The sequence below is a fragment of the Felis catus genome, chromosome A1, assembly GCF_018350175.1.
Source record: "Felis catus isolate Fca126 chromosome A1, F.catus_Fca126_mat1.0, whole genome shotgun sequence".
NCBI lineage: Eukaryota > Metazoa > Chordata > Mammalia > Carnivora > Felidae > Felis > Felis catus.
The window spans coordinates 8214317-9367749 of NC_058368.1; the positions used below are offsets into that span (position 1 = coordinate 8214317).

Below are 1153433 nucleotides of genomic sequence, written 5' to 3' on the forward strand. Positions count from 1 at the left end.
ACTTTCTGATCCGGCTCCTTTCTCTACTACACATTTACATTTATTTACCATACTTATACCCCCCAGTAAAATAAAAGTATCTCAAGTATAGGGAAAGGGCTCTTCTCTTTGGCTCCAGAATCAAATGCTCAAGGAAAATGTAATGACTGAACTGTGAGCAATCAACAACATTAAAATAATTTCTTTTTAAGAGCTGCAGTTTTAAAATTTCTCCTTAGGTGGAACTGAGTGAAAGGAAAAAATGCAAATGAAACATTCAAACTCAAATCTCAAGGAAAACATGGAAGAGCCAGAAGAAGACACATAAAGGCAGCAGTGCAGAATATTCAAAACCTGGAACTTCAAGGTTGTAGGACCATGGCAAGTGGATATACATAACATATATGACTTTATCACCTCCCTTAGAGGTGACAGAAGTCCTCCAGTGGTTTAAAAAAATTTTTTTTTAATGTTTTTATTTTTGAGACAGAGAGAGACAGAGCATGAGCCGGGGAGGGGCAGAGAGAGGGAGACACAGAATTGGAAGCAGGCTCCAGGCTCTGAGCTGTCAGCACAGAGCCCCACGCGGGGCTTGAACTCACGGACTGCGAGATCCGTCGGACGCTTAACCGTCTGAGCCACCCAGGCGCCCAGAAATCCTCCAATGGTTTTTAAAGATAAAGCCTCACCCTTAATTGGCACAGAGGCCTCCAAAATAAACTTGCCTCCATCTATTTACAGCCTCATCTCCCACTACTCTCTCCATACTCTCTGAACTTTAGCCACACAGACCTCCTTTCCCAGTTCGGTTTTTGCGCAAGCAAATTTGCCAGTAATGTTCTTTCCCATACTCTCCTACCTTTCAGTATCAGCCCAAGGATTCTTTTAAGTTATCCCCATTATATGGTAACAGAGTAGGAGTCCATTTTATCGCGTTATATTTGGAAGGCAACACAGTATAATGCTTTGAAAACGGATGATTGGGTCCTTGGGCATATTTAAACTCTTTTGTCTTGCTTTCCTTGACTATAAAGTTGAGATAACAATAGAGCCTACTTCATAAGATTATTGAAGAGATTAAAGGGGATAATTCACGTAAAGGGCTTAGAATTCTATCGCGAGAAGAGCCCCAATATATGTTGGTAATTATCATCCGTACTTCGCTCCATGTCACCCGCCCCACCCCCAGCAGTTCCACTGCTCCTCTCCTCCTGCCTAGGAACCACATCAGCCCGATTCATTTCTATATTCTTAGCCTCCGCACAGGGTTCTGAACATAGCAGACCTTCGTTCTATGGTTTTAAAGAATAAACTGGCAAAGCCTCGTGTTCTACTTTTGCCTTTTTCTAGCTGAAACGCTGCAAATTATTCATTGCACCTGCGCCTCGTTTGCCCTCACGAAAAATGTAGTCTCCCCTTGGACGAGGTTTTGTATTCACTAAGGGGATGCATCTACCAAAGCGCATTGCACATCTTCAAATACTGTACCAACGGTGGATGTTTATCATTAAGCGGAGGTCCGCGTCTTCCCTCCCCTCCGGCACATCTCGTCCCGACCCCACCCTCCCCCCAGCCCACACCCTTACTGCGCCCTTGGCCCCGGGTCCCTCGGGACTTCAGGCGTGGGAGCCCCGGCCCCGCGCGGCTCCCTCCGGGCGCCCCGCGCCCTCCTTCCTTCCTCGCCCGGACGGACGCACTTCCGGCGGATGTGGGGGGGGGCAACCCCGGAAACGGAAGTGAGCAGTGGGGCCGGCTGACGGTAACGGGGCTGAGAAGCTGTTCACTGAGCAAGTTGAAGATGGTGAGTGAGCCCCCGGGCGAGCTGAGTTCCCGGCGGGCTCGGGACCCTGGCCCGGCAGGAACAGGCCGCCTCCCCCTGGCTCGTCCCGGGGGGCGGCGGCGGCGGGAGGATGAGGCCGGCCTCGGGCGCCATGATCTGTCGAGTCACGGGGTTGGGGGTTTCGTGGCTGTCGTCCGGGCTGGGCTCGGCGCGGGTCCCGCGAGTAGCGCTTCGGCTTCATCCCCTTCGCTTGGTTCTCTTCTCTGGGTCTGCGCCCCCTCGTCCCCAAGTCCCCAGTACCCCCCGGCTCCTTCCTCGTGGTTGGCGCCGACCTGGCACATCCGAGAGTGCAGCCTGTGATGCGGCGCTGCAGACTACCCTGCCCCAGAGGGGCGAACCTTGGGGGCCCAGAGCGCTCGAACTCCTCGCCCACCCCCGACCTCGGAACTGCTTTGCGAACAGACCCACAGCTGAAAGTCTCCTTTTCATCTCTTACCTTTACAGACATTTCTGGGAGCTTGTAGTATGCCAGACGTTGGAGGGGGTAAAAATCAAGGCAGTTGTTACGCCCCGTGTGTCTGTGTCTTCAGTGCATCCCCTCCCCCCTCCACTCCCTTTCTCTCCTTGTAACGTAAAAGTAGTGATGCTTGGGAAAGACTCCTGAACCGCCCTGGCCCCTGATTCTGATACTAGGCCATCTAAATGTAGAAAGCTTGTGTTGGTAATATTGCTGATTATTGGGAAGATGTTCTATAAACTCTCTGAGTTGTAACTAGTGATACTTTTCATAGATTTGGTTTTCCCTGCTGCTTTAGTAGAAACATCGGGCGCCTATCCTGATGTTGTACAGAAGGAAATTGGGGGGAATGATAATAGTAGAACCCAGAGATCAGAATTCTCCTTTTCTTTGTGCATAGAAGAAACTTTCCTTCTGTTACTTTACAATAAAGCAATCTGGGAGGAGGAGAGTGTTCCTTTCCTGGTGGGAAAGTACCAGGAGATACATTTGGTAAGGTAGAATCATACCACTCTGGTCCTGGCAAGAGTTCAGGTGCCTGGGAGGATAAGTAAATGGGGCCAGAGACATTGTATGCCTTGGTCATAGTCACGTAGTAGGTCAGAGACAGGCCACACTACATAGATTCCAGATTCTGTTTCCTGATCAACCTTGACTTCTGTGTTGGGGAGCCTGTTGTGTAGGTTCTTGAGTTCCAGGATAAGGATATTGGGTTTTGTTTTTCAGACTGGACATTGGTGAATCGGTGAAAGGTGGTTTTTTTTTTTTTTTTTTTTTTTTTTAACAGGTTGGTGGGGAAGATTATATGTTTTAGGAAAACCTTGAGATGCAGAATTGGAAAGTGGAAGAGTCTAGAGACAGCAGTACCCAGCAGAGTGCTGTTAAGGTTACCCAGGTGTGAGGTCTTGAAGTAGGGCGGTAGATTGAAGAAACCCTGGACAGGATAAAGTACCTGACCAAATAAAATACACGGGTAAATCCAACAGTCAACATAAAACACTGGTTTCTCAGAGTAGTTTATCCTAGAGTAGTGTAAGGCTGCTCACCAAACTACCTGTAGCTGTTGTACATTTTTCTTCAGAATTACAGGGTTATTGTATGTGAGCAACACGTGATTAAAAGTTAACTCTTGTGTGTTCCCTGTTGTAACATTTATTGCATTTTATTTGCTTGTTTAATTTATCTTCATTAGACTCAACCCTGGGGAAGGTGTACATTCAGCATCTACCAGAATACCTGACACATAATGGGTGTTTAATAAATCACCTGCTGATTATTAAATGGTTTTTATATTTAAATATAATTATTGAATTTTTTTGATTAAATGTTTTATAGCATAGATGTGGAGGGTGATAATACAGTAGTGCCCAATGTACTGTGAGTCTTTGGTTTTGTTTATGCTGATTAGATTTATTTTTCGTAGGGTGTACCCTCTTTCAGAAACCAAATACTTTCTGAACATCCCTTTTTTTCTTAGCTTCTGTGACTTCATTCTTCTAGCCATTCTATTCATTCTTAACCCCATTTCCTTGTGCTTTTTTTATTTTTTAAGGAATAGTGGTTTCCAGGATTCTGCCCTCGACTTTTTTTCATTCTGTGCTAATCATTCCAACCCAGGGGAAGAATCTTTCCGATGAAAGTAATTCTGATCATGCCAGAACCTTCAGAGGCTCTCTCAATTTCAGAATAAAACCTGAATTTCTTCGCATGTTCGAGCCTTTTTTTCATTTTGCCAGTCTGCCTTTACCTCTGCCTCACTGAGACATGGAGTTATCTCAAACTACTTGTAGCGTATTCATTTATGTCTCTTTCTTTTACCTGTGTTCTTTTTTCCTAGAATGCCTTTCAATATGACAGTATTCAGAGATCAACTCAGGGATCCTACCTACTCCCAAGTTTGATATTATTTAGTGTACCATGTATAATCACCCTACCATAATGCTGAGTCTCATCACAATTGTCTGGACTATGGGCTCTTTGAGGGCAGAGACTTTATTTTTTTGTCTAATGCTTGAACAGTTTTTTACATAGATGTTCAGTGTAAGTTTTAAAAAGTTTTTTGTATTTAATGGTGTTTTTGGTTGTGTTGTAGAATGCCAGAGGACTTGGATCTCAGCTGAAGGACAGCATTCCAGTTACTGAACTTTCAGCAAGTGGACCTTTTGAAAGTCATGATCTTCTTCGAAAAGGGTATATGGGTGGGGGGGAGGGGTGGAATTGTGACTTTGACTTTGTTGTAATAAAATGTTTCTGTGAATTCTTTTTCACAGTATTCTTTAAATATTTCGATAGGCCATAAATATATATTTAATTTGGGACATAGCAAGTAATATACCTTAGACTGGGTGAGTGTGGGCGTGGATGTTTTTTGTTTTTGTTTTGCTTTAATTTTTATTTAATTTACTTCTTTATTTATATCCAGGTTAGCTAGCATATGGTGCAACAGTGATTTCAGGAGTAGATTCCTTAATGCCCCTTCCCATTTAGCCCATCCCCCCTCCCACACCCCCTCCAGTAACCCTCTGTTTGTTCTCCGTATTTAAGAGTCTCTTGGGGCGCCTGGGTGGCTCAGTCGGCTAAGCGTCCGACTTCAGCTCAGGTCACGATCTCGCAGTTCATGAGTTTGAGCCCCGCGTCGGGCTCTGTGCTGACAGCTCAGACAGAGCCTGGGGCCTGTTTCAGGTTCTGTGTCTCCCTCTCTCTCTGACCCTGCCCCGTTCATGCTCTACCTCTCTCTGTCTCAAAAATACATAAACGTTAAAAAAAAAAAAATAAGAGTCTCTTATGTTTTGTCCCCCTCCCTGTTTTTATATTATTTTTGCTTCCCTTCCCTTGTGTTCATCTGTTTTGTATCTTAGAGTCCTCATATAAGTGAAGTCCTGTGATATTTATCTCTCTCTGACTGACTTTGCTTACTGTAATACCCTCTAGTTCCATCACGTAGTTGCAAATGGCCAGATTTCATTCTTTTTGATTGCCGAGTAATACTCCAGTGTGTGTGTGTGAGTGTGTGTGTTTGTGTACCACATCTTCTTTATCCATTCAGTGGATGTTTTGTGTAATGAAATGTTTTAACGGTAGTGGGTTCCCAGGTTAGGGCCTCCTTCTAGGAGCTGTCACCCAGGAGCATGATTTGCTAGGATTCTCCTTTTTGCTACTGCTGACTTGGAAAGCCATTGTGTCCTTATCTTATTTCCTACTGGAGTAATTCTCTGGGAGACACTAGAACACAGCAGATACAGCATTAACTCTGGACTAGGCCGCCTGGGTTTTGATCCGCTCTTTACTAGATGTATGACTTTGAGCAGGTTACTTAATTGCTCTATTTCTCAGAGTCTTTGTATGTGAAATAGGGCTGTTAATAGTATAAATCTTATTTTGAGGAATAAATGAGTTAGTACATGAAAAATAGAACAGTCCCTGACATTAGTAAGTTCTTAGTGTTAGCTGTTGTTATTTTTCTTCTCTACCCTCAGTGCACAGTTGTACCCTTGATTTCTTCCAGGTTTCTATATGTTTAGGTCTCGATTTCTAGTACTTCTTGGCAGGTTGCCTTTCTGCTTAATCCAATAAGAGTAGCATCTGAATTTTGAATTCTATATGTAACTTTAAGATATTTAGGTCCTGCTATAATAGAATGTTGTTCTAATACTGGTGTCTGGGGACAGATATGATGCCTTGTTATTATTGTCTTTCCATTTTATAGTGAAAGACGCAGTTTATAGTCTTTGGAATTAGAGAATATAATTTGATTTATGGCATCGTGTAATCAAATTCACGAGTTAGTAACCAAGTTCTGATGATTTGTTATTTATTTATTTTCACATAAAATGCTCCTTTTTCTTCCTGGTTAGACTATAAGATTGCTGTGAACAGAACCATTTTCAAATTCCACTTGTAGGATACTTCTGTACAAAGACAGTATTCAGTAAATGGTTGTTGCAGGATTTCTGTGGTTTCTTTCAGCTTTCAAATCCTGTTTTGGCAATAAGAATAGTTATCTTTATATATCTAGAGTGATAAAGACCAGTGGTCTGGTTCTAGCAGCGTGTGACCTTACATACTAGGTGTTCAGTAAATGTGAAACACATTGTTCAACATGTGTTTATTAAAGATACGTTAAATATTGAATATGTATTAGACCTAAACAGAAGGGGTGTAGATATTTTGTATAGTAAAGGAAGCATGTCATCAAATAATAGTAGTTTTAAACATACTTTATTAAATTTCTTCTAGATAATAGGGCATCGTTTAAACACTGTTTTTTGAAGGGCTCTCCCTAGTTAATTGACTACTAGTATCTATAATTGGTACATTTTAAAACGGTTATATAGTAGATTTGACTTTTTTTCTCTTAATGTTATATAACTCGTTATAATTCATTATGTTACAATTCGTAGTTATATGAATTTTAACACATGTATCAGTTTCTGTAACCACTGTCACAGTCAGGATGCAGTGTCATCGTCCCCCAAAAGTCCCTTGTGGCATTCTGTTATAGATAAACGTATTGATAGATGTGATTTTGAGCTTTAGGGATTGAGTGATTTATCATCTACCTTTCAAATGTTTATTTTCAGCCTTCCTTGTGTGAAAAATGAACTTTTGCCTAGTCATCCTCTTGAATTATCAGAAAAAAATGTAAGTATGTTACTTGTATTTTTACTTTTCTTCTCTAGTAGAAGAATAGTTTTAGTAATACTTATGTGGTTTCATTTATTAAGACATTTTTGATTTTGAGCATTTGACCATGAAGAATATGAGGACTTATTTTCAGTATCCTTGTAGAGTAGGCTTCAAATTATCATTATACTGCTTCACTAAAGCTCTACACATTCCTTCTTTTGTCTTTTTTATGGATGTTTCTTTTTTTTTCTTTTTTAAATTTTAACTAGGCTCCACGCCCAGCTTGGGGCTTGAACTCATGACCCTGAGATTAAGAGTCGCAGGCTCTACCAGCTGAGCCAGGTGCCCCTTTATGGACATTTCTGAAAGCCAATGCACCATTCCTCTCCTAATAGTTCCCCATTTGATGATCCTGTTTTCTTTCATATTTTTCCTCTGCCATTTTTGCTATTGATCTCCAAATCCTTGTCTCTAGCCTTGACCTCTTTCTCAAGCCCTGCACCTCCAGGGTACTGAGGGACATACCCTCTTATGTGGCATAGTAGGTACACAGAGGAATATGACATAATCCCCATCCTGGAGGGGCTGAGAATTTAACGGGAGGACAGGCAGTGGAGAGGGGCTATATAAAATGCTATAGAGGACGAAGACGGAGCAACCACTTGTGCATATGGCTAGTGGAAGGCTTTAGAGAGCAGACATTTGAATAGTTTTAGGTCAGTCACTCCCAAAGGGGGTGTAGCCTGGATGGATGTTGTAAGGCAGCTTACAGGGTTTCTAAATACACGTTCAGAGCAAGAATAAAGAGGGGTCTTATTACTTCAGGAAGATGGTGCAATGTTATTATTAATAAGATGGGGCTCACTCAAATCAAGGGAGGAGACAGTCTCACTTTCCCAAGTATTATTTGGAATATTGGTTCACTTCTGGGCAATACATGTTAAGAGAAACTTGGACAAATCTGAGTGAGACTGGCCCAGATGAAGAGTTAAAAAATCATATAGTTGTTTTGAGACTCAGCTTCTATCTGCCACCTCTGTGTAGTCTCCTTAATCATTTAACCGGGTAGTGGGAGTCTCTTGAAATTGTCTGGCACTTTCTGTTATAAATCCTTCAGCACAGGTTGTGTAATTGAACTATCTAGGTTTGAATTCTTGGTACCATACTTAGCAACTAAGTGAACTTGGCAAGTTTCTTAATTTCTCTTTAAGTCTTAGTTTCTTCATCTGCATAATGGAGTTAGTAATAGCCCATGACTTGGCACATGCTGACTTAAAGTAGCTCTCCATGATTGGGAGCTATAGTAACGATAGGGAAGATGGCCATCGTTATTCATACCAGTGGTTGTCAACTAGGAATGATTTTGCCTCCTCCAGGGGACATTTGAAAAGGTCTAATTGTCACAAGTGGTTGGGGAAGAAGGATCTTTGGTAGTGGCATCAGTTGGACGGAGGCCAGGGATGCTGCTAAACATCTTACAGTGTACAGGACTGTCCCCGTGCACCACGACAGATAATTATGTAGCCCAAGATGTCAGTAGCGCCAGGGGTTGAGAAGTCCTGATCTGTATGTAATGTTTTCCCAGTTCGATCATACAACCTTCTCCGTGGTAGACGGGTTGTCGTACATTGCCACAGAGCCTAATTCTAATTTTGCATGTGGTTGTTAGTGATTAAGTATATGTTGACTGATAATTGCAGTTTGACAGCATATTATAAGGTGGATACATTCATCAAAGTTTGTAAAATTGAATCTTTTACATAAAACTGTATTTACTTAATTCAGTATTTAAAGGAAACCCTTCAGTGAGAACTTCAGATTATATACCCATAATGAAATGTTGCATATTTTCTCTAAGGACCATCTGTTAAAATTTTGCGCTCCAGCTACAGTAGTTAAAAACCATGTTGCTTAATATCCTTCAGACTTCATGTATATGGCCCCAGGTTGTGTCTCAGTGGGCACTAATCTCTCAGTAGGTATTTGATTAAAATTTCTTACCCTGCCCCTGCCATGACTTAAAATCTTACCAAGAGAATGTAGTATAATAAAAAATGATCACACAGGTCACTTTACCTTACTATAGTTAACTTACACAGACCTTTGTAGCAGTCTGTCTGCAAATCATCTCCGCTACCCCTAAGAGCCATTTTAGGAAACTGTATGATTAGAATCCATGAATGCAGTTGATTCATTTTGCCTGAAGTACATTAAATTGTCAAAGTTTTTTACAAATAATATCAATGTTTAGTAAAAATATGATTCCAGAAAAAAAAATTCCTTATGAGCACCCAATGCAAACTGGACAGACTTTAGAGTTTCGGATCCCTACCCCCCAGGAATCTACTACTCCAAAGAGTGGAGTTTAAACATTATAGCCTAGTTAACAGGGTGGTATAATGGGTGTGATTATTTCTTTTGTGAAATCCTTTGAATTGTATATTTTCATACTGAGAAATTCACCATTTTTGTCACTTGTATGTAACTATTTCTGGATCTCAGGTTATTTATACCTTTCTGTGTTTTACCAGTTTTGCGGGAATTCTAATCAAAAGCACTGAAATGTTTTGTAAATGTATTTTTGCAATGTGAAAAACATTCTTTATCTAAAGTTTTGTAAATCCAAGTTTTAGGGGTAATTTTACGTTAGTGAAGTACCCTATACCTGCATGCTGGATAAAACAGACGTACGTACTCTAAACTTTATTAACAAAAGTGTTTTGTTTTTATTTCAGTTATGGATAGTAAAGTGCTTTGTCTAAGTGTTGTGTTACACATGTATCAATGAAGTTTTGAAAGCAGAGTGTTGAGTGTAACCTTTCAACTTCTGTTGTTGTCCTGTGTAGTTCCAGCTCAACCAAGATAAAATGAATTTTTCCACACTGAGAAACATCCAGGGTCTGTTTGCTCCACTCAAATTACAAATGGAATTCAAGGCAGTGCAGCAGGTGAGTTTGTGCATGTCAGCTATAATACATTCCACCTGTGTGCTGCTATGGCCTGGAAGGACTCTTCCCTAGTCATAGCCCTATAAACCTTACCTTCTCTTCTCTGCAGCCTATTCTACTTTGTCCCCTTTTAGGATAGGACCCCGAGTCCTATTTTATATAGAAAAAAAAGAAGACATTAAGCGGAAGACTTCAAATTAAGAGCTCAGTGCCAAAACTTACCTGCATCTGCTTTCATGTTTTTCTTTTTGGAGGGTTACATTGAATTTGAGATGCCTCTAGAAGTATCCACGTGTGGTGCGTGGCAGGCAGTTTGCATATAGCTGGGTACCCCTGTTGCTAAAGAATAAGATCTTCCAAAATGTCCTTCCAGGTGTAAGAACCGTTCTCGACCTGTGTTCTAGGTTCTGCCCTCTCACACCACGTCAGAGAATTCCCTTTTCGTGGATCCTTTCTGTAGCTGATGTCTTCATCCTCTCCGTCTACTTGCTCAGACTCCTCAGCAGTGTTTATGCGCATCCCGACCTTTTCTGTCTTTTAAAACAACCCAAATGTTGTATCAGTCCCTTTATAGCAACTTCTCACTCACTAAATGTACTTTTGCCAGGTTAGTGTCGTAGACTTGCCTCTGTTTGCTGCGTATGTGCCTTTGCCTCCTGTCCACCCAACCCAGTGTTTCCTGGCTTCCATCACCAGTGAAACTGCTCCTGAACAGTGTGGATGTCTGGTCTCCCTGTGGTGTGTAATACCAATGACTCCTTCCTTCTTCCCCTGGCTTTTAGGACACCACACTTTTCCTGATACTCCTTCCTGTCTGAACTCGCCTTCTCAGGTATTTCTGTGTAGGTTCCTTTTGCTTTTTTCTTCTGCATCTTGCAATACCACGTTTGTTAGTTCCCATCTCCAGTCCTCTTCTCATGCTATTATTTCCTACCTATTCCTGTGACTTTAGGTATCATGTGTATGTTGATGACTCCCAAGTTTTAATTCTCATGAGCTGTAAACCTGTAGGCTTCTCCAGTTGTAAGTCTCACGGGCACTTCACGTTTCACATGTGTGAGTACAGAAGAACTCCTTATGCCGCACATACTCTGTGTCACGTGTGACCAGGTTGCTACCTAAGGCAGAGATTGCAGCATTAGCCTTGGTTGCCTCAAGCGGCACCTGTCCCCACCCGCCACCCTGCCTCCCCCCGTCCAGTCAATTACACGTTGACACTATCGCTTCTGCATTGGTTTTGATCCCCTACTGTGCTTCGTCTGGATCAGTGAGACACCCACCCCTGCTGCCCTCCAGTCCATTGTACATGCTGTAGCCACGTAATTTTTGTAAAATACAGAGTTGATCGTGGCGCTCCCCTCACTTTGCCCTCAGAATAATTCTCTGACCCTGTAACGTGGCTGTGCTCCTGAACTGGCCTCTCCTTGTTCTCCAGTGTACTTCGTAGCCTCCTGAAACTACTTTCGGCGTCCTAGTTTTTTTTCTGGCCTTTTGGCTTTTGCACGTGTTCTTCCTACTACTGTGTCTTTTTCAACAAATTCTATTAATGCCAGCAACTGTGTTGGCTGAGTCGTCCTGGAAGCTGTTTTAGGACTTTTTTCCAAGGATCAAGCTCCGAAAGAGCATGTGTGGCTCTAACGGTAACCTGGATGTGAATCTTGGCTCCACTGCCTACCAGTCTTAAGAACTTAAACAAGTTAGAGACCTTTCTGAGCCCCAGATCTTGTGTTTGTTTTTAATGTGAAATGGAGTTAACAGGAACAACACTGTCGGGTTATTAGGGTAACTCTGAAGATTAGATACGACGTATGTTTGGCACAGAATTGTTCGTGTCTCTTTTATTTTCCTGCTACTCAGATTCCAGTTACATATTGCTCACATTTTGGGCCTAAACTTCTAATTCCATTTTTGGATTTAAACTTTAAAATCCATTTTTGGATTTTTAATCCAAAAATCCTCATCCAGAATTCTGTCCCCCGCCCCGCCTTTTCCCCTTATCCTTGTGCTGTTGTGGTTCTTGCTTATTGGGATGTGTAACAACTGCCTGCTCCTTCCTGCTTTTGGTGCTTTCCAGGACCGTGTCTGATCAAACTGTACCTACCAGGCCCCTCACTCTCTGATTTAACTCAAAGCTCCATTTTTGTCTCTTCCTCTGTCTTCCCTACTTTCCTTTAAAAAACAAAAACAAGGAGCGCCTGGGTGGCGCAGTCGGTTAAGCGTCCGACTTCAGCCAGGTCACGATCTCGCGGTCCGTGAGTTCGAGCCCTGCGTCAGGCTCTGGGCTGATGGCTCGGAGCCTGGAGCCTGTTTCCGATTCTGTGTCTCCCTCTCTCTCTGCCCCTCCCCCGTTCATGCTCTGTCTCTCTGTGTCCCAAAAATAAATAAACGTTGAAAAAAAAAATTAAAAAAAAACAAACAAAAATACATACATACATACATACATTTGTCAACCTAGAGATTTTTTCATCCTAAATTCTATAAGCCATTAGTAATTAAAAATAGTTTTAGTCTGGTTACATTTTCTTGGGGGAGATAATCTTAACGCCCTGAGATTTCAAAGTCATGGTTACTTTAAAATACTGGTATCCTATGGTCACGGACCATCACTCTTGGTATTCTTTTGTTAATATCCAAACTAACCTTGCGACTAACAGAGAACACAAAACTTGAAAATTTGGTTTGCTTATATAAAAGTTCATCGAATACCAAGTATGTGCCAACGACTATACTATATACATACTTTACACCACACCATTCTGCCGGTTTGAGAGGAAGGTGATAGTATCCTGTTTCCCAGATGAGGAAACCAAGAGTGAGACAGATCAGGTACTTCTAGGAAGCCAAAGTAATGGTGAGTCCTAAAACAGTCTGGATCCAGATACCAGTGGCTCTACAACCCGTGCTTTCTCTGCTACGCTTACAAACCAGGGTGCAGATCCTATGCTTGATACTTTACTTGAAGGGGCGCCTGGGTGGCTCGGTCAGTTAAGCATTCGACTCTTGATTTCAGCTCAGGTCACGATTTCACGGTTTGTGAGTTCAAGCCCTGTGTCAGGCTCTGTGCTGACAGCACGGAGCCTGCTTGGGATTCTCTGTCTCTCGCTCTCTCTCTGCCCTTCTCCTGCTCTCTCTCGGTCTCAAAATAAATAAACATTAAAAAAAAAAAAAGTTAGGGGCGCCTGGGTGGCTCAGTTGGCTAAGCGTCCGACTTTGGCTCAGGTCATGATCTCACGGACCGTGAGTTCGAGCCCCGCGTCGGGCTCTGTGCTGACGGCTCAGAGCCTGGAGCCTGTTTCAGATTCTGTGTCTCCCTCTCTCTCTGCCCCTCCCCTATTCACGCTCTGTCTCTCTCTGTCTCAAAAATAAATGTTAAAAAAAATTAAAAAGAAAAAGTTAAAAAAATACGGTACTTGAAAAAAGTAGATACTCCTAGTTCAGAATGGTATCGTGTTTTTTTTTTTTGTTTTGTTTTAAGGTTCATTCATTTATTTTGAGAGCGAGAGTGGGAGAGGGAGGGAGGGAGAATCCAAGCAGGCTCTGCACTGCCAGCACGGAGCCCAATGGGGGGCTCGAACTCATGAACCAGGAGATTATGATCTGAGCCAAAATCAAGAGCCGGGGGCTTAGCCGACTCAGCCACCCCAGTGCCCGATGTTACTGTGTTTTTCAAAGGCCTCACAAGTGACTTTGACCTTCCTTTCTGGTTACCAGTACTGTTTTAAAGGACCATAACTTACATTTTTACTATGAGCAATATGAAACAACATACAGAGTGAAGTCATCAGTTTGCTAAGTAGAGTAGTACTCTTACTAAGGTGGAATTTCTTCAGGAATTTGATCATCCCACCTTTATTTGGAACTAGATTATGGTGTTAGGCTCTGGGATTTTTGCACGTCGTCATGTGTATGACAGAAGCAAAGCCCCAAAATATGTGCAAACCTGATGGGATTATTAAGTGTTAATAAAAACTCTAATTTTCAGGGTCTTTACGTATTTTGAGTAAAGTTTTGAGGAAATTTTAAAAAATTTGGTTTGGGTCTAAAATATGAACTGCTATTTGTTTTTTTCCCCCCCACTGGTTAAACTGTTTATTTAGTTTTGTGAATTTTACAAATAAAGAATGAAGAGCAAGAAGTTAGATTATTTATTGTTTCCCCCCCCCCCCTTTGGTTTTCTCTAATCTTGCCCTTTCATATTTTTCCTGAAGGCTCAGCGTCTTCCATTTCTTCCAAGCTCAAACCTTTCACTGGATATTTTGAGGGGTAATGATGAGACTATTGGATTTGAAGATATTCTTAATGGTAAGTGTCATTCAGCACCTTTTTATGGAGCCCTAATAATGTACAAGGCAATGGTAGCAAACAAAACCCATAGCGTCCTGTCCTCATCCATATGGCCCTTACAGCTCATTGGATTCACTTGTGTTTATTCATTGCAATGAGACAAAATTTAATGGTAATAACTGTTCTTTAACTGGTTTTTAAAGGTGAAAGTTCTTTGTGTAGTTTCAAGGTTGTAGTTACTATGAATCAACTAATGATAGTCTTTCATTTCATGTCCTGCAGACATAGACTAATGTGTGAGTCCAACATAGTATTGTTAGGGTAGCTTGAACAATGATTGTTGTTTCAGTATTTAAAATATTTGTGGGACACGACTAGTTTTTCAAAGAACTAGAAAAAATAAGAAAAATTTTCCTTAAAAATTGCCTCCCACCCCCAAAGAATTTTTGTGCTACTATAGGTGGTGAATAGGAAAGAAGAATCTGTCATTTTTAACAAAATTCCTCGGATAATTTTATCATGTATGAGATAAATGACTTTTAAGTAAGAACCATACATGCAGCATCCCCTATTTTTTTGCTTCTGAGGAAGATAAACAAATATAATTCTGTCTAGTGTTTTTGCCCCGGCGGTTCAGGAGAAACAGAAAAAACCCAACAGGATTAAATTATACTAGTTTTGCTTGGCTGCTAGTGTCCGGTGAGGAAATACTGCGGACACAGCAGAAGTCTAGTGAGCCTGCCCTTCGAGAATCTTTCCTGAGGGAACTTTTTGAATGCAGGAAAACCTGGAATCCCTAAGCTTTTTACATTGAACTTACACCTCATTTTAAATTAGCAAGGCGATAGTTCATGTCTGTATGTTTCTGTCTTGCATTTTAAATTAGTTATAAGAACACATTTACTTAAAAATCACCTCCTGTAAGTTTGTGTAAAGAAAGTGAGAGATGCTTGTTGAGCATCTACTCAGTTATATTTACTATGTATCAGGCACTGAGCTAGGCTCTGGATATACAATGGTAAAAAAACAAACTGTGCTTTCTAAGGCAGGAGGTAAACGTTAAACAGTTAAACACAGACATATAATTGCAAATTGTGATAAATTCTAGGAATAAAAAGGGACAGGGGTATAGTTTGTTGCTGAGTAGGAGAGAGAGGCACTTTTGGGAATATGACACATAACCTGATTCCTAGAAGATGTGTGAATTAGTTGCTAAAGTAGAGGTAGAAGCAGTGTGTTCAGGGTCTGTAACCTGAGAGAACAGCTGAAGAACTCTGATGTTGTCCTATCTAGAAGCTAACAGGTTAGCCTGCCATGGTTTCATGAATCCGGGCAGAAGACAAGATTCCTAGAGACAACAGTTTATTACTAAGAGCAGTAGTAGTAGCTGGAGTGTCAGCTTTCTGGTTGGTTCCCTGAGCCCCGGCTCCCACGGAGCAGCAAGAAGAAGGTCAGGTGATGCTGCATATGTTATGTATTTTGTTACAGGTAGAGGAACCCCCAGGTAAGGGCATCTGAATCTTTTACAATAGGCAGTAAGGCTTCCTGTTCTGTGCACCAGAGAAGACACGATCTTTGTCTTCTTCTTAGTCTGTTCACTTTAGTAACAACTTTGGACAGAGAGCCTAGAACAAAGGCAGGAAGTGTATCCAAGGCTTACAGAAGCGTGAGAGACGCATGGAGAATTGTCTCAACACACATAAGAGTGTGTTAAGAAGACCTATGGGACTGGAGGGTTTTGAGTTCAGTGTTGGAGGTGATGAAGTTTTGCTTGCTCATCAGGGAGTACTTGGCCAAGAAAATTCTGCACATTTTACGAGGAAGGGAAGGAAATATGAGGAGGGCAATAGTAAAGTCAAAACAAGACTTTTAATGCTGAAAGGGGATTTCTGTTTACTCTAGTTCCCTCACTTGATGGTGGTTAAACAGCCTGATGGAGAGGCTCAGTCCTCCCTCATGGTCTCACAGCAGACGTTGGAGTCACAGGCCATCGCCCTGCTTATGTGGCGTGCTGTTTTCTGGTGGAAGTGACTTATTTAATAAGCATGTGCTTTATTAAACTCAAAGTTTAAAACGGTTTAAAAGAAAGTCGTCGTTATACAAATTAACGTATTCTGTAACAATTTAAAACATTACAGCTGAAACTCAAGTCCTCCACGATTACCCCCAAACCCATTTCTCTTTTATTCTTCATTTACTTGCTATTTATATTTAGTGTATTTCCTTCCAGACTTTTTCCTATGTGTCTTCATACAAATATATATAACCAGAAATATTTGGCATTGCTTGGTGTTTTGTTTTTGTTTTTTTAACACAACAGGTATACTGGGTCTAAATGGTATGCGTGATACCTCAGTGCATTTATTGATGGTTGCTTATCTTTTTTCAGTTATTCACATGAAACAGTGCTGTAGGCAAACATCTTTGCCTATCCTTTGTACTCATGTGCAGGCATTTTTTTTTATAAGTTTAGATTTTGAATGCCTGTTACATACATAGCAGTTTACTCTGTTATTAATAATTACAGCAGCATCAGTTGTTAAGGCTGCTTTATGGTGCGATGAGTGCAGAGAGTATATAGATGACTGAACTGATGTGACACAGTAATTAGTCTCTTAGGAGATCCAGCGAGGAAACATCCAGATCTGTAATCATTATTTTAATGTGGGTGGTTATTTATTTTTACAAACTGATTTTACAGTCTAGTTCATTGGGGTTTTTTTATCCTGTTTGTGGAGTAGGGGACAGAAATGGAAAAAGGCTTTGTTATTTTGCAACTTACTGTTAGTATTAATTTTAAAAGCTCTTCTAGGTGTATTGTATGGTTAAAATAAGTCTTTTGTCTGACTCATCTCTAAAAATGAGTGAAGATTTTAAAAATTTTCTTGGTCTAGGATTCTGATTTATGTTTGTGTATGGAAGAGAGTACAAAACAATAGAAATAAAACGTTTTTGCAAACTAGATTAAGAGACTACTCCATTTCTTGATTAGAGATTGTTTCTGAGAAGCCTCTGGAAAACTTGAGAGCTTTGAAAAAGAAGAACGTTTTCAATCTGTTGTTTTTGTTTGTTTGTTTTACAGTCAACTGTATTGAGGTATAATTGACATACTATAGAACGCTCTCATTTTAAGTGTATATTCTGTGAATTTTAGCAAATGTGTACTGCTGTGTAAGTGTCCCCTCAGTCAAGATATAAAATGTTTATCACCCCAGAAAGTTTGCTTGCTCCCTTTGCAGTCAGTCCCTCACCTTTGGCCCCAGGCAACTGCTGGTCTGTCTTCTTTCATGTTAGTTTTGCCTGTTCTAGATTTTCATGTGAGTGGAATCATGGAATTTATCTTTTTTTGAGAATCTTTAATATGTTTGTTTTTGTTTGTTTTCAGACCCGTCACAAAGTGAACTAATGGGAGAGCCACACTTGATGGTGGAATATAAACTGGGTTTACTGTAATCTCTTGTGCTGTTCACGAAAATAGAGGGGCTGCGTCTTGTTTATAGTCCTCTTTTTACTATAATTTGATGTACACAACATTAAAAGTACTGACATCTGAGAATTCTTGCCTAAATAGTATCTGTGATCATTTGAAATTATTTGGGTCTTTGGTTTATTGCCACGTGACAGTTGAAAGCACTAAAGGGAGATGATTTTAAAACTCCCCATTTATATGAAAACAGTAGCCTTCTATATCTTTAAAAAATTGTTGCTAATGAGTATTTTAAAACTGTCTACAGGTCTACAGTGCAACCTGTTGTTTGGGTATTCTATAAATTTAGTTCTGAAACCATTATCAGCATTGGAGTCTGCAACCTTCATAGTAATGTCTTTCAGAATAAACATCTGTAATTGATTTTAGTGGCAACACTTCAAATTAAGTACAAAGCAAGGTATTTATATTTTACCTTGTTTCAGTATAGCTCATTAATATTCAGAAGAATAATATTGGCTGTATTGATGCTATTTTAGAATTATAGCTATTCTTTGAGGTTGAAAAGTATAAGTTCAAAGGTTTTGATTTCGGTCTTGTCTTTAATGTGAAAAATTAAATAAAGCAACCAGGATATGCTGATTAAACTGTTGTACCACATAGATTTATATATCACAAGATGCTTAAATTGAAAAATAATCAGAATATTCATGTACACACATACTATGTATCCATGAACAAATCCCATAATAATTTATTTAAAAATAAACCTTCGCTATGGTTGTTCTTTCTTATGAGATATTCTTTATGAACCTGGTATACAAAAATTAAAGAATTTTAGATTTAATTAGTAAATGGGTCATCTTTCACTAATAAGAAATATATTTTGATAATAAAAGTACCAAATGAAGATGGTTTTAAAAACTCATAATTTATATTGAAACAGTAGCCTTCTATGTCACAAAAAAAGTCATTACTGAATATTGTAAAACTGCTTATATTCAGAGTTTGCTCCCTGCAATCCCAAATCATTTGGTTCAGTGTGTCAGTAGTGTCAGGGATGACAAACCTTGAAATAAAGCAGATGACACATTTTTAAAAATTGCTCTTGGGGTGCCTGGGTGGCTTAGTCAGTTGAGTGTCTGACTTCAGCTTAGGTCATAATCTCACGGTTCATGAGTTTGAGCCCCACATTGGGCTGGCTGCTGTCCACGCGGAACCCACTTTAGATCCTCTCTCCCCCTCTCACTCTGCCCCTCCCCTGCTTGCGTGCTCTTTCTCAAAAATAATAAATAAACATTAAAAAACAACAACAACAACAACAACAACAAACCTCTAAAATTACTCCTGACTATTGAGGTTAGGTTTAGAAACACCTTTGCTGCCACAATATTTGCCAAACCATTTTACACTTAAATTATGAGAAAATACAGAATTAATGAAGGTTCACTAATTGCTTCTAGATATATTCTTTCAACTAAGAAAATGGGAAATTTCTTCTTTACCATAGTTCTAAGAATACTACATACCCTTCCTGACCAGGAGAGGGTACTATGAAATTAATGAGCATAGTTTAAATGGAAAGCTGATGCTTTAAAGAAATGGGAATACTTTCTGAAGGTCTTTTCACTTCCCCTCTCTCTCCTTTTCCTCTTTTACCTTTGTAAAGAATACCAGTGATCCTGATTGCTGGATACACAAGAAATCACCTGGGGATCTTGTGAAGGACTTTTGGTACTGGGTCTGAATCTCAGAAATTCCAATAAGACCAGAATGGATCCTAGGAAGTGTACTTTTGAAAAGCTCTCCAGGCTTGAGAACCTTCGATTTGTATGCTTGCTTTCCTCTATGCTCACTTTTGCCTTTGTATTAGCAAGAGTCATTGGCATTAATTAGTTAATTCTTCTGGCCTACCTCACTGCTGAAAAGCTTGCTATTTCTTAATTCCTGCAGTCTTTACTATGTGCTTGGAGTTGAATTATTTGGGTTCCTGCATTAGAGTCCATTGCAGGGCTGTTTGAGTTACCTGTCTAGGTGTCCAACTCTAATTAGGCATTTTTTCTTTCAGAGGCTGTGACTTTATTGAAGAATTAGTTTAGTATTTTCCTGGTCTTTTTTTTTTTTTTTTTTTTTTTTTGCTTGTGAACTATCTTTGGGTTCAAGGGGAACTTCATAGGTTGGTGGCTAATTGAAATTCATTTTATTCACATTAAAATGATAAAATTCACAATAAAAGATGGAAGCATGCCTAACGAGGTGCAATCTAATTCTTTCTTAAGCCTTTATATATGAGGATAAAGGAATTTGTGGGTTTTATTGTCTAGAAGTGTTGGGGGCGGTTGGCAAAAAATTAAGCACTATTTGGCATACACGCCATGGGATGGCTCTTTCCTACCCTCTGTGCAAAATATAGCTGATAGGTGTACCATGTTTCCTTAATTGTGCCCTTTGCAGTGTTCTCCCTCTTTCAGGAGTACACATAACCAGTGTACAACCCAGTGCTCGCCTGTGTTTCGTTACTCCTTCAAACGCAGACCTGCAAGAATGTAAAAGGTGATCTGAACAAATAGATGATGAAGTTTTGAAAAACAGACTGTGTTGTGTATCATCTTCCGCTGAAATTTACCATCGATTAAATTTTTTTTATCAAGCACCTAAAATCTATATATTAACTAAATTTTGACTTGCTATTTGAATAAAGCAAAACTGAGAATGTTGTGACACGTTTTGGACCTGTTTAGCTCATGATTTCAAAACAAATTTAGATTCCTTCATGTACAATGAATGTTTAAGAATGTATATATTTAGTTTGTTTTATTATAGATCCTTACGTTAAAGAATAAGAATATACTGTTAGTTTTTGAGTCGAATTTCAGCAAGGTTTCCAGGTTTCCAGGATCCTGAGGAGACTAGCTTTTGTCAGGAAAAGGCAATTTATTACTGTTTAGTAAAAACTCAGTCATGACACCCTTCAGATGTGTATCAGTGGGCTATATGCTTGGAGGATGATTGTTTACATTTGCGGCGGGGGCGGGGTAGAGAAAAAGGAAGTTTCCAAAGGAATTTTTATGTGTTAAAGTAGACTTAACAGGATCCTGGAGGTTGGGATAACGTGAAGCTAAGATTGCCTTTTGTCCTTAGCAAAGTGTCATCAAGGAGGCAACTGAGCTCCCAGAGGAATGTCACTCTGGGTCTCAAGGACTTGTCAATGGGCTGTAAGTTGTAAGGAAACTTAATTTTTATCTTTTACCTTTGTTCCCCACATCGCTATCATTCCAGTAAATTCACTGTGCTTAAGATAAACAGTACATTTTGTTGTTTCCGGTCAGGATCTCTGAATGCTGTGGAAATTGGCATCAGATAGTTGGTGTTATAGGGAGCACATCTCCAGAGACTTGTGGGAAGCAGGGGTTAGTTATCTGACTGGGATAGGTTAGGCAGTGAATCTAGTAGGAAGTCTAGCTGTCTTTCCAGTGGTTCTCTGGTCACATGAAATCATATGCCCAATTCATAGCAAAGCTCTGGGCAACCAGAATGTGGAAAAGTCAGGATGGTGGAGTGGTGGCTTCTGGCTGTACTGGAAAGTTTAAGTAGGTAAATACCAAGTTCAAATCCACAAGCCAACCTATCGAAGCCTAAAGAATGTTGTCTTACAGGCATAGTGCTGTAGCAAAAACCGGTGTGAGGCTCCAGAATTGGCCCAGTTGTTGAAGTCACTGCCTTACCAGATCTAATTATGAAAATCGGAGCACTGATTAGAGCCCTGAGAATTAAGTAGGAATGTGATTTAGCAAGGAAGCAATTTCTTCACTTAGAGGGTGTTTCTTTCTTAAGACATTTTCAGCTGAGGGGGTCAGTTTACCAGAGAAAACCAATTACTTACTGTCTTGTCACTGTGCTCTATTCCCAAACCCGGAGCTAGTGTTAAGAGCCTAGCATGCCCCCTGGAGGCCAAATCCAAAGAAATCTAGCCTGGAGGAGGAATTTGGGGACTGCTAATTTTTATATGCCAAGAATTTCAGGAACGTGCGAAAGAATAGAGGTTGAATGTGCTTTTCGAATCATAGTATGATCCCCTTATACAAGATACTTCTAGACACGTTTAACTCAAGAAGATGGATGTGGTTTTAATTGTTTGCAAAATTGCATTTAACACAGGCCCGCACTAAATGAAGCTGAGAGGCCAGAGTTTGTTAGTATTATGTAAAGCAGTGGTTCTTAAACTTTTTCGTGCATGGGGCTCATGGGAGGGCTTTTAATTTTTTTTTTTCAACGTTTATTTATTTTTGGGACAGAGAGAGACAGAGCATGAATGGGGGAGGGGCAGAGAGAGAGGGAGACACAGAATCGGAAACAGGCTCCAGGCTCCGAGCCATCAGCCCAGAGCCCAACGCGGGGCTCGAACTCACGGACCGCGAGATCGTGACCTGGCTGAAGTCGGACGCTTAACCGACTGCGCCACCCAGGCGCCCCATGGGAGGGCTTTTAGAAACACAGACTGCAACGCCTCCCCCAACCCCCCCAGAGTTTGTGATTCTGGAGGTTTGAGTTGAAGCCTGAGAATTTGCATTTCCCACAAATTCTGAGGTGATGATGATAATCCAGGGATCACACTTCTGAGCACAGCAGGTATAGAAGGAGGAAGTCAAATACTTTTGAGAGACAGGAGCCTTGGGATTTTTGGTTTGCTTGTATAAATCTGTTCACTGTCCACCTAACTGGCTTTCCCAGGATAAGCTAGGTAACTATTATACCTTTATCAAGGGCTTCAAGCATATATTAGTGCTGGCTTCACAGCATCAATATAGGCTTTTTAACTGAAGGTTTTTGAGGCAAAATTTACATAAAGTTGATGGATAACCTTGCCCTATTCCCAATCTTATGGGACAAGTGTCCAGTCTTTTTACTGTTATGTATTGTGTTAGCTGTACAGTTTTGTGTGTGTGTGTGTGTGTGTGTGTGTTTCTTTGGTAGGTAGATGCCCTTTATCAGCTTGATTCTAGTTTTTTGAGAATTTTTATCATGAATGGAATTTTGAATTTAGTTACAATTTTCTTTTGTATCTATTGAGATAGTCATGTGTTCCCCGCCCCCCCCCCCCCCCCCCAGTCTGTTAGTATAGTGCATTAAGTAATTTTCAGATGCTGAGCCAGACTTGTGTTCTCTAGATAAATTCCACTTGGACAGACGTATTATCTTTTTCATATATTGCTTGATGTGTTAATATTTTATCGTGACTTTTTTATGTTCCTGAGAGATATTAGTCTGTAGTGTTGCAGTGTGTCTCTGTAAATGCCCCATTTGACCAGAAATGCAGCATATCCAGTCAACCCGTCCCCAAATGCCAAGCCATCTCTGAGCTTTCTACTTACTTCCGTGTTCCTTACTCTTTTTTCTGGTAAAAGCTTCCTGCCTTCTGGCCCAGTTTGGTATTCTCCAGATGGAGTCCTATTTTCATGAAGTGTTAAGTAAAGAGTGTCCCCTAGCTTGTCTTCTTTATTTAACAGTAGTTCACTTTTCGTGCACAGACAGTCCCCACCTTAGGATATTAGACTTCTGATTTTTTGACTTTATGATGGTGTGAAAGGGATACACGTTCCATAGAAACTGCACTTGGAATTTTGACCTTTCCCTAGGCTGTGATATGTAGTAGGATCCTCTCGCGATGCTGGGCATTGGCAGCCCCCAGGTAGCTGTGCGACCGTGAGAGTAAACAGCCGACACACTGACAACCATTCTGTTTTCCACTTTCAGTACAGTATTCAGTACATTACATGAGATATTCAACACTTTATTATAAAACAGGCTTTGTGTTAGATGACTTCGTTCAACTGTTGGTTAATATAAGAGCCCTGAGAACAGTTAAGTGGGCTGGGCTAAGTAAGCTGTGATGTTTGGTAGGTTAGGATTTTCGACTTAGGATACTTTCAACTTACGATGGCTTTCTTGGGGTATAACTCAAGGAAGATCTGTAATTTCTTGGTCTGGTTTTGCATCAGGATAATGCTGACTTCATAAAATGAGTTGGGAAGTGTTCCTTGCTTCTGTCTTCTGGAAACACTTGTATAGAGTTGATTTATTTGTTCCTTAAATATTTGGCAGTGAAACTATTTGGGCTAGGTCCCATCTTGATCATATTCTAGCTGTATATCATCCCCAAGAAAGCGGTCCCTAAGTAACCATCTGAAGGTATGTAGGTCCAGAAACTTATTCCTGTGAGCACAACCAGATCATTCTGGCTCCCGGGACTATCTTGAGCTAATCAAATGAGACTGCTTTTTCAAGCCCCCACTGAGTCAGGAACTGTACCAAGAGTTATATATTTACATTATTTTATGCATTCTGTGATTTAAAATGCCAATATTTACAGTGAAGGACGTAGCTCTCCAGTAACCACAATGTGTGTGTTCTCTGTCTAGAGCAGGGCTTCAGCAAAGTCCTGCCAAATTCAGCTGGCTGCTTGTTTTGTTTTTTGGAGGACCGCTGTGCACATTCGTTAGTATATGGTCTATGGTTGCTTTGTGCTTCAATGGCAGGTAAGTAATTGTGACAGACTGTATAACCCACAAAGCCTAAAATACTTTTTTCTGGCCATTGATAAAAAGAGTTTGCTGACCCTTCATCGAAAGCAGTGATTCTCAACCTTGGCCACATACTAGACATACTGGAATCACCTGGATAACATTAGGTGATTTGAAAAAATACTAATGTCCGCCCTCCCCTCCTAGAAATTTTCCGATTTAGTTGGCCTGGACATTGGCAATGTTGAAAGCCCCCTAGGTGATTCTCCATGGCAGCTAAGACTGAAAACCACTGGCCCATGAAAAGGCTTACTTGTATTTATTTTACTGCCCATCCCACACTGATTATTCTAATGTGCATTTAGAAGAGGGCTGAGAAGAATTCACTTGGCCAGTAGTTTCCAGATCTGGATGTGTATCAGTCACGTGGAAAGTTTTAAAAACAGATTCTGAGGGGCGCCTGGGTGGCTCAGCCGGTTAAGCGTCTGACTTCGGCTCAGGTCATGATCTCACGGTTCGTGAGTTCGAGCCCCACATCGGGCTCTGTGCTGACTGACAGCTCAGAGCCTGGAGCCTGCTTCAGATTCTGTGTCTCCCTCCCCCTCTGTCTGCCTCTCCCCCACTCACACTCTGTCTCTCTCTCTGAAAAATAAACATTAAAAAAAGAATTAAAAAAAAAAAAGAATTGGTCACCTTCAGAGGATGATAGGGAACCAATTATAAAAAAAAAAACAAAAAAACAAAAAACAAAAAAACAAAAAAAAACCCAGGTTCTGAGACCTCATTCCAGACTGACTGGATCAGAATCTCCAGGGATTAAAAAAAAAAAAAATTCCTTGGGTGGTTCTGATATGCAGGCATTTCATTAAAAGAGAACTGAACCTAGGACACCTTATTCTTTTTAATGTTTATTTTATTTTTGAGACAGAGACAGAGCATGAATGGGGGAGGGTCAGAGAGAGAGGGAGACACAGAATCGGAAGCAGGCTCCAGGCTCTGAGCTGTCAGCACAGAGCCCGACACGGGGCTTGAACTCACTGACCGCGAGATCGTGACCTGGCTGAAGTCGGACGCTTAACCGACTGAGCCCCCCAGGCGCCCCCACCTTATTCTTATCAGCAGGATTTTTGGACATTGAGGGATTATTTGGTGAGTGTAGGAGTGGAGAAAAGGGGTTTCTTGAGGCTGTGCGATGCAGGATGTAAATGATCTTATTGAAGAGTCCAGCCTCATAGAAATACCCGCTGTGTAGCGATAAGAGTATCCATTTCTTCTGGATCTGGGTATAGCTAGCCCCTCTTGTACTGTGCTGGATAAAAAGGAACATGTCTTTCCTCTTTGTTCCTTTTATATGGACTCCACAGAGACAAATCATTCCACCAATATTCTTTCTTCAGATAATCACATAATTAGGTCACATTATGGGAGATTAAGCGGTAACATTTTTTCCCTCCCTTCTGTCTCGACTGTGTAACCCCATCAGCTTGTGCATTTTTCTAGTCTCTTCCGTATCACATTTACTAATTGTATCTTAGGATAGATACTTTAAAGATGGCTAAACTCCTTCATGCTGTTTTTACCCTGAGCCATCTCAATCCAGTGCCCTGATGTACTTACTGGATCTCCAATAGTTTTTGCTCAAAGATGAAACCCATCTTTTCATCTCTTAACTGTATGAAACAATACCATTTGTGCTCTCTTCACTTTGGATGAAAATCGTAAAAGCATGGAAAGCTGAGCTGAAAGGGTCTTTAGAGGCCATTATGTCTACCATTAAAAAGGGCAATACTGTAGGCAGTCTAGGCGGGTACAGTTGGGAGGTACTTCATACTCTACCTTGTACGAGTGTTGATACTGGGTTTACAGTCTGTAACATGGGCACCTTAGCCATGAAGAATCTGAACCACGCCAAGTCCATCTGTGTGTGACGCTGATGCCTGGAGGGAGCCGAATAACCATGGTCAGGTCTCTCCGAGACTTACCCTCCTTGAGTGTACTGAGGAAAATGAGTATCTATCTTGCAGGGTTATTAAGGGAGTATACAGTAAGTTGATATAGAAGACCCCTTTGTAAACCATGAAGTCCTTTTTGGTTTGGGAAAATTATTGAACAGGAAGAAAAACAAAACTAAGTAACTATGGAAATCTCCCAGTTCTTCCGTGGGCTTCTGGCCCAGAAGGCATTCGGTAGACTTAAAACGAATGGTCTTGGAAATAAAAATTTCTAATATTTTACACCGAGTGCTATTCGCTAGTCCAGCGGTCGTTGATTACCCTACAGGGAGAAGCTGTAAGCAGTGCTGTCAAATGGAAAACTGTCTGTGTTCAAGAGATGACAGAGAAGTCAATCACCTAGTTGTACTTGAAGGCATTTGCGATATTACGTATTGTAACTTAGAAAATCAGAGATACTGGGGCATCTGGGTGTCTGAGTTGGTTAGGCATCCGACTTCTGCTCGGGTCATGATCTCACGGTTCGTGGGTTTGATCCTTGTGTCGGGCTCTGTGCTGACAGCTCGGAGCCTGGAGCCTGCTTCGGATTCTGCCCCTCCCCTGCTTAGCTCTGTCTCTCTCTCTCTCTCTCAATAATAAATAAACATTTAAAACAATGAAAAAAAAAACAGAGATATTGAAGGACCAGTGAAAATACCATAAACCAATTTAAAAAGTGCTGGCATATTTTTTCAATTGACTTGCAAGGTTGGCTTAATGGCTGTGGCATGCTATCAGTGGCTACTTAAATATGCAACTTTAAATTACTTTTACAAGGAAAAGCAAAATTTTGTATTTAGTTCAACAAACATTTATTGAGGATATAATGAGGAATCAAAGACTGTCCCTGTCCTCAAGGTGCTCATTGTCAAGTAAGGAAAACAAACATTAGGAGACGGTGGAAAATGCGAGGATGGAAGTATGCACCCAGTGCTGTGGGTGCCCTGCAGGGGCGGGGGGAGCATAGGAGTAGGGAAGAAATGTCAAGAAGGCTACACAGAGGAAGCAGGATTTGGCTGACAGTTGAAAGTTCCAATGTCTCAAAGGAGGAAAGGCAAATGGAACAGTGTATAGAAAGATAGGAGGCATGAGAGAATGTGTTCTCAGGGACCAGGGTGGGTCTCAGGATAAGTTTAAGGCAGTAAGATATGGATATCCCTGGATAAAAATAAGGAATGAATATTGGCTCTATAACATTACTTCATGATTGGCTGCTTGCTCAGTGTTTACGTTTCTTTATAAGAAATTTTATTTACAGTATTTTTCCAGTCACCCCTGTGTCACCTATATAAACACTATCATACCTGTCACTGATGACACGTATTAGGAAAAGTGAAAATATGTCTCCTCTAAAGTGCTTCCATTTTAAGGTTTTTGCATCTCTTAGAAACTTTCACGGTCCCTAGCACCTTGATGGGCTCTGTAAAACAAAGCATTATCCAAGCAGAGGTGTGACTGTACTAGAATTGTTTGAAACTTCTACGGTTATTTTCCTATCAGAGAATGATTCATCATAATTTTGAACAGTGATGCCTTCAAAATCTTTGAGAGGTCAGAAACCCATTTTGCAGATGAAGAAACTGAGGTATAGAGTTCTCCTTGGTCCCAGGGTGAGAGGCTGGAGTATGTCAGGGAGATTATTGCTTTTGATTGTGTTAAGTTTCTTAATCCCTTTAGACTGTGAAGTTTCCGTTTCTTTCCCAAATCCAGAAATGGGAAGTGTTTTGAGATTTGTTCTATCTATGGGAATCCATCGCAGAATATTCATAAAGTGCTCAAAGTGCATGGTACTGTAAGAAGCTAGAGCCAGACGCCGTTTCTCTCACTGTTCAGTTGAGAAGAAAGGGCATGTAGCATTGATTATTTATGAACTATTGATTATGGAACTAGTTTACAGTTCTCGGAAGTCTGAGTATATAATGTGTGTGTCCAATTATTTTTTTTAAATCACGATCAGCTGTCTGAAGTGTCTTCACTGGGTTCCTCTTGTGTAAGAAGTACATAGCTTCCCTCGTTCCAGCTGGTGCACTTGACGATGCTGCAAAAGCAAACAAGACATTCTGCAATTGTGACCAAAGCAATACATAAATAACCTATATTCCAACTTCCCCCTGGTCATATGGCTTGCAATAAATTGTGCAAATTATACACAGAAGGAACATACTGGCACTTTGAGTCCAGCTGACTTGCTAGGCATAGCATTCTGAAAATAATAAACAATCTACAGTTCTTTTCTCTTCCAGATCCCTGAAATGTCCATCCATCCCATTGTTTAGTTTCTATAGTCCACAAAAAAGTAGTTATAACTGTAGGTGTGGCTGAAGTTCATGTCCAATACCTATAACTGAAGCTGGGACAAGAAGACACCTGGAACTTAAAAAACATGTAATTTGGGGGTGCTTGGGGTAGCTCAGTCCGACTCTTGGTTTCGGCTCAGGTGCTGGCAGTGCAGAGCCTGCTTGGGATTCTCTCCCCCTCTCTCTGCCTCTCCCCCACTTGCACTGTCTCTGCCTCTCTCAAATAAATAAACTTTTAAAAAATAAGCATTTAACTTTTTAAAAATATTGAACGGTATAGGGTTAAAAAATCTCAGGAGACCATCTACATTTACATTAGAAGCATTATTGAAAGCATAACTATCTTTTATCTAGCTGTGTATATGTTCATTAACAGATATGTATGAATATATGAAGAATACAAATTACCCATTTTCTACTCCCTAATTCTTTTTATTTTTCGTGATATGGTATGGATGCACGATCATTTATTTAATCATTCTCTTTTGGTCATTTAAAAAATGTGTGGTTTTTTTTTTTTTCAACGTTTATTTATTTTTGGGACAGAGAGAGACAGAGCATGAACGGGGGAGGGGCAGAGAGAGAGGGAGACACAGAATCGGAAACAGGCTCCAGGCTCTGAGCCATCAGCCCAGAGCCCGACGCGGGGCTCGAACTCACGGACCGCGAGATCGTGACCTGGCTGAAGTCGGACGCTTAACCGACTGAGCCACCCAGGCGCCCCTAAAAAATGTTTTTGTCTTAATAAACTTTATATCAGTTGACCTTTGAACGTCCCATGTAGTTGGAAATGCGCATATAACTTTTGACTCCCTAAAAACTTAACTACTAATAGTCTACCATTGACCAGAAGCTTTACCAGTAACATAAAACAGTCTATCAACACATATTTGGCATGTCATAAGGATTATATGCTGTATTTTTATAATAAAGCCAGAGAAAAGAAAATGGCATTAAAATCATAAGAGAAAGTATATTATAGTACTGCATATATAGAAAAAAAAATGTGCATGTAAGTGAATCCATGCAGTTCAGACCTGTGCTGTTCAGAGTTAACTGTACATAAATTTTTGATATTGCTGATCATTTCCTTAGGATGTGCTTCTAAAAGGAATCACTGGGTCAAATACTATAAACTTCTTAAAAAAGCTTTTGATACATGTTTATGAATTGCTTTCCAAAGATGATACTGCCAAATAACACTCCTACAGGCAATGCGTAAGACTGTCTCATCATTTACTGTATAGCACAGCATGTATTTTTAATTTTGCTGGTTCAACAGGTGGAGCCTCTTTTTAAAAAGATATCTAGTAAAAATCACTTTTCATCAGAATCACAGAGGAACTGTAAATAGTACGGTAGTCTGTCTTACACAGATCTAGGTATGAAAATTACATAGACATTATGTAATGAGGTCCTACTATGATTAAGACGTAGGGCAGCCCTTCAAGGAGGTCACAGTCTTGGTCGAATGGGTAAGGCCTGTGCACGTAGGTACTTTGCTTATTCACCCCGCACCCCCCCCCCCCACCGCCCCCCAGTGCTCAGGAGAAAGCAGAGATGTGTTGTGCTCTACCTCCTACTGACCCGTCACTGCACTGTCACTGCACTGTCACTGCACTGTGCTCTCAGCCGGGTAGACTGGGCAAAGCCCAGCAAGGAAAGGGCAAAGAGCTCTCGGCCCAGTGCGCTGGCCCCATAGAACGTGTTCACTCTCTTTGCTTGGCCATTTCGGCAAACACTTGTCTAGTTAGATTACACTTTTTGTTAACTGAAAGGCAAAGGAAGAAAAATACTTGTTATGTGTATGACTCTGGTCTTTTTATTCTATGTACTATTCATAAATAGAATTTGGTACTTTGTATTTATTTGGATATTTACATTTAAAAAGGGAGTCATGGGGCGCCTGGGTGGCGCAGTCGGTTAAGTGTCCGACTTCAGCCAGGTCACGATCTCGCGGTCCGTGAGTTCGAGCCCCGCGTCGGGCTCTGGGCTGATGGCTCAGAGCCTGGAGCCTGTTTCCGATTCTGTGTCTCCCTCTCTCTCTGCCCCTCCCCCGTTCATGCTCTGTCTCTCTCTGTCTCAAAAATAAATAAACGTTGAAAAAAATAAATAAATAAAAATAAAAAGGGAGTCATTAGGGATGCCTGGGTGGCTCAGCTGGTTGGGCAACTGACTTCGGCTCAGGTCATGATCTCACAGTCCGTGGGTTCGAGCCCTGTGTCGGGCTCTGTGCTGACAGCATGGAGTCTGGAGCCTGCTTCGGATTCTGTGTCTCCCCCCTCCCAGCCCCTCCCCTGCTCACGCTCTGTGTCTCTCTGTCTCTCAATAATAAATAAACATTGAAAAAACCACTTTTTTTTAAAAGGGAGTCACTAAATAAGCCAACATTCTTCAAAGAAAATTCTTGATATTCAGTGCACACTATTTGCTCTTGACTCCATATTAAAGTCTGTCTTCTTATAGGAATCTTTGACCCCCCAGGGGATATTATACTCTAGGAAATCATAGTTGAATATGAATATATATACATACACACACATACGCATACACATGCATATTCTTGGATGCTGATTTAATCGGTTCATATCTAAAGAGACAGGGGGTGGCTATTCAGAGTCTGACCCAATCTTTCTTTCTCTTAGTAATGGTGAGCCTTGTCATTGTCTCTTTCTTCTTAAGTCTTCAACATTATCAATAGATGTCCTCATGTCTAAAAGTTACTGAGAAAAGTACATTCTGGGGCAAAACTTCGTTCAAAAGAAAACCACAGGCCCCACGTGGTTTCCAATAGGCCACCTCATCAATCCTGGACTTCACATGTAACTTACCTGCACTCCCAGCCTCTCCCAGAGGCTCGTCTTCACCAGTCAAGCCAGGAGTTCTCTGATCAGCACAGGTGAGCCTGCTACTTGGGCCCTTTCTATCCCCCAGAGAAAGATGAGGTCCTCCACCCTAATAAGACCCCTGCCCTTCTCCCTAAGGGAAGGAGACTCTGCCTGAAATAATTATTTCTTCTCCTCTGCTAATAACGTCACGACCCACCCTCTTTCCTATGAAAACCTTCCAGTTAGCACAGCTCCTCAGAGCCCCGCTCTACTTGTTAGATGGGATGCCGCCTGGTTCGTGAATCAACCAGTGGAGCCAATTAGATCTTTAAAAGTTACCCAGTTGAATTTTTTTTTTTTAAACAACTTTAACAGATCTATGTAATTTTACTAGTGAGGTTAGGGAATTCATTTGATCCAGCTATCCTCTGACAAAATGGTTGAAAATAATTACCTACCATAGACTGATGGCTGGAATTAGTAATAGAACGGCAGACAGCAGAAAGGTGAAGCCTGGGTACCAGGCGACAGTGGCTGAATAAATTCCATTAAAAGTAGAAACTGCAGTGACACCACCAAGCGTTTCTAAGAAGGCAATGCAAGCAAACAGGGTACCTGTTTGGGGTCAGGGTGTGGAAGGAGAAAAAGAAATGGCTTCGTGACAAAACAACGAACAGAACAAAGGGAGAAAACTTACTCACTGGAAAAAACAAACACGGGGCACTGCTTGGTGAATGAAAGCTATTTCCTCCAAATCCTTGAGAAGTCAGTAACCCATTTTTGCAGGTGGAGACACTGAGATCATGAGGTCCGCTTGGACTTGATGTGACGGAAGGTGAAAACACAATAGTTCCCATGTCGGTAGGGCAAAGGTAAAAGGCAACGACATCTGACACATTTGAAACCCACAGTCTCCTGTCCCTGAACAGCCGCAGGCATAGCCACAACTACATAGCCCTGACGTTCAAGCTTATTTCCCACTCTCAGTCCCCAAGCTGGGGACATCTGTGACACACCTCCTATGTGCAGGTGGCTCCTACCAGCAAAGGTCCCACCCGAGGAGCCTTTTGAGTTAAAGCAATCCTTTTCATCTGCTTCTCAGATCTGGCAAAAGTGACAGCTGCAGACAAAGACAGATGATGGCACACGCTTTCTGCAGCGTGGACTGGATCCCTCCCTCCAAAGTGCCGGCAAGTTGAGCAGCCACAAGGTTCCTTTGTGTGACTCCTCAAGTAACTGTCTGTGCTCTAGTTATGCCACGGTTTGATGCGAAGTGAGTCTTTTCTGCCTTCCCTGCCTGAAACGGCTTCCACGCTAAGGTGGCTCACGAGACTGAGTGAGCGGGGATCCCACCGCTGCCCGGCACCCCTGCCCGCCTACCACGGTTGGTCGAGGGCAGGCCCCGGAGCATCGTTCGAGGAGCGTAGGGTGGCTGCATGGTCAGTCCAAGTTCATAATCCGAGAAAAGGGGGCACAAATTCTACCAATGTTTCGTTCTGTCTGCAACCCAAGACCACGCTGACTGAGCAGTTAAACCTCTAAAGGACAGGCGGGTCATCTCGATGTACTTGTCTTCCTCTTTGCCCTATTTTGCATCACCAGATGAAAAGCTTTGTCCTGGTTTTCCGCTCTTCTTGATGTCCCCGGTAGAAGTCCCTACGTGGCTTTGGCAGACTCTATCATTGAGCCGTTGTGCTTGTTCCCTGCTTTGCCAAGTTTACTTTTCCACGAGAAGTTGTGATGTATTTTTTCTACAAACAATGCAAATCATGTAAATAACTGTATTTGATTGGACTGGTGAGAAGGAAAAGGCAAGCACGAGGGTCACCCTTCATAACCAGATAATGGCTTACACTGTCCGTGTTTTAATTTTCCCCGTGGTCTTGGTCTTGTAGACCGTGTGGCGTATGGGTTTTTATCTACTGAGACTTTTTACCCTGGTATACATCTTCTCGTACGTGGCTTCTAATTCTTCACCGAATGACAGGTCACATGTTCATAAAACATAAACATATCTCTGAAGAATACTGTGCTTTCACGTACATGTCTTCTTTTGACTAAAACGAAAGCTCTGTTCATGCCAAGTGCACATCTACTCTGTTTACTGCTGTGTCCCAGGGCCTGTCTGTCCTGGCACATGGAAGACGTTTAACCCGTATTTGTCGAATGAATGAAAAAAAGCTTCATTCAAGAGCCCAGTTACCAATCAGCAAGTAGTACACAGACCTGTTGCCTCCATGATTTATGATAAAACACGAAGTCAGTTCAGTTGGGAGGAAGTTCTCCTACCTGTCTATGCGATTATCTTCTTCTATTTCTGATCCCTTGCTACAGCCAGGCACAGTGCCATGGAGGACAGACTGGACAGATGTAGTCCTATTTTGCAATGACCTAACTCGATTCTTGACAGAAAGCTGGCCAGGTGGTACGTGTGTCTGGCATAAACAGCCATCCTGTGACACAGTAGGGTTCACCTGTCGCTCAACTTTCTCGAGCAGTTCAACTTGTGTCACAGTCACCAGGGATAAACTGGATTAAGTAATCAGCCCATTGTTTCGTATCTATACTTTTTCTTAATCCGGTAGGTTTCAAAAGTCGAGTGTGTTTTTCCGGTGTTCCAAGTAATCACAAAGAGTGCGCAGGGAGCAGCAAGGCAAGAGGTAGTCTGGGGTGGCTTTAGCTGGGAGTTTCACAGCTGTATGGAGCACAGAGATTCCGAAACAATCCAGTTTCCTCTCCTTTCTCATTCAAGATGCTGGGGATACTGAGAGACTCATGAAAACCTCCGTGGCACTTCCTTTCTCCTCTGATTACCTTAAAGCACCTAACATTTTCACGAAAATATCCCGTTTTTAAAAAAGTAATGCAGGACCAGAATATACTCAGTAGGGAAGCTCTGACATCAGCAAAAGGCTTTCTTAGTGAAAATCCAAAAAACAAAACATTTTAAAGTGTCACTTTAAATAGCCTTTGTACGTAGACTACACCAAATAAAAACCAAAACAAACCAGGCACTCTGAGAAGTCTCTTTTAGCTCCAAGTTGTGAAGCAGGTAGATGTTTCTTTTTCTCCTGAACAGCTCTACCGAGGTATAATTCACACACCCTAGAACCCGCCCCTTTAAACTGCACAGTTAACGGAGCTGTGCAGCCTCACCCCAGAAGAAACTGTACCCATTAGCAATCTCTCCCTTTCTCTCCAGCCCTGGACAGGACTTACCTGATTTCTGTCTCCATGGGTTTGCCTTTTCTGAATGTTTCACATAAATGGAGTATTTATACGACAATGTGTGACCTTTTTGTGTCGGGCTTCTTCATTTCCATAATGATTTCAAGGTTCATCCATGGGGTAGCGGGTATCATCAGTACTTTATTTTTATTGCCAAATAATATTTCATTGGGCCGATATACCACATGGCATCTATCCATGCATCAGTTCATGGACGTTTACATTTGTCTTTACTTTTTGGCTACTATAAATAATGCTGCTGTGAACACTTGTGTGCAGGATTTTTTGTGGGCATATGTTTTCATTTCCTTTGGGATTTCAATTCCATTCTATTTCTAGGAATGGAATTGCTGAGTCCTAAGGGAATTTTATTTAACTTTCTCAGGAGCTACCAAACTGTTTTGGCAAAATGGGTGCATCATTTTATGTTCCCACCAGCAGTGTAGGAGGGTTCCAGGTTCCCCACATCCTGACCATCTCTTGTTACGGTCTTTCCATTTCAGCCATCCTGGTGGGTCTCACTGTGGTTTTGGTTTGCATTTCCCTGAAGGCTAATGATGTTGAGCATTTATTCATATAATTCTTGGCCATTTGTACAGCTTTTTGGAGAGATGTCTATTCAAATCTGTTGCCTATATAGTTGGGATGTCTTTTGATTGTTTTTTTTTTTTAATTCCAGTGTAGTTAACACACAGTGTTATATTAGTCCCAGGTGTACAATATAGTGATCCAGTGGATCACTATACTACTCAGTATAGTATCACATATACTACTCAGTGCCCATCCAGATAAGTGTATTCTTAATCCTCCTTACCTATTTCATCCATTCCCCTCCCCCACCTCCCAAGTTCCTTATTAGACATGTGATTTACTCATATATTCTCACACTCTGTAGCTTGTCTTTTCACTCTCTGGATGGTGTCCTTTAAAGTGCAAAAGCTCTTAATTTGGATAAAGTCTAATTTATCTATTGTTCTTTTGTTGTTGTGCTTTTGGTGTCATACCTAAGAAACCATTGTAACCCAAAGAAGCAGGTATATTTTTACATATTACAGTTACAAATTTTTATATTCCTAAGTGGTTTTCCAGTCAGTCCTCATTACATAATCTATAAACAGCTGTGTGCATATACAGTGACATGGGTGGAAGAGAATCAAGAAATATATTTTTAAAGGCACTGAATTAGCAGTCTTCCCCAGTGTTGACTAAACTGCCATAAATACAGTAGCCTAGATATGAATGGTCCATCAACAATATGAATATCTGCACCAGGCTGAGGCATGAAACAAAAGAAATCTCCGAAATCTAACAATATTCACATGGTACAGATATGCCTAATATCTAACTAGTAACTAGTTCTAACTAGAAATTTAATTTTTTTGTCCTTTTGTATTGGTTATTCTCTGCCCTCCCACTTTAGCTGTTTGATCTCCTGTGTCCTGCTCTGTGCTTGGGAGGCTGATAGATTTACTCCTATCGAATGACGTGGATTTCCTTGCTAATCTGACTTTCTGTCGCACTTGGGTCAACGAGATGAAGGTGGAGAGAAAGCTTGTAGTGTCTTGTCTCTGCTCCCTATTTGGGCCACCTTCTCTGGGTGCCTTCTCCACTGCCCACTCCGCCATACTGCTTGGACTTCATGAAAGTCGCTATGGAACCAGCTGAGTGGGATCCTGTTTTTGCTAGGATTCGAATTCAGGCCCAGCCCTAACATTTGTGGGGTCCAGTGTAAGAATACACTTAGAAGCCTATATATTATATTGTAAGTATTTGTGAGTTACAGTTCTAACGAACAGACTGTTCAGTAAGCTATGTTTCAACTACCCGCTCTGAGAAATATGCCTTCTATACCTTCACGATGATTTGGAAGGTCAGACACAGACTCCGAATTCTCAGACTCTTTGGAGTTCTGTGGAGGAACATGGCAGCACTGGCCGAGCTAGCTGGCCCTTGGCCCTCAGTCCCCAGCTGCAGGGTGCAGTCCGCCCACGCTGTGTTCTATCTCTTGCTCCATCCTGCTCAGAAAGGATCATTTACACATGGCTGTACACACCCCACTCTGCAATGCCAAGGTTGGGCTAGTTCTATGAAGAGTGATGGCTTGGCTACCCCTTTGGTCTAGAGGGGAACACACGGTCTACCCTCAGGAGAAAGGGTCTGAGGAAGAGGACCACCCAGGCACTGAAAGACATGAACCCAAAACTGTTTGGCTGGGAATTATGGGTCCCGGATACCCAGAGTATAGTCTAGAAGGGGGAGGTGTTGTGAGCTCCCGGGTGGGCATCTGCCTGGCCCTGAGCACTCCTCTACTCTTGAGGCAAGGCCTGGCTAGATGCAAGCCTTCTAAAGCGGGAGACGCTGGGCAGGGCACCCCTGCCTGAACATAAGCCTCTACCGAACACAGAATTTACTTACCACTTAATTCAAAAGGCGTTCTGAACAAAAAAAGTGTTGTAGAATATTCGGAAGAATCAAACATCGGTTGTCCATAGATTTCAGTTGATACAGATTGTAAACTCATTATATTCATTGAGCAAATTAAACTCACCTTGTTCAGTAGAACGAACCACTTTTGATATCATGGACCGTAGAACAGAGAGCGGCACGATCGTGAAAAGGAATGGCAACCTGACTGTAAGAGAAATGGTGGGAAATCACTGGCCAAGTCAGAAGACGAATGGCCAGTTTTAAATGTGAAATACTTTCTTTCTGTGTCCTTTTCTATAAGCATCCTACCTCATTGCATCTAAGGACTGAATTAATTAATTGTAGACTTCGGTCTCATGACTTAAGAGAACACTATAGATGGGTCAGCTAAAGGTTACTTTACTTTGTTATTCTGGGAGTAAGAATAAGAGTTCATGGAGGTTTTAGGTCCTTGGGATTAGAACTGCGATTGGGACTGATGTGCTGTTTCCCTGATTATTACAGTGACCTCTCGTTCAGCAAGTTGTGACTTAGCTTTCTTCATGTATTTTCTGGTTTTGCTTCCTTAGACTTGACGTTCTTAGTGTTAGCATGCTTTTAGTATATTGACACACTTATCGAGAAATTGGTTATCTTTCTGCTTGTTCATCTTTGTGCTGAATCATTTTATGAGCCCAGATCACCTCTCCTCTTCAATTATGACCCCTGATAGTAGCATTTCTAGTTCTTTGACAAAACAGTAATAGATTATTTTTGCAGATGATGTTAAAGTTTTCACGCACATATCAACTTACTTGATTGACCTTGGCAATTCCAAGGGAGACAGGGAGAACCGACATTTACTGAATACCAGGCCTTGTGCTAAGTGCTTTGCAGGGATCTCGTCTAATATTCTTGTAACCCTCTGAATTAGGTACTACTGTGCCCATTTTACATTTGAATAAATGAAGGCCCTGAGTACTTGAGTAATTTGCTTAAGATCACCTGGTGCCATATAGATGGACATTAAACCTGATTCTCTTTGGTCACCCTGCTTCCCTGCAAGGTAGCAAGAGGTTGGCAGTGGCTTTGTAGAAAAAGATGAAATCGGACGTTTCCTAAGGTCCCACTTGACAGATCCCTTAGCTCTTTCAAAGGCGGCATCTCACTCAAGCCCTACAGAAACCACCTGTGGGGTAGGTAGTCGAGGAAGTGGTCCAGTTTGCCAAAAAATGATTTATCAAAAGCCAATTGACGGAATGACCAATTTGCAAAACCTTGTCTTAAAGAATTTTCTTCTTGAATATATTCAACAAATGTGAATTTTATAAATCTTTTGAGTTTATTTTATGTGATGATCTTTAATTCTTATGGGGCGCCTGGTGGCTCAGCCAGTGGAGCGTATGACTCTTGATCTTGGGGTTGTGAGTGAGCTCCACGTTGGATGTGGAGATTACTTAAAAATAAAATCTTAAAAAATAATTTTTAAAAAGTTTTATGGAAAGTAGTCTTCTTAGCAGCACTTTAAGAAATATTCAAGTTGGCAGAAAGCTCTATTGAAGAATTGACTCACAAGAAGAATGCTTCTCAAAACAATTTTTTGGCAAGTATGCAAATTTAGAAAATTGTGGTTAATCATTAGTGTTTTTTAAACCAATTGGCTTTCACTTCCTGGCAAAGTGCCTTAACTGAACTAGAATGCGTTAAATAGAGAATGTTAAACTAAAAGTTTCTCACCCAGCAGACTAAATTCATTTTATATAAACATCAAATACATGGTTAGTTCTAAGGCTACATTTTGTATCTTACCTAAAAACATCATTAATGTCGTTCTGGCAAAAGCAGTCATAACCATTCCTGCCATGGTGGTAAAGATTCCAATGAAGGCCATGTGAATGTCTTCCATACAGTAAGAAAAAAGCCATATTCCTAGGAAACTGCTGAAAAAGGTAATGCTACCCAGAGCCGATCCATAACCTATAAAGACTTCATTCCAGCAGAGTGGGGAATCCAATTCATAAAGGATAAAAATGGGGGAAATGCCAATTGTCACGAAAAAATAAGTGATCATTGTAAAAAGTAACAAACAGAGAAAATACCGTCGCTTACCAGAAGCATTTTTAAAAAGCATGTAAGTTCGGTAAAATAGGTTTTTAAAGCCTTCGCTACATGATATGGCAACATTCGGAGATGAAGATTCTTTCAATGAATCGCCAAGAAAAAATAAAATATAAATCAAGTTAACAGCAAAAGCCATACTAATAATGAAAAAGGACCACACAAAACCTAGTTCTCTGATAAAATAGCCAGAAGACAGTCCCGTTAATCCAGTGACAAGTCCAAGTATGAAGTCAATTATAGCTATTCGAATTGTTCTTTGTTTCTGTTCTACACATTGATCAACTACGTAGGCAAAACAGGCCCCTAAAAATGTGGTAGAATTGCCACACAGTGCACCGATAAAGGTGGATGCAATCAGAAGCTGGACTGGAAAAGCAAAGTAGGAGAGCACACAGAGCCAAACACTGGTTGCAAGGGCACCAGCGGAAGACAAAATCAAAGGGAACTTCCGCCCTCGATGATCACTATGAGACAGAAGTATGAACGTAGACACTAGACCAGGAATTAGCCCACTTATGTCCATCTGCAGATTAAAGAGAGACACCTTCTTCTGAACTTCCTGCAAAGAAACAAAAAGAAGAGGATGTGTTTACAGAGATATAGACAACATGCATGAAAATATCACAGCGCGTGCTTTTCTTTTTTCCAGTACGTCGCCAATAAGGAATCTCTGCGGCATGGGTTTGATACAGCCTGAAAATTCATCCAGTTCACAAAGCAAATATCAAGAGGTGACACAGGAATCAAAGCTCAGTCATAATATTCAAGTACCGTGGCGGGGACTTTCACTCATAAAAAGAAAATTGGGTATTGCGGCGCGTCTGTCTTATATAGGGGCTCCACAGACCCCAAGACATCTGGGACTGGCCATATAAGGACATTTCTTCCTTCTGTGAACAGCTAGCACGGAGATCATGACCACTGTTGTAAAGCAAGAGCAACACCCTTTCCCGTGACAGATCCTTCTGTCTACTTAAAAGGGAATGAATATCACGTGTAAATGTCATACTCGATAGACCTTTATTTAGGAGGCACTCAGTTGCTTTTTTCATTTTCACATGTGTCTCCACAAATAAGTTTCTTCCAGTTTCTTTCTTTCCTTACTAAAAAATAAGATAAAACCCCAAGAGAAGCTTTGCACTGACGAAGACGGATGGTAGCACGCCATGAACTGAGGAGGAAGGTAAATCCAGCTTCTCCAAGCCAACACAACCGGGGGCACACACAGGCTGGAAGATGTTACAGTCGCTGCACTGGTTGTTTGATGGAGAGCATTTGGGGTGATTTCTGTTTGCCACCTCTCTCTGTATTTTCCAAGTTTTATGTAGAGTATGTGCCGTTTTTATAACAGGGATTACTAAACTCATTTTTAAAAACAGATGGATTCATGTAATATTTAGAAAGCACCCTAGAACAACTGATGAAAAATCAAGTACTGAAATTAATGATCTTTTAAAAGAGTGAGCCTGTGTTTATTTTTATACATCCATATAATGCAAGTAACTTCCCGTTACCAGGAAGTGTTGTCGTCACTAAGACTCAAAACTCCAGTCGTCTTTGTTTCTGGCCTTTCCCTTCACCCATGCCTGCCAACACCCGGTGCTTCTCATGACCTCTGCCTCTTTCCGGTCCCATCACTGCCACTGGGAGCACAAGGCTCCTAGTGCTCACCAGGACTCCCCGGGCACCTTGCTTTCCCTCTCTTCAATTTGGTCTATGACCCAGCCTCGTCACTTTGTGGATCACACACCCTAATGGTGGGAGCGGCTTGCCAAAACACACTAGTGGCATGTCTCTCACCTGCTTATTAGCCCTCTGCCTGCTAGAGAAAGCTCACGCTTTCCATGTCTGTTATGTTAGGCCACCCAGATGAGGTCCAACCCCACTCTTCAGCATGATCTCCACTCCTTTCCCCAATACGCCATGTTACAGGCACAGGCCTTAGTCAAGTCCAACTTGGATTTGCCTGAAATGCCCAAACAGATGTAATCTCTCCTGCTGAACCTTCTCATCTGGCCATTATCGTTCTTCAGTTGCACTTTTTTGTGTAGCGATTAAGAGCTCTGGAGTCAGATCGATCTAGATTCAGAAGGAGCCTGTTCTTTACATAGCAATTAGAGTGATTTTTATTTTTTTTTTAAAACGTTTATTTATTATTGAGAGACAGAGAGACACAGAGCATGAGCAGGAGAGGGGTAGAGATAGGGGGAGACACAGAATCCGAAACAAGCTCCAGGCTCTGAGCTGTCAGCACAGAGCCCGACGCGGGGCTCGAACTCACAAACTGCAAGATCATGACCCGAGCCGAAGTCGGTCACTTAACCAACTGAGCCACCCAGGCGCCCCTAGAGTGATTTTTAAAAACACACCAACCAGCTCACGTTACTCCTCTACCCAAAATCCCTCGGTGGCTTTCCTGACAGTGGAATAAATCCGAATTCCTTGCCACGGTGTGGGCGGCGATATCATGACTTCTCTGATTTCAGGTCTGCCTCTTGGCTCCCCTCAGCCACATGCATTCCTCAGACACTCCACGCTCATTCACTTGTTTTGTACTTGCTGTGCCTTTTGCGATGACCACACGGCTCACTTCCTCAATTCAAAAGTCACTTCCTCAGAAGCCTTCTGTGAGCCATCCAGAGCAACCCCATCAACCCCCACCCAGGGCTCCATGCCCTTATCTGGCTATAGTTTTCTTTAGAGACTTGCCCCACCCCCACAGGGTGGGTTACTTTAATGGAGCTGCTCACCGTGTGCCCTCTCCACTACCACTAAGCTCTGGGAGGGCGGGCACTCGGTCTTCTTTACCACATCATCACGGATTCCAACCAAGTGCTTCACAGGGTGCCCCACAGACACTGGTTGTACCAGTGAATAAGCAGATAAAATAGGCGATGCGCTAGCTGTGTGTGATGCCGACCAAATTATTTATCCCTATAGCTTCATCTGACAAGAGGGGGGTATGAAGAGTCCCTATCTTGCAGGCTGTTGTGAGTGTGAGATTTAAAGTCAGCATGTCGACATAAGGCACACCGCAGAGACCCTATTATACGTTCACGCTTAGTCAACTCTGGTAGTTTCATTTTTACTAGGGCAGGCTTCTCGCGCACATCGTTGTGGCTCTACGGTTATAAAAGCCATCAAGTAAATATTTACCGAATAAAGAAGTAAATCAATCATTTTTTAATCAGCTTCTCAACAAGATATTCCAGTTTGGGATTCCTCTTCCCATTCCCACCCCTCCCCCATATCTGATCTTTCTAACCCAACCTCTTACGCAGACTTCTCTCCTCATCTGCAATCTATTCCTTTTAAACTCTGGAGAATCATAATTAGGTAAGGGCAAATGGAAGAAATCAGAGTAAAAAGTGCTATGTCTTATACAAGACTGAACAGGGTGGCTCAAGCATCCGACTCTTGACTTCAGCTCAGGTTATGATCTCACGGTTCAGTTCATGAGTTCGAGCCCTGCGCCTGACTCTGCACCGACAGCGTGGAGCCTGCTTGGGGTCCTCTCTCTCTCCCACCCGTTCACTCGTGCACGCACACTCGCACACTCTCTCTCAGAATAAACTTTGAAATAAAACTAAAAAAAAAAAAAAAAAAAAAGACCGAACAGAAGGACAATGTACTGAGACAAGTGTAAATTACATTAAGGAAAGGAATATCAATTTTCAAAAAGTCACGATTCCATAGGCTGTAGTATATATAGTAATTACAATTGAGTAGAAAACATTATCTGCTGGTAGTAAGGGACTGTGTTAGTTCTTTAAAGGGTTATAAGTAAATTACTGAACAAGAACAATTTCACGATCTGGTTGACACCACCTTGCCCCCTCAACTAGCAGGGTCCCTGTCTTGATAGCACTTGAAGAGAAGAGACCAAATTGGCCAGTTTAGCACCTCAAAACCAGTCGTTTAACCTGGGAAGGAGAGGATGGCAAGGGGCTTCAAAATTCCTTCCTCCACACAAGTCAACAAACATGCTTAGAATTCCCTACCTCTTCTGCGTTAGCCAAGAGTGTCCTTCCCACAGCCTTGCCATTTTGTTAAGAGGCCCTTTAGAGATTAATCTTGCTCAAGAGAAGTATGTAGGTGCATCTTACAGTCACAAGACTCAGAAAACTCAAAGATTCGGAAAGTAGGTTAGATGAATATTTATATGTATATTTATATGTCTATATACATTTGACCCTACTAGGTTGAAAAATAAGACTTTTCATTCATATAGACTTTCAAACTGTTAAGTATAAGTGAAATAGCTTAGTTTATTCTTATATCTATACCCTGAAATTCATATTATTATCTTGCATTCCAATACATGTGTCTGTGTCTGTGTATTTGTTATATAGAAGGATAAATAAATATAGTATCACAGTAAGAAGTTCAATACACTATTGTATTATGCACTCTTCTTACAAATAATTGGTCTTTCGGGGGAGTGGCAAAGAAAAATTTGAACTGAAAAAAATCCTTTGTTTTATTCAGGACTGACTCTGTGTGTCCTATGACATTTTATTTTTAGGGTTACAAGAACAGTTCTCAAACCCCTAAATTTCTTTAAGTCAGCAAGTGCCCAGCACCCACCCCCAGCAGAGCTGGGAATTGAGAAGGAAGGTCCTAAAACAGGGAACATTTGTCCTTGGATTTAAAGGTAAGAGAGGGGCGCCTGGGTGGCTCAGTCAGTTAAGTGTCCGCCTTCAGCTCAGATCACGATCTCACCGTTTGTGAATCCGAGCCCCACGTCAGGCTCTGTGCCAACAGCTCGGAGCCTGGAGCCTGCTTCGGATTCTCTGTTTCCCTCTCTCTGCCCCTCCCTCACTTGCACTTTGTGTGTGTCTCTCTCTCAAAAACAAAGAAACATTAAAAAAATAAAAATAAAGGTAAGAGAATATTCTTATATTGAGCAGGAACAGTATCCAGAAAAGGGGCCAGAGGGAAATGCTGAAGGAGATGGGGGTGCCTCCTGGGAAGCAAAAATGCTCCTGTGACCTAAGGAGCAAAAAGTGAGTGGCCTGCCTGCCCTGTCCCAATTGTGGGTGGGGACAGTCATGCTTTCTAGTTCCCCAATCTGAGAAAAAGCATCTGTCGCTCTAGAGCACCAAGTTTAAGAGAAGGGATCTAGGGCACTATGTTTTCTTGAATATTAATCTAATTAAAAAACAATTAATGAAACAACAATTAAACACTGGGCAGAAATTTTCAAAATGAGACCACTGCTCTGGGCAGTGGGGGCCTCTCAGCAGCTGGGTAAGGCCAGAGGCGGCCAGTACTCATCACCTGCACAGTCACAGAGGCCAACAACATGACTGAACCACGGCCTGTCTCCCCTCACTCTGGGAGGGCAAGGGCAGCAGACTTTTCCACACGTTCAAGTCCTCTCCCCCTCTGTCCTTCCCACTGCTCCCAGGTGTCTGCTGTAGGAAAGCATGGAATCCAATATAGAAACCGATGAGCCTACTGAACCTTTTCACTCCCTGGGAGTTTATATATAATATATAAATATATATAATTATATATTCATATATTTATTAATATAAATATATTTATAATATTTATAAAATATTTATATATATTTATTTATATATTTATTATATATATTATGTATAAAATATATAATATATATATAGGAACATTCTTAAAGTCAGGAGACAAAACCACCAGGTGAGACCCTTGGCCCTTCTATTTTTATGACCCCACTCTAGGCCAGAACCCTGATGTCTGCATGGCTTCCCAGCAATTATCAGTTCCAAGAAAGTTTCTCCCATGGAAATGAGGAACGGCAGAAGCTGTGTCCAAAGGCCAGGCCTCAGCCCAGCAAGGTTATACCTGACACCTAGGGAGCCACCTCCAGAAGCGCTACAGCCTTCCTTCTGGGCCCTTGGCCATTTCTTCTAGGCCTCAGACTCCTCTCCCAGTCACACCTGAATCCCCTTCTCCTGAGGAGAAAATCTGAGAGCCGGCTAGGCAAGTGACTTGAATTCCTCCAAACTCTTCTTGTCCTTTGAGAGGTGAGGCGGTGCCACTCTTTGCCATCACAAAATACCCCCTAGGGGAAGAGTTCAAGGTGTAGAACTGCGGTCTGTTTTTGAGGCTTTCTGAGGGGAACAATTCCAGATCTAAATGCTATCTCCTTCGCATCTGGACGTTGGTAGACTTTGCTAAAAACTGTCTGAGGGAGCCGGAGGATGGTGATGTACCTCCTGTTTGAAACAAATAAAAAATTGGGGGAGGAGGCCAGAGAGGGAGAAGGTAAGGCTCTGTAATATCTGCCTCAACATTTTCAGTGTCCTCAGAACCAAAGTGAGTGCTCCCCTCCGCAGATAGCCTCCCACAGCTGCTCCTGGGCACTTGGGAGTCAAAGCTGATCTGCTAACACCAAATGATGAATGACAAATGCTGCCCCCTGCCCCCTACAAGTCCATGAAGGACACTGGCCCCAAGGTCCACAGTCTTCAGTGACGGGCTACTTACGGGGTCACTGAAAACTGGGTCATGTACAGGCAGAAGGAGAGGTGGTGGAAGGAAGCAAGCCAGGGAAAGGCAAAACACTGTTTCCCCCGGCCGCTGGGACCATCGAGTACTCATTCCAGTTGGCTGTGGTCCAACTTTCAGGCTTTGGGATGGGGGTGGGGGAGGAGGAGGAAAGAGCCCCTGGGGAGGTGAGACTAGGCTGAAATTTTCTAAGAAAGGAGAAGCACCAATGTCACAGAAGAAGAAGGGGCTTTTACTTAGAAGAGGCAGATTAGGGACACCTGGGTGGCTCAGTCGTTTGGGGTAACTGACTTCAGCTCAGGTCATGATCTCACAGATCATGGGTTCCAGCCCGGGGTCAAGCTCTGTGCTGACAGTTCAGAGCCTGGAGCCTGCTTGGGATTCTGTGTCTCCCTGTATCTCTGCCCTTCCCTGCTCATACTCTGTCTCTCTCTCTCAAAAATAAACATTAAAAAATTAAAAAAAAAAAAAAAAGAAGAGGCAGATGAAAGGTGTCAGGAAACTTCAAACAGGAGAACTGAATAAAGGCTCTTGACCTGGGATTTCGGAGCGTTTAAGGTGACCCTTGAGAGATCAACGTATGATGAGTGCAATGCCCTCTTTCATCAAAAAACGCCTTTACACATCCCCCTTTTATTACATTTTAGGGATATTTTAATATCTTACCTCCTGGAATGCAAAGATTGGGCTGCTTGTATTTTTTCCACACTCAGAAATATTGCTATCCGACACAAAACTGTAGTTGCTGGTTTCTTCCCATATTCTCCTATACACATACTGCGTTGTCAGTGGGGCAGTCAAAGTCATAGCAAATGCACTCAGGCAAATGGCAGGTTCTACAAAGAAAATCTTCATATTGCCTGGGTAGGTAGTTGAATTCTGTCAAAAGAACGGGGAAGTTAGAGGAGTCTTGTGGAGTAACTGGGGAACAGAAAGCAGTAAGCAGTTCGTAAGAGATTAATTTTCACTTGGAATAGGGTACGCAGTAAACCGGTGACTATCGTACTTAGCGATTTTTAAGAGTAAGTATGACCTTTCAGGGCTCAAACCGCCTTAAAATAATCTTAGTAAGCTGTCACCCATTTTCGTTTGGAATCATCTCACCGCAGTCCCCACAGTGTATACACTGCCACCGGTTTTCAAAAGGGAAACAATGAGGTTCCTCCGGGAACGCGATAATTGCGCAACTGTTTGTTATTGTTATTTTGCTGCTCGTTAACAAGGACAGGAAGGGGGCCTTTAAAAAGCAGCTCCCGATCGTAAAGGGATTTTTTTTCTCGTTTAAACTCACCCCACGGTTACAGTCTTCCTGCCAGGCTAGGCGCAGGTCTGATCATTTTCGGGGCCGGAATCCCCGGGGGCTGTCTTCTTTGGGGGGGGGGGGTGCCCTGCGCTCTCCGGGCGCCTGCCGAGCAGCAAGTGCTCCCGAGGCTGGGGCGGCCCGGGACGCGCCGGGGACACTGACCGCCGCCTGGGTCGGGGGCCGGGTCTGCGCCGGCCGCCGCGCTGGGACGGGGAGGGGAATTTCCGTTGAATTCGACCAAATGCACCTGTCGGGGAAACTTAAGCTCTCATTTTAAAGCAAACCAACCGAGCGCACTCCGGCGTCCAGAGTGACGACGGCGACAGGTCACTGCGCAGCCCCCGCTCGGCTCCTCGGTGGCCCTGCGGACTCGGCCCCAGGGAGCACGGGCGGCTGCTCCCTGCGCGGTCGGCAGCCTGTCCGCGGGTCGGTGGGTGGGTCTGCGGGCCCGTTGCCGGTCGGCTCCAGATAGAGGCTTAGCTCCCGCCCGCGGAGCCCCGCAGCCGGCCGAGAGGGCGGGGCCGCTGGCTGCCGGGGTCGCCGTCGGCGTGGCTGTCCCTGTCCTGCCTGGCTCTTCTGCGATTGGGCCCGGTGTCTGGCTCCCTCGCGGGGATTGGTCCGCTCGACGTCGCTCCCGTGAGCCCGCCCCCAGAGGCCCCAGGCTAAACCTGGCGCCGCGCAGCCGTCCGCCAGCCCGAGCTGTTTGTAGGGCAGCGCAGAGGTCTCGCTTTAGGGCTCTGCAGTGGAAGAACATTTCTGGGTCTGAACATCGTTTTTCGCAGAAGCACACGGAGATCTGTTGCAAAAGTAACGTGTGTGGGATGCAGTTCCCTGTAGCATCCGGGTCGGCAGGGCAAGTGCCCTAAGAAACGCAGAAAAGGGGGACGGGGTAGGGGGCGCCCGTGCAGGGAAAGAGAGTGCTCCTGGCAAAGGGTCTGAAATGTGGTCTCTGGCCCTTCCTGGCGGTGTGACCTTGGGCAAATTATTTAATCTCTATGAACCTCCTTTCTTTGTCAAGTGGGCATAACAGCCCTACAGGATTGTTCTAATGAACCCTCAACACGTATATACAGCATAGCCTTGGGACAAAGGAGGGACTGTACCAGTGCCTTCCAACAAGCCCGCCAGGACCACACCTGAAGTTAGGTTTATGACTTCTTGTAAGGAGGAGGAATACATAAATGGGGAGCAATGGGGTATTTCAGTAGTAGTGTTAGAATTTGTCATGGGATTTGGGCATAAGTGATGTGTGGGAAGGGTTCAAGAAAGCAAGCCCCCCCCCCATTGGATGCTGTCAGGAAGTGGGGGTAATTCTATGATTGGGTGTCTTAATTCTTAGAAGGAGTGAACATAAGTGGGGGTTAAAGCCATAACTGATAAAGAAGTAGCTTACGGTAGACATTTTTTGTCATTTTTGTGGTTTAGACCATGTTCATGTTCTGTGTTCCAACTAGACTGTGGAAGCGGTCTGGTTTTTGTCTCGACCATGGTCAAAGAATGGCCTTGTCTGATGTTATCCTGTGAAATTGTTTTTATTCCACAGAACATGGTCCAGACGAGCTCATAGCAACATCAAGGTCAGTACCCAGATGTCTGAGCTGCTTTCTCTTCCTCAGTGCTCAATAAATGATAGTGCAATCATGGAATGTTGAGTCAGAAGTCTTAGAATCCTACTTATAACTTTGCTACTGGAGTGCTACTTATAACTTTGGACTTGCCACTTACCTTCTCAACTTCTTCAAATGAGCGTTTTTAAAGCACTTGTTACGCGTCTGAAACAGTAGAGCTTGGCTGTCGGTTGGAAAGAAGGTATACAAAAATGAACAGGACACAGTTTCCTAGGAAGACGGATCTTATTTTAAAACGGCAGGACACTGTACCAAGTGCTGAATTAGGGGCACATTAGAAGTGGGATGGGCAGTGAGAGCAGTCGACTGACCAACGAGTGTTGGTCTGGAAGGGAGAGGTAGAGAGATCTGACCACTTCCCAAGACCACAAGGGAAAAGAAATGAAATAATTAATGAAGAATGCTTTTGAGACTTGTAAAGCATGGCATAATCTTATTCTCACTAAAATAACATCTGTTTTTTTAAGTGTATTTATTTTGAGACAGAGAATGTGTGCATGTGCATGGGGGAAGGGCAGATAGAGAGAGGAAGACAGAGAATCCCAAGCAGGCTCCTCACTGTCAGCGCCGAACCCGATGCAGGGCTCATTCCCACAAGTGGCGAGATCATGACCTGAGTCAAAATCAAGAGTTGGACGCTCAACTGACTGAGCCACCCAGGGGCCGCAATAACATTTATTTTTGTGCTAGGTACATCCACTTTCTAAATGTTTTAGCCGGCTTAGACCCTCTTGTTGAGATAGGAGTAAAATGATCACTTCAGGTGCTTGGCCCCTGTAAAATCAAGAAGGCCAAGGTCATGCCCCAAATCTCAGTATCTTAAAGCAGCAAAGGTTTATTTACCTCTTGATCTACCTGTCCATCGCGTCACTGGAGAGCTTTACTCTCTATCATTTTCACTCACAGACACAGACGAATGGAGCCATCATCTGAATACTATCACTGACATCAAAGCAGAGAAAACAGAATGTGGTGAATCTGACACCAGCTTTTAAAGGTTCCCCCATAGAAATGATACATACCACTTCTGCTCACATTTGACGGGCCAAAACAAGCCACAGGGCCACATGAAAAATTGAAAAAATTGAAAATGAAAAATTTCATGTGCTCAGAAAGAGGAAGAAATATCAGCAAATAGCTCTAATGACCTCCGTGTCGCCAAGGCCATGGTTTCTCACAAAGATCAAGAGAAAGGAAAAGGCATTTAAGAGATGCTCTTTCTTATGGGCAGGAACAGTTAGTATCCAATATACTTGCATGCTTTGGTGTTCCTACTCTTCCACTTGGAGAAAGCCAGGCCTTTTTAATTTACTCTCTGCTGTGTATCTCTATGTGATAATACTCATTATGCAACCTTCCCCTTGCCAAATAATATTAAATGCTTGAGTATGTATTAAAGAGGCCTTAACCAACTATCAATTGGAATCTGTCACTGTACTAGGGGCTGTCGATGCAACAAAGAAAGTTAACACGCCACAGTTAATTAGCAAAGAAACATCCATTTATTTTTTTTTAGGAAAAGATAAAAATATATGAAAGGAGTAAAAATGATTCCAAGCCGAAGTCTCTGGATGTCATCGCAGGCCAGAGATTGTCATTCACCCACTGCTATTGTTACTCCTCACAGGTTCTAATTCAAACCCTCTTCCCTTAAAGACAGAAATCAAAAATAAAGGGTAGGCATGAGAGAGGAGTGCCCATCCACTGGGCATAGTCTCCCTGGCAGTGTTTCTGAAACATGAGTCAACAGGTCCCCAGGAGGACTTTGAATTTTCATGGTTTCAGTTCAGGATCCAGAAATTCTCATGTAAGCATATCCTGAAATTGTACTGCCACTTGATACCACCTGTATTTGTATTTCTGTTTATGGTACATTGGTGCTGAGTAGAAATACTTTAATATATCAGACTAAAAAGAAACGAAGTGGACTAGATATATAAATGAGATGCCCAAGCTAAGTGAAGACAGTATCCTATCATGGTGTTCAAAATGTTTCCAGAGCATTCCAGGAAAAAGTGTAGGGGAATTGAATCATTACCTGACATGTGAATAGACATATCGAACTCAAAAGAACCCATGTTGTACAGGGGCAGTGCCATAGTCAAGTGGCAAAGACAAAACACCATATAGTAGTTACTAGATTTCATTGATGTCAAGAGGAAAGTGGCTTTTTTGCTTCTGATAAAATCAGCAGAGTAAGATGTGATGAAAAGACCTTACTTATACCAATTGCTACTTAGCACGTGATGGTCAACAGTGTGCTGATAAGAGTCTAATTATACAACTCCAAGCACAAATTGTTGAAAGGGAATGTTAATCTGATCATATGACCTTAATCAATAATATGCCAAAACAGACCTTTATCTGTGTGAGAAATTCATAACCTGACTTCAGTCCCTGGCTTTCTTGACCTCTGTTACCTTGAACGCTGTTGAACAAATTCCTTCTCCTTGAAATGTTTTCTCCCTTTGGGGTCCATGACACATCTCTATCTTTCTCCTACTTGAAGAGCTCCTTCACTTCCTCGGTGGGCTTGCTTCCCAAATGGTACTATTCCTCAGGTTCCTTCTCAGCTGTCTTCCTCTCTGGAGTCAATCATATCCTCACTGTGATTCAACTACCAATGCAGCCATCACTTCCAAATCTCAAGCTCACCTGCTACTCTTGAACTTGACACCCAGAACTTCCACCAGAGTATTTAAAAAAGCCACTGCATAGTTTTAAATGTCCCAAACAGATATTCTCTTCTTGTAAATCTTGCAAAGGGACCAAGGATTTCCCTAGCAAATCAGAAATCCTGGCTCTTTCCCTTTAGGGTTTCAAACCAAAGGGAAGGTTATAACCCTTCTGATGGGTTATAACCCTTCTGATCTGCTGGGATGGTCCTACCTAAGTTAAGTGGCCAGGAATATACAATAATGGCCCTCAAGAAGAAATCCACCATCATGACGGCAGTGGTGGTGATGGTGGTGGTGGAGTGAAAGGGCTGGGCTGGTAAGCCAGGTCAACACCAGGGCCCGTCTGGTCTTAAGGGGAAGGTCAGTTGCTCACAAAGTGATGATGTTACATCCTGTCCTGACCCACCATCTTGGACCTTGGGGTTCCTTAAGAGAAATAGTTGATTATCTGTACATGAAAATATTTGTCACTGGAGTTGTAATTGGGAACCCAGTCTCCTATAGTGTGGAGTAACCATCAGTAACCTCTCTCCCTCCAGTCTGTGTAGCACTATCTGCAGTGGGTTAAGCCTCCAACCTTTAGACATGGGAGCTGGACTTCCTGTTTTCTGAACCAGTCTCACAAAAGCAGAAGTGAGAACATTAGGCAGTCAGATCAGACTTCTCAATTTCTTTTCTGAATAACAGAAATAAACAAGATTGACTCATTGGATAAGGTGAGCACTGAAGGGGTCTTACTTTCCGAGGAAGGGAGGGCTCAGGGAATGGTGAATGGACTTCTCATAATCAGGATAGAAGCATAAATTTGCTCTATTTGTGTGGTAACTTAAGTATGGCTTTATTTTCAACCACAGCAAGTGAGATAGGAGGCATGTGAAAGCTCCCAGAACAGGGTCTGACACTTGGTGGGTATTCAGTGATGTTTGGATTTGAATCGAAATCTTGTTTAATGAGACATAAATACTACTGTGTTTGAGAAATTACAGAGAAGAACCTGGTCATGGCTTCAAGTTGGCATTTCCTTTTGTGACTCCAGAGAACAATAGTCATCTTCCTTTCTTAAGAGGATTCCGTCCCATTTACAGTGAGGTTGGTTAGCGGAAGGATTTGGAGTCAGCAGAGTCGGTTAAATGCATGCACATGTGATTCCACAATATAGACCATGTTTATAGGATTAGTCCCCCTCCTTCCGTGTGCAGTTCCTTACCCCAGGCCACCATAGTCTCTTGTCTGCAGTCCTGCCAGTTTCTTACTTGGGTGCTCTGCTTCTACTCTTTATTCTCCAACAACAGCAAAGCATGATCATCTTCGTATAGATGTAGGATCACATCATTCTCTTGCCTGAAACCCTTCCGTGGCTTCCCCATTGTATTCTGAATAAAGGTCAACCTCCTTGCTGTGGCCTGAAAGACCCTAAACAACCCGGCTACTATCCACCACTCACCCCTGAACTCCCTCCCACCATCAGGGTTGCCACACTTCTCCTTTAGGTGTCAACTTGAACGTCACCTTGGAGAAGTCTTTTCTGAGCATCTTGCCAAGCTAGCAAATGTGTTCTCTTCTGCTGTTCTCTAGCTCAACAGCTTCTTGTTTAAGACTTCACATTCTATATTATTTTATTTATTTGTATGTCCCCCCCCCTTTTTTTTTGGTCATCTTTTCCCTGCACTAGAATTGTAAGCACAAAACCATGGCTGACTCGAGCAAGACTGTCCATGTCTACAGTAGTGGTTGGAACTCAATAAATCTTTGTTAAATGGATGAAAGGAGATGATTTTGTCCAGTGCTCCCAAGTTATAGAATTGTATACAAAATCTGCCCTTGTGAACCACAGAGAATAACTATATATATATATATATAGTCCCTATAAGGGACTAAGTTTATGACTACGTGCATTCTCGCTGAATCCCTTAAAAGATGTACGTACCAGAGTATTTAGCAAACAATGGTTACCAACAGTATTCTAACATACTATGTGATAATGGCAGAAATGAAAAGGTTGTATTCATAACACCAGTCTAAAATGTGTAACTTCAAAACTAATTATAATTTTATCTGAAATGTTACTCTTTACCAGAAAAAGAGGGAAAAATGTTCAGTCTCACTAGTAATCAAATAAACATGCATTTGGATAATGATTTAGGTGTCATCTTCCACATTCAAAATAGGCAAAGGTTTTGTTTTTAAGATAAAATTTATTTGGAATGAACACGCTATAGTATACTGCCGGTGAAAAGTCAGTTGGCAAAAGTTTTTTCAGAAAAGTAATTTAACAATATGCACTAAAGTCATTAATGTTTTCGATCCACGTTGTCTTCCCAACAAGTCCTATTGGTAAAATAATAATAGAAAACTTTAGCTACTTGGATTTTTTACAAGGTTGTTTATAATTTGAAAAGTCCTCAGTGTACAACACGATGTAACTATAACTGTTGTATGAGTAAAATAATAGAGGAATAGTGCATATATAATTGCATATTGAGAAAGGCTATTGTACTGTGTTTTCACAGAATATTTAATTACATAAAAGGCTATTATACTGTGTTTTCACAGAATATTTAGTTACATGGAAAATTTTTCATACTGTGGCATTAAGTGAGACAAAGAGCGAATGAAAAGTATATTGCAATTTTCTTAAAAAAGTATGAGTATATGCATGAATGCAGAGAAAAAAGCACCCCCGCCCAATAACAAATGTTGATAGCAATTATCTTTGAGTGATGGGACTACTAACAATTTTTATTGAGTATTGAATACCATAGACAGTATAATTTTCTGTATTCTCCATATTTTTAGCAATGCACATATGTTAATTTATAATCAGAAAAAGTGCTTATCTAAAAAGAAATGGGAGAGGGAAATGATAAAAAAAATACATGCAAAATCATCTATATTTGTTACAAAGCTTGAGGAAAAAAAAAAAAGAAAGAAACCCTTGGAACTTCTCAAAGGTTGATTCTTTTCCAAGTGGCACTACAAGCTTCAAAGTTGAGTCAGCAACCACATGACAAACTGACATCCGTGGCCTGTCCCAGGTGGCCCAAGATAAGACAGGACGGAAGCCAACTCCTGACAAGCAGGCGTTCTTCCTCTAGACAGGTGCCTTGACAACGGAGAAATGACTGTTGTGAAATGAACGGAGGAGCCAGTATGAACTTTTGGATTGTGTGGCCCAGCCTCTTTAAAACCAGGGTCGTGGGGCGCCTGGGTGGCGCAGTCGGTTAAGCGTCCGACTTCAGCCAGGTCACGATCTCGCGGTCTGTGAGTTCGAGCCCCGCGTCGGGCTCTGGGCTGATGGCTCGGAGCCTGGAGCCTGCTTCCGGTTCTGTGTCTCCCTCTCTCTCTGCCCCTCCCCCGTTCATGCTCTGTCTCTCTCTGCCCCAAAAATAAATAAACGTTGAAAAAAAAAAAAAAAAGAAAAGAAAAAAAAAAAATAAAACCAGGGTCACACAACAGTGGAGACTCAACGAACATACAAACCCTCTAGTTTTGAAAGAAGCAGGAAGGAATCATTGTGTTATTCTTCACTTTCTGTGTTTGCTCTTTGATAGCGCTGTGCTCACAAAGATAGGGAAAGGATCCTCCTTGGAATGCCGGCTGCCAATTCTTCCATTATTATTATTATTATTATTATTATTATTATTATTATTACTATTTGTAACAGAAAATGAATGGAGTTTTTAAGGAGAAGTGTAAGAAGGCAGTTAAGAGGTTTAAGAAGGGGTTTTAAGCAGGAGAGTCTCTTACCCATCCCGGTGCCCCAGGAAGGTAAAGTGTACTCTCTTATCTTGCCACTCCTAGGTGGCTCCCATGTCACTCAGCCGCTGCTACTGTGACCTCCAGGTCCTTGCACTCCCTGAGGTTATGAAAACAGGGCACTCACACCACCGTGGCTGACACTGATGGGAGCCGCACCCCTGCGTATCTTTAAATGAAAGGAGACATAACTTGTGTCGCCACGTTCACACCAATTCTGAACCATTGGATTATGGTTTATTTTATTTCTATCCCCTCCCCCCCCCCCCCCCCCGCCCCTCCATAAAGAAAACCTTCAGGTCATCAGAGCAAAATTTGCAAGTATGCAAAACATAACTAAGCAGAACTCTCCATTAATGGTTTTTTTTCTTTTTAAAGAAATCTCTGCTATCCCACTGTGTTCCCTATCTTACTTCTCACCCCAGCCAGACCCTGGTGTCCTCCCTGACTCCTCTCTGATACCTTCTCTCCAGAAGTGTTCATTCAGACCTGCTTACTGTGCTTTATTCATTCAACAGCATGTACTGAGGCAGTTCTGATCTCGGTTCCACTGTGTAAAGAACTTGCGGGTCATTAATCCCGTCCTCAGAGCAAAAAAAGCTGAACAAGCTGAAAATCCATACATTCCCTTGAACCCATCAGTGACTGAGGTCCCAGGGCAGAGCTGCATCCCATGATCTGGAGAGAGAGGCCAGACCAGAGTCACAGCCAAGATCTCCTTACCTGTCCAGAAGGTGCTGCAGCCCCACGCTGGTGGGAACACTTAGATGACAGTTTTGATAAATCGCTGGAGGCTGAGTGTGGACCAGCCTGAGGGTAAGAAACTCCTGGAGTCTGCCTTCTTTTTTGGGGTCTTACCTCTGGGAACCTCACCAGGGTTTTCACGATGAAGAGCCCAGAGTGATCCCCATGTGGCTCTGGCTCAGGAAGGGGAATATTTACCATTCAAAAATATGCCTAGAGCATTCTTGTAACAAAGGCCTACTTGCTAAGGGAAAGGACTGTCCTACCTGGGGAAGGGCATTTCCCTGCCTCCAGCCCCCTCCAGCCTTCCTGTCTCACCTGAGGGAAGGGGGGGGAAAGAGCTAATAAATACTTGTGAAAGTCATAGCCCAGGAAGACAAGCCCACTTAAAGACATATTTAATTATAAGATCACATCCGAACGCTACCCGTTGCCCACACTTTAGCAGTACCTGCAAACCTTGGTGAAATAGCAGCGGGTTGTAACTGAAAGGCACAGGCTCTAGTCACTTGAGGCCTCTGGCACCTGCACCTTCAGAGATTAAAGACAGGTCAACACTCTGGTTACATTAGAATAGAAGCTGAGACTAAGGGGCCGCATACCTCAGGTCCTATTACCTGACATGTCATGTCTGGCTTCCAGCAAAAAATTGCAACGCAAGGTAACAGGCAAGCAAAACCACAGTCCGAGTAGCATCAGCACCAGGTGCCGGTATGGCAGAGATTTGGGAATTATGGGGCAAGCAACTAAAATAGCTATGATAAATATTTTAAGAGCTATTTTGGGAAAAGTGGACAGACAACTTGCAAGAACAGTTGAGTCAGGTAAGCAGCAAGATGGAAACTTTAAGAAAGCAGTAAAAGGAAATGCTAGAGGTAAAACACACTGTAACAGAAACAGAGTGCCTCTGATGGGCCCCGCAGTAGACTGGACGTGGCCAAGAAAAGAACCATTACGCCCGAAGACAGATAAAAATGTCCTCAGTGCCTCTGTGTGCCAGAAGTGTCCTTCTAGAAGTGCCTTCCTGCAAGCGGAGAATTCAGAATACATCCATCCATCTCCCATCTGTCCTATCCTTCCCATCTTTGCTATCTACTACCATCCCCATCCTGACCTTTGCCTCTTTGAAACCTCCCAGATGACTCTTAACACTTTCACATCTGGTCTTCGTACCTTCCAGTACCTGCCCCATTCCAATTAATTCTTGGCACTGTTGCTGGAAAAATCAATCTCACATATAAAACGGGCTGCTTTCTCCCTCCTTTGGTGGTTATAGGTTGCTGTCCAGATTAAGTCTGAATCCCTAAGCGAGACATGCAGCATTGACTTCGACCTCCTTTTATAGCTTCAACTTTTACCAACCCCAACCTAGAATTTTATGCACAGACACACCGAACTCTGGTTCAGTAACTTAATATTCTGACCTGCTAAATTTCTTCCACTAGTGGAATGTCTGTCCCCTTCCCTGTTCTACCTTGCCTAGGCATCTAATGTATCCTTCAGGACACAGTTTTGGAATCAGTGGCCACAGGAAGCCTTCCTTCCCTTCTCCCATAGCATATCAGTTAGGTACATTTTCTGTTTATTATAGCAGTTACCACTCTGTGTCATAACCATCTGTTTTCTTGACTGTTCTGCCCTGGACTAGGCTGTGGTTCTTTAAGGGTATGTGTCATTCTTAATAGGCAATGTTTTCCAGACACCTAGTACTTTGACAAAGGCAACCAGTACATGTTTGATGGATAAATGCATGTATAGATGAATGCAGAAGGTTTACAGTAGGAGAGAAATAGGTAAATACAAGAAACGAAACTACAACAGGCATCTGGCTTAAAAGCTAACTTCTAGGGTGTAATAGTTAGGGTTTGTGGTTACAAAGTTGACTCTGGGTTCACTTAAGCAGAGTTGGAATTTTCTAGAGGGGTATCAGGTAGCTCATGGAATCTAGAAAGGCTGGAGAGTCATGGAAAAGACATAACCAAGAACTTGGCATAGGAATGGCCTGCTGAGAACTGAGGCTGGTGTAGCTGTCTTGGCCCATTTGCTACAGGACTTCTCTACCTGCCAGAGCCACTGCCGAGAGTCACAATTTGGTCGCTTAGTCCCTCTTTCAAGATTCAAAATCTCCACAGGGAGACTCTGACTTGCCGTGCTTGGGTGAGGTGTCTGTGATGTAATTGCTGGGGGTGGGAAAAGGGAATAGCTTCTCTTCAGTTTCAAAGGAATGGTGTTCACATGCTAAGTAGCCAAAGGGGCAAAATGGTGACCGTGCAGATTTTCCCGAAGAGCTATGTGTCAATTTCCTAGGGCTGTCATAACAAAGGACTACAAACTGGATGACTTACAACAACAAAAATTTATTTCCTCACAATTCTAGAAGCTAGAAGTCTGAAATCAAGGTGTCAGCAGGGTTGATTCCTTCCAGAGAGTGCCTTTGTCTTAGCTTCTGGTGCTTACTGGAAATCCTTGGCATTGTGGCTTCCAGACGTATCACTGCAAGAACATCAAGCGGTGTTTTCCCTGTGTTTCTGTGCCTCTTCTTATAAGGACACCAGCCGTATTGGATTAGGGGGGCACCTACTCCAACATGACCTCCGCGGTGACCCTATTTCCAAATAAGGTTCCATTCTGAGGTACTGGGAGTTAGGACTTCAACATGCCTTTTTGGAAGACGCAGTTCAACCATAACGTCCTACACCTTCTACATCAATGTTTTCCTTCTATCCCATGGTTTCCCAAGAGCAGTGAAGGGGGAGTCTTCTGCCCCAAGTGTAGACAGGGGGTACAATGTGAAGGATGTAAAGATATAATAAAAATGACTAAAAGATGGTTGCTTTTTGTTCTCGACTTGGGCCAGGGGTTCTAAACAACATCAGTGATAAAATACTTTTCTCTCCCACATCTGTGTGTTGGTTCTAAATAATTTCAGTATGTGGTAAAACTATGTCCACAAATTCTTCAATATGCCTCCCTTTGACCTGTGGAGCCCACTTCTTCTTTCCTGAATGTGGGCTGGACTTAATATTTTTGTTTGGTTCATCCATAGTGTATTTACAGAGTTTGAAATCTATCTTTAAATGGAAATTTATTCTTTTTTTTTGATAGTTTTATTTTTTATTTTTTAATTTTTTTTATACATAATTTATTGTCAAGTTAGCTAACATACAGTGTATACAGTGTGCTCTTGGTTTTGAGGGTAGATTCCCATGATTGATCACTCACACACAACACCCAGTGTCATCCCAACAAATGCCCTCCTCAATGCCCAACACCCATCTTCTCTCTCCCTTGCCCCTCTTCCCCATCAACCCTCAGTTTGTTCTCAGTATTTAAGAGTCTCTTATGGTTTGCCTCCCTCTCTGTTTGAAACTATTTTTCCCCATGGTCTTCTGTTAAGTTTCTCAAGTTCCATATATGAGTGAAAACATATGATGTCTGTCTTTCTCTGACTGACTTATTTCACTTAGCATAATACCCTCCAGTTCCATCCATGTTGTTGCAAATGGCAAGATTTCCTTCTTTCTCATTGTCAAGTAGTATTCCATTGTATATATAAACCACATCTTGTTTATCCATTCATCAGTTGATGGACATTTAGGCTCTTTCCATAATTTGGCTATTGTTGAAAGCACTGCTATAAACATTGGGGTACATGTGCCCCTATGAATCAGCACTCCTGTATCCTTTGGGTAAATTCCTAGCAGTGCAATTTCTGGGTCATAGGGTAGTTCTATTTTTAATTTTTTGAGGAACCTCAACACTGTTTTCCAGAGTGGCTGCCCCAGTTTGCATTCCCCCCAACAGTGCAAGAGGGTTCCTGTTTCTCCACATCCATGTCAGCATCTGTTCTTTCCTGAGTTGTTAATTTTAGCCCCTCTTACCAGTGTGAGGTGGTATCTCAACGTGGTTTTGATTTGTATTTCCCTGATGATGAGGGACGTTGAGCATCTTTTCATGTGTCTGTTGGCCATCTGGATGTTTTCTTTGGAAAAGTGTCTATTCATGTTTTCTGGCCATTTCTTCACTGGATTATTTGTTTTTTGGGTGTTGGGTTTGGTAAGTTCTTTATAGATTTTGGATGCTAATCCTTTATCCGATATGTCATTTGCAAATATCTTCTCCCATTCCATCAGTTGCCTTTTAGTTTTGTTGATTTTTTTCCTTTGCAGTGCAGAAGCTTTTTATCTTGATGAGGTTCCCAATAGTTCATTTTTGCTTTTATTTCTCTTGCCTTCAGAGATGTGTTGAGCAAGAAATTGCTGTGGCTGAGGTCAAAGAGGTTGTTGCCTGTTTTCTCCCTAGGGTTTTGATGGTTTCCTGTCTCACATTTAAGTCTTTCATCCATTTTGAGTTTATTTTTGTGAATGGTGTAAGAAAGTGGTCCAGTTTCATTCTTCTGCATGTTGCCATCCAGTTCTCCCAGCACCGTTTACTAAAGAGACTGTCTTTTTTTCCATTGGATGCTCTTTCCTGCTTTGTCAAAGATTAGTTGGCTATACATTTGTGGGTCCAGTTCCGGGTTCTCTATTCTATTCCATTGGTCTATATGTCTGTTCTTGTGCAGGTACCATACTGTCTTAATGATTACAGCTTTGTAGTAGAGGCTGAAGTCCAGGATTGTGATGCTGCCTGCTTTGGTTTTCTTTTTCAACATAAATTTGGCTATTTGGGGTCTTTTGTGGTTCTATACAAATTTTAGGATTGTTTATTTTAGATTTGAGAAGAATGCTGGTGAAATTTTGATTGGGATTGCTTTGGGTAATATTGACATTTTAACAATGTTTCTTCTTCCAATCCATGAGCATGGAATGTTTTTCCATTTCTTTGTGTCTTCTTCAATTTCCTTCATAAGTTTTCCATAGTTTTCAGCGTACAGATCTTTTACATCTTTGGCTAAGCTTATTCCTAGGTATTTCATGGTTCTTGGTGCAATTATAAATGGGACTGATTTCTTGGTTTCTCTTCCTGCTGCTTCATTATTGGTATAGGGAAATGCACCTGATTTCTGTACGTTGATTTTGTATCCTGCAACTTTGCTGAATTCATGTATCAGTTCTAGCAGTTTTTTGGAGGAGTCTTTTGGGTTTTCCATGTAGAGTATCATGTCATCTGCAAAAAGTGAAAGTTTGATTTCTTCTTTGCCAGTTTGGATGCCTTTCATTTCATTTTGTTGTCTGATTGTTGAGGCTAGGACTTCCAACACTATGTTAAACAACAGTGGTAAGAGTGGAAATCCCTGTTGTGTTCCTGATCTCAGGGGAAGGTTCTCAGTTTTTCCCCATTGAGAATGAGGGAAAGCCCCATTAGCTGTGGGCTTTTCATAAATGGCTTTTATGATGTTTAAGTATGATCCTTCTATCCCGACTTTCTTGAGAGTTTTTATTAAGAAAGGATTCCGTATTTTGTTAAATGCTTTTTCTGCATCTATTGACAGGATGGTCAATAGATAAATATGGTATTTATCCTTTCTTATATTAATGTGATGTATCACATCGACTGGTTTGCGAATATTGAACCAGCTCTGCAGCCCAGGAATGAATCCCACTTGATCGTGGTGAATAATTCTTTTGATATACTGTTGAATTCGATTTACTAGTATCTCATTGAGAATTTTTGCATCCATGTTCATCAGGGAAATTGGTCTATAGTTCTCCTTTTTAGTGGGGTCTTTGTCCCACTAAGGAAATTTGCCTTCTTTCCACAGCACTCAAGGGAGAGAATTGCTCTCTCCGACTGCACCTGGAAGCTAACTGCCAAGCCAGGTGCTGGCTCCCCTCCTCCCCAGGTGCGTGAACGGTGTAGTGGCCCCAGTCCGGAGAAAGCCTCTCAGTTAGAGAGAGATTGGATCTTCTTCCATTTTTTTTCGATCCCTGGTCTGTGGTTTTTCTCTTCTCCAAATACAATCCTCACTTTCACAACCTCTCTTTCCCTCCCTTTTGTCTCTTCACAGAAGGGGATCCTCATCTCCATTCTTACACTGTCTGTTTTATCTCTCACAGTTTGCAATCCTGCACCTATGGCTTTGCCACATTGTCCCTGTGGGCCCCTGGAGACATTTCTGTCACTCTGTAGCCCGGATTCCTCGAATTCCAAGTCTTCTGGCCTCAGTACTGCTGTGTTTGAGGGATAAGGGAACTTTGGGCCCCCCTACTTCTCTGCCATGTTGACTCCTTTAAAAACCTTTAGCTAGTTGTTGTGAAACTAAAGGAATCAAGCAAAAAAAATATAATTAAGTATAAAAATAAAATTAGTTTTGGTAATTACTGAAAATAATTTTGTTTACAGTTAAGAAAATATGAAAAAATGACTTGTCATAGTTGTCAAATATGCTAGGTATTATGGTACTGCTTTTATGGCATTTGACCCTGAGACTCAGAATTGTCTGAGGCAGCATAAGTTCTCCATTGTGTAAAGAAGACTGCATTTTCTTCATTATGGCTTTTTTTTGATGTCAGGGAGTTGGATCCTATGAAGAGTGAAGTCATATCCCTACTTAAGCTGATGAAAAGTTTATCAAACAACTTTGACAAAGGTTTCCTGTGTACCCACTATGTGCTTGGAATACATCTGTGAACAAAATAGACCCTTGCCTTGCGACTGGAGGGAACAGCAAACATGAAATGTACATAGTAGGTTAGAAGTGGGGGGAAACAATAGGGCAGGAAGGAGAGCTGGGCCTACTGGGGTGGAGTGGAGCGGGGCAGATTGTAGGATTGTGCAGGTGGAGGGGGGCAGGCCTCACTGAGAAGAGACATAGGACCAGAGACTTGGAGGAAGGGAGGAAGTTTGGCATATGGGTAACTGGAGAACATTCCCACAAAGGGACCATGTAAGGCAAGGGTCTGCGTGGATGTGTACCTAGCCTATTGGAAGGCCATGGGAGTAGAAGGAGAAGGGAGCTGAGGCTGCCCCTGGGGTGGGATGTACCTTGAGTGAGGAAGCTGTCTTCTGAAGGAGAAAGCCTGAACTGCCAACGTGCCAGCAGCCGGGGAACAAGGGCTTCACACTTGAAGGAGGTCTGGGCAGGACTCCTAGCAGCCCCCACAGAGCAGGATTTACAGGGATTGAGTCATTTCATGTGGACAGGGTTTTAAGGGGGAATCCTATATTCTATGTGGGAAACCCAAGAGACTCCACTGAAACACTGCTTGAACTGATACATGAATTCAGCAAAGTTGCAGGATATAAGATCAATGTACAGAAATCAGTTGCATTTCTATACACCAATAATGAAGCAGCAGAAAGAGAACGCAAGGAATTGATCCCATTTGCAATCGTACCCAAAACCATAAGAAACCTCAGAATAAACCTAACCAAAGAAGCAAAAGGTCTGTACACTGAAAACTATAGGAAGCTTGTGAAAGAAATTGAAGAAGACACAAAGATATGGGAAAACATTTCATGTTCATGCATCGGAAGCACAAACATTGTTAAAATAAATATACTACCCCAAACAACCTACACATTTGATGCAATTCCTATCAAAATAACACCAGTATTCTTCACAAGCTAGAACAAATAATTCTAAAATTTGTGTGGAGCCACAAAAGACCCTGAATAGCCAAAGAAATCTTGAAAAAGAAAACCAAAGCTGGAGGCATCACAATCCCAGACTTTAAGCTGTATTACAAAGCTGTAGTCATCAAGACAGTATGGTACCAACACAAAAAAAGACACATAGATCAATGGAACAGAACCAAGAAATGGACCTAAAAACATATGGCCAACCAATCTTCAACAAAGCAGGAAAGAGTATGCAATGGAAAAAAGACCATCTCTTCAGCAAATGGTGCTGGGGGAACTGGACAGCAACATACACAAAATAGATTCAAAATGGAGGAAAGACTTAAATGTAAGACAGGAAGCCATCAAAATCCTAGAGGTGAAAACAGGCAGCAACTTCTTTGACCTTGGCTGCAGCAACTTCTTACTAGACATGTCTCCAGAGGCAATGGAAACAAAAGCAAAAATGAACTATTGGGACCTCATTAAGATAAAAACTTCTGCATGACGAAGGAAACAATCAACAAAACTAAAAGGCAACCAACGGAATGGGAAAAGATATTTGCAAATGACATATCAGATAAAAGGCTAGTATCCAAAATCTATACAAAACTTACCAAACTCAACACCCAAAAAACAAATAATACAGTGAAGAAATGGGCAGAAGACATGAATGGACCCACTTTTCCAAAGAAGACATCCATATGGCTAACAGACACATGAAAAGATGCTCAACATCACTCATCATCAGGGAAATAGAAATCAAAACCACAATGAGATACCACCTCACACCAGTCAGAATGGCTAAAATTAACAACTCAGGCAACAACAGATGTTGGCAAGAATGCAGAGAAAGGGGAACACTTTTGCACTCTTGGTGGGAAGGCAAACTGGTGTAGCCACTCTGGGAAACAGTATGCAGGGTCCTCAAAAAAAAAAAAAAAAAAAAATAGAACTACCCTATGACCCAGCAATTGCACTACTAGGTGTTTATCCAAAGGATTAAAAAACACGCTGATTTGAAGGGGCACATGTACCCCAATGTTTATAGCAGCAATATCAACAATAGCCAAATTATGGAAAGAGCCCAAATGCCCATCAACTGATGAATGGAGAAAGAAGATGTGATCTATATATGATGCTAAGCAAAATAAGTTAGAGAAAGACAAATGTCATAGGATTTCACTTATGATGTGGAATTTAAGAGACAAAACAGATGAACATAGGGAAGGGAAGGAAAAATAAGATTAAAAAAAAACAGAGGAAGACAAACCATAAGAGACTCTTAAATACAGAGAACAAATTGAGAGTTTCTGGAGGGGAGGTGGTAGTGGGGATGGGCTAAATGTATGATGGGCATTAAGGAGGGCGTTTGTTGTGATGAGCACTGGGTGTTATTTTTTTTTAATTTTAATTTTATTTTTTTAATTTACATCCAAATTAGTTAGCATATAGTGCAACAATGATTTCAGGAATAGATTCCTTAGTGCCCCTTACCCATTGAGCCCATCCCCCCTCCCACAACCCCTCCAGTGACCCTCTGTTTGTTCTCCATGTTTAAGAGTCTCTTATGTTTTGTGCCCCTTCCTGTTTTTACGTGATTTTTGCTTCCCTTCCCTGTGTTCCTCTGTTCTGTGTCTTAAAGTCCTCATATGAGTGAAGTCATATATTTGTCTTTCTCTGACTGACCAATTTCGCTTAGCATAATACCTTCTCGTTCCATCCACGTAGTTGCAAATGGCAAGATTTCATTCTTTTTGATTGCCGAGCGCTGGGTGTTATATGTAAGTGATGAATCACTAAATTCTACTCCTGAAACCAATACTACACTATATTTTAACTAACTTGGGTTGAAAACCACCAAAGTCAGGGGGAATCCGAGGTTAGCATACTGGGAGCTATCCATGTAATCCCAAGGCACTTAGTTGACTGACAGTGACAGCATGCAAAGACACAAAATTGACATACAGCAGTTTTGCATAGATCAGACCAAGATAGGGGCTAAAGAATACTTTAAAGAAGATGAAAGTCATCCACCAGGGAAATTACAAAACACTTGAAGTATTTGCTGTACTTTTTTTTTTTCTATGTCTGAGAACCGTGACTGGATAGTAAACTGTAAGTAAGAAAGAAATAGATCCCACCCTTCTTTTGTGTGTATATCAGTCTGCTCAGGCTGCTGTAATCCCACAGACTGGGAGGCTTGCACGGCAGACATCTGTTTTCTCGCAATTCTGAAGGCTGCAAGGTCAAGGTCAAAGAATCAGCAGGTTTGGTTTCTGCTGAGACCCCTGTGCGTGGCTTGTAGACACCCTGTTCTCACCCTGTCCTCACATGGTCTTTCCCCTGAGTGGCAACATTGCTCGTGTTTCTTCCTCTTTTTACAAGGACACCAGTCATATTGGATTAGGGTCTCATCCCTATGGCTTTAACTGTAATTACTCCCTTAAAGACCCTATCCGCAACTTGTGACATTGGGGGTTAGGGCTTCACGTACGAATTTGAGGGGAACACACTTCAGTCCGTAGCTGTATATGGTACCTTGTGGGGTAGTGCCCTGTGTTCTTTTAGGCACTTAGGGCCAGAACATTTTGGAGTTGAAAGGGTTACTAGAAGTGTTCAAATTTAACTTTCCCGCAAAGTCAGAATCCCTGGAAAATAGTTATTATTTCACTGGGGAGCTGAACTTTTCTGGTTGGCACGTCTGATATATAGGGTTAATAACATATAGCAGATAGAAGTAAAGGGAGAGAAGTGTGGGGGAGGTGTGCAGGTAGGCATTTTGAATTCCAAGGCAGATTTATCCGTAGTAATAAAAGGGGTCTGTCGGAGGAAGCAATGATAATGAAAGTAGAAATGATAACACTTTAAAAGCAGGGCCCAGAAAAGTAAGTGTAGTGCTGAGTTTGGGGCAAGGATCCCGGGGGCTGTCTAATCTCCATACCCTGGCTTCCCCACGGAGGTGCCCACCGCCCGCAGGAAGTTGTGAGGGGTAGGTCAGTAGTGGAGATGGGGATCAGGAATAATGTGCAAACAGAGTTATAGGATGTAGAAAATGTCATGATTCTGGGGAAGATGACCATATATTTTCTCTTCCAAACACGGGCATTGCTTAGAGTGACAGGGATGCCAGACGACAGGTGCACAGCAAGAACCCGGATGTGTGGTCACTCTAATATTTACAGGACTGTTGCCAGGGGAGGCTCAGTGGATCAGTGTGGATGTGGGCCCTGGGGACGTGTGATCCTCCCGGACCTCTGAGAAGTGACATTCTGCATGAAACTCCGTAACTGTTCCCTTTGGCTAAGCCGGGGCCCAAGAAGGTTAATGAGCTACATCTTTGAAACGTCAATCTCTGTACTACCCTGGCAACCCCAGAAAGGCCACGAAGTGCCCATTCCCTTTCTTTAACTTCCGCACGTTGATTTTTAACTCTTTCTCAGCTTTCAGATGTATATTTTAACCTTTCAATCGTCAAAACTCAATACCCGACAATACCTTCTTACTGTGGATTGATACAGAATTGAAACCTGTCACCAAATTCCGTGCCTTGGCAGTAGATTATGCAAAGTGTCATTTCCTCACAAAACATAACATAGAATCTGGAAAACAGAACTAGTAGAGTATCATCTTAAATGTTTCGCAACTTTTTTTAAAGTAATCTGTGCATCCGGTGTGAGTCTCGAACTCACGACCCTGAGATCAAGAGTCATGTGCTTCACTTACTGAGCCAGCCAAGCGCCCCTCGTATTAAATGTTAACGATCAGCCCAAGGGTGACAAAAGCCATGCACTCATCCTACATGTGCTAAAGTAGCTTCTTTGGCAGGGGAGAGCAGAGGTAATAATCTACAGCTGAGCAACTGTCAGATGATTAGAGGCCAAAAGTCCTAGAGTTGGAAAATGTTATCAGCAGACTGCACATGTGAAAACCTGGGAAGGGGAGGCTGCTGAAGATATGTTCCTACCTCTGTCCACACCCCTCCCCACCACATTTTTTAACCTTGCTGTTAAAGCTTGCGTTTTGTGTATGTATTTATCCTCCTCCACAGCAGCTCTAGGGTAGGCCCACCATCCCTCGTCCCAGCAACTGACTCATTATTGATCTAATTCAGTTAATTCTCCTTCCCTGTAATTCCCTTAGTCATGTGTGTGTGATGAAATCCTGGCCCATGAAGTGTTTGAAGCCAGCTGCGAAGATTCAGTCTTAAAAAGAGGTACGTGGAAACATACCCTCTCTTTTTTTGCCTCTGGAGGTTGTGTGGTTGTGAAACCGGGAGCAGCTGCAGCCATCTTGTGATCATGAGGAGAGCTGGTGGAGGACAAACAGGTTGCTCAGGTTGGAGGCCAAGGTAGAAAGACAGGAAGTATTAAGACGCCTGACATAATTGTTGAGGTGCTCAACTGTGGAGTTCAGCTGCAACAGTGGAACAGCCTTTCCTGTGGACTTGGCTTATGTCTTGAAACTCAGCAGTATAGTTGGTTTACAATTTGTATCTGATAGATTTCTAAAAGTTTGTGCAGGTCTGTGTCTGTTCTTCCTTGCTTCTGCTGGCCTTTTCTCCTGGAACCTTGTTTCCCGATTTGCCATTTATCTCTGCAGGGGCCGTGGGCCTTAGAAAAATGGTATCCAGGGCTTCTGGGAGGTTGGGATAGAGGTACTTCCTCCATAGAGGATTTATATTTGCTTCTGCCAGATACCTGGGGGCTCTACTGGTCAGTGACACCTTAAACCCAATTCCTGGCTTGAGATTCCAGAAGGGAACTAGGCCTGCAAATCTGCCCCAGGCAGCAAGGATGGGGCTGCAGTCAAGACCCCTCCAGGACAGTTTCTTTCTCTTTCTTCTTTTTCTTTCCTTTTCTGTAGTCAGTGCCCAGCAACCTTCTCCGAGATCCCCTAGGATCGTAGGGGATGGGAAGGTTTGTTTCTGGTTCACACTTTCCTTGACAGGGGACTTTTGGGGGTATCAGCCATAGGAAGCACCCCAGTAAGACCCCTGCCTGGGCGTTGATTTCTCCCTCTCCCTCGGGGAGGCCTCAGAACCCAAGTTCTTATGCCCTGGAGCAAAGTGGCTGAGCATTCCTTCTCTGGATTCAGGCTTTGCCTCAACGTTGGCCCAAGCATTTGCCCCCAACTTATCAGTTCTTTCATTTTTTCCCAGCATTGCTCTTCGTATCTCATCTAGCAACATACCCTTTTCATTGAGAGAGTTACTCCCCCCCGCCCCCCCGTCATTAGTTTTGTGTGAGAAGATTCATTCATTACTGTATCAGTCACTTGGGTCAGGAGTTTCTGTTGCTTTCAGGCAACTGAGTCCACTTGGACACCTTGACGGCATTCTGGAGAAAATTCTGTCAGGACGTCTAAAAGAAGCCCAAAGCCTTTAATAGTAGGATTTGGGATGCACTGCCTCAATAGGGATTTCTTAGTTGTTCTGGGAAAAGCTGTATAGGAGAAAAAAATTGACTTGTAAAGGAGATGTGGCACCAATCCGACAGCACAAAAGAAGAGTAACATTTATTGTGGAGGGCTGATAGCCATTCAACTCTTGAGCTTTATCATCTGGACTAAAACTCTGGTCCCTTAGATTAAACAATGAGATTCTAGTACTCAAGATGTGCAGATAACGTGACAGAATTGAGAGGGAGAACAAAGGGAAGGAGGAGGGGAGGAGGGGGGAGTGAGAGGAGGAGGGAGGGGAGGAAATAAAGGGAGAGAGATGTGTTCTATCCTGTTCCCACCTGGAAGCAAAAAAATGGTCCACCCCCATGTTTTCTGCTGTTCTGGGCCGGTCAGATCATACTGTGCCGTGAGTCCTGAGGTCTTGGGAGGCTTCCTCACAGGGACACAGTCATAGCCGTGACCCTGCCAAGTTTACACACAGTATGGTTTACGTTTGGCTTTGTTTTCAATCAAGCTGGAAGCTTTAAATTATATTTAGAGCCACGTAGGTGTAGTGACTATAAAACCAATTTTAGCTAGACAGGATATCTTAGAAAACATCAGGAAGCCGGGATCTTGGGTCCACCTTGGTTTCCACGTTGCCTCTAGATCTTGAGAGAATCTCGACTTCTCTGAGCCTCTTGGCCCCTATCGTTTAGATAAGGGGTTCGACACGATGATCTTGACGATTCAGATTCTGACACGCTGCTCTATGAATCCAGATTTACTTAAGATTTTAAAGCCTGTATTTGATGGCAAGTCACCAAGTTGATTTAATACTGTCCTCCGCCTTGCTCTATTTCCCTTATAGCCATCCCGGTCCTCGTGGGTCGTTGCACTGTCACGGGGCTTTGCTGTGGAGGATGCCGTGGGGTACAGCTCAGACCCTGCAGGACCCAGCCCTGGCCGCTGGGCTGCCTGCTCAGACCCTGCCTGGGAAATCAGTGCCTCAAGTGAAGGGAGCTGCCTCACCCAAGAGGATGTTCCTTCCTAGGGGACAACTCAAGTCCCAATACTGGCCTAGTGGGTCTAGGCGGCCCTAAAAGAATACCACAAACTGGGGGGCTTAAGCAACGGACATTTCTTTTCTTATCTGGAGGCTGGCAGTCCAAGATCAGGGTGCCAGTGGGGTCGTTGGTTTCTTCTGAGACCCATTTTTATGGCTTACGGATGGATGTCTTCTTCCTGTGTCCTCACATGGCCTTTTTTCTAATTGCCCATCCCTGGCGTCTCTTTCTCTATCTACCTTTTTATTTTCTTGTTTTCTCCCCAGTATTTATTGAGCTCCTACTATATAGTGGGCACAAACACTGTGCCAGGACTTAGGGACGCAGCAGTGTGGAGGATGGACAGACAAGGGCCCGGCTCTCCTAGAGCTTCTGTTCTAGTTGTTGTTGTCTTACAAACAGGGTGCAGGGGTGAAGAGCACCTGGCTCTGGTGGGGGGGCCCAAACAGACCAGGTTCAGCCACTCACCGCTGACAAAATCCAAAAGCAGAGAGATGAGTGGTGGTGAAACAAGAAAGGAATTTATTTCAGTGAGGCCAACACCAGGAAGACAGTGCATTGACGTCTCGAAGACTGTCTCCAAAGTGCTGAAAATCCTTCCAGGTTTATGTAAGGAGAATGTGGGACTGTGGGTACATGTAGGTGGGCAGTGAAGGGCAGGTTAGGCCTTGTCCTGGGGTCAGTCACCTGGGGGCAGTCATATTGCTCGAGGGGGCATTTTCAGTTCCCATCGTGGATGCTTTGCTCCCAGGGTCTATTGCCTGAGTTAAGAGAGAAGCTGGAAAGAACTTAATCAACCACAAAGTGCAGGGTTGCCTGGGTGGCTCAGTCAGTTAAACATCCAACTCTTGGTTTTGGCTCAGGTCACGATCTCACGATTTTGTGTATTTGAGCCGCACGTTGGGCTCTGGGCTGGCAGCATGGATCCTCCTTGGGAGTCTCTCTCTGCCCCTACCCCGCTCACTCTGTCTCTGTCTCTCTCAAAATAAATGAATAAACTTAAAAAAAAATAAAGAAGGTACAGATGGAGGTCAAAATGGAGAGAGTTGAAGTCCTCTTCCAGTTTTGTCAAGATTTTAAAAAAATTTTTTTTAAATGTTTATTTTTGAGACGGAGAAGAGATAGAGCATGAACGGGGGAGGGTCAGAGAGAGAGGGAGACACAGAATCCGAAGCAGGCTCCAGGCTCTGAGCTGTCAGCACAGAGACCGATGCAGGACTTGAACTCACCAGCCGTGAGATCATGACTTGAGTCAAAGTTGGACACTCAACCAACTGAGCCCCCAGGTACCCCTCATTCATCTATTTTTTAAAGTTTATTTATTTTGAGAAAGAAGGAGACAAAGAGAGAAAGAAGGAGAGAGAGAGATAGAAAGAAAGGAAGAAAGAAAGAAAAAAAGAAAGGAAGAAAGAAAGAAAGTGGGGGTGGGGCAGAGAGAGAAGGAGAAAGAATCCTAAGCAGTCTCCATGCTGTCAACACAGGGCCTGACGTGGGTCTCTATCCCATAAACTGTGAGATCATGACCTGAGCAGAAATCAAGAGTCAGATGCATAACTGACTGAGCCACCCAGGTGCCCCTATCCATTCATCTGTTGACAGACACTTAGGTTGCTTCCAAATCTTGGCCATAAATCTTAAGTGAACTCAGGTGTGTATAGATCTCTTCAAATTGATGTTTATGTTTTCTTTGGATAAATACCCAGGAGTGGAATTGCTGGTAGTCTATTTTTAATTTTTTGAGGAACCTCCATACTGTTTTCCACAGCGGCTGCTCCAATTTATTTTCCCACCAACTGTGCATAAGAGTTCCCTTTTCTCCTCATGCTCACCAATATTTGTTATTTTTTGTCTTTTTGATTCTAGCTAATCTGACAGGTGTGACACCTCATTGTGGTTTCCATGTGCATTTCCTTGACTATTAGTAACGTTGAGCATCTTTCCATGTGTCTGTTGGCCATCTGTATCTTCTTTGCAAAACATGTCTATTCATATCTGCTGCCCATCTAATAATCAGGTTGTTTGCTTTTTTGATATTAAGTTGTATCCTTTTTTTTTTTTTTGGTCAGAATTATTTCTGTTTATTTTATGGCAATTTTGAAAATCCCAAATATGTTTGCCTTACTTTTGTTATTTTAATATGGCAGAGTGGCTTGTTAATTATGAGACATCTTTCCCCGTAGGTGTTCATCATTCTGTTATTACTCGGTTACTTGGCTGAGGAGAAATGTCACAATAATTGGCCATGGATTTCTCATCTTAGTTTTTTTTTTTAATTAAGTTTTAAATTTTAATTCCAGTATAGTTAACATACAGTGTTATATTAGCTTCAGGTGTAGAATCTAGTGATTCAGCAATAATCTGTAGATTATTTAGTGCTCATTGTGATAAGAGTTGTGTAAGTTTTAAAATATATTCTAAACATGAGCCCCTTGTTGGATGTATAATTTGCAGATATCTTCTTCCATTTAGTAGTGTGCCTTTTCACTTTGTTGATGGTTTCCTCTGCTGTGCAAAACTTTGTGGTTTGATGTAATATTATTTGTTTATTTTAGCTTTTGTTGCCCTTGCCTGAGGAGACTGACCCCTCAAAATATTGCTAAGACTGATGTCAAAGAGCTTACTGCCTATGTTTCTTCTAGGAGTTTTATGGTTTCAGGTTTTACATCGAGTCTTTAATCCACATTGAATTTATTTTTGTATATTGTGTAAGATATTGGTCCAGGTTCGTTCTTTTGCATGTAGCTGTCCTATTTTCCCAACATCATTTATTGAAGGGGCCGTCTTTTCCCCATTGTATATTCTTGCAGCTTGTTATAGATTAACTGACATATATATGTGGGTTTATGTCAGGGCTCTCTATTCTGTTCCATTGATCTATATGTATATTTTCATGCCAGTACCATACTGTTTTGATGACTATAACTCTGAAGTATAGTTTTAAATCAGGGAGCATGATACCTCCAACTTTGTTCTTCTTTCTCAAGATTACTTTGGTTTTTTGGGATCTTTTGTGTTTCTACATAAACTTTAGGACTCTTTGTTCTAGCTCTATGAAAAATGCCAGTGGAATTTTGATTGGGATTGCATTGAATCTGTATATTTCTTTGGGTAGTATGGACATTCTAATAATATTAATTCTTCCAGTCTATGAGCATGGAATGTCTTTCCATTTATTTGTGTCATCTTCCATTTCTTTAATCAATGTCTCATGGTTTTTAGAGTACAGGTCTTTCATCTTGATTAACTTTATTCCTAGGTGTTTTATTCTTTTTGATGCAATTGTAAATGGGATTATAGCCTTGATTTTTCTTTCTGATAGCTCATTATAAGCATATAGAAAAATTACTCTTTCTGTGTATTAATTTTGTATCTTGTGATATTATTGAATTTATTTATTCTAACAATTTTGAAGTGAAGTCCTTATGGTTTTCTATATATAATATTATGCCATGACAATTTTACTTTTTCTTTTCCAATTTCCAATTTTTCTTTTCCAATGACTTGTATTTCCTTTTCTTGCCTAATTGCTGTGGCTAGGACTTTCAATACTATGTTAAATGAAAGTGGTGAGAGTGGACGTCCTTGTGTTGTTACTGATTTTAGAGGGAAAGACTTCAACTTTTCACTGTTGAGTATGATGTTAGCTGTGGGTTTGTCACATCTGGCCTTTCTTATGTTGAGGTATGTTGCTTCTATATTTACCTTGATGAGAGTTTTTATCGTAAATGGATGTTAAATTTTGTCAAATGCTTTTTCTGCATGTATTGAAGTGATCATATTATTTTTAGTCTTTATTTTGTTAATGTGGTATATCATGTTGATTGATTTGCAGATGTTGAACCAAGATTCTTGCTTCCCTGGAATAGATCCCACTAGATCATAGTGTATGATACTTTTACTATATTGTTGAATTTGTTTCACTAATATTTTGTTGAGGATTTTTGCATCTGTGTTCATTAAGGATATTGGCCTATAATTTTCTTCTGTGCGGTGTCTGTCTGGGTTCAGTATCAGGGTAATGCTGGCCTTATAAAATGAGTTTCAAAGTGTTCCTCCCTCTTCAATTTTTTGCAATAACTTGAGAAAGATAGGTGTTAGCTCTTCTTGAAAACTTGGTAGAACTTGCCTGTGATGCTCTCTGGTCCTGGACTTTTCTTTTTGGAGAGTTTAAAAATTAAAATAGGTTCAATTTTGTTACATATAATCAATCTATTCAGATTTTCTGTTTCTTTGTGATTCAGTGTTAGAAGGTATTTTTTAGGAAGTTATCCCTTTCTTCTATGTTTTCTAATTTTTTAGCATACATTATTCATAATATTCATAGTCTCTTAAGATTCTTTGTATTTCTGTGGGTAACTTCTTCCTTTCATTTCTGATCTTATTTATTTGGGTTCTCTCTCTCTCTCTCTCTCTCTCTCTCTCTCTCTCTCTCTTTATGAGTCTGGCAAGAGGTTTATCAATTTTGGTTATCTTTTTAAAAAGCCAGCTTTTAGATTCATTGATCTTTTCTATTGTTTTTTTTGTTTTGTTTTTGGTTTCTATTTCATTTACTTCCGCTCTTATCTTTATTATTTCCTTCCTTCTACTAACTTTAGGTTTTATTTGTTCTTTTTGTAGTTCCTTTAGGTGCAAGGTTAAATTGTTTATTTGGATTTTTCTTGTTTTTTTGAGGTAGGCCTGTGCCACTTTGAACTTTCTTCTTAGAACTGCCTTTGTCGTGTCCCATAGATTTTGGAAAGTTGTGTTTCCATTTTCATTTGTCTCGAATTATATTTTGATTTCCTCTTTGATTTCTTCATTTACTCGTTGATTGTTTAGTAGCATGTTGTTTGTCCCTGCATGTTTGTGTTTTTTTCAGTTTTCTTCTTATAATTAATTTCTAGTTTTAGCCATTGTGGTCAGAAAAGATGCTTGGTATGATTTTAATCTTGAATTGATTGAGACCTATTTTGTGGCCTAACATGTAGTCTTTAAGTAAAGCTTCCTCAAAATGCATAGATTTCTACAATTAACAGTGACTGCCACTGGAGGATATTCAGTGGAGGTAAATGGCATGACTAGGTGGTCTCTAAGGTTCCTTTTATAGGACTTGCCTGTACTAATTCATTGTCACCCGACAGCTCTTCCTTAAATAGTCAAAGGGTGCAGGGGCTCAAATAAAAGTGAAAGTTACACATCATGTGCCTGATTTTGCTGTTCTTAGGCCCAACTTAGCTCTTTGCCCCAGCTCCCACAGACCTGAAACAGTTTCACTTTCTCTCTGCCTACCCTTCTTGTACAAACCAAGAAAGGATTTCAGGTCATCAAAATCACAGAAATGAACAATTACAGTGGGGCGAATTTGAGAATTTACTCTTTATTGAGCATCTGTTCTCAGCAGAGCACTCTACCATGGGGAATAGGAAAGAAGTAAAGGGGAAGAAAATCTGGCTCTAAAGCCATGACAAGGCAGATGGAGAGATGAGTTATATTCAGACTAAAACTTGTCATTATCGTGGGAGATATATCCAGAAAGGAGACCATCAGTCACGTTAGGGAGGACCAGATGATGGAGGCCTTGCTTCTGGAAACCAAAGCAAAATGTAGGCCCAGCCACCAAGGGCAACCCCAGCTGTGGGAATCTCTTTATCTCTCTTTGTCTGGTCATTAAAGGCAACGTGGCCTCTGACAGGCACCAGTTAAAGATTTCCGCTTATTGGTCCTGGTTTTGCAAGACGGTGACTTTGGAGGAAGATGTAGAAAGGAGACTAAATCTCCAGCTGCCTTGGAGCAAGTTCCCCCAAAACAATCTTGGTACAGCCAGCGGGTTGAGAACCTCTTACAAATCATCTGAAAAGTCTTTTGAACGCCTTGGAAGCAGATACGGAGTAAACATAATGATCATGTTTGTAATATTAATCCAAAAAGGGTAACTTGTCTCAGTTGTGCTGTTCATACTGGCAGCTGTTATTGTTCACAGAACCTATAGCCTCAACAAGAAGTTAGTATATTTATGTCTGTACCGTTTCCTCTAGGAGTCCTGTATATGTGCCTAAGAAAAAAGTCACATTGAGCCAAATACGTAACCTACCTAACAGGCACAGGAAACTCTCAAAGATTTGGAAGAAAACCTTTCCAGAGTTAGGGAGAAAGCAGCAGAATTCCACTGGCAGATCCATCTCCTGGCTTCTGTCGCCTCACAGTGGAGAGCTGGCAGAGCAGTGTGCCTTTTCCCTACCCCCTCTGGGACTATTAGCTGCAATAAGATGTCATGAAGGAATTGAGCATCCTGCCGCGGTTGGTACTAAGTCCAATGAAAGACCACAGGGAGGCTTGACATGAATTCTGAGATAGCTCTGAAGCCAACACTCTGGAACTTTCACTAAGCAAGACCAGGCTGCCTGAACCGACTACCGTTTTCTCAGGCTTTGATCAAGGTTCAAGGCTTTGGGGCATCGGGAGGTTCTAGAAGCCCACTGGGGGGCATCTTATGGGAGCCAGCACAGATCTGGGCTGAATTAGGATTTATGGTATGAAATCAGTTTAAAAACCTAAAGGGATTCTACAGAGACTAAATTGCCCTCTCTCTAGGATCCCCTAAAGCAACTCCAATCCTGTTTTGGGATTCAAAGTCCGAACTAGATTTGTCCTGCAAACCCAAGACTGGCTGACTGGTCAGGGATTACCAGGTTCAGAACTGTCCTTGGGGATGTGGAACTTATCTAGAAACTTCTGATCCACGTGCACTCCTAGAACATTCCCTCGGTGGTCACTAGGCAGTGTTTGCATCTTTACTTGGTCTATACTTACCCCAGACCTTTGACCGTTTAATACTCAGTTGATGATAATGTCAAAATACATTCTTTTTCATGACTTATATTCATCTGTATGTCCTCTGTTACTAGGAATTATTTTCTTCTAATTTTTTTTGAAAATGAACCATTTAAAAATGAACCATTTAAATGAACCATTTAAAAATGAACTTTTTAAAAAACCTCTTTTTAACTTCTAGGAGAAAGTGGATCCTTTTCTGCATTTCTGCATATTCACCCAATGATGTGTAATAAAAATACATTGCGTTTACATATCGGATTTTCTTCCAAAGACTATTCCCAACCATCATCTGCTTGATTTTATAGATATAAATAGACATGTATGTAGATATACGTGAGACCAGATTAATATGCACATATAAATATATAGTTATTAAATATGTGTTTATATACATCTCAACAATGTAGTATTAATATTGTGTATGTGGATGTATATATGTACATCAGTGGGTATATATAAGGGTATTTGCGTGTGTGCATTCTGTGTGTGTGTGTGTGTGTGTGTGTGTGTGTGTGTGTGTGTTACAGGTAATTATAAAACTTAAGCAAAGTATAGTATGGGAACATAAGTGTCAATTTTGTCTAAGACCAAAAAAGGTGTTTGTGACAGCATATGAAAAATTTTTAAAAATATTTATTCATTTTTTAAGAGAGAGAGAGAGAGAGACAGAGCATGAGTGGGGGAGGGGCAGAGAGAGGAGGAGACACAGAATCCGAAGCAGGCTTCAGGCTCTGAGCTGTGGGCACGACCCCGATGCAGGGCTCGAACTCATGGACTGCGAGATCATGACCTGAGCTGAAGTCGGATGCTTAACTGACTGAGCCACCCAGGCGGCCCGCATATGGAAAATTTTCAGTGATGAATTTAAAACTGCTGGCTTGTTCCATTACTATTTTAAGCTACATCTGAGGAAATGGACTGCTGTCTGTGTGTGCTCCCTGGGACAAATGCTTCTCTGAGATCCACGTCTCCCCCTGGACCTTGGGGTTATTTTTAACCATCCCAGAGTATGGATCTCTGGGCTGTTTGAGAGAAGCAGCTATTTTTCACTTCCCAAAGCCTTCTGCACTCTGTCCTTCTGGTAAAAGGCGGCTGATGACATATCAGGGGCAGATGCCTGGGAGCCCCGGCAGCTAGAGGGCCTCCTTGCTGGGGGTCTCTGCAGACTGAATAGAGGAGCAGAGGGGAAAAGAGCAGAGCCTGACCGCGGCCCCCACCTTTCAGTGCAGCCAGGCATCCCCACCCCCCCCCCCCACCTCGGGGCCTGGGCATGGAGGCATGGGGAGGGTGGGAGGGTGGTGCTGCGGTCTAGCTTGGGTGGTGGTTTGGAGCATTTGACACCAACATTGGTGTTCTCTACCGGACAAAATTACTTCCTCTACTGGTCAGTCATAAGTAGCAATCGTTCTTCTCTCTATTAAAAATAATATATTTTAATTTCAAAGATACCCAACTGTAGTAAACTCTTTGGGTTCTGAACTAAAATGTGCATGTATCGGACAAAAATATTGCTTCTGCACTTTTTCACTCTTCCACGTTTTAAGCACAAAGAAAACTTCCGCGTGGTCGTATAAAATAATGAAATTGAAGGGACGCGAGTTCTGGCTTTTCGTCTTCACAGTCATTGTCCTGTCGTCGTTTATTTTGAGTCTGTTGTTGAAACACAGCCGCATGCCGTGTTGCAGGGCTGGAGACAAAAACTGGCCCAAAGCGAGCTTGAGCGAGGCCGTGCTGTTACCAGTTTATCGTCAGAATGGCTGCGTGTTGATGAGTCCGTGTAAGTCGGAATAACTGGGGATCCTCCAAATTAACTTCCATAGAGAATACAGTGATTGTGGAAGGATAAGTAATTCAAGTGTGCTCATGTGCAGCTCACCTGAGTTAGTAAAAGTCACCAACACCGGTGGCAGCTGTTTATAGCCTATCGTACAAAAAGATTTTTTGCAGAGGTGCATAATGCGGATTGTTGGTGTGTGTTGATGTGGAAAGCAGATTGACTTACAGTTTGTTTTCTTTAAAAAAATTTTTTTTAACGTTTATTTATTTTTGAGAGACAGAGAGAAACCGAGCATGAATGGGGGAGGGTCAGAGACAGAGGGAGACACAGAATCCGAGGCAGGCTCCAGGCTCTGAGCCGTCAGCACAGAGCCCGACGCGGGCGGGGCTCGAACTCACGGACCGCGAGATCATGACCCGAGGCAAAGTCGGATGCTTAACTGACTGAGCCACCCAGGAGCCCCCAGTTTGTTTTCCTTATCAACATTTTTGTTCCTGCCAGTGACACATCCCATTATTACCAGCACCTGGCTGTTGTGCCCCAGCCTCTTCATAATGCAAAGAAAAGGGCTTCTGAACTTAGAAGATTTGGCCTTGGGTGTTGGCCTATGACCTTGAGAAACTGGCCAATATTGTTGTGGTTCACTTTGCTTGTCTATACAATGAAAAGAACAGGTGCGCCTGGGCGGCTTGGTCGGTTGAGCGTCCGACTTCGGCTCAGGTCATGATCTCGCGGTCCGTGAGTTCGAGCCCCGCGTCAGGCTCTGTGCCGACAGCTCGGAGCCTGGAGCCTGCCTCGGATTCTGGGTCTCCCTCTCTCTCTGCCCCTCCCCCGCTCACACTCAGTCTCTCTCACTATCTCTCAAAAATAAACATTTCATAAATAAATAAATAAATAAATAAATAAATAAATAACATTAAAATAACAGCACTTCTCTATGTGACCTCGCATAGCCGTCGTGAAGATTCCATACACGTGGAGCCTGTGATATCTGTACACAAATGCCAGTTTGCACAACTAGCCCCTGGAGTTGTGGTTTGCCGTGGAAGAATCTGGCCGTGAGGCTCCCCCTACCTCTTTTCTCTCCCCATCACTGGACCCTGCTTCCTGGTCTGCTTCCTAAACACAGTGCTGTCATTTCTGCAGGTTCTGGCTCTGACCCTTGGCTTCTCTCTCCCCAGTGCTGCTTTTTCCCCCCCTCATCTCTGCTGAGCTCATACTTTCTGTTTCTACTGTTAATTAGCCCAACAACAGTTCCCAAACCCACCCTCTCCAGTGCCAGGCCAACATTTCCGACAAATCCTCTTCTCCGTAATATTCTCCTCCCAATTTCCCACTTTTGCAACCTCTGCCCTGTGTTTCAGTGATCCGAACATAGGCCTCAGGCATGGGCCCCAAAGATGACTCTCATCCTCCCCTACATCTAAACAGAAATGAGCCAGAGGGGGCGGAGGGGATGGGCGTGGGGGTTTCGGGGCCAGGGGACTCTGGATTCAGATCCTGGCTGTGCCGTGTACTAATTTCTTGATGCTCTCTAAATCCTGGAGTCCTTAAGTGCGTTTTGACCCACCCGAAATACAAACTCACAGAGCCAGTGATTTATTATTTGCATAATGTTCTTTCTCTCTCAGGGGCTTGGAATATTTTTAATTATAATAATTGTGGTAAAATACACACACCATTAAGCTTATCATCTTTAAGTGTGCAGTTGTGGTAATGAGTACACCCACATTGTGGTGCGATCATCACCACCATCCATTCTGCAGAACTGGAAACAGTGATTCCCGATTTCCCCCTCCCCTCTAGCTCCTGGCAACCACCGTTCTACTTCCTGTCTCTGATTGTGACTCCTCTAGGTACCTATATAAAAGTAGCATCTTATAATATTTATCCTTTTGTGTCTGGCTTATTTCATTTAGCACAATGCCCTACGTTGTCACACGAATCAGAATTCCCAAACTTTTTAAAGCTGAATAAAATTCCAGTGTGTCTGTGTGTGTGTGTGTGTGTGTGTGTGTGTGTGTGTGTGATCTTTTGTTTATCCGTTCATCCCATCAGTGGACAGTTGGGTTGATTCCACCTCTTGGCTATTGCAAATAACACTATGAACGTGAGCATACAAATATCTCTTTGAGACCCTGCTTTCGATTCTTTGGGTCTATACCCAGAAGTGGGGTTGCTGGATCATACGGTAATTTTGCGTTCAACTTTTTGAGGCACCACCCTCCCACTTTCCATAGCCATTGTCCTATTTTACATTTTCACCCACAGTGAACAAGGGTTCCAGTTTCTCCCCATTCTCATCACCACTTGTATTCTGGGGTTTGATACGCATTTTTTTTTAAGATGAAGAATTATCTAGGTTTTATCCAGTGTTTCTCTAAACTTATAGGAGGATCACCTCCCCAGAACCATCTGGAACACTTGTAAAAATGCACATTCCTCGTCCCCTCCACCGAGTAGGGCCTCTGAATGTGACTTCTGAGGCCAAGTGCTGTGTGCACCTGTCACCTTTATTCACAGGAACGCCTCTGGCAGGTGAGGTCTTGGCCAGCTGACAAGCTCTTGAGGAGAGATTTAGAGGGAGAGCACCCTCCAGCCCCCTGAAAACCACAGCATGCAGGAGAACTCCATCGGGATCGTCTCATCGCCGGGATTCCAGTGACAGCACAAGTGGAAGAATGATAACCATTCATATTGGGTTTTTTTTTTTCCAGTTTTCAGGCTTTTCAATGGTAATCCACTAAAAAAAAAATCACATTAAGGTCTGGAAACAGGACATTTTTAGCTAAGGAAATGCTCTTGATCAAAAAGCAGATTTTGACTGGTGATGCTCGACGAAGTACCTATTATCAGCTTCCTACAGATCTCCTCAGAGCCATTCTCAGGCATTAGGGAAGCAATCTTCACAAGGGCCACTTCCCTGGCTGTAATGCCTACTGTGATATGAGTCATGCCTTTTGTCTTGTGCCTGGAATTTGGGGATGTTTACGAAAAGTTGTTGTAAATACGAGTCATAATTCCTCTTTTCACAAGATTCTTTATTTCACAAAAATGAGTGGCTCATCACGTACAAACGTCATATCACTTCCAGCCCTATTGTCACCTGCAAGTAGTCTCTCAGTTTTACTAGGGATTATTTAAAGGCTTTCGAGAACAGTATGTCATGGAAATCCACCAGGCAACACAGTTTCTGGGTCGCCACCGAGAATGTTGAAATACACATGTGCATCGACCAGACCAACTTCGTCTCTTGAGGGCAGAAAATGGAGCCTTGCTTTGGGAAGCAAATGGCAAAGACAGACAAAACACCTTTTTAAATGCAGGCTTCTTGAGTTTGAGCACAGCATCTATTTTCTTGCTTCATTTAAAGTCCCAAAGCAGGTGGAGATGTAACGGACACGCTCCGCATGCCCACATTTTCCTTAGCACGCTAAAACCTTATTTTCAATTTAAACTGTGCTGGCACCGAGCATTAATGTTTTAAAGTGAAGCCTGGCAGTTCATAACTTTTTTAAAAATGGAGAATGGGCCACTTGAGCTTTCTTTCCCGGTGGTGTCTCTCAGCATTCAGACATGGATACGAGACCAGACCAGATGGGTATAACAGTGAAGCAGGACATAGTCCAGACTGCCCAGCTAGTCTGAGGCAAAACAAACAATGCAATTAAAAAAAAAAAAAAAAGACAACATTCCATTGAATCCCTGTAGATAGAAATACGTGTTATGTAAACTGTCACTTATGCTTGTTTGTACTTGGCAAATGCTGGTGGAGGGAGAGAATAAAGTTCCAAATAAGATGGCCAGATGTGTGCGCCTACTGGGAGAAGTAAGCACGCTGTTTATGGAGGCAAATATTTAAAGGGAAAAATTAGACTATTCGTTTCTACGGGGGCATACTGAGGTGAAGTTGTCTACAGTTAAGGGCAGTTCTGTTCATGCTGTTCTACTCACGCAAATACAACTATACTTTTAATTTGAGTACAGTTGATGCACAACGTTACATTGGTTTCAGCTGTACAACATAGCGATTGAACAACTGTATACATTATGCGGTGCTTGCATACGTAGCTAGCATCCGTCACCATGTAACGTTATTACAATATCAGTAACTATATTCCCTATGCTGTGCCTTGATCCTTGTGACTTATTCACTCCATAAGTGGAAGCCTGTACCCCCCGCCCCCTTCACCGGTTTTGCCCATCCCGGTCTCCCTCTGGCAACCATCCATTTGTTCTCTGTATTCATGGGTCTGATTCTGCTTTTTGTTTGCTTATTTATACACTTGTTTTGTTTTTAAGACTCCGCATATAAGTGAATTCCCATGGTATTTGCCTTTCACGGGTTTTTAAAGGCTCTGAGGCAGGAGAATCCTTAACTGAGTGTTCGGGGTTAATTTGACCATTTGACAACCAGATGGGAAAGAAGGCAGGCTGGGGAAAGTCGGCCCCTCCTCTTTCTTGTGTTCCACCGAGAACAGTAAGTAGCAAAGGCTTCTTTCAGGAATGGTTTAAAACTCTGGAGAACAAAGCTTCTCAAACTTCAAAGCGCCTACGTCTCATCTGGGGACTGTTAAAATGCAGATTGTGGTTTAGGGTGTCCGGGCGGAGCCTGAGGCTCTATTTCGAAGAAGGTCAGAGGTGATGCTGACAGTGCAGGTCTGAGGAGCACGGGAGTGGTGAGAGATTAGAGCGAGGAGAGAAGCAAACATTCGCTCCTGGCCGCAGAGCAGAGAGCCCTGAGCCACAGGAAGTCGGCCCGAGCTAATCACCTTACCCTTTCAGCCGTCAGCCTGTTTGGCATTGTCATCAGTCAGACTGAATCCTCGTTTTGAGGTCTAAAAGTGTGCTTTATCCTTTCTCTGGGGTTATAGAAGGCAAAAGAGATTGGCATAGATAGTGCGTAACTCAAGAGTCTCGTCGGAGACAACCGTGTTCCCAGTTGACAGAAATCCAGGCCCGACGGACGACCTCCTCCTTTCGGGGATGGACGGCGTCACGAGTTTGTCCCTCTCGTGACGAGCTCTCATTTTTCTCCCCATCTTCCTGGGCCTGCCGGGTGTTTAATTTCACAAAAAGTGCTAGTTAAACTTTATCAGGAGTGAAAGTTCGTTTTGCCCCAGCGTTCTGGCACAGAGAACACCAGGGCTGCGGGAAATTCAGTGAGTCAAAGATGGACGCCAAAGTCATTAAGCCCTCGTTAGCCAAATGCTAACTTCTGCCAGGGCTGAGTTTTTGCCTTTCACCTGATTATCTTCATTAAGGACCACGTTTTATTATTATTATTATTATTATTATTATTATTATTATTATTATTATCATTGCTATTATTATTAAGAATCATGTTTTATTAAGTGTCACAGGGTTGTTTGCAAAATAGATTCAAGTTTCTCCTCAGCCTGAAGTCCCCCTCGGCCACTCCCTCTGAGACCTCAGGGCCCACAAACTTCCGGCACCCCCAGGATTCAGTTGCAAGTTCTTCAACCTAGAGCTGCACAGTATGTTTCCGTTGTCCTTGTCTCTCTCTCTCTCTCTCTCTTCATTGGCGACTACCAGTCTGTTCTGTGTAGGCACCAACCCACTGAACCTATCACAGGCCTTTAGTCTGAGGTCTCAAAGTTCAAGGGGACCCTTTTTGGTAGTCACGAGGTGCTGATTCTGACCTGGACCTGGTGGTCATGTGGGCTGGACCTAAATAAACAGTCCAGTCCTCTCCCTTTCTGGGCCCGTGGTAAGTTGGTTATCTCTTTTAAAGTTAGGCACATCGCGTGACCTGTGCTGGCCAATGAAACGTGGGTGGCGGTTGTATGCCACTCCCAGGAGGCGACATTAAGAGTTTGTGCACAATTCTGTTCCCATTCTCCTAGTATCACGGAAGCATTTCCCTGGAGGGATCCTCCAGCAACCCAGCAGGCTGGGCCCCTGGATGGTTACACTAAGAAGAACACCCCCATCACCACATCCTATAATCCATACTGCACATGTAGTATGAGCTACAAATAGACCTTTGCTGTGCTAAGCCATTGAGGGGTGTGTGTGTGTGTGTGTGTGTGTGTGTGTCTGTTTGTCTGTCTGTGTGTATTTGGGAGGGGGGAACGTGACTGCTCCACTAGCCTAACCCATTCTATCCTGATTGATCCACTGGCGTTCGGCTGATAGTGTAATACATCACCCACAAGTGCACAACTGTAGCAAAGCAGCTTCTGGGGATGGTCTTCATTTTCTGTTGTAAGATAGGAGGTGGGAAGGAGGGTCCGGTTCCTTCAAGTTGAAGGAAACCGTTCTCACAACCGCCACCCAGAATCACCGGCTCCGATCGCTGGCACCAACAGCTGGCTCCCAGTTCAGCCAAGAGCCGAGATGACTTGTAAGGACTTCATGAATATTCGTTTCTCAAAAAAATTAGCTTTCACTGTCTGCAATGCACTCCTGTTCATTCTTCCAACACCTCTCTCAAGGTCACATCTGTAATGGATGCAGCTGTTGGGGGACAGACACATGTAGTAAATCATAGGGTCAGATACACTCTTCTCTCGAAGGAAGATGAAGTCAAGTGCCCTGGAGTAAATTTCTTTTTTTTTTTTTTCTTTTGTGGTGGGAGGAATTAGGTATTACCACCTGATTATTTTACTGTTTCTATTCCACTCAGTAATTAATTTGGGGGCCCTGGTCGGCACAGAAGCTCAGGTCCTGCTTTGCTTCTCTCTCACCAATGGCCTGGTGCTTCTTTGACTTCGTGACCGCCTCCCCCCACCCCCCCCCCCCCGCCCCGAATCTTTCACACGTCACTTGGGCTGGCATTACCAGTAGCTGATAATGCAAAACCTTGTCATCTTGTGGGCATTCCCTGCCACGTTGTTCTTCAGTCCTTCCTGAGTTTGAAATGAATGTGAACGAAGAAAGCATTCTTGCTGTGCTGTCAGTCGCTGGCTTATTTCTACGGGGTGCAATTCCGAAACGCAATTCTTTGAACGCAATTTCTTTTTCTACACGAGGGGTCGTGTTAGGAAGTGATTACGATTTGGGCTTCTGAGCTCAGATTGCCCGGGTCTCAATTCCACTGTGGCCCTCAACCAGCTGGGTGGCCTTGGGCAGCTTACTGGGCCTCTCTGTGCCCTAGTGCCCCATCTGTAATATGGGATTACAACCTTGCAGCTTTCATTGGCTAGTGTTGTGAGCATTAAATGAGTTAACACCTTAAGAGTGCTTCTTAGCAAGTGCTTACAAGCGCCAGCACCCCCAACGGCCCGGAAAGGAGGTAACGTGGCCCAGCTGAGTGCAGGCCGTGGTGGAGACCACCTCTGTGGTCTTAGACAAGGTAGTGACCTCTCTGTGCTTCAGTTTTCTCAACTGTCAAGTGCGGCTATCGTAGGACCGACCGTAGGGGCACCTGGGTGGCTCAGTTGGTTAAGTGTCTGACTCTTGACTTCAGCTCAGGCCATGCTCTCATGGTTCATGAGTTCGAGCCCTGCATCAGGACTCTGTGAGCACACAGAGCCTGCTGGGGGTTTTTTCTCCCTCTCTCTCTCTGCCCCTCTCCCGCTTGCTTGCTCTCTCTCTCTCTCTCTCTCTCTCTCAGAAGAAATAAAAATTACACATAAAAAAAAAGTAGTACCTACCATAGAGCACTTTTGTGAGACTAAAATGAAACAGTACAGGTAAAGGTCCTTGCCAATGGTTCTGGGACATCCAAAATGCTCCATAAATACTAGTTAGTTCACTACTATGATTGTTATTTTTAAAAATTCTTTCTAATTCTCAGCATTAAAAACAAATTTGCCACCTCCTTCCCAAACATTCTACGCTTCCCTCTTCTTTTGGCGGCATTTATTTAATAGCCTGAGAAGATTGAATTCCTGGTATTGCCTAGTTTTTCTTTGATGGGGTAGTTTCTTTGATCCAGGGGGTGCAGTGTTTATGCTGGCTGTCAACGGGGCAACGCCCAGGAATTATTTTTTAGAATGATCTAATGTAGTTTCCAGAAATTCTCCAAAAGACAAACATTTTTCGGGGCAAAATACATTTGAGGCGGCCATTGGTCCTTTCACACACCTTATAACCCATCTCGCAGATGCTAACATTTTCCTGCACGCCCTGACCCTCTGCCAGAAGTCGCAGGGCTCTGACATCTAAGACGAGAATTGTTTGGGTTAATTCAGTACATTTTTGGTTGTTGTTGTTCCGAGGTATATTTTACACTGGAAGTTTAAAAAAATTATCTTGTATCTTGTATTTAGACTACAGTGGCTTGTTTTTCTATCCTATGTATTTATAAAGGTCTGTTTCCTACTTTATTTTACAGTTATCAAAAGAACATTGCAAGGTTTCTTTTGTGAAACCTCCAAATGTTTCCGAATTTGGCAGGCATTATTAACCATTCCTTCACACCTCTGAGAAACTCCACCTTTGTCTCACTTCTTCTATGGAAAAGGTCTCTAAAAATATCTACAGGTATGGAAATAAAATTATTAGGAGGAAAATAGCATCTTTTTTTTTTAATCTCTTAACTATCACAAACATAAAATCACATTTCTTGGTTTAAGGGGAGTACTAATTTTACTTCTCTCAAAATACTAGCGCTAAGTCTATTCAGGAAGAATGCTGAATCTCAGGTATATTCAGAAACCAACACTCCTACGTGGGAAGGCGTTTACTCTGTTCTCACTTTCAGGGAAGAGCTGAGCCATTGCCTGGCTGCACCCATTTGCCTAGAGTTTAGAAGAGAGCCCCGTGCTGGCAAAAGATCAGCATGGACCCTCTGGCCACGGGCGACCTCGCTAGTGACTGGACAGGGCCCCTTTGCAATACCAGCAACGTATTCAAAGCTTCGGACAAATATAAAAATCACGAAGAAAGCCTGATGGTTTCCCGGCGAGACATTGCCTCTGTTGCAGGCCTGGCAGGATTCGTCAGAAGGGGGCCGGGGAAGAGAAGGTACCAGACAAGCTGGGTTTATTGGGATCGGAATAGGCGGGGCATGCTGGGGACTCAAGGGGAACGGATATCTATCTAAGGAGCATACGGGGAAAATATGGAGAAAGAGAGACATCCGAGTGATCTACATCCAGGGGAAGGGTGGAACCCCTTAAATGCCATGGGAAGTCCGCTTTAGCTGAACACGAGGGGAAGGAGGAGGTAATCTTAAAAAGGAAGCATAGTGTATATATAGTTGCAGCTAGCGTATTTTAACTGAGTAATTTGGTGTTTGGGAAGATGGAAACACTGTGCCTGGAAAGGAAGCCACATCTCTTTGCAACCGCGTTGGAGCTGTACCCCACCCCCCACCCCCCTTGCCCAGCCTGCTGCCCACAGGGGCCTGCCCAGAGGGTTGCTGTTCCAGCACGCTTCCACCAGGGGGCACTGTGGTCCACGCAAAACCACTCTACTCTGGCCACGGTCCTTCCGGTGCAGCTCTGAACTAGATGGAATCGTGTGAGAATGGCTTGACTTCAAGGGCTGGGGCCACAGTGCTCAGTGGCTTAACTGGAAGTCCTCTCCCGTGCCCCCAGGAGGCGTCTCCTGCAGTGTGTGCAGGGCCCAGCTGTGCTTTTTCCGCGGGAGAGCGGAGCCCAGTGGTGAAACACGCATGGGCATGAGTAAATACCCTTGGCCACCTGCCTCATTCCTGCCATCTGCTTCTTGGTCTCCAAATGGCTGGCCTGCACTCCCTCCTCTCCCCATGCCCTTTCTTCAAAGTCGCCCCTCCCCTTCCTTTGCGCTGATAACATCTAGTGGGTCAAATTCTATTTTAGCTTTTTACTGACTGGCTGACCCTCCTTGCTGCGACAGGGAGAAGTTATTTATTTTTTCTCCGGAAACCTCAACATCTAGGTGGGAAAGGACTGGTTTCCTGGAAGAGTGCTTCTAGAAAGACCACCCCCCTAGGAAATGTCACAAACTTTTTTATCTAGGTACTTCCTGCTTCCTCAGTTTAAAGTACTCCTTCCCCTGGCCATAGCCTTGTAAAAGAACTTCAAAGGCTCTGGCCTTCCAGGTTTAGGCTCATAGGCTTTTTTTCTTTGAACTCTTCGTGGTTTACTAGGAATCGGGCATTTAGTTACCCTACAGATTGGTCTGTGGTTATTAAGGGAACGTGATCGTTAAATTCTGTGCAACCAGCTCTTGTTAATGCGTTTGCATGTATCCGACCACACATACACCTTCTATTGTTCTTGGGGCTGGGGGCCTCCTGGGAGGACACACACCTCGTTCAGATGTCACCATGAGGTGAAAGCTATGCAGTGCATGATGCTGTCACTTTTAAGTGTAAATATTTAGGTTTATTTATTTAAACTTGCAAAAACGCTTCACCTTCGCGTGCAAACTTATCATTAGTTCTGTTTCTCCACGGCGCAGCTTAAGTGCTCTGTGCAGTTACTCTCCCAGAGAGGTGCAGAGGATAAGGGCGTGTAAGAGTGTTAAGATCAGGGAGTTATTTCTTAGACACAGATGTTGTTTTCTTTCTTTTTAAAAACAAAACAGAACAAAACTCTCTTTTCTAAAACGAATCCATGTTCTTGGAAGGAACATGTAAAGGAGTTATCCATCATTTAAACCTCCTTATAAATTAGTCTATTAGAGATAGGAAAGATCTTAAGGAGACGCAAGGCAGCTGAGCCACATGAACTTGGGCAAATGCACGTGACCTCGGGCCTCAGGGTATCGTTTTCCTTGTGGGAAGTGGGAAGGAGAAACTATTTCAGCCGGTAGTATGAAGATCAAAATCCAAAGGAGATGGGAAACAAATGAACTCTACTGGAATTAAAAAACTTAACATTTTTTTTTTAAATCCAAAGGAGATGGTTAATGAGACTGTGCTTTATAAAACTCACATGCATGGAACTGTTACGGTCTTGACGGAGGCAGAGGAAAAGAGGCTGCAGGAGAGGAGGATGAAGGTGGGCTGAGGGGTGGGGCAAATGTCTGGATGGGTGAGCACCCCCGCTGTCAAGAAAGGTGGGAAAAGAACTGAGGAGACCCCGAGGCAGACTAGCTTACTTCACAACTCTGCACCGTATATGGGTCTGAGGGGTCAAGTCAGGGGCGGTGAGAGGTGATGTTTCCCAGTGAAAACAAGCGTGGGACTTCGTGTCAGAAGAACGGACACTGCCAGATGATAACCTTGAAGGCTTGGGGGGAGGTTTCTCAAGCTCTGTATCCCTTAGTTTCTGATCTGTTAATGATGGGTGATGATGAGTGTTACTTATGGTCAGCATGACATGGGAATCATGGAAAAACCGACTTTATAAATTCTAAAGGACTATGGTTATGATATTGTGGAACACTGACCAATGGTTAAGCAGCTCACTCTCTGAAATGAGGCAGTAGCATCCAATCTTACTAATAGCCATTGTATTCTTCACAACCATATACTTCTGACACAAAAAATGCCCGTTTCACTTGAGGATGTCCCCAGCGGAGCAGCAAAAGTTAAATTTATTAAACATCAGCCCTTGACCACCTGTCTTTTTAATATTCCCTGTGATGAAACAGAAGTACATTTAAAGCCTTTCTACTGTGCGCTGAAGTGTGATGGTGAAGTGCTTCAATTGTTTGAGATATGAGCTCAACCAGCTACTTTTTTTCCTTGGGGGACACCAGTGTTATTTGAAGAACGCTTAACAGTCTAATTGAATACCAGAATAGTTCATATTCTTTTTTTTCTTTGAGAGAGACAGAGACAGAGGCAGAGACAGAGAGAAGGGGAGGGACAGAGGGAGAGAGGAAGAGAATCTTAAGTAGGCTCCGTGCTGAGCATGGGCTTGATTCCACAGCCCTGGGATCATGACATGATCCGAAATTAAGACTCAGATGCTCAACCAACTGAGCCACCCAGGCGCCCCAGAATATTTCATATGCTTGAAAAGGGATAGTGAGGCTTTCATCTCAAAGCAAACAACGGACAGTATTTGTAGTGTGAATAGTGCTGCAGTGAATATATTTTTTCAAAATCTTATTTTCAATTTTTTTGGAGGTATACCCAGAAATGGAATGCTGGATCACATGGTAATTCTGTTTTTAATTTCTTGAGGAGCCACTATACTATTTTACATCATGGTCGCACCATTTTGCATTCCTGCCAGCATGAACAAGTGTTCCAGTGTCTTCACATTCTTGGCCAACACTTATTTTCCATTTATTTTTTTGATAGTGACCATCCTAATGGATGTGAGGTGGTATCTCATTGTGGTTTTGATTTGCATTTTCCTGATGATGAGGTGATGTTGACTACTTTTTCATATGCTTGTCGGCCATTTGTATATTATCTTTGGAGAAATGTCTACTCAAGTCCTTTGCACATTTTAAAATTTGGTCTCTTGTTTTTATGTTGTTGAATTGTGGGAGTTCTTTTATGTGTTCTGGTTGGTAACCCCTTGTCAGATACATGGTTTGCAAATATTTTCTCCCATTCAACAAGTTGTCTTTTCACTCTGTTGATTGTTGATTGCTGCTCTTGACACACAGAAGCTTTAAGGTTTGATGTAGTTCCATTTACCTTTGTTTTTGTTTTTGGGTTTTTTTTTTTTTTTTTTTTTTGCTTTTATTGCTCATGCTTTTGGTTTCATATCCAAGTCCAATGTCATGAGGCTTTTTAAATTTGTTTTCTTTACCCTATGTTTTCTTCTGGGAGTTTTTTGGTTTCAGATTTTATATTTAGTTCCTTAATCAATCTTGAGTTAATTTTTGTGGATGATATAAGCTAAAGATCCAGCTTTATTTATTTTAATTTTTTGGCATGTGAGTGTCCAATTTTCTCAACCTCATTTGTTGAAGAAACTATCCTTTCTGCATTGTTGAAGATCAGATATATGGGCTTATTTCTGGGCTCTCTATTCTATTCTATTAGTCTATATGTCTGTCTTTATGTCAACTCCATACTATTTTGATTAATGTATCTTTGTAATATTTTGAAATCAGGAAGTATGAGTCCTCCTGCTTTTTTTTTTTTTTTTACCCTCAAGATTGTTTTTGTTATTTGGGATCCTTTGAGATTCCATATGAATTTTAGGAATTTTTTTCCTATTTCTGCAAAAAAAAAACATTTAGATTTTGATAAGGATTGCATTGAACTGTAGATTGCTTTGGGTAGTACAGACATTTTAACAATATTAAGTTATCTAATCCAGGAACATAGAATGTATTTCCATTAATTCATGTCTTTTTAAATTTCTTCCAGTATTGTTTTCACTTTTTAGTGTACGAGTCTTTTATGTTCTTGTTTAAATTTACTCATACATGTTTTATTCTTTTTGATGCTATTGTAAATGGGATTGTTTTCTTAATTTCTGTTTGAGTTGTTCATTAGTGTATACAAATGTATAGAAATGTTAGTGTATAGAAATCCAAGGAATTTTTGCATGTTGATTTTGTATCCTGCAACTTTGCTGAATCTGTTTATTAGTTTTTTTTAAATGTTTATTTATTTTTGAGAGACACAGAGAGAGTCAGAGCATGAGAGGGGGAGGGCCAGAGAGAGAGGGAGACACAGAATCCGAAGCAGGCTCCAGGCTTTGAGCTGTCAGCACAGAGACCGATGCAGGGCTCGAACTCACGAGCCATGAGATCATGAGCTGAGCCAAAGTCAGATGCTTAACTGACTGAGCCACACAGGTGCCCCTGTTTATTACTTTTAACAGGTGTGTTGTGGGTTTCCTATATTAAGGTCATATTATTTGCAAACACAGATGATTTTACTTTTTCCTTTCTAACTTGGATGATTTTTACTTCTTTTTCTTGTCTAATTGCTTTGGCAGGGACATCTAGTATTGTGTTGAATAGAAGCAGCAAGAATGAGCATCTTTGCCTCGTTCATGATCTTAGAGAGAAAGCTTTTAGTTTTTTTGCCAGTGAGTATGACATTACCTGTGGGATTTCCATATATGGAACGGAATTATGTGGGGGTTATTCATTATGTGGAGGTAATTTCCTCTCTTCAGAGTTTGTTGAGTGTTTTTATCATGATAGGCTGTTGGATTTTGTCATATGCTTTTTCTGTATTAGTTGAGATGTTTGTGTGGTTTTTATTCTTCATTCTGATAATGTGGTGTGTTACAGTGATTGATTTTACCATCTTTGCATTCCAGGAATAAATCCCACTTGGTCATGGTATATTATCTTTTAAATGTGTGTTGAATTTGTTTTGCTAGTATTTTGTTGAAGATTTTTGCATCAATATTCATCATAGATACTGATCTGTAGTTTCCTTATTGTAGTATCTTTGTTGGATCTTGTTATGGTAATGCTGGCCTCGTAAAATTAGTTTGGAAATATTCTCTCCTTTTTATTTATTTTTTTTTGAGAAGGACTGGTGTTAATTTTTCTTTAAATGTTTGATGGAATCCTCTAGTGAAGCCATCTGGCCCTGGGCCAATGTGATTTTAGAGATTTTTTTTTAAAGTTTATTTTATTTTGAGACAGAGAGAGAGAGAGCAGGGGAGGGGCAGAGAGAGGGGGAGATAGAGATTCCCAAGCACGCTCCACACTGTCAGCACAGAGAGGTCTCAATCCAAGACCCTGGGATCATGACCTGAGCCGAAATCAAGAGTCAATCACTCAACTAACTAAGCCACCAGGTGCCCCCCAGTGTGATTTTTTAAATTATTTAATAAATATGTCTACATTTGAAGGATCTCTATTACTAGTGAACCCAAAATTTCCAACTGACCAATGCATGATATTATAAAATCATGCCTGAGTAAAAGTGCCATTCAAAGTGTAAGACAGACTAATGGATTTTAATGTAACAGTATGAAAATTTCACTGAGTAGTTTCAAACTCTACAATGTAACTAATCCTTTGTCATGTTTTGCTGTAGTGTCAAAGAAAATGTCAATAACTGTCTGAAAAGATGATCAAAATACTCATCACTTTATTACTACATATTTGTATGAGTCTGGATTTTCTTCATATACCTCAACCAAAACTAAATATCACAACAGATTGTGACAACAAAAAATTGTGATGAAGAAGGCATCTTTGTGCTCTTTGAGGAGTTGGTCTAAATGACCTCTAAAAAGTCTTCCATTTCAGTCCCTAAATTCTAAGATCTCAACTTTTTTAAAGCGAGATATTTTAAAGTCTTGCCTAAAAAAAGTTGCCAAATAGAAACCAACAACTTGTTCTCATCCTTCTGTAAAACAACATGGCTGTCTGTGTGTGTGTGCGTACCCATTCGTTCTTTGTCCTGTTAATCTTATTACTAGGAATATGGTCTGCAGAAAAAGATTCTAAGGAATAATAAAATACAAAAAGGCAATTTATGCAAATATGTCTATCATAGCACAATTCATGGTGGTAAAAACTTGAAGCAGCCTAATTAACCGATGCATAGCAAGGAGGGCACCTGTTGGGATGAGCACTGGGTGTTTTGTGGAAACCAATTTGACAATAAATTTCATATTAAAAAAAATAACCAATGCATAGCAAATGTTAACCAAACAATGGTACATCGACATAATAAAACTCTCTGTGATGACTTATGTTGCAAGTATATAGATTACAGTCAGTAAAAAATGAGTCCCTGCCTAGTTTATAGTATAAACCATTGATTATAGCTCTATAAAAATTCAGGTTTCAATATCGACCAGAAATAGAAATATTTTAGTTGAGTATGTTGTTTTCCTATAAAATGGTTGTATGCACGTTGATATTTATAAATGATAGACAATCGCTGCAAGAATATTCAGGTCTGGATACCAGAAGGCCAGTTCTGGACACAGACAGGCCAGGATGAGCCATTTTAATGGTGGTGGAAACCTCTTTGGGTACTCCCATCCCCTCTCTGGCCTCCCATCTTCTCGTAGTCTAGTCAGGAGAAGAGGGAAGTGGGTAGGGCAGGGCAGTTGTGGGGGTACCCTAGGCAAAAGAATTTACTGGGGGTCTGTGAGGAGCACCAGCCGAAGTTGGAGTACCAGCTGGGGATGCCTGGTTGACTTGGCAATATGTCATACCTCATCTGGTCTCCTTGGTTATTCCTGGATTGGCAGGGCCTAGGACTTTGCAACCCAGCCCAGTTAGATTTGCCACACATTTATTGAGTGTCTACTGTGTGCCAGGTACTTCACTAGGCCCTCTGGGGCCAAAGGCTGTTCTTCTCAATCTGGAAGAACTTAACCACACTCCAGGTAATCTCCACCAGGCATGAAGTGAATGGGCAGTGATATTTTAGATACTTGACAATAAAACATACTGTTAACCTTACTAGTGAATAGGTTTCATGACTTCGGGGCAGTTGTTGACTAGAACTGCTCATTAGTGGCCTGACATTTACGTGTCAATGGTTCATTCTGTTCCAGAGTACCGTGGACTGTAGGGGTTGAGGAGCCTCGGGAGGAAGGAAAAGAGACCAAAGCAAAACAAAGCAACAACAACACAAACAGGGTAACTTAGTCGTAAATTATATGACTTTTTTTGAAAAAGACGTGAAAGAAAAGAATTCTCCTTCTGAAGATAAATGTGGTGCTTTGTCTCAAAATTGTTATTTCTTCCTGGTAACAAAATAAAGTTAGGGCCAGATGAAACTATCCTCAGGGTCATTTCCAGGAGCCCAAGAATAGATATAAAAGAGTGGAAGCATGTGGGACAAGGAGAGAGGTCTAAATTTGAGGCGTTTTTTTCACTTGTTTGGTTCCTTATTTGTCAAATACTATTTGCCTCACTGGATTACCATGAGGATACATAAAATGGTTCCGTGAACTGTAAAGTAGAACAAAAACGTAAGACGCCGTTTCCTTTATTGTTAGTACAGAATATTCCATAGACTTGGATTTTGCAATAAATGAGAATTATACCTGTCACGTATAATTTTCGATTTGAGTGGCGATTTTCTATAGAAGACTTTCTGGGTCTAGTAATAAGATGCAAAGGTTTAAATTATTGTGTTTTTTTTTCTTTTTAAAAAATATATCTTTTACAAAATTTATCTTTTAAAAAATTTTTAATGTTTACTTATTTTTGAGAGGGAGAGAGTTCAAGCAGGGGAGGGCCAGAGAGAGAGGGAGACAGAGAATCCAAAGCAGGCTCTGCACTGTCAGCACAAAGCCCCACGTGGGGCTCTAACCCATGAACCATGAGATCATGACCTGAGCCAAAGTTGGACGCTCAATAGACTCAGCCACCCAGGTGCCCCTATTATTTTTTTCTTAAATCAGTAACAGAACCACAAAGTTTTCCATGTGGTTTGGTCGTATCATCAGCAAAATTAATACTTGTCCAAAATGTAAATTAATTTTCAGAAGCAAAAAATTACCTCTCCTCTTAGCACACAGTTAATTTCATCTTTGGGGTCAGGGGGAGATCAAGCTAAGTTTATACCCCCATCTCACAACCACTGTTTTTAAATGGTATTTTCCTAAGGACTCTATGCCTATTATTACACAAAATAACTCAAAGCAAGAAAAAAAAATATCTTTCAGTTAGAATTTTGGATTCTCCCCAAAGTGCTGATTAATCCCAAATCATGATATTTGGAGGAAGCAGTTTCAAGTTTTCTGGATGAAAAATAGAACAAACTTGTGAGCAGGTGCCAAATATAATCCTCAGCCCAGTCTGGTTTGCTTTGCCAGACGGCACCGATGGTATTTCCGTTGTGTTTAGTTTGAAATACTAAAGACAGTTGTCAGTTGGAACTCCTCTGTCTCCAGAAAACACTGGACAGACCCCTGAAATACAGGTACAACAGGGAAGGTGAGGACAAAGGAGGTGAGTCTGGGTGGGATAAGTCACTAACACTCCTCTGATGTCCTAGGCATCCTGGGTTGTCCCCTCAGGGCAGCACCAGCTGCGTGGGACCTCCCGGGGGTGTGCTATTGTAAATCACTAGGAGGGGCTGTGATAAAAGCAGGTCAGTGGGGGGCCAGGCCTATCAGAGGCAAACTGACCAGTCAGAGAGTTTTTCCCAGTTCCTGGCATTCAGGGACTCTCCTTACTGGCTCAGACACCCAGGCCTTCTCTGGGGCAATGTCTCTGGTTCTAGAACCCCGAGAACTGCAGCCTGTCGCTCAAAGCTTCTGCTCATGGAGCTGGAGGGACTGATCTGTGTGTGTCAGGCGGGGCGCTCCCAGGCATAAGGAGTCCAGTGCGGAGACCAAGACCATGGCTGATAGTTTCGGGTGGACGCAGCATGTCCACTGTGCCCGGGCTGGGCAGCAGCCTGAAAACCTGGGAACAAGTCCCGGTAGGGGACGTAGAGCCAGATGCAGCTCCTGGACGGGCCCTGAGACAGAGGAGGGAGGGTGGCTTTCTCCTCAAGACTGTTCAGGCAAATTACGTGTCCAGGAGACTGACCCCATCATTCCAGGACGTGTCTCCTCAAGGTGTGTAAAGCAGTGTCCTCAAAGGATAGTTCCCAGAGGTCCTGTCGGATGATGTTCTTGGTAAAAATGTAGACTGAGAGATGTAGAGGTGGGCTGGCGCTCAGCCTTGTGCATTTTAAACCAGGACTCCGAAAGCTTTTTATCACATAAAGATCCCCTCCCCTTGCAGATGGACATCTTAGATGTCAGGACAGGTCGGTGGGGGGCAAATATTTTTGGACGAATCGCTTGTTCGTGTTCCTCAAATTACACGATACTAGTTGTTATTTACCCCATCACACCTTGAGAGGAAAACATATTTTGGGGGTGGTAGCGAGTTGCATTATATTTCTCTTTCCCCTTTCTCCTCTCAGGCTCAGCGTGATTCCTGAACATTCCTAGCATGGAGTCATATGGGTATCACCTGCTCCCCATCTCCTCTACCAGAAAATGGAAATCTCGTCCCATCAGGCACATATTAGTTTTCTATGCCGTGTAACAAATTACCACAGACTCAGCAGCTTAAAGTAACACTCATTTATGACCCCGCCTTCTCCATGGGTCAGGAGTCCAAGGATGGCTTAACAGAACCTTCTGCTCCCTAAGGTTGTAATCAAGGAACCAGCCAGGCTGTGTTCTGATCCAGAGTTCAGAGTTCTATTCCAGGCTTTCATGGTTATTGGTAGAATTCACTTGCTAGTGGTTACAGACCAGAGGGTCCTGGCTTCTTCTTTGCTTTTGGTCAGAGGCCATCTTCAGTTCCTCGAGGTACTTGCAGGTTCCCACCACATGGATTTCTCCAGAGGCAGTCCAGAAGGTTCTACTAAGCCATGCTTGGACTCCTGACCCATGGACAGGGCGGGATAATAACATGGCTGTTTGCATCTTAGAGACCAGGAGGCTGCCTTGATGTCTGGCCATCACTGCCTTGATGTCTCGTTGCTGCCATATTGGCTAGTCTATTAGTTTACTAGGGCTGCCCTAACAAAGTATCATGGACTGGGTGGTTTAAACAGCAAAGATTAATTTCCTCCCCGTTCTGGATTGTGAAGTCCAAGATCAAGGTGTCAGCAGGCTTGATTTCTTCTGAAGCCTCTTTTCTTGGCTCGTAGATGGCCATTTTCTTGGGGTGTGTCCACAACCTCTTTTCTCTTTCTGTGTCTGGGTCCAAATTTCTCCTTCTTCTAAGGACACCAGTCATATTGGATCAGGGCCCACCCACATGACTTCCTTTAACCCTAATTAACTCTTTAAAGGCCCTATCTGCAAATAGAGTCACATTCGGAGGTTCTAGGGCTTAGGATTTCAACATATAAATTTGGGTGGGTGGGAAGACACAATTCAGCCCAGAACATAGTGGGATGTGGGATACACCAAAAAAGAAAAAAAAAATGTGATAAATGCTAGAGCAGGGGAAACACAGATGCTGTGGGGAAATTCCTGGGACAGTGATCAGGCCGGGGCTCGACAGTCAGGGGAAGTCTTCCTGGAAATGCCGAAATCTAGGCTTAGACAGGAAGCATCCAAAGGACAAAGAGGGAAGGGGTATGAGTGTCCAAGCAGAAGGAGTCACATTGTGTTGGTTAGGAACGATTTTGGTTTCAAGGAAGAGGTACTGATTAAGGCTGGCTCGAAGCAGTAGGCGTTTATTTTCTGTCACATCACAAGGAGTGGGAGTAGGCAGCTGCTGACATTGGTTCTGCAGCTTGATGATCTGTAGGTGTCTCTGCTATTCTCTTGGCCTTTTCTTACGGTCACAAGATCGCTGTTGCCACATTAGCATCATTTCTGTGTCAAAGACACAACAGGTGAGGGAATGTTGTTAGCAACGTCTATCCTCTCAATCAGGAAAACAAAAGCTTTCCTAGAAGCTCCCAGAAGACTACGGCCCATCTTCCGTGAGTCAGACAAGGTCACAAATGACCGCCCCTGGCTGCAAAGAAGGCTGGGAATGGCAGTGTTTTCTACCCTGGCCTCTGTGTGGAAGTGGAAGAGAGGTGGAGGCTGAGAGGGGATGTGTCCGCCAGTCAGTGTGGCCATAAGCACACAAAGCCTGGGGGTGGGGGAACGTGGCTTGTTCAGAGAACTCACGGTGGTTGGTAGACTTGGAGGATGAAGTGCTGCGGGGATATGGCAAGAGGTGAAGCTGGAGAAGGTGGGGAGTCATGAAGGACAGATTAATAAGTTCGGATTTTACCTTGGAGACAGTGGAGGATGTCTCAGTTATCTATTGTTGTGTAACCAACCACCCTCAATTTAGTGACTTAAAATAATGACCGTTTTGTTATGGACACAGATTCTCTGAGTCAGGAGTTCTGGCAGGCACAGCGGCTGAAAGCTCCTTCTGCTCGTAACTGGTACCACTAACTGACACAGGCACACAGGAGCAGGGTAAATTTGGGGGAAGACAACAGGCTCACTCTTGGATGTTTGCACTTGGGGTTTCTGCGAAACATCCAAGATCCAAGCAGAGTTTTCTAGTAGTTGGTTGTATGGGTTCCGTTTTCAGGAAAAATTTCTGGGCTAAAGATGTTGATTTAAAAATCATCAAGGTGCAGTTGGTAATTGAGATCTTGGGGGAAATGTGAAATACCAGGGAGAATGTGTGGAGTGGAAAAGAAAAAAAAACACCGCTCAACTGAATTCTGGGGAGAATCAAAATTTCAGGTTCAGGCAAAGGAGCCTTCAAACAAGGCTAAGGAATGGCCACGGAGGTAGAAGGGCGCTGAGATTACTCTGGACTATCTACTTGAACCCCAAATGCCATTGCAAGGGTCCTTAGAAAGGAGGCAGGAGGAGATTGGAGAATGCAGAGAAAATGGTGTGAAGATGGGGGCACAGAGGTGAGTGATGTGGCCACAAGCCATGGAATTCCTGGAGCCACCAGAAGCTGTAAGAGGCCAGGAATAGATTCTCCTCTAGAGCCCAGAGGGAGCGTGGCCCTGTTGACAACTTGATGTCAGATTTCTGGCTTCCAGACTAAGAGAGAATCAATTTCTGTTGTTTTAAGTCACCTAGTTTGTGGTGATTTGGTACATCGGTTCTAGGAGACTACCTCAGAGAGAAATCAGGAAAGCAAGATATCATGGAAGCCAAGGGAGAAAGGATTTCAAGAGGATGAGTGGTCAACATTTAACAAATAGTTATTACGTACATCCTATGTAGGAAGTCCTATCCAAGATGCTGGAGATGCTGTCCTCAGGGAGCTTACATTCTAGCGTTTCCCGTTGGGATGAACACTGGGTGTTGTATGGAAACCAACTTGACGATAAATTATATTTAATATAAAAAAATAAAAATAAAATGTATTTATCAGCAAAAAAAAAAAAAGTTTCCTAACAGTGAACCAGCAGTTGTTCGTTGTGGCAAAGGTGTCAATTAGAAAAGCTGAAAAGAGTTGTGGTGGGCATTTGCTTTCTATTTTTTTCCACCCGTTATTCTTTCACCTTTCCTTTGATTATAACACCTGCATTTCCTTTTAGGAAACTTCCTTCCCCATCGTGTGCACTCTCAGTAGTCTCCTGGGACTTCAGATTTTAAGCATAGGTACAAGAATGGGAGACAGAACCAAAGTTCATTCGCTCCCAAAGCGGGGCCCTGACCAGGCTGTTGAATAGTTGTTACTACCCACCCCCTAGGGCTGCCCCGGTTTCTGCATTTCTTCTGACCCTGGTTATCTAGGTACCTGATGATTCCCTGCTCTATTTCTTCCTCAATGAATCCTTGTCTACCTAAGGCAATTAGCTTTCTCTTACCTGAAAAGAAAGACCTGTAGGGAGCCTGGGTGGCTCAGTGGGTTAAGCGTCCAACTCTTGATTTCGGCTCAGGCCGTGATCTCATGGTTCATGAGTTCAGTCCCCTCATCGGGCTCTGTGCTGACAGTGTGGAGCCTGTTTGGGATTCTCTCTCTCTCTCTCTCTCTCTCTCTCTCTCTCTCTCTCTGTCCCCTCCCCTGCTCATGCTCTCTCTGTCTCAAAATAAATAAATAAACTTAAGAAAGACTTGCAATTAACATAGGCATCTGGTGGCCTTCAGCCAGATTATGATTTATTGAAGAGTATAATATATAGGAAGAAAAGGAGTGCAGACAAAGAGAAAGATGGTATAATGGCTGGAGGAGGGTGTAGCTTAGGAGAGGTTTCCTTTCTCTTTATTTTCAGATATTGGGGGGATCTATGTGTTGGTGGAGGCAGAGGCTGAAGATATAGGACAGAGAGTGGGTAACTGATGGAAACATATCTGTGAAGAAAGAGATGGGATCTTAAACATCAGAAGATCTCTACTGTAACTGAGGGAAGGAGGTGGATATGATTGGAGCTAAGTCTGTGAGAGTGGTGCAGAAAGTTTACGAGATTCCTTTCTACTATCTTTTATTTTCTCTGAAAAGTGAGAGGCCAGGTCATCACCCAAGAGTGAAGAGGACAGCGATGGGGTTAGTGGTTTGAGGAAAGAGGAGGGGGCTTGAAGTAACCAGTGTGGAGGGCGGGAAGGAGAATCAATTAAAGCAACCTGGCAGAGTTGGCTAGAAAGATTGTGAGTCCCGTTTGGGTCAGACACCATGAGTTTATCTAATACAGTCTGTGAGGTGGTGTGGATTTCTTCCTCAGCACTTAAGAGCATCAAGAAGGCCAATAGTTGGAGTAATCCAGGGTTTAGGTTTTATCAGGCGGGTATGATGGAAAGACAATGAGGTGAGCTTGTTGAGAATGCCAAGAGAAGTTGGACAGGGTGAAACATTGGGTAGAAGCTAGGGAGGGAAGGGAGTGCTGACAGGATGGGTAGTGAGGGGTGAGGGAGAAGGGTGAAGAGACTAGAGGGCTGGACAAAGGGAAAGAACTGATGCAGAGGAAGTAAGTGGATGATCCGGCTGGGAGAAGGAGGGTGGTGTGGAGCTAGGATTCCAGGGGACAAGTAGATCCAGGTCATGGCTGAGGGAGGGAATGGAAGGGCCACTGTGGAGAAGGTTGCTGCTGAGAGGAGGCCAGTGATAGAAAACTTAGGTTTTTGAGGTCATTCTCAAAAATGTTTCATTTCCTTAGCCCAGAAATAGAAAGGAAGACTGAGCCAGATTGTGGAGCCTTCAGTAAATGATGAAGCAAGACAGGAAGTTTGGAAGATAACAGCAATGTGGAAAGGAAGTGTGCAGCAGATAGAAATTTGTTTCATGATGTTCAGGAACACGAAACATGGCTTTTATGTTGGATGACAAATCAAATCCGGCTCTAAGACCCTACTTCCTGGTTGGTGGCACAGTTGATGTTGGTGATTACTGGGACTCCTAGTGCCCTCCTGTACTGAATCCTTTAACAGAATCCCAGGGTTTACCTGGTCATAGGGTGGTGGCTGCCATTGTATCACACATTGTGCTTCCATTGTGCAATGTGGTTGTCCAGCCCAGCCGTGCTCCCCAGGTGGGCTGCAATGGTGCCCGTGGTGCCCAATGGGCGTCTCCATTGACGGCTGCTCAACCACAGCGTACCTTCCCTGGTGCGGCTGAGCCTTGTGGATTTAGACTCCAGCCTCTAGAGATATCCATTCACCCTGATGCGGGTCCAGCCATATCTAGGACGTGTGGAAACAGGTCTCAGGCTTCCAGCATGCCTGGAATTCATCACAGGTGGTTCACAAGTTATTGAGCACTCCAAAGAGCTTTTGTTTGGGGGGGGGGGTTATGGCTGTCAATATTTACCAGAAATTAAAACTGAGAAATGTTCAAAATCTTTATTAAGTCATCAAAAAGTATTATTAAGCCCAGTATACGTTGAACTAAGTAACGTTCTTTAGGTAGAATTAATTTTTCCAAACGAAAAAATGAATGAGAATTTTTTTTTTTACATTTTTTGTAAGTCACTTTCATATCTGGATTCTCACATCTGCTTCTGCATTCGATCTGCTGTGATATCACACACGGGGTGGCCTCTGGACAATTCCATGTACATTGGGGAGAGCAGGAAAGTAAAAAAGGCAAAGAATCTTGTATTATTGTGAAAGTAGTTTTGATCTCCTGGAACCACTAAAGGGGTCTTGGGGAACTTCAGGGGACGGCAATTTGAGACCCTCTCTTTAGAGGATCCAGCTCTTCCTGGGGCTGGAGGGGTCATACTCCCTCTTCCTCAAAACTTAGGTTCTTACAAAGACCTGTTCCTGCTTTTTAAGAATAAAGTCAAGTTTCCGAGACTCAAAGGCATGATTACTCTCTGAGAACAGGGTGAAAAAAAACACTGCTTGTTCTTTTTTAGTGAGACATCCGCAGAAACCATGGCAGTGAGTTTCTCAGCCAGATCAATCTGCTACAGAGGGACGGCAGGTGTTATTGGTGAGGGTGGAGGGGGAATGATTTGGAAGCAACTGGGAGAGAGGGAACCAGGTGGTGAATGGGGAGCAGCCCCTTGGGAGGGCTCAGGACACATCTGGGTCCCCACTGAAGCTGGGCACTTTGAATCCTGTTAGACCCCACTCTGGTTTTCTCCTTGCCTGATCTTTTCCAGAAATTTCTCCGTCATGCCCATAATGTGGGCTGGTACATGGACTCACCAGCCTCTCTCCTTAATCTCTTTCTCCGAACTAATATCTCTTGCTCTCCAGTTGAAATCTTGCTAGCTGTGTGGCCTTGGGCACCACTCCAAACCTCCTTTCCCCACTCGTAAAATGGGAGATGGTAGGGGCAGGAGATGGTGCAATCACGCAAGAAAATGCATGCCAATTACCCAGCACGGTCCGAGTCTGGTACACAACAGACTCACTTCACATTAGCCATTATCAGTGAGCATCTCTGGGAAAGGCCTCCGCGAGGGAGAAGAGCCAAATGACACTCGTTCTCTAATATAGGGCTTGTACCCTGTGTCGTCTCTATAGTTTTTTAAAGGCATCCACCGCACTACCCATTCACATTTTGTTTAGTATCACATCCGGGGGTGGGAAGTCCGCGAGCAGCTTCTCACTGTGCCTGTGTCTTCAGTATCCATCTGATTCTCGTCGTCTGCAAACACCGGCCACACCAATCCTATGAGCCCATCTCTTTCCTTTCTTACTGTTTCTCCTCATTCGTCTTAAACCAAGACCGGCTGTAGGGCCCACCGTGTAATTCAGCGTGGGTCACGAAGCAAGTTCAGACACGCGAAGCCATTTCTATATGGATCATTTCTGCTGAGCCACTTTCTCCCTGGCTGGTCCGGCTGGGAGCCCGGGGTGCTTCTGGCCACAACAGCTGCAGCCTGCCTCAGGGCTCAGCTCCCCCACAGCAGAGAGAGAGCTGAATCATCCACTCGCCGGGTCACAAGGTCCGCTCCACACTTTGCCCTGCTGCTCGATGCTGAGGCTAATTTGGCAGAAAACGGGACTTGCATTTAGTCAGTGAGGACCGGGCCTTAAATACTCTTTTTTCCATCCTTTCTTTTTTTAAATGTTTGTTTGTTTGTTTGTTTATTGAGAGAGAGAGCATGCACGCAAGCCAGGGAGGGGCAGAGAGAGAGAGAGAGAGAGAGAGAGAGAGAGAGGATCCCAAGCAGGCTCCACCTGTCAGCTCAGAGCCTGATGCGGAGCTCCCCTTTTTTTAAATAAAGAAATAGACTAAAAAAAAAGACACTGTTTTTTCAGTTTATCATCCCAAGATACTTGGTTTCGACAAACGGATTAGTTAGGGAATTGTGTACCAGTCAGGCATCCAGGATCTATTTGTTGAGAGCTTCTCATGTTACGGACAGAATTCTCGGTTCTGGAGATCCGGCAATGAACGGGACAGACCAAAAAAACCCTTCTCTGAGAGAAGACAATGAGGGCAGAAAACATATAAGGAAACAAAACAGCCAATAGCCCGGAGGCCAGGTAGAGATTTTGGTTAATCACAACAGAAACTCTGTTGTAACCAAAAGAAGGATTTTACCGGGAAGACATAGGGGTCCTCGTAGAATAGGAAAGGCAGAAGAACCAAGGTTGGGGACCTCCCAAACCAGAGGCACCTGGAGAATGTAGGAAACGAGAAGTGTCTTTTCAGCATCCCATTCTGTCACAATCAGCTCCTGCTGGTGTCTCCTTCTGGGTCAAAATGCCAGAGAGGTGGCCAGCCGGTCCAGCCTGAGTCACATGCCCGGCCTCTTGGCCAGTGGAGGGCTGGCTGTCTGGATTGACAGTCCGCAGGGTTCTCTCCAACGGAGAGAGTGGTTAGCTCCCCAAGGGAAAACCGGGGTGCTGTTGTAGAAGGAGGAGAGTTGAGCACTGAGCAGACGAAAAGAGCAGAGGTCTCTGATTGTAAAGGCGAGGCCTAGGGCCTTCAGTTACACAGGCATTCAAAAAATGGATGTATTTTTGGTTTGCACTAACTAAATCCACCTAGGTCTCAAGAGGGCGCCAAACCCACAGTCTTGGATGTATGTTTGGTTTGCATTAACTGGATCCACCTAGATCTCAAGGGGGCGCCAACCCCACAGTCCCTACGGTGGTGAAAATGGGACAGAGGATTTAGGATTTTGAGAAGGATACTGACAGTTACAAATTTATCAAGGACAGTCGGGATGGCAGAGGCTCTGGAAAGCCTGATCCGTCATGGATAACTAAAGAAGCTGCTGTAAATAGTCTGGAGCCCCTAAGAGATGCTGGTTGTCTCACTCTTGTGTTCCAAATGAGGTAAATAGCTAGTTTCACTTCCTTTTAAATGATACTTTCTTATAAAATCTTCGTCTTTTGGGAGTGCAAACTGGTGCAGCCACTCTGGAAAACAGTATGGAGGCTTCTTAGCAACTTAAAAATAGAACTACTCTATGACCCAACAATTGCACTGCTAGGTATTTACCCAAAGGATCCAAAAAGAACAGATTCGAAGGGATACATGGCACCCCAATGTTTATAGCATTATCAACAATAGTCAAACTATGGAAAGAGCCCAAATGTCCATCGACTGACGAATGGATAAAGAAGATGTGATATGTATATATTTTTTATACCATTTATTTTATACACACACACACACACACACACACACACACACACACACACACACCACACAAGGCAATATTACTCAGCCATAAAAAAGAATGAAATCTTGCCATTTGCAACGATGTGGATGGAGCTAGAAATATAATGTTAAGTAGGTCGGTCAGAGAAAGACAAATGCCATATGATCTCACGCACATGGGGAGTTTAAGAAACAAAACAGATTAATATAGGGGAAGGAAGAAAAAAGAGGAAAGGCAGGCAAGCTGTAAGAGAGACTCTTAACTCTAAAGAACAAACTGAGGGGATGGGTTAAGTGGGTGATGGATATAAAAGAGGGCACTTGTTCTGATGAACACTGGCTATTATATGTAAATGATGAATCACTGAATGCTACACCTGAAACTAACATTACACTATGCTAACTAATTAGCATATAAATAAAAACTTGAAACCTAAAAAAAAAAAGAAAAAAAAACAGAGCAAAAAATCTTAGTCTATCAAAGGAAAACTTTAAAATAGGTACAATCTTCCATTTCTGCATTTTTGCTTATCCTTCTTTAAAACGAATTTGAGGGGCGCCTGGGTGGCTCAGTCAGTTAGGCGGCCGACTTCGGCCCAGGTCATGATCTCGCGGTCCGTGAGTTTGAGCCCCAAGTCGGACTCTGTGCTGACAGCTCAGAGCCTGGAGCCTGTTTCAGATTCTGTGTCTCCCTCTCTCTGACCCTCCCCCGTTCATGCTTTGTCTCTCTCTGTCTCAAAAATAAATAAACGCTAAAAAAAAAAAAGAAATTAAAAAAATAAATAAAATAAATAAATAAATAAAACGAATTTGAGGGGCGCCTGGGTGGCTCAGTCAGTTTAGCATCCTACTTCAGCTCAGGTCATGATCTCACGGTTCGTGAGTTTGAGCCCCACATCGGGCTCTACCCTGGAGCCTGCTTCAAGTTCTGTGTCTCCCTCTCTCTCTGCCCCTCCTCTGCTTGCCCTGTCTCTCTCTCCCCCTCAAAAATGAATAAACATTAAAAAAAAATTAAAATACCTTTAAAAAAAATAAAATGAATTTGAACCAGATCACCTTTGAGGTCTCCTCCACTTTTAAAATTCTACATTCTACAAATCTCATCATCTTTACCAATATGTTATGAGACAGCTACATTGTAAATAATATTAATATGGTACTGTAACTTGTCCAAGTTTATTCTATACTATTTTTGTTTATTCCAAGAGTGTTAAATTAATCCTCATCATCTTCCTTTAAGTATAGAAAACTAGTTGAAATTTCTTCTATTTTAAAAAGATTAGGAAATGGGGTGCCTGTGTGGCTCAGTCGGTTCGGCATCCAACTCTTGATTTTGGCTCAGGTCATGATCTCATGGTTTGTGACATTGAGCCCCACGTCGGGTTCTGAAATGACAGTGTGGAGGCTGCTTAGAATTCTCTCTCTCTCTCTGCCCTTCCTATGCTCTCTTTCTCTCTCTCTCTCTCTCTCTCAAAATAAATGAATAGACCTTTAAAAAAATAAAAAATAAATAAATATTAGGAAACAAGAAACACAGTGGTTCATAGATAAGGGTACGGTACATTTCATTTTCTCTAGTTAGACTAAAGGGCACTATTCTCACCCTTTTTACAATAACCACACATCAAACACTATTAGATGTTTGTTTGTTTATTGAGAGAGAGAGCATGCACACAAGCCAGGGAGGGGCAGAGAGGGAGAGAGAGAGAGAGAGAGAGAGAGAGAGAGAGAGAGAGAATAAACAAACACAGCCATGTTGTGAGGGTTGCCATCAAAGAAGAAATTTTATATTTATGGAAAATATGTCTGTGGCATGAGGTCTATTTGGTTACTCAGTTGTGCCAAGGTTTTAAAAATAGTTTAGATAAAATGTGAACATAGGCGCTCAATAATGAAATCTAAGGTCTTCCTTTCAAGAGTAAGAGGCAATTACTGTTTGTGATTTAATTAGGAAAACACAATTAAAGGAATAAAGAGTGTCTATTCTCCTGCTGAATATTAAAGTGCGCCACGGAGGAAACCCCCATGTGAGATGTAGCTGAGGCTAATTAGCTAAAGTAGATGGGTCTAGAACCGGTCCTTTGCTCAGGGCTAAACAACGAACTCCTCAGGGGCTGGAAATCAGTGCTCCTTTAGGAAGCAAACATTCCGAATCACAAAACCTAGACTATGCCTGTCTGCTGCAATATTTCACAACACATCATGCACTCCCCTGTGTTTCCTCTGGACATTCGATTTGCAGTTGCTTACAAACATCATATACTTGGGCTTATTAATAAAGAATTGTTGACATATTGATCCTGAACTGAATCCAAGGCAAAGCTGACTTGTCTCTGCGAACAAGCTGAGTGTGGCTTGCAAACAAGTCATGAGGCGCTGTGGGCCACTAAGAAGGGTTCTTAGGGGCAGAGAGTCTAGCCTCCTGACCCTGGGATAGAATGAAAAACTCATGTCAGGGACCACATGCTCAGAACAGCATGGTCTTGGAAAAGAACCCGGGGATGAAAGTCAAGAATCTCGGGTTCTGGTCTTGTAGATCTGGCTCTGCCACTATGAGGTGTGTAACTTTAAGGAAGACTGTTTACGTCTCTGGGCCTTATTTATTTTACCTGTAAGCAGAATGAAGCAGTCCCTCTCCAAGAGTATTGGAAATATGTCACAGGTTTGGCAATGGGAAAATGTAAAGGTACGACGCAAAGTCTGCATCCTTCTTTCAGAGCAAATCTGTATACAGGTGAAGAGATCTCCTTTCCCATCCCCTCTGCTGATCTGACAGGTGCACCCTGTGGGCCCTGCCCACGTTGCTATTTGGTCTTGACTTTTGTCTCGTCAGTGGGCACTGCGGCCATCAGACAGTGGGTTGTCAAGAGATTTATTTTGCTTTCAATATTGGAGTGTTTATATGCATGAGGCACTGTTCTGAGAGCTGGGGATGCAGTCATGGACCGAGAATCCCACAAAAATCCCGCTCCTGTGGATATGCTAGTCAGATAATACATAATGCATCAGGTACAGGTGATAGTGCTGAGGAAAAATAAAGCTGGTTAAAGGGTCAGGCCCACCTCAGGTTGGGGGGTAAGTGGGATTACTCTTTTAGCTGGGGAAGGCCTTCCTGATAAGGTGACATCTGAACTGAGTTCTGAATGAAGGGGGAGAGCGTCCCCAGTCTGGGACAAGAGCAGTCCAGGGAAGCGGAAGTTAAGGAGAAAGGTCCTGAGGGGAGAGTAAGCGTGGGGGTGTTCAAGGAACATCAAAGAGACCAATGCGGCTGGAATGAGGAGGCAGAGAGATTGGACAGTGGTGGGGTTTCTGTTCTGTTGGGGGAAGGATAATGGGGTTGCTGTTGCCTCTGTGCTTCCAGAAGCTGGAAAGCGTGCAGGTAACGGCACAGTCTGGATTTAGGGGTCCCTGGGTTGTTAGCATTGGCTGGACTCAGAGCACAGAGAGTGCACCGGCTGGGTATGCGGCCAGTGCAGTCCCAAAGGGCTGACAATCTGAAGGGGCTCCCACCTGGCTTTAAGTCTCCGTGGTAGTCATCTTGAAATGCTTAACAGTGTTCTCTTTGTGTTTGTGGTGTTCGTGTGGAGTCTGACAGGCCAGTGGGGTCTGCGTCAGGGTGACAGGAAGGCCAAACCCTGTGCACACTGTCACAGGTCGGGGCACCGAGGCCTGCACCACCCTGCCGGTGTCCCTCGGCCAGAAGGAGCTGATATTAACTAACAAAACGCAGCATGACAGGTAGAGAGATTGAAGAATACGGCAAAAGCTTTCTTCTTGGCCTTGGGACAAGGGACCCCTATTTTCACTTTGCAACGGCCGCTGGCGCACTTCTTGGTGGGAATAAATAGGGTGTCCTCCCCCTGGGCCGGGGCCTTGTTTTAAAACACGGTAGACATCTGGGTGCTTTCCTGCGGGTCCTGTTGCCCTCTGCTGGACAGCCTAGGCATTAGCTCTGCCTCAAACTCCGAAGAAAATGCTCCCAAACCAAGAAATTCAAAACCCCTTTGAGAAAACAGTTTAAATGATCATCGATGTTCTTCTGGGCTTTTGAAGGCTGTTGCAGGTTCGAATAGCCAATTCCCAAGTGAATTGCTTTGTCGGCAGGTGAGTTTTGTTTTAAAACGGGCTATCATAAAACCTTAGGGTCTAGGAACGAGATGTAAACCACATTTTGAAGATTTTGTGATTCTGTTTTATTGTGCCATCATGTAACCTTACGTACTGTGTATGAAACATTCCTTACCATTGAAAAAATTATTGGAATGAGCCTACACATCAATAGCACCTGTGTTCAGAATTTAAAGAACCTCATCGCTCCAGTTTCCCAGCTCTGCATATCTGGCAATTTTTCATTTCATTGGACATAGGGAGGACCTAGGGAATATTTCTCTAACGTTTGTAATACATCAAGAAATTGATATTTAACCATTAAATCAGTGCTTCTAAGATAGACTCTCTTTTCGGCAATGGTGGTCCCAAAACCATAGGAAAGAACATCATTAAAATCAGTGGACCTCTGTTGTCTTTGGGGTGTGGGGGGTGGAGAGAGATGTGGAGCATAAGTGGAACGTAAAAGATGAGCATCCTCTGTGTCTTGTGTGTAAGGACGGGTGTCGTTAACACAATTGAAGGCCCATCTAGACTCTACCATGGGTGAACTGGCACAAACTTCATCTGACTTATCCCATTTAAATTTCACAGCAACTTTGCACGAGAGATGTCATACTTCCTACAGAAAACTGAGCATCACTGAGGTTAAATAACTTACCCAAGATTTGTTAATCTGGTAACTGACAGTCTGGAATCAATGCCAGAGCTGTGTGACTCCAAAGCCCCGAGTACTTCACTATGCAATGTGGCCGCCTAATGAACGACTCTAATCCTGATTAGTTTTTCAGAGAACTACTAGGAAGATTGTGTAATACAATGGCACATCATAAGTTGCAGATGGCAAAATTGTAGCCCTGAGGAATCAAGTGATCCTTCCGGAGCTGGGCACAAGGAGAACACCTGGCCTTGGGTCCTCAAGTCACCTTAGCCCTAGTTTAGTGCTCTTTCCAATATATCACATTGCTGGAATAACTTAGTTAAGGAATTGGGGATAATCTAATTTATTTCCACTTTTCTGTCTCTTATGCGGTGGTATTTGGGCCCTCCGGTAACTACCTGGAGTGAGAGATATAAAAGAATGAGCTCGTACAAGATTGTAAATGGATTAAATACTAGTCATGGTCTAACTGAGAAAGGAATGAGAAAAGAAGCTAATCAAATAGGCATCTCATTGTCACGCAAGTGTCACGCAGTGCAAACTTCCAGTCAGTTGATCAATCAACCAACATTTGGGGCACCTGGGTGGCTCAGTTGGTTAAGCGTCCAACTTCGGCTCAGGTCGTGATCTTGTAGTTGATGAGTTCGAGCCTTGCGTCGGGCTCTGTGCCGACAGCTCGGAGCCTGGAGCCTGCTTCGGATTCTGTGTCTCCCTCTCTCTCTGACCCTCCCCCGTTCATGCTCTGTCTCTCTCTGTCTCAAAAATAAATAAACATTAAAAAAAAATTTTTAAAAAATCAACATTTACCGAGCATCTTCTCTGAGCCAAGTACCAAGGGAGGGGCTAGAAAACTAGAAATGAGTAACGACCAATGGGGGGGTCTCACAGTCAAATGGGATGAACAAACATTTAAACAAAAGTACATTGCAATGCCGATCCCACAAACACGCTGCTATCGGACTGCAGGGAGAGCGGTGATTCCCATCTGGGAGAATCACGGTCACCAAGGGACAGACATCCACTCACCAGGATACCTTCACTATGGTACTGCTGTCCACACAGCATTTTCCCGGTCCTTCTAACAATGAAATGGGCACCCTTCCCTTCCAGCTTGGACAGACAAGAGGATCCTACAATAATCCAGGAACTGGAACTAGTAAAAATTTTTTGGAAGCAGTTAAATTATTTTGGTTAATAAGGAACAGAGATGTGGACTAACTAGGACACTGTGGTGCATTTAAATTGTCTAGAGGGATTGAACAGCAAATGAAAGCCTAATTTCAGCTTGGTTAAACACAGAATAATTGGGAGTTGTTAAATTGGTATGCTAATTTAATTAAAAATTTAAAGCAAAAACAAACATGTTAGCTAAAAGGGTGACTATTATATAATCTTAATGAGTTTCCAATTTAAATATTTTTCCAATTAAAAATAGGATGAATTTTGGGGGCTCCCAGACACATCACATTGAACTCAGGGAAAAAAAATAAAAGGATCCACGAATTATTAATATACCTCTCTCATCCCAGATAGATTTCAGAATTATATATCTCTTAAATTTTAGAAAAACAGAAAATGGAATTGATTATTTATTAAATCTCAGAATTGGGAAAGACTGTTTAGGTTCAAAAGCAGCATAAGCTAGCAGAGGAAAATGTACAAAATTGTACACGGTGTACGAAATTAACTAAACATGAGATTTTCCTGATGTAAAATAAAGAAACACGAGGGGTGTCTGGGTGGCTCAGTCTGTTAAGTGTTTGACTCTTGATTTCAGCTCAGGTCATGATCTCATGGTCTGTGTGATAGAGCCCTATGTTGGGTTCCCTGCTGACAGCAAGGAGCCTGCCTGGGATTCTCTCTCTCCCTCTCTCTCTCTGCTCCTCCCCTGCTTGCAAGCGCTCTCTCTCTCTCTCTCAAATTAAATAAATAAACTAAATAAATAAAAATGCCAGAAAAACTCTAGCACAGGAGGAATAGTTATAGCAATAAACTAATAATTATATGAAATTAATTATAATTATATATAAAGATTATATAAATTAATAAAATTGGTGAGAAAAATTGATAAGAAATTCATAAAATTTGATAATAAATTATCTAACATCCTGATAGATAAATAGATGTGTCAGTCCGCTATTCCTCTAATAATACTGCATAACAAATCCCCTTAAAACTCAGTGGCTAACGATAGCATTTATTATCACCTAAATCAACTCTGATTTGACTGGTTTAGGTTGGACTGGGCTAGGTGACTCTGCTTCAGGGTGCAAGTTCATGGGGCTTGTCTCCAGGATGCAGTTTGGGTACAGGTCTATTCCAAAGGTCTGTCATCACTCTCAGACAAATGATTTCCCTTGGCTCAAGTCATGATCTCAAGGTTTGTGAGTTCAAGCCCCACACTGGGTTCTGCTGCTGACAGTGTGGCACCTGCTTGGGATTCTTTGTCTCCTTCTCTTTCTGCCCTGCCCCCCTGCTCATGCTCTCCCTCTCTCCCTCTCTTTCTCAAAACTAAATAAATATACTTAAAAAAATCTTCTGTATTAACACCAAGCCCCTTTTTTAGTTTTACGTTTCTCCCCGTCTTTGTTTATTTTTATTTTTTCGAAAGTTTGTTTATTTTTAGTAATCTCTACACCCACATAGGGCTCTAACTTATGATCCTGAGATGAAGCATTGCATGCTCTCCTGACTGAGCCACAGAGCTTTTTGCTTATGTCATGTCTGTCAACAGTCCCTTGGGCAAAGCAACTCATATGGCCAAGCGCCAACATCATTGGGGTAGGGGATAGTATTGTATCCATAGTGGGAGGGGAAGTAAAATTAATCCAAATGATCATAGAGGGAAAAGGAAATAAACTGGAAGCCCACAAAATAGGAACCTCATAATTAATAAACTATGGAAAGATGACAAATCTCTTTAGTAGCATAAAAAATGGAAGTTAAAACGGCATTGAAATAGTACTTATTACCCATCAATAAGAAAAATATTAAAGAAATCCAATTACTCATAGTAAAAATTCTTCCCAACAAGAACAACAGGAGATCCAGATGAGTTCAACTAAATTTCCCAGAAACAGATAATTCCATCTGATGTAAACTCCTCCAGAGGATGGGAAGAGTGGAAATATTTTTAATGCATTTTATGGCATCAAGACAAGAAAAGAACATTAGAATAAAGGGAAATTATTGTTCATTTTCATTCTAAGGATAGATGTAAAAATCCTAAATAAAGTATCCTAATTTTTTTAAACATTTATTTATTTTTGAGAGAGAGCGCGAGTGAGTAAGGGAGGGGTAGAGACAGGGAGATGCAGAATCTGTAGCAGGCTCCAGCTCTGAGCTATCAGCAGCCCCGAAACAGGGCTCGAACCCATGAACTGCGAGATCATGACCTGAGCTAAAGTCGGGCGCTCAACTGACTGAGCCGCCCCGGCGCCCCCTAAATAAAATGTTCTAAACAGATATAACAGTGTATAAAACAATAGCACACCATAATAAATACCCCCCAAAAGCATGGCTTAAATAAGAGAGAAGTTTCTAGCTTGGCTCGTCCAGGCTGGTCAGATAGCTCTGCTTCAACAGGTCTCCAAGAGACCTAGGTTCCTTCCACCTTGTTGCCAGGTCATTCCCAAGAGCCCTGTACTCACCAGAATGGTCAAAGATGGGCCACTCCCACATCAATGTTGCGGTCAAGAGTGAAAAGCTGAATTCAGGGCAAGCAATGTTTCCTTAAGGAGGAGCTACCTAGAAGCTGCACCATTACTCCTGGGAGTGAATAGAATCGTTGAGTTGCTCTATGCCCAGGAAGAGGAGGATGAAATTTTTTGGAGGCCATTGGCAACCTGCAATATGAGGAATAACTCCAATAAAAGATGTGTAAGATCTACCTTCAGAATATCATAAGATCTTACTGGAGGATATTAACACCCAAGAAAATGGAATGATGTTCATGTTTTTGGAGAGGAGTACTCACTATCATGAAGTCGCTTGTTCTCTCCACAGTCCAAATAAAAGCTAAATGGGATTTTCACTGAAATTGAGAGGTTGGTACTAAAATTTACATGGAAGAGAAAAGGGTCAAAAATAGTTAAGCATAAAGTAGATGGACTTGCTCTGGCTGATAGAAAAATTTATTATAAATCTGTAGCATTGATGCATTGGCTGTTGGTATAGGGAAAGACAAATTGACCAGTAGAACAAAATAGGGACTTTAGAAAGAAGCCCACATACTCGTGGAACTTTGATATATAACAGAAGTGGCATTGCAGATGATTGGGGGAAGAAAGAACTATTTAATAAATAGTTGTTGAACAGCTTAGTATCCACATGGCTAAAATTGAAACTCGATTCTCATCCCATACAAAAATCAATTCCAGTACTTAAAATGTGAAAGGCAGAGAACTTTAATATTTTAGAACAAGATATAGAAGAAAATCTTTCTAACCTTGGAATTTTTAAAATAAGACACAGAAACTCATGAAAAGAGAGTTGATAAATTTGACTACTTTACAATTAAGACTTCTCCGACAAATACCATAAAGCAAATAAAAATCAAGTCATTAATTGGGAGAATATATTTGTAATACATATAATCGAGAAGGGGTTGGGACACCTGGGGGGCTCAGTTGGTTAAGCGGCTGACCTCGGCTCAGGTCATGATCTCACGGTTCATGACTTTGAGCCCCGCATCACAGCTCAGAGCCTGGAGCCTGCTTTGAATTCTGTGTCTCCCCCTCTCTCTGCCCTTCCCTTGCTCATGCTCTGACCCTATCTCCCTCAAAAATAAAAATTAACAAAAAATAATCTACAAAGGATTCATACCCAGAATATGCAATGAACTTCTACAAATATATTAGATAATTAAATACAATTGAAAAATGGGCAAAAGATGTGAACTGATATTTCACAGAAGAGAAAATATGTAAGGCACATAACCGTAAGAAGAAATAATCTGCCTGATTAGTAATCAGGGAAATACCATGTAGAAACACAGTTAGATACTAGTTTACAAACACTATCTTGCCAACAATGAAATTTGACCAAGTCAAGTGTTAGAGAGAATGAGGATAAATAGGGTATCTTATACAATGCTGGTGGAAAAGTATCCTGGGACAGCCAGTATCTCCACTGTTGCATTGGAAAAATATTTGGAATTATCTTGAATGGTTTTTTTTTTTAATTTTTTTTTCAACGTTTTATTTTTTTTATTTTTGGGACAGAGAGAGACAGAGCATGAACGGGGGAGGGGCAGAGAGAGAGGGAGACACAGAATCGGAAACAGGCTCCAGGCTCTGAGCCATCAGCCCAGAGCCCAACGCGGGGCTCGAACTCACGGACCGCGAGATCGTGACCTGGCTGAAGTCGGACGCTTAACCGACTGCGCCACCCAGGCGCCCCTTGAATGGTTTTTGATATAGGAAGTGATTTTTATGATATGCTCACATGAAATCATAATAACAAAGCTGAAAATGATCCAATCGAAAAGAATGGAATATTATTAACAGTGAAAATGAATGAACTCAATGATGTGCCATAACATAGGTGAATCTTAAGAACATAATGTTGAGTGAAGATAGAAAGTTGGAGAAACCCATTAAGTATGATACTATTTTTATAAAACTAAAAACCCAAACTCACTGATACAATATTCAGGAATATACACTGATTTGATAACAATTATTTTAAAAGAAAGACAAGAGAATAATAGATCTAAAATTCAGGATACAGTTTACCTGGGGGGTGCAGTGAGGCTGAGGGAAGGGGACAGTGGAGTTGCTTGTGTATGCACGCAAGTTATTGGCTGGGTTATGGGTTCATGTGTGCTATTTTGTTTTATAACGTATGCACATATTCCGTATATTATTTTGTATTTTCCAAAGTTGTATTTAAAAATATGATAAAGAAAATAAATAAATTAGATACTATTTATATTTATCAAAATTGTGAATATTCTAAAGGAGATTAAAGAAAGTGAAATAGCTTTTCTTGTACATTGAGAGTAGAAGTATAAATTGGCACAGACTCTTTTTAGTTGTATCTCTGTCTCTCTCTATAATTATGTATGTATCACAACATATATATGTATATGTACACACATGTATGTATACCCCATGTATGTTGTGCACACATATGTATATATGTATATATATGTTATATATACATATAACAGATTATATATATAACATATGTAATGTATGTTATATATACATATAACAGATTATATATATAACATATGTAATGTATGTTATATGTATATATAACATATATAATCTGTTATATAGATTATATATAACACATATAATGTATGTTATATATGTATGTATATATAACATACATATGTTATGTATATGTTCTGTATTATTTATATGTTGCCATAAACTTGTTAATATTCTCCAAAAATTCAGTTCTGGGAAATAAAGGCTAACCCCCCCCTAAAATTAAAGCTTAAAATGAACCCCTGAAATTAGAAAAAAATTATGAACACAAAGGTACAGTTACCTCTTTTACACCTGGGGACCTTTCGCTTTTCCTTTCTTCTGAGACCCGTAACTTGAGGCTCAGTGGGCAAGGGACCAGTGGAGGACACTCTCATATCCACAGTAGACACCCCACCCCCTCTGAGATTCTGTCATGCCGTACTATGTATTTCCTCCACAGTCCTGGCACAATCTTTAATTTCCTACAGTGTAAATTCCATGAGAGAAGAGACCATGTCGTGTGGTCCTCCATTGTGCTGTGGCAAAAATACGTGCTCAGTAACCATCTGTGGAGAAATTAATGCTTCATAAAAGAAGAAAAGGACTTTCAAGGACCAAACTGGTCGAGCTGAAGGAGTATAAGTGATTTGTGTACCAGCATTGTGCAGATTTTATAATCACGATTGACTTTTTTGGTTAATATTTTCTGGTCTCCAGAGAAATGCCTTTCTGAGATCCAATGTAAAATGCTGGATTCTTCTTCTCCTAAAAATGCCTCTTGCAAGGTCTTCTATGATCAGGGTTTTTGACCCTATGGCACAAAATAACAATCTCTGAGAAGGATTCTTTGTATGCTGTACATTGTGTTAAAATTTATGCATACATTTTTCAGTAGGCTTTACCATAATAATTGAAGTTTATTCCACCATAAGTACATAAAACAAGCAAAGGGAAGCAAAAAACACATCTTTCGATATATTTTAGTTATAACCCTAAATGAATGTCAAATTCTCAGGAGACTCATAATGCATTAGAAATTCAAATAGCATCAAGACAACCATGGCCATTTATATTTTATTGCTGTTTTAGTCATTTCAAATATAATTGCCCGGGGGAATTTATCTTGGGTCTAGGGACAGAAATTACGATTTTTGTACCATTTGTATCATTTGAACAGTCCGGATTCGAGGAAAAATGGACTTTCAGGGAGAACGCAAGAAGAGAGGGTGCATAGTTGGGGCAAAACCCAGTCACTGAGTTTTAGGATATCAACTGCAGTAAAGTCTAATCAAATTTTAGAAGAAAACACGAAGTCTTTAAACTCCTGGACCTTGTAGCCAAGTGTACATCATAGCGGGTTTCAAGAACAGCAGCCAACTCTGTGATCTACACTGAAGGGAGGTGTTGTTAGTAGTGTTTAAAAACCGCAGCCGGTGCTCAATGAGCCATGCTAAGGAAGAGGAAGATGGGCGAGTTAAGGCCAGTACGGGGACACTCTGTCAGAAGACTGGGAAATCTGCCTCTCGTCTTCTGGCTCTGCTGTCTCTGCCGTGGTGAAAGGTTTCCCCTTTCACCCCTTTCACCCCTGACTCCCCTTTCCCCAGAGTCAGGTTGGCATTGCCCAGCAATGGCAGAGAGACGAGGGGCAGCTGGGAGGTCCAGAGCCTCTGGCATGGGGACCAGGAGTTATGGGAAACATGCCCTTAGGCTTTGTGTGGTCACCGGCCTAGGAGCTGGGCAGTGTGTTCAGAAAGGGAGGTAGGGTCCCGGTCACTGAGGCGACGGTGTCTGCACACACCACCCAAGCCTTTCGCGGGACCAGGCCAAAGAACCAAGACTTAGGTCCCTTGGCCTGGGAAGGAGACACAGAGGATCTCACTGATCCTTGATGCAGTGGGTGCTCTTGCCATGAAGACCGTCCCTTTGCTTCTTGTACTATTTGGGTCATTGGCTACCTTAAAAAAAATTGTGGTAAAATATGCATGACATAAAACTTGCCATCTTCACCATTTTTAAGTGATAGTTTTATGGCAGTAAGTACACTCACTTGTTATGCAACCGTCACCACCATCCATCTCAGAACTCTCTTCATCTCGCGAAACCAAAACTCTGTCCCCATTAAATAACAATGCCTCAAAAAGTTAGAGAGGGAGGGAGCCAAACCATAAGAGGCTCTTAAAAACTGAGAACAAACTGAGGGTGGATGGGGGGTGGGAGGGCGGGGAGGGTGGGTGATGGGCACGGAGGAGGGCACCTGTTGGGATGAGCACTGGGTGTTGTATGGAAGCCAATTGGACAATAAATTTCATATTGAAACAAACAAACAAACATAAAAATAATAATGGAAAAACAAACAAAACAAAACAAAAAAACCAAAAACCAAACCAAAAAACAACACCTCATTTCCCCTCCCCCCAGCCTTTGGCAACCACCATTCCTACTTTCGGTCTTTATGAGTCTGACTACTCTGGGTGGAACCATATAGTATTTGGAACCATATACAGTGGAACCATATAAGTGGGACCATACAGTATTTGTCCTTTGGTGACTGAATTATTTCACTTATAATGTTTTCCAGGTTCTTCCATGTTATGGCATGTGTCAGAATTTCCTTCCTTTTTAAAAAATTTTTTGTAGGGGCGCCTGGGTGGCGCAGTCGGTTGAGCGTCCGACTTCAGCCAGGTCACGATCTCGCGGTCCGTGAGTTCGAGCCCCGCGTCAGGCTCTGGGCTGATGGCTCAGAGCCTGGAGCCTGTTTCCGATTCTGTGTCTCCCTCTCTCTCTGCCCCTCCCCCGTTCATGCTCTGTCTCTCTCTGTCCCCAAAAAAATAAACGTTGAAAAAATTTTTTGTAACATTTATTCATTTTTGAGAGACAGAGTATGAGGGGAGGGGCAGAGAGAGGGAGACACAGAATCCAAAGCAGGCTCCACGTTCTGAGCTGTCAGCACAGAGCCCGAAGCGGGGCTTGAACACACAGACCACGAGATCACAACCCGAGCTGACGTTGGTTACTTAACCGACTGAGCCACCCAGGCGCCCCTAGAATTTCCTTCCTTTTAAAGGCCTGAATAATGATCTTTTATAGGTATGCACTACATTTGGTGTATCTATTCATCTGTCAGCTCATACTTGGATTGTTTCTGCCTTTTTGTTATTTTGAATATTGTTGCTATGAACAGGGGTGTACAAAGACCTCGTCCAGTCCCTGCTTTCAGTTCTTTGGGTATATACTTGGAAATAGAATTGCTAAATCATATGGTAATTCTATTTGTTGTTGTTGTTGTTGAGGGGTTGCCATACTATTTTCTATAGCAGCTGCCCTATTTTCCATTCCCACCAACAGTGCACAGGGTTCCAATTTTTCCACATCCTTGCCCTTGGTTACATTTTATGTGACAAAGCATACCACCGCAACGTATCTGCTTCACTTTAAAGAATACCATCATAGCTGGTTTATTATTTTTTATTTCTTTCTCTCAAGCGTTGATCCCACGTCATCTTATTTTCTTATCAAAAGCTCAGGGCTCAGCATAGTTATGGTTTTGGGGGATGGGTGCAGAGACCAGCCAGGCCACCAAGAACAAGCGTTAATGTTCACACTCATCATAAATTATATTGCTGTGGCACTTTACAGCTTATAAAATGCTTTTATATTCATAATCTCTTTGATTCCTGCTCCAGAAGAGGGGTAATGCATTTGCTATTATTCCCCTTCATAGTTGGAGAAACGGGGCTCACAGGAGCTGCTGTGTAGGTTGTAGAGCCAACATTGGGCTGGAAACACCACCTGCTGATTTCTGACACATTCAGTGCTTTCCCCATCACATTTTGAGATTTCTCCAGTCCACTCTACGGGCACAGAGACCAGTGTGAGTGTTCCCATTCCAGATATATGAAGGACTGATTGTTCTAAGACAAAACCAGCTCCCGACTCAAACACTTAAAACTGCTTTGAAATACAGAGCTAATATCTGCTGGTGGGCATCCGTGGATCCTCTTGGTGTCACCGTTTGTTCCAGCTGTTGTGGCAGCTACCGATTTCATGAGGCTTAGACCAGCTTTACTTCGGTATAACCAGACACGACCTCACCTCGATTCTGCCCTGGGTGTCTCTTGTTTTCCTTCCTGAAGGAACATCGGATAGCGTGGCATGGAGTACCTATAGGAACTCTGGAAGAGTGGGTGAATTAAAACTCATGAGACCACCTTTGGCCAAAAGGAAATGGAAGCCAGTGCATAAAGAGGTTCTCCCTTTCTTCTTCCAGGAGGACATATCTGAGATGCATTCTGTAAAAGCCTCTTCAAAAAGACTTAGTAGGATCTAATACCATTCACCCTTAGCAGTAGCCACCTCAGTAATGCTTCCATCATTAGTTTTCTATCCTTTCGTATTCTACAACTCCCTTCCAAATAACTGATTCTTGGGATCACTTGTCCAATAAGCTCCCTGAACACAAGGTTTTTTTGTTTGTTTCTTCCTTTCCAGACTCTGCTTTCAGAGGATTCCATGCAGTTCTAGAAGTAAGCAGATCCTCGGGATGGGATTTTGACTGGGTCCCTATTTCATTAGACAGCAATAAGGACTCCTTTGCTAGTCTAAATTGAGAATGACAATCTTGGCATGCATTAGCATCACAATAACTAGGATTCTGATATGCAGAGGACAACCGTGAGAAATTGGGTAAATTTATGGCTTAGCAGTTTGGGGCAAAAATAATTACGAGGACTGAAGCATAGCCTCAGCGGGTCTCTCATATCAAAGTCGGGCCCTGATGTGAAACAAGTGGGGTCTGGAATCTGAGATAGAGATATTTGCATTGGCAAGATTGACTCTTTAGAACCTCCAGACTTCCTAGAACCATCGGGACTGGTAGAAGCAGCCCCGTCCCTCTTGCTAGAGGACAGAAGTTTCTGCTGGCTTGATTGCCTGTTAAAATTTCACTGACTATAAAATGCCTCACAAACTTATGCTGTTCTCCTCGAAGTCCACTCACACCATCCCTCCACTGCCCCCAGGCTGGTATCCAGAGTCAGCTCTCAGCTCAGCCTGAGCAGAAAAATAGCTTACACACACACACACACACACACACACACACACACACACACACACATTGATTTTGTAGTTTTTCATAGTGGTATGTGTGCTATTGGTTTAGATGGGTGGTACTGTGTAATCAATAGCCAAAGTATATTGGTCCAGGAACCATTTGGTAGAACTAGACCCTCTTACCAACACTCTCAGTGACCCACTCATGCTTCCTGTGAAACCTTGAACTTTGTGGGATTAGAGGCCCGGACTCACTGTAATAATTCCACTGAGCTTGAAGCTACAACTACCATCTGGTCACTCTGAGATTCCCATGGCCATAGGCCAACAGGCAAGGGGGAGGAGTTACTGTTCTGGCAGGAGATATTGATCCTGGTTATCACAAGGAGCTAGAATTGTTGCTATACAGTGGAGACAAAAAAGATAGTATGCCTGGGACTCACTGGGCACCTTTTGGGGCTTCCATGCCCAGCAACGTAGCAACGAGTGGGCCATTGTAGCGGTCATGGCTTAACCCAGGCAAAACGACTAAGAGTCAGGACCCTAGGGAGGAAGGTCAGGTTACCCCAGCAACCTAGCCTGGTCAGAGTCCCAGCAGAGGTAAAGAAAATCTAGAATGAGAATTAGAGGAAGAAGATGCTGATTCTCAGTGACCTTCTAGGGAACAGATGCCACAGAAGAGACCGTAGCTTGTTCCACTAACTGACTGTGTATTAACTCTTCATAGAAATGACTGCCGGCCACCGCCATAAAGGGAATCCTGTGATCGACTGGACTTAATGGAAAGTGTAAGAGATGTGAGTGGTGCACTGGGACGTATCTCAGATGCATTTTATCAGAACCCAGAAAGTTTGAGCATAAGTCATCTGGAACAGTGACTAACTCTATAATGAGTCTTTTAAAATTCAGTATTTGTATAGATTGTGAAATGATCACCACAATAAGTCTAGGTAACATCCATCACCACACATAGCTACAAACCTTATTTTTCTTGTGATGAGTTCTTTTAAGATCTACTCTCTTAGCACCTTTCAAATATGCACCACGGTATTATTGACTGTAGTCACCATGCTGTATATTACATGCCCAGGACGTATTTAGTTTATAAGTGGAAGTTGTACCTTTCAATCCCCTTTCCCCGTTTCCCCCACCCCTCCACCCCTTACCTCTGGCAACCACAATCTGTTCTGTCTATGAGCCCTTCTGTTGTTGTTTAACAACGGCTTTTAATGTTGAGACCTCTTAGTTAATTAAGACTCTAAGGGCTACCTAATTACAAAAAGACCCACCCATCAATAAAAGAAGTCCAGAAGGAAACCAAATACAATTTCTAAATAAAAAAATATCAAATATAGGAGGAAAGCACCCACAACCAGTGAGAGTGAGCAGGAAAAACAAATAATATTACTAGACCCCCCCAAGGACTTCAGGTATCGGAATGATCAAATGTAAAAAAGTTCGAAGTATCCCTAACAGGTTTGCTAAAATTAAGCAGAGCATCAAAAATATGAGAAAAGAATAAAAGATGATAAAATAAACACACATACATTTGAAAAGGAACCAACTAGAATGTGAAGAAATGAAAACAAAAACATTAAGAAATGAAGAAGAATCAAAGAGAACATTAAGAAAGGTTTAAGGAATGAAACTAATGTGAACAGACACTATTAACGAGAAATGTGTGAGGTGGAATGGAGGTGTGAAAGAATTGTAAAGGGTCCAGACAGAGAGGAGAGGGCAGAGAGAAAAAGAAATGGTTAGTAAGAAAACAGACCAAGAGATACTAGAATAAGAAAGTACATGTGCATTCAGTTGGAACTCCAGAAGGATAGAATGGGGAAAATCAGCATGAGGAGATAGTATTGCAGAACTCCCCAAAATTGGTAAAAGACAAGAATTCTTAGACACAGGAGGCACAGTAAATCACAAACAGGAAGAATAAAACAAAATCTGCACCTAGATGTGAAGAAGCGAATTGCAGAACAATGAAGACGATGGGAAGATCTTCAAAGCAGATGGAGAGGAGACAAGTCATGCCCAAAGGAATAGCACCTGGACTGGTAGCCAACTTCACCAAAGCAGCAATGGAAGCCGGGAGAGAAAGTAATTGTTAACCTAGAATCGTAGGCATGGATGACAACTGTGCAGACATGGAAATGAAATAAAGATATCTTCAGGGAATCAGACTGGGAGGTGTTTATTGCCGGTAAGCATTCACAAAGGAATTCTTGATGATGTACTCCAGAAAGAAGGAAATGGATCCCAGAAGGAAGATCTGAGCTTCGAGAAGGACTGGTAAGCAAACACTGACTATAAAATAATAATAACACTGTCTAATTTGCATTGTAAAAAATCCACTGACATATTGCATGAGATCATATGGCAGGGAGTAAATGGAGTTTAATCGCTCAAAAGTCCTTTATTGTTCATTAGAAGCACAGAGACATAAAAAATTAGAATTTCCAGTTACCTATCCATGTTAATTGTTTAAGGCTAACTACTGGAAGAAAGAAAATAGAGTGTATAACTTCTATAACAGGAAATATAAAACAATGAAGATTTTCTCTCAATCTAACGGAGACAGAAAAGAAAAAAAGAAGATGTGAAATAAGCAAAGACCAATAGAAAGCACAAATTATATGGTTCAATTACATAAAAATGATACAATTCCAAAGTAATTATATAAGTAATTACATAAGTAATTAAATGAGGTATATTCACAAATGAAAAGACAGATGTCGTTAGGCTGACTAGAAATAACCAGAGATTGCAAATTTATAGAGAACACACCCAATACAACACTGAGAGGGTAAAAGACAGAAAAAGATAGATATATGGCTATTATTAACCCAGAGGAAGCTTCTCTGGCAATACTTATATCAGAAGAAAATATAAGGTAAAAAGCATTAGCGAGAAAGAGAGCCACTGCATAGTGTAAAAATATATGGGCTGTCTAACATTTGGGTACTTGTTTGCCCCTAATAACATAGCTTCTGTGTACATAGAGCAGCAGCTGTAAAGAGAAATGGACAAATTCAGCATTATAGCTGGAGATTTCAACATTCCCCATCAGTAACTGAGAGCTGTTGGAGACAAAATATTAGAGAAGATACAGAATATTTGGACTGCAAATTTAAAAGCTCAACCCGGTGAACACACTTAGAAACCTGAACCTAAAAATTAGAAGATACACATTGTTCTGAAGAGCATGGCATATTTATGAAAAGGGTACAAAGCAAGTCTCCATCAACTTCAAAGAGTCTGTATCAAACAGACCATGTTTTCTGGCCACGGTGTAAATAAACTAGAAGCGAATCTCTAAAAGATATCTAAAAAAGCTTCTTATGTTTACTATCAATGAGTTTCTTTCTGTTTGTGATTAATTGATTTATATATTTGGGTCCTTTCACATTTGGAGCATAAATGTTTATAATTGTTAGGGCTTCTTGGTGGATAGACCCCATTATGATATTATGCCCTTCATCTCTTGATACAGTCTTTATTTTAAAGTCTAGATTGTCTGATATAAGTATGGCTACTCCGGCTTTCTTTTGTTGACCATTAGCATGATAGATGGTTCTCCATCCCCTTGCTTTCAATCTGAAGGTGTCTTTAGGTCTAAAGTGGGTCTCTTGTAAACAGCATATAGATGGATATTGTTTTCTTATCCATTCTGTTACCCTATGTCTTTTGATTGGAGCATTGAGTCCACTGATGTTTAGAGTGAGTACTGAAAGATATGAATTTATTGCCATTATGTTGCTTGTAGAGTTGGAGTTTCTGGTGGTGTTCTCTGGTCCTTTCTAATCTTTGTTTCTTTTGGTCTTTATTTATTTATGTATTTATTTTTTCATCTTTTCTCTCCTCAGAGAGTCCCCCTTAAAACTTCTTGCAGGGCTGGTTTAGTGGTCACAAACTCCTTTAATTTTTGTTTGTCTGGGAAACCTTTTATCTCTCCTTCTGTTTTGAATGACAGCCTTGCTGGATAAAGAATTCTTGGCTGCATATTTTTCTGATTCAGCACATTGAATATATCCTGCCACTCCTTTCTGGCCTGCCAAGTTTCTGTGGATAGGTCTGCTGCAAGCCTGATCTGTCTTCCCTTGTAGGTTAAGGACTTTTTTTCCCTTGCTGCTTTCATGATTCTCTCCTTGCCTGTGTATTTTGTGAATTTGACTATGATGTGCCTTGTTGATGGTCGGTTTTTGTTGAATCTTATGGGAGTCCTCTGTGCTTCCTGGATTTTGATGTCCGTGTCTTTCCCCAGGTTAGGACAGTTTTCCGCTATGATTTTCTCACATAACCCTTCTACCCCTATTTCTCTTTCTTCCTCTTCTATGACCCCTATGATTCTGATGTTGTTCCTTTTTAATGAGTCACTGATTTCTCTAATTCTTAAGTCGTGCTCTTTGCCTTAATCTCCCTCTTTTTTTCTGCTTCATTTTTCTCCATAAGTTTGTCCTCTATATCGCTGATTCTCTGTTCTGCCTCATCCATCCTTGCCTCTGTGGCATCCATTCGAGATTGCAGCTCAGTTATAGCATTTTTTATTTCATCCTGACTAGCTTTTACTTCTTTTATCTCTGCAGAAAGGGATTCTAATCTATTTTCAACTCCAGCTAGTATTCTTACTATCGTGATTCTAAATTCTGGTTCAGACATCTTGCTTGTATCTATGTTGGTTAAGTCCCTGGCTGTTGTTTCTTCCCACTCTTATTTTGGGGGTGAATTCCTTCATTTTGTCATTTTGAAGGGAGAAAAGGGATTTATGAGGTAGAAAAAATTAAAATAAAACAATAAAATTAAAAAAATATTAAAATTAAAAAATTAAAAACACACACACACAAAATCGAATAAATGATGCTAGATTCTAGTTGTGTTTTGGTCTGGGTATTGAAAGTGGTTTGATAGATTAGAGAAAAAAAGGGGAAGAATAGAAAAAAAAAAGGAAATCGTTTGAAAATGTGAAAAAATGAACACACTGAATGAAGTAGACGAAAATGAAATGATCGAAGTAAAATAGAATTTGAAAAAATTTACACAAAAGTAAGAAATATAGTAGAAAAAATTAAAAATTAAAGAAAAATATTTTTAATAAAAATTGAAAATAAAAATGAATTTTTTCTCTTTCTGTATTCAAGAAAAAGAAAAGAAACAACAAAGATTAAAAAAAAAAAGAAAATTGAAGAGTTGGACCAGCTAACAGACCGAAATATGACTGAAATTACTTCATTTTCCCCTAGAAGTCAAACTATGAAGTGCTTTATAGTCCATAAACTAAGCAGGCAGTGAGACCTGGGCGGGACTTAGCGTAATGGCTCCGTCCTCCACTAGATGGCGCTGCTAGCCTACTGGGGTGGATTGTTGCGGCGCTCATAGGTGTGTATGCGCATGCGCGGGAGCGGTGAAAATGGCGTCACCCAGGTACCCAGTCTCTAGTATCGGAACTCCATTCTCCCCGATCAGCAATCACGCACCCGTCTTTGGCTTCCGTCCACTCCCCGTTTCCACACCGTCCGTGACCAAGCCCCAGGCAGCACCTCCCTCCCGAGTTTTGTCTCAGATGCGGCTGCCATCCCCGGCCCCCCGCTTCTGAGGGACTCTGACTTTGACCCGCTCCGCCCCTCTGTGGAGGGTCTCACCGAGCAATGCCCGAATGAGCAATGGCCGAATGTCGGCTGCACCCAGGAACGCTTGCTGGACCCTGCTGCTGTCGGTGCCCCGAGACTGCGGCCAGGTGCCAGCCCGTCCCAGCAAAAGTTCGCGAGACAGTGTAGCAGCAGCATTTCAGGGATTATGGAAAATCACAACCCACATCTGGCACCAGGCTTCACCCTTAACGACCTTGTTCCAGCACCAGCGAATGTGGCTGCCTTCTGGGGTCTTCTGGGACCAGGTGGCTTCAACAGTCTCTACCACTCCTTCCAGCAGTGGAACCCCTTTTCCCCGTGTGGCCTGAGAACCTCCTGGACCCACTCTGCTCCTGGGGATTTGCCCTTCCCCCCAGAGCATCACCAGGCATCGAGCTGTGGAGTTGCAGACTCTGTGCTTCCCTTGTTTATAGTCTTAATGCAATTTAAACTCTCTCCTTTCTCCTGCCTCCTTTTTTAGTTTAGTCCCTGTGGCTGTTTGTAATTTTCCACTTTCTCTCCAGCTGCTTTTGGGAAGGGGTGCTTTTCCCATATTCTCCCCCGCCCCCTTCTCCGTCTTCTCTCTGCGTGCAAAAGCAGCTCCCTGCCCGCCACGGCTTCTCGCTCCCCAAGTTCACCTCTCCACACCGTGTACCTGCTGAATTCTGTGGTTCAGGTTGTGCAGATTGTTGTGTTAATCCTCCGATCGGTTTTCTAGGTGTGCAGGATGGTTTCGTGTTGGTCTGGCTGTATTTCATGGACACGAGACACAAAACACTTCCATGCTGTTCTGCCATCTTGGCTCCTCCCCCTCATATGTTTAGAAAGTAAAAAGACACTTCTGAATAACCCACGGGTCAAAAAAGTGATTGAAATGGCAGTTAAGAACTTATGATTTAATGATCTCAAAAACACACATAAAAAAATGTGTGGGGAGTTTATTTGAAAAAAGAAAGACTGAAAAAAATTAATGGGCTAAGCTTTCAACTGAGAAGTTAGAAAAAGAACCACAGAATAAACCCAAAGAACACAGAGGAGAGGAAATAATGGTAATCAGAGCAGAAATTAATAAAATTGTAAATAAAATACAGTAGAATCAATAAAGTCAAAAGACAAAAGGGAGGGGCACCTGGGTGGCTCAGTGGGTTAAACGTCTGATTCTTGGTTTCCACTCAGGTCATGATCTCGCAGTTTCGTGGGTTTGAGCCCCGCATTGGGCTCTGTGCTGGTGGCACAGAGCCTGCATGGGATTCTCTCTCTCCCTCTCCCTCTCTGCTGCTCCCCTGCTCATGCTGTCGCTGTCTCTCTCAAAATAAATAAATGAACTTAAAGAATTAAAAAAAAAAAAGACAAAGGGGAGACAGACCTTAGGCAGAATGAACCAAAAAAAAAAAAAAAAGGCACATCTACACAATACTGGAAAAAAAATGGATGCAACTTCAGAAATAGCAAATATTTAAAATTAATTAAGAAAATACTCTGACCTTATATCAGTTATGGGGGATACAGAGAAGTGTGGCCCGGGCTCCCCTTCCCTGAAGGGCCTGTTGCCTCAGCTGCTAGGAACCCAGTGAGCAGCTACCTCTGGCTGGCCCCTTCAGCGCCTGGAGAGAGCCTCCTGGCCCAAGAGCGCACCTTCCTCAGAGAGTCCCACAGCCGGCGACTGACATGGGCGGGGACGTGAAGATCCGGCCATTTAGCCTAGTCTGGGACAACTCTGCCCGTGTCACATACGCAGTAGTGTGCTCTTAAGTGTTGGGCTTCTCGGGGCTGGGTGGGAAACCCAACTTCTGTGGTGTAAATATCACCCTCCATGATTTCAAGCTTCCAGAGGAATAGCACTAAATGTGGAGTTGGAAAGGGATCCCTAACAGCACACTATCAGATAGTACTGCCACCATACGGATAGGCTGGCTATAATTAAACTCAAGAACACGTGCACATGGAGCAAAGTAATGGAATTCATGAGCGTTTATTAACTTCGTTTTTAATATTATATATTGTATACAGTGTATATATGTAGCTACAGATAGATAAAACACTGTAAGTTTATATAACTTAATCTTAAAATTTTTTTTAATGTTCATTTTACTTTTTGAGCGAGAGAGAGACAGAGCATGAGCAGGGGAGGGGCAGAGAGAGAGGGAGACACAGGATCCGAAGCAGGGTCCAGGCTCCGAGCTGTAGGCACAGAGCCCGATGCGGGGCTCGGACTCACAAACCGTGAGATTGTGACCTGAGCCGAAGTCGGACGCTCAACCGACGGAGCCACCCAGGCGCTCCTATCATTTAATCTTTAGTAATGGCTGTGTTTAACAACTGGCTCACAGAATTCCTAGGAATGGGACAATTTGTGCTTCCGGGCTGGAACCAGCAGGCTCTAGCACACCGCTCTGTATGTGCTTACAGCTCCCGGAGGGTTTGGCTGAGGCTTTGTTGGGCGCAACTCAATCTGATTTCTCTCTTTGTCCAATAATCCTGGTTCCCTGCCCTCCTCGCAGGCACCGAACCCTAATAACGTCCTGCTGTGCGGCAAATGGATTGCGGTGGTCTGAATGTTTACGTCCCCCCAAAGTCATGTGTTGGAACCTAACTTCCGATGTACTGGTATTTGGAGGTGGAGCCCCTGGGGGGTGATTAGGTCATGAGGGGGGGAGCTCTGGAGCACAGACAGAGTGGGGTGCTGGAGCCCGCCTGTACCAGCCTCAAGCGCAAACTGTTCCATTTCTAGGAATTCCGTGAGCCCTTCTGGAAGAGACTCCAGAGGGCTCCCTTACCCTTCCCATCCTGTGAGGTGACCGCAAAAGGGTGGCTCTCTAGGAAGCGGGCCCTTACCAGACGCCGAAGAAATAAACACATGTTGTATATAAACCACCCGGCGTATGGTATTGTTGCAGCAGCCTGAACTAGGACACCGGTCTCCTGCCGAGTGTCGTTCTGACTTGCAAACACCACTCTACCCTTCCTTCCTTTGTCTTTTTCCACTGGCATTTCAGCAATGTGGAATTGCACCAGGCAGATGTCCCTGGCTGACCCACGTGCCCCTCAGCGTGGCGAGGCAACGGGGAAGATACCCCTGACACCTGCAAGGGCAGGCACTTTTGATGCCCTTGCCCACATCTCCTCGGCTCCCCTGACCCACAGCTCTGACGGACGTGCCTTGCGAGCCCGGACTCCAGTTGTGTCCCACTCACTCTGTACATCTGCCATGAGTCTCTCTGTGTTTCGGCCTCAAGATCGCTGCTAAAGCCCTGGGTGCCCGGAAGTGTGTGGGAGTTAAAGCAAGCCCCAAAGACAATTCCAGTTCACGGACAACAGGAGCCAGGTGGTAAGTGTTTAGCCCACATCTTTGCGGTGACAAATCTGGGAGAACCGTGAAAACTTCTCAGACATCGCATTGGTATTGCCCCCAAGCAGGGACCTTGATGACACAGTGAGATGGCACACCTTTCTGTTGTCTCTTCATACTTCCCTGTCTTGGTTTTTCAATGTCAACACTCCTGCTCCTTGGCTTAGCTACCGAAATAATCTCTCTGCATCCAAGTCCTTCTATCAGGTTCTGCTTTGGGAGAGGGGTGGAGGAAATCTATGCTAAGACACCTGCTGATCATTTTTTTTTTTTCCTCAAGAGAATACTCTACTCTTCTGTTCATAGCTTCTAAATACAGGCATGACCGCATGTCAAAATGGGACTTGTCTTGGAATAAACTGCTGGGAACAATAGGTGGCTGTGCCAGTTTGGGACCTCTGAGAGGCAGATGCCAAGAAGGATTAGATGTGGGAAAGAAATGTTGAGAAAACACCTGCCCAGGGTGGTGCGGGCAGGAGGGGGAGGCTGGCATGTAAGCGAGGACAGCCTTCAGCCTGTTCAAGGCTGGCACCTGCGAAGGGAGAGCGGGAAGGGGGGAAGATTGGGTGCGAGGAGCTTCAGAGTGTAGCCATATCTTGAGAGAGCATTCGCAGGGTGGTGGGGAGTTCTGGAACCAAGGCCGAGCGTCAGATCAGTCCTCCATCAGGCAGCAATGGCCCAGTGCTAGCGATGCCCTCATGCTCAGCCACGCAGGGGGACGTATGACCTTGGCGTGAGTGCTGTGGTAGGCTGGAAGGGGTAAGAGCTGGACGCTGTGATTACTGAGTGAAGGTTCTGCCATTTTCAGCCCAAATTTAAGGAAAAGGGGACAGTGATCCAGGGAGAAGATTGGCAGTGAGAATCACGGGGTGCTTTGAGGGACAGGGGGAGACCCCAGCCACTTCATTCAAAGACAGACATGCTTCTGGAGAACGACTTGGAGAGCCTGGCATGTTTCACTGGGGGTTCGAGGACGTACACCAACCCAGAGATGGCCGCTTGAATCCCGCATTAGAAACTTCAAGGAGAGAGACTCACCGGAGCCCGTGACCAGAGAAAGAGGGCGGGGGTGCGGCGCAGTGCCGTGACCTGCACTTCTAGCTGGATTGGCAAACACACCACCTGTCCTCTGTGGGTCAGCGCGGCCGTGGTGGAAGCTAGCCAGGTCAGCCTGCCGGAGCTTGGGGACTCCGCAGAAGGTCTGTGCGAGGAGGACCACCGGAGAAGCTGACCTGGAAGGGAGGACCAGGGCAGGGTTCAGGGGACGTCCCCCACCTTGCCATCCTGGCAGAACCAGCCTTCACAGAGCCGGCTGGAGGGTGTAGGACAAAGAAGGAAAAGATGTTTCCATTCCCTAGACGCAGGCTTCTGAGCTGGGGTCATACCCAGCTGGTGGGTGTCGCGGGGGGAATGGGGAAGGCTTAGGTGGAATGAGACTACAGTTTTGATTTCGATTGGACTGGACTTTGGAATACTGGGGAATCAGCCTGTTTGTTAACACTTGAAAGCGACAGAAAAAGCTATGAAATCTGCCCCAGATTCTTCCAGAGGAGAAGGGAGATCTGATAGAATGATTTCAAAAGGCCGCGTGGAAAAAAGGTGCTGCTTCATGATTTCCCCTCACCAAGTAGTGCAGCTTGTTAAAAAGTTGACTTGCATAAAACACTGCTTAACAGGGAAAACGACACCATTTCATTTTTATGCTGGGAAACGTTTATTCCTCTGCGCTTGAACCACAGGGAGTAGCTCTCCGATCTCCGTTGCCTTTTTAAACCTTCTAGGTGCACTGCTTAGGGAGGCCAAGAGCATTTCAGGCAGGACTGGGACAATCTTTGAGGAGCCCGTGTATTTGTTTATAAGTCAGGATGTTATCCGTCAAGTTCTCCAGAACCCCTCGAACAGTGTTAGGCACAGACACAAACCTGAGTCTAGAAGGAAACGCCTGCCTTTTTTCTACAGCCATTTCCAGGGATCAACTTTGGGTTCCTCGTGCATCAGGAATCCCACCGCCCTCCCAAGCTTTTCCCCTCCGCTGACCCCGAATTCCTCCTGCTGCCTAGAATGGGAAGCTGCCCCCTCTTCGGTCCTAAGAGAAATCCAGCAGATCCCGCTCCTCCAAGCCGCCCCCCCCCCCAGTCTTACTCCTTCCTGCCCCGGGGGGCGGGGCCCGGGGGTCGCAGGGTCGCCCGCCGAGCGCGGCGGCGCCGAAGGGCCGCCTCCCCCCGGGCCCGCACGGAGCTGCAGCGGGACGGCGCGCGCACCGAGGCCCCGCGGCCGGCAGAGGGCGCTGCGGCTCCCCGGCGGCGCGGCTGCGGTCTGCGGGGCGCCGGGCCGGGAGGAGGCGCCCGGGCCCCGGCGTGCGCGTCTCGGGGCGGCCGGGAGGGGGTGCGCGCCTCTGCCGCCCCGCGCCGCCCTCCCGCGCGGGCCCGCTCGCCTCCCCGGGGGCTGTCACCGCCGACCGCACCTCGCGAGCGAGGCGCGCGGGTGGCGCGGCGCGCTCCGAGCCTCGGGCTTCGCCGCCGCCCGCCCCGCCGCCCGTCTTTGTCCGGGCGACGCGGCCGGAGGAGCGGCGGCCGAGGCGGGGCGCGCCCGGGCGCGCTGTCGACGGGCCCCGGTGGCCTCGGAGCGGCCGGAGCCGGGAGGGGGGCGGCGGCGGCGGCCTGGGCGGTGCCGGCGCGAGGTGAGTGCTGGGGCGCGGAGCCGGCGCTGCCGGCGGGCGTGGGCGGCCGCCGAGGCGACGGTGCCGGAGAGCGCGCCGCAGGTGCGGGGGCGTCCCTGGCCGCGCCGCCTCCGCCGGCCTCTCCCGGCAAGTTTGTCGGGGTCCGGTCCCCGCTTCGGGGATCTCCGTGGCCGGTCAGCGGAGTACACGCCCGTCGGTAAATAGAGAACTCGAGCTGGAGGAGGAGGAGGAGGAGGAGGAGGAGGAAGACGCGGAGGAAGCGCGTCCGCACCCGGTCCGGGATGCGAGTCTCGTTGAGGGCAGTGGTGGCTTCTGGGACATCTTCCTTGGCCCTTTCCCACCCAGGTGAGCGAATCCTCTTCCGCGCAGCCCGACGGGGTCGCGCGGGGCTCCGGGAGCCCGGCTTCTGGAACCCGCTCGCAGGCAGGTGCGCGGAGTTGGGGAGTGATTGCAGCCGGCCCCGGGCAGCGCAGTATTTATTTGGCTTTTCTGGTCATCACAGCGCTCGCTGCTTCTTTCCTGCTCGCGTCACCTGCTTGGGCCGCGGTCTTGCAGCTCGTGTGGCACCCTTGCCCGCACCCCCTGTTTCAGGAGGGAGGGTGGGTTAGGGGAGCCGAGTCCTCCCCCCCCCCACCCCCCGCTTCAGAGAAATTTGTTCTATGTCTTCGTCTTAATTTAGTATGAATGTGTTATTTCCTTTGAGCTTTATAATGGCAAAGCAGTGAAGTGGTGCTTTTTTTGTTTTTTGTTTTTTGTTTTTTTTCTCATTCTGAGCCTCTGCACAGAAGGAATTTCAGGCACACGAGTGATGTTACTACCAATCTATTTTAAATACAAACATGGAAAGAAGAGCTCCTGGCCGGGTACCAAAGGCGCCTGTACTCTCCGTTCTAGAAGTGCTTTAAAAAATATTTGCTCATTGGTGAAGTTATAGAAGTGATTGCCAGAGCATCTGAGGAGAAAGGTTGAAGATAAGTCAGAACTAGGTTTTCGGACCAAAACTTTACTTGAAGGGAAGCCTGGTCATAGCTTGAGGTGCCCTTTGAGATAATATAGGGCTCCTTCTTTCAATTGATTAGGTAGAATTGCAAAACATTAAAAAATAAGATGGGTTTTGTAAAGGCTGTTAAGACAGTTGGTGAAAATATTTTGACTCCTTATTGATAGAAATAAAAAGAAGATCCCACAGATCTCCTTTATGGCTTTCAAACTATGGGATGATTTTATTTGTATAGCTGATGGAAACTTAGTGATTATGAGCTACCTGTTCTTAAACATTCCCTCTTAAGAAAACCTCTGCTCATATATATGGTTATTTTTTTCAGGTAAGAAGAAGACAGAGGTAGAAAACGTCAGAAATTCTGATGTCTGGGGACCCCCTCTTGTGCCTCACCCCAAGTATTCCTTTCTGTTTTCAATTTATAGATCATGGTTTTGGGTGGTGCTGAGGCATTTGTAATGGTCCAAGCTCTCTCGGTGATTCTGACGTGCAGCCGGGGGGGGGGGGGGTGAGACCCATTGGGTAGCACGGTTTCTTTTAATTTGCCACTTCGTAGCTCAACGTGTGGCTACAGTGGCTTAAGGTAGGTCAAAAAAAAATTAGTGGTTAAAAATTCGGAGAGAAAAAAATGGCATTGGGAAGAAAAATTAGAGCACGTGCACTTTTGTCTTGTCTCCAGAGATCTTCCTCGGTTATTTTTCTAAACCTGCAGAAATCGTCGTTGTTTTTCGGAGACCTGTAATTCCATGTGACATGTGTCGAGGAGTCCAAAGTGGGACATTTCTTTGTGCAGAGGTAACAGTGAAGTTGAGTCGTAGTGTCAGATAAAAGATACGTGAAAAGATAATCAAGTCTTATGAAAGGTCATCTTCGTCTCATTAAAAACTTAATATAGAGAAGTAAATTAGGTGCGAGACGCTTTTTACTGTTTTTAAGGTTGGAAATAGGCCTGGCTGCTGAGTCAGTGTTTTTTGTCTGCCTTATGTAATTCCAGATATTCCAGATACTCGGATCTTATGGATGGTTTATGAAGGCTTATGTAAGAACCACGACTATGCTTTTTGTACTCTGTTAAACTCCCTGTTTGGGCTGTTACGTAATTGACACATTACTGGATTCTTAGAGCCCAAATAGGGGAAGGACGCGCAACCCCAGCCCGGCACATGTACTTTTTATAATGAATCGCTGGGGCCAAATTAGAGGGAACGGAAGGGATGGAGGTTTGTGAGAGAGAGATAAGAACGGCATCTAGAGGACTGAGGTAATAGAACGCTGTTATGCTTAGCGGTTTTCTAGAGATTTTAATGCCACAGTATAAACCGCTCTGGTCTTTTATTTCTCCCAGCAGAGGCGGATTTACCGGGAAGCTAATGAATCTTAAGCTTCGGGGCCCCTCATTCGGCTTCTTCCAAGCCCCTGGGAGGGCCACTGGCCGTGTGTTCGCCTGGTCCTGCCTAATTTTATATTTGCGTTTTGGATTCTTTTTAGACGAGGTGGACACTCCCGCCACCCCCCTTTTATGTAAATGTAACGCTCTACAAAGTCTCAGTCTGCTCTGGCTCTCAGTGGTGTTTGAATGTTAAGTTAACTTATAAAAATGCTTTTTCTTATTTTAACATCCACAGTCTTACGAAAAGACAAAACCCGAAATCGGGCCAGTGTTGTAGTTGACCTGCTGAAATAGTGCAAGGTGCTGTGACCTCGGGCCATGTGCAGCTACTGAGATCAGGCGGTTACCTGGAGAACCGACTCTTTGCCTGGTGGCACGAACCAGAACCGGGGCTTTTCTGGCCCCGGGGGTGTGAGTTGGAGGTGGAGAGAAGCTGAGCCGGGGGTGGGGAAGGGAAGAAAGTGGGTTAAAGCCCTTCCACATCTCAGAGGCGGGCTGCCAAGGGAGAAGGAAGAAAAAAAAAATTAACTACTAAGAGATGCTTCATTACTAGAAAGTTAATAGGAACAGATAGCATCAGCTCCATTAGGAGATCTTTTTGTAAACTCCTTAGGATCTGTCTCTAATATGAATTTTAAACAGGGAACAAACTCAGGCCTGGAAAATATTCTGAGGGAAACCAGTGCATGTCGGGAAGGACTCGCGTGGACTGTTGACTTGTCCCCATTAGCAGCCTGATTGGGCCCATGGCAGGAATGTTTGAAAGGGAGCTGCTGAGAAGAGAGGAGGATTTTCCCTTTTTTTCTGACACGATTTCTACTTCCTATCTGAGTTTGGGCGCCTTCAGAGCTTAACATCTCGACCCCTTTCCCTCCAACCCTTGTGCCCCATCCATCCAGCACCCTCCCCTCCCCCCCCCCCCCCAAGACCCTCTCTTTGACCAAACTGTAGCGAGGCTCCTCTGAGGACCCTTCTTGACCTCAGCCTTGGCCTGTAAGAACTGCAGCCTGGGACACACTTCCCCCTGTGCACCCACCCCACCCCCACCCCTCCCACGCACACAGTAAGACTCTTCTTGAAAAACTCTGACTTGGCTTCTAGCAGCCTAAGGCCTCCTCTCTGGGATGACCCAGCCCTACCCGCCTGGAGTTCCGGTTTGGAAAAGCCCAAGGCTGCCAAAAAGGATTTACCTTTTGTCCTGGCCGACACCTGATCGCGGGGGCCCCGACTTCCCTTTCGTTAAGTATTTATTAGAAAAACTTACAATTGTAATCCTTTCCCTGCCCCTTCGAGATGTAGACGTACATCCTACAACCCAGGAGTGTCTTTCTCAAAGAGCTGAAAGCCATTCCTTTGACATGTAATCACGAGGGAGGGTAGAGCCTCTGTCTCCCAGTCTGTGTGGGAGCCCAACTCTGACAGGTGCCACTTAGCAGACACAGATGGCCTAATCACCTTGACGGGCAACAGCCACCCTGCCCGCTTCCTTGACTCTGCTTGTTCCCCCTCCTTATTCCCCCGTTCTTCTTTTAAAACACCCAGTCACCCGGACTGCAGGTGAGCTCAGTTCTCTCCTGAAGTCTCTTTCCCCTTTTGCAGTATATACCGAATACAGGCCGCCTCTAGTGCCCTTAGTGTCCGGCTTTGTTTTGCTTTAACAGCATCCGCCCGAAGCTTGAGACACATGCTGTTCTCAGCATTAGGTATTCTTACAGAGCAGTGAGCAAAACAGACCAAAACCGTGCCCCTGAGGAACTTACAGTGAGCGTAATAGGTACATTTAAATAGATATGCGGTAGATCGGGTAGGGGTAGTGCTACAGAGAAAAGTAAATCATGGTAGGAATGTAGGGCAAGGAATTGTTGTGTCAAGTAGGGGGTTCAGGGAAGGCCTCTCTGAGGGGGAACATTGAGTGGAGCCCTAAAGGAGATGGAAGAAAGAGCCATCGGGGAGGAGCCATATTGCTCCCTGGGGAACGGCTAGTACAGGGCCCTCAGACCAGAGCTCCACTGGCACATGGCAGGACCATCAGGGAGGCCTGATGGCGATAGCCAGTGCCTCCCCACGACGGCTGTAGCGGTTTCTTGGGCCTCCCCTTGGACTCTCTTCTGCAGCAACCTGAGGCTGTGTCAGGCGAGTGGGTGGTGGTGTTTCTCTTGGGACCCTGGGTGCCATGGTGGCTTGGGACCAGTTGCAACCGAGGGCCTTCCGGGGACATGGAATCCAGTCTACACCATTACATGAACTGGGAGTTGGAGGGAGGTTGTGTGTCCTCATTGACGGTTCCCATTGGCTCGTTGCAGGAGGAAGTTGGCACTTGTGCCTAGGTTCCCTGCGGTCCCCTAGGAACAAATAGAACTGCGCTAAATCAGGATGTTGGCAGTGGAAGCCACACTGCTCTTTCTTAGGGAACGTGGAGGTGGAGAGCGAGCTTAGGGAGAGTGAGCTGGAGGGAACCCAGTCACCTGAAGGCACCTGGAGTTAGCTAGGGTTGGAGGAGGGGAAACTGCTCTTTGGCTGCTGATGTGTAGCCGTGTGTAGACACACAGTCATTAAAGGTAAGTCAGCGGTGTATGTGATTAGGGCGGAGCCAGTATCAGTGACAGGTTGATACTGACTTTGGGAACTTTGACTCACCCGCAGCAGTGAAAAGCCAACAGGGTGTATTAGCTTCTGTAAAGACTATAGTAAGGGAAATACATTTGTCCAGAAACAGGCTGATTTTGATGCCGTGATTTTAAATGCTTTCCAAAAGCACAGTGGAAAAAGCATCGAGTATAGAGCCGTGGATTACAAGAAATGATAATAAAACAGCAGAAGCAAATAATGAGGACTTAATAGGGAAGTTAAATTTCCACACTTCACCAGACTGTTGCTGCAAAGTACTAATCTAAAAAGCTAATGTGAACACTGTCTCTGCTCGATGCAGTATAGAAGTAATCTCAAATCATCCAGAATTATCTTTATACTAAGCTGTTTGAAATGACCCACTCAACATAGCTTCTCAAGACAGTCTTTCTCTCCATACAAATAACGGTCTTCTCAGGTTGGAAATGTTGCCACATACTAAGCCAAACACATTTTTTTTGCCCCTAATTCTTCGATTTCCATTAGTTCATTTTCTGGGAATGCCAACCCGAGAACTAAAATCATGTAAAAGAATGATTTTGGGGGCCACCTGGGTGGCTCAGTCGGTTGGTTGTCCAGCTCTTGATTTCAGCTCAGGTCACGATCTCACGGGTTTATGGGATTGAGCCCCACACTGGGCTCCCGGCTGGGTTGGGAGCCTCTGTCCCTCTGCTTCTTCTCCATTTGCATACGCTTACTCGCTCTTTGTCTCTCTCTCTCTCTCTCTCTCTCTCTCTCTCTCTCTCTCTCTCTCTCTCTCCTCAAAAAAATTTTGGTTGGAATTGATATTTGTAAGGCTGATGCATTTTCTGTTAATGTTGCCTAATATCTTAGGAAATTCGTATGGCAGATATGCGACACGTTATATTTAAATTCTACAGACTCTAACCAGTGTTTCCGTGCAACAGTCTGTATTGTTTTAGTTTAACTGGCGGCTCCTGATGAGCTTAGTACTGAGCGAGCTAATACACCTCTCCTAGAAGACTTGGAAGTTAGCGTATTAGAACGTCGTCGTCCTCTGCTCCTCGGCTTCCCAATTAAAAATTTTCTGCTAGATTTTTAGATTATCATTTTGACAACAACCCAAGATATTGTAACGGAATATAAAAGTGAAGTAGAGCTAATATCTCAGTTTGGAGAACTTTTTTTTTTTTTTTTTTAAAGCAGAGATGTGGTCTGAAAATTGCGTTTGTCTAAGGCTGGGACCAGAGAGAGGCTGTCAGACACTCGTCTCAGGTGCGGAATTTAAAGAGGTATCAAAAAGCAAGCAACAAAAATAAATGATCTCTCAATGTAATTTAAAAATGAAAATTAGGGGCACCGGGGTGGCTCAGTCGGTTGGGCGACTGACTTCGGCTCAGGTCATGATCTCACAGTTCATGAGTTCGGGCCCCGCTTCGGGCTCTGTGCTGACAGCTCGGAGCCTGGAGCCTGCTTCGGATTCTGTGTCTCCCTCTCTCTCTGCCCCTCCCCTGCTCATGCTCTGTGTCTCTCTGTCTCTCAATAATAAATAAACGTTAAAAAAAAAAAATAAAAGAAGATAAGTGCAAAAAATTCATGATGAGCAAAATACCAAATTAAAAAAAAAAATCAGTATTGATTTTTTCCTCCGGTGTCAGACTCCAGGATGAAGCGGCACAGCACTGTCACTGATTGTGTCTTAACTTAAAATTTTGATATTTTATTCATGATGCATTTTTATTAAAAAAAAAAACCCTTATCTTGGAACCACATCTGGAATGTTAGAGTAAGGACTTTCAGTAAATATTCCCCTGCAAAACAGCACAGAGAACAAAATTTCATGGAGGCAAATATTGGCATAATAAACTATTTTAGAACTCTGGGGTTAAGTCAGAGAGTTGCAACAATTCAAGGAGCATTTATTCAAGAGAAAAGACTGAATTTCAGAACAGTGAACTCCTAGTACAGTAGCCTTGAAAACTAAATGCTACTGGAGGGGTAAGAACAAGTTCTGAGCTCTTCAAAAATCCCCACTCTCAGAAAATTGTCACTATACGACCTGTCTGGCAAATGTTGAAAAGCTCTATCCTCAGAGCTTGTTTTTCTTTTTTTTTTTTTTTTAAGTTTATTTTGAGAGAGAAAGGGAGGGAGAGAGCACGTTAGCAGGGGAGGGGCAGAGAAAGAGAGAGAAAGAGAATCCCAAGCAGGCTCTGTGCTGTCAGCACAGAGCCTGATGCAGGGCTCGATCCCACAAACTGTGAGATCATGACCTGAGCCAAAATCAAGAGTCAGATACTTCACCGACTGAGCCCCCCAGGTACCTCAGAGCTTGTTTATATTTCACCTGATTCAGAACTCATTTCGTGTGAACAGCTTTAGGGCATTTTTTAAAGACACTCAGCAGCAGTTAACACTGCAGGTGCCTGAGGTGGCTACACCTGTTGAGGTTGACAAGAAAGAGGTTGACCAAAAAAATCTTAAAAAGAATAATTGGGATAGGAGGTATCTGTGGGATTTGAAACGCTTTGACATATGTTTTAGAATCTAGAAGGCCCCTGTGCATGTGAAAATTTATACATTGCCGAGGACTTGTGAAGGCCCTGATCTGTTACCCTGGGTGACACTGAGGCTCTCTATACAAGCAGGAAGAAAAGGCTAAGGGAGAGTTGTAAACCGCCTATCAGAGCATAGAAAGAATGTGACTACATACACACAATTCCTCAATGAAGGCTGAGAGACATATTAGTTCAACGCATTTAAAGAAATTTTTGGTTTAGAAACAATGCTTATTTATTTTGAGAGAGAGAGAGGGAGGGAGTGGGGGAGGGGCAGAGAGGGAGGAAGAGAGAGAGAATTCCAAGTAGACCCCACGCTGTCTGCACAGAGCCTGATGTGGGGCTCTAACTCACGAATGATGTGTGATCATGATCTGAGCTGAAATTAAGAGTCAGAGGTTTAACTGACTGAGCCACCCAGGTGCCCCAGGGAATTTCTGTTTTATCATTAGTTGGCCACTAAAGGCAACTAAACAAAGACTTAAGCAGCTCCATATGATAAAACAGACTTTATAGAATTAGTCCTGGAAATGGATACACAGCATTAGTATCAACAAAAACAACAGGCAGCAACAACAATAAACCTTTGATGGAGAGTGAAATCTGAGTTTATTGAAAATCCAGTTTTCAACACACACAAAGAAAGAAGGGACAGGGAAAATCCAAAAGTGTCCCTGAGAGTCCAGATATTGGACTTAGTAGACAAACATTTTATTTTTTTTATTTTTTATTTTTTCAATATATGAAGTTTATTGTCAAATTGGTTTCCATACAACACCCAGTGCTCATCCCAAAAGGTGCCCTCCTCAATACCCATCACCCACCCTCCCCTCCCTCCCCCCCCCCCCCCACCATCAACCCTCAGTTTGTTCTCAGTTTTTAAGAGTCTCTTATGCTTTGGCTCTCTCCCACTCTAACCTCCTTTTTTTTTTTTTTTTTTTTCCCTTCCCCTCCCCCATGGGTTTCTGTTAAGTTTCTCAGGATCCACATAAGAGTGAAAACATATGGTATCTGTCTTTCTTTGTATGGCTTGTTTCACTTAGTGTAACACTCCAGTTCCATCCATGTTGCTACAAAGGGCCATATTTCATTCTTTCTCATTGCCACGTAGTACTCCATTGTGTATATAAACCACAATTTCTTTATCCATTCATCAGTTGATGGGCATTTAGGCTCTTTCCATAATTTGGCTATTGTTGAGAGTGCTGCTATAAACATTGGGGTACAGGTGCCCCTATGCATCAGTACTCCTGTATCCCTTGGGTAAATTCCTAGCAGTGCTATTGCTGGGTCATAGGGTAGGTCTATTTTTAATTTTGTGAGGAACCTCCACACTGTTTTCCAGAGTGGCTGCACCAATTTGCATTCCCACCAACAGTGCAAGAGGGTTCCCGTTTCCTCTCCGGCATCTGTAGTCTCCTGATTTGTTCATTTTGGCCACTCTGACTGGCGTGAGGTGATATCTGAGTGTGGTTTTGATTTAGACAAACATTTTAAATCAGTGATTATAAATGGGTTCAAAGAGTGAAAGGAATTCACATTTAAAGAATTAAAGTATGAAAATTATGTCTTACCTAATAGAGAATATCAGTGAAGAGAGAGAGATAATAAAGAACAAAATAGAAATTCTGGAGTTGTAAAGCACAATGAAATGAAAAAAATGACTAGATGGGGTCAACAACAGATTTAAATTTGCAGAACTAAGAATTAGTGGACTTGGAAGTCAATTGAAATTACACAGGCTTCACCCCCCCCCCCCCGCCCCATAATGGAAGTCCCAGAAGCAGGAGAGAGAAAGAGACAGAATACTTGAAGAAACAATAGCCTAAAACTTGACAAATTTCATTTAAAATATCAACCTGAATACCCAGGAATGTTAGTACATTCCAAGTAGGATAAACACAGAGATGTACACTTACACAGTCAAGCTATCAAAAGCCAAAAAAAAAAAAAAAAAAAAAATACCAAGAGAGAAGTGAATCATGGTGTTAAAGGGATCCTCAATAAGATTAACAGCTAGCTTTTCATCTGAAATCGTGGATGCCAGAAGTAGTAAGATGACACATTTAAAGTGCTGAAAGAAAGAACAATCAAGAATTCTATATGCAGCAAAACTGTCCTTCAAAATAAAAAAAAATTAAGACATCTCAGAGAAACCAGTTTGTCACTAGAAGATGTATCCTACAAAAAAAGGGAATCTTTCTAGTTGTAACAAAAAGAAACTAGACAGTAATTCAAATCCATAAGAGAAAAAAGAGTATCAGTAAAGGCAACTCCATAGGTAAATGTAAAAGATGGTGTCATCCACTAAGAAAATAACTAAAAAATATATAATAAAAGAAACAAGGGAATTAAAATGGGATACTAAAATAACAAAAAATAAGGCAGTAATGGAGGAATAGAGGAACAAAAAGGCCTAAGATATATAGAAAACAATAAAATGGCAGATTTAAATTTTACCAATAATTATGTTAAATGTAAATGGACTAAACACTCCCATGAAAAAGCAGAGATGGGCAGAATGAATTAAAGAAGCATGACCTAACTATATTCTCTCTACAACAGACCCACGTTATATTTAAACACAAAAATTTCAAAAGTAAAAGAATATAATAAGATGTACTGTGTGGGGTGCCTGGGTGGCTTGGTCAGTTAAGCGTCCAACTTCCGCTCAGGTCATGATCTTGAGATTCATGACTTTGAGCCGCATGTCGGTCTCCATGCTGACAGTGTAGAGCCTGCTTGGGATTCCCTCTCTGCCCTTCTGCTACTTGCATGCACACACTCTCTCTCAAGAAACAAATAAACTGAAAAGATACACCATGCAAAAAGTAACCAAAAGAGAGCTGGAGTGGCTGTCCTAATACTGGAGAAATTGACTTTAAGAAAAATATTATTACAAGGGTAAAGAGAGTCATTATATATTGGTAGGTCAATTTATCAGGAAGACATTATAATTACAAACATGTGCAAATAACATCAGATCCCAAAATACATGAAGCAAAGACGAACAGAATTGAAGGGAGAAATATAAAGTTCAGCAATAACCACTGGAGATTTTAATATCCCACTTTGAATAATGGATTGAAACTGGGTAGAAGTTCAATAAGGAAGTAGATTTGAACATTTTAAAGAAACTAGAACAGACATCCAAAGAACACTACATTTAACTATAGCAGAATACACATTGTTCTTAATTGCATACAGAAATTCTTCAGAATAGACTGTGTTAGGCCATAGAACATATATTAGGCCACACAACAAGTTTTGATGAATTTAAAATTATTGAAATCATACAAAGTGCTTTCTGATCACAGTGGAATGGTGTAAGAAATCAATAGTAGAAGGAAATTCAGAAATTCACATAAATGTGGAAATTAACACACTCCTAAATAGCTACTGGGTCAAGGAAGAAATAATAAGGGAAATTAGAACATATTTTGAGGTGAATGAAAACAGAAACAACATACTAAAACCTAAGGGATGCCACTAAATCAGTGCTTAGAGGGAAATTTATAGCTGTTAATGCCTATACTTCTAAAAGAAGAGAGTCAACAAAATGAAAAGACAACATTTGGAACGGGAAAAAAATCTTTACAAACCGTATATCTGAGAAGGGATTAATATGTAAAATATATAAAGAACTCATGTAACTCAACATAAAAAGCAAATAATCCAATTTTGAAAATAGGTGAAGGACCTGAATAAACATTTTTCCAAAGAAGATATATGCACGGCCAACAGACACATGAAAAGATGCCTCGCATCACAATTAATTGGCAAATCGAAACCATGGTGAAATATCACTGAATCCTTTTGGAATGGCTGACATTAAAAAAAAAAAAAAAAGGATGAATGCAAGAATGTGGAGAAAAGGGAACACATGTGCAGTGTTGGTGGGAAGGTAAATTGGTGCAGCCACTATGGAAAACAGTATTGAGGTTTCCCCCCAAGTTAAAAATAGATAAACCATAGGATCTAGCGGTTCCAATTCTGGGAATATATACATAGGAAACAATTCCAAAGAAAATGAAAACACTATATTGGAGAGATACCTGCACTCCAATGTTGATAGCAGCATTGCATACAATATCTAAGACATGGAAACTACCTAAGTGCCTATTAGAATAAATAAAGAAATTGTGATACACAGGAATATTATTAAGCCATCAAATGACATTTTGCCATTTGCAACAACATGGTTGGACCTTGAGGGCATTATGTTGTGTGAAATAAGTCAGATGGAGAAAGACGAATACTGTATGATTTCGCTTATCTGTGGAACATAAAAACAATCCAAATTCATAGAAAAAGAGATTCGATTTGTGGTTATTGGAGATGGGGTGGTGGTGAGGGGTGGGGGAATTAGATGAAGGTGGTCAAAATATACAAAATGTACAGACTTCCGGTTATAAGTAAGTATTGTGGATATAATGTACAATATGATGAGTGTAGTTAATGATGCAGTATGGTATATATGAAAGTCGTTAAGAGAGTGAATCCTAAGAGGTTTTATCAGAAGGAAAGAAAACTTTTTTTTCATCTGTGTGAGATGATGGATGTTAACTCATTGTGATAATCAGTTCACAGTATAGGTAAGTCAAGTCATTATGTTGTGCATTTTAAACACACAGTACTATGTCAGTTGTATCACAATAAAATGGGCGGAAATGAAAGAGGAGAGATCACAAATCAGTAACATAACCTTTTGCCTTAAGGAGGTAGAAAAAGAGCAAATGAAACCCAAAACAAGTAGAAGGTAGGAAATAATAAAGACTAGAGCAGAAGTAAATAAAATAGAGAATAGAGAACAGTAGAGAAAATCAGTGAAACCAAAAATTAGTCCGCTGAAAAAAAAATCAACAAAATCGACAAACCATTAGCTGGCTGACCAACAGAAAAATAGAAAAAGCTCAATTCCTGCAATCAGGACTAAAAGAAGGAACATCACTACCCGCCCTGGAGAAATAAAAAGGATCATATTATGAATCATTTTATGTCAACGAGTTATGATAACCTAGGTGAAGTGGAAAATCCCTAGGAAGACACATGACTACCAAACTACCCAAAAAGAAACAGACTTTGACGTGACCTATTGTAAGTAGAGAGATTTAGTAATGAAAGAAATGCTCACAAGGCAAAGCCCAGGCGTGTGTGGCTCCCCTGCTAAAGTCTACTAAATATTTGAAGAAGACTTGATGGTATAGCACAATCTCCTCCAGAAAATGGGAAAGAAGGACCATTTCCCAACTCATTGTTTAAGGCCAGTATTACTTTGATACCAAAACCAGACAAAGAGATCACAAGAAAAGTACAGCTGACTCTGGAACAGTGCAGGGGTGAGGGGCATTAATCCCCCATGCAGTTGAAAATCCACATATTACTTGATATGGTAATTACTTGACAAATAGCCTACCATTGACTAGAAGCCTTACTGATAAGAACTACGGCATATTTTGTATATTTATTATTTATATGTGTTATGTACAATAAAATAAGCTAGAGAACAGAAAATTTTATGAAGAAAATTGTAAGGAAAATACATTTACAGTACTGTATTGAAAAAAATTGTACATGAGTGGACCCACACAGGGCAAACCCATGTTGTTCAAGGGTCAACTGTATAAGCTGATATTTCTTATGAATATAGATGCACAAATCTGTAACAAAATACTAGCAAACTGAAGCCAGCAACATATAGAAAGGTTTACATGCCGTGACCAAGTGGGATTTATCTGAGGAATCCAAGATTGGCTTAACGTATGAAAACCACTGCAATGTACCTTATTAATAGGATAAGTACAAAAACTTCATAATCATCTTGATAGGCATAGCAGAAGCACCTAACAAATGCCAAAAGCACTTCATGATGAAAGCATTCACAAAACTAGGAAGAGAAGGAAACTTCCTTGAGTTGATGAAAGGCATTTACCGAAACCCCATAACTAACATAGTACTTAATGGTGAGGGATTGAATGCATTCCCCTAAGATAAGGAACAAGATGAGGATTCCTTCTTTTTTCTTTTTAATTTTAGGGAGAGAGGAGAATGCTATCAGGGGAGGGGACCATGGAGTGAGAGAGAGAGAGAGAGAGAGAGAGAGAGAGAGAGAGAGAGAATCCTAAGCAGGCTCCATGCTCAGTGCAGAGCCCAACACAGGACTTGATCCCATCACCCTGGCATCACTATCTGAGCTGAAATCAAGAGTTGGAGGTTCAACCGATTGAGCCACCCAGGCACCTCCCATTTTTTTGCATTTATTGAATATTTTTTCAGAGGTTCTAGCCAAGGCAATTAGGCAAGGAAAAGAAATAAAAGGCATTCAGATTAGAAAGGAAGAGGTAAAACTATTTTGGTTTGCAGATGACATGATTTTTAAAAAATATTTTATGTTTATCTTTCATCTAAATTTAGTTATTTAACATGCAGTGCAATAATGGTTTCAAGAGTAGAATTCAGTGATTCATCACATTCAACACCAGGGCTCATCAGAATAAATGCCCTCCTTAATACCCATCACCCATCTAGCCCATCTTCCACCCACCTCCCTCCATAAACCCTGAGTTTGTTCTCTGTCATTGAGTAGATGACATGATCTTATACATAGAAAATCCTAAGGACTACACACACACACACACACTTAGAGCTAATAAGTTCAAGGTTGCAGCATATAAGATCAATAAACAAAAATCAGTTTTATATATTTGCAGTGAGCAATTTGAAAATGAAATAAAATTCCCTTTACGGTAGCATCAAAAAATAAAATACTTAGGGATAAATTTAACAAAAAGCATTCAAAACTTGTACACCCAAAACTACAAAACATCACTGAAAGAAGTAAAAGATAAATAAGTGGAAAGACATCCTGTCTTCATGGATTGGAAGACAATTTGTCAAGATGGTGGTGCTCCCCAAATTGATCCATAGTTTCAGTGCAACTCATGTCAAAATCCCAGTTGCCTTTTGAGCAGAAATTGACAAGCTGATCCTGAAATTTATATGGAAACATAAGAGACTCAGAAGAGCCAGAACAATCTTGAAAAAGCAAAACAAAGTTCAAGGACTTGCATTTCCTGTTTTTAAAAGTTACTACAAAGTTACAGTGATAAAGATAATGTGGTATTGACATTAATACCATCTTGTAGATCAGTGGTATAAAATTGAGAGTCCCGGAATAAGCCTTTACAGTGATCATTGATTTTCAACGAGGGTGTCAGGACAATTTGGTGGAAAAAGAGTAGTCATTTTAACAAATGGTTCTGGAATAACTATATATCCACATTCAAAAGAATGGAGTTGGATTCTATTTTACACTACATACAACAATTAACCCGAAATAGCTCATTGACCTAAATGCCAGAGCTAAAACAGACCAACAAAAACTCATGGAAGAAAAGAGGAGTAAATCTTCATGATCTTGGATTAGGCAATGAATGGTTTCTTGGATACAACATCAAAAGCACAAGTGACAAAAGAAATATATAAGTTGGGTTTCATAAAAATTAAAAACTTTTGTTCTTTAGAGAATATCATTAAGGAAGAAAACATACAGCCCATAGAATGGGACAAAAATTTTGCAAAACATATACCCAATAAGGAACTTGTATATGAAATATATGAAGAATGTTTACAACTTGATAACATAAAGACAAATAACTAAAAAGTTGAGCAAAGGACTTGAGTTGACATTTCTCCAGAGAAGTCATACTTATGGCTAATAAGCATATGAAAAGGTGGTCAACATTATGGGTTTAGGAAGATAGAAAAAGAAAGCACAATGAGATATCACTATGCACTCACTAACATGGCTAACAAAAAATACAAGTAACAACAAGTGCTGGTAAAGATATGAAAACTTTGGAATCCTGATACGCTTCTGGTAGGACAGTGAAATGGTGCAGCCACTTTGGAAAACAGTTGCTAGTTACTCAAATTAAAGACATAGAGCTACAATATCACCCAGCAATTCCATCCTAAGCATATACTCAAGAGAATTAAAATTTTATATCCACATAGAAATGTGTATATCAATGTGCACCTAATATCCCCAACTGGATACAATTCCAGTACCTGTTAACTGATGAATTGATAAACAAATAGGGCATATTCATATAATAGAATATTATTCATCCATAAAAAGGAATGAAATACTGATAGACGATACAACATGGGTGAATTTTGAAAATGTTTAACTGGCAGAAGACAGACACAAAAGGCCACATATTTTGTGATTCCATTTGTATCAAATATCCATAATGGGCCAATTTACACAGAAAATAGATGGTTGTGAGGGGTGGGAATAAGGAAGGTGGTATATCTGCTGATGGGGTCGAGGTTTCTTGGGGGGTAATGAAAATGTCCTAGAATTTGATAGTGGCAATAGTTAAACAACTTATGTATGTATTAAAACTACTGAATTGTGTCCTTTAAAATGGTGAATTTTGTGGTACGTGAATTACATGACAACAAAGCCGTTACTTAAACGATTATTCATCTTGATTACGGAGTTTTTCAGTTTCCCTTAAATTATGTGCCCGAGGCAAATGTTTTGCCTCTGCCTAGTCCTGGCCCCACTTTTCTCTACTGGCCTTTGCCTCAGAATACATAAGATAGCCATATTGGAAGATTAAAGACCTTAGGAGTTACATGTGGAGAACCAACAGTTGATGGTGGAGGCGAACTCCAATGAGTTGATAGAATTCTGAAAGCAACATTCTGTGAGTCTTTTAATGTAGGAGAAACCTCTTTATGTCCAGCAGGGCCAGGCTATGTGACACTGCAGTGTGGTCTTGGATGTCTGTGCTCTGTAATCACTAGGAAAAGTTAGCATCCTCTTAACAGATTTATTAGTAAGGAAGAGAAAGGCTGTACTTCCTAGAGTAGCACTATTCAATGGAAATGTAATGTGAGCTACATATGTATTTTACATTTTCTAGTAGCCACATTAAAAAGATAAAAAGAAACACATGAAATTAATTTTAACACATTTAGCCAGATATATTCAAAATATTATTTTAACATGTTAAATATCTTACATTCTTTTGTCATGCTGAATCTTCAAGATCACGTGTGTATTTTAAACTTATAGCACGTTCCAGTTCAGACTAGCCATATTTCAAGTGTCCAGTAGAAACACGTGGCTAAGTGGCTACTGTATTAATAGTTACGGAGTTTTTATAAAATCAGATTCAAGAGACACAGTGTGGTGTACTGCCTTTGAGTTGCATCCAGGTTCAAATTCTGGTTTTGGCTCTAACACTGTATTTATTCCTAAAACATTTATTGATATCTGTTCTTGAAAAGGTATATAGCCCATATCCATGAGCTACATGTAATAGTGGGGAGAAGTAAAGTCTTACTTTATTGTTATGACTGCTACATTGAAGGAAGTAGTCAGTTCTACTTGGGTAGGGGCCGGTGGTGGTCAGGAAGGGCTTCATAAAGAGGTGAAGGTCGAGCTTCATCTTGGAACATGAGGTAGATGAAGGGCAAAGGCAGAGTCGGGGAGGCTTAAAATAGCACTGCCCAGGAAATTGCTTACTTCTAAGCAATTGGTTCAGCTAGAGTGTGGATGTGAATGGGTGGCTGAAGGAGTGGTGTGGTTGAGGTAGAGTTAGGGACCATGTGTTTGGAGGGTACCTGAAAAGGAGTTTAGAATACATCCCATATTAGGCAGTGGGCACCACCAAAGAGCTTGAAAAAGGAAGTCACAGGTGACATCTGTTCTTTGTCACTTGACCTTTCAGACCTGCCCCTCCGTCACCTCTTTGCAAAACTGGGATCCTGAAATTTAGAGAGTTGCCATGAAGATTAAATGTAACATGTCTGATGGTCCAGCCCAGACTCTTGAATTGAGAGACTGCCTCTCTGGTAGTTTCCATCTGTTGCCCCAGCACATGAAGTGGCTGTGCTCCAGTGTACCCAGGGAAAGCTTTCCAAAAAAATAAACTCTTGAAATTCGAGAGTAAGTCTCCGGGTGCTGTCCAGGAATTTCTGTGTAAAAAATTCCCTCAGTGATTATTGTGTAACCACCTGTTCCTGTTTTGCACACTAGTGTGCAGAGTTTACTTTCCCAGCCAGTTTGTTGTGATTGTTTTTGTGCTTTGAATATGGTATATCTTAGTTAATGGTTATTTCATGTGTTCCTCCATAGTTTTGGATGTGGTTTTGATCAAACGTTCTCATTGCCATGTAGTATTCCATTGTGTGCTAAACTGCAATAAATACTTGGTTATATCAGTTATGAGTTGAACACAGTTGGTTTTTCCAAGAATATTGTTCTGACTCAAACCAAATTTATAAGCATCTGTCTGATAATAGATATGTACACCAGCTCCTCAACTTTATGTCCTATTGTTTAAAAATATTGTCTGTACCTCAAAAGTCAAGATCAAATCGATGCACTTTCTCAATTTGAAAACTATGCTTCGGGATTTTGTGTTCTTTGCTCACTCTAAAAACGAATCATTCTGTGTGGGGAGGGTATGGTTGTTTGCAACTTTTGTGTTCATTTTGTCCTTTTATATGAATTCAAAAAATATTTCTCTGTTATTTTTACCTACCATTCTAACTAAGTTTAGCATTCACTTTCTTTGTAAAAGTTTTTATTCAAGTATAATTAGCATACAGTGTTGTATTAGTTTCAGGTGTACAATATAATGATTCATCAATTCTATACATTTCTCAGTGCTCATCAAGATGAATGTACTCTTTTTAAAAATTTTTTTGGAGAGAGAGAGAGCATACAAGAGAGCATGAGCAGGGAGAGGGGGAGAGAGAATTTTAAGTCGGCTCCACACCAGGTGTGGAACGCAATATGGGGCTCGATCTCATGACCATGATGAGATCATGGCCTGAGTTGAAATCAAGAGTTGGGCACTTAACTGACTGAGCCACTCAGGTGCCCCAAAATGAATGTACTCTTAATCCCTTTCAGAGGTTTCACCCATCCCACCGTCCCCTCAATAACTTCCCCTCTGGCAACCACCAGTAAGTTCTCTGTATTTAAGAGTCTTTTTCTGTCTCTTTTTTCTTTTATTCATTTTTTTTTTGTTTCTTAAATTCCACATATGAGTGAAATCACGTGGTATTTCTTTCTCTGATTGACTTGTTTCACGTAGCATTATACCCTGGAGTTCCTTCCATGTTGTTGCAAATGACAAGATTTTATTCCTTTTTTATGGCTGAGTAATATTCCCGTGTGTGTGTGTGTGTATACATATATATATGTATATGTACATATATGTACATATATGTACATATATATATGTATATGTATACTTATCACATTTTCTTTACTCATTTATCTATCGATGGACCCTGGGTTGCTTCAATATCTTGGCTATTGTAAATACTGCTGCAGTAAACATAGAAATGGATATATCTTTTCAAATTAGTATTCCCATTTTCTTTGGGTAAATACCCAGTAGTAGAGTTACTAGATCATATGGTAATTCTTTTTTTAATTTTTTGGGGAACCTCGATGCTGTTTTCCACAGTGGCTGTACCAGTTTGCATTCCCACCAACAGTGCACGAGTTCCCTTTTCTCTGCTTCCTTGCCAACACTTGTTGTCTCTTGTGTTTTTTGTTTTAGCCATTCTGAGAGGTGTGGGGTGATATCTCATCATGGCTTTGATTTGCATTTCCCTGATGATTAGTGTGGTTAAGCATCTTTTTACGTGTCTGTTGGCCATCTGCGTGTGTCTTTAGAAAAACGTCTTCTATTCATGTCCTCTGCCCGTTTTTAAATTGGATTGTTTATTTTTTGGTGTTGAGCTGCATACAGAGTCCTTTTACATAGGACTCTAAGGCCTTAGGTAACACCTGCTCCCCTTGTCTTTTGTGTCAGCTTCCCAGTTTTGCTGCCTGGTGATGTTCTGCAGACCTTGCTCTGATCTCAGTGATCATTACCAGTGGCCTAGGCTCCTCTGTGTGAGGTTGACCAGTTGGTTCTTAGGCAGCCTCTGACTCTTCACAGAGTGACTTTGCTTAGTTACTACTGGGTAGCTTCCACACGTGTATGTATAGTCTCCACAGACCTTTGCTAGCTCTCCTTACCTACGTTCACACTCTTGCTCGATCGCTTTATTAACGTAATGTTCTTTTCTAACCGTCTTTCATAATGGGCAGTGCCGTTCCAACTGGTTTATTAATTCCAGCCTGTGATATTTGCAGTAGCTCTTTATCTGTAGCCATACCTATAATAATAGTAATGATTTCCTTTTTCTGTTATTGTTGGTGCCGTCATTTAGCTATTGCCATCATTAACACATTTGCCTTCAACATTATAGTGGTCCACAGTAGATTGCATATCTCTGTTTCAGAGGGAAAGTCAGTGCTAGAACAGTGAACAGTGCCTCTGAATGTAGGATAGACTCTCCATGCATTTTCTGTCCTGGTCTTACGTGTTTTGAAATTCTGATTGGATATGAACAAAACAATAGGCTCCACCTGGCATGTCATCTGGGACTCTGTAGTAAGAATGCTGATTTTTAAAAAATGTTTGTTTATTTATTTATTTTGAGAGAGAGAGATTGGCCGAGAGAGAAGGAAAGAGAGAATCCCAAGCAGGCTCCGTGCTGTCAGTGCAGAGCCCAACGTGGGGCTTGAGCTCATGACCCTGAGATCATGGTGTGAGCTGAAATCAAGTCAGACGCTTAATCAACTCAGCCCGAAATCAAGAGTCAGACGCTTAATCAGCTCAGCCACCCAGGTGCCCCAAGAATGCTGATCTTGACCTTACACCTTTTCTTCAGATAGTTAATTTTCAAAAGCAAGGGAATGTGAAATAGATAAACGGTACTAAGAAGAGGTTAAAAAGTTTATTTTGCAACCGGCTGCTTGTTCATGCAACAAAACAAAACAAAGCAGTTTATGGTAGGCTGCTCATTAACAGGTCTCCCCGTAGGAGGGAAAATCAGTTAAACCATTTCTGCTCCATCTCAGAAGAAAATACATCGTATGAACAGGAAACTTTTTGTATCGGGGGTATCCACGTGGCCTCTCTTCTGTTGGGTTTTAGTTCCAACGGTGTTGTGCGTGCCCTACATTACGTCCCTTGTGTCGGGGGTCGCTTGTGGTGATGGGGTGCTGGTGTTCGTAGCAGCGGTGGGACTGGTGGTTGTGGCAGCTCCTGAGATAGATGGGTTGCTGAATATATTAGACGAGTGAACGTCTCCTTCATTCCATCCCGACGTGGACCTGTTTAATTTTCTCAGTCTCGTGTGATGCTTGCTGCCATGTCAGGGCTGGATCAGTGAGTGGGCAGCCCTCTGCTTTCCTCCCCACCTTGTTCCTCACTTACTCTGACTTGCCCTTTGGCCTGCCCTGCTTAGAGATCTGCGTTCTTACTGTCTCCCTTTGCCTTCCAGCCCTCAGCTGTCCTCTCTGCCACACACTCTTGGAAAAGACTCTTGATGTTGCAAGGAGGAAGCTGAGAGGGAGTCGGCAGTAAGTAAATAGACTGGGTGGGAAGAAAGAATCGAGGAGGTTCGCTCAGGCCCTTCCAAATGCTGGAGGCAATTCACTTGTTACCTCTCTGGTGCGACGAAGGTGTTAGGTGGGAGTGGAAACAGTTAATACCCAAACCATGGACGCTGCTTAGGAAAATGATGTGTGCCGAGCAAAAGGTAGTTTTGAAGATTTAGTTGTTTTCCGGTCCTTTTTTTTTGACTTAGAAAAATGATGACGTTGTCATTTTTGAGGTAAACGGTGGTTGGACATCACCAACTTTCTATGGCTGAAGCTTATAATAGCAGGCATTCTGTGGCATCTACTGAAGTAGCATCTGGGAGGAAAATTTGTATTTTTTCTACCACCTAAAACTAATCTTGCTGGATAATTTAGAGAGGAAAGTAATTTTTGCTGTTTTTTTTTTAAATACAGTTTAATTAGATTTAATTAGTACTGTTAATATTGTGGGATTCATAGTTCTCTAGTTCTTTATTTTTTTTCTGAATAAGAACAAAGTAAGAATAACAAGGTATAGATTTGGTGCCATTTAAGAAAATCAGGAACTACCAAACAGACATAATTATTCATGTATCAGAGGTATTCTTCCCCTGACAAAAGCCAAGTCTTAAGTCTGTAAGATACTTCATTTATATGGTGTATTTAAGAATCAGTTTTTAGATCATTAACTACTTGAGGGGTTAAGATAGAAGGAAAATTGAAGTAATGTAATTCACTGAGGATTAATCTGAAAATAAGGTTAAGTATCTCTAAAATCCCAGACCCAGCCAATGGAAAAATGGTTAAGTTCATGAAACAGCTCCACTTATGAAGAGTTTTGTTAGTGGTACAATTACTGCATGGATTCAAGCCCTCCTGAACTAACTTTATTTTTCAGGGAGAAGAAGTATTATAACGAAGTAACTGGTTATGCTTTTCTATTTCTGTGTCCTTCCTTCTAAGTGTTCACCTCTCTTTTGCTTTTTTAAGGTTTCCACACCTGGACCGTCAACTAAGGCAGATTGTCACCAATGGCAGTAAAACTCGTTTTCTGGAGGTCAGGGTGAGTTTGTGTGGCCCTCTACTTGATTTAGTATTTCGTTCAGCTTGGGTTCCTGGCACTCAAAGTAAACAGTGATAAGTTTTTGGTGGATATTATTAATGACAAAAGTCAATTAAAATGAATTCTGCTATGAAAGCTTGATTTTGCTTTTTTTTAAAATGTTAGGAATCTTTTCAGACATTGATGAAACTCAAGTTCAAGCAACATGTTTTGTTAACGTTATTAAATTTGTGGCACGTGCTTACAACGGATATCTTTTTCCTAGCGGTAATTAATCTCGCACAAAAGGTTATCGTGTTATTGTTAACATGTGTTTAGTAATATCAGTTGACAGAAGTAGGACAAGGGGATGCAATTGGTACTTAGGGGCTTGCTTTGAGGGGAGGATGTGCTTGATCGCTGAGGTTATTGAGAGAGAAAGCCCAGATTGGGGGCGGGGGAGAAAGTTAATGCAGTGCAAACAGAGTTTATGAAACCAAGAGCAGATGCTTTAGTGAACAGCCAAGACCACAGAAAGTTTAAAATGTTTGAGAGGAGCTATTCCGAGGGCTGCTGCTGGCCCATATGGCATTTTGTGCAAATTAGACAATGGCACCTCTTCCACAGACATTTTACTTCCATGTGATGGAAAATTGTCGAACTATACTGATTTTTACAACAAGACACTTTCTTGCCATATGCTGGAAAATTGCAATATAAATAATCAAACTACCCATCTTTAAACCATCGGTGTTGCAACAAAGATGCACAGTTTTTGAAATCGTAGAGATGCTAATGATGTGATCGGTGGCCTCTTAAACGTGGTGAACTTGCACAGTACACAACTTGAACAGATGCCAGGCTGGCTTTGCTTTGTTGGGATTTAATTCAGGGTAGACTCTAAGGAGGGAAACTTTTTATTAATTCTGGTCATTGGGGCAGAGGATAGAAACAACAGTGTGGGGTATGGCTTTCACTGGACACTTGGGTAGCATGAAAGAAACTTGTTAGAAGGACAGTAGCTTCTATAGGTTTGGAGGCCAGAAGGGTAGCCTGAGCTTTCTAGGGGTAAAACTAGGAAAGGAAAACCTCAACTTTTATGTTTTAAATCAAATTTATGCGTGAGTTCCTGAGACTTAGTGATATAGAGTGTATATTTTCAGAGTGCCAACCTTACTCAAGCGGGCTTTATTCTGTAGATCACCACCTCTGTGATGGGCTTATTCTGAAAGACTATTTAAACTTGAGTGTTTTGTCCCAGTGAAAGGGAGCTACTTTCAAAATGTTGAGGGTGTTCATGGAGCACCTGGGTGGCTCAGTCAGTTGGGCAGCCAATTCTTGATTTTGACTCAGGTCATGATCTCATGGTTTCTTGGGTTTGAGCCCCACATCAGGCTCTGTACTGACAGTGTGGAGCCTGCTTGGGATTCTCTCTTGCCTTCTCTCTGCCCTCCTCCCCCACCCTCCAAATAAGTAAATAAACTTTAAAAAGATGTTGAGGGTGTTCAAAATGGATGGATGGCTCTTCCCTGCTTAACAATTTTTTTATTATTATTTTTTCTGCTTAACCAATTTTTAAATTAATCTTCCGATGAGACAAAAAGCTGTGAAGTTGTTGTTAATGGGTAGATAGCGATTGATAAATACAGGGTAAGGAGGATGCAGCAGTATTTTAGGACAGCAGGTGGAGAATGTGGCTGATGACTGATGTGTTAAAGAACAGATCCGGGAAAAAAACTTAATGCAGTGCTGATAGGTGGCAGTGGTTGCAGGAGTGGTCAGGGTGGTGGTGACAGCCGCCATAATGTTGATGACTCCTGTGAGGGAGGACATGGAAGGAAAGGATGCCAGGCCATGGAAACAAAACATATGGCCTAAGAAGAAGCTTCGGCATCCTTAATGCTGATGACAGAATTGATTAGAGGGAAATTCAAGGAGCTCCTCTTTGTGGAATGCCAAGTTAGTTTTCTTATTGTATCACTTATCCGTCCCCTCCTCCCCCAAAGGACACCACCTTACATTAAGAATGACAATAAAGAGACCTTAGAGAGTAGTTCTAATTCCAGTGAATGTTGATGTTTATCTCCCATACCCCAGCTCATGGCCCTCATTGCTTTCATATGTGTGTGTGTGTGTGTGTGTGTGTGTGTGTGTGTGTGTGTGTGTGTGTATGTGGTGGGGTTGATACTCTGGGTACTGAAGCAGAGGAACACATGGTCAATTCAGAGAACCATTTAGGTGATTTAGGGGAGAGGCCCTGGTGTTGTTTACATGTGAAACCTCTCTCCCCCACCCCTGCCACATATACATGATCTATGTTTTAAAATATTTTTTAAATGTTTATTTATGTTTGAGAGAGACAGAGACAGAATGCGAGTGGGTTAGGGGCAGAGAGAGAGGGAGACACAGAATCAGAAGCAGGCTCCAGGCTCCGAGCTGTCAGCACAGAGGCTGACGCGGGGCTCGAACTCACGAGGCATGAGATCGTGACCTGAGCCAAAGTTGGACGCTCAACCGACTGAGCCACCCAGGTGCCCGTACATGATCTATGTTTTAAAGAAAGGTATTTTGAGGATGTATTTGTTTTTAATGAGTGGAGGGTGCAGAAGGAAGTGGGAAAGCGGATAAGGGAGGCTTATATAAATCAATTCCCTCCCACCCTCGGATAATTGCTTAGATGTTGTTTTGCTTTGTGGATATTAAGTCTGATTTTTTTCTCTGCTGTCGGAATGCCAAGGAAAGAGCAACAATAGGAAGATGTTCTGGGGTCTGATATTTGGCACCTGTGATACTGAGCTAATAAGTTCGTGTTCCATTTTCCTTACCTTTCAGTAGGGAGAAGGATATTTGCAGTTAGAAAATGCTGAGGAAATCTTTGTGAAAACACTAGCTTAACAAATGTTAAAATGGCACAGAATAAGGTACATAACAACAGTATAGCATTCTCGTTGTCATTAATCTTCGTACTTTCGGATTAAAACATTTTATCGCTATGTGGTCCAAATAATCGTCTTGATTATTTTTAATAAGAGACCCTTTATGTTGATTATATAAAGATGTACATACACACTCTGACGTAAGAGAGATGTAGAAAGAGTAGCTTTTAAAAAGGAGTCTTAGCGGGGTATCATACGCTAGAGGTTGTTCGATTAGGCATATAGCACCCTGTATTAATGCATGCTCAATGGAATGGAATCACTTTACAGTGTTTAAATGCCAATAATATCTGACTCAGAGCAAGTGCTCACTTACTCCAGTGCTGTGCTGAGCTGACCACACTCCTTTGTCTCCTTTGTTCCTTAAACACCCTGCGAGGTAGATGGTGCCATGGCCCTTGGTTTGCAGCTGGGGCTTGTAGCCAGCCTTGCCCTTACTCACTAGGTCTGCTGCCCCTTTGGACACTGGATGAAATCTTGTAGACTCCTGAAAGTGTTTTTCATTTCTCAAACTCTATGCATTTCAGACCAGCCTGGCTCAGTCCTCATAATATGAAGCCTGATAGCTTCACACATGGAATTGCTTTAAAATTGAGCAAATAATTCTATCATTAGATGGCACCTGCTGAATAAGGCCAGAGGAATCCTAAAAATAAATTTGCACCACATAACGAGATGTGAGGGAATTGTTGGTTACAATTTGTTTCCCAGAGACCTTAGAGATTTTTGAAGAATATGTTGGTTTTTTTTTTTCACCATTAAAGAAGGTCCTGTGATTTGAAAATATCTAAATGTCAAATAGGACCGAAATAGTCTCAGATTTTTGAGGATTGGAAGAAACTCAGCAGTGTGTGTGTGTGTCTTGTTTTCTGCTTTAGCATTATCTTGAGGAATAGATTAGAAACTCTAGGGTCTCACAGTCCCATTATTTCAGGGAAGGTGAGGTTAATATTCTTCCATATCTGCCTTTTCCTTAGAAAACCCAGGAGGAGAGCCCAAGCACATTTTAATATTTAAATCCATAGATGCAGAGCCCAGGGTTTTAAGAAATTGGTTGTTGGGGGAGGGGAGGCAGAGCGAATAAGTGTCACATGGCTGATCCCGTTAAGATGATGGACACCACGTAGGTTTCTTTGTTGTCTGTTTCTCCATGTGTCCAAGACTGTACAATTTTCCATGCACTGCTGTCTCGTACTGTTAGATACATGCTATTATCTGGCCTCCGTAGTTAAGAAAGAAACCCGTGTTCTGTCTGAGGCGAGGTCAGATTTTATTCAACTAGGTCGTCGGGGCACACACACGGGGGCCTGGATCGCACTGGCACCGTGTCGTCTTTGGTAATTAAATGGGTAAGCATGCCAGCAGCACACGCGATGGCTTCACTCCCGCTATTCGAGGCAGATAGCCGGCAGCCGTGTGATACTTGTACACGCGTCCAGTTAATGATGAATTACGACGGGAATCCTGGAAGGGCTCCTGCGAGTCTCATGTTAAGTCAGATGAGTTCACTGTAGTTCAAGTTAGCACAGAAATCACAGAAGAATTAAAAATGGATGGGTTATTCAGATGTTTTATGAGTCACTTTGAGGACATCTTAGAATACTGTAGACTCCGCCCGCCCCTTTCCTCTTGGAAGCACTGAGAACCCGAGCTGACATAGCCATTTGGTGGGGACTTCCTGGGGCAGCAGCCTGGGACCTTCGTGAGGAGAGATCAGTTGCAGATCCATTTCATGTTCTTCTTTTGAAGGTTGAGTTTGGTTCCAACTATAGGAGAATGAGTTAAATGGCTTTTAAAATACGACTTTTTAAGATTTGCTTTTGCGTGAAAAGGATTTTGTATTTAGCTTTTCATCATATTTTTATAGTCATTATTCATTTTACTTGCCATCCTGACCTTTGAAAATGCTGTGTGCACACGTGTGTGCGTGCGTCTGTGTGTTTGATGTGCTCTTAGGGTGAGGATGCTCCGCTTCGATGCCAGGATGGGCAGGATGACCTTCCCAGAAGTGGTTGTTGACCTGTGCAGGTTGCGGAGCAACCAGAAGTGGTTCCCAGAAGTGGTTGTTGGCCTGTGGCTGGGGGGGGACACGGGGGTCCACAGCATCTTCTCATCTTGTTCCTGTAGGGCCAGCTCATCATTGGAAAGTAAGCTCCATGGGGGCTGGCATTTGTTCATTCACTGCTGTTTCCTGACACTGTGGCCTCCGAACGCCTGACACTTGCTGGGTGCCCCGTGGACGTTTGTAGGATGAGGGAGGCCGACTGGAAGCTGGTGGCTCTGGGGAGTAGGATGCCTTTTTTTCCCATCTCAATTGGAGGAAACCAAGAAGATGCGTGTAGGCCTTCTGTTATTCTTTCTGCATCAGAGGCGTAGTGAGAGATCACGGCAAGACTTAACGCTTCATTTAAGAAACTGGGGAGAAGCAATCTTTTATTCATGGCATAGAACGTACTCAGTTCAAGTCCTGGCTTTGCAGGTGAGTCCCTGATATGTTGGCTTTCTCTTTATGCTTTTTTATGTATAGACAGCTTGTTACGTTTGTCAGTCTGAACCAGAAAGGTCATGAGAAAGGCATGACGAAGGATGGCGTGGCATTTGGTGGTGACACTCTGGGTCATATCTTGGCATTTGGGAGTATGTGACCTGAATTGCATTACAGTTCCCTTCCCTTAAAATGGGATAGCACTTGTCCTGTAGTTCCAGAAGGATCCAATGACATGATAAGGTAGGGCACCCAATAATGTTACAGTGCTGGGCACAAAGGAAATATTGCTTTCCCTTCCAAGTAAGGCCGTGTTTAAAATTGAGGGGCACCTGGAGGGCTCAGTGGGTTAAGCGTCTGACTTTGGCTCAGGTTGCGATCTCATGGTTCGTGGGTTCGAGCCCCACGTCGGGCTCTGTGCTGACAGCTCAGAGCCTGGAGCCTGCTTCGGATTCTGTGTCTCCTTCTCTCTCTGCACCTCCCCCACTCATGCTCTGTCTCTCTCTAAAAAAATAAATAAAAAAGTTTAAAAAGTCTCCTTTGAGAAGCTGACATTTCTAGACTTGCTAAACTTCTTAAAAAAGCGTATATAGTCCCCCCGCCCCTTCTTTCTCAAAATAGGGTATATTAAAGGGTCCTATACAGGAAGTAGGGCTGCTCAAAAGTTGTGGTTTGGCCGAGGAGTCTGTTTAGGCATTCACATAACTGCGCCAATCTGAGCTCATTTGCTAATGAACCAACATTCTTCCATGTGGAAGCCACATGAGAGCAGACCGTGGGGAAATCTAAACTAAGTTTTGAGGTCTGTCAATCCAGGGTATCCTTCTCCTCAGAGTTTAATTTAGAGGAATAGTGATTCTCTGTAATAACCGCAATGCATGAAAGAATTAGATCGGAAACGCTTGGCCAATTGTAAGTTCTAAGATGTATTTCAGGTCACTGGAGAGGTTTAACATCAACCAAAACGCACGGATACACTTCTGACTCCATCAAGTCAAAAGCTGTATGTGTCTTTTCAATATTTTAGTTCTGTTCTCTTTTTTTTTTCCCCTCTCGTTAAAAGAAATTAAATTATCTGGGCAGATTCATCTCCACAGACTATTATAAATGTGCAAATAATATGCCACTTATGGTGGATTTTTAATAGACTCCTTGTCAGAAGAACTCATGTCTTCTTCTGCTGCACATAGAAGCGGTTCTTGTTATGCATTCAGAAAACAAAGCAGTCTTTCCTTTATTAAGAAAATGCATACTTAACAAAGCCAATGAATTTTAATAGGAAAAGGGTATTAGGACTCATCATCTTCCTAAAAGGCAGACGTAATAGAAATGATAGTCTGTGAAGCTCCTTGCTCCATAGCACCCCATCAATGCCTTGCCGGGGATTCGTCCTTCTACCTTGCGGTGGGGTTATTTACAAACACGTTATTTCCATATTGGACATTATGCTTCTTCGGTGGGGTGATCCATGTCTCATTTACTTCAGAATTATTTGACAAAATGCCTTGCACGTAATGGGGCTTAGTAAGTATTTGGTGAATGAAAATGTTGTCTGCCCAAAGCACGGAGGGCTGGATTCATTATGGTTCTCATTATTTAAGATGGGAATGGTGTGGAAGGGTTGATGTCTGTCTTAGATCCTGTTCAAGCCATCGCGCTGGGCTGTCTTTAGGATGGCAAGAGGAACCTGCCAGAAACTCACCTAGGGTAACTTTCTTTGTAAAGTGGGAATATATTGAAATAGGCATGAACGGTTTGGTGTTTCTGTAAATAGAGTGAGTATCATTTGAGGTTTTTTTTGGTGGCATTTTCATTCTCCTTGTTGGAGAAATGGGGATGGGGGTGGAATCTACAGGTTTGTTTTTTTTTTTTCTGCCAGAAGGAAGAGACGGGGGACACAGGAGCCCTGAGAGGGAAGAGTGATAGTGACTGGTCCCAAAGAAAAGGCAAAAGGACCCACTTCCGAGAAGGAGTCAGGAGAAGGACTCAGTGGGATGTCAGGCCTCGGTTAGATTCTAGAAGACATTAAAGATAACTTGAGACTTTTAAAACTTCTTTTGATTGTGTCACTGTCTTCCTCTTCCTTGTTTATTATTTGCACCGTGTCCTCAGTCTCATTACTGCTCTGGCAAATGCCAGGGAATTGATAAGCAGTTGGTAGGGTGGTCTCACAGGGCAGGCCTCGTTGCCCTCCATACGTGGCCTGATTCCTCCACCTGCACTGTCCGAGGAAACCAGGCAGCTGCCCTGAAGATCGATGCCACTTTGGAGTTATGCTTTCTAAGGCCAGCCGGGCCCTGTATAGCTCCTGCACCTGGGCGTCCGCTGTCAGCTCCGCTCAGCCTGGGGAGAGCGGGAGGGGAAGGTTCATCTAGGCCTTCTCCTCGGACAGACACTGGCATTTACTTACCTGGGCCTTCTGCCTTGGCTGGGCTCAGCCCTCGTATATTTGACAGCCCCCTATATAACCCCGCAGGACAACGCTCAGATTCCTCAGCAGAGTGTTCCTTTGCACACTCTGTCTTCGATCTGCATTTCCTGCTGCCTGCTCCTGTTTTAGTTCAGCTGTGGAAGTATGTATTAAATGTGTGCTTTGTGATATTTACCAAATAAAATTTGGTTTCATGTTTTCCAAGAAATTACCACCTGATGGGATAGACTAGTACGTAAACAGTGGTTTAAAGCGATGTTACATGGGAAGCATGGAGGTGAGGTTCCATCCTTCCTAAGCCACTCATAGTTAGTATGTCTGGGGATCAGTCAGTATTGATTTGATATTGGTGTTTTATATCTGTAGTACTGAATGACAACAATTGCTGTACCGGAAAATAATTTTAGCTACCGTAAGAGCTGTCAGAGTCAAAAGAAATAAATTATACTCAGTGGTGTGTAGTCTGGCAGGACAAGAGACTAATACATACCGTTGACCCTTGAACTTGTGGGGATTGGGGGCCTGTCATCCCCCTGTGCAGCTGAAAATTCATCTGTGACTTTTGATTTCCCCAAACTTAACTACTAATAGCCTGTAGTAGACCAGAAGCTTTACCGACAACATAAACAGTTAGGTTATATTTTGTGTGTTATGTGTGCCGTGCACTGTATTCTTACGATAAAACAAGCCAGAGAAAAGAAAACGTTACTGAGGAAATCATGAGGAAAACACGTTAATAGTACTGTGCTGGGAAAAACCCACGTATAGTGGGCCTAGTCAAACCCAGGCAAAGGCCAGTCTCCCACAAAGGATTTTCTGACCTAAAATATCAGTTGTGTCAGAGTTGGCAAAGCTCTGGTCTGGATGCCTGACCTATGTTGCTCGTATTCACTAGAGAATTTTATAAGAGCTCAAATCAAGTGTGCCCATAAAGATATTTAAAAAGATGATTTTGAACCAAAGGGGGTTGGAGGGCTAGATTACAGGCAGAGTGATTCGTAGCAATTTTTCACTGGTGATGGTGACCCTCTTTTATTTTGGCCTTTGCTACGGTCTTTTTTATTTTTTTAACAAGCTCTCTTAAAAATCAAGGCATCATTGACATACAATATTTTCTGAGTTTCAGGTGCACGACATTGTGGTTTGATATTTTTATCCATCGCAAAATGATCACCTTGATACATCTAGCTGTCACCCTACCTGTCACCCTACAAAGTTAACACGATTATTGACTGTATTCTTCATGCTGTACATGAATCTCTGTGACTTAATTATTTTATAACTGGAATTTTGTATTTCTTGATCCCCTTCACCCATTTTGTGTCCACCCCTCTCTCCCCTCCCCTCTGACAACCCCCGGTCTGTTCACTGTATCTATGAGTCTGATTTTGCTTTGTTTTGTTGCTTAGATTCCACATATGAGTGAAATCATATGGTTTTTGTCTTCCTCTGACTTATTTTGCTTAGTATAATACCTTCAGGATCCAACCATGTTGTTGCAAGTGGCAAGATTCCATTCTTTTTATGGCTTCTTTATTCATTCCTCTTCTTTATCCATTCATCTATCAATGGATACTTGGGTTGTCTGTAAATCTTGGCTTTAGTAAATAATGCTGCAGTGAACATAGGGGAGCATATATCTTTTTGAATTAGTATTCTCATTTTCCTTGGATAGACACCCAGTAGTGGAGTTGTTGGATCATGTGGTAGTTCTATTTTTAAGTTTTTGAGGAACCTCCATACTGTTATTCATAGTAGCTGTATCAATTTACATTTTTTTGGTAAATATTTAACATGTAAGCGTTAAACAACACACTACTGCACAAGCAACAGGCCGCATAAGAAATCAAACAGCAAATCAAAGTATGTCTCAAAACAAAAGAAAAAGAAAATACAACATTACAAAACCTATGCGATGCAGCAAAAGCAGATGTTAGAGTGAAATTAATGCTATAAATGCTTCTATTAAGAGAAACACGTTCAAATAAACAACATTGCACCACAGCAACTGGAAAAAGAACAAACATAGCTGAAATGTAGTAGAGGAAGGCATAAAAAAGAAGAATCAGAAGTAAATAGGAGAGAGACCAGAATAAACAATAACATGATATGGAAAGAAATGACCAGCTTTTCAAAAAAAATTTTTGGCAGTGCTGTAACTACATTAAGAAAAAGAGAGAAGACTCAAAAACCAAAATGAGAAATGGAAGAGAGAATACAACAGATAACCACAGAAATACATAGTGTGATAATAGATTACTTTAAACAATCATATACTAACAAACAAATCAGATAACTTAGGGAAAAAATCAGCTAATTCTTAAAAGCTCACAAGTTACCATGATTGAATCATGAATCTGGACTCCAAGAAATAGGAAATATTCTTAGACCAGTGGAAGTTAAATTAGAAATAAAAAAATCTTCCAGCCCAGAAAAGCCTAAGACCACATGGTTTCATTGGCGAGTTCTACCAAACATTAAAAAAAAAAAAAAATTGATGACGGTCTTTATCAGAATCTTACAAATAACAGAATAGGTGGAACTCATTCAAAATCTTTCCATGAGGCCAGTGCTACCCTGACACCAAAGTAAGATAAAAACAATATGAGAAGAATAAAGTCTAGTTTGTCTGATATAAGTATCACTGTTCCAGCTCTCTTTTGACATCCGTTTGTGTGATGAATGTTTCTCCATCCTCTCACTTTCAATATGCAGGTGTCTTTAGGTCTAAAATGAGCCTCTTGGAAGCAGCACATAGATAGGTCTGGTTTTTTGTTAATCTACTCTGACACTGTATGTCTTTTGATTGGAATGTTTAGTCCACTTACTTTCAAAGTAATTATTGATAGATAGGTATTTATTGCCATTTTATTACTTGTTTTGTCATTGTTTCTGGAGATTTTCTCTGATCCTTTCTTGTCTTTGTCACTTTTGGTCTCTCCTTTGCACTCAAGGAGTCCCCTTTAATATTTCTGGCTTAGTGGTCATGACCTCCTTTAGTCTTTGTTTGGGAAACTCTTTATCTCTTCTATTCTGAATAGAGTACTCTTGGCTGCAGATTTTTTCCCATTCAGCACTTTGAACATAGCATGCCAGTCCTTTCTGGCTTGCCAAGTTTCTGTTGAGAAATCTCCAGCTAGCCTTATGGGTTTTCCCTTGTAAGTTAAGGACTTCTTCTGTCTCACAGCCTTTAAGATTTTTTTTCTTTGTGCCTCCTGGATCTCGATGTCTGTTTCCTCCCCCAAATTAGGGAAATTTTCTGCTATTATTTCTGGAAATAAAATTTTTTTGCCCCATTTTCTCTCTCTTCTTCTTCTGGGACTCCTATAATATGAATGTTATTATGTTTGATGGAGACACTGAGTTCTCCAAGTCTATTCTCGTGTTGCATAATTCTTTTGTTCGGCTTCTTTATTTTCCATTATTTTGTCTTCTGTATCACTTATTTGTTCTTCTGATTCTTCCAGCCTGCTGTTCATTGAAGCAAGCCTGTTTCTAGTCTTGTTTATTGTAGTCTTTCTTCATCTCTGATTCTTTTTTAACTCTTCTATCTTTATTGTAAGAGTCTCCCTGATGTCTTCTTTTCTCAAGCCCAGTGAGCATCCTTAGGGTTGTTTCTTTAAATTCTCCATCAGGTATGTTACTTATATCCATTTTGCTTAGATCTCTGGCTTTGGCCTTATTTTGTTCTTTCATTTGGGATAAATTCCTCCATCTTGGCATTTTTTATTAGTCTCTGCTTCCTTCTCTGTGTTACAAAAGCCAGTTATATCTTCTGCTCCTGAAAGCAATGGCTTAACGAAGAAGAGGGCATGTAGTGCCCAGGGCCTGGCACTTCAGGGAGTGTCTCTGGTGTGTGCTCTGCTGTTGTGTTTTGGTTGCTCTATCCTTCAGGCTAGTTGTCTGCAGAGGCTCTCCTTGCCTTCTATGGGAACTCTTTGGTCCCTGGCCTGAATGTGGTGAGTTTTAACTAGGTGTGTTCTGGTCTGCGTGTGAAATGAGACCCGACACCACGTCCACCAGAACTGAGGCCCTGCAGAACTCTCTGGCTGGGAATGTGGGCAGGGACCTTTGTTGGTCTTCTGGGGAGGGGGCATACCACACTGGGACTGAGGCACACTTGATTGAGAAGGGCAGTCCCACCATGGGACTGGTTTTGATTTGCATTTCCCTAATGATTAGTGGTGTTGATCATCTTTTCATATGCCTGTTGACTGTATGCCTTTTTTGGGAAGAATGTCCATTCAGATATTCTGTACATTTTTAAATTGGATTGTTTACTTTTTGTTACTGAGTTGTAGGAGTTCTTTGTATATTTTGAATGTTAACCCTTGTTTGATATATGACTTGCAAATGTCTTCTATTAAGTAGGCTGTCTCCTAATTTGTTGGTGGTTTCCTTCACCATGTGGATGCTTTTAATTAGATGCAATCTTATTTGCTTATTTCTGCATTTGTTTCCCTTGCCTTTGGAATCAAGTAAAAAAAAAAATTACTAAGATCAGTTACTTAGTAATCAAAAAACATTTAGTAATCAAAAATGACTAAGGTCAAGGAGTTAAGTGCCTATGTTTTCTTCAGAGTTTTATGGTTTCACATCTTACATTCAAATCTTTGAGTTAATTTGTACATATGGCATAAGATAACAGTCTAGTCTTTCTTTTGCATGTAGCTCTCTAGTTTTCCTCATACCATTCATTGAAGAGATTCTTTTCTCCATTGTGTATTCTTTTTTCCTTTGTTGAAAATTAAATGATCATATATACATGGGTTTATTTCTAGGCTGTCTCATCTTTTCCATTGATCTATGTGTCTGTTTTCATGCCAGTACCATACTGTTTTGATTAGTATAGCTTTATAGTATAATTTGAAATCGGGGAGCATGATACCTTTGGCTTTGTTTTTCTTAAGATTGTTTTGCCTATTTGTGGTCTTTTTGTGGTTCCACAGAAATTTTAGAATTATATGTTCATTTTTTATGAAAAATGACATTGGAATTTATCAAAATTCCCTATCAAGGGATTGCATTAAATGTATAGATTGCTTTGGGTAGTATGGACATTTGAACAATACTAATTGTTCTAGTCCATGAGCACAGAGTATCTTTCCATTTATTTGTGTCTTCTTCAGTTTCTTTCATTAATGTCTTATAGTTTTTATTGTACAGGTCTTTCATATCCTTGGTTAAGTTTATTCCTATTTTTTTCTGATGCAATTGTAAATGGGATTATTTGCTTTTCTGATAGTTCATTATTAGTATATCAAAATTCAGATTTTTGCAAATTAACTATGTATCTTGCAATTTCACTGAGTTCATTTATTAGTTTTAACGGTTTTTTTGGTGGAGTGTTCAGGATATCCTATATATAGTATTATATCTACAAATAGTGATAATCTTATTTCTTCCTTTCCAATTTGGATGCCTTTCCTTTCTTTTTCTTCCTACTTGCAGTGGCCAGGCCTTCTGGTAATATGTTGAATAAAAGTGAGGAGAGTGGGCATCCTTGTCTTGTTTCTGATTTTAGAGGAAAAGCTTTCAGCTTTTTACTGTTGAGTATATTAGCTGTGGACTTTTTCATACATGGCCTTTATAATGTTAAGGTACATTCTGTCTATACCTAGTTTGTTGAGGGTTTTTATCATAGATGAATGGATTTTGTCAAATGCTTTTTCTGCATCTGTTGAGATGATCATATTATTTTCTTTATCTTTTATTTTGTTAATGTGGTATATCACACTGATTGGTTTGCAGATGTTGAACCATCCCTCTATCCCTGGAATAAATCCCACGTGATCATGGTGTATGGTTCTCTAAATGTATTACTGAATTTGGTTTACGAATATTTTGTGGAAGGTTTCGCATCTGTGTTCATTGGGGATGTTGGTCTGTAATTTTCTTTTTTTGTGGTGTCCTTGTCTGTTTTTGATATCAGGGAAATGCTGGCTTTGTAAAATGAGTTTGGATGCTTTCTCTCTTCTTTTTTCTTCAAGAGTTTCCATCTTCTCTGAATGTTTGAGAAAATTCACCAGTGAAGTCATCTGGCCCTGGACTTTTGTTTGTTGGCAGGTTTTTGATTACTTACTCAGTCTCCTTACTAGTAACTGGTCTATTCAGATTGTCTATTTCTTCATGATTCAGTCTTGGAAGATGGTATGTTTCTAGGAATTTATCCATTTCTTTTAGGTTGTCCAGTTTGTTGATGTATAATTTTTCATAGCAGTCTCCTATGATTTTTTATATTTCTGTGGTATCAACTATAACTTCTCTTTCATTCTCACTTTACTTATTTGAGCCCTCTCTGTTTTCTGCTTGTTGAATCTAGCTAAAGGTTTGCTTATTTTGTGCGTTTTTTCAGTGAACCCATTCTTAGTTTCATTGATCTTTTCTATTATCTTTTTAGTCTCTATTTCATTTATTTCTGCTCTCATCTTTATTATTTTCTTCCTTCTACTAACTTTGGGCTTTGTTTTTCTTTTTTTTTTATAGTTCCTTTAGGTATACAGTTAAATTGTTTGAGATTTTTCTTGTTCCTTAAGGTAGGCCTCTATTACTATGAACTTCCTTCTTAGAACCACTCTTGCTGCTTCCCACAGAGTTTGGTATGTGTTATTTCTGTTTTCATTTGTCTCTAGGTGTTTTTTGATTTCTCCTTTGGCTTATTCTATGACCCGGTAGTTTGTTCTGTAACATGTTGTTTAATCTCCATGCATTTGTGGTTTTTCTGGGTTTCTTCTTATAATTGATTTCTAGTTTCATACCATTGTAGTTGGAAAAGATGCTTTATATGATGTAAATATTTTTCAATTTGTTAAGATTTGTTTTGTGACCTAACATGATCTATCCTGGAGAATATCCCATGTGCACTTGAGAAGAGTGTGTATTTTGCTGCTTTAGGATGAAATGTTATGTTTCCTATTATGGGACATTTAAGGCCTTAACAAGCTTGTTTTTATTAATTAATAAGATAAATTGATTATTGATTAGTGTATTTTGGAGAATGTTACACATGTATCCCTAGTCTCTAGCACAGACTCTATAACATAGTGCACAATTAATATGCATTTTGGGTGACTGCATAAATGCATATATTCCTGGAGATAATAGCATTTTATTTGTTTTCCAAATACTTCTTTTGACCTTTGATGGTTAACTAAATGGAAAATTTGCTGCCAAAGTTGATGAAAGTCATTTGAAAGATTCAAAGGGAGTGTTAAGTCAGTAAAATAAGACACCTGGCTCTCCCAAAGGGAGAAGCTGGGAAGTCATTGTCTCTAATATCAGCTTGTTTGGAAAGCTGAACAGGCATAAAGTACGGCAGAAGTTCACAAAAGCCCACTTGGTCCAGAGCCACAGAGGAATACGGCACAAGCAAACAGCTGTACCAAAAAGCCAGCTCAACACAGAGCCTCTAGTAGGAAAACAAGTGGGCATAATACAGAGTCCATAGAGGAAACAGAAACTCAGCTTAACGGTCGTGCTGCCGTCAGCCAGGGACGCAAACTGATAGAATGAGAGCAAGCTCAGAAAACCCTGCGCTGCCTCAGGGATGCTTCTGTGCCGGTTCCACCGGGATCGGTTCTTCCCAGTTTCTCTCTCACTCGTTTTCATGTATGAACCCTTTGCTCCAGCCAGATTTCCCTGCTTATTTTCTAACCATGCCTCCTGCTGCCTCGACCCGGTTTTGCTCCCCATGCTCTTCTCTCCGGAATGCCATTTTCATTCTCCTCTCTATCCTTGATTTGTTTCCAAGACCCAGTTCAAGTTCTGCACCCTCTGCGAAACCTTTTCTAAATGTTTCCGCATCAGAAAATTTTAAGTGAGGCCTGCATCCTTCCCATTCCACCAAATTCAGGAAACGACGTGCAGTCATGGTCTATGAGCAGGACTTAAAGAGGACAGCAGTCAGCACATTGCATGCGGAATGCGAATCCCAGAGCGAGGAGGTGGGTAGAGGTAAGGAGAGCACCAGGAGGACTCCATTCTATAGAAACCTCAGGCATTTACAGAAAATTAACTGGAGAGAAATTCATCTTCTTATGGTCATCGAAGCGGGCATTAAGAACAGGAGAGCATCCCCCTTCTGTCCAGCAGGGACCCATTGGATGAATGCCCACAGGCAGGGACGTTTGGCCAGAGTCTGTGCACAGCACCCTGCCTTCTGGCTTAAAATCTGCGTGAAGGTTTTGGCAGTCCCTACCTGGACAAAGAAGGGATGGGAAGTGCTTTTAACTTGTCTTCAAACTCCAGACAAAAACGTAAATGCTAACCTAACATTAGGCAGAGGTTCCCCCATGCACAGGACGCCATTCCGGTTTTTGGATACAGGTGGAAATTCCTTGGGGTCCAGGTACAACATGGGAGGAATGTGTGGCTCTTGCTGTGCCCTGGTCTTGGCTCTAAGCTCAGGGAGTGAGGCTATGTTCTGCTAATTGGCCAGAGCCAACCCCACGGGGCTAAGGACTCCTGTCAGGATCACCAGGGACCCTCTTCCCAGAAAGTGTATCTGGGAGTTTAGCAATATTGGATAGAATTCCCCAAAGCAGTGGGTTTGATCACCTCTGTTGAGAAGAGCAATATTAAAAACATAAATTGCCCAGAGGGTATGCTTAACATTAAAATGTGAAGCAGTGGTAGGGAGAAGAGACTTGTAAAAATGAAGTTTAATTTTGCTACAGAGAACTTTCATTCTTTGTGCGGCATTTCTTAAAGGATGTCTGAACCACCCCTGAGGTCGGTCTTTAGCTAGTTGATTCATTTTACAGCAAAATCTCAGACAGATACATTAAAATTAAACCTCCTGCTGGGTGTTAAAATTTCATTATCAAACCTGTCCTTATTACAAGTACTTGTTTTCTATTCATATGAGACCACTGGGTAGAGAAAACTTACCTTGATTTTTGTAATCAGAATATTCAGTTGCCTGTTTAATGTGGTTTCATTTAGTTTTGGATGTAAATCTCCCCGTTTTGTGTGCAGCCGGGTGTATCAGTTGCCAAAGAGGAGAGGAATATCGCTGTTAAATGCAATGATCATTTATTTGCAAGTTAAAACATATTCTGAAAAGGATGAGAGCTTATTCTTGCCTGAAGCTTGTTTGTTCTGCGAGAGCTGCGAGGTGCCTCTGAGGGTTGTTTCTGTGCTGTGTTTTTTCCTGTGTCTTAGCAGTAAGGTCTGTTCCTATTCCAGCAAACTCCTTTACTCATGTTGGTTCTGGGAGTAGAGGAAAGTGAGGAAATGAATCTGGAGTGGACCTGTGAGAAATAAGAAACCTGCAACACTTGTGTGTAATTTACATGCAGGGCTGGTGATTCTGAAAGATTCTGAATTGTATTTTTAAATACCGTCGTGCGAGCGCATGCATTTGGATACTGACATTGATAGAAGTCATCTTAGATGACCCAAATGTACCTGAAGCCCTGGGGTTGGTTCTGGTCTACAAGTAAGGAAATGAGACTACTTGTTTCTTTCTTTTTTTTTTATTTAAAAAAAATTTTTTTTCAACGTTTTACTTATTTTTTTGGGGACAGAGAGAGACAGAGCATGAACGGGGGAGGGGCAGAGAGAGAGGGAGACACAGAATCGGAAACAGGCTCCAGGCTCTGAGCCATCAGCCCAGAGCCCGACGCAGGGCTCGAACTCACGGACCGCGAGATCGTGACCTGGCTGAAGTCGGACGCTTAACCGACTGCGCCACCCAGGCGCCCCAAGACTACTTGTTTCAAAAACATTATCACCCTTCACCCACCCCCAACACACACACGTGTGTGTGTGTGTGTGTGTGTGTGTGTGTGTGTACGTGTGTGCATTAAATAATTTGGAAAATATATTTTGAGTAACCATTATGCATCAGGTGCTCTGCGTCTGTCATGGTTGCAGAGATAAACGTGATGTGTATAATACAGTGCTTGCCTTCCAGGTGCTTTGAGTCTACGAGGAGACACAGTGAGTAGCAGCTGTGGTACAGGTGAAAAGGGCTCTGAGCAGGGGCATGACGTGCCTTTAGTTCTGGGGGCCCTTCTTAGAACTGTACATTCTAGAAAGAGAATCTGGTGGAGAAGTGAATGTTTATTTGCAAGAGGCTTGTGCAGGCGACGAGCCCATGGGAAGTGTGCGGGGCGAGGGAGCTCCTGAGAAGAGCCTGCGATCCATCGTTGGGCCTTGGGCCCTATTTCCCCAACGAGCCAGACTGCCGGTGACATCGTGCTCTGCCCCTCCAAGCGTCTTCTCCACACAGCAGCCAGGCGGGGCCTTTGGGAGCTCATTCAGACAGCATTGCTGCCCTGCTCACAATTCTCCACCGGCTCCCATCACCCCAGTGCTTCGCCCCCTCGCTCCTCACGTGCCGACCGCTGGCCTCCTTGCTGTTCCTCAGGCGTATCTGCCATCATCCTGTCTCCGTTTGCCTGTGTCCCCTCTGCTTGCAGGACGCCCCCTGTGTGTGGTGTGCGGCTTGCTCCAGGGGGCCCTCGGAAGGGCGCTGTCTGCCCACGCATCTGTAGCACCCCTGCACGCTCTGCCCTCTTTATTCTGACCTCTATCCTTCTGGACATCATCACTCCGTTACGTGGTCATTTGTTCGTCCGTCTCGACTGCAGTGCAAACTCGGGGAGGAAGCCTTGTTCTCTGCTGTGTTCCGGCACCTAGAGTGGGGTCTGGCACATGGGAGACACTCAGTGAGTACCTGCTAGATGAAAAAGTGAATGAAGGCAGTGGAGAAACATAGTTCGGGGATGGTAATTGGGAGCGTTGTCCTCGCTGGCTTGTGAAAGAGAAATCAAAATGGTCTTCTGTAAAATATATTAGTTCCTGAGCAACATACGTTCAGAGGATTTCTAAACTGTAGGAAAACATTTCCCTGCCAGGTATCTATGGACAGGCAGTGGCAGATTATCGGAAATAGGTCTGATTTTGTGTTGTAATTAACACCTGTACTAAATGTTCTGTCGTTTCAAATATAGTACTTCATTTGGATTCAGTTGGAAGTTTGCACAGTGGGAGAGAGAGGGAGGAGTTCAGTGTGTGTCTGTGTGCAGTGTAGTTTTAAAGGGTTAAAAAATTCCCATATAAATTATTTTCTTCTACTGATGTTGCATTTGAACATGCATTTGGTCATGAAGGCAGCAGCACGTTGACTGTGAAAACGATCTCTTGTCTTCTATGTTCCTGGGGCGCCTGGCTGGCTCAGCTGGTTCAGCATCTGACTCTTAATTTCGGCTCAGGTCATAATCTCATGGTTCTTGAGTCTGAGCCCTGCTTCCAGCCCCACGTTGAGCCCCGCCTTGGGCTCCACGCTGGCAGCGTGGAGCCTGCTCGGGATTCTCTCTCCCTCTCTCTCTCTGCCCCTCCCCTACTCAGACATGTGCTCTCTCTCTTTCTCTAAACAAATAAACGTTAAAAAAAAAAGTTAAAAAATCCCATATATTTTCTTTTACTAATTATGCATTTGTTAAACTGTTTGAACATGCATTTGATCGTGAAGGCAGCAGCACTTTGTGAAAACGATCTCTTGTTTTTTATGTTCCTGCAGGATATGTGGGGCCTCTTTTCTCATGGGCTGTGTCCAGAGTGGGTACCCTGGGGAGGCCCATAAAATTCCTTTGAGGGTAGAGGATGGGACAGAAACAAAGCTTTTGTAATTTTGCTTAAAGGGTGGCCACACACAACTTCACTTGGTCTACTGTAGTGTTCTGGACTGAGATACTCAGGGGCAGCAGTGGGAGGTCACGTCTGGGCGTGGGGGAAGAGAGACCCCCCCACACCCTTGTCCCTTTTGCAGTCTGTGTGCAGCGTTAAGTAGATTTGCAGATTACATTATCTAGTTTTATTTATTTATTTTTTATTTAGTTTTACTTTTTTTTTAGTTGTTAAATTTTATTTAGCTTTATGGTTTTAAGAACTGCTTTAGGTTTACAGTAAAATTGAGAGACAGGTACAGATGTTTCCCAAATGTTCCCTTTCCTCACACACACATAGCGTCTCCTATTATCAGCATCCCCTACCAGAAGGGTACATTGTTACCAAGGATGAACCTACCCTGATACGTCATAATCGCCCAAAGCCCATTGTTAACCTTAAGGTTCACTCTTGGTGTAGATTCTGTGGGTTTGGACAAATGTGTAATGATGTATATCCATCAGTGTAATCTTAGAGTATTTTCACTGCCTGAAAAGTCCTCTGTGCTTTGCCTGTTTATCTCTCCTCCCACTTCTATGTGTGGCCACCACTGATCCTTTTACTGTACTGTACGCGGTATGTAGCCTTTTCAGATTGGCTTCTTTCACTCGGTGCATATGAGGGCCTCCACCTCTTTTTCACGGCTTGGTAGTCCATTCGTTTCAAAGCTGAATAGTAATGTATTGTGTGGATGTCCCACAGTTTATCCATTCGCCTACTGAAGGACATCTTGGTTGCTTCCAGGTTTTGGCAGTTATGAATAAAGCTGCTATAAATATCTATGAGCAAGTTTTTGGGTGAATATAAGTTTTCAGTTCCTTTGGGTAAATACTAAGGACCATGACTGATGGATCATATGGTTAAAGTATGTTTAGTTGTATAAAAACCATTGAACTGTCTTCCAAAGTGGCTGTATTATTTTGTATTCTTACCAGCAACGAATGAGAGAATTTCTATTTCCGTTGCTCCACATCCCTGATAGTATTTAGTATTGGCAGTGTTCTGGATTTGGGCCATTCCAGTAGTGTTGAGTGGTATCTCATTGTTATTTTAATTTGCATTTCCCTGATTACATATTTTCATGAGAGCATCTTTATGTGTGTGTGTGTGTGTGTGTGTGTGTGTGTGTGTGTGTGTATGTATATCCATATATATATTTTTTTCTGTCATTCTTTTTTTTAATATATGAAATTTATTGTCAAATTGGTTTCCATACAACACCCAGTGCTCATCCCAAAAGATGCTGTCTTCAATACCCACCCCCCCCACCCCCATCAACCCTCAGTTTGTTCTCAGTTTTTAAGAGTCTCATGCTTTGGCTCTCTCCCACTCTAACCTCTTTTTTTTTTTTTTCCCTTCCCCTCCCCCATGGGTTTCTGTTAAGTTTCTAGGGATCCACATAGGAGTGAAAACATGGTATCTGTCTTTCTCTGTATGGCTTATTTCACTTATCAACACACTCTCCAGTTCCATCCACGTTGCTACAAAGGGCCATATTTCATTCTTTCTCATTGCCACGTAGTACTCCATTGTGTATATAAACCACAATTTCTTTACCCATTCATCAGTTGGTGGACATTTAGGCTCTTTCTACAATTTGGCTATTGTTGAGAGTGCTGCTATAAACATTGGGGTACAAGTGCCCCTATGCATCAGTACTCCTGTATCCCTTGGGTAAATTCCTAGCAGTGCTACTGCTGGGTCATAGGGTAGGTCTATTTTTAATTTTTTGTGGAACCTCCACACTGTTTTCCAGAGCGGCTGCACCAGTTTGCATTCCCACCAACAGTGGGAATCCTCTCCGCATCCTCTCCAGTATCTGTAGTCTCCTGATTTGTTCATTTTGGCCACTGTGACTAGCATGAGGTGATATCTGAGTGTGGTTTTGATTTGTATTTCCCTGATGAGGACTGACGTTGAGCATCTTTTCATGTGCCTGTTGGCCATCTGGATGTCTTCTTTAGATAAGTGTCTATTCATGTTTTCTGCCCATTTCTTCATTGGATTATTTGTTTTTCGGGTGTGGGGTTTGGTGAGCTCTTTATAGATTTTGGATACTAGCCCTTTGTCTGATATGTCATTTGCAAATATCTTTTCCCATTCTGTTGGTTGCCTTTTAGTTTTGTTGATTGTTTCCTTTGCTGTGCAGAAGCTTTTTATCTTCATGAGGTCCCAATAGTTCATTTTTGCTTTTAATTCCCTTGCCTTTGGGGATGTGTCAAGTAAGAAATTGCTACGGCTAGGTCAGAGAGGTCTTTTCCTGCTTTCTCCTCTAGGGTTCTGATGGTTTCCTGTCTCACATTCAGGTCCTTTATCCATTTTGAGTTTATTTTTGTGAATGGTGTGAGAAAGTGGTCTAGTTTCATTCTTCTGCATGTTGCTGTCCAGTTCTCCCAGCACCACTTGTTAAAGAGACTGTCTTTTTTCCATTGGATATTATTTCCTGCTTTGTCAAAGATGAGTTGGCCATACTTTTGTGGGTCTAGTTCTGGGGTTTCTATTATGTTCCATTGGCCTATGTGTCTGTTTTTGTGCCAATACCATGCTGTCTTGATGATTACAGCTTCGTAGTAGAGGCTACAGTCTGGGATTGTGATGTCTCCTGCTTTGGTCTTCTTCTTCAAAATTACTTTGGCTATTTGGGGCCTTTTGTGGTTCCATATGAATTTTAGGATTGCTAGTTCTAGCTTTGAGAAGAATGCTGGTACAATTTTGATTGGGATTGCATTGAATGTGTAGATAGCTTTGGGTAGTATTGACATTTTAACAATATTCTTCCAACCCAAGAGCATGGAATGTTTTTCCATTTCTTTGTGTCTTCTTCAGTTTCCTTCATAAGCTTCCTATAGTTTTCAGCATACAGATCTTGTACATCTTTGGTTAGATTTATTCCTAGGTATTTTATGCTCTTTGGTGCAATTGTGAATGGGATCAGTTTCTTTATTTGTCTTTCTGTTGCTTCATTGTTAGTGTATAAGAATGCAACTGATTTCTGTACATTGATTTTGTATCCTGCAACTTTGCTGAATTCCTGTATCAGTTCTAGCAGACTTTTGGTGGAGTCTATCGGATTTTCCATGTATAGTATCATGTCATCTGCAAAAAGTGAAAGCTTGACTTCATCTTTGCCAATTTTGGTGCCTTTGATTTCCTTTTGTTGTCTGATTGCTGATGCTAGAACTTCCAGCACTATGTTAAACAACAGCGGTGAGAGCGGACACCCCTATCATGTTCCTGATCTCAGGGGGAAAGCTCTCAGTTTTTCCCCATTGAGGATGATATTAGCTGTGGGCTTTTTATAAATGGCTTTTATGATGTTTAAGTATGTTCCTTCTATCCCGACTTTCTCAAGGGTTTTTATTAAGAAAGGATGCTGAATTTTGTCAAATGCCTTTTCTGCATCAATTGACAGGATCATATGGTTCTTATCTTTTCTTTTATTAATGTGATGTATCACGTTGATTGATTTGTGAATGTTGAACCAGCCCTGCATCCCAGGAATGAATCCCACTTGATCATGGTGAATAATTCTTTTTATAAGCTGTTGAATTCGATTTGCTTGTATCTTATTGAGAATTTTTGCATCCATATTCATCAGGGATATTGGCCGGTAGTTCTCTTTTTTTACTGGGTCTCTGTCTGGTTTAGGAATCAAAGTAAAACTGGCTTGGCTTCATAGAATGAGTCTGGAAGTTTTCCTTCCCCTTCTATTTTTTGGAATAGCTTGAGAAGGATAGGTATTATCTCTGCTTTAAATGTCTGGTAGAATTCCCCAGGGAAGCCATCTGGTCCTGAACTCTTATTTGTTGGGAGATTTTTTGATAACCGATTCAATTTTTTCACTGGTTATGGATCTGTTCAAGCTTTCTATTTCCTCCTGTTTGAGTTTTGGAGGAGTGTGGGTGTTTAGGAATTTGTCCATTTCTTCTAGGTTGTCCAGTTTGTTGGCATTTAATTTTTCATAGTATTCCCTGATAATTGCTTGTATTTCGGAGGGATTGGTTGTAATAATTCCATTTTCATTCATGATTTTATCTATTTGGGTCATCTCCCTTTTCTTTTTGAGAAGCCTGGCTAGAGGTTTATCAATTTTGTTTATTTTTTCAAAAAACCAACTCTTGGTTTCATTGATCTGCTCTATAGTTTTTTTAGATTCTATATTGTTTATTTCTGCTCCAATCTTTATTATTTCTCTTCTTCTGCTGGGTTTGGGGTGTCTTTGCTGCTCTGCTTGTATTTCCTTTAGGTGTGCTGTTAGATTTTGTATTTGGGATTTTTCTTGTTTCTTGAGATAGGCCTGGTTTGCAATGTATTTTCCTCTCAGGACTGCCTTCGCTGCATCCCAAAGCATTTGGATTGTTGCATTTTCATCTTCGTTTGTTTCCATATGTTTTTTAAATTTTTTCTCTAATTGCCTGGTTGACCCATTCATTCTTTAGTAGGGTGTTCTTTAACCTCTGTGGTTTTGGAGGTTTTCCAGACTTTTTCCTGTGGTTGATTTCAAGCTTCATAGCATTGTGGTTGGAAAGTATGCATGGTATGATCTCAATTCCTGTATACTTATGAAGGGCTGTTTTGTGACCCAGTATGTCATCTGTCTTGGAGAATGTTCCATGTGCACTCGAGAAGAAAGTATATTCTGTTGCTTTGGGATGCAGAGTTCTAAATATATCTGTCACGTCCATCTGATCCAATGTATCATTCAGGGTCCTTGTTTCTTTATTGACCGTGTGTCTAGATGATCTATCCATTGTTGTAAGTGGGGTATTAAAGTCCCCTGCAATTACCACATTCTTGTCAATAAGGTTGCTTATGTTTGTGAGTAATTGTTTTATGTATTTGGGGGCTCCCGTATTCGGCGCATAGATATTTATAATTGTTAGGTCTTCTTGATGGATAGACCCTGTAATTATTATATAATTCCCTTCTTCATCTCTTGTTACAGCCTTTAATTTAAAGTCTAGTTTGTCTGATATAAGTATGGCTACTCCAGCTATCTTTTGACTTCCAGTAGCATGATAAATAGTTCTCCATCCCCTCACTTTCAATCTGAAAGTGTCCTCAGGTCTAAAATGAGCCTCTTGTAGACAGCAAATAGATGGATCTTGTTTTTTTATCCATTCTGATACCCTATGTCTTTTGGTTGGCGCATTTAGTCCATTTACATTCAGTGTTATTATAGAAAGATATGGGTTTAGAATCATTGTGATGTCTGTAGGTTTCATGCTTGTAGCAATGTCTCTGGTACTTTGTCTCATAGGAACCCCTAAGGATCTCTTGTAGGGCTGGTTTAGTGGTGATGAATTCCTTCAGTTTTTGTTTGTTTGGGAAGACCTTTATCTCTCCTTCTATTCTAAATGACAGATTTGGTGGATAAAGGATTCTCGGCTGCATATTTTTTCTGTTCATCACATTGAAGATTTCCTGCCATTCCTTTCTGGCCTGCCAAGTTTCAGTAGAGATCCGTCACGAGTCTTATTGGTCTCCCTTTATATGTTAGAGCATGTTTATCGCTAGCTGCTTTCAGAATTTTCTCTTTATCCTTGTATTTTGCCAGTTTCACTATGATATGTTGTGCAGAAGATCGATTCAAGTTACGTCTGAAGGGAGTTCTCTGTGCCTCTTGGATTTCAATGCCTTTTTCCTTCCCCAGATCAGGGAAGTTCTCAGCTATTATTTCTTCAAGTACACCTTCAGCACCTTTCCCTCTCTCTTCCTCCTCTGGGATACCAATTATGCATATATTATTTCTCTTTAGTGCATCACTTAGGTCTCTAATCCTCCCCTCATACTCATGGATTTTTTTTTATCTCTCTTTTTCTCAGCTTCCTCATTTTCCATAATTTTATCTTCTAATTCACCTATTCTCTCCTCTGCCTCTTCAATCCGTGCTATGGCTGCCTCCATTTTATTTTGCACCTCATTTATAGCATTTTTTAGCTCCTCATGACCATTTCTTAGTCCCTTGATCTCTGTAGCAATAGATTCTCTGGTGTCCTCTATGCTTTTTTCAAGTCCAGCAATTAATTTTACAACTATTATTCTAAATTCTTGTTATGTTATATTGCTTAAATAGTTTTTGAGCAATTCGCTAGCTGTCGCTACTTCCTGGAGTTTCTTTTGAGGAGAATTCTTCTGTTTTGTCATTTTGGATAGTCCCTGGGGTGGCGTGGAACTGCAGGGCACTTCCCCTGTGCTGTCTGGAGTAACTTGTGTTGGTGGGCGGGGCCACAGTCACACCTGATGTCTGCCCCTAGCCCACTACTGGGGCCACAGTCAGACTGGTGTGTGCCTTCTCTTCCCCTCTCCCAGGGGCAGGACTCACTGTGGAGTGGTGTGGCCCCTGCCTGGGCTGCTTGCACGCTGCCAGGCTTGTGGTGCCGCTTCGATGTGATCTCGCCAAGGGCATGTTAGCCAGGGTGGATCCTCAAGGTGCACAGGGGCGGGAGGGCCAGGCTCAGCTCGCTTTGCCGTGGGTGGTCCCCTGTGGGAGGGGCCCTGCAGCACCGGGAGGGGAGGAGGCAGGCCCGTGGGAGGGATGGATCCACAGAAGCATAGCATTGGGAGTTCGCGCAGTGCAAGCAAGTTCGATGTCGGGAACTGGTTCCCTTTGGGATTCCGGCTGGGGTATGGGCGAGGGAGATGGCGCTTCCCAGTGCCTTTGTTCCCCACCGAGCTGAGCTCTGTCATCCGGGGCTCAACAACTCTCCCTCCCGTGTCCTCTCACCCTCCCCACTCTCCGAGAGCAGAGCTGTTCACTTTTACCATTCCAGATGTTAAGTCCCGCTGGCTGTCAGAACACACTCCGTCCGGCCCCTCCGCTTTGGCAAGCCAGACTCGGGGGCTCTGCCTTGCCGGGTGGGCTGGCCGCCCCTCCACCGCCCCGGCTCCCTCCCGCCAGTCCGTGGAGCGCACACCGCCTCTCCGCCCTTCCTACCCTCTTCCGTGGGCCTCTGGTCTGCGCTTGGCTCCGGAGAGTCCGTTCTGCTAGTCTTCCGGCAGTTTTCTGGGTTATTTAGGCAGATGTGGGTGGAATCTAAGTGACCCGCGGGACGCAGTGAGCCCAGCGTCCTCCTATGCCACCATCTTCAAATGTTTTACATTATCTAGTTTTAACTAAATTAACCTTCACAAAATAGATAAGTGGGCTAAAAACCAGAAATCAACCATTATACTAAGAAATGAAAGTGTAAATGAACATTAAGAAAACAGTAGAATTGATACCGTTTCTACCACTCCCTGTATGCGAATTTTCTTAGCTGAGTAAAAAAGTAGTGATAACCTAATCCTGTTGGACAAGAGATTGGCCCAGAAATTCAAGATCACCAAGAAAATTATTCAAATGAGGATTTATAGCTGTTATTGCGACAGTGTAGTTTGGCCTAACTGGGTAGTGTGTCTAGTTACATTAGTTGCTGGTCGGAATACGTGTATACAGTTTATATACAGTGTATACGTGTATACAGTTATATACAGTGTAACTGTATATAATAGCATATGTATGTGTATATACAGTTTGTAAGTAAACAAGTATACACCTGTTGGGGGATGCCTGATCAAAGTGTCTTTCTCTTAGGGGTGTCCACCCAAGCACGTTTCCTGCCCACAGTTTAAGGGGCTTGCCGTTCAAAGTGTGGTCCCTAAACATGGGAACGTTTTTGAAACGCAGCATCTCAGACCTCCACGTCAGACTTTCAGAATGAGAATGTGCTTTTTAACAAGATTCTCAGGTGATTTGTATGTATGTTATAGTTTGGGAAATGCTGGTCAAGGGCATATTTTATAACATACTGCTTCTGTGCTTTTGAAATCAGGGAGTGATTGCCCTACACAAGAAATTGTAGAGTTAGGAAATTCTGAGTTTTTTTGAAAAAGATGGAATTGACATAGAGCATTATATTGGTTTCGGGTGCACAACATAACGATTCCATATTTGTATATTTTGTGAAACGATCACCACAGCAAGTCTATTTAACATCCATCGTCACACAGAGTTATTGTTTTCCTTTGTGATCGGACCTTTTAAGATCTGCTCTCCTAGAAATTTTCAAATATGCAGTACAGCATTGTTAACTGCAGTCACCACCCTGTACGTTCCATTCCCAAGACTGACTTACCTGGAAGTTTGTACCTTTTGACCATATTTACCCATTTTGCCTACCCCCTTGCCCCTGCTTCTGGCAACCACCAATATATTCTCTGTATTTGTGAGATTAAAAAAAATATGCCCCGTGGAAGTGGAATCATATGATAATTTGTCTTTCCCTGCCATACATCACTTAGCATAATGCCCTTAAGATTCATCCATGTTGTCGCAGATCGCAAGATTTCCTTCTTTTTAATGCTGAATGATATTTCAGGATACATATAGACCACATCTTCTTTATCCACTCCTCTATCAGTGGACACTTAGGATGCGTCCATGCTTTGGCTGTTGTAAATAATGCTGCAGTGAGCGTGGAGATACATTAATCTTGTTGGGGTCAGTATTTTTGTTTCCTTCGTTTAAACACCCGGAAGTGGAATTACCGGGTCATATGGTAGTTCTACTCTTAATTTCTCTCTTTTTAAAATGAAGTACAGTTGACTTCATTTTTAATTTTTTGAGGAACTTCCATCCTGTTTTCCATAGTGGCTGCACCAATTCACATCCCCGCCAGGGGTGCCTGAGGGTCCCCTTTCCTCCACGTCCTCAAAAACACGTGTTATTTTTTGTCTTTTTAGTGACAGCCATTCTAACGGGAGTGAAGGGCTGCCTTTTTGTGGTTTTGATGTCCATTTCCGTGATGATGAGTGATGCTAAACACCACACGTCTGGTTGTAAACTTTGTTCTATCACTTCAGACTTGACTTTAGGCAGCTTACTGAGCCCCTGAGCCCCTGTTCTAAGTCTGGAAAGTAGATGTGGCCTCGTAGGTGTTTGTAAGGATCGCGTGTCTATGAGGCACAGTGAGGATGAACCTAGTTATCCTTGGTTCAGCCCCTCCTCCTCTGCTCCTTGGTCTGTGAACCCTTTGAAGGAGGGAAAGCCTATCTTCATATTTCCCAGCACAGAGGTCTTTATGAGCTTTTTACTCACGTACCTCCTAAAGGAATTTGGAAAAATCACATATACCCTCACATTTTTAAAAGTGAACATACAAAATTTTTATCGTAAGTTTAAAAAGTTGCAAAGTAATTCCTAGGTTCTTGTAAATATTGATATTTTACAGGTGGTTCCATCACTCTTTTCAGTCTGGCTACTAGAATAAAATTACCAAGTGATTTGGTAGATTCCCAGTGGGGGCTGGTGAATGGGAAGAGCCTGGGTTTATTTCGTGTCTCTCTCTCTCTCTCTCTCTCTCTCTCTCTCTCTCTCTCTCTCTCTCCCTCCCTCCCTCCCTCCCTCCCTCCCCCTCTCTTTCCCTCCGTCTCTCTTCCTCTCTCCTCCTGCCTCTCTCCCTCACAGACTTTGGTGGCATCCCCTGGTGGTTCCAGCCCCCGCTGAATGGGCTCACAGCTCCGGCTCCGGCTCCCTCCTGGGGCTGCTGGCCCAGGGCTGTGGTCTGGCCAAGGCTTCTTTTGTTTCTTCAGTGCAGGCTGGTGGGCACCTTCCAGCAGTGGCTTCTCTGTGCTGCTCCACAGTTTCTCTTAGTAGCTCAGCTCGTCTTGTATTTGTGTGGCCAGTCCCCTGAACTGATTCCCTCTGCAGCAAATACTTCCAGTGGATTCTGTTTTCCTGGAGAGATTCTGACCGATATTCTAGTCTTTACTGATATGCCAGTATTTAGAAGTGTCCCGCTGTCACTGGAAGATTTTAGAGCCCCAATCAGTGCACTATAGAGAATTTCAGGATGTGTGAGGGATGTGCTTTTCTTTAAAAAATGGAACAAGGACGGGGCACTTGGGTGACTCAGTCGGTTAAGCGTCTAGCTCTTGATTTCGGCTCAGGTCATGGTCTCACAGTTTCACGAGTTCCAGCCCTGCGTCGGGCTCTGTGCTGACAGTGTGGAGCCTGCTTGGGATTCTCTCTCTCTGCCCCTCCCTGCTCATGCTCCCTCTGTCTGTCTCAAAATGAATAAATAAAAAATAATGATAATAAAAAAGCAGAACAAAGGACACTCGTGAGGAGGAAAGTTGTTCCCAGGCAGAACAACTTGGGGGGGGGTACAAATACAAGATAAGGATGTATAAACCGATTCCCCTCGATGAGAACCCCTGGAAAGTCGTCGTGTGCCCCTGTTTGGAGACTGCTGCCTTGCAAAGTCAGGCACGTCACACGCAGCGGGCACATGAAACGCCGGTCGAGTAAATGGGTGATGACTGAGTACGTACCACCATCCCAGATGGCCAGAAACCCCCACTGAGCGCAATGTGTATGGAATCTGCTGAGCCCTGGGGCAGCAGCACAGAGCCGGACTGGACGTCTCCCAGGGCCGGCAGTTGGCAGGGCAGGTAAAGCCACAGGCAGGGCTGGAGGCGTGGAGGAAGCGGGGGCAGTAACAGCCGGCAGCTGCAGGCGGCTGCACCCCCAGCTCCTCTGCGCCCCCCACCCTGCTGCGCCCCCGTACCCCATTGTGCCCCCCACTCCTCTGGGCCCCCCGTCCTGCTGCGCCCCCGTACCCCACTGTGTCCCCCACCCTGCTGCGCCCCCGTACCCCATTGTGCCCCCCACTCCTCTGGGCCCCCCGTCCTGCTGCGCCCCCGTACCCCACTGTGTCCCCCACCCTGCTGCGCCCCCGTACCCCATTGTGCCCCCCACTCCTCTGGGCCCCCCGTCCTGCTGCGCCCCCGTACCCCACTGTGTCCCCCACCCTGCTGCGCCCCCGTACCCCATTGTGCCCCCCACTCCTCTGGGCCCCCCGTCCTGCTGCGCCCCCGTACCCCACTGTGTCCCCCACCCTGCTGCGCCCCCGTACCCCATTGTGCCCCCACTCCTCTGGGCCCCCCCACCCTGCTGTGCCTACGTACCCCACTGTGTCCCCCATTCCTCTGTGCTCCCCCACCCTGCTGCAACCCTGTACCCCACTGTGCCCCCCACTTCTCTGTGCCCCCCACCCTGCTGTGCCTACGTACCCCACTGTGCCCCCCACCCTGCTGCGCCCCCGTACCCCACTGTGTCCCCCACTCCTCTGCGCCCCCTCACCCTGCTGCGCCCCCATATCCCACTGTGTCCCCCACTCCTCTGTGCCCTCCACCCTGCTGTGCCCCCATACCCCACTGTGCCCCCCACCCTGCTGCACCCCTGTACCCCACTGTGCCCCCCACTTCTCTGTGCCCCCCCACCCTGCTGTGCCTACGTACCCCACTGTGCCCCCCACCCTGCTGCGCCCCCGTACCCCACTGTGTCCCCCACTCCTCTGCGCCCCCTCACCCTGCTGCACCTCTGTATCCCACTGTGTCCCCCACTCCTCTGCACCCCCTCACCCTGCTGCGCCCCCATACCCCACTGTGTCCCCCACTCCTCTGTGCCCTCCACCCTGCTGTGCCCCCATACCCCACTGTGCCCCCCACCCTGCTGCGCCTCCGTACCCCACTGTGCCCCACTTCTCTGTGCCCCCCACCCTGCTGTGCCCCCCACCCTGCTGCGCCCCTGTACCCTACTGTGCCCCCCACTTCTCTGCGCCCCCACCCTGCTGTGCCCCCGTACCCCTCTGTGCCCCCCACTTCTCTGTGCCCCCCACCCTGCTGTGCCCCCCACCCTGCTGCGCCCCTGTACCCCACTGTGCCCCCCACTTCTCTGCGCCCCCACCCTGCTGTGCCCCCGTACCCCCCTGTGCCCCCCACTTCTCTGTGCCCCCACCCTGCTGCACCCCTGTACCCCACGGTGCCCCCCCACTTCTCTGCGCCCCCCCACCCTGCTGTGCCCCCATACCCCACCGTGTCCCCCACTTCTCTGTGTCCCCCCACCTTGCTGTGCCCCCATACCCCAATGTGCCCCCACCCTGCCCCCACCCTGCTGCACCCCTGTAGCCCCCTGTGCCCCCACTTCTCTGTGCCCCCACCCTGCTGTGCCCCCGTACCCCACTGTGTCCCCCACTTCTCTGTGCCCCCCACCCTGCTGCGCCCCGTACCCCACTGTGTTCCCCACCCCTCTGCGCCCCCCCACCCTGCTGCACTCCCCACTCTGCCGCTGCTGATGTCTGCAGTTGAGTACATCTGCCTCCCGCCCTTGGAACTCTGCCGCCCATCCAGGGAAATGTCTTTGACAAATTTGTTTACAGAATATCAAATTGTGCATTTATTGGCTAGCTGACGAATCTGAAAATAGCCTGAGGAGGATTTATAACAGGGCTACTTTCATTGCTCACAGAACAGAGTTTCTCCCTGTAAAGAGCACCCCATTTGGCATCGAGGATTGCCTTCTGCCGTGGCACACACGTCCTGAACTTTAACCCACATGGAAGTGGAATGAGGGAGTTCAGAAACCACACAGGTGAAGGCGATGGAAGCAAAAGCAGACCCCAAACCCCAACCCGCGCTCTGGCAGAAGGAGACTCCTGTCGTTTCTAGACGGCTAACGGGGCGGGGCTGGGCGCGGCGGCGCCCACTGCCCACGTGTCCAGCGCACTTAGTTCTCACCGTGAACGCATCGGCTGGATGTTGTCGTCAAGTCCGTTTCACTGACGGGGAAGCCGAGACCCACGTAAAGCTGCTGAGCCCCACAGCTCTCGGAGGCACAGCTGACCCTGACCAGCCATTCTGGCTCCAGACGCACCTCCTCGGCCACTAAATCAGAACCTCTAAGCGGCCGAGTACGTGGGCCACCGACTCTTGAAGGAGGTGTGGATGTCTCTGAGGGGGCTGGTGGCCTGTTTGCCTGGCTTATCTGGGAGGGCAGGGCCTTGGGTACTGAGACAGGGCTACCTTTAATGTATAGCGATTAATACCGTCGCAGAGAGCCACCCTGGGTGTGGAATTGGGGGCTTCTCACCTGGGGTATAGAACCAAGGAGAACATTTGGGAAGGTGAAAGCTCTGAATGACCAAGACAAGCCTTCTTAAACTCGGAAGGTTCACTTTCCAACTAATAACCTGTTTGAAAATCTGAAAGATTAAAGCCGTACACGGTCTGTGAGCTTTTTGGAGGCAATAAAGATCATGGAGATAAGTTTTCTGGAAGGCGTCATGTGGGAACAAAGTCGGCTCCTGAAAGAGAAGGCAGGGGCGCCTGGGTGGCTCAGTAGGTTGAGTGTCTCTTGATTTCGGCTCAGGTCGTGATCTCACAGTGGTTCGTGGGTTCGAACCCTGGGTGGGGCCCTGTGCTGACAGTGTGGAGCCTTCTTGGGATTCTCTCTCTCCCTCCCGTTCCTCCCCACCCCTGCTCATGCTGGCTCTCTCTCTATTTCAAAATAAGTAAGTAAACTTAAAAAAAAAAAGAGAAGGTAAAGATATCACAGTTTGTGGGTTCAAGCCCCACGTCGGGCTCTGTGCTGACAGCTCAGAGCCTGGAGTCTGCTTTGGATTCTGTGTCTTCCTCTCTCTTTTCCCCTCCCCTGCTCATGCTCTGTCTGTCTCTCTCAAAAATAAATAAACATTAAAAAAAATTATTTTTTAAAGAATCCTTCCTATAAAAGAATTCCAGCCTTAGGAATTGGAGTATCCCGCTTCCTGGAGTAGAGGTGGAGTAGAGGAAAGAGGAAGCTAGAGGGCTTTAACTTGATCCCAGGAGGCAGCAGGTACCAAGGCTGTCTTTTGGGGAACAGGGAGAGACTGATACTACTTTTGAAAGTCAAACTACAGAGCAGCCCTTTTGGAAGCTTTGTTTTGTTTTGTAAATAAAGAATGAAAATACGTTTTTTTAAAAGTTTATTTTTGAGAGACGGAGAGACAGAGCACGGGTGGGGCAGGGGCAGAGAGAGAGGGAGACACAGGATCCGAAGCAGGCCCCAGGCTCCAAGCTGTCAGCACAGCTGACAGGCTTGAACCCACGAACCGCGAGATCATGACCTGAGCCGAAGTCGGACGCTCAACCGACTGAGCGCCGGGAATGAAAATACTCTTGATATAGTACCGTGGGAGCAACAAGTGAGGGACTTGTTAACGGACTTTGATGATCAGTAGGTAAGAAAGTATAAAGGGAGTGAGAGAACATAGACAAATGAAGGTCAGGGACGATTCCTACTCAAGTTCGTTTGCTTCTGCACAGAGTCTAACCTTAGAGTTTCACTTTGGCGCTTCCTCATCCATCAGTCCATTTTTTCCGTAAGTACCTTTGAGGCCCTGCTGTGTGCCAGGGCCTGGGCTGGACACTAAGGACACAGAGGAGCACAAAGCCGCACATGGTCCCCGCTGTGCTATCTTATTAAAAGCGCCAGTGAACAATTACAGCAGCACCAAGTCCCAAGCAGGAGAGCCCTGTGGCGTCCTGGATGGCCGATAGAGGGATCAACGTAATCAAAGAAGGAGAAGAAAGAAGCCAGTGAGGGACGGTGTGCTGTTTCCCTGGGAGGCAGGGTCCTCACTTGCTTAGGAATGTAAGGATGTGTACATCGACCCTAAGGTTGGAATTCTTTTATAGGAAGGATTCTTTAAAAAAACATTTTTTTAATGTTTGTTTATTTTTGAGAGAGAGAGACAGAGCATGAGCAGGGGAGGGGAAAAGAGAGAGGAAGACACAGAATCCGAAGCAGGCTCCAGGCTCTGAGCTGTCAGCACAGAGCCCGACTCAGGGCTCGAACCCACAAAATGTGAGATCATGACCTGAGCCAAAGTCGGACAGTCAACCAACTGAGCCACCCAGGCACCCTAACGTAGGAAGGATTCTTGAATGAAGGTGTGCAGGGACCCAGAGCCTTTTCTGCCTCGCATCATCCCCCTGCCCCACGTTTACAGTGGGTCAATTATACCACAATTGTAGCTAAAGGCAGGAACATTGAATTTCAGATTTCTCTTTTGCACTGACCTGCTTTATGAAATGATATTGACACTAGCACACAGCAATTAATAGCTGGCTGAGTACTTTGTAGTTATTTTGACTGTATCTCTGTCCCCAGCCCCCTTTCCTTCCTCTCATTCACCTACCTCCCATGCAGGTAGGATAGGCAGGACAATATTATGCGTCCATTATCGTAATGCATTATTATCATTACGCATCATTATTATTACCACTGTGCCATTATTATCAAAATGCCTTTTGAAGATTTGCTGCATTGGACATTAGAAACAAAATTATAATGTGTGCCTACCACCTATAGAGAGGGAGACCGATAACTTTCAAATGTAGTGTGTTAGTTTCTCTTGAGGCATGCGCAGAGGACATCAGAAGATGAGGCAGGGAGCCCCTAACTCAGAATGTGTGGGGGAGCTTTCTGCAAAAGTTTGGAGAATGGGTGAGATTTGGCTGGAAAAGGACAGAGTGGGTGGGAAGCAAGCTCAGACGAAGTCGAAGTCGAGCCCTGCTGGATGAGGAGGTGAGAGAAGCTGGAGTTGAAACCCGATCTTCCGATCTGTCTCCAGTGCTCATTCCCTGAACTAAGCTGCCTTTGGGGGGTGGGGCGGGAAGCTGGTGGGAGAAGATAAAGATCCTGCAGGTGGAGTAGGAAACCAGGAAGCAAGAGAGCCTTCTTTAAACTGGTATCAAAGGCTTTGGGGGAATGGGGGAATGTAGGTAGTATGTGATTTTTAAAAGTGTTTATTTCTGAGAGAGAGTGCAACGGGGGCGGGGGGAGGCGCAGAAAGAGGGAGGGGAACAGAGGATCCAAAATGGGCTGTGTGCTGACAGCAGTAAGCCCCCTGTGGGGCTTGAACTCACGAACCACGAGATCATGACCTGAGCTGCAGTCAGACGCTCAACCGCCTGAGCCACCCAGGCGCCCCAGTATGTGGTGTTTTAAGTTGTCCTTTATGGAGCCTTTATCAAGCCCAGGTGCGGAGCCGAGCCCTGTGCCGTGGTCGCATTTGCCCTTCACCCCGGTGCCCCTGTGAAATCTCATCCTGTGCACACTCAGCCTTTGCAGGCACTGTTGTTACACACGGGGAGAGGTGGGACGGGGACACAGCCTGTGCGTCTCACTCTTGGCGTTGTGCCCCTTGTAGCTCTGAATTCGGTGTTAGTGCCTCCATGTCACAGAGGGAGGAGCTGAGCCAGGGGGTCGGAACGCGGGTTGAACTTCACCCTGCATTGCCCTGATTCGGTGGTCAGTGCCTCAGGGCTGGGTCTGGTGTGGGGGGGGAGGGGCTGTGCGCTGCCCTTGGCCTTGTCCTGGGCTGGACGCCTGCAGGCCGTCCCTACAGTCGTCAAGCATGGCTGGATTCTTCACAGACACGCTGAACATACAGACTCTGGGGACCGTTCCGGGACGTCATCCCTCCAGCATAGTCATTTCTATGGTAAAACGCATTTACAGACCCATTTGAAAGCCGGGCCCGTCGGGGTGGTGTTTTGCTTTCTAGGACTTGGTGTTCATTAGGCATATGCTGGCTTCCGGCAGGCCCGATGTGTATGGATGTCTGCCAACTTTCTGAACTATAGTAATTAAGGCTTTTATGCGTTAGCAAGACTCAAACGTAATGCGGAGTACAAGTAGCTACTGTTAGACTTAAGTCCTGAAGTCAAACTTCGTTTTCAGAAAACACACTCAATTTGGAAAGGCAGGGGGTAAATCATCCTGTAACCGATGTAAGGGAGACTGCGTTTCCCTAAGGAGTTGCACAGATCAGCAGCATACGTACAGAAAAGATCGGGTGTGGGCAACGTGCATGTTGCTTCAGGAGAAATGTTCCTGTGGGATGGTCAGGGCTCGTGGGAGCAGCCCGCTGATCAGGTGGGGAGAGAGGGCAGAATCCTTTCTTGTAACACGTTTCCCCTGAAGCTCCGTAAGAGGCAGACTTCTGGGTTATGTTTCAGAATTAATCTTGCTGATCAACGAACTCCATTCTGCCTACTTGTGTTGCAAAACCTTGAGCCTGGGGGGAAGGGGTGGGGGAAGGCAGAGGCTGGCGGCGGGATTTAACTGGCACTGAGCTGTGATCACTTGGACAAAGCGATGCAGATCTTTGACAGGATGGGTTTAGGGCTCCTGCCATCCGCAAGGAAAGCCTCCATCTGGAGACGCCATCAAAATAATACTTCTAGGTTTTATTGAGGGCCCTCCTCCCATAACCAAACACTGTTGTGTCTTCCGTCCAGATAACTATTTTCACTTGCCGTGAAAACAAGCGAACACCTCGTTTTTCTCTTGGAGGAGAAATGAGTCAGCATTCCTTGCAGCCGTCCCTTTGCCAGCTTTTCACAGGCGTCGGGGAGTTTGATTGCTTCCTCCTAAAAGGATAGCATCTGAAAAGAGGAGAGCGGGGAACGCCTGAGGATTTATGTGCCAGCCCTTGAGCTGAGAGGCGAGAAGGAGAGGTTTGGAATAGGGATGTAGGTCTGGACACTTGGAGACGCCCCTCGTGAAAGCAGCCGAGAAACCAGGGTAATTGTGAGAGCGTGGGACCCTTGACTCTGCGTGGGCTGCGCTGCCTTCAGTCCCAAGGAGAAAGCAAGCAGGAGAGAGAGCACCTTAGGGAAACATTGCCATGGGCTGCCCGTTTCGGCATAAAATGGGGCGTGTGCCTGGCTTGTCCCTGTGGCCCTAGGTTGCTGTTGGGGTCGACGGCCCCCTCCCCCCTGCTCCGTGTCTGTGTGTGTGTGTGTGTGTGTGTGTGTGTGTGTGTGTGTGCGCGCGCGCGCGCAGGAGGAATTAGGACAGACCGTTCTTGTGCTGCCTCAGGAGAAACCTTCTCGGCGCACCTGTGAAATCTCATCCCGTACAAGCTCAGTCTTGCCAGACATTGTTGTTACACACAGTGGGGGGGAGGTGTGTCAGTGACCCAGCCTGTGCGTGTCACGTTTGGTGTTGGCCGTGGCTCTGCTGGACAGCCGAAGCGTGGCCCGGTCATAGCAGTCGTCCTGTCTGCGGCAGGCATACCGTCCCTTGCTAGTTGCATCAGTTGCATCAGTAACGGGTACTGTTCTTATCAGGTAAACAGTCTATTGCAGAGTCTTATCAGTCTCCGAGAGCCTCCGGCAGAGAGAGTTGAAGCTCTGCTGCTCAGGGCCAGGGCCAGTCGAGGGTGGTGCTCTTAGCTGGAGAGTGTCTCTGTCCGCCCTCACGGGGGATGGGGTGGGGGACGTTTTCCCGGTGCCACAGCATAAACAGAGGAAGTAGTCCCTGAGGTTAGGATGCTACATAGAATGGAAAGTAATATGGGGGCGGGGGGAGGAGTGGGGGTGCATTTGTACTTTTAGAATGTGCATGTGAGAGTCTGTAGATTAATTGCCTATTTAAGAAATGATTGCCAGAATTGTGTTAGAGAGTTCATGCAGGTAGCCTGTCCACCCACAGAGAGCCCCACACAGTGACTGTTCTGCATGTGGGGGGGAGGCTGTGAGGCCAGACAGGCCTGGTATGGGTGTACTTCTGTCGCTTATTAGCTCTGTGTAAGCATTTGGCTCTTCTAAGCCTCGGTTTCTTTTACTCTAAAATGGTGACAACAGTCACCCCAAGGGTTGCTTTCAAGATTAAAGGAGATCACTGCATATATTAATACATTTTAAAATGCCTGGCACTTAGTAGGCAATCAGCAGGCAGTGTCTGCGATTGCATTAAGGCCAAAATACCATCTTTGGGAATACTCTTCACAAGTCAGGAGTCTTGGATCTTTTCTTCATGCATTGTTTTTTTTTTTTTCTTTTCTTTTTGTTGAACCTAGAGGAGTACCTGGCACATAGTAGACACTCAGCACTTACCAGTGTATGGAAGGATCAGGGGAAACTTAGAAGGCAAATATTCTCCCTGTTTAGTGACCCGAGGAGTGCGTGTGTGGAAGGGAACTGCTCTAGTGGCTTGAATGGAGGGGTGGCCACTCGGAACGCCGATGCCTGGTTTTCCCTGACCCGGTTCCCAGAGATTCCCAGAGAACTCCCCATAGGTTCTCTGGCTTAGAGTTTTGCTGCAACCCTCTTCCCCCCACACACCCAGCTTCCAAAGTATGTGGGAAAGAAAACTCTTTCTATTTTTATCCTTGACATAGGAGAGAGAGGCTAATATTTACAAGACAACTTCATCAGAAGTAGACGCCAACACACAAACACACACACACACACACACCCTCCTCAGCCCATACATGATTTTAATGTGTGTGTATGAAAGGGCATATCACAAATCAATCTGACAAATCAATCTGAACTGGATTATTCAACAGTGTTGTTGACATAGCTGGTTTGAAATTTGCAAAATATTTATTTAGGGTAGCACCCGATAGAATGTACCCAATTCCATACGATTAAATAATAAAGAACAACAATACAATCCAACACAATACAATCCAACAGTAGAAAAGCTGGAAGAAAATAGAATGTAGTATTTATGAACCCCCTGGACGACAGATGACTTTCAAGGACTAGGAGTGATCATGGGACTTGAGTACCTAAAATAATCTCATGTGAAAACAGAAAGTAGCCAGAGTGGAGAACATATCTGCAGCCAGTATGATCAAGTATTAATATGTCTTTTATGTAAACAGCATATTCAAGTTGATACATAGTAGATAAATGGCAAAAAAAAAAATATGAATAGACAATTTGGAAGAAGTCGAGCTGATAAATGTGTGGAAATAGGTCTATCTCAAGTAGAACTAAAAATGTGCAACCAGAGAGAAGCTTCTATTTTTAGGTACTGAACTTGAAAAAAAAATCAATGAAAACAGTACTTGGGCTGGCAAAGATAAACTCTTGCACGTTTTCGGTTGCACGGTTAGTTCGTGTAAAACTCTTGGAGAGCAATTTGACAGGCGATCCCCAGATCAATCAGCGTGTGCCTATCTGATGATTCGGTGTCCCACTTCTGGGACTTTGTCCTAAGGAGCCAGTGCAAAAAGGAAACCCATCTATGCACAGGATGTTTGTTGCGGGTTTATTTGTAACAGTGAAAATTGGAAACTTCTTAAAAGCCAAGAGAGTGGGATCCATCTCCTGGGTGAATTATAAAATCATTAAAAGTGATTCTGAAGATCAAGGTAACATGGAAAAATTTAATGTGATATGAACTGAAAAATGGGAATAAAACTCATATACAAAGTGACTTCAGCTAAACATGTATGACTTGAACAGATACATAATAATATTTCATACTAGGGGATGGTGCTAGCGTTTTGTTGTTTGATTTATAATTTCAAACCATCTATTTAAGTGATTACCATTTCTAAGGGTGATCAAAGAGAAGAAGAAATGGCAGAAAAGACCTATAAAAGGCCGTCTTTCACATGCGGTCTCCTCTCTGTTCCTGAACAGGACAGCACTGTGTGGGAGAGCGTGCTGGTAACAAAGCTTCATCTTTATCTGGGGGGGGGGGTTCCCAACCTCATCGAATTCAACTTTTTGCCCCTTTTCCTCCTCCTTCCAGCCTTTCTCTGTCTCCTGAGCAGTTGGCTTCCGTGACTCTCCAGAGCTGCTCTGCCGGCTGTTTGCCCCACAGACCGGCAGATAATGCCTTACTAAAATTCACTCCCTTCCCGGATCAGGTGCTGGTCGTCTGCAGCCCTCCCACTCACTCACAGTGTGTTGGTCTGAAGGACCACCCAGCCTGCTGGGCAACTGGCGAGGTGGCCCCCAGTCGTGATCCAGCCGAGGTTCCCTCCCTGAGCCGTCACCAGAGACCCACAGAGTCCTTCCTGCCAGCGTCCTGGTGCTGAGCCCTGCGAGCATTCCAGCAGAGCCTGAGGCTGAGGGACTTTGACCTTGGACAGAAAAGGTTGATATTAACAGGCAGCCGTTTCTGCTCCTCTGCAGTGGGACCAGCATAACCCTTGTGCACCTGTCTGTTCGCCTGGAGCGGGCTTGCCAGTGAGGGAAAGACAGCTCATTTTAGCAGAAGAATGTCTCACAGGTGCCACAAGCGCTATGGGTCTGCTGAAAACGGATGTGTTTTAAGGGGAAGTTGAAGTTCAGCTTCCAGGCCCCGTGTAGTTCCTTATCTGGAGTTCAGAAGTTGTGGGTGAGGAATTACGAATTATATCCCCGTGCCTCTGGTTTTTATCTTTTGCCACTTTGTCCACTTTTAAAAAAAATTTTTAAATGTTTATTTTTGAGAGCAAGAGAGAGAGAGAGAAAGAGAGGGAGAGGGAGGGAGACAGGGTGTGAGGGAAGGAGGGACAGAGAGAGAGGGAGACACAGAATCAGAAGCAGGCTCCAGGCTCTGAGCTGTCCGCACAGAGCCCAACGTGGGGCTCGAACGCATGAACTGTGAGATCATGACCTGAGCCAAAGTCAGACACTTGCCCGACTGAGCCACCCAGGTGCCCTGCGTCCACTTTTGATTTTGGTGAATGTCTAACCATCCACACCTCCCTGCACTGGGTATTCACAAATGCAAGAAGCTGTCTTATAAACATATACCAATTACGAGTTCACTATGTAACAACTGCTAGCTACCTAGTAACCATAGCAAGTATATTATAAGCCACAGTGAAGGGGAAAGGGAAGTGGGATAGTTTTCTACACTATTTTATGGGGAAGGCAAGATTAACCTGATTTCAGGTTATCAGATTAACCCACTTAGGTCAAAATTTGAGCTGTGATCACATCTGGACAGGAGAGTCCCATGCTTCCAAGAATATATCATGGGGTGGGGTGCCTGGGTGGCTGAGTTGGTTAAGCCTCCAACTCTTGGTTTCAGCTCAGTTCATGTTCTCACAGTTTGTGGGTTTGAGCCCCACCTTGGTCTCTGCACTGACAGTGAGGAGCCTGCTTGGGATTCTCTCTCTCTCTCTCTCTCTCTCTCTCTCTCTCTCTCTCTCTCTTTCTCTCTGCCCCTCCTGTGCACGCTCTCTTTCTCTCTCTAAATAAATACATACTTAAAAAAAAGAATGTATCATGGCAAGTGGATGGCACCTGTAGCTTTGGGACTTCCCAGGCTTCCTGGCTCACGGGGCTGTTCAGGTTGGTGAGGCCGGGAACAGCTGCTGTGACTTACCAGGTTTCTATCATTGTCATTGCTGACTAGGTCCTACTCAGCACCTGAGTGGTTTAGTGGCCCTGAAAGGCTGAGAGAGTAGATGTGGGCACAGGAGGCACCTGAAGGAGAGTCAGATCTCTGAGACACTGATTTCCTTCATTTATTCACTGTATATTTATTGCGTTCTCATTATTTGTCATCACCGACAAATTTCTTCATCAGTATCTTGAGCCTAGCTATAGGCAGGCCAACCCGATTAGTTAGAGAAGGGGATTGGTTAACGTGGAACTGTATTCAGGGCTCATATGGACCGTGTTAAAGCCACTGGGAGTCTCTTGCTCCCAGGCAGTATCTCTGACCCCAGATAGCTATCTTGTCAGTGAATACTGTTGGGCACCAAGTGATGCAAGTTAGACTGTGGGTGGCTTAGTGCAATTAATCCCCATCTCTGGAGAGTAGATGTGATGTTTCTGTTGTCGTTTTTAATTTTCTTTCTTTCTCTCTCTCTTTTTTTTTTTTTTTTTTTTTGCCAAGGAAGGGTGGCTACTTGATTTAGTATTCCATTTCAGAATAATACAATGGAATGAAGGCTTTATATTCTGTTGGGTTCATTTCTGTGAGAATTTATTATCTGAGTCGTCGAAAGTCAAACGGCTTTAGGGGGTGTTCCATGAAGACACCGAGAGGAGTAAGCAGTCCTTTGTCGCATCCTCAGAATTAAGCAAGTCGACGGTGCCAGTCGTCAACCCAGCAGAGGGCTTCAGTTCAAAAAGGACCCAGGGAAAGGTGTTCATCTCCTTTTAAAACTGCTTCTAAAAATAAAACCCTGTTTCCTGCAATGCTGGGTATAGGAGGGCAGGAATTAGAAGCAACAGGATATTCTAGGGGTTTGGTAATATATGTTGAGCCAAAATAAATGCGAGAGCTCTGGGCATTATTTGAGCTTATTGTCTATTTGAAGTGACAGTATTTATTCTGATCTTAGACTGTCTCAGTCCCCTTTTCTGGAATGAGGTAAAAATGAACGAATACCCAAGATGTCAATTCCAAGATGTCAGTGTGTCAAACTGTGTTCTGTAGATTCCTAGGAGGAGTTTGGGGGAAGGAAAGGAGGTGAGAAAGTTTTTTTTTTTTTGGGGGGGGGGGGCTCAACTGATGTTTTAGGATTTGCAGCATGGAATCCAGAATCCAGTTTCTTTGAATAAAGCCTAGACTGTTGTATAATTTATAGTCCAGTTTTTTTTTCTTGTTACCTGTAAGGAATTAGGGGATTTTTGTTCTTAGTCTCATGTGAAAAGCCTAATAATAATTGCTGTGGAGCAAAACCCACCAAACAAAAACTTTGAAAAGGCTTTTCTGGTGTATTATTTTTCACCGTTGAATATATTTCAAACAAGTCCTAATTGGCAAAACCTAAGTTAATACTCATTAAGCTAATAGCTAAAGACCATGCCTTTCAAAACCCAGTGATGGTAGTGGTGATGACTAAATTAAATGAAAAGGTGTGGGTCTGAAATTGTGCTTGATTCAAGAAGTTGCATGGTTTTAAACTCACTGAACAAAAATACTGTGCTCAGATTCCTCACACCTGAGAGGCTTGAGTTCCTTTTTTTTTTTTAAGTTTATTTATTTATTTTGAGAGAGAGAGAGCAGGGAAGGGGAAGAGAGAGAGAGAGGGAGAGAGAGAATCCCAAGCAGACCTCACACTGTCTGCACAGAGCCCCACTCAGGGCTCAAACTCACGAACTATGAAACCATGACCTGAGCCAAAACCAGGAGTCAGACGCTTAAGTGACTGAGCCACCCAGGTGCCCCTCACCAGTAACTTTAGTATCAGCTATTTTCATTGCAGTCCTCCCTTTGAGGAGGGGGGGCGGCGGGCAGAAATTGGCTGATTGCTCAGGGAGGGAGAAGTGTGAGTTAGTGATAGGCAAATATGAACCATGGTTGTAAATCTGATCAACAGTGTCTTTTCATTGTATTGTCCTTTTATTATTATTAAAAAAAATTTTCCCCCCATGCACATACAGCTGCCAGTAATTGAAGTTTTTGGTCAGTATAGACTTGGCAACTCTTGAAGAATACGAAACCAGGGGTTGGGTGGCTCAGTCAGTTAAGCTCAGGTCATGATCTCACGGTTTGTGGGTTCGAGCCCCACGTTGGGCTCTGTGCTGACAGCTCGGAGCCTGGAGCCTGCTTCGGGTTCTGTGTCTCCCTTCTCTCTCTCTCTCTGCCCCTCCCCTGCTTGTGTGCTTTCTCTCTCTCTCTCTCTCTCTCTCTCTCTCTCAAAAATAATAAATGTCTTTAAAGAAAAAGAATGTGAAACCATGAACATGTGCTTCGCTTAAAATTCTTTCCAGTGAATATAACCGCAAAGGGTGCATTGTGTGTGTATGTTCACCAGTTCAGACTCTCTGTGAAACAGTTGGTTGTTCATGCAGCAGATTTTAATGTGCATAAGAAATGTTAAGTACAGATTCCAGGGCCCGTCCCCCAAGGCTCTGGCTGGGGGTTCAGGAATCTGCATTTCTAATAACTACTGTTAAAGCCTGGGCTGCAGGTGACACAAAGGCCCGTGATTTGAAGAAACGTTGCTTGCTTTGGAGTCTTGAATACCGAGCTAAGGGAGTCCCTTTCGTTTGCATTCTGGTTCTAGCTCTTTCCCCAGTCCTCTGGGTCAGAACCTCACTCGTGTGTCAGAATCCAACGAAAGCGATGAAAGTCTCAGAAAATATGAAATCTTCATCTTAAGTTGGCAGACTGCCATGGCGTTCCCAGCCATTTGTGCTTCCAGCCGTGACTTTACGAGTCCTCTGTAAGTGCTCGATAACGAGGGGCCGAGCTTAGTCACGCGGATTGTTTGAGCACCAAGCGTCCACATTTTAAATGGGGAGAACACGGAACCTGGGCTGTGGAACCCTGAGGATTTGGGCCCGTGGTGGAATCCCCTGTACCATGAGATGGGTTATGGCGTTTCTAAGGTGAGCCGCTTAAAGTAAGCGTATTGATCGGTCTGGAGTGGAAAGAGTAGCGTCATCGGCGACAGACCTCGGGTTTTCCCCATGGTGACGTTCTGGGGAGGACGGGGGCACTGGAGTGGTGGCCTCTTGGAGGCTCAGCTGCTGTAGCTCTTTGTCGTTCTTTTTCTCCTGCGATTTCCTTGATGTGTGAGCCAAAGTGTTTTTTTCCTGCAAACAAAACTGGAAACAAACCATGTGAGGCCCTGGGAGAACTCTGCTTGGAGTTCGGATTCCTTACTCTTCTCCGTTTCAGATGCTAAGGAAATGCTGCTGCTGCCGTTGTTTGCGGTTGTTTCTGACAAGTACCCGTGCGGGAGGAGGGGCGTCCACCGACGGCGTGTTTAATTTTTCACGAGGAGTGCATTTTCGCGCTCCCCCCCCCTGGTGCGGTGCTTCTGACGCGCGTCAGCAAGAAGATGTTCACTATCTGCACGGGAGCAGGTGTGCGCGCTGCATCTTGTGCTCGCGTACGAGAGGGTGGCTGCTCGTGCCGGTGCCACTTCCCGCACACTTTCGTTGCTTTCATCTTGGTTGAGCTACTGTGGCTCCTCGGAAGCCGGGTGGCCGTTTGGGTTTTCTCCTCCTGCGGAAATTCAGAGGTGCGGAACCTCATTTTCCTGAACTTCCGACAGTCGGGAGGCACAAGTGAGGAGAGCAGTTGCAGGTAAGGGCGTGCTGGGAACGAAGAGCGGTGTGCTGCCTCCTGCTTCTTGGCACAGAGCTTTTGACGGCTTTTATTATTGATCCTCGTGGCATCTGTGCCTCTTGACTGCTGGACCCTATGGGGCGGAAACATTCTGTATTAGAATACTAAAATGACTGATAATGGTTTTCAGCTGAGGGTTTTTTTTTATTTTTAATGTTTGTTTATTCTTGAGAGAGAGAGAAAAAAAGAGTGCAAGCGGGGGAGGGGCAGAGAGAGAGAGAGAGAGAGAGAGAGAGAGAGAGAGAGACAGACAGACAGACAGACAGACACAGAATCCGAAAGCGGGCTCCAGGCTCCGAGCTGTCAGCGCAGAGCTCAACACGGGGCTCGAACCCACAAACCGTGAGATCATGACCTGAGCCAAAGTCGGACGCTTAACTGACCTGAGCCACCCGGGCAGCCCTCAGCTGAGTTTTGAAATTTATTTTTAAATGGTTTGAAGTAAATACTTAAATTTATTGTAAACTTCCTTCACCCGTTTCTCATTTTAAAGAGAGTTTTATGTAAAATTTGGAGAACGGCTGCAAAGAATGGCTTTTAGACAAACTGTAATTTTCATTTTAACGTGTAGCAGTTTTGATTTAGCCTTTATTTTTGGTTGAGTCCTAGGCATGTTTTTCTGCCTGGTATTATTTGATACAATGATTGATAGAAGGATTACTGGCTATCCTGTATATGACTCCGATGCCTACATTTGGAGGTTTCTAAATCCTCCTTTTAAAACATATCTGTAATTGAGGATTGATTGAGACTGTCAAATGAATTTTAAAATGCAGGTAAAATTTTTTAAGGACAGTAACAGGATCACGAATGAATCAAAATGCAGCGTTACACCTGCTACCTGAGCAAATGTTCAAGTCACATAAATTACCTCTGCACGCCTCCAAGCCCTTGGAAACATAGGTGAAAGTCTTAAATCTTGCCCGCTGTACTTTAGTGGTAGATGGTGTATGTGGAGGGCAGATGGATAGTGAGAGAATGTGTCGGTCTGATCTTACGCAAGGCAGTTACCAACAATGGCCAAATGTTTAGCTTCTAAAAGACCTCTGCTCTTTATATTAAGCAACTATGCTCCCCTTTATTACTATTAAATAAAAGTTGCTTGTGTCTCTAACCCTTTGTGGTGTGTAAGCAAAGCTCTTTTCCTTTTCTTTCTATTCTCCTCCTTGTATTTCATTTAATATAGATTTAAAAGTTGAAGAGAAAATTAGAAGAAAAACGTGGGGAGGCACTATATTGACCAACAATGCAAAGAGAAAGTTCTGGACTTGGCTAGATGTGATCAGGTGCTTCTGGAGAAAGAGAAATGCCATTCAGAATTTCAGTAAATCTCTTATGCAAAGTTTCACCACTCATTTTCTTGTCTTTTCTGCCAAATACCATTTCGTATTGCTTAGAAAATATTTAGTGGGAGGAAGGGTTAGTGTTTTTCATACTAGAATACTTGGGTTATGTTTAAAAAAACTTTTTAACGTTTTTATTTAGTTTTGAGGGACAGAGAGAGAGTGTGTGTGTGAGGAGAGGAGGGGCATAGAGAGAGAGGGAGACCCAGAGTCCGAAGCAGGCTCCCTGCTCCCAGCTGTCAGCGCAGAGCCCAACGTGGGGCCTGAACCTATGAACTGTGAGATCATGACCTGAGCCAAAGTCAGACGCTCAACCGACTGAGCCACCCAGGCGCCCCTCAGTTCTTTTGTAACTCTTAATGCATGTGTGTGGGCTTCCTTCAGTAACGAGGTGAAGAATATTGGGAGCCACTGTATTGGGCACGGCGTGAGGTTTTCTTGTAAGCCGGTCGCTGGGGTTCCGGAAGTGCGGTTCTGTGCAGCTGTCACCAACAGCACCTGTGTCCCGTGCTTACTGTTTCGCCGCGGTGATTGACTGTGGCAGCTTCTTTTCCTTTCTCCTGAAATGCTAGCACAAGGGCCCAGGGGAGCAGCTGCAAGTGCCAAGCTCTTTCGGCACAGCGGTCGTTGCCAAGACAGGTACTACTGTTCGCTCAGTCAGACTCTGGGGCCCTGGTGGTGCGGCATCCTGGGACAGTTAGGATCCTTCGGAGGGAATCCCAGAAAGACCCAACACGAAGAGTCGACCGCGTAATTTTTGTATCTGCTTCTAAGGAATTCAAAGCACTTTTCTGTTCTTGTGATTCATCTTTGTCTGTCTGTAACAGAGGTGGAGGAACCACAGGGCTACTTTAAAGGAAAACAGGAGGAGGAAATGGACGTCGGAAAAACAGCATTTTCTCCCAAATTCAGAACCTTGTCCGTTTTAGATGCTCATTTTAGCTCACTCGGGTGGAGATTCACGCTGCACTGCAATAATGGGTAATTTATTGGCTTATAGTCGTGTTATCCCGTATGACAGATTCATCCGTTTCTTGCCATGGAAGCTGTGTTTCTGTGGTGGTTGAACGTTCAGCCAGAGTCATCGAGAGGTACTGGGATCAGTGACGGCAGTGACGGTTTCCTGTCAGCTCGTGCGGGAATTTTAGTAAGCTCTTTTCTCATCTTTCGGTGTTGGAGCTTCGGGGGGAAGAAGGAGGTGACCCACCCACAGTGTTGTGCTGTTGGCCCTGGGTTCCATCTGCCCAGCGCGTTCTGATCAGTTTGCTACTGTGTATGTGGTGCCTGGTGTGAGACTTCCAGTCACTAGTAGGACTCAGACGTTATAAAGGGAAGAATTGGGATAGATCTTAAACCTTTTGGATTTTAGGGACTATATAGTCCAGGAGAAGATATTCCAATTTTTATTTTCGCCAACCAGGTAAGTTAAAAAGAAATACTCCGTCATCATCTCCCACCAATACGGTCATCGTCTCCTTGGTTTTGTTGCCTTCTAGAGAGTTCGTGAAAGAAAGGACATGTTAACGTCAGAAAAGTAGGAACATTGTAATCTCAGACTGTCAGTCCTCTAGAGATGAATCGAATTCAGCTTTATAAAGAGTTCACTATGTCTTTTTTGAAAAAAAAATTCACCAGGACACCTGGGTGGCTCAGTCGGTTGAGCATCCAACTTCTGCTCAGGTCATGATCTCATTGCTCGTGAGTTTAGGCCCCACATCAGTCTCGCTGCTGTCAGCACAGAGCCCCACTTGGGACCCTCTGTCCCCTTTCTGTGTCTCTCCTCCCTCAAAAAGAAACATTAAAAAAAAAATAGGGGCACCTGGGTGGCTCAGTCGGTTGAGCGGCCGACTTCAGCTCAGGTCATGATCTCACGGTCCGTGAGTTCGAGCCCCGCATCGGGCTCTGTGCTGACAGCTCAGAGCCTGGAGCCTGTTTCAGATTCTGTGTCTCCCTCTCTCTGACCCTCCCCTGTTCATGCTCTGTCTCTCTCTGTCTCAAAAATAAAATAAAACGTTAAAAAAAATTATAAATAAATAAATAAATAAATAAATAAATAAATAAATAAATAAGTAAGTAAGTAAATAAAATTCACCGTAGACTGATTGATAAAAACCTTATTTCAGGCCAGAGTTTGGGAAACACTGGGATGCCTGATCTTTAGGACTCCTCTCAGTGTCCCCATTCCATGGCTTACATGTGTGCAGGATGCTCTTGGGTACAGGCAGAAAAGAGAAGGTTGGTCAACATGAGTGCAGGACAGTTGCCAGAAATTTCTCTTTCAAAACCATGTAGCTGTAGTGTTTACACAGGGTTGATTTGATTATCTACAGATCAGCTGCAAATCCTTCTCAAAGGGCAGACACATTCAAAACTGTTGAAGAGCTCTTTAGAATCTTGACCTTGGCTCCAACTCCAACCCTGGTTGGCTCTCGCTCACTTAACTTGCTCTGGGTTTCTCAGACCTCAAAGGTAACTAATTAAAGCTGACTCTCCTAGCATCCAATGAGCCTAGCTGGATAGCCCATTCTTCAGATGATTTCACATTGGTGTTGATCTTAGGGCCCTCTCAAAGCTTTTAAATTCCAGTTCATTTTAATTGTTCCTTAAAGTACTTTTACAATCGCTGGACTTTCACTGGTCCATTTGTAAATCAATTATTATTGTAAAGAAAGATTCTTTTCTCTTTCAGTGCCATTCATAGAGTTTCGTTAAAAAGTAGTAGTAAAACAAAAAAGCGATGGGGCAGTTTCCTGTATTTTATGGGACTGTTTCCTGTGCAGTAGAGGCACTGTTTTGGTTATTATCAGATATTTGAATTACCATAAAATGTTCACTCTTGGGCTGACGTAGACTCTGATTTCTTTGTGCACACTAGTAAAAAGGTATGCGGAATATTACTAGATTGAAATTTTTACTTTCAAAAGAAACTTAGGTCTTAAAAGAAGAGGAATCCAAATCAAATACCTCTTATTGTTTGAATAATAATAATAATAATAATAAGACAGTCTTGATATTATTTCCATTGTCCAAATGGTTGGACAAATGGCCTCACTGGGAGAAGCAGGCAGACGACAGACTGTAGGAGGAGGAAGGAAGGTCCGCTGGATCAGAACTGCACATCACAGCCCCTCGTCTTTTCTTCAGTCAAGTTCTCTGCTGGGCTGTTCACCATCTCATGTTGGTTGCCCTCAGTTATCGGTATCCATGCCTGTGGTAGTGATTAAGCTTGTAGATTAGTTGGGGTTTATCAAGTTTGGTTTGATTTGCAATTGATCAAGGGTAGTGGCTAGAAAGACAACAGGAGTTTGTCGGAGCAGCACATGAGAGAGATTGTAGGGTGACAAGACATGGAGATTTTCAGGAAGGGAAGGAAGCAGGTGACCTGATTCATACTTTAAAAGATGACTGTGGTGATGTGTGGACAGTAGACTATAGAAAGTCCAGTGAGGAGGCTGTCGGACAAAGAGTCTGATGCAAGATGGGTGATGGTGGGCAGCTGAGGAAGACTGCGTAAGTTTAGAATATGTTTTGAGGGATATGTTGATGGATTCCAGGAAGGGTGTAGAGGAAAGAGAGGAATTAAGGGGCATTCTTAGGTTTTTGTCCTGAACAATTGTTGTGTAGATGTGATACTCCTTACTTAGTTGGGGAGGGCTTGGCGAATTGTAGGTTTTGAAGAGAAAACCAAAAGTTTTATTTTGGTTATGTTAAGTTTGAGATCCATATAGACCATCCAATGGGAGACCTGAGGGGCATAAGCAATACTTGAAGAGTGAATGGCTGTGAATTTTCCAAGTCTGATGAAAGACATCACAGATTCAAGACACTCCACAAACTCCAAATAGTCCTGTCTTTGACGGAGTAACGACGGTAAAACCGACTTGGTGGCTTTATGAGAGAATCAATGGAACCCGAAGATGATGCACTTACGTGCTTAAAAAACTAAAGGAGAGTAACTGCCAACCTAAAATTTTAGATACAGTGAAAACATCCTTCAAAGACAAAATAAAGAATTTTTGGGCAAATGTATTGCCCTCCCCCCCCCACCCCCACCCCGGCCCCGGCAAAAACACAAAAAAAATGCATTGCCAGCAGACCAAAATGGAAGTATGGAGATATAGGAAGGAACAATATATTTCAGTGACACATCTTTGAGATTCTTGAACATGCCATGAGGGAGCATTTACTCCCTTCAAATAGTCTTTAAACGTATCGTGTGTTCTCTGCTTGGTGTTTTTCTCATCTTGGTTAAGTTGACCCACTCTGCTCATTTAGATAGAGTCACAAAGGACATTTCTCTGAAAGCCTTCTTTGAGACCCTGTCTAGTTTAAAGCTAGATTAAGTCCCCCTATAAAGGGTATCATGAGTATCCAAATGTTAATTATTGGACTTCTCTACCATGTTCAATAGGGAAGTTATCGTCATAATATAAAAATATTTGTGAACTGATAACATTTAAATTAGTTCACACTTAAACCTGTTGCCTTAACACTGGCATTGATCCTCATTCATCCTGTCAGTGTCTTGTATTAACCTCTAGTTGATAGTTGGATGTTTACAACTATGCAGAGCCAGTCGGTTCTAAAGTAAAATCACTCATGTCACCATCTATGCAGAATTTTATGAACTTGATGACAGTGATGTTGAGTTATAGAACTATATGTAATGGTATTGACCAGTAACTGTCCAGTAGAGTTATATGAGCTCATAATTGAGGAAGATACAATGGACAATGAATGACCTTTAATAGATGCTAATTTGGACATCAAGGAGCTAAAAAAAAGACTCTAAGAAAATTCTTTTTATAAAATCACTTTCTTTATTGTCACCCTGTAAAAGTTCAGAATGAAGATAGGGTTTTGTACTATGTTGTTTATTATATGGTATTTGGGGGGAATTATCCATCTCTCTGATCAACACTTGACTCATATTTTTTGTTTTAAGAATTACTTTCTTAAATATTCTTAAATATTAGATGAAATAAACTTATTTTTCTTATCATTTTTAAGATAAGTCATTTAATTTATGTTGTGTAATAAATCATATAAACATAATGGCTTAAAACAGAGGAATCCTTTATTATGTCCTATGGTGTCTGTTAGGAATTCAGGAAGGGCTTGGCTAGGTAGGTCTTTTTTGCTGTCTCTTAGATTGTGGTGACCGTATCTTCTCTGAGGCTGCATGCTCTATAGCCATGACTAGGCTGGAGTGGCTCATTAGTGTGCCTAGCCATTTATCTGAGGCCTCAGTTGCCCCCCCATGGGGGTCTTTTTATGGGGGTGCTTGAATGTCTTCATGACATGGTACCCAGCCCTCTCAAGAGCAAATGTTCCAAGAAGCCAAGGTAGAAGCTGCAGTGCCTTTTTATGACATCAGAAGTCCCATACTGTGACCTCCACTGATGTTAGTCACACAAGGCCAATGCTGCGTCACTGTGGGATGAAACTATAGAAGGACAGGAATACCAGGAGTCATGGATCATTGTAGGCTTTTTGGGGGGTTGGAAACCACATGAATTACCCTTTTTTTTTTTTTTACAATATACTATGAAAAGTCTGTTTTAAATGGATTCACTCTGAGGGGTCTTGGTTTAGTATCAGTTATCCTAAGAAAAGTAAGGTCTCCCAAACTCTTTTTTTGTAGAAGTTCTTACCATAATTATAATTCAGATGTATTTATGAGGTTATATTATTGTGTCCCCCCTCAAGACAATGTTTTATGAAGGAAGGATTCAGTGTACCCCACCAACCAGCATAATAGTACAGTACCTAGCACATATAATAGGCGCTCAGTAAAAATGTATTAAATAAATGAATAAATGAATCCAGTTGAACTTGTTTGTTCTTTGTTGGAGAAATTCCAAAGTTAGATTAAATAGATTCAGTTCTTTTTTGTTTTTATTATCCAGGGTATGCCCTTAATTGCCGCTTTACTAATCCTATGTGTTGAGTGTTCTGTATTCATGTTACTGTTTAATTTTTAAAGGATTAACTTAATCTGCACTACTGTGGAAGGAAAATATACACCATATGTAGATTTATGCTATTGGGTTTATATGGATTTAGCATGTTCCCCGGGAGAAAATTGTTCAGCTGAATTATGTAATCGATCACTTGACGTCACTCAAGAATATTGATGATCATTTCAACAATTTGGGGTTAGTAAGAAAGATAAAGCTGTATGTTTAAATGAAAAAAAAAAAACAGGCTTGTAGTCATTGAGGTTAAGAATCTATCAGTAAAGATTTACAGCAATTTTTTAAGGGATTATTTTGTAGGCTTGCTTATTGTAATGTTCTAGAATGTTTTATTCATCACTTGTTTTGCCTGCTAAAACCTGTTTAAAATGTTTTTTAATTTAAAAATTGATGAGATTTGGATGGGTGGCAGAATGCCAGGAAGGCCCCAAGTCCTACAGTTGCCTGCATACTGTTATTCTGAGATGCTGTTATTGAACCGTTTTAGCTAACAGCTGAAACATGATTCTCTCCCAGGAGGATTTTAGCACTTCTAATCTTTTGCTCCATCTCTGCCTTCTTTCAGAATTAAGGAGCCTAATTCTGATCAGGGTCTATGTTTCCTCCTAGATTATACATTCTGAAGCAAAGAGGCTATGGCTGTCCTTCAAAGAGTTGCCCTCATATGCTTTCATAAGACCATCTAGTTAAGAGTGGTTAAATAATGAGATTTGGACCTGCCCACATCAATATGGAAGCCTAAAGGGAGGGCAGGATTGAGGGTAACGTCATCTGGAGGTTCAAGCTACGTTTCCATGTGGACATCTTGGCTCTACTGTCCTCCGGATCCTCTGGCCATCTGGATGGCTGTAGCAGTTCCCAGCCTGTCATCTCAACACACTGTCCAGATAAGAGGAGAGCTATTTCTTTGAGGTACCATAAGATTGAGGGAAGTCTTTTCCAGAAATCCCCTGGAAGGCGCTCTGTGTGTGTCTTTGGTCTAGGTTGAGTCATAGGCTCATTCCTGAACTCCTCTTTGGTGATAGGAATGAGATTACCTTTGGATCAGTCAGGCCCATGGGTGGAGCTAGGAGTGGGGCCAGGGATGCATTGGAGGAGAGGTGAAGACCTGAGAAAAATCAAAATTTTATTAGGAAGGAGGTAATACATGCTGGGTGGATGACCAAAACAGTACCCATATGCTTCCTGTTATGTCCCCGGTACCTGGAACAATGCCTGGCACATAATAGGTCATCAGTAAACATTTATCAAATGAATTTTCTCTTTTATCTTCTGGTTTCATTTATCAAACTCTATGTTTGCTTTTTAAAATTAATTAATCTCACATTAATTTTTTATTGAAATATAGTTGACACATATATATTTGCTTTTGTTTCCTGGTTGATAAACATTTATACGTTGCTTGTTATTGTCTTTTTAAAAAAATTGTCTCACTTTTAAATGCTATTTAGGGGTGCCTGGGTGGCTCAGTTGGTTAAGCGTCCGACTTTGGCTCAGGTCATGATCTCACGGTTCATGGGTCTGAGCCTCATGTCGGGCTCCGTGCTGACAGCTCAGAGCCTGGAGCTTGTTTTGGATTCTGTGCCTCTCTCTCTCTCTCTCTCTCTCTCTCTTTGTCCCTCCCCAACTTGTACTTTATCCTCTCTGTCTCTCTGAAAAATAAATAAACTTAAAAAATAAAAATAAGTAAATGCTATTAAAAACTAATTTATATAGCCTGTTGCTATTTCGTAATTAATAGAATTATTAAAAATAACTTATAATTAAAACAGTTTGATAGGTATGTGTTTACATAATTTCGTCAGCATATCCTCGTGTAGGGGCTCATTTTTAGTAAAGTTAAGGAAGCAGATCGGATCCATTATTTATAATTTGTAAGCCAGAGGAAGTATAACAGAGACCGTCCTATTCTAATGATGGCGTATGGTAGGAACCATAAAATCTCACCGTGCTTGTTGACACTTGCTCAGTTAAAAGAAGTGAATTTAGTGTGATTACAATAAATCCTGTAACTGATGTCGTGATGATGTTGCTTTGGTAAATGAATCCGTAAGAAGATACACAGGAGCTTCCCCACCGATTTGTAGTGTGTAGCATATGTATATTTTATCTCCTGATGTCATAAACTGTAAGTAGTCTTATATTGCTGATGCCGTTGTCGGTTTACTTAAAATAAATTTCGTCTCCAGGTAATAGATTCATTGGCTGATTCTCTACCCTGGTGCTCGTTGTTGGGTAGGCAGCGTGGGCCTCAGAGATGCTGGCTCCTTTGTTTCACCACATCTCAAAATGTGTTTCCTTTGCATTTGGAAATGAAGTTACTGACCTCCTGAGTATGGACATGGCCTCTGTGTTTTCTCTAGTTACGGCGCAAGATTTGCACTTGATCCTTTGAGGAATGACTGGCGGATTAGGGTACGTGCTGTGTGGCTCTGAAAGAGTTTGATTGATATATGCGAGGATCAGACTTACTATTTGGTGGGCTTTAGCACAGTGGCTCAGAATGCTTTCAAACACTGGAGTGGTGGCTTAAAAAATAATATATATTCTCCACGGGACTGGTGGCAGATAGGAGAACTCGGGTGGAATGGCCTTTCCCCAGGTCACTTCTGGCAACGGCAGGGAATAAAGTTTCATTACTATTTAAAACCTGCTTTTCTTCCCGCTCACTTTCATGCTCCTCTGTGTTATTAATCCCATTTAGAATTAATTTAGAATTAATCCCATTTAGAAGTTCAAATTTTAGAATCTGAATGTAGAGCCACACCTAGTGTTAAAGGCAGGGAAGGGTCTGTGGAATACCATTTTATCTCTTAGAATGTACATTTCATTGGTTTCCACCAGACTTCTCCTGGACCGTTATTTCATGTACGCGTGATAGGAAACATTGATGTCAAAAACTTGACCTGGGGGCTCCCCTTATTTGCATATATTCTTGAAACGTCATCGCTGCAAATTTGAGAGAGCGAGTGTCTCCTAGACAGGCTGTGTGGCCCTGTGTGCTTTAAGAGAGGGTTTTTAATGATCTTTGTTAAATAATAAAGTCCCTGGATGGTCTAGCAGAAGTTGAAACTTATAGAGAGAACTCTATAAATTGAAGTGAAAGAACTTCCTTTTAGTGTTGAGTGCCCCATGGACATTGACGGCAGGGATGTATCTAAACACCATTGACATTGCTTTGTGGTTTTCAGGGTCAGTGCTCAAAAACCCATGAGAGGACAGAGAAAGTAGAGGTGGATGAATCGATTCAGGTCAGGGAGGCAAGAGGGCAAGAAGGTGAAGGCATTTGTACTGATAAATAAAATAAAATAAAAACAAAATAAAAATAAAAATAAAAATAAAAATAAATACACGCTCTTCTATCTGAAGTGATAGATCTTGGGGTTGAGGTAAAGAAATGAAACCCAGGAAGGCTACAACTTATTGGAAGAAGACAGAAACTTCTTCAGCTACTGAAAGACTCCACCGTTTTCATCAAACACTTGGGCATCTTCTGCTGAAATTTTATTTCACCAGCATTTGGTCTTAACATTTTTGTTCAACACATTTTGGTTAATAATATGATTTAAGGAAGAAATCTGTATTCATTGTGTTTAATTCATACCAACTCTGAAAAATATGAAAAAAGCATTTACTGTTGGTGAAATGGAGTTCTCATTTCCCTCCTGTCTGATTATTATTGTTTCCTACTTGCATATTACTCCAGGATAATGTGAAAATGTAAAACACATTTTATCAAGATCAGGATAAATCTAGCAAGGTTGATCCTTGAATATTTATGAAACAGAGCAGTAAATGAATAAAGTAAAGCATTAATAAAGTTTGTTGTTCTGTCTTGGATTTTGTGAAATGGAAAAGCAAAGTCCAGGAATCATGGACTCTGACAATATTCATGCTAACAACTCAGATCGTAACACTGTATTTATCCACCAAAAAGCAAAGGTTAGAAGAAAAAGGAAAATCAAATATTGAAGGTCCATGTATTTTATAATAGGAAAAAATAAGCTTTAATGTAAAATGCATATTTTAGAAAATTTGGGTAAGTATATAAAAAGGGAAAGAAAAACTAGTTGCCATTGGTTATACTACTCAGCAATAATCACAGATTATGTTTTATTATTATATAATTATTATAAATACTATTATTATGTTTTGAATATTTTATTCCAGATTTTGGTTTTCTGTACCTATTTTTCCTTTTATTATGGGGGAAAATTTTAGTAAGTTTCATCCATTTATATTACTTGAAAAGATTAGGTAGACAGTTGAAGGCGAGAGAGATGATAATTTCACATGGTTAATAGTACAGTATGGTCTGTGTTGAGAGAAATCTTATGAAAAAGGTTGAGTTCTAGAATAGACTGTAGTTACACATTTGTTTTTAGAATTAAATGTTTTTGAAAGAACAAAGTCTATAAAAAATGGAGTGCTTTTGGAAATGGAAAGGATCTAGCATAGCCAAGGTGATTTTGAAAAAGAGTATAATTTGAGGACTTCTACCACTAAATTTGGTATTGGCTTAAGGATGGACATAAAGATCAATAGGACACAATAAAAAGTTCAGAGATAAACCTCTATATTTGTGATCAATTGATTTTTGACAAAGAGGCCAGAGTATTTCAATGAGGGAAGGGTAATCTTTTTAACAGACATTGCTGAAACGATTAGATATCCGTATGCAAAACGGTGAACTGAGACTGTTATTTCATACCAAACACAAAAATTATCTCAAAGTGAATCATGGACTTCAGTGTAAGAGTTAAAACTGTAGAACTCCTAGAAGGTTGCTTTTCATGTGTGACCTTGCACTAGAAAACGTTTCTTAGATATGACATTCAAAAGCATGACCCATCAAAGAAAATATTAATATATTAGACTTCACTAAAATTAAAAACTTCTGCTTTTTGTTTTTTTAAATGTATTTTTTAATGTTTGTTTTTGAGAGAGAGACAGAGTGCAAGTGGGGAACAGGCAGCGAGAGAGGGAGACACAGAATCTCAAGCAGGCTCCAGGCTCTCAGCAGTCAGCACAGAGCCTAATGCAGGGCTTGAACCCACAAACCGTGAGATCGTGACCCGAGCCAAAGTCTGATGCTTAACCGACTGAGCCACCCAGTGCCCCCAAAACTTCTGCTTTTTAAAAGATAGCATTAGAAAATGAAAAGACGAGCCACAATTAAACGTTTTTGCTTTGCAAAGGATTTTTTTTTTTAAGAGGCTGAAAAGACAAGCTCCAGTCTAGGAGAAAATATTTCTAGACCACGTATCAAAAAGTGGACAACATCTGGAGTACATAAAGAACTCTCAAAACCCAACAGTAATGAACACATAATCCAATTTGAAAATGGGCAAAGGACAGGGACGTGAACAGACTGTATAGACGATACTTATCCAGATGGCAAGTAAGCATGTGAAAAGATGGATCATTAGCCATACGGGAAGTGCACATTAAAGCTGCAGTGAGATACCTCTCCACACCTATCAGAATGGCTAACGTAAAAACAGTAACCATACTGGATGCTTCTGAGACTGCACAAAAGCTGGATCACCGATGTACCACCGGTGGGAATGTGAAATGGTGTAGCCACTCCAGAACCCAGTGCAGTTTCCTGTAAAATAGCGTGTGTTCACCACACAGCTCCACAGTTGCGCTCTTGGGTATTGACCCCAGAGAAATGAAATCTTCCGTTCACCCATAAACCTGTACACAAATGTTCATAGCCGTTTTTTTGAGAAGAGCAAAAAAGTAAAAACCACCCACACATCCTTCATGGGTGAATGGTGTAGTAATAGGGCCACACCATGGAACGGTATACAGCAATGGAAAGGAACAAACTATCAGTACCTGCAACGACTTAGATGGATCTCCAAAGGTTAAATATTCTATTAATACAACATTCTTGAAATAAGTTTCCCCAAGGGGGAAACTGGGTCAAGAATACTGTTGTCTGTAAAGACAACCCACCGATTTTCCTGATGTACAGGAAATACACAAAACCTGCTGTGATTATTGGAAGGAATGCCATTTTGTTAGATTCTTTCCCCATATATATATATATGAATTAAAATTCTAAGATCTAGTAGAATTTTCCATTTGCACCTTTTGCTTTTTTAGGTAAGGGTTTGCTTGGAATGACTACATTGATTTACCATCAGTGATTGAATTTTGACTTTAGTCATTATATATTCGGGAGAATTCTTTGCCTTTCCTGTGATAGATCCCCCCCTCCTTTTTTAAGTGACCTCTATGCCCAACGTGGGCCTCAAACTCATGATCCTGAGATTTGAGAGTCACGTGCTCTGCCTACTGAGCCAACCAGATGTCTCTAGTCATTATATGTTTTTAAATGAATGAATGAATGGATACATTTCTCTATAGTAGGATTTATTTTAACAGTTTTGGTTTGGGTGTTTTAATAAAAGCATCATTCATATTTTACTTTTTATCTTGTTTTGCAGTGATTCTAGATAGATACATAGATAGATAGATAGATAGATAGATATAGATAGATAGATATGTCATCTGGTAAACATTAGTCAGAAAATTTGGTGAGACATAGACTTTTGTGTTTAACCAGATTGAAAAATGTTCTTGGCAACTGAATGATGCCATGAGGCTGACAAGGAGAACGTTCATGGTATTTACCTCTGTGGACAAAGGCGAGAACAGTGAGCTAACACTGATTGTCGACATTTTTGAAGCCTGTGCTCCAATTACTGTGCCAGATAGTCTCATATCTGCCCTCTTTCTGGGGGTTAAGTGTCCTCCAGAAGAAGACATTGAGGCTCAGGAACATTTAGTGGTTTCCCAAGGTTCGACAGCTGATGTGTTCCTGAACTGGGATCCAGACTTGCTTCGGAGAGGCAACAAAGTGTGGACCATAAGCAGGCTTTGGGTCAAGTTTAGGAGTATGACAGTCTTAACCATCTGTACTCTTCTTTGGCTGTGGATGGCCCTGATTTATAAACAGGAAGTATGTACAGAACATACCTGCGTGGATCCCTTTTAAAGACGAATAGTAAATACTGTATTTCAGAGTAGATAAATATCTGTTTATTTGACATACATTCAATAAATAGTTTTTGAGTCCTTAATTGGTCCCAGGCTGTATTTTGGGCAGTGGGGATATAGCAGTGGATAAACCAGACCAAAATCAAGGAAAATAAGTAAACTATCTGTATAAGTAAACTATATGTAGATAGTGGTAGGGGTTATGAAAACACATCTAGAAGGGAAGGGTGATAGGATGTGTTGGGACAGGTTTATATTTCGAGTAAGGTCATTAGGGAGAGTCTCCCAGAGTCACCTGAACATGATGAAGAGTGAGGCTTGTAGATATGTTGAGGAAGGAAAAAGTATGTGAAGTTTATGAGAGACATAGACTGGTTTTTAGGACTTTAGATGAATAATCACCATGGGCCAGAACAGGTTAGGAGTAGGTGAGCTTGGGTGAGGAACTGACATTTCCCTTGGCTTTGAAGTCTGCAGGGTGTGGCAGGTTAGAGACCCAGGAAGCTAGTCTGGTGGGTCCAAGGTATAGAAGTCGGGACACGAGGGTTTGAGTTGGAGGTCAGTGAGTTGAGGAAGGCCTTGGGTTCCTGCTAGGGAGTTTGGCTTTCATTTTGAATTTTTTTTTCAATGTTTATTTATTTTTGGGACAGAGAGAGACAGAGCATGAACGGGCGAGGGGCAGAGAGAGAGGGAGACACAGAATCGGAAACAGGCTCCAGGCTCTGAGCCACCAGCCCAGAGCCCGACGCGGGGCTCGAACTCATGGACCGTGAGATCGTGACCTGGCTGAAGTCGGACGCTTAACCGACTGCGCCACCCAGGCGCCCCTACATTTTCTAGATAATAAACCATGACTGAAGGGATTTGATTTATGTAGTTGACCTGGTTGGATAGTTGCCTTGGGAAGTTTAATCATTCCCATTAGGTTTTCTAGAAGTAGGCCTTTTTGTTGTCTTAGCTGTGCTTATTCTCTGGGTCACCTCCTCATTATTGACTCTATATTCTTCCTGGTACACTTGCCCCTTTGGTACATTTGCCCCTTTTGGCCCCCTGGACACTACGAATTCCTGAGTTGCCTCCAGTCTCTCTGGCCACAGCTCTTTTCTCATTTACTCAGGAAATCTTTACTGAGAGCCTGCTCTGTGGCAGACCTCACGCTGGATATGGAGGACAAAGCCAGGCTTTGGGGAGCAGGCATGAAAGAAATAATCACACACACCCCTGCATTATATTTCAATTTTGTTATGTCCTGTGAGGGAAACTCACAGAGCACTGAGGAAGAGGGTTTGGGGCTGGGCTGCCTGAGACCAGAGTGATGTTGGGCAAAAGGAAGGGGGAAGCATTCTGGACCAAGGGGGCATGTGCTGAGGCCGAATGATGAGAACGAGCTTCATGTACTAGGAGAGGAAGCAATGTCTGGTGTGGCTGCAGAGATATGAGGGGGCATTCTCTGAGGTCTGTCCCTAACCTCTTCTCTCACACCACTCCCTCTCAGGGCTGTCTGTCATCTGGGCCCTTATTTCCACCTTCTTCCTTCCCTCATCACCTCCAGACTTCCTCACCAGGTAGCTCTACCCATGTGTGAAAGGCATGAGTAACTTACATGTGCCAAACTATGTGAAGTGTCTGCTCAGGGACCGCATATGTACTTGGGGATCTGCTTATCTTCATGTTTTTCTCCTTGTCCCTACACACCTTTCCACCCTCTCTTTCCTATCAAAACACAGCTTAGGTGCTCCTCTTCTGCAAAACCTTCCCTGCCCGTATATCCTTACCTGTCATCCGTGGCAGAACGGATTAATCCTGTGACCCTACAGAACACTGCCCATTCTTCTGTTAACATTGTTGGTCTGTACTATTGACCATTGCATGTTTGTGCTCTGAGTGGATCGAGTCTTTCTAAAGCTTAAATCCCTGTGCCTTGCGTGATATTTGGGCTTATAACTGTACTAAATAACTTTTATGAGCAATACAAAAATAGATATTGCAACACTGATGAAAAGGCTCTAAATAGGACAATGAAAGTGGGAAGGCAAGAGTAGCGTCTGATACAGAACGAGGGCATGTCAGATGAAGAAAAGCATCTATCTGATTTCCCCTTTGGCATCGTAATCAGAAATGCTGTCGACCGTTATTCTGGTTGGAGGCCCTGCACAGTTCTCATGAAAACTGAAAAGCAAGAGATATTGCGAGAGAGAATTGGTCCCTTGAGATACTACAATCAACCTTTGCGTCCCATCCTTTGCTTTTAAGATTGCATTGTCAATGTCTAGGGCAAAGGGTAAGGGATAAACCACATTATTTGAAAAGATTGATTAAAGAAAAAGAAATAAAATTGTATGCTAAATTGACCTCCTCCCCCCCCCCCCACCAAGAAAAAAAGTAATTGTGAAGTCCGATACCCAAGAATCCACTTGGAAGTAATTAGTGTTTACCAAGGGTGCTTCGTATAATCCATGTATTTTAATTTCTTTTTAATTCTTTGTGATGATGGAGGTGACAGGCTCATTGTTCACTTGTTCTCAGCTCTTCCCAGGAGGGTAGCTTCTCACATGCTCCCCATTCTGTGACAGGCTTCAGAAAAACCAGAAAGGATTTCGTGATGGTAGCGTTCCATTCAAGGGGGGGGAAACGTGGCATTTAGGGGTTCCCTTGACTTGCACAGATGATTGAATTAAGACATGCATTGCCTGCCCTGGAGAACTTAGACTCATTTGCACAGTGGCATTTTCTCCTAGCGTTGTGCTAGCATTGGGCTTGCAGGTACATGCTCATTATTTCTGACTTTCTAATTATAACTAAATCATCACAGATTTGGGGGAGCTGCCTAGTTATTAGGTAATTACTCTCACTGTGTTGTAGGGCGTCTGAAGTTGTAATAAAGCCGAAGTGTGCAATGAGTATGGGTGTGTGTTGTTGTCAAGACTTCCACGTTTTTCCTTTTCCCCCAGTTTATGTGTGTATTGCAACCATGTGTTAAACACAGAACAGTGCTTTGTGCTGCGTGTTGGGATTTGTATTTCAAGACAAAGGGTGTGGGTTTTTTTGTTTTTGTTTTTTTCTTGAAAAGAAGGGTAGCCATGCCTGGAGAGATGTGGGAAAAAACATCAGACTCAAAAACGCTCTGATTTAGGATTCTCAGCGTTTCCATAACCAGTAGCAAAATGGACCATAGCCTCAAGGAATAGCAAATGGAAAGTTGGCACGAACACATGAAAATACTCCCTTTAGTGTATGCGTGTGTTTTCTGCTCTTAAATGGAGTTTGAGCAGGAGAAGGCGTCTATAGTCTGCGTATTGTAGTGGGAGTGGATGAGGTTGGGGGCAGGGGATGCAGGAGGGTAGGGATGATACTCGACCAGGGTCTTGGCTAAATTTGTCCACACCTGCGTTCCGGTGTTTGGTTCAGAGGACTTAGCAAAAACAGTTTCTGTGCAATGTAGCAACTTTGTATTTATTAGACTATAAAGCATCCTAGCGTCCCTGGAACAGCGTCCGTTTTGGCCATGCAGCTTCGCTCCTAGTGATTTATACTCTGTAACCACCCAATGGCCTAAATTATAGGAGCTCTTAGTGGTTATATTGTAATTCTAGAAGATGGATTGGAGGAGACCTTACTGATACATCTAGACAAGTATATTTCAGACATCAGCGATGAGACTGTATTCATGATTTTTGCTCTCTCTGCTATATCTGAGAACGACTTGACTATTAGTTACTTACTAGCTTTTCTGCAGATTAAATCCTATGTTTGGCTTAGCTTCATCCTAAGCATAAATATCTCGATTTGATGATGTTGCTGCTTGGACTCTGGCAGCCAGATTGCCCGGGTTCTGATTCTGGTCATAGTGACCCGGAGCAGGATGCAAATCTCTCTGTTTTTCTGTTTCCCAAGGGCAAAATGGAGACAATAATATTATTGGTCTTAAACGGTTTTTAGGAAGAGTCCGTGGGAAAAAAAAAAGAGTGAAAAGCAGTTATAATAGTACCTTGCACGTAAGCGCACGCAGCGTATGTCTCTTTATGATGTGTTTTGGTAACAACCATGAAAATACTTATTTAAAAAATCGCTTTTATGCCAGTTAAGGTTAGATCACATTCTACTAACAGGGGTGGGGGGTGGGGGGTAGGTGTTTTGCTTTGAGAAGCACTGATCTTGTCATCTGGTCTCCTACATTTTTTGTGCTTGATTCTCTCCCTCGTGACCCTGGACTGAGGCCACAGGGGAAATCCACCCCATCTTCGCGAGCCACGATTGTTGGAACATCCCGCCTCCACGGGGCCCCCGAGCTTCCTCCCGTCTCTTCCAGTTTGCCCGTTGACATCACAGAAGCCACCTCTGACCTCTCTTCTCCATTATAGTCTCTTGCATAATCGAAGGAAGCCGCCCCATCTCTCGGAGTCTTCTCATTTTCATCCCTATAAAGTGTGAGCTTTTCCTCTGAACCAGCCCCGTGCTATCCCTTTACCTGGAAAGACGCTGTGGGAGAAGAGATTTGTCCTAGGACACATGGCACACATTTTGCTGTTACTAATTAGTGTTCGTAAATTCTGCAAGCACCTGGAGCCTGGAAGCCTCCAGTGTCTCATCAGATGCCAAAGTTGCAGGTGAGAAGGGGATAGAGCCAATATTTCCATTAAGAGGCAGACACGGGAGTTTAAAGAGATCTTGGAGAACTGTGCATGCGGTTGCCTCTGTGAAAGGGAACTGAGAGGCAGGTCAACTTTTTATTGTACACTCTCTTGTCTCTCAAGTTTTATAGAGTACAGCGTGTTACCTATTAAAAAACTCTGCCTGCACGTACAGAAGAGCAGAATCATAGGCTGTTGGCACTGGAAGGTATCTTTAAATGTGTATATATGAACTCATATAACATAATATGAGTTTTTGTAAATGCCAAGCTCCTGACTAAGGGAATGAAAAGGTAATCAGGGCAGGAAGTACAAGTAACAACAAAAGCTCATCTCTGGCAGGTACCCTCCCTCAGCCGTCTGCGTACCCCATTTGGTCTGGTGGATTCTTACTTTTTCTCTAAGATCCAGGTCAGGTGTTATTTTCCCTGGAAAACCTTTCTTAGCTGCTAACTCTCTCCACCAGGTTGGAGCCAGGGTCTCCCTTCCTCTTCCCTGAACGTCCTGTACACACTTCCAGACTCATGAGTCAGAGCCTGTCATAATCATCTCGTTACCCCTCAAACTCCGTACCCGAAACTCCTTGAGGGAGGGGCTGTCTCATCAGTGTTTAGAGCCCTCTAGGCGAAGGGAACAGCAAGTTCAAGGGCACTGAGGCCTGGCTGATGTCATCCTTCTAGAACAACTGCCAATCCTAAAGTAATAACATTTTAATCCAAAGCCTGTCTTTTATAGCAAATCATACCTAAGTTCTACCCCGGGTTCATTCTTTAGTTCGTCTCTTTGAAATTATATTTTGAATCATCTGATGTGGATGGATGAGAAATTCACGGGGTGGGGCATTTTTTCCTTCCCCACCCACCTCTTTCCCGCCTTCTCACCTTCCTCTTTTCCTTTTCTCCTTTGTTCTGTAAGAATCTATTATGTAAAAGACATTATCCAGACATTCGGGGGACCTAACCCAGGAGCTTAGGGTCTTGAGATGAACTTCATGTTCAGGACTGCAATACAGAGAGTGCGAAAAGCCACAGGAGAACGCTTGCTGGGTTCTAGGAGGATTCACAGGGTGGAGAACTTCCATCTAGAGAAAAGCAGGGACAGCTTCATGGTGGGGAACCCCTTTATTCCACAGGTGGAATTTAGCTGGGTGCTTACTTGTGCTCGTGGTTGTAAAGTAAGTAGGTGGGGTGGTGGGCATTCCCAGAACAGAAAACCGCACAAGCAAATGTCTGAAGGCAGGATAGCCTGGAATGTCCTGGGGGACCAACAGCATCCATATGGCCGCAGAGGAGAATGAGTGGCACCCTTGGAGGGTGAATCAGTGGGTGGCTGTGGAGGTTCTTGAATGCCAGGTGAGGAGTTGGACTTCCTTCTTCAGGCAGTGGGGAGCCACTGCAGATGTTTAGGCATCGATGTATCAGAACTATCGTCAGAGTCAAGTATCCAAACTAGACAAAAAAAAAATTAGTTTGGAAAGCTACTCAGTGAGTCAGCCGGGAAGAGGTGTTTTGTGTTGGGAAAAAGAACGGACAGAGGTAGGAAGGAGCTTCTTCCTGGCCACGTGATGCTTTGATGACATCTTTCAGGTTTCCTTCTGTGCCCAGTTCAGCGTAGAAAGTGGCATAGGGCAGGTATAGATGGGGGAGCACCAAGACAACAGTAAGAATGGTAATCTGTTCCCAAGACCTGAAGGCAAAGCCTTTGGTTAACTAACCTGATCTATGGTTAGAAGAGTCGTGTTGTTCCCAGGTGGGGGCTGAGTCATTATGTACATTTCTATTCGTTTCAGTATACCTGGTGATTTTGCTATGGTTTTCATAACAAGCGATTCTGAAACTTTCTGAAATGCAGCACTACAAGTGCCCCACGAAGCACAGGTCCTCCCAAGACACTGGGTGTTGCCGGTTCCCGGGAGGAGCTCAGAGTTCAGAAGCATCAGAGAGAGACTGCATGAGTATTGAGATACCCTCCAAATGGCTTTGAACACTACAGCTGGCTAAATGAGAAGACAGGTTAAACAGGCTTTCCGTATGAATAGAACATGATTGTAATTATTTATAGCCTCAAGTTGAGGCTTAGTTTCTGCCATGTGCAGATTTGCAAATTTTTATGACTCAGAGAAATATATTACAGAGCGAGGATCCAGAGAGATGTGATTTTGCCTTTGCTAAAGACTTAGGATTTTGCATGTGCAGCAAGTAAGTCACAGTTTGTTTTCCAGTGATGGGCCAAAGGCACATAGAGTGAGGTGTTGTTGGGAGCTTTTAGGGCTTTTCAATTGCTTTTTCAGGGCCATTCTTCACTGTGTAACTTCTGTCTTCATTACCGTCCTTTCCATGGGCTGAATTGTGTCCCCCATTCATATGTTGAAGCCCCAAGCCCCAGTGGGGTGGTATTTGGAGATGGGGGCTTTGGGAGGTACTTAGGTTTAGAGGAGGTGATGAAGATGGGGCCCTCAGGATGGGATTAGTGCCCTTATTCAAAGGGCACCAGAGACCTTGCTCTTTCTCTGTGTGCCACATGAGGACATAGTGAGAGGGAGGCTGTCTGCAAGTCAGGATGAGAGTTCTTGCTAGAAACCAAATTAGCTGGCACCTTGGGCTTGGACTTCCAGCCTCCAGAATTGTGAGAAAACGCATTTCTGGTGTTTAAGCCACCCTGTGTGTGGGTGTTTTGTCATGGCAGCCTGAGCTAATACGGTCCCAACATAAGCAGGATTTGTGAAAAGTACAATGGGGGGTTCTAGACCGTGTGGTTAATACATAGAAATCTACACCATTTCTTTTTGAGGCTGTGTTAATGATGCAATTTTGGCATATAAATGTCAGCTAGAGACAGGCTGAGGGTGAAAACTGGGGTCTGTTTGTGTGACAAATTCTAGTAAAAGGGAGGGCATACTTTGCTTGAGAATTAAAACAAGTCCTTGGAACCTGGGGCACTGTATGCTTTAGGTATGGATTCTCCCAGCCATTTGGGTATTTAGCCAGCTTAACTCACTTAACTAACGTAACTAGCTTAATGTTTAAATATACCGTAAGATTGACACATTGGTCGCTTTGTGATTATTACCAGGTTCAGAGGCCAGAGTCCTGTAGCAATAAAAGAAGTACCCAAGATAAAACCATTGAAAACAGAGAAGAGCTCAAGAGAAGTTTGAGAGTGTTTCAAAGAGGCACAAATCCAGCTGTCAGTTTTAGCTCTCCTAAAAATCCTCTATTCCCAATGTCTGAAGCCCAGCCTTGCATGTACCAAGTTCTGTTTAGCAAAATGGGTGGAGGGGCTGGTGGAGGGAGAAAGCAGCTCGTATCTGTATGCGGAGGTGGTCCCAGCTGCGTTCTCGTACCTCCCAGATCTGAAATACAGCGGGAGTCCCCAGCAGGTGGTTTCAAGGGTCTCTGACGCCACAGCCCTCTCGGAAGAGAACACATCATCAGCCTTTCACTGTCCTAGGCTGATTCAGTACCAGGCAGCATTTCATGGGTTTTATTGCACTTTTTTCCCCCCTAATTTGTACAATAATGAGCTGTGCTTCTGTGGCATTTTAGGATATAGAAATACATATTGAGGAATTCTGTAATCAAAAGAAAATTATCCGTAGGTATCTTCAATTTGAAGCCACAAAACTCCCCCACAGCAATTCAAGCCGTTAGAGAGTTACATTCATTTTTTTTTTTTTAAGATTAATATTAACAGATAGCATCTACCTACCGGGAATATTTTAAGCAGTAGGGGAATTTAGGACACAACCTACCCAAAACTTTTCTCCTTAAAAAATTTGCTGTGCTTTCCGTGAAGGCGAGTGTTAAGTTCTCGAGAAATCGTCAAAACAGCCGAGCTGCTCAGTCTGTAGGCATTTCCGCGGCGGGTCTTACCAAAGCGACGGAGGAGCATCAGACCTGTGCAGTCCAGGACGCTAGCCACTAGCTCACATGCAAACTTAAATTTCATTCGTTACAGTTAACTACAACACACAACCCAGTTGCTTAAGTTGCACCAGCCACATTTCAAGTGCTCATTAACTACAGTAGCCGGTGTCTGTGAGACAGCACGGCCGTGGAACATTTCTCATCACTGCAGTTAAGTCCCGACAGTGCTGTGCAAGACCATTTTCTCTGCCCTCGCCGAATTTTAATCTATTTGAGATCCAGAACAAAAAAAAAAAAGTGAAAAGGAGATGACAAAAGAAAATGTTATTAACATTTTATCAGCAGTGTCTCAGTGTGGTGTGTGATTGAGTACTAGAGTAATTTATAGGTGATAAATGACACACGATGTGAGACGGAGGTGATCAGAGAAGAGTGGAGATTTTTATTGGATGGTAAAGTAACTGGTTAGATTCTGGTAGGCAGGGATGAAATGGGAGGCATTCTACGAGAATGGATTGAAAGTTTTGTGGGGGAAGGGTTCAAGGGGTGACACTCTAAGATGTGTTTGAGGCAGGAACAGTTGGATCATTTCTGGGAATTGGGGCAAAATGAAAACGTGGGGTCTCTTGTTATAAAATTATTAAGAATTTCCAGGCCATGACAGCCGAGCATTAAGCCAAACGTGGGGCCCCGGAATTGGTTGTGGCCTGTGAAGCTGACCCTGGCTTGAGGGATGGTGCGTATGCTACTTTGGCTAGGTTCTAATGACATCTGAAGATGAGTATTTTTTAATACATTTTTTAAATGTTTATTTATTTTTGAGAGAGAAAGAGAGTGGGGGAGGGACAGAGAGAGAGGGAGACACGGAATCCAAAGCAAGGCTCCAGGCTCCGAGCTGTCAGCACAGAACCTGATGTGGGCCTTGAACTCACCAGCTGTGAGATCATGACCTGAGCCGAGTTGGATGCTTTACCGACTGAGCCACCCAGGCGCCCCAGAGATGAGTATTAAGAGATGTTAGCAGAAGCTCTAGCAAAAGTTAAAACTTTTATTTGTTCTTGGGGCGCCTGGGTGGCTCAGTCTTGATTTTGGCTCAGGTCATGATCTCACGGTTTCGTGGGTTCGAGCCTTGCATCAGGCTCTGCACTAGCAGCTTGGAACCTGCTTGGGATTCACTCTCTCTCTCTCTCTCTCTCTCTCTCTCTCTCTCTCTCTCTCTGCCCCTCCCTCTCACACTGTTTCTGTTTCTCTCAAAATAAATAAACTTAAAAAATTTTGTTCTCTGTACTAGCTTTGCCATCCTGTGGTGTGGAATATTCATCACGGGTCGATGTTGGGGGCCAGAGCCCTGCTCTTCACCCAGTGACTTGTCCTTCCATCCTAAGCACGACACTGAGGATAGTGTTATTTTTCTAGAATTGATGAAAAACATGGCTGTGTGAAGCAACCCCTTCATCCCTCCTGATTGCAAGTATTCTCTCTTCAACGAAAATGAATGATGGATTTATGTTTTTCACTAAATTTGGGATGTTTTCAGCCATTATTTCTTTCTTTCTTAAAATTTTTTAATGTTTATTTATTTTTGAGAGACAGAGAGAGACAGAGCACGAGTAGGGAAGGAGCAGAGAGAGAGACACACACACACACAGAATCCGAAGCAGGCTACAGATGCAGGGTTTGAACTCATGAACTGCGAGATCATTGACCTGAGCTGAAGTCGGTGCTTAACCGACTGAGCCACCCAGGTGCCCCCAGCCATTATTTCTTAAAACACTCTTTTAGCCCACTCTCTTTCTCCTTGCCTTCTGGGACTCCAATGGATATGACTGTTGGACCCTTTCTTCTTGTCCTCAGGCGCTGTTGATTTTCTTCAGTCTACTTTTTCTGTGTTGAGATTGTGTAGATTTTCTTGTTCTGTCCTCAAGTTCACTGTCTCTTTCCTCTGTCATCCCACTTTATTATTGATCCCATCCACTGAGTTTTTTATTTCTGTTACTAAATTTTTCAGTGCTGTTTTTTCATTTTTCTAAAGAAAACGTGTAGTTTCTTGCTGAGGCATTTTCATCATGGCTGCTTTATAATTCTTGACAGATAATTGCAACATATTATTTATCTCCGTGTCAGTGCCAGTTGGTTGTATTTTCTCAAATCAAGTTGTGATTTTCTTGGCTCTTGGAATGATGAGTGATTTTCAATTGTATTTTGGATGTTTTGGCTCTTTTGTTACGAGTCTCTGAATTCTATTTAAATATTTTATTTTGGAAGGCAGTCGCGCTTTTCAGGCTTCGTATACAGAACCTGACCTACTTTTGTGGGCCACGTTCTAACGGTAATTTAATTCTTAAGCGTGCTTGGTGTATCCAGTGCCATGGGGACTCGCACTGGTCCCTGCTGTGATGCTTGAGGGGGGCGGACGTTGCTTACACAGACCAGGACACTTTGTGCCTCTCCATAGGGGAAGAGTGTCTCTGGTTCGTGGGGACAATGATGCTTCCTCTGACTGGCTGTTGGTTGTGTTGAGATCCCTTTTACTAGTGCTTCCCAGGTATGCAGTGTCTCTGGATGAGGGAGGGAGTCTCCAGCCCATGGTAACAAAGCAGCTTTTCATGCCAGATGACTTGTGGTGGCAGGATTCCAGCCTGTGCGGATGGATGTTGATATTGTTGTGGGGGGATCCCTCTCGCCTCTGCTGCATGGCCCCCTATGCCACTAGGTGGAGAGGGGAATCTTAGGCCCTCAGGGGACAAAGATACTTCCTAAGTACTTTCTGCAGTGGAATTAACCTTGTTGGACCTACCTCCCTCTCCCCCGCTCCCTCCCCGCCCCACCATGTTTCTCAGTGGAAGCTAGTATTCTTGCCTAACGGGGAGGAGAATCCCTCCACTGGCCACTTACTGTCAGCAAGGGTCTCTCAGTCCCCCTTGCTTGGCCCACATGGTGTTGTCTACAGGACAGCTTTGTGATTCAGGGGAGGAATGGACCTATGTAGATGCCCCTCTGTGGCTCGGTTGAGAATCTGGAAATGCCAGGTCTGTGTTGCCTTCTGCTTCTGGGTGGGACATCCTAAGGCACCCTGCTGTTCTGTTGTTCCTTCAGTCCTAGGGTCCCTAACCATCCGTTGAACACCTTTCAGCATTCTGCTTTGGGTCACTCTTGCTTTATTTCCAGGGTTCATTACCAGTAACATGTTATAAAGCAAAACAGCTTGGAAAAGAACATGGAAGGGAAGGAAGATAAAGAAAAGAAATTAAGTTGATCAAATGGATTTTTTTTCTTTTTTCCTTTTTTTTTTTTTTTTTAAACTCTTGGAAATTATGAAGTCCTTGCAAGGGACTTTATTTAATGGGGAGGGGCAAGGAGAAACGAGTCTATGCCATCTTGTCCAGACTCGTATTTTTTGCATAGCTTGCATTTCTTTTCTGTTTTGTTTTCTCCTCCTCCTTTTTTTTTTTTTTTTTTTGCTTGAAAAGCTTTGAGCGCAACCCTGCAATCAAGCAGTGTCCTCTCATTCTTGGGTACAAATGTATGGAGCCTGGCTGTATCTGACCACGGTGACAACTCCAGTAGACTGACTTTATTTTGCCGGTGTAGAGTCGTTTCTTTCTAAAAACATAAAAACAAAAGTTTAAGTCCACAAGCTTGGGCAGTAAAGGAGAGGGAGGTGCTACTGCGTCTGTGCAGCGGGGCTGAGTTGGCACCACCTTTTCCTCTGTGGCACCATAATGTGGTCAGTGCTTGTCCTAGATGAAGGGGAGTGTTGTGGCCATCTGGTCTCCCAGTTCCAATCACTTGACTCAGTCAGTGAACTACCTGTAGCCCTCAGTCAGGCGACTATCTTTAGATTATCTGGAGGTAATTCTTATACTTGGGGGCACTGAAAAGGAATGGAAAAAGTGGGTAAATCACTTTAAGATTAATGGGAATTAGTACCGGAGCAGATGAGAGCCCTACCTGATGGCTGTCTTTCCTGTAGAATAGGGCACGTACGTTGCCTTCTGCTTGGAAAGATAAACCAGCATCAACTTTGTCTTGTTAGGCAAGATGTGTTCCATGAGTAAGATTTATTTCATTGGATACTTTATTGCAAAGGAAAGGATTTCATTTCTGCTCCTTATCTTAGATCCTCTTTCTAATGCTGAGGGGACAAGGAGACAAGAGACACGTTGGTTGCCTCTGGGTCATAGCACAAGTTGGTCAAGCAAGGCAGTTTGGGATCAGTTTTGCTTTTTACCCAGAATCAGAACGTTGTGCTTAATTACTCTGACACAAGAAGCTGTTGACCATCCCTAATGCAGAAGTCAGTGGGATTGAAGATTCCTTAAGAAAAGAATTGGAAATATATTGACCCTGGCTCTACTCATTGAATGATTAAACAGTTACTGAATTCCTGGTGAAGGTCCTGTATTTCCTGTTTTATGTAAGACTAATATTTTCATTGACTAAATGAAAACGAGTTTGATACTAAGGTGTGTAAACACATATAATCATTTAAAATATTTTAAGAACTGACGTTTGATTGTCCTTCATGAAGAAATACTAACGGTAGGCTACTTTCAAGCTACTTAAACATTCATGAAATATTTAGCACTGTTTTGTAAATCCTAACTGCCATCTGGGCAACTTCCTGGGACTCGGTTTTTCTGTGGTGGGTCTTGCTCTTCCCACACTGAGGGCCTCTCACACCGGTGAGGGAGGCTGTAACGTGCCGTTAAGGACCCTGGTCTGATTCCATGGCATGGCATTGAATCCTATGTCCACCCTTTACAAATTTCAGGCCTTGGGTAAGGTACCTCACTTCTGGTTCCTCAGTTTCCTCATATATAGTGTGTGGAAATAGGTATTTTGAGCCTTAAATGAAACTATGTATGCAAAGTACTTAGAACAATATCATGCTAATAGCAAACACATACTAGGCGTTTTTCTTGTGGTGCATGGTTATGGGTACTATGAAACCAAAAGAAAGTAGATATGGTTGTGGGAATTAAGATACCAAAGAGAAAGCCGCCTTGGCATTGTTATTCATCACCAGGATCTTGATGCTCTGGACGAGTACTAAAAATGCTGCGTACTAATATTTAGCTTGATGTCTTGTTGCCCTGCCTCCGTTGATAGCACCTCGCTTTGGTTGCTGTCTTCCCCACATCTGATACCCTACCTTCCCCCTTCCTTCCCCAGGGGTGGGAATTCTCCGATTCTCATTATTCTTCATAACAATGAAGTCGGAGACAAACTATGGAAGACACAAATCCCAATCTAATCTGTTTCTAAAAGGTATGGTTTCAAAATAGTGGGCATTTATGACAGCTAATTTTGTTGTACTTTGTTATTAAGGGAAGATGATGTTAATGCCAAAAGAGTAATAAAAAATCAATTAAATTCATTTAGGGAAATTAAAGTGCCGACAAGTTCGTAATGGCTTTTCTGGTTGTTAAATGAGATTGACATGGATTAACAATTGGCAGTGGACAGAAATCTGCTGAATTTACTGAAGTATATTTCCATTAAAATGACAGCTGTGTCTAAGAGCCATCACCAAGGCATTTCGTCACGGGGCCCGTGAGTGTGAAGGAGAGAGCTAATCAAATAAGACAAGTCGTACTTAATTTTAATTAGGTAAATTCCCCTTCACGTTTTAATCCCGTAAACTCAGTCATGGATGGTGTAGAAGCTAGAGGCCAGGCATCTCATTGTCTCATGCTGGTTTCTTTTTCTAAGCTATATAAAACAAATCCCATAGAATTAACTTTTGTATTTGATTATGCATTCTGAATTAACCTCTTTAATGAAAATAGTTTGTCATCTTTTCAGTGTTTGAAATTTTGTTTCAAACACAAATCATCTTTACAAACATGTACTGAAAATTTTATAGTAGAATTTGCAATGCAAAATGAAATCTGTTGTAAGGGATTTATATCGGTGAAATTGTTTAGATGCTGACCTAACAATAGAGTGTATTCTAGAATAGGATTTCTGTAGCCCATTAAAGCTTTTTTAGTTTTATATGTGCTGTTTGTTGTTCGTTTTTTGGTTGCTGCAGTGTGGGGATAAATGGGATTCTGATCTTTGTTAGTTCATTAGATTCTTGTTTTACTAGGATATTGGGGGCTGGGAGGTACCTGATAATCAAGATTTTGTTGAAATTTTCTTCCAGTTAAATATACAGCATATGTAGCATATGGCTATTTTTTGGTTGATGTCCATAAAAGCGTAACTTACGAATTCTGCAGCAGCCTGTGAGTTTTAATGAACATTTTGTATAGATTACTGTCTTTGAATTGCTCTGCTAAACACAAGCAAGATACAAAGATGCATTTTTATTTTTAAAGGCCTTGCTTTTAACTTGTCAATAGTGGAAGAGGCAGACAGAGAAACAATAGTACAAAGCACGAGGAGATTAGTTCCAGACAGAGATAAAATGATTTCGGTGGAAAGAACTGAGAACTGCTGAAACTTGACGTAGGAGCTTGACCTGAAAGAAGGATTTTGATGCACAGAAAGTAGGTGGCAGGGTCCTTCCAGGCTGAGAGCGCAGTGCGAGGAAAGGTGTGAGTGAGGGCCCCAGTTCGGGAGCGGTAGAACTTTGGTTTAGTACAGGGCATTCGAGCCGGAGCTTTAGTTAGTAGGAGCTGAGTCTGGAGACCCAGGCTCGGTCACTCAGACACTTCTCAGCACCTGCTGGGTGCCAGGTGCTGGCTGCATGGGCCGCGGCGACAGTCATGGTGGATGCACCCCTGCTCTCTGGGGCGCTGAGCTGGGGGAAGTGCAGGGTCTGGCCGGGAGGGAGACGCGAGAATTAGGGGGCTATCGTGTACTTTTGAGGATGAGAGTCATACGATCTGACGAGGGCCTCGTGAGGAAAGGTCTGGTGAGCTGAGTCGGGGAAGGTAGGACAGAGGAAGAGGCAGCAGACGCAGCGAGGAGGGAACGAGAAGCCTTAAGGTGAGGAGATTTAGGGAGCAGGCCAGGGGGTGGAGCAGGGAGGGAGCAGAATCGCCCACGGTGCGGAGATCTGGAAGGTCTAGGTCAGTCACGAGCCATCTCTTTTTAATACGAGAACCTTTTCGAGGAAAAAAAAATGTTGTGAGCTGTGGTCTCCAATTTTCTCATCTTCAGATTAACTTCTTTTCCGTCTGATGTAGTAAAAGTAGGTGCGTTTGCGACCAATTATCTGTGAAATAGAAGATGGTCTTTGAGCAAACCGGTATTGTGTTTTATCCGCTAAAACGTGGTCGTCTGGGCACAATAGGGCAACAGCAGCACTGAGACAGCCATCAGTTACCGTGTAGGTAGAGGGAAGGCCTTCCCTGTTACCTGGGTGGATCCATACGCTTATTGCCGGGCTGGCTTGGGAACATGGAGGGTGTTGTGTGGTGGGGTGCAGCCCTGCGTGCCTTGCTCTCTCCCTTTGGGGCTGGGAATGGAAGCCCGTCACGATCCTTCCATAGCGCTTCTGTTTCCTTACTGGGCGGGTTTGGGGTGTGGGGTCCTTCTGTTTGGTAACAACAAAAGGGAAGCAGAAGAATATGGAAGAAGTCAGTGTACGGGGACATGGTTGGCGACTTGCCCGAGAAGAACGTAATACGTATCTAAGGAGTTTTGTTTTTTATTTTTTTTATTTTTTATTATTGTTTTTAAATTTTTTTTAACGTTTTTATTTATTTTTGAGACAGAGGCAGAGCATGAACGGGGGAGGGGCAGAGAGAGAGGGAGACACAGAACCGGAAGCAGGCTCCAGGCTCTGAGCCATCAGCCTAGAGCCCGACGCGGGGCTCAAACTCCCGGACCGCGAGATCGTGACCTGAGCTGAAGTCGGACGCTTAACCGACTGAGCCACCCAGGCGCCCCGAGTTTTGTTTTTTTTAAACCTCTTCAGGCACTGATAGGTTTTAAGAAGACCAGTGATTTTTAGTTTAGTTCAGTCACTGGTTTTTGACTACCTGCCTTGTCCCCCTATAGAATTCCCCCTGGAACACGGACCGTAGTAGAGTAGAATGGGAACATTTTTAATTGGTTGGGTATAGTTAATGGTGTTTAGCAGCAATGTTAGCACACCTGTGGGATGATGGCACGCCTCGTAGTGACCGTAAGGGACCCTGTGGGATCGCGGGATTGACGGATGGAAGATGGCTGATGGGCCATGGCTGGTTGAAAAAAGTACACAGGTAGTTGCAGCGGCTCCTGTCGGTGGGGTCGAAAATCACTGCCTTGATAGAGCTGTGTGTCTCAGGAGAAGTATAACCATCAGGTAGGCAGACCTGGAGTCCGGCGGATCTGGGTCCTGCTTTCACGTGGCTGCTGTATGACTTTGGACAAAGTGCGGTAGATGGAGTAATTGAGCCCACCGTTGCACCTGCTGTTACCGCGTTATACTTTGGTGCCGTGGCCACATGTCGAGTTGGAGCACAGTCCTCTGGGCCTTGATCTTGGGCACGGCCGCATGACTTGGCCTTGGCTAGTGAAATATTAGCAAATGGCATACAGGCGGAGACTTGTGCGTTTGGGCTTGTGGTTGGGTGACGTGCGCTGAGAACACGGAGTGGGGTGAGACACACGATGGACCCAACCCGTCCAAACCTGGAGCCCTGTGGACCAGGGGAGCCACTGCAGCTACAGACACACATGTGAGAAAATAAATGGCGGTCCTAAGCCGCTGTGATTTGTGGGCTTGCGCTGTAGTATCACCGGGGCAGCTGAGAACTAACAGAGCTGTGCCCACATCTAAAAAACAGGAATAGTATTGCCTGCCTTTCGCGCCATCGTTCTGTGCCTAAAATAAAACAATCCTGTCCGTACAGTGCTCAACTCCTAGTAAGCAGGCGACAAATACATTGCAACTGTGTTTAATAACGAAAAGGTGAGATCTACATACAAAGTAAGGGCACATGGTCTGCGCCCTTTACTAGGCATCACCTAGTGAAGAGAAGAAAGGTAGGGCTGTGACATTGAATTGTCTCTGTACCGTAAGCTCGCTTTGGTCCCGTGTGCTTAATGTTTATTCATTCAGTGTCTGTATTGGTCAGGGTCCTCCAGAGAAAGAGAGCCGGCGAGAGATACAGGTATCTTCTCTCCTCTCCTCTCTGTTTTTCTCACGATTGATGGATTGGTTTCCTTGTTTTAAAAAACTGGCTCTGGACAATGGAGACTGGCAAGTCTGAAATCTGTAGGGCCGGGCTTCTATGGCATTCTGGAGGTGGAGTCCCTTCCTTGCTAGGAAACCTGTCTTTGCCCTTGAGGCTTTCAACTGGTTACATGAAGCCCACGCGGATGTGGGTAGGCTGCTGTCCTTAAAGTCACCCGATAGTGAATGTGAATTACATCTAAAAAACTCCTTCACAGCAACACCTAGACTGGTGTGGGACCAAGCAACGAGGTGCAGTAGCCTAGCGAGGTTGACACACAAAATTAACCGTCATGACAAGTATTTGTAGGCTTTCTGTTGTGTTACTGGACTGGACGCACAGAGATTAAGCCAAATAGACCTGGTGCCTGCTGGCAGGGAGGCCGAGTCCCGGGACTGTAACCTTGTTTCATTTGTACAGTAACCCTAAAGACGTGCATTGTTTATTTCCCACCATTTAGCAAACGAGAGAACCAGATTCAGGGTAGGAAGTCACTTAGCTAAGGCCACGCGTTTGTCTGATCCAGGGACCTTTTTACCGTCTCCGTTCCCTGTGCCGCCCCTCTGGAGAGATGTTCCCCCGATGAGCATCACCACCGTTCTGTGAGATGCCGCTTCTGTGGGATTCCCTGGCAGAAATGGACTCAGGATTCCTTGACTTCATGCCTGGATAGCTGTTAGTCAGTTAGATTAATGAAATGGGAATTTATCGATATCAGTTTTAAATGCAGCAAATGCTGAAGGCCTTTCTGTGTGCCCATTTTATATTATCAGATGACACTTCCCAGGAGTGGAGTTAACAGAGTTAGACCTCGCTCTTCTACCATATACCATAATTAAGTTAAGGTTCTTGCCAGAAACCAAAATAAATCTATTGCACGTGCCTGTGAACAGTAGATTAATTGTGCGCTGCAGTAGAAAAGTCAGCCTCGTGTGCAAAATGGAGATATTGATTGTTAAAGTTTATCCCCTCCCCCACCCCCGTTTGCATCCTGTTTTCACATGTTCCCTCCCTTTTGTGTACTCATTAGCTGGTTTCAGATGCCCATGTTCTTGTCTTTAGTTCATGTATCTAGAGGAAGGGCTCTTTCTGATTCACTTACCATTATACTGTAAGGATACAGGTATTGTTTAAATGTTGCTGGTAGCAGGCCGTCTTTGTGGTGAATACGTTGTGTGGTTTGCTTTTTTAAAAGTATACTTTGGTCTTGAGTCATAAAAAACACGGTAAAGCACAGAGCTTGAATGCATGGCACAGTGCATTTTTCCATATGCGTGATTCTGTAACTAGTATTCACATCAAGATCTAGAATATTCCCAGCACTTTCTTATGTGACTAGCTTCTTTTGTGGAACATTGTGTCAGCAGCATATGGCATTTGGTTTTGTTTGTTTGTTTTCCTTCATTACTATGAAGCAGCATAGTATGCACTTTACCCGTCCTACTGTTGAGGGACATTCGGATGGTTTCCAGTTTTTTGGTGATTTTGCGTAACGCTGTTACAAATGTTTTTGCCTGCATTTTTTTTTTTTTTTGATGAACATAAGTATCTATACCTCTTGGAATATGATCAGGGGTGAGATTGCTTGATCCTAGGGTGCACGTATGTTTAGTTTTAGGAGACACTGACAAACGGGTTTTGAAAGCGGTTATTCAAATTTGAACCCTTGCCAGCAGCATATAAGTTAGTTCTGCCAGTTCTTCATCCTCATCAACACTTGTTTTTCATCTGGTTTAAAAACTGTGTAGATAAGTTCTCTTGAAGACATGTATGGAGTTGTATCACTTACTCTCCTGACAGTAGTCATTATCACGTGCTGTCCCCTTAAGATTAGGTTCTTGAATTTTGTGCGGTTCCCGGCAAGCCCTTTCCTTAAGCTCCCACAGATTATTTTCTGGTGATCTTCTCTTCGAATGCCCCCAGATGTTTGCATGTTGAGGTGGAGTCAGTGTGCTTGTAATTGCATTTGCTGGCCGTCTGGGAAGTGCCCCAAGACCAGGCGTGAGTTTTTAGGCCAGATTTTGTGCTAGGGAAATAAAGAGAGCTCCTCTGACTTGACATTACGTCCCACCGTCCCACCGTGTTCCTTTACAGCCCGAGGGAGACTTTGCAGGCTGCGGCGAAGGTGATGCTGGCGGGGTTCTGCGAAGATAGCAGGGGAGTAGGCGGAGCCCACGGCATCGCCACACCTTTAGCAGCCCCAGCCCCTCTAACAAGTCTGAAAGTCAACTTGATTTGTAACCTTTTTTTCCTTTTAGGATTGTAATACAGGTCTCCCTTGGCTACGTATCTTACTTGGAGATAGAAATGATTTCTCTAACTTTTGTCCGGACCTCGTTTTTGCCTCCAATTGCGACTATCACCAGGAGCCTTTAGGGGTGTCTGGGGCTCGTGGCTAAGAAGGTGGTGCTCGGACTTCTTTCCACAGGCACCTGTCTGCGCCTTTCAGTGAGTTTGTTTGCTGGAGGCCTAGAGTGCCGAGCGTGGCCTGCGGGAAGAGTGTGGAGCACCGTCATCAGGGACCAGGGCATCTACTCCCTCCTGGGTTCCCCTCCAAGTCTGTCAGTGCAAGAGGGTCTAGATTGTCTGGCACGCAGCAGTGGTGGAAAGAGTGTGGCATGTGGTAAGCTAGTCTCTTCCTCGTCAGGCATCGTCTTGTGCACCCGAGGCTTTGCAAACCCAAAGGCTGAGAATGGACTGGACCGTCTCTGTTTTCTTCAGAGATCTTGATCCTGGGGAGATGATACAGGATGCCTGGCTGCTTGAGTGGGACCCTGTGCTGGAGCAGGGGTGGGTGGGAGAGCCCATCTGTTAATACTTTAAAATGTTATTTGACTTCACTTTCTTGGTACTGTTCGTATGTACTGTAAGAATATATTGTGACCTTCCATATATGATGCACTTTGTTTCCCCTTCAGGGAGCTGTTATGGTAGCGGAGGGAATAGCTTGAGTTGAAGGAGAATTGAAGGGGGCAATGTGGTTTTAGACCACAAAAACTAAGTGGGTACCTAGGAGGAGAAAGCCACGCGACGGACTCCCCAGCTCTCCACCGTGGACACCACCCTGGCACCAGGCCCAATTTTCCAGCTGTTCTGGGCCAGTGAAGGTGAACCACCATGTGCCCCGGGAGCGTGGCCGAGAGGGAGTGAGCTTGGGTGCAAGAACCGGTTGCTTTCCCCGTGGCATGCTCTCTGAGTGAGGGGCCACGGAGGCTGCTGTGACCAGACGTGCCAGTACGTGGGACTGCGAATCTCTAGGACCAAAGGCGGGGGCTTGTGATACGTTTTGGGGAGAAGACACTGAGTTGGGATAGACCAGGGGCCTCAGCCACCTGACTCCTTTCCAAACAAGGGCCACTCTTGTAGATGACCAACCACTGCCCCCCATCTCCCTGTTTATCCAACGGTTCTATATGTGCAGGAAGAGAGATGTTTCCCTAACCCAACCCCTTGGGCAGGCAGGCCACTAAAAATAGGAAAATTAAAGTTTAATTTGTTGTGAAACATGACTGAATTCATTAAAAATGCATTTGGGTTTTCCTAAAGGATTTAGCAAGAGAAGGATTTCTCTCTTCTTTTGATTATTATGATATGAGAACAATAACCGTGTTTTCTTGCTCTCTTTAAAATGAATAGTTGGTCTATCACAAAGAGGGTTAGAGTTTTTAAGGGGCATGGTCTGGAGGAAACACAAACATCAAAAATTTTATTTTAAAGATAGTTTTTCCTCATTTCCCTTTCTTACTAGTAGATGTGCTTACAAGACCATGAGATTCTCCCCAAACTCCTACGAGATCTTCAGTTTTAGAAATAGGGAGGAATTCATTATTGGAGACATTCAGGCAGAGAGAGCCACAAAACGACCAGGTGTTTTTGCTTAACCGCACCAGTCACCTGTATCACTAGAGACTAAGTTAGCCAGTGGGTTAAGTGCTTTGGGCCACTAAAACTTTCCATTTCGGACATTGAAAGGCACACAAGGTAGTTTTATTTACTTTAAAATGGGAATCCTAAGAGTGAACACATAGTTTACTGCTGTGCTTTTCAAGTTAACTCTTTACTTATTGCAATAATCCACATTATTATACAGTAATCGTGTGAAATCCGATTTCTACGCTTGTGATTTTTTTTCCTTCTATTTCATGTTTCTAGACTTCGTGAGGAGTTAACCAAAGTAATGTGGTACAGCCCTTGCCCATCTCTGTCTTCTTTGTTGAGCACATCTGTTTGTGTATTTGCATTTTTTCTCCCTCTCAAACTTTATAATGTCTCGCACTGTAGGTTTGGTTTTCACAGTCTTTAAGCCTGCGCCTCTCAACCTGGGCTGAGCCTCAGCTGGGCTGAGCGTCTGGGCGGCTTGTGTCCAACTGCTGTTCTGTGCATTATCGCATTGTTTCTTTTCTGTCAGATGTTAATTTTTACAAGTCAATATCTTGTAGCCAGTATAGTACTTTTTTAGTGTGGGAGCAACAGTTGAAAAGGACACATTTTTAACTCGAGAAATAAAGGGAGAAGTCCTCAAGAATATCTTTTTGTGTAAAAGGGAATTTTCATATTTTAATTCACGTAGCATATGTCTCTGGGGCTGAGTTGCTTATCATGCTGCTAATTGTTTCTGCATTTAGGCCTAAGGGAAGTTTAGATAGTCTTTAAAAGCATCAACAAAGCAGCTTCCAAATGTTTATCAAATTATTTAGAATTGAACATGTGTTTTATACTCCAAAGAATGTCTTTCTATTAATGACTAGTTGAAGATCGATTTCTTTTATATTGTAACTGTTCAAAATAAAATTTAATTTTATTCAAAATTTATTTAATAATAAAATATATATAATGCATATTTACATATAAGTATGTAAATATATTTATATATAATAGATACATAAAATATAATAAATATAATTAAATATAATAAATAATAAATATATATCATATAGTAATTTAAATATATACTTAATTATTCACGATTAATATTAATATCATATTAATCATTAATACATTTATTTATAATTAATCAATATATTTGTTGATAATTAAATATATGTAATTACTTAAGCATATATTTATATAATAAATAATTATGTATAACATATATGTAAATATATACATTTGTAATAAATAACATTTATTTGATAATTTAAATAAAACTTAAATTTGATTTATACTTCTGCCAGTGGCAGACTGATTTGCTGCAAACGAATTCACCTGATGAGCATTAGAAAAGCTAAAAAAAAAAAAAAAACAGGCCAAATCTAAACAAAAACTTGTGTTTGTACATGCATCTTCATAGTGCTGTTCACAGTAGCCAGAAGGTGAAACAATTCAAATGTCCATGGTTGCATGAATGGATAAACAAATTGTGGTATATATGCATACGCATGGAGGTACACACACGCGCGCGCACACACACGCACAACGGAATATTATTCAGCCAGGAAAGGAATAAAGCACTGTTGCACGTTACAGTGTGGGTAAACCTCATAGGCATCATGCCAAGTGAAAGAAGCCAGACACAAGGTGTCACATGTTGTGCGATTTCATTGGTATGAAATAGCCGGAGTGGGTGAATCCGTGGAGACAGCAGGTTGGCGGTTGTCAGGAGCTGAGGACAGGGGGCGCTCAGGAGGAACTGCTTAATGGGGCTGAGGTTCCCTTTCGCAGCGACAGGAGTATTTTAGAACGAGGTAAAAGTGGTGATTTTACAACATTATAAATGCCACTGAGTTGTTTAAAATGGTCCATTTCATTGAATTCTGCCTCTGAAATGACTTAAAGAAACAACGATTTTTGAAGTGCTTTCGAGGGCTGTGGACTCAAGATCCCAGAGGAGTGAGCCTGACTATTGGCCCTGCACATTCCTTTAACACTGAGTAAAGCTTCTAGAAGACTCATGGGTGGCAGAACATAAAAATGCAGTTCAGATCCCACCAAAAACGAGCGGTTCTGATAAACACACGCTGTTATTGGGGTTACCTAAAAGATTATGATCTGGAAATACGAGTGAGCAGGAAATAGGCCAACAGCGGCAAGAACAGAAGCCTGGCACAATCCCTTATTCAGTCGGCCAGGCTTCCCTACCTGAGCTGCCTGCCAGAAGCAAAAGTAAACTTCCCTCTGGAGAAAGATAACAGTTCCTCAGAGTCTCTGATTATCTTTACAAGTTTTCATGCCCAGTTTCTAGACTTCAGTAAAAAAAATAGGGGTGCCTGGGTGGCTCAGTTGGTTGGGAATCTGACTCTTGATTTCGGCTCAGATCATGATCTCTCTGAGATCAAACTCCACATCAGGTCCTGTGCTGACGGCTTGGAGCCTGCTTGGGATTCTGCCTCTCCCTCTCTCTCTGCCCCTGCCTTGCTCACACTTTCTCTCTCTCTGTCTCTGAAAAATAAACACTTAAAAAAAGTTAAGTATGGAAAATGTAAGAATTGGCTGAAAACTAAGAGAGAAAACAGACAAGAGAAACAGACCCCATTTTGGGGTTACACTGTTATTGGTGTTATCAGAACCAGGCTTTAACTATGACTACCGTATGCAAGCAAGTAAATAATATGGAAAATTGGATTAGAATTAGGACTATCAGAGAATAGAACCGAAACTGAAAGTATAAAAAATCTGGCTGTAAAAAATTAAGACCTCAGCAGTGGGCTTACAGACAGGTTCGATACAAGGGAAGAGAAATGGTACATTGGAAAAGAGAGTAAAATAATGTCCAGCTGAAGCACGGAGATGAAAACGAATTAGGATTAAAACAATGCCAAACAGAAAAGAGCAGAAGAGACATATGGAACACGGTAAAAATGTCTACTGTAAGTGTACCTATAGTCTCAGAAAATGAAGAGAGAGGCAGAGAGAGGGAAGGAGGTACAGTTGTGAATAATAATGGCTAAAATTGTTTACCATGAAAACATGAGCCAAAAGAAAGCTAGTGTAAGTTACTGTCATCTAAGTAGACCTGAGACAAGGATCATTACTAGAGATAAAGAGAGAAGGATAGTTATTCTAAATATACAGTTAATTCGGGGCGCCTGGGTGGCTCAGTCAGTTAAGCGGCCGACTTCGGCTCAGGTCACGATCTCGCGGTCCGTGAGTTCGAGCCCCGTGTCGGGCTCTGTGCAGACGGCTCAGAGCCTGGAGCCTGTTTCAGATTCTGTGTCTCCCTCTCTCTGACCCTCCCCCATTCATGCTCTGTCCTCTCTGTCTCAAAAATAAATAAATGTTAAAAAAAATTTTTTTAAATATACATTTAATTAATAAATAGCTATAAAAATCAGAACTAAAAGAAGAAATTGATAAATTCATCATCATAATTGAAAAATTTTAATACCCCTCTCAATAATTGATAGAATAGCTATACTGGCAGTCCCCCAGTATTTTGGTCTTGGGTCCCTTTTACACTCTTAAAAATATTTATGAACATATGTAAATGTATTTTAAACAGTAGGGGCTCCTGGGTGGCTCAGCTGGTTGAGTGTCCAACTCTTTATTTCGGCTCAGGTCATGATCCCAGGGTCATGGGGTCGAGCCCCTCATTGGGCTCTGTGCTCAGTGTGGAATCTGCTTAAGATTCTCTCTTTGTTCCTGTGCCCCCTACCCCACTCGTGCACACATTCTCTCTCTCTCTCTCAAATAAAAAAACAGTAAACACAATGCATGTTCATATAAATAACACATTTTTATGGAAACTAACTGTATTTTCCAAACAAAACTTTAATGTGAAGTGCCATTACTTTATATTTTTGAAAATTTTATTAATGTCCAGCTTCATAGAAGACATAGAAGAATAGAAGATATAGAAACAGAAGACAACATATCTGTTTTAAGGCACTGTTTTGGTTGAAGTATATAAAGAAAATCCAGCTTTACAAAAATGTATAGTTGGAAAAGGGAGGGCTGTTTTAATGGCTTTTCCCATTATTGTGAGTATTCTTTTATACCCTAACTTGACAAGTGCTAATTTCTTTTTTTTTTAATTTTTTTTCTTTTTCAAATTTGAGAGAGAGCATGAGTGGGGTATAAGGGCAGAGTGGGGAAGAGAGAATCTCAGTCAGGCTCTATGCTCAGCGTGGAGCCTGACATGGGGCTTGATCCCACCACAACCCTGCCATCATGACCAGAGCTGAAATCAAGACTTGGACACTCAGGCAGCACCTGGGTGGTGGCTCGGTCGGTTAAGTGTCCAACTTGGGCTCAGGTCATGATTTCACAGCTTGTGCGTTCGAGTCCCACATCAGACTCTGTACTGACAAGCTCAGAGCCTGGAGCCTGCTTTAGGTTCGGTGTCTTCCTCTCTCTCTATCTTACACTCTATCTCTGTCTCTCAAAAATAAATCTTAAAAAGTTAAGAAATTGAAAACAAAAAACATTGGATGCTCAGCCACCAGAGCCACCAAGGCTCCCCAGACAAGTTGTAATTTCTTAAAGCTTAGTTGCAAAGTGGAATCTGAAACCATTTCAATGAACTTTTCATAGTATACTATGAAATCCATTTGTCTGTCTTGTATTTTGAATGATCTTTTATTCACGCATGATTTTTTTTAACACTGCATTGGGTCGTTTGTAAAATATTTGTCCAGTGAGTCAGGCAGATTTTTCAAATATTGACACTTCTCATCACTGTCAGTCTTATCAGAAAATACTGGGCCACATTAAAATGACATTCTATTTATCAGGAAAAGATCATTGAGTTTGAAATGGCAAGCCACAAGAAGATATTTTTAATACATGCATCTGACATATAATATTCATGATATTAAAAAAAAACTCCTTGACAACAACAACCATAATACCAACATCTCACTAGAAATGTAGGCAAAAGACATGACGTGCACTTCACAAAATAGGATATCCAAATGGCCAAAGAAAGAAAAGATGCTTAGCCTCATTAGTCATCAGGAAAATGCAACAAAGCGCAATGAGATACTAGCTCACACATACCCCAGAATTAAAGGGATAAAAATATCATTATTGACAGCAGGGGAGAATATTAGGACTTATACTCTGCCGGTGGGAGTGTAAATTGGTACACCAATATGTAAAACTGTTAGATGCTGAATATTTGCATCCAGCGATTCCATTCTTGAGAGTATAACCAACATAAATATGGCAGGTGCAGCAGTCTCCCCGTATCCAGGGCAGATACAGTCCAGATCCTCAGTGGATGCTGAAACCACAGATACTACTGGACCCAATGTATGCTATGTTTTTCCTATACGTACGTACCTCTGATGAAGTTTAATTCATAAATTAGGCACTGTAAGAGATGAGCAACAGTAATAGAACAGTTACAATAATATACTGTAATAACAGTTATGTGAACGTGGTGTTTCAGAATATCTTATTGTGTTGTACTCACCCTTTTTGTGATGATGTGAGATGATGAGATGCCACTGGGATGCGATGAGTGGGGTGATGGCACAGGCACTGTGACGGGGCGTTGGGCTGCCCCTGGCCTTCTGACGAGATGTCAGAAGGAGGGTCATCTGCTTCCAGACTGACCAAGGGAAACTGAAATTGTGCAAAGTGAAACCGTGGGTAAGGAGCAGGGGACTGCTGTCTATGTGTCAAAAGACGTATGTAAGAATGTCCATGGCACCCTTATTCCCAACAGCTCCGAGCTGGAAACAACTCCGATGTCCTTCGGTAAGAGAACAGATCAGCAATCCATGGGGTATTCTTACAGTGGAATCTCACGTAGCAATCAGAACTATTGTTAGACGCAGTGATACGGATACATCTCACAACCAGTGTTGATTGAATAAAGCCAGGCACAGAAGAGTACGTAATGTATGATTTCACGGTTTATCAAAGTCAAAAAGAGGGGCGCCTTGGGTGGCTCAGTTGGCTAAGCATCCGACTTCAGCTCAGGTCATGATCTCATGGTTCATGCATTTGAGCCTGGCTGTCTGCCCAGAGCCCACCTCGGGTCTTCTGTCCCCCGCTATCTCTGCTCCTCCCCTGCTCATTCTCTCTCTCTCTGTCAAAATAAATAAATAAACTAAAAAAGGTCAAAAATATGAAAAACTAATCACCTATAGTGTAAGAAGTTATAATAGTGGTTATAACTATTATGTAATATATATAAAATTATATTACATTATATATATATATATATATATATATATATATATATATATATAATAGTGGTTATAGTGTAGGGAAGATGGTATAAGGGTGGGGGAAGAGTGTGGGAGGGCACATAAGGAGACTTCACTCGGGGATGCACTGGGATATTCACTTGGGGTTGATTTAATTATTTGTACACTTCTATATATGTTATACTTTAATTAAATAGTTTACCTAAAGCGACATTAACAGTTAAGAAAGAAGTGCAAATTAGAAAATTACCATATGCATATTGCAGGAAGCTCACAAAGATAGCTAAACATGATGCCCACAATCATTCTTTTGGCATATTGTTTAGAATCCTTTCCCAAACATTTACAAATAAGGCTTCTACAACATAATGGGTGGCCTAAACAACATTTATTGTCTCACAGTCCGGAGGCTGAGAAGCCCAAGATCAAGGTGCCAGTAGTTTCAGTTCCCTGGTGAGGGCTCTCTTCTTGGGTTGGAGAGGGCCACCTTCTTACTGTGTCTTTCTATGGTAGCCTCTGGTCTCTTCTTCTTATAAGGACATTAACCCCGTCATGGAGGCCCCACCCTCATGACTTCATCTAGACCTAGTTACCCCCCCTCCAAAGACCCCACCTCCAAATACCATCACATTGGGATTAGGGCGTCAACATATGAATTTTGGGGGGACGCATTTAGTGCATACGTTGCTTAGCTCTCTTAGTTCCTTCATTTTCTCATTGGTAAAACAAGAGTTATAATAGTGCCTATTTCATACTGTTGTCTTTAGGGTCAGGTAGATAATGTATTTAGTGTGCTCAGAGTGGTTCGTAATTAGCGGCTAAATTCATTTGACAAACACTTGCCAAGTTTCTAATAATGTGCCTGGCATGGGGCTAGTCATGGAGACACAGAAATAAATAAGACAGAGTGAACTCCTGGAGGCCTCCGTCTAGCTGTATGTGCTGTCCAACGTGGAAACTACTATCCAGATATGGCGATTCAGATTAAAATGAAATTACATTAGAAGTTCGATTTCTCAGTTGTACTAGCTACATTTCAAGCGCTTTTGTAGCCATACGTGGCTACTGGCTACCATATTAGCACAGATAGGAACATTTCCACCATTGCAGAAAGTTCTGCTGAATGGTGTGGACAGAGCAGGTCAGCGTATGGTGATAGAAGTGGCTACTGACAGGTGTTCTGGTAGAGGCGAGGTGAGCCGTTTTGAAAAATGATTTTCAGGTGGAAGAACCGGGAGAAGGCCACTCTGTACAGTGAAAGCACAAAGTCACGGGGCTTCGAGAGACCTTTGACTCGCCTGGAGATCCGAAGTAGTCCAGGGTGCCAGGAACACAGAGTGCAAAGGGTGGTGGCTTGGAGATGTGGCAGGAAAAGAAGGTACAGACTCAGTTCTGAAGGGTGGGGAGGACACCCAGTCAGGAGTTTTTCTACAGGACACTTAGGAGCGCTCTATCTGTTACTTCGCTTACGTCTTGAGAGTTACTGTTTCTTTTATCAATTTACCTAACAAAAATAAAACTGTCCTATTGAGAAAAAGTACTCTTCCTAGTCTTTCTTTTTTCTTTCTTTCTCTTTTTAAAAACATGGTGGCAGTAAATTTTTCTGTTGGCAAGTCTGTGCTGCTTTTTCTTTGTCGTTTCTAAGCAAACAAAGTGTCCCTTCTAGAGACTGAGATATTTTTAATTGTGTTTTATTTTTGTTTTCCTGTGGTTTTATTTTTTTTAGTTTTAAATATAAAATGGTGTCAAATAATTTTTGTGTATCTGGAATAGGGCGTCTATTACATACATACGTCTATGTTTTATATACATACATAGATATTATGTATCCAAATAAGCTTATATATATGATAAGGATATATAAATACATATATAAATACATATGCATACATACATATTATGTATATACATTTGTGTTACTTATGCATATAAATGCTAGCCTAGTACTCCCTACACCATTTATTAAATAATGTTTCCCTTCTCGGTGATGGATTCTTTGTCATGTATCACATTTTTGTGTATAATGAGGTTTATTTCTGAGTTATTCTGTTCTATTACTCTTTCTTGTGTCAGTGTAACATTATTTATGCCACAAAATTTATTAAATATCTGTGTGTATAAATGAAAAATCATGATCATTTAGTTTCTCTTTCTACGTTTGTTTGAAAATTGAAACTCATCTAAAATATATTAAAGACTTGAATTTAAGAACTGAAACCATAAAACTCTTTTTTTGAGAGACAGAGTACGCACGTGCATGTGCATGAGCAGGGGAGGGACGGACAGAGAGAGGGGAGGACAGAGGATCCGAAGTGGGCTCTGCGCTGGCAGCAGAGACCCCAGTGCGGGGCTCGAACCCACAAACTGCCAGATAATGACCTGAGCCAAAGTCAGACACTTAACCAGCTGAGCCACTCAGGTGCCCCTGAAACCATAAGACTCTTAGAAGAAAACATATGCAGTTAGCTTTTTGACATCGGCCTTAGCAAAGGAAGCCATCCATAAAGTGAAAAGGCAGCCTACTGAATGGGAGAAAATAATTTGCAAATCATTTATCTGATAAGGGGCGAATATGCAAAATACATACAGGGCTCATCCAACTCAACAGTGAAACTACAAACAATCCAGGTAAAAAATGGGCACAAGATCTGAAAAGACATTTTTTTCAAAGGAGACCTATAGATGGCCAACAGGTACATGAAAAGACAGTCAACATCACTAATCCTCAAAGTAATGCAAATCAAAACCACAATGAGATATATCACCTCACTCCTGTCAGGATGGTTATAATCAAAAAAGGCAAGAAATAACAAGTGTTGGTAAGGATGTGGAGAAGAAGGAACCTTTGTGCACTGTTGGTGGGAACACAAACTGATGGAGCCACTGTGGAAGATGTAATGGAGGTTCCTCAAAAAATTAAAAATAGAATTACCATATGATCCAGTAATATCACTTTTCAGGATATAGCTGAAGAAAACAGTCACGCTAACTTGTGAAGATATATGCATTCCCATATTTATTGCAACATGATTTACAATTATTTATAAGATACAGAGGTAACAAGAGTCCTTTGTAGGTGAATGGATTAAGAAGGTGTGTGGTTTATATACATGTATGCATATATATATGTATATATATATGTATACATATATGTGTGTGTATATATATGTATGTATACATATGTATGTATATGTGTATTATATAGTATACCACACACACAAACACACACAATGGGATATTATTCAGCCATAAAAAAGAATGAGATCTTGTCATTTGCAACAGTGTAGATGGATCTTGAGGCCATTTTGCTAAGTGAAATAAATCAAAGACAATACCAGATGATTTCACTTATGTGGAACCTAAAAAACAAAAGAAATAAAAACCAGACTCATAGACCCAGAGAACAGACTGATGATTATGAGAAGAGAGAAAGGCTGAGGGGGTGGGCGAAATGGGTACAGAGGGTCGGAAGCACCAACTTCCACTTACATAACTAAGTCATGGTGGTATAACGCACAGCATGGAGAATCAGACGATATATTACCTTTGCATGGTGACAGATGGTAACTGGACCTAAGGTGGTCATTTTGCAGTGGGTATAAATGTAATGGGTATAAATCCCTAGGTTGGATACCTGAAACTAATATTGTATGTCAATTACACTTCAATAAAAAAAAAATTGAAACTCATGATTACACAGCCCTAGTGACTGGTCTGAGCTGGCTACATCCTCAGCGTGTTCCTGCAGTCCACGCTGGCATGGTATTTACTATAAACTGCATTCACTTGTGGTATGTCGATCTTACAAAATGTGTCTGCTGGACCTTTGGTAAAAGCCAGCCGCACCTCATGGATGGTGATTCCTTGGGCGCATTTAGTGCACAGCTACAGAGAGTGGAGAGGATCTTCTGTAACTGTGTTATCCTTTGAGATTCACGTTTGTATAGTTTACTGTCACCATGTTAACCTGCAGTGTCAGCTATACAGAAAAAGTTTTATTATTGACATTTTATCGATTGGAAGACTCAGTTAAAAATACCTGGCAGGTGGAGGGTGCTTTACACGAACTAGCCTAGCTAGAATTGCCCTCAGTGCTTTCCCTTCCCCTGGCATTTCTGTGCATGCCCCTGTATGCGCACAGGCACATGCTGAGGAGTGGGGTTGAGGGGTGCAGAGGAATAGAGCTTGTGGAAGCTGTGGTAATCCACAAATGTAATTCTTCAGTGGGTCATAAGGGGACCACGCCATGGGTCTTGAGGCGGGCGGCTTGAGCAGCATTCGAAGCATCCCTTAAACGTGGCCAATAGCAGCACCTGTTGAGTATCATGTGTCTACGGTGTGCCTTTGGGCAGGTCATTTACATAACGAGAAGATGTGTCCATGTTTTGGAGGTTGCTCTTAAGATTATTTTCTCTGTTAGAAATTCAGATATTATCACTTAGTTTAAATGGAATAGCATTTACAAAAATTAGTCAACCGCTTTATTTTTTTTAAGTTTATTTATTTTGAGAGAGAAGTAGAACAGCACCTGTGAGCAGGGGATGGAGAGAGAGAGAGAAAGAGAGAGAGAGAGAGAGAGAGAGAGAGAGAGAGAGAGAGAGAGAGAGGAGATCCCAAACAAGCTCTGTGCTGAGCGCCCAACGCGGGGCTCGATGCCAAGAATGTGAGATCATGACCCGAGCCGAAATCAAGAGTCAGGTGCTTAACCAACTGAGCCACCCGGGTGCCCCTCAACTGTTCTAAATTGTTGCCCTTCATTCATTTGACGTGAACGATTCCCAGGGGGAAATCGCTCTCATTCGTAGAGAGCTTTAGTGTTCTTAGAGCACCTTTCTCACCTTATCCTAGTCGATGCTTACAGCACACCTGTGAGGTGGGTATTAAAATTAAGTACGTTTTACAAGGGAGGAAACCCAGGTTGACAGGGAGTAAGAGGCATCCCCAAGCAAGAGTAGTTTCCCTTTCTTGCCCACCATATGTCTCAGATTTGTCAGAGTTGCCCCAGAGCTATTCCTCAGGGTTTTCTCTAAAATGAAAGCAGACAGAATCACTGTAATTATAATGGTGACCCATCTGTTGCCATTATTCCTGTTTATAAAGATTGGTGATGTAACTGTATTTAAAATTGCCCCTTTGCGGACCGTATTTATTTTCATTAATGATTAGCGATTATGAATGCATTGCAAACACACAACTGTAGCGAACACTCCTTGGGACCCTTTATTCATATGGATGAGCTTTCCCTTAGATTCTGTCCTGGGGCCAGCCTCTTGAATTTGGTCATAAGTAGCCTTCCCATTGCTGTCTGCCCACGGGGAGGTGGCTTATTAGAGACGGCCGTGGAAAAGGGGCCCCGGGCCCATTTGAATCAGCTGCACGAAAGAGAACCCATGATTTTATAGATGAGGCTGCTCCATTTCCCGCCTTTAGAAAATTTCAGGCATTCACCACTTAATGTCACCACCTCTTACAGTGCAGAAGGGCTGCACTCACCATGTGGCTCTCACGAGGGCTCTTCTACGTGACTGAATATTCGTTTTGATGCTCTCATGTTGTGTAATGGTGGGATTTGCTTTTGGACTTTGCAAAGCGGGTCTCAAACGAAGATAGCTCAAAGTCCATGAATATGGACATGTTTCTTTCATATCTTTGGTAAATATTGACTGAAAGGGTTTAGATCGTGCTTACAGTTAACTAAATTTAAAATACGCGTGCACACCATAACCGTGAAGGGAGATGCGTGGCTAGGGAAAAGGGAATAGAAACACATGGTAAAATCTCTCTCAGAGGGAGATCCTTGGGGCTCCTGGGTGGCTCAGTCAGTTAAGCTTCCAACTCTTGGTTTTGCCTCACAGTTATGATCTCACAGTTTGTGAGTTTGAGCCCCGTGTTTGGCTGCCTCACTCACAGTGTGGAGCCTGGTTGAGATTCTCTCTCTCTCACTCCCTCTCTCTCTGCCCCACCCCTGCTCACGCACAGGCATGCACTCCCTCTTAAAATAAATGAGCTTTAAAAAAATTTTTTTAAAAAGAGGGAAATCCTTACTATTTTTCTTATTAGCATTTTCTGTTGGTCAAATGGTAAACAAAGCGACTCATAAATACACAGTAAGCGTCCCCCCTCGATGTGGCGGAACCACTGTGCCCCAATTAAATAGCTCTTTGGTGAAAATCTTGTTGATACTCAAGCCTGGCATTTTAGCCTTAGCCCAAGTAAACTTCCCCCGCCCCAAGCAGGACCTAGGAAATACTTTTGCCCTCCCAGATAATGGCTTCTCAACTAGCACCGGTTGGAATCGATAATTCTGTGATCTGATCTCTTTGTCTTTACTTTTTGCTTTCTGTGCTTTATTGACATTTCATTCCATCACTGCATTCTGAGATAACGAAAAGTCTCCCTGTGCTCATTTAGACCACTTACCTGATGGAGGTAGCTGGATTGCTCACCTACAAGGTCTGCGCCCAGATGGTTGGGTCGCGTTGGGATGATAGGTGAGCACTGGGTGAACTCAAAATTTTAGAAGGATTCGTGGAACAAGACAGTCTCTAAAAGAAACTGTATGAAGGAATTACCTATCTGAATTTTCACTTACAGGCTGTGGCAGGATCTTGCCAAGGTGCGTATTGTTTCTGAAGTAGGAAGAAACACCCGAGTGGGGTGTGGGCCTTGTGGATTCACATTCCCGGCAGGTCTCCAGCCGCTGCTCGTGTTGTTCTGCTGGTGTCGAAACCTTGAGAACTTGTGAACTGAACAACCCACTTAAGCGCTCAGTCCCCCCGTGTCAACTCTGCCCGGTAGGCTCAAAGTTTCCCACCTTGAGGAAGTTTTGTTAGAAGTTGGAGGTAAAGTGGCAGGCATGGGGACACAATGAGAGTAGCTGGTGCTACTGTTTCTGTGATAATTGCTAATGTTTTCCCTAAATACCAATCGTGTCAGGAAATATGTAAGTAACTACTGTGTGCCTCTGCTAGGGGCCTAATATGCTTAATGAAGGAGATGAATCGGATATCCCTGCCCTCAAGGCGCTTATAATTTGGTGAATAAATAAAGTATGCAAGTGAAGTGCAGGATGTGGTCATCAGGATAATGGAGAGACGAGACTGTAGAGGGATTATTTTTAGCTGGGGGATTGGGAGAGCTTCGTGGAGGAACTGTATTGATGCTGGGCGTTAAGGAATGGCTGGGATTTCGACATGGCGCTGGGGGAGCAGGGCACTTCCGATGGGGATGGGGGGCGAGGGGAGAGATCCATGGGCCTGCTCAGACTGTGGTTTGGGTACAGAGGTTTGCCCTCAATTGGAGCATAGGACACAGAGATAAGATTAGATAGATGGGCTGGACTCATTCTGGAATCTGTTGGATTCTTTCATTTGCTTTTTTAGCCCTGTGAACATTTGTAATTAAGTTTTGGAAAGCTCACAAGTATCATTACCTTTCCTCAGCAGACTCTCTATTTCCTGAGCCTTATTAGTAAGGGGGGGGGGGTTGAGACAGCCCCCTCGGCCAGGTTTCTGCAAGATTACAGAATGTGGTTTAAGTCTTAATGTTTTGTTGAGAGGCAAGGTTGCTTTACCTTTCTGATTTGCCTTGACCCTGTGGGATGCCCTAAGGACTCTGGTCAGTGGAAACTAGGGACAGTCATCCCATGGTCTAAAGCAAGGATCAGTGCATTAGGGCCCATAGGCCAGTCTGGCTTACTATTGGTCTTTGTGTGGCCTGTTAACTAAGAATGGTTTTACATTTTTAAATGGTTGGAAAAAAGATCAAAAGAATCATATGCTATGAGAAGTGAAAATTATATACAGTTCAAATTCCAGTGTCCATAAGTAAAGTTTTTAAAAAAAATTTTTAATGTTTATTTTTGAGAGAGAGAGAGAGAGAGAGAGAGAGAGAGAGAGAGAGAGACAGAGCATGAGTGGGGGAGGGGCAGAGAGAGAGGGAGACACAGAATCCGAAGCAGGCTCCAGGCTCTGAGCTGTCAGCACAGAACCCAACGCAGGGCTCGAGATCATGACCCTGAGATCATGACTTGAACCGAAGTGAGACGCTCAACCAACTGAGCCACCCAGGCTCCCCAAAGAAGTGAAGTTTTATTGGAGTACAGCCAAGGTCATTTGTTTATATGTTGTCTATGCCTGCTTTTAATTTATTTCTTATTTTAGAGATAGAGAGCAAGAGGAGACAGAGGGGAAAAGAGAATCCGAGGCAGGCTCTGTGCTCAGGGTGGAGCCTGACTCAGGGCTTGATCTCAAGATCCAGGAGATCATGACCTGAACTGAAATCAAGACTCAGCCACCTAACTGACTGAGCCACCCAGGCACCCATCTTGTTAAAACACCAGTTGCTAGGCTCCACCCCCCAGAGATTTTAATTCCAGAGGGTAGGGCTCAAGAATTTGCATTTCTAGCAATTCCTAGGTGATGCTGCTGCTGCTGGTCCTGGGACCACCTCTGAGACCTGCTGGTCTAAAGCAGAAGCCACTTAAACTTTGACATGCTTGGGAATCACTTGGCGATATTGTTAAGATGCAGGTTTTGATTCATCAAGTCTAAGAGTCTGCATTTCTTTTTTTTGTTTGTTTTATATTTTTATTTTATTTTTTTAATATGAAATTTGTGGTCAAATTGGTTTCCATACAACACCCAGCGCTCATCCCAACAGGTGCCCTCCTCATCTATACACAATGGAATACTACGTGGCAATGAGAAGGAATGAAATATGGCCCTTTGTAGCAACGTGGATGGAACTGGAGAGGGTTATGCTAAGTGAAATAAGTCACACAGAGAAAGACAGATACCATATGGTTTCACTCTTATGTGGATCCTGAGAAACTTAGAAGACCATGGGGGAGGGGAAGGGAAAAAAAAGAGAGGGAGGGAGCCAAACCATAAAAGACTCTTAAAAACTAAGAACAATCTGAGGATTTATGGGGGGTGGGAGGGAGGAGAGGGTAGGTGATGGGTCTGCATTTCCAATAGGCTCCAGGACTAGTCTTGTATCACGCGTCCACCTCTCATACCCTGGGCAGGTGTGGCTGACTTGGTCCTGTTTTGGCTGGGATGTTGGTGGAGCCAAAGGAACAGACTTCTTTCAAGAGGGAGCAGCATTTATGTGAGTAGTCTGTGAGCAACTATTTGGGGACATAGAATTAACTGGAGGCTACAGGATGGTAAGTGGAGAGATATGCTGGGGCTGTTTTTTCTGTTCATGGAGAATTTTAATTGCCTTTGATGCCACGTATATAATCTCTGAATAAGCAATAATTAAAATACTTAACTAAATATGTTTCTTTATTGTGCTCGAGTTCACTCTCATTACCGGGGCTTGCATACAGCTTAACATTACTTTATATGAGCATCCTGATGTGAGCCCTGAATTTGTTAATTAAAATTTCGCTGGAATTTAATGTTTCGGGTATTAAGCGATGTGGCTACAGAGGGACTGTCTGCTTCTTGAAAGGAGGGGGTGCTTTGAAGGCCTGGCACTCTGCCCCTAGGTGCCAAATACGTGCAACCAGGGAGGGAGTTAAAGATCGGGGCTGGACTCTTGCTTCGGAATGCACAGGTCAGTGTTGATTTTATGGACAGGTAGCGTTGAGAAAAAAAAAAAATTGTGGATGTAATTTTATAATTTCATTTTGATGAAGTACCAAAAAATTGCACATCCAACATGTTTGTGAGTGATGTATTCATTGAAAAGAGGAGTCTCCAAAGCATCCACCAAAGTTACATGGGATCTTTTGGGTTTTGCCAAAAAAAAAAAAAAAAAAAAAAGAAAGAAAAATGTTTGTAACTGTTAATGAAAACAAATGAACAAATGAGTGAGATGTTACTGTGGCCCCACAGCAGCCCTCTAGTAAAAAGCATTTTTTGAAGTACACTCTTAGTGTGTAAAGAATCTAGCCCATAGCACCCGTATCATCACCTCTCCCGTCCTGCCTGTGCTAGTTAATGGACATTTCAAGCGTTATATTTAAGGAACACGTGAGAAGTCCATTTTTTGTTTGATTTTGCTTTGCATATCCTTCATCAGAAAGGAGAATAGTAAATAATTGTATGCCACTCTTCCTTCAAGAAGGGTTTGGAGGGGATGTTTAGAACTCTAACCCATTAAATCTTTTTTAAAAAAATGGGATGGAGTTGGCTACACGGTTAAAGTTTTACACAGGATTTAAAGACACCTTCCTAATACTAATTTGTTGAGGACAACGGGAGAGAGAAACACATTATTGTTCTTGGCAGTTGTATGTTTCAGTGAGTTGGTTGAAATTATTGTTTATGCCTTAAGGGAACTTTTCTTTAGAAATTCAAACCGAATGTACAGGCCATCGTTTTCTTGTTTCAAGATAACGGTTCATTTTCACAGACTATGGATGCAAGGAAAATTATTGAGCATGATGTTAACTTGTTTTCATTAGCAGGAGAATTTTACTGTACTCTGACCTCTAAACTCCTTCAGAGTGGGAACTTTGTGCCCAGATACTCACTAAAAGACTGTCTACTGACTTTTGTGACTTTACACATACCTCCACACAAATAATGTTACCTCCTGGTGGATAGGAATGTTTTCAGATGGTTCTAAATAACTTACATAATTTTAAAGGATCTCTCTATTTTAAGAAGGTAAGGCTCAGGTCAAAAGGTAGAAGTTACAGGGAGGCAATTTTTGGTTCTAGAGAGGAGGGAACTTTATAACTCGTCGGGGCTGTTCAAAAATAAAAGGGGCTGTCTTGTTAGATAGTGACGTTCCCTTCAATTAGAAGTGCTCAAGCAGATGGCAGGCACCTACCTGCCAGAGATTCTGTGGGTGGGATTCACTATTAGGTAGGAAATTAGTCTTGTTGGCTTCTCAGACTTTTTTCCTCATTTCAATATTGTTTATTCCTATACATCTCATAAAATCGCTGCTTCCAATCTGTTTAAATGTCAGAGTAGGCTTTATAACTCCGTTGGCAACATATTTTAGAGCACTGTGGTGGACATGTAACACGTAACTTTCATCATGATAATGTCAGCCGTTGCTCGTTTCACAGGTGTTGGGGGAAGGAAAGGAACCAGCTTTTTCTGGGCCTGCGTACAGCTCTCTGTATTGTGACAGATGTCCACTCTCCACTGCCCTCGTTGGAGCTTTTGTATCATAAGCTCAGTGCGGAGTCCAAGTACAGATTGGGGCTCCTCCCCAACCACCCTGTTGTGCTATCAACTCTTAAATCTTAGGAGCTGCTCAACATGCCTGAGCTTCATTTTCTTTGTCACCTTGCAGTGTGTGTGTGTGTGTGTGTGTGTGTGTGTGTGTGTGTGTGTGTGTGTTTTATAGGATATAGAAGAACACAGATGTAAGTAGTTGGATATATATGTTCAAAACTGTTTTTAATGATGAGAGCAACTTGTATGTGTATATATCCATATGATCATATGCACGTTGGGTGTTCTTTGGGATTTTTTTTTCTGTTTGTCCTTACTCTCCCTCCACCACCTCCATGGGTAATTAACCCATGTTAATTACCTGGTATGTATCATCCGGGGCTTTCCACTATGCCCAGATAACCATATATGAACATACAAACATGCGAATATATGAGGATTTGGGACTAGTAGTTTCCTTTATTAACTTAATATAATATTTGACACAATTTTCTTATTTAACAGAACCTCATAGAAGTACCTCCAATTCAACTAGGATGGCTCTATTTTTTCTTTTATAGCTGTATAATATTCCATGGTATAGACCCCAAATTACTTATTTAATAAACATTCATTTTGTTTCCTTCTTTTGTGACAAACATCATTTATATATCTATTCTTTTGCACTGTTTTTATTTTTAGGAAAATGTTATAGTAGTTGGACTCTCATCAAAGTATATTTTTAGCAATAGATGCTGCTAGATTGCTTCTAGGATTTCTGTAACAATTTACACTGCCACCAGCAACTTAAAAGAGTGTCCTTTTCTTGACATTTCTGTTAGCAATAGGTGTTAATCTTCCCTGTAATTTTTGCTAGTCTGGTTCGAAAGAGTCTGAGTAGTTTTCCATGTATTTGGTCTTTTGGATCTTGGCTTCTCTGCAAATTGCCTATTCACATCTTTTTGCACATTTTTCTATTGGATTATTTTCCTTTTTGTATCAGTTTCTAAGAGGGTTTCAAATAAAATTGATGTTAGAATTTAAAATGTTTATTGCAAATATTTTTTCCCAAATTTATTGTGTGTATCTAGACCTTGCTTATGATAGCTTTTGCTGTGCATGAGTTTTAAATTTTCATGTAGTAAAATATATCTTTTGTTTTATGTTTCTTTATTTTCTTGAATAAGAAGATCTCTGTGCATCTTTAGGTTATACACACTGTATCCTAGATTTTATTTTAAGAGTTTATTGCTTTATTTTTGGCATCTAGCCTTTACTTTATCTGTAATTTATTTTTATATGTGGTGCGAGAAATTTATTTTGTTCCAAACAGATAGTTGAGGGGCGCCCGGGTGGCTCAGTGTGTTAAGCATCTGGCTCTTGATTCCAGTTCAGGTCATGATCTCAGGATTTGTGAGATCAAGCCCCGCGTTGGGCCCTGCGCTGACAGCACAGAGCCTGTTTGGGATTCTCTCTCTCCCTCTCTCTCTCTCTCTGCCCCTCCCCTGATCTCAGTCTCTTTCTCAAAATACATAAACATAATTTAGAAAACCCCAAATCGTTGAAAGTGCCAGTGCCGATTGTTAAAGTCCAAAAAGTATACTGAAGGGAAAGTTGAGACTTCTCTTACCAGACATTAAAACTATAAAGGCTATAAATAGCTTTTCTAATAAAAATCAGTGATAGGCAAATACACCGCTAGGACAGAATGGAGACTCCAGAGATATTCCAGTATGTGTAAAATTTTAATATATGACAAATTTAAATTCTGTTGGTAAGGTGTTTAAGTTTTATCATTTTCTTAAAATATCAGAGAAAAAAAGGTAGAGTTTTCAGAGGATGTTCATCGTTACTAATTACACAGGTAAATTTTTATGTCATTTGCCAGTAAGTTCCATAGAAAAACGTAGAGCCTTTAGTCAAGAAATTCTCAGCGGCTTAAATGTGCTCCAGTGAACATGTTAGTGAAAATCGGCTTGTTTTCAGGCTTCACACCGTGAGCGCTGACACGTCTGAGTTAAGATCCCAGTGCGTCACTTTTCTATCTCAAAGCATTGCAGATGATACAGACTGCTCAAGTTTTCTGTGCTAAAAACAAAACAAAATCGTTGGCTTCCGTTAGTTTCTCCACCCGGGATTCTGTATTCCTGGAGCCTTTGATAGCATATCCTAAGCGAACACAACTAGACTGAATTAGGAGAGAGGATTTATTCATTTTGTTATTGTTGTATTCACAGTGACCCCTATGGGGGGTGTGGTCAGTTCTGAGAGTCTTGGGGTTGTAGGGTATCATGGTGGCCATTTCCTTGAAGACTGAAGATCCCATTTGAGTGGTGCCACGAAGCATAGGTATCGGTCTGAACGTGTAGATATTTGGGGCTTGGGGGAAATCACCCTTCCAGGGACATGAATGATGGAAGCAGATGTGTATGTGGGATCCTGTGGTGGATCAGTTCTGTGAGGCTGGGGAGGGAGTGATCAGGTTAGAAGAAGTGATCAGAGTTGGGGACTCCCGCATGAGACTGAGTTGGTTTCTCAAAGTTCACCTCGAGGGTGTTTGAAGTGGCATAATCCAGGAGTCTCTTCACAACCCTGACTTCACTTGTCATGTGCTCTCTTGACTGGCCCTAAAACAGCCATCATTCACTGAACAATGACAGGTGCCAGAATCCATTAGGCACTTTCTATACAAAAGCCCTGGAAAGTCCGTCAGTAGGTCCCGGTTTTACATGTGAGAAAATGGAGGTTGGAAAGACTGAATTTCCCAATGTCATGTGTATTCGCAGAGGTATGATTCAGACTCCGGTCTGCTTGGGTCCAAAGACTATGCTCTCTATGCCCTGTCACACTATCTGCTTCGTGTGAGTCATATCCACATGCCAGCCACCTACCTGGCATCGAACCGTTTTTCTGAAGTTTCCCATAATGTAGCTTGCTTCATGGATAATGCCTCCCAGGAACAATTAAATTGAATTAAAAGTATAAATGCAAACTTAAGGCAGATTTATAAGTATCTAGAGCAGGCTTTTGTGTGGCATGGCATTTAAGGAAAGCCTTTATCTTGTTAGCATTACGCTGCACCGGCCAGAGCCAGCCAGATGGGAATGTGGTGGCCCACTTAGGCTATCTTTAATTGCTCGCTATAAATAGCTTAATGGCACTGCCATAAAAAGACTGATGTAACTGAGGAGCTCGGAGTGACCCATATATGTGATGTTTTCTAGGTGTCTGGGAAAACTGATGTGCATGTAGGAGATGGTTTTCTCTGCTGAAATGAAGGCTTAATTTCAAGGCCATTTCATTTCTTACCCGCACCTCTCTTCAGATCCCATTCTCTCCCTCATTCCTTTTTGCCCTCCTCTGTGGTGAGATCGTAGCTGGCACACTGTGTCTCTCACATCTCAGCCACAGACTCAGTACACTTGACCTGGGACTGGAAGAGAAGTGCCTGCCAGAGCCCAGCCTGATGCCCGTAAGAGGACTCCCACACGCTTTTATGGCATGTTCCCTGCGATGTCTGGCAGTCGTGGGAACCTGGATGTCTTGCTTTGTTCTCGACATCGGTGATTTATTTTTTAATTCAAGTGTAATTAACATACGGTGTTATATCCGTTTCAGGTGTACAATGTAATGATTCAACAATTCTATACGTTTCCCAGTGCTCATCAAGATAAGTGTGCTCTTACTCTTAAAAACTGAGAACAAACTGAGGGTTGATGGGGGGTGGGAGGGAGGAGAGGGTGGGTGATGGGTATTGAGGAGGGCACCTTTTGGGATGAGCACTGGGTGTTGTATGGAAACTAACTTGACAATAAATTTCATATTAAAAAAATATATATATAAGTGTGCTCTTAATCCCCTTTATTTCACCCATCCCTCCACCTGCCTCCTCTCTGATAATCACCAGTTCTCTGTATTTAAGAGTCTGGTTTTTTGTCTTTTTTTCCTTTGTTTTGTTTCTTAAATTCCACATATGAGCGAAATCATATGGTATTTGTCTTTCTCTAACTGACTTATTTCACTTAGCATTATACCCTCTAGCTCTCTCCATGTTGTTGCAAATCACAAGATCTCATTCATTTCTTATGGCTGAGTAATATTCAATTGCATAGCACACCTTCTTTACTCATTCATCTACCAATGGACAGCTGGGTTGCTTCCATATCTTGGCTGTTGTAAATAATGCTGCAATAAACTTGGGGTGCATTTATCTCTTCAAATTGGTGTTTTCATTTTCTTTGAGGAAATACCTAATAGTAGAATTACTGGATCATATGATAATTCTATTTTTAATTTTTTGAGGAACCTCCATACTATTTTCCACAGTGGCTGTACCAGTTTACATTCCTACCAGCAATGTACAAGAGTTCCTTTTTCTCCACATCCTTGCCACCACTTGTTATTTCTCGTGTTTTTGATTTTAACCATTCAGATAAATGTAAAGTGATATCTCATTGTGGTTTTAGTTTGCACTTCCCTGATGATAGTGATGTTTACCATCTTTTCATGTGTCTCTTGGCCATCTGCGTGTCTTCTTTGGAAAAATGCCTATTTAAGTCCTCTGCCCATTTTTTAATTGGATTATTTTTGTTGTGTGTGTTGAGTTGTAGAAGTTCTTTATATATTTTGGATACTAACCCTTTACTGGATATATGATTTGCAAATATCTCTTCCTATTCAGTAGGTGGCCTTAGGATTTTGTTGATGGTTTTCTTCAGTGTACAAAAGCTTTTTATTTTGGTTTTCTTCAGTGTACAAAAGCTTTTTATTTTGAGGTAGTCCTAATAGTTTAATTTTGCTTTTGTTTCCCTTTCCAGAGCACACATATCTGGAAAGATGTTTCTGCAGTGATGTCAAAGAAATTACTGGTTTCAGGAATTTTCTGGTTTTATGTCTCCTATTTAGGTCTCTATTCGGTTTTGAGTTTGTTTTTGTGTATGGTGTAAGAAAGTGGTCCAGTTTCACTCTTTGGCACATAGCTGTTCAGTTTTCCCAGCACTATTTGTTGAAGAGACTGCTTTTTTTCTCCCACTGTATGCTCTTGCCTGCTTTGTCATAGACTAATTGACCATAAAACCGTGGCTTTACTTCTGGACTCTCTATTCTGTTCTATTCATCTATGTGTCTATTTTGTGCTAGAACCACACTGTCTTGTTTACTGTAGCTTTGTAGTATATCTTGAAATCTGGGATTGTGATACCTGCAGCTTTGTTCTTCTTTTTCAATATTGCTGTGGCTATTTGGCGTCTTTTGTGGTCCCATACAATTTTTAGGATTTTTTGTTCTAGTTTTGTGAAAAGTGTTACTGGTATTTTGACGGGGATTGCATTAAATGTGTAGATTGCTTTGGGTAGTATGGGCATTTAAAAAATACTGGTTCTTTTAATCCACGAGCATGGAATATCTTTCCATTTGTTTGTGTCATCGTCAGTTTCTTCCATCAGTGGTTTATAGTTTTGGGGGCATTGGTCTTTCTCCTCCTTGGTTAAGTTTATTCCTAGGTATTTTATTCTTTTTGGTGCAATTGTATATGAGATTTCTTAATTTCTTTTTCTGCTACTTCATTATTAGTGCATAGAAGTGCAGCAGATTTCTGTACATTGATTTTGTATCTCTGACTTTACTGAGTTTATATATCAACTCTAGTAGTTTTTTTGGTGGAGTCTTTAGGGTATTCTATATACAGTAAAACCTTGGTTTGCAAGCATAATTCATTCCAGAAACATGCTTGTAATCCAAAGCACGTGTATATCAAAGCAAATTTCAAGAACCATTGGATCAGTTGTGATCATGTGATGTTTGGCATCACATACTACTCACGTTGTAAGACCTCACTCATTTATCAAGGTAAAACTTATTAGCAATATTTGCTCGTCTTGTGGAACGCTCGCAGAACAAGTTACTCACAATCCAAGGTTTTACCGTGCGTAGTATCGTGTCATCTGCAAATGGTGGAAGTTTTACTTCTTACCACATTGGATGCCTTTTATTTCTTTTTCTTGTCTCGTTGCTGCAACTAGGACTTCCGGTACTGTGTTGGATAAAAGTGGTGAGAATGGATGTCCTTGTCATGTTTCTGATCATTTTTTTCACCATTGAGTGTGGTATCAGCTGTGGGTTTTTCACATATGGCCTTTATTATGTTGAAGTATATTCCCTCCAAATTTACTTTGTTGAGAGTGTTTATCATGAATGGATGTTGTACTTTGTCAAATACTTTTCTGCATCTCTTGAGGTGATTGTCTTGATTCAATCACTAGATCACCTCTGATGTAGTTCTTACTAGCCTTCGCCAACCCATACCCCCAGCCCCCAAGCAGTAATTCCCCTTGACGTTCCTCTCCCTGCACAGGTTGTAAGTCCTAACACATGAGCTCAGAATGGTTGCAGCAACCCACTGCTCCTTCTGGTTTTCTCCGTGCCCCACCCCTGCTACATGTTGGTTTTCCACCTTGGTGTGGAGCATCCCACCAAGACTTGGTAGGTTTTCTTATCAGAGGCTCTCTTTTCAAAGAAAATGGAATCTAGTAGAATTGGAGATTGGAAAGGCCAGATGATTACACTGAAAGGAGAGGGACTGATGGGTAGAAAACATGTGGAATAAAGACCCAAACTCTAGGAAGAATGTACATGATTAGAAAACAACACTACTAAGAAACTGGACCCCGTAAGTTAGAAGATTAAAGGGAGAGAGAGGGAATGAGGGAGGGAGTGTAGGAGGCAGTCATGGGAAACTGGGTAGATGAGCTGGCGGGAAGAAGGCCACCTTAGAGAAGATGTGATGATTTCCATGATCTGGGGCTTTGCGCCTGCTTTTTTGTGCGTGCCAAAAGGTAGCACCACATGGGCACAAAGAACTCTGGGTTTGGAGACACTGGGTTGATTCTAACTAGATCAAAAATCAGTTCAGCACTTGGGTCCACAGATGCTGGTAACTGGGGCATAGCATCTGGTATCTTTCCCTTTATAGAGATAGTCTTTTCCTTATGCATAAAAATCATTATCAGTAGTGGTATTTGCCATTCACTGACCATCCATGTTTCTTTTGCAAGTGGTTCATCAAAACTCAGTAAAACTAGGTTATTTTCTTTATTTCAGGTAACTTGCCAAGGCAAGTGAATGTAGACCTCTACACAGGTGAACGTAGACCTCTGACTTTAACCTTCACACTCTTCGGGACCAAGTGGTCTCTCTCAGGAGCATAGGTGGGCATGGGGCCTGAAGTCTGAGGTCGAGAACTGATTCTATGTGTCATGGAATTCATGAACATAGGGGTCTGTCTGTATTTTGTGATATGCACGTGGGAGAAGCCATGAGACTAAGCCCTAGGGTCAACCTTTAAGCAGTTATTCACCTTGGTGAAAATGCACCTTCCTGAAAAAAACATGCCTCTGGGACATGTTTTTGAGCATAGCACATTTCCAGATACTAACAGGCCCTCTGACCCATTGGGCTGGAATTTTCAGCTTTGGTTATGCTCTAACAGTAATAACAGAAGAGAAAAAATGTCAGCGTGCTTATTAGATATCCACATACAACTTGTTCCTCCTGCTTAGTGAAGGTAGTAGTTTAGAATCCTCAGTTTCCAGCTTGTCCATGCTTTCAGGCTGCCCGCCCAGAGTGGTGGGTTTTAGAGGCGCCCGGGGAAACCTTCCTCAGCATGCTGTAGTTGGCAAGGGTCTCCTGTTTTCCCTAGGCTCACTGCTTGCTTGGTCTGATCTCGGTGAAGGTGACCTGGGTCTATACGTGGAGCAGCACGGTGTGATATTTGAAATATTGTCCAACTTCAGCTAACTGGGATATAATGTGGTGGCGGTGCGTAAGCCAAAAGGACATCAGAGTGGCCCAGATAGATGCTGGGAAATTTGTGTATGAGGTGGAGAGCCTGTTATTCTTAGTCTGTTTACTACTGTTTAAAAATATCTCTCCAAGATTTGACGGTCTGGTTTCTCAGCCCGCGCACTGTTAGAAGTAGCAGATTGAAAGGTGTGGGGATTCTCTGGAGGCAGTTACGCTGACAAAAGCAAGAAATAGAAAAAGGAACGGGCAGTCACAGGAACTTCCAAAATTGGGTCAACAGGTCCTATTTCATGTGACAGGATAGTGCTTATTGAATAGTAAGCTCGAAGTGAGTCTCGGCGAATAAATACATAGCCATGGATGTTTGTGTGGTTGAGCTTTGTGAAGAAGGTTAAATTCATTTTAGTGCCTGTGTTGCAGAGGGATAAGGGAATGCATAGTTCACTTGAAAGCTATTTCTAGGCTTAAGATATTATTTAAAAAATTTTGTTTTAAATTGGGGTTTGAAAAGACAGGCTGGGAAGTTTTGAAAAGACTTCTGCCCCTGGGAAGATGGCACAGGCATACTTCTCCATATTCTTCCCAAGCACAACTTAAAACTCTGTGCTTTATATAAAAAACAGACAGGAGAAGGGTCTCAAAGATGGAGGGAAGGCAGCATGTCAGTTACAGATATTGAGGAATGAGGCAGTGGGGAGTGTCCTGGGTTGTCTTCATTTGTTCCTATACCCCAGACTTGGAGCAGTAGAAGCCAACAACCCAGAACGATCAGTGGGCCCTGATTAAAAAGCCCCGGACAAAAGCTGGCTTTCTGTAGCCAAAGGGCCGGGAGGGGAGCAGGTCAGCAAGACGGAAAACCATTAGGCAGTGGTCACTCTGCTGTAGCCAGACATCACAGACGACCTTGTGGCCCCGCCCCCATCCCCGCCAGCAGAGACCCAGTGGGGAGCCTCGACCTTCCCTGGGGAGGCTGTACTGATGTGTCCCAACGCCTCTGCCAGGGTGGTGTCAGAGAAGATTCAGTAGGGAGCCTGGACTTCAGCTGACAGTAACAAGGCCCCGCTTTGCTTCCCGACTGTGGTGGTGTCAGTGAAGGCCTGGGGGCGAGTCAGGGCTTTCACCACCTCCCAGCAGTAATGGGGCCACGCGTCCCTTCCACGGTTCACAGGAAACCTGACTCGTAGCCCAGCCTATCAGTGAAGTCATGAGGAAGTGTCCCCCCCCCCTTCTGCCAGAGCAATGTCAGAAGGTTTAAATGAGAGGTTCTCATGACACAATACCCCAAATGTCCAGGTTTCAATGACAAGGTGTTGTCACGTCAAGAACTAGGAAGATCTCAAACTGAGAGGAAAAAGAATCCGAGATGCCACTGTTGAGATGACAGAGATGTTAGAATTATCTGAGAAGGACTTTAAAGCAGCCATCATAAAAATGCCTCATCAGCACATGGAAGGGTGTTCGATACTATTAGGGAAAGGTACATCAGAACTGCAGTGAGATACCCCTTCACACCCACGAAGATGCTGTAATCTAAGAGACAGACAGGAAAGACTGTTGGCAAGAATGCAAAGAAATTAGAACCCTCATGCCTTGCTGGTAGGAATGGAAAATGCAGTAAAAAAAATCTTCTTGAATGTTTATTTATTTTTGAGAGACAGAGAGACAGAACACAAGTGGGGGAAGGACAGAGAGAGAGGCAGACACAGAATCCGAAGCAGGCTCCAGGCTCTGAGCCATCAGCACAGAGCCCGACGCGGGGCTCGCACTCACGGACTGCGAGATCATGACCTGAGCTGCAGTCGGACGCTTAGCTGACTGAGCCACCCAGGTGCCCTGTAAATTTTTAATGTTTTTTTTTTTGTTGTTTTGTTTTTGTTTTTGTTTTTGTTTTTTTTTTTTTGTTTTTTTTTTTTTTGAGAGAGAGCACAAGCAGGGGAGGAGCAGAGAGAAGGAGACACAGACTCTGAAGCAGGCTCCAGGCTCCGAGCTGTCAGCACAGAGCCCGATGCAGGGCTCAAACCACGAACCGTGAGATCATGACCCGAGCCGAAGTCGGACGCCTAACCGACCGAGCCACCCAGGCGCCCCAAAATGTAACCACTTTGGAAAGCGGTTTGGCGGTTCTTTGAAAAGGGAAAAAGAATTACCGTATGACTCAGTAACCCCACCCATAGCTATGCACCCGAGAGAATTGAGAACATAGAGTCCACACATAAAATTGTACGTGGATGTTCGTAGCAGCTCTTATATTCACAGTAGCTAAAAATTGGAAACAGTATGAATGGATAAACAATGTCTTATGCCCGTATCATGGAGGATTATTCAGCCACAAAAAGGAATAGAGTGCTGACGCATGCTACAACATGGATGAACTTGGAAAACATGAAGCTCTAAGGGAAAGAAACCAGTCGCAGAAAGCCACATATTGCTTGACTCCATTTATATGGAATGCATAGAACAAGCAAATCTATAAAGACAGAAAGATTAACAGTGTCCGGAGAGAAGAGAGAAAGGGGAATGAGGAATGGTTGCTAATCAGCAGGAGGTTTCATTTTGGAGTGCTACAGATATTTTGGAGTCAGGTAACAGTTGATGGCTGCAGAACTTTGAACGTAGTAGAACTACCGATTTTCTAGTTTAAAAGGGTGAATTTCATGGTATGTGAATTACATCTCAACAAACATATGCAGTGTTTCAAAGAACAATTACACACAAAAGTGGGGGAAAAAGAAAAAAAACCCCAAAGAAACAGAAGATATGAAGAAGAACCAAATGGAGAGTTTAGAACTGAAAATATAACTGAAGTAAAAAACTCAGTGGATGGGCTCAACAGAAGAATGGAGGTGACAGAGGAAAAAAAAAAAGCGATTTTGGAAGCTGGAATAATAGGACTATAGGGGCAGCAGGGTGGCGTAGTCGGTTAAGCGTCAGACTTCGGCTCAGGTCATGATCTCACAGTCCGTGAGTTCGAGCCCCACGTCGGGCTCTGTGCTGACAGCTCAGAGCCTGGAGCCTGCTTTGGATTCGGTGTCTCCCGTTCTCTCTGCCCCTCCCCTGTTCATGCCCTGTCTCTCTGCCTCTCAAAAATGAATAAATGTTAAAAAAAAAAAAGAATAGGAATTATCTAAACAGAGAGAAAATAGATCAATGAGCAGAACCTCAGAGACCTGTGGGATTCTTAACAAAAGATCTGACATCGAGGTCAGAGTCCCAAAAGGAAAAGAAAAAAGAGTGGGCTGAAGAAGCACTTAACGAAATCATGGCTGAAAACTTCCTAAAGTTGTCACAAGACATAACGTACAGATTCAAGAAGCTGAGCGAACCCTAAATAAGATCAACCCAAAGGAACCCAGCGTCCAACCCCATATTGTTTACTGTAGGTGTCGTGTCCTACGGTGCATCTCTGGAGTTTCTTCATCTTGCATTAGTGAAACTTTTTCTCTTTGCTTTTCAGTTGTTGAACTTTCTGATTTACATGTTAAGCTCAGAGATTCTTCCCTCCGCCGTGTCCAGTCTACTAATGAGCCCATCAAAGGCACTCTTCATTTCTGTTACAGTGTTTTTGATCTCTAGCATTTCTTATTTTTCTCCCTTCGGATTGCCATCCCTCTGCTTACATCGTCCATCTGTTCTTGCCGGCTGCCGCTTTATCCGTTAGAGCCCTTCGCATATTAATCATAGTCGTTTCAAATGCCTGGTGTGAGCATTCCAGCATCCCGGCCGTGTCTGGTTCTGATGCTTGGTCTGTCTCTTCAAGTTGTGTTTCCTGCCTTTCGGTGTGCCTTGTGATTGTTTTCTGGATAGCCAGACGTGACGGCCCCGGTGAAAAGAACTGCAGGAAATCGGCCTCTGGTGCTGTGGTGGTGAGGTGTGGGGGAGGGGAAGCGTTCCGTCACCCTGGCATCAGGCCTCAGCCCTTTAGTGAGCCTGTGCCTCTCCCCTGTGAGCCTCACAAGTATTTGTTACTTTATTTTTACCCTCTTAGGTGGGACAGGTTGGCTAGAGAAGGCTGGACTTGGGTACTTCCCTTTCCCCAGGTTAATTCAACTCCCTTAACGCCCCAGTCCCTTGGGCTCTGGTTAGCTTAGTTTCCCGAGGACAAGCCTTGCCAAGAACAGAGTGCTCAGGCTTAATTCGGAATCCTTCTTTTTCTCCTCCCCCACCGGAAACCTGAGGGGATTTTTTTTTTTTCCTCCGATATTTTCTGTGGGAACCTGATCGATTGAGCTCCTAGAGGTAAAATCTCACAGTGTTGTGGGGCACCCCCCCAAGCTGGAGCCTCCTGTCGTCTTTAACTCTGGGAGTCGCACACCGAGCCTCCAGCGGCCATCAACTACAGTTCAGGGTTTCCTACCCAAGCACTGGCCCCTGAGGTGGTTTCTGCTCTTGAGACCCTGCTCAGGGAGGGCGTGTTTGCCTGGCCGCCTCTCCAGTCTCGGGGCTGACGTTTTCCCTGGGTCCAAGAAGAGCTGTGGCTGTTTCAGTCTGTTCAGCCTTTACTTGTTGTTAGGACAGAGTGGGGACTTCCAAGCTCCTTACAGGCGGAACCAGAAATTGAGGTCCCTAACTGAAACTGGATACCCATTGACTAGGAACTCCCCTTTTCTCCTCACCCCCTACCCCTGGCTACCACAGTTCTCCTTTCTGCTTCTATGCGTTTGTCTATTTTTGCTAGCTGAAATCCATGGAATCATGCAGTATTCGTCTTTCTGTGACTCGCTTATCTCACTTAGTAATATGTCCTTAAGGGTCGTCTGTGTTGTCCCATAAGCAGGATTTCCTTTCTTTTAAGACTGAATAACATCCCATTGTATGTATATATCATATTTTCTGCATCCACTCATCCATTGATGGATTTTTAGGTTGCTTCTACATCTTGGCTATTGTGATTAGTGCTGTAATTAACACAGGAATGCAGATATCTCTGTGAATCCTGCTTCCAGTTCTTCTGGATAAATACCAAGATAGTGGGCTTGTTGGATCACATGGGAGTTCTATTTTTAATCTTTTGAGGAGACTCCATACTGTTTTCCATAGAGGTCGCACTATTTAACAATCTTACCAATAGTGTACCAGGGTTCTAGTTTTGCCACATCCTTGACAATACTTCTCTTTTTTTTGTTTTTGATTATATCCATGTTAACAGGTGTGAGGCGACATCTCACTATGGTTTTGATTTGCATTTCCCTGATGATTAGTGATGTCTGAGCATCTTTTCATGTATCCGTTGGCCTTTTGTTTGGCTTCTTTGGGGAAATGTCCTCGAACCTGCCAGTCTTGTCTTGGTCACCGTTGAGGCCACCATACCTAAGCAGTTTTTGGCATCTAGGAGGTATTCAGATAGTTTTATAAATGAATTATAAAGTACAGTGACTGCAAGTATGTCTACAGAGTTACAATTGATGCTGAAGATGAACAATTCTGTTGCCACCTTCTGTGCGTTGCTTTAGGGGACCTCAAGTGAGTGGGGTTTGTATCCTCGTCTGTCTGAGCTTTAGTAATGTATAGGAAGGGGGGCGCCTGGGTGGCTCAGTCGGTTAAGTGTCCGACTTTGGACGCTTCGGTCATGATCTCGTGGTCCGTGAGTTCGAGCCCTGCGCCGGGCTCTGTGCTGACAGTTCAGAGCCTGGAGCCTGCTTCAAATTCTGTGTCTCCTTCTCTCTCTGACCCTCCCCCGTTCATGCTCTGTCTCTGTCTGTCTCAAAAATAAATAAACGTTAAAAAATAATTAAGGGGGCGCCTGGGTGGGGCAGTCGGTTAAGCGTCCGACTTCAGCCAGGTCACGATCTCGCGGTCCGTGAGTTCGAGCCCCGCATCAGGCTCTGGGCTGATGGCTCAGAGCCTGGAGCCTGTTTCCGATTCTGTGTCTCCCTCTCTCTCTGCCTCTCCCCCGCTCATGCTCTGTCTCTCTCTGTCCCAAAAATAAATAAACGTTAAAAAATAATTAAGGAATGTACAGGAAGGATTTCCGTGTTTTTAACACCTGTTGTGGGGTTGGGAGAACCCAAATGCCCAAAGTCCCATACCTCATAGCAATGGCTGGCCTTTCGTGATTGTACACTTCTGAACAGAATCACTACACCCCTGAGCTCAAATCCACTTCGTGTTGGCAGGGTCTCATGCTCTGCATGTATATCCGAGAGTCCCATATGTTCTCTCAGTTTCGATGTGGCTCCCATTTTAGAAACATGTGGTCTGTGTGTGATTGCTCCCTTTAGCTGATGAGCGGCACAGTAATTGCAGTCACCCTGTGGCATATGTGTGTCACTTTCCATTTTAGTAACAAAGTAGGAAGAGTCTCTTGTTATAACCACATCATCGTAATGAAGTTCAGGTGGGTGATTGTGATTTATCATCTGTACTCTTCTAGCCCTTCCTGTCAGTGTTCCACTTCCTTCTAGTTTACAAAGTTCGTTTAGTAAACGTCATCCTATTTAGAGCCTCCAGAAGGAGGTAAGCAGAAGTGGTAGCAGGTGCCCCATTCAGTGCACGGGGAAACTACGATGTGGCTGTGAAATCATCTGTTCAGGTTCTGTCATCCGTGATCAGTCATCAGAGTCTCCATGTTCGGATTTTAAAGTGAGTTTTTGCTCACTTTAGGGGTGCACTGATTCCCATCTATGGTATGAAATGGCTCATAGCATTGGTTATGAAAAAGGACACTTTGAAGCCTCTTTGCATCAAATGTCCACAGTTCAGAACTGCATGCCTCTGTAATTCTGGAGTTTTCTAGAAAAATAGAATCCAAAGGATGTGTGTGTAAATGTATATATAGGTATACGTGTGTATGTGTCTGGGTATATATATATATGGCAGGGGCAGAGCGCAGAGGGAAGGAGAAAGGGAGAGAAATTTATTTAGGGAATTAACTCATGGAACTATGGAAGTGAACAAGTCTGAAATCCATAGGCAGGCCAGCGGGCTGGAGATGCAAGGAAGAGATAATGTTGGAGCTTGAATCTGATGGCCGACTGGGCAGAATTCTTCTTAGGAAACCTCAGTTTTTTCCCTTAAGACCGTCATCCGATTGGGTGGGGCCCACGCATTATAGAGGATAATCTGTTTACTCAACTGCCTACTGATTTCAGTATTAATCTCATCTAAAAATGCCTTTGTAGCAACGTGTAGACTAGTATTTGACCAAATCTGGGTACCATGACCCAGCCTAGGTGACACACAAAATTAACCATTACACTGGCTTACCAGACGGTGCTCAAAGATGGTATCTTGACAAAGAGAATTCTAGTATGTTTGGTAAAAACAAAATGTTTATACTTGTCCTGGCGTTGTTAACCAAACAGTAATGGTGAAATAAAGTAATAGCTAAAAGCAAGAGCCTTTAATCCTATAGTTGTATTTATGACACCCTACAAATGGTACTTAGTCAATTAAAGCGATGACCTCACCCTTTTTGTATCAGCACCAAAATAGCAAAAAGCTACCAATTCCTAGAAAATTCTGTAGTTGCTTAGAGGAGTGGATTCTAATGGTCAAAACCGCTTATTTTAGAAGCTTGCTTGGAGGAGATGTTCAGTTTCCTTGCATATCTTTGATTTGAAAATTACTAGATTAAAAAAAAAAAAAAACAACTTTAGTTTGCCCCTGGTGTTGTAATTAATTCTTGACTCAAGAATTGATTACCCTCTTTTGAACATTTCTCAAGCTCAGAAGTTGGTCAGTGCTTGGCATCACAAACGTGGACGCATATACCCTAGGGAAATAATATCCATTCCGAAATATTTAGGAAGTTTACAAATTGCACAGCGTTTCTTGATGTGGGGGGATGACCTTCCTCAGAGGAAACCTATAGAAGCTGAATTTTTTGAGAACAGTAGCAAAATTCCCTTTGATGAGGTGTGGTAACTGTGCGTAAGTCCTGAACACTCATTACCGTGGGCTGGCAGGGCAATAGCGTTGCATGTGCTAGAAAACATTAACTGCATCATGAAATTCCATATGAGAGATACCAGGCACTGTGTTTACCATGCGTGACCTGCATAGTTCAAGTAAATTGCTACTGCATTAATCCTATCACTGGCAGGAATCAGTAGTGTCCTTGGTCATTAAGTTGATTGTTACACAAATGAATTTAATTTCTTTTGCTTTGGACGGAGCCTGATTGCTCTATTAATATCATATCTTCAGCAGGTGCCATTTATAACGGGGCAGGGGAGGCGTTTGCTGAAACTGTCTATTTGTTGCCAGGAACTTTCCAGGAAGGTTAAAGTAACAAAGTGTAATTATGGTTTATCGAATAAACCATATTCTACCCCACTTTTACCCTCCTAGGACTCTTACGAAACTCTTGATTTTACCCAGTAGAAGAAAGGGTGGAGGGGTTAAAGCACCACTGTTCGTGTCATCCATGTTACCATCACCCTCGTTGTCGTGAAAAAGTCTCTTTCGCATTTTGGGTGACGCTCCAGCTCGTCCTCACCAGAAGCACTGCCATGGCTGGTTGGCTGCATTGGAAATCGGTAAAAATGGATGTGGGATCTTGAAATAGAGCCCCGAAGCCATTTCATTTCCCTTTGCCCAAGCTACCCACATTTACCCCTGACACCTGAGGACCTGGTCTGTGCAAGTAGACCAGGAAAAAGTAGCTCAGCACACGTTCCAGGACTCAGGAGTCTGTGTATACGGAGAGAGCAATTTGTTTCAAAGGAAGCACAGTTGATCCTTGAACAACATGGGTTGGAACTGCTCAGGTCTGCTTAGATGAGGAATTTTTCCGATAAATGCAGCACGGTACTGTGAGCGCATTTTCTCTTCTTATGATTTTCTTAGTAATATTTTCTTTTCTCCAGCTTACTTTATTGTAAGAATACAGTTTATAATACACGTAACATACAAAATATATGTTAATCGACTTTTTATTGGTAAGGCTTCCAGTCAACAGTAGGCAATTAGTAGTAGTTAAGTTTTTGGGAAATCAGAAATCACGCTTGGATTTTTGACTGTGCGGGTGGCAGGGTGGTCGGTACCCCTTACCCTGTGTTGTTCAAAGGTCAACTGTATATGGTCATGATTCCTGTATGTTATAAACATCATATAAAAACATGTATGAACATGATAATGTTGAAGACCTAGGAAGAACTAAACTTTACTGTGTTATTTATTTTAATAACATTTATTGCTTTATTTTTTTGGTTATCTAAATAATGGCTTATTGTGTCCACAACCGGAATATTCAGTAAATAAAAATTAACCGTGATGCCTCCTTGCAAGACTATCCCTGCTAACGTTAAGGTGTGAGACCTTCAAGTCTCTTCAGGCATCTTCTTCTCGCATAGTTATATATAAAGTAATGATTCTTAACATTTTAAGCTACCATTTTGTATCTTGAATATCTTTCTCTATAAAAAATGGTATTCAAAAATCAGTTATTAATGTTTATATAATTTTCATTATCTGGATGAACCAAAGCATATTTTATACCATGAAACTGGGGCAAAGCAAGAATGGAAAATTCGTACTATGTAGTTAAGTATTTAAAAAATTCAGGTAACAACCTGTTAAATAAAATATATTTTATTCCCTTACTTTGAGAAATATGTTGTTGCAATGGCAACATAAAAATATGTAATGGTATGATTTTTTATATGAATGAATGTCAAAAAAATAGCAAATTTGACTGAATTTATTATTTTGTACTGTTACTATTTCATGCAGAATAATGGGCCAGTGATATAATTAAATCTTGATTCAGTAAAGAGCTAAAGTTCCTGGGATTTCATCTTACCAGTTCAAAATTCAGACTTTAAAATTCATGAAATAGGGCGCCTGGGTGGCTCCGTCGCTGAAGCGTCTGACTTCCGCTCAGGTCATGATGTCGCGGTCTGTGAGTTCGAGCCCCGCGTCGGGCTCTGTGCTGACAGAGCAGAGCCTGCTTGGGACTCTCTCTCCCTCTCTGTCTGCCTTTCCCCACTTGTGCTGTCTCCCTCTCAAAATAAATAAATAAACTTAAAAAAAGATCACAAGCAGCAAAGAGCAAAAAGAGACCGGTAGGACTATATCAAACTAGAAACTTCTACACAGTAAAAGAAACAAAATGAAAAAGCAACCTACAGAATGGGAGACAGTGTTTGCAAACCACGTATCTGAGAAGGGGTTAATATCCAAAATACGTAAGGGGCTCCTATTACTCAATAGCAAAATAATAGCAATGGCAGCCATGGTATAGTAAGTCAGTTAAAAATGGGCAATCTGGGGGCACCTAGGTGGCCCATTCAGTTGCGTCTGACTCTTGATTTCGGCTCAGGTCATGATCTCCCAGTTTGTGGGATTGGGCCCCGTATCGGGCTCTGCGCTGACAGCCTGGAGCCTGCTTGAGATTCTCTGCCTCCCTCTCTCTCTGCCCCTCCCCTGCTGACACGTGCGTGCACGCACGCGCGCTTTCTCTCTTAAATAAACTAAACTTAAAAAAAAAAATCCAAACTTACAGAAACAGAGTTCAGTGGTGGTTGCCAGGGGCTGGGGTTGGGCTGGGGAAAATGGGGAGATGTTGGTCAAAGGGTACAAACTTTCATTTCTAGGATGAGCAAGTTTTGGGGATCTAATGTCCAGCAGGGTGATTAGAGTTAACAACACCGTATTGTATACTTGAAAGTTGCTGAGGGAGTAGATCTTTTTTTTTTTTAATTTTTTTTTTTACATTTATTTATTTTTGAGACAGAGAGAGACAGAGCATGAACGAGGGAGGGGCAGAGAGAGAGGGAGACACAGAATCGGAAGCAGGCTCCAGGCTCCGAGTTGTCAGCCCAGAGCCCGACGCGGGGCTTGAACTCACGGACCGCGAGATCGTGACCTGAGCTGAAGTCGGACGCTCAACCGACTGAGCCACCCAGGCGCCCCGAGAGTAGATCTTAAATGTTCTTCACACACACACACACACACACACACACACACACACACACACAGTTCCACAGCACACAGATACATCAAATCATCATGTTGTACACCTTAAACCTACACAATGTTATATTCCAATTATATTTCAGTAAATTGGGGTGGGAGAAAAAAAGCACTGGAGAGCGCCAAACAGAGCGAAAAAAGGCAAAATACAGATTACGGTTCACGATACCAGATTTCTAAATAAAATTATTCTTCAGCAGAGCAGCAGAATAGTCATGACAGGGACTATGTCGCCGGCAAAGCCTACGGTACTGACTCTCAGTAAACATATTTACTGTATATACTAGAAGACATTCCTAGAATATACATACTTTGCAGGAGAAAATTGCCTGCCTCTGCTTCAGAACAATGAAGTAGAACGTGAAGAGAAGCAAGACAATGGAGGCTCGACCCTGCTGGGAAATCTTTTATTCATGGCATGATTATATTTGTGTTATCTCAGAGAAGGGATTTGAAAACTCCGTCTTTTCTCTATCTATCCCAGCGTCCCTGCCCGGGGAACGTCCCTGCCCTGTGACGCAGCACCCACCCCGCCCCCCCCCCCCCATGCTGGCAGCGTGTCCCCCACACCTGCACTGTATCCTGAGGCTTTTATTTGAGGCGAGAGCTGTGTGACAACCCGTTTCTCTGGGGCCCCACTGGCGTTACTGACCACAGGCGATGCTTACGGGTCCCAGTGTGCCCGTGCTGAGGGCAGGGCCCAGAGTGAGCGCGCCCATGTGGCTCTGTGATTTGCAAGGGTAGCTCATGCAAACGGGTGTAAGAGCAGTACCCCGCATTTACTTTGTTAAATCGCTGGTGTTTTAATCCGGACTTTGCTCGCAGATCCGTATCGTACGTTCCTTACCACTCCCCCCGCCCCCACTATCAGAGAGTAGAGATTAGCGTTGGGTTTGGAATTTAAAAAATGCTTTGGGAGAGCTCGATTTCAGTCATTTGAACATTTTAAAGAAATTTGGATTTAGAGTGTTTTGTTGTTGTTGTTGTTTTAAATCATAAAAATATTATAGTGACTCAGTATGGGTGAATTGAGGTCAGGCACAGGGTCCAGGGCCACTGAAAACACCAAAATGAGCTGTTTCTTGAGGAAAACACGCCTCTGATTTTGACATGGCCCTCCGTGCATAGTCTTTGATGAGCCAGGGACTTAGAAACATGGGCATTGGAGGGCGCTTGTTGGGATGGGCACTGGGCGTCCTATGTAAGATATGGATGAATCGCTGGGTTCTACTCCTGAAGCCGTGACAACACCGTATGTTAACTAACGTGAATTTAAATAACACAAAAAGCGAATGTGCAAAGGAATCCTTAGGGTTTTGTTCTAAAAAATAAACGGAGTGCACCATTCTCTCAAGCTGAAACAGAAATTTTAATGAATTCCAATTAACAGTTGAGAGAAATGTTAAACCCGTTAGGATATTCTCACCATAGGAGCTATAGAAAAATGGAATGAGCCACAAGGTACAAATATAGTAATAACAATCTCAAATGTATATTTGCATTATATAATGGGGTACAGACATTACACTTACTGCTACTACCATTAATCACAACACCGCCTTATGCTTTTTTAAATGCTTTTTAAATTTATTTTTGAGAGAGACAGAGTACAAGCAGGGGAGGGGCAGAGAGAGAGGGAGACACAGAATCCGAAGCAGGCTCCAGGCTCTGAGCCGTCAGCACAGAGCCCGACGCGGGGCTCAAACTCATGAGCCATGAGATCATGACCTGAGCCGCAGTCGGACGCTTAGCCGACTGAGCCACCCCGGGCGCCCCACCACCTTATGTTTTTATGATGCTTTCTATTTTACACAGAACTTCCCACATACTTGGGCTCATTTAGTTCTCATGAAGCATTCAAGAAAGTGCAGACAAAGAAACTGAGGTCCCCAGCAGTGAAGGGACTGCCCAAGATTGGAGAGCCTCCATGTGACCGAAATGGGACATGTATTTAGGCGTCGTCTTCTTGCTGTGACACTAAAGCTTCCTTTGTAAATAAAGTAATGGATGAAATTTGTGTGCTTTACGCTTAGACAATTCATGGTAACACCAATACCAAGCGTTAGTAGCCAAGGTGAAGTCCAACATATGAATTGTGGCTTTAGTGTTCATGAGAACGTCTGAATTTCACAAGATATAGACAGGATTGAATCCGGGCAGTGTCAGAACTCTACATACAGACGGCCTGTGGAGGAGAAGGGAATATTTGCTTAGATCCAACTGATTTTGAATACTTTTCAGCATCTTAGATCTGCACAAACAAAGCTGTCTGTGGATGGTGTTGTCTACAGATGGGGATGTGGAGGGGGATGCCAGCCCTTGGGATCAGGGCAATCACAGGTATGATCCAGAATGGCTTCTCCGATGAAGTGACCCTCCCATTCTTCCAGGACCCTGCACCACAGAAAGCAGCCAGCATTATTAATCTGCAGAGGAATTGGTCCCCACAAAGTCCTTCTACATTATTTTAGCAGGTGGCCTTGCGAGGAGTCAGCTAAAATCATGCGTATTCAGCACCAGGCAGCATTTCAACCACCAAAGCTTCAGAATAAGCAGCATGCATTTACTTCAATGTTCAAAAATCCCAAATGGTCTTAGGTTTTTAAAGGGTCTAATTGTAAATATTTCTAGAGAAAAATTTTTTTTAATGTTTACTTATTTTTGAGGGAGAGACAGAGTGCAAGGGGGGTGGGGGAGAGAGAGAGAGAGAGAGAGAGAGAGAGAGAGAGAGAGAGAGAGAGAAAGAGAAACACAGACACAAAATCTGAAGCAGACTCCAGGCTCTGTGCTGACAGCTCAGAACCCGACCTGGGGCTCGAACTCACGGACTGTGAGATCACGACCTGAGCCGAAGTTGGACGCTTAATGGACTGAGCCACCCAAGAGCCCCATAATTGTAGATAATTCTAAAAGCACAAGTACTTTGGTTAGTATTACTTTCTAGTTCATGGTGCACGAAGACCTGATTATCCTCAAGTCAGACCTTTTGTTGATGCCCCAAATTTTGAGAGCTTCAGTGTGTCAGGGAATGACTTTCTCATCCTTTGAGGTTTGTTTCCTGTCTTATGGGAGAAAATGTGCCCTAAAAAGGTAATTCTTTAAAAATTATTTTTAAATTTATTTTACAAAAATTTTTAAACACGTAAAAAGACAGAAAATCATTTCTCTTGTATGCACACCCACATTTAAGAGCTGCTGTAACTTTTTTTTACGATTTTTGCATCTGCTGAAGGCTTTAAAAGAAATGTTTCAGATATAGCTCTAGCCTCAAATTCTTATCTTTATCCCTTCCCTACACCCCTCTCCACACAAAAACTGCTATTCAGAAGTAGATATGAATCCTTTCCATGCATGGTTTTATCCTCTGACTAATATGTATGTATCTAAAGAAATATCAGTTCTATTTTTTGTGTTTAAAGTCAGCCTGCACTCTGTACATGTAATTTGCTTTTTTTTTTCAGAAGAAAACCTAATACTGGTTTTAAGTTTTATTAAAATAGATACCTGGATTTTACCGCATTCCTTTCCACTGCTCTGTGATACGAACATGATAGGAATATGGAATCTTATATTGTCCATCTACTTGGATGAACATCGAGATTAACTCTTCACTTTTAGCAAAAGTAATGTAACACGATTTCCAACACACACAACTTTTATGGGCACATACAGTAGGTACCCTCTAGGCTGGTCTGTTTTCAAACTGTCACATATTAAGAGGTTATGAGATCAATGTAATGGATTGTAACCAACATTAAGTAGTGAGAACAATCAAGGTGAGTTATGAATGATATATTATATAAAATAAAATTTCACCTCACATTATAAGGGCACATTTTTTTGTTCAGCTTTTCCTTTGGTGTGCACGTATGCAGGTGCACTGGGTGGTGATGTCAGCCGTTTTTCTCACCGAGGATAATCGTAAGAAAAAGTGAGGCACTGGGTGGCTCAGTCGGTTAAGCATCTGTCTCTTGATTTTGGCTCAAGTCATGGTCTCACGGTTCGTGCGATCGAGCCCTGGAGTCTGGCTCTGTGCTGACAGCACGTAGCCTGCTCGGGATTCTCTCTCTCCCTCCCTCTCTGCCCCTACCCCACTTGTGTGTGTGCACACACTCTCTCTCTCTCCCTCCCTCCCTCTCTCAAAATAAAGAAATAAAACAGTAAGAAAAGGTTGAAACTCACCCCTCCTAGGGCATGCGTGACAAGTCCCACTGCTGGGTCACAGAGTACGTACGTTTTCAACTTTACTGATTATCGCCGCATTCCTCTTGAACGTGACTTTCTCTTCAGTGTTCTTTCCCGTTCGACCACATTCTAGCCACGGGTTGTTGTGACAGGGGTTTCTAATTGTAATTTTAGCTTGCTTTTCCGGATCACTGGTGCGACTGAGAACAGAACAAGTGGTTTCTAAGTGTTACAGCTGAACAGGGAACAGGTTTGTATATTTTATTTTAGCACAGTATTAGAGAGTCATGAGAAAAAGAACCAAGGCGAGTGAAGAGCGGAGGTTGGGGTTCCTGCTAGTTTGACAGGGAAGAAGGCATCTTATCTGATGTTGAGGACCTCAGTCTTGGAACAGAAAGGGACTCGGATGCTGGTGTTCTCCGTTGTCTAGCACGTTATGGGAACGGTGTTACAAGCGCTGGTTACCCTTGGTGAAAACAGATGCCCTCAGTAGCCTGCGGTTTTGTATAACTGAGTAAAGCGTGTGGGGTGTATTTGCACATGTAACACGTAGGACGCTTCTTCACTGATGGAAAGTGAAGTGATCCGGTGTTCCTGAGTCACGTTGCCCTCTCGGTCTGTCTTTAGTTTCCACGTGTGACACCTGTGTGACTGCAGGGAACGCATGAGGGGGGCGAGTGGTGGCCGACGCTAGGTTTCCGGGCTGAGCAGTGATGGGTAGTGGAGGGTTCTGGAGAGGGCGGGACAGCTGTGCCCCCGCTGTAGGGGACTTTTGTGTGGGAACGTGAACCCAGGCTTGCTAGAGCCTCTCATGTGTTTTCCTAGAGAAAGTGGAAATATTTTTAACAGTTCATCTTGTGAAGTCTCCTGATTATGTTTTTAAGATACTGACCCACGTTTAAAAAAAAAAAAAAACAACAACACAGATTAGGCCCAGCAGACCGCATCTGAATTCAGTCTGTGGGCTACCAAGGTGCAGTTTCTGTGCTAAGCGAACAGAGTTGCGAAATGACTTAAATTTTACAAATCGTGAAAAGTAAGGTTGATGGCTTATGGCCCAGTTTGTCATTTTCCTTGTTCCTAGGTAGATAGATGGGTGTCGAAGGATCTGTGAAACACCGAGTACCGTTTGTCTTTGTTCTGTAGCAGCTAACGCGGTCTTGTTAGGTAGTAGGTTCGTAATAAATGCTTGTTGAACAGATGAATAAATGAATAATGAAAACATACGGCTCCTGTGTTCTTTTAGAACTGACACTCTTAAAGTTAAAAGAAGATGTAGTTACTGTTTGTCGGGTTTGTGTTATTTTCCGAGGTCTGACGGCATAAAGAAATTTCTGCTGCACGAGACTCTCCACACGTCGCACCCTGACAGTTTTACTGTTCACCAAAATGCCACATAGCTAATTCATGATTTATAAAGAGAGCTCAGCACATTAATAGATTAGATAGTCGGTAGAATGAATAATAAATGACAGAGCTACGTATACAAAGAAAATATGCAAAGCTCTTGGAAAATCGTGGAACGGGGGCTGGCCCATCTGGAGCCTTTGCTTCCCTAGGGGAAACGAGGGGACTAAGTGATAATCCTTCAGTCATAAAAGGAGAAAATGAAGTTCCATATGGGGCATTTGATCAAGCCCAGGAAATTGCAGTGCTGAGGAAATTCTAGAACAATTAACACTCTTCCGCACTTAACTCAGTAGGCAGCCCCACGGGTTTGGTGGCAGCGGGATGTCACTGGAACCCTTCCTGTTGAGTTGGGAATGTTAGCCACGGCCTCTCCAACCCTGGCAGTGAGCGCCACCCAATTATGACACGAAAGTGTCCTGATTCTAAAATGGCTTCAGAGCCGGTTTCCGTGCTTTCTTCTCCATTCCCCAGGCCTCCCCCCCCACCCCCCTCCCCCACCAAGACCTGACCCTCCTCCTGGGCAGCCTCCAGCCACTTCTGTTACCTTGATTCCTTGCTGGCCTGGGCCACAGACGCGTCCCCATGGTGTGGCAGCGGGACCCTTGCCGTCACAGTCCAGACGTCCTGGCGGTCTCCTTCTGGCTCCTTCCCCGATGCTCCTCCACCGTGGCTTCTTTGGGCCGTCCCTCAGCCGGAATTTCTTGTCCCATGTCCAGCACCACGGGCATCCCCTCCAGGCTTGCCTTTAGGCTGGGAAAATTCTTCAGAGCACCATGGTCACAGCTTGGCCAACCAACCCGAAGGTCTTTTTCCAGTCGTTCTTCTCCTTCTTGACATCATAACCACATCTATCGAGCGCTGTTTGTGGGCCATATCGTATGTATCATATGATGTCATATGAGTTGAAACATATCACCTCATTTAATCTTTATCACAGCCCTATGGGCAAAATGTCACTATCCCCAGTTGTTGCAGTGAGAAAACTGACGCCCGGTGACATTCTGATCACCTTTGCCATTTTGAAACTCAGCTCCTTTTTTTGTTTCCATACCGGTTCATTGCAGTGAACATTTCGGCACCGGTGGCCATTCGGTTATAAGGTGCAGGGTTCCTTCCTGCACCTGACAGTGGAAAGGCAGGTGGGCGGGGAGAGATTTCACCGTGACGTCACACAGCAGAAGACTGAGGAAGGTGCAGGCAGCTGTGGAAGCTCGTCGCCCATTCTGAGGTTTAGAGACGTCTTCCTGGCAGGGGTGGGGGGTGGTACGGCTGTCTTGGAGGCTCAGGACGTAAGATGGGAGCGTGCTCCGGGATGAGGGCACAGCGTAGGCAAAGGCAGAGAGGTACAGAGCATCCTTATGCTGTATGTGTCAATACGGTTTGGTATTACTGAGTTGATAGGGCTACGATGGGTGGGACATGGAAGAGGCCTTGTAGAATGTGCTGTTCGCTGGGCCTTGTGGAGGACGTAGTGGTGGCTGTGGAAGAATCTTAAGCTGGGGACAGAAATGGACAGCACTGTAGTTTGGTAGATTGTAGTTCGTTTTGGAGGATGAATGGTGGCTGGGGAAGGTAAGAATCGAGGGGCATCAGTTACATGGCTGTTGTGATTTTGGGGACAGGGGACTGGTGAGGCACGGGACAAAGTCAGTGGAAGTGTACATGGTAGGATGATACCGGAAAGAGTGGGTATGAGAAACATTTAGAAGTTAAAATCCGCAGGGCGTGTTAAGGGCAACAGATTGGAAATGAATGCCTGTTGAATTGAATCTGAATGACTCTTGGTGAAGGAGTGATTAGATTACGTTAGGTATCTACAACGGCTTACATCTGGCCGTTACAAAGAAAACAGCAGCTTCGTGTGGACTAGCAGGGACCAGTTTCCAAGATATTGGAAGAGGGTATGAGAAGAAAGGTGCAGAAACTATTTGCATACAGTGCTATCCTGATCATGTAAAAAGAGTAAGCACAGACTAACTCTGGAAGGAAGTACCTGCCTCTTTGAGGACAAGTGTGTGGTTGGGGGAAGGGAAGGAGGGGGCGACTTGGACTTCATCAATGCCCAATGGATCCTTCCATGTTTTGAATTTTGTGCCGTGGGTTTACGTTTCTTATTCTTACCAAATCTCTGCTTATGAAGAGTCAGAGGCATGAGGGAGAGGAAGAACTTGAATGTGATATATATATATATGAGATATATATATGTATATATATATGTATATGAGATATATATGTATATATATATACATATATATATCTCATATACATATCATATATATATATACATATATATATATATATATATACACACATATGTGTATATATATATATATATATACACACCACATCTTCTTTATCCATTCATCAATCGATGGGCATTTGGGCTCTTTCCATAATTTGTTGTTGATAGTGCTGTTATAAACACTGGGGTGCATGTGCCCCTTCAAATCAGCATGTTTGTATCCTTTGGATAAATACCCAGATTTCAGCTCAGGTCATGATCTTGGGGTTTGTGAGTTCAAGCCCTGCATCAGGCTCTGCGCTGTCAGCACAGAGCCTGCTTGGGATTCTCTCTCTCTCTCCCTCTGCCCCTCCCTTGCTTGTGCTCTCTCTTTCTCTCTCTCTCTCTCTCCCTCAAAATAAACAAATAAACTGTAAGAAAAAAATTAAAATTATCTAATGTATTATTTTCGGATATTTCAACCCAGCAAATTAACCTTGTTTCAGACCAGTTTTATGGGATTAGGAGCTTCAGCTTAGATTTCCTTTTTTTGGCGGGACAGGAGACAGCCAGGAGGGCTGCTCTTTTAGCTGCAGTAACAGAACCAACATCCGCCCCTCCCCTCTCCCACCCTGCCCTCTCCGTTAACTCCAGAATTAAACTCCCTGCTTGCCACCTTCCCTCTCCGCCCCCTTCTTCCAGAGGACCTGTGCTGCCATGTAGGCTCCTGTGAAACCCGTGACAGTTCTTATGTGGTCTGTGAGTTCACGAGTGGGGAGGAGCAGAAGCTGTGAGAAACGGTGCTTCCTTGGAAGTCCTTCCCCTGAAGCTGGGGGCATCCTCAGGCCCTGGCGGCCTGCTACTGTGGGGGTCCTGGGTTCCAAATGTCATACTGTGGATGGCTGAGATGTTTTTAGAATTTGTTTATTGCTTCCACTTCCTGGAATTCTATAAATTACATCATCCTTTGGGTTAATAGTCAACTTTTAAAAAATGCCGTTGTCTTGAATTGGATGGATTCTGAATTGATTAGGCATGCTTACACCGGTATGGATGACTTCCAGGGGAGTGAAGTTGGAGGAAAGAGGGGATCAGAGGTTATCCAGGTCCAAGGTGCTGTGGAACAGGTTCCTGAGGGTTGGGATCAAGAAATGGCACACACATCCGTTTGGCACATGGACCCGTTTGGGGAAGGTGGTCTGTGGTGGGTGGTCGGTGACAGCACCAGGAATGGAGAGCTGGGAGGCGTACTTAAGAGTGAGCCACAGAGGTGTCTGGGCGGCTCAGTCACTTGAGCGTCTGACTTCGGCTCAGGTCATTATCTCACAGCTCGTGGGTTCGAGCCCCGCGTTGGGCTCTCTGCTGTCAGCACAGAGCCAGCTTCTTTGGATCCTCTGACCCCTGCCCCGCTCCTCTCCTGCTCGCGCTCTTTCTCTCTCAAAAATAAAAAACAAACATTAAAAAAAAAATGAGCTCAGATGAAAGCAAAGAAACTTGATGCATTTCTAAAAATTTTGTCTAAGGCTAACAGTCTTTTTAGGAGAAGGGGAGGAAAATCTTCTTAATGACCAGAACTCAACCAGTTATTATAATCAATAAAGTATTAATGAGTTAAATTGACTCTGGGGAATTAACCCAGAAACATAAACACTATCTATTCTGTGTTTTGTTTTGAGAGAGTGCAAGTGGGGTATGGGCAGAGAGAGGGGGAGAACGAGAATCCCAAGCAGGCTCTGTGCTGTCGGCATGGAGCCCTACACGTGGCTTGAACCCACAAAATGGGAGATCATGACCTGAGCCGAAACCAAGAGTCAGACGCTTAATGGACTGAGCCACCCGGGTGCCCCTCCATTATGTTGTTTTTTTGTTTGTTTGTTTTTGTTTTTGTTTTTGTTTTTTTAATGGGAGAATATTTTCTTAGTTCCTAACATCTTATATCCAAATTTTTATTGGCAAAATGGCAGCTATCTTTACTTCTTCCTGTTAAGTGGTTACTCGACAGAACAGAATTTTGTGAGTGATAGACATTTATGGACTGTACATGGCTTCACATGAACATTACTCATCATGATGTTGTTGTGCTGTATTATCAGGTAGAGATGAAAACCTTTACTATAATCAAAGCTTACTCCCCTTCACTGGAAGGCAGGCAGGGACAACGATCATTAAAACAGTCCTTTCCTGGTTCAGTTTCTGAGCAGATGAAGGATTTATCTATTTTTTTATTCATGGTACATGCAAACATTACACATCCAGAAAGTTATCGTCTTTGCCCGCTTACTGTGTTTAGTTTAAAAATACTAATTTACAGGCGCGCCTGGGTGGCTCAGTTGGTTCAGCATCCAACTCTTGATCTCGGCTCGCGTCATGATCTCATGGTTGGTGAATGTGAGCCCCGCATTGGACTCTGCACTGACAGAACGGAACCTGCTTGGATTCTCTCTCTCCCTCTCTTTCTGCCCCTCCCCTGCTCATGTTCTCACTCTCTCTCAAAATAAATAAGTAAACACTAAATTAAAAAAAATAGCTTAACATTATTTGTAGGAAGAAATAGTGGGAAGGGGAGCATAATTTATACCTTTGTTTCCTCCTTAAAATATAGAAATAAGATACCTGGGCTTATGTGAATCCTTATGGCATTCTTGTCTGTTTTTAGCAGGCTGGGCTTTCTTACTTTGGAACTGGATGGAGAATTACCACTCTTGGGGCACCTGGGTGGTTCAGTCGGTTAAGCATCCGACTTTGGCTCGGGTCATGATCTCACGGCCCATGGGTTCGAGCCCCGTGTCAGGTTCTGTGCTGACAGCTCAGAGCCTGGAGCCTACTTTGGACTCTGCGTCTCCCTCTCTCTCTGCTCCTCCCCCACTTATGCTCTGTCTCTTTCTCTCTCAAAAATAAGTAAACATTAAAAAAAAGTTTTTTTAAAGAATTATCACTCTTATCTAATGGAAATTACTGTGATAGGAAGGTTGTGAATATAGTCTGTTTTAAAATGGAAATTCAGATGTATTGTATGAATGTGTGTCCCACAAAGTATAATTACTCATGGTCGTATCCTTTTGTTGTAAGATAGCAGCACATCCTCTGGCCCCAGTGACCTAATGGGCTGTGTTCCTGGCTCTACAGCCTTGTTTACCACTGCCCCCCCACCCCCCCCACCCCATGACTGGCCACATGGACTCTGCACCATCTGCCAAGGTCTTTGCCAGGGACATTAGCAAAGGCTGTTAGGCTCTGACAGCTGAGATCACTGGAGGCCGGCCAGCCAGGGTGGCATTATTCCTGGGATCTACCACCTGATTTCAGACAATATGACCTTTCCGATGTGACCTCTTTTCCTCTGGGCTGTGGAAGTCAACCTGCTCATCAGTCCATGAATCATTCAGAAAGGTGGCAAGTCCCTTCTCCCCCTGTCCCTCAGAGCTTCTGTAGATGCTGGATCAGACATTGCCAAGAGCACCAGTGGGTATGTGGGATGACTCCAGATCCCAGGAATTGAAGGTTTGAAGAAAACTTAATTGAGAGGGCCTTTTTTAGGGAGGTAGCATGACCAATCATAGTTGAAGACTTAAAACCTTTGTTAAGTACTCTAAATTGAGAGGTATGCCTTTCATGGCCAACTGGGTATTGGCTTATATTTATTTTTATAAATTCAACCAGAATATTCCCTAATCCTTTTCCAAAAATCACTATTATAAGCAAGAACTACAGTTGAAAATTAATAGTACTTTTTTGTCCTGAAAACATTACAGCTGGGTGGGAGACGAACACACTCAATTTCTTTAAGGTGTACAGGTTTTTCTAAGAAAACAATCTTTTTAAAAAATTTTTAAAGGAGATTTAGTTCTATTACCTTGAGGACAAGATTCAGAAATAAAACGTTGGAAGTTAAGAGTTTAATTTAGGTGAAACATGTAGTCACCATTAATTAATTTTTTTTTTTGTGGTGATCTTGGGGTCAATCCTGTTGGGTCCAAAGTGATTCCTGGATTCAGAATGCAGGGGCGCCTCAGGGGCTCAGTCGGTTGGGTCAGGTCATGATCTTATGGTTCATGCGTTCCAGCCCCAGGTCGGACTCCGTGCTGACAGCTCAGAGCCTGGAGCCTGCTTCGGATTCTGTGTATCCCTCTTGCTCTGCCCCTCCCCCCGTGCTCGCTCGCTCTCTCTCTCTCTCTCTCTCTCTGTCTCTCTCTCAAAAATAAATAAGCCTTAAAAAATAAAAAAAAAAAACAAAATGGAAAAGGAATCTGTACGAGTAGCAGGCATGCATAAGGCTTTGAGTTAGTGCCTTAGAAAATGCCCAATTTCCCAAGATCTATGGCATAACGGCCTGGGGATGCGTGTCTTCCAGCGGCCTCGTCAGCAGACGGCTTTTGAACTGGGGGCTTCGATTTTGGCTTCAGCTTTGCAATTCCTGCCTTGATTCTCTTGACCTTATTTTATTCTAGACAGCTGTGGTGACTTATCTCTTGGAATTCATTTTCTTTTTTTTAAATTTTTTTTAATGTTTATTTATTTTTGAGACAGAGAGAGACAAAGCATGAACGGGGGAGGGGCAAAGAGAGAGGGAGGCACAGAATCGGAAGCAGGCTCCAGGCTCCGAGCCATCAGCCCAGAGCCCGACGCGGGGCTCGAACTCGCGGACCGTGAGATCGTGACCTGAGCTGAAGTCGGACGCTTAACCGACTGAGCCACCCAGGCGCCCCATCTTGGGATTCATTTTCATCCCATAACTATTGTCTTGACTAGTTGACTTGGTCTAGCTCTGGTTTATGAGGTCTCCTCTCTTCCTTCTCTTCTTTGCACTCTCTCCGCTGGGCTGGCGTCACCTGTGGAGTTGTCAGATGGTTTTGACATACTGGACACATGAAAAAGTACCACCCATATGGAAGCATACACATGTATGTCTACAACCCATTTATGTCTGGTTGACATGTATATATAGCACACACATATTTAGAGTGTGTTAGTGGCACCCTATGTCCCACCTTGTATTATTCATTATATTTATAGGTTTTCATCACATCTGCATTTAAAAAAATTCATTGTGGGAAGTGGAATGGCCCCTCGAAGAGGTGCCTGTGAATTTGTTGTGAATTTGTTGCAGATGTGATTAACGTTCTGCACCTTAAGTTAGGGAGATTATCGAAGCGGGCCCAGGCCAATCACACAAGCCCTTACAAGCAGAGACCTCCCTCTGGATGGAGTCAGAGACACAGAAGGAGGAGAAATCAGAGATTTAACGCAAGCGAGGGACTCAGTGCCACACGGAAAGGATGAGAAGGAATATGGGCACTCGGTAGGAGTAGAGACCAGCCGCCTACTGACAGCTAGCGAGGAAATAGGACTTGAGTCCTGTAACTGCCAGGAATTTAATTTGTCCAATAATCAAGCAAATGAGCTTGGAAGCTGATTCTTCTCCAGGGTTTCTAATAAGGAAATCAACCCTTGACTTGGGCCCTGTGAGACTGTAAGCAGAGGACCCCAATGGGCCGGGCTGTGGTATCCCTGGACCTCTGTCACTACATTCCTACAGAACTGTGAGGTAACGAACATGTGAGTGTGTGTGTGTGTGTATGTGTGTGTGTGTGTGTGTGTGTGTGTGTGTGTGTGTGTGTTCTTAAGTTGCTAAGTTTGTGTGTGTGGGGGGGATTGTTGTTGTTAAAATAGCCATAGAAAATTAATACATTTGTGTATTAATACATACTTAAAAATGAGCTCAGGTGTTATCAGACATCAAAAACGTATTGTACTCATCTCTTCATAGAACCTTCATGATGTTAGGAATTGCTTTCATGGTAATATTTAATGAACAAACTGAAACAAATTAGGGAAGTGTTTTTTAGTTTGGAGCAAACTCGTTAGACGGCTTTAAACTGGTTCTACTTATCAAGAAGCATTGATACTTCAAAGGAATGGAACGTGGCATCCAGAAGTAAGTTAGGGAGGTGCCCTTTTTCTTTTGTGGGGATGTGTTTAAACTTCAAGCATATGAGCAGAAGGAACCTTCTTGTGCTTTAGTTCAACTACATGATGGATTTTGAAAAGGAAGTAATTTTTAGGTTATTTGAGGCCTTTGGGGGGTATATTCAGCGTTTGACCAGTGAATATACTGATTTTGTGAATATTGGAAATAAATTATAATAAACAGTTCAGGCCATCACACTTAGTAGTTCTCCCAAGGGACATTTTACCCTCTTTTGTTTTTGTTTTTTTCTTCTTTTTCCCTTTTATTTAATGATTTGAACCACCAATACCTTTACACTGTCGTAAGAGTTTAAAGAGATGTTAGAAGCCTTCCTGCCACCCCCGTCTTGTCATTCCCCTCCACGCTGTGGACAGATGGGTCAGTATCTGTGTATATTCCCAGTATCTTTGGGGGAGTTCCTTTATGTGTATGCAAACAAATACACATGTATATTTCCCATTCTCCTCTATACCCTAAGGTAGCACACCATACAGTCTTTACTTCCTCGTTTTCCTCACGCGAGGGTGCATCCTAGAGCTCTTCCCGTATCAGAACACAGAGAGTTTCCACCTTCTTTTTACAGCTGGGTGGGGGATAGACTCATCATAGTTCGTGTGACCAGCTTTCTATGGACTGCTCCTTGGATTGTTTCTGATGTTCCTTATTTACAATACCGCATGTGCATCTGTAGGGTCAAATCTCAGAAATGAGATTGTTGGGTTGAAGGTAAGCGTATTTGTAATTTTGACAGCCCTAATTTGATAGATCATGATGTTGTTATTCAATTTTTTTTTCTTTCAGTCTCTCACGAGGAATCTCCGAGGGGAATTATTTTCCTATGGCAAGGGTGGGCATTGTAGCTTATCGTCCAAACTTTTAAGAGTGAAAGCAGGTCTATTAATAATCACACTGGGGCAACAGGCATGAGCCAGACTTTGCTGGCAACCTGGGATGTGTCTTGATTTACTCACAGTGTCACCAACAGAATGTGCCGTGAAACTTTCACATTTTTCTCCAGGGACCTTGAATGCAATTAAAGTTCAAAAATAATCATTTAACGAGATTAGCCTTTAAAAGTGAAGTTGCCGATGACGGCTGGGCAACAAGGGGAATGTGCTTAATGCCACTGAACTGTGCACTTACATGTGGTTAAAATGGTAAATTTTATGTATGTTTTGCCACAATAAAATAATCCTAAGTAAAAAGAACAAACTACTGTTGCCTGAGATCACGTGGATCTACGTTGAGCACTTATGCATAACAAAAGGCAGCTTCAAAAGGCTACATGTTGTATGATTTGATCCATAAGACATTCTGGAAAAGGTGAAGCTATAGAAACAGAAAATGGATCAGTGGTTTCTGGGATCTGGGGGGCATAAGCAGGATGATGGAGCTATTCTCTATCTTAAAAAAATTTTTTTTAATGTTTAGTTTTGAGAGAGAGAGATATGGAGTGAGTAGGGGAAGGGCAGAGAGAGAGAGAGAGAGAGAGACAGAGAGAGAGAGAGAGAGAGAGAGAGAGAAAGAATCCGAAGCAGGCTCCAGGCTCTGAGCTGTCAGCACACAGCCCGATGCAGGGCTCGAACTCATGAACCACGAGATCATGATCTAGCTGAAGTTGGACGCTTAACCGAGCAAGCCACCCAGGCACCCCGCTATTCTCTATCTTGACCGTAGTAGTCATTACATGTATGCTGTATGTTTTTGTTAAAACTGCTGAACTTTATACTCAAAGGGGTACATTTTACTGTATGCAAAGTATACCTTAATAAAAAATGTAAAAAGAAATGGAATTTAAAAAGCAAGGCTGCTCTGTATTGTTTCCCCTGAGCTTTGGGAAAGACGTCCGGCCTGATTTGGCATTCCGTTCTGGGCAAGCATAGTGTGACCTGAGGGGCATCTGCCACTGGGCCTCCTGCCCAGGGACCACTTGTGTCACTCGGATTTTTCTAGTTGGCGGTGGTCCTGCTGCCTCAAGAAAGTCTGGCTTCGGGAGGATTTGTCCGGCCTGCTCGGGGGGAGTCTGGGGCTGGTCTGGCTACTGGTTCTTTGCAAGGCTCAAGTGGGTACGAACAGATCTCATTCTCTGTGCCACCTGGAAGGAATGAGGAAATCAGAGGACTGCTTCCCAGTGCCCAGCCTCCCCCTGCCCCCCGCCCATCCCGTGATCTGAGGATTCTATCTCATTTCTTTTGGGGTAGGGAAAGGATTCTTACACAGCAAATCCATCTAGGCTGTGACAGAGGGCGCCTGTTGATGGTCAGGGAGGCTACTGTGCCAGGGTGAATGTCTGGCCATTTAGATGGGGGAACAGGAGGTCCCACAGTTGAGTAGAGTCTACAGTAATGAAGACAGTGAAGGCAGATGGAAAAAGGCAGGTTCTGGGGCCCAGGCTAGGGAGCAGACGCCAAAGTCAGAAGAAATCGAATAAAATTCAGAAGAGTGCCTGACATCACTAATCATTAGGGAAATGTGAATCAAACCACAGAGAGATGCGACTTCACGCTCATTACTTAAGAAAAGGAAACAGAAAGGAACAGAAACTAAGGGTTGGCGAGGTTGTGGAGAAGTTGGAATCCTTGTGCACTGTTGGCGAGAATGGAAAATAGCACAACTGCTAGGGAAGACAGTATGGGGGTTGCTCACAAATTGAACAGACCGCCATATGATCCAGCAGTTCCACTTCTGGGTTTATACCCAAAAGAATTGGAAGCAGGGACTCAAAGCCAGAACAGTCTTGAGAAAGAAGAACAAAGCTGGGGGTATCACAATCCCACGTTCCTTAAGCAGTAGTAATCAAAACCCTATGGAACTGGCACGGAAATAGACACATTGATCAATGGAACAGAGTAGAGAACCCAGAAATAAGCCCACCCTTGTATGATCAATTAATCTATGACAAAGAAGACAAGAATATACAATGGGGAAAAGACACTCTATTCCGTAAACGGTGTTGGGAAAACTGGTCAGCTATATTCAAAAGAATGAAATTGGACCACTTTCTTTTACCATACACAAAAGTAAACTCAAAATGGATTAAAGACCTAAATGGGAGGCTTGAAACCAGAAAATTACTAGAAGAAAAGGTAGGCACTACTGTCTTTGACATCAGCCTTAGCAAAATTTTTCAAGATATATCCCCTCAGGCAAGGGAAACAAAGGCAAAAATAAACTATTGGGACTATATCAAAATAGAAAGCTTTTGCACAGCAAAGGAAACCATCAACAAAACAAAAAGACAGGGGCTCCCGGGTGGTTCTGTCCGTTAAGCATCTGCTCTCGATTTTGGCCCAGGTCCTGATGTCATGGTTCGTGAGATTGAGCCATGAGTCAGGCTCTGTGCTGACAGTGTAGAGCCTGCTTGGGATTCTCTCTCTCCTCTCTCTCTGCCTGTTCTCTCTCTTTCTCGCTCTCCCTCTCTCAAAAACAAATAACATTAAAAAACCCAGAAAGGCAACCTACTGAATGTGAGACGCTATATGCAAATGATATATTTGATAAGGGGTTAATATCCCAAATATATAAAGAACTTATACCAATTCAATGCCAAAAAACCCAATCCAATTAAAAATGGGCACATTATAGGGCACCTGGGTGTCTCAGTAAGTTGAGTGTCTGACTCTCGATTTCGGCTCAGGTCATGATCTCATGCTTTGTGGTATTGGGCCCCGTGTCAGGCTGTGCACTGACAATGTGGAGCCTTCTAGGGATTCTCTCTCTCCCTCTTTCCCTGCCCCTCCCCTGCTGTACCCTCTCTCTTAAAATAAATAAACTTAAAAAAGGGGCAGAGGAGCTGAGTAGAGGAAGACTTACACATGGCCAATAGACACATGATTTGTGATGTGGAGCATTTTTTTTTAATCAAGGAGATGAGAATGAAAACCATAAGATAATACTTTAAGCCCAAGAGCATGGCTTGAATCAAAAGCACAAGAAACAACAAGTGTTGGTAAGGACATGGAGAAAAAGGAACTCTTGTGCAGTGTTGGTGGGAATGCAAACTGGTGCAGCCACTGTGGAGAACAGTATGGAGGTTCCTCAAAAAATTAAAAATAGAACTACCATAGGATCCCATAATTCCACTTCTGGGTATTTACCCAAAGAAAACAAAAACACTCGTTCAAAAAGATACATGCACCCCTATGTTTATTGCAGCATTATTTACAATAGCTAAGATACGGAAGCAGCCTGGGTGTTCATCCACAGATGAACGGATAAAAATGATGTGACACACATCATTTATATAAATACGTGTGTAATGGAATACTACTTGGCCATAAAAAAGAATGAGATCTTGCCATTTGCAACATGGCTGGACCTAGAGGGTATAATGCTAAGTGAAACAAGTCAGAGAAAGACAAATAGCATATGGTTTTGCTTCTCTGTGAAATCTAAGCAATAAAACAAACAAAAGCGCAAACAGACTCTTAAATACAGAGCAACAGACTGATGGTTGCCAGAGGGGAGGGAGTTGGAAGGATGGGCAGGATTGGGTTAAGGTGAGTGGGAGACACAGGATTACAATTATATAATGACTAAGTCACAAGAAGGAAAGCATGGTATGCTGTGCATCTGTGTGACCATAGGGCGTTGGTCAATGGTACCGTAATTGTGTTGTCTGGTGGCATGTGTTGGCTGCACTTGTGAAGAGCACAGCATAAAAATGTCTCGACTTGTTGAATCACTGTGTTGTACGCCTGAAACTAATGTAACATTGTCAACTATACATCAGTATCAAAAAGCAGGGATTCAGACAGATACTTGCACACCCACGTTCAGAGCGGTGTTAGTCACAATAACCAGAAGGTGTTATTCACGCTAGCCGAAAGGTGGACGCTACCCAAGATCCAGATGAAGGGATACACAAAATGTGGCATATCCATACAGTGGAATAGTGTTCAGCTTTGGAAAGGAAGGAGAATCCTTCCCTGGATAAACTTGAGGACACTATGCTAAGCGAAATAAAAGCCAGTCGCCAAGATAAGCCAGTATGATTCCACTTATATGAGAGCCTGGAGTGGTCAAACTCACTGAGATCAAAAGGCCCGCGCTCATCCTGGGCTGTTCCTGCCGCTTGATGTACTTGAGGAGGTGATTGCTGAGGAGTCACGTGAATTTGCTAGATTCTGAGTGGTGTCTTCATCCTGCTTAGACAGAAAGGAGGGGAAGATGTTCGGAAGACTGTGTCGGGGAAAGGGTGGGAGTTTGCAGTGAGTTTTGAAATCTTACGTAGTCTCTTGGGGACAATCAGACTGCCCCTAAATGTCTCTCCCTCCCTTTATTTCTTTTTTTTTAGGTTTGTATTTATTTTGAAAGAGAAAGAGTGAGAAACAGCATGAGTAGGGGAGGGGCAGAGAGAGAGAGAGAGAGAGAGGAAGAGAGAGAATCTGACAGTGCAGAGCCTGACGCAAGGCTTGATCTCATGAACTGTGACATCATGACCTGAACTGAAATCAGAAGTCAGACGCTTAACCGACTGAGCCCCCCAGCCCCTCCCCCTCCCTTTATTTCTAATGGGGAAAATTTGATTTCTTCCTAATGACGAAAAGGGTCTTTATGAAAGTTCTGCATCTGGTTTTGATGAGACCCCACGTATTTGAGCAAATCTTTTGCCTCTTCAGGGCTGCTAATGCTCAGTCCACCAAACATACTCCGTGATGTCCAGTGTTGCACGTGGCTTTGCAGCTCACTTCCTGTATTGTATATAGAAATGCATCATACGTATGAGCTCACTTCCTGTATTGTGTGTAGAAATGCATCATACGTATGAGCTCACTTCCTGTATTGTGTGTAGAAATGCATCATACGTATGAGCTCACTTCCTGTATTGTGTGTAGAAATGCATCATACGTATGAGCTCACTTCCTGTATTGTGTGTAGAAATGCATCATACGTATGAGCTCACTTCCTGTATTGTGTGTAGAAATGCATCATACGTATGAGCTCACTTCCTGTATTGTGTGTAGAAATGCATCATACGTATGAGCTCACTTCCTGTATTGTGTGTAGAAATGCATCATACGTATGAGCTCACTTCCTGTATTGTGTGTAGAAATGCATCATACGTATGAGCTCACTTCCTGTATTGTGTGTAGAAATGCATCATACGTATGAGCTCACTTCCTGTATTGTGTGTAGAAATGCATCATACGTATGAGCTCACTTCCTGTATTGTGTGTAGAAATGCATCATACGTATGAGCTCACTTCCTGTATTGTGTGTAGAAATGCATCATACGTATGAGCTCACTTCCTGTATTGTGTGTAGAAATGCATCATACGTATGTAGGGTACAGTGATGAAAAGTTCCCATGCTGCCTTTGACATCTAATGAAGCTGTATTTGGGTTCTTTCCTGAACCTTGGTCACCTCATTTGTAAAATGGGGATAATATGGGTCCTTAATACTTTCTAGAAAACCCTTGAGGCCAAAAATGCGCAGGAATTTGCACTTTTTCAGGTTTCTGGATTGTGTTTCTACCATAGAGAACATGACATTCCAGTAGGGCTTCGGGTAGCATCCTGCAATCAAATGCATTAATATTTCCAAAATAAAGCATGTGGACATCCACGCTATATGGGATTTTAAAAACACCATGTATAGCTTCATATCAGCTTAGGTAATGTTTCGCTGTCAAACGATTTGTAAAAACAACCTTTCAGTTCTCAGATCTCTTGGCATTCAGGATTGCGGATAAGGGGTTGTGGACTTTGGTAGTGACTCTGTTGTCTGAAATAATGGAATACGTCGAGATTAGCAAATGCACAGCTTTGGTTTATTTTGGAATGGTGAGGCATGTCCTGGATTGAGGGGGGATTCCAAAGAGCTGAGGCATATGGCAACCTTTAATAGCTGATGCTGATGCCTGCAACCTTAGAATACTGTACTTGAGCGTGAAGAAGGAGAGGTGGACATTCCCAGATATCGGTGACTAATGTGGTTTCCATTTTTAGACAGGAAAAAAAGCAATCACTTGAATGCATCCTTGAATCTGCCTATACATACAAGCTATGCAAAGTTTTACTTATTTAAAAACGTAACCCAAAGTTATTGCAAAACCACACAACAATGTTCTAGGTTTGCTGCGATGGTTGGATGTAGAGCACAAAGCACAGTGTGTGGTCCTTAGTAACTCAGTAAACGTTAACTGTGTATTATTTTGTTATATAGTAGTAGACGTCAGTCAGTCACACGGCTTATTCCTTTGCCAAATAAAATTGTTTTTTTATCAAGATTTGCTTATGGTTTAAAATGCTTTTAGCAATGGAGGAAATGATATTTTTGTATTTCTTAAAGCTTATTTTAGACTTTCCCCTCGATTTTTAACTCAGTGACCTTGGTAATGAGGTAATGAGAGTTTAATTTTATGCATCAACTTGGCTGGGCCTTGGTACCCACATACTTGGTCAAACATTATTACGGGTATTTCAAGGAGGATGTTTTTGGATGAGATTAACATTTAAATTAGTTGACTTTGGGTGAAGCAGATTGCCTTCCCTAATGTGGGTGGGCCTCGTCCAATCAGTTGAAGGTCTGGATAGACGAAAAGGCGTCCCTCTCTCATTTCCCTCCCTCCCCACCCCTAAGCCCTGGCAAGAAGGAATTCCGTCAGCAGATGGTTTTTGGACTTATGTTGCAACACTGGCTCTTCCCTGGGTCTCTGGCCTGCTGGCCTGTCCTGTAGGTTTTGGACTTGCGAGCCTCCATAATTGCGTGAGCCAATTCATTGAAATCAGTCAACCAGTCTCCTTTGTTCTCCCTCCTCACCCACCCCCATGCATGAGCACGCACCCACACACCCTGTTGTCCTATTGGTTCTGTGTCTCTAGAGATCTCTGAAGAACACACCCTCTCTTAACCTCATTTGGTTTCTAAATTTACCCAATGAGATGATGGAAAACTATCTCCAAGGTTTTGTTTGACACCACGAGAAGATATTTGGATCTGAAGCAGCTGGATTTGGTGTTCGGAAGGTGTCCAAGATGGCTCAGGCCATCAGATGGGAGGCTGGGGCAGGAGAGGGGGTGGGCCTTGGCAGGGGGACAGAGACACTGAGCTCAGCTGACAGCTGGCGATGGCCCGAGGAGAAGCCACGGGGAGGTATCCAGAGGGCACTTGGATTATGGTTATCACCGGAGGACAGTGAGTCACAGAGGGACGTTAACTGACGCAGGCAGGGTCCCTGGTGTGGGAGGAGCTGGGTCGCCAGCCTCAGGCCCCATAGGGGAGCCCGGCAGCTGGGGCCTCCACCCAGTGGATCGTAGTGAGGATGCCATCCTGAGTGTCCTAGAGACCGCACGCCTGCCTCCTTACCAGATGGGAGTAACTGGGACACCACGTCTCCTGAATGTTCACTGTGTCCCCTGCTGAACGTTGGTCACTTTCCTGAGCATAGGCTCTTCGAACAGGACTGGCCTCAAGTGTCTGAGGTCTGTTCTCGCGCAGCCCGACGCTCAGGTGGGAGGTCTGAGCTGCAGAGGCTTATTGTCACCTTGCCCTTTGTCAGTAGTGGCAGTAATAGTCTGTGTTCACAGATGTTTGTTCAGTGTTTGTCCCTGCAGCGCTCCACTTGTCCCCAGAGAACCACTGGCCCAGGACGCTATCAAATTTAAAATGAACTCACGTTACGTAAAATTAAAAATGTAATTCTTTAGTCACAGTGTCCACGTGTCAGGCGTTCAGTAGACACACGCAGCAAGTGACTTCCAGACGACACAGATGGGGGACATTCCCATCGTCACAGAAAGTTCTATCGGACAGTGATGTTTTCTGCTCTGGGGCTTTGCACACATTCTCTCATGCGTTTTGGAGTGAGAATTATTATTCCCATTTTTTTTTTTTTTAAAGACGGGGCAAGTGGCCCAGAATGACAGCTCCAAAGTGACCGAGCTGGGAACTCAAACCTGGTCTCTCAGACTCCCCTGGAGCCCCTGAGTCTGCTGTGTCTGGACTTGTCAGCCTGTGGGTTGTGGTGAGCCCCACGTGTGCAAGGAGTCTTCCCTTGCCCTGGGTGAAGGATGGATGCCTGGATGGAAAGGTAGAGGAGAGGGGAGAGAGTGAGGGGGGAGGACACAGGAGTTCCAGAAGGACACAGGAGCTGAGACTGTCCAGTGCGGCACAGGGAATCACAGTGTCCCTGGGATTGGTGCCATGAGGTCGTTAATCTTCGCCAGGGTGGGCTCAGTGCAGGGGAGAGGAAACAAGCTGGATCTCAGGGCTCTGAGGAGCAAATGCGGGACAAGGGAGTGAGGAGAAAGAGACAGGGGAGCTAGGGAGAGACACGGGGTCAAAGGACACAGGACATTTTTAGGGCTGAGCAGGTCCGACGTGGTTGGTGGACTAAGCTAAGCCTGTCTGTAGGAACCAGGCTAGGAGTAACTTCGAGGGGAGCAGTGGGGATGCTGGTGACCCCGAGACACGTGCCCCGAAGGGGCAGCCATCGCACTGTCCCCGGTGACTCTTGCTGGGAGGCCATGGTGACTTTCTGTTGCCACATTCCGGACATCTGGATTTTTATGTGAAGCGTCCCTAATTATGAGCCCGTAAAAAAATGTCATAACAGGTTTTTTTTTTTTCCATAAAAAACATACACCCCACCCATACCACCTTGAAAATGGTCAAGGTGGTAAATTTGATGTGCTGTGTATTTGACGCCCCTCCTCCCCACCACGTCCCTGGGCCATTTGGGCACATAGGCTGGAGTTTGTAACTCATGGGCTAGCGGGATAGGTCGGTGAAGAGCAGGGGCTCTGTCTCTTGGCCGAACAGTAAAATCCTAAAGCCCAGGCCAGGCCCTGAGACAGTGAAGTCAGAGCGTCTGGGGTGGGACTCAGACCATCCATCAGCCATGAGCAGGTGGTTTCTGTGTACAACCAGCGTTAAGAGCCTCTGGCGTAGAGGAGGAAATAATTGGAGGATAAAGACCCCGAATAGACAGGAAGGGGTATCCTCAGAACCCGGGTATAGGGGACCCCCCAGCTTCTAGGACAGCAGGGACAAGAGCGAAGATATGTGCAGAGTACGCATCCGATTTGCAGCACGCGGCTCTTGCTGTAAGAGGACAGAGGCTTCTGTTGTGTCCAGATGGGAGTCGAATCCCTGCTTGGCTTCCCCAGTTGTGAGGTGAGATGACAGACACCCCGTCCAGCCCACCACGTTCATCTACACCTCGGATGCCAGTTTTGGACACACGTGTTGTAAAGCAGAAGTGTCACAGCTCTCAGTGACACCCTTTCAGGAGTCTCACTATGTCTTTCGGTGTCTATCCCCGCTCCTCTGCGAAAGCAGCTACGGATTCACTTTGGGGAAAACAGAGAATCAGAGAAAGGGATTTGTGAGCAGAGAGATGAGTCAGGAAAAAGATGAAAGTCTAAACATATAGGGCCACTGACAGAGCTTTTTAGCGAATGGACCGAGTCCAGGGTACTTACCGAATTTGGACAGTTATTTCAAAAAATATATAATTCTCCCTTGAGGTGCAAACACAGGAAACGTCCGTTAATTATCGAACATTCAGAGAGGTGCATTAGGTGTCGACAAAGACCTGAGGTGTTCCTCAGAGAAAGCGCTTTTTATTAAAGGGGAGTGTGTTTATGTGTACTAAAAATTAGGGAAGGTTTTGGATAATTCGGTGGGGGAGGGGACGGAGTTGCGTTTACCCCCTGGATGGAATGTAGTTTGATAGAAGCTCATGCCTAAAATATTGGTTTAATATGAGAAAGCCCCTTCGCAGCACGAAACTGTCGCTCGCCTGGTAATCAAAAGCAATTGTTTTGCAGAACAGCTTTGCAGTAGTTGGATTCAATTGGGCTTGGACCAGATTCCAATCAAAGGATGCAAATGCTTTCTTGTCAACGGTTGCATCGGCTTAGACGCGTCTGAGAGGGGGATTTATATTGATTCCCTGTAATTTAAGATACTCTGTCGGGCACGCATTATAAAATTCTTAAGGCCGGAGAGCGCGGGGAGCTGGGATTCTGCCGGCTGAGTCGGCTGCTGGTTGGAGAAGGGGATGAATTCTCATCTTGCCCAAGACCTAACCGGGGCAAGAAGCTTAAGGAAATGAGGCCGTGACAGTGACACCTTTTCAGAGAAGGGATCAATGTAGGAGGCAGTTTTAGGGAAATGTACGGAGTTCAGGTGTACAGCTAAGAAATTAAAAAAAAAGGGGCGCTTGGGTGGCTCCGTCGGTTAAGCGTCCGACTTCAGCCAGGTCACGATCTCGCGGTCCATGAGTTCGAGCCCCGCGTCGGGCTCTGGGCTGATGGCTCAGAGCCTGGAGCCTGCTTCCGATTCTGTGTCTCCCTCTCTCTCTGCCCCTCCCGCGTTCATGCTCTGTCTCTCTCTGTCTCAAAAATAAAATAAAAATGTTAAAAAAAAAATTGGCCTCATTAACAGAATCCATACTCAGGTTCCCGCGCCCAGGAAAATACCCTGCAGCAAACTCGAAGAGGTGAATGAGGCTTAGATTTGGCTGTTGGTGATGGGAATGAACGGAGGAAGTCAGGGAATGAGGGTTGGTTCACCTGCTCCAGAGGCCCCTGTTTGGGTGCCCACAGATGGGGGTCTGCCTATGGGAGGCCTGCTGGGAGGACCAGGATGGGCGGTTGCCGCCTTGTACCTTCTGTTGGGGGCCAGTGTGACGGGGAGGTGGGGTGGGCTGAGGACTGACACTACTCCTCAAGAGGGCTGCCGTGCAGAGTTGCTGGGCCCCCTTTGCCAGGTTGCCTCATTTCCAATGGAAGTCAGAAACCCGGATGACTTACGGAGAAGTCCCTAATTTATTAGGCTGGCTGATAATGAGGTCACATCATTACACTGTGAGAACCAAATAAAAATGCCTCTGTAGGGCAGAATTGGCCCCTGGCCTGCATCTCGGCCCCCGCCACTGCCTCTTTACCAGGGGTTTGTGTGGAAGGAGCACACCAGAACCTTCTTCCCTGTGAGGCACTATGAACTCACTGGGAGACGTCTGGTGGTTTGGGGCATCACTGAGTGATTCATTCGGGTGACATTGGTTGACAAACGTGCTCTGTGCCAGGCGCAAGGTGGGTTGGGGGTCGGGGGCACGGGGCTTCCAGGCAAGGAGATCTTGGAGTTCATTCTGGGGCTTTGGAAGGAGTTGATATGTTCATGGAGTGATGTGTTTCTATGTGATTAGAGAAAGCCCACGTGGGAGAATGGGGGTGGGGAGGAGGGGCATGATATTGGCAAGTTACATTTTAACTTGAGAGCCGAGGGCTTTATGGTTAGGGTTGTGCTGTGTGAACAAAAGGGAGCCCTTGATAGAGAGGTGACATCACATTCACATATTTAAAAAGAAGCCTCTGGCTGGTGCTGGGCAGAGGAGCACGGTGGGACGTGGGCTCATGCATCCTCAGCTTAAGGGCTAGATTGAAAGTTTAAAAATCCAAAACTTAAACTTAAAAACGAAACTAGAGGGGCACCTGGGTGGCTCAGTCGGTTAAGTGTCCGGCTTCAGCTCAGGTCATGATCTCACGGTCCGTGGGTTCGAGCTCTGCGTCGGGCTTTGTGCTGACGGCTCGGAGCCTGGAGCCTGCTTGGGATTCTGTGTCTCCCTCTCTCTCTGTCCTTCCCTTGCTCACACTCTGTCTCTGTCTCTGTCTCTGTCTCTGTCTCTGTCTCTCTCTCTCTCTCTGAGAAATAAACATTAAAAAAAAAACTACACTAGGTTTTGGTTCATTTAAGACCGCAGCTATGTTAACACATGCAGTGGGGTTCTGTGGGGCTGTGGGTGATGTAGGAGAGGATATACGTGAACTCTGCAGAACCACATGTACGAGGACACTTGACTGTGCTGTCCAGCACAAGCAGACAGATGTTTTACCTGACCTCTGAGTGTGTTTTCCCTGGTTTATGTCCTTCCAGGTGGTATATCAGTTATGAAACTCAGCTCTGCCTCTTCTGAGCTCAGATTTTACATTTTGTCTTCCCTCCTTCCTCTTAGTGCAAATGTCCTGGGGTTGGAGGCGGCACCCAGGCAGGAGGGACACCCCTCTGGTCATGGGTCCCGGGTCCAAGCAGTTCCCTCCGACATGCCTCAGAGTCCCTCTGGCCTAGCCACTCTCCTCTCTGTCTTCTGTCCTGGGAACCAGGCATCCTAAGGGCCCAGCCCAGGCCCCATTGAAGCCCTTCCTTCCCAGGCTCTGCTGGCTTTGAGGCAAGGCCAGCACAGAGCCCAGCCTCCTCCAGGAACCCAACTCTCTCTCCTTCTCAGGCCTCGGAATTGACTTTGGGGAATCCCATCCCCCCTTGTCTATACTATAGTTCTCACTGGGGATTGGGGCGGGGGGGGGGGGCTCCTCCTCTGCCTGAAACCTTTTCCCCTCTGTGGGTTTAGGATTTCGAAACAAAAGCTAGGCAGGGAAGCGTCTTACAGGCCGCATCTGCTCTCCTCCTTCTGAGTCACAGACCTCTGCTGAGACGGGCAGTGTAGAGCCAGCGAGCTGCCCTGGGGAAGCAGGCAGAGAAAGGGGAAACAGGAAAGAAATGATTATTTCGACCCATGTGTTTTCAGTGGCACATGAATGTAACCGTTGGCTTCAGACCCCAAAGGGAGCAGATATGAGGACTGTGGGAGAGGAGGGAGAGGAGGAGGGGGATTCAGGACCTGCCTGGCTAAGCAGCCCGTGCCAGCAGGTGGGAGGGGGAGGGAGCGGCAGAGGGGGAAGGGGATGGTTTCCACCTGCTGCACCCACACAAGAATGGCGACATTTGGCCTTGGGCACGGGTGCTCCTTAGGAGCATTGGTGTCCCGGGCTGCCGCCCCAGTTAGGAGATCTACCCCCTTCACCCACCCAGGGCTTGTGGGAGGGGGATGCCCAGCCCTGGAGGACGGAGTTTGTAGCTGTGTGCGCTGCCTCTTTCCTTGAGGGTGAGGAGCACGGGTCGTGAGCTCCCACGGGGGGCAGGAGAGGAGAGCAGGCCTTAGCTCAGCCTCCCCCATACACGGGGAGTGATGAAAACTGGACGTTAGCGGCATCGAAAGCTGTAAACAGATTTCACGCCTGTCACATTTCCAGGAAGGTGCTAATGGGTATTTCTTTCATACTTGTATTTTCAGTAGTTCATAGTCACCCGCATAGCTTGGCTCGTCCTGGAAGGTTCTCGGACTCTGTCTGGCTGTCACCACCCTTCCCCCTGCCCCATGCCCCTCTGGGCCTCTGGAAGACTCCAGTCCTGGCCGCTTTTATCACACCCCCGTTGCCCCAGCAGAGCACTTACCACACTGTGTGTGAAATGTCAGCATTACTTGGTTAGTGGCCTCTACTCCCCTTAATGGCTGGAAGCTCCTTGAGAGAGTGGAGTGGGGGGAGGTATCTTGTTTTCCATTTTATTCCCAGGGCCTTGCACAGAGGTGGGGGAGCTCTTTTGCAGTGTCAGTGAGTGGTTTTCTGACAAGGTGGCACTTGAGGAGAGGCCCGAAGGTGACTTTGTCTGCCTGTGTTCTGGGTGTCAGATTCTCTCCCCTCCTCAGAGACCTCACTCATTGACCATCTCCTGTTTTCTCCTTGACAGCCTCCCCCGATCAGAATTTCACCATGTGCAGCACTGACCCCTCAGAAGTAAGGAAGGAAGAAAGGAAGGAAAGAGAGGAAATGCAAGAAGTGAAAACCTCCTTGGACCCTCCCGGTCCATGCCCAGTGAAGAAGTTGTCCTCTCTTGCTTTCTTCCCTTCTCCTTCCATCCCTTGGAGTCTGGCTGGAACTCTGCAGAAACTGCTTTTGTTAGGGCCCCTAACAGTGTACTTGATGCCAGAGCCAGTGGAACATTTGGGGGACTTTTTAATTTAGCTTGTGGGCAGAATCTGAGACTGGCGAACGCTCCTCTTACAAACTCTGATTTCCCTTACATACAGTCTACACCACCGGATTCTACTGTTTCCCCCTCGCCCTCCAGCTGTTCTTCCTCAGTCTCTTTTGTAGACTTCTCTTCCCCTACAAGAGGTCAGCCCTGAGCCCTCTTCTCTGTTCCTTCTAAGGCTCATCCTAGGTGCTTTTATCTATTTCCGTATATAAATAACCTTCTCCAAACCGAAGACTTCCAAATACACATTTCCAGCCAGTATTTCTCATCACCAGATTCCATATGGCCAATCCCCTTCCAGCGTGTTGGCTTGAACACCTTCCGCACATAGTCTCCCCATGTCACGCCCAGTCCGTCCTGCTGCTGAGTGTCCCGTCAGGCTGATGAGTGCCGCCATATTGGATACCCGTCCAGTCACGTCAGGACCCAATTTCTGACATTTGGCCTCCTAAATGGCCACGAATCTGCCCTGTCCCCCTTTCCTCTATCCCCGCTGTCCTCTGCTGTGCTCCTCCAAACGCCTCCGTCCCTCCTGCCCCGCTCTATTCTGTCCCATCTCAGGCTGCAGGAGAACTGCCTTCCTGAAGTGTAGACGTGGCTGTGCCACAGCTCTGCTGAACACCCGTCACCAGCTCCCATGGCCGTTAGGGTAGGGTCAGGCCACTTAATGGGGGGGCCAGACCCTTGCCCGTGTGCACATAGTCATCTCCTCATTTCCTTTTATAGTCCTTGCCCAAGACACTGAATGGGCTTCAATTCCTGGAAAACTCCACTTTCTCACTTTTGAGCCTTTGCCCCAGCTTTCCTTTCTTCCTGGGATACTTGTCATAAGGCTTTTATTCTGAGTGGGATGGAGACCCATTGGAGAGGTTTGAAGAGAGGGATGATGTGACCTAATTTGTATTTTAATTGATTTTACTATTTTGAGAGACAGAGAGAGATGAATGGGAGAGGGGCAGAGGGGGAGAGAGAGAGAGAGAGAGAGTGAGAGAGTGTCTTAAGCAGTCTCCATGCTCAGCAGGAAGCCTGACGCAGGGCTCAATGTGAGGCTCAATCTCAGGACCCTGGCATCATGACTTGAGCTGAAATCAAGAGTCAGACGCTTAACTGACTGAGTCACCCAGGCATCCCATCTAATTTGTGCTCTAAAAGTCTCCCTCTGTTTGCAGGGTTGAGATTAGAATGTAGGGCGGGATGTTGGAGACCTTGTAGGAAGCTGTTCCAGGGATCTCATTGAGAGAAGTTGGTGGTTTGGGCTGATGGTGGCCTTGGAGGTGGGAAGAGGTGGGCAGATGCTGGGACTGTGTTTGAAAGGATACCTGACAGAACTTGATGTCACAGATGTCTGCAAGTTCTCTGTCCCAAGCCAACTGGATGGATGGGCATGCTGTCAGTCAAAATGCAGGCAGACTGTGGGTGAGGCAGATGTAGACAGAGGTGGTGGGATTGGATGGGAAACGCAGCAGCTTAGTTTTCTGTGTGCTGAATTCGAGATGCATTCAATGCCTCTGTAGGTGTGGCAGGCAGAGTAATGGCCCCAACGATATACTTATGTCCAAAGGTGCTTTGTAGATGTGATAAAGTCAAGAATGTTGAGGTGGGAGCCTATCCTGGGTTATGCAGGTGGACCCAGTGCCATCACAAGGGTCCATATAGGAGGGGGCAGGCACGCCAAAGTCAGGGAAGGAGCCATGATGACCAGAGCAGGGGTCGAGTGAAGTGATTTGATGATGAAGAAAGGTGCCATGAGCCAAGCCATGTGGGTGGCCTTTGTGCATTTTCCAGAATCCATTTTTCCAGCTTCTAGCTGGAGAAGGCAAGGAAGTAGATTCTCTCCTGGAGTCTCCAGAAGGAGCATACCTCTACTGACACTTTGAATTTTTTTTTAATTTTTATTTATTTCTGAGAGAGAGCGAGCGAGTGAGCATGAGCGGGGGAGGGGCAGACAGCAAGGGAGACGCAGAACCTGAAGCAGACTCCAGGCTCTGAGCTGTCAGCAGGGAGCCCAACATGGGGCTCGAACCCATGAACCACGAGACACGACCTGAGCTGAAGTTGGGTGCTCAACCGACTGAGTCACCCGGGTGCCCCAGCTCTACTGACACTTTGATTTTAGACCACAAGACTCTGACTTCTAGAACCACAAGATAATAAATTTGTTTCATTTTAGGCCATTAAGCTGTGGTGCTTTGCTTCAGAAGCAACACGAAAGTAATACGGTGGAGATGTGGAGTACGTGGCCTTCTGTACGCGTCTGGGGCTTGGGAATGCTAGCCTCCCCTGCATTCTGCTCTCACTCTTCACAAGTCAAACCAACATGCCCTTGTGGCATCTGCAGCTACCCTGAACAGTAAAAACCCAGGAAGAGTTTTTAGCAAGTGTGCTGAATAGATTCCACAAAATAACACAGTGTAAATTTCCTGCCTATTATTGGAGTCTCATGCCCACACCATAGTCCACAGACAATGTACCCGTATTTCTTCATACGTAACTTTAATGTCTATAGCAATGTGGTTTCAGATTATAGAAAAATAGGAAAAGTTATGTTCTGAAACAGAAATAGAGCTGTGAGACATAATATTTAAGTCATAACAAGAAAAATAGAAGTAAAAGGGAGGCCGTTGTATTTGAGCTCATAGTTTAGGGGCAAAAAGGATCTTTTTTTTTTAAATTTTTAAAAATTTTATTTATTTATTTTGAGAGAGGCAGCACGAGTGGAGGAGGAGCAGAGAGAGGGAGAGAGAGAGTCCCAAGCAGGCTCCATGCTGTCAGCACAGAGCCTGACATGGGGCTCGATCTCAGGAACCGTGAGATCATGACCTGGGCTGAAATCAGGAGTTGGATGCTTATCCAACTGAGACACCCAGGTGCCCCGAGGGGTAAAAGGATCTTTAAACCCTAGTGGTTAATCCTTAACACCATTACTGTAATACAGCATTAGCCCGATGACTGATGTTCATTTAAAATGATCAACCCAAGTCCACGTGGAAATACTAAATTATTTTTGATGTACTACTTTAAGAAAATAGGAAGCCATACAACATATCTTATAAACTGTTAATGTAATTCAGACTGGCTCTTAGATATGATTTCATTGCTAGAAAATTAACTTATGTAGAACCCCTAGTTCCCCAGTGATGCCAGGTAATAGGTATCATTGAACTTTGGCTCTGGATAAATTCACAAACCATTGGTTGACAATTAGGTTCTAATTGTGCATAGATCCTGTTGTGAAAGCCTTTCCCTACAGAATTTCAAATAACTAAAAGTAGGATAAGGGTAGCCCAAAAAAGAGCAATCTACTAGAAGTTCACTTCCCAAATTAGACCCAAAGCAACAGCTTTGCTATAACAATGGGTTGGAGAGAGGATTGTTTTTTTTTTTTAAGTTTATTTATTTATTTTGAGAATGAGACAGAGAAAATCCCAAGCAGAGGAGGGGCAGAGAGAGAGAGAATCCCAAGCAGGTTCCATGCTGTCAGCACAGTGCCCGATGCGGGATTTGATCTTGCCAATCATGAGATCATGACTTGAGCCTAAATCAAGAGTCAGATGCTTAAGAAAAAAAGGTTTTTTTCTTTAAATTTCTTCAACAATCATTCTCTGCTTACTGGGTACCCAGCATTTTTTAAAAGCCCTTTGCAGATAATTTCTAATTGAATTCTCATAGCAACTCTGAGTTAAGCACTATCATCGTTCCCATTTTACAGATGGCAGAACTGAGGCGCGGAAAGATCAAGTAACTCAGGTTCACCTAGCTGGTCAGTCTAGACCCAAATCTAGAGAGTCTGGCTCCAGAGTCCATGCTCTTAACTTTGCTGTGTGCTGGCCTTACGAGATCTTTTCAACGTTTGTTTTTTTTTTGTTTTGTTTTGTTTTTTTAATTTATTTTTGGGACAGAGAGAGACAGAGCATGAACAGGGGAGGGGCAGAGAGAGAGGGAGACACAGAATCGGAAACAGGCTCCAGGCTCTGAGCCATCAGCCCAGAGCCTGACGCGGGGCTCGAACTCCCGGACCGCGAGATCGTGACCTGGCTGAAGTCGGACGCTTAACCGACTGTGCCACCCAGGCGCCCCCGAGATCTTTTCAACTGTGCTTTTGGATTGCCTGTCTCATACACTTCTGCTCCACTGCCGTGAATTTCACGCAGAAGGTATTAATGGGATTTGTCTTCAATGCCGTTTGTGGGTTCAGGTCCCCAACCTTTGCCTGATCTAGGCCAACTGTCTATTCTGCCCCCCACATTTCTAGGCTCTAACCCAGTTTCTGTAGGACTGCCTCACTTGGTTTCTTTCTTCTGGTTTAAAATTATGCCAGAGTTTCCCATCTCCTACAGAATAAAGGGCTTAACTCCTTTGCATGATATTTGTATCATTCTAGATGCTTGGTTGCAAGCAAGGGACGCCCACTGTGGTAACTCTGAGCAGCACAGGAAGGGCGTGGGGGAAATCTGGGCGGGGCAGGCAGGGGCCGGTGAGCAGGGGCAGTGGGTGCCCGTGCCCCAAGTGCCATCTCTGATGCTCACAGGTCTGTCTCACATCTGGTCTTGCTGTCCCCTCTGTCTTTGTGTATTGTGCTGAGATTCAAAGTCACCGGTGAGAGTGTCCATTTGCCCAAGGCTGGCTCACTTTCCTGGGGGGAAGCGGGGATGAGCCTCCTGAATGAGATGGAGATTCCCTGCCTCCACCAAGACGGACGGCATTGAGAATTATGTAAAAATAGAAACCTGGTTTGACTCCCAGCAGCCAGAAACCATTACAAATATCCTGTCGATGGTGTTGCTCAAACATTTTTGTCTGCGATGTGCAAAGGATATATGCACGTGCACGCACACATACACTCTTAATTGAAAAAGTATCTAGGAAACAGTACTTTACTCATGGCTATGATAAATTCATCGTTTCCACTGTCATTTTTTTTTAATGTGGGTCATGACTTACTAAATTAATTCCACTTTGAAAACCTTGCCCTACAGTGTTTTCTGTGCAGTATATTCAAAATACTCCCAATGAGTCGCTTTTATGCACAAAATGCTTTATTTATATACCAGACAAACCTTTCTGCAATTCTGGCCTTTAAATGACTGTTTTGTAAAGTAGATCCTAGAAGAATAGCACGTAGTCCTTGGCATCCAAATAAGCAAAAAAGAAGAAAGTATGAATCTGTTGTGTAATGAACACAATATATCCAATTGTATCATCTGAACACAGAATATCCAATTGTATCATCAGACAGTACCCAATATAATAGTCCAGAATGTTTGTTTACATAGCTATCTAGTAAAGTTTAAGTCCACAACAGTTGTTAGAAAGTAACAGGGTTTTAATTTCTCATGCCCATCAAGCAAGAACGTTCATTTCAGCAAATATGCCTGGGGACTGGCCCTGGATGAGGTCGTTTTCTGGGTGTTTGAAGGGTACAGAGGTGAACTGGGCTGGGATCCTGGTCTCAAGGAGATGAAACTCTCTAGGAGAGAAGAAAAGATAAGGGTATAGAAAATAGTTGTACCAGATAGAAACCGATATGGATCGTGAGAAAGGAGTAAAGGAAATGCGTAGGGTTTCAGAGGAATGGGGGTGCCTGGTTCCTGATAGAGGTCCTGAAGAACAAAGGAGGAGGGGTTCAGAGGGCGGGTGGGGGGGATGGAATTTCCCTGTCACCTGGCCTGCACCCTGGTGCAGCCGATGAGGCCATGGGGATGGCACAGGCTTACAGACTGGAAGGGCCTTTCCGCAGTGAGGATTCCTGTCTTTGTACCTCTTTGTTCCCACTGTTGTCACCTCTGACACAAAGTAGGTGCTCACTGCATATGTAATGAATATAGACAGGGGCACCAGCTCTGGAGCATGATGGCAGAGGGTCCCCTCACAGCCTTGTGTGGACCGAGAGGGGTGCAGGAGCTCTGGGGGAGGGAAGAGTGCCAAGCCCAGCAGTCAGAGGGGAGGGGCTGCAGTTCACAAACATGGCTTGGGGGGCAGTGGTTGTCCTTCCCCCCCCCCCCCCCATCAGAAATCACAAGTTTTATCTGCGATTCAGCCAAGCTTGATCGAGGGCCTGAGTTACTCGACAGGTCTGGTGAAGGGATCCACAGATGCTGAAAGGCAAGGACCCTGCCCTACCCGGCATCCAGGTCTTGTGAACAAAGCAGGGCGGGGAGGGGCAGGAGGTGGGGCACACACAGCAATCAGGATGCACAACAAGGACAGAAAGGACTAAGTGCCCTGAGCAAGGCACAGCCAGAAAATGTGGGCCTGTGGCCTCTGGCCACAACCAAGCAGGGAACTTGGCTTTGGCAATGAGGCATCTTATGGTCCTCATGTTACAGTTGCCACCCTGCTTCTTTCCTAACCAAAATTAACCTAGTAACCTAGTATGCAGTACTCATCCGGGTGCTTCCATGTGCTGTTGAGACTCTGCTAAGCACAGAATCTGGTCTCTAGAAACGTGCACATGGAGATCATGTGGGAAAGGAACGGTATTATGTCATCTGTTCTTTCAAAATGAAACTATTTCTGTGTCCTGGCAGATGGCCCGTAGTACCAGTTCTTGGATTATCTGATAACAGCCAATTATTTTATTTTATTTTTTGGAAATGTTTCTATTTATTTATGAGAGAGAGAGGGAGGGAGGGGCGGAGAGAGAGACGGAGATGGGAGTCTGAAGCAGGCTTCAGGCTCTGAACCCATTAGCACAGAGCCCGATGTGATCACGCGAGATCCCGCGAGATCACGACCCGAGCCAAAGTCGGACACTCAGCCGACTGAGCCACCCACGCGCGTGCCCGACGTGATCACAGAGCCCGGTAGCACAGAGCCCGACGTGATCACGCGAGATCCCACGAGATCACGACCCGAGCCAAAGTCGGACACTCAGCGGACTGAGCCACCCACGCGCGTGCCCCCTATGGCCAATTATTTTCAAGAGCAGCTCCTGCATAGGGGACACTTTCACCAGGGCCTTTCTATACATGGAGTGAGTCTCTGGAACGGAGACTCAGTGTTCATTCTGTGTTACGGGCTGCGCAAGTTCTAGAGCGGGGAGCAGAGGGTAGGTGGAGGTGGAAGCGCAGCTCTAGATCTGGCTTCTAGAATGAGCAGAGAGAGGGGAGAGCAAGGGGAACGGGGAGGCCGTGCGGAGCTGCTGCAGAAGTTAGGTGGGAACCGGGCGCTCGGCCAGGTGCTGATAGGAACAAGAGGGAGCAAACAGCACCAAAACTTGTTCTCGTACCTTTTTTCTGTTGCCCCGTCAACCGTGTAGCCGTGAGGCTGGATGTACTTTTTTTTTTTTTTAATTTTTTTTTCAACGTTTATTTATTTTTGGGACAGAGAGAGAGCATGAACGGGGGAGGGGCAGAGAGAGAGAGGGAGACACAGAATCGGAAACAGGCTCCAGGCTCCGAGCCATCAGCCCAGAGCCCGACGCGGGGCTCGAACTCCCGGACCGCGAGATCGTGACCTGGCTGAAGTCGGACGCTTAACCGACTGCGCCACCCAGGCGCCCCTGGATGTACTTTTTTAATGCAGGGCAGCATTTCCATCATTTGTTTCATACCCACCACACATGCTACACGTCTTACTTCTAGCCGCGCAAGAACCTGCTACTACAAGCTGCTATTTTCGGCCGCCTTCAAATGCCGATGAGGAAACAGGCTGAGTGAGATTGGTGAGTGAGAACACAGCCAGGGGATGGCAGAAGCCACTCAAAGCGCAGGGTTCCTGTCTGCAGGGGACCTTATTCCTTATTCCGGAGGACCTGAGTTACTTGTGTGATGCTCGCATGGCATTCTGACGCTAGGCAAATATTTATTCCCTGTCTAAGGAATGACACAGGGGGACTGTGTCTTCTAGGTAGCATGATGTATTCTGATAGAACATGCTGGAAATTCAGAGACATTCTGAGTTGCCATTCCACAGGCAGCTGGAAAATCTTAAAATTTGATTCAGATATATCGAAATCTATGGCTCTCTTCCAAAACTGTAACTTCCTTATTCAAGCTGAGCGTTCCCTCCAAACCCTCCTGGTGAGCTCAGGGGCAGAAGGAATGCCGTCTCCATTCACCTGCTCAGGTCACTGGGGACTCTGGGGTCTGCTCTTCTCTGAACAAACCAGAACTAGGAGTGTTTTTTCGTCCTGCTGACTCAGCTTCAGTGTCAGCTGGCTTGTCGTTCCAGGAAGAACAGCCAATCTGTTGGTTTCTGGGCATCCAATAGAGCGATCGTCTTAGATCCCTTAATTTTAAATTTAGATTAAAACTGAAAAGTCACTCTGTGGATTTTTTTGGTGAGTGTATAACTTGAGTCCTTTATTAAGATGATCTAAATCTTCACACTCTGCTTCAGTTTTCTTTAAATATTCCATAAGGAAATTGTGGTTTTCATCTTTTTAACTTCTTTTATCATGATAAAAAGCTTATAACAAGAAACTGCGGTCCTCTGCCCACCTTCTCTGTTTCAAAACTTACTCCACAGAGGCAACAGATTTCAGATAATTTGGGGATTTCTTCTGATCACCAGCCCCACAGCTGTCCTAATATGCTGTACTTCTGTGTCTTTTTTGGGGTATCATCCATTGGTTTCTCCTCAAAGCAGAGCAGAGTTCAGCTCTCCTACTACAGACTCCCATGTTTTCCCTTTCCCCAGCCTTCCAAAATTTGGGTAAGTCACACTGTTTCCATGATTACATGTAATTCACTGATGATCCCATTGGTGTACTACGATGATTCGTTTATTTTCTCATGTAACTTTTTCCTGTCTAAGGTTAATACCTGTGACGTGGGGGCATTGCCTGTTGCCATCCAACAACGACTTCCTCTTCCTCCTTGCTGGCTGGAGCCTGATTTTGTTCTGATGTCCACCCCTTTGCACTTAACTCAGTCCTTTCAATGCCAAGCCAGTCACCATGGCCCAGTTCCCCCCGCCCTGCAAGGGGTAGCCTGTAGGGGTTGTTTCTGGGGAAGGTTTCTTTGTTCTTAGGCAAACAAAGAAGAAATGGCCTCTCCTATCAGTTGGAGAAAAGAGTTCCAAGAACCAGCAGAACGCTTACTAAACACAAATATCCAAATGCCACAGGGCCACCCATTGCATTTTTCTCAATCGCTCTGCCTCCCACACCTGAGCTGGTTTATCTCTGGGCCTGGCACCCTTGTCTTCCTAGGGCTTTCTTTTGGTCCTCTTGTCCTGGATCCCCTCTATTCTTCACTTATATATTCATTTTTCAAAAACATATCCTTTAGAGGTTTGGGAAATTATCTATTTGAATTATTGTGTGTTTGAAAATGAATTTATTCTGTACTCACACTTCAGTTGATAGTTTAGCAGGATATAGAATTCTAAGTAAAATCATTATTGCTTGGACTGTTAACATTGCTCCCCTGACTTTAAGTATTTATTATTACTGTTTAGAAATCTGTTTCCAGAATGACTGCTTTTATCTGTGATCTAGTTTATCTCTCTGAAACTTCTCTTTATTTGTGGGGCACTAAAATTGCATGATGCTATGCCTTGCAATATGCAGTTTTTATTTTCTAGGCTGTTGGTGGGTCTTTCTAAACTTGTGTTCTTCAGTGCTGAGAATTTTCTTGTTCTGTTTCTTTGGTAATTTGCTCCTTGTGTTTTTTGTATTCTTCACTTTTTCCATCTTTCTGCAATTCTGTTAGAATTTAGAGCTTCCACACTGTGCACTAATTATTCTATCTTGGTTAGTTTTTCCTTTCTGGGTTCTAGTTTCAGAGAGATTGCCTAGATTTTATCTTTATTTTTTTTTAATTTTTTTTAATTATTTTTTTTAATATATGAAATTTATTGTCAAATTGGTTTCCATACAACACCCAGTGCTCATCCCAAAAGATGCCCTCTTCAATACCCATCACCCACCCTCCCCTCCCTCCTACCCCCCATCAGCCCTCAGTTTGTTCTCAGTTTTTAAGAGTCTCTTATGCTTTGGCTCTCTCCCACTCTAGCCTCTCTCTCTCTCTTTTTTTTTCCTTCCCCTCCCCCATGGGTTCCTGTTAAGTTTCTCAGGATCCACATAAGTGTGAAAACATATGGTATCTGTCTTTCTCTGTATGGCTTATTTCACTTAGCATCACACTGTCCAGTTCCATCCACGTTGCTACAAAGGGCCATATTTCATTCTTTCTCATTGCCACGTAGTACTCCATTGTGTATAGAAACCACAATTTCTTTATCCATTTATCAGTTGATGGACATTTAGGCTCTTTCCAAATTTGGCTATTGTTGAGAGTGCTGCTATAAACATTGGGGTGCAGGTGCCCCTATGCATCAGTACTCCTGGATCCCTTGGGTAAATTCCTAGCAGTGCTACTGCTGGGTCATAGGGTAGGTCTATTTTTAATTTTTTGTGGAACCTCCACACTGTTTTCCAGAGCGGCTGCACCAATTTGCATTCCCACCAACAGTGCAAGAGGGTTCCCGTTTCTCCACATCCTCTCCAGCATTTATTGTCTCCTGATTTGTTCATTTTGGCCACTCTGACTGGCATGAGGTGATATCTGAGTGTGGTTTTGATTTGTATTTCCCTGATGAGGACTGACGTTGAGCATCTTTTCATGTGCCTGTTGGCCATCCGGATGTCTTCTTTAGAGAAGTGTCCATGTTTTCTGCCCATTTCTTCACTGGATATTTGTTTTTCAGGTGTGGAGTTTGGTGAACTCTTTTTAGATTTTGGATACTAGCCCTTTGTCCGATATGTCATTTGCAAATATCTTTTCCCATTCCGTTGGTTGCCTTTTAGTTTTGTTGATTGTTTCCTTTGCTGTGCAGAAGCTTTTTATCTTCATGAGGTCCCAATAGTTCATTTTTGCTTTTAATTCCCTTGCCTTTGGGGATGTGTCAAGTAAGAAATTGCTGCGGCTGAGGTCAGAGAGGTCTTTTCTTGTTTTCTCCTCTAGGGTTTTGATGGTTTCCTTAGATTTTATCTTTAAAGCCTTCTATCGATTTTTACATTTTAATGATCATATTTTTAATTTCTCTGAGCTCTTATGTATTTTCTGACTGTCCCTTTCTTGTTTTATGGACCCTCCTATGTCTGAGGGAATTAGTTAGAATTTTGAGATGTTTTCTTCAGTTTTCCACCCACTGAATGGATAAACAAATTGTGGTACAGCCATACAGTGGACTACCACTTGCGAATAAAAAGGAGCAAACTACTGATATATGTAATAATACGGATAGATCTAGAATGCAACATGCATTCTGTATGAATATTTGCAATATTAACATAATCACAACAAATCCCATTAATAAAATAATGTAGTAATGAGTAACTTATCTACACTCATCTGTATTAAAAGAAGCAAGACTTCAAAGGCTGCGTGCTTTATAACTACATTTGTGTAAGATTTTGGAAAAAAAAAACTGCAGGGATGGAGAATAGACCAGTGTTGGTGGGGGAGGGGCTGAATCCAAGGGAGTGACACGAGAGGCTTTTGAGGTGATGCACGTGTTGTGTATTTTGCTTGTGTTGGTGGTTACTCCGTGCACCTGTCAAAACTCATAAGTGCGTGCCAACAAGTGTATTTTATTTATGTAAATCAAAACAAATTTCTAAAAGGTGTTCTTCCATTTTCGGCATTTTTGTATTAAAATTTTTTAAACGTTTATTTATTTTTGAGGCAGAGAGAGGCAGAGCATGAACAGGGGAGGGGCAGAGAGAGAGGGAGACACAGAATCTGAAGCGGGCTCCAGGCTCCAAGCGTCAGCCCAGAGCCTGACGCGGGGCTCGAACTCATGGACTTGAGATCATGACCTGAGCCGAAGTCGGACGCTTAACCGACTGAGCCACCCAGGAGCCCCATTTTCGGCATTTTTTAATGCCTTGTCTTTTTTTATCATAAGCTTTCTTATATATTTGGTAGTTCTTAACTGCTCATTCACATTTGGGAATGAGATCGGAATCTGGAGCCATGCGTTATGCGTTGTGTTCCTTTGCTGCAGCTGGCGTGTTGAGAGCAGAAAATAGAGAATTTGTATTAATTTTCCACTATTACTTTATCCTTTTCTCATTAATCAGAGGACCTGTCATTCGGGGGTACCTCTGTCCCTCCCTCCTTCCTGACACGTTCTCAGGCTCTAGCCCTCGGCCTCCTTGGGCTAATGCTACTCTAACTTCCTTTCCTTGGGGTTGGGCACGCTCTCAGGAGCCCTGCGCCCAGCCTGTCTGTGTGGTCGGGAGGCTGCTGGGGAGAGGTTTTCTTGTGATTTGCTCGCTGCTGCACGACTCCTATTGAGGTCAGAGAGTGCTCCTGTGAAGAGCAATGTCAAACAGATTTCTGGTTTTCTCCTCCCCCTCAGAGCTGTCTTCACACTTTAATTGGGAAGGGCCCTTACGAGTAAAGCTGGAACAAATTTCCCTGGTCAGGAGGAGGGTAGTCCGTGCGTAAATGTGCGAGTCCCAGAAATCGGATGGAAGGCAGTCCGGCTTGCTCCTGCAGGCGAGCTGCCCGGGTCAGAGGAGAAGTACCCAGGGACACGGTATCGGGAGCCTTATTGGAAGCTGTCAAGGAGGGGAAATTAACACATTGTCAGGACCTTACGTCAGGGAGGGGAAATTAACACATTGCTCTCTTTCTTTCCCCCCCATGCTACACAGATCATACATGTGAGAGGATGTGATTGTGGATCAATAACCAACTTCTTGGCAGTTTTATTTGAAAAATGAGCATGAGACTCACAGCCTTTCTTTGAGAGTCTTTGATTAAAATAGATTCGGGGGTATCTCGTGTTACTTGACAGTGAAGTTTTAAACTGTGACTTTAGATCTTTAAAACATGCCCATTAAAAGCCCTGCTCACTCAAGTCTGTGCTTTCTGGGAATGTTTGATTTCTGTTGCTTACGAAATGTGTCTGTTTTGATAAGCAAGATGCACGCAGCCTGTGCCCTATCCCGGAAATGCTGGCAAGCCAGTTTTCCACCCTGGGATTATAGGCTGGGTGCTATTCAAATACATACCGACATGTTACTCTTTAAGGAAGGAAGCCATCTCGAATTTTGGGGGGAATATAAGATTTTTTTTTAACTATTCAAGCTCTGGTGAAGTGAGGCTTCCTACAAGTTAACTAAAGCGATATTATTCCTTTATCTCAATTGTATGGAAACACGACTCATTCTCCCTGGCATAGATCATCTGTTTCTCTTGCACGTTTCTAGGGCAAATTGGTTCCAAACCAAGTGCTGTGTTCTTTCCTTTTCTGTTTATCGTCATTTCTTTATCTGTTCCTTAAAGACAAAGACATTCCAAGCATGGTGTTCCAAAATGCCTAGTTCATTACATGGTATAATTAATGACAATACAGAGACTTCCAGCAAGAAGCCCTGGGACATGAGCTTTGTACTTTTTCGTTGGGTTGCTGGTTTCCGCAGTCACCATGCAGTAGATTTTACTACTTTCTGGTTGTTTGCAAACTTCCTCTGCTTGGGCTGCATCGTGGTGTTAAATGTTCATCTTCATCGTGCGAGCTGTCTCGTTCATTTGACAGAAGACAGGTTGTCTGCTTGTGATGAGAGAAAAAAAGAAATGCACCTTCCCGAAAGAGAATGAGCTGAAAGACCCCATTTTGAGTGACCCGGTACAGGCGTGTGAGCTGGAGGTGATTCTCGCTTTATCCCTGATGACGTTACGAAGAGTTCCTGCTTCCCTTCAGGTAGCAGGGAATCCCGAGGTTTACAGCCTGCAGTCCTGCAGATAAATGAAGGTCATGTGCCATCCCTGTTGTGAGTGCTGATGTCCATTCTCGGGGCCTAACACACAGCAGAGAGTCAGGGATGTATAGATCAAGCGTGCCTACCGCGTTGAAATGAACCCACTGGGAGAAGCTGGGTCGAGTGGGACCTAGCAGAGGAGTTTGAGGACGTGTCTGTACTGCCCTCTCTGCTTCCATGAAGTCACCCCCATACCCTCCCCAGGAATCGACCTCCTGGCCCACCTGCTCGGGTAGATTTAAGGATTCCCCTAGAACTGTTTGACCCATTATCCACATTATAGAAGTGGTTTGGGCCCTAAGACCAGTGGTAGGAAAGAAAGGAGGGAGTGGGTTTGTGGAGAATACTCACATAAGGCATTTGTGGTTAGAAACAAAGCAGGAAATACTTGATGAATATCAGTGTTATCTCAATACTTGGGCGGGTAGATAAGAAGAGTGCTCTGGGAGTGGGGCCTCAGTTGCCTTTAGGTGCCGGGCAGGTAGCATAGGGAGTGAAGCAACCAGGTGTGAGTTAAAAGGCCAAATAGCCACTGGAGAAGGAGAAAGTGCCTGCCTTGCAAACATACACTTGAACTCCACTCTTAAGACACCGCTGCCTTCTCCTCCAACAAGTCCATAACAGAAACCTTGTCTGACTCAGCCCCTGGGAAGCCATGTGAAATGCCTACATATATTTTCTTTTTCATAGATCGAAAAGTATTTGATTTCATCGAGATTTGAAGTCAATGTCTGTCTCTCTCTCTTTAGCCTCTTATTAATAAATACAAGCACAGAAAAATGTTGTTGGAAGACTTTGGATCTTATCTGGTATTTTGTAGATGGAATATTAGTCTTTGACGTATCAGCCTTTCTCAGTGGTCTCAAAGAATGGCAGAGAATTTATCACCAGCTCTTGACAAATTCAGTTGTTCTTGCTGCCTTTTGAAAATGCCAGGCTTTTTCTTCCTTCACCAGATCAGATAACTCCCAGTTTTTCTGGTAAGCAGATGTGAAATCCATAGATAGTCCCCATGCCTCATTTCAGCTATTATTTTGTCCCCTTTCATCACGAAATCCTTTTTTTGGAGCAAGCAGCGTTTGACAGATTTGAGTTTCACAGAGGCTTTTTTTCTTACCTCTTCGCCACTGGGGGAAATACAGGTAAAGAGACAGCGAGGAAGTGGGTCACTGGGGGAAGAAAGGGAGACGTGTGACCCCAGCCTCACCTACAAATCCAATACCCAGGCCTCGAATGCCACAATAAGTCTGGTGTATGTATGTCTGGTACACGGCGGTGGTCTTTGGAAAACTATCTACCAACACGGACACACAGACAGATGCACCCCTACCCACAAACACGGACACACAGACAAACGCACCCCTAACCACAAACACGGACACACAGACAGATGCACCCCTACCCACAAACACGGACACACAGACAAACGCACCCCTAACCACAAACACGGACACACAGACAGATGCACCCCTACCCACAACGCAGGGGCACAAATTCATGCGTTGCAAGAAGGGGCAAAGATCTAATTTGCCCCAGCCCCTCCGATGTAATTTCTGCTTCCTTCTTGTCATTACGTGTTACTTAGAATTTCTCCTTAACTGCATGTTTTATCACACCCTGCCTTGCTATTGTTACCACAGTTACTAGCTGTCTGCATGTTATATCCCCTTCCCCTCAGGAGATCGCAGTTTCCCTAAGGATTCAGGGAAAAAATTTTTTTAATGATTATTTTTGAGACAGGGAGAGACAGAGCATGAATGGGGGAGGGGCAGAGAGAGAGGGAGACACAGGATCTGAAACAGGCTCCGGGCTCTGAGCCGTCAGCACAGAGCCTGATGTGGGGCTCGAGCCCATGAACCATGAGATCATGACCTGAGCCGAAGTAGGATGCTCAACAGACTGGGCCACTCAGGCGCCCCTTAAATTTTTTAATGTTTTTATTTATTTTTGAGACAGAGATAGACCATGAGCAGGGGAGGGTCAGAGAGAGGGAGACACAGAATCTGAAACAGGCTCCGGGCTCTGAGCTGTCAGCACAGAGCCCGATGTGGGGCTCGAACCCACGAACCCCGAGATCATGACCTGAGCCAAAATTGGACGCTTAACCAACTGAGCCACCCAGGTGCCCCCAGACTTTTCTTTTACTCATCTTTTAATTGTTCCTGTACTGTGTTTTGCATCAGCTGATGCTCAGTCATTTGGGTCTGTCTCAGAGCCCTTTGAGTCCTGTCCCCACGTAACCTTTTTTTCTCTCATCTTCCTAACATGCGAGGCTGTCTGGGGGAGTCCACGGTCTGCGGAAGGGGCCAGGTGCTAGTCTTGGCATGGGCGCCCGGCCCCCGTGTGGCTGTGACAGGTCTCAGCTGGCGGACTCGGCCCGAGTCTCCCTGGGCTTCATCCTCCTCGTGTAAAGCGAGAGGCTTGACATAATTCACGTCTCTGTTCCTTTCCATCTCAAATACTCAGTGACATTCTGTGACGGATATATGCTCAGCAAGGCGTTACCCAGAGAGCCAAGTAAGTTAGGAGAGATTCCGTGTGCTACTGTATTAATTCAACAATATTTAGTGAGTGCCTGAAGTTGTTGGACACCGTTCCGCTCACTGGGGATCGATGGTGAGCAGGGCGGATGCAACCCTTGCTTATCCTCACAGAGCTCATGTCCTATTGGAAGAGGAAGACAATGAACAAATAAACGTGGAGAATAACGGAAGAAGGCTGGGAAGAAGCACAGACTGTGGCCGGGGAAAGACGATGCACCTCAAGGAAAGTCTGTCTGGGGAGGGCACGTTCAGGATGACCCCTGATATGTAGGATGGGTCCATCCGTGTGAAGAGCCAGGCATGGAGTGTGCAAACAGTGGAGAACAATGCGGAGTCAGTGGGCAGGCTGCTAGGGGAGGAGGGGGTGAGGGGAGATTTCGCAGGGCCACACAGGTCCCAGCAAGGAGGCCATGGGAGGGTTTGTGGCCGTGAAGTGACCGTTAACATGCCAAGATACCACTCTAGATGCCTTGTGAAGGGGAAATGGCTCATTAGAGAAGCAAGATTGGAAGCCAGGAGATCTGGGAGGAGACTTATAAGTGGCTTACGTGGGAGATGATGTGGAGGCAGAGAGGGAGAAAAGCGGGCGGGCTGGTGATGCCCTTGGGAAGCCCATCCGATAGCCCTCACCGGTGGGTGGGGTGTGAGTTAAAAGGGCCAAGGAAGCTCTTAGTTTCAGCTGTGGTGGTGAGGTAGATGACAGAACCAATAATCCAAAAAAGGGAGCCTTGGGAGAGCTGGGATGGGCGTTGCGAGGCGGGCCGTGGCCAAGAGGTCTCCTGTCTGGCCCTCGTTCTCTGGAACAGGTCCTTAAACACGATTATCTCATTCTCTCTCGATATCACCTGCATTCTGGAAATAGCTTGTCTCCCATGTCTACCGTTAAAAATATTTTCGCCTCGGAGACACACAGTGTGAGAGAAGAAATGCAGATGGCCAAACAGCGTATGAAATGTAACTTGACTAGAGGTAAAGTAACAAAATAATAAGGCTTTTTACACCCTATCAAGTTTAAAAGCTGACGATTCCACCGAAGCTTAGCATGGTGGCTTAAGAGCCCGCCTGGGGGTTCAGAGTCCAGCCCTTTGCACTTAGGCTCAGAAGTGATTTCGCTTCTCTCTGCCTCGCTGTGTAAAACACAGCGATAATATGTAGCCCTGGGATTGTTATGGATTAAGTGCAACAAAACACTGAAAACAGCACCTGGTAAGAGAAAGTGTCATTTAGGTACTGAAAACAAATTCCTAGGGTTGAGCGAACTGTATTCAGTTAAAAAATGCTTTTGAGTTCCTCCCACAGGCCAGCTACTGTTCTAGGCTCTAGAATAGAGTGGCGAACAGAGGAGGAGGTGCCTGCCCTCCCAGAGCTTATATGGGATGCAGAAAGGCAGATAATAAATGGGTACCAGGATCAGATAACCTTGGGTGGTGAGAAGTGTGTTCTAAGCAGAGTGACCATATGTACAGTTCATGCTTGGTGTCATGGCATTCTGTCTGGTTTAGCGTTTTGGAACTCCCCAGAGTGGCCCAGTTTCATGCAAACACTGGTGCGTGAATGTTCTAGTATCTTTCTTTACAGTTGCCCAAACCTGGAAGTACCTCAGTGTCCCTCAACTGGAAGACAGCTACATAAACTGTGGTTCGTAGCACAGAGCCTTATTTAGCCATAAAAGGGAACAGCTACGGATAGACCCAACACCGTGATGAATCTCGGATGCACGGTGCCGAAAGAAGCTGGATACAAAGGCTTCACACTGTGTAGTTACATTTAATTGACATTCTGGAAAAGGCAAAACCTAGGAACAGAGACCGGATTATTGGTTGGCAGGGACTAGGGATCAGGGAATGGTTGATCTACAAAACGGCTTGGGGCAATTTTTGGAGTTCGTGGAAGTGTTCGTTTTGTTTGACTGTGCTGGTGGTGGCCATAGGACAGCATACGTTTGCCAAATTTGCAGAACTGCACAGAGAAAAGAGTGAATTTTGCTGGATACTTAGACTCTGATTTAAAAAATTGGAAAAGATTCCTAAGCAAGACAAAAATGTCCCTATTTGGTTTTTTCTGATTAAATATAATTTATTGTCCAGTTTGGTTTCCATACAACACCCAGTGCTCATCCCAACAGGTGCCCTCCTCCATGCCCATCACCCACTTTCCCCTCTCCCCACCCCCCGTCAACCCTCAGTTTGTTTTCAGTACTCAAGAGTCTCTTACGGTTTGCCCCCCTCCCTCTCTGTAACTTTTTTTCCCCCTTCCCCTCCCCCATGGTCTTCTGTTAAGTGTTATGCTGAATGAAGTAAGTCAGGCAGAGAAAGACAGATACTCTATGTTTGCACTCATCTGTGGATCTGAGAAACTTAGCAGAAACTTAAAAGTGTCCCTATTTGAATGGTAAATGATCTGGTCGTTCTAGTTACAAAGTTTCAAGAGAGAGGAGATAGCGCTAGAAATAGGGAGATAGAATGAAGCCGGAGACTTTTTTCTTGAGAGCAATATGTATTCGTGTAACGAACGGGCATCCTTTATGTGCCAGGCCCCGGCATATAGTCTAAGCACAGGACGTGCACCTGTAAACAAAACCAAGCCTCTCACAGAGCCCAGAGTTGCGTATGAACGTGCAAACACGTCCACCTGTTTACACAGTGGTTCTGCCTTTAGGAATAGATACTAAGGAAATAAGAGGTTCAGTAAAGATAAGCATTCAGCAGTTTTCTGTGAAAAATTATTTGAAAAGGCAAAATCAGAACAACTTAAAATCTAAACAGTAGGAGAATAGATGGGTAAATTATGGTAAAAAATGACCATTTAAAAAAATGATAGGCTATTTATTACATGTATTTATGTGAGGAGGTGTCCGTGACATGTAAAGTGAAAAATTGGAGTTATGGAACTCATTCTCTAAGTGTAAAAAAAAAAAAATCTGGGATACTCAACTCTGTTCTTGGGGGGAGAGTAAGGGACTTTGGTATATTTACCTTTTTTTTTATATTCAAGATCATTTTTTAAATGATTGGCTATGTCAGTATTTCCATTTTGGAAAAAAAAATCATTCAAGACAAAAACAAAAGAAAGTGGGGTGCCTGGGTGGCTCAGGCGGTTAAATGTCCGACTTTGGCTGAGGTCATGATCTCACAGTTTGTGAGTTCGAGCCCCACGCCAGGCTCTGTGCTGACAGCTCAGAGCCTGGAGCCTGCTTCGGATTCTGTGTCTCCTTCTCTCTCTTTGCCCTTCCCCTGCTCATGCTCTGTCTTTCTCTCTCTCTTTCAAAAGTAAATAAACATTAAAGAAGTAACTATTTAGCATAATATGCATGAAATGAACACCCTATATTTTCTGGGTGAAATTCTGCCCTGGAAGGGAGGGATGCATTTTTTAAAGGGAAGTGCTTTTTTGTTGGCAGATGCAAATGAAGCTCACTGCAGACAAACATGCAGATTTTTACTGGAGACACTTTAGACATCAACTTAATGTTTTTCATAGGTGTAACCTGTGAAAAGTCAACTTGCCTCTTTTATTGGCTCTGTGAAGGGGCACATAGCAGCATTCCATTTATGTATATATTGTTCTTCACTCTTTTTACCAGAGCAAAATAAAGCTAAAATAGCCTCTGCTACCTAAAACATATATATGTGTATATTCCTTCTGAGCACTGTCCTGTTTCTATATTGGAATAAAATGTGATGTACAACTCATGTCATGCACATCGATAAGGAGAGTAAAGCAGGCTCCAGAGAGCTGTTATATTTCTACACGATTTTGCAGCTTTCACAGAATTCAGCACCACAGATAGCTACAGCATCCCCAATATTTACCGTTCCTCACCCAGCAATACCACTCGGAACCATACTATAGTGAAACGACTTGAAACATTCATTGGGTCTGCAGTGCCTCAAGTTTTAGGATACCTGTGCTTGTACCTGTTGCAAATAAACATAGCGTTAGAAAAGAGGACCAAGAACGTGGCTATTCTGTTGCAGAAAATACGGAGGAATGATTACCATGGAACTTCCTAAAGCGGATGGATACAGCGACTTTTACGTAAATATTTGCAAGTAACTTCATATAAAATTATCTTACTAAATGTCGTGGAACATGATAGACCCCAAATATATGGTCCGTAAAAATGTCAACTAAAATGTGAAATTTGATGTGTTGACTTTTTTGCATTACTCTTATATTTACAATATTTGCAATATTATTATAGATTATATTTTGGGCTCGTATCTTACACACTTGTCTGTATGCTAAAGTTGCAAAGGATAATTTATCGCATGGTAGGAGTTGCAGCTGGAACTTCTTCGGCAGATACATTTTATTAAGTTGGATGGAATTGCATTTATATTCAAAGGCACGGTGCTTGAGCATTTATATGAAAATTCACATACTGGCAAAGCATTCCACAGCAGACCTGGCCGCTAAGGAAGGCTGTGGAATATTGTTTTTCAGTCTTTTAAAACCCAGTGCTCTTTTTAATAACATAAAAATCCCCCCAAACTTCATTTATTTTTGAATTAAATATTATAGCAAGTATAAATCAAATCATGACAATCAGAATGTACTTTTTTTTTCTTACATCACCTCTGTTGAATATTCTGGTACAACCCTCCTGGAGTGAGGCTGCCTAATCAGCTGGGAAGGGTGGCTTTAGAATGTCCATGTTAAAAGACTGAAAAGAAAAAAGTAGAGCCTGTGCTGTACTGAAAGTGATGTAAACGTTGGCCATTTTGAGCTCAAGTTGAAAGGAGATTGCTTCATCACAAGTGCCTACTGCGTGTAAAGTCCTGTCCCAGACCCTGCGTGGGAAACAGAAGTGTCTGAGCTGTTAGACTCCAACCTAGTGAGCTTATAATTTAATAAAGAGGAGTTGTGGGAGCGGGGATGGGCTAAATGGGTAGGGGGCATTAAAGAGTCTACTCCTGAAATCATTGTTGCACTGTATGCTAACCAATTTGGATGTAACTTAAAAAAATTAAATAAATAAGTCAATATAGCCAGAAAAAAAAGAAAGAAGACACACATGCCAGTATAATAAAAATAAGACATAGATGACTGTAATCAAAAGGTACACTTAGCTATAATAAAGTAGGATATACGTAACTATAATGTAAAAAGCATGGGGCTCCTGGGTGGCTCAGTTGGCTAAGTGTCTGACTCTTGATTTCAGCTCAGGTCATGATCTCGTGGTTCGTGAGATCGAGCCCCGTGTCGGGCTCTACTCTGACAGTGCAGGGCCTGCTTGGGTTCTCTCTCTCCCTGTCTCCCTCTGCCCCTCACCTGCTAATGCTCACTCCCTCTCTCTCAAAATAAATAAATAAACTTAAAAAATAAAAAACAAAAGCCATAGTTTAATAGTGCTAAAAGGAAACATCTGGGGATTGAAGGCATAGAGAGACAATATCTAGCCCCTTCCCCACCTTTTTGGGAGGGAAGAGGGGAGAAAATCTAGCAAAGTCTTCACGGAGGAGGTGGCCTTTGAGTTCAGAAGGTGAAGCTGTTGGGTAGCAGGGGCAATTTTAAACAGAAGAGTGAGGGGGATTGAGAAGTCTGGAAGCACATGTGGGCTCAGCATTCATCAGACCGTGAATGTCAGGCTGAGACATTTGGCTTTCCCCTGTCATTCAGCCAGGTTAGTTCACGATTGTCATAGTAGTAGGTGGCACAGACATGGTCGGTCAACTGGGGGCTTCTCTTTATCTGAGAATGCCTTTCATGCCGTACTGGACAGAACAAACACGGTACTGGTGCAAGATGAATGAAGAGATTATATTCGAGCATGTAGATGTTATCAGTCCACTTAATGACTCAGAAATGTGTATGCATTCAATTGAAGGATTTCTAGATGAGAAGGTCCCATCATCAGAGACGGTGAGTTGGGGAGAGCTGAAGCGGTGCCTCATTGGTAAAGACGGGCAAAAACATTTTGTCTGTTGGCAAGGAGATGATGTGGTCCTCAAACTACATGCTCGTGAACCTGATGCTGAGCCCATGTTGAATTTTAAAAAGCGTTGGTGATGGATAAATTATGAATACTGAGAAAAATGAACAGTGGTCCTTGGGAGAATTTTGGGTAGTGTGTAGACCAGACCAAGGGAGACAGTTTCATTTTCTTTCTTTACTTTGATTTCCTCTCATCCTCTGTTGGAAGAGAGGCAGTATTATAATTATCTCAGCAACACATCCCGCAGAAGTTTCTCCTCTTACAATGTTCTCATGGACCACGTGGGGACACGTGCAGTAGCTGCAGGGCCCAGAGGGTGGAGGGGTGCCTACGTGAATGTGCCCATGGAGTGTTGATCAGCAGATGAGAACCTGCTGCTTTGCCTCCTACCCTGTTTTGCTGACAAAGCAGCGAAATGATAGTAAGGAGGGCACACTTACCTCTGCAAAGATGGTACGGAAACAGAATGGATTGCAAATATTTTGGATGAAAAATTAAGGATGGGCCCAAAAAGTTTTAAACAGCATAGAACAATGGACTTCAGTGGACAGTGGACAACTGAACAATGGACAACAGTGGACCAACAAGATGAAGCTCCACAGGTACACTTTTATGGTCCTACCCATGGATGCTACAAGCCAGTTACAGATTTCTAGGATTGAGTCCCTGTCGTTTAGGAGTGACTCATATAGGACTTTGGCATTTTATTTGATGATGTGGAATCAACAGGGTTATTCATGTATCCATGGAGAGAGAGGCCACTCTTTTAGATCGTGTGGTTAGAGGTATAACTGAGTGAATGCAAGTCTTGCTTTCACAGGACCCTGGATGATGCACCCAGAGCTAGAGTATTTTGTGCAGTTGTATGCTGTTCAGGAGGGACTATAGGCTGCCTGGGGTATGGGCTTAGATGGTGGGAGTTTCTTAAACCTGCGCCAACAATTGGGAGAATCTGAGTTCTTTCACAAAGAGAATAGGTTTGGATGAGAAAGGGGGGCATAATAGCTCTTCGGAGAGACCTGAAGTGTTGTTCCTGGTGGAAGAAGGATTGCCTTGTATTGCTCTAAAGAGGCAGATCTCCACTCCGGGCTAGTTTGACAGTGGCCTTGCCTGGAGGGCTGATAGGCTGCCAAGAAAGCTGGTGGATCTCCTGACACGGGCGTTTTCACCTTAGCACCAGGGGTGATCCCTTGGAAGACTATGAAGCATCAGAGAGACTAGGAACCTATAAAATCATTAAATTCCTTTTGGACCCAGGAGTTAATTAATGGATTTTTTTTTCCCCAGATAAAATCTCATTGACCTCTCAGGTCATCATTCATAACTTTCTATAGTAACATATGAAGTACATGAAAATTGCATGCCTCACTCTGGGAAAATGGACCTCACGTGGGGGTGGTTAGCACGGTTGGTCGACATATTTTTGTTTCTTGTTTAATCGTACAATCCTGTATGAGGAGTCTGAATTTGTATGATCGTGTTTCATATTGGGGAAAACATGTTTATCTTAGTTGGATGCCTTGGATTGAAGTCCAGATCCAGAAAAAGACAAAAACAAAAACTTTTGCTCATATTGACCCTGTGATTGACTTGTGGCCATGTGATGCAGCTCTAGGGGGGAGATGTAGAGTCTTGGCAAGAAGAGAAAGAGGAAACATCACCTCCTGTATGACATTTTGCCTTCTAGAACTGAAGGGTTTTTTTTTCTTCTTCTTTTGAAATGTTTGTTTGTTTGTTTTGAGAGGGAGGGAGCACGAGGAAGGGGCAGAGAGAGAGAGGGAGAGAGAAAATCCCAGGCTGGCTCCATCTCAAGAACCATGACATCATGACCTGAGCCCAAATCAAGAGGCAAACGCCTAACCGACTGAGCCACCCAGGCGCCCCTGCAGAAGGTTCTTAAATGCTCTCCTCTTGTTATGTGAGCTTTCTCTCCTTTTTTTGGTTTCTGGTTTTGCTTCTCTATTCTTGGTCTTATGATAGTATCGTTTCCTTTTATTCTTTCTTTGGGATCTCCGCCACTTCACCGAAAGGCAGCTTTTCCTTGTGAAGCTTCCACTTTCTGCACAGATTTGACTTCCTGTCTCTGTTTCTGCTCTGCCAGTTCTTGGCTGTGTGACCTTGGGAATGTTGCCCTCTCTGTGCTTTCGTCTCCTTACTCGGAGAGCAGAGAAGCAGCAAGGGGATGTTAAGATCTGTCTCCGGAGGCCATCACAAGTATTAAATAGCTTAACTTGAATTAAAGCTAAAGATTAAACAAAATGAGTTATAATTTAAAAGTTAAGTTAAATTTTATGACTATGAATTCGTGCTAAGAATGATACTTGGCCCGTAGAAAGTCCTAGCTTTCCATTCCCTTACCAGTGAGTGACCTTTATTGCTTACTGAGAAAGAAAAAGATATTTATTATGTAATTCTTTAAAAAGTAAAATACAGCTCTTTTCTAGCAAGACACTGATTTGACACCTACCTGTTTGTCACTCTCTAACGATCACATGTGGATTGCTGTGTATGACCCTCTGGATTTGTCCGTCATTGGTGAAAATAATTCCTTTCTTTCTTTCTCCCGGCCTCGACAGTTCAAACCAGAGGGCTCTTGGCTTCATGCTTATAATTCTGCCCACAGAGAATTAGAGGCACTCACTTTCTGTGGATGGCCCATATTTGTGGGATTTCTTGCTCTCCTTGGCTTTCTGGGACGCCTGCTTTCTGACCCAGAGAGCACGGTGTTCTTTTAAACTGCTGTCTTACTGATTTGTCTACATGCTTTTTGTATCTGTGCCCAGAGGATATGTGTGTCTTCCAGGAAAACGTGTTTTAACTCGCATAAAGAAATAAAGATGAATTCACTGAGAATCCCCTCGGTGTCAGGGATCAGAGTGTGAGCATCTTGGTGAGGCCTGAGGGCTCTCTTGGGGTGAAGCTGGACCCGGGGCATCAGTGGCTTACTGAAGACAGGCCTGGAAGGAGGCAAAGAGGGAGAAGAGGAACGTGGGAGATAGGGACGGAGGCAGGGGAGGTTGGGGTGGGGAGAGGAAGACCGTGAGCACCAATGGGAAGAACAGAAGGGCAGAATGCCAGGGAGCGAGAGTGCCCACACACGTACGGGTGTGTGTGTATTTGGGCAGGATTAGTTGGAAGGAATGGCAAGACCTAGACCGGGGTGTTAATGTGTCTTGGGGTGAGGGAGAAGGGACAAATAAAACACACAAAAACCCCAGCTTCCAGGAAATGATCTCATTTATGTAAAAAATACGTGCGACTGTAATAGATGCGAAAGAAACCAAAGAGAGTTTTATCACCTGAGGTTTTCGGGGTGCCAGTGGCAGGTAGCCAAGTGAAAAGTTAGGAGGGGATGGGGCGCCTGGGTGGCTCAGTCGGTTAAGCGGCCAACTTTGGCTCAGGTCATGATATCGTGGCTCGTGAGTTCAAGCCCTGCATCGGGCTCTGTGCTGACAGCTCGGAGCCTGGAGCCTGCTTCCGATTCTGTGCCTCCCTCTCTCTCTGCCCCTCCCCTGCTCATCCTCTCTCTCTCTCTCTCAAAAAATAAATAATTAAAAAACTTTTGTTTTAAAGTTGGGAGGGGAGGGGGCTGGGCTGGAGAGGAACGTGGAAGTAGCCGTGTGTTACTGGTGATGGTTCTCAGGTGTTCATCCTGTCATCGTGCTGTGTAGCATCCATCCAAATGTATGTATGTGTGTATATACACACGAATATATCTGTACGTGTGCATGTGCACATAATCTTTTGAACAGATGAAATTACAAAGAGTAACGAAGGGAGACGGGGGGTTGCCTTGTAACCTACTTCAGCAGAAACGTAACAACGGCTTCCCAGAAAAATGTGTACATGTGTACTTGTATGGACGAGGAGGAAGGTGTAGAAGGCTGTTAACTTGGAATCCCCACGGGGGGATTGGGGATGGAGCAGAACCTTGTTCCTTTGAAACGCTGCCACACACCCCCCCCCATGCCTAATAAAATGCACTCCCAGCAGTGGATAAACCAACGTTAACCTTGAAATGAGTGGTTTACTGATGATCTGTGACTCTCCCTAATAGAAATTGAAACACTGTATTAGATTTTAAGCTCTTTGAGGGCAGAAATAGCATCACGGAGAAGATCTTCATCATTCATTCATTTACTCATTCATGTTACAAATACATGTTAAGTGCCTAATGCATATGCTGGGTATTGAACAATATTTTCTTCAGCGTTTGGCACATTTGAAGAGGTTTTTTTTTAAGTAAAAGTACAGGATGTTGTGAAAGGTCATCATAGAAGGACCTAGTCTGTTTTAGTGGGTGAGGAAGGCTTCCCAGGGGAAGAGGTATGTATGCTACAAACTGAAGATTACAAAGGAGTTGGGTAATGCTGGGAGGAGAACCCATGTTCTGTGTAGATGGTAGGCTTTGTGCCGAGGCCCCGAAGCAGGGAAGGAGGTGCACGGTAATGTGGAGGATGAGGACAGTGTGCCTGCAGCCTGGAGACTAAGAGGGTGAGTGGGGGGGGGGGAGGCTGGAAAGGTGCGTAGGGACTGGATCACGCAGGCCCTGAAGGCTGGGGTAGAATTTCCTGCAACTTCTTATTTTGGAAATTTTCAAACCTATAGAACAGTTACAGGTGTTGTGGAGTGGATCACCTAGATTTTCAAATTACTATCATTTGGCACAGTTCTGTTTTCTCTCTCTTTTTCAGACTCTCTCTCTCTCTCTCTCTCTGTCTGTCTGTCTCTCTCTCTCTCTCTCTCACACACACACACACACACACACACACACACACACACACACACTTTGCTGAACCATTGGAGAGTAAGTTACCACGTGTCATGTCAAAAAGCATATCATGTTTAAAAGCTTGGATCTTCCAAGAAAAAAGACGGTCTCAGATATAGTCACCATACTGTTATACACCTAGGAAAGTTAACATTGACAAAATACCTTGACCCCATATACAACCCATTTTAAATGTCTAATTGCCCAAATAACGTCACTCGCTCACTATTTTTTTAGAATCCGAGATCTGGCCAAGGTTCATGCATTGTATGTAGATATCCGTTGGCATTTGGGGGGCAGGTTTAGGCCAGTTACTTTGTCAACTGTCCGCCAATTTAAATGTGCCTGATTATTTCCTCGTGGTTAACTTCAGGTTGAACATTTATAGCAAGAATACGATCTAAGTGACAAGGCACTGAGAACTGCCTAACAGTAGGAACACGTGGTATGAGTTTCCATTATTGGTGTTAAACGTGGTCACTTGGTTAAGGTGGTGTCCACCAGATATCTCCATTGTAAAGATAAAGATTTCCTTTTGTAAGAAATAGAGTCATCTGGAGACTGGTACCTTTAGATTCTGTGAATGAATATCCTGGTCCCCAATAATCTTTCACCTGATACCGTTGGCAACCGTTGGGGTCCCACACCCAAGATAATGAATTATAATTCCAAAACGGCGATTTTTCTAACTGTATGATTTTTCTTATATGTCTGGGTGTTACTCTGTGAAGACCAGCTTTCCCTTCTCTTCCAGCCTTTAAATCGTCATCCGTATGAACCTGTGGATTTTTAAAATTTGAATTTAAGATTTAACGTATTTCATAATCCCTGTCTAACATTAATCATTTTTATGTTTTAATTTCCCCCGATTTGGCCAGCAGGCACCAATCAGAAAGGCTTTTGAGAAATTTATGGGCTGAGTGAGTGAATGAATTAATAATATGAACGTGATGAATAAAGCTGTGTTTTCCATGCCTTTTTCTCCCGAGACTCTCTGTTTGTCGATGCCAATAACATGGTTTTATTTTTACTTCTCTCTAGGTCTCACGGACTAATTGGCCCTCGTTCAGCAGGAACCTAACAGATAAGTCATCCTGCTGTATGTCAAGACGATGCTTGGTTTTAAAACCGCTCTGAAAATGGTTCAGGTAGTATTGCAACGTGACATTGTCGGGAGGCGGCAAGCAGCTTGAGAGTCTCCCACGAAACAAGTAGCAGCTCGGAGGAAGCACCTTTCCGTTAAGTAGGACTGCATGGCCAGCCGCCCCCACTGAAGGGCTGAAAATGAGTGTCCCGGTGGCTCCGAAGAAATCGTGTCACGCTCCGTTGCGGGACAACAGAAATGGAGTGAAAAATAATAACGAGAGTATCCTAAGTCTGGGAGATGCAAATGCCAACCAGATCATGTTGGAGGTCCGTTCCTCTCATGATGGGTCTGGGACGGGTGACCCGACAGATGAAATTAGAAACGCAAATTCAAGGGAGCCAGAGAACAGCACCCGCTTCAGTAAGGATTTCCACCAACTTCAGGGCTTTGGGCAGGGACTGCAGGCTGGCCCCACCGGCCTGAAAGATTTTAAATTTTCTTCCACCGTTCACGGAGGACCGGACGAAGAGCACACGACGGAGAGAGGCACAGATACCCTCCAGACCCCTTGGAGTATTCAGGGAGCAAGTCTGTCAAGTTGGAGGCATGTCATGGCTGAGGCCGGTCCGGAGGTTTCGGCTAAAAGGGACGCTGACCCGCCCCGGCAGGCTCCTAAGGATAAGTTGGCAAAGACCCTTGACAACGAGGAATTGAGAAGGCATTCTCTGGAAAGGGCTGGAAGCGCTGCTGTTGTCGTGGATGTGCCCCCGAGGGAGCACGGTGGGAGCCTCAGCGGGCAGAGTCCGCAGCCCACACCGCTGGACTCCCCCGAGGCCCCGCGGCCTGAGCCCAGTGGTGGGGACGGGCCGCAGACGATGTCCCCGGCCCCCTCTCTAGGGGCGGCCTTTCTTCCGGCTGACTGTACCTCAGAGGGAAAGAGTGTGCGTCATCCTAAACCATCTACCTCAGCAGCCAAGGAGACCACCCCCTCGGAGACCCAGATGGGACGTGCACCGAGAGTGAGCGACGAGAGCACATCACGTTCTGCCCCCGCAGAGCCCGGTCCCCATTCGGCTTCAGCCCCGAAGGGAATCCCGAGTAAGCCAGAAGCACAATTAGGTCAGGGAAAGGGAGAGCCCCAGCCGGAGCCGAAGGTCGTCCACCCCAAGGCCGTGCAGGAATTGAAGTCAACCCCGGCGGAGTGTGTGGGATGCTCGAAGGAAGGGGCTGTGTTGTCCCTGGAACGGAAGGGGCCTGGTGGAAAAGCACAGCAGGAAACTGCCCCCGGTGGCGCACCTAGCCTGTCACCTAACGGGCTCCAGCACGTCGGGGCGGGAAGAGGCAGGAGCGAGCAGGACAAGAGAGCGGGCAGCCTACCTGAGGAGGGTGCTCTTCAGCCCACGCTCACCCAGGGCCTTGCTTCCTTGGCAGCCGCTGATAAGCAGCCCGCAGGTAAAGTTTCAGCAGGTGCAGCCAGGAAGCCCGGCGAAATGGCATCCAGTGCCGTTTCGCCGGGAGACGGCCAGGTACCTCTTATCCTTTATGATCCACCTGACAGGAGGCCCTCAGAGGTCAGTGAGGCGAGAGCGCTGGGCGGCGGGCACGTGGACAGTGCTGCGGCTTGTACTTCAGATCCTTCTGTTGGAGAGAGCAACGCCGGGGTCCCCGAGCCCCTTGACCCTCAAGGCAACAGCTCCGAAGGAGGGGCCAGCAAAGAGGTCACGGCAGCTGTTGCAGGAAATAGGAACCTTCTGGAAAGTGCAGCTGAGACTGAAAGCGCCCCCGGGGGAGCGGGCGCCCTTCGCAGCGCCCCGGCACCCCTCCATCCAGAGACGACCGCGAATGTGACCCACCAGCCTACACCAGCTAGTAGCAGCAGCTTTCAGGACTTGGGCGCGTCGGGTGCGGGTGCGAGGCCCCCCTCGGCCGCCGTCCCCCCCACCGATGGCGCGCGGTTGTCGAACCCCCCCCCAAAAGTGCCTGACAAGAGCACCTGCCCCAGCGGGGTCCCCGAGCCTGTCCTCCCACCTTCTGAAGACACCCGTCCCTCACAGGATGGAATGGAGAACCACCAGGTTGAAAAGGCAGAAGAAAGGACAGAACCCAAGCCCATCGTTCTGCCCAAGCCCAAGCACGTGAGGCCCAAGATCATCACCTACATCAGGAGGAGTCCTCAGGCCCTCGGCCAGGTGGACACTTCGCTGGTGCCAGTGGGGCTTCCTTACGCTCCGCCCACGTGTCCCATGCCTCTTCCCAAAGAGGAGAAGGCAGCAGGTGGTGACCTGTACGAGAAATTCAAGCCAGACTTGCAGAAGCCACGGGTCTTCAGTTCCGGGTTGATGGTGTCTGGGATCAAGCCCCCAGGACACCATTTTAGTCAGATGAGTGAGAAGTTTTTGCAGGAGGTAAGAGACTGTCGCCACGACCCGCTCTGTAAGTTGAACATCACAAAGTTTATGATGGATTTCCAGTGTGACTTGTAAGAATAGAATATCCTCTCTTAGCAAATCGCAGATTTTGATGGATGTATTTGTACAGAAACGGAGGTCTTTATCTAGAGGAGCGTGTAGACAAATGGGCATTTTTGACTAGAAGAATTTGATGATATGATGAGATGTAGCTAATCTAAGGAAGCTTATTTAAATTCCCACTCTGCATAATATATGTGAGGTTAGGTAAGTATGCATTTAAATTGGCTTCCCTGTTTAAGTAAGTGAGCATGAGTGTTTTATAAGCCAGATCAATGGGGCAAAAATCCAAAATAAATATATCGTTCAAATTGGCCTGGCTTCATCCTCTCAGGAGGGATATTTTCCTTATGAGAGAATCTCATGTTCACGCATATGAAAAACACAGCGACTAGCAAAGAACGCATTAGGCATGGGCTCTTTATTTTGAAGTAAAATAACAATCACAACTAACATTTAGTTGAGCACCTACTATGTCTTAAGCCCACACAACACAATATTTCATCTTTACCAATCTTCACTGATCCTCATAGTGATTTTCTGAAGGTTGGGATTACAGTTTTTATCACTGTGTAGATGAAGAAACAGATCCGGAGGGGTTTGAATAACTCAGTTCAAGGCACAGAACAAGGACAGTGCTAAGATGCTCGCCTACACCCTCCCGGGTTCTTCACTGTGCTCCCGTTTTCACTTCTGGGTGCTATGGTGAGTTGTCCTCCCAGAGCTCAGAAAGTAGATTTGTCTCCCGAAGTAATTTCAGGCCAGAGTGATCAGTTAAAAGGAGATCACTCCTCTCCCTAATACCCTTCAAGTCTTCCCAGTCCACTCAGAACACAGGATAATGCATGTAGGATGGCTCAGCTTTTAGGAAGTATTCAGTCTGGATCCATAACCTACCCGATCTCCTCTCCCTCCTCTGCTCACCCCCTCTCCCTCTGCTGTCTCAGGGCCTTTGCACCTCTCTCTTCTTGGCATGTTCTTCTCCCTGATATCCGAATGGCTCTCTCCTTTACTTTCTGTCTCTGTCCAAATGTCATTTCGTTGGAGAGATGCCTCGCTTTCCCTGAGACCGCTTTCTCTGATTTATTTTTTCTTAGTGCTTATTCCATTTGGTATACATACTCTTTTGTTTTTGCCTCACCAACTAGAATGTAAAATCCACAAGAGCAGGGACTTTTTCTATTTTTGTTCCCTGCTGGGTTCCCAGAGTTTGGAACAGTGCTGACATAGATATTGGATCAGAAAATGTTGAATGATAGCTGGATTATGAACTCTTATGTATTGGATCCAGACAAAAGTCAACCAAAGCTTCTTAGAGACAGAAAGGTGAAGTCCAGGGTTGGACCTTAGGTTGATGGAACATTTTGACATATTTCCAGGGTGTACTGATCACAGCAGACGTTGTCAGCTCTGGCACAGCAAAGCGGGTGAATCGATTCTAAGCAGCAAGGCTTGACCAAGGTTAGCCCTGACCAGGTGCCCCAGAAGGCTGACCATTTGTCCTGCCCCTGGGGCAGGCTGTTTGCTTCACATCACACAGCTTGCTCACTGTCTCTAACTCTGGGCCCGCCGGAATGGCTTCCCAATTCCCTTCTCTGCAGAGAGAATACTGACCTGAGAGGCCAGGGGTCCATTCTTTTTGGTAGGGGCTCATTTCACTGTGCAGGGCTTCATGCTGTCCTGTTTTAAGTGGGCCTCTCAAATGGAGGCCTGCAGGGAGAGAACATTCTGGCCAGAGGACGCTAAGAGCCTGGCCCTGGGCAGTGGCATTTCAGTAACAGTTAACAGGTTGCCGCTTCGGTCTTCTACGTCAGTCTCTGGGCTGGTTAATGAGTCTTGCTCAAAGTTCTAAAATCTTATCTACCTGGGCCTCCCAGGCTCAGGGTGAGGCTCTGATCTTAGGCTCTTTGCGGACACATGGATGCTCCTCGTGAGGACCTTGACAGGCAGCCCTCTGACCCTCCCTGGGGGCTGTGGGCACCAAAGCTGGTTAAATAACCAAAGACCCTTCTTCTCACCGAATCACTGCAGAAGCAACCAACCTGTGCAAGATGGCGCCCTTAAAGCTGGCATGGCAGAGTAGCTCTTTGACAAGCGCACCCTAGGAAACTGTGACGAGAGAGAGCTAACCCTTAGGTGGCTTCTCTGTGGCCCCTGGGATGACTTCCCTGGTCAGCCAGCATGTTGGGGTTACCTTTACCTTTTCTATAAGTTGTATCAACCCATCCACTTAAGTTCTTCATCTGAACCATTTCTTCAATTAAGTAAAATTTTTGGAGGGGGGAGCTCCAAAAAAAAAAAGATCCCCTAGATTTTTCTCTGAAAAACACGTTCATGAGAGAAATTTTATTTGTAGACGTAGGCAAACATCCTGTCACTGTCTGCAGTTCTTTCTCCGTGAGCCTTGTTAATTTTGGTCTTGTGTATTTCTTTTCTGTATCGCTTCTGCTCCTTCCATAAAATATAAATAATTTCTAAGTTACATGCATGTTTTTCCCCCAAATACTTTTTCTATTCTTAATCCTCTAGAAGCCACCCTGAGTCTCAAGGAAATGGGATAGTACGGGTGTTTGTGTGGTGTTAGTAATTTGAGGGGTTTGGAGAGACCTCACTGGTAGGGGGACAGCAATGCCCCCGTGCACCAGCCACTCTGTCTGGGGACTGTCTCCTGCTATAATCAGAGTGTCTTAGGCCCTTTCTTCAGGCTGTAAGACAGAGCAGAGGAGCCTCGGGTGTTGCACTGGGTTAATTTCTGCCGTAATCTTCTTTGCATCAATAGGCTGGCCTTTGGCCTTTGCTCCTAGAGCTGGGACCTGATGTCAGTGTCGCCAGTGGGTGCAACCCAGCAGGCCCCCCTCCTGTGTCCAGGCTTGGTGCAGGAAGGCCCCCAAGCCACCTCCCCGGCCCTGTGTCCCACCTTGCCACAGGATGGCCTCAGCCAGTCTCCAGGGAAAGAACACATTTCTGACCAATTACAATGGAACAATTTTTCAGTTGTAGAAGCCATATATCTTTTTTCCCCCCTCAAAATTTTATTTACATTTAAGTTAGTTAACATATAGTGTACTATTGATTTCAAGAGTAGAATTCAGTGATTCATCACTTACATACAATACCCAGTGCTCATCACAACAGGTGCCCTCCTTAGTGCCGTTACCCATTTAGCGCATCCCCGCACCCAACACCCCTCCAGCACCCTGTTTGTTCTCTATATGTAAGAGTCCCTTATGGTTTGCCTCCCTCTCTGCCTTTGTCTTATTTTTCCTTCCCTTCCCGTACGTTCATCTGCTTTGTGTCTTAAATTCCACATATGAGTGAAATCATATGGTATTTGTCTCTGACTTATTTCGCTTAGCATAATACATTCTAGTTCCATGCACGTTGTTGCAAATGGCAAAATTTCATTCTTTTTGGTGGCTGAGTTATATTCCATTGTATATATACACCACATCTTCTTTATCCATTCATCAGTCGATGGACATTTGGGCTCTTTCCATAACTAGCTATTGTCGATAGCACTGCTATAAACATTGGGGTGCATGTGCCCTTTCGAATCAGAATTTTTGTATCCTTGAATAAATACCCAGTAGCGCAATTGCTGGGTCATAGGGTAGTTCTGTTTTTAATTTTGTGACGAACCTCCACACCATTCTCCAGAGCGGCTGCACCAGTTTGCATTCCCACCAACAGTGCAAGAGGGTTCCTGTTTCTCTGCATCCTCACCAACACCTGTTGTTTCCTGACTTGTTAATTTTAGCCATTCTGACGGGTATAAGATGGCATCTCATTGTGGTGTTTATTTGTGCTTCCCTGATGATGAGTGATGGTGAGCATCTCTTCATGTATCTGTTGGCCATTTGTATGTCGTCTTTGGAAAATGTCTGTTCGTGTTGTCTGCCCTTTCTTAGTGGGATTATTTACCTTTTGGGTGTTGAGTTTGAGAAGTTCTTTATAAATGTTGGATACTAACCCTTTATCAGATATGTCATTTGCAACTATCTTTCCCATTCCATAGGCTGCCTGTTAGTTTTGTTGGTTGTGTCTTTTGTCGTGCAGAAGCTTTTTATCTTGATGAGGTTCCAATAGTTCATTTCTGCTTTTGCTTCCCTTGCCTCCGGAGACATGTCTGGTAAGAACTTGCTGTGGCCAAGGTCAAAGAGGTTGCTGCCTGTTTCCTCCTCTAGGATATTGATGGCTTCCCATCTCACATTTAGATCTTTCATCCATTTTGAGTTTATTTTTGTGTATGGTGTAAGAAAGTGGTCCAGTTTCATTTTTCTGCATGTCTCTGTCTAGTTTTCCCAACACTATCTGTTAAAGGGACTTTTTTCCGTTGGATATACTTTCCTGCTTTGTTGAAGATGAGTTGACCATATAGTTGTGGGTCCATTTCTGCATTTTCTGTTCTGTTCCATTGATCTGTGTGTCTTTGTGCGTGCGTGTGTGTGTGTGTGTGTGTGTGTGTGTGTGCCAGTACCATACTGTCCTGATGATTGCAGCTTTGTAATATGACTTGAAGTCCGGAATTACGATGCCTCCCACTTTGCTTTTCTTTTTCAACATTATTTTGGCTACTCAAGGTCTTTTCTGGTGCCATACAAATTTTAGAATCATGTATCTTTTTAATAAAATGAGAAAGTGTTTACAGTACAAACCCCAGTGACTTCAGATTCTTTCATCATTATTGACAGACTCCTCCTGGTTAGACAGCATTAGTAGACATGGAGAAGTCAAGAGTAAGGGCTCTTCTGAGAGCCCTTCTGAGAGCTCTTCTCAAGAAGTCAAGAGTAAGGGCTCTTCTGAGAGAGGGCAGCTCTTCTTGGTTGTCTGGAACAATACAGACTTTTAGAGCTTTCAGAAGCAGCTCTGAAGATCATCTTGGATCTGGTCACGACAGGATGATAAAATATGCTTACTTGTGTAGACTGTTTTCTGCTTTACCTATCCTAAGGACTCTGGGGAATTTCTTGCTACTGATGCCTTGGGGGAACTCTTTTAATTTTTGGTGTAAGGAGGTGGGAAGAAAGGAGCAACGGTGAGAAGACGGGGCGAGGTAGTGTATTTGCAGCATACAGATATATGATCAGGGCTGGTTCCCCTTCCTACTCCCATAATACAGGTATGTATGTATCATATAAGTATCATATAAGTATCATATGTATGTATCAGTCGATGGACATATAAGTATGTATCATATAAGTATCATATAAGTATGTATGTATCATATAAGTATCTACCCAGACTTGAAGGGATTTGTCTGTGCAACTGTGGAGACTGGGAAGTCCAAAGTATGCAGCATGGGCCCACAGGCTCGACACCTAGGGAGGAGATGATGCTGCGGTGAAATTCCAAAGGCCATCTTCTGGTAAAGTTCCCTGCCCTTTGAGGGAGGTCCATTAAGGCATTCAACTGATTAGGTGAGGCCCACCCACATGGTAAAGAATAATCTGCTTTATTCAGGGTTTACTGATTTTAATGTTGATCTCACCTTTAAAATACCTTCAGAGAAACATGTAGGATAATCTTTGACCAAGTATCTGGGTACCGTGGCCTAGCCAAGTTGTCAAGGTTAGCCATCACACGTCTCCCTGTATCTATCCCAGGGGCTTCTTGAAGCATTCACATGTGCCCTATGTCGGCCCAGACCAGCCCAACCTGCTGAAAACAGGACGGGGAAAATACGAAAAGGGGCATATTTCTAGCAAGAACTTAATTTGTTTGTGTACCTCGATTGATTTGGGGAGTTTGAAATCACAAGGATTTTTTAGTTTGCTTCAACATTATTTCTCTAAAAAATACTCAGTTAGAGAAGAAGGAATAAAACCAGGCTCTGTGTGTTCATGACTGTGCAGTGACACATATTCTGTTCTGTCAACAAAGATGAAACAAACAAGAGGGAAATCTTTTAGAGATTCCTTTGTTTTTATCAAAAATGCATAAAGTAGGCATACTTTTCACCTTCTTAACAAATTTGTTAAATCTTACCAGAGACAAACTACCCAGCAAAGTGACAGGCATTGAAGTTACTGAAATCATAAGGTCGTTTCTGAGTGGCAGCTTGAGGGGTTTTGACCCCTGAAAACTCTCCAGTTTCAGAGAACTGAGTAATTACCGAGATCAGCATATTGCAATCCTGACAGATGTGGGTTAGAAATCATTTCTTCGTGAGAGCACCTGCTAGAAGCAAAGAGTAGTGGCACCAAACTTCGAGAAATTACAATGAAAAATAGAGGAAATGTAAGTATAATAGAAAAGTCGTAGGGTGCCTGGGTGGCTCAGTCGGGTAAGCGGCCGACTTCGGCTCAGGTCATGATCTCACGGTTCGTGGGTTCGAGCCCCTTGTCAGGCTCTGTGCTGACAGCTCGGAGCCTGGAGCCTGCTTCAGATTCTGTGTCTCCTTCTCTCTCTGCCCCACCCCCACTCATGCACTGTCTCTGTCTGTCTTAAAAATAAACAGTAAAAAAAAAAAAAAAAGAAAGAAAGAAAAAAAGAAAAAGAAAAGCCAAAGGTTGATAGTAAGAGGGTAAGTAGGGAATGGTCAAAATGTTATTGGAGAGCAGGATGTCTTTTGCAAGAATATATGTCTTTTGCAAGAATAAAAGACATAGGTAGGATGTCTTTTGCAAGAATATAATTTGTTGGGGCCTGAATTCAGTCTGTCTTCTATAGCAGTATATGTTACAGTGTGGTTATGATAAAACTTTAAAGGTCTAATCTTTTGTTTCAATAATGTCAGTTTAAGGAAAACTTTGTATCTGTTTTCACCATACAGTGGGTTCAAGCCCCGCATCAGGCTCTGGGCTGACAGCTCAGAGCCTGGAGCCTGCTTCTGATTCTGTGTCTCTACCTCTCTCTGTCCCTCCCCTGTTCATGCTCCGTCTCTCTCTCTCTCTCTCTCTCTCTCTCTCTCTCTCTCTCTGTAATAAATAAACGTTAAAAAAAATTTTTTTTAGAAAGGAATAATGAAACTTTCATAATTCTATGCACATTTGCTAAACTCTTTCTCTGTTTCATTGAGATTATGTATAGATTGGCTATTTGCACAGATTCTAACGATTTTGAAGCAATCAAATTTAAAAGTCTTATACAGTGAGTTCTTTTTTTTCCCCCCAGTGAAATTTGGATTCATAGAGTGTTAGAACTGGAAGAGACCTGAGAGGTCATCCAGTTGTGCTGTTAACTTAGAGATGAAGAGTCTGGGGTCCAGAGAAGCTAAGTGGTCAGTGGTGGGGCAACTCAGTGGTGCCAGAGTGGCCTTTGCTGGAGCCTTGGTCTCCTGACCATGTTCCGTGCTCATCCAATGATGTGCGCTCCTTTTCATGAAGCTTCTGGTCATTCATTGTAGGTGACAGAACGCCCCGGAAAAGAAGAATTTTGCAGTCCGTCCTATACTCATTATGAAGTTCCTCCAACTTTCTACCGATCGGCCATGCTCCTTAAGCCCCAGTTGGGATTGGGTGCAATGTCCCGTTTACCGTCTGCAAAGAGCAGGATCCTGATCGCGAGTCAGAGGTCCTCAGCGAGTGCCATCCACCCACCAGGACCCATCGCGGCAGCTGCCGGCCTCTACAGCCCCGATTCGGCAGGTAAGCGATCCAACGGCGACTGCTTGTCCTGCAGCACGATTAAATAGTAATTACATGAAATGGCAGTAGCTGCCTAAAGTAGGAATGCCTCTCACCCCTTGAGAGGAGCCTTCTTCTGCCCATCTGACTGTCCATACAGATACTTGTCAAGACCCCTCTGTCTGCCACCATCACATTCCATGTTACCTTGAAAATGATGGCCTTTGGGGCGCCCGGGTGGTTGGTTGGGCGTCCGACTTCAGCTCAGGTCACGATCTCACGGTCCGTGAGTTCGAGCCCTGTGTTGGGCTCTGTGCTGACAGCTCGGAGCCTGGGTTCTGTGTCTCCCTCTCTCTCTGCCCCTCCCCTGCTCATGCTCTGTCTCTCTCTCTCTGTCTCTCAAAAATAAACATTAAATTTTTTTTTAAGAAAAAAAAAAGAAAACGATGGCCTTTGCAGCCACCTCCTTACTTCTTGTAATTTCTCCTTTCTCCAGTAGATCCTCTAGACCAGGGGCCGGGGGAGATTTTCTGTAAGGGGCCGTACAGTAAGTGTTTTAGGCTTTCCGGGCCGTAATGGTGTGGGTTGTAACTACTTGGCATGAGAGCAGCCACAGACAGTACCCCAGTGAATGAACGTAGCTGTGTTCCAATACAGCTTAATTCACAAAAACAGATAGTAGGCTGTAGTTTGTCAGGGAGACCTTCCTACGGTCCAGCGCCGACCACGTCCCTCTTCGTCTGTCCACGAGTCCGGACCGGCCCATAATCCTGCCCCTGCTCAGCAGGTGCAGGCAGGTGCCACCCCCTGAAGCTCTCTGCACGCACTTGTTTGCCCTCACCATGCTTCTGCTCGTGTGGTTTCCTCTAGGCTTTCTGTATTATCTTACTAGTTGTGTAACACTGTGAAACATTGTGAATATAGAAAAATATAGAAAAGGAATGCATAATACTTCTGTATTTTTAGCAGCCAGCCAGAGTTGCTATTACGGGGTTTTTTTGTTTTCGTTTTCTTCCAGTGTGATTTTTTTCTGTCCATTTTCCGATAGTTGAAATGATGCTGAATGTGACTTGTGTTTCTTTCTACTAATATCGTATTGTAGGCATTTCCTAGGCCATTGGTGTTTCAGAAATATTTTGGTGGCAGCGTAATATTCTGCTTTGTTCATTTATCCATTTATTCAACAAGTCTTGGGTGCTTATTTCGTGCCAGAAGTTGTAAATTTAGAATTGCACTGGTGAACAAATCAGAGAGTTCCTCCCTTTATGCGTCTTACAGTCTAATGGATGAAATAGACCAAAAAAAAAAAAAAAAAGCACAAAATAAATACATACCTGTAAGTATGAAAGCAAGGAATATACCGTTTTGAGAAATTACACCCAGAAGAATGATATGCATGGGACAGAGGTACTGCAGGGACAGCCTCTTTGAGGAAGTGGGAAGAATGGGGGAAGGTGGGGAATAATGTCAGAACGTCCAATTCCTGGCAGTTGAGTTCTGCTTACTTACAACTGTTTCCAGTAATGTTGTGATTTGTGTCTTTGTGTATACTTATGCGTCTTCTTCCCTATTGTTTTCTTAGGATAGGTGATTTGAAGTGTAATGATTGGATAAAAGCATATCCAAACATTTTTTTTAAGGCCAAGGAATTTTCTAGAAAACCTGTAACAACGATTTTTTTCACTAGTGTTTCTTGGAAGTGCTTCTTCTTGCCATCCCCTTGCCAGTATTGAGAATTACCACCACTACGCCTCCCCCTTGCATTATTATTGCATTTCTTTTATTATCAGTGGAAGGGAACATTTTTAAAGCTATTTTCCATTATATTACTTCATGAATCATCATTTACTCAGGTAATTATTGTTGCATTATAATTTTTAAGTAGCTTTTCTTAATAGTTTTTTTTTTTTTTTACAAACACCTCTATAAAGGTCAAATTATGTTTGATTGTTCTCATGATAGATGTACATTGTGATGGGACTATCTGTTATTATCAGACCTGCTGCAAGTTAATTATGTGATTCAGTCCCTCACTCAAGAACTATTATTGAGGGACTGTTGCATGCAGCACGGTCCTAGGTGTGGGGGATAGAACAGTGACAACAGACAAAAATCCTTGCCCCTGTGGAACTTGAGTTTTACAATGGGGGCAGCCATTTTTTTTTTTAATAATTGCAGATAATTTACATGGTCTGTTGGGAGAAATAGCTAGTACTGAAGGAAATGAAACTTTAGAGAAGGGGAATTACAATTTTCAATAGGGTAGTTGGAAAAGGCCTCTGAGAAGATCCTCAGACCCTTAAACCAGTCCCCAAAGGAGGTGAGGGAAGGAACCATGTGGCTGTCTGGGGTAGAGTATCCAGGCAGAGGGAGGAGCCTGTGTCCAGGCCTGAGGTGGCAAGAAGGCCAGGAGGCTAGAGCAGAGTGAGTAGGAGAGGAGGGAAGTGAGGGGGTTGGCCCTGTGTGTGTGTGTGGGGGGGGGGGTCTTGGGGGGTGGGAGGGATGTTGGGAGGGGGATGCTTAAGGCCTAAGAGCCATTATAAGGATTGGACTCTTATTTACCCTGAGTGAGAAAACCATTGGAGGCTTCGGAGTCAGGGCAGCGTGGTCTGGCTTTTGTGGACCCAGGATCTCTCTGAATCCCGTGTTGAAGGCACGCTCTACAAGGACAGAGGGTGACGCAGGGGGAACAGACAGGAGGTGGCACAGTGGTCCAGGCAGTGACGGGGCACAGTGAGAAGGTAGAGCACAACGGGGTTCCTGACTGACTGCACACAGGAGGTGAGAGAAAAAGCGCAGTGTAAGGTGACTCCTGGGGAGCGGAGTTGCCATTCGGAGAGTGGGATTGAAGCTGGTGAGGAAGGGGAGGGTGGGAGCTAATTCAGGGCGTGTTGTGGTTGACAAGCGTTTCGCCATCCTAGACCCTAAAGCATTGCATCTAGGAGGCCAGCGTTGAGAGGACAGGACCGGCTGGAGATGCCAAAGTGTTCGTTTGTCCGTGGATGGATGGTGGGCAAAGCCTGACGCTCCCTCTGCTGGGCCGCCACTCTCCGGTGCCATCTCACCTTCACCTTCCCAGGTGACTTAAACACTTGATGTGGGTTTGAATTATGCGCTTTGAAATAGCAGGATCTAGGGCCGCCTGGGTGGCTCAGTCGGGTAAGCGGCCGACTTCGGCTCAGGTCATGATCTTGCGGTCTCTGGGTTCGAGCCCCGCATCGGGCTCTGTGCTGACGGCTCAGAGCCTGGAGCCTGTTTCAGATTCTGTGTCTCCCTCTCTCTGACCCTCCCCTGTTCATGTTCTGTCTCTCTCTGTCTCAAAAATAAATAAAAACATTAAAGAAAAAACTAAAAAAAAAGAAATTGCATGATCTAACATATTAATGGTTTTACTTCACACATAAAATTTGGAAAAACTGAAAAGTGCTAAAAAATAAACTTAGTTGAGATTTATCTAACAACAGTCAAGTTTTGAGGCATGAAAGGTCTTTAAGAATGTACCAGTGGCACAAAAATACAACTACCGGGAAGAGAGACAGGCATTCTGAGTTCCCTCTGACGATGACTTATTTGTGTTCACACATTTGTGGTGAGGGTGACACTTCCTCAGAGGTCAGCTCGGCCTCCAGAAGTGCACATACCTACAAGGGACTCTTCCGTCCCAGCTCCTTCAAGACTCCAGTCCTTTCTCATGGGCATCTGGTCTTAATTTAGAGAGATTGTGTCCGCATGGGTCATCATTAGGGACCCAACAAAGCCTTGGGACAACGTTGAGTGTCACTCCTATGGGACACTGAAAATGTGAAATCCTTTCTTAGTGCTGTTGGGAGGACCGCCCAGCATAGGCTCAGGGACAGACAGTGAGGAGTTCTTGCTCCAGAGCTTTTGGGGGATGGCTGTGTTCCCATTGGCCCCGGAGCCCCGGAGCCAGGCCGGTGGCCCTTTGCTTGGCCTAGCTGGCTTATTCCAGGCAGCAGGCCCTCTCCCGTCTTGGGCAACTTGGCTAGAGTCCCCCCCCCCCCCCCCCCCGCCCCCAGGCTACCAGGACCTGCTCTGGCAATATGCCTGATTGCTTTTTCCCCCCAATGTTTAGTTTTGAGAGAGAGAGAGAGAGAGAGGAAGACACAAATAGCGAATGAGAGAGGGACAGAGAGAGAGAGAGGGAGACACAGAATCCGAAGGGGGCTCCAGGGTCTGAGCTGTCAGTGCAGAGCTGGACACGGGGTTCGAACTCACGAACCTCAAGATCATGACCTGAGCCGAAGTTGGTTGCTTAACTGACTGAGCCACCCACGTGCCCCACCCCCAATTATTTCTTTTCTTTCTGCAAAAATCCTTCCATCTTTCTTCATGTTTTCCTAGGAGATACTCCCCTTTACATCAAACACAATCTTTTTTTTTTCTTTAATTTCATGAGGGTCCATTAAATGCAGAACCAAAGTCATGATCCAGTAAAAAACTGTTAATAGTATCTCTTCATTTGAGGGCTAGGAGGGCTTACCCGTCAGACTCTCCCAGGAAATGAAGGGAAATATCTGCATACCATCCTTCTGGAGGAAAAAGGACAAAGAAAAGCCAGACAGCTAGGATACCACATTAAAGCGGTCTGAATGCTCACTCCTGCCATGACTTCCTGCTGACCACCTCGGTAGGGAGTCTCTCGGTTTGTTCCTTCACTGCAAAAAGTCTTCCAGCTGGGGAGAGTGTGGTTCACCCAACACTATAATTCACAGGGCTGTGGAGAAAAAGAAAACGTATTCATTTATTCAGTAATCCCTGGACGCACATTTACTATGTGTCATCCCAGATCACAAAAGTAAACACGGACAGATCTGTCTACGTTAAAAGTGTCTTCTGGGGCGCCTGGGTGACTCAGTCGGTGGAGCGACCGACTCTTGTTTTCGGCTCAGGTCATGATCTCACAGTCCGTGAGTTCGAGCCCCACATCGGCTTCTGTGCTGACAGTGCAGAGCCTCTTTGGGATTCTCTCTCTCTCTCTGCCACCCCTCCCCCCGGTCTCTCTCTAAAAATAAATATATAAACTTAAAAATAATTGCCTTCTCTTTGTTTTGAAGCAGTCAGCTAAATCAGGAAGGAAACCATCCAGATTCCAACAGATTGGCATACACAATTAGTTTACAAACAAGAAAATATAACTGATAAATAAAGAAGAGTCAAGAGTCCCCAGCTATGTAATTCTAAAATTCAAAAACCTATGAAAACAAAAGGTTTTCATTCATTTGGTGGCACTGCCTGGCTGTAATCATCGTGAATATTTGTGTGTTCGCTCCTAATGCTTCATGTGAATATCCAGCTTCCTGCTGCAGAGGTGTTAATGGGGTTAAGGAATGTGGCCAGAGAGTTCGAGTAACACGTGCTGCGCCCACCTTGACTTAGGTGCGATCCTTGTTTTTGTATTAAAAGTGAAATGAGTGAAACTTAGGCGAAATAACTTATCTCCCTGCAGTTTATAAACCACAGTGCAGAGAGCTGACCTCAAGCCTGTCTCCGTGTTCATGTTCTTAACCCCTTTGCTAGACTACGTACTTGAACTGCCTGTGTTAAATCATACTACTCTGCAGTATCTTTATTTTCGAACACAAGCTTAGGACCAATGTTTGTTGATTTTCTGGCAGACCATGGCCTACGGGCTGGACAGCTGTTTTTGTAAGTCAATGTTACTGGAACACAGCCACACCCATTTGCTCAACCTTTTGCTTATGGCTGCTTTCAGAGCTGAGACAAGATATTGCCCATGAGCCTGAAATATTTACTCTCTGGCCCTTTAAGAAAAAAGTTTGTTGCCATCTGCCTTAGTATAATGCCAGTGACCGTTTACAGTGGTCACTGTAGGTTCAGGCTGAAGAAGTATATGAAAGAGTATAGAAGGTTTTGAAACTCTTTGGACACTGAAAGCCTAGATCTGGGAGGCATGGGGAATTTAAATTTTATTAATGGATTTTACCAAAATTTAACTAATTTCCAAGGACATCCATTGTTTTTTTCTGGTTTTATTTATTTATTTATTTATTTTTTCCTCCCTGGAGAAGTTAGCTGACACTGCATAAGGCAACGGGGACGATCGTGGAGTACTGGTGTCAGGGATGCTCCAGGAAGGGACAGTGGGTGTTTGCAGGGACTGTAAACTTTGAGAATCTGAAGTTCATGCACGTCTGCAGAGCCACGGGATCAAAGCTGTGTAGATGTCAGTCTTTTTTTTTTTTTTTTAACATTTATTCATTTTGAGAGACAGAGTGCAAGCGGGGGAGGGGGAGGGACAGAATGAGAGGGAGACACAGAATCTGACGCAGGCTCCAGGCTCTGGGCTGTCAGCACGGAGCCCGACGCGGGGCTTGAACCCACGAACCGTGAGATCATGACCTGAGCCGAAGTCGGACGCTCAACCGACTGAGCCACCCAGGCCCCCCTGTGCTGTGCAGCTGTCAGTCTTACACAGTTTTTGGCTGAGATGCTTGGCAAAGAATCTACTCTTCTCTCTCTTTCAACAACCCTAGTTTTCTGGAGATGACTTTAAAATGGTGGACTTGAGAAGTCTGAGCTTAGCTCAATTAAAGTGTTTGATTTGCAATCAACTGATGTGAAATAGATTCTTGCAGTCCATTTTCTTTTCTCGCAAGTTTCCCCTCAAACAACAGGAGGACAGTGTAGTTACTGTCGGAAGCACATGTAGAAACATCTGTGTATCCAAACCACAATAAGTGAGGAGGGGCTGTGAAGTGCAGAAAACCTCTAAAGAGGATGCCTTTAGTGGCAGGCGGGAACAGGTCAGTGGAGCCCACAGAGCAGGGGCCTCACCTTGGGGCACCTGTGCTTGGAGCAGTGGTGTGGGGTACGTAGGCAGGAGTCAAGAATGTCCACGGCTCTGTTTTTTACCATAAAACAGCAGGGAGGCAGAGCTGAGAAAGGACACACGCATCTTTGCAATGATCAGTCTGTGAGGTTGGGTGTCATGAGAGTCTACAAGTAACCCTACACCTGCCAACCTTCTCTCTCGGGAGAGAAATAAGTTAAGACACAAGCCTGTGCTCACACACACAACCTCAGGTCCCGAAGCACCTTGTTGTGGACAAAGAGAATTCTTGCCAGTTTTGAACCCAGCTTTCCAGTCTTTCCCTACATGAACGTCATGCAGAGAGCTAGGCAGATAGAAAGAGCTCACCTTATGGGTTCACCTCTGCTTCTCACCAGCATACACTTCCTGGGCCCCGGCTGTCGAGCCTGGAACCCTAGGAAACAGAGAAAGTATTTTCTTTTGCCGCTTATCTCCCTCCTTCTTATTACCATTACTCCTCTTATTCTTCTCATTACCACAATTAGTTTCCCAGTTCTACCTGTTCTGGTTCAAGAGCACTGCAGAGTCTAGGTCTCTCCCTTAAGTAAGCTCTGGGCCCCAGATGGACCAGTCTTGGTACAGCCATTTAAAGACTAATCCCTGACCACTTGAACAATCTTGCTTCCCTTTTCTCTCCCAGTCTCTCTTACTCTACAACTTTTCTCGATTTCCTCTCTTTCTCCCCAACTCTCAAATATCCCTCAGGAGTGCTCCCGGTCTCCCTGATGTCCACCCCAGTCATTGGGAACAGAATTATTTTCAACTCCCCCTGCCCCATATGCAGCCTCCACACCGCAAGACCCAGAGTAACTGCCAGGCCCTCCTTTCTGGTTCTACCCATGTCCTGAGTCCCCTCAGGGGAAAGATGGGGAAGCTCTGGACTTTCTTGAGGATCTTTTGTTTCCTTCTGGACTCTCACTCATCCTCTCATGAGGTGATGTCTTCCTGTCTAGCTGCTTGCATGAGAAGTGTGTTCCAAGCGGAAGAAAAGCACAAATGAAGGCACTAGGGTAGGAATGAGCTTAGTTTGGTCAGAGAACAGGAGTAAACTCAGCATGAGCTGGAGTAAGTGGCAGGTGCCTAGGAGGAGAGAAGTAGGGAGGTAGGCGATGACCAGATCACACAGGACCTTGGAGGCCCTGGCAGGGAGTTTGGGTTCGCATCCAAGTGTGAGGAGTAGCCCCCAAAAGCTTTAAACATGATCTGACTTATGGCTTACAAAGATCATCTTGGGGTCTCTGTAGAACAGAAGAGGGAAGACTGGAGTGGGAGACCAGTCAAAAGCTGGTACACTTGTACAGATGTGAGACCCTGGTAGCTGGTGGCATAGAGGGAGAAAGGGATGGAATTGCTGAGATATATGTTGGAGATAGGACCATAGGATTGGACATTGAGGGTGGGTGATGGGGAAAGAGTGGAGCCAATGAGGACTTCTAGAATTTTGGCAGGAGCAACAGGGTGGATGGTGATGCCATTTGTTAAGAGACATTGACTAGCCAGGGGAGTGGGGGAAGGGCTGGGCCAGGGAGGCAGTACAAAGAGTTCTGTTCTGGAAATTCTGGTGGAGCAGTCACAGAGGCGATTAGATATATGAGTCAGAGCCCCAGGAGAAGTCAGGGCTAAAGGTTAAAATTTGGACTTCAGCAGATACTACTAAAGTCAAGGGAGTCAAGTGACAGATGTTAATGGGACTTCCTGTAGTGAGCATTTTGCAACCCATACAGATCTTGAGACATTACATTGTATACCTGAAACTCTTACAATGTTATGTCAATTATACCTCAATTAAAAAAAAAAGTAAAAGCCAAGGGAATATAGCTGGGGAACAGAAGATGTCCCAGCATGGGCCCTTACATCCCAACATTTAGCCTGGGAAGCAGCAGCCAGGGTACAAAGTGGAAGTCCAGGAGAATGTGGTATCCTGAAAGCCAAGAGAAGACAATACATCAAAGGAGCAAGGAATGGCCAATAATTTTGATTGCCACTGAGGAACCATGTAGTATGAATAGGGACAGAGAAGGGATCAGTGAATGTGACAGCATGGAGGTCATTGATTATCCAGTATAAGTGGAATCATGGGGACAAAAGACTGATTAGCCAGATAGACAAAAGGAAGTTGATCCTCAGGTGTAACCACCTCACGCTTACGGAATGTAAGAAGCAAATAGCAGAAATGCTAGATGAAACTTGGAGTTATTTCATAATTTGAGGAGATCAGAGTGATTTTGTTTTGTTCACCGAACAAAATCAGGGTTTCTGAAAAATACTTGTGATAATTTGGAATGACTGCACTGACGTGCAGAATTTCCCAGAAAACTGCCTCTCATATGACCCAAACCGAAACAACGCTGTCAGCTGACCTCAAATGTGTTATGAGTCACACACAAAAAAATCTATTAACTTTGCAGATCATTGATACTTCTGTCTTATTGCTGTTAATATGCAAAACGGTATCTGGAGTCATTTTGTTGAGGTCTATTTCCTCAGCTTTGAGAAACTCAAAACAGCTGGGAAAGGAAGGCCTAGATAAGAAAGTTAAATGAAAATGGCCCAGACAATTGAGTAAAGCATCTGAATGCCTTACTGCCACAGAACCTCAGAAGATAAATGAAAGTTCAGGAAGCCGTTGTCTGAACAGTGAAAGATGCCTATTGCAAAGCTGTGGGGAGAAAAGTTACTCTGTCATGCCTTAGTGAAAGTAATGGCTTGTTTTAAGGCTGAGCTCGCATACAGAGTTATTTTGACAACCTAAGGATAATGATGACAAAGATGATGATTACAACTGAGGAGTGATTATAATATAAAACAGTATTTACTGTGCAAACAAACTTATGAGGTAGGTTTTTTTTTTCATTATCTTTTTGTGTTTTTCAGATAAGGCTCAGCATTCACAAGGTCAAAAGCTAGTAATGCAGAGTAATGCTACCTGTATCCAAATCGAGATCTGCGTAGTAAACAGTTCCCATCACTGATCAGCAGGTGGACAGAGCCTTGCCAATGAGCTGTACCTGGTGGTCTCAAATCACTCTTTCCCCAGGGCAAATGCCGGGATCCAGTTTGGGGAGGTTTGCGTGTCGAAGTCAATATACCTTTACAAACCTGTTATAGACCTTTGTCACCACAGCGACGACCCAGAATCTTCCCGGTGTCCCCCAGACTTCTCTTCTGCCCCTTACCAGGCAATCTCCCCTCCTACTGCCCCACCCCAGGCAAACATCGATCTGCCTTCTGCCGTTGTAGATTATGTTTTCTAGACTTCCATATAAGCGGAATCACACAGTATGTACTCTTTTTGTATCTGGCGCCTGTCGCTCAGCGTGTTTTTGAGATCCACCCGTGATGGTGCCTTCATCCATAGTGGGTTACTTTTATTGCTGAGTAGTGAATGGATGGCTGTACCACAGTTTGAATCTCCATTCACCTGTTGCTGGACTTTGTCGGTTTTCGGCTGTAACAAATGAAAATACTAGGGATGTTCATACATAGATCTTTTTGTGGACATCTATAGTTTCATTTCTCTTGAGCAAATACCTAGAAGCGGAATTGCAGGTTTTCATAGTATGTTTAATTTAGATGCAAATGTCAAACTATTTTCCAAAGTGGCTTACCTATCCTACATTGCCATGCGGACTCTGTGTGAGTTCCAGTTGTTTCATATCCTCACCAACATTTGCTATTATTAGTCTTCTTAATATTCGTCATTCTGATGGGCATGCAGCTATATAAAATTATAATTAGTTTTAATTTCCATTTCGCTAATACCTAATGATGCTGGCCATCTTTTCATGTGTTTATTTGCATTCATAGATCTTTTTTTGAAGTATTTGTTCACATCTTTTGACCATTTAAAAAATTTGATTGTTACTTGATTGTTTTTTTATTTGATTATTTTTTTATTCAGTTGTAAAATGTTTTTATATATTCCGAATACAAGTTTTCTTTGACATGTGACTTTCAAAAATCTTTTCTTCTGCTATTTGCCTTGATGTTCAAAAAAAATTATTTATTTAAATTCAAGTTAGTTAACATACAGTGTAGCATTGGTTCCAGGAGTAGAACCCAGTAATTCATTGCTTACATATAATACCCAGTGCCCATCCTGACAAGTGCCCTCCTTAAAGCCCATCACCCATTTAGCCCGTCCCATCACCCAACACCCCTCCAGCAACACTCAGTTTGTTCTCTGTAGTTAAGAGTCTCTTATGGTTTGCCTCCCTCTCTGTTTTTATCTTGTTTTTCCTTCCCTTCCCCCATGTTCATCTGTTGTGTTTCTTAAATTCCACATATGAGTGAAGTCATACGAAATTCATCTTTCTCTGACTGGCATATTTTGCTTAGCACAATACACTCTAGTTCCATCCATGTTGTTGCAAATGGCAAGATTTCATTCTTTTTGATCACTGAGTAGTATTCCGTTTTGTGTATATATCACATCTTCTTTATCCATTCATCAGCTGATGGACATTTGAGCTTTTTCCATAATCTGGCTATTGTTGATAGTGCTGCTATAAACGTTGGGGGTGCATGTGCCCCTTCAAATCAGCATTTTTCTATCCTTTGGATAAATACCTAGTAGTGCAATTGCTAGGTCGTAGGGTAATTCTATTTTTAAGTTTTTGAGGACCCTCCACACTGTCCTCCAGAGTGGCTGTACCAGTTTGCATTCTCACCAACCGTGCAAGAGGGTTCTACTTTCTCCACATCCTTTCCAACACCTGTTGTTTCCTGACTTGTTAATTTTAGCCATTCTCACAGGTGTGAGGTGGTATCTCACTGTGGTTTTGATTTGTATTTCTCTGTTATGAGTGAGGTTGGGAATCTTTTCATGTGTCTATTAGCCATCTGGATATCTTATTCGGATATGTGTATATTCATGTCTCCTTTCCATTTCTTCACTGGTTTATTTGTTTTTTGGGTATTGAGTTTGATAAGTTCTTTATAGATTTTGGATACTGACCCTTTATTCGATATGTCATTTGCAAATACCTTCTCCCATTCCATCAGTTGCCTTTTAGTTTTGTTGATTGTTTCCTTTGCAGTGCAGAAGCTTTTTATCTGGATGAGATCCTCATAGCTCATTTTTGTTTTTATTTCCCTTGCCTCTGGAGACATGTCTAGTAAGAAGTTGTCTTGACTTTTAATTCTCTTCACAATGTCTTTTAAAACATAGGCTTTTAATTTTGATAAATTCCAGTTTATAAGATTTTTTTTAATGATTTTTGATTTTTGCTTCCTATCTAAGAAACTTTGCCTAACCGAAGGTCTCAAAGATTTTTTTTTCTATATTTTATACAAGTTCCATTGTTTTACTTCTTATTTTGAGGCCTATGATCCATTTTGAATTAACTTTATAGGTGGTGTGAAGTATGGACTAAGGCTCATTTTTTTGGGGGGGGTGCATATAGTGTCCAATTTTTCCAACACTGTTTCTTGAAAGTATTATCCTTTTTCCATTGAAAATCAATTGACCATATAAATTTCAGACTATTTCTGGATCCTACATTCTGTTCCATTGATCTACATGTCTCTCCTCATGCCAATACCACACTCTCCCAGATACTGTAGATTTGTAGTAGGTCTTGAAATTAGGTTGTGTACATTTCACAACTTGTTATTCTTTCTCATAATTGACTCTTCTAGATCATCTAAACTTCCATACATATTTTAGAGTCAGCTTGCCAACTTCTAATAAATATACTTGCCGTAGTTTTGATTGAGATTGTGTTGGATGTACAGATTGATTTGGGAAGAATTGAGATTTTTAACATTAAGATTTCCAACCCATAAGCACAGTATATCTCTTAATTATTTGGGCCTCCTTTAATTTCTCTCAGCATGACTTTTCAGTTTATTGTTTAAAAGAATCTCTATGTATTAACAGCAGCATTATTCACAATAGCCAAGAAGCAATCCAAGTGTCCATGTGTCCATGTATGAATGGATAAACAAGATGTAGTATATACATACAATAGAATATTTTTCAACCTCGAAAAGGAAAAAAAATTTGACACATGCTACAACACGCATGAGCCTTGAAGACATTATATTAAGTGAAGTAAAGCTATCATAAAAAGAAAATCACTATAGGATTCTACTTGGTGCACCTGGGTGGCTCAGTCAGTGAAGCATCCAACTTCCTGATTTTGGCTCAGGTCATGATCCCAGTTTGTGATTTGAGGCGCCACATCGGGCTCTGTGGTGGCAGTGCGGAGCCTGCTTGGGATTCTTCCTCTCTCCCCTGCTTGCTCTCTTTCTCTCAAAATAAATAAATAAACATTAAAAATGGTTAAGATGATAAACTTTATGTCATGTGTATCTTACTACAAGTAAAAATCCTCAGTGTATTTTATATTCTTTTATATTACTGCCAAGGTGTTTTGTGTTTTGTTTTTTTTTTTTTAAGTTTCAGTTTCTAGCTATGTCATATGGATTTAGAGTATTCATATTTGTTATTATGCAGTTAAAAAGATTGTTAAATTTCTCTTATGACTTTGTTGACCTATAGGTTATATTTGGTTGTATTGCTTATTCCCCCAAATTAAGAGATTTTTCAGATACCCTTCTGTTGGTTATCTGTTTAGTTCCATTGTGGTCAGGGGACATCCTTTGTTTGATTTGAGTCCTTATATACTCTTGAGGTTAATTTGATGACCAAAACTAGGCTTATATTTGGTATATTGTTCTATACATACTAAGAAGGTCTAGTTAGCAGATAATGTCATTTAAGACTTTTATATTTTTACTATATTTTATCCTAGCAATTACTTAGGAAGGTGAAATTAATAAATGTAAGTGTGCATTTTAAAAATTCTCCTTTCAGTGATACCAATTTTTGCTTCATATTTTAAAGCTTTGTTATTATTTGTATGAACTCATTGGGATTTTCATGTGTTTTTATTAAACTTCCCCTTTTCATTATGAAATACATGTCTTTATCCCTGATAATATTCCTTGTTCTGAAGTCTATTTTCTCTGATAGCATAGCACTCTAGCTTTCTTTTGATTAGTATTTACCTGGTAAATCTTTTTCCATTATTTTATTTTTAATATATTTATATTTTATATTTAAAGTAGGCTTTTAAAAATTCAGTGTGCTAACCTCTGCCTTTTAATTGAAGTCTTCTAAATCATTTACATTTAAGGAAATTATCAGTATGTTTGGGTTTAAATAGATCATCTTGTTATTGGTTTTTTTTATTTGACCCTTTTCTTTATCATTCATTTTTTCTTCTTTTACTGCCTTCATTTAGATTGATTATTCTTTAGATTCCATTTTGTCTCCATTTTTGGCTTATTAGACACAGTTCTGTCTTTTCTTTTCTTTTAGTGACTGCCTTAAGCCATCTGTTGACATACTGTTTGATAGGTTAAATCAAGCTTGTTACTTGTTTAGTGGTTACAGTGTTACCTGTTATTAGGCTTTATTTACTGGTAAATAAAGATTTATTGGAACATAGCCATGTTTTTTCATTTTCATATTATTCCTGGCTGCTTGTATACTACAATGACATTTTGGTGGTTGCAACATGGACGTTTGACTCCAAAAGCCTAAAATATTTACTATCTTGCTATTTATAGAAAAAGCTTATCAATCCATACTCTAGGAGTTTGAAATACATCTGTAACTTACCATAGTCTATCTTTAAATATTATGCCATTTCATGTATATAATTAAGAACCTCACTACAGTATACTTCCATTTCCCCTCCTGTTCTTTGTGTTACTATTTTTATACATTTTATTTCCATATATATTATAATCCCCAACATATGTATTGTTAATAAACTTTGCCTTAAACAGCTATTATCTTATTAAAAGATTTCAAAGTGTGAAAAATATTGCTTATTTTTACCTAATTTACTGCGTCTGTTCTTCATTTCTTTGGTCCCTGTTTCTATCTGGTACCATTTTTTGTTAAATTTGTTTTTTACATTTATTTATTTTTGAGAAACAGAGTGAGACAAAGCGTGAGCGGGGGAGGGGCAGAGAGAGGAGGAGACGCAGAATCTGAAGCAGACTCCAGGCTCTGAGCCATCAGCACAGACCCTGATGCGGGGCTCGAACCCACAAACTGTGAGATCATGACCTGAGCTGAAGTCAGACACTCAACTGACTGAGCCACCCAAGTGCCCCTATCTGGTACCATTTTTGATCTGCCTTAAGAGCTTCCTTTAACATTTCTTGTTGTGCAGACTTGTAGTGATTAGTTCTTTCATTACTTATAAGTCTACCAAACTCTTCCATGTTCTTTTTTTAAACATTTTCAATGGGTATTGAAATCTAGATTGAAAATTTTTTCTCAACACTTTGAAGATTTTATTACATTGTCTTTTGGTTTACATAGTGGCAGACAAGACATCTTCTGTATTTCTTTTTTTCTAGTTCTCTTTATCACTGGTTTTCAGCAGTTTGCTTATCATAGGCAATGGGTTAGTTTCCTTTGTTTATTCTCTTTGGTATATATCAGGTTTCTTTGATATGTATATTTATGGTTATCAAATGTTGAAAATATAAAATATATATATTGTGAACATATTAAATGTCTTACATATCTTATACTGTTATATTACATATTATTTATTATATTGTTATATATTTTAGATATAGATTTATAGATAATGTATAAGTTGGCTTGATAAGTTGCTACAGCTCTGACAATTTATTGTCATTCTTTTTTCTCTCCATGCTTCCTTTTTGATAGTTTTTGTTGCTATGTCTTCAGGTTTACTGATCTTTTCTTCTGCAATGTCTAATCTGCTTCTGATTTCTTCCAGTCTATTTTTTCATTTCAGGTTTGTTTTTTTTTTAAGAGAGAGAGAGAGCACAAGTTGGGGAGGTACAGAGGGAGAGAAAGAGAATCTTAAGTAGGCTCCATGCCTGGCATGGAGCCCAACACAGGGCTCGATCTCACAACCATGAGATCGTGATCTGAGCTAAAATCAAGAGTTGGACACTTAACCAACTGAGCCACCCAGGCTTCCCTCAAATATTTTTTATTTCTTCTCTAAGCATTCTATTCTAGGTATTTTAAATATAATTCCCTTCTTTCCCCATCAGGTTTGATTCTACCTCTTAATTATATGCAACCTATTTTTAATAACTTGGCATGTCGTTTTCTGATATCTCATCATCTGTGTCATTTTTTTAGTCTGACTTTTATTTGTTTATGGGTAACATTTCCTTCTTATTATTATTTCTAGTAATTTGATTCTGGACATTTGGATCTTACCTTGTTCGATGTTGCATTTTGTTCCATTTTCTTAAAGAGTATTGAAATTTTTTCTGGCAGGCAATTTGGTTACTTATTGATTAGTGTGATCCATTAAGGCTTGCTTTAGGTTCCTCTGAGTAGCTATAAAGTCATCTTTATTCTAGAGCTAATTTCTGGGGTCTCTTTTGAGTACTCATGTGTTCAATAGGGTCTCTCCACTCTGCCTGTAGGGCAGTGGAACAATTTCCAGCTTGTGTAAATTCTGGGAACTGTTTTTCTCATACGTCCCTAGTAATTGCTCTTTGCTCAAAAGCTGTTCTCACTCAGTCTCGCTTTACGCGTGCACAAGTTGGTATTTATCCAAACACTCAAGGGGAGGCTCTAATGCAGATTTTGGAACATTTTGTTTGCGTATCTCACTCCTCCTTGCCCCACATATTCTTACTGCCTCGCAGTTTCCGAACTTTGACCTCTGTGTCTTCAGGTCACTGTCGTGGACAGACTCTCTTTGAGTTTCTCCCCCTCTAGGCAGCGAGGTCAGCAATGATAAGGCTCACCTCACTTGTTTTCCTTTTCTAAGGGATCATAGTCCTGTGCTATCTCTTGTACAATTCCTGAAAACGTTCGTTTCATATATTTTGTTTTATTTTCTAGTTTTTTTATGGTGATTTCCATATCAATTAAAATTTCACGGGTGGATTTTTTTAATGTATTCACCAAAGATTGTTAGCATCAGATGGTATGTGTTGCATCTAATAAAAACTTTCTTTTCTTTTTGTGTTTACTTTTTTTTTAGTTCCAGGGTATTTATGTAGTGGTTCTTTTTGGGTTTTTAGGTTGGTATTTTAAGAGTAGTCTAAAAATGTGTCTATATGCAGTTGTATTTTGTGTTTACTTGCAGTCATATATTCAGCAGGTCAGGTTTCCCTGTCACTCTTACTTTGGTTCTTCTCGTGTCTTTATTTGACGTGGTCACTCAAGGCGCTGAGCACGATCACGCTGGCAAATGAGAATTGGAGATAGGAAGAGCCCTAATGCTGCACCCTGTAAATTTAGTATTTGTGCTTGTCCAACCTCAAGTGATTTCCTTTATTCTGAATGCTAAGACCTGGTTTGATACAGGAATTGCATTTATTAAATATACATTTATTCAGTTCTCAGGTAGGAAAACTCTTAGATCTTTAATGGACCAGTAAGCTGTTACTTAGACTTCGGGAAGAGTTCCTGATGTTTCCACTCCTGCATTGGCTCTGTGGGTACCATCAGGTGCCCCATGGCTTTAAAACGGCCTGACAATTGGACACACAATAAATACATACTACTCCATAGTACAGATTCTTTCAGGTTTTCAATATCATAAGTTAACGGTACTGCCTAAGACTCTTGAGTCTTACAGATCTTGATGTGACTCTGTCTGCTGAAGGATAAATGAACCTAAGCACTTCCTCATCATTTCTGTGTTTTCGGATAGGGTACTTTCTCACTTCACGGTCACGCATGAGACTATCAAGTTTTATTGTCATCGGGCCTGGGAATGAAACTCAGGGTACTGTTTAAGTGCTCAAAGTACAGCAGGACGGTTACCTCCCTTCAGGTGGGCATACATCTGTCTTAGGAAAACCTAAGATCATATATAAAAACAATTTGTTATTAGATCCCTCACTTCTAAGGAATAAAAAAGGCAGTACTTTTCTACACTGCCTTTTTGGTAGATCTCCATATATTTTATGTTCTTTCTTCAGAAAAAACATCTCTCGTGGCCGAAAACATTATGTAAAAAATGATAACCTGTACAGTATACAGCAGGTCAGGATATAATTTGTGCTCATGGAAATAAATATACCCAGTGTTGCTGGGGGCCTGACATTTTTGTGTCAGCCAAGGCGACCTGAAAGAACTATAATATTTTTTGATAGGAATAGTTAAAGTGTCAGAGTAGAAGTTTTTAAAAGACTAGATGAGACTACTTTATTCTATAAATAACCAGAAGAGGTCAGTCAGATAAGAGGAGTTGGGACAAGTTTTCTCAGCTTATATACAGTTTTGTTATGAATTCTCCTCATTAAAATAAATTTTATTTTGGAGTTCAACCTACCGTATAAGTTTTCCTCTTTAATTTTTTTAAAGGCAGGATGAATTCTACCAAATTCTAAAATGCAGATAATGAAGCTAATGTAACATATCTTAATGACTGAGTGAACTTGGTCAGAACAGTTTAAAACACAAGCACAGTTAATATTGTTGAAAAGTCTGAATGGTCATAGAATGCCAGGTACTTAGCCAAATTCAGTCATATTCTCAGTATTTTTAAGGTAAGAGTTCTAAGGTGATGGCATTATTTTCCTGTATGGTTTTTGCCTTTTTGTTGCCAAAGCATATTCTGAATCTTCTTGTGTTAGAAGGCAAGTTTAATTTAGTGTCTGTGAAGGATTATTAGCGTGACGTCCTTAGGACACCCTGGAGAGCAGCAGAGCCCTCCATGTCTCTTCTCATTCTAGCAGATGTCAGTAATGGAAAGAACTCAGCAAACGTGTTCCAGCACTGATAGAAGTAGAACATGGTTAGTCAATATTTTAAACTTTGTAAGCCATACCGTCTCTGTTAGAACCACTGAATTCTGCCAGTGTAGTGCAAAAGCAGCCACAGACAATATGTCATTTACATACATACATGCTCATTCATTTATGAGCATGGCTGTGTTTCAATGAAACTCTTTGCGAAAACAAATGACTAGCCTTTGGTGGTGGTGATGGTGGTGATGGTAGTTTGCTGAGCAATGGACAGCTGTTTTAGAGCATTGCCAGTCTTTGAGATGACCAGATTCATTCCTATATTCACTATATTATTCATTCAACTATTCACCTATTCAAAAATTTTCTGAGGACCTCTTATGGATTGGGCTGCTGGTCTGTGTGTATTTGGGATGTGCAGATTAGATGTATAGCCCAGGACTTCGTGAGGATACAGAGGGATGAATTTGTAATTCTAGTAGGAGGTGGGGAATGCTTGATGGGGACATGTATAGAATGCATATAAGGATGGGTACCCAACTCTTCATGCAGATAGGGGCTCTGAAAAGATTTTCTAAATGAGGTGAGTTGAGCTGAATTTTGAAGGATAAATCAGAGTTTGCCAGGCTGAGAAGGGGTAAAGGTAGAATGAATACCCATTCTAGGTCATCAGTTGGGGTGACTCAGATCCTTTATAGGGACCAGTTGCTTAGTATGGAGCACCAGGTGATGGCTTGTAGAATCAGGAGTGGTGGTGGGCAGTTAGGTGACACATGCAGTATTTCAGGTTCTTAGGGGGGCATTTAGGTTGAAAATTACAAAAGGCATAAATTGGGGCGGGAGAGAAGTCTGAGCCAAAGATAAATGTGGGAGTTGAAGCCATGAGAATGGATAAGCAGGTTCAGGGAAAGAGAGAGGGAGGGCGGAGTGAGGAAAAAGTCAAAAAGAGAACCTTCTACCCAATTTAAAGAGTAACTGACGAAAGAAGCCTACAAGAGACAGAACACTGTGGGAAATGTGGAGGGGAGCACCCGGAAAATGTAGTGTTTGAGTCTGAGGAAGAGGGAGTTTCCAAAAGAGAAAGTGATCAAAACTGTCTCATGGAAGACAGGATAAGTAAAAATGCAAAGAGGTTGTTGGGATTGGAAATTAGGAAGCAGTTGGTGACCTAGTTTTGAATGAGCAATTTTAGTAAAATCTGGGGGTGGAAGTCACCTATTTGTAGGCTGAGAAGTGAATGAAAACTGAGGAAATGGAAGCATTGAGAATAGACCCTGCTGTTTCTAAAAATGTGCAGGTGGAGAAAAGAGCCATAGGTGCTAGCTGGAGGGGGGGGAGCAGAGTTGGGTTTTGTTTGGTTTTTTAGAGTGTGGTGGAAGAGACTGTAACTAGTTTGAAATGTGAGGGAGTGGCCTGCAGAGAGAAGTTGGAGAGAGCTGATGGTAACTGTGAGAACAGGATCCCCCAAAAGTGGTTAAGAATGATAATCAAGGTCTCCTGCATATGGGTAAATCTTGGAATAGAAGTAGGACATTGATTTGTCCAAGACAAAGGAGGAGAGGACTAGGTGAATGAAGAACAGAGAGGGAGAAGTGTTGATTCCTCTGTTAAGAATGAGAACAGTTTATTGACATCACCTAAGTGCACTTTTTTTTTTTTTGGAAGGAGAAGGAGAGTGTGCACTCGAGTGAGTGGGGGAGGGGCAGAGGGAGAGGGAGGGAGAGAGTCTTAAGCAGGTTCCACCCCCAGCATGGAGCCCAACATGGGGTTGGATCTCGGGACTATGGGATCATGACCTGAGCCAAAATTGAGAATCAGATGCTTAACCGACTGAGCCAGGCAGGTGCCCCACCATTTCACTGTTGTTTTTTTTTTAATCACTGTTTTACTTAATTTCATGAGAACCATATCATCTACCAAGGAAGGTTTATGTCAGATGGGAAAACATCCCCACAGGACAAACCAGTAAGTTACTGAGATGGTACAAGAGAATGTGGTCTAAATATAGTTCTTTGGTGTCTTAGTGACACCGGCTGACCCTGGGACTTCTCTCGGAGACTGCAGAAGAGCCATGTGTCTTGAACCATTCGATTTGTTCTGGTATTTGTCTTCGTATATCTCTCAGCATTATCCATTTGTACTTACTACTGAAACGGACGCTGACAATGGCTGTGTTTTCATTGTGCATTCATTCAGCAAACAAAGCCGTCCTATCTTTGGCTTACTTTCATTGCAACTGAGCGTGCCTAATAATGCCCTGGAGACGTTTATTCAAACTTCAGGTTTCCTCCACCCAGACCCAAAAAGTCAACTTCAGTGACTCTGGGTTGGAACATAAGCATAACAATTATTTTTTTCTAGGTATTTGGACAAACGCCGCATGTATATTTAGTAAACATTTATTGAGCACTTACTCTGTGTCAAGTTGTTTTTGGCACTGAGGATACAGCCCTGCACAAGACAGAAGAGATCCCACAGGCAGTTATGATACAGTGTGAATGAATGTCGTGATGACAGTGTTCTGAGCTCACAATACAGGAAGGGAATCTAAGCCTAAATTGGGGTGTGGGAAAGAGTCTCAGATGTAGTATGGTAGGAAGGATGTGGGGTGAGGGATGTGGCAATCGTGGGTGTAGAAGAAAGGATTTTTTTTTTAATTTTTTTTTCAACGTTTGTTTATTTTTTTTGGGACAGAGAGAGACAGAGCATGAACGGGGGAGGGGCAGAGAGAGAGGGAGACACAGAATCGGAAACAGGCTCCAGGCTCTGAGCCATCAGCCCAGAGCCCGACGCGGGGCTCGAACTTACGGACCGCGAGATCGTGACCTGGCTGAAGGCGGACGCTTAACCGACTGCACCACCCAGGTGCCCCTGAAGAAAGGATATTTGAGGCAGAGAGAATGGTACATGTGCACATGGGTGTGACTGAAGGTGGAGTGTCGGGCAAGGATGAGAAAAAAGACGTTGGTGCAAACCTGGCAAGCTGTGTTAAGGAATTCTTCCTTTTATCCTAAGAGCAAATATGGTGCCATAAAGGGTATTAACCAATGGCTTGATAGGATTCTGTTTCATTTTTAAAAATATGCGTTGGACTGAAGTTTGGAAACTGGATTTAGGGACAGGAAGGGGTGCACTGGGGCAAGAGGGAGACTGTTTGAGGAGACTGTTGCACCAGAAACGGTAGCCCATCCCAGGTGGTGGCAGGTGGAGGGTGGAAAGAAGTAGATGGGTTTTAGGAGGTGGCTTTTGACCGACTCCCTGACTTGTGAGCCAAGTTCGCACCCGAATAGACTGGGAGGGGAAATAATTAAAGAATAAAAAGCAAGGGAGAGTAATGCCAGCCCTGGCTCACCTCTAGAGGCAAAAAAAAACTCCACTACGGATTCTAAAGGGACTCAGCTGAAGTATATGGCCCTTGTGATTACCTGGTTCATCTGTTTGCTTTTGAAACTGATGGTGAAAACGAGGATGCATAATCTAGATTTGACTGTTCCGCGATCTTCGACCTTTGCTCATGTGGAATCTCGAGACGTGTGTCTGATTTATCATTGTGTATGAGCTCCTAGCACAGAGCTTGTCTTCCTAGATTTTATATAGTATGGCAAGGGGCTATGCCCTTATCTTAACCCAAAACAATATGATAACATGACTTGAAAGCACAGGTTCAGAAATTGGAGAGTATTGAGTGGCATGGGTAGGTAGAATCTCAAACTGGAGTAAGAGAAGGAATCATACAATAAGTATTTTCTGGACACCCACCGTGTCCTAGTCTTTCTAAAAAAAATGTTTTAATGTTGTTTCTGAGAGAGAGAGGGAGAGCATGAGTGGGGGAGGGGCAGAGAGACAGAGGGAGACACAGAATCCGAGGCAGGCTCCAGGCTCTGAGCCGTCAGCACAGAGCCCTACGTGGGGCTCCAACCCACAAACCATGAGATCATGACCTGAGCCGAAGTCGGATGCTCAATTGACTGAGCCACCCAGGTGCCCTGAAGTCTATTTCAGCATGTCTTTGTCTGTTTCTCCTGGTCTCTTCCCTCTGGGACTTTGAATCCTGCAGCTCTGTTTGCCTTCTCAACTAGATGTTGTTCTTCTGGAACGCCCCTTTATTTTTTCCCCCCTGGTATGGATCTAGTGGCCCCATCCCTCTGGTTTCTTTGCTTGTTTTGCTGGAATATGCCCTCAGTCATTTCTTAAGAGAGTTAAAGAAAGGCAAAGCAGCAGTGTTTTTGCATTTTGAAGCCACCTTTACTTTGCATTCACTACATTAAAATTTATTTTCTCGGTTGAAAATGATTTTCTTTCAAAATATAAAGACTTCCAGTGTTCCTCAAAAGAAACCCAATGCCAGTCTGAGAAATACGTTCTTGTGGCAGACCTGATGTTTTCTCCCTTCTCTGAAAGCTTTAGAATCTTCTCTTGTCCTTGGTGTTTAAGAAATTTCCGGGTGTGTGTGTGTGGAGAGAAGGAGGGAGGGAGGAAGACAGAGACAGATGGAGAGACAGGCGCAGAGAAAGGGAGACAAAGAGGAATGGATTGATATGTCTTGCAAAGCACTTAAACTGCCAGTTTGAAGACGTGTGTCTCCCTTCAACTTTGGGCAATCGTCTTGTTTTTGTTCATTTCTGCTGCCCCGTTTTCTCTTTCTTCCCGGAATTTCTATTGTTTGGTTTGGGGACCTCCCAAAGTGATAACTTGAGTCGACTTTTTCTTACCTGTTTTCTCGTACCTCATGCTTTCGTTCTTCATTTTAGACAACCCTACTGGATTTATTTTCTAACCCCGCTATTGAACTGTTCTGGTATTTTTAATTTCCGAGGATGGTTTCATGGTTTCATGATTGCTGCCTTCACAGCATATTGTTCTTTGTTTTATTGTTGTAATATCTTCCCAAATTTCTCTGAGGATGCTAATTAGATCTTTCTTAAAAGATATATTTTGTTGCTTGAGTTCTCCCTGTATCCTTAGGGCCAGTTTTTTTTTTTTCCTTGGTTTGCTCATTTTTCTTGTTTTACGCTGGAAGCTTTCCTCAAATTCATTGTGATCATTCACTCGCCGAGTCAGATGAACTTGAAGTTCATTTGCTCAAACTCCTTGGAAGTCTTTTCGCCCTTCCTCTGGGGCTTGGCAGGGGTGGGGAGGTGGGGGGTAGATACCTGGGTTCTGGACACCGCGTGCCCCCGTGAGGCAGCTCATTCTCGGTCCGCTGTACTCCCGTGGTGCCGGGATCTGCATCTGTGTGCCCCTGGCAGCCCGGGCCAAGAGGCCAGCAGGCTGCTTCCTCCACTGCGGCACTGCCTTTCCGTCTGCTGCAGGCTGCAACCCTCCTCGTCTGCCCGTCAGCCAGGGACTTCCATCTTTCTGTGCCTGTGTTCCAGAATTGTTGACCTATCTGGCTCAGTAAGTACCTGTCTCTGTTCTCTCCGTCATTCTAGGCTGCAGTATGCGAAGTGCTTAGGAGAAGGAATTCAGTAAACGTCGGCTACTCTGATTGACTGTACCTCTTAACATTGAATTACTCCTATTTTAAGGCATCTCTGATTAACAGGGGGAAACATACCCCCGTGCTGCCTGCCATCTCGAGCTGGCGGTCTCCTTAAACCTAGTCAGTGCTGGGGACCTGCGCTTCTCAGGGTGCTGTCCAGCACTGCAGAAACAATCCGCTTCATCAGCCTTGTAAAAGCATTAGGACAACTGTATTTTTAAAGGCACTCCGTGGAAGACGTGTTACATCATCACAGTATAATTTTCTGAGTTTTTTCCTTAGCACATAGAGAAAGTGCTTTCCTTTTTCCTCTTCTGAAACGCTGAAGCCTTTCATCAGGACACAGATGATTCAACTGCACTTGCTCATAAAAACGTTGTGCCTTTTAATTAGCTTTGAGCCTCTGCCGACTTCCCTGAGAATCACTAATGGGAACAGGATCCAAGGACATTACCAATTGTCCACGTTTATAACCCAGCATTTGGGTAACTTCAGATGTGGAATCACTTAAAAACAATGAATTCTTCTAACTCTGTGAAGTGTGCTAGTACAAGGTCACCTGTATTTGACCTATCTTTTTAAGCAGCTTCTATTTATAAGCGGATCTGTCCAGAAACAAAAGTATGACATTGGAAGTATTCATATTACTTGTCCCTTGTGCTTATTTGCTTCCTGTTTCTAGCACTCTTTATGCCTGTTCCTGACCCTACCACCCCTTTCTAAGTCCCTTCTCTTACGTGGAGGCTCTGATTCATTTATCCGCTCGCCAAACGTGTGTACGTAGGTTAACTCTCCCTGGTGGTTTTTTCATTCCAGTACAGTAGAAAGTATATCGCTGGATAATTGTGTAAAGGCAGTCACTTTAGTCACAGAAGAAGATCCAGACAGAAATGCAAATGCAGATACTCAGATCCTGGGGATCCTAACAATCCAAAAATGCTCAATCTCAGTTTTTAGATTATCATAAGAAATTAAATCTTGAGATTTGGACCTCAGTTAAAGACACACTGCATAACTAGGAGAGACCGTTTGGTTTTGCAGATGATATATTGCTCATTTAGCACAGCGTTCTGTTTTTGCCTTCGACCAGTCTCTTCATAATTCCCAAAACATGAACAAAACCAGACCAAGCAACTTGGACTAGTTTCGCTTTCTGCTCTGGGTAAGAAACAATGCCAGTAAATCACCACTATCACTTCAATTTTTCATCTCACCGTTCCTAGATTATGGACACGTCTGTAATGAGGTTAGCAAAAGCTTGTGTGTGTGTGTGTGTGTGTGTGTGTGTGTGTGTGTGTGTGTGTGTGTGTGCTTTTACCCTTTACCTCTGGCCGGACAGAGTTTCTGTGTAATGTCTGGGATCTGAGCCTCTCCCCTGCCCCCGCCGCGTGCACACCCTTGCCTCTTCAGGCATCATGTACCTACCTGCTCTTCCTTACGTGCCTTTCTGGGCTTTGCTTTGCTGAGCACAGAGAGTCACCCCACAGGCTGCCCAACCACTCGGCAAGAAAGCCTTCCAGGGGACCCTCCTGGCCAAAGCTTGCTAATACTCTTTTTGAAGTGAGAAGGATTTTCCTAAAGTCCCCACACGTTGTTGTATTTTCAGGTGCACATGATCTCAGTGGGGCCTGGCTTCACTACAGTGGCTCCCTTTGAGATTTTGCAGGTATGCGTGCCTCTTTTTGTTCCCGTAGCAGAGGATTACTTTCTCCTTGTCCTCCCCACTGTCCCCCCCCCCCACTAATCAATCAGTAAGACCTGATTGGGTTTTAACTTGAATCCATCCACTCCGCTCCCTTCCCGCCCTCAGAACATCACAATCTGTCCCCTTAGTTACACCTCCCAGCTGAATTCCCTACCCCCAGTTTTGCCCTTCTCGACCCCACCCTCCACACAGCAAATCAAACCCATTCTTCTTCCTTTACAGTTCTTTCCTGGCTCTCCCTTGCTGTCAGGGGAAAGACCAAGCGCCTTGGTATCAGTCAGGTTCCTCCAACCTCCCTCTCCATGAGCAGAACTGGTTCTGCCCGCCTTGCTCAAGCAGCTTCCTCCCTGAGACACCCTCTTCCCTTCTCTTGCACCTGACTCAGCTCTCTCCTGTTTACCCTTTGTGAGCCGGCTCAAGCTTCCCTCGAACGGCAGCCCGTTCCCAGGGAGCCCAGGCTGGGCTCGTTCCCTTTGTGCCCGCCCCCCAGCTCTGGGCTGTTGCGTCTGTTGTACGACTGTGCATATTTCATTGGGATTTTCTGCACGTGAGTGTCAGGCCGGTGTTAGTGGGGTTAGCGGGGCCCAGGCCTCATGTATTTTTATTTTGCGAGAGCTAGCGTGACACCCGGTGTATGTTCTGTGGGTGTTTCCTGAGCTCAGCTGACCTGGGTGCCCTTGTGCTCTTTTCTTTGTCTTCCTTCTCCTGCTTCCCCCGTTTTACCCTCCTCGAGGCGGTTTTCCTTCCCTGGCCCTCCGTGCTGGTCTCAGGTGGCTCTGTGGCTCGCTGAGACAGGTGCCTCTGCTTTAGTCATCTCTCTTTCGGGTTGAGCAAGGTCTGATCGAGTCATCCGTCTTCTGCCTAATTTTCTGCATCTTCCGTCCTGCCTCTTTATTTTCCTTTCCAGAAGCTAGTTAACTAGCTGGCCAGCCCTTGTGCTCTCTGGCTCTCTTAATAACAGCTTAAGTAACAGCTTTATTGCAACAGCATTCACATACCATACAATGCGCTCATTTAAATTGTAAATCCGGTGGTTCTACGTCTGTTCACAGAGTTGTGCAACCATCACCACCATCAATTTTAGAACATTTTCGTGACTCTAAAAAGAAAGAAACCCTATACTCATTATCAGGCACTCCTCATTTTCCCTAAGCCCCAGCCCCTGGCAACCAGTCATCTACTCTCTGCCTCTATGGATCTGTTTGTTGTGGGCATTCCATATACTGGAGTCTTATAAGATGTGGCCCTTTGTGTCTGGCTTCTTTCATTTGCCCTAATGTTTGACCTCAGTCCTGTATTGGTCTGCTTGAGCTGTCATAATAGAAAATCACAGCCTGGGTGGTTTAAACAGCAGAAACGTGTTTTCTCAGAGTTTTGGAGGCTGGAAGCCCAAGACCAAGGTGCCAGCAGGATTAGCTGCTGGCCAGGGCTTTCCTCTTGGTTTGCAGATGGCCACCTTCTCACTGTGTCCTCACATGGTCTTTTCTCTGTGTGTATGTACAGAGAGAGATCGCTAGTGTCTCTTCCTCTTTGTTTAAGGACACCAGTCCTACTGGATTAGGGCCCCATCCCTCTGACCTCATTTAACCTTAATGACCTCCTTAAAGGTCTGTCTCCACATATACTCACGTGGAGGGTTAGGGCTTCAACGTACACAGGGTGGAGGAACACAGTTCCGTTCCTAACAATTCCTTTTTATTGCTGAAGAATACTTCATTGAATGGATGTATCACAACTGATTTGTAAATTCATCAGGGGCGCAGATATTTGGCTTCTTTTGGCCACTTTTGGTTGTTATTCATAATGCCACCGTAAGCATGTGCGTACAGGTTTTTGTGTTAATATTTGTCTTTACTTTTGGATGTGTCCCTACGAGTGGGATTGCTGAGATATTTGTAGGTAACTCCGTATTTAAATTTGGGGGAACGGCCAGACTGTTTTCCAAAGCCATCGTACCATTTTATAGTCCCGCCGTCAGGGCTTGATTCTGATTTCTCTGTAGCCTCCCCTACACTCGGTATTATCAGCTCTTTAAATTCTAACTCTCCTCTTGATGTGAAGTAGTGTCTCATTACAGTTTTGATTTACATTCTTCAATGACTGGAGATGTTGAGCATGTGATTATGTGTTTGTTGGAAAATTTACATGCATATAAGCTATTTGTGTATCTTCTTTGGAGAATTGTCTACTTGGATTCTTTGCCCATTTTGTTAAGTTTCTTTATTTATTTTGAGAGAGAGAGGGCACATGAGCAAGGGAGGGGCAGAGAGAGAGGAGGAGAGAGAGAATCCCAAGCAGGCTCCACCCCCACCGTTAGCGCAAGGCCCAGTGCTGAGCTTGATTTCACCAACTGTGAGATCATGACCTGAGCCCAAACCAAGAGTCAGACGCTCAACCGATTGAGCCACCCAGCTTCCCCCTTTGCCTGTTTTTAAATTGGATTGAGTTTCCAGAGTTCTTTGAACATCTTCAATACAAGTCCCTTATCATGTATATGCTTTGCAATATGTTTTTTTTCCCCCCATTCGGTGGTTTTGACTTTCTTGATTGACTTATTTGAAATAAAAAAGTGTTCAATCTTGATAACGTCCCGTTTCTCTGTTTTGCCTTTTGTTGTAAGTCTTTGTCTAACTCAAGTTCATGAAGACTCCTGTCTGTGTTTTCTTCTAAGAGTTTTATCGTTTTATCTCTTAAATGTAGATCGGTCATCCATTGCAAGTTCAGTTTTGCATGCGGCGGGAGGTGAGGGTCCAGCTACACCCCTTTGCGTGTGGCTAGCAAGTTTTCCCAGCACTGGAGCTTTTCTTTTCAGTGTTGATGATTTGGCTTCGCTAAGATGATGGAATCATCTCCGGATTAGAGAATTTACCCTACCTTCTGGCTGGCAGTTCATTCCATGTCACTCCTATTGGTCCGTCTCCCTCATTTTCATCCTTCTTCACACTCCGGAACTCCACTTATATCCAGATTCACAGCTGTTCTATAAATGTTGAAGTTGCTAGTTAAGCCTGGGTGCCATAAATCCCGCGTGATCAGCCATCCTGGTGTTCCTGGTGGTGCTCAGGGGTTTCCCAAGATGTGGGACTTCTACAGCTGAAACCGGGACAGTCCCCGTGTAAAGCCGAGGCATCATTGAGCTGGTGGAGAGAATGCCCCACTGAATTGAGCCTTGTCCTCAAATTCCAGAGGGTCGGATGTTAGCTAATCTGGAGTCATCTGAAAACTGGAGGCTAGAGGACCCATTTCCCAGGTGTCTGACTCACACACACCTGCAAAGTTGGTGCCAGCTACTGGCAGGAGGCCTCAGTTTCCTCTCTGTGGGTCTTCACACAAGGCTGCTTGAATGTTGTGACATGGTGCTCGGCTTCCCCCAAAGAGATCAAGAGACCAGGGAGGAAGCTGTAATGTCTTTTACAGTATAGCCCGAGGAGTTTCACACCCTCAGTGTTCTACTTGTCACACAAGGCAGTAGGAGGGGATTCACTGTGGAGGGTATGGATAGGAGGAGGTGAAGATCATTGCAGGGGAGGGCATCTTGGAAGCTCAAGGACTTGGAGTCTGGCCTGAGATTATACTCTTGATGGTAACTGTATCAAGCCCACGTCTTTGGTAACAACCCTGAAAGATGCCCCTTCCCTTGCTTTGTTTAATTGTGTCCTTCTTTTCTCCCGTGGGAGAGTTGTGGCCTTGTTATTAAAGAATTTTGTTTACGGTTTCCCGGTGTGAAGGACACTTGGTTAAAAGAGTTGCTGTTTGTGCGTAGTCCTGAGCAAGGTGAGAGAGGAGTGCTTCTCAGCGGTTTGAAAAAGCAAACCGCCTCTCTGCAGAATGTCTGCAAAAGAAGAACCTTTATCAGAGCAACTAGGAAGATCCAGGAAGATCTTCAAATAATACGTTGCCTTGTACATATAAATATGCCAGGAAGAAAGCCACCTCTCCAACATAAAATTTCAAGGAAAAAAATGGGCCTTGCATAAAAACCCTGAACCACTCTACTTGATTTTGCCTTCGTTTGAGGTCTTTTATTCCTCTAGCACGAGGTCCTGCCTCTGTTCCAGCCTTGCTCTCCCCCTTTCTACTTCAGTAGGCTGTAAGCCCTACTTGGGGATGCTTTTTCTTCGTTTGTGAATTTCCCACAGTACCTCGTGAAGTGCTTGCCAGTGGTGGGTGTCCGTGAATGGATATTGGATTGGACTAAGATCCATTTCCTTTCTTAAAGTCTGGTTTACTGCCTGGATGACAAGAATGTTGGACAGCGATGGATGGACCTTTACCAATATAGTACTGAACCTTAAAAGCACTACAGTTGGTCTTAGTTGATCGAGATAGTTTGAGCAGAAATATTTATTTAAATATATATTCAAAGGACAATCAATACAAAAAGGAAACAGGCAAGAACAAACCTTCTTCAAGTTTCATTGAAATGTGAAGATTTGCACTCTTCAAAAGATTTCTGTCTCAGAAGAAAAAATAGCATCACTTTGAAAGAGCGACACATCATTGAAATATCCAGTAGCAGCAAAACCTCTTTTGTTGTTCAAACAGAAATTTATTTTTATGGAGTTTTTTTGGACAAAATTTTGCAAGAATATAAAGCCTTAATAAAAATAAGCGAGTATACTTCAGCTTCTGTGCGTGGGATTTGAATATTTGATCCCAGAGGGGATTTTTTTCATAGATGTTTATTAATTTTGAAGTTATTTTCATTAATTTCTCCATTACCATTAAATCCATTTGGAAGGGTCTTTGATCTGCTGTACAAAGTGTGTCATTCACCTGTCTCTCAGAAGGGTTTTTTTTGTGGAGGACACACAATGATAGACCAAATTCCCTCTGATACAGGCCCTTTGACAATGGTGATGCTGACAGAGATTAGAATGATAGCGTTGCTCTACCTTAGTGTAAGCCTGTTACTCAACCAAAGACAAGAATTATATGTTCTTTTTGAAAACCTTCTATTTTGATGCAACAGCTTTATTGAGATGTATTCATATGCTACATAGAATTCACCCTTTAGAAGGATACACACACACAGAATTGTGCACCCACCCCCACAATCAATTTTAGAATATTTACATGACCCCAAAAAGAAAGAAACCCTGTACCCATTGTCAGGCACTGCTCATTTTCCCAAACCCCAGCCCCTGGCAACCAGTAAACTTCTTTCTGTGTCTACAGAACTTCCTGTTATGGACATTTCATATAGTAGAATCATACAATATGTGGTCTTTCATGTCTAACTTCTTTCACTTGAGTTAATGTTTTCAAGGTTCATCCATATTGTAGCATGTATCAGTACTTAATTCCTTTTAATGACTAAAAAATATTCCAGTGTATTGGCATTGGCATTCCATGCTTCGGTTATCTATTCATTAGTTGATATATATTTGCATTTTTCTGCCTTTGTCTCTTATGTGTCATGCCGCTATGAATATTCATGTGCAAGTTTTTGTGTGGATGGACATATGTTTTCATTTCTCTGGGGAATGTACCTAGAAGCGGAATTGTTCTGTCATATGGTACCTCTGTGTTTAACCTTTTGAGGAACTGCTGGATTGTTTTCCAAAGTGGCTGCACCATTTTACATTCCTACCATCAGCGGATGAGGTACCATTCTCTCCGTATCTTGCCAATACTTGGTAATGTCTGTCTTTTTCGTCATAGTTATTCTAGCGGGCGTGATGTGGTGTCTCATTAAGGTTTTGATTTGCATTTTGCTGATGCCTAAGGATATTATTCATCCTACCATACGCTTATTGGCACTCTGTATATTTTCTTTGGAGAAATGTCCACTCAAATCCTGGCTCATTTTAAAATTTGGTTATTTTTCTTTTCATTGTTGAGTTATATAGTTATCCATACGTTTTGTTTACTTGAAAGCCATCAGATATATATTTTGCAAATGTGTTCTCCCATTCTTAGGTTGTTTCCCCCACTACTATCTATCTATCTATCTATCTATCTATCTATTTATTTATTTTGAGAGAGAGATAGAAAACAAGTGGGAGAGGGACAGAGAGAGAGAGAGAGAGAGAGAGAGAGAGAGAGAGAATCCCAAGCAGGCTCTGCACTGTCAGTACAGAGCCCATAGTGGGACTCAAACTCACGGACCATGAGATCACGACCTGAGCTGAAGTCAAGAGTCAGACGCTTAACTACTGACCCACCCAGGGGCCCCTCCCCCCACTACTTTCTTGGTAGTGTCTTTTCAACCTAAAAGCTTTTCACATTTTTTCTTCGTTTTACTGAGAAATAATTGACATATATCACTGCATAAGTTAAAGGCTTATGGCATGATGGTTTGATTTACATATATTGTGAAATGGTTACAAGAGGTTCAGCTAACATCCATCTTCCATATGGGCACAATCAAAACAAAAGAAGAAAGAATACGGGAAAATATCATCTCCTTGTGATAAGAACTTCTCAGATCTACTCTTGACAACTTTCCTGGATATTGTGCAGCAGGTGTTAGCTTTAGTCATTGCATTGTACTTTACACCTCTAGTGCCTATTTATCTTATAACTAAAAGCTTGTACCTTTTGACCGTCTCTCTCCAGTTGCCCCTCTCCCAACCTCCTCCCTCTGGTAACCACAAGTCTGATCTCTTTGTTCTGTGAGTTTGTTTTGGGGCTTTTTGTTGTTCTTTGTTTTAAGATCCTCTGTTTAAGATCATACAGTATTTGCCTTTCAGTTTTTTTCTCATTTTTAATGGCTGAATGATATTCGTGTGTGTGTGTGTGTGTGTGTGTGTGTGTGTGTGTGTGTAAAATAACTTCTTTATCCATTCATCCATTGATAGACCCTTGTTTCCATGTCTTGGCCATTGTAAATAATGATGCTATAAATATGTTATCAAAACGAAATAGCTGTCAAATTTGGAAAGTACATTTAGAATGGTCTAACAACATACAGTCTACACAGGATATATAAGATTCTCTCTGAAAGTGAAACAGGATGGTAAAACCATTGACAGAAGACAGCATAGCCTCTCAAGGGCAACCAAGGTGATCATCTGAGCACAAGAAAAGACAGTCATCCTCCAGAATGATGCACATATCTTTTTTATGTCCTTTGCCTTTGGATATATTCCTAGAAGTGGAATTGCTGGGTTATTTTAATTTTTTGAAGGCTGTCAGTGCTGTTTCCCATTGTTGTACGAATATCCAAGCCCAGGGGCAGTGCACAAGGGTTCCTTTTTCTCCCCTTCCACACCAGCATTTATCTTTTACCTTTTTTGGTGGTGGCCATTGTAACAGGCATGAGGCATCTCATTGTGGTTTAATTTTGAAAGCTTTCACCTTGAATGAAATTCAGGTTTTTCATTTGTTGCTTATGATTTTTGTGTCACATATAAGAAATTATTGCCTGATCTGAGGTCATGGGGATTTATAGCTGTTTTTTTTTCCTATGAGTTTTATAGTTTTAGCATCATGAGGATTTATAGCTATGTTTTCTTCTAAGAGTTTTATAGTTTTAGCATCTCCATTGAAGTCTTTAGTCCATTTTTGAAATGTTTTTAATATGCCGAGAGGTAGTAGTCTAACATCCTTCTTACACACATATATATCCAGTTGTCCCAGCACCTTTTGTCGACAAACCATTTCTTTCCCCCCATTGAATGGTTTTGGCAGCTTTGTCGAAATTCAGCTGACCATACATGTTGAGTTTATTTCTGGGAACTCAGTTCTCTTTTAAGCTGTGTCTGTCCTTATGCTAGTACCACACAGTCTTGATTATTCTAGCTTTGTACTGAGTTTTGAAAATGGGAAGTGTGAATCCTCTAACTTTGTTTTTGTTTTTCAAGATCAGGGACTTTTTGTTTGTGTTCTCAAGAATTGGACTATTCTGTGTTTTTTGAATTTCCATATGAATTTTAGGATCAACTTGTCAGTTTCTGAAAAGAAGCCAGCTAGGATTTTGATAGGGATTGCACTACATCTGTAGATCAATGTGGGGAGTAGTGCCATCTTAACAACATTGAGTGTTCTAATCCATGAATGCTTTCTACTTTTTTGTGTATTCTCTAATTTCTTTTGATAATGTTTTGTAGTTTTCAGAAAATACATTTTACACTTTGCTTATTAAATTTATTCCTGATGTAGCCACCTTGAAAATATACCTGAACCCCCAGATTTATTTAGATTCTCATTTAGTATTAGGAAAGTAGGCAGGTAATTTGGATTTATAGTAAAGCAAACTGAAATATTACAGAGTGGCCTTTTCATGAAATAGCTTTATAGTCTAGAGGCAGTGTATTTCATACTTTTCAAGCACTCTGGTGTAAGTAAAATCAATACAAAGCAAAACCCAAAAACCCTCTACTTTGGTTCTGCCATATAGTTGACCTTTGAACAATGTGGGGGTTAAGAGCACCAATCCCCCTGTGCAGTCGAAAATCTGTGTGTGACTTTTGTCTCCCCAACTATTTCACTACTGATAGCTGTTAACCCGAAGTCTTACTATTGACCAGAAGCCTTATTGATAACATACAGTTGATTAACACATATTTTGTGTGTTATACATAGTATATACTGTATTCCTACAATAAGTTAAGCTAGAGACAAGAAAAATGTTATACAAAATCATAAGGAAGAGAAAATACTTTTACAGTACTGTACTGCGTTTATTAGAAAACATGTATAAGTGGCTCCACACAGTTCAAACCTCTATCGTTCAACTGTCATTGGAACTTTGCCAATGAAGGGATTGCATAGCTACCTTAGACAATGAAATGGAAGGCCCTCATTTGCTTCTCTTTCCTAGTGGGGATTGATGATGCCGCATACATACCTCAAGAGTGTGTAAAAAGCTTGGTTATCTACATATTTCATGTTTCTGGAGAGAGCAGAGCAGGCCTTCGAAGCAGGTCCATATGGATTGGGAGAGAGCAAGGAAAGGAGCTTCGCTTGAAGTTTTTGTGGTTAGGGAGTAGGCAGGGTGAGCGGTCTGTACTCAGGCAGGAGCTCGTGTGGTTTGACTTTGTCATAGGCACCGAGGGGAGAACACCAGGCTTGCTTCTGAGCTTTCTTAGATGGGGAGAGAGGGAGAGCCCTGATGTTTGATGATTAAAATGTACCATAATTAGTTGAATTTGAACTTGTTGAGTAAGCCAGTATAGTGCCGTCTGAGGCTTGCAGCCTGAGGCCGTTAAGGAAGGTGAAAGTTCCATCGAATGCCTTGTTCAAGAGCCCAGCTTTATGTATTCTGAGAAACAAAATGATTGCCTTGTTTACTATGAGTCATGTTTAGAACTCCAAAAGTGGATAAGGACTGTCATAGTGGGAGCTCGTATTGTGGCTATAGGAAGTGCAGAAACACGTGTCACCTTAATTTTATGTTTTGGGTCTCTGTAGTGCAGAAAGATTCTCAGAGGGTTTTTTAACCTTAAAAAGGGCAACCGTTGCTGCCACTGGCTAGACCAGACAGCCCAGGCCAATGGCAATGGCTCAAGAGTATACAAATGTTCACATGGGACTGACTTTGACCAGAGCATCCTGTGTTAGAAGACTATCTGAGGTTTGTCTAAGTGTGCTGACCATTGGGTCGTATCCTGTTCAGGAACATCTTGGTTAAAGGATTAAAAGCAGTAGCTCTTAACAAGCTCAGTCGTGTGTGTGTCAGTTATGTTTCCACCTGGAAAATACACAAACTTCGCATTGCTGTTCATCAGTTGATCCTAGCGGGCTCCCCAGGTAGCCAGTGGGTCTGGGGGAGTAGTGATCTCCTCTCACACTGTGACATCAGATAAGGGACTGAGGACAAGGAGGCCACCCCCTTCTGTAGGTGAGCTCTGCCATAGGACCCAGGTTTGGTTCCACCCTGTAGCAAGAAGGCCAAGCTACCTCTGCTGAGTTTGTGAGCTTCTACTTCTATAACCTAAGGCATATTGGGGACCTTGGTGTGGAGGGCCACATGTTCAGGGCAGATGAGAGCTTTACTTTTAAGGGGAGCCAGTATGTGCCTAGCAAGTGCCACTCTCATATGGTGTCTTGCAGGACCGACGAGGGCAGTTTCTTACACAGAATCCCATGAGCAACTTATAGCCATTATTGGTCATCTAGGGACTCTAGAAGGCATGAGAGGAGGTTGCTAAAGCGCCACAGTGAGAGCATCTCCAAGGGCACTAATGAAAGTGTGTGTCGATTGCTCTTTGAGCAGACTCTAGAGCCTTTTATTGGAGGGGATCCCCCTGAAGGTGAGCCAGTTTGCAAGTAACAGCATAAATGTGCTTAAGTAAAATTTGCAGACAAAGAATATTTTGCCTCCCGAACCCAAAAGAGTCTAAAAGATCCTGGGCTTCTTTTCATTTTTTGGATGCTGACAACACCACTAGCTGTTTCTTGACAGTCTCAGGGATGGAGTACCCCCCAGTTTACCAAATAATTTTTAGGAATTTAATTAAAATGGCAGGGCCTTGCGCTGTGTGTAAGACAGTGGCCTATCCCTTTTCAGTGAGCCTGTTTGCATTTATGTGTTCTGAATGAGTGTGTCAGATGAGTGTCCTCAAAGGGAGATGTTATCACTGTAATGTGTGTGCACCTACGCTCCCAGAGAAAGGTTGGATCCAGTTGAGATCTAGCCTGCAGAGATTGTGTGGTGGCTAGGCTGTTGAGGTAGCCCATGGGTAGCCGCTGCATGAAGATGTACTGTGTCTCTTCGGAAGTGAGGGAAAACAGTGACTGAGGGGCCAAGAATGGGCCAGATTGGCTTGTTAAATGAACGGCAGTGGTCCTGTAGGAAGGGTTTCAGCTCTTGCGGGCCTCGCTTTAATATACACCAAGTCATATCACTGCCTTAAGTGTAGGGATGGCCTGCAGGGTCCCATTTTGTCAAGCCAAGGTTTTATGGGTCAAAAACTTACCTCTCTTCAAACGTATCAGTCATAGAGTGTTCATGCCCGCTGTGGGATAGCGTAGGGCAATGGGTGCTCTGACGCTGGGGAATTTGGGCAAGATGGTAATTCTTATGGTTAGGGTGAAGCATATCTGGGTTTCCTTCATTTCTTGTTCAGTAATTCCCTTAAGATGATACAATGTTATAGGGGATACATTTTTTAAATTTAATGAGATCCCCAGGTAGAGCTGTAGTTTGAGCCCCAGTATTGATTAAAGGCACAAAGTTTTGCCAGTTGGTACATTTAAGGAGATGTTAAGATTAATTCAGAAGCTATGTTGTCAAGGTGAGAAAGTCAGTGCCCTTGTATCTTTTGGTGGATAAATTCTTTTAGTAGTAAATTTTGGATTTCCATTTGGGTCCAGTTGTAGCCCTCTGTTTCCGTTTTTTGTTTATTCTGCCAAATCTGGACTTCTCTTCTTCCTTCCCCCACCACCCTATTCTTTTCTTTCCCCTTTGTTTTTACTAAGGATTCTCTCTTCTCCGCCTGTATTTCTAGATTTCCTCCAGAGAGCTTCAAATCAGTATCATCAGGGTTGGAGGCTTCCCCCATGGCTGGGGTTACTTTGTAGGATTTAAGGACCCCAGGCTTAAAGAGGATTCGAATTAACCCCTTTCACTATACTGCAGAGATGCCATGGGTATTTTTCTCTATAACCCTGAGAAATCAGGATTTTTGTTGCAACAGAGGCATAAGCAGCAGCAGCAGCAGCAGCAGCAGCAGCAGCAGCAGCAGCAGCAACAGAGGTGTATATAAGGGTCCTGCTGAGCCATTTGCTGTTAGGAGTGCTGACCTCAGCACTTCACATAATGGCTTTTTCTCTTTTTTGTTTTTTACCTCTAATGACTGCTTTTGTCATGAGTGATCACCCAGTGGACCTGTATGCAGCACAAGGTGGTCTTTTCCACGAGTCTGGTGTCAGTTACGACTCCGCTGTAAGACGTGCAGAGAGGTCCAGGCTAAGATACATGACCCAAGGCCATGCCAAGGACCCCACCCCAGTCACACATTCCTGTCTCCAACAAACCAGTTAATTATTGCAACTTCCCCCTGAGGTCAGGTTAGTCCCTGACAGAGGCTCCGCAGGACTCTCTAACGCGGAACAGAGCAGCATACCTCAAAGCACGAGCTAGCCAGCCAGCAGCAACTCCAAGGGCATGTTTTCTGTTAGGCAGCAGAGCCAGCTTGCAAGCAAACCACGAAGAAAGGCCCCCCGTGATGGTGGTCACCGTCTCCGCATCCTGGTCATGCCACCTGTTGTTGTGGTCACCCTGAAGAGACAGGATGGACCCCACCCCAAATTTGGTTTAGGTGTCAAGACTGACGATGCCAGACGCAAAGCAGTTTACGAGGGAGTTTCTTAGTTACTAATTGAGGTGTCTGGGGAGAGCAGTGCTGGCCTCTCCTGCAGGTGTGAAATGACTTGAATGAGCGAGGGAAGGATCCTGGCTCAGCCTATCATATTGTCAGGGGTTGGGGCAGGGGGGGAGAGTGCCCTTGGAAGTGGACAGGGGCTTGTGTAGTTTCACTCTTCGGCCTCAGGGGGCAGCCCTGGGCTTTCCTATCAGCTTTCCCGGATGTGGGGCACAAGGGGGCGGGGAGTATAAGAGGGGTGTGGGTTTTGAAACCTGGTAACTCTTCGCAGTTAAACACAAAAAAGGGGAATCTGACAGTCCTAAATATTTTATCTTGTTGATGTTGTAAGTGAAACTTTATTAATTTCACTTTTGGATTATTTATTGCAAGTATATAAGAAATACAATTGACTTTTATATATTGAACTCGTTTATTCTAATCGTTTTTAGAAATTTCATAGGATTTTCTACATACAAGATTGTGTGATCTACAAAACGAGAAAGATTTGCTTCTTGTTCCCAACCTGCGTGGCTTTTAATTTTCTTGCCCAATTGCCCTGGCTAGAACCTTCCATAAAATATTGAGTAGAAGTGGTGAGAGCAGACATCTTGGCCTGGTTCTTGATCTATGGGAGAAGCATTTAGTCTTTTTCCATGAGTAAGGTGTTAGCTATGCGTTTTGTTTTCATCCACTCATCAGGTTGAGGACATCTTTCTATTGTTTCTGGTTTGTTAGGTGTTTTATCATGAGATGATCTTGTTATTGGTCAAGAGATTTTTCTGCATCTATTGAGAAGGCCATGTCGTTTTTCTTCCTGTGGTACAATACGTTGATTTCCATGTTAACCCAATCTTCCATTCCTGGGATAAATCGCACTTGGTTACAGTATGTAATACTTTTTATATGTAGCTGGTTTTAGTTTGCTATTGATTTGGTGAGAATTTTGCATATGGAAGAAATTATTTTCTTTTCTCATGATGTTTTTGTCTGGTTTTGTTATCAAGGTAACGCTGGCCTATAGAATGAGTGTAGAAATGTCCTCTCTCTCTCTCCCTCTCTCTTTCTGTTTCTCTGGAATGATTTGTGAAGAACTGGTTTCAATTCTTATTTAAATGCTTGATAGAATTCTCTCTCAAAGACATTTGTGCTGGGCTTTTCTTTGTGGGAAGTTTTTGGATTACTAATTCAATTTCTTTGTTGTAAGTATATTGAGATTTTCTATTTTTTTTTCCTTTGTGTTTTTCTGGAATTTGTTCCTTTCACTAGGTTGTCTGATTTGTTGAGATATAGTTGTTCATGATATTCCCTTATAATTCTTTTTATTTTTGCAAGATTAGCAGTGATGTCCCCTCTTTCATTCTTAATTTTACAAATTGAGTCTTCTCTCTTCTTTCCTTGGTCAGTGTAATTAAAGGTTTGTTGACTTTGTTGATCTTTCTAAAAACCAACTTTTGATTTTGTTGACTTTCTCTTTTATTTTTCCATTTTGTTATATTTATTACCATTCTAGTATTTATTATTTCCTTCCTTCTGCTCAGACTTTGTTTGCTTATCTTTTTTCAGTGTCTTTAGATGGACTTTTAGTCCATTTAGTCCATTTAGATTTACTTTGTTGCTGTGACATCTTTCTTCTTTTTTTTAAAGTTTATATATTTTGAGAGGGAGAGAGAGAGAGAGAGGGAGGGAGAGAGAGAATCCCAAGCAGGCTCTGCGCTGACAGTACAGAACCTCACAAACCATGAGATCATGACCTGAGCTGATACTAAGAGTCAGACACTCAACTGATTGAACCACCTAGAAGCCCCATCATTCTTTTTTAATGTGGGCATTGCAGAGTGCTTCAGTGATATTCATTCTTATGGCCAATCTCTACCATTGGGCAAATCTCTTAGTCATTCTCCGAGTCAAATCTCAGAGTCATCTCAGTCAGGCTCTGCTGGGGGGGTGTGGTAGGGACAGTGGTCTGTCCCTCTAGGAGTGGCAGTCCTGATTTACAAATGGGTGCTAGGCAGGGGGGGCAGTAGCTTCTGGTCTTCTCCCTTCATGTCTCCTGATATTGAACCTCTAGCCTACAAGTGAGCCAGGACAATAGTGATTTTTTGGCCTCTTGTGCCTGGGGTAGTGCCTCTGCCTTTTTACTTGGGACTGGGTGAAGGGTCCTCTGACCTCTTAGCGTCTTGCTTGCATGTAATTTAGCCTCTGCAACATGGACCTAGGGGAGGGATAAGGGTGGGAAATGGTGGTAGCCTGCCTCTCCCAGTGAGATATGGTACCTCTTGCCAGGGGGAGAGGAAACCTGTTGCCTTGGCCACAGCCACCCACATGAGAGCTGTCATCATGCTGAGATGGACAGGGTTGCAGAGGAGGAAAGGAGTGCATTAGGCTCAAGTGCCGTCCAATCTATTTTTACTGGATTTAGTAGATTTTCATATGTAAATGTTTCTTTATTCACTGTATGCCTTTGGAACAATTTCTAGAAACTGCAAGTGATTGTTGTTTTTTAAAAATAATTTTTACTGGGGCTAAGTAATTTAAAGTATTTAAAGTATTTAAATTTAAGGTATTTAAATTTAAAGTATTTAAATTTAAATTTCAAAGTATTTAAAAATAATTTTTACTGGGGCTAAAAATTACTGGGACTAATTTTTACTGAGTGGCTAAGTCGGTGAAGCATCCCACTTTGGCTCAGGTCATGATCTCATGATTCACGGGTTCGACCCCCGCATCAGGCGCTCTCTCTCTCTCTCTCTCTCTCTCTCTCTCTCTGCCCCTCCCCCACTCGCACCCTGTCTCTCAAAAAATAAACATTAACACTTTTTTAATACAAAATAAAATAATTTTTACTAATAATGGTTGTTTCACTGGAGAAAGTGTCCAGGGAGCTTGTGCCACCATTGTGGAAGAGGTCTCTCTTATGTGTGCTCAGTTTTATTGAACATTAATTGTTATCATTTGTTTACCGAGGGCTTATTATGCACCTTGATAGGTTATTTCTGTCAATATTCTTAAATAGCCCAAGGACACTGAGTAATTGAAAAAAACGTATTCCTCTGACATGCTGCACTTGGAAAATAGTAAGGAGTGCACATTTTTCTAATTAAATTCCTTTTATGAGAAACTAAGATTAACCTAAGGCACATTCACTCAGAGCAGCTGAATGTAATGCACAAGAGCACCTTTCACAGGGCAGGTGGGCATGTCATCTTCTGTTGACCTTTTCAAAGTGTGGTCCAGGCACTACTGAATGAGGATCGCTGAGGTGCTTGTTTAGAAGACTGAGTTTTGAGCCCCAGCCCAGCCTAATTCTCATGCAGAGAGACCAGCGCAGGTATTCAGCTCACACACAGGCTGCATTAATGTGTGCAAGTTTGACTACTGCAAACTTCAGCTAAACTTGATTGAATAATAACGTCAAAACCACCGTGCTAGACACGGGTGGTTTCTCAAGAACAATAAGACCTGCTTTTCCAAACCCCAGAGGTATGTAAACTATTTGTGAGATTTATCTGGTAGAAAGAGAGACTGTTGGATAGTAGCTTGATGTATAGATTATATAAAATTTAGCAAAATTATGTATACTGAGAGTTGGGGCAAGACATACTCCCACAAGTAGCCCCCCCCCCCACACACACACCCCATGTGCCTTTATTGGAAGGGAGAGCTGGACGAAGAGAAAGTGAAAGCCTGGAAGTCACTTAGAGCCTTACTTCGTGTGTACTTGGGTCCCTGCATTGTTGAGTCCTCTCTCTACATGTTCTGCCGCTACCTTTCCTCCGACGGCACGAACAGTCATTGAATATGGTCAAGGGTAGGGTAGAATAAATTCCTCCTTGAGCATTTTCCATGCCCTTATTGCCTTACATAATGATTTAATAAACTAAGTTTTCATTCTTAAATATTAAATGAATGTTTACTACGTGCCAAGGTTCTCTGTTAGAAATTTTGAACTTTCCTTCCTTCCCAAATATGGGTTTGTTTTCTTGGGAAAAAAATTAGTCCACGTTCTTCTCATGTGACTTGATGTAACCTTAGGTCAGTTATTGATTAACTGGGCTGGGAAAGAGGTTATATATAACCAAAACTAGTATCCAAATGTGGTGGGTTTAGTGTATACTTACTGTTGAAATTGCATCTGATTTTTTAGCAACTCTTTTACTGTTTTACAGGCACTGTTCAAAATTGAGTTGGTGCAAACTTACTGTGAAGGTGGTATCTGATATATGGGGATACTTTCATTGTTCTGGGGATATCACCTAAAAGTACACAAAAGGATAGGAGAACAGTTGGAGGCGTTGACATGGCATTTAATTGCTGATACAGAAGGGCCATTATTACTTATTAAGCAGTGATGATTTCTCATCATATTTGAACGTTTTTCCCCCAAGCATTAGGACAGAACTGAATTGGGAATACTGCAGCCCCAGCTCTCTGCACTCACCCAGTTTTTCCTCCTCCTCCTCCTCCTCCTCCTCCTCCTCCTCCTGACCCAGAAATCAAGAAACCAGAGTTGTGCGTATTCTGTTTTCACATGGATGTGCAACTGGCTACAGACTCCCTCTTAGGGAGAGCTCCCGGTAGAGGAAGAGGCACCAGTGGTCCAGCGTGGCATCTGTTGGTTCTCTAAAGATTTCCACACATAGATCTGTTTCTAATGTAGATTCTTCATTGATTTTCAGATGTCGTTAAAAACGAATAAATGGCTTCTTTTATTATTAGTTTGCAACCTGGTTAATCTTTTAGTAGATAATAAAGAGTGAGGAACGCTGCTGAACGGTCTGCATATAAGCACTCACAGTAAATATGGCTGCAGCTGAAAGTTCCTAAATGGCTTGACTAGAAATTTATATAGAATATTAGGACACTTGCCCCTTTTTCCTTTTTATTATTTATTTATTTATTTATTTATTTATTTATTTATTTATTTATTTATTTTTAATTTTTTTTTCTTTTAACGTTTATTTTTGAGACAGAGAGAGACAGAGCATGAACAGGGGAGGGTCAGAGAGAGAGAGGGAGATATAGAATCTGAAACAGGCTCCAGGCTCCGAGCTGTCAGCACAGGGCCCAACGCAGGGCTCGAACTCATGGACCGCGAGATCATGACCTGAGCCGAAGTTGGATGCTCAACCGACTGAGCCACCCAGGCGCCCCGCCCCTTTTTCCTTTTAAGGACTATTAAAGGGCATTTGTGTGTGATAACATTCTGGTTCTATCTGGTATTGAAAGGCTCTTTTGGTGTGGAGATGATCATTGCAGCGGCTATGAACGGAGCCTGATTCAGACATCATCATGCTGAGATAGTAGATTTATAACATGATGTTTTATTATTTCGAAATTAGCCGGCTTTGCACATCTTTGGGAACTAATTTTAAGCTTAGTTTAATTTTTGAATTTTAGTTTAACATAAAAACCCATCGTGGAAAAAGAATTAAAAAAGCCTAGTAGTTTTAACTAGAGCATCTATCAAGTTCTGTTACAAGCGGTAATATTTGGAATATATCTTTGAGGCCAGTTTTATCATCACCAGTCCTTCCATTGGTTCTGAAGTGTTAGGTCAAGTGCCCAAGGTTACACAGCCAGTAAATCATACAGACTGGATTTCAGTCTGGCCAGTTCCCCAGTTTATGCTCACCTCATTCCTACAATGAATGGAATGCTAGCAAACAACTCTTTTGTGCATGCTTCTATGATTTCTCACCAAGTGTTTGTAATTGCTGATGAATATTTACCACAAGGGCTCTTTACCCATTGCATGTCAGACTTTAAGGTGTATGTCACTTTCACAGTTCTAGGGTAGCTTGCAACAGTACAAGTTCATTCCATTCAGCGTCCTAAGCACTGTCTACCTTTATTTATGGCCATGTAATAGGGCTAGTTGTCTATTCTTTTCTCATCTGCCTGCTGCCTCTCCTCCTGTGTAAGTTCTCTGAAGCTCCCAGCCCACAGCGAGGAGCTTTTCTCATAAAGATGTATTTGTGACTATGCTGAACCGCACCGTACAACATCAATTGTGTTCAGTTTATGATAGAGTTAGATTACTATTCATAGTCTGTGTATTCCTCTGTCTCGTTGTCAACTGATTTTTTTCGTTTTGTTTGTTTGGTTTGGGTTCGTTATAGCAGATTTAAAGAAAGCCTCCGGTTCAAATGCTGCAAAATCCAATCTACCAAAATCTGGACTTCGTCCTCCTGGATACTCACGTCTCCCAGCAGCCAAGCTGGCGGCGTTTGGCTTCGTGCGGAGCTCCAGCGTGTCCTCGGTCTCCAGCACCCAGTCCGCGGACAGTGCGCAGCCGGAGCAGAGCAGACTGGCCAACCGTAAGTGGGCGGGGCGGGTGGGCGGGGCCGGCTGCGTTGTTCCCTGTGGGACACGCCCCTAGGACCACACAGGGGCAGGTGAATGGCCGTATCTTCATTACTTCAATATGGGCATTTCTTCAATATGGGCATATGGGTATAACGGCTTCATTTCTTTGTGTTTGAAAGAGTTGATTTGACTTCCTATTATATTATATTATATTATATTATATTATATTATATTATATTATATTATATTATTTACTTCCTTAATCTACCATTGTTAGGACTTTAGAAAATGATCTACTGAAGGAAAAAAGGCCTGTTTGGCACTATCGTTTTTTTCAATTATGAGGAATTAGAGTGCCAGAAAAAGACTTAAATCTAGAAAATGACTTAACCAGGTACTGATTCCAGGAGCCGTTTGCTCATGGATTCTATGTAAGAAGTCAAAGAAAGATCCAACACAGGTGTTCCCATGTTGTGCTATCATGAAGCATATTATGTATTAGATATTAGTGGTGAGAATCCTTTTAGTCACCTGGGATTACCTGTCATGGCTTCATTTTGGTGGAGCACTTGGCTGGATTTCTCAAAGTTACCTAAACAGTGTGAAAAATAGAAAAGTAGAGCTGAGCTTCTTCAATTCTGCCCAGAAAGGTCCCCATTGGCTGAGTGATGCTACTCTAGGCCTGGCTCCCGAGACTGATGTTGGAAGCTGTGTTTTAAAGTATGAATTAATAGTCTCAGAGCAAGTCACAAACAGCCACCGTTCTAAAGGAGATCTGGAGGCCGCCCCACTGACCTGAGCCTTTGATGACCAAAGCCCATCTCAGCCTGTCAACTTCAAAGTCATTGTTATTGGATCTGAAACCATGACATCTCGGACGTTGGTTAGCAAGAACTGGCCAGAGGACCAGGGAAGTCTTAGAGGTTTTCATGTGGAGTGCTGTTCGGGAGGGATTACAGTAGTTGAATCGTGCTGAAGTGAGTAGTGAGAGAAAGAAACAGAGGGCAAGACGGGGTATGTGGGAGGGGAGAGGTGGAGAACAAGATTGATTTATATTATTTTCTAAATTTCTTTTCTCTGAGCTTGCTCTTTCTCTATCCTTTCTTGGGTTCACAGAGATGACGCGTGGCACATTCATACCTGCAAAGTTCTAAATTTTGGTCTACCTGGTTCTTCCTAAACATAATGCATTACCTTTTCCTTGATCTTGATGTGTTTGTAAGCAGTTTCTGAGAGGTTTTTTGCTCACTTGGTTTCCTAAAGGTGCTGCATCTCAGAACTGCTTTCACACAGGAGTACACTTGTCATTAGGGATTTCATCAGATTCTCAAAATCTGAAAGAGCTCTTTGCAAGTGTGTAACTCATATTTTTCCATGTGTGTGCGTATTGACAACCTGAAGATTTTTAAGTATAGGAGCAACTATTTGTCATCTTTTTTAGTAGTAAAATCCCTGGTGGCATGTTTCTCTTTTAGAGGAAGCAGCATGAGTGATTAATAGAAAAAAAAAAAAAGTACTTTTTGGTATATATCTTTCCGAGGAAGAAGTTAAGGCCTTGGTTTCTTTAAAAAATAAGAACCATCTCGGGATGATTGAGCTTCGTTCCCATGGTAGCAGTTTTTGCTAAAGGAGAGCTGATAGGTGTGGACAGAATAATTCCAGGTGTGCTTATGGCATTTCTTCTCACATCTGCTTGAAAGGATGCTAGAGAGGGACACCCTGAGCACCCGGGGAGGCAAGAGCCATTATGTGCCAAGGAAAATAACTCCTACTTTAAAGACTTCATAGTAAAATAATAAATTAATTATTAATACATAATTATTAATATGTAATGCATTAGTTATTAATACATAATAGATATGCATTTAGAATTCTTTTCCAGTTTTTAAAAAAGCAGCATTAGAATTGATGTGCCACCTAACCATGTGTAAAATTTATACTTCACCAATAAACCTCAGAAAAATTTCTCACTTATTTGAATTGATATCTGAGTGCCATTAACCACCTGCTAATACTTGTTATTAGATGTAATGTCAAAAATTTTGTTTCTGTTCTTTAGTGGAGGGATGATGCTTTGATGACAAAGATTAAGTAAAATATGAGGCACTCAAAAGAGCCAAAAGTCCTTAGATCAAACCACAGGAGCCAAGCTTTGTTGGTTTAGCTCATGGAAACAGCTAGCATATCAGAGCTGGTTCCTTTTTCCTTCTTGGAACATTGGTCTTTCTTCAAACAGTACATTCACGTAGAATTGCGTTTAGGAATACCACAGTAATTAGGAATTATATTATGGCACAGTAGATGTCTCAAAATCTGAAACATGACTCTAATAAGGAACTGTTTGAAAGTGCGCAGCTCATATTTTTAGATACTCATGTGCCTATAAACAGTCCGAACAGTGTCCATGATGACCGAAGCATGCTATATTTAGGACACTTTTCAGTGATTCATTATGAACTTAGTGTTTCCTGGATGACTTTGGCTTAGCTACAGCTCGCTCTCCCTGCGGCTTTTCTAAAGGGTCCTGAGGGGCAGGTGACAATGAGAGTGGAGAGGAGAGACCCCTGGGCTCCCCTGGACCTGGGTCTCGGCTGTTGGGTGTGGAATCTACTCTCCACCCTGGACTCTGGTTCTCTACCATATCTTCAGGCCCACTGGGCACTAAGTCAAGGGCCCTTCCGTGTCTTTTTATCTTTTCCACAAAGTTTTGACAAATGGAGCAGACACAGAGAAATGAATTATGCCTGTATGTACTTAGATCATATTACTTCTATTATGAAGCCCTTTGAAGAGACCCTAAAATCAGGGTATCTTGGGACCCAGTCCACCCCCTCATTTTAAAGCTAGCAAACTGAGATCAAAGTGACTCATTCTGGCTCCTGGGCCAGTGTTCTTCTTCTGTGTAGTCCTTAAAGTTGCCACATAAGGTGAAGAACCACTCATGATTTAAAGTCTTTTCTTCCTGTTCGTGAAGCAAGTTAGAGTCAGAGTGGCCTGGAGGGACCCTGTAGACTGAACTCACCTTTCCCCCACTTCCTGGGTTGTCAGCCGGCCCCTGTGTAAACACTGAATGATAGAGAACATTCCATCTTGTGAAGAAGCTGCCTTTGAGACGGGATAGCTCTCGTCACGAGGCAGTGCTCTGTGTGGGTTCAGGCTGCCTCCCTGTAATTGCCAACTAGTCACTCAGTTCCTGTGGACTGGTACAGAACCTTGACATTCATTGTATTGCAGGCGACGGCCCTCCCAGCCCCCTTCACTCCTTTATAGGTTCATCACGTGAAGATTGTGAGGCTGGTACCTTTAGAACCTCAAATAAAATACCGAATTACCCTAGTTAGCAACTCACGGCTTTTTTAAAGATTTAAACTGAAGAGAGACAAAGTAATTCCCTAACTTAAGCTTAAACTTTAAATCATATATTTGAGCAGGTCTGACCCAGTGTGTAGCTCATAATTTTTTTTTTAACAGTTTTCAGAGACCAAACCAAAAAAAAAAAATCTCCAACTTAGAGAAGAAAAATTACTGTGGAATTTAGTGCTGGTAATGCATTAGAGCCTAAACTGTATCTAGATTGTCAGATTTATCAGCAGCTAGCTGTAGACTTGATTTTCCCAGTGGATAGGTACAATTTAAAGTTAAACTTTTGGAGGGTATGGAGGGGAGTAGGGAAACTTGAGGATTTCATGAATTAATCATTAATGAAAATAGTTCATATCACCGAAAGATAGAATAATTTCTATAAGAGGATCTTATCTCATTGTGTATTCCGAGTAGCACCTAACGTGTTGAGTGCTCAAGAAATAAGAAAATCTCTATCTAAAAAGAATATGATGTAGACGGTGGTATTTGCAGTGGTCCCTTATGGTTTCCCTCCCACTTCTTCTCCATTCGAATCTGCCATGTGTTCTCCATGGGGTGAGCGAAGACCAGAACTCACGAGACAAAGAACTTAAAGAGTAAAAAAAGAAAAATGAGGCGTTTCTTCTTGTTTCTTTCCCTGGTGCAGAGAGGTAGTAGCGTTTGGGGAAGTAGGAATACAGCTGGCGAGGTGGACGGAGAGGCTGACATTGTATAAATGATCACGACACAAGCGTATATGTGCCTACAGCCTTGAAAATGATACAAAGTTGGGTAATTGTTCCTGGCTTGGGGTGGAGGGTTAATTTCTGATTGGGGTGATCGGGGAGTTTCTCAGAGGGGTTGTATTTTGGGAGGCGGAGACGGGCTCTGGGAGATCTTTTGTAGGAGAGCTATTGGAGCATCCAGAAAACCCCCTGAATTTGAGGGGTTGCTATATGGCACATCCCCTCATGTGCCTGCCAGTTCCTCGTAGAGTCATCTGTGTTCCGTACCCCGAGGCCTTATGTGCTTGAGCTCCCCAAAGTTGTTCTCACGAGGCATCTCTTCCAATTCTTTTTTTTTTTTTTAAGTTTATTTATTTTTGAGAGAGCAAGAGAGAGCAGGGGAGGGGCAGAGAGAGAGGGAAGGAGAGAGAAAATCCCAAGCAGGCTTCGCACCGTCAGCGCAGAGCCCGATGCAGGGCTCAGACTCACAAACTGTGAGACCATGACCTGAGCTAGAATCAAGAATTGGACACTTGACTGACTGAGCCACCCAGGCACCCCTCTTTCAATTCTTTAGGCTTCCCCGTGTTCATCTTATCCATACTATCGGCTCTTAGCCCTTTGAACACTCTGCCGACTCTGATCTGCCGCCTCAACCTCTCTCTGGAACCACTGACCCACATTTCACACGACGCCGAACACCTCCAACAGGCCGAGCCAAATTGCCTCAAACTGAACATTTCCCCCAAATGAATCTTTTATTATCATTTCCAGACCGGTACCTTCTCTCACGGTCACTCTGTTAATGATATCTGTGATCTGGCTACTGAGGCTGGAAATTTCGGGATCAGCATTTCCTCTCACCTTCTTTTTGTCGTCCTTTCTATTCCGTGATCACATCTGGTCCATTCTCACTCTCTCATGTACTCCATCCTCTTTCATCTGCTCACCTTACTTTAAATCTGTAGCACCTCTCACCTAAGCCATTCCCACTGCGTCGTCACTCTGTAATCCTTAGCGCATGTGGTCCTAGATCATTTTCCCTTCCCCCCCTGTTATGATTGCTCCATGGTGCCCCTGCGCTTGCTACAGGTCCTTGCTGGATGTTCTAGGTCCTCCGTGATCTGCTCTGGCAGATCCCACACACCATCCCCTCGTGTGCACCCTCAACTGGCCAACCAGAATCGTTCACTTTTTTCTCTGAGGGCTTCGTGCTTTCCTTTGAGGTGTTGGTGTAAACCATTCATCCGCGTAATGCTCTCCCCCTACTCCCAACCAAATTTCTCTGTAAGTTTTTCAGGCGTAATTCAAATACCACTTCCTCTCAAAAATCTTCCCTCATCTGTGAACCAGAAACCATCTTTTCTCCTGAGAACTCCTATAGCCCCTTGCTTGGATTACTTCTGTGGATTATCACACGCCGGCTCGTGGTACTTACTTGTTTCTATGCCCTGTCTCCCCTACGGATTGTCAGCTCCCTGAGGACAGCAGCTAGGTCTCTTGATAATTTTAGTATCCTTCATGTTATACCTAACACGGCCTTGACAATAGTACAGTGTCAAGAGAAATTCTTTCCCAGTGGAAATTCTCTATCATTTTCTCTTATGTAAGAGTATGGAGCAAGAGAGATCCCTTAGAGGAACCTGAGCAGCTTTCAGAAGCATCTTGTACCGGGAACTTATTTTCACTTCATTAAGACTTTCATGGGTTTTCATAGTTGGCGAAGTTCTTCATCAGTGTGGGTTTCATAGTTTTCTGGAATCTCTAAAATGTTACTTCTATGGACTGTGGTGTACTTATGGATAATCTGTACAACTCAAAGAGTAGAAAAGATAATAGGTCATTTAAAGTATAATTATATTCAGAGATAAATCATCATGTAGACTGACTTAATAGTTTCATAGATCTCTAATAACCTATATATCTCCTTGCCTATAATTAGCCACTTTAAAAGAATTGGCATAAAACCCTACCATTGAGGCTTTTCATGGGAGAATTTAAGAGTCTTCAAAATTAAATATCTTAATTGGAGAGGTTAGATATTTTCATTACGTTTTAGAGTTTATTTTTTATTTAAGTACTTAAGTCAGTAGATGTTTTTTTAATTATCAAATAGGATTTGGGTTCTGGAGATAATATTCTAAACTGGAAAATCACTAGCCTTTTTGGAAGATTAATCAATGAAACTAAGGGTTAATAAGAAAGCTTTTTGTAATGTTAACTTCAGCATTTATGCTCATGAATACCATAAAATACATTTACATAAATAACACTTTTGATTTTCTGTATCTGACATGAATTCAAAATAAGTTCAGAGTTGCCAAGAAGTATTATTAATAACTCCTACTAAAACAGTCATTAATCTATTTCATGTTCCATTGGCAAGGAGGGAGTCATTTTTTATTCATGGAGAAAGGAGCTGAAAGGGACCTGTGAGGTCAGATTTCAGAGAAGCTCTTGCCTATTTGAGATGAAGCTTTATTGACATCTTTGTACTTCCTTTTCAAAACACTCAAATAATTATCAGGTCCACCTGGAGGTGGGATTAGAGCGTGAATGTATCCCATTTTGTTTTTTAAAAAGTTGACCATTTTTCGTTGTAAGAAACGTAAACTGAAATTTCGGGGATAATATTTGTATCATGTCTAGTTGAGCTGCCCCATTTTTCTTGGCTGGCTGGTTTTGTGACTGTCAGATTGTCCACTTGCCCTTCCCCAAACCAGCCCTCTTTCAGCGTCTGTTGTGGGATAAGTCCAGAGCTCAGCACTGCAGCTCTTGTGACTGAGACACCATGATCTTATTCTAGCAAAGTTAGAATCCAGCGGAGAGACAGGAGTGTGAAAATAAATCCACGTAGGGAACTGGGAGTGTGGCCATGGCTGAAGACTGCATAGCATTTGGTGGTTGGGTGGTGGGTGGGGAGGAGGCATATAAAAAGGGGAACACCTAACCCTCCTGAGTTGGGGGTAAGGGTAAGGAAAGCCCTCACGCCCTTTATCCCCTCCCCTGCCCCCCTGCCTGTCTCAGCACCACTGCATTGTATCTTCAGATCTCATTATTCCACATTTTAGGTTATGACAGTGCTCTGGCTTTGCTATGAAATAATCTGGCAAAAAAAAAAAAACCTCTGAAAAAAGATTAAAAAAGATAGGTAAATTGTTCATATTCCTTGAAGCTGGATGATGGAACTATGAAGACTTATTGCACTATTTACTTTACTTTTTTGCACTGTTTACTTTTTTTCCATAAAAGAAGGTTAAAATCTCATCTCCCCCCCGCATTGGCTTTCATTTCTGAAGACACCAGATAGCATAGGGGTGAAGGAAGTAGGCTGCTTGGGTTTGTGTCCCGTCTCCACCATTCACTAGCTCCGTGACTTGGGGCAAGTTACTTAATCTCCCAGGGCCTCTGTTTTCCCGTTGTAAAATAAGAATAAATAGAAATAAGTGTAAAAAACCACCAGAGGATTGGGAATATTAAATGGAATGGATGAAAGGCAAAGTGCTCAGAAAAGGGCCTTGCATATTAATAATGATAATGGCTCAATGACCATTTCCATTCATTGGCCGTGTGCATAAAGTTCTATGTTGAGAAGGATTTAAAAGCTCATTTGGAAAAATGGCCCTGATGGATTAGTGGTAATGATAACATATAAGTCAGAGAGATGATGTCTATTTCATTTCTAAATTTTTGTAATCCCCTCTGTCATGTACGGTGAATACCTCTCTGAACATTAAGATGAAACATTTATCATTTATGCAACATTAAAGGTGGCAGTTCTAGAAGTCGATCGGTAGATTTTCATGGGTATCTCTTTTGGGCTTTAAGCTTCACGCTGTTTGGAAATTCATAAAATACAGGCAAGGAAAGTCTTGTTTTGTTTTCTTTATCTAAAAGGGTTCTGCCATGCCCTTAGCATGTTATCATTTTAAGGAAACACATTCATTTGGGTTTCCTTTAAATGAAACATATTTATGCAAGGTGACTAATCCATAGCACATTAATCTAAGCCGATGGCATTTAAAACCTCTGCTCAAAATAGAAACTGGGAGTTGGATCTGATTTTATTTCTGTGCCTTTCTAATGTCTGTAGGAAAAAGTGGGAACATTCGATTTTGTAGCGTATAAAGAGCTTCACGCAGCCTCTCGTTCCGCTAGAGTCTAATTTCCATTGTACTAGGGTCTTACTTTGTCAAATATCTCAATCCGATTTAGGTGGGCGGGGAAAAGAGAAGAGTGAGAACAAAAACCAAAATAAGCTTCTGATTTTCTCTGGAAATGAGGAAGTCAAACACATGTCACTGATGGATTTAAATACCTATTTCCCTGGAATCTGTAATTATGTAATTTAAAGTATTCTTTATAAGGAAAAAATAGAATCGTTTTCACTGGCTCTTGCTGTTAATTTTCCAGATTCTTCCCACTCAGTTCTTTTTTCTTCTTTCTTTGCTTCCTTCACACTCATTTACAAAGGAGAACATGGTTCTTCTGAGTACTATGCAGCATTGCCTGTAAGTGAAAACATTTTCTTTATTGCTTAAGTAACATCTAATTTATCCACCTAGACTCAGCTGTGTGGACAGAACTGTTGGAAATCATATTGTCCCTCAAGAGGTTTCTAAGTGCCATAGTCTAAGCGTGTTCTAGCTTATTCAAGATATTTAATGAAGAAAGGATCCTTGGACTGTGGGAAGGGGTCAAGATAAGAAATACGCCATACTTGTGTGCAAGATATGCATCAAAATCAACATTTACGGTAATAGGACAATTCTGAGGAGGGTCAGTTAACTTCACTGGACTTCAATTTTTGTTATAAACTTGGAAGAGATCGAATTAAATAAATTGCCCACTTTTGGCTCTCAGGAGCTAGCATCCTGTGGCTTTCTTCTGTTAAAATTATGCAGCCATTTATGATTCTGAAGTGGTGAATAATCAGAAGTGTATTGGGGGGCGCCTGGGTGGCTCAGTTGGTTAAGCGTCCGACTTCGGCTCAGGTCATGATCTCACGGTCCATGAGTTTGAGCCCCGCGTCAGGCTCCGTGCTGACAGCTCCGAGCCTGGAGCCTGTTTCAGATTCTGTGTCTCCCTGTCTCTCTGACCCTCCCCCCGTTCATGCTCTGTTTCTCTCTGTCTCAAGAAAATAAATAAACGTTAAAAAAAAAAAGTGTATTTGAGAACCATCACTATGATAATTGTGAGCCAAGTCATTTGGACAGGGGAGACCGGGGATGAGCGACCTCAGCTCTGCCAAAATTAGAGTTGCTTTCCTTCTGGCCAGACCTTACTTTTATTATTTTTACCCTGCCATGGGAGATCGAAATTTCAGAACGCTAACAAACAGCAGCTCAGAGGTTTTGCTGCCCTGCTTTTTGTCTGTAAAATGTAGGGCTGTGAGGTTCTTGGAAGCCCCGCTCGCACCCCTGCACTCTGCCTGATGCCACACATCTCAGATTATTGGGCTACGAGAGATGGGAAGTGTGGGGGAGGGTATTTTCATACCTTTTATTACTTTCAGCTGTAGCAGAAATGACAGGTCAGGGGTGACCTTCCATCACGACACTAACACCACTGGGGACAATGACAGAGAAGAAGTAGTAAAAAGCAACTGAGCCTAACTTCTAGAATCATCTTGACTTCTTACAGGAACTTTGCCAACAGTACATGCTTTCTTGCATTGCCGTAACACGCACGGGGCCGTCTGCTGGGAAGGTTCATAAAGATCCTTGCAATATCTTCCTTAAGGCAGTGGACAGGGGCCACAGATTGATAATAGCTTCCACTTTCAGTGAGAAAGAATACATTTCATGAAGTCCATGGGTTCTTTGGCTCCCATCACAGGCAGGAGCTGGGAGGAGAGGCTGAGTGGGAGCCTGAAGTAAGGGGTCAGCAGTAGGGAGGGAAAGAAAGGGCCAAATCTGAACGAGTCAGAGCTGACAGGTCAAGAGCACCTGCGAGGGTGGAGTGCCTGGAAGGGGGGGATGAGGGTACCACTCTCAGAATTGTGGGCTCAGGACCGGAATCTGAGGGTCTCGAGTCATGTCAAAGTCCCAGAAAAGCATTCACAGAAACTCATCCGGCGGATTTATACACATACTGGGCTGACATTATGACATTAAGGGGAGGAGCCTTGACTGACCTCACTGGTGAGCGCAAGTAGGACAAGATGGGAGGAGGGATGTGACACGAGCAGGGCCTGTCTCTAGATCAGAAGCAGGGAGCACAACCAGAGAAGGCGTGGTTAGCGAGGAGGGAGGAACATCAGGAGAGGCCAGGGAGGACAGAATTCACCGAAATCGCCTGGTCAGTCAATGCAGTCTGTGCTGCAGAGGGGGACATCTCAATATGAGGAAGAATGGAAATGCAGGCTTAATGATTAGGAGCTCACCGGGAGCTTCGATGTTAGCTTGAACAAGATGTATGAAGGCAGGAATCAGGTTATCAGGGGGTAAGGCAGGTGAGAATGGAGGAATGAGGTGAATGTTAGGATGCTTAGTGGAGGAAAAAGAAGGGACTCGGGGTACCTGGATGGCTCCGTCAGTTAAGCGTCTGACTCTTAATTTCTGCTCGGGTCATGATCTCACGATTGGTGAGTTCGAGCCCCGTGTCTCAGGCTCTGCACTGACAGTGGGGAGCCTGCTTGGGATTCTGTCTCTCCCTCTCTGTCTGTCCCTCCCCCACTCACATTGTCTCTCTCTCTCTCCAAATAAATACATACACTTTTTTTTAAAAAAGAAAGGACTCAGTAGAGGAACAGAGAAAGTTGTTTTGTATTTGGTTTTATACCTCCCCCGCTTTTTTATTTTTATTTTTATTTTCATTTTTTTAATGTTTTTTTATTTATTTTTGAGACAGAGAGAGACAGAGCGTGAGCAGGGGAGGGGCAGAGAGAGAGGGAGACACAGAATCGGAAGCAGGCTCCAGGCTCTGAGCCATCAGCACAGAGCCCGATGTGGGTCTCGAACTCACAGACTGTGAGATCATGACCCGAGCCAAAGTCGGATGCTCAACTGACTGAGCCACCCAGGCGCCCCCTCCCCCGCTTTTTACAAAACACAGATAAGAATGTTTATGATCCAAGAGGGAGGATCCAGTGATGAAGAAGCCATTGAAGATATAAATAAGTGGGGATGATAGATGGAGCGCTTCCTGGAAGAAACGGGAAAGAATGACGTCAAACACAAGTGGAAAAGAGAGAAAGAAAGGGGTAAAGGATGAGTACAGAGAAATACTGGGCAGGAGGAAAGAACTCCAGGGAATTCACATTAGGTAGCTTGATTTGTCTGAGGTAATTACTGAGGGTTTTTACAAAGATTAAACATGATGGAATTGGGTTTCATAAAGCAGAAAGGCATATAATGGTTACCGAGAGCAATACAGTATGAGTCCGTAAGAAGTGAAGGGAGAATTGCAGGGCTGCATAAAGGCCAACTTGAGGCTGGAAAACATGACTTTATACTGGAAACGATCCACCAGATGTTAGGCCTATCCCCAGTGATATAGTGGATCATGCTTCTCTCCAGCGCCTCGTCCGTGTTTTACTGTAAGTTAGAGCAGCTCAAATTCCAGAGTGAGCATATACTGTTTCTCGGGAGCTTTCTTTGAGTCGTAAACTAATATTTAAATACAATTCCTTGAGGGCACCTGGGTGGCTCAGTCGGTTGAACGTCCACCTCTCGGTTTCAGCTCAGGTCGTGTGCTGATGGTTGTGGGATCAAGCCCTGCACTGGGCTCCGTGCTGGGTGCGGGGCCTGTTTGGGATTCTCTCTCTCCCTCCCTGCACCTCTCCCGTTCGTGTGTGTGGGCATGCAGGTGTCCTCACTCTCTGAAAATAAATAAACATTTAAAAACAAACAAACAAATACAATTCCTTGGAAACAGAGGTGCTGGTTGAAAAGGGTTGCAGGGAGCCTCAAACCATCTGTGCCTTCCCCTTCCCTGTCCAGTCTTGCTGTACCAACCCTAAGAGATTCCACGGATGACAATTGGAAATCACTCGTTTTATGGCATAGGTGTCCAGTTGGCTCAGGAACTGGAGACAAAATTCACTACTGTGATGAAAAAGGGTAACATTTTTTTTTCTAAAATTAAAAATCCTAATTGTTGCCAAGAAAAGCATTTTCTTATTTGTAGGTTTGTAATAGGATCCTCATGTGTCCCTAGAACATGGCCGTCCAGTAGAACTTTCTGTGATGATGGAATGTTCAATGTCTGTGCTCCTGAACCGTTGTAATATGGCTAGTGTAACTGAGGAGCTGACTTCTAAATTGTATTTAATTTTAATGACTTTAAATAACCACTTGTAGCTAGTGGCTCTCCTGTTAGTGAAATTCTAGATTATATTATCAGTTTGGATTTTCTAAAAGATATACAATTATTTTTTAAGTTATTTATTTATTTTGAGAGAGAGAGAGACAGAGAAAGACTCTCAAGCAGGCTTCGCACCGTCAGCAGGGAGCCCCATGTGAGACTCGAACTCATGAACTATGAGATCACGACCTAAGCTAAAATCAAGAGTCAGATGCTTAACCGACTGAGCTACCCCAGTGCCTCAATATAATAATATTTCTGATCATAGCATCCTTCAGATTCATAATGACTAATGAAGGTCTCCTACTTGATCCCTTTAGTCCTGTATAGAAGTTATAAGAAGCTAAAAAGAAGTTAGGACTTCTTTATGGTTTGAGAAAGACTTTTCTCAAACCATAGACGCTGCCTCTACCTCTGACTAGTTGTTTCATAAGTTCGTACAACTGACCATAAGACTAGGTCATAGAAAGTGGAATAAATCACCCATAGTGATGGGGATCAGAGTCATTATATTAATGTACAAATATAAGAGTACACATAATTTAACATTTTGCTTAAGATACTTTCCCAGAATGTAGACATATTAACTTAATCCCACTATATCCAGACAGGGTTGGATGGTATCCAAACTAGAAGGGAAAAAAATGGGAGAGAAATATATTAAGCCAAAGGAAAGCTGGAGGGGGAGGGTAAGGAAGGAAGGTGAGGGGAGCGGAGTACGGATGGTAATATATCTGTGGTGGGAAATAACCTTGGTTATTGGGTTCCAGAGCTATCAGTACTCCATCAGCCTCTTTCTGGTTTCCTCGAAGGCTTCCTGTTCCACCGCTCTCCTGTCCTGCCTCCCCGTGAGGTGGAGACCCAGAGAGAGCTAACCCAAAAGGCCAAGGTCCAGACAGTGTTTTGGAGGTCTCGAGATGCAGAAATGTGTATTTTCAAGCCGGGGAGATGCTGGACTAGTGAAATACTGTTCAGATGGTCAGAAGACGTTCTTAAGTGGGTGCTTATTAGATAAAAAGAAAACTTTATTTTTGTGAAACGCAGATCTCACCCTGTGGAATTTTCTGTGCAGATGATAGGACTGTTAAATCACATTAGGTACCTTACGTTGTACATTCTTGGACAAGAGCAGCCTGAATTGAAAAAAAAAAGAAAAAGACAAAATGTGAGAGAAACATACAGTATAAATGAATTGAAATATAGATTTTTATCTGCTAGCAAGTCACGAGCTGAAATGGAATATTGTAGACATTATTAAGAATGTCTAGATCCCATTAATGCTATTACCGCTGTTATTATGTGTCTATTCAGCCAACAGACATCAAACTTTCTATCTGGTGCGTGTGAGAACTTTTGGTGCTAACCTGACATATTCTGTTGAATGTTCTTTACACAGTTGAATGTATGCGGGTTTTATAGGAGACAGTTTTGCTTCCTTTGGTGGTTTCAGTAAAATAGATTCACTAGCTGGGGTTTGAATATCATTGCGCAGTGTATGCACTTGTGAGTTTGACATTGGCATTGAAAGTTCTTTTCTGACCGTGTTACGTAAGGATGATTTTGACCAGGCTGCGAGCCTACCAGGCACACCCTTCAGGGTAACCAATCACCGGAGTCGTAAGACTAAAGTATTGTTCTTTGTTTTCCTTTAAATTTAGTTGGTCTTGTCAAAAATCACACTCACAAAAGGAGAACTGATGGAAGCCTTGGAAAGATTGTTTGTATACGCTGAAGATAATGGATCTTTTGCATCTTGTTTATCTAATCTGTCTTTCGTAACTGGATAGGCAAATGTAGTTCATTGTGGTTTTCTCGTCCCCTTTAATTAGCAAAGCAGTGACGTGTAAAGAGGCCTGAACTGGTAGCCAGGGATATACAGATTCTAAAAAAAGTCTCATCATGTTAAGTGGAACAATGGGATGTGTGTGTTTTTTCTCCTCGGTGGTTGTACGGCCATAACAGAATGTGATCTCCACCGGATCCGGAGTTGCTACGGAGTCATTACTGTTTTAATGTGCAGGTGTCTATGGATGATGTGCTCTCTTGAACTTGGAGCACACCGAGGCATAAATCAAAAGTGAGCCACCCTCCCATAAGTCTGCTTCCACACGTGGCTGGATGACCCCAGCATCTCTCTGCTGCGTGAGGGCTGGGGGGGGTGGGTTCAGTTCAGATACCAGCTTTTCAAGCAACTCAGAACTTTGTGACGACAACAGAGATACATTGAGAATAATTAAACACGCAAGATAGTATTAGATGCGTTCCCTTTGTATTCTTTTTACCCCAAATACACATAATACATTTAGATGAGATGGAGAAGGTTTTGATATAAATGTCTAGCTCTTCCTCCCCAAGGAGCTGGTGAGAACCCACTCCCAGTAGAGCGAAGGCATTGCAATTTTGGTTTCTTACGTCAAGGCCCGTAGTCTGTGGTTTATTTATGTACCTATTCGAAGTGGACTCAAAGCAAAGCGCTCTGTTGCAGTATTGCTAAGGAGGGTTACTTCCCCAGTAAGTTCTGGAAAACTCCCTCTCTTCCTGTTCTCTTCCACATGGCAGCATTTCTTGACCGTGTCCATGACGTTTTCTCTAATTTGAGTGCTTTTTCCCTTTCTGTGTATTGCGCTTCCTGTGGGCGAAGAATGGAACATTTTCTAATCTTTTTCTCATGGAGCTTTTTAATATGGGTCTGCGGTAAGGATGGGTGGATTCCTCTGACAGAAACATGGATGACGCGGCCGCTGCACGTCGCATCTCCCTGCTGCCACTCAGGGGGCCTTCTGGTTGAGCACGCCCTGCCCGGCCTGAGCAGGTACAGGGCCTTGTCACTCTTACCCCCCGTGTGTGGCAATAGAGGGCCGCCAGCAGCTCCAGGAGCAGAGGGGAGGGTTGCCCTGCTCTCCTCCACATCTGTGCGTAACTGCCCCGGTGGTATGGTGGGGAGATGGGGCTGGGGGTGGTGGTGGGGGGGCGGGGGAAGGTAAGTATTGGCAGATACTGGTGTTTCTCCTTCCCCGCGCTGGGTTTTTAGGGTTGGCTCCAAAACATGTGACCGCACTAACGCCGGGATCCTCGCTTGTTTTCTTGAATGTGTGTGTGTGTGTGTGTGTGTGTGTGTGTGCGCGCGTGTGTGCATAGATGGACATACGAGTGTACACAGACACCCTCACTACAGGTTTTCCAGAAGCCCTAGTGAAGTCTCCCCCACCCCCACCTCCCGCCCTTGCCACATGGAAGAGGGACAGGAAAGCGGCCACCCCAGCATCTCCTACCACAGCCACTGTGACAGAAATCTGAGGCGCCCGTCTTTTTCCTAGCCCTCTTCATTAGAAACTGTGTGTGGCAGGGAGTTCACAGCACAGACAGCCTCAGCTGTCATCTGCCAGCACCTGTTTCCCTTGGCCCCTTTGATTAGAAAACAGAAAATGCCAGCGCATCTCGGGCATTGGCAGCCCCAAGGTGGGACTCGAATGTTGGCGCTGACGCAGGAGACTTCCTTTGCCACCGGGAAGGTATGTTATTAAAGGCAAATGAGCCTGGATGGGTCCTGTCGAAACGGCTTCACTGAACAGACAGGCTAATTCAGCCAGAGGTCAAGGAGTGGTGTTTCAAGCAGTTGCTGCTACGTTGGGTCTAACAGTGGCTCCGGAAGTACATGAGAAATGTGCCATGTTTTTCGGGTTTTTATTACAGTTGAGGAAGGATGTGCTCACTGGCTAGAGGGTGGTTACTTGTACAGGAAGTGCGGGTTCCCTTTGGTTAGTCCTTGGCGTATGACTTGTGCACCTTTGTACCTGGCACTGTCTTCCTTCTCCACGTGTCTTTAGTTGTCTGTTCCTTGTTTACCATCACAGAAGCCTAGAATGTCCACACTGGCCCCTTAAGTATCGTTGATGCGGTCATGATCACTCCTCAGAGGAGGATATGGATGTCGGGACAGGAGAGATGACTTTTAACACCATCCCAGCGTAAGTTAGTCATGGGCTGAGGGCTGGAACTTAGCTTTGATGTCCTCATCCCATGATGCACACCAGGGCAAAAGGCCCTGAATGCTGCCCCGGGACCTTCTGGAGAAAAGTGTATTTGTTCCAGGAATAGCTTGAGCCCAAGGATCAGGAGATTCCAGCATTGAGGTCCTACCACAGGAATCGACAGCGACTAGAATCTCCCATTTCCTGTGATGGTCCCTTTGCCAGGTATCAGCAGGGAGCTAGCTGAGTGCAGCTGTCCTCAGTGCATGGGACCCCACCGGCACCGTGTACCTACTGGTTGAGGTTCCCTGTGAGCAACTCTCAGAGGCCAGTGAGGGTGGGGGGGTGAGCGTTGTGTGCCGAGCACAGAAATTGCGGGGACTCTGTGCTCCTCAAAGACTTCTGGGGAGGCAGGGAGGTGGAATGAAAGGTAACGGGTTTAGGAGAACGCAGATCTAGGTATGGGCCTGGGCTGTTCCCCTCGGACAAACCACAGGATCCCTGTGGGTGCCCCGTGTCCTGCCTATAAAGTGAGAAGTAGGACTGTGGCTTCTGAAATGCCTTCTGGGTTCTGTGTCGCTGGTCCCAAGACCCAGAGACAGTTCTCAGGGTTCCCGTGCCCCTAGAATAGATTTGCTCCTTCTCACATTTTTGTTCAGAAACCATAATACATGTTCCTTTATCCCACTAGGAGGCCATGCAACTTGTGTTGTCTCTATATAAAAACTGTCAGTAAAAATAATTACACAGCTATACACTTAAAGCACTAATGTTGCATTTTCCTACATAAGAAAATCTAAGTTCTTTTGGTAATATTGCTAAGAGGATAAAGTCCCGAGTCTCAATAAATGAGTATACAACAGGCCAGTTTAACTGAGAGAAAAATTGCTCAACAACTAACTTTCGGGACGCCTCGGTGGCTCAGTCGGTTGAGCGTTGGACTCTTGGTTTCGGCTCAGGTCGTGATCTCAATGTTCGTGAGATCAAGTCCCACATTGGGCTCTGTGCTGACAATGTGGAGCCTGCTTGGGATTCTCTCTCCCTCTGCCCATCCCCCGTGCATGCATGCTCACGCTCGGTCTCTCTCTCTCTCAAAATAAATAAATAAAATTAAAAAAAAAACAACTTATAAATAAATATTGGCAGGGTTATATTGATAGCTTTCTCTCTTGCTGTAATTTGTATGTATTTCATAAAAAAAAGGTGTGGGGATCGTCTCATACATACTGGAAAGTCCTTAAAGATCTAATGTTACAAGTTTGAATTCCAGAAACACACGTGACAAAAAGTTTTCATATATTCTTTTATTGGCATTTTGAAAAATACCTATTTTGTGATATTTAGTAGCTTTAACACTTTGTTTCATTAAGTTTTATAAATTTACATGTTTGACACATAGAAATTATGCTCTTATTAAGGTAAAAACTTAAGTGAAATCTGCAGGAAAATCAGAAACAGCAAGAAGTTTCCTTATTTCTAATTCAGTGTTGTCTCCCCTAGAGCCCTCACTTGCCTCTGTGACTGGTGATAGACCAGCGTCTGATACCGTAAAGTACCCTCAGGCTTGTCACTGTTGTGTCTTGTCTAGTTGTTAAGCATATGGTTGTGTAAAATTTTATCCAAAAAATCTGTCTATGGTTATAGCCCCAGGAGATGAAACACGTTCATGAAAATATGCAATTAGCAAATGTCAGAAGAGGGCCAGATCCTTCCTATGAAGGTTAAACCGAGGCAAGGAAATCTCTTACTGATGTTGGTTTCTTTTGTTTTTACAATGTGGGCCATCGCCAATCAGTCAAGGAAGAGGCACATGCTGGAAATACTGCAAAGGAGGAGACAAATAATCATTTTGATGATAACAGTCCTGTTCATGGAAAAGCAAAGAACTGAAAAATTTTCAGAACCAATTAGCAAAGGGGCCAGTTACAATGTTCAGGGTGAAAAAAGTAACAGTGTTCTTCTGTCAGTGCCGAAAACATAAGGTGGAAAACAGAGCCATGGAGTTCAGCACCAAAGGAGGCAAAACTCCAAAGAGCACGACAGTAGGATATGTGAAGGAAAATGCACAACTGCGCTGAGGGATGGAGAAGAAGATTTGAATAAATGGAGGCACATATCTTGTTCCTGGACGGGAAAAGTTAATACTGGAAAGAGACTGTAGAAAGCTCCCCCTCCATTAAACTGAGGGATGTGTTGACTACAGTAGCAACCACAATTCCCAGTAGGACTTCACAAAACCATTCTTTTAAAAAAATTTGGGGGGGGGGGGCGCCTGGGTGGCTCAGTCAGTTAGGCGTCCGACTTCAGCTCAGGTCATGATCTTACAGCTTGTGAGTTCGAGCCCCGCGTCGGGCTCTGTGCCGACAGCTGGGAGCCTGGAGCCTGCTTTGGATTCTTTGTCTCCCTCTCTCTCTGCCCCTCCCCCACTCATGCTGTCTCTCTCTGTCTCTCAAAAATAAAATAAAATACATAAAATTAAAATAAAATAAAATAAAATAAAATAAAATAAAATAAAATAAAATAAAATAAAATAACATTTTTTAATGTTTTAAAAATGAGAGAGAGAGGGAGACACAGAATCGGACACAGGCTCCAGGTTCTGAACTGTCGGCACAGAGCCCGACGTGGGGCTTGAACTCATGAGCCATGAGATCATGACCTGAGCCAAAGTCGGACGTTTAACTGACTGAGCCACCCAGGCTCAATATAAGCTTCTTAACAAAAATGTTCTAATATTCATCTCTAAGAAAAAGTGTACCAGAATCACCAGAAAATATTTAAAAATAAAAAGTAATGAAAAGGCACTTGCCTTTCCAGCTTAAAATGTTTTGAAAGATGTGAAATATTAAAATATAAACAGTCATCTCAGTGGAATGAAATAGCAGATCCATAAATGAGCCGAGGCCACTCAATTCAGTTAATCAGTCAATCCCTTCAGTTACATGTAATAGATATGTTGTATCTATACACATTTTATATGTTATGTATTTGGTATAGAAAAAGCAGGATTTTAAAGAAATAGAATTGGGAAAAGAAATAATTTCAAGATGAATCCCAAGTATAAAAATAAAAACAAAAATAAAACATTGGAAGAGAATTTAGGTGAATGTTTGTATAATTCTAAATTTTTTAAAGTTTATTTATTTTGATAGAGAGCAAGTGGGGGAGGGCCAGAGAGAGAGAGAGAGAGAGAATGAGAGAGAGAGAGAGAGAGAGAGAGAGAGAGAGAGAGAGAGAGAGAGAGAGAAAGGCAAACCCAAGCAGGCTCTGCACTGTCAGCGAGAAGCCCAATGAGGGGCTTGAACTCCTGAACAGTGAGATCATGACCTGAGCTAAAACCAAGAATCTGACGCTTAACCAACTGAGCCACCCAGGTGCCCCTTGTGTAATTCTAAGGTGGACAAAGTTCTTTCTAATCATGACGGCAAAAGCAGGAGCCATAAAAGAAAAGATTGAAAGAACATTTCAGTCACCTTGACCTATATAAAAAGAGAGTTCTTTTCAATTGTTTTAGTGCAGATAAAATTAAGAACCTCTATAGATGATAAAAAAAAATTATAAGGCAAGCAATAAAGTGGGAAACACTTAACCACTGTGAACAATGATTATTATCCCTAATATTTAAAGAACTCTTGTAAATTAGTAAAAACAAAATAAATAAACCATGCTCAATAGCAAAATGGGCAGAGGACATTCATCAAAAAGTGAAGCCAGTAGCCAACAAGCCTACAGTGTTTTTTGAACCCTACTATTGATATAATAAAACAAGTTAAACACAGTATCATTTTCCCCGATTATTAGGCTGATGTCGATTGAAAAGAATGATAATATATAGAGTGATGATAAATGCATGGGAAACTGTGTCGTATACGCTGATGTTGAATTCAGAAGTTGGTATAATATATAAGGAGGGTACTTTTCATAAAATTTAAAATATTTAATATCATGAATACCTTTTTGCAAGCAATTCCACTTAAGGCATTATTTTAAGGAAGTAAACCCACAGATGTATCCAAAGCAATACCCATTCATTCTTGTTATAACAGCAAAATATTATAACAACTAGGAGGGTATTTGGTTGTACAAAGCATCCACATCATATGGTTGAATACCATGAAAACTTTAAAAATGGTATTGTAGATGCATATTTATTCATAAATGTCCAAGATTATTTCAATGGAAAAAATCAAATCAGTATGTAGGAATGAACCTGGGGTTGTTTGTTTTGTAAGTCTCTAGAAGAGTAAATCTTAAAAGTTCTCATCACAAGGAAAAAAGCTGTAATTATATGGGGTGATGGATGTGAACTCGGCTTGTTGTGGTGGTGATTTCATGACATATACGTTTGTGAAATCATGACATTGTACACCAAAAACGAATACGATGTTATATGTCCATTATATGGCAATAAGAAAATTAAATGCCTGGATTCACTTCTACTTTACTGTTAATAGTTAGGATTATTGGCAACGTTTAAAAATATTTGTTCTCTTCTGTTTTCTAAACATGCGGGAGTGAAGTGAGGAGAAGCAAAGAACAACGATAAAAGAGAAATATACCGCCTGTTTAAAAGAAGGTAGAAAAAGAAATCCCCCTACCAAAAAAAATGGCAAATTGACCCCTCATTAGCAGTGATCTGAGAAGGAGTTACATTTTAGTGTGCATTGAGGGGGTCTTAACCACGTAAGGATGGCCTGATGCCCCTGAGTCTGGTGTGCATTAGGATTCCCTCTCTGGTTGAATTCACTTACTTCTGGCGGTAGAGATCAAAGTAGGGCAGAAATAATCTGTATGACATTCTGACAAAAATTAAAAGATGAAAGAAACCTGTATAAAATAATTAATACAGCAAGAAAAGAGCAGCACCTGCTTGTGTCGAGAAAAGACTTTGATAAAAAGCTTCTTGTATAGGTTATGCCATCTTACATGGAACAAAATGGAAATTTTCGCATCTTTCTCTGTTTCTCGAGAGAACGTTACTTCAGTGATGATAAAATTCCCCATGATTCCTTAGGACTTCTCAAGAGGTGACGCTGTAGGTGTTTTATGAGACACCTACAAGAAATAACTCTCAATTATCCCTGAGAAAGCTATCTCAGTACAGGTTTGACAGATATCGTCAGGCATGGATCCCTGAAAATGTCTTTGATCGCCTTCATATTAAAAAAAAAAAAAAAAAAGAAACCACAGGGGCGCCTGGGTCGCTCACTTGGTTAAGCATCTGACTTCGGCTCGAGCCATGATCTCACGGTTGGTGAGTTCGAGCCCCGCGTCGGGCTCTGTGCTGACAGCTCAGAGCCTGGAGCCTGTTTTGCATTCTGTGTCTCCCTCTCTCTCTGCTCCTGCCCTGCTCACACTCTGTCTCTCTCTCAAAAATAAACAAAGAGTTTTTAAAATTTTTAAAAAGAAAAAAACAACTCTGGAAATATTAAGAGCCCAGTGCTTTTATTCTGTGCTGGGTGTTTGAGCAACGAGGCAGAAATATATGTAGAAGTTGAGGGTCTGGGTATTAAAGAGTTTATATTTCTGTTGCATTTCTTTAAAAAAAAGATTTCTCTCTATAGCATTAATTTTATGTAAGGAAGTATATGTATTGACTTTGTACAGGTGCATCGTTTAGATAAATATGGGAAAGCTTATAAAGAACTGCAGTAACAATCTTAAGTTCCGTACAAGGTGTAGTTCATGCTAATGCAGCAGTGTGGAGAGAACACGAAACTTCCATTGAGAAGATCCCACCCGCAAACCTGCTCCACTGCATTGTGGGAATGAGAGCATGAATCAGGGCTCTTTGGGGGCTAAACTGTATAAAATGTAGCCATTTGTAGCAATGTGGATGGAACTGGAGGGTATTCTGCTAAATGAAATAAGTCAGGCAGAGAAAGACAGATACTGTATGTTTTCACTCATATGTGAATCCTGAGAAACTTAACAGAAGACCACAAGGGAGGGGAAGGGGAAAAAAAAGAAGTTACAGAGAGGGAAGGAGGCAAACCATAAGAGACTCTTAAATACTGAAAACAAACTGAGGGTGGATGGGGGTGGGGAGAGGGGAAAGTGGGTGATGGGCATTGAGGAGGGCACCTGTTGGGATGAGCACTGGGTGTTGTACGGAAACCAATTTGACAATAAATTATATTTAATATAAAAAATAAAAATAAAATGTAGTACAAATACAACTAAATTATACAACTACGTTCTGGCCAGAAATTTTCACTCAATTGATGCAAAACCTGCCCCTGGATTGAGTCCCTGCCTCTGAGTGTGGGGCACCTATCCCAGGTAAGTAGGTGAAGCTTCTTGGAGTTAGAGGGTGCTGACCCACCCAGGGTCTTAGAGGACAATGGGCTCTGAGTCGATGGAATGGGTAGTTAATGAGGAGGGCTGTCTAGGTCAGCCCTCACGCTTTAGGGTTGGCTCTACCTGTGGCTACGTTTCCTCCTTGTTTGCTGATCACTACACTGAGAATGTGTTTTCCTACTAGTTAGTGCAAGAGACACTGTTTTCCCACCCATATTTGCAGCTCCTTTGGAAAGATCTAGGTTGCTTTTAAATCCCTCCTCAGTGGCATCTGTTACTTGAAACTAGAAGTCATGTTTTTATTATGTCCAGAATAGACTTCATGTATCTCCACTTGTGTTAATCTCTGGCTGGCTGAAGAAGGGAGATGGATAGATAGGTAAAGAATCAGGCCCAGAACACAGCTGCTGAATTACCTCTTAGAGGTGTTTATAGCAGTTGAAACATCTACCTGCCTAACTAACCATGAGAAACAGACAAGAAACTAGATGATGAGACTTCATCTAAACAAATCCACACTTCCCCCCCCTCCCTCCCCCCATATCTCTGTCCCTTTCCTTGAATCCCTTTAAACTCTGTTGGAGGGATTGGTCATATGTGGCTTTTGTGGCGAATGCTTGTCCTCTGGCTAGACTGTCAGTTTCTCTGTCACTGGTCAGCAGTGTCCCCAGTGCCTCGTTCCATGTCTGTTTTCTTGATCTTTGATCCTTAATATGGCTCAGTTTTTAAAGCCTCCTGTTTTATGATATTCTATCCATACCTGAAATATTCAAGTTTCCAATCAGCATTCATTGATTTTGTTTCTCTACTAAGTATCTCTTTAGTTTCCTTTTGCTGTACTTAATATTTAATGATCATTTCTTGTTTATATCATTTACTGATTTTGTGGTGTTATTTTTTCATGGATAGTTTAATTACTCTGCGATGCATCATGTTCTTAATTTGAATTTCCATTTTTTCTTCTCACTTTGAGGTTTTATCATCATTTATTAACTTACCACATTGTTATTCCTACTTTTAATATTCACAAACTAAAAATGGGAAGGAAAGACTTGTTTTGAATCATGAACTGAGACCCTCTGTCTTAAACTGGGAGTTTCCCTAGAGAATAAAACCATCGTTTCTCAGAACACAGCCTCAATCCTCCCCCGTATGGACCCTTCTGCTTCATTCCCTAAGCTGCCATCCGCATGAAGACACCCATTGCCCCCACCCTAGATGTGACTGCATAGACAGGTAATTAGGCTTCTTGACTCCAGGTGCTCTGGTCACCACACCTTCTCCAAACAGTTGGTTATAACAACCTCTTACGGAAATAACAGCTAGTTGCTTGTGCTTATTAATAGAGTAAACATCTTAGCCTGGAATTCAAGATCTTCCTCAATCTCCTGTGAATTTGTTACTCAAAACTATGTTCTATTGGTAATGAGGAATGGGGAAGATGTTCAGGAAATTTCTAATTCAGAGCCAGTCTTGTGGTTGGCTTTCTGTGTTGAATGAGGCATATTTAGGATAAAAAAGATTTGGTTCCTGTAATTGAAGAGGTCATAGATTAGTGAAAGAGGATAGAGTACAATGCCTGCAGAGGTAGAGGTATGAAAGATAAAGCATATAGAAAATCCAGTAGCCAACTTCCACCCAGTAGGATGACTACTTAAAAAAACAAAACAGGGGCGCCTGGGTGGCGCAGTCGGTTAAGCGTCCCACTTCAGCCAGGTCACGATCTCGCGGTCCCTGAGTTCGAGCCCCGCGTCGGGCTCTGGGCTGATGGCTCGGAGCCTGGAGCCTGTTTCCGATTCTGTGTCTCCCTCTCTCTCTGCCCCTCCCCCATTCATGCTCTGTCTCTCTCTGTCCCAAAAATAAATAAATGTTGAAAAAAAAATTTAAAACAAAACAAAACAAAAAAACAAAACATGGGGCGCCTGGGTGGCTCAGTCAGTGAAGCGTCCGACTTCAGCTCAGGTCATGATTTCACAGTTCGAGGGTTCGAGCCCCACGTCGGGCTCTGTGCTGACAGCTCAGAGCCTGGAGCCGGCTTCAGATTCTGTGTCTCCCTCTCTCTCTGCCCCTCCCCAACTAGCGCTCTATCTCTGTCTCTCAAAAAAATAAAAATAAATAAAAACGTTGAAAAAAGTAAATAATAAAAAAGAGAACTCTTTAAAAACAAAACAAAACAAACAACCCCCCCCCCCAAAAAAGAAAAAAAAACCAGAAAGTAAGCATTGGTGAGGACGTAGAAAAATTGGAACCCTCACGCACTGCTAGTGGGAATGTAAAATGGTGCAGCCATTGTGGAAAACAATATGGCTGTTCCCCTCAAAATTAATAATAGAATTACCCTATGATTCATTAATTCCAGTTCTGGGCATATATCCCAAAGAATTGAAAGCATGGTTTTGAAGAGAGATTTGGGTGTTTCTGTTCAGAGACCATTATTCACAGTAGCCAAAAAGTGGAAGCAACCCAAATGTCCACTGATGGTGGAACGGAGAAGCAAAATGTTGCATATACGTACACTGAAATATTTTTCAGCCTTAAAAAGGGAAGAAATTCTGCAATATGCTACAACATGGGTCAGTCTTGAGGATGTTATACCAAGTGAAATAAGCCAGACAAAACCACATACCATGTGATTCACCTAGAGTCGTCAAACTTCTAGAAGTTAGAATGGTGGCTGCCAGGAACCGAGAAGAGGGGGAAAGGGGAGTCCTTGTTGAATGGATACAAAGTTTCAGTTTTGCAACAGGAGAAGGGTTCTGTGGATGGATAATGGTGATGGTTGCAGGACAGTGTGAAGGTATTTAATACCACTCACTACACTTAAAAAGGGTTAAGATGGTAAATGTTATGTGTATTTTACTGCAATTAGAAAAGAAAAGGGGAGGGCCAATGCTATATGCCAATGCTATAGCAGCTACTGAGGAAATAGAAAACTAGACCAACTGGACCAGTATGTCATTTCAATAACTTTGGGACAGCTTGTAGGGCCAATGGGGCATCATTGTTACATCGAATAGCGGGAGTATCTTAACATATAAATATGCTATTTAATGTGAGATCTGGGTATGTGACAGGCATCACATTCAACTTCTTAAGCAGCTTCATTGGTTTAAAAATGAGTAGCTGCTCCAGTAGTTGGCGTTTCAACCCAAGAAGCACTTGGGGTTGCCAGGCAACAGATCACTGCTGTCAAGAGGGGCAAATCTGACATTAATTTTATATCTCTTAAAATGCTAGAAGAAATGTTGAATCTAAATGTTTTCATTTCTACCTACTCTCTTTAAAAATACAAACACGTGGATCGTCCAGAGCAGTGCCGTGCTGTTGCTACAAGACGCGAGTGTTTTGTGCAGCTGCTCCCGTGTTTTGTTTTCTTTGCCAAAGCACACTCAGTCTTTCAGGAGACCGGGGGCAACATGTGGACTCAACGCTGTGAGGACTAATATCATTATGGGAGAAGCTCTTAAGTCACCCAGCAAATTAAAGCCACTAAATGGCAAACGTTTTCTTTAAGAATGGATTTTTTAAATCCAGAAGACTTCTTTTTGGGTAAGCTTAGGGGGAAAAAAGGGACAATGGTTAGATTACTCATTGTACTTTTGTGCAGAGCACCAGAATAAATGAGAGAACTAATGCCTGTGATCCACACAAGTAGAGCCTGTGAGAAATGTACAAAGTTGACGTCACTCAACTGGATTGGCCAAGGGATACCTAAAGAAGAAGGGAGATTCTTTTTCCTTATACCGTAAGGCGTGTGTTTTCCTCTGACTACAGTCCTTACTGTATTTAACCGACTATATAGAGCAGAGTGGTGAGGGGTATCGTTAAGCACATGAATAATTTTGACCCTCACCTATTTTCTCTTAATGCCAAAAATCGGGTTGGTGGGAAGTCCTAGCACTGGGACTTCGTCTTCAACCTTAATTCTGCCCTTTCCCGGGAGCCCATGTGGTTGACCCATCCAGCACCCCGTCTTCTGGGTTCCTTGCCTCTGTGAATTGAACTCAACTTCAGTTCCACGCTAACAGCTCCCACCTATGGGCATGCCAAGGAGGGGGTGGGCCACTGAATTCTCTGCTCCCTATTCTGATCTGTGGCTGTCCTTCCCCTCCTTGCCTCTTGCACTCCCTTTCCCACAGTGGCTACTCCAAACCTCCACCGCTGTCTGGAATTTCTCTTGAGTTGCTTTCCACCCCTCTCTCTGCGCTCATCGTTAGCTCTTCCTTTCCTGTTTCTGTCCAAAGCCAAAGTACTTTCTCCACCTGTGCCCTTGACTCTAGCTCCTTCTGCAACCCACAGACCCTTTCTTGAGTTAGAAAGCCTGGTTTAGGATCCTGCTTAGATGCGGTGTGACCTTGGCAAGTCAATCGGCCTCTCTGTACAGCAGCTTCTTGCCAGAAAAAGGTGGTTAGTAGTGTACCCACGTCCTACATTATGAGGAGTCAAAGAGATAATGTGTGTAAAGCACATTGAGCAGTGCCTGGCATGTAGTTTTCAATCAGTGTTCGATGCTCTGATGCTCAGCGTTAGCATCTTAGCTCCTGCCTCCGGTGCTGGTTCTGGGCCCCTGGGATCCCTTTCATGTGCCCACTTGCTTCCTGCCCGCGACTTCAGCAGTTGTGGGCTTTCCCCACATTTGCTTTCCAGCCTTTCAGTCTTCGATAGCTCTTCCTACAGGGAAGCCTTACTTGATTTTTATGCCTCCCCCCAACACTAGCCCAAGTGTGAGAGGTTGCCCCCATCTTCCCATAGCTCCCTAGACTTCCTTTCTGTAATAGTTTTGTGTGTCCGCGTGGCTAGGCCGTAGCACCCAGTTACTCGGTCAAACACCACTCGAGGTGTTGCTCTGGAGGTATTGTGTAGACGCGGTTGACATCTGTAATCCGTTGACTTTAAGTAAAGGAGGTTATCCCCTCTAATCTGGATGGGCCTCACTGAATCATTTCAGTGGCCATAGGAGCAAAGCTGAGGGTTCCCTGAGGGAGAAGAAATTCTGCCCCAAGGCTACAACACAGACTTCTGCCTCCGAGTTTCTGCCCTGCAGGCCTGCGCTGTGGATTTTGAACTTTCCAGCCTGCCTGTGTCAGGCAGTGTCTTGAAATCTGTGTGTGTGTATCTCTGTGTGTACGTGTAGGGACAGATATATGTGTTTGTATGAATACATAGGTATGGATGTACACACACGTATACACGTGTTCGCTTTCTACTGCTTCTGTTTCCTAGAAGAAGCCTGACTGATTCCGCCTCTCCTCACTTGCACAGACTGCATTGCGCCCCGTTTCCTTTCTGAATCTCCTCTGCTCTGACAGCCAACATGTGGGCAGGAGCCACATTCGTCCACATGCCCGACCCACAACTCAATTTGTATTGAATGAATGAATGCTGGGGAAAGTTAGAATGTATACTGTCATTGAGCATAATAAAAATGAATATGTAATCTTCAGTGTGATGAACAGAAAAAATATGCAGCCGAGAATCCTTTATCCAGCAAGTCTGTCATTCAGACTAGGAGAGAGAAAGGTTTTCCCAAACAAACAAAAACGGAAGGAATTCATCACCAGTAAACCAGCCCTACAAGAGATCCTAAGCAGGACTCCATGACTGAAATGTTGCAAGGACCACAAAGTACCAGAAACATCACTACAAGCATGAAACCTACAGACATCACAATGACTCTAAACCCATTATCTTTCAATAATAACACTGAATGTAAATGGACTAAATGCTGCAACCAAAAGACATAGGGTATCGTGATGGATAAAGAAAACAAGACCCATCTATTTGCTGTCCACAAGAGACTCATTTTAGACCTGAGGACACCTTCAGATTGAAAGTGAGGGGATGGAGAACTATCTATCATGCCGCTGGAAGTCAGAAGAAAGCTGGAGTAGCCATACTTATATCAGACAAACTAGACTTTAAAGGCTGTAACAAGAGATGAAGAAGGGCATTATATAGTAATTACAGGGTCTATCCATCAGGAAGAGCTAACAATGATAAATGTCTATGCACCTAATATGGAAGCCCCCAAATATATAAAACAATTACTCACAAACATAAGAAACCTTATAGATAAGAATGTGGTAATTTCAGGGGACTTTAATACCCCACTTACAACAATGGATAGATCATCTGGACACAGGATCAATAAAGAAACAAGGGCCCTGAATGATACATTGGATCAGATGGACTTGACAGGTAAATTTAGAACTCTGCATCCCAAAGCAACAGGATATACTTTCTTCTCGAGTGCACATGGAACATTCTCCAAGATAGATCATATACTGGGTCACAAAATAGCTCTTCATAAGTATAAAAGAATTGAGATCATACCATGCCTACTTTCAGAAATCTGAAACTTGAAATCAACCACAGGAAAAAGTCGGGAAAACCTCCAAAAGCATGGAGGCTAAAGAACACCCTACTAAAGAGTAAATGGGTCAACCAGGCAATTAGAGAAGAAATTTAAAAATATATGGAAACAAATGAAGAGGAAAATACAACAATCCAAACACTTTGGGATGCAAAAGGCAGTCCTGGGAGGGAAAATACATTGCAATCCAGGCCTATCTCAAGAAACAAGAAAAATCCCAAATACAAAATCTAACAGCACACCTAAAGGAAATAGAAGCAGAACAGCAAAGACACCCCAAACCCAGCAGAAGAAGAGAACTAATAAAGATTGGAGCAGAAATAAATAATATAGAATCTAAAAAAAACTGTAGAGCAGATCAATGAAACCAAGAGTTGGTTTTTTCAAAAAAATAAACAAAATTGATAAACCTCTAGCCAGGCTTCTCAAAAAGAAAATGGAGATGACCCAAATAGATAAAATCGTGAATGAAAATGGAATTATTACAACCAATCCCTCTGAAATACAAGCAATTATCAGGGAATACTATAAAAAATTATGTGCCAACAAACTGGACAACCTGAAAGAAATGGACAAATTCCTAAGCACCCACCCACTTCCAAAACTCAAACAGGAAGAAACAGAAAACTTGAACAGACCCATACCCAGCAAAGAAATTGAATCAGTTATCAAAAATCTCCCAACAGATAAGAGTCCAGGACCAGATGGCTTCCCTGAGGAATTCAACCAGACATTTAAAGCAGAGTTAATACCTATCCTTTTCAAGCTGTTCCAAAAAATAGAAAGGGAAGGAAAACTTCCAGACTCATTCTATGAAGCCAGCATTACTTTGATTCCCAAACCAGACAGAGACCCAGCAAAAAAAGAGAACTATGGGCCAATATCCCTGATGAATATGGATGCAAAAATTCTCAATAAGATACTAGCAAATCGAATTCAACAGCATATAAAAAGAATTATTCACCATGATCAAGTGGGATTCATTCCTGGGTTGTAGGGTCGGTTCAATATTCACAAATTGATCAATGTGATACATCACATTAATAAAAGAAAAGATAAGAACCATATGATCCTGTCAATCGATGCAGAAAAAGCATTTGACAAAATTCAGCATCCTTTCTTAAGAAAAACTCTTGAGAGAGTCAGGATAGAAGGAACATGCTTAAACATCATAAAAGCCATTTATGGAAAGCCCACAGCTAATATCATCCTCAACGGGGAAAAACTGAGAGCTTTCCCCCTGAGATCAGGAACACGACAGGGATGTCCACTCTCACCGCTGTTGTTTAACATAGTGTTGGAAGTTCTAGCATCAGCAATCAGACAACAAAAGGAAGTCAAAGTCATCCAAATTGGCAAAGATGAAGTCAAGCTTTCACTTTTTGCAGATGACATATTATACATGGAAAACCTGATAGACTCCACCAAAAGTCTGCTAGAACTGATACATGAATTCAGCAAAGTCGCAGGATACAAAATCAATGTACAGAAATCAGTTGCATTCTTATAGACTAATAATGAAGCAACAGAAAGACAAATAAACTGATCCCATTCGCAATTGGACCAAGAATCATAAAATACCTAGGAATAAACCTAACCAAAGATGTAGAAGATCTGTGTGCTGAGAACTATAGGAAGCTTATGAAGGAAACTGAAGAAGACACAAAGAAGTGGAAAAACATTCCATGCTCATGGATTGGAAGAATAAATATTGTTAAAATGTCAATACTACCCAAAGCAATCTACACATTCAATGCAATCCCAATCAAAATTGCGGCAGCATTCTTCTCAAAGCTAGAACAAGCAATCCTAAAATTTGTATGGAACCACAAAAGACCCCAAATAGCCAAAGTAATATTGAAGAAGAAGACCAAAGCAGGAGGCATCACAATCCCAGACTTTAGCCTCTACTACAAAGCTGTAATCATCGAGACAGCATGGTATTGGCACAAAAACAGACACATAGACCAGTAGAATAGAATAGAGACTCCAGAATTGGACCCACAAAAGTATGGCCAACTAATCTTTGACAAAGCAGGAAAGAATATCCAATGGAAAAAAGACAGTCTCTTTAACAAATGGTGCTGGGAGAACTGGACAGCAAATGCAGAAGAATGAAACTAGACCACTTTCTTACACCATTCACAAAAACAAACTCAAAATGGATAAAGGACCTGAATGTGAGACAGGAAACCATCAAAACCCTAGAGGAGAAAGCAGGAAAAGACCTCTCTGACCTCAGTCGCAGCAATTTCTTACTGGACACATCTCCAAAGGCAAGGGAGTTAAAAGCAAAAATGAACTATTGGGACCTCACGAAGATAAAAAGCTTCTGCACAGCAAAGGAAACAATCAACAAAATTAAAAGGCAACTGACGGAATGGGAAAAGATATTTGCAAATGACATATCGGGCAAAGGGCTAGTACCCAAAATCTATAAAGAACTCACCAAACTCCACACCCAAAAAACAAATGATCCAGTGAAGAAATGGGCAGAAGACATGAATAGACACTTCTCTAAAGAAGACATCCAGATGGCCAACAGGCACATGAAAAGATGTTCAACGTCACTCCTCATTAGCGAACTACAATTGAAAACCACACAGATAACAACTCACGCCAGCCAGCTTGGCTAAAATGACCAAATCAGGAGACTATAAATGCTGGAGAGGATGTGGAGAAACAGGAACCCTCTCACACTATTGGTGGGAATGCAAACTTATGCAGCCACTCTGGAAAACAGTGTGGAGGTTCCTCAAAAAATTAAAAATCGATCTATCCTATGACCCAGCAATAGCACTTCTAGGAATTTACCCAAGGGATACAGGAGGGCTGATGCATAGGGGCACTTGTACCCCAATGTTTATAGCAGCACTTTAAACAATAGCCAAATTATGGAAAGAGCTTAAATGTCCATCAACTGATGAATGGATAAAGAAATTGTGGTTTATACACACAATGGAATACTACTTGGCAATGAGAAAGAATGAAATATGGCCTTTTGTAGAAATGTGGATGGAACTGGAGAGTGTTATGCTAAGTGAAGTAAGTCATCCAGAGAAAGACAGATACCAAATGTTTTCACGCTTATGTGGATCCTGAGAAACTTAACAGAAGACCATGGGGAAAAAAGTTAGAGAGGGAGGGAGCCAAACCGTAAGAGACTCTTAAAAACTGAGAATAAACCGAGGGTTGATGGGGGGTGGGAGGGAGGGGAAAGTGGGTGATGGGCATTGAGAAGGGCACCTGTTGGGATGAGCACTGGGTGTTGTACGGAAACCAGTTTGACAATAAATTTCATATTAAAAAAGAAAGAATATGTGAAGGGAGTAACTCTCCTAATTGGCAGATGATTTCTCATCACTCCTATAGATGGAGTCCACAGAGAATGATGTCTCTCTTACTTCTTGTCTTAGTCATTATGGGCTGAAGCTGGTACATTCACCTTCCGCTTTGCCTTTTGGCCTCAAAGATATTTGAGATCATGATTTATCCTTTTCCCTTCTGTATGACTCATGGCAGGATTTAGCTCTTTAATTTTCCTGCATATGCATCTTTTGGATAAGAACAGTTTATAAACAACTGTTAAGAGCTGGATGGCTTTTTTCCTACTTCATCCTTCATAAGAATCTTTCTCTTTCTATAATAGGATTATTTGAAAATTTTGGCAAGAGGTTTGTTTTGAAACCCAGGCTGAGGCCAGATAAGTTCATGAGGATGCTGGTGTAGATTTGCCGTGTGTATTTACTCAAAGGTTCAGATTTCTCTTTAATGTTACTGTATGACATTTTTATTTTCGGTTTGGAAGTTAACCTGATTATTGTTCCTGATATTTCTTAGTTGATTGATCTGTCTAGTACAATCCCAAACCCCGTTGTTGTTTGTGATATTTATTGCTGAGGGGGCCACCAATACTTAGAAATCATATGTAGACACTGCCAGCACTGATAAAGATCCTATTTCTGAGCGGGCATTGTGGGTCCATTGTGAGACAATTAGGACTGGTTGAATCTCTTTCTGCATGATGTAATGTATTTTTGTCAAAGTTGGAACACGTTGAAACTATGAACTTGGGCAGTTCCTTGAATTGTTTGGATTCAGAGACACTTGAAGAACTAAAAATAACTTCACAGGGCGAGAAATATATCAGGCATTTCTTCTTTTGGAAGGAGCTCTATTCATTCTGTCTCCTGATTTTTGGGAAACAGTGTGTCTGGTTCTAGTCCCAGGGGAGTCCGGTGTGAGGGCTCAGAACGTGGAGGCCAGTGTCCTCTCTTCCAAGGATCCTGTCCAGTCCTTGTGCTTCCCTGGCCCTAAGAGAGAAGGGCTCGGCACTAAAAAAGGGTGTAGGGAGCTGAACCAAAGGGGATCATTATAGCTTTAGTGGGATATCCTCAACATAGGACTGAGAAGGCAGGAGGTGGTTATAGCTACACAGATGAGGGCAAAGAGAGGCTTAGGACACGAAGGTGGCCTGGGTTTGACCGTCAGTCATCTAATGGGACATTAAGCAATTTTATCCCCACCTAGAATGTAAGCTTTGTGCACTAATCGCCCCACGCAGGTTGAACAGGGATGGATGTAATTCCCACACAAAGCCTAGAAGAGAGCCAGGATATCATGTTGAGTTTCCCCATCCTAACAACAGCTTAGGCTGGCTTTGGTCTCATAGAAAGATCTGAGCTTGGAGCTAGGCATTGTGGATGTTAATCCCAACTTTGTAAAATACGGCCTATGAAATCACCTTGCACTTTAGTCATTCCAAGTGGAAAATGGGAATAATAATGTAATTTTTCCTGTTATGCAGTATAGTTTAAATTTTTTTAAAATCTTTATTTATTTTTGAGAGAGAGATACAGAGTGCGAGCAGAGGAGGAGCAGAGAGAGAGGGAGACACAGAATCTGAAGCGGGCTCCAGGCTCTGAGCTGTCAGTACAGAGCCCGACACAGGGCTTGAACTCACGAACCACGAGATCATGACCTGAGCCAAAGTTGGATGCTTAACTGACTGAGCCACCAGGCACCCCTATGCAATGTAGTTTTAAAGATGGGCATTACAGGGGTGCCTGGGTGGCTCATACTGTTAACTGTCCAACTCTTGATTTTAGTTCAGGTCATGATCTCATGGTTCATGGGATTGAGCCCTGCAATGGGCTTTACACTGACAGCACAGAGCCTGCTTGGGATTTGCTCTCTCTCCCTCTCTCTCTGCCTCTCTCTCTCTTTCTCAAAACAAATAAAATTTAAAGATGGGCACTGTAAATTCAAGCTATTGGGATTACACCAAAATTAAAAATTTTTCACAGTGAAGGAAACCGTCAACAAAACAATCTACTGAATGGGAGAAGATATTTGCAAATGATATATTTGATAAGGGGTTAGTACCCAGAATATATGAAAAACTTCTACAACTCAACTCCAACAAATAATCCAATTAAAAAACGGGCAGAGGACCTGAAGAGGCATTTTTCAGAGGAAGTTATACAGATGGCCAACAGACACATGAAAAGATGCTCAACATCACTAACCATCAGGCAAATCCAGGTCATAACCACAATGAGATATCACCTCACACCTGTCCAAATGGCCAAAACCCAAAACACAAGAAGCAACAAGTGTTGGTCGGGATGTGGAGAAAAAGTACAGTGTGTGCACTGTTGGTGGGAATACGGCTCTTACAGCCACTGTGGAAAAGAGTATGGAGGTTCCTCAAAAACTAAACAGAATTATCATATTATCCAGTAATTTCAGTGCTAGGTATTCACCCAAAGAAAACAAAACCACTGGGGCACCTGGGTGGCTCAGTCTGTTGAGCAGCCAACTTCAGCTCAGTCATGATCTCACAGTTCATGGGTTCAAGCCCTGCATCGGGCTCTGTGCTGACACCTCAGAGCCTAGATCCTGCTTTGGATTCTGTCTCTGTCTCCCCCCACTCATATTCTTTCTCTCTCTGTCTCTCAAAAATAAAGAAAAACATTAAAAAATTTTTTAAAGAAACAAAAACACTAATTTGAAAAGATATATGCACCCCTCTGTTTATTGCAACATTATTTACAATAGCCAAGATGTGGAAGCAACCCAAAGGTCTATTGATAGATAAGTGGATACAGAAGGTGTGGAATATATACATACACATGTACATATACACAGTGGAATATTACTTGGTCATTAAAGAAGAATAAAATCTTGCCATTTGCAATGATATGGATGGACCTAGACGGTATAATGCTAACTGAAACAAGTCAGTCAACGAAGGACAAATGCCATATAATTTCAACTTATATGTGGAATTTAAGAATTAAAACAAATGAACAAAGAAACAAAGAGAGAAAAACAGATTTAAATATAGAGAACAAACTGGTGGTTACCAGAGAAGAGTTGGGTAAGGAGATAGGTGAAATAGTTGATGGGGATTAAGAATACACATCATGATGAGCATTATACACCTGAAACTAATATAACACTGTATGTTAATTATTGTTGAATTAAAAAGAAAAAAAATGGGCACTACAAGAAAAGAAAACTAGGAGCCAATACCCTGATGATGATAGATGCAAAAATCCTTAACGAAATACTAGCAAATGGAATTCAAGAGCATATAAAAAGATCATACAGCATAATCAACATACCCAACATATGGTTCAACATACCCAAATCAATAAATGAGATATACCACATTAACATAATGAAGAATAAAAATTACAAGATTATTTCAATAGATGCAGAAAAAGCATTTGAAAAATTCAACATTCTTGTGTGATTTAAAACTCTCAACAAATTATAAAAGGAATGTACCTCAACATAATAAAGGCCATGTTTGGCAAGCCCACAGCTGACATCATACTCAGTGGTGAAAAGTTAAAAGCCTTTCCTTTAAGATCACGAACAAGACAAGGATGCCCCCTGTTGCCATTTCTATTCAACTTAGTACTGAAAGTCCTAGCCATGGTAATTAGGCAAGAAAAAGAAATAAAAGGTATCCAAATTAGAAAGGAAGAAGTAAAATTATCTATTTGCAGGGCTCGTACAGAAAGCCCTGAAGACTTCACTAAAAAGCTGTTAGAACTAATGAATGAATTTAGTAAAATTACCATATACAAAATCAACATAGAAAAACCAGGTGCATTTTTACAAACTAAGAACAAACTATTCCTCAAAGAAAAACCAAGAAACCAAACCCATTTACAACACCACCAAAACCAGTAAAACACTTTTTAAATGAAATGTAACCAGTTTATTTAACCAAGGAGATGAAAGAACTGTACACTGAAAACTTACAAGACATTGATGAAAGAAATTGTAGAAGACACAAATAAATGGAAAGATATTCCATGTTCGTGAATTGGAAGAATTAATATTATGAAAATGTCCATGCTACCCAAAGCGATCCATAGATTTAATCTAATCTCTATCAAAATCCAATGACATTTTTGTTAGAAACAGAAAAAACTACCTAAAACTTGTATGGAACCACAAAAGACCCCAAATAGCCAATGCAGTGTTGAGAGAGAAGAACAAAGCTGGAGGCTTTACGCTTCCTGATTTCAAACTACATTACAAAGCTATAGCAGCAATAAACATAGTATGTTAATGGCATAAAACAGACACTCATGCATATATTATCAATTAATTTAGGGCATAGGAGCCAAGAATATACAATGGGGAAAGGATAGTTTCTTCAGTAAATGGTGTTGGAGAAATTGGACCCCTATCTTACACCATACACAAAACTCAACTCAAAGTGGATTAAAGACTTGAGTTTTATGACTGTCTTAAGTGTAAGACAACAAAAGAAAAAAATAAACAAGTGGTTATATATCAAAGTAAAAAAAAAAACTTCTGCATAGCAGAGGAAACTATCAACAAAATTAAAAGTCAGCCTATGGAACATATTTGGAACTGCATGTCTGATGAGGGGTTAATATCCAAAATATGTATGGAACTCCTACAACTCAATCACAAAAAAACAGAAACCCAATTGAAAAATGGACAAAGAATCTGAGCAGACATTTTTGTAAAGAAGACATAGAGATGACCAACAGGTACATGAAAAGGTGGTAAACATCATTAATCAGGTTAATACAACCAGAACCACAATGAGTTATCACCTCACACCTATCAGGATGACTATTATCAAATAAGACAAGAGGGGCACCTGGGTGGCTCAGTTGGTTAAGCTCAGGTCATGATCTCACAGTTTGTGGTATCGAGCCCTGTGTCTGGCTGTGTGCTGACAGCCCAGAGCCTGCTTGGGATTCTCCCTCCCTCCCTCTCTGTACTCCCCCCTCAAAATAAATAAACATTTCTAAAAAAGGGTAAGAGATGACTAATGCTGGTGAGCATGTGCAGAAAAAGGATCCCTTGTGGGCTATTGATGGGAATATAAACTGGTAACAGCCACTAAGGAAAAAGTACAGATGTTCCTCAAGAAATTAAAAATAGAACTATCATTTGATTTAACAATCCTACTTTGGGTATATAGCCAAAGGAAATGAAAACAGAATATCAAAGAGATATCTGCACTCCCATGTTCATTAGAGAACTATTTACAATAGCCAAGATATGGAAACAACCTAAGTGTCCATCAACAGATGAACGGATAAAGAAATGTGATATTCACACACACACACACACACACACACACACACACACACACACACCCCAAACAATGAAATGCTTCACCCACAAAAAGGAAGGAAATTCTGCCATTTTTGACAACATGGATAAGCATGGCCGACATTATGCTAAGTAAAATATGCCAGACAGAGAAAGACAAATACTGTATGATTTTACTTATATGTGGGATCTAAGAGAACGGAGAATGTCAATTTCATAAAAACAGAATAGAATGGTAGTTGCCAGGGACTTGGGAGAGGGGGGATATGGGGAGATGCAGGTCACAGGGTACAAACTCTCAGTTATAAGAAGAATAAGTTCTGAGAATCTAAAGAGTGACTATAGTTATTAATATGGTATTGTATGCTTCAAAGTTGCTGAGAGTAGATCTTAAGCATCCTCAACCACAGAAAGAAGGAAGGAAGGAAGGAAGGAAGGAAGGAAGGAAAGAAAGAAAAAAAGAAAGAAAGGAAAGGAAGAGAAAAAGAAAAAGAAAAAGAGAAAGAAAGAAAAGGAAAGAAAAGAAAAGAAAAAGAGTTAACTGTGTGAGGGGACAGATGTGCTAATAATCTTGGTCTTGGTAATCATTCCATGATGTATACATACATCCCATCATTGCATTATACCCTTTATATACAATTATATTTGTCATTTATTCCTCAATGAAACTGGGGGAAAAACATTAATATATTCAACAAATGCTTTTAGGAGCTATTTGCTCTATGCCATATGCTTTGCCCAGCTAGAGATAGCAACCTGAAGAGGCCTTATCCCCACTTTCTGAGAACTGCAGTCTGGTGGGGAGATCAACAATGAAGCAGACGTCTGTAAGATGCTATAATGGAAGTCTGTACTGAGAAAGCGAGCCTGTTGAAAAAGTACATAGTTTGCTTGGGATGTCAGAAAGGTAGTGGAGGAAGAGGAGACAAGCTTGGAAGAACAGCAAAATTTATCAGATGGGACAGAGAGAACAGCAGTGTGAATTCACAGAGGCCTGATGTGTGGGAAGCCAGAAGGACCAGATCCTGAAGGGCTCACTGCCATGCAAGGCATTCAGCACTAGAGGCAACGAAAGGAGGCAATGGTGACCGTGGAAGGTTCGGCATGGGGTGACTCAGAGTTGTGAGTTAAAGAAGAGCACAGGAGTGACAGTTTGGGGAGTGGGTTGGGGAAGGTGAAACCACAGGAGAGGAGACCAGAAGGGAGCCAGGGATGGGTGGCAGGTGCCATTACTGGGCAGTGGCCGGATGCAGGAGAAGGGCGAGGTCTAAGAGGACTGTGGTGTTAGCACACTTTCTCAGTTGTAGAGTACCCTAGAATGTCGGGATAAAACCAGGTATCATTGCATGTACATGAACTCTCGATACTGTTGATTTTTTAAAATATCCTTAATACCTTTTTTCTTCCATTCACAACTTGGCTGATGTTTGGTGCAAGAGACTTAGCTTTCAGCCTATCTTGGCTTTCAACCTGCCTTCCTCGCTAAGCTCAGTCGTTTCTAGCTTTTCATTTAAAGTAAGAAAGTGCACCTCTTTTTTTTTTTCACTTGAGCACTTAGAGGTCATTGTAGGGTTATTCATTGGCCTAATTTCAATATTGTGTCTCAGTGAACAGGGAGGCCTGAGGAGAGGGAGAGAAAAGGGGGAACAGCCAGTTGATGGAGCAGTCAGAACCCACACATCGTTTATTGCCTAATTTCACCTTCTTATATTGATGCTTTCGTGGTGCCCCCAAAGCAGTTAGAGAGGTAACATCAAAGATCACTAATCACAGATCACCATTACAAATCATAACGGAAGAGTCTGAAACATTGCAAGAAATACCAAAATGTGACACAGAGACACAGAGTGAGCAAATAAATGCCGTTTGATAACATGGCACCAATAGACTTGCTCTATGGAGGGTTGTCACAGACCTTCAATTGTAAAACAAAGAAACAAAAACAAAACAGACCAAAAAAATGCAATATCTGCAAAGCGCAATTAAAAAAAAAAAAATGAAACGCAATAAAACGAAGCATGCCTGTATGTAGTCCGTGTGTCCACGGTCTCTCGCCCTAGAATACCCGTGTTTGGCAGACAGATCACAGAACACTGTTGGGGAAGAAGCTGCACTTTTGTTTTCAGTAAAAAGGCAGACGTCAAGCTCTTGGACAAGGATCATAGCAGCCAGAGTGATCATTTTTAATACATTTGAGTCAGATCAAGTTCTCCTCCACTCTCAGATACCAAGAGTTTCTTCATTCAGAGTCAAGCCAGAGTCCCAGTTGAAATGGCCGCCATGTTATGGGGCCCTCCTCCTCCCTGAGTGTCTTTCTTGCTCACTCTGCTTTTTACCATTCAGCCTCCTTGCTGTTTGTTTTGCCCACATGTCAGGTTCATCCCTGCTTGAAGCCTCCCAAGCTCTTCCCCCCCAGACCTTCAGTTCCTATTTCCAGCCTTTGTCAAATTGTCAAATTACTGATGTATCCCAAGGGCCTGTGACAGCATGTGGCACGTACTAGGCCCTCAAATAGATGCTGAATGGAATTCACTAAGGACTCGATGTGTCTGCCTTTATGATATTCCTTGTATGTTTCATGGGGATGCCATGAACAGAAAAGCATGGTGTTATTTCAGAGCCCTCAAAGCCCCAGGTTATAATCTTACAGCTTAAGTAATAGTAACAATAACAGCACAGTTGATAGCAACATTGGCATTGAGCTCTAATCATTTTCCAGTCGTGGAAGTAGCTATTGTTATCCCTATTTTATACACAAGGGAAGCTGAGGCCTATAAAGTTTGGAAAATTAACAGAGTATGGTTTTGAACCCAAGTCGTATGGACTCGAAAGCCCAGTTTTGACCAGTATATGCCTCCTGCCCTGGGTTGATGTTACCCCTGAGTCAGCAGGCAGTGCTGCGGGTGGAGCTCAACTAGCAAGATAGGGGCACAGATGCTGGCTCAGGTCAGGACGACCTGATGTGGCCGGACCCACTGCCTCCATGGCCATGGCGGCAGGGCAGAGAGGGATCTTTCCAAGGGACCTAAGCCATCTTGCGGCATCTGTAGGACACATAGCCTCAAGGGTGGGGTCCAAACTCTCTGGCAGCTCCAGGGAGCGGGGTGGGGGTGGGAGGGAGTTGCTCTGAAAGTTGCCTGTCTTCACTCTTTAGCCAGAGAAGCCTGGCTCCCCACTCACCTCCCACTTGCTTGACCATCCCTCTCCATGACTGTAAACAAAGTTTGTTTTTCTTACTTCACCACAAAAGCAATACATGTTCACGTGGAGACTTTGGAAAATACCAGTGTGCGCCCAGTACAAAATAAAATCCTCCATAGTTCTCCGATCCAGAGATGTTGATGATGAACAGAATGATTACAGCTACTATTTGTGGAGCACTTACTGTGTTCTAAATGCTGCACCGAGCACCGGATGCAGATTTTCTCATTTTAAGAATCCTCCCCACAAGCCTGTGAGGTAGGAATCGTTTCCTCCACTTTACTGCTGAGAAAATGAGGCAGGGAGCAGTTATGTGACCTCCCAAGACTACACTCCTGGTCAGTCGTACAGTGAGGTTTCAGCCAAATCTTAAAGTGACTCCAGAACATGTATTTTGTATGTACGTGTGTGTGGATACTTTTAAAATACAAATCTGTAGGGGCGCCTGGGTGGCTCAGTCAGTTAAGTGTCCGACTTTGGCTCAGGTCACGATCTCGTGGTTCGTGAGTTCGAGCCCCGCGGTCGGGCTCTGTGCTGACAGCTCGGAGCCTGGAGCCTGCTTTGGATTCTGTGTCTCCCTCTCTCTCTGGCCCTTCCCGTCTCGAGCTCTGTCTCTCTCTCTCCCTCTCTCTCTCTCTCTTGAAAATAAATAAAACATTAAAAAAATTTTTTTAATTAAAAAAATACAAATCTATAAATGTAAACTTCATAATTTAAACACAAGATTAGCAGGACTAACAAAAATGAATTGGTGGGTGGCTGTGGCAGTGACTAATGAATGCAGGGTTTCTTTTCGGGACCATGAAATGTTCTAAAAGTAGGTTATGGTGATAGCCGTGAAACTCTGAAAATATACTAAAAACCATTGAAGTTTTCTATTTAAGTGGGTAAAGTTTATGGTATATAAACTGTATCTCAATAAAGGTGTTTAAAAAAAACTCAGCCAAGTCAACACAAATCCCTTAAAAACTAAATGCATAGCAGTGTTTCTGGAAATGAGCCAAAAGCCTATGAATAATATTTTGGAATAAGATTGAAAAATGATCAAAGTCATGTAAAAAGTGAAGATTAAGGTGGTAGTAAGATGATAATAATAAGTGTCAGAGCCATTTAATTTATAAAATAGAGAAAGGGCACCCCAACTATTTTGGAAACTGATTTTCTCCTTCCTTTCAACCCCATTGATATGTAGTAAAATATTTATCCATATGAATAATAGCTACCAAAGAACTTTAAAAAATATTTTTTTTAACATTTATTCATTTTTGAGAGATAGAGACAGAGTGTGAGTGGGGGAGGAGCAGAGAGAGAGGGAGACACAGAATCCAAAGCAGGCTCCAGGCTCTGAGCCGTCAGCACAGAGCCTGATGGGGGGCTCAAATTCATGAACCTGTGAGATCATGACCTGAGCTGAAGTTGGTCGCTTAACCGACTGAGTCACCCAGGCACCCCAACTACCAAAGAACTTTTAACAGATGCATAATATTTACCAAGTAGATGGAGCCATTCTAGTTGTAGATTTAGGCCATATCCAATTTCTTCCTGCTCTTTTTTTGCTGATATTTATTGAGCGATTCCTATGTGCCTGGTCTTATGCTGGTACTTCCTGTGTGTTGTCTCATATAAGCTGTATACACAGACAATCCTACTGAGAGAGGTTCTTTTATTATAACCCATCTTGCAAGTGAGAAAACCCAAGCACAAAGCCCATGACCATACATTAATATTTTTTCCTTCTTGGATTTCATGGTGGGGTAATGCTCAGAAAGCTCTTTTCTAAATCATTCACCTCTGTTTTCTCCTAGCATTTTGCATTCTTTACATTTAAAATTCCAAGCTCTCTAGAATGTCAGAGCACAATTAGGCAAGACTCTAACTTTAATTTATAATAAATGATTGGCCAGTGGTTCTAAAACAGCATGTAAAATAATCTGTTCCTCCTCTACTGATTCAAGTAGAATATAGTCACCATCATTATGAGATATATAGAATATAGTCATATGTCTATAGACATATAGAATATAGTCATCATCATTATGACTATATTCTTACATCAATTAACACATACTTATTGATTATGATGTTCTTGTTTTAGTAACATATTTTTTTATTTCTTAAGGGGCACCTGGGTGGCTCAGTTGGTTAAGCGTCCGACTTAGGCTCAGGTCACGATCTCACTGTTCATGAGTTTGAGCCCCGCATCGGGCTCTGTGCTGACAGCTCAGAGCCTGGAGCCTGCTTTGAATTCTGTGTCTCTCTCTCTGTCTGCCCCTCCCCTGCTTGCGCGCTCTCTCTCTTTCTTTCTCTCTCTCTCTCTCAAAAATAAATAAATATTTTTAAAAAAACAGAAAAAGTTTGGTGATTTTCATTAACCTAATATTATATTTCACGTTATGCCAGATTGTGTTTAAATTTTACTAGCAGATAAGGTGACAATGTTTTTTTTTCTCTTTTAGTTTTTATTTTAATTCCATTGGTTAACATAGTGTTATGCTAGTTTCAGGTATACAATATAGTGATTCAACCCTTCCACATATCACCTAGTGGTCATCACGTCAGGTGCTCTCCTTAATCCCCATCACCTATTCTACCCATCCCCCCATCTTCCTCCCCTTTGACTGTGGTGTTCTTACTGAGTTAGTCTTACTTGAATTGAGGCAAGGATATTTGTACACTTCTATTTTCTTGTTCTCTTCACTCCACGTCTTGGTCTTTGTGGTTTAAGATCTAGGTAATAATTACTTTTGTTTATTTTTAAATTTTTAATGTTTATTTTTGAGACAGAGAGAGGGAGAGACAGAGGGCAAATGGGGGAGAGGCAGAGAGAGAGGGAGACACAGAATCCCAAGCAGGCTCCAGGCTCTGAGCTGTCAGCACAGAACCCGATGCGGGGCTCAAACTCACAAACCTTGAGATCATGACCTGAGCTGAAGTCAGACACTTAACCACTTAACAGACTGAGCCACCCAAGTGCCCCTCGGTAATAATTACTTTTAAAGAAAAACTCTGCCTGTGTTGCAAGTATATGAGACAATCATTTAGACTCGTGTCTGTTTTCATTGGTTTCAACACTTACCACTCGTGATTTTTGCGTCATGATTTCCTCATTCTTGTCCTCCACAGTCTGTGACTAGTGTGGGTCCTGCGTCTCTGAGACAGTGAGTGGATGGGGCAGAGGAATAGCAATCCCCCCCTTACCTTGGGCCCTCTCTCCATCAGTCAGCATTCTCGAGGCTGGCTTTTCTCTATCAAGCATCACTTGCTCTGTAATTAGCAACTGCTTTCCCAAACATTTGGTTGAAATGTTAGGTTGTCCGCACTCGTGGTGTCAGTGTAGAGGGTTTGCTTCTTTCTCTTGAGTTTTCACAGATGAAACGCCACAGATCTAGGGCTGCTAACCAGATGCCATTTTAAATCCTCATTTAAACTTTTCCCCATCAAAATAGAGATTGAATTTATTTATGAGTATGCGCATCTTCCCTAAATGATGACAATAACCTCACTTAAGAATAAATGAGGGAACATGTTAAATTTAGAGTCTTCAGACTGTTAGGAATAAGCCAAGAAGAGATCGATGCCCACATGATGGGAAGGTAATCTTCTCCCAGGGGTGCCAGCTCCTGAAGACTCTCTGGGCTGTTTTGAGCACCACTGTATTTTCTGGCCCTGCTCACAGACTGTTGTGAGCCAAGGAAAACATGACTTTGCTGTGAGGTTGACCTCTCTGCAGTCCCATGTCCTGTCAGACAGCGTGCCAGAGATAGTGAAAGAGAACAGGAATTAGTCCTAAATGCCGTGGCTAATTTTGGAATGGCTTCCTTTGGTAGGAAACCAACTTGTTAGTGCTTGGTGGTGTTCTGAACAAATTGTTCTCTGTCCTAAGTGATGGGACGATCACCGGAGTGGAAGATGATCGCCCAAAAGTGTTTGATTGTTTGCCTCTGCCTGCCTGTGTGCCCTGTTAGAGGATTAGAGACCACCAATCAATCGAAAATGCTCTGCTGAACTTGATGATGCACCATCTGCACAATTTTAAGTAGAGCCCGTGCTTCGGACAATCAGGGAGGCTTTCGTCATGGGAACCAGCCATTCGCAAGCATTCCCATGGTGGCTGCAGGTCGTACTTGACAATACAACCAAACCTGGGTTCGTGCTTATCCCAAGCCTGACATTATGCTTCTGGACTACTGGTGTACCTGCTGGAACAGGTCAGTGTCCATGTGCACTAGTATCAGGAGGGGAACGGAAACAGCCTTGGGGTTCCCCAACCCCTTCAGGGACCAAAAAAAAAATTGAATCCCGTCCTAATTCTGGACTAAACTGGTTGCTGGAATAAAATATATTCATGTTTGGCTCTTGAGGACATTAAAGCATAGCAAACTTAATTACACCTCATAGCAAATCTTCACCAGTTGTTTTTCTCTCAGCCACTAAATGTCGAGCACCAACTGCATGACCAGCACTGGAATACGACTGTGAGGACCCTGGCTTCAAGGTGCTTCCGGTACAGTGTAGTGGAACAAATGGGAAGTTTTTTCATGATAAGGTATGGTTAGTGATGGGATAGGGGTAAATAGAAGGTATCCCGGAGGCAGAGGGAAGGATGCCTCAGTATGACGGAATGGGGTGTGGAGAAGCTTCCTGACACGGGCCTTGAAGAGTATGGGAGAATTAGCCAGGCAGACAAAGGACAGAGAGACACATTCCAGGTAGAAGGTATGCCTAGAGATGCTACTGGGGAAGGTGCCAAACAGTTCAGTGTGACTGGAGCCTTGGGAAGAAGGTGTAGTTACGCGAGCCCGTAGGATCCCCGTGACAAAGAGCTTTGTGTGCAGTACGAATTGTGCTCTTCCCAGCCCTGATCGGAGCTGCAAATACATACTTAATAGGAGTGATGTGCTTTATTTATTTTCTTTCCTTTGCACCCTTTTGGTCAAGGATGCTTACGTGTTAATGAATCAAGATCAAGAGTCAAGTGGTAGTTAGCCAAATACGTAATGCGTATTGAATTTGTGTACGAAACTGTGCTAGGTGCTAGGAGGATTAAAGAAAACAACCACATTGCTAGTTAAATTTTGGTATACGCTTCCTGCCATCCGACACAGCTCCCAATAAATGGGTGTCCAGTTTTCTTAAGTGGACATGCCATTTGGGAAACTGTATGTGTATGTGTATGTGTGCATATATGTATTTTGACCGATATTTTTACACAGACATGTATCAGTCAGTGGTTCTCAGCCTTTAAAGTGCCCCAGAATCACGTGGAAGGCTTCTTAAAACAATTTTCTGGGACCTACCCTTAGCGTCTGTGATTCAGAGTACTGGAGGTGGAGCCCAAGAATCTGTGTTTCCAGTAGTAAGTTCCTGGGTGATACTAAATGTTGCTGGTCCAGAGACCACGGATATAAATGCATGCAAATTGTAAACGTTCAGATGTCTGAGAGAAAAAGAGTTACGGCGCAGCCCGAACAGGATAGGGTGAGTCACCGGTGAATATTGTACCTGTTTTTAGAGGAGGAGAGAAAAGTCGGATTTTCAAGCATGAGCCAGGAGGCCGTGTTAGCTTGAAGGGACCACACTGCCAAGCGAGTAAAGAAGTTCTGCTTCAAGGGCCAGTAAGCTAGTTATCTTGGCTGATGCAGAGACTTCTTGGCTATGAAATAATGAAAACATTAACAGAGAACGTTAGGCCGGGAAGGAATGGTGAGTGAAGTGTCCACATGGGTCTCTCACAAAGCCAAAATATTTGTGTCTCGAATAATAGGCTTTTAGGAAGTCACTGCCGGGTCCTCAGAAGCATTCCAGTTGCGTTTAGCAGGACATTCTCTAGGTCCTGAGTTAGATGAACAAAAGTCGGGATAAATCAGAAGCACTAACACAAGCAGAAAGCTGTTGTATTTTTCTAGATGTAAGGTGGTGAAGACTCGGGTCTAACTTTTGTGTGCGGAAATATTAATAGAAACAAAATAAAATCGAGAAAAACTGGGGAGAGCTTATAATTTAATAAGACAGACAAGACAGATCAGTCAGCCTTCCTTACTTCCTTTCATTTTTTTTCTAAGTATGGTGTTCCACGTATCGTCATTGCTTAATAAATTGTTCACTGAACAGATAAATGACTTACAGGCTAACCGCAAGGACATTTTCTGCCTCTCTTATCCAAAATACGGAGATTACGTAGCAAGTCTATCTCTGGGCATAACACAAATAAACAAAATAATTGGTATAAATTACTTTCATCCTCCAAAAGTCTGAATACGATTATCACCGCTAATGACAGAACGAGAAATCAAGCTCTCGTGTGGATTTAAATTGGCTCAGAGAAAGGAAATTTGTGCAGATCCCCTGCACAGAGAGGATTTAATGGGGTGCCTCAGGAATTGGTGCCTAACATTGGAAATAATTAGTTGGAGAAAAGTAGCTAGCTCCTTGAAATAGCAGATGACACAAAGTTATGTAGGCTGCTGAGAACCACAGAGAATTCCACAAAACATTCCAGAAGGATCTAATCAAACGGTATGACCAGAAAATAGGACAGCAGCTCCATTTTAATGAAGATAAATGGCTTGCTTAGAAACAGAAATAGGTTCAGTGTTCTCTGCATGTTGATGAATCAAGAGGATCAAGAAGTAATGGAGGGAAAGGCAGCCTGTCATGGTGGCCAGCACATGCCCTGAAAGGCCAAAGCACGGTGTGCATTCGTTTGTTCATTCATCCGCCTATTCAGTGGATTATTCATTTAGCATACCCCCTCCTTTTTTTTTTAAAGATTTTTTTTAACGTTTATTTGTTTTTGAGCCAGAGAGAGAGCGTGAACGGGGGAGGGTCAGAGAGAGAGGGAGACACAGAATCCGAAACAGGCTCCAGGCTCTGAGCTGTCAGCGCAGAGCCCGACGCGGGACTCGAACTCACGGACCGTGAGATCATGACCTGAGCCGACATCAGATGCTTAACCGACTGAGCCACCCAGGCGCCCCCTTTTTTTTTTAATTTTTAAAAATGTTTATTTTTGAGAGAGAGCATGCACTAGTGGGAGAGGGGCAGAGAGAGAGAGGGAGACAGAAAATCGGAAGCAGGTTCCGGGCTCCGAGCTGTTAGCACTGCGCCCGAGGCGGGGCTCGAACCCAGAAACCGGGACATCACGACCTGAGCCGAAGTCGGACACTCAACCGACAGAGCCCCCACCCTGGGCACCCCACAGCTCCTATTTTTAAACTAGCTCACGGTCTAGTGAGAGGGATCGGAAGCTAAACAGATGTGGCTATAAAACCACCAAATATTAGTTGTATGCATTTTCTATTACTGTGTAACAAATCATACAAACTTAATGGCTTGAAACAACACACCTTTTCTCTCAATTCCTATGGGTCGGGGTGTTGGCATAGCCGAGCGGGCCCCCACCCCTGCTCAGGGTCTCAGAGGGCCGCACTGCAGGTGTCCGGCCGTTTCCCCATTTGACACCCGAGTGGAGAATTCATTCCCGTGCTGACTTAGGCTGCTGGCAGGATTTACTTTCCTGAGGCTGTACAACTGAGGGTCTTGGCTTTTTGTTTGCTGCTGTCTAGAGCCCACCTGCAATTTTAGAGCTCACCTGCGGTTCCTACAAGCGATCAGCAATTCTTCGCCATGTGGCCCTGCCCAACTTAACCACTCACTTCCTCAAATTAGCAAGGAGAATGTCTGCCCCCCCCCCCCAGTCTAAGGTGGATACTTCTGTAATCTCACCTCATCTTCAGACAGCTTCCCTCCCGTGCCTTCGCCGCATCGTATTTGTTATAAACAAGTCACAGGTCCGACCTGCACTCAAGAGAAAGCGACTACACAGGGCATAAACAATGGGAGGTGGAATTATGGGGTGTGGTCACGTTGGGGGTCTGTCTGCTCCCATAATATACTAGAGGCTTCTTAGCAAAGAGTACGTCTGAAGCAAATATATTCAGAAGGTTGTCAGATACATGATTCATCTACCTCCCTTGGCGCTTTTGGTTGCATCCTTATACTTAAAGTTACTGGATGGTTTTATTGTTGCACCTGGTGGGACTGTCTCCGTTAAGTTGTACTTCACTGCCGTGCTATTAACTTCCATCAAAGTTCACATAATAGCAATAGGAATAATTACTGTTGACTAGTGCGGCTTATTCCTGTGGCTTTCTTCTGTGAACTTTGATAAAAGTTAATAATAATCTTCAGTTTAGCTTTCTCTTCCACTGAACAAGCTCCTAAAAACAGGTTTGGAGTAAACCGACTGAAGAATACATCTCGAGTGTTAACACCAGGCACCGTCCCCCACCCCTGCCATCTCATTGCCTTCTCAGGGCCTTACAGAATTTTTAGGCACTTCGCCTCTCTAATTTTTGTCAGAGCAGTCAGTCTCTTCGTAGAAATCTCTCTCTTCGCGTGCTTGTAGGTCAGCCACAATGGCACATGTGATTGGCCTAAATAGTTTCAGAAGCAAAAATAACCAATTCATCGTAGCACAAAGAATACACCATCACACGGTTGATTCAGACACCAGGGCAAAAGGTCTGTCCCCAAGTGGCAACCTGGCCCCCCTGACTCAAGGGGGTCATGCTCTCAGCCCCTGTTCCTCCCGCCGTCCTCTGAAATATTACTTCTGCATTTGTTGCGAAACTTTGTTGTCGCTGTTGGTTGTTATAGCTCTCCGTTAATTACACGACGCTCTTCATAAAAATTTATGTTAAAGTGTCAAGTAAATCTTTACTCATAGGATACCAGTGCCTTTGTAATAAAGAGAGCACCATAACTTCTGAGAGTCTCTCCTTTGGCCTGGCTGAAGTGTGCGGCCACAACGTGAGATGCAGATATTCTGGACAAAGCACCACTTTAGACCCTGGGGTACCGGGCCTTTGATGTTTACTACTGATACCAATACGTGGTTTGCTTATGCAATTTGGAACAATATACTTTTTTTTTTGTTAACGTTTATTCATTCTTAAGAGACAGAGACAGAGTGCACTTGGGGGAGGGGCAAAGAGACAGAGAGGGAGACACAGAATCCGAAGCGGGCTCCAGGCTCCAAGCCACCAGCACAGAGCCCGACGCGGGGCTCGAACTCACAAACCGTGAGATCATGACCCAAACCGAAGTCGGACACTTAACCGACTGAGCCACCCAGGTGCTCCTGGAACGAGATACTTTTAAGAACAAATATGGGGGGCGCCTGGGTGGCTCAGTCAGTTAAGCGTCCGACTTCAGCTCAGGTCACTATCTCGCAGTCCGTGAGTTCAAGCCCTGAGTCGGGCTCTGGGCTGATGGCTCAGAGCCTGGAGCCTACTTCCGATTCTGTGTCTCCCTCTCTCTCTTCCCCTCCCCCACTCATGCTCTGTCTCTCTCTGTCAGAAATAAACATTAAAAATTAAAAAAAAAAAAGAACAAATATGGGAATGGAATCTTTGAGAAGCAGCTACGATAGTCACCACAGATTCACACTCCCATTTCTTGATCCAAAGATACCAGCTCCTTACACAGATGTTGTAAATCACCAAGGAATTCGTATTCTAGGTCGTCATGCAACCAACATTGGCAGCTGCCATCACTGTTGTGGATCGTATGGTGTTTGCCATTCTAAACTCCAAATCAGACCTCCTTATTGATGTTTGGCAAACATGCTAAGAGTCCAGTGTTTACTTGGCAACTGAGACAAGTCATTTATCCAACAAGAGAGGCTACTTACTACCTCTGCAGGTACGACTCAGTGCCGGTAGGAAGACCAATGATGTTTGGCTTATGGTCTTCACATTTCTTGGTGACGCACACGGGGTGCACTGTTCTATGCAGACCTGAGGTCACGGGTCTCCCATCTGTAACTTGGGAAGCACAATTTTATCCGTGTTGCGGGATTGTTTTGAGAATGAAAGATAATTTGTGCAGAGTGCCTAGGGCAGTATAGGATAGATTAAGTATGCAAATAGATGTTTGTTGAAAGAACGAATGAGTGAAGGAGCGAATGAACAAACACACTGGTGAATTACTGTTGGGTGGCAGTTTCCAGCCAGGATGGAAATACGGGTGACTAACCAAGGACTAACAGGTGACAACAGTGATTGCAGATACTCTGGTTCACTTTACCAAGATGGCTATAGTAATACCCATTGTAAAAGAAATCCAAATAAAGCCTGTATGTCGTGAGATCAAAACTGACTCTGCTACTCAGTCGATTCTCAGGCATTAAACCATCAGTGAAGTACATTTAGGAGGGAGTACTGTTCGTCTGACAAGCCTGTGATAGCATTTAGGTTATATTCATAGTCGGCACCTCCTAATGTCCACATTCCGACCTTCTCCTTAGAAAACTCCCTTAGCTGATGAAATGGGAACTAGCAGCGAGTGGATTGTGCCTCATGTCTGCAGTTACAAGTGTCTGTCAGAGCCAGTCTGAAACCAGGAGCTTCTTGTATCCCAGACCAGAGTATGTGAAAGGAGGATTTTATAGCACAATGCTAATATTCACTTTGATCCAATTAATTGTTTCCAATGAATCTCTTTTTAAAGACTCGTACTAAATAAGTGCCATAATAAATATCTTACGAGGCATTAGGATAGAGAGAGGTGTCCTAAAAACGATGCTCAAGATGCTCTCATTTTTCTCATGTAGGAGGCTTGGTGGGCTTAGGAGACTATGACCTCGGAAGAATCCCCCAGCTCTCTGAATTTCAAGTCTACCTACACAACGCTTGGGTTGTACCAGATGACTTCCATAATGCTTTCCACTTAAGTAGCCCAAAGTTCTTTGTAAGTCGGCTGATCTGGACAGATCCCCAGTTAAAGTGGCTCTTGACCCTTCAGGGAACTGTAGCGGTCCCAACTGAAGCCAGGTTGTCTGGTTAGACAGAACAGGGCGATTGTCGTGTCATTACTGTTAACCTGTTACCCGCCTACCTGTTACCCGCCTAAGACGCCTCCGTAGTTTAAAAACACATTTTCCAGTTCTGCATGGTGGAATTTAACTGATACATTTTAACAAACCACCCTCAAACACAATAATTTATCTCCTTTGGAAATAAATTAGCCGATTCCATTCGCCCCCAACACACACACACACACACACACACACACACACACACACACACACACACACCCTTGCAGCCACTCTGTCAAAGTCTCTCCACCATCCTGTGGGAGCCTCTCCTCACAGTGTGTTACAACTGCAAATGCTTAAACAGGGTATCAGGAGGTTCCTGGCCCTCAACACTCTCCCACTGTGTGCTTCCGTCTCCTGGGGGAGAAGAGTGCCTGGAACCTGATTCCCCTTCACAGCACTGCCTCCAGCTCTAGGACCACCCCACGTGGTTCCGGCTACCCACATGCCACGGACTTGACCCCGTTCTGCCCTTTGTCTGGTTCAGCTCTTGCTGAGTGAGCCTTGTATCCCCCTGCCTGTCCTCCCCAGTTCTCCTCCGCTTGGGTTTCATTTAACAGTGTTTCACTTGGGTTGAAAAGACTTAGGTGATTTTAACATTTTAGAGACTCTGGGTTTTATTTGGTTGGAAGGAAAATAGAGTCGTATTACTGATACGGACCAGTACTCTCTGTTACTCAGCCAAGAAGTTTTTTTAAGAGTCAAAAGTGTACCCAGGTGGCAGGAAGAAAAACTGGCCTCGGGGCATGTAAAAGATTCTAATCTTCCTCCTTCAAAAGGGCTTGAAGGGTGGGTGGCAAATCAAAGTAACATTTAGAATGTTGATGGTCCTTCATTATGACTGTCCTTCCGACTGTGGCTTTGCTGTCACATTACTCACTGGTTCTAACTACGAAAATTACACAAAAAAATCATGTTTTGTAGACCAATTTAGTAGAAAATAAATTCTTAGTTGAACACGTTTAAGATTTATGGGAAGACAAGTGTTAAACGATGGATTTTCGTCAGGAATTATATCATAGTTTAATAGCTGAATTCATTTGTTTGGTTACTCTTCCAATTTGTAGATGCTTTTCAAATATTTAAAAGCAACATGAGCTAATCTATATAATCATTTCACTTATCTTTCTTATAATATTGCAGAAGTTTATAGTCTTACTAGAAATATAAATGAATTAAAAGGCCATCATCTCATGCATTATTAAACATAGCAAATCCTACCACTGGCTAAATCAATTAACCATTAACCTTCTCACAACACAATGTGCCAGGAATCGATGTCATAAATAATATACTTTTGCAGTGATGGTGCAGAATGGGATTTCTGCATAGCTAATATTAGAATGCCAGATAAAAAACCAAGTGTCTGGACGTTACTAGATACACTTCTGCAGGGAAAGCAATGCATGAAACGAATTCAAATTACCTATCATCGTGCCATATGCTGCAGCTTTTGCTAATACATTTAATTGTCTGACAGATTTATCCCACTTCAAATTATTTAATATCGCTGAGCTGGATTGAATCTTATGTATTACCTATTAACAACTCATAACCTTGTAGCTTTCCCTTGTATCTCGAGTCTATAATTTTTAAGACACTGATCATTTCAAAAAGAGAAGAAAAAATCGTTGGCACAAAGATGTAAATCACATTACAAAGCCGCTATCAACACGGTAAGTGAAAAAGAATCTAAGTGTAACTGATGCCGGCTTCTCCTGTTGATGGAAGAAAATGCCAGGAGGATGGCATCCGGAACACGATGGGTCTGTAACAAGAAACCTGGACCTAGATTTTAAAGTTCCAGTTTCGTTTCCCTCAACTGTAAGGATGAATTCTCATGGTTAGGAAGGTTGATAAAGGTAAAATATAATACCACCACAAGGGTTTAGAAGATTTGAAAGCTTTACCTACGTTTGATGAAACTTTATTTTCTCCAATAGCACAAAGTATGCCTTTTCGGTCTTGAAGAGATGTGTGGGTTTCTATCACACCCCAATAGGGAAAGTAAGACTTGAGTGAACTGTGGGGTTTAAGAGGATCAGAATTTCATTAAAAGGGGCTGATAGCATTTGGTCTTTCCATATCTCTATATAATTTGTAGTGCCCTCAGCAAAATAGAAACACATAAACTAAGTCCAGTTCGTTCGATCTTATCGCTGGAAACAAAGTCAACCTATTGTCTGCCCGCTTCCGGCAAGTAATCACACGAACTGCGCCCTCGTGGGACAAGCACAATGGAGTGGGAAGTGAAGGGCAGGATCAGAAAGCAGCAGACTCAGGATAGATACCCTCCAAAAAAAGACTCCAGTGTTCCATCTTCAAATTACACAGTCAGTATTAAGATTGTGGAAAATTTGCAAGGTGGAGGGAAAACCACCAGCACTCCCAGCACCCCCACTCAGTTATGTGTGTATACGTATTTTGCTTTCAGAACGTTGGTCTTTTTTTTTTTTTTTTTTTTGATTGAGGTTTAGTTGACATGCAACGTTATATGTTTCAGGTGTACAATACAGTGATTAGACAATTCTGTACATTACTCAGTGCTCATCGCGGTAAGTGTAGTTGCCATCTGTCACCATGAAGTCCTATAATGGACTGTATACCCTCTGCGGTACTTTTCATCTCTGTGACTTACATATTTTATAACTGGAATTTTGTACCTCTTAATCCCCTTCACCTATTTCCCCCATCCCCCACCCTCGAAGTTTATTCTCTGTATGGATGAGTCTATTTCTTTTTTGTTTTAGATTCCGCACATATGTGAGATCATATGGTATTTGTCTTTCTCTGTTTGACTCAACGTAATACCCTCTAGGTCCATCTATGTTGTTGCAAATGGCAAGATCTCATTCTTTTATGGCTGGCTGAGTAATATTCCAGTGTGTGTGTGTGTGTGTGTGTGTGTGTGTGTGTGTGTGTGCGCGTGCACGCGTGTGCTTGTATTTTTGGGTAAGTACCCGGTAGTTGAATTACTGGATCATCTGGTATTTCTGTTTGTAATTTTTTTGAGGAACCTCCACACTGTTTTCCAGAGCAGCTGCACCAGTTTGCATTCCTACCAACAGTACAAGAGGGTCCTTTTCTCCACATCCTTGCCAACACCCGTTGTTTCTTGTGTTTTTAGTTTTAGCCATCCTGACAGGAGGGAGGTGATATCTCAGGTTGCTTTTGATCTGTATTTCCCTGATGATGAGTGATGCTGAGCATCTTTTCATGTATCGGGTAGCCTTTTGTGTGTCTTCTTGGGAGAATGGTCCATTCACACCTTCTGCCTATGTTTTTTTTAAGCAGGTAGCTTATTTTTTGTGTTTTGTGGGTGCTTTTTTGTTGGTGCTGAGTTGTATAGTTTTTTATCTTAGATGTTAACTCTTTATCAGACATGTTCCCTTGCAAATGTCTTCTTGCATTTGGTAGGTGTCCCTTTTCTTTTGCTGTGTGCAAAAGCTCTTTATTTTAGTGCCATCCCAATAGTTTGTTTTTACTTCTGTTTCCTCTGCCCGAGGAGACATATCTAGAAATACGTTGCAAGAGATTATTGCCTATGTGTTCTTTTACGAGTTTTATGGTTTCAGGGCTCACATTTAGGCTTTTAATCCTTATGAATTTATTTTGTGTCTGGTGTAAGAGAGCGGTCCAGTTTCATTCTCCGGCATGTATCCAGTTTTTCCGACACCTGACTCAGATATGCGTGTGTACATATATTTCTTACACGTATACGTATCTCTGTGATTGTCATCATGATACAATATCGTTGGGCTTCTGCTTTTCCCCACTTAGCATTACCTCATAAGAAGGGTGATATTAAAGATACTTAACAGCCGGTAGGGCACAGATACTGACTCGGGAGGCATGGGCAGTAGCGAATCAGAATGGACCCTAGCCACAAATAGTACGCAGACACCCTGGCTAAATGCTGTTCTTAAGTGCTACAGTTTCCATGACAATTACCTAACCATTGCCCTACTGTTAACAATTCAGGGTGGTGCCATTTTTTAGTATTATATAATCATGTAACAAACAAATTATGTTAAAGCATTTTTCAGAATTAGATTGTGAATGGTCATCAGCTGGGTTTGTAGTCCTAAAAACTGGAAGTTGACAGTGGTTAAAAAGAATCATAAGTGAATTGCGTGTTGATGGGTTGCAGTTACAGGTTCCAACACTGCTTTACTGTATAATCCCGAACATTGGTTTCTCTGCCTGCCAAATGAAAATTGTACCTACCGTTGACAGAAGGTTCTCAAGTGACACAATACAAGGCGCTGAAGCGCGCGTTACAAATAAAGAGGTCAAGAAGCTTGTTGGATGGAGGGGGAGAAGAGCTGCAGGTTTGGAACCTGGGTCTGAATCCTGGCTTTACCTTTTGCTGGGTGCGTGATCTGGAGCAAATCACTAGCTGCTGTGAGCTTCAAAGGGAGGCATTTCCCCCGCCTACTGTGGGGTTACTCTGAGGATACGGGCGGAGGGTCCCATAAAGTCCAGAGCACTTTGCAACGGGAAGACTTATGACTTAGTGCAAAATATCTGTGTGGATCACTTATAAAAATTATTCTGAAACATCGAAAACGAGAGAGTAGCAAGGCAAACATCCATCTACTCAGCAGTCAAAATGAGTAAATCTTAATTTTTGCCAAATTTGTTTCAGATCCCCTTTGAAACAAATACAGCAGCACAGACACAGCGGAAAGCCCTCGTGTTCTCCCGGTCCCACTCCCCTTGGCCTCTCCCCAGAGGCACCCTGGAGTCTCACACCGCTGCGTGTACTCCCTGTGCATGTGATGGAAATAACCTGTATCAGCACGTAACACGGAGCGTTGTATCTTTAAATACTAGATAAAGGTATCAAAGTGCTCTGTATTCTGTTCCTTTGCAAGATTCATGCCTGTACCTACACACAGTTGCAATCCACTCATTTTTACTACTGCGATGAAACCCGACAAACTCCATTGTGTATATTTCGCCTCATGCCCGCGGACGTTTAGGTCTATGCCCAGCGTGGGGCTGTTAGAAACCATGCTGTATTGTGCGTACCTGCACATATCTCCTTGTGCGTGCATGTGACTGTCTCTGTGGGTCTGGAGGTGGAATTGTGTGGTCATGTGCGAATCTCCCCATGAGATGCTAAATCTCTTCCTTGATTTAGCAGAATGCTCTCAAGTAGCTCTGACAATTTGCCCCACTCCCTCCGTCAGTGTATATGAGTTCCAGTGTCTCCACATACTCACCCCCCGTTGGTGTTTTTGACTTTTTAACATCTTGAAGTGAAAACTGGAACTCACAGATAGATACTCAAATTTTATGTGATTTAGACAACGGTAACGTTTTTGTTTCAACGTTAAGCCACGTTGGCCAAACTCGATACTTACCCTGAGGAAGTACAACAGTGAGTTCGGAGGCTGATTGAAGCCCCACCACTGTCTCTCCTGACCACGATCACTGTGGGCTTCAGCCGTCTCTCTCTGTCATAGAGAGGTTGCCTCACCAAAACCAGGAGGAATACATGACATGCTGTGTGCGGCCACCAGTCGGAATCACCAAAGCTAAAGCCTGGAATCTGCATCTGCAACACATTCCCAGGGTGAATCTCAACGCCTAGGTTAGCATATGTAAATAAATCATGGGCTCTTTAAATGAGGTAGAAAAGATCAGTGCTGGACATAATGTCAATCAGTGTTACTTCCACAAAGTTGTTAAAAGAGTTCTGAGAGACCAAATAAAAATAGTTACAAGTTCTAAGGAGACGTGGAAGCAGGGTTGAACGGCTGACTTTTTGAAACTAAACACTGATTTGTGGTGTGAGCACCTCCTCCTGGTGGATTTTAGCATCACAGTCTCACTGATGAGCAAATACCATCAGCGGGCGCAGTCAAAATGCTTCACTCCAGGGGGCTGGCCCTCCTGGTCTCCCCACAAGTGTCTCTGCTCCCAGGAGGTTGAACATGTTCATCCCTGGAAGGAATCAATCCCCCACAGGATGCACCAAAACACTGCCAATTCTAGGGGACCTGCTAAATGCTGGGCACTGGTGCTTTTCGCCTAGTTGCTTATCTAATCCTCAGGATGATTCCATGAAGTGAGTTATTACTTCATTTTTGCCAGTTAAGAAGTAGGAAATGGCAGAGCCAGGGCTCAGCCCAGGTTAGTCCAGCGAGCTTGAAATCACTGCTCTCTCACCAGATCCTGGTGGCACCAGGAACACTGAGAGAGAAAAGTCTAGCAATTCCGGCGAGCTGTTTTCTGTCAATCAGGGAAGGCATCGAAGGAAAAAAACCACTTCTTTGGCTTCAGTCACACTCAGGGAGTCTGAAGGAAATAAGGAGTAAACACGTTTGTCTCTTCCATCTCGGTCCATTCACCGACACACTGTGCCCACCTCTCAAGAAATGTGTGGGAGAAGAGGAAAAAAAAAACAACTCCTTCCAGCTAGCTGACTGGTTCCCAAATTTGCCCCGGTGTCCTTGCCCCCAGCCTTCCTCATGTTTTCCCCTGGTGTGTTACCAAAGGAGTTCTGAATTCTTTAAATTTCAAGATGTTCAGGGAAACGTCCAAAGGTGTCAGTAATGAGAAGAAAGGATAGGGACCGGGGTCTGTTGTTCCACGCACCCAGCCTGTGCAGCAAGCCATTGCCTCCAGAGAAGGCACACCACCAGAGGGCCCTGGCAGGAATCAGCAGAGCCCAGGAGATGTGGAGACTCAGCCTGGTAGAACAGCAGTTTGGAAATAACCTCAGTGACTGATCATGGAACAGTTGTATGGTGGGAGACTTCAAAAAATGTTGTCCCAGAGACTGTTCATGGTTGTTATTGAAAAACTCAGGCGCTATAATCCTAATATTGTGTTTTAAAAGTTTACATATACATGTTATGTGTGTGTGTGTGTGTGTGTGTGTGTGTGTGTGTGTGTGTGTGTGTGTGTAAACTTTTAAAAAGCACATCTAGGGACGCCTGGGTGGGTGGCTCGGTCGGTTGAGCACCTGACTCTTGATTTCAGCTCAGGTCATGATCTCACGGTTCTGAGTTCCAGCCCCACATCAGTGCAGAGCCTGCTTGGGATTCTCTCTCTCCTCTCTCTCTGCCCCTCCCCTGCTTGCACTCTCTTTCTCTCACTCTCAAAATAAGTAAAGTCTTAAAAAATATATCTATAAATGCAAACTTTATAACACAAATGCGGGTGTGGAAGGACATATACCAAAAAATAATGAGTAATTTTATAATAGGCTTTGGAGTCATTTTAATGATCTATGTATACATATGTATGTACGTGTGTATACATACACATACATGCATATACACATACATACCCTAGACTTAAAATATACAACTATTAAACTTTTAAGAAAAAAATGGGGAAAGAGCTTTAGGACCTACGACTAAGCAAATAACTCTTAGATTGGACACCAAAAGCATGATCCGTAAAAGGAAAAACTAGTGAATTGGAGTTCATCAAAAATGAAAAATTTCTGCTTTGCAAAACACCCTGTTAAGAGGGTAGAAAGACAAGCTGCAGACTGGTAGGAGATATTTGCGAACCACATGTCCAACAAGGGACTAGTATGCATAAAGAGCTCTTAAAACTCAATAGTAAAAGGACCCAAAAGTTAGAATACAGGCAAAAAACCATGAATAGCCATCTCGCCAAAGAAGATATACAGATGGTGTATAAGCATGTGAAAAAAACACATTCAAATTCATTAGCCATTACGGAAATGCAAATTAAAACAACAGTGTAACTAACATCACTGTCCACACCAACCAAGACAGCTAAAACAAAAGATAGTGACGACACCCAATGCTGGTGAATGCAGAAAATCTGGGTAACTTACAAACTGCTTGAGGGAATGCGAAGTTTACGACCACTCTGGGAAACAGTTCAGTGGTTTCCTATGAGACCAGGCATTCAGTTTCCATACAGCCCGGCAGGTGTACTCCTGGGCATTTATCCAATAGTGAAGGTTTATGTTCATGCAGAAAATAGAGCACACAAACATTCATGGCAGCTTTATTTGTAATAGCCCCCAACTGGAAACAACCCAGAAGGCCTTCGTAGGTAAATGATGAAGAAACAGGGTGCATCCGTACCATAGAATACTACTCAGCAGTCAAAAAGGGACATACTGTTGATATACACAGCATCCCGGGTAAATCTTCAGAGATTATGCTGAGTGACCAAGGCCAATCCCCAAAGGTTACATACTGTATGACTCCCTTTATATAATCTTCTTAAGTTGACAAAATAATAGAAATGGAGAATAGATTAGCAGTCGATTAGCAGGTCAAAGGGTATGAATAGGAGATGGGGTGGTGGGAAGAAAAGTGGGTATGGTTATAACCACACAAGGCCAACGTTAGAGGTCTTTGTGGTAATGGAGTCATTCTGTATCTTGATTGTGGTGGTCATACAATTGCATACAAGCACACACACATGAATGAGTATAGGTAAAACTAGGGAAATCTGAACAATACTGGTAGATTATATCAATGCTGATATTCTGGTTGTGATATTGTACTATAATTTTCTAAGACATTACCATGGAGGGAAACTGTGTATGATAAACAGGATCTCTCCATATTCTTTCTTATGACTGCATGTGAGTCTGTAATTGTCTTAAAATAAAAAGTTTAACTTAAAAAATTATGTAATTTTTATGTTTGTATAAACTATATAGCGTATATTTATATAATTATATAGCATCTATATAATCTCTATATAGCATATCTATCTATATATCTATATAATATATATATCTATATAATCTATATATAGTATATATATCTATCTATATAATCATATAGCATCTATTATTTATATATAACATTATTATAGTATACTCTCCATCAAAAAAAAAAAAGTAATTTAAAATGGTGCACCTGTGTGGCTCAGTTGGTTAAGCATCCAACTCTTGATTTCGGTTGAGGCTGTGATCTCACAGTCCTGAGATCGAGCCCCATGGCAGATTCTGCGCTGGGTGTGGAGCCTGCTTGGGATTCTTTCTCTCCCTTTCTCTCTGCCCCTCCCCTGCTCTCTCTCTCTCTCTCTCTCTCTCTCTCTCTCTCTCTCTCTCTCCACCCCCCCTCAAAAAAAAAGACAAACTAACATTATTATAGTATATGTATTTTGTTATAGCTTGGTATTTATAAGACATAGATTAACTACTAATATGATCACTGAAGGTCTCAACCAATTTGAAATTTTCCAGTAGTCTGTTACAAGATAAAATTAATAATTTGCTCCTCATTTCAGCAAAACTTTATGAAAGCATTGTCTGTACTCTTGGTACCAAATTCTTCCATTCTTTTTCGAACCCACTTTAGTTAGGGCTTCACCTACCGAATTTTACCAAAAGATACTGAGACGACCAGTGAGCTACATGATATTAACATGATGCCCCTACTTCTTTTGACCAAACGGCATCATTTATCTCCCCTGCGTGTCTCTCTGTCTACAAATTTCCCTCATCTTTTAAGGACATCAGTCTTAACCGAATTTAGGGTCCACATTAATCCAGTATGACGCTAGCTTAGCTTGATTGCACCTGCCAAGACCCTACACCCAAATGAGGTCACATTCACAGGTTCCCAATGGTCATAAATTTTGGGAGGACACAATGCAACCAGTACACATACCATATAACTCTATAATTGATTTATTTTGTTACTGTGTGGACCCCTGTTCCGGGATTTAATTTCCTTAGAGACAAGAATTTTTTCTGCTTGGTCCTAAACGTATCCTACATTCAGGGGATGTGTATGTTGTCCAGAAAAGGGTAGATTCACAGTATGTTAAACAGTATACTTACGTATCATGCAATGAATTTAAGGGACTTGCTGACACCCTTCAGTGGTGATCTACATGTGGACAGTCAACTCCTTTGACAATGTTAACTGAACAAATAGACAAATGCAAACTACTAAGTGATCAAGTTAAAACAGAGACCTCATTTGGCCATTTAAAATAAAGCTTACGTTTTCTAAATCATATTATTCCTTTTAAGTGAAAATTTCACGGTTACTCGTTAAAATTCTGGGTGACAAGGGACAGTGTGAGTCTAAACCAGAGTGTAGAGACGCTTGTCAACAAGGGGTTTCAAGTGGCAGCTTCCTTATAGTCTACTTTCCAGTGGACCATTGAGTTCCTGGAGCCCATCGAACCTCAGTGTGCCTGAGGCTGGCTGTTGGTCCTTAATGCAGCTGAAAGGTTTGATCTTTATCTGCCGGGGGCTAGGCAGGAGTATGGAGAGCCAAATGGATTTTGAAGGCCATGAATAAAGTACTTTATGTCTTGTCTCTCCCACTCCCTACAAGTTAGATCTTGTCCAGTCCAGCCTTTGTGTATGTGGGGTGCATGTGGATGTGTGTCTGGTGATGTGTGAGTACAGAGTGCACGTCACCAGGCCAGGATTAGGGCAGCACGAGTGAAGGCTTCACCTTGGGCACCAAGAGTAATCAAGTAACTAATATTTTAATGCAATATTTTTGAAAACCAAAAATAATCCAAAAAATGCACTGAAAAACAGTACCAAATTTTTAAACTCAAACAAGCTGTTTGGTCTGTGACCCTGTATTGTTTCACCTGGTCCATGTGGCCAGTCGTTCTGTCCCCTGTTAGGTACGTTCATGGGGGTTGACCGTTGTATAGGCACAGGTTGAACACAGCAGGTATTATGTGCAGTTATTTTTTTGTTGTAGAGTTTTTAACTTTTTCCACTTGGCTCAGAGTGTGGGAGGACATTTTGGTAAATGTCTAAAGGAGCACAGATATTTCCTTCCACCTCACACTGTCTGTGGGTCAGCACACCAGTGTCCATGTGTGTCCTTGCACGTGTGCTCGTGTGTGTGTTTATGTGTTCACGTCCCATGCTGGGTTTGGCTCTGACACATCTCCAAATGCGGTGGTTGGTCAGATTAAGTTAGGAGGACCCCCAAGGTTTGACCTCATCTCAGCGGCTCCGCAATAGCCGATTAATCCTGAATGACCCCAAGGTGGTCCAGGGTGTCCCAGAGCAGGCGCACACAGGGACGTGCAGCCCAGTCTCTCTAGCTTATTATAACCAATATTGCAATCCACCTGGGGGACTTCTTGGACGTCACAGTGAATGCAGTCATTCATATTAGGGCAATGGTTTGAGACTAATCTCCGTGATCTTTCCCTGCACCCCAGGGGTCATGAGTCCTGAATCCTTACATGGATGGGGACACCTTTGTCTTGACTTTGTTGCCAGGAGCTCAAGCACCCTTTCACTGAATGTTGCTGATTACTCCAGTTCTCCCTTTTTCTTAACTGATCTGAAAGTGACTCTGAGAAGCCAGAGCAAGTCTGCAGGGCCGGTCCTCCCATCCCCAAGAGAATAGGGAAAGAAAAAAGAGTTGTTATGCAGCATTTCTCCTTCTCAATGCCATAAAATCTACCCAAATGTCTTATCGGTGGTTCGGCAAGGTAACTGGAAGATGAAATGGAGAGCAGGATTTAACAGCACATAAGACAGACACACTGCCCTGCAAATCCCAACCAGAAAGGACCCTATGCCCATGGTAAAATGCAGGGTCCCTTCTTTCTTTGCCTTCCAGGCTCCATTCAGCACTTCGTGGCATTTTCCCTCTTTGCTCATATTGTTTGCATCACTATTTCTGTCTTAAATTTAGCACCACCGTGCACTGAGCCTGCATTTTTGACAGCAGTTTTGGCTAATGTGCACTGTGGTGGGAAGACAGGTGCTGTACATAAATCTCAATGTTATTTCCATGATTATAAACTACGGGGGCACTCGAGGATGATCGCTCTAAAGTTGGTTATCGACAGCATTTTTGGAGAAGAGCCTTTCTAGTGTCAGTCTATCATGTCCTACAGTTTGAGGAATTCCCATCCGTCGTCTAGAGATAACATGCATGTGAGTGTGATTCACAGTATTTTTGTAACATAATCACAAGGAGAAAATGAATAAAGACAAGATTCTTTCACAGAATATTTAAAAGAAAGAGTACTTCCATGAGAAAAATGTTTCTGAGGAAATCCTACCACCACAAATAATTATGTATTAGTCTTATGAAATAATTTCAAAGAGGAAATAATTTTTGTTCAACTTACATAAAAATAATTTAAAGTTAGGTACTCTACTATAAATAATAGATGAAAAGAGGGGTGCCTGGGTAGCTCAGTTGGTTAAGCGCCCAACTTCAGCTCAGGTCATGATCTCGCAGTTTGTGAGTTCAGGCCCCACGTCGGGCTCTGTACTGTTAGCTCAGAGCCTGGAGCCTGCTTCGGATTCTGTGCCTCTCTGTCTGCCCCTCCTCCACTTGTGCGCTCTCTCTCTCTCTCTCTCTCTCTCTCTCTCTCAAAAATAAACAAAAAAATGTAAAAACAAAAATTTTTTTAAACAGAAGAAAAGATTAAAATAATTATATAGATATTTTCTACATAAGCATTGAAATTATGGAAAAGAAATTTCACTTAAGGTAGAAATGTGTCATTACAGAGTACTGAAAAATTTCTTAAAGTTTTGCCTTTAAGGACAGGGATGACTATTTCTCTGTAATCAGGAAAATATTGAAAAGCTTGAACCTGGATGGCTTGCCATGGCTCCTAGAATAAAAACTACTCTGTGTGGCAGGAGCTCTGAGGTAGCATGAGCTCTCTTTCCTCTCTGCTCTCAAGTGCCATTTCCCCCCAGGCTGCTCTCCCTCTGTCCACCAACGTAGCCCTGACCACCCTTCAGGTGCTTGCGTGCCCCTGGCCCACCCAGGGCCTTTGTATACTCTGCTCCCACCCCAGGCTTATGTTTCTTTTCATCCTTCACACAGGCTAACAGATCTCAGCTAAAGCATCTCATCTTTAGGGAAGCCCGTTCTGACCTTCTTCACTAGATTAGTCCTCATGCCTCCAACCCCAGCCACACACACAATATCCCCTTTACATTCTTTCCTTTGTAGCTCTTATCAGAGCTCAAATGTTCTAAACATTTGAGATTGTTTAATAATCTCTCTCGACCTCTGTGTACTCCGAAGGTCACTTAAGAGCTGGAACTCGGCCTGGTTTTCTTATCATGACACTCTCTTTTGTCTATCCTGATGCCTTAATAAAAATTTTGGAATGAAAGTGAAGCCAATCAGTGTGCAACCAGTCCTTCTTCAGTGGCTAATTTATTAATATAAAGAAATTTCTTTTAAAACCCTTGCTGTATTTCAGATAAAGGTTTTGCATTTTGATGAGTAGACCCTGTTGCAGAGACAGTTTTTTTGAGATATAACTGACATATAACATTGTGTGTTTTTAAGGTACACAATGTGTTGATTCAATACAGCTAACACCTCTAGCACATCATAGAATTATCTTTTCTTTTTTGTGGTGAGAACATTTAAGATCTAGTCTCTTGCCAATTTAAGGTACATAATATAGTATTATTGACTATAATCATTGTGCTGTGCATTAGATCTCTTTCGTCTTCTAACTGCAGAATCTCTTCTTCTATATTTATTTGGCTGCCATTACATTTAAGCTATCCATGTAACAATAACACTGTGTTCTGGGTGAAAGATGCCATTCCTACTGCTCTGATGCATTTGTTTCTCTACTAAGGACAGCAGGGAATAGTTAAATACCATGATAAATTGAATTTCCACAAAATTGATGCAGTGAGAGAGCATGTCTTTTACCAAAATACTCATACAGCTACTGGACAAAACAGAATGCTACTCTGACTGTCAAAAGAATGGCCTGGCCACTCACCCTAATTAGAATGAGGACACAGAGTTTTAAGTTTCATGCAATATCTGTTTCTCTAGGACCAGGATTTTATGTGTAAATAACGATACTTCTGGATTGAAAACTTATGTTATAGGAACTTTGAAACATAATTTTATTGATGCATAGAATTGAAGAAGAAAAACGGGGTGATGTGGAAGAGTGACAGGAAGTCGGTATTAGAATTCCATGTAGTAATCTTATAGCCAATGAACCTTTCAACAAACCTTCCTGAGATGTCATTTCTTACTAAATATATACTGTGGGCTTCCTTGCTCTTGTAGTTCTAGACATGGAATGACACGTGTGTCTTCCTACTGCTGTTGATGAGTGTCAGCTCTATGCCCATTATCCACCTCCAACTTCCTGAAGTTTTCTTCATCCACTACAAATTCTCAGCAATAAGTATCCAAAAATTTGTTATTTTTTTTCCTGTGTTTAACGCATACTTACATAGATAGGCTTTCATTGGGGAAGTCAGAATAGTAGCCGTTACAGCAGTGGTTTTTAATAGGTATTTACATATAGACTTCCAAAACAGATAGCCTTTATGCAGATATCTTTTAAGATCTTACTTGTATAAAAAGTTGTTTGACAACTTGACATTTAAGTACTTACCAGATCAAGAGCCTACCATTATTAACCATAATATTTAATTTACTGTTAATAAACCGGCTCAATTAATGATGAAAAGTAAATGAATTTCACTTGCTGTTTAGTATGCCTCTATATATATTTAATTCAGTTTTGCTAACAATGTAATGTGTATGGCTTTATGGAAAAGCAAGAGCATCTATCAGGCCAAATATTTTACATTTAGTCCCACAGATGGGTTCTTGTGTTCTCCAGTATTCTCCAGTATTCTCCAGTATTCTCCAGTATTCTCCAGAACAAATGATTAGGCTTTTTAAAAATAAAGTATTTTTGGGGTGCCTGGGTGGCGCAGTTGGTTAAGCGTCCGACTTCAGCTCAGGTCACGATCTCGAGGTCCGTGAGTTTGAGCCCCGCGTCGGGCTCTGGGCTGATGGCTCAGAGCCTGGAGCCTGGTTCCGATTCTGTGTCTCCCTCTCTCTCTGCCCCTCCCCCGTTCATGCTCTGTCTCTCTCTGTCCCAAAAATAAATAAACGTTGAAAAAAAAATTAAAAAAAAATAAAGTATTTCTAATAATGTAGGCTCTTTTTTTTCTCAAAGAAACTATTTTCTAAATCAAACTAGCTAAGTGCTTTATATAAGTTGAACTGTACTGTAATGTCCCCCAGTAGTGATAACTAAGAACATCTGCATGGCTTCTAAATTTGACCACTAGAAAATAATTCAGCCTTTTAAAATTTCTTATTTAACCAGGAAAGTTAAAATTAGAATGTATTTTAGGTGGAAACCACAATAAAGGACCTAATTAAGTGATAATTACATTTGCTGTCTCAAATTCATGCATGTATAATACTGAAATAGAAGGGTTACATGAACAGAGAGACAAACCAATGCTTTTGTGTCCTTTTTACCAAAGTACAAAGGGGGCATGGTGATATATGGTCAATTAATCTATGACAAAAGAGACAATAATGTGTGATGGGGAAAAGACAGTCTCTCCTCAATAAACGGTGCTGGGAGAAGCGAACAGCTATATGCCAAAGAATGAAACTGGACCACTTTCTTACACCATACACATAAATAAACTCAAATGGATTAAAGACCTGAATGTGAGACCTAAAACCATAAACCTCCTAGAAGGAAACATGGGCAGTAATTTCTTTGACATTGACCATAGAAACATTTTTCTAAATATGTCTCCTCAGGCAAGGGAAACAAAAGCAAAATTAAACTATTGGGACTACATCAAAATAGAACGTTTTTGCACAGTGAAGGAAACCATCGAGAAAACAAAAAGGCCACTGCTGAATGGAAGAAAACATTTGCAAATGATATATCTGATGGGGGTTAATATCCAAAATATATAAAAAACTTACCCAATTCAACACACACACACACACACACACACTAATCCAATTAAAAATGGGCAGAGGATTTGAACAGGCAATTTTCAAAAGAAGACATTCCGATGGCTAACAGGCATGTGAAAAGGCGTTCAACATCACTAATTATCAAGGAAATGCAAATTAAAACCACGAGATCACTCTACCCCTGTCAGAATGGCTAAAATCAAAAATACAGGAAATAACAGGTATTAAGAAAAAGGAACCCTCATGCACTGTTGGTGAGAAGGCAAATTTGTGCAGCCATTATGGAAAACAGTATGGAGGTTCCTCAAAACATTAAAAATAAGGGCGCCTGGGTGGCTCAGTCGGTTGGGTGTCCGACTTTGGCTCAGGTCATGATCTCACCGTCCGTGAGTTTGAGCCCCGCATCGGGCTCTCTGCTGACAGCTCAGAGTCTGGAGCGTGCTTCGGATTCTGTGTCTCCTTTTCTCCCTGCCCCTCCCCCCACTAGCACTCTGTCTCTCTCTCTCTCTCTGTCTCAAAAATAAAATAAAAACATAACAAAAATGAAAAATAAAACCAAAAAACATTAAAAATAAAATTACCATATGATCCAGTAATTCCACTACTAGGTCTTTATCCAAAGAAAATGAAAGCACTAATTCAAAAAGATGCACGCACTCCTATGTTTATTGCAGCGTTATTTACAATAGCCAAGATATGGAAGCAACCCAGGTGTCGGTTGACAAATGAATGGGCGAAGAAGTGGTATACACACACAATGGAAAATTACTCAGCCATCAAAAAAAATGAAGTCTTGCCATTTGCAACGACATGGATGGTTCTAATGCTAAGTGAGATAAGTCAGAGAAAAACAAATACCATTTGATTTCACTCATGTGTAGAATTTAAGAAGCAAAGCCAATCAACAAAGAAAAAGAGACAAAAAAAAACCCCAACAGACTCTTAAATAGGGAGAACAAACTGGTAGTTACCAGAGGGGGGGGGGTAGGTCAGGGGGTGGGTGAATTAGATGACGGGGAGTAAGAGTCCACTTATCGTGATGAGCACTGAGAAATGTATAGAATTGTTGAATCATTACATTGTACAGCTGAAACTAATATAGCGCTGTGTATTAATTATACTTCAGTTAAAACAAAAGAGACAGGCTGGAAAGTATCATTTTGTTGAGCTAATATCATTTTCAATTATATCAACTGGCACTGAGTGTATCTATTATGACAAATTTATTTGATGTTTATATTAATTAGCAAATGTTGAAAGAAGCCAAAACACCTTCTAAATCCCAGAAAATGGACAGGAGGGTTTATTCTGAACATTATCTGAATATTTTTTGTTACACAAATCACTGTCCTTGACTTTAGGTCACTAAACAAGAAACTGCTGACTTTCCAAACCCCAGAGCCCTAGAATACGACTTGTGCATATTGTGGACGTTGATGACCTTTTAGACTTCAGCTAAGTGCTGCATGTATGGGCGCTTAGAAAAGGACCTTGTTCCATAGCCCCTCAATAAATAATGTTAGATGATGCTCTGTTCTTATAAAAAGCTTTGGCTTTGACAGTCCAACAGCCAGTGTGTTCTTTTGTGCATTCTGTCCCTCAGCACTCTTTCAAGGAACATAATTGCCCTTCGCTTTTCATCCTATAGTTGAAGAGGTTAAATAACCTATCAGTACATAGGCAGTGCCAGGGCAAGGGTAGGAATTCACAATTCAGAAATCTCTGCGTGTGCCTTTGCTTACTTCATTTTACCCACGTTTATCTGCTAATTTCCAGAACAAACAAGGAAGCCTCATTTTCAGGCAGGAAGATAGGCTAGGCATTCAGATGTAACAGAACTGACAGCCAAAATATTTTATTTCCAGGCTTGTGAACAAATTGCCCCTTCTTCATTCCTCCCTAAATCTTTATTACCGTTATTCCTGGATCACTACATTAAAGTTCAAAGCAGGAGGAGGAATTCAAGCTGGGAAATCCTGATTCTGCAATTGAAGCCTTGCCTCGGGGGGACAATGCTTATGTTTTACATACACCATCACACGCATTTGGCTCTTCTCATTTGATTAATCCATGTGTGTATGTGAAAAGAATATGTTGTATCGTCAGTATCATTTCTAGGTCACGCGCATGTCAATCCTGCCCTGATCCTAGCAGCTCGAACATACATATATGGAGTACTCACCAATGAGGTGACTTTCCTGTTAGGCTTGTGATGTGTCTGCCCAAAGCTTTTGACAGGACAGCTGCCTCGGTTCTGATTCTGTGCCCCAGGCTTGTTGGCGGGGGCTGGGGGGTGGGGGCAGGGAGGGAAACAGCAGATGAAATCCAAAGTGGACCTCGCTAATTCTCATGAAATTGCATGGATGTCAAAGAGAAGGAAGTATATTGCTTGGCATTTTCTAAAAGCGAGCTTTCATAGTAAAGTGGAATATTAACCCGAGGATGGGGTGTTTCATAGGTCCTCTAGTAAAACGTCCTTCTATTTCACAGGGAAAAAGTGAAGCACGTAGAAAGCGTATGTACCTCTACATTAACAGTTTCTTGGCATTTGAAAGTAAAATAAATAGTCTTGAGTGTGTGATTCATCCTTTCGTATTGGATATTGGAATATAAGAGGCAGTACTTGGCAGCCGTGAGCTTCTGCCTCCTAGAACCATAAGACAGGCTTTTGATTTATACGTATGTCAGAAGTGTTAGTAAAATAGCTGCGCATTGTTTACAGGAGACTATGCTGGGGCTGGGGCTGGGGCAGAATTATAGATCGATAACGTGTGCATGTTTTATGCATAAAAATACAATTGCATGTTCTGCAATTAGACACATTCCTCATTTTTTCTACTTCTTCACTGTATACGTATTTAATTTTCTGTTATCCTCCTGCACTTTGGCAAGGAGTTGAGGATCTTTCCATCCGTTTCTCATGCGCTGACCATCACAAGGACTGTCCAGCCAAATCTGCGGGAAGTAAAGGTGATGCTAAGCAGGTTGCGGACACGCCCAGAACAAAGATCAGACATACTGTATATGGCTTTCATATTGCCTCGCCTTTCATTTGTAGCTAAATCCTCCAAGCCTGTCAACTCTGAACATTTTCCTGCCAGGAGACCGCTGGACCTTTCATTGCGAGGGGCGTGTCGATATATTAGCAAAGGTAGAAAGGGGAGCCAACGCAGTGATTGGGGAAAGCATGGAGAAACATGGAAAGGCTTGATACAAACTGCCTTTAGAAATGAGAACCGTGAGGGAGAGACAGATAGCCTTGGGGAGGAAGATGGTGCGAGGGGATACTAGATGCTAGGGTGCATGAGGAGACCAACTAATTTAGAAAAGGCTGAGGAAAACCTACAAGAACGCAATGAACCTGAGAAGAGAACAACGTAGGGTAATGAGAGCTTCCAAAATACAAGGGAGTTTGCGTGATGACTTTACTACTCTTATCACTGTTAGTGTTTTATGAACTCTGCCTAAATGGGACTGACACCCTGACACAAAATTGAGCCCTGCTGAATTAGAGCTGAATCTCCACTCGAGGTTCATCAGTCCCATGCTGCTAGTGATCGTTCCAGAAAAAACTCTGGGGCTGAACTTTTTCAATCAAAGGACAGAATGTATGTAGAAATGCCTTGTCTATCAAGCTGAGGACAAATATTAGTAATTTTAAGTTCATTTCCAACAGAGTTCACCAATGTGGTTTCCTCGATGCCCCTGAACCCGGAGGTCTCCCAAATGGGGCTGGGCATTTGCTCTCAGGTCCTGGTGGGTCTTGTGGGGCTCTCAGCTCACGTTAGGGCTAACAGGCAGCTTGGAGAAATGCTGAAGACCCCAGTTTTCCCTCCAGCCCCCAGACGATGGGGGGATGTTCTCCTTCTCATTAAGTGTGTGTCTTTTGTTTTGTTGTTCAATTAGAGTAGTTCTTTGAAACGGCTTTCTCTATTTAGAGGCCATTGGTTTAAAAAAAAATCTTTCTTGGGGCGCCTGGGTGGCTCAGTCAGTTAAGTGTCTGACTTCGGCTCAGGTCATGATCTCGCGGTCCATGAGTTCGAGCCCCGCGTCAGGCTCTGTGCTGACGGCTCAGAGCCTGGAGCCTGTTTCAGATTCTGTGTCTCCCTCTCTCTCTGCCCCTCCCCTGTTCATGCTCTGTCTCTCTCTGTCTCAAAAATAAATAAACGTTAAAAAAAAAAATCTTTCTAAAGCGTGGCAGTTCTCCCAGGCTTGGACTGGAAGGGAGAAAGATTACTATTTTACTAGTCTTTATATCAAGAGATAAGATGTTCGGTGACTGGTGGTTTGACTCTTAGAAATGTGCTTTCCAATTTCCTCTTGTCCATATGTAAATGGTGGGTCATTGTGCATATTCTTACTAGGATAATTTGGTGACACAGGATTTTCATTTCACTGGAAGGCTTGTGGTGGGGGGGAGGGGCGGGTGGTTTCTAGGTATTTAGATTTTCTAGTTAACATAGAGCCAAAGGACTCTTTTTTTGTTCAGAGTCAAAAACCTTTCTGCAGTGTTTCATTGTACTCTTTAAATGTAGAACATTGAGTACAATTAAATCTTAACTTAGTGAATAAGAACCTTGCAGGACGTAAGGGTACTTATTCTCAATACCAGTAGACTTTGTGTGCTATTTACATAGAAAGCTCAGGTGATTAGGCTGAAAAAGGATTTGTATTAGACCTTCCTTTTTTGAGTGAGCAGTGATAGACTTATGTGATGGGAGGGGCAGAGAAGGTATATGGGTTATGTCAGGATTCGGTATGTCTGCATGTGACACAAAATCCATTATAATGAGGGCTCAAACTAGATAGAATTTTTAACTAATGTAAAAGGGATCTAGAGACATCTGGGAGGCCTGACTGGCTGGTGTTAGAAACCCAATCTCCTTCTACTATATTTCTTTGCCAACTTCAGTTCAGTGCTTCTACCTCATGGTCCAAGATGGCTGCCTGACCCCTAGTCATTATGGCAGCATTCCAGTTAGTAGGAAGGAAGATAAGTCAGACATGCTCTAGTCCCTTTCTTTTAATAGCAGTTTCCAAAAGATGCACACCACAGTTCCATTTACATTTCATGGATCAGAATTTAGCCACTTGGTCCTACTTAGCTGCAAGGGGGACTGAGAAATATCCTCTTTCTTCTAGATGGCGATGTGCCACACTAAAATTATGGAGATATATTACTAAGTGGAAGGAGAAAATGCACGTGGAGAAGGAGCCAGCAGTCTCTGCCATGCCATGAGGTTTGGAGACAAAGGATGATTTGGGGGGTCATGAGAACACCACCTAGTAGGTCTAGTAGGAATCTGTGTCTAGAATCTCATGACTGCTTTGCTATTGACTCCCTGCGTGACACTGGCAGGCCAATTCACTTTACTGAGCCTTAGTTCTGTCATTTTTGAAGTTTACGTGCAGAACCCAATGATCTCTGAGGTCACTTCCCCCTCAGACATGCCATATTCTATCTTCCAGAAAGTGGTCTGTCAAAACGAGACAAAAATGATTCGTGACTTCAGTTATTTAGGGTCCAATACATCGAGGATTTACGATTATCCATGTAAGTGCACTTTGGCCTGTGAAGAGAAAAGTCACCCAGTAAATTGAAGCATTTAATAAACTGAATAAAACGGTGTAATGAATTAAAGGATTAGTCAGACCTGATATTTCATGGAGAATTAAATGTTGGCGATGTCCACTTCACTGTCTTCTTCAATTTAGGATTCTTGGCTCTGACTGAAATTAGCATTATAATTTATTATAATAAGATTCAATTGCACACTGAAGCTTGAAAAAAGAGCCCTAGGCAATGGGATTGTTTATCTCAACAAAAATTTGAGCATCTACCAAATATCAGGCACTGTATTAGGGCCAAAGAGACATTTCCAGGCTAGTGTGGGGTCACAGACAAGCACAAAAATCACATTAAGGTGTGATCCAGGCAGCGATTAGAGAATGTACACAGGGAAGAAAAATGGAGCACAACTGAGTTCAGATCAGAACAGGCTGTTTGTGGGCCATCTAAATGAAAATACGCAGCAGGCAAGTGGATATGTAAGCGGAGAACGGGGTCACGTTCCGGGTAAATATGTAGACGTAGAAGCCATTGCTGTGTAAGTTGTGGGAATGTCCGAGCCCCAGGAAGACGGCCTAGATGGGGGAATTGGGATGCCAACATTTAGGGTAGAGAAGAAGCAGGGTAGAGAGTTGAGGAGGGCTGGCAGGGAGGTGGGAATTCAGGAGATGAACACTTTGTAGACTTCAGGGTGAAGTGCCTCCACCAGGAGCCGCCCGTGCATGTTTGTGTGTGTGTGCACTGTTGTTTTTGACCTCCATAAACACTGTAACGTGTCTAGTGTCTATCTGGGGCGTAGCGGCCCTTACTAAGTGTATGTTGAATGAATATATGGTGAGCAAATTAGTGCATATACATATGAGCAAGGAATAAACAGTATTCATTGGATTTAGAAATTGCAGGGTGCTGCAGTGGTGGAGGGTGGGGCAGCCATCTGGGGGTAAGTGACAAGTGGTCAGGGTTTGAGAGTAGGATTGGCATGATCACACTCTTCTGCTAGGAGAAAGGAAGGCAGGAGGTTTGAGGACCACATCCGAAAGAGCATGTTAAGACATGAAGCCTGTGTGTGTTTAGAGCCTGAGGGGGAGGAAGAGGAGAGAGCTGTGTCTGAACTCAGAACCGTGGTGGTCTAGAAGCAGGAGGCAGCTTAGATGATACGAGTTGGAGTAGGACCAGCCTGGTGGGGTTACACCCATGCAGCTACGCAGAGCCCTGTATTTAGAAGGTTGTCCTGCTTGGTTCAGTGTCCTGTTCTCACCATCTTGGAATTTTTAATAATGTTTAAACAAGGGGGCTTGCACAGGGCTTGCAAATTACATCACAGTCACAGAGCATATAGATTACCGGATGACATTCTTTCGTTCATTCTTCCATCCATGTGCCAGGCGCCCTTCTAGGCGGCTAATTCTTTTCTCTGGGACTTGCGTTGGTGGTCAAATAATTGCACCTGTTTATTTTTTTTATTATACTTTTTTCCAGTAACTTCTTTTTCTTTTCTTTGTTGAGATTTGGCATGACGCATTGAAGTCAGTATCTCTGTGTCCTCAATCTTTACTTCTCGGAGTGAGACATTCTCCTCTCAGCGTTTGTAGGTTTGCAAATAGAAAATGAGAAAGGATGCTGTTACTTAGCCATTTCCAGCCCCAGGATATGTAAGTAAGTAAGTAAGCCAGAAGGGTTTGTTGGCTTGAATTCTCCAATTACTTGCTTCAAGTTTAGAGTTTATTTTGTTTTCTCTGTAGGCCTTACAGGTTAGTGGTCTTAACGAAATAAATAAAATTTGGAAAGTAAGTAAAATTCGGAAACCTGTGTGACACTAAATATTTAGGTATTGTGTTTTACCTCTCATTTTAATTTCTATATTTGCTTATAAAGCTCCAGTTTTTGGTCTGTTTCCTGGCTATCTATACTTTTCATACATGAGTGGAAAGGCTTAGCAGTCTGAGATATCAGGGCCTTTGGTACTGTGCTAAACATCTTCCATTTCCTTGGGGGTGTGGGGGGAATATAGCTCAGGGTGAATGATTAGAATGGAAATAGCATATTGATTCTCTCCTAGGGAAGGTCAAGATGATGAATTATTCGAAACCTTCTGAGAAAATTATGAGTGCGTAGGTAGTACATCCAAAGGGATTATATTGCTCTTCTCACTTTTATTTTGTGCCTCAAATAAACTTCTGTTTTAAAAAGAGCCCCCCCTTTGTTTATTTTATTTCCTGAAATTAAAATTGCAAAACCACATCATTAGTGTGGATTCCCCTCTGGTAGCCTCTAACACCTAAACTCAGATTTTAACTGAGATGTTTTTAATCTTGCCTTCCTATGTGGATATTTAGATGATACTTCCTTGTTTTCTTAAGGGAATACAGACTTCTGTCCTCCTTTCCCTCTGAGACATGTTGTACTCGGTGACGTTGGGCCAGCAAAGGTGGCCTGGTTTCATTTGATTTCATGCTGACTTGAAACAACATGCCTACGAGTTATCACACCCTCATTCCCCCTTAAATCAGCTTTTCTTTACTTTATGGGCAAGTGCGCTTCGTTGATCCCAGATGTTTCCATGCTACCTAGACATGCAACCATATGCCTCCCCCATTTATTTTGCATAATGTGACATAGTGCATGTTTGGGTGCACTCTTAATGTGTGCTGTTTACCTCTGAGATGATCAAGAAACCAATTTCCTGATGACAAAAGAAAAGAGGGTCCCATGGTAGCTTGCACATTTCTATTTACTGTTTTACCCTTGAGAAATCCTTCACTGTTGAAGCCTCGACGTTTAAAAAAGCCAGTGAGCCATCAGAACCACAACAGCGGCTTGTATGCTCTATTCATTAGTGTTTGTCATGGTTGTCCATATTGAATTATGGAATTTGAAAGTATTTCTTTCCATGGAACAGGGTTGGATTTGCACTGTAGAAATGAGTGATACATGAATCACAGATTAGCCAAACTTCATTCTGTTTTGCATTCTAAAATTACCCTGAGTTTGCCTAATAAACGTATTGCCCTTCATTGATTAAGGACTTGTTCCCTAATTTGTTTTGCAGCAAATCACCGTTTTCTCATACCACCCAGTGGTCATGTGGACGAGAATTTCCCCTCTGCATGGTATCGCAGAACTTGGGTGGAATGATTCGAAGGAATTGTTCCTTTGTCTCAGTGAGGCAAATGGTGATTATTTATGGTCAGTGTTTCATGAAAATTAAGTTCCCTAAGATTTATGTTTTCTAAGTGTTAACTATTTGCAGAGTAAATGTAAAATGCTGAACTGTGACTGGCCAGTGTCTTTCTAGCACTTAAATTAGAGCAGCCCAGTACTCCTTTTGCTGACAATCATTCAACCTCCTCGTGCCTCAATTATATTTTCAGTCAATAACATGTTCATAAATCAAATGGATAGTTTCAATCTTAGTGGAATATGTAAGTCGTATATATATCCAGGACCTGAGAATCAGACTTTTCATATTCTTAACATATCCTTGTTTAATTCTGTTCTTAACAAATTTACCTTCTTATATTGTAAGCTGTAAACAATTTAAAACATAAATATTGACACGGAAGTCCAATGTTATTTGTATGTTACAAACATAAAGCTTAATTTTTTCTTTGAATAAAAAAGGCATATTATAAGAATATGCCTCTTATTTTTGGAATGGGAACACTAATGGGCAGTGAAACATAAATATTTATGGATAATTATAAAGGAAAGGTTTGATTCTGCCTTCCCCCAGGGAGGTGGATTTGCTGTCCCTTCCTTCATAATTATAGTCATTTCCATTTGAAACTTCCATAGGCAGTAACAGAAGAGAAAATGACAATATTTCATTGCAATAGCCATTAGACAGTGTATGTTCTCCACTTGATATGTATGCTGGGAAAAAAAAAATTGCTTTAGGATGGTAACAAAGAAAGCAGCCTGTGTAGATATCTGTCGTTGCTGCTTTGTGCAGACGTCGATGACTTTGGGAGGTGGGGTGGCATTAGAGGGTTACGATATTTCTAGTGTTTTATGAGATTGCTGGATATATTGAACTCGCTAATGATGGTCTTCGAACAAGACAATAGGGTGTTGCTAACAGAAATAGACCTTTGGCTTTATGTGCACGTGACCAACAAATGCTTTCTGCGAGTACAAAGCTCGATTACGCAGGGTCTCAATAATACGCTTTACGTATTTTTTTCCTTGAAACTTACAACAAAGACTTGGTTGCATCCTGTTGTGGCTGATGAGTATTTGTTTAATATCATACATATTTTTAGTTTATAACTTATGTAAACTTTAAAATTCAATTGTAACAGAGACAGATTGGCCTTTTTTACCCAAAGCCACATGTGTTTATATATTCCCTTTATATATTTAATGGGTTTGAAATTTACAGTCCCAACTTGGTCATAAAGAAAGTCATATTTTTCTTCATTTTTCTATAGCTGAACTCAGCTCGGTCATGAACCACCATTTATGCGGATAACACAGAATATGATTTTGTAACTTCAAGTAGCTCTTTTTTGCAGGTTGAAAATATTGTCTTTTGGATAATACTCAATTCATTCAGTTTTTTCTCTCCCTTTTTTTTTTTTTTTTTTTTTTTGCAGTGCAGATTTAAAAGTCTTTGACTATACTGCTTTTTCCTCTAAAAGTTTTTCTTCCAGGTGCCCCCTGCCCTATTGGCACCTGGCTAGAGGAGTGGGTTATGTGGCATCATGATGGAAGGCAAAAGTGTCTGGCTTACGTTCTGACCTCCAGGACTTACCGCAGTGAATAGTCTTGTCTTGCTTGGTGTTTCATATCAGCATTTATCGTCGGAACATCCCCCACTGTGGCATCCATTCTCCATTCTCTTGGTGCAAGTGGTACACAGTGCTGCTCCCAGGGCTTGACCAGCTCTCTAGGTTGGCCGGACCATCTCTGTATCGTGGCTTTCGTTGTCACCACTGCTGCCCTGAGACCCTCCATTCGCATACCTGTATCATGGCTGTTGGCAGGCATGGTGACTTCTTACTCTCACCTGTCTCCTGTTTACCTTAGAGAGATTGTAGAAAGATTTTTCAGATTTCTTCCATGCCCCAATACATTGGCATTTGGCTGTGGGTCATCTCCCCCAGTGATTGGCCCCAATATCATCCCTCTCTCCTTATGGCCACCATGTTGGGACAGGGAGCAAGTGTGAGGGGAAAATCAGAAGTCCACTTTTAAACATCTTACATTTGGGATGCCTAGTAGACATACTGGTGGAGTAGGCAATTGAATATACAAGTCTAGAATGTAGGAGAGAGGTCTGGGCTAGAGATCAGAATTCAGAAGTCATTAGCCTTTAAGTCATTCTTCCAGGTAAGAGACTGGATGAGATCACAAGGAGACTAAGTGTAGATAGAAAAGGGAAGAGATGGACTCATTAAAAGGAGGGGAAAAAACTGAGAAGCTACTGTAAATAATAATCATAATTTAAAGAAAATCATTATAGGCTGAATAGCTGGGTGGGATGTTAAATTCTCATTCTTGGAAATTATAGGAAATAGATCTAACAGGGCAGCCATTTGTCCTTACCCAGGCTTCACTGACTGATCTCAGGACTTTTTCCTACAGGGCCTGGAATCTTCTACTACTCTACACACCGCTTTCAATTAATTGAAATTGGCACTTACAATGAAAGTTATTTGCCGACTCTGAAATAGATTCTAGAGTGGGAAGAACAGCAATTGGTTTAAATTAAAAAGTAAACCTCTTTCCTTCCTGGAGATTTTTGGTCCTAAGACACTTTAAAACACCCAACCATAACCCACAGACTGGAATGGGTCCTTGTTAGTCTAAGATTTAATCAGTATGGTTCTGGTCACAAGACTGCCTATGGCATCATAGAGAATCCCCAATGTGTGCTCAGAAAAGGACCCTAAGATACATCAATGGAAGGATCTAGAGGCAAGGGGACCTTCAACCATGATCTCCCAGAATCTTTTAAATCCTCTTACACACTGCTTTCTTTCCATTCTTTCTGGAACTAAAAGAGATCCAGAGCCTTGAACGTGACAGTGAATCCTCTAGGATCCAGTCTTGGCAACACATAAAAGGTCTGAGTCTTAGAGCTGTATTCTTATCTGGAGAGTCCAGATGGTAGGCTGTGGTCCTTCATTTGAGAGCACATTCTAATCACTTGGTTTGCTTTATATTTATAGAACTGTACAATGAACTATGGGACATTTGGTTTATGGGTCAAACTACACTGAATGCTGAGCAACATAAATCCTATAGAATTTTAAATTAACTTGGCTAAAACATTTATATCTATGAAATTCAAACTTGTTAAATTTTGTTCCCTTGCCAACTTCTGTTTGGTGATGCCCACCCAAATGATCATATTGCTTAAATTCTTTTCCAAAGTAGGATAATTGTGATTAATTTTTAAAAAAATCATCTAGAGGTGCCTGGGTGGCTCAGTCGGTTAAGCGGCCGACTTCGGCTCAGGTCATGATCTCACGGTCTGTGAGTTCGAGCCCCGCGCCGGGCTCTGTGCTGACAGCTCAGAGCCTGGAGCCTGTTTCAGATTCTGTGTCTCCCTCTCTCTGACCCTCCCCCATTCATGTTCTGTCTCTCTCTGTCTCAAAAATAAATAAACATTAAAAATAAAATAAAATAAAATAAAATAAAATAAAATAAAATAAAATAAAATAAAATATCATCTAAAAATTCTTGAACGCTCAGATATTCTAAGAATTGCAAAACTAGAGTTAGAAAATTATTGTGTAAAAGCAAGGTTTTTAAAGCTTGGTGCTATTGACTATTGCTGTGGGGCATTGCCCTGTGTATTGTAGGATTGTTAACAATATCCCTAGCCTCCACCCTCCAAGGGCTAGTGTTACCTTTACCCCAGGTTTGACAGTGGAAAATATCTCCAGACATTGCCCTGCAAAGCAAAATCATTTCTAGTTGAGAACCACTGGTGTCATGGGGAAAAAAATCACTTCTTATCTCTGTAGGAGATATATTTAAGACATTCTAATTTATATGTATAGATTTTAAGGCTCTCAAATGCTTTATCTTTTCCCTGCTATGTGAGAAGCACCATGGACTGGGGACTTTGGTTGACCAAATCACCGTTGACATAATGGTAAGAAAATCTGGTAGCCTCTTAGGACTATGTGGCAGGGGTTGTACTTGTGGAATAAGGTTTAATGAGGTTGGGTCAATTAGGCAAGAGCAACAGACTTGAAACAAATTGGGTATCAGTCACAGAAGTGGATTCTGGCTTCCTACATCACCGTTTATTTACAGAGAACCATGCTATTGATTGAGAATCTTGACTCACAAGGTCTGAAACTTCTGTAGTGTATGTGCATGTATTGGTTCATTATACCATAGGCCAAAGCTCACAAGAAAAAATAACACATGGGTATTGATGGCCCCAAAAGAAAAGACTCGAACAGTTAGGAAGAAACCTCTTCTTGCTGTCAAAAATTATTTCCACGTTAAGCACACGCAAAGGATTGATGAGCATAGGTTAGTGTAGTACGATGCAAAGTAGTTGTTTAGGACTGAAAAGAAATGAGCCAACCTGTATATAAAGAGAGTTAAGATTTCAACAGATCAATTACTGGCCTACATTTTGTCAACGAATGTGATTTGGAGCAGTGACACTGGAAATTTTTAGCAGCAGCTAGGGTAATAACCATGGAGGGTTCCTCCTTAGAGGAGAGAAGGAAGGCATCTATCTGGATGACTGAGGGGGGAGGGCTTCAGTTAGGTGCCCTGAAATTCCTATCCCTACTCTCAGCAAACTAAATATTGTACAATGATGCTATGAGTTCTCAACCCTTAGGATTTTTCCAGAAAAATGAAAACCACAGAATGTAAATATCTTCTTTAAATAATTTAAAACAAACTCAAAATTTAGTGATTTTTTTATTCTTATTTGGAAAATCTGAAAATTCCTTTGCGATTTGCAGTGTGATTCCAGTGTGCATGACCTTGCTTAAAACTTGTGTCCATGATCTTTGACCAAGTTCTTTAGGCTTCCAGATTTTCTGGTTTATGTCACTCAGTATATAAAAATATCTGTAGGGATTTTTTCCCTCAGACTGAGGAGAAATTTTGTGGATGGGCTATAAATAAACTCTTTAAAAACTAGTAACAGTTGCTGTGTTCTTGGGCATCAATACCATGTAGGCGTTTGAGGTGAACAAACTTTATCCAGAAACCAGAACATAAAATGTGTTTAGTGACAAAAAAGCTTTTTCAGTCCTAAGTTTGGCTGATTAACTATTTTGTCTTTGGTTGGTTTCCAAATGGAGATGTTCTTTAAAAATGAAAAGTGATTTGTAATAACTGTGAATACTTCTCTGTAAAACCTTCTTCAATGGGGTTGAATAATTCATGCATCTTTAATATTGGAGAAAGAGGTTATTCCTTGAAGTCTAGTTTTTCATAACCACTTTGCCAGGGCTGATCGATCTTTCCACTTAATCATGATACGCCTCCATGAAACACACACTTAGTGGGCCACTGAGCCCTGGGACCTCCAAGCACATAAAAAGTAGGCCACAGAACACATATACACAGTATTGATTTTGACTGCCACACAGAAGTTTTATAAAGAAACAAACATCCCTAAGGTAGAGAAAGACAAGTAGGATGTAGAGCAAAGATAGAAGCTGTGTTTCACTAAGAGCAAATTAAGTTGCGGACCTACCTTGGCAGATCTGAAGTAGTTAAGACCACACATTTTGGAAACAAAGTGCCTGCACTTTTTCCTGAGAGACTGGACTTTCATGGGCATCCATGGGCTTATGTTCGTGTCTTTAGACAAATCTGCAGCTTTGACACAGTGGTTCCTCATCTATTTTCTGTTTTCTTCAAGCTTCCGATTATCCCAACTCGTCATTTTGTTCTGGTTGCAAGTCTCTGGCCAGCCTCTAAGCTGGCTTCCTTGAGTATTGCCGCCACCTCTGGTCCAGCTCATTATGAACAGGGAGGCAGGATTGGTCACATGACATCAAAGTTGGCTACTGTTAGTAGGATAGTGCTCTGTGAGAGGGGATGTCTCAGGGTAGGCCTTCTGACACTGAAGCCCCTGTCTTCTGATAACAGTATAACTTTCCATATCATGTTCTCCTTTATTACATAGATATTCATACCAAGACTTAAGAGCCTAATTGAAAAGTGATCTTATATATATCCATTGGATTTTTTTTAAATTTTTTTTTCAACGTTTATTTATTTTTGGGACAGAGAGAGACAGAGCATGAATGGGGGAGGGGCAGAGAGAGAGGGAGACACAGAATCGGAAGCAGGCTCCAGGCTCTGAGCTGTCAGCACAGAGCCCGACGCGGGGCTCGAACTCACAGACCGTGAGATCATGACCTGAGCCGAAGTCGGACGCTTAACCAACTGAGCCACCCAGGCACCCCGATCCACTTGATTTTTAAGTCTACCCATTTTAGTATCTCCTTGAAAAATCCTTACCTTACCTCTAACTGTACTCTCTCCTCTTTTTTCTTTGTTGTTTGTTTTTAAATTTTATTTATTTAAATTCAAGTTAATTAACATACAATATAGTATTGGTTTCAGGAGTAGAACCCAGTGATTCATCACTTACGTGATACCCAGTGCTCATCCCAACAAGTGCTCTCCTTAATGCCCGTCACCCATTTAGCCCATCCCTCCACCCACCTCCCTTCTAGCAATCCTCAGTTTATTCTCTGTACTTAAGAGTCTCCAATGGTTTGCCTCTGTCTCTGTTTTTATCTTATTTTTCCTTCCCTTCCCCTGTGTTCATCTGTTGTGTTTCTTAAATTCCACTTATGAGTGAGATCATATATTTATCTTTTGCTGACATTTGGCTTAGCCTAATACAGTCTAGTTCCATCCACATTATTGCAAATGGCAGGAGTTCATTCTTTTTGATCGCCGAGTAGTATTCCATTGTGTGTGTGTGTGTGTGTGTGTGTGTGTGTGTGTGTGTGTGTATACACACACCCCACATCTTCTTTATCCATTCATCAGTTGATGGACATTTGGGCTCTTTCCATACTTTGGCTATTGTTGAAAGTGCTGCTATAAATAGTGGGGTGCATGTGCCCTTTTGAATCAGCATTTTCACAGGCCAGATCTAGAAGGTGTTAAAATCTTCCAGGAATAACAATAGGGCGATTCTATCCCCTTTCATCATTTCAAAAACTTTGGAGACCTGGTATCAGAGAGTGAGGCCTAGATGCCATGATTACCACAGCCTCATTCTCCTGACCAGCCCAGCAGTCACAGTAGTACATTTGCACTTTGGTCCTCATGACTTCCTGTGTACCCCTGTCAGTCGCAGTTGGCAGAGGGGGCCCCACAGATGAGTCCATCATCTCCGCAGGTGATAAGTGTAAATGATTTTCTTCAGGAACCCACTAAACTGACAACCTGGTTGGAATGATGTGAAGGAAAGGGAGGCCGGCTACTGCATGTGCTATATCACAACTGAGTTCCTGGGGACCCCTGAGCCTACCCATTATTACCACATCAGACCCCAGCCTGGGTGTTAGCAGACTGTAAATGCAGAAAGGTGGGTTCTTAATGCCAATGCTCCATAGGTTTTCTAGACAAAGTGTTGCTCTTTATAATCCCCAAACAAATGACTTTGGGTCAAGAGGTCCTTAGTTCACTTGCTTTGGGCATTAGAATTTAGTGGTTTTAAGGATGTTTATTTAATATGAATGATTAATTAATACCTTTTGGTAGACGTTTGCTTTTATCTCTTTTGGGTAAATCCATGAGAGTTGAATTGATAGATAGGTGCATATTTAGTTTTAGAAGAAACCTCCAGACTTTTTGTGGCCATTTTATCATGTATACTCACAGTGATGCTGTATGAGAGTTCTAGTAGCTCCAGACCCTTGCCAACATTTGTCATTGTCAGTCTTTTTAGTGTTGGCCATTTTGTTGAGTTTATGGTATTATCCTGTGGTTTTATCTTATTTATTTCTTATTTATTTCTTATTTATTTATTTATTGAGAGTGAGTGAGCATGAGTGGGGAAGAGAGGCAGAGGTAGAGAGAGAGGGGGCTCAAACCCACAACCCTGGAATCATGACCTAGGCCAAAATCAAGAGTCAGATGCTCAACCGACTGAGCCACCCAGGTGCCCCTATCTTCTGGTTTTAATGTGCATTTTCTTGGTGGCTAAAATGGAGCACTTTTTCTTGTGTGTGTTGACTTTCTGTATATATTCTTTTGTGAAATATCTGGTCAAAACATTTTTCCATTGTTACTTGGCTGTTTGTGTTTACTACTGAGTTGTAAGAGTTCTTTATACGTTCTAGAAACAAACTGTCAGATAAATGTTTTATAAATATTTTCTCCTAGTCTGTGGTTTGTCTCTTCAGTTTCTAACAAGTGTCTTTTGATGACAGAATTTTAAAATTTTGAGTGAAATATATATATTTTTTATTTTTTTGGTTGTTTTCTGTATCAAGTCTAAGAAACCTCTGCCATTTCCATTGCAAAGACATTCTCTAATGTTTTCTTTTATAAACTTTATATTTTAAACTCTTCAGCTACTTCATTGTTGTCTATGGTGGATATTAAGGATGAAGGGTTTTTTTTTTAAAGAAATATCCAGTTGATTGATTTATCGTTACATTTGGAAATGCTTTCCTTTTCCCATTGAATGGCTTTGGTACTTTTGTGAAAAATCGACCAGGTAATGTGAACAAAAATAGTAGAGGAGTGATCACTGAAAATATTCCCCTTCATAAATGCAATGAGAACACTGGCAAAAATGATCACAGTCCACATGTTCAGAATTATGTAAATTGACCAAAGGCTTACAACAATCTGGGGAGTGTTTATTCAAGAAAAACAGCCAAATCTCAGTAAGAACAGTGAATTTTCTGGCATTTTTACTTGCTCTATTTCAATCTCCTCCCCCCCAGCTGTAGGCTTGGTAAAACCTAGCAGCCTGGCAGCCACTGGAGAGAGCAAAGCAAGGCTGTTTAGAGCTGCATTCTCAGAGAATTGTCATTATTTAACCCCTCTGGTAGTTCTGTGGAAGACCTGACTGAGAACTTGCCAGTGTAGCTTTGTTCGCCTTGGAGACATTAATTGAAATCAGGCCAAGGCAATTGTTAGGCATTGTGACTCTTTGAGTTAGGCGAGAATAGCCCCACGAACAGTGGGCTAACCAAAGTGCTTAAAGTAGCAAAGTTGGGGAACGACGTTTGCATAAGAGGCTTTGAAAAGCTCTGATATGTTTCTGGGAATCCAAAAGGCCATGCTCATATTTAGGTGTACGCATCTTCCCAGAATGGTGTACATGCTCAAGGAATATCTGCGGAGGCCCTAAGTGCTCACTTCTGGATAAGCTTGAGGCATTGGACAAGCAGGAAGTAGAGACCAAGGTGGAGCTGTGTAAACTGCCTGACTGAGTAGTTGAGAAATGCACCAGTCACACACAGACTGAGAGACCGGTTAGTTTCAGGCATTGAAGGCAATCTCTGTTCCATAATTAGCTACCTGCTAAGCTGATAGATCAAAGACTTCAGTGGCTACACATGACAATGAATACAGACTTTACAGAATTTGCTCAGAAAAGTCTCTAAACAAACCACAACAAAAATAAACCCTGGGGAAAGAGGAAAGTCTGATTTCCAGTTTGCCAAATTACATCGTTTAAGATGTTCAGTTTTCAACAAAAAATGAGATACCCAAAGAATGAGGAAAGTAAGGCCAGTCACAGTGTGAGGGGATTGCACCGGAGAGGAGGCAGTCAGTAGAAACTCCCTGAGGAAGCCCATATATTGGATGCACTAGACAAAGACTTTAAAGCAGATGTTTTAGAGGCACTTAAAGAATGAAAAGAAACCATGTCTAAATAAATAAAGTATGAGAAAAATGCCTTGACCAAATATAAAATATCAAAAGAGATAGCAATTATAAAAAAATTTAATAGAAATTCTAGAACTGAAAAGTACAATAATGGAAATGAAAAAATAACTAGAAGGGCTCAAGACCAGATATGAGCAAGTCGAAGAATCGCTAACTTGAAGAAAAGTGGAGAGTCTCAGACCTTGGGACATCATCAGACATAATGATATGTACACAATGGGAGCCCAGAAAAAGAGGAGAAAAAAGGAGGATAAAGAGTACTTAATGAAACAATGGCTAAAAACTTCCCAAATTTGATTCAAAGCATTAATCTGTACACCAAGGAAACTCAACAAACTCTAATCCAAATAGGATAAACTCAGAGAATTATCCTAGACGGCATCATAATTAAATTGCCAAAACCCAAAGAGAAAGAATCTTGAAAAGAGAAGCAATTCATTACAAATTCAAGGGATCCTAGATATATTAACAGCTTATTTCTCATCGAAAACCATGGAAGCTAGAAGGCAGTGGGTGAAATAGTCAAAGTTCTCAAATAAAAAGTTATAAACCAAAATTCTATATCCAGCAGATCTATTCTTCAATAATAAAGGAGAAATTAAATATTGCCACATTGATAAAAACTGAATTTGTCACTATTATATATCTTCCCCACAAAACTAAAAAAATCCTTTAGTAAAAGAAATGATAAGGCAATTAATATTGTAAACCAGAAAATACCTATTTAACACAAAAGGGAGCAGTCAATTATGAAGAGAGGAATAAAGAGGACATAAAAATATAGAAAACAAATAGTAACAGCAAAGATGAATTCTGCCTTATCAATAATCACAATAAATGTAAATTAATTATACACCCTAATTAAAAGGCAGAGAAATGAACACTGGATTAAAACAAAACAAACAAACAAACAAAAAAAACAGGGGCCCCTGGGAAGCCCAGTCAGTTAAGTGTCTGACTCTTGGTTTCAGCTCAGGTCATGATCTCGCAGTTCATGGGCTGGAGCCCTGTGTCAGGCTCTGGGCTGACAGTGTGGAGCCTGCTTGGGATTCTCCCTCTCCCCGCACCCCCCCCCCCGCCTCTTAAAATAAATAAAAGAAACTTTAAAACAAAAACAAAACATGATCCAACTATATGCCATCTACAAAAGACTTTAGATTTAACCTAGGCACAAACAGATGAAAATAAAAGGATAGAAAAAGGTATGCTATACAAACAAACTATACTAAAAGAGAACTGGAGTGTCTATACTAATATCAGACAAAATAGATTTTAAGATAAAAAATTGTTACTAGAGAGAAAGAAGAATAAAATGATAAAAAGGTCAACGTATTGAGAATATATAGCAATTTATAAACATATGTGCACCAAATGACTTGAGCCCTGAAATACATGAAACCACAACTGACAAAATTGAAGAGAGAAATAGAGAATTGAGCAAGAATAGTTGAAAGTTTCAATACTCAACTTGGAATAATCGATGGGGCACCTGGAGAGCAGATCAATAAGGAAATGGAAAACTTTTGATAACACTGGAAGTCTGCTAGACCTAATAGAACTCTGTAGGACACTGTCCTAAACAGTAGAAGAACATATTTTTCCCCCAAAGGTACATGGAACATTCTTCAGGACATACCATATGTTCAACTATAAAACAAGCCTCAGTGGGGACACCTGTGTGGCTCATTCAGTTAAGTGTCCAACTCTTGATTTCAGCTTAGGTCATAATCTCACGATTCCTGGGTTTTGAGCCCTACATTAAGCTCTGTGCTGATAGTGTGGAGCCTGCGTGGGATGCTTGCTCTCCCTCTCTCTCTGCCCCTCCCCCCACCTCTCTCTCTCTCTCAAATAAACATTTAAAAAATGGATTTAACATTTAGTTATGAAATTAATACAAAGCATTTTATTCAGTTATAAGGGAATAAAATTAGGATAAGTAACTGAAAGAAATTTGAGGAATTAAAAAGAAAACCTGTAAATAACCAATGAGTTAAAAAAGAAACACAAGGGGAAAATTAGAAAAGACTTTGTGATGAATAGAAATGAAAACATGCCAGAACTTATAGGATACAGCTAAAGCGTGCTTAGAGGGAAATTTGTAGCTGTGGGTGCTTCTATTAACATATGAGAAAAATCTCAAACCTATAATCTTCTGTGCTTAGAAGTTAAGAAAAGAAGAGCGGACAAAAACACAAAGCATTAAAAAAATTAAAAATAAAAAAATAATTAAGCCTCCGTGACAAAGTAAATGAAACAGAGAACAGAAAAAAAACAATAAAGTCAGTTAAACCAAAAGTGGATTCTTCGAAAAAAAATCAACAAAATTGGCAAACAAGGGGAAAAAAAGAGAGAAGACTCAAGTTACTAAAATCTGATTTGAAAGAAGGGAGGAACATGACTACCAACCTCAGAGAAATAAAAAGGATTATAAGGGCATACTGTAACCAATTGTATATCAGGAATTAGGTAATGTCGATGAAATGGACAAATTCCTAGAAAGAAAACTGCATTGAGCATTAAATAAGACGTTTATAATGCTATTGTTATAGGTACTGGCCCATGCTTATTGCTAAATGAATGTTAGCTATATTATAGTATTATACGCAGGCTTCTTCATTTCTGGCCATCTTCATACCACAACTTCAGAAACACATTTCCATAAAGATACTTTAGTTCCCATTACAGATTGCTTTACCTGTTACCAAAATTGATTTAATTTAGTTCCATTTCTAGACCTGGTTGTATAAAGATTAAAAATCCGTGTTGAAAGTTTTTTCCCCTAAAATCATTAATGATGGACTTACTAATAACTGGAAGAAACTAGAACTTAACCCGGCTTCTACCCCATTTCAAGATTGCGTTTGACATCTGAACCCTGTTTGGTATAATTCCCATTTGGATTATAACAAATTGAAACAGAAATGGTCCCCCTTTCTATATGTCCTGTTTTGAATGTATTGATAACCCTCCGAGGTTTTATTATACATTTTTCTTCTTTATGCTTTTCTGCTACATCTGTTTCTTTTTTTCTTATCATTTTATTCCTTTGGAACCATTGAGTCGCCGAATAAATAATCTTACTGCTCTCCGTCAAAAAAAAGGTTTTAAAGACCCTGATATGCATATATAGATTCATTTCCCAATTGGTTCATTTCTATCTTCTACTTTTGACTACTTTCCTTTTCACAGTAGTTTTATTGTACTTAAAAGAGTTAATGTAATTCTTGTATGTATTCAGTTTCATTACAGTGGGAATAGCACTGGGTTTGGAACAAAGAGAATTGAGTTGATATCTGTAATTTCTTCCTCACCATTATGTGGCTGTTGACAAGTTACGTAGCCATCTGAGATTCTGTATTGTCAACTAGAAATTGGCAGTTGCACCTGTCTCAAAGCTGTTGGAATTAGATATGATTAAACAAAATAATTTTATGAAAGTGCTTACTCCACTTCAACAAGTGTTTATTTCCTTTTCCTTGAGCAAGTCAATTCTTCGTCAATAAAATTAGATTACAAACCTCGTAGGTTTTGAAGAGATGAAATATTCGAAGTAATTGATGTATCCTGCCAACGTAAGATACAATTATTCCCCTTTTTTGTTGTTGGAATGTCTTCTTTGTTGATATTTTGACTACGTAATATATTTTGTTCAGAGAGAATTAAATACTCGTTGTATGTAGGTATCTATAACAATGCAATTCCTTACTCTACTGGATGAAGGACAGGTAGTATATAATCATATAAGGAAAAGAATTTCAGGATATCTATCCTCCAGATAATATAACACTTCTATTTAAACCCCAGGTTAACGTTTGACCACAAGTCTTGAGAATAGTGCACGAAGTTGGAATTAAGTGCTTTGTCTTTAATAGTAATATCCTCAACTAAACAAAGCAGTGAACGGTGAGAAAGCTGATTCTATTACTCTGAGAAAGCGAGAGAACTTTTCATTTGCTCAGTGTGATGTTTTAAAAATCTTTTGCAGCAAGGATGAAAAAGCAAAATAATGAAGGAGTCAAGCAAACGATGATTTGTTAAGATATAAACTGATAATAAGTCTTATAGAGCTTTGTTTTAAAGGAAAAACACCTCCCAGTTGGCTGCTAGGTATTAAAAGATAAACTTTTTTTGAGAGAGAGAGAGAGTGGGAGAGAGTGAGCGAGCCAACAGGAAAGGGGGAGAGGGAGAAAGAGAATCTTAAGCAGGCTCCATGCTGAGTGTGACTGAAGCAGGGTTCAATCTCATGACCATGAGATCATGACTTGAGCCGAAATCAAGAGTTGGGCTCTCAACTGACTAAGCCACCCGGGCACCCCAAAAGATAAACATTCTTACTTGCATTCACCAAATAGCAGTAATGGACATTTTTATTATTTTTTTTTATTTAAAAAAATTTTTTTTAACATTTATTTATTTTTGAGACAGAGAGAGACAGAGCATGAACAGGGGAGGGGCAGAGAGAGAGGGAGACACAGAATCCGAAACAGGCCCCGGGCTCTGAGCTGTCAGCACAGAGCCCGACGCGGGGCTCGAACTCACAGACTGTGAGATCATGACCCGAGCCAAAGTCGGACGCTCCACCGACTGAGCCACCCAGGCGCCCCAGTAATGGACATTTTTAAATTGCGTATGTTTTGAATTCTGGTCATGTGGGAAGAGGATAATCCTAATATCTCCTGGGAACATAGGATGCTTCCAAGTCCTGTAATTATTACGAATGCATCACTCAGGAATGATGTGGATGGAACAAGTACTCGTGCCTCAACTTTCTTAAATATCCAGAGGGAAGGACCACACGAGCCAAAATTACTACCACAACATCTCATTATGACTTTAGAGTCTTACCATCTGAAAGACGTTTCAGTAGAAAATTTTCAGTATACTCAGGGGTAGCACAGAATCAAGACAGGGAACTTCTAGGACAGCACCTCCTGGTAGAAATATGTGTGTCACACATATATAACTTTTAATTTTCTGGTAGTCACGTTAAAAAAAAAAAGTAAAAAGGAACAGGTGCAGTTAATTTAACAATACATTGTATTGAGTTCAGTAGATCTAAAATATTACCATTTTGACATGTCCTCAATATAAAACTCATATGATACTGTATGTTATTGTTTTCATATTTTCCTCGCATAGCACATCTCTACTTGGAGTAGCCACATTTCAAGTACTGAACAATGTGCTTGCTTCTTCCACAGGTACCTCTAATATTTCAGATATGGTCTATAATCATACACATAGCACATTGGTTGTATAGGTATTTTGTTTATTTTTCTTTAAAATGTACAGTATCGTAAAACTATAGATTTCACACGAAAAAGAAAAACACCTCTTCTAATCCACAGCTTCAGCATGTCTTTCGTTTCATTTCTGTGCACCTGCTGGTCATGGTGAGCGGCTTTATATTTCTGACTGACTCTTTATAATATGACTCCGGCCCAGCCTACTGATCCAACCTGCGCATCTCATCGCCCCCCAATATACACCTCTGATAGAGGTTACGGCCCTTTCCTCATTACCCCATGGGTAGTCTGTGCTGACTTCTCTGGCTTTATTCATGATTTTCCATTGCCTGAACCTCTCACTCCTGTTCCCGAAGTGCATTTGTCTTGTTTCAATGAAACAATAAGAAAATTTCTTCAGGGCAGAGGTCACATCTTTCATTTCCCCAAAGAGGCTTTTTGAATCTTGGCGTCCAATCTGACTTCCCTTCAGACCTGGAGAACTTTAAAAAATTACCAATTACTGATTATCGCCTCGCAGGAATACAGATTTGGTAGGGCAGCTGGGGTCCAGGAAACCCCATTTTTATCGGGCAACTCAGATGCTTCTCATGTATCTTCTCTAGGACTCCAATCAACGTCAAGGCATCAAGGACAAGCGGAATAAACACTAATAGGTAATAAATAGGCTTTTCAGACATGGAGGCTAAGGCTTTAATCAGAGGAATAAGTGATGAAGGCCAAAGAATCAGAAATAGCCAATAAGTCTCTAGGTTAAATGACTTAGCCATTCAGTATAAATTATACTAGCCAGGAAGATGAGCCAAAAATGGCCTTGGGATATATACCCTAGGCTATTTATTTCTTCACAGCAGGCCGACACCACCAAACTTAAATTTTTACACATCAAATTTTTTGTATTATATTGTTATTTCTTATTTGAGAGAGTCAGCGAGCACGAGCAGGGGAGAGGGGCAGAGAGAGAGAAAGAATCTTCTGCAGGCTCCATGTTCAACGCGAAGCCAGATGCGGGGCTCAATCCCACGACCCTGAGATCATGACCTGACTGAAATCAAGGGTCAGACGCTCAACCGACTGAGCACCCCCCCCCAGGTGCCCCCACATCTAATTGTTTTAAACATAACCCAGATAAGCAGACTTTTAGCCATTCAGAGCCTGCCTGCTTGGCATACCCTGCAAAATTGTACCCAACACCTACAAGCCACAGAAAAGCCATGGGCAGTAAGGACTCCAAGCGGCCACCGCCCCTCCGCGCCCTCACACAAGGACCCTCTCCCATCCCTCTCTCCCGGAGAAGCTTGCCTGCCTTCTTTCCCTTCCGCGTAGCAACCCTGTGCAACGGCCTCTGGACGGTTGTGCTGAGACACTTGCCCCGCACACAAGCCTGTTGGAACATCATCCGGTGACACATGTGGGTGCTACTCCCACCTAGTGGTCGTATCTTTCTACTTGCTCAGCCCTGAAATCCCTCGATCCCCCTCCAAAGGCACCATAGGGGTAAAGGGACCATGTGTAGATTCTGGAAGTCAGAAAACATTAGATTGAGAAGCACCAGTGGCCAGATAAGAGGCAGGTCAGCTCTGACCCTGGGGAAGCACCTCCGTGTCCAGCAGGCTGGAACTCAGGATCTCACCAGGAAATGGGAGGAGGGAGGGGGTCACTGTGCAGAGGGTCCCCAGGGACCCTCACACAAGCCTGGCTGCTGGGCTGCGTCTGTAAATCATGTGTTTATCTCATTTCTAGAAGGTGTGGCACATAGGGCAGGATAATGGGAAAGAATGTTCAGGACTTTCACAAACATTAGATTCCGGAATTCATTTGGGGGAACTTTGAGAAATTTCTTCAGAGGATAGAAAACCAAAAGTAAAAAAAAAAATTTTATTATGGAGATCTTTTTTGTTCCTCAGGAAAGAGACCATTATGATTTCTAATATTTATATCACATCGTAGACCTGGTCCCATGTGTTAAACTATCATAACAGCTCTCCATGTTCTTCTCATAATATTAAGGCTATAAAGCTATTCTTGTTTTAGTTAAGCCATTAAAGCTGGTAATATCCACCTAGGATGAGAATAATTTTCTCTAGCCCAGGCAAGGAAGACAGTTAAAAAGAAAAGTCAGTGGAGGAAAAAAAAAAAAAAAAGAAGAGATGTTTCACCTTTAATTATTTAACTTGCCAATTTTTTACTAACCTTTCGCTCTTTTATGTAGCCCAACCACGTGTCTTTTTGCTTGTTTTTTTTACTTAAGCCATAATTCATTGCCCTTTGAGTTAAGTTGGGAAGCTCCATTTCACAGCTGAAGAGGACCCTAGGCGGTCAGGCTTATGGAGCGGGGAGGAGAAAGTTTCTTCAGTGCCAAGACCTCAGAGGGTCTACCCGTTTTCTCTTCTCTCATATGCTCTAGTAAGAAGAAAAAGAACCTAGTGATAGCTGACATTTATATGGCACTTATAATACCAAGTGCTTTTCACATATTCATTCAGTCCCTGTGCCACCCAGAGGTTACACACTATTGAACCCCATTAATCGGATGGAAAAACTGAGGCAAAGAGAGCGAAAGTAACCTGTTGGGTGTATCAAGCTAGGAAGCCATGGAGCTGGGATTCAAATGTAGCTCACCCAGTTCCAGAATCCGTGGTCCACTTGCTCTGCCGCCCTTGCCCAGCCCTGTGCCAAAGAGTTGGTTGGGGAACTTGCCTGTCTTGAACTTGGTTTGGCCTCACTGTGGCCACGGCCGTGACTCCTGGGAGAGCTCAGGGGCCTGTGGGTGGTAGGCGCAGCTGAGCACAGGGAACGGCACCGCTGTAGCTTCTGGTGCAGCAGTTCGGTGTCGACTGGGGAGAAATGTCTTGCTTTCGCAGTTTTTCCTAATTGCCTCCACGCTGTCATTCTTAGTCCAGAGCATTTCATGTATATAACTTAGCGTATCGTCATTCCAGGGTGACCGTATTGTGGCAATCGGTCAACAAAGGGCTGCTTTCTAGGCATTTCTGGACTGCGAAACCTTGACTACTGGTTGGCCTTGTGGGCATTTACTGTGACCTACGTCATCACCGTAGTGGACTTGGGTCATTCTGCATTCTTCCCTTTTAATAAGAACAACCACATTCAAATGATTTACCCCAGAAGATACCTTGCTGCCAGCCTACCAACGTAGGTGTGCTTATTGATGCAGAGCTGGCTGGGAATCCCGTGCCCTACGGTTACCATACAGCTGGATGTGGGGAAGCCCAGAAGGGTGTGGTCCCAGGCGTGACCTGTGAAGGATGTGCCTTGCAGAATTTTAGACTGCTTCAGCTTGCCCTCGTTATGGTCTTTATTAGCCATGCTGTTGTTGAGAAATCCAGTTGGAGTTTGTGAGCAACTGTTTAGACAACTATAAGCTATAGAAAATGGGAAAATGTCCGAAGAATCTCAGTGCCTTGGTGGCTTTACATTACATAGCTGCTGCTAGCATTTCCAATATATAAATGTGCCTACCTTTCTTCCTCCCTTTCTTCCTTTCTTTCTCTTTCTTTCTTTCTTTCTTTCTTCCTCCCTTTCTTCCTTTCTTTCTTTTTCTTTCTTTCTTTCTTTCTTTCTTTCTTTCTTTCTTTCTTTCTTTCTTTCTTTCTCTTTCTTCCTTTCTTCCTTTCTTTCTTTCTCCTTCTCTTTCTTTCTTCCTTTCTTCCTCTTTCTTTCTTTCTTTTTCTCTTTCTTTCTTTCTCTTTTTGCATGATTGGCTTGCAGGGAACTCTGATTTAGGAAGGAAGAGAATTACAGGTATACAAACAGTGATGAGCAGTAGTTGTTAAGGTAGAAGGGTGATAATTAAAGACTGTCCCCCTGGGTACCAGCATAACTGAGATTTTGATACCTTGGCAGCTAGGATCTATGTTTGTGTTCTGTATGCTTCTGGAAGCTCTTTTGCAGTGCTTGTGGGGGTGGGCTACCCAAAGTACAAATGATGAGCTGGGGTTATGGGGTGCCTGGGCTGCTATGCCCAAGAGGCCACAGCTGGACCAAGCTGGCATTGAACCCCCATACTTCTCACCAGATGGAGCTAATTGTCAACCCATCATTCCCTGCTCACAAGAGCCTTCATATTCAGACCTAGAAAGAAAGATAAATACCCCAGGGTATATTTTCCCTGAGTGCCTTCTCTGAGTTTTCTGAATGGCTATGGTTGTTTACTAGCTGGCAATGACTATAAAATTACATAATCATCGATCTCTATATCTTCTCCTTTAACGTAGTGAAGTCCCCAGTACAATGAGAATAAGACGTTTCATGCAACCTGTAAAAACGTATTTGTCAGTGGGGTGGTGCGTATAATGCAGTGAGTTATTTCCCAAGTGGTAAATAAGCTGGAAGGAGATGTTAATAGCAAAGAAGTCCATAAGGATGCCATAAATCTCAAATTTGCTTTGTGCCGAAATATTTTATTATAGCATTGGTGGTACTTGGGCAAAGTTTCCTGAGTAGTAAATCAGTCAAATTAAGTAATTACAGTTTGTGTGTGTGCTCATAAACTTCATCTAGGTCTTAAATATTTTGGTCCGATTTTCTGAGACATTTGAGATTTAGTGAGACGTTTGTTTCAGAAAAGGTCTGGGTTAATAAGTAGACAGAATAATAGGTGTGTGACTGTTCAGGGTATGAAACCTGCTAGGTAAAAATGCTAAGCGTGTCACGTTTCCCACGCATCACTTGACATTTCAGTCATTTATTTTTAAACCCAAACTGGTGCATTATCTCTGTGGCCATCGTCAGGCTGCCTACAGTATGTCTGGGAACAGCACTCTACAGTTTAAGTTTATTACGTTAGGCCCAGAGTGAATGAAAGGAGGTATGGTAAACTGAAAGGTAAGAGAATGGCAGTTGGGCACACCAGGGGTGAGGGGAAGGGGTGGAAAGAGCCACGGGGAAGAGCTGGAAGAGAGGAGGTAATCAGACAACACGTTCCACATTTTCTTCCAGGATTAGCTCTTTCGGGAGACTGAGTCAATTTTAGGAACATTGGAAAGGGATCATTTCCAGCTTTCTAACTGTGGAAATTCTATTAATACCACTCAGTTCAGTCGAATGGATAATTCAGTTGAATGGCCCAATTCTGGGCCAGGCATTGTAGAAGTCTCAAGACTTTACAGTAGCCAGTAAGTCAGAGTCCTTCAGATTGGTGTTGAAAGACACTTACGGTGGAAAATTCCGACATACAGGAATGTCGAAGGCTCCATGGAGGCTGGAGGAGGGCACCCAACCCAGCCTGAACCAGTGAAGCAGTTCATCCTTGTGAAGGCAAAGTCTGAGCCATGTTTCAGGAGGGGAAAGAGCCTAAAGCAAAAAGGACAATAGCACGACAATGTGATGTGTTCAAAGGCACTAAGAGAAATTGACATTTTGGAAGCTTCACATGAGGGGGAACCTTGCAGATCAGGCTGGACAAGGATTCCTGGGCTGTATTCAAGGCCCGCATGATTGCCGTGGATCCTGATGGTGGTGCCTCTACAGGCCGACCTGTGTGAGCAGATTTACATTTTAAAGAGATCACTCTGGCCGCAAGGAAGGGAGGAAGATGAATTTGAGAGGTACAAGCGCAGAATCCTAGAGGCTGTCAAAATAATCAAGGTGACATAACACAAACGAAACTACTGTGCTGTTACAGACCAGAAAATGTGAAGACCGGAGTCTTGTGGATTTCTTTACAGTCTGTTCCCGCCCCCAACCCCTGCCCCAGCCCGGTGAAGTAAGAGCTGTCTTAAACATGCGGAAAAGTATAGAAAATATAATACAAACACCCATGTTCCAACTGAAACGGTTGAGGAGGTATTAATATTTTCCATAATTTGATTTTTAAGGAGATGAAACATTTTAGTTCAGCTCAATTTTCCTGTGAAAGTCTCATCAGCCCCAGTCTCTCCCGTCGTGAATTTGCTGCTTATCATTCCCTCGCATGTGTTTTATATTTTGCTACACTTATCTGTACCTATTCTTAAAATGTATATATTTTTAACATACCTCAAACTCTTACACCAACAGTATCAGACTAAATGTAATTTTCGTAACTTGCTTTTAAAAATTTCTCTATTATTTTATCCATATCCATATAGAGCTTGAGTTTTTCCTGGTGACTATTGCACATTGCCTGATGTACACTACAAGATGTATATCCATTCTCCTGCTGATGGACACATAGTTGATTTCATGTAGACTGTTTCCAGCAAGGGCGATGTGAGCATCCTTCAAAGCCTGTCTCACCCAGGGTTTCCTGGAGAATTAGTCTTAATGCCCCATGTCACCCATTATATATATGAATTAGCTTCTCACTTGTGCATCAAGAATGGTGCTAGTTAAGGACGCCTGGGTGGTTCAGTCGGTTACGCATCTGACTTCGGCTCAGGTCGTGATCTCACAGTGTGTTCGAGCCCCGTGTCGGGCTCTGTGCTGACAGCTCAGAGCCTGGAGCCTGCTTCGGAGTCTGTGTCTCCCTCTCTCTCTGCCCCTCCCTTGCACTCTCTCTCTCTCTCTCTCTCTCAAAAATAAATAAACATTTAAAAAATTAAAAAAAAAATAATGGTGCTAGTTATGCAGCATCCTTGGGAGATTTGAGAAAATAATCCTGCAAATTATTTTCTGTTTCATGGTTCAGATGAGAACCACTTGTTAAGAAAAAAAGGATACAATCTCTAGATCAGTAGGGGGATACATACATAGGTCTTCTTTCAACCAGCTATGGCCAAATGCCATTCAAAGGGATGTTCCAGTCCGTTGACATTTCCTAGCACTGGATAAGCAGTTTGTTCCCCATTTTTGCCGATAGTTCCTATTGTTAGATTTTTCTGTTTTTGCCAACTGAGGGCAAATAGTATCTTGTTTCAATTTTCATTTTTCTGGTTATTACTCCGTGTGAGCATCTTTTTCATATATAGTTTTTGTGATTAGAATTTCTTCTATAAATTGATCATTTGTATGCTTCCCATTTTTCTATTCAGGTTTTGTCTTTTTCTTTCTCACTTCAGGCTTCTTTATATATTCTGATTGCTAATCCTATGTTGGTTGTATGGATATCAAATATGTTTTAAATGTACTTATGGTGTCTTTTTGGATAGAAGTTTTTAATTTTAATCAAATTTATCAAACTTTTCCTCTGTGGCCTGTGCTTTTTGTGTTTCTTTAGAAATTCTTCTCTGGCCATGCATGCTTTTTTTTTCCCCCAGTATGTTTTTCTATAAAGTTTGAAGTTTCACTTTTCATATTATAGTTTTTTGTTTCTCCTGCAACTTATCAATTGGTGAGGCAGAGGTCTCGTTCCTTTTCCTTTTTAGAAATAGCCAGTGGTCCAGGAACAATTTATTAAGTAGTCTGTCTTTTCACATGCCCATGGTTCACCACCATGTCATTGCTTTTTACATGTGCGTAGGATTGTTTCTGAGCCTCTACCTGGCTGCATTCCGTTTGTGTCTAATACCACACTGTCTTAATTACTATAGCTCTATGCTAAGTTTTGAGAGATGGCAAGGAAATTTCTTTCACTCTTTTTTCTTGACTGTCATTTGCCTGTGCTTAGATCTTTGTTTGTTTCATGATTTCCAGGATTAACTTGTTCAGCTAAACAATAAAACTATTAGGATTTTTATCACAATTATCCTTCCAGTTAATAGAATGATTTGGGAGAACTGGTGTTTATGGTATTAAGTTTCTTTTCCATGAATATGGTATATCGTTTCCTATATTCAAATATACTTTGGTGTCTCTCAGCAGCATTTTGTAATTCACTTCAAAAAGATCCTTCAGATCCTTTATATGATTTAGTCTAGGGTGACTTAAAATTTCCCAGCTGCTGTTTCTTCAAATATTTCTCCTATGTTTCATCTCTTTCAGGTTGCTTAACTATCCTTTTTACCTCTTTGTCTTTGTCACTGTGGTGAATTCCTCAGAACTCTTCTAATTCACCAGATCTCACTTCCACTGTCCAGACTAGAGTTAATCCCACCTGTACTGGATTTATTTATTTAAATGAATAAATTTTCCATTTCTAAACATTCCAGTTAATTCTCTTCTGGATCCATATGTTGTTTCATTTTTGCCTCCTTTTAGTCCATGCTGTCTTGTTATTGTTTATTTTTTTAATGGATATGCTTTAACTTATTTCTCTGAACATACTCATTTTATTTTTTTAAATTTTTTTAAACTTTTATTTATTTTTAAGAGACAGAGAGAGACAGAGCATGAATGGGGGAGGAAGAGAGAGAGGGGGAGACACAGAATCCAAAGCAGGCTTTAGACTCTGAGCTGTCAGCACAGAGCCCAAAGCGGGGCTCAAACCCACGAACTGCAAGATCATGACCTGAGCCAAAGTCAGACACTTAACCAACTGAGCCACCCAGGCGCCCCTATTATTTTTTTTTAATTTTTTTTTCAACGTTTATTTATTTTTGGGACAGAGAGAGACAGAGCATGAACGGGGGAGGGGCAGAGAGAGAGGGAGACACAGAATCGGAAACAGGCTCCAGGCTCCAGAGCCTGATGCAGGGCTCGAACTCACAGACCGCGAGATCGTGACCTGGCTGAAGTCGGACGCTTAACCGACTGCGCCACCCAGGCGCCCACCCTATTATTTTTTTAATGTCTATTTTTGAGAGAGAGAGAGTGAGCACAGATGGGGGAGGGGCAGAGAGAGGGGGACAGAGGATCCAAAGCGGGTTCTGGACTGATAGTAGAGAGCCCCCGATGTGGAGATAGAACCCACAAACCACGAGATCACAACCTGAGCAAAAGTCAGACACTCAACCAACTGGGCCACCCAGGTGCCCTTGAACGTACTCATTTTAAATCTTTGTCAGACTAGACCATAAAATGAATTCATTCACAGTAAATTCATGTAGATTGGATCGGCTGTCTTTCTTAGCATTAAATGTGTTACTGTGTTTTGCAGCTTTGGTTTACAACTCATTTAGTTGTTGCTGTGGTTTCACTTTTTTCTGCCATGTTTGCCTTCCCCCTTTATGGTTGTGTCTGCCAAACTCTGGATTCTCCAGTGCAGAACAAGGTTTGCACGGGTGACACGGGCCCCTGTGCCATGATAATATTATCTCTGACCCAATCATCATACCAGGACGTAGTGGGAGGTGAGAGGGCTGCTGTGGTTCCTGGTCATCAGGCTGCGTCTGCTTCCTCCAACTTCTCTAGGTCTCCAGTGAGCAGCAGGTTTGTTCCGCGTTCTTTACAAAGCCAGATTCTCCTCTGATGGACCACTGTTACTTCTATTTATTTATTCTATTTGAAATCCGCCATTGGCATATGTTTGGAGCAGAGGATAGACATCAGACTGTGATCATATTTTGCCTTCTTGACTAGTCCTCAGACCTGATTTTAAAAAATAATAATAATTTTCAAAGTTGTGTGGTGTTATCCTAACATTTGTCTATCACAACAGTACAATTTTGTACCTTTCAACCCCTGCTCCCGTCTGTCTTTATGAGCATAGAATTGAGGGTGGCATTCTTTCAGTGAATCATATCATGATCCACCAGCTGAAAGATTAATTCAGGAAACATGATTAGAAAGAGACATCTGAATAGTTTATCTGGGACATAAGGCACGGACATCAGTGACAGGATTTAAATAACTGAAATGAATTCTCTTTAGTTCTCTTGTCTTACCAAATTAGCATCAAAATGTTTTTACCAGTTTAGGTAAGGTGATGTCAGAAAGTCTAACTGCTGTGCTGGTCATAAATTATCACCGTGTTCATTTGCTGATTGAGAGAATACTTCCTATGGCTAAAATACCTGGTTTACCTTTTGGAACAAGAATGATAATATAACATTTATAATTAAGAATAATTAATATCTGGGATGTCCTATATTCTGGGTAATTGTTTTTAGCAGTACATGAACAGTCTGAGTAAATAAGAAATTGTTCTTCTCTTTAATAAACTCTCTGTATTTATTACTCCACGATTCTAGTGTAACAATAGAAATCAACCTGGAATTGGTATGTCCTTTAGAATTAAGGCTGTGTCTCCCCGAATGCCATAGTAAGTCTTAGGTTATTGCTGGCTGTACTTTTCCAGTGTTTCGCCGAGTTAATATTAGCCTGTGTCTCCATCATCATGTCATGCTATCTCAGAAAATGCTAATGAAACAGTCCCTCTCAGATTAAAAAGATAACATTACAGATTCTTCACAGATCTTTCAGATTTATGTTCATTTTTAGCTCAAATAAAAAGTTGCACGTTTAAAAGATGAGAAGTACTTGGAGATAATTCATTACGGATTCTGCCGAATGATATTTGACATTATGGCTGAATTTAACCGCTAAACTTCTTAAGTGGTTTTTCATGTTCTCATTTATGCCATGGAGGGAAGATGACAGCATTAGGTTTTAAATATTAAAATATCAAAGCTTTTTTTTAAAATTTTTTTTTCAACGTTTTTTATTTATTTTTTGGGACAGAGAGAGACAGAGCATGAACGGGGGAGGGGCAGAGAGAGAGGGAGACACAGAATCGGAAACAGGCTCCAGGCTCCGAGCCATCAGCCCAGAGCCCGACGCGGGGCTCGAACTCACGGACCGCGAGATCGTGACCTGGCTGAAGTCGGACGCTTAACCGACTGCGCCACCCAGGCGCCTCTCAAAGCTTTTTTATATGAAGAATTCTAAGCACTGGACACACTGTTGAAGGCCACCATCGCTCGGTAACTTCAAGGAAGCTCCATTTGAATTCCCCAAACAGGGTCTACATTCTTTTTCTTTAATGTTCTTAAATTTTAAGCCTGAAATAAACATTATTTTTTTCTCCAAAGCTTCTTTCAAGACTATAGAATCCAGTAGGGATCTCAGGAGTCATAAAATGCGGAAGCAAATTCTTAAAAACTTGAATTGCCTTTATTTACACCTGAAGCCTCTTTGATATCAGAATCTTTGCTGAGGAAAAGGGATTTCTCTATGACTTTGAATAGCCTAAGAAAGTCATTTGAATATATGGAGATAATCAACAACCACACAGATAAGCTTTGTGACTTTTATTATTTTTTTAAGTGTTGTGACTTTTAAAGATTTACCTAAATGGTAAAACTAAGGCATTGTACAGATGATGTTGGATCTTAGAATGCTTTCAAGGAGAGAACTTACAGGTTTGAGAACGATAGCAGGATTCCTGAGTCCTCTTTGCTCCTCACTTGTGCCTCAGACCCTAATCTGGAGGTAACAGAGGTGGCTCCGTCCCAAGTAGAAAAATCCCCAATCCGTCATGAAACGGTGAGAGAGATCTGCTGACGGTTGGGGGGGGGGGGGGTTGAATGTCTGTTGACCGTCTCCTTTTCACAGTGGATATATCTGTACTGTTAGGGACAGGTGACCTGTGGCCCTGTTTCCTGGAGCTGCAGCAAGAGATCTGAGCCTTCTGACTTCTCTTCCAGCCACAGAGGAACTAAGTATCCAATCCTGAAGTTGTTTCTCGACAGCTTCCTCTCCATCGTGCTCAGGAGAATTTGAGGACTCTCTTGTGCTACGTGGGCACAAGATTCTTCCCTTCTGTGAAAAACAGGAGGATAAAATGACAGGCAGGGCTGCTATTACTTTAATATCTCCGAGAGAGAAGTTATTTTATCCTTGGAAGGGAACGGTGTCAGGCTTTTCTGTCGTACACTCCACCAAAACCAGAGTTAAGTACAACTCCTGCCGGTTAAAGTGTGGTTTTGATCGTGTAATCTGGGACTTCTCAAACTCGTCAGAGAAGAGAAAACCTACTCCCTGGGGAATATGGTGGTGCGGGTGGCTCAAAGTCCCATGCCATGGTTCATTGAAGGCTTATATGTTTTCCGAAAAATAATGTCAATTTTGCATTTTATTCCAAAATAAATCCAGTTTTAGATTAATAGACTTATACTGCTACCTTTGTAAACTGTTACAGCCTTTCTGGTCGGCAATTTGGCAATATCTGTTAACACTGAAAATATATGTACCCTTTCCCCCAGCAATCTTACTCCTGCCAATTTGTCTCATAGAAGTAAAAGCATCAGTACATAAGATATATGTATAATGATATTTATGACCATATGTCATGGCAAAAATTGGACTAATGAATTCCATTCAACAGAGAAGTGGAAGAATACATTATAAATCATGGAGCCACTTCATCATGGAGTTGTGAGCCACTAAAGACAATGAATTAGAACTCTACCAAATGACTTGAAGAGCTATCTATGAGTAAAGTGCATTTAAGAGCCCATATTTATAAAACAACCAACGACAGAATAACCCTATGTGTTTCTATACGTTTTACAAATAATGACATCTGCACGAGGAACTAGGTAACTCACCAGGTTACCTGCAGGAGAAGGGGTACAGGGAGAGAAGGGGACAAGGGAAGCCAAAAAGAGAGAAGCAGACACATAGAAACAGGAAAAAAAGAAAAAAAAATTTCACTTATACCATTATGTGGAAATAGAAACGTATATAGGATAATATGTCATACAAGTTTTAAATAAGCACCTTGCCTCCCTTCTTGTGAATTTGGAAAATGCACAGGTTCAGGCTCACTGTCTCATTACAATGTGAGCCTGTGAGCCCTTGTACAATGGCTTGAGAAACATGGACATGACAGCATCCAAACTGTGAAGATATGAGGGCTGTGAGCCACCACACTGCCTCCCGCTTCTAGAGTGCCTGTACTCTTGGGAGGTCCTGGTGGGTCCTGCCATGATGTGATCATAAAGGGCCTTCTTGGCGAAGGCAGGCTGTGATCATTTTTAAGGTTCCCTAGACAGGTACCTTGGTTCTGCGGCTTGATGTCTATTGGTTCTTCTACCTTTGATGCATCACTTGATTTGACCTTTAATTTTTTTTTTTATGTTTATTTATTTTTGAGAGAGAGACAGAGACAGAGCATGTGCAGGGGAGGAACAGAGAGAGAGGGAGACACACAATCTGAAACAGGCTCCAAGCTCTGAGGTGTCAGCACAGAGCCCGACACAGGGCTCGAACTCACAAACCGTGAGATCATGACCTGAGCCGAAGCCAGATGCTCAACTGACTGAGCCTCCCAGGCACCCCTTGATTTGACCTTTAGATTTTGGCAATGATTCCTGGTTCTCTCTGCAGTTCCACCTTGGCTATTGGCTTTAATCTGTCTTGACCTCTAGCTTTCATGTCATTTCTGCATTCAAGCCATCCTTTTTTTGTTGTTGTTGTAAAGTGCTTTATTCTCAACATTTTCCTTCATTCTCTTCTTGGCCATTATTTAGAACAGCCTGTCTTCTTGATCCACTTTACTCTGGTCCAAGATCAAGCATACTTTTAATATGTACTGTATTAAATGCAGTTTGTCTTCCCCTTGACTTTTCTGAAACAGCTATATAATGGCTAACAACAGAGATTCAGATGAATCTGTTGCTTTAGAAACATTAAACCTAGAGTTGAATTTGGATGTTTGGGTTGGACTCTGTCTCATTTTAGCATATTAGTTTCTTTGCCTCAAAAACTCAAAATCTTTTTTTGTAAGGGAATCTCAAAGGTTATTTAATCCAACTATACTTCACTGACCACAATCCTTTATGAAACACTTCTGCAGAGGTGACTCATTTTCATCAATGGTCATTTCTTCTTTATTTATATAAAGTCTAAATCTGACCATTTATCTGCCCATGCTCTTACTAGCAGCCAGGTAAAAACTAGATCCTTTCTTGATGACAACAATATCTAGAGCCTCTAAAATGTCTCATACACAAAAAGTGGCATTAGATTTAAAAATTACCAGGCAGTCCGAAAGAAAGGACCAAATAACTGAAAACAGAGAGGAAAAAAAATCAGATAATATCACTTTGTGAGGCTTGGAAGCTTAGGTTGCTGCTTTGTGCCCTGCCTCAGTCTCCTGTGCTGCAAATCAGCAAAGCCTCCCAGAAGGAAAAGCAGCAGGGAAGGTCAAGCTCACATCTTAGTATGTTTTGCTTCATGCTGATATGTTGGCTGCTCAAATGCTAGCTGCTTTGGTTGCTCTCTGATGCTTCAAGAAGCTAAATTTTGCATTTTGTATATTTTGTGTCGGTTGTTGGTATTTTCAGTGTGAAGGTTGATCTGATACAAGCTACTCCTTCATAGTCAGAAGCATACTGAATACATATGATAATGAAAAATATCAATTAAACATTGGTAATTTGTTCTCATAAATTGTGAAATCAGGCAATGATTTGGAGGAATTGTTTTCAACTTCCTAATTTAGGGTCTAGAGTTCAGGCCCTCATTTTCATTTCTGGGGACTGATTTCCAAATAGGAAAGTGCACTGAATCATTCATACCAGATGACTTTACCAATCAGTTCCTATATTCACGTACTGCTTGTGAATATCTAAGCAGAAGAGTATCAAAGTATTTAGATGGATTACCACATCACCAAGAATGCCAAGTCTTTGATCTACTTTTTTACCTTCACAATTTTGCGTGCATGATAAAAGCAAATTTATTCCTTTCAACACTGAAAAAAATTCTCCAGCACTACCACCTGACTTTATATAGTTAAATACCATGTCCTATGTCCAGTTCATCCAGCCGAACATTGAATTGCTGTGGTTCAAGCCATAGAAGTGTTTCCAATTTATAGTTTTATTATGTTCTGTTTTTAACTTTCTAGTGCAAAGCCTTTCTTGGTGAATGAGTCAATGAACTGACTTAAATTGTTCTTAAAAATATTATTAAATGTTAGGGCACCTGGGTGGCTCAGTCGGTTAAGCATCTGACTCTTGATTTTGGCTCAGGTCGTATCTCCCAGTTCGTGAGATTGAGCCCCGTATCCAGCTCTGTGCTGACAGCATGGAGCCTGCTTGGGATTCTCTCTCTCTCTCTCTCTCTCTCTCTCTCTCTCTCTCTCTCTCTCTCTTTCTGTGTGTGTGTGTGTGTGTGTCTCTCTCTTTCTCTCTCTGCCCCTCCCCTGCTTGTGCACATGCTCTCTCTCTCTCTTGCTCTCTCTCTCTCTCAAAATAAGTAAATAAATATTTTTAAAATATGTTATGTTTTATAATGTATGAAATTACCATCCACAGAAGGACTGTCTTTAAACGGGCTTTACTACACTAAACTAAAAAAACAAAACCCAAAAAACTTAAAAACTTTTTTCAACCCAGAAAAGTAAATAATTTCCTGTTGATATTTCATGAATACCATGCCCAACAGTCCAATCACATCAAAGCACCCTTCGTCCCACAATAAATGTAGCTGCTGATACTCTCATCAGCAGCACTAGAAAATGTCACAAATAATGATTTATCTTTTTCATGCAACTTGTCCTGTAAGTTTCCCATTAATTCTTTAATACCCTGAACAACTGTTTCACATTCCACTTATATTTACACTTATTTCTATCTGTTCAGGATACATAATTATAGCTACATTCAATCCATATTTTTGTAATCTCACCATCCCTAAGAGGTTGAATGCCCAGCCACTTTTTCACTTAATACATTACTTCACAGTTGTAGTAGCTATTTTGTTCACATTCAGAAACAGACCTCATGGTTTCTAATAGAAAGAAATAAAACAGTTCTTTTTCTCATTCTATTAAGTTTTCATCACAAATCTTTCCTTATGCCAGCATTTATTGTGGTTTATTTCAAAGTGGCAGCTTATGTTGTGTTCTTTCGGTGCAGACATGCTTATGTGCATATTAAACACCTACCATATTTCTATGTGGAAGTGAAGAATATTACTTTCTCACATTTTTTATGACACATTCAGCTCTCTGAATCTTTCGTTTCCCTGCTTTTAATATGGGTACAGGAAATATTTCACTTTCTTTTCATTCAAGGGTAAGGGAAACATCATAGCTTGATGACGGATGTCACCTAACTTTGACCTTTGATTTGTGTGGACAGTAGAGAATAGTGGCACTGTGGCAAACTGAAGAGGCAGTGCCTGTTAAGATGCAAGTCTGGGGGGCGCCTGGGTGGCTCAGTCGGTTAAGCGGCCGACTTCGGCTCGGGTCATGATCTCGCGGTCCGTGAGTTCAAGCCCCACGTCAGGCTCTGTGCTCACAGCTCGGAGCCTGGGGCCTGTTTCGGATTCTGTGTCTCCCTCTCTCTGACCCTCCCCCATTCATGCTCTGTCTCTCTCCGTCTCAAAAATAAATAAACGTTAAAAAATTAAAAAAAAAAAGATGCAAGTCTGGGGTGTCTAGGTGGCTCAGTCGGTTGAGCATCCAGCTTGTAGCTCAGGTCACGATCGCCCCGTTGATGAGTTCAAGCCCCGCATCGGGCTCTGTGCTGACCGCTCAGAACCTGGAACCTGCTTCAGATTCTGTGTCTCCTCTCTCTGCACCCCTACCCCGCTCGTACTCTGTCTCTTTCAAAAAATAAATAAACATTTTTTTTAAAGCCAGAAATTCAGCTTTGGGGTGAAATCCCTCAATTTTGAATATTGCTAATTAATTCCATGATCTCCAAAAGCAATGTGTGGGCCAAAGAGAATGTGTCTGTTGGGCTGATCTGACTTGCAGGTGTTTGCTTGGAACCTTAGTATTGCATGATCATAGACTCCAAGAATGTTGGAGCTGGAAGGAACCTGAGGGCTCTTTAAAAATAAGCAGCTGATAAGGAAAATAATTGAGACCAGAACTTAGCGTAGTGTCCCATTTCAGGACACTACAGGTGCCTAATTTGTTTAGTGGAAAGTAGTTTTGACCTGTACCATTAATGCAAAACCCTGCTATGACCAGAGAGTCAAAGCAGAAAAAGTTCAAGGGCCGGTGGTTGACGGCTGCAAGTGAATTGCTTTCTACCTGAATTAACTGAACAGTTCTGTTAATGTTTTGCTCAATTTTACCTCAATAGATAACAACTCTGGGAGGCAAAAGGGAGTGAGTACTGTCTGGGTTTCCCACACATTACCAGGACTAGAATTAATCAGAATAATTACTGCCTGCTTTCTTTCAACTAGCTAGAATTTTTTTTTTTTTTAAATAACATGCGGCATTAACTATTCCAAGAGAAATGTCCACACTACATGTTGTGGGAGTACAGCATTCCTCACAAGAGATAAAGTATTTGAATTTAGAATTCCTTTTTGTTCTTATTCCTAGTAACATTGTTGTTCAACTGAGTCTGGAGGGATTTGACAGTGAATGTCCCTAATGGTTCAGAGGCTCCTTTCCAGAGGGACATGAAGGCATTGGGCCGGGCAGACTCTGAGATTGTTTCGCAGCAGAGCTAACAAATATCCCGTGAAATATGTGCTCGGTTATGTTGGTTGGCAAGGTTTAACCTTTCTTTCTAACTCTGTTCTTTCCAATCCGGATACGGCTCAACAATTGCCTGGGGCGAGCAGTTCGGTTTCAACACTTTTTTAAAAAAAGGTTTTGGGGGCGCCTGGGTGGCGCAGTCGGTTAAGCGTCCGATTTCAGCCAGGTCACGATCTCGCGGTCCGTGAGTTCGAGCCCCACGTCAGGCTCTGGGCTGATGGCTCAGAGCCTGGAGCCTGTTTCTGATTCTGTGTCTCCCTCTCTCTCTGCCCCTCCCCTGTTCATGCTCTGTCTCTCTCTGTCCCAAAAATAAATAAACGTTGAAAAAAAAATTAAAAAAAAAAAAAAAGGTTTTGGTGATTTGGAAGCATCCTGAGCCTGGCGCGGTGGGAAGCAGGTGAATAAGCAGTGGACTTTGCCCAGGCAGGGTCCTGAGAGGGTACAGACATGAGGCCACCAGCGGAGATGGTGACACATGACCCCACTGTCGTCTTAGGACCCAGCCAGTAAATGCGCCCTACGTGTATTTTCCCAGAAGTACAACAGGTAATATTGCAGTCAACATTGATGTCATTATAGATATTTTTGTAAAAATTTGATCGTCTGGAGCACAAAGCTAAACAATTTTATGACTGCTAATGGTTAACAGCAACTGTCTGCTGGAGATGCCGTGACAAGCTATAATTCAAAGCATGATGCCTGATGCCGGGAGAAATGGGACTTTGTATTTTCACTTGCCCACAGACATTTTGTATTTGTGGTGATCTCATCTCAGCTCTTTCATTCTAAGAAGTTGCCATTTCCAGGGAAACATTTCCACCATCATTTGGAAAGGGAGAGGTAAATCTGCCATATCGCCTGGAGGTTGACGGGAAGGGAAGGAAAGCAAGTCCTTTGAATGCTTTGGAAGGGAAAAAAAAATGAGCCATTTTATCATCCCCATTTCAGAAGGTTATTCTCATCTGAAAAAGACACTTGAAAGGTTGAAATGGAACATTGCCACCGCTGTACCGCGCATGGTGAAAAGAAGTAATAGGCAATTATTTTTGTGAGGTGCTGCTTGAAAGAAAAGCTACTTAGGACCGGACCTACATTCATTGGTAAAATACAGAATCGAGCAGTTATCCATTGAATTTCAAACAGTGTCAAGAGCCGGTCATGAGTCTGGCCCTGAAGTATGTAGATTGACTTTTCTGCAGTGAAAATAGCTCTCAGTCCCTGTTCCTTTATAATGATAATACGGTTTGGGGCCAGCTGGGTGGCTCAGTAGGTTAAGCCTCTGACTTGGCTCAGGCTCAGGTCAGGATCTCACAGCCCCCACCCCCCCACCCCCATCGGGCTCTGTGCTGACAGCTCAGAGCCTGGAGCCTGCTTCGGATTCTGTGTCTCCCTCTCTCTCTGCCCCTCCCCTGCTCGCGCTCTGTCTCTCAAAAATAAATAAATGTTAAAAAATTTTTGTCTAAATAATAATGATAATATGATTTCATGTTCAAAGAAAAAGTCAAAACAATATAGAAAATTATATGAAAGAATTGATTTTAATTTTTCACTTCAGAAGTGTCTATTTGAATACCATTACTGTGTGCAGATTGGGTGTTGGGGATTCGGTGATATAAGACAGGCATCTCTGACCACTGCCTGAGCATTTCACTGCCTGGTTCTTCTGGAACCAGAATCAATTGCTCTCTATTGATATATGCACATAGATTGATGGAGAATTAATTTTGTAAAAGATTGTCTCCCCAAAGTGAGCAGTTTTACAGCATGACATGATCTGATAGGAGATCCTTTATTGATGAATATAACCACGTATCACACTCTATAATGACAACATAGTGTTCACTTGTGTGATCTCACCGTTGTTCAGGTAGAGCAATCTCCAATTTAAAAACATTTAGATTGTTTCTAGAGTTATGATTTTTACTTTACTCCTTTTGCTATTTAAAAAAATTTTTTAATTAACATTTATTCATTTTTGAGAGTGAGAGAGAGTACAAACAGGGGAGGGGCAGAGAGAGAGGGAGACACAGAATCCGAAGCAGGCTCCAGGCTCTGAGCTGTCAGCACTGAGCCCAACACGGGGCTTGAACTCACAGACCACGAGATCATGACCTGAGCTGAAGTCTGACACTTAACTGACTGAGCCACCCAGGTGCCCTGTCCTTTTGCTATTTTTTAAACCAATAGGCTTCTCCTCAGATGGTTGACTGGATCCACAAGTTGCCTGCCGACTCCTTTCAGCCAGTGGTCATCCAGCTGCCCCTATGGTGTTCTCTCCAGATCATGCTTTCTCATTTGTGGCAACATGGACGGGCCGAGAATCTTCCAAATCTTCAAGTTCTAGGCTCCTTTTTGCTTGGCACTTCTTTCTTCATTATATCTCTCTCCCCTTGTATTTTGCTATAAGCAGCAAAGAGAAACCAGCCCTCACCTTCCACACTTTGCTTAGAAGTCATCTCAGCCAAATATCCAGATTCATCACTCACAAGTTCTCCCACCACCCCACTGCAGAGCCCGATTAAGCCAGGTTCTCTGCCACTTTATAACGAGGATTGCTTTTCCTCCAATTTCCAGTAACATGTTCCTCATTCCCATCTGAGACCTACCAGGTACATCTTTAATATTCATACTTCTAACAGGTGGTTCGTCTCTGGTGAAACCTTTCTCTTGAGGGCAGGCCTTGTTAACAAGAATGGAATGCTCTGGACTTAATTCGAAATTGCCCACTTTCCCCCTCCCTCTGCCAGAGGGGCAGTGGAATTTTCCTCTGATCTTCGGTGTGAAAATTTGCTAGGGCTCCTGGATGTAAAACTCAAGAAAGTGTAGGAGGCCCCCTAAGAAAGAGTATCCTTGGAGTTTTTAACTCTCAAACGTGTCCCCACTAAGCTTCCAGTAACTTCTCAATTACGTTATAGGTTTTCACGCTGGTTTCGACCAAGATTTCTGGTGTGTAGGCTTCTGCTCCAGGATTCTCTGTGATACTGTGATTCTCTGTATCTGCCTGTCATCTCCAATTTGGGGGGATGTTGCTTGCCCTGTGACCTCAGTTTTCGGATGGATCTAAGAAGAGTCGTTGATCTTAAGTTTGTTCAACTTTTTCTTGCTTTGTGGGTGGGAATGAGGACTTCCAAGTTCCTTATGTTCTGGACTAGACTAAAGTCTGTTTAATGCATGTCTGTCAATTTTGTGTAGGGATGGGGGGAGGAGGTGGTTTGTTAGGGATTTTTACACTATTAACAACACTACAACTCTGCATATATGACCAGTTGCCTTCTACAGATTGATTCTTTTAAGTGGATCAAAGATTGGACAAAATGCTAATTGATATGATAAGCCAAATTGCCTTACGGTAAAGTCACTGTACTCCCATGAGTTCTCCTGTCTCCATGTACCACCCGTCCCCCCCCCCCCCCCCCCGCCCGCCCAATACTCAGTATTGTCAGTCTTTTGTATCTTGGCACGTCGGATAAGCCGAAAGTGATTACGCGTGATTTTGCCTGCATTTTTTGATTAACCATGAGCCTTATCTTTTCATATTTATTGGCCCCTTGTATTTCTAATTTTTTAATTAATTTTTGTAACATTTATTTATTTTTGAGTGAGAGGGAGAGAGAGCACGAGTGAGGGAGCAAAGAGAGGGAGACACAGAATCCAGGAAGCAGGCTCTAGGCTCTGAGCTGTCAGCACAAAGCCTGATGTGGGGCCTGAACCCACGAACCATGAGATCATGACCCAAGCTGAAGTCCGATGCCCAACTGACTGAGCGACCCAGGTGCCCCTCACCCCTTGTATTTCCTCTTTTATAAATCACCTTTGTATTTTCACCTGTTTCTCTATTTGGATGTTCATCTTTTTTCCTATTAATTTATAGAAAATATATTTTAGGGTTATTAAAACTGTGGATCTTGATACTTTGTAAAAGTTTTTCCTGCATGGATATTGTTTATATTTTTAATTTCATTCACAGTAGGATTTTTAAGTTTGTTAATTTTTTGTAGTAAAAAGTATACACCTTTATGGTTAATTCTGTTTTTGTGGTTGTTGTTTTTTTAAATATTGCTAACAAAGATTTTCCCCATTCCTGGCATATTCGGTTATGTATTTTGATTTGGATCTTGGTTTTTGTTTAGCCATATTTTCTTCTAGTCTTTAAAATAGAAATCTTTGGTTCAGCTGGGATTATTTTTGTGGAAAGCCTGAGAATGGGGTCGAGTGAGCTTGATCTGGAGCCAAACAACTAACCAATTGCGCACCTACGGACTAGGCCCTTATTTTATTGATGTGTAATGCCACTGTTATCACCTGCTGGGGTCTCCTTCTGGAGTCTCTGTTTCATGGATTTGCCTGTTTCACACCGAATAATACTGTAGCACTTATCTCTGGTGGTGGTGCCCCCTTTACGCTTTGTCTTCTATTCCTCACGCCCCCGGCTATTCTCACAAATGTATTCTTCAAGATGGGCTTTCAAAATCATTTTTCAAGGTCAGTTCTCCCGAAAAAATAGGAGTTAGTACTTCTTTTTATTATTAGTCTCACGCATTTTCAGTTAAATTTGTATATAATTTTTAAAATTTATCTGTCAGCAATTTGAAGGAGATCTTTTTACGTTCCTTCTTAAACTAAGAGAGTCATTGCTGCTTGAATTTTTACCTGGCCATCTCATGGAATGCTCATGGATTATAATATTTTCAGTCCACTAGTTTGGGGTCTGCTAGGTATGTTGGTGTATCTTCTGCAAAGAACAATTAATTTTTATTTCTGATATTCAGAACTTTGCCTTTATTCTCGTTTTAGCTTCAGTTTTTAAATAGTATTAAATAATGATGTTAATGAATACTTTTATGTCATTTTGGGCTTTGTTGGGAATGCCTTTAGTATTCTTAATGGTTCAAATTAATGGTGTGAAATGCATGCTTTTACCATTTTGAGGAATTATCTCAATTCCATTTTTCTTCAGTCTTTCTTTTTAAATCAGGAATAAATGTTGAATTTTGTCAAGTGTTATAATAATAACACTAATAATAATTGACCCCTGTGGTTTTTCTCCTTGATTTGGTGATATCGTTAATTTTTTAGATTTTCTAATATTGAGTTATTTTTCTTTATATTCTGGAACTAATTAATTGGCATACTGATTCTTTCTAATTCACTCATGAAACTGTCTTGGCCTGGAACTTATTATGAATCGGTGATTTCCAGCTTCTTCGATGATTCCTTTGCTTTTTGGCCTATTTAGGTGTCCCAGTTAATTTCGATAACATATTTTCCTACGAAATGAGCCACGTCACTCAACTTTCCTAGCCTGTTAGCATACAGTTCTTTAGGCTTTATCTGTATGTCTTCCCTTCTCATAGCCAATATTATATATTTGCATTTTGTCATGCTAACTAGAGTTTTGTAGGGTATGTTGAAATTTTCTCTTAAAAAAACCCTCTAATTTATTAATCTGTACATTTTTTTCTTTTTCCTAGTTTATTATTTTTTTAAAAAAAATCTTTCAATCAGGGGCCCCTGGGTGGCTCAGTCAGTTGAGCATCCAACTTCGGCTCAGGTCATGATCTCGCGGTTTGTGAGCTCGAGCCCTGTGTTGGGCTCTGTGCTGACAGCTTGGAGCCTAGAGCCTGCTTCAGATTCTGTGTCTCTCCATCTCTCACCCCCTCCCCTGCTCATGTTCTGTGTCTCTCTGTCTCTCAATAATAAATAAACGTTCAAAAAAAATTTTTTTTAATAAAAATCTTTCAATCAGCCTTTTGGCTTTCCATGGGCATGTTTTCTTGCATTTTTATAGTGTTCTATGTTGATTGTGTATTTATTTTATTCTCTCTCAGCACAGATGTATTTGACCCTGCATGTATCTTTGAGTGTAGATTTTGTTAAACACTGAGGGTGAGTTTGGGGCTATTTAATCATATCATTGTCTAAAACTGCCAAGACACAGAATCGTGACCTCAGCCAATCATCTTTTCCCACAAGGTTCCTAAGGAGTCAAGCCTCAGTATAAAAAACCTGGGAAACTCCTATGTTTAGAGCACTAATTTTCCTAGCCAGAAGAGGCATACGTAGCTGCTGATAAATGGCAATAGTGAGGCCTATTCTGTGTTACTCCTTTCAAAATACAAACCCAAATCCCATACAATATTAGAAAAGTCTCGTACCTGATCACCGGCACCGTGAGAAATGGAAACAGAGAACAGTGTTGTTAAGCAAGAAAATTGCCAATTCTTATTCTGTGTTGGGAAGGGTGGAAAAAGGGTAGGAAGATGAACACAGAACATCAAAACCGAAACCAAAACCAACGCATTCCTAGAGGCCAGCTGTCTTCATTTGTAGTCGTTTAATTTTGTTATTTTCTGCAGTTGTGGTTTTGATGATTACTTGATCCAAGGGTTGTTTAGAAAACCATTTAAAAACTTGCCAGTGAATCCGGTTTGCTTCTATTTTAGGTATCTATGTCCGGTTATACAGCACTGTGAACACTGGAGGTGATTTAAAAGGTTTTTATCATTTTGTAATTTATTGACTGTGAGCTCATGTTCCGTGGAGTGCCTTTCCAGAACAGTCCTGTGTGCTCCCATAGAAATTGCCCGTGATTTTTTTTGTCACTAAAAGGGCCCCAGGGGCTTTCACTAGGTCTGGATCCATTTTTATGATCATTTCTCGGTCAGGTTTTCCTGTTCTTCAATACCCATCCGATCCCAGGCCAAGGGGGCTCCTGTTTCTTTGAGCAACCCTGCTACTCAGGCCCCACGCACATGGCAGGCTTCTTTGCTGTTTCTCCAAACCGAGGGTAGAATTCTCTGGTCCTTGCATGTCCTGTTGTAGCCAAGGAGCACAGTCCAGGTCCCTGTGTTCTGTGGTCTGGACTCCGCCCCCGCAGAGCTGCCGGGACCCCAGACATTAACGGCATGCCCGGTGGTGGGTGAGTTGTTTGGCTTCGGCTCCTACTCGCTTCTGGGATACTGACTCCTTCTTGACTTTTTACAGCTGGAAATTTCCCTTTCTTGGTTTCAACTCACATATGTGATTTAAGAATTATTTTGCTCCGTTTTGTCCAGATGTTTCACGTGCAAGAAGCAGAGGGGCAGAGGCTGAAGAGCATCCCTACATGCCGGGCCTGTGCGCACCATTGTCGGGGAGCCTAGACTGATGATTACACTCATTTCATGGTCAATGGCTCAGTTTGGGGCCTCAGTTTTTATACAGCTGTATGACCTATACATGGCATAGCTCCTTCTTCCATTAATTCACTTCAGCTAAATCAAACGAATACTTAGTGAGAACCTATTACAGGGCAGTTCCTGCATTGGATGCTATACAAGAAACAGTTCAATCGGTGATTCATGATCCAGTGGATGGGGACAGACAGAACGCAGAATAGCGAGAGTACGCATTTCCTTCTGTGCTACTTGGGGTAACTCAGGGGCCAGGCCACTTGTTGGATTATTGGGGTTGAACTCACCGGAGGAGAGAGATGTAGGTCCAGTCGAAGAGGCTGTCAAATTTTGGGAAGCTCCCAGACTCCTTTGAAAATCTGAAAGACAAACAAAATACCTATGGACCTTATTCTCAGACAAATATTCATTTTGCGTGTGCCTTCTGGATTTCCAAAGCCCCTGTGTGGACCTCCTAGGGTCGGGAAGGTCTTGAAGTCAAGGAAGAGTAAACCTGTCAGGTTTGGATGGCAAGTCCTTCTGGGAAGAGAAGCAATTTTGTGTCAGCGGCACACCTAGGGGAACAGACACCTAGGTGCCGTGAGGATTGTAGGCAACCTGACCAGTGTTTCATCGGGATATGTGTTGTTATTCCTAACACTGTCTAAATCCAGTCACAAGCATTACTGACAAACTGCAGAGGTGTTTGTAAACTCAGTCCCCCCGCGGGCAGAGTGTGCTGACAACTTTGGCCTAATTAGCATTCTTGTCAACGGTAAGGATTCTAGCCTATAAAATCCCAGCTACCTGCTGCGAGGCCGCGGAAGCCATCTGCAAACTTCATGCTGTTGTAATGATGATGGAAGAAATCTTAGCATGATATCCAGCATCGGATCTTTGTTTTCGGTGTCTGAGAATGCCTGCTCCCACTTTTGCTTTTTTTAATTGCCTTTGCATGGCATGAATCACAATTGTAATGCTGAGAAGTAAGCCTTCGTCAGTGGAAGGTAAAAATAAATAAAAGATTAGTTTTTTCTTTAATTGGATTCTCAATGTACTGTAAAAATTTCAGTGTCTTGTTATCTGTAGGTGATTTGGCGCTGAGTGATCTTGTATGATTAAAATTCCCAACTGGTGAGGCTCTGACTGTGGGAGGAACATTCTCAGCAAACAAATGCAATTTTTACCTTTCTGAGGATTTTATTTTATGAAGAGTATTTTCCATGAGCTGCATTTGTTTTTATCTCTAATCTGTCCTTTTCCCTTTGATTTGCTTTTTTTTTTTTAAATTAAGAGTCAGTAGGGATGACAGTTTTATGAGAACTTTTATATGAAAAATCGAAACTTACAGAAAAGAAAAATTGTAATTCTTTTAAATGACAAGGGATGCCTCATAACTCCGTCTTCTCTTCTTACCAGCTTTTGAAAAGACACTGCATTTTTTAAAATTATAATTATTGGCAAAAGAGAGAAGAAAAAGTTAAAATAGTTTTAAAATTAACATAAATGCAGTTGCCCTAATCTGAAATTATGAAAAGGAGAAGAACTTTCACCAAGTTGAAAGAGCCCCAGACCCGGGTTAGAATATCTGGAGGCTGTTCCCAGCTCTGGGCTTTGCCACCTTCTCTGTGACCTTAAGCAAACCCCTTCCCACTGTCAGTTTCTCTTTTCTTGCCTATATAATTGACATATTTCTATAGCAACTTTAAACAAAAATGAGATACATTCAACACCTTAATCTTCTCTTTTGTCAACAAATGGCTCATTTGTAAAGATCTATTAATTTGTCCTTTACTTGGGTATGGCTCCTTCCTTCCTTCCTTCCTTCCTTCCTTCCTTCCTTCCTTCCTCCCTCCCTCCCTCCCTCCCTCCCTCCCTCCCTCTCTTTCTTTCTTTCTTTCTTTCTTCTTTCTTTCTTTCTTTCTTTCTTTCTTTCTTTCTTTCTAATATGAAATTTATTGTCAAATTGGCTTCCATACCACACCCAGTGTGCCCTCCTCATCCCAACAGGTGCCCTCCTCAATGCCCATCACCCATTTTCCCCTCCCTCCCACCCCCCCCCCCACTCAACCCTCAGTTTATTCTCCGTTTTTAAGAGTCTCTTATGGTTTGCTTCCTTCCCTCTCTGTAACTTTTCCCCCCCCTTCTCCTCCCCCCTGGTCTTCTGTTGAGTTTCTCAGGATCCCCATTAGAGTGAAAACATATGATATCTGTCTTTCTCTTATGACTTATTTCACTTAGCATAACATGCTCCTGTTCCACCCACGTTGCTACAAAAGGCCGTATTTCATTCTTTCTCATTGCCAAGTAGTATTCCATTGTGTATATAAACCACGATTTCTTTATCCATTCATCAGTTGATGGACATTTAGGCTCTTTCCATAATTTGGCTATTGTTGAAAGTGCTGCTATAAACATTGGGGTACACGTGCCCCTATGCGTCAGCACTCCTGTATCCTTTGGGTAAATTCCTAGCAGTGCTATTGCTGGGTCATAGGGTAGATCTGTTCACTTTGCAGGGACAGGGATTTACATGCCCAGTGCCTAACAAGCGCCCACCCTCTGGTCCTTCTGGGGTCACATCCCCTTGGATGAATAGGTAGAGTTGACATTTCGGTCTCTCTTCAAACCCCTACCTGCTCAGTACATATTTCTAAAACAGCACATCTTGCCTCTGATTGCATTTGTTTTAGGGCTCTTCTGTCCTGCAAGTTATCAAGCCTCTGTAGAACAAGGACTCTTTCTTACTCATCTTCATATCCTTAGCAGCTAGAATGGTACCTAGTATATAATAGATGTTTACTTTTTAAGTGAAGGAAAAACTGTGGGTGTTGGGCTGGCATGGTAGCCTTATGCTCTGGAGCTGCATCCTGGAGCTGCATTAATCCCAGAAACCAGCCCAGTTCTGGGTTGGAAGGGGGTGTTGGTCTGCGAGGCGTTCTGTGGTTCACATCCGTTCACATCGGTGCCCCATTCGATGTGGTGGTCATCTTAGATAACGTATCTTAGATATCTAAGATAACATATCATCTTAGATATATGTCATTTGATAATAGTTTCATTTTTGAAAGTAGTTTTTGATAAAACAATTCTAACTTTCATAAATATAAAAAAGTTATATTTGCCTAATTTTAAGAGCTTTATTAGGGTGTATTTTACATATCATAAAATTCACCCATTTCAAATGTACAATTCAGTAATTTTTTTTTTTAGTATATTTACGGCGTGGTTCAGTCATCACCATATCCACTTTTGGCATATTTTCATCACCCTTGTAAGATTGCCCATGCCCAATTATACCCCCAGCCAGGTATCTACATTTTTGTCTCCGTAAATTTTCCACTTCTGAAAATTTCATATAAGTGAACCCATGCCATATATCATCTCTTCTGTCTGGCTTATTTCACCGAGGATAATGCTTTTGAGGTCTGTCTGTGTCATAGTATGTGTTGGTACTTCATTCCTTTTTTTGCTGAGTAGTATTCAGATTTACGGATATATTACATTTAATCTATCCAGTTAATAGGGCTGTGTTATAACTTAAAACTGATTCTTTGGTAAAAAATATTTCAAGAGCACCGTATAATTATTTTAGTGTCCTTCTCTCTCTCTGAATTATCTGTTTGGTTGATATCGTTATCCTGGTTATCGTCCAACCTGTCCCTGCATGGTTGCCAGTGTAGAAACCCGTTAGGAAGCCATGCTGGTTCTCTTTCTGTTCATATCAACATTTATTGGGCACCTTTGTGCCAGGCCCTGAAGATGCAAAAATGAATAAGTCATCATCCCTGCCTCTGAAGAATTCTTTTTTCTGCCCTGCAGAGTGGAGCCACAGAGGCCCCTGGGCAGAGAGAGCATCAAGGGGGGGTGACAGCAGCAAATGTGGCATAGAGACCCAAGAGGATGAACACAGACGTGTCTCCTGAGTATGGGGATGTGGAGACTGTTGATTGCTTACGTTTTCAGAGCTTTGGACACATGGGAAACCACCAGGCTGTGATTGGTAGGAGCAGAAGTAGGGGCCACTCTTTCAAGAGATTTAACAACTAAAGCCTTGAAGTCTCAACATCAAGGAAAGATGTTCTTTTCAATAAACCAGACTTGAGAATATTTATAAGCTTGGGGCAGGAAGCCAGGGAAGGAAGCGTGCTGACCATACAAGAGTGAGGAACGAACCAGAGGTTGTCAGCTGTGGCTGCTTATTGGAACCACCTGGGCTGGGGGAGGTAGGGAGGATGCTGCTTAAGAAAAACATAAACTCACATTCAGCTGGTCTGGTAGTAGGGCTCAGACATCCATAAAATTTTTATAGCTCCCGAGGTGATCCTAATTTACAGCAGGGTTGAAAAGCCCTGGGATGATTGATGGAATGCTATTCTAAAGGAGGTGGTAGCGGTTGGGATTAATAACAATGTGGACAGTTTGGCCTTGATTCCAAGAAAGGGTTTCTGAATCTCTGAGACCAGAGTTGAGGATGGGTGTAGTCACAGACAGGTTTACACTTGCTGAAGTCCTACGTGCCTGCTTACCTCAACTTCCCAATTGAAGGGTGAGTCTCATAGCACGATGAGGGTTGTTGAGGTTAGATGGCTTGAGGAAAGAGGCAAAACTTTGGAATACATGCTGAAGGCGGTGGATGGGCAGATGACCAGTGCTGACAGCCCTCCTATAGTCGGAGACACACAGTGTTAATGCGGCTGTAATAAAGATACAGACATGGACGGGCCATTTCCTCCGGCAGCCTAAGAGCAGAAAGGGAGAATCACATTCATGATCTAGGGCCGGATTTTGCCGAGGAGGGGCTCAGTGACGATGGGATGGTGGAGCAGAAGGCCCTCCCGATGGAACAGTTCTTGTTTTCAGCCACGGATTCTAGGATAAGCAGAGAAGCCAGTAAAAATGGGAAGAGGCTGATTGCGCGAAAATGTAAGCGTAGGGAGACTGAATGGGACCCTGAGATTCCATTGAAACTCTTGCGAGGTTAGGGGCAGGAAAAAGTCGGAAGGGTGGAAATTTGTGGGTGTAGGATATTGGGATTTATGGAATCTGATATGGATTAGCTCCAGGGTGTGGTGCTTGACTGTGGTGAAGTTGAATGAGGTGGATTAAAAGTAAAAGTCAGTGGGATTAGAGATGGAAAGGAACTACTAGGTTAGAGTATTGGGTGTATTATTCATTTGGAGATTGAAACATCCTGTTAAGGGCTTCATTTGGGATTAAAAGATGAGCCAGATGCCAATGTTCTGATGAATAAGCGGGAACAGTCATCGTAGTGGGACAGGATTATTGGGACAAGGAAAGGTGGCCCCTCAGTCATGAGCCTCAGGTGAGGAGAGAATTTATAGGACGTCGGTGGTGGTTAGGTTGGAATGAGGACAGCAGAGATGACGAATCTGTGTTCCAGCTCCACTCCCTAGAGTCTGGGCGCAGAAGAGTAGGCACTTAGGTGGAGAAGGCTGCAGGGAAAAAGGAATCCTTGGAAGAGATCAGTTTGGGGTAAGCAAAGTGTGTTCTAAGCAGAGCTGGTGCGGAAGGGAAGTGTTTCTCAAAGCTTGGCCTTGAGTAACCGCCGACTGCGTTAGGTCACAGGGACTCTCAACTGTGAGAACTTGATCCCTGTGTCAGTTCTCCTTCTGTCCTTATCATTAATCAAGGAGAAAGTCCTCATTTCTGCTGCCATTCTCTAAAGACCCCTGTAACACTTGATAATCTTTTCAGCAAAGAGAGAGAGAGAGAGAGAGAGAGAGAGAGAGAGAGCGAGCGAGCGCCTCAGGCATAGAGCTCGATTTTAATATAGTCTTATTAGCATTTCCCTGAGCAGTTACCTTCTATTTATGGAAAACGATAGTGGTATGCTTATGTGGTGATCTAAGATCCATTATAACAATGTATTTAAGTTCTTAAAACATGAGTTTTTTGAATATTCAGTAAATAATAGTGCAGCAAAGAGAGGTGGTACAGGAATGACCGAGATTTTGCAAGTATTGACCCAGTGGGTGGTTGACAGAGGACAAGGTGCAGGGAAGGGTCTGGTAGGCGGGGACATATGGCGGAACGCAAGGCTGAGAATGGAAACTGGGAAGAGAAAGGACCGACCTGGGAGTGCCCTGAGACTAGCATTGCTTGGCCCTAGGTCCTTTAGGTCCTCCAGCATCCCCCAAAAGAGAGTCTCCGGAGCCAGAAGCCCCCAGAGCTCTGTCAACTCCAGTCTCACACTGCACACTCCTTGGGACCCAGGGACAAGGTAAGAGCCAGCTAATCCGGGACTTCTCCAGGCTGTGCCGCCAAGCAGTGAGCGAGCATCTCTTGTGTTCTCTTAAGAGAGAGAGAACCACAGGCATAACCACGCTGAACCCACCCAGCACCTGGCCATGGCTTTCTTCCCTCCCAACACTCATTTCATCAGGAACAAGTTTCTGAGTGAGTGTTGCTGAAGGGCCCTTGGGTGAAATTGGGCAAGAGCAATGGTGAGGTTTTTACAGAAACGGAGAGGGGAAAACAGGTGGCAAAATAGTATTCTACACAGTGGAAGGGGAAAAAATGTTTACGTAGAAACGCTTGGAGTACGTTGTGGGACATTGGCTCTTGCCCAGGGCGCATTGTATTCCGTCACCAAAATCCCAGAGAATTTGGTTGGGTGATGTCGAACAGGAGAGTCAGTGAGCTTCCCTACCCGCACGCCTACCTCATGGCCTCAGAACAGTGCTGTTGATGACAGCTGTTCGGAACAATATGCTTCTCATTTACTCGAAAAATGAAGAGTTGTCCCATTGTTTTCATCCATCTTTGGAAATCGTGCAGCCATTTTCTCTTTCCCGCATTGGCTGAACTTTGCATCCAAATCATCGTGAGCCTCTCGCTGGGATCCACTCCCCAGGGAGGCAATGCAACCGGCTAGAGGGAGGGCATGGTGTTCAGTAATGTGGAGGCTCTCTCTTTTCTCTCCTCCCGCTCCCTTCCCGAGGGCAGGGAATGATGGTGGTTTTCAGAAATTGTAGTTTACATTTCGTTTGACTATGTCTTCCTAGTTTAAAAAACTATTGGTCAGCGTTGGCCTCGCTAGTCTCCAGATGAACAAGTTGGAGATGATGTTGGAAAATTTCTTAGTGAAAGAAATTCTAATACCAAGAAATTCTAATTTTTTTAAATGTTTTTTTAAGTTTATTTATTTTAGAGAGAGAGAGAGCGCACAAGCAGGGGAAGGGCACAGAGAAAGAGGGAGACACAGAATCTGAAGCAGGCTTTAGGCTCTGAGCTGTCAGCACAGCCCGATGCAGGGCTCAAACCCACGAACTGTGAGATCATGACCTGAGCCAAAGTTGGATGCTCAACCAACTGAGCCACCCAGGCGCCCCCTCTAATTGTTTTATTGTCCATGAATTCCAGTTTCACACCTACTTGTGAAAAAAAAAAATCCTCAGTGCTGAGATGTGAGAGCCCTATAGACCTAGCAGACGGTCTGTGTGGACCCAGCTTTAATCTCCAGGGCAGCACAGATAATGTCAGTGTATGTCTCACGGTGTGTGTTCATCAGACATGCGGTCACGGATTCTCTTGAACTTCATGAGATGCTCCCTCTTTTCACTGACCATTCTAAGTGGAAAGGAAAAAGAAGAAAGTGACTAGATGGTGATTTATAATTTAAAGGTGTGTGTGAGGCTGTGTCAGAAATTGCAGAGAGAACACCAGATCTTTCGGCCCAGTTAGTACGAACCACACGATTCGGCATAAAATTAACACCCAAGCTCTGCACTTAACTCGGGTGAGTCTCTTAATATCACTCAGCCTTGGCTTTCTCACCTGTGAAACTGGGATAATGACGCCTACCATCTGGGGTGTTCTGAGGCTTTTTGGTTTGCTTGTATGTTTTTAATTGCAAAATATGCATAACAAAAAACTTACCAGTGTAGCCATTTTTAAATGTACAGTTCAGTAAAATTAATTATATTCATACTGTTCTACAACCATCACCACCATCCATCTCCAGAACTTTTTCATCTTCCAGAGCTGAAACTCTGTCCTCATTAAACCCTAACCCCACCCCTTTGCACATGCTCCCCTATCTGCCTGAATGCTTCACACCCTATTCACTTAGCTAACCTCATACCTCACATTTCAATGTAAATGTGGCTCTTGCAGAGTCTTTCCAGACCTTCCCCACCCCCAGATTAGGCTAGAATTTATAGTTACTCTTTTCCAAAATCTCTTGTAATTTTACTCCATAGGCTTTACCATTTCATTCATCCATTCAAGAGATATTTAACAGATGTCTTCTATGAGCCAGGCCAGGTTCTAGGTGCTTGAGATGTATCAGTGAGCAAAATAGACAACATCCCTGCAGACTTACATTCTAATAGGATGAGCCCCACCCCACCCCCAAATAAGTAAATAAACATATAAACCCAGAAATGCTATCACCTGTTGGAAGGCGAGCCAGGCTCTAGAAAAGAAACAGAGCACATAGGGAATTTGGGTGGAGACAAAGTTGGGGGGGGGGGGGTTGGGTTGTAATTGTGTCGACCTGGGAGTAATTTCAAGCGTTATTGTATGTGTAATGTCTTCCTTGCTGCATGTTTGGTTCCCCCGAGTCTTGTATTCTGTGGTCTTCCCCAGGCACAGAGGAGGGTCTATGGAATGAGATGAACGAGGGAGCGAATGAATGAGTAAACAAACAGCAAACATGAAGCCAGAGATAGAATGGCTTGGACCCAGGCCCGGACTGTGGGATGGAAGGGAAGAACGGATTCGGGAACTATGTTATGCAGGAACAGGCAGAAGTATTTGGCAGTCCGGTTGACTTGACGTGCTGTGGTTAAGTCTTGGTGGCACTGAGGGTTCCTCTCTGGAAGACTGGGGCCACGTGCCCACTGGCTGCTGCTTTGGGGAAGCTAGACACGTCGAAAGTGCTTAGCCTTCTCCGCATTTCGTTAGCAGGGGCAGTGGGATTTTCCTTCTGAGAAGAATTTTCCAGTCCCACTCCGGTTTGAAAGTAAGTGCCTCTTACCTCTTCTAAACGTCCAATCCATTTAGCTTTCTGCGTTTGCACCAGTGATTCCTTCCCTGTGACAAGAAAATAGAGGAGCACTTCGCGGAATATGAAAACACTGCCAGCTCGTATTACCGCCACGTCCCCTCACTCTGCCATGTTTTCAACTTTTTGTACCGTTGATCCCGAAACATAAAACTGCCCGCTGAGCCAAGAGTCAAACCATGTAATCACAGGCTACTTGTTTTCCTCTTGCTTCCTCTCTCCCCTGTTCAGGGGTTTTAAAGTTATAATACCCATGGCCCATGCCTCCACTTGAAAAGTTGTGGGGTTTTTTTCCCACAAAATTGCTTACTTGAATTAAATATGGTCTTTGCTTTTTTTTTCCCCCCTGTGAGATGCCAAGTTCTGAGTATCCCCTAGCTTACCAGCGAAATGATTTCTGTTCCCTGTGTACCCTTGCATCGGCATTAAGCTGTTCCCAGGTGAATATATTCTGAATTTAACCACCATAATTACACACATAGCTGGAGGCACATGTAAGCAGAACCGGTAAAGGGAACCACGTCTCTGGAGCCGAGTGGAGACAGAAGGGACAAGGGACCGGGTGAGGCAAGGATAGGGGATAAGCCCCCCCCCCCCCCCCCCGCGGCCTTTGTTTGGGGGATTAATCCTGGGGCTTTTTCATTTCCGACAAGATTAAGTCAGGATTTCCTTCCTCTGTTAGATGACTTTTATTAGGATTGCCTGCAGCCCCCCTCCGGTCCATCTGTCAAACTGTCATCCCAGAATTGGAATTCTGACTGTTTCCACACATGGGTAAAAAAGAACGCACCCATATTCATCATTGGTTCTAAATTTCTTCTGGCTCATTTGACGACATGGTTCTGTGATGGCTATACACTTTGTCTAGAAGATCAGATCAAAGGCCAAGTGACACTGTAAGAAATTCAAGACATCTCTAAGGACCACATTTTAAAAATCCTAGGATTTACCCTTTGGGATCTGAAGAAGACAGAGGAGCACAGGTCCACGATGTGTGGAATCACAACTGCTGTCTGGGAGGCAGAGCATCTGTTAGCTGTCAGCCTGAGCCCAGAGCCAGAGGCAGGAGAGGAGGAGAACTCCAGGTGCGGGCAGTGATAGCTGGATGGAGAACCCATAGCTACCAGGCCCAGCCACCTTCAGTTTCTGTGCAGGCTGTGTTGAACTGTTCAAAGAACTGGGACTTTGGGGTCAGACAGACCTGAACGTGAATGCTAAATCTGCATATATGGCCTTTGTTGTTTTTTTTTATTTATTTTTGAGAGAGAGAGAGAGAGAGACAGAGCACAAGCAGGGGAGAGGCAGAGAGGGGGAATCACAGAATCCGAAGCAGGCTCCAGGCTCTGAGCTGTCAGCATAGAGCCTGATGCAGGGCTCGAACCCACAGACTGTAGACTGTGAGATCACAACCTGAGCCAAAGTCAGACGCTTAACCGACTGAGCCACCCAGGAGCCCCCACATTTATTGCCTTTGTAATGTGACGTGGTTCAAACTACCCAGCCTTAGTTTCTCTTTTTGCAAAATGAACAGATGACGTGTTGAGTTTATCCATGTAGGTGCTTAATAAGAGTGTGTGACAGGCATTAGCCCTTCAGTTAATATTGGCTCCTGTTTCTTCCAGGCTTTGGTGGCTGGGCAGTGACAGGCCTTCTCTTGGAAGGGGACTGGAGCATTAGCATAGTATCAAGCCATAAATCGGAAACGAAATGTTCTTGTTGGGTGTCCCAGCTGTGTACAGAGTTTATCAAGGTGGTAGTCAGGGGCAGTGAACAAGGGAGAGCCGAGTGATAGTAGGGCTGTGTCTTTGTGTCTGCCAGACAGCCACTCTGGAGCAGGAATCTGGTGGCCAACACTGGGACGTCTGGTCCTGAGCCAGCTTCCCTGGGAGGCACAGTGGTCGGTATTGAGGCATTGAAGAGGACCTTGGTGCCGGCTCTCGAAGGAGGAGGTCGGTGAGCCTGAGCCCCAGCGCTGACGGCTCAGGATAGGAGGGACTGCCGCGAGGGCCACCGCTGGGCCTGGACAGGGGGTGAAGAAGGAAGTACCTTTTATTGTCACCATTATATTTTCCTTACCGAGGTCTTTTTCAGATCTGTACTCGTATGTGGCTCTGAGAATGTCTTGAACAGAATAGACCGGTATTTCATTTGCTAAAACCAGAGAAGGAAAGAAAGAGAAGACTGAATTCCGGTGTTTCAAAATGTGTGACACTTTGCAAAAAACAAACAGTACCTCCACTGTGGAGGGACATGTAGGTCATTTGTGATTGCCATGATCTGCTCCAGTCTTAATCGATTCTAAATTGGCTTTGTCTATAGCGAAATGAACTTTCCTCACACTCACTCAGGATCCTATCGCGACTTAGTGTCGGTCCAAATCAGGGCTCCTGAGCACATGGTAGCCCATTAAAGACTTATGCCAGCCGGTATTTTCAGACCAGTGATCCTACTTCCACATCTCTCACCTGCTTCTAAACGTTTCCTCCCTGAAGTTGCCTTCTTCCCATGAGGCTCTCGATCATTATTCCAGAACAGTTGACGTACCCTAGTAGTATTTACAATGGGTGTTACTTCACTGTGACCCTGGGCCCATCTCGCTGATGTACTGAAACAGCTACAGGTTAGCTTCTTGCCTCTGGTCTTGTCCCGGTCAAACCCGTGTTCTGGCTCCACTACTGTGGTGATCTTTCCAAAAATGAACACCCGACCATGTCATTCCTTTGATGAAACCCTTCGGTGGCTTTCTGTTGTCAAACTCCTTACCACTACCATGTAGCAAGTCCAAGTGTAGATAGGTGTGCAGAGGGCTTTAGTACGTCAGAGCAAGTTGGTAGGACCATTGTCTGCAGCCTGCCCAGAATGCTTTACTACAGTTGTAATGCCCGAGCTGCGTTTTCAAGAATGAAGCAGAGTTCACCTGGTGGGAGGGAGTGGGAAAGGCATTCTGGATAGAAAGAACCACTTATTTCAAGGCAACAAGGCCAAACAACAACCCAGCATGGCATATTCACAGCATGATAACTAGTCCAGTGTTGTTGGGCCATAAGATGCAAGGAGGGGGTGGCCCTTGAACTCCTGAGGAGCTTGGATTTTACTTTATAAGAGGTGACGAATCATTGAATGGTTGGAAACTGGGGAATGGTTAGCTTTGTGTTTTACAACGAGGAGGATGGCAAAGAGACTGGAAGAGAGAAAGAAGGTAGCCTTCACTGGATATCTGCTGTGTGTCAGGAAGTCTGCTAGATGCATTATCTAGATTATTTAAGTTTGTGCTAGAACCCGTTTTACAGATGAGGAAACTTACGTTCGGAAAGATTGAGACGTTTCTCTGAGACTGTCTGGTCTATGTGTGCTCTCTACTAGGATTGCCAGCTTCAGGGGGTCAGCGTTGCCTCCCCAAGTCCACGTGGGGCACCGTGGCTGAGGTGGTCCTGCTCTGTCCCTGCCTCTTCTCCTGAGGCCACCTCCACTCTGTAGCAGGCTGGACCAGCTGATACACTAGTAGTCTGTAGGGGTTTGCCTGTTGCCACCTTACCACCAACCTACCCGCTTAAAAAAAATACCTACTTATTAGCTCTCATATGACAGAGTAGTTCTCTGCTCAAGGTCTCAAAGACTGAAATCAAAGTGTCCAGGGGCACCTGGGTGGTGGCTCAGTCACTTGAGCATCCAACCTCGGCTCAGGTCATGATCCCACAGTTCGTGAGTTCAAGCCTGCCCTGGGGCTCACGGCTATCACTGCAGAGCCTGCTTCGGATCCTCTGTCTGCCACGCCCCCCCCCACCTCTCTCTCTTTCTCTCTCTCTCTCTCTCTCTCTCAAAAATAAATAAACACTAAAAAATATTTTTTAAAAAAAGTATGCAGAGAGCTGAGTTCTCATCTCCCAGCTCTGGCAAAGAATCCACTTCCCAACTCATGCAATTGTTGACAGAACTTACTTCTTTGCAGGTATAGGACTAAGGTCCCCCTGTTCTTGCCAGCTCTCAGTCAGGAACTACTCTCAGCAACCAGAGTCTGCCCTCATTCCTCGCTACAGGTTCACTCCACCTCCAAGCCATCAACGATGTATTGAGCCCTTGTCATGCTTTGAGTCTCTGACTTTTTCTTCTGCCTCCAGCTGGAGAAAACACTGTGCTTTTAAAGGGCTCGTGTGATTAGGTCGGGCGCACCGAGATGATCTCCATTTCCTAATGGCAAATGTGCCATATAACATAACCTAGTCATGAGAGTAGAATCTATCACATTCACCATCCTGGGGATTATGCAGGGAAGGCACTCCAGGGACCAGAGGTCTTGAGAAACGTCTTAGAATCCTGCTCACCATGAACACCTTGATTAAATCTGTGGTCAGAATTTGCCACTATTTAAAAAACAAAAAAATGGAGTGGCCCAGGGTTTTGTCCCTATCTGCTGTCTAGCACTTCCCCAGAAGCCTCCTTAGGGAAGGAGACCTTGACAGGTGTTGAATTTCATAAATATTTTAGGGAACAATTTATTCCATATCTGGCTTACGCCCCAAGGCTGCAGACTGGCCCATCCTTTCCTTTCTGAATGCACAGCCTATGGTGTCTTACCATTCAGGCTGGAAAACAAAGAAGGTTCCAGCCATTATTCCCCATACCTACCTGGCCCACGGCTACTGACCCTTAATTAAGGTGAAGCTTTCTCAGGATTCTGTTTTCTTCAGCTGTACGTTATGACTAATGAAGAATCCAGCTTTTACTATTGGTTAAAATGTTTCCTCTTATAAACTTTAATTTATGAACTTTAAGCTCCATGAATAGTATTTATACTTGGTCTTCTATTTACAAACATTCTTCGGTTTTCTAGATCTTTTTTTAACCACAAAAACAAAAAGTTTAAGGGAACTCATCAGCTGGTCCTTGCTCGGTTGGGGGCTGACATGGAGAGAAGGCATGATTGTGTGCTGACAGCGGGGCCCAGCGCAGATGGTGGGATGCCCAGCCCCCCAGAGATGCAGGGAGACCCTGGGTGTTTGTCTGTGCCTGGTGGGCACCCTCACCATTCTGTAGCACAAGACTGTTGTGCTACAACACAGTAGCACAAGTCCTCTGTTGGAGGACCCAAAGAGGGGGATAGGAGTATGCACAAGAGTTGAAGCTCATGGGGGCACAAGCTGGGTGTCAGAGATTCCTAAATTCCAGAAAGCAAGAGACAGGCCTGGCTTCCCTGCCTCGGGGTCTAGTGTGGAGGCTGCTGGCACCTTCCACAAGGGATTTCCCTGTGGAAAGTGGCCAACTTAAATCTTTGCTTGCATCTCACAAGATTTGAAGGCTTTAAAGGGGTTATAAAGTACGTTTATTAGGTTGTTTATGATAATTTGCAAAAACAGTTTGAATGATGTTTGCTTGAATGATCTTATGATAAGTTTTTAAATAGCGGAGATTTTTTTGGCATGAATGATGAATGATGGTGGGGACAGCAGGAACCAGACATAACTTAACCCATAAAAAAGAATGGAACTAGGACTCTTTCAACTTTTGAAATTTTGTATTAGAAAAGACTTTCAGGAAGAGGATTGTGTTCCTAAACTAAGGAATGAGCATAATGTTTTTCAGAACCATGGAGAGGGGAGTCTGCCATTTATTTAGTGCTTACGGTGCACGAGATATGATACACATGGTCTGATGGTCCCAGTGGTGGTTGTTCCTCTGAGGTTACAAAGGAGGACACAGATGAAAAAAGGTAATGGCTGACTCAGGACTGCCATGTTCTCAATGCTGTAGCAGCACCTCCCCCAGGGTTCAGTGACCGTGGTCCCCTTTCATCCAAGGCAATGGCCAGAAACACACAGGCAGCCGTAGGAAAGAAAAAGAGAACTCTCTTTCTTTTGTTTTGTTCTGTAAGTCCAGCAATTTTAGTGCTTTCAAAAGTGTTTATTTCTTAGTGGGATTCTTATAAGGAGTGACGTCCTCTCTGTTCAATAACCATGATGATTTAAACTCCTCAAAGAGCATCACCATTTGTCTCCTATTGGGGTTTCCCCCATGCAATTTCTTTTTTTAAAAAAATACTTTTTAAAAAATATTTGTTTATTTTTGGGAGAGATAGAGTGTGGACAGGGGAGGGACAGAGAGAGAGAGAGAGAGGGGAACAGAATCTGAAGCAGGCTCCAGGCTCTGAGCTGTCAGCACAGAGCCCAACGTGGGGCTTGAACCCACAAACCGCAAGATCATGACCTGAGCTGAAGTCAGATGCTTAACTGAGCCACCCAGGTGCCCCCAAGAAAATAAATTTTTTAAGTTTTTTAATTTATTTTGATAGAGAGAGAGCATGACCGGGGGGTGGGGGGGGGGAGGGCAGAGAGAGAGGAGAGAGAGAGAACTCCAAGCACGTTCCATGTGCAGAGCCTGATGTGGGCCTCAAACCCATGAACCATGAGATCATGGCATGACCTGAAATCAAGATTAAAATACTCTTAAATATCAAAGACAGTGTATTCATACAGTTCTCATTGGCCTAAAGGGTTAACCAAAAATTTCCAATCAAAAATTATTAAAGAATTAGCTATCACGCTAACCCAGCAGGATTTTAGATATTACTAATTTCGTCTTCCACCAAGACAGGTAAGTAGTATATTTTGCCTAAATGTCTTAGTCTTTCAGCTAGAGCAGTGGTTCTCAACTGGAGATGGTTTTTGTCCCTGGAGGATATTTGGCAATGTCTGCAGACATTTTTTGATTGTCACAGTACAGGGATGGGCAGGGAGAGATAGTGCTATTGGATCCAGTGGGTAGAGACCAGGGATATTGCTAAGCATCCTACAATGAATGCACAGCAAAGACTCCCCTGGTCTAAGATGTGGACAGTTCTGTTGAAAACTCTGGGCTAAACAGAAAGTGCCCTGAAGTTGTTGAGAGACACAACCGGCATGTTGAAAGAGGGGAAAAAAAGGAAGATGGCTATCCTCACGGACCCTGAAGGGAGAGAGGGAGTTTTCTAGCTCCAAGGAGGAGGGAGAAAATTCTTGGAGTCCAGGTGTTGAATATTATGGTGCTTGCCAACACACCTCCTTAAAGCCACTCTGCTGTTCATTTCCCAAGAGGCTCTTCAGTTACTTCTCCCTGAAAGGTTTCATATTCCCCAGATGCTACTAGGTAGAAATGGTTCTTTTGGGGGCGCCTGGGTGGCTCAGTCGGTTAAGCTTCCGACTTCAGCTCAGGTCACGATCTCGCGGTCCGTGAGTTCGAGCCCCACGTCGGGCTCTGGGCTGATGGCTCGGAGCCTGGAGCCTGTTTCCAATTCTGTGTCTCCCCCTCTCTCTGCCCCTCCCCCATTCACGTTCTGTCTCTCTCTCTCTCTCTCTCTCTCTCTCTCTCTCTCTCAAAAATAAATAAACGTTAAAAAAAAATTTAAAAAAAAGAAATGGTTCTTTTGAAGAGTGCAAAAACTCCTGGCTAGATGGAACAATCCGGCTCCTTCCAGCAGTCCCTACAGTGTTTGTAAATATATGGGAGACGAGGTTGGGTCTCAGTTGCAGTGAGCCACTTTTCGGCATTGGACTTGGTCTCTCCTGGTTTGAACTTGGGTTGCTGCCAAACTGGGGCTCACTAAAGCAGTGTTTGACATGGAATAATCCATGAGACCCTCAGGTGCCTCGAAGCAGCTAATTAAATCCGTGACACAAAAAAGGCGACTACAATAGAGCACAAAATCTGAGCTGTAGAAATGGAACACCTAAACTTTCTTATTGCTCTATTAATAAAAGCTGATACAGAAGCCCTTGATCATTTCTATCATTTCTTACACCGTACTAATAACTTCAGCAGAATTTAAATTGAGTTCAAATCAGATGCGCTTATCTTTTAACAACTCCCATATTAAGTATATAATTAAAATGCTCCAGTTTAAATATTTTCCCCAAGGTATTAACTACTAAAAGATTCACACAGTGATGAACCAGGGCGTTCAGGGACGGTGGCTCAAGCTTTTAAGCACTTCAGATAGGGAAAAGGGATTTGTTACAACTGGACTAATTGATATAAAAAAGGAATGGAAAAAGTTGCTTTTAATTACCCAAAAGTCTCTCGATATGTCATATATTAGCCCTCGGTCTTTTAAGTAACTAACCTCCATCAATATTTGACGATGTCCTCTCCTTTGCGAATGTGCCTTGGTAAATATTAAAGAGAATTTCTCAAATTAAAAGTAAGCTTTAAGTCATTTATGTGCTGGGAGCTCAGAAGTCCTAGGCTGGGTGATGCTGGCTTTCACCTTCCTTGGTTACTTCTGTGATTTTAAGAGAGATGGTTTTATCACCCCTGACCTTTGCTTTCTTTGTTAACCAGCTGGGTCTTTCGTAGAGTAGCTCTGTTACCTAGAAGGGAGTTGAGAAGATACTATACAGAAGGTGGCACTTAACCAGGCTTTGAAGGACCGACAGACTGGCCCACATTCCAGACTGTCGCAGATTGCTCAGATGGGGACCCAGGGGTCACATTCACCAGGCCTACGTTTGTAAAACTATGAATCTCATTTTATCAGCTCACCTGCACCCATATTCCCCCTACTTCCTGAGAAGAAATAGGAAAGAGGACCCTCTCTGCTGTGTATTAGTATGGACTCCAGAAGGAGAAGGTGAAGCTTTTCTGGAGTGCCTGGGGACAGCGGGGGGATAGAGAATTGGGGGGACAAAGGTATCTTTCTTCTCCTGTGATGATTTAGTCGTGATGGCTGTCAAATAACAAAACATGGGGGATTATGCCTAGTCCCGGGGCCCTGGGGAGACTGTCTGCTGGAGCCTTAGGAATGTGTGAAGGTGGAGGTTAGCCATCGATGTCCGCATTCACGACTTACAGATACCATCTGCTTCTGCAAGTGAGAGGGAGGGTTAGGGAAGTCTCAAGGGTATTTCCACAGGGCTCGCATGGAACAGGATCTCCTAAAAAGCAGTGCCATTTGGTGTCATGTGGGCTAGATGGGGAGCTCGAAGAAATTCGCTGATAAGAGAGCTGCTTCTACAGATGCTGATGCTCCCGCTGTTGACGACAACTAGCGTTTACTGGATACGAGACACTTTGCAAAGGGCTTTCTGTGCACTTTCTCATTTAATTCTCAGATTCACAGAGGGCCAATAAATACATAAGCCTTCTTCTCCTCCTCCTCCTCCTCCTTCTCCTCCTCCTCCTCCTCCTTCTCCTCCTCCTCCTCCTCCTTCTCCTCCTCCTCCTCCTCCTTCTTCTCCTCCTCCTCCTCCTCCTTCTCCTCCTCCTCCTCCTCCTTCTCCTCCTCCTCCTCCTCCTCCTCCTCCTCCTTCTCCTCCTCCTCCTCCTCCTTCTCCTCCTCCTCCTCCTCCTCCTCCTCCTCCTCCTCCTCCTTCTCCTCCTCCTCCTCCTCCTTCTCCTCCTCCTCCTCCTCCTCCTCCTCCTCCTCCTTCTCCTCCTCCTCCTCCTCCTCCTCCTCCTTCTCCTCCTCCTCCTCCTCCTTCTCCTCCTCCTCCTCCTCCTTCTCCTCCTCCTCCTCCTCCTTCTCCTCCTCCTCCTCCTCCTTCTCCTCCTCCTCCTCCTTCTCCTCCTCCTCCTCCTTCTCCTCCTTCTTCCTGTTATCTTACTGCCAAAGCCCAGCCGGAAGAGCTCAGGAGCTGAGGTCCCTGCAGCAGGAATCCAGGAAGTTCCTGTGGACCTAGAGGAATCCTTTCCCACCTAGCCCCTGACCTCCAGAAGTGTGCCCTGCCCCCCCATAAGGATGCTGAGTGTATGAGGATGTGTCTTCTGGTCTAGGGCTGGAATAAGTTACTGGCCTCCTGGAGTGCTGTGTTGAGAAAGACTCTGAGGCCACCTCCTGGCTTAGTAAGAAGTTAGCACTTGCTCTAGGTCAATAGGGAGTAGTGAAATGTACGCTGTATGTCTTTCTTTCCTTAGGACTTAGGCTACTGGGGAAAGATGGATATAGAAGGAACCATCGTTCTCTAGAGCTTCCTTGTTAGAGTCAGACCCCCAGAAGTGATCCCAGTTAAAGCCTTGGAAAGATAGGAAGCCACAAGGGATGGGTGGCTGGAAAAAGAGGGAGGAGGGGATAGGCTGATGGGGCTGATGGGCTTCAAATGAGGCTCCGTGTTGGGTGAGTGGGCAGACCTCAGTGATACCGTTCACCGAGTGCTTATATGTGCCACATGCTATTCTGAACACCTTATTCTAAACATGTAATAACTGTCATAATATGACAACTCTAGTTAGTAGGTACTGCTGTTACCCCGCCCCCCCCCCACAATTTAAAGATGAAGAAATGAGGCACAGAGAGGGTAAACAACTTGTCCAAAGTCAGACAACTAGTAAGAAGTGGCTCCAGCATTTGAACCCAGGTGGTCTTAACCACTTAACCATTAGCCTCTCAAACTTTATCAAACCCAGAGATTAACGCTTAAGGTGAGACTAAAAATTTGCAATGCAATCTAGAGAAGTATTAGGTAAACGGTATCCTCTCTTGGGGAGAAGGGTAGTGGTGCTTAGGCAGAAAGACAAAAAATGTTAACTTAAAGGAAAGTGTTTCCATTTGAATATGGTCTACATTAGTTACAGGTGTACAACACAGTGATTTGACAAGTTTATACATTTTGCTGTGCTTGCTCACCACAAGTGCCACCACCACCTGTCCCCACACCACGTTATTCCAATACCATTGGCTTATCCCCTGCGTTGTGCCTTTCATCCCTGTGACTTGATCATTCCACACCTGGAAGCCTGTACCCCCTACTCCCGTTCACCCATTTTTGCCTAAGCTCCGATTTTTGTCTTTCTGTTTATTGTTTTCAAAAATGCTCAAAGCCCACCATATCACACCATAGACAACCCCCGCCCTTTAAACAACAAATGCCCAACGTGGCCATGCTCAGTGCAACTACATTCACAGGAGCCGTTGGGGCGAGCATGGAGCTTTTTGAGAGCCTGCGGGCTCAGAAGTTGGGGAAAAGAAGCGTCTGTGACAGGAAGCCCTGGCCATGGGACACATCAGCACCGAGTACTTTCTTCATTCCTACAGCGTTTCTGGAGCACAGCCTTGATTATGGCAGAGCAGGAAGTGCCCTGGGGAATCCTGCCTGCAGTTACTTTATACTGTTCTTGATGCGGGAGGTAAGGCGGGAAAGCTAGCTGGAACCAGATAGTGGAAGAGCTTGAATGCCAGAGAGCAGTGGTACTTACTTGGAAGACTGCATTGAAATGCTTGTGCTTTGGGAAGAATAACAAGGCACAGTGAGGAGGGTGAACTGAGTGGGGGTGGGGTGGGGGGAGGAGACCTGACACTATTGTCTCTCCAAGAAGTGCCAAGGGACAGACCCTGGGGGTAGGGTAGGGGATGGGGGGGGGGGGAGGCACAGGAGCAGAGAGGGGATTTAAATCAGAAGTCCAGAATGGAAACGGAAGCACAGTGACTTGCATTGGTTGATAAAAGGGAAAGAGAGATTCAAAGATGACTGTGGCACCCCATCCTAAGTCTCTAGAATAATGATGATGTCATTCATAAGAAAGAATAAAAGAGGTGAGGTGCTAGTGTGCAGCTGAGGGAAATGATTATGTGTCACCCCTTCCAGGAGGCTGTCCCCAAGCACCCATTCTCCTTCACCCTTGAGATTCCCTCTAGCTCTGCCCCTTGGCGTTTCTGTCTGGGCATGTGTTTGGGGTGTGAGTGTCCCCCCCACACACACTGGAAGGTATGTGAGGGCTGGACCATGCTTGTCCTGGGACCCCTGCCTAGTGTAGAGCCTGGAAGGCTTAGTCTACTTCCTTTTGACAAAGAAATAGCCTTGCTGAAATCGTAAGAGAGCGGGTTTCCTTTAGCTCTTTAACGCACAAAATGAAACATACACCTGGGTTAAAATATGCAGGAGGTGGGAAATAAAACATTCAGTTGGTACTTTAATAATTAAACTCAATTTTGCCACCAGGTGATAACTGCTGCTAAATCAATCAAATATGCATCAAGTAGGCAATCATGCAGCCAGAACATGATACAACTTGATTGCCTGGAATTATTAAAAAAAAAAAAAAAAAATCAGCGAAGAGAGTAGTATGATCATTATAATACGTATAAATATTCAAAATCAATGAAACATGTTAGTTAAAGTTTGGCTGTAATGCCCTGATAGTATTAATAACGGCTTTGCTTTTTCTTCTACAGCCTTCCTTTTAAGAACCTCATTCTGGTCTGGTTAGTGTCTGTCCCTCATTGCCGTCCGTTCTTCTTTTTAAGATTCAGGTTAACTTCTTGGCATTCCAATGGGCGAAGTAGTGAAAGAGCACATTGGAATATGGATCAGAAGCCCTAACATCTCATCCTGACCTCAGCCGTAGCCAGAGTCACCCTTTCGAGAAGGTTGAATAGGTACCACCCGTTACTTGGCAGGGGCGCGTCAGGTATCCTAAACATTCACACTTCCTCCTCCCAGTGCCTGCCTTTAGTGCAGCCTCTTCTGGCCTGAATTGCATGTGTCTTCCACTGTCTGTCCTGTAGGACCAGAGTAGATCAGATATACACCCGATTTTGTGAGAGTAGATGAGAAGTGTGAAGGGGGTTAGGGAGGGATTAGGTATCATCCTCCTCGTGTGGGAACTTGTACAAGAGTATATCACCCGGAGCACCGACACCACATTGCGATCCCACCAGTGATGTGTGGAAGGTTCCAGTTTCCCCACGTCTCCCCCGACTTGGCTATTGTCTGTGTTTTTTATTATAGCCACCCTAGTGGGTTTACAGTGGTTTCTTTGGTTTGCGTTTCCCTAGTGTCTAAAGATGTCGGGCATCTTTTCATGTGCTTATTGGCTATTTGTATATGTTCTTCGGAGAAATGTCTACGCAAATTCTGTGTTCATTTTTAATTGAATTATTTGTCTTTTAATTGTTGAGCTATAGATCTTTATTCTGGATCCTAGACCTTTATCAGATAAGTGATTTGAAAATATTTTCTTCAATTCTGTAGGCTGTCTTTCCTCTTTACTCATAGTGTCCTTTGATGCACTAAGGCTTTTATTTTGATGAAATCTTATTATCTATTTTTTTCTTGAGTGTCTTGTGCTTTAGATGTTATATCTAAGAAATTATTATCTAGTCCCAAGGTCATTAGGATTTACATCTATGTTTTCTTCTAAAAAATGTATAATTTTAGTGCATACATTGGGTCTTTAATCCATTTAATTTTTTTTAACGTTTATTTATTTTTGAGAGAGACAGAGACAGAGTGTGAGCGGGGGAGGGGCAGAGACACAGGAAGACACAGAATCCGAAGCAGGCTCCAGGCTCTGAACTGTCAGCACAGAGCCCGATGTGGAACTTGAATCCATGAACTACCAGATCACAACCTGAGCTGAAGTCGGATGCTGAACCGGCTGAGCCACCCAGGTGCCCTGATCCATTTTAAATTAGGTTTTGCATATGGTGTGAGGTAGGCGTCCAACTCCATGAAGGTTTGGTAGACTTGATCCACCAGCTCAAGGATGTAAGCACTGTGGGTAATGAACTCTAGGAGCCGTCCTGGAGGGAGAGGAGAGCAATCACTTTCTTCTAGGATGTAGTGCTGACTAAGCATAGTTGTCCTGGTGGTTTAAAGGGAAAAATACAGTGCAGTTAGGTTTATAAATTCAACTGGACCCAGCTTGATTCTGTAACCATGCAGAACATAGACCTTGCAAATTCTCACACTCTAATGAAGGCGATCTTGCCTTCCAAGCAGGAAGTGGATGATATGATGATTTGGATATCTGCAAAAGATGGCCACCATCCAGCAGTGAAATAGCAGGCTTTTGTCCTTTAGTTACTGCAATCAGGGGAACACCTGCAGACTTCAGTGGCGATAACGTAACAAAGTTAAGAATGGCATAGGGAGATTCCCTTGATGACGTGTGATGGTTTACGAACAACGTTACCTTTTCTCCCTGCGTCGTACCCCTCACCTGGCATTTATTAGCCCTTGCTCTCCGTGGTCTCCTACATTTCTACATGTCTCCTGAACAGAGGTATCGACAGCCCTACCCGCTAAATGCCGATGTTGCTTCAACTCCAAATATCCCCACAAATTTTGACCCTTAAGAAGTACTGCCACTGATGTGGTATTTGCTTTTTCATGGAACTCTGCCTTCTCTGTATCTCTCTCATCTAACACGCCACCCACGGTAGACTCGGAGCTCAGCGTATGTCTGCTGATCTTGAGTGAAATCTGTGCGCGTTCTTCCTTCGATCTGGTTGCGGTTCAGAGAAAAAGATTTAATTGTATCTGTTGGAAATTCTGACCACTTTTCTTGGAACTTGACAAGTAGATTCTAGAATTGATACGCAAGAGGAAGAGTCAAGAATATTTGGGTCAAGACCGTTGTAAAGTGAACGAGCAAAGTCGGAGGTACTTGCCTTGGACCGGTTCGGCGTGCCAGCCTTGTCTCACGCGATGGTAAATCAGTGTAGTACTGGGATCGTGAGAGACAAAGAGATCAATGAAACAGAATATAGAGTTCAGAAATGGAGCCTCGTGAGGCAGAGTGGATAGGCGTTCACCAGATGATTTCCCTTTTCTCCTAGGCATAAACGGAGCTTACGTTCCCCGGCCAGTGGGCCCATGGCAGAAGTGATGCACTCCACTTCTAGGCCTGACCCATAAAATCCTTCCATGAACAATTCATTTTCTCCCCAGCTGCGTGTTAATGTCTCTTGAGAGACCCAGGGTAGGGCAAAAGCAGGAGATGGAAGGAGCCCGAGTCCCTGCCTGGAATAGAGCTCCCCAGCACAGCAGATCATCCGGATTACCTGTGTGAGATGATTCACGATTGACAGAGAAACTTCTGTTATGTCACATGACTGAAATTTGGGGGTTGTTAGCTTAGTCTAACAATCAGGCCTGTATGGAAGCTTGATACTCAACAGCTGGCAGTGAAGGGACTGCCCAATGCACGGGGCTGGGATAACTGGCTGTCTATATAGAAACAGCAGCAACAAATTCCATCCCTACTCCATGCTCCATCCCAGATGAATTGATCTGAAGTTAAAAAAAAAAAAGTTTTAAGCCATTTAGAAGAATACACAGAAGAACATCTTTATTATCTCACGTGGAGAAGGAAAAGCTAAGATTCATAAGGTACCAATCAAGTGGAGAAAGAAAGACGGAAAAAATTTAAAATATATACCAATGAAGGATCAGTATCCAGAATATTAAAAAAAAAAAAACAACCTCCTCTATGTCATTTAGAAAGGCAAAATAGTAGAAAAATGAGCAGGCGTCTTATAGAAGAAAAAACTTGAATAGCTAATAACTATATGAAAAACATGTTCCACCTCCCTGCCTCCCCGAGACCTATAAATTAAAACCAATGTCATCAACTAATGAAAGTCTGACAGTCACGACCTGTGGTGGGTGTGAATTACAACAGGAAATTTTGGAAAGCCATTTTGAACATCTAGGAAAGTTGAACGTGCTTATGCCCTGTGTCCTAACAGTTTCTTTTTTTTTTTTTAACGTTTATTTATTTTTGAGACAGAGAGAGACAGAGCATGAACGGGGGAGGGTCAGAGAGAGGGAGACACAGAATCTGAAACAGGCTCCAGGCTCTGAGCTGTCAGCACAGAGCCCGACGCGGGGCTCGAACTCACCGCGAGATCATGACCTGAGCCGAAGTCGGCCGCTTAACCGACTGAGCCACCCAGGCGCCCCCCTAACAGTTTCAGTCATGATGGAGCCAGCGATAGTCGGTATCTCTTAAGCGTGGTGTTCCTTTCTGTTCTTATTCTCACCGTTTCCTGGGTCTCAAGTCGCTCAACATATGTTTTAAGGACAATCATACTGGATCTCTTTAGTCTTACATCCTGCTGTTGCTGTCAGATTTATTTCAGTCCTTTCCTTCCTTCTCACAGAGAGCAGCCCATCTGATAGCAATCTCTGGATACTTGGCCAAGTCCTATGAAAAACTGATTGGCTGTAAGGACCGGCCGCTGAGTTGAAAACTAACCTGTGTGTGTTCATAACTGACACAGGAGGGTTCAGTATGCACAGACACCATTCTGTTTTCTTGTGCCCACTCTTGGCATTAACATTTACAAATTCATTTTCGTTAGCTCTTTCACTTCCCACAGTAGCCCTATGAGGTCCATGCTCAGTATCCCCACTTACAGATGAAGAAACTGAGGTGCAGGGAGGTGGAAGGGGAGGAGATAATATCCACCCCTGGTTGTTCTGCTCCCCGGTCTGCACCATTTATCCAGGTGATAACCTCGATGGTTCAGGCCAGATTCAGGCTGGTTGGCAATGAGAGGACTGGATTAGACACATGAACCACTTCCACTGACTGAATCCTTCGGAACATTGTTCTGGCTTACACAGCCGTTTGTTTATTTCCACGTGTTTCCTTCCTCTTAGCAAGCAGTGGTTTAATGTGGCCTGCATTGTGAAGCACCCAGAGCATTTATAGAATTCGGCAGTAATTCCCAAATTCTGCGTCCTTTTCGCTTACTAAATAATGAGTCTTTAATTACTGGCTGACTTAAGCTGGTTTTCAAAGAGCGATGCTGTTGACTGCCAGCTGTATCCCACAATGGTGGATAAGAAGAGTGTTCTATTTTATTTTATTTTACTTTCTTTTTTTTTTTTTCCGTTAATTCAAGACCTCACTCAGAGGAGAGTACATCACCCACGTAGCTTCCTTGACACTTTGTTCTTCAAACAGATGAATTACTTTCCAGCCTGGAAGGCCGCCGAATCTCTAAGTTGACATGTTCTCTGAATAATAAATTTCACATAAGAGGATGATGCCAGGTGTAAGAGGGTTTGATGAAAGGACATTTGAACTTTACCAAAGATACAAAATATTTCCCTTCTTAAGAAACGTTAATGAGGAAAAGACCCTGTGAAACTTTTTATGTTCAGTTCGGCTTCCAGTACACGTTTTAGTGATAGATTATTCGCGCAGTATGTCAGCAGTAGGCTAAACAGTAGATGATTCCAGGTGAAATATATCCAGTGGCTGAGCCCCCTCCTTCCATCTGAAATGTCCTACAAACCTCCAGACATCCTTTCTACAATTGGACTGGTGAGCTCATCGTATGGTTCAGAAGCTAAGACTTCTTGTCTTGTAGGTGTGTGGCATCCCTTTTCCTGATGAAGTTTCTGGATTAATCATATGCTTCCTTTTCTATCTGATATTCAGGATACAGTGCAGATCCTTTTGGTGAAGTTTCAATACATTTGTTGTTTGCGTAGATCAAAAGCATTCTCCTAGCCCTGTTTAGAACTATTTAAAACCTTGTGCCGACCTTAAAAGAGCGATAGGACGTAGGTTTTGTGCTGGGAAATAGCACATTCTTTATCTTTCCTTCTCGGATACACTTTTCTTTAGAAACAAAGCAAATCTCACGAATTTTAAAGAGACGTTCGGGTCTTCAGAGGGAGGAAAGCAGCAATCTCTTACCCTAAGTGGGTGAATACAATTCCTGGGTGTTTCGAACACTGAAGCCATTTGAATAATGTTATCATTTTTATGCAGGCCCTATCTAAATAGAATGTTGTGCCTATCCTTTTAAAATGATGGAAACAAAAAATTTAATCTTCTGCTAAAATTCTGTATACTTCTTCCAGCTGTCATTGCATATTTTCCATGGTAGATGGTCACGTTTCTAACCGGATAGCTTAATTCCAAACGAGCTATAGTTCCGGTACATTCAGGCTCTGTTTCGTGGATTAGGGCTCACAGCTATACTCAGAGGCGTATTTAAAGGACTGATGCTTTCACAAGGATTGGATGGTGTTGTCATTGTCTTTAAGAGATGACAAATGCATAAACCATAGCAGTTTGGGGGAAGATCTAGAAGAAAACGTGGGGCCACAACCACCTTGCGTATTTAAGCCTGACACATGTCCCAATATGCCATATGCTCACAATGTCAGAGCAGTCATTCATAAACAAACTGTCCCGTAGACACAGAGTCTCTGTATTTCTGTGTTGGATGGCAAACTGAAATGACCAATAAGCGTCTTCTGCCTTTGCCGTCAACTAGGCTCTAATTCAGGGGCTTCGTATTTCGATGAGGCCTCAGCTTTCCAGAAAAAAAAAGAAAAAAGCTTTGTGGATTTTGAGGAGATTCTCTGTGCCCACGGTCCTCACCCCTCTGTCTTCACCCCAAGCCTCTTGTTCCGAAGGTAAAATAACTTGGGTAGCAGGGAGTTCTGCACAAGCTCCTTGGACCAGCCGTGCACGTACGGGTCTGATTCTCACCTCTCCTGGGTCACTCACACTGGTTTCATCCTCTGTGAGTCACTAAATAAACGTGTGTCGTATGCACATTATACAATTATACATCCACATAAGGAAATTGTGTGTGTCTGCGCACAGGTGTAAAATCTTCAAAGGCTGCCGTTATCTTTTATGGAGTCCCTTGCACAGAGCATTGGAATGACAGGCTTTTCTCGGAGCCTAAAGGGAGCTCTTTTCCACATCTGGTCCCAGAGAAAGGCTTTTCAAGGCCACTCACGAAGAGTCAGGTCAAATTCTAAAGCAGATGACGGCGTTACGATTGGTTGGCAATTGCAAATGGCAAGGAGGGCCCAATCCATTTTTCATGAAGTTATAATTAACATCCTGTCTGCCTCCCACAGGGTCAACCTTTGGGAATGAAGACCAGCCAGCTCCGAAGGCGGCTCTGCCTTCCAAAGACGCACCCAAGGGGGCCAGCCGGGCGACCCCTCCAGCGTCCTCCAGTGTGACAACACCCCGCCGGAGTTTGCTTCCAGCGCCCAAATCCACATCTATACCCGCTGGTAAGACTGTGTGCCTCGGAGAAGCTCTACAGTGGAGTGCCTTTTCTGCCTTAAAAAGTCTTTTCAGACTCCCCATGTACATCAGTTATTTAGATGGGATGACAGATGAGTTTCAAATGGCATTTAAAATTAATAATAACAACAATACCACTATTTTCAAGGTACTTTCACGCATTCCTGTGTTTAAATTCTCACAGCTTCCTCTGCTCCTCCCCAGACTCTTAACCCATTGAATCACGCAGTTTTGTTTGGGGGAAAAAAAACCCAAAACAACAACAACAACAAAAAACAAGAATCAAGCTATTTTAAGCCGATTGGCATTTGGCTCTGGAGGCCCATAGGACCAAACTTCTGACTACTCCTCTGGGAGTGAGTCATGGAACACTACGGGAGCCGCTGCCTCTAGAAGGATCTGAGAGCTCCCTTCCCCTCTGGCTCCAGGCTCATGCCACCAAAGCTGGAATCCAAACGAATATACCGCCCCCTGCCCCCGCCACCCGCAAACTTTTTTTTGGAAGATAACTGAGAAAATGTGAACATAGTACTGATATTTTAAGCGTGATGTGGCCGTTGTGATTATATTTTTATAAGAGTCTTATTTTAGCCATTCACACGTGAAATGATATGCTGTCTGGGATTTGCTGCAAAGACACTTGGGATGATGGCAGGTGGAGTCAGTTTACCGGTGATGAAACAACACTGACCACAGATCGCTCGTTGTTGAAGTTGGTCAATAGAATAGATTCCACTAACTAGACTGCTCTCTCTGCTCTAGCATATACATAAAGTGTTGCATAATAATATGGTAAACTGTGCCAACAGAGTGGCTGCTTTAGTTGAAGGAAGGTTAAATGGAAATCAGGTATGTCAGGTGTGGTAGCAACCCAATCTCATGTGGTTGTACCAATCTCATGGTAGGCCCATGAGAATTTCATTGTCGGGCTAGCTGGGTGGCTCAGTTGGTTAAGCGTCTGACTCTTGATTTCAGCTCAGTTCGTGATCTCACCATTCATGGGATGGAGCCCTGCCTCTGGCTCTGCCCTGACAGCGCAGAGCCTCCTTGGGATTCTCTCCCTCCCTCTCTCTGTGCCCCTACCCTGCTCATGTGCTCGCTCCCTCTCTCTCAAAATAAATACATAAAAGTTTTTTAAATTTTCATTATTTTTTCAAATAGTTCGGCTACATAAGAGATTTCCGAAAGCCGTGTGATCTTCATAACAGGAATTCTCTTCCACTTTGCATTACTTCATAAAACATTGTAATGTACTGAATCTAATTTGGTCGTCACAGAAACTCTGAGAGGAAGGCAGAAAGCTTTCTCTTACAAAAGAGAGAAGGACAGCCCACAACTCAGAGTGTGAAACACTTGTCCAAGGTCATCCGATGGCATCAGGAAATAAACACAAGTTGTGTATGTTTCCAGTGCCTTTTCCGTAATATTATCAGTATCAGATGGGGGCTATCAAAATTCTGTCATCCACAGTGTGTCTATTATAACATCAAGTTTCGTGTTACCACAAAGGTAGCAGTAAGAGAATGGCACCAAGGACTTCTTGCCTCAGGCTAGGTCCTCCTTGAGATGGCCTGGTATAGAGTTCGGGGTGATGCCATGACCACTGGGTTGGCTTCTGTTACTCCTGGCTCGTAGCTCAGCACCCTGATACACAATCTGCAGGTTTTCCTTAAAATTCCAAATAATGCCTTTAAGAGGAGTAGGAGCCTTTTCATAGAAGCTGAAATCGTGTGTGTGTGTGTGTGTGTGTGTGTGTGTGTGTGTGTGTGAAAACACTCACCTAGCCCTCCCTGAGTGGAGACGTGCGTGTGATTTTCTCCAGAGGCAAAATTTAAGTCTGTACTTTCTTGGTTCCTTCTTATGATGAACCATCACTTTCTTTGTCAAAAATTCAAGTATACCTTCTTTCAAGCTGACCTACGAGGCATCCAGTGGATTTACTGGACTTGCTCTTCTAAGTTAAAAACATGATGATGATAATTGCTTTCTTCCTTATTCCAGACCAACATATTGTTGCTCTTCCTTGACCAGTTCAGTTACTGGGTTCCTGAGTATCTGTGCTGGGGATAGAATAGTCTGGAGATAGAAAGATGAGTGAGACACAGTTCCTGTCCCAAAAAGGTTCACAGGCTGGTGGTGGAGAAGCACAAAAAAATAGTTGCAGAAACATTGTTAAGTGTTATAATGAACTATTATTATACAGTCTAATGTTGATCATCTTGCTTGGCCTCAGCCCAGCCAACCTCATGGAGAGGTTTATGTTGCAGTGCTAGCTGGTCTAAGGTATGTTCTGTCATAGAATGTCTGGGGGGCTCAGTTGGTTGAGCGTGCAACTCTTGATTTCAGCTCAGGTCATGATCCTAAGGTCATGGGATTGAGCTCCACATTGAGCCCCACACAGAGTGTGGAACCTGCTTAAGATTCTCTCTCTCTCTCTCTCTCTCTCTCTCTCTCTCTCTCTCTCTCTGTCCCCCTCTGACCCTCTCCCCAGCTCATGCCCCCCCCAAACTAAAATTAAAAAGGAAGGAAAAAGAAAGATATGTTCTTTCCTTTCCCCATCCATCCCATCCATCAAGAGAGTAAGATCAGTGAGGGAGAAGCCATATTTGCTTTGTTGCCCAGCTAGGGTAAGGAGACCACACACATTGCTTAAAATCCCAGAGAAAATGGAATTGAGATGTCAGGGAAAGGTATGGATTGGGAAAATGAAGCCAAAAGCTCATTTTAAAGATGTCAGGACTTTGTCTTCCAAGTTTTATCTAATTCTAACACCTAAGGCTTTCTTGCATTTCAAAGTTATTGCTAAAAGGTGAATTTTATCACTGCACGTTAGCTTTGCATTTATCCCATGGATTGGAATTTCTAAGTTAAATAAAATCTAGTTTCAGAAATAAAATCAGCTTTCACATTGCCTTGTGTCATCAAAGCTTCTTCAAAATGAGAAGGTAGGCATGCAGATTACCACTAAATCCCAAATCATTGGATTTCTTGGGACTGTAAGGTGTCTGGGTATGTTAATTACTTAGATAATGCCAACCCTTGTTTTTTTTAACCCGTGTTGTTGGGAACATTTCTGAACTGCAATGCTCTGCTTCGTTCCCTTGGCGATTCCAGGCTAATGACGGCAGAGCTCTTGTATCTTTGGGTCATCTGCTCAATTACTGTCACCCGTAATTGTAGATGCAACACGTTTCCCAACAGAAATACCCTGGGATGCTTGGGCTGTTGCTTTAACCTAGATTTCATCCTGGTTCATTCATTCAGCAAACATCTAAGTACTTATTTTCAGCCATAGGGTGACTTGGATTCAAGGATAATTAGAAAAGTTCTTGCTTTTAAGAAGCTTACACTATGGTACACCGAGTTATAAACCAATAAATGGAGTGAGTGCAAGAGATCTATAGTCTTAACAGCTGGATTCTAGTTAATTCTAGCAGACCAAACATTCAGAGTAAAGTGGATTAAGAAAAAATGACCTGAAAAAGTTTAAATTAAATATGATAGGTTTTTATTATTTATTTAATCACTTTCCCTTTGTTGTTTATTTAATCATTTTCTAACTTATTTATTATTTAGTTGTTTTCTGACTTCAGAAAAGATCCAAAGGAGCATGCAGTAAAGGGCACAAAATAACACAGTTGCAAAGATAAAATTCCAATAAAAACAGGAAAATCCTGATGAAACTAGGCTCAGTTTCCTGGCTCAAGAGCAAAAGAAGAAATACAATCAGAGTTTGGAAAAAGAGCATGTCGTTTCTTCAGAAGAGAGAAACTTATTTCCTAGCGCACACTTTTAAGATTTAATTCTGTGGATTAAAAAATACATGTTGAACAACACAGTGGACAACAACTTTGTTGTAAACCTATCTATTGTGATAATAAAATAATTAGAAAAGAGTTTAAAATTTCAGAATAGGGAGGGGCGCCTGGGTGGCTCAGTGGGTTAAGCGTCCAACTTCGGCTCAGGTCACGATCTCATGGTTGATGGGTTCGAGCTCCATGTCGGGCTCTGTGCTGACAGCTCGGAGCCTGGAGCCCGCTTCGGATCCTGTGTCTCCCTCTCTCTGCCCCTCCCCTGCTTGCAGTCTCTCTCTCTCAAAAATAAACATTAAAAAAATTTAAAAAAGATTTTGGAATAGGGAAGGCTTTTCTAAACATGATATGAAACCTTGAAATGCTTAAAAACTGATAAAAATAGCTATGTAAAAATTTATAATTTTCCACAATCAAAGACATAGAATTAAGGAGATAGACTGAATGAAAATGCTGCAACAAAGCGTTCAATGAAAATAAATAGGAAAGATACAACTTAATTGGAAAAACAGAAGAGATGAATGGGTAATTCACACAGAAGTACAAAATAGTCAATGGTCATAAACACAGGAAAAGATGTTCAAATGCACTAATAACTAAATGCATTTAGCTTTTCAAATGAGATACCATCTTTTTCATTCAGATTAGAAAAAATTAAAAAGGTTTATCACAGCCGGCATTAGTGAGAACACTGCAAACGAACACTACAGTGTTCGTTAACAGGAATATAAATCTGCCCAAGCTTGTAGAGGACAATTGGTCACCTACAAAAATTTAAGCGTATATAATGTGTAATCCAGGGTTTCTCCTTCTGGGAATCTCTCTTACAAAAATTCTTGCTTAGACAGCAATGACATCCAAGTACAACTTTTTTGGCAACAATGATTACAATATTAAAAAATTGGAAACAATCTAAATATGCATCAATATGGAGATATTTAAATAAGCTATGATACATCTATTCACTAGACTGCTGTTTAGTCTTTCAAAAAGGATGATGGGGGCACCTGGGTGGCTCAGTCAGTTAAGCATCTGACTTCGGCTCAGGTCATGATCTCGCAGTTCGTGGGTTCGAGCCCCACGTCGGGCTGTGTGCTGACAGCTCGGAGCCTGGAGCCTGCTTCCGATTCTGTGTCTGTCTCTCTCTCTGCCCCTCCCCTGCTCTCTCTCACACACACACACACACACACACACACACACACACACACACACACACACTATCTCTCTCTCAAGAATAAGTAAATATTAAAAATTTTTTTTTTAATAATGATCATTACCTCATAGATCTCGGTGTGGCAACAACAGAAAGTTCTAGTGTTTAGTGCTAAACAAACACTAGTTAGTTAAAAGATATATACTGAACATCCTGTCCATGGCTATTGCCAAGAATTTTAGAAGCTTAGCCTTGGTCTTTCAATAGTCCTTTTTCTCAAAATTTTCATGAAAAGTTTTTCTGCTGTTCATGTCAAATACAAAATCTCAATGGTGCCTTGATCCCTGTAATTCTACGTGAATTTCGGCTTTACCCGTTGTCTCTTCATACTTGTTTGCAGTTGTTGTAGCCAATAGGAAAATATTTTCAGTTGAAAATATTGATCTGAAGATAGATTACTTCTGGGTCAATATGCCCTCTGATTCTGTCATGTTGACGTGATGGATTATAGAAAATACAATTACTTTATTCACCCTATGTTATGGAAGGATTTCCTACGGTTATATAGAAAATGAACAGTTGGTAACTTGTCAGAGGGAAAAAAAAAACCCTCTGGGAATAGTAAGGCTGTCACTCCACTTGTATTGTAAAAATTGTTTGACTAATTTAAAAGGAGATTCTTATTTCTGAATTAAATTCCACAAATGTCGGTATTTCTGAGCATAGTGTAATTTGAAAGTACAAGTATCTGGTCAACATTATTAAAGCGTGTCTACCGAGCCCTTCGGCATGTACAATCAGTTGCTGAAACAGATACTCCCACCTTCCCTCCGGTCCGGCCAAACACCATCGCCCCTTTCTGAGCACACCTTAAATGAAGAAAGTTGAGGAAGAGCTTGCTGAAATAAAATATTCTGGGGGCGCCTGGGTGGCGCAGTCGGTTGAGCGTCCGACTTCAGCCAGGTCACGATCTCACGGTCCGTGAGTTCGAGCCCCGCGTCGGGCTCTGGGCTGATGGCTCGGAGCCTGGAGCCTGTTTCCGATTCTGTGTCTCCCTCTCTCTCTGCCCCTCCCCCGTTCATGCTCTGTCTCTCTCTGTCCCAAAAATAAATTAAAAAAAAAAAAAAAAAAAAACGTTGAAATAAAATATTCTGCTTCCGGAAAAGACAGGGCAGGTAAAAGGATTGCTTTAAGTGCTATTGGAATCTTGGCTCTAGATGATTTGGGGGGTTGTTGTTACTGTAGCCTGTAATATATGCCCTGTTAACCTAAATAGCTCCAAGATCGTGTTGTTTTCTAATCACAAGAGTCATGGCATCCCACACTGTGGACTCACGTGTGTTCACAAACCTCCGGGAGTGGCACCTGAAGGAGGCAAGTTGGAAGCAATCAGGCTACGCTGGGCTCTTCAGTATGGAAGGTGTTATTGCTTTGTGTCGACTGCGTTCTCCCTGAGGCCGAGTCTCCGTTGCAATCCCTTATTTGTCACCGTGAAGCCAACAGGGGAACCAGCAATAGGTGGGGGACAGGGGAGCCGATAGTAGAGTAGAAGCATTTAGAAAGAATCTCTGTTGGAAAAAGATAAAAGCAATAAATTGGAGACCATTCCTTTGCGTGAGGTCACGGAGACAGGGAAATAGCATGGGGATGATGTATGGAATGTCTGGAAGGAGGATCTGTCCACTTCATCATTCTAAAAGTCGTGTTCCTGGGTGTCCCGGAAGGCCTGTTTGCTGTTCTTTCTGGCCACCAGTGGGGAGGTTCCTAGCGCCTCCCAGCAGCCAGGAAGTGCTGTGATTCACCAGCTGTGACACCAGAGTCAACCCTTAGTCGTCCTGGGGAGTGAGGACGGGTGGAATTTGATTGCGTGAGCATCAGCTCTTTCAACAAATGTTGACTGAGCCCCTTCTTTGAGTTGAGCCCTGTGCTGGGTAGTTGGGGAAATCGTGATGTATGAGACAGACAGTTTTTGCCCCTGTGGATCTGAGGGTATAACAGGAGAGAAAAACATAGAATCTGTACTTATCAGTACATGATTAATTATTTAATTACAGTCATGCTAAGTGCTGTGAAAGGGAAATGAGTATACAATGAAGGTATATTACACAGACATAATGTAGTGTGCAGAAAACACACAGGCCCAGATCTAAATGATCAGTAGAAGTTGCCAGACTGCAATGGTGGGGAACAGCGTTCCAGGCATGTGAACCATGGGAACTTCCTCTTTGTAAATATTAGAGGTTCCCAAGTCTCCCTCCCCGTAAAATCTTGGATCGGGGCTGCTAACCATTAGATCTGAAATTGAAAATACGTACACCCTACTTTTCCCTTCCAACCTTTTTATGGAGGGACTTGCTAGCTGTGAAATAGTCAAAAGACAGCATATGCGAAAAAGAAATTGCATAGAAAATCTGTAGCTGCTTCATCAGTTTCTGATGTTATTGGTGAGCCCACCTTGACTTTAATGATTACATAAAAGTTGTCCCTTCAGGAGCTCGTGGGGAGTTTGATTTTTTGTGTTGTTGTTTTTTAGGACACTTAAACTCTTGAGTTTTAAGTTTTAAACCCTTAATAAGTTTTAAACTCTTAATAATCTCATCCTCTATTTCCGGTTTTGTGGTGTGCTCTTTAACAATTATAATTAAATGCCCCAGAATGATCTAAGTAAGGGAAAAGATACATTTCTCTTTCTCTGCTATGTCTCAAATTCTTTCATTAAAACAACAAGAGGGGCACCTGGGTGGCTCAATCGAGCATCTGACTTCGGCTCATGGTTCATGAGTTCGAGCCCCACATTAGGCCCTGCACTGACAGTTCAGAGCCTGTTTAGGATTCTCTCTCTCTCTCTCTCTCTCTCTCTCTCTCTCTCTGCCCCTGCCCCACTTGCTCTCACTCACTCTCTCTCTCTCAAAATAAATAAATAAAAGCTTAAAAAATATTTTGGGTGATTTGAGAAGCGTTCTGGGACAACCCATAGTACCAGAGGAGAATTTATAAAATGCAGTGACTCACCTTGCTATTCAGCGACCCGCAGGGTGTGAAACCTTTTGTTTTGTGGCAACTCCTCAAAAGTAAGGCACAAAAACCCAACTTCCGTTTAAGAGTATATCCACGGATCTGAAAGGTGACACACCTGGTATTTTGCCCACTCCGTTTGTCAGCCTCGAGGAGCTATGGGAGCCGGCCCAGCCATAATTAATGCAAATGGTCTTTAGAGCTGTGTTTTCCATTGTGATTTCTGACATTTATGTGTTTCAGCACTCTGCCTACTGTGCCGTAAATGCATTGTTATGCAAATTGCTATCGTGATGTAGCGCGGTCTCTTAGCATGATGAACATGGAACTTTTAATTACATGTCAGCGTTTAAAACTTTTCATTTCCTTCCAGATTCACATATCCTACTAGCTCACTTACACTGATGAAACGCCTGCTCCTAATTACGGTCTTCGTGGGGACCGTCTAAAATGCAAATATAAGAAAGAGACAAATGCCGGTGATCCATTTTCTATGAAGAAGAGTAGCACATTTCTTGGACATTGCAGAGCCTTCCTGTCTTTCATTTTTCATCCCTTCATCAGCATATTTGTGTTGAGAACGACTCAACACTGCCCCGTGTTACTAATTGGTAATCAGCCCCCCAGCCTAGCCGACAAGAGTCCACATCCCTCCCTCCCGCTCTTCCCCACAGTTGGCAGCCGCACTTCACCGTCGGAATGCAAATCTAGTCCTGTTCCGCCCCCGCTTGGGACGTCTTAGTGGCTTCTCCTTAACCACAGGCACAGACCCCATGTAACTGTAACACGAGGTGAGTCCAGGCAGGGACAACACCAGGTGGAGCTGTCGCACAAAGTAAACTTTATCTGCCACAAGTCCTAATAACACTTATTGAGTCCTTACTGTATGCTCAGCCATACCCCTCATCGCCTTGCTTTGTCGCTCGTAACTCTTCTTAACCCCCTTTTATCGAGGAGGAAGCTGGATTCGAGAAAGCAAATAATTAGCCCCAGGTAACAGAACCAGATGTCGGGGTTGGACTCAAGCCTGGGTAACTGACTGCAGAGCTCCCATGTGCACCCAGGGCCCGTCTCGTAGCCCTGGCCCCGGGTGGTCCTGACGGCGATGGCCCTCCTCACCCAGCGGCTGTGGCCAGTGTCACGCAGCAGAGGACCAGCCTGCTCCGGCTGCCAGCATGGGCACTTTTGTGTCCGTGACCTGGGAAAAATGACAAGTTATCAGACCTGTATTTAAATTTTTTTTTTAAATGGATCCTTTAAAAAAAAAAAAATGGCGACACCTGTTTAGGTTTTAAAAAACAAAAGTCACCTTGGACATCTTTCTGTCTCCACGTGATTTTTATTCCAGTGAATGGAGCGACTTGATGAGTAAGCTGCATTGAATTTCTGTCACGTAGAATTCGGATGGCAGAGGAAATAGCTTTTTTTTTTAATTTTTTTTAACGTTTATTTATTTTTGAGACAGAGACAGAGCATGAACGGGGGAGGGTCAGAGAGAGAGGGAGACACAGAATCTGAAACAGGCTCCAGGCTCTGAGCAGTCAGCACAGAGCCCGACGCGGGGCTCGAACTCACAGACCGTGAGATCATGACCTGAACCGAAGTCGGACGCTTAACCGACGGAGCCACCCAGGCGCCCCGCAAATAGCTTTGAAGTTACGTGCAGATTCCAGTTGTGGTCACCCCGCTAATGGCTCTGTGACCCTGATCTGATTACTTAACCTTCCTGACCTCGGATGTCTCATTGGAAAAAGGACAATATAACAACCTTGTTCAGTGATGATTTCATACACTAGTACAGTGCTTATAATCTATAGGTTCTAAACAAGTATTTATAATGAGTTAATACCGCTAATAAGTACCATTTTTTGCAGGCTTGATAAGTGCCTGGCATTGTGCAAAGCACTTTTAGAATATTCTGTTGTACCCTCACAGCAGCCTGTGGGGTAGCTACTGTTACTCTTTTCCATTTTACACCTGAGGAAACGGAGCTCAGAGAGTTTAAGTAACCTGCGTGAAGTCATACAACGAAGCAAACAATAGAGTTGAATGTCTGGACCCCAGACAGATAAGCCCATATATGCTAAGCAACCTCCCCATAGGTCTTGTACCTAACTTCAAAAGAAAAGAGTTAAAAAAATCTGACCTTCTCTACTGTTGGTGAAGATACAGAGCATGACAAATTGCCACAGTCCTGCCAGGAGACAGGGAAATGGACCCAGCCTCTTTGGAAAACAGTGTGACATTGTCTTACAATGTTTGCACCTGCCTTAAGTTAGGACTTCTGCATGTACGTGTATGAGAAATGCATACACACGTGTATCAGGAGACACATACAAGTACGTTCGAAACAGCATTGCTAAAAGTTCCTCAAGCTTCCGTCGGAACAGCTATGCTGTGATATATACACACCACGGATCCCTATTTGGCAATGACCGTGGACTAGGGCTGCATGAATGTTACAGTGTTTAGTAAAAATTGCAAGACACAGCATAATGACTGATTACACAGTTAATAAAGAAGGGCGCCTGGGTGGCTCAGTCAGTTAAGCGTCTGACTCTTGATTTTGGCTCAGGTCATGATCTCACAGTCTTGATATTGAGCCCCACATCTGGCTCCGTGATGGGCATGAAGCCTGCTTAAGATTCTCTCTCTCTCTCTCTCTCTCTCTCTCTCCCTCTCTCTCTCCCCCCATCTGCCCCTCCCCCTTTCAAAAGTAAAAATAAAGTTTATAAATAGACTTAAGGATATTGCTTAAGGGTGCATGTGGAATAGCAAGGAAAAGCAAGGAATAATGGCTAAAGCATGACAGTGGCTTTCCCGAGTGGGAAGGAGGAAGCTTGAGACATGATAAGCTCTGGGTGCCAGTGATGTTTGAATGTTCTTGTTCTTGACCTGAGTAACAACTTCGTGAGTGTTGGCTTTCAATTACTTGTACAACTGTGCAACTAAGTTTTAAGCAGTATTTTTCACAACAAAAGGTGTTTAAAACTGCATTATAGTATTTTGTTAAGAAAAATACACACACACACACACACACACACACACACAACATGGTCTGAAGTAATGCATTTCAGTGGGTTCATAGTGGTTATTCCTAGGTAAGGAAATGGCAAAAATGAAGAAAACACGTATTTTCTCATTTTTCTACAATGGACATGTGTCGTTTTATGAAAAAGGAAATGACTTACTTAAATATTTATTTGCATGTCATGACTGGGTCTTGATCTGTCACCTTATGAGCCAGCCAACTTAAACTGTATGCAATGGCCCATAACAGTTTTACCTCCTGTTTACTTTTCTGTTTTTTTCAGTAGTCATCATTCCATTCATTGGCAACCTCGATCTCATTTATGGTTTCCCATTTATAAAAAAAAAAGAAAAGTAGCACATTAAGTATTTAACTGAACAGTGGTATTTTTTAGCCTTACATTGGGTTTTTCAGGGGAATTCAGAAATGCTGAAGGGAAACAATAAGAATATTCACCTTGCTAGTGAAGGGCCAGAGACGAGGTAGGCTGGACCCAAGAAGCAAACAAACCCTCTGGTGTCATATTCCACCCTGCTGGTCCTGCGTGGGCTGGCCCTGTACCCCTTGAACCTTTGCACATGATCCCCCGCCCGACTGTACCCTTCTCTTCTTGCCGATTCTTCTGCATACTTCACATCTTAGCTCAAGAGTAACCTTCTTGGGAGAAGCCCTACCTCGTTCCTTCTTGAAGCTCCCAGAGAGCAATCTTTCCTCAGGCCCCCAGCTGCCACTTGCTAGGCTATCTTGTCATTACTTATTTACATGTCCCGCTAATTGGTGGATTTCAGAAGGAGGATTTTGTCTTTTCACCTTGAAATCGGCACTAGCTGATATCATGCAAAGTACAGCGGAGCCACCCAGTAAATATATGATGCAGGAAGGAAGGAAGGAATGCAGAGGACCTTTTAAGGAACGAATAGTTCAGAACATGAGGAAGGGCTGACACAGCCTGTGGAGTAAAACTGCAGAATACTAACGTGAGGGCGCTTGTTGAATACTAAATAGACCGAGCTAGGGATTTTTATTTATATGTGGAAAACGTTAGCGCTTAAGAGCACAATTTTGTTGTTATCTCGAATTAATGTGAAAGCAAATCGTTGGGTCGAATGAGACCAACAATCCAGGCCATTCCTTTCATTTAGGCTCACCTAACTAAAACTGCCACGATAAATAAAACCCTTATGTCTGTTTGTATGATTTCAAAAATATAAAGTATTTTTCCCACCACCGCTTACGTATCCACATTTTCTCAGCACCTAATAGATCATGCGGTGTCTCGATTCCCCTGGAGAGCTGCTTGTTTTCTTCCCACAAATCCATCACCTTCAGAGCCTTACTCATTTTGTTTCTAACAGTGTGTAAAGTGATCTCTCATTACTCACTCAGGGCTTGCCTGTTTATTATGTAGGGAGAGAGAGGTGTTGGAGAACAAATAAGAAGGAGACAATAAGGAGAGGTTTCAAAATGTCAGGAATTCATCTAATCTCAAGGCTGATTTCATTTCCCACAGAGGAAGAACATAATTAGTAAGAACAACTAACTCATTTGCTCACAAATGTTTACTGAGTGGGCAATTCTCCTATAATGCATTGTCTAGTGGGAAATATAAACAGGTAGAAGGTCTATAGTATAATAAAGTTGTAGCCACAGAGCATGATAGCAGCATCTAGAAACCTCTAGGTTGAGATCTAAAGGATAAGTTGGAGCCGAGCTATCTGGAGACAAGAGAATGAAGGAAGCTGCTTCAGAATTCCACAAGAGAAGTGACACTAGTCTGAATTAAGTCGCGGTAACTATGAGAAGGGAGGTGGACTAAATTTAAGAGAGCTACATGATTATGTTTCACAGGATTTGGTGTTTTATTACATGTGAAGAAGTGAGAAAGAGGGAGGGGACAAGGATGAAATCAACATTTCTGGTTTAGGCAAAAACATTTACTGAGAGAAGGCAGGACTGGAAAGAAGTTTTGTTGGGTGACAAGGAGTTTGATTTTGGCTATATTGAGTGTCATGTGCATGGGAGATATCCAAAAAAAGACATTTATATATAGAATATATATGGAGTACAAATATATACATATATATATATATATATATATATACACACACACATATACATATACATACACACACACACACACACACACACACACACACACACACACACATATGGAGGACAAATAGTAGGAGTTCCATAAAAAGGAAACAAAGAAGTCAGAGGGGAGGGAATTCACAAAGTAATACTTCAAGAAATTTCCTAGAACTCATAGGATGACAATTTGCAGACTAAAAGAACCTACCAAGTGCCCAGTACAATTAAGGCAAAACGACCCACACCAGGATCCATTGTATGAAATTGCACTGGGAAAAAGAAGAGGCACCAAGACCCTCCCAAGAGAACAAACAGATCACATACAAAAGGTTGGAACTAGAAAGGCATCCAACTCCTCAGTAACAACCCTGCAAGCTGAAGAAGAAATGCATTCACAGTTCTGGGGAAGATGATTATCACATTAGAATTCTGGATTAAGCCAGTCATTTGTATGAAGAAATCTTTAGCCATGAATGATGTAATTTACCTCCTATGTACACTTCTCTGGAATCGAAAACAAAATGTGCTTTACCAGAATAAGGAAGCAGACCAAGAAAAAGGAAGACATGAGGTCCAGAAAAAAAGGGACCCAATATAGGAAAGAGGCAAAGGAAGCGTGCCTGGGTGGCTCAGTTGGTTAAGCGTCCAACTTCGACTCAGGTCATAATCTCGCAGTTTGCAAGTTTGAGCCCCACATCAGGCTCTGTGCTGACAGCCTAAGACCTGGGGCCTGCTTCAGATTCTGTGTCTCCCTCTCTCTCTGCCCCTCCCCTACTCACACTTCTGTTTCTCTCTCTCTCTCTTTCTCTCTCTTCTCTCTCTCTCAAAAATAAATAAACATTAAAAAAAGATTTAGGAAAGAGGCAAAGGAATTTCCAGAATTATGACCAAAGGGAGGTTTTAGGATGACAGTCCTGCAATAATCATAGAAATTACCAGCTAAAACAAAATGGGGAATTGAGGGCTCCAGGAAAATAAAATGAAACTTTTTACATAATTGTGAGAAGAGACTCATGCTCTGATAGAGAGTTTTGGTGGAGAATTAGCAAAATATATATGGAAATCTAAGTAAACAAAAACCAAGGCAGCTGTTAAATCCAGGAAAAACAAAAAGTCATACAAGTAAGAAAATCGCTCAGTTGTGAATAATATTTATGTAATTGTAACAAGATGAACAGTAAATTTTGACTTAACCAAAAATTATGGTACAACTGTATTGATGAGGGAGGTAGTCTAGAAGCAAACCTATAAATATCAAAATTATTATTTTCTGTAATAGGAAGATATTACAATATTGTCTCAAATGTAAATATCAAGAAATGCCTGGCTGGCTCAGTAGGTAGAGCATGCAACTCTTGATCTCCGGGCTGTGAGTTTGAGCACCACATTGGGTGTAGAGATTACTGAAAAATAAAATCTTTTCAAAAATAAATAATAATTAATTAATTAAAAAAAGAAATAGCAGTATAAACCTTTACTTAGGTATATGGAGATAACTACTAGCAAAAATAGCTGAAAAATTGAAAGTAACGAATATGAATTGGGCATATGGAGAGTGGGATACTGAGGGCTTTTTTTTTTTTCCAACGTTTATTTATTTTTGGGACAGAGAGAGACAGAGCATGAACGGGGGAGGGGCAGAGAGAGAGGGAGACACAGAATCGGAAATAGGCTCCAGGCTCTGAGCCATCAGCCCAGAGCCCGACGCGGGGCTCGAACTCACAGACCGCGAGATCGTGACCTGGCTGAAGTCGGACGCTTAACCGACTGCGCCACCCAGGCGCCCCAACTGAGGGCTTTTTTAAAGCCTGTGGAATGATCTTTTAGAAAGGCTCAGATGTTGAACTTTGTTTTTTTTTTAATAGGTTAAAAAGAGGAGAAAGAAAAGATGAGAAAAAATAGAATTACTGGCCTGTGTTGTGGCTGCAGTTACAGTTGGTGACTATAAATTTGATGGCCCTATCTGTGTCATTTTGTCTTCAGCTGGACTAGTGGAAGGTGAGAGCTCAGTTAAGCTAGGGTTAGATTCTGCATAGAGTTGTGACCATTGGTGGTTTCTGTGCTATTAGAGCAAGAGTGTGAAGGGGAGGATAGTGGAAGTGAAGTACACTGGGATCAACTTTAGATTGGATAGAAAAGGAGGTTGAAGACAGAAAGAGCCTGCTGGCTGGGGGTAAAGGGATTCACAGTCTAGATTAGAGAAATGAACAGCTTGGAGTGGCAATAGAAAAGTGAGACGGCTGGGGGGGTAGAAGGTTGTGTCCAAAAGTGGGGTATGTGAATTTGAGAGGTGAAGTTCTGGTTGATGACAGGGTCCAGGGTGATACCCAGTGTTCCTGATCAAAGGCGCCTGGCAGGAGTATCGGATGTCAAAGGAATGAAATACTGGGATGGCACATGAGTCGTGCGAGAGGTCGTTGACATTTCTAGGATGATGGCAGGACCTGGGGTAAGGAGGAAGCCCATATGTGGGGATGAGTGAGAGACAGTAACCTTGCTGCAGGTGACAACAGGGAACAGTGTTAGTGTTGACCAGGCAGAACTGTAGAACCTCAAAGGAAAAGGGCTTTAAAGTGAGTGTGGACGCTTCAAGTTCTGGTGGGATATTCAATAGTTTGAAGGGGACCTCCAAACTCAAAGATAAATTGGGTGAGGAGGGTAAGGACAAGTGGTGACCATTTGAGAAGTTTGCCCTGGGGAGAGATTGACCATGAAAGTGGAAGAGGGGCATTATTTACCAAAGGGTAAGGAGTTCCACACAGTGTGGACTGAGGGTCAGAGAAAGGAAGGTTGCGTCACAGATAGAAAGGAGGTAAGGATTCACTGACCTCCACATTTAGAAAACAAATAGCTTGAGCCGTTCTCTGGTCTCCCAGCCCAAAATAGAAGACCTTCAGCCTCTTCGTCCTCCTGCCCTCTCCCCTGACTCCACTTTGAGCGTTCTCACCCCGGCCCCATCCTACTTCCTTTTAGACCCTCATAAGGGGTCCGATTCACCTGAATTCATTGTGCTTCTGAGTACAGGTGGGTAGGCAGGCCTTAGGATTCATTATGTCTCAGGGCTCACTGGGGCCATTGCAGTACAATGAAACATAGGCTAAAATGAGGGCGGGAAATCACAGGTTCAGATCTTGGCTCAGCTACATACCTGTAAACGTGGGTATGTTACAACCTCCATACCTTACGTTTCTTCATTTGCACAGTAACGATACCCGTAGCAATAGCAATAGAGTTTAGGAGTGGGGTAAAGTGAGACAATATACACAGAAGCAGCTGCAAGCTAGTTCCCAGTGTTTATTATTTTTTTAATAATCCTTTTAATGTTTACTTACTTTTCAGAGGTGGGGGGAAGGGGCAGAGAGAGAGCGAGACACAGAATCCCAAGCGGGCTCCAGGCTCTGAGCTGTCAGTGCAGAGCTTGACGCAGGGCTCGAACCCACAGACCGTGAGATCATGACCTGAGCTGAAGTCAGACGCTTAACCGACTGAGCCATCCAACTAGGTGCCCCTAGTTCCCAGCATGTATAAATGCTAAAGATGTAGATGTTCAATGAAAGTATAACCTTTGTGACCGCTCACACCGCTCTCTTTCCCTGGATTAGTACCTGCTGCATATTTGGAGCTTTCTAATGGATGAGCGAGAGCACGTCACGGGGTGGGGTGGGGGGGATATATTTTTCGACGCGTTCCTATCTAGATAACGTTTCTGTGCTTCCTTCTATTCAAACTCTATAAATCTTCCCTTGAAATGTCCCCACATTCCATTTGTCTCATAAGTGACATCAGAATCCCCACTTCCTGGTTACATCATTCATTTTTTTCCGGTTTACCTCCTTTCAGTTACGTTGGCACAATAATAATTACTTGCACTGTTGCCACATTCGCATTTCATTTTTCTTCTGGCTCCTCTCTGTCTTCCTTCCATGGCTTTTCATGTTCCTTGTCTGGGAGCGGGTCCACGGGGCCGGGAAAGGATCAGTCCCATCACCTCGGCTTTGACAGGTGCCTGGCGTAAGAATATTGGACGGATGGGGGATAAAGTCTATTGCTGTGTATATTTCTTTATCCTTTTTGTTTCTTTTCTGACTTATACTGAGAACTACTTGCATGCATGTTAAGAGCCTATAAAAAAAGTTCCCATTGTTTCTTTTGACATTTTTTGACATTTTTTAAATTTATTTTATGAAACAAGTATATAGCATCCCGGTGACCATTATCTTAAATCTGATTTTTTTCCCCCATTCTGAAGTGCTCAGTCAGGACCCCGAATGACCCGCTGTCACTTGTCATTTCGTTCTGTTTTTAGGATGACAGCCTCACCCTCAGAGCGATCCCATCATTCTCGATTGGGCAGCTTTCCTCATATTCTCATAGCTCCCAGGCACATGACTTCCGCCTCAAGTACCTGTGATGAACGGGGTGTTAGTCACTTTACCATGTCCCGTTCAGGGGTAAAACACGAAGTGGGTCTTCTCCTGGCAGTTGCCACACTCACTCGTGTCACTGGGGAAGGCCCTGTCCACATGAGAAACTGACCTTTTACACTATTCTTGTTTTTTTTTTTTCTTTTGCTGAGCAACTGTGTATGGATTTCTAGGCAGAACCTTTCAACTTAAGACCTTTGTGATGCTTTTTTGCTGCTTTGTACATAGTGAAACACTTTAGGACTCTTTGAACTTCCAATAATTGCCTGCACTGGGGTGGATATTATCAGTGACAGAGTTTCGAATTAAAACTATGTACCTTTGGGGTGCCTCGATGGCTCAGTTGATTAAGTGTCTGACTTCGGCTGAGGTCATGATCTCACGATTCATGGGTTCAAGCCCTGCATCAGGCTCCACGCTTACGGTGTGGAGCCTGCTTGGGATTCTCTCTCTCTCTCTCTCTCTCTCTCTCTCTCTCTCTCTCTCTCTTTCTCTGTTCTTCCCCAACTCACACTTTCTCTTTCAAAATAAATAACTAAATTTTTTTAAAAACCTATGAACTTATGGGGCACCACCGTGGCTCAGTTGGTACAATATCTGACTCTTGATCTTCGGGTCATAAGTTCAAGCCCCACGTTGGGTGTGGATTCCACTTAAAAAAAAAAAAAGACTTTGAACTTATCCTCTGATACCAGTGAGGCTGGTATTTCTTCCCCCTCCCAGCCCCTTCTCCCTCCCACCCTAAAAGCTCCCCCAGTAGGGCTCTGAATTTTATACACATGCCTTCTTTTGTAGAGCTCTGAATCTCCAGGTACAGAAGGTCCACACGGAGGTACATGAGTAGTTTTGACTAATTAAGAACCCATAAGGCATGAGCACGTGTATATATTTATGAAGGAGCTACTTTCTCTGACTGGCATTTTCAGGCCTTGTCCGGTTGCAACTCACAGAAACCTAATCAAACCGCCTTAGGTACAAAAGAATGCAAAAGGTCAGAAGGATTTTTGGATCATGTAACTGAAAAGCCCAGGTGATATTGCTACCGTGAAGTAGGGCTGTACCCAGGTCCTTAAACAGTGACATCGGGAATGTTCTTCGTCTCCAGTCCCTACTTTCCACTGGCTTGGCTGCTTTACAGAGGCCCTTCCCACGCAGAGACAGGGACAGTCAATGGCAGTTCAGGCTTACATCCCACCAGATTACACATCCGTCAGAAAAGGAATTCTTGGGGCGCCTGGGTGGCTCAGTCGGTTGAGCGTCCGACTTCGGCTCAGGTCATGATCTCACAGTCTGTGGGTTCGAGCCCCGCATCGGGCTCTGTGCTGACAGCTCAGAGCCTGGAGCCTGTTTCAGATTCTGTGTCTCCCTCTTTCTCTGACCCTCCCCTGTTCATGCTCTCTCTCTGTCTCAAAAATAAATAAATGTTAAAAAAAAAATTTAAAAAAAAAGAAAAGGAATTCTTTTCTAGTAATTCCAGCAAAATTTGTGAGAGAAGGCTCTCATTATCCCCATCTGGATTTTGTTTTTACTCTCAAGCTAGGATACTCTGACCCACCGGCATGATGCAGAGCTCTGATTGGGCAGGGCTGGTCACATGCCCACCTCCAGATCCAGGTGGGGTCAGCCCTGCCCCAAGACACATGAACCATGGGGAAGGAAAGGTTAGTTCGCCCAAGTGAGCACGGCTGCTGTTAAAAGAAGGTGAACAGGCCAAAGAGACGTCCATAGAGGTGTGCCGTCTGCACTGGGGGGAAAGAAATAGGGGAAGCTGAGTGGGGTTTAAGGAAAGACAGCTATTCAAGGAGACTTGGGGAGATTAGTAAAATCTTCATAAATAAGTGATAGGGATTCAGGGGACTAATATAGACCAAGAAAGTAGTGCCTTTTTGGTGAGTGAAAAGAGTTTCCTCACTTGCTCATTTGGTTAGAGAAAGAGGCTGAATAACGGCCCCCAAGTCATTGGAACTGCTGTGTGTTAACCCTCCATGACCACAGGGACTTTGCAGCTGTGTGCTTAAGTGAAGGGTCTTGAGATGGGGAGATCATCGTGAATTAGCTGGATGGACCCAATGTAATCACAAGGGTCCCTGTACGAGAAAGGCAGGAGCAGTTAGAGGAGATGTGAGGACAAAAGCAGAGATCGGAGGGATGAGTCTTGAAGGTGAATGAGGGAGCCACACGCCAAGGAACGCCAGAAGCTGAAAAAGGCAAGGAAACAGATTCTCCCCTGTAACTTCCAGAAGAAATCAGCCCAGCTGACACATTGATTTTAGCCCAGTGAGACCGACTTCATGCTTCTGGCCTCCCAGAATTGGAACGCATTTGTGTTGTTTTTAAACCACTCGTTTGTGGTCACTTGTCCCAGCAGCCACAGGGAATGATACAGAAGCCTTCAGCGAAGAGCGGTGAGCTGAATTTGAGGGCGATCAGAAGCGGACCGGCCAGACCAAGGAGAAATGGAGCACGCCAGCCTAGGACAACAGCCTAGGTGAAGACACAGAATGTCACACGGATGCTGCACTGTCACCGCAGGGGCAGGTGGCTGAGGAAGCGGGACCCCGGAGGTTACACATCCCATGCCACAGAGTTGGGGCTTGCTACTGAAGTCCTCGGAAAGCTTTGGAAAGGCTTCGGAAGTAAAATCACGTGATCCGTTAATGATTAAGAAAGGTCAGTCATCCTAGCACCCGTCAAGAAGGATGAGTTAGGTAAACATGAAGAAGGTGAGACAGGACAGAGAAAGCACCTAGGAGCGTTTTCTAACTGGCCTAGTGAGAACTGAGCTGAGGCTAAAAGTGAGAATGGGTACACGGCCAGATCGAGGAGCTGCTTTACAAGGCAGCAGGTAGTGGCTGATCAGATATGGAGGCAGAAAGAAGTCTCGCTGGCTTCTGGTTTCAGTGACCAGGGGAACAACCGGCCAGGAAAGAAAATACAGGAAGAGGGGTCATTTGAGAGGAAGAGGATCCGTTCCATTTGGGGCGTGGCGATCTGGTTGTCTCGTAGGCTGTGCTCATGTCTCATTGGCAGTGAAAACCAGGTCTGGATCTCAGGAAGGATGTCTGGGCCCATCTGGTTTGGAAATGACAGAGTTGGTAGTCATCAGTGTGTGCCGCTTGGTGCGAGCATAGTGAGGGGCGGAAACAGCCAGAAGAGTGGACGGGAGGAAGCCGAAGCAGAAGCCTGGGACAGCTTTACTCGGGTGCAGGCAATGGGGGAAGGCACACAGTGAAGGAGGGAGAGAGCAGCCAGAGGGACAGGAGGAAAACCATGAGACCACAACCCCCTCTGCCATCTCTCCGTGTTCTCACAGAGTTATATGGAAGCATATGGTATACTTAGAAAACATTTAGGCTGAGGCTGGACTATAACAAAACTGCAAAAAGTCCTGAAAGTCTTGACTGATTGCTGTAATTTTCCATGCCATCAAGAATTCCCAGAACCACCCAAGCATTTTCTAGGCAGCGTTGCATTCCTGGGGGAGGGACCGTGAAACCTTCCCTCAAAGTTGTTCTTGTAGAATTGGTTGCACTGGGCTGGTTTCTCTCCTTAATCCTTTCATGGATCAGACAAATTATTTTCATTTGGTTTTGGTTTCACTCCTCTTATTGTTTATTTCTTATTATAGAAGTAATAAGTGATCATCATGGAAAAAATGAAAATAATGCAGAAGCATAGTAAAATAAGAAGTAAAATCCCTTCCAATCCTACTGCTCGGAAGTAACCGTTATGAACAACTTGGTGTCTTTCAAATCTGCTTACATAGTTAAAAACTATAGTACAGATAGCATTTTGTGTTATAAAAAATGGGATAATATTTGGGGCGCCCGGGTGGCTCATGGGTTAAGCGTCTGACTTCGGCTCAGATCATGATCTCACAGTTCATGAGTTCGAGCCCTGCATCGGGCTCTGTGCTGACAGCTCAGAGCCTGGAGCCTGCTTTGGATTCTGTGTCTACCTCTCTCTCTGCCCCTCCCCCATTCACGCTCTGTCTCTGTCTCTCAAAACTGAGTAAAAGTTAAAAAAAGAATTTTTTTAATGGGATAATACAATGCACAGTGTTCAACAACTAGCTTTTTTATTTATCATGGACATCTTCTGTGCCAGTACAATAGAGAGCTACTTCAGTCTTTTTAATGGCTACAGAAAACTACATAGAATAGATATAACATAATTTATTTAACCACTCCACAGGGTGCATTTTGATTATTTACTCTCATTTATTATTGTGAATAATGTACAAAGTCTCTTTGTACCTAAGCCTTTCATACTTGTGGTGGCCTTCCAAAGAGAGATCTGTAGAGACAGCATTGCTAGGTCAAGTACATCAATATTTAAGTTTTTGATAGAAGCTGCCGAATTGCACTCCATGAAGGCTGAAGGGAAAATGTGGACACGCGGAATAAATATTCATGTTTCGTTTTTTTTTTAAAGCATCGTGTTTAATGCAGGCTTTGGGCCTCTAACATGTCTCAGCTCCCATGAGTCTCAGTACCTTCCATATTTGTTGATGCCTAAAATCAGAACGGGAGGAGGGATGAGAAGAATGGATGAGCCACACGTTGGATACTCTGAAGGGTGGGCCTGGCTTCCATGGAGTAAAGGGGTGGGTGCACTTTCGGGACCCCAGGCGGGAGGAGGCGGCATTGACTGAATGGCCATGCTTTCCAGGGATGAGTGTGGCCCTGTGGTTGAAGCTGATGACCTAGTAGGGAAGGTGGCCCATATATATATTTCTGAGAAGGACATCATACATGTCTGAGTATGATAAATGCTATGAAGAAGAATGAAGCCAGGGAAGGGGAGAGTGGCAGGTGGCAGGAAGGCCATTTCACCTGTCGTGTCAGGCACGGCCTCTCTGAAGATTATCGGTTGTGCGGACTTGAATGAACGCATGAGTGAACCGTGCTCAAGGTCTTGGGGAAGCATGTTCTGGGCAGGAGGAACTCAAGCTAAAGAGCCCAGAAAGGGAGGAGGTGTGGCTTACTTGAGCATCTGCACAGCTGGCGGCCTAGTGTGGCTGGAGTGTGTGGATGGAGGGCACAATGGTGCCACGTGTGTATTAGGGTTCTCCAGAGAAACAGAACCGATAGGATATACATACCTGGATATGTAATACCTTTTATAGAGACAGAGAGACCAAATATATAGAAAATATGTATATGTTGTATATAATATAACTTCTATGTTATATAATATATAACAATATAAATTATATAACGTGAAGTTCCGTCTTAGTTCCTTTGTAGTCAGCCTTTTGTTCTGCTCAGGCCTTTGGCAGCTTCTGTGAGACCTACTCACATTGGGGAGGGCAGTCTGCTTTACTCAAGTCTACCAGTTTAAATTTCATTTCATCTAGAAACACCCAGAATAATGTTTGACCAAATGTTTGGGCACCCCGTGGCCCAGTCAAGCTGACACATAAAGTTAGCTATCATAGTGTGCCTGTGAAGTAGCCAGGGGACAGATCATCTGGGGCTGTGCTGCTCAGTATGGTGGCCAGTGGCCCATGAGCCATTGTTGAGAACTCAAATATGGCGGCCAGCTGTTGAAGTGATAACTGAATATGTTGGATTAAATCAAAGATGTTGTTACAATTAATTGCATTATACCTTTGACTTGTTAAATGTGGCCGCTAGGCAATTTTGAATGATACAAGTAGCTCATATTATATTTCTCTGGGCTTGTGCTGGTCTGTAGGGCCCCAGGGATGTGACAAGGGGTCTATAGTTCCCTGTGAGTATCTTGGGCAGTGACTGGAGGGTTTCAAGAGTGAGAATAACTTGTTCTGATTTAGATTTGAAGGAATTCATCTGCTCCTGTGGAAGAATAAGGTGTAGAGGAGCAGGAGTGGGAGCCACAGATCGGGTCGGAAGCTGTAGAAGGGGAAGAAGAATTGGTGGCTTTGGGCTCTGCAGAGGCAGCAGAAGGGAGGAAAGTGGGTGCTCCTGGGATGGAATCAGAGGAGAGCCCACAAGCTTTGCTGATGGGCCAAATGGACGCAGGGGGCAGACACAAATCAAGAGGACGCCTACTATTGGGGCCTGAGCCCAGTGAGTGAATGATGGTGCCACCTACTGAGATGTGAAAGATGGGGCGGGGTATGTTAACTAAATGCCATGAAGCGTATTGACAGTGAGAAGAAAAAAAAAAGCAGGGGAGAAATACAAGAGAGAATTCAGCTTTTAGAAGGGTTCCATCAAGGAGACTAAAGGAGTCTTTCCAAAAGCAGTAAAGCAGAGGAGATGATGATAAGTCTGTGGGTGGAAGAACAGAAGGCTGAAGAGTAAGGACAGAGAGGCGGTGAGGCAGGTCCACTCGTGCAGGGAAAGTGAGAGCCCAGTCAGACCAGGAGAAAACGAAAGATGGGGAGGGTGGATCCAAATACCTGCCTCTCCCTCCAGACTCCTGGAATGATCTCTCCCCACCATCATATATATATACACACACACGTACCCATGCATGCTCACATACATATGAATAATCTGTCATAGTGCTTTTAAAACTGTAAAGGGGAAAATTGGCATATTTGAACACGCTAAAGGAAAATCATAGTACAATGAAATATACTATAAATAAATTTTAAAAAGCGGAAGGCTGGGAAAATATAATTTATATGGCAGGCCAAGGAAGGATTAATATCCAGAATAAATGAAGAGTTCTCAATACATCAGTAAGAAAAATAGGCAAAGGATTTAATTAGGTCATTTTCAAGCAAAGAAATGCACGTGACCAATCGGAAAAGACGCTACGTGTCTGGCAAACATTAAGATGACTGAGACCCCGATATCAGTAGGGTGTGGGGCACGTAGAGAGAGTTGCCCTCATGCACTGTTGGTTGGGAGTGTAAATAGTGACTCTTCGTGGAAGACGGTTGGACTGTGTTTAGCAATACAACAAACGAGCAGTCTCTTAATCCAGCAAAAGCTCTTCCTATGCCTTTTTCCTATAAAGACACTGGTACCTGTGTGCAAAGAAACAAGTAGAAGAATGCGTATTGTAGCACATTAGCTATTTTAATGGCTAAAACTTGCAAACTGTCTACATGTTCATCAACAGGAGGATGGGTAAATGAATTATGGTACATTTTTGCCTATTAATATGTGGCATTTTAAAAAGATCTATAAATACACTGATATGAGAAAGATATTTAAAAATGTGGGTAGGTAAAACGAAATTGCAATATAGGATTCATTTAGCTAACCAACATCTGTATTTGTATTTGGGTAGACAGTATTTATAAATACCTAGAAAGAGGTCTGGAAGAAGAACCATCAAATGGCCATCAGCAGTTTACCTGCCAGAGAGGAGTGGCCTATAGGCTTTGGGGAGTGGAAACTGGACGTATGCTCTGTATCTAAGGAGCCATCCCCAAGATTTACTTTTTTTTCCCCCCCTTCAATAGGAAAACTCGCTTTTATTCTTTTTTTTTAAGAGTAAATAATTTATTTGTTTAAATTCAAGTTGGTTCACATACAATGTAGTAATGGTTTCAGGAGTAGAACCCAGTGATTCATCACTTACAACACCCAGTGCTCATCCCAACAAGTGTCCTCCTTAATGCCCATCATCCATTTGTCCAACCCTACACACCTCCCCTCCAGCAACCTTGTTTGTTCTCTGTCTTTAAGAGTCTCTTACGGTTTGCCTCCCTCTCCATTTTATCTTGTTTTTCCTTCCCTTCCTCTATGTTCATCTGTTTTGTTTCTTAAATTCCACATGAGTGAAGTCATATGATATTTGTCTTTCTCTGACTGACTTATTTTGCTTAGCACAATACACTCTAGTTCCATCCACATTGTTGCAAATGGCAAGATTTCAGTCTTTTTGATCACCGAGTAATAGTCCATTGTGTGTGTGTGTGTATATGCCCATATGTGTATATGTGTGTGTGTATATGCGTATATATATATACACATATACACACACACATATACGCATATACACATACACACACACACATACACACACACACCATATCACATCTTTATCCATTCATCAGTCAATGGACATTTGGGCTCTTTCCACAATCTGGCTACTGTTGATAGCACTGCTAAGAAGATTGGGGTGCTTGTGCCCCTTTGAATTAGCATTTTTGTATCCTTTGGATAAATACCTAGTAGTGCAATTGCTGAGTTGTAGGGTAGTTCTATTTTTAATATTTTGAGGACCCTCCATACTGTTTTCCAGAGTGGCTGCACCAGTTTGCATTCCCACCAACGGTGCAAAAGGGTTCCTCTTTCTCCACTTCCTCGCCAACATCTGTTGTTTCCTGAGTTGTTAATTTTAGCCGTTCTGACAGGTGAGAGGTAGTATCTAATTGTGGTTTTGATTTGTATTTCCCTGATGATGAATGACGTTGAGTCTCTTTTCATGTGTCAGTTGGCCATCTGGATGTCTTCTTTGGAAAAGTGCCTATTCATGTCTTCTACCCATTTCTTCACTGGATTATTTGTTTTGGGGTAGTGAGTTTGATAAGTTCTTTACAGATTTTGGATACTAACCCTTTAACTGACTTGTCATTTGCAAATATCTTCTCCTATTCCATTGGTTGTCGTTTAGTTTTACTGATTGTTTCCTTCACTGTGTAGAAGCTTTTTGTCTTGATGAGGTCCCAGGACTTCATTTTGCTTTCATTTCCCTTGCCTCGGAGACATGTCTAGTAAGAAGTTGCTATGGCCGAGGTTAAAGAGGTTGCTGCCTGTGTTCTCCTCTAGAATTTTGATGGTTTCCTGTCTCACATTTAGGTCTTTCATCCATTCTGAATTTATTTTTGTGTATGATGTAAGAAAGAAAGTGGTCTAGTTTCATTCATCTGCATGTTGCTGTCCAGTCCTCCCAGCACCATTTGCTAAAGAGACTGTCTTTTTTCCATGGGATACTCTTTCTTGCTTTGTCAAAGATTAGTTGACCATACACTTGTGGGTCCATTTCTGGGTTCTCTATCCTGTTCCATTGATCTGTGTGTCTGTTGTTGTGCCAGTACCATACTATCTTGATGATTACAGCTTTGTAATACAGCTTGAAGTCCAGAATTGCGATGCCTCCAACTTTGATTTTCTTTTTCAGGATTGCTTTGGCAATTCGGGGCCTTTTATGTTCCATACAAATTTTAGAATTGTTTGGAGAGTGGAGAATGCTAGCTACCTAGCTAGCTAGCTAGCTAGCTCTGTGGAGAATGCTGGTGTTATTTTGATAGAGACTGCATTGAATGTGTAGATTGCTTTGGATAGTATTGACATTTTAACAATATTTGTTCTATGAGCATGGAATGTTTTTCCACTTCTTTGTGTCTTCTTCAATTTCCTTCATAAGCTTTCTATAGTTTTCAGCATACGGATCTTTTACCTCTTTGTTTAGGTTTATTCCTAGGTATCTTATGGTTTGGGCGCACTTATAAATGGGATCAATTCCTTAATTTCTCTTTCTGCTGCTTCATTATTGGTATATAGAAATGCAACCTATTTCTGTACATTGATTTTATATCTTGTGACTTTGCTGAATTCATCCAGCAGTATTCTGGTGGAACCTTTTGGGTTTTTCCACGTAGAGTATCATGTCATCTGTGAAGAGTGAAAGTTTGCCTTCTTTGCCAATTTGTATGCCTTTTATTTCTTCTTCTTGTCTGATTGCTGAGGCTAGGACTTCTAATACCATGTTGCAAAACTGGTGAGAGTGGATCCCTGTCATGTTCCTGATCTCAGGGGGAAAGCTCTCAGTTTTTCCTCGTTGAGAATGATATTAGCTGTGGGTCTTTCTTATATGGTCTTTATAACGTTGAGGGATGTTCCTCCTATCCCTACTTTTTGAGGGTTTTTATTTAAAAAGGATGCTATGTTTTGTCAAATGCTTTTTCTGCATCTATTGAGAGGATCATGGTTCTTATCCTTTCTTGTATTAATGTGTATCATGTTGATTGATTTGTGAATATTGAATGAGCCCTGCAGCCCCGGAATGAATCCCACTTGATCATGGTGAATAATTCTTTTAATGTACTGTTGAATTCGATTTGCTAATGTGTTATTGAGAGTTTTTGCATCCAGGTACATCAGAGATAATGGCCTGTAATTCTCCTTGATAGGTGGGGTCTTTGGCTTTGGAATCAAGGTAATGCTGGCTTCATAGATGAGTTTGGAAGCTTTCCTTCCATTCGTATTTTTTGGAACAATTTGAAAAGAATAAGTGTTAACTCTTCCTTAAATGTCTGGGAAAATTCCCTCAGGAAGCTATCTGGCCCAAGACTCTTTGTTGGGAGGTTTTTGATAACTGATTCAATTTCTTTGCTGGTTATGGGCCTGTTCAAATGTTCTATTTCTTCCCGTTTCTGTTATGGTAGTTTCTGAGTTTCTAGGTATTTGTCTATTTCTTCCAGATTGCCCAGTTTGTTGGCATATAATTTTTCATAGTATTCTCTTATATCTGTTTGCATTTCTGTGGTGTTGGTTGTGACCTCTGCTTCTGTCATTTGTAATTTTATCTATTTGGGTCCTCTCTCTCTCTGTGTCTCTCACTGTGTGTGTGTGTGTGTGTGTGTGTGTGTGTGTGTGTGTCTGTCTGTCTCTCTCTCTCTTTTTTCTTTTTTTTTTTTTTTTTTTTGCTATCCCCAAGCTTGCTAAAGTGGAGGCAGGTCTAGGTACGTCCATGTCTGTGTTATTTCTCTAATCTGCCATCCATTGTTCTTTGACTTTCTGGTGAAGGTGAGTGTCTGTGGCCAGCACACAAGGGGAACTGCACTGTGCTCCTGGACATAATTTGAGGAGCGTGCACCTGCTGTTCTTAGTTATTGCTCACGCTCAGGCTATTCCATTCTGCTGGGGCCAGCTCTGACAACAGGTTCCAGGAAGGCTCAGCTGCAGCCGCGAGAGCTAAAAGGCTCTCTAGGTCACCTCTGTGGACCAGCTGCATGGAAATTAATTAGAGGCAGACCATGTCCCCCGTGGCTCGGGTCTCGGTGATGCTGAGGTCATTAGCAGTTGTGTTCAGCTGCAGCTTCCATCTCTGTCTTCTGAAAATTTGTTTTGGCAGGAAGAGGCGGGCAGACCGAGGTGGCCGCTAGGGACAGTACAACTTTAATTCCCAGATAGTTTGTCAGAGTCACTGGGGTGCAGTGACCTCCAGAGACAGGGGCGTTTTTCATCCCATCAGAGACAGCAGTGTGCTCCTTCCCCTGACCACCACCACTAAATTTCCCGTGCTGTAAACGAGCGTCATCCCCAAAGCACAGGGGGTGGTGACCATAGCGAAAAATCACCGAAATGTTATTTTGTTCCCTTTGCCTTTTGTTAAACCTCCCTTTCGACAAACGACTGGTGTTACTGTTTGAGTTGTAACTTGCTCTTTTTCTTTTTTTCTCCTTTTAAACTCTGCTTAGGATCCAAGAAAGAAGTACAAAAAGATCAAGATGCTAATAAACCTGCTGTTTCGTCCCCTAAGAGAACAGTGGCTGCAACCACGAAGCTTCATTCACCAGGTATTTAAGAAGCGCGAAGGGTGTTCATTCAGGGAGTAGGCTTGAACTTGTCATTCATTTTGTTCAAATGTCGTTGATGAGCAGTGCCGGCCCCTGTGATACGCGTGATTGTTTCAAGGCTTGATGTGCATACACCGATGTGTTCTGACTCTAGACGAAATGAACCGGCCGTTGGCATCATTTTATGTTAAAAAATGAAATGTTATCGGGCTTTGAAGAGGTAGAGTCTTCTCTGTGTAGAAGTAATTTATAATTGACACAGACTTTGAAGATCTGACCTCAAGAGATAATAATAGCTTCTAAAAAGAGAAAGGTAGAAAACCAACAGCCATCGAATACTTGCAATTTTGTCAATGAGGAAGACATTTATTTACCTTCAGATATGAAGAAACGAGGTAACATCACTTGAGAGTTGAAAACCATTTATCATGGAAGTTGGTACGGTAGGCATTAACCCCTTTGTAGAACAGAATGGAGTGTAACCTCACAAGATTTTCTTTTTTTTTTATTTTTTTAAAAATTTTTTTTTCAACGTTTATTTATTTTTGGGACAGAGAGAGACAGAGCATGAATGGGGGAGGGGCAGAGAGAGAGGGAGACACAGAATCGGAAACAGGCTCCAGGCTCTGAGCCATCAGCCCAGAGCCTGACGCGGGGCTCGAACTCGAGGCCCGCGAGATCGTGACCTGGCTGAAGTCGGACGCTTAACCGACTGTGCCACCCAAGCGCCCCTCACAAGATTTTCTTTAAGCACAAAAATTGTAGCAGTCATAGGAGTTACTGTTTGAGTTCTTACTGTAAACCAGGGTACCAGGTACTGTCCTAACCTTTTTAAATGTATTAATTTATTTAAATGCCTGCAGTGACTGTGAAACGGGCACCTATTGAACAGTCAAAGAACATTTATTAGATGCATGTGAGATGCTGTGAAATCTAGCTTTAGACTGCTTACAAAGCACACATCTAAATGTAAGAATACTAAAAGGTTAAACATGAAAGGAAATATTTATACCAAATAAATATGAAACAAAAGGAAATTTGTGGTGTTACTGTAATACTAATAAATAGGAAAACACACATTTGTAAAGCAAACATTTTGATACATTTTGACACGTATGCGCACGAGAGACCATCACCACAATCCAGATAGCAAATGTATCCACCATCCCGGTGCCCCTTGGGACTCCTAACCCCCTAACCCCTCTGCACCCCACCCCAGTCCCCGTTCTGTCCCTATATAGATGAGTTTGCATTTTCTAAAACTTCCTATAAATGGAATCATGTCGTATGCACTCTACTTTTCTCTGGCGGCTTTTACTCGGCTCGATTACTTTGAGTAAAGTTCCAGTGCGTGGATACCACGGTTGATCCATTACCTGTCCATGCATCTTTGGGCTTTTCCTCCAAGGATTTGGCTCTTGTAAACAAAGCTGCTCTGCATGTTGGTACAAGTCTTGGTATGGACACCTCCTTCTGATTTTCTTGGGGAGCATCTAGGAGTGGAATGCCTGAGTCATATGGTAGTTATTTGTTTAACCTTCTAAAAATGTTAAAAGGCTTTCCAAACTGTTTTTCGAGGTGGTTGTACCGTTTTATATTCCCAGTGGTAGTGTGTGCGAGAGACCCAGTGCCTTCACGTTTTTTTTTTTGTTTGTTTGTTTTTTTTGCCAATAGGTGGTATGGTCACTTTTTAAAATCATAGACACTGTAATAGGTATATAGTGGTATCTTGTGTAGATTTAAAGTTTATTTATTTATTTTGAGAGGCGGGGAGGGGCAGAGAGAGAGAGAGAGAGAGAGAGAGAGAGAGAGAGAATCCCAAGCAGTGTCTGCACTGTCAGCACAGAGCCCAGTGCAGGGCTTGATCTCATGAACCACAAGATCATAACCTGAGCCGAAATCGGGAGTCAGACTCAACTGACCGAGTTACCCAGGCACCCCGTATCTTACGCAGTTTTAATTTGCATTTCCCTAATAACGAATGATGTTATGATGTGGAGCATCTTTTTATGTTTATTTGACATCTGTACATACTCTTGGGTAAAATATTCAAAAATTTATAATTTTTATTGGTTTTTCATCTTAATGAATTTTGAAGGGCTTTATATGTATATATATGTATATGTATGCATTCCCCCCACAATCTGTGACTTATTTTGTGTTCTCCCAGAAGTGCTTTTGAAAAATACACATTCTTAAGTTTCCCGAAGTCCAATTTTTATCTTTTATGGACTATGCTTTAGGTGTTATCTTAAAAAAATCTTTGCATCACCCTAGACCACGAAGATTTTCTCCTACATTTTCTTCTGAAAGGTTTAGAGTTCTAGGCTTTATATTTAAGCCTGTGATCCATTTGAGTTAGCTTTCATACTGTGTGAGGGAGGTGTGGCTTCACTTTTTTTTTTGCAGAGTAACAGGCAACAAATTTCTACTCTGATCTTTATGATTTATTTTACTCTGTTTATGTGGGGTTTAACTAGCTAATATCATTAGTTTAAAATCTTTCTTCTTTTTAGGGGTGCCTGGATGGCTCAGTCAGTTAGGTGTCCGACTTCAGCTCAGGTCATGATCTCATGGTTCGTGAGTTCGAGCCCCGCGTTGGGCTCTGAGTTGCCAGCTCAGAGCCTGGAGCCTGTTTCAGATTCTGTCTCCCTCTCTTTCTGCCCCTCTCCTGTTCACGCTCTATGTCTCAAAAATAAAAAAAAACATTAAAAAAATTTAATATAAAAAAATAAAAAATAAAACCTTTCTTTGTTTTCTAATGTGTGTGTTTAGTACAATAAATTTCCCTTTATCCATTGCTTCAGTTATAGTGCACAAATTTTGATGTGCTGGGTTTCATCTTCATTGGGTTCAAACTATTTTTAAATTTCCTTTTGTGACTTCTTAACGCATGATTATTTTGAAGTGTGTTTGCAGATATCTGGGACTTTCCAGATCTCTCTGATTTTACTTCTAATTTAATCCCATCGTGGTTGGAGAATATACTTTGGATTATCTGAATCCTTTTAAATGAACTGAGACGTGTTGACTCACAACAAGGTCTTTCTCGCTAAATGACTCATACACACTTGAGAAAATGTCTAGTCCACCGTATCTGTGTGAAGCATTCTACAGATGTCATGGGTCAAGTTGGCTGATAGCATAATTCAAGTATTCTATATCCTTACTGATTTTCTGTCTACATGTTCTCTTCGGAATTGAGAGAAGGCTGTTGAAATCTCAGAGCATAATTGTGGACTTGTCCATTTCTCCTTTCGGTTCTATCATTATTTGCTTCCTGCATTTTGAAGCTCTGCTATTAGGTACATAAACCTTTAGGGCCATTTATCATTTTGATGAATTGCCCACTTTATTATTAGGAAATGACCCTGTTTATTCCTGGCAATATGCTTTTCCCTGAAATCCACTTTATTCAGTGTTAGTTGTCCCACTCCAGCTTTCCATTAGTTCAGCATGGTTGTACCTCCTTGCACACTTCTCCTTGTCACCTGTGTGTCTCTTTATTTTTAAGCGGGTTTCTTACAGGCAGCATGTAATTGACTCTTGTATTTTTCTCTAATCTGAAAGCTTTGCCTTTGATGTACATTTAATGTTATAGATTTGATTGGGATTAAATCCACTATCTTCCTATTATTTCCTAGCCATCTCGCATATTGTTTTTTTGTTTTTTCCCTATTTTGCTGCCTTCTTTTGTATTAATTAATTTTTTTATTATTCCATTTGTCCCCTTTATTGATGTATTCGAGATCTGTATCTTATTGGGTTATTTTAGTGGTTGCTTTAGGGTTCCTAGTTTTTGTCTTTAACTTTTCACATTCTGCCTTGAGGCAATGTCATGTCACTTCACATATAATGCAGTTGATCCTTGAACAACATGGGTTGGAACTGTGCAGGTCCCCTTACACGCGAATTTTCTTCATTAGATACAGTACTGTATTATAAGTATATTTCCTCTTCCTTACGATTTTCTTAATGACATTTTCTTTTCTCTAGCTTACTGTATCGTAAGACTACAATGTTGGATACATACAGCACACAAACTATGTGTTAATCAGTTGACTGTGACATCAGAAAGGCTTCCAGTCAACAGTAGGCTCTCAGTAGTTAAGTTTGAAGGCGGGGGGGGGGGGTCAAAAGTTATATGTGGATTTTCAACTGCACAGGGGGCTGTTACCCCTCACCCCTGCGTTGTTCAAGGCTCAACTATGTAAGAATCTCCCAACTGTATACTTACATCCCTCTCCTGACATATGTGCTCCTGTATTCCAACACTTTCCTTCCATGCGTGTCCTAAACCAGCCCTGCACTGTTCCTGTTGACTATCGATGCTGTTTTCTTTCTAGGAGATTTAAATAAGAAAAAAGTCTTTTAGACTTATCCCTGTAGTTGTCATTCTCTCTGCAGACCCGGATTCCCAGCTGGTCCCATTCTTCTACCTAAAGGATTTTCTCTGACCTTCTTGGTGGCAGAGCTTTTCTGGTGGTGGAATCTTTCTGTGTTTGTGTACCTTCATTTTTCATAGATACTTCTATTGTGTTCAGAATTCAAGTTGGCATTTCCCCCCCCTGAAGTATTTAAAGATGTGTTTCCACGGCTCTCCTGATCTTTCTTTCTCTGTACGTAAGGCATCTACTCTGGCTGTTTGAGAGCTGTTCTCTTCAGCACCGGTTGTGAGCAACACGATTACACTATGCCTTGGTGTCCTTCCCTTCGTGGCTTTTGCGCTTGAGATTTGCTGTGAATCATACAGTTTTCATACGGTTTGAAAGGGGGTTGCCTATCATTTCCTCAGACACGTTCAGGCCTGACCCCTCCTCTTCAAGGTCTACAACTGTATACACATCAGGCCACTTGAAGTTGATTCACAGCTCCTGTCCAAACGGATAACATTGTTTGTTTCTTTCACTCTTTTTTTTCTGAGTGTTTCATTTTGGATAGTTTCTCTTACTGTGTGTTTGCTAATTTTCCTTTCCTTTTCCTTTCTTTCTTTTTTTTTTTTTTAAATAGCACCCATTTGTTTGTTCTACTGGTCACAGTTCTGTAGGTTAGACGTCCAGGTGTGGCTTCCGTGGGTTCTCCGTTCAAAGTATCACAAGGCTGAAATCATATGTCAGCGGGGCTCAGTTCTTGACCGGAGGCTCTGGAGGAAAAAGCCACTTTCAAATGCATTCAGGTTGTCGGTAGAACCAGTTCACTGTAATTATGAGACTGAGGTTCCTGTTTAGAGTCGGGGACCACTTTCAGCTCGTAGGGCCCCTGACAGCCATCAGTGTACTTTCTGTTTTATGGGTTTGCTTGTTCTGGACATTTCATATAAATGGAATCGTACAACATGTGTGTGACCTTTTGTATTGGCTTCTTTGACTTTGCATAAATGTTTTTGAGGCTCATTCATGTTAAAGCGTGAGTCAGTATTTTATTCTTAGTTTTGGCTGAATAATATTCCATTACATGGATATATCACATTCGATAATTTACATTCATCAATTGATGGACATGTGGGTTGTATCCAGTGTTGGGGCTGCTGTGATAATGCTGCTATGAACATTCATGTTACAATCTTATGTCATGTCTAAATCTACTCTTAATCCCATTCTGTGTATTTTTTGTCTTAAGACATTTGAGTTTCCAATCTCAAGAATTTTTATTTAGGCCTTTTTTTTTCTAAATCGCTTTGTTTCTACTTGACATGTTCAGTCGTTCCACTCGTTTCTTGAACATATGGAATGCAGTCACAAATAACTGTTAATCATCTGCATCATTTCTTGTGGGCCTCACTTGATTGCGTTTCTCCTCCTCATGGGTTCTATGTCCCTGCTTATTTCCATGCCTGAGAGTTTTTTTAGATGCCAGACATTGTAAATTTTTCCTTGTTGGGTAGTGGATTTTTCATTCCTATGAATATTCTTAAGCTTTGTTCTTAAATAAAACTATGTTACTTGCAAAGAGTTCAGTTATTTTGGGGCTTGGTTGTTGGCTTTGTTATGCAGGTCCCAACTAGTGATCGGTCCAGAGCTAATTTTACCGTATTACAGCCAAGACCCTTTTGGGTATACTATCCACTGCCCCCTGAATTACAAGGTTTTCCATTCTGGCTGATGGGAACAGGAACAAATTCTGAGCCTCCGTGAGCTCTGAGGAGTCGTTTCCTGCAGTCATTTGGGGAATTCTTTCCCTGGTCTTGGACCCTCTCTTCCCAGGCACGCAATGATCAGAACTTGGCCAAAGACTCGAGGGGACCCTCTGCGCGTGTCCAGAGTGCTCTCTCTGTGGAGTGACGTTCTCTCTGCTAAATCTGCCTTGTGACCTCTGAGCCCTCAGCTCCCTGAGCCCCCAGCTCCGTTCTCTCAACTTCGGGTAACCACCAGGCCCCACGTGGGTTCCCTGACTCATGCCACAGCCTGGAAAGTCATTCCAGGAAATAGGCTGAGGCAATTATAGGGATCACCTCCTTTGCTTTCTGGCTCAGGATCCCCGTACTTCATTGCCTAATGTTGATGTCTTAAAAACCATTGTCTTATATATTTGGGCTGAGTTTTTGAATATCATTTGAATATACATTTTTGAATATCAAAATTTAGCAATTGCTATAGTACTATTACACCATGATTGTTTCACCCTTGGAGAAAGAAGTTCAGGTTTACCTTGCTACCTATACCTCTTATAAATACTAAGAAATTTCCTGAAGATGAGAATATTTTTATGTCACTCTTTATTTTGTCTAGAAGAAGGGATTATTTATTTTTATAAAATAAATATATATATATTTAAAAAATATATAAAATAAAAAAGGGATTACAAATTTTTATAGTTGGCTTTAGAAACCCTGATTGTAACTTCTGGGGATTTTTTGTTGTTGTTGTTCACTTATCCATCAATATAGAAAAGAATCCACTCCTTCCTTGGAATGGGAGATGGAAACCTCTCCTTTCTAGAGCATAGCAGGTCGGTACCCACTTTAGTAATTCCTGCCCTCACCCATGCTCAGGACTGGCTCGAAAGAAATGTCCTACTACCCTCCTGTCATTTGTTCTTCACCTTCCCCGCCCTTAGCCAGCCTCAGGCCAGCAAGTGCCAGGACTAAGTCGGAAAATACTGTGTCATGTGGCAGAATTTTCTGGAATAAATTTAGATCTGCTTCAGGAACATAGAGCCTATCCAAGACCACAAAGAACTGGGCGATGTGCTACCTAGGGGGTCCTGCTGGTGCCAGTGTGCAAGAAATAGATTTCCTTTCTGCTAGGATGTTGGCCAAACTCATGAAGTGCTTTTCCCTAAGTCAGAAGGCTATCTCTCTAAGTTGTGTCCTGTCCTTCTTCTTTACAGGGATTAAGGCCATGGGCCTTCTCTGCTGTTGTAAATACACAGATTCCAGTGCTGTACTGTTTATCACGTCAGTTAAGCGTCCAGCTTGAAAATTAAACCAAGCTTTTCCATCCATTAGAATCCTCTAGATAGTAAGCGGATGGCTGCGGATGAATTTTTAATATTCTCTTTCCATTTTTAAGGGCTGCATTCTCCCCAGTGCTCTGCCTTTGCACGCAAGCGGCTTGCATTCACCTTTGTGAGAATAGAAGGTTACTGGCCTTTTCCCCTGAGCTGCCAGATGTCACTGGGATGATCACAGATTCTGTCCGGCCCTTAGGTGGCTGAAAAGAAATTGTGATTGGGGCAAGATGACGATAATGGGAGAGTGTTCTGGATTTAGAATGTGCCCCAAACCTGTGAGGTCTGTCAGAGATGCTGTGGAGTGGGCCAGCGGCTTGCTGAAGTGGTAGGAGGCCTGGACAGGGACTCAGAAGCTTGACATCCAGGCTGCGCCCCTGGACAATGGATTGCCTCACGTCACAGACGGGGCCTCATTCCTTCGCCCTCCCCACTGGACTTTGCCTATGTCCCTCACAGAGTAGGTGCTCAGTAAAAGCTGTCAGACATTTTGGATCCCCACAAAACATACGACACGAAGTGTACATGTGAAATCATCTCTGTCTGTAGGTCGTGGCAAGACACTGGTCTAGGTATTTCTGTTCACAGACTTCGTATGGAAGAGTGGCCTTGGGGATAAGGCTCACTAACAGTTGGGAAGTGTATAAGGGGCACTCCTTAAAAGACTGGTTATTGCTACTCTCTTTTCCACTTCATTTAAAGACTCCAAAACCACCAATAAGCCTCATTTGAAAGTCTTTATTCATTAACCAGCTTCCTAGTTCAATGGAGTGGAAATTGGAAGGCTATGGTAGGAGACAGATTTGGGGGGAAAGAGGCCGAACACACCTAAGAGGCTCCGTCTGACTGCGGAGAGAGGCCAGTGGCATATCTGCCTGCTTGGAAGCTCCGACCACCGTAGAAGCTATATATAAATACTGCAAGGAGTAGGGAAGGACGTGATAGCAAAACCTTCCAGCACCTGGAGGTGTCCTCAGGGGACATGGCATGCCCCCCCCCCCTCCCCCATTTAAGGCATTTCTCCGGCTCCTCCAGACAAACACGGGTGTAAGAGGTCAGAAGTGAGGCACCTCAGCACACCTCCTGTCAGTGCCAAGCCTGTTTGTTCTCCATGAGCAACACGTGATCGCTGCCTTCCGGAAGTTTTCCCTCATGCTCCCTTACCCCCTTACTTCCTAAGCCGATTGGTATTTTAGCTCCATTACGTGCTGGCTTTTAGAAGAAGATAGTAGAAGCAGACAAAACCCTCAGTTGTTTTTTTTTTGTTTTGTTTTGTGCGAGACAGGTGATGCTGGCTGTGTGCAGTCATTTCATTTCGACATAAGCTCTCCGTCTCCAAGATGGTAGATGAGCCCGTGCGGCTGTCCTCACGCACGGTCCTGGGGACGGTGTGACACGTGGGTGGACGGGAAAGTAAGCGACAGAACAATACTTCAGGGAGCTGGCTATCGACCTACTTAATAGAAACTACAGCCCAAAAAACGATACTGGTTTTTGTTGGGTGCCAGATGGACAGCTGACCAAGAATCCCAAAGGAAGATTGGTTCCAAAAGGTAGTTGGGCGTCTGAAAGCCGCAGGTTTCACACTTGTGTGTGGATCCCAGGTGCTGATGTTCTTAGGGGAACCTCTGTCTGGGCTCAGAACATCAGTTTGGCGGTCCCATGAAACACTGGAGTGTTTTATAAAATCAACCAGCCACACGTGGGGCGCCTGGGTGGCTCAGTCAGCTGAGCGTCCGACTTCGACTCAGGTCGTGATCTCACAGTTCGTGAGTTCGAGCCCCGCATCCGGCTCTGCGCCGACGGCTCAGAGTCTGGAGCCTGCTTCGGATTCTGTGTCTCCCTCTCCCTCTGCCCCTCCCCTGCTCACTCTCTGTCTATCTGTCTCTCAAAAATAAATAAACACGAAAACAATTTTTTTCAATAAAATCACCAGCCACACCAATAAAATGGTAAACAGTCATCATGAAAAAAATCTACCCGGGGTCTTAGGCTGTGTCTTAGAGTTTAATTCAGGCAGCAGTAAAACCTCCCACGTATTGTTAGTAATTATTTTTCTTTTGTTATCAGTACTGAGAATGTTAGGATTAAGCACATATTAAGATTGATGTGCCTACAACAAGCAAGTGACTTTTCTGGATTATTCTGTACACCACTGTCATAAAGACAGTTTTAAGGGAGCATGAATTTCACGTTCTACTACTCCATTAAGCCATAATAGTCTAAGATATATGTGAGGTTGCATTGTGATCTCAGATGATTTCTTAAGGGGAAGATTTCATTAAAATTAGCGTGGTTACTGTTACATCAACAATCAGAAGCATTTAGATCAGTTAACCGTCTTTTCCCCTTAAAAGATGAGGCCACTTGGGTGTTCAGTAGAGTAAGCCTGTTACCTGCTGTGTCTCAGTGTAGGGGAGACTGAGGAGACGACCGTTTTCTGATTGGTCTTCTGTGTTACTCCCTGATATTTTGGAGGGGAGGGGGGAGACAAAAGAAGTTTTGAAATATTGAAGCTTATTCACGATTGTGTGCTCAGGGTCTGTGTCACGTTCTCTACCCGAGCAGAGGGAAGAATGTGCTCAGGGGACCCAGGCCCACTGTCCACCACCGCCATGCTGGTCTGCAGCTCACCCAGGAAGCATGGGGGGTTCTGAGGAAGACACCCGCTTACCGTTGGGTCTAGACCATGATGCAGTACCCGTCTCTGAGCACGTCCCTGGAGCCTTGCCTTTACTCCCCGAAGCGTCAACCTAATAGTTATTGTCCTGAAAGCCTCCCCCACCCCGTTCCCAGCTCCAGGTGGAGTTTCTGGTTCCTTCTTCAGTGGCCTCCCCACACATAGTGTTCGCCTGGATCCAGGAGCGGGATCTCGGAGGGTTTGTGGGCCAGGGGAAGAAATGAGCACTTTTTTTATACCACAGTGGAGCACCACCGCAGAGAGGGGTCCATGCAGGTCAAGAGCTGTTTTGTAGTCACAAAGATCATTCTGGCTGTTGTGCAGTCAAGTAAAAAAAAAAAAAAGAAGAAGAAATAGAAGAAGCAGGGCTTTGCGTTAAAAGGTGACAGGTTCTGGTGGCTTGGACTGGACCTTTTAGCTCTGGAGGTGGCATGAGTGGTCACATGGGGGGAGTATTTTGGGGAACATTGATGCCATAGGAACTTAAAGCCAGAAAACCCTGGAGCAGAGGTCATTGACCCTGCCACCAAAGAGAGCAACCACAGTAAGGGAAAGAAGGGGCATGTAGGCATTGCTCCTGGACGCCCAATTAGAAGGTTGCCAGCTTATAACTCTGAGTTCAACCTAGATTGACTGATTTATTTCCCATGAGACATTTTCACAGAGTAATCCCTTGAGGAAAAAAAAAAAGAAAGAAAAAACCCTGCATCAGTCTCTCTAAGCCAACCTAGAAGAAATGCAGGGAGCTGGAAGGAATCTGGCAATGTTGTCTGTCATTCTTCTCCTGAGATGAAACTCTGCACTGAGAACCTCGTAAACAGAGCAAATGTTTTAAGTCCCCGTCCGTTTTTTTTTTTTTTTTTCCTTTCAGCGCCTGAAATGACAAACCGTGAGCGGTGCCCTCTCGGCCACTTGCCCTTAATGAAATCCTTCGGCACCGAAGAGCTGTTGTCACGCTGGGGGTGGATGTTCTTCCACAAGTGACTGTTTTTCCCCCGCAGGATACCCCAAACAGAGGACAGCGGCTCCCCGAAATGGCTTTTCCCCCAAGCCGGACCTGCAGGTGCGCGAAGCCGAGCGGCAGCTGGTGCAGCGGCTGAAAGACAGGTGCCAGCAGCAGGCCAGGCAGCTGGTCCTGGTCCAGGCGGAGCTGCGGAGGGCCGTGTGCGGCTTCCAGGCCCTTGCCGTGTCTACCCAGTATTTCTCCAGAAAGGTGAGGCCACGTCTGGTGAATGTCCAGGGGCTTCTTGCTGGAGGGGAGGGCGGTAATGGTGATCGGTGTGTGTGGGTGTGTGTGTGGGGGGGTGGGTGGGGGTGGGTGGGTGGGTGGGTGTATGTGCGTGTTTAAGTTTGGGTCTGGGGTTAGAGATTTCGTTCGATTTTCAGAAGATCCTGCAGAGTCTCCAGCAGCAGCATCTAATGCTCTGGGAGCCAAGCTGATACTTTTTTTTTAGGTGTGAAAGAAATCAGTCTGGGAAGAGTGATTTAGTAACCTTGATTTCAAAAGGGAAAGTTATGTAAAAGAGATAGAAAATGACCTAAAGGAACATTTTGAAGGTGAGCGCTTTGAAGAGAATGGGAGATTGTTTGCATTTTAGGGATGAAATGGCCGAACTCTGAAATTTCTGCACATTTCAGAGAAAAGGGAGGCAGGGCCACAGCGCTGTTCCACTGTGGCCGTTGACGGGAAATTCAGTGTGCCAGGCCTGGGGGCATCCGGCCCACGGAGTCACGGCCAAGCCCAGTGTTCACAGAGCAGCATGGGGTGGAGGGCGTCCTCTTCTGCTCCCTTGGCCTTCCTGAAAATGCAAAAAGGGGCCGGCTTCTTCTCAGCGCATAAGTTGTCCAGAGGCTCCTGGGGCCATCCAGACACTGAGTCTGTTATTAGCCATCGTGTAGCTAAGCTTTTCTACCTCTCGGCATGGAACAGAGGTTAGAGGGAGCCTGGTATCTGTTTCAAAGCATTTGTGCTCCAGCAAGAAGTGGCCAAGCCACGTTTGGGGGGGGGGGGGGGGGGAGGAAATGAACATTCACCTTCAAGGTTCAAACATTGAGTCTGCATTTTAAGAACCCATAGGGCATTTTGAGTTTCGTATACGGACCTTCTGGTACCTATAAATGGGAGGAAGTACAAATGCTATCTAAATGCTCTCCAGATAAGAAGATGAACTAACTAAATGCCTGGCCAATTTAAAGAAGAAAATCCAAAGAACGTGAAGTAGCCCCATGCCCACTGGTTTTGTTTGTCTTCTGCACGCAGAAGGATATCCTTCTGTAGGATATCCTACACGACGTGCCCCTAGTGTACCAGTCTGAGCCGTCTTTTGTTGGTGGTGTGTCCTGCTTCCCTTAACGCTTTCAGCAGAAAGAGCCTATTACCAATTTGTTGGTGTAAGGAAAGACAAGAAAATCAGACGGCAGTTTTCTCAAGTTTCAGCCTCTTTGCCCAGCAAAACGTTGGCGACGAATGACCCGTTTGTATTTCGTACCTTCCTTTCTGGTCTGCTGCTCCCGATGTCAACCGTGAACCGCCAAGTAACTGTAGACCCGACCCCGTGAGAATTAAAACTACCTCCACAGTTTTGAGGTGCCAAAGAGGCCTGACTTACCGTTGTAAATACTGAGCAGTTTCCTCATTAGAGAAAGAGTGGCATGGGTTTTTGTTGTTGTTCTTCTTCAGCTAGAGGTGTGTTTTCGCACTGACTGGCAAATCTTTAATAAAGAGAGGAACACAGAGTTATTCACCGAGGTTCTGATAACATTTACGTGGTTACTGCGCCCTTCTTGGATTACCCTTCCCATCCATCATCCGGTGTCATAACAAATCTTTTTGTTCGTTTGCTTTTTCATTTTAATTCCACTGCAGTTAACATACAGTGTGATAATAGTTTCAGGTGTACAATGTAATGATTCACCTAGTCCATACATCACCGGATGCTCATCCCATAACAGATCCTTGATAAAGGTTTCCTATGGGTAGGCATGGCAGCAGACGTTGATATGACATTTTGGTAATATGTGCTGTGTTTCCGATTTGGAACTCTTGGACCCCATTCATGGCATTGTGGCAGAGAAGGGAGTTAGTTCCTGTGCAGAAATTAAGGGTTGGTTCCCTGGAGTTATGTATTTCTGTGCCCCCGGCATATTCCCCATTGGCCCATGGACCAAGAGTTTTATTTGTCTGCAGCATACACATGGCTCTTAAATCAGAGACCAAAAAGGTCTAGCAGGTGATTTGTAGGCACCTCCTTCAGACCTTCCTACTACTCGAGTTGCACTCGGCGTGACATTTCAGCAAGATGGATGACAGACATGAATTTCATTTTCTTTTCAGTAAATCACAACCAGCAGCTCCAGACAGGCCTCGCAAACGACCATGGCATTTCACCTCCCACACATTGTGTGCTTTTCTGTCTTTCTGATCTCAGTTCTCTCTCCAGATAAACCCCAGAACTAAAAATGAGCATGTTTAAAAAAAAAAAAAAAAAGAAGTCTGTAATTGAGCATAAGTGGCTTTCACACAGGCTACTGTGTGTTCTACGTGGTTAGGATGGTTGATTGGAGAGTTTGCCAGTAATAACCAGATTAGACCAGGAGGTGTGATGTGGGGTGGGGCACCTGGGGAAATAGAAGCACGGCCATCAGGTAGTCTCCAGTGATGGAGCCCTCTGTCACACGGTCTGGTGATCCTGAGACGCTCCGTGTCACTCTCGTGGGAGGCCAGCGCGTTGTTATGCGTGGGAATGTTCAGAGCAGATCATGCCAGCTGTGAAGCGTGTGACCCCTGGAGCCAGCGTGAAAAGGCAGTATCTCTTTTCTTGTCTGGTTAGAAGACTCTACCGTGTATCTTGGAACTTTACACACATGTGGTTTCTACACTGGAGCATATCCACCTGCAAAGCATGGTGAGGGTACAGGGCCAGCAGGAGTCAGCCCCTCTTTGCCTCCATCTATGAACAAGACCTTGAGCAAGTAGCTGCCCCTCTCTGAGCCTTGTCACATCACCGCAAGGAGTAACATCCTAGCCCTTGCTTGGTCTCCACTAGTCCCCTCTGACCAATCATCCTTGAGTCTTGGTTTTCTCAGTTTTAAATAGGGTTAATAATAGGGGCGCCTAGGTGACTCAGTCGGTTGAGCGTCCAGCTTCAGCTCAGGTCATGATCTCGCAGCTCATGAGTTCAAGCCCCGCGTCGGGCTCTGTACTGACAGCTCAGAGCCTGGAGGCTGCTTCAGATTCTGTGTCTCCCTCTCTCTGCCCCTTTCCCGTTCATGCTCTGTCTCTCAGAGATGAATAAACGTTAAAAGCAATTTTTAAATAGGATTAATAATAGTGCTTCACAAGGTTGTTGTGAGAATGTAGTAAATTAATGGGTTAAAGTACTTCAAACAATTAGTGAAGAAAAACATTCTTTTTTAAAAAAAAAAACTTAACATTTATTTATTTTTAAGAGAGACAGAGCACGAGGTGGGGAGGGGCAGAGAGAGAGGGAGACACAGAATCAGAAACAGGCTCCAGGCCCTGAGCTGTGAACACAGAGCCCAATGTGGGGCTCGATCTCATGAACCGCGAGATCATGACCTGAGTAGAAGTTGGACGCTTAACCAACTGAGCCACCTAGGTGCCCTGAAAAAAAAAAAAAAAGGCCATTCTTTTTGAGTACGAGGAGAACTGACAAAGCCCTGCCCTCAAATATTTTACTCTCAAGCGAGATGAACGTATGAATGGACGAGGCATACAGAGTTAAAACACGGTGCAAACCACCCTTATTGCATTATGTGTGTACATAGAGAGTGTGGCCTGGGGTGTACTTTAAGGCTAGAAATAATTTTCTAGGCTAGCTATTCAGCTGCTGCTCCATATTTTTCCCAGAATGTGCTGATGCTGTTAAGTATGTATTGGAAGTAAGTCTCAGTGTATGGGAAGTCACCAGAAAAAAAGGAATTCGAAGCCTAGATAAGAATCTTCCATTGCTGCCCCATGCTTTACAGCTCCTGGGAGAGCAGTTGTGAAAACTGTCAGCTGTGACAGCCTGAGCCCAGAGTACAGGGATTCCAAGATGCCACATTGAGGTGCTAACATCAGCCTCTCACTTGTGCTGGTTCCAGAGAGCTCCACCCCTGTGGCAAGGCATGGTCCTCACCACAGGACAAACAGACCTGCTGAAATCTGTGGTCCCAGGCCTCCGGGTGGTGTCGAAATGAGCATGACTCTGAACTTTTTAGAGTCGAGTTGAATGATTTTTTCATCTTTGTCGTGTTCCGGGGAATATTACTCTTTAGCAGCCCCTGGCGGCCAATCCGGGAAACAGTCCGGACATGGGTCCCGTATTAAGTAGCGTGCCTTGCTCTGTAGCAGCAAGTTTTATACAATTTATATCTGAGAGTGTATTTATTTTCATCTTATTTTTAGTAAGATTTATTACATTTGTTCAATATTTTTCATATTGATTTGTGTCATTTTTATCATTAGCTCTATGAATGTGATAGTACACGATGGTTTTTAATTTTTTTTAATTTTTTATTAAATAGATACAAAAGACTTGAAAATCATCACCAAACATTTGTGTACTATATAAGCCTATTAAAAATTAATAATGCATCCCCTCCTTTTTTCCTATATAGATATATATATATATACACACACACACACATATACGTATGTATATATGTGTATATATGTATATGTATATATACATATATGTGTGTATATATAATATATATATATTGCTTTTACTATTTGACCTTCTATCACACAAAAATTTTAAAAACAAACATGTAGAAAGTGTAACATCCAAACACCCATCATCTATATTTAATACTTATTAACGTTTTGCTATATTTAATGAGGTTGTGGGGGGTGATAATGGCGTTCACGGGGTCCAGAGCCGATGGCCAAGAACGAATCCTTGAAGACGTCTTTGGTGCAAAAAGGTGATTTCATTAAAGTGCGGGGACAGGACCTGTGGGCAGGAAGAGCTGCCCGGGACCAAGAGCAGAGACTGGTTATATACTATGGAGCTGGGGTAGGTCAAGTCCAGGGGAAGTTTCCGGTGAGATTTTCATATGCTAAAGAAGACGCACTTGGGATACTGGAGGCCTAGCTATTGTCAAGCTAAGGTGGATTTTCCCTGTAGCAAATCATTAGCATTAAAATGGTAGGGAGTTCCTGGAGAAAGGTTTTGCTCTGCCTGACTCAAGTATTTGTCGATGGGCTGCAGGTTATAAGGAAATTTAATTTTATCCGCCATTTCCTTCTGCCTTTGTTTCCCACATCATATTCACTCTTCTATGTTTTTGTTGTTAGTTAAGGGTACACATTTTTCAATATAGTTTATATATTGCAACTTCAACTTTTCAAGTCACTTACGTGAGTGGAAAATTTTTATCAACGCAGCCTCTCCCCACGAAGAAAATTAGACCAAAATCACACATCACAGTATTTGTAATGTGTGACTTTGTTCTAATTTTCGTGATCAGTCTGGCCACAGGCTTATCAACTTTACTAATCTTTTCAAAGAAGTAACTTGTGTCTTCATTGATTTTCTCCATTGATTGTTTTCTGTTTCATCAGTATTTACTCTTATCCTTATTATTTAGGTCCTTACAATTTTTTTTTGTTTAATTGGATTTTTTGTTTTTTGAGGAGAAAGTTTTTATCATTGATTTTAACATTTTCTTCTTCCTGCTAGAAGCCATGTAGATACAATCCCCTTCAGGAATTGTATCAGCAAAACCCACACATTTTGAGATGCTCTGTTTTAATTTTCATTCCATTAAAAACATTTCTGATTAAAAAAAAAGAAAGTTTCTATAGAGATTTCAAAAAAGTAAAAGGCAGAACTCTTCATAACAGTATTATTCCTGCTTATTGACCATCTCTGATGTCCTAGGCACTTTAGATATATTGTGTGTGTGTGTGTGTGTGTGTGTGTGTATAGAATAGTATATGCCATATATATAATAGTATGTATAATATATCCTATCTAAAACATATATGTAATATATTCTATATAAAATAGAGAATATATATAATTATATGTATAGTATATGTATTTATTTATAAATAGATATTCTTGTAAGCCTCACAACAACCTTACCTGGTATAGATATTATTTCCACATGACAGTTGAAGAAACTGAGCCTAGGGAGATTGTATAGCCCTTCTAAAGACAGCATAATTAGAGACAGATGGAGCCATGATACAAAAACAGGTTAGTCCACACTCAACACCCATGTTTTTCCACAAGATGATGCGCCACCTCTCCCTCTGCCCTCTAACCTTCAAGGTACTTTAATGTAGTTAAGGAGAAAAAATACAGAACTGGATAAAACAAAAAGTAAAACAATTGTCAAGAAGTTAACACGTGTACAGATGTTAACAGAAAACCGTCTACGGTAATATTTAACCTGTTGCCATAAAAAAGTGGTATGTGCTCAGGTGAAAGCCCAGTTCTTTGAATGGGAAGGGAATGGTCTGAGACTTGGAGGAGCCACACTGGACAGAGGCGGGATTCTGGATGAGTAAAGGGGAAGGGAGAGCATAGGCACCCGTGGGAAGGGGACGCTCAAAGTCTGCTGTCCGCCAAGCGGCGTCCTCTTGCCTCTCTTTAAGCTCTTGGTATATTAATGATTTGTGGATAGAGACCTGCGTCTCTTCCCTTAATTTTGCCTTGAATAACTAAGGGCTTAGAGAAAATGTGAGCTCTTCTGACAGTTCTTCTGCCTCTAATCTAGTGGGAAATGTTGGTGATGTAGTGAGTTGAGAGCAGTGATTGCTGTTCTGAAAGGAAGTTATATGTCACAAAAGTAAACGTGGTCACAGTACCTTGCTGGGACTACAGCGAGTGTTTGCTTTTTCTCTTAAGGCTCTAGCCTAAGACAGTTTTAGCATAACCCCCAAATACCAAAATATTCCCAATATCAAGAGGTAGAAATCCCCCCTTACCCCCAACCATGCCAAGCAGCTCTTTGAAGTAATAAGAACCCGGGGGCCTAGGGTGTCAGTAATGGACAGCATTGAGGTATGTAGAAAATAAAACTTAAAATTGGAAAGCCTTGTCAGCTTTTCTGGAAGATCCCCAGTACTGGTTCCTCATAAGAGCCATCTTCACTGATGATAATATAACTTTCACAATAAAAGAATAGGAAGAGATATTTAACGAAGGTAGAAATCGCCCCCATTCAACTCACCTCTCTTAACACTTTGTCACAAATAGCTTCTGTTTTAAAATTAGATGATACCTCTTTTGAATACAGATGGATGCCAAGGAAGAAGAAAGAGGAGTTTCTTTTGCTGCTTTTGAAAGGAAGCCCTCAGGCTTGCCCCAGACCCTGGTTGGCGGCCAGTTAAAAGCTTTTTAGTAAATGCGCTTGCTTCTATAATATGTTAAGATGCAGAATTCAGTGCAATTTTCCTTCAGGCCAGGGAGGCAGCCAGCATAGTGAAGACGGCACAGAACAAGACCATGGACTCGTCCTATTTAGACCCACGCCCTCTGACAGATAAGGAAGTGTCTGTTTCAGAGTCACTGGAAGTTGATTTTAAAATAAATGAATTGCTTCAAACTCCCCTCCAAGTAAAAGGGAGTCGAAGCAATGATAACTTTAAAGAAGCAGCAATGGGGAGATGGGAGGTATGGCTGCCTCCGCACCAGCCCCTCTTTCCTCTGAGAGACGAGTTTGTTAACTTTCCCAGACCTTGGCTTTTCTAGCAAATGGGGACATGGAGGGTGCCACTTTGGAGACAAGACTGGCGGGAAGGGGCTCTCATGCTCCGGGGTCTGGGATTTCATTGAGTCCCTCTAACTCTGTGAGGCATCATTTGAATACCAGAACATCCTCAGCCCTTCCTCGGCTGATGGGTGATGCACTTGAAGTGCGTCCTTCCTTTCCCCTATGTTCATCTGTCGCTAGGCGACAATCACAGTCTAGAAAACAGGAGGTGTTTTGTTTATGTTTTATGTTTTCGTGTTTAATTTATTTTTTATTTTATTTAAATCCAAGTTAGTTAACATATGGCGTAATAATGGTTTCAGGAGCAGAATTTAGTGATTCGTCACTTGCATGTAACACCCAGTGCTCATCCCCACAGGTGCCCTCCTTAATGCCCATCACCCATGTACCCCATCCCCCCCAACCAACCCCCTGCAAGCGGCCCTTAGTTTGTTCTCTGTGTTTAAGAGTCTCTTAAGGGGGCACCTGAATGGCTCAGTTGGTTAAGCGTCCGACTTCAGCCCAGGTCATGATCTCACGGTTCCTGGGTTCGAGCCCCGCATCGGGCTCTGGGCTGACAGCTCAGAGCCTGGAGCCTGTTTCCGATTCTGTGTCTCCCTCTCTCTCTGCCCTTCCGCTGCTCATGCTCTGTCTCTCTGTCTCTCTCAAAAATAAACATTAAGAGTCTCTTATGGTTTCCCTCCCTGGTGGTTTTTGTCTCTGTTTTTGTCTTATTTTTCCTTCCTTTCCCCTATGTTCATCTGTTGTGTTTCTCAGATTCCACATATGAGTGAAATCCTATATCTTTCTCTGACTATTTTGCTTATCGTAATGCACTCGAGTTCCATCCACGTTGTTGCAAATGGCACGACTTCATTCTTTCTGATGGCTGAGGAATATTCCATTGTATGTGTATACCAGTCTTCCTTATCTATTCGTCAGTCGATGGACATTTGAGCTTCTTCCATAGTTTGGCTATTGTTGATAACACTGCTGTAAACATTGGGGTGCATGTGCCCCTTCAAATCCGCCTTCTCTTTGGGAAAATCATTTTTAAGTAAGCAGCTTCTATGGAACATGTGAGGCATGAGCGAATGTCTCAGGATATCACTGTCTCCTGTAGCTTCTCAGGGACAGGGTCAGCACAGAGAGACGGAGAGAGAAAGCTGCTTAATGAGGCTGAGCCCTCGCCTCGCCCCCCTTTTGGCATCTGCTTCCTGAAAGGGGGCGAGTGCCATGATGGGTTGTTTTGCGCCTTTCCACCTAGGTCTCTCCCACGAGAGAGGGAGAGCACGGACTTGAATAAGACGTTTGTTTCCTGGAGTGAGTTATGCTGAGAGCCTCCCTCCACGGCTCCCACCCTGCCTCCTTCTCAACACACGTACATTCTGAATTATGTCTGCTCCCAGGGGCACGTCACTGTCCACCCTAACCGTTCCATTGAACACAACACCTGCTTGTTAACTGGAGCATTTCAAAACTAAGGCTCACACCCTGACTTCCCATTCCTGAGGCGACACACTTGTTCCAACCACGAGGTGCAGGGTGCCGTGTGGCACTGAGGGTCTTCCTCCAGCCGGGGTCACCGGGGCCCTTCGGAGAGGACGGATGCTTGCGAAGTGGCCTCCGACAGCAGTAAGATTTCATCAGGCAGAGGTGGAGAGATCCTGTGCTGCGGGAGGCACAGCCTTGGGAAAGGACAAGACGGTTCTGTGGAAAGGGGTGAGTCTCCTTTGCCTAGAGCTTGGAGTGTGGGACTGATGATGATCGCCATGAGGAGGAAGGGTTTGGGGACTCTCTTTGAGGCAGGCGGGAGGCCCTGGGAGTCCTGGACAGGGTACTGAAGCGTTTGAAGCTGCATTTTAGGAAGATCATTATGGTAGCAGCATAAGGGATGGACGGTAGAAAGAAAATCCCAGGCAGAGAGAACAATTAGGAGGCTCTGCTGGTGTAACTAATAATCCAGGCAAGAGGTGAGAAGGGCCAGAAGTCTTGGTGGGAAGGAGAGGGGAGGTAGAGGACCGAGGACCAAGGTGGTGAGCCAATTCCGGGGTGGGGGCTCGTGAGGCTTTAACTAGGACCAGATGCTCCAGAGGATGAGTGACAACCCCCACCCCCCCCCCCAGCCCTGATAACACAAACAAGAATCACAGAACTGTGACGTGTTAAGTGTTAACAACTTCAGACGCATGTGTGTTTGGGGCTCAGACACGTTTAAAGGGGCCATAGGTTGTCTTTTCATGTGTCTTTGGAACTGCACACTTTGTGTATCAGTGAACCCTTAGGATCCAGGTCCATTGGACCTGTAGGGATGGGCATTTTCCCCCAAAAAGTATACTTTGCAGACTAATATCACCTGTCCCTTTGAAATTGAGAAGAACTTGTCCAGAACTCCATTCCACATTTCGGGAACATCCTAGGTCTCTCCCACAATCTCAGGAATTTCAGGTCGGGGGAGCTTCTGTTTTTATAGTTACCTGTGGCTCTGAATCTCTGCTTCTCCTAAATCAACTCAGTTTATGGGTTACTACCATTCCGCCTGTGCTGATGCTGTTCCCAGCATAGCCCTCGCCTCACCCCCTTGGTTGATTTTCAAGATTCTGCTTTCTGATGCTGGGGTCTTCCTTAGGGAGGGAAACAGGGGTTTCGATGTCCGGAGAGAAAAAGGAAGCGCTAGAAAACGTGGGAGCCCTTTATGCGGAAGTGACATAGGGGACGAGAGAGGCAGGAGACTGTGTACAGAGGGGCAAAGGAGACAGCTGCTGTGGGACCAGAGGAAAAGGAGAGAAAGGAAAGAGAAGACGTGGTGGGAAAACAGGAGAATGCCCTCACAGAAGCCAAATGAGGGAGGCATTTCTGAAAGGGGAGAGTGACTTACAACAGCAGGTGCCGGCCTGAGGGTGAAAGTGATACAGAATGAGTCTGGCCGTTTCAGAGAAGAGTCTGGACACAGGTCGTCCTGGTTTCTCAAGGATCCGACGGGGTAGCAGTCGGACGTGTTTCTTCATTCCACCCAGGAACCTGGCACTTTCCCCTGTGAGAAGCGGCAACGGTGACATCTACAGGACATTGTCCAGAAGTGAAACTCCGTGCCTGGAGAGGAGGGCGCGTGCCCCACACTACGTTCCGTTCCAGACGATGTCTCAAAAAGCAAATACTGCCCTCCTCCCGCGGTTCTAACGCGTGAACTACAGGCCTGCCCATTCCACAAGCTTGATTGAGACTGGGTTTGAACTTGAAAGCACACAGCAGCCGTTATTTTTCATTCGATTCCTGCCAATCCGATCGCTAAGACAGCAAGAAAAGGATTCGTGTTCTACGCCGCAAGCAGTTGGTCTATAATGCATGAAAGCAATTACGCATCTCAGAAACCTAAGAGTCACGCACTCTGTATCTGTCATTCAGTACCCAGAGAGAGAGAAAGCCATCACTTCCGCTCTACCAGGAACAGAAAGAGGAACATTTAAAACTCAAAAGCATTGAGACTTTATCGGGTAACAATGTTCTCTTGAAAACAAAGACTTACCCTAAGTACTGAGCTAACAAAATAGATGGGGGGTCATGTAACTGCTCAGGTTTTCCTTCAATCGCATCTCCCTAATTTTTGGTTGAGTTTAAAAGAAACACAGATCTAAATACACCAATTAAAAGACAGAGATAGGGTGCCTGGGTGGCTCGGTAGGTTAAGCGTCTGACTTCAGCTCAGGTGACGATCTTGCAGTTGACCGAGTTCAAGCCCCACATCGGGCTCAGTGCTGACAGCTCAGAGCCTGGAGCTTGCTTCAGATTCTGTGTCTCCCTCTCTCTGCCCCTTTGCTCCTCACACTCTGTCTCTCTCTCTCTCTCTCTCTCTCTCTCTCTCTCTCTCAGAAATAAACATTTTTTAAAAAGAAAGATAGTAAAAAAATGATGTTTTAAAACTTAACTATATGTTGTCCACAAGAAACCCAATTTCTTTTTTTTTCTTTTTTTTTTTCTGTTTGTGAATTTAATGGCAGGGAGCTAAGATAGGGGTGCCCTGTGCCGTCTGTCTCTGCTTTTCCAGTGGTGAGGGGGTCCCCCTGTAAGAGTGTAGAGATGGGTGGGTCATGGAGTGCAGAGTTGGGGTTGTGGGGGGAGCTGGTGGGACAGAAGGACTTTCAGGGGGCCCAAGCCACAGGGGACTGCTGGGCAGCATGGAGGGCCCTTCCGGTGTGTGACCAGGCATGACAGGTGTCCCTGAGACCAGTGTGGAAGCACTTGACCCCCCCTCCCAGTTCTGAGGAGCTTGCACAGAGTCGGCAGGAGTGTGGGATGGCCACTGGCCCACCGAGGTCCCACCCCCTCACAAGAAACCCAGTTTAAATATAAAGACCCAGATTAAAAGTAAAGTAAAGATATACCGCGCTAACCCTAATCAAGAGAAATAAAGAAGAGCTGTATTAATTTGAGACAGAGACTCCAGAACAAGGAAGTTTCTTGGAGATAGGAACGCTACATAATGATAAAGAGGTCAGTTCTCCAAAGACATGTAAACCATTAAAGTAGTCGTTGGCATTTTAGGCTGACTCTGTTTGGGTCCAGTGACTTTTACATTCAGGTAATGCTCAGCTGTTGCAGTCCTGAGAACCTTGTTGCTTTAATCTCAGAAATCTCCTAAAAAGCCTCTGGGATTGGGGGGGGGGGGGTTGGGGGGGGAGGAAGAATTATAAACATCTCATGTGCCCGGGGCGCTGCTGTGCCCTTTATAATTTTTACGTGCATTGTTTCATTTAATTCTCACATTAACCTTTCGATGCAGGTGTTTTGATGCCCATCTTATAGATAGGTTGCTTGGATCACATAATATTTTGTGTATCATTTCATGTATGAAATATTTAAGGAGCACCTGGTAAGTCTCAAAATCATAGAGTGGCTATGACACAGGGTGTTCCCTTAAGAAAATCCCAGTCCGATATCCCATGTCACCTCATTTCATCCTCTCAGCATTGCAGGAAGACAGGCAGGAGAGCTCAGGAGAGCATTCCCACTTTCCGGATAAAGAAACAGAGGAAGAGAAGTTGTTTCTGGGCTTAGGGTCTGATGGCTGGTAAGCAGTAGAATTAAGACTTCGTGCAGGTCTCCCGCCTCCAATCCCAGTGCACCTTGCACTGTTTTAACCATGATATTTTATTGACAAAGACGTGAAATTGATTTACGGTGGTCAGAATGACACAGAGGGGAGTCTTATCTGTCAGCATCATAGCAGGAGGACATTTATAGTGGGACATTTATTGCGGCCCCTGCCTCTGACCAGGGCTGTGCGGACAGTGACAATTCTCCGGAATACCACTGGCGTATTAGCACATAAGCTTTTCTCAGGCAGCGGTGAGAGCGTTTCTGCCTTGATTTTCCTTATCCCTGTATGACGAGCACTGCCAACAGAACAAAATCTCAGCGCAAAACAGCATCTTGATTTCATGCTGAGATGAATCGATGGAGAACAGTGGTCCGTGGCTGCAGTGATAAGGTACGCTTCATTCAGCGATCCGGCACTATGAGTGAAGGAACACTAGTACCTCCCCGGTGTCTTACTGCCCTAAATTAAGTAACGAGGTTGGCCAGAGGGTCAGTGCTATGCTTCACCCCGGGAGACAAATACCCATCCATTGGAAGACTGTCCACCATGCCCAAGGCAAGCCATGAAACAGATTCAGATGGCTGTTAAGTGAAAACCACAAGACGCTCTATTTCCTCCCTCACAAAAGGAAAGGCCTGAGCAATTTTTCAGACCTGAGATATTCAGAATTTTTTCTTCTTTGTATGGTCAGAGTTTTTTTCTTCTTCAGGTCTTTATTTCTACTTTTGACAATGAGCAACCCTTCAGAATGACCGTTTCTTACCTGAAGACCCAATGCAGAACCTAAGCAGGGGATCCAGAAGATTCAGAACTGAATTCTGCTTCTGGATGAGATGGGAGAAAACAGACCCCGCCCCCTTTCTCCCACTGATGCAGCCATAGGAGCTGAGCAGAATGCACGAAGCTATTTGAGGACCCTGAAAAGCAAGACGTAGCAGGCAGGTAGGAACGAAGACCAGAATTCGAAGTATCACAGAACTGGTGGTGGGTTGCCAAGCTCTTCCCTCCAGTGCTCCCTGGCCTACCTTCAGACCTGGAAGGAGACCTGGACGTGAGCCCAGAAGGTTCCATGAGAAGTGAGATACGGAACTCCTTGCGCTCAGAGAGGGATAAGTAAATCTTTTTTTTTTTAACCTCATTTTCTCCTACCCCTAGCCTGTACGTGGCTTGTGGTCTCGCCTGCAGCAGTGGTGGTGACAGAAGCCTGCCACAGCCAGACCCCGAGGGAGGGGAGCTTTCCTCTCTGCTTGGAGGAGTTGTATTCCAAGAGAGTGTATTCCAAGAGGCAAACCCGGATTGTTTTTCTGCCCTGTGTGTCTGTCGTTTAGCCACAGATATGAGCACAGGGTGAGAGGTGCACAGCAGAGTGGGATAACCAAGGTCCCAGTTCTCTGGCCACGGGATGAAAAGGGGGAGCCCCAGGGAACTGAAGGAATGGCAGGGGTTGGGAAGAGGTAGGGACTTGGGAAAGAAAATGACCCTTTAACATTGGTTTCTAAACCCCTGGGCTCACCCCTCAGCTGCATTTGTGAGTGTCACCTTAAAGGCAGACATCGACTCTGAGAAATGCAGTCAGGATAGGCCACTACCCAAGTGCCTGACTGGCCATTGTTGGTGTACATGTGGGGCAGATCCTCACAGCACTTCAAAGTCTTTGCAAACTAAACTGACGCTAGAAGCACGGCCCACAGAAGGCCGGATGGGACGAGTAGCCCGGACTTTACTTGTCCAGTTGCCTGCCGACGAGTCTCCATAGGGTCCAAACAGGACCCAGAGTCCTACGTTATAATACCCAAAGTCCCCAGGACACCATCAAAGATTAGCATAAAAGAAACCAGGAAAATGTCAACATATCTGAGAAAAGTCAACAAATAGTCAAGTCAGGATGACACATACATTGGATTTAATTGGCAGACATTAAATTCAACCATTTCTAAAATGCTCCAAGAAGTAAAGCCAAGTACTCATAAAATTAACGGAAAGATAGGCAGTCTTATCAAAGAAATAGGAGATGGAAAGAAGAATTAAATGGAAACTTTAGAACTTAAAAATGGAAGAACCAAGATAAGAAACTCAGTAAAGAGAGAAAACAGAGGAAAGACTCAGTGAAATTGAAGATAGATCAATAGAAATTACCCAATCTGGACAAGAGAAAGAAAATAGATTCAAAACAAAACAAAAGAACAGACTTGGGGGCCTGTGAGACAATATTAAAAGGCCTAATATTTCCATCACAGGAATCCCAGAAGAAGAGGAGATAGTGTGTGCAGAAGAAAGTATTTGAAGAAATAATGGCCCCAAACTTCCCAAATCGGTGAAAGACATAAACCTACAGATTCTAGAAGCTCAGTGAACTTCAAACAGAATAAGCCCAAAGAAATCCATGCCCCTATATACCATAATCAAATTGCTGAAAACTAGAGATAAAGAAAAAAAATAATGAAAGCACTCAGAGGAAAATTTCACATTACCTGTAAGGGACAATTCAGATGTCTGCATATTTGCCATCATAAACCATGGAGGCCGCAAGACAGTGGAACATTTTCGAAGTACGGGAAGAAACAACCATCAACTTAGGATTTTATAGCCAGTGAGATGATCCTTTAGAAATAAAGGTGAAAGAAAATCTCAGATGAAGGAAAACCAAACGAATCCTTTGTCCGCAGACCTGGTCTAAGAGAACAGTTAAAGGAAGTTCTCCAGACAGATGAGAGGTGACACCCATCCAAGTTCCAGAAGGAATTAGAGCAACAGGAATGAGGGGCAACATAAATAGTAAATATCTGGGTGTATAATGGACCATACTTTTCCTAGTGAGTGCCTCAAAATACAGCAAAAGCTGGAAGCCAAAATTATAACATCGTCTAACGGGGTTTTCAGCATAGGGAGATGTGGTTCACAAGATTACTACACAGAAGACATTGGGCAGAAGTTTCTATGTGGCAGTATGATTTCTTCATTCCACTCATGGTAGTAAAATACTGCTTTTAATTAGTCTGTGAGAAGTTAAATTTGTATATTGTAGCTTCCAAATCAACAACTGAAAAATTATGCAAGATGTGGCCAAAAATGCAATAAAAAAAATTAACAAAGGGGCACCTGGGTGGCTCAGTCGGTTGAGCGTCTGACTTGAGCTCAGGTCATCTCACAGTTCGTGGGTTCGAGCCCCGCATCGGGCTCTGTGCTGACAGCTCGGAGCCTGGAGCCTGTTTCCGATTCTGTGTCTCCCTCTCTCTCTCTGCCCCTCCCCCTGCTCGCAGTCTGTCTCTCTCTCTCAAAATAAAAAAAGACATTAAAAAAATTTTTTTGATTAAAATGGAGCACTAAAAAATGTTCAAATAACCCTAAAGAAGGCAGGAAGGCAGAGAAAGGAGAACCAAAACAGAAGGAACAAACAGAAACAATACTCCACTCAACAATAGCAAAATACACATTCTTTTCAAGTGGGCAAAAATGGAACATTTGCCAAGATAGACCATATTCTGGATCATAAAATGAACAGATTAAAAATAATTGGAATGATACAAAGTATGTTGTCTGACCTTGATGCAATTAGACAAAAATCAGTGTGAGAAAGATAACAGAATTTTAAAACATTTGGAAATTACATACTTCTGAATAGTCCATAGATCAAAGAGAAGTCTCAAGGGAAATTAGAAAGTATTTTAAATTGAAGGAAAATAACACAACATTCAGAAATTTGTGGAACATGGCTAACATAGTGCTTAGAGTGATATTTGTAGCATTAAGTTCTCAGAAGAGAAGAAAGGTCTCAAATCAGTAATCTAAGCTTCCACCTGAAGACTGAATGAAAACAATGTATACTTATAGCATATAGCATAATCATCGCACAAACATACTTCAAGCAAATGAAATAATAAAGGTAGGAAGAGAAATCAGTGAAATTAAAAACAGAAAAATTAAGAGAGAATCAGTGAAACCCCAAACTGATTCCTTCAAACAGTCAATAAAATGGATAAACCTATTGTAAGGTAAAGAAAAAAAAAGAAAGAAAGAAAGAAAGAAAGAAAGAAGAAAAGAAAAACTAGCATCAGGAACGAAGAGGGGATATTCTCATAGACCACACAGATATCAAAAAGGAATAAGCTATTGATACATGGGACAACTTGGGTGATTCTCGGAGGCGTTCTGCTGAGTGAACTAAGCTCGTCTCAAAAAATTACATACTCTGTGATTCCATGTATGTGACACTTTCCAAAAGATAAAGCTGTAGTGATAGAAGGTAGATTAGTAGTAGCCAAGGGTCAGGTGTGTGTGTGTGTCGGGGATGGGGAGTTGTTGTGAATGGATTTTTTTTCTTTTTTTTTTTTCTTTTTTTTTGAGTAATGAAATTCTGTGTTCTGGTTGTGGTGGTAGTTACATAAATCTATAAATGTTTTACGCCGTATAGAACCATACACAAAAAAGCCACACATGTACACATAACCCAGTCAGCATTACCCTGTGTTGATTTTTAAAATAAATTTTGTTAAAGCAGAAAAAGGTGACAACTCATGTGATCACTTTGCTATTGTCCTTGGGGTCTTACTCATTTGAAACTTGCAGGGAAGGCAAATCTATTTTGTGTTTGGTGGGGTGAATTTTCACTTCTTCATGGGAATAGGTCGCCTCTGCAGTAGGACACTGTGTGAAGTGTTAATTTGTGGCCAGTTATAGTCAAAGCATTTATTCCCTCTGATTTGGGCATCCAGGCACACAGGCACTCTCCCCATAGCATGCCACAGAGCTCAGTGAGGACTCAGACTCTCAACTTCACCTTGAAAACCCTGAGAGACAAAAAAAAGATTTGACAGAGTAAGTTAATCTGGGTAGAAATTAATGTCTAGACTCCCATTCTTCCTCAGAGGAGCTGAGCTGAAAAGGGGAAAGAATGTTCCAAAAGAATCTCAAGATTCAGCCTTAGTCTGTTTGCACCTGCCTCGGGTTTAGTCCTAGAGGAGGGACTTAAATAAGTGGAACCCCCACCATAATTTGGAGGATCGCAGAGGAGTGGGGACCCTTATCTTGTTCAGCCCACTTGGACTCCTGGCAGTTACAAACTTGACGGACTTCTCTCAAGCCACAGTGAATGGAGGGAGGAGGAGCAGAGGTTGCCGAAGAGTGCTAAGGGCAGAGCGAGTCTCCTGCAAGCTTCAGAGGGTAGAAAACACCACCAATACAAGATGGAGCAGGGGACCTGTGTGAATCCAACCCCCAGAGGGCACAGTCCTCCTGGGATGTCATGAGGACAAAGCCAGGGACCACAGCCCTTCAGGTATGGTTTTACTCAGCAGCGGGTATGATGTGAAAGATGACATTCCCAGGATCCTTCCAGAAGAGTCATCACTCAAAGGCTGCCAGCCCAGGACATAGATGGGAAGAGAAGCAGAAGCCACCAAGCCCTCGCTCCTACCATGATCAGTGACATGAGTCCCCTGGGATCAATCCAGGGTGGAGTGGAGAAGAGAACAACCCACAGGGCGGGCGTGGGGGTGGGGGGTGGGGTGGGGGTCAAACTAGAAAGTGACTGATTTATGTAAACCTACCTTGAGAAATGATGGGATTAGCTCTCACCTAAAAGCAAGTAAATTACATTTCCCAATGCTTAGGAAAAATGGGGGCTCAAGGATAGAGATTAAGAGACTAAGAACTTTTTTTTAATACTTTTGAATTTTTGAAGTTCATATCTGCAACATACCTTTAAAAAAAAAAAAACTGTTACAACTGAAAAAACAGGAAAGAATGATGGCATTAGTGGTTTTTTGTCCCGACCTCCAGATGAGATCCCAGAACTCTTAACGGTCTACACACACTCATCTCTCTGTGGGTTAGATCTGGCATAACCAGTGAGTATATTGTGTTGGTGACGCCATCAACCTCTACTTGTAATACTTTAAATTGTTCTGCTGGAAGGAATGCGTCCGAGGTGGGCTTATGGGGCGCTCTGCCTTTATCAGCAAAGAAAACACGGAGGTCAGCTTAGGCTGCTACAGAATAAATCCCATGCTGCGGGGGAGAGCTGCTCTCGCATTCCCTTCTAGGAACATCTACCTTGATTTTAGGAGGACTGAACTTGGCGAGGGAAGAAAGAGGTAGTACAGCCCAAATTAGAATCTGCAGCTGGCTGGAAACCTTTCTGCCGCTGCTGGGAAACTAACGCGAGGGTCCTGAAGGGGCAGATTTCTGGGCTTCTGCCCAGATGCAGATGATGCTGGAGGAAGAGTAGAAGCTCTATGCCCGGAAAAAAATCTGGAGCACATAAACTAGACTAGACAGGAGTGAGGGGAACGTTTGCAACCGCGGCCAGTAAAGCAGCTACGATTTCTAATGCAATGAAAAGAAGGGGGTTGATACTATGGAATCAGAGGCTACAGTACTTACAGCAGAGGGCAAGTTACAGCATAGAAAATAACCTGCCGGAATATAGGAATTACTTACAGGCATCGGCACTAAGAGGGACTCCTGTTCTGTTTCCCCATCGTTGGCTAACGTCGTGGGAGCTTATCATGTGCCAGGCACCTGGGTGCAGGCCCCCCGCACCTAGTCCCGTTTAATTCTTCCGGCAACCCTGCAGTGGGCCCTGTCATTACGGAGAGGTGAGTTGCTTTGCTTGAAGTCACACAAGTAAGTCAGAGAAGGGCTGAGATCTGAAGCAAGGCGGCTGGAACGGTAAAGCCTGGTTCATCACGGCATTCTGCTGCCTCCCAGTAGTTTACATTTGGAATGATACTTAGTACAATAGGGTGAGGAAAATTGGGGATCAGAAAACCTGACTCAGCTCTGCTCCTTAACAGCACTGTGGCCTGGAAGACTCACAGAACCCCTCTCTCTTTCCGTTTCTTCATCCGTAAAAGGAGGCTCTTACGAGGATGAACTGAGACCATAGCAATACACGTAAAAGTGGCCTCGACACTTGGTGACAATGACTGTTTATTCAAACAATAACCATCAAGTGCTTGCTCTGGACCGGAACTGCGCTCAGTACTGGGAATACGATAGGACGTGGTCTGTGTCGTCCTAGAGCTCAGATTCCGGCAGAAGGAATGATCAAGTTGCCACAAAAAATAAATATAAAAAGCAGCAGGGGAGGCTGTGGCGTAGTCTGGGAGGTCAGGGACGTGGCCTGAGGTCGAAAAAGGAGGTCAGGGAATAATATTGCCAGCAGATTGGGGTGCGGTCGGAGGGGAGTGTGGCTGCACTAGAAAAATCACCATGAGGGAAGGGGACACGGCAGGTCCATAGAGTAGAAGGAGGCCAGGGGAGGCCAGTCGAGCGCTAGGCTGGGAAAGTGGTTGACAGGCCACACCACGCAGATCCTAAGCGGTGATGGAGATCCTGTCCTTATCTAAGAGTAAGAGGAAGTCTCTGCCTAGAGAGTGATCTGAGAAGACTCACATTCCAAGAACAGATGGGCGGGGAGACCAAACAGGAGGTTATGGAAGTAATCCAAATGGGACCGCATGGTAGTGCCTGGGTCCAACATGGCGGGCGTGGGGACAGAAGTCTGTGGATGGTTGGTTGGAGAGATATTTAGGAGGAAATTGAATAGGGGGTGGTGATGTGTTGGAATAGGGGTAAAGAAAAAGCGGCTGCCAGGACGAGGTCTAGGGGTCTGTCTGGGGAGCCAGGTGAACGGGGGTACCGCTTACTGAAGTAAAAACGAAGAGATGAGCATACTCTGCCGAGGTTCACGAATTGGGCCGCTAGACATGGAGAGTTTGAGGTTCTTCTGAGACATCAGGCGAAGATGTCAAGTAAGCTAACTAGAACTGGCACTCTTTAATTTTTTTTTTCAACGTTTTTTATTTTTTTTTATTTTTGGGACAGAGAGAGACAGAGCATGAACGGGGGAGGGGCAGAGAGAGAGGGAGACACAGAATCGGAAACAGGCTCCAGGCTCCGAGCCATCAGCCCAGAGCCCGACGCGGGGCTCGAACTCACGGACCGCGAGATCGTGACCTGGCTGAAGTCGGACGCTTAACCGACTGCGCCACCCAGGCGCCCCTAGAACTGGCACTCTTAAGACCCCTGGCTGGGGCATTTTGTCTGACTGACTCACTTTGCGAGGAAGCGACCCAGCCCCTGCTGTAGGCATTCACTGTCTGGACCCAAACAGACTCTTCTTTCGCCTAAGACCCAGAGCCTTCCCTCAGAGAGCTGGCCTCATCTGTGACATTACGTGAACACATGACAGCGAGAAAACGTAAGTCAGTGTGTGATGAATTATCGAGCATTGGGGCCTGGTGGAAACAAGTGGGGCAGCTTCCTGGAAGAAGCGAGGCCCACGTGGGAGACACCCGACAGGCTGAAGGACAGGTGGCAGAGAAGAAAGTGATGCCTCAAGGTGAGCAAGAGAAGAGAGAATAAGCACAGGGCTGAGGCAGGAAGCGGTGGGGTGACCAGCCGGCTGTGGTTTGCAGTGTGTGCGTTTAGATGCTTCTGGGTCACGGAGTCCAGCACTTCGAGCAGTCTTTGAGGATGAGACGGGCATTCTTTGAATTGTCAGCCTTCTATCTCACTGGCTTCCGGTCTCGTGAAACGATAGATCACTCACTGCAAATGGCCAACAGAAGTTCAAATGACATGAAAGTAAAGGGTGTGTATATATTTAAATGTTTTTTTTTCCCCTCATGCAAGGCTTTAGACAGTTAGCAGAAATGATACGTTAAAATAGACAAGAGGACCTGAAGGAGACGATGTCTATTTCTGCACGATCCCTGCTATTGGGGGGCTGCTGGGGGGCGACCCTGTAACCTAACGTGGGGGCCCTGCAGTGGGAGGGAATGGACAGCCGTACAGAACCAAGGCCCTTTTCAAATTTTCATACACGTGGAAAAATGTCTTCCGATTTGAATAAAAAGTATGTCAGGAGAAAGAAGATTTCTCATTCTGGGGACTTCAGCTTTGTACTCCTGCCACATCAGGCCTGCTATCTTTCGTCCCCTCTTTCAGGACTCAGAAGCGGTGTGGCCCCTGCGGTTGTAGAGCCCACGAGAAGGTCTGTGCGTGGAACAGAGCGGGAGGGCAGCCTTGGGCATGGCCTTCGCTGAAGGATGGCTTCCCCTCCCCGGCCACTTGCAAAGAAGAAGCGTTTGTTAATTTCTAACTGTCCACTTTTTCTCAGTCATAGGGAAACTTGTGCAGAACATTCAAAGTAGTTCAGGGACAGCCACTTTGGGGCCCATTTAAAATAAGTTGACCTATATTGTATATAATTAAACCTGGAGTTGGGGTTGCATTTTGAAAATTGCTTTGAAGCTAATGAATACTTTCTGTAGTGCACTACAGCAAAATTCCCAAAGAAAGAGAAAAAAAAAAACCCTATGTGTATTTATAAAGCATCTCTTTGCATGAACATATTTTATGAGACCTAGACAGCAGGGGAAAATGTCAGCTAAACGAAGAATCATCTCTTCCAATGGAAGAGACTTTTTTTTTTTTAAATAACAAAATAGAGTAATGATGGCGTCCATTTCCTTATCCAAGCCCAGTGGAAATCCTGTGTTCATCAGACTCCTGATACTATCTGAAATCTCTGAAGTAACCGTGATTTATGTCCACACTCAACAAAAGTACCAGCTTTTTGTAACCCAAGGTCTGGTTGGGATGCAGAATTTGCATGTGCATTCGCACTCTGGGTACCGTTTCAGCCCACCGAGAGGGAATCCAAACAGTCAATGGCAAGAGCTCAGTCCAAACTGTATCCTGGATTCCCGTGTCCATTAATAGTCTAGGTCCCTTGAGAGCCCCAGGATTAAACTAACGGCCTCTGCCACTTGTGATTGCAAAGTGTCATGTTCTGTATGGTTTTTCTCTTATCTCCGTCGGGACAACAGCTCGGGTACGTGACGCCTGTCCAGCCACAGCTGCTGACATCGCTCCAGGGACACACACCTCAGGCAGCCAAGGCCTGCACAAGACACGGCCTCATCTTCTCAGTCTGGAAATCATTCAAACATGGCAGCCCCAGCGTTGGACCCCAGCCAGCAACACGCCTAGCCCTGCTGCTGTGTCCAACCTGTCTTAATTTAAGCCATTTAACTGTAGTTATTTCCAGCTGAGAACAGGTTCTAGCTCCTGCTGAAGCAGGGCTGGTGGCCTAGAGACATCTAGCTGTAGTTTTTAAAACACCATTGGGGGGACCACTATATCAGTTTGTAACACTAGTGTTAGGACCAGAGTTTAATCCCAATCCCAGTTACATTCATGCATTCCTTACTTGTTTCTTCTGTGTCTACAGTATGCCAGATGTGCTCTTAGGGCTGCAACACCCAGCAGGGAATAAGGCCAACACTGGCTTCCAGGCTACAGTTTATCAGTATGAGATAAAGTTTTAGGAGCATGAGAAGGCAGGCTGAAAATGAGTCAACATTTGTTAGAAATGCAAGGTCCTTCTATCAAAATACCTTCCCAACACATGTTCTTTTATAGTCCAGCCAGAAGATCATTTCTGGTTTCACTGTCCCTGTGGCCCCTCCTTCGGCCCATCCCTGTCCTCTGAGGATGGTGGGGCAGCCCTGGGTGCTGGCCGTGCCACACTCACAGATGACTGAGTTGCCCTGACCTTGGTGCCCAGGTGCCCAGGTAGGGAGTGGGCAGAAAGTAGAGATGTCAAGGATAACCAAGAGGGTTTCGATTATGTCCTTCTACAGGCCTTTTCTTACCTACTCTTCAGAAAAGGGGAGATGGAGAATTCCTTTAGCCCCCTGCCCCATCACGTAAACACGTGGCAGTGGTCCCCAGTGTCCCCCAATACTGAAATCTCTAGTGCAGGTTGCCTGTTGCCTGCCATTGCTGGAGTCCTTCCTTCCCTGGTTTGTCCTTTCACACAGTTTAGAGGCAACTGAACTATAGGACAGAGCTGCTGTGTGCCAGGTCAGCCAGTGGTAGAATCACCAACACTCACAACACCATCCCATCCAGACGTGAACCAAAGTGAGACATTTTTTTTTGTTTGCCAGAGTAGAAGAAAGACTCCCACCAGTTGAGAGAAAGTCATGACTATTGTAGCTTTCTGATCAAACCTTTCCCAGCATTCTTTCTACACTGGGAGAGGTATATGCTGTCTCCAACAGGGTACCCCACTTCAGTACAGGCAGCACATTTTATAAAGAAGCCTGTTGTTGTGGGGGATCCCCAATAATGTGGGAAAGATAGGAGAGGTTCTTGGTAAACTGATAAAGTAGGATTCTTGCTGGCCAGACGGTTGTAGGCAGGCTGAAGACAGGACCAATTACTCCCCTAAAAGAGAATAACTCCGGTAAGCCTGCACTCTAAATAGAGATTTTAGAAACGGAAAGGGCACGGCACCTTTTTCCTGCTTGCATGGCAGAGCTTAGAACTTTATGGAAAGCAGTCTCACTGTCCCCTGATAGGACCATTCTCTCCATACACCAAGGGAAGGGGCCCTGGGACAGTCCTTTCGTTAGTAAGTCTTGCCATTTGTGTCCTGGTAGATCTTCCATTCCGAGAGCTTAAAGACTTAAGCCCTAGAATCTTGAAGTTTTCATTTCTCCACTCCACAGATATTTACTGAGAGCTTGCTATGTGCTAGGCAGGATGGTTAGGCACAAGGGGTGGACTTGGTGGGGAGGGGGTAACAGGTTGTATAACAACCCGTTGAATTTACAGGTAACGTGTAAGATCAGAACTGAAACGGGTGGGTGTGTGGAGTGGCACATGGTGTAGTGAGGGCATATAAAAGCAGAGCTGACCTCATGGGAGGTGAGGGAGGGACTTCTAAGGAAGTGACGATTGAGCTGAGAACTAAAGGGTCCTTTTAGTTGATGAGGAGGAAAAAGAATGAGTATCCCAAACAACAGGAGTGTCAACACAAAGCACCTGTAATGGGAGAAGGCTGGCAGAACCATAAGCATGAGGGATGGATGGAGAAGAGGCCACGAGACTCTGGAGAGAGGAGCATCATGGAGACATGACAGGTAGAGCAGGTTAAGGTGTGGTGTTCCATCCTAAGAACACTAGAGAGCAGGTTAAGCTTTTGGGGGGATGTGTAACCATCCACTTTGGGTACCCATGAAGATTGCTCTTGCAGAGGATGAGTAGAGGATGGAAAGGCCAGAGTGAATTCAGGGAGATCACTGGTGGGGGGGCTGTTGGAGTGAGGATCCAAGAGGTGACAACATCCTGGGTAACAGTGGAAGGGAGAAGAAAGGTGACATGAGGAGATACTTGGGCGACAGCAGTCAGTAGGACTGGGGGTAGGACTGGCTATGGGGCTGCTTAGGAGACGTGTTTAAGGAGCTTGGCTTCAGATCGCTTAGCCGGGTGGTTGATGGTACCATTTCCTGAGACTGATATAGTGCATATGCCTATCCGTGACAGTCAGCATTTTAAAATCCTGTGAGTGATATTCCCAGCTATCAATATAAAAACTAGAAACTCTCTTAGTCTGTCACACCTAGAAATAGAGCACATACATGTCATATCTGTATCATGGTACTTCACTCTGAGCATGCGTTTACTGGAGCACAGAACTTTGTCATACTCTCCTGTGGAGTTACAGCCATGGGGCTCTGAGGACACAACGCCCAAGATGAGTTGACCCCAAATCCACCAGCTTCTGTGAAATTAACCCGTTGGTTGGGCAGACAGCCAGGATGGGGAGTTTATAACTCATTCCGTGTCTGTTCTCAGCCCCAGTGTATTTCCCTTAGTCAGTAGCATCATGACAGGTGACTGTGAAGTCGCTGTTACCACAAGTGGAAAAATTAAGATCAGGAAGGTTGGCTTTGTTCTTTTCTCATTATTTTTTTTTACAGTTTACTCAGTTAATCTTGTGGGTAACATGAAGGGGCATTTGGTAAAATGCAGCATGTCTACACATGGAAGTCTAGCAAAATGTCATCTAGTTCCCTTCCGTGGTAATCTACCCAGGAAAAGAGATTACTGAAACTAATCTTTGTTCTCTGGGATCCAAAGTCTGGCGTCCGTCTACACACACAGAGCTTGAATTTAATTCTTATTTTATTTTGGCTTCCTAGTTATCAAACCAGCTACAAAGCTGAAGTCGTTGTTTATTTTTTTAAGTGTTTATTTAAATTCCAGTTACTTAACATACAGTGTAATATTCGTTTCAAGTGTATAGTTTAGTCATTCAACGCCTCTATAAAACATTGCTAGCACTGTTAAATGAATTCAGTGAAGTGAGAGGGTACAAAGTCAAGGTACAGAAGTCTGTTGCGTTTCTGCACATCAACAACGAAACAGCAGAAAGAGAAATTAAGGAATCAATCCCATGTACACTTGCACCAAAAATAATAAGATACCGGGGAATAAACCCAAACAAAGAAGTGAAAGACCTGTCCTCTGAAAACTATAAAGCACTGGTGAAAGAAATTGAAGATGAACCAAGAAATGGAAAGACCTTGTATTCTCATGGATCAGAAGAAAACGTATTGTTAAAATGTCTATACTACCCAAAGCAACCTACACATTTAATGCCATCCCTATCAAAATAACACCAGCGTTTTTCACAGAGTGAGAAGAAAATTTGTATAGAATTTTACAAAACTAAAATTTATATGGAACCAGAAAAGACCCTGAATAGCCAAAGCAATCTTGAAAAAGCAAAGCAAAGTTGGGGGTATCATGATTTCAGACTTCGAGTTATGTTACAAAGCTGTTGTGATCAAAACAGTATGGTACTGGCACAAAAATAGACACATAGATCAATGGGACAGAATAGAAAACCCAGAAATGAACCCACAACTATACAGTCAATTAATCTTCAACAACCCAGAAAAGAATATCCAATGGGAAAAGATCTCTTCAATAAGTGGTGTTCGGAAAACTGGACAGCAACATGCAAAAGAATGAAAATGGACCACTTTCTTAACACTACACACAAAAATAAATTCAAAACAGATGACGGACCTGGGTGCCTGGGTGGCTCAGTTGGTTAAGCGTCCGACCTTGGCTCAAGTCATGAGTTCGTGAGTTCAAGCCCCACATCGGGCTCTGCACTGACAGTGCAGAGCCTGCTTGGGCTTCTCTCTCTACCTCGCTCTCTGCCCGCCCCCCAACTCTCTCCCTCTCAAAATAAATAAACTTCAAAAAAATAATAAAAAATTTAAAAATGGATGAAAGACCTAAATGTGAGGAAACCATTAAAATCCTAGAGAACACAGATAGTAACCTCTTTGACATCAGCCAGAGCAACTTCTTAACTAGATATGTCTCCTGAGGCAAGGGAAACAAAAGCAAAATACACTATTAGGACTTCCTCAAAATGAAAAGCTTCTGCACAGCAAAGGAAACAATCAACAAAACTAAAAGACAGCCTATGGAATGGAAGAAGATATTTGCAAATAGCATATCTGATAAAGGGTTAGTATCCAAAATATAAAAGAACTTATAAAACTCAACACCCAAAATATGAATAATCCAATTAAAAATGGGCAGAAGACGTGAATAGACATTTTCCCAAAGGTGGTTGTTTATAATTATCAAAGTCAATTTTGCCTTTCCCACTGCAGATCATTTTATTTTAAAACTGAAAAAATAATTAAGCCACCTTTGCAGGGAGTGCAAATAGGGGAAATGTTTCAGGACACATTTAGGACATACGAATGACTTGTATGGGATTATCACCTCTGAGTAGAATCTGAGTTGGTTCCATTGGTTTAGGAGTTTTGATGGGTACATTCTCAGTTCTTGTATCCATTTGAACTGAAAAAGCCAGGTCAACATTTTAGGTCTCGCTGTATATAGCTTGCTCAAGGCCATTTGTTGTCTTGCCCCCAGAAGTATTTCCTAGTGGAACTGCCATTACAAAGGGCCCCCTGCGTCGATGCACCCCCTTCTTTTTCTTATAGCAGTGACAACCTATCAATTAAGCTTATTAAAACTCTCATAGACACGGTTACATACTCAATGCCTCTGTTCTCAGTGAAATTGATCGGAGTTTTAATCATAGTTTCCTTTTACTGACAGAAAGGAGAAAACAAAGGTTCTTTTAATGATAATCTTTTTTTTTTTTTTTTTAACAAAGAGAAACTACTGGAAGGAATCATGAAGCCCAAAGTTTGTAGGGTTAGGGGTTTATAAGACCGTGGAGAGTAGCTGATGTATTAGACAAACAATGGATTTGTGAGATGCATTTGCATTGAGCCTAATCAGATATTTGGGGGTCCCTATTGGGCTGAAATAGGTTGGCTGGGAGCAGTGCCCCTGCAGATGGTTCCACTACATTACTTTTTGAGAAATTCCTAAAGGGCTATTCATATTTGTAGTTGGTTTCAGGCTCAGTGGAACCCCAAGGGCTTTGGTTACACCTGAGCAGGTGTCCCAATACCAGTACTGCCTCCCTCTCGAGCCCTCTGCTGGGGTGATGATGTGACTGGACTCTACTGTGATAACGTACAGTATGAAGTGAGCAGGAGTGTTAAGTTAGATAGGTCTGATTCCTTCCTTCAGACAGCTTCGGGGGAAATATCCTAGAATGAGGGTACCCTTGAGAGCTTTAGGGACCTTCTTCGCACTTCCATCAGATTTCTTTTATACATTTTTTTAAGTTTATTTATTTATTTTGAGAGAGGGAGAGAGAGAGCATGCATAAGCGGGGTTGGGGAGAGGGGGGCAGAGAGAAGGAGAGACAGAATCCCAGGCAGTCTCCACACCATCAACAAGAGCCCGATGCGAGGCTCAAACTCACGAAAGGTGAGATTGTGACCTGAGTCGAGATCAAGAGTTGGCCGCCTAACCGACCCAGCCACTCAGGCACCCCTCCATCAGTTTTTTTTTTTTTAATTAGTTCTTTCAATCTTTTTTATTGTGAAATATAAATACAGTAAATGATAAAATAAAATTTAGCATTTGACCATTTTTAGGTGTACAATTCAGTTGCGTTAAGTACATTCATATGGTTGTGCAACCTTCATCACCATCGGTCACTTTTTCATTTTCCCCAGCAGAAACTCTATCCCCATTAAACACTGACTCCCCATTGCCCCTCCCCCTAGTCCCTGGCACCCACCATTCTGCTCTCTGTCCCTGTGAATTTGACGATTCCAGGTACCTCAAAGCAGTGGAATCCCACAGTATTTATCCTTTTGTGTCCAACTCATTTCATTTAGCATAATGCCCCCCAGGTTCATCCCTGTTGTCGCATGTGCACTTTCGGTCTTGGAGATCTGTGCGGAGTGCTGGGAAAACAGAGCTGAGTCCCAGCACCATGGGGACACCCAGCTGAGGCAAGAGTCCTCAACTCCCCTCACATTGTCTCTGGACGGACCACCTGGTTCTGAGGAAATTAAGCAATAATCTTGATTAAGTCAGGCATATGTTGGAGAATCCTTTACACACAGAAAATTTCACACTTTTGGGTGTACACTTTATATGAGTTTTGATGCCGTGATGCTTTTTAATTTTTTTTAATGTTTATTTTTGAGACAGAGAGAGACAGAACACGAGCAGGGGAGGGGCAGAGAGAGAGAGGGGGAGGCATACACAGAGAGAGAGGGAGACACAGGGATAGAGGAAGACACAGAATTGGAAGCAGGCTCTAGGCTCTAAGCTGTCAGCACAGAACCCTCTGTGGGGCTCGAACTCACGAGCTAGGAAATCATGACCTGAGCTGAAGTCAGACGCTTAGCCGACTCAGCCACCTAGGCTCCCCTTGATGGAGTGATGCTTTTAAGTGCTCCCAGCTCAACAATTGATAAAACCGAAAGTGTATATATGAGGTTCATAGAGATAGAAAGTAGGGACTGGGGGTGGGAGAAGAGGATAGGGAGTTAGTGTTTAATGGGGACAGAGTTTCATTCTGAGATGAGAAAGTTCTGGAGATGGATGCTGGTGGCTGCACGACAAGGTGAACACGCTTAATGGTGCTGAATTGTACACTTAAAAATGGTTTTAAGTGTATCATCTGTACAGCGATATCTGGTATTTGGGAATCCAGAATGGCTTTAACCAAAAAAAGAAGAGAAGTCTATTCCTTTTCACGGACTGAACTAGAGAAATCCATACATAAGACAATCACAGGATCGCTCGAGGAAGCATGAATGATGGTAACATAACTGCACACCCCTCCTTTCTAGGGCCAGCTGGTGAGCAAAGCCAGGAAGAAGGCAAGATAACAAGCTTGCAGTCAACCCAAACTTCCAGATCTCTTTATTATTGTTTTGATACATTGCAGTCTCTACTGATCCCTAGAGCTGCCCAGAATACTGCCCAGCCTTGCAAACTTCAATCTGGAGAATAGCAGAGTCCAAAGGCCATGACCCTTTGTTGTTCCTTTTGTGACCTGATATGACCTTGAGCAAATCTTATTTCTGTTTCCTGGATACCAAGTGGAACTATCACCTTTGAAAACTTTTGCCTTAGCCTCTCTCCCAAAACAGATACTCATGCAACCGGTAACTTCCTAATTAGTACTGGTGGGCCTGGTGCCCTCCCTGTTAGCTATGCTCAGAATCTCAGTGAGATGTTGAGTTCTTTCCCCCCTTATCACGTAGCCAATTAGTCACCAAGACTTAGGAGGCACCCGGGGTAAGGACCACAGTTCTTGGATGACGCTGAAGGTGGGACTCAGGCTGTGTCTCCATTAGATTTTGCCCACATGGTCAATACCATGCTAAGCACACATAGCTGGGAAATCAATCCTTCCTGAATTCAATTGCATTTAAAAAACAGAGCTCCTTTAAGCACTGTGAAAGTTACAATCTTATTTTTAATGTTACGTTTTTAAAAGTATGTTACAAATTATATAACACTTTGTAATGATTCTTTTCATATCATGAATTCATTCAATGAGTATTACTGAATGCTTACAATATAACAGCACTATTCTAGGCTCTGGAGATCCAAAGTAGAGTTTCTGTCTTCATGACCTTGTATTGTAGCGGGAAAGACATAAACACATGTACAATATAACGTAATTTCATATAATTATGAATGCTACAAAGACAGTAAAGCCAGGATAATGGCATAAGGAGTATCTGGGGGTATCTGGGGGTGGGTTCCTTTGATGTAATCAGGGAAGAGGTGACTTGAATGCTGTGAAGGAGCCAGCCTTGTGAAAATGTGGAGGGAAGAACGTTCCAGCCAGAGGAAGCGTGAAATGCACAGGTCTGGAGACAGTAATGGGTTTGAGGTGTTCGAGAAACTGCAAGTAAGTGTGGCTGGGATGCCAGGAATAAGGGGGCAGATAGAAGGAAATAAAGCTCAAGCATTAGGCAGGACTCAGCTCATCTATCTGTGGTAAGTGCTGTTGGGAGGTTTTAACCTGGATCGTGACTGACCGGATTTATGTGTTTCAAAGACCACCCTGGCCTCTCTGTGGAGAATGGATTGTGGAGAGACCGGAGCAGAGGCAGGAAGGTCAGGTTAGAGACCTTGAACAGAACCCAGGTACAGGGTCTGATGGCTTGGACCAGGATGACAGTGGAGGAGGTGGCGAAAGGTGAACTTGGATATATTTTGAAGGTGGGGCAGACAGTGTGGGTGGATTCGATTTCGGAGAGGCGGTGAAGGGAAAGAGAGAAATCAGAGATGTCTCCTGGGTTCTTGGTGTGGATAGTGAGTGATCTGTGGTGCTGTTAACTGAGATGAGGAAAACCAGGGGAGGGGCCAGTGGAAAAGGTGGGATGTCCTCGCTCTCAATGTACCTATAGGACTTCCAGCTGAGTTTTGCTTTATTAAGAAAATGCATAGCATTTATGCATGGCAGAGCCAGGATTATTAATCAGGATGCCCAAAACCCGTATTTATTACCAGTCCATTAGGCTATGTTGTACTGCAACTTAACAAACCCTTCAGGGATGCTACTTGTTTTGTTTAAGTGGCTGTTTTAAGAAGACAGGAACATAAGTCTTTTTGTCAGAATTCATTAATATATTCATTATGTAGGGGAAACATTGTCATGCCATGCTTTCAAAATATGGTGTCTTTCAGATCTTTTTAAAATTGGTGCCCTGCAGAATTCAGCAGCAGAAAGCTGAGAAGAGAAGAAAAAAGTCTTTGTCTGCCTCTCTTGCTGTCAGATTTGAAATGAAATAAATGACATCCAGCTACACTGAGACAGTTCGGGGTCTTGTTTCTACAAACTCTGTAAAACTAATAACAATTGTTTGTGAACTCATGAACTTATACTCAGTTGTGGTTAAGATGTCACTCAGTCACCCACTGGGGACAGAACACTGCCAGACATGATGAAAGACTTTTTTAAAGAATAATCACATGGTTTGTATTATCTAGAAGCATATAATCCAAAGAAGGAAAGAGTATCAACTTCCCCAAACGCTCAAAAGCACAAACACAGAGAACATATAATCAATATATAATAACTTCTGGTGTATATGTTTCAGTTGTCTGGCATTTTTTTTTATTTTAGAGAGAGAGTGAATGAGTGGGAGAGAAGGGCAGAGGGAGGGGGGTAGGTAGAGAATCTTAAGCAGGCCTCACGCTCAACGTGAAGCCCAGTGCATGGCTCTATCAGGCTCTATCCTATGACCCTGGGGTCATGACCTGAGCTGAAATCAAGAGTCAGACACTCATCCAACTGAACCACCCAGGCACCCCAATTCTCTGGCATTTAAATCTGTATAGGAAAATGCTGTGTGGGAAAAAAAAAAGTCCAAGAGTCACTATTAGCTTAGCCTAGAATAGTGCCTGATGTATAGAAAGCATTCACCAATATTTGTTGAATAAATGACATGAAAAGAAGTACTACAAAGCGCCATGCAATTTGTAACATACATTTAAAAATGAAATGTTAGGAATTAAGATTGTGACCATCACAGTGCTTGGTAGACAAACACATTTTAAATGAAATTCGTTAAATTCAGGAGGGATTCCTTGTGTAGCTATACCATCAGCTTGGGTTTCTACCATCAGAAATCCACGTCAGCAGGTGGGGCTGGAAGGACTGTAACACCTCTGTTCAGAAATATTTTCTCCAAATATGTGTACTGTGTGTCTGCAGTTCCCAGACCCGAACACTTCTGGGGAGATGACAAGCCAGTGCCTGAGACATGGAATGAGATGTTGATCCTTGTTCACTCACCGTGAGGCAGTCCTCACCGAGGCCCATGGGGGCAGCCTCTGTCCAGGACCTACATCCAGTCAGGCTACTTGAGGCCGGTCACATGTAGCCATGGTTTGTCTTCATTCCTGTAATCCTTGGCCATCAAATAAAACCCAGCCCTCCCCCCCCTTACCTGTGACTACCTCATTCCTTCTATGAATTTGTGTTAGGTTGAGTTCTCTAGAAGCCGGGAAGACATGTTCTGCCTTGCCACAGACCACTGGGCCACTAGAAACGTTATCGATGTGTTGGCCCTCTGTGTCTTTGAAGAGTTTATCACTTCCTTCTGGAGCACTTGTGTCTTCCCAAGATCTTCACTGTGCTTGCCACTTTTTGCTCATCCCGTTGGATTAACATTATTTTGTCAATTTAGTGACCAATCCTGCGCATGTTCACATGGTCTAAGTCCTTTCAGACCTTACTATGACAGTGAGCAGAAAAATTAACATGGCCCTGGGGCAGGGTTTCACTGAGTAATGTTGTTCATCCCGTATGGGGTTAATTGCTTCAGATCCTTCACTTTGACGGGCATGAAGACTGCCTTTACCAGCTTAAAAGCCACATGTCGCACACCAGAGTCTGTGTTCATCTGCTGTAGTAAATATGCCAGGCATATTCAGCCTCCTGTGGTTAGGTTTGGGGTGGGACAATGTCTTTCACCAGGATCCACCTTCCCCACCCTAGGGACCAGACTAGCAAATTCAGTGGGGGAATATAATAAGGAACATTAGACCTTGCATTCTTTAAGTCTTTGAGAATGGCATTAACCTCTGTCATTCCTGCCAGGATACAATAGTGTTCATAATTTGCCATCTCACCACGGGTTAGACAGTTCCATGGACCGTCACTTTGATAGGTCTTACTCTACATGCAAAGGAGCCAATATGAGGGGTCTTTTGCTAAGGACATCCATTCTGATCATACATTCATAAATTAAGGAAATAATCGCTGAGGTCTGTGGATTCAGGGGACTCACGTCTATTTGAACCTGGGTCACAATTCTATTAATTACAGTTGACTCCCATATGATCCTGATCTAACAGGGGGTACCCAATAGTGCTTACACCTGGACAGTGGGTATCAGTATCTACTATGGCCTTATGTCCGATGTCCCTCAGAAAATCTGGGTATTTCCCTTTTTACAAAATACAGGTACCCAAGTCAAAGCCATAGGTGCTCATCCATTCCCGATTTCCTTTGGTTATACATATTAAGCAGTTGGATGCCCATATGTCTTACCTTTAGGGAAACCGTGTTCTATTCCATAGATCCCCACAGATCATCTATCATACTGTCATCCCAATCTGGCCGATGGTGAAGTGCTGCTACATGGCCTTAGGCATTCTGGGATCCTCTTATTCCCATCGACACTGGAAAGTCCTGTTTTATAACAGCATCTCCTGCTATCAACCCTGGTCTACAGCAGTGAGCCTCGACTGAGTTTCTCAGTGACACTGATATAACCCTCGTCACCTTAGTAAAAGGCCCTCCTGAGGAATACAGTCAGCTGGGTGGGTCTTCTGATCTTATATACAAGGTCCATTCTAGCGTGCCCACTTATCTAACTTTCTGTCCCTTTCTCCATGGCCTGCCATGGCAGTTTTGACGTCCCTACTTCATTCATTGTGGGCCGTCACTTTTTCCAAGCTCCTGTGAGCTGGTAGCCAATTATAACCATCCATTTCCAGGCATGTTCTCCCTTTCCTGCCATGAAAGGTTGGCCAGCTCCTTCAGTTCCTTTGGCTTTTAACCTCTCTCCTCCCTTAGCAGGTCCAGCACTTTCTGATTGGGTCATGCCAAGATTTGACCCTAGTGACTAACGGTCTGGTTGATAAAGGAGAGAGAAGGTAGATCATGAAGAAGACAAGTGTGGTCCAATAAGGCACCTGCTTCATTTGAGAGGGAGTGGAGGCTGTACTCTTCACCAACAAAGGGGTGATAATCACTTCTGCAGGCCATAGGACTTAGAAAATGGGAGCATTTATATTTTCAAGCACTTCTACCCAGATATCTGCATCCTGAGTCTCAAGATCCGACTCCCTCCCGCTCAGAGATATGGCTATAGTGTAGAAGACTTGCCAGAGCTGAGAATCTTTCTTCTCTTAAAGGACATGCCTACTATGCTTAGACTAGGTCCTGAGCCTGGTTGATGGATTCTTTATATTCTTTACGTTCTGCCAAGGAGGACTTCTGGTTTTCACACTTTGCTTTGGTTGATATCTGATTGCCTTGATCTGTCATTTTCTCTTCAGAGCATCCATGCTGCTCAGCATGGCTGCCCAGTTCCATAGTCCTTAAAATTCCCATTTCCCTTCATGCCGCATAAAGGACAGAGACCGCGCACAAGCCTTTGTATTGCTTTCCACAAGTACCCTATCCCAGGTCACCACCCGTGCTGTAACATTCCGTGACCATTGCTACTCTTCCACTCCGCCATTGCCAGTGGCTAGTGGATGATTCAGCTCCAGAATCCATCCTTGGAGTCTGCCTCCCAGGACTGCTTCTGGGCTACCTGGCTTGCGTCAGGTTCCCCAAAGCAGAGCTGAGACAGATACTCAGGATCACGTGATTTGTGGAGGGAGTGCTCTTCAGGAAGAACCCACTAGGGAAGCAGGGCAAGAAGAGGGAAGCAACTGAACCAGAGTGTGTTCTCAGTGAAGGCTAGTCTTGGTCTCATTCACAAAGAGCCTCTAGAACATAAATCACCCCACAGAGTCAACCTGTACAGAGGCAGAGAGCTTTCATACTCCCACATCAGTTAGGTTACTGGCTACTTCGGGGAGTAAGAGTGTTCACCTCCCATTTAGCCCTTCCCAGCCAATGGCCTTTCTCCTCTAAAGAAGGTCACAGACATAAGCTCTCACAGCAGCTGGGGGTGGACAAGGCACCGAAGCGTCTCCTGCAGACTCACCCCTTCGCTTTTAACACTTGCCTCTTCTCCCCTAGTGACTCCATTCCATTTTAAACAAACTCTCCTACTGGTCAACCTTTTCCAAAGATGTTGCCTGCGTCCTTTGCTTACCCGACCCTCCCAGCTGTGCACACACCAGCTGTTCGTTGTGCTCCCACCCAGACCTCAAAGTTCACCCTGTTTTGAGATCACGTCTGCCCTCTGTTCCTCCTTGCTAGTGCCAGCTTCTCAGACGCTCTCACAACCATCCCATCCAGCCCCGTTAACTAAAGACCTGCAAGCAGGTTCCCCTCTTCTCCATCCCAGCTCCCCTTGTAACACTGGAGTTTTCCCTAGGCTGACAGTGCAACCGAGAACTAACAACCAGACCTCTAATTCCTGGACCTTCTCAACTCCACGTACCTTTACCCTTCGTCCACCCGCTCCGGGAATTACACCCTAGCTTCCGACTTAAACCAGAACTGCTCCACAACGTGAGCTCTAAGCCGTGATCGCACTCCGACAAGCCCCCTCACCTTGCCCGTTGCTCATCTCTCCCTCCTCCTGTAACTCTCCTTCGGTGAAGAGGCCCACTTGGGCCCAGTCGGCTACTGAAAGAGTAGACCCCAACCTGGCAGGAATGGCAGTGCCTGGGAAATTTCAGCACTGTGGAGCCTCAGGTCCTATCCCGGACCCCTGAATCAGAACCCGCATTTCAGCAAGATACCAGGATTTATATGCGCATTAAATCTGAGAAGCACTTCTGTAAACTACTCTGCTTGTGAGTTCCCTGGCTCTTTGTCCTTCTACCAGCCTCACCACGCAGAACCCCGGTCATACGTGGACACTGCAACATGGATGCTCTTGGTTGTAAGCCTCCAGCCACAGTGGAGCTCACGGGGCTGTTGCTTATCAACCCTCTTATTTGTTTTCATCATCTCCTCCAACTTCGCTCAACAACTATTCCGAATGCTTACCGTTTCCTTCCAGCGTGGATTCAAACCCCTAATCCTACTCTTAAACTAGTTTTGGGTCCCACGTATTAAGAGTGAAATCACGGGGCGCCTGGGTGGCGCAGTCGGTTAAGCGTCCGACTTCAGCCAGGTCACGATCTCGCGGTCCGTGAGTTCGAGCCCCGCGTCAGGCTCTGGGCTGATGGCTCGGAGCCTGGAGCCTGTTTCCGATTCTGTGTCTCCCTCTCTCTGCCCCTCCCCCGTTCATGCTCTGTCTCTCTCTGTCCCAAAAATAAATAAACGTTGAAAAAAAATTAAAAAAAAAAAAAAGAGTGAAATCAGGGGCGCCTGGGTGGCTCAGTTGGTTAAGCATCTGACTTCAGCTCAGGTCGTGATCTCGTGGTCCATGAGTTCAAGCCCCGCGTCGGGCTCTGGGCTGACAGCTCAGAGCCTGGAGCCTGTTTCAGATTCTGTGTCTCTCTCTGACCCTCCCCCGTTCATGCTCTGTCTCTCTCTGTCCCAAAAATAAATAAAGGTTAAAAAAAAATTTTAAAAAAAAAAGAGTGAAATCATTGTATTCGCTCTTATTTTCAATCACTTTGAACATAATTGTTATATTTTGTTGATACGAATTGATACATCTTTCCAAGAAAGTAAGAGAATTGTGAAACAGTTTGAAATTAGAAAAGTGGCACAAGTAAAACAAAAACCATTGCTTTGATCTTGGCATTATATGTCCATATACCTGTTGCATTACTTCCCATACTTCTCTGTGTGTTTGGCTTTTTGTATACTTTTAAAATGAAATTCAAAGATCATGCCAGTACAAAGAAAAGTTTTAAAGCTTTCCCCGATCATTTGTGACCACTGGCCAGCCCACATGTTTCTCGTTATACTATTTGCCTAATCTTAAAAACCGTAAGCCAAGAATTTGAGTTTGAAATGACCTGGGGTCTGAATAAAAGCAACATCTCCCAAGAGGAATATGTTCTCAAAGCAGGCCTCAAAGAATTCTCACAGATAGAGCTCCAGAAACAGGAGCACACAATATTTTTAAAAATCACAAAACACATACACACAAAGTCTCATGATAGAGTCAGCAGAAACAACAAAACAGCAGACCCTCATCCAGAAGACTTCCAATATTAAAGTTGTCATCAACAGTGTTCCAAAAAAGCATGCATATTAATGTGGTTTTAGAAGAGACAGAATCCAAAATATGATTCAGAGACTGTCAAAAACGATCAAAGAATCAAGTAGAAATTCTCAAACTTGAGAACAATTAAACCTAAAACTTAATAGAGGAGTTCAATGATGGAATAGGTAATTCATGAACTGCAGATTTGAAGAAATTACCCAGGATGTAGTCCAACAGGGTAAAGAAATGGAAAATATCAAAGAGGTTAAGAGCCATGGAGAATAGAATGAAATACATCATGATGAAATACATCATGAGAATTCCACAAAGAAGGAATAGAGAGAATTGGGAGAGGCATTATTGAAAATGATAATGACCAAGAATTTTTCAGAATTAATAAGTGACATGAATCCTCAGACTGAGAAAAAAATGGATCGCAGTAAATAAAAAGAAATTCACTCCATAAATACTGTGTGGTGTAATTGCTAAACATAAAAAACAAACAGAAGATTTTTATAGCAATCATGGGGGAAAAGGAGTATCTACTAACAGAGCAACGTGGGCTAAGAGTTAACTCCTTAGAAGCAATGGAGAGCAGAGGACAATGGAATGGAAAATCCTGGGAAAATTACCCATCAGTCTACTATAGTACTCCCAGTAAAATTGTCTTTCAAAAATGTGGGGAAAATAAGGACTTTTGTAGACAAACACTGAAAGATTTACCCACCTACTGGCTCTCAATAAAGGAACTTCCAAATAAGACAGGTAGTCTCAGAAAGAGAGGTCTGAGATGGAAGAAGGAACGTTGTGTCTGGGAATGGATGTGTTTATAAGCAAGCAGTCAGCATGTATGAAGTATGAATGAGGAACTCCAGTAAAACGGTGGGGGGGGGGGTGCAAAAAAGAAGAAATAAGGATGTGGTCTTTGCATTTGAAGGACATATGACTGTAGTTGAGTCCTTAAAACATCTGTGGGCAACACAGAAATTATGAAATGGTGAACACCCAGCATTCTGGGAAAGAGCAGATCGTGTGATGTAATTACTGTGACATTTGTTTAATACACTGAGAAGACTTACTATCTAATCAGAGCAGATAATAATCTGTTCTAGAATCTGAAATCTGGCCTTTTTTCTTTCACGGACTGAATGGAGGGTCATAGGATGGCCCTTTGTCAACAATAGCCAGGATGAAGGCTAAAATGTCATGTGTTAAGTAAACCCTCTCCCCAGGAAATAGCATGTTTAGTAGTTTAGAGGTACATATGCCAGCAGAATAGGCATGGGTATGCCTTTTTAACATTTCAAATCTTATACTCTTTGCCATTATTCAAAGGAGATAGGGCATGTCTACATCCTCTGCCCCTCTTTTTCCCTTTTTAGAGATATTAGCATTTCCTATCTTATGTGTTGCAAATATTTTCTTCAATCTATAGATTCTTTTTACTTGGCTATGCTGTCTTTTAACATATGTAAGATCGTGCTTTTTATGTAGTCAAATCTAAGACCATTCCTTTTATGTCTTATGAGTCTGATTTATACTTAGGAAGCCCCTCCTTCCCCAAGTTACAATGATACTGTTAAATACTTGCCACTGATACCTTGACAGTTTTAATTTTAATGTTTAGATTTTAAATCCTTGTGTAATTTATTTTGGTACATGATTTGAGGTAGAGGATTTACCTTTCTGTTTTTCCATATAAGTAGCCCATTGATTCAACACCAGTGATTGAATTACTCAATCATTTACATGGATTTGAATTGCCACTTGTGTTGTATTATTAAGTTCTAAAAGACACGTGGCTCTGTTTCTGGTTATCTTTTTATTCCATTGATTCACATCTGCATCTGGGCCAGGACACCACACACACACACACACACACACACACACACACACACACACATACACACACTTATATCTATGTATACATATGTATATACATACAGATAGAAAGAGATCTCAAGCATTTTCTCCTCATCATTATTATTTTTGAATTAATTTTCATGGCTATTCTCATACATTTTCTCTACCAGCTGAATTGTTAAAACAATTCAATTTCCCCCCTATCAAGTTTGGGATTAAAGTTTTAATTGCACTGGATTTATAGATTAATTTGCAAGAAATTGACATCTTTACAATATAGGGTCATTTACATAAGAATAAGACATAGCCTGACCTCATTTATTCAGGACTTAAGTAATTGTGTTTGTGTGTGTGTTGTGTGTGTAAATATCCATACCTTTTTCATGTTAGTTCTGCACATGCGTGGATTTGTTATTCCTTTCAACTTCTGCCCACAACTACCTATGTAAGTTACTTACCTGTGATATTGGAGTGCTTTTTGATTATGTCACTATGCCTGGTACCAAAACCCCGCCATAGCCCCAAGAAATTTGACCATCACCTGAAAAAAGAACCATACCCAATGAATGGCATGTTCTGTACTGGAGCATGTCTGCTTGAACCAGCCAGAGGCTCCAAAGTCCAGAGACTTTGTTTTTGAGATATAATAATCAAGTCAGCAGATGACAGTGCGATCAGAAGCTGCAAACGAGAAAGCCGTAAGCAAAAGCCAAGAAGCAGCACAGTTCATGAGTACGTATAAAACATGAGAGAGAGAAATGAATACAGATACAAGGGGGCAGCAGTTGCAGAAAAACAAATAGAAAACGTAGGAAAATGCTGAATCGTGCATGTGGCCCACTTGCAAAGCAGGAAGCAAGAAACACCTGTTACTGAGGGATGATAAGATCGCCAGGGCAACCTCTTGAATAATTTATATTATTGAGCCATTCAGAGCTGTCTAGTCTTCTACGTATCCCAGTCCTCTGTGAAGTTGGTCTGCGATACTGTTCTTTCACTTCTCTGTATTTCCTTCCAATAAATACTTAAAAGCTTAAGCCTGAACTTTAGGGGGGGTAGAAAGGGAAAGGAGTTAGCTGTATGGCCTCCACCCCCGTTCTTAAATGAGGGCCCCACCTCTCTCTCAGCAGAAAACATTGCCCTCTACTTCATCATGAAGGATAAGACTATTAAGCACGATCTCCCCCAATTTCTCACACCCCTGCTCCCCTACAAAATTATATACATCTCTGTGAACCCTTGTTTGTTTCTCACCCATCTCAGAGGATGGGCACCCTCCTTTGTTTCTAATTACATTCCTCTCCCCTTTGGCCCTGGACACATGCCTGTGCTCTTGGTCAGAGTCCACAGCTACTGCCTTGGGCCCTGCTCCATTCGTCACCCCCGCTCGCTTATTTCTTTACCTTCTCCTTCATTCCCAACTGTTCTCATGCTCCAAACAGGCTCACCTCCCTGTAATACAGCCCCTGCACTCCACACCCTGCCCCCCATCTGCCTTCTACCCACCGTCAGCTTCTGTTCCCTCCTCCCTGTGGGCCCTGCTTTCACTGAGGGCATCTCCGTTGAGGGCCTTGGTGGCCAGTGCTGAAGGATATTTTTCAGCCCCTAAGTTGAATCACTTTGCTGACCATTGTGGTCACTCCTTAATTGTGGAAACTCTACTTCCTTAGCTTCTGATACAACACTGTTCTGATTTTCCTTGTTTTCTACCATTTCTTCTCTTCCTCTCTTTTTAAACTGGGTTCCTCTTTCCATCCCTGGATAATCCTGTCCTGGTTACTGCACGGGTGTGCTAAAGGCTCCCCAGACCCCAGCCCTGAGCCTCCCGGTTTGTGCATCCACCTCCCTGCGTGTTGTTTCCACCTGTTGCTGGAAGCATCGATTCCGCAGATCCTAAATGGTGCTCATCGGTTTCCTGCCATCCCTTCTCCCAACCTTGTTTCTTCTGGTTCATTTTGGCACTACAGTCATTGAAACCAGGAAACTGGCAGCCCTCTGGGATGGCTCATTTTATGTGTCAACCTTCCTAAGCCGTGGAGTGCCCAGATGTTCGCTCAAACAGTATTCTGGTGTATGTGTGGGGATGTTTCCGGATGAGGTTAACATTTGAAAGAGTCCACTAAGTAAGGCAGCATGCCCTCTCCAAAGTGGGTGGGCCTTGTGCAATCAGTTGATTCAAAACAGCCTTTCACTGAAAAAAGGCTGAGTAAGAGAGGATTCCTTCTGCCTAACTGCCTTCAAGCTGAGACACTGGCTTTTTCCTGCCCATAGACTCAGTGAAAACGCTGGCCCTCCTGGTTCTCAGGCCTCCAGACTCAGATGGGAACCACACCATCAGCTCTCCCGAGTCTCCAGCTAGCAGACAGCTGATCATGAGACATTTTAGCCTCCATATTTGCATTAACCAACTCCTCATAATGAATCTCTTTATGTACATAAAACAGGTTTGTTTTTTTTTTACTGTGTAACATTATACACATATATTATACATTATCTATATAACTGTGTGCATGTATGTACTGGTCCTTTTCCTCCAGAGAACCTGGACTAATACACCCTCCTTGCCGTATCCTTCTCCAATTTTTTCTCATAAATATATATTCTTACGTGTATATTTATCTTTCCAGGACACTCGGTCCGTCCTCTATCTAGTGTATTAACTGTCTGACTGCTTCCCACAGGGAGCTACCTCAAACGCCAGCCCTGCGTCTCTTTCCCTATTCAAAACCTTCTCGCAGCCCTCTGGGATAACAGGATCAACAAAATAAAGGGCCGTCTCCTTGATTTAAGATTCAAGCTTCATTCCTCTCCAAGAGATACCATTTTAACATTGCCCTTACAGCCACAGGAGGCTTCCATGGTTTATTTTCCCCAAACTGAGGCCACCCAACTGGGAGATTGATTCAGTTCTCTGCTAACACCTGTGTTAGCCCCATATCATCTCAGCCTTCCAGAACTGCTTCTACAGAGTAAACCTAGATTATGAACAAAGTGAACAAAAGGAAAAGATGGGGTCAGGGAAAGATAGGCTTTCTCCTCTCCCCCTCAGGACTTGCCTTCACAACAAAACAGAATAGGCGAGGATAAATAGCAGGGCCACCCCTCAAAAGCAGGTGTGCTCAAATTGTATTTTAAACTAAACTTCTAGGCCAACAGGCACATGAAAAGATGCTCAATGTCACTCCTCATCAGGGAACTACAAATCAAAACCACCCTGAGATACCACCTCACGCCGGTCAGAGTGGCCCTAATGAACAAATCAGGAAACAACAGATGCTGGAGAGGATGTGGAGAAACGGGAACCCTCTCGCACTGTTGGTGGGAATGCAAACTGGTGCAGCCGCTCTGGAAAACAGTGTGGAGGTTCCTCAAAAAATTAAAAATAGATCTACCCTATGACCCAGCAATAGCACTGCTAGGAATTCACCCAAGGGATACAGGAGTGCTGATGCATAGGGGCACGTGTACCCCAATGTTTATAGCAGCACTTTCAACAATAGCCAAATTATGGAAAGAGCCTAAATGTCCATCAACTGATGAATGGATAAAGAAGATGTGGTTTATGTACACAATGGAATACTACTTGGCAATGAGAAAGAATGAAATCTGGCCATCTGTAGCAACGTGGATAGAACTGGAGAGTGTTATGCTAAGTGAAATAAGTCAGGCAGAGAAAGACAGATACCATATGTTTTCACTCATATGTGGATCCTGAGAAACTCAACAGAAGACTAGGGGGGAGGGGAAGGGGGGAAAAAAAGTTACAGAGAGGGAAGGAGGCAAACCATAAGAGACTCTTAAATACTGAGAACAAACTGAGGGTTGGTGGGGGGTGGGGAGAGGGGAAAGTGGGTGATGGGCATTGAGGAGGGCACCTGTTGGGATGAGCACTGGGTGTTGTAGGGATACCAATTTGACAATACATTTCATATTAAAAAAAAACTAAACTTCTAGTAAATCAAAAATGCAGGTTTTCTTCCTCCTTCCTGAAAGCCCATTCTTCTGGAATCCTTACTTAATTCCAGAGTGTCGGGGGGGTGAGGGGGGGGCACTGGAGACAAGCTCAGTCATGACAGGTTCTTTTTGTTTTCCCTTTTATTAAATTTTACATACAGTTATTAAGCGTCAAGAAGCTTTTCTTATTGTTCACCATTCCTGTATTGGTTGTGGAACTAAAGGGTTTCTGCTTTTTCTTTATAAACTGACTAGTAAACATTTGATTGCTGTCCATATTTCCAGGAAAAGAAAATAACCAAGCATAGATTTAATGAAGGAGTAAAATTGCCAGTGTTTCTGCCATTGGGGAGTAATTTAATGTTCTTGGGGAATTTGTGACTAATTAATTTCATTTGAATAATCAGCACTTTATAATCATGTTAAATAGCTATGGCTTAAGCATTTTGATTTGCTTCTTAATTAAATAATTTCACCAGAACCTATATAAGATTTTTCAGCCTTAAATCATATTGACAACCTGTTCTTGATGTATTTATTATCCAAATATGAGGGCTTTTAGAAAGTGTATGAGCATCACAATTTTTTAAATAAATATCTCCAATCGAATACTGTTTCTCGTTTGTCATAACAGAAACCCAAATTACATAGCACAACCCACCCCAAAATATTAGCTTCTGAAGTTCTGTATTTTAGTCCTGCAGGGTGTAAGTGATTTATAAAAGCTTTCAGGGATGTCTGGGTAACTCAGTTCACTGAGAGTCCGACTCTTGATTTCAGCTCGGGTCATTATCTCATGGTTTGTGGGATCGAACCCCATGTCGGGCTCCACGCTGACAGTGTGGAACCTACTTGGGATTCTCTCTCTCCCTCTGCCCCTCCCCTGTTCTCTGTCTCTGTCTCTCTCTCTCTCTCAAAATAAATAAGCTTTAAAAAAAAAAAAAGCTTTCAGGAAAGACTCTGCATATTTAGTTACAAGACAGCAGAATGATCACCCACTGCAGGTTACCACGGCAGGGGGGATATCTTGCTGCCCCTGAGATACAACCCTGCAAAGCACTGTTCTTCTGCATGTGCCATCCTCCAGACATTCAGAATGTACAAAGAATTTCATGATGAAAACGGCTTGCTAGTTATCTTAGTTTAATAAACATTAACATCTTGCCATGTTTGCTTTTGATATTTTATTTTAAAAATAAAATATTTCAGGGGCGCCTGGGTGGCTCAGTAGGTGAAGTGTCTGACTTCAGCTCAGGTCATGATCTTGCGGTCCGTGAGTTCGAGCCCCGCGTCGGGTTCTGTGCTGACAGCTCGGAACCTGGGGCCTGCTTCAGATTCTGTGTGTGTCTCTCTCTTTGCCCCACCTTCGTTTGCACCCTGTCTCTGTCTCTCTCTCTCTCTCTCTCTCTCTCTCTCTCTCTCTCAAAAATAAACATTAAAAAAATAATAATAAAATATTTCAGCTAAAAGCGAAGACTTCTTTTTACCTCTCTATGACCTGATGACCTTCCCTCTCAATAAGAAACCTACTGTGTGTTAACTATTGTTGCATAACAAATTACCACAAAACCTAGTGACTTAAGACAGTAGACATTTATTACCTCACACAGTTCCTGAGGGTCAGGTGTCCAGGATAGACTTAGCTGGTAGAGAGACCAGCTGTCTCACAAGGTTGCTGTCAAGCTGTTGTCTGAAACTTCTCAGGGTCCTACTGGGGCTAAGAATCGTCCTCCACACTCACTCACATGTTGGCAGACCTCACCTCCTCGCTGGCTGGAGACTTGAGTCCTCACCACGTGGGCCTTTCCCTAGGACCGCTCACAATATGGCAGCTTGCTTTTCCCCACCAGCAACAAGTCAGAGAGAAATCGAAAATGGGATGCTAAATATGGAAGCCACAGTTGTTTACATCCTAATTTGGAGGTGACTCACCATCATTTCTGCCATGTACTGTTGATGACAGAGACCAACCCTGATCCAGTATGGGACAGGACTCCACAACGCTCTGAATACCAGAAGGGGGAATCATTGGGGGCCATCTTGATGGCTGGCTACTACAACTCCAAAAATGTTTTTATATTCTTATCACAAATATTTATAGCATAAGAAATATGTAACACTGCTTTTTTGCATGTTTTTGATCGTATAAACATCTTACTGTGTATATCATCCTACACACGCACTTACGTTTTTGAGCTGTTCCTGTGTTGATATTATCTTACTCATCTGTTTTCTCTGTTGTATGGCATTCCACTGTGTGGAATACCATGATTTAGAGATCAAGTATTTAATGAAAAGATTGTTTTCATTTTTCACTATTGAGAATGAACTGAACGTTCTGGAGCATACCAACTTATGTATATGTGCAAACTTTCTAAGGTATATATATTTGGAAGTGAAAAGACTGAGTCACGATGTGTATGTATCTTCAGCTCTCTTACATAGCTGCATTGCTCTCCGAAGTGGTTGTTTTCTACCAGCTACGATGAGGGGTCCCTTTATTCCGCACGCTGACCAACAGAGATCTTATCAGACCTGAGTTTTTGTCAGTCTGTTGGTGTGAATTGTTGCTTTTGATATTTATTTTTTTATTTGCATTCAGTAATTATTTGTGGAGTCTATTCTTTATGTTTATTGATCATTTGAATTTCCTCTTCACATTCTTTGTTCTGTTTTCTATTGTGTTATTTGTCTTATTCTTACCGATTAGATGGAAGTTTTATGTGTTCTGAATACCAATCATTCCTGGTTTATATGTATTACAATAATTTTCTTCAGCTTCCGACTTTATTATCATTTTGTTTTCAGTTTCTTTTGATGAATCAAATTTCTCAGTTTTTTTAAAGGGTTTTTTTTTTATGTTTGATTTTATTTTTTGAGAGCTGAAGAGAGACAGAGTGCAAGTTGGGGGAGGGGCAGAGAGAGAGGGAGACACAGACTCTAAAGCAGGCTCCAGGCTCTGAGCTGTCAGCACAGAGCCTGATGCTGGGCTAGAATCCATGAATGTGAGATCATGACCTGAGCCGGAGTCGGACGCCTAAGCGTCTGACTGAGCCACCCAGATACCCTTCAAATTTCTAGTTTTAATGGGAGTCAAATTTATCATTTTTCTGTATTGTTTGTACCTTTGTATGTCTTGATAAAAAACCAAAACCAGGGGCGCCTGGGTGGCGCAGTCGGTTAAGCGTCCGACTTCAGCCAGGTCACGATCTCGCGGTCCGTGAGTTCAAGCCCCGCGTCGGGCTCTGGGCTGATGGCTCAGAGCCTGGAGCCTCTTTCCGATTCTGTGTCTCCCTCTCTCTCTGCCCCTCCCCCGCTCATGTTCTGTCTCTCTCTGTCCCAAAAATAAATAAACGTTGAAAAAAAAAAATTAAAAAAAAAAAAAAAACCAAAACCAAAACAAACAAACAACAACAACAGAACACCATCCCCCCTCAAAAGTCCATCCTTTGCTCACTTGTTTGCAATGAAATCAAAGTCATTTATCAAGTATCTATATGTGTGTATCTGTGTACTTACATATATTTGAAGGCATGAGTTAGTTCTGAGACCTCCAATTCCAGCCCAACACCCTAGAGTTTATTCTGGCCTGCCCCCAACAAGGACAAACATGGCTCTCATTTTGTACAGTATATTTACTTTTTTTGCCCTTTCCTAGTATAAATAGTTTCAGTTATTCACCCACTTCTGTACAGTGCTGTCTTTAGCCTTTTACTATATAGTCAAGATACTGTTTACCAGTTACTATATTTTCTTCTTCTCCCTTTGCTTCAGTGTGGGTATGTTACTCATTTGGAAAAAAAACAAAAACAAAAAACAAACCAACAAACAAAACAAAAGAGAAACCAGGCTCATTGTTTGTATTCCATTGTGAATTGCCTATGCATCCCAGTTGGTTTCAATTATTTCTTTGCTTTAATGAGTGTGTGGTGTATTGACATGGCTTGAAGAGAATACGTGAGAAAGTATACTTGGAGAGAAGTGTCACTCTCCCTTTCTTCCTCCTATCCCATTCCTTTTCCTCATTCTGTCTACTTCATTCCCATCAGTGCCCTGGGAGGGGTGAGATGAGTTTCCGGTCCATTCTTCTTGTTACCAAAGAACAGGTACAGGTTTGTTTCCTTTTGTTCTTTCTTACCTGGAAGAGAGCACACTACCAGTATAGATACTCTTGCTCCTTGTTGGTTTTTTTTTCTTCATTTAGCAATGTATTCCAAATAAATTTATATAAATCTTCATTCCTTTTATAAAAAAATAATTGTACAGAACTCCCTTGTGTGAATGTATCATAATTTATGAAATGACTTTCCTACATATGGGCATTTAGCTTATTTTTTAATATCTTTCAACTACAAACAATGCTATAATGAACGCAGTGTATTGTTAGAAATGTATCTTCAAAGTAAAATCCCAGATGTACAATTTCTAGGTCAAAAAATAAGAACGTATACAGTTTTGCTAGGTTTTACCAAGTCCTCCTATAAAATATTTGCACCATGGGGCACCTGGGTAGCTCAGTTGGTTAAGCATCCAACTTCAGCTCAGGTCATGATCTCATGGTTTGTGGGTTCGAGTCCCACGTCAGGCTCAGTGCTGACAGCTCAGAGCCTGGAGTCTGCTTAAGATTCTGTGTCTCCCTCTCTCTGTCCCTTCCCTGCTTGTGCTCACTCTCTCTCTCTCTCTCTCAAAACGAAATAAACATCAAAAATTTTTTAAATAAATGAAAAAATAAAATATTTGCACCAGTTTGCATTCCCACCAGCCCCATAGGAGAGTACTTCCCAAAGCTTTGCCAATCACATATGCCATGATAGTTTTCATGTGAACCAACCCAATAGATGAGAAATAAAAATATTGTGTTAGTTTGCACTTCTCTGATTATGAGAAACTTGGAACAATTTGCATATGTTTAAGGGCTGTTTTTTACTCTTCAGAAATCATTGACTTCCTGTTTTCCTTTTGGGTTTTTGGCCTTTGGTTTTGCATTTTCGAAGCGTTCTTTGCATACTGGGGATATTAACCCCTTATCTGTGACACATGCACAAATGTTTTCTTCTGGTTTGTTACTGTTTTTTGACTATGTCTATGGTAGTTTTTACCACTCAAACTTATAAAAAAAATTCATGCAAACTTATTATTTTATTTTCTCTGTAAATTTAATCATGGTTAGAAAGACTCTCCCACACTACTGTTATAGAGAAACCCACTCTTTTTTTTTTTTTTTCTTTCAGAACTTGCATGCTTGATCTTTCTTTTAAATTTAGACCTCTGATACATTTGAAGTTTATTCTTGGGTATGACATGAGGTATAGATCTAATTGTATCTTTTTCAAAATGGCTACCCAGCCTCCTTTATTAAAAGTCTATCATTGTCCCAATGATTTGAGATGTCATCTTTATCATCCATTAAATTTCTATACATCCTTAGGTCTATTTCTGGGGTTTCCATTCTGTTCCACTGGTCTATGATCTATGGTCTAGTCCTATGGTAGTGCCACACTGTTTAATTATAGAAGCTTTGTAGTATGTTTTAATGTCTGATATGTCTAGTCCCCCGGAGCAGATTTCCTTTTTTTAGTATTTTTCTGGGTATCCTTGCATGTTTGTTTTGCCAAATAATCTTTGTACCAATGTGTCTAACTCCATAAAACAAAGGCTTGTTGGTATTTTTAATGGGATTGCATCAATTAACCAAGTGAGAGCTGACATCCTTCCGATGCTGAAACACCCTTTGAATCACATGAGATTCTCTCCATTTGTTTATTTTTATGTCTTCCTAGAGTAATTTTAAGTTTTCCTCATATAAGTTTTACATATGATTTGATAAATTTATTCCTGTGTATTTGATCTTCTTTGTTGCCAATGTAGATTGGGGTTTCTCTTTCATATTTTCTCTAGATAGTGTTTGTGTATAGGAAAGCTATATGGACTTGTCTGTTAATTTTGTATCTTGCCACCTTACTGAATTCTTATACTGTTTGAGTCCGTTTTATCATTGACCATCGATGTTCTAGAGCTTTCCAGTTATACTGTTGTGTCGGTAAAGACAGAGACGGTTTTACTTCTTTACCAAATATTTTGCCTCTGATTATTTTATCGTCTCTAATTGCATTGGCTAATACCATTAGGACAGTGTTGAATAGTCGTGGAGGTACACATTTTTGCCTTGTTCCTGATTTGTATGGAAATTCTTGTTGTGTTTCCACATTTAAGTAAAATAATAGCTTTAGGACTAATATATATATTTTTTATCATCTTAAGGTGTTTTAACACATTAAGAAAGTGTCCTTCAATTCCTGTTTTCTTGAGTGCTGCTACTTGGAATGGGTATTGAATTTTTGTCCAAGGCATTTTGAACATCTATGGAGATAACCATATTTTTTTTCCTGAGATCTATCAATATGGATTTACTAATATAAAAACTACATTAAATTACTAGAGTAGATCCCAATTCGTCATGGTATGTTATTTTCTTTATGTGGTATTAGATTCTGTTTGCTGATATTTTAGCTCATCTTTTTGCATCAATATTCATGAGTGACAATGGTCTGCAGCTTTCTTTTTCTTCTACTTTTTTGAGAGAGTCTTCATCAGGCTTAGGTATCAAAATTGGGGTATACTCAATTTATTAAAAGAATAAGGAAGTTTTCCTTTATTTTTATATTAGTATTTTATACTAGTTTTCTATTTACTGCTGTAATCATCACAAACTTAGTGGCTTAAAACAGTACAAATTTAGTATCTAACAGGTCTTGAGGTCAAAAGTCCAAAGTGAGTCTCAATGACCTAAAACTGAGATATTGGCAGGCTGCATTCATTTCTGGAGGCTCTCAGGGAAGATCTGTTTTGCTGCCTTTGCCTGCTTCTCGAGGCCACTCATGTTCCTTGGTTCATGGCTTCCTTCCATTTCCAAAGCCAATAGGGATCTAGTTTTTCTTTTATCCCATCTCCCTGTTGCTGACTGTCCTGTCTCCCTCTTCCACATTTAAGGACTCTTGTAATTACATTGGCCCTTCCCATAATCCAGGATAATCTCCCTACTTCAAGGCCAGCTGATTAGCAGATTTTATTTCTACTTACAACCTTAATTCCTCTTTGCCATGTATATGGCATAGTCATAGGTACTGGGGATTTAGATACAGACATCTTTTGTGGGGAGAGAGGCAGTATTCTGCCTGCCATAATCTTCATGCTCCAGAGCAATTTACAGAGCACTAGAATATTTGATTATTGCGGGTTTGGTAGACGCTCATGGGCCTGATGCTTTTTTTGTGTGCTATCTTTAATAATTGCTCTGTAGGGGCACTTGGGTGGCTCAAGGCCGTTAAGCATCCGACTCTTGATTTTGGCTCAGGTCATGATCTCACAGTTGGTGAGTTAAAGCCTCATGTCAGGTTCTGCACCTACAGGGTGGAGCCTGCTTGAGATTCTCTGTCTCCCTCTCTCTGTCCCTCCTCCACTCACTTGCTCTGTCTCAAAAATAAATAAACATTTGAAAAAATAATAATTGTGTCTGTATCCTCTGTGGAAATTTGGTGCGTTTAAATATTTTCCCTCTCTTAGGCTCAATTTTGGTAATCTATGTTTCTTTAGAAAATTATCAATTTAATGTAAGATTTCAAATTTATTTGTATAGAGGTGGGCAAACAAAGCCTCTTAAGACGTTTAATTCTTTTTTCCATTCACTTTTTGTCATTCCTTATTTTATTTGTGCTTTCCCTCTTTTTTATTAAGTTAGCTAGTGGTTTGCTATTTTGTTAACTTTTTTCAATTAAGTCTACTGGTTTCCTATTCTGTATTTCATTAATTTCTGCTTGTGTCTTTATCATTTTCTTCTTAGTGCTTTCTTTCAGTCTACTTTGTTGTTGTTTGCTAGGTTTGTTTTTTTTTCAGCTAAGTATTTGAGTCATTCATTTACATCCTTTTATTTATTACTTATGAAAGCATCTCCTGCTATGAGTTTTTCTCCAAAAACTGCTTTAAATGTATCCCATGTGTTAGTGTTTTTGTATTTTGTTTTAGTGGCTTAAAAAAAAAATCCTTTGATTTCACTTTATGTCTTTACTGTTACCCAAGAGTTGTCACGTAGGAGGAGGCTTTTTAAATTTTTCAGGTGGATGACCGTTTTGGTTTTGGTTTGGTTAAGGATTTCTATTTTCCTTTCATTAGTTAATAATTTCTACTATTACTGCATTGTTTTTTTTTTGTTTTTTGTTTTTTAATTTTTTTTTCAACGTTTATTTATTTTTGGGACAGAGAGAGACAGAGCATGAACGGGGGAGAGGCAGAGAGAGAGGGAGACACAGAATTGGAAACAGGCTCCAGGCTCTGAGCCATCAGCCCAGAGCCCGACGCGGGGCTCAAACTCACGGACCGCGAGATCGTGACCTGGTTGAAGTCGGACGCTTAACCGACTGCGCCACCCAGGCGCCCCTACTATTACTGCATTGTGATCAGTTTTGTTCATCATATTTTTAATTCATGGAACCTACTGACATTTTCTTTGTGACCAGTTTTTATGAATGGTTCAAAAGCCCTTGATAAAAAAGGTGTGTTCACTTATATTATCAAAATATACAGTTCAATATATATCCATAAGACCTACCTAGCTGATTATGTTTTGTTTTGTTTGTCCATTTAATCTGTCTTGAATTAAGAGTGGTAAACCTCGGACATAAATTTTATTGGAGCATAGATATTCATAAGTATTATATCTTCATTGGAGATTTGGCTTTCAACAATAAAAGGTGCCCTTCTTTGTTGTGTTTAACACTTTTAGGCTTGAATCAGGGCTGCTACTGCTGCTTTCTTAATGTTTCCATTTTCCTGAAATACCTTTACCCATCCATTTGTATTTTGTTTTTTAAATCTTTTTTTATATATTTAATGGAGATAGCATATAACTGGGCCTTCCATTGTGAACAAAATTGAGGATCTTTTTGCTTTTGATTGGTAAATTTAGTCCGTTACACTTATTGATACGGTTGATATGTTAGATCTCATTTCTATCATGTTTTATAATTGCATGTATTATGTTATTTAGTCTGTGTTTCTTTTTCTAAAGATGTGTATTATTTGCCCTTGAATTTAATTTATGGCCTCCACGGTAAGTTTAGTTGCCATCTATAATCATAAAAACTTATTATAATATTACTGACTATATTTCATATGCCACACATTGCATCCCCATGACTTACTTATTTTATGAGTGGAAGTTTGCACCTCTTAATCCCCGTCACCTATTTTGTGCACATCCAACCCCCTCCACCCTGTGGTAACCCCCCATTTGTTTCCTGTATCTCTGAGTCTGTTTCTATTTTGTTTTGTGTTACAGATTCCACATATAAGTGAAATCATACAATATTTGTCTGTTTCTGTCTGACTTATTTCCCTTAGCCTAACACCCTCAAAGTCTATTCATGTTGCCGGTTCTTTCATTGTAACGAACAGAATTTAGGGACATTGTATTTTTGTTCTAGCTGTTACCTTTGTACTTACACCTTCCTTGTTTTCTTAGTTACCCTTTGACCATCTGGTTTGCCAATTTAAAATTAGATCCTTAACTCCCACCTATTTTCTGCCTGGCAACCAATGAGCTTCTTTTACCTTTTTTATTCTCTCTTCTGCCCCTTACCAGTTTTTAGTTGCATTATTTCTATTTGTTATTTGTATTTCTATTTGTATAGCATTTGTATACCCGTCTTCCACCCTCATTGTCTCCTTTGTTTTTGACTTAGATCTACAATCCACTTTATAAATGCTCACATCAGTCCTTCTGCTAAAATTTTCCAATTACCTCTTAGTCCAATGAAGCTCAACTCTAGGCTGTTCCTAAAGAAAGATGCATGCCCTGTGTGTTTCCATGTTATCCTATAGCTTTGATTTCAAATTTGTAGAAAATCCTTGTTTCATATATATATATTTTGAATAAAATTTTTTTTTGATGTTTATATTTATTTTTGAGACAGAGAGATACAGAACATGAGCGGGGGAGGGGCAGAGAGAGAGGGAGACACAGAATCCATAGCAGGCTCCAGGCTCCGAGCTGTCAGCCCAGAGCCCGACGGACACAGGGCTCGAACTCACAAACCATGAGATCATGACCTGAGCCGAAGTTGGACACTTAACCGACTGAGCCACCCAGGCGCCCCTCATATATTTTTTTAATTAAGATGTTTCTGTTTATTTATTTTTAAGTGCTATTCTATTGTTGTCTTGCTTTGAATATTTATTTATTTATACTTCTGCCCTTGTAATTGGGTCATCTTTTTACCTAGAGGTCTTGATTTTTTTTTTTTTTTTTAATCTCTAAATTGTAACAGGTTTAATAGGATACAGCTTAGAACTGCTAAATCTGGGCTCGTTTTCCCAGGACCCAGTGGCCCCTTTCAATATGAAGATTCGATTCTCTGGAAAATTTTCTTACACTACAATGTTAAAGTATTAGACCTGTTCCATTGTTTTGTTTTCCCTCTTCAAGGAGTCTCATACTGTGAGTCTTAATTCTTCATGATCTGTTTTCCATTTCAGTATTTTCTCTATGACCCACTTTACTTCTTTTCTTTTCTCATTTTTCTTTTCTTAGTTTTTCTACTTCTTGAAATATTTCTTGTTAAATTTTCATTTTACTTTTTCTTATCTTGAGCACCGTGTAACTTAATCTTCATTTCTGAAATAATTATCTTTTCTTCCGTTTTGAAATTCACTGTCTTTTTATTATTTCCTGTTCTTTGTCCATTTATGTTCTTAGGGCATGTATTTCTCGTTCAAAATCTTTTCTTTCATGTTTCCAAATACTATTTTTTGGATATTTAATACAGCTTTGAGTGTTCTTTTATAGATTTCTTCTGTTTCGTGGCTGCTTTCTTGGAGGACATTTTTTTTTTTAATATAATTTATTGTCAAGTTGGCTGATACACAGTGTGTAAAGTGCGCTCTTGGTTTTTGGGGTAGATTCCCGTGGTTCATCGCTTACATACAACACCCAGCGCTCATCCCAACAAGTGCCCTCCTCAATGCCCATCATCCATTCTCCTCCCCTCTCCTCCACCCCCCACCCTCAGTTTGTTCTCTGTATTTGAGAGTCTTTTATGGTTTGCCTCCCTCCCTCTCTATTTGTAGCTTTTTCCCCCCTTCCCTTCCTACATGGTCTTCTGTTAAATTTCTCAAGATCCACATATGACTGAAACCGTATGGTATCTGTCTTCCTCGGACTGACTTATTTCACTCAGCATAATACCTTCTAGTTCCATCTAGTGAAGGTGTAGTAAGGATCGCTATTATGATCATTTGTGAGATCTTTGTATTTGCTTATTCATTGCTTTCTGTTCATTTTTGTCATATTGGGCTGCTTTTCAAGATGACCGGTCTAGTGCCTTCTTCCGTCAGTGTAGCAAAGTCTGGATTCTTTCATGGTTTGCGGGGAGCGAGTGGAGCCAGGGATTTGTGTCTCTGGTTGCTGAACACTCTTCATCTTGCAGGGCCCTGAATTTCCCCTTAAATTTCTCTTCCCCTTCAACACCCAGTTTCCGTAGCGCCCTTCTCTCCTTTGTGCCTTTCTGCTTCCCCAGCCTTGCTTCACTGCAAAGACTGCCGCTTCAGATCGCACATACCTTCAGGTGTCTTCCCTTTAGGCTACACTTGGCTCTGTATTCTTAAGTTAGGCTGAGAAGGCGGTCTTTACGTATTCTGTTCTTCTTGTTATGCCTTGTCCATTTTGAAGAACCATTTGGAGATGTGGCCATAGGCAGATTCTGTTGTCTTTCTTCTGTCTCCCCTTTCTATATCTTTATTGTATTGGTAGAACATACCCCCTTGCTTTTCCTAAAGATATTTATTTGTACTTTTTACCTCTTCTCTCTTTGACGTGAGTGCGTTTTTGGCCTTTAACCATTTATGCGTTAACCCAATAAATATTTATTCAGTAGTACTCTGTACTGCTCAAAGTGGCGAGTGCAACAGTGACAGGATATCAAAATCCCAACCTAACTGGGAGCACGTTCTAGTAGAAGGAGATAAACGAACCAATAAGCATGTTGTGGTAAGCACCTTGGAGAAGAAAAAAATCAGGAAAAAGAGCATAGGGAGTCCTGGGGTAGGTGAGGCTGTGTTGTGAATGTACATAGGTAGTTAAGAAAGGGCTTACCAACATGGCGACAGTGGTTAGGGAACAAGGTGTGGCTATCTGGGGAAATGGTTTTCCAGGCAGAAGGATCAACGGGGACAAAATGCCCAGCATGGGAAAATACAGCAGGGAGGCCAGCATGGCTGGAGTATGGTAGCTGATGGGGAGAGGGCTACATAATAAGATCAGAGAGGTAAGAGAAGGGCCACGAAGGGCCATTGAGAAGACTTTGGCTTTCATTCTGAGTAAGAACAGAAGTATTTGGAGGACAGAGGATAGAGAGGAGACATACTATGACTTTTATTTCTGATATTTCTTTTAGTCTAATTTGTTGAGAACAGACTGGAAGAAGGGGCAACAATAGATACAGGAATGCCAATTGGGAGGCTGTTGCCATGATCCAAGTGAAATATGTTGGCAGCCTAGACCAGGATACTTAGAAGTGTAGGAGGTGGTCACATGACTGATCTACTTTTAAGGTATAGCAAACAAGATTTGCCACTGGATTATGTGTGAGATTACGGTTCATTACACTATTTGCAAAGAACCGTGGCCACCTTCACTGTAAGCGTAGGCTCTTTGTAAACACCAGATGTAATCACTAGTAGGGGGACACCTAACATTTCCTTCCCTGAAGTGGCAGCGAATTCGGGAATCTGGGTATATGGTGCGGAATAAAAGTTATGTGGTATCATTGGTTTGAGGCCATGGGGCAATCTAAAGCAAGCATTGCTAACGGTGTTATTTGGTGATAGACACACACAGATAAGTGGCCAGGGTCTTATCATCAGTGGGATAAAGAAGAAAGATGGTAAAGTGGCTGTGACATCTTTCTTCCGCTCTTATCCTGTGAAAGTAATAATGGAAAGCCGCACCCTTAAAATCTTGTACTTCTCAGAGCGCCAAAGCAAAAGAAGAGTTCAAGTGCATGTCAGAGCAGTTTTTCCATCTTTGCCTGACGATGTCTGCACAAATGGGCTCAAGGATTACTGTTTCTCAGAGGTTTTAAACACCTTCCAAATGTTAGAGCAACAGTTGTGTTATTGCATATTAGCAACGTCTCTGTATCCTGAAGTTCTTCAGCTTAACTAGGGTAAATCCACTCAATCTTGTATTTATTTCAACATTTAATGGTACTTACTGTGTATCTGGCACTGTGCTAAGTGATAAGGATACAGCCGTATCTTTACGGGCAGATGCGGTCACTGTTCTCATGAAGTTAATGACCTAGTAGGAAGACAGACATGTAACAGATCGCATAACTATTGAATTTCCCTGATGAGAAATGCTACAAAGGAGAAACAGAGGTTTCCCTGAGAAACTCAACCTGGCTGAAGGATAGGGGACCAGTCTTACCAAAGGTAAGAGGCCGTATGCTGAGAGCAGTGACACATTACTCCCCTTTATGCAATGATCCCAGTCTGTTCTTGGGGAGATTGCTGCTTCCCCGCAGTATAGTAAGGCGGATTAGAGAATCAGGGGGCTGGAATGGATACTAGATGGGTCACAGACACCACTCCAGTGTCCAGTTTCTTTCACCCGTTTTTTTAATAATGGCTGTTACATTGTTGGTTCAGCTCAATGTCCACTGTGATCAGCCTTCTCATCTAATGTATGTCAAATAATCAGATGTGCTTTGGAGCTTCGCCAGCTACTATCTATCTCTCTATCTGCTACTACCCACCAGTTCTCCGCTCGTGTCCAACCTCTGTATCCAGCTAGTAGAGATCATTTTGGATTTCACTGCTTTTAGGAGCGTTGTCACTGCTTCTGAATATAACGCAGAAACTTAAAGGAGGATGCCTCGCTTGGAGTCATCCCCCTCACTGATTTAACAGAAAAAAGAATAATAAAGTTAAAGGTTTCTGTTTTGTATTTTCCCTTTCCAGCCCATTCTCACCGCATTAAAATCTCTAGATGGATTGTGTTCAGTAAAAGCTACGCGCATTTTCCTGGCCATCCCCTTTGCTATAATCCAGTGCAAAGGCTCATATTTTCAATGCATGGGAAAAGGAGGGGCAGAGACGGTGGAACCAAAATAAACAGATGGTTGCCTTGACAATCTGTAAGAGGCTCTTTCATGAGCATTTTTCATGGTTTTCTTTTGAAATAAACAGTGAGACAGTGATACAATTTTTATCTCGTCAACCTCCTGCAAATGGCCCCATGGCTTTCAAACTCCACAAAATACCAAAATGCCTCTGCCAGGAAGCCACCTTTGCTTAGCTTGACTCCTTCGAGGTCCCATCCCACATCCCTCAGGAAATGTCTCTGGGACCTGTTCTCCGGGCAGGTGTTGTGGGTATGAACGCGAGTGAGGCACAGCAAGGGGGCCGTGATATTTGGGGGGAAGACAGAGAAGAACAATTATCATCACGTGAAGCAGAATGTCATTAGCAAGAGCAAGGATACAGAATGACATGATGGCACAGAGAGGGAGAAAATTCCCTCTCAGTGGTAGAATCAGGCAGAAGAAGGAAAGTGGCACTGACGGGGACAAGGGAGCCAAGTTTGAGCAGAAGACTTGGGTCGGACGGGGGTGATTGTGAGTGGGAGATGGGTCAGGAAGTCCAACTTTCAGGAAGATGAACAGAAATAATAAAATTGAACATTGTAACATTGACTTAGGCACATGGTTTCTACTTTGTCAGTTTAAATTTACTTTTTCAAAAAAATTTTTTAAATGTTTATTTATTTTTGAGAGAGAGCAGGAGCAGGGGTAGGGGAGAGAGAGGGGGAAACACAGAATCTCAGGCACGTTCCAGGCTCTGAGCCATCAGCACAGAGCCTGATGCGAGGCTCAAACTCGTGAGATCATGACCTGAGCTGATGTCAGTCGCTTAACCAACTGAGCCACCCAAGAGCCCTTCTACTGTTAGTTTAAGGTTATTTGCACATTGGTTTGTAAATGTATGTTAAAACAAAACAAAACAAAACAAAAAACAAAACTACAGTAGAGGCTCTTGTCCCAAGTTCTGAAAATATTTATTTCATAAATATGTTTGAATATCCTTTTGTATTTTTACATGCTCAGATCCCTTATCTAGATTATAACATCGCACAAACTTGCAATGGTGTAGGGCTTACAGATAATAAAGGCCCAACGAGTACAAAGCAATTAGTACAACTCAGTGGCTGAAGACATAAGCTTTGGAGTCAGATCTGAGTTGAAGACCCCACTCTATCATTTCCTAACTTCATGTTCACCTGACAGGTTAGGTTGGGTGATCCTTGATATTTCTTATCTGCAAAATGCAGGCAGTATTAGGGCTTATCTTACATTGTTACCCAGTGTTACTCAAGGTGACACAAGCCATTGCACACAAAGTCCTAACTAAGCACAGTGCCTGGCATCTGTTAATGATCAGGGAAGATTCATTATTAGTTATGGCTCCAAAACGTAGAGTGTTTGTAAGATTTTCTCTGGAGACACATATCAATAGGACTTCTAACGTATCTAAATGTTCATTCCTATTCCAGTGCAAGAAAATATGCAGGGAATTAAAACCATGTCAAACTTTTTAAAACATTGAGAACCATTAAAATGCCCCAGATTTCATCAGCTTGTGAGGTCACAGCTTCCTTTTATGCCAAATCACAGTAGTCTAAACCCCCGTTATATATGCCTTCAATAAGTTCAGTCTTGTTTTTCAGATATGCAGACACATTGCAGACTCCTTAGAAAATTTTCAGGCGAAGAGAACCTCCCTACCTAGCCCTTGGCTTGCCCTTGTGTTATAGAGTCCAGTTTATCTCCCTCAAAGTGAGTTTCACTGAGCATTTTTCCACTTCTAAATGCCCCAAAGGAAGGAGCTGTCCTTTTTCTCGCCCTAGCCCAGGGCTCCATCCCAATATCTTCAGTGACCTCTTCAAAGGACATTTTGTCTATAGGAGGGACCACTTCCTTCAAGGGGAATCTTCCTCCCACCAGGTGGCCCTTAAAAGACAACAAACAGGTCCCAGATTAGGCCCCTCATTCTCATTCCCAACTAGAAGGAACCAGGGCTCCTGGAGGGGATGCCTGGTCCCAGATCTGAAGCAGGAAATATCCTAGATGAGCCAGGGATACTGTGTTGTGTCAGAAAGGAAGGAAGATAGACTTACGTCCAAAGGACCCAGGGGCCAACAAAAAGGTGCTCCCATTAGCCAGAGAGGAAATAAATGTAGCATCTAAAAAGAATATTGGGGGTGCCTGAGTGGCTTAGTCAGTTGAGCCTCCAACTCTTGATTTTGGCTCAGGTCATGATCTTGCGGTTTGTGGGTTCGAGTCCTACACTGGGCTTTCTGTTGTCAGCACCGAGCCCGCTTTGGGTCCTCTGCCCGCCTCTCTCTGCCTCTCTCTCTCTCTCTCTCTCTCTCTCTCTCTCTCTCAAAAATAAATATTAAAAATATTTTTAAAAATAGAATAAAATAAAAAGGGTAATAAATGCAATCGACTAAGACACATTGTGTACAGTCACGTAAAAACATGTTTATAATGTTTCGTAAAAGCAAGAGAAAGCAAAAACCTCCTTCGGTATCATCCCAACGCCAAGTCTCCATTCAAAACATTGGCACTTTAGGGGAAAGGATTCAGCATTGATCCTATCGTTCCTGTATAAACTGTATTGCAGGGAAATGAAATCACCCTGGTTGATGATGAAAATTTTTTTTCTTGCGTGGAAATGCCAGCTAATAAATGGAGAAGGATGATGGAACCAGAACATCCCGTTGTAAGTCCCAGTGAAATAATCGATTCAGAAGTCATCATTAACAGATGAAACCATCAGATGAAAGGTTGATGGGGAACATTATAGAGGAGGAGGTGAGGCTGTCACCTCTGAGCCATTCGGCGTCACTAAAAATGGAACATGGCGTGCTTCCCGATGGGATGTCATAGTATGTGCACATCACAGCTCAGGTACTGTTGCCCAAATAAATCAAACCTGAATCTCATCCAGCCACGAGAACTACATTTCATTTACAGGCAGGTAGGAATGAGTCAAATGGGATCATGAGGAAACAAAGAGGCAAAACCAGAGTGTGGGACATTCTACAAGCCAGTCAACCCAGTTTCTGAACAAGTCAACGGCAGGGGGCAGGGAGGGAGGGCAGAAGTGGGCATTGCTTTTGATAAATGAGGCTTCAGAGGCAACATCAAATGTAATATGTGGACCTAGTTTGAGTCCTGACTCAAGAAAACCTACTGTAAGATATTTTTTTCTTTGAGAAAGCAGGAAGAGTTTTTATGAACGAGGCATTAGATGCCAAGCTATACTGTCAGTTTTGTTCGGTGTTTCAATGGCATTGGGATTATATAAAAGTGTTCATAATTTTTAGCAATGCACACTGAAGTGTTCGCGTTTTGCTTCAAAATAGTTTAACAAAGGACATAAAAGGCATAGGTGGAAATAAAGTGATAAAATCCCCATGATTGCTAACTCTGGGTGATGGATGGATGGAAAGGAAAAAAAGGGCTTGGAAGAAGCATCCCCAAATCTTGACAACTATTGAAACTGGAAATGGGGGGCGCCTGGGTGGCTCAGTCGGTTAAGCGTCCGACTTCAGCTCAGGTCATGATCTCGCGGTCCGTGAGTTCGAGCCCCGCATCGGGCTCTGTGCTGACCGCTCAGAGCCTGGAGCCTGTTTCAGGTTCTGTGTCTCCCTCTCTCTCTGCCCCTCCCCCGTTCATGCTCTGTCTCTCTCTGTCTCAAAAATAAATAAATGTTAAAAAAAAAATTTAAGGGGCGCCTGGGTGGCGCAGTCGGTTAAGCGTCCGACTTCAGCCAGGTCACGATCTCGCGGTCCGTGAGTTCGAGCCCCGCGTCAGGCTCTGGGCTGATGGCTCAGAGCCTGGAGCCTGTTTCCGATTCTGTGTCTCCCTCTCTCTCTGCCCCTCCCCCGTTCATGCTCTGTCTCTCTCTGTCTCAAAAATAAATAAACGTTAAAAAAAAAAAAAAGAAACTGGAAATGGGTATGTGAAGGTCCTTTGTATTTATCCCTGTCTTCTTGAGTATGTTTGAAGCTTTTTAACTTACACAGAAAGAGTTATGGCACAACTCTAGGACATTGGTGCCTCTCTCGACATCTGGGTTATCTGCACCGTGGGCTTTACCACATGTGAGATTTCAGCAACACTGCAGCGGATGGGCATGGCCACCCCACTCTCCAGCCCTTAGTGCCTTCTGCACAAGAAGGGAAGCAGTGGGGCGCCTGGGTGGCGCAGTCGGTTAAGCGTCCGACTTCAGCCAGGTCACGATCTCCCGGTCTGTGAGTTCGAGCCCCGCGTCAGGCTCTGGGCTGATGGCTCAGAGCCTGGAGCTGTTTCCGATTCTGTGTCTCCCTCTCTCTCTGCCCCTCCCCTGTTCATGCTCTGTCTCTCTCTGTCCCAAAAATAAATAAACGTTGAAAAAAAAAAAAGAAAATTTTAAAAAAAGAAGGGAAGCAGAGTCCTGGCTTTCTTGTACAGCCTCCCGAGTCCCATCCTAATCTCTTGTGGGCCACTGTATAAGCAAGTAGGCTCATGCATCATCCAAGAACAAGAAGTAATGTTCTAGTACGGTGCGATCTAAATTCTAATTGAGAAAGAAACCTTTTCTTGTGGTGCAGAAAGACAATTGTGCCAAAGAAAGCATGCTTTACATCACTGTGGGGGAGACGTTTAGCTTCTTAGAGCCTCCCCAGTCCTGCTGGCTCCTTCTACAATAGGAACTTTGCCTTATCATTAAAGTACAGAACACAACACAGTATCCCCGGCTCATCTAGGATATTTCCTGCTTCAGATCTGGGACCAGGCATCCCCTCTAGGAGCCCTGGTTCCTTCTAGATCAGATACCTATACTGCCAGGACTTTCTGTTTCCAGGGAGAATGCAAGACACCACTTTTTTTTTTTTTTTAATTTATAATTGTAGTTAAAATACACCTAACATAAAATTGACCATTTTAACCATTTAAGTGGAAGTTCAGGGGCATCGGCACATTCACATTATGTGCAGCCAATCTCTACAATTCTTTTTATCTTGCAACACCAAAACTGTACCCATGAAACAATTCCCCATTCCTCCCCCGTCCCTGGCAATCACCACCCTACTTTCTGTCTGTATGGATCAGACTGCTCTGGGTACCTCGTCTAAGCAGGATCATACAGTATTTGTCTGTGACTGGCTTATCTCATTTAATGTCCATGAGGCTCATGTGGTCAGAATTTCCTTCCTTTTGTAAGGCTGAATAATATTCCATTGTATGGATGTACCACATTTAGTTTGTCCCTTCACCAGTCAGTGGACGCATGGGTTATTTCCACCTTTGGTCACTGTGAGCAATGCTGCTGTGAACGTGGGTTCACAATATAGAGGAGGTTTTGCAATATAGAGGTTTTCTTCCAAGGTTGCAAAAGTCCCAGGAATAGCTCTCAGTCCGTGTTTCAGCTCAGGCTATCCTGAATTTCTCTCCCTCTGAGAGGAGTGCCCAGGCTCCCTGCTGAGGAGGACAAGCCTGTGTGAGAGGGAGGGAGCTGAGTGCCTCTGACACGACAGAGCTGGGTGGTGCTTGTTGCCTTCCACCAGTCCACTTTGTTTTCAAACAATAAAAGTAATGCATGCTCGAAAGAGGGTTAAAAAAAAAAAAAAAAAAAAAAAAAAGCAGAGGGGCACCTGGCCGGCTCAGCCGGATGAAGGTCCGACTTCAGCTCAGGTCTGTGAGTTCGAGTCCCGCATCAGGCTCTGTGCTGGCAGCTCAGAGCCTGGAGCCTGCTTCAGATTCTGCGTCTCCCTCTCTCTCTCTGCTCCTCCCCCACTCGCATTCTATCTCTTAAAAGTAAATAAACGTCAAAAAAGTTTAAAGAATAAAAAAAGAAGTGGAAATTTGCTCTCTCACTTCCATTTCCCATTCCCCAAGGGTAGGATGTTCTTATATGAACACTGTGCATTTTCCCAAAAGCTTTCTTCTAGACATATACAAATATGTACATGGGTATAGTTTTGCCTTGTGTTTTATAAAACTTTATGTTCTCGCTCAACAATGTATCATCTTTCCATACAGTGGACTGAGCCATCCAGGGGCCCCAAGATAGATGTACATTTAAAATTCTGATAGGAATTTAATTTAAATAAATAAACACAAACATACAATTTTGGTAAGGACAGCTATATTGCCTTAACAAAGAATTGCTCCAAGTTACGTGTTAGGTTTTTGGGTTTTTTTTGTTTTTTTTTTAGTATCATTGATATACAATGTCTACCTGCTAGCTTTGAAGAAAGGTTTAAGCTTACTGTTTCAAGTTTCAGGCAGACATTTCAGTCTGTTCATGTTTGATCACCCGACATCCTTGTCCTCTGTCCAAGCAAATTGAAATAGCCTGTGCTCCTTAATTAAAATCTCCTTGGGAAATCTCAAGTTAGTAAAATTATCTAATGTTACAACTATTGTCTGCTCATAGTCTTAGGCAAATTTCGTGGGCAAAGGTGATTGTTTATTTCTGCAGATGGTACATTTCAGGATCAGGAGTTCTCCTTTGAGTTACCAGGAAATACAAAGTTACCTCCTAAACGTTTGCATCTTGTTCTTTTAAGATTACATTAAAAAAAATTTTTTTTTAAGATTACATAAATATATTTTTAGATACCACGTCTCTTCTGAAAAACAAACAAACCTTTGTCTCCATCCCCTTCTCTTTTTGATTTTTAACGGTTTGAAAAATTCCGAATTGCCTGGAAAGATCAAGCCCTCTAAGGCTTTTATGCTGATACCCCCAGGAGAAAGACGTGCCCCAAACCCCGATTTTAATTACTTAAGCCACTCGCGTGGTTTGTGACTGTCGGCCTGGGCCAGCGACTTCACGAGTCTATCTCCGTTACAAAGATTGCATCGAATCGGGCAAATTTGTTCGTGGCCCACGAATCTGAAACTGAGCCATCGGGGGGGGGGGGGGGCTGGGGGGGGGGTGGTTCCTGGCGGCGACCGGTCCCGGAGACCAGGAGTCGCTGGAGGGAAGACCGCGCCCTGCACCCTGTAGATGTCTGTACTTGCCGGGAACGCAGAGAGCCGCTATTCGCGCGGAGCCAAGTCCCCCCGGGCCCCTGCCGTAGTGCTCAGCCCCGAGTACTCCTGGAAGACCGGGCTCTTCTTTTGTGTTGGCTGCGTCCTCTCCAGGCGTGTCTGCGGCGCGCAGAGGCGCGGCCGCGCCCGGGGCGGGTGGGAGCGGCGCGGCTCCCGGGAAGGGCGGGCTCGCCGGCCTCCGGGGGAGCTGGCCCCGGGAAATGCTCGATTGTTCTGCGACGACTGACTTGCCTCCATCGGAGGATTCCAGTGGCAAAGTGACCCTCCCTTCCCGGCTGCCGCCCTGCCCCTCCCCGCTGCGGGATCCTAACGCGGCCGCCGCGCCGCGCTCCTCCTCCCGTTCCCTCGGGCTGCGGCTTCCTGAAGTTATTAGGAGAAATAAGGTAGCCGAGGGGGCCACATGGAAGTTGTGACAGCTCCCGGCGGCGCACCCCTCTCGCCAGAGCCATCACCTCGCCTTAGGAGTCAGCCGCTGACACGCTGAATGAAGGAGGGCCCGTTGCCAGCCAGCCTGCCGGGATGGGCCACGGTTGCTGCAAGCCTTATAACTGCCTTCAGTGCCTGGACAAGACGGTACTTTGCCTTCCCTCTCCTCCTCCTCCCCCCTTCCTTTGCACGGGCAGAGAGGAAGCCTGAGCCGGCCGCCTCTGTCCCTCTTCCCTCGCGTGTGTGTGCGCTTTGTTGGTGAGCCCCAGGCTGCCCTTGCTGGTGCCCGTGTGCTGAGGTGTGAGTGCGGTCCGCAGACGCGGTCGGCCTCACCTACCCTGCAGTGCCTTACATAATCCCCTGTCCCTCCAGTCGCACAGGCAGCTAGCTGTTGCATATTCCCGAAACCCTAAGGCTCCGCGCAAACGTCTTGAAATCCGGAGCGCCGAGAAAGCCTTGGAATATTCTTAGTGCGTTTTAAGGTACCCGTGAAACCCCAGACGTTCCGGCGGGGAATTGAGCTTAGCTAGGCAGGCTTCTTCTGGCCAACCGCTAACTTCCAAAGTTTACCACTCGTTTCTACCAGCGGCATCCATCCTTGCCATTTACATTCTTAGGGTCAGAGAAGAAAGCACCGGTAGGCTTGTCTTCGCTGTGCTTCTTTGCGTGGCATAGGGGGGTGTCCCAGAGAGGTGAAACCTTAAGGAGCCGGAGAGGCCAAGGGTGTGTTCAAGTCTTCACTGGAAGGAAGAGTCACAGCCAGGGAACGGAGGCTAGAGCAGGAAGGAGCAAGCCAGAGCGGTGTGGCAGTTCCAACACAAAGCCTTTCTTTGCCTTTGACATTTGCCTGTGAGCTCACAGGGAGATGGGGGAATGATGTGTTGTTGTTGTTTTTTAACATTTGTTTATTATTGAGAGACAGACACTGAGCATGAGCAGGGAAGGGGCAGAGAGAGGGGAAGACACACAATCCGAAGCAGGCTCCAGGCTCCGAGCTGTCAGCACAAGAGCCCCAAGCGGGGCTCGAACTCACAAACTGTGAGATCATGACCTGGGCCGAAGCCGGGTGCTTAACCCACTGAGCCACCCAGGTGCCCCTGGGGGATGCTGTTAATTTCACTACTAGAAATATGTTGGCAGGAAATCTTGTCTCTGTGATTTTTTTTTTTTTCTCACACACATTTGGATTTTTCCAAGACGCATGAAATGGGATTTAATAAGGGGTTGAAATTGCCTCTTTTCTACCCACGTGGGCAGCAGCTACATAGATAGCCTGAGGTATCATATGTGACCAGGTGAAGGAAAATATATAGCTTAATACAAAGCACATTACAAGGAGGCCACTTGGGAACATCTTTCTTATCAGTTCTGTTTGTGAACTTTGACCTAGGAAAATTGCACTGATATTTGAAAAGTTACCCACCCAGTACTTTTGTTCCAATAAGAGTAACTATTTCAATGGGTTTGGCTTCGACTACCATGAGTGCGAACTAAAATATTTATATGTACATTTATGAGCTTTTACCAAATAGAAATAAAAAACATTTGCACTCAATTGTCTACAAATCCAATATTGAAGCCATGAAGCCTTCTTTCAAGAGAAGCGGTCACAAAAAGGTGTTGAAGGAAGCCTTGTAACCATAGTTATAATAAAAGGGAAGGGTTTGCTCCATGCACGACAATATTATAATGTTCCTCTTCCTGAGTCGTGGTACAGAAGTTTTAGAAATAGAAGCTGTAATCTGCAGACCTTTGAGAAAATATAGTTTAAAGTGAACTCCTCCTTTTTTGTTTCAAATCAATTTCGTGAAAGTAACTTTCTATTCCTGTGTCATGTTTGAATGTGGAAATGTTGGGAGACAACTAAGTAATACTTCATCTCTCCAGCCAGAGTGATGTTTAAGTAACTTTCAAATGTTTCAACTTTAAAACCCCAAACATAATAGAGACTCTTCTTTCCTGATGAAAACTTAGTGTACATATCAACTTTCTCATTATGTGTACCCCCACATTTCTTGACTTGTCTTTTGCCATAGTTCAGAGTCTATTCCCCTGGGAGGTTTTGAAACTGTAAATTCCCAGGTGCTCACGTGAGGAATTGAGGATTTCCTTTTTTAAGATTAAAAAAGTCATTATTTTATTTAGCCGTCTGCTTTTCAGGGTACCTTCACAGGCAGTATGCCAAAATCACTTGTTTATTCAGCGGTCACCTATTGGGCCAGGCGTGGGATGGGGAGAGCGTTATGGGATTCCGCTCCAGTCTCCAGCCCCTTTAAATCCCACGGTAAAATCCATCAGTCTGTTCACGAGCTCTAACAATCCCAACATCAACGTTGAAAGAGGCCTAATAAAATTGTTGATAAAGTTGTTTCTGCTTACTTCAGACCAGCCGCATAAACCTTAAAAGAAAAAGAAAAAAAAAAAAAAGAATTCCTTAGAAGTTTATATGGATACAGGATTTAAAAACTCAATTTTGAGACCCTAATTGTGACTGTTAAAACATTCTTAATTCTAGTGCAGCTAAAGATGTTCTGAAAAGAGTCAACGGACAATTAAAGATACTTTTAAGTAATAGTTTCAGAGATAGGGCTAAGAGATATAAACCTGAGATGCTTTCTTAGCATATTCATTCACTGGGAGAAACTACAGAATCTTGTCTAGGGTTATTCAACGAATGAAAATGTGTTAGGTGAATAAATGGTTTTTAAAAGCCGATTGTGCTGTATGTATTTTCACCTCTTCAAAAAACCTATTCATTGACAACTTTCTTGCCGACTCACAGTATTTATAATATCTATCGCCCAGTTATGATGGGGGCTATCAAAGAATTCTCCGAAGGGCACAACCTGACCTGTGGAGTTACCAGTTATTCCTTGGGTTGTACTTTCACCTTTTCCAGAGAAATTACAAACGGGGTAGGCAACAATAACACATGTAGAGCAATTAACACATTAGTGCAAGCCTGGAGTGTGAAAGTTATGTGGTACTGGCCGGACCTGTTTCTGGAATCTAGTGAAAGGAGAAATCCCTGCTGGAATCCTAGGCAAGGTTTCTTGGAAAAAATGGCACATGAACCGCACTTTGAGAAAGGGGGTGGAGTTTTAATGAACTGTGTGAGGAGCGGGAATGCAATTCTAAGCAGGGAGTGCATGAGGAAAGGTACTTTAGCCCAGTTTGATGAAAGATGAGCATAAACACAGTAGGAAATCCAAGCATAGAGGGAGTGTGGGGAAATATTTTCCAGGCTGAAAGCCAGACCCACGTTTTTTAACTTGAGTTGCAAGAAAGTAGAAATCCATCTTGGGATTTGAACAGAGAGGCGATCTGTGGAAAGACTCACTCTGTAGGTATTTTGGAAAGGAAAAGTGTGACCCAGAGAGGCCATTGGAACACCCCGATGGATTTCAGAGTCTGTTCACCTGTGGACTCGGCTGGTCCAGGATCAAGCCGGCCGCTCTGCACACACAGAAACTCCTTGCCCTTAACCTTCCAGAGCTAGTCATTCTTAGGAATGTTGAGTTATTGAGAGAAATCAATTAGATGTAAACTAGAACGCCAACTTGTTTTTTAACAGTGAGAAATGCAACTGACAAATGGTAACAAGGCTGATAAATACGTATCTCTTTTTAGATTCAAAAGTCTAGCTTCATAAGAGGCTTTGATAAGAATGGAATCTGAGCCAGCAAGTTATGGTCTTTAGGCATTCGGTGGCCTCAGAGCCTATATGTCCACGTCCCATCACCCCTCTAGCTAGAAATGCACTTGAGAAGGCCTGTATGATTGTCACTTGCCTTGGTGTCTTCTAAGACTCCTTTTTCTCCCTCTACTACAAGTCACTTAGTCTTGCTCGCCCCTTTAGGGGTTACTTAGCATATCTCCACCCTAACCTTACATGCATTGATGTTAATCTCGAAGGCTGGTTTTATTTACCTTTCCTCTAAATTCTTGGTGGGGGTGGCAGTTAGGAGAAGGCACCTCACTGTTCCTCCCAGGCATCTGGCATCTGACAGTAATAAATTTGGGAAGGTAATAAGAGAAAATCCGAGAAGGTCAAAGAACCTCTGAAGTGATAAATAAATGGATTGAAAATCATGGCACTGGCTAATCTTCCTTTGTTTTGCTTACTCTGGGATCCAGAATTTCCCAGCATTGCGTCTTTGGATTCACATTCCTTCACCTTGGGCCCCACAAGACCCTGTCCTTTCTAGTTGTCAGTTGATAATCCGGGTGGGTTATGGCATTGAGTTATTAAGTGCGGCTTCTTAGGCAGCTAGATGTTTTGCGATCACAAATGCACAGGAAAAAGGTCAGAATGATGCACTCTGAGTTTATTCCTTCTGATTTCTTTTAAAACAAGATGTGGTTCTGCTTATCTTTCATACAAGTAGACAATGACATGTATTTAAGAATATTAAATGTGAATGATACTTGCCTTGGCCAGTCTCTATTAAATTGTACTGCCGAGGAGAAAAGCTGGTAGAAAAATACAGTGGCCTGTGTTAATTATATGTGAAAGAAATAATACTTATCGAAGAAGTGGAAGCATGCCGTCGGCGCTGCCTTAAAGCCGTAATAACTGAAATGAAAAACAAAAGGTCAGTCCACCTCCCAAAGGAATTTTCCACGGAGCTATATTATGAATCTAGCCAAGCTTCACAGTATTGATACTGAAACTGAACGCAGCATTCACAAACGGTGGTCTGAAAACAACACAGAAGCCTTGGAGATGTCACCTTGTGGCTGGTTCATCTTGAAATACGAAAGAAAGTATTTCCGTATTAAAACAGGGTTCTGCCGCGTAGAATTAAGCCCTCACCTGAACTCACAGAGCCATGAGTGAAAAGCAATATTGTTTCCAGGAAGAATGAAACATTCCTTAACCCCTTTGTGATCTCATGTGCACGTATGTATCTCACTTTGAATTTCCACAAGTCACAATAAAAAGGATCTGGAAGTTTCTTCAAATAGCAGAATTCTGTAGGTTTCTTCTTTAATTCCCTGTATGGTTCTTTTGCTTAGCCTGTGAAAAGGTGGCCTAGCTTTGCACGGTTGAATTTTTTTTTTTTTTTATCTGCATTGACTCCAGGGCAGGCTAAAAAGATAGGAAAAATTAGAAATTTGTTGGGAGTCTGTGGACTTACATGTATGTATTTTTTAATGTGTGTGTGTGTGTGTGTGTGTGTGTGTGTTTATTTATTTATTTATTTATTTATTTATTTATTTATTTATTTATTACAATTAATTTATTGCCAAATTACTATTTTGACGGTAGAGTACTGTTCCATTTATCAATTCATTTCTTTTCAACAGATATTTGAGGGCCCAGTACAAACACTCTTTCTTCTGACTCATCATATCAAAGTCACATCATCTTGGGCACGTGTGTGTCTTTTTAAAGAAAAATGTGGTGGGGGGAAGCAGGAGCTGATCAAAACACTTAGAAACTGCAGTGAAGTTTACAAAATTGTCATCAGTCCCCCTTGTAGCTGATCAAGTGCCCCTTCAGGGTGAATCACAGACCAGAGGCAGGAGCCTGGCAAGGAAAAGAGAAGGGCCCATATGATGGGGGTGACACAGGCTCCCGGAAATAGCCTCAGGTGCTGTTTAGGGTCACAGTTCTCTTGGCTCTTACCTTGGGTGCTCCCACATTCCTCCTGCTCCTTCTTCCTCTGGTCTCATAGTGACTAGTCTGTTCCTTTGGTTTCCGATTTGAGGAGGAGCTTAGGGAGCTTAGTGTAGAATCACGTGGGTGACGCTAACAAAGAGTGGCATTTTCACTCCCTGTTACCACCAAGTTCTCATGGGTGCCATCAACCAGCCGAACAGGTAACTCCCGTTGACGAAGCATGTTAAAATGACAAGAGTGTGGCAGGCCGGCTTCGGGCTTGGCCACACATCCAGTTACTTGAAGTCAGTGGCACGATTAGCGGTTTGTAGGCTTTGCCAGGTTTGTGTAGCTAGGAGAGATTCATGGTGGCATTCGGCAAGAGTCGCTGAGCACCTTAGCGTGGAGAGCCATATGTGAGAAGTACAGGCTTCACTGTGCCAGGCTTGCAGCGGTGTGTTTAGGGCTAGAGGTAGAGGGGGAGAGTTGGACGTTTCATGGGGATAGCTCATCTCGGATTCCATCTGTGAATACAGCGTATCACGCTAAAAAGAGTAGAGAACTCAGTGTGCAAAAGAGAGGTACGTGACCAAATAAAAGAGGTGCGTAAGAAGACACAGCTGTTGGTATGGGGCTTGGATGAATGTTCTCCAAGGGTCCATTTCCAGTTAAGCCTGTCCTAGAGTAAACAGTAATTTTAGAGGAATGGCCTTTTAGACTTTGCGATTTCTGGACTGTATCACCGGGATCGTTTGGATGGTTAATACTGAGTTCTATTTTTAGACCTTTAGAGTGAAAGCAGGAGCTCGTGCTTGGCACCAGTTAGGAATTTTCCACTCATTCCCCATGTAGGGAAGCACTGATCTCACACTGGGCCGTCAGAGGGGGCCGTGCTCATATTTCAGTCATCCCAACACGTCATCGCGCCGGACCGGCTTAGGTTGGGGAGCGAAGGGGAATCGTGGCATGAGACCCTTTCAGAGGGAGTCCTTGGGGCCGCCTTCCTCCTGTGTGTTCAACAGAACCTAACGGCCTTGCGAGATCACCTTTGGAATCTGTTGAGCCATGATGGATGGCAGAGTAACTTGAGGCAGGAGGAGAGAATGGAAGGTTCCTTGAAGTTCACTTCTTGCGTTAAGGAAGAGAGTTCCTGCAGTCCTCGTTGTTGTTGACTCACTCCACTGCAGGGCAGCACTAGTCATTCTGGTTTAGCTTTCAGGAAACAAAGAGTAACTTAATTGATGCAGAAAATTCATAAATCAGAAGGGTTGGTATCATTTCAAAAAGAAGCACTTAAGAAGAAAGGACTGTCGCCAACCCACACAGGCTGGCCTTAGCGAGCAGAGCTGGGCTGAGTCAGCATCTTCGGGAGGAACGGATTCACAGGGGTTAGGGATAGCTGCTGGGGAAAGCTGAACAGCTACCCTCTCAGAAGTTACAGCCTCAGGCAGGCCATGCTGGAAATGTACTGGCGAGCGGCCAACAAATCCATACCATGGGCGAAGGCAGGTAGTTCCAACGGTGGGATGGGGTGTGAATGCAGCCAGGGAATTTTTTTTACTGAAAAAGTGGTGAGGAGCTGACACTGACCACCGATAAGTGCTCCTCTCCAGTCTGAGAACTGGTGCAGTTTGGATCCTGAGGCTGTGTCTGTAATAGACTCTGGCTTCACCGCTTCCCAGCCAGTCGTGCGCGGGCGGCTTGCTTAGCCTGGAGCTTCAGTTTCATCCTCCACGCAGGGAAATAGAACCCAGCACCCACCTGACAGCCTCACCTGGAGGACTAAGTGACGGAAAGGGCCTACCCAGCGCTGTGCCTCACGTTCGCGAAGTGTTTGGAAATGTTCACACTAATATTAATGCTGTCATTAGCTAGACCTTACCAGAGTTTAGTTGTTTACCTTGACATTTAAGCCTTCAGGTTTGTTGCTAATGTTTAACAGCCAGTCTTTCCTCGGTAAGCCATTTGATGACTGTAGTTTGAAACTGCAGTTGGCTCTATAGGCTATGCTTGCAAAAGGTTGAGGTCGAGTTGGGTTGTCTTCCTTCACTCTTTCCGCATCACTGTCTCCCCAGATGGAGAGGGTGCAGGGTCTATGGTCTCACCTGTCCCCTTCCTGTGGAGAGGGTGCAGGGTCTATGGTCTCACCCGTCCCCTTCCTGTCTCCCCTTCCATCTCTCTTCTCTTCCCATCTGCTCCCTTTCTTTTCTTGGTCCTTTTCTTTTATTCTCTCACTTGTGTCTCCCCTAAAGCGAAGATGGGTGGGTCCAGCCTGGCTGTCAGTATTAGCGGTAGCTTTTCACAACAGTGATTCAGGTCTGAAGGTTGCCCATAATCTTTACCAGAATCAGCACGGTCTCCTCACTGGGCCTCCAAGCCACTCCTTCCCCAAATGTCTCATTCTCCTGTGGCCGGAAAGTGTAGCGTGATTTCCTGTGATCTGGGAGATCCCTGGGCAGGACACTGTTCACATCTGCCCAGGGCTTCTTTCCGGGGTGGGGGTGGTGGGTGTTGGGAGCTGGGGGAAGCGTTGGCTCATGTTAGAAATCAGAGTTGGTTTGTGGGGTTTTGTTAAGTTCTGGTCGTTCACTGCCTAACCTCATCTGAGTCTTTGCATCTGTCAGCACTCTGACTGTGAATACTTTAATAATGCTATTTTGAGACTGATAAGTACAGTAGAGTTAACCCTTGAAGAACCAGAGATTGGGGTGCTCAACTCCTGCACAGTAGAAAATCTGTGAATAACTTGTGACTCCCCCAAAAACTTCACCGCGAATAACCCACTGTGGACCAGAAGCCTTACTAAGAACAGTTGATTAACACATTTTGTATATTGTATTATATGCTATGTTCTTATAATAAACTAGGGAAAAGAAATTATTATTTAAAAAATCACAAGGAAGAGAAGATACATTTACAGTACTATACTGTATTTATTGAAAACAATTCGAGGGGCGCCTGGGTGGCTCAGTCGGTTGAGCGTCCGACTCTTGATTTCAGCTCAGGTCATGATCCCAGGGTTATGGGAGGATGAAGCCTTACATCGGGCTCTGTGCCGGGCATGGAACCTGCTTGAGGCTCGCTCGCTCTCTCTCTCTCTCTCTCTCTCTCTCCCCCACTCTTGCTCTCTGTCTCTCTCTCTCTAAAATAAATAAAATTTAAAACAATTTTGAAAAAAGAAAAAAAATTGGAGTGGGAGTGGACACACCCAGTTCAAACCAATGTTGGTCAAGGGTCAGCTTTACTTCACTTCTCTGGCTGTGCTTAGGAACTGAGGATTAAAAATTATTATTCATATATATATATATGTATATATATATATATATACATATATATATATATATATATATTTTTTTTAAGTAATCTCTACACCCAACGTGGGGCTTGAACTTAACAACCTCGAGATCAAGAGTTTCATGCTCTACCAACTGAGCCAGCCAGGTGTTTCTTGATAGGAGAAACAAGTTAATTTTTTCACTAGTTTAAGATCCTTTCAGGGTGAATACAGAAAGCGAGCCACTCTGGAATTCCAGGTTTTCTTAATTTGTAGTAACACGTTGAAAGTCAGCCGGCCACATTATGCTGTGTTGGAGCAAGCAGGGAATCCCTGTGGTCTACCTGATTAGAACGCTTCCCCAGGTATCTAGACTTCGAACTGAGAACAGAATCAGGGCAGAGCCAGGAAGGCATTTTCAAAAAGCAAAACAAAGCAAAGAATAGAGCATAAGAATATGCCATATTCCTAAACACATTTAGATCGTTAATGTGGATAAGACCCTAGTATCTATAGGATATTAGTCAGTTGCAAATAAAATGAAAGAAAAGACTTCTAAGAACGACTAACACTTATAAAGAGCTTGCCACGTGCCAGGTTGCATATATTACTTCTAATTACTAATTACTTTGCATATATTAATTTCTTCAACCCTCTTTATAACCCTGTGCAGCGGGCTTGGCATAGAGGCAGCATCCCTTAGTGATTAGGAAACTATCTATTCTCGGGTGTGATTGCTAGACTTCAGATTTAGGGAAGGCAAGGATGCTGAGGGCTGGGATGGAAGGAGAGAGCTTTATGAATAAAATGGGGGCCCACCGTCCCTCAAAGGATGCGTTATTGCTACATTATTCTTAAAAGAACCATGAGCTAATCCTTGTTGATGCCCGTGACTAAAATAGCTGTCAGTTTATCACACAAATCGAGTTTTATTTGGGTACTATGAAATTATGACATTGTGTAGCAAATGCCCTTTGGATGACCTGAGACCGTCCGTCCCATCAACCCAAAGTAGCACACGTGTTACCTAGATCTGCGTGTTACCACCACCCCGCCCCCATTTTTTCCTTTTTTTTGAGTTTTTTTTCTTCACGGCGAGTTTCATGACTTCTTTCATCCTTGAGGTAGGTTAACAGGTTCTTTGGAGGTGCTGTAATCAAAGTCAAAGGAGGTTAATCAGGAAAGAACATTCACAAGACCCTGATGATATTCATGCTAGAGATCTGGTACAATTTTTAGCTTCAAGTCCCTTTTTGGAAATGTTTGCTTTGGGAGCACATTCTAACCGAATGAAGAGACTTTCTCTGAAGGCCTACATTTTTGGTATCTCTAACGCGAAGAGAATTGATATAGCACACCTTTTCTAGTTATTATTAGTAACAATAAAATCATAACAAATGTAGCTATTTCTGGTGACTCAACCCAGATTAGAAAGTCAGCATATATTCAGGTACCTCTCTGTTTCATGTCATAGAATATATATGATCTGAAAACAACTCAGGGGCCGTGTGGTTACAAATGGTGTCCTTTGCCCTTAATAGTACCTCACGTGGGACTTTTCGTCTTGTTCCTTCTAGTGATGCACACAGTGGAACAAAAAAACTTGGAAACCTTAAGTTTTGGTGTTGATCTCGTTACAAAAAAAAAAAATGTTTCACGTTAAGCTTTCTGCTCATTACTTATTTGGTAGCCGACCACGTACATACGGACAGAAGGGTACGTGTAAGGAGACAGTTGGTAAAATTAGCATTCGCCCGCCAGAAGAAGGTTGTGTGGATGTTTCCATGCTCAAAAATCTCATACTAGTGATAATAATTAACGGTGTGTAATAATACATAACAGCTGATTACCATGCAGGGCATAGACGAGCAAAGAAGGGATTGTAGGTTGATGTATAAACGGTGCAGTAGAGTGAAAAGCGCGAGCAGGGTTATTATTATTATTAGATTGCGAGCTTTGTGAGTTGAATGTGATACAAATGAATGAGTCGGACTTGGCTTTGTAATTTTTTTTTCTATGCTTATATAATGAGAAAATTATCTCCTTAAGGGCTAGACTCATAAATATTTGCTTAATATGATTCACTAATTAAACATGTCACAGGGGCTTATCTGGCGTAAAACTAGGGGACTCTCGGTATCCGTTTTGTTTTTTTTTCAGAATGAAAGTGCCCTTGTGAAAGAAAAAGAGCTGTCAATCGAACTTGCAAACGTCAGGGATGAAGTTGGTAAGTAGGGCATGGAAAACGAGGAACGCCAAGAATGTCTTTTCCTGATACCTGTGAATGTGCAACAAAAGCAGTTATGTCTCACGTAATCAGCCAGGGCAGAGCTGCCTGGAAAAATGAAGCATCTCACCCAGCACAGTGGTGCGTTGGTGTGGCCTTGCAGGGCGCCATAATTTTTACAGCTCTGTTGTTACAAAGACAGCTTCATAACAGTTCACTAATCTGGCCTCGACTCCACTCTTCGCAGATGGCGGCACACACATCCGTCTGCGTTGTGAGCTGTGACCACAGCCCCTCCGTCTCGGTACCCCCGGGCAGGCAGAGCTCCCAGGGAAGCAGCACAGCTTTGCTGGGTAGCACGAGGCGCTCTCTGCACTAGATCTCTGCAGACATTCCAAGGCTTCCTGCCACCATAGGCCTCGCCATGAAACACTGTGATATAGAACAAGACCAGAAACACAAGCCTGGGTGGATTAAATATGCTGGGGTCTGTGTTGAAATTCCCACTCACCTTTGGCCGATAAAATGGCAGAGCTCAGTCTGAACATGGAGACCTGGCAAGTGATGGGATGATCCCCAGACCGGGGGGGTGTCATGGAGACGGATGGGCTTCCACACTCTAGGCCAAAGATCAGAGCACGTATTCTCCACGTTCCAATTTCTCGATCTCAGTTCTCTCTTGAGGTTCCGTTACCGTGTTTCCTCAGGAATCGGTCAGCAAAGGGAACGTCAGCCTGGCCTATTCCCCTCGGCCTGCTGTCTTCTCTTTACAATGAGTGTATCTCCTCCATCCATTGTGGTCCTGGGGGCAGCCTGCCAAGTGCCAGTGGGGCTCCCTCCATGAGTGAGGGGACTTGGACGGTCCCAGCCGTCCTTGGCAGGTGGCACAACTCCTTTCCTTCCTGCCAGCCACGCAGAGAGGCTGTGGCTGGTCCTTCCGGCAAATAGCCGTGCAAATAGGCTTGGAAGCTGAAGACCAGACTTCCCTGGGGAACATGGGTGCCGAGGATGTGCAGTGAACTGTGGAGTGATTTCCAGACACGGTACCCCCATCGCCCCTCTCTGTTTTTTCCTTTTTGTTTAACTGAGTTGTTGGGTTTTTTTTTCCTTCCCTGCGAGTTTTGTGACTTCTTTCGTCACTGAGGTAGGTCAACAGTGGGCTTTTCTCCCCTCTAAGGCCCCTGGGGGAAAGCAGTAAATAACGGTCCCTCCTTCCCAGCCTCACCTGTGAGTGGTCCGGAGCAGCAAGGTGGCCCCGTGCCCCTGGCCATCCCTGGATGAGGAACCCAGTGCATGAACCCAGGTGTAGGTTTCCTGAGAGAGGTCTGCCAAGAGCAGCAATGGCAGAACTTATAGAGGAGGTCTTGGGAAGCCGAGGGCCACGAGTGTGCATGAAATGGATGGGTTTTTAAGCTGTTTTGTTGTTTGTTTGTTTGTTTTTTTGAGAGAGAGAGCACAAACAGGCATGCAGGCAGAGGGAGAGGGAGACAGAATCCTAAGCAGGTTCCATGCTCAGTGCAGAGCCCGATGTGGGGCTTGATCTCATGTCCATGAGATCATGACCTGACCTGAAATCAAGCGTCAGATGCTTAACCGACTGAGCCACCCAGGCATCCCAAATGGATGAGTTTTTAGATTGTTCTGAGAGTGAATGGTTCTGAGCATGGACTTTACAGGCCAATGACACGGGTTCAGGTAGGGCCAGTTGGCTAACCTCTCTGTCCCTCAGGTGTCCTTTCATAAAAAGGAAAGTCGGTTAAAGAAGATAATGCTGATAACGCAGCCCGCGGAGGAGACTCTCCTAGTAAGGTGTATAGCACCTTGAATCAGAAAATAGAGGACAGAATCTTCCATTGTAGCCTGAATTCCTCCCCGGAGGGATGTCTGCACCCCCGCGGGCAAGCTTTGGATCTGGGGTGTGCACCCTGACCCAACTAGATAGGGCATGCCGAATCCAACCCCGCTTCCCTCGGCCCTTTCCTGAAGCTTCTGAACGCAGCAGGAACCACGCAAGGATTGCGCTGAGTTTTTGTGTTTCGGTGTTATTTGAGGTCTGCATTAGTGCTAAGAATAGAACCAGAAGTCATCTGCCAAATGAATAAACCGCGGGGTGAGGGGAGAGGGCGGAAGGCCTTGGTAGCCCCAGGGCCGGGGCCATGACACCCAGCACTGAGCCCAGCGGATGTTTTAGCAGCCAGCACCTGAGCCACTGCAGAGCCTGCGTTTGTGAGAAGGCGGACACTACACTGTGGGGATCTACTATTAACTGTAAAGGCCACAAGTTCTGCCCGGCTTAGCGTGGCCGGCAAGGAACACCCTTAAAGGGAAAAGAGAATTAAGCTTATAAAGCTGACTTTTGAGTGATCGTCTAGAAAGAGAGATGGGCGAGAGATGGGCGATCCTATCTCCTTCCCAGCATCCCTACCCTCATTTAGACCCCTGTCAGCGGAGTCAGATGAGGGCTTCCGGAGCTGGGAGCTATGAGGGGCTGTGAGGGGCGTGGTGGGGGTGGGGGGAGCTAGAATTTCCACATGTGAACTCAGACATGGAAGAGGAAGACACTGCAAAAATCAAAAGAGTTTAGCAGCATTTACCGTATATCCCCAGAACAGGGCTGGCCTGTTCCCCAAATCTAAAACCTACTCTTCAAACTTTTCATATGTGTTAAAATGCTGCCCTGGAATCTACCCGTATCTGCTGGTAGGCAGCCGTCTGTTGTTTACATCCTTGCTGTGAAGAAATGCAATCAAAGGCTTCTAGCATCTAGCCAGAATCACCTTGACCGCGGGTTCTCAGCCCTGGTGCATATTAGAATCACCTGCAGTGCTTTTTAAACTAACGGTTCCCAGGACCTCTAAGGCAACAGAATCAAAATATTTGAGGTTGGGGCCTAGGCTTTTCTTCTTATTATTATAAGTGTTTGTTCATTTTTGAGAGAAGAGAGCATGAGCGAGGGAGGGGCAGAGAGAGGGGGACAGAGGATCTGAAGCAGGCTCTGTGCTGACAACAGCCAGCCCGATGCGGGGCTTGAACTCACGAACCATGAGATCATGACCTGAGCTGAAGTCGGACACTCAACAGACTGGAGCCACTAGGCCTTTTTTTAATTTAATTCCCAGATGTTCATGAAGTACAGTGAAATTTGAGAACCAATGAACTACATTGAAGGAGTGAGGATTTCGATTTGGGTCAAGGACAGGGAAGGGGCGGTAGGGAATTTGGGGTGGGTCTGGGAGGATGGAGTCCCCTAGTCGAGCGCTGTGGGCAGCCTGAGGGCCTCGGGAGAGAAGCCCAGGAGGGACGGGAAAGGGTGCAGAAAGGAAAGATGCAGAGGACATATCCCACCTGCTCTGACATTCCCCATGGAGTTGGCCTGGCTCCCAGAAGAAGGGAAGGAATATCATCTTCCTTCCCTCACCTCGGCCTGTCAGGCTGTAGGGCTGTCAGTCTCTGAGTCCGCTCCCAGCTGGGTTAGACGGGCTTTCGGGAACCGATCACAGAAACTAATCCCCTGGTGTATTTGCTGACACACTTCATATTTACAGTACGTTCCCAACTGGGACATGTCTGGTGAAGGAGCTACAGCAGAATCCTGTAGAAGGTGTATTACCCCAGTCAGAGATTTTGATGTGTGTTACCCACACCGACGGAGGATTCTGATTATAATCATTTTTAAGTAGAACTTGCTGGCAGTTGATTTCAAGGTAAACTCTGAGACCATCTCCTACCGAGCACCTACTGATGCCTGTTGGCCCACCGTGCGTGCACTGGGCCAACAGATGCCGTGACCGTTTTCCGGCATTAACCATTCTGCACATCTGTGGAAGGAACACTATTTTTTTCCCCTCTCCACGTATCAAAAAAACAATTCACAATGGTCATTTAATAGTGATAAAACATTTAACCATGGCGGCACACTAGAATAAGCCACTCCTCTCCTTTGAGCACTTAGATTTGCCCCAGTTTTTTGCTATTATTTGCAGGATTATGCAAATTACTTTTTTCCTCTTGTGTCATTTTCTTGGAAATCTAGTCTCAGAGTGTGGACAGATTTTGGATAGAAATTCACATTTGTTCTAAATTCATCTGTGTGTGAAAGATCCTTGATTTTTACTCTATAAATCAAGATACAAGATGATGGTGGATTTAATCTCAGTGTAGATAAAGGAGAAATTCCATCACTACTCCTCTCTCCCCTCCTCCCTTCCCATCCCTTTCTCCCTCCCTCTCTCTCTCTCTCTCTCACACACACACACACACACACGCACGCACCTGAGAAGAGACACGTAATACCCAATTATGTACCAGGGTGCAGTTTGAGATAGAGCATTTTGTGGTCCAGGAGTCGAGTCCTTGGGGAGTGGCTAAAATTGCCATCAACTGTGTTACACCATATGTGGATGTGGAGACAGGGATCTCTGGTCATCCTCTTGAAAGCTTCTCATGCTTGAGTCACCCTTCAGGGAGGATGACTCTTCCCTCGTGTTTGGAGTTGGCCTTAATTGGGTCTGTCCTTGGAAAAGCCAAGCTACAATGATTGTGGGATGAAGGGCATTTTAGATCCCCAGGGGACCAGAAACCACCACATCCACGGGGAGGAGGAGTCAAGATGCTAGAAATAGATATAATATTGGATTTTTTAATCACATTTTTAAAAAATGTCCAGAAAATGTAGTTCTTAAAATATGAGCCTCAACTTTTGGATAGAGTGGCATTCTCCAAATTTGGAAGTCAGGTATTGAATTATTGAAGGGTCCTGCTTATATTTGTAAATGCTGAAATGGGTTTATACACCGTTCCTCCTCCTAGACACAGGTTATTTTCTTTCGAGACCTTAGGCTTCGAGTTGTTGACGACCATCAGGTGGATGTTTATGGTTCTCTGTCCAGCAAAGCTGCCTTATTAGGAACACTGAGCCTTAAAAATGTATGAATTTTAAAAATAATTCATAATTCATAAATAATAATGTATGAATTTAAATCTGAATTAGATGAGCTCCACCAGAGAAAAAAAACATATGCAGTGCATAGCTGTATCTAAATGGAGCCTTCTGGTTCACACGCCCAGGTGCACTGATGCTCTCCCAGCCAGACCCGTCCCAAGCCAGACACACGCATTTTATCTTTCTGCAAGCCTCAGACTTGCGATGGGCTTTGCTTTTCTCTCTCTCTCGAACTCTTTTTTTTTTTAATTTTTTTTTTCAACGTTTATTTATTTTTGGGACAGAGAGAGACAGAGCATGAACGGGGAAGGGGCAGAGAGAGAGAGAGACACACACAGAATCGGAAACAGGCTCCAGGCTCCGAGCCATCAGCCCAGAGCCCGACGCGGGGCTCGAACTCACGGACCGCGAGATCGTGACCTGGCTGAAGTCGGACGCTTAACCGACTGCGCCACCCAGGCGCCCCTCTCTCGAACTCTTTAAAAAATACTTAACATGAAATAAAGTTTTAAGACAGCGAGCGGCGTTTAACAAGGCAATCATTCTGGCAGAGTTTCTCAGGTATTATACAGAAAGCTAAATTATTAAATCCACATTTTGAGTATTGAAATCAAATATTGTTGAAATCAAATCACATTCAGCTTATTGAAACAAAGCAGAGAAAACCCCCAAAACCTGGATATTTTCTATAATATCCAAAAAGAGATACTAAAGAATTCTGAGAACTTAGATATATATATATATATATATATATATATATATATATATATATGTTTGTGACAGTAAGCACAATAAATTGTTATTTATTATGCTCTTAAGTTCCTCACTAGAATAAAATGTTCAGTTTCATCTCATTTATAACTAGCAACACACACATACATATACACACCAGTGGAAGGGTATTTGTGAGATGATTTTACCTTTCAAGGCTATATATAAAATGGCTTCGAGTTTTATGACCATAAGACCTTATGTTTATATAGTGCTTGTACTTACCAAGCTCTGTTATATGATATGTCTTATTTATTTATTCAGATGACTGAATGAAGTAGGTGTTGGTATCTTTATTTTATAGGAAATTGGGGTTCTGAAGGATTAAGGGACTCCCCTAAGTGCATACAGCTGGTTTGGGCGGAGTCAGGTCTTAGGCCCAAACCTGGAATTCTACATTCAGGGTGTAAGTTTACCATGGCTTCCCCACCCCCACCACCATTTCTTTTTTTTTTTTTTTTTTTTTTGGTAATTTCTAATTTGAAAAATCAGGTAAAGTAGCTGCTTCTCCCAATTCCGTACTTTCCCACAAAACCATGATAGACGTTAGGATGAATCTGTCTAAACGTGGATGACAGTGTAATTAATTACATAACACAGTGTGATGGTAATTGGCCCTAGGCTATATCCGTTAGGATTGAGTTCGGGACAAATAACAGATTCCGCCCCCGCCCCCCAAATTATAACTTAATCAAAGCAGAGTTTTATTTCTCTCATGTAAAAGTCAGGAGGTGGGCACCCAGGGACAGGTATGGCTTTGCTCTACAACGTCTGCAGGGAGCCTGGCCTCTTACCCGCCTCAAGATGGTGGCCCTTCCTTCACGGCCCAGTGCGGTGTTTGGTGCTACAGTCACCATATCTCTATTCCAGGTAGCAGGAAGGAGGAAGGAACGGACAAAGAAACCGAGAGAGTGGGTCAGCTCTCTTTGGGGGAAAGTCCCAGGATTTACACTTCGGTTTATATCTCATCGGCCAGAACGAAGTTCCAAGGCAAACCTTGCCATGACACAGACTGGGAAATGTGCTCTTTATTTTTTCTTGGTGACCTTGCCCAAATATTACTCTATCACTACGAAAGAAGGGGAGAGTGTATATTGAGGGTTGTTAGCCAGCCTGTGCTATGGGGCCCCCATTGCCTCCGTCAATAAGATGGAGAGAACAGTCCTGTCACAGCAGGCGAGTGAGAACAGAGGAATCTAGCAGAGTATTTGGCAGAATAGTGGGGGCTCAGTGTGTTATAATTACCTTACATGTCAGATTGGATTCTGTCTGCCTTCCTCGCACAGCTTTAAAAAGACCCAAGTCAAAATGCAAAACCAAGAAGATATCTCAGAAAAAATAACTAATCTCGGGATCACAAAAATATAATGCACACTTTCTGATTTATAAAAATATCTCTTCTAAGTACACCAATTAAAAGACAGTTTTGTCAGATTGGATAAAAAGAAAAAAGTAAGGCGCAGCGACGTGCGGCTTAAAAGAAACCTACTTCAAATATAAAGACATAAATGACTTAAAAGAAAAACGGGAGGAGCGCCTGGGTGGCTCAGTCTGTTGAGCACCTGCGTCTTGATTTTGGTTCAGGTCATGATCCCAGGGTCGTAGGATCAAGCCCTGTGTCTGGCCCCATGCCAAACATGGGGTCTGCTTAGGATTCTCTCTCTCTCTCTCTCTCTCTCTCTCTCTCTCTCTTCTCTCTCTCTCTCTCTGCCTCTCTCTCTGTCTTTCCCAAAAATAAATAAATAAACTTTAAAAATGAAAGTAAAAGGATGGGGGAAAGATAGGCTCCGCTAACACCAACGAAGAGAAAATTAGAGTGTTGAAGTATCTATCTTAATATCACACAAAGTAACCTTCAGACCAGTAGTAGTATCAGGAGATAGTGATAAGGGAGTTAGCTCACCAAGAACACATAATAATAGTAAATATCTATGTACTTAACAATAGAGCTTCAAATAACATGCAACCAACATGGGTAAAACTGAAAGGAGACAGAAACAAATCCACATGTAAGTTTAGAGACTTCCCTCTTCTCTCAGTATCATTAGAACAAGGAGGCAGAAAATCAGTAGGGATACGGAAAACCTGAACAACACTGTCAACCACCTTGACCTAACTGACCTTAATAGCGCATTCCATCTGACAAGCAGAATATACGTTCTTTTCAAATTCACACGGAATACTGAGCAACATCGAACATATTCAAAATGTTAACAGAAACAACCTTAACAAGTAGAACCATAAACAAAACCTTACCGAGTAGAATCGAAACCACGCGAAATGTTCTGGACTATAACTGAAGTAGATTGTGAATCAAACACGAAGATATCCAGGAAAACTCCAAACATTTAGAAATTAAACAGCGTACTTCTCAACAACCCACGGGTCAGAGAGAAAGCTACAGAGTAAATTAGAAAATGTGTGGAACTGAATGAAAATAAAAATCCAACATATGAAAATCTTTGGGATGCAAAATTCCCTCTGAACCGCAGGGTTGGGATCTTGTTAAATTTGCTTGACAACTTGGAGGAGACCCAGTGTGGGCTGTCAGTGTCCTCAGCTCTCTGGTGGGGAGATGAATGTATTTGAAAGAAGGTTTGATCTAGTAAATTTAATCTGCTGTCAGAAATTTGAGCATGACCGTCTAGCTTCGCATATACTACTTTGTCTGCAAGATGGACCCCACTCAGCATGACTGGGTTCTGGAATTACACACCCCTCCTATAGGGAGATGATATTAGGTCTGAGCTGGGAAAAATTCAAACCAGTAATGTCAGCTGCCGTGGTTAGATTTTATTCCAGTGGATGTCATTGTAGTTTTCTATCCCAAACAGGTGCCTTACCGATGCACAGTCTGTTTGTGACTCCCTAAAATGTATACTATTTTATGAATAAAGGTAATTTTCTTTCCTGATATGTGCTAATATTTTTCAATCTGTGGGCGTCATCCTCAGCTAAGCTGAACTGACTGACTCGAATAGATCAGGATACCGTAAATGACCCTGTGGGCAAGCGGCTTCTTGAAATTCAGAATCTGCTGTTGTCATGTGTCTGTAAATGTAAAATGTAAGAGAAAGCTAATATTTATAAATCTGATATTTAAGGTGGGGTATGGTTTACAAAGCCCTTTCATTGGTTATTTAATTTGATCCTGACTAGGTAGTAGTAGTAAGGTAGATAATACCACCACTGTTTTAACAATGAGTAAACATTGCCTATACAAAGTAAAAGCAACCCCAATCACATAACTGTGCGGAATAACAGAGCTGAGTCCTCTTGTCTTATCATGATCATAGCACACTGCCTTTGTGTTGTAAGATCTCAACTGATATCGAGGGAAGATAATTTAAAAGACAACAACAACAGCAAAAAAAACCAAGAGAAAGACATGATCTGCTATAGCTTTAACCTGAAAATTGCTGAAGAGCATTTTGCAAAATATGTGTTTTAAATGACAGTCACATACAAATTGGGTGAGCATAATCGCTTCCCACTTGTGAATTTCTCATACATGGACTCTCTCTTCTTTTTCTTTGTGTCTTGTACCCTGGCTCAGGGCTTAGCATGGTCAATGTGGACCATTCACTGCTTCATTTTATGAATTTGACTGCACCCAGGAGAGGTGCCCATTAGCGTGCCAGGAATAGAAGAGGAATGTGGCGAGGTCTCTGACTTTGGGGAACCCCTGTGCATTGGAAAGACAGACATAAGCAGCTAATTAAAATCCAGTGTAGCGAGTAAGATGCTCGAGGTGTGGGAGCTCAGAACAGGGGTTGTAACCCGGGCAGGGATCCAGGAAAGGCTTTTAGGGGTAAAACAGCTGAGCCGTATTAAAGGAAATGAAGGACTCAGTGAAGAAGTGATTCTTCCATACACCTAATCAATTACAGGAACAGCATTAATGCCACCATTCACTCGGTCTATCCTTTGGGAAATGGGAAAAATAGTGAAGACAGTTAGGTTTTCCATGTGGCCATCCCCAAGAAAAGGAATGAGTTTGTGTTTATGAAACTCTTAAAGTTATTTGTGTTTGTTTGGGATATAAAACTCAAGTGATTCGCCTTTCACAGATTTTTTTTTTAACATTTGATTTTTCTTGTCTAGTGCCACGATGAATTCTTCTCATTTATTCAAATAACCACAAATGTCACCAGGGCAACCTTCAGGTATTCAAGAGTACTGTCAATCTATTTGCTTAATTTGGCAGTTTATTTAAACAAAGTAAGATAGGGGCGCCTGGGTGGCTCAGTCGGTTAAGCGGCTGACTTCGGCTCAGGTCACGATCTCACGGTCCGTGAGTTCGAGCCCCGCGTCGGGCTCTGTGTTGATGGCTCAGAGCCTGGAGCCTGTTTCAGATTCCGTGTCTCCCTCTCTCTGACCCTCCCCCGTTCATGCTCTGTCTCTGTCTCAAAAATAAATAAACGTTAAAAAAAATTTTAAAAAAATAAACAAAGCAATATATAAATTGCGTATATTGCGTACTGATGATTCAGGTCACTCTTTTTGATCAGAATTGCACTTTTTCAGCCAGGTTTTGGGGAAGTTAATTTTGGTGAAGAAGAGGAAAGCCAGACCAATTCAGCCCTGCAAGCAACCATGTAAGGACTTACTAGGTTGCAGTAATAATGAATCAGATCCTGATCTCAGATCTCCTTAACACAACAGTCTTTAAAAAAACAAAACAAAACAAAACAGGGGTGCCTGGCTGGCTCAGTTGGTTGAGTGTCTGACTCTTGATTTCGGCTCAGGTCATGATCCCAGGGCTGTTGGATTAAGCCCCGTGTAGAGCTCCACACTGAGCATAGAGCTTGTTTATTCTCTCTCCCCCCGCCCCCCGCCCTTCTCTCCTACTTGTGCTCTCTCCCTAAAATAAAATAATAAGTAAGTAAGTAAGTAAATAAATAAATAACAAAAAACAACCAGCAACAGCTAGTGATAAGGAATGTGGTCGGAGTTTCGCTAATCAGAATGATGGTTCCAGGCGGAGGGACCCGGCTGGCAGCTGAGTCCGGGCGGTTACCTTGGTGGATTTACTTGGCACAGCTTGTTTTGTTTCCTTTGTTAGTACACCAAGAAGGGCTCTGACTTTCAAGGAAGCGCTTTTAACTAAGTTCACTAGAGCTTGATACGAAAACAAAAATGCCAATTTGTCAGTTGACGATGACAAATATATCCCCCCATAGGCAGATCTATCTAGAAAGCTAAAATTCTAATCAGAACACTGCATGCTGAACCAAACTCGATGTGCTGTAGATAATAATGGCATCTTGGTTGAGATAGCCTTGGGCAGTCATCTCCATGACTTGTGCTTTTCTGGGACCTCAGTTCTTAGAACCTCTTCCCGTGGGAGGAGACGGAGCCTCTTAGCATCCCTTGGGTGCTTGTCTGGACTTTTGCCTCCAGCCACAGTATGGTACTGGGCTTCCCACTGTACACAGCTATAGGACAGACAAAATATATGAGGCACCTGTTTCCGAACATTGAGCAATAGACGCTACAGACCTGTGGTCCTTGGGGAAAGGGAAGCATACTAAGTGGATCCCACATTAGCCCCAGCTTTCTGCCTGGGGCCACTTCCCAGACCACGGCACAGAGAGGTGCTCCAGGTCACGGCCACCATCTTGCTAAGCTGAACGAGCAGATGCCAAAATTGAAGGGGTTGGAAATTGTGGGGCTGAGCCTGGCAAGGAGTAAGCTGAGCCTGGCGAGGAGTAAGCTGAGCGGAGGAGGGCCCCAGGAATTTGTGCCGGACTTCCCTTGTGTTTTTAGATGAAGGGTAGGCTGTGTGCACAGGGCAGTCTGGCAGAGGACGGCTACTACAGGGCTGGGAGCTGAATGGAGGTGCCAGAGGCTGCGGAGTTGGGAGACATTGGAGCTCCAGCCCAGAGAGGGTGGGGAGATCTCTTGAGCAATCCATTGATCCCTGAGAACAGCCAGGCGTTAGGAGTAAGGGCCATGACCTAGATGGAGTAAGGGTCTCTCTAGGACCAAAGACAGACTGAAATTGACCCACACTAACAAGAGTGAAACCAAGCCTGACAGAATCAATGGAGTCTGGTAGTTTACCTGCCGGCAGACAAAGCTCAACATCATCAAGGAAGCTCCTTAGAACATATTATCCATTACGTTGAACATATATATATTTTTAAATTAGACATACAAAGAAGCAGGACCCATAATCAAGGAAAATACTAGTCAATAGAAATGGGCATTGAAATAACTCAAGTGTTAGAATTAGCAGATCTAGCAGATAAGAAATTTTAAAAACTATTATAAACGTATTCAAGCATTTCTAGAAAAAGAAGAACGTAATAAGTAATCTGGTAGGGAAACACAACAGAGAAATGAAAACGATAAAAAAGAACCAAACAGAGGGGCGCCTGGGTGACTCAGTCAGTTAAGCATCCGACTTTGGCTCAGGTCATGATCTTACGGTCCATGAGTTTGAGCCCCGCGTCAGGCTCTGTGCTGACAGCTCAGAGCCTGGAGCCTGCTTCAGATTCTGTTTCCCTCTCTCTCTGCCCCTCCTCTGCTCATGCTCTGTCTCTCAAAAATAAATGAACATTAAAAAAAAAAAAAAAGAACCAAATGGAAACATTAGAACCCAAACGTATAAGCTCTGAATGAAAAAGTCACTGGATAGGCCTCACAGCACCTTGGGGACTGCAGGAAAAAGGGTCAATAAATTGAAGAGAATCAGGAGATATTATCCAGTCAGAAGAACAGAGAGAAAGATTGAAACTAAGAACAGAATGTGCGTGACAAGTGGGTAACAGGTGTGTAGTTGGATTGGCAAAAGGGAATAGAGAAATTGGGAAGAAAAAATACTTGAAGAAATGGTGGGCGTAGACATCCTAAATTTGATTTTAAAGAGCAACCCACAGGGCGCCTGGGTGGCTCAGTCTCTTGAGCGTCCAACTTCGGCTCAGGTCATGATCTCGTGGTCTGTGGGTTCGAGCCTCGTGTTGGGCTCTGTGCTGACAACTCAGAGCCTGATGCCTGCTTTGGATTCTGTGTCTCCCTCTCTCTCTGACCCTCCCCCACTCATGCTTTGTCTCTCTCTCTCTCTCTGTCAAAAATAAACATTAAAATATATATATATAATAAATAAACATTAAAATATATATAAAAATAAACATTAAAATATATATAACCCACGGACCCAAGAAGCTCACTGAACCCCAGATGGGATCAATACAAATAAATCACACCTAAGCACATACTAGTCAACTACTGAACACCAGGGATAAAAAGAAAATGTTGAAGGCAATCAGATAAAGGCACACAATACATACAGGGGAACGAGGTTACGAACAACAGGTAACCTCATCAGAAACACACAGAGGCCAGAAGGCACTGGACTGACATTTATAAAGTGCCAGAAAAAGTCGGGGGGTGGGGGGGAGGGGCAGAAACCCATTCAACCCAGAATTTTATATCCAGAGAAATTGTCCTTTAAAAATCATAGAAATTTGGATGTACACACCTGAAGTCAGGCTATCAAGAGGGCAAATATGTGGAGAAACGTAGAAGACCGTCCACTTCATTGTTTTTAAACTTTTTATTTTCAAATGTTCAGTTTGATGACGTCTTGCTATGAATACGTTCACAGACTCAAAACGAGATCTAGGACATTTACCCTCCTTCCAGAAAGTTTCTTCATGGCTCTTTCCACTCAGTCCACCCCTCCCCTCTACAGCAACCACTCAGTCATTTCTGTCGGCATAGATTAGTGTTGTTTACTCTGGGATTTCACACAAATGAGACGAGACATTTTATACCCTACCGTGTCCGGGGGCTTTTGTTCCACACGAGCGATGCACCCACATGGCTGAGTGAATCGGTAGTGTGTCCCTTTCTGTTGTTTGCCGTGTTTCATTTGCAGGAGCACGCCACAACGAATCTGCCCTTTTGTCTGCTGAGGGACATTTGGGTTGTGACTTTTTCGCTCTTACAAATAAGGCTGTTAGGAAGATCCTGGCACGATCTTTTGTTGTCATTCTCTCAGATAAGTTCCTATGTTATAAATTACTGGGTCATAGGACAGATGTGCGTGTAACTTTAGGAGAAAGTGTCAAACAGTTCTCCAAATGCTTGTGCCATTTTGTGCTACGCTCAGCAGTGTGTGAGTTCCAATTCCCCCACCACCTGCCAACATTTGATCTTCTTACTAATTCTGAGTGATCCTGTTGTTGTTTGAGTCATGGCAATAGATGGGAAGACTCTCTCATTATGGTCATAATTTCCATTTCCCCATCACCAATGATGTTGAGCACTTTTTGTGCGCTAATTGGCTATTGGGATATCTTTCCTGGGGTGTTGGTTGCCCATTTTGTAGTGAGTTGTCTTCTTACCAAATGGCAGCCACCCCCTTGACCGGGGCACACGGGCCCTCTCAAGGTTACCACAGCCCCCCTGGCCCACCCCTCATTTGTGTTTGTGACCTGTCTTCTAAATTGCAGCATTTCCAGGTTGACTCCGGATGGTCTACCGTCATGAATAGGAAAAATGGAACACAAATCTATTGCTAAGATATAAAGGATTTTATTTTATTATTATTATTATTATTATTATTATTATTATTATTATTATTATTTTAGATATAAAGCATTTTAAAGTGCTGTCTTCTTCTGCAGTTGTTCCCAGCAGGGGTGAGTTCACAAAGGGCTTCCCCTGTCACGTGGATGTGGTGTCATGGCAGAAATGGCAGTGAGAGGGACCAGAAGGTGCTAGATGGATGTACACGGTGCCTGGGAAAGGCTAAAAGTGTGGGGCTCCTTCCTGACATGTATTCAACATTTGTAGAGTCAGATCAGAGGATAAACTGATTTTTTCTTAATAAAAACTGTTCACCAGAACATCCATCATACGTAATGTAATCCCACTGCCTTTTCTTCAAGTCAACAATCTGAACAAAAATTGAGAACGGTGTTTCCTGCTTGGCTGTAAAATCATTCTCTTCCGTGATGTTCTAACTCAGATTGCTTCTTAGGGGCCATTTTAAAGCACTTTAGGGGCCCCGCGGTGGCTCAATCGGTTAGGCGTCAGACTCGGTTTCTGCTCAGGTCAGGATCTCATGGTTTTGTGAGCTCAAGCCCCACATCAGGCTCTGTGCTAACAGTGCAGAGCCTGCTTGGGATTCTCTCTCTCTCTCCCTCACTCTGTGCCCCTCCCCCACTCACACTGTCTCTCTCAAATAAATTTAAAAAAATTTTTTTGTGAAGCACTGTATTTTTTTTATGTTCTGTCCTGTTATTTTGTTTGTTTTTTAAAAATAGAATTTATTGTCAAATTGGCTAACATACAGTGTGTAAAGCGTGCTCTCGGTTTTTGGGGTAGATCCCCGTGGTCCTTCGCTTCCATACAACACCCAGTGCTCATCCCAACAAGTGCCCTCCTCAATGCCCATCACCTATTTTCCCCGCTCCCCCACTTCCCATCCACCCTCAATTTCTTCTCTGTATTTAAGAGTCTCTTATGGTTTGCCTCCCTCCCTCTCTGTAACTAGTTCTTCCCCTTCCTTTCCCCCAGGGTCTTCTGTTAAGTTTCTCAAGACCCACATATGAGTGAAAGCATGGTATCTGTCTTTCTCTGACTGACTTATTTCACTCAGCATAGTACCTTCCAGTTCCATCCACGTTGCTGCAAATGGCAGGATTTCATTCTTTCTCATTGCCCAGTAGTATTTCATTGTATATAGAAACCACATCTTCTTTATCCATTCGTCAGTTGATGGACATTTAGGCTCTTTCCACAATTTGGCTATTGTTGAAAGCGCTGCTATAAACATTGGGGTACAAGTGCCCCTCTGCATCAGCACTCCTGTATCCTTTGGATAAATTCCTAGTAATGCTATTGCTGGGTTGTAGGGTCGTTCCATTTTTAAGTTTTTGAGGAACCTCTACACTGTTTTCCAGAGTGGCTGCACCAGTTTGCATTCCCACCAACAGTAAAGCACTTTACTTTAGATAATAAATCATTTAATCTCAGTAAGCAGCCTCACAGTGTATACACACACACACACACACACACACACACACACACACAGAGCCCACACATATCCAGACATAAAGTGCACATCAAAATACATTCAGCAGAGACCTGTTGGAATGACAATGGTTTTCCCTTCGTTCCCTTCACTGTTCATTTTGGGGAGAGCAGGATGATTGCATTTGGCCACGTTTGCAAGGAGTTAGATCCCTGAGTTCACCTGACTGCCAGTCAGGGCACAGCCAGCAGGCCGAAACCACTCCAGTTATTTTAGCAGTGAGAATTTAACATAAGGGATTGTTAGGCAGGCAGCCAAAAAGGTAAAACAAGAACTCTGAGGTGTCGTGGAGGTAGCAGCTATAGGAGAAGCTGCAGGTATTCAGGTTAAAATGATTAAAACTGAGAAGCTTGGATAAGGCGCTTCACGGAGCTGAGTCTCAGACCTCTGATGGGGGCCACCGGTCTCTGAGTTGGAGGAGGAGCTCCTGGGCTGAGATCCAGACCAAAGAGAGAGTGCCGGATATCTGGGGAGGAGCTGAGAAGAGGTTTCCATGCCTAGGGAACTGCCAGTGCAAAGGCCCCGAGGTGGGAATGTGCCTGGACCAGCAGTCCTCAATCTTAGGCATTGGGACCACGGAGAAGGCTTGGGAAACAGATTGTAGGGCCCCGCCCCCAGCGTTTCTGAGTCACAGGCAGGGAGTGGGGCCCGATAATTTGCATTTCAACAAATGTTCAGGTGCTGCTGACTGCTGGTTTGGGGATCACTCTTGGAGAACCACAGTCCCGAAAGTGTTCAAGGAATAGCAAAGAGGCAAGTATAGCTGGAACAGAGTCAACAAGGGAGAGAAGAGCGAGAGCCGAAGTCAGGAGGCTGTGGGGCCCAGATGCTGCCAGGCCTGGTGAGCTGGCATGGGGGCCCGGCCTGTACCCTGAGCAAGACGAGGGCTTCATGCAGAGGAGTGAGTCCTGAGGTACAGTCTTCGAGGATTCCCTCTGGCTGCCGCCGTGAGACAAAATGGTTCAGGGACAGGCACTGGTGCAGCGAGAACAGTCCAGGGATTTTTCCAGTAACCTGGATGACGGGGACTGCAGCCAAGTCAGCAGCAGGGAGGAGGACAGAAGTAGCCACATTCCCAGACATATGCGGGAGGGAGAGCCCACGTTGCCTGACTGCAGTGATTGGAAAAGCAAACAGGAGAAAAGGGATTGGAGGCAGGGACAGGAGATTTTCCTCTGTTCTGTGGCGAGCTGGACTCTGAAGAGTAAGAAAGGGAGGGTAGGGAGCCAGAGGACAGCATAGGAAGGACGATCGTGCATTTGTTCTGTTTGTTAAAGGTAAGAGACAGACATTTGTAGAGGCTGCGTGTGTGGAGCCAGAGAGGGGAAACCCTAGGGAGAGAGACAATAGCAGAAACAAGGTCAGGAGAAGCCAAGAGTGTGTGGCAGTCCCAGTGATGCCCTCAGAGATGTCCCCGGACTAAAGCCCAGAAGCTGTATGTCCCTCAAGTGGTAAAGGGACTTTGCAAGTGTGATTAAGGAACTTGAGTTGGGGGGGGGGAGGGGGGCTTGTCCTTTGGGGCCCCAATGTGATCAGGAGGGTCCTTAGAAGAGGGAGGTAGAAAAGATGTGACATGAGAGCAGGGGTCAGAGAGAGATTGGAAGATACTGTGCCATTGGCTTTGAAGATGGAAGAAGGGGCCACTAGTCAAGGAACGCAGGCAGCCTCTAGAAGCCGGGAAAGACAGGGACACGGACTGTCCCCTGGAGTCTCCATAAAGGAACACAGACCTACCGACACCCTTGTTTGTAGCCCAGTCAGACCCATTCTCGATTCACGGAACAGTAAGATGATAAATTTGAGTTGTTTCAAGCCATTCATTTTGTGGTGATTTCCTACAGCAGCTACAGGAAATTAACGCAGGGGGTATAGACAGGAGAGTGAGGGAACTAGTCGTCAAGGAGTATTACCTCCGAAAAGACATAGCTTCCAAAGTAAAGGTTTGTCTTTTAAGTTTCGGAATAAGAAACAGTAGGGCTCCGTGCCCATTGACTTCCGTTTCCTCAGCAAAGTAGAAGTCGAGACCATACGCCCAGTTAGGGCCTTTTATGGATGAGGCAGCGGAAGGAAGCACAGAGTTAGGTAACTTGCCCTCCTTCGCACAGCCCCAAATAGCAGAGGCTGGATTCGAACCCAGGCAGTGTGACCCCAGAGCCCGCCTTCTTGACTACCTCCCCACGTAGCCTCTTCTGAGCAAAGAACTGAGAGCGTTGGAAGGGGACAGTGTTGGCCAGTGACAAAGGTACGTCGGAGCCATTTCTGGGCCTCCAGATGCCAGTGAAGGGCACAGCAGTGACCACCGTGGCGGAGTGCCGGTGGAGGCTGGGGCTGCTGGGTCTGGGAGAGACCCGAAGGTCATGGCATCGGACGGGCCATTCATGGGCATGTCACAGGTAAATGGCGAGAGGCTGGAATAGGTGTTGAGAGGAGGCTACGAGCGGGTGCCAGGCTCCATACTGCCCGGGGTGCATGACGGGGAGGAGGGGGCGGGTGTCACTCTATGATTCCAACTCCAAGGTGAGGAGGATGGGAAGCCACAGGCAGGAACTTTGAAGGAAAGTCAGTGCCAGACCCAGACTAGCCAGGAGGGCACCGCCTCAGAGCTAAGTTTGAACACACAGGTTCAGAGTCAGCGTTGGTTGCTCGGGCCAGGTAAGAGAACAGGCAGGTGTGAATCCACACAGGCGGATGGCTCAGAATGGCACCAAGGGGCGGGTCCCACAGCCAGAGGTAGATTCCAGGCAGGTGGCAAAGGCTGTGGGTCTTCTGTGCACCAGCGGAGGCAGGGCTCTGTGGACCTGAGTGTTGAGCACCGGGTCCGGGGCCTCGCTACCCAAAGGGTGGTCCCTAGACCAGCAGCATCCTAGACCACTGGTGTGGCTTGGTTGAAATGCAAACTCTGAAGCTCCAGCCCGACCTTGAATCAGTGTCTGCATTTTGACAGCTCCTCGGGTGATTTGTATTAACGTTGAATACAGAAGCACCGGCTGCTTACAGTGCTCGGACCAGCAGGGTCTCCATCACCGGGGAACCGTGATAGAAATGCAGATTCTCAGGCCCCACCCCAGCCCCACTGAATCCCAAGCCCTGCCTGCGATGGTGACGATCTCGCTGGCACGATCACGAGGTAGCATGGCCTCGACGTTGCCACCAACTTGGACCCACCCGGTTCGGAGAGACTTGGTGAAGATCGGTAACCCTTCCCGTGTAGAGTACTCGGCGCCTCAGCCCAGGAAGAGTGCCCAGTCCCTGTGAGCTGTGACGCCACCGACAGCGACTGTCTCAGGCCCCCTCTTTTCAGGTGTGCTTTTCCTTCCTTTCTGCCCGAGACCTTTTTCTGAAAAACTGGAAGAGAAAGAAATAATTGCATCTTCTGGTACCTAGTGTGATAAGAACCCCCTCTTGCTTTCCTTGTGATTATATTTTTTAAATGTTTTTGAGAGAGAGAGAGAGAGAGGGAGAGAGTGCGAGCAGGGGAGGGGGGCAGAGAGAGATGGGGGACAGAGGATCTGAAGGGGGCTCTGTCTTTGCTGTCAGCACAGAGCCCGATGTGGGGCTTGAACTCACAAATTGTAAGATCATGACCTGAGCCAAAGTCAGACGCTTAACTGACTGAGCCACCCAGGTGCCCCCGTGTGATTATATTTTTAAAAAAAGACGTGTAATATTTTAACCAGCCAGTAACAAAAGGGGAAACTTGTCTTCTTGGGAGTTCTAATGAAGATCACTTTCACGCTGGCCTTTGCACGATAGGACCGCCTTTGTCCACCCTTGTCCATTACGTAAGGTGGACATGACCATCTCGGACTTTGGTTTGGACCTAAGCAGTCACTTCCCAGCCTCTTGTGAGACACAGGACAGTGGCCCCAGGTCCTTATCTGACAACTGTGTCTTCAGACAATATGTGCTTATGGACGTGCAGCAAACCAAAACAGTAATAAACTCCAAGAAAATAGTACGTAGCTAGGTTACCTTCCACAGCCTCATTGAGTACCCAAGTCTTAGCTTCCATGGTCAAATTGCGTCCACTCCATTTAGATACGTGCATTTTTTATGCTTTGTCCTAGCCTAACATTCATGAAGGCTGGAAAATACTCCCATTTGTAATATTGCGATGATTCTGCAACCCCCCTCGAAAACAATACATGGCTAGTGTTTATCCAGTGATTGATAGAGACCAGGCACGATGCTAGGCACCTACTCAGAATTCGCCCCCCGCAACCTCACACTAGCCCTAAGACGTCATCTCTGTGCGATCCCCATTTTACAGATGAGGAAACTGAGGCTTAATGGGGTTCATCCCCTGCACGTGAGCATCAACCAAGAAGCTCAACCCCAAGTCTGGTGGACACTACGGTGCATGTTCTTGCCACCGCACTTGGAGGAGGTCTTTAACTCTGCGCTGTGTGAAGACAATAATGGGATTAACCAAGAATGACTGAGTCTCTTCTGTGAAAAAACTGAAGAGCTTCCTTAACTACAGACACCTTATAACCTGTCTTAAGAGCTACAAGGTGGGATGTAATATGAATCACCAGATGTCCCCTACTGAAAACACCTGTAGTCTTATTGACCCCCCCCCAATCCAGCTGGGATCCTGCTGACCCAGTGCTCAGCCCCACATTGTCCATCCCTGTACCAGTGTGTGCCAGGACTCCTGTCTCTTCCAGGGTCCCTTCAGTGCTCTCTCTGAGTTTAAATTTGCTCTAAGTCACTTTAAGAACCACCTACAGCTAGCAGATGAATCCCACTGAGGCCTGTCGTGTATCGTCAGCACTGCGCAGGCTGCTACAACCCGACTCGCTCCTTATTTATTGCCAGAGGTAGTAACCCCTTCAAATCGCCATCATCAAGGAGTCTTCTGTCTTTCTCTAATAGGAGGGACCGTGCCCATGCACAAGGGTCCTCCACAGTCTCCGAGCAGCAGAGGGAAGCAGGGCAAGAAGTCAAGGTAAAAGTACCCCCCTTCACATCACATCGTCCAGCAACACTGCTGTCTTGGTATTTTCTGCATAATACTATGAAATGTCACCTGAGGGGCAGGTGTCTCTGTTTGTACATTTCATACCTGCAAACAGGTCGGCTACCCTTAAACCTGTAACCTTTTCACAGTTCTGTTTGGCTCTTTTTTGGGATTGCACACCCAGCCCCTATTTCCTGCCCCGAGAAGGGGTCGGTGTGATTCATCATCTGGTCGCAGATTTGATTTTCTGTGACTTGCTGTCTTTCCATCCTCATACTCAGAAGCTCATCAGTCGCTCCTCCGTTTACCTGACCAGCTCGTGAAGCCAGATCCACCCCACCCTCCATGCTGATCCCCCAGCCCACCTCCCATCCTCCAGCCCCGGGGCAGGTGTCTTGGTCTAGCCTGGCTGCTTCGCACCACACAGCCTCATTGAAGGCTAACTGTGAGCAAAGGATGTGCTTGTAGGCTTTCAGCCCTGAGAATTTTGATTTTATTAGTAGTCTTGAAGCCAGTTCCTCACCCACCTAGCGGTTGTGTGCTCAGAGAGAGGAGAGCCACTGAGGGTGACATCTCGCCTCCCCCGTGCTGTCAGGTACCCCATGGATTTCAGACGCTGTACAGGAAGCTCCTGGGACCTTGTTAACATGCAGTTTCTGATTCAGTCGGTCTGAGCTGGGCCTGGGCTCCTGCATTTCTGACAAGCCCCGAGTGTATGGACCACACCGTGAGCAGGAAGGCCTCCGCACACAGCCAGTGAGGGCTGGCCTCAAGCCAGCCAGACACCGTGCTGGTGCTTCATACACGTAAACACATATTTAATCCTGGCTCCACTCTGTGAGGTAGAGTTGTCTTTATTTTTCAGTCGAAGGTCACTTCTCCGAATGTTCTCTCAGTTTTGGCGACTGTATAAATAAATTACAATCGTCTGCATGTGGGCAGGAAGCCACCACCATGGAAGTAATGATTCCCCCGGAAGCGGTGAGGTGGCTGTTCTATTGGAGACACGGCCCAGGGGACACTGCTACTAATTCAGTAGGGTTCGCTCCTGCATTGGGGCACAACTGTTCCTTGGAATTGATTGGATGGATTTGGTAGTAATGGAGAGAGGCTGAGAGGAGTTGATAGGGAAACGCACAACTTTGAAAACATCAGCTCCTAAAGATCTAAAACATTAATCCTCCTTTCCCGTGAAAAATTAAAAGCAGTAAACCCTTGGACAGGAAATGAAGGTAATCATAGGTCTGGGAAAGCCCCAGAGAGCTATCTCCCGAATCCTTTGGAGAACACAGAATACACAAGGCATGCCTGCATGTGACAACCTGAAGGAAGGAAGGAATATATTTAAACCTCCTACCACCAAATGCATTAAAATGTATTATCTAGCAGTCGGTTGGTCTCCATACCCACCTAGGATCAAATAAGGGGGACCGGGCCACCCACACTCTGGGACAGAGGATTGAAACTAGCACCATGCTGTGGAATAGGGCCACTCTGTGCGGTGGAGCTTCCTAAATGATGGGGTCCTGGGAATTCGTTTTCTAGAACTCTCCGTAAGGCAAATTCTCCACCATGAACGGCAGCCCAGAACTTCAGCTTATGCTCTATTGAAACGTTTTTCTGGATGTTATTAAAAGCCCCTTAAGCTCCTTCTAAAAGGGATGTTCAACACGGAGAGGATGTTACTTGTACCAATTAGGTAACAGGTGCTAAGTTCAGATAAAATTAAAGGGTGATCTTCTCAATGCCATTTTGCAAGGAGAAAAAAAAAATTAAAAGCAATCAGTACTCACTGCAACCCCCACGAAGCCATGCTCTCTGTGCTGTCCGAAGCCTGGGCCTTCAGGATGGTCCCAATGGAATCTGAGATGAGCATGTGCCGTGGAGATTCATTTTAAGCTCCACAAGCCCAAATTAACCCGGAGGAAAGGAAGAACGACTATGCAAAACCATTTCCCCATCAAGCCATTTCCTCAATCTGGGCAGTGATGTTATTAGTCCTCCTGTGGACCACATTGTTTTGCTTTGCAAACCTTATGATTCTAACCATCCTCTTAATTCCATTTCCTCTCTCGCCTCCATAAATCATCCTTGTGTTTTTCTCCTCTCACACCCAGCTTCCTTACAAGCATTGCACATTATATTCACATGCAGGATCAGTCATTATCCATTGGTTGAAATGCTTGTCCTTTGTCTTAAAGAACCCATAAAAATGGTACCAAGTATTTATTACCGTGAAGGAACCTCACGGGTTGGGATTTTTATGGGTTTTTTTTTTCCTTATATTTTTTTTGTTTCCCTTCCAAACTGTAAGGCAGAATGGCAGCCCTATTATTATGGGAAAGAACACTACCAAGATCCACATGGATTGAATCCTGGCTGTCCCTCTCTGCCTGTGTCCACTCGGACAAGTGACTTCACCCACCGAGCCTCTGTCTCCTCTTCTATAAAATCAGAGCAAAAATGCCCATTTTGCCCCACTTGGAAATGAGCTGGGCAGATCAAACAAGGTAGTATTGTGTGTTAGAGAACTTGATCGTGAAAGCACATACCAATGCCAAGCACTGATTTCACTATGAATGTCTCAGGTCATGGGGATGACCGATGGTGCACATTTTCTCCGCAGATGAAACTGACCTCTTTAGGGGACCATTTGGGGTGGGAGGGGGATTGTAATTACACAAACGACATACGCTTCCCTGTCTTCTTCAAGGGAAGATTCTTCTTCATGACCTGTGCCACCATTACAAATCCATTGCACTCTAGAAGGGTAGGACACGAAGGGGACGTAGCGCTCAAAGTGCCTGTAGTAACCAGTCTGTTAGGCTGCTGTCGGAAAACGCCACGGACATGGGGGCTTAGCCAACAGAAGCTGATTTTCTCACACTTCCGGAGGCCGGAAGTCAAGAGCAGAGTGCCACGGGGTTGCCTTCTGCTGAGGCCTCTCTCCTTGGCTCGAAGGTAGACAGACATCTTCTCCCCGTGTCCTCTCTGAGCATGCATTCCTAGTGTGTCTTCCTCTTAGTAAACAATTTTCTTAAGTTTTTATTTATTTATTTTGAGAGAGAAAGAGAGAGCAAATGTGAGCAGGGGAGAGGCAGAGAGAGGGGGAGAGAGAGAATCCCAAGCAGGCTCCACGCTGTCAGCACAGAGCCTGCTGCGGGGCTTGATCCCACGAACCATGAGATCATGACCTGAGCAGAAACCAAGAGTCAGACACTTGACTGACTGAGCCACCCGGGCGCCCCTCTCTTCCTCTTCTTATGAGGACAGCGGTCCCACTGGATTAAGGCCCACCCTGATGGCCCTGTTTTAACTCAGTCACCTCTTCAAGGCCCCTTTCTCCCCAAACAGTTACATCCTGAGGTACTGGGGGTTAAGATTTCAACATACTATTTTGGGGTCAGGACCCAATTCAGCCCAGAACAGGGCCCATTCCTCCTCATTTTACAGATGAGACTGTTGAGGCCCAGAGAGGTTGAGGGAGATACTAAAACTCCCACAGCCCTGGTCAACGGGCTGGAGCAGAGGCCTGCCTGGAGACCAGTGTTCCTCCCCCCTCCGCCTCACCTCAAGGGCTCCCTGCTACCTGTGTCCTCTCTCCTTCCCCCTGGACTTTCATATCTCCCCCCCATACCTCCTGCAGCCCCCACCATTCTCTCCTTCTGTCATGTGGAAACTGTACTATTCAGGAATCAGGGTGTGGAAAGAGTTATTTAATATCGGCCTGGGCGAAAGCATCTTTAGCACATAATGACCTCTGTTGGTCAACCTCTGTTGAAGTCTCCTGTATATGGTCATCCAGTCTGGGGGGCTGTGTTCCCAAAATTTGACGAACAGCTAAGTAAAATGTCCGTGCACTTTAACACACTCCTAGACAAGAAGTCTTTCTGGATCTGTGACGTAGCAGTCAAAACTCCTAGCATCTGGAAAATCTTTACCTTACCGCGGCCAGACCTTGTGCATTCTTCCAGAAACCATTTACACACCCGCAGGGAGAAAAACACGTCTGTCAAACTGCCCCTGCTTTGCTGGGAGAGACTTAATAACTAGAGTCTATCCTAAGTCTCAGGCTTTTAACACCTCAACACTTTAATAAAATAGATCACAGCATAGGAACCAATGCCATACAGAGGACCATCATTAATCACTAAGTGGGCTTGTCAAAATTCAGGAGTCCCGAGTTTTGTGTTTTTCAACAACATCCGGGAAAGCCCTTCCCGAGTACCATGGACCAGAGGAGAATCCCCCCGTAGCATCTGTGAACTGTGGACCCTCATATGTGTATAAATTCATGTGTGAGTTCAGTAGAGGTTTGTTCGGTGCCTAATGCGGAGCATTCCTCCCCAGTGGAACTCCTAACTCTGTGTTCCCGTTTCCTTAAACGGCAGACCCCCCCCCCACCCCCCGCCGTTGCTCAGACCAGTATCCTGAGTCGTGCTTCCTGACTCCCTTCCTCTCCCTCCTCCAATCCATGAGCGCATCAAGGTGGCTTTGCTTCCCAGATACAGCGCACATCCACCGTTCCTCAGCCTATTATAGCCTTAGTCCCAGGCACCATGAGGTTTGCCTGGGCTCCAAATACATCCTCCTCACTGCTGTTCTTGTCCCGCCTCTTGCTTCCTACAGTCTGTCGTCCATGCAGCCGCCAGAGGGATCTTGCAGAAGCTTACTTCGCTCTTGTTATCCCCTGTTTGGTACTATCTGGACATCCCCCTGGACCAGAGTAGAACCCTAACTCCTCCCCAGGGACCGTGGGCCCTAAGTGATCTGACCCCGTCTGTCTCTTGAACTTCACCTTCCCCCATGCTGTCCGTCACAGACACTCGAACCCTGGGGCAGTCTTTCTGTTCCTTCTGTGCTCCGAAAGGGTCCAGGCTCAGGACCTTTGCACTGGCGGTGCCTTCTGCATGAGACTCCCTCCCTCCAGCTCTCTATGCACTGCCTCTTTCTCATTCACTGCTGTTCGGGTGCTGTCTTCCTAAAGGGACCTCCCTTGTCCATCGCAGCTCAAACTAACCTGCCCTTTCCCTGGTCCTTTGCCAGCATGGCCCTTCTTCCACTTCTCTGCAGCTATTGAAAGAAAGCTTTAGCTCTCTAAAGTTCTGTGTAAAAGTCTTGCTCATTTGTTGGCCCCCCATGACAGTGTGTCTTGTCCACAGTGTGTCTACTTCTGGGTGTGGCAAACGGCGGGTGCTCGGTAAGTTCAGTTACTGCCTCTTGACTGTGGGTCTGCCTGTGGACAGGATTCTATCCCACGGGTGAGGGACACAGACAGGTCAAGAGATGTACCGCAATTCAAAACAGTGAGTGCTTGAAGGGTGCAATGCCAGGGGCTTGCCTTACAGCCGAGATATTACAACCCTGGCCCCCCGGGGTGGCCCCCTCCAGAGGGACTGTGGGAATGGGGAGGCACCGGCCAGGGCTCCAGCGCCTGCTCTGTGTGGCCTGGCCCACTCACACCGTGGCCTTGGATCCAGCCCCCGCCTGGTCCCTTGCAAATGGAGATCAGGCTCCTACCAGAACCTATCCAGGTGGGGCAGGTGCATCAGGTGCTTGGCACCTAGGAGGCACTCCCTAACTGCACAAGCGCCCATTTTTTCCCCAGGCCCTGGAGATGCTGCCGGACCTGCGGAGATGACAGGAGACCCAGGACTCTCTCCCTTGTCTCCTTCTCTCTCATTTCTACTCAGTACCTGAACCCTTCACGTTCCGTTTCCAGCCCCGCCTTTTCTTTCTCCATGACATTTTCATCAAAAGGAAAATCTTAGAGAGAAACCGAGGGCAGGGCCGTGGAGGACAGTGTGGCCAAATCCCAGGCACCATGTTTGTGGACGGACCCTGTTTGCCTCCTGCTTGTCTCGGTGATCTGACAAGTGTGGACAAAGGCAGTTGCCACCGAAGGGCATTTTTCAGGCATTATAGCTCCCCCTGGCGGGCACTGGTTTGTTACAGAATCACCGCCATTAAAAACCAACAACAAAAAACAAAAACTTCCTAGCATAACGATGCTCATAAACTTTAAACCCCTGTAACTGCCCTCCTGGGTATTTATCCCAGTGAAAAAATCAAAATAGTGTACGGGTGACGTGAACCAAATTTCCAGCAATAAGGGCGTGTAAATTATGGTACATCACCATGAGAATCTGAGGTGGCCATAAAAATGTTGAGCACAAAGACAAGGAAAGCACCTAACAGAATACGAAGAATTCACACCAGTGCAACAGCTATGAAGCGATCATGCAGTTGAAAATTTCCTCTTTTCTGTGTAGCGAGATGACGGGCAATTTTTCAGTTTTTTCCTTGGAAGTTATTATGTCCGTTTAATTATTCCCCACCTTCTGTGTAACTGTGGGATCTCCCTCCATCTATACGTAACGATAGTGACTGCGTTAGTTTCCTAGGCAGTGACCAAGGCCTGTAGGCTGAGTGGCTCAAACAACCGAGATCAATTTTCTCACAGCTGTGGAGGCTAGCAGGCCAAGATCAAGGTGTTGGCAGAGTCGGTTTCTTCTGAGGCCCCTGCCCTCTTGGCTTCCCCTGTCACATCATCTTCTTTCCAGAGGCGTCTGTGTCCTATGAAGACACCAGTCATATTAGATTCACGCCAGCCCTAATGACATCATTGTAACCGAATTACCTCTATAAATATCCTGTCTCCAAACATGGCCACATCCTGAGGTCCTGGGGGGTTAACACTTCAACATATGAATTCGGTGACTATTATAATAGGAGCACTTATTTATATAGAGCATTGCCTCTTTATGTTTAGATGATTTTACAAATTGTTCTAACGAAAGCACTCCTTATGATGCAAAAGGCAGTGTCATATTTTCCCTTAAGCTTTTATCATGATCTACAGAGCCAGTGCTGTAACTACACGTTTGCTCCCTCTTTGGCAAACCAGTAAAAGTTGTAACGAGTCGAATGACGTTCGGGGCAATTATTTAAAGAAAACTGATCTTGGGGAGGCCGTGTCGCTCAGTCGGTTAAGCGTCTGACTCTTGATTTCCGCTCAGGTCATGATCTCACAGTCATGGGATCGAGCCCCGCCTTGAGCGCCACGTTGGACGTGGAGACTGCTTAAGATTTTCTCTCTCCCTCTCTGCCCCTCCCCACTCACACGTGCACGAGCGCTCTCGCGCTCTCTTTCTCTCTCTCGCAAAAAAATAAAAATAAAAACTGATCTTCCTCACTGAGTTTTTCCCCTCTCGGTGGATTTATGAACTGTGGTAAAGATGATGCTTGTTTTACAAATGGGTCCATGGCAATTTTACTCTGCCAGTGTCCCGGAGATCACTATATCTTCATGTGTTACGCTCATAGGTTGATAGATGGGTATCTGTGTATTATGTATGTCTGAGGATGTGCTAAATTCAGCTTTAATAATATAGTATATACGTACACACCACTATATATATTCTTACATACATATGTTCAATTATTTAAAGTTGCACAACAGACTCTAATCCTGCTTTTGCTTTCAAACTATTGCTTCATGAATTACAAACGTTACATTTTCTTGGCCAACCAAAATCCTGATATTTTTGAAATTATTTTCTTATCCTCTTAGGTTCTATGGATTGATTATTACGGTGTTTGTGTCTCGCTATAAAGTACCAACTGCTTCCACACGAATAGAAAAAAAGAAGGAAGGAAGGAAAGTGAGACTCCAGATGTTGTCTAAGGCTGCCAAATTAGCCGGCATTCATCTGTCTGCAGAATGCCCGAATAGGTACATTTTTGAAGATTTACCAGAAGAGAGAGGCCATTTATTTCTTTAGAGACTCCATTATTGGAGCTGTCCCCCTTGGGGCCCCAGCTGTTCCTCCGAGTAAATATCTTCTGCAGGCCTGGGCCTTACAACATGGGGGCATGGAAAGAACAGAAGTCTCACCTCTTGTATGTGATAACAACCGGGAATTTGGGGATTGGAGCTGTCTGTGAAAAAAAAAAAAATTACCTTGCCACTTTATAGACAGCAAAACCGAGGCCTTCACAGCTCATTTATTTAAGGCAACAGTGCAGGTCAGGGACAGCCCTGGGATGAACACAATCATTTCTGAGCCTCCAGACAGATTGCCAGGCCCGTGAATCATCCTGCCACTAATATAAATGAAATAGCAAGTAAGATCAGAGTCTTGTCAGTTCTGACCACTGGATACCATAACCTTTTCAAACCCCTTCTTTTCGTTAATTATGATAGTAATTTTTTCAACGTTTTTTTAACTCTTAAAACATGCAAACACAGGGGCGCCTGGGTGGCTCAGTCGGTTGAGCTTCCGACTTCGGCTCAGGTCATGATCTCGCGGTGTGTGAGTTCGAGCCCCACATTGGGCTCTGTGCTGAGCGCTCGGAGCCTGGAGTCTGCTTCCGAATCTGTGTCTTCCTCTCTCTCTTGCTCCTCCCCCGCTCATGCTCTGTCTCTCTCTCTGTCAAAAATAAATAAACATTTTAAAAAAAACACACAAACACATCATAAAGCTGTTTATTAAATGCATATTGGACAGTGAGTCCTATGATTAAGCACACAACCTCCCGAGGGAAGAGGTGGAAATAGAGATACAATTTCATTACAAGTAGGATTACACTCTCACATTATTTCTGCATCTTGCCTTTGTTTGTTTAACAACACGTTGCAGATATCCTTCCGTAATGGCACAAAAAGATTTACCTTATCTTTTTGCTCGTTACCTATACCCCACTGTTCATGCGTATCGGATTTATCACTTATCTAACTAGCCCACACTTCCTCCTAAGGCAAATCACGTGGTGGTAATCTTCCTTGATCAACTTCTTTTCTGCACTTGTGAAATTGTTGGGTTCAAAGACATGCTCTATTTAATTTCTTTTTTTCCAGCGTAACTAAGGGGCTTCTGTTTCTTTTTTAAAAAATTTTAAGTTTATTTATTTCTTTTGAGAGAGAGAGAAAGTGCGAGTGGGGGAGGCACAGAGAGAAAGGAAGAGGGAGACAATCCCAAGCCAGCTCTGCACTGCCAGCATGGAGCCCAGAGCGGGGCTCAAACTCATGAACTGTGAGATCGTGACCTCAGCCAAAGCCGGACATTTAACCGACGGACCCACTCAGGCACCCCTCCTTTTATTTCTTTCTTTACTTTTTGATCTGTTTCATTCTGTCGACACAATCTGCAGAGTCAACTTACTGCCTTGATTTTCTGGAATTAATGATACTGATATGACTATATAATATATAAATTTTTTCTCAAAGAAAGTAGTACTTTATCAAGGCCAAAATACATGATTAGCATTTCTTATTATTTTCATTTGAGTTTTGTATGCTCAATCTATCTCTAGTTAAGAAGTGGTGAAAATGGTGAAGTTCTATTATATTCCACAGGCATCCGGGTATGTGTGTATGTGTGTATAGGACAGCATAGTGGTGGGGTTTTCATTTTCATTTTATTTTGCCAGCATATATCCTCATTATTGTTATAAAGAGTGTTCAAATCAGAGTATGACCTTTCCTTCTATAAAGACATCTACATTTATCCTCTAAGGTGTTTTCCCTGCCATTATATATATATATATATATATATATATATATGTATATATATATATATATATATATATTTTTTTTTAGAGAGACAGGGGAGGGGCAGATAGAGAGAGAGAATCCCAAGCGGACTCTGCACTGTCAGCACAGAGCCCGACGCGGGGCTTGAACCCAGGAACCGTGAGATCGTGACCTGAGCCGAAACCAAGAGTTGGATGCTTAATGGACTGGGCAACACAGGCGCCCCATGTTATATTTTAATTTTTTCCCTTTTTTTTGTAAAAACTTCATCAAGATATAATTTTCATACCACACAGCTCAGCATGTAAAGTGTATAATTCAGTGGTTTGGGTACAGGGTTGTGCACCTGTCAGCACGGTCTATTTAGAACACTTTTATCACCCCAAAAAGAAATGCCGTGTTCTTAGCTGTCACCCCTGAGTGGTCCTGTCCCTCTCATGTAAAGCTGAAAGCTACGTTCGCCCTCCAAAGCGGCTAATCGATTATATTCCCACGAATGGTTCTTTGGGTGCCATTTTTCTCATACCCATCCTGTGTTATCAAAATATTTCACCTTTCTCAAGCCTCATAGATGAAAAATTACATTTTACTTTGGTGTGCACGTATTTAATCCTGCATGGTGCTGGCCATCTATTTGTATATTTTTTTTTTGGTCATTTGGATCACCTACGTGTGCCCTGCTCGTAGACCTACTTTAAATACAAGCAGCGTAGGGGCGCCTGGGTGGCTCAGTCGGTTAAGCGTCCGACTTCAACTCAGGTCACGATCTCACGGTCCGTGGGTTCGAGCCCTGCGTCGGGCTCTGGGCTGATGGCTCAGAGCCTGGAGCCTGCCTCCGATTCTGTGTCTGCCTCTCTCTCTGCCCCTCCCCCGTTCATGCTCTGTCTCTCTCTGTCTCAAAAATAAATAAACGTTAAAATAAATAAATAAATATAAGCAGCGTATGGTCATTGCCTCATTTGACCTCATCCACGGGTGCGTGGTACGTGGGGCAAAGACCACCGTGAAGTCAGTTCATCCAAATTACAGAAACAAGAGAAGCCTCCAGAGAGGCCTCGTGCACCCGGACACCCACCCTGGGGGCTCATTACTGGGGGGCTCCCCGGGCGTTAGGTAAAATTATTGCCCCTCTGCTTGCCTCAGTTTGACTTTGTCTCAATCTACCAGCTACTAACTCTTATTAAATGCACATTCCATGGTCTTCATCCTGTGCTATTAAAATCCAGTCACCCCAGGGTAAACCTGTCGCTATATACGCACCTCTTACCTAGCCCGTGGATCCTGATAGCTTTTTTCACCAGCTACAGTCCCCGGTGAGACCCCTAACAACTTTTCCCTGGCTGGAGGGTCTTTGGGAAAAGCTGGAGCTTTGCTAAAGCCAGGGAGCCAGACCTCGTGGGCGCAGGCATTGTCCCACTGCTGCTGAGCCCCTGTGGCTGTTAGTTACTGTCACATTCAGGGACCATCGCCTCCAGTGAACCCTTGACCTTTTTCCACCACAACCTCACTGCCAGGCACCAGAAAGCCTCACATTGAGTCTACTATTCATTCTCGTATTTATCGGCAAGCAGTCAAAGGCCGTCTTCATCCCCGGTGGTCAGCCCAGTGCACCCCCAGCAATCTGTCCCTTAGGTAAACCTCGCCTAAAAGATATACTCACAGCAGATGTGACAACAATACTCAGGGGCATCGCTAGCATATTTGACACTCTAGATGGGCCATTTGGAGTACCGCCTCCTGCAGAATCACTTGCAATGTAACCTTGCAATAATCAGTAATAAGCATTATTTTCCTGAGTCACTACGTAAACACTTCAAAAAGAAATTTCGTCTTAAAGATGATCCACATGATTAATATTCGCGAAGAACACAGTGCCACTTCTGTGCTATTTCTGCCAAACACACGTGACCCAAATCTAGTAGTGAGGAATCCTCAGACAAACCAGATGGAGAGACATTCTACAAAAGAAGTGGCCTTTCGTCTTTAAAAGTGTCAAGGTCCTGAAAGGCCAGAACAGACCAAGGAGTTCCCCAGACGGAAGGAGAGTAAGGAGACCATACAGCTAAATGTAACTCGTGTTTTACACCCAGATCCTTTTTTCTGGAAAGGGTTATTAGTGGGACAGTTGGTGAAATTTAAATGGGTCTGAGCATTGGATAACACTATCAGATCTGTGTTGATGTCCCGATTTTAATGATTCTATTGTGGTTATGGAGGAGAATATCCTGTTTGTAGGGAATATACATTAAGGAATTCAGGGTTGGTGACAGCAGGTCAGTGTCTTACTTTCAAATGGTTCAGCAGGAAGGGGCGCCTGGGTGGCTCAGTCGGTTGAGCGTCCGACTTCGGCTCAGGTCATGATCTCAGGGTTTGTGGGTTCAAGCCCCGCCTCAGGCTCTGTGCTGGCAGCTCGGAACCTGGAGCCAGCTTCGGATTCTGTGTCTCCCTCTCTCTCTCTCTGCCCCTCCCCCACTCATTCTCTCTCTCTCTCTCTCTCTCTCTCTCTCTCTCTCTCACTCACTCAAAAATAAATAAAATATTTTTTAAAACTTTAAACTTCAAATGGTTCAGCAGGAAAAAGTCATTTATATAATAATGTATAATAACTTGTACTGTACAGCCAAGTTTTGTCTGTAATTTTTTTTTAAATACAAAAACTATTTTTAAAAACCTCAACAGTGAGGCACCTGGGTGGCTCAGTCAGTTAAGCGTCCGACTTCGGCCCAGGTCATGATCTCACGGTTCATGAGTTTGAGCCCCACGTCAGGCTCTGTGCTGACAGCTCAGAGCCTGGAGCCTGCTTCAGATTCTGTGTCTCCCTCCCTCTCTCTCTGCCCCTCCCCCACTCATTCTCTCTCTCTCTCTCTCTCTCTCTCTCTCTCTCTCTCTCAAAAATAAATAAACGTTCAAAACAAAATGAAAAAAAAAAAACCTCCACAGTAATTGTAGCAATTGTTTAGAGCTTAGGCCAACAAAAGGCTTTTTTGAGGAGGATTATTTTTCACAGGCATTCTTCATAATTGCTGGTATAAGGTAACAAAAAAGAGAAGGCTTTCAAAGTTGATTCGGTTATTGCTTTTAAATTCTCTAAGAGCTTACACGATGGCACCCACCGACCCACCCTTGGTATACCCTGATCACGTTGGTAAATCGCGCAGACAGCCTCTCCAGATTGCGCACTGGAACCCTCCATCAGATGGCGGGATGTGGGAAAACACTAGAACAGGAAGGCCGTGGGGACGGTGTTAGGCTGCAGGGCTGGCCAGACTCTTACACGTGGTTTACACAGGACAATGTGCCTATGTGACCTCCAGCCAACCGCCACTCATTTTCCCAAGGAAAACACGTTTTGAAACATCTCCATGCTAGGAGCACCTGGGTGGCTCCTTTGGTGAAGCATCTGACTCTCGGTTCCAGTTCGGGTCATGATCTCGTGGTCTTGTGAGTTCAAGCCCTGCGTCCGGCTCTGCTTGGGATCCTCTCTCTCTCTGCCCCTCCCCAACTTGTGCTCACTCTCTGTTTCAAAACAAATAAATAAACATCTCCATGCTAATTAAATAATTTTTTAAGAGCCAAATGCGACAAAGAAGCCCTTGAATGAGCTGCCTTGTCAGGGGGGGAGGGACTTCTGATTCGAGCGTTTTCAGATGCTGTGTGACCAACCTTGGGTGTATATTCCTGATCCTAACCCACCCTCCCAGTTAACCAGCACACATACCCACTCACTCAGTTACAAAGTAAATGGCAGTGTTTCCCCAGCTTGCAGCCGGGAGCGGAGGGCACGGTCGCACCCAGTCTTTGTGGAAGGCACATGGGGTGCACGTGCACCCTGGCATCTGTGTGCACGAGCTGGGTGTTAGCGACTCCACTTGAACTGACCACGGTGGGTTGTCCAGGTGTTTTCTCCTTCTTGGAAGCCGTTCCCAGTCGAGGCAGCCGTCTTTAAAACGGAAGCAGTCACGCCTGCCTGCAGCCCGGGGGAGGCATAGACGCTAAGCCAGAGCGGCTGCAGGGGCAGCCCATGCAGAGGGGTTCTGAGCGGTTAGTCCCTCCGGCGGAGAAGAATGGTGTCCGGGAAACTGCGTCACTGTCCCCCCCTCGATCTTGCCTTGAGATAGTCCCATCGGGCAATGCGGCCTGGAGGGAACAGCCTTCAGGATCCGTGTCCTCCCTCGCCCCTGCCCTCACCCCACCGCCCCCTTCCCGTCCTGTCCTGTCTCCAGCCCCCAGGTACACCCTGGTCCCAAACCTTCATGGGCAGGAGAGTCGCCTGGGACCTTGTGAAAAGTTGACATCCTGAGCCCCTCCCCCTCGGGGTTCTAATCCACTCAGGGTGCGCCTAGCAAAATGCCCAATATTTTGAGGGTGCACCTAGCACTTTGAACAAATGCCCAGTGTTTTGATGCCTCGGGTCCACGGACCCTCAGAGGAAGCCGGCTCTAGTGCGGGAACCCGGGGCTTGCGGTCGGAAAGCCCAGGTTTGCCTCCGCAGCTCTGTCTCCGCCCCCCGAAGGCCCTCGGGTAAGTCACCAGAGCTCCCCGGGGCTCAGGTTCGACCTCAACCCCCAGGGTTTGGGGCAAGGATGCAGCGGGGTAGGAGGCGAAGCGCTTTGCAAACCGCGGAGCTCTGCAGACGTTGACCTCGGTGATCCGCGCGGCGGGTATTAAAGACCCTCGGGGTCGATCCTTTTGGTGCCCCCGAACCAGCTGTCACAAAGATGTCATTCTCCCCCTCCGCACCAGCCTTCAACGCGGCCAAGTGTGAGAAACTACAAAAGGAGAAGGAGGACCTGGAGTGGAGGTTTGAGGAGCAGGTGCGCGAGCTGGGCTGGCGGCAGCAGGCGGAGCTCCAGGACCTGGAGGAGAGGCTGCAGGTGCAGTTCCAGGCGGAGGCGATGCGCCTGCAGGAGGGGCACCACGCCCAGCTGCTGCGGATCAAGTGTCAGCACCAGGAGCAGGTCAGTGTCTCGGGCTCGGGGCTGTGGCTGTGCTGTTGGGACCCGCAGGTGGAAGGTGGAGGGGAGCCAGCGCGGCCCCCGCGAGAAGTCCGCTCCGTAGGTGAGCTTTCCTGCGCGGTTCATCCTCCGACCTCGTTTAGTCCTGCCCTCCTCTCTCTTCCTCTCCTCCGGCGCCCTGGCCTCCCTCTCCCTTCTTCTCAGGCGGGCTCCCCCCCTCCAGGCGCTGGCCCACCTGCTGTGCCCTCTGCCTGGAATGGTCTCCCTCTGGACCTTCCGTGGCTCCCTCTTTCCGTCTCAGCCAGCTTTTCCTCCCGTCGCTGTCTCAGTGAGGCCTTGCCTTGTCTAAAATGACAGCCCCTTCCCACCCCCACCCCCACCTACACACTCTTCGTGTCCCCTCCTTGCTCTAGGGTTCCCTCAGCGCTTATCACTGTCGAACATACTAATTTTCCTTGGGTCTTCTCTTTCTCATCTGCGTATTCCGCGAGGGCAGCGATAATCACAAGCAGACGCACGTCTAGCCCTCGTGAGGCTCCAGGGACTGCTCTTAACTCTCTACCTCTACTAACTCATTTAGTCCTCACACCAGCCCTCCGAGGTGGGTACCATTATCGTCCCCATCTTACAGGTGAGAAAACCGAGACCCAGAGGTCACAGTGCTGGTCACGGAAAAGCCAGGGTGGAACCCAGTCTGGCTCCAGAGTGCGCGCTCTCCAGCACGAAATTAGAACTGTCTTCCAGGCTTCTTAGGCAGCGGTAGATGTCTGCCTGACCGTGCCTGCCCTCCGCGCACCTGCTGAATGAAGGCATGAATCCCGCTGGTTAACCTCAGCCCAGCAGTCTTATCAGAGAGGGCAGTGCATCCCGGAGCAACTAGAGAGGATTCCCAGGGTTGTGCTGCCCCCCATCCCAGCCATTGCCCTCCCCTCCCCGCTCCCAGGACTGCCTTTCATGCAAGGAGACAGGGGTCTGCTGTGCTTCTGGGAGCACCTGCACAGCCCCATTCTTTGCTCTTCTTTCCAAATCCCCAAGGCTCTGATGCCCCAATGCCCACCTTCTAACGGGTGTGTTATTTCACGTCGTCTGCTTGTGACATCCCGAAAGTAAACTGGCATTTGTGAAGAGCGCCCTTTCAATCTCGGGCGAGCGCTGAGTGGCCCTCCGTTATTGCGAACGTTCATGATCATGAACATTCAGGCTGCCCTCCTCGGACTGCTTCCAAATAAACATCCTGGATGGTGGCGGTCCCCAGGGGCTTGGGGACTCGGGAGGCACCAGGCCCAAGTCAGAGTAATGATAAGTACTGTTGTTGTCCTTTAGACTCTCCTCTTGGACAGCACTTTATTCAGCTTCTCAGGTTAGCATTCTCCTTTTCTGGAGGCCTGTGGAAATGAGACACACCTGCCTGCTTGCGGTGCTGTAGACCTTGAGATCAGGAAACAGAATAGCTTACAGCTAGAGTTACCCTGCTGCTGCTAAGATTAGAAACTGAGCCCCAGCATCTTTCCTCCTAAGCTTGCAGAGCAGAGCTCCCGTGAGTGGACGTTTGCACCTGCTGTAGCCTTACCGATCTCCTGGCCCCTCAATACGTCTCAAACGTGTGCAGGTATCAACTAGTTCTGTGCCTCTGTGTGGGCTGCTCATTCCCACTTTTACACAGAGTGCCTTTGCCTCCATATCCACTAAAAGACTTCTGGTCTGAAGATCTGTGGTCACCAGCAGGAGAAAGTGCTTGCAGGGAGCCCTCTGAGCAAAAGCTCGTGTTGGGGTGTGGTGAATGGAAACCAAGGAGCACAAGGAGCACAGCTGAGCGGGCCCGTCCACCAGCAGGGCGCCACCTGGGGCCTCACTCGAGTGTCACTGGTGCAGAGACACATGCCGGGAGATGTGCTCTCGCCTGGCCTCTAAGCTGGGACATAGCAGCCTTGTAGAGATTTTATGCTGGCCCTGACTTTCCCACTTGAGGACGAGTTACGTAAGCTACCTATGTGTATTTAAGAAGTGCTGTGTCTTATGAAGGCTTCTGTCCTTGATCCTTCAGAATAAACAGCTAGTGATTCATTTATTTATTCATCTAGGCAGAGGATATTTAGCGAATGCCACGGTCCGCAAGGCATCATGGCAGGCCACTGCGAGAGATGCCAAGATGTGGAAGGTGTGGATTTACTCCCTCAGGTTACAGATCAGGAAAGTTCCGACACAAGTGCCTGAGAAGCTGTAATACTGGGTGAGAAGTACAGAGGATGTGTTGAGGAATTTAGATTACTTCCAGCTGTGAAGATAAGGGACCGCTTTATGGTGGAAATAGCGTCTCGAGACTTCACGTGTGAGCAAACCCTGCCTATGAAATTCCACTGGTGGGGGGTGGGGGGATGGGTGGTGATTTAAATCTGTGAATGATTCGGGTCCCCGATTCTGCTGCTGCATATCCCTTCCCCAGCAGACAGCAATGCAGGCAGTGAGGAAGAAGGCGAAATGCGCCTCAGTCCAGTGATTCCAATTTCCGGACAGAAAAAAACGCTCATGTGTTCAAGGCAGGGTGAGAGTCAAGTGTATGAGCGTGACAGAGATTTGGATGGTCCACTCCCCGCATCAGTTACCCGTGCGGGAATCTCCGCGCTCTGTGGGTCTTCCTTATCAGGGACGATTGCGTCTGGCAGGGCCATCTCCACAGGTAGCGGCATCTCTGGGCTTCTGGAGCCTTCAAAATCAGGCTAGCCCATCTGCCTTCTCCTCGTGCCCCCGTGCCCCACGGCGGGCAGGGGGGAGGCGGCGTCAGCTTTGACGTGCGGGGTTTTCAGAGGCTTTACTCAGGTCGGGAGCTCACTGTTAAGGCAGGCCGACCTCTCAGTTCACCGCAGGGTCTCCCGTAGGACACATCCAGCCCTTCCGTCACCTGGAGGGGCAAAGACTGTCCCTGCCTACACATGGGAATCACTTGGGACGACTTGGGACAAAACACACCTCATCGTCCTTGGCCCACGTGAACTGAATCAGAATTGGTGAGTGGGTCCTGCCACGGGGTGGTTTGTGAAGGCTCCCCGGGGCCCCGCACCGCAGGTGTCCTGGGACGTGCAGGGCCCTGTCCTGCGGTCTCTGCTTCGGGGCACGAGCAGGGGGCATGGCCTTACCCCTTGGCTTTCTTCTGTGACTTCAAGACTCGGCACGACTTTTACTTTTCACGTGGGGCTAAAAGGTGTTTCATTAACATCACCTCTCATTCTGTTATGTGTGGCCAGCTGCACATTAACAGAAGCCAGCTTGCCAGAGCTTTCCCGAAGCACGCAAAACCGATTTTCACTGTAAACACACGTGCTTTTTCCCTTTCCGCCCCGGACGTAGTTCCTTCTTTGCCCGGCTTGCAGCCGTCCTCTCTGGGCTGCCTGTGGCTGTCGCCCAAGGATACTTCGCCACACAGTCCTGTGTTCAGGGAATCGGATTTGTGACCTTTGACCCCCTTGCTCCAAGACCCTTTGGCTGGCTGTCTTACTCCCTGACCCGGCCCGGAAGTCTTGAGTCCGGGGCCGCTGGCCCCTACCTGCGTTATGGGTTGCGCTCCACAAAGCGGGAGCAGAGCCCTCCTTGAGGAGCAGTGGTGCTCACCCTTTGGAGTTTCTGCCCGCTCTGTCTCGTGTCCAGGACATGCCTTCTGCCCTTTCCCGAAGAAATCATCCTCATAGGCTTGCTGGCAGGCTCAGCGTCCCCACGCTTAATCAGAACGTACAGAGGCCGCTTTGTCCATCATCTTGCATTATGTCTCTTTGGTCCTGCTCGGCAGGCATTCAGCTCCCATCAGCGGAAAGTACGGTCTCCCTAATCAGACAGAATGAGGTCCCCGGGGGCCCTCTGTCTTCCAGCACCAGAGCCCCCACACGCCTGGGGGGGGGGGTGGCGGAACCGGGAAGATAGGGGCTTCTGTGAACAGGTGCCCACGTGCTGAGCTGCAGAGGGACAGAGGCGCACCCGTGAACGTGAGGCTGCCCTGAGTTGATGCCCAGGACACTGTGGCCGCGATGGAAGGGAAGGGAAGGAGGGGGCTCCTCGTTACCTAGGGAGGAACATTAAGAGAGCCCTGGAGAACAGTAAACATGGCGTTTCTGTGTGACGGCGACTGTTGGACGGACACGATGACAGACGCCCCTGTGGCACAGCCCTCAGCCCCCTCTCCCTGGAGAAGGGAGGAGGGCGGTCCAGCAGCGGTTCAAGGAGGCCCTACCCTGGGGTTCTAAAAGGAGAAGAAGGATGCCTCACCCAGCCCAAGTGTGCCGTGGGCTGTCTAGTTTAACGCCTTTGGCCTCTGACGGGGCGGCCGGTGCATAAAAGGAGCTTGCGTTTCCCTCGGTTCAGCTGGGCTGAACCTGCTCACGTGCCTTGAGAAGTTCTCGCATCTTCTCAGGCTGAGAGCCCTTACTGGCTGCTGGGGACCGTGAGCCCATGCTCCAGAAGGCAGCCAGCAGCCGTGGGAAATGTCACGGGGATTAATATGACAAGAGGGAGGATTGCAAAAGCGGGCAGCCCCTCCCTTGTATTCTTCAAAACCCATAAAGACACACGGAAACCTAAATTACTGAAGAGTAAGGATTACTGTGCCCACATTTGGGCTCAGTGGCTCTCCTTGGGTTCTTTCAAGACCTACTGGGCTTTTCTCTCATTGCATGTGGGCTTTCAGAGTTAGGGACTTACTAATTCATTCATAAAAGCACCTCTGAGGGGCCGTAGCAGTTAGGTCATGCCCTTCCACCGTTCCTAACATGTTGGGGGCAGTGTTTTATCACCACTAAGTCAAAGACCTGCCTTCCACCTGACCAGAGGGCCACGTATCTGGCCACAAACATAATGTAGCCTTGCCAGTCAGGGCACATCCCCCTCCAGGGATGCATGGGACTCTTCTGGAACTCAGCCCTTCCATCCATCTCTCTTTCCTGAAACCACCCATGGCAGTTTCTGGAAGAGCCCGATACATTTGAATCATACCAAGGTCTGATGAAAGATTTTTCTTTATACCGAAATGGGTCACCTCACTCCAAATAATGTGTGGGTACTTGTTTCTACAGTGCGCTATGGGCTTCACTGACATCAGTAATAAAGCAGAAAGAAAAGATATTTCCATTTTTTTTTTTAAGCCAGGGATTTATTTCTCCAAGAGACTAAAAGGCTTTGGACGATGATGCCGTAAAAACCTCATATAAACAGGAATTGGACAATTAAACACTGTGGTGATCAGCCTTTCTGCTGATTGGCTTCAGAGCTCCGAGCCTTAAGGAAAACATCGTTTAACCAAGAATGGCCAGTAAATAAAAGAGAATCGTTGCACACCATGTCCGTTTTCCTATGATAAGGCAGCTGTCCTCACACCGCGGAGTTCGCTGTTGGTTTTGCCAGAGATATTTCTTTCCTAGCGGATGAAGTTTTCATTTCCTGCAGGAGAGAGAAGTCAGGCAAATTCTCCTATGCGATTATCGTATCCAGAACAGGAATCGGTCCCATTTAAAACTAAAAATACTCCAACGCCTCCACTTCACGAGCGGGCTTCCTTTCTTGTGCAGAACCCTTCCTCCCTTCAGATCAGAGGTCGGCTTGTGAATTATCCGCAGACACATGAGGGACCTAGACTCCCCTCTTAGCGGGTGCTAGAAGCAACATATGCGCCACTGGTCCACCAAAGAGCTTTAGGACCCGGGCCCATTTCCCGGTCCAGTGTTTTTCAAATGCCAGGTTTTGACACGGTAGGTTGTGAAATGAATCTAGTGGTTTGTAACTGGCATTTTGGAACACAAAGTAAGGCAGAAATGTTAAAGCCAGACTATTGCAAATAGGAAGGGAAGGTGCTGTTTTGTGGAACTTTGGTTTCGCGGGTGCACACGCCCATGCGTGATGTAACACACTGTGGTGTTTTCTACCGGTGGGTCACGGACCAAGAATTTAGAAGAACGTTCTCCCGGTGTGCTACTAGGAGGAGAGGCGGGGTTTTTTTTTTTGCAATCGCTCCTGAAAGCCATGTATTTGAAGTTAAAGCAACAGCCACACCAATAACAAACACAGTAAACGTGTGGGGAGTGCTGGGTTGCAGCGATCGGGAAGGGTGAAAATAAAAATCCTGAACCAGTTGCACCACCTGTGATTACATTCTGGAAATGTGCCTTCAGCCAGAGAAACTGGAGCAGCTGCACATTGCCTGGGAGGTCCAGGTGGTAATCTGGAGGGCACGGTTACGGGGAAGCAGGCGCAGCGAGCACGCACAGATCTGCCGGCCTGCCTCGGTGCTGGTGACGGGATCCCGACGCATTCGCCGCGGTCTTGCTGGGGGAGGCGACACGGTGTGTTGGAGAGAGTTTCGCCTGTGGCGTCGGACGGACCCGCGCCGACTGCCGGCTCTGCCGTTTACGAGCCCTTGGCAAAACATTTCAAACCTCCCTAAGCCTCGGTCTCCTTGTCTGTTAAATGGGCGTAAAAATACCTGGTTCGTGATGCTGCTGTGAGAGCCAAGTGCAGTAACCAATAGCAGGTGCGTTAATAGAGGTCAGTTCACTTAACGTACCTTGTGCCTTCACGCTCCCGCCTGTCACTGGGCAACAGAGAGCAGAGCATCCAGTAGACGACCCTCTTCTTTTCCTTAGGCACCATTACCTCATAGTGATTGGTGAAGGGGGAGGAATGGGAGGAGGAAGGGGATGGGCCGGAAGCCAGGCCCAGGGCAGTGAAGAGATGACTCGGGCAGCCGTCCCCCATGGGGAGCTGCCATCTTCCTGAGGACAGCCGGGCTGTGGCAGTGACTTCCCTGTGACCTCCCCCCATTCCGGAGCTGCCACGTCATCACCGGACCCTGGCTCTCCTGCCTCGGCACGAGGCCGAGATAGCCGTCATCTCGGCAGAATGACCTGTCCTTGGCGTTTCGGGCCACGGACCTTTCTAGTTGGGATTCCACCTCTGTCCTCCAGGCAGCAAGGACACTGCTGCCACCCCTCCCCCACTCTGTGTGTAACCATAGCTGTGGCCTCCTTCAGGTAGAAGACATCACGGCCAGCCATGAGGCTGCTGTCCTGGAGATGGAGAATAACCACACGGTAGCCATCGCGATCCTGCAGGACGACCACCACCACAAGGTCCAAGGTAGCTACCGGCCGCCATATGCGTGGCCCTTCGGGGTGGGTCGTGTGAGCCCAGCCTTTCCTGCCATCCTTCTTCTCGTGCTCCTCTTCCCATTTTCCCTTCCTTTCCTTCCGGTCTGTCTTCCGTGTCGCTTCCTGTGGCAAGAAGAGCTAGAAATCCAGGATCCATCCAGGTAACCACTTCGTTCCTCAGAAGCAGCCCCCCTCAGCCCTGCTGGAGACGAGAACCCTAGGGAGCCATCCCAGGGGCTCACGCCCAGCCCGGGTCCCAGCTGGGGCTCCTCGGTGGCTGCTCTGGGGTGCTGCTGCTGGCCGTCGCGATTGCTCAGAGCTCCTGAGATGGTTCTGATGGGGTCTCGAATCTTGAGAAGCACTATTCCCAAGTACGCCTGGAAATCCTGGGCTTTACCTTGTCTCGTTGCCTCTCAACACAAAATGGCAAGCCGCTGTAGGTCCGTGCACTTGCCCACACTTGTGGCGTGCTCAGGGCCACAGCAGTGCCCCTCTGGATCTGCGTCTCCACACCTCATAGCCACGCACCGTATGCCCCGTGGGCTAAACAGAGTTCCAGACGGTGGGATTTCTTTCTACATTTTTGTAACTTGAATTATCTTCCAATACGTAGAGGTTTTTGTGGGTCGTAACAACAGTAACAACATTTACTAATTACTATCAGGATTTTGACTTTGCCAAAGAACCTTTTTTTTGACGTGCGTGTACATTAATATTTACAACTTCTTTTTCGATTTCAACCCCCCTCCCTTTTTTTCTCCTAGTCCACTGACTGTGAAAAGTGTATTAAAAACAATGAAATGTAATACATAGGTTAATAAATTTTAAGAATTTGAAAGTTAAACATTAGAGTTTAAACTTTTTTTAATTTTTAAAAAATATTCATTTATTTTGAGGGAGAGAGGGGGAGAGAGAGAGAGAGAGAGAGAGCAAGTGGGGGAGGGGTGGGGGGAGAGGGAGAGAGAGAATCCCAAGCAGGCTCTATGCTGTCAGCATGGAACCCCACGTGGGGCCCAATCTCATGAACCATGAGATCGTGACCTGAGCCAAAATCAAGAGTTGGATGCTTAACGGACTGAGCCACCCAGGCGCCCCTTAAAATTATTTAAGGCTATTGGGTTGCCTTTTGTTTCTGTATTTGCATAAAAAATAGACCTGTAGATTTTTGTGATGAATGAAATCTCACTTAGACACCATATCCAAGACCTTTGAATTATGTATAAATGTGGAGGCAATGTAAGTGTATTTAATGATAGCCAAAAATCTATTACTATCGTCAGGATGATACTTTCAATGACTTTTAAAACTAATCATGTAGACAGAGCCAGGTAGACCAGAAGGCTACATGGCTTTATATCAATGAAATCAGCCCAGACTTTTTTTTCCCCCCCAAATGCAAATTTCAGCTATAAACAACTGGATTTCTTAGAGACTTTCGCCATCATTACTTAAAAGATTTGGGTCAATGGAAACCACAAAGTCTTTCCTAATTGCAGCTCATGCCAGCCCGAATGATAATTGCTGGCCTCCAGTGCTCTCCTGTTCTGAGCATGTGATCCTGGCTGATTAATGAGACCTTTCCTCACTGCAGTTATAACATGAAAACAAATTGCTTGTGTAGCCAGGATGAGATGCGCTTCATCCAGCTAATAAGATTCTTTCCATCTGGAGGCAAATAGACTCCATTCGCTTAATAACTCTCACATGACATCTCTTTCTGCCCAACTTGCAAATTATTACCAGAATGACACTTTTCACGGGACAGAATTGTTCCATACCGTCTGACAGGAACCAGTCCAATTAGTCCTTCCTTCTGTCTGAGCTTCTTAATGTTGAAGCTTTGCTCAAGCAAATCCTCGAGATCGGTGGTTTCCAGAGTATGGCCCAGGAAAGCTTGGAGGATCAATGAGTACTGTGCGTGGAGAATCCAACTTGGCCAGGGTGGTGGTAAAGCGGGCTGTAGGAATCGTGTGTGTGTGTGTGTGTGTGTGTGTGTGTGTGTGTGTGTGTGTTTCGTGCGCACGTGCGTTTATGGTGCGTGTGCGTGCGCACGTGTATGGGGACGTGTGTTCACGAGCACGACTGTGCTCTTTGCTTCCCTCGCCCGTTTCTTTGCTCTTTCCCTCTTTGTCTTTCTTTGTCCTATTCCCCTTCTCCTTCTTTCACTGTCTTCTAAAGGGGACCGCGTGTCGTTTCAAAATAATGGAGAAGTCTGTGTAGGCTTCAGCCGGCTGTATACCAGTGTCCCTTATTTACCTGAGTCTGTCGGAGTCTTGTTTGATCTTTTTCAAGAGACCACATTAACTGTTTGACCTCTTCTCTCCAGAACTGATGTCTACCCATGAGCTTGAAAAGAAAGAATTGGAAGAAAATTTTGAAAAGCTGCGACTGTCATTACAGGTTAATATTCATTCTCTTAAAGGTGCATTTGTTCTTAAAGTTTATTTGTTTTGAGAGAGAGTGTGTGAGGGAGTAAGGGGAGGGACAGAGAGAGAGAGAGAGAGAGAGAGAGAGAGAGAGAATCCCAGACAGGCTCCACGCTGTCAGCGCGGATCTCATGAACCGTGAGATCATGACGTGAGCCGAAGTCAAGAGTCGGACCCTTAACCAGCTGAGCCACCCGGGTGCCCCAGTATTCATTCTCTTCACTCTAGTCTCAAGATGATGGCGGTGTCATTATGCCTGTCCACAGACATTTATCTAGCACCTACTGTGTACAGGATCCTGTGCTAAGCATCGGGATGTAGAAGTAAATGAGACATATGCCCTGCCCTTTGGGAAGTCACTGTCCACTCAGACAGCTGTGACCCGAACAGTGACAGACAACACAAAAGGGAAATACTTACACCCAGTGAATACTACCATTAGTGAGCGCCACAGAAGTTCTGAGATGATGGTCCCCACTTGCCATGGTCTGACCTGAGCTGTGTCTGAGGAGAAGGGAGTGCTTGAGGACGGTATTCTAGGCAGCGGGAATGGGGTAACGGTATCCCTTTGTGAAAGATAGATGTCATAGGACATGTTCTGGGAATTATCGAAGGGACTTTAATCACCTGGAAGTGGGTGAGATGAAAAGAACCTTCTTTGCCTTCCACCACCAACCTGCAGAAAATGTGGGTCTCCGAGGCCAGGGAGCCGCCTGGCTTCCTGCTGACCTCTGCGGGGAGAATGAAGCATCTCCCAGACTACGTGCATCTCCCTCCTGCCTTCTAGAGACCCAGGCCACCCCCAGCCCTAAGGCAGAGCTGCCTGGGAAGCAGGGGTGAGGTCGGCGGCCCTGCTTCCCTTCCCAACCATCACAACCAGATTATTTGTTAAATATTAGGGACACTCACGTGGGGAAATTGTGGGAGGTGATTACCAAAACCGCAACACAAAGGCGGGGATTTTGCTTCTTTGATGGCGCCCTTTCCCCTGGCAATGTTCATTGGCCAGAGCCTGCCCCCCAAGAAGAGCATCCAGGATTGTGCAGATAGCCAGTCTCACAACTACTGAGCATTCTGTTCAGAAGTTAAAATGGGAGACCGCCTGCTGCAAGCCGACCCCCGACTCATCGATCCATCGATGGTCGTCTGCGTGGTCATCACGCGGCTTATCCTCGGCACGTGAACCCCAAACTGCCTTCGGGTACCCCGCATCCCACACCACCAGGTGCACGCCCCCTAAGGTGCACAAACCAGGACCATACTGTGATGTAACAAAAACCCCATCCAGTCCACAACCAAAAAGAATCGAGAGTTTAGTTTCATATGTGGGTCCTCACGCTGCTGCTGACATTAAACGGTCGTGAATTGTGCGTATTTTACTTGTGATTCTCCATGGGCAGATTTCATTTGGGCTGGAGATTATTTGGTGCAAAGAGGATGGGATTGTCGAGCCCCCCTTTTTGGGCTCCTGGTGGCTAGAGAAACAGGTCTGGGGCAAGAGATTGGAGCTTCCAGTTTAAATCCCCACTGTACCCCCTCTTACTAGCTTTGAAATTGTGGACAGTTACATGAGCTCTGTAAACCTTACTTTCCTCATCTATAAAATGGGGATGATAACGGGACCTCCCCCAAGGTGTGAGCAGATTAAGGGAAATGATGTATGTCTAACGTGAGGTGGGTTCAAGGTAAATGCTAAGAAGCAGCAGCTATTGGGGGCGCCCGGGTGGCTCAGTCGGTTGAGCGTCTGACTTCGGCTCAGGTCACGATCTCACAGTTTGTGAGTTCGAGCCCCGCGTCGGGCTCTGTGCCGACAGCTCGGAGCCCGGAGCCTGCTTCGGATCCTGTGTCTCCCTCTCCTTCTCGTGCTCTGTCTCTCAAAAATAAGTAAGCGTTAAAAAACATAAAAAACAAACAGTAGTGGCTATTGCTATTATAATAGTTTAAAGCATTGCTGCATTTTCTGTTATTATTATCATGCCCTTGGTTAACTCCTGAGTGGCCCGTGCTGGGCCAGGTCACCAGCTGGGCCTTTCTGCCTCTTAGCTGGACAAAAAGGAGCAAACCCAAGTTGAAAGATAGTCCGTTCTGTCTAATTGCTGTGGCACCGTTGTGTGCCTGGCGGTCTGTTTTGAGTAATGGTGAAGAAGGCAGAAAATACACAGTTTGACATTTTAGACCTATCCTAGGTGGCGTTTGCCTGATGCGTCTTTTCACGGTTTTATTTTTTTAACGGAGGGGGAGAGACTTGAAAGAAATGCTTCCTCCGACAGCGCGGACGGGTTTGGGATAGGAGCCACGTAGCGGTACATTTTTAGAGTCAGGTTCTAGAAGGTGACCGGGCTGCCCAATGGCTGTGTGCCAGGGCCCAGCCGGGTTTGCCCGGGGCTGTGATCTCCACTCACCAGCTCCTGTGGGTACAGACTCCCACTGCTAACTATGTTGCTCGAATGTACCAGCATTTCCATTTAATGGCACCGTGGGGGGTTTTATGCCTTAAAAATGAAATTGGAAATAACTGGAAACCAAAAAAAAAAACAAAAACAAAAACAAAAAAAGAGGAAAAGGAAGCCGCCAAAGATGGTTTGTAAAACAGGATCCTCTGGCGAAATGAAGAAAGCAGTCAAGCCAGCGTTTCATACGTTACGGTATTTTCATGTGGAATTACATCATTTACAATTCCTGGCTCTTCGTATCAGTGGGGTGAGGTCACTTCTCATGCTGGCAGAGTTCCTGGGGAGACCCTAGTCCCTGTGTTTCAATGTTACAGAAGTGGCGTCACTGGGCAGAGTATCTTGGGACACGCTGCGTGGACGAGGCCCCGTCGCTCGCTGCGCTGGGGGCACCGCGAGAAAGCCCACTGCCCTGCACCCTTTGCTCGCCTGCCGCGCTCAGGCTGGGGTCGCAAGCGAGGTTGAGTGTAGTCGCATCTGCCCTGACGGCCGGGGGGGGGGGGGGGCCGGGAGCCTGGGTCCAGCCAGGGAGAGGCTCTCCACAGGGGAAAAGACTCCGCCCACACAGCAGCCCACGCCAGGGACATGCGGTCCGGCCCTGAGGCCCGGGAAGGCCAAGGGGAGGAGGCCAGAAGCGAGCAGAGCAGGAGAGGGGGCTGGCCAGTGGAGGCACCGCTGGCGGGAGAGCTGGAACGAAAGGCGGGGCTGGAGGGGGCAGGGAGATCTGAGCGAGCCGGCAGACAAGAAAGGCCGTTCAGAAGATGCACGGACACTGTGTAAAGTCCGCGCTTCGTCTTGATGCCAGTGGGGTTTTACACGGAGGGGGTGACGGGGTCGGGTTTGCGCTTTCGAAGGCTCCCCCTGACTCCACCTTGAGGGCAGAAGGGTCTTACCCCAGACGCCGGGTGCAGGAAAGGGCCAAGCGCGTGGCTAAACTTCAGGGAGAGGGACCAGGAGAGCTTGCGGACCCCAGGAACATCACGCGGGTGGAATTGGCGGGACTCGAGCCTTGACCCCAAAATTAGTGCGTTTGGTGGCGGGAGGAGGGGTCTCAGGCAGACGGGGAAGGTCAAGGATGGTTCAATGGTGTAGAAACGAGGGCAGCTCTCCGTTGAGGTAGGTGTCTTGTTCTTCCTAAAGTCAGGGACTAGATGCCTCCCTCTGGTGGTAGTTTGCCTCTGTGATACTAAATCAGATCATTGAATCAGATATTAAGTAATAATTAATAATAGTTCAATAATGAATTCAGATATTAGATCACGAAATGCCTCCCGCCAACAGGCTCCTTATTTGGGGACAAGGGGCAGCATTCTCATCTTGGGAGGTGCTCGGAGTCAGGCTGCCGGCCCCCAAGTTCTCCCCCAGGGTCGGGATCCTTCATGTGCAGCATGGGTGCTACGTGACCCCCTCTTACCACGTGGGACAGGCAATCCAAGTGGCCTCCACCTTGCGGCCCGGCAGGGTGGCCGTTGCCTCATGCTTCCCCGGGCCACAGTGCCTGCGGACCAAGCTGGCCTTCTTGTCATGCCTTGCAGGACCAGGTACACATGCTGACCTTCCAGAGCCAGTCTCTGCGGGATCGGGCCAGACGCTTTGAGGAGGCCCTGAGGAAGAACACCGAAGAGCAGCTGGAGGTAGTCATACCCTCCCCCTTCCCCCCGCCGACCCGGCCTTGTGGCTCCCACAGGGCGCGCCCCCCCCCCAGGAGTCACCTCTGCAGTCTCCCCCGGTGACAGGACCTCTGGAGCGACAGCTGGCCAGGACACGTCCCCGTCAACGCCTCTCTCCTGACACAGGGGACGGCTGTGGGGTTCTCCGTTGACATGTTATTTTTGCCAGATTCCACTCCCCAGCCACCGTCCCTGAGCTGGGCTCCACCCCGCCTGGGAGCTCTCCCCCCGCCCCGCCCCCCGGCTGGGACCCACCCCTCCACTCGTGCTCCCCCAGCTGTAGTTTAGGCCCGCACAGGAGGTACCCCCGATGGCTGCGTTGGTAACTTGAGGGGAGTTTTTTCCAGGAAAGCTGGCAAAACTCCTTCCCTCTGATGGAGAGTCGCCAGATAACATACATGACGCCAGTTTAATGTGAATTATAAATAAGTGAATTTTTTTTTAGCATAAATACATCCCATGTGATACTGACACTTAAAAAAAAAAAAAAACAAGGCGGTGTATCTGGAATTCAACCTTAAGTCAATGTCCTGTATTTTGTTGTTGAGTTATTGCATCTTGGCAACCTTACTCTAGCGTTTGTTTTTCTGAAACGCCTTTTCTGCTTTCAGAACCACTTTGCTCACTTCCTATGCAAGAATCCCTCCCTCACACACACCCCCAACTCCCCGTGGACACAGGAGAGACCTGTGACTCCTGGCCTGTCTGCTGAATGAAGTGGTCTGGGCCAATGTTAAAAGTCAATGTCGAGTTTGCTCTTTTTCCTCCATGAGCTCCCTTTGGGGGATGGGCTGGCAGCCTCCAGCCACCCCAGCCTCCGGGCTGGTCAGTGGATGATGGCCTTACCTCTCTCATTCCCCGGGGAGCTCGGCCTCTCGTGGCATATCCAGGGGGAGAGCAGCGGGCATCTACATCAGGGAAGGCCGTGATGCGCCCATGCTGACACTCCGGGGCCTCCTAGGAAGCTTGTTATGGAAGGCCAGATTTAACCGGATTCACGGCACCGGTGCATACTGGGCTGTGCTGGGACCGCTGGTGACCGGCTCTCGCTCTCTGCCGTTGTAGATTGCACTGGCTCCCTATCAGCACTTGGAAGAAGACATGAAGAGTTTGAAGCAGGTGTTAGAGATGAAGAATCAGCAAATACACCAGCAGGAAAAGAAGATCATTGAGCTAGAAAAACTGGTGAGTCGGCCTGCGTCCTTGGGAGAGCTCCAGTCACCTGAATGGTATGCCTTACTGGCATCATGGAGTCACAGCCTGCAGACGGTGGGCCCTTCCCTGTCCATTGCTTACACCTGAGCAGAAATGCCACGGTTGGTCTCCAGGCCTTTCTTAGGAAGCCAGGAGTTTCCTTTATTTAATATATATGTGTGTGTGTGTGTGTGTGTGTGTGTGTATGTATATGCACATATGTATATGTAAATATGTATTTTTTTTGAGGGGGCGGGCAGGGGCAGAGAGAGAGGGGAACAGAGAATCCAAAGCAAGCTCTGCACTGAGAGCGGTGAGCCCGACTTGGGGCTCAAACTCAAAAACCGCGAGATCATATACCCTGAGCCGAAGTCCGATGCTCAACCGTCCCAGCCACCCAGGCGCCCCTGGGAAGCCAGGAGTTCTAATAAGGGAACTGAAGTGGCTTCATTCTGTGCAACTGGGAGCCCTCCTGATGGCCTGTCTCCAGCCCCCCCCCCACCGGCCTTCCTGCCCTGGGGGAGTGCTGCTTCCTCCCTCCTCCCTGGGGGGATGGGTGGCCAGACTGAGCAGAGCACTTTCCATATGTTGGTTCTTCTACCCACTGGAGCGATCCACTGGAGCGGGTGTTGTCAGGAGCCTCATTTCGCAGACGTATATGCAGACGTATAGGAAGGGGGTGTATCTCACCCAGAGCCCGTAAGTGGCCCGCCCGGGCTCCCGTCCCTGCCCTTGCGGCCCTCTGCCTCCCCCTTCAGCCCGGTTGCCATGGAACTGGCAAAGGGGCCCACTGGAGAAACAGAGCGCCCCAGAGCTCACTCCCCTCCCCTGCAGGCACAAGGGTCATACAAGGGCTGGAGCTGGAGACAGTCGTCAGAGTCACTAAGCAGAGCAGCCTGCTTCCAAGGAGACACCGTCTGGAGGTGGAGGTTGGCCTCGGGGGTCTCAGATCGCTGTTCTTCCTTTTTGATTGCTATATTCAAAATTAACTTTGACGCTGTAGAGAGAAAATACGGGCATTATAAAAAAATTATGAGATAGACGCAAATAAGGAGATTAAGATATCTTTCCAACCACGGCTAATGCTTTCCAGAGTTTTTGCTCTGTACGGTGTGCCCCCCCCCCCCCGACCCCACGTGCAGATGGTCGTATCCTGCTCTCTTCCAGCGAGCAGACCTTTAACTTGCCATCTCGGGGATGGATCATCTCATCTTACCTTTGAACGTTTGTCCCTGTTTGTCTCTGAGATATCCCTTGCCGCGGCTTTTCCCACACCAGGGGCTGATCTAGGACCACGTGCCGTATTCGGCCATCATGTCCTCTCTATCTAGCACCTCTGCTTTGTGAGGCGTCCCTCGCTGTATGGCGTAGGATGGGGGCAGACTGGGGTGTGACTGTCCATAGCCAGCATCCTGGGCGATGGTGACCACGTGGAGCTTCCCAGCAATGTCAGAGCCCTGCCCTTCCGAGCCGTGCCATGCAGCCCGGCTCACGTGGAGACCCACGACCCTCCGCCCCCAGGCTGGGCCATCTGCATTCAGTTGTCTGGTCACCCACCAGCCTCGGGGTTTATTTGGCTGTTCTTAGCCATGTGCCAGGCATTTTGCCAGCATGCATGACTTCTCCTTGCAGAAACCTTTCAGCATTAAAAAAAAAAAAAAGACCAATTTAGTCACTTCCCATTCCTTGGGAGCACAGATGCAGGCTGAAGACAAGGGCCTGACTAAAGAGCTACGACAGAGCCCAGCCCGTTGGCTCTGACTCCCAGCCCTGTTCGTGGGAGGGTGACAGTTCTCTTCCGAGATCAACTCCCCAGCGGTGAATTTGTCATTTTCTTTTCAAAACAAAATTTACTTCTGAATTTATCTTAGAATGGAACTTCAGCAGGGCCCTGGGGGACACACGGACAGAGAAAAAGGCGTAAGTTGCAGGGTGATACTAACCATCGATGGCGTTAGTTTCTGATAATGTACCGAGCCAGTCTCGGGCTTTGGGTTCCTGGCTGCCCGTACCCTCAGAAGGAAAAAATGCGTCCGTGCTATTTGTATTCCCACCCCTCCATTAATTCAGAATGTCATATTGTGCAAACACACCGGGCCAGGGATTGTGACGTAGTGCAGTTGACCCATCAGGAAGAACCCGGGGACCCGTCAGCCACCCTAGGTCCCAGCGGTGTTCGCAGCTCCCCTCTGACAACAGGGACACCCCCCACGAGAAATGTATTCTACACGGGAACCTGATGTATGCACACACGTGCACGGTAGAGGTAAAAAAAAATGTTTATATCTAAAATATGTGTAACAATAATAGTTTTATTACCACGTATGGTTTGCACTCTGGTATTTTCTGTCCTGTTCTGTTTAAAAGACACAGGCTGCTCACATCCCTCTAACTTGATTCTGTAATCACTAAGGCATCGCAAACTGCAGTCTGCCAAGCACTGTTCTTGACAACCAAAGCCCAGAAGCCTTGCTGAGAACCTCTTAACACTGTGTCTTTTATAGGCGGAAAAGAACATTATTCTAGAAGAAAAGATCCAGGTTCTCCAGCAGCAGAACGAAGACCTCAAAGCAAGGATCGACCAGAACACCGTTGTCACAAGGTAGGGGGGCCCGGCTGTGTGAGCTTCCTAAAGCATGTGTCACCTACAAAGTGGCTTTGCCGTAGCACTTCTTTGAGGGCTCTGTTTTTGTCCCAGCATCCAATTTGCCTCACTCCTCTGAGCTGTGAGGCCTTCCCCACGCAGGCTCTCGGCCTTTCTCGTATGAAGAGAAGGACAAAACACACCACCACGTATGCCACCCGGCCTGTGCCCTGGGTCTGCATCTCGGTTGTCCCCACTTTGGGGGAAACGAGCGAAATCGGCAGAGATGCGTGGCAGGGGTCTCCAACGCAGCTGGGAGGTGGAAGGTTCCTTTCTGGGCGTTTTGGAGAGACCTGCCAGCTGAGCGTCCCCAGGGAAAGGAGAAGACCCACCTAAGCAGCCCCTGAGCCGCGTCAGCCGAGCTGGGCAGAGCCGTGGGGGGGCCCTCGGCCGCTGAGCCGTTCTCCTGGGCCGGCCCGGCCAGCGGACAGCGGGGGGGTGCAGAAGCCAGAGGGAAGCCGTGTAGCCGAACGCGGCTAGCTATTCTGGGTAATAGCGTTCCCCTCTCAGTCCCCTGCTCGGAGGTGCTCCAACTCTCAAGGAAGGATGTGGAGTAAAGCAGGGTTGGGGCTCGGTCGGCCCGCGGGAGGTTATAGGCATACCTCGGAGATACTGTAGTTTCAGTTCCAGACCACCCCAAGACAGCAAGTGTCGCAGGGAAGCAGCCAAATGAATTTTCCCCAAATGAGGGGTTTCCCAGTCCGTATAAAAGGGAAGTTTACACTCTCCTGTAATCTGTTAAGTGTGAAATACCATTGTGTCTAAAAACCCAACGGACATGCCTTACCTTAAAAATACTTTATTGCCAAAAAATGCAAACCATCATCTAAAGTTTCAGTGAGTCAGAATCTTTTAGCTGGTGGAGGGTCTTGCCTCAATGTTGATGGCCGCTGACCGATCAGGGTGGGCTTCCTGAAGGCTGGGGTGGCCGTGGCAGTTTCTTAAGACGACAGTGAATTTTGCCTCCTCGATGGACTCTTCCTTTCACGAACGACTGCTCTGTAGCCTGTGATGCTGTTTGGTAGCATTTCACCGACAGTAGAACTTCTTTCAAAACTGGAGGTAGTCCTCTCAAATCCTGCTGTTGCTTTACCTACTAAGTTTGTGCAATATTCCAAATCCCTTGTCGCTTCAACAAGCTTCACAGCGTCTTCGGCAGGAGCAGAGTCCGTCTCGAGAAACCACGATTCTTGCTCAGCCCCGAGAAGCAGTCCTCACCCGATCACGTCCTGTCACGAGATCGCGGCAACGCCGTCCACCTTCAGGCCCCTCTTCTCGTCCTGGTTCTCTCGCTGTTTCCACCACATCCGCAGCGACTGCCTCCACTGACGTCCTGAACCCCCCAAAGTCATCCCGAGGGTGGGAATCAACTTCTTCCAAACGCCTGCGAGTGTTGACATTTTGACCCCTTCCCACGACTCGTGAATGTTCTTAATGACCTCTAGAACGGTGAATCCTTTCCAGAAGGTTTTCAACCGATTTTGCCCAGATCTGTCAGAGGAATCACTCCCTATGGCAGCTAGAGGCTTACCAAACGCATTTCTTCAAGAATAAGACTTGAAAGTCAAAATGACTTCTTGATCCATGGGCTGCAGAATGGATGTTGTGGTAGCAGGCAAGGAAACAACATTAATCTTGTTCGACATCTCCATCAGAGCTCTTGGGTGACCAAGCGCATCGTCAACGAGCAGTAATATTTTGAAAGGAATCATTTTTCTGAGGGGCAGATCTCAAGAGTGGGCTCCAAATATTCAGTAAACCGTGTTGTAAACAGATGTGCTGTCATCCAGGCTTTGCTGTTCCATTTATAAAGCACAGAGTGGATTTAGCATGATTCTGAAGGGCCCCGGGATTTTCGGGACGGTCCGTGAGCGCTGGCTTCAACTTGGGTCGTCAGCTGCGTTAGCCTCTTACGAGCACGTCATCTGTTCTTTGAAGCTTTGAAGCCAGGCACTGACTTCCATCTCTGGCTGTGAAAGTCCTCGATGGCATCTTCTGCCAACAGAAGGCTCTTTTGTCTACACTGAAAACCTGTTGTGCAGTGTAGCCACCTTCATGAATTGTCTTAGCCAGACCTTCTGGGTAACTTGCTGCACCAACACTTGCTGCTTCACCTTGAACTTCTAGGTTATGGAGATGGCTTCCTTCATTAGCCTCATGAACCCACCTCCATAGCTTCAGACTCTTCTTCTACAGCTTTCTCACCTCTCTCTGCTTTCACAGAATTGAAGGGAGTTAGGGCCTTGCTCTGGAGTAGGCTTTGGCTTAAGGGGATGCTGCGGCTGGTTTGATCTTTTATTCGGACCACCCACACTTTCTCCGCATCAGCAAGAAGGCCGTTTCACTTTCCTATCGTTTGTGTGTTCGCTGAGGTGGCACTTCTAACGTACCTTCAAGAACCTTCCCTTTGCACTCACAACTTGGCTGCCCATTTGACGCAAGAGGCACAGCTCTCAGCATGTCGAGGCATTCAACGTGCCTTCCTCGCTACCCTTTTGACTTCAAGTGAGAAATGTGTTACTCTCCCTTTCGCTTGGACACTTGGAGGCCATTGTAGGGTCATTCTCTGGTCTAACTTCAATACTGGCGTGTCTTGGGGAACAGGGAGGCCCAAGGAGAGGGAGGGGGACAGGGGAGTGTCTGGCTGGTGGACAGAATAGTCAGTATGCACGAAACATCGGGGCGCCTGGGTGGCCCAGTCGGTTGAGCGTCCGACTTCGGCTCAGGTCATGATCTCGCCCTCCGTGGGTTCGAGCCCCGCGTCGGGCTCTGTGCCGACGGCTCAGAGCCTGGAGCCTGCTTCGGATCCTGTGTCTCCCTCTCTCTCTCTGCCCCTCTCCTGCCCATGCTCTCTCTCTGTCTCAAAAATAAAAACATTAAAAATAAAATAAAATAAAATAAAATAAAATAACACACGAAACACACGCACGCATGCACGCACACACAGCATCCGCAGCTGAGCTCCTGGTGCTGGCATTTCATTACCACCGCAGAAGTTCACGGGGGAGACTGTGCAGGGAGCAGGTCTTTGACCTCCCCTCCAGCAGGGGCGGCAAGACCCCACTGCTGACGCGAGCGAGGTGACTTCCCAGGCTCAGTCCAGCCAGGTGCAAAACACCTGTGTCCTTATCCCGGTCAGGTCCTCAAAGGCCCCGTCAGTTTTTAATGCCACAAAGCAAGCAACTCACACTTCCTGCAGACGGCACAGACCGCATCCATTCATTCTTCATCAGGCGTCCCTCGTCAGCAGACGTTCACGGAGCGTCTGCTGTGGCCGGGCCCCAGGCTGGATGCCGGGGACTCAGAGAAGAAGGCTGTGGCCCCTGTCCTCGAGGGCGCCTAGCCCAGCAGGCAGGCCGACGCACCGAGCGTTTGCAGCAAGGGAAGGCAGGTTGCTCTCCTGGAGACCCAGGCCAGGGGCGGGGAGGCCGAGATTTGCCCCGAGGCCGACAGCACCGTCCCTGGGCTGTCCTTGTCGGTCGCCACTGTCTGTGAGCCTCCTGGGCGGCACACCCACACCAGCCCCCCACTCCTCTCCCGTCCTCTTCTGCCTTGGCATCTGCTCTGTCCACCGGACAGCCAGCGCCTCCCCCTGACCGGGCAGAGGGACTGGGAGCCAACCGGGTGTCGGCGGAGAGACTCTGGGAACAGACGTGTCCGTGGGATGAGCGGAACTCACGTTTCAACCCGAGGTTCTTGGTCACCGTGGTCCCCCTTGTCCCTGTCCCCCCACGTACAGCCCCCTCGCTTGCCTCAAACCCACTGGCCTGGCGGATCTCAAGGTAGGTGCCTTCCGGCGTGACTGCTACTCGATCGTTTCTTACTCTCTTCCCGCAGACAACTGTCGGAGGAAAATGCCAATCTCCAGGAATACGTGGAGAAAGAAACCCAGGAGAAGAAGAGACTGAGCCGAACCAACGAAGAGCTGCTTTGGAAGCTCCAAACCGGGGACCCGACCAGCCCGGTTAAACTGTCCCCCACATCCCCTGTTTACCGCGGCTCCTCCTCGGGGCCCTCCTCTCCCGCCAGAGTCAGCACGACGCCCAGATGACGCCGCCGCCACGCCGCCTGCGGGAGCCAGTGGCTCCTGTCCACCCGGGGCTCCTACCTGGAGGGAGAATTGACCAGGGGCCGGCCCGGGGCTGGCCCTGCACGCATGCTCAGTAGCTGCCTAGCTGCATTCTAAGCCAAGTCCTCTTCCGATCCTCGTGTAAGACTGTCCTGGCATTGGCACTTAGGAAAGCGTAAACGGTAGTGTCTGATGTGCAAACGTTTGACCGTAGTTAGCGCCAAAAGAAAGAAAGAAACTCCAGTTGTTCCCGAGCAATGAACTTTCACTGCAGAATTTCAGGTTAGTTACAAATAGCTCAGTTTTGAATATACATTGAATAATCATTGTGTACTGCACCGACCTGTGTGTATATTTAGATACACGTATATACACATGCAGCGGTTCTGAATTGCATTTTTTATAACACGAAGTGCTGACATATTTTGGTGAAGGTCAGCAGTTTTCTAACTTGTGCCTAAGAATTATTGGGAAATGAAAATGCATTTCTATCTAGCTTCCCAGGAATATTTCTACCCAAAATAGAAAAAGGAAAAAAAAAAAAAAGATACAGAGAAGAAGCGCCTTGCAACCTACCACCAAGTGGTCCTCTAACACAAACACCAGCGATCTGTGAACAGTAACTGCCTTTGGAACAGTCAGCTTCGTAGTCAACATGATGTGAGGTCACTATTATCCCATTCACAAGTTTTAACTATGACTACTCCTGTCGTGAGTGGCGAAGGGTTGGGGGGGGGAGCCCCTCGGGGGTTTGGCTTTTCTCGTGGACGGCACTCGTGACGGTGGCTCATCTACAGTCTCGTAAACACGAGTTTTGCTTTTTACCCAAGCGGCAGCTTGGAATCCGTCGTCACGCTCTTGCACCCTTGGGAAAATGTGGAAGAGCCTGACCTTCTAGAGTGAGGGGGAGGATGGCCTTGGAGTTGGCCAAGACCATCCGCACTCCATCCTCAGGAAGGAGAACGCTAGTACGATCTGTATCTTGACTGAGCACAGAGTAGGAAAGCGTCCTCTGCACCCCGTGTCGTTTGCTCTCATGCGATTCCATAAAGGGTCAACCCACCGAAACGGGACCCCGGGCCCCCACGTCATAGGCAACCTTCGGTTCTGTAACTCAACCCCCTCACTGTTCATTGAGGTGGCTCAGGGGTTCTGGCAGGAGCTTCCAGAAAACCAGCCCTTCCATCCTGGGGGATCCGTTCCAAGCTGTGCTAGACCATCACATGACCTCCCGCAAAGCCAGGCGTGTTTTCTGCCGGACAACCAAGCAGTACCACAGCCGACGGCGGTCCCTTCTTAGGCCCAGGAGGTTCTTCCCAATGGAGGAGCCCACTGAAACCGCCAGCCAGCGGTCCTGGCTCCTGGACTGGCATGCATCTCGGAATCGGTAGACTTAGACCGTGCAAGCTGTCCCCGTAAGTGCTATGGAGGTATAGGAGCAGAATACACAAAGAAAGACGTAGTTTTGACGGTCGATACGGTGACGGCAGTGATGCCTTTGGTTCCTGTTGGTGACAAAGACCCTGCGCTTTCTCCCGATGGCCCCTCAAAATCGTCCCGAGCACGGGGCTGCCTCTGAGCCTGCCCCAGGCCAGCAGACTCACGCAGGGATGCTCCGGGCCGGGAAGAAATGGCCTGCGGGGGGGGGGGGGGGGACCTGCTTGGCACGCACGCGGCCAGCCTGAAGACAGGCCTGTCGGCGGTCCTTGCGTGAGTCGAGGCTGGCCGGCCTCGGCTACATCTCATTTCTCGCAAACCTCCAAGGGTCTCTGCCCATCCTAGGGACCCACACGATGGATCCCCATTGAAGAAACATTTCTTTTTTTCCTTTGCTGGCTCTGCATGATGTTGTGATATTGAGTTGGGCATTCCGTTAGAGTAGATCCTGCCACGTGGACGAAAGACACAATTATTTATTCTATTAGCAGGCGCCACCCGCAGAGGACGGCTCAGCAGCCCCGCGCTGCCAGTCAGGAACTGCTTCCATCACGACACCTGCTAAACGCAGTTACACGGCAATACGCGTTTCAGTGTTACATTAGAACGTGCGACGGACGGCGTGGTAGCCTATTGCAAAGTTGTAGAGACGTTAGAACTAAGTAATCCCTCGCTAGGTGGACTAGAGCTTTGCCCTAACCAGCCCCGACCTCGGGTACTTGAGCGAATTCCCACGTTGCTCTGGCCTCCTTCCTTCATCGTGGACGCCCGTCACGTGTCGCTCTTATCCTGAAACGTGGGGGGCGGCAGCCGCTGTGCCCCGTCCCCTCCCCCCACCCCATCCCTCCCACCCCGTTAGGACTTGGACCTCTGACATGGAAGTCCCCCTGGCGCCCCCTCCCAGGCTGGAATGGTTTCCACATACGGATGCTGCAGCCTTCCCCGCCTGCCTCATACCCACCAAACCTCACCAGCCTCTTCCCGGTGTTCGGGAGACATGTCCGTGCCCTTGCACCCACCCCTGCCCACCACAAGTGGGATGAGGTTCTGGGGCGGGGGGGTGGTGCGGTGTCAGGAGAGGGGAGGGGGCTGACGGGCTGGCACACTTGCTGAGTATTTGATGGGGCCACACGCTATTTATCTGCCCCCTCCAGTTTCTGTGTTGCATATTTGTGTTTGAAGCATATTAAAATTAACTTGAGGGACCTTCTGTGACATGCACTTGATGTAATCGTTAGCCCTCTCAGGCTTCGGGAAATTCAGGCCGGGGATCCAAGGCAGGGAGGCAGGGAGGTGTTTCGCAGGCTGGGTTCCTTTTCGGCGTGTGCCAGGGTCAGCTGACCGTCACCGAGAGCCCCTCTCCCCGGACGCAGCAGGTGCAGGGTGCCCACAGCTGTCTCCCAGCCCCGATCTCCAGCAGCCCTGCCCTGGACTTGAGAGAGCTCGGAGGCTCTGCTCTGCAAGGCCATCTTCAGTGGGCTGGGGGGGGGGGGGGGGGGGTGCTGGAGTGGGTTGGAAAGGGACACAGAAAATTGAGTATATAGTCCCCCTCAGCATTGATTTCAAATTCAGACTTAGACAGGGGTATGTTTCCACCCCACAGACAGTTTGATGTGTCCTAAGTCCCATCCAGTTTTATCTGGAGCATCACTGACCTTTCCCTTGAGTGGCAATGTCCACAGCTACAGCAATTCCTTATCCTGGGCTTTCTTCCCCCAGGGGGGTGGGGGCGGGACACAGGACCCTGGAAAGTTCTGCAGCTCTCCCTGCAACATCCCGAGGGCAGCCAGGACACTCTCATTTCAACCTGAAAGCGCTTGCCCCCACCATCCCCCGGCCTCAGGCTGGCCAGCCGGACCCCAGAGTGTCCACGGGGGCCTCCCCCTTCTTGGGGTTACAAGGGAGCCCCCCGGGTAGGCCAGCTCCCCGTGGAGGTTTTGCAGGGCATGTGGCAGGGACAGCTATTTAGAGAGACCTCGAGTCTGCTCTCCCGAACAGTTGCTGAACCAGAGACTTTTCGCAGGTGATCCATCCCGAGTCACTCGGAGACCTGAGAGGGACACCACAGGTCCCCTCGGGGTCACCCGTGCTTCCAGATTGTTGAGGACAACTGCCTACTTATTAGTGATGGACTTGTCAACCGGTCCTAACCTGTTAGTTTCCTCCGGGGTGTCTTGGGTCTTCCCCTTTCAGAATAACCACGTCCCCAGTGTCCTTGCCCCTACACATGAGGTAAGCAAAGGAAAAATGGATCATCTCAGAGAAGGGAGGGATGGGAGAGCTCACGTCGGGTAGAAACCTCAGAGCTGGATACTTCGCACCTGCCGGTGGGAGCTGCACGCTGTTCCCGCGCCTGGTGCCGCATCGTGCAGCATCAGTGGCCGGCCACCAAGCGATGACCCGAGGACCACACCCTGTCATTGCCTCTGGGATCATCGAGAGTCAGAGTCCCGGAGACTTTGGGTCCAATACTTAAAAAAAAAAAAAATCATGAAAGGCTGGTAAGCTGTCCCCGTTGTGAAGACGGAGTTAATTCACTGAGGTTTGCTGAGTCACTTATTTAAAAGCCGGGTGGCTTCTCTTAAACTCCTGGAGGCAACGGCAGGACAGCCGGGGCCCATTCTTCCCGCTCAGCCTGGAGGTTAGACGTGCTCGGGAAGGGCAGGTGCATTTGGCCTCCCTCACCACCACGTCCGCAAGTTTTGCCAGTGTGGGCACCACGGGGGGGGGGGGGGTCGGGTGGTGCGCGGCTCTCAGCGGGGACCACCGGGCTGCACGTGACCAAGGGCCCCCGCCCGGCGTCCTGCACCCCCCCCCCCCGGCCGCCTGCCAGGAGCACCCACACTCCCAGATCCCCGAGCACAGCACGCTGCCCCTGCACGGGCCCCCCCCCCGCTGTGCGCACAGTGGTCTCTTGGGTTAACTGCACCCACACTAATGTGGCAGGGTCGTGTCCGGTCCCCCCTCTCCCGCCACCCTGCAGGGGGCTGCCATCTAAGCAGGCGCTCGGGAACGTCATCGTTCCAAGGAGTAGAATCTGAAACCTCCACGGGAAAGTCCAAGCTTCATAACTTCTCTCGGCCCCCACTCCGTCCTGGAGCCACCGCGGTTTAGGTGCCGGACGCAGCGACACTTCCGCCCCCCCCCCCCCCCGCCACGTGGCACTGTCGTCAACAGCGGCGTCTCTGGCTCGCGGGGCAGCCGCACTTTGTAAGACGAAACTATTGCCTCCGGAAGAGGGGCGGACAGGGCGGCCCACGGTTGGTGGTCCAGAGGTCGCCGGCTCTGTTCGGTGGCCGAGCAGGGCCGCGCTGGAATAGGCGGCCGCGCCCCCCCCCCCCCCCCCCCCCCGCAGGCTGGAGACCGGCGAGGAGTTCGGGAGGCTTCCTCGTGGCTGCCGGTGCCCAGCTGTTCGGAGGCGGCTTTTGATTCGCCGGAAGCGTCTCGTAACCAAACCGTGCGAGGCACGGCTTGCTCCAGGGGGCTCCCCCTCAGGCGTCCCGAGTTGGAATCCCCTGTGGGCTCAGGCTTTCCTGCAAAACGACTGACGCCCGGCTGGGGACTCCTCGGGCCGCTCGCCCCGCGCCGTGCCGGCCGCTAGGTGGCGCTGCGGCGCCGCGGGAACGGGGCTCCGCCTGGCGCTCCCAGGGGCGGCCTCTCGGCGGCGGCGGCGGCGTAAAGGAGCCGGAAGGGACCGGCCCACGTGGCCTTCGCCGGGTGCGGGACCGCGGGGCGCTCCGGCGCGGCGCTCCCCGGCGTCCGCAAGCTGTCAGCAGAGACTTTGACGGAGAGATCGCTCGCCGGGAGTCGCCCGGGGGACGACCAAGGGGACTCCCGCCTGCCCGCGGCCGGGCCACCCCCGGGTGCGGAGCGGGGATGCCGCGCAAGGTCCAAGCTCCGTGGCCTGGTGCGCCGTGTGGCGGATGGGCCCCGAGATGTCCAGGGGTCTTGCGGACAGATACTGTGAAACCAGCAGCGGCCCCCTGGCCCTTCCTCTCCTAGGGTGCAGGGTGTCCGCTGAGAAGATGCCAAGGTCGGGCCTTGTCTTCCCCGGGCAACACACCTCCCAGCGTGATCACCAAATCATTGCATCCTAGTGTCTGAGAGTTAAGGCCAGTGGACTGAATCTGTCTCCTGTGCAAGCAAATGCTTCCTTCCTCAGGGGGGGAACGGGGGGGGGGGGGGGGGAAGGGGCAGTTCCTGGGAAGTGCCGGGCTAAGGAGCGTGGTGCAAGGCGGTTGGGCCACATTGGTGCCAAGTGCTTTGGCTGATGAGCGGCTTTACGCCCTGGCTGGCGGAAACCTTGGTGGGAAGCCTTCCCCGCCCAAATGCAAGCCAAGTGTGGAAAGAGTGGGAGGTGGGGAGATAGCGCAGGGGATCCTAAATGAGTGCTGGGGGGAGGGGGGATTCCCTGGTTGAGGTGCTATTTCACGGAATGAGGCTTTCCACCAAATGGCCGAAGGAAAACGGGGCATTACAACATCCGGCTGTAGGGAAACGGGAAAATACTCAAGAAGCAAAGGGCGAGATCTGGAACTCTCTATGGGGCACTGCCAGGCTTGGGGACCCAGCCAGGAGCGGCCACAATGCTTGAGAACACGCTGTAGCCATAGACAGAATTTATTAGAGTTTGCAGAAGCATGAGATAATGTACCACAAAATAGTTTGATTTTACAACATATAGTAGGAGGTTGTCAACATACAGTGTTGTCAGCAAAAATGGGATACAGAGCAGAGTTTCACATTTTTTTTTAAAGGTGATGGATGACCTATACGCTTGTCCTTAAAATAAAACCAGGAGGGGCCAGCAGAGACAGGCTGCTTTGCAGTTGGGTGTCAGAATCTTAATCTAGTATCACAATTGTAAGAAACTATAAGAAAACTATTAGAAAAATAGAACATCAAACAAGCAAAAAACATTATACAATTTACAGAATAAGAAACACAATTCTTTTAACAACGGCTGCACGTTCAGAAGAAGAAAAAGTTTACTGGAGAAACCACAGCTCTTCAGGTTTGGTAATAAACCAGCCCTCACCAGGATCATCACCCTCTGTGCTTCTTAGATCCATCGACGCTGAAAGGCACAACTTAAGCGGGAAACTTATTTTAAATACATATATTACAACTTCTCAAATGGGAAAATAAATCCCAAACTTTAAAAAAGAAAAAAGTCTGTCATCAAGAAACACAAAGTCATATACCTTGTTAATAATTTAACAAAGTCTTAGCGCGTCTTCCTGACCCTGTGGGACATGCTCATACCCTGAGAAATTCAATCTGGACTTCACAGCCAAGGTCTTTATTTCATGTGGGTTTTTCAGCCGGCAGTTCAACACACTTACAGGGTGATCCAGGAGGGGTCCTTGATAACTGTGCCCTGAGACCCTTGGCTGGTCCCCGTCCCTCTTGAAAGAGAGCACTGCCGCTCAATGAAGCGACGGGCACATAAACACTCTGGATTCTAGTGATGAATATAGTATCAAAGTCAGTTGACTTTTTGTTTTTTTTTTTTTTTTTTTGCTTTACAAACCCATTAGGCATCATAACTCTGATGATGAAATACGGAGTGTAGCCTCTTGCACCACTGGATAAAGCACTTCATTACCAAAAACAAAAGTCCACAAGAGTCCAACAAAAGGTCTCTCACTCTCCCTAAGGAGCCTTACTTACAATACTCTCGTGATGATGGCAAACACCCATCTTAAATTATACGTGACAAATATACGTAACACATATTCAGTTCCATCTGCTGGTAACTCTGTAACAGTTCCGCACACAAGCGTCGCACACCTGTGCCCGGCAGAGTGCCGACGTGCCTGGAAACACTTCTCCATCCGTGCCATAACACCTCGGGGACAGGGCCTGGCATGGAGATGGCCCTAGGGAGCCGACAGAGCAATCGGCTCGTACTAGATGTGTGAAAGCAGGACACGTGAATCCAGAAGATGGGTCCTGGCACAGAGCCAGCAGGTTGGCGAGGCCCCTGAAATGCCCACGAGCCCACCTAGTCGGGTGGGGCCTTTACGAGGCATGCCCACACGCCCCCAAGGAGCCCAGATTCTGCCCCTGTGCTGTACCGGTGTTAGGCTTGGGGCCATCCTGGGCAGACTGCAAACCTCAGTCAATTCAGAACGCCCGCTCAGTGGTGGGGATGGCAGGGACGGAGGGGCGGGGAGAGAGCAGAGCCCAGGTCGCGGCCACGGCCACGCAGGAAGCCCCACGAACGACCACCAGATGCCTCATCCGGGTGTGCACACGGGAGCGGGCCAGGGCCTGAGGAGCTCGGGGTGGGTGAAGCCCCCACGGTGGTGCGGTCACCTGCGGGCACGTGGCAGGCAGGGGGGCTGTGATACCCGAACCACAGCACCAGCACCTGGGACCATGTCCTGACAGGGGTGACTCGGTGGAGCAAAACCACGAGTCAGGGGGCCGAGGGGCTCTGGCAACAGTATCAGTTCAGCAGTCCTTCCGCAACAGCCTGGGAAAGATGGCCCTATCGCTCCCCGCTATTGGCTTGGAAAAACAAACGGGGCCCAGAGTTGGGCTGAGGGGTGTGAGCCGGTGGGGCAGGCTGAGGCGTGTGCAGAGGCCCAATCTCCTGCTGACGGTCCTCCTCCTGGAAGCGGGCTCGGCCTCCCCCACCCACGGAGCCCGACTGCCTCCCCGGCGACCCCTCGCACCCCTCGCTCTTCAGCAGAGGTCCTGGGGCTCCACGGCTCGCTTCTTTGTGAGTCTTCACGGGGTCGTGAGAACACGTAGGGCGGGGGGACCACGGGAGGCAGGAAGGGCTGCTTACTCAACACAAAAGGGTCTTCCCAACGTGGGTGGTTTGGGGCTGGGCCACAGATAAAAGCAGACACAACGTCCCCGAAGGGCATCTCGAGAAGTGTGGAATTTCTGATGATGTAGGAAAGTGGCCAAGACAGGACACCGAGAATCAGTCTTGCTGGGACTGGGGAGGCGGGGGTGGGGGGGGAGGCCAACTGTCGGGCGCTTCTGCCTGTGTGTGTGTGTGTGTGTGTGTGTGTGTGTTTGCGGGGAAGGCATGAAGGCTGGGGTAAGAAAAAGCCTGTCCGCACGGGGGAGGCTTCCCCCAAACGGCGCTCGCGACACCACCGTCCTCGTGTACAGGAGAGGAAAGCTCTGGCAACCGCACAGAAGCCACTCTCAACAGAAGCGCGGTGACCTCGCCAACTATTTATCCATGCCCCCTCAGGTGTCCTGTCCTAAGCGGGAGGCTCCTGGTCCTGACAGGGGAGGCGGCGGGGGCTTTGCACCCCCGCGCGGGTGAGCCTTGCTGAGGCACTTGCCGGCTTTGGGGTGAGGAAGGGGGAGACTCACGCGCCAGAAGGCCCTCACCCCGCGGCGTGTTGTCTGTTATCAGGCAAACACACCTTGCCGGTTGCTAGAACGATCCACGATGCCAGCTGAAACATCAACTGTATACACAGTCTGTTGTGTGCTCTCTTGCACAGACATTTCAGAAAGAGAAATTAAAGTTAAAAAAAATTTTTTTTTCTCTTCCCTCCGCCTTCCGTCTCGGGCACTCTCTTTGCCTCAAGTTCTCTTTGCCTATGTGGAAAGACAACAGACGAATCAAGCAAACAAATAGCTAACAAACCCTACAAGACAGCAGACGAGAAGAACCCCCAAAAAATAAGTTAATATTTATCAAAATATTGTACAGCACCAATCTACATAAATTTAAATATCTTTCTTTGGAAACCCACGCTTTGGGCTCTCAGGCCCCTCCCTCTGTAACATTCACAAATGATAATTTAGAATAAAGCTTCCGGCACGGCGGCCGGGGCCTAGAGCAGAGGCGGGCCGCCACCCCCCACCGACTGACCCTGCCATCTGGCCGCTTCATGAATTCCTGCGATTCTCTCCAAGGAGCCACGGAGGGAGAGGAGACAAGTGCCGCCGATTTATCAGGCTTCGTCCTACCATATTTGTGTCAAAGGCCAGAAGGGGAAGAAACGGGAGTCTGGGCTTCAAAAGCAGCATTTACATTTTCCGGGGGATCCACACGGCCGTGTCCCTCACCTGCCATCAACAGGGGGCCCTTCTGGCTCCTGAGCCACACACTCGAATGGGAAGGGAGATGGAATCCGTGCTCGTGTTTCCTCAGGCTCCTATCCGCAAGAAGTGTGTGAGCCATGGAGTGCTCCAGTGCGTGGGAGGGGGCACGCTGTGTACAGGGACCCCAGCTGGCTCTCCAGCTTAAAACTTATGGAGACAGGAGGTCCGCGCCCGGGCTGCAAACCCATATACAAACCTGCAGCATGTGGACAACAGATACACGACAGGGACAGCAACAGGACCCCAAATTCTCACGCGCGGACCCCACACCGAGTAAATATTTGGCCATTTTCCAAGTTAATACTAAGCGCCAACTTAATTTGGAGCGATTCACAGATGCTGACGGGACTCAGCTCGATTACATAGAAGAGAAGGGCCAAAGAGATCACCTCGGGCCAGAAGCAGCTGGGAGGACCGGCCACCGTCGCGTCAGGAGGAGCAGACGCCTGCCTTGGGAGCCTGGCAACACTCGAGAAACGGACCCGCACGCGCCAGAGGGAGGGAGTCAGCGCTTGGCAGAGACCCACAGAGAACAGCGCTCTAAGCTCTGCTGATCTCGGGCCAGGCCTACGGAAACGCAGCGTCACGTTCCGGTTGCTCGGGACACGCCGCCTTCGTGCGAGACGCCAGAAGCAGCAGGAACTGGCCTGGGCCCGGAGGGAGCACACCTGGCGGAGGGCCCGGTGCTCAGGCGTGAGGAGCGGAGCCGGCCAGCCCTCGGTCCTTCCGCCTGGTTCCCGCAGCGGCCTCGGTGCCACCGTGGAGCGGGCCGGGTTCCGTCAGCTGTCGGGGCAGAGCCGCTGCCGGGAAGAGGAAGGGAGGGAGGGCTCACGTTCCTCACGACCCCTTCTGGCAGCACAGAGGACAGGAGTGGGAGAAGGAAACCAGTCCCGCTTCTCCTTTCTAAGCTGTCCTTTGGCTCCGGGGGTAGCACTACTGGGGACACACTGTCTGGGCGACTCATCCTGCGTGTACGGTCGGCCTTCAGGGTCAGGCAGGGAGGTGGCTGCGGAAAGTGTGGAGTATGCACGTGTTCAGTGCCAGAGCGGTCCTGCGGGGGGGGGGGGGGGGGGGGGCGGGGGGCTGGACTCCCAAGGTGACGAGAAAAGGTGGCCGCCATTCTGCGGCCGCAGCAGCACGGACACAGAGCCGGCGAGGACGGGAGCTGTTCTCTTTGTTCAGAGGGATGTCAGGAGACACAGTGGAAACCACAGCCAAATGGCCCCAGCCGGGGAGCTGAGAGAGGTGACTGGGACCTGGTGCCACCTGCCACGGGGCAAGTCTGCGCAAGACACACGGGCTGTGGGCCGAGGCTGCGTTTCAAGTAGCTGCACCTTCTGCTGCGGTGGGGCTTGGATGTGGGGGGGTCCTGACGCACTGGTGGAGAGAGCGAGGTGCTCCCGGGACCTCTGCGGGCATCCCTCGGGGCTGCTGCCACCTCTGGGGGCGGGGCTGTGTGTCACTTGCAATGGTCCAGATTGCCGTCAGGAGTCCTTGCTTGCTCGGCGGCCAGGGACGCCTCCTCGCTGTGCCACAGACCATAGCCAAAGTAGATGATGAAGCCTGCGGGCCGAGAGCAGAGACCGGGAGTGAACAGGGCAGGCAGGGCTCAAGGGCAGAGGGCAGAGCAGCTCTGGGGGAGTCACGTGGCCCCGCGGGAAAGTCTCTCCGTGCTGCCGGACCCAGGCCTGCGCCCACAGCAAGCAGCCCTTGTGGGCTCACTTTCTGTATCTGGAGACACACGGGACTCCTCCACTCCAGCCTGCAAAGGTTTCGGTCTCGCCCCTCCAGGCAGCGAAGGCACGCTCCAAGGGCAGCCTCACACTGGAGCAGTTCCTGAGCAGGGGGAACAGCCGGGGGGTCCCCGGAGGGGTGCTGGTCCCTCAGCTTCATCCACTGACCACCTAGTTGGTGCCCCGCGGCCACTGGAGGGGACAGGACGGACGCTCCAGCAGTCAAACTGTTTCCCACGAGGGTGGGATCTCCAACAGGGGTGGGGGCTGTTCCAACCAGGGCTCCCCAGGCTATTCGTGTGGCCTCCACGGCCCTGACTGCCTCTGTTTCTCAGCCCATTCCAGGGTCGGGGGCTCCAAAGATCTGTGGTGGGGCCCAGAGATCTGAGCTTCTAACTGGCCACCTGAGGACTGGGGCCCATGCCAGGGACGCAAGGAGAGCGGGCCTTAAAGGAAGGGCTCAGCCACCAAAAGCCCCGGAAAGAAGCCAACGGCTTGGAGCACATCCCGGGAGCTCACGTCTGGGACGCGGGAATGAGCAGCTCCCCCTGAGCCGACTCTCTCCCAGGAAGGCTCTGTGGGGGCATCCGTGGAACCAGCTCAGGCTACACCGTGCAGACAACGTGGGGCCTGCAGAGCACGACCGTGAGGCGGCAGCCATCTGCCCCTAAGTGTGGTGACGCAGGGCCGAGGGCTTTGGAAGAAAACACAGGCCTGGAGTCCCTGCTCTTGCCGGGGACGCCGAGGGGAGAGACAAGGCCCGCTCCCCAGGTATCAGTGCCGAGGACGGAGTCTGAGTCCATTTTCCGTAGTCCCTGGTGTCAGACGCTCAGGGAGGGGGAGGGCCACGGTCAGCCCCCAGCAGGGCCAGCACCCACACGGTCACCCCCAAGCCTCCCGCAGACCCCACCAACACGCACAGCCCACGGGGGCCAGTGGGCAGCTACTGGCCGGGCCGGGGGAGGCACGGTCCAGGCCTTCTCGTGTCAGAGGAGGTGAATCGGTGCTTTGTCAACAGCAGACTCACCGCCTCGCTCTTGTTACCTTCCACTTGCGCCCAATGACATAACTAGTTCAGGCAAGAGCTATTAAAATGAAAAGCATCTGGAGGGGAGGGGAGGACCCACAATCTACTCGGAGGTCCTTTTTGAGAGAAAACCGCGGACGACGTGTTTTCACTACGTTGTGAAATCTGAAGGGAAGGAGGCTCAATGACAAGAGGCACCCAGCCAAGTTGCAGGAAAGAGGACTGAGCAGCACAGCACCGGCTCTGGGGACTGGTGCGGGGGCGGGGGGGCTCTGAGAGACGCCGTCACAGTGCAATCCAAGATCTCACGTACCTATTAGCATCCACACTGCGAACCGGACCCACGTGCCCTGGTCCAGCTGCATCATGAGATAGACGTTCACAAAGATACTCAGGACGGGAAGTACGGGCAAGAAAGGCACCTGCAAAGATACCAGGTGAGTGTCAAGTCTGCAGGGAGAGGAGCGCGTGGGGACGACGCCTTTTGAGTCCTTCAGTGAAACTACCTAGGAAACGATAGCGTCCCCGAGATTCGGACGGACTGTGCGATTTACATGGGGAGGAGGGAGTGAGCGTAGCCCAGCCCACATGCACACACACAGACGTGCCCACACACGGGCAGCGCGGGTGGGAGTCTGGTTCTAAGCTACTAAGTGCTGAAGTGAGCTCTATTCTGATTTCCCCCCCCTTCCTATTCTCCTGCTAAAGAAAGGGCTAGAAGAGGGACTTCCACTTATCTCCAACAGTGGACTGCTTTATTATTTGTGTCACCTCCAAGGCTTGGTGATGCCATGCGATCCCGCTGGATCCATGGATGAAAAGCCCCCGCGGAGAGGTGTGCTGTGACCCCTGAGAGGCAGGGCAGGGAAGGGTGCCTTCCTTCAGGACCGGCCCCCCTCAGCAGGTACTGTCTGCGTCTCATGTTTTCGGAGGCTGGCCGGCAAGCCCCCCCTCCTCAGATACGTGAGCCTGGCAGAGCCCACGGTCCGTGGCACATGTGTGGGAACCTGCCAGGCGGCTCCCTAGGGGCCCCTTAGAGCTGCTCACCTTAAAGGAGAGCTTGGTCTTGCTCTCAGGCTGCCTCCAGATGATGATTGTCACCACGGAGCAGAGAAGGGCAGATATGGTGAGCATAAAGATTGCCCACAAGTCCCCTTTTGTCAGCGGCTCCTTTCCAAGCACAGCCACAATGCAGAAGGTGAGGATTAGAATTGCTAAGGAGGGGGGAGAGAGAGAGAGAGAGAGAGAGAGAGAGAGAGAGAGAGAGAGGCACAATTCAATCTTGTTTCAAAACCCCACAGATATCCTCAGTTTTCCCCAAAACCTATGGAGAGGGAGGCTGTACTTCTGCAGCCATCAACCACCATCGCGGTCCAGCAGCAAGACACAGGCTTATCCTTTCCTGCACTTGCCTCCACCACCAGCGACAAGAAACCATACAATGCCAACGAGCAAGACCCCAAACACCTTACAGGGAAGGGCAGGCTCTTACCTATGAGGCTGGTTGAAATGTTCACAATTAGCCCGGAGAATTTGGAAGGCTCCATATTTCTGGGTGAAAGTATGGTTTTCAAAGAAAACCTTTCTGCTTCTGGTAAAAAGCCTGTCTGGGAATCACTGGTGCTCACCAATTCATTCTGGTCCACGTGATCTAGTTCATCGGTGGTTCTGGCCATCTGGTATACCATGTTAGGCTGCTCTGGCTGATACCTGTAAAGAAACGCGGTGCATGACCACCAAAATGTGCTTTAAAAGGGCAGGAGGACACACACTAACTCAAGTCCTAAGTTACCCAGGACACAAAGCATAAAATGGGAAGAAGATGGTCAGGATGATGCATTCTCTGACAAAGCAGATCCAGAGGAGGGGAGCTGAGTCCCCGCCTTCTGTTCCCGCTTCTGGGCAACACCCTCCTTGGCGTCTCGGATATGAGACAATTTGACCTCCCCCGTGAACCAGCCCAGAGGAATGTCCTGACATGGCTTCTCTTGCTCTGAGAAGTAGCACTGGCCCTTGGATGCTTAAGATATTAGGCCACTTCCAACAGAACCATGGCTGAAGGGGACTAAAAATACAAACGGAAATAGAACGCAGTAACATTAGGATCCTACTTGGTCTAGAGAGCCAGAGAAACGTGTCTGCACGCTGACGGATTTGAGAAATTCTGTTTGTGAGACCTAATTGGATCAATTTATTTTAAAACTCCAAATGCCTTAGAATAAATAACTTTATACAGCTGGCTAAAGGACTGAGCCTGTGGCCTGATTTCCAAGACACAAGCTTCCTGCAAGTAAAGCATTCATATTAAATGAGGCTCCTTATCTTCCACCCAAAACAACAGAGCTCAAATCGTTTCTACCAGCTGTGAAAAACAAGAGTGCTTGAGGAATTATTTTGCATATAATGTAAGAGTGAACATAAAGATACTTAACCAGTTTTTCACTGATTCACTTATGTTAACACCAGTCAATTAAGAATGTGAGGGGACCTCGGAAAAGACGCCAGTGTTGAGCCCTTAGGAAGGAATAAGTGGTCAGAAAACTAGCAAACTAGTTTTAGCTGATTCTACACAGCCGCTACTGAGGCTCAACTGAGGCCTGACATACATTAGATGCTAAGCACGTTAGAAACGGAATTAACGATCTTGCAAGTATTCCAGGTGACCACCATTGAGAGTCTCCATGACTCCATATTCCCATGCTAAGTGCTCCCTTAAGCCACTCCTGGTAGTGAGGAAGTAGAGCCCTGTCCTTTCAGAGCAAGGAAGATTGGAGCCCGGGGGAGGGGGGGGCGGTGCTCTGGGAGCAGGGCACTGCAGCAGCTGGGAAGGGGACACCAAGCCCAGGCCCAGAGCGGCTTTATTATGGCCATCCCTGGGGCTGGTCTGGACCACACAAGGCTAAAGCAGCCAGAACCTGGAGGTCTTATTGAACGTCATCAACCTTGGCTGCTCCACGCCCTACACAGCAGCTCACTCCTCCAGTGGTGGTGCAATGCTGCTGGAGAAGCACCACACTGACCTCAGTTTCACACAACTTGGATTCCTCCAGTTCCCACCAAGACTAGTCCCCCGTGCCAGTGCCCTCCGAACTGAGAACCTGGACCGAACCGAAACCATTACCCTAAGCCTTCAAAAACTCTGTTCCCTGGATCCAGGCCCAACAGTTGGGCCGAGAACCTGTCTCTATCCTCCCAATACCTCACCAGAAAAATGAGGGCATGTAGTAGTGAGAGGCGGGTCCCCTGACTCTTCCTCTTCAACGACGTTCTCTGTAACTAGGCTCTCAGCCACCAAATCCCACCCTCTCCAGGAGAGTTCCCAAAGGAGCTATCAACAACCTAAAATTTACACTGTATAAACCATTAACTTGATCTTTTAAAAGGCTAACAGGGGGCACCTTTCTACCACGGAACCCAGAAGAGCCATACGTACCGTAAGACCAACACACAGGCAGCCACCAAAGAGTAAGCCAGGAGAGTGCCAATTGACATGAGGTCCACCAAGTCCTTCAGGTCAAAGAGAAAGGCCATCACAGCTGGGGAGGAGACAAACATCAGGATCCATGGATGGCCCTCTACACACACTTACAGCCAGAACCACCACCCATCCGTGATCCAGGCCACACAGGGGATGTTGCTTTTACTTGCTTTCTCACCCCAGCCCTTCCCATGCAAAGACATGGTGATATTGCTTAAAAGGAAGAAAAGCTCAGAATTAAATCATACACACAGTCCTCAGCAGACGGTAATAATAATTAACATTTATATAGAGAGTACTTTGATCAACATGACCTTTATCGATCCTTACGGCAACTTTGCAAGCTATCCCTACTCTACAGATGGAGAAACTGAAGTCAAACACGTTGGGAGACTTCTAAGGTCACACAGCCAGAAAGTGGAAAAGTCAGGATCTCAGCTAGGTGCTTGTGGCTCTGAGTCCGGTGTGTCTTTCTCTATACCAAGCAGACTCACGGTCAGGTATATCTATCCATCTATCTACACACCATCCATCCATCCATCCATCCATCCCCCATCATCTATCCATCTATCCAGCCATCCAACCACTTATCCATCATCCATCCACCCAGCACTCATTGAGGGTATGCCAGTCGATGAGCACTAGATGTACACCAACAAACAGGGCAGACCAGATAGTCTCTGGCCTCCCTGAGTGTATCATCTAAGACTTAGGCATCAGCAGGCAACAGTAATGAGCAGGTGGGTGAAGTCAAGTCCAGTGCTCTGGGAGGACTCACAGGGGCTCCTAACCCAGACAGATGAGCATGGAAAGCAGTGTTACTTCCACAAACAATAGCATTAGCTTTACCATGACCCCCACTTAAAAAAAAAAATACAACATGCATGCTTATTTGAAAATCTTTTGTAATTTTTATGAGAGTATATATATCTCTATTTATGTGGGTATACATGTAAAGTTTCCCATTTAAAAAATAACTTGGATAGATCTACTTTGGAATATTTTCAAATATCACATGCAAACAACGCAAGTTAAAACATAAACACAAAGCCATGACTTTTCCAAATACTTCTCAAGCCCCCATAGATCACTCCGACTACAACAAATCTGAACTGGAGCTAAAAAGCAGGATCAAAGAGCAATGCTGGGCCTCATGGACAATGAGAATAGTACCCGACCGTGCACGCCACAGATGCCAGCGTTCCCACTCACACAGAAACTCAAGCCATACTTTTCCCATGTGGGGTGGTTTCCGAAAACCAAACACTTATTTCCCACCCCCGCCAAATGAAAAGAAGGAGCAAATCCCTGGTTTGGTGAACGCATGTGCTTTCCAGTCACTTTAAAGATTATAATTTGATCTCCCTTGATCAGCGCAGGAAGGAAATTAAAGGCCAGTCTTCAGTATAATCAAATTGCATGTAAATACTGAAAAAACATTTGCTATTTCCAATTCCTTAATCTCTTAAATATATTGGTCACATCCTGACGTACGCTGTCCCTTAACCTAACCACTGAGGTCACTGTCAAGACTGTACAATGACACAACAAATGTGTTAAATAATGAAACACCGGCTTTCTTTCATTATATAACATTAATCCACATGACTAAGCACACTTTGCTAAGGGCATAAATACTACTAACAACAATTCGTTCATGTAAGGTGGCCAAATGTCTTACCAATGGCTATATGGCAACTAAACGTGTCCTGCTATACCAAAAAGACCCACTGCGCCACTCACACCCTGGAAGGAGCCAGCCACTTTGGCAGAAAGACAAACCAGGAACCAAGAGCCAGATCTACTGGGTGTGGGTGTGCCTCCTCACTTCGCATCTCTGTGCAATGGGATAGTGCCTGCCCCATGGGGCTAGGAGGGGCCGTTATTAAAGGAGAAAATACAAAAAACCAACAGCATAGCGTATATGCACGTAAGTTTCCTTCGAGGCTCCCCTTTTCTTTATCAGGAGCCCCTGGAATATCACATCACTCCAAAGGTTCTGTGGGCACTGATTTCAGCTTCAAAACTGTCCTCTTGGTGAGGAACCTGATATTTGAGAAGATAACCTGATAACCTCCTCTGAGCCTCTGAGGCTGCAATATTTATAAACTCATACGGCAATTGACCCCAGCAACACCCTCAATATCTCCTGGCAAATAGCAGCACACTTCATAAGACACTGATACTAAGGGATTCTCATTTCCCCGAGAATTCCCAGGCGAAGATACCCGGACAATGCATTTCCAGGACTAAGAAAGTCACCTGGCTTATACCATGCACGAAGATGTCACCCCACCCAAGTCTACTCAGGGACATTCAGAAAAGGGGCAATGTGAACAGCTCTGAAGAAACAGTACGTGTTCCACGCCCTGCCCAATCAGAGGACAATAATAATAAAATAATTCAACTTTTTGAGAATTCCATCACATCCTCTGTACAACCGGCCTCCCCCTTAAGTCAAAAGGGCAGTTATCTGGCAGTAATCCAGGTTCCAACGGTGAAAACCAAACATGAAAAGGGCCAGTTCCAACTTCTCACAGACCAATGCAACTCAAGATATTTCCCTGAGGACTCAACAGTTAAAATACTGGCATGTGGAATTCTTACCAGCAATGGCACCTGAGGTCAACGTGGCGATTATTGGTGTTTTGGTCCTATCGTTGATTTTGGCCAAAAATTTAAACAGCAGTCCATCTTCAGCCATGGCATAGATAACTCGAGGCATGGGGAACATGGAACCTAAAAGACTAGACGGGAGGAAGAGGCAAAGCGCACCTGTGACACCAACTCATCGGGAAAAAAGGCACCATAACGTGACCACTATGTGGTTTGCCATGACGCACACCCCCGAGAGGGAGCCCTGAACTTCTCGCCAAGAGCTGCCACCCTCCAAACTAGGTGAAGTCCACGGCTACAAGACAAATTTCAATACATCAACCCCGGTAAAAGCACTTACTGTGGCTGTGAGTCAGTGAATGGCAAATGTCTAACATAAACGAGGGTAGGGTCTAGTCATAATTTTTATGAAAGGGAAATTCTGTATTCATTCCCACGATAACTCTAGCTCAAACAGAAAATAAAAGGACTGCTGCGTTCATGAGGATCTCTCTGTGGTTAATCAATATTTACCAAATATTCGCTATATATACAGGCTAATAGGAATTCCAGGGGCAAAATGTTTCTTATTAAAAGGCAATTCCCTTTCTCAAGGGAGCCTCTCCTCTATGGCCAAATTACGGTGTTCAAAGAGGTGGCCTGGTCCAGGGGCCAGAGCTGGGGACAGAAAGCCAGCCTTGCTGAGCAGATGATGTTAGAAAGTGGGCCCCCGACTCTCCAGAATGAAAGATCAATAACAGTTCGTGGTTTGGTTGATAACAACAAGGGGAGAAACCACATCATCAGGGTTGGGGTGCTGGTTCGACTTCAAGGGAAGAGAGTGATGTGAACAGCACCCCCCGTGCGTCGGGCCTCACACGGCCCGCTACAGCTTACCTTCCCAAGAGCTTCAGAGGCCTCACCTGGTAGAGAGAGCACAGAGGGAGCCGACAGCCACCGCATACTTGGCACCTTCCCAGCCCACGTGCTTGAAGGCATCGGGCAGGGGGCTGTCCTTGTCCAGGCAGAAGTACGGCATCATGAGTGTGAGGGCGGCAGACACCCCGAAGTAAGCAATAAAGCAAATCAGGAGGGAAGCGACAATCCCCACGGGGATGGCCTTCTGAGGGTTCTTGACTTCTTCACCTGGAAGCAGCAAGGAGTCAGGCCCAGGAGGGTGAGCCAGCGAGGGGCATCCCCACGAACCCAGAAGGCGCCTGAAGACTTTCAGTGTCCAGAGAGCCCGTGCCCCCCACGAACGACTACCCCGCAGTGCTCGGCCCAGTGGGAAACACGGTCTTTCGGGCTTCTGGGACCCACGGAGGGGGCTCTCCCAACACAGACCAGAAGACCCAGACGCCCAGGGATGGCGTTCTAGGCCTTTACTCTGTGGTTCAGCCAAGGAAAAGACTTGTTTTCTTTGGCAGAGAAAATTCAGGAGGCCTGATAGAGCCCAGCCTATTCAATCACAAGAAGAACAATGTTTTTAATGGCCTCATTTCTCCCGGATGATGCACAGATATGAAATCAGGCTGCAGCTACGGCTGTCATGATCCCATTCTGACGGCTGAACGGTTAGTCACGTTCATGATGCAGACTTTCCTGTCAGGCGCTGCCGCTTGGGGAAGTGATAAGGGGGGGGGGGGGGGGAGATTAGCAGGAAGCTACAAATCTACACATTACTCATGTGTGAAGGAGCTGCAGCCGGCACATGCCCGCAGGAAGGAAAACAGCAACTCGTGGGTCAAGTCAGTCCAGCCCATCTGACGAGAAAGGAGGACCCTCCGCCCGGGCTCCGGACGGCAGGCGGGCGGGCGGGCGGGCGGCGTACCTGTGGTGGCAATGCAGTCAAAGCCCACGAAGGCGTAGAAGCAGGTTGCTGCCCCGGACAGGACGCCAGAGAATCCGAAGGGCATGAATCCACCGTCACCAGGTTTCCCTACTTTCGTGTCACTGGAAGAAAAGAGCCAAAGACCATGGACACCCACTTCACGGTCCTGAAGAGAAGCCATTCCGGTCACCCCACCCGCCGCTGGGCAGGGGCGCTCCACACCCTTAGCGAATGATTCCCGAGACAGCTGTCACCCCACCGGTCACCCGGTGGGCCACGGGCCTCTGCTTTGTGAGGCCCAGCCACAGGCGCAGTCGCTAAGCCCTTTCCAGAAGCACCTTCTAAATGTCAGCTGTTCGGGGAGGGGGTAGGGACTATGAGGTGGGGGTGTCCAACGGGAAAGCGGGAAGAAACCAGTACGTGAGGCCTCTCCCCCAGGACACTCAAACGAACAACATATACTCTAGAACACAGAGCTGCCAACTGGGTGCAGGGCCCTCCACCCCAGGAACCAAATGTGTAAAGTTTCCCATATTTACCAGTAACTCAGGTCTCAAAAGCAGCAGAGATACTGAGGTTAAAAAAAAAAAAAATGAACTGTGTTATTAGTCGACAAAAGCGCCTCCTAAGCCCCCACACGCACGTGGTAAGCAGGGATGCCTACGTGGGTGCAGACCAGCGCCTACACGGCTCGGGCACATGGGCGGGGCTCGGGACATATCTGCCAAGGTAACAAATACCCAGTCCAACACATGTTGTAAGTCCTTTAAGATTCAGAAAATAGTTCCAAGGAAGTGAAACGCGAGTCTCTAAATAGTGTGTCCAGGCCCAGAACAGCCGCACGGAGCCCGGGGCTGGCCATCACTCAAATCATTCTGGATGGCTCCTCCAGGCCCTGCCTGTCACCAAGTGATTCTAAGCCTCATACGCCCCGGTCCTCTGCCACCGCCTGAAAATCAGCAGGACTCCCAGCCCCCTTCATCAGCCATACGTTTAGCTGGCTGCCAGGCTGCAGGCTTTCTGTCACATGGTCACCTAATACAGAGTCCCAGAGGACAACTGTCCAGCTCTGCAGAGCGAGCTGCCCCAGACCACGTGACTTCCGAAGAGGAGCCATATAGAATATTCCAGTCCTACAGATGTTACAGTTGGGTTAGCAGATTGTTGGCCAAATTTGCTTTCAGCGGGATTTATCAACTAATAAAACAGACAGCCACTTTGGACCCAATATTTCCTAATAAAGACTGAGCCTGGTACGGATTCCTAGAGGGTTCCTGGTAACAGAACCTGCCACTGAGCCACTGGAAGTCAGAGCGTGAAGCCAGTCCTCAGTCTGGCACCTACTACCGTTCAGTAAGCAGCAACGTGAGGGAAACCCCAAGAAACACACAAGTGATAGACGCAGGAAAAACTGTTGCTGCCAGACTCAAAGGGAAGTTGTCAGTTTAAGCTAGGACTAAAATAAACCCACGACCGAAGTACAAGAACGGCAGCCCAGGACAAATCAGTCAGAAGCCACGGGACGCACCCACTGCATCCACACATCACAAAGAACATAGAATGCCTTGGTGGGCTGACGCCTATTATAAAAAATTTTAGGCCAAAGCCCAGAACAAAACCGCTGACAGCCAAATCCCTCAGGAGAGAGGGATGAGAAGATAAACGAGGGGCACTCACCATCAAGAGGGCTTCTGGGGGGCTCCTGGAAGACTCTTTCGACTTCCGAACATGGCTAGAACCTCAGGTCTTCGTCAAGACCCAGCTTCCCTGTAACTGTCACGACAGACAGACAGGTGTGGAAGGCCTCCAGATGCCTACCCGCCTCCGCGGAGCCCTCTAACATCAAGGGCTACGGAACAGCCTCGAATGAGAACAAATGAGCACCAGGACTGACGGGTTTGCTTTAACAACCGTGAGGCAGAGGCACCCACAAAGGTTTTAAGAATTCCATTTGAAGGGAAGAGGAAAGTGCAGGACATTACAAACATCGAACCCTGGAAAGAGGCCTCGCAGAAGAGGGATAGGGCCAGAACGTGCCTTTGTCACGCGAACAGGTGAAGAGGTGACCACCGAGCGCGGAGCTGGGGATGCCTAGCAGAGCACAAGAACGGCATCCTCCCTCCTCAGGACCGCAGCGGGGCAGGACTCCGATGGAAGGGGAGCGACACAGAAAGTCTGTCCCTGCATAAACTCCCGGGGCCACCAGCAAGAGTAACCAGGTTGCCACCGACTGTGTGTCCCCTCCAGCCGGGGCCCTTCTCGACTCACTGGCCACACGGGTGCTCGGACACCACGTGTCGACAACAAAGGACAAGGTCCTCGCGTACGAAAAGCCCTGCGGGATATGCTAGCAAGGGAAGCACGCGAGGTGCAGAATGTACCTCTCTTTATGTGAAAAGAGAGGGGAATATACATATAAATTACATATATGAGTTACAAAATAAATGTAAATGTATACTTACAATTGCTTGTATTTATACCAATAAAAGCTAGAAGCTTACACAAAAAATAGTAAAAATGATCACCTATGGCGGGGGGACAGTGAGGTAGATGAAGGAATGGGACAGAATTTCTCAGTATAAACCTTTTTATAACATCACGACATACGAACCACGTGAAACATTGTCTACTCAAAAAATTAAGTTCAACGTTTAAGAACAGTGTGGGGATCCCACTCTCGGTGGCAGCGTATCGCTGGGAAACCACCACAGAGCCCATTCTACTTTGCCTCGAACCAAAACATTTTGCAAAGGCTCTTTATATAGATCAATAATTAACCCATGATCTGCAGGCGGTGGTCGTGCCCGCTCGGCATCTGGCAACTTACACACGAAGAAATGGGGAGGCAGGATCGTGCCACCACGTGGCGAACGTCGCCTGGCGACAGAGCAGGCTGAAGCCAGATCTCAGATCGGTGTCCCCTCCCCTGCAGCCGGGGTGACCGGCTCCTGTGCATCCCACTCAACCGGTTACCCAGATGTTAGCAAATAACTGGCAGAGGAAGGAAGGAAGAAACATCCCTGAGCCTGGGGTGAGGACTTGAGAGGGAGCCTCCATGGGGGTGAGGGGGGTCCTCCCCCTGTGTGGCCTTTTCCCACGACGTCAGTGGAAAACATCCTTCACCAAGACTCAACTGCTGTTGCTTCCACCCACCAACCCTGACATAAAGTGCTGGTTGCCCCCAGAAGCCACACCCCCTTCTTCTCCACAGTCCTAAAACTGAATTATTCTAGCTAGACATGGGAACACCAGGAACAAAGACAACATGCTTCTCAGATTCTCCAGCTACAAGGTGTAGCCACTTGATGTAAGCAGGCCTGGTGTACACAAGTCCTGAGAAACATCAGGCAAGTGAGGTGGAGAGGGAGGCTGCTCTTCTACTTTTCCCATTTTCTTCCTGCTGGTGGGAGCCATCTTGGACCCTGGGGTGATCTTGGGAATGTGGGCCATGGACAAAGCCATCAGATGGAAGAACCACCAAAGCAATATGCTGGACTGCCTGCAGATGTTCACGTAAGAGAACTACGCCTTTATCTTGTGGAAGCCAATGTTATTTTGGGGTTTTCATCCCAACTGAAGACAGACCATCCAACCAAACCGTCTCAGTAGGTTTCTATGCAGTGCTGTATCTTTACACTTCCTACATCTGTTATCCATCTACCGGACTCTGGAGAAGAAAGCCAGAGGGAGCACGTGGCAAAGGCAGCAGGGAACCAGCCAGACTGTCGGATGACATTCCTATTTCAGACCAAGAGACAGACTCCAGGTTCACGGGGGCCTTTACAGCCAGTCACGGAGAGAGCTTCATAAAATCACAACCCGATGTGGTCAGAACTGCCACCAAAGCCACGCAGGCTGAAGCTCCGCCATGCTTAGTGGTTTGGTCGGGAAAAGCCCTATTGTTTCAGAGAGACAAGCAATTTCATGCAAGGCTACATGGCCATGGTCAGAAGTACAAATCTACGGCTGGTTGGGGGCGGGGGGGGGGGGGGAGCGGAGAAGCAGTTTAGAGGTTTTAATAAAATGAAAGAGCAAGCTACACCCGAGACCCGCAGCACTCTACTGCAGAGGCAGTGTTCCCGAGGCTGGGCCAGCACAGTTCATCACCACCAGGACACAAAGTGTGTGAGGACAACCAATGCTAATAAATACCATCAGCTGGCGCAAACCATCTCTTCGTAAACACAATAAAATTACATCTCGATCGACAACCAGGAAATAGGACCTGCCATCTATATTTAATTCCTGATCTGTAAATAGCAACCAGAAAGATAGTCCCCCACGTCTCAGAAATCTACTGTTACTTCCAAGCGTATTTGGAACTGGCTTCACTCCAGGCTGAGTTAATGAGCACCAATACATGTGGCATAAATGCGGCTCAGGAATGCTACATTAGAAATCCTCATTTCTCAGGGGTGCCCGGCGGGCTGAGTCAGTACAGCATGTGACTCTGGATCTTGGGGTCATGAGTTCAAGCCCCACACCGGGCAGAGAGCGCACTTAAAAAACAATTAAAAATACTCATATCTCTGTAATCGATTTGAACCATTAACCACATAGTATTTCATGCATTCAATTCAATAGTTTCCTGTAGTGAACTAGTCACGCATCAATGCCTGTCCAGTGACCGGACCACTGGAAGATATGACCCGGCCCTAACCGGAGACCAAGTTCCCCATGACCGCTCGGATCCCCAGCATGGGACCTCATTTCTCTGCCTCCCTTGCAGCTAGATGTGGCCACCTACTGGATTCCCACCAGTGGAATGTTGGTAGAGGGGACACGTATCTTCCGGATCTGCCCTTGAGAGCCCTGGGCATGCTCTCTTTCACCCCCTTCCTCCTCTGGGACAGCTGGAGCTTGCCTGTGCCCACAGCCCAGGTCTGACCATGCAGAAGAGGACAACATCCTAGGGCATGACGGAACAATCAGGTCAACGACCAGGGTTCCTGAAAGCCTGTGTGCAGACAGGATGGCTAGTCAACCTGGTGTGCTCATGTCAGGATCTGAGACATCCTTTTAAAGCCACTGCATTTCAAGAGGGTCTCCTTATCAGAGCAGTTTAACCTTTTGTCATAATTAAAGTAGAATCACAGACAAAACCTCACTCCCCCCTTGTCCATCCTAGAACCCTAAGATTTACCTGAAAAATCTGACAAAAAAAGATCAAAAAGAGAACATTCTAATTGGCTGGCTTTTCTTTCCTAGGTAATCTGAGTTTGCTGACGAGGCTTCACTGAGGGCCCTGACAGAGCACAGGTCCGAGAGCAGGCCTGTCACCTGCCTCCCATCCCGGGCATCTTGAGTCAGAGACTATAAGGGAGATGGGGCCACTGGCTTTCAGGGCTGGTGTACCCCAAGTCGCAGGTGGGAGAAAGAGACCATTATAATCACATTTCAACACTTTAGTCATTCTGAAAACCTCTGATAAAAGCCTGTGATAAAAGTTTCACATATTTCTTCCCTCTGCATTATTAATAGGAAGACATTTCAGGGTCAAGTGACATCACCATGGTTTTGCAGAGAAAATCTTCTCTGAATGTAAAACTTAGAGGTTGGTCATGAAACAGAACGTGAGGAAAAACAGATAACTTACGGAGTCTGACAAAGATCCCCAACTATGTGTAATTTTAGAATTAGAATGAAATTTGTTTTCCTGAATAGCCTCATCATACAATGTTCTGTCGAGTTCAGAGAAATGAAACCTAACACAAATGTCAAACAAATAAAACACTCTCAACTATTTTACTGCAAAAAAAAAATTAATTCAAATTCAAATTATATTTGTTGAAAAGGCATATACTGTTCTAGCCGATTACATGCCCCCAATGCATGTGTGTATTGTTAAGTACGAATCAGTTGTCACATGCTGAGAGGAAGACGAACAACTCACTTGTTCAGGCAGAGATGATGGGATGTGTTCTTGAAATCTTCCTCCGTGAGCTGCCAGTTTTTAATCGATCCTTTCACGAATCCTGACACCATTATGAAGCCCAAGACCAGAACGTTGATACAAGTGAATATTTTGTTGACCATGGCTGACTCCTTCACACCGAGAGTTAAAAGTCCTGAAAAACCGCACAAACAAGAACATTTTGCCTGAGGGTGTTAACTTTGGGCCAGGCAAGTCCTTCCTGGGACAGGAACAGGGATCGGACGAGAAGGTGACTTATAAGAAGAATCCAAGTGGCACCAAACCTCCCAAGATTTCTGTGAGCCTCTGGGAATGGGGCTGAGTCAGTAATCTTTCTGGAGGTAGGTATCAAAATAACCAAAGTCCGTGGGTGGTTCATAAAGCTGTCGAAGTTGGCCTTCCAGGTCAACTCCCCTCTGGAGTTGAGGATGTCACCCAGGGGGCACCAAAGGACTGCAGAGATGGGGAGCACCACGGCCAACCACCCTGGGGAGCAAGCCCCCCACCCGGGGAAGAAGAGAAGGCCTCTCCTGGCACCCTCCACCCCTCACTAATGTACTTTCCTGGGACTCCCCTCAGTGGGGCAGGATCTCTTTTCTCCAAGGAGGAGACACTTTGCTCAGTTTCTTGGTAGAATGAAGGGAGTTCTTCAGATGAGAAAATTATTCAGACTCACTTTGGAATGCTAGCAATGACAACTCTTGATGATTAGGGAACCACGGATCATGTGGTTCATCGTCAGACTCCGTGCATGTAAAACAATGTCTAAGCTAGACTAATTACAGCTCATAAACGCACATCGAAAAAAAAAGTAAGTGATAACAATACATAGGAACCGTATGACAACACTGTCTCTGAGGCTTATAGGCCACAGGATCACCTTGGGGTGAACGTGCCATTTGGGGACTTCTGTGGTTAAACTCCTGGCTAGCTAAGAAAAGCCTGGAAAGGCGTCCAGGTGACAGGTGACCACCACTTATGACTTGAGACTGTTGCCCTGCCACGTACACCTTTTACACTTAAAATATAAAATGCATCTCACAATAGATTGAATTCTGAAGTGAAGGCAATAGGAGGGAAGTGAGCAATTAATCAGAGCGAATACCTCATCGTGTTCTGCCCTGTTTTCTCTTTGGCGTCCCTCCCTCTCGTGTTTATGAAAATCTCACTAGTGCGAACTTGATTTCTGATACGTGTTTCTGCCAGCTGGACCAGAATACTGCTGAGACTGGCCTGTGCAGGATGATTTCAATTACATGGTGCGTAAAATAAGGCATGTTGTTTTTAAAACCCACCCAAGGGGCGCCTGGGTGGCTCGGTCGGTTGAGCGTCCGGCTTCGGCTCAGGTCGTGATCTCACGGTCCGTGAGTTCGAGCCCCGCGTCGGGCTCTGTGCTGACCGCTCAGAGCCTGGAGCCTGTTTCAGATTCTGTGTCTCCCTCTCTCTCTGCCCCTCCCCTGTTCATGCTCTGTCTCTCTCTGTCTCAAAAATAAATAAACATTAAAAAAAAATGAATAAAAAAAATAATAAAACCCATCCAAGATTTTCTAACCTCAAAGGGGAATTTATCTGCATTTAGTCTAATGCTTACACCGTAAATGCCACATAGAACAAAACTCCCATCCCCAAGGCTGAGACACAGACAAACATCACTAAGGACAAGCTGCCATCCACTGCGTTCAAGCAATATTTGGAATTTTAAAATTCTGGACCCAAAATTCTGTCAGGAGACTTACCTATTTAAAGGGCGTTTTGACAGCTGTTAGGTGTGAAACCATCTAAGACTTCTCCAACACCCAAGGCACACAGTGGTGCTCCAGACCGACCTCACCCCCTACATCTTCCGGGCTGAAGAATGCCACTTTCCTTTCCAAATGCTCATCCACCGAATCAAGGGAATTTGCACTCCTGGGTCACTTGTACAAAAAGCTTGCGGCCCTCACAAAATCCTACTCCACAAACCACTACACAAACACCCGAGACTCCCCTTTAATTAAATGACATGTGGCCTTGACAGCTATTAAAGTACCTTGTGTGTACCAGAAGCCATTAAGACAAAAAAGATGTCTGTATTCGTTATAGAAAGAAAAACAGAAAGTGAGGGAAAAGCAGAAAGAGAAAGGGAAGAAACAGACCTAATGGGAGCCTGTCTTACCCCTCAGGCCCCTCACTGCAACCTGACGTGTGTGTGACTGTGGAGCTTTACCTGTTAAGATAAGAATTATGATCACAGCGAATATGTCTGGGTTTTCGGCCAGCACTCCGGGGGCATTCAGAGCCATGTGCATCCGTGAGAACTCCCCGATGGGTTTGCCAATCAGCTCGTCAAACGTCGCACTCCAGGCCCTCGCCACGCTTGAAGTACCTGCCACGAAACACAGGTACCAGAGGAAACTGAAGAAGAACCATTAACAGTATTTGTCATCGAGCTCAGCTCCGCCTCCGTGCGGGGGGGGGTCACAGATGACGCGCTGGAACTTGGCGGTGGCAGCCGGACCCCGGTCTGTGCTAGCTCGGAAAAGAGACTCGATTAGTGTCTGCAGTGAAGTGAGAAGAAAGGGCAGGTTTCACGGGCCTGGAAAGAAACACGACTTCCCATCACAACCCAATGTGAGCACGTATACTGTGTCCCAAATCTACGACTAACTAACGTTTTACAAAACAGCGTTATGACCCTTATCGCCTGAGACATGCTCTGATAGTATGTATTCAACTCTACATACTTTATTTTGTTACTGAAAGAAATACTGGTGGCAAACCATAGCATCGATTGTGAGATCCACTCACGGGGTGCGGTCGGCAGCCGGGGACACCTGGCTCAGGAAGCTCCTTTTCCAAGACCCTGGGACAACAGAGCTGATGGTCCCCGTCCACAGGTGAACGCTGTTCTCCCCGCAGGAGGGGGCCGACGAGACCCACCCAGGCTGACCCTCACGCTCAGCGACAAAGTCACCGGCTCACCCCGGAGCGGGCGTCAACCCGCCTCTGCCACTTGTGTGCCCAGACTGGACTCGCACCGCCTGACTCGGGGGCCACGGGTCCCCAGGTGTCTGACCACAGACAACGCCAGCTCCACGCCCCCGCCGTGAAGAACACAATCAGATGCGGCCCCACAAATGCCGACGACTGTTGACTGCACTCTCCTCCTATCAACCTGAGTAAAGTCACTGCTTTTCCAGGAAATGTCACTAAAATTCCAGTACTCACATAGAGGATTTTCCTTTGTTTCCAAAGGGGGCCTTATTGGTGACTGTGGTCTGGATCATCCAGAGGATTTGGCCAAAGGGAACTACAGAGATGCGATGTTGTTATTTGCTATCTTGCCGAGTATTTTTCCATCGACTCAAAAATTTAACCATGTTTCTTCATCCTCAGCATCTAGCCTATTATGACTTCTGTCCATCAAGGCCACAGCCCCAGTGAAGAAAACTGGTCTCCCCACCACCTCCCCGACAGAGGCCAGCTCTCTGCTGATCAGACTCTGAAGCCTGCTATGCAGGGTGAGGGGTTGCCCAGCCTTCCTTCCTGGCCTACCCCACTCCCTATCTCTGAAACATGGCTAAAAAAAAAAAAAAGAGAAAGACACACACACACACACACACACACACACACACACACACACATTTGCTAGGAAAAACTGCCCTTCCCTAAAAGCTAAAGCTGAGAATCACCCACAAGGACGCATTCATGAGTCAGTCCCCTACAAGCAAACAGCACTCTGGCAAATAATCTTTCATTTGTCAGTGTGGAAGCCGTGGACAATTCATGCCTGTGGTTTTGCGTTAGGACCAGGTAAATCCTCTGGGAGCACAACAGCCCATTTCAGACAGCTATGTTCCCATACAGAGACTTGAGCTTGTACGAGCATTTGCGGTTGTAAGTTTTGCTGTTGTACTGAAGAAAAAAAAAAAAAACCCACATTATTAGGAATTTGATTTTTGAACTTAGAAGTGTGAGCTATTGTGGCTGTCGTTAGGTACCACAGTCACTGAAAAGAAAGGGAAGGTGCTGCTCAGAGAGCCTGGTGGGAGCCCTCTGCCAGCTGGCCTGGGCAAGTGGCAGTGGGGCCCGAGGCCAGCACCCAGAGGGCAGCACACGGCCCCCTGCAACATTCCCAGTGTGGGGGACGCAGGAGCGAGCCAGGACCCGCTCACCACATCCTCCTGTGTTTTGATGATATTACAGAAAGCTTGCTGAAATAGAAGTGGAATGTTTAGTGGCTATTTATATTTCTACTTTTAGGAACTGGCCATTCATATCCTTTGGTTATTCTTATATTCAGGTGTTTGTCTCTTTTAAGTTGATATGTTCAACTCTGGTTGTATTCAAAATACAAACAACATAAAGAGAAACACCTTCTCACCTACCAAATTGAGAAGACTTTATATTTTTAGTGTCTTTGTTGGTTTCTTGTTTCTAATGTCAGTGCCCAGAGTCAGCAAGTACGTGAGGAAAGGGGCCCCTGGCCATCTGGAGGATCACAGATAACACGGGCCTTAAAAATATATAAGCCTAAGGGGCGCATGGGTGGCTCAGTTGATTAAGCGCCAGCCTTTGGCTCAGGTCACGATCTTAGGATTTGTGAGTTTGAGCCCTACATTGGGCTCTCTGAGCAGAGCCCTCTTCTGATCCTCTGTCCCCCTCTCTCTCTGCGCCTGACCCACTTACACTCTCTCTCTCTTTAAATAAATTAACTTAAAGGAAAAAAAGAACGGCTGACATGCTCAACACCAAAAAAACATACACAGGCCTGGGGCACCTGGGTGGCTCAGTCAGTTGAGTCAGCTCAGGTCATGATCTCATGGTTTCTGGGTTCAAGCCCTGTGTCGGGATCTGCCCTGGTAGCACAGAGCTTGCTTGGGATTCTCTCTCTCCGTCTTTCTCTGTCCCTCCCCTCCTTGTGTTCTCTTTCTCAAAATAAATAAATAAACATTTTTTTAAAAATATGCAGCCCACTGACCTAGACATTCTGCTTCTTAGGACCATTTTAAAAGAAAAAGAAATCATGTCTATGCCCGAAGACATTAAGTGATTAACTGTTTACAACAATAATAACACAACTGGAAACAATCTAAATACCCTACAAAGACATCTAAAAAATTATGCTATATAGAGAAAACTATATAAGGATATACACTCATTTGGAATAATACTGCAGAAAAATCCTTAATACTGTAAGAAATGCTTACTATACATTGCTTTATCAGTCAAGAGATATACTGGACAAAAAAAATACATTTCTGTGTATAAAAATATTAACAACAGCTAGATCCCTAAACTCTTATGAACAGAGATTGCCTTATTCCTCCCTTGGGTCCCTAATGTCTAGCATAATGTCTGGCACAGGGGATGGACTCAATGAATATTTGTTGAAAGAATGAATGAATAAGAATTAATTTCTCTGGGTTGTTACACTGGGCAATGTCTACCTTCTGCATTGCGCTTTTCTGTATTTCCCAAGTTTTCTCTATCAGTGGTATGTTTATGCTAGTAATTGCAATCAAAAATACTAAAAGGGACTACGCTCTTTTCAGTAACAACAGCTTCCCGTTGATTCTACATCTCTTGTGTTAACAGGACTGACCTCCTGGTTGGTCTGGCTTATCGTCACTAACAGTCCGATGCGCCTGATAGTTAAAAACACGGGCACAGACCAGAAAGAGCAGCGATACCCAAAGGCTGCCCCCTCCTTTCATAAAAGGGAAAGGGAACACGTACAACAACAACAGTCAAGGGAGGATGCTACACTCCTCGAGAGGAGTTAGACTCAGTCCATTTGGGGAGCAAAGCAGAGTATGGCCCGCCGTTTGGAGGTAAAAACAGCAGAGGGGTAAGGGAGCGGGCTCCAGGCCTCCTGGGACGTACCAATGATGTAGGAGAGGATTAAGTTCCAACCGGTGATGAAGGCCCAGAGCTCCCCGACGGTGACGTAGCTGTAGAGGTAGGCCGAGCCCGTCTTGGGGACCCGAGCCCCAAACTCTCCATAGCAGAGGCCGGCCAGCACTGAGGCCAGCGCTGCGATCAGGAAGGAGATGACGATGGCAGGGCCCGCGTCCTCACGGGCCACAGCTCCGGCCAGGACATACACGCCGGCACCCAGCGTGCTGCCCACCCCGAGCGCCACCAGGTCAAAAGTGTTTAGGCAGCGAGAGAGCCGGCTCTCTTCCCGGCTGCAGTCCACAACCTTCCGGCGCAGCATCTGGTGGCCAATGCCGAGCAGAACTTTGCACCCCATCGTGCTGACCAAATCTGCGGGAGAAAGAGAATGGAAGCGCTCGTTACTGCCTTTCATTCCACCCCTTAACCTCATCTTATCACAACACAGACGGCCACCATGTCCTTCACTCTCCTTTACTGCTAAAATGTTGTAAATCTCAGAATTCCACAGCTGGCTGTCAGAACATCCGTCGGCAACTTGGCCCAGTCTCAGGCTTACCCAGCATGGATAGAAATGCCCCGGAGGCCAGTCTACCCAGCTGCCTGGACTTTGAGGTCTCTGAGCTTCCACATTTACTTCAGTTCTCAATTGAGAGCCTTCTATGGACAGAAATTACACGGTATGAGAAACACAAATTAATGGCATTGTTCTTTTCCTCACTAATCACACAATGCACCATGAAAAAGAAGATATTATTCCAAGTGGAATGCTACGGAAGGCAACCCCATCCAAACCCAGAGGCCTTGCATAGCAATGACGATGCCTTTTCAGACCTTCCTGAGATCCCGAGGGCAAGAACCAAGCTGCTTCCACTTTTAAGTTGACACAGAGCTAGGTACAGAGCAGAATAAATTGTTGAATTGTTACAAGTTAGGGTTTTTTTGTAACTGCTACCACTCCAAGAAGCCCTTTTCTTCTGGGCCAAAATATTAGCCAAATGTGCTACCTGATAAGCTTCTGAGCACAAATCAAGAGAGGGCACGTGTTCACCAATGGCTTATGTCCCCCAACCTATTTCACCCAGAACAAGCCCAGTGTGGGGCCCCAGGATGAGTGCACATCATGGACAGCATCCCAGGCCAGCATTCCAATCCTTCTCCTATAACGCACAGGCCAATTCTGCCTGGGCAGCTCATCCCAAGGGGATGAAGAGGGCCAGCAGGCACTTGGCCAGGATATTAGCGCCCACCCTCAAACACATGGAACGTAACCCCCTAGACTTAAGGGGATTGCCCACATGACTTCCCTCCATAGAAGGCAGTCTGGAAAGGGCAGAAAAGAGTGGAGAAACCTAACCAACACTACCTTGGTCAGGGGGCCATGGTCAACAATGATAAACATTTGATTAGGTGATGTGACGGGAAGGGCACTTGATCTCTCTGATCTTTCTCCCCAAACCCATCACCCCAATCTAATCATGAGAATAATATCAGAACGATGACAGATACGTTCTATAAAACACCTGACCAGTGTTCCTCGTAACTGTCAGGTCCTTAAGAACAAGGGAAGGTCAAGAAACTGTCACAGCCAAGAGGAGCCCTAAGGGAGACATGACAACTAAATGTAATGTGGGATCCTGAAGTAGAAAAAGGGTAAGGGGAAAACTAAGGAAATCTAAATAAAGTACAAGTATCAATATTGGGTCATTAGTTATAACTGATCATCCACATGAAGGTAAGGTGCTAACAACAGAGGAAACAAACAGAGGTGTGGAGTATATGGGAACTCTTTTTTCTACACTCACAATTTTTCTATAAATCTAAAACTGTTCTAAACTGAAGAGTTTATTTTTAAAAAACACCATGTGCCGAGAGAAGCTATCATCATGACGTTTAGCTACTGAGGTACAAAAAAAATATCACTGCTTTTTCATCTTTATTATCAATTGGCGTTTACTGACCCAACCTTGCTACAATTAAGTCACCAGAAAACAAAATAACCTAAACAGAAAACGGCAGACCTGGCAAAGTCCACACCTAACCACCTAGAAGACCTGACCTGCTCACCCACACCCTGTGACCTCAGCCTCCGGATGCAGTTTGGTCTGGCACCCTCCCGGCCCCAGCCAGGACCCTCTGTGTCGTCACACAGGAACAGGGGTGGGCCTCTCCATACTTCATCTGACCGACCAAGAGTAAAAAAAAAAAAAATGTTGATCTCAGGACTCAGGAAGTTTTCAGGTAGGATGAGGAGTAACAGTCATGTGTTCTGATCCCCTTGTTCTAAAGATGAAGAAAAATGACTCAGAGAGCCAAGGGTCAAACAGGGTCATGGCGCTGGGAAGGCACAGTGGCCCAAGTGCTCATCTAGGGCTCCAGCATTCCAGGTGGGAAGGAAATGACATCACTGTGCAGTGAGGTGGGGAGGATGTGGGGAGGAAATGAGGAAAGACAACATTATTTGTGGAGCCACAGTAGGGCAGGAAGACCCCAGACACCAGGGTGTGACAGGAGCTGAAAAGGGCAGGGGCTGCGAACAAGGGAAGAGCAGGCACAGAGACCGGTGGCTCACCAGTCTGTTTCAGGCCACATGCTGCTTCCGAGGTGCCTCTGGACAGCAGCGAGCGATACCCGGGCAAGACAGGTTTCCCAGACAGTCAAGATGAGGCCCTCAGTGACCTCAGGTCCTGGAGAAGGCCCCAGCTCTGCCGAGAGAGCCCAGGGCGTGATTCCTCCCGACCCACCTTTTCTTTTCCTCCTTACAGGATTTAGCTGGATTTACTCAACTCGGTTTGTAAATCACAACAAAGCTTTTAGGAAACAATTGCTCGGAAAATGAGCTAAAGATGCACCATTTCAACACCACCGCTGGCAGAAAAAGCAGCGCTTGGGGCTGTGCAGAATGCCTGTAAAATAACTTCTCGCCATCATTTTTGGCAGGGCGGGGAGTCTGTGAAGTAGACAGGAATCTCAAAGGGAAGCGGAGTGTGAAAGGTCCTGGACTGTTGTGCACTTGCGTGGTTTTCAAGCTGATCGGTAAATGCCACTGACATGTAGAGAGCGCCTCCCTGCTCCCCACCCTCTCCTAGATGTAGTCTGGTTAGTAATAAGTAGATTCTCTCCCCCAAACAATAAAAGCCAGTGCGAGGCAAAGACGTACTTAATTAAACAGCATCCTCTTTCCTCGGCCTCGCAAAGCAACCCGGGGGCCCAGAGGGCTATGACGAGCCTGCCTTCCCCTGAAGGACAGACACATCTGTCTCCGCAATTTACACTCCGTTCTCCGAAGCTTGTTGTCTGGAGCAGAAGGAAAGGCTGCTGGAGCCCAGACACAAGCCAGGAGCACACCGTGCACCTCCTTAGGACGGAAGGCGAACGAGAGCCCAGGGATCACCTCAGGCCGACGTGACCCACCAAGACGTGCGGAGCTGCGCCCGGGGCCCTGTGTGCCAGCACTGGGGGGCTGGGGGGGGGGGGCGCGCCCGCCAGCCAAACACCCGCTCCAAGAACTCACTTCCTAATGCTGGGAGCTCAGCACCGTCTTCAAAACAAAGGGGGCAGGTTACTGCACACAGAAATTTAGACACAGACATTGGTTTTCAAACATAATGTGGAAAGAGAACTCTGTTGAGAGTACAAAACGTGACCAGACAGACGCAGTTCTTTTCTTTTAAACAGGCACGCAGTGGCTCTTTTCTCTGGGGACAGTCCTCAGCCGTTCCTCGCCCCCAGCAGTCCTGGGGAAAGTGGTCTGTGAACCACTGCATGGGGAGCACAGCGTGGACCCTGACAGGACACCAACCTCCCGCTATTTTTACCTTGGTTACTTTGCTTTGCTTTTCTTCTTTTTCAGTCTTTGTTACTGAAGGACAGTTGACACGCAATGTTCTATCAGGACCTTGGTTATCACTGGAAGTACTTACTGCTTGGTTATCTGGGGAAAGGGTAGTAAGCTCAGGGAAGACACTGGAATAAAAATGCAGTCAAATGCTGCTGGGGGGCCCAGAGTTGATAGCCCAGGGAAGGAAGGGTCTCCGGTTAGTTTCTACTTTCCAGGGTCGCTGAAAATGAGATACCCACCATGTCCCGGGTTTATTTTTAAGAAATATCCTCCCTATCTCCTTAGAAGTAGCATAACATTACATTCTCCAAGTGGCATCATCTGTCAGGATTTTGTACACATTATGCCACCACTTACGTTCGTGCTGAGACCCGAAAGCTCGCCATCCAACCAACAGTGAGATTAAATAATACTTATCTGTACAAAACGAATCTAGCCATTCAACTCCCTGCAATGGGGGTTGTCATGGCCTTCCTGCTGTGGGGGCTTAGACAGAAAGTTGCCACAGTGTTTGGAAAGCATTACCTGAAAATTAGGCTATCCTTTCTTGCGGGGAGGAATCTGCACAATGGTCAACACCTACGCTTTTATTTGAGGTTTTGACAGAAATCTTGCAACAGCGAGAGTCTCAGATCTGTCTTACCCCCTGCTCACTTGTTACTAAAGGGCACTTACCTCAGGTGGTATATCCCCTAATAAAAGTAAAGAAAATGTCTCTTTCCCATGGAAATTCTCACTCCAAGTTGTATTCTAGTAATCACTGTGTAGCAATAGGAGTAAAATGATCCAGTGGGTCAGGATTGTGGACATAAACACTGTTTTGAAGAGGTCCGATAAAGGTGGGCAGATGGGAATGTATGCCTTTTTTCAGTGTCAAACTTAATTAAGGCTTGAGGCAAGGAGGGAAGGGATAAGATATAGGCCTTTATACTAAGTTCGTATACGCCGTCCTTTGAAGAAAATCTTAGCACTGAAATCTTTACTAGGTTAATGCTTTCACTGCCCCTTTGCAGTGGTCTTCAGAATGGCCCGGGCCCCAGATGATCTGCTCCCCCCCCCCCCCCCCCGCCAGGGGGAGCCATCCAGAGTGAAATCCATGTGAAATCTACCACTCCCACACCACCTACACACACTGGGGTCTGCCTCCATAGCAGGCTAGAGGCAGCAGGTCCTTGCCAGGTGCTGGCCTTGTGGGGCACCACTAACGGGTGGGCACACAGAGCCCATTAAGTGGCTTCAGCTTCCCTAAAGCGTGAGCAGCTGGCCCATCACGCGGCAGGGGGTGTGGCTGCCCCAAGGCACCTGGAGGGCCACAGAGGGCCTGCAAGTCCAACATGGAAGGGAACGGACTGCTCACAACCATGACCTGCAACCAGGCAGCAGAAGAGGTCCAAGAAAAGAGCGTTCTAGGACGCGGGCTGTGGTGGGAGAAGACGAGACTCCCAGGGAGGAAAACAACCTGCTTTGGAGGAAGTACTCTTGCTCTCAACGTCGGATCCACATCCCCCAGACGTTAGGAGACCCAGAAACAAGAAGTTAAATTAAAGCAAAACAAAACAAAACAAAACAAAACAAAACAAAACAAAACAAAACAAAATCAGAGTGTAAACAGGACCAGCAGACCACTAAGGATGGAGATGTGAAAAAGCACGCATGAAGCCATGAAAGGAGGTGCAAATGACAGAACCGAACCGGAAGTATGGGGCCGGGTGGGGGGTCAAGAGCGATGCAGCAAGCAGGCGATGGTCAGGGTTTGCCCTAGGGGCTGACTCACAACCACGCGTCCTCCTGGGGGAAGTGGGAGTCCATCAGCCTGCGGTGAGAGATGACGTCAGAACCTGGACTCTTCCAAAGCCCCCAGGCAAACAAGGGACATGCTGGGGATCTAACTAAATTCCGCCAAAGATCACTGATCTCACACTGTTTTGATGCCCTGTGCTCGACCCAGTCAGGGTTTATGGAAATGCAGAAAGCCATAGTCCTACCCCAGGAAGCAGAGTGTGGGGGGCGGGAAGAAATGAGCACACACGATGGCTCGAGGAGCTGGGCCCACAGGGTGACGGGACTCCAGAGGAGGTAGGAATGTACCTCAAAGGCCACTTCAGGTTTCCCCTGCTATCCGTTCCTATGGAATCTTTCGTAAGTGAAATGGGTTAAAGCAAAGAAACAATAACCATTAATCTTTACGGAAAAATTTTTGAGCATTCCCAGACCCAAAAGAATCACCTCTGTTAGGCTTTTCTGACACCCTAGCTAGGACACATCTTGCTAACGGATGCACAAAGTAGATCGAGATAAAGCAGAGATGCTCACAGACACAGTTCAGAGCTCTGGTGAGGCTTGATACAGGGGACAATTCCTGGGGAAAAAGCGTGGCTCTGGGCACTCTGGATCTGAGCAGCCTCTGTAACAGGTCGCTGCAAAACAAATGCTGAATGCTGTTCTGGCTTTTTGCCTTCTTTCGTATAAGCAAAAATCTTCCGATTACTTACGGTTAACAAAAACCAGGTATGTCCTCGTAACGGCGAAGCATATGCACAATGCAAACCTTCAAAGAGTGTGGGACACCTGTGCTTTCACGGGAAAAGAGGTGTGGTCTCCTCAAGCAAGGACAGAGGCATAAAGTCCACAGGTCCACCTACGAGTGTGCTTGCTTCCATCAGAAGCTCAGTCAGAAAGATGCTTTATGCTTTTCTATCACAACCCACAGCTAATGTGGCTTCTCACCGGCACGGGCGGGCACAAGATCCAAGGTGATCGCCGAACCTCACGGTGCCCAACAGTCCTCCAGACCTTGGTGACTTTAACACCTTGGCCATCTCAGAAAAAGCCCCAGCAGCCCTGCCGCCCATGGCCTACCTCCTTCTACTGATGCAACAGGGCTAAATGCAGAAAGCTGCCAGAGGCCCCGTCAACAGCAACGTACACAGCCCGACACACGGCCATAAGCTCTAAGTTTGCGGAGCGGAGCTGCTGGACAGAGGGGTGGCGGGGGGGCAGGAAGGCAGAGGTTCTGCCTCGGGCAACAGGGGGACAGGCCCAGGAGGAGGAGGCCACGGGACCCCGCTCAGGTGCACGCCGATCCGGGCAGGACAGCTTCCAGGCACAAGGCGGGAGGCAGCCAGGGAACAGCACACTACTCAAGGAGCTTCCAGTGCAGAAACGGCAAAGAACAAGGCAAACGAGGACGGAGAGACTGACCGTGAGCACAGCACCAGCCTCACAGCCCGCCAGGAAGCACTAAGGAGCGGGGCACCTGGCTCCACGGTGGCCATAAGTGGTGTCACCACCCCACGAGCTCGCACCTCGCAGAGGACCAAGCAGATAACCCCTGGGGCTGAGAATGGACAATGCTGTTAATCAAAGAACTAAAACAAGATCTGTCAAGTACAAATCTGTTGCCGAAATGGTGTGCAGGCAGAGAAGTGTTTTCGATAGCTTTAATGTCCTGGGAAAACATCAAGCAAACAAGTATATTATTATGTATATTATCCCAGTGAGTATGTTGGGGGGAGAGGTGTATGTGTAAAGTACCAAATTACTGAGATTACCTTTCAGATTATGGGTTGTTTTCTTCTTTTCTGTATTTGCCATACTATCTGTAATGAGATGTGTTACTTTTTAAAGCAGAAAATAACAGTAGTAATAACGACTAACGTTCGGGGCACTGGCCAAACGAAAGGTCCCTTCCATAAATTCACGTATTTCACCTTCACACCACTTTATCTGGCCAGCAATACTCTGCATTCCAGAAAAAAGGGAACCCAGCATTACCAGACTCAGGAATTCTCAACCCTGGCTGCACAGGAGGATCACGTGGGGAGGTTTTTTAAATAAACCACGTCGCCTGGCCTACCACAGATCAAGTCACTTCTGTCACATTCCCCCAGGTAACTGGCCCAAGGGCACGTAGTCAGCGAAAGATGGAGCCGGGCTCGAACCCAAGTCTTTCTGCCCCAAAGCCCCGCACTGTCCTCTGAAGCGGGCTCTCCGGGTGTGGGGGCGGGGCGCGGAGGGCGTGGCGAGGTTGTAGACAAGTGGGGACAGATGGCCCAGCTGACTGGCGGACAGGAGAGCCCCCAATGTGTCCCACCTGAAGGGCCGCATCCTAACCCGCCTCCGTCCCCCAGCACCCAGGAGGCGTCATGACGTGCAGAGCACCCACAGGGGACACGCGGGAAGCATCGGCTGACTTCAGTGGTAAGAAACTGACAGGAAACTTCATCGTAGGTAATCACCGCCATAACTATCAATAGCTTATGAGGGTCTCTCAATCAAAGGAGATTTTGTTGGCTGAAGAGTTCATGGTTTCACTTGCTAAAGAGCACCTTTCTGTTTCCCTAAATGAATATAAATGTAAAAAGCTGCCAGTTGGGTTAAAATCCACCCTAAGCAGCACAGTCTTGTCTACTAAGATTTGAAACAGCTCCCGTTTTCTTCACAGATACTTTCTGCTCTGCGGTGTATTCTATCTCCCACCTCCCTTCTCGCCCCAGCTGAGGACAGCTTTCCCACTCCACTGGGGGACAGCTTGAGTACCCGTGACACCCTCTGCCTAGGGTTTTCTGAGGTCCAAATTCATATCTTTAAGTCGGGACTTGGGGTCTCTGTTTCCACATCTAAAGATGAGGCAGTACTGCTGTCCTACTGTCGCAGGGTGCTAATGAGGGTCAAATGAGATGATGCATTAGGGAACACACTGGAAGGCCAAATTCGTTCTTCTTCAAATGCCAAGAGCTCCTGTTTTTGCCACGCTGGTGGGCACTAATCCCTCATATTTCTAATCTTTCTTCAACATCTCGGTTTGTCAGCTGTCTCTGCCTCCGAAAGCAGAAGCAGACAACCCTATCAGTGAAGGGCTCCCGTCACGACAGCTGTCGTGGTCCCTCTTGAGCGGAGGCTGTGCCACAGATGCTGTCGTCTTCTTCACTAGGCTCAAATCTTTGCAACATTGTCCACTCAACTTGAAGAAGGACATAAAAAACAAGAAGCCAACGGGAGAATTGTTAGGGACATTTTCACAAAACCCAGATACGATCTAGAAATGCTCCTTCTTAAGCCAGCAGGATGTGATCAGACAGTATTTGGGTCTCTGGACGGTGTTTCCATCACTCAGGAAGGTTGTGCTGTATCAGGAGAGATGCCCTGACCCTGTGTACAGAACTGCGTTACAACAAAAACATGTGTTCTCTCGGGAGGTCAGAGCTTCTTTGCCACTTGCCTTTAATCACACTTACTTCTGTAGTATGTGACGAAAGGGCTCTGGATCTGCAACCTGAAGCCAGGTGACCTACAAACTCGGTGGGCAGGTCCAGGGGGAGACCTGCCATTGCCTGTCTGGTACAGTGTTGATTAACCAGAACTAAACAGGAGCCTGGTCCTAAGGAGTAGATTTCATAAAATTGGCTTTATATGAGCTGTAAAGCACTTCATTTGGGCCTTAAAAGCTGTCGTACATTTGGCTCTCGAATGGAAAAGAAATATCGTAAAGAATGTTTCCCTGAGATTAGAATTCAGACTTACTACCACAACATTGCCTCTTTAATTCTCTAGGCCTCTAAGGTATCCTGAAAGACAAGAGTTTTCCATGGCTCTTTCCAGAAGCATCCTCTGTTTCCAAAAGCACAAGGAAAACTGGCATCTGGAACCACCACAAGGCAGAGGATTCTACGCAAAACTCATCTTTCGCCGCATGTTCACACAGACCGATAGTTTTCCATTTACTAATGCATTCACCTGACAAAGCCAGGCAGTTTCACTGATTTAGACCCCAAGCTCCTGCAATTTCCGCCCTCCCCCATCTTCCCATGGTCCCAAGCAATCGTGTGAAAATAACCTGGAATTTCTAGAAAACGCACTGGTTCCAAAATAGACAAAGAAGCTGTGAAAAACCAGGTCCAGCTCCCTGAACTGAGCTGGAGAGCAGCCGCACGGGGGACTGGGGTCCGCTGGAAGCAACCAACATTCTACACCAGCTCCTCAAAAGACACATACGCACGAGTTCATTTAATCCGCATCAGAGACCATCAACAGCAATTGTTACTCCTCTCATGAGAGTAAGAGTGGGGTTCAGGCGGCAGGTCCTGTTGCCCACAGTCACCTAACCTGCATGTGGTGGAGCCAGGATTTGGCCTAGGTCACCAGATTCCAGAAGCCCTACTCTATGCCAGCTGCCAAACGGATTCCACTTTGGCCAGGCCTATTCCCCCCCTGCTGTCGACGATTCTTCATGTGTCACCTGGTCCTACAAATAAAAGATTCACAAGAGTTAAGGGACACCCTCTTCCTGAATGATAACTCCTCTGCAAAAATTAAGTCAGTTATTCACATGGTGGAGTGAATCAACGGACTCCACCCATTGGCCAAGACCCACCAGCTTCGAGTCAATAAGGAGCTTTATCTAAGGAAAAGTGAGTAATTTGGGTTGCAGGGCCCAACCAGGGCTTCAGGCAGCATTCTGGAAAGCACACAGACAGCAAGGCTTAAAAAAGTATGAAAGGAAACAACCAGCCAAAGAAGATGGATTAAGCTTATGCTGGAGCTATTACATCCTGATAAAAGTGGAGAGAAAGTGTCAAAAAAAACCCCACAAAAACCCATGTATAGCATCCCTGAGAAATAATAACATACTGAATATGAGTTTTTATAAAGAATGGTCTAGAAAGAAAACTGAAATAGGTGTTTCTCAACAGGGGACTTAGGGCATTTTTTTAGATTCTGCATTTTGACAATTTTCTCTAGAAGTGTGGTACTGCTTCTGAGTTAAGGAGAAGGAAATATTCTAATAAAACCAACAAACAAATAAGTGGAAAAAAAGGAAGGCATAAGGTCCAAAGACAAGTTGAACCATGTCAGGAGTCTATCTGGAGATGTGGACAATTGAGTACGTGGGGTTTCATTATGCTTTCTCTCTACATTTGTGCACATTTGGAAATTTTCAGAAGTGAATGTGAAAAGAAAGGAATTCATCCAGGGCTGACCCAGAAAACAAAGAGGAAATTCTTCAACAACCTGTATCAGGGCCAGGATAGCCCCTCAGCGCTGTTAGCCATGGCCACATATTAGTTACATAGTCTTTTATGTAGGATTAAGTTGAAGCATATAACATCGTCAGTATTCAGCTACGTTTTACATAAAAACAGCCTAGAGCAAAGAATCCGTAATAGGCAGGCCTGGTCTTACCTCTTACCAGTCTCGTTCCTATACAGACTTGCGTCTGTATCATACACGGGGAATTAGACTGAAATCAGAAAAGGTAACACGAGTTCCAAAGAACAGTTCCGAGAAAAAAGGAGTGATTCGTAGGTTATTCAGAAGCTGGCAGCTGCTGAAACAGAGACACTTGTAGGGAAAGAGAGACACTTGCAGGCACGCCTGTGTTTGTGCTACACGCTATGGGACACAAGCACAGCGTTGTGGTTCATCTGTCACCACTGGGCGGGCTGTGGCCCCACAGGGGACGTAAGGCACAGGCCTGCAGAACCGCCGGGACCACACAGGTGAGGCTGGCTGTGCAGGGCAGAGCGGGAGGGCAGGGCAGGACGGTCCATTTACAGGAGTCTTGCACGGCCAGCTGAGGGATTTATACTCAGACCTAAAAATTTTAAGCAAAAGAAGGACATCAAAAAAAAATATTTTCTTGAGAGGCCTGATCTGGCCTTATTGTGAAGGACAGACCAGAGCGGGAAACAGCACCAGGACAGCTCACTGCTCATGGCTCAGCCTTCTTTCTTTGGGGGACAAATTCAATTATATTTGTCTTCTGAGCATGATATTTTAATTCAACTAATAAAGCACTTTTGAGCAAACAAATGCTATAATCTTTGATATTTACCTGCCGTTTGCTCCCTGTTTTTTCCTCAAAGAGCCCTGAAATACACACGCTCCTCACACCCAAAGTTACCATGGGAATTATCTATGTGGTGTATGTCATGCACAAATAATCCCTAAGCAGGAAATGGCTTCCTATACCCATATCTCACAGGCAGCCAAAATTTCAGGCATTCATCCCCAAAGAAAAGCATGTAAAAGTTGAAAGAAACACCATAGCCTTCTCGTGTCATTTGCCACCTCACGTGTCTTGGGTCCAAACAACTACCTGCCGCGCTTTTCGACCACGAGGTATTTTTTTTTTATGTCATATGCTTGGAGGAAACACCCTAGTGCGTGGTGACAGAACAGTCTCAGCAGAGACAGCACAGCAGAGAATGTGCTTCTCGTGGCCTGAAATGACTCTGAGGCACCAGAAGCAAGGCCAGTGCCGTAAGGGTATGTGCGTACCAGAACGCTGGACCCAACGGTCAAAGCCAGGGGAGGCCTGGCAGAGGGTCAGGCCAAAGTCAGAGGTGAACAAATCAGCCCGCAAAGTCGGACCAATGTAGTTACTCCTACTGGGCAAGACAGCTGGACGGCAGCATTAGGTGTGCAGGGGCTCTTTTAGCATGTCAGACCACAGGTGCATCGTCCGTCACAGGCAGTGCCACCTGCTGTGTTGTAATGCAAGACCCCAGTGCAATACCATAACCGCACTGCCCTACAGAACGCTACCCGAATTCAACCCAGGCGCCTGTCAATACGACAGCATCCAATTATCCAGGACCACATTCTCCTTTACAAACAACGCCAGAAAACTGCAGCTGGGTTCCGAAGCGGGTCACAGACAGCAGCAACTGAACCCAACATTCCTGATGTAGAACCACGCACTCTGGGCATCCACCACCCAGCAGGGACAGTGAGGGCAGGAGAATACCCAAATTGGTTAGAAGAATAAATGAACCCTTTAGGGTCGTGATCCTTTAACAGATTTAAAATCACGGATCACCGTGGAAAAAAGAAAGGAGCAAAACAGTTTCCCACAAAAATGGATAGCAGACGGGAACCACTCCTCAAGGAGCAAGGAAAGGCAATCAGTGGTACGCAGCCTCTGAGGTGGCCCCGTGATCCACTCCCGGTATCTCCTGGAGTGTGTGTAGAACTGGGACTTGCTTCCGGTCAACAGAACATGGTGACGGTCGGTGCTGGCCGTCACTCCACGGAGCTTACGTTACATGAGCTCCATCTTGCTAGCGTCCTCCTCGTCAGCTTAATGAACCCGGCGGCCACGCCAGGAAAACCCATATGGCAATGAACGTGGCCTCCAGGTCGGCCAGAGAGAGGCCAGGGCCCCGGGTCGTACAATCATGAGGACACAGATCTGCCCAACAACCTGAGGGAGCGTAGAAGCAGAGTCTACCCCAGCCATGCTTCCAGATGAGAACCAAACCCTAGTCAACACGTTGACTGCAGCCTCGTGAGCCAGGCCAGGCCCTGACTTCTGACCACAGGAGCAATGGAACAATAGATGTGTGTTGTTTTGGGCCTCTACGTTTGTGGTGATTGTTGTGCGGTGACAGAGCACTCCTCCGTGGCCCCGTCATGAGACAGTGAGTGGGTCTGCATTCGTTCTCTCTTACACCTTCAAGGACTTAAAACCAGAGCCCAACATTTCTCCTCCTCTGTTTCAATGGTGGAGTTAACCTTTCCTGGACCTGAAACTATTTTTCTTGGTTAAGGATGAACGATTTGAAAGCAATTGCCTCCTCTGGAAGCATGGTATGCACTAAATGACTATTACTTCATTTTTTACAAAATTGCGTATTTGCCCTGTGTCACTCTTCTGGGAGTTACGGGAGCTACAAAGATAAGCAGCGCACCGTCCCTGTGCTCAGAGTACGCACTGTCTGGAAAGAAAGACTAAAGCAACCATCTACCCATTCGACAAATATTTACCTTAAGCCTACTATAGGCCTCCCCCGCTTCTAAGTGCTGATGAAACAGCAGGGAACGGAACAAAGCTGTCCGCCCTCTGGGCAGGAAGACATTATGATAAACTGAAGCGCACAAACAAGTACCACGGCAGAGACCAAAAAGCCTCCAGGGGATGCACCACCTCTGCCGCCACCTGGCACCTGGTCTGTATCTCTTCACTCAAGAAGGGGCAACCTCACGGTGGTTTCCAGTAGGTCGCGAATTCCCCTGATTTAGTTGCAGTTCAGGACTTGTGCCGGAGGACCGAAGAACCGTCGATGGCTTCCCCACACATTCGGTCACAGCATCCTGATCCTGAGAAACAGATCTGATACAGACTTTTCATTCCGATGTGAACACTCAGCACCACGTGCCAAGCCCTGGTATTAGGTAACAGGAAGGGTTTCTAAAACAGTCTGTTAAGATAGCAGAGACACATCTGACGACTGCAGGAAGGGGAGGAAGAATGCAGAATGAATTCACTCTAAGCACTCTTACTAAACAGGCCCTGAAAAGAGGAGGAAAGAAAAGGACCCTCAAGGTTCACAATGGCTTCTGGCACCACACAGGATGTTCCCCCCTCCCGGCCACACTTCCCTGCCGGCAAGGATCCAGTTTTACTGTCTTTTGGGAAAGTACACCTGGTAACTGTGCACCTTGGTTTCTGACATTTACACAGTTGCAAGGGCCTCATAAACACGCGGTGTACTTCCAGCCGTGAGCCTCCCTGTGAACTATGCGGTAGGAGCTTTGGGGAGTCTGGCCCTCCTGCTTATTTCAAGGTCACTGCTCAAAGACGCCTACCTGTGGCAAAGGCCGCTGGCCATATCCTCCACAAAGTTCCTCTGATGAAGGATGGCATGGGCTGCTGACCCTGATTATGTGTGCATTCTTTTTTTTCAACATTAAAAGAAATTTTTTTTTAATGTTTATTCATTTGGGGGGGGAGGGGCAGACAGAGAGGGAGACACAGAACTCAAAGCAGGCTCCAGGCTCCGCGCTGTCAGCACAGAGCCCGACACAGGGCTTGAACTCACAAACCATGAGATCATGACCTGAGCCGAAGTCAGACGCGTAACTGACTGAGCCACCCAGGCGCCCCTACGTGTGCATTCTTAATACAGCTAGTTTTGGAATTAAGAATATGAATGGCTGCAAAGGACAGTAAGAATGTGAGAGGGAGGGAGAGAAGTCAGGGCAGGTTCTTTTGTAAACACACACACCTGAAAAAACTGCCTCCTTTTGATGATGCATAAAATAGCAACAATAACAATGAAGTGCCCATACTCAGTGAACTTGTTATTTTAATCAAAAGCTAACAGGAGTAATAGCTTTCAAGTATTTTAATAGTAGAACAACCCATCTTTCCCAAACCACATCTGCCAAACCCAAACTTAAGAATCAAATAAAAATGGAGCCTCTCTTACACAGAGAGATGGGAGCCACTGAGCCCCGCTGGCTAGCCCTGACCTGCCCCCGCCCTCCCTGCCTGGCTTCTTGGCCCCCCTCAGGACTCTGCGGCTCTAAGGCCAGGCCTGAAATGCACTGGCTTATAGTCACTACATATAGCCATACATATGGCACTACTGGCCATAGATCACTACAGCACCTGAACCTAAGAATAAGCTACGGGAGAATCCCTAAGTAAAAGGGGGGAAAGCAGAGGAATAAAGAGACAGGAGCAGGAGGAAAGGCTTGAGAGCAGGAAGGAAACTGGAGCCTGCCCTTGACCCTGAGAAGCACCAAGGCTCCAAGAGTCAAAGGCAGCACCGCAGTGCAAACCATCAGTGTCACGGCATTGCACACCAGCACGGACAGGCCAGGGGCCGCTGCCCAGTGCGAGGGCCACCAAGGGCTACACACCACGCAGCAGCCCCGCATCCACACCGGGAGTGAGTGGCAGGCTTCAGCAGATCCTCTCTCCACAGCTGCCCTGATGGACATAGATTTCACCTGGGATGTCGGTCTTCCCCGCCCCCCCCCCCAGTTCCCAAGCCTTGCATTGGGCAGGGTGTTGGGAGTTCTGTCTCAAGGAAATGCAGAAATTTAATAAGCCCGCAAAAGTGAAGGGGCACTCGCGTTTTCTGACGAGGGGATGGGCCTGAACTGCTAAGGGCTCTGAAGAGGCAGAGCAGTGATAGATAAGCTTTAAAAGATGATGACGCAGGGTGTAGCTGTCAGTTAATTTATAAAGTCAACAGCCAACTGAAGGCTAAACGGGCAATCCATTCTAGTGCCCAAGAGACCACCCTGCCAGCGTGCAGATGGGCAGACTGTACCTGGAACAGGATGTGAGGACTTGTCACCTCGTCACCCGAGGATCGCCTGGGTCCTGGAGCAAAGACGTCTCAGGAGGGATGAGATGGGTGCTTCTGGCTCCTGGGAAGCAAAGAAGAGACGTTAGGCGCCACCCACCTGGGCCCCAGAACCTCCATGCCTGTGGCTGTGAGGCGAGGGATGATTCTGTTCAGCTCGGAGTCAGAAAAGACACCCGACCTACAACACCAAGCAAAGGTAGGTGGCATCAGAGGCCAGGCAGGTAAGAGTCCCTTCACGGGGACTGAACAGGCATATGGTGAAGCACCACTGGGCAGGGGACAAGACGGGAAACTGGATGAGACGTCCTCCGAACCAGAGACCTTACCATGTGACCTCCACCAACAAGGACCAAATCTCAAACAAGCATCACCCAGACAGACTCCCTCCACAGACCTAGGGCACAAAGGTAGATGGGTGGTAGGTGGGAAGGCACAAAGCCGTGTGGGGAGAGAATCCACCCCCCCCCCCACCTCTGACAACCGCACTGAGAACTGAAAGTGGCGGGGGCAGAAAGTCTTATCTGGGTCCCTCAGGAAACAGTCAGACTCCACCTGTGAGTGGCCATCTTGCCAAAGACTCTCTGAACCAGCTGACAGATGGGCACAAACGTACGCCTGCCCTGGAGACTTCAGGATGGGCCAGGGTGCTCTAAATGTAGAACGCGCGCTGTCACCGTGAGCCTAGCGGAGTGGCCTGCAGTCCCACAAGGAATGGGATCGAGTGGCCGGAGTCCCCCCATCCGAAAGCAAGTTACCTCTGCTGATATAAAGTCCTCTGTCTCCTCAATCCTACCACTTCTACTTTGCACACACTCGCGCGCTCACCCAGGAGCTGGAGAGGTTTAATTAAAGTCTCCTGATGTGATCTGCACTAATGAAACCCAGAGCAGATTATCATTACACCAAGGATGCACATCAAGACGCTAATCAACAGAGTTTTGGAACTTCCACAGCAGCAAACCAGATTTCCAACCACGGAGATCCTACTCTATCCCGACCCACACCTTTTGTACGCTCATTGTACTCAAGGCTTCGTTCTTTTCCGCTATTTGCAAAATGTGAAAACCTACAGAAACACAAAAGGAACGTTTACATACCCTTCATCTACATTTACCGACATTTCTCATTTTGCCGTGTTCGTTTTATTTTTATAGAAACTTTTCTCGTGAACCATTTGATAGTGAGCTATAATGGCTACCGTGACACTTGACCTCTATTTTGGTAACTCCTAAGAACAACATCTCCGGCAAAACTGCAATGCCATTATCACACCGAAGACACTGAACATGCAGTCGATGGCATCTAAAACACGGCCCAGAATCAAACGCCCCAAATTGACAGCGTGTTGCTCTTTCTCTATCATATGCCAGGTACCACAAGGGCACTGAGAAGGTCACGGCCCCGCAGGGGAGACTGACCTACAGATGCCTTACTGGGGACAAGGGCACTGAGGTAGTGTGGCTCATATGCGAGTCTCTGTCTTGGCTGAAGAGAAAGTGGGTGGCCCCACCTGAAGACTTGAGGAAAGGCCTTTGCAGTGAAGCCCTAAAGGACAAGTCTAGCCAACATATACACAGCAGGAACTGAACTGTGAAACTAGACAGGCTTGAATGTGGCTGCCAGAATAATACCGTCCCCCCCACCCCAAACATCCAAATCCCAATTCCAGGAATTGGTGAATATGTTAGGTTACACGGCAAGGACGAATTAAGGTTGCAAGAGGAATAAAGATGCTAATCAGCTGACCTTGAGATGGGAAGATTTTCCTGTGGTGAGCCTGATGTAGTCACGAGGGTCCACCAGGTGGAAGAGGGGGCGGGAGAGTCAGTGTCAGAGGGATGCAATGTGACAAAGACACCATCAGCCACTGCTGGCTTTGAATGTGTCAGGGGACCAGGAGCCAAGGAAGGCAGGCAGGCTGGGAGGGACAAGGAACTAGACTGTCTCTCAAGAGTCCTCAGAAAGGAACACACCCCCGCCACCACCTTGACTTGAGCCTGGTGAGATGTATTTCGGACTTCTGACCTCCATCCAGAACCGTCAGGCAATAAATGTGTGCTGTTTTAAGCCAATGAAAAAACAAAAACAAAAAAACACAGAGGCTGGAAACAAGGCTGGAAACTATCAAAGTGCTGGGAGATGGGGGCAAATTCATCCAAGTCCTTGTGGCCAAGCCAAGAAAACTACACTTTGTCCTTCCGGGAAGGGAGAGACAGCCAAGAGCCATGATCGGATCTGTATCTTAGGAATAAAACTCTGAAATAAAAGGAGCAGAAGCTAGAAGGAAAATAACTAACAATGCTTGCTGCCAACGATAAAATTTGAGCTTTCAAACAAAAAAACAAAAAACAAAAAAAATAGAATTTTGGAAAACTTGCATCCGTCACCAAGAACTCAAAAGATTCCCAAAATTTAAAACAGTTTTCTGATGACACTGGTGATGTTAACAAATGCGATTTTTAGAAAACAATTACATGATGAAATCTGTCAACGTTTGAAGATCTGCATAATTCAGTAAGACAGTATTTCACTGAAACATGGACAAACGACTGATTCAAAGTACAAAGCGTAATTTTTGAAAAAAGTACAAAACAAGACACATTTTCAAGTACAAAAAGCCTGTCAATATGGTTTTAGATTCCACTGTGGAACCAACTACCTCCTTTCAAGTTTTTGTGCAGTATCGAAAAAGAACACTCAGGGGCGCCTGGGTGGCTCAGTCGGTTAAGTGTCTGACTTCGGCTCAGGTCATGATATCGAGGTTCATAAGTTCGAGCCCCGCATCGGGCTCTGTGCTGACAGCTCAGAGCCTGGAGCCCGCTTCGGATTCTGTGTCTCCCTCTCTCTCTGCCCCTCCCACGCTCACACTCTGTCTTTCTCTCTCAAAAATAAATAAACATTAAAAAAAAAAAAAAAGAACACTCATAATTATCCAAAAAGGCTACTATCCTTTTCCAAGTATCTACCTGAGGCCTATTTTCTTTATATATTTCAGCTAAAACAGACATCAAAACCAACTGATGCATAATTAGACATAACAATCAAGCTGCCTTCTATTAAGCTGAGCATTAAAGAGATTTGTAAATATGTAAAATGACACTACTCCCATTAAATTATTTAGCAACTAGTTATTTTTCATAGAAATGATACATTAACAGAAAATGGCTTCTTGTCATTTTTAGATGGATTAGTACGTAAATATTTGAAGCTGATCCCAACTCAAATTTGTAAGATGATAAATGTTGATACATACCACCCACATAAGCAAGAGTTCCTTCGAGTCCTCAATAGTCTGTAAGAGCACAAGGCGGTTCTGGGACCGAACAGCTTGAGAACCGCTCCCTTATGGGCTGCCCAATCAAGTGAACACAGCACCAAGCTGGGTATATGCTCACATCGCACAAGGTCCTCTCCTGCTTCTTTGGGCATGATGAAGCAGCCTAAAGGGGATCCCCACTCTGCTCCCATTCTCCTGTCGCGGTATACAAGCAGTTAATGCTCAAGCTGGAAGTCCGGAAGAAAAGCATGCCATACGTTAATCCAGGCTGAACTCATCAGGATTAATGGGGTTGGAATGCATAGCAAATAAACTCATTATAACTGCTTTTCTTTAATCCAAGAATGTTCCAACCGATCATTCTACTCCTACAGATCTGGCGACTCGCTTTTTACCAAGGAAGGAGAACGCTACATACACTTCAGACCTTAAGGATTCAATTTCACTTGTGTCATAAACACAGCAAGCAACATTTCAACACCACCCCTGACAAGCTTCACTGAAAGGGTGTGGCTATGACACCATGTGGCTCTGGGTAACGGGGGGCACCTGGCACACTGACGGGAAATATGTACGTAAAATAACATGGAAACACCAGCAAACATACTTCCACTGAGTAATTTACACATCAAAGGGAATCAGGTCTTTTCATTAAGTACACTGATGAACCACTAAAAATGCTTTCCCACTTATGTGACACAACCCCCAGCTCTTTGGCAACTTAAGTACCTGCTTTGCCTGTGAATGTGATTTTATTCCATTCATTCCACAAATGTCTTGGGTGCTAGATACAGTTTCAGAAACCAGAGAGGCGGCAGTGACCTTTATTGGACCAAAATCTCTGACTTCTTAAAGTCTATCACTGGAAATACCTCTTTGAAAACTGAGGATGGACGAAATATTCACTGGAGGAAGAACGCTTCCGGTTTCCTAAGCAACTGCATGAAATTACCAGAAGTAAGATGAGCCCCAACTACACACCGGAAGGTCAGATGTTATGGTTACTGTAAGGAACAAAGCTACAGACAGCACAGTTCAAGGCGATCGGGGGATTTCTGTTAAGTCCACAGACTCTCGCCGAGAACGCTGGCAATAATGGAGCTCCTCTGGGAAGGCCCAGCGACCTATGGGACGCCCGAGGCAGTTCCCCAGTGGATGTGTGGGCTGTCAGAATCCTGAAAGGGGAGCATCTGTGGTTGAAAAAAGCAAATCATAATTAATTGTTTTCTTTGGCATGAATAGTTTTCAAATTTCAGCGTAAGATTTCTGTCGGTTAAAAGGGAGCACAGGCTAAGAGGCTGAGTAGTTAAACAGAAACCACTTTTCTGCTCCAGGAAAGATGGGGAGGATGGAACCAAAGCCCCAAGTACAGGAAGGAGCCTGCAGTGTCCCCAGAACCAGCAGGGCAGGCTTCCAGGCATCACCAAAGGATCCAGAACTGAGCTCAGAGGCTCTCATACTTTCGTCTCCTGGTCCCTGGGGAGCCTGCTGCGTGGGCACTGTAGGAACCGCATCAAGAACAGTCCGGACTGTCCCAGCTGCACCTGCAACCCGCTGAGAGAACCACAGGAATATGGGAGTGATCCCTTCTCTCCTTCGGCCTCCCAGCCTCAACCCGCACTTTAGATCTACCCAGAAATGATCAGACCCTTATTAACTGAAACAACATACCCTCAAGGGGCAGATCTGGAGGGTACCAGCATCCAAAATACTATGTTCTCCTATGTTTCCACTGGACCCACACTTCCTGACTTCCACAGCTCCACGGGAGCACAACACACACTGGCTTACCAGCTCCTCAACGGTAGGGGGGTGTCTTCTACCCGTGACCATGGGCTTTACAGCTGCTACTCAGCAGCTCCCCAGGAAAACTCGCAGAATAGATTCCAGCGTCCATCTCAGAATGTGAGTGACTCACCTCTTCTTCCAATTTCCAACGTCCGTCCTAATCCCACCTGTATTTGGGACCTATACCAATTTCTGTCTACTCCCTGAGACGGCAATAGCACTTAAGCATAAATGCTGTTCGAAAGACCGCACACTCTGGTTCTACAAAACTTACTGGGGGAAAAAATGACAAACTCTAAAGGAAACATGGTCAAGGAAGTAACAGCAAGACATTTATCCTACCCCCTATCCTTCGATAACGAAAATTACTCCAGCCATTCTGCACCAAGGAAAAGACCGCTGGGCTCACAATTTGATGACTCAACCTTCCTCTGAGACACAAAAGACTCCGGGAAAAGGCCACAAACCCCTTCTTTGCTCTGCGCTGCAATGGGCCAGTGAAGGGCGCTCTTCCCCATCGGCCCGTGTCTCCTGGTGATGCCAAGGGAAGAGGAGGGGTGGCAGGAGAAGCTGGCGGGGGCCAGTCAGAGGTCACAGGATGCAGTTCTCAAGCAGGGGTGACTCTGCTCCCACCAAGGGGCATCAGGCAGTGCCTGGAGACATTTCCGGTGGCCACAGCGGAGGGAAGCAGGTGTTGCCATCTAGTGCTCAGAGGCCAGGACTGCTGCACGGACAGCCTTCCAACAGAGAGGCTCGGGAGCACTGGGGTGGAGAAAGCCTGCCTTATGTGTGAAACTGCAGACCGCAAAGTGTTCCATAGATTTTCTTTTTTAAGTGAACTGGTTTAATAATTCTATCAAAAAAAAACAAAAGCTACAATGTCTGAAAACAAGCACATATTCACAAGAGAGCAAAACCTTGTCACCATATCCCTGGAGAACGCTCCAGGGTACCCAAACCAGAATTGAGAATAATTGCCTAAGAGGCAAGGAGACGACGGGAAAAAGTAAACGATTAAAAAACACCGTGTGGACTAAGACATGCTCCCGTTATTAATCTGAGTTCTCACTTCTGAGGGTGAATTGGTATCTTGTAGAAGGCTTGAGACCCTCGCCCTCTGATGACTCTGCCTGGAAGGTGAAGGTCAAACCTTGAAGGGCTGATGGGACGGCCAGGCAGGGTCCCTGTGAGGGAAAGGAGCCAACCAGCTAAGCCCCACCACGCTCACAAGGTCCCCCAGGGAGAATGCCTCATCCCCAGGTCACGGGGCAGGCACAGAAGCTCCGAACAGCAGTGACCAGGACAACAGAAAGAGCCCACGGCCACTTTACTAAAAAGTCCTCCTGTTACGCCAAACACACTGTTTCAGTGTCTGAGTGGGAAGGACATCTCCACCCTGTGGTTCCGAGAAAGCACAGAGATGAGGCAGCGTCCAGCCTATGAGGAAGGTCATTTCTCCCTCTCCCAGAAACGTTCTGCCCTCCAAGGAGCCATGGACATCTATTTTTTTAATGCCTGAGATTCAAAAAATGAAATCACGAGTTCTAAGAGTTGGAAGGGACCAATCCAACATCTGATGCAGAAATCCTCCCAGGCTGTCACAGGAAACACTGATCAGGCCAGGAAAGAGAGGGGAGAATGGGGGAGGGAGGAAGAGCCAGGCTACTGAAGGCAGGCATGAAGAAGTGACGCTCCAGGCAGCCACTCCCCCCACCCCCTTCCCAGTTGTCACCCACCAGCCTCTGAATTCTGCCTCTGAGTCTGGAGTAACAAACACGCATCTGAAGCCAGCCATACCCCTCATAAGCAATAACAACGGTAAGAATGGCTAACGTTCATGTTAAACGTCTACCATGTGCCGACACCCCCGTGGAAGGCACTGTATGTATGTGTACAACCTCGTCTAACACTCAAACCAGGCCTTGAAGTTTACACAGCTGTCACACCCCCTTCACTTAGGGCAAGCCAGCTGTGTAAAGTAGTTATAAAGCGGAGCCTTGGTTCAAACCTTGGCGCATCCGACTCTAAACCCACCTGGATGCTCCATTATGTTTAATGCTACTGAAACGCTACATGAGATTATAATAGGTCCCCCAGGGCAATGGGCCATAACGTAATTACAGCAAAACTTTAATTAGACATGAGGAGGATCCCCCGCTTAACAGTGACATGCAAAGGAATGAGGACACAGAGGTTTTCAAGGAGACAGACTTTGGTTTCAATCTCTGCTCAAATGCTGACCAGGTGAGTGAGTTGGGGCAAATCATTCTGAATCTTAGTTTCCTCACTTCTCCAAAGAGGAAACTACTGTGAGGCTCATGCAATTGTTTAAAAACAACAATAAACATATTTATCCACATAAATGTATCATGCACTTTTGAAAGTAAATACATTCTTGGGAGACTGTCTCTGAGTAAGTGACATATTTCAGAAATACTTCCTCTTCATTTCATACTGTTCTTCAAATGCACTGGTTCCTACGTGGCATTTTGAAATTTCTCTGCCAAACAGCTAATGAGCTACACAAATAGATAAATGCAGCCAGGGGGAGCTGCTATTTTAAGAAATTCTCCAGTTCAAGTGAACAATTGTTTGATGTGTGAATAATCGGCTCTTAATTACATGGTTTGTCAATATTTTAAAAGAATCATCTCGTTAACAAGCTGAGGGGGTAGGCTGTGGCACCTACCCTGACTTTGGTCATTCGATATTTCTGTCTGCCAGTAACTGAACCTTAAGAGTTTAAAAAAATAGTCTTTGCCAGTGAGCAAGTGACGTATTATTAAAAAAAAAAAAAAAAGAGGTGAAACATATGAATACAATACAAACATTACAGGGCATTCTCCAAATAGGCAGCAGAGAAAGGAGGCATGGGGGAATTTCGGAGCAACAGACCCAGGATGGAGTGGTGCGGGGAGGCAGCGGACAAGGTGAAGGCGTGACAAGGCTGAGGGAAGAAGGCAGGCACTCCTCAGACAGGGGGTGAGCAACATGCAAGCTGAGTGAGTCATGGACGAGCACAAGGGGGTCCCGAGAGAGCAAGGGGGCAGGCCTGCCAGGGCATGGGCAGAAGGATGTCGGGGCTCTACTGTCCACGGCCTACACAAACCTTCTCCAAGATCTCTTCTAGTTCTATGATGGATCCCCGGAAACACACATACGCATATATTTTGGCCCTACATTGGTACACTCTCTTGAGACTCGGTGAATAGAACTCGTGATCGCTTACGTTCAGGATTCCCTGAGGCCACCTGTCAGAGCCCAGGTAGATCTGTTGATCCACTAGGAAAATAAGCCTCTTGTACTCCTGCCGTGTGCCCTGGAGAGGTACCTGGGAGGCACCCCAAGAATGCAGGCAGCAGCCCACCTCTCTAGCCCCCTACTCCCAGTTCTTGGGCAGCTTCTTCAAGTTACACACCCCCTCCCCGCTGCTGGTCTTAACCAACATTGTTTAAAGCGGTAGCATCCATGCAGAGACAGACCCTACGGTTTGGGGCCAAGGACCCTTCACCCATTCTAGCTCTCAAAAGGAACAGTGACTAGGCTTTTTACTAATCTGTCCCCCTCCCTTTGCCAAATCAAAGTTAAAGTTACTTCTCTTCGGGGAGCCAAGAAATGGTGTTGCTTGTTTCCTAAAAACCTAGGAGGAGGAATGTGGCGATGGCCGCACAGCATTGTGAATGTACTTAATGCCACTGAAACGTACGATAAAAAAATATTCATAATTTTTTTAAAACCAAGAAAATTCCTCAAAAAACAACATACTTACCATATGACCTGGCAACTCACCCCTAGATCTATAACCAAGATAAATGTGTACACAAATGTTCACAGCAGCATGACTGAGAATAGCCCCAAAATGCTTAAACAACCAAAATGCCCATCAAATGATGAATAAACAGAACACAGAATATCTATACAATGGAATATTATTCAGCCCTTAGAAGGAGTGAAGCACTGACACCAGCCACCACATGGATGAACCTTGAAAACACCATGCTAAGGGAAAGAAACCAGGCACAAGAGGCCACGTATTGTGCTCTTCCATTTATATGAAAGGTCTCAGATAAAGGCAGAAAGTGTATTACTGGTTGCCTAGGGCTGGGGTAAGGATGGAGGAGGGAATGCGGAGTCACTGTTACTGCATATGGGTTTCTGTGTAGGGGTGAATAAAATGTTCTGCGATTGTGCTAATGGTTGCTTAACTCTTTGGATATAATCAAAACCACGGAATTTATACTTTAAATGGATTAACTTTATGGTATTAAAGTATATTCAATAAAGCCGTTAAAAAATAATAAAAGCTAAGAAGAGCCCAATCCGCCAGAGACCGCAGCGCGGTTTTCTATTAACGGCACTTGGGCCGATTCCAGGACTTTCACACAAGTTCTGTGCAACAGCAGCATGTTCTCCGTGTACTTTAATTCCGCTTCAAGTCAAAATTCTCCCCCCGCCCCGGAAATCAATAATTGTAGCTCCGGTTGCAGTTGTGAGAGGAGCTCCACCTCCTTGCACAAGCCACTTATTATATGTAACAGTCATTTTGCTTTGAGCGTTTCACCAAGGTGAAAGCGACTCCTATTTAATACACCCTCCCTGCAAGCTCTGGGTCTTTTCTTGTTCTGTTCCACTGCAAACATAAGTTCCAGGTTTAACGCACAGCAAAGATCCCTCATGGTGACAGGGCACCGAATAATAAAGCTGAGGAAGAGCGCAGCATTTGTTGGTTTAAATGACACACTTAAAGCTTTTAACTCAAGATACAGGAGACAGGAAATGCCTCTCTGTGCGCAGGATCTCAAGAAAATAGGAAGGCTTTAATAGGTAATCAGAAGTAAAAGATCATCAGGCGGTAAAAAATTAAGAAGGTCTCTTGGCACTAGCAAAGAATTTCCAGAGATCATCAAGGTGCACTCCCAGGACAGAGAAGTCACCAGTGAGGCAGGGAGAAGACATGCCCAACTTGGGGAGCTGGAAGGAAAACTGCCTGGGAAACAAATTTCGGGATACTTTCTGCACTGAAGGTTCGGAATGCTCGCGAGGCTTGGTGGCAGCCTTTTGTCTGCCCAGGCACACCTGACAGGTGAGTTCATGCTACTCTCCGGGGCATTTACAAGCCCTGGGTACACAACTCCCTGCAGGCAGGTGTCAGCCCGCCCCTACCCTCCCACGGATGTGTCCCCAGCCCTACGGCAGCGCTGAAGAAGCGTATGAAGACAAATGAGCCTTGCATGTGGCCAGGAGGCGGCCCACATCCAGGAGAGAAGAGCCTGCCTGCGCCAGCCCAGTGATTACCAGAAGGAATTAAGCAAGCACTTGCAAGCCTCGGCCTCTGAATTTCTGTACTTTGATAGACTTAATTTGTTCTCCTGGGGCTAAATAGCTGGCTGTGTCGCTGCAGTCCTACACAGGAGCACAGTTAGGGAAACCTAATGTGCAGGGAATGATTTATGACTCCACGGGGCTCCCACCCAGGAAACCGTTCTCCCCAGGAGAAGCGGGGGCCAGGCAGACGGGTCACCAGACACACCTGCCATGTTATCAGTTGGGACTCCACTTAAAAATGGCTCTGTTCTCTTTCCTCCCACAAACTTAGACAAAAGTTCTTGAGGCACTTCTTGAAAACATTTTCATCTGTGTAAGATGGTCCCCAAATAAGACACCATCAAGGAATGCCAGTGCTGGGAAAGAGTCACAGGACCATCTAATACATCCAAACCAGTCTATTCTCACACCTGCTTTGGGAGTTTTTGCTGTATCTTTGTAGCATGCATATTGTTACTTATAACATTGTTTGTTAAAGGAATCCAGGGGCGCCTGGGTGGCTCAGTCGGTTGAGTGTCCGACTTCGGCTCAAGTCTCGATCTCACGGTCCGTGAGTTCAAACCCCACACCAGACTCTGTGCTGACGGCTCAGAGCCTGGAGCCTGTTTCCGATTCTGTGTCTCCCTCTCTCTCTGCCCCTCCCCCGTTCATGCTCTGTCTCTCTCTGTCTCAAAAATAAGTAAACGTTAAAAAAAATTTTTTTAAAGGAATCCACCTCTTTATAAATCAAATATTATTTTGTAGAAAGCTTTGTATTACTCCCAAATGGAATACCACCAAAAATGATCTGAACTCAAACATTAAACTCAGCTCCATTACCCAATGACAAGTGCCATCTGTTTCCTGCAGGGCCCCTGATGGCTACAGCCGTACAGGTAGTGAGCTCTGGACACATCAGGTCTCTAGTTTTTCTAATCTATGTTACCATTTAACATACCTATCAATATAAAAATGTCTGTGCACTCCCTAAAATTGCTCACAGGGCACATACATGCTGCACTTCGAAAAACAGCGGCCCAAATCTATGACTTGGCAAACTACGGCACTTGGCCCACTTTTGTATCAATCCCAAATTAAAAGTGGTTTTCACTGGTAAGTCTGTCATTCTCTCCCCCACCCCTCTCTTTTTAAGGAGGAGGAAGAAGAAGAGGAAGAGAAAGATTATTATTCAAAATACCACATCTGAATGACTTAGAAGCACCTGCATGCGGGTCTTCAGGATTCTATATAACTGAAGGAATCTTACCAAAGAAGCCAGGAGTGTAAACCCTTTCAAAATGGGCCTCTGTCCGATCACTTCAACTGTATTTTAAGAACTGAGCCTGCACAGCTGACCTAAATGGGTCTCTGTCCTCCAGTGCCTGAATCACTTCCTCTTCTGTTTGTCCCAGAGCCACCCTCCACCCTCCTCCACCACACCCTGGGAGCCCACCTGGGTGCACCCTGAGCTCTCTGGGGCCAGCAGGAGGCGGGCGGCTCTGTGATGGAACATTCCCCCCCACACAGCCAGCTGTGCTCACCAAACCCTCTCCTGCCCCTCCAAGCCTAGGGTGCTGGGCCACTCAGGGCCCCCTCACAATCCCAGGCCACTAAAACCGTCGGACCACCCCTAACCCTGGCCTTGCCTTTGTAAACAGTGGCTTTACTACACTCGCTGCCAATTACCCAGCTTGAGATGGCCATCTGCTCCCTGCAGGAGCCCTGATGACGCCAGCCTTACGGGCAGTGAACTCCGGGCGACTGCAGCTGCTTCTGCCACCTCGGGAATGTGGGCATCCAGGCCTACTCCGAGCACAATGCCTCTGTTCTAGAACTGCACAGCTGGACGGAGTCACGGACCACCTGCGGATTCACCCTCCTCCTTCAAAGCGAGCTGGACCCGAGCTGTCCAAGACCTTGCGTGATCTCAAAAATGCCCAGAGAGATTCTAGTGATTAGTTACAACAACACGCTGCATTACAAAAAGGCTTTTTTCTTTAAAGTCTTCAACTTAATTTAATAAAATCTGAGCAGCTGCTATGTCACAGACACTGTCCTCGGCGTTTCACACACACAGAAGATCAACAATCAATCCTCATGTTATAAATGAGAAAACTGAGCCTCAAAGGGAGTCTGTGGTACTTACCAGAGCTCTAAGTGGCTGATGTGAGAGTCGTCCCCACCTTCTTCGCTCAGCCAGGCCCCGACCTAAACCCACCTCTTGGCTGGCCAGCAATCCCCTCCCTGCCCCCCTTACCATCCCTGCCCACACCAGGAAACACAGCAAGGCCACCCTCCAGTCTATCCGCAGCCAGCCCAGTCACATTACACAAATCAGGTTACAAGAAAGACAAGGTCAGGACCAGGGTCAGCAAGTTTTCTGACCTAACAGGGAAGCTCCCTCACAGCCCCATATACACAATCACATTCCCTGGGCCAGCCAACAGGTGAAAATATCTGGTACCTCCAACCTGAGTGTGAATCCCTAGGCAGGTGCCTTCACAATGTCTCTGTGGTATAAAATGAAATGGCTGCCGTGTGCAGTGGTCCCTCTCCGGAACATTCTCTGCCCACAAACTGGGCTTGGAAGACAATGCCAGGACTCTGTGCACCTGGGAGGGAAGGCCTGGCAACTCCCATCAAGCTACGTTACTGACTTTAAGTCACACCGAGTGGAAGGTAATTTTCCTATGTCCGATTTTATATCTGCTCACCGATCTGAGGAATCAGAAGGCCTGTCTGGCCCTAGCTGCGTGATCTTGGGCAAGTCACTTGACTTCTCTGTTTCAGTCTTATCACCTGAAAACTGGGATAAGGATACTACTTACCTCACCTACACCTCACCCCATCGCTGCCTCTTCTCTACTGTGAAAAATCGAGGAAGACAGAGGCAAGATAGAAATGAAAATCTCAGATGAAACTGGATTCAAAATTTGGTAGGCAAGTAACTTCTCTGAGCTTCCTTCCTCCCCTCTGCAAGATGAAGAGAATAGTAATAATAGCTACTTCAGAATTTGAGGAGGCCCAAATGAATTAAAACGTACAATGCACACAAGAGCACCTGGCACATAGTAAGTGCTGTATCTTTGCTATTATTATGAGTTCCTTAATTTACAAGAGGTCTCATTAAGAGCCAACTCGTGAAGCGATGTGAAGATTAAGTACTCAGAATAACTGTGCATTTATTATATGAAGGCATTTGGTAATTGACAAAGCACTATTCAAATATATAGGTAAGGGGTGCCTGGGTGGCTCAGTCGGTTAAGCGTCCGACTCACAGTCCGTGAGTTCGAGCCCCGCATCGGGCTCTGTGCGGACAGCTTGGAGCCTGGAGCCTGCTTCGGATTCTGTGTCCCCCTCTCTCTCTGCCCCTCCCCTGCTCATGCTCTGTCTCTCTCTGTCTCAAAAATAAATAAAAACATTTTTAAAAATTAAAAAACAAAAACATATAGGTTAAAACATGCAAATAAGTTGACAGTCTGATTTATTTCTATCTACCCTCTAATTCAGATGCTAAAAGACTCCAGAGCTATTGCTTAGAAATATGTAAATTGGCTTAAAACTACTAAAAATATAAATATATTGGGGCACTGGGTGGCTTAGTCGGTTGAGCGTCCGACTTCGGCTCAGGTCATGATTTCACAGTCTGTGAGTTCGAGCCCCGTTTCGGGCTCTGTGCTGACAGCTCAGAGCCTGGAGCCTGTTTCAGATTCTGTGTCTCCCACTCTCTCTGACCCTCCCCTGTTAATGCTCTGTTTCTCTCGGTCTCAAAAATAAAACATTAAAAAAATTCTTTTAAATATTTATATATAAATATATTAATTATATATATATATATATATATGAACAACATAATTAACAATGACTGGGTCTTTAGCCACTCGCTTTTATTTTAAAATACTTCAATATCCCGGTTTCTGCAGCACTAAGACCGAAGTTCTCTGCAGCGTGTGTGTTGGGGGCTGGCAGTGACCGTAGCCGTTGTAGATCGCAGTTGTGTCATTGAGGTGCCAGGAAATGCTCAGTGAGTGCCCCTCGAGGAGTGAGCAGGTCACATGCTTCAGGCCGTGTGTCACTCCCCCTGGACAACGCCACACCAGCCAGAGACCTTTTCGCCGGTTTGGCTCTTGGGCCAAACCTGGAAGTTTTCGCCTCCATTTAGAAAAACAAAATGTTTTCCTCCACCTGCTCTACCACAGGGGCGGCTCCTGTGACTTCTTCCACTCTGAACTCAGGCGGGAAAGAATGCCCAGTCAAGAGGCCACTTTCCTCCTTCCAGGAGGTCTGGACACTCACAAAGCCCAGTTATTTGTTTTGCCAAACTGTGTATACATTGAATGGAAATGTTTGTTTTCCATGTCCCACTTTACGTCTCTAAAGACAAATGATTAAAGAATATTTCAGGGACGCTTTTTTTTTGCTCATCCCCTCCAACCTGGTTGTATCAAGCAGCCTCGCTTCCTGCCTTTTAACTCACATTCTGTCGGCACATCATCCACTCTTCTTTGTTGACCTTTACGTGTACAATGTTGCTTCAAAACCCTTCTTCAAAGGAAAGGTCAAAGTGAAATGTCACCGGGAAGGATGCCAGGTGGCCAGAGGCCAGGCGGGCACCGGCTCCCGGCGCTGAGGTTACCTGTGGGGTGTGCAACAAGGTGCCAAAGGCAGGTAAAGAGGCACCACAGCTGGACCACCTCATCTAACGCCCCAGAAAGCCCTGTCCTCCAGCCCTGGCCCCCGGCCCTCAGGGCAGAGTAGGACCCTTCATCCAAGAGGCACTTCCTGAGCGTTCCATCACACGTACACTCTGTTAGGAACGGCACGGTACAGAGAAAGCTACGGGGTCCCTGCCCTAGGGGGGCCTGTAACTTAACAGGGAAGAAAGGACATATGAGAAAGCGTAGAGAGAGAACACGAAGGTGGACTTCAGAAGGACAGAAGGTTGGGGAGCTGAAAGCCACCACTATGGAGGGGACTGCCAAAGGAGAGTGGGACTAGAAAGGAAGATGCAGGTGGGGGGGGGGGGGGGAGGAAGGAAGGGCCAACGGGATGCAATGAAACACTGAACACAGAGGCAGGAGGTGAGAGCAAGACAGAGTGAACTCTAAAACCGCAAGCCTGCTTGACAGGGAGACTGAGGATTCCTCGAGAAGCGATGTCAAGAAACAAAAGTGGGCAGCGAATCCCAAGTCTGGGTTTGGAAGCACCGAGGTGAGGTGAGATGAGGTGGCCCTGACAGTCTGAGTCTGCCACTCTCTCTCTGCTCTGGTTCATAATATACTAAGGGGTTAGAAGCATATGAAGGAAGAGAATTAGCAACACAGTAGACCAAGGATACCATCTAGAAACAACTGACACGGACACACAGAATCCAACTCAGTGAAAACTTCAACTCTGCAAACCATGATCTAGGAAAAGTCAGACACGGATGGAACGAGATGCACAGAACAAAGAGGGGCAGAAGCTAAACGGAGTGAAATCTGCTATAGATAAGGGCTGACGTGTGCAGAAAAACCTTTCCTGAAAATGGAAATGGAAAATAATTTACCCTGATGAGAATAATTTCTGAACACTGCAAAACTTAGGTGGCTTATCTGCGCTCCAAACAAACATAACTGACTTGAGCTGAAGCGCACTCAGGGAAAAATTTTCATCAAAATTTTACCTGGGATGATACTGCTGATAAAACGTGTACACTCACAGAGTCAAAATAACCTCAGATCAAACCTGTGTGTCCATCAGAGCCCAGAGGCCTACCCGCAAACAGCTGGACGTGTGCAAGTCCGAAACGGAGGCCTCCCTGTGAGAGGTGAGTGTTGACAGGGAGAGGCCTTGTCCCTGGGAGACAAGGAGGGAGCATCACACTAGTGAATAGGAAAAGAGCAATTCCAGAAAGAGTTACGGACCCTCTAGGAGGAAGGAGTGCGACTCCATGCATCTCTCTGCCGGCCACACCATCACCTTGTGGCCAGAAGCCACAACACAGAGGAGGGTATTCATGCCAGCTTGGCAGAGAGTTACTAGATCAAACACAGGACATCCAGTTAAATCTGAATTTCATGCCAACAAAGAATAATGCTTTAGTATAAGTATGTCCCAAATGTATCATAATTGTGTCCCAAATATGCCAACAAGTACTTTTTGCGGTTAAAAAAAATGTGATACTAAAAAAGTAGCCAGTGCTTATGTATAACCCAAATTTAACTGGGCGTCCAGTATTTTTATTTGCTAACTCCAGGAAGCCTAGCTTAGTGTTGACGGCTCAGGTCTGAGCTCCTCACCTTCTTGCCTTTAGCCATCAGCCCTGATTTCCAGACTACCTCTCTGCAAAGGCTCTTCCACAGTCCTAGCAGAGAGGGGGGACTCCCCCTCACATACTGTGAGTGCAGGGAGCCTGCTGCAACAGACCCAGAAAAGGAGAGATTCTGCAGGAAAAAGGAATGACCAACCATATTATATATTTCAGAGAGACAACATGGCGTGAGCACTGACGACCGATCACAGAATCTAACTGGAAAAAAGAGGCAACGGAAAGCAGTTTTAGTATAATAATAAGAGCCTACTTTTCAGGTGAAAGCAGGTGGTGAGAACATGACATTCACTCTAGTTAGCTTCATCATTAAAAAAAAAAAAAAGGGCTGTCAGCCAACTGCTTCCACCTTCACAGCATCTGCAGAGAACCCCAAGAAATCACGCCCCAGAAGGGCAAGCACTTGGGTCACTCGGTGTTAGCACCCACAGGCACGCAAACAGCGTTTGCTGAATGAATGAATGAATGAACGAATGCATGCATGCATGCATAAACTCTACACTTCTCAAAAAGCTTGTTCTAAATTTGGAAATCTTACGTTTATCAAAAACGCGAGTCTAGGGTAAATCTGAACGTTTCGTGGCAGTGTCACCACAGTGGCCAGCTAATATTCTTTGCTCTTTGATTGGTCAGCTGAGGATTATCTGAACTAGGAATCACAAGGGTCTGTGCTGGGCCTACACGAAACAAATGAACAAAAACACCTGCTACTCCACCTGATGAAGCACATGTTAAGATTCACATAAATCAAGCAGAGAAGAAAGGCCACCACCTCCCAAACTGAAGTGAATCTGGTTCAGAGCGCAATTTTTTTTCTAGGCCCCTTTGTGTAACCGTTGCAACTGTTTTCTTCAGTTACAGGAGCGCTTAATCAAACAAACATCTAAAAACAGCACAATTTTCTTATTTAAACATAAAAGTATTTTCAACCCTGCACCAATTTCCCTTGATCTGTGTTGGAAGGAATCCCAGGGACGCCTTACCATAACAATAAACTTAAAAAAAAAAAATGACATATATTTTCATAAAGAGTACCGTATGTATACTGCTTCTAATTTGGGATAAATCCCCAGTATATTCTGAATTTTTAAAAAGAACGCTTTATTTGCTTTGCTACTGTGGAACTTTCCATTCTGCTAAAAGGCCCCAAATTTAGAATTTACAAACAAACCTTGCCTGGACAAAGTGAAAGCTGTACTTAGCTTATGGATATGCTAACTCCCGGCATAAAACAAACGCTCAATAGCTCTGCCTCCAGACTTCAGGTATTTAATGACAGTTAGAAGACGTAGGCTCGAAGGAAGTTTATGTACAAATTAAACCAAAGGTTTTTCGTACCAGCACCTGAAAGGTTTAAATGCCAGACGGAGTCTACGTTCTCAGTACTAATTTTCTCAAAGTTGGTCCAAAGGAATAGATCTGCGTCCCGACACGGAGGACACTGGTGCCAGCTCTGGCCGCCTGCCACTGCCTTGCGACTTCCAAGCAAGGGCTCCAGAGCTCCCCAGGCAGAGCTGAAGATACGCTTTCTGGTATTCATCTTCACCAAACATCACTGACGCTTAATGTTGCCTACTGCAGCCGTAAACGAGAGCGTTAACTCGTGAGCCCAGCAGAGGCAGGAAACGCTATGCATTCTGCAGGTGGAAAGCACCGCCAACTGCCTCCGACAGATAAGACTGACCAGTTCTCTCACAGCTGGGAATTAATGCAACTGACGTGTTTCCCAGGGTCCCAAACTCTCCCTACTTCCCAAGGGCACACCAACAATACCACCTTTGACAAACCTGTACTTTGTGGACCTGCACAGTGTCCACGCTGGAAGGGAGCTGAGCTGCTCAGGGCCGTCTGCCACACACCTGCACTGACGGGCTGCCGTACCCGTTCACTGGCTGGGGAGCCTTGTTGGAGGAGTGCGCTGGGGTTTTCCTGGACAACAAATGCACCATCTCTACCACCATTAGAAGGCAAACAGAAAAATAGGGAGTGATCTACACCGGGAATGAACATCTACTGCCCGACTGCCAAGTGTGCAGCTGAGAGCACGGGTCAGCCACTGCCTGGGCTCTCAGACGCCCTGGGAGCTGGGATCTGCCTGAAGGAAGAGCAGAACGAGGCTGGGTACAGGTCCCCGTGTCTGGAGCGGAAGTCGAAACCCAGGTCTGTCTGGGACCCAAAGTCATCCAGGAAGCTCTAGGTCAGAAGAGTCCCTGCCCTTGTATCCACGGCTGATCTTTGAAATTAATGACCTAAATTTAAATGCCAACATGAAACTTTATAAACTATCCACAGTGAAACACAGGTCAATTCTAGAACTCCAATAAAGTTCCAAACATAATGTAGCCTTTTTCTTTTCTTTCTTTTTTTTTTTTTTTTTTTCAAGTCTGCTTTGGTTAAAGGTACAGCGAACTCGACAGTCAGATGGGGCTGAAACCTCCCCTTTGCCTGTGCCTCTTCCCTGAGGCCACCCTCCCTCCAGGGCAGACCACTCCTGATGGCATCCTGGGCTTTCTCCGCAGTTCTGGCCAGTGAGCTGGCTGCACTCCAGCTCTAACTCCATGCTGCCACCCAACTGGGTCAGGGTTAGTCGGAGCAGGGCACCTCTCTCAATGGCTCCCACAGTCAGAGCCAAATGCGGGAGCCAGCAGCAAGTACCCCACTGGGGGTGGGAGAGGGTATGGAGGGCACGGAGCAGCCAGAGGAGCGAGGAACAGGCACTAACTGCAGGGCAGCGGTGCCTGCATGGGCGTGGCCCTCTGCGGTCCCAGGTAAGGGAGGGCAAGGTGGAGAACACCCAGGAGAGAGCCAAGGAATCTCCTGGAATTTGGTTCCAAGAGGGGGCTGTGTCCATCTTGGGGCTGCAACTCACTTTACAAGAACCACAGAATGTAAGTAAGACAACTCAAGGGGGAAAAAAAAATTACAGAGAGGGAGGGAGGCAAACTGTAAGAGACTCTATTTTTAAATACTGAGAACAAACTGAGGGTTAATGGGGGTGGGGGAGAAGGGAAACTGGGTGATGGGCATTGAGGAGGGCACCTGTTGGGATGAGCACTAGGTGTTGTACGGAAACCAAATTGACAGAAAATTATATTTAATAATAATAATAAAAAAAAAAAGACAACTCAGATGGGCCTCCCAAGCACAAAGTCCGTCCTGCTCCTGTCCAAAATGCCAGGCAGCCCAGATTTGGAGAACCGAGAACATAAGAAATAACATCTCAGTCAAACTTGGCATGCTCTGGACAAGAGTCCTGTCTTCAGAGAAGCTCACAAAGCAAGCTTTGTAAGCAGGCTCGTCCCACGATAGCATTTGCAAAAGATCGGTGATAAACCCCAAGCATCCCTGGCTCCATCCAAGTATCAAGAAGGACATTCTTCTTGAGCCCACTGCCCTTTTCTGCCTCTACTACCTCTGGTTCTGTCCATTTGTTACCAGCGGCAGAAAGTACTATTTTTTTTTTTTAAATTTTCTTACTGAAGAATAATTTTTTAATTTATTTTTTAATTTATTTTTTTAAGTAGACTTCACACCCAGCACGGAGCCCAACGTGGGGCTCAAACTCACGACCCTGAGATCAAGACCTGAGCTGAGATCAAGAGTTGGACGCTTAGCCGACTGAGGCACCCAAGAGCCCCGAGCACTATTTGCTTTATATTTATTCTAAGACATTTCGAAGTCCTGACAAGGGACAGTCTCTGACTTCCAGAAATGGCTGATAAATCTGCAGGCTCACCTTGCCCTGGCCTACGGGAGCTTCAAACTCCGGTCACACCTCTTTTTCCTGGTATTGCCACACTGGGCAGTCCCAAATCTTCCAGTAAACCCTCCTACAAACTCTCCTCCATTCTCAAACAAAGCCAAAGCCTTTGGAACTCAAAGACTAAAAATTTCCCCTCTTCTGTAATACAACCCTTATCGGATTTCTGTCCAGAGGGCAGATATTTAAGACTTCTGAACTTCAGCTGTACAAGTGAAATCTTTTTTTGCAAATTTGACTCTTTGCCATCCTTTGTCCTCCTTTGAACCTTATATGAACCCGGTGGCACAGCGGAGTGTGCTCTGTCTGATACACCGGTGTGTTATTTTTATATACGCACATCTGCATACCTAAATCAGAAAGCTCTATCATCAGCCGGATCACGTCCACTAAGGCAAATCTAAAGGACTTTGGACAGAATGCCCTGAAGAAGAGGGGGGGGGGGGTCCTTGAAGTTGAAGCCCGCGAAAGGTGCCCAATGTCCCGCCGTCTGTCCCCAGGTGGGTCTGCCCCAGGAAGCAGCCACCAAGGGAAAGCTGCCCCAAGCGGAGACAAACGCGAGTCCGGGACCCTCCGCCCTCCACTGCTATTTCTCCCTGGACGTCAGGTGCTCCGTGCAGTCTGAAGACCCACCGCCGGAGAAGCGGTGACCCTTCGATACCCCCCATACTGGCTCCCTGTCACAGCCTGTCAAAAGCAGCATGGAAAAGAGTCACGCGTGCCCTTTTCTCTGCATGTGATGCGAGGAAGCAGGCAAGAACCTGTCCCTTCTCTTTCAGACTTTTTTCTTCATTCCACTAAGGAGAAATTCGTCTCTCAGAGGAGGTGGGGGAGAAGCAGAAGCAAGAACACGGTGAAGGGTTTTCCGTAAACGCCGTTTCCGCAGCAGAAGACCGCTGTGTGGAGACGACAACACGGAGCCTCGGAGGGGCTCTGCGTCTGCTGCTGCTGCTGAAGGGCTCACCCTAAACTCAGGCAGGGTGGCTTAACGGGGGAGTTTGCTTTCTGTTTCCTTTGATGGGGGCTGTATATATTTTGACGTGTATGGCTGGCGAGTCCTGGGAAAAATCACGTCTCTCAAGCTTCCTCCCTGGTGAGATAGCGTGGGACTGGGCTGCTCATGACCTATCCCGACATTCCAGAACCTCCGCAGGAGACGCCCCGCACACGAGGACACTGCTGCCAAGGGCCTGACACCGGTGGCCGGCTGCCCCTGCTGGAAAGTTCTTGCCCTTGCCCAAGGGTAAACATCCACAAGTGCCGTGCGGGACCTCGAAACACTTGGTCCAAACTCCTCACTCTTTCCTGAGATGCACTCAGGGAACGCACAATTCTGACCAGCACGGGCTCTTCTGGAAGACTCCTAAGGGGGAAGGGGTGAGAGTGTGGTGGACCGTGGGGATGCTGGTTACCAGGTCCTTCTTTTTTTTTCTTACAGGAGCCATTGTGTTCCCCCTGGCTGCAGTAGTCACCCGGCTCATCATTTCTGGACTAATACACACAAGGGGACACTTCTTAGTCAAGACCTTTGCACCAACCTAACACCAAACCATCTGTTTTCTACTACATCAGATTACTACCATTCCCACTCCACACCCACTTTTATGGTATGGACACCAAGCCGCACGGAGCTCTTTAGTAGCTCCATAATCATGGAACGTCACTAACTTCCTGCTTAAGGCCGGAAACCCCAAAGACAGTCTCCTAGTCCAATCTCATCTGAATGCGAAAGCAGAAAATGTGGCCTTCCTTGGAGAGGAAGACGTGATAAATCCCCAGGGGGACCCTGTGGCTGGGCAGCAAAAGACAAAGGACCTTAGGCGCTAACCACCTCTCATCAAGCCATGTTTAGAGCCCGTGCTTCCTCTCTACCACGTCTGACGTCCTTGCACATTCAGAAAAAAAAAACCCGTATTCTGGGGCGCCTGGGTGGCTCAGTCGGCTGGGCGTCCGACTTCGGCTCAGGTCATGATCTCACAGTTTGTGAGTTCGAGCCCTGCATTGGGCTCTGTGCTGACAGCCCAGATCCTGGAGCCTGCTGGATTCTGTTTTCCCCTCTCTCTGCCCCTCCCCTGTTCATGCTCAGTCTCTATCTCTCAATAACGAATAAACATTAAAAAAAATTAAAAAATAAAAAAACCAAAACCCGTATTCTACAAGTTATCCCTTGTATTCAGACAACACACAGACGGGCATGGAGAGAACATGCGCTGGATGGTATACACAGCCTTCTCCTTTACAAGGTGTTTTTATACCTTAAAACATGTCTTAATTCCCTTACCTGGCCGCTTTGCTGAACTATAAAGCCCTATCTCTGCCAAGGCGATGAGTGCTACAGAGCCGATTGATTATTCACAGGCCCAACTGCAAAGTTTCCCCCGGGTAATTCATTGCTCATCTTAAGGCCTGGTGAGACAAATAAGCAATGTGCAGGTTTCTACAGACTGGAAAGTGTAAACCGCCCTCTACACCCCCGTATGAGATGCCATAAATTAAGGTTGATTTTCGCAAAGAAACGATGCCGTCATGGGATTTCGTGCAGAAGGCAAAATGCAGAAGGTACGAGAGGGCATGGAGTGCGGGGCAGCGGTCAGTCCCCTCCACACCCTGACCGCACCATCACCACCGCCGTTCCCGGACCTCCCAACAAGGTCCGGTCTTGGCCCACGAGTTTTTACAGAAGCGATTACAAGCCCCAAATTTAGAGAAAAAAAAATGTAAATGATGCTTTTATATACCATTTGACAGAAAGCTTTCTAATGAGCATATGAATTAATGAACCAGACAACACAGCAAAAATAAAACTCACACTCGCTGAATTTAATACCATTTAATTCCTGTTGCTTCTTCCTCACACCCCCCCCCCTTTTGTATCCTTGTGAAAAGGTATCAACACATTTTGGAGGGCTTCTGGAAGTTTTCACCCCATCTACAGTGAAACATGGAGAAACAGGACCATATCAGAGCTTTTGGAGAAACCGTTCTGCCTTGCTTTCTTTCCTACTTTCAATGTCCAAGTGCAAATACGTGTACTAAGCACAAACCTTCTAACTGAAAGACTGTCAAAAGCGGGTAAGTTCTCCCCCAACTATTCCAAGTCTCTCCCCTTGGCCAAGCCAGCACCTCTGGGAGGCCGAAGGCGGATAGGATTCACGGACAAGCACCCCTTTTCCCTTCAGCCATCCATTCCTACGACTGCCTAAAACCAAACACACAGAACCGCAAGGGGGCTTAAACCCCTGAGCGTCCGCCCAGACAGGGGCCCTCCTTTGCCAAGCGGCATCCTGGTTTAAGGTCTTCCGAGCAGGGGACGCGGAACCTCGCCTCCTGCAGCCGCTCTGGCACCGCCATGCCCCGTCCCTTGGCACGTCTCCCCCCACCCCTTAATTAGAAAGCGCCTGACATCCATCTCTTGCATGAAGAATTTCCTGACTAAGAGAAAACAAGTAGCAACCTCTCCTGAGCCCACGTGCACCACTCCCCAGCCTTCTGGAGGAATCACTTTTGAGTGTTAATTTACACCTCCTCCTCCACCAGCAAAGTAACAACACATGTATGTGCAACCTCAGGAACTGGATGTTTCACTTGGCAGGACCCTCCCACGCCTACTGCAGCTTAACCCTTTATAGGCCAGCCAACCCTGATATAAAATACATAGCTCACATTTATTGAATACCGGGCAATGTTCTAAACACACTTTATCTCTTTGATCCTCAACACAGCCTACGACGTGGGGACTGTCACTTTCACCATTTTTCAAATGGGGAAACTGAGGCACGGAGCTGCAGACGGTCGCGCACACAGACCTCCTGAAATGGGGTCGGGTTGCTGGCCACCTTGCGGAAGCATCCTAAACCACAGTGGGTTTTTTTTTAATTATTTTTTTAATGTTTTTATTTATTTTTGAGACAGAGAGAGACAGAGCATGAGCAGGGGAGGGGCAGAGAGAGAGGGGGACACAGAATCCGAAGCAGGCTCCAGGCTCTGAGCTGTCAGTCAGCACAGAGCCCGACGCGGGGCTCGAACTCACAGACTGTGAGATCATGACCTGAGCTGAAGTCGGACGCTCAACCGACTGAGCCATCCAGGCGCCCCTGTTATTTAGTTCTTGCATCTCCTTTCATGTTGTGCCGACCCTCTCCTGCTGCCAGGGCCTCAGCTGCCACTTGTCCCATGGTGAGGAGCCCCACCTCTGCTGGCGATTACCACTTCCTACCTGCAGTGGGCTGTCAACAGATAACCAGGCCAGTCAGACCTGAGTACACCCCTCCCGCCCCAAGGGCACTGAAGCATGCAGCTCTGTGACAGGCGCCTCAGTTCTTGAAAAGGTGTCTTCTGAGCATCTGCTCCACACCAGGGACCGCTCCAGGTTCTGGAGCCACATGTGCCCGGGCCCTGTCCCGGGGAGCTGGAGGTCTCCTCGCTTCATTCCAGGTTCCGGCAGTTTTACGGATGCCTGCTAGTAGTCCAAGAGATCCCAGGAGCTGGTCAGACACGCCCACCCCGGACCTGCTTTACAGGGAGACTCCCCAGGGGAGGATCTCTGTGCGCGTACTGGGCCGGGTGGTTAAAGGACACCTGAAGTTTGACTTTAGGCTATGAAAGCCTCTATTTTATTTCACTTACACACTTGCTGAAACGTATTCCTTTTCTCTGTCTTTAATGCCTGCCCCATCACATCTGCCCAATCCATATGTGTGTACCTACTCCATGCTTTCTAGATAGTGACGGAGGAGTCCAAGTCATAACGAAGGGAGCGTATCGCAAAATCCAGTGACAGTGGAAGTCTCTTGCTTTGGGTACTACATTTCCAGAAACAAAATACTACATGCTTAGTCTCAACCCCAGCTTCAAATTTCTATTTTATTAGTGTACAACCGCATCTGTAGGTGCAGGCCTTCGGTGAAGTCTAGGCCTAGCAGGGCTATGGCTTCAGACCACGGAATTAAAATTTTTTTTAATGTTTATTTTTGACAGAGAGAGAGAGAGAGAGACAGAGCATGAGCAGGGGAGGGGCAGAGAGGGCGGGGGGGGGGGGGGGGAGACACAGAATCCGAAGCAGGTTTCAGGCTCTCGACTGACAGCACAGAGCCCAACGCGGGCCTCGAACTCACAAACCGTGAGATCATGACCTCAGCTGATGTCTGACGTTCAACCAAGTGAGCCACCAGGCTGTGGAATTTTAAGGGAGCCTACATCCATGCCACACACGTAATAAAGTGGACCACGCAGTCCTGCCAGCTCAAGAGCAGCTGTTGTCTGGCAGCAAGAACAATTCTAGGGAGAAGGGGAGGGAACCACAGTTTCTGAATCACTGCTCATTTGAATTTGGGGCTGCATTGCTTGTTCCCACAATGCATCAGGATGGAGGGATCACTCCCATCCCTCTCTCCTGGCTCCCGTCGTCTCTCCAGGGCAAATGGTATTTCCTTCCTGTGCACAGCCACATACCTGGCTGGAAAGAGACCCCTCCTGAGGTGCCAACACCCCTAAGCCCTTAAGAGGCCCCAAATCTCCCACCGGCTCAAAGGCTCTCCAGGGTGATTCAGCAAGAGCTCCCTTGCAGATCCTCAAGGCAAAACAGTCAACAGGCAGCCAGGAGCAACGGGGAAGTGCTGGCCTCCCCAGCCTCTGCCCCCATTCGAAGTCACCCAAGAAATTCAGAATGGCAATCCCCCTGCCTTGACTCACCAGACACAGACCTGAGAGAATCCTACCACAAACTACACCTGATAACTTTCCAAAATTCTGATTGTATCCAACTCTGACACTAGGAAGACTTTCTTCCCAGTTCAATTCAGATAACCCAAAGAATTAATGAATGGTCTTGCCTAATATCATCCAAAATTGCCCTCTAGAAAGAAAGACATGTCTTCCAACAAAAGTATTTTTTTAAAGCAAAACTAGCTGCTACAAATTTGAGATTATAGATTTATGGGGGATGTGTTAAGCAACTGAAATCATAGATTATCCCCTAATTCGCATAATATTAACATATCTAAGATCATAAAATCAAGTTCATGATGATTCTTCTCAAATAGTATCAACAGTGGTGGTAATATCTGCATCTTGCAGAAGAGTTTTTAAAAGACTGTAAACTAAGTGCTCTATATGCTTTTATAGAGGAGCATAATAAATAAAAGAAGTTTACAAGAAATAAGGACAGATATTTGTACAATGTTTCAAGAAAGTAGGCAATTTATCTTCTTCTGGTTCTGTTCTTTTACTATGCTTTTGTTCCTACAATCAATTCCCTTGATTTACAATTGTTTTAAGGATTATATACACAGGCTTGTCCTTAAAAATATTTATTTTCTAGGCAAAAAAAAAAAAAAAAAATTCAAACAATTCTCAGGTAAGATTTACGTTTATGTAAAACCCATTCTAACTTTTCAAGGAAAACTAATGTCACGATTGCTATTGCTAATATTATAACACACTGTTCAATTTTAATCCATCAGACTTAAGAGTCCAAAAATTAATATTTCTATTAGAGTATCTTTTCTCCCTCTTCTTCCTATAAATCCTTAACTCTAAAAGGCTCATTGTTCAGATAGGTTCTTCCTCAACTCATAATGAATACAATAAATTCAAAAAAAAAAAAAAAGGCTTTTCAAAGTGCTGAAACTAACAAACTCTGAGCCATCTCTGAAAATTCACACACAGCCTGACCAGGCCACCTTCAAACCCACCAGCATGTGAGGTCAGCGAAGGCAAGAGCCATCTAGTTTGCATCAGCAGGAAACCACACCAGGAATTCATACAGGTCTTGCCCTGTGTCCCCATTCACCTTCTTGGGAATCGTCACAAACAAGAAATGTCCACTTCAGTTAGAAACTCCCACGCCACCATGAAAAGAAACCTCTACCCCTTGGCTGTCTTTGTCCAAACCAGTCTGGACAGAGAATTACGCCCAGGCCCAAGCCCAGGGAACCTGAAATTCAGGACATCAAGGCGGAGTGGCAGGTGGGTTCGCAGGCTAGCGTGCCCAAGCCTAACAGGGTTTGCAAACTGCAAGTTGCCACCAGCATTTTTTTTTTCACGCAAGAGAAACAAAAAGTATCGGAGTGCACCGCAGGTACAAGAACGGGTGCTGTTTCACAAAAACTTTCATTTAAATCTATAGACGTGTATGTGCCTGTGTGTGTACTTGATCACAGGATACACTGATTTCTTACTGTGGATTGCAGCCAGAGGAGTCTGAAAGCCTCCACCCTCAGGAGAACCACTGTGCGGGCACGACCAGCCCTATCCCAAACACAGCCTGAAGGAAGCCTTCCCAAACACCAGGTTTCCAGAACCCGGTGTGGAGGGCAGGTGGAAAGGCAGCCAGCAGAGCTCTGAAAACTAAGTACCTGTGTCCTTCTGGTAAGAACGAAACACATCACCAGAGAGAGGTATGGGCAGCTGGAACATTCATCCTCCCTGCAACAAAATCACGACATCAGGGCCATTTTCAAAGCTAACCTACCTTGCAGGTAAGAATGCGACGCTGTGTCGTTAAAGAACTTATAAATTAGAAATCAGGACATCGTGTAGGTGTCTCTTGGTAGGCCTGATGCTCAAAGATGAGACATCCCAGACAAATCAGGTAAAAATTCTCAACAGGACAGGACAAGCCACTCTGATGGTACATCAGCTACAGAGTATGTAAAAAGATGTTGTAATTTTACCCCGTCTGTGAAAGTGCCTAATAGCCAACCCAGGAAAAATTTAATATTCTGATACTCTAATGTCAACACAACAGGATTATTTCAAAACTAGAAATGTCAAAGTCACTCATTCGTAGCCGGACTGGTACCGAAGTACAAAATGTGGCACATATTTGTACCAAAAAAAACCCCAAAATAAACCCCAAACAGAGATGCCCGGGCAGAAGTACAATAAAAATTTAAAATATTTATTATTCTTTCCACCTGCCAAAATGTTACTATTCAGCCCAAAGACATTTCCTCCTTTAGAACACTACTGTTTCACTAATTATGAAAATATTTATTTAACAAATATTTGTGGAGCGCCACTTTAGGTGCTACATACAGAGCAGTGAACAAACCAAAGTCCAATTTTAATAGTGTTTTCTTTCTGCACAAATACATAGACCTCAGATAAGATAACGCTGAACACAGAAAATTGTATCCAGACTTCACTTTCACTTTCAACAGCAAAGTTTTTCCATAACATCAAATATTCTTTGAAAATACCATTTTGGGGAGCACCTGGATGGCTCAGTCAGTTCAGCGTCTGACTTCAGCTCAGGTCATGATCTCCCGGTTGGTGAGTTCGAGCCCCACATCGGGCTCTGTGCTGACAGCTCAGAGCCTGGAGCCTGTTTCGGATTCTTTGTCTCGATCTCTCTCTGCCCCTCCCCTGCTCACCCTCTGTCTCTGTCTCTGTCTCTCTCTCTCAGAAGTAAACATTAAAGAAAGAAAGAAAGAAAGAAAGAAAGAAAGAAAGAAAGAAAGAAAGAAAGAAAGAAAGAAAGAAAGAAAATACCATTTTTGGGGCACGTAGACGGCTCAGTCGGTTAAGCGTCCAACTCTTGATTTCGGCTCAGGTCATGATCTCACGGTTCATGAATTCGAGCCCTGCATCGGGCTCTGTGCTGACAGTGCAGAGCCTGCTTGGGATTCTGTCTCCCTTTCTCTCTACCTCTCCCTCTCTCCTGTGCTCTCTCTCTCTTTCTCTCTCAAAATACATAAATACATAAAAAAAAACACACACACACATTTTCATTGGCTACGTAATATTCCATCCTACATGGTGTCATAATTTACCAAAAGACATTTCTAAATGCTTACCACAAGACAAAAATACAAACAACAGACGCAGTCAAATATAGCATGTAAAACCTAGATTTAGGACCTTAGGTAGGGGAGACAAATACAATCTTACCAACTCACAGACCCCGGGCAGTGGACGTCGACACCTTCTTCACCTTGCACCACATGAAGGTCTAATTTGTGAATCTCCCTTTATAAGCCTCACTCCCTCTTTGATCCAAGAGAACATTGTCTGCACAGAACAATACGTTTTCATTTCAATTTCCCTTCTTTTCAGGAAAGGAAATGTTTGCACTTCAAAGGGCTTCTTTGAAGAGCAGCCCTCCGGGTCCTGGCCCATCCAGGTTAGGAGTTCCGTGGCCTCAGCGGGGTGTCTACTATCTGGGCGTCTGCCCACCCTGTCACCCTCAAGGCCAGCTCCTTCAAGGAGAGGGTCTGGTGCAGGAGAAGAAAAAATAAACACATGGAAAAATACTTGAGGCTTTTGATCACGCCCTTCAGAAGCCCTTTTTCACACATAATGTAGGTTTACAGCTCAGGGAAACTGAGGTCCACAGGATGGGAAGCCGTGGACGTCGCAGCTTCTTGGAACAAAACCACTCAGCAAAGTCCCCTTCGGGGCCAGGAAAAAGTGAGCCCCTTTCAGTTACTGCTGGTAATGACTAAGGGCGTGGCCTGGATAAATGAAATGCGGGAGCAAGATCCACCCTTCACATGGAAGTTTTGGAACTTTCCCCCAGAAACTTGAGGGCAGCACAGTTACTAACAAAGAGCAAAATTCACAATGTAGAATTTCACCTCTGGGAGCCTAGGTGGCTCAGTGGGTTGAGTGTCCAACTCTTGATTTTGGCTCAGGTCATGATGCCAGGGTCGTGAGATCAAGCCCTGCATCAGGCTCCACACTGAGCACAGAGCCTGCTTAAGATTCTCTCTCCCCCGCCTCTGCCCTCTCCCCTGTCCGTGCACTCTCTCTAAAATAAATTAAAAAATAAAAAAGAAGAAGAATTTGGCCCGATTTCTCCACTGGCCCACTCGTGGGGGCCCAAGAGGTTCAACAACAGGCAAGCCTAACAACCATGTTAAATAACCACAAATTATCTGCCAAGCGGCCAGTACCATTTCTTGGATCGAGGCCCCGTGCCCAACCTCCCCTTCTGCCAAGTCTAGGAAGTCAGGGGTACATAGCGGACAAGAGAAGACCTGCAACATTTCTTTTCAAGTCTTGAACAAGTTCTGGGTATATGCTAAGGATCTCCACTCTTGCCTACCCTGAGGTGGTTCAGTTCAGCTGCTCAGGGGGGCGACCGCCCAAGAAGTGGGCAGGAGCAGGAAAGATTCCACTCTGCCCAGCTCCAGACAGGGAGCCCGCCCCTCCTCACAGCCCAAGGACGCCATGGGCTCCTGCCCTGGGTGTCTGGGGTGCAGGTCTGGGAGACCAGGTCACCCTGAGTGGAAGTCTTCCACTCACCTTTCTGCAAGCCCCTTACCTAGCCTGGAGCTAAGCTCCTGCGCTGGAATAACAAATGGTTTTTGTTTTCCCGTTCTCTTCTATTTTTCTGGTTTCCAAATTTTTCGCAATGAGCATTCTAACACTCAGAAACAATTTTTCTTAAAGAGCCTTATGAGATTGGAGTGCCTGCGTGGCTCAGTCGACTAAGGGTCAGACTTTGGCTCAGGTCATGATCTCATGGCCGGTGAGTTCGAGCCCCGCATCAGGCTCTCTGCTGTCAGCAAGAGCCCGCTTAGGATCCCCTGTTCCCCCCCACCCCAGGCCTGTCCTGTGTGCACTCTCTCTCTCTCAAAAATAAACAAACATTTTCTAAAAAGAGGCTTATGAGAAATTTAGACCACAGTTCCTTTGAAAGATCCCCTCCCATACGCACTAAAGTCATATATATTTTTATGCATCTACACATTAATTATGTGTAGAGAGAGATGGCTATAAAGGACATTATCTGGACAAGTGAAAGTTGAATACGGACCGTGGACTAGATAGCAACGTATATCAAATGTGTATCAATGTTCAGTTTCCTGATTCAGATAACATACTGTGGTCATGCAAGAAAACATCCTTATTCTTAGGAAATACACACTGAAGGATGTAGGGGTAAGGTAAATAAAAGGCCTGAGGTCTTCAGCTTACTCTCAAATCACTCAGGAAAAAAAAACCGCATATAGGTGTGTGCAGACAGATCAATGGAGATAAAGCCATAGATACCTACATAGAAGAAAAGAAGGAAAAAGTTAAAGAATGGGTTAATTTAAGAAAGGGTACACAGGGCTTCCTTGTACTACTGCAACTTTTAAGTTTGAAACGTTATACAAACAAGGTGGGGAGAGCACAGGAGAAATGGAGAAAGGCAGGAGGGGGTTGGAACACTTCCCTCCCTCCACCTGCCAGCTTCATGGCCCTGGCTGCTACCCTGCCTGGGACAGCCAGCCTCAGCACACTAACCAACAGAGTCAAGACCTGGGTCTCCAGAAGGCGGCCGACTTCGTCCCACACGCCGTCCCTGGTTCCCACAGAGGGCTCTCCTCCCTGCAGAGGGCTCTCCTCGAGCCAAGACGGCTGGACGTGCAGGAGTAAAACAGGGCTCTCCCGTGGCCTGGGCGGCAAGTCCCATATCCATTCTGCTCCAGTGACGAGGATGCCAAACTGCGACCCAGGGAGACTGCGGCCCTCCTGACGTCCGACACCCACGCCGGCTCCCCGTCTGGACACCTCCCTGCACAGCTGTCCGGGGCACCAGAGCTCCAGCCATGCCACGAACACAGGGCTCCGCTCTGGGCACAGAGGGGGGAAAGCACTGTGTCCCAGGCCAGCGGGAGTGGAGGAAAAGCAGGGCACCGTCCAGTGGCACGGCGGGCTCCGCAGCTCCGGGGCTGCGTGGGCAGTGGGGCTGAGCGGCCGCGGGTGCACGGGCTGAAACCCCAGGCCTGGCACTGCCTGCTGCGTGGGCGTGCCAGAACGCGGTCCCGGGAGAGGCCGGGGCCCGTCGAGGCTGCCATGCACAGCCCTGAGGCACACTGAAGGTCGGGACTCTGAGCCGGGCCCCTAGGGGTCCAGTCCTCACTCTGCCACCGACTGCCCGAGCGCGTGCCTGCGGGCGACTTGCATCACTTCTCAGGGCTTCCGTTTCCCATCTCTCAAAATAGTGGCATCAACCTCACTGGGCGGCTGTGAGGATTCCGTGAAGACATAAAATGCCAAGTACACAGTGAGTACTCACTACGCGCTTGTGATTCTTCATCTTACCCTGCCCTGGGCCTCTCCCTTCCTTCCTATTTGATGTAACAGACTCTGGCTAATGGTACTTGGTAGACAGATAAGAAGACACAGAAGAAAAGAACGTTTCCAAGCTGACCTTAAGATGGGAAGACAACAGTTACAACACCGCGATGAAGCAACAGTAAGAGCGGGTAAGAGCGGGTTTGCGCCCTTCCCTCCCACTGCTGCCCCCCCCCGAAGTGTCCACCACGTCCACCCCAAGGCACTTAGGGGATCCCACGTTGCCACCTCAAGGAAGAGAGGAAATAAGGTGGAAAACAGAGATGGCTCTGTTTGGCTACGGTTTTCAAACTCAAAGCCGTCAGGGTAATTTGGACAAAATATGTGGGGGATCAGGATGACTGACGAGGGCAGATCACCCCAGCACGCACGCGCACACACACCCACACTGTTACTCACATACGCGTGCACACAGACACACACCAGCAAGCACCGAGAATGAGGCTGTGAGCTCCGCTTTCCAGAGGGACAAGGAGTGGCTAAACCCAAAGTGCGTGGATCTGACATCTAAAGGAACCTGACCTCCAACACACCCAGAGCAGTCCCTGATCCCCAGAGGGCTTATGGCTGCAAGGTCACCGAGGCAGGCAGAGCCAACACAGCCCCAGAGACCGTGGTTCCTCCCCGCCATATCTCCCTTCCCCATTGTAGCAAAAAGGCCACAGAATGACCTCAACTGTAAAAGGACAGTGGTAGAGACCGCCCTCCAGGTCTAAAGGGGACAATGATACAGGAACTAAGGTCATATCCACAGATCCTAGACCTGGGTCAGCAGATGCCTCAAAAGCTCAATGTCCCCCCAAAACTTTGGCACTATGTCCGAGCCCTGCAATACAGACACAATTGCAAGGGAAAGGGACTATGTTTTAACCCCCTGGCAAAGTGGGAGACTGAAACAAACTTGTCCTAGGAATTACTTTTCTCCACACCTAAATCAAAGAACTGAGCTTTCTGTCCAGTATAATAGTTACCATTTATTTGAAGCACTTGGTATGTACCAGAAGCCATGTCAAGTACATAACATAGATTACCTCATTTAAATCCTTTCAATCCTACAAGGTTGGCACTAGAAGCCGATTATTATGCCAACAATATGGAAAAGACTTTAAGTGTGAAAAATACGATAGGAAAGGCACTTATCCTGTAAGCAGACCGCACTCCAGGACCCAGAACTTTCTGCATGACAAGATCCATGGCATCTCCTTTGACCCTGCAGTGCATGGCCCCGTGGGGAACTCAGGGTGGCCACGCAGAGCAGAGGCTACCCCCCTGCAGCCAGAGTCTCTAGACCACCTGCTAAGTGGTCTCTACAATGGAGAACTCGCTACGCATGGAGAACACAGCATGCAGGTCCCATTCCTAAACAAACGGGAAAATATTTAGTTGTTCTCACAGTCAAGAACGTTATCTGAACAAATATTCTGGAGAAAGCACTATAGCAGAAATATGGAATGTTAAGGAAACACAACTGCCCATGCCCTCTGCGCCTCCAGAAAAAGGGAGAAAAGGCTGACAATCCACTCAGGAAAAAGGGAGAGAGGATACAGAACTACACACGGCCCAACTAAGGGACACTCTTCTACCTCCAGAAAAGTCCACCTGGCAGCAGCCTTTGAAGGCTTTCCTGAGCTTGACTTCTGGTTCCCATGATCAGAATAATAGACCGGTAATAGAAAGAACTTACTCCACGGAAGAAATCTAAATGTATTGATTTGGGATCTTTACTCTTCTAAAGTACACTATGGAACTCATAGTTTGTGAGCTTCTTTACTGTGAGGCCGAGGGAAGGCTTCCCCAGTCTGTGGATGGAGCAGGTCTACAGAGTTGGGAGAGTCTAAATGCTCTGGGAGCTGCACGCAGAGTAGCAAAGCGAGGACTCCAGAAGCCTAGGGTTGGTACTACTCGTCCTGGGCTCCCCAAAGCAACCTCCTTCAGGGCACATCATCTCAGGCTCCACTGAAGCTGTAAAGGCCTCTAACCACACACGGCTCTAACTTGTTTACACAGTTTGTTCACCAAATGTATGATCTGGTAGTCCGAACAGTTACTGACAATCAACAGAGGGGGAAAGCCAAAGAACAGACACTGGGTGTGGCAGGATGGGTCAACTCTATGCCAGAATCAATCCTAATGTCCAGAAAGGTCTTTCCTACAGCCTATGCTTCTGGGAGGAATGAATCCAAACCAATGGGTAAGGTAAAGGGCTTCACTCACAGCTCTGCCAATACGTATCTGAAGGAATGCCTTTAGAATGGAATGAACACGTTTAGCAGTCCACCAAATCGTTTTACCAATCTGTTGCCCATTCTTCTGACCCACAGGTGGCAAATGCACTAAACCTCCCGTGATAAATCAGGGCGCAGTTTGAACAACTGCAGGGGTGCTTATATTCAAAGCTTCTTTGGAGTCAGCATTGGGGATGGGGGGGGTGGATTATGGAGAAAGAGAAAAGAAAAGCCCCTAAAGTTTACTACAAGGCTGTTAATCTGCCACGAAAGATGGTACTACTCTATCCTGTGACTGGAAGAGACGTAAATCGTTGTGCTGGATAGAACCTTGGCTGGGGATCCGATGCCAGTGACCCAAGGCACAAGAAACCCCTGGAAGGCAGGTGCCCTGAAGACCCAGGAATGAAAAAGGAGGCACACCCCACGTGGCAGGGGTCCCCATCCCGGCAGTGGGACAAACCCACGGCCAAGGTGTCCACTGGAGGGTGGTAGGGAAGCACGGGGAGTCTACAAGCACAAAGAGATCCCCCAGTTAGGTGTGAGCCAGCAAGAAAGCTAGGTGAAAAGGAAGATGGTCACCAACCTGGGAGAGGTGGCTGTGACACAGTCATGCATTTGTGAGAAGGGGCCCCAAGAGGACAGATCTAGTTCAGCTCTGCCCCTTGAGGATGGAAATATCTAAAAACGGTCAGTTGTGACTTAAGGAAAAAAAAAAAAAAAAGGTCCTTCCCAACATGCTCTTTCCTCTACCTTCCCCATCCCGTTAATACGGCAGTTCTACTCCTTGGAATTGTATTTAACTTCTTTCACACCACACATGGAAGCCACTGGCCAAGCCTGTTGAGTCTCCCTTTAAAATCTACAGATGGAACAAGGAGATAAGTCTAGAACTGGGGAGGAACTCAACCACCTCAGGTTTCTACCATCTCCACCCGGGTCCAAGTCGCCACCACCTCTCAAGGAAACGACATATGGCCACTCTCTCTTCTGCACAAATAACCTGCAGCTGGATTTTATTCCAGACTTAAGTTACACCAGTCTCTGAACTGGTCTCCAGGCTTCTATGCCTGCCTACTTCCCCCCCACCTCTGTCTCTTCTTCACAAACTTTTCAAGTAATCCTCTGATGGTTCTCCGCTTCATCTAAAGTAAACCAGAGTCCTCATGGTCCATGAGATCTGCCCTCGACTGGAACAAGGCAGTGGTAGAGACAGCCCCCAGGCCCAAAGAAGCCAATGACACAGAAAAACACTAGGGTCCCGTCCACAGGTCCTGCTTGGAGTGAGGACCAAGAACCAGGTGGAATGATGAATAACTACATGATGCCTGTGGGTTAGAGGAAAATGTTTCTCTCTATAACAAGGACGGACTTATTCCTATTTCAAATTCCTCTCTAGGATTAATAAACCAGTACCTCCAAATACATAGTAATGAAAAGGGATTAATCCAGTTAGACACAATGCTGGCCTCTCCAACAGAGTTACATTATTTTTACTTGCCTTAGGCAAAAAGAAACTCCAGACTAGAACAATCAATAAACATGTATTTTTACCGAATATAATTAATATGTGTCTTAGAATTCAAGCTCCCCAAGGTCAGCAATGCTGCCTTCCAACCCTTTCCACTACAGCAAATAGTTATACACATAAGAGCACTCAGGTGGCTCAAATCCAGATTCAAACAACCACGTACATTTCTGATCTCTATGAAGTTTTGTCCTGTTAGTCAGAACTCCTTCAACACTCTTTAGATTTCTTTATAATGACCAAATCTGATCTTAATATGCTAAACCTTTAGAAACTATTTTAAGCCATTGTTGACTTTGTTCCCTAACTTCTATTCTGACTGTGTGTGACTTAAATGAGACCTTTTGTTTTAATGACAGAGGGTGTGTTCATATAAAAATAACGATAATTTCCACTGAGACCAACTAAAAATACCAGGGGAATAAATGTATCATGGTTTCCTATTATCTGAACCAAACATAAAGGACAAGAAATGTTATGATAACTCCCTAATAAATTATAATTCCAATTAAAGACAACGAGGAAATTCAACCACAGGCCAAAAGTACACAGTTCTGCCGGGTCAAATTTTAAAGAGCACATTTTTAGGGAAATACACCAGGGACTGAAATCCCAACCCTCTCCTCCTGTAACTAAACCTGCAATAAAACACAACCGTAGGTTAATTCTATAGGAGAGCCTGACCCTGTGTATTGGGAGGTGTAGTTTTCCTGCTGAAGGCACATGTCTGTATCCTAATCTTAACAAGTCAAACAGAACTCCTATCTCCCACACTCGCTGAAAAGAGGAAGGAGCTAAAATAAAATAGCGCGTTGCTGTAGTACTACAGCCTCACGGCTGCTCTGTGTACACACAGGTTTAGAACGCCTGCCTGACCTGCTCAGTCTGGGACGTTTTCTACTACGCAGAAAGGAACACAGGGCGAATAGGTTGTCTTTATTAAGCCGGAAGAACTTCCTCTCGCTCCAAACCATCTGGAAGGCTCGAAGAACTCAGCCTTCGCAGGTCAAATCTAGTCACGAGGAAGCCCACCCAGGGGGGGGCGGAACTTGCCCGAAATAACCCTGGAGACTCAGACAAGAGGTGTAGACAGGCCGGGGAGTGACACGAGGTCTAGGGAAGAGAGGTGGGCGCCGCAGGCAGGGTGCGGGGGTGAACCGCTATCCCTCGGCGGGCCACCTGCCGCGGGACCACCCCCCGCGGCCGCAGGGCGGGCTCCCACCGCTGCGATGACACATCGCGGACCTCGTGGCGGGGCGGGGTGCTCCGCTCCGCGCCATGTAAGGGCAGGCCTCCGGATGCCTCCCGGGCCGGCCCGCGTGCCCGCTCCGGCTCTCGCCCCCTGCCCACCCCGACCACCCCGAGCGTCCCGGCGCGGGGTCGCTGGCCGGCGCGCGCGCGGCCGGCATCACGGCGGCGCCGGGTCGTCCACGCTTACTCACTCGGTGTTGCATCATGCACCACACCGCGCCTTCAGGGAACCAAAATGGACTCCGGTGGAGGAGACAGCCGCATGGGCACCGGCCCCGCGCGCACAGCCCCGCGCCCGCCCTGCCCTCGCCCACCCCGGAGGATGCCGGCGCCCCGGGCGCCCGCCCCTCCCCGCTCCCCGCGCCGCCCTCCCGCGGCCCCACGCGGCGCCGGGGGCCCCTCCAAGGTGACCCGGACCCGGGCAGCCGCCCTGGCGCCGGCGGGGGCCGGGCACTCACCGCGGCGGCGGGCGGGCGGACTGCCGGTGGCAGGATGCGGACCAGTCCTCCGAGGGACTCGGGCACGCGCGGCCGGACGACGGCGGATCGGACGGAGGCGCGGCGCGCGGGGAGCGGGAGCTGCGGTGAGCGGATGCCGGCTGGCCTCGCGCCCCGCGCGGCAGATGACCGGAGGCTCACACCTGCCCGCGCTGACTGAATGGAGCGTGGAGGGCGGGCGGGCTCCGGCGCCGGGTTTCATCAGCCGTGCGCCCGGCCCCCCGCCCCTAGCGCCCGCCCCCGGGCCCTGGCAGCCTCGGGCCCGCTCGCGCGCGTCACCGCCGGGCACCAATGGGAGTGCGGCGCGGTGGCGGCGGCGGGCCCGGGGCGGCGGCCGGGGCGGGGCGGGGGGCGGGGCGGGGCGTCTTCGCGCCCTGCGCCCGGACCTGGGGTTCCCCCGGCGGGCGGGCCGGCCGGCCGGGCGGCGCCTCCTGGAGCTTTCGCGGCTGCCCCGCCCTCTTGTTGCCATAGCCCAGCCAATCGGAGCCCGCGGCGCGACCGCATCCTCCCGTCCTCTGACAGCCCGTCCGCGCGGGCCAGGGCTAGTGCCGCAGGCTCTGCAGTGCCACCCCGAGCGGAGCTGACACCGAGCTCGAGTCCAGTGTTCCTTTTCCAGAAATGAAACATCTGAGAGGCGCTTCAAGGTTTCGTTTTGTTTTGTTCTTAATAAATCTTCATTTCTTTGTCACTGGATTGTTTTATCATTTGCTATTCCTGTTTTTAATAAGCAACTTATCCTCACCCTTTGCCAGGAAGCCTGAATCTGCCTGGGTCCCTTAGCAGTAGGACAAGCACACCTGACCGGGTGGCTTGATCACAGCGGCTTACTTCCAGAGTTACTCTTCCGGAGATGGCAAAAACTTTAGAACCGAACCCCACAGTGCTCACCTAACAAGCTCCCTGTTTACTGTCTCTCTTTGCTGCAAAAACCCACGCAAGAATCACAGCCTATAAAGATCCAGTAATCTGTGACACGGGAGACATGAACGGGTCAGAGAATCCCGCCAGCCTCCTAACTTTGTAAGAAAACAGAAAAACGATAGCACAGTGTTCATGACCTTGGAATCCTTTCCACACCTTCTAAACACACCCCCTTCAGAAAGGTTTTAACGAACACACAGAAATGGGCTAATACTGGTAATGCACTGTGAACAGTGTTTGGTGTCCTAATAAGCAACTAGGTGTGTGTTGTTTCAAAACGAATTTCAGTTTCAGCTGTACGGTGCTGAAACCATCTGCTGGGGTTGCATTATGGAGGTCTCCCGTGCTGGAGCTCTTCCTGAATCCCACACAGCTTCCTTCACTTGCTGATAATGCCATCAAAGGATGTCCCCTTCCCACAGAAGGAAGCCTGGTGTGATTCAGGGACCATCCTCTTTGCCTTTGCACCAGATCTGGATTTGAATCTGAATTCTACCATTTGCTGTGTGGTCTTCTTTGAGCTATTCCACCTCTGTTTGGAGCATCTAAGCCTTATGTTTTTTTTTTTTTTTTTTAAACCCTATATTCTTATCAGAAGTCTATCCCTTAGTGTTTGAAATATGACTGTGGGATTTTTTTTTAAGACTCTTGGCAGTAAAATAGAATTTAGAAGGCTGTAGAGGTGCCCTGCTTGGACAACACAGAGAGGGTACATACAGTTAAGACATGTACATTCTAAAAGCAAGTATTTCAGGCCCTGATGGGGGAGAACTTATCCAAGGGGATTTTTAGCACTGTGCTCAGTTTAGCAATCCAACCCAGCAGGCTTTGTCATCAGGAGGACAATAGGAGACCCTCAATGACAAGGCCCATAAGCAAGCAACTTCCTGGCAAAAAGGATTCAGTGTGAACCAGGGAAAGAACAAATATGCTCAAGGTCTCAGCAAAAAGGGGAAAAGCGTTAAAAAAAACAAACAAACTGACTGAATGTTTTCAGTAAAGCTAAATTTCAGGCAGGTTAGGATTCACACAGCAGGCCCAGAGGGACCAATGAGTGACAGGCAACCTTGATTAGAATCAAGGAGCAAATAAGCCATGATTTCAGAGACCATTAAGGAAAGGAGATGCTTGAATTTAGGCCCTGCAAAGCATCTTAGAAAGTTAAGCTTGACAGACCAGGTCCCAGCCTAGCACCATCAGGCAGCATGGAGATAAAGAAAGTGCAGAGAATCAGAGTCAGACAGATGGGGTTTTCACGTCTACCTCTGCTTCCTGCTAGCTGCTGGCCGGGGGAAATTGTGTTTGTCCTCTCTCGGCCTCAGTTTCCCCAACTTCAAAGTAAGGATTTTACCACCTGCTGGATACGCGCAACTTTGTGGTGAGAATGAAAAATATGTATTCAGGAAAACTGGGGGGAAAAAAGAAAAATACGTGTAAAGGTAGAACGGAAAAGAGATCCCGGAAATAGATCCACAAAACAGTCAACTGATCTTTGACAAAGAGGCAAACGCAATCCAATGGAGAGAGGATAGTCTCTCCAACGAATGGTACTGAACAACTGGACAGCCGCATGCAAAAAACAACAACAACAACAACAATCTAGACACAGACCTTACACCTTTCACAAAAGTTAACTCAAGATAAATCATAGACCTAAGTGTAAAATGCAAAACGGTAAAACTGCTAGAACATAACAGAGGAAACAATCTAAGTGATCTTTAGGTTCAGTGATGACTTTTTAGGTACAATGCCAAAAGCGTAATTCACAAAAGAAAAAATCGGGAAGTTGGACTTCATTAAAATTAAAACCCTCTGCTCTGTAAAAGCCACTGTTAAGAGAATGAAGAGACAAGCCATGGACTGGGAGAAAATCTTTGCAAAACACATACCTGATAAAGTACTGGCCTTAAGAACTCTTAAACTCTTAAATGAACTCTTAAAACTCTTAAAACTCAACAATGAGAAAACAACCCAATTTTAAAAATGGGCAAAAGATCTGAACAGACACCTCACTGAAGAAGATATACAGATGGCAAATAAGCATATGAAAAGATACTTAACATTATACGTTGTTGGGAACTGCAAATTAAAACAACAATGAGATACCACGGTGCATTCATTGACTAGGAAAAACCCCAAATGCCAAACCACCAAATGCTGGCAAGGGACAACTGAAATAGCTACTTTGGAAGACACTTTGGCAATTTCTCACAAAACTACACATAGCCCTGTCACACAGGCCAGTAATTGCATTCCTTGGTATTTACCCAAGTGAGTTGTGTCTACACAAAAACCTACATATGAATGTTTATAGCAGCTTTATTCGTAATTGCTAAAACTTGGAAGCACCCAAGATGCCCTTCAATAAGTGACTGGATAAACTGTGGTACATCCAGTCAATGGAATACTACTTCTTGACAAAAAGAAATGAGCTAGCAAGGCATTAAAGGACAAGGAGGAACATTAAAGGTATATTGCTAAGTAAAAGAAGCCAGTTTGAAAAGCAACATGCTGTATGATTCCAACTTCTGGAAAAAGCAAAATTATGGTGACAATAATAAGATCATTAGTTGCCAAGGGCTTGTGGGGGGAAGAGGGGAGAGGGGTGAATAGATGAAGCACAGGGTATTTTAGGGCAGTGAAACTACTTTAAAGGCTACTGTAGTTGTGGATACATGTTATTATACATTTGTCAAAATCCCTAGAATGTACAACACAAAGGGTAAACCTTAACATAAACTATGAAATTTAGCTAATAATAAGAGTTCAAATATTGGCCCATCAACTATAGCAAAAGTCCCACACTAATTCAAGATGTTAATAATAAAAAACTGAATGGGGGGTAAGGGAGTATATGGGAATTCTCCATATATTCCCCTCAGATTTTTGTAAACCTGAAACTGTAGTATATATAGAAATACTGTACATAGTGTGTGTATATAAAAGTAAATTTATATAAATACCATGTATTATATACAGTATGATACTATGTAGTATAGTTATATATATTACTTATTATACATATAATTAGACTCTACCATTGACCCTTGAACAAAATAGGGGTTGGGGCACCAAACTCCCTCCTCCTCCACCCACTGTACCCCCACACAGTCTAAGATATGTGTATAACTTTTGCCTCCCCCAAAAACTTAACTACTTATAGCCTACTATTGACTAGAAGTCTTACCTATAGCATCAACAGTCAATTAACATATATTTTGTATGCCCTATTTTCTCTTACAGTAAAGTAAGCTAGAGACCTGACTATTGGTTAGCTGACACTTAAAATAAAGTAAGCTAGATAAAAATGTTAGGAAGAAAATCATAAGGAAGAGGAAATACATTTTATGGGTACTGTAAAATATCCATTATGTGTGGACCTGCACTATTCAAACCTGCGTTGTTGAAGGATCAACTGTATATTATGTACGTTTATATAAAATATAATTAAGGATAGATAGATAGATAGATAGATAGATAGATAGATAGACAGATAGATAGACAGACAGACTATATGTAAAGCACCTGGTATAGGTCTACACATAGAAAGTATTCAGTTAATAATTATTATTAAGCAGATCAAGGAAACAGAGCCCGTTCGTTTTCTAGTGTTTCAAGACTGTGTAATGGACAGGTTAAGCACGTGGGCTCGGCAGTCAGAGAACATGGCTTCGAATCCTGGCTGTGCAACTGCTAAGTTACATATACTTAGGCAAATTAGTTCCTTTTCTCCCAGTTCCGCCTTCCTCATTTCTAAAATAAGGATTATGGTTCTGGTAATGAATAAACGATGATATGCACGCAAAGCATTTAGCAGCACAGCCGGCCCATAACGAATGCCCAGAGAACATCGCTATTCACTTCAACAACTAGACTGATTTGTGGGGTCAGGCAAAATACTAAATTGAAGCGTTTCATCTTCTATAATAAAGGACTATTCTTACAACCAGACACTTTGCAGGAAAAGGCTGTCAGCTGGCCCTTCAAGAACTGAGGGGTAAACTGTCACCGCCCTGGTTCCCTGGGGGCCCGGTGGGGAGGGAAAGGACACAGTTATTGCTGCATTCTTCAGAGGACTTCTACTGTTACCTGGCCAGCTCCTTTCTGTACTTCTGGAACCAGCATTATCTCCTTTTCTGGGAGATTCTGCTCTTGTCCCTCCCAACCTCCCCTGCTACTGTGTCTTCAACAGGCACTACCATCTCACGGGGTTCACCTCTGTCAGCACAGAAATGTTGTTGGGGTTGGGAGGCCCCTGATCCCAGCCGATCAATTCCTCCCTGGCTACAGTGACGACTCATAGCGTGGGGGACAGATGACATGAATTGAGATCACCTTAGAAGCCGTCCCAAGCCCTTGAGGAATTAGAAGAGAAGTCAAGTCTCTTTCCTCCTTGTCAGCAGAGCTAGACAGGGGTCAGCCAGGTGCCACCAGCAGCCACAGCAGCTGTGTGGAATTAGCTGGTCTGAGATGATGAAGTGGACACAGAGAAGTCTAAGGTGAGGGACGAAGTGAGTGCTAATAGTCCCCGTCCCAGTGCTCACTGGGGCGGCCCATCTGGGTAGAGATGCTCCTTTTTGCCAAAGCCATTTGTGTTGGGTCTCTGTCACTTATATGCAAAAGATTCCCAATTAATACAGCTTTCCTATCCCCGGGGCTTTCTATCCTGGGCCACATGGGAAGAATTTAGAGACACCTTGGCAAAATATTGCCTCTCCAGAAAAGACAGAGACATGCCTGACGCCCATTAGCATGGAAAAGTCCGGCCTTTGGACTTAGAGGATCTGACTGCTGGTTAGCTGACAGAGAATGAAATCAGAACTCTGCCAAATTTTCAGGAGACCTTTGAAACCGGCTATATGCACCACTGTGTTATGGTAGAAAGTGCTTCTGTTCCACCACAAACACAGTGTGCCTACCCTCAAGCAGACGCGTTGTCTTTCGCACAACGTACATCTTTGTAAGAATATGCAGCTGTAAGAAAATGGTGAGAGATGCCACACAGGTTTATGCCCATGTATATTTATCACGGGGTTATTGGCAATAGCAAAAGAAGAAAGTGCACAGAGGTCCAAATACAAATAATTGGTTAAATACACCCTGTTCCGTTCATAAAATGAAACAGACTATTAAGCTGCCATTAAGTATCATGTTTTCAAATGGTAGTTAATGGTGTGGGAAGTACTCAGATTATGAGAATGGGATAGAATGTTTTTGTCTGAAAAACTGTATATACGCACACATACACCTATATTCACATATGTAAACATGTTATACATGCATATCATAGATAATCAAGATGGAAACATAAAAATGTGGTCCCTAAGAGTTTTAATTGTTTTGTATACTTACTTATCTCAATATTCCACGTCGAAAATTTATAAGAAAGTCAATAGCTGTTATTAAAAATCAGAACTGTAGCCCAGACATAAGATTCTGCCCACAGCCCCATTTTCACCCCCAAATCTAGATAGTCAAAGAACACACACGCCTTCATTCTCAGCTCTCACTGATCTTTGTGGTTTGTCTAGAAACCAGCGCCGGCCTGCCATTCAGCTATTGACAAGCGTTGCAGGCATTTAGTGCCGGGGAACCAGGGAACCAGGGCAGGAGCTCTGAGACATTGATGATGACTTGTCTTCTCCATACATATTTAAAATAAAAATATTGAAATAAATTTGAGGAAGTCTAACCATTTCCATTTTTCCCCCCTTCAATTTTTTTTTTTTTAACATCACATTTTTTTTCAAACGAAAACCTTTTGGAGCCCCTGTTTAACCAGAGCCCTAGGCTTGGGCTCGCTTTGCCGGGCCAGCCCTCCAGTACTGACGTAAGCTCTAATCTGAGCCCTGGCGAGGTCACCACTGAGAGAGGAATCTTCCTCACTCACCTTCCCAGTTTAAATTTGTTTCAAATGTGGAGGCCAATGGTATATATTTCCTATCGCGTTTCCAAAGTGTTTGGAAGTTTTTTTGTGCTCCATGAAAAAGCTTTTAACTGATCTTCCATACTTTTGCTGTGTCCTTTAACATACAAATGCTATATCCTTTGACATCTAAACTTGGGAAACACGGGGCGCATGGGTGGCGCAGTCGGTTGAGCGTCCGACTTCAGCCAGGTCACGATCTCGTGGTCCGTGAGTTTGAGCCCCGCGTCAGGCTCTGGGCTGATGGCTCGGAGCCTGGAGCCTGTTTCCGATTCTGTGTCTCCCTCTCTCTCTGCCCCTCCCCCGTTCATGCTCTGTCTCTCTCTGTCCCAAAAATAAATAAAAACATTGAAAAAAAAAATTAAAAAAAAAATAAACTTGGGAAACACATGAGGACATTCTGGATTATACAGTGTTATGGACAAATTGTGCCCCCCTAAAATTCTTGAGTTGAAGCCCTAAACTACAAATCCTCAAAATTTGGATTGTGGCCCGTATTTGGAGATGGGCCTTTAAGGAGGCGATTAAATTAAATGAGGTCCTAATCCAATATGACTGGTATATTTATAAGAAAAGGAGATTAGAGAATACGGAGAGACACCAGGGAAGCATGAGCCCAGAGGAGGGGCCATTTAAGGACACAGTGAGAAGACGGCCATCTACAAGCTTCAAAAGAAACTAAACTTGGACCCAAGTCACATGTCGGCCAAAGATGGCTGCACTCAGGCTAGTCAAGCAAAGGTTGGAGTGAGCCCCAGCGTGGCCGAGGAAGCCCACTGGAGGCACCGGCTGTTGTGAGGAGAATATAAGGCCCCAGATGGAAAATCATGAACCAGATGATACTGTCAAGGAAAACTTAATTTTCTATATCATAACCAGAAAAATTAACCAACTCCCAGAAGCAGAAAGGAATCTACTTGAACATGGAAGAACGTATATTGGACACAATGCTGCTTCCTGTGGTCAAATAGCAAATAGTTTTTTGACACCTCTTAAGTGTGACACAGGCTCCTGTAGCTGCTGGCTTACCCGTGGCAGCGATCCCATTTTTGACTGCACACACAGCTGATGGAGGCTCTGTAAGTCTACCTTTGAGTACAGGGGACTTGAGCTGTGAAGCTTGTACCACAACACAGGGTGATTGGTTGGTCTTGTTTTTGGCGGTCTGTACTCTATTTTCTTGGCTATACCTGTGAATGGACGCCTAGCGGCCAGGTAGGAATCAGCCCTGACACCAGAGACAGGAAACAACTTACTAGATTAGAATTTCTAAGCCTGGCTTTAGAAAGGTGTTATTTCCCATTTTGCTCCAGACTTCGTTTGCAGCAGACCCTGGGTCTAGATGATACAAGCGAAGTATAAAGCCTCTTCAGTTACCTGGCCCTGGCTTAGAGATTCAGTGACTGTTAAATAAACGTGTACATGAAAATAAAATTGTAATGTATGGGGAAAAAAAAAAAAAGAACAGGGGCACCTGGGTGGCTCAGACTGTTGAGTGTCCAACTGCAGCTCAGGTCATGATCTCGCGGTCTGTGAGTTCGAGCCCCACGTCGGGCTCAGAGCCTAGAACCTGCTTCGGATTCTGTGTGTGTGCCTCTCTCTCTTCCCCTCCCCCACTCATGCTCTCTCTCTCTCTTTCTCAAATAAATAAATAAATGTTGAAAGAAAGAAAGAAAGAAAGAAAGAAAGAAAGAAAGAAAGAAAGAAAGAAAGAAAGAAAGGAAGGAAGAAAAAAGACTAAACCCTCTGGACTCTCAGGCTCCAGAACTGTGAGAGAAAAAATCTCTGCTGTTTAAGCCACCCAGCCCATGGTATTTAATTATGGAAGCCCTAGAAAATTAGTATATGGTGGAAATCATATTTTATTTTTATTTTTTTTAAGTTTGTTTATTTTGAGAGAGGGAGAGAAAAAGAGAGAGAGAGAGAGAGTGTTGGGGGGGTGCAGAAAGAGAGGGAGAGAGAGAGAGTCCCAAGCAGGCTCTGCACCGTCAGCACAGAGCCCAATGTAGGGCTCAATCTTACAAACCGCGAGATCATGACCAGAGCTGAAATCAAGAGTCAAACGCTTAGCCGACTGAGCCGCCCAGGCTCCCCAGTGGAAATCATATTTTAAATGGAGACTGACTGTCAGAGCTGAAAAACACAAGACCTAAGCTCCACCAGAGCACACATCTGGTTTTACAGCAACAGGGCGACACCCTAGAGTCCCTGTGGTCCTGGGACCACATAGAGGCAGAGCCAGGGCCCCTGAGGGCTCTTCTCCACCTAAGACCGATGTCTCCATTTGCTCACTGGTCAATTCATTGCTAGTAAAGTGTTTCCCACAACTGCTCTCTCCCACTTGGCTCCTGAGCCCAGTGGGGACGACAGGTAAACCTTCAAGGTTCTCCCCGTCCTCCTTGTCTATATAACTTGCAGTCTCATAGCTGTGCTGCCCACACGAGCAGTCCATTTTCTCTCAGCGGATGTGAGCACTATGCTATGAGCTTCAGAAAACTGTGACTCCGTTGCCAGTCAACTTGTGACTCTGATCAAGTTCTTTCGTGTCTCAGGGTTCCCTTAAATGAGGGCAACACTGTCTACCCTTGACTGATATTGTGAGGACTGAATGAGATGATGTGGCAAAGGCAGGCGATGGTCCACAGACACTAGCTCACCCCTACCCAGTGTCCTTTCCTCTATCCTCCTACTCTTCCTTCCTCTTGCCTTCTGACCTGAAGAAAAGGAATCAAAAAAAGGTCACGCACCCTCGTACCCAGATTTCTGACTCTCTTCCACTGCTCTTTCCATCTGTCTACTCAAGCAGCGAAGGTCTCCCTATAGATCTTAGGGTTCTGCATGGCACCTGAGGGCAGTTCACCAGATCATCACTGTTTGTGAGGCTTAGCTAGTTTCTGCAGGAATTTGATCTGGCAGAAGCCATCTCTTTCTCTGGATTTCTAGGAAGGCATGCCATCGGGTGATAGGCCAGCTTCAGCCAAGCCTAGCACAGTGTGCTTCTTGCACTCTGGAAATGTTTATTGCTGATAAAGCTTCTTGCCGCATTAAGATACAAAATTACGAGATCTCAAACACCCCAGAAGTCTCTACTTGATAAAGCAAAAGTAGAACTTTATGTGAAGACATTTTAAGCTTCTAAATAGCCTGCCCATAACCCTAGCCATCCCATTCCAGGCTTAAGCTACTCTCACCTCACAATCTTGGAATTAGGTCTCTATGTTTGCATCTCACACTGAACATTCCATCTAGGAGAGTGGGCTATCAAGGTAACAAACCCAGTGTAGTGGGTGGTAGAGACAGAGTTACTTGGGGGACTTTCAGTAGGTAATTGTCCTCTCTAGAACTTAGTTCCCTCCTCTTAAAAAAAAAAAAAAATAGGAAAGCTAATGAGCTGCTGTAAGAGTTGAGATAAAGCCTAAAAAGCCCCTATGCAGTGCCTAGTACACAATAATAATGACTCCATAAAGGCTACCCATCATTGTTACTACTATCATTAATATTTTTCACCTAACACATGCTTCACTGATAAAAGGAAGTACAAATGGAATACCTTGATTAGTCCCTGGTTATTTTATTCTCTGACCACTAAGAGGCTTAAGTGGAGAAAAAAAAGCCACAGGGGCAGTAGTATTTATAAAGGCCTTTTCCATATGAACCAGTGGTGTATCCCCAAGTCGACAAGCTGAAAGGAGTCGCCAACACGACCATCTGCAGAATTGTTATAATTCACAGCATGGGTAGCTCTGGGGCAGCTGAGGATGTTAACTGGACCAGGGTTCCTCGCTCTCTCCACTGTTGACATTTGGGGCCAGATAATTCTCTGTCGCCTTGCACATTGTATCGTACAAAAGTCAGCAGGATCCCTGGCCTCTACCCACTAGATGCCAATCGCACCCTCCCACAACCCAAAATGTTTCCAGACATTGCCAAATGGCCTCTGGAAGGCAAAATCACCGCCCCCCAACCCTCCCGGCTTTGAGAGCCACTGGCATAGAGGAACTCTGATGGTCTTTCACAGGGTGGTGAATATGGTCTCTTGGTGGAAAGAGAATACATGATTGCAACAAGCAGGGCTGAGATTCAGCTGGCTGGTACCAGTTCAACCGAACCACTGTTTATAGTCCAATCCTTATTGACTGATTGGTGTTTGTGCCATACTGGTTAGCAAACATGCTTAATATAATTCCTACATTGTAGTGAACCTTAGGTTGAGGTTTCTCTAAAGGAGTAAAGGTTAGGGGCACCTGGGTGGCTCAGTCGGTTAAGCCTCTGATTTCGGCTCGGGTCATGGTCTCCCGGTTCGTGGGTTCGAGCCCCACATCGGGCTCCGTGCTGACAGCTCAGAGCCTGGAGCCTGCTTCAGATTCTGCGTCTCCCTCTCCCTCTGGCCCTTCCCTGCTTGTGCTCTCTCTCTCTCTGTCTCTCTCTCTCTCTCTCTCTCAAAATAAATAAACATTAAAAAATTTAAAAAAAAAGAAGTAAAAGTTAACGGAGATCCTAGCTGTTCATGTACTGAAGACAAAGTTCATTCAAAGAGCATCGTGGTGGCTAAAAGTCCTCAGATGGTTGTTATTCTACCTCAAAGCCTTCCAACAATGCCTCAATATGGTCTTTTCACTCATTGCTGTCTTCTTCCTCATCTTTCCCAACCACAGAATGCCACAGAATGGCATTTCAGACTCCTTGATGTTAATGATGACCACAGACTGCTTACCTGGTTCTGGAGTTTTGCAGAGCAGGTGTTAAGAGATGACTGTCCTCCAAATGTCTCTGGAAACAGAGATATACCATTTCTGATGATATATCCTTACGCTCTAGGGTGACGCATGCATACCATGTTTCTCTACAGGATGGTTTCAGACTTTGGGTCCCAGAGAGCTTGCAGTGGAGATGGTGACCCTGCTATAAAATGAAAGACGTCCGGAAATGTTGCCACTGGTTTTGACCTATGTCCAGACACTTCTCCAATGTGGGGCAAGGGAGAGGGGGAACACAGGGAACGGCAGTACTAATGAATTCAGGACCAAGGGGAAGATAAAAGATCAATTAGGTTGAGGGACTCCCCGAGACCAGCCCATTTGCCAAATAAAATCACACAATTGCCACAGGCAACCACACGATTGCTGCAATGCTGTTAAAACCATTGGAATAATGGGTTACCCATGTGAGCCTTCCCAAAAAGACCAGTTTAGACAGAGGCATGGTTTTTGGTAAGAGCGCTGGACCACGGTTCTGGATGTGAGTAGGGGATTCAATGTCATTTATCATCCAGCCCCTTTGTCACTGAACAGGCTTATCAGTCTCTAGAAACAAAGCTCTAAAAGAATGTTAAAGGGAGTGGAGAAACAGGGGTAGTAAAGTCCCCAATTCGCTCACGTCTACCACCAAGTCCGCTTCTCAGAGGCGCTTCTGGGTCTGTCCACCTGCGCTTCCCCACCTGGGACAGCTCCCCTCCCGGCCCACCTACCCAACACTCTACTCATTTACTACCTGCCGGGCTTGGAGGGCGTTACTTAACTTCTCTGTGCCTCGATTTCATTTCCCCTGAAATGGGAGAATAATCATTCCTGCTTCAGCATGTGGTGAATATCAAATGAGAATACATGCGTGAAGAGCCTGGCACGTAGCAAGCCTGCAATAAATGTTACCTATTGTTATGAGACTTGTTATTCATCCTTCACATGTCCATATCCTCCAATAAACCTTTTTTGATGCTCCTAATTAGGTACACATGTTATCTTCAGGGGCTGCCAAAAAGCGTTCACGAGTACACCTCACGGGGGCACCTGGGCGGCCCAGTTGGTTGAGTGTCCAACTCTTGATTTCAGCTCAGGTTGTGATCCCAGGATAGTGGGATTGAGCCCCGCATCAGGCTGTGTGCTGGGCCTGGAGTCTATTTGGGACTCTCCCCACCCTCTCTCTGCCCCTGCCTGCTCGTACGCTCTCTCCTCTCTCCTTCTCAGAAAAAAAAAAAAAAAAGTATAGCTCACAGATTCTTAGTGCAGCCTCAGGATGTACCCACAAACAAGACCTGCCATGAATAAAACCTCAAAATTCTGGGCACAATTATTGATACAGCGGTAGGCATGAACCCAAAAAAATAAAAAACAAAAAAGGCTATCTGAATGATTGAGGAGATTGCTGTGAGGACTGGGAGAAAAGGAGATCTCTTTTTACGAGATCTCACGTACTGAGGATGATGTTTTTCGGGAGTTAACCCGCCAGCAAGAGAGGCTGCCTGAGAATGAAGATGACGCAGAAGAAAAGCAAAGGTCAGAGGGAGATAGAGATAGGAGAAGGAGGGCAATAGGCACAGAGAGACTGGGTTACATTTTTGGGACCCTGGATCCAGCCAAGCCTGAAGACATGTGCCCGGGGTTGTAAAAAGACGTCAATAGCCTCTTTTTACCTCAACTAGCTTCAACGTGATTTCTCTCATTTGTTAAGAGTCTTGATTAACACTGCATATTTCTCCATTCGTGACACATATTACATTTCATCTTAAGTAATTGTTGAGTTGTCTATCTTCCCCCAGCTAGGCTGAAATTCCATAGAGGCAAGGCTCTGCCCTACCTGTCGCTGTTACGTAACGGCAAAGTTTAGGATCTGCCAGGTGTACATAGGGCCGAAGCTAGGTCCTCGAAGCCTGTCTTGTTCTCTCTGCCTCACAGGTTTTCTCCCGGCTGTGTTTTCTGCCACATCTCTCCTTCAAGAGGACTCCAGTAGGGTCTGCTCGCATCACTTGCCCGAGCGTATGCACCTTTCACTGATTGCAGTGGAGTGGCATTCTCTTGTGGGCTAGCCTGGGTCACACGAATACCTGTGTGGCCTGGGGACAATGCGGGGAGAGGGCCGATTGGTGGTTCCACTAGTATCACAGCAATAAAGGGGCAGTTCCCAAAGGAAAGGAATGTGAGCAGACAAAAAAGAAACCGGTGTCCACTATCTATTCCCGCTCCCCTACTTGCTCAGATGTGTCCCAACCCATTCCCAGAGTGCCCAGAGGGGTCTATACCTTGCGTTCTTAATTGCCACATCTCCCATCTGGCCCCCGGGGAGCTCCCCAGCCACATCTGTCCTGTGCTCCAAGCTTGTCCCGGGTGGAGAAAATATGCCTAACGTCCAGTTGCGCTAATTCTGACACACAGCTGCACAAACCACACACCAGTGCTGCCCTGTGCTGCCACTGCATGGACAGACCTGTCATGTGTTGCCCCTTCTTTTAATTAGTCTCTTCTTCCATGAAACCCCGGGAACGAGACGTAAGGATAGTGAACAACCCGCCTATCATGAGAAACGTCCTCCTTCTTTCATACTGGCTTTGAACCAAACTTGTGAACGTGCACTTTCTCTCCTTAGTCTGAGCTCCATCCCAGAAGCTTCCTTCGTCTCATGCCAATAGGCTTCAGGCGCACCAACCCCACATTCCCACTAGATCAAGCTGAGTCACTGAGCATAGCATACAGCTGGGATCACTGCTGTGCTTTTGTCTTTTGTTTTTGTTTTTTTCAAGAGGAATTTCCAGAAGAATATTTTATTCTTACTAGATTTCCTATTTAAGTGTCACCAGACAGATTTATTTGTTAGTTATCCTGAACGGCTTTTACCCCACCATTGAGCAACTGTCAGATTGGCTGGGCGGTGTTCTAATCTGTTGTCACAGAAACAAAAAGTATCCATGTCTCTTCTTGGAATTTTCTTTCCTTGGGGAGGAGGGGGTAGCAGGAATGTTTTGATTTGTATATCTCTGTTCCCATGTAATAATCTTAAGTTTTTAAAACCCTGTCCATAAAACATTGATGTCACAGTTAATGTAACTGTTGACTTACTAATGGACTGTGGGCAGAACCGTGTTCAAGCCAAAGAGAAATACTTTGATTGAGTCTACAGTGACCAAAGTATGTTTGCAGTGGTGTCTGACCTGTCTCTACCAAAACTTTCTTCCCGTTCGTGGGACATACTGTCAATGAAAGGGAACGATAATATGCAATTAGATGTTGGCAGATACTCTGGGCAGTATTTCAATACGCTTTTACACTCTTGCACCCATAATGAGCAAACGAGCACGTAGACTCACGTTGTGGCCGGGTGCCCATTCTCCCACCTAACACGCGTTCTCTTTTCCTGCCTTCCAACATATGTCATCACTACCCCCTAATCTGTGCATCTTTCCTCCCAGTAGACCTCATTCAGTCCCACTCATTTCCAGCATTGATTTCCATCTATCTGCCCATCGCAAATAACCACTCAGGAAACAGCAACTCAGGAGCCCTGCCCTCCAACGTACACACACATTCCCTCACAATGAGCCAACCTTTCCAAACTGACATTAGCATTGTAACCAACATAAGGAAATGAAACAGGTAATTTAAAAATCCTTGTTTATCTCTTGCAATTACAACCCGTTGTTTTTCTGGTGTTGAAAATTACCTATAGGCAAAGAATCAAGGTCTAACGCAAACACTTGTCAGATTACACCAACGATAATTGAGAGAAATGGATGACATTAATTCTGACAGTAAATCTGTCGTATTGCTTTGTCTTGGGTAGCAGAGAGTATAACAGTACGGACATCTCCAGTTTTGCACATTCCTTCGTGTGTGGTACACACTTCATAACAATGGACCAGTTATCCTGGCCACAGGCTAGTGCCTGGGGAAAGGTGGGTTGCTGATCGATACAAGCTGGAATGTGTGTGTCCGCTTGCCTTCAGAGCGTCCCAGAACCCTGACGCCCATGCTGGAAACTTTTCCTGTGTTTCTTCCACTCTAAAAACAGCAAAAGGACATATATTTTCCTTGTTCTTTGCCAAGTAATTCAACAAAGAAGTCTCTTAGGATACTAATAGAAGATAATTGATTATATGTGCATTTTAGCTGGGGCCTCCTCGAGAAATGCTTTAAACAAAATAAGGCTCACTGTTTACTTATACCTTCTAAGCACGATTGATATAAGCACCATGCTATTTGACTCTCAAAGAAATTCCACAAGATGAAGATTATAATTTTCTCTCCTGAAGAAGAGAAAACTAAATGTTTAAATGGTTTGTCCAAAAGGCCTCACAGCCTCACCCCAGCTCCTTCACCACACTATGTGGCCCTAAGAGAAACTTGCTGCTGCCTGCAATCGCATACTTGGCAGAAAAAGGTATTTGAAGAAATAATGGCAAAAAAAATCCCTGAATTTGATGAAAAATACTTATTTATAGGTCCAAGAAGCCCAGCAAACTAGAAATGGGACAAATACAAAGAAAAACACACTACCTCGCCAAACTGCAGAAATTCAAAGAGAAATTCTTTAAGGCAGCCAGAGGGGATGAGGGAAGAAATCTCACAAACACAAGAAAAAAACATGGATTTTCATCAGAAACATTGGAGGCCAGAACGCAATGGGTGACATTTTAGGAAACAAATAAATAAACAACCCCCCCCCCCAAATAGCCAATCCAGAATTCTGTATTCAGCAAAAAATATCCTAGGGTTGAAAGAAAGACAATTTTCTTTTTTTTTTTTTTTTTTTTTTTTTTTTTTTTATTTTTATTTTTGAGACAGAGAGAGACAGAGCATGAGCGGGGGAGGGTCAGAGAGAGAGGGAGACACAGAATCAGAAACAGGCTCCAGGCTCTGAGCCATCAGCCCAGAGCCCGACGCGGGGCTCGAACTCACGGACGGCGAGATCGTGACCTGAGCTGAAGTCGGACGCTTAACCGACTGTGCCACCCAGGTGCCCCAGAAAGACAATTTTCTAATGAATGAGAATTGAAAGAATTTGTTGCCAGCAGACTTGCTCTAGCATTTCTCAACACTAAAGATGTTCTTTGGGCTGAAGGGAAATTATAATGGATTGAGGCCTGAATCTACAGGAAGGAAAGCATCCTGTCATAATGCTTTTACCAGGTTATTAGACACATTTCTGATACCTGGAGGCAGCATTTTGAGTGGGGAAATAAGTGAGTTAGGGGAAAAAAAGCAGAAACTAAAATATTTTAGAGTTACAAAGCAATGTCATATGTCATAAGGACAGAGGAATCTTTTCTCTTTTTTATACTGTTGAGGATTTTTCCCTAGGTGATAGTTCTCTAATTCTATGACTTTTGCCATACAAACTTTCTATTTTTATCTAATTATTTTTCCTCATGTTATGTCTCCAGTTGCTTTTGTTTTCAGAAAGGTTTTCTTGACCAGGGACTGTGAGTCACTCACACAATATATGATTTTACAACTGCTTTTATAGACAATTATTTCACTTATCCCAGATTTATCAAATGTGTGCAATAAAGGGAGAATATAGACCTCCCCCACCGCATAATCTGTTTACATTTGTTGAATAATGCACCCCTTTACCATTGACTCATGACAAGTTCTCCGTTATATATTAAGCTTATGTTTTATAGGGTCTACTTCTGAGCCATTCAGGCTCTTACATTTATTTATTATTAATTATGTATATACCATTTCCTTTAGACAGCTTTATGATATAGCTCAATATCAAGCAGGTAAATTCTTCCCTCTTCCTATTTCTCAATTTCTTCCTCTTCACATGAATTTATTCTTAGAATTATTTCACCACATTTCTTTCCTGCCACACACATAACTCTGGAATGTTGAATGGAATTTCTTTTAAACTACAAATTAATTTGAGAAGAATTTGTACCTTTGCTGTGGTCCATTTTACCACTAGGAATGTAAAATATCTCTTATCTTAATTAAGGCTCAGGCAATGAAATAAAGCTGAGAGCCTGCTAAAATGAGCAAATATAAAAGGAGACACTCCCTCCTGCATTCAAATGGGACCCAAGGGAAATATTCTGTCTGTGTTAAGGTGAAAAAGAAATAAAAACCAACATGCATTAAGAAACAATGGAGAAACCTTGACCTTGCTGTTCACTGAAGGGGTAAAAGTCTCTCTTGAGAATTCATAATTTTAGTCTACTCCCCACATAAATTTCGGTACAAGTTTATACTACCTAGGAGTCTGAACAACCTCAAGCCAGAAATAAATTTAAAGTAGTCCCAAATTAGCAGTGCCTTCCAGGTGCTGGTAAAAGTCAAGACAAATCCTTTCCAAAGGAACTCAACCAAAAGCCCAAATAATTCCCACAGACAAGTGTATAAGGAAAATAGGAAATTCGTAATAATAATTTAAAAACTAAGCAGAGAAGAAAGCCACCATTAGTGAAAGGAGTAGTAAAAGTGATGATTGAAACTGATATACGAAAACTTCAAATACAGAAATATCACATTCAGAATAACAAATAGTCATATTTAATGTTATTAAATAAAATGAAATAAAAGTCTGAAAAACACGGAAACTCTAAAAATGAAAAACGTAACCACTGAAACTAAAGACTCAATTGATAGTATCCATAGGATGACTATTATTAAAAACAAACAAACATGGGGCACCTGGGTGGCTCAGTTGGTTAAGCGTCCAACTCTTGGTGTCAGCTCAGGTCAAGATCCCACGGTTTGTGAGTTCAAGCCCCATACTGGGCTACGTGCTGGCAGTGTAGAGCCTACTTGGGATTCTCCCTCTCTCTGACCCTCCCCCACGCACTCTCCAACCCCCCCCCCCACCAAATAAATAAATAAACTTAAGAAAAAAAACAAGGAGCAAATAACAAGTGTTGGCAAGGATAAAGAAATTGAAACCGTCTTGTACTGTTGGTAGGAATGTAACACGGTGCAGCTGCTCTAGAAAACAGACTGATAGTTCCTCAAAATATGAGACATAGAATTACCATATGAGGGGCGCCTGGGTGGCTCAGTCAGTTAAGCATTGAATTCCTGATTTTGGCCCAGGTCATGATCTTATGGTTTATGAGTTCAAGTCCCACATCGGGCTCTGTGCTGACAGTGCAGGATCTGCTTGGAATTCTTTCTCACCTTTTCTCTCTCTCCTCCTGCCTCACTTGTGCATACTCTCTCTCTCAAAAATAAATAACAAATAAACTTTAAAAAATAAAAAAAAATAATTACCATATGATCCAGCAATTCAATTTCTGGGTATATAACCCGCAAAAATGAAAACTAGGGTCTCAAACAGATATTTGTACACAAATGTTCATAGCAGCATTATTGTCAGTAGCCAAAAGATAGAAATAAGCCAAGTGTCCAGTAACAAGCCAAGTATCCAATATCCAACAAGATAAATAAAATGCAGTACGTACATATAATAGAATATTCATCAGCTATAAAAAAGAAGGAAAGTCTGATACTAAACAATAAGTCAATGAAGAAATAAAGAAAAACACCGCAAGACAAATTAAAATGAAAATACAACAGTTCAAAGCCTATGGGACCCAGCAAGAGCAGTTCTAAGAGGGAAGTTTATAGCAATACATACCCACCGCAAGAAAAATCTCAAATGATCTAGCCTTATACCTAAAGGAACTAAAAAAGAAAAACAAAGCCCAAAATTAGTAGAAGGAAGGAAATAATAAAGATTAAAATAGGAATAAATGAAACAGAGACTAAAAAAGTAGAAAAAAATCGATGAAACTAAAAGATGGTTCTTTGAAAAGACAAAAATTTGATAAACCTTTAGCCAGACTCATCAAGAAAGAGAGAGGGCCAAAATAAAATCAGAAATGAAAGAGAAGTTACAATTGATACCCCAGAAATACAAAGGATAAGAGACTACTATGAATGATTATATGCCAACGAATTGGAAAACCTACAAGAAATAGATAAATTCTTAGAAACATAGTTTTCCAAGACTGAATCAGGAAGAAAGAAAATTTGAACAGACTGATTATTAGCAATGAAATTGAATCAGTAATTTAAAAAAACTCAACAAAGTCCAGGACTTTTCACAAGTGAATCCTACCAAAAATTTAAATACTTAATGCCTATCCTTCTCAAACTATTCCAAATAAATAGAAGGAATGCTTCTAAACTCATTCTACAAGGCCAGAATTACCCTGATACTAAAACTAAAGAGATACCACAAAAAAATATTACAGGTCAATATCCCTGATGAGCATAGATGCAAAAGTCTGCAACAAAATATTAGCAAACCAAATTCAAAAATACATTAAAAGGACCATACTCCATAATTAAATGGGATTATTCCAGATATGCAAGGATGGTTCAATATCTGCAAATCAATCAATGTGATACAATACGTTAACAAAATGAAAGATAAAAATTCATAAGATCTCAATAGATGCAAAAAAAGCATTTGACAAAATTCAACATCTATTTATGATAAAAACTCTCAATAAAGTGGATTTTTAGAGGGAACATACTTCAACATAATAAAGACCATAAATGACAAACCCACAGCTAACATCATACTTAATGGTGAAAAGCTAAAAGCTTTTCCTCTAAAATCAGGAACAAGACAAGGAAAAAGAAGCCTTAAGGGCAGAACTTTTCAGCAAGCTGAGAAACACATCAAATAGTGGCAGTTCTCAGGGGATGGTCCTTTGGGGGGCTCATTTTATCCCCTCTAGTAGCTGCTAGGCTGCTGCTTTTCAGAGCTATTTTATTTAGTTTTCAAGGCCACTGAACAGCTAGGGAGATGTAAATGGGATTAGGTCAAGTTGAAATGTCACAAGATCACTCCATTTACTGAGATTCAGCTGTTTTTCTTGAATAAGCACTCATAAGATTGCTGAAGATTTTAATTTCCAGAGTTTTGGGGAAAAGTTGATTTTGACAGTTTTTGCCACTGTTCTTTGTTTTTCTGGAGGAGTAAAGGTTCAGAGGTCCTTAATTCCCTGTTCTGGAAGCTGCATTCATAATAAGAGAGAGCATTATCTCTGCAAAGCTATTGTCTCCTGATCAATGACTACTACTAAACAAAAGACTTCTGGGACACCTGAGTGGCTCAGTCGGTTAAGTATCTGACTCTTGGTTTCGGCTCAGGTCATGATCTCACAGTTTGTGAGTTTGAGCCCAGCATTGGGCTCTGTGCTGAGAGCACAGAGCCTGCTTGGGATTCTCTGTCTCCCCTCTCTCTCTGCCTCTACCCAACTCATTGTAGCAAAAAAGGTCTACAACTAGATAAAACATAGAGGCACTGTAGGTCATAAAAGATCAAAAGCAGCTCTGGAAAACGGCCAGGAAAAAAGCCAGATTACCTACAAAGAAATGTCAATGAGAGTAAAAGTTTATTTTTCAGTGACAGTAACATAGTGAATTATTTTCATTGTATTAAGAGACAATAAAGAAGCATCCACAAAGGCAACTTTTAAGGAAATATGGAAAACATGCCCCAGATGGAATTGTAATGTCTAGGACCAGAAGAAATTGTGAGAAAAGATACTGCTAAATAGACATAAATATAGATGGCATACAATAAAAAAAAAAAAAAGTAATACCCAATTTGGGGATGAGTGTAACAGACTAGAACTAAAATACTGAACACCTGGATGGGTGGTCAGGTTTGAGTGGTGCTTGGGTTAGAGAACAGATATTAGGGCCAGACTGCCTCAGTTGGAATCTTGACTCTGGTACTTATTATCTAGTACTTACTAATTTGCTTTGGACAACTAACCCACATCTCTGTATGTCTCTATACTTCTCTTAATATGAAGGTAGTATCAGTATTGAGCTCATCGGGTTATTGTGATGCTTAAATTAGTTGATATATGTAAACCATTTAGGACAATGCTTGATATAGAGCAAGTATATTGGCCATGAGTCTCAATAAAGCATTCTAAGGTCCTCGTATTGCCAGGTAAAAAAGCACAATCATGATGAGAGACTAACACAACTCTATTGACAGCAATAATCAAGAATATAAAAATACTATCGACAATCTTCTTTTAATTGATTCATTGCAAAACTTTGTACCCACCGAACTCCTAACACAGAGACTTAAAAAAAAATCCATTAGTTTCCAAGATAGTTTCAAGAAGTAGAAATTGAACACATTGAGGAAGGTGCTGCTAGTTGCCTTATCAATGATCAGCCTGCCATTCGTAGGCACGGAACACTGATTTCCTGGATAGTAGCAACGTGTGGAGCTAAGGCACTCACTCTCTCAGGTGTCTTTATGGCTAAATGTGGGCATATGACCTAGATCAGATCATTGGGATTCAAGTGGAAGTCATTGGGTTGGATTTCTGGGAAAGCTATCTTAACCTTTATGCCTTTAAAGCGAATATGCCTCCAACCAATATGTTTCTCGTCCTTTGGCTCTGGTGTGTGTGGGCACGTATCTTCAAAGCTCCTGCAAGCAGTTGATAACTCTACCTTAGTTCTTGCTTCTTGCTTGTGCAGAGCTTAAAGGTCAGCGAGAGGTGAGAACGTATGGCCTTCTCAGGTGTTCCTAAGAATGTGCACAACCCTAGGCCTGTACACAGCCTACATGTACACGTGCATGTAGCCTTTTAGGTTCACAGGAACAGGTAGGAGCTTGTCAATGCCGCTCCCCACCCCCGCCGCCCATGGACTTTATTTTAAATAATCTTTATTCAAGGACATTTCACTAAAAATTTCTATGACTTTAAAAATGGACTCTGATGAGTTGTTTCCTGAAATTAGCCAAAAAGAACAACAAAGTAGATTTTCTATGTCACACATCAAAAGACTTTAAAACTACAGTAACTATAATAGGGTGCAATTATTGCTGACATATGTAGCATAATGGGGGAAAAAAGCCCAGAAATACACACACACACACACACACACACACACACACACATTTTGTATATTTTAAATCGTAGTTATATAAAACTATAAAGGTGTTTAATAAGCTTAGCCTGGGGAAGGAATTTTTTGAGGACAAAAGGAAAACAAGAAAACATAAAGACAAATCTTGACAAGTTGACTATATAAAAGTTAAGCACTTTTTTATACCAAAGGGCATCACAAATGACATTAAAGACAACAGGCTGGGGGCGCCTGGGTGGCGCAGTCAGTTAAGCGTCGGACTTCAGCCAGGTCACGATCTCGCGGTCCGTGAGTTCGAGCCCCGCGTCAGGCTCTGAGCTGACGGCTCAGAGCCTGGAGCCTGTTTCCGATTCTGTGTCTCCCTCTCTCTCTGCCCCTCCCCCGTTCATGCTCTGTCTCTGTGTCCCAAAAATAAATAAAACGTTGAAAAAAAATTAAAAAAAAAAAAAAGACAACAGGCTGAGTGGCAATTCTTGTAAAATATGCAACAGAAATTCAAATGAAATAATTGGATCCTACTTTGAACACGTTAGATCCGCAAAAGAAAAAATTTCAGAGATTGGTAGTGCCGTGTTAATGTGGACGTGAAGACAATCCGTCTCTTTCACTGCTAGGGAGAGTGCAGATTGTTTGGGGGGGGGGGGCAATTTGCAGGATCTAATATAATCTTAAATGCGTGTCACTTGAACGCTAACCCACATTTGCACCGAATATTCTGTGCTGCAGAATATTCACATGCGCACAAAGGTGGATATGCATGAAGCTGTTTATTCAGTACTGCTTGTGACAGTCACCAGCAGGGAACTTGAATGTCCACCAGTACTGTGTGTAGAGCGGGAGAGAGGGAAGGAGTTACAGAAAGAAAACAAAAAAGGGACTTCAATAAAGATTCAAATGGCTTTACCGTGTTTTGGGGCAATGAACTTTTTTTCTCTATTACTTTTTTTTTTTTTTTTTTGGTGACCCAGAATGATGACATAACGACTTGGCATCATGGGCAACTATACCACAAGAGAGACTCCTATCTTGCATCGAATATACTTCTATGTGATTTACATTTTTCAAGCGATTTGAAAACAACAAAATAGCAAGCTACAGAGCTGCGTATAGGTTCCCAATGGGGTAAAAAGAACTCCGCGGAAACAGATACACATTTGTTCGCCTACACCTGTCTGAGAAAAACACACAAGCGTTACCGGTGGCTGCCTCCTGGGAGGGTGGGGAGGTGGCGGGCGACGGAGCGGAGGGCTTTGCGCACGTGGGCTGCACTTCCGGCGGACGTTTCCACGAGGTATGTTTCACTGCTGAAATTAAAAAAAAAAAAACCGAAAACGAATAAAATAACAAACACACGGCCACAAAGGGAACGGCGGTCGCCCCGAAGCTCAGAAGGAAGGCCAGGAGGTCTTTCAAGACCGGGGAAGCGTGAGCAGGCAGGCGTGACCGCAAAGGCCGCAGAGAGCATGGTGACGTGATGACGTAGTGACGCAGGGGGCGCTGAGCTCCGTCTGCGAGCGCGGGCAGGGCATGCGCTCAAGGTCCGGGGGAGGGGGGGAGGGGACGTCGAGGAAGAGACGTGATCGACGAGGCAGAGCGTGACATGGTGTGTCCGGGAGACGGGAGACAAAAGTTGGCTTCCCGCTGGAAGAACGCGGAGCAGGTACTGAATAAATACCACCGGGGGGTGAATGAAGGTGTTCTCATTTTTAGGCGTGTACCCCTAAACTATGTGGGTGATTCTACTTCTGTGAAAAACAGAACAGCGTTCTTCAGTTGGAAACATTCTTTAGGGGCGCCTGGGTGGCTCAGTGGGTGAAGTGTCCGACTTGGGCTTAGGTCGTGATCTCACGGTGTGTGAGTTCGAGCCCTGCCTTGGGCTCTGTGCTGATGGCTCAGAGCCTGGAGCCTGCTTCGGATTCTGTGTCTCCCCCTTTCTCTGCCCCTCCGCCGCTCATGCTCTTGTCTCTCTCTTCTCAAAAATAAATTTTTTAAAAAAGAAAAGAAATGTTCTTTACACCCTGCCCCTAGGCCTGCCACCTATGCCTCGGCTCCTGTGTGATTCCTAATGAATGACCCTTGGAGGCCGTTGCATCTCTTTATCTCTAGTATTTTATAGTTCTGCCGCAGGGCTGGGGATCTAACGTTTGCCAGAGGACAGAGCGGATGGTGTGAGAGAAGAGAAATGTGTATCTGATAAATTCAACTGTGATATTAACGTGATATTACTTTGAAGGAGACTGACGTGAGAAAATCGCCTGGTCAACATGCTATTTGTATAAAATACCCTTAAAAACCCACACAAAAATCTGTACAGTCTCTCTGGACGTGACACAGAAAAAAATCGCAAGGATGCGTGCTGAGTTAAAACCAAGTAAACTGGAAGGAATTTGTGTTTGGGGGGAGAGAGACGTCATATACCTTGGACTTAAGAACAGCCAGGCTCTTGCTGAAGGAGACACATGTGGTATCTATTGTGCTGTGTCGCTGCTTATTCCCCGTGAGTAAGATTAAATAATTATTTTCTTTGCTCTTCAAAATTCCTCTCTGGTTGTTCTTTTTTTCTGGTGCAGCTGGCCAGCATATTCTGATCCACAGAAAGCGATACTGGGGGCCACGTCTTCCTTGCCCACTGCCTTCTCCGCACAGGTGAGTGGCTTTGAAGTTTCGGGCCACGAGGTCATAAAGCTCACTAAGCTAGACCTATTTCTCGGAAGATACATATGTCATGGCAGCTTCTTAGGTGGCTGGCTTTTATACACAGCTGTGCGGTTTGGGGACCATTTTGCTCTCGCACCTGTCATCCTGTCCAACCAGAAACAGTCCTACCTTGATTCTCAAAGTGAACAATTTGCGGTTTTAAATTGGGTGGCTCAGTTGGTGGCTCAGTTGGTGGCTCAGTTGGTTAAGCGGTCGGCTCTTGATTTCAGCTCAGGTCATGATCTCACGGTTTGTGAGATCGAGCCCTGTGTGGGGCTCTGCCGTGGAGCCTGCTTGGGACTCTCGGGACTCTCTCTCTCCCTGTCTCTCTGCCCCTCCCTCTCTCTCACTCTGTCTCAAAATCAATAATAAGATAAACATTTAAAAAATATAATAGGGAAAGCTAAAAAATAAAACCGACATGAGAAGAAGTCAGTGAGATTTCATTAAATATATCTGGATGTTAGTGCACATCAAAGCACCAAATATTTGAGATGCCTCCTGTGAGAACCAGTAAATATAACCAATGATCTTCATATGATGACATCATATTTCCAGAAATTTTGGGGTCATAGCAGATGATCTTTCTTTTCTAATTTTTTTTAATGTTTATTTATATTTGAGACAGAAAGAGTACACAAACGGGGAGGGGGGGAAGGGTCAGAGAGAGAGGGAGGCACAGAATCCGAAGCAGGCTCCAGGCTCTGAGCTGTAGGCACAGAGCCCGACGGGGGGCTCAAACCCACGAGCCGTGAGATCATGACCTGAGCCTAAGGCAGACGCTTAACCGGCTGAGCCACCCAGGTGCCCCAGACGGTCTTTCCTTTTATTTATTTATTTATTTATTTATTTAAATTTTTTAATGTTTATTTCTGAGAGACAGAGAGAGACAGAGTGTGAGTGGGGGAGGGGCAGAGAGAGAGGGAGACACAGAATCCAAAGGAGGCTCCAGGCTCTGAACTGTCGGCACAGAGCCCGACGCGGGGCTCCAACTCACAAACCGCGAGATCATGACCTGAGCCGGAGTCGGACGCTTAACCGACTGAGCCCCCCAGGCACCTCAGACAGCCTTTCCTTTTAAAAGGTGAATTTTCAGGAAGAATTTCGAGTCTAGTCAATGGCATGGACCTGAGAACTCTTCTACCAAGTGGTAGTAATGATTCACTTTGAGGTTTTGACAGCCCCTCCCCCCACCCCGCCTCTTAAGTTTCAGTCATTTCTAATGTCCGATCCAGCTTCCAAATGCTGTCCTTCTGTGATAGACCTGACCTTGTCTCTGAGCCCAGGGCAGCAAATGAACGCAACAGAATATTATTCAGCAGGGCTGCAATTATGAGAATACATAGCCCTGGCAAAGGTTCAGAGAAGAAGCGTTCTCGTGTACTGCCACTAGGTGCGTGCATTGCTACAATTTGTTTTGCACAGCAGTGAGACAATATCTGGTACACTGGATAACTCACACGTCCCTAATCTCGAAGAAGCAGGGCACCGACGGAAGCAAGCAGAAAGCAACTCGTTTCTCTCTCCTCAATGGCCCTTCAAGCCTCTGGTGTGATTCTTTTTCCTCCTCCCTGGCTAAATTTGCAGGCATACCTTTTTCCGTCCCTTGCAAAAAAAAAAAGTCTCTGGTCGCTTTTATTCACAACGTTTAAAACGTTCAGTCCTGTGTAAAAGTCAAAATTCTGGATTTTGCGTGAAGCTTCTCCCTGCGCCAGGCAGGCGCGGCAGAGGGAGAGGAGGGGCCGGCGGGCCGCTAGTCTTCTTCCTGCCCGCCTCCACCCCTGGCCCAGGCTGGAGGTAGGGAAGGGGAGGTAAGGATGAGGAGGCCAGGCAAGGCGTTGCTTGTCTGCTACTTGCTGTTAAAAAGTGGGGGAGGTGAGGGGGATGCTCTTTGGGCTTGGTAGATCCTTAGAGGCGATGTTTCTCTTCCCATGGAGCACTTTCCTGGAGGTTTGGCCACTAGGAACCCCCAACTGCTACTTCTGCGATGTGCGGAGTGCCACCTGCGTGGGCCACTTTAAGTATCCTCCTCTGCCTGGGCAGTGTCTTCCACATTTACTCCGTGTTCGTAGATGCCCATCGCTCCCCCAGGCGCCTCTCTGAGCAGGATTCAAACTTTCCCGAGGCTCCCCCTGTCCTGCACGTGCCGCATCTAGTCCACGGGAAACACCCACACTCTCTTGTCTCCGCTGACGGTGGAAGGGAGGCGCAGGGCAGAGGCAACTTACTACTTTGCTGTCTCAGGCGACTGCCGTCAGCCTCTTGACTGCAGAGTCCGAAACCAGCTCATCATGACCTCATATTCCAAGGGACACATACGGAGTTCTCATGGTGGTCCCCTGAAACCCCTCACTAGCTTGAGGTGGGGGAGACACATCCTGCAGTGTTCCCCTTGGGGTGACAAGAAGGATAGTGCCACAGCTGTCCAAGAACGCTCTGCACAGAAAGTGTCTCTCAGCCCGGCTTCTTCTATCCCCACTCCTGACTTTTTTTTTTTTTCCCAGAGATAGCACAAATGGGGAAGGGGCAGAATGAGAGGGAGACAGAGAATCCCAAGCTGGCTCCACACTGTCAGCACGGAGCCTGATGCTGGGCTCGAACTCACAAAACTGCGAGATCATGACCTGAGCTGACACCAAGAGTTGGATGCTTAACCAGCTGAGCCACCCAGGTGCCCCATCACTCTTGACTCTTAAGTGAGTGTTGGCCAAAAGAATTTGACCACCACCTTTGCAATTCCTGTGCATACATTGGTAGGACCTCTGTGAAATATGAAAAGGCCCACCATCTCTTTTTCTCAGACTCTTGGGGCCTCTGGTTAAAATCGAGTCCTGTGTTGCCTCTTGTCAATTGACATCCCCTTTGACTTAGCCCTTTTAGGGAATCTAGTCTATAGAAATAGAAGTACTGATGTACAAAGATATTTACAAGGGCAGCGTTTATAGTGGAAAAAAGAGAAAGAGGGAGGGAGGGAGGAAAAGGAAAGAAAACTTCACCTCCGTCTGTAAAGGAATGGGGAAATGCTTGATTGAATCCAGTATGTTTAGGGCACTTGGGTGGCTCAGTCAGTTAAGCATCCGACTCTTGATTTGGGCTCAGGTCATGATCTCATGGTCGTGCGATTGAGCCCCATGTGGAGCCTGCTTAAGATTCTCTCTCTCCCTCTCTCTCTGCCCCTCTCCCGCTCAAGTGTGCATGCACATTCTCCCTCTCTCTCTCTCTCCCCCCATCTCTCTCTCTCCCCCTCCCTGTCTCCCCCCCGTCAGAAAAAAAAATCACAATATGTTTGTTTAATGGAATATTATATATCCATTAAAAATAATGAGTTATACTCTCAGTTATCTGAAGGGATATATATTCTCTATTATTTGTGGGGAATAAAGGAGGTTTCAGAATGATGTATATAGTATGTTTCGTTTTTGAAGAAACAGTAGTCATTTGTATATGTCTGTGTGAGTGTAGAGGAGGGTGGAGAAGGGCAAATAAAGTATTAAGAATGGCCACCTTAGTGGGTGATAATGACAGCAAGAAGGGGGGAGCGTCATCATTTTGAAAATATGTTGTTAAATTGTTTTGCATATTATGCAAGCATATATAATCTGGTCATTAAAGAGTGATGTTATAAAGAAAAATTAGGGGAAGAGAACTGAAATATGAAGCACAAACTATAAGAAGAAGGCACCCAGAAAACGTTATGGGTTCTAAAAAATCTTCCAGGAAGAGATAATTCCCATGTTATAAAAGCGATAGCAGAGCATAGGAAAAATGGAAACCTTCCGATTTAATTTTTGGACGCTAGATTTACCAAGATAACAAAACTGAAAAAGAAAATTGGGCTGATTATTCATGCAAAAATCTGAAACATTTGCAAATTGAATCGGTATATTGGAAGGATAAGGCAAGGTGATCGAGTTGAATTATCCTGGTAACAGAAGGTAGCTTAACAGGAGAAAATCTGTTAATATAATTCACAACCTTAACAGATGAACGGAAGAAATTATAGGTACTGAAAAATAATTTGATAAAATGCAGCAGTAATACCTATTAGGAAAAAAAAAAAAAAGCTTGTTAGTAAATTAGGAATGTAAGGATCTTGCCAGCAGGTGATCCCATCGTGCTGCCCTATTCCTTGTGCCCTGAAGTCCAGTCTTCACTCATCTGTGTAGACAGGACAAGCACTTCCTCTCCTTGGCTGCATCCTCTGCTCCCATGCTGAGACTGACTAGCAGGAACCTCAGCAAGACTGAGGGGAGGAGAGGAGTGAGTTCAAGGTATCTGTTCCTCAGTCTCCATCCCCCCCAGGTCACTGGAACTGTCACTGTGCCTCTCAGGGCAGTGGACTCCCCAGGACTCTTTGGGTTCCCATAATTGCTCCCTCCACTGTTTTTTGACTGACTTTGAGTTGCTGAACGTGCCTCTCTCCTAAGCCCTGGGTAGGTACATTTCTCTTTGCGGTACTGTGGCACCCAAATCTTTGTAAATACAGATTCTCTTTATTCGCGGTTCTATAAAGTCACCAAGAACACTGAATTAGGGAATACTGAACCGTTGCTCCTAGGGGAAGGACAGGGTTAGTTTCCAGGAAGACTTTGCTCACAACATTTTTGTCAACTGGTCAACACAGAACCGTGTTTTAACCTGTGTTTTCTGTTTAAAGGCACCTTATTGAATATATGCCATTGATGCGCGAACGTTGAACTCAGGGCCAGCAGCACTATAACGTGTGCCTGAATGAAGCTTATCTCACGCACAGATTTTCTCTATAAGGCACGTTGCAGCTATTGTGGGTTTCAGAACACCAGACAGCACTTCAGCACTGTGCTTGGGGGCCATTTTAAACAGCAAAATTGTCGACAAAAGTACCAAAATACAAAAAAGGTGTCGCCGTCACTCATCATCAGGGAAATACATATCAAAACCACACTGAGATGCCACCTCACACTGGTCAGAGTGGCTAAAATGAACAACTCAGGAAACAACAGATGTTGGCGAGGATGTGGAGGAACGGGAACCCTCTTGCGCTGTTGGTGGGAATGCAAACTGGTGCAGCCGCTCTGGAAAACAACGTGGAGGTTCCTCCAAAACTTAAAAATAGATCTACCCTATGACCCAGCAATAGCACTGCTAGGCATTTACCCAAGGGATACCCAAGAGTGCTGATGCAGAGGGGCACATGTACCCCAATATTTATAGCAGCACTTTCAACAATAGCCAAATTATGGAAAGAGCCAAAATGTCCATCAACTGATGAATGGATAAAGAAGATGTGGTTTATATATACAATGGAATACTACCTGGAGAAAGAATGAAATCCTGCCATTTGCAGCGACGTGGATGGAACTGGAGAGTATTATGCTAGGTGAAATAAGTCAGTCAGAGAAGGACAGATATCATATCATACAAGTTTTCACTCATATGTGGATCTTGAGAAACTTAACAGAAGACCATGGGGGAAGGGAAGGAAAAAAAATATTTACAGAGAGGGAGGTGAACCATAAGAGACTCTCAAATACAGAGAACGAACTGAGGGTTGACGAGAGGTGGGAGAGAGGGGGGAAATGGGCAATGGGCATTGAGGGGGGCACTTGTTGGGATGAGCACTGGGTGTTGCATGTAAGCGATGAATCACAGGAATCTACCCCCAAAACCAAGAGCACACTTCACACACTGTACGTTAGCCAATTTGACAATAAATTATATTTAAAAAAAAAAAGATGTCATTTGTTTGCAGTATGAGAGCTGAAACAAGAATGCAGTGTGGCCTTGCCAGCTTCCGCTGGAAGGGTGCGCGTCAGTTACAAATTTTTTTGCCCCTCTACACGTGTGTAGACGTGCAAAAGCTCCACAAGTATTGATTTTCGGGTTACAAATACATTTTAACAAGCAGGCGAATTTGCAGATATGACTCATGAACAATGAGGATTGACTCTAGTCCCTTTATAAACAAATCCTTCTCAGATTATGATACTTCAAAATGCCATGGGTTTCTTACTGGAAGTCTGATTTTATAGATGTATATGCCAGAGATCTCCTGCAAATGCCACATCAGATGATGAAAAATTAGAAGTATTCCTATTAAAAGAACAAGGAAAGGCTGCTATGGCATTCACTGTGCTAGAAATCTTCAGCCAGTGTGATAAGAAAACGAAATAAGATATAATATTGGGCAGGAAAGACAAAAAATGTCTTTGACATAGGATGACATGATTATCCACCCATAAAATCCAAGCGATTACACTGAAACCTATTTGACCAATAGAAGTGTATCAGTGTGGCCGGGTGTAAAATCGACATATCAAAAGTAATAGCTTCCCTGTATGCTAACGCAAAGCAATTAGAAAATGTAATTGAAAAAAAAAAAAAAACAAAAAACAATTCCATTCACGAAGGCAACAAAGCCTCTACAATTCCTAGGAATAAACCCAACAAGCAAAATGTAACACTTGTGAGAACAGAAAATAAAACGTGTTAAAGAACAAAGAAGAGCATCAGGTTCCTAGTTTGCATGACTCCATATATTTTAAATGTCACTTGTCCCCAAAGTAATCTGTACATTCATTGCAATACGAGCCAAAGCCCCTACTTCCACAGCCCAAATCTTCCAACCCATGTCAAATGTTTTCAAAAATTCATTAGGAGCAGCGTATGCACCAGACCAGCAAAAGGACACTAATGAGGGCATCAAAGTACATTATAGTTCTAGTCACTCTTAGAATATGACATAAAGGGAATAATAGATCCCTTAAATACACAGTTCAGAAAATGGAGTCCAGAAATAGGCCTATGTACATATAGGCATTGTGTAAATGACAAAGGTGATCCTTTGAACCACTAAGTAAAAAATTCAGTGAATGATTTTAGAAAATAAATGGTGCCAAAGGAATTTACAACATACATAACAAAAGACAAGGCATAAATATACAGACTAAGTAATCCCTACACATCAGTGAGAGAAAGCACCAAAGAAAAGTGGGCAGTGGGCAAAGAATGTGAAAAGGCAATTGAGAGAAAAACATCCAAATGGCCAACCACTCAATGACAAGATCCTCAATTTCAACAGCAATCAGGGAAATGAAAATCAAACAGGAATGAGCTATCATTTCCAACCATCAGTCTGGAAAAAATTGAAGAGACTGATAATAGCAAGTGTTAATGAGGAAGTGGGCAAATGGTTATTTTCCTGCCTCGCGGATGGTTCAGCTCTCTTGGAGAACAACATGGCAGTAGGAGATAAAATGTTAATGTGCACACCGTATGATCCCAGAATGCATCTCTAGCTATCTAATATAAAGAAATACTCTCACGTAAGCTCAAAGAGATATTGATTGTTATAGTACAAAAATCAGAAACGTCTATTAGAAGTAGTATCATTAAATCATCTGTTATACTCTTAATACTGTGGGTCAATGTGGCCGTTTAAAAAAAAAAAACGGGATGAATATACACCAGCATTAAAATATCTCTGGTGTAGACTGTCAAATGAAAAAAGCGTATTGGTGAAAATAGGTGCCATCCTATGTAGTATGTGTTAAATCAAAAATCCACACAAATTCTTTCTATTTTTATCTATGTATTATGTAAACCTATAGAAAAATAATTGTAAGCATACACATCAAATTAATGAGCAGATGTCACCTCTGTAGAGGTAAATGAGATTGGAACGTGGTCATCCAGGAGACTTTTGCTTTATTTTCAATGTGTTCTTAATTTTTAAAGTTTAGTCGTGGTTAAAAAAAAAATAAAATTAATCATCTTCACCATTTTCTTTTTTTTTTTTTTTAATTTTTTTTTCAATGTTTTTTATTTATTTTTGGGACAGAGAGAGACAGAGCATGAACGGGGGAGGGGCAGAGAGAGAGGGAGACACAGAATCGGAAACAGGCTCCAGGCTCTGAGCCATCAGCCCAGAGCCTGACACGGGGCTCGAACTCACGGACCGTGAGATCATGACCTGGCTGAAGTCGGACGCTTAACCGACTGCGCCACCCAGGCGCCCCTCATCTTCACCATTTTCAAGTATACAGTTCAGGAGCGCCGAATATACTCCCATTGTCGTGCAACAGATCTCCAGAAGTTTTTCACCTTGCAAAGTAGAAACTCTGTCCCTATTAAACACCCAACTCCCCACTTCGCCTCCTCCCAGCTCCTGCCCATCACCATTCTACTTTCTGTTACTATGAATTTGACTACTTTAGATACTTCGTTTCAGAGAAATCACTGAGTATTTGTCTTTTTGTGATTGGTTTATTTCACTTAGCATGTCTTCAAGGTTCATCCATGTTATAGCACGCGTCAGAATTTCCTTCCTTTTTAAGGCTGAATAATATTCGTGTGTGTGTGTGTGTGTGTGTGTGTGTGTGTGTGTGTATAAAACCACATTTCATTTATTCCTTTATTCATAGTTGGATGCTTGGGTTGCTTCTGTCTTTTGGCCATGGTGAATAGTGCTGCTATGAACATGGATGTGTGAATATCTCTTTGAGACCCTGTTCTCCTTTCCGTTGAATCTATTCCAGAAGTGGGATTGATGGACCATTTGGTAGGTGTTTTCAATTTTTTGAGGAACCACCTTATGGTTCTTGTTATATTTTTATCACCTAAATATCTCACAACAAGAATATATTTCTGTGTATTTTATGTAATTAAAGGTAAAGCAAAAAATTAGTTTAGGCAAGCTTAGTTCAAAGGACTTCAAGCACCAGGTGCCTGGGTGCCCGGGGTGCCTGGGTGGCTGTCTGTTAAGCGTCCGACTTCGCTCAGGTCATGATCTCACAGATCTTGAATTTGAGCCCTGCATCGGGCTCCGCCGCTGACAGCTCAGAGCTGAGGCCTGGTTCGGATTCTGTGTCTCCCTCTGTCTCTACCCCTCCCTGCTTGTGCTTTGTGTCTCACTCGTTCAAAAATACACATTAAATGGGGCACCTGGGTGGCTCAGTTGGTTAAGCGGCTGACTTCGGGTCAGGTCATGATCTCGCGGTCCGTGAGTTCGAGCCCCGCATCGGGCTCTGTGCTGACCGCTCAGAGCCTGGAGCCTGTTTCAGATTCTGTGTCTCCCTCTCTCTGACCCTCCCCCGTTCACGCTCTGTCTCTCTCTGTCTCAAAAATAAATAAACGTTAAAAAAAATAAAAATAAACATTAAAGAAAAAAAGGACATCATGCACCAAGTAAATAGTGGTTTTGATGACGGCTAGGCATGGGCGGACTTGGCAGTCCCCAGCCTACCAAAAGGCCTGTGAATGAAAGATGTTGAAAACTATGAATCTAGCATTTAATTAGCATTACAGATTGTTTTATTGTTCATAAATATCCACTAGCTTGCCTTGGGGAGGCTTATGCTGGCATGGCCACCTGGCTTGGTCTGGCCAATGAAACATGAGCAAAAGTGCAGAGAGCCGATGCATGGTATTCCATGTCCTGTTTGCCCTCTGCTGTGATAACTAGCAATGTCCCAAGAAGAGGTTGCAATGGCAATTGAGATCCCAAAGGGAGGACGTATGCAGGAGAGCGACAGCCAACCTTTGATGCACATGAAGCATGAGTGACAGATAAATCTTGGGGGTTGAAAATGATTAGATTTATTCTTGAGGCCACAGGACAGTGTGGCCTGTCTGTCTCATGCAAGATGTTTATGTAAACCCCTTCATCTCCGTGAGCGCTGTGGACTCCGAGTGGGAGTCTGTAAACTTGAGGCCTCTTCCCTGGCAGCCTTTGGTCCTCTTCTGAAGATACGCGGGCACTGCTGCAGTGCCGTGGAAAATGCCAACACCAAGTACCCACGTTGTATTTCAGGGAAGCGGCCATGCAGCCCAGGATGCGGGACCTCACAGATCATGCAGAGCCCTGTTCGCCCGCAAGAGATGGAAGGTGTAGCCCTGATCACTGCCTGGAGCCCAGATATAATTAGGACTAGGTTTAGATGCAGTGCGAATAAACCAAAAGAGGGTGCACCCACTCCGTTCCATCGAAAACCCTATTATGTTGAAGTAGAGGAGTAACACGTCCGTCTCATGAGTTATCTTGCCAAGTGCAGCTTTGAGAGACTTTACCAAAGCGTGAGCCATGAATCTGCTGGTCACGGGGATCCATCAACCCATTGCCTTTGGAGCGATGGCAAATGTAGGATATTGTAACTGCGTCCTGAGTACCGTGTCTCAACTGGGAAAGGACAGTCCGCTTCCTTCTGATGGGATCACACTTCCCTGCTTTGCTGGCAGGGTTGTGCCTCGCTGGCACTAGTCCAACTCACGTTGAAGGTGACACCGGGTCCTGAGCTTAACTTCGTTCTGTGGAGATAGCTAAAAAATGTCCTTTAGATCGGTTAGTTGCCTCAGTGTCTTTTTTAACAAAAAAAGTTCTGACAGATGGTTATGTAAGACAAGTATTTTAGACAAGCCATGGCAGAAGAAAACTGAATCATTACAAGAATTAATCATTACTGGCCAAAAAAGAGCCTGATGTTAACTCCATGAAAGCAGCTATTAAATCAAGGGCATTGGATTCTTCCAGCTAATTTTCTCATTCTCTGGCCTATCCCCAGTTGGCTTGAAATGCTAACACAATCACTGAGAAATTGATGGCAAATCCAAACATAGTACAAATCCACAGAACGTCAGGGTTTCTGACATTCTTTGAAACAGTCTTTTTAAGCACGTGTCAATCCTCAAACCTCAGTAAAAGTATCCTAAGAATTTTACTGTCTCTAAGAAGACACATGATGTCAAAGATGAGGCCTACTCAAACGAATGTTTTCTCTTGACCTTCCTGTATGTAATGTTGCAAGTTTCCCAAGGTGCGGCATTAATTAGCTTTTTCTTAATTAGTATCTTTCAGTCTTATAAGTCAAGAGCATGCGGGCTGAAGCATGGTACACTGGGGGCTAGGAATTCAGAATTCTACCTCTGACTTCACCACTGACTAACAGGATCTTGGGCAAGTCAGAGCATCTCTGGCCTCACTTTTTGTCTATAAAATGAGGGTAAAATAATTATGGCTCATTCATATTATCTGATTTGTTAGGACAAATGTCATGACCACATCAGCATAAAATTTGGATGAGACTGACACTAAGAAGGTACACTTAATCAGGATCAAGATCAGGACCAGATACACTTCATCAGGAAGGTGAAGGGAGAGGGTGATCACAGCAGGACCTCACTGCCGTGTCTGGAAGGGCTTCCCCAGCGTGCAGGGGGCAGGGGCAGAGACTGGGGGCAGGACCACCCTTCGTAACGGCTATTTGACATTGTAGTATATTTGGCTCTATTTAAGTTAACTTTTACTAAGTTATAATACATAACACATTATGTATTAACACAAAATGCTTATATATGCTCTATATTATGATCCCAAGAAAGGAAGAGAGAGAGAAACTTGATGTTTCAGTTACTCTCAATTGATTTTTTTTTTTTTTTGTCTTTTTAATTTTCCAAGTTAGAGGAACTCTGGATGGTGTTAAGGAAAGAGATTCAAATCAGATGGAGCTAATTCTGGTATTTTGATCAGTGAACCATTTCCATTCCCTACTCTGGCTCCACGATGGATACATGAGGCAGACCCAGTGAGCACCTCTCTTTAATTATGGGAACCTAAGAGGGATCATTCTGGTAGGGGTATGCCATCCCTTCACATCTAGACCTTTTCAAATTGACATGAAAGCCGATGCTGCTAATTGGCAGAGCACTAGGTATTTTCAGAGACAATGTATGTGTCACGTCCTGGGTACAATTATAAAATCGAGGGGAACTCCAAGCCTTATCACCAGGCACTAACATACAGGTAGATCAATATAGTTAGCATTATTTAAATTGTATTTCTTTCAGGAAAACAAATAACAACAATAACTGGAAATAATAACGTGCCCCCCCCCAAAAGCAGGGGGTTAGAATGATCAAAAACAGAATCTTTGCCGTTAGGAAAAGTTCAGCTCGTGTTTCCTATTTATAGGCAATCTTTGCAAGCATTCTTTAGTCTCTTTATGTAAAATCAACTTGGGCTTCATCAGATCTGCTGAAAGAACAAGATGAAAAACACCTGTAACCCCCAGCAAGTGATCCAGAGGGGACAGATTCTTTAATTGCGTCATTAATTTCCAAAGGCATATCCATCACACTTGAGCTCGCAGAATGGAAAATAAATATATTGGAGAAAACCCAATTTCAAGTGCTAATAAAAAGAGGACACAAAAGGTTTCATTCACCAGCAATCTCTATTTCCTCTGATTTACAGTTTTCAGAAAGCAACAGTGTCATTCAGCTGCAGGGTCACAGAGCCGCCTTCCGGTAGAATGCTGATCTGATGGCCTGCCCCGACGTACACGCAAAATGAGTGGCTGACAGCCAATTCTTCATTACCAGGGGGCACAGCGGACACAGGGTCGTGGAGAACGTGTTCACAGGGAGCCGGCCGGTCATTGCATAAGGGGCTGCTGCCCCCAGAGTTTGTTGCTGACTTTGATTCGGGCATCCTCTCAACGAATACCTTCTTGCCAAAGGAAGAGAGCATTATGCAGATAACACAAAATGGTTTAAAAAAAAAAAAAAAGCCCAAGGCTTTCCTCAAATCCCTTCTCTCTGTTTCCTGAGAGGCATTTTCTGGAATTCCCATCTGGAAAACTTAGGGCAACTCCAACATCAGTTACTGTGTCGGTCACAGAATGATGAGTAGTTCTCGATTCTCTTGGAATGGTTGAGTAGAAATGACAAGGGAGGGGCGGGTGGGGGGCACTTTATTGTATTAGCAATGTTTGATTTCGTAGGTGAGGAGGACATGAGTGTCCTTGTATTGTTCTTTATCCCTTTTTTTTTAACATATCCCAACTATCACATGGTATATATTTTTTAAGTTTATTTAATTTTAAACTTTATTTTTTATTTTTTATTAAACATTTATTCATTTTTGAAAGAGAGAGAGAGAGAGAGAGAGAGAGAGAGACAGAGCGCGAGCCAGAGAGGGGAAAAGAGAACAGGAGACACAGAGTCCGAAGCAGGCTCCAGGCCCCGAGCTGTCAGCACAGAGCTCGGTGAGGGGCTCGAACTCACAAACCATGAGATCAAGACCTGAGCCAAAGTCGGATTCTTAACCGACTGAGCCACCCAGGTGCACCTGCCTAGTATGTTATTTTTAAGAAAAGTGCACTCACACACGAGGACTTGGGGAACTAATTCGATCCTCTTATGTAATCTATGTCTGTGTACCCTTTGATTGTTCCAGCAAGAGTTATTTCGTGCAATTAAAATTTTCTCCACTCATCAAACATTTCTTGCTATTTTAAAAATTGTAAAGACATACACAGAAGCAAATAGCAAAGACAAAGCAGTGGTTCCTCTTGGGCCCCTGTTCTAGCTTCACTCCCCTCTCCGAAGATACCCGCTCTCTCTGGTTCAGTGTATATCCTTCCAGACCATACTCTATATCTATATATACATGTATTTACACATATATGAATATAACATAATGTAAATATAGTGTCAGTTTTCACCTATGCATCTTTCTTGGGCATTGATCATTTAAGGTCAGCAAGAAGAAAGAACTCTTGGCCTGGGTTACAAGGCCAAGGAGTGACTGAAAGGAAAACTTGAATAAGAGAAGGACAGCTATGATCTTAGTGGTTAAACCTGCCCTAGACTGTGTGCCCAGACACTTGTCCGGGACATTCAAAGTGAGGGAACAGAGGAGCAACGGTCCCAAGCTGGGGTCGTTAGAACCTTTTCAGTCAGTTGTGCCTGGAGAACCAGGATGTCCCTTGGCTCAAGGGCTGGTGGCTGAGAGGTGGACCCTGAATGACCTGGCACACATAGGTCAAAGCTGAGCAAAGAAGCCAGTTTTATGACCGAAGCTGCCTCCAGAGATGCTATGCTTGTGAATAGTTTATAATTGAGATGAAGTAGCTTCTCCTAAGAGTCAAGAATGGGGTGAGTCACTGCTGAGGGAAAGCGTGGGTCACAGAGGAAGAACAAGGCCATGGTCCTATAGTCCAGCCTAAAGAGGGGTCTCCTTTTATCTCATGGGTAGTACTGGGAGATATAAGTCAACTAAGTGATAAATCTAAGTCAAATAAATAAGTATATTATCTTGGGGCCTCTGCCATTTTGTTGCTACTTTGGGGGAAAACCTCTTTTCCCTTTTTTAAAAAAATTTTTTTAATGTTTGTTTTTGAGAGAGAGACAGAGTATGAGCAGGGGAGGGGCAGAGACAGAGACAGAGAGGGAGACACAGAATCCGAAGCAGGCTCCAGGCTCCGAGCTGTCAGCACAGTGCCCGACGCGGGGCTCGAACTCACAAACCGCGAGATCACGACCTGAGCCGAAGTCGGACGCGTAACCGACTGAGCCACCCAGCTGCCCCCAAACTCTTTTCCCTTTGACTCCACGGGCATGGGACTCTTCTGACGTAAAGTGAGACTTGCCCCCCGTGACAGGAGACCTGTAAACACATACCGTGTGCACATGGTGAGCACAGAGCCAGGTGCCCTATCTGTTGGGACTTCCAGGTTCTTTGTGCATGTGTGTGCTTCCTCACTCTTCCTCACACCTTTCTCTTCCTCCTTTCGGGATGTAAAACAGAATCCCTTGGCGTATTTTATTTTCTCGTACAACTTTTTTTTTTTTTTTTTTTTTTTTTTTTTTAGCTGGGTATAATAATCTGCATACCATAACATTCACCGCTTTTAAGGTGCACAACTCTGTGACCTTAGCAGAGACTTTTTCACTGGAGCCTGTTTTTCTTCCGGGTGCTTGCAGGTTGTTCTCTGTAGAGGCTCTTTTGAGAAGCAACGTTCTTCCTGTATTTGTTTCCCCCTGGCAAAAAACAGCCGCCTCTGTCCGAGCTAACACAGCCTCCTGCCTGTGGTTGATTGGCACTCAGGCTGGCTTCCCCTACGCTGAGAGCACACTTCACTCAGGTTCTTGGCGTCGGATGGAGGGAGACAGAGAATTCAAGCAGACTCTATTGATTTTTGCTATCTCCTTGGTCCCCCCTTCCTCCCTCTTTCCCTAGAGGGACAGTTAGGAAGTAGCTAACAATCCTTAAAGCCAAACTGAGCTCCTGAATTCATTGCATTCTTCAAATAGGGGGAAAGAAATAAAAAATGGAGCCTCAAAAATATCACGTAGAAGCAAATTATGTTCCTGTCTGATTGCGGGGCAGCCCAGCAAATCCATAGCTTCAGGGATGACATTTGCCGAGACAGGATACTCCTTGATGTTAAGAAAATAATGGGCTGGCTTGTACAAGTGAGTATCTTTCTCCTTGAAACTAATTAGACAGTTCAGGAAACCTTGTCAGGGAAGGAATAGGTGATATTTGTCTGGTTGCCCACGCAAATTAATAATCCAGTGGCCAGAAATAACCACGGGTGCTCATAATTGTGTGAGAATGCAATAGCAATTCCGAATTCACAAAACATTAAGAATTAAGGAGGAGTCACTAGCTTTCCAAAACAATTTGGCTTTTTTGTCCTGCTTGAAACTTTGTTGCATTGGATATGGCTGACAGCAACATAGGTCAGAGAACACAGAAATTTCCATGCTAAAAATTCTCAGCGTCATCCCGTGAATAGCCCAGACTGTAGAGTAAGGAAGCGTCTCACCAAACCAAGGGCCGTGGGTACTACATGATTACCCAATATCATGTGCCGGTGCAGAGTCGATTTTTACATTTTAAATTGACGTTGCCGGACGCTTCCCTCTATAAAAGCTCATGAAAATTATAGCCTCCGGAGTTCCTGTGAAGTTGAGAGGTTGAGAAAGATACTAAATTAGCTTTCCTGGTCTTTGCTGCTTGTCTACCCATGCAGCATTGAAAAACCACCAGACAGCAAACTTTTCCTCCCACAGCCTCATGAACTAGGCAGGGGTATGAATCGACATACCCGGGGGAGCTTATTAAAAATACAGAGGCCTGGGTCCCCTGCCTTGAGCTCATTCAGCAGATCTTGGGTGGGATAGAGGCCTCTGAAATTTTAACAAGCTCCCTCGATGATTCTGAAGCGCATCAATATTTGAGAACCTCTAATACGGTGAAAACGGTTAGAGCTTTGAAATCCAGCAGACATGAGTTCAGACTAAGATGCCATCATTCTGTGACCTTGAGCAGGCTAACACCGTCTGCGCGTTTACCTGGCTTGCGGGGCCGTAGGGAGGATTAAGTTAATGGCACGTGCTGAGTGTTGATCCCAATGCTGGCCACCCACCCAGCGCATGATTAATACATGTTACTCCTTGTATTTGTCAGCCCTGGAAGCCATAGCAAAATAGCACAGACTGGGGGGCTTAAACAAGAGGCATTCATTTTCTCCCAGTTCTTGGAAGTCCCAGATCAAGCTGTTGGTAGGCCCGGTTCTCCGGAGGCCACTCTCCTTGGCTCACAGATGGCGCCTTCTTGCTGTGTCCTCCCATGGCTTCTTGTCTGCACCAGCATCCTGGTGTCTCTTCCTCTTCATGTAAGGACGTCAGCTCTGTTGGGTTAGGGCCCCACCCTTACAACCTCCTTTAACCTTAACTACCTCTTTAAAGGCCCCATCTCTAAAAACAGTCACATTGGGGGTGAAGGCGTCACGTATGCATTTTGGGGGGACGCAGTCTGATTCATAACACTTCCCTTCACCCAATCCTTTTTCCCTACACTCCTTCCCTTTCCTGTCACCGTCAGCCATGGCTTGTGTTTGAACTATCTGTAACTCAAAGGAATAAGTTTACAATACTCATTTGATAAAAGCACTGGTTGAAGGTGAGAGTGAGGACAGGGTGTGGGTATTTTGCTGAAGGCAGCGGCTTCCTAGCCATCCAGTCCCCAGAACCCTGGTCCAAGAATGTAACAGAGACTCTACTCTTAGCAAAAGGATCCGGAAAAACTCTCACCACTCAACATCACATGAAGAAAATAAAAAAAAGTGACCTAGATGGAGAAGGTACAGAATACCCCTGTGTCCAGATTCTGAGTTCTGTTTCTGAAGGGTGCTTTCTTCTTCCCCACTATGACAGATCACAGCAGAGAAAAAGAAAAGTCCTTTCACATTTCCTAAGTGGAAAGCTCAACTGTGTGATCTATTATTTCCTGACAGAGTGGTTACTTAGCACCTATTTTTAGAGTCCATAATATTCCATTTCAGACATGTGAGGCTTCATTCTAAGCAGGCGGCTTCCCCCTCCCCTACTGCCCAGATGTCTCCTTCGTGGTCACCTACAAAGCTCCGTAGAGGCCAGCAGCCTCATAATAGAATCTGTGATGTGAATTTTATTCATTCTGATGTTACAGGGCGCACCTCGCTGCCTCAGAACCCATCCCTGATGTAACTGGCAACGCACTGAAATGAGTCAGTCTATGAATCAAGATGAAGTTAGAAATCTCCCGCTGCCACATTGTTCTCTTATGCATATTACAGCGAATTAAATGTTCTGGCCTAGACTATGAATTTTATCTCTTTTCCGATTATGTTCCTTGGCTGTATATTTTTTTCCATGAAACTGAAGCAGGCTTCTAAAAATACATGCATTTATTATATATCTTCCTCAGCTTGATTTAAAATGCACCACTACGATTACTCTGAATTGTAAATGACAAACTGAATGAAGAAGGCTGGGAATGGTTCTGTACTTATAAAATGCAATGGATATTTTTTTCTTTGGTAACTTAGGTGGAATTAAGCCTCCAGTTAGGGGCACTTCTGATGCGTTGTCGACAGGCCCTGGCCACTCCAGTGACCTGAATCAGTCAAAATGGCCCACGCTCTTTGCCCATCTCCCTCCTCTTTGCCCCATTTCTGGGAATGGGAGCTGTACGGTTTAATTCTAAAATGTCAGATCCCAAAGAGATCTTAGCATCTCTGAATTCAATCCCCTCTGTTTTCCTCGGCTTTTAATTAAAGCAAAGTCAAACATAATTTTCCGGCACTGTCCCACTGAGACAAAGGTGTAATTAATTTCCTGCTCCTAGGCTCAGCCATGTGATTTCCTCTGGCCAGTGGGATGTTAACAGATATGACACAACAACCTTGAAAAGTGCTTATGCAGTTGGACCCGCTGTCTTGTACTTCTGCTCTTGCCATGAGAATAATATGTCCGGACCAGCCTGCTGGGTCCAGGAGGAGGAAAAGACACGTGTGATCTGAATTGCCTCAGCTAATCTTCCTCAGCCAAGCCTAGAGCAGAGCTCCTCAACCGCTCCGCAGGGAATTGAGTGAGCCCAGCCAAGATCAGCAGAACCACCTAGCCAAGCCCAGCCTAGACCAGCCAAAACTCGGCCAACTCACAGATAGGTGAATTATAAAGATAAATGACCGTCATTTGGAAGTCATTGAGTTCGGGGATGATGCATGACACAGTATTTTGGAAGCAATAGCTGATAAGTTTGGCCACTTGTTTGGTGTTGTTTTCTATTATCTCTCCATTGTCAAAGTTCTTTTTAATCTTTGTAATTATAAGTAATCTGCAGAATGATACTTCTTAAGACCATGTGAACATCCAGTGACTTAACTGACTGAGCTCCGTGGCACCCTCTTTTGTCTTAAAGCATTTCTTTGTCTTTAGCAGTGTAAGGCATTCTCTCTTGCTGGATCGCATTGACTAGTATTTTGTTAAGGATTTTTGCACTGGGGCATCTGAGTGGCTCAGTCTGTTAAGCCGCCAGCTCTTGCTTTCTGCTCAGGTCATGATCTCAAGGCTCGCGGGTTTGAGCCCTGCATTGGGCTCTGTGCTGACAGTGCAGAGCCTGCTTGGAACTCTCTCTTTCCTTCTCTCTGTCCCTTCCCTGCTCACACACTCTCGCTCTCTCTCTCTTTCAAATAAATGAACTTAAAAAAAAGATTTTTGCATCCGTGTTCATGAGGGATATTGGTCTGCAGTTTCCTTGCAATATTCTTGTCATGTTTTGGTATCAGAATAGTGTCCTTACAATATGAATTGAGAAGTGATCCCTCCTCCTCCATCTTTATGAAGGAACTTGAGTAGAATTGGTATTATTTCTTCCTTAAATATTTGGTGGGCGTCATCAGGGAAGTTATCTGGGACCAAATGGTGGTTGTAGGAAGGATGTGAACTATAAATTTAATTTATTTAATAAACATAGGGCTAATCAATGAGCTATTTCTCCTTAAGTGAGTTTTGAGAGTTTATGTCTTTCAAGGAGTTTGTCCATTTCATGTACGTCATGAAATGAATTGGGATAGCATTGTTCCTAATTTTGTTATTATTATTTTAATATCTGCAGGATATATAGTGATATCACCTCTTTCATTCCTAATATCAATACTTTCTTTTTTTTTTTTCTTAGTATGTCTAGGAGGTTATCAACTTTACTGATATTTTCAGGGAATCTGTTTTTTATTTCACTGATTTTCCCTGGAATTTTTCTGTTTTCGATTACGTTAATTTCTTTTTTGTTATTTCCTTTCGTCTGCTTGGATTGGGTTTAATTTGATCTTTATTTCTTAATTTCTTAAGGTGGAAGCTTATACTGTCAATCTAAGGCTTCTCTAGGGATGCCTGGGTGGCTCAGTCAGTTAAGTGTCCAACTCTTTCTTTCAGCTCAGGTCATGATTGCATGGTTTGTGGGTTTGAGCCCCATGTTGGGCTCTGCGCTGACAGCACAGAGCCTGCTTGGGATTGTCTCTCTCCCTCTCTCTCTGCCCCTCCCCCACTCTCTCTCTCTCTCTCAAAATAAATCAACATTAAAAAGAAAACTTTTTAAAAATTTTTTAACATTTTTAACTTATTTTTGAGAGACAGAGAGACACAGAGCATGAGCAGGGGAGGGGCCGAGAGAGAGGGGAAGACACAAAATGTGAAGCAGGCTCCAGGCCCAGAACTGTCAGCACAGAGCCCAATGCAGGGCTCAAACCCACGAATGTTGAGATTACGACCTGAGCCAAAGTCGGATGCTTAACCGACTGAGCCACCCAGGCACCCTGTGATTATATTTTTAATGTTACATTGATGCAGTTTTGGTTTCCTCTTTAACCCCAGAAATATGTACAGTGTATACATTGGTGCATGTGTGTGTGTGTGTGTGTGTGTGTGTGTGTGTGTGCGTGCGTGTGTGCGCATGCGTGTGTGTGTATTATTTAAGAGAAGTAGAGCTTTTTTGTGGTACCGATTTCTAGTTTTATCTTGATTAGATTGTGTTATTTGTACCTGTTTTTTGTACACTTATTAAGGCCTTTCTTGTGTTTAAATTTTGAAAAAGATTCAAAATAAATGTTTTTTTTTAAAAATCAAGACCTTTTTAGAACAGTCTTAGGTTCACAGCAAAATTGAGGGGAAGGTACAGAGATTTCCCATATACCCTCTGTCTCCTCACATACATAGCACATGGGCATTTACAAAGATTTAATATCTGTTTTATGGTATAGAGTTGGCATTTTACAAATGGTATAGAGTAAGTCATTTTACAAATACGGTGTTCACGTCTTTTATATCCAAAATATTTTTTATCTGCCTAACCTTTAAAGGACTAAGTAAGAGGGTTATTAACATTTTCTCAAGATTATTGCTTTTGTGAAATTTTATACATGTAATAGTTTTGGGTTTCTGCATTTTTGTGTCAGTAATCGGGCACATAATTATTTATGCTGGCAATTTTCTTTGTCTTTTGTATTCTTCTTCAAGAAAAGGTCACTCGCTGTGTCCTTTTAATACTTCCCCTTAGAAGCCTCCATTTGATATTAATAACTCAGTTCCTACTCTGATTTTGCTTGTATTTGCACAACTTATTTATTCCTTGTTTTCCTTTTTACCTTTCCTGGTCACTTGGTCTAGTACTGTTCCTTTGGGGCAGCGTATGGTTGAATTTTGGTTTTTGCAGGTTGTGACTTCTTGTGTTTCCTGGGACTTTAGCACCCATGTCACTATCCCTGCTCTGCCTGAAGTCTTATCTGTTCTCTTCCACATCTTCTTCACTAGTGCTCCCAAGAATACTCTCTCTCTGCCCGCTTGAAACTACACTACTTTCACCTGCACGTGGCCCCACTGCCACCTGCTAATTCAAAATTGCGTCCCCAGAGCCGGCAACCGTGCCCAGAACCCCGGAGGCTCTTCGATAAATGTTTAGTGAGTGATGATAAGTATAGCATTAGTTAGGGTCAGGTTCATTGGTAATAAAACCCAAATATCAGTGCCTTAAAAATGAGTCTATCTCTCCCTTATGTAAAATTCTTAAGCCTTTAGGCGTTTAATGCAGAGCTGGTAAGAAGGCTTTGTTCCACTGAATTTCCCAGTTCCTTCTAAATCACTGTTCTGCCATTTCTAGAGTGTGTTCCTTATCCTCGTAGTCCAAGAGAGTCCACATTTCAGACCCCAAAATGGAAGAAAGAACAAAGAAGAACCAGCCGGAGGAGTGTCCCAGGAGTCTGTTCCGAAAGGTTCCTGGAATCTGCCATGCACACAAATCCTTCTACTTGCATGGCATTAGCCGGAATTTAGTCACACAGCCATTCTTCCTACAAGAGAAGCTGAGATGTGCTAATCTGGGTAGCTGTGTGTCCAGCTAAAATTGTGTTCTATGGAAGAACACTGAAGACCTGAGAAGGAATAGGCTACTTGCGGAAATCGCAAGAAGATGGGAGCTGGGCCGTAGCGTGAATGAGGTAGCGTGGTAGATGGGCTACGAGAAAAGGAGGGCCTAAAATGTGAAGTCTTAGACAGCCAAGACCATGGATACAATCCTATAGACTCTTTATTTGCGAGGGTCCTGAGAGGAAACAGACAGCACTCTTGAAAGGGTGACGTGAGTTCAATGAAGGGACTCTATAAGAGGTGGGCAGGGCCAGAGAAGACCAACGTGGGCTGGCGAAGCACCCCAGGGCCAGCAACTGCAGGAAGCTACCATCACTTCTAGCACTGCTGAGGCAAGTGGATAAACAGGTACTGGAACCCTGCAGCTGTAGTCGTAGGAAAGGGGTCTCAGACAAGAGCTGTGCTTTTGGTAGAGGGACATCGCCACCACAACATGAAGCCCGAAAGTGGAACTGGTGATATAATTTGCCAGGCCCGGTGCAACATGAAACAAAAGGGCCACTTGTTCAGACACTGCTGAGAACTCCAAGATGATGCCAGCAGGGCACTGAAGCAAGCCTGGTGCCCTTCCGAGCACAGGGCCCTGTGCATCTGTACAGGTCAAACATCTGTGAAGCTGGATTTGCCCGGCGGAGAAATAGCCAAGGACGAGTGCCCCCCAGACTTCTCTCTCTTCCAGCCCTCTGACCTTTTCCAGTGCCTCTCACTGTCCATACCCAAATGGAAGTCGAAGCAAAAGTGTTGGGGTGAGGCAGTCCGTGGCGGTCGGCCCTGGGGGAGAAAATGGATAGCGTGAATCTGGAAACAAGCAGAGAATATCCAGCTCAGCTCTGGAGGGCCATTAGAGATTTTTCAGCAGAGTGACGTGTCCAATTAGTTTTTAGGAACAACTTTTTGGCAGCAGTGTGGAGGATGGATTGGAGAGCCTGGAGGCAGAAAGACCAATTAGAAGGCTATTATGTAAGTTCCAGAGTTGCCTTCTCTTTTTTTTTTTAAATATCAAACTCCCAGGAAGGAACAGATTTTATATTTATAACGCCGGCCAAATAACACACACAAACACATGTATACATGTGTGTATATCTATATGAAACCCAGAGTCCACAAAACACAAAGCCTTAGTGAAACAATGCTTCACTTTACTAGAAGCAAAGTACTCTGATTTCATTAAAAAATGCTGGTTGCATATTACAATAATCCTTTCAAAGTGTATGAAAATCAAACCATCATATTGTACGCCTTTAACTTTTATATGATATATGTCAATTATTTTTCAATAAAGGTGGAAAAAATATTGCTTCCAAGCCACCATGTTGATTAAGAGCCACAGCTTTTAGCTTGAAAAACCTAGGTCTGAGAGTACAAAAGTAAAGTAATAGCCCGCAAAGGTGTTCGTATCCTAATCCCCAGACCCTGGGAATATGCGAGCTTACATAGCAAGAGGGATTTAGCAGAATTTATTTCATTGAGGACTTTGAGATGGGAGGCTATCCTGGATTATCCAGGTGGGTCCAGGGTAATTACAAGTTCCTTATAAAGGAACAAGGAAGGAGAAAGGGTTGTTGAAGGAAGCAGTGTCAGGGTGGTACAGCTGGCCATTGCTGGTTTTGAAGATCCTTGGCCATGAGCCAAGGAGTGTATTCCTCTAGAAGGTAGGAAAGATAAGGAGTAGGATTTTCCCCCCGAGGCTTCAAAGAATGACGCCTTGATTTTCCGCAGTGGCACCCATAGGTCTCTCACCGCTGTGTGGTGTCTTAAGCTGTAGAGTTTGTGGCGATTCATTACAGCGACGATGAGAAACTAGTACCCAGGGGCAGATGGTGAGAGTCGGAATGAGGCAGTGTCAGGGGGATGGATGGAGAGGAGAGGACTGGATATTCTAGTAGGACCTTTAAATGTGGAGTCCAGGTTCTCTCTTAGGGTGGAGGGCCACAGGACCAATCACAGTTTTTCTTCCTCTAGCGTTTTACATTTGCAGGAGGACTCAAATGAATGTCAAAGACTTAGCGGGGCAAAAAAATCTGTTTTAAAACTCTGTTTTCGTGGTGTGAGTGTAGGGATTCAGGACAGCTCAAGACATTGTGCTGTCAACCTGTGAGCTGATCTGAAAGGTGGAAAGAGCCACCTGGATGGTGTCTTTTTAACTGACTAGCTTCGCTCTCACAGATGACTCTTGGATGTATGTAGAACTCACAAAGCCAAGCAAATAATGTTGATTTTTCTAGAAATCGAAAGAAGAAAGTGCTCCAGTATGGAAGACACAGTGGGACTTGAAGGTGAATGATTTGTAAATGGGCAGATCACCACATGAGTTTGTGCAAGGTGCTTGTATCAATAGTTGGACGCAGGGCAGGAAAGTCAGCAACAGGATCTGGTAATGATCAGCTTATATAAACAATCAATTTGCATTTGTAAGTTACTTGTTGTGAACGCACAAACCGTCTGAAAAAAATCTAACAAAAACTAGAAAGCATACTTTAAAATAAGTCATTTACAGTAGCAGTAGAAAACATAAAATAAGGTGTCTAAAAATCTAACTATGAGCAATACTTTTACATAGAAAATGATAAAACATTATAGAAAGACATAACAAGCTCTAATACATGAAAAGCTACTCCATGTTTGTGGATGGCAGGACGGTCTTAAAGATGCCAGATCTCCCAAATTGTTCTAGAAGCACAGGGCAAGAAAAGTCATACTTCAGTCGACTATGCGCTCGTGTCCATGCACACGTGTGGGGAACTTAATATGATAACCCTAAGGTGCAGGCGTAAGAACAAAGAGTCAAGAATCTCTGGGGCTGTTGGCAGTTTCGCCCTCCCAGATGTCATTCCTTGTTACTAGGCTGTGTCCAATAGGACTGTGTGGTACAGGAGCAGGAAAAGACACACAGGCTAGTGGGACAGAACAGCAACAGATCGTGTACCCACGTAACCATGGTCAATGACAGAAGGACACCACAACTCAGAGGGAAGGGATGGACTCTTCAATAAACGGCCATGAGACAAATGATTATAGGAGAAAACATAAAAACTGGACTCGGATAGAGAAAGCAAAACTTAACACTTTTAAAAGGAAGATAGAGTAGAATCATCTTTTCACATCGAGGAAGGAAGTAAAGTCGAAGGCACACACATACACACAACAAAAAGGAAAACACAGATTCATTCGATTACGCTAAAATTTAAAACCTTTGAGTACAACCAAAGACACCATAAGCAACGTGAAAATGTAAACGAAGCCTGGGAGGAAAATGGTGTATACAGGTAACTAATAAAGAAGCAGAATCCAGGATATGTTAATAATTCTACACATCAGTAGGAGTCAGCCAACCCAGTAGGTAAGCAGGCAATGGATATTTATTGGCAATTCACAAAAGAGAAAACCTGAACCACCAGTGAATATGCAATGGCATGTTCCACTTCACTCGTCAGTGAGGAAGTGAAAACAAAAATGAGATTCCCACTCTCGCCAAAGTGGCAACAGTTTTAAAATGTGGCCCTATCAGGTGTTGGAGAGGATGTAGAGGAAAAAAGCACCTTCATACTTTCCCGGTAGGAGAATAAACTGGTACAAGTAATTTATTTATTTATTTATTTATTTATTTATTTATTTATTTATTACATTTATTTTTGAGAGATTGAGTGCAAGTGAGGGAGGGGCGGAGAGAAAGGGACAGAGAATCCAAAGCGTTTTGACACGGGGATTGAAATCACAAACCACGAGATCATGACCTGAGCCGAAGCCAGAGGCTCGACCGGCTGAGCCACCGGGGCACCGCCTGATACAAGCATTTTAGAGAACACTCTGATGGTATCTAGTGACCTTGAAGAAGAGGTGCAAAGTTGACGACCCGAAACCCCATTCCTAGCAATGTTTCCTGGAGAAACTAAGGCATGGACACAGGACCCAAGCATCATTCAAGCATCATTTATACTGGAAACAAAATATCCATCATTAGGAGACCAGGCAAATAAATAGTGACTTAGTCACCCAAGGAGGTACTGTATGATAGCTAAGAAGGAATTAACCGGAGCCTTGTATATCTCCGCAGATAAATCCCGACAACATAATGTTGAAGCAGAAAATCAAGTTGTAGTAAAATAAGTGTAGGAACATAGCATGAAAAACACTATTTTTTGTGTGTACAAACATACGTATGAAAATTATAAAACAAATATCAAAATGGTAAGCACCAAACTCAGAATAGTAGTTTGTTTAAGAAAGGTGGAGGGGCACCTGGGGGCTCAGTTGGTTAAGCATCCAAGTCTTGGTTTCAGCTCAGGTCATAATCTCACAATTTGTGGGATTGAGCCCTGCATCAGGCTCTGCGCTGACAGCACAGAGCCTGCTTGGGATTCTCTTTCTCTGTCTCCTCTCTTTGCCCCTCTCTCTCTCTCAAAAAAAAAAAAAAAAAAAAAAAAGGAGGGAGGTGAATGGAATGGAGGAGGGTGGGAATACACAGAAGGCTGTATCTGTAATGTCTTGTTTCTATCTTACACTCATTATCCTATTTTATGCTTTTTATTTACACGACTTTAACATTTATTTATTTTTGAGACAGAGAGAGACAGAGCATGAACAGGGGAGGAGCAGAGAGAGAGGGAGACACAGAATCTGAAACAGGCTCCAGGCTCTGAGCTGTCAGCACAGAGCCCGACGAGGGGCTCGAACTCACGGACCGTGAGATCATGACCTGAGCCGAAGTCGGACGCTTAACCGACCGAGCCACCCAGGCGCCCCTATTTACACGGCTTTATATGCTTGAATAATTATATTTAAAAACTCAAGCCCTTCACCATGGCAACAAAGTCACCCACGATCTTGCCCCCTCTGAGGTTGTCTTTGCGGATCCTTCCAGTCTCCCCGTCCATCACTCCTGTGTACTACTGGGCTCCAGAGATACCAAAGATTCCTGTTGTTTCCTGAATACATTCCTTTTCACAGCTGCATGCTTTTGTTTATGCTCTCCACCCCCCCCCCCAAGGCCTTCCATTCTAGACCCCACGTGGAAAACTCCATCCTTCCAGATTCATTTTCTATTCATCTATCTCTGGTATTCTCCAAGGAAATGCTTCTCAAGCTTCAACGTGCATAGGAGTCAGCCTTAGATCTTGTTAAAATGCAAGTTCTGATTCTGCGGGTTTGGGTGGGGGCCCCCATTCTGCCTTGCTAATAAGCTCTCAGGTAATGCCAATGGTGGCACAGGTCGGAATCACACTATAGTAGCCAGACCCTTCTTCTTGGGTCGTTAGAAGCTCCCGGCTCCAGATTTCCACAGCCTCCTCTACATCCCTTATTATAATATCCATTGCATTGTTCTCGGTCTGTTTTTTATATCCAACCTTTTTCATGACACTCTGAAAAGTAGTTATCTCATAAGGGTAGTAATCCTGCCCAGGGCCTCACTGCGTGGCCAGCACCTAGCATTCCCTCGCTGAAATATTTGAAACGTTCCAGTGTTAAAAATACAATTGTCTGTTGCACCTCTGGTGAAACCTCATTAAATCTGTTCAAACGTTTCTGTGTTTTATATCCCAGGCCAGTAGCAACAGGTAGGCAGAGCGGTAAATGCATAGTGTGTGCAGATCCGGTCTGAATAGGTTCCTAATTACGGTGCTCAACTGGAGAGGGGAACTGGAAACCCTTAAAAAGGTTCAGAACCCTTAGGGCAGAGAGAGCTTTGGAGATCCAGGGGATTTTCGTTACTTAGTCACAGGGCATGGATTTTGTTCTAAGCATTATGATGGTTAATGGGAGGTTTGTAGACCTGTTGTGAGAACATAGGCCCTCTGAGAAAGATTGAAAGGGCAAACGCAGGGCTGGCTGATGACTAACAGCCTGGCCAGGGTTCCTGCCCGCTGGGAATCTTCTCCGTGGCCCTGTTGCACCCTGTGCATGTACCTGCGGAGGCTGGCGGGTGCAGGGAGGGCGCAGCCCAGCACGTGCCCCCACCTGCCCACCCGTCCCAACTCTGGCCCTCCCGCTTAGCGGCTGTGACTCCCTGAGCAACTTCCTTCGCCTTTCCGGACCTAGGAGCGCCAGCTTTCAACCGAATACCGCGTGGACATATACTGAAGATATAGTCCTTGTTTATCTGAAATTCAGTTTGTAATTGGGCACGCAATATTTGAATCGGCAAAATGATCTGGGACTCGCCTTCTTTGTTTCTAAAATGAGGTGCTAATGGTACCAATCTCATCCGGTTGTGAGGCCGAAATAATTTAATATGCGGAGAGGACTTAGAATGGGACCCGGCTCAGAGCGTGTTACCCATAGGATCAAATCCACATTCCTCAGTCGTGGGTGGGGGGGACTTTCAAGACTTGCACCTCCCCCCTTGTCTTCCCAGTCTCCATTACCACTGCCCCTCCCCTCTGTGATTCCATGCCGGGCCTACACCAAACCATGTCCTGCCTCTGCTCCCCTTCTTGGCAGCTGCCTCTACCCAGAATCCCTTTCTCGTGAGCGCCCTGAAGAGAAGCCACTAGTCCAGGGTAGCTGTACTTAAGACTGCCCCTCTGTGGACTTCTCTGCCTCACCGCTGTGAGCCTCACCTGGTGAGCCCCTTCACAGCGCTTTATACAGACCTTTATCTGTCCCTGTCTCACTGTAGTAAATTTGTTTCACTCTTTGTGTTATATTTTCTTTAACAGTATAATGTGTGTGTGCGAATTAATGTTAATCCACGATCTGGTGCTTTTAGTTACTATCTGAAGTCTCTTAATCAGGAACTCCTATACCAAGGGTGATAGGTGAACATTTAAAAAGCTGCCCAACTTCAAATATTCTTATTTAAGTCTGCACCAGAGGACTTGCTCTTTGAGTAAGGGGTGTGGAAATAATTTCTCACTTATAGAATGGGTGGTATTCAAAATGTACAGTAGAGTAGAAGGACTTCACCTTGTCCTGTCGTGGGCAGAACAGAGGAAAGCCAAGATCTAAACCGCACACAGCCCTGGGTGTTGCACTTACTGGAGGCTTCTCCCATCTGATTTGATTGATTTCATCTATTGTCAGGATACAGATGCATTTGCCTCTAGTGAAACTTTCAGTGCAAGGTGTTGGAGAGTCTGAAAGAACAGAGAGCAAAGACTTCACCAGAATTACAGAACAGATTGAGAGCTGGTTTTTGTTTTTTTTTTTCACTTGCTTGCTAATAAAAGTTGGTTCGCCGTGTGGAAAGTGGGCTAAGATGTGCCCTCATCGTGCTATACCACCTGGTAGGGAGGGGGTGGGACGAGGGACATCTGTATCCTTTCTTGTACCCTACGCGTTGGAGGCCACTGCCATCCACCAAAAGGGACTCGATGATCACGAAACCAGATTGGTTTAGTTCAGTTTGCAACGCTGTGTCTCTCCAACCAAAGGTGAGCTCCAGAGTCAGGACCTGTGTTTCACTCCAGCCCCTCCCCCTGCAGCTGGCCCAGCAGGAGGTGCTCAGCATGGAAGGGGTGACAGGACCCTTGAAAGACCCTTACTGCAGAGCCAGCTTGAAAGCGTTGAGACAGAATCAGACATCCAATTAGCCAATATGATCAGGGTGAAAACACAGAAAAAAACGAAGGATACACGAGAAAGGAACCCTTTGATACACCTTCCTTGAAATTCTCTAAGAAACCGCTTTCCCTCTGGAGAATTCATGATACATAGCATCACCTTCACATTAAAGGTGTTGAAGAGTGTTCTAAAAAAGTAAATCCTCCTCAGGCACTTTACCTCTGGGTATTCTTCCTCAAACCTGAGGCCTTAGTCCAATCAAGAGAAAACATCACTCTAACCCAAATTAAGCAACATTTTACAAAATGTCTGGCCAGCACTCTTCAAAACTGTCAAGTTCATGATAAACAAGGGAAGACTGAGAAACTGTCAAGATCAAAGGAGCCTGTAAAGAGAAATCCTAAGTACAGTGTAGGATCCCGGATGACATCTCAGAACAGAAAAAAGACATTAGTGGGAAAATGGATAAAATCCAGATATGTCTGGAGTTTAACTGATGGCACTGTACCAGTGTTAATTTCTTAGTTTTGACAAATGTACATAGGTAATGACAGATGTTAATATTAGTGGAAACTGCATGAAGGATATCTGGAAACTGTATTCATCACTTTTTGGTGCAACTATCATTATTCTAAGATAAAAAGGTCATTTAAAAAAGAAGTTTTAAAATAAGGTAGATATTTGAATGACAATTGTAGAAAAAAGAGGAATCTAGCTTTTGACACTAATGAAGTCGAACATTTAAAGGCAAGTCATAGGGGCGCCTGGGTGGCACAGTCGGTTAAGCGTCCGACTTCAGCCAGGTCACGATCTCGCGGTCCGGGAGTTCGAGCCCCGCGTCGGGCTCTGGGCTGATGGCCCAGAGCCTGGAGCCTGTTTCCGATTCTGTGTCTCCCTCTCTCTCTGCCCCTCCCCCGTTCATGCTCTGTCTCTCTCTGTCCCAAAAATAAATAAACGTTGAAAAAAAAAATATTTTTTTTTAAAAATAGAGGCAAGTCATGGATTCCAGGAAGAGCCACCTGCTAGGCTGGGCCTGATCCTGGCCACTCGCCACCGAGGTCCTATCAGCTTTTCAGTTAGAATCTTGTTTCCACTTGGTTAATCTGCATGGCTTTGTTAAGGTTAGATGGCTGGCTATCGTGTACGATCGACTTTGGGAGAAGTGGAATAAACCTCTTCAGGGCTGCATCTGCAAAGCTAAAGGCATAGAGAATCACAAACATCACAGTGTCACATTCCTTTCTTCTCATGAGTATTAAGCATCGAGACCTACTCCCTCAAGTGCCTCCTGCAGGACTTGGCACACTATTGGTATATCGGAAATATTTGCTGGCTTTATGTTACCATGGCCCAGTTCAGAGTTGCCCACTTACTCTGATGGGGGGGAGAAACAACAACAACAAAAAAACCAACTCCAAAGTGGATATGAAACTGAGCTCTTTCTGCTGATGTTGGCTTTGGGGCCTTTATTTTAAGTGCAAGAGGAGGGAAACTTGTACTTTTTTTTTTTTAATGTTTATTTCTGAGAGAGAGAGAGAGACAGAGACAGAGGGCAAGCAGGGGAGGGGCAGAGAGGGAGAGGGAGACACAGAATCTGAACAGGCTCCAGGCGCTGAGCTGTCAGCACAGAGCCCGATGGGGGGCTGGAACTCCTCAACCACGAGATCATAACCTGAGCCGGTCGGCTATTTGACCAACTAAGGCACCTAGGCGCCCCCATACTGTACATTTTTTTAAATGATTGTTCCATTAATCAGTTTTATGATTTTAAAAATGGTAAATAATATTAGTCAATACTAGTCAATGTAGCACTTACTATGGGCCAGGTGGTATTCTAGGGCTTTACATATACTAACTCGTTAAATTCTCACAACAATCCCGTAAGCTGGTTACTGTATTCATTCTTGTTTTACAGATGAAGAAAGTGAGGCACAAATTAGTCACGTATCTTTCTCAGGATTATATACATTTTTGCTGTTTGATAAAAACACTTTATGTGGATGAACTAGGATTTGAACTAGATTGTGTCGCTTCAGAACCCACACCTCTAATCATGACACTACAGCTGTGCCCCATGAATTCATTTGCAAAGTGTGAGACTGTGGAAGCCAGCTCCAAAATGGTACTCACCTCCTGGAATTCATCCCTTTGTGTAGTCCCCTTCCACGAATCAGGATTAGTCTGCGTGTCCGATAGAACATCGTGGAAGTGACCGTGTGTGACATCTGAGGCTAGGTCACAAAAGGCATTGCAGTGATTCTCCTGGGTCTCGAGGGTAGCACTGACTCTGGGGGAGGTCAGCGCTATGCTGTGTAGACACTCAAGGATAATTGTGAAGAAGGAACCCACCTGGCAGCCATGTAAATGAGGCACATTGGAAGCAAAAGCTCCAAACCCAATTAAGCTTTAAGTGAGCATGGCCTCTGCTGACATCGGACTGATCCGAATGAGAAATTGCGAGCCCAAACTACCCAATGAAGCTGCTCCAAAATTCTTGACCCATGGTAACTTGAGAGAAAATACATATTCGTTGTGTATTCAAGTTGCTAAGTCTGGGGACAATTTGTTACACAGCAATTGGATAACTAGTACAGAAAACACTCAGAAAAGTGTGAAGAAGAAATCACTTCGAATCTTACAATTCCGATTGTAAGATTCCAATGAAAAATTTGTTAATGTTTTATTTACTTCTGAAAAAGTGTAAGTAGGGGAGGAGCAGAAAGAGAAGGGGACAGAGAATCCAAAATGGGCTCTGCGCTGACAGCAGTGAGCCCCATGTGGGGCTCAAACTCACAACTGTGAGATCATGACCTGAACTGGTTGGATGCTCAACCGACTGAGCCACTCAGGAGCCCTAGAATTCCTTCTTTTTATGCTCAAACATACTTAAGCTAAATGCATGTCGTTTTAAAAAAATATAACTTGGGGCGCCTGGGTGGCGCAGTCGGTTAAGCGTCCGACTTCAGCTCAGGTCACGATCTCGCCGTCCGTGAGTTCGAGCCCCGTGTCGGGCTCTGGGCTAATGGCTCAAAGCCTGGAGCCTGTTTCCGATTCTGTGTCTCCCTCTCTCTCTGCCCCTCCCCCGTTCATGGTCTGTCTCTCTCTGTCTCAAAAATGAATAAAAGTTAAAAAAAATTAAAAAAAATATATAACTTGGTTCATAACGTACGTTCATTTTTGTATACTACCATTTCCCCACTTAATGCGTAAATAGATATCCATGTCAGTAGAAAAGTCTTTCAAAACATAAATTTAATGGCTTTATAACAGTTCACAATGGAGCTTTATTTTTGGACATTTAAGTTGTTTCCATATTTCTGCTATTATAAACACTAACACAGTGACTACTTTGGAAAGAGACAATGTGGCGAATTGTCAAGACCACAGCCTTTGAATTCTCTGTAGGCAAATTCTAGTTCTGCCCTTCCCTAGTGCAACTTTGAATAAGTTCCTTAGTCTGTGCTGTGTTTCCTTTATCTATAAAATAAGAAATGCAGTGCTTTTGCGGGCACTTCTTCTTACTTTTTTATTGAACTAAAATATACATAAGTTACCATTTTAAGCATTTTTTTAACGTTTTTATTTATTTTTGAGACAGAGAGAGACAGAGCATGAACGGGGGAGGGTCAGAGAGAGAGGCGGACACAGAATCTGAAACAGGCTCCAGGCTGTGAGCTGTCAGCACAGAGCCGGATGCGGGGCTCGAACTCACGGACCGTGAGATCATGACCTGAGCCGAAGTCGGACGCTTAACCGACCGAGCCACCCAGGCGCCCCCCATTTTAAGCATTTTTAAGTTCAGTGGCATTGAGTACATTCACATTGTTGTGTGACCATCACGACCATCCATCTCTAGAACTTGTTCATTATCCTAAACTGAAACTCTGCATCAGCTAAACACTAACTCCACATTCTCTCCTACACTTAGCCTCCGTTCCACTTTGTGTCTCTGTGGATTTGGCTATTCTAGGTACAATATTTGTCCTTTTGTGTCTGGCTTATTTTACTTAGTATGTCTTCAAGGTCCAACTATGTTGTAGCGCATATCCAAATTTCATTCATTCTTAAGGCTAAGTAATATTCTCTTGTATGTATATACCACATTTTATTTATTCAGTCTTCTGATGATAGCCTTTTGAGTTGTTTCCACCTTTTGGCTATTGTGAATAATGCTGCTATGAACATTGGTGTATAAATATCTGTTTGAATCTCTGCTTTCAGTTCTTTGGGGTACATACCTAGAAGTGGAATTGTTGGATCGTATGGTAATTTTATGAATTTTGGGGAAAACGGCCATACGTATGTCTTCAACAGTGGTTGGACCATTTTACATTCCTATCAGCAATGCACATGGGTTCCAATGTCTCCACATTCGTGCCAGTATTTATTTTCTGGGGCTTGGAGGGGGGCAGTAGAGAGGAGTTTGATAATAGCAGTTCTAATTAGTGTGAGGTGGTATCTTACTGTGATCTTGACTTTGATGATCAATGTTGTTGAGCATCTTTTTCATGTACTTATTGGCCATTTGCATATCTTTTGGGGGGAATTTTCTATTCTATTCCCCTCTCGACCATCACTTCTTTCTTGAAATTCTTGTCTGCCTTTACTTCCTCTAGCTCTCCCCTCCATCCCTCTGCTCACCTTCTACTTTCTTTCTTCTTCCTCTAAGCTTCTCATCTTATTGTGGTAGAGTTCTTTCAAGTCAGGTCTTTGACCTTCCCTGTATTAATTTCACTCTTGCCACCTCAAGGAAGCTAATGGCTGGTGTGGAGATTCAAGAAATCAAAGAAATGAAGATGTCAGGTATTCAATTAATATATTATAAATAAATGAATAAAATGAAACAAAGAGGTACAGTTAAATAAAGGAAGAAAAACTGAGTACTAAGAAACGTTGAGGTAATCACAAGAAGTCAGGAAAGGCAAGAAAGAAAAAAAAAGAGAGAGAGAGATATTAAATAAGACCGAGAATGAAATTTTTCCATCTGTGACAACATAGATTGATGTCAAGGGCAATATGCTAAATAAGTCAGAGAAAGACGAATACCCTATGATCTCTGTTATAAGTGGAATCTTGAATAAAAAAAGTGAAGCTCATAGATACGGAGAACAGATGGACGGTTACCAGAGGTGGGGTGGGGGGAAGGGTGGGAGAAATGAGTGAACTGCTTTTGTTTTTAGTTTAAATACATTGAATTTTATTTTTTTTAACGTTTATTTATTTTTGAGACAAAGAGAGACAGAGCATGAATGGGGGAGGGGCAGAGAGAGAGGGAGACACAGAATCTGAAACAGGCTCCAGGCTCTGAGCTGTCAGCACAGAGCCCGACATGGGGCTCGAACTCACGGACTGCGAGATCATGACCTGAGCCGAAGTCAGACGCTTAACCAACTGAGCCACCCAGGCGCCCCTAAATACATTGAATTTTAAAAAGGAAGATCAAATTGAGAGAACTAACATTTACTGTATTCAAAATTTATTACAAAGCTACAGTAATCAAGACAGTGTGGTGCTAGCCTAAGGACAGACATGTTAATCAATGGAATGGGGGGTTAAAAAGTCCATAAGTAGAACGGAGTGGCCAGAAACAAACCCATATGCACACAGCCAACCAATTGTTGACAAGAATGCCAAGACCACCAATAGAGAAAAAAGAACAGGGTTTTCAACAAATGGCACCGGGGCAACTAGATGTCTACATGCAAAACAGTAAGTTGAACCCCTCCCTCACAGCATATACAGAAACGAACTTAAAGCGGATCAAAGAGCTAAATGTAAAACTCTTAGGTTTGGGACCTGAGATTAGGTAGTAATTTCTTAGCTATGATACCAGAAGTACAAGTAACAAAAGAAAAATTGTGTAAATTAGACTTCAGCAAGATGTAAAGCTTTGCGCTTCAAAGTATACTATCAAGAAAGTGAAAGTGAGAAGTGAAGAGAAAATAAGAGAAAAACTTCGCGAATCATGTCTCTGCTAGAACTAGGGGGAAAAAAACTATTACGACTCAGCATTAGAAAGGACATTTTTTTAAAAAGGGACCAAGGATTTTAGTAGACGTGTCTCCAAAGTAGATACAAAAATGACCATGAAGCACAAGCAAAGATGTTCAACAACATTAGTCATTAGGGAAACGCAAGTCAAAATCAAAATGAGACATGAATTCACACCCACCAGCACAGCTATTATTAAAAAAAAAAACAGAAAAGGAGAAGTTTGGTGAGGATGTGGTGAAATTGGAACATCGCTGTCAGGAAACAGGTTGGTATTTTTTTCAAAATGTTAAACATGGAATTAGCATGTGACCCACTAATTCCACTCCTAGGTATGTGCCCCAGAGATCTGAAGATACGTATTCACACGTAAACTTGTATGCAAATATTTACAGCAGCGTTCTTCTTCATAGTCAAAAAGTGGCAACAGTCCAAATGTCCGTCACCTGTTGAATGAATAAACAAAAGCACTACATCCATACAATGGAATATTGTTCAGCCTTAAAAAGGAGTGAAGTCCTTGTACTTGCCGCGGCAGGAATGAACCTGGTAAATGTCAGCTCAGTGGAAGAAGCCCAACACGAAAGACCCCCTGTTGTATGATTCCATTAACACGAAATGTCCCAAACAGGCACATCCGTAGAGACGGAAAGTAGCTTAGTGGTTGCCAAGGGCTGAGGGAAGGAGTAAATGGAAAATGCTCATGAATGACAGGGTTTCTTTTCTGGAATTAGACGCTGGTGATGGTTGCACAGTGTCATGTAAATCTTCAGTAAACCACAGAACTGTACGCTTTAAAATGGTGAATTTATGGTATATGAATTATATCTCAAAAAAAAAAAAAGTATAGAAAGAGGAAAGGCTTTCCGACTCATTTCATGAGGCCAGCATCACACCGTGATGGTCTTCTTGACACATCAACTTGGCTGTACCACCGCCCCAGTTACGGAACGCTGAGTTTGCTGTGCAGGTGTTTTGCAGATGTGATTAAAGTCCATCATCAGTTGACTTTACTCAAGGGGGATTATCCCAGATGCTCTGGGTGAGGCTAATCTAGACCAGAGTTTGTGCTTCCGGGAAGAAATTCTGCCTGTGGACAGCAGCTTCAGCTCATGCCTGGGAGTCCTGGCCTGCCCCTCCTGATGGCCTTAGGGATGTCAGACTTGCCTCATCTGCCTCCACAATTACATATTCCTCACAATAAGTCCCTTAGTGCATCTCCTCCTGGTTCTATTTCTCTGATTCAACCTTGAGTGAGACTGATAGCCAAACCAGAAAAGAATATGTTATGACCAAAAATAAAAAACGGACTAATATTCCTCATAAACGTAGACACAAAAATCCTTGAGACAATGTTAGCCAAACTCAGCAATATATACAAGGTACAACATACTATGACCAACTAGAATTTATCCCAAAGGGTGCCTGGGTGGCTCAGTTGGTTAAGCCCCAGCTTCAGCTCAGGTCATCTCACGGTTCATGGGTTGGAACCCCACATCAGGCTCTGTGCTGACAACTCAGAGCCTGGAGCCTGCTTCGGATTCTGTGTCTCCCTCTCTCTCTGCCCCTCCCCTGCTCACTCACTCTCTCTCTCTCTCTCTCAAAAATAAACATTAGAAAAAATTTTTTTAAAGAATTTATCCCAGGAATGCAAATTAGAGTTATTTTAGTTAATTTAATGAATCAATGTAATTTGCCTCATTAACAAAATTTTTAGAAACTCATTTCAGGGGCACCTGCATGGCTCAGTCAGTTGAGCATCTGAATCTTGGTTTCAGCTCAGGTCGTGATCTCACAGTTCATGAGTTCAAGCCCAGCATTGGGCTCTGAACCTGCTTGGGATTCTCTCTCTGTCCCTCTCTGCCCCTCCCCAACTTGTGCTGTTTCTGTCTCTCTCAAAATAAATAAACTTAAAAAAAAATCATTTCAGTTGAAGCCAAAACAAAAAAGAAAAAGCATTGAGAAATTCAACGCTTTGTTTATAATTTAAAAAAAAATTCTCAGCAAACTTGGAATAAGAAGCACTTCCTCAATGTCTGTGTCATTTTGCTCGGGCTGTCATAGACTGGGTGGCTTAATCAATAGAGACTTATTTTCTCACAATTTTGAGAGCCAGAAGTCCAAGATGAAGGTGTCAGCAGGGCTGGTCTCTTCAGAGGCCTCTCTCTTCAGTTTGTAGATGGCTGTCTTCTCTCTATGTTCTTACATGGTCTTTATCCATCTTTTTATCCCAGTCCAATTATTATAGAGTATACTCCAATGACCTCATTTCAGCTGTGTCACTTCTGTACAGACCCTGTCTCCAGATACGGTTCCATCTGAGGTACTGTGGATTGGGACTGCAACATATGAATAAGGTGGGGGAACACCATTCAGCTCATAACAACTGATGCAAAACTGAGTGTATCCCCTTAAAATTGAGGGTAAGGCAAGGATTTCCACCCTTACCACTTCTTTCCAACATAGTACTGAAGGGCTTAGTGCAATAAAGAAAAACATAAAGAGTGTAAAGAAAGAAGCGAAGGGGCGCCTGGGTGGCTCATTCGTTCAGTGGCCGACTTCGGCCTGGTCATGATCTCACAGTTTGTGAGTTGGAGCCCCGTGTCAGGCTCTGTGCTGACAGCTCAGAGCCCGGAGCCTGCTTCAGTTTCTGTGTCTCCCTCTCTCTCTGCCCCTCCCCTGCTTGCACTCTGTCTCTCTCTCTCAAAAATAAATAAACATTAAAAAAATTTAAGAAAGAAGTAAAAATGTCTTTATTCACAGTTGACATGGTTGCATACGTAGAAAATCCCAAGGAATCTAACCCTCCAACCCCCTCCCCCAAAATCTTAGGAATAATAAGCAAATTCAGTAAGGTTGCAAGATAGAAAGTTAATATACAAAAATTAGATGTATTTTTATATATTAACAATGAGCAGTTGTAAATGAAATTTAATAAAACACTACAGTTGCATCAAAATCAGGAAATATTTAGAGATAAATTTAACAAATATGATCAAGACCTATATGTTGAGAAATTAAAGAAGATCCAAATAAATAGGAAGGTATACCATGTCCATAGACTGGAAAGCAATATTGTTACCTGATGTCATTTTCCCCTATATTGATCTATAGATTCAATGCAATCCCAATCAAGTCCAAGAAGGCTTTTATTATAGAAACTTGCAAGCAGATTCTAAAATTTATAAAGAAGCACAAAGGACTTAGAATGCTTAATTTTGAACAAGCTCCAAAAGTTACCATAAAATAACTATAAATGATGAAAGAATTTTTAAACAAAATTTCAAGGGTTACTATAAGGTACATTAATCAAGAAAATATGGTATTGGCATAAGGATATACCTGTACATCAATGGAGTCCAGAAACGGACCCACAGTTAAATTGTCCATTTGTATTTACTACAACTGCCAAAGCAATTCGATGGAGTAAAGGAAAATCTTTTCAACATCTGGTACCAGAGCAACTGGATGTCCATGTAGAAAGAATCAATCTTGACTTTACCTTACACCCTACCTCCAAATTAATTCTGGATAGATTATAAACCTAAATGTAACAGCCAAAACTATCAAGCTTCTAGAATACATAGGAGATTACATTTGCAAGCATATAGGAGGCAAAATTTACTTACCTAAGACACAGAGAACACCAAGCATAAAAGAAAATGTTGATAAATTGGACTCCACAGTATTAAAAAGTTCTGCCCATCAAAAAACACCATCAAAAAGTTAGATTAGGGGGGCGCCTGGGTGGCGCAGTCGGTTAAGCGTCCGACTTCAGCCAGGTCACGATCTCACGGTCCGTGGGTTCGAGCCTCACGTCGGGCTCTGGGCTGATGGCTCAGAGCCTGGAGCCTGCTTCCGATTCTGTGTCTCCCTCTCTCTCTGCCCCTCCCCCGTTCATGCTCTGTCTCTCTCTGTCTCAAAAATAAATAAACGTTAAAAAAAATTAAAAAAAAAAAGTTAGTAGATTAGGGCATCTGGGTGGCATAATCAGCTGAGTGTCTGACTCTTGATTTTGGCTCAGGTCATGATCCTAGGTCTTGGGATCAAGCCCCACGTCGGGCTCTGTGCTGAGTGTGGAGCCTGCTTAAGATTCTCTCTCTCTCCCTCTGCCCCTCTCCTCTACTCGTGCTCTCTCTCTTTCTCTTTCTCTCTCTCTCTCTCTCTCTCTCTCTCTCTTAAAAAAAAAGACAAGAAAGAAAGTTAATAGATAAATCACAGATTGGGAAAAATTTTACTATATCTATACTATATATTGATACTATATAACTGACACAGGATTTGTATTTAGAATATAGCGAGAACTCTTACAACTCAATAATAAACGGGTTAACCATCCAATAAACGAGTAAGGACGTGGTCCTGATTAAGATCCTGAAGGCAAAGTTCACCTTATATGTCTCTAGAGGTGAAGAAACGGAAGCCGAACCATACTGTAAGAAAATCCACTCCATCGCCAATTAGGCCGTCCAAGGTTTTCAAGAGAAAATAGCCACATGAATTCAAAGCACAGTATCACTATTCCAGAAATCTTTGGGACATTCTGCACAAAAGGTCTACAAAGAGCTTTGGAAAGATTAACCAGATGATCCTCCCAGCTTCCTTAAGAGACAGGTGGGGAGTGGACAGTTCAGCCTACTCCCACAAAGAGAGAGCCACGGACAGCCTGTTGCTGAGCCGCAGCGACCTGGGTTCCTGGCAGACGGACGGATGCGCTCCGTGAGATGAGCCAGGGAGCAGCGATCAGCACCGCACGCGCTTGCCTCTCCCACCCTTTCTAAATTGACTCACCCACCGCTCACTCAGCAGATAGCTATTAAAGAATGCCTCCCTCTCTGTGAGAGTCAGGGCTTGTAGCTTGACTGTGGCCTCTCACTTCAGAGGTGCACCTTGCCGTCTGCCCTGGGGGCCTCTGGTGACTCATTTCCTGCTCCCAGGCTTGCTCTAGCACACAGAGCGAGGACCCCGGGGTCCTGTGTTTCATGCTCTGCTTCTCAGCCCCTACTGGTCCCGACCTCTCCCTGGCTTCCAGGGCTCCAGCCCCTCCTGTACCCCTCCTGGGTACATTCCTCTCTGCTCTTCCCATCCCGGTCCTGGGCAGCATTTGATGAGGCTAGAGTAATAATAGTAGATGTCATTTGCTCAACCTCAGGATGAACCCACTGTGCTTACAGAACTTGCACCATCATCCTGGCCCCAGAACCTTCGTTTCTGCTGGGACCCTCCCTTGGAATGCTGTTCCATTCTGCAGCTCTCCAAACAGTATTCGCTGTTCAGTAACCACCACACCCAGGAAATCTTCCCCACGTTTCCCCTCTTCTTTACCCTCAGCACTCAGGAAACTTCACAGTACATACCTCTTGCCAGGACAGATGCCCTTGCCCTCCACAGAGGAGAAGGCAGGCAATAAGTTGGCAAACATAGAAAAAAAAGACAAAATACAGAGCACCGTGAAGCGTAGGGGCCAAGGTCAGGCTGCCCCAAGATGGACTACTTTGTCATGAAGATTATTTGAAGTTAAAAAGCAATCAAAACCCAGTAGATTCAGGACCCTCCCCTACAGCTACCTAAAAAGAATTTAGAGGACTCACTCCAGGAAGAGAGCTATCTCCGCAGATAACGACTTTATACTATGAACTACATACAGTGAACAGGGAGGAATCCAGCAAGGCCTGTTTGACCAAAGTCCTCTTTGTCCCGTTGTTTCTTAGTGGCCCAGGAAACGTTTGTTGACCAAACATTTGCTCTTTTTCATCTCCCTGTGAATTGCGTTCCTTCCCTTTGAACCCCTCTAGCCCCTTCTCCTTGTTCAGGATGACGTAGATACCTCATTTTTCCTTGACTCTTTGGAATCCCCATGTCTGTGTGGATTCCCTGTACATACAAAATTAAATTTTCTTTTCTCCTGTTAATCTGGCTCATGTCAATTTGATACTTGGTCCTATGAGAAGGACCTTGAAAGGGACAGGAAATTCTTGCTCCCTGATGGAAGAAAATAAAACTAGCTACGTGACTTGCAAATGAAGGGTGGGGAGTGTTTAGATGGCATCACCCCTGAGGAAGTGACATCTGAGTTGAGACCTGAGTGATGCAGTGGGGCCAGCCTTGCAAAGACCCCAGGAAGAATGTATTTGGCAAGAGGCACGACCTGTGCAAAGGCCCTGAGGTGGGAACAACTTGGGCATTTGAGGGAAAGAAAAGCAGGATGATTAGGGGGTAGTGAGTGGGCTAGGTTAACTCCTACAAGACTGTGTAGGAGGTGAGGGGAGGCAGATTTCGTCCTGATTTCTTCTCACTTTGGGACCAGGAATAGGACTAAATGCTGTGTGTCCCGGGCCCTGTCATGCCACGTAGTCAGGACCCCACATATGGGAGGCATTTGGTCCTTTCTTTCACAGACCTTAGAGCTGCGTTCTACTTGCCAGGCCTTCTGTCAACTATTCCGCATGCCTCACCGGGGCTCTTTTGTTGGAGAGAAATTAGTTCCTATTCCGAGGACACAACGAGAGAGCTACGGATTGAGGAGGCGATAGGTAGAAATTCTTCCAGATATTCAGGACAAATGGTCAGGAGACAAGGCAGAGCAGTTTCTAATAACTTCCTTCCCCTTGGTTCCCTGTTTCTAGAACCAACCTTGCATTTTACATAAATTAGATCATGAAAAGAAAGTCTTGGTGTGTCAATGATTGAAAAATAAAACCATCTGTAATGGCAATTAGGCTAGAAAGTGGAGGAATTCACGGGGTGGAGGGCACTGGTTGGCAGTTCTGTTTCCAATCCATCAGCCCTGAGCTTTGGGGGGGGTTCAGATAAAGGGGTGTGACCAGCTTTGGGGGGTTCAGATAAAGGGGTGCGACCAGTTTCCTTCCTCTGAGTAATAACCATAACAACGGGCACTTGCTGAGCACACACACTGTGAGCCAGGCACCTGGTGAGCCGTCTACCCAGAAAAGTAACAATTTGCACAACCACCCGTTCTTTAGACGAAGCTGGGAGACGTTGAGGAATTTGCCCAGAATCACATAGCTGGTCAGTGGCAGGTCTAGGCTTCAAATCCAGACTGATTGTGGAGTCTAGGGACTTACCCACCGCCTGTAAGTTTAGGCTGTGCCCCATCCCTGTCTGTCAGACTCTCAGCCGCCCTCCCTGAGGAGCTGGCCTGCACATTCAGGACTGAGGGGCCATAGCACAGGGATGGTCTAGGATTGGCAGAGCCGGGCCAAATTCTCTTTATGATCCCGCAGGGGGGAGAGATGAGGAAATTGTGTGCTTTATGGACGGGCTTAGCCTGGCTTCTTGTTGACTGCACACCCAAGCACACGCAACCCTCTTTAGAAGCTCCTTTCTGGGTAGTTGCTGAGACATTAACTGCAGAGGGAAGAATTCCCCACACCCTTTGGTCTCAGATGATATGACCCTGAAGGCTGAGCGTTTGGTCCAAGGGGAGGCCCTGGGCCAGCCAGGTCCTCACAGGTGCTTTTTCAGACCCGGTGGTGAAGTCGGCTTAACATAAGGGCACAAAATGCAACAGCATTTTGAAGGGGCATCTTCAGTGAAAGCAGTCCGCCCCCAGATGGTCCCGTAGGTTGGCTCTCCCTGTGAAAGTCTGCGCCCTTCAGAGGCTGGCACTACATGGCAGGCCCAGGGCCCTGAGGTATACAGTTGGTTCAACTGTGCCCCCTCCAAAAGACATGCCCAAGTCCTAACTCCCAGAACCTGTGAGCGTGACTTATTTGGAGAGGCGTCTTTGCAGATGTAATTAGTTTTAGGATCTTGAGATGAAATCACGTTGAATCTCAGGTGGGTCATAAATCCAATGACAGATGTCCTTAGACAAAAAAAGCAGAGGAAGGTTTGAGACACAGACGCAGGGGAGAAGGCCACATGATGACGGACCCAGAAACACAGTGGTGCCGCCATGAGCCAAGGAACACCTGGGGCCACCAGAAGCTGGAAGAAGAAAGCAAGGATGGTCCTCCAGAGCCTTCCGAGCACGTGTTGGCCCTGCCGACCCCTTGATTTTGGACTCTTGGCCTCCAGAAGTGCGAGAGGAGAAATTTCTGTGGTTGTAAGCCACGAAGTTTGTGTTCGTTTGGGAAGACAGCCACGAGAAGCTAACACAGGCGACCGCCACTCCTGCTCTTGCGGCCTGATTCACTCGTTACACGCCATCCTGTCCATCCCCAGAATGAGGGGTCACCTATTTACAGAGAAACACAATGGAGAAAGGGAGGTCACCGTCTGCCCAGTGCCTTCTCCCCGTGTGGGCAGAGCCCCAGGCCAGAATATCAAACGTTGGCTGCTCTCCATCTTTAGAAAGAAAAACCTCCCAGCTCAGGTCCAGCCCGGCTCTGGGGGCCACCTTGCCAGGCACTAACCCTCTCTCCCTCCTGAGGTCGCGTGGCCAGTATGGCTTCGCTAACCTCCTCTCTTCGTGCTGCCCTGAGGCCCACAGACTCACCCCGGGGGTTCTCACTGCCTTCCCCTGAACAAGGCATGAGCAGGACCCCACTTACTACCTTATGAGCGGAGGCCAGTTTTCCTCTCTGGGTCACCTTGCGTTTGGATGGTTCCAATTTCTTTAGTCATGTTTACCAATGGTTTCCACAATTGTGGAAAATCTCCTTTATTTCATCCAGTTTCACTTAAGGACAATTTGCATGTTCTCCAGAAGTAGGGGAGGCACTGTGTGGTTGGGACTCCACACTCATTGGCAAGATGGCTAATGGGGCTGTATTGGGGTCTACAACCATGGGACACAACTGGCCCTCCTGATGTGAGCTGGATAGCCATAAGCAAGGAGCCAAAGTGATGATCTTTAGTTGGTGCGTAACATATGGCAGAGTCTTTCTTGCTATTCTTTCCCACCCCCCTTGTATGTGTGTGAGTGTGTGTATGTGTGTGTGTGTGTGTGTGTGAGAGAGAGAGAGAGAGAGAGAGACCGAATGTGTGTGCATTGAGGTGGGAGTCAGTCACTGGCCACCAAAGTTCTTGTCTTGCTCTAACTATAAATAAAGGGAAAAGCTTTGAAAGTCTTACTCTTTTTCCTCTTTAGCTCTAACATCTTAAGATTCAGTGGAATTTGTCCCAGGAGAATTTAAGGGAAGAAATAATGAGTTCACAGATGCTTTCAACCACTCAAGCTTACAGAGAACTCCAAATCCACAAGAATTTCACAGTCTGCAATAACCCACCTTTTCAGGTAGAAGGTGCTGGCTATGAGGGACTCATTGTTCCTGTTTTCATGAACTTTGCCCTTGAGCGACCTTCCCAGAGGCAAGGCTGCCGCCCAGAGGATTTGCCTGGGATGGATGTGCTTTGCCACTGGCCCTGGGTTGGGGAAGAGGGGCCTTCCGTTTCTTCATTTTGTGGCCCTCCCATCCATTCCTGACTGCGCTCTTTGCAGATTTCCTTGACCATGATAAAGACAGACAGGAAAATTGAGGAAGAAATGGACGCTAGTGTGGAAGAGCAGGAATTAATATGCCGGGGCTCTCCGCAGCAGGCATATTCAACTCCACCGTGTTCATTCCTGGATTCACCCAACAGCTGTGTCTCAGACTCTCAAACACTCTCACCTGAAGACGTTGTAGCCCCAGTGGGAGGGCTTTGTCCTAGTTTCCTACACGCATGGTTTGGGGAGTAGGAAAGGCGGGGGAATAGGGATTGATCTTGCAAAATTAATTAGGCTCACCACTGGTCTTGCCAGCACTCAGCTCTATGCAGTGCGAAGGCCAGCCAGGTACTGACCCCACTGGGCACTTTACAGGAATTTATGTGTAACTCTGGTTTCTGAGACAGACGAGGCAAAGGCCAGAGATGTAGCCTAAGAACATATGCATTTAGATCTCGTCCAAGAATAATACGGTCCAGCATGAATTAGTTTCCCTAGACTCATGTGTTCATTCATTCCATTTGAGAAGTGTGTTTTGTGAGCCTTCCTTGTACCAGGCTGGACACTTGTGGATTGACTGATGAACAAAACTGACATGGATCCTATCCTCCCCCGGAGCGATTGGCTTTCCTTCCCTAATGCTGAGGAAATGCCCAGGCAGGAGAACGGGTCTGTCTCCTCCCTGCCCTGAGCGTGTGGTCACTGGGTTCACTGCCTCCCCCAGCTCCTATGCTCAACGCCCCATCTCCGCCTCTGGTCTGCACTCAGCCAACAGCTCCGTCGCCCTACAGGCCAATCAGGCTTCTGGCGCTGGACCCACGCTTGCTCTTCCAGGCGTATAGCGCCCTCTGTTGGAGGCCTGGACCCAGCACCCTAGCCTTGGGCCAAGACACCAGGCCGTATCTGTAGCCTTTTCCGCTCACGTGAACCCTGTTGTCCACCCGTCCACCCAACCACTGCTAAGTGCCAAGCCCTGTGGCAGGGGTTGAGGATATAAAAATGCACGATGTAAATTTTCAGTCTTCTTATAGATTTCAAGCTCAACTCCCTTCCCTTGAATGAGGGACCCAATTCCGATAGGTGGATTGGGAGCATGGTATGTTATAGGTCCCATAATCTCTTTCAAAGGACCTGGGGCTGAGGGGTCCTCCTGTCAAGTGGACCCTTCATCATTGTCCTTTGCTTCCTAGAGGTGCCTAAATGAGCAGGTCTGTTCCCACTCTGACCCTGTGCTGCATGAGGAATAATGGACTGAATTCCTACGGGGAGAATAACTCCTGTCCCCATACCTATCTCCACCATCACCTGCAACTCTTCCCTCCCCCTTCCTAATTGGGAAGCCGCTAGCAAGGGGCACGACTGAAGAAGGGTAAGTCCCACTCGGAATCTTCTGCCATATTCCCTCCAGCCGACAACCATTGTTACTGGGCTTAAATGTTACTAGGCTCATCTCTGCCTTCAGGATGCGGGTCCCCCACTGACACCTCCCACCATTTAAAGGCCAACCCACACACCTTGATTCTCAGCAATGACTGGTGAGGAACCTCATACTCCTTCTCTTGATCCTACAAGCCTCGTGAAAATGCAGGAGTTGTGTGCAAGGGGCCCTCCAGAGGCCAACGGGAGTTACCACATCCTTCCAGAATGAATAACCGGCCTCTTGTGAAGGCACGGGCCCTGAAAGTACAGAGAGTGCTCGCTGGCAGAAAGACCGAGCACGAACTTTTTTGTTTTTCCCTTCTAGCATTTCTGTGGGTTAACTCTTTATTAACTTTTGTTTTAATAGAGCAGCTTTACTGAGCTACATAACTCATATAGGGTACAATTCGCCCATTTAAAGTGTACAACTCGGTGGTTTTTAGTATATTGCCAGAGTCTCCCAACCAGCATCACGATCAGCTGGAGAAGATTTTCCTCACCCCAGAAAGAAACCCCTCACCCATTAGCAGTCACTCCCCATTTCTCCCCGCACTCCCGCCCCCAGCCCCTGGCCACCGCTCATCGACTTTCTGTCTCTACCGATTTGCCTGTTCTAACAATTCACGGATCATGGAATGTATAAATGCATGCATGGAACCATGGGACGTGGGGCCTTTTGCGTCTGGCGTCTTGCTCAAAACAAGCTTTTATTAGGGTTTTATTTTATGTGTTCGTTAACTACAGTGATGCAGCTACCATCCCTGCCAGGCTCTTCCTGGTCCTCTTGGAAAGGGTTTTCAGTGTTTGCCAGCAAACAAAACCTGTGTTATTTTTAAATTACACGTATCTGTTGGGTAGAGGTGCAAGTTGTGCCTGTTGGACAGGATGCTCTCACCGTCACCGCTGACGAACGAGCCGGGCATGGCGCTCGGCAGATAGATGTTTTGAACTCTCGGCTCCCTCCTTGCCTCGACAAGGCTTTATCAAACCAGGACCTCTCCTTATCACCAAACGGAAGTCATCGCCATCTTCAAACGAGCACTGATGGCCCACCACGTGCAAGACGACGCTCTGCTCCGGGCCGCCTCAGAAAGATGCCACCTAAAAGGGAAAGCTACTCAAAGTAACCAAAAAGTCATCTCCCCTCATCTTTGGCCCTGATCATACCCCTGCCTCAGCCTTGAGCCTCCATTCTCTAAAGAACCGAGTGGTTTCTCTGTGATTTGTGTTCCGAATTCCCCACCGAGGCCGATCTGGGACCACCCGTCACAGCGACGCCGACTTTGAGTCCCGCTAGCCAAGCGCAGGCTCTGTCCTGGGAGCCAGGCTTTGGGTCTGAACGCTTGCAAGCCCGCGAGGCCCCCTCCTGCCAGTCCAGTTCCAGACCCCAGATGCAAATGTGCTCCCCCGGTCTCTCAGGCAGCTTTTGTTTGTGTGTGTTTTATGTCTGAGCCCATCCATCTGGCTCCCCTTCTGCCACCTCTTCTCCTATTTACAACCACCAGTCTCCATTTGTCTTCCAGCTCTTTCCGAACCAATTATGCTATAGACAGATTTAGTCGATTTCTAGGCCAGATGCTCAAATACATCCTCTTTTGCATTAAAAATAATCAAAGTAGGCTCCCAGCCAGCCGTAGGATTTACAGACCCTTAAAATTCTAGGAGAAATCCACAGAAACGTTTCTGATTCTGGCACCATCTCCAAATTCATTCATCCGGGGGGTGGGGGGGGGCGGGGGACAGGCATTGATTTCCTACGAAGTGTGGAAAACAGCTTAAATGTCGGTCAGAGCGCCTGGCCTCTCACCCAGCCAGAAGACCTGGCCTAGACAAAGCAGAACAGTTCTTTCCTGGTACGATATTCCTCGCCAGCTCTGTCACACACCTTCTGGGAAAGCTGAGCCACTGCGGAGGGGGTCGCTTCGCATTTGCCCACCTGATTCCTCAAGCCTGGGAAGCCGGGGCTTCCTTGTGAGCGCCAGTTCCCCGCTCTGTGGATTATTCGGGTGTGTTTGTACCGATTTCTCCATATTCTCGAGGTACGTTGTAAGCTTCCGTGTGTAAGCTAAGACCAACATCTCCGGCCTCACCTTGAAGCTCCAGGAAAGGGGTTGCCTGTGAAATGGGTATGGTGGCATTCCAAGCAGAAAAAGGTTCTGTCACCCTATCACCAGGGAAGGAAACCACTTCCTTAACTGGGCTCAGGGGAGTGCTTGCGGAACGGGTGTTCGTGTCCCTGGGGGAAACTTACAGATGCTCCAGAATCCCTTGCTCCGAGGAGAGCTGCCTACAGCTCTCACACTCACACAAATGCTCCCCCCACACCGGCCTGCTCCGCGTCGGCCTTGGGCGGTGAAGCGAGTCTCAAAATCCAACACGCAAAAGGACTCCAATCTACTCCCAGGGACCTCAATTAGGTGGATCTGAGGTGAGGCCCAGGAACCTGCATTTTGTTTTATTATTATTATTATTTTTTAATTTATTTTTGAGAGAGAGACAGCACGAGCAGGGGAGGGGCAGAGAGAGAGAGGGGGAGAGAGAGAGAATCCTGATGTGGGACTTGAACTCATGAACCAGGAGGTCATGACCTGAACTGAAATGGAGTCAGACACTTAACTGACTAAGCCACCCAGGTGCCCCAGGAATCTGTATTTTAAATGAGCGTCTAGGTGAATTTGGTGCAGGAGTCAGCAACCGGCAAAGGCATGACCTCCCTTTATGTCCCAGAATGCTGAGCTCCCAACACAGGTGCACTTCATGCTTCCTCATAGGCCGCATGTAGAATGTTCCAGCTGCCGCCCAGGTGTGACAAATCCAGTCAGAGTCCGGGGTATTGGGGCCGAGGGAACCAGATAGAGCACTCTGTATGCAACATGCAGGCGGCCTGAAAAGCCCCTGTGCAAATCTGAAGGCAGCGAAAGGCAGTCTCACCCTGACCCAAGTCACCAGAGGAGCCACTCGTCCACGGGTCTAAGGAAAAGAGAGGGATCGGATATCACCAGCGCCTGTCCCAGCGCTATAGATTACCCCTGAAGGTCAAGCCTTCTAACATAAAACTAGCTCTCTTGTATCAATTGTCAACATGACCATGAACTACGATATAGCTCATTTGGGTATACATATGATCCATTTGATATTACTTAATGAACATTTACTCTGCCCCAAGGTAGGGATCCTTCCTGTGGGAGGGAACAGCACTTGTGAAGACCCCGCATAAGACCGTGGTCTGGTCGCTGCCTCCTCAAAGTGTGGTCCACGGACTGGCAGCAGCAACGACACTGGGGAATGTGTTAGAAATACAGACTCTCAGGAACCCCTGCCCCCGCCCCAGACTCCCCGAAACAGAATCTGCATTTTAACCAGATCTCCAGGTGACTTGTAAGTGCATTGAAAATTGAGAGGTACTGTTCTGCCCCAATCAAACCCCTGCAAGCGAGGATTCACAGAGGCGCCAAAGACTTAAATAACTTGCCCCTATCTCGCCATGAGTAACAGCCTTACGTTTTTTGTCTTAACAAATCAATGTGCCTCAGCCCGTGCCTTTTTTTTTTTTTCTCTTTTAAAGGCATGAGTGCAGGTTCCTAATAATAAATGGACTCCAAATAAGTGATTTCTGAAGGCAGAGCTGACCAGGCATCTCTGTGCTCCGATGGGAGAGGGGAGCTATTCCAATTGTGCTGACTCCCCCAGCAGGTCAGAAGGGATTGCCCACGTGTCCTGTTAACCCAGCCACCTTGACTCCTCAAGGGGAGGCTTTAAAGATGATAAGCACACTTCTCACACCTCTCACCCCTCATACTCAACCCGGGTCCATGTTAATAAAACGGCTTTAAGACCTGAGCTACTCACTGATCAACGTGAATACCTGGACCACACCAAGAGTCATGGCCAGCGTTTCCTAACGCAGTCTTGGGGCACAAGCATTTGGCTTCCCTCTGAGCTCCACCACTCGTGAGAGTATATTCGTCTCAGGTACGTCAGCCTTCGCCACACAGGCCTCTCTGCTCCGTAGCAAGAGCCACTTGAGAGCGGCCACCGTGTTTTCAGGCTTTGGCCACGGTGGAGGAGTCAAAGGTGGAAGATGGTCCTGCCCCCACTGCCTGGACTTGGCTGAAGTGGGAACGAGGGCTCAGGGAGTTCAAGGGCAATTCGTGGGGCCTGTTCTCGGGACTGGAGTTCCTACACCGACCCGAGGGCCTCCTGCCACCTCCCTCACTGGCCCAACTGGAAGCAGCCTCTCCAGTTCTGTGTGCCTGGGTCTTTTTGTTCTCGGCTCCTTGCGTCCCCCAGAGTCACCGTGGGAGGAGGCCGTGACTCTTCTTGCCCTCTGTCCTCCCCCGTGCAGTAAGCCCATTGACAGCAGGGACTAGACTTGGCTCATTTCCTCCCCCCGCTCCATGGCAGGAATCCAATGAAGCACAGTCTTAGAGATATATTTTCTAAATGGCCAAGTCTACCCCCTTGTTAAATGGATGTTCCCAGACCCCAGCCATAGAGCCACAGGGCCTGTGTTTGCTGAGACTGTGGGCGGGGCCTCATCCTCGAGGAGAGCCAGCGACAACGTGGGCGCTCAGGGACCCAGCCGTGTGCACTGCTCCACACGTCTGCTTCTTCCCGCTGGAGTGTTGAAGGCTGGCATGGGATGAGCACCCAGGATGGAGCCATCCGCCGAGCGGTGACACGGTTCCGGTCTCCCAGACTTCTGGTCCAACATTTCATCCAGAATAAAGCAGGCATGAGTTTTCACCACCTCCTTGAGTAACAGTCAAATTAAGTGTGACCAATTAGTTGGAGTGCGAGTCACGAGCTGGCAGGGAGACGGCTTCCGTGTTGGCCTCAGAGCTGGTGCTATTGGGCCTTAACCATCTGTCCACACTGGTGGCATCTTCCTGACCTTCCAGCTGTCCTCCCAAAGAATACAGAACCCTATGGACTGGATTTCAGAGTTCCCCATGGCTTGGGCCAAATTCATAAGTTCTAAGAGATGCCGTCTGGGTTTCCTTTGGTGGCTGGACAAATCAATATTATAAGTTATTGCTAAGAGGTGACAGGGAGGAAGGAGGCTTGTCGACAAATCAGCATCAGTTGCAGAAATCGCTGCAAAGAAAAATTCTTCAGTCCTCTGTTTGCTCAGCTGCAAACTGGTGACAATGTGAACTCTCTCGCAAGATTTTTTGAGGAACAAATGAGAAACCATAAATGAAATTGCTTTATGCATATTAGGTATTCGGTAAATGTTCTTAGGATCTGGACTCTTGCTATTCACTACTGACTAGAATGTGGACGGGCCCCGAGGTGGCTCAGTTGGTTACGTGTCCGACTTCAGCTCAGGTCATGATCTCATGGTTCATGAGTTTGAGCTCTGTGCTGACAGCTCAGAGTCTGGAGCCTGCTTTGGATTGATTCTGTGTCTCCCACTCTCTCTGTGTCTCCCACTCTCTCTGTCCCTTCCCTGCTCACGCTTGGTCTCTCTCTCTCTCTCTCAAAACTAAATGAACGTTAAAACAAATTTTAGAATATGGAAAATGGGAAACCCATTTTGAAGTCAATCCCCAAGAGTTGGTTTCCTAGAATGCTGCATGGGTACCATTTGAAGGCAATTTGGCCCAAAAGGCATTCATATTCTCGGAGGTGGAGTTCGGCTATATTTACAGGGGATCATAATGCAAGACAGCTCCCAAGCTACCTCAGAGATACATCAGGACACTTGTGGAAACCCAAGGGGAACAATATGAATTCTCTCCTGCCAAGCTTTTTTTGAACACAGAACTCCCTTCATCGGTCTGACCCTCCCAACAGTGGGCTCACAGAAACACTAGAGGGCAGCCTGTTGACCACACACAGCTCTTAGGGCCTTTTTGGAAGATGTTGATGGGAGAGAGTTAGTCCTCTCCACAACCTTCCTAACCAGGTTGTAATTAAAAGAAGTCTCAAATCAAATTCTGTCACATTCATTTAAGGAAACAAACAAACAAACACTTATTAATAAGAAAGCACAAAACAGGTGAACAGAAGGGAAGGGAAAGAAAATATAAAAACCGAGAGGCGACAAACTGTAAGAGACTCTGAATCCAGAGAACAAACTGAGGGTTGCTGGAGGGGTGTTCAGTGGGGGGTGGGCTAAATGGATGATGGGAATTAAGGAAGGCACTTGTTGGGATGAGCACTGGGTGTTGTATTGTTAGGAGCCAAGCTCCTAGGCCCTATGGAATGAGAGTTGGCGCAAAGAACCACTCGGCACTCCGATTTCGGCAGAGAGTCTTTACTGGTGCACCAGGGCTCCCCAGTGTTAGAAAGCGGGAGAGCCCCGATATACGGGGTTACAGGTCTTTTATACCATTTTGAGTTACATTTGCATACAGGCTGGTGGTAGGCTCTCTGCTCGGTGGTGGTTAGGGTTGGGGGTAATTTCGTCCTGGGAAAGCTTGGGAAATGGAGTTTCTCTCGGCAGATGCAACTTGGAGCCCGGGTGCGAAGCGGCAGGGGACCTCCGGTTTGGGAGCGTAAGCAGGTTTACAGAAGCGAGATGAAAGCGGTCATCGTTATTTATGTGACAACCTGTTCCTGTCTTGCGTAGGGAAAGGTGGGGGTACAGCTCTCCCAGGGTACGGATGTCTAACTGCAGATATCCTGTTTGTCAACTGGTGGAAGTGCAAGCCCTGCAAGTGAGGCGTTACGGAACTGAAGATAGGGTGGGGGTGTGTTATTAAGCTAAGCAGGGGTCTTTCATTCCCCCATTTTCTTTTGGCGTCGAATGAAACCTTTCATTCGATTGTATCTGGCCTTTCTGCGTCAAATTGTCTTAGTTGGTGGTACTGTTGAGTTAGGACCAAGGCCTGGATGACAGAGAGTCTTTCTCTTATGAATTGTACCAAGCGGTTGAGGATGCAAGGTCCGAACATCAGTATTAATAGTAGGAGTATTAAAGGGCCCATGAGGGAGGAGACTAGAGTGGTAAACCAGGGGGATTTGTTATACCACCCCTCAAACCAGCCTTGCTGAGATTCGAACAGCTTTTGTCTTTGTTTGAGTCTCTCCCTCAGCTTGGCCATGCTGTCTCTCACTATTCCTGTGTGATCAGCATAGAAGCAGCACTCTTCTTTGAGGGCAGCACATAACCCGCCTTCTTGTACGAACAACAGGTCAAGTCCCCTCCGATTTTGTAAAACCACTTCTGAGAGGGAGGTTAGGGATCTTTCTAGTGCCGAGATGGATTCTTCTAGTGCCTGTATGTCAGAATGCATAGCGATTTGTAACTGCTTGAACTGATTAGTTTCTATGAGAGCTGCGGTGCCTGTCCCTATGCCAGCTGCTAAACTTCCCATAGTTAATCCCCCTAGGAGCAGTGCTACGGTGAGGGAAACTGGTTCTCTCCGGAATCTGCCGCCGGGTTCGTAGTGGCCATAAATATATTCTGAGTCATGGTAGAAGATTTTTGGCCAAAGTTCAATTAGGATGCAATAGTCGGCAGTATTATTGAGTACCTGGAGCGAGATGCATGGCGTGAGTCCGGTGTTACAGACCCAGTACGTTCCGTTGGGAGCGGTCAAATAATAGGGACCCTGCCCGACAGATGGTATGGTCTGACTACAGAGATTCTGGTGTGAGGGTGGAATTTTCCCAATACATAGGCCATGACCGGTGACTTCAGTTAAAGTGAGGCCATGTCGAGGTGTAGTGCTACATCTCAGTGGGGCATTCGTATGGTTAGTAAAGTTCCCAATTATAGCAACTCCCTGATAGTAAGGGGGTTTAGCCGTTAGGCAGAGCCAACAGTCCTGAGTTTGATTTGGGGCCGTAAGGTTGAGAGTTAAGTATACCCCTTGTACAAGGTTTAGGAGCCTATCTCCTGTGCCCGGTCGAGAGGGGGGGGGTCGGGTATCCTAGACTGGGGCTTAGAGTGGAATTAACAGGGTTAATTCCCGGTGTCTGAGTTGGGGCCCTTGGTGGCTGGACTGGGATGGCTAGCTGGACCGGAGCTTTTTGATCGGCCAATACTAGGTTGGGACCTACGGTTTGGGTGATTGTATCTATTTTTAATTTGATTTTTAGAACAATCCCCCTATCTTTTCCCGGTAGGTACCATCGGAGTCCCCATGTATAGCCCGTCTGCCATCCGAGAGCCCGTTTTCCTGAATCTGTAAAGGTAATCTTAAGAGGTAGAGACAGGGGACTTATCCAATGATGATACCCTTCTGTGCCCTTTTTATAGTAGCAAGTGTGTCCATCGGGGTCAGGTTTGGTGTAACCTCTTGTAATGGTGATTAAGTCCCAGGAAGAGGTAGGTTGCCAGTAGGCATCGCCAGTAGTTTCGCAGCCCCATGCCGAGCAGAAATATTCTTCATATCCCCCACATCGGTGGGCAGTGGCCCTATCCCTATTGTCTCGAGGACAGACATAGAACTCTGCCTGGGCTAATCTACATCTGGCAGTGGGACTACTGCATCCATGGGCAGTCATCTGCTGGATTCTTTCCCCCATGTAGGACTGCAGGTTCTTGGGGCTTCTAGCTGGGATATCCCAAGTGTCTAATCCAGCTGCCAGCTGGCAAAAATCAGGGGTAAGTGGGGGCCACCAAGTATTAAGCGCATGGTTACCTTGGACCTCCCAGACAACTTCCCCGCTCTGGGAGTAGATTTGCCAAGTCAAGGTATAAACCTGATGTGGGTTCCCCTCTTTGACAATTTTAGCTCCAATTCCCGCCCCCAAGCTTGTGAGGACCCACAGAAAGACCATTCCCGCTGGGGGTTTCATTTTGGGTTTGTGCAGGGACAGGGTGGATTAACAGTCAGACACGGGAGAGTCTTATCTTAAGAGGGTTCTCCGAACGGTGGAGCTTCCAGGTTTTGGGAGCTTTCGGTCCAGGGGTTCTTGGGGCTGCCTTGGCGTGTGATGCGTGAATCCAGGCGGCGATCCCGTCAACCTTTATGGCGGTGGGCGTGGTCAGCAGGACGATGTAAGGTCCCTTCCAACGAGGCTCCAATCCTTGAGAGCGGTGCCGCCGGACGTACACGGAGTCTCCTACCTGAAATGGGTGGCTAGTTTGTGGATGTCCTGGCCGGTACAGTTCGGCCAGGGGTGTCCAGATTTGGGCCTGCACCGCTTGCAGCCCTTTTAGTCGGGCTTGTAAATCAGTCTTAGGATCGGAGGGGGAGAAGGAATTGAGCAAGGTTGACAAAGGGGGGGGTCCCCCATAAAGGATTTCATACGGGGTGAGCCCGAAACGGTTGGGCGTATTTCTGGCTCTTAACAAAGCCAGAGATAGGAGGCGTCTCCAATCTTTTAAGCCAGTCTCTAAGGTCAATTTAGTAAGGGTCTCTTTTATTGTTCTATTCATTCTTTCTACCTGTCCTGAGCTCTGGGGCCTATATGCACAGTGTAATTTCCAATTAATCCCCAGTGTCCTGGCGAGCCCCTGACTTACCTGGGAAACGAAGGCCGGCCCGTTATCTGACCCGATTACCTTGGGAAGTCCAAATCTGGGGAAGATTTCTTCTAAAATCTTCTTGGCTACCACGTGTGCCGTTTCTTGTCGGGTGGGGTAGGCTTCTACCCATCCTGAAAAGGTGTCTACAAACACTAATAGGTACTTATACCCCGCATGGTGAGGCTTTACTTCAGTAAAGTCTATTTCCCAATAGACTCCTGGGCGGTTACCACGAGTCCGTTTTCCTTCCGGCACTCGGGTAGCCCCAGCGTTTACCTGTTGACAGACCTTACAGGCGGAGGTTACCTGTTCTATGAGGGTGCCTGCCTTAGGGATTAAGAAGTCAGTTTTTTTAATCAGTAACTTCAGCTTCTGATTACTTAAATGTGTCCAGGCGTGCATTTGTTGGATCATTGCCAGGGCTTCCTTTCGGGGAAGGACTATCTTTCCTTCTTTTTCCCAGTCTTTAGTGTCCTGATTCAGTATAGCCCCTATGGCCTTTGCCTCTTCCTGGTCTTCTGGGGTGTAAGCATATTTGTTGGTCGTAAGATTGGTTTCTTCAAGTTTTGTGGTCAAAGTCAACGTTTCTGCCACAGCGACTTGCCTGGCTACTTGGTCTGCCTGTCTATTTCCTGTTGCAATTGGGTCTTGTCCTTTCTGATGCCCGGGGCAATGAATTATGGCTACTTTTCGGGGAAGAAAAAGGGCCTTTAATAATGCAATGATTTCAGCTTTGTTTTTAATTTCTTTTCCTTCTGAGGTTAGTAGGCCCCTTCTTTCATAAATACTCCCATGTGTATGAGCCGTTGCAAAGGCATATCGGCTATCTGTGTATATGTTAGCCTTTTTCCCTTCGGATAGTTCTAGGGCCTTGGTGAGCGCTATCAGCTCGGCCTTTTGTGCAGACGTGCCAGGAGGTAGTGATTGTGCCCATATGATGTGGTGGCCATCTACTACCGCCGCTCCCGCCCTCCGGGTACCTGAGTCGATGTAACTGCTCCCGTCCGTATACCAAGAGTGATCCGCATCTGGGAGCTCTTGATCTTTAAGGTCTTCCCGTGTCCCATGGGTCTCAGCCAGTACTTGCCGGCAATCGTGTGCGCTCTGTTGGTCTTCCGGTGCCGGTAGCAACGTGGCAGGGTTCAAGGTAACCGGAGGTCCAAATTGGACGCGGTCTGTGTCCAGTAGGAGGGCCTGGTAGTGGGTTAGGCGTGCGTTGGTTATCCATCGGTCCGGTGGCTGCCGCACTATGGCCTCTAAAGCATGCGGGGTGATAACAGTTAGTGGCTGTCCAAGGGTTAATTTGGCAGAGTCCTTGACCAGCATAGCAGTGGCTGCCATGATACGAAGACATGGGGGCCACCCCGCTGCCACAGGGTCCAACTTTTTGGACAGGTATGCTACTGGCCTCTTCCAGGGCCCTAATTTTTGGGTTAGAACTCCTTTGGCAATTCCTTGTTTCTCGTCTATGAAAAGGGTAAAGGGCTTGGAGGTGTCTGGCAACCCGAGAGCCGGGGCGGAGAGGAGGGCCTCTTTTAGGGCCTCAAAGGCTGACTGATGTTTTTCCTGCCAGGTGAAGGGTGCACTCTCTTTCGTGAGGGCATAGAGGGGGGCGGCTAGCTCAGCGAACCCAGGTATCCATAAGCGACAGAACCCAGCAGTTCCCAGGAATTCACGTACCTCTCTGGGGTTCTGGGGCGGCGGAATGCGAGCCACAGTTTCTATTCGCCCAGGGGTGAGCCATCTTTTCCCCTCACTCAGTATGTACCCCAGGTAGGTTACCTTGGTTTGGCAAATCTGGGCCTTCTTGGCAGATGCCCGGTATCCTTTTTCTCCTAATTCCCGGAGCAGATGTCTGGTACCTAGTATGCAGGCTTCTTTTGTGGGGGCGGCCAGAAGAAGGTCATCCACATATTGGAGTAGAGTTACTTCTGGATGTTGAGTCCGGAAGTCAGTTAGGTCCCTGTGAAGAGCCTCATCAAAGAGAGTGGGGGAGTTTTTGAACCCTTGGGGTAAGCAGGTCCAGGTTAATTGGCCTGAAATTCCTCTTTCAGGGTCCCTCCATTCAAAAGCAAACAGTTCCTGGCTCTGGGGGGCCAAGGGTAAGCAAAAGAACGCATCTTTTAGGTCCAGTACTGTGTACCAGGTGTGGTCTGGGCTCAGGGTGCTGAGCAAGTTATAGGGATTGGGGACCGTAGGGTGGATATCCATAGTCCTTTTGTTGACTTCTCTTAAGTCTTGGACGGGCCTGTAGTCCCGGGTGCCAGGTTTTTTTACTGGTAAAAGAGGGGTATTCCAAGGTGAGCGGCAAGGTCGCAGGACCCCAAGCTCTAGAAATCTAGTAATGTGTGGCTGAATGCCCATATGAGCCTCCTTGCTCATGGGATACTGCCTGATAGACACAGGCATTGCCGTGGGCTTTAGGTCAATTATGATTGGGACTTGGCATTTGGCTCGACCGAGCCCTCCCGTTTCTGCCCAGGCTTGGGGAAAGTCCTGCAGCCAGGCTTCGAGGAGGTTAGTGGTGACCGAGGTTTCAAAAAGTCTGTGTTCGTCTTGTAAGGACACAGTTAAGACTTGGATAGGCTGGCCATCCCGGTTTAGCACTTGGGCCCCCGTTTCGGAGAAGTGTATCTGGGCTCCAAGCTTGGTTAGGAGGTCTCGTCCCAGAAGGGGGTACGGGCATTCGGGTACCACCAGAAAGGAGTGTGTCACCGTCCCTTGCCCTAAGTCAACCGTGCGGCGGTTAGTCCATTTGTGAATTTTTCTTCCTGTCGCTCCTTGGACCCAGGAGGTACGCGAGGACAGAGGCCCATTTGCCTTGGTTAAGACCGAGTGTTGAGCTCCCGTGTCCACCAGGAAGGTGGTGGGATGCCCCCCTACAGATAGGGTTAGCCGGGGCTCGGGGGGGGCTCCGGAGCCCTGACATCCCTATTCGCTCTCTTCGCCTAAGGCGAGCACAGAGGCAGGTTTCTTTGAGTTCCCGGGGCGCTTAGGGCAGTCTTTGATCCAGTGCCCGCGTTCTTTGCAATAGGCGCACTGGTCTTTTCCTACTTTGGGCCGCCTCTTCGTTTCCCCTGACTTTCCTGTTCCGTTTTCTGTCACTACAGCTGCCAGGATTTTGGTTAAATGTTTATCTCTCTTTCGATCTCTTCGTTCCTCCCGTGCTTCCTGCTCTTTTGCTAGCCTAGCCTCCTTTTCCTCTGGGGTCTCCCTTTTGTTATATACCTTTTCTGCCTCCCTAACTAGTTCCTGCAACCCATAGGTTTGAATCCCATCTAGCCGTTGGAGCTTTCCTTTTATATCAGACGCTGCCTGATCTATGAATGACATGGCCACGGTAGCCTTATGTTCTGGAGCCTCGGGGTTAAATGGAGTATACATCCGAAACCCCTCTAGAAGCCGTTCCATAAAGGCTGCGGGGCTCTCCTCTTTTCCTTGGATTATGGTCCTTACCTTGGCCAAATTGGTGGGCCGTTTCCCTGCCCCCTTGAGACCCGCCAACAGAGCCTGGCGATAGATTCGGAGACTCTCCCTACCTGGAGCCGTTTCATAGTCCCAGTCCGGGCGGGTGAGGGGAAACCCTTCATCTATTTCATTGGGAAGCTGAGTTGGAAGACCTCCAGGCCCCGGCACATTTTTCCGGGCCTCCAGGAGAACTCGTTGCCTTTCCTCGGTAGTCAAAAGGACCTGTAAGAGCTGCTGGCAGTCGTCCCAGGTAGGCTGGTGTGTGAGGAGGATAGACTCTATTAGTGAGGTTAGGGCCTGGGGTTCTTGGGAAAAGGAAGGGTTATGAGTTTTCCAATTATAGAGATCGGATGCAGAAAATGGCCAATATTGGACAGTCCGGTTGACTGTCCGGAGAGGAAACAGGGAAGATTGCCAAGTGGGAGGGCCGTTCGGGTCGTCCGATCGCCGGAGACGGAGGCGGGGGGTCTGAGGTGGGGTCTGGGGAGTTAGATCGGGTGGGGCTGGAGTAGAGGATGGGGCTGACGTACAGGCGGGGGAAGAAGTTGGGGAGGGGGAGGAGGAACTGGAGGCAGGAGGGGAAGTAGGGGGCACCGGGGACAGGACGGAGACGGGGGCCAGGGGTGAATTATAGGGTGGAGGTAGTAAGAGGGGGTTGTGGGGCGGTGAAGTCTCTTCGGGGGCGTGGGGCGGCGAAGACAAAGCGTCTAGGAGGAGGGGGTCCCTTTGGGACTCATCGGGAAGAACCGGTTTGGGCGGATCTGGAGTTTGGGTTGAGGCTCGGTTTTTGGAGGTTTTCAGGGGAAGGAGGGTAGACTGAGAAGTGGGGCAGGAAGGAAGGAAGGGTTTCACCCATGCCGGAGGATTCCGGATGAGATCCTCCCAGGTGAGGATATAGGCCACTTGATCTGGATGACCTTGTGGTCCAGGATCCATTACCTTCGTCTTAACCTGTAATATAACAAAGAGGTCAAAAGTCCCGTCCCGGGGCCACCCTACAGATAGGGTGGGCCACTCCGATGAACAAAAAGTTCGCCATCGACCTTTTCGAACCTCAACGGATAGATTGCGAGCTCTTGCCTGGACGTCCGAGAAATGAGTCAGAGTCAAAGATAGAGGAGTAGTCAGTGTCTGTCCCATGGCTGTGTCGTCCTGTCCACGCGTCCACACACGCACACTTACACACACACACACGAATATGACTACAATGTCGATACAGACCAGACAACACAGACTAGACAACAACCAAGGAGCCGCGGCCAGGTATTCAGATTCAGATGGCAGGGGAGGCCTGCCTTCGGATTTGGGGAGTCTGACGAACTTGTCAGTTCTCCTCTACAAGCACCACCGAGGCGTCCCTCGGGGCCGGGGTGTGAAGGTTCAGGACACGTCTGTCCTCCTTCAACACTCCTACTGAGGTGGCCGGCCGGCCTCAGAATTCACAGTTCAGAGACAAAACATAGAACACAATACCTGTGTGCAGACAAAGGCACAGAAGTCTGTCTTCAGTCAGTCCGTCAGTGGCCCGGGCCGGAGAGTCATCTACCGACGGGGCCGGGGTTCTCCTGCCTTCCCTCGCTTCCCGGCCAACGCACCAAATGTTAGGAGCCAAGCTCCTAGGCCCTATGGAATGAGAGTTGGCGCAAAGAACCACTCGGCACTCCGATTTCGGCAGAGAGTCTTTACTGGTGCACCAGGGCTCCCCAGTGTTAGAAAGCGGGAGAGCCCCGATATACGGGGTTACAGGTCTTTTATACCATTTTGAGTTACATTTGCATACAGGCTGGTGGTAGGCTCTCTGCTCGGTGGTGGTTAGGGTTGGGGGTAATTTCGTCCTGGGAAAGCTTGGGAAATGGAGTTTCTCTCGGCAGATGCAACTTGGAGCCCGGGTGCGAAGCGGCAGGGGACCTCCGGTTTGGGAGCGTAAGCAGGTTTACAGAAGCGAGATGAAAGCGGTCATCGTTATTTATGTGACAACCTGTTCCTGTCTTGCGTAGGGAAAGGTGGGGGTACAGCTCTCCCAGGGTACGGATGTCTAACTGCAGATATCCTGTTTGTCAACTGGTGGAAGTGCAAGCCCTGCAAGTGAGGCGTTACGGAACTGAAGATAGGGTGGGGGTGTGTTATTAAGCTAAGCAGGGGTCTTTCAGTATATAAGTGATGAGTCACTAAATTCTGCCCCCGAAATCATTATTACACTATATGTTAACTAAATTTGCTTTAAATAAAGTTTAAAACTTTTTTTAAAAAGGATAGGATAAGGATAGGATCCTTGGGGTAGGGTACTTAAACGATTAATGATGAAATTAATTGTTCAGTTAAGTTTCCTAAAATTTAAAATTAATACGAACATACAACGAACATAAGCTTGAGGGACAAAACCAAGCCAAATTCCCAGTTGGAGTCTCATTTTTTTTTTTTCTGTAGCAAACTAGGATTCTAGTTAATTTATAATTCAACTTCTAAAGTTCACATAAAAAGAGATGAAAATAAAGTAAATGCCTTATGTAAAATGAGTGTGTTACCATACTTTATTATTAAAAACAATTAGAAATTAAATTCTTATGTGAACTTTTATTTTGAAATAGGGAAAAATAAATGGCAATCTGGACTCCTCAGGAACTTACAGATTATAAAGATCAGGTGTTGACTTAGAGTAACTACACAGTGGTAAAATACTTGAAATGCTTCTGTGAATCTGAAACATTTTGCCAGTGAATCAGATCCACTGAACGCATTTAAAGTATTTTGTCACTTGTTTTTTTCTCTATTTTTAAAAATACAACTTATGAATAGCAGGGTGGCATATAAATTGTTGTTATGTGCGTTCCATACTCCTAGATTGAGAGAAATATTGTGACTCTAACCTGTGAATTTATGTATTTTCCCTTTACTTTGCTAATAAAGACAGACGTATTTCCACTAAAAAAGGCCAAAATAGTACCCCCAATCTGTTTTGTAAATTTGCAGATGTCCCAGATCCCCATATTTTAGGTGTTCTGACCGCCCCCCCCCCACCTTGTGAAGGATCCCAAGGTACATAGGACAGTGTTCTGACACAGGCTCTGTCACTTTCATGGTCAGCATTAGGCACAGGGACGCTCCTAAAGCCGTGGCTGGACACAGGGCTGTTCACAGATCAAGGCCTGAGTGTCGTCCTGAAGAATACAGGCCACAGATACCCCTAGACTTAGACTCTCTGTTCAGGGTGGGAGTGTGTCCTTTAAATATTTTAGCCAACTCGTATTTTTGAACACCTTTATTTTTATCAATGAGATCCATTCCAATATTCATTATATTAATTCATTAGTGACTAATTGCTAATCAATACCCTTTCCAGACATTTACTGTACACACTCATAAAGCCTTAATATTGCTAAGGATTTGGGTATCAGAGCTTTGGGTATCAACGGTTGGTTATCAAGCCAATATTTCTGGAGTGTGAATCCTCAAAACTGGCAACTGACTTCTCTAGCATTGTACCTTGAACTAACCAGTGACCACATAATACCATACAGTTTCAACTGAACTGTTTTAAAGTGAATTACAGATGCTCTACCAAAGAGTTACTATGGGTCCATCAGTTAATCAGTGGGTATCGAGTACCATTTCTACTATGTGGCAGGCTTTGTGATAAGCCCCTTGGGGCTTTACAGACTGGTAAGAATTGCTTGAAGAAATGTGTGAATACGTTGAAAAGATGTTTACAGCTGGAACACTTAGAGAAGAGTGAGAGAGAGAATATACAAACCAGAGTTGAGGAGATGGGGCCATTCCTGGAGACCTGGGTAGTCGAAGGACAGAGGCCTTGAATATGTCTTGGGTGGTGGGTAGAATCTGGACAGACAGAGGGTGAGAGAGGGATGATGCTCCAAATTTGACCTGTGGATCGGGCACAAGAAGGTCTTCCTGTTGGAAGGCATGGACAACTTTAGATTTTTCCAGGGGCAGGTTTGTACCACATCCTTGGTCCTCCAGACCAGTTCTCCTGCACTTTGTAGGGAACAGCTGTCCTCTCGGGCCTACCTTCTCCTAAAAGTGGTCCACGCCAGGCCGCTCCTAGGCCGCTAGGGTCTGGGGCGTCATCCAATGCAGCCAGTGGCCCCCTGTTTCAGAGCATTTCATTCTCACCATATGTGTAAGGGTTGGCTTATTCAGTTTGCAAGCGTTATTTAAGTATTTGGGAGAGTTTTGTTTATTTGATGCCTAAAGTGCTTTACAAGAAAATTAAGCGTATTTAGACTATAAATGGACTCTGAACTGGTCAAGGGAATTTAATTAAGTTCTGAAGTCTTCTTGAAAACAGTCACGGGACTTTGAATAGACTTAGAAGTAAAATAATAGCTTTGTTTTTTTTGTTTTGTTTTGTTTTTTTGTTTTGTTTTTTTTTAATAAGCTTTTGTTAAATTTAACTTGAAAGCTTGTGAAAACCTGGATTTTAGAATATGTTACCCTAAAAAAGTTGAATATTAATTTTCAACACCGAAGCCGTCTTCTCTGTGCTCAGAGTCTCCTTTGGAACAACAGAAACCTTACAACAACCAGGACAAATGAGAAGCACCAGGTGATGTGCTTTCCCAGGGGAACATGATTTTTCTTTCTCTGCTCTTATGAGTCATGTTCTGTCACTGGATCTGGTTTTGCCCTTTGAAGGAGGAAAGAAAAATTGTGAATTTGGCGTGTGATTAGAGACGGCAGATTTTGCATGCTGAGCTCTATTTTTCTGTTGGAAATCAATGCCTTCCACTTTGACTCCTCCTAATAAATGATCGTCCGGGTTCATCCTGTCTCCCTGAGATACCTCATCTACTTCCGGATCCCAAACCTCTGCGTCTTTGCTTCCACCCCTAATCAGTCCACTAGAGGTCCCTAGGAGAGGCTGCTCAAGCCATCTCAAGTTCAACACACCTCTGTGACCTCCCTTCTCCCCCCTTCTCCCCCCTTCTCCTTGTCACCAGAGGCAGGATCTTAGACACTTTCTATGTCTTTGCCATGGTCCCCAATTTATTTTTTTTAAGTTTATTTATTTTTGACAGGGATAGAGTATGAGCATGAGCTGGGGAGGGCCAGAGAGACAGGGAGACACAGAATCCAAAGCAGGCTGCAGGCTCTGAGCTGTCAGCACAGAGCCCAACGTGGGGCTCGAACTCGCAAACCGTGAGATCATGACCTGGGCCGAAGTCGGTTGCTCAACCGACTAAGCCACCCAGGCGCCCCTATCCCCACTTTATTTCAGAAGTTAATTCTTCCTTAGAGATTTCCTTACTACCACCACTATCACTAGAGGTCAACTTTTTTTACTTCCAGACCACAAGAACTTTTTCTGCTGGGGGTGGGGGTGGGGGGTGGGGGGAGGGGTGGAGAGTGGGGAGTGGGGTTGATTTTAAAAATTGAGAGATAATTCACATACCGTGAAATTTACTCTTTTAAAGTGTGTAATTCTGTGTGTGGTTTTTAATATATCCTCAGACATGTACAACCACAACCAGGATCTAAGCCAGAACACTGTCATCGTCCCCCAAAGGAATCCTAAAGAATGACCTTTGAATTTAGTCTTCCCATTGCTGGTGATCCTTGCACTTAAGTAAATATACCCAGAATTGGTCTGAGGATTCAGCCCCGCTTGATTCAAATCCTGAGTGTGCCTAATGTCTTATTAGAATTGACTGTAGTGCAGAGTGGCTCAGGGCTCCGAACCCCAACAATGTGACGCATTATTTTTATGGGCTTACTATTTCCAGCGCCCAGTTTTATTATCTGCAAAGTAGGCCATTGCACAAGTAAGTGAGCCAAACAGATAAAGTAGCATGATGCAAGATCAGTAAATACAGTCGCTATTTTATAAACTTTGGATCCAACTACATAACTCTGCAGCACATTTTTAAATTAAAGTTTTAATTTTGAGATAATTATAGATTCACATGCAGCTGCAAGAAGTAATCCAGAGAGATGACTTAGTTTTCCCCAATGATATTCTAAAAAACCAGATCACAACCAGACTATTGACACTGATACAATCAAGACCCAGAAGACTTCTGCCCCACGGGGGTCCCCCATGTTGCCCTTGCACAGCCCTCACTCACTCCCCACCTTCTGATTTGTAACGTCAATAGTGTTAAATCAATGCCAGCCAAAGGTAGTTACCTTTTGAGACTGACTTTTTTATTTTTATGTATTGTTTTTAAGTTTATTTCAGAGAGAGAGAGAGAGAGTGGGGGAGGTGCAAAAAGAGAGAAGGCGGGGAGAGAGAGAATCTCAAGCAGTCTCAACGCAGCTTGGTACGAAGCCCGTTGTAAGACCCGATCCCCTGACCTTGGGATCATGACCTGAGAGGAAATCAAGAGTCGGCCGTTCAACCAACTGAGCCACCCAGGTGAGCCAAGTTTCCAGAGTTTTACTATTACCATAATGCACATTTATGCAGACTTCGTGGTTTAGGAAAAACCCTCTCATGGATCTCATCTGTTCCACTCAATAGCTTTGCGAGATCGACAGGGCATCACAGTCTCATTTTATAGTTGAGAAAACGGACTTGCCCAAAGGGAAACAGAGAAGCTGTGTTTGAATATGCGTTTCGGGCAGCCCAGCGAGGTCCCTGTATGCGGTGGCCGTGGGGCGGAGGGGGGAGGGTGGCTGCGTGGAGACAGATGTTAACACAGTTAAAGGCAGTTGTAGGTGAGCACGGCTGGATAGGAAACCTGCTGAAATTTTCTGCTTAAGCATGACCTTCCCTGAAGGTCATGGGCTGGGACCGAGGCAGGCTGGAAGCACAAGTCTCATTTCTGCGACTACTCAAGTCCCGGGGATAAGCAGAGCTCAGTGTCCTGAGACTCTGCGAAATACCACTTTCCCGAGGGAGCCTCTGCAGAAAGAGGGAGGGAGGTCACACTCGCCTAGGAGACGGGGACTCAGACGCCGTTGACGCGGGGACCCTGAGGGAAGTCCTAGGCCAGCAGAGGAAATGAGCCCTGCTGTTTCTCAGCTGCGTGGCTTAGGGGCCGGCTCGTGCACACGGTCCTGAGGGCCGGCCGCCCCGACCGTGCCCTCGTGGTGGGGAAGGTACGGCGTGCCAGGCAGTGTGCAGAGGGCTCTCGTGTGTTCCGTCAGCTGGTCTTTGCCACAGTCTCGAGAAGAGAAGCTGTTTTCATCCTCCTCGTCCAGCTGAGAAAATGGAGGCCCACAGATGGTTAGGGAGCTCGTCCACGACTACTTGGACGTGAGGAGTACAGCTGCACCGTCGGGGGAGCCTACGATCTGGGATTCGGGAACCTTCCTTCACAGATACCCGAAGAGAGAGGGAAGAGTGGGGCTGAAGGTGCTTGGCTGGGCCGGGCCGGCACTGTGTGTGACTTCGGGGCCATAAGGGCCTGGCGCTGAGTCACCCAGCTGCGCCACGGAGGTGACGGGGGTGTGGGGCTCAGATTGGGTGTATTTGAGGATGGGGGGACCAGATGGATGCGGGAGGGGAGGCTCATCTGCTTGTATTTCCAGGCACATTCTCCTCCCACATAAAGACACAGGAGGACATAAAGTTGTTGGCAGGGGTCTGCCCGTGGCCTTGGGCCTCCCCCTTCTCATGACATGGGGCGCGACAAGGATCAGGCCCCGGACACCCGCCATGCCCGGACTCGCTTCTGTGAACTTCCTGACATCACAAGCACTGTCCCATCCCCGCCCCCCCCCCCCCAGGTGGACGAGAAAGTGGCCACGACAGGGTCTTGCACAGCTCCATTAAGAGCCTGGTGACTCTGGCCTGGCCCCTTTTCCAGACGAAGTTGCCCTTGCCAGTGACAAAGTAAGGGAAGGGGGGAGGGGCGGGATACCCAGTCCTCAGCACAAGCTGCCAGGGAGCCCAGCCCCTTCCGGGAGGGTGAGATCTGAGCAGCACGGGGAGCAAGGCCTTCCGAGGCTAGAAGGGATGGCACATTCCACCCCAGGCCCAGGACGCCAGGACCTGGGGCCCACCCGCGCCCCACTCATCGACCTCGCTGGCCCCGCAACCCGAGGGAGGGATATCCTGCTCCACTGGGGACACATTTCCAGCCCCCTCCTGAGAGAGGCAGTGCGTCAACCAGACTGTGTCCACAGACGGAAACGTTCAAAGCTGCTGATCGATTGCTTCTTCGCGGGCAGTGTGCTCCAGTGATCAGGAAGATGGACTTTGGGGCAAGCCGGCCTGGCTCTGATCTTGACCCCCACCCCCGCTTCCGAGCTGCGTGTGACTTTTGACAAGTCAGCTACCTTCCCCCAGGCTCAACTCTCCCCCTCAGCCCCTAAGACGGGGATGTGACTCAGCTGAAATTCTCCCATCACAGCTGCGGCATTAAGTGCACCGGTGCAAGCCCGGTAATTATTATATGCAAATAGACATCTTGTCGCCTTCAGGACAAGCTGCCACGTGTGCCTCCTGTTCCCACCCTTCCTCGGTCCACTCCAGGATTTCTGTGAATTTCAGGTTGCTGGGGCTCCCGATTCTGCCCGTGTTGCAGGACGAAAGGAGGGCGGCCACCCCTGGAGTGAGCTCTGCGTGGGCGCCTCCCTCGACCCGCAGCGCATCCCCAGGTCAGCACACATCCGGGCAGTGCTGGCCAGGCGAGCGTTGGCTGGCTGGGGCTGCAGGGGACGCAGAGGCACTGGGGTAGATCAACAGGCCATCACTGGCAAGGACTCTCAGTTCAGAGCTTCCCTGTGGCAGTGGCGGTTCCCTGGCTGTGATTAGAGGTGCTTGGGAGGTAGCCAGGTTAAAGGATGAAGGCAACAGCATTCGCCAACACATCTGATTCTGGGGCCGTGGGAAGGTGTGTGCGCGAGGGGCGCCTGGGTGGATCAGCCGGTTAAGCATCGGACTCTTGATTTCTGCTCAGGTCATGGTTCCAAGGATTAAGCCCCGAGTCGGGCTCTGCACTGAGCGGGAAGCCTGCTCGGGATTCTCTCTCTCCCTCTCTCTCTCTGCACCTCCCCTGCTCATGCTGTGTCTCTATCTCAAAATAAATAAACATTAAGAAAAGAAAAGAAAAAAGGAAAGGGTGTGTGTGTGTGTGCTTACAGAAACATCACTGACATTCATCCATTCGTTAAACATCTATTCTGCATTTTCCAGGCACTGGGTTCAGAAATGATCCTAACAGCACGCCTGTCCTCACAAAGCTGGTCATCGTGCAGGAGAGACAGACCAAAGACACGCAGCCTAAATAGTGTGGTAGGTGCCTTCCCAGGGACCACAGACGAGTGCCGAGGACATGTGACATTCCACTAAAAGCCATCCTGCAGGGCAGGGGGTCCGTTTGAAGGAATGTGGGAAAAGTTAGGAGTCAAGCCCATGGCACCACTTGCCAAAAGTCTATGGCCCAACACTGCCCACGGGGTTCCTCTCCGGCCCCAACTAAAAGGAGAACAAGCAAACTGGGTTTCTCAGCTTGACGGGATCCTGGCTCAAGGGCACAAGTCTGCAAGCTTGAGGCCACCGCTCCGAAAAGAAGAGCAAGGCAGAGATAATTCCACAGTGTTAACGTTAATGACCCAGGGAACTGGGGGGGCTGACTTCCTCTGCACCCTCCTCCGCCCGCCATCACACATGGGTGATGGCCTTCTGTGGGCCAGGAATGGCAGCAGCCACTTTGATGTCAAAGTAAGGAAGTCCCAGTTCAGGGGGGGCATAGACAAGTAGGGGGCCGAAGGCATGGTGTGTGGGTTGAGGACCGAAGGAGGGAGCCGGCAGTGTCTCCTGAGGGAGGGCTCAGGAAAACCTCCATGGAGAAAGTGACCTCAAGCAGTACACACCGAAAGGCTGGGGCTTTTTGTTTACGTGGCCTCAGCTGGGCCTGGCCGCCTGGAGTTCGCAGAGCCTCACACCTCTTGCCACCTGCAATCTGTAGACGGGCTTTGTGGTTCTTGGAGGAGACATCGTGAGAAATCTCTGCACAGTAAGATCTGTCGGGCGTCAGCAGCACTTCAAGCTCCTTGACGCTGTGGACTAGGAACTTCCGGAAGCCACTGGACGACGCGTGCTTTGTTTCCTTGTTGTTCCCCTAACCAACCAAGCTGGGCATCAGGATCTGGCCCTCGAATCTTCTGCCCACCCTATCGCCAATGCCTCTGGGCTTCTGCTTGGTTTTCTGGGTTATCGCCCACCCAGTAGCTAGACTCCTTGCTAACGGAACCCCATCTTGTTCCCGTATTGGGCAAAGCTTCCGAAGGGGGGAAGCTGGAGTAGTCTGAGGTCAAGATAATGGTAACTCATGGTTTACGAATGGATGTGAGATGCACTTGTAGCCCATGGGGCGTGGAAGTCTGCTGGAGGACCTCTGGAAAAGTTCTCTTGGCTCTTAAACAGGATGCAGAGAAGCAGTCCTCTCCCTCCGCTGGGGACGTGGGTGCCAGGATGTGATGCCTGGAGGCGCGAGGAAGTGGCAGCCATTTTACAACCGCGTGAAGGGACCAGCCTGAGAACAAAATTCACAGAATTGAGGATGACAGAGCAGAAAGGTGGAGAGACCCCACGTTCGTGCTTAAATTGTTGATCTATTGGAATTAACTCTCAATTCTTGTTACAAAATAATGAGTCCCTATGTTTAAAGGCAGGAGTCAGCGAACTATGGCCCGTGGGCCAAAGCACCCTGCAGCCTGCTTTTGTAAGTAAAACCATTTATTAGGAAACAGGCACGCTTATTCCTTTACTTACTGACTACAGCTACAATGGCAGAGTTGTAGAGTTGTGACAGAGGCAAAACCTAAAATATTTTCTATCTAGCCCATTATAAAAACGTTTGCCAATCCCCAATGTAAGCCATTTACAGGTGGGTCATCTATCACCTCACACCAAAAAATTGATAACCTCGCAAGTTAGCATGTGGTATAAATATTTGTCTTTGTCCTCTGTGGTATTACTTGCTTTAAAAATTCCAAGGTGCAGTGAATTGGGTCACAAATTCAACGAACAAGTATTGAGGACCTTACAAACCACTCCGAAACCTAGTAACATAAAAATCACAACGTATTATTACCTCTCGTGGCTCTGAGGGTTGACTGGGTTCGGTGACTAGTTCTCACCTGGAGTCCCTTACGTGGTCTTGGTCAGATGTTGGCCACAGCTGGACCCGGACATTCAAGATGGCGCTGACAGCTTATGTGGGCTGTTGGCTGTGGCCCCTCTGTGTAGCTTGGGGCCCTCACAGCATGGAGTCTGGGCTCCAGAGGGAGTGTTCTAAAAGGCAGGAAGTGAAAACTGCCAGGCCAGTGAAACACTGTGTGGACACAGTGGACACGGTGGGCCCAGCAGTGATGCTGCCATATTCTACTGGTCACGGCAGACACAGGCCCTTCCCAGTAGAAGCAGGCAGAGAGAAATAATCTTCACCTCTTGATGAGGAAGTGGCGATTTCCCACCAGTGCGGAAGAGCTTGGGGGATGGAGACTCTGTGGTGGCTGTCTTCAGAAAATCCCGTCTGCCCTCCAGGCACGATAATTCACATCCTTCCCTCAAGCAAAAATGTTCACACCCTTTTGCACCTGCCCCCAAAGCGCATAAGAATCAGATGGAAAAACCTGGAACTTGTCATCTAAATACAGTCCAGGCACAAATGGCTTCCTCTTCCGGTGGTGTTCCTCAAACAGTTTCCTGTCAATAGAACTACCTGTGAACGAAAAAGACAGGCTACCTGCACCCCTACACACAAGCACCCAATATACACTGGGGTGTACAAATACCTGTAGGAGACACTCCTGCTCAGAGGGGGCAGGAAGAATGGGAGGCACGTAGAGCAGTCACTTGTCGGTAGCATTTCTGAAATCAGGCTAGGTATTGCCTCCAGTTCTATCCTGGGTCACAGTCCTGCCCTCAGGGCGTCACTCTCCATGGTCCCTGGTTCTGTCCTCTGAATCACCCTTTCTTTGCTGTGAGAGATGGCTCACATTTGCCACTGAATAGCTCCTTTAGCCGGCTTCCTGCCCATAGAAGTTCGAAGGTCGAGAGGCTTCTTTTCAGTTTTGAGTCATTCTGCCCCTTTTAGTTCACGCTGGCTGATGGTGCAGCCATCCACTCAAACTCATAAACACATTGTGGGGTTCCTAGGAATCTTGCAGTTTACAAAAGCCACACTCACAAGTATTTTTGAGATAGGACCCTGTCTGGTTTTGGGCTTAAGGTTAGGATTCTGCGGGGCAATGCTGTTAAAACTCTTAGAAATCTTTTGCCTAGCTGAGGGTTCTAGGTAGGAGGCACACCCCTAAGTATTTCTGAAGTCTTAAAGTAGAGCCACATCCTTGAGAGGCTCTTTGGTCATCCTACTTTATAAAAAATTTACTCTCTGGGCGCCCGGGCGGCTCAGTGGGTTGAGCGTCTGACTTCGGCTCAGGTCATGATCTTGCGGCCTGTGAGTTCGAGCCCCACGTCGGGTTCCGTGCTGATGGCTCAGAGCCTGGAGCCTGCCTCGGATTCTGCGTCTCCCTCTCTCTCTGCCCCTCCCCCACTCTTGCTCTGTCTGTCTCTCTCTCAAAAATAAACACTAAAAAAAAATTAAAATAAATAAGAAAATAAATAATTTACTCTCTGGCGGGGGGTGGGGAGCGGCAGATACCAAGGAGCTTAATTTTGAACCTAGGCAATCCTGGATTCTCTTCATTTTCTCTAAATTACATCTGAAACCTAACAATTTCTTCTTCTTGTTCATTTCTCTCTGCCCCTTACCATCCATGGCTAACAGGACTCAGGTGACACTTTCAACATCCCGCCTGAAATCTCCTTAGCCGGTCTCACTATCCACTAGTTACATTTTTTTCTTTTCCGCGTTACTGCAGGTGACGGCCTTGCTAGTCACTTTACTCCTGCTTCCAATAATGATTTCCCTCGCTGTCAATTTTCTCACCGTTCTTATAGGCCCCAATAACCATCTTCCCGAGACTCTGTAGGCCACGGCCTGTTCCAAAGCCAATGCCGTATGGTTTAAGTTTTTAATGCCGGCCCCCCCCCTCCTGGTACCCACTTCTGTTCTGCTTATCTATTGCTGTGTAGCACCCCCCCCCAAACTTAGTGTCTTAAAACAGCAATATTTAATGTTTTCTCGTTCTGACTGGTCACAGACGAGTGGTACTCCTTGGGGTTTCCCACGTGACTACAGTTAGATTTTGACTGGAGCTTGTCCTTTGATATGGTCGAGGCAGAATATATGGATAGATGAGAGAGAAAAGTCAGGGTTGTATCTTGAAAGACTAATATGCCTGACTCGGGGCGCCTGGGTGGCGCAGTCGGTTAGGCGTCCGACTTCAGCCAGGTCACGATCTCGCAGTCCGTGAGTTCGAGCCCCGCGTCGGGCTCTGGGCTGATGGCTCGGAGCCTGGAGCCTGTTTCCGATTCTGTGTCTCCCTCTCTCTCTGCCCCTCCCCCGTTCATGCTCTGTCTCTCTCTGTCCCAAAAATAAATAAAAACCGATGAAAAAAAAAAAAAAAAAAAAAAAGAAAGACTAATATGCCTGACTAAGGAACTGAAACTTGAAAACGTAGTCAGTGGAAAGTCCTGAAAGGATTTGGGGCAAGAGAGTGAAGTTACCATGTTTTCCTAAGAAAACAATGAGAAGCAGTGTGGGGACAGGACAAAGGACGGGCCAGAGAGGTGGAGGCTTTTGCCGGAAGCTGTGCAGAAGGCAGAGGTGGGGGCAAAGGAGAGGAGTGGAGAGGAAAACCTGACGTGTAAGGACAGAAAGTCATGTTGAGGCCCATCTGTCTTCTCCATCACTTCCGCTTACCTTCTAATAGAAGTCTAGAACGGAGTCGTTTTCCTCTTAAAGCATCCTGGACGGTACTCTGGGCCGTTGGTGGTTTAGAAATATTTGGAATTATGGGTAATTTTTTTTTTTTTTTAAAGAATCATGTTTTAATAGCCCCAATACAGCCTTATTTTGTTCCTAAGTCTTTCAGAGGATACTCTTGCGAATCAAAGGCCGTGTTCCCCCGCGTCCTTGTCATCTTCTGAACCTAGTTCATCTCCTCTGCTGTTCACTTGTTGGATGGTCTCCCACTTTGGGCCACTTCCTCTTCCTTGACGTGCTCTCCTCCCTTCCTGTCCAGAACAACCAGGTTTCACTTTCCTTCTACCCCTCAGCTGCGTCTGTCTCTGTTTGTGGGTGGTCCCCTCCTCTACTTGGCTCTTACACCTTAGAGCTCCCGGAAGCTCAGTCCTGGGCCCTCCTCACCTCCCGTTCCACATTCTCTTCTTGAAAACCTGGTGTTAAATTCAGCGGTGTCTCGCACTTCCTCGCTCCCGTGACTCTTGTGACAGTTAGGACTGGGTTTGACTACAAGTGGCAGTAACTTAAATACTATAAAAGTGATTTTTCTTTTCAGGGAACTAGCCTTCTTTCTCTGCCGTCGCTCTGCCGTTCTCAACATCGGACTTTCACGTCACGGCCCAGGTTGACCCCTTGGGCTTAAACCATCACAACCACATTTCTGCCAGCAGGGACCGATAAAACAGGAGGAAGGACATACTCTTTCCTTTTAGGATAGTTTTTAGAAGTCATAATAGACCCTTCCTGTATTTCATTGGTTAAAATGTAGTCAGGCAACTACTCCATTCAAGAGAGGTTGGAAAAGAAAAGAAAAACTCAAGGTTCGACTGAAGAAGAAGGGGTAAGTGGATGGATATTTGGGTACAACTGGCAGTCTTTGCCATAATCTCCCAAGTACATACCTCCAGGCCACACTTCTCCGTAGCTCCTGCCACTTTGCTATCCAAAGACATCCCAAACCAAATATCCAAGACTGAGCCCAGGGGGTCTCCCAAGCCTGATTCATTTCTTAGGTTTCCTTTCTCAGGGAAGGGCACCCCAATATATCCAGCTGGGTAAGCCAGAAACCTAGGGGCCACCCTTGATTCTTAAGACAGAGAGCATTATTTGTTTACAATTCAGTCTTGCCATGGCTTCTCCGGGGCAGTTTAGTTCGCTGCCCCGCTGTCTCTGGGCTTTGTCTCCGGGCTTTGTCTCCTAGTATCCTTCAACCGATGGTATATGAGTAGACATTTCCTAGGCCCTGTCCAGCTAGAGGACTGCAACATACTTGTGTGTTTTGGCTTGGGCCCTTGGCCTCCAGCCACCCGCCATGGAAGAGCTCACCCCCGTGTAACCATAGGTCCTAGAGTAAGAGACACATGGACCGACTATGACCTGACACAGAAATGTCCAACCAATCTGCAGACCTATATAACAAGAAAGACAAAAAGATGACCGTAAGCCACTGAGAACTTGGGGTTGTTTGCTTTCAACATTATGGTGGAAACCATCGAAGCTATTTGCTGATCTATTATAGAAACCCAATTAACGAAGCTCTCTTATACTGCCTTACCTGCTCCTTCAAGTCCTGTCTGTTTACCTCAGTTACATCTCTCGAATCCAGTCACTCCTCTCCATCCCCAGGGCCACCATGTTAGCCCAAGCCATGGCGACTTTTTGCCCGGACCACTGACATAAGCTCCTGTCTGGTCACGAAACCTCAGCTCTGGCCCCTTGGCATTCAGCTCTCCACCCCGCAGCCAGATTAACCTTTGAAAATGGCCAACCTCATTTTACAGCTGGGCTGGGTTTCACCGCGATCTTGACCCGAGTGACTCTATTATTCTCACCTCGGTACAGATAACGAGGGGGCCTGCCCATCCACAGCGTCACTGTACCGCCTTTGACTGTATCCAGGTTAACTATTTCACTGTTAGCTCTCAGGGGAGAAAGCGGGTCCTGAGCCTTTGAGGAGGGAGGGTGGGGGGATAGTTTGTGTGTGTTGAAAGGTGATTCTCACTCCTGCTGAGTAAACGATGGGCGAAGTGCAGTGAGAAAGACCGGCTCCTCAGCCCCGGCCACCTTCACGCTTCACACAGCACGTTCCCCAACAGGTGCAGTCTGCAGGGACTGCGAGGTTCCCAGCTGGCTCTCTGATGCCTGCTGGGGCAGAGGTGGGGCAGTGTCTCCAAGCCCAGGACGCTTCCCTCTCCGTGGTTTCCACCGGCCAAGAAGTCTCTCTGGCCTCAGCCCTCCTGCTTCTCATCACTTCCCTCCTCCCCACCCAGGGGCCAGTTTATTATCTACTCATTTTAGGGGAACTTTATCCCCTCGATCTCTTCTGGCCATTGCCTTTTGATTCACTGAGAGCTCTGCTCTGACAAAACAAAGCTTGGGCTTTTACAACTGTTATCTCTGGAGTGAAAGTCACTGGTTGAACCTTGACCCAGTCTTTGTTTCTGCTACCCAGGAAAGCACCAGTCTTAATTCTCCCCAGGAAGAGATGTGCGGAGTTAGACATGCACAAGAAGAAAAGTACAGCGATACACAAATATATTTGCGAGTAGCTCAAGGCAGGATAATGCCCAGGCTCCTCCCAGGCTCCTCTCCCACTTAAAACTATTCAAGAGCTCCCTATCCACCTTAAGATAAAGAATACGACCTTAAATCTGGTCCCAAAGAGACTAAATGCTCTGGCTTTTGCCTTCCTCCCCAGCCGATTGTCCACCTGGAGGTTTGAACACCAGCCACTCCAGCCTGCTTTCTATACCTTCAGGGAGCTCCCTCTCCCATTGGGTCTTCTGTCTATCCACCCTTGACTCCCACTCCTCCTTCCTCTGGGAAGCACCTCTAGACCCGCCCAGCCTCTGTGGCTCCTCTGTAAACTCCCTGAGCTTGACTCCTTTTATCCAAGGTGTTTCTTTCGGTTGCAGGATTAGGAGATCACTATCTCTCTCCCTGGGTCTGTAAGTTGCTAGAGAACTGATCCGTCCTTGCCTTTCTCACCATTGGTCTCCAGTGAACAAACGAATGAATGAAGTAGATGGATGAACGGATGGACAACAGGGATCGTGGTTACTCTTTCAAGATGATCTTGCAACCCTAGTCTGGGTCCTAATCCAGTTTGGTCCAGCAGAGTGAACAATGAGCAGACCTGGCCTTATGAATGGCCAGAATATACAACTGCGTATTTGGAATAATTTGAGATGGGAAAATTAAACCCCTTGGAAATTTTAACGCTCAATGTTATTCCTTTGAATTCAAGAATCTTCTACCAAAATTCAAATAACCCTAGGTGAGTCCAGTCTTCGTGAACTCTATGGCAGGCAGCTGAATTCACAGCTGAGCCCGGGGAAATCAGGGAGAGTGGGAGGGGGAGCAAGAGAAATGGAGAGGTGAGGAGGGACACAGAGATCGTGAACGGGACCCTGGCAGAGAAGTCAACACATCAAAGCTGTCATCAGCCTCACGGACTTGCCAGGCTCTGATGCTTTTCATGCTTTGTGACCCAGCAAAAAAGTCATTTCGCTGTTTTGATTTTCTTGTTCCCGGGGAATAAAGATACAAAAACAAATAGGAGAAACTTCTTTAGGGGTAAATGGAAGCACATAGACATAGAGCCCAAGTGTTTAGCATTTGAATATATCCACTTGGAAAGCTTTACTCATTCGCCTGTTTATTCATTAAAGAAACACTATTGTTGGTCCTGGACCGGGCACTGTACTAGGCGTTAGAAACAGAATGAACAAAGCAGACACTGTTTCTCCCCCACAGAATAGTGGGGACTTTCCACAAGGGCTTTTAGAGAAAAAGACACATGTTCTTCTGGGTCTGCCCGGACTCCCATGGCTTATAACTTCCTGGAAATGTTAGGATGTGGAGATTTGGGGAACGTTGGGGGTTATATTGTATTCTTAGGAGGCCCAGGGAGCTTTGCGGCAGGAAGGAAACAATATTCCCCTTTCCCATCTTTTTCTGTTTTGGTGACAGGACAGAGGACGATGAGGGGAGAGAGGGATGACGGCTGGATGCTGGACTCCGGGAAATGTCATCATTGTGGTCTGAGTGACTCTGATGGCCTGATGCCCAGCCTGCAGCTTTGAAGCTTTGCTGCAAATAGAGGAAAGATGTCTGATCTGCAAAAGAGAGTTTATTACTGGCTGGTGATGAGAATCAGTTAAATTTGTGGCATCTGATTTCCTTTATTCCCTGAAATGCAACGTCTACCCTTCCTCAATTACGTAAGAGCTGGAACCTTCACGTTCTAGCATCCTACCCTTAATGAAATTCCTTCTACTCCTTTTCTTACACATATCACACATCCTTCCCCGCAGGCCATCACAGAGGGCACGTACAGAGTAAAGCCATTCTGCAATTTCAGTAAAAGCCATGTCAAATCCTCCTAGAGCGTGCGTCGCTTTGAAAGATCAATATTCCTCCATTGGCAATTTCCCCTAACGTGGTCAGTTTAACAAAATGCAATTTGAAAAACAAAAACGTGAGAACAACTGCGTCCTTACAAGTCCTCCTTAATTTTCTGCCCTCCAACGACGTTTCTTAGACTTTTGCATGTCCTACCTCATCGTTGGCTAAGTGAGAAACCGAGAAAATGTAAGAGGAAAGCGTGTGTGAGTCAGAAGCTCACCTTGAGCTGGCCGGCGTGAGAATGGTGTGGAGGGAGGCCGGGGGCTCATTGACAGGAGGGGAGAAGGGTCCCGGAGCCAAAACCTGGGCAGACGCCCACCTAAGAGGTCAAAAGCAAGTGGTTCCTTGTCACGCCTGCCCTCGCCAGGGTAATCATGAGGATGATGGGGATGAAGGTAAAGAGGTGGGGAAGGAGTCTCTTACTCTCTGCGAAAGGTGTCTGGGCTAAAGGGTTGAGGGTGGTTAACTGAGAGAAATGACTGTCCTCTTGCCCAGTGGTCCCGAGCTCCGTCCTGGGCTCCCCTGCCTGGCAAAAAGGACAAGCTTTCAAAAGAGCCGCTTACACACGCTCTGCCTGCTTCCTCACCAGCCTCTCCCCATACCCACCTTTGCTCTGAAACCGTGTGGCCAGGTTACCGACAACCTCCATATTGGCCAGTCTAATAGGCTCTTGGGTCTTTACGTCGCTTTGTCAGACACACTTGACCACCTTTTCCATCTTGAAGCTCCGTTGCCTCGTCATGGAAGACACCCCACTGTCCTTGTTTGTCCTAGTGCACCAGCCCGTCTGTCAGTCTCTCCTGGCCCTCTCCTACGCCTCCGCCGTCACGCACCTGATTAGCAATGTCCCCGGGTTACTGGGGACCATCCTTGGCCCCTTGCATTTCTGTTCTCCTCTAACCCAAAAGCAAGTTCTATTTGCTTTCCTTCAGATACATCTGGTATGAGCCTGTCTCCCTGCGGCCTCCACCACAACCATCTGGGTCAAAGCTACCGTCATGTTTCCTGTGGTTGACCAAGCGGTCTCCTAACTGGTCCCACTACTTTCTCTCTTGCTTTCTCTCTTCTTCTCACAACAGAAATTTTCCACAGAGTGTTCTTTGAAAGGCAAATTATTTACGCTGCTTCGCTACTTAAAATCTTTCAATGATGTTTCATTGCCCGATAGATAAAGGCCAATGTCTTCTCCCAGTCCCCCACGTATTGCCTCTTCTAGCCCCTCTTGACTTTATGACCTCATCCGTGTTCGTCTCCTGTCTCTCACTTGGTCCCAGGCACAAAGGCCATCCCTAAGTTCTTGGAATACACAAAACTCTTTTCTGCCCCAGGGCCTTGGCACCCACTTTTCCCTCTGCCTAGATCACTTTCCTCTATTGCCCGGTGTTGTCTTTGAGTTGTGACTCAGTCAAAATGTCACCGCCTCAGAAAGACCTTCGCTGGTCACCCTATTCTCTGCCGTAGCCCTTATTTTCCTTCATGCACAAATCACCCTTTGCAATCGTTTATTCATTTGTTTATCGCAGCTCCCATTAGACCATAAGCATCCCAAGGACAGGGATAATAAACATCTGTCACTTATCCTTCATGCCTAGCGAAACACCCTGCAGATAACCTGTGCTCAAAGAATGGTTTTTGCATGAATGCATAAGGATAGCATCAATAACTAATACTCTGTCAGTAAGGGCTCTAGTCTTGATTACTGACCTATAGATACTTTTGTTGGTAAAACCTTTTTGGGAAATACTTAAATAATCTGCGATTGACATCCTGCATTTTCCTAAGAGGTACTCAGAGAATTCCATGCTGCATTAATTTTCAAATAGAACAAAGCTACATTCCTTTAGAAGACATTGGAGCAGGACAATTTCTATGGGAAGACTCTTACCCCAGTGAAAACATTTTCTCGCAAGCAGGATATAAATGGAATATCTTTGAGAGTAATACGGAAACTGAATTGAATCTCTATTGGCGACAAAGCAACGAGGATAAAGATGAGACTGAAGTGCTCTTTTGAGGAATAAAACTACAACCGGCTATCAGTGAAAACTTCCAGTTTCTGACCACCATTCTCCACCCAAAACCCCCAAAAAGTTACTTTGAAAGAACTTTGGGAGTCATCAAACAGGGGAAAAGATTCTTTGAAGATGGAATCTGGTTTATTACTATCTCCCGACAACTTCTAAACTGGTGTAAGATGAAAATAAACTTTTCCAGTGGCAGCAAAATTTTCCACACAAATATGTTCACCGTTCAACAATGATATCATTGGGCCGTTTTGTTTCTTAGGACCGAACCCTGGGGAAAAAAAAGATCCATTACTGAGGATTAAGTGTTCTTCATTTCATGTCGTTTTTGCTCAGTTTCCAAACACTTCAATTTTTAGTGAGGTTTCCTAATAATTGAATGTCTGAACAACCAAAACATAACAATTATAAGTGCTTTTCTTGCTATTTGTAATATGCTTACAAGCATATTTCCTCTGATGTGTAAGATGTAAAATTTCTGTTTTCACTGGTTTTTTTTATTTAATAAATTTTGCAGTCATAAAAATATTAGTGTCAGTGCCAATACTTTATTGTAAATCCAAAGCGATATGGACAACATGCCCACGTTGTTGTTTTGTTTCAGTTCTGCGATCACTATTGTCGCCTGGCTCCAGAAACCAGCAGTGGCCAGAGGGGGAGACAGGCCAGCCCTCGGGCACTGTGTCTGTTACGTGATGCTTCACGCCGATTGGAAAGTTTGACCTTTATCGGGTTTGTTGATCACAGTGTTCCTAGCTTACTTGCTGCGATCTTGACCGGGCTGGTGTACCTGAGCCAAACTGAGGCCATGTGGCTTTTCACCCAGAGGAAGAGGACAGACGTTCGCACGGCATATGGCAAGTGTCTCTCTCAATCACTGCGTCACCCTATGGTGCGGGTGGCACTGGTACCATGTTTCAGCTGAGGACACTAGGCCTTCAAGAGGTTAAGTAGCGTCCCCAAGATCCCAAAGCCACTGAGTGTGGGAACCAAGAGCTGAGCCCACGCCAGTCTGACGCTGAAGCCTCTTCGGCTCTGCCTCCCTAGCTCATGGCAGGAACCACCCGAAACTGTGTTTTTGCAAGAACACAGCCCCAGCCTTTCTAAGAGAAAAGGAAGAAGGGTTGAAGTGGTTTTGTGTTGTGCCAGAACACGGCGATGGAATTTCTGAGCCAAGTCCCCAGCTGCAGAGGGTGAAACAACCGAACTGGCCACCGTTCAGAGGTACCCTACCTTCTGCAGGGCGTTCGAGCCCCATATAGAATGGAGACGTGGGGCACTGGGCCGGCTCAGTCGGTTAGGCGTCCGACTCTTGGTTTCGGCTTACATCATGGTCTCACAGTCGGTGATTCTCTCTCTCCTCTCTCTGCTCCTCGGCTCATACGCACGCGTTCTCTCGCGCTCTCTCTCTCAAAAATAAATAAACTGCATTTTAAAAGCCCCCCCCCGCAAACAACAACAACAATAACAAAGCACAAATAAAATGGAGAACAGTCTTCTTTTTTTCACTCTTGCTTCCAAGGCTGGTTAACCCACTAGGAGAATGAGGAGAACCTTGTCTATAGGAACATCTGGGGAGGCTTTCCTCAAGTTCAAATTCCTGTAAAATTTTAACTGCAAGTGGTCCAGTTATTAAGTTGGATAACAAGTGGGGCGCCTGGGTGGCTCAGTCGGTTGAGCGTCTGACTTCGGCTCAGGTCACGATCTCACGGTCCGTGAGTTCGAGCCCCATGTCGGGCTCTGTGCCGACAGCTCGGAGCCTGGAGCCTGCTTTGGATTCTGTGTCTCCCTCTCTCTCTGACCCTCCCCCTGCTGATGCTCTGTCGCTCTCTGTCTCAAAAAAAAAAAAAAATAAACGTTAGAAAAAAAATTAAGTTGGATAACAAGTACTCCTGCTCTTCCTGCTAATACTACCACAATTATTGCTACTATGGGGTACGGTTTTCAGATACCTAACTCAACCGTCCTTGATTGGGGCTTCCTGGTGGATTCGTGATCGGCCAAGAACGTGGCAGGGTTTTCGAGACACCTCTGGTGTGGCAGTGTTGATGACAACTGAAAATGAAAGCTTACTGTTTTCAGTGTTCGGCACCCCAGAGGTCCCACTTTAGTGGGTACTGTGAATATTTAAAATAATTAAATTGAAATGATCACTGTATTTCATTAAAGTTGTGGGTTCTAACCTAGCAGGAACCTACTATCAACTTGCATTGGGACATGCTGTATGCTCTTTGCCTCAAATTGATTTTTCAATACAACTCACAGGTTTGTTTCAATCAGCACGCATTCTTTTAGGTTATTGTGTTTGCTTTTGTTGTAGACTTCCAATAGAAGTTAGCTGCTGCTAAATTGAATGGCTAAAACGTACCAGCAATAATTGACAAAACATTCATGGCTCGTTGAAGTAAAAATCCTTTGGAAATAGAATAAAACAATAGTATGCGCCGAAAAGTATTGCAAAACACAGTTAAATCTCTCCAAGGTAATGGCAAATCAGAGAGGCTGTCGCCTCTTGGATGTCACTCAATGCCTGCAATAAATGATATCAGCCTTTCTTAATCTAGGAGTTGATTTTAGCAAAGCAATTCAGCTCCATACCAAGTTGCAATAAAATGCAAATGATTGTCAGGCCTTGTACGTTTCCGAGTTTGTAGCTAAAGACTTAAGTAGAGTCCCACCAGGCCTTCCTGGCAACACTCAGTCAACATTTTAGGGAATTAAGTGCCAATAAATCAGAGGTCGATTTAGGTTTGGGTTTAAGTTGTACACATGGAAGAAAAGTAGCACTGCCGTATTGGAGTTTCGGGCTTTTGTCTTTTATCGTCGAAACCGTGACATTCAGGAATATGGCTCTGCTGACTTCTTAAACTGAGGCCTTTGGTTCTTTTTGCTTTTTCCAAAGGCACGGCAGTTTATTCAGGCTGCTATCACCGCTCCTGTTCCCTTACAAGTTTAAAGAAACTGGACTATGTAAGCTACCAGCTCGACCCAAAGAGCTATTTTGTGACATAAAGTCTTTCTCGGCAAACCCCGGAAACAATTTAAAAGCATATCAATAAGGGAAATGCTCATAAAGTACCAAAGACCACGGCGCCGTCTGATTAAGTAAAAGCAAAATTGCCGAATGATACGTACAATATTTCTAGAAAAAGAATCCTCTAGAGGCATGCATCCACGTACTCCAGACTGTAACAAGGACCCCGCGGGAAGAGGAGATCGCAACGGGGCGCAAAGGGGACGTGTCTGGGTCTTATTTTGAAGGTAGACATTAAGGAGCAGAGCAAAACGAGGTGCAAACAGGCCAACAAATAACCGAGAACCCCGAGGCTTCTGAACGAGTCGCAGCGTGTATTAGTTTGCTAGTGCGGCCGTAACGAAATAGCACAGATGGAAGGGCCGAAACAACAGAGATCTGGCTTCTCACAGTTCTGGAGGCTGGGAGTCCGAGACCAAGGTGTCGGCAGGCTTGCTTTCTCCGGAGGCCTCTCCCCCGGCTCGCAGGTGGCCCTTCCTCCCTGTGTCCCCCCGCGGCCTTTTCTCCAGATGGGTGCTCATCCCCCGGGGGACTCTCCCTCTATGGACTCATATCCTTTGCTGAGAACACCAGCCATATTGGACCAGGGCCTGCCCTAAAGTCTCCACAGTAGCTTGGATCACGTCTTTGAAGATCCTACCTGCGTCCAGTCAACGTCCTGAGGTACCGGGGCTGAGGACTTCAACACATGACTTTGGCGGGTGACGCAATTCGGCCCATAACACAGGGTGTTCGTTTTATTTCATTTGTTGTTATGGGAATTAAGCCTGCTTCTATCAAATGCAACGCGATTTTGATTTTTATTTTTTTAAGGAGGCTTCATACCCAGCGTGGAGCCCAACGTGCAGTTGGAACTCACCACCCTGGGATCAGGACGTGAGCTGAGATCAAGAGTCAGACGCTCAGGGGCATCTGGGTGGCTCAGTTGGTTAAGCGTCTGACTCTTGATCTCCGCTCAGGTCATGATCTCACCGTCGTGGGATCAAGCGTTGCATCGGGGCTTTGCAGCCATGCTTGAGGTTCCCTGTCTCCCTCTCTCTCTGCTCCTCCCCTGTTTGCATGTGCCTCCTGCCCCCCCCCCCGCCCCCAAAAAAGAAAAAAGGTCGGACGCTTAACCGACTGAGCCACCCAGGTGCCCCAAATACTAAACCATTTTAATAAACCACATGAGGAGTACAGTTCTTCGTGAACATCTGAACATTGGTTACACGCTTACCTCAATGCATTTCCCAAACAATTTAAATTACAATTATAGGCTCACCGTGACTGATTATTTGAAACTTCAAGTATTTCCACTTCATACTCCAGACCGGCCTGTGTATATTCCACAGCATATTGGCTTTAACAACGGCCATGCAGTTCTGCACCAGAGAGAGACCAGACATACACCAGGGAGGACTTTGAACTTGTGTCCTGGTAAACCAAGTCTCAGATACTACAGCCCCCCTCAGCGTCACACTAAAGAGCAACTTAAAGATTGTACCTCTCAACCCAGTCCTCAAATGCCATTTCTGTAAGGTGCCCTCCTTCCTGCTCCCATGGAACTTGCCTCGTATCTCCACTGTCCCGCTCATCAACCGTATCCTGGGCTGCAGAATGCCCTGCTGGCCGTGTTCCAGGCTGGCTTGTGGGTGAGCCAAGCACAGGCTGTGTGTCACCACCTCTTTCTCTCCCTCAGCTTCTAGCAAAGGTGTCCACGCAGTAGGTGTTAGGAGTTGAATTGTATCCCCCACAAACGTACACGTTCAAGACCTAACTCCCAGCGCCTCAGAAGGTCGCCATATTGGAAATAGGGTCATTACAGGTGCCATTGGTTACGGCGAGGCCATCCCGGAGTGATTCAGGATGACTGGCGTCCTCATAAAAAGGGCAGATTTGGACACAGACATGCTGACAGGGAGCCTACCACGTGGCCACTTAGACAGGGACCGGGACGATGCTTCTGGAATGTCAAATCTTGCCAGCAAACGCCAGAAGCCAGGAGACAGGCATGGAATAAATTCTCGCTGGTGGCCTCGGAAGAAGCCAGCCCTGCCAAGGCCTCGATCTTGGGCTTCTGGCCTCCGGAACCGTGGGGCGATCGATTTCTGTGTGCAAGGCGCCCAATGTGCACCTCGGGGAAACTGATTCTGTGCAGATGAGTCAATAGAGTGAAAAAGAGCCCGATGAAAACCGCCCGCAGACAGCCGGCCTCACTGGGACCTGTGGTTGCCCTTCCTGTAATTATCTGTGGAATCTGATTCTCTCCAGGTGCCTGTCCCCTTGCTGCGGTGTCTCCTGCGGACAAGACGGCACAGGCTCCCAAGTGACAGGAGGAAGGCTTATTTCTGGCATCGCGCAGGGCGCCCGCCTCCTTCTCCCTCCGGGGAAGCAAACATTTGTTTCTGAGTGCTGCGGAAGCTGTCCTTTGTTTAAAGGAAGGCCCACCCCAGAGGAGGGGTCAGACGGCAAGAAATGAGCTTTGCAGCGCAAACTTTTTTGCCGGCACCGAGGTGTAAACAGCTCGGCCTGCGTTCCCGGGCCAGGCACGGGCTGTGCGGTGACACCCACTTCCTCCTCTCACGCTTGTTTATCGTCTCGGAGACCATTCTCAACGCCTTGCCGCCTCGGCTGCGGGTCTTAACGCGGAAGCGGGTCTTGGGGATCCCCAGAGCCGCTTGGGGAACTGAGATAGAGAACCAATCTGCACGTGTGGCTGATGCACATCCCCCATCCTGCGGGGTGCTGGGTCCTGAATGTTCTGTGGCTTACGGTTCACGTATCCTAGCGGCCGCGGGTCAGACGCCACAAAGTCCCAGTTTTAATTTGCTTGCTTGTTTGTTTACTTGTTTGTTTGTTTGTTTCACTATGTATCGCTCAGGATTGTTCTGCAAATGCGTCCCTACGCAAAACACGGCCAGGAGGGGGCTCATCTGGAAAAGAAAAAGGAAAGGGAATCCACCTCCTTGGAGCAGGGCTAGCCTTCTGCGCAGACGTTAGCTCACTGAATCTCAACAAAGATAAAACCTACTTGGAGACTAGGTATTATGTCTCTGCTTTCACGGGGAGAAATTGACGTTTGGAGAAGTTAAATTGCATGCCCACGTTCATTCGACTCATGGTAGGCCGGGGATTCACAAACCACATCTGCCTGACTGCCGGGCTGGTGCCTTGTCCACGTTACCAGCAGGGTTATGTAAAGGCTGGGCGGCTGTGCAGACAAGAAGCAGAAAACAGGCCAGGGATCATTGCTGTAAATGGGTACAAAGCAGAGCTGAGAGTTTCCACACAACCGAGGAACAGATTGCGGGCTCTCATCTGGTAAGTAGGTCAGAGCAATTCCTCAGGAAAAAGAGACTTTCAGAGAAATTTGCTACAGTGGCCTTTTATAGTTATGCCATCAATATAGTTAGGCCCGACGTCTCCCACCACTCAGGAGCTGTCTGAGCTCCCTCCCTCGGAAACCGGGGGCCACGATGGAGCGGGTTCAGTCGTGGGAGGGAGCGTAGGCAGCGCGGGGAGGTGAGTCACAATTACTGGAGGCAGGGGGCCAAGGAGACGCCAGGCCAGAGTTAGAATGGACAGGCCAGGGCGGGGTCTCCAGGCCACATGGGTTTGGGCCTGGGGGGGGGGGTCTGTGTGCCTGGGCGTACACACAAAGGCAGATAAAGGAGCCAGTGCTTGGAAAGGTCAAAGCAGATGGAAATAGGGGAGGGCTGGACTCATCCCTGACCCAGAGACAATCTGCTTACGTGCTTTGTTTATTTTAAGTAGCACCTTTGGGTGCTCATATGAAAACATACAAACAGGCGTAAACATTTTCCAGGTGGCCATTTTTTACATCATCCCTCGCTTTTAAAAAGAAATGTTTATTTATTTTTGAGAGAGCAAGCATGAGCAGGGAGGGGGCAGAGAGAGAGTGATACAGAGAATCCCAAGCCGGCTCCGCACAGAGCCCGACGTGGGGCTCGATCCCACGAACCGTGAGATCGTGACCTGAGCCAAAATTAAGACTCAGATGCTTAACCGACTGAGCCACCCAGGCGCCCCTACATCATTCCTTGATTAAAGGTGACACCAGTCTAGCCCCAGGAAACCATTCCTGTGGGCGGTTCAAGTAACAGAACGTCAGCCTTGGATGAAGAGCCATCTAGAAATAGCTAGCACAGGGGCGCCTGGGTGGCTCAGTCGGTTAAGCGTCCGACTTCATCTCAGGTCATGAACTTGCGGTCCGCAAGTTCGAGCCCCGAGTCGGGCTCTGTGCTGACGGCTCAGAGCCTGGAGCCTGCTTAGGATTCTCTGTCTCCCTCTCTGCCCCTCCTCCACTCTCCCTCTCTCTCTCTCTCTCTCTCTCTCAAAAATAAATAAAGCGGGGCGCCTGGGTGGCTCAGTCAGTTAAGCGTCCGACTTCATCTCAGGTCATGAACTTGCGGTCCGTGAGTTCGAGCCCTGTGTCGGGCTCTGTGCTGATAGCTCGGAGCCTGGAGGCTGCTTCTGTTTCTGTGTCTCCCTCTCTCTCTGCCCCTCCCCCAATTGCGCTCTGTCTCTCTCTGCCTTTCAAAAATGAATAAATGTTAAACAAACAAACAAAAAAAGGAATAGCTGGCACAAATGGGTCTAAAAGCAGCTGAGCATTTTTTGCAGGGTTCCCGGGCCTTGGGACGGCCTGCTGAACCCGCCTGCAGAGAAGCTCTAAGGTGTTTCCTCTGGGGAAGCCCGTCCCCCTGGTGACCCCAGGGCCTTTGCAGTGGAGGGGAATCAGAGCAGCCCGTTCATCTGAAGCAGAAGGGCCGAGTGTGGCGTCCCACTGGCCTCGTGGCTGTGCCCAGTCAGTCACCCCAGGCTCCCTAAGTGGACGCTCATCAGCGCCGACCTTCACAGCGCCTGCGGCCAAGCCTGGCATCTCCCACAGCACATGTTCGGGGACCTGGTCCTGGACCCTCCCCAGTCGGGCCTTAGCGGGGGGCCCCGGGAGTCCGGCGGACAAGCCGGGTAACGAACATATGCAAGCTGTTCACTCTGTCCGTAAAAACAGTGACGACACCGAGAAATTGCCTTGTTAAGAAAGAATTCAGCTCCTCGCCATTCCGTGCCTGGCTCTGCCAGCTGCAGGGACTTCTTTCCAGCGATTAAAATAAACAATCCCACGTGTGCACAGCCAACCTTGGGGAGAAAGTGTCAGGAACCAAAGATGCCACGGAACTTGAAATGAAAGGCGCAAAGAGCAGCCTGGCTCTCTCGAGTTGGGAGGCGGCCTCGCTGAGAGGGTCGGAGTCTCGACGACTTTGGAACTGGACGAGAAGGCCGTGCTCACGCGGCGCGGCCTCCGCGTTTAATGGCAACGGAGCCTGGCGACTAGTTTTTCTGGGATCACCACTGGAAGAGAGGAGCTGAGACCGTGGGCTGCTCTGACTGCGGGTGCGGTGCTCCCCCTGCCCAGTAGAGACCACGGGGCGGGGCGCAGGCTCCCGGGGAGACGGGGCCGGGTCGGATTCTGGAACCGGAGGCCTCGGGGGGAGGGCTGCCCACGGGGGAAAGAGCGAGTGGGAAGGCAGCCATGGGGCAAAGGCGAATAGGGTGCTCCTGGGGCCAGAGGGGAGGCCGGCCTGGGGAGCAGGGAGAATTGAAGCTGAGTGGTACGGGTCAGAGGTCATCCTTGCAGAAAGTGGCGACCGAGCTGGCTAGGGAAGCGGAGAGGAAAGGGCGAGCACGGGGCTTCCCAGCCGAGCCCCTGACAATGACCCCCGCAGCTGTGCGGCCACGCCGGGCTGCCGCAGAGCTGAGGCCTCCGTCAAGGTCAGAAAGCTGCCGGCTAGGACGTGCTGCGTGTGTGCGCCAGGAAGTCGCCGCTTCCCAGCCAGAACCCACCGCCCCTGCCGCGACCCCTACCGGCAGACTGGATGTTCTGTGCCCTGTTTCTCTTCCCACGGGCCTCACGTCCGCATCAGAATCGCACCCGAGCGCATCCGACCCCGGGGATCACGATCAAAGCTGGAACGCTCACTTAGCTGCGTGGGAGTCAGGAAAATGGGGTTTTAGCCTCCGCTTGTACAGCTGATGTTGGAACGCTGGAAGGGTCCGGAATGGATGGTGGACAAGCCAGTCCGCAATATTCACTACAGAGGCAGGGCCTGGAGCCCCAGGACGGGACCGTGCCTGGGAGCTTGGGTATTATGGTCAGAAGCAAGGATGGGGCGCCCGGGGGGCTGAGTCGGTTAAGCGTCCGGTCATGATCTTGCGGTTTGTGGGTTCGAGCCCCGCGTCGGGCTCTGTGGGGACGGCTCGGAGCCTGGAACCTGCTTCGGATTCTGTGTCTCCCCCCCTCTCTCTCTGCCCCTCCCCCAACGTGTGCTCTGTATCAAAAATAAATAAACGTAAAAAAAAAATTAAAAAAAAAAAGGAGTCGCTGATGAGTGCTTGGGCAGAGTCAGGAAGACAGTGCTTTTGAAAAGACTTCTGTAAAAACATTATTCAGGGGCACCCGGTGGCTCAATCCATTACGTGTCCAACTTCGGCTCAGGTCACTATCTCACGATTTGTGAGTTTGGGCCTCCAGTCGGGCTCTGTGCTGCCTGCTTCAGATCCTCTGTCCCCCCCACTCTCTCTGTCCTTCCCCTGCTTGCTCTCTCTCTCTCTCTCTCTCAAAAATATTTTTTTTTAAATATAGTTTAAAAAATAAAATTAAAATTAAAAAAAACCCCATTATTCAGACCAGATATTTCTCTGAGAAGTCCTGGGCAAAGAGGACTGTTCAGGAGCTGGTTGCTGTAATCTTCTAAAGTCAGAGATGCCGACAGCACAGAGTGGGGGCGGCGGGGGTAGAGAGGAACAGAACAATAGCTAACAGCAAGCTGCGAATATCTGATGACTGAGGAGACGGATCATGAAATGAATCATAAACTATGTGCAGAGGCTGTATCACCTGTCCTTGAACTCTCGGTGTCCCCCCCCCCCCCCCCGCCAATACATGGCTTGTAGGTGATTAATAAAGAACGAGTGAACGAGAAGGGAAGTCAAGCATGGCAAGTGGTTGTCAAAAGGCAGGTAGGTGATCAAATAACCACTTAAAACAATGAGTCCGTTGGTGGCGCTGTTATTCCCTCCGTGTAGCCAGTAGCCTGAGAAGTGAATAGAAAGAGCACTTTACAAAGAGTCAAGGGAAGGACTGAGGAGGTTGGGGGGTCGAGAAAGGGGAGACAGTAACAAATGGTGCTGATTCTGCAGCAGAAGGGAGGGTCCCGGGAGACCAGCCTGCACCTTGAGGGTGGCCCCATGTGGGAGTGAAAGGCACCCCGGCCAGGCGTAGGGAACCCTGGCTCAGCCACAGGACAGAGAGGGCAGGCTGGAGCTTCTCCACAGGGACTGTGCAGCAGTGCATCTGAACCTTCTTCCTTTCCTTCCATTCCCCTCTGCCCCTGCCCCCTTCCGCACACCCCGGAGCATCATAATTAGAGCGCTAAGGTATACACTTAAAAACCAAAGGACTAGCTGTTGCTGCAAACCGAAATGCTGACACAGAAGGAAGACTTGAAGTAATCTCAGCGAATGCAGACGGGAAAGACACGGATGTTAAAGCAAACAGGGAAGATACTAGATACGGTGCAAACATGAAGATAATCCAACATAAGGATAATTGGCGTCCCTGCAGCAGAGGACTGACAAGTAGAACAGAAGATGTGCTCAAAGAGATATACAAAAAAACTTCCCAAGGGGAACTGAATCTGGAGATTAAAAGGACACCCCACGATCCTGCAGATTTTCAGCCTCAAGGCCCTGTTCCGCGGCTCACCCTGGAGAAGCTTTTGAACTCTTGGCGTCCGCGGAGAAGTTTCCAGGCACCCGGTGAAACACCATCAGCTCTAAAAGAAACAAGTGAGACTGACCACAGCAACCAAAGCCTTCGACAGTGGATTGGAAGATGGAATCCACTTAAATATAGGGTCAAAACTAAATAATCATGGGAGCACGTAATTACGGAGCACAGTGTATGTGTTAGGAATCTGAAAAATACTAGAATTATCACACAACCGATAAAAAATTCAGAGGAGTTCAGTTGGAAGAAGCATAAACGTTTTTCATCCATTGGAGAAAGGAATTGATCGGTGTTATCTGACATTGATACAGAAAGTTACAGAAATAAATAATAACCCAGCCTCTTTTTTCTTTTTTTTCCCCCCTTCATAATTGCTTTCTTTGATCCTACAGGGATCTTTGGGAAACAGCCCTCTCGCGCTGAGAAACTTTTACGTGACCTTTGACCTCAGTAACTCTTTCACCTCCCCTGAGTCTCTCTTGTCCAGTGCAACTGAAATGCAGCGCCTACAGAATTCAAGACCGCTTCTATTGTACGACCCTGAGTTTCTAAAAGTGACTTTGCTCATTAACTGTCTCTACCCACAGTGTGAATAGAAAAGACTCAGATCGTGGTCTTATTTAGGAGTGAGGGGCTTGCGGTCATCTCTCCATCTTTAGGACTGTTTGAATTCTTCATGATAAAGCAGTTTTTGTTTTGCTTTTAAACTCTCTAAATTTGAGCGTAGCTGACGCGTAACGTTCGCGGCAGGTGTAAACATAGCGATCCTATAACTCTGTGCGTTCTGCTGGGCTGACCGCAAATGTAGCTACCATCTGTCACCACACAAGGCTGCTATAATGCCACTGACTGCCTGCCCTACACTGTGCCTTTGTCCCCGAGACTTAGTCACTCCATCCCTGAAGGCCTGTGTCTCCCGCTCCCCTTCACCCATCTTGCCCATCCCACACCCACGACCCTCTGGCAACCATCAGTTTGTCCTCTCTATTTATAAGGCTGACTCTGATAACATGCATTTTTTAAATGTATTCATTTATTTTTGATAGACAGCGCAAGTAGGGGAGAGGCAGAGAGAGGGGGAGAGAGAGGATCCCAAGCGAGCTCTGCACCGCCAGCACAAAGGCCCATGCGGGCCTCGAACTCACAAACTCTGAGATCTTGACCTGAGCCGATTATCAAGAGTTGGACGCTTCACTGACGGAGCCACCCGGGTGCCCCCTGATCACAAGCATTTTTTGACAAGAGCAATTTATAATTTCTCACGCTAGAAAGGCTGGTGGGAATTACGCCCGGATGATCAGAGCCCATCCGGGGTGCTGTGAAAGTGGAAAGTGGGTGACACTTATTCGGGCGGCTGCCTTCAGAAAAGGTCCAAAGTCCCTGGCAGGGCTTCCAAGGTTCCTCATGACACGCTCCCTGCCCACGTTTCTAGCCTCACCTTTCTGACGCACTCGTTCAAGGTCATGCATTTCAAAATCTCAAAATCTCCTGGCCAGGTGCCCCCACCCCACCTTTCTGACACTCCACCATGCCCCTTTCCCTGGATAATACTCATATTTTTTAAAAAAATGTTATTATTTTTTATTGTGGTAAAATATATGCGAACATAACATTTATCATTTGCCCATTTTTTAAGTGTGCAATTGAGGGGCATGACGCATATTCGCACTGTTGTGCGACCATCACCACCGTCCATGTCCAGGACTCTTTTCATCTTCCCAAACTGAAACGCTGTCCCCATTAAACTCTAACTCCCCCCGGCCCCTGGCAACCTTTATTTTACTTTTTACCTCCACAATGTTCGTCCTTCTGTGTCTGCTTATCTCACGTGAAATAGCATCTTCAAGGCTCATCCGTGTTGCAGCAGGTGTCAAAATGTCCTTTTCAAGGCTGGATAGTATTCCATTGAATGGAAAAACCCATTTTGCTTTCCCGTTCATCTGTTGATGGGCACCTGGGTAGTTTCCGCCTTTGGGGTTTTGCGAATAATGCTGGACACTGAACGCTGATGTACAGATCCTTCTCATTTTTCTTTTAAGTAGGTTCCGTGCCCAGCATGAAGCCCAATGTGGGGCTTGAACTCACAACCCTGAAATCACGACCCGAGCTGAGATCAAGAGGTGGTGTGTAACTGACTGAGCCACCGAGGCGCCCCTAAATCCTACTCATTTTTAAAAAATGTTTATTTACTTATTTATTTTATTTTTTTTTTGAGAGAGAGAGACAGAGTACAAACAGGGGAGGGGCAGAGAGAGAGGGAGACACAGAATGCGAAGCAGGCTCCAGGCTCTGAGCCATCAGCACAGAGCCCAACGCGGGGCTAGAACTCACAAACCGCGAGATCATGACCTGAGCCGAAGTCGGACGCTTACCCAACTGAGCCACCCAGGTGCCCCCAAATCCTACTCGTGTTTAAAGATTCTACTTGGACATTATCGTTTCCCAAAAGCCCTTCCTGGTTTCCCTGTTTCGGATTGGTACTGGCCCACTGTGTTCTCATGAAATCTTGTGGATATACAGTCGTATCTGTCAGGTTATATCACAGTTGCTGGCTTATGAGTTCTGCTTATCATCTGCCTCCACTAGACTATTGGCTTCTTGAGAGCAGGAATCATTCCATTTGACTCAGAATCCCTGATGGCTCACCTATGCTTAGAACACAGGCAACACTCGATTGTATTTAGGAAAGGGATTCATCGGCCAAGGTTGCAGCATATTCTAGTGAAACAGCTGAAAAAAAAAACAAAAAACAAAACAGCTGGACCACTGATGTCAGAGAGCGTAAGAATCCCACAGACGTTCTAATATGCAGACCCATCAGAGTTCGGAGCTGGTAGGGAAAGGGGAAAACAAACAAACAAACAAAAAGACTAAACAAAAAAGTAGCCAGATAGGATCCCTGAAGATGTTTTATCCCTGGGAGCTTTTATGGTAGCAAACCCCACCCATATTGCTGAATCTTTAACATTTCTTAAGAATTATCAGTTGCCTACTGTGTTGGTGTTCTCTAGAAGGACAGGACCAATAGGATGTATGTACACGTAGAGACAGGATTTATTATAAGGAACTGATTCATGCAATCAAGGAGGCTGGCAAGTCTTAAGATCCGCAGTTGGCAGGCTGGAGACCCAGAGAAGCTGATGGCATACTTCCAGCCTAAGGGCCAGTGGGCTTGATACCCAGGAAGAACTGATATTTCAGTTGTAGTCCAAAGGCAGGAAACAAGCCCATGTCCCCAGTGTGAAGGCCAGCAGGCAGGAAGAATCCTCTCTCATGCCCAGGAGGGGCAACTTTTTGTTCCAGTCAGGCCTTCAACTGATTGGATACGGCCCACCATATCACAGAGTGCAATCTGCACCACTCAGTCTGCCAATCTGAAGGTTAATCTCATGCAAAACTAGCCTCACGGAAATACTCGGAATGACATCGGGTTGCCCCCCATGGCCCAGTCATGTTGACACGCAAAATTTTAGCCATCGCACATAGCTTCCGAAACCATACATGTGCCCAATTTTCTGATCCCACATAGGGGTGAGCAGGGAAATAACATTAGAAGACTGTGTTTGTCCTTAACATGCATACACAAGAATCTTAATGGCCTCTTCGTTCAGAATCAAGAAGCAACCCAAATGTGCATCGACAGTAGAATGGAGTTTTAATTGAGGTGTTTTCACATATCACAGATGCTCTGCACCCTGCTGCTGGGAAATGATCTGGAAAGAAAACAAGTGTGAATCGGGCTCCGTACAGGAGGCTGGGCTCCTTATATTCATTCCACGGCTTTCCTGTACCCTCACTTTTCTCCAGTTTTGCTTCACTCAATCTTAGAATATAATGTTCTCAAAACAAGATTTCAAGGCCACATAATAGTGTTTGGGGCAGCCTGTGCCCTATTTTTATATGTATTCTCCTACCCAGCTGTGCTCACTGGTCCCAGCACCTAAGTGTGACAGTGGCCCGTGCACCCAGCCAGGAGGGTTGACTGAGGACCCCACCCCCCCATCCGCAGCTCTCTACCTCCAGGGGGCGGAAGTTCGGTTCCCTTCATGGGAGTTGAGGACCACAGGAAAAAGGTTAATGGGTTCTCTGGTCTGATGGCAGGAGATTCAGAGCCGGGATGGAAGAATGGTCCCTCGGGAGCAAGGAGGACAGAGAAGCAGGAGTAAAAAGACTCGAAAGTCTCTCAAGAGGTTACACAACAACTAGCCTGGACCCTTCAAGAATATCAATGTCTTGAAAGACGAAAACAACAGGGGATTCCCCTGGGAGGAAGAAGACTAAGGTTGCGTGAAATTAAATGAAATCTGTGGGGCACCTGGTGGCTCAGCTGGTTGGGCATCTGACTTTGGCTCAGGTCATGGTCCGTGGGTTCAAGCCCCGCGTCGGGCTCCATGCTGACAGCTCAGAGCCTGGAGCCTGCTTCGAGTTCTGTGTCTCCCTCTCTCTCTGCCCCTAATCCACTTGCATTCTGTCTCTGTCTCTCTCAAAAATAAATAAACATTAAAAAAAATTTTTTTTGAATGAAACGCGTGATAACTTGATTGGACCCTAGATTGGGGGTGGGGAAGACAGAGAGTGTTATTGGGACAATTGTGGGACATTTCAATATTGGCTGTATTTTAAATAACATGCTTCAAATCAGTTAAATATCCTGACTGTGAAATGAATTCCCTGAATACTTGTCAGTAAATAGATGCTACAGGATTTCGGGATAAAGGGGCACGAATCCTTTCAAAGGATTCAGCACTCACCTCCCAAATCTTTGTTTCTTTGTATTCCACGTACCTATTTGTCTTTACAGGTCTAGAGAGAAAGCAAATGTGGCAAAACGGTAACAAATGATGGTTATGTGGACGAAGGCTACATGAGCTGTCATTAGACAATGTTTGCAACTTTCCTGTGGGTTTGGAATTTTCCAGATGCAAAGTTGGGGAAATTTTTTTTTTTAAGATGATTTGAGAGAGACCGAGAAAGCAAGTGGGGGTGGCTCCCCCCCCCCCCAACTCTCTTCTGAGAGAGGAGAGAGGAGAGAGGAGAGAGAGAATCCCCAGCAGGCTCTGTGCTGTCCGTGCAGAGCCCCACACGGGGCTCAGCCCCACGACAGTGAGATCATGACTGGAGGCTTAACCGACCGAGCCACCCAGGTGCCTCAGCATTTTCCTAATAATTTCTCGTATTGATTTGTGTGTAGAAATGCTTGAAATAGCTTACATGTCCAAAATTAGGTGAAATCCAGGAAGCTCGGAGGCGGCCTGGACTACCGTCATTAAACCCCTAGTGCCTTGCGTCTTTCCTGGTGTGCGTTAAAAATTTTTTTCTTTGCCCTTTGTTTTTATGGAGCTCTAACTCGTATCCAGAGATTACATAAAGCACATAAATCTTAAGCGAACAGCTCGGTTGTTAGAGGTGTATGCACACTCCCTTGTAAACATTTCAACATAGAGAACACTTTCAGCACCGCGGAAAACCCCCTCATTCTCTCTCCTAGGTCATCGCACCCCTCACCAGCAAAGGGTAACGTTATTCTGATTCCATCACCAAACACCAGGTTTGCCTGTTTGTGAACTTCATTTAGATGACCTCATACAGTATATATATATTTTTTATGTCTAGCTTCTCCCTTTAATAATGTTGTCGCACGTAGCAGTGGCTATTGTTTTACGCTGCCCTATAATCTTTTACTGTCTGAACGATACCGCGATGTAAAAATCCATTCTGCTGTTGATGGGCACTTGGGTTGCCTCTTGTTCGTGAACCAAGTAGCTATGAAGACCCTTGTACATGTCCTTCATGGACAAACATCCGTCTCTGTTGACTATTCATCCGGGAGTGGAATTTCTAGGTCCCAAGATATACATATTTTTAGCTTTGGTAGATAATGACAAGAGCGTTTTGTACCACAGTTGTTCTAATTTACAGGCTCACCAAGAATATGCGAGCATTTGGGTTGCTTCACATCTTTGCCAACACTTGATATTGTCGTCCTTTTGATTTTAGCCATTCGAGGGGCACCTGGGTGGCTCAGTCGGTTGAGTGTCTGACTTCGGCTCAGATCTTGTGGTTCGTGGGTTTGAGCCCCGCATCGGGCTCTGTGCCGACAGCTCGGAGCCTGGAGCCCGCTTCGGATTCTGTGTCTCCCTCTCTCTCTGCCCCTCCCCCGTTCATGCTCTGTTTCTCTCTGTCTCAAAAATAAATAAACGTTAAAAAAAAATTATAAAAAAGTAAAAATAAAAAAAAAAATAAATTCACCCAGACGTTAGTGGTTGGTTCTGGGGGATGGGATCAGTTTCTTCTTCCTCCTGCTTTTCTGTGATCATGAGATGTGGTACAATGAGCAAAAATTACTTTTAAAAACAAAGAGGGGCGCCTGGGTGGCGCAGTCGGTTAAGCGTCCGACTTCAGCCAGGTCACGATCTCGCGGTCCCTGAGTTCGAGCCCCGCGTCGGGCTCTGGGCTGATGGCTCAGAGCCTGGAGCCTGTTTCGGATTCTGTGTCTCCCTCTCTCTCTGCCCCTCCCCCGTTCATGCTCTGTCTCTCTCTGTCCCAAAAATAAATAAACGTTGAAAAAAAAAATTTAAAAAAACAAAGAAAACAACGAAGATTCTTTTCAGGAACAGTGTCTGCCTAGGAAAGTGAACCTCTTGGGTCAAAAAATAAGCTGTACGTCTCTGGGCCTGTTTCCTCCCCCGTAGTGCGAGCCCACCGCACGACCATGGAATGACGCTTGTCTCCACGGAAGCGCTCAGGCAGTGACAGCTTTTGACAACACAGTACTTCCGGGATTGCCCGGGAGGCAGCCCCCTCCAGGGGGAGTGAGGAAATGAAAGGAAACGTCCAGGTGGAGGCAACGTGGCGGATTTCTGCCGGGTCCCGACTTCCTCAGGGCCCGGTGAGAGGGTTTCTGGGATGAGGGGAGGCAAGGGGAACGGAAGTGGGCATCCTGGGCCACACAGGGATCAGGGACAGCGCTGAGGATGCTGGGAGGGCTGGCTGGGCCTTCCTGGGCTCCCGGAGCAGGGGCGGTGGGGAGCACGTGGGAGAGCCAGCAGGAGGGAGGGGGTCTAGGGCTCCCCCTTCACCCCCCGGCCACCATACGACCCGGTCACTCAGCACATGCGTCCTTGAAGAATCCTGAAACGTTAACTGGCCGGGGTCTGGGAGCTTGAGCCCAGCGTAGCTGGCACCTTGTTCCCGTCTCCAGCATCCCATTTGGTTTCCAATCCCACTTTCCCTTCTACATCCCCACCTCTCCACTGTGTTGCTTTGTATTCCTGGTATTTAACGTGGGTCTGTTTTCTGCAGAAACTCAGGCAACTGCTCCAAGCCACAAGTGTGCAGAATTAATCCGGCTGATGTGAGAGGCCCAAGCTTTACTATTAAAAAGAAAGGAAGAAAGGAAAAGAAGGAAGGAAAAGAAGGAAGGAAGGAAGGAAGGAAGGAAGGAAGGAAGGAAGGAAGGAAAGAAAGAAAGAAAGAAAGAAAGAAAGAAAGAAAGAAAGAAAGAAAGAAAGAAAGAAAGAAAGAGAAGGAAGGCAGGAAGGAAGATGGAAGGAAGAAAGGAAGGAAGGCAGGTAGGCAAGCAAGCAAGCAAGAAAGAGGAGGAGGAGGAAGGAAGGAAGGAAGGAAGGAAGGAAGGAAGGAAGGAAAGAAAGAAAGAAAAAGAAAACTCCCTAGGTGACTCTAAGGGACAGCCAGGGTCGACGACCAGCGGTATATCCCTGCTTTTTCTTTTGTTTTGAACACAGCAAACATGTACTTCTTATTTGGTCAATGCCACCTCATTCCAAGTCTTTCTGACACGATTCTCAGAGGGGCTGGACGCTGAGTACCTCCATCTCTGATTTCTGTGTCCACCCTCCCTTTTGCGGCTCATGCCTTCTAAAACGTTACAGGATCGGAGAGCTGACCTGTGGCATGATCGTCTTCAGATGTCTCTTTTTTCCTTCACCATCAGGACGATTTGCGACAGAGATCGATTCTTGGGAGATGCGAACGCAGGATCATTTCGTAGTTTTCTCTCGTCTTTTTGCACACTAATTTCATACGGTTTGGAGGGCACGTCGATGTCTAGCCGTCCCTTCTAGGTGCCATTAAGGATGTTTATGTCGCCAATACATATATGCGATGGGCTCTCGGGAGGTCTCGAGCACGGGCTTCACGCGGGCAAAGCGGTTCTGCAGTACACTCGGGGGCCGGGAGTCTTTCCGTCTTTCTGCTCTGCAAATGCAAGGCACTGGCTCTGGCCCCAGGCCGGCCCACCTGAGGGTCACAGGTGGCTATAGAGGTTTCCATCGTGACATCCATAATAATGTCCGGAGGCAAAACAGTCTCCTGTAAGGTCCCCTTGGGAGTGAGAACTTTCTCTAGAAACACCATCAGCCGAGTTCCCTTCCAGTTCCGTTTGCCAGGATCGGTCCCATGGCCGCCTCGAAACCATCACGCCGAAGGGAATGGGAGTTAGCCTGGGAGCTGGGACAAGGCCACGCTTCCCTGAGCCACATGGGGGAGGAGGGCGAAGAGTGGAAAAAAAAAAAAAAAATCAGAGCCCCGCCAGCGAGGAAGAGGGGAGTGTGTTGGAGAAGCACTCAGCAGGGCCGGCCTTAATTACTTTGATCATCACAGAAATCTAGGGGGACACAACCGTGAGACGGCATTTCCACGAGTCAAGAGCCAACAGATCGTCTTGGTGAATAAGAACTGCAGCGAGGTCCCGGGGCGCCTGGGCGGCTCAGTAGGTTGAGCGTCTGACTTCAGCTCAGGTCATGATCTCACTTTTTGTGAGTTCAGGCCCCGCATCGGGCTCGTGGGTCACGGGCAGAGCCCCCCTCGGATCCTCTGTTTCCCTCTCTCTCTGCCCCTCCTCTGCTCACGCACACCCATGCTCTCTCTCACAAATAAACGTTAAAAAAAAAAAAAAGAACTCCAGGGAGGTCCTACTCCTTCGGCACAAGTACCTTGCCTCAGTGGTTCCTGGATTCAGAAATCAGTAGCCCGAATCTGAAGCGTTAGCCCGTATTTTTGCCTCCTCTCCCCATCATCAGACACTTCTCACCCGCCTCATCCCTCCCATCTGTGAAGTTCCATGTATGTGGCTAGACACGGCCCCGCTTCCCACCCCTTTAGGCTTCTTTTGAACAACGTACACGTCTGTTTTTACATTTTAGTCAATAAATCTCATCTCAAATTTTGAATCGCGTTCTTCTGTTAATACGTCCAGTTCTAGGATTATCGTCCAAGCTCTATAACCTGGTATCCATATCTGAAGCCATGTCTCACTGGTGAATTACCGGGTCCTCTACTTTTCCTCTAACGTAAGGCTTATTTTTAAGATCTCCCCACTTTTGGCTTCATTTTAAAAGTCTCTAAACATAGGGGCGCCCGGGTGGCTCAGTCGGTTGAGCCTCCGACTTCGGCTCAGGTCACGATCTCACGGTTCACAGGTCTGAGCCCCGCGTCGGGCTCCGTGCTGGCAGCTCGGAGCCTGGAGCCACCTTCGGATTCTGTGTCTCCCTCTCTCTCTGCCCCTCCCCTGCTCACGCTCCCTCTCAAAAACAAACGGTAAAAAAACTTTTTACAAGTCTCCGTATACTCTCTGACATTTTTGCAAGCTACTTTTTGTAGTCCCTGTCGATGCCTGGCATTTAATTTTTGCCATAAAGACTTCTGACAGCTTTGCCAGCTTGCCAGGTAAGTTCTTAGGCAAAACAGTGCTCTCGATATTTATTTTAAAATAACCTTATGACCCTACAAAATAGGTATTATTCTTATTCTATATGAAAAAAAAAAAAAAAAAGATCGAAGCCCACAGATGAAACAACTTGTTCCAAGTCACTAGCTCGAAGCCAGGCCTGACTCCGAAGTCCGGGTATTCTCATTCTGAAATCTGAGGACTGAGGACCAGTCGAATGGACTGTTACAGATTGGTGGAACCCCGGAAGCGATGCCCCCAGAGAACCACGGGACCTGGGACGGCCAGGTTCCAGACTACTGGAAAAACGATCTTATCGGGCAGACAGCTGTGACCTAAACAGCCCCCAAAGTTTTATTGTCGTGTGCAGCGTCTGGAAAGTCCAGAAGCAGCCCCCAGTGGAACCCTGAGGTTCCAGGACCACTTCCGGTCAGCCACTACTCCCCTCTAGATTATCCCCTCCGTGTATTATTTGAATAAAGTTGCTCTCAGTACACCGTAGACTTCTCTTATATCAAAACACAGCTCGAGAAATGCAACAAATAAAAATTAGGTAGTAATGTTTGAATATGTAGTAACTATTCTTGAAACCCAGATAGATTCTCACGACTCAAACACAAATCCCTTCTACAGGCATTTTAAGAACTGTGTGTTTACCTCTTTTTATTGGTGGAAATCCTAGGAGAAACTGACACTCCCTCTTCTCCAGTGTTGACGCCCTATGTCTACACCGTATTTCTTGAAAGCTGTGATCTTGAAAAAGAGGCAGAACCACCACAACAAAATAGTATTCAAGGACAAACATTTGAGAGCATTGTCAAAGACCACCAAATAGTAAGGAAAATGTTTTCATACTCTAGTGCTGGTTTAAACTCTACTCCCCAAGGATTACGGGTTTCTCACTTAATTTTGCCCACGAACTCTTCCAGGAGCCACGCCCCTCTTGCCGAGTCCCTAAAAGAGCTTCGCGTGCCTTGTGGTCTTGGGAAGAAAGCGCACTAGGTGGCAGGGGGTGGGGGGAGAAGCCGAGGGGGCCGCAGTGGCCACCGGTTGCCTTGGCCAAGACGCCCACTCCACCAGGCTGGGGTGCCCGCGGTTACAGAGAGGTTGTCCGCCCCCCTCAAGCCCTCCTCTCACCTGTCTGCTGTCTGGCTACTACAAAGCCGTTATGGGGAAAAAACCCGAAGGCTTGCCTGTGACAGTTACCAATAAGGACGGCGTGAGGGCATGCCGAAGTTTGAAGAGTCATTTCCCTTTGATTTTGGTAAAGGCCGGTGCAGTGCGATTTTACTGCAGGACGTAAGGAAATAAATCGAAGGGAAGAAAAAGAGAAAAGCAGTGAAGAATAGGAAAATGCACCAAAATTACGAGCAGAAGCCATTTAAAAGAAGAAAATATTCTACAACAGATGAAGAAAGTTTTAATTTCTTTTCACATTAAACATTGTTTACCACAATCAGCTAACAGAAATTTCTGCAACATTGGTCAAGATGACATCAAACTAAGGATAGATGTTTGTTATGAGAAAACCTCATTTAATGTGACTGACGATGTTAGATACTATATTTTTCATGATAGGAGAAGATACAACCTATCTCGAAGAGAAAGCAAATAATTCAGATCAAGGAGACATGCTGAGGTTTTAATAAAGAAGAAAAGCTTCGCCTTGTCCAGAACACTTAACAGAGTCTAGGATAATTTAGGTAAAAGAGGTGAGTTAGATACCAAGCACTGGGCAGGGTCACAGGCCCATAATTCAGGCTTTATTTACATTACCAGATCTATGCAGCCTTTACCTTTCGGTAAGTGAGCTGTTATTTTTGGCAGAGGGATCTTCAATAGTAGCCTTGGATATGACAAATCATATTGTAATCATCAGGCAGTCCAAGGAACTATTTTAAGAGGGATAGTTGAGTATTTTCGTGTATATACTATTAAGGCATCTAAATTTTTGGTGTTTTCAGTATATAATTTTACTGCTTTTTTTTTTTTTTTCATTTTGCACAACAATGTTCTTAGGAATTAAGTGACACAATTCTTTCTCTACTGATGAACCAGTTTATCCATTTTGCAAACTTTAAATGGAGGTCTTGTAGAAGGGAAATTTATAACAGGAGAACACACAGAAAAATATATTGAAACCCAATAGAGAATAGTTTTTAAACCATCATACAAATTCAATCATAATGAACTGATAGTCTTTAACTTTGGAAAAACAGAAGAGCAATTAGAATTAAAACAGGTATTAAAAATAATCACCAGTAGTTTGCTTTACAAAAGAACAGAGCCATAAATGGCTTAATTGCCCCATTCAGTAACTACCAGATTCTTCTTTAGTCAAACACTAAGGGAATTCACATTTGAGCTAGTCAACAAAGCATATAAATATTTAACATCCGAATACAACATTTTAGTGATAACAGAGACTGCATAATTCTACCCATTGTTGCTCTGTGCACAAATTAACCAGGTTAAATATCAAAGATACACTGTGAATACTCCTGAAACTAACAATGGAATATTACGCAAAATTTTTAAAGACTCAGAAATAAAAGTAGAACACAATTTTAACATGGATGAGACGGTGCTTAAACAACAATCAATTTAATCAAGACCTTTAAAATTACCACTGAAATAAATGCACTACGATATTTTATTTTTAGTTTACAGAAAGAATCTCTAAGTACAGGTTGCAGAAAGAAAATGTTTAGTGCTATTTACATTCATTTTAAAACTCTGCTCTATACAAATTTAATTCTGATCAGTATGAACAATATTTTCGTAGATCTACTGCATATAAAGCCTTTTCATCAAAGCACTGACAATGAGTAAAATAACCTGATTACCTTTAGACAAAGCTGACCATTTGAAACCATTTACACTTAATGTTTTCTTAAGGGCCATGGACACTTAAAGTACAGAACATAATGTCAGCCTGCAACTTCGTTCTCATAAAGGCTAAAGTTATTTATATGGAATATTGTTCTATATACTACACGCCAATCTATATTTAAGTTCTATAGTTAGGTATTTTATAAGTTTTTTATTAAATATATTCTACACATATTTGTAATTTCATCCAGGAAGAATTTCTTCCCAGTGAAAAAATATAAAATCTTTTATATTTTTACAGGTTTAGATGAAACTAGCTCATGCTTTAGTGCTGTGCAAATTGGTTTTAGCATTATCAATTTTTAAATGATTGGTACAAAACAAAAGAACGTCATCCTTAATCATGTAGTACGCCTTAAAAAATCAGCTTTTGATTTTAATACAATTGCAAGCACTAATACCAAATGCAAACTACATAAAGAAACAAAATTGGTTACTATGGAGAATTATTTCAATTTTAAGAATTCATTTGAACCCCAATGAGTGAGTGTGACACTGGACGGTTACAGACGAGCAATTTTGGAAAAATCCAATTTGCTGATCTTCGAATACATAAAATTGATAAGTAAATGAGGTTTTCTATTATCTCTGTGCGGCAATGAACGTCTACGAGAATGGAACTGACCCTCCCACGTTAAGGCTAGGAAGCGCACTCGCACCCCTTTTGTGCTGTGTGGACAAGCACTCAGTGGCCGCGGGACTGAGGAGTGCAGGTGTGAAAGGAAACGCAATTCGTTTCGTCAGCTCTCCGCCGAGTGCTTTAAACAACAGGCACGTTTTGTTTTTTCGTTTGTTGCCATGAAAGTAGTCACACTCAGTTTTGTACTCTGTGCCAGTGCAGCCACCATGGCTGACTTTGATAGAATTCACCCACCATTTCCATTTCTATTCCATTTTTCCCTCTCCAGTGGGCCCACTAATTAACTTCATTAATTGCTGAGTGTTTTCCAGTGCGGAATTGTGTTTCCGAGCACTTTTAAGGTACCATAAACCATGTTGTAAAATCTGCTGATGAAGAAAATAACGTCAATCTTTTTTAGTGCAAACTATATTCGGAACACTTGATTTGTTAGTTCTGGTGATGAAAATTTGTGGCGGCAAAATGGTTTCCGCTAGGAAGGTAACTTGCGAACTGGGCGCCTAGAGATTGACAGCATCCAAAAACCAATAGATTTTAAAACCGCTCAACAGAAACGAAGAAACTAGAAATAAAAACGCATGGTGAAAAAATGTTCTTGGTTCTTTTTACTTTGATGAGGAAAGATGACAGCGTTCATGGGATCATTCAGGTCCATGGATTTACAGGCAGACTCTTCCTAAGGGTTTCCGAAGCAATGTCGGGTCTCTTCTGTCCCAGCAGCGAGAAAGACATAGACCACATGACAGCACACGCGGCACACGGTGTTTACAGGATTACGCAACAATTACTCTCTCCAGTCTTTTCGCGATTCCTCTGACCTAGAGAAAATGCAGAAAAGCCTTGCTTACAAAAGTGCTCGAATCAGGGGCTGCGGGGGAGGGGTGGCATCCAAACATAGTAAGAATTTGTTTTTAATGTCTGCAATTTTTTTTTAATTAAAAAGCTGTAATTATAATTATAGCCTGTTTTCATTATAGCCTGTTTCCAGGATGTCTGGTTATTTGCTTAACAAGCTCTGTCCATAAACAATGAAAACTTCCTTTCCCTCAGAAGGTTCAGAAAAAAACCAAGAACCATTTCGAGTGCCTGTCTCCGCGGCTCAAGTGAGTAACAACCTCTGCGGTACCCGGCTTACCTTGAGAGTTTGGCTCTGGCAATGTCTCTCTGGCCACCAAATGCATCACCGTTGTTTTGCCAAAAGGAAGTTTTAATGCTATGGGAAAAGCAGAAGGTAGTTTGTCACATACATACTGACCGACTGAAATCACCAGTCGGAACTGAAACCACTTAAAGAATCGATCGCTTTCTGCAGGACTTCCTCAGCAGACTGAACTTCTTACCAGTTAGAGCACGTCTTACAAAATGAGATTAGGTCAATATTCTCAGAAACAATTCAGAAATTATTCTGTCCAGCTATGGCCATTAGTCTGACACAGATATCCGTAATGCTTAAGAAAGGGGACAAGAGAAAATGCTTAAGAAAGGGGGCAAGAGAAAAGGGGACAAGAGGAGAAAAGAAACTAAAAAAAATTTTCGAGACTACCTTTTCTAGATTAGGGAAAAGTTTAGATTAAGAGAGACTTGTTTCTAAATCTAATTATCTATGAAATATGCAGTCACTTAAGAAAATTACTGCCTTGAACATACCACCGTGGTGTCAAAATAGAAGAAACAACAAATTTAATTTTAAATATTTATTCTCAACCCTGTAGAATTCAGTTAGAAAACAATTTTCTCTCAAAGGTTACTTTAAGAGAATCACTGTCTTGGTATTCTTAATAATCACTGTTTTCTAATTAAGTCTTAATTTAAAAGGTTTTTCTCATTCCTAATAGAATGGTTTTATTATGAAAAGTTTATTATGAAAAGTAGAATAATGCAACACATACCCATATGTCCACAAACCACTTAAGCAAATACAAACACTGAGTTTCATGGTGAATGTCTTTGTTATTCTGTATATAAAATTAGAAGCAACCAGTATAAAACAACTTAGGAAGTTATTGCCACAGGCGGGATGTTTCAGGTCTGACATCCAGAACTACGTTCTCTTCACAGACTACAAACTTAAGGCAGGTTTATAATCAGGCAAGTGTGGCCTTCCCGTTACCTGCTTCTGAAATCCTGCTCTATAGGATGATGGTTAACATGCAGATTTCAAGAACAGTACTAAATACCTTCAACGCTATTAATATTTAACGTAACCAAGGTGAGTTTCCATCTTACTTAAAGTTGGTCAGCCATTATTTGGTCTACTCTCTTCACTTCTCAAGTTCAAGTGAAGGAGGATGGCTCACAAATACACACTACGATGAAAGAAGAGGAGGGACTTTTCCGGAGAATCCCCTAGGTTTGATTTAACAATAAATGCAAATAAGATTTGCTATTATAAAAAGTCTCATTAAGTGTACTGGGAAAACCTGACTGCACTTAAAGCTGCATATCACTCCCCTTCCATTTCTGGACTCTATCTAGTAAGCCAGATCTGGGTTGAAAATCGCATCTCTGCTACTTGCCAACGGGAGACGGGTCACGGGCAAGTCAGTCACCTGCTCCCAGGCCTCAGTTTCCCGTGCCCAAATTGGAGATGGCAATTCCATCACCTGCCCCTTCCAGCTGTATCGATTAAATGAAGTAATCCAAGGAAAGTGCTTACGGGGCTCGGAACAAAGAAAGCAGGCGGTGAACACCACCCTGTTGTGGTCATCATCAGTTTGAGAAAGCAACGAATCTCAGAAAACAGGTAAGTGAATGGAGACGCGGGACAGGGCTGGGAAGCTGCTGGGTAAAGGTTTACCATCTGAAGCTACACATTTGATGGGGATTATTATTTTTCTTCTGCATTTGAATTTTAACTAGAAATAGTAGATATCGATGCTAACAGTATCAAAGAAGGTAAAGGGAAGAGGGATACAAGAATTTAAGAGGCTTTGTCTTTCCTTCTCTGCGGATGCCTCTGCTTTCTACTGTGACACCGTACAATATCCACAACAGTTTTCAACCTTACATAAAAGTCACCAGGAATTCAATTATTCCAGTTGTAGACTGGGAGATGGGGAGGGGGAGGAGAAAAAGAGAGGGAGAGAGAGAGAATGAGAGGGAGGGAGGGAAAGAGACTGCGAGAGAGAGAGAGAGAGAGAGAGAGAGAGAGAGAGAGAGAGCGCGCGCTTTCCTCCAACTAGCCAGCACGCAGAAATCTGCATTTTTCTAAATAAGTATTCCAGCTGATTCTTATGCCAGAGTCTCCAGCACATTTTGGGAAACAATGATCTGGAATGTACTGGATGTCAAACTTGTAGCTGATCTTATTTTCTTTTATCCTTCTTTATCCTTAATAAGACAGTTATCACACCATTTCTTTGGTAGACTGAAATTCTATGCAACTAGAAGGTTGTATCTCAAAAAAGGACATTCAGGGCTATGTTTTAAGGAAACTTGGTAACAAAAAATTACTAGAAGCACCAAGTCTCCTGGTTTAACCTCCCACAAAGTGCCTGAACCCCACCCATGGCTGTACCTACTACTTGTACGGAACCAATAACAAGGATTTCACTCTTTTCCCTTAGTGACATACCCCTTCTTTAGGCAGCCTGACATGTTCACATAATTTTGTGCTGAATAATCTGTCCACTTGATTTCCAGCTGTTGGTCCTAAGTCTAATTCAGAGGCCAAACCAGAGCAAGTCTCAAGCCATGCAAACGTAGCCTACGCCCTTCTCCACACAAGCCATTCAAACATCTGAAGACAGTTACTACGGCCCTGTGTACCGTCTCCTTCATTATCCACACTCAAGAACACACGGAGACTAAAAAGAAAAATTGTGACCAAAAAACAAACAGTTGAATGTTATTATTCAACCTTTATCAAACACCCAGGTATACTGATCAACTTGAAAGGTCTGGCTTATGCCTCCATGTTATTTGTCTAAATCACTAAGACCAGAAGTCGTTTATTTTGTTTTTGAAAATATTGACAGCAATACAGAAGGAAAACAGTAACAACAAGTCAATCTGTTAATTCTACAAACACAAATTCCAAAGAAGTACTAGTAAAAATTTATACTTTAATGGGAATGAATCAGGAGTTTGATTTTAACACAAATCCCATGATCTTCCTTTAATACAAAGTTGAAGCTTTGGGGCCACAACAAAAAGATAATGAAAGACGGAAGGGAAATTTCTCACATTCGTCAATACTCAAACGGAAACAGAGTCTCAAGATTCATCCATGCAGTTAAGATATTAAATTCAATCAACATCACAAGAGCTTATGTGCAGCAGAGACAATCAAGTAAAGACTAAAGATAGCCTATCCTTCATGAAGGAGTTGGTCCATGCAACTTTGTGAGAGATCTAGAAAAAGAACAACAACAACAACAAAAAAAGCTGTATTTTATTTATTTAGTTTTACTTATTTGTTTCAAATGTGTAATATATACTTGGAAAAGAACCATCTACAGGCAAAAAAAAAGATTGGGGGGTCAGCTATCTGGAGATGAATGGACTTGCCGAGAGATCAATATCCTCTAATAACTTATTTTATTTTAATGCTTAGTTTGTATCACTCATTCATTCTTCAATTTATTTCAGCTAAGACACACACACACACAGTTCACTGATTTCTCCTACCTGCCCCCTCTGGCAACCACAGATCTGTTCTGTGAGCTTGGTTTGTTCGTTTCTGTATTTACCGATCATCCTCATATCAAAGAGCATGTGGTGTTTGTCTTTCTCTTATTTCCATGTTCTCTTAGTTCCATGTTCTCTTATTTCCATAATACAACATGTCTTATTTCCATGTTGTAAATGGCAAGACCTCATTCTTTTTTATGGCTGGCTAATATTCCTGTGTGTGTGTGTGTGTGTGTGTGTGTGTCTCCCATTTTCTTCAGAAATGCGTATCATCAATAAACACAGGTTGCTTCTACATCTTGACTGTGTAAAAGACGCTGCAACGAACATGGTGTGGCTATCTTTTTGGAGTCAGGGTTTTCATTTTCTTCAGGTAAAAACACAGAAGTGAAGTTGCGGGAACATATGGTAGTTCTATTTTTTACTATTTTGAAAACATTTTTAAAAGCTACATTTTGAAAGTAGCTCGGTAGACAGCAGCACTTTTTAGACTAGTTACCTAACACTGCCACTGAAACCTGGTCATGAGTGAAATGCTGTCCTGAAATGTTCCACCTGCCTGATACTGTCATCATAAATCATTTGCATCCATCTCCGCCGGCCCTTATCACCCCCTACGCTGAGTGGGTTTTATCCGTTTCTACTACGCGATACTAACGCACCCGGAGGATTCTATCTTGTTCGACCCACTATCTCCGTGTAGCATGTAAGGAATAAATACATGCTGAAGGAACGAATGAAAATATCCTACCTTTAAGGAAACACAGTAAACATTTCCCAGTTAGGTTTAGAGAAAAAAGTCATACTATATTTAAACAAAAATATAAAAGTAGATCACCTCATCTGCCTACCAATCTCTGATTATCAGGATACACTTATAAACCCTGCTGGTGGTAGAGAATGTACCCCATTAGGAGGCACTATTGAGCTACATTTCTCCAATCACATGTAAAGAGCGGTAGTACCAAAGAAGCGTTTACTGTGTGCCAAGCACTGTTCTAAGTGCTTTGAAGAGAGAGACTAATCTGACCCTCCCGACCTAGGAGGTAGGCACTGTTGTTAGCCCATTTTATCGATGAGAAAAGTGAGGTAGCTACCCCAAGGGTACACAGAGGGAAGTGGTGGCGCTAGGATACAGCTTAGACCATCTGGCTCTAAATCTGCTTTTAATCCCCGTACTACACTGTCTCCCTGATGTTACTCCTTTACCTTCATTCTTGCACGACGGGCAACTGTATCAGTTAGAGTCAAACTGAAAACAAATTATCATAAATTTTTCCTACTTTGTGTGTCTGGCTTTAACTTAAAAATATTACATCTGATTTATATTATCTAAAAAGTACAATAAAATTAAATTCACAAAATAATAGGTATAGACTACTTCTAATGAGAGTTTATTTCATAAGGGAGTAAATACTTATCACAGTGCTTAACTTAAATTTATGAGAATGCAAAATGTAAAGAATAGGCAGAATTTATGAGTTTGAAATTATAATTTTTTTGTAAAATCAGACAATAGCATTTAAAAAATGTTTTTTTTATTTTTTTTAATTTTTTTTTTTAACGTTTATTTTTGAGACAGGGAGAGACAGAGCATGAACAGGAGAGGGTCAGAGAGAGGGAGACACAGAATCTGAAACAGGCTCCAGGCTCTGAGCTGTCAGCACAGAGCCCGACGCGGGGCTCAAACTCACGGACCGCGAGATCGTGACCTGAGCCGAAGTCGGCCGCTTAACCGACTGAGCCACCCAGGCGCCCCTAAAAAATGTTTTTTAACATTTACTCATTTTTAAGAGACAGAGAGAGACAGAGCACGAGCGGCGGAGGGGCAGAAAGAGAGGAAGACACATAATCCAAACCAGGCTCCAGGCTCTGAGCTGTCAGCACAGAGCGCGAGGGAGGTCTTGAACCGACAGACTGTGAGATCATGACCTGAGCCAAAGGCAGCGTGGCCCTTAACTGAGCCACCCAGGTGCCCCCAGACAAGGCATTTAAACAAACAAATGAATAATGCTGCCTGAAGTAAACATTAAATCCCATTACAAAGGTGATTATTACCTCCTAATGTGACATTTCCATGTAGAAATCGTCCTTGATAAATAAGTCGTAGAATATTTGGACTGCTGACCTGCTCTTCCTCCCAGTCTGAAAAGAACGAGTGAACCGTTAGGTGTATTTAAAGAAGAGTTAAGGTATTATGTCATTGTTCAAAACATTCAGATGCAAATCGGATAGAGAACACATCCTGGAGCCTCCCAATAATGGAAACAGTCACCATTCACAACAGTCAATCACTGCAGGCCTGGTTCTTGGTAGTGCTTCTCATTAATAAGAGCTACAGAAAGACTAGTGTTTGCTTAAGAACAAAATATAGTCCTGAAGGTTAAAACTTAAAACAAGATGGGGAAAAAAATCTAATCCTAGGTAAAGTGAAATGTCATTTGAAAACTAATTGCTATTACCAGTAATTAACAAAGAATATTACAATGTTCCGATATCCGTACCTGTTAAATTATGTATCTGAAGCTAGAAACAATTTAACAAAGATTTTAATATACCCATATAGAGAATAACAAAAACATTATACCTCAATAAGGCTGGAGAACAAAAAATTTTAAAATAACAAAAAAAATTAACAATGTTTACTTCTGGATGTTGATTTATTACATTGTCTTCTGAAGCCATATGATAAATATTATAGAAGACACAACTTTTAGTTCACTTTGCCCAAATACTCAGACGAAACTCGAAAAATAACATACATTAGAAGATACTACAAATATGAAAGCTAGGGAAGTATATAAAGAAAATCAAAAGACAAACTGGAAGGGTAACAGAATATTTCACTTTGTGTATAACGTATGTTATAGTGAAATATGGAATACTACTCTGTTAAAATAATGATTTAATAAGGACTGGTACTGGACAGGGTCCAGGGTTAGTAATTTTACTAGCTGGTGGATATAATAATTTAAGTTCCTACTGTGACAAAGGTTGGAGAATTCTATTATCATCTTTCTCAAGAATTCTAGTATGATGTGTTTGTTTCCTACAGAAGCTCCTATTACCAGGAGGTAACTATCAACACAAGGATGAGTTTAAAATATCCTAAAGAGAAGTGACAGAAAAGAGGTAAGTAGAGCACTTTCCTTCTGAGTGTTCAAAATGATGAATATGAACTTGATAAAAGCGTGCCCCCCACTGACTCAGCACAACAGAAATGGGAGAGGACACATGAACTGGAGTCATTTCTCCCCCAGCTCCCGGTACCTTTTCTCCTGGTCCGTCCCCCCACCCCCCCACCTGCCCTTAGGTGCCTCTGTTGCCTTCTGATCCTGGTGCTCTCAGGTCCCTCTTCTTCTAAAAGAAAGATCAACTAAGCCTTTACCATTTTAGTATGGACTACTTTGAATTCACCACACCCCAAATTACTGTTTAATAGACTATTTCTGGTCAAGATGAAAGTGTCCATATAAATAAAGACAAATGACAGGGTCTAATTCACTGGAAAAAAAAAACTTAAAGCTACACACTTCATTATTTTAGAGACTGTTGTGATTTCCATGCACTTCATGGGTTTAATATGCTATCTACCCTCCCCTCTCAGAGGATCTAAAACTTAGCAAGGCCTATAGAAGAACAATGCTTTAAGGAGGAATTTCAGCAACTAGGAACACGTATTTAGTGGCTACTGTTTTGCACCCCAACCCGGTAAGAGCTAGGTGTCTGATTACTCCGCCTATTAGCAATATTCCGCTAAACTGCCAGAGGGGACCAAGGACAACTAACTGTTGCCAAAAATATACCGCACCAAGCGTTTTTTTTTTCTACTCATTTAATGTTTACTACACTTTCATTATTAGCACTAATATTTCATATTAGCAAATATTTACATGTGCTGACCTTTAGTGTATGGAGATAAAATGCAGAGCTAGGTTTTTAATTTGAATATTTTATATAAAATAAAAACGACTGATTCCTATTCCCTGCATTGTCTAAAACTGCAGAGCAGAAGTGGTAAACTTAGGAAAGGCTGGGCTCAAAAGTTTGTATGTGAAAATAAGTAACGTAAGATTGATACGATTTCAGTGCTCGTAGATGGCGGTTCATTCATTTGGGACACCATTTATGGCAAACACCTGCACTTGAGTCCTGTCTTTGTTTACTCTGTCAGGATTTTTAAGGAATTAAAAGCAATTTTCATATCTAAGTCTAACAATTATGATGCTAAAGCTTTTTTTTTTTTTTTTTTTTTGCCACAAGTTACAATGCTGCCCTCCACAAATTACTGTTTAAGAGGGACTGCCCTTTTTTGTCTTGTGTAACATTTTCTACAATACCATCGATGTCTAAACTGACCTTTACCCTCTCCTCCCCAAATCATACAAGTAATCTTCTATATCATATTTAGTAAAACATCACTATTAGACAGGTATTTAAAAATACTTCTCCAGGGCACCTGGGTGGCTCAGTCAAGCGTCCAACTTTGGCTTAGGTCATGATCTCATGATTCATGAGTTTGCGCCCCATGTCAGCCTCTATGTGGACAGCTCAGAGCCTGGAACCTGCTTGAGATTCTGTGTCTCCCTCGCTCTCTGCCCTCCCCTGCTCATGCTGTGTGTGTCTCTCTCTCTCTCTCTCAAAAATAAATAAACATTAAAAGAAAAAAAATTTTAAATGCTTTTCCTACTATAGTTACCTGTCCTGCCTGGCTATGAAGGAAATCTAATATTCTTAGAGCCCCAACTTTAATCTTCTTCCGCTTTTCTGAAAGTCCTTCTTACCTCTAACCTTTAGAGGTTACCCTTAGAAGTAACCATTCCCTTGGTTACCAATGGAAAAAAGATCCAGTCATTTGAAAGTATTTGTCTAAACCAGTGTTTCTCAAGCGCAGGTCTATGAATCCTGAGTTCATGAACAACACAGCCGTGCTCCTAGGGTCTAAAAGTCCTCCTCAAGAATTTTAAAATCATGCTTTCATTTTCATGATAATCTGGAAGAGATTATCCACATCGTTCAAATAATCACCTTGTACTCCCTTGGGATTTATTGCCCACATATGCACTTTATGATCGTACTGCCACCAAGCAGTACCTCTTTAATTGTCAAGAGGCTCATAAGAAAAGGACGGAGGTTGGCTCAATACGTAAACAATGCATTCTTGCTAAGTGACAATTGGGTACACTGTGTGAAGGAAGCTTTTGTGGTGAACCTGCAGATAACTGGGTCCTCATACAGCACACAGTAGCAGAGGCAAGCCAAGCTCAACGGTCCTTTGCTTGTGGTGCAAGCAGGGAGTTGGTTTTAGCAAATATACATCATCTGGCACATTAATGTTGTTAATTTGAACATTATTGGTTTTTGAGTTATACTTGTGCTTGTGGTTGTATACGAGTTAATAAGGATAAAGCATCTTAATTGGGTTTTATGTTTCTATCTTTAAAAAAAAAACAACACTCTAACAAAAATAATTGGAATCAGCACTAGGGAATCTACAGAATTTTCTTCCTCTAAAGGAGTTCCATATATTATTTAAGGTTCAGAAACACTGATCTGATTGATTCATTTTGAATACACTGCGTTCTTTGTTGAAACGAGTCTTGTCCTTTAAAAGTCCACTGTTTTCACTAGTAAAATTAAGTGAAATCAGCTGAAACCTTCGTATCACTATAACACACGCCCTAAGAAGGATCGAGATGACTGAGGCAAAGTTCAAAGGAAAAACACAAGCTAACGACTCACTTTAGGATGGCAAGACAAAGTCTTATTACATGGAAAAGAATCAGAGAAGAAAGGAATACCATCCTCCCCTCTCTCAAATTTTGTGTTGTCATGGATACTGGCTTGAAAATGCAATGCGTAAATGGATTTTGTACCTTCTTGCCCCTTGTAGATCAGAGGACACATGAAGTGACAGGAATTAGAAACTTTGTGTTAGACTCAATGTTAAACTGGTTACATATAGGAGAGAACAGTGAGAATGCATTATAATTTTTTTAAAACCTTGTTTCTCTTTCCTCTTACTTTGTATTCTGGTATAGATTTACTGATATGAAAGTGTGCGCGCGTGTTAGCTATGTTGTGTTTTCCTTTTAAAAACTAATTTTCATTTACATTAAAATGGTTCTGAGGCAAAAACAGGGGTTTTGCAAACTGGCTCCTTCCCCATTTTGCAATGAGGTAGCAGGAGAGCAAAACCTAAGGATGAACACGGCGTTCCTTCCCCTTTAAGGCTGAAGCCTGATACCCCCGATTATTTGTCCTTCTTTGATATCCCTCTAATTTTTTCAAAATGTTTGTGAAACAAGGTAGGGCATCAAGAATTAACATTATTCATTCTCAAGAGAAAAACACCACTCACCCATTGGCCAATTGTCATACACATGCTTCGCAATGTCAGAAGCAGAATCATTAGGAGAAAACAGGAACTCTTTTGTCTTCCCGCTCACCAAGATGAGGCGCAAATTTATCTGAAAGAAGACAATGATTCTTTTAATATAAATCTTGAAATTTTTAAAGTAAAAATGTGACTCTAGGCTTTTCATTTCAATCATATTCTAAAATATTACTAAATGCCATTTTCTGGGTTTTACTTATTTAAATTCTATAAAGCCTTTCTTTTTTTAAAGAATGGGAATTTCGCATATGACTTTATTTCCATTATTTTATTTATTATATATGGGGACAGATATATTTGCCTTAATAAATGAACAAAGGAAAACCAAAATTCATCATACTTTTATATTTAATTGCTCTAACAATGTTCAGAATTGGACTTTTATATGTTATCACGATTACTGTAATATACATACTACCCATTGAAACACAAAAGTGTTGACCTTGCAGATCACATCACTAAATGGGAAAGAAATTTAGTTGATAATCTACTTCTTAGAAAAAATGAGGAGGGAACAATAAATTATACATAGCATTTTAGCCTATAAAAATCACTCAAGTCTAAACAAACTAACCAGAAACAATAAAGACTTTACAGTGGTTAAACGAGGAATCAATAATAGTTGTATCAATCCCAAATGCAATCATTTATTTGGGGACAGTAAAGGAGGAGCTATGTGTGACAAAGGCCATAAATTCACGCTCAGTGAATAAACTAAGGTAAATAAATAAAGGAATTAAAGTTTTTGAGATCCAATGAATTTACATTTCCAAATAAATATATTTGTTTATACCTTTTATAACACATTTCTAAATGTTCATTTTTTAAAATATTTTTTCGCTATCCAGAATTAATTTGATGTTATTTTTTAAAAACTATGGTATCACTCATTTCTGTTACGGAAAAGTAGGTGGGGTTTTCTGTACTTCGGGGACTGTTAAAGAGAGCAAATAAGACCTTCCCCAAAGTTGGGCCTACTCCAGAGTGGAGTCCTGGGACCGGCCCAGCTGCTTTATATATAAAGAACAGAGAACGTCATTGTACTGGTTTGATTGTACCCAGTCTCAGGTTAGCCAAGCTCTCTTCTTCAGTTACCAATACTTTTTCCTCTAAAAAAAAAAAAAAAAAAAAAATACCAGAACATCTTGAAGATGGCCACGTCTACAATGAATAAATTGGCTCCTAACACAGTACCATTAAAGATACCAGGTCACTGATTTACTATCTCTCACCACCATGGCCAATGCCACTTCCCAGTGCCTCAGCGCTTTGAAAAAGTATTGAAAGTTATAAAATAACTCCTCTAGAAAAATGCTCTGCACAAACAATTCCTCATTCACTGGGATGTGGCTGGATCCCATATTAGGTGGGGTAGATACAATATTAGAAATTGTATTCTAACTGTATGTGCATTGTATCTCCATAAAAAAGTTTTTTAGAAGATCAGAGAAAAATCTATATTCCGGGTGAAAAGCTCTTTCTATATGTTCAGTAAGAATTTCTTGCCGCCTTTCCTAACCAGAGTGGAATTAGACCAAAGAGCCTAATATAGGAAGAAATCTGATGAAATCACACTGCAGCAAACAAGTACATTCTTTAAGTTCCATCTGAATAATTCAATAATAGTTTGTAAGGACGATTACATTTTAAGAAAGCACCGCATATTTATTTCCTATAACAAATCAGTAATGAGTGATTCTTAAGGCAAGAAACCCAACAAGCCTATAATACGAATTTTAGTTGTCAGAGATGCCCTACTCATAGCAATCTCTTTATATGTGAATATTGATAAATATACACTATACTCTGAAATTATATGGAGACTTTCAATGGCTTCCCACTTCTACAATAGTATACGAGCCCTTCAGTCATTAATGCCCAAGAAATTATGCCTCTCATAATGGCTCAGTCACGTGTGTTTAACCAGAAAGATAATTAAATTCAAGCCTCCTAAAGATAATGTAAATGATATGAATCTACTTTTTCTCAGAATCATCTTTTTAAGTTCAAAATTAATTTCTACTGGGCTTTTATTCAAATTATAATATCTAAAAATAACGAAGAAAAAAGGGAAAAAAGACTCCTTAGGATCTGTAAAGACAACGCCAAAGCATACTTCGGATTTTCCCTCATATCCATCAATATGGAAACAGGAAAATAAATGGTAGTACATCCTTACTATGGAAATCTGCACAGTCGTTAAACAACATGAGATATAGATCTCTATGATTTGACCAGGAAAGGTGTCCACAAGAGATTAAACAAAATAACATACACACCCCCCCCCCCGCATAAATACGTAACACTAAATGGGTTCATGCAGCAAAGTTCTCAGCATTTCTTTTTTTAAAACTGATACCAATCACTGTCACCAGCAAACTGATGTTTCACTTTTGCTTCATAATCAATGGTCTAAAGAATCTGTGTGCATCTAAGTTTTCAGAATGTTAGAAACTTTTGGCCTCTGGCTGTGTTTGTCCCAGGTTAAAAAAAATTTTTTTTCATGTTTATGGGTTGACATAAACTTTTCAGTTTGACACAGGCCTACTAAGCCCTACTGGTTACTCACACTGGCCTGCTTCATGCCCTTAAGATACCTGCCTGCTCCCAGAAAACAGTTCAGTTTGTAACTCATGGTACAGTTTCAAAGTGGCTTTGGGCTACAAAATCAGAACAAAAAGCAAGAGAATATGAAAAACTCTAAGTCTGTATAAATATATAAATCTAGAACTTATCAAATCTTATAGTTAAAACTATCTCAAACTGACAGTAACAGTTAAAGACCGCTTCAGGAATGAAGTTTATGTCCCAAATTAAAAATACCAGCAATAAACTCACAAAATGAAGTTGCCGAGTAGAGGAACACGTTGCCCAACACGCTTCCAGTGCCCGGTACAATGCCTGGCATACAGTATGCGTTATTTGTTTACCAATAGTTCAGTTTCTTCAGTTTCGATATCCAAGTGGAAATATACTGGAAAAGTCAAGCACTAGGATTCAAATCCAGGCCTCAGCGTTCTGGGCATTTTATCAAATGGCCAGTGTGGGATGGAGAATAAGAATGGATAATAATCATTTCTTGGTAGTCCTATGGACAGACGGATACTTCCAACACGTGACCACCTCTGTGCTCAATCTGTCAGGCTCTGGATCGTCACTGTGAGCAACGTGCCACAGTTGACACAAAGGCTGTCAGTCAGTAAGGCATTTCCAAAAATAAAATTAATTCTGATCTACCATATTCAACACGTATATTGTACCCAATTTTCAAAAGAGGCCGAAGATTGGGTTACTGACGCGGAAGTCAATGGATGAGTCTAGATCTGTTCTTACGCTTATTCTCTATGTGATGACCTTGCTTCTAGACTAGAAGCTTCCATCTGCCTCAGTATACAGTCAAGTGTATCTTCGGACTGTAACACCAATGGAGGAAAACAGCAAATCCCATAGCCTCTTTTTAGGAAAAGTCTTGAAAGCAATCACCCAGATAAACATCTGGATACACAGGTGGGTCAGTAGTTAACTACTCCTATCATAGTAAAAATTTTCTCAAGCTTATTCAGATAAATAATGTTAATTATAGCTACTCTCAGTAAATGCAGGGCATTCCTATAAATGTGAGCTAGTTTCCTTTAAAAGATTATGTTCCAGGGGTGTCTCGGTCGGTTAAGCGTCCGACTTCGGCTCAGGTCATGATCTCACAGCTTGTGGGCTGGAGGCCTGCATCAGGTTCTGTGCTGACAGCTCAGAGCCTGGAGCCTGCTTCGGATTCTATGCCTCTGTCTCTCTCTCTGACCCTCCCCGGCTCATGCTCGCTCTCGCTCTCTCTCTCTCTCAAAAAAAAAAAAAAAAAAGATTAAAAAAATTTTAATTTTTTTTAATGTTTATTTATTTTTGACAGAGAGACAGAGACAGAGAGAGAGGGGGGAGAGAGAGAGAGAGAGAGAGAGAGAGAGAGAGCGCATGAGTGGGGGAGGGACAGAGAGAGAGGGAGATACAGAATCTGAAACAGGCTCCAGGCTCTGAGCTGTCAGCACAGAGCCCGATGAGGGGCTCAAACTCAAACTGTGAAATCATGACCTGAGTTGAAATCGGACACTCAACCGACTGGGCCACAGAGGCGCCCCTAAAAAAAATTTTAAAAGATTATGTTCCAGTTAAATATTTATTAATGAAAGATCGTTTTACTTCTTTGAAAAGCTAAGTCAGTACCTCAAAAGAACTTTTGCTTGTGAAGCAGTAGGATTCTTGGCTCACCAACCATGGATTAAAAACAACTCTTGGGGTGCATGGGTGGCTCAGTTGGTTAAGCGTCCAACTTCAGCTCAGGTCATGATCTCATGGTTTATGGGTTCAAGCCCCGTGTTGGGCTCTGTGCTGACAGCTGGGAGCCTGGAGCCTGTTTCAGACTGTGTCTCCCTCTCTCTGCCCCTCCCCTGCTTGTGCTCAGTCTCTCTCTCAAAAATAAAATAAACATTAAAATTAAAAAAAAAAAAACCCTCTTATTTACAGCTTAAAATGTGATATTCCACATGTACATACTTGTCTAAAAATTAAACTGTTAATGAGGACTCTGAATGACCTCATGAGATGGAATTACTATGTCATACAATCCCCAAGGATGGCGTCTAGATATCCAAATGAGTGACACATTTCATAATTATTTTTGAGGCAAAACAAATCAAAACAAGACTATTAGTGAGGTAGCTACCACGATCATTTTCTTTAAGGCCAGTGGAAATGATAAGGATTCTTCTACGTATGTAATTTCAAGTCAAAAAAAAGTTTTTAGTCAAATTGTCATTCCTATTTGTCAGATTACAGCAATTTGGAGAAACCGCATCTAAAACTTAATTCACACAACAATTTGTATTCAATTGGTCAGGATGAAAAAAACTTAGAGGAAGTAAACAGGGAGAATGGAAGATGGAATTAATTGGAATGGTCTTTAGAAATAAGACAGACAACTATGGAGATGGACCATGTCCTTTAAGAGAAACAGGGCTGTTTTCTACCAAAAGATCAACAGGTTCACCAGAAAAGGAGTTCCCGACTTCTCCTCTGAGTCTTGGAAGAATAAAATGAGTACTGGGGTACTGCACATTCAAGTGAGGAACCTTAGCCCTTGTAGTGCTCATTCCTGCCCTTTTAGCTCAAGGGCAAGCAAGTGGCCAGTGGAGAGATGTTAGACTTTCTTTGCAAATCAGTTTTTTTTTCCGAAGCTCTCAATTTATCTCAAGGGGATTATACTGAGTAGATAAAGCCAACCGCAAAAGGTTACAGACTGTGCGATTCCATTAACATAATATTCCTGAAATCACAAAACTATGGAATGGAGAACGGATTAGTGGTGGCCAGGTTTTAGGAAGTGAAGGGGGAGGGGTGGCTGTGTCTATAAAAGGGAAGCACAAGGGATGCTTGTGATGGAACTGTTCTGTGTCTTACCTCGGTGAGTGGTCACATGAATCTGCACATGTGATAAAACTGCACAGAACTAAACGCAAACGCACACACACAAATGAGTGCATGTAAAGCTGGAGAAATCTGAATAAAGTGTGTGGATTTTATCAGAGTCCATTTTTGCTGTGATAACCGTCCTACAGTTATGTGAGATGCTACCATCAGGGAAAACCAGGTGAAGGGGATATGGGATTCCTCTGTACCATTTCTTACATGGGCTTGCACACCTATAATTATCTCAAAATAAGATTTTTTGGGGGGTGGGTGATGGGTATTGAGGAGGGCACCTTTTGGGGTGAGCACTGGGTGTTGTATGGAAACCAATTTGACAATAAACTTCATATATTGAAAAAAACAAAACAAAACAAAACAAAAAATAAATAAAGAACATTTAACCAAAAAAAAAAAAAAAAGATTTTTTTTAAAGTAAGCACTCAGGGGCACCTTGGGTGGCTCAGTCGGTTGAGCGTCCGACTTCGGCTCAGGTCATGATCTCACAGCTCGTGAGTTCGAGCCCCACATCAGGCTCTGTGCTGACTGCTCAGAGCCTGAAGGCTGCTTAGGATTCATTCTCTCTCTCTCTCTCTCTCTCTCTCTCTCTCTCTCTCTCTCTCTCTCTCTTTCTCTCTCTCTCTCCCTCTCTGCCCCTAACCCACTCATATTCTGTTTCTGTCTCTCTCAAAAATAAACATAAAAAAAATTTTTCTTTTAAACTAAGCACTCAGCTTGCTAATAATGTATATGGTATTATATGTCTGTCTTTACTTATTTGCATTTGAAGACAAATTAATGCTTTTTAAAAATTAATACTGTATTAAAGTAGCTACTTGATATAGAAAAAAGTATATAAGTCTATCAGTGACTTTTTTTAAGACAATGTATAAATTTTAAAATAGATAAGCATATCTTCTTTTTCCTAGAGTTATGGATTTATAAATGGTATATTCTGGATTTCTGTTCATTACAGAAAAATGGAATGAGGAAGAAATGTGCTCTTTTTTTTTTTTACATAGAACTGATTTAAAACAAATTATTCACACAACTGCAGTGCTAAATTATGGTAATCATATTTCATAAACTTGCCTTTAGTTGCTCATTTCTTCAAATATTTTCTGAAACAGACAGTGTGCTTGGTGTCTGTATTACAAAAGACTTATTATGAAAGCCTTTGAGGATTTCATAACCTTGAAACTATGAGAGACATCATTGTGGGGGAGAGGGGTAGCTAGGATGTAAAATTTAAGTGCTCATAAATATTAGCTGAATTAATTTTAAAAACATAAAGGAGAACCTGGAATCCGACATTCCAGAGTCGGGTCTTTTTTTTTTCGGTACAGTGAATAAAGGAGTAGAAATGCTAACACCTGCCATTTATTGTGTGGCTTTAGTTGTATTTTGGGTACTGCACTTAGTTACTAGTCACCCAGCCCATTTCTGAAGCAGTTCTTCCTACTCCCAGTTTAGAGTTGTGGGAATGCATTTAGAGACTTTAATAAGCGGGTAAACTGAGATTTGAACCGGGGTGTGCTAACAGCCCAGTATTTGATGTTCACCACTCGGGTCAAGTGAACCAGGTGGTCGTGGCAAATTCCTTACCAAGGTCTCCATGTTGGTCATCATCTTAACCACTCTTGCCCTCCCTATGCTCGGACCACAGGTATCTTTTTTCAGCTCCTCAAAACTGCCAAGTTCTTACTTGCTTAAGGCCCTTGTGTGTAGAACGCTGGGTGCCCTATGCTCCCCACCCCAAGCCCCACACACTCTGGCTTCAATGTGTTTAAGGCGGGACGGCATAAATAAATCCTCCCGAGCAATGACACAAAATTTTTGAAGAAAACAGTAGAAAAAAAATTCAAAATAGAATTAGAGAAGCCAAGAAAGCGTTCCTATTCCCCACTGGAATGAAGCAGAAGTCCTATTTGTGGAGAAGTTAAGGCATCCAAGGAAACAGATTTTTACCTCTAAGAAAACACACCTCAATTCTTGTCTCTGAATTTACTTGTATTGTGGGGTCATAAACTAAGGTACGTTGAGATCTGCTAAATGACTTGAAACTATGGGATCTTTTTCTACACTCTTTTTAGCACTCAGCATGATGTCGATTCTAATACACACGGAATATAAAATCTTTATAGGTAACAACACTTACCTGCCCTGAACCATAGGCAAAGGGGAGCCTAGAGAGTTCTCCAGTTTAAGTTCCAAAGTAAACTTTCATGACATCTCATTTTAGTTGGCATGTGATTTTCCAGAACACTTAACTCATTTTGAAATGTAGGTGGAGAACGACATTCCAAAGCAACATTTCATGCTTTTTAAATTATATGAACCTGCCAGCTATTTATTATTTTTTGAGCACTGAACATAAGAAACCGTTGGGCTATACAAATGAATAATAATATTAAATTAGCCTATTTGCTTTCTAGAAAATGTCGACTGATTTTTTTTTTTTTTTTTTTTACTCATCAGTGAAGAAACAAAAGCACAGTTCAGAATCAAATAATGTAGCTCAAAATTTATATGACATTTAGTGCCTGGCACACAGTCAGTGTCTAATTAGCCATTATCACAAATTATCTATCATTGTCATCATCATAACCATTGTTAGTTTAGTAGATCACATTATACTAACTATACAATGCTCTTTCTTAAAATACTTTATAAAGTACAAAACAAGTCTGGGAAACGCTGGTAAAATTAAAATTCCATGAGAAGACTGAACAACATATTTTCTTGAGAAAGCCTTCCAAATTATTCCAAATTATTCTTAGAATTATAATCTTTCAAGTTCCAAATCCTGTAAACTTAGAAAACATGTTGGTTCTGAAAATGAATTATGGTTCTGTTTCACATTAAAACCTGACAGTAGGATACAAGCTAGCTGCTTTAACGAGATTTCAACATGCAAGTGTAGCAGTCTAATTTCCTATACATACTATGGACTAAATAGCGAATTTGAATTTAACCAAAGCAGTCTCTCTGGGACACTGGATTTGTATCTAGGGAAACCTTTGTTTTGAGAAAGACTTTCAGGCCTTAGGACTCAATTAAGAACAACAGTTCAGTACAACTGTTTCTGTCAACCAAGCACCGAAGATATTAAATTATAGATAGGAGAAACGGAACTGGCAAAGGCAAAGCGATAAAGAGGACACTGGGGAAGGGAGAGAGTAGCTTTTCCTGTATTTATAATATTATAAATTATCTATTACGTATTTCAGGAGGATGACAACTTCCTTTTCTCTGCCCATCTCCCATTAGTGGAAATCCGACGGTTTATGTTTTTTGGCTAATGGCCTGAAATCATGGGGAAGGAAATTAGCATTTACTGAGTATCAACTATGCACCAGAAGTTTTCCTTACATGTAGTATCTCATTTGAGTAGTTCTAGCACACATCCTATTTTGGTGTCTCCTGAATAGTACTTTCTCTTCTCTCTAATCACCTAGCTGCTCTGATAAAACCAGGATGAATCTTTTAGATCTCCACACTTACTCATTTGTCTTGGCTGTGCCATTGCTTGAGCCTTGGCCATATTCCCCTTGAGGTGAGCATCTGCCCTTCTGCTGCGGTATCAATTTCCCTTGCTGCTTCTATGCTGTTATCAAATTCTCAGCACTACTCTAAATACTATGCCTTTCACAATATTCCTCAATCATTCAACTTTTACAGAATTCTTCTGGTTCACAGAGAATGCACAAGGGAAAAGAGGCCCCGAGAGGCCGGCCAAGTAGTGGTGAGGCCAAACAGAACCCAGATTTTCTCTCTCCAGGGTCAGGGTTTGTCCTAGCATATACTTCAGTGTCTTCCCAAACTCTCTCTCAACCTCCTCCTACAGCTTTCTCAACATTGGACTTCTTGTCTTATTCATACAGCCACTCCAGAAGGGCTTGCTTCTCTTAGGATTCACACAACTTGTGAGACAAAATAGTCCTTAATCTGCTACATAGTAGCTGAAAATTAATCCTGTTTCTCTGAGTGATAGAACCTATATGGAATATAAGCAAATGTTAAGAGAAAAAGAGTTCTATATTATATACTGTAGAATAAATCTGGAAATGCCAGGTTAAAAAATTCAAACAAGGTGTCTGTCAAGAGCTGGTGGGGAGAGTAACGGAGAGTTAATGTTTAATGATTACAGATTTTCAGTTTTGCAAGATGAAAAGACTTCTGGAAATGGATGGTGGTGATGGCTGCACATTATGAATGTCTTTAATACCACTGAACTGTACATTTAAGAACAGTTAAGAACACAAAGACAATGGTTTGTTAAAAAAAAATAACTTCCCATTAATAATTAATTTTGATCCTCTAAAGTTTTAAATTATTGAAATATAATAAAACAGTAGGGGAGTCATCTCATCTAGGTAATTCTGATACAATAAAGTGTTTCATTTTATACGAAGTACAAGAATGGTTAAGATGGTAAATATTATGTGTATTTTACCACCATCTAAAAACCAAAAAATATTTTTTAAAAATTCAGTTTCTTCTCTGTAAAACTTCTCAGAATCATTCATACGCCAAAATGAATGTGAATCTCTAAGGGGAAGAGGGACCGATAATGCTACTTTAAGCTGATACTTCAAAAGACTGAACACACAAATGTTTGTTAAACAAGATACGAGGCTAGATGCTACAGAAGATACAAAGATGATCAAAACATAATAAGTACTTAGGATTTATGATAAAGCATTCAATCACCTCAGGAGGCAGTGGGGCTAACATAAGCAGGTCACTGAAAAAGTTTGTTTACTGAATTTCAAATTTGTCAGACATAATATATTGATGTGGAACCTGATTTGCACATAATAAAAAATCAACCATCAGTGTTATGGCATAATATTTTATCATAAAAAATGCTGAAAGGGTTGTAATTAAAATAACCTATTTTATACCTATTGTTAGAGGATGTCAGAGTGACATTCCTTTTTGCGGTATAATTGTGAATTAGATATTTGCACCACTGCTGAAAGGGCAGGATATACCCAGAAATGGCCTTTAATATTAGACTACAATACACATTAAGATGAACATCTTAAAACGCACATCTAAGGGACACTTGCGTGGCTCAGTAGGTTAAGTGTCCGACTTCGGCTCAGGTCATGATCTCTTGATCTCTCAAAAGCAAATAAACATTAAAAAAAAACTTAAAAAATAAAAATGCACAATTGCAAAGACTTATTTTTCCACAAACCTTTTTTTTCAATGTTTATTTTTGAGAGAGAGAGACAGAGACAGAGCACAAGTGTGGGGGGAGGGGGGGGCGCGGACAGAGAGAGAGGGAGACACAGAATCCGAAGCAGGTTCCAGGCTCTGAGCTGTCAGCACGGAGCCCGACGCAAGGCTCAAACTCATGAGCTGTGAGATCATGACCTGAGCTGAAGTTGGACACTTAACCGACTGAGCCACCCAGACGCCCCTAAACTTTTTTTTTTTTTAACGAGGAAAATGGCGTAGACTTGATGCCATGACTATGGTTAGAAAACAAAATAATTTTAATGTGTGCCTTTGCCCTATGAAAGGGAAACAAACGGTTCTCTGAGGGACTGTCCTAGATGACTATTCAAGTCCCTTCCAGCTCTAATGTCATGTGATTAGCATTAAACAAAAAGGTCATGTTATTTAGAAATATGAGAATTTTATTATACATAATAAAAAATCTATGTAGGATATGTAAACATTCTAACGACCCTGTTATTCCTATCAGTCACACTTCTTATTTGAATTCATAGAGGTGGAATGATGTAAACCCACTGCCTTCATTTCCTCATCACTAACTCTACTCTGTAATTCCCTGTGAATCTGCCTTGGAAGCCACACTACTGAACCGTACTCTTGAAGGTCACTTACAACCACCTAATAAGAAACATCAAATAGCTTCTTCTCATTTCTCATCTTCCTTAGTCTCTCTGTAACATGTGACACAGTTAATTCCTCTCCTCGTTGGGTTTCTGTAATTCCCCGAGTGTGTTTTCTGAAACACTGGCCTCCATGAAGGATTCTGGGAGAAAAAAACAGTTCAGTGATCAAGTGAATCTGCAAAACACTGCTTCATATATTTCCATCTTGGAGATTTGTCATGTGTGTTAACATTAAAAACCCAGAGAATTGCAGTGAACAAATTCACCCAAGACTGCTGTAGTATTTAACCACAGAACCAATGTTCTTTCCCATATTACCTGTTGCCCCCCTCCCAACTCCTCCCACCCCCCCACAGATCTAGTGTCTGGTAAAACATACTTTGGGGAATACTATTCCTGCTTCTCTGACCCTCTCTTTTAGCTGTTCTTTTTCCTCTTGTACTCCAAATATGGGCCTTCCAAGGTTCCCTCATCAATCTTTTCTTTCCCCAACACCTTCCCCACACTCTGGGGGTGGATAGGGCTTCAACTGTCACCTGTGTGGAATATTCCCAAACTAATTCTCCACGGGACACCAATTTTGTTTCTCCAACTGTCAGCTGACCATTTCTAATTGGATAGCCTGTTGTCCTCTCAAAGACTATGTTTAAACTTATTTCTTCCTAAATAACAGTTATCATTTCTGCTAAACTCTCCTGGTCTCCCAGTTACTCAGGCTTGAAGGCTCAGGGTTGTCATTTACTCTGCGCTTTTCTCCCCCTTTACTGGGTTCCTAAACTCTTGCAAATTCTCTCTGCTGCCTCTCACCCCTAATCCATCTTGCACATTGCCAAACAATTTCAACACCTTAAAATTTTCTCACGGTGCTATAGGTAGCTAACGTTTACTAATCACTTACAAGTGATACAGTACTTTGCATGAAGTATACAGTTAACTGTTATACAACCCTACGAGACACCACCTCCATGTTGTAGATGGTAAACTAGGACACTGCGATTAAGTAACTTCTCAAGACCACATGGTTCACAATCCAAACTTCTCAGTCCAATCCAATTATTACTCTTCCCCTACCCAAATTTCTATTCCAGCCAAATTCGTTATAATTCTATCCTGCCAAGAATCATAAGAATGAATTCCTGATTCTGTTCATTCAGTTCTAATGCCTCCTTTGAAGCCTTTGTGACCACTCTGGATGACAGTGCCCATTCCTCCCCCAGGGCTTCCATCCAATCATGGCATGTGCCGGAGCGGCCCTATGTGTTCACGGTTCATCTGGGACAGTTCTGATCTACAGTTGTGGGATTACTATTAGGATGAACAGTGCTCCCTTTTGCTCTCAAAAGTATCTTAATCTACATAATAAATTATAAGGTTATCCTATTATCATTTATTGTAGCAAGATACATTTTATATATGTTTTAACTCTCCAATTAAATCATGGTCTTTGAGGATGGAAAATCAATCTTAAAACTTCTTAATAGTTCTCTCAGAAGTTGCTAACATATCAATAAGCACAGTTGTGGAGATGAGGTGCCTTTGGCTGTTTTGTGTTTCCCAATTAAACCTTCATTTCAGATCAAAAGAAGAAAAACATGTATATTTAATTAATGCACATAGTTAACCTCATATGATTAACTGTGCCTGAAAAATAGTAGGTACATAATATACTGGAAGATGAATGAATAATGTACTAGAATATGCCAGACTAGAGACAACATTCCTAGAATATTTCAATAATGTACATGTAACAGTATATCCACGAAGGAGATCTACCAACAATTACCAAGAAGAAAGTGCATTTTAATATTTTTTACTGTTATACAGTTAGGTGATGATAGACTATTTTCCACACACAACTATCTTGCAATATAAACCCTGACACAGACCACAGTGAGAGTGAAAAACAGTTGCCCTGAAAAGGGAAAAAAGAAAAAGACATTCAAAAATCATTCTATTCTTTACAATATGTTTGTCAGTCAACTCATTATTCAAAAGTGATAGCACGCTCTCCTATTTAGGAAGAATACATTTGTCTGTCCATGAAGAAACCGATTGTTCCAGGCTGCCTGTGCTGTGCAGTCCTATTCAGCTTGCACAGACAATTTGCATCAACCTGTGACTAGGGATACTGTCACTTAGTGGTGCCCCAGATAGCCATGACCTCATGTGCTCTTAATACTGAGGTTCTCATTTATAAATTACTGTCTCTGGAATACCCATGGATTCTTACTTGAATACAAGTATGCTTTAATTATTATTTATTAAATTTTGAAACTTTAACAAATAATCTATCAGTTCACTTAGGATTAGGATGACAAATTATTCAGCAGCACAGTTGTACATAACAAAAAGGGAACGAAACAGGCAAATGTGATAAACGCATCAACATCGGCATATAATATTAAGTACGATTTTCAGTACAACACAGCATAAGATCTATGCAGGATATACTATCCAAGAATGTTAGATCTAAGAATGTTAATTAACATAATCATCAAATGCTAGTCACTGGAGATGAATGCATCTTAAAAAAACAAACCCTGAATGTCCATAAAGAGTTGGTACAGAACATAAATCCAGCAACATCAGAACATTTAGTATTACAATACAGAAAGCAAAACAAATGATAGCAGATGGTTTCAAAGAGGGGAAACAGAGAACTGCAGGGCAGTAAAGTCCAAATTATAAATAAAAGGGAAATGTTCAGAAAGAAATAGTTAAGGAAAAGGTCAGATGAACTCCTGGAAGAAAGTAAATGACTAATAGCAAAAGAAGAAATGTTTATCAACAGGAAAGATTGTTATGAGTAGATTAGACAATTATCTGAAGACATGAACAAGAAAAGATCAGGAAGTATCGTTGCCAGACAAATAATTCAGGAACTAAAGGACCCCCAGCACTGAGCTGCAAATACCACATTACGCTTTTTGCAAATTTAGAAACTTAGGCTCCGAGATAAAGAAACGTCGTGTAAGGTTATAAAGGAACCAGAAGATAGAACTCTTCACTTGAGCAGTTAAGTGTCACTTGGACTATCTGCTGAGCAAGGCTTTTTTTTTTTTTTTTAAACCAGTGAACTAGCCTATGCTCATGTGTATTAAATAACCATCTGCAGAATATGTGAGAAATTTCAGAAGTCGCTAACTTCTATCAACAATAACAGAGTAATTAACACCATAAAACAGATACAAAAGTCTGGGAAAGATATTTAATGAGTCTCTGGACCTCTTACTATAAGAACTAATGACAGTGTTCCTATCACTTTCGTTTCCTATATCAGATTTTATTTTCAGAATATTCATGACATTAGTGTGTGAAAAATTACTAATCCCTAAGGAACTGTCCTTACTTTATCCTCAAAGTTTTATAAAGTAGGACTATGGCATAAAAGATGATATTTTAGGTAATATAATAAGATTATTTTTTCCCAGTTTTCTGCAGAAGCAAATGAAGCTAAGAGGCACTCCCTATTAACACCGCAACTACCACCCTGCATCTTACACACACACTCGCACGCACACGCTCGTACCCATATGTATGTTGACCCTTCTAGCTCACTTCTGTTTGTCAGGTGACAAATAGGCACCCTGTAAAGGTTAATGTAGAGAATACAATAATGATTCTAGAAGGTAGAAGAAGAGGGGCACCCAGGTGGCTCAGTCGGTTAAGCATCTGACTTCAGCTCAGGTCATCATGATCTCGCGGTCCGTGAGTTCAAGCCCCGCATTGGCCTCTGTGCTGACAGCTCCAAGCCTGGAAGCTGCCTCAGATTCTGTGTCTCCCTCTCTCTCTGCCTCTCCCCTGCTCATGCTCTGTCTCTGTCTCAAAAATAAATAATAAACATTTTTTAAAAAGTTAGAAGATACGAAGAACACAGATTCCTCAACAAGGGAGGCTGCTAGTGGATATGATTTTAAATATTATTTTGAGGGGTGCCTGGGTGGCACAGTCAGTTAAACATCTAACTCTTGATCTCAGCTCAGGTTATGATCTCACAGTTTGTGAGTTCAAGCCCCGCATGGGGCTCTGTGCTGATGGTGCGGAGCCTGCTTGGGATTCTCTCTCCCTCTCTCTGCCCCTCCCCGGCTTGTGCACGTGCTCTCTCAAAATAAATTAAAAAAATTTTTTTTAATTTTAAATAAAAAAATAATAAAATATTATTTTGATCACAACTATTTTTTCCATAGCTCCTCAGTTACCAGATTTTATTAATTTTTCTTCTGCGGTGTTTACTGCATTTATTTTTTCCCTACCCCTTGCCCCCATTCTGTCAACATCCTAGCTGTCACTCTGTCAACATCCTAGTTTAGACTCTTACCAGTAGTCTCCTGCTAATTGGTCTTCCTGGGTGTTCTGTGCCACCCCCCTTCCCCCGTGCCATTCTTAATTCTTGTACTACAACTCATCCACGCAACAAATATTTGTCGGACACTTACTGCTGGCCTACTATGTGAATGCTTAAATATTTAAGACCTACAAAATCAAGGGAAATTAGCAGGTACACTTTAGTATGTGCTTCTAAGATCATGAAATTGGCTATATATCTGATTATGTTTTCTGGCAGCAGTTTTGGGGAAGAACTGAATGCATTAGGCCTATGAAATAACAAAGGCAGGATTCCACCCAAAGTTACTGTTACAGTTCTTACCTATTGAAGCCAACAATCCTTGGCAGTCTTAAGCTGCTAACACTGCAACCATTCATTTCACATTTGAGTGTTCAGGCTGTTCACTCATGATTGGAGTTAGGGATTTTGGTTCCATATACTTACACATAAGCTTTTATGTATACAGGATCTAATGCCTTCGAGGAACAGCTCTACGATACATGGCTTTAATTTAGCAAATACTGGGGCGCCTGGGTGGCTCAGTCAGTTGAGCGTCTGACTTCGGCTCAGGTCATGATCTCGCAGTGAGTTCGAGCCCCACATCAGGCTCTGGGCCAACGGCTCAGACCCTGGAGCCTGCTTCGGATTCTGTGTCTCCTTCTCCCTCTGCCCCTTCCCCACTTGTGCTCTGTCTCTCTCCATCAAAAATAAACAAAATATTTTAAAAAAATTTTTTTAGGGGCGCCTGGGTGGCGCAGTCGGTTAAGTGTCCGACTTCAGCCAGGTCACGATCTCGCGGTCCGTGAGTTCGAGTCCCGCGTCAGGCTCTGGGCTGATGGCTCGGAGCCTGGAGCCTGTTTCTGATTCTGTGTCTCCCTCTCTCTCTGCCCCTCCCCCATTCATGTTCTGTCTCTCTCTGTCCCAAAAATAAATAAAAACGTTGAAAAAAAATTTTTTTTAATAAAAAAAACTAAAAAAATTTAGCAAATGCTAAATAATTTGGATTCCAACCAATCCTAATTAATAAACTTTTATGTCCCCAAGTTTCATTTGTACATCCATTGTTTGTGACCTGAATTACATTTCTATAGAAAAAAGTCTATATATGGCTTGTCAGTTTCCCAGAGAATTCCTTTGTCTATTTAATCTAATAATAAGACTACATATACCTAACATGCAGTGAAAAGTAGTAACACTATTAATAATCACAAACACATATAACTCTTACTATGTCCTAAAAGATCCTCTTTTAGGTATTTTACATATATTGACTCATTTACTCTTGACAGCGACCCTACAGGAAAGTTATTATTATGTCCATGTTTATAGAGGAGGAAACTCAAGCAGAGACTCTAGAACCTGCCCAAGGTCCAACAGTTAAGTACCACCAGAACTGGGTTTCGATCCAATCCTGGCTCCCAGCTTTGTGCTTTAAGCCACTATGTTAAACTGCCTATAACTATTAAAAAGTTTTAGTTAACTCTGTAGAGCAGTCAAATTTTTTAAAGTACACCAGGGTTTCACTTCAAATGACTCCTCTGATATTTCAGGTTCTTCTGAAGTTGAATGGTTTTATTACTTGTCTCATTGCTATTTACTTACTGAATTGCTCGCATACCTTTATACAGAATTTACTTCAGGATTAGCTATATGGTCAAAGATTCTGGGTAAGCTGAAGCTCTTGGACTGCCCCATTCATTTCCAAAATATAGGCTCCCTAAATAAATAAACCTGACTTGTTCTGGCTTTAAAAACAAAAAACAGGGGCGCCTGGGTGGCGCAGTCGGTTGGGCGTCCGGCTTCAGCCAGGTCACGATCTCGCGGCCCGTGAGTTCGAGCCCCGCGTCGGGCTCTGGGCTGATGGCTCGGAGCCCGGAGCCTGTTTACGATTCTCTGTCTCCCTCTCTCTCTGCCCCTCCCCTGTTCATGCTCTGTCTCTCTCTGTCCCAAAAATAAATAAAAACGTTGAAAAAAAAATTAAAAAAAAAAAAAACAAAAACAAAAAACAAAACACAAAACAAAAACCCAACAATCTGTTAGAAAGTTAACTGTAAGGGAAAATATTGCCACAACTTCCATAAATCACTCTGGAAATATACTGAATTAACTTCTGATTCCAGTTCTAAGTGTTGTCTTGTACATTTACTGAAGGCAGGGTTATAGCTGGATAGTTTCATCCATTTTCTGTAAATTTCCCTCCACCACTGACTGCTCTTGGTAACACCAATCTTGGTAGCACCATCCACTTACCCCAAGAATGTTTTCTGGAAGCAGTTTTGGGGAAGAACTAAAGGCATCGGGCCTACAAAATCACAAAAGCAGAATTCCACCCAAAGAAACTACGAACATAGGTTCAAATCAGAAAAATTTATTGCTATGCATTTGAGGGTAGTTTTTCCATGAAGACAAGACTGAGGTGGGGGTGAAGGGCTTGGAAGATGGAGCAAAAGCTTAATGATGATTCAAACTAGGGAGAAAGAAATGGAGACAGAGTCCCCAAGGAAAAGGGAAAAGAAATCACTGACTCAAAGATCAGGGGTGTAGTATGGACCTTCTGTTGACCTGATAACTTGTGGACAATTGAGGTCAACAATCCCAGATGCTCGGACCACCTTCTATGGGGGCAGGAGTGCGAAATAAAAATCTTGTCCTCAACCCAGGTATAAGTGAACAGACCAGTGGGAAATTTCCCTCCAGGTAGAACAACAGTGGACACATGACTGATCACACTATATGACCCCTCAAATTAGGGACAATGCCTTTTCTCCCTTGACTTGCTACTTGACTTCAGAGTAATCAAATCTGTCTAAAAACAGTATGTCATTCCTTGGGAATCATCCTGGTATTCTAAAAATTGTACTTTTTTTTTTTTTTAAGTTTTATTTTGAGAGAGAGAGAGGGGGATGGAGGGAGAGAGGGGTGGAGGAGAGGCAGAGAGCGAGAGAGAAAGAATCCCAAGCAGGCTCTGTGCTCTCAGTGCAGAGCCCCACACGGGGCTCTATCTCACAAACCACAAGATCATGATCTGAGCTGAAATCAAATGTTGGTTAAGTAAAATATGTCTGAAAGGTGCAGACAGAATCCTAGAATTAAAGGAGTGCAATGTCACTGTAGGATATTTTTGTCAAGATAGGGTTATCTGGTGAACACTGGTAATCTCCTTTCAGGTCTCCTAACACATTTATGTCCACTGGCCAGGGCAGCGCTGGAGACAGACCATTACTCTTCTAATTGCACACAGATATTCCCCAATACATGTTCAAATCTACAGTTTCATTCACATTACATACATGACCTCCATGCATTAGGGAGGCACTTTAAGAACTGTTACTTTACCTTTTACAGCTACTGCAAAGATCAAATAAAGTATGAACATGTAGTGTAAATCCTAAGACCTTAAAATACTGTTAGTCTCATATTTATATAAAAGATATACTTAGCTTCAAATAAAATAGCAGCCCTTGATTTTTCCCTTTCCTAACCTTGCTCAGTTACTTCTTACTTTATATGGGAGGTCTAACATACATGTAAGCCTATAAATCCTCTGAATAGGAGTTAAACTTGTAAGTAAGGTGTAACTCCTCAATTAGATTATAAACTCCTCAAGGGCAAGAATCACAATATCTTCTGTTCCTTTTGTGTCTTTACTTCCTTCTACTTGCTTTCACCATTAGCCAGCTTTTCACAGAGTGGGTATTTGTGGTGGCATTATTAATATCCTGAATGCAGGCGTGGTGGAAGCACTGAGCCACCTGATTATCTTCCCCAATGTGCGTCAGTAAAATCATCAGGGGGCCATTAGAGAGGAAGACGAAAATACCATGATTACCATGATCGCCAATGCATGATTTCTACAGGAACCACTCACAAGGCAGCTCTAAAAAGCAGCAGCTATAGCCCATATGCTTACTAACCATCCTTCTTCCAAAGAGTCAAGGTCCTTGAACACCTACAATCATTCTATACACTTTTTCAGTCTTTAAACCATTATTATTTTGATAATTTAAATCTGAATAAGGTAGCCTTAAGCACATATAATAAGAAGATGTAGAAAACAAAGACTCCTAGGTATACAATTGCACAGCTATTACACAAAGAACACATATATGAATTACTTTTCAAACGAGGGAACTTAGCAAAGAAGTTGAATTGTAGGATCTTCGTAAGCGCTCATCAAACTTTACCATTCTAGTAATTTTTGACATGGTTGATATTATTGGTGGTGGTGCTCATAATAACACTAAGATTTACTGACTGCTTACCATGTGTCAGAAACTATGCTAACTACAATTACATGAAAAGGATATTATTATCTTTATTTTCCAGATGGGGAAACTGAGGCCTAACTGAGATTAAACGTCTTGCCAAGGTCAAGTAGAAGATTGAATACAGCTCTGACTATCTCTGAACCATGAACTTAGACTGAGATAGGGTTTCTTAACCTCGGCATGACTGAAGATTTTAGAATGGACAATTTTGTGCTGTGAGGGGCTGTTTTGTGCACTGGAGGCTGTGTAGTATCATCCCTAGTCTCTCTCTCTACTAAATGCCAGTGGCACCTCACCCTCTAAGAAGTAATGGCAACAAAAAAATGTCCCCAGACATTGCCAAATGTCTCCTAGGGGGGCAGTATCATCTTGGTTGAGAAACACTAGACTAAGCACTTTAACCTGTTGAATCATCAAGACCACATTTTGGAGAAATCCAAGGCAACGAGTAACTTCATGTGTTAAACTACACAGCAAAAAGGATATTTCAAACCATTTGAAATAAGAATAACTAAAGATATTCTATGGGTAAGTAAAAATGTTTTGATGGTATTTAAACTCAATAAATTACACTACTGTATTTTATTTCCTTCCATATACAAAGACTATAGAGTTTATCATCATTTTATTTCAGACTTTGTTTTGAATGACTTTTGCTTGCTTTCAAAATAAGACCAAATCTTAAAGGACAACATTTGCCACAACTGTGGGTACCGAAAGAAAAATCCAAAGAGTAAAAGTATTTTACACAATGGCAGGATAAATGGGTGTAGGATAAAAATTCCTAAAATGATTCTGTGATGAGGGCAAAAGGGAAGGAACGACTATATTACTATCTAAAGGTTTCAAGAGTTTATTTCAAAATCCAACTGCCGAACAGTCATTCTTTATCATGTTTATATTTATGATCTTACAAGGGTTTTACTTCTCCAAACACCCTACAGTCAATCCAAACGGATAAATCACTGAGTTTCACAATTTTATTTATTTATGTTTTTTAATGTTTGTTTATTTTTGACAGAGAGAGACAGAGCATGAGTGGGGGAGGGGCAGAGAGAGAGGGAGACACAGAATCGGAAGCAGGCCCCAGGCTCTGAGCTGTCAGCACAGAGCCTGACACGGAGCAGGAACCCACAAACCGCGAGATCATGACCTGAGCCGAAGTCGGACGCTCAACCGACTGAGCCACCCAGGCACCCCTGAATTTCACAATTTTAAAATGTCTTTCGAAATACCAGTTTTTGACATTTTCTTCTACTATATATTTGACAAAAGATACCAACAAAGTAATATGACTGATAGCTTTAAATTACAGCTCATTTCCCCTTCTGGCCCTAATTAAGTGAATGAGGAGAGGTTTAAATTCCAGACCCTAGATGAATGAGTAAGCTCTGATAGCGGATAGGTGGACAGATTTCAGGAGCAAGACGAGCTTAGATGGTGTAAACCCTTCTGGAGGGTCATTTGGTGATTAGCAGTCATGATCTGTAAAAACCGGTCCCCCTCTTTTACTGATAGATCCCACTCCTATAAATTCATTTGATGTAAGTTGTTAAAAAAAAAAACAAAAGAAGCAGAGGAAACGAAGCTATGACATATAAAAATGTTTACTTCTAAAAAACCCCAACAATGTATAGATTTAATATCCAAAAAAAGAAAAAGGTGAAAAATAGGCAGACCAAGTTGATGGAACATTATACAGTTATAAAAATTTATAAAATATGGGAAAATATGGACCCATTCTAGAATAAACTGGTGTGGGAAAATATGGACCCATTCTAGAATAAACTGGTGTGCATCCTAATTAGCAGATTGTATCGTCTGTTAGTAAATTACATGCAAGTCATTCAATTAGATAAAACTGTCATGGAGGGAAAAAAGTCCTTTACTCAATTAGTGGGTAGTTACTTCCTCTTTCATACTGATTGACATACTAACCTTTACATTAGTCTACTTTAGAAAAAAATAGTAATAATAACCAGAAAATATGTAATGCCAGGCTGGAAAACGGGGTGTATTACTCTTGCCAATTCCTACTGATTTATAGCAGATGCCAAAAATGCTCCATTAGGAGGGATTCCACAGCCGTCTCTGGGCTCAGTATAACATGAGTTGTGATTAATTATCCACGTCTATCATGGGCAACGGGTAGGGCTCGGGGGCCGGGGGAGCAAAGCTGTGGCGCAACGATGCCATGTATTTACTGATCCCAGTCTAACGCTTTTTTTAATTATCCCCAAATCTCTGCTTCATTATACATTAAGTGAGGAGTTCTTTAGCTTAAATACATATTGCATTAAAAAAGCACTTTCTTTGGGGTGCTTGGGTGGCTCAGTCGGTTAAGCATCCGACTCTTGGTTTCAGCCCAGGTCATCATCTCGTGGTTCCTGAGTTCAAGCCCTGCTCTGGGCTCTGTACAGACAGTGCGGAGCCTGCTCGGATTCTCTCTCTTTCCCTCTCATTCTGCCCCTCCCATGCACGCTAAGTAAATAAACTTAAAACAAAACAAAACCACTTTCTTCATTCTGAAATCTGTCTCTGTGTAACACATGGCCATTCCCTGAAAAGACATGCTGTCTTTGCCTTTGTCATCGCTCCTGACCCAGTGATACACGTGCATACTCCTAATTCAGTTTTTTGTCTTGTGACTGCTGAGGCTTTACGCAGTAGCTTGCGTGTCAACGAAGCAGTTCTAGGCTTCACAATAACATCTATCTTTTTTCCTACTGTGGGGCTGTTATTTCCCAATTCATATTTAATATACTTCATATTGAAGTATTATATTACTTCACTGATAATTATCAGTGTAAGTTTTATGTAATCTAACTACAGACTGAATTATTTCTCATGAAAATTTAACACCTAAATTGAAATGTGCTGTAAATAGATTTCAAAAACTTGGTATGAAAAAAATGTAAAATACCATTAATAATTTTATTTTAATTATATGCTGAGATAATATTTTTATATATCAGGTTAAAAACATTAATTTCAACCATTTCTTTTACTTTTTAAATGTGGCTACTAGAAAATTTTTAATTATATTTATTGTTGCACTGTATTTTTACTGACAGTGCTATTCTTTAAATAATCATTTTACCAAATTGTGAACAGGAGTTATGACATTCAAAATTCCCTATATTTACTTACTATACTACTTGGTATCTCCTTTTTTAAAAAAATATTTATTTTGAGAGAGAGAGAGAGAGAGAGAGCGAGCAAGCGTGAGCACATGCAAGCAGGGGTGGACCAGAGAGGGAGACAGGGTCTGAAGCAGGCTCCGAACTCTGAGCTGTCAGCACAGAGCCTGACAGGAGGCTCGAACTCACAAACTGCAAGATCATGAGCCCGAGTTGGATGCTTAACGCTTAACCGACTGAGCCACCCAGGCGCCCCTTGATACCTCTTTTATAAACGCCTATGTAAGGATTTCAGACTTAGTACCAGGAAAAACAATTTCCTTTTCCTAAGCAACTGGTAAAATTTGCTTTACAGTGTTAACCTTATTAACCTCATTAAAAAAATGAGGCATGGGGCGCCTGGGTGGCTCAGTCGGTTAAGCGGCCGACTTCGGCTCAGGTCATGATCTCGCGGTCCGTGAGTTCGAGCCCCGCGTCGGGCTCTGTACCGATGGCTCAGAGCATGGAGCCTGTTTCAGATTCTGTGTCTCCCTCTCTCTGACCCTCCCCCGTTCATGCTCTGTCTCTGTCTCAAAAATAAATAAAAACGTTAAAAAAAAAATTAAAAAAAAAAATGAGGTATCTCTTTTTGCTTTGCCCCCTGGAAAAAAGTATTTTACCTTACTTTCTCTTTGCTGATTTTATTTTTCTTTTCGAAAGACACACTTTTTTTTTTTTTTTTTTTTTTGGTAATGAGTTAAGAAGTAACCCTATATAAGAATCAGAGCCTAGATAAATATTAAAAACAATTTCAGGCAAAGGCAAACTTAGGGAAAATACTAAAAACTGTATCCAAATCTTCAAAATGCTATTTCTCATTTTCTAATTCACTCCGCATAGTTCATTCATTTCAATGAAAATAAAGTAACCTTAATTAATACACCACAATACTCTAAAATACTTTGGAGAAGGAGAATCAAATCACTTTTGAAATAAGATGAAAATCCTTAGAGGAAAAAGGTGTCATTAGTGATTATTAGTGACACTGTTCTAATGAAATAATGTTCATGGTTACAAAAGAAGGAATTCCAGGGGCACCTGAGTGGCTCAGTCGGTTAAGGGTCTGACTTCTGCTCAGGTCATGATCTCGTGGCTTGTGAGTTCGAGCCCCGTGTCAGGCTCTGGGCTGACAGCTCAGAGCCTGGATGGAGACTGCTTCGGATTCTGTGTCTCCCTCTGTCTGCCCCTCCGCTGCTTGCACTCTGTCTCTCGCATTGTCTCAAAAAGTAAATAAACATTAAACACACACACACACACACACACACACACACACACACACACACAGAAGAAGGAATCCCACTCAGGCTCCTCAAATTTAGGAGTCCATTCTTATTCTGATGAACACATCTAACCTTAGAGGAAACAGCAGTTTGGGGTCTAACTCTGAAGCTTTAGGAAAACAAAAACTGTACATAATGTTACTTGGATATAGATTTTGTGAAATTATCTTATTTTACAGCGAATATGAATAAACAGAATGAATTACTTACTTCAAATATCATTTGTGGCAACAAAGTCTTTACATATGCCCCTATTTTACTCTTCAGTCCTTAACTAAAACTAAGCCTGACTGCTAGCTTACAGATATCATCAAAGAAAACAAATTTCTATTCTACCAAAAAGAAAACTTAATCTAGGAAAGAAACTCTTGGTAACAACCTGAAAGTTCTGCTAAAAGGTTCTACTCTTCACATGAAGAGACCACTTAATATACAGAGATACACATTAACATGTCATAAGAAACAATGATAGAACTTTTATTTCTGAAATTCCAAGCCAAATTTCTGCACATGGGTAACGGGGAGAAAAACTAACACTCTTAGCAATTCATCAAATGCTCACTGAACACCCACTGTTTTCTAAGATGCATGGGCCCCATTCTCTCCCTGGAGAGACCAGAGTCTGATAACAGCATGGCCCAGGTAGGCTGATGTCTAGGAATTCAGATCTACAGGGGACACTAAGTCACTACGGGAATACACTGGCCATATTTGGCTGCAGTCAGCTCAGGTTCCACAACTGAACAGTATAGAGGTTTTTTCTAAAATTTAAATGCCCTTGAGAAAGTTGTCTGGTTCAGAAAAAAAAAAACATAAATTAAAACTACCAAAGTTTGGGAAATGTCTAAGAATTTTTAGAAAACTGACCTTGCTTCAGCCAGTAGAAATGAATAAGGTGTTTGCTCCTATATAAAAATGTTACCAGAAAAAAAAAAATCAGTTTATCTTTCTTCCATTAAATATATGTTGAGCAAATATTTAAAGAACATTATTAGTTCCCAATTCACATGAATTGGCCTAATCCTGGGCAAAATAACTAGCAACTGAAATGTCAACCTAACGTAACTCAATACCACAACCAAATCTGATGTCATCAGGCACAGAGAGAAAAGCACCAACATAGACTTAAAAGGGTCTGGAATAGCACCCCAGAGAAAGAGACTCCTAAACTGAGACCTGGAATAGGAGTTAGTGAAGTGGAAAGTGTAGGGGGGCGGGCGAGGGGGGTGCCTCTTAAAACTGTTTGAAACTTGTGGGATCCTCTAAGTGTGAATGCTATAACATTATGAATACATACACCTCACGAAATTGCCCTGAATTACAATCTGCCATGGATCAAAGGGATCAAAAGATATTAACATTAAAATTACTTTACCCAGTTAAAACTTTCCGGAACAAATAAATGTGAGAGGGCCAGAAGCCAGGAAAATATATTACCCGTGGCAAAACTAAAAGCATCCTTATTTTATTCTCACCCTTCTGAATGCCATTTAATCCCCCATTTTCTCAACTCAGAACCATCAAACAAAAATGCAGGCAATGTTACCGTCATTTTGTGGAAATTCTCCGTTGTGCTTCCCGAACTGCACCGAGACCTGTCTCTAAATTACAAGATGAGTTCCATGCATGGGCAAACAAGTGGCTTATCACTCACAGGTTGATCAAATGGATTCCAGTCCAAACAGAAAAGCACTCAACAGAAGCTGCCTGAAGAACCCCCTTACTGTAATGAAGGAAACAACCCATACATTCCTAGCTTAGCTTTATTTTCTGGAGCCAATTCAAGCTGTGAACAGTTGCATAATCTACACATTTCTAATGCTGATAAGCTGAGCATCCTTCACTATCTATCAAATAATCAGTCTCTGCTCGAACCATCATAAATATTTACCACACGAAATGTGGTACTGAAGACACTGACTCGATTATGGAATATAATCACAGAATTTAGGGAACTTACTTTTGGAACCAACCAACATAGGAAGGGGTTTGTATCACAGAAGCTGCCTGTCAGGCAGCATGCTGTTTTACCCGGAGGGCTTATCTCTTGCTATGGGCGGAGTTATAAACTGTGTCTAAAATGACAGCGACAGGGGTGCCTGGGCGGCTCAGTCGGTTAAGCATCCGACTTCGGCTCAGGTCATGATCTCGAGATCCGTGGGTTCGAGACCCGTGTCGGGTTCTGTGCTGACAGCTCGGAGCCTGGAGCCTGGAGCCTGGAGCCTGTTTCGGGTTCTGTGTCTCCCTCTTTCTCTGACCCTCCCCGGTTCATGCTCTGTCTCAAAAATAAACAAACATTAAAAAAAATAAATTATATTAAATAAAATGAGAGCAACTATGCCGCCAACGTTGAACTCTGAAATCTTTTAGTAATAAGCTGTTATCAATCTGGTTACCAGACTTGGTGTGATTTTTGTCGTTGTTACTGTTTTGCTGTCTGGGAGACCTTTGCCGTTACTTTCTTGGTCTCAGCTAAGCTGCAGGTAGCAGAGATTGCTTAAAGATAACCACTAGGCAAATTAGGGATTATCTACCTTATGTTGCATCATTTCTTGATTGAAGCTATGGAACACAAGCTGTCTTGGCTGCATGCAACCACCTCAAGAGCAAGACAAAATCTGTGGCAGTGTGCTATGCCGTGTGCTCTTCAGCCTTGCAAATTCTGTGCTGAGACCCTTCAAACCCAAGCCACGGTGCCAAGTGATGAACCACTTCATTCTTTAAAATCATGAGTAGAAAGAAGGTGAATACATAAACTTAATCTGTCTGCTATATTGTAGGCATTCTGGAAGAAATGAACAAAAAAAGGCATCTAAACCAGAAAAGTTTAGATTCTGAAGGTCAATATGGGGAAGGACTACTAGTGACTACAGCAGTATGTTAAGTGTTCTGAATGAAAATATAAATTGTAATAATTAAATTTCAGTTTCTCTGTTTCCTTTGCCTCCCGTGTGGCATACATGTAGAGGCAGCAGAAGCCTTGAATTTTTAAAACTATGATTTTAGCCATTTTACACTTGTGCTCATATTTTCATCACTGCTTCGGTCCCTTGCCCACCCTTGTCGGGCGTTGTGGGGGAGGCGGATGCTTAGGGTTACGATGTTAAGGCCAGTAGTTGCAGTGATGGGAATGACAGAACGGGTCAATGGAGTCACACGAAGAGGCCATAAACAAAATAGTTTAATGTGTTAGAGAAGACAAGGTTTCTAAAGGTTTTTAATTTTTTAAATGTCAATCTGTGATCCAACTCTAAAAGGAGAAAGTAATCATAGAAAAAATGACCTCCAGGTAACAGAAGATCAACTTGGTTAAATTCACATGTACACGTGGCCAATCCCTACTCTGGTACCAAAATGGGTCAAGGTTTTGAGACGGGAAAGCAGGGAGCTGGGTAAAGGCAACCAGACATAAAGAACTGCTTTCTCTGTAAGCCACGAGTCCCAAATTAAATTTGATTTAGAGAGTTTTATAAATACTTGCTTTTATTCAAAGTCATACAAATCGTAACTTCTAGCTTGAACTGTTTGCAAACGTTTATATTTAGCTCTCCTTTCACCCTTAACTGCATCAAGGAGGGAAAAAAGGAAGTTAAGAAGCAGGAACAGCAAAGAAATCAGAACACGGCCGTATTTCACCTCTGGTTCACATATATTCACAAGCTTTTTAATTCATTATCAAGAAGTCTAATTTTAGACTGACTAAAGAAAAAAAGATACTATCACGCACATCCTCTTGGTCAGGAAGAGAAAGTTAATAGTATCTGGAAAGCCTTCAAACCACAGGAATTCAGGGACACTTAACATCAATTATTTAAATAAATACTAATCTATTGCAGAGCAAAGGAAAAAGAGAACAAACTATTTAGGTCACTTGACCAGAGGTAAAAATACTTATTTTCTTCCTTTTCCTCTCAATAAAAAAGGAAGACAGCAACATAATGATTTCCCAAAGTAAAGCCAATCAATCACCAGAAAGAAATTTCTGTTCAAGAACTATTTTTAGATCTTGAGGCATATTTTTTTTTTTTTTTGCCTTTCAAAAAGTTACTTAAAAATCTTACTTCACAGAATATGTATGTCACAAATGTGTATGTGCTTGACATTAGTGGCCAACGTATGTATTCTGACGGCCAAGTCAAAATGCTTTTTTATTTCTTTCTGATGTAAGATAGAAAAGCAGAACTCTAGAATATTGTCTAAAGTAGGATTTAAAAAGAACCGTCCTAGGGGTGCCTGAGTGGCTCAGTCGGTTAAGCGTCCGTCTTTGGCTCAGGCCATGATCTTGCAGCTCATGGGTTCGAGCCCCGCATCGGGCTCTGTGCTGACAGCTCAGAGCCTGGAGCCTGCTTCAGATCCTGTGTCCTCCTCTTTCTCTGCCCCTCTCCCGCTCGTGTTCTCTCTCTCTCTCTCTCTCTCTCTCTCTCTCTCTCTCAAAAATAAAATAAACATTAAAAAAAAAACAAAACAAAATAAAAAAAAATCTGCCCTATGTATTCTCTACTTTTCAATGCTCTTAAGACAAAAACCATTTAAATGCTAACCACATTTTGAAATGTTAATTTTTCAGTGGTTTCAGTTCAAATTGCTAACAGGTAATATAAAAATTTGCCTTTATATGCGTTATGTCTAAATGTTTGGTAATCTTAGGTAATTACTGCTAACTCTGAAGCTGTGTTGGGTATTATGGTAGTTTACAAAGAGTCATTATCATATATCTCAACATATATATCAAATATCACACATAATTGAGATTTGTTTCAAAATAACCCAGGAGCCAGTAGAGCAGGTTTACAGATAAAACATTTCTGACCATGAGTTGAGAACTGTTGAAGCTGGAACATGGATACATAGTGGTTTCATTATATTACTCTCTCCATTTCTGTGTATGTCTGCAATTTTTCATAGAACTTTAAGCATTTGCAAACTGCCACCTAAGCGACTCCCAATATTATAAAGAGTTGAGTCAAACTGTAGGGCAGGTCATCTAGCTTGGGACAAAAAAAAAAAAAAAAAAAAAAGAGAGAAATGAACAGTCAGTGTAAGATTGAAGAGAAAGGCCAAGCAAGGCCAACTGTTTTGTTGCAGTGTGTATCCACAGCACAAGTCCTGGAATAAAGAAACATGGTTACAGACTTCAAAAGAAATACAGCCACCTGCGAATACAAGATTCTGCCAAGTCCATGAATACAAGATTCTGCCAAGTCCATAAACTACGAAGATGGTTTTAATAGTACTACAAATCTGGGAAAAAACTTAACCCACCTATTATGGAATTAGAAGACCTGATATAATAAAGCAGTTACATTTTCTGTAACTGATTCTGGATAACTACTGGTTACTTTTAATAATAAATTAAAATACTACGGCACTGAAAATTACATAGATTTCTTTTTTTTATGAGTCTTCTAAAATAAAATCTGCTCTTACAGACATCATTTTTTTTTTAATAGGAAAAGTTAAAGGAGAAACATATTAGCAATTTAGAGAGAAATGGTTTAGAAAGAATCCAAACCCCTTGGGGCACCTGGGTGGCTCAGTCCTTTAAACATCGGACTTGATTTTCCACTCAGGTCATGATCGCATGGTTTGTGGGCTCGAGCTCTGTGTCTGGCTCTGCATTGACAGTGTGGGGTCAGCTTGGGATTCTCTCTCTCTCTCTCTCTCTCTCTCTCTCTCTCTCTCTCCCTCTCTCTGCTCCTCCCCAGCTTGTGCACTCGCGCGCACGCACTCTCTCTCTCCCCCTTCCTCCTTCCCTGTCTCAAAATACGTAAACTTAAAAAAACAAAAACTCCAAACCCCTCAAAAGAATTAATGAGCAACATTCATTAATGTCAAAGGCTAATTAAAAGACCTAAGGCTTCCATCACAGGGAAGGATAATGATCCCTTTCCCCTATTCCTTACCCCCCCCCGCCCCCCGCAGATTTTTCTAGAGACCACTGCAAGGATGAAATATCAGCCACTTCAGAAATTGTAAGAGATTCTACAAATAAACTCAACAGAATGATTTATGGTGTTTGGATAAGCCTAATAATGTCTCTTACAGCACTTCTAACATACGGCATTTTATTTTTTTCTGGAAAGAAGCTTCTCTAATGAAGACCCTAGTGATAGTGGTATGTTAGTGACTCTGCAAAAAAAGATGTACCAGAGACTAGCAGCATCTCACCGGGAGGTCCTTAGAATTTTATAGTCACGTAAAATGAATTCTAGATTTTGGCTACTACCAGATTCCTTGCAACCCTGGAGTTTATTTTGCATTCATAGTTCCTATATTTGAAGTGGTATTAGACATTTTAAAACATTACACTCAAGGGTTTTTCGTCCTTGGGTTACCCTCCACCCTACTTTTGTTCTCCTAATCTCAAGAATCGACTATGGACATTGCTCAAATCAACATGGTCTCTCCCTCTCTCTGCTCCATGATATAAACAGTAAACTGCACGCTAAAGATAATAAAGTTGACCCTTTAACTTTGTAAACTTAACTACATGCTAAAGATACTAAAGTAAACCCTGTAGCTTTTTTACTCTTATTTGTTAAATGAAGGCCGCCGTATTTCTAACATTACCACATGCTTACGTAAAATGAACTGCTTCATTTCTAATATATGTAGTATTTCATAATATAGCACAACTTCCCAGAAATCCAGAGACATTACCCATGTCACATAATAGGCCCTAGAAACAGAAGGTCTGAGTTTGAATCCTAACTCCACCAGATACAAGTGCTCAATTTCTCCATGTTTCAGTTTCCATATCTATAAAATGGGAATAGCAATACCTAGCTGATAGCACTTTGGGAAATTTTACTGAACATGTCTGAGGCACTTAAAACACTGCCCACCTGACCACTCAATACATGCTAATCTAAACTGTATTTACATATTGAAAATAACACAAACCAGACAAGAAGGCATACTGACTTAGGCTCCAAAAGGATCTTGTTATAAAAGACTGAAATCTGAGCAACGTTTCAGTATATCTGATGTTTGTGTGTTTTTTACATCTGTTATGTGTAGACTACATATCTGATTTAGTATACTAGATTCATCACAGAGAAAAAAACAATTTCCTCATGACATAGCAAAGCTGTATACATATCAGGATTGAGCTTGTATTTATTATTTACAGTTGTACTACGTTATTTCATAGGAATCACGGTTCTTGGGTAACTAATCAAATTGCTCAGAAAGCCATTCTGTAAAGTTTATTGGTAGGTCTAACTAACCTTTCAAACAAAGACTGTGCTACTATTCCTCTGCATCTTAAATTTCACCTGGAACTTGAAGACTCTGTCCTTTCCAAAAAAATATGCTGACTTCTTTGGTTGAATTTTCTACCATTTTCCTTATTCATTCATTAATCACTGAATGTATCCTTTATTCATTGAATATGTATCCCACAGATAACAAGGTTTAGTATGCCAACTTACTTGCTTAATATTTCTCTAGTACAAGGGCATATAAAAACGTTGACCAACGTTCTTTAAACTTACTTTTGGTTTATGGTATCGTACTGATGTGGTAAAGAAATACATAATCTGGGGGCGCCTGGGTGGCGCAGTCGGTTAAGCGTCCGACTTCAGCCAGGTCACGATCTCGTGGTCCGTGAGTTCGAGCCCCGCGTCAGGCTCTGGGCTAATGGCTCAGAGCCTGGAGCCTGTTTCCAATTCTGTGTCTCCCTCTCTCTCTGCCCCTCCCCCGTTATGCTCTGTCTCTCTCTGTCCCAAAAATAAACGTTGAAAAAAAAAATTAAAAAAATAAAAATAAAAAAAGAAATACATAATCTGAATTACCTGACTGCACATAAGTTCCCAAAATAGAATCATTAACAAATGTGGCTCTTAAGGCACATAAGTTCCCAAAATAGAATCATTAACAAATGTGGCTCTTAAGGAACTTAGATGTAACTAAAAAGTATTTTATAAGTAGTCACCAGGTGACTGCAACTGGTCTTTTTAAAGCCCTCTTTGTTGGACTACTTAAATTAGAAGCAGAAATCGCTCATCTCAGGACTGCTGAGAAACAGTGATGTTATTAATTTTGGTATAATTAACAATACCACCACTAGAATACTCTGCTTGGTTGAACAGATCTGGCAAGCAAAGTAGCTTATAAACTGACAGAGACTAAACCCAGTAAGTCAATGACCTTTACACAAATGTGATTTCTAAAAAGTAAACACAGTGTACAAATTTTGTAAGTTCTACATTTAAGAATTTGTTTTTACCTTATTTGACAGGTGGACAGGGGAGTAAATAAACTATAAATAAAATTCAAAGTATAAGATTCTTTTAAAACTCTTGTGTACTATAAAGATGTATATAGATGTTATTATCATATACTATATACGTGTCTCCAAACTAGAAATAGGAAAAAGCAAAATATTATTTGAGGGGGTAAAAAAAAAAAAAAAAGTTGAGTCCTTTGGAGAGATTAGAAAGACTTTAAATAAGCATTTCTGCAAATCTCAAATATAAAAATACTCCAACTCCTCCTCCTTTTGATTCTACTAAAATAAAGTAGTACTCTGATTTAGGTGAATATTTGCTTTGCTTTGACTTTAGGGAAATTACTGAATTAAAATTAGGCATATCCATATTAGACTCTACAGAAAGTCCAGAAAGACTGCATCTTTAAAAAAAAAGGTAATGGTACAGATACGATGTGTTAAAAAGAAGCCTACTTCATTCTTTGGACAAAGTCAAAGATTTAAAGGTTTTTGGGGGGTGCCTAGGTGGCTAAGTCGGTTAAGTGTCTGACTTTGGGTCAGGTCATGATCTTACAGTTCGTGGGTTCAAGCCCCACACCGGGCTCTCTGCTGTCAGCACAGAGCCCACTTTGGATCCTCTGTGTCTCTCTCTCTCTCTCTCCCAATAAAATAAACATTTAAAAATATATAAAGGTTTTTTTCTGAGTTGACGCAAACTGCCTACACTTAAATTTGATCTTTAAGACCTCCCCAAATCACAACAATCCAAAATGAATCATCAACTGTGCACACACACACACAAAGTCTAGAGAGTCGAGAGCAAAAACATTAATAGTATTTGTACTAAGTTTATATATGGCATTATTTTCTTTCAAATGTTTTCTATTTTACAAGTTTTACAATAATGCTACTGCTTTTCTAATCAGTTACAAAATTAGAATAAAATAATAAAACAACGAAATTCAGATTTGTAAATGCAAATACATAAAATAAATAGATTATGGCAAAAAAAATGGCAAAATAAGACAAGCCAGATAAATACTTCCCTTTAGAAAACATTGGACAAGTAAATCTAGAGATCACAGAAAGGAAAAGTATCATTTTGTTTTACTATGTAAGATAAGTTACATTCATTTATTGCTGAGTGGCAATCTCATTAACCTACTTGATCATGCAGAATTATGATTACCTTTCCTTCTAAACAGTTTATTTAAAAAAAAAAAAAAACATGCTGGGGCGCCTGGGTGGCTCAGTCGGTTGAGTGTCCAACTTCGGCTCAGGTCATGATCTCACAGTTCCTGAGTTAGAGCCCCACATCGGGTTCTCTGTTGTCAGCACAGAGCCTGCTTCGGATCCTCTGTCCCCCTCTCTTTCTACCCCTCCCCTGCTCATTCATTCTCTCTCTCTCAAAAAATAAAACGTTTAAAAAAAATAATAGATGCTAAGACTAACAAAACAAGGATGGTCAAATTGAGAAAGTTATTCTTTAGCTAAAATGAATATATGTACTGACTGTTTCAAACAGAAGGAAAATGGTGGGCACCACTCTTCTTGTCTCATTACTCTCTGATGGACCTATTCTCAGACATCTCCCTTTGTACTTATGACTACCCCTAGTGCATTTCCCAGGTAACTATCACTGACATAAGGTATTCAAATCACCTGGTAAACAAGGAAAAGGTTTTACAAATTCAGGGTAGACTGCTCTCCCCTTGTGTCCAACTGCAATGGCCACTTTAATTATTCCAGGAAGGACTCAGCTGTACATGTGGTGGTTCTAACTGAGAAATGAGATTTCAGAAAAGACCAGTGTTGGCATAATTTGAAAATAAAAGTACAATAAGCTTACATCTGCTCTATGCACTATACACAACCTAAGAATGAACCCATCTCTATTTTAGAATAAAGATATTTAGGGGAAATATTTTCCCAGTTTTTTATTTTTCTTGGCTGCCTGTCCTAAGTCCCAAAGGTGTGAAGTGGACAACACTTTGGGAAATGAAAGAGCCATGTGTTTGCTTCCTATGCCAGCTGGGAGTCTGACAGCACCCCTAAGAGGCAAGTTGCCCCAATTTTCAGCAAAACTGTCTTTCTCCGGCATGGATAATTTAACAAGAAACGACATCTCTTAGTAAACCCAGCATCAAAGCATGAACTGAAGGGTTGTTACTGAAACAACAGCCCTAGTATTAGGTAATAAGGAAAATCACCTGTGCAGGATTAAAAAGAATCAATGACAGAGCAAAAAGAACCATTAACACCTGTCTAGATAATACAGTAGCAAAGCAAAACATTTGGACACACAGCAAGGGTTGAGAAAAGGTAGATGTGGACACGAAAGTAAAAAACAGTAACGACTTCAAAAAGAGTGGCCATATTGAATCCATTGAAGCCTGGCACTTCAATATGGAAGAATTACGAGGAAAACACTTTTGACCCCATTGAAATACTTGACAGTGAGTTAAGATCCACATAGCCTTCACCATATTACCCAAAATGGACTTTAATTCGTCCTTATTCTTCACTTCCTGCAGTGCCTACTATCGCCCAAGACTATTCCTCCTTGAGTTTCTCCATGCGTGGCTTTCACTATAAACAAACTTTAAAAAAATTCCTATAATTCTGCTCTTTTTCTCTCCCATCTCTAAATAGAGGTATTGTACTTTTGGGCTGTCCCCTCTCTCTTGGTGAATTCATATAATCTCATATTGATATGATTTTTTCTTCAATTGCCTGTGCACAGTTATTTATATTTTTAGCCCTCTCTTCTTTCCTGAAGGCTGATTTCACATTCTTACTGGAGTTAAAAAGAGGTCAAAGATGACTCCCAGGTTCCTACCTATCTTCTCTTTTTTAAAAGGATGCTATAAGCTTGATTACAGGTCTTTTTATGCCACTTAGACTAAAATCCAAAAAGCTTTAAGTAAGGCTGATGACCGTATACATAACGATAGCAGCAAAAAATGAATGCTGACATTGAGAGAACAGAAAAATCACACACACACACACACACACACACACACACACACACACACACACACAAAACAGGACCCAAAGCTTAGCAACTTGGGACCACTTGGAAAATAAGCAAAAGAAAAGAGAAAGAGAAAGGAAAAAAAACCAAAAAACAAAAAACCCAGAGATCTCTTTAATCCACCGAGAGCATTAACTATGTAAACTACATATGACTGCACTGTCCAATACAGCCCATTAGCCACATATAGCTGTTTACATTTAAGTTAATTAAAATAAAATTTAAAAATGTAGTCCCTCAGTCACACTAGCCATTGTGCAAGTGCTCAAAAGCCACGTGCAGCTAGTGGCTATTTACTGGACAGCACAGATAAGAACATTTTGATCAGTTCAGAAAGTTCTACTGGACAGAGCTGCAGTGCTAATTCAACATTCATGAAGTATTCTCTGAATAGGCACAGCGCTAGGTGCAGGAGTAGAGCAAGATGAGGGAGACACGGCTTCTCTCTTGCCTCAACAGATTCTCTGTCTAGTAGAAGAAACAGATAGAAATATCTACAAGGACCAGAGTAGGGGAAATAACCTTTATTCCTGCCCAGTCGCCTAGGATTCCAATCCTTTCGCCTGGCTTTTCTGTAGATCTGGCCTTCTTCATCTGGAGTTATGATGGTTCAGCAGGAAATGCTGAGACTCGCCGCTACCTAGAAATCTCTGGACTCAGAACCAGAGGTGCTTAGTTAGGCCCAAACAGGATTTAAGCCCCATCTCTCTGGACTTGGTGCTTTACACTGTGGCTAACTCTTGCCGGAAAAAAGCAGTCCTGCCCTCTGGCTATCCTCCCCTGGTCCCTCCTAGGAGGCAGCTCTGCCTCAACTGTCACTTGGTCTGGAGCCTCCAGCATGTGATACCTACGGTGCCCGAGTGCCTGAGAACAAGTCTCAGGTACCAATGGCACCAGAAGGGGGAGGAACGGTGCATCCTAAGCAGAGAGAAGATGAAAGACAGAAGCTAACAGTTAACAGAAAGATGTGTGTCAAGCAAGGGGGTCATCAAAACTCAAGCACACGCCACATCTGAGGGGCAGCAGCAAGAGAAGAGAATGGATCAAAATCCGACCGCTAAGAGCCTTAATGCCACCAACTAAGCAGCGTGGCCTGGACTGGCCTTTAAGTGGTGGCCAGCCACTAAGTAGAATGGTCAAATGAGGAGATCTGTGTTTTCAAAAGCAAACCTGGGGAAAGGTAGATAGTAGTGGAGAAAGCAGACCAGTATCTGGATGAAGACCTGGCTGAAGGTAGTGGAGGTAAGAGGAAATTGACCCGAGAGACATGAGAGAAAACTGATGGGCTCTAACTATTGACAGAATCTATCTGGCACAACGGAATCCAACAAATGTTTGCTGCAAAAAGTTGTGAGGAAGGTAATAATCACTTAGTTCACGCAGAAGGAAAGAAAACAGAAACCGTGAGAAACACAAAAATTTAAGGGGAGGGCTGGCAGAAGAAACAGCGAGCGAAACTGAAAAATAAGAAATCAAATGAGGCAGTATTCGCACAGCCTGGAACGTGATTCCTCAAGATGTCTGGATGGCTTGTTCCCCATCTCCTCGAGATCCATATAAAAATGTCAGTATCTTGGTCAGCTCTTCCCTGAACACAATATTTAAAACCGACCAGCACAAGCATGCTCTCAGCACTCTCAACCTCTTTCCTGCTTTATTTTTCTCTGTAGTACTTACGAACATCTACTATACATTTTAGTTATTTGTATAATGTCTGTCTTCCCACTACTTAAATGTAAGCTCCACTGGCGGGGCGGGGGGGGGGGGGGGGGGGGCGACTTTGTTTCATTTACCACCGTATACCAGAGACTAAAAAATGCCTGGCATACAGCATATCCTCAACAAATAGTTGTTGATTAACTGAATGAATAATGCAAAGAAATAAAAAGGGCAGGGTTGTTATATTAGACTAATAAGTATACACATAAAATGATGTCTACCATGGAAATTTTATAATTATCTTGAGTGCAAAAATCAAAAATCTGTATAACTGATGTCCTTTAGGTATAAAAGATTCAAAATGTTTTATAAAAATAGGTTTTTAATATATATAGACATTCAAATATATGTAGTTAATTGTAACGTAACCTTTTTATTTAGCCACAAAAGGATGAGATTTTATAGCTTGAAAGTCACAATACTTGACAGCCATACTGAAAATTCACCACTTCAAGTATTTAAGTCCTATTAATACTTTCTCAACTTCCATTACAAATTTCTAATTTCTTTTCTGACATTTTGGCTGTTATTAGGCAAAAAGCTTAAGTTGCAATACCAGAATATTTGTATGATCACAGCAGTTAGTTTTAAACACACGGTGAAGAGGAAATGACGTAAGCGAGGTAAAGAATGGTCAAAAAGTTGGAAAAGTAAAAAACAATCCAAGAACACAAAAAAGCCCACCTAGCCAGTGGCTTCAGGAAAATGACCAGACATCTTAAATCTCACTTTCCTTAGCAATAAAATACAGCTAACACTAGAACCTACCTACCTGACAGGCTTATTCTGAGAGTTTTTTTGGAGGATTAAATCTTTCGAGTAATAAGCTTGGTACAGTTCCTATCACAGCCCTTTATTCCTTTCATCCACAACTAGTTATGAAGAACTTACTATACAAAGGGCACCATACTAGGTGCTAGCTATATATATCTATTCTCATAGACTCTTTCTGTGGTCTACTGGGAAAGACAGACAAATGAATTACAAGGTGTGACAAGTTCTATGGAGGAAACTAATGAGTCCAGAGGCATATACCAAGAAGGCAAGGAAATTCAACTTTAGATAATGGTCAGGCAGTATCTTCTGAGGACAGAAAAAATAAGGCATTAGCCATATACAGAGGGCATAGAAGTATACTGCTAAGTGTTTTTGGCATAGGTACTGAAATGTGCGAAGACTCAAACTAGCTGTGGAAAAGAGCTTGTGACTTGTTTGAGGAACTGAGAAGAACCCAGTGTAACTGAAGCCTCACAAGTCAAATGACAGAAAATCAGAGGGATAGGCAGGAGCCAGATGATGACTCTGAAGGGCCTTGGCACTGTTATATTATTCTATGTGAATTTCTTCGTTAATGGAAAGCTGCTTAAGTTTTCTGTTTTTCAGAGGCAAAGGGAATGCAATTTATGTCTTATAAACATCACTCAAACCATTTTTGGAAAATGTAGTATAGGGTGATGCGAATGGAAGGAGAAGAATTAGCTCCAAGACTAATGCAGGAGAGTCCAGGGGAGAAAGACGGTGCTTGCACTGGAGTGGTAGTATGGAGATAAAGAGCAGTTGACAGATTCCAGAAATATTTGGCAATGGACTGGATGGGGGGTGGGGGGGAGCGAGGAATCAAAGATGACTCCTAACTTAAGCAACTGCTGGGCTGATGGTGGCATGGGAAGTGACATAGTTAAGTATTTAATTAATTGTAGCTATTCTCAATTACTATTAGAATAAAAGAGAGAGAGAACTGGTGAGTGTATGGCCAAAATGGGAGTGTGGGGGTGGGGAGAGGAGTTTGGTCAAGGTATGAGGGAATAGCAATATCAAACAAAATTTCCCACTGAAAACAACGATAAAAGTGAGATAAAATTAAAAAAACAAAGAAACTCAGCTATTTGAAGGCATAGAGGGAGCAACCAAGACATCCAGGACATTGGGAGCCAAAAGCCCACAGAGAAGAGAAACACCTCGCTATCGCCACTCTTTCCCCTTTGGGTATTTGCCAACTACCAATACACAGCATAAAAGCCAAACACAAAGCACGTCCTGGTGTTTGCATCAGTCTCACTGGACTGAGAAGACAAAACTGGAATTCTGTACTACCGAGGTAAGCAGGAATTGAGGATCTCAGATAAAAAGGAATCTCAAAGAATGAGCCCAACATTTGGTTCCATTTTTGCCCTCCAGAAATGTGCTGAATCATAAACATGGACTGAAATGCAGGAAAAACCAGCAAAAAGATGTTGCAAAGAGACTAAAAGGCTAAGTAGGGCTTTCATCAGCAGGTGACCCTTGAACAACACGGGGATTTAGGAGTGCCAATCCCTCTGCAGTCACAAATCCACATATACCTTTTGACACCCCAAAACTTAACAGCCTACTGTTCACCAGAAGCCTTACCAATAAGGTAAACAGTCAATTATTGCACATATTTATTTTGTAAGTTATTGGTATTATATATATATTCTTATAATCAAGTATGCTAGAGACAAGAAAATGTTATTACGAAAATCACAAAGAAAATACATTGACAGTATTGTAAAAAAAAAAGTCGGCATATATGTGGACTTGTGCAGCTCAAACCTGTGTTGTTCAAGGGTTAATTGTACTTACAATTGCCAAGGCTTACCAAAAAGAAACATCTTGGTAAATACTCCAAACTTTCAAGTGACAGCACAGAAGGGCTACAAACTAGGAGTGAATTTCCAGACAGCCCAGAATTCAGCCTCATGTCATATCAATCACTGATGAATTAAAGTGACCAATGTTTTTCTAACTGCCTGCCAGAGAATATTAAAACCTACCTGTAAAAAGATAACATCATTCAAACCCTCTATAATTTTTCAACATAATGTTAATAAAACATTACCAAGTATCCTAGGAAAAAGGATCAAATGATCAAAAACCAGACAACAGAAACAGGTTCACAGGTAATCTAGGTATTAGAGTCATCAGACAGGAATAGTACACCAATGATGAATGTGCTCAAGAAAATTGATGTACACACTGTGAGAACTTGTAAATTTTAGGCCTGAACATACAGAAACTGAAACTGAGAGTTTAATAATTGGGTATAAGTGAACAGTGCACAGAGAAGATACGGTAAGTGAACTTGAAATCAGTAAAAAAAAATATCCAAAATCATAGAGTAGGGTAGGGGTGAGTGGTCAGAAACTATGAAATGACCTAACATACATGTAACCGTAGTCACAGAAGGAAAGAACTGAACAGAAACAATATTTAAAGAATACCAGCTAAGAAAATCCCCAAAGTGACAAAAGATAACAAGCCACAGAGTCGAGATGCTCCACAAGCTCTACACAGAATAATTACAATAAAAGTCATATATAAGCACACAATAGTAAAATTGCTGGAAACCAAAGACAAAGATAAAATCTTAAACACTGTCAAAGAAAAACATACTGACTTCAAAGAAGCAACAGTAAAACCAAAAGCTGACTTAACAGAAACAGTGGGAGCCAGAAATTATAAAATAAGTTGAAAGTGCAAGAAAGGAAAGACCCTTTAAAAATGAAGGCAAAACAAATGCACTTTTAAGGCATATGAAGGCAGAGAATTTATTACCAGAAGATCTGCGCTGAAAGTAATACTACAGGGAACTCCTTATAACAAAGGAAAATGACCCAGAGGTCAATGCAGTAAAACCGTAAGAAATGAAGGCTTCCAAAAAGGGTAAATGTGATGATAAAGTGATGAGTAATGGCTATTTTAATAAAAACAGCAACACTATTATTACTAATTACTACTACCATTACTATTATCTCAACAGCAACAATAATGTCATCTTTGGGGGTTTACAATAAAGCAAAGCATGGAATACAGAAATGGGATTCAAATATTGTAAGGCCTTTCCATTTTCCTGGAAGCAGTAAGGAAATAACTTATGATAGACTCAAGTCAAAGATGTATATTGTAATCTTAAGGTTGCCAGTAAGGAGATAATAAAAGAATTTATAAAAAAAAAAAAAAAAGCTAAGAGGGGAAACATGGGGGGGAAAATGTTTAATCAAAAAGAAAGCAAGAAATGAGGAAAGATGTTATAAAAGATAGTACAAGTCGAAAACAAATAAAAATGGTCAATTTAAACCCCCAAATTGTGCTAAAGCAGTTACATTAAATGTGAAACAACACAGATTATCAAGTTTAAGAAAAAAAAAACAAACAACTATATGGTATGTGAAGAGATTCATCTTATCTCTAAGGACAAAGAAGCGTTTTTGTTTTTTTTTTTTTTTGAAAAGTCCTCTTTTTTTTAAACAATTTTTTTTAATGTTTATTTTTGACAGAGAGAGAGAGAGAGAGAGCGAGAGAGAGCGAGCATGAGTGGGGGAGGGGCAGAGAGAGAGAGAGGCAGACACAGAATCCGAAGCAGGCTCCAGGCTCTGAGCTGTCATCACAGAGCCCGACGCGGGGCTCGAACTCACAAACCGTGAGATCATGACCTGGGCCAAAGTCGGACGCTCAACAGACTGAGCCATACAGGCGCCAAACAGAAACCAAACAGAAACCAAAAGTATACTACATCCAATACATACATACATACATACATACATACATACATACATACATACATAAGCAAGCAAGCTTTAAGGCAAAGATTATTACTAGAGATAATGACAATAAACGGATCAATCCAGGGGTGCCTAGGTGGCTCAGTTAAGCGTCCAACTCTGGATTTCCACTCAGATCATGATCTCACAGCTGGTGAAATAACCCACGGATCAAATAAGAAACCACAATGGATATTTTAAAATATTTGGATTGAGTGATAAATAAAAACCTATCAGACTTGTGAGACCCAGCTAAAGTTGCTTTTATAGAGAAATTCCATGACTTAAATACATACATTAAAAAAAGAAGACTGGGGCACCTGGGTGGCTCAGTTGGTTAAGCGTCCGACTTCGGCTCAGGTCACAATCTAGTGGTCCGTGAGTTCAAGCCCCGCGTCGGGCTCTGGGCTGCTGGCTCGGAGCCTGGAGCCGGCTTCCGATTCTGTGTCTCCCTCTCTCTCTGCCCCTCCCCCGTTCATGCTCTGTCTCTCTCTGTCCCAAAAATAAATAAACGTTAAAAAAAAAAAATTAAAAAAAATAAATAAATAAAAATAAAAAGCTAGAAGGAAAGAAATAAAGGTAAAAGCAGGAACCAATTAGAAAATAATGTTTTAAATCTGAAAATTGGCTCTTTAAAAACTGATGGAGATCAAGAGGAAGCACAAATCACCAGTAAGCAGATTTAAAACGCAGGTATCATTACAGATATTATGAACATCAAATAAATAGACAGATAGATAGATAAAAAAGATAGCGTGTAAAATTGTAAGCCAAATCAGAAAATTTTGATAAAATGGACAAATCCCTTGAAAAGCAAAACTTGTCAAAATTGACAAAGTAACAGAAAATGTGAATAGTCCTTCATGTATGTATGTAAGAGTCAACAATCCCCATAAGAAAACTCCAGATGGCTTCACCAGTGAATTCTTCCAAACATTTATAGATGAAATAAAATCAATCCTCACAAACTCTACCGAAGAATAAAAAAACATTTCCCAGCTCATTTTATGAAGTCATCATAAGCTTGACAACTAAACCTTTACTAGTCAACCTCTTTCATGAACAAAAATGCAAACATTGTAAATGAAATATAATCTAGCATACGAACAGGGTAACGCATAAACAAAAGTTAAAGTTATTGAGTATTCCAAGGATGCTTTAAACTTATAAATATGTATCCCTCTTCCCCCCACCCCCCCAAATTTTAACACATATCTAACACACAGCAACTACATTCCTAAGAGTTTTATCCTAAGAAAATAACCAGGGGCGCGTAGGTGGCTCAGTCCATTAAGGGTCGACTTCAGCTCAGGTCATGATCTCACAGCTCGTGGGTTCGAGCCCTAACAGCTCGGAGTCTGGAGCCTGCTTCAGATTCTGTGTCTCCCTCTCTCTCTGCCCCTCCCCCACTTGTGCTCGTGTTCTCTCTTTCTCAAAAACAAACATTTTTAAAAACTAAATAAAATAATCAGACGAGGTACAGAGATATGTTTTAAAATATGCATTAGATCATTGTTTATAATAGCTTTTAAATGCCCATAGGTATGAAATTAGCTAAACAATTTATGTACATCAGAATCAGTTCAAAATTATAATACGGTTCTACACTTATTTGTATGGATAGCTCTTTATGACATATGACTAAGTGAAAAAAGCAGCATACAAAAGCAGGAATATTTCTAAGGCAAAAACACTAATTTTATATGAAAGTAAGGAAAATTGAACATGTATCATGAGAACATTTTTTCTAAACATAATGAATTACCATCTTAATTTAAGTTCATAAACAAAAGATTTAACGCCTCAGACAATTTTCATCAGCACGAAGAACATTTTCTTCTCAGAATCTAGTCATAGAAAATTGCCCACATATATATTTTATATAGACCACAAAAATGCTACTGGATTTGAACCAATCAATAGAAAACCTGCAATACAAAAGTATCTACAGTACAAAGACAAAACCAAAATACTCTGAAAGCACTGAATCCATTAAAAATCTGCGTGAGATACATAAAGCAATAATAGTTTCTACATTCAAAGTGGTGAGTTTATAGGAAAAAATTCTACTGTATAATATATATATTCTCAAAGCTCCAACGTGTTGGAGACTCAAAGCTCCAACAAGTTTAAAGAAAACTCCCTTTAATTCTAGCAATTAATAAAAGAATCCACGCTCATTACAATCATTCCAACCCAGAGGTTATACGGTATTTTGCCAAGATCTATAAAACAGGTGTCAACTCTACCTTACCACGCTATCTCAGCCCAACCAGCAGTGAACGCCAGCAGTGAGGTGTTGGTAAGGAATCTAAGGTATTCTGCTTTGGAGAATGTGCTTGAGGGATTTAGCAGGTACAGGAGGGGGAAAGGGCTTAGCTCCCTTATCACTGTTACCATCAGACCCAAATTCCGATCCCGGCTCTACTTTTTACCGGCTCTATGACCTCCTTACCCTCTCTAAACCTCGACTGTGAGAAAGTAAAAAGCAGCTCCGCTGATAATCACCCTGTGATGTCTGGACAAGACACAGCAAGGCCAAGAGAAGACCAACAGGCAACAAAACTTCTCCCACGGCCACACCAGAGTTCCAAAATGACTAACATCTGCCCCAGCCCCTTTATTTCTCCTGCCTCCTAAACAAAGACAGCTGAGAGATCACTGAGCGATTACTAACCCACCTGCACTTCGTGGCTGAGGGTATACAATCCAGAGCTAGTCTGTACTTCCCCCGGCTCCTCATTAGAATCATGCAGCAAGACCCAAACCCTACCCCAAACCTCTCCCATTTCCTGTCACTGAGGCTTGGCACGGTTCCTCGGGCAGGCGCCCTTCCTTGCTGCAGCACGTCATTAACCTAATTTGTTTCACTCCAGATGCATTCCTGGTGGTCTTACCCTGGTAGGCAGTAGCAGCTTCTTTACCTATAAACCAACTCTATTTACCCAGGGTCACTTAAAGGAAATGTTATCATGTAACACGATACATAAAATGCCAAGCAGCTGCCTGGTGTAGCAAGCACACAGCAAAGACTACCTACTCCTTGCTCTCGGCTCAAAATAAAGCTGTACGTGTAATTTTATTGTTTTAATCATGTACCTTTCACTATCAAGAATCTACATCTCTGCAAAACACAGTTAAGATCAGAAAATGAGCCCCTCAAGTGAACAGAACTCTGAGCAACCAGAATAGACATGATCAAGTCCACGAAATAAAGATCACGCACTTTGCTATAGGGCAACTCCTGAAAATCCTACTTGGACACCATTTGATATTTTTAACATACTTTAATAAACTTTGAAAATCTGTCTTCCACATCCATAGCAAATAAGAATCAGCAACTGTAAATGGTCAGAGAGACAGAGAGGTAAGCATACTGACCAAAGAAAAATAGAACTGCTCAACAAGGCAGGGGACAAAAAAACTATAAATATCAAACACAGTAACTCAAAAAGCTCAGAAATCTGCAGTCATCTTACGCAATGGTTCTAAATTCTTTTGACTGAACATCCCAGCTCTAAAATACTTGCGCATATACCTCCAATATATGTATCTTCATTTACAAATCATATTTTATGTGCATTATAAAACAAATACCAAAACAAATTTAAAGATTAAAATATTGTTTTCAATTTTAACTATTGACCATGTTAAATATTAATTTGTTTTAATCTTGCAATCACTAAACATGCTATTACTATTAACATTTTAAATGACAGCACTGTTAACATGCCTTTTTAAAAGTCTTGCTTTCCTGGGGCCTGGGTGGCTCAGTCAGTTAAGCGTCCGACTTTGGCTCAGATCCCCGCATCGGGCTCAGTGCTGACAGTCTGGAGCCTACGTTGCATTCTGTGTCTCCCTCTCTCTCTGCCCCTCCCCCACTCACACTCGGTCTCTGTCTCAAAAATAAATAAGCATTAAAAAAATTTTTTTTTGAAATCTTGCTTTCTCAATTTGTAAAGTTCAATGTATTTTGACGATTTAAGAACTGTTATAAGTCAGGGGCGCCTTGGTTAAGAGTCTGGCTCTTGATTTTGGCTCAGATCATGATCTCGGCTCAGATCATGATCTCAGGGTTCATGGGATCAGGCACTGCATTGGGCTCTGCACTGACAGCATGGAGCTTGCTTGGGATTCTGCCTCCCTCTCTCTCTGCCCGTTCCCCACTTGCTCTCCATATCTCCATGAAAATAAATAAAAACAAACTTTAAAAAAAGCACTGCTATAAATCCTAACTGAAAAACTTGGTTCACAAAGATGCATAGATATTTATGGAAAAATATGTCACTTACTGGTTTACTAAACTGTATCACTTTTCTATCACCAAATATGCACAAGTTGGTTGTTGTTGTTTTAATTTTACAGAGAAAGAGAGCATGTGCGCAGCAAGTGGGGTGTTGGTGGGGGGGGGGGAGGCGCAGGATGACAGAGGGAGAGAGAAAATCCCAAGCAGGCCCCACACGCAGAGCCCCACACAGGGCTTGATCCCAGGACCCTGGGGTCATGACCTGAACCGAAATCAAGAGCTGAACACTCAACTGACTGAGCCACCCAGGCACCCCCGCACAAGTTTTTATTAAAAGTCAGTTACTGGGGGCACCTGGGTGGCTTAGTGGGTTAAGCATCCAGCTCCTGGTTTTGGTTCAGGTCATGATGTCACTAAGGGGCACTAAGGAATCTACTCCTGAAATCATTGTTGCACTACATGCTAACTAATTTGGATGTAAATTTTAAAAAATAAAAAAATTAAAATTAAAACAAACAAAAAAAAAGGTCACGATGTCACTATTCGTGAGTTTGAGCCTGACATCAGGATCTGTGCTGACAGCATGGAGTCTGCTTGAGATTCTCTCTGTCCCTCTCTCTGCCCCTCCCCTGCTCACTTTCTCTCTCAAAACAAACTCAAAAAAGTAAAAAAGGAAAAGAAAAATTTAAAGTCAGTTACCAGATGTCAATGTTATGAACATTTTCTTTTTCCTGACGTCAGATATTTTTGCAAGCTGAGTAAAATGTGTTGCTTTTTAGGTTCAAATGGGTCCAAAGTCCACCGAAATTCTCTGTAAGATTTTTCAACAGACTGGAAATGTCTAAACATGTTTTCAAAATGCTGTCTCCATAACATTAGTTTCTTCTGAAAAGCAGATACTTTCTCACTTAATGATTAAAATGTCACTTTTGCCTTGTAGAGACAACTTACTGTTTGTTTTCTCAAAAATATCTGCTAGGTAGCATAATACTGATAGCTTCTTATCACCATGGAAAAAATCAGCATCTATAATAAAATGTGTAATTCAGGTTTAAGTTCTACAACTCCTTTTTTTTTTTTTTTTTGGCAACCCTTTTAAATACTTGGACAGTGAGCCTCTGCTCCCCATCTCAATTCAAAGTCATAGTCTTTTAAAAGGCATTTTTTAAAGTAACTATGTAATATACCACAGAAACACCACAAAACTTCTGAGAGAACTCATGCTGTTGGCTTCTACATTACACAACTCCCCTAAGTTCCCGCAGCAAACCACACTCATTGTAACCATCTGAATGTGGGCCTAGAAAAGCCTCAGAGACAATCCATATATTAATACAAAACCTCAATGCCTCCCCCTTTTTGGAGCATAAAATTAACCAATACAAATTCTAATATTATTATTCTCACATCTCAACTGACTTGCCTCATGTCACTTTGTAAATTACTGACACAGCGAAGGGGCATAAAGCTTCACGATCTATATTAGGTGTTCAGGGTGTGAAATTGTAGCTTATAGAATAATGATACGTTACACAGAGAAGCACTCAACAGGGAACGCTCACTGAACCCAATCGATATTATTCAAATGATGACTCCAGATCACCAAAAATAAGTTAAATTATGTGTAGTGTATTATGCTTAAGTAAACAGGACAGTAATCCAACTCGTTAGATTGAACTATTTCCAAAAGAGCCTTCATGTACTCAGAAAATTGACTGATTTAGAATGACTTATTCCCCAGTGTTTCCAGTTACCATATATTCTACAATCACTTTCAATTTCTTCTCCCAGAATGAGTGGAATTCTTAAAGAATATATTTAAGAAGCATGCATTTCGCTCTCCTAAAATACTTTCACTGTTCCTTATTATGAAAACTAGAGCCATTATTAGGCAACCACTAATTTAAAATCATTTCAAGCCTTAATATTAAAAATACATTTTTCATATTCAAAGTAGTAAGAGAAGACGACATCCTACACTTCATATTTAACAGCATAATTAGCAGTGGTATGGAACAATATTTACTTTTTCTATAAGTAACAACGAAAATAATGCTCCATGAGTCAAGAAAATTCACTCATTTGTTCTTAAATATCTATTCTGTTTTAAAAATCAGAAATAAGACATATCTATATAATTGTCATCGTAGAAGAAGACTCTCAAACGCACTGACAGAAGAGGATTCACACTTGAGGGCTAGAAATGAACTAAAAGCCATTTTCACAGGAGAGGAACATGAGCCGGAGGAGGATTCAGAGCTAGAAAGGAAAAGGCATTCAAAGCTGAGGTAAATTGTCTTTTGTTTTCTTAACAATAAGTGTCTCATCCAGAACACCGAATGCAAGACATATTCAAGGCAAACAATTTTAGAAGAACATTCCACTGGAGATACATTCTTCAAGCTGTTCCTCAGGTCACATACTTCTATATATAAACGTACTTATTTATCCACCCTTTAGCTTCATAAAACCTCTCCACTTATACTTGAAAGAAGACTTCCAGCAAGAGGAAGAAAACTTAAAAGGAGCTGTAGGTAAGGAGAACATGTGAGGTACTACATCCTCTTTTTCGAAGTTAAAAATGTTCTGTTCCCTGGGCCTTTTTCTAGCATGACATCGTCCCCCTGGCAGACTCTACGTCGGTCATTTTACTTCAACTTGGAAAAGTGATAGAAGTTCACTTTGAAAGGAAATTCATTTTGGTAATTTCCTGTCCACCAGAGGGCTCCCACATTTCTCCACAAATGGAAGAGATACGTTACAATAAAAATAGTCCTTAAGCACTGAAAAAACTCAAATTATCATGATCTTATTTAACCTCAGACTAAAAATTGTTCTATCTGTTACAATTTCTACATGAACAGCTTAAAAAGATAGAGCTTTTCTCCAAGAGTTTCATCACCGAAAAATGTTTCAAATACCAAAATTGCTTTGCTGTTACCCTCACACGGCCAATTTCTTTCTTAAGTAGGGCTTTCAATTTTATAGATATCATAAAATATAATTTTAGTCCAAAGCTCTAAATAGTAGCTCAAATGTTTTATGTAATACTTTCATAAATACAGTAATTTATTTCTTGATAGCTTTCCCAGTCCAGAAAACAAAATCATCACCTTATCTACCCAGCCTTAGGCCTTACTATTAACAGAAAGAGTAAATATCCTCTTTCAGAAAACCTAAACTCATTATAACATAATCCATCCTACAATTATTAACGACGAATACTGCCCCATCATGAATTATGATTTGGGCTGGGAAAACAAACATAAAGGAAATGAATCATTTAAACACAATGCATTACGATGATATTCTGTTCAGGTATTTTTAGACTTTTTTTCACAAATAAGTTATTACACTAGAATGTTAGTAAATCTCTTAGTTCAAACCCAATCACTCTTAGCAAAAGAAAAACCAGTATTTTATGTAAATACACTTATTTATAGATCACATTTACAGAATGTTAATTGCTAAAGTACCAACTGTAAATTTTACAAATCCATTCACTAGGGGTGCCACTCCCCCTCCAAAAAAGATGGATTTGCTAAATTTGGATTATAAAAAAAGAGACTCCTTATGGTAAACACAAAAATTTATTGAATGTTTCGAAAGAAATTTGAAATGTGAGTTATATTTATAAAACAAAAAACGATGCTAAAAAACCATTTTAAAGTCAGTCACAATCATTGTCATATAAAGACTTTATCAAAAACATCAATTGATTTAGCAATTACTGTAGCTCAAGAATGAATTATCTTTAATGAAAACATGATAGAGGTTATAATTTCACTGCCCCACCTCATCTCCCAACTACGAATTTTCCTTTACAACAGACAAGCATCATTAACATGTAAAAGCGTAACATTTGTTTCTACACGGCACATACTAGCTGTCACCACTTAGAAACTCGAAAATTTTACTGCACCTAGCAAAAATGTATGTATTCATACGTATCCTGATCAGTTGGGAGTTTATGCTGCAAAAAAAAGGTCAGACTGTGGAAAGCGGTGGGGGTAGGGTAGGATTCGAAGTGGTAAAACTGTTCTGAAAGTAAATGCAAACTATCAGTTATTGATACGAAGAGTTTAACAAATACAAAACATTTTAATCAACAACCTCTAACCAGTATTTGTCATGTTACGTTTCAAAAAGTTGAGAATTCTAGGCACGTATCTAATGAAGGCACTTTTTAAGCAAAAATGCAATGTTAAGGAAGTAACAGCAAATGAAGGTGTAAGAGGTTGTGACATAGGAGGAAAAAAGCCTCAAGACTTCCAACAAGTTGAGCAACTTCAAAACTAGACATGAAAAATACTCAGAACAATCTAATCTGAGGTGTAGATTAGGCACACTCTGAAACAGCATCATCAGGGCATTATATGTTTATTACATAATACTGCTTTGCCCTTGCCTATCACCTTTAATCAAGGGATCTCAAAGCACCACCGAATCAAGGCCTTAAAATACAGTCTAAAACAGAAATAGTTACATTTTATAACTGCACCTATTAATAAAACCTTGCCACTAGTTCCCGTCCCCCTGATCCGAGCATTAGCTTCCGAACCTTCTCTCTCTCTGACTTGGAAACCGTATTCCCCAAATCATTTCAATTTGTAACTGATGCTACGCACATTCCAGCTTGTCTTCAGCACTGGGCCTAAAGAAAGTAGTGGCACTGTTTTAATGACACAAATCTATTTCATTACAATTTCTGTGGCAGAATGAACAGTACTTAGAGTGGACGTACCTTGCACTGATATAAAATGGAGGCTTTAGAGAACCAATCTTTGCTGGGGGTGATGAGCCCAAAAAACACTCAACTAACAGGCAAATAGCACTTTCCGGCTCAGTCCAGAGACCTATCTAGGCAACTTCGAGAGTGGAGTGGAGGAAACCATATCATATCCAGCTACCATTAATGGGGCAGGCAGGAGACCATTCAGGGGTGTGCACACCAGGAGGGAAAGGAAAACTAAAGGGACGATGCACGAGTTTTAAGACTCAGGAAAGAGAGTGTAAGTTGCTGTGTGGCCACACAAGAGACAGAACATTGCGGTTCCTATACATTAAAATAGCATGTTAAATGGCAAATCAAACGTAAGCAAAATGGCTTTAAACCAAGGTCAAAGATGCCATTTACAGCCATTTAGGTGGGTGGTTTTTTTGAGTCTGTAAATGAGGTTCGATTCTATAGAAACATCTGACATTTTAAAATTTAACCAGCAAAGTTCAATTTTGTTTTTTCACTGGAATACACGAACACTCAAATGTTAATGTTATGTTAACTTCAAGTCTTTCATAAACAAGATCATTCATCTTCCTGTTAATTGCATTATGTTCGTCCCTAAGACTGCGAAGTGTAATTTCAATCCGCACAAACCCACCCCCTCCCAGCACTGTAAGCCTGCACGGTTACTGTTAGCCAACACACTCACAGTATTAACAAACATGAACCTTTAGAAACACAAAGAAAAGCATCAATAAGCAAGAGGACTTTTTGTTTCAAGTTCTCAAAATTCAAGGATCAAGGCTCAATAATTTGCTTTATTAGCTTTGAAAAGTCCAATGATGTAATACGAGTAAATATTTGCTACTGCAAGTCCTGAAAATCCGTAAGAAGCACCAATATGCGGTCAGTCTCGATCTGTAAAAATTCCAAAACATCTTAACATTTCTGTTGCCGTACTTGGTTCACCCAGACATACTGAAAAGCTCCCAGCGAATTCTAGTAGACTTTTTCTTGCAGACCTACACGTCCCTGCGCTTGAAAACATCAAGTTTGTATCTACTGCATTAATGATCCCGTCAGTGTCACAGAACAAGATTCCCGTTTTCCTGTCTATCTCTGTATCTCGTAAGGACACCCGTCCTCAGCTCTGCCCACTGTCACTGACGTTTTCAGAAGCTCTAAGATCAAGTGTTCAAAGGCTTCTAACAGACAGGGGGGAGATTTTCTCCACTTCAAGCTACATTGCCACATCTTCCCTACTTCTCCATCGTCTTAAATGATTCAGAAAACACAACCACATGAGAAAAGCCATATTAAAAGCGGGACTTCCTAAGACGGGGACACCAGAACCTCCAACTTCTCCAAATCTCCCAGCACCGTGGCGTTTCAACAGTCCCCCGCAGACCTTCACCCCACGCCTGCATCCTTTCTGATTAAATAAGATTGGAAACCACAATTAAATCAGTGTCGTAACTTATCCTTCACTTACCATATCCGCCGGGACATTGCTGGACATCTTGCCGTTTGATATACACCCAGATGTTTACCGGGGGGGGGGGGGGGGGAAATTACAACAAACAATAAAGAGCAGAAGTCTTCAAGCTACAGAAATCAACCTTAACGATCTCGATCGGTTCGTGATGTGCTTTCCAAAAAATAAGTTATTTCGGAGTCACAGTGCCGGCCTGGCCGAGGTTCCGAGCGAAGAGGAACAATCCCCAGGAACTGGGTGGCCGGAGCCGGAGGGAACTCCCGGGCGGACAGCAGCAGCCCCCGTCGTCGTCGTCGTCGTCAGCAGCAGCAGCAGCAGCAGCAGCAGCTCCAGGACCGGCCGCGCCAGGTAGACCGAGCCGAGTGACACACGGACATGGAGCGGGGTGGGAGGGGGTTAAATCCGCCTTCCTCCTTTCCCAGCCCGGCAGTGATTCACACTTGCTCCCGAGTCAAGTCCTCATTAAGCAGGAGGAAAATGCCCCGGCGTGGATGTACATAGATAACTATGTGGCTACACATGGACGCGTGAGCAGTGAGTGGCGGCCGCGCAGGAACCGGCGCCGGCGGTCGGCTCGGGGAAACGGCTCAACTCGCGCTGCCGGGGCTGAGAGCCGGGCCGCGGAAACCCGCGCTCAAGGGCATTTAACTAGTTGGGGGCCGAAGCGAAAGCCCGGGGCGGCGAGCGCGGGGAGGGAGCTGGGGGCGCGGGGAGCTCGGGCCGGGCGGGAGACCCCACGGCCCCTCGGGGCTCAGGCCGCGGGCGCCTCCGGGCAGCGGCGGGTCTCGGGGCGCATCGTCTCCGGCTTCTCGGCGCTCCTCTCCTGCCTCCGCCACCCCCCGTCGCCGCCTTCCCCTCCCCTCCGACGCCGACTTCGGCTGGTCCCCGGAAGAGGCCGGGTCCTCCCTCTCCTCAGCCCGGGAATGGTTTCCTCTCGGAGCTTTGTCTCTCCTCCTCCACCGCCTCCACTTTTCAGTCTCAAACGCCGCAGCCGCCTCCTGTCATCGCCTCTCAAGCCAACATGGCGGCGGCGGCGGCAGCCGCCTGAGCGCAAGTCGGGGACACGGGGAGAGCACGGCCCCTCCTCGCAGCCGCCGCCACCGCCCCCGCCTTCCTTTCTTCCCCGCCCCCCCCCCCCCCCACCGCTCCGCGGACACCCAGTGCGTCACTACGGAGACCACCCTCGAGCATCATGGGAAATGTAGTCTACGCCGGGGGGCGGCGGGGCGGGGGGGGGGCGGCCTAAGGCGGCCTCTCGGGACTCCGAAGCCACGCCCCTCCTAGCAACAGTTGCTAGGAAAGGAAAGCTCGCTTTAGCTCAGCTGCCCTCTAGGAGTTAGGTGATACCTGCTACCAGGAGTGCTGTGAGCGTGCGAATTATTTGGAGAAAATAATTCTGCACAGAGAAATCCCCTCAAGCACAATAGACGCACAGACTAAAAATACGGTTTACCTCCAAGAAGAATCATTCATTTTAATGACAGCGCGCTCTCCACATCCTGCAATCTCAAAGCATTTTGTATAGTGATTTCATCTAGGTCTTTTCAGCATTGCATTTGGAAGATCAGAAGCAATCATTGATTTCCAATAAGGTCGTAGAAGTTCAACAGGAACAAGGATCTCATTAAGCGGGGAGAATGTTTGAACATGTGTTTCTTGAAGACCTAGGGCCATAAAGCTGCAATCCAGTTAATTGAAATTACCAAAACCTGTATGAGGTACAGTAGTATATCAGGCCAAATGTATATCAATAGGAAATAGCTGCTACAAACTACATGGGGATTCACCAGTTTACCAGGCCAGCCCCCAAATTTTATTTAACTCAAATGTAATAAAAAACCTACACACCCACAGTGATTAGCAAATAGCACAAAATCATACCATTAGGGAGAAACTTAGAGGAAGACTACGGCTACTCCAGATTTAGGAACAAAATTCAGAAACCACCACCGTCTGTCTGAATCCCTGTTCAGATCTCTCAGTGCTTTGGCAGAGTATTTTAGCAAGGGCAGTCTCAGTAAGACACTTATAAAAGAATGTCAACAGATTTAGAGTCTGAAAGTCACCTCTCCAACCTACAGCGATGTGACCTCATCTGTAAAACAGTCTTGCCTACCATCCAGTTGTGCGGATGAGTTAATGCATGGGAAATAAATCACTTTGTAAATAATAAGGCGTCATTTGATGTGAAATGTTACTACTCATTCATTCAGCAAACACACGATCCAGGCTCTCTGCTAGGCACCAGGAGTTTAAAAATGAATAATCTAGGCACTGTCCTCAGGGAACTCATTGTTGAGAAGCCTATGTCATTCCCCACAGCAATCTCCGCAGTCAGGTTTGTCTCATTAAGGATGGAAACTCACAGGACGCTGGGAGTATTTGCCTCCTGTGTAGCCCGGCTGGAGAAATTCCAGGCACTCCTAGGGACCCACATCAGCCTGGGGTGAGTTAGGGTGGTAACCAGGAGGGAGGGTGGCTCCCATCCACAGAGAAACCGAAGGACGGAAGAAAAAAGAGGCCCAAATCTCACCACAATTAGGCTTCAGGCCTTGGTCTAGAAATTCCTAATTCTCTAGCCATGTGATTTTCCAGGGCCTCTGGTCGTTGGTTGCTCCTTCTTCATGGTTAGCCACCACAGAGCTGTGCCCACCAGGCCTCCCGGAATGAGAGCCATTGAAAATGCTTCAATTGACCAATGAGTTCAGAAGGAGCATGAAACACATTTCGAACTAACTCACAAAGTTAGTTATCCACCGCTCCCCTAACTCCAACCTTTATCCAATGACCGCCCTGGCCCAGGCTGTGCTAGGCCTAAACGCAAGTGGAGGTAGAAAGGCAGGAGGCAGAGGATGGCAGGACCTACAGAAACCCTGGCTCACACTTCCTCTGCGGCTTTCTAGTAGCCATACGGCAACGGACGTAGTGACCGCCACTGCCAGCCCAAGACCCTGGCATTTCTGACACATGATGTTGCTACTCATTGCCAGGTACCTCTACCACCGCTAAAAAAGGCCACATCTTTCAAAAGGAAAACCACTGCACCTAGCTGCGTTTCGGATCGCTCTTCTAAGAGAGGTGGAGACATCATTCTCAGTAAAACTCGTTATAACTCTTTCCTAACAGAATCCAAGGCATAAGGGAGCATGAATGAACAGTTTCAAATTCTCCCACTTTTCTCCTCTTACTCTCGGCTTCCTAACTCAGGCAGACGAGAAGGGAGGCTGAAGAAAGAGCCCGGTCGTCCCCGACCGGGAGCAGTGGTACCTCCTGAGACTATTCATCCACTGTAAGCATCAGTTTGAAAGAACGCGAGAGACAGCAATTTTGTACCAGCAAAAATAACTTCCCAGGAAATGAAACGGCCTGACGCTGTCATGAATTAGCTATGAGACCTTTGCCAAGACGCTTTGCCTACCTGACCCTCGATGTCTTCATCTGAGGAGGTAGGACTAAATCTCTAAGGTCCCTTCTCTAAGAGTCTATGAGTGTTGAGTAACACCTGTGGCCTGTTAAAAAGATCTTCCCCAAATGTTTGCTCGGGGGCACGAGGAGGGGCTTTTGGGAGAGGAGGGAAAGTTTTAAAATTAGATTATTGCAATGGTTGCACAACTCTATATGTACTAAAAACCATTAAATTGTACACTTTAAATGGGTGAATTTATTATTTTTGTAATTATGCTAAAATACATGTAATATAAAATTTACCGTCTTCACCGTCTTCAGGGGCACAATTCAGCGGCTCCAAACCCATCGAACAAGCCCCCATTTCCTCCTCCCCCCAGCCCCTAGCAACCACCATTCTACTTTTTGTCTCTATTAATGTGACTACTCTTGGTACCTTATGTAAGCAGAATCGGATACTAATTGTCCTTTTGTGACTGGCTTATTTCACTTAACATAATGTCTTCAAGGTTCATGCATGGTACAGCATGGGTCAGAACTCCCTTTTTAAAACTGAATAAATCTTCCGTGGTATATATACACCACATGTCGTTTATCCATTCATCCATTGATGGACATTTGAGTTGCTGCCACCTTTTGGCTATTGCAAAATGGGCGAATTTTATGATATGTAAATTGTATACCAATGAAATTGTTAAGAATATATCTTCCCCCATCTGCCATTAGGGATCTGAAATGATTCCCATCTTAGGATCTTTCCTTAAGGGCCTTCTCAAGGAAACTCATGAATTTTAACTAGACAGAAGTATTCCTTTCTATGAGACCAATAACCTTTAATCAAGTATTACTTTGGTTGATTATCTCATTATACCATTCGTTGTCAGTTATTAAAGCTCTGAGAGTAGGAAAATGCCACAAGAGGCAGAGAAAGGTGTCCCACAATGCCTGGGGGGTGGGGGAGGGAGAGGGCAAGGAACCTTAGTACGGCCAGAAAATAGAAGAGCCCCAAAGACACCCTTTGCCACATCTGTCCAATTTTGCCCAAGGCTGGCCCGGTCCTCTTTAGCTCCCGTGGAAGAATCATTTCACAGGGTCACTTTGTAAGATTCTACATTTCTTTCTCTTGAGAAAGTCTATAGGAAGCCCCCTAATGCCAATATAAAGATTCCTAACATACAAGGGGTCTCAAGAAATGTTAATTCCCTGGCACAACCGGCCAAGGTCTTTTCTCTGAAATTAGAGATAATTTGCTTACTGATTTAGTCATGGACTTGTCCCCTGTAGTCTTTACTCTTGCAGGAGCAGAATGAATGCGTGAGTGCTTCTGGTTTGAGAATTGCGATCTGAAGGAGTTTGGGATAAGAAGAATGGAATTAAGTTGTATAAGTCATAGATGGGACACTGGGGCTGACTTAATTTTACTCCCAGGAGCCCCCATACACACACACTGCAAACATGGCCAGCCCTTTTCACCCTATACCTCCCTGACCAGAGATTCTCAACTTGGTCCTCATCAGAGTCACTAGGAGCCATTTAAAAAAAAATTTTTTTTTAACGTTTATTTATTTTTGAGACAGAGAGAGACAGAGCATGAACGGGGGAGGGGCAGAGAGAGAGGGAGACACAGCATCGGAAACAGGCTCCAGGCTCTGAGCCATCAGCCCAGAGCCCGACGCGGGGCTCGAACCTACGGACCGTGAGATCGTGACCTGGCTGAAGTCGGACGCTTAACCGACTGCGCCACCCAGGCGCCCCTCTCTCGAACTCTTTTTTTTTTTTTTTTTCCAATGTTTGTTTATTTTTGGGACAGAGAGAGACAGAGCATGAACGGGGGAGGGGCAGAGAGAGAGGGAGACACAGAATCGGAAGCAGGCTCCAGGCTCTGAGCCATCAGCACAGAGCCCGACGCGGGGCTGGAACTCACGGACCGGACCGCGAGATCGTGACCTGAGCCGAAGTCGGACGCTCAACCGACTGAGCCACCCAGGCGCCCCACTAGGAGCCATTTAAAAAGACAGATAGATGCCTGAGCCATAGCCCAGAACAACTACATCAGATTTTCTGGCGTCAGGGCCTGGACCTGGTATTGTTCAAAGTTCCCCCTTGTAATTCTCACATGCAGCCATGGTTTAGAAACACTATGTAAGCTAAATACCTTCAAGTTCAATTCCCTCTTTTTCCCCCATCAAGGTTCCTTTCTAGGACTGATAACCTGAAGGTACTGTGATTTGTCAAGGTGACCTTTGGCCACAGTCACAGTGGTTTAAGGAACAAGCTTTCACACTTGTCCCCCGCCCCCACCCCCCACCCCATTGCACTCATTTAGCCACCAGGGCATTGACCTCACCTCTGATATAACCCAAGTCTCTCTATCTTAAGGCATTTCTCTCCTTTGCTCAGAGTCCAGGAAGAGGTAGAGACAGATAAAGTGAAAATGAAAATGCCACGCGATGAGTTGATAAATGCCACCATAGGAATAAGCACACAGGAGATAAGGCAACTTTGGCATTGAGGTGTCTGGAGTCGAACCAGGCAAAAGCCAGTGGAGCAGGCAGAGTGGTCAGGAAGAGAACACTTGGGTCAAGACCCAGACTAGAAGCTAAGGGGTGCAGGAAGGGGAGGTAACTGAAGTTCAGGTTCCTGCTTGGGAGTAGGGACAGGGGTGGGATAAGCAAATGGCAACAGAGAGAAACGGAGGCCGGTCCCCCAGGGCTCTACGGTTTAGACACTAAATCAGATTTTCCAGGGCAGTTTGGATTTACCGTGAGAGCAAATGGAACCAACGGGAAGCGTCATGAGAAGATTTGTTTTCATAGAAAGATGGAAAAGGCCTCAAACTCTAATGACACCTGTTCTCTGTGTATTTTGGGTGAGTTGTCCTGTTGTGTGACCTCTTGGAGCCACATAATTGAAAACCTCTTAAGGGGTCTCGGGGACTGTCAAACTCCCCACTCTGCATTTCACAGATCAGGAAGCCACCTGATCATGAGGACTGACTCCGCAATACAATACTTATTCCTCTACTCCCTGTCCTGCCAACAGAGTCCCGCAAAAACAGGGACTTTTACTCATTCTACTACATGACATATATTCATCCCAAGATCTATTTTCTCTCTCTCTTTTTTTTTTTTTTTGGTTCCACATATGTGAGGTTCACACAGTATTAGTGTTTCTTTTGACACTTTTTTTTTTTAAGTTTATTTATTTATTTTGAGAGAGAGAGAGAGAGAATGAGTTGGGGAGGGGCAGAGAGGGAGGTGGGAACAGAGAATGCGAAGTGGGCTCTGTGCTGACAGCAGAGAACCCGTTGCGGGGCTCAAACACATGAGCTGTGAGAGCATGACCTGAGATGAAGCGGACGCTTAACCAACTGAGCCACCCAGGTGCCCCTTGACACTTTTTTTTTTTTCACTCCATTGTGGGTATTCTGGAAATAAGTCCTTTGCGAATATATTCCCCAGGCTGTAGCTTGTCTTCTCATTTTGTGAACAGTATCTTTTGGGAAGCATAGTTGTAGCAGTCTGATGAAGTCTTAGTTACAAATATTTTTCTTTAATGGTGTTCCGTCTCCCTGCTTGCCACCAGGTCATGAAGATATTATCCTGTGTTTTCTACTTTGTTTTAGCTCTTCTATTTATATCATTATATACTTTTAGGGTTGTTCCACACCACTTGGTGAAATAACTTTTTTTTTTTCCCATGGAATTTATGTGACGTCTTGGTTCAAAATCAACTGACTGGGGCGCCTGGGTGGCTCAGTTGGTTAAGCATCCGACTTCAGTCAGGTCATGATCTCACGGTTTGTGAGTTCAAGCCCCGCGTCAGGCTCTGTGCTGACAGTTCAGAGCCTGGAGCCTGCTTTGGATTCTGTGTCTCGCTCTCTCTCTCTGCCCCTCCCCTGCTCACGCTCTGTCTCTCTCTGCCTCAAAAATAAATAAAACATTTAAAAAATTTTTAGAAAAAAATAGATAGATAGATAGATAGATAGATAGATAGATAGATAGATAGATAAAATCAACTGTATGAAAATAGGTCTATTCTTGGACTCGGCTGCCATAGTCTATCCCATTGATCTCTTCAAGTCTTGAAGTCAGGCAGCCTATGTCCAGTAGATCTGTTCTTCTCTTCCAAGATTGTTCTGGCATTCTAGATGCCTTGCATTTCCATATAAGTTTAAGAGTGAACTTGTCAATATCTATTTTTAAAAGACAGCCTGCTGGTGTTTGAGGTTCCATTGGTTCTGGAAGTTAATATGGGAAGAATTGACATCTTAACACTATTGAGTTTCTGCTCCGTGAACATGATATACCTCTTCATTTTTTAGGTCTTCTTTACTTTGTCTCAGTCATGTTTTATAGTTTTCAACATAGGCATTTTACATGTCTTTTGTGAAGTTTATTCTTCAGTATGTTATTATTATTAACACTGTTAGCAATGAATTAAAATGTTTCCCAATTATTTACTGCTCGCATAGAGAGATACAACTGGTTTTTATATGTTGACCTTGTATTCTGATACCTACCTTGCTAAACTTATGTTTTAGTTCTAGTTGTGTTTGTTTGTTTTAATTCCTTAAGACTTTCCACAGAAACAATCGAGTTGTCTGGTATTTCTGAAACAAAGAGGAATATCAATATTCTGGAAATTCAGGAATTTAGAAAAACCATTTTCATTTTCTGTATATTTCCGTCTAGGTTTTTTGTGCACGAATCTTCACATATTTATGGGATACATAATTTTTTCATTTAAATATTAAATGAAAACTCCTTTTTTGAACGTTATAAAAATATGCATGTTTACAAATGGCTACGTAAACTTCCTATTCCTCACTTTTAAATGCTGCATGCTGGGGCACCTGGGTGGCTCAGTCAATTAAGCATCTAACTCTTTGTTTCAGCTCAGGTCATGATCTCACAGTTCCATGAGTTCAAGCCCCACATCAAGGTCTGTGCCAACAGGGTGGAGCCTGCTTGAAATTCTCTCTCTCTCTCTCTCTCTCTCTCTCTCTCTCTCTCTCAAAATAAATAAATTTTTAAAAATACAAATAGAATAAAAATAAATGCTGCATACTATTCTGTTGCATCAATGTGCTACAACTTAGGAAATCGCTTTCTATTTGGAGGACATAAAGATTTGCTCACAATTGTCTGGTTTTCACACATATGGTTTTTGCAACAATTGTTTGGTTTCTGCATTTTGAACTACTTGTTTAGGCAACAGTCCAGAAACGGTTATCACTGAGTCCAAGTCTGTGAGCATTCCTGGGGTTCTTAAACCGCACAGCCATGTTATTTTCCTGCTTAGGATGATACTTTTGGAGGCTCCTGGGTGGCTCACTCGGATGAACATCCAACCCTTGGTTTTGGCTCAGGTCATGATCCCAGGATCATGGGATTGAGCCCCGCATTGGGTTCTATGTTGACTGTGGAAGCTGCTTAGGATCCTCTCTCTTTCTCTCTGTCTCTGACTGTCTGTCTCTCTCTCTCTCTCCTCCCTCTATCTCTCTCCCCTGCTCATGCTGTCTCTCTCAAATAAAATTAATCTTTACAAAAAAGAATGCTACCAATGAACGAGAATACCAATGTTAGCACCCTACCTCCAGCCATCATATGTACCTACAGCTGTATCTACACGTTTATGATACATACGTATTCTGTTGACACAGCATCAGTGTTCGGTGGTAAGAGAGAGGGGTGTGAGCCCCTCTTAGATCATCTCATCCATTCCTCCCCACTCCAACGAAAGATACACTCCAAGTAAAAACAAGTGTGTGCTTTGCAAGCTCAGCTTCATACTCACACCCACATCCATACACACACACACACACACACACACACACACACACACACACACACACACCATATAGAAAAACCTCTTCTATTTAGACTTTTGGGAGCTGTCCCTGCCCGTGTATGCTCATTTATTATACTAAGAAAAAAAAATACCCTGTGCTTTGTGGTTGACCTGCCAGTTCCCCCAGAGGGCCACTCATCTGGGAGCTTGCTTTTGGACTGTAGACTCACTGTCTCCGCCCTGAAGGGTCATTTTAGGACAAATATCAATTTGCTAAAATTCCGAAGTTATTTCCAGATTTACAAAAAGTTACTGACGTAATACAGTCTCTGGGCTACCACCTCAGGGACGGAGGAGGGAGCACCAAGTTTTGCTACAGCTTGGCAGCTCTGCTATTTATCACATAGACCGCATCCACCTATGGGTCCATGGGTGCCATGGGTCTCCGCCTACTCCAGCTACCAACTCCTGAATGGCTAGAGCTGACTTTTACTCATCTTTGTATCCCTAGAGCCTACCAGTGAATAAACAGCATCCCCCAAAACTTGTCCATGAAGGCATTGAAGAGTTGAACTTCTAAAATGCCTTTCCTACTTCTGTGATTTCTGTAAAGCCAGGGATTACCCTCGTATTATCTTCGGGCCTAGAGGCGTGTCTCATTCACACAGAAATGATATACAAGGCTTCGCTCAATGGCTCTCCCGCGACTAAGAGAATATGCCAACAGAAAAGAAGACAATTTCTGTGTGAAGGCTGGGTCCTTTTTTGAAAAACAAACGTTGCATCTTTTAGCAGTAGCCTGTTTTTAGCTGGTTTTTTTGTTGTTGTTGTTGTTGTTTTTTGGAATTGTCTAAGACTTCGTAAGCCGCCAGAATGGTAGTTCTTGTGTTTTGCTCCCTACAGATGTCCCACAATGCCTTTCTTCCTGACCTGACCCTACTGTTGCTCACACTATTGAAGCATCCGATGCTAAAGCTGGAAGGGACCTAGAGATAGTATCATCTCCATCTTTTCTAACAAATGAAGAAATATGGGGTGCCTGGGTGGCTCAGTTGGCCGAGCGTCTGACTTCGGCTCAGATCATGATCTCACAGTTGATGAGTTGGAGCCCACGTCGGGCTCTGTGCTGCCAGCTTAGAGCCTGGAGCCTGCTTCAGATTCTGTCTCTGTCTCTCTCTCTCTCTCTCTCTGCCCCTCCCCTCTGTCTCAAAAATAAAATAAACCTTAAAAAAATTTAAAACAAAAACAAAAACAAATGAAGAAATAGACCCATCTTGAGAAGCAGCCACATTTTGTCTGTAATTTTCAAATGTGCATAAGAATGAGTTTCCTCTAAATATACTTACTACTTAGGGAGTGAGATTTAAAAAAAAAAAAAAAAGAATGCGTTTCCTCTAATATGTTCCAAGAAACAAAGAGGCAAAATGGTTCCTAGTGACATTATGCAATTGTTGAATTATTTTATAGTTTTGTGTTAGGTCATGACAAATACGACAAATAAATATAAGATATAGTATCAAATTGATATTATTATATACAACATTATTCTTGGTTTTCATTGTCATAGGAATCAGCCGACCATAATAGGGTTATTCAATGAAAAACAAATTTTTTTTTTAATTTTTTTCAACGTTTTTTATTTATTTTTGGGACAGAGAGAGACAGAGCATGAGAGAGAGAGGGAGACACAGAATCAGAAACAGGCTCCAGGCTCCGAGCCATCAGCCCAGAGCCTGACGCGGGGCTCGAACTCACGGGACGCGGGGCTCGAACTCACGGACCGCGAGATCGTGACCTGGCTGAAGTCGGACGCTTAACCGACTGCGCCACCCAGGCGCCCCTGAAAAACAAAATTTTTAATGCCAAAAGTAATAAAACCTTAGACAATTTTTAAAAATTCCTAAATCAGCATTGTATCCCCATCACTGTAGTCAAGAGAACTGTTCTGATCACTAATCTTGTGACACGAACTATAAATTCTATTTCGTTTGTGTCCCAACAATCTCTACCGTAGTCATTTTTTGACACTAGTTTTTTGATCGATTGAGCCATAATTATCCCACACTGTCCACATTGTTTTTCTAGTCCCCAAAGGAGATAGTGGCATAATCAACAAACATGTTGCATACTATATTAATGTTTAAAAGAGCAGAATAAAGAATCAAAGAGATTTCTCCAAAGCCTTATGCTTGTTCTTGAAAGCTTCCAATGTATTAACATCGACAGGGAGGTCACTACAGCTGGAGAACCACTGGACACAGAGAGTGGCCTCTGTCACTGCTGATTCAGTCGTTCAGTCCTTTTACTGGGCGACTGCCCCCATGGCTGACTTTTGTGACCGTGTTTCTCAAACTGAGTAATCCAGCCAGCATAGCGTCGCCCAGCATGCCCCTTAGAGCCTTCACATGGCGGCCAAGACCGAACTGTCCCATAGGGGCAGCAACAATCAAAGGACCGATACCCTGTTTAACCGGGGGTCTGGTCCCAGGCGCCAGAAGCCTACGTATCAGATTCCTGCATCATCTCTTTCAAGGGGGGATTCAGTGGTCATTTTATCGTAAGGACAACTTTGATTAACGCCACAGATAAAGGAGAAGACCTGAAATGAACTGAAATCAACAGATTATAGTGAGAGAGGGGGAGGGGATGATAACATACTGGTTATGAGTGTGAGCCTTGAATTTAAATGTTGGTTCTGCCATTTACTAGGTATGTGAACTTGGGTGAGTTACTTACTTGATTTTCCCACCAATTATAAAAAAAAAGGGGGGATCATAAAAATAGAAAAGCGCATACGTTTAGACTATTATATTAAAATATAGATTTAAAGTAGAATTCTTTCTAGAACATAATAAGCTTTCAATAATAAGCTACTATTATAATTACAATGAAATTGGAGAGGCGCTTCAAGCATTAGTGGTGTAGATTTGTCTCATTCTACTATTCTGTGCTAACATTTTCATAGTAACACGACTAAATCACCTTCTCTTAGGGCATGTATTTTCATCGATTTGTTCAGGCTCAGCTCGGATCTCCCACACTGTGTGCCTTTTGTTATAGAGAACCGTGGAAACACCTAAGTGAAAAGGTTGGCTTCATGGCTAACAAACTAAAAAGCTAATTGAACATGAAATTTGAACGCTAAACTGTGACCCCATGGCCACTGGTTTCACAGAGAAAAGGGGTCAGGCAAGAGATCTCACAAACTTGTATCCAGCCCCTGACCCATTAGCATCCACACTTCCTCTGACCTCATGGCTCTCTTCTTCAGGGGAAGCCCTGTGGCCCTCCTTCCAAGACAACCCTCTACCTGCCCAGGAGCTCTCCCCTCTATCTCCAGAACCTCGTTCCAACAAACAGCCCTTCTCTCTTACATCTTCCGTTTCTCCCCCTCCCAAGATTCTTCTACTTAGAACGACCATATAATATGTTGTCCTCACCAGGAAAAGCTGGAGGAAAGGGGACACTGTTGACAATTTTACAGGGAGGCTGGGACCATCCCAGGCAACCTCTTCTTTACCATTATAATATGCTTATATATCTCTCATCTTAAAAAAAAGGGGGGGGTCTCTTTCTTTTCTTACTACTCTTTCTAACTCCTGACTTACGTGGTTCCTCTCTCTTTTTTTTCTTTCAAGCTTATTTATTTATTTTGAGAGAGAGAGCCTGGGAGGGGCAGAGAGAGAGGTGGAGAGAGAATCCCAGTCGGGCTCTGCACCATCACCGTGGAGCCCGATGCGGGGCCCAAACCCACAAACCGTGAGGTCGTGATCTGGGCCCAAACCAAGAGTTAGAAGCGTAACTGACTGAGCCACCTAGGCGCCCCCCTCCCTCGTGTCTCCTTTAACATCAGTTTCTTTAAAGTGTATAAGAGGGTGTCCCGGGTACTCCATCTAACCCTCACGCCGGGCTGCTGCTTGGAGCTGTGCAGGCTGCACCCCTGTCAAACGCGGGAGGAGTGACCCTGCTCATAACAGAGGCGACGCACATTTTTCAAGACCATACGTGGCAGCCGTATCCGCTTCAATGTGACATTCATGCTTTTTGCTTTCCTCACACTTCACCCGGACTCTCGAGCTAAGATTTTGAGCTACCAAATGCCACGGACATGTTTCGGGCCTGGTCATCCTTGACCAGTTCTCTGAGCCCTTGACGTAACTGACCGCTCCCTTGCCCTTGGATGGATCTGCTGTCAGACCTTCTGGGACTGGATTCCAACTCTACCACTCACAGCACTGTGAACAAGTTTACTTAATCGGTGTCAAATGTGCGCGTCTCGACTGTAAAATACGGTTAATAATAGTATCTCCTTCAGAGGGTTGCTTCGGGGGCCAAATGAAATAGTTTATGAAGCACTTAGCACAATGTCCGGTAGATAAAAGGCACTCTAGAAAAGTTCACTGTCATTATCTTTTAAAAAATGACACACAGTTTGCTACACTCTCCCCCTTTGCAGGTTTTCCAACTACTATCTTGCTCCTTTTCCATCTTCTTCCCTAATCTGTGTGCGATATCTGATCCTTAAATGTTGGTTTTGGCCTCTGCTTCCTTACCTGGGTGTACTTCTTAGCTAAAAGGATGACTGCAAACATTCAGTAAGGCATTAGATGCAAAAGAATTGTAGGACCTTTAAACCCCTCTATAAATATGAGGGGATCCTATCAAAGGTTAGTAGCTTACCTGCTTCCTTCTATGGTGCTTTGCACTCCTAGCTGCTCATTAAAGTTCTCTGGTTGGGGTGGGGAGCTTAAGAAAATACCAATGGCTCTTCTTCCCCCGATCTTCCCCTCCTCCCCTTCTGCACACGCTCTACTCTAGGTGTTTGAAACCTTCACTAAAGCTGATGGTGTCCAATTTTGTATCTCAAGCATAGACTGCTCTCCTGGGCTCCAGATCCAGGCATCCCAACTGCCCATTAGACCTTGCTACTAGGATGCCCCATGGAAACCCCTGAGCAAAGGATCACTGGCTTCTCCACCAAACTTCCTTCTCCTCCTATGTTGGATCTCCTTCTCCCCATGGTTCATCCTTGATTTTCTCCATCTTTCACCTCCAACATCCGACGCCTACTGATTCTGCCTTCTTAGTATTTCTTGAATCTGTCGCCCCATCTCCATACCCATTCCCATAACCTTGGTCCATTTCTTACTGGGACCAACTGCCCCCCAGATTGCCCCCCTGCATCCAGGCTCATACCCTCTAAGGAAGTCTGAATGTCAGAGGTTCCAAACAGCAACGCAGCATAGAGTTCTCATTGATCTGTGGGAAAATGTTGAAAATAATGTGGTACATTTTTCCATAAAGTGATATTGTCCACTTTGAACATGAGCCCTTTGTTTATAGATAATGTTCTCCCTACTTACTTTTGGCATTAAAACAACTTCTTTTGAAATGGTTTACAGTAGGTCATCGCTGTCATGTATTTTTTAATAAGTTTGTTTGCCTATGTTGGTCTCCAGATATTCTTAAAATGTTTTGTCAAATCAGCTACTTGAAAACAGGCTGTTTATTGTGCGGCGACTACACTTCAATGAAGTTGGAAACAAAGAAACAAACGAACTGTTTTTTCAGGTCATGCTTTCTGGAAGCTTATCACATCTGTTCCGCACTGATTCCAGAGGGCTCTTTCTAAAATGCACAAACAATTTTGTTGTCCCCAGTACTCATCACCCAAGCATAGAGCGATTGCACACTTTCACACGCCTAGCACAGGGCAAGGTGACTTTGCAGGCATTCGCCTTCACAACAAGTGTGCAAAGTGGGTTTTGTTCTTATTCCACGTTACAAATGGCACAGACAGCGGGTCACACGACTTGTAAGCGGTACAACTGGGGTTTGGACGCAGGTTGGACTCACTGAAAAGCCACTGGTCAGTCTTCACCACGATATTTTTTGCTTCTTGGCTTAAAAATCTTCCGATCACATCTCCAAACCCCTACTTTGTCTCCCTGGGTATTTTGCCTCTGCTTTCTTGATTTTCCTCTTTCTCTCCCCGCGTTCACTTTTTCCCTGTCTGCACCCTTCAAGGCCTGCTTCTGTTGCACAGAAAAGTGGCAAATCTGAGAGTTTGTTCATTCAGGAGTCCGCATCCCTGTGTGAGCTGTCTCTTCTGCCTGGCGTATCTTTCCCCTATCATCACCGGGCTAACTCCTACCCATCCTCTGAAACTCAGTTGCCTTCCCGGAAGGAGTCCCTGACATTTCCCCAACCTCAATCATAGTGTCAGTCTCAGAAGGAGCAAAGGGAATACACTGAGGACCCCCTTGTCTGAGTGGCATCCCTTGAACGATACTGCCTTTGTAGGTATGTACTTGGCTTTTGCCTTCATTTACCTATGAGTGCCAGGTACCCAGAGAGTACATGGTCAGGATGGAAAAGGGCCAGCTCTTACGCATCTCATATTTTAGTCGAGGACACAGCTAATATACCCAACAAGTAAAACACGTGAGCATACAAGATAATTTTAGGTAGTCGTAAATGTTTAAAGAAAATAAAAGCAAAATGAGGTGATGCAATGAAGAGTGACGGGTGCAGGGGACCGAGGGCAGCTCTAGGACGGATGGTCAGAGGCCTTGGAGACAATGATATTTGATCTGAGAACCATATAAAAAGAAGGAGCCAGCCAAGTGCAGAAGGTTGTAGGTATTCCTCACTTAAAGGAAACATCATAAACATCTGAATTCCTGACGTTACCCGCTATGCCGTCACAATCTGGCACATAATAGTTGCTCAATAAATGCTATGAGTTGGATTGTGAAGTCCAAGAAACTAGGAAGTCTACGTAGCTGGGCTCTGCATCTCTTAGGACTCTGCTAGCTTCACCTGTTGGGAACATCTTGCTTTACAAGATGCGTTGGGTTGTCTCGGGTAGGCAAAGACAATGGAGTCAGGGGGGAATTACTGTTTCTAACTTGTACACAAAGCTGCCTTTGGCTCCTGGGTCTGACCAGTTCCGACAGTTTCGAAATTCTATGGGGATTTGGAGATGAATTTTGCCTTTGTGCGTAGGTTTCTCACAAAATGCTTCTCTGTATGTTTCCTGCTGTTATTTCCTTCTTCGTCCCTTTTCCATCCCTGATCTTTTACCCAAAAGTCACATGAGATCAGGACTCCATGGAGGAGAAACACAGCCCCGTTGACCATTTGTGAGAAGCCCCAGAAGGGCACTTCATAAATCTACTTAGTGGAGTTTGTGTCTTGCCATCTTTCAACAGAACGGAAAGCGTAACCGCTCAGATTGAGCCGGAAAATAAAATAGGCATAGGTTTTAAATCACCTTCAAGGCTGAGAAAAAAAAAGATTATATCCTACTGATAGAAACTCTAACAGGGGATTTCTCTAAAATACTAGACTTCGTAAGTACTTCGAAACGCTGCCGCACTTAGAACAAAGATGCACTTGGTGATGGCCACGCTGTACATGAAGGCAGTTTTCGCTTTTGAGAAGCTCCATTATTCATTATCTTTTAGCCAAGTCGTCTTTTCCCTAGATGCTAGGGAACTCAGAGCATACTTCCCCACCAAATACTTCTATGTGCGACATTAAAAAAAAAAAAAAAAAAAAAAGCAGCTGGGGCGCCTGGGTGGCGCAGTCGGTTAAGCGTCCGACTTCAGCCAGGTCACGATCTCGCGGTCCGGGAGTTCGAGCCCCGCGTCAGGCTCTGGGCTGATGGCTCAGAGCCTGGAGCCTGTTTCCGATTCTGTGTCTCCCTCTCTCTCTGCCCCTCCCCCGTTCATGCTCTGTCTCAAAAATAAACGTTAAAAAAAAAAATTAAAAAAAAAAGTCAAATATAAACAGGAGAGAAAATCGAAGAAACAGAGCTCTACACCCAGACATAAAGTTTTCAGAAGAGCGAGTTAACCAGGAGCAACAAATACAGATGCCGTGCCCTGCGCAGGAGTCAGAGGACGGCAGTCACCTGCTTTGGCGGTTCTGCTTCTCCCCTGAGGAGCCAGGGCAAGTGTCCGACCGACCCTCTCCATCTCCTCCTGGCTCTTAACACTCGGTGTTTGTAAATTATGCCTGGGCTGCTTTGTTAACGTGCCCAAGGGGATTCACACCAATTACAAAGTCATGGACGTGAATGAATTTGCGAAGTTCTTTTACTTGCGATTTTTCATACTGCGTGGGGCCTTAATCAGGTGGCAGAATAGGCCAAGAATATGGAATAACCACCCATGTGGAATCTACCCCATATCCGCCTGTCTTAAAGATACAGAAGGCAAGGACAAGAGAAGGAAAAGACAAGAGGAGAACAGAGAGAAAAAGGAACAGTGACAGAAGGGTACCTGTATGGTGCTGGCCCTCCCCAGATGACCTCCGTGTGTCAGGCATCATGTAGGGCTTTAAGAACTTTATTTTTGGAGTGTGTGGGTGGCTCGGTTGGTTAAGTGTCTGAGTTTGGTTTGGCCCAGGTCATGATCTCACGGTTCGAGGGGTCAAGCCCCGCGTCGGGCTCCGTGCTGGCAGCTCAGAGCCCGGATCCTGCTTCAGATTCTGTGTCTCCCTCTCTCTCTGCCCCTCCCCTGCTCGCACTTTGTCTCTGTCTCTCAAAATAAATAAACAATAAAAAAATTTTATTTTTTGTAATCTTGATGACAACCTTGTGAAGTCACATCATTGTGCCCATTTTTACAGATGAAGAAAGGAGCTCAGAAGTTAAATAACTTTTCCAAGGTCACTGGGATTCATACTTAAGTCTGTTTAATTCTGAGAAGGATAAGGAGAAGAGCGGGTAACAATTAGAAAAGGTCCCATGAGGGGCGCCTGGGTGGCACAGTCGGTTAAGCGTCCGACTTCAGCCAGGTCATGATCTCGCGGTCCCGGTCCGTGAGTTCGAGCCCCGCGTCGGGCTCTGGGCTGATGGCTCGGAGCCTGGAGCCTGTTTCCGATGCTGTGTCTCCCTCTCTCTCTGCCCCTCCCCCGTTCATGCTCTGTCTCTCTCTGTCCCAAAAATAAATAAAAACGTTGAAAAAAAATTAAAAAAATTATAAAAAAAAAAAGAAAAAGAAAAAAAAAAAAAGAAAAGGTCCCATGAGACCGTTTGCACTAACTCACTAAGGGCAGAGTGAAGCTAAAATCTTAGAACGTCAACTCCACTCTCCTTAGTTCACGCATATACGCTTTTCTTCCATAAACTCCCAAAGCAGATAAGTCCTTTTAGGGACCCAGAAATAAGTCATTGGCTTAATAAAATGCTGGACTTTGAGTTTGAGTTTACTTTCTTTTGAGGATATAGTTTATCCGTCAAATCCACTCTTGAGTGTATCTTATTCCTGGAAGGGTGTTCCTACAGATACGATTACAGGTAGCTGTGCATCGGGAAGCAGTAGAGGGGATCAAATGCACCGTTTATTTAAAACCGAATCCCAGCACTAGCATTTACTAGTACAAGATGGCCACACGCTTACGTCCATCTGCTGACCCTGTAAAATGCTTGAAGGCCTGGACAGACCTTGTGACTCTTTGTCCTTTCTCTTGCAAGCGCTGTCTTGCCAGGACGGAAGCAAGTGGCCCAAAACTCGTCTCTTAAAGTGTTCTAGAGAAGTGCTTGTCAAATTTCAAACTCAAGTTTTCTTCCAGGCTGCACCGTGAGCGAGGCGAAAGATGATTCTGTTGGAAGCCTGAAGCTTTAACCCGTCAACGGCTGGTTCTTTGGGGCTTATGCTGTATGGTCACTAAAGTAACAGATTAGTTTCCTCTGAATAAAATGATCCCTTTGGAATACGCCAAATAACCATTCTAGTAACACACTCGCGTTGATGTGGTTCAGAGAGTTCTGTCGTAGGGATCTTTTTTCCCCGAAATTTAAACTCCAGTTATAGTCGAGTACGTGTATGTTCTTTTTACGTGGGCGGGTGCTATTTTGTCCTAGTTCCTGTGGCAATCAAATGTGTGAAGGCTCAAGTTTACAAATTGCTGTAGCAACGATTATTGTGAGGATAAGCATACAATTAAAATTTTTAATTATAAACCATGGGTACCTCCACTGTCAGGGGGGTGCTGTGGTTCTTGGAACAGCTGCCTGGTGACCCCCCCCCCCGGGCTTGAGTGAGTTGGTATGCCTTTGAGCTGGCTCCCAATTCACCCGTTATTTACAGCACCATGGGTGAGTTGATTTTCATTCTTGTAAAAACTTTTTGCTGCCTGCGAGATATGACAAAGCATTCAAAGAATAGGGACCTACCGTTTTTGAAATGGACCATTTTTTATGGGGCGACTCCCCATGGGTTCTGAAGCTGAGTGGATGATCTCCTTTCAGCCTTTGTTTCTAGCTCTGCTAACCTGACTGGCTGGGGTTCTGGAATTCACTTTAACTGCCTAGACACAGGAAAACATGGTCTTGGTAGAGGGTGACATTTTTAGGCTTTGGTCAACTGACGTAATCTATCAGAGAAACTTAAAGTGGCAAAACCCAGAAGGATTGATCCCCTGGAGAAATTTCTAGCTCGGGTTTCTTCATGCCAAGGATCTGAAAAGATGGTGATGGGGAAGAGAGGAGGGAGGAATCCTTGAGATACTTTCAACACTTTAAAAAAGTTAACAGGAATTGTAAATTTATGACTGATAAGGCTGCTCAGGGGACTCAAATGTCAGATTTCTTGGATCTGGGCTGGAACGTGATGGCATTGATTATCCCATGGGAAAAATCTATTAATAAAAACTTAACAAATGCATTTTAGGAGATAAAAAGCTTTCAGAAAATGGGGTACATTGGGGAAAGGTAATATAAAATTATGCAAAACCGCCGACTGTTCGCTGCTTTAGTACAAACGCTTAGCACTTTCCGTGAAATGACATGGTGTTAGCATCATGGCTACAGCTGTGAACAAAAGACAAATCTCTGTTCTTGCGATATGGAAACTCTAGTATGGGGAGATAAAAGAAAACAGGTAAGCCAAAAAGCAAATAAATAATTGTTAAAGGCTGAATCGTGTTCTTCTCAAAATGCGTATGCGGAAGACCTAACCCCTGGTACCTCAGAATGTGACTGGATTTGGTGACAGGGTCTTTAAGAAAGCGGTAATTATGTTAAAATGGAGGTTTTAGCAGGGGGCCCTATTATAATATGACGGGTGACCTTGTGAGACGAGGAAACTAGGACCCACAGAAAGACAGAAGGGATGCCTGTGTGGTTGGGGTGACCATGCGAAGAAGGTAGCCATCTCCTCGCCGAGGAGATAACCGTGAATCTGTGATACATAGAAGTCAAATCATTATGCTGTATCCTTAATCTTATGCGGCGTGTGTGTGAGTTATAGCTCAATACAACTGGGGGAAAAAATTGTCTGTTGTTTAAGCCACCCAGTCTGCGGTAGTTCATTATGGCATCCCTTGAAAATGAAGCAATAACTCAGTAAGTGCGGCCACGTCAGGTTGCGTTAAGTGCTATGAGTAAGATAACAGGGGAGACGGGACAGAATGATGGGAGGAAGTGAACTTGGACTGAGTGGCTGAGAAGGCCTCTCTCCCTGAGGAGAGACCACTGTGATGGCAAGAAGAAAAGCCACAAAAAGAAGAGAGGGAAAACTGAAGTCCAGAATCTGGATTTTGGCAAAGTTGCCAAGGAAAGGTCACCACAGAGGCCTCTTGAGGGGCCAGCCAGCTGTGTTCCTTCCCCGTCGAATTCCCTGAGCAGGGCGCCCCCTCTCTGCCCACCTCACTGTGCTCTCTGGCCCACTTTGACATGGCTGCAAGGTACTGTGGTCACTCCGCCCAGTAGAATGTTATGATTTTCCACAGTATCTCCAAATGATAATTGTATCTGAGAACACAGTTCGTAAAAAATATCTGTGATATGGGGCGCCTGGGTGGCTCAGTTGGTTAAGCATCCAACTTCGGCTCAAATCACGATCTTGCAGGTTTGCAAGTTCAAGGCCTACCTTGGGGTCTCCACTGTCAGCACAGAGTCTGCTTCAGATCCCCTATCCCCGTCTCTATCTGCCCCTCCCCCACTTCTCTCTCTCTCTCTCTCTCTCTCTCTCTCTCTCTCTCTCTCTCTCTGTCTCTGTCTTTCTCAAAAATAAAATAAACATTAAAAAAAAATCTGTGATCGGACGCCTGGCTCATTTGGTGGAGTGTGAGACTCTTGATCTTGGGGTTGTGAGCTTGAGCCCTATGTTGGGTGTAGCAATTACTTAAAAAAAAAATCTTGGGGCGCCTGGGTGGCGCAGTTGGTTAAGCGTCCGACTTCAGCCAGGTCACGATCTTGCGGTCCGTGAGTTCGAGCCCCGCGTCAGGCTCTGGGCTGATGGCTCAGAGCCTGGAGCCTGTTTCCGATTCTGTGTCTCCCTCTCTCTCTGCGCCTCCCCCGTTCATGCTCTGTCTCTCCCTGTCCCAAAAATAAATAAACGTTGAAAAAAAAAATTTTTTTTTAAAAATCTTAAAAAGTATATATCTGTGGGGCGCCTGAGTGGCTCAGTCGGGTGAGCATCAGACTTCGGGTCAGGTCATGATTTCACTCTGTGAGTTCGAGCCCCGCGCTGGGCTCTGTGCTGACAGCTCAGAGCCTGGAACCGGCTTCGGCTTCTGTGTCTCCCTCTCTCTGCTCCTCCCCTGCTTGCGCTCTGTCTCTCTGTCTCTCTCTGTCTCAAAAATAAATAAACATTAAAAAAATAAAATAAAAATACATATCTGTGACAAAATCCAACAAACAAAAGAGGGAGAGAGTAGAAGAACTTTTTAAGCAAAGGCATCAGGAAGTGCCACGACCTTGAGATGGGGACAGGCGTGGTGAGTTCAAGAAACAGGGAGACAGGTGGAGCCTGAGTTTGAGACAGGCAGGGTGGGAGAGACAGCAGAGGAAGACATCCCAAGCTCATGCAGGTTTTCGGAGACCCAGCGAAGAGCGTGGCTTGATGTTAATGCACAGGGAAACCACAGAGGACTTCAGCAGGACAGTGTCCATGCTTGGCTTAGTTTCTATATAAATTGCTCCGACTACTATGTAGAGAATGGATTATAGGGGGCACAAGAAGCAGAGATATCCATCTGGAGATTTTTTTTTTTTTTTTTTTTTTTTTTACCATAACCTGGGTAAGAAAAGATAATGATTTGAACTATCTGGGTGGGAGGGAGCAGAAGAGGACATGTGGTTGGATTCTGGATATGTTTTCAGGTAGGGTCTATGGGACCAGCCAAATGTTCCCCGTTAGCCGCCATGGCAAGCGGTCATGTAGGGGAAAGGATTATTTAAAAAGACCGTGATATTATCTTCTTTTAATTTTTTTTAAGTCGGTTTATTTATTTTGAGAGAGAGAGAGAGAGAGACAGAGCAAGCAGGGGAGGGGCAGAAAGGGAGGGAAAGAGACGATCCCAAGCCGGCCGTACACATGAGTTGGGGCCCCAACTCATGAACCATGAGATCAAGACCCGAGCCGAAACCAAGAGGTGGACTCTTAAGAGACTCAGCCACCCAGGCGCCCCTGAAAAGACAGTGATATTATTACAGAGACAAACTTATATGTCAAAATATGAATGTTCTCGAGACACTAACAGCAGTGGCTGTAAGGAATGCCAACTTACTGAGCAATTCTGCTTGTGGCCAGAAAATCCGGGAGCCTGGTGCAATAGCACAGACCTCTGTGTCCTTGCTTTAACCTCCCGAAGACCTTGAAGTCCTTCCTTCTGCCTCTGGCCCACAGTCTATCAGCCTGCCTGTACTTTTCTCCTGGAAGGTCACGGCCATGCTAGCAACACACATGCCCATGTTTGTGAGCCTGGTGGTGAGAACAACTTTCCTCCAGATGGTGGTTGACAGGAGTGCAATCTGTCCATGGGTGGGCGGTTCTAGGTAATAAAACAGAGCCTAGTTCGGTTCAGGTGACTCAGAAACCGGGATGTGGAGAGCGCTGTCCAGCCTCACAAGTCAGGTCTGTTTTCATCCACCGACATCCTGATTTCCGCCCAACTCCAGCGAAGCCCCGCCTTCTTCGTTCACTCCCACGGAGGCCGAGCTGTTCTCCCTGCATGCCAAAGCAGGGTTTCTGCTGGGCCCTTGAGTCTGGTCCCAGATTGGGCTGAGTTCCCACTTAAACTCTGACCCCAAAAAAGAAGCCTCTCCTCTGATTCTCGGCTTCCATTGAAATGAACACCAAGACTTTCTTTTGGAAGCGTCCTCGTTCTCTGCCTTTGAAGCTGTGGCTTGCTAGACCCTAAGCCATCTGGTTTTTCCTAGAGGAATAAAAAGAGGATCTTTTGCTTACCCATTGAAAGGTAATCCTTAATAATCATGAAGGCCATTTAACAGAAATGCACGGTACCGTGTACTGCATCTAGACAGACCCTGTCCAAGTAAGCCTTCTGATCCACACTGTTGGGGAACCTGGGTCATGCCCACGATGGTCCTTTGGAGTCTGTATTTGAATCAGTGCCTAAAGGCCTTCTTTAACTCCAGTCTTTGCAAAAATGACAAGATTTAATTAAGAACGACCGGGTCCAAGGGCACCTGGGTGGCTCAGTCAGGTAATCATCAGCCTTCGGCTCAGGTGATGATCTCACGGTTCATAGGTTCCAGCCCCACATCGGGCTCTGCGCTGACATCTCAGAGCCTGGAGCCTGCTTCGATTCCCTCTCTCTCTGCCTCTCCCCAGCTTGTGTTCTCTCTCTCTCTCTCTCTCTCTCTCTCTCTCTCTCTCTCTCAAAAATAAATATAGGGGCGCCTGGGTGGCTCAGTCGGTTAAGCGTCCGACTTCGGCTCAGGTCATGAGCTCGCGGTCCATGGGTTCAAGCCCCGTGTCGGGCTCTGTGCTGACAGCTCAGAGCCTGGAGCCTGTTTCGGATTCTGTGTCTCCCTCTCTCTCTGACCCTCCCCCGTTCATGCTCTGTCTCTCTCTGTCTCAAAAATAAAATAAAACGTTAAAAAAAAATTTTAAAAATAAATAAATACATAAACATTAAAAAAAAAAAAAAGAATGGCTGAGTGCAGAAAAGGCAGACATGACTTTGTCCTGTACAGTTTTGTTACACATCACAAATACCAAAGGCATACATCCTCATTAAAAAAAAAAAAATCTGAAAAGCCATAAAGCCAGAAAAACAAAGTCCACCACAACCCAAATCCTCACCCTTACTTCTTCCTCCCCCATTAGTTTTGTTTTCTACATTTCTTTTCAACGTTTGGACTTCTACTCTATGTGAAATTTGGACTCTTGCCTGTTTTTATTTACTTCCTTAAACACTTTGTCAGTATTACACCTCGCCACCAATATTACAGTGAAAGACTGCATATTGTTCCATTCGAAGGCCATGTCACCACATACGTATGTTTTTATTTATTCATTTTTTATTTTTTTTTTAAGTTCATTTATTTATTTTGAGCCCACGGGCGAGAGAGAGCAAGGAGGGGAGGGGCAGAAAGGAAGGTGGACGGAGGATCCGAAGCGGCCTCTGTGCTGACAGCAGATTGCCCAATGCGGGGCTCAAACTCATAAACTGTGAGATCATGACCTGAGCCAAAGCCAGAGGCTTAACCAACTGAGCCATCCAGGTACGCCTGTGTGTTTTTTTATATTTGTATTTCCTTTTAACATTTGTCCCCGAGCTGAAACAGTTACCTGAATGTGAACTTTCGTATCCTCTCTCTTGCCAAACCCAGCATGTTGGGACATCATGGAACCTAAGGAACAATGGCCTAAGTTCCAGGTATCATCAGGAGGGAGACTAGAAGGTCTATAGATTACATAATTAACTCTTACCTGGTCAAATTTGAATGTGTTTCAAATGTTCATTTATTTTCTTAGTTTTCTTTTTTTTTTTTTTAATATATGAAATTTATTGTCAAATTGGTTTCCATACAACACCCAGTGCTCATCCCAACAGGTGCCCTCCTCAATACCCATCACCCACCCTCCCCACCCTCCCACCCCCCATCAACCCTCAGTTTGTTCTCAGTTTTTAACAGTCTCTTATGCTTTGGCTCTCTCCCACTCTAATCTCTTTTTTTTTTTTTTTCCTTCCCCTCCCCCATGGGTTTCTGTTAAGTTTCTCAGGATCCATTTTCTTAGTTTTCGATACTTAAAGCTCAATCTAGCATCCTGTAGATGCCAGGCCTTCGGGGCTCTTGGCAAGTGGCAGATTTTTATTTAGACTATGTACACGGTAGAACAAATATATTCATGGCATTGGTAATTGACATCACTACCTCCCCAAACCCTTCATGCCTCCTGTGTATCTTTTCAACTGACGTGTATTAAACTTCATTTAGTGTTTTCTTTTCTTTTGTTTCGGGACTTCACAATAACCTTGAAGTGGCTGGAGTTGCCCTGGAATATTACATAACCAGGCGCTCGGAGCTCTGGAAAGTTATGTCAATAACATGTCTGACATGCCAGGACCAACATTCCTCTTGTGTTTTCAGGAGCCAACAGGAGAAAAAACTGCCCCTGTTTGCCCGGCCGATTTTAAAGTCTCATTTCATGCAATGAAATTCATTTCAATTTCATTATAAGGCAGTTTTTAGTTATTACATTCTAGCAATGGAGGAGTTTGTAATATATGCATAGAAATAATGAAATGCTCATAATGGTGTTCTTGTTCACGATTTCTGAAAACAGCATTCTTTTAAACTATAAGAGCTCAGAACCCTCCTGTTATCTTTGATTGATCCCCTGAAATGCCCTCTCGCTCAATTTCAAGCAGTAAAGCACACTGAGGATTTAGAGAACCCAAAAGGGAAGTTCGAAGGGGTTGATTGAGCTGAGCAGCCAGAATTAGAGGTTTCCTTTTGAAAATGCATCACCTTGAAGAACATTCAGCTTAAAGTCTTGAGAAAAATGTAGACAGCCACAGAGAGGGATAGCATTTAGGCGGAATAGATTTTTTTTTTTTTTTCTAATTCTCACACTGCTTGGCATAGAGTCCGAGAAAGGGATCCTTAAAGCATGTAGGGTCTAGGCCACCAACACATCAGTATTTATCCCAGAGGAGGTGACTTTAAATGTATCCTGTCTCGGTTGCAGGAAGAAAGTTCTTTTTCTGCAAAACCTGCCTCTACTCCTACCATCAGATTTCCTCTGATTCGTGGAAACTGTATCAGCATTTCGTGAAGGTGAAAGAGCTCTGAAAACAAAGGGCTACGTTTGCTTTGAAGGTCTGGCGGGGACAAAGCAAGATTCTTTTTCTCCCTGGAGGACTGCAGGGCGGTAACTGAAGACAGAAGCATGTGAGTGGGGGGCACAAAGGAGAAATGAAAAGGACGTGGCCCGGCCTTTTTCCATAGGCGGAAGGTCTTACTTTTTTTGTTTTCTGGTCTCCAGCTTAGAAAAACATACTTCTGCAACTAATTCTGTCCCTTCCCATCTCTCTGGTTTTGTTTTACAACAGCAACTTAGATATTTCCTTGCTGTACTTACACATCTTTTTTTAAAATGAATTTTTAATTTACATCCAGGTGAGTTAGCGTCTAGTGCAATAATGATTTCAGGAGTAGATTCTGGTGATTCATTCCCTACGTGTTACACCCAGCGCTCATCCCCACAAGTGTCCTCCCTAATGCCCTTTACCCGTTTAGCCCGTCTCCCCACCCGCGACCCCTCCAGCAACCCTCAGTTTGTTCTCTGTATTTAAGAGTCTCTTCTGTTTTGTCCCCCTCCCTGTTTTTAAATTATTTTTGCTTCCCTTCCCTTATGTTCATCTGTTTTGTCTCTTAAAGTCCTCATATGAGTGAAGTCATATGATTTTTGTCTTTCTCTGACTAATTTCACTTAGCATAATACCCTCCAGTTCCATCCACATAGTTGCAAATGGCAAGATTTCATTCTTTTTGATTGCAGAGTAATACTCCATTGTATATATATACCACATCTTCTTTATCCATTCATTCATCGATGGACATTGGGGCTCTTTTCATACTTTGGCTATTGTTGATAGTGCTGCTATAAACACTGGGGTGCATGCGTCCCTTCGAAACAGCACACCTGTATCCCTTGGATAGATACCTAGTAGTGCAATTTTTGGGTCGTAGGGTAGTTCTATTTTTAGTTTTTTGAGGCACCTCATTACTATTTCCCAGAGTGGCTGCACCAGCTTGCATTTTTCATTCATTTGTTTGCTTTTGTAGGAGACAATTTCCCAAACAGTCTGGTAAATTTAAAAACAGAATCAGGGGCGCCTGGGTGGCGCAGTCGGTTGAGCGTCTGACTTCAGCCAGGTCACGATCTCGCGGTCCGTGAGTTCGAGCCCCGCGTCAGGCTCTGGGCTGATGGCTCGGAGCCTGGAGCCTGTTTCCGATTCTGTGTCTCCCTCTCTGTCTGCCCCTCCCCCGTTCATGCTCTGTCTCTCTCTGTCCCAAAAATAAATAAAAACGTTGAAAAAAAATTTAAAAAAAAATAAAAAGAGAAAGGTGTTTAAACTTTGACCTTACTGTTCTGGGGAACGGTCCCCTCCCCTCCCCCCACCAGCCCACCTCTGTACCTTACGTTCCCTTCCGTGTACCCCAAATTACTACCCTTTGCACGTGAATAATCAATCCTGCCCAGACCAGAGCATGCTTGGAGCAATCTGGCCTTGATTCTTTTATTCCTTAAATTATAATTAAGCCAAAAGACCAACTTGCAGAGTAGCAAATAAAGAAGGATCTACCTGTTTTAAGTCAAACTGAGGGATTAAATTCCAGATTTGCAAAACCCATGCATTAGGAAGTGATTACTGGCTTTGTAAAAGAATCCTTCCCTTTGCAAAGGGACAACTAGAGGATTTGTTTGAAAGCTCTATTGCATTTAAAGTAGTTTGGTTACCTACGTTTAATTTATACCCCCGAGTCCTTCTGTTGGGGGAAGCCAGCAATGCCAAAGATGTAACCGCTCACGAAAGAAAGTCTGGAAGGTAACAGCTGTTGAAACCACTACACAGATCTACCGGGTAAGCAGCCGTTTCTTTAAATACGAATGGCCCACGGACATCCACTAAAACGCACTAAAATACGCACTAAAACGTCCCCACTTTGGAGAAGCAGAATGGTTTCGTCAGTCAGTGAAGACCTGTTTGATGCCATGATACAATTACAAATTGCAACTTTGAGTTCTTGGCTGAGAGAGAGTGCTTACAAAAGCACGCAAAGAAACTTCTAACACAGAATCTCCAGCTAAGAGTTTTAGGGAGGGTCTGGTCTACTCTAAACACTATGCACATTTTCAAACATTTTCCACCATGTACTTTAATTTTTATTTTTAATGTTTATTCATTTTTGAGAGACAGAGTGTGAGCAGAGAGGTTGATAAGAGAGGAGGACACAGGATCCAAAGCAGGCTCCAGGGTCTAAGCTGTCAGCACAGAGCCCGCTGCGGGGCTTGAACTCACAAGCCGTGAGATCATGACCTGAGCCAAAGTCAGGCGCTCAACCGGCTGAGCCACCCAGGCGCCCCTCCACTGTGCCCTTTAAATTCATCTAAGTGGAGGGGCGCTTGGGTGGCGCAGTCGGTTAAGCGTCCGACTTCAGCCAGGTCACGATCTCGCGGTCCGTGAGTTCGAGCCCCGCGTCGGGCTCTGGGCTGACAGCTCAGAGCCTGGAGCCTGCTTCCGATTCTGTGTCTCCCTCTCTCTCTGACCCTCCCCTGTTCATGCTCTGTCTCTCTCTGTCCCAAAAATAAATAAACGTTGGAAAAAAAAATTTTAATTCATCTAAATGGAAAAACACAAGGTGAGCTAATGACAAATTTGGAACGCTCAATAAATCTGTGTTATTGCAGATTATAGTTTTTACAGTTTTGTTAAAAATAATAAATTTAACGTTTATGGAGCACCACCCAGCACGGCCAGTGTGCTAGGCATTTTTTCTCTGTCTCATTTCACACGGAGTCATAAATTGATGAACACAACAATTTAAACCGTGTCTAAATGAAACCTTTAGTTAAATGTAGAATTAGAAGCAACATCTCACTCACTTTAGACTGGATTTTTCTTCCTAATGGCAAGACTTTTACATTTGCAAAAGGACACCTTATGTGGACCTCATGGGTAATTAAATGTTGACTTTAGTGCCTCCAAATTATTGCTTCTATTACAAAAAGATTAGAATGAAACATTGCGTATGCGTAATCTGGCTTAGAAGCAAGATTAAGCCCTCACTTCGTTTTTGCTTATTTTTCCGTAACAGCCTTTTAGTGGCTGTTTTAGTGGCTGTTTTAGTGGCTGTTTCGCTTTCCTTCCTTTCCTTGCATCCCAAAGGATTTTGCTGAAGAGGAAAACCAAGCTCTCCTGCCGATGGGTACAGAAGAGAGCTAAGGGTCACTCCCATGCAGTAACCCAAGTGGCTTTGCCACTAGTAGACAAGAAAAAGGGGCATGCATAAGAATCCTTTTCCTTTTAACCAGGGCTGAGTGCCTCAAAACTGAAAATTCTCTTTAGACTTACTAAAAAAAAAAAAAAGAAAAGAAAAGAAAAAAAGAAAGAAAGAAAAAAAAAACCCTGGAAATTCACAAAGACCTTCACAGGATCAAGTTCTGACCAAAACAATTGCCTTCAGCAGTGCCGAAAACTCTCTCTGAACTTAGCGTGGCTCGCATTGCCCTCACTGGACCTTTCCAGGTCTTACACCTCTCCACCCGCCTCATTCCGGACTCACCTGAGCTCTATTTTTAGGCCTGCACCTTGTTTCAAGGACTGATTTATAATATGACATCATTGTTCATTGTCTTCAGCTGACATTGTTTTCTGACTGTTTCATCCATTCTGTCTTGTCTCCCACAAGACAACCAGCTAATGGGGGCGGTGGTGTCCCAGATGACCTGTATGCCCCCACAATGCCTAGCAGGGTGTGGGTGGGTCGGAAGGGGTGCCCCCAGTGGGCCCCTTTGTGTCGGGGTCTTAGGAGTTAAGGGCCTAAAAAACAAATAACAACAATTAGAGAGTCAGAGACATTTCTTAAAGTGCAGATAAGAGGAGGAGACAGTCACTTAAGAATTTTTTTCTATTGTGGGTAATGAGATATTTTGATAGTTGTTTTTTTTTTTAGACTCATTTCCTGCCAGGGGTCCACGGTTGTAAACAGTAGTGGGCTGAAAGGCAGGACGGGGGGAGAGGACTGCAAGATAAGGGGCGCTGAAAGGAAAGATAAGAGGTTACCAGGAGGTTACTTGCTTCCATACTTTCCGAGGCTGGCCTCGCATTTCAGTGCTATCTTCAAGGAAGCTGGTTTACAATTACACGTTGGTCATTAGCTGTTGCTGTGGGGTCTAAGGCACAGGCTCCGATTACTGTATTTCTACTGGAAGTGATGCCAACGGAGGCTAAGAGTGGATATTTACTCAGGCAGCGTTTGATGACTCAGGTGGTCCTCTGCATTTCCTCATTATATATTTCCCTGTCAGCTAGCTCTGAGTTCTAAGAAGCTGAGGAAAAGCCCGTTAGTACAAATACGGAAACAACTACAAATCATCACTGTGTCGCACATAATTAGATTTGCCTTGGATGGCTTGACGAAGTAAAAAACGACATCGTATTGTCCGGCGGTAGCCCTCTCTTTCCCAAACGGGAGGGTGTTGGGGAGTCGCACTTTTCTTGGAAGGACTGGATTTGTCTCGGAGTGATGTTTTCATCTGGCACATGTTTGCACTTAGATCGTATGCCTATTTGGGTGGTTGAGGGCTAGGGGATGGAGATTAGGGGTGGGGGCGGGGAGGAGCCCGGGACTTTGCACCGCACGTTATTCTGTTGGACGCGGGGGTCTTTTTCAAACAGTTTCTGATTTCCGAGGTAGGAAAAATCAAAAGAATGTCATTACCGAAAACTTGGAAAGTTTTCCAACTGTTAACTTCCACAATTCACCTCACCTAGGCTGCATGTATCTTATTTTGAACGCCACTGGTGTGGTTTTATACGGCCAAGTAGTACGAGAAGAAAGTTGAGATGAATATCTGGGAATCCTAATTGAATCTGACATGCTATGTAAACGTGTAGCTGTCTGACAGTTTGCACAGGGGTATTTCTTATATCACATGTCAAAAAGTCTGCCTGCCTGAAAATACCTAACATAATTACCTGCTAGGGTATCCACGTTAGTCATTCCTCGGGTCTAGTCACCCAAACCCCTGTCGGAACACTATCCTAGAATAAAAACACTCACTACTGCACGTGAATAACTTAGTATAAGTTTAATTGTCACATTACTTAGTCACCCGCCAGTTCCCAAAAGAACGGGATGTAGGATTGGTAAATCTGGATAGAAAAAGAATGATTGGAAGAATTTACAGAGTATGAGCTCTTCGTTGGAGGGCATTAGTGCAGAGGCACACAGAGGGCCTCAGGGAACAGTGGGCTCTGGGAGAAAAATCATAAAGGAGGGCCCAGAAAGGGAAAAACCAGCTCACCTTGTCCCTGTTTTGAGTATGGCTAGCTTTTATTTGTAGGATATAAGTAGGATTAAATTTGGCTGCAAGTAACATGAAACAGGGATGTAAGCAAAATAGAATGCTTTTCTCGTATGTTCTGCTACTCCGAGACAGTTACTTCTGAGACAGATTTTACTTCATAGTGTCGAGAGAACCCAGAGTCCTTTTTTTGTTTGTTTGGTTGTCTCTGCATGCACAGTTTCCATTCTCCAGGTCATCTCACGGCTCAAGATTGTTGCTGGAGCTCCAGCCATTGCATTTACAATCTCACCAACAGATAGGAAGAAGGGAAAAAGGGGAGCATGACTCCTTTCTTCCATGTTCACTTTTATGTTTTGGGGTGCTCTTACATTTAATCGCAGAAGAAGCTAAAGGGTATGGTCTTTATTTTGCATTGTGAAAATTATGGATTCTATTACTGCAGAAATGGGAGGCAGGGAGGGACAGGATACAGGGAGACAAGAGCCTGCCACAGGATTACAGCTCCCGTGTATGCTCGTCCCATGGCTGGGTTTCAGTCATGCCGTAGCTTTCTACTGATGTCGTAGCTAGTACTGGCCAGGAGTCTATGATTTGTGGCAGTGAGGTGGGACCAGCAGACCTGGCAAGGTGCTGGGGCAGCCACAGCCCTCATGGACATGACCACCAGCCACTGGCCTATAGGTGTGGCAGTCAGGGTCAGGATACCAGGGAGCCTGAAAACAAAACAAAACAAAACAAAACAAAACAAAACAAAACAAAACAAAACAAAACACCACAGCTGCCTCTTGAAATTCATCCAGGCTTTTCCACAAGCCAATGGAGAAAGTCTCAGAAACACTTGGCGGTGGAGAGGGGGACTTTGTTCTGGACAGGGATCTGACAGTAACCACTGGAGCAAAAGCAAATGAAGCATGGGCTACACACAGTTAAAACCTCCAATAAATCACAGTTCTTTCAGTGTACTTAGGGGATGGTTTGAACAGAACTTAGAGAAGCACCCTTCTTCACCTAAGAAAATGTGTTTCTTCTCTGCTTCAGAAACTTGCCGGTAGTTTAATTATCCCCAATTGAATAGCAGCCTCAGGTAAGGTCTGATCTGGCCCCCTCCTTTTTTTTTTTAAACTCTGTCAGATATTAACATCAAAGCCACCATGGGCTTTGTCACTGTATTCTACAGGCTCCTGTTTTCCACTGTGCTCTGTTTCTTTTATGCATGAAAACTGAAGACGTGGAGTTATTTCAAAGTTATGGTCTCAAAAATTAGGGTTCTCATGGTAACACTAATTTACTTCCCCATTTTCCATGTCCTATTCTAAGATATTGCAATTAGCAGGATAATTGGAAATTTAAAACACCATGGTCAATATGACCAATTTAATGTTTTGTTTTTTTTTATATAAAAAACTTAGATGTTCTAATTTTATAGCTCTTAGTGTTTGATGGCTTTGTTATTGCCTCTGCAAGGGTTTTGTCTTAATATATATGAAAGTTTTTAATAGTTGTGTCCGCTGACATCTCAACATCTCTTTTACTCCTATTTTACAGCAGCAAGTAAGCGTGCAAAAGATGAGATTAGAATTTTGCAATATACACAATTCAACCAACGCGGGTGATGTGAGTATCATTCAAGGTTAACGACTTTTGTTTCCATCACCAGAGGGCATGGGTTATTGCCTTTGCATCTGAAGGCTGTGTGCTTAGAGTGAGCACAGTGTGTGACAGATGGCAGAGACTGTTAGGTGCCTACCCTATCACCCATTCTATTTATTATTATTTTTTTAAGTAAACTCTACACCCAATGCGGGGCTTGAATTTATGACCCTGAGAATGACTGAGCTAGACAGGAGCCCCGCCCCCCCCTCCCCCGTCATCCACTGTAGATATTCTCTTTTGGATCCGAAGCCCCGTGGTAAAAAGATGAAACTTCTCATTCTCTTCCATAGCAAGGTGCAGCCATGGGATTAAATTCTGCCCAATGAGATTAAGAGGAAGCCTCTCCCTGAAAAGGGTGGAGGGATGATCTTCTGTTTCTCTTCTCTCTGTCACATGGAATGTAGATCTTAGATCATGAAAGGGTGGAATAAACTGGTTGCAACAAGGGGACAAGAGCCTGCATTCCAGAAGAGCCACCGTGTTAGTCTTGAAGTCTAACTCTGTTTGTTTGCTTGGGTTGGTTTTTGTTTGTTTGTTTAAAGTTGGGCACCCAAGCTGAATTGGAGCTGATAGACTGGGATTCAGGAAACTGGGGCTGGAGGATACAAAACCCAGATAGTCAAGCCAGGAATCTTCCACTCTAGAAGTTGCAGATCCAAACTGGGATTGTATAGATCGGTCAAGTTTGTACGACAGCTGGTACTCTCCAACTTTGTATCCTTGCAGAGACAGGACGGTGCTCGAGTAGGTACAGAAAATAGCAGTTGAATGAATAAATAAACCAATGAGTGAATCAAATGAAGTTTTGTTTGGGGTAGGGATGTGGAAGGGATCATTTTTGCTCATGAGACCAAAAATGCATGAGAAAACTTACTTTGGGTACTTAAGAAATTAGCTTAAATGCTTCAGAATGATTCTAATGCTAAAGTAATCTTTTTTTTTTTTTTTAATGCTTATTTATTTTTGAGAGAAGGAGAGAGTAGGAACTGGGAGGGGAAGAGAGAGGGAGAGACAGAGGATCTGAAATGGGCTCTGCACGGACAGCAAATAGAGAATCTGATGCGGGGCTTGAACTCACGAACCCTGAGATCACGACCTGAGCCAATCTCAGATACTTAACCGTCTGGGTTACCACCCAGTCACCCCAATGCTAAAGTAATCTTGACACTGTTCTTAAAATTGAATATCTATCAGGTATGTGTTGAATACCTATGGGCCCAACACTATGCGGAGTGTGTTAACAAGTAACATCAAAACATAATTTCTGACGTCTGATATATGATATATGATGAGGCCCCCTTGGTCTTTATCTTCACTCTCTCTCTCACCTGTAGGGCTGTTTCTAGGGAAGTCAAGAGAACATGAATAGCTACCCTTATTGCCCTATCGTTCTGCCTCTTTCTCTCCTGCCCACCAGTGTAGTCCATGCACCCTGTCGTAGTCGAGACTAAAGAAGATACCCATAAAACCCAGAGGAGTAAAACTCGAACACTGGAATGTCAGGTACCTTGCCAAATGAATAAACAAATAAGCAGCAAACTAATATAGTCTGGCTCTGCCCATATGTATTGTAATAAATGCGGTATTCTGCTGTTCCTCGAGTCACCTTTTCCACGCTGATGAGGTTTTCAGGGTGATGGTGGGGGGTCCGGAGCCGACGGCCAAGAAAGAATTCTTAAGACGTCTTTGGTGCAAAAAGGTGATTTTAGTAAAGCGCGGGGACAGGACCCGTGGGCAGCTGCCCCAGGACCCTGTGGAGAGACTGGTTATACTTTTGGGTGTTGGGGGAGGTCAAGTCCAGCAGAATTTCCAATGAGATTTTCATATGCTAAAGAAGACCCAGGGGATACTGGAAGCTGCTTATTGTCAAGCTTAGGTGGTTTTTCCCTCTAGCAAAGCATTAGCATTAAAACAGTAAGGGAGTTCCTGACAGCCTCAGGTTATTTGTCAATGGGCTGCAGTTTATAAGGAAATTGAATTTTATCTGCCATTTCCTTCTGTCTTTGTTTCCCACATCCCTGTGGAGCGGTGATTTTGGGGCTCCAGGAAACCGAGTCTGTGGGTTTCTGGAGATTAGGCTATTGATAAGAATGCCTTTTTCTTGTAACTTACTAAGATATTTACTTGTAATTTATTTCTTGTAATTTACTAAGATATCGTCAACTCAGGTCCTGCATGACTGTGATCTCTATCAGTTGGCCTTTTGTTTTTCCCCTTTCCTTTGTTTTTGGGCAGCATGGAGTGCCCGAAGAATATCACACATATCCCCCCCTGGGGGTGGGGGGTGTTTGCAGCCTTTATGCCCCCTCATCACATGCTGCTCCGAGTTCCTCAACCAAAGTCTTCTTCGCTGATGATCTAGCTACCCTGTATTTGATATTTTTCAGTATGTAGATGGTCAAAATGGTGCTGCAGGCATTCCAGAATCATCTGAAGGAACTCTAAACCGCTGCTGGAACTATCTCAGGAGGATACTAACAACATTATTCTAGACTCTAGTGGTATCACTTCCATATTACTTGGATTAGGGGGAATTGGGGAAGACCCTAACTAATGTCAAATTGGTCAGCTCCTTTCATTTGGGATGAAAGTAGGAATATTTATTTTTTTTATTAAAAAAAATTTTTTTTTTTAATTTTTTTTTCAACGTTTATTTTTGGGACAGAGAGAGACAGAGCATGAACAGGGGAGGGGCAGAGAGAGAGGGAGACACAGAATCAGAAACAGGCTCCAGGCTCTGAGCCATCAGCCCAGAGCCCGACGCGGGGCTCGAACTCACGGACCGCGAGATCGTGACCTGGCTGAAGTCGGACGCTTAACCGACTGCGCCACCCAGGCGCCCCCCCAAAAATTTTTTTTTAATGTTTACTTATTTTTGAGAGAGAGACACAGAGCGTGAGCAGGGGGAGGGGTAGAGAGAGGGGAGACACAGAATCCGAAGCAGGCTCCAGGCTGCCAGCTGTCAGCACAGAGCCCAATGTGGGGCTCGACCTCACAATCCGCGAGATCATGACCCGAGCCAAAGTCGGACACTCAACCGACGGAGCCACCCAGGCGCCCCCCAGGCGCCCCGAAAGTAGAAATATTTCTAAATCCACACTGTTCAATACAACTTTCTGCAGGGAAGGGAATGTGGCTATTGGGCCCTTGAAATGTGCCTAGTGTGACTGAGGACCTGGATTTTTACATTTTATTTAATTTTAAGTTATTTAAATAGACACACATGATTAGTGGCTACCATCTTGGATAGCATAGCTCTAGAAGTTTTTATTCCTAGTCATCATAAATGTGTCTGCAGAGCAAGGATTTAAAGTTATATCCAGGGGTGTCTGGATGGTTCAGTCCATTAAGCATAGGAATTCAGCTCAGGTCATGATCTCACAGTTCCTGAGTTTGAACCCTGCATCAGGCTCTCTGCTATCAGCACAGAGCCTGCTTCAGATCCTCTGTCCCCTTCTCTCTGTGCCTCTCCCCCCTCCTCTCTCAAAATTAAATAAACATTAAAATATATATATATTATATCCAAAAGAGACTTTTGAGGTCAGCCAAGAAAAATGCCGTCAAAAAGGGTGGTCATGCACAAGAGGTCATGGCGAGGATTCAAAGCTGAGTGCAGAGGACCAGCTGAGGCCAGACTGAGAGACTGGGGACGGAGTGTCCAACAGGATGTAGTCTTGCTTTGCCCTCCACAGGGCTCAGGGCCCTTGGCCTACAGCCGTATTTTAAGAGCTCCTCACTTGTACCTGATTGTTTCAGCCTTCCTAGAAGATCCAAGCCTGATGTCCAGAGCGAAGTGAAATGGTTTGGCAATAGAGATTTTAAGACCACATCTCACTACGTTGCCATTTTTTTTTTTTTTTGCTAATATGTTGCTTTTGGGGTTTTCATGGGGTCTTTCTTTCCTTCTGATCTGAGAAATTTTATTTTGCCACAAATCAACAAAATACCAAAAAGCAAAATTTGGGATTAAAGCAAAGATATATTTTTGGTTCAAAGTATTTTTAACTTTATTTAAATACTTATGAAATTAATTTTCCCATATTAAAAATAACAAAAGTACGTGAAAGTCCATTTTAAAAGATTCATCAGAAAGCCCACCTGACGGTGACTGGCATTTTCTGTTGCCCTGGAGATAGACTGGAGACTCTGCTCCATTGTTTCAACTTAATGGAACAGCACAATCATCTAGTGTCTTTGGGATCCTGCTGCTTCGTGTGTCTTTAAATTTATCACTATAGATACAGGGCACAATTAACAAAGACTTTGGAAGGAGGAATCCTGAGAGCATTTGACATCACTGAATCATGCCTTTCTAGTTTTCCTCAATGTGAGGCTTTCTTTGGAACTGTAGAAAAAAAAGGTCAGGGGAAAACATAATCATGTAAGGAGCTGGTCTTTGAAAATCCTTAAAGAGAAAGGACTCGTCTTGAAGAGTTCTTGTTTCTGAGGCCAAGACTCAGAACAGCTAGATGACTGGGCTCAGGGCTTAAAGGGAGAGAGGAAAACCATCCATGCTCCTTCAGTCTTAGGCTTGTCAGGTCAGAAGTGATTTTGATCCTTTCCAGAAGGGCTCAGTGTTATGCCTATTGGCTAAGCTGATGTGGGGCAGGAGAATGAAGTCTGCGGTTAGAGAGTTGAGGCACAGGGGAGGAGGAAGTGGGAGCATCAATCCATGCCTAGCACTGGGGGATTGGCAGAGAAGTGGACCTATCTTAGTGCTATCGGGAAGAGGAAGCTTTCAGAAAGAGTATTCACCACCCAGGAGAATTCGGATTTTCCTAGCCACTTCCTGGGTGTTGTTATGTAGGTGACTTGAAAGGGTAAGAGAAAGGATAGGTTGGTTTATACCAGAAACAGCAGGGAATCTCTCTGTTCTTACCCCTCGCCCCACCCCTAATATCCTGGATCAGACTGTCTGCAATTGACAGGAGAGGGTGTTCGTGTTGAAAGAGCTCCCCAAATGATTATTATATTCATTTTTGGTGAGGGGCCATCGTCCTAATGAATGCAACCATAGAATAGCTACAGATTTGGAGAGAAGGGTACCCTTAGGAGTGGGCGTGCCAGTAGTGTGTGTGGGAGGGGACAAGGGATTTTGGCAACCAGAGATGAATCAATGAATTCTGGCAGTCAGATAACAATAACACGTAGCTGGAGCACAGAGCGTCATCACTCCCAGCAGCTGCCTGTGGGCCGTCAGCATCGCGTCATCTGAGAGCTTGTTTAAAAAAATGCAGAACCGTGGGCCATCCCCTCGACCCACGAGATCGGAATCTGCCTTCAACAAGACACCACCCCCGCCCCGAGCAGTGGGAAAGGCTGTCTAGGACACACACAAAGAGCCGGGGCTCTGAAGCCAGACCGCCTGGTTCCCCGGATGGATACTGACGTCCCACGAATGCCGAGTCCGCGGGCAGGACGCGTGGGTGCTCTCTGTGCCTCGGCTTCCCCGTCTGCAAACTGGGACGAGAACACCCCTGCCACACCCTCGACTGAGCCGTTTTCTCATCAGGTGGTGTGATGCTGAACACGTCTCTTAACCCGTCTGGAGCTCAGGTTCCACGCTGCGAGAGGAGGACAGTAGCCAGCCACTGGCGTGGGGTGAGGGCTAACAGGTACACGAGTGTTCCGCGCTCTGTAAACGCTGCCCCAGATGCGAGGGTGCTGTCCGTCAGCAAGCTGTTGGAGGAAGAAGGACAGGTACAAAGACGATGCTTCCAGCCACCCCTGGCAAGAAGGCAGGGCCTCCTCCCGGGAGGAAGGGGTCCACTGTGGTTTCTCTGAAGCCCAGTGAGAACCAGACCGCCCTAGGACACACGACAAGGGGACCACATCTTTGTACAAACCACATCTTTGTACGATGCCGGCTGGTGAGAAGCAAACAGCAACAGCTCCACCCTGGAGCTCGGTCCTAGCCCGCCCCCCACCCCCCGAATTCCCTTTCTTGTCCCAGACAATCCTCGAGGAGGCTGACCGCTCAGACTTCTCACTCCTCTCTTCTGACACCTCCGTCCCTTTTGTAATTCTGATTTTCCTCCGGGGGGGGGGGGGGTTGCAGCTAGGCGTACTGGGATACACTTCATTATTTGCCTGGCCAGGAGACTTCTGCACTCACTTCCTGTAGCTTGCTTAATGTCTAAGGGTCAGAAAAGCTGACCCCAGATTTACTACCACTGATCGGAGACCGTTGAAGGTTTCTGCAGGAAACATCACTTTTTTTTCTCCCCCCACTATGTCTCTACTGGGCAGACACACAGTGAGTCTCAGCCCAAGTGCCTTGGGACATCGTCAGGGCCAACATGGTAATGCAATCATTACAGGGGCCCTTAGAAGCCTCCCCAAAAGTCTGTCTGGAAAGATGCCCCGGTCGGGAAGGAAAAGAATCCATGCCTATTCATACCCCCCTAACTGATCCAGTTTGGTGCTTTGCCCCTTGTGTTACCACCCGCCTTCAGCGAGGACCCAGTCCAGAACGATACTCCTCTCGTCTCCCTTTACCTCCAAGGCAGCTTCTGTGCGTGTCCCGCATTGTCTAAAATTACAGTCGCAAAATTTAAAACCCAGGTCAACACTTGAGAAGTGTAAGCTCTGCCAAGCAAGTCGTTTGCTTTTCCCTTTACTAATCTGTTGCCACATCTAGAACCATCTGTAAAACCTTTGATAGCAGAAGCCCCCCCCCCCCCCGGAGACAGTATAAAACTGGAGGTTAAGCCAAGCAGAGATGCCCGTCCTGACCGTCTTCCGTCATCCAGCCTCCCGAAGGAAACCCCCACCCCGCCCGGTCGAGCTGTCCTAATGTGTCTTTTGAGTTGGGCAAAGGACTTTCTGTCTCGGGAACAATGTTAGTGATTGTTCAGAATAATGCACATTTGTGATGCTCTAAGATATTAAATAATAAGGCCCTGCTTCTCCTGATGCTCCTGAAGACAGAGCTCCCAAGACTGACCCAACTGTTTACTAGTTAATGTGCAGAGCACTCATGGTTTGCCGTAGAGCAGCGGCACCCCCCTGGTCTCCACCATGGAGTCTCATTGGCGCCTCCTGGCTGAGCACCCTCAGATCCTCTTACTTTTCACAAACAAATGGCACAGGGGTGCTTGGGTGGCTCGGTCACCAGGGTCGCTCAGCCGGTTGGGCGTCCAACTCTCGATTTCGGTCTGGATCACGATCTCATGGTTCGTGAGTTCGAGCCCCATATCGGGCTCTGCGATGGCAGTGTGGAGCCTGCTTGGGATGCTCTCTCCTTTCTCTCCCCACTCACGCTGTCTCTGTCTCTCTCAAAATAATAAGTAAAAACTTAAAAACAAATGGCACGTTAGGAGAGTTCGCTCTGTGGCAGGGCTTTCGTTTGTGTGGGTAGGTCTATGGCAGTAACTAGGAGGAGTCCACCTCAGGGGGTGAGCTCTCAGAAGAAAGGAGGTACCCGTGGCCTTGGGTCCAAGTCACCGACCCAGAGCAACCGACTGACCCCCATTGCCCAGGGAGGTGCAGCTTCAGGATCCTTCCAGGGTATTGGGAACACTGATCCTGGCCAGTGGGGGGGTGGGGGCTACAGATCTGATCAAAGTGGAAAAGGACACTGGGACTCCTTCCCACGGCAGCACTCGGGCCGCTCTGAGACGGTTTCATTTTGTCCTTCAAAACAAGTGTCCCTTGATTTAAAAGAAAATGCTGGTCCCAACTTTTTAGTTTACTCTTTGTGGGTCACGAGCTTCCCGTTCACTTTCCAGAGGGTCTTTCTCCTCAGAGAGGGCCTCATTGTTAGGAGGCTGGAAATTGGAAATGTAGGCCGGTGAGGCGCCATGCTGTGAGCTCGCGTGGCACTCGACTACTTGGGAACAAACCCCTCCCTCTTCTTTCAGATAGAGCCCGGTCCAGGTTGGAGATTCAGAAACTTTCTCTTTTGTGATGTAGACTCTTTTGATCTACCAATTGTGTCATTAATTTTGTTTTGTTTTCCCTTAGACCAGGTGAAAAATGACTACAATAAAAACAGACTTAGTCTTCCTTATTTACGATACATCTCTCATCTGGACACAAGCAATTAAGCCTTCCAGTCCCCCAGACATAATTATATAAAGAATACAAGAATCATTTGAAGACTGGTTCCTCGAAAGGGAAAAGAATGTGTTATTTGCATAAAAGTGCACTAGTCCTCTTCTGCTGGGGGAAAAAAGGCTCCGGGTTAACATCTCTTTAAATCACTAAAGCCAGCAACCAGGAACACTGGTACAAAAAAGAAACCCATTTTTGAAAGGAATGAAAGCACTAACTTTGAACTCTACCTTCCCAGTCCTGTTCTTTCAACTATCATCTCTCTGTAGGTGACTCTAATACCTGTGTCTGGATACTTCTCTCCGGAGCTCCAGATCTACCTTTACAATGGCCTGTTGGCACCTAATGTGTGCTTTGCTGTGTCCCCAGTGGAGTGTGTCCCAGGCAGGACCCAACCCTCCCCTCCAGAACATCACCTCCTCTTGACTTCCCTATTCTTGTGGATGGCCTCAACTCTCATTGCTAAAGGTTGTCGATTCTATCTCTCCAGAGATTCCAGACTCTTCCCCCTCTCTTGTGCTCCCATCACTAACGTTGTCACGCAAGATAGTATTCATGCTTCCTTTGACAACTGCCAACGGTATCCCAACTTGTCTTCGTGTCCCACCTTTTCACACTCCAATCCTTCTACACAAATCATCCCGAATCAATTCTTCTCAAGCACAGCTATGGTCATCTCATCGCTGTAGTGGATATTTGTCATTAGTGGCTACCCAGTGTTTTTGAACATCCACCCACCTTTTTCGTCAACAACTTCCTAAAGTAACCTCACATCCCAGATGCCCTTGCAGCTAGGGTTCCGGTTTACGATTTCAGTTCTGTGAATCCCAAGTGCCTCAGGTTCCTGCAAGAGAAGTGAAACCAACCATAAGGGACACGAGGAGGTGGCTGCATCTTGGGATCCATCCTTCTGTCAAAGGCAGGGTGGGAGGTTTCTGGATCTTCAAGAGTGTCGGTGGTGTTTTCAGGACAGTAACTCCTATTATCTAGTTTTGGAGTCAGATTGCTTAGCTGACTTGAAGATTCTGTGAGCTACCTAATATTGTTTGAGAGATTCTCTTTCAACTTGGATGAGGCAGAGTGGATTTTACTATTGGCAACTTATAAACAAAAAATGAAAAATAAATATTAACTGGCTCCCCAGAGCTCCCTGGCGTGGCATTCAAATGTCTGTATGACAAGGGCCTCAAACCCATGGACCTTTCCAGGACATCATGGTTGTGTGTCTCTATTTTTCTGCTTCTGCTATACACATTTCCTTCGACCTTGTGATTTTTCCCCCCTTAATCTTTGTTTTCCTGCATTAGCTACGACTTTAGTTGAATGGCTTACTTTCTAAAATAACCAGGAGCAAGCTTTTTACGATGAGGACATTCCAAGATTCTGTCTGTGACTCTCCCCTTTTTGATTTTTAGACATTGAGATCAACTGTTCCTAAAGGCCAAGAAACATGCTAATATATGTCCTATATAAAAATACAACCCATCAAATCTTGCTTGGAAGAAAACTTTAAAACATTAAAGCGGAATTTTATTATCATCAAAAAGCATTTTTGATGATGTATTTCTGCACACCTTTCATTTTCTTCTCATAGTCTCCTCTCTGTGACTTTGTCTATAGAACATCAAACACATGAATAACAGTGAAAAATTCAATCAAAGAAGTTTTTCATGTTATGCAGATAAAACATCTGGAAGACATAATATCTTCTTTTCCGCTATACGGTTGGTCTCGTATAGACATAGTGTGTGTGTCATTTACCAAGGTAAGTACTTCCTTGTCTCAGTCCATTCTTCACCTTCACATGAATTTCTAAAAATCTTTAATTTTTGAGAAGCTCTCTACCACCCTTGAAAGACAAAGGTTCCCCCAAACCTTTGAGGAGGCCGACAGGAAGAGATACAATGTTGACTGCTAGCCTGCCTCTTGCCAGCGTTGCTTTAATAATGTTGGAAATCATACATTGAAGAAAAGGATGTTTGGATCAGGACAGGATGCTCTTGACTTGCTAAGCCCCATGAATATGGAAGCAATTGTTCAAAATAAGTCCTGGACCCTCTGCTGAATGTGGTTTATGTGAAGCCTCCATGGGCGTCACTGTCCATTATCTGCTTAAAGGGCCTAATGCTGCCCGCGACCATGGTCTTGGACCTGGCTGATGGTGTACTGCTCACGTTGACTCTGAACCACACTGTTCTCGCTCGTAAGCATGGTCGCCCAACTGCTGCCGTTGCACTGCCCACTTCAAGCTGATTTTGCACACTCTGTCTGACATCTATTTGCAGTTTAATAGCTTCCCTTTTCTTGGCAAAGGAAACATTTTTCTAAGATCTATAGCCATCATTGATGCCAAGTTCATTTAAGCTCATTATCCTTATTTTTCTCCCACTCTCACTCCCCGCGTATGCCACAAATATCACTGGGAACGGGCACCATCAACAACACAATTGATAACCTAAGTGTACCAGAGGGTGTATGATGAAAACCAGGAGCTTTTACACACTCAGGTGACGGCTTTTTGGATTACGTTAAACATTTCTAGACTGTATCAACCTTGTTATATAAATGGCAAACGGCACAAAATTCTACTGCCAACATGTTGGATGTTGTCTTTAGTGATTGAATTTAAAAAAAATTTTTTTTTTTCAACGTTTATTTATTTTTGGGACAGAGAGAGACAGAGCATGAACGGGGGAGGGGCAGAGAGAGAGGGAGACACAGAATCGGAAACAGGCTCCAGGCTCCAAGCCATCAGCCCAGAGCCCGACGCGGGGCTCGAACCCACGGACCGCGAGATCGTGACCTGGCTGAAGTCGGACGCTTAACCGACTGCGCCACCCAGGCGCCCCTTTAGTGATTGAATTTTAAAGGGAAAATGAAAACCATTTTTGGTTTGTTTTCCCTAAATGAATTCAACTTTTCTTTGTTTTGCCTAGATTAACTGCCATTGCCATAAACAGATCGTTGGGTTTTGTCTTCATGAAACTTCGCTGAGCATATTAAGGGGATGGTATTTTATATAATTATATAATAATTGCATATAATAAATATTACATACATAGGCGCACTTATATATTTATAACTATACTTACAAGTATATATTATAAACTAAATTATATTAATTATACATTAAATACATCAAATACACATTTTATATGTATTTACGTAGAAAAACCACTTAACACTCCCTTCCCAGTGTGGTAAATGAAATGTTCATCACCAAGCCTTATGGAAAAAATTATGTATTGGGTGGGAGAGAGTAATATTTGCATCCACTCCAAACTTCACTAATCCTGTGTCTCATGATTACCAACGAGCTAAGCATGATAATTTAGGGTCTAGTAGAGTCAATGAGATTGTACAAAAGAGGTGCTCACCTTCTTCAAACACACTTCAGGGATGATCGGGCTTGACCACACGACTTGGACAACCATGTCGCTGGGGCAGATTGAATTTGTTGCCTGGTTAATGATCAATCTCATACATACTTGGACAAAACTGGACAATCTTGTCATCTGGCTGTCAGATGCTCTAGAGAAAATTGAAATGAAAACACGGAGGTTCAGTTAATACTTTACTATTTTTAGTTCTATTATTTAACAAAGCTTTCTCAGATAGGGATCAAGCATGCAGTATATATATTTTCTGACTCCCTCTTTAAAACTTTATTAGAATACAAGTTCTATCACTTTAAGGGACTAGACTACTACTCAAGATGCTGTCTCTTGCAGCCCTCTGACAATGTGCAGGAATGAAGGAACTCTTAGCATAGCCCTTTAGTATTAGAGATTCTGTTGGGCTGATCTCAAAGGTATCATAAGTATCAAAAGATTGAGGAGTAACCTGGGGTGAACTCTATGTATACAACCATTTGTACCCTTATCATGAAGCTGAGTTACATCAGAGATCGACTGTCAGGGTTGAGGTCCTAGGGCAGGACAGGCGCTCTTGATCCCGCTCTGGGGGAGATTATGAGCCATCTGTAAGCTGGAACTCTTGGTGAGGTGCGTGCATCTTCTTCCTTTATCAGGCTATCACGAGCTTTTTAGTACCTGGTAAGTAAAGACCATGCTGACACAGTGAAGGCCCTTCGACTGGACATCTCCCGTGTGAAAATGAGCAATAGGATGGAATGGGCTCGGATCACCTGGCTGGAGGGCCTGGACTTGGATGCCGGCCTCTGCTTATGAGTACTTTGATATTGGACAGATCTCTCGATCTCTCTTATTTCCATCTACGAAATGGAAATAATCACATGTTCTTTTCAGGCTTATTGAAAGAACGAAATAATATATATGAGTACATCTGGCACCTGGTAGGCCTTAATAGCTATTAATTGGATTAGGGTCTAGACTCAAAATCACCAAACACTGGACCAATGTCACTGTTGGCAACGCTGAACCAAAGGAGTATGCCCATATCCCGGAAAATGCAGGAACTCTCTTGATTCCTGGTTTACTTTGGACATTCCAGTGGCAAGACCTGAGGCATCAAGTTTTAGGGCAACACAATTTGGTTTGCAAGTCTCTGGGAAAGCTTAGAAGAGGAAGTTGCTCAGCTTTCTAGAATACCCTTCAGAGGGGACCGGGGACACCTCATACTGCCCTTCCAGAGGTCCTTCTGGATTGGAGGACTCAAATCCCTTGGCGTAGCTTCAGACTGGCATGAACTTCCAAGGCCAAGAAATGTTCTTTGGCCTAAAATTCCTGGAGTAGCACACATCCAATCACACAAGAGCATCTCCTGTTCACCGAACATCAGGGAACATGCTTCTTACTCCTTAGTAGGTCACTACCTCCCTAGTCCAAAAGCCCCATTGTGATCTGGGAAGGAGGGGCTGGGAGTGGAAGGTCCGGTGGAGATTGTCACTGCTTTGGCAGAGGGTCACTGACCTCATGGAGCGGAAGGAGCATGGACTTCACAGTTACGCAGGGGCAAGGACTTGTATTGCTGTTCGCCCTGACCAAGGTCTTGAACATGAATACGCCTCAACTTCCGCGTATGGTTTCCCACCTAGTTTTGATATCTCTGCTTCTTGAGGTGCTCCTCTACTAGTGTCTCTTTCCTCCTGGGCACTTCCCACCCCAGTGTTTTCATGGGCCGTCATTCTATGACGTTTCTGCTCTTTCCTTCGGGTACCCAGTGAGCCTCTTGTAGAGCTGGGATATCTGGCCTTGTTGGTCCTCGGTAAGCAAGTGGGCAGTTCTAGGCAGAATGTCAACGATCACGTTAAGTGTGGTGTGGACCCACTGCCCTTCTGGCCAGGCAGGGAGGACGGCGCTTCCTGTCACTGGCTGTCTATACCTTGTGGGTGTGTAGGTTCTACTAGCTGTCTGTGTGTAAGTGGTCTTCTGACAGCAGGAGGAGGAGAAGGTGTAAGCCGGCTGGTGCCTACAGAGTACCTTCATACTATGACCGTGCAAAGCAGGTAAAGGCGGGAGAAGCGGAACCGAGTGAACCATATAACATCAAGAGGGAAAAAACCATATAAAATCAAGAGGGAAAAAACTCCACTGTGTGAGTGTCAGAATGTCGTCGCAATGAGAGCCAGGCAGCAACTTTAAAGAAATCCAGGGTGGAGTAAGAAAGCACCATTTAATACTGTGTGCCTTTCCTTCCACGAGGCAATTTGTGTGCTTGGGAGGGATGCTGAGTTATGTCTGTCTTAGCACCATTCTTCAAACTGCAATTCCCAACCCATTAGACGATCCTGCAATCAATTTAGGGTCTGAGAACCAATATTTTTAAAAACTTTTTTATTGCAATACATATATATATATATGATAAATTACACAAATCTTACATGTATAGCTCAGTAAGTCTTTTCCACCCATAAAACCCATACCTTAATCAAGAGATAGAACATTTCCAGCACCCCAGGAATTTCTTCCATGTGACTTGCCCATCGATACTCATGCCCTTCCAGAGACAACCACTGTTCGACTTGGATAACCAGAGGTTAGTCTTCACGACTCTCAGTTATCATGTAAGCAGAATCGCACACACAACTTTACTTTTCTGCTGGCTTCTTTCATCCACACATTAGGTCCATTTTTTTTTTCCGTAGCTATATAGTATTTTATTGTATGAGTACACTACACCTAAACAATTTTATTGGTGATGCACATTGGCCTTATTTCTGGTTTTGTGCTGTGATTTTACAGGTTGATTATATGTCCTTTGGTGGACATAATCACCCATTTTCCTTGGCTATATTCCTAGGACTGGAATTGCTTTAGTAAATATTTAGCCTTAACAAGTGCTGTCAAACATGGAGTACGACAGCCACTGGGCATAGGCTATCCTCATGGCTATTTAAATTTAAATGTGGCTATTTAAAAAAAAAATTTTTTTTTTTAACGTTTATTTATTTTTGGGACAGAGAGAGACAGAGCATGAACGGGGGAGGAGCAGAGAGAGAGGGAGACACGGAATCGGAAACAGGCTCCAGGCTCTGAGCCATCAGCCCAGAGCCCGACGCGGGGCTCGAACTCACGGACCGCGAGATCGTGACCTGGCTGAAGTCGGACGCTTAACCGACTGCGCCACCCAGGCACCCCTAAATGTGGCTATTTAAATTTTACTTGAAATAACATGTAAATTTCAGCTCTTCAGCCACACCAGCCATTCCAAGTGCTCAATAGCCACGTGTGGCCAGTGGCCACCATATGGACAGTGTAGATACAGAACATTGCCATCATGTTCCCTCTTTGATGTTTCAGACTGCCAGCACTTTTTCAAAATAAATGAAATCAGAAAGTGTCAGAGTACATTCTATAGAGTAAGGGTAACTACTGTTTCGTGGGTCTTTTGTTTCCATACATATGCATGTGGATGCATGTAGTTGGTCATAGCATAAAATGTATTTCTCATTGTATGTCACGGTAAAGCCTCTGAAAAAGACAGGTTCTTTTCTCTGGGTAGAGAGGTGGAGAGCAGAAAAGGAAAGGAATATTGTTAGGGGAAGGATAAATATGGCCTTTTGTGGACCCGATGGGATTAAAACAAAATTTTTTTTTAACATTTATTTGGTTTTGAGAGACAGAGAGAGACAGAGCACAAGCAGGGGAGGGGCAGAGACACAGATCCGAAGCAGGCTCCAGGCTTTGAGCTGTCGGCACAGAGCCCGATGCAGGGCTGGAACCCACGAACCGTGAGATCATGACTGGAGCTGAAGGCGGACGCTTAACCGACTGAGCCACCCGGGCGCCCCCCAAATGGGATTTTTGTAAACCTAATGCTTCTTGGTATTTTGTGCGAGATCACATAGAGCACAAATTAATTGCTATAGGTTCATATAGCTGTCCTGGAGCTTTATTCTTCTAAATGAGTAGGAGAGACCAGTGCTGTATAGCTATGGATGTTCCCAGCTTTCCGTACCCAGCCCAGCCCATCGCATCTACCCTCTCCGTGACAGTTTCCTGGCCTGCGTGGGGCCGGCTCAGAGGATTACTACAGTGATCCACTGGGCACATCCAGGATGTTATGAAATACCAGTTACCCAGAAGAGAACTGCCTCTGGAAAATCAATATCAATGATCAGTGAAATGTCAAATTAGCTTTGCAGGCTTTCAAACTCCCATTGTGTGCCATGTGGTCACCTCGTCTCTGGGTAGTCAAGTGCATTGCAGATGTACTTTGAAAGCTCATTAAATATAAACAGTACCCCAAATAATTTTGAATGTACAAGATGTTCTCAACAGGAAATTATTTCCTTAATCAGTGAACAGTAACTCTTGCATAGTTGTAACCGTGGAAAGTATTCAACAGAGACAGAAACGGATAGAAAATGAAGCTGTTTTCCGCAAGTATTCTGAGCAAAGTTACACAAAACTCTTGTAAATTCCAGCATGCTTACATGGAGAGTGGCGAATTCCAGTTTGGTCCCTGACAGCCCGTCTCGGGTGATGGCCCCATATGGGTTCGGGAGGTCCCGGTGGTGTGGGGCAAGCCTTCCACTCTGGGTCACCCTCAGCCCCAAAGCCCATGGGGGCCCTGAGTTGATTCCAAAAGCAGGGTTGCCGCACACGGGTCAACATGCCCTGGAGATGCTGGGTTACACCGGAGACGGACGGCATCATCCTTTATGAGCGCATGTTGTGAAGGTCAGCCTAACCGAACGGACTACGAGGATTTGGTTTCAGGACCTTTCCTCATCCCCGACATTTTCCTCCTCTTCAAGAATATTGATAGCTAAGCCTTTCTTTGACAGACGTGTTCTTGAAGAGTCATGTCCATTAAATCTGGATGCACTGAATCGTGGTTCCTCTTCTCTAACACTCCAGTCTCCATTTTATAAATGCTCATTCTCGCCCGCTCTCCAGTGAGGAGCGTCTTCCGACAGTTAAACTTCTCAGCCTGCCTCCCTCTCCGGTCACAGAAGGGATCGTAAAGAACCCCGTGCAAGTGTTGGGAGGGCAGCAGGATGCTACAATTTAAAAGCATCCCAGCGATCCTTTTGGAAAATGGAGACGCTTACCGTTTATTATTTCGTGAGTTCAGGTTTTCACAAGTAGGTTTCTCTGAAATGAGGCATGCCTGTATCATTAATCTCAATCTGTTCTCCTGTGGTGTTCCATTGTCCCCAGGTCACACAGAACTGGTGAACACCACATTTTATTGAGCTCCTGTTCATAGTGCTTAGTTAGGAATTAAGTATTATTGACTCAGGATATAATCTAAATTCAAGGGCCGAGCCTACATTTTAAGACTCCCGGCATCCGACAGGATACATCAAAGATAGGAAGTACATTGCAGCAGATTCATTGTGGTTGCCTTTCTTAAGGCCAGCACAGATATCCCTCATGCATTGTAGCATTCCTTGGCCCTGGGCTCACGTCTGGCCTCTGACTCTTTCTCAACACAGCAGGCCAGGAACCAACTAACAGATAATCAAAATTCGTGAGATGAAAATTACTTGCCAGCTCTGGAATCCATCGTTCATCGGTGAATTCCGCTTTAATTAATCTTAGGCTGATAAGAAATCCCAGAGATGTGGTCATTAGTTTAGACTGCTTTGTCTGAGCCCCGGCCAGAGCGTATTTACAGAACAGAGAATCATGTGTTCGTCGGCCAAATGACTCATCACGTTCCACCCTTTCCCTGTAGGCATATCAGAGGGGCACAAGGGAATGTGAATTCAAATCCCGGTCTTGGGCCTTCCTTGTTGTATAACCTTGAACGGATTATTTAACCTCTCTGGACTTCAGTTTCCATAACTGTAAAGTGGGATAATGACGTCTACCTCAGAGCGTTGTTGCGAGGTCACGTGAGAAATTGTTAGCATAATACCTAGTCCATTGCAAGCGCCCAGTTAAGTGGTCGTAATTATATTATTTTCAACCGCTGGGACTAGTTGTAGGTACTAAGTTCTCCTGTGGTGAGATTCGAATAAAGACGTGCGCTGGTAGCTGGAAGCACGACCTCGAGCCTCCAGCTGAAACCTACGAGGAGGATGTCCATCGTATAAGGCAACTAAAGCGACTTCGGTTGGATTGTTTTGCACTCTCTGCCCCAAACATGGCTATTTGGACAGAGTCCAAAATCAAGCCCTTAGGAGGCCATCAGGTAAGGAGCCAGCTGCCACTGCATAGCTTTCTTAACCTCGCAGCCACACCCCTTCGGACGGAGGAGGAGAAAACACATGAGACACAGCTGATTCTGCAGCAGAACAAGTCCTTTTGAGCCGGGGGGAGATCGATCGGCGTGGCTCACATCACAGGCAGCCTTGCTTCCCACACAACTGTGCCTGGCCTGTTCAATTTGATAGGAGGGCTGGTTTGTAGAATTACTACTTTCTCGACCTAGGATGGTACAGCAAGGAGGAAAGAAGACAGGATGAAAAGAGAGAATGAGCGGATGTCATTGTAGGTGGAAAGCGTTTGTTCTAAGTGAGTCACGTGGCTCTGGCCACCTATCAAGTGACATCTCTGAGAGCCATTTAGGATTCCCAGAATACCTTTTGGCAAACTTCCGCTGGGCCACGAGGGCTGGCCTATAGCCATTCCATAAAAGCACAATCTGATCGGAGGACATCAGCAAGAAAAGGTAGAGATATTTTTAATTCGGGTCCTTTGACTTCATTCTAGAAGGAAGTTGGAAAAAAAACCCGCTTCAGATCAATACCATATTGGATTGAGAATATTGTCTGACATGTCGCATAGTGTCTGACATTTTAAGAGAGCAATATTACCGAATCTCACAGAAATAAACACTGCAGCTGCCCCCTAATCGGGCGTTCAGTGCAACAAAACAACTTTTGGAAAGCCCTGGCCACGGGGGAGAGGACTGCCTCCCATACTGTGCCTCTCGAGAACGGTGAGCTCCCTCCATGTGCCATCCGTGTCCCGTTTACGTGAAATACTTGTTAGTGATTCCTCCCCACCCTACTGTAACCCACCCAGACGCAAGGCCACTGGTCCTCAAACTTCAGTGCCCATGGGATCATGTGGAGGGCTTGTGACAGCACAGATTGCTGGGCCCACCCCCCACGACTGTACTTCAATAGTCCTGGGGTTGAGTCTGAGAATTTGCATTTTTAAAAATTATCTGTCTATCTATTTTGAGAGAGAGAGACAGAGAGAGACAGAGCATGAGCAGGGGAGGGGCAGAGAGAGAGGGAGACACAGAATCCGAAGCAGTTTTGTTTTGTTTTATTTTTTTTTTAACGTTTTATTTCTTTTTGAGACACAGAGAGACAGAGCATGAATGGGGGAGGGGCAGAGACAGAGGGAGACACAGAATCAGAAGCAGGCTCCAGGCTCTGAGCCATCAGCCCAGAGCCCGATGCGGGGCTCGAACTCACGGACTGCGAGATCGTGACCTGAGCTGAAGTCGGACGCTCAACCGACTGAGCCACCCAGGCGCCCCTTGTTTTGTTTTGTTTTAATGAGAATTTGCATTTCTAACAAGATCTCAGATGATGCTGATGATGCTGGTTCTGCGTCGGCACTTTGAGAATCTCTGCTTTAAGGACTTGGGCACACACACGGCTTGTGTTAATAATTGTTGCATGAATGAATGAGTGAGTGAGTGAGGAATGAATGAATGGATGGATAAAAGTCTTCCTTAGCAGCATCTTTAATATCCTCAGGATTAATGTTTCTGCCTATAGGTATATCTTCTACAAAACATACTTCCTACAGTAAGGGAAAGCCATTTTTCTTTTTTTTTCTCCTTGAAGACAATCTTTTTTCATCCTGCCAGGCCAAATACCCTATGATAAATAGTTTAGTCTCTCTTGCTAATACCAGGGCACATGAAGTTCTCAACTGTGAAGGTGCCAGAAGTTCTCTGGATTCAAAGTGTGTCTATCCAGATGGACGGATTGGGGAGCCAGACTCTTCATCGCTTTCTCTGCTCTAAAAATTCTCAGCATTTCGTCTGAACACATCAAAGCAGGCTGGGCTTAAAGATGAAATGAGCTTGATGCCACAAACACGGTGCCAATTGGACGCCGTAACACTCCAGCCTGGAGAAGGCTGGTCTTGGGCCATTGGCCAGCTGGGACTTCACCTGGACGGCCTGCTGCTGCTGGCCTGTCTGTTGGCCTTGGTGGGAGCATTTTTCACCCAAATTGGGCCACTCCTCATCCTTGAAAACAGTGGAACAGCAGGTTCCGTCAACTGTGGTTGTTTCCCGGCTGTCCGTAGACATGTTTCGTAGCATCAGATTCGCCCTTAGATCATTTGAACAATTAATTATATTTCGCCATTGTAATCGGATGACATGTATCTATAGAAAATACAGGAGAGTGGATAAAAGGGGACAAAAGGGGAAATCACTCCTATTCCCACCACCCTAAAATAACCCTGTTGACATTGACATATATATATTTAATTCAGTTTCTAGGCTCAGGATTATTCTTTATATAGAGATGTGATAAATATGTATTGTATCTTCAGGAAAGCACCCTTTCTACAGAAAAAGAAAGCTATTTTGTTTTTAAAGACTATCTTTTTCATTCTGCCAGGCCAACTGACCCGCAATGAGTAGGTTAGTTTCTCTTGTTAATTCCGGGGCACATAAAGTCCTCAACTGTGAAAATGCCAGAAGCTCTCTCTTCCTAGTTCAAAAATGATCTTTAGAAGTATATTTGAAAGTCTCCCATTTTAAAAAGCTGATTTAGAATACGTTTACTCAGAATCACAAACTGATTTTGTATTCTACTTGTTTCATTTCAAGGAATCAATTGTATGTATTTCCCAGTGATAATATAAACTCTTGTAGAATTACTTTTAAAATCTCCCTATTACTCTTCTCATTTAGATCAGTTGTAGCCAGAAAAACAAACAAACAAACGAACGAACGAACGAACACAAACAACACCAGAAAGCCAGAAACAATGAAACTCCAAGGGAGTGTGGAAAGCAGGATTGAATTCTGGGTAGTGCACAACTCCATGGCTCCTCCAATGACCAGTGAAAAATAACATCATGACCGTGAAGATCAGACCCATCACTTACATACTTAATCCTGAAGCCTGATAATTAAGTTTAAAATGAAATTGACTTTGAGATCCAAGTGATCAAGTTGGGTGAGTCTTTGTCGTTGGTGCAGATCACCACATCGTCATTAGGTGTCTACATCTTTTGGGGTGGCATAAACCAAGATGAGTGAGTGTGTCCCCTGGTTTCGGTAGAGAGGTCCGATTTCCACTGGATCTGGATCCAAATCTTAAGTCCCCTACACAGGGAATAACTCTTCCTCAAATTACCCTTAAGTAGAGTGATGCCTCACCAGTTGGGCGTTGGCTAGTGCACCAGAGCCGTTAAATATGATCTTACAAATGTGACACGGGTCACCCTTTTGCGAAAATATGTATTATTTAATTTCCTAATACAAGAAAACCCCTAGATATATGTATTTTGGAGATGAAATACAACCTAGTAGACGAATGCCTGTGTGTGTGCACATCCAGGCTTAACCCTTTTAAAAACATAGAATGAATATGCATCCCCCAAACTTTACAAAAGTAAAGAATGTCAAGGGCAATCATCCTATCAAAATAAAGTCGCCATGGGGCGACGGGGTGGCTCAGCCACCCAGTCTGAGAGTCTGACTTCAGCTCGGGTCATGATCTCGCGGTTTGCGAGTTCGAGCCCAGCATCTGTCAGCACAGAGCCTGCTTTGGATCCTCTGTCCCTCCCTCTCTCTGCTCCTCCACCCCCCGCCCCCCGTAAATAAACATTTAAAAAAATACTTGAAACAAAAAAGTTGCCGTGGAAACCAAAAAGTGTTCCCCTGACACGTAAAGGATCTACTAAAGCTTGTTCCACTTACGTGGCCTTTGCGCCCGATGACCGTGGCGCCATGGGCTGGGTGGCTCACGCGACAGAAATCTGTTCTCTCACAGTTCTGGCAGCCAGAGGTCTGAAATCAAGGTGTTGCTCCTGGGATGACACGGGGTTCCCTTCAACAGGAATGGCAGGTTTGGTTCCTTCTGGAGCCTCTGAGGAGGAATTCATTCTACGCCCCGTTTTCTAGCTTCTGGAGGTTGCCAACGACCTTTGCTCTTCCTCAGCTTGTAGACGCGTCGCCCTGATGCCCTGATCGCTGCCTCATCTGCCTCCACTGTCACATGGCCTTCTCTCTGCCTGTGTCTGTGTCCAGATTGCCCTCTCCTTATAAAGACACCGGCGATCAGATGAAGGTCCGCTTTAATGCCACATGACCTCACCTTAACTTGATTATACCTGCAAAGATTCTAGCTCCAAAAAAACATCACGTTTACAGGTCCCTGGGGTTAGAACTTGAGCATATCTTTTGGGGGATACAATTCAACCCCAAATGACTCCTTACTATACCCAGCCATCAAAGGCTATATAGCAGATGGAATGGGGCAAAGCTGATTTCTAAGCAGGTGACGGTCACTTTAAAAATCAGAGGCTAACAGACCCTTGCGGAGGGGCCAGCCCTGCTTGGGGAGGAGACACACACAGCGCTCGCTGTTCATCCAGAGCGTTCCCAGCACGCCCTGCCACCTTCCCCAATCTTTGAGCCGACGCAGAAGCAATGCTAGCGAACACTATGAGAATGAAGAAGAAAACCAAACACATACCTTTTCAAAACTGTAAGCAAATGATGTTTTCCCAGACTCACCCATTGGTCCTTATTCTGATCTCTCCTTAACTACAATGGGTTGCTCCTTCAAACTTAGACCTTAACCCCCGCTGGACTGGTGACTGTTCCCAAACACATTTCACACATATTCCACCTTCCCCGGGAGTGGCAAACCCAGATCAAACCGTGTGACAAATACGAGGCAAAATTCCCATAGCAGTCCCAACGGAACAGGTTTACATTAATCCTACACTCTGACTTTGTCCCAGACCGCTATCTAAAAGACCCTAGAAGCTCATATTGACTGAATCTACTTTACATTTGGATTTCTTAATTTTTTTATATATTAAAAAAATTTTTTTTTATGTTTTATGACACTTCTCTGGCATATTCTTATTTTTTTTAAATTTTTTTTTTACATGTTTATTTATTTTTGAGAGAGACAGAGACAGAATGAGAGTGGGTTAGGGGCAGAGAGAGAGGGAGACACAGAATCCGAAGCAGGCTCCGGGCTCCGAGCTGTCAGCACAGAGCCTGATGCGGGGCTCGAACTCAGGAGCTGTGAGATCATGACCTGAGCCAAAGTCGGATGCTCAACCGACTGAGCCACCCAGGCGCCCCTGGCATATTCTTTTTTTTTTTTTTTTTTTTTAATTTTTTTTTTCAACGTTTATTTATTTTTGGGACAGAGAGAGACAGAGCATGAACGGGGGAGGGGCAGAGAGAGAGGGAGACACAGAATCGGAAACAGGCTCCAGGCTCTGAGCCATCAGCCCAGAGCCCGACATGGGGCTCGAACTAACGGACCGCGAGATCGTGACCTGGCTGAAGTCGGACGCTTAACCGACTGCGCCACCCAGGCGCCCCTGGCATATTCTTGATGTATACAATGGAGAGTATGTTTTGGTCTCACTCTCATCTCACTAGTTCCATGTTATCTAACATAAATAGGTATGTCTGGGAGGTGGTGGGTGGACGCTTAGTAATTAGCTTCTGATGGAGATTGATCTGGAGAATAATAGTCGCGATCCTTTAAAAAACGTCCCCCAAAGAGGGGGCGCCTGGGTGGCTCAGTCAGTTAAGCGTCTGACTCTTGATCTCAGCTCAGGTCATGATCTCACGGTCTGTGGGTTTGAGCCCCACATCGGGTTCTGCGCTGATGGCACGGAGCCTGCTTGGAATTCTTTCTCCCTCTCTCTCTGCCCTACCCCACTTGTGAGCTCGCTCTCTCAAAATAAATAAACGTAAAAAACAAAACAAAACAAAAACGTCCCCCAAAGAGAGAGGCCTTTCTACAAGCTGTGCGGCATGAGCCTAAATCACCTGCCTTTCTGCTAACTCGTAGAGATACACCTTCCTGCATTCTCGAATCTGAACCGTGAGCAAGAACAGCCCCGGCAGCTGTCCTCTCTCTCGCTTCCAGAGCTGTGGTCAAAAGGTAGCGGAAAAAAGCACACCCAGGCTTATGACACCATGACTGAGGACCTAAGTGTAAAAAGTGGGGGGATATTTCTTCAAGCTAATATACCCGACACCCTGAACTGTCAGAGTAAAACAAACAAAAATGGCTTCAGGTGAAAAAATAAATAAATTCTCAGAATCTGCATATGCCTAAAGGCTTCAAGCTCAGTATGTACGATCAGAAGAAAATTTCCCCGGGGAAATCAATATCTTTATTGGTACTACCTCTGAGCCAGTCAGAATTGTTAAACGAGAAAATAAACTGGCAACCTTGTCCAAATGCTTCCTGCTAGGGGATGCGCGTGATCGAGTTATGTAGAGAGACTATCAATCATATATTTATTTGGCTTATCGGGATCAAATCTAGCGTTTGGGGTAAATCAGAGTGACATCATGACCCCCAGAGTTCCATGATTGAGATGATTAAGTCACCCCCATCCTTGGGGGGGGGTTTCTGAGTCGCCTCCATGAGATTGAAGCCCGTTTCGCATTCAGCGCGACACATTCCCCCCTTGGAACAAGGCCGGGAACAAACATACGTTTAAATGGTTGGCCCGGTGTTCAAACGTGGGGCAGCCAAAACCCGCAAAGCAAAGAATGCACAGAGAGGAGCAGCGTGAACACCTTTAGTTGGCCCAGCCTTGGGAAGTGAGGTCCCAGGAAGGGAGGGAGGCTGTGGTGGGTGGGGACCCGGAGCCAGGCCCCTCCCCGCGGGGGCGCCAGGCAGGGGCTCCCCTCCCCCACCGCAGGCCCTCCCACCGGGTCACAAACCGGCCGACTTTCCAAGGGGAGGCGATGCTTTTGTGCTTCCCCAGCACAGCATCCTGAGGGAGGACGGAGGCAGGTGGCCTTTCACATTAGATTCTGTGGCCTGATGAATGACCACTTGCCCCGACTTCCGTTCATGTTTCCTCATTACCTTCTTTGTGCTCGCCACGGATTTGCTCTGGGTGAACCCGTGGGGCGTCGGGCTGGGAGTTTGTCAGGGCTAGTGGTCGCAAAGCGGAGCGAGGGGAGAAGTCAAGCCCCCTGTCCTGCTGGTGCAGGACTGGCAAGGGACATGAGCTTTGTCATCAAGGGGAGCACCGCGTCTCTTAGAGCTTTAGGGATCCGTGTCTAGCTATGGGCCAAGGTGCGAGGCCAGATTCATCTGTAACGTCCTCATTTCTTCCTGGCCCCCTCTTCTGTCTTAGTGACCCTTGACTACTACCATTGCCCTCGGCTACGCCCAGTTTGGTTATCTCCAAACTGTAGCATAAATCCCTGCAGCCTTCCACATTCCAGCCTTTTCCTGATTCCCTGGCCCTATTAAAACGTGCTTCCTCTGCTGTCCGGTAGTAGGGTTTTGCGTTGTCTCCGTGTTATGACATAGGCATGCTTCGTGGGGGCTCTTCGTTCTTGGGAGGTGGGCATGGGGGAGAGAAGGGCATTCTACCTTCTGTGTGCTTTGTGAGATCTTTATATATAATAGATCAGTGAGTAGCTTTGAGCTTCCTGGGAGGCAGAGACTATGAGCCTCATACTCCAGAAAAGATTCACAGAGGTCAAGAAACTTGCTGAAAATCTCGCAGCCAGTCCAGAGTGGACCTGGGATTCTAGCTCAGTTGGTTCAGAATAATCTGTGCTCTTTTCCCTACCTGGACGAGCCGCGGGCCGGTGGGCTCACGGCTGGCCCAGAGGGCCTTTTGCAGGCCCCCGTTTCACACCGTGGGCTGCCCGCTGATACGGTGCAACATCTCCAGGCCACTGGAGAGGCGGCGAAGTCCCCGACCCTGAATCTTCACCTGCTTCCCTCAAGTAGCTACTGGTAACTGCCTTTGCTCCCTCTCGGGAGCCTTCAAGTATCACGAGTGTGGGGTTTATGTCCCTCGTGCCTGGCACATGCTTGAGGAATAAAGTAAATCCGATGGGGATGATGCATTGCTATGAAATGTGCTGGCCCGTGGGCTGGTTCTGGGAAGAGGACCTAGATCGGTGGCCTTGTCACCGGAAGAAGATTGGGCTCTATTCTGTCACTGTAACCAACATGTGAACGGGACCTCTCCGAGCAGCACGGTCAGATCAGAAACATGGCGTGACTTGAGGGGCGATCGCGTCCTTATTTCTGTAGACTAAACAGCCTGGAGAGTTAAAAGAGGAAGTGAAAACACATCTGTTAGGTTGACGATGCAAGGGCTACAAATTTAAAAAGAAACATCATTTAAAATGTGAAAAGTCTGGGGGCGCCTGGGTGGCGCAGTCGGTTGAGCGTCCGACTTCAGCCAGGTCACGATCTCGCGGTCCGTGAGTTCGAGCCCCGCGTCAGGCTCTGGGCTGATGGCTCGGAGCCTGGAGCCTGTTTCCGATTCTGTGTCTCCCTCTCTCTCTGCCCCTCCCCCGTTCATGCTCTGTCTCTCTCTGTCCCAAAAATAAATAAACGTTGAAAAAAAAATTTAAAAAAATAAAATGTGAAAAGTCTGGAAAATATTCTTTTTTATTCTATTCTATTCTATTTCATGGATAACATTCTTAATCTTCTGGTCCATGATAGGAATTAAAAAAAGAAAATCTCAGTCCCACAGACAAACAATGAAGTTCTTCTTTTTTCTTTTAATGTTTTGTTTATTTTTGAGACACACACACACACACACACACACACACACATAGTGTGAGGAAGGGAGGAGCAGAGAGAGCATTAGACACAGAATTGGAAGTGGGCTCCAGGCTCTGAGCTGTCAGCACGGAGCCCGACGTGGGGCTCCAACTCAGGAGCTGTGAGATCATGACCTGAGCCGAAGTCGGACCTTTAACCGAAGGAGCCACTCAGGTGCCCCACGAAGTTATTCTTAAAGCCAATTATCAGTTGTTGCAATAAGAAGTCATAGAGCTAGGACCCATGCCTTATTCTCCAATACCATAATAGTAACACCAGGAGGAATAAATCGTTTTTTTCAGTCTCTGCCCTGGGATACGATCTAGAGGCAATGGCCGTTCCAAACTGAGGTCCGGGAACGTTGTAGATAGGTAGCTTCCATAATCTATGCTTGTTGATGATGAATTAGTGAATCCTTTTATTTAACAGCTATTTATGTAGAGTTTACCACGTGGCCCTTTCTCTGTTATGATTTCTCTTTAATAATGGATGTGCTTGCAAAATGACCCAGGGAACTGGTTATGCCCCTGGCCTTCAAGGAGCTCCCACTGGGGGACTAGTAAAAGAGTTAATAAGGCATGGAAGGAAAGAGGAATGGAAAAACACGGGCCTTTTGCTTCTGGGTCACAGTTATGAGATCCGAGTGTGGGGTTGAGGATTTCCCCGAAGGGTAAAAGAGAATCATCGTGAAAAATAGCAACTCACATGGCTTCTTGTCATGCCTTAGTCCCTCAAATTCAAGCTAGTCCTAGAGCAAGCAAAGGATCCTCCCAACTTGTGCGACTATGTGTGTGTGAAGAGGAGGGAGAGGGGTTAGGGAGGACAGAGGAGGGGCAAAGGTTAGCTGCGTCTGAGGACCCCACTCCCTCCCGACCTCCTGGTTTTCTGTGCCCCCACCAGGGTACTGTTCGTTACTGCCTGGGTGAGTCTGGTTTGAAGCCTCTGGACTGCCCCTAGGCTGGCCGATGGGGCGTCCCAGAGGTGCGCAGCAACACCAAGTGTCCCTGGTGGTGACAAACTGCCTGCTAGAGCCACTGCTGACGGGTGCGGCCCTTTGGGGCTGGCTCGGGGGTGACCGGTGCCGACCAGTCAGCCGGTTGCCTCACCACATTCTGCTCCCTGTCAGTCACCTAGAAGGAAGGGCTGGGCAAACTTGACCTCTCCCCCAGGTATCTGCTTGGGACTGTCTTGTTATCAGCTGCCTCCATTCCTGCCTGGAACCTCCCACTTATTCCCCAAGTCGAGGACAGCAGACTGGGGTCATTTCTTTTTCTTTTCTTTCTTTTTCTTTTCTTTTTTTTTGGTGGTGTGTGTGTGCGGGGGCGGGGGGGCAGGATCGTTTCTATTAGAAACAGTTGTTAACGTCATGCTTTCGTTCATTCGTTTCATGAACCGGTACAGGGCCCTATCATGGACCCCACACTGTGCTTGGGAAAGAGGAATCAGGCAAGGTCCCTGTCCAGAACAAGGGACAAATATATAAATAAAAAATAATCCCAACAACCACGATACCTACGGTATGCTTTCATGTCTATGACATTCTGGAAAAGGCCAAACTAGCGAGACCAAGAACCTATTAGTATTTGTCAGGGGCTGGGGGAGGGGCGCGGTGGGTAACATAACCTTGCCGGTGTTGGTTATGCTACTACCTGTGCATTGGTTAAAACTGGCAGAAATGTACCCTGAAGTTTACTGTCCATGTTATTAGTTGATGTTTAGAAAAAGGAAATAAATCACGACGGAATGTGGTTAAGTGCTGCAGCGGCCTGGTGCACAGAAAGACAGCAAGGAGGAAGTAACCGGCTTCCTGGTGGGGGGGGGTGGGGTGCGGGGCGGGGGTCAGAGGAGGCTGGACAGAGGAGGGAGCAGCTGACTTGTAGTTTTGAAAGGTGATCCAGTCTGCCAGAGAGACAGAAAGGTGTATTTCAGGGAGAGGGAACCGCATGGGCAAAGGTGTGGGGAGGCCGGACAGCAAGCACCTTGCGTCCCATGAGCTACTTGTCATGTGGGGTTACTGGCCCATTGGCAGAGTCCTAGCATGGCAGTTCGATACATGGGGCTCAGGAGTGGGGAACAATGAAACCCTGCACCCACAAAGCGTTAACTCCCCACTCCTGGTAACCTCTAACCTATTTTCCGTCTCCATGAATTTGTTTATTCTAAATATTTCATGGAAGACTTTGAAATCATACAAAATTTGCCCTTTTGTGTCTGGCTTAATTTGCTGAGCCTATTTTTGTTTTGTTTTTTAATGAGGCCTTTGGATTAACAAGTGGGCCCCGAGAAAATGCTCTCATTGGAGAGTCAGGGGAGAGGGGATAAGGACGTCTCCTCTGAAACAGGAGAACTCAGTACCGGGCGGGGGTGACTTTCTGCGGGAGTCCCGCACATACTGTGGCTCCCCTCTTCATTCCGAGGTCAGACTTGAACACGGACACCCCTGCGTACCTGCAACTCACCTGCACCTCCGTAGGGCCCTGGTGTGGGAGACAGTCCTGCCACGAATCTGTTGCACACACCCTCCTCGCCTCCTACAAAACTGTAAGAGGAATTTTTAAAAAGACGTAAGAAAATAAGTGACCAAGAATTGCAAATGAGGCAGCCCAAGAAGCAGGGTCTGGAGCTAATTAGCCCTTGAGCTGTCAAGCCCACTGGCTTCCAGTGACTTCTGACATTTCTAAGAACAATTAAGAACTCCGCTGTCACATTTCACAAAGGCCCAACCACGATGCCAACAAGTTCTACCTGCTCTCCCCACACGATGTCCAGACACAGAGAGAATTATACTCAGTGTAATTGTACGCCCTCGGGTAGAAATGTCATGTTTTGAAGAACTTTTTATATTTATGCACCACAACATAACGCTCCTCATTTAAGGGGTGGATTAGAGTTGCAGAAGGGGGGCCTCTTTAAAAACATCTGAAATCACTGATGATAACGTTTATTTATTTTTGAGACAGAGAGAGACAAAGCGCGAACGGGGGAGGGTCAGAGAGAGGGAGGCACAGAATCCGAAACAGGCTCCAGGCTCTGAGCGGTCGGCACAGAGCCCGACGCGGGGCTCGAACTCACGGACCGCGAGATCGTGACTTGAGCCGAAGTCGGCCGCTTAACAGACTGAGCCACCCAGGCGCCCCTGAAATCGCTGATGATAATAGCAAACATTTGCAAGTGTATACTCTGTGCCAGATGCTATTCCAAGTGCCACACCGGAGCCTATGAGGTGGAGATGTATATAATAATCGTGACCATTTTATACAATATATACGAATATTTAAATATTACATAAATATTTAAATAAGTATATAGAGGGAGAATCCTCCATTAACAGGTGAGCAAAATGAGGCACAGAATGGCTTCACAAGTTTTTCAGGGTCACAGAGTCAAGGCCAAAAGCCAGGCAGGCTAGCTCCAGAACAGGTGCTCTCAACAGTTGTATTCACATCTCTTGTCTCTAAACCACCCTGAGTTTCGCTGCCACGGGACCAGTCAGCTTTGCTGGTATATGCTTCATGAGTCTTGTCAGAAAGCATTTATTAATCACACACCTGCACGTGCTTCTGGTTCCTTGCCCTCTAACAACTGTTTTTCAAGAGAGAAATAAATTCATCTATGATGCATTCAGCCCATCTCATTCTCAGGTGGCTACCTCATAGTTATTTTCTATCGTCTTCATTCAGTCATCAGATACTTATCGAGCATCTACTCATGTTCAAGGCACTGTATCGAGGCGTGTGAGGGAGACACAGATCGGTGAGAAAGAGAGTCTGTCCAGGAGGAGCTTACCTTCCAGGTGAGGAAATAACCCATAGAACACCTGTCATAAGACAAGGTAGTATAATACAAGATAAAATATAATACAGGGGGATGTAATTCAAGGTGAAAAATGACAAGAGCCATCGCTAGAAAGAAAGATATTTATTGCTACGGTTGTTCAGAAGAGAAACGACTTTAGAACGTCTGACGTGTGTCGTACAAGGTGGGGAAATTTGGTGGAGAGAAAGTGGAAGGGGGAAGGGGAGGAAAGGACACAAATGGGGGATTTTACGAAGAAAGTGATGAGACTGGCCTGCGATATGGACTGCGATGTGTCTCTGTTTGGAGATAGGGCCTTTAAGGAGATAATCAAGTTACCATGAGGCTGCTCGTGTGGGCCGTGATCCAATATGGCGGGTGAACTTATAAGAGCAAATCTGGACACCAACACAGAAAGGTGACCAGGTGAAGACCTATGCAGAAGACAGCTGTCTGTAAACCAAGGGTGTGGGGTGGGGGGTTTCTCCCTCAGGAGAAACCGTGCCTGTTGACGCCTCGACATCCAACTTCCAGCCTCCAGGACGGTGGAGAAAAGAAATTTCTATCGCTGAAGCTACCCCGTCCGTGGTACCTTGCTACCTCCACCCTACCAAATGAATGCAACCTAAACTCTTAAAAAAGAGAGGATTTGGACATGTGGAGATAAGGACGGAAGGAAAGGAACTGGGGGTGGGGGAGGGACCATTTAGAACAACCAGATTTTATTCAGTGGATCATAGGGAGACATGGCAGGTTTGTGAGCAGGAGTGACTCGAACAGCAGTCATTCAATTTATTTGATTCATTCAGCAAACATTTATTGAGGATCTGCCACATGCCAGGCACAGCCAATAACCACCCGGGAGCTTTAAAATGAATAAGCTGCCTCGGCACAGGGCTCTTCATAGGAGTGCACATCTGGGTGGGGAAAAAAAATGGAAAATGGGCTAGACTGAGGAAAGCATGGGGGTGGAGAGACTAGTGAGAAGCCTTTTATCCTGGCCTAATTCAGTGCTTTTCAATCTTCTTTGAAAGAGTCTAATACAACCCTCAGGGAAGTGTCCACCCCACCCCTCCTGGCCCTCCCGATCACAGATAACAGAGGCGGTGCATTCCTTCTGCTCTATGGGCCAAGAAAATATAGTTGAGCTTTACCTTCTGTACTTTGCATTATGGGAACATGACTTTTAAACATTTCTTTCAAATATAAATGTAAAGCTGGATTATCCTTTCCAAACTCCACATTCTACCAGGAGATTTTGAAACAACCCCCCTCTTGGTTCCATCCAGTATATCTCTGAATCTACCCCTGCAGATAATCAATCGTCTTTTGATCTCAGACAGCCTCTCCAAGGGATAATGCTTGAAAAAACAGAAACAAAAAGCAATTCAAAGCAAAATAAATACATAGGATATCTATAGTGACGGGTCTTTCCCCAGGGTAGTAGGTAGAACAATGGTCCTCCAAAAATGTGCAAGTCTGAATCCTTAGAACCTGTGAACATATTACCGTTCATGGCCTTGAGATGATGAGATTAGCCTGGATTATCCATGTGGGTTTAATCTAATCCCATGGGTTCTTAAAAAGAGAGAAACTTGCAGCACCTGGGTGGCTCAGTCAGTGAAGCGTCTGACTCTTGATTTCAGTTCAGGTCATGATTTCGTGGTTCGTGAGTTGGAGCCTCGTGTCAGGCTCTATGCTGCCAGCACGGAGGCTGCTTGGGATTCTCTATCTCCCTCTCCCTCTCTCTGCCCCTCCCCTGTTCTCGCTCAAAAATAAATAAATAAACATTAAAAAAAAAAGAGAGAGAGAGAGAGAAACTTTCCCAGCTATGGTCAGAGAGAGACGTGACTATGGGAGAACACTCAGAGAGATGCAATGTTGGTGGCTTTGAAGATGGAAGAAAAGGGCCATGAGCCAAGGAATGTGGGCAGCTTCTAGAAGCTAGAAAGGTAAGGGAACGGATTCTCTCCTGAGCCTCCAAAAATGGAACATAGCTCTGCCAACATTTCGCGTTTCGCCCGTTGAGACCCATGTTGGAATTCTAACGTATAAAGCTGTAAGACAATTAGTCTGTACTGTTTTCAGCCACTCATGTTGTGATAGCAGCCATAGGACACGAATGCCCTCCATTTGCTGTAACTCCAGCCAGACCTGCTTACGTAGACAGGGTCACCTTCCAACGTTGGCCTTTGTAGGGCCTCGCAATTGAGGATGTCCTTCCCGGTAGGGTAGACTGCATGGGCTCACTTCCCCACCAGATTTTAGGCTCCCTCAGGGCAGACACTGACTTTTCTACTTCAGTGCCAGCATAGTATCTGCCACATAGCAGCTTTGAAAAACTCTGACTTAAATGGTCGTATGAAAGCCCAAAGCAGGCTAGCGTTTCCTGATGCCCCAATGGGACCTCCAGCGGGAGGCATCGGTGCTTTTCAGACGTAAAGGGGTCAAGTCTGATGTCACCACTGATGTGCATGTATGTCGTTCCACTGAAACGAACTGCCATTAGCTGTCACCAAGACAACAAACCCCATTCACGTGTAGAGAATGGTGAGTCATTCAGACCAGCGTCGGCGAAGGCCCGGCTTCCCGAGACAATCGTTGTACAATGTCACTCCAGGCCCCTTTTCATGAAGAGCGTTTATCAACGGGGCCTGTTCTAAAGGGCTCTCCCTGTGCGATTCATTTAACGGGTCCATCCAGGGAAGGCATGGAACTCAGATACAAAGCCTCGTTAGTTTGGATACACTCCTCCTGAAATTACGTTTATTTTTGGAAAGAGACGACCATTCACAATTTTTCATCGTTGGGTACGAAGCTTTGAAGTTGCTCTCTACCAAAGCTGGCAGTGGGCAGCCACAGTATAAATAACGCAGCCTCCTCCCCATCATAGCTTTGGTAACCGTTTTCGACTGTCGTTGGCAGAAAACTTGGCGCGGGTGGGGAACAGAGTCTTAGGGAAAGCCCTACTGGGCCAGGACCTGCTCTGTTGCACTTCTCTCCTCAATGAGGTCGCCCCGCTGTCCCTGCCGTTGCCATCATGGGTGCGCTGCAAAAACTCTCTGCTGTTGTTTGAGCCTGATGGTTGGGCCCGTGGTGAGGTCGTGCTGCTGGTATGGCTTCCATTCCTTCCGCAGAGCATCGAAGGGCTTAGCCAGAGTACAGCGCCAGACCCCAGCCTGCCTAAGATTTGGGGCTGTGAGGTGACCTGGAGAGTTTCCGTCTCCTTCCCTTTCTCCCCATGGCCCGAGCTCCTCTCATTGGAGACTAGTGTTTTCCCTCTTGCTTCTGGCTCGTCTCCTCAGCCATTCTCCTCTCTCCAACCCTGACGTTAGGCAACGGATCCAGCTATGGCTTCGGCTGTCCTCAAGGTGGTCCCTGAAGGGGTCCTGCCTTCAGGACGATTCATTACGCTCAGGAAATTCCAGCCGGTGGCACCTGTCTTTAGCGATACTTCCTTTGCTGTAAACCTTTGTGTTAAGAGACCGTGTTTCCCTGCCTCCTAGCCAGTTCCCAACTCCCTCAGCCAGGACGTGACCCTGGAGGGTGATGGTCCTAAATTTGTCCCTTAGGTCGGAAGAGGAGCAATCCTGCTCCTCCTTATCAAAAGAGCCATTTAGCAGGAGTTTTGGTGACTGCAGTGTGCCCTGGGCCATAGTGCATACAGGTTCATCAAGTCGTCAGCAGTAAACAGGAAGTAGATGACAGGATATTAAAGTTGGGTGCTTGCCACACAATTTTTTTCTTCTTGGCTCACGCTTGAGTGTTTCTTGGACTACGGTGCTCTGATAGAAGCATATCAAAATCAAGAAATATTTAATGAGTGACCAATGTATTTTATCTGCCACAACTTAGCCTGACCAGGAAAGAAAATGGGGGAGCTGGCAACTGGAACATGGGGAATGCACCGTCAATGTTACCCAAACATTCTAAATCCTAAACCAATGCCAACCATGGTGTTTCCATGCTATTTGGCCATGGGAAGAGCTGTACCGGGATCTGAGTGGGACTCCTGAGCAGATTCTGTGGCAGGAAGAGCCGGGAAGGTGCGGGTGCTCTCTGGCAGGCGGGCTCTAACCTCAGGTTGGCCCTGCCACACACAACCTTCCTATGGAGAGGCGAGCCAGCTGCCAGGAACTGGTGAGTCCCAGTGAACAAAGGGTCAGGACTTCAGGGAAAATCGGACATCAATACTCCATTAAAGAGACAACGTCTCTGGAGAAAACCAGGAAGTGACAGATGGGATGGGAGGGTGGACTCTTCTTAGCTCCTTCATCCAGATGAGCTGAAAAGAATGTGTTAGATATCAGAAGCTGAAGATCCGAGAGGAAGCCAGGACCTTGGGAAAGGAGAGGAACAACTCAGAGCCTACCTCAAGGTCATAGCCATTGGAGCAAGAGGTGTTGCTGTGGATCAGGGAGTAGCTCTAAAGACTGAACCCCTTTTCCACAAAGCCGTTCAGCCAAGGATGGTTTCCCCGCTGCCAACCTGTGTCAGTGAAATAACCGGGTCCCCTGTTCGACTTTTCTTCCCTCCTCAGAGTCCCCACCGTGTAGGTTTTGCACTGGGGAAAAGTCGGTGATTCAACTTTAGTATCGATTTACCGCTATGGAACTTGCTGTAAACAGAAGGATCTTTAATGAAAGCATTTTGCCACAAAGTGGTTACCATGACATAGGTTAAAATCCGCCAACTGCTAACCTAGGCCGTAAAAAAAAAATTTTTTTTTTGAAACAAGGAAGATTTGTAAGCTACTTTCTTTGATCATAGTGAAAGAGATAGCTTAAAGCTGTCTTTCAAGTGACTCATGTCTAAATCAATAATCCAGTCCTGGACAGAACAATGGTGTTGCAAACCAGAGGTTTGCAAAGCCACAGCATTTGTACAGCATAACATGAAGAGATGGATATGTTACGGGAATGCAAAATTTACATGAAATTTTAAGATATAACGCAAAACTGCAAAGAAAGGTATGCTTTCATTTGGCCACCGCTGGCCACACCCCAAAATCCTAAGTCCCAACAGCAGTTCTCCAGTGGAAGCTTTGAAAAGTTCTGCCTTTGGGGCGCCCGGGTGCCTCAGACCATAGAGTGTCTGACTCTTGGTTTCGGCTCAGGTCATGATCTCACGGTTCACGAGATCGAACCCCGTGTCAGGCTCTGTGCCGACAGGGCGGAGCCTGCTAGGGTCATTTTCTCTTCTCTCTCTGCCTCTCCCCCTGCTCGCCCGCTCTCTCAAACACATAAATAAACAGAAAAAAAATTTAAAAAGGAAAAGCTCTGCTTCTGGAAATATAAGGAAGTCCCACCTAGCCCGGCATCCCGGGTTCTCAAGTTCCTTGCTTCTTCCTTGATAGGAAAATCAAGTATCACAAACCATCACAGGCATTGAGAAAGCATACGATGTCTAAGTAAACACATGAGCAACAACCCAAAAATCTGTAGAGAAGATACCAGGGTCCCTCTCTTTCACGTCAAACACCTGTAACAGCAGCCATCGCTAGCAAAGAGTAAGTGACACCTCGGGACCCTGATGTGCTCAGCCAGGGATGTGGTTCCTGACAATAAGGTAGGGTCTGTGGAAGAGAACACAGTAGTTCAAGGCTGGCAGGATAAAACAGGGCTCAATGCCAAAGCATCCAGGGACTTCCCGAGGAGATAGTTGACTTAACTTCGTGTCCTCTTGTCCTGGACTTAAACAAACAGACAAACAAACAAAACCCCCACGGGATTGTATGCTAACTACCTCCCCGGGTGCCTCTGACATTCTTTCTTGGATCCACCGAGAGCCCACTGGCACAGGCCTGGTTCACATTCCTATATGGGGCCTGTCCAAGGCTCCTGAGGGCTCCCAGGCTACCCGGCAGTTCTGATCCGCTTTCTTGGATTTCTGTGCACTCTGCTTCCTCTCCGGGCTCTCCTCTTCCTGCTGTCACTCCCAGGCCCACACCGTGAATCAGCATCCGGGGCTCATTCTTCAGAGCACAGTGGAACTCCTCGAGGAAGCCTTTTCAAATCTCCTCTCTCTCTCTCTCTCTCTCTCTCTCTCTTGCCCGTGGTTGTATCACATGTCGCGGCTTCTGCACAGCCGTCACCTCCTGCTCCCGACTTTTAGTCACTTGTGTGGGTGGCTCCACTCCTCTGCTCAAAGGCAGCAGCTTGAGGATCCGACCTACGTCTTACCCGTCTTCCAATTTTCCACGCTACCGCTTACCGCACGCCTTGCACACACTAGATCTCGTTGGGTTGGCCTGGGGCAAGTGACGGCATCTCCCTAAGCCTTGGTGTTTTATCCATCAGATGGGACCGTGACTAGGGCGTCTTGCGATTAGCATCAGAACGAAGCGAGCCGATGCGAGTAAAGAGCGTAGTGCGGAGCTTGGCACACAGTGTGAACTGTTCCTATCAATATTGTATCAGTGGTACCTTGTTCATTTAATACGAAAAAGTCACTTTTCAGTGTTTGGGGCCTCTCCCAACTCCCCGATTTAACGAAGAAAACACTGTGTACTGTATGTTGGTGTCCTTCGCCCTCTCTGTGTATCAAAGTCACCTGGAGAGGGGCGCCTGGGTGGCTTAGTCAGTGAAGTGTCTGAGTTTGGCTCAGGTCACAATCTTGCAGTACGTGGGTTCGAGCCCCGCGTTGGGCTCTGTGCTGACCGCTCAGAGCCGGAGCCTGCTTCGGATTCTGTGTGTGTGTCTCTCTCTTGAAAGTAAATAAACGTTAAAAAAAAAAAATTTTTTTTTTAATCACCTGAAGAGCCGGGGCGCCTGAGTGGCTCAGTTGGTTAAGTGTCTGACTTCGGCTCAGGTCATGATCTCACTGTTTGTGAGTTCAGGCCCCGCATCAGGCTCTGGGCTGACAGCTCGGAGCTGGAGCCTGCTTCGGATTCTGTGTCTCCCTCTGTCTCTGCCTCTGCTCCACTTGTACGCTCTCTCTCTTTCAAAAATAAATAAACATAAATAAATACAAAAAATAGATAGATAAATAAATAAATAAAAAATAAATCACCCGAAGATCCTTTAAAAAATACCAATGCCAAGACGCCTGGGTGGCTCAGTCGGTCTGACTTCAGCTCAGGTCATGATCTTGTGGCCCATGAGTTCGAGCCCCACGTCCGGCTCTGTCCTGACAGCTCAGAGCCTGGAGCCTGCTTCCGATTCTGTGTGTCCTCCCTCTCTGCTCCTCCCCCACTCATGCTGTATCTCTCTCTGTCTCTCAAAAATACATAAACGTTAAAAAAAAAAATAGATAAAAAATTTAAAAATACCGATGCCTGGGCTCTACCTCCCGGAAATTCTATCACTTTTCTATTCCCTAAATGTTTCTCCGGGAGGGCCAAAGTGGGGAACCCCTGAAAATCGTTCGAGAGTTGACCATTTCTGTCACACGTCCGTCTTGGCCCTTCTTTCCAGAGCAAAGGGCTCTTGTGATCTCGGGGGGGGGGGGGGAAGCCAGTCTCCAGAATAGCCCACCGGTAACACCCAGAGACGAAATTTCCCTTCGTTCTCCGGATCCCCCGCCACTTCACTCCCTCTGACCTCCCGTGATGACTCAGCACTCTCATACCTCTTGCTGTTTCTTTGTATTCCCCTAATAGTAAAGTGCTTGTTCAAGAGAACTTCCTGCGTAAAATGCTAAGTGATAAGAACACAGGTGGTGATGCGCGGCAGGCGATGATGAACACACGAAGCCCTTCCGACCCCCCCATCTCTCGTTTTTCCGCTCTAGCCCATGAGGAGCGGTGGGCTTGGTCCCGGCAGCAGTCGGTGGGCAGAGCCTGGAAGAGGGCACGGGAGGGAGGGAGGGGCCTGCCTGCCTGTGTCGGAGTGAGCAGAGGACACAGGGACAATGGGGCTATTATAGTAATAAGCAGAGAGTAATTGCTGATACAGAGATGCAGATTCCTATTTCTGGCCCTCTAGCCTTTTAAAATACTTGGCTCATAATTGTACGCATAAGCTTGTAGTTCTTACTGCGCATTGAATCTCCACGGGAATTAGGCCAAAACGGGGACTGGAGGATCGGCCCCACTGAGGCCAACCTGGGAATGCTTCGTCAGTCCTGTCCTGCTGACTCAAAGCTCTCTTTGAACTGCAGGGCTTATGTAACTTCAGTATAAGCGTCAAGCCCAGTGGTTGTATTGCCAGGACAGAGAGAGAAAAAAAAAAAAAAAAAAGGCTGATTAAATTCGAAGGCAGGGCCGATAATGCCAAAAGGCAGAGGAAATGTGATCTGTGACGAGAGAGAGAGAATGTGTGTGTTTGGAGATAGGGGTATTGGAAAAATGGAAGCCGCATAGTAAGATAATGGCTGTGAAGCAATTGCTCTGAGGAATTTCCGCTCTTTCCCTGTCCCCTTGGGTGCTGGGACTGGATGGTCTCTGGCGGTGGCCTTTGCTTTTCTAATAGACCCCAGAATGTGACTTAAAACCCGCATGAGGGGATCCTGGGGACCGGCTCCATTTCCGGCAGAGGCCGAGTTCTGGCTTAGGTAGAGGACAGGGCAGACACGCTCCCCGGGGGCCCACACCACCCCAGATCAGACTCAGAGCTGATCCCACAGCCCATAATGCTCTGGGCCTAATCCAGAACATCCAAGCCTACATGTTTCATTGGGTGGGATCTTGGACGTCAGTTTCACCGGTCGGGAAACCGGTGCCCAGAGAGGTCAGGTAAGTTACCCAGGTCACACAGCATGCCAGTCCGAGGCAGAGACAGGACGGGCAGCTGAGACTTCCAACAGCCTGGCATTTGCTTGCTCCTGTCTCTGAACTGGGGAACACCAGGCTAGCATGGGAATGGCCTGGAGCTAGAGAAGGAGATTGTTCCTGGGCCACAAACCCCTTGGCCCTTTGATTTTGGGGAGGGATACTTTTGAAAATTCTGTCCAGGCACTAATTGCACAAACAAAACCGAAGGGCAAGTGGAGACGAGCGAGAGAGCCAGGGAGGACATTCTTAATGGATGAAGTCACTGGCAGTGCAAACTATCTACAGAAACAAAGTTCTTGCGTCGACTGCCACGAACAAGGCTTTCCAGGGCTTGTAGTCGCTGCAGAGAAAATGTGAAGAACCTACAGAACATTCTGCAGCTTTAGTCAGCCCTCCAAACGCAAATATTTGTTTTATATCAGGAAATGGCTCAGAGCACAGGCACAATCTCGCTAAGTGCACGATTACGGCACCACGTGGCCAGCTAAGTGCCCCAGCTAAGTGACCCGGTATGATTCAGGATTTCTCCTGTCTTAGCCACTCCTCCGATCCACACCTTTCAACACGGATTCACCTGAGTGGGAACTAGGCTGAGGTTCTTCCAGGGCTGGGAACCCAACCCTCCCATTTGCTCCCTGTCTCTGGGGCCGGGAGTGGTCCAGCGCCCCCTGCTGGTGACCACTGCTCACTCCTCGGCTAGTGTATGACCCCGGGGCTGTCACGTCCAATGGCGATTCAAAGACTTCCCTCTCGCACAAGCGTAAAATGCCCAGTGCCTGGCGCTGTCATGTCTTTCTTGCTCCCCTCTACCCTCCTCTCAACGGAGAAGGCCATTCCTTTGGGGTGGTTGGGGGTGGATTATGAAATCCTTCCCTCACATCCTGGGTGCCCCGGGGACAGATGAATCTCTGGCTGGAGGCAGGTGCCGGTCCTGTGAGCTCCACGCCATCATCTCTGGGCGCTTCCGTAGCCAGAGTGCTCACCATGCAGCCGAGATGCTGGAGAGGGTTGCCAGCTGTCTCATCGGATGGAATGCAAACAAACAGAGGCGGGAGAGCCTGGCTTGCTCCTAATGTTCTCTGCTGTGCCAGCGCCTGGGGGCCCAGGGCTCCCCAGGAGAGCCGAGGGAAGGAGGGCGGCCTTCTCTGCCCAGCAGAGCTCCCTGTCTTCAGGGAGGAGGAACGTTCCCCAGAAGGGGTCTTCCGACCCGGGGGGAGGGCCTGGGGCATCCGGGTTACCCGTCTACTCAGCAAGATGCAGCTTCGGGAAGTGTGAATGTGCTTCTTGCGGGGAAAGTGTAGGCTCTCGGGGAGTAGAACATAGAGAACACATCAGCAGTTAAACGAAGAGGGAGGGAGAGAGAGAGAGGAATAGGCCTCTAAGACCCACAAAAAGGCAGCACCAGAAATGAGGAAATCAGGTTTGAGAACCCTGAGGCTCCTGTCCCTGCTCACACACACTCACACACTGCGGAGGGGGGGGGGGGGGGAGGGGGGGGGAAGAGAGGGCCACTGGCTCTGGCCTGCACTTCCCGCTGGGGGCTGGGTGGGGGGAGGCGGCTTTCACTCCACAACTGAAAATAAGACTTAAATACCCATACCCCTCTGATTAAAAAAAAAAAAAAAAAAAAAAAAAATCAGTGACTCCCAAACTGATCTAACTTGGAAATCATTGATTTCTAAATCCTTTACTCAGACCGATAGGGAAAAAACGATGATACAGGAGCTGGACATAAACTGGCTGCTTCCTGATTTTGCCTAAGACTTGGCCTTCTTGCATTAAAAAAAAAAACAAAACACCTTTCGACTCTCCTAACATGGGTAGATTTTTCCCTGTCCTCTCTGGGCTCTCTGTTATCTTCCTTAGCTTTGGCCCAAGGCTTTCCCAATACTAAGCCTCCAAGTTGTCTATTAACCCAGACTTCCAGTAGGACTCCCTGAAAGTGACCAAATACCGGTGAACTTCAGAGCGTCACCCCATCTGTGAGGCTGCGAAGGTCTAGAACTCAAGCCCAGCACCCTGGTTTGACGGCGAGGAAAGTCGCGCTGCTGGTCTGAGCGAGAGGCTGGCAGAGCTGAGACCACGGTGGTTTCTGCTCAGGGATTTGGCCCACGTTTCACATCTTTCCCCGGTTCTTTCAATGACCGGCCACACAGCCACACCTGCACATTTCACTTCATCTCAGGCTTCCGGCTTCCGATAGGAGAACAGCCAAAATGCTTCCTTTCGAGATCTCTGTGTAATGGAGACCCTAGTTGACTAATCAGGACCTGCGTCTCTGGAATCCCCAAATCTCGGGTGTTAAGTAAACACAGGGAAGCATTTTGTCCCCAAAGAGCAGGACAACTGCAATAACACGAGAACCCACACGCAGAAGGCTGTAACATGATATTTAATAAAGGTGACCTTCTCTCTTTCTCGGGGAACGAAGACCTGGGAGGGCAGATTTAAATCCAGATCTAATAATGCCTCTTCTTGGGTTCTGACTGTGGAGAGAGAACTTGGCCGTGAGGGTTTGTTTATACCCCAGTTCCTTGTACTGGGGTGGAGGTGTGGGTTCTGTTTTAGGAAGTGTGCACGGCGTTGGCTGATGGTTCTGGAGGAGGCTGGAGAGAAAAATGCACGCACACACACACACACACGCACGCACACACGCGCACCCGTGGTTGCCATGGACCCTGGTGTCTGTCCCCCCCGCTGGCTGGCTCAGCGGAAAATTTGGCCGAGTTGCAAGTCTGTGTGTTGAGGGTGGGAGTTACGAAGAGCAAACACATTTGTTTTTTCAGGTTCAGGAAGACACCAGCAAAAGGGACCCAAGGGAGGAGGAGAGAAAAAATTTTTTTTCTAATAATTTTTGAAGTCAGAGCTGAATCTCATTTATTAACCTTGACGATGCCGCTTTACCCTCTGCTGTCTTCTGGAGGCCCGATGAGTCCCGCGAGGCACACCCTCAGCTGTCAGCTGTGATGTAACTTGCTGTTTACAACACATGTTCTGAATATGCCATGACGGCCCGCGCGTGATTGGGTCGGCTGCAAAAATTTCTAACCTGGAAGTCACCATCATATCGAGAATGTCTCGAAAAGCCATGATAAAGTTATCTTAGGGCTGGCTCATAACTTCTTGGAATAACCGTGCTTGCTTCAAATGATACATAGTCAGTAGATGGCAAGATGCGGCCGATGGGAATAATTCAGGAACTCTCCAGGGCTCCCTAGATCTGGGAGAAGGAAGAAGTAAAGTTAATGCTTTCTTCAAAGGTGTCAAAATTGCCTTAGATTTTCCTGCAGCTTAAATCCGAAAAGTGTCAGCAAGGGCATTGCCAAAGAAAATGGCTTGTTAAATTAATGCTGTGTTGGCCCGTTTAAGTGGAAGGACAGGATGAACCCCCAAGTCGCAGGGTTGCAGATGGCATCAGACTCGATTATTCTGACTTAAGAAAACAAATTTTGAGAGAAAAAGTTTTATTTACTTAGGTTTTTTCTTTTTCTTTTTCTTTTTCTTTTTTTTTAGAGAGAGAGAGAGAGAGCGCGCGCAGGGGAGGAGCGGTGGGAAGGGGACAGATCTGATCTGAAGCGGGCTCTGTGCTGACAGCAGAGAGCCCGATGCGGGGCTCAACCTCACAAACCCCAAGATCATGACCCGAGATCATGACCCGGGCTGAAGTCAGATGCTTAACTGACTGAGTTACCCAGGCGCCCCTATTTACTTAGTTTTATTGTGAAATCAGAGTTGTGTAAATCAGGCACATAAGGAAAGATTTAGGGGGAAGATCGTCCTCTTCGGAAACAGAGTTCTCTGATCCCTGATCCACATTTGCAAGCCCCCAGGGTTGTTTCAATTTTGCCAGTGAGTTTCAAGAACTTACTTTGAAAACTCTTGAAACGACATTAAGCCCTTGAAACTTTTTTGGCAAGATGCCGTGGTGCCTTTGTAGAAAAGAAAGGAGTGATTACGACATGGAACCGATGGTGAGTTGTTGTAAGTCCCAGAGGTGTGGGCGGTCACTGTGGGATCAGATTCTGAACTTCCAAACAGATCTGGATTAACTACCACTTCAGCTGCTCAAACAGTGGGGGGGGGGGTCCTCTGTGGGGGCCATGGAGAATAATATTTGGCCCCTCAAGTCCCATTAAGTCAACTACTCTTCAGAAAATAAAAGGTCTCATTTAGTGTGATTCCTGTAAAATAACACCATTTGGTTATTAAACTCATTTTCTTTTGGCCAGATGGCTCCCAAATGCTTTAAAATCACAAGCAGGTTGATGAATGAAAATGTAGGGAAGGAACCGGCGCCTGATATTTTTTAATGCGTGTGGATTTTCCCCTTCAGGAAACAAGGATAGTGTCTACCTTCCCGAGAATTGACGTCGCATTAAGATTAGCTCCCGATGAAAAGAGCTAAGCTGTTACCATAAGCCCTGTTTCACAGGTGAGGAAACCCAGACACAACCGGGGGCGGGGGTGGGGGCATGAAGACCTCAGCAAAGGACAGACCCCAAGTTCACGGGAGGGGGGCATGGCCGGGAAATTGGAATGAAGTTTTTGGGAAAACAGTCTGGATTCTATTCCTATGTTTCTTCATGATTTCAATTCAGTCTATTAACAAGGAGCTCTGCACTTGGATTTTCTTCAGAAAGAAGCTGATTAGAGATAAACACTAAAAAAAAAAAAAACACCCAACTTTTTGCTAATGTTTACTTATTTTGAAAGAGAGAGACAGACCGTGAGCCGAGGAGGGGCAGAGAGAGAGGGAGACACAGAATCTGAAGCAGGCTCCAGGCTCTGAGCTGTCGGCACAGAGACCGACGTGGGGCTCAAACTCATGAACCATGAGACCACGACCTGAGCTGAAATCAGACGCTTAACCGACTGAGCCACCCCGGGCACCCCAAACATGTTTTAATTTTCAAAGTTTTTTTTTTCTTTTTCTTTTAACCTGCTCTAACCAGAAACCTTGTTAAATTTGGGATGCTGAGTGTGTCTGCGATGAAAAGGTTGAGAAGCATTAGACAAAGCAGGGCTTCACTCGAACCTTCCAGAAGACGGCTTTCTGTTCTGTAATAGTTTCTTATATATCCCTAAGAGATGCACTGAGGCCCAGCTGGCCATGAGGAAACGGGGAAGAGAAGGGGAAGGAGTCTGGATGGAGAGGCGAGAGCCACTGGCAAGCTAGCTTATCCTTAATCTGGTTTGCCTAGAAAGCAGAGAGCACGGGTGCCATCATCCCAGCAGGGAGTGCCGTGCCCAGGAAAGAAAAGTGAGAGAACAGGGGGAAAGAGGCAGGAAAGAGGGAAAGCCAATAAGACGGTGCTTAACTGAGCCGCCCCCTGCTTGTGGTCAAGCTCAACGGGTTATGCGATCTGGAAGGACTATCTTTTGATGTGCCATTCAAATGACTGCATCTCGGGACAGCACTTCCATAGGAGGGAGAGATGGAGAGTTTACTCATCTCCTCCCATCTCCCACCGGTCAGAGGTTTGCACCACAGACAGTAACCACCCCCTGATTTCTGGTGGCACACATCGCGTAGACACTATGTGGTCCCGAGGTATCTCGGGACAGAGCCCGGTAGAGAAGCCCCAAGCTGGACGTGAGGCACTATGAAATCGCTCGTGCATGTCTAAGATGGGAGGCATGCTCCAGCTCTCGAGAAGCTGGTCACGGCTCGTGCAGATTGGTCAGAACAGCAGTGGCTGGGATGGAAAAAAGTGACCAAAGATCTCAGAAACATGAGAAAGAGAGAATCTGAGTAGTAGAAATCTCTACCTCGATTGCCTCCGGAAACATGGCTTTTTAAGTCATTACGTATGTTATATAGACATATAGAGGCTATTTGGTGTCCTCGCCGACTGCGTACTGTTTCCCCAACGTCTGTCTTCCTCTTCTTTTTTAACAGAACCCACAGTTTTTGACCGTGCACACGGCAGCACAGGATAAGGACTACGTACATTTCCTGGCCTCCCTTGCAGATAGTGTCCGTGTGACCTAGTTCTGTTCAATGGGAGGCAAGCAGAAGTGGTGTGTGCAACTTGTAAGTGTTCTCAAGTGGAGACAGTATGATCTCCTTTGTCCTTCCCTTCATCCTAGGGACTGGAATTCGGAGGTAATCGATGGGACTCCAGTAGCCATTTTGGATCCCGGTAGCCATTTTGGACCCGGAGATGACAGTCCTGAATTGCTTCCAACAGAGAGACCTAAGCATTTAGGTCTTACTTAAGCCACTATTATTTTGGGCTTTCTGTTCTTTGGGCCAGACTTAATTCTAACTGATATAGCATCCAAAGGATGGGGGATATAAATGGAAGAGAGGCATATATATATCCACTTGAAAAAATGGCTCTCACTGGCCTGTGTCCCCTCATCCCTGCCTTCTCGTAACATTTTTGACTAGCCTGCCTTGTGAGAACAGTAATAATTGCTACTTACTGAGCCTCTACTCTGAGTCAGGCACTGGGAGGCACTTTACATCTGGTATCTCACAGAATATTTACAACGTCTCTGTGAAGGAGGTATAATTATTGCCATTACGGCCATTTTCCATAACTGGTTGTCCCGCCCCGAATCTTGCTGCATTCGACCTACTGTATAAATAGTAGCCTGCTTGGTTCTTCCCACAGAAATCTTGTTGTAGTACCCTTCTGTTGAGGATATTTCCATGGTGTTTGAGTTATCTAATGCTATGTAACAAATCACCGAAAACACGGTGCTTAAAAAGATAGTTTCGGAGCGCCCGCGTGGCTCTGTCGGTCGAGCGTCTGACTCTTGATTCCAGCTCGGGTTGTGATATCAGGGTCATGGGATCGAGCCCCGCATCAGGCTCTGTGCTGGGCGTGGGGCCTGCTTAAGATTGTTCTCTCTCCCTCTGCTGCTTGTGCTTTCCCTCTCACGCTCTCTCCCTCAAAAGACAAAGCGAAACAAAACAAAAACTTCTGCTTCTGTTGATCAGGAATGTGAGGAGGACTCAGCCTGGCAGTTTTCTCTTGGGGCCCCTTGCCTGGTTGCAGTCATGAATTGGCCGGGGCCGCAGTCATGTGAAGACTTGATAGGGGTGTCCAGTCTGCTCCTAAGATGGCCCTCTCACGTGCCCGGGAAGCTGATGGTCGCTGTGGGACGGAGGCCTTCTCTGCGGGGCTGTTGTGCGGCCTCAGGAGATGGAGGCTGGCATGCCCCGGATGGAGCCGCCCAAGGCATCTGGAATGGAAGCTGCGCTGCCTCTTAGGCCTAGCCTTGGAGGTCACACCCGTGACGTCCACCATATTGTTGTGGTTGAGGAGCTTGCCAGTGTCTGCCCAGGTCTGAGGCGAGAGACTACAGATCCCGCCTCTCCGTGAAACAGTGCCAATTGTCACTGGTGGAAGGGGGGACAGACTGATGCGGTCATCTTGGGGAGACACAAAGCCTTTGCCTTTAGCCATAGAGCTATCCTATCCCCCCCCCCCCCGTGGAACATACCACACCCGGAGTCAGTTCTGGTTAGCGTTGCTTTCTGCCATTGCTGCCTTCGCGAAGCCATGAAGAAACTGATAGAATGAAAGAAAGCAACTGGTGTTGAGGTTCTAACGTACTGATATGGTTTGCTCTTTCTGGGACGGTAGATCCCGCTTGTGCCCGACAAACCCCTGTGACGCGACCGCTGGCCACAGCACAGACTACGTTTCTGGGTTTCTATTGAGATGGATGTGTGGGTTTTCTTTATTTTTTTTAAGTTTGTTTTCTATTTTGAGAGAGAAAGGGGTGGAGAGAATGACCAAGGGAGGGGCAGAAGGAGATAGAGAGAGTGAGGGAGAGAATCTTCAGCAGACTCCACGCTCAGGGCAGAGCCCAATGTGGGGCTCCATCATGGCCGTGAGATCAGGACCCGAGCCGAAATCAAGAGCTGGATGCTTAACTGACTGAGCCTCCTGGGTGCCCCCGGAGGTGTGGATTTTAAAGCCACGTTTCCCAGCCCATGGTCCTTTTTGGGCTCCCGACTCATTAGGAGACTTTGGCCACATTCCCCCTCCCTGGCCTCTGTCTCTTCAGCGTTTGCCTGGGAGAGGCAGGAGGCCCAGAGGCAGGAGGGGACACAGCAGGAAGTTGCCAGTGCGCAGGGCAGGCTGGCTGAGGGAGGGAGGGGGGTGGGGGGAGAGAAAGGCCTTTGGTGGGGCAGCTCCAGGTGACTGGGTGACGCGTGAGGCCTGAGGCAGCCAGGCCCGGGGTCCAGCCGTGAAGCCCACACACCCACAGTCACAGCCGGCCTGGCCAGGAACGAAGCAAGATCAAATATGGCAGAACACAGTGAGCTGAGCTCAGTGGCTCGGAAAAGAGCGGGGTGGCAGAACAGGACGCGGGGGGCGTCCCGTCACTCAGAGGTGCCGCTCAAGGTAAGAGGGCGGGAGCCTCCCTTGGTGTTTTTCACAACACCTCACAACAGGTTGTGGCCTTCCTTCATTCATGTCAGACCCAGAGCGGTGGGAACGGACCCTTCTCCCCACCCGGGGCCGTTTGTCCCCAGACCACGTTCCCTATGCGTCCTGTTCTCCCACTTAATCGGAGAGTGCGTCCCCCGCACCCCGCACCCCTGCTTACTCCGTCTTCTGACCCGCGGCTGATTGTATAGGTGTTTGGAGGTGTCGGCTCTGAAGTGTTAAAAATAAAACCAAGCTTTCCATACTGGGATTTCTCATTATCGTGCTTACAAATGAGGCCCGCTGCCGCGTTTCAACAATTGGCTAACAAGCTCTAATTTGAGCGTTTCGGCTGGACCTTTGCACAGCAGGAGCCGACTCGGAGCAGATGCCTTCTCACAACTGCCTGTTTGGGGAGCTGGTCACGTTCCCATTCTAGCACAGCCTCCCTGAATAGAGAAGCCCCAGGTAGGGTGGACAAAAGGACGGCCAAGTCTGGAGAGCCTTCTGGTAGACGGCTATTGTGCCGGGCGGGCGGCGGGCCCAGGGAGAGGTTGCGGACGTCTGGCCAGGTACGCACAGCCTCCCCAGCCCGGCAAGAGGGCACTCGCCAGGTGAAGGTCAAGGTGTGGAGAGGAGGGCCTGGATACTCCTTCCACAGCTTCTTGGCCCCTGTGAAATGTTCCCACCAGAAAGTGCACGGCTCTCCGACTGGTGCCGAACTCAGTATACCTTGCGTGCTGAGTCTGCTTCCTGCCAATACTGTGCTTGTGACGGCAGAAGTCCTGGGCCAAGAACTGGGTTTGGCCAGTTCTTTTAGGGCAGGTTGAGTGGGTCAGCTGTAATAGACTTTTCTTTTTTTTAAAACGGTTAGTTATTTTTGAGAGAGCACAAGCACGGTCCGGGCAGAGTGGGGTGGGGGTGGGGGGTGCAGAGGATCCAAAGCAGGCTCTGTGTTGACAGCAGCCAGACCCACTTGGGGCTTGAACTCATGAACTGTGAGATCACGACCTGAGTGGGCCACTCAACCGACCAAGCCACCCAGGTGCCCGTGTAACGAACCTTTAAAGAGGAAGAGAGAGAGGAAGAGCTCAGTAGAAGCTAGATGATGTTGGTGGCTGGCACTAGGTCCCCACTCCTGTTGTCCTAACTGCCTGGTCCACTGATGGCATCTGGAGAGAAGGATCGAGGAGTGACCAGAAGCAGCAGCAGGGGCTGAATTAAGGAGCCGGGATCCCCCAGCCCCAGCCCAGAGGCGCAATAGAATGTTCAGGGAGTCCTGTTCCTCCCTCCTCCCCAGGCCCCTCCCCAGAATGTCTGTTTGGCTCTTGCTGGATCCCTCCCACAGAAGTGCTTAGCAAATGTCTGCTCAAAGAATGAACGAATCTGGCTGGCGCCCTTCTAGTGGTTTCTTTCACCCCTGCTCACGTGCCCTTAAGGCCCCCCAACTATCCACTCCAGAATCTCCCCTGCTCCCCGTGATTCCCTCCCCTTCTTAACATTTTTGCTCCCCTTCTGTCCATTTCTGATTAATTATTGGTCTCCAACCAATAGTTAGCCCTTGCCTGATGTGCTCAAGTTAACAAGGTCGAAATTTCTCAAATAAAACATGTACGTGTAGCTTTTATCAGGGATATTTCCAAACAGACAAGAAACTGGAAAGACTAGGATAATGGCCCTCCTCCCCACCGTATGCTCATCGCCCAGTTTCCCACAATTATCCGCATTTTGCCAATCTTGTGTCCTCTTTCCTTCTGACCTTTTTCCTTCGCGGAGGGGTTGGGGAGGAGAGAGTATTTTCATTCTAGCTTTCTGAGTGCAGCTAAAAGCCTCCCTTACTTTCATTACCACATTAGCTCGTTAGGCCCGCATGGACAGTGTGGCACCTCCTGGCTCAATTATCTTCTGCTTGGAATGTCACAGAGTTTTACTTCTGTGCTGTGAGCTGTTGGAATTACACAGTTCTTACTGCTTTAAGTGCCGTTATTTAGAATCCAATTTGGCTCGCTTTAGATGAGCTATAGAGTCTCTACATTGTTTCTCTTTTCCCTCTTTTCTTCTGAGGCTAAAAGTCAGAGCCGCCCAACCCCCTCCACCTGCCCCCTCACCCCCATCCCATAGTGTGTTTCTTTTTCTCCCTTTCTCTTTTCTAACCATACCCTGAAGCATTTCACCAATGACCCTTTGTTATCTAACCACATGTCACCAGCTCAGGAGACAATCTGAAAATTGACAGCAATAAGGAAATAGCCTGGATCCAGGCTACTTCTCGAGGAGCCTCAAGCCCCAAGACAGGCCTACTAGGCTGTGTCAGGGAAATTCTCCGTCTCCTTGCTGTCTGGAGGGACAGGGACAGATGGAGGGACACATTGGGGGGTGGAGAGCTTTCCTGGGGGGCATCTGGTAGGTCTGCCTACCAGGCCTTCCTTACGTGTATGAAATTGACAACGATTCCTTGTGTCAGAAATTTAAAATTTGTGACATACATATTTCTCTTTTATGTCTCAGTCCTGGCATGCTTTGTTTTGACCGTTTTATTCTTAGGCAGAGAACAAAAAGATCGAGTTCGATTGCTTCCTCACCAGCATCCTGAAGGCACACGTGACGATATTTGGGGGTTCCACGTGTGCCCTTCGTGCAGACAGTCAGCTCTCCACGTTCTATGAATTTCTCTCAGCACAGCAAGCACATCTGCCAGGGGGGTCCCAGAGTTCCTTTTCTCCTTGATTACCCAGCCCAGCTCAGCCAGGGAATATTTCCCAGTCTCATCCTGCCTGTGCCCAGACCTTCCCCACCCTCCCAAATCCCCCTAAACGGGAGCCAGTTGTGAGGGCCAGTGGACAGAGGGGTGTCTCGTGGGCTGAACCGGTCCCCTCGCCCTGGTCCCTTTCACGATCCTCCCTTCCTTTTAGTTCCTCTTCCCCCGTGGTCTCCCCCTCCCACCTGCTGCTCGGAGGCTTCTTGCAGAGACACACCTCCCGGTCCCAGACCTCAGCCCCCCCACCCCCACCCCCTCCCTTCCCCTGGCCTTCACCTAGTGCCTCGGGTCCTCAGAGCAATGCTCAGCCACGGGGCTGCTTGCAAGAAGTGGCTACTGCATAGGTAATTGACAGAAATCTGTGTGTTGAGTTGCTTCATTCATTCATCAACCCTGCCCAGATAGCCCGCCTTCCCTTGTCGTGAGAGCTGACATTTTTTGAGGGCTCACTGTGTGCCAGGTACATATTCACTCATTGTCCACATTACCTTATTTAATCCGCACACCGACCCTATGAGGCAGGTATTATTGTTACCCTCGTTTGGCAGATGAAGCACAGAGAGGTTCAGTCACTTGCCTAAAGGCACACAGCTGATAATTAGCAGAGAGGAAATTCGAATCTGAGATTCCCATTCAGCACCTGATTGGAGAACACGAAAGTCCTTAAAAGAGAACCCGAAACTATGTAAAATTGCATACGGCATGGAAATAATTGGATAAGGACCTTGGCTCAGGTGGTGGAATTCTGATTCGGATGTTTCCGTTTTTATTTTCTCATTTCCATTATTATTATTTTTTTAATTATAGGATTGCTCACATAGTGACTGTCGAAAATGAACCTGATGGTGGAGCTTCAGATGACATAGAAAGCCAGTGGAGGAGACGCTTTTGGTTAGGTTGCTTTGTATGTCCTACTAACCTCGGGCAGACAGTCCCCCTTCCGTCCGGCTTGTGACCTTGTTTAAGTCCTGTAAAGGAAGACCCAAATTCCCAGGAATCATCAGTGATTTCTAGTCATTACGGAAATACTATGGGCAAAGTCTCCAGAAAGAAGGCATCCATCTTTAAGGATCTGAGGGTCAACTAAAATTGTAGGAGAAAGTAATTACGAGCGAGATAGATCTGTGATTATGACATTGCTTGGGACGAGAAACGAAAATATCCACAAACTCCCCGAGAGAGGACTCAGAATGGGAGAGCTGGGGTGTCACCAGGATAGACCTTGCCCAAACCCCCATGGTTTCTGCCTCCACTCTCTTTCCAGGATACTGTGGGCATAATCGGAGGGCAGGACCATGTCCATTCCTCTTGGTGCCTTGGCATCTAGCTACAGTACCTGGCACACAGCTGGTGCTGGGGGAAAAAGCAATGAATGAACGAACGGATGAATGAATGAACACGGTGACGAAGTGTTGCCGTGAAGTCAGTCAGGTGTGTGCAGCCTGAACTGCCACTTAGGCATCTGTCACCTACTTCCCCTATTCGTCTTGCCAATTTCTTCGTCGTCCTTTAATCGCATCACTCAGACCTCTCAGCACGGCTTCAGTCGCGGCGTCGTCACTCACAGTGGCAGGTGTCAGGCTTCGCCCACTGCATTATTCAGTGTGTCACGAGCTGCCTCTGTTCTAAAGGAGAAGGAGCCTCAAAAAAGTGGCTTCCCTACTTGCAGGCATGACACAGTGTCTTTGCTGCACGAACTTTTGGTCTCCCGCTTGGATCCTACGGAGGTAACCTTTGCGGGGGCCTCAGGGAAAGTGGGACAAAGTGGGTAATGGCACTGAGTGAAGGCAGTACAGACAACACCTTCCTCTGGGCTCTTAGACAAGCCTTTCCTGGCCCTCTCTGCCCCAGTCCCTCTGCAATAGGACAGGGGTGGCTGTACCCCCTTGTGCCACCTTCCGGGGTTCTCATGAGAAAAATAGACGGAGAAGCTCTTTGAAAAATTTGATGTTCTATTTAAATGTTCTCTCTGGAGAATGAAGTTTTCCTAGGGGCACATCTTTTAGCTTTTCCTATAACCCTGTCGCTCCCTAAGCCTTTTTCTTTTCTTTTTTTTTCCTAAATGAGAGAAAAAAAAATCCCATGTGCCATTTCCTCCTCCGCCTTTCTCTCATTAGGATTAAAAAAAAAAAAAGGCATTATTTTCTGAGTTCCTCAGCAACTGAACTTTACGAGATAGGAAATTCTCAATTCTGAGTCAAAATTCACATGTAAACCGATTTTCTTAACCTGATGGCTACTTATACATTCAGAAAAGCTTCAGATTTCTGTCTTCACATTACCGTGAACTCTCCATTTCTCCTGAACTTGTTCATCAGTCTCTAGAAAATTCTCCCAGCAACTCCCCCCACCCCCCCCCCCCGCCCACAGTAAGGTCCTCCAGATCAGTGTGAAACCCTTAATTTAATAACACCATTATGGCTTCCCAACATGGGTAAATGAGATAAACTACATATACGCCAGGAAAGAAGGAAATTAATTTTTCTCAGTTGAAAAAAGGAGAAAGCCTTGCAAAAGCAGTAATTTGACAGCTAATAGCAGTAGGGATCATGGAGAATCCCGAATCAAGAGGTGGAGAGGTCATGTATCCTTGACAGGTTTCAGAATACCTCCAGAGATCCCAACAGCCACAGATTGGAAAAGACCCAAGAGGCAAAACATTCCTTAAGACACGAGAAGTGATGGATGGGAGTCTGAAAAGAGAGGACCCCGTCCTATTCCGAACTCAGGTTTGACACCGGGGATTCACATTAAATCCAGAGTCCCCAGAACTTGTGTTTTAGCTACGTCAAAGACTTTTAGTCAATGTGTTGTTCAGGTCATGAGCAGAAGACACCCAGCACCTTGTTTTCTAGACCCAGATTTTTGGGGAGTGGAAGGGAAGAGATTCATAATTTACAAGACATTTGAAGTAAAATATAGGGGCACCTGGGTTCAGTAGGTGAAGCATCCAACTTTGGCTTGGGTTATGATCTCGCGGTTTGTGAGTTTGAGCGCCACATCAGGCTCGCTGCTCTCAGCACAGAGGGCACTTCAGATCCTCTGTCCCCCTCTGCACCTCTCTGCCCCTCCCCCTGCTTGCACTCCCTCAAAAATAAATAAACATTTCTTAAAATAACGTAAAGTGTACACTAAGATGATTAAAACAACGTGTAGTAATATTTGGGGGTCAATGCAAATGGGTACGCTGTGACCAAAACGTGCCGATCGTGTAAAGGTTGGCTGCGGACTAGTAGGTAAAAGAGCCAGGAAGGAGGCCCGGAATTCATCACCGATCCCAAGCTGGGAAATACGCCAACTTTACTGCATTATTCTTGTGGGGGGAAACAACCCACCACGATTCTAGAATGCATTAAAAAGTAAATCGCATCCGAGGGAAGGAGAAATAGTCATTTTGTTATGCTTCCCAGTGGACTCTTAGAAAACCACAAGCCAACTTGATTATTGCACTTTTCCAAAGATATGGAAAGACTTGAGACCATCCAGAAAGAACGACACAAATGTCACGAGAGGACGCGTGCGTTCGTCCCGTGAGGGAAGGTTAAAGCCTCAGGACTATTTCACCTCAAAAGGGATGAAGTGTCGTTGTTTCAAACACATGACAGGTTTGGAGCAGGAGGAGGCTGGTCTTTTGTTTCCTGAGTCTGTGGAGGCCACGACAAACAGTATAGATGGAAATAAGGACGATAAATAAGCCCTCTGGTGGCTTTCTGTTTCCTACAGACCACGGCAAAGCTCCTTTGCAGTGCAAGCCCACTTCTCATCACTGCCACCATTTGGCTGCAAACCCATGCCAGCTGCTGTCCCTCTGCCTCTGTTCCTTTGTGCCTTCCACACATCTTCTTGTCTCCACCAGCCTGGCTGGCAACTTTGCAGGTCCTCTGGGTTGTACCCACTCATGTTTCTGGCTTCTCCCAACACCAGGAGCTCCCAGCAACGGCGCTGGACCCAAGTGGGAACCCAGTGGAAGGTTGTTAAATCAATGAACAATTTAAAGAGGAAATACTTCATGCTAAAGCAAAGGCCAGGAGAGAGATGCCTATTAAGGAATTTGGGGGCAAAATGCTGTGTGCTGTGCTCTGTGAACTCCTCTTCACCCCCCCGACCCAGTCTTCAGTCAAACCTACGCTGCTCACTAGTACTTTAGGCGGCGGGTTTTCTTGGGACGCCTGGGTGGCTCAGTCGGTTAAGCATTTGACTCTTGATCCCGGCTCAGGTCGTGAGCTCGAGGTTTGTGGGATTAAGCCCTGCATCCAAGCCCTGCTTGGGACTCTCTCTCTCCCTCTCTCTGCCCTATCCCCACTTGCACTCTCTCTCTCTGTTTCTTTCAAAATAAATAAATAAACTTGACGTAGTGGGTTTTGCCTCTGGGAATGTAGTTCAGTGGGTAGTTCTGCTTCAGGGTGACGAGGGGCGGAACACCTGTGGCTGTCCAACACCTGTGTAACATGGAAAATCTGCTTTGCCTTTGAAGAAGTTTTGCTCATCCTCCTGTTTACGTCTAGGATCGAATCCCTCGAGAGGACTTTTCTCGGTCTCATTTCCTCACTGATCCCAAAAAAGAGTTCGTGTAGCTAGCTGAGTAACTAGCTTTTCCCATGGTAGGTTCCCAATAAATTCTTCAGATCTCATGGTAGTTCAACACCCATGCCCATTCTGGGGTAGGAGCCATTGAATTTCTCCATTACGCTGACCATCCACGGCTTAGCCCACCTCGGCCTGTCTGTGCAGAATTGTTGCTTAGAGAGTATTGTCCTGGGAGCCACACAGCCTCCTGGGAGGAGGTGGATGGAGAATCTTTTAGAGTTACTCGGCACCTCCACTTGACCTGGGCCCGCTGCCCGGCGAACTTGACGAAGTACAGGGAGAACGCAGTGGTAGCAATTGGCCCTCTACCACCGGAGACCTCGTTTGGCAAACTCTATTTTCCTGAAGCCATACTGCATTTTACGAGACCAGAAGGGATGGCGAGACTTCAGCTAGGTCACGCCTGTCTGTCTGAGCAGAACGGAACTCTAGTTCAGAGTTAGTTCCGAAGAGCTAGTTGCAGAAAGCTGGCTCTTCCTCTAAATCCCTACATGCCCCGATGACATTTCATCTTTTTATTTGTTTCCAAACCACGTTCCTCTCCCAAACAAGCCTTTGCTGTGTTTGCTTTAAGATACATTAGAACTCCAGTTTCCCACTGTGCCTTTGTACCCCTTTGCCAAAATTATGCAAATTAAGAATAACCCCAATCTGGTTGGGGTTGCTGGTGATTGAAGAGTAATTGGGCTGTAATGTGCTAATCCGTATGCTAATATTTGTCCCTGAAGATACAGAGACCTGAAAACGCTAATGTGAGAGCCCCTCCATAACAGACTAAGATAGCTGGGAGTTTGGGGGAGGAGGAGAGAGGCGGGGAGCCAGATGGGGCTGAGAAGTCGCATGAGGGAATGGGCCTTCTGGAAACAGTGAGGGTTTTCGTTGGCTTCCTTACATTTCCCAGACTTGCAATGGTGACTACGTGTTACTATTACGAGCGGGAAACTGAACGTGAACCGTGGGAAGGAAAGATGATGAGGGACGCAGAAGCAGATGAGAGGGAGGTAGAGATGGGCCTTGCCAGAGCATCTCCCGGGAAGAGTTGGGTGCAGGAACGTTCCGCGGCACCTGGCTGGAGTCTTTCAACTCTATGGTGTATATGTGGGATCCACCTGCTTCCTGGCGAAGGAAGCGGGGAGAATTCGCTAAAGAAATCTTTAATATCTCCGAGAAGACATTAAAGGGTTTTAAGAGTGTCACAGAAAAAGACACATGTGACCAGGAAAGGACAGCCAGTCACTTATCATGGAAGTTCAGAGCTTCCTGCTTCTCCATCCACCTCCTCCCAGGAAACCGTGTGGCTCCAAGGACAATACTCTCTAAGCAACAATTCTGCACAGATGGGCCGAGGTGGGCTAACACGTGGATGGTCAACGTTAATGGAGAAATTCAATGGCTCCTACCCCAGAAGAGTTGGGTGCAGGGACGTTCCACAGCCCCCTAGGGTCCGGGGGAGCGGCAGAGTCAGCTTTTAGGTGGTGAAGGCCCCAGCCGTGGCACCATGGGTCTCGGGGCCCTTGAGTCTGAGAGAAATCAGAAACGACTTCACACCCAGTAGGAGAGGCAAATGCGAACACCACTCGGAAACTGTAAATGCCATACCCAGACCGTGTCTCTCCGTTCATTCCTTCAACACAATGTGTTCTACGAATAGAGATTAACTACAGTCCCAGCGCAGTACCCTCTCCTCTCTGTGGGGGAAGGGAAGATAAGTAGAGATGAATAAAACATCCTTTTCCTGTCTAAGGAGAAGAAGGCTTTCTGAAGGGAGCTCTGGTAATGAACTTGCAAGGGCAGTCTGTGGCCGGGGGCCTTCTCGTGGCTTCTGGCAGCAAAGAGCTCTGGCCCCCTGGGCTGACTGAGGGCTTAGCCAGGAGGGACGGAGAGGAGGCCATTGGGGATGGTGGGATGATTGACTGGTTGCTTCGGAGAGGTGCTGAAGAAGGGCTGTGACCTCCTCGCATGGAAGGTCTTAAGAAAGAAGGTGGTGATCATGCAAAGTGCCTCAAACGGCGGCCCTTTGTTTGGGGGCTGCCTCTGGCCGCGTTCTACACTTGATCTTAGCCAGAAGGCCGAGAAACGACGGCCATGTTCTATCCCATACCTTCATCAAACCCTTCCCACACATGATCCCACCAGCGGGAAGCTCTGAACTTCCATGATAAGTGACCGGCTGTCCTTTCCTGGTCACGTGTGTCTTTTTCTGTGACACTCTTAAAACCCTTTCATGTCTTCTCGGAGATATTAAAGATTTCTTCAGCGAATTCTCCCCGCTTCCTTCGCCAGGAAGCAGGTGGATCCCACATATACACCATAGAGTTGAAAGACTCCAGCCAGAGAGACACGAGTGCCATCAATGAAAGCAGCAACCTGTCAGAGAATAATGTGAATCATCTGGACCAGCGGAAGCCATTTTCAAGGCGTACCTTTCTGATGTCATGGCTTCTGGTTTCCAGGCTCTGGTCTCAAATGGTCTCAGGCAAAGTACGTTAATACTGATGCCATTTATTTGTACCAACGTACGGGAAAGGTGGTGGAAATGTTGGAAGACCTCTGCAGTCTCATTAGTTGGGTTGAGGCTAGGACCCTGCTTTCCACGCCGGAAATTGGGTCTAAAACCAGGAAAGTGAAATCTCCCAACGACGCAAATAACGTGCCATATGGGTACAGGTGATCAGTGCTCAGTGCCCGTTCTAGACGAAAGGTGTCTCCAGGATACTCTTTTAACAAAAGTAATGAGCTGTTCTTTGGTTGTAGGAAAAGAGGATGTTTGTTGATCACACGTCTTTTTAATCAGTAATAGACACAGATGTTTTCCCATAGTTTTTTTTCTGACACAACTTCTCTAATCAAAGGTTCTCAGCATAAAAATAAAGGAGACAGATTTCTTTTTTTTTTTTTTTCAATGTTTATTTTTATTTTTGGGACAGAGAGAGAGAGAGAGCATGAACGGGGGAGGGGCAGAGAGAGAGGGAGACGCAGAATCGGAAACAGGCTCCAGGCTCCGAGCCATCAGCCCAGAGCCCGACGCGGGGCTCGAACTCACGGACCGTGAGATCGTGACCTGGCTGAAGTCGGACGCTTAACCAACTGCGCCACCCAGGCGCCCCGAGACAGATTTCTTTAAGCCACCAGAAGCGTCTCCTCTCTTAACTTCTGTGTTGTTGGCTCAACGTAAGTTACCCTGAAAACGACCACCTCCAAAGCCCTGAAAGTTCTCCTTGAATCATTTCACCCTAACAGGCTCTCTTATTTCATATAAACACAGCAGCAGGTACAATGCTTTAGGCAGGCAGAAACACGACAGGCGTCAAGCAAGAGTTGGGTTAGTTTGCGCCCATCTCGTTCAGACTAGAGCTTTGTATAATTTCATTCCTCTCTCTATCAATAACAATCCATCTGTCCTTGAAAAAAAAAATTCATTGACCTTCTCCAGGCTTCAGCTGGCTTGTCTGTCAAAAGATGGCTGAACTAAGTGTGTTTCCAAGTACCTCCTGGTTTAACTAAGCTGCCACGCTGAAGTAGTGTCCCCCCGCGGGACACGAGGGAGGAACAGCAAGGCCACCCCCCTGCCCCCCGCCCTCCTGACGACGCAGCCAGGTGCTCTCGGCTTCAGAACATGCTTTTATGTTCTCTCTTGTCTGACCGGAAGGAAAAGTTGGGACAGCCCGACTTTTGCTTCAAGGTCCAGCTCCAATACCTTCTCTTGATCTGTCCGTCCCTCCTCCTTCCGCGTGTGTCAGCGGCTATACGTACATACGATGCAGGATCAACTCAGTTCTACAGGCGTGCCCCGAGCACTTTATACATATCCCGATTACAAAAGAGGCATTTCTACGATGATGGCTAAGTTTCAGGATCAGTGAGGGGGGCAAAGTGGTCACAGACAGAATTTACCTTTGAAAAACCCTCAAGCTATCCCATGTGTGAGGGACTGTGTTTAGGAAAACTACTCCCGTCTTTCCCCCCGCCCCCGCCGTTTTATTGAGATATAATGGACATATAACACTGTATAAGTCGAAGATGTACAACATAATGATTTGATATATGATGTATTTTGTAAAATGATCACCACAGTAAGCTTAGTGAACATCCATACCCACGCATAGTTATTTTTTCTTGTAATGAGAACTGTTAAGATCTTCCTTACCAACTTTTTTTTTAAGTTTACTTATTTATTTTGAGAGAGAGGGTGTGAGCTGGGAAGTGGCAGAGAGAGAGAGAGAGAAAGAGAGAGAGAGAGAAAGAATCCCAAACAGCCTCTGCACGGTCAGTGAGGAGCCTGATGTGGGGCTCGAACCCACGAACCATGAGACCATGGCCTGAGCTGAAAATCAAGAGTCTGACACTTAACCGACTGAGCCACTGAGGTGCCCCTCTTCGCAACGACTTTCTAATAGGCACTGCAGTATTAAAATTTTTTTTTTCAACGTTTATTTATTTTTGGGACAGAGAGAGACAGAGCATGAACGGGGGAGGGGCAGAGAGAGAGGGAGACACAGAATCGGAAACAGGCTCCAGGCTCTGAGCCATCAGCCCAGAGCCTGACGCGGGGCTCGAACTCACGGGCCGCGAGATCGTGACCTGGCTGAAGTCGGACGCTTAACTGACTGCGCCACCCAGGCGCCCCATAGGCACTGCAGTATTATTAACTGTAGTCACCGTGCTATACATTGCATCCCCTGAGCTTGTTTATTTTAATAGCTGGAAATTTGTACCTTTTGACCCCCTTCACCCCTTGCCCCCACCCCAAACACCAGCCTCTGGCAACCGCCAATTATTCTCTGTTTCTGTGAGCTTATTTTCTTCTGCTTCCGCATATAAGTGAGATTATACAGCATTTGTCTGTCTCTGACTTATTTCACTTAGCATAATGCCCTCAAGGTCCCTCTGTGCCATCGCAGGTGGCAGGATTTCTTGCCTTTTCATGGCTGAGTAACATCCCATTGTGTATGGACGCATACCACATTTCCTTTATCCATTCGTCTGGTGACGGGCATTGAAGTTGTTCCCATGTCTCGGTTATAGCGAATAATGCTGCAGGAAACGTGGGGGCACAGCTATCTGTCTGGGGTATGGATCTCCTTTCTTGTGGCTAAATACCCAGAGGGGGAGCTGCTGGATCGTACCCGAGTTGTACTTTTCATTTTTTGAGGAACCTCCACACTGTTCCCCATAGTGGCTACATGAACGGTGCATATGGGTTCTCTTTCCTCCGCACCCTCGCCAACACTTGTTATCTCATATCATCTTGGTATTAGCCATTCTGACGGGCTTGAAGGGATAGCTCATTGTGGGAAAACTACCAATGTCTTTATCACTGTCAGTATGTCGGCTCGGGAGGCATCTGGGCCAGGAGAGTCAGGAGAGTGGGTCTGGTCAGAGCCTTGCCGCTTGGGCTCCTGAGATAGTCATGCCTTTCTCTCTTTCCCTGGAAAGCCCAGTGCTCAGGAGAGGAAACTTGGGCACCTCTCCGATTGTGTCGGCTTAGTATCACCCAGCCGTCTCCTGGGCAGTTCTTGAGTGATGTCAAGTCTAGGGTCATGTCTCTTCATCTTCGGCGCTCAGCAGGGCTCAGGCTTTCTCTGGAAGCACACAGCGAATGACTGGCTGACCCACAGACCATTTACCTTACATTAAAACCATATTCCTGGGGCGCCTGGGTTGGCTCGGTCGGTTAAGTGTCAGACTTCGGCTGAGGCCATGATCTTGCGGTTCGTGAGTTCGAGCCCCACATCTGGCTCTGTGCTGGCTGTGCAGAGCCTGCTTGGAATTCTCTGTCTCTCTGCCCCTCCCCTGCTTGTGATCTCTCTCTCAAAATAAATCAATAAACTAAAAAAAAAAAAAAAAAAAAAATTCCTGCACAGGAAGTCAGTGACCTTTATTTTAAAGAGACCTTTGTAATAAGCCATCTCCACTGAATGAGAAAGGAGACCCAGGATCCAGAGAACAAGGGATGGTGGCACCCAACGGATTTCGCGGCGCGTGTCCTTGGGGCTGCGACTTATCTCTTCCACCCCCAGGGAGCCAGGACAGGTCAGCTGTTGCAGACACCAGTCACGGGGTGGTTTCTATATTAAATGACCTGTTGTACTAATGGTGGGGTACCAAGGGGGTGGGGACCAAGGACATTAGTAGGAGCAACTGGGTGCCCCACAGCAGGAAGCAGCCACTGTGAGACCGTCACGGGACTGAGAGACAAGGCGTTTCATCACAATCGTTCAGGGGTGTCTCTGTCCCTCGCAGGTTGGTTTCGCTCTTACTTTTTTTTTTTTTTTTCTCCTGAGCCCAGGCCCCCTTGACGTGCCCTGGCCACCACCGCGATCATTCTTTTTCCATCTTCTCCAAGCACTCAGCTTCAATTGGGGAACGAGGTGGGGAAGGCTTTCCTCCACCTCCCTGTATTCAGGAGCCCTGCGTCCGCTCTCTGCCGACTTCCTAGTCCAGCTCGTAAGCTAACTACTCGACCGCGATCAGTCAGTGCAGGGGGCACAAATGGATAGACTCGGGGCACCCCTCTCCCCTCCACCCTCCCAGCCCAAGTGGTGGCCGACCCCCCCCGAGTCGGGGAGCCTGGCAAGCCACGGTCTCCCTCCTTGGGGTCCACTACATTTTCCCACCTCCACGGTCACGAGGGGAGAGGCCCGACACGTCTACATCTAGATTTGGGGTTTAGTCCCAACGAAGCTGGGAAGGAAACACGCATTCGCGTCTATGAGGCACCCTCTTTTATGCTTCTCTCCCAAGTCCCATGCAGCAAGCAACTGGAGGCAGCTGTTGGGGGAAAGCAGGGCTTGCTTGTCCTTACCTCTCCTGCCCCCATCGGGGGGGACAGCTCCGGCTCCGAGGGAAGACTCCCGGGGCAGGAAAGGGTCAACGCGGACAGAAATTTCCCGAGGCCCTAGACACTGTTTTGAGAGCGAAGGGAAGTCTGGGAGCGGGGAGTAAATGATGGGTGTTATTTTCAGTTGCCGGTTTAAATTATTAGTGTCCTCTGCTTAGCTGTCATCCTGAGCACCGAAGTTACAGCCTTGGCCTCACGACGATCTGTGTCCCTGCCCAACCGACCAGGCACGGGCGAGGAGCATCCCGTGCTGTCTGAGGACCCCGAACCTTCCCTTGCAGCCATAGGCAGCTGAGCTGCCCACCAGGCTGACAGACCCACGCCTGGCAGCGGGCATGTGTCGGCCCCGCCTGGCTGTGCCGTCCTCGCGGTTAGCGGTTTACGACCACAGAAAACAGGGGCGGCTGCAACTCAGGATGAACCTACGTCAGCCTATCCTACGTCTAGAGAAAAGGGCTTTAAGTATTAGAGAAAGCGAGATCCTGGATCGCCTGCCCTTGTTTTCTTGTTCCTCCTTTAACCACTCTGGCCTGATGTCCTGAAGGGACCTGAGCCACGTTCCTGGCAGGGGTCTCCCCATCTCTCTCTCTCTGTCTCTGTCTCTCTCTGTCTGTCTGTCTCTCTCTCTCTCTTAAACCCTGCACGGATGCCCCTCCACTCCTCTCCACTCTCATGCATAAATTCTCTTCTCAGTTCCTCTTAATAATTTACTCAGCCACTGAAAATAACACCCGCAGTGGGCTCCAAGCTTCCAGACTTTCTTGAGCTCTCAAACAGATACAAGAGCCTTCGGGAATCTGTGCGCGGCCGTCCCGTTGGTTCTTACGACCCCCCGCTCTCCGTCCTCCCAGAGGGGAACATTCGGCGTGCGGAATATTTAGGGCCTTTCTTCTCCTTTTTCGCTGCTGCCCCACAGCATGGCATTTCACCAGGCAGCTTACATCCCTTCAGAAAGTGGACCAGATCAGGGACAGAAGAGAACACTCAAGGGCAGATCCTTCTTGCCACAGCATTTGCACATATATATATATATATATATATATATATAATTGGTACTGGAGGATTTTGAAATTAACAACACAAATATGACGGCGTGGGTTTATTTATAAATTTCGATTTCCCATGCTAAGAATGGTTCATCATGGTCCAGAAAAGGAGCGTCTGTTTACACGTTCAATTTCCTGATGATCGCAACACTGCGAACACAGAAAATCCAGAGGAGAGCTGTCGAGGCTGCAAAGTTTCTTTCCTTTATCTATTGTCTGATGCACAGTGCAGGGTTAAGTGCATAGCAGCATCTCACTAAATTCGTTCCGGTCTTTTGAGAGTAGCTTCACATTGTCAAAAGTATATTTTGGGGCGCCTGAGTGGCTCGGTCGGTTAAGCGTCCAACTTCGGCTCAGGTCATGATCTCACGGTCCGTGAGTTCGAGCCCCGCGTCGGGCTCTGTGCTGACAGCTCAGAGCCTGGAGCCTGTTTCAGATTTTGTGTCTCCCTCTCTCTCTGCTCCTCCCTTGTTCATGTTCTGTCTGTCTCTGTCTCAAAAATAAATAAACGTTAAAAAAAAATTTTAAAAAAAGTATATTTTATCTCAGGCCCTGCTTTGAAAATGATAGGTAACTTTTTTTTTTTTTCTTCACAAAAAGCATTTTATTGTGTGCCGGGCTCTGTGATAAGCACAGAAGATTTGGGAGATAGCATTCTTGTCACCATTTTACAGTAAGGAAAACCAAGGCCCGGAAGGCATAAGCGTCTTGCTCAAGATTTCATAGCTAGTAAGTGGCACAAGCTGAGACTTTGACCCTGCATCTAACTGACTCCAAGTGTGCACTTTTAATATTTCTTTAATGTTTATTTATTTTTGAAGGAGAGAGAGACAGAGCGTGAATGGGGGAGGGACAGAGAGAGAGAGAGAGAGAGAGAGAGAGGGAGGGAGACACAGAATCTGAAGCAGGCTCCCACAGAGCCCGACGCAAGGCTCAAACTCATGAGCTGTGAGATCGTGACCTGGGCCAAAGTCGGATGCTTAACCGACTGAGCCACGGAACCACACCCTCCAAATGTGTATTTTAACCTCAGAGAGCACCGTCTTGTAGGAGCATAAGATACCTAGAGTCGATGGAGTGGGAACTCAACGCACGGAGGTCTGGTTAGTTGTTTCAAAGCACGGGGATCTACAGGTGGCCGGGTGGCTCGGCCAGTTAGGTGTCCGACCCTTGATTTAGGCTCATGATCTCACAGTTTGTGAGATCGAGCCCCACGTCGGGCTCTGGGCTGACAGCGCAGAGCCTGCTTGGGATTCTCTCGGCTCTGCCCCTCCCCCACTCGCGCTCTCTCTCTCTCTCTCTCTCTCAAAGTAAATAATAAATAAACATCCAAAAAAAAAAAAAAAAAAAAAAGAAAGCACAGGGATCCAAACTACCTCCCTCAGCTTCCCTTTCTAGAAACTTAACGCAGCATACCCCAATTATTTCCAAGGTATCGACAGAGCACTGAAGGACAGAAGGTTGAGTTGCATTTTTTACAAACTCATTGCTTTCTCCTTAATAAGGGATGGTGAGCCACACCCAGTGTAAGCCTGACCCTGCATCAGTGATTGAATATCTCTTGATGTTATAAACGTCTTCGTGGCTCTAAGGTTTAGGAAAACTTCATAGATGAGGCAGTTAAGCTCACTTGGCCCGTTCCAAGTGGCCGGACGTTGACAATTCCCATTCCATGGTTTAGCATAGCCGGGATAGCTAAGGAAGAGGAAAATGAAAACTCATTTCCTGTTTACCATTCTGATTTTGTTTCTGAGAGCTAAACATATCCATTTTCTTGCCCTCTGAAGGTTTCCTCCGTCCTGTTTATTTAAGAGAATACCTTGTTGCCTTTCCATTTTGTTGGGAGAGGAAAACTTCTTCTCTATCCTTCAAGATTCTTCTGGCTGGTCTAAGAATGAAAGTGACATGAGGCAGATTAACAGGAGATAATCAGATTTAGTTCTGTGCCTACAGGGAATCCGCATACATAGGGGTATTCCAAAGACAGTCAGGCAAAATAAAGTATATATGTCATTCTGGACTAAGAAGAAGGGGGTGGGTGTCTGTGGCCACAAAAGGAAGGCAAGTAATTCCCGGGAAAGACAGAAAGAATACATGTTTGGTAAACACATGTTTTCTGTGCCACCTGGAAGCAACGGGATGGTGGAAGGACCAGATTAAACAGGCCCTGCTAGGTTCCCGGCTCTCTATCATACCCAGTTCATATTCTACTATAGTCATCTATGATGCTCACTTCCTACAGTAGGCCCTCTGTCTAAATTCTTTTAGGCAGTTAGGGTGGAGGCAAAAGAGAAAAAAAATTCCTCAAGTCTTCCATTTCTGAAAAACAATCGGCCTAAAGTAAGCCACATGCCAAAGAGACACATTTTCAGGTGGCAGAGGTACTAGATAAGGCAACCCTTCCAAACTTGTAAGGACGAGTGGCCTCATTGTGCAAACCCTCGTGTGCGTTTCAGACATCTAAGGGGAATAACAGGCAGCCCGATTCTAACCTGGCAAGGGTCATGGTAGCCCAAACATGGCTCCACCCAGCAATTACCATGGTTTCCTTGAAAACCTTTTGGGTTCAGAGTCACCAGTGGCTGGAGGAGACTCCACAACTCACTAAAACCTCACTAATGGCAGCTTGCTCATGGCGCTGGTATGGGGTAGTGATATTAGAAGTTACGTGGTTGGGGCGCCTGGGTGGCGCAGTCGGTTAAGCGTCCGACTTCAGCCAGGTCACGATCTCGCGGTCCGGGAGTTCGAGCCCCGCGTCGGGCTCTGGGCTGATGGCTCAGAGCCTGGAGCCTGTTTCCGATTCTGTGTCTCCCTCTCTCTCTGCCCCTCCCCCGTTCATGCTCTGTCTCTCTCTGTCCCAAAAATAAATTAAAAAAAAAAAAAGTTACGTGGTTTTCGAAACAGAAATGGCTTGCCAGTTGTGAATACAGAATGGACGGGAACATCTGCCCCCCTCCCCTCTCTTGCAGCAAATATTTGCTGGTTCCGATAACGTGCAAGTATTTTCCCAAGGTCTGTCTGGTCTCAAGCAGGACAAAGGCGCTCACAGAAACGGTGCTCACCATCCTGGTACAAATCGCTGATGGCATGGTTATCATTATGCTTTTCTCTGCATCCTTTTTTGTGCCAACATATTAGAACAGTAATAGTCACCTTCATGCCAGAGAGTACGTCTAACAACTAAATTATAATGATAAGCATGGTCACCCAGCCCCTTTCTTTATAGAGAAAAAATTGCTCAAAGTCTTCTGGAAGCGATGGGGATTTTCCACGACGGGACTGAATTCATCTGAAGAAATAGAATGTGAAATGTGCAAGGAGTTTGTGCATTAAATGATAACCTTGAATCATTTGGGGAAGGAACTGTTGATAGGAAAGCCTCATAAAATGCATTCGTTCAGCCTTCCAGCCAAACCTTAATTGGGAATGAATTTCTCCCACAGGCTGTGCTTGGTAGTTGGTAGAATTTTAAAAGAGCAGATGTCGTTTCAGTCTAGGTGGGACCACTGCGGCTGAGAAACCTGGCATTCCACTCTGCAGGTAATAAGGGTGGAAAGGAAGGACCGGGGTGGAGGAACAAGCCAGAAACAAGCTGGGGACACATTTGAAGAAAACATTACCCTTGCAGTAACACAGTGGTGCTGTACCAACGTGATAGGTGCAGAGACTGATGGCACAAATGGCGTAATGGGGGAACCTGGCTTCATCGCAGTCCCTCTTTTCAAAATACCTGGGGGTTTTCTTTTGCCCAAATGCTTGCGATACAATAGAGTGATATGGTTGCTTTAAACAGCTAATATAATAGCAGGCTCCACTGAGTAGAAACAGGAGGTCTAGGTAGTAACAGTAACAAAACAGTAACAATGTATGTCGGTAGGTTGGCACCGAAAAGATACAGTCAATTCAAGGCACTGCAATTTAAGATGTATCCTAACCTATAATAATGTGTCTACAGAAGGGAAGTGTAGGGGCAGAGGACTCTGGAAACAATGCCAGACGTGAAATGGTGAGAGGTTCTGAGCGTTTAGCTTGGAAGGAGGAAAACCAAGCAACAACTGTCTTCGCATGTGGGAGGAGCTGTTTGGAGGAAGGAGGAAGGAACAGGTTTAATTTTAGGAAAGACAGAATCGGAGCAAAGAGGGAGTAAACGTGGAGGGGAAAGTGGAGGAAGTAGCTGAGGGAGGAAGCGCCAAGGAGGTGATTTCTAGCTCAAGTCAAGGGATCCACTTTCTAAAACCAGCTTCCTCACAAACCAAAATGCTCAGTAGTGGAAATAGCACTCTCCAGGCGTAGACAGTTCTTTGTTGTCCACCAGAACGTAAACTCTGTGACCATTTGTCAAGACTTTGAGGAGAGAGTTCTGGCATCAGGCGGGATGTTAGTTGTCGAAGGGCTTATTCATCTCCGAGATTCTGGGTTTCTGTGATGGGCCAGACCTGAAATGGTCCCGCTAAGAACGTTGGGAGTCAGGGCGGGAGATAGAGCACAAGTACCTGAGCTCATCGATCAAAGTGGTTTTAAACAGATGCTGTGTGAAGCAGACCAAATCCCTTGGACAAATCTGTTGGGCAAATCCGCCATGATGACTGGTCCATGACCCCTGCTCTCACATTCTTTCCTTCCGTTTAACCACACCCTTAAGTACACCCTTGGGGCATAGTGTCCTTGATTTGCCCTGGAGATAAGACTGGGACACACACCTATTCTTAAACATTCTCCTCCTGGGTGGTCCCTCAGCTGGGCTCCCTCCCAGCCTCTAGGGCTATAAAAGCAAGTCTTAAGGGATGTGGGGGTTAGAGGGGGGCGGGCGGAATCTACTGGTTTTGTGGGTTTTGTGGGCACCCCAGATGTGCTTCTGCGCCCAAGTCCCCTTAATAAACCATTTCTCATCAAGCTGAACTTGTCAGTCTTTTTCTCTGGTCTTATGGCTCCTCAGGCCTTTGGAGGTCGTTTTGCACAGACTTCTCTTTCACAGAACAGACAGGCTACTCTAGAGGCATTAGTTAAAGCCCCAGAACGCCTCTCAGGGACAATTCTAGAGAAGGGACCTTTCCCTAAAGAGTGGAGTCAGAGAGTAGGACTGGCAAGGTCCTCATGAGATGTGCTCCTTCTGTGACAAATATAAATGAGAAGAGTCACTTGGTCACTGGTAACAGCTCCCCTCAAAAATTCCAGGTGAGGCTCTGGGGAAAGGATGCTGAGCTATGCAAAGGACAAAGAACAAAGACAGAGAAGGAACTAGGGACTCAATCCGAACGGAGTGCTTCCTCCGGGGGCTGTCTGTGAGACTGGTCTGTCATTCTTGCACTATTTCAGTGCAAAGACTTAGGGAACACAGACGCACACGCAGGATGGTGGTTCAAACTGACTGCTTCATCAGGTGACAAAAAATAAAACTTTGGGGTGCCTGGGTGGCTCAGTTGGTTAAGCATCCAACTTCGGCTCATGTCGTGATCTCAGAGTTTGTGAGTTCGAGCCCCACACTGGGCTTGCTTCTGTCAGTGTGAAGAGTACTTCGGATCCTCTGCCCCCCCCCCGCCCCCCACCCCTTCCCTGTTTGCACTCTCGCAAAAATAAATAAAACATTAAATATATTAATATAAATATAAAATATACAAAAATAAAAATATATTTTTATATATTATATACATTTATCTTTATATGTTTTATATATAATTATATACTATATGTTATATATGTAATATATAATATGTATAATTAAATATAAAATATATGTATTATGTATAAATATAAATATAAAATATATAAATATATTTTTATATATTATACACATTTATCCTTATATCTGTGTTATATATAATTGTATACTATATATAACATATAATATACAATATATAATATATATAATAGGTAAAACATTTATTCAGTTCAGTCCAAAATTTCATACATGGGGGCATAACATTTGGTTCAAAAACTTACTCTTTCCTTACTATACCAAGAACTCTTTGAGGTTTTTTGTTGTGTTTTGTTTTTGTTGTTTGTTTTTTTTGGTTTCCCTGGAGTTTTGCAGAGCATCTGGCACATAGTAAATGTTGCAATAAATATTTAGTATACTAAACAGAAATGCGTTTTTTGGATAGTAGAGAGGTTGAAGTACGTGGGCAAGGCCAATGACTCCAACTTTCCCTGGTCTTCTGTTGGCTCAGCGAAACCTCCCTCTGCTCTAGGTAGAGCATTATACTCCGAAGCACTTGATTCCGGCATATAGTCCTCTAGCACCTTCCGTGGCAACCTCAGTTGATCTGCTCACTCATTCGCTCAACAAATGTTTATCGAGCCCTTACTTTGTGCTAAGCTAGCGCTGGGTTACAGATGAACAAGGCCAGTAAGATACCTGCTTCCTGCAACTCTCCTCCTGTGTCTGTGGTTGGGAGAGTCCCTAGGAACAATAAAACAGAAGAAAACAGTTTCTTTTTTAAATAATTGAGATATATTGATATAGTGAATGAAAGCGACTTTTAAAAGAACTCAATTGTAGAACCTCTGTGATTCATCAAAAAGGTAAAATGATTATAATCAAACACCACTCCCACTTGATTTGACCAAGGCCATTGTTATAAATAGAAATTGTTCTATCAGATGTCTGGAGAATCACTTTCTCTATACCTGCCACCTGCTTGCTCATCAGCGATTTCGAACAGGTCAGCAAATAAGGAGATTTGAAAGGGCTGCGACAACCACACTATTGACAATCTGAATGTAAATTGGGTCATCTTGTTGCTCTATGGTTGGTACTCCTCTCATATCCTCAGACAAGCATGGCCAAAAGATGATAGAGGAATGGAAAGAGAAAGAGAGAGAGAGAGAGAGAGAGAGAGAGGTGAAAGAGGGCAGATCCAGCAGACCTTGAAGACCAATTAAAACAGAACGGGCTGGGGGAAAAAAAGGACACTGTGGACAAGAAAGGAAAGAAGGAAGTGAGAAAGGAAGAAAAAGAGGAACTGAATTTTTTTCAGAATCCTTCAGCTCTAGTTTGAACTTGCTGGAGAACAGACATTTCCTTGCTGTTGATCTGCGGGGGGCCACTGCAGTCGGCTGCCTGCGTTGCCAGGGAGTGTGTCCCCTGATGTTGGAGGCCAGTGATGGATTGAATGTCACCAGCTGGATTCTGCCCAGAACAAGGCGGACGTTGACGCCAGCGTAGCCTGAGTGCAAAGGAGACCCAAACCCAGGAACAGATGGCAGAGACGCACTAAGCGTCTATATTCAATCCCTCTGAGATGTCTCCCTGGGAAATCCTGTTTCCTCTTTCTCGATTGGTAAAGCAAGACATTACAATATTCTCTAATTGTCCCTACCTACATAGGGTAGGTTTCGTAAAGGCAGCGTTAACAGTGAACTGGCCAAGGGCAAGGTCAGCTAAGTGCTGTTGAGACAAGAGGGCTGAGAAACAGTGTAACCCACCCCCTCTCGCTGCATGGGGCTGGAGGAGTCCAGGAGGGACACCGGAGCCTTGTGCCTGCCTTACCTAAATATTGTAAAGATTGATATGATCGTGTTGGCAACCCGCTCCATGCTCCTGAGAGAAAGAGAGTTACAAGGATACGATTTTATTATTCATAACACGGTGTGTGCTTCCCGTTGGAGAACTCAGATGCAAACTGCCTGAGGGTTGTAATTTCACTCCGCTCCTCCCCGCTCCTTCTGAGTTGGGGACTGGCAGCTTCGGTTTCTATATTTGAAAAATGAGTGCCTTCATTACTCCAATGCATCAGAGAAGAACGACGGAGCAGAGAAAGTTCGATAAGAGCAGCTCTATTGCCCTGGTGATATTTGCCCCAGATGGGACAGTGCAGCCAGTAAGGGGGGAAAACAGACCAACAATGAGCCTTGTCTCCACTGAGTCGGGATTCTCTGTAAGCAAGACACTGCTAAGCTAAAAAAAAAAAAAAAAAAAAAAAAAAAAATCAATAGCAGGAGAAACAAGATCAAACCATGCCCGGGTTTCAATGCCTTGGGGAAATAACGGAGAGAAGGAAACTTTATTAAGGCGATCCCGTCAACTCTACCCATTCCTCGGAGGCGTTTCTGCTTTAAATATTCCAGTCCATTTTGGAGAGTGGAGGCAGATTGATCTCGCACTAAATGGACGTTTAGTTAGATATAAGATGTGTAACCAGAGATGTTTTTTTCCCGTGGAGGCGTGAGGGGGGAGCCCCTCCAACTCCCACTACGGACAGGTCCAAGACTCGCTGCACTGCTTCATTGCCTGAGAAGAAACTAGAATATTGTTCACAGTGCAACAGGGACACATCAGAAGAAAGGAAGAACAGGCATACATACATGACTTGGAGAAATGATGCGAGATGGGGCTTTTTTCCCTGGCTATCGTCCTTAAATGAATCCCAAACAAATGACCCTGTAACTTCTCAGTACTAACCCCAGAGCAAGGAAAAAACAACAACAACAAACAAAACCATTTTATTTTCTGGTCTTTCTCCTTTTTGTTTCACTCTTTTTTTTTTTTTTGGACAGAGAGAGACAGAGCATGAACGGGGGAGGGGCAGAGAGAGAGGGAGACACAGAATCGGAAACAGGCTCCAGGCTCTGAGCCATCAGCCCAGAGCCTGACGCGGGGCTCGAACTCACGGACCGCGAGATCGTGACCTGGCTGAAGTCGGACGCTTAACCGACTGCGCCACCCAGGCGCCCCTGTTTCACTCTTAATAAGCTCAGGACAGCTGTGAGCCGCTCCTCCACCCCCCACCCCTCCCCCGTTGTCCTGACACTTTACTGCAAAGCTCTAAAAATTGTCCGGCCTGTATCGTATTCAAGCTGGCGCAATCCAGCAATTTCTTGATTATTTGACTGGGGGCCTGCAACAGGTTCAATGCTTTCCTGAGCACCGTGGAGTTCAGAAAAGAAAACTATTCTTTGTCCTTGTCCCGAAGGAGCCTACGGATTTGCCAACACGCAGGAAGTTGTTAGAGACTATAGCACAGGGGATTAGTAACCCAGCCCCCTAAAGCATGGGACATAGGATAACTGCTGCTTCTCCAGTCTTGAGGAACAGTCTTGGGGCGCCCGGGTGGCTCAGCTGGCCGAGCGGCAGACTCTTGATTTCAGCTCAGGTCGTGATCTCAGGGTTCGTGAGACTGAGCCCCACGTCGGGCTCCCGCTGACCGCGCCCGGAGCCTGCTTCTGATTCTCTCCCTCTCTCTCTCTGCTCCTCCCCGGCTCACGTTCTCTCTCTCTCAAACAAACTTTAAAAAGAAAATTTAAAAAGAAAAGAAAAGAAAAACAATCCTGATGCTGATAAGACTCCTTTGCTGCCTCCCTCCGTCCTCCATTATGGTCCTGGGAATCCCACTGGGCCCAGGGCCCACCCAATTGCAAGGATGGTTTCACCTCCGTTCTTAGCAACTGCGCTTGAGATAGGGAGTTTGTACCCAGCGGCAAACCTTTGTCCCCTCCTCCCCCAGGGCGGCCCCCAATCCTGTCCCATCCCCCATCTCCTGTTAGGGGTGTGTGCCGATCTCTTCTCTCCCTCAGAGACAAAGCTTCAGAGGGCTGACCTGTCCCATCTGCTGCCCCCAGGGATAAGAAATTGATTTTGTTCCCACGAAACAGATCGCTGGCTGACAGAAGGTCAGGTTCAACCCTCTAGGAAATGCAAGCAACAAGATGTATGAGCTCTGAACCCGAAATAGGAACGAAGGGGCTAACGCTTCTTGAGTTAGGAGGGCCTTCTGATTCATCGCTAATGGAAAGAGAAGGTCAAGGGAAAATTTGGCGAAGGCAAATGAGGCCTTCAAAAGCTTGCTTTGGGATAACCATGGCCCCCTGTGCTTTGGGGGTGGGTTTCTTCATCCTCAGCCTGTCCAGAGCCAACACAACAGCAGCTGCTTTGCCCTCGAGAGCCAGATGTGAGATGTGAGCCACTCTCTGAGGAGCCAGGCTGCTAAGCGGCCTCCTAGAAGTCCACCCCATCCCCTGGCCTGCACGGTGTCCTGGCAATGTGTCAGGGACCTGGGCCAACACCTCCCTTCCCCCGACCAAGCACCTGAGTGCCAGCATTTGAGTGGAGCTTGATGGGGGAGTCACAAGAAGCTGTCTCGGTAGCAGCAAGAGCCCCCGATCTGTTAAAACTATCAGCCTTGGGGCGCCTGGGTGGCGCAGTCGGTTAAGCGTCCGACTTCAGCCAGGTTGCAATCTCGCGGTCCGTGAGTTCGAGCCCCGCGTCGGGCTCTGGGCTGATGGCTCGGAGCTTGGACCCTGTCTCCGATTCTGTGTCTCCCTCTCTCTCTGCCCCTCCCCCGTTCATGCTCTGTCTCTCTCTGTCCCCCCCCCCACCAAAAAAAAAATTAAAACTATCAGCCTTGAAAATCGCTTTCTAGGTAAAGAGCCGGAAGCCTCTTGTGCCTCCAGTTCTACCAGCCAGTCGAGGAGATTTGGTCCAGGTCTCCTTCGTAAAGCCTAGAGCTTTTCTTCCGCAACAGTCCAAGATCCTGCTCCGTTATTGCAGCCCAACCCGCCTGCCACCTCCTCCGAGATGCCCTCGAGGACCGAGAGACACCCTCCCACCCCATACCTCATTTAACCCTGGCCCATTCCTGTCCCTGGTCATCCTAGCTAATGGCTCCGCAGTTTTGGTCCTTATCTCCCAGCCCTGTGTGTGTCCCGTGTTCCATTCCTCGTGGTGTCACCACACGCTGCTTGGCTGGAGGTGATGCTGGGCACCGACAGCGGCAGCTTTTGATTGGCGAGGATACAACACTCGACCTCCCCGGGCGCCTGGGTCGCTCAGTTGATTAAGCATCTGACTGTTAATTTTGGTTCAGGTCACGATCTCATGGTTCTCGAGTTCGAGTCCTGTGTAGGGCTCTGCGCTGACGGCATGGAGCCTGCTTGGGATCCTCTCCCTTCCTTTTTTTCTGCCCCTCCCCTGCTCACGTTCCCTCTTTCTCCTCTCTTTTTCTCAAAATAAACAAAATGCTTAAAAAATTAAAAACAAACAAACAAACAAAAAACACTGCCTCTTGCTATTTGGACCGGTTTGTTCCTGATGTGGAAGGTTGGGATCCAGGAGCAAATGATCAAGAAAGAATTCTTGAGATACCTTCAGGGCAAAAAGTGGTGCTGTTAAAGCATAGGGACGGAACCGGAGGCAGAGAGAGTTGCACTGGCCTGTTTATATGCTTTCCAGTTGGGAGGGGGCTAGGGATAGTGTACGTCTCTAAGGACTTTGGAAGCAGGGTTTCCAAGACCTTGAAGGGCTCGCTGCTGTTAGGAAAAGGGCATTTACTACTGTCTAGTAAAACCTTGGTCATGAGACCCCTCGGGTGTATATCGGTGGGCCATACGCTTGGAGAATGATTGCTAACCTATACCTTGGGGGGTGGCGGTGGACGTAAAGGAAATTTCCAACGGGATTTTTATGTGTTAAAGACTTACCGGATCCCGGAGGTTGGGGCTAATGTCACGCTAAGGTTGCCTTTTATCCTTAGCAAAGTATTAACACGAGGCAGATGAGTTCCTGGAGGAAGGTCAGGCTGCCTGTCTCAAGTAGTTGTCAATGGGCTGTGAGTTGTAAGGAAATTATTTTTTTCTTTTGCCTTGGTTCCCCACATCAGTTCCTACTGCCATTCTGCCGCCCCCCCCCCCCCCCCCCCCGCTGAGTCTTGCCCCTGAGTCTCCCCCAACCTCTCTGCTCTCCAGACATCTGGCTGATGCGTCGTCACTGCTCCGACTTTGCCCTGGTCCCAATCTCATTTATTACTGGGTGCCTATTCCGTGGAGGGGAGGCGTATACAAAGACGAAACAGAACCAGGGCCTCCCCCACCCCCGTCTCCCCATAAGGGTCTGACCTGTCTCCTGCCGGGTTGGCATCTGCCCCAGGCTATAGAACAGGGGGAGTCGGTCCTATAAAGGCAGCGCCTTCCAATCCGCTTAGGCACACAAAGCAAATCCTGCAAATAGGGCACTAAGAAGAAGACACATGGCCAACGAAGATCTGGCAGCTCTTAGTGGACCACACAGGGAACGTGAGTCGGCTTGCTGCCGTGGTTTTAAGAGGCGTGAATGAGCTCCGGGTGAGCCGCCTGTAAGGGCTTCTGATGGTGCCCAGAGGAAGGCTGTCTTCTGCAGCCCCAGACTGCCCTTCTCACCTCACAAATGCGTGTCACTGGCCTCAAGGGACAGGCGAAAGGAAGTGATGGATCGACTAGACAAGGAGGGAAGGACAAGCCAGCTCTCCACTAAAGCATGCCCGGAGCACGGGTCCCCCGGGGGCCTCTTCCCAAGTCACCAGCTGAGCTCAGTCCCCTCTCCCCACCCCGGCTCCTTCTCAACTGCTGTCCAGGAGGAGAAAGGCAGGTGCCTTCATACCCTTTCCACTTCCCCTCCCCCAGCCTGCAGGCCCCGCCCAGTGGTGTCACAGCAGTAAATAATCACTGGGCCCAGGTGGCCTCTGGCAGGGCTTTCTAGCAAACAGGCCACCTCTGACGAAAGCAGCCCAAACAGCTGAGCAGTTAGAAAGTGGCAGCAGTCACACGCTGGGTCAGCCCTGCAGGAAATGAGAGGGCAATAAATATTCAGCAGCCACACCTGCCCACCCCCAATGCAGCGAGATCTCTGAAGAGGATGCTTACCTCCAAATGGGTCCCTCTCCCCAGTGGGCGCCAAGCTACTTTGAGCTCAAACACTGATTGGCTGGGCTAAAGACAGGTTCATGGTGCACTGTGCCCAGGCGCCTGTTGGGGGGGGGGGCGGGCGGGTGGAGTGGGGGGGGGCACCTCTCAGCCACCCAGCCTTGGGACAATGTGGAGTCACCCTGGGGAAACCCCAGAGCAATTGCACCAGAACGCCAGGGGTGAGAGGGTGGGGTGGAACCCAGGAGTTAGGATTATAAAAAGAATCTTTTTAGACCTTTATTTGGAAATAATTTTAAACTTGCTGACAAGTTGCAAGAGTAAACTTGGGACTTGTTCTATCAGGAACATTTTAATCTATTTGCTTTATCATTTCTCTCTTTCTACACATACACACACACACACACACACACACACAGACAACATTAAAATTTTTTCCTGGTCCTTTGCCCCTAAATACCTTGGTTTGTATGTACTTCCTAAGGATGGGGACATCCTTCTATAGACGGTGATTAACTTCAATAAATTTAACATTGTTACAATACTTTTGGAACCAGTCTGGTTTCTCACACTCCAGGTGAGCTCCGTGTAAAGCCAAGTGTGAGAGGCACTGGGGTCACTAAAACTCCCCCCCTAGGATCTTGGTTCCTGGTGAAGTGAGAGAAGTGAGAGGATTCATTTTCAGAATTAGCAGATAAAAGCTGTGCTGTCTAGTTAACAACAGGTTTATAACCTATTGGAGATATGTACGAACGGCCACACACACACACACACACACACACACACACGATGGAGTCCCAAACCCTTAGACACTTCACTTCCTGGTTTTTCTTCCTCTCTTCATTTCAGAAGCTTATTTTTTCGCGGGCTTTGCAATGAGCATGTGCCAAAGAACTGAAGTCTCTGTGTCACCTCAAGGAATGTACCTTTGTTCCAATCAGACTACTTTTTTTTTTTTGCCTTGCATGGGCACAGGCGACTTCCGGGCAAGACCGTAACCCCTGTAGTCCTCAGCCAATGAGAAATCAGGGGAGGGACTTCACGCTAGGAGGTAAATTGCCTGCTGTAACTGCCCAGAGTGTCCCTGTCCATGGGACACCGCTCTTGCAAGAACATTGATTAAAGCGTCACTTCACTGTGCCTCAAGTCTCCGTGTCCCTCCTTTGATTGGGTCAGTGGGCTTATATCTCACATGAAGGAAGCAGAAAGGAGGTTGATGGCCAGACTAGGTTTTCCAGCTCACTGGGATTCCAGCAGAACAAACTGGTCCATGCACAAAGGAGATGCAGAAGAAGTCTGGGTCTGAAGTGTCACTCTCAAAAGCCACATTTCTGAGACCCTCCCCCTTTCTTCTTCCATCCCAGGGCTCCATTTCCCCCTGGGGGACCTCTCGCGACTGAGGCTTATTTGATAAGCAGCAAGTGATTTGTTAGCAATCTAATGTAGTGCAACAGCCTACTGAGAAATGACCATGAGCTTGGTTCATACTACTTTGGACTTTTATAACGAAAATAAGTATGTCCCCTTCCTTACAAATCATCCTCACAGCCTTTGAAGAGGAGTGTGATGGTTATAACTGTATGTGTCAACTTGACTGGGTCACAGGGTGCCCAGTATTTGGTTAAACATTATTCAGGGTGTCTGTGAGGGTGTTTCTGGAGATTAACATTTGAATCCGTAGTCCGAGTAAAGCAGATCGCCCTCCCCAATCATTCAACCCAAGGACGGCCTGAATAGAGCAAAAAGCTGGGTAAGGGAGAATTCACTCTCTGCCTGACTGTCTCAAGCTGGGACTCAGCCTTCTTCTGCCTTCGGACTTGAACTTAGACTGGAACTAACATCAGCTGTTCTGGGCCTCCAGCTTGCAGACTGTAGATTTGGGGAGTTTTCAGCTTCCATAACCACAGGAACCAGTTTCTTAAAATGTATATGTATGATATATTTGGTTCTGTTTCTCTGGAGAATCCAGACCGATGCAAGAAGTGAGCTGGAGTTTTCCAGAAGAGAAAGAAATGGGGTAGAGAAAGTTGAAGAAGGATTTTCCAACCTGGAAGGTGGTAGTTGGATATTCAGAGATGGGATGGTGGGTTGTAGGCTCTTCAGGGAACTGACCTCCTCAAAGGTAAGTTCTTTGAGGTGGCACATTCTCAAGTAGGGATGGCTGGAAAGGGCTGGGCAGAGAGTGCCAGGGTCCTGGGACCCAGGTGAAGATCCTCTAGGGCTGAGCCTGGCCCAGGGTGGATGGAGCTACCACACAGGCCTTTAAGGAGCCACTCTGGCTTGGCTGGAAGCCAGGCAGGTGGATATCTCCAGGTAGAGCCAGAGGGAAATGCAGGACCAGCTCTACCGGCAGTCTAGGTGACATCCAAGAGATGTGGTGGGATGAAACACGTTAAAACCTCAGGTATCTTATATACCCTTGGGAAGGCAAGGAGACCAGAAAATGACCCATACTGGATTTCCAGTTTTCCCTAAGTGTCAAGAAGTAGTTGACATCCGAACATGCATATAGGGCCCAAATTCATCTCCGTGTCCCACTGTTTCTCTGGGGGAATGGTATAGAACAATTCCTCTTCCTCATAACATTCCTTTAGTTACTTGAAGATGATTGGGAGTATTTCACGAACTGTTGTTCCCTGGGAGAGAAAGTGAGCTCAGAATCCTCTGAAATGGATTGTATTTGCAAAAGGGCATTTTTCTGAGGAGGGAATCCCATAAACTTGATCAGATCCTCAAAAGGGGTTGGACCTAAAAAAACGACATGCCCTTGTGGGAGAATGACTGGAATCGGTAATTCCTTCATTCACTCAACAAGTATCCGTGGCACCTCCCACACCTCGGGCGCTTAGCTCCAAGTAGAATACTGCGCACACAGTGGCTCCTACCCCTAGTCTTTGCTCCAACCGTGTGTAGTCTGTGCTGCTTCTTCACAACTGGCCTCATTGCTGTCTCTCCACCCTAGAGTCTCAGAGCTTCTCAAGGCCAAGCCCAGAGCAAGCGTTGGCTCCAGGAGGTTGAAATTTCTGACTTTCATCCTGACTTCACCTCCCCCTGAGAACACCTTGAGGCTTCTGTCAGAAAATATCCCTAGTGAGGCATTAGCAGTGTTCCTCCTGCAGTCTTCCTGGGATATTGGGAAGGGTGGAGAATCCTCACCAGACCAGGAGCAAATCTCCACTGGTGAGACTGCAGCCTGGTGAAGCGTGGGTGGGGGAAACTCTGGTGGAATCAGGCCTCCCCAGAACCCCACATTGGGTCACCTGGATGGTGTCCTTCTCCTCCTGGGGCCCCTGTGTTCCTGTCAGTTCACACCAGCTGCTCCACAGTGCTTCAATGCCCACCCACCGCTCTTCCTCCCCATCTTTGGCATGCTGTCAATCCCTGCTCAGTTGCCTTCTTTCCACTGTCGGCCCACATAAAGCCCACTACCCTCTCTTCAAACCATCACTCAGGGTCCGCCTCTGAGTTTGCAAGGTCTCTGGGGCCTGGTCTCTCTCTCACCTCCATGGCTTCCCCAATCTCCTTTCACCTCCATACCATCTTATAACCTGTATTTTGTACTTAGTAACTTATTTTTCTTGAATTCTTTAATTGCTTCCAATGGGAAGGTCTTACCTGCCCTAATGAAATGATTAACTTATAGGAGTATTTTTTTTGCTTTCATAATTGAGATGGGTTTTTTGTTTGCCTATCAGCATAAAGACTTTGTGAACAATACACACATACTCCAAGTACTAGAATCCAAAAAGTCACAGGGTTGTAACACTTTTCTAAACAACTACCTCAGATGCTTTCTAGCTTAAGTTTGGAGAAAAATCTCCCTTAAAAAGAAGCTATTAACAACCAGTATTTTCAAATGTGGACTAGTTGTTTACTCTAAGGTCCCACTAAGGTACAATTTCATATGAGGCACCTCACATGTTTACAAGTCTCCAATTTGTTACAGCAAACTAATAAAGTGGTTGGAAAAATATTATTGTGCCTCTACAAAAGATATTACAGATAGCACGTGACTCTGGCTGGGAGAGCCAAAATCAGGGAGCCGTTTTGTTCAAAAAGCAATTGTAAAAAAAAATAGCTTGGATAGAGAAAATAAGTAATTTAAAATGCTTGAGACATGTCAAATGCAAGATTGAGACTTCCAATTACCATTCAGTTATGCTTCACATTATAGGTTTAAAAACAACTGCCCCCATCCCATCAGTTTATGGAATGTTAGGTTGACACATCAAAGACTGTCAAAGACTGTCACGATTCAATAGCCTGTTATGTTTTAGTTGAACAGAAAAATAACCAGCTAGGATGTAATTTCACCTCTTAAAAAGCTTTTGCACTTAGCTAAATAGAAAAAAAAAAAAGCGGGGGGTGGGTGGGAGGGGACAAAGTATGTGATGATTAACTTTATGTGTCAACTTGGCTGGGCTATAGTATCCAGTTATTTAATCAAACACTAAACCAGGTGTTGGCTGTGAAGGTATTTTGTAGATATGGTTAATATCTATAGTTTGTTCTCTTTAAGTAAAGTTGATTACCCTTGATAATGTGGGTGGTAACTCATCCAATCTCTTGAAGGTTTTAAGAGAAAAAACTGACATTTCCTGAAGAAAAAGAGATTCTGTCTGAAGACAAGATCATTAGTTTCTGCCTGAGTTTCCAATCTGTTGACCTGCATTACAGGTTTCAGATTTGCCAGTCTCCATAATCATGTGAACAGGTTCCTTTAAATAGATTTCCTAGCCATAAGAAATCTTCCTAGAACTCTGACTGATACCAGGTAGAATTTATTCCTTTTGAGAACTACAAAAATGTCTGCATTTATGAAAGAGCTTATAAAAATATTCCCCCAAAGAGATTGTACCACTGGTAGATTTAAGGTCTAACATATAAATGATTACATTAAATATAAATGGTTTAATTTTACCAATTAAAAGACAGATTTGGCTGAGTGGTTAAGACACATGACCCAACCATAAGCTATCTACACTAAATTTACTTCACATGTAACAATATAGGCAGGTTAAAGTAAAAAGAGGAAAAAAAAAAAAGATATATTTTGCAAACACTCAAAAGAAAGTAGGAGTGGCTATACTAATGTAAAGTAGATTTCAGAGCAAAAAAAAAAAATCAAAAACAGAGAAGAATATTATATAATGACAAAAAAGGTCAATCCATCAAGAAAATATAGGGATCTTTAATGTGTATGCACTAAACAACAGATCTGCAAAACATATGAAGCAATAAATGATGGAATGGGATGGTGTAATAGACACATCCACAATTACAGTTGGAGACTTCAACACCTGTCTTGCAACAATTGATAAAGTGACTTGGCAAAAAAATCAGCAGGATGTATAAGAACTAACAACATCATCAACCAATAAGTGATGACATTTATAAGACACTTTATCCAATATCAGCATTATACACATTTGCTGCCAGTGCTTACAAAATATATACCAAGATTGACAATATTCTAGGCATAATATAAATCTCAACAAATTTATAAGAACTGACATCATATGAAGTGTGTTCTTTGACATCAATGGACTCAACGAGAAGTCAATAACAGAAAGATGAGAGAAAAACCACTAAACCCTCAGAAACTAAACCACACACTTCTAAGTAATCCCTGAGTCAAAGAGGAAGTCTCAAAGGAAATTAAAAAATATACTGAACTAAATGAAACAAAAATAAAACTTATAAAAATCTGTGGAGCACAGAAGAGCAGGGCTGAGAGGAAAATTTAGCACTAAATACATACTTTAGGAAAGAAAAACGCCTCCAATTAATAATGTAAGTTTCCATCTCATGAATCTAGATAAAGAGTAAAATAAACCTAAAACATGCAGAAGAAACACTAAAAAGTAGAAATCTATGAAATTGTAAAAAGAAATAAAACAAAAAGCTGGTTCTTTGAAAAGATTAATAAAATTGGTGAACATGTAGCAAGACTGACAAGGAAACACAAGAGAATATGCAAATTACCAACAGCAGGAATAAGCAAGAGATAACAGCACAAACCCCACAGATATTAAAACGATAAGGGAGGGGCGCCTGGGTGGGCAGTCGGTTGAGCGTCCGACTTCAGCCAGGTCACGATCTCGCGGTCTGTGAGTTCGAGCCCCGCGTCGGGCTCTGGGCTGATGGCTCAGAGCCTGGAGCCTGTTTCCGATTCTGTGTCTCCCTCTCTCTCTGCCCCTCCCCCGTTCATGCTCTCTCTCTGTCCCAAAAATAAATAAACGTTGAAAAAAAAAATTTAAAAAAAAAAAACGATAAGGGAATACTACTAACAGTTCTAAATACACCAAAACTCGACAGCTTTGATGAAATGAACCAATTCCTTGAAAAAGATGAACTACCACAACTCATTCAATATAAAAAAATTTGAATAACCCTATAACTATTAAGAAAAATTCCTCCCAAAAGAATATACGGGCCCAGATGCTTTCATTGGAGAACTCTACTGAGTATTTAAAGAATTAGGCCCAATTCTCCTAGAAATAGAACTTCTCAATTAATTTTATGCAAGTGGTATTACTCTGATGCCAAAACCAGACAAAAACAGTACAAAAAAGAAAACAAGAGTTCACCAATATCTTTGGTGAATATATGTGAAATATATGTTGTGAATATATATATGTGAAAACCCTTAACAAAATACCGGCAAATAGAATTCAGAAATACATGAAAAGAATTATACCCCATGACCAAGGGAGAGTTTGTACCTGGCTAGTTCAATATTAAAAAATCAATCAGGGTAATCTACCATAATAACAGATTAAGAAATAAAAATCTCATGATAATATCAATTGCTATAGCTAAAGCATTGGATGAAATCCAATACCCATTCATTATTTTTTTAAAAAACTTAGAAAAATAGTAATAAAGAGGAACGTATTCAACTTGCTAAACAGTATCTGAAGAAAACCTACAGCTAACATTATATTTGATGATGAGACATGTAAGAAAGAAACACTGAATGTTTCCCCCTAAGACTGGTAATTGGCAATAAGGCTTTCATCTGTCTTATTCAAGATCTATTCAATGTAGTATTGGAAGTTCTACTCAGTGCAATAAGACAAAAAAAAAAAGAAAGAAAGAAAGAAAAAATAAACGTTGTAGATCAGAAAGCAAGAAGCAAAACGGTCCCTACTTGCAGATGACATAAATGTCCACACAGAAAATCCCAAGAAATATATTTAAAAATCTCCTAGAGCTAATAACTGAGTCTAGTAAGGTTCGACGATCGAAGATAAACTTACGAGAATCAATTGTATTTCTATGTACTTGCAATGAAGATATATGCACACTGAATTTAGAAATATAATACCATTTACAACCGCTCAAAATGTGAAATACATAATCTAACAAACTATCTATAGAACTTGTATGCTGAAACCTACACAGCACTGATGAAAGAAACCAAAGACCTAAATAAGTCCAGAGACATGTTATGTTCATCGATTAAAAGACGCAGCATAGTAAAGATGTCAATTATCTTCAAATTGGTATACAGGTTTAATGCAATTCCTTTCAAAATCCCAGCAAAAGTTTTTATAGATATAGGTAAGAATTTTCTGATTTATATAGACATGCAAAGGAATTAGAATAGCTGAGACCATTTTGAAAAGGAAGAATACAGTAGAAAGAATCAGTCTACCCAAATTCAAGACTTATTATAAACTTTCAGTATTCAAGACTGCGTATGTTTAGCAGAGAGATAATCATAGTGGTCAACGAAACAGAATAGACAACCCATAAATAAACTCACAGTAATATGTCCAGCTGATTTTTCACAAAGGTGCACAAGCAATTCAACATAAAAAGAGAGCATTTTCAACAAATGGTGCTGAAGAAATTGGATATGCAGTGGTAACTAACCAACTAACTGAATGAATGAATGAATAGACAGTAACCAACATCTTACACCTTATACAAAAATTTGTTCAAAATAGGCAAATAAGATGACATATTTACATTTGTTGATCTTTGCATTAAAAAAAACCTTGGGGGGGGGTGCCTTGGTGGCTCAGTCGGTTAGGCATCCGACTTCGGCTTAGGTCACGATCTCATGGTTTGTGGCTTTGAGCCCCACATCAAACTCTGCTGACAGCTCGGAGCCTGGAGCCTGTTTAAGATTCTGTGTCTCCTTCTCTCTCTGCCCCTCTCCAACTTGTACTCTGTCTCTCTATGTCTCTCAATAAATAAATAAATGTAAAAAATATATATATATATTTGTTAAAAAACAAACCTGGAAGAAACAGTGTTCTATGGAAGCAGACAGTGAAGAGATGAACAAAGCTATAGTTAGATTTATAAAAATTTACAAATTTTTATTTTGTTCTAATTTTTGAACTGTATACATGTTATTACTTATCTAAAAAATTAAATTTAATTAAAATAAAAAGTTACACTACAAAGCCAATTAAAATCTGTTCAAAAAAAGTTACCTCAAAAATGAATCGTGGATTTAAAGCTAAAATGTAAAACTGTAAAACTTTTTGAAAAAAACATAGGGAAAATCTTCGGAGTCTAGGGCTAGGCAAAGATTTTTTTAGATTTGACACCCAAACACAATCCTTACAAGGAAAAATTGATAAATTGTACTCAGTCAGGATTAAAAGTGTTTGCTCTTTGAAAGCTTGTAAGAGGATGAAAAGATAAAATACACACTATGAGAAAATATTTGCAAATCTGACAAAGGACGAATATCTAGAACATATAAAGAACACTCAAAACTCAACAATAAAGAAACAAACGATCCAATTAGAACATGGGCAAAAGACCTGAAAAAATGTCTTACTAAAGACATTTGCCATGGGGCGCCTGGGTGGCTCAGTTGGTTGGGTGGCTCAGTTGGTTGGGTGACCAACTTCGTTTCAGGTCATGATCTCACAGTTTGTGAGTTCGAGCCCCACGTCGGGCTCTGTGCTGACAGCTCAGAGCCTGGAGCCTATTTCAGATTCTGTGTCTCTGCCTCTCTCTACCCCTCCCCTGCTCACTCTCTGTGTCTCTCTGTCTCTCAATAATAAATAAACATTAAAAAAAAAATAAAAAAAAAAGACATTTGCCACATATGGCAAATAAACACATGAAAAGATGTTCGGTGTCATCAACAATTAGAGAAATGCAAATTAAAACTGCAGTGAAATATTACCACATACCTATCAGAACAGCTAAAATAAAAAAAGTGACAACATCACATTGGAATCAATCTAGATGTCCTTCAACCGGTGGATGGTCAGACAAACTTTCTGGAATACTATTCGGTTATGTAAAAAGAACAAACTATGTATACACAATACTGTATATCTAGGTAAATACCCAGAGAATCATGGTGAGTGAAAAAGTCAGTTCTGAAAGTTTGTGGGTTATATGATTTCATTTCTACAGCATTCTTGAAACGGCAAAATTGTGGAAATGGCGGACGGATTAGTGGCTCCTAGGGGTGGGGAGAGGGGCAAAAGGGACGTGGGCATGGCTGTAAAACAGCGACACCAGGGTCCTTGTGGTAATGGAACCGTTCTATATCTTGACTATCGATGTCAATATACTGGTTGTAGCATCGTACTAACTGTCATGCAGTTTTGCAAGACGTTTCCATTGGGGGAAACTGAGTGAAGAACATGAGGAGATTCTCCGTGTTATTTTTTATAACTGTGTGTGAGTCTACTATTATCTCAAAATAAAAATTAATTTAAAAAATTGAGGAGCCTAAACAACCAAAATGAGTAGACTGCCCAAATACTTTTCGTTTTGCTAGAGTTTTGCTTCGTAATACCGTTTGAGAGAATAGCATTTGCTGACCTTTAGGTATTGTTTTAATTAAATTGTAATTTCATTTTCACAGAGTTGGTTACCTTCCTAAAATATCCATATTTTAGTTTCACTCATAGTATCTTTAAGGGAACCTAGTTAATTAGTCTTCAATCCAATGAGACAGAAGATAAATGTTGGGGATGTCATTTTAAAATATACATGGGGCGCCTGGGGGACTCAGTCAGTTGGGCATTTGACTCTTGATTTCAGCTCAGGTCTTGATCCCAGAGTCATGGGATCAAGCCCCACATCAGTCTCCATGCTGAGCATGGAGCCTGCCTGAGATTCTCTCTCTTCCTCTGCCCCTCTTCCCCACTCATACTCTCTCTCTTTTCCCCTAAAATATCAGCCGCAAGACACCGTAGAAAATCAACACGTAGAATGGACACTTCTGCTGGGGTTTTCCAAAGAGCTTCCTGAGGTCTCTAAATTAGAAGAACCACAGGGAGGAATACCTGCCTGTGACACGCATAAGTGTGTCACACATTTTTATTTCTAACATCAGTTTTCTAAAAGGATTTTGTTCCCAGCTTCTCTAGCTTCTAACTCTGAGGGGTATGTCCTGGGATGGTCAAGAGGTGAGTGACCCAGAAAACCAAAAGAACCTTGTTTGTTTGGCAGAAGAAGTCAACAGCCTTAGCGGACGTTAATCAAACCTCGTCGTTTCTGTGAGAAACGTAGACAGACCTTGTTTTCTTATGGTGTGTCCTATTTACTATTTGATATTACAGTGTGTTTGAAGCCCTACTACTCAACTGTATCAAGGGTGGGACATTTTCCCTTGCACGTAACCTAGGAATCCTTGCATTTGAAGTTGGTCAGTCTGCCAGTCGGCATGTGGCCTAGACATTCACTCCTGTTACGTCATTCACCAGTGGCTGGAATGAACGTGGTCTTGGCACTATATGGAATATGTGACCACTATATGGAATACGTGATGTGATTCTTAGAAATCTGATAAGGATTCTACTTTAAAAAAAGGTATCTCTTTCTCAACTCAGAAAGGCTTCACACACCCAATTTAAAGAAAATGCAGTGAAAGCATTAATAGGAAACATTAGGGGCTTAAATCTAGGTGTTCTGATCCCAAGGTTGTCTGACTCTCCCTTTAGGTGACTTTCAGAATTATCCTACTTAGGGCAATTCTTTGTTTCCTCTTCTGGGTGTACTTCTTATCTCAGAGGCTGATTACAAAAATTTAGTCAGATAATATATGCGAAAAACTTTGTAAACTCTAAATCCCTTCACAAATGTGAAGTGTTTCTGTTGAAGTTTAATATCTCGTTCTCTCCTACATTGCTTCTTTGCCCTGACTCATTAGAATCACCTGGGAGAGTTTAGTGACTGCCAGTAACTTCTTCCCTTCCTCTCTCCTCCTTCCCTTCTTTTCCTTCCTTTGAAGACAATGGCATGGCCAGGGCCAAAGAGGCAGTGGCTGAAGAACAAGTATCAGGGCTTGAAGCTGAGAAGCTGTCAAGACTAAGAAGGTGACCAGTGTGGTCAGGAGATTGGTTAGAGAGAGAGAGAGAGTGAGAGAGAGACTGGGCAAATATTGAATAGATTGAGGATTACAGAAGCGAGATTTATATTCATTCCACAGAGGACTCACAGATATGGTGAGAAGGAAGCCTAGAAGGAACCTTGAGGTGTTGAACGGAAATTAGACGTACTGGTGAGACGGGACAGTTTTAAAGTATATATCCATGGATATGTATGTGTATGTGTGTGTGTGTGTGTGTGTGTGTGTGTGTTTTCTAACTCTGAACAGTAAGACAGCCTAGAACCAATGACACCTTTGTAGCAATGACACCTTCACAGCAATGAGTACAATGAGCTTTTGATTTCTAAATACTAAAAAGGCACCCGAGATCTTTGGAGATAAGGCTGATTCCAGGGTTAGGGCCTACAAAGAATTGGAAAGGCTGAAACACTTTGCCCAGAAAGTAAGGAGATATTATGGGGATGTGTCAAGAGAATCTAGGAGCCTGCATGAAGGGACTCTCACTGGCCAAATCTAGAAAAATTGGATCGTCAAAATATATAATGATAGAAATGGGTTATATTACTTTCAATTAAATAGAATGCATGAGTCCATAAATAAATAAGCAAAAAAAATGGGGTAAAGGGAAAATTCTTTTCTTGTAGTAGAATGACAAGAAAGGGAGAAGAAATGATGGAGTTAGAAAATCACCATTTGGCAACTCCAGTGGCCATGAAAAATCTCTTCTCTGCAGAGTTCCAACTGCAGGGAACATAACTGACCTATAGCTCTCGATGATGTGTTCTGATAGCAATGGCCTAGTTTGCCGAAGTCCTGTGTTTTTAGTCAATGGCTGTGAGAAGAGGGGATACGAAGGCAGCCTTCTTCCCAGGACACATGGAAGTCTTCTGATGGGTAACTTTGACTCAAGGAGTCCCATGGCTTTACTAAAATTTCCTTAGAACTGTACCACAGGCTGTTTTCCTCCCCAGCTTTCCTTCCTTCCCTCTTTTCTCTACTATGATTAAACCATTCCAATCTGACATTTCCCCAAGCCTCCTCTGGCTCTGGCCTTCGCCCGCTCACCCTCACAGGAGTCTCCCCAGTGCATCTCTTGCACTCTTTTGCACATCTAACCCTGTCTTGGTGTCTGCTTCTCAAAGAGCCCTAACTAACCCAGAAATCATCACTGGAGTATTAATTCGGGTGAGAGGCACCAATGGGTGGAGGTTTAAGCTTTGATGAGAAACTTGACGCTGACATAAGTCTTGGATTGTCTTCCTAAGTCGTTACTTATCAAGCATAAAGGGAAAATGGTGCCTTTATAATGGAGGAGGCCGACAGACTTCAACCTGACCAGGTGATGAAGGTTAATGTCACCAGTGGTGGGACGGGTTGATGTGTGTTCTCTGATGTGCGAGAGGCGTGAAGAATCACTTCTGTGGTATTCCCATCCAGCATGGATGGTTTGAGTCTGGTCATGAGAGAACATTCATGGACCCCGTTTGGGGACATGCTACAGAAAAAAAGCATGAAGCTCACAAAAGGTAAGGAAAGACTGAGGGAAGGTTTCAGATTGAAGGAGATTAAAGAGACATGATCATTAAACGTAACATATGATTCTGAATCGGATCCTTGACCGGAAGAAAAGAAACACGGTGAGACCAATTGGGAAGATTTGAATGGGGCTGTGGAATGGATAACAGTGTTGAACCAATGTTGACTTCCCCTTTGGTAGGTTGTATACTAGAGAGGTGTCTGTGCTTTGGAAAATACACAGGGGAAGGCTTTCAAATAGTTCAGGAAGGGGATGGTCGTTAATAAAGGGTACAGACACACACACACACACACACACACACACACACACACATGCTCACATAAGAGCAAATAAGGGGAGTGTTAATAATCAGGGGTATCTGGGTGAAGAGAACGAGGGAGCTCTTTATGCTGTTCTTGCATCTTTTCTGGAAACTTGAAATGAGTTCAAAATAAATTATGAAAAATACATTAATAAAATATCGGTGGCCAGGCCCTGACCCAGGCCAGTCCAATCAGGAACTGCCAGACCACCTGGGCATTCTTTTTCAAACTCCCCTGAGGTCTCCAGCATGTGCGGAGGGGTGGGAACCACAGCCTCGCCACCTCAGCCGCCATCTACACTGACATAATAGTTGTCTTCCATCTGTAAACTACAACAGGCCCAGGCTCTGTAACCAATTCAGTCTCCATCTGGGATGGTTTGAGGAGCTCTAGACCAGTGACTAAGTTTAGCAGTCCTGTTACCATCAGCCTTGTTCTGCCCTTGATGTTTGACAGTGGGCTGGGCCTTGGCCTTATGATGTCTTCTTGCCTCGTATCCCGGTGACCAGCGCTTTACGTTGGCTCCCTCGGGCCCCATTTCCTAGTTCTCCCAGGGACTAGAATCCCATTCCTATTCTCCCCGAGAGGGCGAGGGACTGTACCACCAGCTGTCAAGGCCCTTGGATGACAAGTGTCTTCCGGCCTGCCCACTCCCTCACTCAGCCGGAAGTCTTTTGCTATTCTCCGGCCTGTTCTGGGGCACCCCTGCTTTCCCCTTCTGGGCCTCTGCATGCCACTGTCTAAGCTCCTCCATGCCACCTGTCACAGACACTGCCCACCACCTGCCACTGAGATCCCCTCCAGAACATCTGCCTCACAAAATTAGTTAATGCCCTGCACACATTCCCACAGCACTCTGCATATTCACTGCCAGACGCGCCTCACATTTTACTGTTTAATTGTCTGCTTTGTGCAGTAGATTAAATTCCACGAGAGAAACAGCTACGTCCTACTCATTGCTACATGCCCAGTACCTATTTAGCATATGGCCCCAAGTCCATAGTAGGTACTTGGTAAATATTTGTGGAATGAATGAATGAATGAATGAATGTCTAGTGTCCAGATCCAGCCTGACCCTCTTTAGCATGATCAGTCTCATCACCAAATATCACCATTCGCATATACTTGGACACAAAGCACGATGGGACCACAGCAAGGTCAGCAGTTGGGGAAGCCTGGGGTTTAGTTCCCCAAAAGGCCAGGATCTGCTGACTTTTTCGGCAGGCGTGGTGATCCAGTCTTTCAGGAAGAATATGGCAAGGCGCCTTTAAAATCTCTCTTCTTGAAACCAAGAAGACAGTGACACCACTGGAGTGAGGGGGCATCCCACCATGACAGAGCATCTTCCGCAGCTGTAGCGATCAACAAAGGGTGTCTCAAGGATCTTAATTAAAATGCAGATTAGAGACTTCTCCTAAGGCCTGTTGAATCAGAATGTCTGACCCTGGGGTCCAGGGAGCTCTCTCTGTCTCTGTCTCTGTCTCTGTCTCTCTCTCTATATATATATTTTTTAAGTAGGCTTCATGCCCAGTGTGGGCCTCAACTCATGATCCTGAGATCAAGACCTGAGCCGAGATCAAGAGTTGGATGCGTAACCAACTCATGTCCCGGAGATCAAGACCTGAGCCGAGATCAAGAGTTGGATGCTTAACCAATGGAGCCACCCAGGTGCCCTAGGGCTCTATATTTTTAACAAGCTTTATGTTAAAGCTGCATTTGGAGAAATTCTCCAGAATCAAAGCAGAATCCACTTTCTTCAAGATGGGATTCTGGCATGAGCCAGGTTGGATAGCCAGACTCTAGCCATGAGCTGGGGGGGATTTGAGGTTGTTTGTGGAGAGCTTGATAAACAATTTGAAAGCAGGAGGACTTTTTTTTGTTGTTTTTGGTATGTGTATGTGTATTTTGATTTTCTTGAATGCTTTTATTTATTTTCACCTTGATTCTTTTTCCTTAAAAAAATTAATAGACTTTAGTTTTTAGAAGAGTTTTAGATTAAAATTTTTTTTTTTAATTTTATTTTTGAGAGAGAGAGAGACAGAACACGAATGGGGGAGGGGCAGAGAGAGAGAGGGAGACACAGAATCCGAAGCAGGCTCCAGGCTCTGAGCTGTCAGCCCCCGTGCGAGGCTTGAACCCACTAACCGTGAGATCACGACCTGAGCTAAAGTCAGAAGCTTAGCCGACTGAGCCACCCAGGAAGCCCCTAGAAGAGCTTTAGATTTACAGAACAATCGAACAGACAGTATGAAGTTCCCATGTCCCCTTCCTCCCCACCACAGTTGCCCCTATTATTAACAATATGTGTCGCTGTGGTACACTGATTGTAACTAATAGTTGTAATTAACGAACCGATACTAAAACATTATTATTAACTAAATTCCATAGTTTCCATCAAGGCTCACTCTTGGTGTTACACATTCTGTGGGTTTTGACAAATGCATAATCTCAGATATTCATCATGGTAGTATCGTGCAGAAATATTTTCACAGCCCTAAAAATCTGCTATGGTTCACCTACTTACCCCTCCTCCCTCCCCTGCACTCCCTGGTAACCACTGATCTTTTTACTATCTTTCTAGTTTGGCCTTTTCCAAAATGCCATATAGTTGGAATCATACAAAACATAGCCTTTCACTGAGGGTTGATGGGGGGTGGGAGGGAAGGGAGGGTGGGTGATGGATGTTGAGGAGGGCACCTTCTGGGATGAGCACTGGGTGTTGTATGGAAACCAATTTGACAATAAATTTCATATTAACAAACAAACAAAACATAGCCTTTCTACATGGGCATCTTTCACTTAGCGATATACATATAAGTTTCTTCCATATCTTTTCGTGACTTGATAGCTCATTTCTTTTTATCGCCGAATATTATTCCATTGTAAATATGTGGCAGTTTGCTTATCCGTTCATTTATTGAAGGACATCTTGGTTGCTTCTAGTTTTTGGCAATTATGAATAAAGCTGCTATAAACATTTGTGTGTAGGTTTTTGTATAATTATGTCTTCAACCATATTGGGTAAATACCGAGGGGAGTGATTGCTGGATTGTACAGGAAGACTATGTTTAGCTTTGTAAGAAAGTGCCAAACAGTCTTCCAAAGTGGCTGTACCATTTTGCATTCCCACCAGAAATGAATGAGAGTTCCTGTTGGTCCATAGCTTCACCAGCAGTTGGTATGGTCAAGTTTTCAGATTTTTGCCATTCTAAGAGTTGTCCGTGGATCGTTAGTGTTGACCTTTGTTTCATTTCTGTTAGGAGTAATTTCACTGATTTTTCAAAGAAACAGCTTTTATTTTCATTGATTCCTGTTTTCAATTTCATTGTTTCTGCTTTACTTTTTATTTATTTTTTCCTTGGTCTCAAGTTTATATTGTTCTTCTTTCTCTATTTTTCTAAGATGAAAGCTTGGATAATTAATTTAGGTCTTTCTTCTTTCCCAATATAGACACTCAATACTATAGGCTTCCTGCATTTTCATTTAGGTTCAAAATATTCTGAAATTTCTCTTTAGAGTTTTTCTTCGATTCATGTGATAATTGGATGTGTGTTGTTTAATCACCAACTATTTGGGGATCTTCCAGCTATTTTTATGTTATTGATTTGTAGTTTAGTTCCACTGTGGTCTAAGAGCACACTTTGTATGATTTATATTCTTTTAAATTCGTTAAGATGTGTTTTATGGCCCTGAAGGTGGTTTATCTCGAGAAATGTTCTACACAAGCTTGAGAAGAGTGTATATTCTGAGGTTGTTAGATGAAGTGTTCTATAAATGTCAGTGAGATCCAGGTGATGAACCTTGGAAATCAAGCCCACAAGACAAAGTCCCTGGCTGGTATGTGGAAACCACTCATGTCCTTCCTAGACTGAATTGAAAATTCATTGAAGGGGAAAGGAATGACAAAGACCCAAAGAGGTACCAGAATTGATAGTACCTTCTGGAATCCGGGCATCTTGGAATTGCCCCTGTCATTTGCCAGGTCCACTAGTAAACCCCAAACATTTCCTTTATCTTCTCTTATGTACTTGTATATCTAGACATAGTCTCGCAAAACAAAAATTTTATGAGGGCAGAAGTCAGGCCACTCCACCCACAGGCTCAGGGTTGGCTTCGGTGAGGACAGCAGCTCCATGTCTTACAATATTCTACTGCAATCTACCGTGGAGATCTTGGGAGGCCTGTCTGAAGCTTCCAGACTGGCATACCTCAGCTCCCCCCCACCCTACCCTGCACTGCAAAATCCTTGAAGCTGATGGCTGCTACCCCAAGGGGAGCAACCCTACTATTCTTTTGCAAGGGCACTAGCTGAATAGCATTGCATGAGAAGGAGGGGGCTTCAATTCTTGCGGATGCAACGAGAAAGATGAAATACAAATGTAAACATTTTAAAAATATTCAGCATAGGAGTCAAGGAACCCTACCTTCAATTTACCTGCCTTAAAAACATGTATTCTGAAAAATGCTCAAATGGGCTTCTGGCCAAGATAGAATAATGGGGACCGGATTTCTCTTATCACCTGACATAACTAAAATCATGTGACACAACCAACTCACTCTATGTGCCTAAGAGGAATGAAATCATCTGTCCATACACATTCTGGAACACGAATGCTTGTATCAGCTTTGTTAGTAATGGCCTCCAAATGGAAACAACCCGAATGTCCACCAGGAGGTAAATGGATAAACAAATTGTGACGCGTCTTTACAATGGGATACGACGCAGCAATAAAAAAGGAATAGAAATATTGATCTCTGCAACAACATGGATCCATTTCAAAACATCTATGTGAAGTGAAGGACGCTTGACAAGACTAGAGTTCATATTATATTTCTTTTAAATAAAATACATGAAAATGAAAACCAGTGTCTACCGACAGAAAACAGATCAGTGGTTGTCTGCGGAGCGTGGGTGGGTGGGAATGGGGAAATGAGAGGGTGGGATTACAAAAGGGCTGGGGGAAACTTTGGTGGGTCAGGGTTATGTTCATTATCTTGATTAAGGTGGTGGTTTCACAGGGGCACCCATGTGTCAAAACTCACCTCTTTTCGCACTTAAAATCTATACAGTTTATCATAAGTCAACAGAGCTGCTTAAAAAATTGTTCTTATTCCACATTATCTTTTGTTGTTTTCCCCCTTAAAAAAAAATGTTCAGGGGCGCCTGTCTGGCTCAGTCGGTAGAGCATGCAACTCTTGATTGAGAGTTCGAGCCCCACACTGGGAGTTGAGTTTACTTTAAAAACAAACAAATACAGTGGGGCGCCTGGGTGGCTCAGTCGGTTAAGCGTCCGACTTTGGCTCAGGTCATGATCTCGCAGTTCGTGAGTTTGAGTCCCGTGTCGGGCTCCGTGCTGACAGCTCAGAGCCTGGAGCCTGCTTCGGATTCTGTGTCTCCCTCTCTCTCTGCCCCTCCCCTGCTCATGCTCATGCTCTGTCTGTCTGTCTCTCTCTCAGAAACAAACATTAAAAAAATGAAAAACAAACAAATAAAGGCTCAGTTTCCTAAGTAATCAAAGAAATAAAAATTAAAACAAAAATAAGATAAATATGATAGGGAGAAATAGGATAAAACAGGCAGAGAGGGAAAGATTAGGACCTGAGGCCCCTGGATGGGGAAAAACACATATTTTGGAACAATGCTGGGAGCAAACTCTCTCTGGCATAAAGTTCCTCTTGAGAATGCGCGGCGCCTGGGTGGCTCAGTCAGTTAAGTGTCCGACTTCGGCTCAGGTCATGATCTCATGGTTCATGAGTTCAAGCCCCTCATCGGGCTCTGTGCTGACAGCTCAGAGCCTGGAGCCTGCTTCAGATTCTGTGTCTCCCTTACTTTTCTTACTAGATTACCACTTTATCATAAAAGGATGTGATAAAGTTAATTTGTGTATTGAGACCCATAAAATGGAGGCTGCCCCAGTGGCCCTGCCCACATCACAAATCTAAACCCGTGTCGGCCTTCATGTATAGGATGCACCTATTAAGGAATCCTGACATACACTAATCACAAGCCTCCAACTCAGCTTTAGCTAGTTTACCTTAACCTAGAAAGTAAAACCTGCTGGCCTTAGAAGGAAATGTCCGGCCTCCTAGCCAACCACGCTCTGTTTCTGCACAGCCTCCCCTCTAATTCTATATAAAACTCACTCTCGCCCCAAATCTTTCAGGAATAGTGCTTCACTGCTTGTGAGGCACTTACCCCTCCAATCTATGGATTGTTTTCCCTAAAACAAAGGATGTCAAACTCAGTACTAAGTTATTTTTCTCATTTGACAGGTATATCTCAGGAATAGTCCAATGGACGGGACGCACAGGGCAAGGTATGGGGGACTAGGCGGGGAGCTTCCGTGCCTTATGTGAGTGCACCACCCTCCCTCTCAACACCTCCAACCTGGACGCTCTCTAAACCCGTGGTTCAGGGATTTTTACGAAGGCTACATTATGTGGGCATGATTAATGGTATGATCATCCATTGGTGATTGACGACATCCTCCTCCAACTTGATTGACGACATCATCCTCCAACTCTCCCTCTTCTCTCCCAAGGTCAAGGGATGGGACTGAAAGTTCCAACCCTCTAATCACAAGGTTGGTTCCCCTGGCAACCAGTCCCATCCATTGGTCTTTCCAAAAGCCACCTCATTTTAACGTGAACTCAGGTGTCATTGAAATTTGTTATGAATAACAAAAGACACCCACTTCACCTTTATCCCCCCGAAGCTATTTCAGGAGCTGGGAACAAAATTAAATATAACCAAAGATATCACCGTAGCTCTCATACAGAAAATTATAAGGGTTTTAGATGCCGTGCGTCAGGAACTATGGACAAAGACCAAAATGTGTGTTTCTTAGTATGTCACAATATCACAACCCTCATACACTTTTGGTGGGAGTAAGCAAGTGGCTCAACCTTTCTGAGGGCAGTTTGACAAAAAGTATCTAAAGCCTTAAAATGTGCCTAACCTTTTAAAACGTGCCAGTCTGTTTTAGGGAGTCACTCTGTGGATACCTCCTGTCTTAGAACATGAGAGAGACATAGTTTCAAGGGTGTTGATTCCAGCCCTATTTATATTTGCAAAAAAAGTTATAAACAATCCATATGTCAAACAACTGGAGATCGGCTAAATAGTTAATAATATGGTCATGCAAAAAATAGGTTCTCCAGAAACAGACATGGAAACGCCTTGGGGGTACATATGTGGGAGGGAAACAGAGATGGCAGGATTGGTGAAAAGATCAGGGATGTGGGCCCGGTAAAGCTTTGGCCGACCCGAGGAGGGGGCTCAGGCTGAAAAGGCCAGGGTGTTCGAACCTGCCCTCACTCAGCCACTGGATGTGAGCAAGGTGGCAGGCTAGGTGGCCCCGTGCAGCAGAGGCCTCCCTGAAGGAGCTGAAAGTTGGAGGGGGTCTGCTGACTGCACACGGCAGGGCAGCGCGTCCTTCCTCCAGGGCATCTGGCCAGCAAGGATGTCCCTGTGCACCACCGTCCTGCTTCTTTAATTCCGTATGGTCTGCTTCCTCTTCTCTTTTCTCTACTGACCTGCAGAGTCCGTCTCTTTATGAAGTATTTGTTTACTTTAGAAGTTACTTGTAGAAGCGTCTGGAGCAAAAATGCTATTGAAATTAACGGGAAAGACTGTAAGTAAAGGAGATTCTGGAGAGAATTCCGTGCAAAAAAATGATCGTTACACTCACTGTAACTTGAATCTGATGGGCCGGACAAAGGACGGTGATGAATAACCATAGGAAAAGCAAACCTGAGAGTTCCCTCCTTTCCTAGTATTCCTGGGATGAGCCTTTGCTCATGAATGAAGAGCAGGGTTTCCCTCTCTGGGTTAGAAGTCATTGAATTGGCTTCCTACACTGTCCTCCTCCTGTCTGGATGTAGCCAGAGGCCCAGGGTATGGATGTATTTGTTTGCATTGTGGCGGGGGTTGGGGGGGGTGCGGGTTGGGAGGTGTTTTTACCAGGACCAAGGACACAGGACAGCCTGTGTCTGCTCTCTGCCTGGGGAGAGATAGGGTGACACTCTGGGACCAGCCAGTAGACAGAGCATAGAGCCCACCTGGGAAGAGAGAACATTAGTCTTAATAACATCAGAATTCTGGGTCAGGCAGTAAAAGCTAGAACTATTACAAAAGAGTACTGCTAATTATGGAAGGAGACATGGGCAGGTGGCTGTTTCTGTCTGAATCTCCATTAGAATCTTATTATCAGGCAATGAGTCAAATGCAGAGTAGTGGTTTGCTAAACATAAGATAAAAATAAACTAGAGTGAAGTAGTCTTTTCAAAAACTGGAAATTCTGACTATGCCAAATATTAGCAAGGATGTGGGTCAATGGTATCTTTATTTTGCTGGTGGGAGTCTTGCTGTTAAAATATACGGACGCCATTTGGGATTCTGTCTCTCAGTGTTGGACATTTGCCTTCTCTGTATTTCAACAGCTTCACCCCAAGAACGTACCCTCGAGAAACTCTTGCACATGCGCCCAGGAAATAATGTGGTACGATGTTCATAACAACACTTAGAGTGCAAAGCTGTACACAATCCAAATGCCCACAAACTAGTGAATAGATAAATAAAATATGGGATATTATTTGGCAATAAAATGAAGTAGTGATTCATGCTACAACACAGATGAACCTTGAAAACATTTCGCTAAATGAAAGAAGCCAGGCACCAAAGGCCACGTATTGTATGACTCTGTTTATACGATATGTTCAGAGTAGGCGGGTCTCTAGAAACAGAAAGTGGATTAGTGGTTGGCAGGGGCAGGGAGATTGAAGGGACTAGTAAGTAACTGCTAATAGATATAGAAAGTTCCTTCTTAGTGTAATATAAGTGCTCTAAAATTGACTGTTGTGATGGTTTCACAACCCTGTGAATAAACTAAAAACCCTTAAAGTGCACAGTCTAAACAGATAACTTGTGGGTGTGTGAATTGCATCTCAATAAAACTGTTCACCAAAAAAACCCAAAAAACCACCCAAATGTCCAAGAACAGGAGGATGAATCTGTACAGTGTATATTTCTGTAACAGAATATTGTACAACAATGAGAAAATGAATGAGCCACAGTTACATGCGTCGGCATGGGTAGATGTTGGTAACATGGTTGTAACACCGCCTGGGAACCTTGAGTGAAAACAGTAAGTCCCGGAAACTATACAGAGTGCAGTTCTCTTCTTAGAAAGTTCAAAAACAAAGTCAGACTAAGCTATCCATTATGTAGGTGAATATATACGTGATAAAACGGCAGTGAAAGTGAACGAAACAAGGGAATGGGTAAAATATGGTAGATACAAATGGGAGCCCTGGGGTCGGGAAGCAAAGGGGCAGGGATGCTGAAGGACCGATGGCAATGGTATATCATGACTGCCAAGTGTTAATAAATCAAACTCGGGGTCCCCGCATGCTATTCGTTAACCATGAATTAACGGCAACAGCGTTATGCGAAAGCTTGAAATGTGTTCATCGCTGTCGGTGCGGTCGGTATCTTATTTAATTTTCGTCAGGCCCTTACGAGTTAGGAAGTATTGCTATTCCCACTTCATAGACAGGCAACTGAGCTTTAGAGAGTTCACACGACTAACAGTAGTGGAGCCCGAATCCGACTCCCCCGCCTGTCAGACTCCAGAGTCCTTGCGAGTTACTCTGTCCTCTACTGACCACCCGCTACCCCGTCCAACCCGCCCCACAAGACAGCAGCTCAGACTGACCGGGTCCATCAGGCCCCCGAGCAGGATACCACCAGTGGGATCTGGGGGAGCCGTGGACACAGAGGGCTAAGGAATTTCCTGGCAGGATATTGCATCGAGTCAAAAAAGAACGCCTATTAGTTTGGGAGACGAAAAGAGCAATGAATCACGGGCTAATTCAGGGACGTTATTGGAAACCACTGCTGGAACAGAGAAACCTTCTAGGAAGCAGAAAATTAGGTGCAGAAAATTAGTGACGGCAAAGCCTCTGTGCCCAATTCGTGGGGCCGAGGGCTGAGCGCCATGGACCGCCATTCAAAGGAGCTTCCGAGTGGCCCTTGTCTGTTTCTGTCAGAGCTAGCCTTATTCCATCCAGAATTAAGTTGAAGAGTTAAGTGGCAGCTATGGAGCTGTCCTCTGCATTGAAGCTCACCTCACTCACCTCACTCACCTCAGGCGTCCTCTCCTCTCTGGTCTTCATTAGCCTAGAAGGTTCTCCGCTGACCTGAGTTTCTCATCCACACAGGGGAAGTGCCTTTGAAGGAGCCTCAGTGAGCTCTAGCGGCCTCCTCAGCACCAGTTAGGGGCTTTGTCAAATAAAACACTCAGGCCAGATTAGGGAAGGGCCAAGTGGGGAAGGGGAGCGGGGAGCGTGAGTGGAGTGAAGGAGTCTTTCCAGGCACCTGTTCGCCAATGCTCTTTGGATCAGTTCAGTGTTTCCTGCTCGTCGTCAGCCCACACACCTCTTAATCTACTTGAATTTCTGTTTTGAAAAGAGGGCGGGAAGAGATGTTGTGCAACACTTCAAGAGAGAAGCCCTGATAGACCCTAAGGGCATAGGCCCCCGGGGTGGTCTCTCTACTGTTCGACGCTGTGTCCGGAGAGCCGTCCACACTCTCTCAGAGCAGGGGGAACACGGACAGAGGGAAGGCAAGCCTTCAAGGGCACCGCGATACCAGATCACAATCCCAGAAGGGAAGAGGTTGACCCAGAGTCCGCACCACATGTCACTGACTATATTGACCCATCAGTTCCCGGTAGGGAACGGTCCTTACGAGTGAGGGAGAAGTCCGAGTTCTTACCCTCAAGAAACTTGTATTACAGGTGGTGACACGACACACGGCGAGGCGAGGTTCATTTCCGCATCACCAGCCAGGACTCGTTCGAGAACGCTACCATCCACCCGGAAAGCAGATACTCCGGGCTTCAGAGTGTAGGGAATATTCTCCTAGAATACCAGGCAATATGTTCTTCTTCGATAACCACATCCGTGCTGTCAAAGTTTGACTATGGTCTCTGTCTTTGCCACCTGAGTTTCAGAAGTTACAGTTCAGGAAGAGCTCGGTGTGAGTCTTCACGGTTTGGAACAGGGCTCCATTTAACTAGATGAGCAATTATTAGCACCGTGGAGGCCTCCTGCAAAGCAGCAGCAATGCCAACGGTCTTGCTAATTGGATTGCTTTTTAGGAGCAGAAATGGGCTCTGGATAAAGGCCCTGAGAGCTCCTCCTGCTTGTCTGGAGTCTGGAGGACCAACGGAGTTTGTGCCCTCTGAGGGGCCAAGTCCTGCCAGCCAAAGCCAGATTAGTTTTGGGGGTGGCTCCCATATGTGAAAGCTTTGAACTGAAAAGGATTTGGTCTCAGGGAGACAGATGCTGCTCGCCTCGCCTCATTATCCGTTTTGGAAGACGGCATAGCATCTTCAGTCCTGAAAGACTTTCCGTGTGGACGAGACCCTCCCCCCGTTGTCCCCAGACACCCACAGGTGCCATCCAGAGGGCTCCCTGGCTCAACCCAAGGAGACTGATGGTGCTCTTAAGCCATAAGTGGGTGTCACAGCCACAGGTCTCCATAGCAACCTTTCACGCAGAAAGAAGGACATTTGTAAATATGCATTTTGCAAGCCCCCTTTTTCGATTTTAAATATCAACCTTTTGAGAACAAGTTGCCTTGCCAGCTCTGTTCTGCTACTAGAAGAGTGAGAACGTGGAGGCTTCTCATTCGCCCCGATTGCTCGCGGCTCACTGGAATCAATTGGTAGATGCCCCCTCGAGCACACTTTGTGGGCCCAGTGCCTCGCAAGGCAACGTTGCGGACACAGCAGGGAGGGAACGTATACCCAGCCCAGGGCTCACGCAGCACACTGTGTCTCCAGCAGCCACCGGACCACAGACCTCCAGGGGGCCTGGGCCCTGGGGCCTCTGGTGAGCAAAGCAAACTGCTTTGGCTGTTGCCCTTACGGGGCCCTCACCAGGGTGGGCAGTCGACTCACCAGCGGAGCTTTGGTAAGAAGATCCGTGGTTGCACAGGGTTGTAGGAAGTGGGGAGGGAGGGATGAACAGGTAAAGCAGAGAGGATTTTTAGGGCGATGAAAATACCCGGTATAATACCTCATGCCATTATACCTTTGTTCAAACCCACGTACAACACCAAGAGTGAACCCTGATGTAAACTTTAGACCATGGCTGGTTATGACGCGTCAATGCAGGTTCATGAATTATAACAAATGTACCCCTGTGGTAGGGGATGTGGATAATGCGTGGGGGCATGGATAATGCATGTGTGGGGGCAAGGTATATGGAAATCCCTTTTCAATTTTTCTGTAAACCTAAAACTGTCCTGAAAAACCAGAGCTTTGTTTAAAAAAAAAAAGAGGATCACGTAGTATATGCTCAATAAATAACTTTGAAAAGGACAGCAAGAGGGCAGATGAAACTGGCATTTCCTCTTGATCTCTCTTAGCGATGAGCCTGCTGGCATTTCATTCGCTATGCACGTGGCTAACTGGTTCTTTGAGTCTCTATCGAATCCATTTGATCAAAAGTATGTAATTTCATTCTGTCGTTAGCAATGAACAAATAACTTAAGAGCAAAGCAAGCAAGCACACAAACCCTCTCCCCCAAACGACAGACGCCTTGTCCTATCCCCAGACCTGTTGATATGCCAGAGCTGAGGTGGTCATGGATATCTGCGTGTTAAAAAGCTCCTCAGGGGACTTGGCATATAGGCCTCCGTTAAAGCAATCAGGTAGGCACTCCTGCAAAATAGGAAAGAGACCTAAAACTGCAGAGGCTCGAACAGATGGGGTTGCATATTTCTCTCTTTTAATAATCCAGAGGTAGGTGGGCAATTCCAGGGCGGGCAGGTGACCGCCCTTCGGGCTGTCCCGGAGGCGGGCTCGACCACCAAGAGGGAGCCCCTATTCTATGTCAGTCTCCGGCCTAGGGAAGGGGGATCGGGAAAAAGGTAGCAGTGACCTGGAAGAGGCATACCTTCCCCTCACTCAGAAATAACCACACAGCCGTACCTTGCTGTTAAGCGGGGTGGGTGGCTGGGAGATGCAGTATTTGTCTGGGCCCCACAAGCTAGCTGGAGGTTGGGGAGGAGAGGGTGGGGACTGGGGACACAGTCGCAGCTGCTGTCTCAGGTGCCCAGGCCCTACCCCAGGCCAGCTAAGTCAGAGTCATGGCCAGTTCAACCCAGGTGTCAGGACTTTCAAAGTCCTTTCTACAAAGAACAGTTTTTGAGACCCGGAGGCCACAAACTTCGTTTCCCAGGAGAGCATACAGAGATTTCTGGAAAGCTGGAACAGAGCTGTTGGCTCCTGGAGGTCCCAGCTGTCCCGAGTGGTCCACAGATGCAGTAATCCTGTCGTTTCCAATGTACAACCAGCCTGGACATAGCTCGAGCTCTGGCCTGTCATCTCTGTCTGGGTCTAGGTGAGCAGAGGTGTTACAGCCCACGCTATAAAACCCACTCAGACAAATTACCAGCCGGTGGCCTAAGGTGATCAGCAAGCTTTGCACACGCTTCTAGGGGAGGTGATAATGACGATAAACCCAAAGAACAAACTCTCGGAGAATAAGCCTGTCTAGAGGTATTGCAACGTGATGTTCGAGGGAGCCCTGACTCTGAGCCCAGCTCCCCCTAGCCATGGCCTCTTTCCTCGTCAGTAAAACAGAAACAGTGATAATCACGGCTAACATTTACGGGGCACGTGCTGTGTGCCAATCATTTTTCTAGGTGCTTAATGGATAGCAACCAATTTAATCTTCCTCCCGATCTTATAAGGCAAACACTAGTGTCTCGTCCTATTGTATCCACGAAGGAACTGAGCCACAGAGAGGTCGCATCCAAGGTTACACAGCTAATAAGTGGCCAAGGCAGGATTTGAGCCCTGGTGGTCTGGCTTCAGGGTCCATGCTCCCAGACTAGAGAGTAGCTTTAGGTCAGGGCTTTGTCGTGAGGAGTAAGTGGAATAACGGGTACCAGTCAAGTCTCGTTGCTCCTAGTAGATGTTCTTTAGAGGAGGCTACTCTTATGAAACTCACAAGTTGATCCGTAGCTGTTAAAATTAGGACGTCCGTTGTCCCAGGACCTAGCGGAGTGCCTAGGACATGGTAGGCACTCAGTGAAAATGAATAAAACGTAGAATTGTCTTCAGAATCCCTCTCTCCCTCTGTCTGTCTCTGCCTCTCTCCCTCTCTGTATCTCCCTGTCTCTCTCCTCTTCAGTGTCCTTGGCGTTTGGAGCCACACACGATTCCTTTGTGCTTCTGGGCTGGGAGAGGCAGCCGTCAGGGGACGCTCTGATAACCACCGTCTGGGCTCCAGCTGGTTCGCCCCTTGAGCTGTCGCTCGGCTCTCAGTGAAGGATTCCAGAGCAAACCTCCTCTCTCTGTGGTCCTGCCCACCCTTTCTGGGCACTCAATTTGGACACAGTCATTTATTTTGTTGCTTCTGTCTGAAACTTTACAAAATTACTCCCTTAGCTTCACCCAAAATACTATTTCTTGTCCTGAAATAGCATCTTACACGCTCACCAGGATTTTTTTCTCTTTCCTCTTCCTGGGCTGTAAAGTCCAAAAAAAAAAAAAAAAAAAAAAAAAGGCACAACGTCATAAACCGTGGGAGCATTTTTAGACATTGTCTGGGCCTCGCCCCTCATTTGCTGAGGAGTCATCGGAGCCAGAGACAGGGAACCTTCCTCAGGGTGTCACTGGGGCCTCAGGGAGGGGCAGCCCTTGAATGCAGTGACCTGGACAATCAGTCTAGCCTCGTTTCTCCGACTCAGGTCAGGTGAGAGGCACAGCCCGAGGGAAGTTGGTCTGCCCCTCTCCTCATGGCTGTGGCCCTTTGTTCCCCAACCCCCCCCAAACCCCATGCCTCATCTCAGCCCATCTGAAATATCGGGGTCCTCTGTCCTCTTTCCCCAACTCAGAATCAAGCATGACTCCTCCAAAGAAGAGGTGGTCAAGGAAATAGAACGAGATGCGACGTTTTTCCAATTAAACTGTTCCAGGAGGCTTTACTAAATCAGTGCTTTTTATTTGGTGTTTCAAATGTTGTTTCTCAGAGCCTCCCAGTGAGGGGTGTGGAAGCGGCTATCACCACCTCCCCCACAAAGCACAAAGAATCCAAGCTGCCACCTTCCTGAAGCTATTTTTATTGTTGAAGCTTTTCTGGGCCTAACATTATACTCAGGGTTAGTCAGAAGCCGTGGAGAACGCCTCTCGCTGTGCAACCCTGGGCTGCCCCAGAGCACAGCTAGGCCGGAGGGGTCACTCCCCCTTCAGAGCACAGCTAGGCCGGAGGGGTCGCTCTCCCCTCAGAGCACAGGTAGGCCGGAGGGGTTGCCCCACGGGGCCGGGAGGCCTGGGGTGGCTGAGAACCGAGGGACACGCTATGGGGCAGGCCAAGCAACATGCCGACAGGGTAATGCCCCTCAGGATGTTGTGAGGGGCTGCTCACACCCGGGTTTCCCCCCTCTTTGCTCCCAGTACTATTGTTCTGAGTGCAGAATAGTGAGGCGAGACGGAAGACGGGTAAGAAAACAGGGTCCACACCAAAGTGAAACCCAGGCCTCCTGACCCACCACCCGGCCCCCTGCCTTCCCGCATGGCAGGGATCGGTGCCATCTCAGGCCTGCTGGGCACTGTCGGGACAGACTCGGGGGTGGGCAGGGGCTCTGGCAGAGTTTGGATGCATCGGGGATTAGGTTTGGGTAAAACTCACAGCACTGAAGCTGTACATCCAACCTTTTGTTGATTTTCCAAACTGAATTGTTTGTTATCTCCCACGAACCACGCTTCCGACAGAAGAGAGAAGATGCTTAACCCAGAGCACAGGAGCGTAAGAAACAGTTTTCTGTTAACGAGAGAGAGGCATCCGTGTCACGGGGGCTTATTCTCAAGCATCTGTTAGTTTGGGTGAGCCGCCCTGCAAGGCAAGGGAGAGACCCGTGCTGTTCCCGACGGCGCTGGTCCATCCGTGCAGGCTCCAAATACGTGAATTACGTTGAGACAGGTCACATTCCCACGTCTTCTGCTCCTCTCTCTTTCTGCTTTAAGCAGAGGGCTTTGGAGCCATCCCTGTTTGTGGGAGAATCTTTCGTCCTTGGTTTCACTCCCATCCTTAATAAAGGGAAAAAGCCAAATCAGTAATGATACACAGAACCCTTTGCTACAACCCTCCTCCCTGAAGAAAAGCTAATTTGATTTTTGTTGCTGTTGTTGTCAATTTTAAATCAGGTATTGCTCAAAGTTGCTGCCGTCCCGCACATTAGCAGAGCCTGGGGAATTTAAAATAATCCTTCCACTGTGGGCATTGAGACTTAAACATCAGTATTTTTTCTTAACTCTCTAGATGATTCCAAAAGACAACTGAGTAGAGAGCCAGTGACCTGAGCCAGTGTTTTCTCAGACTTCAGCGTCCATACGAGTCACCTCGGGACCCCAGTAAAGTAGACACGTTGATTCAGGAGGTCTGGGGGTGAGGTTCCAGAATCTGCAATTCCACCAGGCTCCCAGGTGATGCCAGTGAGGCCAGTCTACAGACCACACCTTGAACAGGTGAGGTCAAGGTATACTTGTTGGCCCCCAATGTCAAGTGATTCATGAGGGAATAGAAAATATTGAAGCATCTCAGGCAAAAGGAAGGCTTCCTTATGGCATAGGAAGGGAAGACAGTTCCCTCGAGGAACTTCCCCCAAGTTGTTAAGAAATGATTTTTTTTGGCCTGGGACACCTGGGTGGCTCAGTCGGTTAAGCGTCTGACTTCAGCTCAGGTCGTGATCTCATGGTTTGTGAGACAAGCCCCACATCAGGCTCCACACTGACAGTGTGGAACCTGCTTGGGATTCTCTCTCTCCCTCTCTCTCTGCCCCTCCCCAACTCACTTCCTCTCTCTCTCTCCCTCAAAATAAGCAAACAAAACTTTAAAAAATTAAAAAAAAAACAAAACGATTTTTCGACTTCCTACATAGACGGTTTATAGAAGAATCTGGCCTTCCGTAATCCAGAACCTTCTAGACCAGAGGGACCTGGTAGGTCACAGGGGTCAGTGTTTCCCCAATCCGAGTTAATTATCAGAATCACCCAGGGAAGCCATCTAAAAATTTAGATTCCTGGGATCTGCCTGAATAGCCTCTCACTAAACATATTATTATTATTATTATTATTTTTTAATGTTAATTTTTTTATTTTTGAGAGAGACAGAGAGTGCGAGCAGGGGAGGTGCAGAGAGAGAAAAGGGAATAGAAGATCCGAAGCGGGCTCCATGCTGACAGCAGAGAGCCTGAGACAGGGCTCGAACTCACGAACCATGAGATCGCGACCTGAGCCAAAGTCGAAGGCTTGACCGACTGAGCCCCCAGACGCCTCTAAACATATTTTTCAATAGTCAATTTAAGTTCTGATAGATTTGGGACCCCTGCTAGAGCAGGCCACCCTTCCTTCCTTCCTTCTTTCCTTCCTTCCTTCCACCCCAGGCCCCACTTCCTGCTTCCTCACACATTCACATTTTATGGGAGGTGGATGAGGCTGCCCCAGGCAAGGGCTTCTTTGCAACAACGTGGGTACTTCCTGCCGCAAGAGGAAAAAAATCTGAGTGCTAGACAGACCTTCTTAAGGGTCACAGCCATTTGAGGACCCAGATTCTGGCTGATAAATCCAGGCTAGGAGTCCGCCTTTGCTTTTCTGGACAGACAGGTTAATTTGATGAGACAGTAAAGCCAACAGGCAGGTATATAGATAGCTAATAAAAAAGGCCGCTTGACCCGACTGGAGGAGAAGGAGATTTGTGCTTGTCTAGACAGCCATACCCACTTGGAGAAGAGGAGCCTCATATCCCCTCTGGCTGGGCACCTACCCCTCCAGTTTACCTGGGTTCTGGCCCTGGTGGGGGTTTGCTCTCCTTATACGATTCTCCTGGGATCCTTAGGCCCGTTCAAAGACAGAGGGCAAAGATTTTGAAAGCCTCATGACAAATTACAGTCACGGTCCTAACCTATGAGTAGAAATGCTTCTGCGGGCCCCACTGGGACTTCCCCCAAGCCTTCCAGCTTTGTGTCGTGAGGGTCCTCTGCTTCCACATGTCTATGTCATGCCTGGCTCTGCTCACATGGAACATACAAGGGAGTTGCTGATGCCGCGTCTGTTTGGTACCTAACACCCAGACCTGGTGCCTGGATGCCCCCATCCCGGCCAGGAACACCACCTGAGTAGGACTGAGATTGTGCCATAATTGCTCACTCGTGCGATTTTTTTTTTAATGCTTACTTAGTCATTTTGAGAGAGAGAGAGAGAGAGAGCACGCACGTATGTAAGTGGGGGGAAGGGCAGAGAGAGAATCCCAAGCAGGCTCCTCGCTCAGTGGGGTGCTGGATGCCGGGCTCGATCTCACAAACCGTGAGATCATGACCTGAGCCGGAATCAAGAGTCAGACACCTAACCCACTGAACCACCCAGGGGCCCCTCTTGTGACTTTTCTTAACCAATAGGCTTGGAGTGCCTGAGATTTTTTTTTTCGTTAAAAAATATTTATTAGGCATAAATACTCATTTTAAGTCTTAGTACGTATTTAATCATTCATCCATATATTTATTTTCTGAGCACACACAATGTATCAGTAAACACGATGTATCTGTATGTTTCGATGCCACGATCCTATTAGGTGGGTATGATTGTCTTCATTTTTCATATAAAGAGTCTGAAATTCAGAGATTATGAGCTACTTTTTCAACATCACACTTCCAGAAAGCCGTTTAACTGAGGTTTGAACCCCGATCTCTCAGGCTTCTGAACACCTTGTCCTTCCCTCACATCGGATTGCCTAAAACCAAGAGCCTCTCTCCTTTTGGAGATTGAGGAAGGTAGCTAATTGTAAAAATTCCTTGTAATTTTTTTTTAATGTTTGTTTATTTTTGAGAGACAGAGAGAGAGAGAGAGAGAGACAGAGCATGAGTGGGGGAGGAGCAGAGAGAGAGGAAGGCACAGAATCCGAAGCAGGTTCCAGGCTCTGAGCCATCAGCACAGAGCCTGACGTGGCAGGGTTCGAACCCACGAACCTTAAGATCATGACCCGAGCTGAAGTCTGGTGCTTCATCGACGGAGCCAGCCAGGCATCCCCGTAATTTTTTTTTTTTTTATTAAAGATCCTTATTTGGCAAAGACATGGTCAAGCTGAAAGATATACCACCAATCGAAGCTAGTCTCAACTCATGCCATCTTGCCATTCATAATTCACTGCACACTCATACATCGGTGAGTTAAAATCTGTGCGTATTATTTTTCTGAAAAGCCTTCCTTGAGCCTCCAGTGCAAATCAGGGCCCACCTTCCATTATTACATAGCCACTTTATTTCCTCCTCCCTGCACAGACTGCATCCCTGGCAGTGTGACACATGCTGGCAGGCACAGCGCTGCCTGTGGCCAACTTAGGGATGGACGGAGGGACGGGATGACAGGAGTCACTTGCTGTATACTCCTTTGGGAAGTATTTATACCTCCAGGTTGTGGGTCTATTTCTCTAAAATAAACTCATTCGGAATCATTTTAGATTTGTAGAGAAGTTGCAAAGATAGTAGAGTTCTCACTCAGTTTCCCCCACTGTTAACATCTACCTTACTATGGCTCATTACAATGTCAGGCTCATTACAATGTCAGGTACATTTAAAAAGCGAGGATTTGTCTTTTCCTGTGCAGTGGGGGTAACCGCCGGTCACGCAGCCAGAAGGCTCGAGTCTCGGGAGCGTTGGTCGGAGTTGACCCTCGTAATCTCCGTTTTCCCAGGGCACCAGGAGGATAACGGGATGGTCTTGCCAGGGTTTCTGGGGAGGATTAAAAAAGACCATGTCCGTGAAAGCCCCCAGGATGCTGCGTGGCACACTTTTGAATATGAACCTCTGAAATCTGCCTTGCAACAGAAGTTTCCATCAGGCTGTGTTTAAAGCGTGCTGGGGTTTCCTATGCATGTTACTCTGCATGCCATCCCCCCCCCCCCCCACAAGGCTGAGCCCTGCTTGCTTGATACACTCTCTACGTTCGTCTCCCTCCTCCTTCCTTCCCTCGTGCTCTCCCAATAAATACCGTTTGACGAATTCAGGCCAAGAGCAGTGGCTCTCAACAGAGATATTGTTTCCTCTTCTGGATTGCATCTGTCAAAGTTGCTGGCCAACCCAGGTGGTCCCAGCCAAGCCGAAGGGTTGACACTGATGTGCGGCCCATGCATCCTGAATTCTTAAGCAGAAGAGACACATTGAACCTGAAGAGATGGCCAAGGTGGTACAGAGTTGAAACCGTTTCCAAATCCGCCCTGTTACTGGTAGAGAGAGGAAGGGAAGGGGGAAGCGAGGGGGGGCTGGGTAGGGGATAGAAGGCGCAAAAACAGACATAATTAGAAAATTTGGGCTCTGACATTTTCCTCACCCCCCCCCCCCGACTTACTTGACGTCCCCGGAGCTAGACGCCGAGCTGACACGTGTGTTTTCAGAAATGAGTAGGATACGTGAACACTTCAGAATTAAAATGACAGTCTTGAAGTGCACGTTCGGTGACTGAGGCCGCCTGCGTCTGCTCTCACACAGATGCCCTCTGAAAGAGGTACCTCCTTTGGGCACATCTCACCTCGCCCACGAACGTCCTGGAAGCCAGCAGATGCCCGAAGGGAACATGGCTTGGGGCTGTGCCTGCGTAATGAGACTTCACTTTAAGGCATTCTTTCTTGTTTATCCCAGTCCATTAAGAAGATTCCACTCCAAGTGAGTAGTTGCTGACCCTATTAAAAACTGTCTATATTCCTTAATTAGCACAAAAGAACTTGAAATAAAATATTTACATACTGCTCTTTCTTTTTCTTTCCTTTTTTTTTTTTGTAAGGAGAATGGGGTTGTCCTTTGATGCCTGCTTTTCCTTGCGTGCCCAGATTTTTAATTGGACCACTCCCTGCATTTTGGGTCTTTGGCTGCAAGGCCATGTGGGTGGAGGAAGGCTGGGGTGTCTCCTCAGCCAGGCAAAGCAGACGGCCAGAAGTCGTAGGAAAGCGATCTTTCTGAAACGGGAGAAATAAGACAGGGAAAGACTGTAAAACTCCCACTGGCGGCTGCCTTTCGACTAGGGTGTAAAAAGAACTGCTCTCAGCCACCTTTGGAGGAAGAGAACTAGGAGCAAAAGGTTACGCGCCAGCGTTTTGAAGAGAACGATGGCTAATCGTAAAAAATTATCACACATAGAATGTTCTAGAAATCTAGGTAGGTGCCCCCCCCCCATTAAATACAGTTTGAAATAAACCAAGGTTTATGGAGGTTTATTGTGAACCAAGATGTTCCTACGTGCTACCTGTTGAAATGAGGGTTCGCCTATACTCTGGCAGAAGTAGAAAATAGAGCCGTTTCTTGGCACATCTAACTACCAGTAGGTAGGAAAGGGCTTTGAGCGTCAGCACGGTGTTTTGGGTGCTTGTGTCTTCATTCCTTCTGGGCGGATGCAAACTCTTGCGGACAGGCTCTCATGCGTTCACTGTGCTCTCTCCTTCCCCTTTTCAGCTCTAATTTTCCCTCCTTTTGCCCTTTCATTTCTGGAAGGCCCCGTGCTCTACAGAGAAAGGTAAAAAGCAGGGATGGAGGGGCAGGGATGGTCAAGGGTCGAGGTTCAAAGGAAGGACTCAGAAGAAAGGAGAGAGTTGGTAAGAACAGCGTTGGCCTAGGAGTTAAGAAAGTGAGCTTGAGGCTCAGGTCTGGCACTAAACTACAGCCACAGTGATGATGGTAATTTAAAATATGAATAGCGCTTACTATATATTGAGCATTATTTGAAGCACTTTTGTTTGTTTTGTTTTTGTTTTTAGAGGGGGGGAGGGAGTGCAAACTGGAGAGAGGAGCGGAGGGAGAGAATCTTTTTTTTTTTAAGTTTTTATACCTTTTATTTTTTATTTTTTAAAATTTATTTTATTTTTGTTTATTTATTTATTTATTTATTTATTTATTTATTTATTTATTTTCAGAGAGAGAGAATCCTAAGCAAGCTCCCCGCTCAGCATGGAGCCTGATGCGGGGCTCGATCCCCCAACCCTGGGATCACGACCGAGGCACCCAGGTGCCCCCTGAAGCGCTTTAAATTAACCAGTGCGGATGAAGGAGGTGGATGCAATTGTGCCCATATTACAGACGAGGACACTATAGATCGGCCCTGCATTTTAGCAGAATGTAAGAACCACACTAAGGTGCTTGAAAAATAAGTCAGACGTGGGTGAACCTGGGAGGCATTATGCTAAGTCAAATGAGCCAGACATGGAAGGAGGAGTGCTGTGTGATTCCACTCGTATGAGGTAAGTGGAAAAGCCAAATTCACAGAGACGGAGGGTTGAATGGTAGTTGCCAGGGAACGGGGGCGGGGGAAGTGGGAGTCCTCGTTGCGTGGGTTACAGAGTCTATGTTTTGTAAGACAAGACAGCTCTGGAGACGGGTGGCCGTGATGGTCACACAACACTGTGAATGTGCTCCATGCTGCTGAACAGCGCACCAAAGAATGGCTGAAATGGTAAGTTTTAGGTTACGTCTATTTTACCGCAATAGAAAAGGAAATAAATGAATAAATAGAAAAGATTCTTACTATTCATTTGTGACTTTATAAGATACGCATGTGTTTGAAAATTAAATGCAGAGAAGAACAATCAAATTAAAATAATGCAATTCTGGGGGTGCCTGGGTGGCTCAGTTGGTTAAGCGTCGGACTCTTGGTTTCAGCTCAGGTTATGACCTCATGGTTTGTGGGTTCAAGCCCTGCATCCAGCTCTACGCTGGCAGTGCGGAGCTTGCTGGAGATTCTCTCTCTGCCCTCTCCCCTCTCTCTCTCTCTCTCAAAAATAAAGAAACTTTTTTTTAATGTTTATTTATTTTTGAGAGAGTGCAGGTGGGGGAGGGGTAGAGAGAGGGGGACAAAGAATCCCAAGCCGGCTCCTTGCTGACAGCAGTGAGCCCGACGTGGGGCTCGAACCCACAAACTTCGAGGTCATGACCTAAGCCTACGTCGGACGCTCAACTGACTGAGCCACCCAGGCACCCCTAAATAAACATTTTTTTAAATGTTAAACATTTTTTACCAGGAAGACCTGACTATAATTATGATTTCTATCCAATCTTTTTCTTTGTGTTCATCTACCTATCTGGCTCTCTCCTGTATATATAGCAATGCAAATGTTTGAGTTCACACTATAGAAGCAGTTATTCATTTTACTTTCTTTCACTTGACATTATATGATGAGCATTTTCCAAGCAATTAAAATTTATCTCTAAACATAATGGTAATGGCCGCACACCAGCTCAGGCATGCTCTCATTTATTTAGCCCTCCTTCTGTTTTTGGACATTTAGGTTTTTGCAATTTTCTGCTTTGTAAATAGCTTTACAGCAGTCCTCCTAATGTGCTCATCTTGGCCTTGCCTCTGATTATTTCCTCAGCCCAGCCTTCTAGAAACAGAGCTACGGGGTCAAAGGACAAGTCAATATTCAAAAAGCCTTTTTACTAATTCTGCATATGTGTTGCGTGTGTGTGCGTGTGCGCGTGCGTGTTTGAACTAGTTTCGGAAGTCCTCCACCTGCCCTTTGTTCCTTTGGAGACCTGGATTCTCAACTTCTTTCCACCATTGCTGGCTGAGTGGTCCTCAGTTTCCTGCTCCCTGGAAACTACCTTTAGGGAACACATGTTTGAACTCTGCTCACCCCCTTCGTCCAAAGCTAGAGATCTGAGCAAAGGAGGTCAGCGGGGCAAAGTGAATTATACAGGGTCTGAGGTTTTGTTTGGGTAAACATGGCTGCTATCACAGAGGAAGGTGTGAGGTTAGGGCAGAGCTCAGTCCCCAGGGCTGTGCACTGAAGCATTCGGCAAGCTTCCTGCTTTGTAAGAACAAGGAAAGAGAAAGCTTGCTCACGCTTCCTTGACTGCTGGAAACGAGTGGTTAAATGTAGCCTGGGCCACCCTGGCCTTTGGGCCTCTCTGCATTATGTCACTTACTCCTAAGTCATGCACCAGCCCCAACCCTCATAGGGGAAACGGTCAATCTCTGATCCCCCAGGCGATTTTTGGTTTCAGAAACCCTTCTTGCGGTTTTTCATCAGGGTCTGCTGACCTTTTTCTCATTCTGTTAACTCCACTTCTCCTCTGTGACTCCTTTCCAACCCCTCAGATCTCCGCTCAAATGTGATTTCCACGTGGAAGCTTTGGTGACCCTCTCAAACGAGATCAACGCCCCAATGTGCTTGTTGTCACAGTGTGAGTCAAAGTTTGTTATTACACTAAGTTGAGTACTCATTTGATTCACGTATTATTTAATGCTTTCATTCAACAAATATTTTCTAAGTGGCCTCTGTGTGCCAGGAACTGTACTGTTTGTGGGGATTGCAGAGATGAGCAAAACCAGATTTGGTTCCTTTCCTTGTGGAGTTTATAGTCCAGTGGGAAGAAAACAAATAAAAATTGGATTCCGGGGGCGCCTGGGTGGCGCAGTCGGTTAAGCGTCCGACTTCAGCCAGGTCACGATCTCGCGGTCCGTTAGTTCGAGCCCCATGTCGGGCTCTGGGCTGATGGCTCAGAGCCTGGAGCCTGTTTCCGATTCTGTGTCTCCCTCTCTCTCTGCCCCTCCCCCGTTCATGCTCTGTCTCTCTCTGTCCCAAAAATAAATAAAAAACATTGAAAAAAAAAATTAAAAAAAAAATCGGATTCCGATGTTCAATAAGTGTTATAAAAAAGGGAACGAAGCAGGTGGCAATGACAAAGATTGGTGGAGGGCCCCAGTCAGACAGAGCAACCATGAAGACGGGAATGGTGAGAGGAGAGAATCGTGGGGAGAGCCAGGAAGAAAGAAGGAGGCACAGGGAAGGCACCGAACCCGGGCATCTGGGGCATCTGAGGAACTGGAAGGCATGGAGGGAAGTTTTTGTGTGTTCGGGGAGAGGGACACGAGATGGGGGAAGACAGGTGGACAGGATCGGGGTGGGCTGATGGAGAAGGGCAGGAAAGCAGGGCCAAGCAGCTGAGTGGCCGAAAAGTGTCCATGGGAGTTGACAACATGGCAGTTGGTAAGGACCTTAACAACATTTTCCGACAGCAGCCAGATGGCAGGAGGTTGAGGAGGAAGCGGATGGTGAGAACTTAGAAACTATGCGCGTAAGAAGAGAAGTTTAGAGCCGTGCAAAGGCATACAAAAGATTGGGTGGGCCAATGGAGTAAATGAAGTCAGTTTCCCTGATTTTCTTTTTTTCTTTTTTCTTTTTCTTTTTTTGGATGGGAGATGGTCGAGCATGTTTATAAGCTGTGGGGATGACTCAGCTCCGAGAGGCAATAAATGGGGAGCTTAGTCCTTGAGAAGATAGGATGGGATGGGATCCAGAACAGAGATGAATAGATAAGGCTTTTAGAGGAGGAGAGCCACCTCATCCATTTTTTAACCACTTGATTATGGAAATTTTCAAACATATAAAAGTGTAATGAAACCCCAGGTACCCATCACCCCTGTGTCAACACATGGCCAAATGCATTTCGTCTATATTCTCACCCGGTTTATCACCCCTTTTCCCAGATTATTTGGAAACATATCCGACACTATAATTTTCCACCCATAAGGACCTCAGTTGTATGCCTACAAGATAAGGGTTTTGAAAAAATTACAACAAAACCTATCGCGTTGAGTAATTAGTAATGCCTTTCTTTCTGGTTTTAATAGTTAGTAATTTCTTATGTCATCAAATATCCAGTCAGTGTTCAAATTTCTCTGTCTCTTGTATGTTTTTATCTTTTATCGCTGGCTCGTTCAAATCAAAACCAAAACGAAGTGCATACGCAGCATTGGGTTGACATCCCTTTTAAAGTCTCTATCTATAGGTTTCCCCCTCCCTTCTTCCCCCCCTCAACATCTGTTAAGAAATCAAACCTTTGTCTTACGGAATTTCTCACATGTGGGATTTTGCTGATGTGGTACCCAAGGTGTCATTTAACACCTTTTTTTCCTCACTTGTAAATTCTCTAAACTGTTGGTTTATGTCTTACCTCTAAAGGCTTGTTCAGATTCAGGTGTGGTGGGGGTTTTCTTGGGGTGGGGGAGGCAAGAGCACCTCCCAGGTGGTGCCATGCCCTTCCTGGGGCCTCAGGAAGCACTGTCATGCTGGGTTGCCCTGCATCTGGTGATGTCAAGATTAGTCCCTCAGTCGGATGTTGCTGCCTGCTTCGCTCTCCAGAAAGCTCGTCGGCAGGTATTTGCTAATGGTTTTAGCAGTTACAGATGATCCGTTATTTTGTTAGGAATTACAAAATGATGCGATTCTAACCCTGTCATTGTGTCCTGGCTTGAATTATGACCCCTAGATTCATATGCTAAACTCCTACCCCCATGACCTCAGAGCCGGACTGTGTTTGGAAATAGGGTGTCTGCAGATGGAATTAAGTGGAGATAAAGTCAGACTGGAGTGAGGTGGGTCCCCTGCCCACTACGACTGGTGTCCTTAAGGGACATCGGGACACAAAGACAGACACACATGCGGGAAGAACGCCATCCGAAGGTTGGACTTATGCAGCCACAAGCCCAGGAACTCCCCAAAGCTGGGAGAGAGACCTGGAACTACTCCCTCCCGAGTGTCTTCAGAGAGAGCGGCGCCCTGCCGACACCTTGATCTTGGACTTCCAGCCTCCAGAACTGTGAGGCAATACATTTCTGTTGTTGAAGGTATTTGGTTTACGGTACTTTTGACAGCAGCCCTGGGCAACTAATGCACATTTCTTCTGCAGTTTTTGATAGGGATTTACGTCTTAAAGAGAGAGGGAGCGCTCTTCCCTCGTCAGGTATTTGGTTCTTCTGAGGTGCAATTCGTACAGGCAAGGCAGGAAGTGTGCGTGGTTCGTTCCCCGTAGTACTCACTAGTTTTCAAAATATTGAATGGTTTCCTAGTATCCTCCAAAGGTGACCAGTGAGGTTTTACACGTATAAACTGTAAATCTGAAAATAATTGATATATCTCAAACTATTGAAGTTATTCATCTTATTGATGATCAAATTGCCTTATCTTTGGCCAGAGGTAGTCCCTTCCAGATGCCTCTTGAGTCCTTTGGAAGAATATCCATTTGTTTGATGACTTTCTTGATTTTTGGTATAATAAGTTGTTCCGTGTTTGTCTTGCTGTTGGTAAGCTTCCATTTCTCCAAGAGCCTCTCCTTCTTCTTCTTCTTCTTTTCTAACTTTATTTATTTATTTTGAGAGAGAGAGAGAGAGTAAGGGCAGGGCAGAGAGAGAGGGAGAGAGAGAGAATCCCAAGCAAGCTCTGTGCTGACAGCGCAGAGCCTGACAGGGGGCTCGAACTCACTAAGTACGAGATCATGACCTGAGCGGAAGTCAAATGCTTTACGGACTGAGCCACCCAGGTGCCCCGTGGCCTCTATTTCTTTTTTAATGGGAAATGATATTTAGAGACTACAATCTGGCTATTAGCGATACTCATTGCTACCAGGTTCATTCCTGTTTCCAGACCTTTCTGGTGGATAGAGCTAGAAAAAAAACTTAAGAGAAAATACATCATGAGGTTATGATACTTATTTCTTACACACTGGAATTCTTAGTTCTTAGTCATTCACTTTCTTTTAATAAATTATTTGGTTTATTTCACATATGTGTCTGTATTCCAATTTTATTATATAGTTAAAATACAGAATAGTTGAGATATATGTATGTATATATATATATACACATATACATATCTATATACATAGATATATACACAAAGACACGCACATATATATATATACTTCAAAATGGCAATGCCAATATGATTATTAACAATAATATTATTGAAACAGCCTAAGATTTCTTTGTGACTCTTTTAGTCCTTGGGCTATACGTATATATATATGTGTGTGTATATATAAGTATCTCCCACTGAAGATGTACAATCAAACTATTAGGTTTTAAAGTCATCTGACACAATTTTTGTCGATATGGTTAAGCCACTAAATTTATATACATTTACATCGTTTTCTTTTGCTTTCAACATTCTGGGGGGGGGGGCGGGGAATATGGTTTTGTTTTTGATTGAATTTTGTTTCCGAAGACATTCAGAGGGCTCCTAAGTCAAGCCTATGAAATAAAGATCGCCTAGTTTATATTGTCTCCTTTGTCGTCTGGTTTCCTCCCTAGGTAACACACAGGTAACAATTTTGGTTCCTCCTTTCATTAAAAATGTAAAGTTATAGGTTTGCAGGCAATTTTCCCCTGTCCTAGGACGTAAGGTAACATACCTTATATGCCATTTCTCCATTTCGCTTTTTTCACTTAACAACAGATCCTAAAGATCTTTTTTCTCAAAAAATTTTTTTGACATTAATTTATTTTTGAGAGAGAGAGAGAGAGAGAGAGAGACAGAGTGTGAGCAGGGAAGGGGAAGAGAGAGACAGAGGCAGACACAGTACCCGAAGCAGACTCCAGACTCTGAGCTGTCAGCACAGAGCCCAACACGGGGCTCGAACCCACAACCGTGAGATCAGGACCTGAGCCAAAGTCAGACACTTGACCGACTGAGTCATCCGGGCATTGCCCTAAAGATTACTTTAGAGTAGGGTGTCATAATATGTCTCATTCCTTTCTGAGATGCAAGGTTCTCCGTGGTATGGATTAGACGGGGCCACGCTTTCTTCAACTAGTCCCCTAGTGAGGCACATCTGGGTTGTTTTTTCCCGTCTTTAGCTGTTACAAGGAGTATCGTGACAAATAACTTCGTGCGTAGACCTTACCGTATTTTTGCCAGCCTATCTCAGGGATATTTTCCTGAGTGGGATTGCTAGGTCAAAGGCTAGAGTGCATACGTAATTTGGTTGAATATTGCCAAATTCCCCTTCAGAGGAGCTGCGTTAGTCTGTGTTCCCACCGGCGGTGTATAAGAAGGCCTATTGTCCCACAGCCTCACCAACAAACTTCTGGATGTTTGCCAGCATAACAGATGAAAATGGTATTTTTATTCCATTCTAATTTGCATTGCTTTTTCTCATTTCACTAGTTTTAAAGGGAGAAGACACGGAGAAGTCTGAAAACAAATTTGGACGTTTGGTGTTAAGTGAATGTTTGCCCTTCTAAGCCCAAAGCTCCGTAAAGGTAGGGCAGAGGCTGTTTGGCTCACTCTTGTATCTCTAGGGCCGAGCCCAGGGTCTGACGCGGAGGAGGCACTCGCCAGTGTGTAATGAAAAGGGTGAAGGAGGGGCGCCTGGGTGGCGCAGTCGGTTAAGCGTCCGACTTCAGCCAGGTCACGATCTCGCGGTCCGTGAGTTCGAGCCCCGCGTCGGGCTCTGGGCTGATGGCTCGGAGCCTGGAGCCTGTTTCCGATTCTGTGTCTCCCTCTTTCTCTGCCCCTCGCCCGTTCATGCTCTGTCTCTCTCTGTCCCAAAAATAAATTAACGTTGAAAAAAAAAATTAAAAAATAAATAAATAAATAAATAAAAAATAAAAATAAAATAAAAAAAAAGAAAAGGGTGAATGAATGAATGAATGAATGAAAGACAGGAACTGCTTTTTGGCCCGTCTCATAACGACACTAGGCTATCTTCAACACCTTCCCTTCACCTTTTCCTTCTCACACCTATAATTCAGGGAGCCCTTTGGAAGTCCCAATTAAACGTGAGTTTCACACAAAAAATAAAGTCGCAGAAGGGACTTGCTTCATACCCCGTCCATGAGGTTAATGAGTTGTGCGTTTTTAAGTAAGGGGTGGGGATGGGGTACAGCAAGAAAATGTTACTACTGTTGACAGACACTGGGCAGACCAGCTTGGCCAGGTAAGCACTGGCACAGGAATGATGAATTGCCGGTTTAAGGGAGGCGATAATCTCCATGCAAATTCCCTGCCTCTTCCTTCCATCTCTTCATTCACAGACTCCCAGAATTGAAAGCAACTTCGGGGCTCATTGGCTCTTGCCCCCTGGTCAAGGGCATTCGGGCACTCATCCAGCCTGTCCTTCCTTGTCCGTCTGGGAGAATGAGGAGCTCCTCTCAGAGGGCGGTCCTTGCTACCTGCGGCTGGACTAAGTCTAAAGGCTCCTTGACAGATAGCCCTCCAGAAAAATTCGTTGTCTTACCATTTATATTTATCTGTCTCCTGCCCCCCATCCCCTCCCCGAAAATCTCAATTAGCTTTACCCTTTCCTTAAATCACATGGCCCTTCACATGAAAACTCACTCCTAAAACCTCCACCCCTTCTTCCCAGCTAGACACTATCCAAAGCTACATTTCCTTGACCCCATCAAAATTAAGGATTTCCACTTAATAAAAAAGTCATGGGGGCGCCTGGTGGCTCAGTCGGTTAAGCGCCCGGCTTCGGCTCAGGTCATGAGCTCATGGTTCGTGAGTTCCAGCTCCGTGTCGGGCTCTGTGCGGACAGCTGGGAGCCTGGGGCCTGCTTCGGATTCTGTGTCTCCCTCCTCTCTCTCTGCCCCTCCCTGGCTCTCACTCTCTCTCTCTCTCAAGAATAAATAAACATTAAAAAAAAAAATTAGGGGCACCTGGGTGGCTCAGTCGGTTGAGCGTCCGACTTCGGCTCAGGTCATGATCTCACGGTTCGTGGGTTCGAGCCCCGCAACAGGCTCTGTGCTGACCTCTTGCTCAAAGCCTGGAGGCTGCTTCGGATTCCGTGTCTCCTTCTCTCTCTGCCCCTCCCCTGCTCACACTTTGTCTCACTCTGTGTCTCAAAAGTAAATAAATGTAAAAAAAAAAAATTAAACAAAAATTAAACAAAAATCATAGATGCAATGAAAAGGCAAATGACACATCAGGAAAACATTTAAAATGTCTAAACCTGACACGGTACAAATATCTACAGTGTCTAAGGAATTTTTGCAAGTCAATTTTTCAAAACCTGAATAGATCAATAGGCCAAACACTGGTCAATTCACACAAGAGGAAACCCACAATGATAAGCAAATAAGAACTGTAATAAGCTATGACTTTATACCTATCTGGCTGGAAACAATGAGAAAGTTGGCCGATGACAGGTCATGGCAGGGCTGTAAGGAATGCAGGACAGTCTTGTGATGCTGGTGGGAGTATAGATGGGGGGCAGCCCTTCTTTAGGACAATCCAGCAGTACTCGGGCACATGCGCTTACCTAGGACCCGGAAACCATATTCCTGGGAATGCTGCCAGAGAAAGTCTCACACTGGTCTCTGAAGGAAGGTGCATGGAGAGCCTTGTCGTGAACTTGATGGTGGGAACTGAGACTTGAAGGCACTCCAGCTGTCCATCACTAGGGGAATAAGGAAGGGAAATGTGGTATGGAACAGAACACAGAAGCAAGGAGAAATGAAGCAGGGGTGCAGTCAGTTCTCATTACTGGCAGTTGGGCTGTATAAAGTCGCCACAAACATGAAATTAGCAAATACTCAACCTTTGCTCCTAGAGGAAATACCGAGTTGGAGGTTCCTACAAGCCTCTAGTCACAACAATTTTTTTAAAAAGGGGTTTTTTTTTGATGTTTATTTATTTTTGAGAGAGAGAGAGAGAGAGAGAGAGCAGGGGAGGGGCAGAGAGAGAGAGGGAAACACAGAATCTACAGAGCCTGATGCGGGGCTCGAACCCACAAACTGTGAGATCATAACCTGAGCCGAAGCCGGGTGCTTAACTGACTCAGCCACCCAGGTGCCCCGGTCACATTTTTGGTCAGCTCATCAACACATAACCTTACTTTATGTGGGTTTTTTTTTTTTTTCTGTTTAAAGGCACCTTATTTAATCCATATTGTTGATTCATTGAACAGCATTCAATGTTAACATTGAACTCATGGCTAACAGCTCTGTAACCCATGCCTGAAGGAAGCTTATCTATGTGAATTTTCTGCAAGGCATATCGCAGGCTTCTTGCACTGAGGAACTCTAGACAGCCCTTCAGCACTATGTTTGGGACCATTTTATACAGCAAACCCATCAAAAATGCACAGAAATATGAAAAACCGAGCACCCGACTCTGGGTTACACAGTATGAGAGCTGAAACCGGAAAGCAGAGTGTCTTTGTTCTTTTTTTTTTTTTTTTAATTTTTTTTTTTCAACGTTTATTTATTTTTGGGACAGAGAGAGACAGAGCATGAACGGGGGAGGGGCAGAGAGAGAGGGAGACACAGAATCGGAAACAGGCTCCAGGCTCTGAGCCATCAGCCCAGAGCCTGACGCGGGGCTCGAACTCACGGACCGCGAGATCCTGACCTGGCTGAAGTCGGACGCTTAACCGACTGTGCCACCCAGGCGCCCCCTTTTTTTTTTTTTTTTAATTTTTTTTTCAACGTTTATTTATTTTTGGGACAGAGAAAGACAGAGCATGAACGGGGGAGGGGCAGAGAGAGAGGCAGACACAGAATCGGAAACAGGCCAGAGTGTCTTTGTTCTATCGCTGCTGAGAACGTATCTGTCGGTGACTCACATTTTTTTTCTTTACCCTGCTCATGTCCGTGAATGACCACGGACATGCTCTCAAGCTCCTCAAGTATTGATTTGGGGGTTACAAATAAATTTTCGTGAGTAGGTGAATTTGCAAACCCAGAATCTGAGAATAATGAGGATTGATTGTATACTCAGCAACCCTATTAGTTCTCACTGTCTAGAATTGAATGAAAAAAGCCAGAGAGAGAATCAGGTACACGGTACAGTACTATTTATGTAAAAATGTGTACAAAGCAGCATCACACGGTTTTCAAGAGCCCACACATCTCAGGGGATACACGTCACCCCCTTAAAATGGTTGCCTCCTGGGCGAGGGAGAACAAAACAAGGAAATAAATGAATCAACAAATGAGAGACATCAGTGTGCCCAGAACGGAGTGTGACTAACTTACCGCCCTTTCCCCACCTTCCCTTTCTGCCCACTTTGTGCTTTGCGATGGGCCCCGAATCCCCATATTGTTGGCCCTTCCCTTCTCCAGGCTGAGATTCTTGAGGACAGGGACTCTGTCTTTCCTGTCTGAATATCATCCTTCTAGAATAGTTTCTGGCATATTTTATTTATTTGCTCTCTCTTAGGTTTTGATTTATACCCCTACGCCATTTCCAAAAGGATTCAAGACTGCAGCCCATTAAGGCTGGATGCGTTTGCTGAGTGAATACAGGCACGAGTACCTGAATGAACAGATGAATGGGTGATTTCCAGGGCTTTTCCGTCACATTCTGATCTCCTCCTTAGAATAAGTCCCAACATTACAAAAGGGGATGGCTAGTGCGGAGGAAGCTCTTATGTCCCTTGAAAGAGGCTCTCCCAAGTCGCGATAATGCAAACTCGCATTGCATTGGCATTTTGGACACTTACTGGTGATTCATATTCAGCTTGATGTAACTCAAACCTTCCAAGTCTTTTCCTCATGAATCACGTTTGTGTAGTTGGCTTTTTTCTTAACCTGCTGGATGTTATTCTTTTAGATAAAAGCTAGGTGATAGATAGATGATAGACAGATAGATGATAGATAGATTTCGCTTTAAACCATCAATGCAGAATATTAAATTGGTTTAAAATTTATTTCTGTTTTCCAGTATAGTGGCCATTCCCTCCCCCCAGTTCTGTGTCCCCTAAGGTTTAAGTTGTTGATAAAGCCTAGGATGACAGATAGCTTTGTGACAGGACATGCGTCACCTCTGGGAATGTTGGCCTCTGTTATTTCTTGTAGACATGTTACACCAATCTTCTGTCACTTAGATTGAATTTCTCTTTCTCTCTTTCTCACATCACCTTTCAGGAGAAGGGTAGTGTGAAAACTTTGTAAGATGCCCATCTGAAATCCAAGTATGTTCTCTCCACACCGATCCTTGGATCTATCAACATGACCCTGTGCCATTGAGCCAGGGAGTTGGAAACACATGCTCCGTTGTTGTATAACACGGCACATCACCAATAGGGAAACAAGGTGACACAAGCACTCACAGTGAGTATTTATGAGTACTCACACAAGTACCTGCACGAGTACTCACAAATGAGTACTCACACAAGGACCTGAAGCATCCAGGTCGGGGAGATGGTCAGCGATAGTACCTGGACTCAAAGCTTGGGCTCCTGACTCCATGTACGAGGGACTTTACAAAATGTCCTGTCACTGCAAGAGAGATCAAGCTGACGCCTGGTGACTGCTCCTTGCTTTTCCTCTATCGTTTGATTTTTTTAAGTTAATTTATTTATTTTGAGAGAGAGAGAGAGAGTGCACGCACAAGTGGAGGAGGGTCAGAGAGAGAGAGAGAGAGAGAGAATCCCAAGCAGGCTCCACGCTGTTAGCATAGCGCAGAGCCCGATGGGGGCCTTGAACCCACAAACCCGTGAGATCATGACCTGAGCCTAGATCAAGAGTTGGACGCTTAATTGACTGAGCCACCCATGCACCTCTTTTGATCAATTATTTATTAATTTTTTTAAGTTTATTTATTTATTTTGAGAGAGAGAGAGAGGTGCATGCATGCATGAGTTGGGGAGGGACAGAGAGAAGGAGAGACAGAATCCCAAGCAGGCTCTGTGTCATCAGCCCAGAGCCCCACCATGGGGCTTGGACTCACAAACCGTGAGATCATGACCTGAGCTGAGATCAAGAATCAGACGCTTAACCAACTGTACTACCCAGGTGCCCCTCAATCTTTTAAATAAATCTACCCTGGGGTATTATTGGGGCTTCGTTTGATATCAGAAGAACTGAAGCCCAGGGAGTGTCCAGGGCTTTAAATAAACTAAGTCCCTAGACCAGATACATTGCATTCCAGAATACAAAAGCGACCTTTCTATGGGATCCTATTAACATGGTGGGCGAAGGCCATAGCCCGAGCACAATTTTTGGAGAAGATTGAAATTGAGTGGACTTCTTTGAGGAATGGGAAGATTTTGACAGAAAGAAAAGCCTTTAAAATGGAAAATTGGAATGGCAGTACAGAGCTGGGAACGCATGGTCTGGACAATTACAAGGGGCAAAGGGACAGATGGGTCCACCTAATTGGAAAGGACGGGGTTAATCAGAACAGCGGGCTCCAGAGGCTCTAACTCCAGGCATGTTTCTCTCTGTCTCTCATCTGTGCTCAGTTTGCCCTCTCCTTTTTCAGAAAGGTCGCCCCAGAGACTGGCAACCTCAGCTATCACAATCCTAGTGGGAAAAGAGTGGCTTTTTGCTGATAATTCCAGAAATGTCCCAAGAAGGGCTCTCATCGGCTCCCCTCAAGGGAGTATCTTGAGTTGCTGGATTTAGCAAGTGAAAATACAGGATGCCTCATTAAATCTGAATTTCAGATTAAAAAAATGAATAATTTCTTAGTATAATTATATCCCCTGTAATATTTGGGACATATGGAAGAAATTACTTATTTACCTAAAATTCCAAATTTAAATTGGAATGCAGTTAAACAAGCATCCTGTATTTTACCTGGCAGTCTTATCCACGCACCAGTCCCTGTGGCCAGATGAGGCACTTAACTAGTCCACCCTGGGTCACATGCCCATACCTGGATCCTAGGTGTGAGTTCGGCCCCATCCATTTGTCCCGTCCCCATTGTTCCATTCTACATATAAGGGAGCTGAATCACCAGAGGCCGGTCATTCCCTCAAGACCACAAATAGAGTGGATAGAATCTGGCAGAGTTTGGGAGTCCCTTTTTGGGCCTGCTCACCATCTTCCTGAGAACTCTGTGTTTTGGAAATGGTATTATTAGCTCTCTCTAACGCAGCATTTCTGCTTAGAGAGAGGGGACCAATTCCTACGGACACTCAGGGTGTATCTACATTTTTGTTTCTGGCAAAATCCCTAGTGAGGTGTTCTGTTGAAAGATAGGAATCTTTTCTGAAGGTGGATTTAAATCATGAAGGAAGGGGAGCTGAAGGAGAAGCCGGCGGACTCGAGGTTCAGTCCTGGTCTTGCCTGTGACTTCAGGTTCCCTGTTGAGACGGGCTGGGGACAAAGGCTGCCATGCCTGGTGAAAGCTGAGAGCCCGTGTCCACCAGGCACTGTACAAAGTACCTCACCGCTATCCTAAGCGAAAGGCCTCCCTGAAATAAAGGAGCCACATCCCAGGGCCAGCTTTCAAACGCAGTCACCACAGGTTATAATAATTTCCTGACAAATGGAAGTAAAACATCTTGAGGAGAAGACTTCCTGTTCTAATTTGCCTACTAACTTCTCACGCGCCCCAACGCCTTCCTTGTCCTCGTAAGGCAAGTGTTAGAATCCCCATTTTCCAGAGGAGACAACTTTGACTCCGTAGTTTCTTACCCAAAGTAAAATCTATTAACTGGCACAATAGAGATTTAAAGCCAGAGGGGCCTGATACCAAAGTGCTATGTTCTTCTCCTGCACCGGACCTGCACCTCCAGGTGATGATGGGGAGGGACCGAGGTGGTGGGTGTTGACGTGGCGCGGGTCCCCTGCAACGCCACACAGACATGGGACCCACTGCTAAGCTTCACCACTCGGCGGGACGATTCGCCTTACTGACAATCTTCTCCTGATGGAGGACAAGCCATTGTGCTACGTGGCCTTTGGAAAGTACCCCGCCCTCCACAGCGGCCATGACAGGAGAGCACGCAGGGAATCCAAAGATGGCGGAGAATTGGGACCATGGATGAATCAGATCAACTGACAGAGGAGAGCAGTAATGGCCAAGCTTATTGCGTGCATGAGCACCGCATCTCGGACAATCCTGTACGCATGTGCAATTCTTTTTCCTCCAGGCCTCACTTCTTTGGGACAATAAAGCACTCAAGTGAAAGTTGCACAGGCTTGTAGCTCTTCAGCCTTGTCTGCCCCCTGTCCCTCAAGGCCTCTCCTCCACGGCAGCTTCTGTTCCTGCCCCTCTGTGCCCGTTATCCACACTCTAATGTTCCCGCCCCTGGCGTGCTCTGCCCGCCACAGGGGTGCTCCCAGCCTGTTCCCTAAGTGATTCTGGCTCTTTCGGATGAGGCTTAGAAACTCCACAGGTCTTTGACGTTTCTTTTATGTGCAAGGAGTTCAAGCACGTAAGCAATCTTCCCTTATTTTCTCCTTAGTGACTCAGACACAGAGGAGGGGGATGCTCTGAGCTCCAGCCCCCGCCATGCAACAGCACCGGGTGGCCCAAAGGGGGCTTAAAGGAGTAAACCACGCCTCCGCCCACCCCCGTGATTTCCATCATGTGTCCCCAGAACCAACCCCAGAAGCAACAATCGAAGCAGAAGCCGCATGCCTGCTGTGCACACTCAGAACCCCTTCCCCCACCCCTTCCAAGCACACCACTGCCCTCCGCCCTCCCAGTTAGAAATCACCACTGCCAAAGTCACGCAGGCAGCTCCCCCAAAGCCCCTCCTTCCCAGCGTGCATCGGTTGTCCCCGTTAAAGGCCAGGCGTCATTTTACCTGCTTTCTGCACTAACCTGAGGGGAGCTCTTGCAGTCCCCCCGCCCCTGTAAGCCACAGATGTGACATGACATCTCCTCTAGCAACTGAAGTGACTGTCGCCCGGCAGATTCTGATCAGCAGGCTCCTGTAGGTCAGACCTGAAGAGCAGGCCAAGGGCAAGGCCGTGGGCCTGAGGATCGCACAGTCTGAGAGCGGGGCCCCCACACCCGGCCCTGAGCAGAAAAGACCGCTGACCGGCCTCCCCCGGCCACGACCTTCCGGAGGCACGCCAGCGCCTGGCACATGGAGGTCATGTGATGAACGGCTGTGGAGTCGAACGCTCCAGAGGCATGAAAAGTGGGCCTGTTGTTAAAGGAAATGAAGAAAATCGATCTCATCTAAGATGCCCTGATTTACACAACAACCACAAAAGGGAACCTAGTTTGAATTTTAGGGGCTATTTTTAGGAGCCAGGGAAGTTGAGAACAACACTGCGGAGCCCCGGCTGAACTCTGGCCCTGACCAGCCCCTCGGTCTCCTTCCTGGTAAGCTCTACGTGAACCCTAAGTGAATCCAGCCCTGCCATGCTGTAACGCTGATTTTGAAGTTGTTCGAGAAGATACACACACGTAGGTACATGGATTTTTTTTTTTCTTTCTCGTTGGTAAAGTAGCCGATTGTAGTGCCTCAGGCCCCTCTGACCACAAGAACAAAACCTTCGTTTTAAGTGCCCATACGGTTTTTGACTTTGCATGCTATAGTGGAGGCATTGTGGCCTGCCAGAAAGAGCCAGGAGCAAAGAACCCAGATATCTGCGTCCTCGCCGCCTCTCTTAGACCAGCTGACTCCGAGCTACGGGGCAGTAACTTCGCATCTCTGAGTCCCATTTTCTTCGTCTACCAAATTTTTAAAAAAATTTTTTTTCAACGTTTTTTATTTATTTTTGGGACAGAGAGAGACAGAGCATGAACAGGGGAGGGGCAGAGAGAGAGGGAGACACAGAATCGGAAACAGGCTCCAGGCTCCGAGCCATCAGCCCAGAGCCCGACGCGGGGCTCGAACTCACCGACCGTGAGATCGTGACCTGGCTGAAGTCGGACGCTTAACCGACTGCGCCACCCAGGCGCCCCTCGTCTACCAAATTTAAGAGGCTTGGATTACAGGAGCTTTGAGGTCAGTTACTACTGGCTTTCCCCATAAGTAGGACCCTCCCAAATGGCGTGACTGGTGTTTTGAGATCACCGTCTCCTCCCTCTTCTCCATAGCCCTTCCTCCAAGGTTAGCAGCGGAGAGCAATCCCCCGCGTGGGCACCGGGGCTGTGTAAGAACCGGGCCGAGGGCTGCGGAGGAACGAGGGCCCAGGGGTGGTGGCCGAAGGGGAGTCCCTACCCACCACCAGGAGCTGTTAATTTGCTTTTAGCGGTTGTATCTTATTTAGCTCATGTAAGAGCCACTTCCTGGATCAAAGCAAAGTGTCATCAGAGAAGGAACACACACCGTGGGGTGAAAGAAGGAAGAGGTTCAGCCTCCCTTGGCGCTTGCCAACACCTGCTACTCCAGCACAATGTAGAAAAGAGGTTGCTTCCCCGGACAAGCTCCTGGGAGCCTGGAGGGAGCTGAAATTCTTTTTAAACTGTCATACTCCAATGAGGGAGATGCTGCTGCTGTAAATAAAATACCCAAAAGCCTGGGGACTAGGAACAGGGAAATTTAATGCATTGGCTTGAGATTCTTAAGTGAAATTCAGGGGAGAATAATCAGGGCAAGAAAGTGCGGGGGGTGGGGGGGGGCGGGTGATGAGCTGGGAGCAGTCTTCCTGCCTCCATGAGATGGCCTGAGCCGGTGAGCTTTCTTGAAACCAGAAAGCAAGTGACAGGAGGAGGTGGGAATCTTGGGCTCCCTCCCCAGACACTGCTGCTGAGGCAGATCCAGGGCAGGGGCCGATGCCTGGCGTGCGGGGTGGGGTGCAGAGAGAACGTCAGCCTTCCCAGCTCCGTCACTCTCTCCTGATGCCTCCCTTGTCATCAGCTCTGATGTGGCATTATTATTTCTTGAAGACTTTAAAATACTATTTTTACCCCGAGCACACTTTTTTTTTTCCCCTTCCAGAAGGAACAAAAGGATCACAACCCACATGCTCCTCAAACTGGCAGTCCTGAGAAAAGACAGGGCTCAGATTTACATGTTGAGGGAGCTCTAGCCCCACGTTCCACCCCCTCCTCATTCCCACGGAAACGCAACTGAAAGGAGTGCCACGGGCTTGGTATTGTGAGATACACAAGCAAAACTAGTACAAAATGATGAATGATGGGGCTTCACAGCCAGTGTGATTATCAGCAGCAATTTTGGCCGTTAACAATTAGTGTTATATGTCTACTCATAGAAGAGGGGCATTCTCTCTTTCTTTGTGATCTCTCTCTTGCACATGTTTCTCTCTCTCTCTCTCTCTCTCTGTCTGACACACACACACACACACACACATGCACACACACACACACGCACACACACATACATGGTTTGGTAGTCTGGTTTATTCCACCACAAAAACTCTGTTCTGCTTTTTCATAGTTCATATTCCCAACATCCCTTAAAATTTTTCTGAGGCAACTAATTAACTATTACGGGGTCACTGGGCAGTTTAGGAAGGTCTACAACTTGCACTCACCATTTTTTCTTTTCCTTCATATAACAGGTGCTTAGGGATCTCGTTCAGAAACATCAATATGGTGTTTGTGTTTTCCTTGTCCCCCCACAAGACTAGGCTGGAGTTTGATAGTGGAAGTATTTATCTCTGATGTGTACGTAAGAGAGGAAGAGATTTAAATATATGTATATATTTGTGTGTCTTTTTTTTTTCAGAAAAAAAAGCTGGTGTAAACCACACAACAGCCCACAGTCTGTCTAAACTTTCTGAGTGTCTCTTAAAATGGAAAATATTAAGAGTATTACTCATACATTCATTTGAAAACTGGAAGGCAAAAGGAGAGGGGATGATTCATTCCAACCCCGGAGACAAAGAACAAATCAAAGCCAGAATGACTTCTTCTCCCAGGCCTTTGAACTCTGGATGAGGAACTTGGTGTTCCCTGTGGGAACCGCACTTGGGCCATCCCCCAGGCCCACTCAGGCCTCACTGCTCTCTCCCAAACCCTGGTCTCACCACTGCCACCCTCCCCTGAGCCCAGTCCCCACTCCTCTGAGAGTTCTTGGATAGTAGCTGGCTGAGACCTCGCATGCGACAGACGGCATGTCTTGGCTCTTTACGAAGGGGCTCCCTGAGCACCTGCTTCCTGGTGCCCTGGGGAGAGCTGGAGCCAGGATCCCCTGCTGGGGGGGGGGGGTCATGCTCATCACTACTGGTTTCCCTCTGGCACTCTCCCTGATGCCCTGGAAATCGCCTATCAGTGGCTGTGGGGCCCAGTAGACGGTCTGGCTGGGCTCCTGAGACTTCCTGGCCCTCCAATCCACACAGCCCTTAAGAAACAGAAACAAGAAAGGCCCTGAAGATGAATGGAAAAAAAAAAAAAAGAAAAAGAAGAAGTACAGATATGGCTTAAGGAAAACCCATTATTGGATATTTGCTGTGAAGAAATAACAAATCAAGGTAATGATCCTTCGAGCAGACACCTGATAACATTTTTTGGTAAAGATAAGCCAGTGTACCTTATAGAAGGATATTAAACAGATCCGTCAACCCCAGGCAAACTACGTTTGCTAATAAACTGACAATTAATAGATAGCCCAGAAGATAAACACCATTCAGGGATGGGCTGCTAAAAGGCTAGTGTTTAAAAGCAAGGAGAAAATGAAATTGAAGGGTCAAGTACCCGAGAAGAAAGGGCTCCAGCCACAAGTATCGGACTCTGAATTCCCTTTACCAGAAAAACCCCAATTTCCTCTTGAAATGTCTGGCTTGTGAAGGGCTAATCCCGCTTCAGTGTTTTTGTTTTAAAGGAAACAACGTCCAGTTTGTTGTTGACTTTCTAAACACACAACGGCACCTGGAAAGATCGTATATTACTGTAAAATAGCATGACTTAAGGCAACCTCCCAGGAGCATGCAGAGCCCATACATCTGAGGCACTTTCTCCTTGGTTCTTTGTTCACAGCCAGAAACAGTGTTGAGCCAGGGTTCGACTGCAAGCTCATCGGCGCATTTATTAACTGCGGTTTCGGTTTGTAAGTCTATGCCTCACGCTAATTGTTTAAGTAGGAGCTTCTTTTCGATCGCGTTCCATCAGGAACTACTGATTTTCGCGATGCTCTGATTTCTACACACGGGTTCCTTTTTCAGATGTGATGGGCAGCCAGGCAGGCAGGGGAGGGCCCTCCATAAAGGAAGCGAGCGCATCCCCGGAACAGCATGGCTCATTGCCCCCATCCTTCCATTGGCCCAACCTCCTCCTCACTACAGCTGGGCCACAGCAGCCACTCTTGACATGAAATCACTCCTTGTCACCAGTGTTGCTAGAACGGTCTCCATGCCAACTCCTGCTCTCAGGCCCCTGGGAGTGCCACCGGAACGCTGCGGAAGGCAGGTGTGCGTTGTCTTTGTTGGCCTCGGCCTCCAACGCGTTTGCCAAACAGGCAGGTGGTCAGCTGGTGCCCTTTGTCCGACCAGCACCTTCTTTCCGGCAGGCTTGCCCAGCAGGGGTGAGCCCGAGGAGGTAGCCTCTCCGTTTCTCACCTCCTCTCTTCTCTGGTCCTCAGTCCTTGCCCTCCTCTGCCTTCTCGGGAGGTATACATGCATCACCCTCACCTGAGTCGTGGCCAGGCAAAGCGTTCCCTGTTTCTTCCACTTCTGCCCCCTCTGGAATCAAGGAGAGGCTTCCTGTGGGGTTACAGACAGGCCACTCCGCGTTGGCTGTGCCTTCACAATCCCACCCCTACTTTGACTTTTGCGCCGCCTTTGGGTTTGGCCTATTGGCCCTATCTGGCACTCTGGTCCCCCGGCAACAGTCCCCTCCGCCTGACTCCCTCCCAGAGGAGGTTGCCCTATCCTCTGCCCTCCAGGTGCCTTGCTAGTTCCCGTCCTGAGAGCAGATCATTGTCTGTCTAGCGTCACCTTTGCAGATTGTCCCCGGATGTCCTTGTCTGCCTGACATCCAGGTCCTGACCTCAGCTTGAGGTCTCTGTCGCTGTGTTCATCCCTTTGAGGGGGCTCCTTTTCTTTGTTCTAGAATTCCTAAGGCTAAGTATTTGGCCGAACTACCCAGGGAAGGTGATCTTCCTTGCCAGGCGTGCCTCTGAAGCTGGGTGGGTTCCCCTGACTCAGCTTGATGGGTGGCTTGTCTCGCTCCCTTCCTGTCTGCCCCGCGATGTGGGGGGTACTGGGCCGGAGCCACGACCTGGAGCTGGCCTTCGGTGTGGACAACACATGGGAGGACACATCAGTGCAGCCTGAGATAGGGAGGTAAAGGTGGCCCAGTCCCCTGGTCACTTGAAAAGTCAGACCCCTGGCTCTATGAGCCCCCTCCAAATTTCTGCAACAGCCATCTTCTGGAACGTTCCCAGATCGGCCAACGAGGGGCTGAAGATGTGGCCGCCTGGCTAGCCCGGGCCACTTGCCACGCTGGCCTGAATGTGCTCTCGTTCACAGCGTTAGCGTTCAGATGCGGTATCCGGGATGCCCCGATGCCATCGAGTCCTTTCATACGTGCTCCTCATTAGCACACGTTCTCCTTTCTCTCCATTGTAAGAGAGATAATATAGCCGCGTTCTGATTAATAGCGGAACAGCCGCTGTTGTCCATGGCAACAGACTGCATTGGAAGGTGCTGTTTGGTAAACACAGTGAGTTTGAATTGTGTGGGTGTGGGCTCACTGTACCTGGGGTGGGGTGGCTCGGGGGGCGGGGGGGGGGTAGCCCCTTGTGGGATCTTCGCTAGATCTCTTCTCCGTGGAACTGAGGATCTACATGCAGACATGTCTTGCGTGCACAGAGAAGGAGCCTCGAACAGGTGCCCTGAGAACATTTCCCACCATCAAAGGGGAAGACAGGGAACTGGCCATTGGGAGTATTTAGTAAGTGCCAAGGTAAGGTCTTTGCATGCATCCTCTGTGCAATCACCTGGCTCTCCCAACAACCCTGTGGGGTAGCTATGGGAAGCCCATTTCCCAGATGAGAATCCCAGGGTTCGGGGAGGATCCAGCAGCCGGCCCAAGGCTTTGCGTGCTGGCCCTGCACTAGCCAGCCGTGTGACCCGGGGCAGCCCGACGGGTGCTACCTTTGGGATCAGAACCAGGCCTATCCGACCCATGTCCATAACATCCCACTACATCGTGAGCGGGGACGTTTTCTTGAGCCTGGCTTCTCTCGTCCCGACCTCTCCCGCAGGCCCCAGCGTTCTAAGCAACGTTGCCCTTCTCCTGGGGAACCTGGCTTCCAGTTCAGTTATTATCAAGGGTCGGTGGATATTTGAGTCCAGCAGGTTGCTCGCAGACACTGTAGCTTCCGTGGAGGCGGGGTGGAGAGTATCTAGAAGCGAAGGCTTTTAAAAATTTTTTTTTTCAACGTTTTTTATTTATTTTTGGGACAGAGAGAAACATAGCATGAACGGGGGAGGGGCAGAGAGAGAGGGAGACACAGCATCGGAAACAGGCTCCGAGCCATCAGCCCAGAGCCTGACGCGGGGCTCGAACTCACGGACCGCGAGATCGTGACCTGGCTGAAGTCGGACGCTTAACCGACTGCGCCACCCAGGCGCCCCTAGAAGCGAAGGCTTTTAAACAGAGGTGGCCAAGGGCAGGTTGACAGGTGAGGAAGTAGGCACAGCCTTGGAAGCCACGAGAAGCTGAGAGAACGTTGCTGGCCGCTGGAGCAGGCGGCTTTGCGCAGCGAGTCTGTGAGAAGACTCCACGGTGCCTGGACATGCCAGTCCGGGGCAAAAGCAATTAGGCCAGGAACGGCGGGACCCAGCGCAGGAAAAACACCGTGTGTTCCTTCTACCCTCAGCATCCAATTATGTCTATTTTCAGGCAGAGCTACTCTGAGCAGACTTGTACTCCGGGAGGGGACCAGAGTGGGGCCAGTCCCGATGGACAGGGAAGCTGGCATCACGAGTCAGCTGCAGACCCAGGACGGCTGACGCAGGGAGAGGGCTGGGCCGGGGGCGGAAACAGGATCACTGCTCCGAGTTCTCTGGTGCCTCCAACAGCCAGCAAGGCCCTGGGGGCTAAAGGAGAACTCACACGGTAGCCAGAGTTGTTTAGGGTCCACAAAGTGTTTCATTACATGCTTGGAAACATCTCTAAGTTCACTCTATAGGGAGACATCAGTTCTTTTTTTTTTCCTTTTTTTTTTTCTAAATTTATTTTTGAGAGAGAGGGAGAGAGGGAGAGGGAGGGACAGAGAGAGAGGGAGACACAGAATCCGAAGCAGGCTCCAGGCTCTGAGCTGTCAGCACAGAGCGTGATGCGGGGCTCGAACCCACGAACTGAGAGATCATGACCTGAGCTGAAGTCGGACCCTCAACCGACTGAGCCACCCAGGGGTGCCCCGAGGTGTCGGTTCTTAACCAGTCACGGGGAACGGGGCTCGGGATTTCAGGACAGCATGAGATAGCAAAGAGCATGTGGGCTTTAGAAGTCAACAGACTCAAGCTTGAACCATGGCTCAGTCCCCAGCCACCAGTATGAGCTGAGCCTTGGTTTCCTCAGCTGTAAAAAGGGAGTGGCTCATCTTTGAGTTATCCCTAATAGATCGTTTGGGGAAGGTCAAGGTGGCCATTCAAGTCAGTGCTGCGTAGCCCAGGAGCCTGGACTGGCTCGAATCCTTGGCAATTTCCCGGGCCTATTCTAGACCCAGGGACTTCCCAGGAGAATCTGGGGCCCAGCAAAACACACAGGGTAACTCACTGCCCAGCCAACTACTCTGAAACAAAGTCTACAGAAAAGAAAAATCAGAGAGAGTCATAGAAGGAGGAAAAAGGGAGGGGGGCCTCAGAGAAGAGCAACTTGTGGCGGAAGGGACAAACCTGAAAGCTGGCAGGGGCTTGCCCGCGGATTCGCCCTTGCGTTCACAGGCCACCCATTCCGCCTTGTGAGTTAAAATAGACCGACCCCCTAGAACAGGACGAAGCCGGGTGGATCAGCTTTCCAGCTGTAGAGGCCACTAGGGGATGCCTTGGGAACGCGTGGTTTTGTCTAGCACATCAGTCTTTGCACATCACTGAACTCCTCAAGTTACGTGTGGTTCATTTGGTCATTCGGGTTTTTTTTTTTTTGAAAAATTTTTTAATGTTTATTTACTTTTGAGAGAGAGAGAGACAGAGCACGAGTTGAGGAGGGGCAGAGAGAGAGAGAGAGAGGGAGACACAGAATCCAAAGCAGGCTCCGGGCCCCGAGCTGTCGGCCCAGAGCCCGACGCGGGGCCCGAACTCACGACCCGTGAGATCGTGACCCGAGCCGAAGTCGGATGCTTCACTGACGGAGCCACCCAGGCGCCCCAGGTGTGGTCATGCGGGTTTTTCAACAATGTTTATTTATTTATTTTAAGAGAGAGAGGGAGGATGCAAGCGGGGAAGGGGCAGAGAGAGAGAGAATCCCAAGGAGGCTCCGCAGAGCCCAAAGCAGGGCTTGATCCCACAAACCCCACAGCGCGTGACCTGAGCCGAAATCAAAAGCCGGATGCTTAACTGACTGAGTGATCCAAGTGCCACAGTCATTCCGTTTTTAATGCACAGCTATTGTGTGCCAGAAAATGTGCTAAGCAGTGGGGCTAGCGCAGCATGAGCCGACAGGTACAGGAGCAGAAGGGGAAGGTAGAGAGGGAGGGGGGAGAGGAGGGAGGAAATAGTTTACCTAATGTCTTTGCTGGGCTATTGATTGAAGCCTCAAAGAGGAAAGAGGAGAATATACCTGAGGCAATAATGGCCCATAGCGATATTGGTATCGATGTCAGTTTTATTTTTAAATAACTGTACACGTAAATAGAATCCAGGATGTTTGTTTCTGGAATTTTCTATCTGAGCTGTCAGAGATGAAAGCAACTAGGGCATGGTTGATACCCAGAAAGGCATAGCTGAGATTTGGGGCTGAAAACGTGTGCTGCCGTTAGCATAGGCTCACTGAAAACTGGGATAGCTTGTCTGTGGCTAGAATTCTGGGTTTTTTCCTCCGTGCTCAATAGTGATTTTTAAAATGTGACTTGAGAATTAGACAGAAAAAGCCTTTCGACCAAGGCTGCACATTTGATAAAGATGCCAAATCACTCTGTGGGGAGATTTAGAATTCAGTCCACTACTGCTTTATGTCTAGAAGCAAACAAACTAAGTACTTTGTTGCCAAGGGGATTAATTAGTCAATATTTATAAAGGGCTTTAAAGGTTAAAAGTGCTCCATAAATGTAAAGTATTATTAATATCACTAGTAGTTCTACTGTTTTTTTTTTTTTAACGTTTATTTATTTTCGGGACAGAGAGAGCCAGAGCATGAACGGGGGAGGGGCAGAGAGAGAGGGAGACACAGAATCGGAAACAGGCTCCAGGCTCTGAGCTGTCAGCGCAGAGCCCGACGCGGGGCTCGAACTCACGGACCGCGAGATCGTGACCTGGCTGAAGTCGGACGCTTAACCGACTGCACCACCCAGGCGCCCCTTCAGCCACCTGTAATTCTGGTGGATGGCCCTGGAACAGAGGCCAAAGGATGCATGGGCCTGGTGGGGACGGCGATCATCGGTCCCTCCTTCACCACGTGCCCGGGCACTTCTTCGTTATCGAATATATCATGTGCCCAGGTGTTACCTGCCAGTCGACACCCTTTATGAGACTCAGAGGGAGTTAGGGTGAGGAAGGTACATAAACAGGATCAGAAAGTAAGCACAGTGGGTAGGGATGATGGAAAACAGACATTGCAGAGCACGGGATCAGGTCTAGTATGGAACCGGCTTGTCTCAAGTTTCCAAACGAGGTTTCGGCTGCCAACAGGCCTGCGCACAAAATTCACTGACGAGGTATCGAGGATCCGTGTTTGCAACCGAGAAAAAAAAAAAAAAGCATGAGTACAGGAAACCATATGACCGGGCGTCAACCACCATTTTCCCGTGTCTTGCGAGGTGCTGCACTTCGCCCGCATCCTGATCTTCTAGGTTTTACGTAGGCCAAGCGAAAGGTGCTATTTGGGGGAATGTGATGGAGCCTGAGGCAGATTCACAGACAAAACCATCTTTCAAATTACCAGGATCGTTCTGGTAGTCGCTGTCAGAGGCTTTCCTGCAGATGGCTGAACTCTCAGGCTGTCTCTTGAAGAAGGTTGAAACGAGAACGGGTAGGTTCTGGGCTTGGCATTCGTTGAAGGTTCGCTGGCCAGTGCTCCTTTCCTGCTATTCTCCGAGACTCCATCATTTCCTAACAGTCAGAAAGACCCACACAATGATCCCTGAAATCCTCTTGTCTTAGAATATTTAGCCATCACCCTTGACTCGTAGTGTCCGTGCAATTTTAACATCTGCTTCGTGGCAAAAATACTGGAGTCACAGCAGGTCCTGAGATGCTGGACTGAATGTCAGGAGAAGGAGATGGGGAGGGACATCCGGTGGCAAACATCTCACAGAGAAAGGAAAGTGGGGGCAAGCCAGTCACCCCCTCTCCCCTGTTGATGGGACTCTGTACCCTCCATCATGGGAAGACGGCCTCTAGGGTACGAAGAGGTAGAACCTGGAAGGGAATGCTAAATAGGGGTGTTTTCCATCGTCTGAGCCTTCCTTGTTCACGACGCGCACTTTGGAGCGAGGCTGGAATTATCCATACCTTAGTTCCCAGACTGCCATCGTGTTCAGCGGGCTATGATAACATAAATGAAATCACTACGAATCCAGCAAGGCAGAGCCCCTTTATTCTCTTTTAAGACAACCCATGGGGCGCCTGGGTGGCTCAGTCGGTTAAGCGTCCGACTTCAGCTCAGGTCACGATCTCACGGTCCATGAGTTCGAGCCCCGCGTCGGGCTCTGGGCTGATGGCTCGGAGCCTGGAGGCTGCTTCCGATTCTGTGTCTCCCTCTCTCTCTGCTCCTCCCCCATTTATGCCTTGTCTCTCTCTGTCTCAAAAATAAATAAATGTTTAAAAAAAAAAAGACAACCCAGAACCCAAAGGGACCTGGCTGTTGAACACAGAGCTCCGGCACCCCTAACAACGTGAATCTGTCAGTCTGTCACCTCACCCTCGAGTTTCCACGTGTTCGCGTCAGCAAAGGCTGATGAAGAAGGCCGTCGCAAGTGACCACACAGCAGCGGAAATAGAGCTGATGTGTGTGTACGTGTGTCTGCCTGGGTGCCTGCAAGCACGCCCGCCCGTGTGTGCACATGCCTTTCTGTGCGTGCAGGTGTGTGCGTGTGTGCACGCGCGTGCACCTGTGCAGTAAGAACGACAGGCCCTCGCAGGCAGCGCAGGATGCCGTGATGTCTCTGACCGCCGGTGGCCGCCCCGCCTGCCCGCCAGGCAGAGGAACGGGCTGCATTTGCCACTATTTTTTTTTTTTAATTTTTTTTTAACGTTTATTTATTTATTTATTTATTTATTTATTTATTTTTGAGACAGAGAGAGACAGAGCATGAACGGGGGAGGGGCAGAGAGAGGGAGACACAGAATCAGAAGCAGGCTCCAGGCTCCCAGCCATCAGCCCAGAGCCCGACGCGGGGCTCGAACCCACGGACCGCGAGATCGTGACCTGAGCCGGAGTCGGACGCTCAACCGACTGAGCCACCCAGGCGCCCTGACCACTATTAACTTCCTTGCTGCTGGGCCTCTTGCCTTGACCGTTTTTATCTCTGCTGCCCCGGTGGTAACTGTTTCTTATTTTTCTGTGTAGGTCTGCTCTCCCAAGTGAGACAATAAATTACTTGAGAAACCAAGATGGTGTCGTATGTGGGGTGCGATTATGAGACCGATCCAAGGCAGCTCTTCCTGATCTTTGTTCAGACGACCCCCGACTCCCAGGTGGCTGTACAATTGCTGCTTCATTGTGGCTCCTGGAGTAAGCCAGGCCGTGTCTGCAGACTGTCATGAAGGGTCCAGACCCCAACAGCCAGCTGTCAGTGTGAGAACAGTTTCCTCCCCTTGTCCCTTCTGGCTGGGGTGGTAATGGCTTCTGCTGTTACTGCCCTGGAGGCCTGAGCATCCTTCGCTGGCTCCCTTAAGCCTGGCCACCCTCAGTAAATAGTCAACCCAATTAACTTCCCTCGGATGAATCCTTTGAATGGGACGTCTCTTCTGCCCCCCTGCCTCCCCCAACCTGAATGATAAAGCCATGAACTGGGAGCACCTTGAGGGCAAGGCTCTGCCTGATTCATTTTTGACCCCCCAAACTTAACAGGGTGTCTGGCCCGTAATCAGATCAGCCACAGACGCTTGTTAAGGAAACACTGAATGAAGGAAGAATAAATAAATCGCATGAGTGGATGATCTGGTAACCGCAACGGGGAATGAGTCAGTGATGTCTTACAGCACAGTAACGGAAACGCAGCCCCCCCCCCCCCCCATTCCTGGAGGTGATGAGAATTTCAATAGGAGGGCAAGTGAAACGCTTCATTAAGATGGCTCTGGCATGTCCCATGGCCAAACCACATGGCAGCGAAGGCGTCTGTCAGTTTGCATCTGCAGCTCCTCATTCAAGCCTCAGGAAGAGTAGCACCGTGCTGGAAACATCCTCGAGCTTCCTGGCGGATAGAAGTCACACTATGTTTCTCTGGAATGCCAAGCGTGAAGTGAAAGGCAACTGGAGAGGCATGGCTCCTCTTGTGTAGGTGGAACAAGAAAGGAGGAGGAGGAGGGAGAGCAGGCCATCGGCTATGAGGTCAGAGAAGAGAAAGACGGCTGTCTAATCCGGAATGTACCATCTCCCTCTCTGATAGCTGCTGAGCATAGCCTACTCAAAGAGAGGGCGGATTTTAAGAGTGAATGAATCCCGTTCCTGACACGCACCTTCTCATGTGTGTCCTCCATGGGTCCTGTCTAGGAGCAGAGCTACCGTTCAAGCAGGGATCTCCTTTGGGTAATCCTTTTTTGTGTTGCGGCCTGGAAAAGAACTGCCCATGTCAAGGCAATTCTCGAAAACGTCCTGCCCTTAGAGGACTCCAGAGGAGGTGGAGGTTGGGGCACTATTGGCCATCACGCCGGAAAGAGAGTACCAGGCTCTTACTCTGTAGGAGGGGGACTGAACCTCTGTGATACGTTGGGTCTCATCTCCCCCGAGCCTCGTTTCATCAGCCCCCACGGGCCCGTGGCCCCGCCCACTTGGCTGTGGGCCCTCTGTGCCTGCCCTGCCCACTTCACCAGACCCCTGGGCTTCCATCACCAGTGGTTTGTTATGGGTGAAAACAACCCCATGGGTAACGAAGCTAATCAATGTTGGTCACAGCGTATTAGACTCTGTCAAATGATCTGTTTTGTCTTGATGCTTTAAAAGCTCTTTCCTGACCAGAGGCTGCCATCAGTTCCACCAGAGTCGTGGGAGCGTTTGGATTCACAGCAATGGGACTGTCTAGCCATTCCTTCCTTTCTTTCTTTCTTTCTTTCTTTCTTTCTTTCTTTCTTTCTCTCTTTCTCTCTTTCTTTCGCACATTCACTTACCCTTTAGGGAACCGTCTTCTCGCGGCCTCTGTGGATCTTATGATGTTACCTTCTCAAGAAGAATCTCATCTATATTGAGCTGGACATTTGGGAACCAGTCCTATTACAGATATATTCAAGGAAGATGATTTCATTATCTCCCTAAATAATACACATCATCTTAAAGAGCCTTCTTTATTACAGTGTCTTAACCCATTTATCAACCGATTGATCGATTCGCCGGGCACTATTCTAAATGCTCTGCATGTTTTAACTCATTTCATCCTCAACAGCCGTGATTTGCATACTATTGTCATCTATGTTTTCAGACTAAGACTCTCTGAGGCTCAGAAAGATTAAGTAACTTGCCCCAAATCGCACAGCCAGGAAGTGTCACAGATGGCGCTCATACTCAGGGGTCCCGGCTCCACAGCCAATAAATAATGATCCACTGTATTCTCCTGTTTTGGGAAACAAATCTTTTATTCGGTATGATTTTACTGGAAACAGAGAATCCACTGGATAATGTATCCCTATACTACTTTTGTTTAGTACGATATCTTTATTTAAAAAAAGTGTTTAGGGGCGCCTGGGTGGCGCAGTCGGTTAAGCGTCCGACTTCAGCCAGGTCACGATCTCGCGGTCCGTGAGTTCGAGCCCCACGTCAGGCTCTGGGCTGATAGCTCAGAGCCTGGAGCCTGTTTCTGATTCTGTGTCTCCCTCTCTCTCTGCCCCTCCCCCGTTCATGCTCTGTCTCTGTCCCAAAAATAAATAAACGTTGAAAAAAAAGTGTTTAAAGTGTGGTTGAAGGACACAGTAATCCATTCTAACAATGGAGGGAAAGTAGGCTGTGCTGTCTGTCAGGGGGATGGGTACTCAGTTGCCCCAGGGATTTCCTGAAAGGCGTGCAGGGATACGTTTGACTAGACATTGCTGGATCTTTGCTTCCGGTCCCTGTCTCAGAGCTCAACACTCACATCAGGCTGCAGTCCCAGCATGTTCTACAGGTGAAGTGTCAACGCTTATATCTGGTACAATTAGCACCGTGGCAAAGACAATTCTCTAGGACCACTGGATACTGCACCTCAAGCATCAAGGGCAGTCAGTGAATAGTTGTTAAACGAACGAATGGGTGCATGGAGGAAAATAGCGCACCGCCGAACTGAGGGCACAGGGAGCAGCTAGGAATTCTTGCCTTCTAGGGAATGAACGCTCTCAGCTGTGCAGTGGCTTGGGGTAAGCGGGACACTGGGCTCCGGGGTTGGAGTAAAGATTGAGGCCTCAAGTTCAGGTCCAGGTTCTCGCAATGTGCAAAGACACCTGCTCTAACTCTACCCTGAGATCATGTTGTGGTAAAAAAAAAAAGATGGTGAGGGGAGCCTGGGTGGCTCAGTCGGTTAAGCGTCCAACTTCGGCTCAGGTCATGATCTCGCGGTCCGTGAGTTCGAGCCCCACGTCGGGCTCTGGGCTGACAGCTCGGAGCCTGGAGCCTGTTTCAGATTCTGTGTCTCCCTCTCTCTGACCCTCCCCCGTTCGTGCTCTGTCTCTCTCTGTCTCAAAAATAAATAAACGTTAAAAAAAAATTAAAAAAAAAAAGATGGTGAGGTTCTGAGACTTTGCAAAGTTAGTGTTTATGATGTTCCTGCGTTTACCCTTACTCGAGGATGTACCTAGTGTCCTGGAGAAGCGGTCAGTGTCCAGCTTGTGACTCTAGTGATTCGTGCTGGAGCAACATAGCTCTTTGGAAAGGCACAGTAGAACAAGTGTCATGTTTTCTGAAGCTAGATCGAGATCTTTCGCTTGTCAAACATATATACGGAGTCAGCCGAGCTCCAAAATGGTATTTGCCATCCTCCTCCCCCCAACAAAGACCCCTCACAAAGCAATTAAAACTGTAACGTTGACTTCACAACACTAAACGATGGAGGCCACCCAAGTGTCCATCAACAGATGATGGATAAATAAAATGTGCTATGTGCGACACCATGGATGAAACCTGAGGGCATTCTACTACGTGAAATAAGTTTGGGAAGACAAAAACGTTCCGCACGTTGGTGGCGTAACAACGCGCCTGTACTTAGCACCCTGAACCGCATACTGACAGATGGTTGAGAAGGCAAGTTGTACGTTGCGTACGTTTTTACCGCAACTAACATCGACAATTGCCGAATTCAAGTAAAATTGTCGTGAGGTCCAGTACAATGTTCCCTCTCCCACCACCAAGAACCCAGGTCCCGCCCACACAGACCAGTGGGCTTCCCTGCCTCGGGGGGGGGGGGGGCTCGAGGACATTTTGGCCACCCTCACGTCCTTGAAACCTCACGTGCAGTGGCCTAAGGGAGTCTCCCAGTGATCCTTCGACTGCCCCACGCTGCGCGGACTACAAGCTGTAGAGCTGGCCTAGACTAAAGGGCTTGCTGTACGCAAAGCTCTTCAAACAGTGCCTGGCACGTAGGATTGACGGAAAGAAGAGGCTGCCTTGGGAGGAGCGACAACTTTATATTATGGCGTCTAAGAATTGAAAGAAAATTGATTTGTCATTTCTTTTTTTTTTTTTAAGGCAGACTGTCACAAGCAGCACCTCATTTGGATGTGTCTGGAGTCTTGGAAGCTTGGCTGTCCTACATTCTCCTACAAATGGGCCTTGAGAGCTTGATTGAACGTTCTAGCAGGGGAGCGCAGAACTCAGATACGGTTGACCCGGCAACAGTCCTTCTCCATCGGGGAAGGTCATTCTCTGTGACTTAGCATGCAGCTTAGGGAGGGACACAAGTGGAATGGTGAGGGAGGAAGGGGACGCCCACCTGGCCAGCCAGGTCAGCCGAATCAACCCTGGAAATCAATGGTGTGACAGATGTCCCAGCCAGATAGGTCTCACCGCCTGATTGTTTTTTTTTTAAGTTGTGTTGACTTCAAAAACCCCAGACTTTCGCCCCATACCTCTTTGTCATGTCTAGGGGATATGAGCATTGTTTTGTTTATTTTGTTTCCATTTAAAACTGAGAAGCCGCATTGCCTCCACGTTTCATATTAACAACTTACAGTAAAATGTATTTATCATAAAACTCCAGGGGCACCCGGGTGGCTCAATCGGTTGAGCGTCCGACTTCGGCTCAGGTCATGATCTCGCGGTCCGTGAGTTCGAGCCCCATGTGGGGCTCTGTGCTGACAGCTCAGAGCCTGGAGCCTGCTTCGGATTCTGTGTCTCCCTCTCTCTCTGTCCCTCTGCCCCTCATGCTCTGTCTCTTTCTCTCAAAAATAAATAAACGTTAAAAATTAAAAAAAAAAAAAACTCTAATCAACAGGAACATAGCTAAGAATCTTGAAAAGCTATACTCTGGGACCCAAGATGAAACTCACACACACACACACACACACACACACACACACACACACACTGATAAAAATGTATATAAAAATTCTCCTTCCAGGGTTAAATTCCGAGATAGGTCCGTCTCCGGCCCACAGGCTTTCACCATAAGCCAGGGTGAGAAGAGAGAAATTTGGGTTCTGGCTCCAGCTAGATCACATGCAAGTCACTTTGCCCCCCTAGAATTCTCTTTCACTCTGGGTAAAATGGAATTATGAGATTCACTCCTGCCCCTTCTCAGTCTGATCATCTGTAACTCTGTGATGTCACCATGCTATTCGCTGTGTTTATGCTGCCAGAGATAAGACAGGATCCTCGGTTGTCAAAGCAAGATTAGGAGAGGCTCAAAGTTCTTTCCTTGCTGGGCAAGAAAGTGGAATAGACCAACAATTTAGGAGGATTTTTAACAACAAGAGTTGAAATAAGGAGATATTTCTGTTTAATCGTCTTCCAGATGAAGTTTATATCTTCTGAGCATTTTTAAATTATGCTTTCTTTTAAATCGTTTAAAATAGGGGTGCCTGGGTGGCTCAGTCGGTTAAGCAGCCTGCTTCGGCTCAGGTCATGATCTCGCGGTCCGTGAGTTCGAGCCCCGCGTCAGGCTCTGGGCTGATGGCTTGGAGCCTGGAGCCTGCTTCTGATTCTGTGTCTCCCTCTCTCTCTGCCCCTCCCCCGTTCATGCTCTGTCTCTCTCTGTCCCAAAAATAAATAAAAACGCTGAAAAAAAATTTTTTTTAAGTTACCAAAGTGAAATAAATCGGGTTAGAGTGAGTCCATTCGGAAACTTTATTTCATTTGAATCACAGACTCATTATGAAGTCAGAGCATTGCTCGTCTGATCTATGACAACTTCTAAGACCAGACTACC

General features: G+C 44.5%; 5 protein-coding genes, 10 long non-coding RNA genes and 1 pseudogene across 32 annotated transcripts; 8 read left to right on the forward strand and 8 right to left on the reverse strand.

Moving 5' to 3' along the window:
- Positions 1-1348: 1348 nt before the first annotated feature.
- Positions 1349-17690, forward strand: POMP (proteasome maturation protein; the record flags this gene model as incomplete). The annotated part of the gene is made up of 6 exons (XM_023250367.2): positions 1349-1780; positions 4369-4466; positions 6857-6917; positions 9749-9850; positions 14059-14152; positions 17520-17690. Coding segments are annotated over 6 exons (855 nt in total), but the record flags the coding sequence as incomplete, so codon positions are not given.
- A 9178-nt stretch (positions 17691-26868) lies between these two features.
- SLC46A3 (solute carrier family 46 member 3) lies at positions 26869-47241 on the reverse strand. Of its 2 annotated transcripts, none has more exons than XM_003980273.6 (6): positions 46740-47241; positions 46115-46327; positions 38642-39512; positions 36975-37058; positions 31657-31813; positions 26869-28111 (listed from the first exon to the last, which is right to left on the reverse strand). In XM_003980273.6, the coding sequence occupies exons 2-6, from the start codon at positions 46301-46303 to the stop codon at positions 28027-28029; spliced, it is 1386 nt and encodes a 461-aa protein (XP_003980322.2). In that variant the 5' UTR covers positions 46304-46327; positions 46740-47241; the 3' UTR covers positions 26869-28026. The 2 variants fall into 2 exon arrangements, with proteins under 2 accessions (XP_003980322.2, XP_006927248.2); XM_006927186.5 differs by having other exon boundaries at positions 47040-47240.
- Positions 47242-47325: 84 nt separating this feature from the next.
- Positions 47326-94971, forward strand: LOC123382549. Of its 2 annotated transcripts, XR_006591086.1 has the most exons (5): positions 47326-47558; positions 48295-48328; positions 49286-51773; positions 67204-67276; positions 94395-94971. It is a non-coding gene; the product is annotated as an uncharacterized LOC123382549 (long non-coding RNA). The 2 variants fall into 2 exon arrangements; XR_006591074.1 differs by having other exon boundaries at positions 47326-48328.
- A 213154-nt stretch (positions 94972-308125) lies between these two features.
- Positions 308126-702264, forward strand: MTUS2 (microtubule associated scaffold protein 2). 3 transcript variants are annotated; one of them, XM_045047752.1, is made up of 15 exons: positions 308126-308362; positions 328713-331163; positions 338572-338812; positions 382926-383123; positions 526179-526340; positions 555251-555349; positions 566480-566691; positions 642760-642826; positions 677829-678043; positions 685048-685153; positions 687491-687564; positions 691576-691674; positions 692776-692895; positions 695409-695506; positions 699386-702264. In XM_045047752.1, exons 2-15 carry the CDS (start codon positions 328956-328958, stop codon positions 699597-699599), a joined length of 4113 nt encoding a protein of 1370 aa, XP_044903687.1. In that variant the 5' UTR covers positions 308126-308362; positions 328713-328955; the 3' UTR covers positions 699600-702264. The 3 variants fall into 3 exon arrangements, with proteins under 3 accessions (XP_044903687.1, XP_044903724.1, XP_003980323.2); XM_045047789.1 differs by having other exon boundaries at positions 382929-383123; XM_003980274.6 differs by lacking the exons at positions 308126-308362; positions 328713-331163; positions 338572-338812; ... (2 more) ...; positions 555251-555349; positions 566480-566691 and adding an exon at positions 631531-631867.
- LOC109496599 lies at positions 318710-383127 on the reverse strand. 3 transcript variants are annotated; one of them, XR_002152762.3, is made up of 7 exons: positions 383007-383127; positions 381006-381059; positions 365551-365651; positions 345972-346038; positions 343293-343526; positions 320775-320879; positions 318710-318921 (listed from the first exon to the last, which is right to left on the reverse strand). It is a non-coding gene; the product is annotated as an uncharacterized LOC109496599 (long non-coding RNA). The 3 variants fall into 3 exon arrangements; XR_006591148.1 differs by lacking the exon at positions 381006-381059 and having other exon boundaries at positions 383007-383116; XR_002740493.2 differs by lacking the exons at positions 365551-365651; positions 381006-381059 and having other exon boundaries at positions 383007-383117.
- On the reverse strand, positions 613751-623621 carry LOC109496695. The gene is made up of 2 exons (XR_002152934.3): positions 623399-623621; positions 613751-614271 (listed from the first exon to the last, which is right to left on the reverse strand). It is a non-coding gene; the product is annotated as an uncharacterized LOC109496695 (long non-coding RNA).
- A 3394-nt stretch (positions 702265-705658) lies between the features above and the next one.
- SLC7A1 (solute carrier family 7 member 1) lies at positions 705659-797278 on the reverse strand. Of its 3 annotated transcripts, none has more exons than XM_045047977.1 (13): positions 797110-797278; positions 747501-747600; positions 731583-731966; positions 727924-728082; positions 725697-725871; positions 719804-719925; positions 718896-719118; positions 717985-718124; positions 715333-715435; positions 713392-713609; positions 712947-713113; positions 712213-712321; positions 705659-710702 (listed from the first exon to the last, which is right to left on the reverse strand). In XM_045047977.1, exons 3-13 carry the CDS (start codon positions 731950-731952, stop codon positions 710599-710601), a joined length of 1890 nt encoding a protein of 629 aa, XP_044903912.1. In that variant the 5' UTR covers positions 731953-731966; positions 747501-747600; positions 797110-797278; the 3' UTR covers positions 705659-710598. The 3 variants fall into 3 exon arrangements, with proteins under 3 accessions (XP_044903912.1, XP_023106166.1, XP_003980324.1); XM_023250398.2 differs by lacking the exon at positions 797110-797278 and adding an exon at positions 785510-785642; XM_003980275.6 differs by lacking the exon at positions 797110-797278 and adding an exon at positions 776871-777626.
- Positions 766623-769915, forward strand: LOC109496642. Its single transcript, XR_002152840.3, has 2 exons — positions 766623-767106; positions 769417-769915. It is a non-coding gene; the product is annotated as an uncharacterized LOC109496642 (long non-coding RNA).
- On the forward strand, positions 793213-793798 carry LOC101100023 (annotated as a pseudogene).
- Positions 797279-809560: 12282 nt separating the features above from the next.
- On the forward strand, positions 809561-815652 carry LOC109496619. The gene is made up of 3 exons (XR_002152803.3): positions 809561-809678; positions 810589-810664; positions 815373-815652. It is a non-coding gene; the product is annotated as an uncharacterized LOC109496619 (long non-coding RNA).
- A 4221-nt stretch (positions 815653-819873) lies between these two features.
- Positions 819874-841985, reverse strand: LOC109496645. Of its 7 annotated transcripts, none has more exons than XR_006591289.1 (6): positions 841853-841912; positions 840742-840919; positions 839198-839295; positions 825365-826437; positions 825152-825258; positions 821055-823193 (listed from the first exon to the last, which is right to left on the reverse strand). It is a non-coding gene; the product is annotated as an uncharacterized LOC109496645 (long non-coding RNA). The 7 variants fall into 7 exon arrangements; XR_006591310.1 differs by having other exon boundaries at positions 821055-823196; XR_006591296.1 differs by lacking the exon at positions 821055-823193 and adding an exon at positions 819874-821011 and having other exon boundaries at positions 825152-826437.
- A 107-nt stretch (positions 841986-842092) lies between these two features.
- On the forward strand, positions 842093-851625 carry LOC111559507. Its single transcript, XR_002740503.2, has 2 exons — positions 842093-842226; positions 850120-851625. It is a non-coding gene; the product is annotated as an uncharacterized LOC111559507 (long non-coding RNA).
- A 26862-nt stretch (positions 851626-878487) lies between these two features.
- Positions 878488-896622, reverse strand: LOC109496710. 2 transcript variants are annotated; one of them, XR_002152949.3, is made up of 5 exons: positions 893929-896622; positions 890867-891042; positions 883161-889904; positions 880471-880624; positions 878488-879863 (listed from the first exon to the last, which is right to left on the reverse strand). It is a non-coding gene; the product is annotated as an uncharacterized LOC109496710 (long non-coding RNA). The 2 variants fall into 2 exon arrangements; XR_006591370.1 differs by having other exon boundaries at positions 880425-880624.
- A 14925-nt stretch (positions 896623-911547) lies between these two features.
- Positions 911548-978127, reverse strand: UBL3 (ubiquitin like 3). The gene is made up of 5 exons (XM_003980276.6): positions 977075-978127; positions 924673-924781; positions 920370-920456; positions 914815-914892; positions 911548-914497 (listed from the first exon to the last, which is right to left on the reverse strand). The coding sequence occupies exons 1-5, from the start codon at positions 977099-977101 to the stop codon at positions 914445-914447; spliced, it is 354 nt and encodes a 117-aa protein (XP_003980325.3). The 5' UTR covers positions 977102-978127; the 3' UTR covers positions 911548-914444.
- A 74535-nt stretch (positions 978128-1052662) lies between these two features.
- LOC109496855 lies at positions 1052663-1067555 on the forward strand. 3 transcript variants are annotated; one of them, XR_002153061.3, is made up of 4 exons: positions 1052663-1052923; positions 1053286-1053384; positions 1054852-1054986; positions 1060908-1067555. It is a non-coding gene; the product is annotated as an uncharacterized LOC109496855 (long non-coding RNA). The 3 variants fall into 3 exon arrangements; XR_006591437.1 differs by lacking the exon at positions 1060908-1067555 and adding an exon at positions 1055902-1057608; XR_002740509.2 differs by lacking the exon at positions 1060908-1067555 and having other exon boundaries at positions 1052675-1052923; positions 1054852-1057608.
- A 49876-nt stretch (positions 1067556-1117431) lies between these two features.
- LOC111559546 lies at positions 1117432-1118671 on the reverse strand. The gene is made up of 2 exons (XR_002740626.2): positions 1118407-1118671; positions 1117432-1118147 (listed from the first exon to the last, which is right to left on the reverse strand). It is a non-coding gene; the product is annotated as an uncharacterized LOC111559546 (long non-coding RNA).
- Between the last annotated feature and the right edge of the window lie 34762 nt (positions 1118672-1153433).

Excerpts from the sequence above, each read along its gene's own strand:
- SLC46A3 (XM_003980273.6), bottom strand. The coding sequence starts at position 46,303 with ATGAAGATTTTCTTTGTAGAACCTGCCATTTGCCTGAGTGCATTTGCT. Across the intron at positions 39,513-46,114 it reads CAATCTTTGCATTCCAGGAG|GAAGTTCAGAAGAAGGTGTC; the intron begins GTAAGATATTAA and ends GTTTCTTTGCAG. Across the intron at positions 28,112-31,656 it reads ATTCCAGCCATCAGTCTATG|CATCGTCAAGTGCACCAGCT; the intron begins GTAGGTAATTAT and ends TTGCTTTTGCAG.
- MTUS2 (XM_045047752.1), top strand. The coding sequence starts at position 328,956 with ATGAGTGTCCCGGTGGCTCCGAAGAAATCGTGTCACGCTCCGTTGCGG. Across the intron at positions 338,813-382,925 it reads CTACAGCCCCGATTCGGCAG|CAGATTTAAAGAAAGCCTCC; the intron begins GTAAGCGATCCA and ends GGTTCGTTATAG. Across the intron at positions 685,154-687,490 it reads CCACCACCACAAGGTCCAAG|AACTGATGTCTACCCATGAG; the intron begins GTAGCTACCGGC and ends TCTTCTCTCCAG.
- SLC7A1 (XM_045047977.1), bottom strand. The coding sequence starts at position 731,952 with ATGGGGTGCAAAGTTCTGCTCGGCATTGGCCACCAGATGCTGCGCCGG. Across the intron at positions 728,083-731,582 it reads AATCCTCTCCTACATCATTG|GTACTTCAAGCGTGGCGAGG; the intron begins GTACGTCCCAGG and ends GTTTCGTGGCAG. Across the intron at positions 719,926-725,696 it reads CATCATCTCTGCCTGAACAA|TGACACGAAAGTAGGGAAAC; the intron begins GTGAGTTGTTCG and ends CTTTTCTTCCAG.
- UBL3 (XM_003980276.6), bottom strand. The coding sequence starts at position 977,101 with ATGTCCAGCAATGTCCCGGCGGATATG. Across the intron at positions 914,893-920,369 it reads TGGAAATGTCACATTAGGAG|CATTAAAACTTCCTTTTGGC; the intron begins GTAATAATCACC and ends CTTTTCCCATAG. Across the intron at positions 914,498-914,814 it reads GCCAGAGCCAAACTCTCAAG|GTCAGAGGAATCGCGAAAAG; the intron begins GTAAGCCGGGTA and ends CATTTTCTCTAG.